The sequence below is a fragment of the Petromyzon marinus genome, chromosome 22, assembly GCF_048934315.1.
Source record: "Petromyzon marinus isolate PM22_M1 ecotype Great Lakes invasive population chromosome 22, UKy_Petmar_22M1.pri1.0, whole genome shotgun sequence".
NCBI classification, from domain to species: Eukaryota; Metazoa; Chordata; class Hyperoartia; order Petromyzontiformes; family Petromyzontidae; genus Petromyzon; species Petromyzon marinus.
The window spans coordinates 8,295,640-9,449,072 of NC_133688.1; the positions used below are offsets into that span (position 1 = coordinate 8,295,640).

Consider the following 1,153,433-nt stretch of genomic DNA (forward strand, 5'->3'; position numbering starts at 1 on the left):
AGATCTTTCAAGGATTTGTGAGCTCCTCACACAATCCAGCCTGGTTAAACCAGGATTGATCGTAGGCAGGCTAGCCTAAATGTTTCCAACCGGTGAAGACGCCCCATCAGGGGGGTCCACACCTCGCATGCGTAGAGAAGGGAGGGAATGACCGCGGCCGAGAAGACCTGAAGCTTAGTGCGGAGCGACAGACCAGTCAGCCTCCACACAGAGCTAAGCAACCGATGCAAAGATATTGCCGCTCGACTGACTCGGAGTGAGACCTCCGCTGTCAAACCGGAGCTGGTCATAAGCATACTGCCCAGGTATGGGAAACGCTCCACTCTCTCCACAACTGCCCCATCACCGATTGGGAGTTGTGTGGGTGGAGTGTCCGATGGTACAAAATACCCAGGCAGGTGCTTGTTTTTGGTGGGGCTGATGGTAAAGCCCCATCTCTTAGTGGCACGCTCCAGCCACAGCAGCAGCGTCTCCAACTCCTCCTCTGAATGAGCAGCCATTACCAAACCATCGGCATACATAACGTGTTTGAGCAATAGGGAGCCATCCCCTGACTGCACCCGGGCATCGATCAGCCTCCCACTATATCTGTACCAAATGGAGATTCCCCCGGTACAGCAATTGAAGGCTTCACAAACCACGTGGTCAAAATAGATGTTAAATAATGTGGGAGCCAGAGGACATCCCCGCGGCACCCCAAGGTGCACAGGGAACGGCTCTGACTCCCGGCCACGTAGTCTTACCCCGGGACCCGCTCATCCATCATGAAGGTCCTCAATGATCGTGAGCAGAGGGTCAGGGACTCCAAAAGCACGAAGAACAACCCAGAGCCCAGGCCTACTGATGGTATCATAGGCCTTGGCCAGGTGAATAAAGCAGACACGTAGGTCCCGTTGGAATCCTCTACACCTCCGCCGTCGCAGACGGACAGAAAATATGGCATCTGTGCAGGACCGCCTTTTCCTGAAACCGCATTGGGGCTCCGCAAGCCTCTCCTCAGCGTGCCTGGCAAGGCGATGTTGAATAATCCTTGCCAGGACCTTTCCCGGCACACTGAGGAGTGAGATGCCCCTGTAGTTGTTACAGTCTGTGCAGTCCCCCTTCTTAAAGAGGGGGACCACCAGGGCATCCTTCCAATCCTGCGGAACCCATCCAGTTGTCCAGACTGTTGTTATGATGTCATATAGGGCAGTCTGTGCACAAACGCCACCCTCCTTCAGCATTTCGCTTGGGAGATCATCTCTGTCCGGTGCCTTTCCTGGTCCCAGACTCCACATCGCCCCCAGCACCTCCTAAACAGATGGCACCCCAGCCAGCTACCCACAGGGGGTGACTTCTTCCAATATTTGAGGCACACACACAGCCAGAATCTCTCACACACACAGCCAGAGTCTCACACACACAGCCAGAATCTCACACACAGCCAGAATCTCACACACACACAGCCAGAGTCTCACACACACAGCCAGAATCTCACACACAGCCAGAGTATCACACACACACACAGCCAGAGTCTCACATACACACAGCCAGAGTATCACACACACACAGCCAGAATCTCACACACAGCCAGAGTCTCACACACACAGCCAGAATCTCACACACACACAGCCAGAGTCTCACACACACAGCCAGAATCTCACACACAGCCAGAGTCTCACACACACAGCCAGAGTCTCACATACACACAGCCAGAGCCTCACACACACAGCCAGAGCCTCATACACACAGCCAGAGCCTCATACACACAGCCAGCGTCTCACACACAGCCAGCGTCTCACACACAGCCAGCGTCTCACACACAGCCAGCGTCTCACACACACAGCCAGAGTCTCACACACAGCCAGAGTCTCTCACACACACAAAAAGACAAAGATCCCCCGTGTAGCCTTAACAGACTATAGGGGCAAGTGCTGTTAGCGAGCACCTATGAAGGCCGGAACGGTACACGAGGGGGTGGGTGGCCAGCACCACGCCCGACCGCCTTTGTCTCCCTAGTGGCGATGTTTACTCATTTGAGGCTGAGTCGACCTAGGGGAGGCCCGGGACCGGTTCAGATAATCGTCACTGGTGTTGGCCGTGAGCGGGAATCGAACCCGGGTCGCCAGGTTCATAGCGCAGCGCGCTAACCGCTACACTACCGCTCCCCACACATAGAGCCAGTCACATACACACAGCCAGAGTCTCACAAACACAAAACCAGAGTCTGACACACACACAACCAGAGCCTCACACACACAACCAGAGCCTCACACACACAGCCAGAGCCTCACACACACAACCAGAGCCTCACACACAGCCTGGGGTTCACGTATCATAGCTTTAATTCATTTTCAAAACTGTTCAAGTGCATTCACAGTATAGTACTCGTAAGTACAGTACGTACTTGGTAACGGATTATAAATGACTCAAATTAGGTAGACGTATCATTGTATTTGCGTGAGATTCATCGCGAGCCATGTTCGTTATGTAAACTGATGCAGAAAATAGGAGCGTGAAGAATATCATCTTTCACTATTTCGGTTTGGTGGATGACGGGGCCCAGTGGTTGCAGAGGTTCACGCTTAGAATCCAGCGGCCGCCCTGGTTATCACTGCAAGTGTTATTAAATGGAATAATAATGTGTCGTCTCCTTCAGAGTCTACGTTAAAACACCCAAAGTCACTCGCAAGAGTAGGCCATTGTGTGCCAGCGTCAGGCTCCAAATTTGCCAGATTCTAAAAGTACACCACACAATAATTGCCAAATTGGGATTATCATGGGACCTTTTTTGGCAGTATCCAATTATGAAAAATAATAAGAATAGGTTTTAACCTTTCTGGCAATAAAGCAGGTGTCAAGATGTTCAAACACCAAATAGAAACACTTTTGGGTCTGTCCCGTGACCTCTTGCCAGCGGGCGTTCGACACCTCATGTGGCCTTAACGTGCACATAGCCTGGCACAAGCGCCATGGTGATGTCACCGCCATTTAGTGGCGAATGGCGGTTGTTGTTATACAGTAGAGTAATGCCTCGGTTGACGAATCCTATGGGAACGAAGCTCCTTTAGAGCGAAGTCGTCCATGGAGGGGGCGCCTTCGCACCCCTATTTTTGCAACAACAAACATTTTCGGAAAAAAAACAACTTGAGAAATGATGCAAATCGATTCAAAAGAGTAAAAAGTTTTAAACGCTGTGCACGTGTGTCGTGTGAACGCGATCGAGTGGGTTTTGTTGACTTCATTGCCAGAAAGCAGTCAGTCAGGGCGTCTTCACTAGTCTCCCCTCACTTGGCACGACCAGCGCGCTTCTTCCCCGATCTCCCCTCTCCCGCCTCGCCATTGCTCGGGCTCCTGGTGTTAGTTAAACGTTACCATGTGGGGTTTTTACAATGATAAAGTGATTTTACTACCACCCCCCCCCCCCCCCCCCATTGATGTCATCCAACCGACGACCATCTTGTGTTAGTCACCCTTGACTGGGCAAGAAGTGCAGCTTAAATCCATCTCTTTGGTGAAGTGGTGCGTTCATTGGGGTTAGCACAGTCCACGTTAAAGACCATTTTAAACCAAGCAGCCAGGCTCAGGGCAACTATGCAGCAATGGTTTCCTCTTGTATGCCCCTTCTCTGAAGTCCTGGAATGCATCCCCCATGCCTCCCATGTTACATCAACCTTTGGTAACGCAGTTTCTGAAAACGATGTGACGTCATGGAATGCCATCTACTTAGTTAACCCAGGTATTACTCTATTCCACTTCACATGTGTTTCTTGTAATAATTCAGCTGAATGTGAATATTAAAAGAATATGGTAATTGGCTGAGTTTGAAGTTAAAGCGAATATCTCGCGCACCCCTAATTACAACCAAATCTCTCATTAAATTAATCTATACAATGACTACTTTGTGCGGCAAACCACTACACAGCTTATACGTTTGCAGAGATTATATATTTTTTTATTGGAATGGAGGTTGTTGTGTAAGTTCTCTGCTTCAACTCCATTTGAACGTTTACAAAATCACAGAACAAATTTGTCCCTGTTATCCTTGCACGTAATTACACCGACTCTTACTCGAGACAGGATTTCATTCTTGAGGCGTTCATTCAAACGACATCAAAGAGTGGCGAGGTTCCGCTGTAGGGGTGGAGAGTGAAGTCCGTGCCATTCTTCTGCTTGTAATGTCCAAAGTGGCGCACGCGGTACTTGCCGGCCTCCGCGCTGGCCGGGATGGCCCAATACACGGTCGCGTTGCTCCGCCCGAAAATGCCCTTGTCCCAAATGAATCTGCAAAAGAAACGACACACACCACGAGCGCGACTCGCTGTGACACTGCGGGTCCAGTGTGCGGAAAAAATACAGCTTGGGATGCCGCCTTGGCACGGGTCGGACTTCGTGCTGGACCCGGACAGTTGTCCCGAGAATTGGTGTCTGCCTTTTTTTTGGAGCCAGCAAACTGCTTTGTGCCGAGGTCTGGGGATAATGCACGGTGTTCATGACAGACCCAGGCTGACTGAATGATGTGTCTGGACTCGGTTGACAGTGAGGAAGGTGGCCTCCCAAAGGACAGCCTCTCTCTTTCGACGTTTCTGATCGCGTGAAATTAACACGTACGCAAAAGAATGCAACATAAAGCAACGTCATGAGCTGTGATCAATCCACTGCTGAATGAAGCCCCCCCCCCTCATGATCCTCCATATGAATTGAATGTATCACTGTGTCCTTAGTGAACATACTCTCAGATGAATTATATCCCTTGGTTGCTGCTCCGTTATTATTATTGACTATCACCCATCGTCCTTTCTAGCTGGGACACGTCTGGCCCAAGCCCTACTCACTTTGAATGCTGTCATTAGCCTGCATGTGTTCTCTCATCTCCGTGTTTCATTTTATGTCTCTCAAGTGCAATTCCAAGCATGCGTCAGTCCATACTACTTTGCGTGATTATCAGGTTTAGTTCTGCAGTTTTTCGACAGGGTTGGAGGTTTCTGAACCATTGAGTTCTTGTGTATTGTCTGAAACCCCCCCCCCCAAACCGTCACAAATGTTTGCATGAGGAACTCCAGCCCTTGCACAGCAGAGCACCTTCCTCTGTCGGAATATGGCCGTGTCACAATAACAGTGGTCGTAACCTTTCATTCAGAAACAACTTCTTCTGTCGTCCTGAGGAATTTCCCCCCCAGTCTCCACTCTGATGCACGTGGAGAGATGAGCAGCCGTGGTTTATACAGGGATTTAATCTCAAGCCTAAATTGTTCTGTCGGCGAGATCTTGCCAACAAAACTCAACATTTTATGATACAACAATTTTGCCCAATGATGGGCGCAAATATCTTCTTATAAGAATAGGTTTCACCTTTTCTGGCAATAAAACAATTGTGTTAAGATGTTAAAATACCAAAACAGAACCTTTTGCAAGGAATCATGTCTGCATTAACCACACATACTTGCATATATTACCATGTTCATCACAAGTATGTATGGTTAAATGGAGACATGATTCCTTGCAAAAGGTTTATTTATTCTACTGACAAGGGAGTCCCATAAGATCTTCTTATCACGTTGGAAACATTTCGCTAAGCGTCTTGGGTCTTCTGTGTACTTACACTGGAGTGCGTTGATAAGTTGAATGTAACAACCCTTGAGCTATGCCTACTTGAAGCATTTATGAGAAGCATATTCCGAAGTTGGTAGTGGAAATAAGACCACTTGTATATCGGGGCGGTGACACAAACAGCAGAAGCGCATTGACCGCTTATTACATAGGGTCACAGTTCGAATCCGGCAGGCTGTCCTGGTTATTACTGCAGTGTGTTAATTCGTAAAATGCACGACGTCTCTTTCACGGCGTACGTTTAAGTTCCTGCGACGTCTTTCGAAATGAGTAAGTCATTGTATGCCGGCACCACGGTCCAAATCTGGCCGCCCTGATTAATGCTGCGGTGTGTATTAATTCTGGGGCCTGTATTAATTCTGGGGCCTGTTTTAATTCTGGGGCCTGTATTAATTCTGGGGCCTGTATTAATTCTGGGGCCTGTATTAATTCTGGGGCCTGTTTTAATTCTGGGGCCTGTATTAATTCTGGGGCCTGTTTTAATTCTGGGGCCTGTATTAATTCTGGGGCGTGTATTAATTCTGGGGCCTGTATTAATTCTGGGGCGTGTATTCTGGGGCATGTATTAATTCTGGGGCGTGTATTAATTCTGGGGCCTGTATTAATTCTGGGGTGTGTATTATTCTGGGGCCTGTATTAATTCTGGGGCCTGTATTAATTCTGGGGCGTGTATTAATTCTGGGGCGTTATTAATTCTGGGGTGTGTATTAATTCTGGGGCCTGTATTCACCAAAAAATACTGCGCTCACAGCAAAATTCCCGAGACGTCATTCGCAAGAGAGAGCATAATGTGTGTTATGGTCCAAATGTTTTAAATTGGAAAAGTTACTCACAAGTTACCCAATTGGGATCACGCACAGCAACACTGTCCCCAACTGCGAAACTACTGTCGACTGAAAAACAGCACCTTCCCTCGTGATAGCCCTGCGCGATGAGAGTGAAAGCGCGAATGCTCCATGTACTGAATTATTGTTGTATTTAGACACCAGGAGGTGTCAATCGTGTCGTTAAGCCACCTTTTCTCAGAATGACGACGGCTTGCGTTCATGAAGTGTGGACAATGGCAGCTGGTTGCTCAAATTATTCTGGAACAATTATTGCCATCACCCCACTCAATGATTAAATGTACTCCACACTCTAATTCCCTGTTCCCTGACTCGTGATAACGTGCACTGCACATTTCTGCTCTACTGTCTAGACATGCCACTTGGTTTCCATCTTACCTGCCCAGACCCTCCACGGCCTTGTAGCCATTTACAAAGCTCATCTCACTCTCTCACGTTCGCTTTCCCACCTGATCCGCTCGAGAGAACGGTGCTCTCTCTCCCAATGCTCGACAGTAAAAAAAAAGCACGGTGAATTTAACACTTGTAGGCATTTACGACCAAAAGTATTATTCGTAATAGATTTTTGGGTCAGATCGCGTTAAGGAAAGTGTGTGTTGTAAACCCTCCTCTAACAACAGCCTCATTAGATGGCTGCCAGATATCTGATGATGCGCCACCGGTAACGTTCGCCAACATCACCGGTGGTGCTGCTCAAGCGGTCATTAATCGGTCACGTTTATTCACGCGATAACTTTATTAATTGGCCACGTCGGGTGGAGGAGGGTGTACGACATACATTTTACAAGCACGATCTTACCCAAAAAATCGATCATTAATCGCCGCGTGGTGAGAAGTAGCCAATTCAAGTCGCACGTTGACCAGCAATCGGGAACTGCCTTGCTGCTGATGTTCAGTCTACCCCCCTGTTTATATCTAACTGCCATAGCTCTTCTTAATTTCACCCGAGTTTCTAAAATTGATTATTAAATGTGCTCGTATAGCACTGTATATTCTTGACGCTTCGTGCTCATATCGTAAACATGTTTTGTATTTCACGGTGGTGACATGCAAGGGGGCTCCATTTCCACCAATCTTAACACGCGGGTTACATCTGTTAAAGACTCTTGTGTAAGGTATAAAGCCATTGTTTGCACAATATTCACTCGGCTGTTGAGAAGTGAGCGGAGGATTAGACATCAACAATTGGGTATCTCTGAAAAAATTGCCCTGATAACATTTGCGGTATTACTGTACACATTTAATTATACTTTGGGACGATATTCAACAATCAAGTGCAACTGGAGTGGTGATCAATGCATTCATTGTGTGGTGCGTAGAGGTGGCCTGTGTGGCGTGCAGGAGCTCTGCTCCTTTAGGGAGGTCTGTACTCTCGGTGTGTTTGACCAAGATAAGGACACCGCATGTGGAAGTTGGGTTTTTTATGTACACCATTTGAATAGCAGGGCTGTGATTAATTAATTAATTGCATGGATGCGTAGAGGTGCGGCCTGCGTAATAGTGCGAGGCGAAGTCTCCGTCAGAGAGGAACGAGCACGTAGCAGCGGGCAGCCTCTGGTGCAAGCCGCTACGGGGACTGCGCGAGCAGTGAAGATGGTTTCAATGGAGTGGCACCCATCAGAGATTCGCTTCTAAGTGATTTAGCCAATCAATTACTCTGTCTTAAGAGTTGGTGAATTGCAGATAGACCTACTAATTCGGTCACTTGCCCACTCACTCAGTCACTCACCCACCCACTCATGCACGCACGCACTCACTCACCCACCCACTCTCTCATGTACTCCCTAAACCACCCCAATCACTCACTCACCCACCCACACGTTCACTCCCTCAACCACCCACTCACACACGCACGCACTCACTCATCAACTCACTCACCCACCCACTCACCCACCTACTGCCTTCACATGTATATTTGGGGCAGTGCGAAGTTCGATGATCCATGGTATGCTATTCGTAGCGGCTGTCGCACACAGGAGAGAGTCTCTTATTCTGCACATGTGCACTAGGATTCTGTACAAGTGAAAATAAACGAGTTTAAAAGCGTTGTTGGTGCATGTGACGGAGGTGCTCTCAGCTCCTTGTGGACTGAAGAAACATCGCTTATAAACTTCTGTACTCCACCGGATTACAATACATGTCACACGGCCACCAATAATAATAATAGCAGCAGCAGAAGCTGATACAATTGTCCTCTCTATTAGAGCAAGCAGTGATAATCAGTTGTTGTGGTCATTAAAGACCTCAACAACTGACTGATAGATAGCAGCTACAAAGTGCTGTTGAACCGCAGCTATGCAAAAGCAATTTCACGCTAACGTGAATGGAATAACATGTAAACCGCTGTCAAACACATCTCTCCAGCACAGGCACGATCACAGTGGTTGGAGTGGCTACGCGACACGTTGGCTTGGCCAGGGCACGTGGAGACGTCCCCCCCCCCCCTCTCGTGTTCCCCAGCAGGAGAGGCGACAGATCGTTGGCTCGTCCGCGACAGTACCCGGGCTGCGTCTCACCTGGTCTCCCACGATGCGTCTGTGTGAATCACGCGCCAGTTCCCGGCTTGGGGATTGTGCCACTCCACCGTCAGGAAGGTCCCACCTCGCTGGACAGACGCAGTGCGAGCCGAGGCACACAGAGAGACAGAGAGCGACAAGGCGCACAGACACAGCCCCACAGAGAGACGCAAGCACACATACACAGAGACACAGGCACAACGACACGAGCAGAGAGACATGGGCACACAGAGCGAAAGAGACGTAGGCACATAGACAGACACAATACAGTGACACAGGCACACATACACAGAGACACAACAACAACAACCGCCATTCGCCACTAAGTGGCAGTGATGTCACCACGACGCTTGTGCCAGGCCATGTGCACCTTGAGGCCACGTGAAGTGTCGAATGCCCGTGGGCAGGAGCTCACGGGGCAGACCCAAGTGCCACGGGTCGACTGACTAAGATGACTGAGATGACTGACTGATGCACCACCTGTGCCCCCTACTGTGCCAACCTGCTGTGCTTTAGCTACCCGGTGCTCCGCTCGTTGTTGTGAGCGTCGCTCCTCCGCCCTCCGTTGTTGTTGGAGGGCGACTACCTCCAACTGCCCAGTAGCATCCTTCACGAGCCTCCTCCACAGAGGCCGATCTTGACACCGCTGGTACCAGTCATTGGCAAGTCCACTCAGCTCCACGTCCTCATGTACCACATCACTCCATCTCTTCTCCAGCCCGTGCCGCGCCCGTTTAGCCCCCTCGATCCGACCGAACAAAAGCTGTTTCAGCACGCGGTGGCTGGGCATGCGGGCTACATGACCCAGCCAACGCAGCCTTGCCTGCCGGAGGAGCTCACCGATGGGACCTTGCCCAGATCTTTCAAGGATTTGTGAGCTCCTCACACAATCCAGCCTGGTTAAACCCAGGATGGATCGTAGGCAGGCTAGCCTAACTGTTTCTAACCGGCGAAGATGTCGCAAGCGTAGAGAAGGGAGGGAATGACCGTGGCTGAGAAGACCTGAAGCTTAGTGCGGAGCGAAAGACCAGGTAGCTTCCACACAGCGTTATGCAACCGATGAAAAGATATTGCCGCTCGACTGATTCGGAGTGAGACCTCTGCTGTTAAACTGGAGCCGGTCATAAGCACACTGCCCAGGTATGGGAAACTCTCCACTCTCTCCACAACTACCCCATCACCGATTGGGAGTTGTGGGGGTGGAGTGTCCGATGGTACAAAATACCCAGGCAGATGCTTAGTTTTGGTGGGGCTGATGGTAAGGCCCCATCTCTTAGTGGCACGCTCCAGTCTCAGCAGCAGCGTCTCCAACTCCTCCTGTGAATGAGCAGCTATTACCAAATCATCGGCATACATAACGTGGTTGAGCAATAGGGAGCCATCCCTTGACCGCACCCGGGGATCGATCAGCCTCCCATTATATCTGTACCATATGGAAATTTACCCGGTACAGCTATTGAAGGCTTCACGAACTACGTGGTCAAAATAGATGTTAAATAATGTGGGAGCCAGAGGACATCCCTGTCGCACCCCAAGGTGTACAGGGAATGGCTCTGACTCTTGGCCACGTAGATTTACCCGGGCCCGCTCACCATCATGAAGGTCCTTAATGATCATGAGCAGAGGGTCAGGTACTCCAAAAGCACGAAGAACAACCCAGAGCCCAGGCCTACTGATGATATCATAGGTCTTGACCAGGTCAATAAAGCAGAGATGTAGGTCTTGCTGGAATTCCCTACACCTCTGCTGTAGCAGACGGACAGAAAATATGGCATCTGTGCAAATTCACGATGAAATGTCCACCCGAGCTGATAGGTGTGGTAACCGAGGGGTCAGAGCGTGTAATGTGTAGGAGCGGCTCTGCGCGCATCCGATGGCGATGGCACACGAGCCCAGCGACGGCTCCCTGTCATGTCGCGAGGCAGGGAGGCATCGCCACCACAGTGTCGCGAGGCGATAGCTGCAACGACATCTTAACGATGTGCGATGTTATAAAAATTTTCTCACATGAGGTGTGCCAATAAGTAGTTCCAATGGCTGTCTCTTACTGATTGCATTGGCATGGACACTAAGTTTCACTATACTCTCCAGTAAGACTAATTATTTCTGGATTATGAGATTTAGATTTTTTTCCTCCCTGTAGTTTAAAGCGAGAGTTGGGGGGTGCGTCTTATATCTGGGTGCCTATGTGTCACAATATTTCAGCCTCAAATAATTTGAGTATCCGGTGCGGTGTGTAAGCATCACCACGAGAGAGGAAAAAAGCGGCCGGGCGTGGTGTTGGCCACCCAGCCCCTCGTGTGCCGTGTTGGCCTTCATAGGTGCTCGCTAACAGCACTTGCCCCAACAATCTGTTAAGGCTATCGGGGGAATCCCTGTCTTTGTCACTTATACGATTTATTGGCAAGGGGCACATGTTTTTGGTGCAGCTTGAGTGTCTCGTGATCTGCAGGATATGGCGGCACGCTGCCTTCCCAGCATTGCCACACATTGCACCATTTCTCTATGCCCCGGTGGCAGGAGCGCGAACCAATCGTGTGCGGTGGGCACGACCACACGAACGTCTACTCTAAATTCCTACGATACTGCATATTACAAACACTTGATTGCACAAATGACCCACTTAGCATTTACTTATCTCCAACTGCAAATAGTTAACCTAACCGAGTACAGTAACATATAAATCTACATATCACTGATGGAGCCCAAAACCGCGGCTGTAGGAGGAAGACCAGATTGCCGAAGAGGAACCTCTGGTTTCCATTGCCCACGCATTTAACAGAAGAGTCGAGATTGGCAGTCGGTCACATTTCTCAATCGCATTCACAGTGCTGCGCACAGCTTGTAAATGTGTAGAGGTTACCTCGTCCCCTGACCATTAGAAAGTGGCCGAGGCCAGATCCAACCGGGACTGGCGGATTCCCACTTCTCACAAGATAGAGCTTGACTATGGCACATCATGGGTGCCAGTCCACTGGTGCACGACGACTTAGATTATTCCTCCAAGGTCCTCTGGGAAATAAATTAATGGAACAGGGGTTGCCGGTTCCTCTCTCCGCACCAGCGCCCAGACGTGAGCCCCCATTTGCCATCAGCGGTGGATATCTATCGGCACGCGGCTGTTCTGGCCTGCGCCAGTCAGAGGTCAGGAGGTCACAACCAAACTCTGCATCGACCTCTGCTGTGTGGCCGAGATTTGAGGTCACAGATTTCAGGGCTTTGAAGATGAAGTGAGAATAACGTTTCTATAAACGTCGCAATGTGAGGTAGTCAGCCTCCTATACAAGGCTACGATTTTGTCATGGAGGTCGCCAGGGTCACAGAAAGCGTGAATTTAAGTGAAATCTGTGGAATCCTGGAAACGGCTGTAGGAACAGCTAGATCAGGTGGTTCCTTAAGTTCCCGTGAAGAACTCCGTACGTGACGGACGGCTCGTCCTGCGCTGGCACCCGTGCCCTGGCGGCCACGTGGTGGTTACGGGGGTGGGAGGGACGTGGCGCCGTCAACAGGCTCACCGGTGCCCACGTGGCTCTTCCAGCGAAATTGATTCCAAAAAAACTAACAGTGGCTTAACTTGTCCACTTGGTTTCAGCAAAATAACTTTTAAATGGTTATATTAACCGGTTTTTAAATATTAAAATAAATTAAACTCCATCTATTAAAAGGTAAACGAATGAATTTGTCGGCGGGGCACCGCCCACCTTCCTCCGTGACTTTTCCGTAAAATCACAAAAAAATGTCCTCCACCCACACCGCTTCTGTTAATTTTACAACAAATGACTGAGACAGAATCTTAATCCTACGCTCCACGTGCACACGATTGCCCAAGCGTGTGGGCACACGCGAGGCGTGAAGGGAGCGCTGCTGCTGCTGCCCCCTGCTGCAGCCGTGGCCAGGGTGAGGAGGGAGGTGAGGAGCCCAGGCTGCCAACGCTACCTTCATTCTCGCCCCTAGGGGCATGCACATGATGATGATGATGAACCCCTGCACTCGGACACACTAGCCAATGCGAAGCCGAGTTCTCCAAGGCGACTGCAGAGTTTGGCTGCGAACCCTTCGTGTGTGGAATGAAGGAACGAGGCATGGACGTGGACAGTGGCGCTGCCTCTGCTGATTGACGGCGCTTCGTGCGCGCACCGCTAAGCGCTGGCCGAGTTTGCGGTCGCATTCTGGGAATGCACAGGCAGGTGAAGCTCCTTGCTCTGAAGTTCAACTGGAAGTGGCGCATGCGATAAGGTAATGTAATATAATCTTAATTTTCTTCATTTAAAGTCCTTTTGCATTGATTATTCTTGTAGTGGCTTTTACATTTTACATTCTCACCTGATTAAAATCATCCATGTTAAAATATCAACATTATGTACTTACCATGAATTCCACAGAGTTCCTTGGATTGCCACTGACGAATGTGATGGAATATACATCTCCCTGGAGTGCACGTCAGGAACAACACGCGGAATGGCAAACACGTGTCACAGTAACTCGTCACAATTTCCACAAACAACCAGTTCCATTCTCTGGCGCAGTAGCTGCTGACATTAATTGATAATTGTTTAAGGTAATACTGAACAAATACTGCGGCGCGTTACAAGTTGCAAATATTATTACAGTCATGCCGGCAATAGGCGTATATGTATGTTGAACTTCTTTCGCACCGTACGTAGCCAACTTCGCTAATCGGAGGTGCAAGGGAAGGACAACAAACTAAACAGTTAAAGCAGTTTTAAACACATTTTCAATCTATATTTAAAAGTACATAGCTCCTACTAAAATAGTCGTGCTGCGCGCCCGCTGGTCGCCACTCGCACCCGGCCACGCACCTTGCCGTAGGCCGGCTGCGTGGCCGTCAGCACGTCACCAAAGGTCGTCCCGTCCGGGGCCCTGTCGGCCAGAGTGTCTGGCAGGTTCGACGAGAGTTGGGACTCGTTGAAGAGCGGCGGGCTGGGACCTTGTGGCAGGTCATGCGCCGAGCCCTGGAAACGAAGGGCGACGTCACGTGCTGCGAGTTCAACCCAATGCGGCGCTAGTTACAATGTGGGAAATTTACGTCGTCCTGAAATGTTGTTATGATTGTCGTTACTAAATTGTTGTTGTGTTCTTTCATTGCTTCTTCATCTAGCCCGGGTTACCCTTTGCATCTGCAGTCCACATCTTCAACACCGACACCCAGCTTTGTGTCACTGCCATTCGCCCTTTGGCCTGCCCTCCTCACTCCCCCCTAACGATACATTTTAATTTCCTCTCAACCTCGGAATATGAAGTTGTCACCTTGCTCTTCACGCCAAAAACTCCCTTTGGTGATAATGTCGATGGCCTGCCTGCCTGCCTTTGCCCTCTACATTGTGGGGAATTTCACGGGAAAAGTTATAGCCTCTCGTGTGCTCTCGTAGTAAACTTGGTGCGACAGATGACTCCGACAATTACCGCCCTATCTCAAGCCTCTCCCCTCTCATTGGGATCTTTGAGAAGAGCTTAATATAAAAATAATAATCTCAGAATATCCCCTCTTCTATCCTAAGCAATCTGGCTTTTGATTTTTTAAAATACAGCACAGCCCCTGCAGTACTCGATACTCTTCACATTGTCTTCAACAGTCTCGAATCTCGTCGTCATTACGCCATCCGATTCCCCGACTTGTCAAGAGTATTTGACACCGTGGATCTAATTGCCATGTTGCAAAGTCTAACATGGCTACATTCTTTGGATCGTGCAATCAAACGAATGTACAACTACTTATCTGACAATTTCAAATTTGTCTCCGTCCAATAATAATACATCATCTGATAGGACTCGCCATGACTAAGGGAGTTCATCGGGGCTCTGTTCTTGTCCCTTTCCTGTTTCCTCTGTACATCAGCAATCTACGCATCTCCAGTCTGCATTCTGACATTTAATCCTTTTGCTGATGACACATCCCTGATGGCCTTTGGAAATTCCGTGGAGGAGTTACAACAGCATCGACTTCAGGTCTTTTATAATCTTCAACTTTAACTAAATGTCCTAAAACTGTTTGTCAATGCTAAAAAGACCAAAGTTATGATATTCCATGGCTGACACAAACCTGTTTCACCACCTGTGCATATTATGGCTCTGGACTCGCACCTTATTGAGCAGGTTGATAGCTTTACATATCTAGGCATTATCCCGGAATCAGAACTCTCTTTCAAGACCTACATTGTACACGTGGCCAACAAGATAAACAGAAACAAATGGATTTCAACTAAAACTAAATTTGGGTAAGGAAGCCAAGCTGTGTCACATGTCTCAATGAGATTACGTCATCTCCTGGTTAAATAAAGGTTAGGACTACGCCCTATATTCGTCAAATCACTACGCCTCGTTTGCATATCTGTGTCTCGACATACACGATAAAAGTGTTTTTTTACAAATCTCATCAGCCACACGGCCTTCTGGGAGCACTAATTTCAGCAGCATTGGTTCAACGTGAGCAATCCTCTGGATCGGTTTTGACATTCAGTGTCTCATCAGCAGAGTCAGGCTTGCTTGAACCAGTGGTGTTAAAGAGCTGGGAATTTATTTGGGCTAAACCTTTGCAGCTTCGACAGTTTCACTGCCGACGTCAGAAGTCACAAAGGTGAAGAGACAACCTTTTGGTTATGTGATCATCGGTCGGATGTCGAGAGAGTGTGGCAGTGGGGGGTGCGAGAGAAGGCCCAGAGGGTTTGTAAAGACAAAACAAATGGGACCTAGTGTGTAGCTGACGCGCGAGACAACGTGCAGTCTCTTTGAAGGAGGAGGAGATTGTGCCCAGGCCCGTGATGTTTCACTGTGCTGTTTTGAATGCACATTCCACTCAACCACGTGCGTGCGACTTGCAGAGAGCATCAACATCAACTCCACGTGACTCCCAGATAAACGATTTCGAGCTGCTCAGTGCTCGAGTGGGAGGCGGCTGGGGAGTAGCAGCTGCTGCATGGTTAGGGCTGCGAGGTGGCCAGGAGATGTAAGCACAGCCACAGAATCTTGAATCCGAGTGTCGCCCCCTCCTGGGCGTGCTGGGTTTCCTCCGGGTTCTCCGGTTTCTTCCGACACGGAGCCAAACTACCACGACTGGAACTGGCCACATCCCAATGTAGCAGTGCCCTTCTGACACAGAGGCTTGAGACTCGGCAAGGCTTCCCAAGGTGAAAATGCATGATTATTATAATAATTTCAAAGTGCCTGTAACACATGAAGGCAATGATTCATAATAGATTTTTGGGTGAGATCACGAAAATAAAATGTGCTGCACACCCTCCTCCACGGTTGTTTTGGTGACAATTGTATTACCTCGCTGCTTCTAGTGGAGGAGGGTGTATGGCACACATTTTACAAACACGATCTGACCCAAGCATCTATTGTGAATCGTAGTCACTCCCTGGCGGCTTCGGTGAACAAGCCACAACAAAACGTCACAGCACCACGGGGGGGGGGGGGGTGGGGGGTGATGGCACAACGTCCCGGAGACGCACGAACACGCACGGTCACTCACGAGTGCGAGGCGCATGCGGCGACGTGCTTACATTGGCGATGGCGCGGGCCAGGCCGCTGTAGAGCTGTACGTACGCTGCGAGGGTGTGTGGGCCGTAGATGGTCGAGGCGCCTTCGTACCGTTGTATCTGATGACACAAAATGCAATCGCGACGCGGTTTGCAAAAGCGCAAAGGTTACGAAATAAAGCATCTCTCGTGTGTGCGTGGCGCATCGGCGGACCTAACAGAATTAGTAAAGTCACGTAGAAGGGAAACAATAAAATAAAAATATGTATTTTATTGTTTCCCTTCTACGTGACTTTACCGAAAGAACCAAGAATATGAATCCCTGCAGTCACAAAAGTTTTGAATCAGAATTAGTAAAGTTACATTATAAGGTCGCACTCATTACACAAAGTGCTTGGCATGAATGAACCACGATACTTTGCTGATCTCGTCAAGTAGCATAAGCCATCGTGCAAACTCCGGTCATCCTCGCAGTGGCTTTTGGTTTACTGTCAAACAGACGGTTACTGCATCTTTCATTTTCATCTGTGCTTCTGCAGCCATCTGGAACGCTCTTGCTCTCTATATTAGGAAGCCACTGTAGCTATGCACTTTAAAATCTAAATTGAAAACTCCCTTCTAAAGAAGTTTAGTTTGTTGTTCTTCCGCCGAATCTCCGATTAGCACGGTTGGCTACGTAGAGTGAGGGAAAAAAAGTATTTGATCCCCTGCTGACTTTGTACGTTTGCCCACTGACAAATAAATGATCAGTCTATAATTTTAATGGTAGGTTTATTTGAACATTGAGCGACAGAATAACAACAACAAAATCCGGAAAAACGCATGTCAAAAATGTTATAAATTGATTTGCATTTTAATGAGGGATATAAGTATTTGACCCCTCTGCAAAACATGACTTAGTACTTGGTGGCAAAACCCTTGTTGGCAATCACAGAGGTCAGACGTTTCTTGTAGTTGGCCACCAGGTTTGCACACATCTCAGGAGGGATTTTGTCCCACTCCTCTTTGCAGATCTTCTCCAAGTCATTAAGGTTTCGAGGCTGACGTTTGGCAACTCGAACCTTCAGCTCCCTCCACAGATTTTCTATGGGATTAAGGTCTGGAGACTGGCTAGGCCACTCCAGGACCTTAATGTGCTTCTTCTTGAGCCACTCCTTTGTTGCCTTGGCCGTGTGTTTTGGGTCATTGTCATGCTGGAATACCCATCCACAACCCATTTTCAATGCCCTGGCTGAGGGAAGGAGGTTCTCACCCAAGATCTGACGGTACATGGCCCCGTCCATCGTCCCTTTGATGCGGTGAAGTTGTCCTGTCCCCTTAGCAGAAAAACACCCCCAAAGCATAATGTTTCCACCTCCATGTTTGATGGTGGGGATGGTGTTCTTGGGGTCATAGGCAGCATTCCTCCTCCTCCAAACACGGCGAGTTGAGTTGATGCCAAAGAGCTCCATTTTGGTCTCATCTGACCACAACACTTTCACCCATTTGTCCTCTGAATCATTCAGATGTTCATTGGCAAACTTCAGACGGGCATGTATATGTGCTTTCTTGAGCAGGGGGACCTTGCGGGCGCTGCAGGATTTCAGTCCTTCACGGCGTAGTGTGTTACCAATTGTTTTCTTGGTGACTATGGTCCCAGCTGCCTTGAGATCATTGACAAGATCCTCCCGTGTAGTTCTGGGCTGATTCTTCACCGTTTTCATGATCATTGCAACTCCACGAGGTGAGATCTTGCATGGAGCCCCAGGCCGAGGGAGATTGACAGTTCATTTGTGTTTCTTCCATTTGCGAATAATCGCACCAACTGTTGTCACCTTCTCACCAAGCTGCTTGGCAATAGTCTTGTAGCCCATTCCAGCCTTGTGTAGGTCTACAATCTTGTCCCTGACATCCTTGGAGAGCTCTTTGGTCTTGGCCATGGTGGAGAGTTTGGAATCTGATTGATTGTTTCTGTGGACAGGTGTCTTTTATACAGGTAACAAGCTGAGATTATGAGCACTCCCTTTAAGAGTGTGCTCCTAATCTCAGCTCGTTACCTGTATAAAAGACATCTGGGAGCCATAAATCTTTCTAATTGAGAGGGGGTCAAATACTAATTTCCCTCATTAAAATGCAAATCAATTTATAACATTTTTGACATGCGTTTTTTCTGGATTTTGTTATTGTTATTCTATCTCTCAATGTTCAAATAACCCTACCATTAAAATTATAGACTGATCATTTCTTTATCAGTGGGCAAACGTACAAAATCAGCAGGGGATCAAATACTTTTTTCCCCCACTGTACGGTGTGAAAGAAGTTCAACATACATACATAAAGTGTATCAAGTCTTGTCGAATTTGCGTGGTTACATAGTGAGCATTACTGTGAAACACGTTCATGCAATATACATTCGTGATCGTGAGTTCAAAGTGCAAATTCGTTTTGGAATTTGGGGGAATGAACTTTGCTCAAGAAGACAGAACGTTGTCCACTCCTGGAACAATCTCATGGGGCCTCTAATGCCACGTTAGGGTGTGCGGAGCATGTCTCAACACATGCGACATTGAGCTCTCGCACGGCTGTGGGAATTGCGTTGTCAACTGAACAAATAAAGACAAAGATCCCCGTATAGCCGTAACAGACTGTTGGGGCAAGTGCTCTTAGCGAGCACCTATTAAGGCCGGCACGGCACATAATGGGGCGAGTGCTCAACACCACGCCTGGCCGTCTTTGTCTCCCCAGTGGCGATGTTTACGCATCGCACCAGGTACTTATTTGAGACTGAGTCGACATAGGGCAGGCCCATGACAAGTTCAAATAATCGTCACTGGTGTTGGCCGTGAGCGGGAATCGAACTCGGGTCGCCGGATTTGTAGTGCAGCGCACTAACCAATCATGTCAGCGTGAGAATTCAATGTACAACGTGCCAATTGCAAATGAGCATTTCCCTTTATTGGGCACTTAAACCCCACAACAACTCAAAGCCCCTTACATCTCATCTCAAGCGTCCCAATGCCCTGCTGCAGTCTAGCCAAGGGGACCCCCCCCCCAACGGCAGCTGTACCTACGCGGCACAAGGTACCACGGAGCACTACCGGCTTGCCAAATGGTCATTAGCCAGTAAGTAGGGGACGGTGTTATGCACGTACGTATGTTGAACTTCTTTCGCACAGTACGTAAACAACCGTGTAAATGTATTTGTTTGTCCTAGTGAGAAACCTGTGAGTATGTTAAACAGTCTCGGAATTGGAGCTGTTGAGGAGGAGTCGGCGGAGGAGGATTTGTGCGGAGGCGGCAGTGCTGACCTGGTACTCCTCGAAGGTGGTCACGTAGTGGGTGTAGACGTTGCTGAGTCCTGATATCATCACGTCCACCGACTGGAAGAATTCATTCCTCTGCAGTTCCTACGGAAGAATAATCGGGAGTCCTGATACGCGCAACTCTACCATGCTGCACAAACTACACAAGGGGCATTTGGTAGCAGTCACTTCTATGACTGTTAAGTGCACGATGCGGAGATCGCTGCTGTTCACATTGCAAAGAGCGAATTTCGATACAACACATAAGCCTTCAAAGACACATTTGTTGAGTTATACAATCTTCCTCTGCCGCATGGTAATAACGTTTACAACGAATAACGACGCTAGATCGAGCTTAGATATCCGGACAAGAACGTGATGACGTTCCGAATGAACTTCAGTCGCGATCGATTTGCCGCACTGCACCAACAAGTGGCGAGTCAAACCACGCGATGCGTTTACTCGGATGGCTTTGATATTGTTTTGGTTTTTACTCCGGGGTACAGAAGAAGAGTTACAAAGAAACATGGTCTCTGTTCTCCCAGGAGCCACGCAACTCGCAAATCGTCTCCTTTCCCCCAAGCTCTGATGGCAACAATCTCGCTCAATCCAAGGCATGTTAATGACGCTAATCTATTACAACGTTAATGGCGCTGTTTGTTGCCGACCGCTCGACGTTTTGGGCCCGGGCTTATGCCCAGCAACGGTTGTCAAACACTGCGTGGCCGGCCGCTCCGGGGATATCCCCACGTGTGGTGGGCGTCCTAACGCCGAGGCGTTTCTTACCTTTTTCACAGCTTCTCTCAGCCTCCTCCCCGACATCGTCCTGCTCACCGTCACAACAACATCGAGAACCGCGACCACCAAGTTGACCTTGCCATCATCACCATCACCACAGGCGTCGTGCCGATTCGAACGCACGATTGCAACAGATGTTTATTTAAGGGCTCATCGTCTGAACGTGACATTATTTTAAGTGGTGTCGTCGTGTTTGGTTTGCGGCGAGTGTCAGCGCTGTGTAAAGGGGCTCGTACGTGAACTCTCCAGGCACGGCCAGGACGGCAAAGTCCCCAAACGTCACCATTTGGACGTCGACGATCTCAGGATGCCATGGGAGAGGGCGAGTCATCTGCTCGACACAATAACACATCGCTCGCTGCACCGACGCACGCTACACGGACGCACTCATGGTTTTTGTTACGCGTTTCTTACTTTGTATTATTATTATATATGTACAGATCCCATCAGCCATACGGCCTTCTGGTAGTGGCATACTTTGAGCAGCACTCACTCCCAGAAGGCCTCGTGGCTGATGGGATGTGTAAAACAAACCTTTTTATTTATTCTTTATGCAGAAACAGAGATATGCGTAGGAACAGACATGTGGAGGCATACATTGTTTGCTTCGTTCATTGGTCAAACCCCACGACCGTGGAAGCAGCGCATTCCCACGAACAGCAAAGTCGCGACTCACATCTCCAGTGTCGAACAGGATGGGTTTGGGAGCCTGGCATTCCGTGGTCTCATTGGATGGAGGGCCGGTGAGAAAGTCCCGAATGGCGTCCCAGAATGCGTTTCCCTCCGTGGTGCCTGCAGAGGGCAAGGGTCAGTGCGCGCGACGAGGCGAATTCCACGTATCTATCTCCCTGCCGAGCCGTTTTCACGAAACCAAGGGGTTAACAAGAAAGGAATCGGTGGATCAATTAGCATTGAGCAAACTAACTCCCTACCTTACAATCGTCAACAATTAATTGTTATTATGAGGCAATCATTGACCTAAATAATTGGTCACACCTACTTGATCTCCCTGGGCTGTGGTCAGTGACCTGGTTTGCTCTTGGTAGATTCTGGTGGAGCACCTGGCAATATCTTACAACACTGGAGCACATTGCAACATCTAAGCACTCGATGATTTGTTCCGGTTATAAGAGCAGCACTACTCTTGTGAGTATGGATTACCAACTGGATCGTAATAAAGACGACAATATTTGTTTATTTATGCCGGAAGCCACTCCGATTAGTATTTTCAGGAGGATCCTAAATTGTATGTGTTTTATATTAAGATGTGTTCACACAATGAATGAGTAAAGTAGAACACCCAGAGAAAGCCCAGAGTCTGAGGGGGTAACATTCTATTCCTTTCAGATGGAACAGATGATACAGTAAACCCTCTATCCGTGAGCGGTACGTTCTGGAAAACGCCCGCAAATGTAGAAACCTTGTTCCAATGGGAAAAACATGGGGTTACGTTCCTGGTACACGTGCACATGGGGGAAAGTGGTAAACATGATGATGATTTGACGACGATTTAGGTAGTGGTGATGAATTCAGGAGGATGACTCTTCGGGAGATGCAGGTGTTTGATAACAACGCCGCACAGTTCGTTATCAGTTTAGCTCTGGGGGAGGGCTCGCCGCAACACACTTTTCCTGATTGCATTTCGCATTATTTTGAATGGACCTCACAATCGACTCGTTTCTACCAAAATGTATAAACGAGTCGACTGTAAGTACGTATAAAGTAAAAGTGCAAACTGGCGAGTTCTGAGCGGGATGACTGCGAGACTTGAGGACTAAGCGGGCAGCCGAGGAGGCGTGCCCAATCTTGGCGGCAGACCGTTTCAAATGTAGTAACAACATTCTGCACGCACCTCCCCGGTGTGAGTGGTCTGTAGGCACTACGTACAACTCGTGAATACTGGAGTCTGGCGGGTAGCGAATTGGGAATTTAGTAACTCGCGAATCCGCCTCCTCCTGGCGAGCCAGGCTACGGCTCCCTGATGCCCATGGGAAGGGAGTTTCACAGCATTTGTGCGGTGATCCACCAACCCTTGCTGGCTCCATAGAGCTGCATTACTGGCCACGTGCACAGCTGCCACCGCCAGGCTCTGCAGGTAAGGTTAACCGAAGAACTTTCAACATTTTAACACCAGCACAAGCCGTAAACACGAAGCTCGCGCATTGCTCATTCAAAAGGCACGTGCACATAACCCTTTTTCTTACTGCACAACTGAGCCAGCTAGGGCTGTGCCGAGCCAGCCCTGGCAACTCAGGGGGCACCAGGGTGTATTTCCGCTGCACAGGCCGAGCCGCCCTGTGGAAGTCCCACGTGACGAACAAGTGATGATGTCTTGCATGTCCAAATTCACCGACCGACACAACACACGATGAAAGCAATTAACCCCACCGCTGGCCCTGCTTGGACCTGAGACAGATTTGCACGTCTCACGAGGCCAGCGTATCACGATATTTGTTCTGTATCAGAGTTTGTAAGCCAGGCGAAAACCAAACCACTATGGCGTGGCTCGAATGTGCCAATGGAAAAAGGGTAAGAGAGGTGCAGCTCACGTGTATGAGATACACAGAGCCAGAAAGGTGCCTGGAGACAGCGGTGGAGGTAATGCAACGTAGATGTAAAGAGGTAAAAATGCCACCGCATCTCGTGATGCTGTGTGAGAGTGGGGCCAACCCTGTTGGACACGATGATCATCGTTGGTCAGGGAGGAGCGGAGTGGTGGGACTATTTTTGTAAACACAGTCGTTGAGCACAGGCACAAAGGCCCAAAATGTCAAGTGGCCAGGAACAAACAGTATTCTCAAAGTTATTTTTGTTTAAAAGTAAACACAGTTCTGGAAATGAGTTCCGGCCAGAACTCCACTTTCCTGCAATTATTGGAAAGAGTCATCGAAGCCATTGGTCAAATACTCTCATAGAAGGACACTCTGGAAACAGCCTCCAGAGTTGAGGCTTCCACCGGTACGATATTATACTCATAATAAAGGTTTTTGGGTTAGATCGCGTTTATTTATAAATGTGTCGTAACCCTCCACCACCCGACACGGCCAATCAGCAAAAAAAAAGTGTCACGTTGACAAAAGACAAATAATTCACTTCTTCAGCCCACCGGTGTGTCGAAGAGTTAATCCACATTTACAGTTTGAGTACGACGTTTCGCTGGTAAATACTTCCAGCATCATCGGGCAATTCACCAGAATGGTAAAGCCCTCGCTTGCTCCCGGTTTTATATAGAGCAGCAGGGTGACGTCATCACTTAACTCATCAGGTGCAGTGATTAGAGGCGGAGGGGGGGTAATGTAATTATATAATCGATTAGTAATCAGTCATTGGTTATGATTAGTAATGAGTTGTAGATTAGTAATTCTTTAAATCAAAATGTAATGTGTATTATTTAATAATAATATTATTAATATTATTAATAATAATATTATTAATTATTATTATTATTAATAATATTATTAATAATAATATTATTAAATAATACACATTACATTTTGATTTAAAGAATTACTAATCTACAACTCATTACTAATCATAACCAATGACTGATTACTAATCGATTATATAATTACATTACCCCCCCCTCCGCCTCTAATCACTGCACCTGATGAGTTAAGTGATGACGTCACCCTGCTGCTCTATATAAAACCGGGAGCAAGCGAGGGCTTTACCATTCTGGCGAATTGCCCGATGATGCTGGAAGTATTTACCAGCGAAACGTCGTACTCAAACTGTAAATGTGGATTAACTCTTCGACACACCGGTGGGCTGAAGTAGTGAATTATTTGTCTTTTGTCAACGTGACACTTTTTTTTTGCTGATTGGCCGTGTCCGGTGGTGGAGGGTTACGACACATTTATAAATAAACGCGATCTAACCCAAAAACCTTTATTATGAATAATATTGGTCGCGAAAGCCTACGTGTTAAACTGACGATATTATACGTTTGAAGATTTGATAAATGGATGTATGTACATTGAACTTCTTTCACACTGTACGTAGCCAACCGTGCTAATCGGAGGTGCAGGGGAAGGACAACAAACTAAACACTAAAAGCAGTTTTGAAGAAATGTATTTTCAATCCCGATTTAAATATGCTTTAAGGAACCCATTCTCCATGTTGTGATTAGACCGCTGTGTTACTGCTTCCCCATTGCCGTAAACCGACATTTTCCACTCTAATCCATCTGATGCCATGTTCTCCACTTTCCTCTAATTTCCTGATGTCGTTGCATCCCTTCCCAGTCATCACACATTCCCCGTCTCTTATACATTTAATGTTAGTTAATGTAATTCTCCCTATATTTATCGAATTAGTATGACATTATTGCTAAACGTAGTCTTGGATCTGTTTAATTTGAACCGGTGTTCAATGATTTTATGATGTATTCTAAATGACGTGATGCGAACCAGGTCGCCAAAGAAAAAGAGGTCACGTTCGTGACGTGTGTCTCACTGGGCCTGTGTTTCATCTGGCTAAATAATGGAGTCTGCCGTTGCTGCTACCGCTGCTCCTACAGCAGGGGGTGTTTACCCTGCGTAAAGTTCAGTGACCCCGGGCCGTCGGTGGTGCCGGCTGCAAAGCTGTATCCCAGGGCCGGTTTGCACGTCTTCGCCTGGAGAACGAACAACGACAACAAGAAGAAGAACAACAACACAACTGCATCTCTCGTGACGAGCAAGTACCACTCGTAGCGCTGCCTTGCAGTGCAATGCCCGGTGGAGACTGGTACGATACGTCCAATCAGATCAACAGGACACGTGGTATTCGCAGCATTATTATAGCACAGTGCTGTCACGAACTCACACTGTGTTTCATGCAGGGGTGTAGTCTGTCATCACACGTGACATGGGTTTACCCAGTCAGGTACTTTGCGGGTAACTTTTCAAATTTGAACCATCACGCTAGCACGCGATAGCCTACTCTTCTGCTAATGACATCAGGGGATTTGTTTACGTCTGTCCGTGAAGCAGATGGTGCATCTTTTACGGTTAACACACGTGCAGTATTCACCAGGGTGGCCTGCCAGAACGGAATCGTGAACTTCTGCAACAAGCGGCGAGGGCACTACCGCGGGGCCGCGTCACCACTCCGCGAATTTTTTGACGGATGTCTTACTGTGTGAGTGGAGTTGAACCGAACAACAACATCGGTCATGTTCACCCACTGCTGGGCAGAATTCACCGGACCGGTCAGCGTCCTCCCCTCTCCCGAGAACAGCTCCTGCAAGTCGGGAAAAGGGCACCTCAATTTGTCATACCCCGGCGCAAAGAAGCCATTCATCCCGGGCACAGAAAGCACTGTCACGGAACAAGTTATATCATAGTTATATCACAAGTTATATCATATATCATAGTGTTGGGCAGAGGGAATCAACCGTCGTCCCATTTTAGTCAGGTTCCAAAGTTGACAATGGTGAAACTCTAAATGAGTGGTGGCCCTGATTCGTGTTGAGGTTTTGCTCATCATTCCTATCTTCGATTCGTGAAATAATGGTCACTTGTGTAGGAAATATGCTCAAATCTGTACTTACCAATTCATTGGTGTAATTTCACCGTTGGAGGCAAGGCTCAAAGTGGGTGGTGGTTATGGCAGGGGTCAGGGCAGTGCCAGGACAGTTTGTCACGGCAGAGCCGCCAGGTAATATGAGGACCATTCCAGCACTGGTGGAAAGTTTCCCCAACGGCCGAGAGTCAATTCATGTTTGTGTCTGAGGCCTCTGGAGGGAGCTCGGAGTGGGTGTGTGGTGACCCACTCCATAAGGTACATGCAGCAACATTGAGCAGCATATTACAAACACACTGTGGAGGACTCTCCAATTTCCTCAGCAAGTTTAGAGCGTCTCTGGGTTTCCGGGAATGCTGACTTGGAATTATTTCTCTCCGACAGAGATGAAGGTGAGAATGAAGATTTGACCAAAGATAGTAATTATTTTTATGGTAATGCGAATTATATTGCCGACGACGATGATGGTGATGATGGCCCCAATAGCTGCATGAATCTGGCCTGTGTAGTACGCAGATGTTGCAGGTTAGTTGGCGGCCTGCGTCTAACAATAGAAAGCATCGATTACTTTAATATGGACGACCACGGTGGCTCCAATCCTGACCCTGACTCCTATATATTTGGAGTTTGAATGTCCTCCCTGGTTGATGATGAATTTCTCTCTGGATCCTCTAGTTTTTCTTTACACATTTAGAAACATCCGTTTAGATTATTTGGCTGCTCCAAGAAATTCCCACATGTGACGATGATATAAGCCATTTCGATGAGCTATTATGTGTGGCCAGGTCAATTCTGAAAAATAGCTAATAGTTCGCTGGGGTTTACCTGTTAAATAAAATAAATTAGTTTTAAAAGACTTCAGTTGTTGTATCGTGAGAGTATGTGTGAACATACATACAGTGAGGGTAAAAAGTATTTGATCCCCTGCTGATTTTGTACGTTTGCCCACTGACAAAGAAATGATCAGTCTATAATTGTAATGGTAGGTTTATTTGAACAGTGAGAGACAGAATAACAACAAGAAAATCCAGAAAAACGCATGTCAAAAATTTTATAAATTTATTTGCATTTTAATGAGGGAAATAAGTATTTGACCCCCTCTCAATCAGAATGATTTCTGGCTCCCAGGTGTATTTTATACAGGTAACGAGCTGAGATTACGAGACCACTCTTAAAGGGAGTGCTCCTAATCTCAGCTTGTTACCTGTATAAAAGACACCTGTCCACAGAAGCAATCAATCAATCAGATTCCAAACTCTCCACCATGGCCAAGACCAAAGAGCTCTCCAAGGATGTCAGGGACAAGATTGTAGACCTACACAAGGCTGGAATGGGCTACAAGACCATTGCCAAGCAGCTTGGTCAGAAGGTGACAACAGTTGGTGCGATTATTCGCAAATGGAAGAAACAAAAAAAGAACTGTCAATCTCCCTCGCCTGGGGCACCATGCAAGATCTCACCTCGTGGAGTTGCAATGATCATGAGAACGGTGAGGAATCAGCCCAGAACTACACGGGAGGATCTTGTCAATGATCTCAAGGCAGCTGGGACCATAGTCACCAAGAAAACAATTGGTAACACACTACGCCGTGAAGGACTGAAATCCTGCAGCGCCCGCAAGGTCCCCCTGCTCAACAAAGTACATATACATGCCCGTCTGAAGTTTGCCAATGAACATCTGAATTATTCAGAGGACAACTGGGTGAAAGTGTTGTGGTCAGATGAGACCAAAATGGAGTTCTTTGGCATCAACTCAACTCGCCGTGTTTGGAGGAGGAGGAATGCTGCCTATGACCCCAAGAACACCATCCCCACCGTCAATCATGGAGGTGGAAACATTATGCTTTTGGGGTGTTTTTCTGCTAAGGGGACAGGACAACTTCACCGCATCAAAGGGACGATGGACGGGGCCATGTACCGTCAAATCTTGGGTGAGAAGCTCCTTACCTCAGCCAGGGCATTGAAAATGGGTCGTGGATGGGTATTCCAGCATGACAATGACCCAAAACACACGGCCAAGGCAACAAAGGAGTGGCTCAAGAAGAAGAAGCACATTAAGGTCCTGGAGTAGCCTAGCCAGTCTCCAGACCTTAATCCCATAGAAAATCTGTGTGGGGAGCTGAAGGTTCGAGTTGCCAAACGTCAGCCTCGAAACCTTAATGACTTGGAGAAGATCTGCAAAGAAGAGTGGGACAAAATCCCTCCTGAGATGTGTGCAAACCTGGTGGCCAACTACAAGAAACGACTGACCTCTGTGATTGCCAACAAGGGTTTTGCCACCAAGTACTAAGTCATGTTTTGCAGAGGGGTCAAATACTTATTTCCCTCATTAAAATGCAAATCAATTTATACCATTTTTTGACATGCGTTTTTCTGGATTTTGTTGTTGTTATTCTGTCTCTCACTGTTCAAATAACCCTACCATTAAAATTATAGGCTGATCATTTCTTTGTCAGTGGGCAAACGTACAAAATCAGCAGGGGATCAAATACTTTTTTCCCTCACTGTAGAGGAATATCAGTCCATGCACATGTTAATTTATAGGCAGGTGTGCCACTCTTGGCGCTTGCTTCATGGCCGGGTTGCCGAATTCCCTTGCCTGAGTGCGAGGGAATGGGCTGGCATTCCTGGTTGGGTTGTAGTTCAAGTGCAGGCTAACCCCTTGCAGTCATGACTCAAGGAGGTGTTTCATTAAAAATTATGATGATCATCATTAAAGTAGGAGTGCTATGATGGCAATATGACAATGCTATGATTATTATTACTACGTTTGTTTACCCAGGAAAGCCGAAATGAGTTCCAAGACTCTTTTTCAGGAGGGTCCTGCCAAGTTTTCACAACAGCGGTTGCTGCTGTGAGTAATCTCAATTGAGTAATTTTAAAGTAATCTTTGAGCATTGGGATGTTTTACATTTTGCAGTGTTTTGCTTTGCAGGGAACTGGAGAACCCAGAGGAAACCCACACAGAACAGGGCGGAAAACAAAAAACTTCCCACAGAAAGATGCCTCAAGTGGGGAATCTAACCCACACAGAACAGGGCGGATAACAAAAAACTTTCCACAGAAGATGCCCAAGTGGGGAATCTAACCCACACAGAACAGGGCGGAGAACATAAAAACTTCCCACAGAAGATGCTCAAGTGGGGACTCTAACCCACACAGAACAGGGCGGAGAACATAAAAACTTCCCACAGAAGATGCCCAAGTGGGGACTCTAACCTAGGCCCTTCTTGCAGTGAGGCACGAGTATCGCCGCTGTGTCACCACCTCCCTGCTGCCACCGTCATGATAACAGTGTTAAGATGGCACTATGGCAATGTTCATGTTGATAATGATGAAACCGACTTACCTTGGCCTTTGAGTAAATGTTTTCCCCAATGCGTTTTGTACTTTCGAATATGTCGTCTCCAGGTCCCATGCTGATGCACGTCTTTGACTGTGACAAACAAAGACGCTCGCCGCTTCAACAAATCACCCTCCGGGTACGATGCACACCTTGTTCACCACGAGAGGGCGATGGTACCCAGAATGCCCCAGTCTGCTCCGTAACCCCGAGGGACCACCACCTGGTCACATAGTTTGGAAACTGCTCTTCTGGCTTCAATAACCATTCCTGACGTTATTATTATTTAGCCTCACTGAGTCTCAAGATTATTTATTTCAGAGGGTCCTGCAAAGCTTTCACAGGAGGAGGTGGTGATTGCTGTGCCTAATCCCCATTGAGTAACTTGCGGGTAACTTTTCAAATTAGAAAAATGTGGAGCATTGTGCTCTCTATTGCGAATGACGTCACGGAAATGTTTACATCCACTGTGACGGAAATATTTTTTGTTGTTAATACACATCTCAGCGTTAATTAGGGCGGCCACAGGAATTGAACCGTGAACCTCTACAACAAGCGGTGAACGCACTGTCACTGGGCCTTGGCACCACCCAGAGGCCGTGGCATCCACCACACGCATCTCTATTCAAAGCCCAGAAGACTCTCTCCTTCGTGGCTTTGTTGAATTCAAGCTTCGTGACCCACATGGTCACGCAGACACCTGCCTCTACAACTGTCTCTCGATACGAGAGTTGACTTCTGTTAATCCACGATGGTCTAATCTACATCTGCAGTCTCACTGTCTACTGCCACCTGTGGTAGACGCAAAGGCCGACCCCTAACTACGTTATTGACAAAACATCATACTGGGGAAGCTAAACATTAAAACTGCAGTGTCCAGTTTCAATCTGTGAAACAGCCGGAATAGCACAAGATACCCAGTCCACGCACAATCGGCCTCGTGTATTAAAAGACTGTGGGACGTTGCCACAGTGATGTGATGGACTGAACACCGGACTTGAACAACAGAGGTCACCGGTTCGATTGCATCTCCTTGTGCGGCATTTAAAACAATGGCTGAAGTTTCTTAAATCCTCCCCGCCTCTGTTCACCCGGCAGTATAAATGGGAACAGCACAATAATTTGATTGGCAGGTCTTGTGTAGTGGGGTAAAGTGTGGGTACTCCCACCTCTTCTAAGACTGGCGTGGAGCAGTAGGCCAAATACCCTCTACAGCAGCTCCCTTTAGTGGAGGCCCTTCCACCAGCAGTGGCGCGCGTTAAGCATCACAGCTGTTTACTGCGATGTGGAGCAATTCTGTGGCAAGGCAAGACACGTACCCCTCCAACAGCGCAGTAGCTGTTTAGGTTGGCACAGGAAACCCCAGTCTGGCTGCAGTGTGGGCCCTTGGTGTTGGGTGAGGAATCTCCCAAATTCGATGAAGAAAACAGCGCCACAAACGGTCCCTGCAGGGCAACAGGCAGACGCCGCGGACGACAGGTTAGTGCAGTCGCTTCCACCAGTCGCATGGAGGGTCACCGAGCGGTTCGAGACTCTACTTATCAATGCGAACAGGCTAAACACTTGGATGTGGTGAGGCTACCAAACGTCCCCTTTTGGCCAGCACAATGTACTGGTTTCAGAAATCACAAAATAACTCTCAACACATTCGTCAATAACGCCGCGGCTTTAAAATAAAAAAACACGCAATCGGCGCTGCGTTCGAGCTATCGCCCTTCCACCAAGCTGCTTGGCAATGGTCTTGTAGCCCATTCCAGCCTTGTGTAGGTCTACAATCTTGTCCCTGACATCCTTGGAGAGCTCTTTGGTCTTGGCCATGGTGGAGAGTTTGTAATCTGATTGATTGCTTGTGGACAGGTGTCTTTTATACAGGTAACAAGCTGAGATTAGGAGCACTCCCTTTAAGAGTGTGCTCCTAATCTCAGCTCGTTACCTATATAAAAGACACCTGGGAGCCAGAAATCTTTCTGATTGAGAGGGGGTCAAATACTTATTTCCCTCATTAAAATGCAAATCAATTTATAACATTTTTGACATGCGTTTATCTGGATTTTGTTGTTGTTATTCTGTCTCTCACTGTTCAAATAAACCTACTATTAAAAATATAGACTGATCATTTCTTTGTCAGTGGGCAAACGTACAAAATCAGCAGGGGATCAAATACTTTTTTCCCTCACTGTAGCACATAGAGAGGGCAGAGAGATCGAGTGGCTACGAAGAATCTGAAACATGTTTTCCTGATGACCAGTTTTCAAATTGGCGTATGAATAATGATCGATTAAGTAGCTACTGAGCAAGAGGAAAACCCTTCAAAAATAATCAACATTTCCTCGATATCTCCCGGCCGGGCTCCGCTGCCTCCATCTCCTCTGTGGCGGCAGGGGTTGTGGTATGGGCAGTGGGAGTGCTGTGAGTCTGCAGACGAGTGGTAAGAAGGAAAAGCTCAACACGACCATTAACATAACAGTGGCCTTACAGGGGGATACGTATATATAATCGGCGTATCAATGGCTGGTATTTTGTCTTCTATTAAAGAAAAGACTTGCTTGTGCGTGCGGTTGAATGCACACCGGTGTAGTATCCGTGGACACACATGTCCACAAGTGAATTGTTATACATGCTGGCACTCACCTCCCCAGGCAGGAAACCAGGGTTCATCTCCTGCTCGAACAGGTAGGCGGCATAGCCCATGTTGTCGCTACTGATGAGTTTATTCGTGAGGTTCATGCTGACAGCGTGGACCGCAAACCAGCTGTAGGACACACATAGGACACAGCACACACACCTATTAAGGCTAGCACGGCACACAAGGGGTTGGTGGCCAATACCACTCCAGGCCACCTTTGTCTCCCCAATGCTGATGTTTGAGTCGACTGCTCTATCACTCACGCCGTACAATAGAGGAGTGTCTGGGTTACCTCCGTACTGAGGCAGCTTTGCGTCTGAGTGCGACTGTTTGGGTTTATAAACTGAAACTAGAAGCCTCTTTTGTTTCACCAGGTAAGGCCCACTGAGCTATATTGTTATTTTTCAAAAGTGACCTGGCCACAATTAATAGCTCAATGAAGTGTGGCTTATCACGTGGAAATGTATAGCAGCCAAAGACTCTGAACGCGTGATGTTGATTCTAAATAGTTTAGGTAGATACTCTTTGGTTCTATTGGGTAAAGTCACGTAGGTGAAAATAAAATAACAAAAAATCACGACGTTTCGGCCACAACACAAGCGGCCTTCATCAGGTGAAGGGACGAGATTGTCTGGAGGACAACGCTGACAGTCTCGTCCCTTCACCTGATGAAGGCCGCTTGTGTTGTGGCCGAAACGTCGTGATTTTTTGTTATTTTATTTTCACCTACGTGACTTTACCCAATAGAACCAAAGAGTATGGATCCTAGCAGTCACGAAAGCTTTAAATCTAGAAAAGTTTAGGTAGAGTCGACCTTGGGACTGAATAGCCGAGGTAACGTTGGAGTGATATGATAGTTGTTGAGGTTATAACGATAGTGTTTAATATTATATACAGTACAGACATGAAGGCACTATTCTTAGTGCCACACCGTCGCTTTACCAGCAACAGTGTTGAGTATGCCTCGTATCCGCAGGAGTTTTAAATAAACGTACACCGTACAAGTTGGTGTCCTTGTGGAGAATATCGGCAGCAAAATAAGTAAGCAGGCGCTACCTCCTTCTTCCCATGTTGTCCCGTGGCAAACATTGCACGTGTTGATTTGACACCTCCCATTGGCTCTGCACGGCCTTGTGGGAGCTGCGATGTCTCTCACTCGCCCATGCTTTGGTGACGGAAATCGCCGATCGTGAGAGAACAGCGTGGGGTGACCTGAAACACCCCTCCAGCAGACAAGTGTCACCTCGAACACCGTCTCGCTTGCTCCAAATTATACTCCAGCTCTGCCCATTGGCATCGTGTCTTGGCGTCGGCAGATTTCTCCGTTTGGGACTCTTGCAGCGAGCAGCGCATTACCTTTGAAGAGGAGGCTCGAGACGGTTTAAGCAGGATCTTTATTCTCAAGGCAACTCACACCGTTCTTCCCACTCATCATCGAAAACCAACCCCGAACCCTCCAAATCGTCTCTCTTATGTAGCCCGTCTGCCATCCTTTTTTTAACACGCATTCCCTTCTCGGGCTTACCGCTCTACTGCTAATCCTGCTGGGGGCCAATCCGACCGGAGTGCCCTCCCCTCAATCATCGCAATGGGTGGCGTACACGGCAGCGCCCCCGTGACCCTTAACCCGCGCTCCCGTGACCCTTTACCTGCGCCCCCGTGGCCCTTAACCCGCGCTCCCGTGCCCCTTTACCTGCGCCCCCGTCGTGACCCTTAACCCGCGCCCCCGTGACCCTTTACCTGCGCCCCCGTGACCCTTAACCCGCGCTCCCGTGCCCCTTTACCTGCGCCCCCATCGTGACCCTTAACCCGCGCTCCCATGACCCTTAACCCGCGCCCCCGTGACCCTTAACTCGCCCTCCCGTGCCCCTTTACCTGCGCCCCCGTCGTGACCCTTAACCCGCGCTCCCATGACCCTTAACCCGCGCCCCCGTGACCCTTAACTTGCGCTCCCGTGCCCCTTTACCTGCGCCCCCGTCGTGACCCTTAACCAGCGCCCCCGTGACCCTTAACCCGCGCTCCTGTGCCCCTTTACCTGCGCCCCCGTCGTGACCCTTAACCCGCGCCCCCGTGACCCTTTACCTGCGCCCCCGTGACCCTTAACCCGCGCTCCCGTGCTCCTTTACCTGCGCCCCCATCGTGACCCTTAACCCGCGCTCCCATGACCCTTAACCCGCGCCCCCGTGACCCTTAACTCGCCCTCCCGTGCCCCTTTACCTGCGCCCCCGTCGTGACCCTTAACCCGCGCTCCCATGACCCTTAACCCGCGCCCCCGTGAGCCTTAACTCGCGCTCCCGTGCCCCTTTACCTGCGCCCCCGTCGTGACCCTTAACCCGCGCCCCCGTGACCCTTAACCCGCGCTCCCGTGCCCCTTTACCTGCGCCCCGTCGTGACCCTTAACACGCTCCACCGTGACCCTTAACCCGCGCCCCCGTGACCCTTAACCCGCGCTCCCGTGACCCTTAACCCGCGCCCCCATGACCCTTAACCCGTGGTTGTGTGGCATTTGTGTGTGAGGATGTCCCGAACATCCTCTACACCTTGTATAACAGACTGGCCCAAATTGAAGTGCCCCTGTTGAAGTGCCTTTATTAGGCGTCCTCAATACTGGGGCTACACCATTCATATACCCAACAAGGAGGTTTCGCTGGATGTCAATAGACCCACTACTTAATTTACAGAGCTGCATAAGACCAATTCAGAAAAAAAACAATGTTTATTTTTGTTCTGCAGTCTTTGTTCAACCAATCAGGGATGGATGTGGGAGTCTGATAGGTGGACACATCTTCCGGCTTCACGGTTGACTGATGATCTGGACAAAGTGTGGGGCTACCGGAGTAGTGGGCGAGGCTGGCAGAGTGGCGAGCGGGGCCTATGGGCACAAAGTGGGGACCAACATCCAGACAGTGTAAGGAGGCCACTCTCACTGTGAGCGGTGGGGGTAGTGACTAGGTAGGCGTGGCTATGTGAAAGTGGGCGTGGCTGGAGGAGTGAGGAGCTGCCACCGGAGAGCCTCCTGGTTGAGCCTCCCAAAAATGCTTCGTGAGGAGGAGGCCTGTAAGAGATGTGGGCCTCACGTCACCACTCCGATGGGTGTGCCCTCCTGGTCCACGAGCTTCAGGAGCAATATGTCCTCATCGGTGTTGGTTTTGTACCTGCAGAAATAGAACACCGCTCAATATATACGTTTCCCGTGATAATTTCTGGATGTTGACCACACAACACAGTTAGATTCCTTCAGCGACGACCATGGGAATGGGTGCACTTTGTTATATTGCCATGGCAAGTGGGGACTCGGAACACATCATCTTTCTGTAACCAAATGTTTTTGTAGTTTTAAACTGCGTTTAACACGTAGACTTTCGCGTAAATATAAATGTGTTGTAAAACCCGCCACCATTCGACACAGTCAATTAGTAAGGTTTGTCATCTAAAAAAAACGAAAGGAAAATTAATTATTGGGGCCCCCATTTGCAATGAGATATAAAGTATAAATAAATGTGAGAAATGTAGTAAATGGAGAGAGATGTAAACTAGAGACAGAGATGACGTGAGCTGGACAAATGGAGATGCAGATATAGGTGTTAACGGGATGTAGGATAGAAGACCATTTGAATAGATGAGTTACAAAAAGAGAAGAGCAGAAAACTGGCAATGCCGATGCCTGGCTGCGTTGCGATTGAAGTGAAATTTCCTCCTGCGCAGGGACGAACACAGCGTGAAAAATAATCAGAAAAGGATCTTGGCCCTGTAAAGACCACAAGATAAAAACAGATGCTGCTACGCGCCCTCAGCGCCGTTCCATAAAGTGCCCGGATCGCTTCAGGGATCATCGGCGGCAGAGCTGAGCCATCGTTCGGTGCCATCAGCACACAACGCTCCAGGGAGTTGGCGCTGTCCAATTTGAACGTACCGAGACGAAGCCAAGTGTCACAGCCTGGCACATCTGCGTCTCCGTATCCTCCGTCACTGTTGTTGTTGCTGTTAACGAATTGCCTCGTGACGTTTTTATTTCGGTATATGAAAGTATTGGTGGTACACCGGTGCAGCATAACACACCGGTCCTCATAAAACAGTCTCTAAGCAACATTTGAACCGACATTCCTCTTCCGACTGCTTGGATATCACGAGAACTGATGTTGACGCATCACCACTACCACCACCCCGCAAGATTTTCTGACCAGGGTTGCGAATCGCGGTGTGTGTACCGCTCAATAAGTTCATATTCTGTCCGGTTTTATGGACTCCAACGATCGTAACGGCTACTCGTGTAACGTGTCGGCACCCCGTGTGGCAGGAAAATGCAAACATTGCGTAATGTGAAGTGGGGCTTGTTTACGGCGCGAAGAACGTTCCACGCGAGGCACTGCAGTTCAAAGGTTTCCTTCCCGTGGTCGCGAGCGGAGCGCGGAAAGACGTGCAGAACGGTACCTGCTTCTCTCCGCTGCTGGATTATTCAGGTAGGAGAAGGGGCTGCGGTTGATGTTGCTTTCTTTCACCTCCCCTCGGCTGAGAAAGAGATTGCCTGGTTTCATGTTTCCATGGGCAATGTCAATACTCTGGAAAACAGATGCACTTTGAATAAACAAAAAATTACCGTACCGGTAGAGTCAAGCATTCCACGCCATTCCAGCAATTCATGGGTTCCTGGTCATTGGCGGCAGCAATTCTTCCAACATTTTTTCTGCGAGCGGTCACAATCTGCTGCTCTGGCGAAATCTTTCCGTTTCACGCATGGCTCACCCGAGTTCCGATCAGTCCGTGTGAGCCGAGTTTGCATCAGAGCAGAGGTGTGTGCCAGAAGAGAAGTTTCGCGTGGAATCGTGCTGATGTGCTGTGCAAGGCTCACGTGAAGGATGCCTGAAGTGATGGCTTCAAAGCAGGGTTTGATGAATCCTTGAGAAGCAACCACGAAGAGAGAGTACTGGAAGTATCCTCCGGGTCCCGAGTGAGTGTGGGTCCCACTCAGAACCACGTTCGACTCATTGTACTGTGATCCGTATTTATCCTTTAGCCGCATTAACACCTAAAAAAAGATCATTTCAACATGAACACTGTAACTCAACGGCACTGCACAGCTGTAGTAGTATCCTTTATTGAACATAAGTGTCCTGCATTTAACCGAGCAGGAGATATTCAGGCTTATTGAGATACACAAATAAAATAATAAAAATTTACATTTTTTTCAATCCGCTGCTGGATGGAGGCCACACCGTGTCGGTTACAGGGGTTGTTTGAACATACTTCACCACGGTGGGCATCGTTCATTGGTGAAGGGTGGACCCAGGACCGGTCCAGATATATCTCGCCACTGATGTCAGCCGTGGCTGAAACTCGGGTGGTCAGTATCACTTAGTGTCGACGTTAGTGCACTGCTGCAGCAACTGCTGTGAAATGCCTCTGAATCTCGGCTCATGTTGTCCGCACGCCATCTGCGGATCAGTTGCACGTCAGACAAAATGTTTATATTGCCAGGGACATCACGGGCGATAGCGGGAGAGACTGACGACCATCGGTAGAGGCTGCAGATAAGATGGAGATGCGGTGTCAGGGGAGAGAATGCATCTTGGCGATAACGCCAGAAAAACGAACCAGGGGCTCCCATCTCGTCTCCTCGTCAGTGGGTCGCGAAGTGAGATCGGAGAATGGTTCAAATGTGATGTGGGGGATCCTTGTTTATCCAGGAGAGACCCACTGAATCTCGGGACACTTTTTTGCAGGAGTGTCTTGCCGATTGTTTTTTGTTTGTTTGCAGTAGAGGGTGATACTGCCGTGTGGAATCCCAATGGAGTAGTTTGCATGAATTGTTTCGGCATTGGAGTGTTTGGCCAATACGAGCTGCACTGTCGACGTTTTGTTTAGCTATGGGTTGGAAAGCGGGCGATTGGGAGAAAACTCGTGCACAGCAGGAGAAGACCGTACAAACGCCATGCGGAAAGGGCCCGAGTTTGATATCGAACCCAGATTCTTCTTGCCGTGAGGCAAAAGTGTTACCACCCTCCCGCCATATTTACCCTGTTGTTCGAAAGCGTCGTGTGACGGATAGCACACTGGACCTGCGATTGGTGGGAGTACATTGTGGGTACTCCCTGCTCATCCAAGATACCTGGCCAGTGTGGAAGAGTAAGCCAAGTCCCCCCAGAGAAAGTGACTCACCTCAAGCCTGACCTTCTGCGAGATCATGCCGACATCAACGCTGACGAACACGACCCGGTTGCCGCTGAAGTCGGCCGCGATGAAGGCGCGGCTGTAGAGGCGCGTGTGGATTCCCTTGGAGACCTGCGACGGGCTGGCGTAGCCCATCTGGTGCACAAAGCGTTCACAGTCTCCTCACCGTGCGGCACGGACCTCGACGATGCCGCTCCCTCGTGCATTCTGCTCCGTCAGCAAGGGCCCTCTCAGCTCTTCTGAATCCGGCTGCTGGTGCGCTGCTTTTGCGATGGGCATTCATTTTCATCAAATACAAATTGGGATTAAAAGAGCGAATCAAGTGTGTGTGAGTCGGTGTGTGAGTGGGTGTGTGAGTGAGTGAGTGAGTGGGTGAGTCGGTGTGTGAGTGAGTGGGTGAGTCGGTGTGTGTGTCCGGCAAAACAACCCCCTACCTCCTCGCGGTGCCGGACAGGCAACTCTGTCGTGGACAGTGCTGTGGGGAGAGGGCTAATTCTAATTGGCCTCTCCCCTCATGGCGTCTGTGATCACCACAGTGGCTAAACGGGGGCTCTGGATGGGTGCGAGGGGCTGGTAACCCCTCCACGTTCAAAAAATTACCACGAAACCACGACTTAAATATATAACTAATAAGCTTGTGCCGGAGGCCCCGGGGGGACAGGCGTCTATGATGTCTCCTGCCCAAACCCCAATTGACGGAGCCAGGAGATTGAATCTCTACCCTCGGGGCTCCTCCAGAAACAATGAAAAGCCACTTCGTGTGGCCACGTGGAATGTTCGAATGCTCACTGCGGAGGAGAGGCTGCCACTCCTCTGTCGGGAGCTGGATCGGTACCGCCTGGATCTTTGTGGCATTCAGGAGGTCCGGTGCACCGGTTCTGGCTCCTGCCACCATGAGGGGTGGACAGTCCTCTACTCGGGGCAGCAGACTGCCAAACAACAGGGTGTGGCTCTTCTTTTGAACAAAAGAGTGAAGGGGGCGTGGGAGCGTGGCGGTAAGGTGTGGGAAGCTGTAAGCCCCAGGCTACTTTGGGCTCGCCTTCTCATCAACCGGAGGCGAGGAGTGGTGGTCGTGGTTACTTATGCCCCCACCGAAGACGAACATCCGTGGAGGGAAGCAGGCAAAGCCGATGAGTCAGATGCCTTCTATGACCTCCTGTCACAGGTGCTGGCTAAAGTGGCACCTCGGGATAGAGTCATCTTGTTGGGTGACTTCAATGCCGGAGTTGGTCATGATGATGGCACCTGGTCTGGAGTGATTGGAGGGCATGGGCCAGATCAGCTCAATAACAATGGTAGGAGGCTGCTAGATTGTTGTGCAGCCCATGGGCTTGTAATTACCAACACGCTGTTCCGGCATTGGCGCATCCACACAACATCATTGATGCATGCCGGGTCCAAGCAAGAACATCTGCTGGACTACATAGTGACGGACCAGTGGATGCGAGCCCATGTCCTTGACACCAGGACCTACCGTGGAGCTGATCTGCCTTCTGACCATCGACTTGTCATCTGTAAGATGCGCCTGCCATTCTTCCACTCCGGTGGTGGGTGTACACCCAGGACCCCATTCCAATCTAAAGTGGCCTGGTCTCAGTTATCTGATGAAAGTTGTAAGCGAGAATTTCATCATCGCTTGCAGCTGGGGTTGGCATCGTCCCCCACTCCTGATGTCGAGGGTAAATGGGCGAGGTTTAGGACTGTGACTCATGCAGCTGCATTGGCTGCTTTGGCTACGCGGCCCAGACCTCCCCAGAGACCCTAGCTAACAGAGGAGGTGTTCATGATAGTTGAGAAAAAGCGACAGGCCCACTGTCATCAGCTACAGAATCCCACGTCAGAGAATGAGGAGGCTTACCGCAGCCTTCGCTCGGAGGTTTGGAGATCCGTGAAAAGGCGCTGCGAGGATGGGTGGTGGTCGCGGGTTGCTGAGGAGATGGAGTCTGCCTCAGTGGCCCGCGATCACAAATCTCTATTTAACTCCATCAAAAAAGTAACCTGCAGCGCCACACCTATTACCATTATTAGAGGAAAAACCGGTGATCCAATCTCCGACCCCCAGCAACAGGTTTGCAGATTTGATGAGCATTTCTGCGGTCCCTCAAATATTGGAAGAAGTCACCCCTGTGAGTGGCTGGCTGAGGTGCCATCTGTTGAGGAAGTACTGAAGGCGATCTGGAGTCTGAGACCAGGAAAGGCACCAGGCAGAGATGATCTCCCAAGCGAAATGCTGAGAGAGGGTGGCGTTTGTGCACAGACTGCCCTATATGACATCATAACAACAGTCTGGACCACTGGACGGGTTCCGCAGGATTGGAAGGATGCCCTGGTGGTCCCCCTCTTTAAGAAGGGGGACCGCACAGACTGTAACAACTACAGGGGCATCTCACTCCTCAGTGTGCCGGGAAAGGTCTTGGCAAGGATTATGCAACATTGCCTTGCCAGGCACGCTGAGGAGAGGCTTGCGGAGCCCAAATGCAGTTTCAGGAAAGGGCGGTCCTGCACAGATGCCATATTTTCTGTCCGTCTGCTACAGCAGAGGAGTAGGGAATTCCAGCAAGACCTACATCTCTGCTTTATTGACCTGGTCAAGGCCTATGATACCATCAGTAGGCCTGGGCTCTGGGTTATTCTTCGTGCTTTTGGAGTCCCTGACCCTCTGCTCACGATCATTAAGGACCTTCATGATGGTGAGCGGGCCCGGGTAAAACTATGTGGCCGGGAGTCAGATCCATTCCCTGTACACCTTGGGGTGCGACAGGGATGTCCTCTGGCTCCCATATTATTTAACATCTATTTTGACCAAGTAGTTCGTGAAGCCTTCAATAGCTGTACCGGAGGAATCTCCATTTGGTACAGATATAATGGGAGGCTGATCGATGCCCGGGTGCGGTCAAGGGATGGCTCCCTATTGCTCAACCACGTTATATATGCCAATAATTTGGTAATAGCTGCTCATTCAGAGGAGGAGTTGGAGATGCTGCTGCTGAGACTGGAACGTGCCACTAAGAGATGGGGCCTTACCATCAGCCCCACCAAAACTAAGCACCTGCCTGGGTATTTTGTACCATCGGACACTCCACCCCCACAACTCCCAATCAGTGATGGGGCAGTTGTGGAGAGTGGAGAGTTTTCCATACCTGGGCAGTGTGCTTATGACCGGCTCTAGTTTAACAGCAGAGGTCTCACTCCGAATCAGTCGAGTGGCAATATCTTTTCATCGGTTGAGTAATGCTGTGTGGAAGCTACCTGGTCTGTCGCTCCGCACTAAGCTTCAGTTCTTCTCGGCCACGGTCATTCCCTCCCTTCTCTACGCTTGCAAAACGTAGACCCCCCTGGTGGAACATCTTCGCCGGTTGGAAACATTTGGGCTAGCCTGCCTACGATCCATCCTGGGTTTAACCAGGACGGATTGTGTGAGGAGCTCACAAATCCTTGAAAGATCTGGGCAAGGTCCCATCGGTGAGCTCCTCCGGCAGGCAAGGCTGCGTTGGCTGGGTCATGTAGCCCGCATGCCCAGCCACCCCATGCCGAAATAGCTTTTGTTCGGCCGGATCGGGGGGGCTAAACGGGCGCGACACGGGCTAGAGAAGAGATGGAGTGATGTGGTACAGGAGGACGTGGAGCTGAGTGGACTTGCCGATGACTGGTACCAGCGGTGTCAAGATCAACCTCTGTGGAGGAGGATCGTGAAGGACGCTACTGGGCAGTTGGAGGCAGTCGCCCTCCAACAACAACGGAGGGCGGAGGAGCGATGCTCACAACAATGAGTGGAGTGCCGGGTGGCTAAAGCACAGCAGGTTGGCACAGTAGGGGGCACAGGTGGTGCATCAGCCAGCCATCTCAGTCATCTTAGTCAGTCGACCCGTGGCACTTGGGTCTGCCCCGTGACCTCCTGCCAGCGGGCGTTCGACACTTCACGTGGCCTCAAGGTGCACATGGCCTGGCACAAGCGTCGTGGTGACGTCACCGCCACTTAGTGGCGAATGGCGGTTGTTGTGTGTATGAGTCGGTGTCGTGGTAACGTCATCGCCACTTAGTGGCAAATGGCGGTTGTTGTTGTTGTTGTTGTGAGTCGGTGTGTGAGTTGGGGTGTGAAGCGCTGTGTGAGTGGGTGTGTGAAGCAGTGAGTGTGTATCATGAATGTCTGGCCAATGCATTTGGCCTTTGGTACCATTGCCACTTCAACAGCAGGGCCTGTGCAGTCCGCTCGTCCAACACCAATCATATAGTTGATCTGCCGACTCTCTGTCTCTGAAATTCAGTAACATTATACGTTTGTATATACAATGATAACACTAATTTTGGCTTATTTACCAAGGAATTAGCAACACTTTTTCACGAGGGCACTGCATTGTATGTTTGTATATTAAGGTGTGTTCAACCAGTTGATGAGTGGGAGTGAACAGGAGCACCCGGATTTAACTCATTCATGCGAGGGGCAACACACTATTCCAAACAAATGGATCAGGTGGAGTCCAAATTTTTCCTTTGGAACAGATGAACATTCGTCCGTACTTGCTGGAACCCCTTCTTCTGGCAAGTCTCCACAGATGTGCTATAGCACGTGCCATGTACATCAACATCCCGTATGCGTCAGCATCTTGTGTACCGCAGCACCTCGTGTACACCAGCATATCGTTCATCTGTACAAGAACACAGCCATTACATACTCAAGCCTCACAAATCCATCTCTATGACTACTCAACCTGACCTCTCCAATATTTCCGAGTGGCTCGTGTAGGTTAATCAAAATCCCAGCCGGTGAATGCAATTCCTCTCTGGACCCCTCTCGCTACAACCCCTGCGGTGTTGAAATTATCCCCGAAACTATATCGAGGTTTTTTTTTTACATACGAGATCTACGCTCGGCCCGTGAGTGCAGTCCCAGAAGATCCTCGGGCTCCAACATCCAAACTGATGAGAGAAGGCGCCGGGTATTTGTTCTCCATATCTCACTGAGCGGCGCCACGGCTCAGCGGTAACGGGTCTTCGCCTGTTGCAGAGGCTCGTAGTTCGAATCCGGCGGCCCACCACGGTAAATACTGCGTGCGTGTGTACTCGAACCACGGTGAAACTACGCGCCGTCTTCTCCTCCGTGTACGTGCTTAAGATCCCTTGACGTCATTCGCAAGGGTAGGCCGTTGTGTGCTGGCATGATGGTCCAAATTTAAAATGAACTCGCATTTGGAACGTGCATCGTAATCATCGCCCCCTCCTTCAAACACATAACAGGAGTGACGAGATTCATTGAGACTGGCATTACAACGTTTGATTATTCTTTAAGTTAATATTTAATCTCATTATCATTATTTATATTATTATTCTTCCTGTGGGGTGGTCACCTCAAACCCGTAGTTTGTAAAACACGACCAAGACCCCTGAATGAATTGAGGCTAAACATAATTGTTGAATGTTCAAAGATTTTACTGGTAATCTTTAAAAAAAAGTTCTACATTTAATTCAAAAGAGCATTCATTAATGCATTGTTAATGGAAGTCAGTTTGTTAAAAGAAATAACATCACCCTTGGGTTTCAGTAAAATAAATATAATCCCTTGTGCCCTGACCTTTGGGTCACCCTGTATATTTAGGAAATTAAAACTCAGTCAAAATTACAAACTCACGTAGCCAAATAAAACGCGATAAATATTTACGCGTATATTTGTATATTACATATATTTGTTATATATTTATACGTATTTATATTCCGGATTTATTTATATTTGTCCATTACATACTAGGATTTCACGCGCGAAACCCCTTGAGATGGTTTACAACAGTGGTCAAGCGCCTTGACGCGTCCATCGAAGCAAACATGACGCGTACACAGATTAAAATATCACGTTGAGTGTCCCACTGGAACGATTCATTACATTTCACCGAACTGCATTTAGACCGGGTTAAGCAAGTATGTCTCTTTGGTGTTTGAACACCTTACCGCCTGTGCTATTGCCAGACATGGCATCTTAACAGACTTTGCACATGCGTTTCAATTTACTGATGTGTGTGCAGCGCTTTATATTACCTGGTTGAGTTTCAGTTGTCTTTAACCACAGTAGCACTGACAGCGACACCGCGACCGCCGTCATCAACGTCAGAATCGCCGACAAAATTGCCACTAAACCCTTGGCCATTTTTCACAAAATGCGACATCAAGCGTCGCCGCGCGGATGCTGCTACGGGGTCTGGTGGAGGTTACCGCACTGTATTCGCACCTGCGGATTTCACCTTCGTCGAGTCTGAGGTGGGGGTAAAGGTCAGCTTCCCACTCAGATAACGATATCTGTGTTCAGGTGTGGACCCGATAAGGTTTTTTGTAATTGCATACTGTATGAGCGTGTATTTAAGAGTGTAGAATCACGGAATTCTGTCTGCAGTTCGTACCCTACAGATCAGAGGTTTACAGCTTGTTTTTCAGCATGGTTACGGCAGCACAATTTGGTCCTCCAAGATCTGCGGTCTAAGAGTGCCACGCACGCAATGGTGATGTCACAAACCCATTATTTAATAACACCTTCATGATGAAGCAAATGTAAGCAGAACTCCATTCTGCTTTTGCAAAAAACGTATTTATCTGAAGACTAAATATTACTTTCCATGAATGAAAATTCAGATTCAATATTGAAAAAAAATTAATTACAAAGTTAAATTAAATATGATGTTTCGTTTTGTTAATTACAAAGTTAAATTAAATATGATGTTTCGTTTTGTATTACACTTAAGTTATATCCTCTGGATTCGTGTGTTGTATGAGTGTGGTTGATCGTGAGGGTATGGTTGGGCTTTTTGGGGCTGTCACCTCCAAAAGGCGGAATTGGAGAAGCTCTCAAAGGTCCCAAAACCAAGAAGCCATCTATGAACACAGGTACTGCTTGGTTTTGTAGAGATGAATTCTCAACCTCACGAGTGGGAGCCCAGGTACTGCTTGGTTTTGTAGAGATGAATTCTCAACCTCACGAGTGGGAGCCCAGATACTGCTTGGTTTTGTAGAGATGAATTCTCAACCTCACGAGTGGGAGCCCAGATACTGCTTGGTTTTGTAGAGATGAATTCTCAACCTCACGAGTGGGAGCCCAGATACTGCTTGGTTTTAGAGAGATGAATTCTCAACCTCACGAGTGGGAGCCCAGATACTGCTTGCTTTTAGAGAGATGAATTCTCAACCTCACGAGTGGGAGCCCAGATACTGCTTGCTTTTAGAGAGATGAATTCTCAACCTCACGAGTGGGAGCCCAGATACTGCTTGGTTTTGTAGAGATGAATTCTCAACCTCACGAGTGAGAGCCCAGGTACTGCTTGCTTTTAGAGAGATTAATTCTCAACCTCACCTACAGGAAACGGTCACTGCCCAAATGTAAAATAAACCACAATACAAATGATACAAAGTTCTAAATTGCTTTTGTTTCAAACCACAGACCCATCAAGGTAAGCAGATTCCAGGGCAAGGATTAAGGGAAAGAGAACAGAAGTAATGTAACCGGAGGTGTTGCAAAGGAAGGGAATATTTAAGATTTTCCAGCAGTTACAATGTAATGAGATAACGCAAGTCACAAAAAACCAAGGTCAACATGAATGGCGGTAACACAATTTGGTCAGATTATATCTCTATCAACAAACAGCGATGAAAGTTCAAGACCTCCACTGCTCAATGACGGCAGAAAGAGTGTTGTGAACCGAAGGTCACAGGTCACAGGTCTCAGACGAAAGGTCCAAGTGGGGGCCCGCCAAATTGTCGCAAGGTCAAAGGTCTCAGACTCGCAGGTCTCAGACTCGCAGGTCTTGGCACTCGCAGGTCTTGGCACTCGCAGGTCTTGGCACTCGCAGGTCTTGGCACAGGCCGTGGTGCAGAGGTCACCAACTCGCAGGACTCAAAGGTCTCGGGCAGGCACCCAGTCGAGTTGTGCAGCTCGGAAGAGCGCAAAGTTCTGCTGGGGCAGCCACCGGGAAGAGGTAGCAAGCACCGAGCAGAGGTGGCAAGGTTGCAACGCCGAGTTGCACGAGGAAAGCTCCCCACCCCCCCCCCAAGCAATCTGCTCCTAACACGGTACCGGCATCGCCTGTGCAGGCAGTCATCGACTTACGAACATAATTAGTTCCCGAGGCCCGTTTGTAAGTCGAACAGTTCGTAATTCGTAACATAACAATGTATTGTATTTAAGAGTCCATAGGTCAGTGTTATGAAATGTGGCACGGTAAAACAAAGAAAAAATATTGTGCATTTGAATATTATGCTGTAATAAATACTGTACAGTAATTAAAAGAAAGTAACAAAAAATGTTAACAAATATTTTCACTGACCTTGAGTCCTGATGCTCGCTTGCTTGTCAGAAGGGGCGCAATGAGTCACCACAATGGGACACACACGGGGCACGCGTGCACGCACACAACAATAACAGTGCTTGTGCCAGGCTAGGTGCACATTAAGGCTACGTGAAGTGTGAAACGCCCGCTGGCAGGTCACGGGACAGACCCAGATGCCATGGGTTTACTGATTGAGATGAGTGGCTGATGCACCACCTGTGCCCCCTGGTGTGAAAACTTGCTGTGTTTTAGCCGCTGTTTGTTGTGAGCGTCGCTCCTCTGACTTCCGTTGTTGCTGGAGGGCGACCACCTCCAACTGCCCAGCATCGTCCTTCACGAGCCTCCTTCACAGAGGTCGATCTTGACACCGCTGGTACCAGTCATTGGCAAGTCCACTCAGCGCCATATCCTCTCATATTGAGTACATTGATTATATTGATGTAGTTTATATTTAGGTTTTTTTCACATCGGTTTATTGTATGGTAGTAGGGTATTTGTAGTTATTTAGAAACTCCCTTTTTGTTTCCCACATAATACACTAGCTTGATACGCGGTGGTCTGGCTGCTGCAGTTCTTTATTATTAACATTTCCCTCCCTTTATTACTGCTAATCCTACATAATACACTAGCATAATATGACTTTGAGACAACCCACCGCCTACACACTCCGCAAGAAGTGACTAAACCCATATCTGCATTTATCATCAATATCCTGAATTCCTCTGTTGATATGTAAACTCATTTGTCAAGGCGCTCTCCTCCTCCCACCCAGCTTAAAAGACGCTGCCAAACTTAGCAGTGTTCATTGGAGCGCTGTCTTTCCGACAGCTCTGTTTCTTCACCTGAGGACGGCTGCTTGCGTTGTGGCCGAAACGTCGTGAGAATTTTATTATATTATGTTTTATTTTTATTATTTTATTATTTCCCATCTACGTGACTTTACCGAAAGAACCAAGAATATTATATAACTGTTCGTACAATATATCTGTTAGAACAGAACTTGCTACTGTCAGGGCAGTACCTATAACTGTTAATACCTTGGCTGTGAGCGGCCAAACACAAGGCAATGTCCACGAACCCTGCCTCTGTATCTGACAGGGAGTGTGCTGCAAAACAAAACATGCACACATTTACATTTGCACCATTCGCAGAACCAGGGCTCAATCTCCCCGTAAATATTTCCCGGATTGTTGCTCGACTGGCGTGGAGATTGTCGACGTAAGCCACTACCACGAGCGTACGAGGTATACCAACACTGTGCGTCATATTATACTACCGTACCCTTTATTATTCCAATGGTCCTATGAGGACAAAATACATTGTGGTGGGTGTGGCTTGGTGTCAAAATAATTCCAGGACAGCGTTGTGGACTGTGTGCTGCCGCGGCTGTGGAGCCACCCGGCTCCCGTCACAGCGCTCCCCCCACCACCCCCCACATAAACACACACGCATGCCCTCACGTAGGGCCTCGTGGGGGGGGTCGTCTGCCCCTGAGTGTTTACCCGGGAGACCCCCTCGTAGGGGTGCTCCACGGTTTCTCAGAGCCAGGGAATTGGCAGAACCCCTCCCAGGCCGAATGACACTGCGGCGCCGTGGAGTGACTTAAAATTGTATGGCCACGGCGAACTCACTGAGGACCGCATTGAGGAAATGCCCAAGGCACCCGCGGACCAGCAGGCAGGTGGGGGGTGGGGCGGCACCGGTTGACCCTTTGGGAGGAATACACGACAGGGGGGCGGAGCGGGAGAGGCGAAGCTACCGATTGGATAAGGGGCCAGCGGGTCGGCGGCACGTAGGCTCTGAAGCTGGGGATGAAAAGGAGTGAAAGTGGGAAGCAAGCTCTCTTTTCGCTGGGGATCAACAGGAGGGAGGAATCGAGGAGTCGTCATCTCCCTGCTTCTGGAACGTCCGTGAGACGGGTCAGAAAGCAGACGGATTCAGTTTCCCCAGCAAAAGCCACGGGTAACATCATCTTTCCGCGACCCCCCAACACCACGAGGTCGGACGGTAAAGTACGAAGAGGAGAGGTAAGGCAAGGGGAGATATCCTGAGAGAGAGAATAGAGGGAGGACAGGCCACTTGAATATCAGACCGTAGGGGGATAGGTTAGATCTGTCCTGCTGGTCCACACCGACACGGGTAGATTAACTCTAATTGAATAGAGAATAAACCACCAGTAGACACTAATCCGTGTCGTGTCGTCTCTGTGAGCACGGGGAGGGAGAGGAGTGTGTGGTGCGGTGAGCCTGTGCGTTGGGTGCTACAGCTATTTGAATCATGCTTCTGCGAGGAGCAGCGGTGGGTGGGGGAGCGGGGGGGGCACAGGAGAACGAGGAGTCGAGGGGCAGCAGCCCTAACAACTGCTCTGGCTCAAATGAATCACTGGTCATACACTCAAGGCTATCCCATCGACACTGTGTCTTGCGGAGTCTGCGGTAGTTTCATCACAGGGGGCATTGCCGCTCTACGGTTCATTCCCAAGTCGGGGTTCGTCAAGTCGCTCGTCCCTCAATCCGCTTGTCCTGGCGAGGGTCGCGGCGGCAGCTTTATTGAGTAGGGCGTTCCACAGCTCCCTTTCCCAGTTATTTGCGACTAAATGGCAACGAGTCACGCTTGCATCACTTGCTGCACTGAGTGACTTTACGAACGTTCTGGTGGCGATCGCCATAATCAGTCTCGGATGTTGTTGGCCAGTGCTCTGCTTTTAGTTCTGGGTTTCTAATACATTACCCACAATGCAGAGAGCTGGTGTGTTGGCCGTGCATTATGAACACAATGAAACAAAAACATCCATCGGTTTATAGTTGCTGTTTTAATAGAGTACAAATATTTAATCACGTTTTCCATAGCCACTTGAAAAAAGTCCACTACACCACACAACACAGAAATGTTGGGTGTAGTATACTGCAGTTACAACATGTGACGTCACTATCCCGATAGATTTAAAATGCATGCAGCTGATTTTGGAATTATTGTGAGTGCAAATATTAAAAGTGACATAACTAAAAGTGTACCATGAACATCCACGTGATTGTTGTGTGAGATCGGTGAGCCATGTAATTTACCACGGCCCTGAGTTTCGTGGTCCCCAACGTGGCGGTGGGTGGTGGTGGATGGTGGTGGTGGGTGTTGGCGTGTGGTGATGCGGCGTGGGTGGTGGTGGGTGATGGTGGGTGATGGTGGTGGGTGATGATGCGGCGTGGGTGGTGGTGGTGGTGGTGGTGGGTGATGGTAGTGGGTGATGGTAGTGGGTGATGGTGGTGGTGATGCGGCGTGGGTGGTGGTGGCGATGGTGGTGGTGGGCTCGATGGATCTACACAGCCGTGGGGCGTTGGTTGTGCTGCTGGGTCAGTTGTGAGCCGCAGGGAAGAGCCCTCACACTCCGGATCAAGCCTCACAGTTGGGGCTCTCCGTCGCCATGTACCACACTTCATTGTGACGATTCAGCATTTTTGTCGGTCTGCAAAGAGAATCATTCGTTTGCACGGTGGTGTCGAGCATATCGCACCACTGACACATGCTGCAAGCAGACTGCAATGACGATGGCACTGTAACAGCGAGCGTGCATCCCCTTGTTGCTGCTGCTGCGAATCGAACATGCTTCATACCGACACTTCCACATTGACATTTCAGCCACTGGTCATAATCATTCACGTCAATATCACTTTAGAAGACTTTCATGAGTACAGGGACACCACGTTGTGGCTGTTAATTGATGTGTGGATCCGTGCGGTAAGCGTCCACCTTGGCAAGCGTGCGCCTTGGCAGCGGGACGAGATCTCTCACCTATTATATGAGGCCATGTAGTGGAAGCCATTGTCGAAGTTCTTTTTCTTATCTTTGAGGTCGTTGGAGAGGAGGCCAGAGTAGATCTTGGAGGTGACTGTGAGAATCCAACCTCCAAACGACTTCACATACATGGTCATGGCTGGCATGCGCACAAAGTACACCTAAGGCAGACACGGGCAGAAAACGACGGATTCGTTAGCAGCGCTCCGCTCGCGTCCTCTTCGCCACCCATAATTATTATCCCGCTTTTGGTTATCCGGTAAAGTCTCCCTGAGTCTCAAGACTTGTTTACGGGGAGGGTCCTGCAAAGTTTTCAAAGTCGGGGGCCGCCATGCAGCTCTGTGTATTCCCAATTGAATAATTAGTAGGTTAACATTTTCAGCCACAGCACTACTTGGAGGTTTATAAAGACTGTGTGTGTGTGTATTGGTACGGACCGGTGGTGCGTCGGTTAGCACGCCGCGCTATGAACCCGGCGAACCGAGTTCGATTCACGCTCACGGCCAAAACCAGTGACGACTATCCGAACCGGTCCTGGGCATCCCCTAGGTCGACTCAGCCTCAACTGAGTACCTGGTGCGATGCGTAAACATCGCCACTGGGGAGACAAAGGCGGCCGGGCGTGGGGCTGGCCACCCACCCCCTCGTGTGCCGTGCCGGCCTTCATAGGTGCTCGCTAACAGCACTTTCCCCAACAGTCTGTTATAGGTTATACGGGGGATCTTTGTCTTTACATTTTTATGGACCTGCATCGAGCTGCTGGATAATTGCAATTTCTCAACAATGGCTGGTGCCACTGTGTGCATGTGTAGGGACGTTTGGCTCATACCTCGGGGTTGAAAGGTGAAGGCGGGTTCTCGGCCACGTAAGAAGGCAGCATAAAGTGAATCGTGTATTTGGTTTTCTGCCAGAATTTCCCGCCGTGGGGAACTTTAATCAGCACAGGGGCCGTCATGTTGATTTGTTGCACTGATGAGGGAAGACCGCGGCAAGCAAAGCAGCTGCATCAGATTTCATCAGTCATACCGTGACAGCATTGAGGCACAAGTTCATTATTTCTGTCGCGTAACATGACACAAACAATTTGCGGAAAAATCTTGATTGGCTGCAGGTATTCACATTCTTTGGGTCTTTCGGTAGAGTCACGTAGATAAGTTCGAAGAAAACAACAACACAAACTACCCATCATCGCTGATGATGACGATCGCTTGAGTTGCGATCGAAACGTCGTCGGTTTTTTCGTTCTTTTTTGTTATTTCCTTTGAACCTATCTTCGTGACTTTACCGAAAGACCCAAAGAATATGAATTTGCTGAAAGAAAAGCAAAACACTGCATGCTGCCTCGCACTTTTCCTCTTCACGTGAATGATGTTGATGCAGAGCAGTGACTGCAATTTGACTCCGAGTCGGTTGAGGTCGAGGATTGGGTCAGGAGCAAGTGGGGTTCTGCTGCCTCGCTGCCGTGGGAATGCCACCTCAGCCGTCGTTAGATCTTGGGTGGTGCTTCTCAATGCGCATCGCTTCCTCCCGTCTTTTCACACTGCATTAAAGGGCATTGTGCAACAACTTCTTTGGTAAAACTAGGTACGGAACTGCGCATTTAATTGTGGGATTGAGTTTAGTGTGTTTTTATCGTGGTGTTTATTTGTATAATTTGAATGTATATGTCTTTTCAAGCTCCAAATCATGGGTTTGTTACTGGGCTACTGTACAAACAGAAGTTGCTGCGATGTGTTAATAGTTTGTACTGTAAGCACAGCAAAGCTTCACATCAATAACTTAGTAAAGTACAATTACAGCGAAACTGATGTGATAATACTCATGTCGTGATGACGTGTGGTATTTTGTATGTGTGTGCTTCGATGTGCATCCAGCACAAATACCGATGACTTTAAGTTCTCCAACTGTAATCTGCTCGACAGCAGCCAGCACTGAGTGTTCTAACCATTGCAATGTTACAATCTAGAATCATACAAACATTGGCTGTTATTTACACAGCACATCATTCACTGGTTAAACAAATTCTAAAAACTGATGACATCTTATAAATGCCGTCGATTACTCCAAAGAAACATTTCACAAAGCACTACTTTCAAAGGGTGGTAGCTACTTATGTATCTTGCGTATTACTCTCCCTAGATTTGAAGCAATTAATTTCGCATTTATTGTGAAGAGATTAAAAAAAGTTCTTCCAAATTTGATCGACCAGCTTCGATTAATTACCACAATGAATCGTATCGTGACGAATTCTATCGCAGCGACGCGAGCGGCAACCCCGAGGCCCTTGCAGGTGGCAGAATGCCCCCTCCACTCACTGGCATCATTGTCCCCCGTGATGTACTTGAATGCCCCCTCCACTCACTGGCATCATTGTCCCCCGTGATGTACTTGAAGAGCTTGCGGAATCCCGTCATGGAAGCGTGCTCGTACACCAGGGACTCCACGTCCGTTGCCACCCAGACCGACTTCTCGTACCGCCGAAGCTGCAACGAGGCAAGATACAGAACGGCGGCGGTGATGGGCGCACCGCCGGCGGGCTGGTTGCGGTGCGCTGGCCCGTGGACCACATCCTGCTCCACCCCCCCCCCACCAACCCCCCAAATGGCTGTGCAGTTATCAACCTCCAGCGTGTTAAAACACACACACACACGAGGATTAACGCTTCTTGTGATGTCCTTTTTTACTTTTAATTCATACCCTGGTAGTATATTATTTTCTGTTTATATTGGCGTCAATTGTAAATGTTGATGACCAAAACGTCCGTGATAGCAAATTGTTGGCAAGATCGCCAAGTGTTTGGTGTGACTGTCGCTAACTCAGCCCCAACCCCGACAACATAAACCCGTAACCAGAATCCCTAAACCCCAAAGCATGAACTCTAACCACTGACCATAACCGTGAACCACAACGCTAACTTATCAACACAAACCCTAAACCATAACATTCAAACCATAACTCCCAAGCTTAATCCAAATCGTGACCCTAACCACCGAAACATCTACCCCAACTCATAACCTCTTAACCCTTCACGCAAACTACATCAGCAGCATCCAGACACAGTTCAAAAAATCGCAAGGCAAGCTCGAGTGATTGGATAAACATGTGGTCTCGGGATGGTTACAAAAGTATTCAGGGAGAGTAATCGCTTTAACATACACGTAGAGCAGTGATTCTTCTTCTTAAGCTGGGGTGCGAGACATGGCCAGATTTTTTTGGGAGGTAAATAATCGAAACAAATTCAGCACGGGCACGTAAGTACAACTTACTTTGTTTCATGAAACCCTTTGTGTTCATGAACATTGTATGTATTTTTTTTACGATTGACAGGCAGAGTATATCTAAACGTGTAGCTCCTAAGTTTACTCTGGAAGGGGCCCAGAGGGCATAACGGTTGGACGCCCCTTAGCAGAGAGGAATGCAGCGCATCGCTTTGGAGCAAAACAAGAGCGGTTTTGTAATGTGTCAGGAATCTTTGTGAAACACATACGAGTGGCAAATTAATATCACGCGCTGCTGCGTAGGTGCAGCAATGAAGTAGCGCTTTCACAATGCTCCCCAGCCCAGAATACGGGAGGAATTACCGTACGGAAACAATGTTACCACACATTGCCGAAAACCCTGTGCTTAATTTTATTTTAATATCCACTTAATACGAGAGAGGTTGATGGGCAGCCTGCCAGACAAAGAGATACAAACCACGTGTGTGGTGGCTGGGTGTTGCTAACGCTCCACCACAACCGCAGGATAATCAATCACTGCCCTCTATTATAATCGAATCACGGCGGTCGTAAAGCGCTCAGTAAGTCGGTGGTGGTGATGCTACAGCCGCTGCGTTGGCGGGCTGCACATGGTCAATGAGCTGAACAATTTCAACACGTCCGTCAAAGACAGCGTGTGGCCTTCAGAGTAAGCATGCGTGAGACGCAACGTTGCGAGCGACGGGCCGACTCCACGGAACGTGAACACAGAGGCCGAGAAGGATGGCATGGATGGTGAGAGTTTAGAGGACTGCACTTGACACCGCGAGACCCCGCTCCTCCGATGAGCACGGTTGGCAACGTACGGTGCGAAAGAAGCTCAACATACATACAAACGGGCCTAATTATAATGAATACGCTTTAAAATAATACCTGATGAACTTTTTTTAAAATTATGCATGTAATAGTTAGCTATTGCGTAACAACCCCTTCAATAATCAGAAATGTAATCACTGCTAAATAAACACATTTGCGTCCAAACTTAAATGATAAATGGTGCTGGCACAATGGAGCTATGGGTAGTGGCCCCGTTTGCAGTGAGCGCGACTCGCGCAGTGAGCCGGGGCCAACACAAAGTCGCCGCCAAACGAATACCTTCATCGTGCGCCTTGTCAATGATGCAGCTTACGACGGCGGTGGCCGAAAGTCGCAATTTAAAGCTAAATGTGCACATTACGATTTAACGTCACCACACCTCGATAACCCGCACGGTTACCGGTGACGACTTGGCGTATTTACCTCGTACGTGTCAGCTTCGCAGAGGACCTTGAACTTGAAGCATTCCGTGGTCTCGGTACAGAACCCCGGTATCGCCCTGCCACAACAACAACAACACACATCCAGGTTAAGTGGCATCACGTGCTGCTGCTGCTCTCTTATTAACAACGTCGCGCTGTGTTTGCGTGCGTGCGTGTGATGATCGCATGTGCTTCTCCTTGTTTATTTACTCCTGGGCAAAAGCAGCAGCGGTCAGGACCGCGACAATGACCGGATAAAGCATCTCCGCTCGCTTTTCTTTTCTTCTTCCCCCTGAAACGATCAACTCTCTGAAGAGTGCACGGGGAAATCAGTCTCAACTCCTCGCCTGGCGCCTGGGTGGTAATGCGCCGCTATTTATAGACGCGGACGCGCTCCAAAACGGCGGAGACCTCCTCCTCCTCCACGCACAGACTACAATCGAGGGGTGGGGGGGGGCACCGGGGCAGCCCCCCCCCCCCCAGTCAACAGCGAACAGCCACGTGCCAGCACTCTCGGGAGTGGCCAGTGCCGTGGTGCTGGCAGTGATGCGCTCCAGATGTGGTAGTGCTGGGTGGTTCTGGAAGGGGGGGGGATGTCCGTCAGCGCCAGTGGGGATTGTTTTTCAACGCAGGGCTCGTTGCAAAATGGATTTCAAACCATGTGTGTGGCTTTAGTGCCACGGTTCTTTAAAACAACAACAACAAGCCTTGTGAACGGGGATTTAAATAACTCGCTGCATAGTCGTGCAACTGTGGTCCGTCTGCAGTTTAATAAATAGATATTGTGATTCTGTAATTGTGTTACACAAAAAATAACATTCGAATTGCTTTCCCTTAATTCTACTCGAAATGCGCTGTGTCCACTATGGCAATGCTCTGCGTGGCGTGGGTTTATACCATCATCACGATCACCAGCAGCACCACCAGCACCACATCAGTGTGTGATGGCATCATGATGAGACACGTTTCCTCTGCTTGCATGAGACTGTGGGCTCATTAGGCCAGGGCAACTTTGCTGAACACGATATGTTATTCACAGTAAACCCAAGGTAACACATTTGTTCACCCCTAACCTTTTAAACACACGGAGTTTCTTTTAGGTGCCAAGATAATTAGTGTACACGCCGTACTATAATTACCCCTGCTAAACACCCCTTCGCCACTTGGTGTAGAGGTTCGCGGTTCAACCTCAGCAGGCCGCCCTCGTTAATAGCGGTGGAAGTTAAATATCCCACGACGTCATGCGAAGTATCACTCGCGGCGTTGTTACATTGAGACACGCACACAGCAATCGCTGCGACAAAGCCGAGCATGGCCCTTGTGACGCGAGGTCTTGAGACTTTGCGAGGCGAACCACGTGTCATGTACTCGATCCGTCAACACTAGGTCGAGTCGGTATCTTTACGTTTTCTATAAACAAAAACCGATGCCAAGTGAAAAGCGGGCCCTCTCTATGACCTCCGGTCACGAAACTCATATGGAAGCTGAAGAATGTTCAGGAGGCTTCGAACCCCCCATGTCGGGCTTGAGAATCAACAAGCCCGAAGGATGCAATGGGTGCAGGTTCAAGAGGGCCCGCGACGTCGTGGGTGGGGGTTGGAATCTCGGGGTGGTGGGCGGGCGGGGGGGGCCACGGGGTGCTCTTTGCGCGGAGCACAGAGAGGTTCCTGTGTGCGTGTGGGCTTGCATGTGAGTGGGGAGGGTGAGTGGGTAGGGTGAGTGGGTAGGGTGAGTGGGTAGGGTGAGTGGGGAGGGTGAGTGGGTAGGGTGAGTGGGAAGGGTGAGTGGGTAGGGTGAGTGGGTAGGGTGAGTGAGTAGGGTGAGTGGGGAGGGTGAGTGGGTAGGGTGAGTGGGAAGGGTGAGTGGGTAGGGTGAGTGGGTAGGGTGAGTGGGTAGGGTGAGTGGGAAGGGTGAGTGGGAAGGGTGAGTGGGTAGGGTGAGTGGGTAGGGTGAGTGGGTAGAATGAGTGGGAAGGGTGAGTGGGTAGGGTGAGTGGGGAGGGTGAGTGGGCAGGGTGAGTGGGAAGGGTGAGTGGGTAGGGTGAGTGGGAAGGGTGAGTGGGGAGGGTGAGTGGGTAGGGTGAGTGGGAAGGGTGAGTGGGGAGGGTGAGTGGGTAGGGTGAGTGGGAAGGGTGAGTGGGGAGGGTGAGTGGGTAGGGTGCAGCTACCGTCGGTGCGGTTCACCACCAACCACCACCACCAACCACCACCACCAACCAACACCACCAACCACCACCAACCACCACCACCAACTAACACCACCAACCACCACCAACCACCACCAACCAACACCAACCACCTCCAACCGCCACCACCAACCAACACCACCAACCACCACCACCAACCACCACCACCAACCACCACCAACCACCACCACCAACCACCACCAATCACCACCACCAACCACCACCAACCACCGCCAGCCACCACCACCACCAACCACTACCACCAACCACCACCACCAACCACCACTAACCACCACCAACCACCACTACCAACCACCACCAACCACCACAACCACCACCAACCACCACCAACCACCACCAACCAACACCAACCACCACCATCAACCACCACCAATCACCACCACCAACCACCACCAACCACCACCAACCACCGCCAGCCACCACCACCAACCACCACCAACCACCACCACCAACCACCACCACCAACCACCACCACCAACCACCACCAACCACTACCAACCACCACCACCAACCACCACCAACCACCACCACCAACCACCACCAACCACTACCAACCACCACCCACCACCAACCACCACCACCAAGCACCACCAACCACCACCACCAACCACCAACCACCACCAACCAACACCAACCACCACCAACCACCACCACCAACCACCACCACCACCAACCACCACCAACCACCACCAACCACCACCAACCACCACCACCAACCACCACCAACCACCACCACCCACCACCACCCACCACCAACCACCACCAACCACCACCACCAACCACCACCACCCACCACCAACCACCACCACCCACCACCAACCACCACCACCCACCACCAACCACCACCTGGAATGCGTCTGTGAATGAAGAGTCCGCATGCGAGTTATGAAAGGGGTGGAGGGTTTGTTTACGAATGATTGGTAAACGTTCCGGGAATTCCACCCACGCATGGCAGAGTGGCCTTTCCCGAAGTCACGAGCACGCTGCTTCATGGCAGATCTGCGAGTTTGACACATTGAGGAATTAAATAAAAATGTATTCGTATGCAAGCCTGCATCATACTTTATCTCGCACAGTCCTACATATGACACAATGCTACATCTGAAAAAATACTAAAACTGGCACAACACTACATCCGTCACAATGCTACATCTGACACGATGCGACATTTGACACAATAGTACAACTGACACAACACTTCACCTGACACAATCCTACATCTGACACGTCTTCACACATCATGTCATCGCTGTGATGCTCTGTCTTCGGGCCTTGAGCTGCACAAGGCCACGGATCTCAAGCGCGTGGACAACTCCCGTCACGTACTACCAACCCGCCAGCGGTTCGCAACAGAAGACGTTTGTTCGAAACTGCCCTGGAGCTCGCGATTCAGTCCAACACTCGGAGGCCCGCTGGCTTGGCACGGCTGAGCCGACCCTGCCCGGGATTCTGATCGCCCAAGAATATCTCCTCTGCAATATCGACTCGAGGTACCTTTTTCGTGTGAACTTTATACGTTACATCCCCCTTTTTCCTTCCAGATCCCCTCTAGGTGTCCCCCCACAGCTAAACGAACAATAGAACTGGCATTGGCCAAACATTGCAGTGCTTTCAAACTAAAAGTGCAGCTGCACATTTTTCAATTGCGATTACACACAGAGCAGCGGCCCACGACTCGTGAAAACTTGTCATGATGTGACATGATGTGACATGATGTGTCATGATGTGACATGATGTGACATGATGTGTCATGATGTGACATGATGTGTCATGATGTGACATTATGTGTCATGATGTGTCATGATGTGACATGATGTGTCATGATGTGACATGATGTGACATGATGTGTCATGATGTGTCATGATGTGTCATGATGTGACATGATGTGACATTATGTGTCATGATGTGACATTATGTGTCATGATGTGACATGATGTGACATGATGTGACATGATGTGGCATGTGACATGATGTGACATGATGTGACATGATGTGGCATGTGACATGATGTGACATGATGTGACATGATGTGGCATGATGTGGCATGATGTGGTATGATGTGGCATGATGTGGCATGATGTGACATGATGTGGCATGATGTGGCATGATGTGACATGATGTGGCATGATGTGACATGATGTGGCATGATGTGTCATGATGTGACATTATGTGGCATGATGTGGCATGATGTGGCATGATGTGGCATGATGTGGCATGGTGTGGCATGTGACATGATGTGGCATGATGTGGCATGATGTGGCATGATGTGGCATGTGGCATGATGTGACATGATGTGGCATGATGTGGCATGATGTGACATGATGTGACATGATGTGTCATGATGTGACATGATGTGGCATGATGTGGCATGATGTCGCATGATGTGGCATGATGTGGCATGATGTGACTGTGTTCCCTTCCCGCAACACCCCTACACCTGTATAGCCTGACCAGACTGCTGACGCAAGTGCTGTTAGCGAGCACCTATACGTGCGTGGCCAACACCACGCCCGGCCGCCTTTGTCTCCCTAGTGGCGATGTTTACACACCACACCAGGTACTCATTTGAGGCTGAGTAAACCATGTCCGGTTCCAATCATCGTCACTGGTGTTGTCCGTGAGAGGGAATCGAACTCGGGTCGCCGGGTTCGTAGCGCAAGCGAGCTATCCAGTGCACCACTACCGCACGACCCACATCAACTCGCCGTTTGTCGGGCAGGCTTGGGATTTACGAGTTGTTCGCCTACAACGTACACCTCTTCCGCCCTCACTGTGCTGACGGAATCATCCCCAAGGTCGCACATCAGCGGCCGTGCTCTGTTTGGCAGAGGTTGACAGAGCGCATCCTTGATCCCAGACGCTGCACTCAACCCAGTAGCTTAACTTAGCGTGGAGCAGGCTGGGGGGGCCTTGCCCCCCAGCTCCCCTGGTGGCCGAAGCTATGAGTTCGGGCCCCCGTGACAACCACCGTGAGATATACGAGAAATAAGAACCGGTTTTAGCCTTTCTGGCAATAAAACAGGAGGTGTGAAGTTGTTCAAACACCAAATAGAAACCTCTTAGTAAGGAATGAAGTGACTGCATTAACCACACACGGTACTTGTGGTGAACATGCAAACAAACATGCTCTGCAAAGGCAATGCGTAATATACGCATTGCCTTTGAAACTGATTGGCCGACACGAGAGATTGCCTTCTTAATGGTCAACACGCGTTCTCTGGTGTGATACTGTTGAGACTTGGCCATACAAAACGGTGTGGCGGGGCCAGGATTTTCACGTAGGGGGGCAACCCCTCCAGCAATGAAAAATGATAGAGGAGTTGTTAGTAAGTAAGGAGTTGTTAGTAAGTAAGGAGTTGTTAGTGAGTAAGGAGTTGTTAGTAAGGAGTTGTTGGTAAGTAAGGAGTTGTTAGTAATAAGTAAGGAGTTGTTAGTAAGTGAGGAGTTGTTAGTAACTAAGGACTTATCCCTTGCTTTTTATTCAACGCGTGTGCGGCGATGTCGCCGCCATCGATCGAGGGTCGAATTCGAACCGCGTTGTGTGATCGGCATCGCACTCGCTGAAGGTGAATGCCTTCAGGGAAGTCGTGTACTGTATACGCAACTTTGCACAATTCTGAGTCACTTATAACTTCTTTGCCGTTACTTATTGCCAATTATGGACTCGGACTATTGTCCTATCATCTCATAGAGTCCCTGGCACGTAATAATATACTACAGTGGCAGTGGGGGTCGCAAAACGCCGATTTATTACTAATAAACCCCAATGATCCGATCGAAATTATGGATTTCGATCGGATCATTGGGATGCCACGTGTCACCACAAGTACGAATGGTTAATGCAGACTTAATTCCTTGCAAAAGGCATCTGATTGTTGTTTGAACATCTTATCACCTTTTGATTTAAAGCTTTCGTGACTGCAGTAATTCATATTCTTAGTTTTTTCGGTAAAGTCACGTCGAAGGGAAACAACAAAATAATAATATATATATAAAACAATAAAAAAATTCTCACGACGTTTCGACCATAACTCAAACGGTCGTCTTCAGGTGTGTTGGTTTGCATAAATTTATTTTTAAACGGCGCATTTATTTATTTATAAATGTTATAAAAAATTATCTTAGCAATCATTGGAAAGATTTGATAAACCATTTCAGGTCTTAATTGATTGTTCACGCTTACAGTGGCTTTCAGACAGCATACATTATAAAAAATTTCGTCTCCCCCCTCCTCTTTTCAGAATATAGATGGACTAGTCCTAAATAAACTGCCAAATCGTTGCGCGTGGCGCTAACGTTTTTATAAATAAATAAATGCGCCGTTTAAAAATAAATTTATGCAAACCAACACACCTGAAGACGACCGTTTGAGTTATGGTCGAAACGTCGTGAGAATTTTTTTATTGGTTTATATATATTTTATTATTTTGTTGTTTCCCTTCAACGTGACTTTACCGAAAAAACTAAGAATATCTTATCACCTCTTCATTTTGATCATCGTACTTTGATACTGGCGAAAAGGTCCCATGACACCGTGAGAGATGTTGTCCACAGCGGCGTAAAAGAACAACAGACGTATTTCATGATGTGATGAGGCAAGAGGAGCCCCGACAGCCTTGGCGTGACCGTGCGAGACAAATCAACTATCGGGGCCCCACCGGACCGATTGCGGCACCCCCTGAGCTGATAATGTCGCCACTATGCCACTGACCCAACCACACCGTCACAGGCAATGACCATTTGAAATCTAACGACGAATTTAAATCTATGCACGAATTGAAATCTATGCACCGACGAGACCGCAGATTTGCACGTGTTTTTCTTCCTTCGTGAGAACACGTGGTAGTTTCACGCCAGTTGTCGGGTACTTAAGAGCGCGGAGCCACGCTGGTGATGCAGCCTCACTCGATGTCCCGGCTCGGTACCTGATGAAGCTCAAGGCAGTTTGGGTAAAGCATCATACGTTGGTGTTAAACTCAGGTCATGAAAAGTCGTAAGCCACCTCATTGGTCATAATTCACGACCAATACACTGACGCGACTATCTTGGCTGGAGGGTTAAGGAGAAAGAAGTTCGGCATGAAACCACGACCACGTGGCATGAAACCACGACCACGTGGCCCGACCCAAAAAACAGACGACACGAATCGTGGCGTGGACGACGGAAACCTTCGCCCCAAGTTCGACGGCAGTCGCGTGGGACTGCGACGGCACCGCCGAAGACTTCACGCAACCTGCTACCACCACCACCACCACCACAACCACCACAACCACGTCTCCCGCACGCCACCCCCTCAACCACCACCACGACCACCACGTCTCCCGCACGCCACCCCCTCAACCACCACCACCACGTCTCCCGCACGCCACCCCCTCAACCACCACCACCACCACGTCTCCCGCACGCCACCCCCTCAACCACCACCACCACGTCTCCCGCACGCCACCCCCTCAACCACCACCACCACCACGTCTCCCGCACACCACCCCCTCAACCACCACCACCACCACGTCTCCCGCACACCACCCCCTCAACCACCACCACCACCACCACGTCTCCCGCACACCACCCCCTCAACCACCACCACGTCTCCCGCACGCCACCCCCTCAACCACCACTACCACCACCACCACGTCTCCCGCACGCCACCCCTCAACCACCACCACGTCTCCCGCACACCACCCCCTCAACCACCACTACCACCACCACCACGTCTCCCGCACACCACCCCCTCAACCACCACTACCACCACCACCACGTCTCCCGCACGCCACCCCTCAACCACCACCACGACCACCACCACGTCTCCTGCACGCCACCCCCTCAACCACCACGTCTCCCGCACGCCACCCCTCAACCACCACCACGACCACCACCACGTCTCCCGCACACCACCCCCTCAACCACCACGTCTCCCGCACGCCACCCCCTCAACCACCACCACCACCACCACGTCTCCCGCACGCTACCCCCTCAACCACCACCACTCGTTCCGCTGCCTCTGTCTGCTTGGCCAAGGGACCAGCGACGGCTCGACACTTCCCCTGGACTTTGATTGGGAAAAACATCGCGATTTAAGAGTGGGAAATCGGCACTCGCACGCGTCCTGGGAAACAAAAAAACACTCAATGCTGCCATTTACCTATAAAGTTTAATTTACATCGTCATTGTTAATAGTATGCACAACATATTTAGGAAAGTATCCAATCAATAATGCTTAGATCTCTGATTTTGTAAATTACTGCAATTAAGAAATGGACTGAGGATTACGTATGTACAAGATAGGACACGTGTTTTGGGAAAGTGACAAGGTGACTGTTGATTCCACGTCAACCGGAATGTCGCTCACCATACTCTGCGACCGTCGGTGGATCGTATTGATCTGTCCAACCCCCAGATCCACTGGAGTGCGAGGTGGCCAGCAATTAAGAGCAATCGTATGCATCTATCATCTGTTAGTGTTATTATCCCCCTGTGTGTGGGATTTTACTCACCATCACCACGTACAATCACTATAAACACGGACGTGGCCAAATGCCCCAATGGAGGAACATCTGGAAAAAAGAGTCTTGAGGTCTTTGTGTAGATAGTAAATAAATGATCAGTATTCCTCACGCATATCAACTCGTAGCCAACGCTGGGCCATGGTTGCTCACCAAAGTATTAATGCTAATTAAGTAGCGTTCCCAAGGTCGTGTACGCACTAGTCACTTGCGTTGGGTGTCCTGTATGCGTATGCACATACAGGACAACCAAAGCCTCTTATCTACAGTAAAGTGGGGGAACAATATTTTGCGAATCCTATTAGCCTCCACTTATCCAAGGAGGAAAAATATTCTGAATAATTGGGTGAATTTTCCCCGCAAACTCCTCTTATCCGTGAAACTTTAGCAGATAACTGGAAAATTATCGGCACAGCATGATGGGAAAATCTGTGCATAATTGTGGATAAATAGGAATACGGCCACGGAAAATAGGTGTTTATGAGAATAATAGGAATCGTGGGTAATAGGGTCTCGGATGACAGGAGTTCTGCTGGACAGGACTGTGCATGCATTTTTTATTGCGGATATCTGTGATCAATGCCACACAGGTATGCACGAAACCTAGTTATTAAGACTTAGAAACCAATTCTTGAAATGAAGTAGTCTCACGCACTCATGACAGAAAGCACAACGAGGTGAGACAAGTCCGGCTTCCACTTGAGTGCATAGGGAACCACGGCGCAGCGCGCTCGAGCCTCAGGGTTCAGAGTTTTGCGGACGAGAGCAATCAAAGCGCCGCTCGTGATTGCGCCAACGAGGCCACGGTTTGGCAAGCCCAGTGGCCGCATTGCTCCGACGATTTCAGTTCCGCAGCGAAAATGTCCACCCGCTTTAAACAAAACGTGGCCTTCATCCGTTGACAGCCCCGAGCGAGCCGTCAACATTTGATTCCTCATTCCAGCGGCAGGGGCCAGCCCATCCTTAAAAAAAGATTGTTGATCGTTCATCTCCGAGGGTTCGTGTTTTGAGTCAATGACTGAGTGGGATGTGAATGTTCACACATCCCGGAGCGCGAGAAGTGCACCGGAGCGAGCGATGCTCCCCATGGCAGAGAAGTGTAGGTGGAGAGATTGCACCGGGACACGCACGCACACACACAAAGATCCCCCGTGTAGCCTTAACAGACTGTTGGGGCAAGTGCTGTTTGCAAGCACCTGAAGGCCGGCACGGTAAACCAGGGGGTGGATGGCCAGCACCATGCCCGACCACCTTTGTCTCCCTGGTGATGTTTACACACCACACCAGGTACTCATTTGAGGCTGAGTCGACCTAGGGGAGACCCAGGACCGGTTTAAATAATCGGCACTGGTGTTAGCCGTGAGCGGGAATCGAACTCGGGTCGCTGGGTTCATAGCCCAGCGCGCTAATCATCTTACTACCGCTCCCCACACGCACACGCGCACACACGCACACGCGCACACACACACGCGATTGTTAGCGTAACCCTTCCGGGGCACACGCACATTACAATTCCTGTGTCCAGGTTATATTTCTATTCCTTTGGATTATTCTCTCCCTATAGGAACATTTCATGTTCTTCACATGGAGGAACAAAAGTGGAATTACCTTGTCCGTAAGCAGCATAAATAATTACACAAGGATTAGGGCGAGGGTTAGGGTTGCATAATTTGAGTCTGTTATGTTTTCGTATTGCGTTATGTAAGGAGGAGAGCAAGTAGCAGTGGGGAGCGGGGTCTAGTGTTGTTATGGGCAGCAGCTGTTGCAGAGCGGCTATGAGTGTGCAGTCTCTTCCGGAGTCTCTGCTCTCAGCTGGGCCAGCAGCTCTTCGCAACTGTTCCGCATTTCCTCAGCAGCAGACACCAGCCTAGTGCACACACCACATCCATAGCAACGGTGGTCAGGTGGCAGCATGGGGTAGAGGCGGCCGGGACGCCGCGCCGGCACTTCTCACAGCGCCGAACGCGCGGACCGGCGCCGTTCAGAACGGCTCCCTCTCCTCCGCCGCGATGTCTTCGCAGAGGGGAGAAACGGCAGTGAGCGCCGGCTGCTGCAGGACCGATGGGTTTCATTCGCAGCACTTCTACGTTAAGAATTCGGCCACGGGAATGTATTTAAAGTGTACACACTCACAGTACGTAATTTTGTGCTTTATTCACTCGTTAAAAAAATGTTCTGCTCGACGTTTAGTCCGACTGGCAGTCAACGAGAAGGCCCTGCACGGGGCGGTCGAAGGTTCCTGTGATGACGGCAATCGGTGATCACTACGCGCGGGGAAACCAGTTGGACGTAGCAATTGTAGACGCGCGTGAACTTCCTCACGAATGCATGCTGTACGCGCGTAACAAACCACCGCGCAGCTCACGATCGATCTCCGGTGTCGAATCGGCGCGACTCACCCGTCCAGCGTTATGGGCTCCTGCGAATGCGGCGACCAGATGGCGTGCTTCACTCCGTCCTCGTCCCGGGCGCGGGCATCTGGCCGAGCCCCTTCGTCCGCTGAGCCAGTGGTCCCCTCTCGCCGCCGTGCCCTCTGCGCTTCGTCCTCGCGTGCTTGAGGAAGCCGGCAAGGAGCGGCTGCCGTGCCGCCCCGCGGCCCCGCTTGGTCGCCCTCCCCGTAGCCGGTCGCTCGGTCGGTGGTGGGTGGCGGAGCAGCGTCGCTCTCCCTGAGTGCGCCCCCGAGCGCGACGTCCCAGCCCCGCTCCTGCTCCTCCGGAGTCGCCTCCCCCGCGTGAGCGTCGCCTGCAGAAGGAGCTCCGGGCTTGTTCCAGTTTTCGGCTGCTGTCCCCCCCGTTAATATCATCTAGGAAGAAAAAGGATTTGAGAATGACGGGGGTTTTAACTGTTTTGGTTTATACATCAGGAGGAAAACGTACCATCATAAGAGCATTTTCAGTCTAAATAATAATGATACATTAATCATAATTTCCACTTGTAACACGCTGCACAGTATTCGCTCGCTCTCAAAGAGAGAGAACGACTCAGAGGCGCGAGGAAGCACAGACAAGCAGGAGGCAGCCACGCGATGAGCTAGAACCAACAGTTACCCAAGTTCTGTGCACCTCTGTATATTAAGGTGTCATCGGCTAATTAATAAGTGTTTACATGTGGAAGGAAACCAAACCGTCCCCAGAAAAGCCACGCGTGCGAGGGGGAAACGCTCTATCCCATACACACGGACCAGGTGGAGTCCACATGTGCTGGACCGCCGTCACCTGGCAAGCCACGGAATGGCTCCTCCTCGATCCCCACAGCAAGGGAGTTTTACAACATTTGTGCAAACTCGGTGTTTGTAGCTACCACTGTCCAGCAAAAAAATGGAATCTACTGCCCAAGCTTCATCAGTGTGTAGAGCGGAACAGAAATAAACATTGAGAGGAGCATGGTCCACAAAAGGAAGCAGCATATACTTTGATGTGGTTCAGAAACGGAGACAATCGTCGGCTGCATCATTACAGGACCGTGACGGTTCGACTGAGCCCGTGAACCAACCTAATGGAATCTACAAAGAATGCAGCCGTGGGCGAAGGCTACGTGGGTAGAGCTAACGGAATTGAGCCCCTCGAACCTACTGACCAGCCGGCGCTCTTCACACACGACGGCCTCTGCGAGCCGGACCCGGCGAGGGTCACGACTGAGCGGAGCGCGGGGATGGACTCACGCGGTAGTTTCCACATGACCTAACTAAAACCATGAAACTATTAATCATTCTAAAAAATATATATATATTTTACCAGGTAAGACCCATTGAGCTATGTAGCTCTTTTTTAGAAGCGACCTAGCCACAAATGATAGCTCAATGGAGTGGCTTATCATCACGTGGTAATGTAGAGCAGCCAAATACTCTAATTGCACGTTTATTCAAAATGTGGAGGGAAAAAACGGAGAACCCACAGAAAAATGGACGTGACCACGCGGAGAACATGCAATCTCCAAATATAGAGGTGTCAGGGTCGGGATCCAAGCCACTACCTCCTGTATACTAGGTGAGGGAGTCAACATCTCACCACCAAAACTTTTGCATTTGTGTGAAACAAGGAAGTATATTTTACTGAGAGAGATTATAGATGTATCCGGCACAAACCGAAATAACATGTTGGATTAAACATCTTGATTTGAGGCTTTCGTGACTGCAGGAATCCATACTCTTTGGTTCTTTCGGTAAAGTCACGTAGTTAGAAATAAAATAAAATAAAACAAATCACGACGTTTCGATCGCAACACAAGCAATCGTCATCAGGTGGGACAACTACAGCAAGAAAAGCTGCTGAAGTAGGCTGAAGTAGGCTGAAGTAGGCTACTTCGCAACACAAGCAATCATCATCAGGTGGGACAACTACGGCAAGAAAAAACTGCTGAAGTAAAACTGCTGAAGTCGCCTACTTCAGCAGTTTTTCTTGCTGTAGTTGTCCCACCTGATGACGATTGCTTGTGTTGCGAAGTAGCCTACTTCAGCCTACTTCAGTAGTTTCACTTGCTTTAGTTGTCCCACCCGATGACGACTGCTTGTGTTGCGATCAAAACGTCATGATTTGTTTTATTTTATTTCTAACTATGTGACTTTACCGAAAGAACCAAAGAGTATGGATTAAACATATTTCGTATCATATTTGCAATCATGTGATTGAGTCACATCTCAAGTTACAAGGATTTCCCAATTTTTGTCCGAGCTCACAAATGCTCTTGCTGGTTAGACGATTACGCCCTAACCGCCAACATCACAAAAAAACGACAATGGACGTTAAACACTCACCGCGTGCTGACCGCTCACTTTATCTTTGGCAGTGCTGAAAACGAGCTGCGTTCTGTACTGTAAGACGTATTGCCTCTCTCTCTCCACGGACGGCGCTCCCGTGGCCGGCACCTCGCGGGGGAGCCGTCGCGCCGGCTCCGAGCAAAGGCTCGAGGCGGAATCTTCCGCCGGCACCGCCGCCACCGCGCTGGACGGGTGCGGCGCCGGCCGCGTGCTCGCGGGAGAGGAGCGAGGGGGGTCCCGTCCGTGATCCGTCGTGCCATTGGGTTCCCCAGAGGCTGGGCTCAACCACAGGCTATCATACAGTGGGTTCCGGAAGAAGAGTGACGGCCGCGCGGTTTTATCTGTCGCAAGGCTACGTGGCTCTCTGTCGCTCGGAGCCCTTCTCTCTGGAGGCGTCTCTGCGAGCTGGTGAGGAGCGTTTACTAATCGCAAGGCCGGCCGTTGACACGTTAGCAGCTCGTGGTCCAGTGACGGAGTGCTTTGAAGTTGTTCACGTGGCGCGTCACTGTGGGCGCCAGAACCCCCTTCTGCTCCTTCTTCAGCTGTGACGCTTCCTGCCATGGCTGTGGAGGGAGGGTGGCACAGAGCAGACACCTGGGACGCGCCGCCAGAGCCGCCCGCGGCTGAGACCGCGGAGTTCAGATTGCGGCTGATGTCTTCCAGGATTGTGGCAAGCTGGCCCAGCGTGTTGTGCTCATCCTACAAGACAAAGGGTAACACGAAAGTGCCGTCGCAGGAGACAGATATCAGGGACGTACACAATAGGTAACGTTTCAGGCAATGGCCCTTTTAAGGCCACAGTATTATTGATGAATGCGTTGAGTTTCTGTTGTCTGTGCTTGCCCACCACTGCCAACACAGCAGCTGCATCACCAGATGTTTCATCATCGAAAGAACGTAACACAGCGGAGAACCGATCCTCACAGTGGTCGGTCACATCACGCAGATTCTGTAAGATCGCAGAATGGCGAAACGAATCTTAACTTGTATTAACAGCCAGAAAGCACCTGGCCCTTAATAATTATGTTGGATCAACATTATAAATGCATGATAACCACTCACTAAATGAGAATATTTCCACATATGTAGTTCTCTTGAGCCGGTGGTCTGGACAATGCCGAGAGCTGTCGTACATGCACTGCTGCCCAGTTCGCCTCTGCATCCAGGGCGGAGGCTGAGTGTGCCGTGCGTGTAGCGGGTGCGATGCGGAGTGATGCGGAATGCCCCTCATGGTGTCGTGTCCGGAGGCGGGGACCTCGCACGGTGAGCGCTGGGGGCCTCGTGTGTCACGTGGTGGTCGGTGTTCCACGGTGGGGGCCCCGTGTGTCACGTGGTGGTCGGTGTTCCACGGTGGGGGCCCCGTGTGTCACGTGGTGGTCGGTGTTGCACGCTGGGGGCCCCGTGTGTCACGTGGTGGCCGGTGTTGCACGCTGGGGGCTGGGGGCCCCGTGTGTCACGTGGTGGTCGGTGCTGCACGCTGGGGGCTGGGGGCCCCGTGTGTCACGTGGTGGCCGGTGCTGCACGCTGGGGGCTGGGGGCCCCGTGTGTCACGTGGTGGTCGGTGTTGCACGCTAGGGGCTGGGGGCCCCGTGTGTCACGTGGTGGCCGATGTTGCACGCTGGGGGCTGGGGGCCCCGTGTGTCACGTGGTGGTCGGTGCTGCACGGTGGGGGCCTCGTGTGTCACGTGGTGGTCGGTGTTGCACGGTGGGGGCCCCGTGTGTCACGTGGTGGTCGGTGTTGCACGGTGGGGGCCTCGTGTGTCACGTGGTGGTCAGTGTTGCACGGTGGGGGCCCCGTGTGTCACGTGGTGGTCGGTGTTGCATGCTGGGGGCCTCGTGTGTCACGTGGTGGTCGGTGTTGCATGCTGGGGGCCTCGTGTGTCACGTGTTGGTCGGTGTTGCACGGTGGGGGCCCCGTGTGTCACGTGGTGGTCGGTGTTGCACGGTGGGGGCCCCGTGTGTCACGTGGTGGTCGGTGTTGCACGGTGGGGGCCTCGTGTGTCACGTGGTGGTCGGTGCTGCACGCTGGGGGCCACGTGGGCTGCGTGCTAGGTGCGACGTCTCTTCCCGTGAGGCGCTAGGCCGCCCGATCGAGCACTGGGCTGCCCAGCCCCACTCCACTGTGTGCCGTGCTGACCTTTATAAGTGCTCGCTAACAGCGCTCGCCTCAAAAGTCTGTTAAGTGTGTGTGTGTTGTTGTTGTGTGAGCGTTTTGTTGCACACTTCACGTGGCCCCCGAGTACACCTGGCCTGGCACAAACGTCGTGGTGACTTCACCATCACTTTTTAGTTTTATAGTTTATAGTTTACTTCGTGATGAATGCCGGCTCTTGTTGTTGTTGTGACATGCGGCACACGGCGGCTGGACACGGTGTGGATCGGTGTGGTGCGTGCCGCTCCATGTCGCGTACCTGCGTGGGCAGGGTGGTGTCGCTGAGCAGGGAGTGCAAGCTGCAGAGCTCCTGGGCCGGGTCCACGACGCCCTGCAGGGCGAGGGCGCTCGGATTGCCGCTCTCCTGGGACGTCTCCTCCAAGAACTGCTTCATGGGGCTCCACTCTCCCTCCAGGAAGCCGTTCATGAACGTCATGTAGTCCTCTTTGGTCCCGAACCTGCATGCCAATGTACGACGCCACAACGTTTATCCTGGTAAAATTTTCTTTTTGAAATAAACACTCATTCGAATGGGCGATTGAAGCCACCCCAGTTCTCATAAATGAATGGCCAACCCCCGTCGAAAACCAAAGACCGACGAGACGAGCTTTGTTGGCTTGAATATAAAAAAGAAAATATCACCAAATAAAACAGGGGTCACGTAACTTATCAATCCTGAGAGCCAGCAATGTTGGCATATTCTAAGAACAGCTCGGGTTAAAATAACCACACGTGGCCTGAAAACCTCTAGCACTGTCGAGGCAGTTAGGGTTGGTGGATCACACACGTGTTGTGACGGTCCCTTCCTGTAGGCGTCGAGGAAGAGCCATACTCGAGTGCGGACCAATCTCCACCGGCTCCAACTCCCTTCCCATGGGCATCGAGGAGGAGCTGTAACCTGGCTCGCCAGGAGCAGGCAGTACAGGAGTATGTGGACTAATCTCCATGTGTTCCAACGTCATGTGTGGACTGCACAGCAAAATGTGGACTCCACCTATTCCTTCTGCATGGGATTGAGTGTTTCGCCCTCGCACATGTGGGTTTTTTTCCAGGGGGCTCCGCCTTCCTCCCACATTGTAAACACTCATTGATTGGCCAATAACACCTTCATATATCGAGAATCGCAGAACTTCTATCTCTACGTGGTGCATTGAAAATGTACATTATTTATGACAGTTTTAACATGTAGTTGGCTTTCGCAACCAATATCCATAATAGAGGTTTTTTTGGGGTTAGATCACATAAATATAAACGTGTCGTTAAACCCGGCTGGTGAGGCTGGTTGTTGTAATCACCAGCGAAACGTCACAGTGCTCAAATTGTCAATGTTGTGGGTTTACTCTCCAATACACAACCAGTGAGCTGAACGAGTAACGAATTGGCACGTTTTGTTTACGTGACAAACCTTACTTATTGGCTGTGTCGGGTGGTGGCGGGTAAACGACACATTTATATTTACGTGATGTAACCCTAAAAAAAAGCTACACTATGGTTATTATTTGTCATCATTGTGAACGCTGCTGATCTACGCCGCGAGAAGCCTCTCCTCCCGCGTTGCGTGGCCACGTCACCTGGAGAAGTTGGCGAGGTTCTGGACGACCTTGGCGATGAGCGTGAGGGTGCGCGCCGTGCGCTCGTCAGGGTACTCCTGGCTCAGGCCGAAGAGGCTGGGGGACATGATGGCCGGGCACAGGAAGCGCAGGAAGAGCGACGCGCTGATGAGCCGCTCGCTGATCTCCGCTCGGCCCCGCGCCTCGCACAGCCTCCTCCACGACGAGAAGACGTCCCGCAGCTCGGCGGGGAACACGCTGCAGCGCACGCACAGAGACAAAGGTCCCCCGTAGAGCCTTCACGGTTTGTCGGGGCAAGTGATGTTGGCGAGTTGCACCTATGAAGGCCAGGACGGCACACGAGGGGGTGGGTGGCCAGCACCACGCCCGGCCGCCTTTGTCTCCCCAGTGGCGATGTTTTTACACACCGCACTGGGTACTTATTTGAGGCTGAGTCGACCGAGGGGAGGCCCAGGACCGATTCAGATAATCGTGAGCGAGAATCAAACTTGGGTTGCCGGATTAATAGCGCAGCGCGCTAACCACTGCACCACCGCTCCCCACTACACACGCTACACGCACACACGGGGCCAGAGTGTGAGCGAACACCACACGGTGCACATCTGAAAACTTAGTGGATTTTCCCCTGGTTTTGATTAGGCCTTAGACAGGTGCCTGGTGCAGGGCATAAACATCAGCACTGGGGAGACAAAGGTGGCTGGCAGTGATGCTGCCCACACCACCCCGGCTTCGATATGTGCCGCCAGACAGCATGTGCCTCCACGGTCCATAAAGCCAAGTGAGGAAGCTTTGTATTTAAGTAACAGAACTGAACTTTTATAGGATACAAGAAGCAGAATCAGAATATTTATTTATACTGGAGGAATCCGATGAGCTATCAAGCTTTTTCACAAATGTTCAGTAGGGGCGGGTAAGAACGTTACAACAACAAACAATACAAACATATCATATAAGTGCAATGTACATTAAAGGTAAACAAATCACCCAAACACATACAGATACAACTAAACCAAGCCCTTCAGGCCTTTAAATCCAGGAGCATGTGGCAAATGTTATTTAATTTATGCAAACCAACACACCTGAAGACGACCGTTTGTGTTATGGTCGAAACGTCGTGAGAATTTTTATTGTTTTAGATATATTTTATTATTTTGTTGTTTCCCTTCAACGTGACTTTACCGAAAGAACTAAGAATATGAAATAAAAATCAACATCGTTGGAGAAATTTTTATTTAAAGCTTTCGTGACTGCAGGGAATCATATTCTTGGTTCTTTCGGTAAAGTCACGTTATTTCTGAGCAAAACTCTTGAGTTGAATCTATCGCGTGCACTTCTCCCTATATATCTCGTTGGAGAAGTTGATATTTTTATTATTATTCTGGCGCTTGTTTACCCAGGAAAGCCTCATCGAGTCTCATGACTATTTCAGGAGGGCCATGCCAAGTTTTCATGGTGCGGGCCAAAATGTTCCTAAGCGTGAAACCCATTCGAGTAATTTTCAGGAAACTGTTCATCATTGGGCCAATACCAGTTACACTGTGGGTTTTTTTTTAGCTGTGGGAGGAAACTGGAGAAACCCGGAGAAAACCCATGCATAACAGGAGAGAGAGAATGTACAAACTCCACGGAGAAAGGTGCCCAAGTATGGAATTGAACCCAGGACCCTTTTTCCGGCCCCATAAACAGGGAGAATGTTGCGATGAGCAGTATGTTGCACTCGAGGGGGGGCAAGGTTACCGAGACCGTTATTTCTGAGCATAACTCTTGAGTCGAATCTCTCGCGTGCACTTCTCCCTCAATGTTTACGCGCACACAACGCTCAATACAAACGCTCGGACTTCGCTTGTAAACGTGCGTGGTGTGTGTTTGGACGCTTCCTCCGCGTTGCTGCCAAAAGGTAGTGGGGCTACAAAATCGGAGGTGCTTGAAAAGCTGGCCACAGGATTTCACAAGTGAGTGAGGAAACTGGCAGGGCTATGAGACGCAGAAAAAAAACAACATCTGAAGTGAGGTCTGGACAACGTATCCATCACAAGACACTTATCACTGGCGAGGGCGACCACCGTCAGACTCTCTCAGCTGTGTTTTGTCTCTGTTGTTGATGCGAAATGGAGATGGGGGTTGTCGTGGCTAGTCTCCGCACACTGTGGACGAAACATACGGTGCAAACCGTGGCTTTTAAAGAAGCGCCCACCCCACTGGCGACGGGAGCGAGTGTGCTCACAGAGGTGGCAGCCAGGGTGGCACCGCTTGCGGTGGGGAGGAGAGCTCTCAGGGTGCGTGCAACGTGTGCCGAGTGAGACAGAGGATGTTAGCGGTGTTCTCCTGCAGGAGATTAATATAATACAGTTGATCATAGATTATCCGGCTTCCAACATTATCCGGCGAAACCGCTCCAAAGGCTGTTTGTAACCAGTCCGGCGATCGGCACCGTGTGTGTGGCAAAAAAAGTAGCTATACTTGATATCAGTGTTAAATATCATATACACTACATTATACACTACGTACAACTTAAACAATTCAATTACTGCACCATACACATTACCCCATGCAGAGTCTTCGAGATTGGAGTGGTCAGTATGGTACAGTGAATAAAGTGACTTTTTAAAGTAGGATATTTATTTTGTCTATGTGTATGTTTATTCATCCCAATTTCATATAGTGAACAAATTTAAAACACTAAAAACATACAACACCTAGAAACATGTCATACAGGAATGTTCAATAATAAGCTTTTTTAATAATGATTCGTGATTATCTGGCATTTTTGAAAATCTGGCGCCCCCTTCCCCCTGAAGCCGCTAGATAGATCGATAATCTCCTGTAACAACAATAATAATAATGAGAGTGATTTCGACAGAGCGCCCTACTTTATGCCGGGGCATCTCAGAGTGCCTTGAACGAGACGACCGTTTCAAAGCACTCACCTCTCTGCACCGCAAGGGCGCTCTCAGCGACAGCTGTCCCGGTGCGGCACCAAGAGACCCAGCACACGGGGGGGGGGGGGGGGGGTGCCTGCCAGCGGGCATCAGTCTTCCAGCAGGTCGTGGGTGAGTAGTGACTTTGGGGTGGATCAGGGTTGGCGACTGGCCGTGCGACATGAACAGGAGGCAGCTGGTGCATGGTGCAGAGGGTTCTGTGACGAGGCTGCTGAGTCATGGGTCGAGTTAGGTGGCCGCTCGCGATGGCCGGTGCAGGGGACCCGTGACAGTGTTCAATGTGGACGGTGGGAGGGAAGAAGCAGGGGGTAGTCGGTGTTTGTGGTCAGGGAAGTGGGTGTGTGGTGGTATCGGTGCATGGTGGGGCGGGAGTACAAGTAAGTGGTGTTGCCATGGTAGTATGTGTGGTAGTGTAGGAGTTCTGGGTGCTGTTGCCATGGTAACGTGTGTGGTAGTGTAGGAGTTCTGGGTGGCGTTGTCATGGTAGTATGTGTGGTAGTGTAGGAGATCTGGGTGCTGTTGCCATGGTCGCGTGTGTGGTAGTGTAGGAGTTCTGGGTGCTGTTGCCATGGTAACGTGTGTGGTAGTGTAGGAGTTCTGGGTGGCGTTGTCATGGTAGTATGTGTGGTAGTGTAGGAGATCTGGGTGCTGTTGCCATGGTCGCGTGTGTGGTAGTGTAGGAGTTCTGGGTGCTGTTGCCATGGTAACGTGTGTGGTAGTGTAGGAGTTCTGGGTGGCGTTGTCATGGTAGTATGTGTGGTAGTGTAGGAGATCTGGGTGCTGTTGCCATGGTCGCGTGTGTGGTAGTGTAGGAGTTCTGGGTGCTGTTGCCATGGTAACGTGTGTGGTAGTGTAGGAGTTCTGGGTGGCGTTGTCATGGTAGTATGTGTGGTAGTGTAGAAGATCTGGGTGCTGTTGCCATGGTCGCGTGTGTGGTAGTGTAGGAGTTCTGGGTGCTGTTGCCATGGTAACGTGTGTGGTAGTGTAGGAGTTCTGGGTGGCATTGTCATGGTAACGTGTGTGGTAGTGTAGGAGTTCTGGGTGGTGTTGCCATGGTAACGTGTGTGGTGGTGTAGGAGTTCTGGGTGGCGTTGTCATGGTAGTATGTGTGGTAGTGTAGAAGATCTGGGTGCTGTTGCCATGGTCGCATGTGTGGTAGTGTAGGAGTTCTGGGTGCTGTTGCCATGGTCGCGTGTGTGGTAGTGTAGGAGTTCTGGGTGGTGTTGCCATGGTAACGTGTGTGGTAGTGTAGGAGTTCTGGGTGGTGTTGCCATGGTAGCGTGTGTGGCGGTATAGGAGTTCTGGGTGGTGTTGCCATGGTAACGTGTGTGGTAGTGTAGGAGTTCTGGGTGGCGTTGTCATGGTAGTATGTGTGGTAGTGTAGAATATCTGGGTGCTGTTGCCATGGTCGCGTGTGTGGTAGTGTAGGAGTTCTGGGTGCTGTTGCCATGGTAACGTGTGTGGTAGTGTAGGAGTTCTGGGTGGCGTTGTCATGGTAACGTGTGTGGTAGTGTAGGAGTTCTGGGTGGTGTTGCCATGGTAACGTTTGTGGTAGTGTAGGAGTTCTGGGTGGCGTTGTCATGGTAGTATGTGTGGTAGTGTAGAAGATCTGGGTGCTGTTGCCATGGTCGCGTGTGTGGTAGTGTAGGAGTTCTGGGTGGTGTTGCCATGGTAACGTGTGTGGTAGTGTAGGAGTTCTGGGTGGTGTTGCCATGGTAGCGTGTGTGGCGGTGTAGGAGTTCTGGGCGGTGTTGCCATGGTAACGTGTGTGGTAGTGTAGGAGTTCTGGGTGGTGTTGCCATGGTCGCGTGTAGTGGGATGGCAGTACTGCGAATCGTTGGCGAGGTTAGAACGTGGGTAGAGAGTCTTTCTCCCCTGGGCCCGGCGGTGGCGGTGAGGGCGGTGAGGGCAGTGGACGCTGGTTGCTGTCAGGCGGCTGCACTCACCCCATGGAGGCCATGATGCTCCTCGTGGCCTCGCTGCACAGCTGCACCAGGGTCTTCTGATTGTGCTGCAGCTCCGATTGAGTGCATTTACTGGGGTCCACTTCACATTTAGTCCGTCTGCTGATGATGCCTTGCAGAAAAGCCCCTGCAATAAAACGCAAACGCACAGTTGAGGGGGCAACATTCAATATCTTATTATGAATTCAATATCTTGTCGCTTCAAATGCAACAGTTATGGTTACAAATCTCTCAGATGATATATTTTTTAATATTCATTTACAATCTTGCGCATTTAAAAGAACAATGAGTCAGCACCCGCTGTGGCGTATTGCAAGAGCTGTTTTCCCCCTCATCGTTGTGTCCCGGGGCCATCTCTATCAGGGCTCCGCTAAATTATCTCTTTGTCTCGACCACTCCTCACGGGAGCCACGGGTGCCCCGGAAGGAACAGCATGCACGTTGCAATGTCGCTAATGTGGAGAAGTTTCACATTTGTATCGTGACACCAGATTAGAAACGCGGTCACTGATAAAAACAAAAGTGTGAAAATATGCCAGGCTGTAACAACTGGACCACGAAAGTGCGAGGTAGCATGGGCGCGTTGCGCGCCAGTGTTTGGTGCGAAAATTCACGAAGGAATGTGAATTTGGAAGATAAAACTGCTATTTTCATTCATATACAAAGACTGCCTGTATAGCCTGTAACGGACTGATGGGGCAAGTGATGTTTGTGAGCACTTATGAAGGTCGGCACGGCACATGGTGGGGGTGGGTGGCCAGCACCACACCCAGCCGCCTTGGTCTCCCTAGTGGTGATGTTTACAGACTGCACCAGGTATTAATTTGAGGCTGAGTCGACCTCGAGGAGTCCCAGGACCAGTTCCAATAATCATCACTGGTGTTGGCCATGAGCGGGAATTGGACTCGAGTCGCCAGGTTTGTAGTACAGCCCGCTAACCGCTACACTATCACACAACTATACATACACACACACCTACACATACACACACCTATACATATACACAAGACCAAAGACAAAGATCCCTCATATAGACATAACAGACTGTTGGGGCAAGTGCGTTTAGTGAGCAGCTATGAAGCCCGGCACAACACACGGTGAGGGTGGGTGGCCAGCAACCACGCCTGGTCGCCTGTCACCCCACAGTGCTGATGTAAACACAGCGCACCAAGTACTCATTTAAGGTTGAGTCGACTTAGGAGAGGCCCAGCACGAGTTCAACTATTCACCCGCTGTTAGTGGTTGCGAGTGAGATTCGAACTCGGGTCACCGGGTTCACAGTGCAATCCACTACCCCACTGCGCCACCGCTCCCCACAGTGTGTATCGTAAACAAAGGCACACGCACACTAACTGTACCGTGCACATCCACTAAACTGCCTCGAGGCCTGGCCGCTTATGTGGCGGTGACGGCACGCGTACGGAGCCGCGCTTAATTTCTCACTCGTTACAGATCCCGATGCTGCTCGGCTGGCCAGCTGTAGGGAATACCTGCACGACATAAGGCACTGCCACTAGAGTACAAGGCACGCCTGTCCGTACTAGTCACAACCCCCGGATGGTTCCAGCCGACGCGACGCACGGACACGAAGAGGTTGGCCAGCAGCAGGGCATGTTCGCGCGTGGTGGCGGGGTTTGAGTATCGAGGAAACAGGGCTGAGATTCAGGTCCCCGTACAAATGTTATGGGATTGGTACAAATAGAACAGCACCAAAACACAGTGTGTTTTTCTTCTATTGACGTAACATTAACTCCAGCCATTCTCCACCGAACACTGCATGAAGGCCTCCCCATGCCATGATGGTCGTGGGGTTTTCATTTATTTACCATACTTCACCACTCTGGTCCTTGTAGGTCAATTAAGAGGCGACGGTGGGGGAAGACAGCAGCGGTTCTCATCGGGGCCGGATTAACTCATAGGCCCTCATATTTAACAGCTGAGGGACGGCAGCACGGCCATCTGGAAATTTTTGCCTTTAAATTATGATGACATCATTCGAGACTTTTCCACAGTTAAAGCTGGGGATTGTTTCATCTGTTTGAAGAAATAAGTGTAGCGAGTGATATACATTTGATGAATTTACCTCGAGTCGAATACATTTGCTTTACTTTTACATGGTCCTGACGTAACTCGCTGATGATGTAAACCACGGGCAGGGATCAAACACAGCGCACCAGGTTCAAAGTAGAGTGCACTGACCACCGCACTGACCGCCACACCACCGCTCCACGCAATATTAACATTCCGCTTGGAAATACACTGACAAGTGAGCCCGGAACCATATCGAATTTTGGAAGAGCTTAGAACCTAAATTTAAGGACTTAGGATTCAACCAGCAGCAAATGGGGCATGGCAACAGTGGGGCTGACCCAGCACTTGGTGCAGGTACGGCTGGCCAACGAGACGCAGGAACTGCTCCACGGACTTGCTGGCCAGGGTGTTCTGTCTGAAGAGGACGTCCGGGTCACAGCGCTGCACCTCCTCCATCACCAGCTCTGTCAAGAAGCCCTGTGCAAGAGGAACGCAGCGTCACTCGCGGTCCGTTTATGGGTAAACTCCGAAAAACACCCACGACTAAAACCACATTTATATTTCCCATGTATGAGGGGGCGAGGTATTTATGTGGGATGCTGCCGTGGTTGCCGCCTGTCTGGGTTTGAGCCACTCCGAGTGGCAGGACTTAATTTGTCCCGAGATCTGGTACGTGTATTGTGTAGTTAACTATACCGTATTGATAGACCCAGGCTGACTGAGAAATATTAAGTCTGGGTTTGTTCAAAAGTGTAAAATGTGGCCAACCTTTGTCTAAAGTTCAAATCCAGAACTTTAAACACCGTCCGTAGTTTCCTGTACGTTTCAAAGAGCACACTAGCTCGACGTTTGTGTATATGACTGGCTTATTCCAGGCGAATATAAAACGTGTTCAATTTAAAGTCTGGCAGACGTCGTACAATCTGTAATGAAAAAAATAAAATAATAATAGAATACGACGTTTCGGTTGCAACACAACCAACCATCATCAGCTAATCATTTTTATTTGATTGTATTTTCTAAGTGACTTTACCGAAAGAACCAAAGAGTAATTCCTGCAGTCATGAAAGCTTCGAATCTAGTTCTGTCATGAACTTAAACCTGTGAACAACGAGACCCCATCACAACAAAGCCACGAGTGCCGGCCGGAAAACAAACGGATTGAACTGTTGGACGGTCTGTTGGTTAATCCACTACAACTTCTTGAGCTTTTGGTCTCAAGAAACAAAATGGCCACACACTGCAGTTATTTTGCGTTGGTGGTCTATACAAAGCTGACCTCTTTTTACGCATGCATTGCTGCGCATCTCTGCGTGTCGTGACAACTACAGTACTCCTATAATTGCCGCTTATTGTCGTTCTGCCACAGAGTGACTCTGCATGATTTCTGTGGCTTGTTATAGAGCGACTCTGTCTCCAGCAGCTGCTTGGCCGCTCGGCCACGGTGCGCGGCGACGCCTGGGTACCGTGACCCTGCCAGCGGTGTGCAGGAAGCGCACGAGCGCCCGCGCCAGCTCCTCCTTGCTCTTGACGCCGAGCACCGGCTCGAGCAGCAGGCAGAGCGGCAGGCAGCTCGCGCTCAGGAACTCGGCAAACTCCTTGTAGCGCTCCATCGGCAGGATGCTGAGCTGCTGGTGCCGCCACTTGATGCGCACCGTGGGCACCGCGCCCTTGCCCTTGCCGAGGTTGGGGGTACTGAAGGTGTACCACTGCTCCACGAACTGGTGCCACTTTGTTCCGCTGCCCAGGGGTATGGAAACCAGCCCCATGTAACTGCTCTTTCCCTTCCTGTGCTTGTCCTTGCCCTTGTACAGGGAAACCAAGACCTGCTTCACAGCCGAGAGGTCGCTGAATTCGAAGTTCTCGCCCCAGAAGACATCGGGCATCGTGCGCTTGCTGGAAGTTTGCGCACACGGTTGGTCGGCTGAGAACGAGATTTTACAGAAATATTCTCCGGTCCCAGGTAGGTCTCTTGCCTCAAGAATCCATAGTTTCAAATCATTTTTAATCCTCCTGGAATTGTTCTGCGTAAAACATACCAAAAAGTGGCATTAATAAAAAAACACATGTCACAGCTAAGCTAGAGGTATGTAAGTGCACAGCATAAAAAAGCTACAAACCATGAGCCGATTTGGAAACTTGCTTACCATCATACGGCACTGTAATGTCATTGTATGCACACCAGCAAATGCACCATATGCCACATAGAGGGTTTAATCATTTATGTAAAACTAAAACCATGCACTTGTTCATTGCCTTCTGGATATAATTGTATACGACCCATGCTGTAGAAGAAGAGGCGGTGACGTTTTTGGAGTTGGCGCAGAGTTTCAGAAGACTGGGGTCCAAGTATACTGGAGATGCAGTAATGCACAGCGATTGTTCATCAGAATATTCTGATCCTTTAATACCACGAATGCCACTGCTGATAAGCGTGTTTATATCGCACACGGTTTTGCACTTCGTCTATTTCGCGGTGTGGTGCCGCTGACCTCAGTGCAGCAGGCTCTCTACAGGCTGCTCAGAATTTTTCCAGTACAGGCGGTCCCCGAATTATGAACGCCCAACTGACGAACATCCGCACTCATGAACGAGCTTCCACAAGATATTTATTTTTTAACCATCTGATTTGCGAACCGAACTCTGGAACTATTTACATTGTTACACGCAAATGTACAATATTTCTTATTTGTGAGTTTTAACGATGCTTCCCTTTTTCGTTGAACCTGAAACATATTTTATAACCCTGACCGTTTGTGCATTTAAACAGTGCATTGTGGTGTTCCGAGTTATGAACCGCTCCACTTGCAAACGGTGGACGGAACATGTTCGTAAGTCGGGGATTGTCAGTATTGGCAATTAGCACTGAGGTGCTGTGAGTGAGTGTTCCATGTGTACCGCTTCCCTTTGGCTCACGGGCCATACAGTGTAAACCAGTGTACTCTGCGCTCCTTCGACGGGGAAGGAAGAGGTAAATCTACACGAACGAACTCTCCTGAAACCCTCTCGCCGTGGCCAGCAGAGCTTGACGTTGGCATTTAGCTCATACATGTTGCTGCCATTCGCAGGGATAGAATGGAATCTGCCAGTTTCTACCTTCGCTGAAGAACTCCAGAGATTTCTATGACGGTACTTAATATCAACATATATTTTGTGTTGAATTTAGAGTATTGATAACATATCGCTTTCATACTCTTTAACAGTAATTAATATATATCGTGTAGTACAGTACCTTTAGTGGGTTTTACATGGAATGCTTGTGTTTCTGCTGTAAATCACCTTATTGTTTCTTCATGCAGCCATCAGTCGACAAGTTTGGAGCTCACACATTTAGACCAGTGCCGTAAATTCCACATCACAAATAAGGTGATTGCGATACATTGATCATTTCACTCAAGGCCCGTTACAGATTGTACAGTGATTATCAAGATGCATAGAGATGGTCTCTTCGCATCTTGGGTGACATTATTTTTAAGATGGTTCCAGTGAAAATGTTTAGAAAAATTTGTTGTAACTACTGAAATGTAAATTTTGATTTAAAGCTTTCGTGACTGCAGTAATTCATATTCTTAGTTTTTTCGGTAAAGTCACGTTGAAGAGAAAAACAAAATAATAAAATATATATAAAACAATAAAAAATTCTCACGACGTTTCGACCATAACTCAAACGGTCATCTTCAGGTGTGTTGGTTTGCATAAATTAATTTTTAAACGGCGCATTTATTTATTTATAAAAAAAACGTTAGCGTCACGCGCAGCGATTTGGCAGTTTACCCAGGACTAGTCCATCTATATTTTGAAAAGAGGAGGGGGGAGATGAAATTTTTTATAATGTATGCTGTCTGAAAGCCAATGTAAGCGTGAACAATCAATTAAGAACTGAAATGGTTTATCAAATATTTCCAATGATTGCTAAGATAGAATCCATCTTCTCGGTTGAAATTGTCTCTGTGCTTGTATATGTGGATAGCCTCATGAACGAATCTCTCATGGAAGCCAGATGGCTTACAAAGAACCTCTGTCTTGGAAAAGTCAATGGCATGTGAGCCTACTGAATTAGAACAATGATCTGCTACGGCCGAGGTGTTGGTCCTACCGTGTTTAAGGTCTGCTTTGTGTTCACGAATGCGGTCCGAGACATGGCGTTTGGTTTCTCCAATGTAACTACTACCACAGAGGCAACTTAGTTTGTAGACACCAGGGTATTGTATGTCCGGAATCACATCTTTTACAGACGGAACCAGATCACGGATTTTATGTAATGTGTTGAAACGGACCTGGATCTTGTGTTTATTCAGACGGAAGCTTTTGGAGATCTTTTTTGTGATCCCAGCAATGTAGGGTAAAGTGATGGTTTTGAAAGGCTCCTCAAGAGGGTTCTTCTTCATGGTTTGAGTGATAGCTTTGCGGATTGTATAGTCGGAGTAACCATTAGCCCTAAGAGCTTGGTGTACGTGCTTGAGTTCACTGCTTATGTGTTCCTGGTCGGATATGCATTGGGCTCTATGATACAGAGTCTTGATGAGATAATTCTTCTGTGATGGATGGTGGTGGGAATCCGGTTTCAGATAAGCATCCGTATGGGTAGCTTTCCTGTAGACAGAGTGGCTCATTGAACCATCAGGTCTCTTTTTAATTAGGACATCCAAAAAAGGTATCTTGCCATCTATTTCGACTTCCATGGTAAATCTGATGGCTGGGTGTATGGAATTGATGTGGTCGAAGAATAGGTCTAGAGCAGGCCGGCCATGTGGCCAGATGACAAAAGTGTCATCCACGTACCTCTTCCATAAGGTTGGGCGCAGAGTGGCAGTCTGGATGGCGTCAGTCTCAAATTTCTCCATGAAAATGTTAGCTATAACTGGAGAAAGGGGGGAGCCCATTGGGGTGCCCTCAGTTTATTTGTAGAAAGTTCCATTCCAAGTGAAGTATGTATTGGTTAAACAGTGTCTCACCAGGGGGGGTACCTCAGTGTTTAGTCCTTGATGAACCAAGTCTTCAATGATTGCAATGGTGTCAGGTACAGGAACCTTGGTGAATAAGGAAACTACATCAAAACTGACAAGCAGGTCGTCTGGGGACAGGGAAATACCCTTGATTGTCGAAACCAGGTGAGTAGAATTTTGTACCGCAGAGGTGGTCTTTCCAGTGAAAGGACGCAGGATTTCAGACAAAAAACGAGCTAGTTTGTAGGTGGGGGAGCTGATAGTAGAGACTATGGGACGAAGAGGTGTATCAACTTTATGTATTTTTGGTAAGCCGTATAATCTTGGTGGCCTGGCAGCAGAAGGTTTCAACGAAAACTGTTTAGATTGATCAATTAATGCGGTTGAATCAGAAATTATTTTGTTGGTTTGTGTGACGAGGCTGTTGGTGGGATCTCTTTTTATTTTTGTATAACTACCATCGTCGAGTAATTCTTTAATTTTGTTGTTGTATTCTATTTTATCCATGATGACAGTAGCATTGCCTTTGTCAGCTGAGAGAACTACAATATCATTCCTCTTTTTTAATTTATATAATTCCAAACGCTCATCTTTGCTGAGGTTGCTAGCTGGCATCTTAGCGTTTTTGAGAGTTGCAGCGATTTCAGATCTTGCTACGTCTGCAGCGATGTGACCCAGGCCCCTGAGAGCAACGTCTACTTGGGCAATTATATCATTAACTGGTATGTGTTTAGGTGTGACTGCAAAGTTTAGACCTTTAGCTAAAACGGATTTCAGACCATCGGAAATAGAACTGTTACTGCGATTAATTACGACTTTATTAACGTCTAACTTTTTGGTGTGTGGGTCCGGTCTTTTGTTGAAGAGGTTAAATTTGGAAATAAGGTTTTCCTTACATTTGGTCGACATAGTAGCAGCTGAAGAGGCAGTCATATTGTCTACATGTTCCCAATCCGATGTGGACATTATTGCCGTCAATGATAAGTGTGATTTGTAGAGTGTCTTGTCTAACTGATCTAGTTCTGTGCGTATAAGTCTGATTTTTTCTGAGATAAGAGCTAAGCTAGTTTTGAAAAGAATTCGTTTTGCATTAGAAGAAGTTACAGCAGCAGAGGTCAGTGTAAATGCGATTGGTATTACCCCAGAGTCGCGGCATCTCTTCAGTTATGGTCGAAACGTCGTGATAATTTTTTATTGTTTTATTGTTTTATATATGTTTTATTGTTTTATATATTTTATTATTTTGTTGTTTCTCTTCAACGTGACTTTACCGAAAAAACTAAGAATACTGAAATGTAATATGATGCAATACTTGAATGATCAATCACAAGGAACGCATGTTTATTTGGTGCTTGGTTTGAGATTCCATGTTAACACAAAAAAATGCCCCCTTCTGATTGGAACCATGTTGATAACATGACTGCGGCCTCTGCTGATTCAAAATCATCACACTGCCATACATAGCAGGCGTTACCAAAAAGATTTCCAAAATTCTAAACAAACACAAGATGCAGGTTCGGTTCAATACAGTACACAAAATCCGTGATTTGATCCCATCCGTAAAGGATGTCATTCCTGACTTACAGTACCCCGGTGTTTACAGACACAGATTTGTATCTGCGGTGACTGCTATATCGGGGAGACGAAACAACATATTTCTGACCGAATTCGCAGGCACAAATCAGATTTGAAACACGGCAGAACGAATTCTTCGGCCGTGGCTGATCATTGTCTCAACACAGCGGGTTCTCATGGCATTGTTTTCTCCGATACCAAAGTACTATGCAAACCTCCCGGTTATAACCAAAGATTTGTCCATGAAGCCATCCAGATATACAAACATAGACACAACTTCAACCGAGTGGATGGTTATAAATTAAGCAACCACTGGAAAGATGTCATAAACCAAGTCAAAACTTCAGCTACCTTATAAGCGCACAGCCTTTTTTTACCATTTTTTCATTGCCCCCGTGCAGTGAACCACCGCTTCCCCTGAACCCTCAACATAACAAAAGACGGATTAACTTAGCCCCGCATGCCATCGTCGTCCATCGCCCCCTGCTTGGCTCCTCCCCCCCCCCTTAACCTGTATATAAGCTCGAGGGTCTAAGAGCTCCCCACTTGATGCAGCTATCTTGCTGTGACTGTTCCACTTGAAGACGGAAGCTTGTGTTGCCTCCGAAAAGTCGTGATTTAATTTAGTTGTTTTCTTTTATTATAAATTTTATTTTACCTACGTGACTTTACCGAAAAAAAAACAAAGAGTATTTTCCATACCTTGTCTTTAGTGCTGTCATGATCCAGATCAGGATTGTTATGCACGTTTGGCAGATAATCATAGGAACTGCTTCTGTAAAACAGAATCGTGTATTACAAGAAAGTCAAAGGTTGTCATGCAGCATCCTAAACCAACAGAATAGAATAAACGTCACACACACACGATGCAGCCCGCTTTGACAGCGACAAAAATTAATGTAATACATTTTTTTTACAAATTATATATCAAGAAATACCACAAATACCTCATCAAGAAAGGAAGCAAACTAGTTTCATACAAGGTGAAACGATTATAGCAGCAGCAGCAGTAGCAGGAACAGAGTGACCCTGTACAGAGTACATGGTAGAGGCAGGCTAGTGGTAGAATCAGCAGTGGACTCTTGTTGTCTCTTACTCCCCTCACCTTACTCACCCCGGCAAGGTGAACATCCCCTTATGGAGGGCCAAACAGGACTCTGAGATACCATCGAGATGCAGTCACACATTGACACACATCTTAACGTTATGTAGTAACATTGCAGAAAACATATTAAATATGTACGTATGTCGAACTACTTTCACACCGCACGTAGCCAACCGTGCTAATCGGAGGTGCGGGATCACTTCTGCCGCACTCATGCAACGCAGCGCCTGCTCTACTCTCACTAATAGAGGCGATATATCTGGGTGAGAGCTCCAGAGTACACACGCGATTAGGTTGCTCGTAGTGAGGGACGAATATCGGCCGTGAGCGTGTTTTGAAGAGAAAGGCCTCGTGGCCACGGGCCAGATGAAATACAAGTCACGGGTCGCTTCTGACCCACAGCCCATGAATTCCCCCGGCGCTGAGATAGAAAGGACATTGAGTCAAAGGGTCAGGCAGATGCAGACCACATTTGTGTGGGCCACAAGTAGGGTTGGGACACTGAGAGAAAAACAGAGATACAGTTGATCATCGATTATCCGGCGCACGATTATCCGGCTGCTTCCAACATTATCTCGTGGTCCCGGGCCGATCCGGTGAAACCACAAAACCATTCCAAAGGCTGTAACCAGTCCGGCAATCGGCACCATGTGTGTGACAAAAAAAGTAGCTGCGCTTGATTTCAGTGTTAAATATCATATACACTATATTATACACTACATACAACTTAAACAATTCATAATAACGGTTTTTGGGTTAGATCGCGTTTATTTATAAATGTGTCGTAACCCTCCACCACCCGACACGGCCAATCAGCAAAAAAGTGTCACGTTGACAAAAGACAAATAATTCACTACTTGTCAACGTGACACTTTTTTGCTGATTGGCCGTGTCGGGTGGTGGAGGGTTACGACACATTTATAAATAAACGCGATCTAACCCAAAAACCGTTATTATGAATAATATTGGTCGCGAAAGCCTACGTGTTAAACTAACTTAAACAATGAAAATACTGCACGTATATACATCACCCCATGCAGAGTCTTCGAGAATAGAGTGGTATGGTACAGTAAATACAGTAACTTTTTAAAGGAGGATGTTTATTTTCTATTTGTATGTGTATTTATGCTGTTACATAGTAAACACGTAAAAATAGACTAAAAAAACATGTAACAACACCTAAAAACTTGATGTCATAGAAGAATGTGCAAATAGAAGATATTTTAAATAATGATTTGTGATTATCTGGCGTTTTTGAAAATCCGGTGCCCTCTCCCCCCGGATAAATCGATAATCGACTGTCGGACACTCCATGGTCGTGTCGGGTGGTGGAGGGTTACGACACATTTATAAATAACGCGATCTAACCCAAAAACCTTTATTATGGACACTCCATGTTTCTCATGAAAACATCGATGTGTGCTAAGAGATCGAAACGAAAATATCAGGTGTTTTTGGATGTATTTTTCTCATACACTAATTATATACATAAAAGGAGTCATAATGTCTTGCTTTATTTTGGCCACAGGTCATAACCCCATTGGGCAATGAACTTTCATTTTCAATGAGGACCTTCGTCACACTGAAGAAAGCCACAGAAATCATGCACCTAATACTAATTTAAAAAAATCTGCTAAATTCACACATCTCTTCCTACACATAAACAATACAGGCATTTTTTTACACATCCCATAAGCCACACAGTCTTATGGGAGTGCATAGTTTCATCAGCATTGGCTCAAAGCAAGAAAACTCTAAATCTGTTGCAATTCACTGTCTTATCAGCAGAGTCAGGAATGCTTGAACCAATATTGGTGAACTACCAGATGTTTATAGGCAATTACCCATCGGCTGGGTATGGGTCCTAGTGTGATGTAAAATGAAATAATACACAAATGAATCATCAGCGTCGTTGTGATGGCTGATGGGATGTGTACAAATACTTTTTTAATTTTCCATGTGGAGGAACAGATATGGGATGTGGAGGTGGCGGCGGATTGCTTGGTTATTTATTTTGTTACTGATATTATCTTCACAGCAACATCATGAGCAACATTTTGGAAAAATATCAGTCACAAGATACAGCCAAAATGCCTCCTGCACATACATGTGCTTCGTGGCTCCAGAATAAACACCACCTCATTCAAGAACCAAACATCATCGCAACTCCTCCTGGCTTTGACATTCCTCCTCCTCGTCGAAGGAAATTGTGGAATCATCAACCGCATGAGAACATCAAGAGGCCGATGGGCACATCTCCTTTATGAATGGAAATTTTACGACAAGCCACAGGAGTGTGGGTTTGCATGGCCACAATCAAACTATGGACCATATAGGAAACCCATAGAGACTCATAGATACACAGAGATACATAGAGAAACATAGAAATAGTATCCATAGAGACTCAAAGAGATACATTGAAGACCAGCCACAGGAGTGTGATTGTTGACATGCAACCCAAACTATGGATGGTATAGTATGCTTCCAAATTCATTGCTATACAAAATAATTGAATAGTCTATGGGCAATGAAAGTCTATGGGCCATATAGTAAATCACTGTAGTCTGTATTCAAAGGCGCCATTTAGACCCGAGTGGCATACAGAATTGCTCGCCCACATTAACAACGGACTGCATGGCCACACAGTGGAGCGCAAATTGTAACTCACATGTCCAGGTGCCAGATTTCAGGCCCGCATCTCCTTCAGTAATGGAACATTAAAGACCAGCTGCAGCAGTGCGATTGTGGCCATGCAACCCAAACTTTTAAACCATAAAGTTTAACCACTGCCATCTGCACCCCTTCAATGGAGGAGAAAGAGCACAACTACCAGAACTATCTCCTTGAAGCCCTCTCATCGAGGCAAGCAGATCTCGACATTGGCATTTAGCTGCTGAACATGTTGCTGGCATAATACGCAAGAGCAGAATTTAATAGCTTCATAAATAGTCACTGACATGCACCCTATGAGTGCTCACATCTCATGCCCCACACGCCACGTCACTAACCTTGGCTTGTGTTTGAACCAGTCGTACACGTTGGAGCAAATCATGAACTTGGAGAGTGCTTTCAGGGTCCCAGATGAGTCTTTCCTGTCTTGTTCCAGCATAACCTGCATGCAGCAAGCCAAGTGTAACCAGGAGAGTGCTCAAGAGTGACCGTGGTCACCAAAAGTACATCAGCAAAGCTAAATTAAATAACGTATCGTAGTGAAACAAATCGAAATCAGACCAAAAAACAACCGCGCCACCTAAGAAGTCTAACATCTTGCACAAACACAAATCAATGTTCAATAATATAAGTTCCATGTGGCGCAGCAGGTTGGCTCGGGCAGATAATTTTTAGATCGATTAAAGTACATTTACAACATTACACTACAGAAACATGAAACAGCTATAGGGTGAATTTTATACTTGGGCTTACATGATCGTGTTGGCACAATACTGATGCTTTACGATAACCCTCCAACACACAACAGAGATAATCAAAATGAAAATCTCAGTTGTCACGCTGAGATGATGATGCTGGATGTAATCTCCAGCGAAACGTCCAATAAAACTCTCAAAATGTTGTTTGCCTCTCAACTTTCCTCCGGTTTTTTTCCTGATAAACCAAATTAATCCATTTAAATAATTGCCCACGTGGTTCTGTCGGGTGGTGGAGGGGTGTAAGTTAAGAAATTGTTATTATACGTGCACGATAACCTAACCCAAAAATAAACTAATTGTGAATCAGCTATGGCGTGACTGTGGGTCACTTCTGCCCACTCTGTTGAGTTGGCAACCTGATCAAACACAATTTTAATCTTGCACTCGTCTGTAAACAGACAAGGGTGGCACATGTGAAGAGTCATCACACATCCCAGAAGGGTGGGCCGCATGGGAAGGAGGGCATCATTGCCGGTATGTAATTAAGGCTCTCAGTATTGAACAAGACTGGAGGTGTTATGGAGTTAAAGAATGTTAATGAGGAGAATAAAACACCGCTTTGTGAGAGGAGCCGCACGACTTGTTGACACAATAAATTGCGTGCTGCTGCTGCGTTGGCAGCGGTGCTAAAGCATAACGCAATAAAGTCCTCAACACAATCCTAGATCCATAATCGCAGTTTTTTGGGGTTATTTATTTACGCGATCTAACCCAAAAAACCTCTATTATGGATATTGGTCGCGAAAGCTCACGTGTTAAACTGACAAGCCTAGATATTAACACTGTGGCCTTAAAAATAGAAGTCTATGACAGGTGACGTTTCGGGCAATGGCCCTTCTACACAGCACACGGAGAGGCCAGAAGAAGGGCCATTGGCCGAAACGTCGCCTATGAAGTATCGTCTCCCGCTCACCAACACCCCCTCGCAGCGAGTTACCTGCCGCGTGCAACACAAATCAATAAACACAAATACAATAAACACAAATCAATAAACACAAATACAATAAACACAAATCAATAAACACAAATACAATAAACACAAATACAAATCAATAAACACATCGCCCTTGGTGCGAGCCACCTACCCACCCCCCTCGCGTGCCACACAGTGCCAAGCCTTCATAGGCTGCTGCTGCTGCTGCTCCACGTCTGACAGCACTTGCCCCAGCAGTCTGTGGCAGGCTACACGGGGGACCTTTGCCTTGACGCGGGCTGCTGCTGCTGCTGCTCCACGTCTGACAGCACTTGCCCCAGCAGTCTGTGGCAGGCTACACGGGGGACCTTTGCCTGGACGCGCGCCGCTGCTGCCGCTGCCGCTGGTGGTGAAGACGCCGCGGGGCGGGTGCCAGGCGCTATTATATATTTTTTTTACATTTTTATTAAAAATAAAACAATAATTGTTTAGCCCTTATTATTTGTATCAGTTCTACTTTATTATTTTCTATCTACGTGACTTTACCGAAAGAACCAAAGACTGAACCCCTGCAGTCGTGAAAGTTTAAAGTAAAAAGGCGAACTCGGGACGGTTGGGAACCGCCGAGTGGCGGCCCCGCGCGCATGCGCAGTGGCGACTCGAGGCCGGCCCCGTGGCAACCGGCCCCGACTCTCGCCTCTCCTGGCTCCGTCACACTTTGTTATTGTTGTTATTGTTGTTGTTATTGTTGTTGTGCTGCTTGTTTGCACTTTAGTTTCACGCTAGTTTGACAACGCCCAGCTCTTCAGTCGCGTGGAATTTTGCCGAAGGTTGCTCGCGGTTTTAGAATGTGGTGCAGTGACTCGGGTTAAGCTGTGACCCACAGTTATTTTAAATAGTTGTATTAAACGGTGTTTGTTTAATTCAGTCATTTGTAATTAATAACATCGCTTGTTAATCAAAACGCGTTGGGCGTTAATTACGCGTGAACGAAATTGGAACGTAAACATTGTAACGCGTTATTTACGGTTTGCCGGACTTGGCGTGGCCGTGCGGCCTGGAGAGGTTTCCTCTGTGTGGTAGACCACCACGAGCTTGCTGTGGTGGTGTGGTGGTGGTGTGGTTGTTGTGGTGTGGTTGTTGTGATGGTGTGGTGGTGGTGTGGTTGTTGTGATAGTGTGGTGGTGGTGTGGTTGTTGTGGTGGTGGTGTGGTTGTTGTGATGGTGTGGTGGTGGTGTGGTTGTTGTGGTGGTGGTTGTTGTGGTGTGGTGTGTTTGTGGTGGTGGTTGTGGTGTGTTTGTTGTGGTGGTGGTGTGATGGTTGTGGTGTTGTGGTTGTGTGGTTGTTGTGGTGTGGTGGTTGTGGTGTTTTTGTGGTGGTAGTGTTGTTGTGGTGGTGTGGTTGTTGTGGTGGTTGTTGTGGTGGGGTGGTGGTGTGGTTGTTGTGGTGTGGTGGTGGTGTGGTTGTTGCGGTGGTGTGGTTGTGGTGGTGTTGTTGCGGTGGTGTGGTTGTGGTATGGTGGTGGTTGTGGTGTGGTGTGTGGTTGTTGTGGTGGTGTGGTTGTGGTGTGGTTGTTGTGGTGGTGTGGTTGTTGTGGTGGTGTGTTGTGGTGGTGGTGGTGTGGTTGTTGTGGTGTTGTTGTTGTGGTTGTTCTGGTGGTGTGGTTGTGGTGGTGTGGTTGTTGTGGTGTGGTGGTTGTTGTGGTGTGGTTGTAGTGATTGTTGTGGTGTGGTTGTAGTGATTGTTGTGGTTGTATTGGTGGTGTGGTTGTAGTGATTGTTGTGGTGGTGTGGTTGTGGTGATGTGATTGTAGTGATTGTTGTGGTTGTATTGGTGGTGTGGTTGTAGTGATGTTGTGGTGTGTTCTTCTTTGGTTCTTTCGGTAAAGTCGCGTAGAATGAGAATAAAATAAAACAATAAAATTCTCACGACGTTTCGGCCACAACACAAGTAGCCGTCCTCAGGTGAAGAAACAGGACTGTCCAGAAGACAGCGCTGTTGTGGTGTGGTTGTTCTTGTGGTTTGTGATTATTGTAGTGGTGGTGTGGTTGTAGTGGTGGTGTGGTTGTAGTGATTGTTGTGGTGTGGTGGTGTTGGCGTTCGTGGAAATGGTGTTCCTGGTGTTGGTTGTGGGGAGCGGTGGTGCAGCGGTTAGCGCGCTGCGTTACGAAGCCGGCGACCCGAGTTCGATTCCTGCTCACGGCCACCAACACCAGTGACGATTATCTGATCCGGTCCTGGGCCTCCCCTAGGTTAACTCGGCCTCAAATGAGCACCGAGTGCGATGTGCATTCAACGCCACGAGGGAGACAAAGGCGACCGAGTGTGGTGCTGACCACCCACCCCCTCGTGTGCTGTGCCAGTCTTCATAGGTGCTCGCTAATCGCAAGTTAGCCTCAACAGTCTGTAGGGGGGATCTTAATCTTTGGGGAGTGGTGGCGCAGTGGTTAGTGCCCTACGCTCTGAACCCGGCGACCCCAGTTTGATTCTCGTTCGGGGTCAACACCAGCGATGATTATCCGAACCGGTCCTGAGCTTCCCCAGGTCGACTCGGCCTCATCGTACCTGGTGTGATGCGTAAACATCGCCACTAGGGAGGCAAAGGCGGCGGGGCGTGGTGCTGGCCACCCACCCTGTCGTGTGCCATTCCGGCCCTCGGGTGATCGCTAACGGCACTTGCCCCCAACAGTCTGTTAAGACAACACGGGGGGTCTTTTGTTGGTGGTGGTACTGTGAAACGATGTTCTTGTTACCCCACAGATGTTACACACCGCGATGTTTGGCACAGATGTGGCGGCCATCTCGGACACCATCTTGTTGAGACTTTTCTGCATGGCGGTGTCAGTGTCTGGGTCCTGCACTCAGCAGCAGCCAGCAGCACACACAGCACACGTGATCACCACTCGGTAAGAGACAGCAGCACACACGGCACACGTGATCACCACTCGGTAAGAGACAGCAGCACACACGGCACACGTGATCACCACTCAGCCGCTGACAGCCAGCAGCACACACGGCACACGTGATCACCACTCGGTAAGAGACAGCAGCACACACGGCACACGTGATCACCACTCGGTAAGAGACAGCAGAACACACGGCACACGTGATCACCACTCGGTACGAGACAGCAGCACACACGACACACGTGATCACCACTCGGTACGAGACAGCAGCACACACGGCACACGTGATCACCACTCGGTAAGAGACAGCCAGCAGCACACACAGCACACGTGGTTACCACTCGTTAAGAGACAGCCAGCAGCACACACGGCACACGTGATCACCACTCGGTAAGAGACAGCAGCACACACGGCACACGTGATCACCACTCGGTACGAGACAGCAGCACACACGGCACACGTGATCACCACTCGGTAAGAGACAGCCAGCAGCACACACAGCACACGTGATCACCACTCGGTAAGAGACAGCCAGCAGCACACAGCACACGTGATCACCACTCGGTAAGAGAAAGCCAGCAGCACACACAGCACACGTGATCACCACTCGGTAAGAGACAGCAGCACACACAGCATACGTGATTACCACTCGGTAAGAGACAGCCAGCAGCACACAGCACACGTGGTCACCACTCGGTAAGAGACAGCAGCACACACAGCACACGTGATCACCACTCGGTAAGAGTCAGCAGCACACACGGCACACGTGATCACCACTCGGTAAGAGACAGCCAGCAGCACACAGCACACGTGATCACCACTCGGTAAGAGACAGCCAGCAGCACACACAGCACACGTGATCACCACTCGGTAAGAGACAGCAGCACACACGGCACACGTGATCACCACTCGGTAAGAGACAGCCAGCAGCACACAGCACACGTGATCACCACTCGGTAAGAGACAGCCAGCAGCACACAGCACACGTGATCACCACTCGGTAAGAGAAAGCCAGCAGCACACACAGCACACGTGATCACCACTCGGTAAGAGACAGCCAGCAGCACACACAGCACACGTGATTACCACTCGGTAAGAGACAGCCAGCATCATACACGGCACACGTGATCACCACTCGGTAAGAGACAGCCAGCATCATACACGGCACACGTGATTACCACTCGGTAAGAGACAGCCAGCAGCACACACGGCACACGTGATCACCACTCGGTAAGAGACAGCCAGCAGCACACACGGCACACGTGATCACCACTCGGTAAGAGACAGCCAGCAGCACACACAGCACAGGTGATTACAACTCGGTAAGAGACAGCAGCACACACAGCACACGTGATTACCACTCGGTAAGAGACAGCCAGCATCATACACGGCACACGTGATTACCACTCGGTAAGAGACAGCCAGCAGCACACAGCACACGTGATCACCACTCGGTAAGAGACAGCCAGCAGCACACACGGCACACGTGATCACTCAGTAAGAGACAGCCAGCAGCACACACAGCACACGTGATCACCACTCGGTAAGAGACAGCCAGCAGCACACACAGCACACATGATAACCACTCGGTAAGAGACAGCCAGCATCATACACGGCACACGTGATTACCACTCGGTAAGAGACAGCCAGCAGCACACAGCACACGTGATCACCACTCGGTAAGAGACAGCCAGCAGCACACACGGCACACGTGATCACCACTCGGTAAGAGACAGCCAGCAGCACACACAGCACACGTGATCACCACTCGGTAAGAGACAGCCAGCAGCACACACAGCACACGTGATCACCACTCGGTAAGAGACAGCCAGCAGCACACACGGCACACGTGATCACCACTCGGTAAGAGACAGCCAGCATCATACACGGCACACGTGATCACCACTCGGTAAGAGACAGCCAGCATCATACACGGCACACGTGATCACCACTCGGTAAGAGACAGCCAGCAGCACACACAGCACACGTGATCACCACTCGGTAAGAGACAGCCAGCAGCACACACAGCACACGTGATCACCACTCGGTAAGAGACAGCAGCACACACGGCACACGTGATTACCACTCGGTAAGAGACACCCAGCAGCACACACGGCACACGTGATCACCACTCGGTAAGATACACCCAGCAGCACACACGGCACACGTGATCACCACTCGGTAAGAGACAGCCAGCAGCACACACAGCACAGGTGATTATCACTCAGCAGCAGACGGCCAGCACCACTTGTAGCACAGGTGATCACCAGCAGATGAGAGACATAATCTCAAGATTCATATTTGTTTTGTTTAACCAGGCGAGAACTCGAGAAACACAGATGAATCACATTTGTAAGAGTTGCCTGGCTCAGAAGCAATGATATAAAATAAACATGAGCAGCAATGAAGCAAAGAGCAATCGGACCCATAAAACAACCATGTATAAATTATAACAAAAACAACTGTGTTTCAGAAAAAGTTGATCAAGAAACTGTCCACAAACATAAATAATTTTAAGTAAGATATACAACTTTGTAAGCACATCACTTTACAGTATGTTTGAGAAAACAGGCTTTTTTTCCAGAACAAAGCTCCAGTAAAAAAAATCCTAGCTTTTACACATTTGCTAAAGATGATGATTTGATTATGATAATCGCAAGCAACTTAGCGACGCATCTCAAGAATAACGTTTAAATCGGTACATGTTGCGTGTCGGGAAATATCGGTCAGAAACTTGCACTTGTGGAACAGTAACTGAAAAGTGCGCACAGGAGCAAGAATACATGCTTGGAATTACACAGAAAGAGGAGCACATGGATCAGTGAGCAAACACAAACTAGAGACAACATAGTGACGACTGAAGAAGAGCAAGTGGACTTAGGCAGGGCGCGTCGCTTGCAGGGTTGATAGCTGATGGCCGGGACTGGGGATGGAATGGCAGCCAAAGGATGGAAACGTTGTGTGAGAGAGCAACTACAGCGGAAATTGAACAACGAGATCAGTTTACGTGCGGGAGTGAGGTGGGTTTGTGGCATCGCAGGACCAACGTGGGGAGGCCCCTGTGCAGCAGTGGATAGGCCATTGGTAACGATGAGTATGTAGCCTTTGGATAACCACACGGACATCATTTACCCGATACAACTACACGGTGCCGTCCTCGCCCCCCACACGCAGTGACTGCGATGCGTGCGCCGCCTCGGCTGCAGATAAGGAGTTTAGTGGAGGTCGGCGATCATGGGTGGGTGGTAATGTGGATAACGGGAGCACAAGATAGGACGAGTTTCCTTGTCGAGTCAAACTAATCAATGTTTGTGTGTCGTCTCTCTGTCTCTCGGTTGCTCTGTGTATATCTTTGTCTCCCTCTGTCTCCCTCATCCACTGCCTCCACTTCTCTCAGTCGACATCAAGAGGATGGCACCCGGTGAAGGAGACAACGTCATCTCACTACCCCGGTCCCATTCCTGACTCCCCTCCACACAACAACGTACACAGGGAGTTGCCCTGTACTCTCCTCCACACCGCAAGGTCCACGGGGGAGTGCCTTGCATTCCCCTACACACAACACATATACGGTGAAGTGCCCAGTACTCACCTACCCAGAACAAGTTACACGGGGAAACGCCCCGTACTCTCCTACTCACTACAAGATACACAGGGGAAACGTCCTGTACTCTCCTACTCACTATCAGCTACATGGGAGAGCACCCCGTACTTTCCTACTCACTACAAGATACACAGGGGAAATGCCCCGTACTCTCCTACTCACTACAAGATACACAGGGGAAACGCCCCGTACTCTCCTACTCACTACAAGATACACAGGGGAAACGCCCTGTTCTCTCCTACTCAATATCAGCTACATGGGAGAGCACCCCGTACTCTCCTACTCACTACAAGATACACAGCGGAAACGCCCTGTTCTCTCCTACTCACTACAAGATACACAGGGGAAACGCCCTGTACTCTCCTACTCACTACAAGATACACAGGGGAAACGCCCTGTACTCTCCTACTCACTACAAGATATACGGGAGCGTGCCCCTGTACTCTCCTCCACCGCTTCATCCCGTGTGCACTCCCAGGAGGAATGGCGCTAACCCAGTGTGAATTCGATGTAACCGCATTGACCGGACGCGCGCTGCGAGTGACTCACGCCGCCGCCTCGCACCCCGCGCCACCGGCCCAGCACCGTCTCCACGCCACGCTCGGTGCCCCAAGCCGATACCGCCTGGGCTCGCTGGGGTTCACGTCATTAAATTACTTACGAGCACGCCACTCAAATATCCCAACTCCTGCACTCTCCAAACGAGGGCTCCGATCGTCGTGAACTCACCTCGAGTCTCCCTAGCCTGGATCTCCGCACGGAAAGGTGACCGCCTGGTCCTCGCCGTCACTTTCGGACGAAAACTGCATGCCGCGTCACAAAGGAGCGTGTACCGCCTCATCGCTGTGCGTCCACTCCCCACGCGGCTCGGTCAACGGTATCTCGCTGTTTGCTGCCCCCTGCCCCCGGTATTGTCTTGTCTCTGTCTGTCTATCCTTTAGTCCACGAGCCCAGACAAGATATTTCACTTGTCGATACCACCTGAGCAAGGTGACATCACTTCAGTGGTTTCAATCTCGATGTGGCCAACATAAAATTACGTGATAACCTACTCAACCTGAAGTTATCAAATAATCCAATTCATGTTAAGCCTTGTAAATAAATCAGAGCGACTGGGAGTTTTGCGACCTTACGTAGTACTAGTTTGTGCTCTGGCCCATCGACTTTTTATCGGTCCCTGTGTCTCTCCCCGCTTCTCCCTCTCGTCGTCGCGCTCGCCACGTGCTCATGCTCCTGTTGAGTGTGGCTGTTGCAGCTCCAGTCCATTGCGCTACCCTTTTCCCTCCCTGCCCTACCAAGGGTCACGTGACTGCAGTGTTCAAAATATTTGGCGTCGCGTATTTATATATTGCTTCCATTTTGTCCAATAATAAAGACATCTTTCTATTCTGCCAAATGCAAAGTAGATATGCGTGCAGCCCGAATACCGGGGTACGTGTCACACGCACACTGGAGACATTTAATCAGTGGAATTTTACCAAAGGACATTCCATGAGATTCACATTACCAGTCCACTCGCGTTAATGATATGGTAATGAGCAATGTCCCAGCCATGGTGGAACGGGTCTTGTGTTTCGCGTGTCTGCACGCGAGGTGCCCAAGGGTGGCAGTACATCAAATGGATTCGTTCACTTTGAGAGTTATCCCCTCATGGGAAACCGTGCGTGACACTGCTGAATAAGTCTTGAAACTCTGTGAGGCTTTCATACATTTTATTTTAATGCCATATTTGTTTTAATTCATAAAGTCTCGAGACTTGTATTCAGGACGGTTCTGTCAGGTTCTTTTTGCAGTAGGGGCGATGTTAACTATAACTTAACTTTATTTTACCAGGTAAAGCCCACTGAGCTTTTTCAGAAGCGACCTGGCCACAAATGATAACGAAGTGGCTTATAATGTGGAACGTTATTGCAGCCAAATACTCTGAACGCATGATTATAAATGTGGAGGGAAAAAATGGAGGACCTGGAGAAAAATCCACACGACCACGTGGAGAAGATGCAAACTTAAAATATACAGACGTCAGGGTCAGGACTAAACTTATGACCTGCATAGCAGGCGAGGTATTTAACATATCGCCTATGTGTTGTGTGTGCAATCCCAATTGCGTGATTTGAAGGAAAAAATATCAAAGTTGCCCAATTGGGACCATAACTGGCACAATGGCCTGCGAATTACATCAGGATCTTTAACGTCCACTGTGAACGAGGCAGGTGGCGTGTAGTACGTATTTCTATGGTTAATTTGCCCGCACTACTAACCAGGGCAGCTGCTAGATTAGAACCAGCAACTGCCCTGGTTCACAATATACTGGGCCATGTCGCTATGTTCACAATATCTATACAGTGTACATGTATCGACACTGTATGGAGTGTTTTTCTGTTTGCCGTCAGGTAACAACACCATCAATCTGCAGTGCATTTCACTTGGATACAAAACAATGGACGAAACATTGTCAAGAGCGCACGGTCACAGCACTGTGTTCGAGCGCCTTGTCGAATGTGGGTGTTACGACTTAATGATTTGGCTTATTCCTTTTAAAGTATTATTTACAGTTTCTCTGCGACACATTACCACCTGTGTTCATAAACCGGCAACGATGTGACGGTGACATCGTCAGCAAGCCGGCCTCGAGAAGGCGATAAGGCCACAAAGTAAACTGGTGACACCGAGAACACCACATTCTGCCGGTGAAGAAAACGAAAAATACAGAGATATATTTACGAAACTGGTGGTTCTAATCATCCCCTCCGAAGGACTGCAAGGCAGGAGTTGGCATTGTACTTGTTCGTGCATGGAACTTGTGCCCTGGCAGCCCGTTCAGGGTCAGCCCACTGCGAACGTGTTAAAAGGTCCCATTTAGGAGAGGCGTAATGTATGAATCTGACAAATAACGACAAGCCGTGCTCACAAACACGTGCGTGCCGCACACAACAAACAATCCTCAAACCAAAACTTGACGCGGCTTTCCAGGGTGGCGCTGTTGGAATTCCCCCACCACAGCGACGACGCGAGTCGAAGTCAAGTCCACATGCGCTGTGCTTACCTCCAACACCGGCGTGTCCCGACCTTCATGTCCCAAAGGAGGACGGGGCTCCTGTTGTGACTCGCGGCGACCACTCGGCGCGTTCACCGCATTGCTCGTTCAGCGTTTGTCTACGACAAAGTTTCCCTTCGCTCGGCTGTCCCCGGCAGCAGCTCGCCACGGACCCACTGTACTTTACACACAAACCTTTGTCCTCGTGTCGTACAGCAATGTTTACACAGCAACTTCTCACCTTAAGTTACAGAACTGTACACCTCTTGTTTAATCATTTACCTGGTCTGGCCAGGCTCCAGGGCGCCTCGAGCACCCGGAGTTGGATATCCGCGTTATTCAGCTGGGGGTCGATGGAGGCAGTTTCACACGGAGGAGGCTTGTTTGGGTTAGATCGCGTAAATATACAAATGTGTCGTTAATCCCGCCACCACCCGACACAGCCAATTAGTAAAGTTTGTCACATAACAGAACATGCCAATTCGTTACTAGTACAGCACACAAATGTGGCTGTCGCCTGATGAAGCTGGTTGTAATTACTGGCGAAACGTCGTACTCAGAATGTAATTGTTGCGGCTTTACACCCCTACACACCGGTGTGCTGTACTAGTGACGACTTGGCACGTTCTGTTACGTTGGCTGTGTCGGGTGGTGGCGGGTTTAACGACACACATTTACGCGATCCAACCCAAAAACACCTTTATTATTGACGGTGTCAGTTACCAGTGACTGCACAAGGATCGCAATGATGTCACCTTGACACGCACACACTCACAACCTCACCTGCACATCCAAATCCGCACGCTCGCATCAACTCACTGTGCACCGCGGTGCGAGTCTGGCGGGCCGAGTTCGATTCCTGGCGACGGGAAACATCTCTGACGCTGGTCCCGAGGCACCCGAGGTAAACGCACGGGATGGTGGATGGAGGTGGGGGTTGGTGGATCAACAAGAGATGGAGGTGGGGGTTGGTGGATCAACAAAAGATGGAGTTGCAATTGGTGGGGTTTGATGGATCACTAAGATATTGTAGGGTAGGGGTTGGTGGACCACCAAAAGATAGGGTGGGGTTGGTGGATCAGCAAGAGACGGGGGGTATAGTTTGTCAGGGTTGGTGGATCAGCAAGAGCTGGGGGGGCGGGGTTGGTGGATCAGCAAGGGATGGGCGTTGGAGTTGGTGCGGGTTGGCTGTGGGGTGGGCCTCGACTCGTTTTTCCTGGCGAATGGGACCAACAAACGTCAGAAAATGTTTGAAGGGATAACTTTTGTGGAATAATAATTTATTATAATCAACTTTCGGCAGAATCGCACGAAAGAATGGATGTAAAAACTATGAATGTCGCCCCGAATCACTGAAGGCGATGTCAGGAGGGCGCGGTGGTGAGACTCGTGAACACTCCTCGACCGAGGATGTCTCCCGTGCGAGAAGTGACCCTGGGAAGAAAAAAAAACACGCAGGTGGACAGAGACGAAACAAAATGATTAAAAACCAGAATAGGTTTTACCCTTTCTGGCAAGAAAACGGAAGGTTTTAAGATGTTTAAACACCAAATATAAACCTTTTTTCAAGGCATCAAGTCTTCTTTTCAAGGCAAAAATATGCAAACACGCTCTGATAATATAGCAAGGCTGTAGCCATGGGATTAACATGGGGGGGGACCAAATCCTTTAGGGGGTCCCCCCCCCCTAGAAAAACATAAATTTGAAAACGAATTTCCTGCCTAAAATATAATGGGATTGACTTTTTTATTTATTTTATACAATGTCTAATAGTGTATATTATTACATTGCTCTGTTTTATTCTTTTTTTTACATTTTATTGTTTAATTATATGTAATGGAAGAGATTAGGGATTTATAAAGTATAACCACAATCATATAAACAGAAATCTATTTTATAGCAATATACTGGGAGGGACATTTTGAGCATATTTGAATATTGGGGGGGGGGGGGGGATGTGTCCGGGTAGTACAGCTCGTTATAATATACATTGGGGATGTGTCCCCCCCAATATATATTATAACGAGCTGTATTACCCGGCTTCGCCCGGGACTTGGATTCACCACACCCGGCCGCCTTTGTCTCCCCAGTGGCGATGTTCACACCACAACAGTTACTCGTTTGAGGCTGAGTCGACCTAGGGGAGGCCCAGGACTGGTTAAAATAATCGTCACCGGTGGTGGCCGTGAGCGGGAATCGAACTCGGGTCGCCGGGTTCGTAGCGCAGTGTAACGCTAACCACTACACTGCCACTCCCTCCACACACAGACAGACACACACACAGACAGCGCGCTAACTACTACACTACAATGCGTTACACTTCCACGTGCGCGGGTCACGTGACAGACGTGACGTCACAGCTCACTTGCCGTGCAAAAAAATATGCATTATTGAGCTCCCCCCCTAAAAAAAAGTGTTTTATGTTTGCATGGTGTACAGTCTGGAAAGTACCCACATGGAAAATTTGCAGTTTGTTGCATGTCGGCAAGTACGCTAAACATTTTAAACAGACACACATTCACAACTTTGCCTTTTATATATATGGAGATTATTATAATTACGGCCTTGTAATATAAGCATTATCTTCCAAACTGATTGGCCTACACCAGGTATCTATTTGGTGTGTGAATATCTTAACGCCTGTTTTATTGCCAGAAAGGGTAAAACATTATTTTGGATGCTTGCAAAGGAGACACGAAACCAAAGTCTGTGACAACCTGCTGGGCTGACCACGTGGCTGTCTAGCGCAATGAAACTTCTTAATAACGACAGAGTGGACAATACGCCTCCTTACATCCAAAATCTGTCCCTCGGCATACAACAATATATACAAGTACGTTTTACACAACTCATCAGCCATCACAATGACGTTCATTATGAGTTTGTGCTATGCGTTACCAAGTTGAGAGTCAAACCGAGTGGGACCCTTATCTCATGGAGAGGGTCAATAAACCCCACGACTATCTGGGCCGTCCACTCCCCCAGGGGACACTAAAGACCCTCTGCCGTCATTCGCAAGAGTAAGCCTTTGTGTGCCGGCCTCGGGGTGGGAGTGCAAAATTGCCACGTTTCGAAAACGACGCCACAAATTACTAAATTGAAATAATGCACAACAACCGCCAGTCGCCACTAAGTAATAATAACGTCACCACGGCACTTGTGCCAGGCTATGTGCACGTTAAGGCCACGTGAAGTGTCGCACGCCCGCTGGAAGGTCACAGGACATACTCAGCGAGTGCTGGGCCTGTAGCATACGTTAAATGGGGCCCGCAATTAAAACATCAATATTAAAACACAAATGTTTAACTTGCATAGTAAAGTAATTATGTTTTCATTTGCTATACAGCCAGATAATACGGCAAATCGCTAACCTTAAACACCCAGTCGTTCATAAAAGTTGAAGGCGGTATAGTACTATAGTAAGAGCAAGTGCAGAATCACTGAACCGGAATTGATCGTTTGAAAGCATTTAGCGCGTGGCCCTTGAAAGTGCGGGGCCCGAAGCATTTGTAGTTACAGTACTTGGATAATACTGGTAGGAACGAAGTTGTAAACTGAGTGTACCAGCCTGCAATAGATTAATGTGTCCGTCCGTCCCCTTTCAATACTTTTAACGAAGTGAAAAATTCCAATGTTCCTACCAGCCCACCCTGCAGGGACCTGTTCCGGCACTGCCCAGGTGCCATGGGTTCACTGAGATGACCGACCAATGCACCATGCGTGCCCCCTACTGCGCACACTCGCACATCGCTCCCTACTCACAGCAGACTGATGCCCCAGGTCACTCGCAAATGAACCTATCGTCGGCTCTCGACTTCTCACCTGTTTAAAATAAACTTAAAAGGTTGTTTGGTGCACCATCGAGATTCATTCCAGTGTGGCCAAAAACTATTATGCGTGGCAAAATGTTTAGCAGCTAAATGCCGGGGTCTGCTGCTCGCAATCCGAGGGCTTGATGACAGTTTGTGTTGTTTTGCTTTTCCTACTCTGTTCAAGGAGTGCAGACCACAGTGGATTACTTTTATGGTCCAAAGTTTGGTTTGCATGGCCACAATCGCACTGCTGCGGCTGGTCTTTAATGTTCCATTACTGAAGGAGATGCGGGCCTGAAATCTGGCACCTGGACATGCGAGTTACAAATTGCGCTCCACCGTGGCCATGCAGTCCGTTGTTAATGTTGGGCGAGCAACTCTGTATGCCACTCGGTGTAAATGGGAAATAGATGAAAGTCATGCGTCTCACTGAATACTGGAAGTGTTTATTATCGCATTGAAACTTTGTATGCATGCGAGCACATGGGCACGCCGAGACTGCAAATGAAAAACAAACTTGATATACCACTAACGGCGGCTTTATAAAGCTTCAAGGTAAACACATTTCATAATTGCAAGTATAGTACAAAAAAACCTACGAAGTACAAAAACCGTTTCAATAGCGGACGTTTGCAATGTTTTGATTATTGATCTCGTTTGCCCAGGAACGTACTACCGAGTCTCGTAACCAGAGTTCGAATCCCGCTCACGGCCAACACCAGTGACGATTACCTGAACCGATCCTGGGCCACCTCCCCTAGGTCGACTCGGGCTCAGATGAGTAGCTGGTGCGGTGTGTAAACATCGCCACTGGGGAGACAACGGCGGTCTGGCGTGGTGTTGGCCAGCCATCCACTCGTGAGCCGTGCCGGCCTTCATTAGATGCTCGCGAACAGCACTTGCCCCTACAGTCAGTTCAGGCTACACGGGGGATCTTTGTCTTTAGTTACTATAATCCCAACCGAGTAATTGGCGGGGAATTTCGCAATTTTAAAAGTTTGGACCATGACGCCAGGATGGACGAGACTTTGTTTTACTTCTTTAAACAATATTCAATCATCTGCTTCAGCAGTTCCACTGCTGGATTTTTTTTTCCGCCTGAGGACAACCGCTTGTGTTGCGATCGAAACGTCGTGATTTATATTGTTTTATTTTGCCACCTACGTGAGACTTTCCCGACAGAACCAAAGAGTAATATACAATAAATCAAATCGTGTCAGGGTGTGACCATGAACCTTGGTCACTCCACAGTAAAGGAATGGCTTAACCGATATGCACAGCATTACTCAATTTCAAATGAGTTTCGACTTATTTGGCAAATTATTATGCACTCGGAGAATTCACAAAAAGATACAATACTTAAAGGTTAGTCGTACAAACATGGTGTGGAAATAACTGTTTTCATTGTACGTTCAATCGATGCTCTCAGCGGTGTGGATGTGGCCGTAACGGGACTTGCCACAGCACGAGGTGGACCGCCACTCTTCCGAACGGCTCCTATGCTACGGTGTTTAGGGAGATGAGAAATTGCGGTAATTGTGCCAGTCGAGTGTAGTGTGTGCGCACGAATGTGAACGTCAGTGCATGGGTGAAAGGGAGTGTTTGAGATTGTCAGGGTGAGGGTCGCTGTATGGATGAGAGGGTGTGTGTGTGCTGCACTACAAAGAAGGGCAACCGAGTTTGCTTCCCGCTTCCACCCAACACCAGAGTTGATAATTTCAATGGGTCATGAGCTTCCCCGAGGTCGACTCGGCCTCAAGGGAGACAAAGGCGGCCTGGCGTGGCGCTTGCCACCCACTCATGTGCCGTGCTGGCTGTCACAGGTGCTCGCTAACAGCACTTGCCCCAAAAGTCTGTTGAGGCTCTACGCAAGTGGGGTCCGTCAGTTTAACACGTGGGCTTTCGCGACCGATATCCATAATAGGTTTTTTGGGTTAGATAGCGTAAACATGAATGTATTGAACCTACCACTACCCGACACAGCCAATTAGTAAGGTTTGTCACGTAAAACAACGTGCCAATTCGTTACTAGTACAGCACACCGGTGTGTTGGAGAGCAAATCCCAAAGGGTTCACAAGTGACGGCATCACATCTACCCCTCTATTTAAGGAACCAAACAGGAGGATTTCTCCACAAATCTGGCTGTCGCCTGATGAAGCTGGTTGTAATTACTGGCGAAACGTCGAATTCAGATTGTAAATATTGTGGCTTGGCTCTCCAACACACCGGTGTGCTGTACTAGTGACGAATTGTCACGTTCTGTTTACGTGACAACCCTTACTAGTTGGCTGTATCGGGTGGTGACGGGTTTAACGACACATATACCCGATCTAACACACACACAAAACAACTATATTATGGGTTCTGTGTGCGACATCACTGCCACCTAGTGGCGAACGGCGATTGTTGCGGGCGAGAGGGCGCGAGTGTGAGGTTTGTGTCGGCGTGCGGGTTGCGAGCGAGTGAGGTGAACATGGGCTGCAGGAATCAGCGACGTTTCACGCCAGGACCTCGCCATTTACATCGCGGCCACTGCGCCACGTGTGGGGTCCACCGGTTGTGGGTTTCCGTTGGGCCGTCGCCGGCGGTGGCACGAGACGACCCCTATGAGCCCTCCTCGTCCGCTTGCTTGGCAAAGGGATTCCTGCACATTTCAGTGGCGAGGGAAGGCGGATGAAACGTGAACACGTGCGTTTCGAGAATACATACCACGCGTCAAACATCGCACAGTAATTTGTTTCCACACAACCCACGTTTCACCGTTACACAAATGCAGTCTGTTCTCTTATAACGCGGTAGTTGCGTTCCTGAAGAATGTAGGATTAAGCACAGTCCACGATAAACACGTGAGATGCGTACGCAGGCTGAACAAAGACCAAGGCGTGTGGATGGCATCCAGCAGCATCCCGCTCTGTGTGACGCTACGCCGAGGCAGCCGTACAACCGCTTATTGCTACTCGCGCGATGTCGTTCCGCTCGCTCGATCGCGTCGTAAAGAATGCGTCCCCCTGGACACATTCATCGCGGTATACCCAACTCGTGTCACGAAAACACGTGGCGCTATCGGGAAAACGGATTGCGAAACAAAATAAATGTAAAGTTGCGGCCTTGCAATGGCTCGCTCACTCCACTGCTGGCGGAAGGGCCTCTGCGAGAATGAGCTCGCTTGTACGGAGTGGTCGACCCCAACATCGCCCAGGCGTCTTGGAACTCCACCGCACTCGACCCGCCGACCGACCAACCGTGGGCACTCCACCGTCGAGGAAGGCGTCGCTTCGACTCGCGCCTTGTGTTCGCTACAGACGCATCCTTCACTGCCACTTGATAAACCTGAATTTGCTTTGTAATTTTTTTAACTGCTGCTGGGTTTTTTTCCGTTCTTATTGTGTCCGTTTGTACGAGTATATGTAGGGTTGAGTTTACGCACGATTGAGTATTCACCGTTATTGAGTTTACGTCCTATTGAGCGTGTGACGTACGGTTGAGTTTATGCGTGGTGATTGAGTTTACGATGCATGCTTGCGTTTATGATCTCCCCACGTGGCCTCCTCTGTAAGTTTCCGTCATCGTCGACCCCAGCCTGGCTGGACACCGGCGTACGTAAATTATTAGAGCTTCACAGCTCATCGGGTTCTTCCGGCTTAAAATCAAATCTCCACGTCTGTGTCTGTTTATGCTGCCGGCTGGACAGAGGCTTGGGAGGGCATTTAATAAAACCGGCGATTCAGTTGCTGCTGCCGGCGCTCTGGGAGGCGAGCTGCCCCGGCGCCCTGCCCTGCAAGTCCAGCGTGCAGGGCCCACGATAGCCGCGCATTCCAACATCAGTGGCGTGCAATTAACGTACACGCTCTCAAAACGGAACCACGTGTTGTAGAACAATTATTTCAATTTTAAAAGCATTTAAAATGCCATGGCATCTCAAGGTAACGTACAAATCAGCCACACAAGAAACACACAATTAACGATACGTAATGCAATACAGAAACACTCGAACAATTGCAAATTTTTTGCAACAGTCAAACCCATTAATTTAACTATAAACTATTAAAAATATATATTACCAACTAAGGCCCACTGAGCTATACAGGGGTTTTTTTTCAGAAGCGACCTGGCCACAAATGATAGCTCAACAAAGTGGCTTATCACGTGGACATTTGAACCTTATGGCGGGACCCCGGGGTCCCATAAGCCCCCGGCTCCCACACAAAGTGCGTTGCGACGTCATTTTATGTCTATTGAAGGCGAACGATACGGCAATTCGGTCCTCTTGACGAGCTCTACACGATGCGCTAATCAAAGTTTTGTTTCTTCTGCGCATTCGTCCACGCTGCGCTTGGACATGACGACAGAGTGATCCGCGGCAGGTGGGTCGCGGCGTTTACGTGTGCGGTGGGACGGAGTCACCAAAAGTTAATTAATTACGATTTTGACTTCCGTTTATTCGGGACCCTGGGGTCCCGCCATAAGGTTCCTTTATAGCAGCCAAATACTCTAAACGCATGTTTTCAAAAATGTGGAGGGAAAAACCGGAGAATCCGAAGAAAAAAAATCCACGACCACGGGGAGACACGCAAACTCCAAATATCCAAATACACAGCAGGCGCCAGGATCACGATCAAAGCCACGACCTGTATACCGGGTGAGGGAGATAACATCTCGCCACTGTATTTAGGACTGCGCACACTGTAAATTGGAGGATTGCCGTTGCCGTGTGGGCAGTGGTGAAAGAGGTAGCGCTACCACGTGGTAGTGCGCCACGTGGTAGCGCGCCACGTGGTAGCGCGCCACGCGATGGCGCGCCACGCGATGGCACGCCACGTGATGGCACGCCACGTGATGGCACGCCACGCCGGCACCGGACAGAAACCCACGCGACCACAGCGAGAACACGCAAACTTTAAATCTACAGCAGCAGGCGTCAGGGTCGAGATCGAACCCACGACCTCCTGTGTACCAGGCGAGGTAGTTAACATCTCACCACCGTGGTGCCACTTGCGCCACAACTCTCGTGAAGAGGATCAGAGCAGCGGCTGCCGACGATGATGCCGCTTCTGCCGATTGTGAAGATGACGCTGCTGCTGATATTGCCGATGAAAACGTTGAGGACGATCATTGAGGCTGTCGCTACTGCTGCCGCTGAAGCAGTTTAAGAAGCAAAATGTCACAGAAAACTCCTTGCAATGATAAATTTGCATGTGGAAGGGAACTGGAGAACGCGGAGAAAAGCCACGTGCATAGTTGGGTAGTAAAGCCCAAAATCCCCGAGGTGCCAGATGTGACCCAGAGGTCACGACACGGAGCTTGCAACCACCGAGATCCTGAGATCGAATTCAGGCAGCCACCCACGATTCAACAAAAACTCACATTCCTCAAGAACACTGACATTTTCAGGACAAACATTTACATAATAGGGGACCCTTTCTGGCAATAAAACAGGATGTGTTAAGACCTTCAAACAACAAATTGATACCTTTTTCAAGGCATCAAGTCTGCATTAACCATATGTACTGGTAGAAAAATATGCAAAAACACATGATCTGATAATATACGCATTGTCTTTGAAACCGATTGGCCGACACCAGAGACAACATTATTTACGACCTTGTCTCACTACCAGTGGTAGACGAGGTAACGACAAACGGAGTCCATCTATTTGGATACTGGAATAAAGGTCCCATGGATGTAATAGACGACGTTTTGGTCCTTCATGAAAAGTGTGCCCACTGCCAACCCAGTACCGTATCACCAAATAAATGTGTTTAATCATAAACCAGGTTCTCAATTGTAGCGAGCTGATGGCCTCAGCCCGGTCCACAATGACTGCACTACAACGCGCCCCCTCACCATTACATTTGGTATTCCGCTTGATTTGGCTAAATCCCAGCTCCGTAACAAAATCACGATTAAAAGGCCATTTGAAGGACATTTCAGGGACACTCTCTCCGACACACGGAATGCATCGCTCCGCTATTATATTTGCGACTTGATTCTTCATCTCGCGGTATTACACCGATGGCGACACTTGGAATTGGAAATGAAACGAAGGCGCCACGTACGTACAGGGCCACGGCCGTCGACCCACACTGCCGCGGTCATCGCACGGCTGAGCGGCTCTGGGAATTTCCATCTATTTGGATTATTCGCAAGCCCTTGCCTCTAAAGCGCTTGATTCAACAATGAAATAAAATTTTATCAGAGCATTTTCCCCAGTTTCTCCCTCTCGTACAGAAACAAACGAGGTACGGGCACGAGCAGCTCACTCACTGGTTACGAGGATGAATCGGGGATCTGAATGGCTCACAAAGAGTCGGGCTTTATAATTCCATGAGATTTCCACAACTGTTTCAGAGCTATCAGAGATCAATAAACTATTGCGAAGTGAAATGAGTTCAGTGATCATTTCGATCGTGAATTCGGTTTCCCCTGGATGCTGCACATAAACACGCGTTTAGAGTAGTATTTGGCTGCTATAAATTTCCCCGTGACAAGCCACTTCGTTGAGCTATCATTTGTGGTCAGGTCGCTTCTAAAAAATAGCTCAGTGGGCCTTACCTGGTAAAACAAAAAATTGAAATAGTAAAAGAATACTTGGTTTGTCATTCCCATCATCTGCTCACCAGCTGTTATTATTATTCACAGGCGGCTGGAAGAAAATCGTCCTGGCAAGGTTTTGGTGATAATAATAAAACTTCTACGGCACCTGATGTAAGATCGTGATCCATTACCCAGGTGCTTAACAAACAAAAAACGTTTAACAGGAATTATTATTTTATTGTTATGATAACTTTTGTGTTGTGCCTTTTGTTTCAGGTGCCATTTCTTGATTTGCTTATAAAAAACATTTGAGGGTTTTCATTCCCTCGTAATTGTTATAAATAGCATTTGGCCCCAACATATAATTCACGCGCAGCATTGTGGGAAGCAATTAGCGAGAGCGGCGCTATATACAATGCCATTATTATTATCATTGAGGCGACATCCAACGGCGAGGTTTTGCCAACATGCGTTTGAACACCAACTGCTAAGGGGCAGCCCACTGTGCGCGTTAACGGCAGTGATGGAAGCCATCGGGGGGGAACGCGTTGCACGCTATAATAAAACTACAAACTTTTTTTGTTTTTACCAGGTAAGGCCCACTGAGCTATACAGCTCTTGCTCAGAAGCGACCTGGCCATCACAAATGATAGCTCAACGAAGTGGTTTATCACGTGGAAATTGTATCGCAGCCAAATACTCTAAAAACACGTGATGTTGATTCTAAATGCGGAGGAAAAACCCGGAGGAACTGGAGAAAAATCCACACGACCACGGGGAGAGAGACATGTAAACTTAACATATACAGCAGGCATCTGGGTCGGGATTGAACCCACGACCTTTTGCATGCCAGGTGAGGCAGTTAAACATCTCACCACCATAGCGTACCCGGGATCAGCACGGTGGTCTTCGCTCGCAGCTGCAGGGCGATGGGCACAGTCGCTCTTCGGCGTGGCGGCTTGCGGTAACCCCCCGCTGCCGTTGGCCGCAGTCGATGACAGAGCCTGCGAGGGCGTGGGGACAGCACATGTCACGAAGACGACTGACGTGTACTGTTATATATCAAATTAATCTCACACAATATCGTATATACGGGTGATTATAAATTAAACCTGGTCCATGTCATGCGATCACATTTAAAAAAAAATGTTTATTTATTCCACGTCACATGAACTTTATAGGCTAAGACCCAAAATATAGTCAGACATTGATGGTTGGGATCAGTCGATATTGACAGCCAAAACTGAATTTGGATTAAATAAATCAGGCCACGTAAATATCTAATCCGATCAAAGTTACTGAACGCCCTAATAGGCCAATCACTTCGTAATTATCTGATTGTGTAGAAGAAAAGAAAACATCATTGCAAGATTCATGAGTGAATTTTTAAACTGAAAACTGCTTTTCAACCAATCTATATATTGTTACAACACAAAATAATCAGCGTCGTTGTGGAGATTACAAATAGTAGTAGTAGTAATAATAATAATCACAGCTTATTTAGCGCCTTTCATAAACTCTCAAGGCGCTTTAAATCAGGGAGGACGAGGGTGCAGTTTGGCAAGTGTCTCTGGGGTAAAATAGGAAATGCCGTCTGAAAGACATTTTTAGGCGGAATAACTCGTCAATCCCAACCAAACCGGACTCCCTGACAGCACATAAGTTACTATTTCATTTATTTGTTACTTATGATACCTGTATCCTTGGGTGAGACCTATCCCCGCCATAAGAATGTGGAATTTCCACCACTGCCTCTGTGCTGTAAACAGGACATGCGCACTAGTGCCTCAATGTTTATTTGAGCAGGAAACCAATTCGGCTTTTATTATGTATTAAAATACACTGCCATGAATGATCATCTCTATGACCCTTGATCAGTAGAAAGGCAATGCGAGTATCAAAGCATTAATATCTTGCTTTGAGCAATTATATCGATGGGACCTTTTTGGCAGTATAAAAATAATGAAAAAAGAGTAGATTTTACCCTTGCTGCTAATAAATCTATTTTGTGTTTGAACATTTTCATGCCTGTTTTATTGGCGGAAAAGTTAAAGCCTATTCTTATGTATTTCATCATTTTAAACTGGAAAAAAGGTCCCATTTTGTAGTTGTTTGAGTTGAGTTTAAAATTGTATTTCCCCAAGGGTCATAGAGATGATCATGCCTTGCAAAAAGGTATCTATTTGGTTTAACACCTGTTTTATTGCCATGAAAGGTAAAGCCAATTCTTACTTGGTCCATCAAACGCCGCCTTCATTTCCACCAAACAAAAGTATTGCGCACATTTGTGGGTTTTTTAAAATCCAGACCAATTTAAATGTACACAGATGGCAAAACTACAACAAATGAAGCTCAATCTGGGCAACAACTGAGAATGTGACAATGACCAGACGAAGCGCACCTGGCAGAGCGTCTCTGCCGGCAGAATGCGCTTGGTGTAGGCGATGAGGTCCGTGGCCATCTCCAGGATGCAAATGCGGTCGCTCCTGAGGTCCCTGCAGGCGGGAAGGAGCCTTTGCAGCTCGATGCAGCTCTCGTTAATCCGCTCTCTGCAAAGTGGGGAACACGCGGCTGGATGAATGGCTTCACGCGCACAACCGACTGGACGGTGACGCGGCACTGCGACTTCGCAGCACTGCTCGCTGCCTGCTGCAGATGTTCACCGTTCGATCCCAGGGGCCGTCCTAGTTTTTGGGGCGCCACAGTGGCGAGATGTTAACTACCTCGCCTGCGATATGCAGGAGGTCGTGGGTTCGATATACTACCCTGAGATCTCTTGTATATTTAGAGTTTGTGTGGATTTTTCTCAGGGTCCTCCAGTTTTTCCCCCCACATTAGAAACATGCATTTATAGTATTTGGCGGCAATCAATTTCCACATGATAAGCCACTTCCGTTGAGCTATAATGTTTGGCCAGGTCGCTGCTGGAAAAGAGCTATAGAGCTCGGAGGGTCTTATCTCATCAAATAAAAAGTCAATAATTACCGGTTTATTCACCGTAAAGTATTACTTTCCGTCTGCTTCACAGTGGGAGTAAAAAAAATCGCGTGACGTCATTTCAAAGATTAGACCGCTGTGTGTCGGCGTTACGGTCCGTACTTGTCAAATTTTAAAAATTGCCTGCAAATTACTCAACTGGAATAAGCATAGCAAGCATCACTGCAACAAACTTGGCAGGACCCTCCAGAACAAAGTCACGAGACTCGGGGAGGCATTCCTGCCAAAACAAGCGTAATAATGATAGTAAGATGTGGGGGGCGAGGGGACAGCCATGACCGGCTGGGCGGTGTTTGCTAGGTAGACTGCTTTTGACACAAGGACGGCTGCAGCAGACTGGGGCACCGTCGGGCGGATGCCGCGAGTCAAACGGGATGCTGCGGGGGATGAAAGGAACAGTGCAGCAGAAGCAGCTTGCGAGAGGCGGCCGCGTTTCAATTGCAAAGGAGCAATCAAGTGTGGCCGAGGCAGTGGTTGTGTTAACCTGGGGTGCGAGAGATGCCCTTTCTGGGGGTGAGACATGGCCAGATTTTTCTTAAAGGTAAATCATCGAAAACACAAATTAAGAAAGGGCACGTAAGTACGACAACTGTGTTTCATCAAACCGGTGTAGTTACTAACATTGTACATGTTAATCATTGAGAACCAAAGGGGTGTAAGGCTGCAGGAAAGGTTAAGAGCCACTGCATTAAAGGTGAGCCGCGCGCCATATGTTTGTGAATGCCACGGGAAGGCGCCTCTCAAGACGTCTCCAATGATTTCGTACGACCTATGAAGAGCAGCCGTTAGATTCGGTTCCAAGCAATTTAACGGTCAAATTGCTTTGACCAAGAGCTGGTGAATTTCAAATACACCCACTCACCTCGCTTACCTACTCACCCACCCACCCACGGCCTTCAAATTTATATCTGGAGCAATGGAAACTTTTGAAGTCCACGATTTCGTGTTCATTGCCACAGAGGCACATATTAGACATCCGCATCTTAAGATGCCTCCACTATGGACAAAGGATGAATAAAATCCTGGCCTGTTGCATATCATGGCTGCAGGAAACCGACTGCGCTGTATAGGGAAGTGATTCTCAACCTCTGGACACGCGGATCGGTGCCAACTCTCAATAAATCTTTGTGCCCACCACGCAGCAGTTACACTTTTGTCAAAGGTAAAACTGTCGTACTCCAAAAGGCGCGGCAAGCCAGTATCCAGCTGCCGTGTTGATAAGTCAACGAATATGAATTTAAATAAGCGTGCGATCGGCAGTAAATACAAATATGGGATTATGAAGAAAACGGAAATAATCTGCAAAAAGTTATGTGGACCCCTTTCCATGGACCTTGTGGACCAACAGGTTGGGATCCACTGGTGCAGGAAGAGATTGGCGAGTGAATCTGAGCAGTAATGGAGGGTAGATGTCTGGGAGAGGCTGGGCAGGCAGGCAAGCACGGCGCAGCACCTGGGCAGTCAGGGCGCGATCTGCTGAAGAGGCGAACGAGGCGGCCTTGACCCGTGCATCAAACTACAATACTCGCGTCATCACACGCAGCCACCGCCACACGGGAGTCGCTCACTCTTGCAGATAACGACTCGAGGCGCAAGCAGGAACCACAGACAAGCAATGGAGAGGCAGCCACACGACGAGCCGGCATCAATTATTGCCCAAGCTCTGCGGTTCTCTATATAGCAAGTTGTTGGAGGCCAACTAATGAGTGATTAAATGTGGGAAGAAATCGGAGCACCGCGCGTTGCGAAGGGACACACACTCTGTATGCATTGAACTGCCCATATAGGACTCGCCACTGTGATCTCTACATTGGGTCAAACTTAACATCTCTTAATGTTCAAAGGCTTGTGCATCAGGTCTTATTTATTCACGATGTACTTGCAAAAAAATTCGCAGACTACCTGCTGGATCTCCTCTCTGTTTCAAAAAACAAATTTGACCTCAGGTCTTCGCTCATTTACCAGCTTCAAATTCCCTATTGCCGTACAAAAACTGGAGGAAGGGCCTTTGCTATTGATGCCCCCAGGGTCTGGAATGCTATTGCCAATAGACTGCAACTTGAATCACTACCTATGAGATCTTCACTCAAAACTGCTCTAGAGGAGTTGTACACCCCTAGCTGCCACTGCTATTCAGTGGCCTAAAATAAAATAAAATGTTTCGCTCCGGATGACGCTGCAAAGTATTATCTGTATTTTAAATTAGTGTGCTGATCTTAAAGGTGCATCGAAAAATTTGATACGCTGACTGATGCTCCTGTTGTTGTGTAGTGACTCATGCAGCCAGCTATGGCTCTAGGGTTTGGTGTTACATATTATTTATGTAGTTTATTGTTAAAAATTCGGTCACAGTCCCTATGATCACTGTTACATTGCATTTATGGCTTTATTTTGGTGATTTCGAAAACGTTTTTTGGTTTGGCCATGTTTGTTTGTTGTAGTACGGAGTTAGACTGATGGCCTTAATCTAAGTTGTCTTGTGGTTGTTGTTGGTGTTGTTTGACTTGCATCCCACTGGGATTTTTGCACATAGCGTTGGTGTACAGTGCCTTTTCAGGAATATTTTGCTGTTTTTTCCTGGATTTTCTGTTTGCAGTCACATAGTCACTTTAAGATGTTTTCTTGTCCATGCTTTATTTTTTTGTTTGTTGCAGTTGCACCCGATTCAAGAGCCGAATGGCTCACAGGGCTATACCAAATAAATGAAAATTTAAACTGAAACTGTTCCCCCACACAGATGGGACACAGGTGGATTCCACGCGTTTGCTACCTTCTGGAAAGTCAGGAGGAGGTCATGGCAACTTCACGCCCACGGAGAGCGTTTGACAACATGTGTGCGATTCACCCTCGTTACCTCCAGTGCTGGCCAACGTGGATAACCACACCCGTCCGTCTAAGAAGACAAAACCATCCCCCCCCTTCCCATATCTGTCTCTCCAACACAAAAAATAAAGTATTTGTTTTTATACCATCCCAATTTCAGCAGCATGAGTTCATCATGTACAAACACTCTGGTACTGGTTTTGACATTCAGTGTCTCACCAGCAGACTCAGGATTCCTTTAATCAGTGCTGGTGAACTGCCAGATTTGTATTGGTAAGGTCCCTCCCTACCCGTTATCTTGATATAGTTTAGTTAACAGTAACACATCTGGGTACGGTACTCTGCACAGGGCGACTCGACCGTCACTGCAGACGCCGTGACTGGTAACAGCAATACCCCGGCTTACATCGGGCGATGCGTTCCCAACAGGTGCGACGACGAATATCGAAACAGCGTAAAATCAAAGCAATTTAATTATCAGAATATTTATTTAGACTGCAGGAGGAATCTGATGCCCAGCGGGGGCGGGACAGACGCCCAGGTGGGGGCGGGACAGACGCCCAGGTGGGGGCGGGACAGACGCCCAGGTGGGGGCGGGACAGACGCCCAGGTGGGGGCGGGACAGACGCCCAGGTGGGGGCGGGACAGACGCCCAGGTGGGGGCGGGACAGACGCCCGGTGGGGGCGGGACAGACGCCCAGTGGGGGCGGGACAGACGCCCAGGTGGGGGCGGGACAGACGCCCAGGTGGGGGCGGGACAGACGCCCAGGTGGGGGCGGGACAGACGCCCAGGTGGGGGCGGGACAGACGCCCGGTGGGGGCGGGACAGACGCCCAGGTGGGGGCGGGACAGACGCCCAGTGAGGACGGGCAGGTGGGGGTGAAGGTTGATAGGCGGACGGTCGACGCTGTCGGCGACGTGGGGGGTAGTAGCGGTGTTAATATCAGCGACGCCGCTTTAGCGAATAGTTAAACTGGGGGGGGTGCAAGACGTAAATGGGGGGGGGGGTGCATTCCTGGCACCGACTCACGCACGAGCCACACCGCACCTCCTCCGCTTCTCGTTGGCCGTGTTGCGCCTGGACGAGGAGGAGTCCCCCTGACGGCGGGGGTCGTTGCCGTCTCCTCCGCCCGCCTCCAGCGCAGCCGCTTCCGCGGTGCCCTCCATGCGCCTCAGCGCCGCACTCCGCCCAGGACTCCGCCAGCACGGGCGCCTGGAGGGGGTGCATAGAGCGAGCGGCAGGCGCTACTTGGTGCTTGCGGGGGTCTTTTACCTTCAACTGGGACCCTTGGCCAGCGCTCGTCGACCCGGCAGCTCTCCGGCATCGAGTCAAGCAAAAGCCCGACTGCTTTGAGACACCGAATGTCAAAAGCTGCGGTTTTTTTACTCCGCACATTTCAGCGTTCTCCAGCATTGGTTACAGCAAGCCCCGACTGCTGATGAAACGCCCAATGTTGAACCCGCTGTAGTTTGTTGAAGCCAGTGCCCTGGTGGTGGTTGAGATTCGTCCGTGCGCTATGTTACGAGCAGATCGCCACCCTGTGGTAGAAGTGAAACGTCGTAGCAGCATCTAACGGCACTAGTCAACTCCACCGACTGACTTCAGGCCGAGTCTACCCAGGAGAGGACCCAGGCCCGGTTCGAATGCAGTATTGGTCACCATGGGTGCCGTTCGCTCGCCACTCACGCACATCGACAGAGATCCCCACCCTCCTTTAACAGACTGCTGGGGAAAGTGCTGCTGGCGAGTGGCTCGGCGAGGCCTCAGGACCGGTTCAAACATGCACACGTGCTCACGAACACGTGCCCGTGAACCGCCGTTCGACAGTACGTGGCGGGAACGTCACCACGGCGCTCGTGCCAGGCTAGGTGCACCCTTGAGGCCACGTGAAATGCCGAAGGCTCGCTGCCGGCAGGTCACGGGACAGACCCGGGTGCCATTGGTTGACCGAGATGACCGCCAGAGGCACCAGCTCTGTGCTAACTTGCAGAGTTTTGGCTGCCTGGCGCTCCCCGCTCGTTGTTGTGAGCGTCGCCCCCCCTCTGCCCTCCGTCGTTGCTGGAGGGCGACTGCCTCCAACTTTTCAGCAGCAGCAGCGTCCTTCACGATCTGACGCCGCTGGTTACAGTCTTTGGCAAGTCCACTCGGCTCCACCTCTTCTCGAGCCCGTGCCGCGACCATTTAGTCCCCCTGCATGCGGCCAAACAAGCTGCTTGGGCATGGGATGGCTGGGCATGACCCAGCCAACGTAGCCTCGCCTGCCGCAGGAGCTCACCGATGGGACTTTTGTGTCCTAACCTCCTCAACAACAAATCCTGCCTAGTTAAAACCCAGGCTGGATCGTAGGCAGGCTAACCTGAAGGTTTTAAACCGGTGCAGACGTCCCTTTAACAAACAAACAAAATGCACGCTTCGCAAAGAGAAAGAAGGGAGAGTTGTAACCGTGGCAGAGAATACCTGGGGCGGGGGGGGGGAAGCTTCGTGTGGAGCGGTGGGCCCGCTCGTTGTCGCACAGCGGCGTTTGGCGGCAGATGAGAAGACGATGCCGCTCCACCGACTCGGATCACTCCTCGACCAAAACCGGAGCCGGTAGTCAGCACACCGCTGCACGGACACTTCTCCACGCTCTTCCACAACTGCCTAGTCAGTGATGGGGGAGTGGAGGTGGCGGGAGTGGTTAAAGACACACCCATGACAGGTGTTTTGTTTTTGTGGAATTGATGTGGCAAGGGTGGCAAGGGCGCCCCCCCCCCATCATGGACACACCTCTCCATGATGGACACACCCCCCCCCATCATGGACACACCCCCCCATCATGGACACACCCCCCCATCATGGACACACCCCCCCCCATCATGGACACACACCCCCCATCATGGACACACCCCCCCCCATCATGGACACCCCCCCCCATCATGGACACACCCCCCCCATCATGGACACACCCCCCCCATCATGGACACCCCCCCCATCATGGACACCCCCCCCCATCATGGACACCCCCCCCCATCATGGACACCCCCCCCCCATCATGGACACACCCCCCCCCCATCATGGACACACCCCCACACGTGTTCTTAATTCGCGCCAGCGCGAAATGAATGACCAGCCACCAACTGCAAGGCAATGAACCCTGGTGGAGGCGCGGTGGTGAGCTCACCTGTGATTCATCGCACGTGCGTAATTGTGCACGCTGTGGCATATGGGAACCTAATAAACCATTTTGGGTAGCCGCGTGCGTTTCGTTATTATGATTCTAAGTGAATGCAACGGTGATCAGAGGTGTGGGGTTCTACAGCGGTGGTTCCAGTTCGATTCCTGGCTCACGGTTCCGGCCATCGGTGGCGACGGCTGGAATGGCAGAGCCGGACCTGCCCTCACCTCCCCGCGGTGTTCACCAACCGTCCAAGCCCCATTGACCATCGCGGTGAAGTATGGCCAAAACCCCTCCGTGGCCACACGTGGGGCTAGCCGGCAGCCTTTCACCGTCGGTGGATTGAGAGTGGGCGGACGAGGCACAGCTGTAACGTGGCCACGGCAGCACATCGCATTCTTCGTGGGGAAATATTCAACAGCTTGGCGACGTTTCGGGCAAAGGCGCCTGCACGGCTATCAAAAAGGGTCATTGCCCGACACGTCGCCTATCTATATTAAAATATATAATTCGCCTTTTAAGGAGCGCTGTTATTGACGAATGCGTCGATGTGTTTTGGTGATGCTGTGCTTGTGCAGCCCCACTGCCGACGCAACAGGCTGCAGGAACGACAGCGGCCTGTAGATGGGGTGGGTTGGTAGAGGGGTGCGCCGCTGGATAAGAAATGAATGTAAGAGGCCTTCCTTGCACACAGATCGATGCTCTCAGGTGGCCTTTCTGAGAGCCATCGCATGCGGCTCGCTGCACCTCGGCCTCCCTTTATCAACAGCTGCGCATGATAAAGTATTACCGAAAAAAACAATGAGTAGCTGCGCTGAACCACCCCGCCCACCCCAATCATTCAATCCGACTTCCCACAGCGGGGTCACACCGAGCTACGCGATATTAATTACAGGGTAATTATTTTTCGTCGTAAATCATTTTAATTACTTTCCACTGCCATTGTCCTGGGTCCACGACAGACCTGCTCCTCCACCCCACCTCCCAGCGTGCTGTAGTAAAACAAACCACTGTTGTCTCTGTGCTCCTTCCGGAGGAGTGCTAAAACGACACGGAACCTCGGTGTCCTGAAGGGCTCTCGTCGTGGCTAGCAGATACTCGACATTGGGGTGTAGCTAGCCCCTGAACGTGTTGACACCGTCATGCGCAATAATTGTGCAGGACGGGAAACGCGTCTCGGTGACGTTGCGAGCGCAGAGTCAGCTGCGGACAGCTTTGCGCAAGGTGTCACAAGGTGATCACTTCCCACACACAAATGCACCCTCCCTTCCCATGTCTGTCACTACACATACATCAGCAACACTTACCACACCCAATTCTCAGAGTGAGCCTGCAAAAATGCGTTTTCAGATGGCCACAATGTGAGAAGTGCACGATCATCATCACCATCAGCTGTTTCTGCTGCTGATAACATGATTAGTCTTCATGCTGCTGCTGATAACATGATTAGTCTTCATGCTGCTGCTGCTGATAACGATAACAATACAGGAGATCATCAATTAATTATCCGGCGACTTCGGCGGGGATGGGTGCCGCATTTTTAAACACGCCGGATAATCACTAATCATCGTTATTTAAAATAGCTTATTTTTGCATATTCTTGTATGACATTATATTTGTAGGTGTTGTTATATATTTTCGCGTTTTTTTTATTTGTTTACGATGTGAGATTGGCATAAATAAACATACAAATAGACAAAAATAAACATTCTACTTTAAAAAACGTAAAGTATATACTGTACCATACCACTCCAATCTAGAAGATTCTGTATGGGGTGATGTATACACGTGCAGCATTTTCATTAAATAGTACGTAGTGTTTAATGTACTGAATATAATATTTGACACCTAAACCAAGCATGGCTGCTTGGTTTTTTTTGTCACGCACGCGATGCCGATCGCCGGACTGAAGCGGTTTTTTTCTGGATCGGATAATTATCAATGATCAGCTTTAATGTCATTTATCGCGGGAAGTTTATTCGAGTCTTCACTGGTTCAAGTGGGTCCTGCGTTGAAATGATTTATCCAATTCCGAGTTTTAGTCAACATTCTGCATGTGGGAGGAAACAGGAACGCGTAGAAGAAAAAAAAACCCCACATATCCACAGACCCGCACAGATGGGTTCTTGGACACCCTTGCTACCGTGGGGCGCGTGGACGAGACGGACGACGATGGGATTGGCAGCCGGAACAGAAGGCATCCGAGAACAACTGCCGTGGACATTGAGCGGTTTGCGTTTCGGAAGATGGATTGCGGTGTCACGGGATTGTGATGGCAGCGATGCGTTGTGATGGCAGCGATGCATTGTGATGGCAGCGATGCATTGTGATGGCAGCGATGCATTGTGATGGCAGCGATGCATTGTGATGGCAGCGATGCATTGTGATGGCAGCGATGCATTGTGATGGCAGCGATGCGTTGTGGCTTCCGTGGAAAGGCGGTGGCAGGTGATAAGGATGAAAACCAAATGACTAGATGATGAGGACGATAATGAAAATGTATATTAATATTTTATGATGGTCCTGGTTTGTGAGAACTTGGATGACTGCAGAAATCTCTCCGGAGTCGATGCCTTGTCATAGACCACAAAGGCCATCCTTTGCATGGCATTTGTTATTTGATTTTGAAACCCATCTTCAAAAGTGGAACAATTCACAAATGTCACAATCACCCTCCTGGCAGGACGCCTTGCCCCTGGTTCGGGAATCCTGTTGAAGTGTGGCCCCTATTTATTTGCGAGAGGCACGATAGCAATGGCGTGTACATTAATGCGAAACAAAAACAACTCTGCATTGCACAGTCGTGAACGACGTTTCGAATAGGTGTCGTTTCTGCTGTGTCCAGAAACGTCACCAATTTATAGCAGACAAGGGCAATGTTGTTGACGAATGTTTGTGTGCTCTTTTTTTTTAGCATTCCAAGTGCGTGTGCTGTGGCAGGCGCAGCATGCTGTGCCAGGGGCAGCATGCTGTGCGTAGCATCGCCCACGAGGGGGCAGTGCCCGCTGTGGCCCGCGTGTGGCGAGGCAATGCTTCATTCCCACCTAATGGAGTTGGTGGCATTGCAGGGAAGGGGGTCTCCCGTTGAAGAAGAAGAATAAGAGTCATGATACTGTAATGATGATGACATTTATAACGCGAAAGCCTGACCCAAACAGAGATAGAAGCCTTTAGATTTTTGATTTAAAGCTTTCGTGACTGCAGGGATTCATATTCTTGGTTCTTTCGGTAAAATCACGTAGAAGGGAAACAATAAAATAATACAAATGTAAAACATTAAAATTCTCACGACGTTTCAACTGCAACACAAGCAATCATCATTAGGTGTGAAAACCACAACAAGAAAATTTGAAAAAAGTGGCGGTTTGTTAACGTTAGCACCACGGAGAGCGATTTGGCAGTTTGTTCAGATGGATGAGTCCATCTATGTTCGGAAAAAGAGGAGGGGGGAGACGAAACTAATGGATGCGGTGTGAAAGCTACCGTAAGCGTGAACAATCAATTAAGACCCGAAATGGTTGATCAAATCCTTCGAATGATTGCTAAGCCAGAATCCATCTTCTTGGTTGAAATTGTCTCTGTGTTTGTATATGTGGATAGCCTCATGAACGAATCTTTCATGGTAGCCAGATGGCTTGCAAAGAACCTCTGTCTTGGAGAAGTCAATGTCATGTGAGCCTACTGAATTATAACAGTGATCTGCCACGGCCGAGGTGTTGGTCTTACCGTGTTTAAGGTCTGCTTTGTGTTCACGAATGCGGTCCGAGACATGTCGTTTGGTTTATCCAATGTAACTACTACCGCAGAGGCAACTTAGTTTGTAGACGCCAGGGTACTGTATGTCCGGAATCACATCTTTTACTGACGGAACCAGATCACAGATTTTATGTAATGTGTTGAATCGGACCTGGATCTTGTGTTTATTCAAGATTTTGGAGATATTTTTTGTGATCCCCGCAATATAGGGTAAAGTGATGGTTTTGAAAGGCTCCTCAAGAAGGTCCTTCTTCATGGATGGAGTGATAGCTTTGCGGATTGTGTAGTCGGAGTAACCATTAGCCTTAAGAGCTTGGTGTACGTGCTTGAGTTCACTGGCTATGTGTTCCTCGTCGGATATGCATTGGGCTGTATGGTGCAGAGTTTGGGATGGATGGTGGTGGGAATCCGATTTCAGGTAAGCATCTGTATGGGTAGCTTTTCTGTAGACAGAGTGGCTCATTGAACCATCAGGTCTCTTTTTTATTAGGACATCCAAAAAAGGTCGCTTGCCATCTTTTTATTTTTTATGTTTTATTTTTATTATTTTATTTCCATTCTACGTAACTTTACCGAAAGAACCAAGAAGATGAATCCCTGCAGTCACGAAAGTTTTAAATCGAAATTTAACCGCCTCTACGGGAAGGGATTCCACATAACCTTGAGATCCTTCAACAAACTCCGGGATAAGAAGGCTCAACTAATCGAGTCTCTCACCTTTCTAAAGAGATGCCGCGACTCTAAGGTAATACCAACCGCATTTACACTAACCTCTGCTGCTGTAACTTCTTCTAATACAAAACGAATTCTATCTAGAACTAGCTTAGCTCTTATCTCAGAAAAAAATCAGACTTATGCGCACTGAACTAGATCAGTTAGACAAGACACTTTACAAATCACACTTATCATTGACGGAAACAATGTCCACATCGGATTGGGAACATGTAGACAATGACTGCCTCTTCAGCTGCCACTATGTTGACCAAATGTAAGGACAACTTGATTTCCAAATTCAACCGCCTCTCCAACAAGAAATCGGACCCATACACCGAAAAGCTAGACATTAACAAAGTCGTAATTAATCGCAGTAACAGTTCTATTTCTAGTCCTTTAGCTAAAACCGTTTTAGCTAAAGGACTAAACTTTGCAGTCACACCTAGACACATACCAGTTAATGATATCATTGCCCATGTCGACGTGGCACTCAAGGGCCTGAGTCACATCGCTGCAGACGTAGCAAGATCTGAAATCGCTGCAACCCTCAAAAACGCTAAGATGCCAGCTAGTAACATCAGCAAAGATGAGCGCTTTGGATTATCTAAATTAAAAATGAGGGATGATATTGTCATCCTCTCAGCCGACAAGGGCAATGCCACTGTCATCATGGACAAACAGCCTCGTCACTAAAACCAACAAAATAATTGCTGATTCAACAGCATTAATTGATCAAACCAAACAGTTCTCGTTGAAACCTTCTGCGGCCAGGCCACCAAGATTATATGGCCTTCCAAAGATACATAAATAAGATACACCCCTTCGTCCCATCATCTCTACTATCAACTCCCCCACCGACAAACTGGCTCGTTTTCTGTCTGAAATCTTGCGGTCTTTTATTGGAAAAAACACCTCTGCGGTACTAAACTCTACTCACCTGGTAACGACAATCAAGGGTATTTCCCTGTCCCCAGACGACCTGCTTGTCAGTTTTGATGTGGTTTCCCTATTCACCAAAGTTCCTGTACCTGACACCATCGCAATCATTGAAGACTTGGTTCATCAAGGACTGCATACTGATTGTACCCCCCTGGTGAGACACTGCTTAACCAACACATACTTCACCTGGAATGGAACGTTCTACAAACAAACTGAGGGCACCCCAATGGGCTCCCCCCTATCTCCGGTTGTAGCCAATGTTTTCATGGAAAAATTTGAAACTGACGCCATCCAGACTGCCAATCTATGCCCGACCTTATGGAAGATGTACGTGGATGACACTTTTGTCATCTGGCCACATGGCCGGCCTGCTCTAGACCAATTCCTCGACCACATCAATTCCATACAACCAGCCATCAGATTTACCATGGAAGTCGAAAAAGATGGCAAGCTACCCTTTTTGGATGTCCTAATTAAAAGGAGATCTGCTGGTTCAATGAGCCACTCTGTCATCAGGAAAGCCACCCATACGGATGCTTACTTAAAACCGGATTCCCACCATCATCCATCCCAGAAGAATTCCCTCATCAAGACTCTATACCATAGAGCCCAATGCATCTCCGACCAGGAACACATTGCCAGTCAACTCAAGCACGTACACCAAACTCCCAAGGCTAATGGTTACTCCGACTACACAATCCGCAAAGCCACCACTCCAACCATGAAGAAGCATCCTCTTGAGGAGCCATTCAAAACCATCACCTTACCCTACATTGTGGGGGTCTCCAAAAATATCTCTAAAATCCTGAATAAACACAAGATCCAGGTCCGATTCAACACAGTACATAAAATCCGTGATCTGGTTCCGTCGGTAAAAGATGTGGTTCCAGACATACAGTACCCGGGCGTCTACAAACTAAGTTGCTTCTGTGGTAGCAGTTACATTGGAGAAAACAAACGACATATCTCGGACCGCATCCGTGAACATAAAGCACACTTGAAACACGGTAGGACGAACACCTCAGCCGTGGCAGATCACTGTTATAATTCAGTAGGCTCACATGACATTGACTTCTCCAAGACGGAGGTTCTCTGCAAGCCATCCGGCTACCATGAGAGATTCGTTCATGAGGCCATCCACATATACAAACACAGAGACAATTTCAACCGAGAAGTAACCATTGGAAAGACGTTATAAACCATTTTGGTTCTTGATTGATTGTATTTTACGGTGACTTTCAGACAGTCCATTCGCTGGCACTGCCTCTTAGTACCTTTCATACGACGGTCAATGGTATGGTTTATAGCATGTTGTATAATAATAAATAGCATAACAGTGTAATGTTTAATATAATTCATAAGGCAATATATAGTATCGTAATTGTATCGTGAATATCCAGCAGTGTGGTATACAGTAGGGTTGATAGAATAATACATAGTGTAATATTACAAGTCTAATCTTTTATAGTCTAATTTATAGGGTAGTGTATAGTAACGCATTGTATAATTCAAGGGTGGGGTTTGTCTTTGGCAGTGTATATTATGGTGTATAGTCGTGTAATGTAGAAAAAAGTTTAGTTGGAGACATATCAATATAATGCATAATGTTAGAGCTTACATTGGGCTGTGTATACGATATTATACAATGTAGTTTAGATTGGAAGGTATAACATTGTAATGTATAGTAGTCTAATTTATAGCATAGTTGTAACGCAACACAGGACAGAGCAGCGCATCGTGGCTGTTTCTCTCTCTCCCCCCTCCTCGGTTCCGAGCATAGATGGACTCGTCCGTCTGAACAAAGCTCGTCGCTTTCCGTGGTGCTAATGTTGAAAAGAAAAAAGAAACCGCCACTTTTTCCGACACAGTTACATGCTAATCCCTCACACTAACTCTCCCAGTTACATGCTAATTTCTGACTTTAACATCCTAATAATCCAACACATTAACACAGCTATTTCAATGCTAAATTCTTTTGTTGATGCGTAAAAACTCCTTCGTCAAGGTGCTCTGCTCCTCCCACCCAGCTTAAAAGACGCTGTGAAGCTTGGCAGTGTTCACTAAAGCGCTGTCTTCCCGACAGTTCTGTTTCTTCACCTGAGGAAGGCTACTTGTGTTGTGGCCGAAACGTCGTGAGAATTTTATTTTATTATGTTTTATTTTTATTATTTGATTTCCATTCTAAGTGACTTTACCGAAAGAACCAAGAAGAATAAAATAGTTAATAATGAAAATTAATAAAAGTTAGTGTTATAACAATTATATATTTATTTAAAGTCGAACATTTTGACGTGACGTCACATTTCTCAAACCCCACCCCGCCCCTCGTCACACATCGTCACACATCGTCACAAATGTTTGCCCCCCCCCGCAGGTGCATGACGTCATTTATGGACGGCCCCTTATTGTTAAAAAAAAGTCCATCCCATGTGTTAGTGAATTTTAAAATATTTTAGGCAGGAAATTAGTTTTTAAATTTAGATTTTTTTCTGGGTTGGGACCCCCAGACACCCTGGAAGATTTGGTTCCCCCCAATGTCGACTCCATGACTACGGCCTTGGTGTGTATTGCCCTCGACATGTGTTTATATGCGGTAAAACCGGACACCGGTTGATTCCATTCGGTTACCAGTAATACAAAACAACAAAAACAACGGCATCACACAGTTCTGTTACAAATCAATTCCCGCCACGCAAAACGCAGATGCCAATTGTCGGACTGTCCGGGCCACAGGTGGCAACCACATTTGTTGAGCAGAGAGGAACGGGTGTGTTGGGCTGAAAGCACAAACAGACGCAGTGTCTCCCCTGGGGATAGGATGTGGCTATAGTTCATTATCAGCGTCAGCCATGGTTAATCCACTGCTCGATGAATGCCTGCCCAATCCGTCACCATCTCCACACGGTCGTGCGATGTTAAGGGTTCATCTCACTCCTGCACAAGCTGATTGTGGTTGCTCCATCTCCGCAGTGGAGGCGCTCTTGGGCGCAATCCCTCCCTTGGCTGCCACTCCGTGGTGAGTCTCGACCACCGGCTATCATCACCCCCCCCCCCCCCCCTGAGTCGTGACGTGTCCTCCCTAAGCCCCCATTTTATTAATCGGCAATGCGATGCCTTATCGGCGTGCTCCTCCTCTGCCGCCAGTGTGCGCCTCTCCATCATGCTCCGTGCACGTTCAGGATTTAGTTTCATTGTCGTTGATTCAGGCACAGCTGGTAATTTTCTCTTCCGAGCCACTCCATAGCAGGTAATACGCACTGCTTGATATTATCACATTAACACAAACTCAACGCATTCGTCAAAGTTAGCGAAATGAGCTTTCCAAAAGGGTCCATGCTGTTCCTGGTGTGCTCTGCGTATCGCCTTTCCATCGTGGTATAGTCCTTGAATCATCGCTTAAAGTTTACAAAACCTGAAGCGTTTCCCATTGTTATCCTTTCAGCAAGGATAGCCTCTTTTTTCGGCGACGTGACGTTCGTGTTGCTCATATTGCTCGTATTGCTATCTCCGTGTCCCCGAAGCCGTCTGTGTTTAATCATGCAATCATTTCATCTCTTCCATTACCATCTGTTAGCACTACTATCTATGCCTTCACGACGTCTGAGTGGATGCATATTCTACAGCAGTTCACTGCATATTCATGACCGTATTTCTCGCATTTTTTCATTTCTGCATATCCGTCGGTGTCGCCGCCGTTGCTGTTAATCTTTCTCAACATCGTTCGTGTGGCGCTAACGATCCCATCGTTCGCCATGACATCTGCAATCATGTTTGTGTCACGCTCTCTACTTTATTGTAGCTCGTTATTAACTAGTTTACCAGACTGTGTAATGTGTTTTAGTTTGTTCTTGCCATGTTCGTAATGATCGTGATGGTGATTTTCGTGGTTTCAGACTTAACTTTGTCCTGTTTTTGTTTACATTTCACGGGTTATTTTACTCCTCACTGAGGAGTGCACCGTCGATTACAATTGCACAAGATCATCATGATCTCTCATCCAGCAAGGCGGCCTTCATCCAGCAGTGCATGGACCATGCGTGATGATGATTGTGCTGTTTTATGCATATATGTGACAATAATTGTTTTCTCACTCAGCCGGTGAAGTCGTAATGGATTTTATGAAGCTGTTCAAACTGATAACAAATCAACTGCTTACGTAATTATATGGATTATAAGACGCACTTTTTGCCCCGTTTTATAGCAAACGGTTCGGGGATGCGTCTTATAATCCGACACGCGTGTGTGTGTCTGTGTCACCAGACGCGTGCAAGTTCATTGACGGTGATTGTGTCTTATAATCCGACACGCGTGTGTGTGTCTGTGTCACCAGACGCGTGCAACTTCATTGACGGTGATTGCGTCTTATAATCCGACACGCGTGTGTGTGTCACCAGACGCGTGCAACTTCATTGACGGTGATTGCGTCTTATAATCCGACACGCGTGTGTGTGTGTCTGTGTCACCAGACGCGTACAACTTCATTGACGGTGATTGCGTCTTATAATCCGACACGCGTGTGTGTGTCTGTGTCACCAGACGCGTGCAACGTCATTGACGGTGATTGCGTCTTATAATCCGACACGCGTGTGTGTCTGTCTCACCAGACGCGTGCAACTTCATTGACGGTGATTGCGTCTTATAATCCGACACGCGTGTGTGTGTCTGTGTCACCAGACGCGTGCAAGTTCATTGACGGTGATTGCGTCTTATAATCCGGAGTTCGAAAAAAATGCACGTTGTGCTTTACACATTTTGGAGAGTTGGGGGAGGGGTTTTTTCAGTGACACGTTGATTTAGTGCTGCCGAAGGAGTATGGCCCGAAACGTCTGCTATCTCATTTATCTCGAATTGATGCGTCGTGTGACTGCGAGAGGTTGTGGAGTTTCTGATTGGCTCGTTGAGCCCCCCCTCCCCTCCATAGCCCCTCCCCCCCTCCATAGCCCCTCCCCCCAGCTGGAGTGGCGCGCGCCAGTTGACGAGGGGCGACTTGCGGCGAGCTCGATTGGTCGCGCCTGCCTCAGCCCCTCCCCCCACACACGGCGCTCTCGACTGTTCGATTGCTCACGCCTGGGCGGTGTGGGTGGGGGGGGTCGAGGGGGCGGAGGGGGCGCGGGGGAGGGGCGGGGCTGCTCCACCCACAGGAGGAGCACGAGGAGGAGGAGGAGGGATCGGAGCCGCGCTGCTGCGCTCACGTGCGGCAGTCGGGGACCACCGCTCACACGTGCGGCAGAGTCGTGCGGCAGAGTCGGGGACCCCCGCTCACACGTGCGGCAGAGTCGTGCGGCAGTCGGGGACCCCCGCTCACACGTGCGGCAGTCGGGGACCCCCGCTCACACGTGCGGCAGTCGGGGACCACCGCTCACACGTGCGGCAGAGTCGTGCGGCTGAGTCGGGGACCACCGCTCACACGTGCGGTAGAGTCGGGGACCACCGCTCACACGTGCGGCAGAGTCGTGCGGCAGAGTCGGGGACCCCCGCTCACACGTGCGGCAGAGTCGTGCGGCAGTCAGGGTCCCCCGGCTTCTCGCAGGGGCTCACGGCACAGGGAGTTGGGAGAGCTTCGCTCAGGGGTCCAGGGAGCCAGAGCGGCGGGGAGCCTCGACCCGGGGACCTGAGGATACAGCTCGCGGGGTGGGGCGCGACCGATTCTCGGCGAACGCCGTTGCCGTGACCCCCCCCCCCCCCCGAGTCCCGGAGTCATCTCCGGCGGGACTCGGGGATCGGAGAGTACCGGGCGGAGCGCGGTCGACTCGGCCGGGATGGATGCGGCCGCTTCCTCGCCGCGCCAGGGCTGGCTCCGCGTGCACGGTGAGTGGCACCGCGGTGACACAAGTGTGTGTGACACAAGTGTGTGTGACACAAGTGTGTGTGACACAAGTGTGTGTGACACAAGTGTGTGTGACACAAGTGTGGGTGACACAAGTGTGGGTGACACCCTCATTACACGGTGACATCCGTACCATAACCTACCTCACCAACACCTTCACCATCATCACACAAACTATAACCTCCCCTCACCATCACCGCCCTCAACATAACCACCATCTCCCTCATCACTATCACCCTCATCACTATCACCATCATCATATCCCTCACTCACCATCACACTCCTCACCCTCCCTGCCCTGCGTCACCAGCCCCTGCTCTGCGCGATGCAGCAGCAGCAGCACCAGGCAGGTGTCACGGGGATCAGAGCATTGGTCCATGCCCTCACGGTCCCGTCTCTTCATCAGCCACCACAGCCACCACCACAACAACCACAATCGTGGTTAGCAAGCGCCTATCAAGGCCGACACGGCACACGAGGGGGTGGCCAGTACCACGCCCGGCCGCCTTTGTCTCCCCAGTGGCGATGTTTTTATTTACATCGCCACCAGGTACTCATTTAAGACTAAGTCGACCTAGGGGAGCCCCAGGACCAATTCCAATAATCGTCACCGGTGTTGGCCGAACTCTGCTCGGCTGCTTCGTAGTGCAACGCGCTCACCGTGATTCCCCCCACTACAGCTCCCCCCACTACAGCTCCCCCCACTACCGCTCCCCCCACTACAACTCCCCCCACTACAGCTCCCCCCACTACAGCTCTCCCCACTACAGCTCCCCCACTACAGCTCCCCACACTACAGCTCCCCCCACTACAGCTCCCCACACTACAGCTCCCCCCACTACAGCGCCCCACACTACAGCTCCCCACGACCATCACGACCACCACAACAGCCATCGCTAACCACCACAACAGCCATCGCTAACCACCACAACAGCCATCGCTAACCACCACAACAGCCATCGCTAACCACCACAACAGCCATCACGACCACCACAACAGCCATCGCTAACCACCACAAGTGTCACGCTGCAGCACGCTTATCGTGCCCGCTGTTTGTGTGTGCGCACGCGCGCGTGTTACACGTGTCGCTGTTGTTGTTGTCGCTGTTGTTGCTGTGCTCACGTCGGTACTGATCGCGGTGTGTGCCCGCACCACACGTGGTAGGCGATGGAGATGACATCAGCTGTGTGTGTGAGTGCGTGCGCGTGGCGGCACGCTGTGCTGTGGTGTTGTGCTGTGGTGGCACACATTTCAACCCCTTATCAGTGCCCTCCCTACCTTATTACAGACCAAGTCACACCTTATTGGTCACTCCGCGCCCTTCTAAATTCAACGTTCATCCTACAAAGTCCCATCACAAAGGAGAAACACAAACAAATACGAACGGCTGTACGCCGTATGGACCTGAACACTATTTCCCTGTCCAAGAATACGGGTAAACCGTGTGGGTTCACAGCTATTTGGTGATGGTGGTGGTGGTGGTTGTTGTGCTGCCACCACGCACTGAACCCCACTCAGGCTTGGGCGATGGAGATGGCATCAGCTGGCTGGGCAGCGGCGCAGGCAGACTTTGTTAAACACAAGTACGTGGGGAGACACACACGGGAAGGAGGGGGTTCATTGTCTCAGCATCATTAACGTAACGATGGCTCTGGTGATGATTATGTAATCGCTTGCGTCACTTCGTGTGTGCCCAGCTCCATCACTGGCGGCGTTTGCCTTGGCGCTGCCCATACACAGACCTCTCTCACTCGCCCACCACGCGGCCCCGCGCCTTTAAGGGTCGCGGCTGCCCCGTATCCGCGGATCAGCCTAATCTGGGGGGGGGGGAGGGAGGGCGCTCATTCTTTCGTATGACAATGTGAAATTATGACACATTATACGCGTGTGTGTATATTGAGGTTATGAAGCCTCTGTGGAGGCGTGTTGGATGTCGGTGAAGTTGCCTGCAAATCGGCCGTGCAGGGAGAGGGGTAGTGTGCGATTCATGGTCTGGCTGTGGTGACCGTAGCAGTTGCATTGTTGCGAAGTCCGTTCCTCGTTTTCCATCGATGGAAGGAGGTGACCGCATCTGCCGTGCCCTGTTCTGCACTGGCTAGGGGTCGAACCGGGCGGGGGGGAGTTTTGTGCGGGGTCCGTTACGAGCTCCTTGTTTGATAAATCGCTCCAGGTCGTCCAAGATGCGCTGGGTTATATAAAGTAGGTCTGGCCATCTCTTTGGATCTTGGATGGGTGATTTTTTTGGGGCCAGTGTGGGGGGGGGGGGAGTATTTGCACGGAGGGGGGGGGGTCAATATAAGTTCCCCTGCTTGTGGTGCCCATTGCAGAGTTGAGTTGTGGGTCCCAAGGGCTTTGCGACCGTACAGGGAAGCAGTACTCTGCGGTTGAATAGACCAGCAGCGCCAATGCCGCTGCTGTGCCCGCTCGGTCTCTGTGAGACTCAACCCAGACCGTGGGGTTTGTTGAGGGTCCCTTTGAGGTGGCTTCTGAAGCTCCGGCTCCTATCCAGGTTCACGCCGAGGTGTTTTGGGCCGGCTTCACGTTTTACCCTCCGCGCCCCACAAAAGTCACCGTCAAGCAGTCGGGCATCCCTGTCGTTCAGATGGGAAGCTGTTGCCAGTCTTCGCCGTGTTGGAGAGTGGTGTCCGGGGGGTCTTGAGGCCGCCTGTAAGAGTGCGGCCGTGGGGAGACTGCTGGTTGTTGTTGTTGTCTTGTACTGTACCACAAGTGCGATCTCGTCTCCATAAATTCATGTCCGGGATACCATCCTGATGGTGTCGCTCGTCACTACGTTGACGAGCAGTGGAGGCCATTGTTTTGTCCATCTAGAATCAGGGGTGGGGAACGTCCGGCCCTAGGGCTGTATGAGGCCCGCGAAATCATTTGGTCTCTGGCCCTGCCAAGGCAACCGCAGGCGGGACTCGAAATTCAATAAATCTAGGAGCAAACCTGGAAAAGCAGTTGCGAGCAGCAACATCATCAATAGCAGCCAACATCACCACACGCCTCGCCAAAGAGGAGCAGTTCCAGCCATCACATTAGGGGCGAGTTAATTAAATGTGACCAAATATAACAGGCTAATTTTTAAGTTGATAATTTTGTATGGCCCGCGAATGATGTTATAAATATCCAAATGGCCCTTGGCAGAAAAACAGTTCCCCACCCCTGATTCTAGATGCACGCGATACCGGCGGTTTCCGAGTAAGGCTCTGATGCAACCGACGGTTTTCTGGCATTTGATGAGCCTCGATAATTTCTCTACGTCGCCACACTTGTCACAGGAAGATGATAAATCCGCTCGTGCCACGCCTGTTTTCTGTGTTCATCGGCAAGCAGCCTCAACATGTCTTGTGAGAGCAACGAACAGCCAGGTTTAAAACCGGCGTGTTTCTTCGGCAAGCTGGAATCAGCGATCGGTTGAGATCGCGCCAAAAGCGCGTTCTACTCAGGGTTACCTGCGGTGCAGAGGAGTGCGATGGGGCAATAGCTGGCAGGATCCCACACCTCCGATTAGCACGGTTGGCTATGTGCGGTGCGAAAGAAGTTCAACATACATTCATCGTCTGGTAGTTTACCGTCTGGTGGACTACCGTGAAGAGGTCCGATAGCCAATGTATAGCTTTAGTCCCCAGATTTTAGAGAAACCCTGGGTAATTCAATCCAGGCCAGCATCCTTGCCAGTTCTTCGTGGCGAAGATAGCCATGTTAATTCCTCCAGCGTAAATGGGCCAGATAGAGGGGATGACACTGGGCTCTGCTTGTAGGTTCCCTACATTATTTCTGGACCCTGCCCATCTTTTGTCCACTTGTCTGTTGAGATTGTTGATGCCTGCAGGAGGTGTGAGGCCACAGAAAGTTGCAGTCGAACGCTGCTGTGTCCCATCAGCAGAGTCACGGACGGTCGTGTTTGGTCCGTTTTTTGCCAAGCGTTGACTTTATGTAGTCCCAGAGGACCATGCATTTGATGGGACATTGAAGACATTATTTTACGCGAATGCGGCATTGGTCTCTGCTTTATTTATTGTGTTGCGTATGTTGTCCAGAGCAAGGCTGTTTATGTTTGCTGTGTGGGGTCGTTATGGGTACGTCAGCCTGCTGCGAGGACAGCAGCTCCCTGGCTATATAACCACACGTGGGAGCGTGTCACCGGATTACACTCCGCATCTCTCCCACCGTGCGTTTGAAAGCGAACGTTGGCGGTGCGTCTTACTGTAGATAATTGCGGTAGCCACGTGCAAGCGTGTGAGACCAGATGCTGTGTGAAGTTGTTGACTCCCGGGTACACGTTTGGGGTGCGTCTCACCGTCCGGCAGCATCTCACAATGCAGAGAATGGGGGTACCGACCGAAGCGAACCGAACTCTGCTCCTCTGTACGGAACAGACCGTGCGCTGTGCGTAGGGGGAGCAGCTTTCACTGCTACGTGAGCGCTCTGCGCGTGCGATTCATTTGCTTTACAAGGGAGATGTATTGAATCTCTGAGCGTTAGAGCACCGTTACTTCAATTCAAACGAGAGTGACCGTAATTGTAATCTAACACGGGATCCGATCGTAATACCACTATAGAGAGAGAGAGAGAGCGAGATGCGTGGGATGGAGGGATTGTATAGGCGCGGGAGGGATGATGGGACGGAGCGATGTAGCGGAGAGTGATGTAGGCGAGTTATTTAAGGGAGGGAGCGATACAGGAGAGGGAGTGATGCAAGCGAGGGAGTGATGTATGAATGGGAGGGTGGGGGGGGGTAAGGAGCGAGCGATGTCGGGGCGGGAGTGCTGCTGGCTGTCCGCGCGAGTCGGATGATGCAGCAGTGCGTGGCACAGCTGAGCGCTCCGCTCTGCAGCAGCGGGAATGTGCTGCGTGTGCTGCAGGCTCGGAGCCAAGCCACAGCGCTGCGGATCCTCACAATCTGGTCACGCGGGCTTTGAAGTTACGCATATTTACTGTGGTGCTCGCACGCAGCGCGTCTGCCTCGCCGTGCTCTGCATATTATAAGACGCTTGGGAAAGTCGAGAGGCGCACCAAAGTTGCTGCCCGGTGTCAAATAAACGTTGTACACAGCTGGTGACACGCGCGCGTACCCGATTATTTTTACACGACACATCCTCAGCTTTTGCTTTAAAATACAGGTTGCGAAAAAGTAAGTTGCGTCTTTCATAACACAGATTAAGACGGTGCTGGTGTACCGCTACCCGCACGCTCCGTCTTAGAATGCGGAGAGTAACTACGGTCAATGGCACAACTCCGGGACGTTGTTTTCACAACAAGTGATTGTTTACAAAGACGCTAAAGTGAATCTATTCGTGGGTCGGTCCGGCTTGCGTGCTCCTTGCATTGTGAAGAGGGCTGCTTCTCTACGCTGGCGTCAAAACGACTTCTTACAATCTTTGTGTCGTTTGTTGTTGCTTCTTTACATTGGCAGGGTTCCTTGGCTGGCTGCATCGATCCGTGGAATTGGAGAAATGTGCTGTGCCAGCACTCGCTGTCCCTCTATAAAATCACGCCTTGTAACTCCGAAACGTTAACCACAACCACTGCGATGTGCTTTGCTATTTTAGCTGGAATAATATGCACGCCACTATAGCTGTATTTGTCGTAACGGACGCATCGCATCATCAAGACGCTGATGCTCGCCTGTCCTTTGTAAATGTAAAATGAAAGACAAGCCACAAGTATTGCGATTGTAGCCATGCGGCGCAAACTGTGGAACATAAAGTTAACACACAGAGACGCATGGAGACACATCGAGATGTATAGAGACGCATAGAGATACATAAAGATTCAGAGATGCGTAGAGATACACGGAGCTACAGTAAGATACATAGAGACTCCTAGAGATATGCAAAAACTCGTATAGATGTAATTATGGCCATGTAACCCAAACTATGGACCATACATAATTCATCCCTGTAGTCTTCGCTTCTTCAGCGGAGGACGAGCAAAACTGCACGGGCTCTCTCCTGAAGCCCTCTCGTTGTGGCCAGCAGATCTCGATAATGTTGTCTAGTTCCTGAACACATTACAGCCATACACAATCACAGAATAGAATTGTCTAATACACTAACAACAACGTTAACTTGAATCCCATTGTTTATACAGTGTTGGATAGACGTTACGGTCACATTAAGTCAAAATCATTCAAAGCCATCACGTTGTCATTGATGCGTGACCAGCTTTTTAAATTGAGAGGCCTGGACTGTTCCTTGTACTTTGCTTGATGACTGACACTTTTCCGCATCCTCTGACATCGGGCCACGGTTATCACGGGGTGTAGAACCACAGCGATTATGTTCGTCTTGGGCATGAAGACAGATTTCCCCAAAGGTTATTATGTGACTGTACTCGCACATCTTGTGTGAATTTGTGACATTTCATCACCTGTAAATTGTCTTAATTTAGGGGTCTTTGCTGCCTAATAACGATGGTTAAGTTTGTAATTTCTCTCAGTGGGGGGTAATTGCACTGCAGATGAAACTGGAAAATGTCACTAATGCGGCTTGTTTATTCACAACGATAGTGCATGAGGGAGACCGACCATGGGGAATCTCCTCTTATCCGCGATGACGTGCGGGTACCGGTGTCTCGGATCCTGTTATCCATTGGTTTATTTACGGGGAATTTGCTCCGCTTGCCTTCCGCGGCCAAATATTGCAGGTAATTGGACGCCTTCGACGTAACATTGCATAATTGTAAAATCAGGGCCTCCGGTAATAGAAGTTGTTGCGGATCCTACAGCTTTCGTGAATGACAGGAGTCACAGATAAGACGGAGAGAGTTCTCCCGCCCTCTTTTCCTCATCTCACACCCTTCTCTGATGCCCCCAAAAGTTTCTCCTTCGGCCGCCCTCACCCTGGCCACCCACTTCACCATCCCCTTGTCTTCTCGTGCAGCCACATGGCATCGCAGCAGTATTGATTGTTATCTCGCTCGTCCACCGTGTGCTTGCGATTCCCCCCCCCCCCCCCCAATTAATCAAATAATTTTTTGAAGAAACTTTGTACGAAGCAGACGAAAATTTTTCCACAATCAATCATAGCAATGTCCTGGATCATTTGCCCTGTTTTGAACATCCTCTTGTGTACAGGCGTGCCAACGTAGAAACTCACACGGTTCGCCATCAATCACGCCAAATGGTTTCATCAGGGTCACGGGCGTTTTCCAGAGCGTATCCTGTGCCCACGATGTTATTCTTAAAATGTTTCCCGTGTAGACCACGTCCCGAAGAACAGACGCACGTCCTCGGGCGCCAGATCTGGGTTTGTACGGCGGTGGAATGGGGGGAGTGGCGCAGGTCAACCCCCAAACCGTGCGATGGCCTCCGACGTTTCGAGGCTCGTGTGCGTCCTGCCGCTGCGGGTGTCAGTGGAGGACTTCTGCCCGTCTGAATACGCATGCGCTTTACATTTCGAAAAGAGCGTGCGTGCGTGCGTAACGTTTAAAAGGAAAACGATAAAACGTTACGGACGGCGAAAGAAAACTGGGAGCGAACGCTTTGGGTATCCGCGATTTATAAAAAAAAACCTCGTCCAGTGTACAAAAGGGGAGGACAGAAGTGGCAGACCGCCAAAGCGGGAGGAAATGAGGTCAGAGAGGTGTACAGTTAGGTGGGAGCGGACGCCACAATTCGTGTTGAGAACAATGAGCGCGAGATGGTGAAACCGATGTCCCGTGTCAGTGGGGGGGGGGGGGGGAGACTCGTGGAGAGTTGCAGCGGTGGCGGCGGTGTCCGTCCCACGCATCCCAACTGATGAGCCCAACGGCAGCACGCCGCGTGAGATCATGTTTAAGTTTACAGTCAATCAAGTTACACAAATCTGGTTGTGCGCTCGCCCACGCGATGATACGATGCGCCGCCGAGTTCTGCTTTAAAATAAATCAACATGAAGTGCGACAATCGGGTTTTCCACTTTCTGGTAATAAAACAGTTGTGTTAAGATGTTAAAAGAGTTGTGTTAAGATGTTAAAACACCAAACTGAAACCTTTGCAAGGATTCGTGTCTGCATTAACCACATGTACTTGTGGTGAACATGCAAACAAAAGCAATCTTAACACAACTGTTTTATTGCCAGAAAAGGTAAAACCCTATTATCAGAATTTAATACCGGCAAAGGGGAGGTCTCATGATGCAACATGAAGAGCGTTTCATAATCTAGAAAATACGGCGGAGTTGTGGACCGGGCGTGTAACGTTTTCCGGGGTGTACCCCGATATGTGTGTCCTTGAGAACCTGAATGCAAAGTGAAACATAAGACATTATATCGAAACGTATTTTCCAAAAGGTCCCATTACATAACCTAAGATGCGTTCCCAAGAAAAGATTCTCTGAACGGAAACCTACTAAAATAACACCTTTTCAGCACATCTGAGATATTATCACGCTTGAATATGGAGAACATTAACTAGGCGGGTAATACAAAACAAATGTTGTACGTTGTAATTTACTGCGGTGCACGTCGTGTGAGGTCGGTGTGAAGGTGTGGAGGGGTGACTGGGGGTGGGCTGGTGGAGTAGGGGGGGTGGGTGGCGCTCCTGCACCCTCCTCGTCCTCTGCTGCACCCTCCTCGTCCTCTCCTGCACCCTCCTCGTCCTCTCCTGCACACTCCTCGTCCTCTCCTGCACACTCCTTGTCCTCTGCTTCACCCTCCTCGTCCTCTGCTGCACCCTCCTCGTCCTCTGCTGCACCCTCCTCGTCCTCTGCTGCACCCTCCTCGTCCTCTGCTGCACCCTCCTCGTCCTCTGCTGCACCCTCCTCGTCCTCTGCTGCGCCCTCCTCATCCTCTCCTGCGCCCTCCTCGTCCTCTCCTGCACAGTCCTCGTCCTCTGCTTCACCCTCCTCGTCCTCTCCTGCACCCTCCTCGTCCTCTGCTGCACCCTCCTCGTCCTCTGCTGCACCCTCCTCGTCCTCTCCTGCACCCTCCTCGTCCTCTCCTGCGCCCTCCTCGTCCTCTCCTGCACACTCCTCGTCCACTGCTTCACCCTCCTCGTCCTCTCCTGCACCCTCCTCGTCCTCTCCTGCACCCTCCTCGTCCTCTGCTGCACCCTCCTCGTCCTCTGCTGCACCCTCCTCGTCCTCTCCTGCACCCTCCTCGTCCTCTGCTGCACCCTCCTCGTCCTCTGCTGCCCACTCCACGTGTGTGGAGCAGTGAACCGGCGGTGGTGGTGGCAGCCAGCAGGCAAACGGCCTGCGGCACCGTATAAAATGCACGCACAGACACACGACATGGACGTGAATTTGCAACAGGTATTTAAAAAAAATTCCACCCAAACAAATAATTTTTAATTTAAAAAACCACGGAAACGAACGAGACGCACGCCAAAAAACCGTGTTAATCTCTGACGAACGTAATAATGGTTAATTGTAAATCCCATTAACGTATATAATCGGTGTACACTTGTAAATATAAATAGTTCTAGGTAGGGGGTAGTTAATTTTTTTTTGTACTTTTGATGAGGACCGTTTTCTCTCAATTCTGCTTGTCAAAGCGGTATGAGGGTCAAATTTTCAGATAAATCGTCAGACTGGCAGAAAGTAAGCCACCGGTCTTGTCTGCGCGGTGCAGAATAAGGACAGCAAGTTCCGTGCCGCGGCTCCTGTACACGGTGGGGGAGCGGGCAGATGCACCAGCGGCACGCACACTCCTCGGCTGTTCCACCCGACCCACCCGAGGACACGTCTCGCGCGCGCTCAGCACGTTGTTCCACTCAAATACAGCGCTCCCTCGGTCAACGATATTCATTTGTTCCACGAAAACAATCGTTAATTGAAATGACCATTTAACCGAATATGGGAAATACACGTTAAACGGCTTAATTTGTACCGAGATGACCGAAATTTGACCTTATTCAGCCTAAAAACACAGTTTATAATATGTGAACATGTAATTTTAATAAATAAACGTTCTAAGAACATAGAAAAGCATTACTATTAATATAAACATGGATAACTAATTAATAAATAGAGCATACAATTACAAATATTACCTGAGGTTCTTTAAACGCCAATAAATGGGTGGGTAGCTGTCTGGCTGAGGTCTGCCGAGTTCACTTTGGAGCGGTCTGATTGGCCCAAGTAGGCGGCCACGTGACATTGTAAAACACGTGACTCGACAATGCATCATTACTGGACACAATGGGATCCTCATGAAGGCGGATCGTGAATCTAAATATATTTAAACGACGGCACCGCAAACCGAGGGAGCACTCTGTATTGGTAGATTTCTAAGAGGTAAAGAAACATTTTTCGTCCCTTGTTGCTGAAGATGCAATCGGCATCCACTCGGTAAACCCGCCTAACTAAATAAATAAGCCTGAAGATTCTAAGACTTTTATTATTATTACACGCTTTTATTTAACTCACTCTGTTGTTGTCATCGTTGTTGTATCCTCAAATCTTGTAACTAAATGTTAACCCACTTCCCAATGTGGTATCGACTGCAGACTTGGTATACTTATGTCATACTGATGACAATACTATATTCTATCATAAAAAATATATTTTAAAATATTTTTTATACGTTATGTTTCGGCTTGGGTCTAATTGTCCACGCTAAACTGACGTTGGCTGTAATTGCCCACGGCCCCGTTACGTTGTGGCGAGCTTCGGGGCCACTTCCTGGAGTCGTGGAGTTCTTACATTACTAGTACATTTCATAAAAGCGTGTTTAAAAAAACGTTTTGTTTTAATGTATATTATTTTGTTTTAATGTATATTATTTGTTTTAATGTATATTATTTAATCGAGGCATTTTTGAGGAGCTTCGAAAGCCAAAGTGTGTCTCAGGACACAAGCAAGTGGTTGGCGCTCATCTCAAACCCCGGTGCAAATTCCACATTTCCATGGAGGTGGCCCAGTCTGTTTACATAACCAACCCCGCTGTGGTTCCCCCAAAGTGGTACAAATGTTTTATGTATTGTTTATTTAGCAAATGCTTTTACAAGTGATTAATTTTTTAATTACCATGGAGCGATGCCAAATCATCCCGTTGGCTGAATGTGAAGAGAAGGATAACGGGGATATGGAGTTGAGGTCAAATCTAGATTGAAAACTCATTTTTTTAAACTGTTGTGTTTCGTTTGTTGTCCTTCCCCCCACACCTCCGATTAGCACGGTTGGCTGTGTACGGTGCGAAAGAAGTTCACCATCGTGCATGCAAGGGGGAGGAAAGGGCGAAACGAAGTTAAACATTTAAATTCCACGAATATCATCAAGTGGCTGTAAGGGGAAGAGTGGCAAGAGAGCCTGGGCCTTGGCGTCGCGTGAAACGGCGTGACTGAGAGTTTGCAGAGAGGCTGCGCATGCTATACCCATCGCCCATTTGGGGAAAAACTGCGCCGACTCTTTGAGCACGCGACGGCGTGAGGTTAGGCGGCAGAGCAGAGAGCTCGAACGCGCCTCGCGGTAAATCGCTCAACACATTATGCCTCGGGGGGGGGGGGGGGGGGGGGGGACCCTGCAAAAATGATGGTCGCAGTGTAATTAGCACGCGCGCCACGAATATTAACATCGGTTCCACCGACCACATCTATGTATACATTTATTGTTTTGGACCCATTGCACATGCGACGGTTTCCAGGCGAGCAGAAAACTCGTTGGGGGGTGACCCTGTGGGTTGTGCCCTCTGGGCTGATGACTCTCCCAGTGGGGCGTCTGTGCACGTGGGGTGGGCATTCATTGTCGTCTGGGTGAGTGGGGGTGTTCCAGGACTGGCTGTAAGGTTACTTAATTCTCAATCACTCCCCCCCCCCCCCCCCATCGTCTGCATATTTCAGAATGAAAATCTTCATTTATTTATACTGGAGGAGGAATCCGATGAGCCTTGAAGCTCTTTTCCACAGATGTCCAGGAGGGGCGGGTCAGAAAGTTAAAATAACAAATAATGCAACAATAAAATAACTGATAGGAGTGCAAGATATAGGAAAGGTAAGGAAATTACAAACAAATAAACTAAAAGTAAATTTTAATTTTTTACCAAGTAAGACCTACCGAGCTATACAGCTGTTTTTCCTAAGTGACCTGGCCACAAATAATTGCTCAAAGCGGCTCATCACGTAGCCAAATAGTCTAAACACATGTTTCTAAATGTGAACGGAAAAACTGGAGAAACCTGGAGAAAAATCTACGCAACCACGGGGAGAGAGACGTGCAAACTCCAAATATACAGCAGGCGTCAGGGTCGGGATCGAACCCACGACCTCCTGCATACAAGGCGAGGGAGATAATATCTCGCTACCATATTTACGACTGTGACAGCTCATTTGAGCAGCTCTCAATTTCTGGGCACGCTGTAAATGGGACGACTGTCGTGTGGGCAGTGGTGGAAGAGGTAGTGCCGTGCAATGGCACGGCACACCGGCACCTCTCACGGCACCGCACCACGCGTACCGAGACTGTTCCAAACGCTTTCTCCCGAGGCAACACCCATGTTTGGTGGGCCGCAGGACAGATATTGGTTTCATCTCGCGACTTCTGCATTTCTATGTTGACCATTGGCTATTATTGGAATTTATATTATTGCTGGCAGCCACAGATATCGGATGCAATGCAGGTAATAGTTAAATGGGTTTCATAAAGCGCATCACTGAACGGCTGACACATTAATGTAAGAATAATTTCATGCACGTGTTTCCTTTGTGTCTTTTGTAAATAAATATTTCGATTAAAATTATTAAGAATGAGGGGCTTTGTGGCTTTCCTCGGGATAGTGTAGAGTAAGTATTATAATGTTGTAGAACAAAGTGGGATGATAGGATGAATAATTTATGTTTATACATGGCCCTCACATCTATGTGGTTTCCATTTGTTCCAAATGTTCATAGATGCCGATTTATGACGACGCTTTATTATCGCGACGATGCGATTTACAGCGTCAATCACACCGTCGTCACGAACGACAGCGATAATGATGAGTGCAAACCCCGTGGATATATTATCATTTAAAAAAAATAGTAAAGCCGTCATTAAGGACGCTGATGTAAACCGTGACGGCGCTGCAGGCGCAGAGGCCGCTCTCCGGAGCTCAACGGCCCCATTATCATTTCCGTTCTCGGCGAGCGCGAGAAAGTAATCGCAGAGTGGGATTGAGCGCACGTTTAGCGACTCACGAGCAATACTAATGCGGGGTGAACTCGCCGTTTAGAGACTCGCGAGCAATACCAATGCGGGGTGAACTCGCCGTTTAGCGAATCACGAGCAATACCAATGCGGGGTGAACTCGCCGTTTAGCGACTCACGAGCAATACTAATGCGGGGTGAACTCGCCGTTTAGCGCCTCATGAGCAATACTAATGCGGGGAGAACTCGCCGTTTAGCGGCTCGCGAGCAATACTAATGCGGGGAGAACTCGCCGTTTAGAGACTCACGAGCAATACTAATGCGGGGAGAACTCGCCGTTTAGCGGCTCGCGAGCAATACTAATGCGGGGAGAACTCGCTGTTTAGAGACTCACGAGCAATACTAATGTGGGGTGAACTCGCCGTTTAGAGACTCACGAGCAATACTAATGCGGGGTGAACTCGCCGTTTAGCGACTCACGAGCAATACTAATGTGGGGTGAACTCGCCGTTTAGAGACTCACGAGCAATATTAATGCGGGGTGAACTCGCCGTTTAGCGACTCACGAGCAATACTAATGCGGGGTGAACTCGCCGTTTAGTGACTCACGAGCAATACTAATGCGGGGTGAACTCGCCGTTTAGCGACTCACGAGCAATACTAATGCGGGGAGAACTCGCCGTTTAGCGAATCGCGAGCAATACTAATGCGGGGTGAACTCGCCGTTTAGCGACTCACGAGCAATATTAATGCGGGGTGAATTTGCCGTTTAGAGACTTGCGAGCAATACTAATGCGGGGTGAACTCGCCGTTTAGCGAATCGCGAACAATACTAATGCGGGGTGAACTCGCCGTTTAGAGACTCACGAGCAATACTAATGCGGGGTGAACTCGCCGTTTAGCGACTCGCGAGCAATACTAATGCGGGGAGAACTCGCCGTTTAGTGACTCACGAGCAATACTAATGCGGGGTGAACTCGCCGTTTAGAGACTCACGAGCAATACTAATGCGGGGTGAACTCGCAGTTTAGTGACTCACGAGCAATACTAATGCGGGGTGAACTCGCCGTTTAGCGAATCGCGAGCAATACTAATGTGGGGTGAACTCGCCGTTTAGCGACTCACGAGCAATACTAATGCGGGGAGAACTCGCCGTTTAGCGAATCGCGAGCAATACTAATGCGGGGTGAACTCGCCGTTTAGCGAATCGCGAGCAATACTAATGCGGGGTGAACTCGCCGTTTAGCGAATCGCGAACAATACTAATGCGGGGTGAACTCGCCGTTTAGAGACTCACGAGCAATACTAATGCGGGGTGAACTCGCCGTTTAGCGGCTCACGAGCAATACTAATGCGGGGTGAACTCGCCGTTTAGCGGCTCGTGAGCAATACTAATGTGGGGTGAACTCGCCGTTTAGTGATTCACGAGCAATACTAATGCGGGGTGAACTCGCCGTTTAGCGACTCACGAGCAATACTAATGCGGGGTGAACTCGCCGTTTAGTGACTCACGAGCAATACTAATGCGGGGAGAACTCGCCGTTTAGCGAATCGCGAGCAATACTAATGCCGGGTGAACTCGCCGTTTAGCGACTCACGAGCAGTACTAATGTGGGGTGAACTCGCCGTTTAGCGAATCGCGAGCAATACTAATGCGGGGTGAACTCGCCGTTTAGCGAATCGCGAGCAATACTAATGTGGGGTGAACTCGCCGTTTAGCGAATCGCGAGCAATACTAATGCGGGGTGAACTCGCCGTTTAGCGAATCGCGAGCAATACTAATGCGGGGTGAACTCGCTGTTTAGAGACTCACGAGCAATACTAATGCGGGGTGAACTCGCCGTTTAGAGACTTGCGAGCAATACTAATGCGGGGTGAACTCGCCGTTTAGCGAATCGCGAACAATACTAATGCAGGGTGAACTCGCCGTTTAGAGACTCACGAGCAATACTAATGCGGGGTGAACTCGCTGTTTAGTGACTCGCGAGCAATACTAATGTGGGGTGAACTCGCCGTTTAGCGACTCGCGAGCAATACTAATGTGGGGTGAACTCGCCGTTTAGCGACTCGCGAGCAATACTAATGCGGGGTGAACTCGCCGTTTAGCGACTCACGAGCAGTACTAATGTGGGGTGAACTCGCCGTTTAGCGACTCACGAGCAATACTAATGCGGGGTGAACTCGCCGTTTAGCGAATCGCGAGCAATACTAATGTGGGGTGAACTCGCCGTTTAGCGAATCGCGAGCAATACTAATGCGGGGTGAACTCGCCGTTTAGCGAATCGCGAGCAATACTAATGCGGGGTGAACTCGCTGTTTAGAGACTCACGAGCAATACTAATGCGGGGTGAACTCGCCGTTTAGAGACTTGCGAGCAATACTAATGCGGGGTGAACTCGCCGTTTAGCGAATCGCGAACAATACTAATGCAGGGTGAACTCGCCGTTTAGAGACTCACGAGCAATACTAATGCGGGGTGAACTCGCTGTTTAGTGACTCGCGAGCAATACTAATGTGGGGTGAACTCGCCGTTTAGCGACTCGCGAGCAATACTAATGTGGGGTGAACTCGCCGTTTAGCGACTCGCGAGCAATACTAATGCGGGGTGAACTCGCCGTTTAGCGACTCGCGAGCAATACTAATGTGGGGTGAACTCGCCGTTTAGCGACTCGCGAGCAATACTAATGCGGGGTGAACTCGCCGTTTAGCGGCTCGTGAGCTATACTAATGCGGGGTGAACTCGCCGTTTAGCGCCTCACGAGCAATACTAATGCGGGGTGAACTCGCCGTTTATTGACTCACGAGCAATACTAATGCGGGGAGAACTCGTCGTTTAGCGACTCGCGAGCAATACTAATGCGGGGTGAACTCGCCGTTTAGTGACTCACGAGCAATACTAATGCGGGGTGAACTCGCCGTTTAGCGACTCACGAGCAATACTAATGCGGGGTGAACTCGCCGTTTAGTGACTCACGAGCAATACTAATGCGGGGAGAACTCGTCGTTTAGCGACTCGCGAGCAATACTAATGCGGGGTGAACTCGCCGTTTAGCGACTCGCGAGCAATACTAATGCGGGGTGAACTCGCCGTTTAGAGACTCACGAGCAATACTAATGCGGGGTGAACTCGCCGTTTAGCGGCTCTCGAGCAATACTAATACGGGGAGAACTCGCCGTTTAGCGAATCGCGAGCAATACTAATGCGGGGTGAACTCGCCGTTTAGCGACTCACGAGCAATACTAATGCGGGGAGAACTCGCCGTTTAGCGAATCACGAGCAATACTAATGCGGGGTGAACTCGCCGTTTAGCGACTCATGAGCAATACTAATGCGGGGTGAACTCGCCATTTAGAGACTTGCGAGCAATACTAATGCGGGGTGAACTCGCCGTTTAGCGAATCGCGAACAATACTAATGCGGGGTGAACTCGCCGTTTAGAGACTCACGAGCAATACTAATGTGGGGTGAACTCGCCGTTTAGAGACTCACGAGCAATACTAATGCCGGGTGAACTCGCCGTTTAGAGACTCACGAGCAATACTAATGCGGGGTGAACTCGCCGTTTAGTGACTCGCGAGCAATACTAATGTGGGGTGAACTCGCCGTTTAGAGACTCACGAGCAATACTAATGCCGGGTGAACTCGCCGTTTAGCGGCTCGTGAGCAATACTAATGCGGGGTGAACTCGCCGTTTAGTGACTCGCGAGCAATACTAATGTGGGGTGAACTCGCCGTTTAGTGACTCGCGAGCAATACTAATGTGGGGTGAACTTGCCGTTTAGTGACTCGCGAGCAATACTAATGCGGGGTGAACTCGCCGTTTAGCGACTCACGAGCAATACTAATGCGGGGTGAACTCGCCGTTTAGAGACTCACGAGCAATACTAATGCGGGGTGAACTCGCCGTTTAGCGAATCGCGAGCAATACCAATGCGGGGTGAACTCGCCGTTTAGCGACTCACGAGCAATACTAATGCGGGGTGAACTCGCCGTTTAGCGACTCACGAGCAATACTAATGCGGGGTGAACTCGCCGTTTAGCGCCTCATGAGCAATACTAATGCGGGGAGAACTCGCCGTTTAGCGACTCACGAGCAATACTAATGCGGGGTGAACTCGCCGTTTAGCGCCTCATGAGCAATACTAATGCGGGGAGAACTCGCCGTTTAGTGACTCACGAGCAATACTAATGCGGGGTGAACTCGCCGTTTAGCGACTCACGAGCAATACTAATGCGGGGTGAACTCGCCGTTTAGTGACTCACGAGCAATACTAATGCGGGGAGAACTCGTCGTTTAGCGACTCGCGAGCAATACTAATGCGGGGTGAACTCGCCGTTTAGCGACTCGCGAGCAATACTAATGCGGGGTGAACTCGCCGTTTAGAGACTCACGAGCAATACTAATGCGGGGTGAACTCGCCGTTTAGCGGCTCGCGAGCAATACTAATGCGGGGTGAACTCGCCGTTTAGCGAATCGCGAGCAATACTAATACGGGGAGAACTCGCCGTTTAGCGAATCGCGAGCAATACTAATGCGGGGTGAACTCGCCGTTTAGCGACTCACGAGCAATACTAATGCGGGGAGAACTCGCCGTTTAGCGAATCACGAGCAATACTAATGCGGGGTGAACTCGCCGTTTAGCGACTCACGAGCAATACTAATGCGGGGTGAACTCGCCATTTAGAGACTTGCGAGCAATACTAATGCGGGGTGAACTCGCCGTTTAGCGAATCGCGAACAATACTAATGCGGGGTGAACTCGCCGTTTAGAGACTCACGAGCAATACTAATGTGGGGTGAACTCGCCGTTTAGAGACTCACGAGCAATACTAATGCCGGGTGAACTCGCCGTTTAGAGACTCACGAGCAATACTAATGCGGGGTGAACTCGCCGTTTAGCGACTCACGAGCAATACTAATGCGGGGAGAACTCGCCGTTTAGCGAATCACGAGCAATACTAATGCGGGGTGAACTCGCCGTTTAGCGACTCATGAGCAATACTAATGCGGGGTGAACTCGCCATTTAGAGACTTGCGAGCAATACTAATGCGGGGTGAACTCGCCGTTTAGCGAATCGCGAACAATACTAATGCGGGGTGAACTCGCCGTTTAGAGACTCACGAGCAATACTAATGTGGGGTGAACTCGCCGTTTAGAGACTCACGAGCAATACTAATGCCGGGTGAACTCGCCGTTTAGAGACTCACGAGCAATACTAATGCGGGGTGAACTCGCCGTTTAGTGACTCGCGAGCAATACTAATGTGGGGTGAACTCGCCGTTTAGAGACTCACGAGCAATACTAATGCCGGGTGAACTCGCCGTTTAGCGGCTCGTGAGCAATACTAATGCGGGGTGAACTCGCCGTTTAGTGACTCGCGAGCAATACTAATGTGGGGTGAACTCGCCGTTTAGTGACTCGCGAGCAATACTAATGTGGGGTGAACTTGCCGTTTAGTGACTCGCGAGCAATACTAATGCGGGGTGAACTCGCCGTTTAGCGACTCACGAGCAATACTAATGCGGGGTGAACTCGCCGTTTAGAGACTCACGAGCAATACTAATGCGGGGTGAACTCGCCGTTTAGCGAATCGCGAGCAATACCAATGCGGGGTGAACTCGCCGTTTAGCGACTCACGAGCAATACTAATGCGGGGTGAACTCGCCGTTTAGCGACTCACGAGCAATACTAATGCGGGGTGAACTCGCCGTTTAGCGCCTCATGAGCAATACTAATGCGGGGTGAACTTGCCGTTTAGTGACTCACGAGCAATACTAATGCGGGGAGAACTCGTCGTTTAGCGACTCGCGAGCAATACTAATGCGGGGTGAACTCGCCGTTTAGTGACTCACGAGCAATACTAATGCGGGGTGAACTCGCCGTTTAGCGACTCACGAGCAATACTAATGCGGGGTGAACTCGCCGTTTAGTGACTCACGAGCAATACTAATGCGGGGAGAACTCGTCGTTTAGCGACTCGCGAGCAATACTAATGCGGGGTGAACTCGCCGTTTAGCGACTCGCGAGCAATACTAATGCGGGGTGAACTCGCCGTTTAGAGACTCACGAGCAATACTAATGCGGGGTGAACTCGCCGTTTAGCGGCTCGCGAGCAATACTAATGCGGGGTGAACTCGCCGTTTAGCGAATCGCGAGCAATACTAATACGGGGAGAACTCGCCGTTTAGCGAATCGCGAGCAATACTAATGCGGGGTGAACTCGCCGTTTAGCGACTCACGAGCAATACTAATGCGGGGAGAACTCGCCGTTTAGCGAATCACGAGCAATACTAATGCGGGGTGAACTCGCCGTTTAGCGACTCACGAGCAATACTAATGCGGGGTGAACTCGCCATTTAGAGACTTGCGAGCAATACTAATGCGGGGTGAACTCGCCGTTTAGCGAATCGCGAACAATACTAATGCGGGGTGAACTCGCCGTTTAGTGACTCGCGAGCAATACTAATGTGGGGTGAACTCGACGTTTAGAGACTCACGAGCAATACTAATGCCGGGTGAACTCGCCGTTTAGCGGCTCGTGAGCAATACTAATGCGGGGTGAACTCGCCGTTTAGTGACTCGCGAGCAATACTAATGTGGGGTGAACTCGCCGTTTAGTGACTCGCGAGCAATACTAATGTGGGGTGAACTTGCCGTTTAGTGACTCGCGAGCAATACTAATGCGGGGTGAACTCGCCGTTTAGCGACTCACGAGCAATACTAATGCGGGGTGAACTCGCCGTTTAGAGACTCGCGAGCAATACTAATGCGGGGTGAACTCGCCGTTTAGCGAATCGCGAGCAATACCAATGCGGGGTGAACTCGCCGTTTAGCGACTCACGAGCAATACTAATGCGGGGTGAACTCGCCGTTTAGCGACTCACGAGCAATACTAATGCGGGGTGAACTCGCCGTTTAGAGACTCGCGAGCAATACTAATGCGGGGTGAACTCGCCGTTTAGCGAATCGCGAGCAATACCAATGCGGGGTGAACTCGCCATTTAGAGACTCACGGGCAATACTAATGCGGGGTGAACTCGCCGTTTAGCGGCACACGAGCAATACTAATGTGGGGTGAACTCGCCCTTTAGTGACTCACGAGCAATACTAATGCGGGGTGAACTCGCCGTTTAGCGAATCGCGAGCAATACTAATGTGGGGTGAACTCGCCGTTTAGTGACTCACGAGCAATACTAATACAGGGAGAACTCGCCGTTTAGCGAATCGCGAGCAATACTAATGCGGGGTGAACTCGCCGTTTAGCGACTCACGAGCAATACTAATGCGGGGAGACCTCGCCGTTTAGCGAATCGCGAGCAATACTAATGCGGGGTGAACTCGCCGTTTAGCGACTCACGAGCAATACTAATGCGGGGTGAACTCGCCGTTTAGCGAATCGCGAACAATACTAATGTGGGGTGAACTCGCCGTTTAGTGACTCACGAGCAGTACTAATACAGGGAGAACTCGCCGTTTAGCGAATCGCGAGCAATACTAATGCGGGGTGAACTCGCCGTTTAGCGACTCACGAGCAATACTAATGCGGGGAGAACTCGCCGTTTAGCGAATCGCGAGCAATACTAATGCGGGGTGAACTCGCCGTTTAGCGACTCACGAGCAATACTAATGCGGGGTGAACTCGCCATTTAGAGACTTGCGAGCAATACTAATGCGGGGTGAACTCGCCGTTTAGCGAATCGCGAACAATACTAATGCGGGGTGAACTCGCCGTTTAGAGACTCACGAGCAATACTAATGCGGGGTGAACTCGCCGTTTAGCGACTCGCAAGCAATACTAATGCGGGGTGAACTCGCCGTTTAGCGGCTCGTGAGCAATACTAATGCGGGGTGAACTCGCCGTTTAGTGACTCGCGAGCAATACTAATGCGGGGTGAACTCGCCGTTTAGTGACTCACGAGCAGTACTAATACAGGGAGAACTCGCCGTTTAGCGAATCGCGAGCAATACTAATGCGGGGTGAACTCGCCGTTTAGCGACTCACGAGCAATACTAATGCGGGGAGAACTCGCCGTTTAGCGAATCGCGAGCAATACTAATGCGGGGTGAACTCGCCGTTTAGCGACTCACGAGCAATACTAATGCGGGGTGAACTCGCCATTTAGAGACTTGCGAGCAATACTAATGCGGGGTGAACTCGCCGTTTAGCGAATCGCGAACAATACTAATGCGGGGTGAACTCGCTGTTTAGAGACTCACGAGCAATACTAATGCGGGGTGAACTCGCCGTTTAGCGACTCGCAAGCAATACTAATGCGGGGTGAACTCGCCGTTTAGCGGCTCGTGAGCAATACTAATGCGGGGTGAACTCGCCGTTTAGTGACTCGCGAGCAATACTAATGCGGGGTGAACTCGCCGTTTAGTGACTCACAAGCAATACTAATGCGGGGAGAACTCGCCGTTTAGCGAATCGCGAGCAATACTAATGCCGGGTGAACTCGCCGTTTAGCGACTCACGAGCAATACTAATGCGGGGTGAACTCGCCATTTAGCGAATCGCGAGCAATACTAATGCCGAGTGAACTCGCCGTTTAGCGACTCACGAGCAATACTAATGCGGGGTGAACTCACTGTTTAGCGAATCGCGAGCAATACTAATGCGGGGTGAACTCGCCGTTTAGCGACTCACGAGCAGTACTAATGTGGGGTGAACTCGCCGTTTAGCGAATCGCGAGCAATACTGATGCGGAGTGAACTCGCCGTTTAGCGAATCGTGAGCAATACTAATGCGGGGTGAACTCGCCGTTTAGCGAATCGCGAACAATACTAATGCGGGGTGAACTCGCCGTTTAGCGAATCGCGAACAATACTAATGCGGGGTGAACTCGCCGTTTAGTGACTCGCGAGCAATACTAATGCGGGGTGAACTCGCCGTTTAGCGGCTCGCGAGCAATACTGATGCGGAGTGAACTCGCCGTTTAGAGACTCACGAGCAATACTAATGCGGGGTGAACTCGTCGTTTAGCGAATCGCGAGCAATACTAATGCGGGGTGAACTCGCCGATTAGCGAATCGCGAGCAATACTAATGCGGGGTGAACTCGCCGTTTAGCGGCTCGCGAGCAATACTAATGCGGGGTGAACTCGCCGTTTAGCGACTCACGAGCAATACTAATGCGGGGAGAACTCGCCGTTTAGCGAATCGCGAGCAATACTGATGCGGAGTGAACTCGCCGTTTAGCGAATCGCGAGCAATACTAATGCGGGGTGAACTCGCCGTTTAGCGAATCGCGAGCAATACTAATGCGGGGTGAACTCGCCGTTTAGCGAATCGCGAACAATACTAATGCGGGGTGAACTCGCCGTTTAGAGACTCACGAGCAATACTAATGCGGGGTGAACTCGCCGTTTAGCGGCTCACGAGCAATACTAATGCGGGGTGAACTCGGCGTTTAGCGGCTCGCGAGCAATACTAATGCGGGGAGAACTCGCCGTTTCGTGACTCACGAGCAATACTAATGCGGGGAGAACTCGCCGTTTAGCGAATCGCGAGCAATACTAATGCGGGGAGAACTCGCCGTTTAGAGACTCACGAGCAATACTAATGCGGGGTGAACTCGCCGTTTAGCGACTCACGAGCAATATTAATGCGGGGTGAATTTGCCGTTTAGAGACTTGCGAGCAATACTAATGCGGGGTGAACTCGCCGTTTAGCGAATCGCGAACAATACTAATGTGGGGTGAACTCGCCGTTTAGAGACTCACGAGCAATACTAATGCGGGGTGAACTCGCCGTTTAGTGACTCGCGAGCAATACTAATGTGGGGTGAACTCGCCGTTTAGCGACTCACGAGCAATACTAATGCGGGGTGAACTCACCGTTTAGCGACTCGCGAGCAATACTAATGCGGGGTGAACTCGCCGTTTAGCGACTCGCGAGCAATACTAATGTGGGGTGAACTCACCGTTTAGTGACTCGCGAGCAATGCTAATGTTGGGTGAACTCGCCGTTTAGCGACTCGCGAGCAATACTAATGTGGGGTGAACTCGCCGTTTAGCGACTCACGAGCAATACTAATGCGGGGTGAACTCGCCGTTTAGTGACTCACGAGCAATACTAATGTGGGGTGAACTCGCCGTTTAGTGACTCACGAGCAGTACTAATGCGGGGTGAACTCGCCGTTTAGTGACTGACGAGCAATACTAATGCGGGGTGAACTCGCTGTTTAGCGACTCGCGAGCAATACTAATGAGGGGTGAACTCGCCGTTTAGTGACTCATGAGCAATGCTAATGCGGGGTGAACTCACCGTTTTGCGACTCGCGAACAATACTAATGCGGGGTGAACTCGCCGTTTAGAGACTCACGAGCAATACTAATGCGGGGTGAACTCGCCGTTTAGTGACTCACGAGCAGTACTAATGCGGGGTGAACTCGCCGTTTAGTGACTCACGAGCAATACTTATACGGGGTGAACTCGCTGTTTAGCGACTCGCGAGCAATACTAATGCGGGGTGAACTCGCCGTTTAGTGACTCATGAGCAATGCTAATGCGGGGTGAACTCACCGTTTTGCGACTCGAGAGCAATACTAATGCGGGGTGAACTCGCCGTTTAGTGACTCACGAGCAATACTAATGCGGGGTGAACTCGCCGTTTAGTGACTCACGAGCAATACTAATGCGGGGTGAACTCGCTGTTTAGCGACTCGCGAGCAATACTAATGCGGGGTGAACTCGCCGTTTAGAGACTCACGAGCAATCCTAATGCGGGGTGAACTCGCCGTTTAGAGACTCACGAGCAATACTAATGCGGGGTGAATTCGCCGTTTAGCGACTCGCGAGCAATTCTAATGCGGGGTGAACTCGCCGTTTAGTGACTCACGAGCAATAATGCGGGGTGAACTCACCGTTTAGAGACTCACGAGCAATACTAATGCGGGGTGAACTCACCGTTTAGCGACTCGCGAGCAATACTAATGTGGGGTGAACTCGCCGTTTAGAGACTCACGAGCAATACTAATGTGGGGTGAACTCGCCGTTTAGAGACTCACGAGCAATATTAATGCGGGGTGAACTCGCCGTTTAGAGACTCACGAGCAATATTAATGCGGGGTGAACTCGCCGTTTAGAGACTCACGAGCAATATTAATGCGGGGTGAACTCGCCGTTTAGCGACTCACGAGCAATACTAATGTGGGGTGAACTCGCCGTTTAGAGACTCACGAGCAATATTAATGCGGGGTGAACTCACCGTTTTGCGACTCGCGAGCAATACTAATGCGGGGTGAACTCGCCGTTTAGAGACTCACGAGCAATCCTAATACGGGGTGAACTCGCCGTTTAGTGACTCACGAGCAATCCTAATACGGGGTGAACTCACCGTTTTGCGACTCGCGAGCAATACTAATGCGGGGTGAACTCGCCGTTTAGTGACTCACGAGCAATACTAATGCGGGGTGAACTCGCCGTTTAGTGACTCACGAGCAATACTAATGCGGGGTGAACTCGCTGTTTAGCGACTCGCGAGCAATACTAATGCGGGGTGAATTCGCCGTTTAGTGACTCATGAGCAATGCTAATGCGGGGTGAACTCACCGTTTTGCGACTCGCGAGCAATACTAATGCGGGGTGAACTCGCCGTATAGTGACTCACGAGCAATCCTAATGCGGGGTGAACTCGCCGTTTAGAGACTCACGAGCAATACTAATGCGGGGTGAACTCGCCGTTTAGCGACTCACGAGCAATACTAATGTGGGGTGAACTCGCCGTTTAGAGACTCACGAGCAATATTAATGCGGGGTGAACTCGCCGTTTAGCGACTCACGAGCAATATTAATGCGGGGTGAACTCGCCGTTTAGAGACTCACGAGCAATACTAATGTGGGGTGAACTCGCCGTTTAGAGACTCACGAGCAATACTAATGCGGGGTGAACTCGCCGTTTAGAGACTCACGAGCAATACTAATGCGGGGAGAACTCGCCGTTTAGTGATTCACGAGCAATACTAATGCGGGGTGAACTCACTGTTTAGCGACTCACGAGCAATACTAATGTGGGGTGAACTCGCCGTTTAGTGACTCACGAGCAATACTAATGCGGGGTGAACTCGCCGTTTAGAGACTCACGAGCAATACTAATGCGGGGAGAACTCGCCGTTTAGTGATTCACGAGCAATACTAATGCGGGGTGAACTCGCCGTTTAGAGACTCACGAGCAATACTAATGTGGGGTGAACTCGCCGTTTAGTGACTCACGAGCAATACTAATGCGGGGTGAACTCGCCGTTTAGAGACTCACGAGCAATACTAATGCGGGGTGAACTCGCCGTATAGTGACTCACGAGCAATCCTAATGCGGGGTGAACTCGCCGTTTAGCGACTCACGAGCAATACTAATGCGGGGTGAACTCGCCGTTTAGAGACTCGCGAGCAATACTAATGTGGGGTGAACTCGCCGTTTAGCGACTCGCGAGCAATACTAATGTGGGGTGAACTCGCCGTTTAGTGACTGACGAGCAATACTAATGCGGGGTGAACTCGCCGTTTAGCGACTCGCGAGCAATACTAATGTGGGGTGAACTCGCCGTTTAGTGACTCACGAGCAATACTAATGCGGGGTGAACTCGCCGTTTAGTGACTGACGAGCAATACTAATGCGGGGTGAACTCGCTGTTTAGCGACTCGCGAGCAATACTAATGAGGGGTGAACTCGCCGTTTAGTGACTCATGAGCAATGCTAATGCGGGGTGAACTCACCGTTTTGCGACTCGCGAGCAATACTAATGCGGGGTGAACTCGCCGTTTAGAGACTCACGAGCAATACTTATACGGGGTGAACTCGCCGTTTAGTGACTGACGAGCAATACTAATGTGGGGTGAACTCGCCGTTTAGCGACTCGCGAGCAATACTAATGTGGGGTGAACTCGCCGTTTAGTGACTGACGAGCAATACTAATGCGGGGTGAACTCGCCGTTTAGCGACTCGCGAGCAATACTAATGTGGGGTGAACTCGCCGTTTAGTGACTCACGAGCAATACTAATGCGGGGTGAACTCGCCGTTTAGTGACTGACGAGCAATACTAATGCGGGGTGAACTCGCTGTTTAGCGACTCGCGAGCAATACTAATGAGGGGTGAACTCGCCGTTTAGTGACTCATGAGCAATGCTAATGCGGGGTGAACTCACCGTTTTGCGACTCGCGAGCAATACTAATGCGGGGTGAACTCGCCGTTTAGAGACTCACGAGCAATACTTATACGGGGTGAACTCGCCGTTTAGTGACTGACGAGCAATACTAATGCGGGGTGAACTCGCTGTTTAGCGACTCGCGAGCAATACTAATGCGGGGTGAACTCGCCGTTTAGTGACTCATGAGCAATGCTAATGCGGGGTGAACTCACCGTTTTGCGACTCGAGAGCAATACTAATGCGGGGTGAACTCGCCGTTTAGTGACTCACGAGCAATACTAATGCGGGGTGAACTCGCTGTTTAGCGACTCGCGAGCAATACTAATGCGGGGTGAACTCGCCGTTTAGCGACTCGCGAGCAATTCTAATGCGGGGTGAACTCGCCGTTTAGCGACTCACGAGCAATACTAATGTGGGGTGAACTCGCCGTTTAGTGACTCATGAGCAATACTAATGTGGGGTGAACTCGCCGAGTGAGAATGTGCATCAAGATGTTGACATTTCTGCAGGAGGAGCGCGGCGGCGGCGGCGCTGCTAAAATTGGCAGAGAAAAAAACATTTCCCTGCCCCCCACCCCCTTTTCTGTACCGATGCCCCAGGGGGGGCCAGCGTGTGTCACCCACGCGAGCGCCACCCACGCTTCGCCCCCCGGGGTTGGGGGGGGGGCGTCTCGCACGTCCGCAATGCTCGCCGCCGATTTCATGTCGGATTTTTTTTATTTAAGGCACCCAAAACCTCCTTCCAAGCGGTCCGCAACAAACAGCCCCGATGAAAGATGATGTGGAGCAGGAGTGTAACGCCTTTCTTGAATCGAGCAAGGTTATCTTTATAAGAGCCTGTGGGGAGGCGGGGGGAATTCCACAGTGCAGCTGTGCGAGCGAAGCATTAGAAAGTGAAGTGTTGTGACCTTCAGTGTGGTGAGTGAGTGAGTGGGTGAGTTAGCAGGTGTGTTGTGACTTGCAGTGTGGTGAGTGGGCGAGTGAGTGAGCGAGTGTGTTGTTATTACCTCTAGTGGGGAGCAGTAGTGGTTTAGCATGTTGCCCTATGAACCCGTCGATCCGAGTTCGGTTTCTGCTCATGGCCAACACCAGTGAGGATAATCTGAACCGGTCCTGGGCCTCCTCGATTCGGCCTCACACGAGTACCCGGTGTGGTGTGTAAATATCAGCACTGGGGAGACAAATGCGGTCGGGCGTGGTGCTGGCCACCCACCACCTTGTGTGTTGTGCCAGCCTTGATAAGTGCTCGCTAACAGCACTTGCCCCAACAGTCTGTTGAAGGCTATATGGGCAATCTTTGTATTTGCTGTTGTTACCTGTAGTGTGGAGGGTGGTGAGCACGCTGTGGATGATATGAAACAGTCACGGGTGGAGGAGTCAATGAGTGACGTGAATGGGAACAGTGGAGTAATAAGGGAGCAACTGATTGGCAATGAGACACTCCGAACTGGTCCTGGACCTTCCCTAGTTTGACTCAGCCTTAAATAAGTACCTGCTACAGTGTGTAAACATCAGCGCTGGGGAGACAAAGGTGGCCGGGCGTGGTGCTTGCCACCCACCCCCTTCTGTGCCGTGCCGGCCTTGATAGGTTCTCGCAAACAGCACTTGCCCCAAAAGATTGTGAAGGCTGTACGGGGATCTTTGTTTTTGTTGTGAATCGGTGAGTACTCGATCCTCAACCAAGCTGACTGCTTTACGTTGACTCCCATCAATTCCATTAAGAGGTGGGCACTGGGAGTGAATCAGTGACTGCTGGATCATCAATCAACTTGTCTGCTTCACGTTGATTTCTATCCAGTGCAATTGACGTATGGATAGATGTTTTACAATTTGCCATTGTATGCCATGCCAAATTTAAGTTTCTTCACCTCGGTCTGACGAACAGAAAAAGCTGAAGGTAAGGGCGCAACCCTGCAATATCATTGCTCGTGCCACCGCTGGCGGAAAGGGGCCAGCACATTGACAAAATATCTTGGACATGATGGGATTACTCACACTAAAGTGACGCGATGTTAACTCCCTCGCCTGGTATACAGGAGGTCGTTGGTTTGATCCCGACCCGGATGCCTGTATATTTGGAGTTTACATTTTCTCCTCGTGGTGGTCTCGTGGTTTTTTCCTCCACATTGAGAAAGACGCCTTTAGAGTATTTGGCTGCTCGACATTTACACACAACGATAAGCCACTTGGTTGAGCTTTAATTTTTGTGGCCAGGTCGCTTCTGAAAAAGAGCACAATAGCTCAGTGGGCCTTGCCTGGTAAAATAAAAAAAAATAGTTTTAGTAAAAAAAATGTTTAACCCCACCACATGTGGCTTGGTCTTTGTATAACTGAGGTGCACCTATTTATACTAACAAGGCAATGTTTAAAATGGTCACATTCAGGAAGGTACCTGACCACTTCGTTGATATAAAGTCTTGTGATTACTTTTATAATTTTGCGGAGTTTGTATGTTCTCCCCTGTTCTGTATAGGTTTCCTCGCATGGCTAAAAACACAGAGTTTGGTGACTGGCATTGCCCAAAGTAGGTCAGTGTGGAAAGGTTACCTTTAAATTACTGATTTGGCGTTACGCACAGCAGCAGCTACATCGCCCCGGACTGCAAAAACCTGGCAGGACCCTCCTGAAAATGAGTCTTGAGACTCAGCGATGCTCTTCTGGGTAAACGAGCATCGTCATAATTATAATAATATATTTTAGCAACCAATGTTTACGTTCTATCTTGAATATGTGAAATGGTTTAAGGGACTACCATGCTTTGACGGTCAATTTACGTCGGAATTGAGTTTAACAGTTGTGCAAAAGCAATCGTTATTGTGCCAAGCCAGCAAGCAATGTTTACATTTTATTTTAAATGTGTTATAATGGTTTAAAGGATTACCATCCTTAGATGGTCAATTTATGTGGGAATTGAGTTTAGCAATTGTGCAAAAGCAATCGCTACGTGGTATTGTGCCAAGCCAGGCCCGGGCTGTGTGCGCGTATGTGTCTGTGTGTATTATTAGCGCGCTGCACTACGAACCCGGCGACCCGAGTACGATTCCCACTCACGACCAACACCAGCGACGATTATTTGAACCGGTTCTGGGCCAACCCTAGGTCGACGCAGCCTCAATTGAGTACCTGATGCAGTGTGTAAACATCGCCACTGGGGAGACAAAGGCAGCCGGGCGTGGCGGTGACCACCCACCCCTTTGTGTACTGTGGCGGCCTTAATAGGTGCTACTCGCTAACAGCACTTGCCCCAACAGTCTGTTGAAGCTATACAAGGATGTCTTTGTTGTCCTTGCTGCGGGGACACGGATGCTCGGTGATACATCGCTGACGTTTCCTTCTCCTAGTACCGGCACTTCCTTACAGGAAGGAAGCCGAGTGGCTGGCAGGGGAAGTGAATGTCCTGCAGGATTTCCAGTAGATTTGACAACATACACGAAGATGTGCTCTGCTCGTACAGATGTTCTCAAAATAGTTGAACGTGTGGCCAATTTGTAATTTAGACTGCCAAATGAAAGATTTGAGAAATAACTTAATTTTTAACTTCAGCATGACATGGACAAGCAGGCAAGCTGCGGCTTGTAGTTGGCTGCATAAAGAGCTGTTGATTGCAGTGGCAGTTGCACTCCAGCTCGGGTGCAGACTGTCGCGTGTCACCGTGCTTGGCTGCCGGTCCGCGTTGCCCGTCAGCTCCCTGCGCTTGTGGCTGGCAGCGTCCATCACGCGAATATATGTTAATTACCACGCCTGCTGTGCCGGAGTATCCTCGTAGCAAAAGTGCCACATGCTTACGGGCCCCGCACTTTCAAGGTCCCCGCGCTAAACGCTTTCAAGCTTATCAATTCCGGTTCAGTGATTCTGCACTTGCTCTATTACTATAGTACTATACCGCCTTCAACTTTTATGAACGACCGGGTTGTTTAATGTTAGCGATTTGCCGTATTGTCTGGCTGTATAGCAAATAAAAAAATACAATTGCTTTACTATGCAAGTAAAAAAAATTGTCTTAATATTGATGTGTTTTTTTTTATTTAGGGCCCCTTTATAACATATACTACAGGCCCAGCACCAACTTAATCCGGCACTGCACGCCTGGTATACAGGATGTCATGGGTTCGAACCAGACCCTTACGCCTGCTGTATATTTGGAGTTTGCGTGTCTCTCTCTTTCTCCCCGTTAGCGCGTGGATTTTTCTCTGGGTCCTCCGGTTTTTCACTCCACATTCTGGAACATGCATTTAACAGTATTTAGCAACTTTACATTTCTACGTGAAAAGGCGCTTCATAGCTCAAGTGGGCCTTACCTGGTAAAATAAACATGGTTTAGTTGAGATCCACTGCTACAGCGCAGTGGTGGTTTTATGGTCCCCATCGACAGCCGCGCATGTCTTTAGTCGCACGCGTACAGTGTTCTTCTGCACACCCCCCCCGTTAGCTTTGCGGGAGGCGTTGTGGAGGAAGGCGCATCGTCGTCAGCGGTGCACGCACGGCGCTCGCGGAGCCGCACGCCTTCGTCTCTCCCGACGCGACTGTTTGGATAACCAGAAAGCAGCACCACCCCCCCCCAACTCGGCTGTTGCAGACCAAATAATAACAGGCACATTCACAGCGCTCCGTGACTTGTAACGAGGTACAGGCGCAGCCCTGCAAGTGCCCGCTTGCGCCACCTGCTTCAGCGGAAGGGCCTACCGCGAGAGGAGGCTCTCTCGTGAGCGTGGGGTGGACAGTGAAGAAAATGTCACCATTTTCTTTCAACTGCCACGCCGGGAGATCCAATCGGATTGCCAGGCCGGTGTTACTGACCCTTACACCCCTGTGGCAGCCGTGATTGCAATGCAGAGTGAGGAACGGCGTGGCAGCGTTGCCCGTGCTGTGTCATCGCAGTACAAAGGCAACGCGAGAACAATGGTGTTCAGATCTCCTCCGTGAAATTACAAAGGACCATGCAGGATACCGCCGTAGAATTGATTCTCCTCGCGAGTCGTATCCCGGGGGTGTGCTTGGTGAACGGGCGAGAGATGCACGTGAGAAACCGCGTGGTTGGCGGTGGATGACAAATGTAGTGGACTTTTTTTTGCGCTCCTCTTTTTGCTCTGTCTCGGACATTTGAAGACCACGTTGTTAGTCACGGCTCGTCTAGGCTCAAGATTGAGTTGCCCTTGGTACTAGGGCTCGAGCGAGCCGGCTCAAAGTCGTTGCTCAACTTGAGCCGGCTCCAAACACAGGTCCCAGTCGCTTTCAGGATTTGCGTGAGCTGGGCCCGAGCCGGGCCATGGCAGAGCCACTCGCTCGTGCGCCGTCTTCGGATGCGCCTCAGCCGAGCCGTGACTAAGACACGGGGGCCATCGGATACGGATACCGCTGAGCGTTTTCACGCTGCCTTTGCTTGTCCTTTCAAGAGCGATGGGGGGGAAAAAAAATCTACGCTTGCGTCAACACTTTCTCTCCTCCTCCTCTCCTGCCAAACTTTAGAGGAAAATTTTTTTTTTAAGTATTGCATTACCATCTGGAAGTAATCTGAAACGTAGTAAGCTGTATGTTGCGTCTGCGTGCCTGACTTGCATTGTAACCTTTGCTACAGCAGGACCATGAGGGTAAACCTTTGGTACAGCAAATCCGTGATGGTAAACCTTTGCTAAAGGAAGGCCGTGATGGTAAACCTTTGGTACAGCAAAGCCATGATGGTAAACCTTTGGTACGACAGGGCCTTAATGGTAAACCTTTGCTAAAGGAAGGTCGTGATGGTAAACCTTTGGTACAGCAAAGCCATGATGGTAAACCTTTGCTAAAAGAAAGCCGTGATGGTAAACCTTTGGTACGGCAGGTCCGTGATGGTAAACCTTTGGTACGGTAGTGCCATGATGGTAAACCTTTGGTACGGCAGGTCCGTGATGGTAAACCTTTGTGACAGCACCGCCGTGTGGGTAAATCCCAACTCAAGCCTGAGTAGTTTTGTGCTGTGATGTAGTTAAAATGTTCTCTGTTCCCGAAGCCAAAGCTAACAATGAGTTCACAGGAAGCACAGACGAATCGTTGTGTCTACAGCCTTTCCTCCCAGCTCGAGTTAAACTCCAACACGTTAGCGTTGTGCTCATGGAAGATAAAGTACGACAAAATATTTTATTGCATTTGGATGATTATTTTTTTCTATTTTGAGGTTATGAAACATAGTTAATGTGACATTATGGGTATGATTCACCAGCCCCGTAGCGTCGGGGAGATGGGGAGGAGGGGAGAATACCGCCCCCCTTACTTGAAGGCTCAGCCACTGCTCATTCCGACGAGCGTTTCTCCATCGTCTGAGAGTTTGTTTAACGTTGACCGCACGCTACGTCACGCTTATTCGGCTGTTGGACGGTGCCAGTCACAGGCACAGGAAGCCGGTGGGGAACGCAGCACCAGTGGCAGCGGGAACATGGACCAGCAACCAAGCACGATGACACGCGACAGTTCGCAATCGGGCTGGAGTGCAGCTGCCACTGCGGACAATCAACAACTCACTATGTAACCCACGGCAAGTCGCGGGTTGGGTCGTTGTAGAAATATATATCATGGGGGGTTTTATTTAGCAATTTGGCGCAGGATCATTTTTCCGGTTTGGGGGAAAATGGTGTCTCTCTCTCTCTCATCAAAGCAGAGGGACAATCATCCTCCTTGAGAGCATTGGCATTGGATCCCTCACTGCCCCTGTTGCACTTCGAGTTGGCCAATCGCTCTCGGAATCGTCGCCGTTCTCGCTCGGTGGGGGTCAAAGTGTCGGCTCCACACCGTCTCGGCTCAGGAGAGCAACCGCCGCCGTTTCGTTCCACTGGGCAGGATAATCCCCGCGCCACGATACAGGCAGAGCCGTCCCATGCCTGCCGCCGCCGCCGCGAGCTGAACTATTATGTAACAGGCGTTGCAGAAAATACAACAAAACGCAAATGAGGGGAGAATGCACAAAAAAATAACCCCGTAATACTTCTGGAGCAAATTCACAGTCGTGTAAGCAATCCCACGTGGTAATGGTGTTTCCACCCTAAGTGGCTTTTCCACATGAAAGCGAGTGCAGGATTTAGTTTGAATCACTCCAGTGCAGAAATAAAATACCACTCGGGGTGGATGTCTGTGTGTTCTCAGAGGCCATGTGATGTTTCTAGGGGAACGGCCGCAGATCGCTCCACTGTACAGGGATTGAATCTCGAGCGCAAAGCTACCCTCGCATGTCGAGCGACGCAATGGTTGCAAACCGGACTCGGGTGCGCATCGTACACCACGCGCACCTCTCACATCGGGGGCTGACCTCATGCAGGCGACGTGGCCCAGCGGTAGCGCATTTTCGCCGCTTGCTGCAGAGGTTCACGGTTCGATTCCCACGGCCGCTCTGGTTTTTGCTGCAGCCTGTGAACCGCACTCGTACCGTGCGCTCTCCGTTTGGCAGTGAACGTTAAAGGGTCACGTGACGTAATTCGTAATTGCCGGCCTCACGGTCCAAATTCGCAAATTACTCAATTGGGATTGTTCGTTGCAACAATTGCCCCCGTACTGTGAAAATTTGGCAGGACCCTCCTGAGAGAGAATCATGAGACTCCGCAGTGAGGCTCTTCTGGGTAAACATGCGGAGTTCTAATTATAATAATGCAGGTTGGGGATGTTTAGATCGTCTTGGCTGTTGCGATGGTTCTTTCCCAGATGTCTCCTGCAGAGAATTATGGGATTATTTATTTATTTTCAACCTTACCTTAATAACAATAATGAGCAGTCTCGGGGAAGAAACCAATGTTATGATTCCAGGCCACGTAATGAACTGGACAAATCTGTGCCATTAGGAACCCTCCATGGCCCGACCACAGCCAAGCAAATTGTCATGTATACAAGTGTTTTAACAACGTGCCAGTTATTACCGGAGTCAGAGTAATGCTCGAGGAGGTTGGAGACCTTCTGGATATTGTCCTGATGACGCTTGTCGTAGTTTATGGTGAAACGTTGCGTGTCTAATTTGAGACGTGTTGTTGTGAAGATTGTTCAACTCACCGGTGAGCGGGATGAAACAACCATAATTGGCGCGTTATTTTACAGCTCTCATACACCACGTGATGATTCAAATTATTTTGTTGTCGGGTGGTGAAGGGTCTTAAGGACACAAATTTGGTCAGATCAATACATGGTCTCACCCTATGTTGTAAATGAATGTCTGCCGTACTAATGCCGTCTGACCTAATGAATGACTTTTCTGTCGCTTGGATCTGTCGCAACGCTAGAGAAAGTGCCTGCTGCATGCGTTTCAAATGTTTTTGTATTTTTTGCAAAACGTTGTATATTTGTTTTGCCAGCTGAAGCACAAGCCGACAAGTAATCCGGAGCCAGTTCCATAAAAAATAACTAGCCTACAAAAGCCGGCACTGTGCTCGCCGTCGCACCCCGGGTCCACGTGGAAGATGTCTGGGCCCAGGTGTACACACATATTACGCACGTCCCAGGGAATCCTGCAGCCCAATTTTAAATCCAATTTCCTATTCCGCACAGGAATTTGCACGGCCGTGCGCGGCTCCTCCCGTCTGCATAAGCGATCGTCCCTGGTTTTGTGTACAGCGCCCAATCTGTAGTCTGGGGTGATGCTGATCATGCCGCCATGCAGGGCAGGGCTTGCACAATGTTGGCCAGTTTAGTTTCGTTTTTAACGGGTCTATTTAACCGGGATAAATATTGAATCTTCCTGACCAGCACCTGCTTTGCACTTCTGCGGGATTCGCGTGTATTTTTGCAATGCCTTCTTTGTAAGCCTAATGTCAACACCGGCGTGGCCCCATCTATAAAGGTTGTTAAGCTATTGCATTGGAACACAAAGACAAAGATTCCCCGTGTAGCCTTAACAGACTGTAGGAGCAAGTGATGTCAGTGAGCGGCTATGAAGGCCGGCACAGCGCACTCTCGGGGGTGGGTGACCAGCACTTCAGCGTTATCTCCCTAGTGGCGATGTTTACGCACGACGAATGTGGCGACCCCGAGTTCGATTCCCGCTCATGGCCCATACCAGGTGAGGATTGCCTGAACCGGTCCTGGGCCTTCCCTAGGTCGACCCAGCTTCCAAGGAGTACCCGGTGCGGTGTGAAAACATCACCACTGGGGAGACAAAGGTGGCCGGGCATGGTGCCGGCCACCCACCCCCTCGTGTGCCATGCCGGCCTTCACATGTGCCACTCGCGAACAGCATTTGCCCGAAAAAAAGTCTGTTAAGGCTACAAGGGGGAATCTTTGTTTTGTTGTTTATCTTCGCATGCATGTTGTACAATACAACCAGCGGAAACCAGCGCTTTGCGAACCGCGGGTGTGTAAATCTCCTTTGCGCAATCTGATGGATCCTTATTTGTCGCGGTAACACTGCAGAGCTGCACAGCCGATGGTGCAGGGCGCCGTGCAATGCCGGGGCCGAGCTGCGGCTGGAGGCAGCCGTTGCAGGGCGTGTTGCCGTGCACACGGCCCTCTACGGCTGCGAGAAGCTACAAGTCTGCGGAACGAGCACATTCACTGCTTCGCATGCAGCTGGGCAGACTAATGCATCCAGCGTACCGAACGCAACGATATTGTGTCGCGGAACGTGGCGGGCACGCTGCAAAACCCGATTTCCCTTTAAACATCCAACGCTGCAGTCCACGCGCCCAGACACTGTTGACCCTTGCAAGCGGCAGGCTCGGCCAACATTCGTTCCCTGGCTGTGCACTTGGAGGACGTGCAAGTCGGTGGTTGATGTTGGTCGTGCGTGTGCCTTGGGAGCGGTGGTGCTGCAGCGGTTGGCGTTACGCTGCCCTACGAACCCATCGACCCCGAGTTGTTCGGTCCCTGCTCGAGGTCAACGTCGGTGACGAATATCTGAAACGGTCCTGGGCCTCCCCTAGGTCTACTCGGCCTCAAATGAATACCTGGTGCTGGTGCGTAAACATCGCCACTTGGGAGACAGAGGCGGTCGGCCGTGGTGCTGACCACCCACCCCCTCGTGTACCGTGCTGGCCTTCATAGGTGCTTGCTAACTGCACTTGCCTCAATAAGTCCGTTAAAGCCAAAAAAGGGGGTCTTTGTGTGAGCGAATGAGAGAGTGGGTGAGTGGAGTCTGCGTGTTCTCCTCCTGTCCTGCATGAGTTTTTTTTTTCTCGAGGTCCTCCGGTTTCCTTCCATAGCTGGATACAATGCACAATATCACTGGTATTGCCCAAAATTATCCCCATGTCGAAACATTTCCTACCCCCCACCATGAATACCTGGCAGGACCCTCCTAGAAATGAGTCTTGAGACTCGATAAGGCTTTATTTGGTAAGCTGTGATAATAATACAATAGACTTTCGATTATCCGCATGCGGTTTATCCGATTTGCGGATTAACCGCGCACCTGAGGCTTTGACAAATTAATAACTCATAGATTTTCCCTTAAGCCCAAGGTAATAATCTAAAAACAGTTATACATTGTTATTCTTGGAAATGTTTATTACAAGTCACGTGCTTAAACCAATCAAATATGTGCTCCGGTTAACCCGAAATCCACGTGATCACCTCTACGGTACAGTAGTTGCATATTTTTAAAACAGTGGGTGGTGGAATTTGATTGATGTTGATTGGCATGGCTCTGCTATCATCCACTTAGTGGCCAGAGTCTTCTGCTCGGGAGCAGGAAAGTGTTATCACTGAGCACACGCATCGATCAATCGATTGTGAGTATTTGTTTTGTTCGTTAATAAACAATTTTCTTAACCTAAATATGGTGTATATCTATATTAGTGTTTTTTGGCATAGAAATCCACAGAAAATTGAATTTTTTGGATTAACCGCAATTTAGAATTATCCATGGATAATCGAGAGTCTGCTGTAATATCATCTCAATCAGCTGTTTAGGAAAGCAGGAGCTTAGGAGGAAGGGTCTTCCAAGCAGGGTCCATGGCATATGAAATTATTGATCTGTGAAGGGTGATGGAAAGTGCTGCTTTTTTAAATGCCTTACGTTTTGTTTCTTGGGCATCTGTATCACTTCCCGGCTGCCTCACTCGAGTGGGTTACAGATGGATTCCACGGCATCACTATATTTTAAAGGCGTTAAGCTATACCTCTGGGGCGGAGGAGATGGAGTGATGAGGCTGCCCGTGTGCAGGTCTTGGGATGGATTGTTGCGTCACGGGATCGTGAGAGGTGGCGGCGGCGGCTTGGGGAGGAGGCCTTCATCCAGCAGTGGATTGACCATGGCTGATGATGATTGTGATGAAGCCAACCTTTGGTGTGGCATGAAATGTTTTGTCAGGTTAGTGTATCCATCACCTTGGCTCTAATGTAATCACGGTGTTACCCAGCTGCTATATCCGTGCTCTATTGTGCCCTACAAGGCTATGACCTTGGTCTCCTTTTTTTTTAAACGCACCTCCCCATTTGTTAAACCTTTAGCTTCACATCTGCTTGCACAGGATACAGGATTCAACTAATTTTATTTCATTTTTTTCCCACCGTTGCCTTTGCACCGAGTTAACACCTTTGCTGGATCAGACGAAGCAATGCGCTGTGCCATGCGATAAAACCTTTACGCGTCTCTCTGTGTGCGTGCTCATCGCGTTGTGGACGCACGTTCTGCCTGCCGACGTTCTCTCTTCTGCCCCCCCCCCTCCCCCAAAAAGTTACAGCCGCCTCCCACGATCTCTCGTGTTTTTGATGTGTCTGTGTCATCGTCCGCCCGGCCCTCTCTTCCCGACTGCCAGCCGTGGCCACTCGGCCGCTCGGGAACGGCGTCACCGCCGCTCGGGACCCGCGCGTGTGCAGGACCTGTCTCCCCTGTGGGATGGCTGGCGAAAGAGTTGGCACAGTAGAGGGGAGGACAGGTGGTGTGCATCTGCCAGCCATCTCAGTCAGTACAATCCATGGCACCCTGGGTCCGCTTCCGTGACCCCCTGCCGTAGCGGGCATACGACACTCCACGTGATGGCCTCAAAAGTGCATCACTTGGTTAAGCTATCATTTGTGGTAGCCAGGTCTAATGAAAAATAGCTAAATAGCTCAGTGGGCCTTAGCTGGTAAAATAAAAAAAAATGTTTAGTTTATAGTTTACCTAGCATGGCACAAGTGCCGTTTTAGACGTCACAGCCATTTAGTAGTGAACGGTTGTTGTTCTCCCTACTGGATTGTTGTTGTTGTTGTTCCTACTGGATTGTTGTTGTTGTCCCTACTGGATTGTTGTTGTTGTTGTCCCTACTGGATTGTTGTTGTCCCTACTGGATTGTTGTTGTTGTCCCTACTGGATTGTTGTTGTTGCCCTTACTGGATTGTTGTTGTTGCCCCTACTGGATTGTTGTTGTCCCTACTGGATTGTTGTTGTTGTTGTTGTTGTCCCTACTGGATTGTTGTTGTTGTTGTCCCTACTGGATTGTTGTTGTTGTTGTCCCTACTGGATTGTTGTTGTTGTTGTCCCTACTGGATTGTTGTTGTTGTTGTCCCTACTGGATTGTTGTTGTTGTTGTCCCTACTGGATTGTTGTTGTTGTTGTTGTTGTCCCTACTGGATTGTTGTTGTTGTCCCTACTGGATTGTTGTTGTCCCTACTGGATTGTTGTTGTCCCTACTGGATTGTTGTTGTTGTTGTTGTCCCTACTGGATTGTTGTTGTCCCTACTGGATTGTTGTTGTCCCTACTGGATTGTTGTTGTTGTTGTCCCTACTGGATTGTTGTTGTTGTTGTTGTCCCTACTGGATGGGTATTCCCCTCCTCTGCTTTTACCGGTTCCCAGCAGCCTTCACTTCCTGTACATTTCTGCCTCTCACTTCTTCGTACGTCCACCTCCCTCCTCGGGGATTATCTATAAACTCGCATCGACTGCAGCTTCAATGGCGCTGTTTTGTTTTTGGCCACTTGGAGTTTTGGGCGTCTTGGCACGTGTTCAGCACAACGTGGTTTAAAATAAAATACAATTTACATCTGGTTCGCCTGTGGAGATTTATAGGCTCTGGCACAGGTGTGATATATAGACCTTATTAAACAGGTTTATTTTTTCTCCATTTGTAGTCTTATACAGAAGGCAAAGGTGCAGCGCTGTAAATGATTGTCCCACTTATATACAAATATCTCCACTGGAGGGAGCTCTGTAGTGGCTAGATGCCTTTTTGAAGAGGTGGGGCAGCACCTAAACTTCACGCCACCGCATTCGACCTATCGGTTGAATAACAGCGGTGTACCCATTTGTACTGCTGGGTAGGACAGAGGTAGGCGGGGGTGGGTTTACAAAACTTGCTCCGTTGTTTCAACTGCCGCACCGGGAATTGGAACCGGTGCCCTCTAGATGGCGAGTCCAGAGTGCTGACCGTTACACCCAGGACGGTGTCCGTATGCCTGTGGGAAACTTCATACAAGCAGAGATGCACCAACTTTTAATGCAGCAGCCCTCTCTCCCACCTCCAATGTCGCTGCTGCTGGCTACGCCTGCTCTCTTGTGCTTTGCAGGATTTGCACGCCAAGCAGATTCCATGTACATAATGCAGAGTGCCGGTGAAATGTCAGCACTGAGGAGCGATGGCTGTGCCATGGTCACGCCATGAATGGCGGGGTGCAGATGTGTGTGTTGAACCTCTTTCGCACCGTACGTAGCCAACCGTGCTAATCGGAGGTGCGGGGGAAGGACAACAAACTAAATGAAAAAAGCAATTCTAACGAAATTAGTTTTCACTGAAGAAGATTTAAAAGTGCACAGCTCCAGTGGCTTCCTAATATCGGAAGGAAGGGCATTCCAGACGGCCGCAGAAGCGCATCTGAAAGCGCGCGATGCGGTGGCCGTCTTTGTTCGATGGCCAGCCAAAAGCCGCTGCTGCTGCTGCTGCAAGGATGACCGGAGCTTGCGTGGTGATGGTTTACGCTCCTTGACGAGAAAAAAATGACAGATGTGTCCCAGCTGTGGCTGGGCCTGGCACCACAGTCTACATTCCAGCACCACAGACCGCCTTCCTGCCCAGAACATTCACATATTTTAACCCTGCACCTTTTATGGGTTGGAAAAAGGCACGAGGAATTTTTGGTTCGATTACACGCAAGCCAGCCTGAGTCGCAAGGAAGCTGCGTAGCCGTTAACGGTCTGGGCGCACGGTCGGACTGAAAGCTCTGCTGTTCATTGCTGTTTATTTGTTGTCTTGCTGCGTTGACCTTAAATTCCAGTTGTTGCGCGTCAAACGTACGTGTGCTGCGCGTCAAACGTATGTGTATTGCGCGTGCTGCTGATTTATATACGGTGCGGTGTTACTCGTAATTAGTTTCTCTTGAGTCGGATTGCGTAGGCATTGTCATTGTTTTCTTTTAACAATAACCCGCCGCCACCCGATCGAGCCAAGCAGTTTGTGCAAACACGCGAATGGAGTTTAGGTTTTTCAGTTGAACCAGAGGAATGTTGAAAAGCGAGGAAGCTGTTGACGTTTGTCTCTGTGACCTTCCTTCAGCTGGAGATTACATCCCCACATCGGTCAGGTGCCAGCGAAAGCTCAGCTCTCGTGTGGTGCGGCACTGTTTCTTTATTACGGTGACATCGTATAATAATCATCCCCCAGTACCGTACTGAAGAAGCTTCACCCAATTTATCATTCGGCCTTAAGATTTGCATTGAACTGCCCATATAGGACGCACCACTACGATCTCTACAGTGGGTCAAACTTAACATCTCTTAATGATCGACGGCTTGTGTATCAGATTTTATTAATACACGATGTACTTACAAAAAAATCAACAGACTACCTGCTGGATCTCCTCACTGTTTCGAAGAACAAATGTGACCTAAGGTCCTCGCTCATTTGCCAGCTTCACATTCCTTATTGCAGTACAAAAACTGGAGGAAGGGCCTTTGCTGTTGTTGATGTCCCCAGGGTCTGGAATGCTATCGCCAATAAACCGCAACTTGGATCACTACCTATGAGATCTTCACTCAAACTGCTTGAGAGGAGCTGTACACCCCCCGCTGCCACTACTATGCTGAGTGGCCTGAAATCAAATGCATCGCTCCGGATGTTCGCTACAATGTGTGACCTTGAATTTTGATTATAGTGTGCTGATCTTTAAAGGTACATTGAAATAGTTTGATACTCCTACTGATGCTCCTGCTGTTATGGAGTGACTCATGCTGCCAGCTATGGCTGCCGAGTTTGGTTGTACATGTTATGTATATCGTTTATTGTTAAATTTGAATCGCAGTTCCTAGGATTACTGTTGTTACATTGTTTTTATAGCTTTATTTTGGTGATTTCGAAAACGTATGGCCCCCAGGGTCTGGAATGCTATCGCCAATAAACTGCAACTTGGATCACTACCTGTGAGATCTGCACTAAAAACTGCTCTTGAGGAGCTGTACACCCCCCCCCCGCTGCCACTGCTATGCTGAGTGGCCTGAAATCAAATGCATCCCTCCGGATGTTCGCTACAAAGTATGGTCTGAGTTTTGATTATAGTGTGCTGATCTTTAAAGGTACATTGAAATAGTTTGATACTCCTGCTGTTATGCAGTGACTCATGCTGCCAGCTATGGCTGCCGAGTTTGGTTGTACATGTTATGTATATCATTTATTGTAAAATTTGAATCACAGTTCCTAGGATCACTGTTGTTACATTGTTTTTATAGATTTATTTTGGTGATTTCGAAAACGTATGGTTAAGCCATGTTTGTTTTTTGAAGTACAGAGTTAGCCTGATAACGTTAATCTAAATTGTCTTATGGTTGTTATTGTTTGACTTGCATCCCACTGGGATTTTTGCACACAGCGTTGTTATACGGTTTTTTTATCTGGAAGATTTGACTGGTTTTTCCTGGATGTTTCTGTTGTGCGTCGTCAATTTAAGATGTTCTTTGTTCATGTTTTTGTTTGTTGCGATTGCACCCGAGTCAAGAGCCGCATAGCTCACAGGGCTATACCTAATAAATGAAACTTGAAAATTTGATCGAAAGAGATTCCACAAACAGCGTTGAATGGGAGCGGAGGTGGGCCACGCAGAGATTAAGTTGGCACACTCGGGGTGAATTTTCAGAATCTGAATATATTTTTCCAGGAGGAATCTGATGAGCTAAGAAGCTCTTTTTCACAGATGTCCAGTAGTAAACTATTATTATTTTTACCAGGTAAGGCCCACTGAGTTATGTATCTCTTTTTCAGAAGCTACTTGGCCATAAATGATAGCTCAATGAAGTGACCTATCACGTGAACATTTAAAGTAGCCAAATACTCGAAACATATGTTTCTAAATGTGGAGGGGAAAACAAAAGAACCCGGAGAAAAATTCACGCGACCATGGGGAGAACACGCAAACTCCAAATATACAGGCGTCTGTCAGGATTGAATCCACGACCTCCTGTATACCAGGCGAGGTAGTTAACATCTCGCCACCGCGGCACCCAGTAATTTCACAAACGTCCAGTAGGTATTCATGCCTTGTTCACAGAAGTGTGAAGCACAACTTACTTTGTCCCAACACAAGTCACGGTGATCTACCGTCCATGCACGCGCAGCGCTGCATGTGAGTGGAGACGGAGCAGTCTGGGCTCAGTTCTCACCGTCTCTGGGCTCACGGGGCTCTGCGCAGCATGCTGGGCCGTGTCCGCGGCCTGCTGCAGGCCACTCAATGCCTGCTGAGTGTGTGTGGTGTCTGCCTAGCACGGAGTTATACTGGTAAGAACTTTCTGGTTACACCAGCCCACAGGGGATTATTGTGTCCGTCCGTCCGTCGTGCATCCAAAAATGGAAGGGGTGGGGCTGGGTGGAGAGGGGAGGGTGGGGAGGGGCTGGGTGGGGAGGGGCTGGGTGGGGGGGTGGGAGGAGTGGGGCTGGATGGGGAGGGGCTGGTCACCCCGTGGTGCCCTTATAAAACTCAACGTTTAACCTACTCACGCCGGCTTGTGCCCGCCCTCACAGTCGGGCATATTTGCGGAATACACCACGTGGTGCCGCCGTTGACCCTGGCCATTGACCGAGCAACCCAACGTTCCTACCAGCTCCCTCCGCAGGAATGTGTTTTTGCGAGGTTCTCAAGGCCTTTGCCTCTGTGCCTGCATTCTTTGTGCCTGCATTTTCTGCCCTGTGCCTGCATTCTGTGCTCGTGATTGCGGTGGAAGAGACCGCTGCATGATCATCGCCAAGACCTAGCTTCTTTCATATTGCAGGATGGAAATGCAAGTGTTGTAATGCGTTAGAGTTGAAGGATAAGTTTTTGTTTAACCGATCCAAGGAGACAGTCGACGCTGTGTGGATCGCAGTGGACTTTGATCGTTGCAGTTTGGCGATTCTGCTATTTGTGGAAGGTGGCCGCGTCATCTCCCACGCTGCGTTCAGCGCGATGTGTCGAGCTCCATGGTGGTGGTGGTGGTCGTGGGAGACAGGAGCCCGGTGCTTCTACAGTCGAATCCTAAATGAGATTCTTGATCATCACAAACATCCATGGCTGCCCACGACTCTGTCCAGCGAGTGCCGATGTTTTTATTTATTTTCGACTGGGAGAGCGGATGCGCGCATCCGGGAAAAGGTTTCCTGGATTCAAGCGGGAAGACGTGTGGGGGTTCTTGTAGGGGTAGGTGTCGTTGGGGCGTCACGGTGGTGAGATGTTAACTACCTTGCCGGGTATACAGGAGATTTGTGGGTTCGATCCTGACCCTGACACCTGTATATTTTGAGTTTGTGTGTTCTCCCCGTGGTCGTGTGGATTTCTCTTTGGGTCCTCCAGTTTTAACCCCCCCACATTTAGAATCCATGCGCGTTTAGCGTAGTTGGCTGCTATACGTTTGCACGTGATAAGCCACTTCGTTGAGCTACCGTTTGTGATAGCCAGGTCGCTTCTCAAAAAGCGATATATAGCTCAGTGGGCCTTATCTGCTAAAATTAAAAATAGTAAATAGTATTCGCCGAGTCGTTGTGGAATCTCATTGGATGTCCGCTGGGGCGATGTGCTCCAGCACAGGAAGCCACGAAAGTGGAGTGGATTTCAGTGGCGGTGGTGCTAATGACACAAAAGTGCGGCGTTGATTTTGGTATCAACGAGGTTCGTACTCCACACTGGGGGCGCGCAGTTACTCCACTGTGGAGTGGGACCAGAGCTTGCGTCGATTTCTTCAACGTGCTCGTGCATTTACCGACATCGTTCCCGCAGGTTTATGAATCATGTGTACTTGACTAAGGCCGCAATAATGGATCAAAGTGATTTTTCCGAGATCAAATGAGCGATGATGCACCGGTGCTCGACCTTATGTTCACAGCCCTGCAGAGCCACAGTGGTAGAATTCCACTTTCCAGTGGCGGGGGAAATATCTATCCAAAGGACAACCACTTTCAACTTTTTTGCAAAAATGATATAAGGGGTTACCATATTAGTGTGGAATTTCCACCGCTGGCTATGCAGGGATATGAACAGGAGAGGAAGCACCGATGCCTCACTGCTGGTTCGAGCAGGAAACCACCCTGACTATAAATACATTGAACTCATCGAATTCTGGAGTTAAAACAAACAATTATTGCCGGTTGCGGTTATTCGGCTGCTTAACCTCTCGGCTATTCTTATGCCTTGATGTGGCATTACTCGGCACAGAGTTGTGCCTTTTACCAAATGCTGCTCACCATTTGTATTTGCAGTCTTGGCAGTGCGAATCTCTCATCGCCCTAGCAATCACTGCTGAGCTCGCCTCGAGTGACACGGGCCTTCCCAGCCAGAGTTCCCTCCCATCCTCTCTCTCCCTAAGCTCTTATGATCTAAACTCAACTCTTTTTTAATGTATTCTTGGTTCTTTCGGTAAAGTCACGTAGAAGGGAAACAATAAAATAATAAAAATATAAAACAATAAAATTCTCACGATGTTTCGACTGCAACACAAGCAATCATCATCAGGTGTGAAAACCACAGCAAGAAAATTTGAAAAAAGTGGCGTTTTTTTATTTTAACATTAGCACCACGGACAGCGATTTGGCAGTTATTCAGATGGACGAGTCCATCTATGTTCGGAAAAGAGGAGGGGGGAGACGAAAATAATGGATGCGGTGTGAAAGCCACCGTAAGCGTGAACAATCACTTAAGACCCGAAATGGTTTATCAAATCCTTCCAATGATTGCTAAGCCAGAATCCATATTCTCGGTTGAAATTGTCTCTGTGTTTGTATATGTGGATAGCCTCATGAACGAATATCTCATGGTAGCCAGATGGCTTGCAAAGAACCTCTGTCTTGAAGAAGTCAATGTCATGTGAGCCTACTGAATTATAACAGTGATCTGCCACGGCCGAGGTGTTGGTCCTACCGTGTTTTAGGTCTGCTTTGTGTTCACGAATGCGGTCCGAGACATGTCATTTGGTTTCTCCAATGTAACTGCTACCGCAGAAGCAACGTAGTTTGTAGACGCCAGGGTACTGTATGTCCGGAATCACATCTTTTACAGACGGAACCAGATCACGGATTTTATGTAATGTGTTGAATCGGACCTGTATCTTGTGTTTATTCAAGATTTTGGAGATATTTTTTGTGATCCCCGCAATGTAGGGTAAAGTGATGGTTTTGAAAGGCTCCTCAAGAGGGTCCTTCTTCATGGTTGGAGTGATAGCTTTGTGGATTGTGTAGTCGGAGTAACCATTCGCCTTAAGAGCTTGGTGTACGTGCTTGAGTTCACTGGCTATGTGTTCCTGGTCGGATATGCATTGGGCTGTATGGTGCAGAGTCTTGATGAGGGAATTCTTCTGGGATGGATGGTGGTGGGAATCCGGTTTCAGGTAAGCATCCGTATGGGTAGCTTTTCTGTAGACAGAGTGGCTCATTGAACCATCAGGTCTCTTTTTTATTAGGACATCCAAAAAAGGTAGCTTGCCATCTTTTTCGACTTCATGGTAAATCTGATGGCTGAGTGTATGGAATTGATGTGGTCGAGGAATTGGTCTAGAGCAGGCCGGCCATGTGGCTAGATGACAAAAGTGTCATCCACGTACCTCTTCCATAAGTTTGGGCACAGAGTAGCAGTCTAGATGGCGTCAGTCTCAAATTTTTACTTAACTTGACTCATTTGTCGTGGTCAAAACGTCAAATCTTGTAATCTACATTTCGTCCACTTCCCATTGTCCAAAAACGCCGCGGTCCCTAAACTCTGGAATCGGCTTGCCCAAGAAGCAGGCTCCACGTGTCTCAGACGCACCTGCTCCGTGTCAACGAGTTACAGGCACCTTCCACACAAACAAAAGTTGTACATTCAAGATTAATTCATAAAATAACCTATTAATTCGAGTGTGTGGATGTGGGAGCAGGCGCCGCATCATTGACATACTTCTCGACGGTGAATTAAACGAAGTTGTGAAAAAAATTCAGTGAATGTCGTGGTCAAATCTTGTAATCAAAATGTCGTCAAGTTACCGTTGTCAAATCGATCCCAAATTTTACACACATACTGACATCCAGACACAATGCATGCCGGAATCAATATCGCCATCAATTAATCAATTACTTGGCGCGTTTAAACCAATTAATATTTGGTATGGAAGCCTTATACTGGTAGGAACCTCCTGGTTACACCAGCCCACAGGGGATTATCGTGTCCGTCTGTCCAAAAATGAGAGGGGTGGAGAGGGGAGGGTGGGGAGGGGCTGGGTGGGGAGGGGCTGGGTGGGGAGGGGAGGGTGGGGAGGGGCTGGGTGGGGAGGGGAGCGTGGGGAGGGGCTGGGTGGGGAGGGGAGCGTGGGGAGGGGCTGGGTGGGGAGGGGAGGGTGGGGAGGGGCTGGGTGGGGAGGGGAGGGTGGGGAGGGGCTGGGTGGGGAGGGGAGCGTGGGGAGGGGCTGGGTGGGGAGGGGAGGGTGGGGAGGGTCGAGGTGGGGGGTGGGAGGGGTGGGGCTGGGTGGGGAGGGGCTGGTCACCCCGTGGTGCCCTTATTAAACTCAACGTTTAACCTCCTCTCGCCGGCTTGTGCCTGCCCTCACAGTCGGGCATATTTGCGGAATGCACCACGTGGTGCTGCCGTTGACCCTGGCCATTGATCCTGGCCATTGACCGAGCAACCCAACGTTCCTACCAGCCCCCTCCGCAGGAATGTTTCCACGAGTGCTTTGCAAACAGGTTTTGTTACAAAATATATATTAATACCAACGTAGGAGTCGACACTTCTAAACTTGCCTGGAACATATTTTTTTTTATTTTTTTCCTTCTTTAAGGTAAACAGTCACATCAAATGCTTTGCTGTGTTTACATAAGTTGTTTATTATGATGTAGTGCATCCAATGGGACAATGTATGGATAGGGTCACTGACGTCATTTTTGCACTCACCCCATTGAAAGTTAACTTTGAACATTTCTATTGATGTTTTAACCATTTACATTTTAAAATTAAGCTGTTTGTGGTGGACAAATCGCTTGAGTGTTGGCCTTTCGATCTAAAGCTCAAAAGTTAAAATCTTTGGTATGAAATTAGTATTTTTGTTCAATTTACATTTTTGGTACTTTATATAGAGCTTTAAACTCTAGCATATTTAAGAGTGAGTTGTCTGCTTGATAAGTTGGCTGAGGTTTGGAAATGTGACTTTTATATTAAAATTTTCAACTCTCAGCTCATCACAAGTTGCCAGCCACTCTTTGACCCAAAGTCATTTGTCCTATACTAGTTTGTCCTATACTCGTGCCAACAAAAATGCAAACCAGCAAATAAACAAACAAGGACCTACGGTAACGACAAATGCTAAACAAACAATGGATCATGGGAAGAGAAAGCGAAAAGAAACTGCAATGCAACGAAAGTGACGGTCTGAAAAGGCTCGGCAAAAGTACCAAGAAAAGCGTGCTAATGAATAGGCAAAGCGCGGCAGACTTCACAAACGACGTAATCGTTTTCATGATGAAACACCAGAAGCACGTAACGTCCGATTGCAACGAGACCGTCAACATCACATACAATCAAGGAACACCAGAAGCTCGTGATGGTCGATTGCAATCTGTGCGTGAACACGCGTGACAATTCAGAGTTGCAGAAAGGCCTGAAGCACGTGATGTCATATTAAAGCGAAATTGTGAATATCAATCGAAACGTCTTCAAGCACTCAATGCTGAAATGACAACATTTGACAATGCAATCAACACATTCTGTCATAAAATCTGTGAAGTCTGCACCAAACACTCCTTTCCAAATCAGATTTACAGAGTACGACGTAATGAAAATGCATTGCACAATCTACCAACCGTCTTGTCATCAAAGCAAACATTGGAAATGTGTTCACGCTGCAAGACACACATCAACAGTGACAAGAGAGCCGCACCGCCAAAAGCTCACTGGAATAATTTGGATTCTCGTGAAATTCCAGATGTGATGCGAGTCTTATCACAGCCAGAACGTCTATTGTCAAGAGTTCTACCATTTGTCAACATCATCAACTTCTGTGGAGTCTTCGGTCAATATGGCTTCCGTGGACAAGCAGTGCTCTTTGCTATGGACATCTTTCAAGTTGGTGACACACTTCCACGAGCAATGGATACTACTGCAATGGTTGTCATCGCAAAACATCTTGACAATCTCAACATCACACGTGAATTCTCTATAAATCGGGAACAAGTTTACAATGCACTCAACTGGCGAATTCAAAACAATCCACTTCATTGGGATGCAATAATCAATTAAGACGCAACACATCGCTGATGTACATTCAGTTGTTATTCCTGCGCAACGACCAGTGGAACAAAATCAGCCGCAATAACCTGCTAATGCTTACATGGCAATCAATGAAAGATCTAGAATTGTTTGCGCTGCATGGCATCAGGCAAATGAAGATGTGTTTACATTGGCCAATGCAGGTGTTCAGTGTTGTACAATGGTGTTGGCAAATATTGTAAGAGCTGCTATACTGCCACCAAGCATAGACCACAAACACATTGAACGTGAACTTGATTGCAGGTATGAAACCATTCTATTGGCCAAACTTGACAATCTAGGATATCCAATGAAAGCAAATGGATCTCTGCAAGTCAAACATTTAAATGTCATAAGAAACGACTTCATTATGTTCTACAACTCATTCTCAATAGCCTATGATGAGCAAACACTACTCGTTGGAAGTCTAGAAGACTCGGTCAATGAAGGGGATTCACAAGGAATCGCTTTGGGCGATGCATTTTTAATTGATTTATTCAGAAATCATCAGGCTGGTGTACTAATAACAGGATCTAAATCACTATGAATTATGCTTTACGATGACAAATACCAGTTTAACACGTCGGCTTTCGCGACCAATATTATTCATAATAAAGGTGTTTGGGTTAGATTGCGTTATTTATAAATGTGCGGCTTGGAAGCGTATTATTAAATAGTACATATTACAATTCCTTATAGGGGAAACACATTAATTAACGGATTACTAACGTAGCATATAATCACAATAACACATTACAACTAATTACTAATCTACAATTCATTACTAATCATAACCATTGAATACCAATCGATTATATAATTACAATACCCCCCTTCCGCCTCAAATCACTGCACCTGAAATGAGTTAAATGATGACGTCACCCTGCTGATCTATTTAAAACCGGGAGCAAGTGAGGGCTTTACCATTCTGGCGAATTGCCCGATGATGCTGGATGTAATTACCAGCGAAACGTCGTACTCAAACTGTAAATGTTGTGGATTCACTCTTCAACACACCGGTGGGCTTAAGTAGTGAACTAATTGTCTTTTGTCAACGTGACACTTTATTTTGCTGATTGGCCGTGTCGGGTGGTGGAGGGTTACAACACATTTATAAATAACGCGATCTAACCCAAAAACACCTTTATTATGACAAATACTACTTCACTGATTCACGTGGTCAGAAAGGTTCACCGGCAAGCAATGGCAGAGCATGCATAATTGAGTGTCACACAATTTAAGAACTTGCAAGAATCTGCAGACGCTCAACAGGATAAAGAAAGTTTCAATTCACCCTCAACTTCATAGATGTTAATCAAAAATATTACATTGCCGATCCAGCAATGCGGGAAGAAGAAGATTCATCGGCACATCTGCAAGAGGCAATGCAAGAAAAGATGGCACCACAAGTTTAATCGATGCCTGTGCAAACATCAGTCATGGCTTCGATAGATTGTGATCAGCCAAATATGGAGGAGGAATACGAAGTCTCTGATAATACTCGTGAAATAAGGCATAAAACAACCAACAATATTCTGAACGAAGCACATTAATTAAAAGCAAAAGAGTTTGCATGGTTCTACCTCTTCCCAAAAGGAATCAATGGACTCAAAGAAGTAAGACCTGTCAGAATCACTGCATTGGACTAATTTCAATTCAGAATTCTGCATAGTGATACACGATTTCAACGAAACTGCCTCTTCTATGCATTATTAATGTTCGAGTATTATCGGATCTAATCGAACATCTCAGCTTGTAGAAAGAAGGTTCAAGGACAAGATGGTAGAGTAGAAGATCTTCACCTCTACCTTAAGAACCTTCAAACATCAGCTGCATATTGGCAAACAGTGCTGAATTAATTGCTCAGACAAATACGTTCAATAGGACCACCAACATACTTCGCGACAGTTGCAATGATTTGAATTGCCTTGATATCCGCAAGTCACTCTTAATAGCTGATGAAAGACCTGATGAAGATCCAAATGAACTCAACATATATGCCACACAACGATTGGTCAAACAGTATCCTGTCATAGTCACTCGACACTTCATTATTCGATTGAACGCACTTAGGAAATTCTTGACAAATAATCATGGTGTTTGGTGGTCAATTGAAGGATTACTGCTGGCGAATCGAGTTCTGAAATCGTGCAAGTCCACATCTACACATGCTGGTGTGGATAGAAGATCATCTCTCATTCAATATACCTGAGGGAATCAATCAAATTGATCAGGTGTGCCCAGCAAAAAAGTCTGACGGGAGTTTCTGAGCTTTTTTGAGCTCTTTAAAAAGTGTCAGGTTCACCATCATACTAACCATAGCCTTAAACTGAATCTCTATTTTTTTGCAAGTATTTTTAAAAACTATCAAAGAATAGTCCTTGTGAAAAAGCCATTGTTAAAATAAAGACTAAAAATAACAAAATAAACTCCTTAAACATTTTTTTAAACAACGGTTTTATTTTAAAGTGTACTGAAAAGTGACAAATTTATTTTTTTCAACCGTCACCAGCTGACCAGAATATTTTTCGACATTAAACTAAAACATAAAACCGTGGGGCGCTCCTTTAATATCACTTATATCTTCATCGATGACCAAGAATTGCTAAAGAAAGTTATCAACAAATGTTACTCAATAGGATAACAAAATACTATAACATTTCTAATAATAGAGCACGGCTCTCTCTATTTGCTATTAACAATGTCATGATGCTACTTGCTTGACGTGACTTGATGTGTTGGTACCACGTTTGGAATCGTCTAACCTATTCCATGCTAAAAGAGTTGGAACAAACTATTATATGAAATAGCTTCTAGTGTTCCTTTGTAAACTAAAGTCTCACAATATGAAGGGAGTGCTATCTGATTTCACATTACAAAGGTAAGGTGTAAGGTCCTAGGCAATGTAGAATATGCGTGATATGGAATATCACCTATCAATAAAAAGCCGAGTATGCAATTATAATAGGTCACCATTCATCTGCAAATCTTGACGAGCAATCTTTACTTATCAAGAGTGAACACTTAACAACATAAGTAATACATATTTGGAGCAATTTAAACCCACTTGTCAACTTGATTATGATAGGGAAATAAAAAAAAAGCATAAATAATAGCTAAAATAATTACAATTACAAACACTTGACAAATACCTTCGAAATTATTTGTTACAAATCTACTACGCTTTTATAATATTTTGGGATAACCAAAGATACATTTTATTATCGAAATATAGCAATTACATGTACATGTAATTTATGTACTTATCTTCCCTTCGACTAATATACTCTCACCAAGAATAGAAGTTGCCATAGGAAGGTGAGAAAATAATAATGGGTGTAGGTATACTGTACTTTTCATCACTTTTCAGTCAACTCTTCTTAAAAGAGCACTTGAACACGGATACGAGGACTAAGAGCTAGTAATACTGGATTTGTAATTATACTCAAAACACTTGCAAATGTTCTACACTTGATGGCAAACTTAAATTACGTAATTATCACCATTATCTCTTCTACTGCTAATGATTGACAACAATTTTGACATACATTGTATAACACAAATAAACTTTTATGAAACTACATTTTTTAAAGCAACTCATTATGCATACAAATATTAAAGGAGCGCCCCACGAGTTTATGTTTTAGTTACAAATGTCTAAAAATATTCTAATCAGCTGGTGACGGCTCAAAAAAATATATTTTTCACCTTTCAGTGCGCTTAAAAATAAAACCGTTGTTTAAAAAAAAACGTTTTTTAAGGAGTTTATTTTATTTTACCAGGTAAGGCCCATTGAGCTCTATAGCTCTCTTTTTTTATAAGCGACCTAACTACAAAGGATAGCCCAGTGGCTTATGTGGACATTTATAGCAGCCAAATACTCTAAATGCGCGTTTCTAAATGTGGAGGGAAAATCGGAGGACCTAGAGAAAAATCCACATGACCACGGGGAGAACATGCAAACTCCAAATATACAGGCATTAGGGTCGGGATCGAACCCGTGACCTCCTGTGTAACAGGTGAGCTATTTAACATCTCGCCACCGTGGCACTAGTCATCATGATGATAACCTTGGTCAAGTCAATGTACGTCTTTTAACTGTCACCCTATTTATACTCTTTGGTTTTATTCGGTAAAGTCACCTATGTGACTTTACCGACGTGACTTTACCGAATAGAACCAAAGAGTGTGGATCCTTGCAGTCACGAAAGCTTCAAATCTAGAATTCTCACCCCATTGCAACTTTAAATTGTGCTGTTTGTCTCCTGGCCGCTTGCCGTTTTGGGGCCACCTTTGCGCCTTGCGTGCTCGGCAACGGGTGTGGGATCGAGTATGTTCTGGCGGCAGCAGTGGCACAGTTTGTGACCTCCTGTGCTGGTTTCAGTGCGTAGCGGTCCGGAACACCTTCACACTTGTGTGGTTTTTTTTGTCACACGTAGGCTTCTCTCACCCTGGCTGGGGGCCACGGACCCAAGGGTGGGCCCCAACGAGGAGATCGGGGGGCCCACCCAAAAAAAATAATTTTGCTTGGTGCTTCATTGCAGCCGGAACTGTCCGGGACGCTCTACCCGGGAATTATCTTGGCACCCAGCCACATCCATCTTGCCTTGTTCAGCCCTTAGTTACCTACCCGTTCATGTGATTATGTGAATATATAGTGCTACAATATAGAATGATTATTCTAATAATTATGGATAGGCATACCTTGTACAGGTAACTTTAGTGGTAGTGCCTTACTCCGATAATTATCCTTGCCGAGCGCCAGCCTCCGCAGTGTCGCGGGAAATGCCGAGGTCGAAGTGGAGCTCTGGCTCGCTCGCTCGCTCCTTTGTCGCTTTACATGGCAGTGGCCGCAGCAGTGGTGCAGGTTGTCCGTGGACAATGAACGTTTACTTTGTGTTTGACCCCTTCCATTCGGAGGGTGTGAAGCCGATCAGGCGTGAGTGGGGATGAGACGTCTGTTGTGCTGCTACTGCACTGTATCACGCCGCAGCCGTGATTTGGCTCGTGAGCCCAAGACGTGATTTTTACTGCTATATTTTATTGAATTGACACACATTTAAACAAGCCGCTCGCTGAGAAAAACCAGGCCTCCGATGTCTCCTGTCCCTTCCCTTTCTCCCCACCTCTTGCCGACGCCGAGTCCAAACAAGGACACGAGTGTGCCACGCTGACAGATTGTTTGTGGAAATGACCTGCTGTTTGTCGGTGACCTGCCAGGGAGAAGTCCTCCCTGTCCTGTGGTACTTGGCCCCACAGTGTCATTGCAACTCCATTCGACCCCACGTTCGATTGTCTACCGCCCTTAGCAGCCGCCTATAATAGGATTCTGCCGCATCATCCGCACGTGGCTCGATTTGTTCACTGCGCGTGACTCCAACGGCACGCCTCGGCTTCCGCAGTGGAAAAAAACAACAACCTGGCGCCTCCTGAACCGTGACGGGCTGGCTCGACACGGCTCGGTTGTGCATTGGAGAATAATTATAGGAGCCAGGCTCGGGTTGGACCCAAGATGTGATGTCACATGGTCAACACAGAAACGAGACACGTGCCGTGTCGTCGCTCACTCGGTGGAAGTTCCTGGCCATTGCACGGTTAAAAACACGGCGCATAAACATGACAACATTCACATATTCTGAATTAAAATAGTTTAAACTAAACATTGACACTTTTTAGCTAACTTCTGAGATTGCTTTTCCAACGCTCGCTTCCGTCTGTTGAGGAGCGTGAGCAGGGAGCCTGCGTGGACGTTTGGGGAGCTGGAAGCTCGCGTTACATGCGGCTGGTGCCTGTGCAAGTGCAGCGCTTCCTCGGGGTGCGGAGGTGTCAGGATGATCGTATCCCATCGTTCCATCAAACTGAACAGGTGGCCTCGGCTCTTGAGCAAGCGACTCGCAAAAATAAAATCGGAAGGTTGCGACTTGAAATTTGGGCTCAGGGTTCCACTGGGCCCATCGTCTTTTTGCGGGTCGATAAAATGTCTGGAAGTCAACAGCGGTTGTGCTTTGGACAGATTTACTGCATCGTAAGGAATGTGGAATTTCCGCCGCTGGCTCAGGACTGTGGACTGGAGATACGCACTCTGGGCCTGAACTCACTTTGATCATCAAACACTTTTGTGGCGGTGCCTCAATAAGCACGTTCCTCACAGCAGAGCCCCACGATTACCGAACTCATTATTTACAGAGTTTAGATTATAGGTATGATGAGCCACCGTGGTATTCGTTCGTACAGGAATACTCGTGACCCTGACCACGCCGTAAACAAAACTAGTTGGATTATTTCTCAATTCAATCGGCAGGGAGACACCAACCTGAAATGAAAAACGGTGTTTAATCAGAAATAGTTTAAGCTGGAACCTTTCAAATATCGTTCAATTCACGGCATTGTGCATATAGAGGCCGTCCATAAACGACGTCATGCACCTTGGGGGGGGGGGGTCAGACATTTGTGACGATGTGTGACGGGGGGGGGGGGTTGAGAAATGTGACGTCACATCAAAATGTGCAACTTTAAATAAATATAGACGACACGTTCTATTTAATTCGATTTTTTGATAAATGTTTTCTCCTACAACATCGGAGTGCAGCGGCACATTAAATACGCACTACAATGACAATAGTTTAAAGCGATTTGAAGCGTGTTTTATTTTCAAAATGGAAATATGGTTTTGGGGGGGGGGGGCAGAGCTTTGTGACGTCATATTTGAGGGGGGGTCTGACTTTTTGTGACGCCGCGTGACGAGGGTGGGGGGTAAAAAATCGTCCAAAATCGCGTGACGTCATTTATGGACGGCCCCATACGAGTGGGAAAGGTTCGTGCCGAGAGGATTTTGTGTCGCTGCGGGGGTGTGTGGCGAGCACCTCCCTGGTGCACCTGATCCTGCGTGGACAACGCAAGGCGGCATCGTGCAGCACGTGACAAGGTGACTTATTGTCGCTATTTGTGTGATAGCATTATTCTCCTGTTTGTGTCTCAAATATTTTATATTCCTCTGGTGAAAGTCTCTTTTGTCCTGGTTGCTTTACTTCATTGCTTGAACTTTGTTTTGTCCGTTTTTGCTTTTGTTATTTTAGTGACCCGATGACGCTCTTGCAAATGAGACTCTAGTCTGGCCTTCTGCTGTCACCCCAGTTAAACAGACTCTGCTTTGAAACTTAATCTTTTAACGTCATCGACTTCAACAGAGGCTGCTCTCGGTTACAGAAGGCAAAGCAAGGCAAAGCGTCTTCATTTGCCAGAATTGCAACACCAGTGAACCCGGAATTGTCGGAGAGTCGGAATACATGTTTATCTTGTCGTTGTTGATATCGTACCGCTGTTTCCTGACGTTGCCCACATTTGCCAATGTCTGTCGGAAACACCAAAGCCTCGCTCGAAGGCTCTCCAGCCCACTGTCCCGTCAAACACCATCGGGATGAATAAAAAAAAACCTAAATATATATAAAATATATAAAACCCCTACAATACGGTGTCTTAACAAAGCTAATGAGGTGGACGTGGCCCAGCGGTAATGCACCTCCGATTTTAGCACGGTTGGCTATGTACAGTGCGAAAGAAGTTTAACATGCACGTGTACATAATGTAAGATGCAACAATCGTACTTGCTATTAAAAAGTAATCGGTGCCTCGAGTTTCCTGGCTGGATGCTGACTGTGCTCCTCTCCACTTCAACGATAACTCTGTTGCTAGTGTCTGTCGGCCGCTGTCACCGAAACTAGCTGGGTAACTGGCTACATGGGTAATAAATACATATTACATTGAAACCGCGGAAGAAGACGTTTTGGAGACGTGTAATAGATAGCGACAGCCAAGAGGTGGGAGTAACGACTGCAGAAGATTGACACGGTTCATTTAAAATTGCTCACAATAATATTTTGTGCTGATGTTTATGTAACGCTTGTGCCAGAATAGTCTTTACATCATAGAGCATAATAATGAAAAATCACCCTCGCAATACATTTTATCTTGCCATATTATTGTTACATAAAAAATCAGATTACTTTTAGTGCTCCGAGTCCAGGAGGATTATGAGAAGTTTCACAATGGCAGCTGTCTCTTATTTTCGGTTACAGAGCAACAACGGGTTCTCTACTATAGTAGCAAATATAACCATCGTAAACATTAAAGCAATGAGGATTAAAATGTATTCAGCACTGAAGAACCCAGGTATCTCAAAGTGCCTTACACGGCATCTTATCTCGTTCCATTTCTCTACTGCGTCACCGCTGGGCCATGTCCACCGCTAAGCAATACTCGGCTTTGCCGTTCAATGTGAAAACAAAACAATCTATCAATGCACCGCTGTATAATATGTAATATATGATCAATGTATAATTTTGAATCTATACTCTTTGGTTCTTTCGGTAAAGTCACGTAGGTAGAAAAATAATAATAGATCACGACGTTTCGATCGCCACACAAGCAACCGCATTCAGGTTCCTTGTGAAGACGGTTGCTTGTGTGGCGATCGAAACGTCGCGACCTATTATTATTTCTACCCACGTGACTTTACCGAAAGACCCAAAGAGTATGGATTCCTGCAGTCACGACAGCTTCAAATCAATTTCGAATATGTCCAACTACGAACTAAATGTAATCAAACCCCCAACATCTGCGGTGTTTATTTAATCCCGTTTTCTTATTCGAAGGTAGAGTATTGGGAGTGTCGGAGGCATGCCGCCCAGGGCGGCCGTGGTGCACGGAGAGACACGGCAGGCCTTGGACATGGATCGCACCGCACGCACGATGGCAGGCTGTCGTGCGTGGTGTGCAACGATTCCCATTCCCCACCCCTCCTCCACATTTTGTATGAGATTTCACAAAAGTGTGATCAAGCGTTTCTGAAGCTTGATTTGAATCTTTTGTGACTGCAGGAATCCATACTCTTTGGTTCTTTCGGTAAAGTCACGTGGGTATAAAATAAAATAAATCAAATCACGACGTTTCGATTGCAACACAAGCAATCATCATCAGGTGGGAAATCCACAGAAATATATTTTTTTTGTTGAAGTGGGAGAGAGCTGCCGTGGTAAGAGGTTATATAGGTAAGAGAGGGGGGAGGGGCAAGGAGAAGAGAGGGGGAGGGGCAAGGGAGGGGGGAGGGGAGCGTTGCGTGGACGTGAAGCTGGACGGGGGGGAAGTGGGCGGGGCTAGCGTCCACGCAACCCCCCTCCCTACCCCCCTCTCCCTACCCCCCCTCTCTCTCCCCTACCCCCCCCTCTCTCTCCCTACCCCCCCCCTCTCTCTCCCTACCCCCCTCTCCCTACCCCCCTCTCTCTCCCTACCCCCCCTCTCTCTCCCTACCCCCCTCTCTCTCCCTACCCCCCTCTCTCTCCCTACCCCCCTCTCTCTCCCTACCCCCCTCTCTCTCCCTACCCCCCTCTCCCTCCCTACCCCCCTCTCTCTCCCTACCCCCCCTCTCTCTCCCACCCCCCCCTCTCTCTCCCTACCCCCCCCCTCTCTCTCCCTACCCCCCCTCTCTCTCCCTACCCCCCCCTCTCTCTCCCTACCCCCCCCTCTCTCCCTATCCCCCTCTCTCTCCCTACCCCCCCTCCCTCTCTCTCCCACCCCCCTCTCTCTCCCTACCCCCCTCTCTCTCCCTACCCCCCCTCTCTCTCCCTACCCCCCCTCTCTCTCCCTACCCCCTCTCTCTCCCTACCCCCCCTCTCTCTCCCTACCCCCCCTCTCTCTCTCCCTACCCCCTCTCTCTCTCTCCCTACCCTCTCTCTCTCTCCCTACCCCCCCTCTCTCTCCCTACCCCCCCTCTCTCTCCCTACCCCCTCTCTCCCTACCCCCCCTCTCTCCCTACCCCCCCTCTCTCTCCCTACCCCCCTCTCTCTCCGTACCCCCCCTCTCTCTCCGTACCCCCCCTCTCTCTCCCTACCCCCCCTCTCTCTCCCTACCCCCCTCTCTCTCCCTACCCCCCCTCTCTCTCCCTACCCCCCCTCTCTCTCCCTACCCCCCTCTCCTCCCTACCCCCCCCCTCTCTCCCTACCCCCCTCTATCTCCCATACCCCCCCTCTCTCTCCCTACCCCCCCTCTCTCTCCCTACCCCCCCTCTCTCTCCCTACCCCCCTCTCTCTCCCTACCCCCCCTCTCTCTCCCTACCCCCCCTCTCTCTCCCTACCCCCCTCTCTCTCCCTACCCCCCCCTCTCTCTCCCTACCCCCCCTCTCTCTCCCTACCCCCCCTCTCTCTCCCTACCCCCCCTCTCTCTCCCTACCCCCCCTCTCTCTCCCTACCCCCCTCTCTCTCCCTACCCCCCTCTCTCTCCCTACCCCCCTCTCTCTCCCTACCCCCCTCTCTCTCCCTACCCCCCTCTCTCTCCCTACCCCCCTCTCTCTCCCTACCCCCCCTCTCTCTCCCTACCCCCCCTCTCTCTCCCTACCCCCCCTCTCTCTCCCTACCCCCCCTCTCTCTCCCTACCCCCCCTCTCTCTCCCTACCCCCCCTCTCTCTCCCTACCCCCCCTCTCTCTCCCTACCCCCCTCTCTCTCCCTACCCCCCCTCTCTCTCCCTACCCCCCCTCTCTCTCCCTACCCCCCTCTCTCTCCCTACCCCCCCTCTCTCTCCCTACCCCCCCTCTCTCTCCCTACCCCCCCTCTCTCTCCCTACCCCCCCTCTCTCTCTCCCTACCCCCCTCTCTCTCCCTACCCCCCTCTCTCTCCCTACCCCCCTCTCTCTCCCTACCCCCTCTCTCTCCCTACCCCCCTCTCTCTCCCTACCCCCCTCTCTCTCCCTACCCCCCTCTCTCTCCCTACCCCCCTCTCTCTACCTACCCCCCCTCTCTCTCCCTACCCCCCCTCTCTCTCCCTACCCCCCCTCGCTCTCTCCCTACCCCCCTCTCTCTCTCCCTACCCCCCTCTCTCTCCCTACCCCCCCTCTTTCTCCCTACCCCCCCTCTCTCTCCCTACCCCCCCTCTCTCTCCCTACCCCCCCTCTCTCTCCCATACCCCCCCCCCCGTCTCTCCCCCCTTGCCAAAGAGGATGTTCTGAAGCTCTTAAAAATTCTAAACGTAACAATTTTCCTTATTTTACACCGGTAATTATCAAATGTACCTTTTTCACACATCACTGGCGCCATCTCTGCTTCTGCATTTATTGGTAAACATGTGTTGGGTTAAGTTAAACGTGACGGGCTGGGTTATTTGCATCAATATACATTATTGGGTGCTCGTGGCGGATATGGACCACAATATCAGTTTAAAACAAGAGGAGAATTCGTAAAAAAAATTATGTGGCACGTGCGCGGTGACCCTCAGAATATCAAATTACCCCTCAAGTAAACTGATAAAGAAACAGTAAATCACTGAGTGCATAACATACTCCACCAGACTCGTTCATCATACCATGGAAACAATTTACTTTCGGACGACACTTGTTGGTAAACACGGTGGCGCGCAAGTGGTGACGCGCATGCACGTGTTGGCCAACGCACGCGGGTACACGTGGGTACACTCGGGTACACGTGGGTACACGTGGGTACACTCGGGTACACGTGGGTACACTCGGGTACACGCGGGTACACGTGGGTACACGCGAGTACTCGTGGGTACACTCGGGTACACGTGGGTACACGCGGGTACACGCGGGTACTCGTGGGTACACTTGCACTGGGCATACCCAGTGTTGGCAGCCAGAGTTGTGAGAACTCAAATCAAGATGTGAGGGGACCTAGCCTTGAACTTCGATGTCATCGTGGTCGGCCGTGGCTTCACAGGTGCCGCACCATCGCTCACGTGACCATATGAACGCGCTCACCAAGTGCCAGTCAGTGTCTACGGTGTTAAGCGCACTTTGGAAATGGTCGTGTTATTTATTGCGAACTGTGCGCGTATACTTGGCTGGAAGAGAGACGAATATAAGTGCGCCACTGTGTGCGTGGCTCAGCAGTGTCCATCAATTCGCAGATCTCTCTCGTGGCAGCCCCTGGGATAATGAACGTGTCGTCTGGGGAGGCCTTCGTCAAGCGGTGGATTGACAAAGCGCTGTAATTTATTAAAATTATTTATTGAGCGCGAGCGCCAGATGTGTGTCCCGGCGGAGGAGGGCGGTGTAGGGGCTGTGGGGCCGTGAGCACTCCCCCAGCCGCTCCTTGGCTGCTCTTGTCCCCAGTTGCTGCGCTCCTGCGTCCGGCTTCTCCGCTTCGTTGCCTTGTCGCGGGTCACTGCCCCCCTTTTGTCTCCAGCTCAAGTGAGTTTAAAGCCAGGCAGGCACTCGTGATGCTGGTGTAGAGTAAAGGTTTGTTTTGATAAATATTCGTTAACAATAAAAACCCAACTTAATCCAGTCACAAAAACATGTTTGAATGGGAGAGTTTTCCTAACTCTAAATCTACTTCCAAAGACTCGAGATTGTTCATTAGGCAAAAGGCAAACGTATTGGTAACAAACATCAGATGGCTTTGACTGGAGCTCGCCTGTCGCCCGCCACACGAGTCTCGTCAGCAACAGTGCAAGGATGCCCTTGTGTGCTTTCGGAATATTGCGAGCAAAGTGTGAAATGGGGCGAGAGCACACGTTAGTGATTTACTTGACGATGTGCATGCAAGAGTGCGCGCGGTGGGTGGAAAGATCGAGAGAGAGCGTGTGTTGACACCCCCCCTTGGTGGTGTAGCGTGAGAGCAGGAGACGATGGCTTTAATAGACGGAGGATGCCTGCATTTATAACTCCGCGGACTCGTGTTCCACCCGTAGCGCTGATCGTAACACGGATACCCACGATTGCAAAGCCAGCAAAATTCACTCAATGTGAATTTTGTTAAAATATTCATCGCACGGACCTTTGAAGACAAACTCCCACCGATGCCGACGACGTCTCGCGATCTTGGTCAAGGGCGCCACGGTGGCGAGATGTTAACTACCTCGCCGAGTGTACAGGAGGGTCGTGGGTTCGATACCGACCCTGACGCCTGCTGTATATTTGGAGGTCGGTGTCTCTCCCCATTGTCGTGATTTTACGCGGGTCCTCCGGTTTTTCCCTCCACGTTTGTAATTAACATGCGATTAACATGACTATTTGCCTGCTATAAATTTCCATAGTGATGATAAGCCGCTTCGTTGAGCTATCATTTGTGACAACCAGATAGCTGCTGAAAAAGAGCTGCATACAGCTCAGTGGGAGGGGGGGGCCTTACCTGGTAAAAAAAAAATGTTTTTTTATTTTCAAGGTGCTTGTGTCAGGCTCCTCGTCAGTGACGGCTGAAGCGGCTGTGGGAGCTCTGCACTGCCGGGCCGTCCTCCCTCGCCAGGGGCCCGTGTTTGCTAATCTGCATGTTTATATTTCACGCGTGCGTTTAATATTGCATATTGGCTGTCGGGGTAATGTTTTATGCGGGCGTTTTTTTTAATACGAATTAATATTCTACCGTTCAGAGGTTTTTTTTTAGGCTCGCAACACCGTACGTGTCTGACGGGGCACTGTCACTGCTGCGCCAGGATGGTGGCAGGGAACGTGCGAATGCGGGGCGATTGGATTTCATGGCAGGAAACTGCTACACCTTGGATTTTGACCACCGGGTATGGGTGAGTTAGTCGCACGTATCTGTAGGATTACAATAATCCGTTGCTTAAGCCTCCAGTCTCGTTAGTCTCCATGTCGAGTCTCAAGGGTCACCCATGGGACCCACGGTTCTGAATGTCTCACGGCCATGCATGCTTCCCTGAAACTAGTTCACTCGGCCGTATTCATTGCAGCATCTCACAGCAGCTGCTGCTGATGGCTCGGGTCTCAAGCGCCACGCTGGCAAGATGTTAACTCCCTCGTCTGGTATGCAGGAGGTCGTGGGTTCCGTCCCGATGCCGAGCCTGACGCCTGCTGTATACTTGGAGTTTGCATGTTCTCCCCGTGATCGTGTGGATTTTCCTCCGGGCCCTTCGGTTTTTCCTTCCACATTTAGAATATTTGGCTGCTAGAAATGTTCACGTGACAAGCCTTCGTTTAGCCATCATTTGTTGCCAAGTCGCTTCTGAAAAAGAGCTCAGTGGGCCATACCTGGTAAAATAAAAAATAAAGTTTAATAGTTTATGCAAGGGTAGGCCCCGAAAGTGTTGTCTATACTTGCAGCCTTTGTGTGCAAAAACCAGCAGCAAACTGATTACAACTATCTAAGGTGATTGTTATTGTTATTCTTTCATTTACTATGGGGGTGTTCACTAAGTGGTAGTGGACATCAGCCGAGTGCTGCTGCACAAACTCAATTTGTAACCCCCCTTCCCCCGACTTTTCTCCGCAAGCCGACTCGCCCTTGCCTGCAGCGTGAGCGACAGTTTTGCCAATCTCCTCTCTGTGCACAAATCGCTCCGAGTGCCGTTTAGGGAGCGAGAGACGGAGCCACCTAAGCGACAGCGGAAGATCCGTTCTCTCTTCTTAATGTTCGAAATAGTGGATAGAGCTCCGTTTGGCTGTGTCATGGCGTCCGAACACTCGGAGGATGATGGTGCTGCTGTGTCTGTACTGGAGGCGGGATAGCAAAAGCAGTGGATGTCAGCGGTTGTGCAACAATGCCGAGTGTGCTGTAAGAAGTACGTTGTTTGGGTGAAGGGTTTAGCAATCAACGTTTACTTGTCTGTAAAGTTATTTCGTTTGGTCAGTTTTAATTTTATTTTGGTCTGTACACAAATTATTAGTAATGTATTTACCCCAAGGTTTTTTTCAGTAGGGCTCTCAGCCCTTTTGGATTTAACATTCATGAATTTTCAGTTATTGTGCCTGCGCTTGTTTACCCAGGAAAGCCTCACTGAGTCTCGTGAATCTTTTTTAGGAGGGTGCTGCCAAATTTTCAAGGGCAAGATTGCTGTGCGTAGTTCAATCACGGGTCATTTTTCAGATTTGTCAAGATTGGACCCTGACGCCGGCAAACGATGACCTACTCTGTCGAATAACGTCACGGAATCTTTAACGTCCTCTGTTAATCATGCCATGCGATATTTTTTGGTTAATACACAATGCAGTAATAACCGGGGCGACCGCTGGCTTTCGAAATCCGTGAACCTCTGCAGCAAGCGGCGAACGCAGCGCTACCACTGGGCCATGTCACCTGCTTTCTAGCAACTAGGCCCAGGCATCACCAAAAAAAAACGAGAACACATATTAATTTTAGGTTGCAGACGTCACCAGAAAAAAAAATCAGACCAACAGAAGTGGCAGGCAAGGGCAGGCCACGGTGGGAGAAGCGTCTGAGCGCCGTGGGAGAAGCGTCTGAGCGCGGTGGGAGAAGCGTCTGAGCGTGGGCCACGGTGGGAGAAGCGTCTGAGCGTGGGCCACGGTGGGAGAAGCGTCTGAGCGCGGTGGGAGAAGCGTCTGAGCGCGGGCCCGTGGCCAGCGGAAGTGAGCACAGAGAGTAAGAGAGTGAACGAGCCGGTGCATCACGTGACAGCCAGTCACAGGTGTACGCATTGGGGATGTTGACTCTGGAGATGGAGCATAGAGGAGATGAAATCCAAAGGGAAAATCAATCGGGGCGCACCGTGCAATTATGTGAGCAGATATGCAGATATTGAACATTGATGCAGAAAAATAATTTTCATTTAACCGTGGAATAATTTTCTTGCATCTGGTAATAAGTATAATGATTTCCGAAAATACGGCACTGAGATGTGTCGGAGTGAAAGGAGGCGGTGATCCTTGGCAAACACTGACTCGTAGAGAAATGAGAAACTGCTTTTGAACAGCAGTGACCGAGTTTAATAAAAGCACTGGCATAACAACTGCTGCTTGAGAGAAATGCTTATAATTGCAAGATTTTATCCAAATTGGTGCATTGATGTGTACAGACAGCAAAACTCTACAAGGAATCTACAAAGTCCACTGGAGTGGGTCGCAATAAGTGTCCGGCGAGGATGACAATTACAGCCCATTACGGTTTACTGCCGTGACATTTCGGTCTCCCCTTGCAGCTCCGGAGCAAAAAAAACTTAACACGTTCATATACAGGACGCCGTGGCGTTAAAAGGGCAACGTTTTGTGTAAGGGCCGTTTTCTCATTTCGTGCCATAAAGAAGGGTAATCGCCTGAAACGTCACATTAGTTTTTTTCCCCTTTTTACGGCCAATAAAACAGGAGGTGTGAAGTTGTTGAAACACCAAAGAGAAAGCTTTTTGCAAGGAATAAAGTCGACGTTAGTCGCCACGCGCACTTGTGGTGAACATGCAAAGACGCATGCTCTGAAAATATATGCGTTGTCCTTGAAATGTTCGCGTTTGGCGTTCTCTGCTCTGACATTGGTGAGACTAGGCCATGCAGAAGGCCGTCTCTGGTGTAGGCCAATCAGTTTCAAAGACTATATATTGTCAGAGCATGTTTGTTTCCATGTCCACCACAAGTACGTGTGATTAATGCAGACACGATTGCATACAAAAAAGTGTATCTATTTGGTGTTTGAACATCTTAACACCTGTTTTATTGCCAGAAAGGGTAAAACCTATTATTATTCATATTTTAATACTGGCAAAAAGGTCCCAAATGATACGGGTTTGCTTGCACTTGTTTTCCCGTGCCGTCTGTGCAATTTATGCCAGCGAACAAGTAACAGGGGGAACGCTACACAAAGTAATCTCATTTTTTTTTCAAAGCTGTCGCTCGTGGCGGTACAGAATGTTCTTCTTTCTCGGCTCACACTGGCGCCTGCCCGCCGTGTCACTCGGATCGCCCATTCGGTTTTCAATTAAAAAGCAAATTAAACAGCTGTTGACCTACGGCGTACGTCGGGGTCCTGTAAGTGAATTATTTAAGAGCGATGTTCAAAACGTAACGGCGAAGTGAAGCTTGCGCAATGCCGAAGCCAAAGGGAGGGGGGGGGGGGTCCGTGCTGCAGTGCGGCCCGGGTGCTGAATGTTTCTCTGCCGTGTTGATGAGTCCAACAGAGGGTCCCTGTTCCTCCGCCACCTTGCACCAATTCTATGACGGTAATTGCGTTGCTTGCAGCTGTGGCCCATGAGCGTTTATTATTTAATTCTAATCGTTATTATTTTACTATTATTGTTGTTGAGCAATACTGCAAAATCAGCGCTGTCCGCTGCATTTAATAGTTTTCTTTAAAAAACACAGACGCCTAGTGGATAGCTAAAGCAAAATTGACAATAATCACGCATGATGTTTTTTTCCTTGCAATGTAACGTGTGGGGTGAGTGAGCGGGCATCAGAGAACGCGTGCTCTCTAACCCCCGGGTGCCATTGCGGTTAATTTTATCTTTAACGGTTCGTGTGAAAAACAAACCGGCTCTCTTGCATCACTGTGCAAGGAGCGTACACTCGGGCTGAATGATAAATCGATTTCAAATCGAAATCGCAGTTTGAACAATGCGATTAGCAAATCGCAAAGGCTGTGATTTTTTGCGATTTGAAATGTCCTATTACTTTCTTATTGGACTTGTATTATTGTTTTATTATAACTTTATTTATTTAACTTAACAATTGTTGATTGTTTTATTTAAATTATTTTTATATAATAAATACATGTTGGAAGCAATTAATATATTTAAAGTTATCATCCTTGCATTAGAATATAAAGAGCAGTTAATATTTTGATGCAATCATGCGGTAATGCTCCATCACGTGTTTTAAATCTATTACACAGTGAATATTGAACTGAAGCTTGACTTCAACATTTTTAATCGCAAATCAAATCGCAATCGTAATATCTGTCAGAAAAATCGCAATTAGATATTTTCCCCAAATCGTTCAGCCCTAGCGTTCACATTCGCTTGATGCCGTCCGATCCGGACCTTCACGGGATGCGCCCCCTGACCCTGAGGTCTACGCGCAATTTTGGACCGCGAGCCAAAGGACCACGGCCGCATGAGCGCGGTGCGCAGCTGCGGTGCGTGGTGCTGCTCGGGGTGCGTGCGCTGACGCGCCGTAGATTATCGGGACCAGAATAATCCGACATAGCCATAATCCTGGCCTCTAATTGGCTGCTGGCAGTTGCCAGTTGCCAGTAGAACGAGCAGATGGTATATTCTGTGCATCTTGGGATCAGCAGGCAATCCCAGCTCTCCTCGAGGGTCACATTGCCATCACAGGGTATCATATTCCAGCAATTATGCAAGAGAAAATGCGATGCGGTACCGTCCTGACATTTTGGATTCTTCCAAAAACATTTTGGCATTTCACGTTTTTGGCAAAAGCTAAAGGGGCAGTCCTGCAATTGCGTGCTGACGCCACTGCTGGCAGAAGGGCCTCGACCAGAGGGAGCTTCTATAGAGAGCCCCTCTAAAGAGTATTTGGCCTACTCTTCCATACCGGTCAGACGTCTCAGAAGAGCTGGGAGTAACTCACACTTTACCCCACCGCATGGAAAACCTGCCTGTCGACCGACCGTGGTGAACCCATCCACGCTGCCGGGTGGACAGAGGCAGGGCAGGGATTTAAAAAGCCGTGCCATCATTGTATCAACTGCCACAACGGGAGGTCGCATGGAACCATCGACCTCTGGATCGCATGCTTAACGGTGTATGTATGCACGTTGAACTTATTTCGCACCGTACGTAGCCAACCGTGCGAATCTGAGTGATGGCGACCGCACCACCCAACAGCTCACGATAGACTCAGCCAAGCAGCTTGACATGCCGACCCGCACCGTACGGGCTCTTACCATCGGGATGAATCATTTGTTGAGCAGCATCGTTCCAAATGGCCACGGCCAATATTTTCATACTCATTTTAACATGTGGTAGTCGTTGTAGTAGGCTTTCGCGACCACTGTTATCCATAATAGAGATTTTTTTGGGTTTGATCGCGTAAATAGAAATGTGTCCATTTAAACCCGCCACCACCCAACACAGCGAATTAGTAATGTTTGTCACGTAAACAATTGTAATTTTGTATTGTAAATGTTGTGGGTTTACTCTCCAACACACCGGTGAGCTGAAGTAGTAACTAATTGGCACGTTTTGTTTTTGTGACAAACCTTACTAATTGTCTGTGTCGGGTGGTGGCGGGTTTAATGACATATGGATATTGACCCGATCTAATCCAAAACAGCTCTGTGGATTTTCATACTCATTGACCCCGTGTGGGTTTATGGGATTACAAGATGAGGCAGGAACGGGGCGTGGAGCAGGATGAGTGAGGGCCGACTGGCGAGACCGCCACTTGGAGCGGTCTCCCCCGGGGTCCGGCGACCAAGGGGTAAAGAGAAGACGTCGGAGCAGATGGTGGGACATCCGCTTTGGCGTGTTTACGTATCGTCGTCGTACCGTACACACCGTGTATGTTGCGACTCGTAGAAATTCGCACGAAGCGCAAATCTGTACGTTTTGTGGGTCGACTCGATAATTGGATGGTGCCGTCTTGGCTCTTATTTACAGGGCGATCGTGCGCGCACACACACGCGCAGCTTCCACTGCCAAACGATCGCCGAATAAACACGCTCAGTGGAGACAACGCGCGGCTCCTCAAGTTCGCTTCTCCAGCAGTGAGACCAGGGAGGGGTGAACACCATTTCGGGTAACCCATTCTGTTCCTGCAGGTTTGAAAGAGTCGATCTCCTCTCGTATGCGCTGGGTAACTCCGTCCCTCGCATCTCTCACCTGCCTCTGCATTGGAGTCACACCCATTATGGTGGTGTACATGGTATGCCTAGCCCGCCTTCCCTCCCTCACTTCTGCCTCTTCATGGCTCGTTATTGGATTTATAGATGTCAATTTATATCTAACTCGCAGTGGTACGTACAAGAGCCATGCTACTCGCCAGGGAACTCTTCCTCGAGCATTCTTAAACAATGCAAGTCTATGTTTGATAGTCGGAGAGACGAGTAATCCCGCTGCTCGATAATTACCGTAATATCTCTTGTAAAAAATTTGAATGCTACCCTGTTACGAATACAGCACTGCGCAAATGCATTTTTTGCAGGTTTAAAATAACGTGCAACGAACCACGCATGTGTTTTCATACAGATAGCTGAACGACCCTGCCGTTGTTGTATTGTGAGTTGGCGACGCGAGCCGCTCGTCCTGCGAGGGTGCGAGCGAGAGGCCCCTGTGTCCGCGTTGTGCCGTTTGTGTAAATCAAAACCCAAAGTGGTGCAGCAGCGGCATCCTCATAGCGCAAGGCCAGCGCGAAGCCGCTGTGTCTCACAGACCAAGTCTGCAGTAATACCTCTCTGTACTGCATATTTAAGTTTATATATAAATACTATAAAGAATATATTTGCATGTTTTCAAGAGAAATTGAGATAGCTGCACATGCCAGATATGTCACTTAAAAAAACCAATTATGATTACACTTGTTTACCCAGCGAAAGCCCTCACCGAACCTCCATGGCTCGTCTGCAGGAGGGTCCTGCCAAGTTTTCACACCAGGTTGGGGCGATGATTGCTGCTGCTGGCCATAATCCCAATTGGGCTATGATATTCTAGACTCTTTACTTTAAGCGATGCTGCGAATGTTGACTGCGGCCTTTCGGTTTGCTCGGCAGCAATAACCGTCACGTGACTGCGCGGTCACAATGGATGCCATATAACACGATGGCGAATCTTCGTCAATCCGGACAGGTGTTTGCACACAGGAAGCTACCCCCCCCCCTCATTGCTTTGGGTAAATTGTCAGTAAAAGCGGTCATTGTCTCGTGGTTATCTTTACGGCCTCATAACAGTCTTCCTTGTGAGCAGTCGAGCTGGAGTGGACCGCCTCTCACCAGCTGCTCCCATGAAGCGCGCCCCCCCTGCCCTCTGCGCGTGTCGTTCACAGCCGCGTGCCAGTCTGCGGTGCCAACGCAAGCCGGTTTGGGATCCCTTTTTGCTCTCCCTCGCAGCTCTTATCTCTCTTTGCCGACAATATCCTGCCCGTCCCCGCACGTTTTACAGGTCGGTTACTATGGGGGAAATGAAAAAGAGTGAATGGGCGAAATTAATTTCGCTTCGTGCTTATGAAATTCACAAAGGGCTGCAATGACTCATGTGTTGTGGGGAAGAGAGAGGGAAAAAGCCATCCGTGCAAACACAACGCCTCCCCGTGCCCCCGGGGGAAGAGTTGCTTAGCCCTGGCTGGTAATTTACCTGGAGTTGTAACAATTGACCGATTCTTATGTTCTTAGAAAATGGGCTCTAAATGGTTTGTAAACACGGCAAAAATTATTTTTTTTGTGTGCAACTGCAGGGGTGTCAATGCCTTGATTGCAATCCATTCTTTAAGCTCGCCGTTGATCATCATAATCAGCCATGTTCAGTACGCTGCTGGAGGAAGGCCTCCCCCCCCCCAAGCTGCTGCCACCTCTCACAATCGCGTGATGCAACAATCCACCTCGAAAACCCATGCGATTATTACTTTGTATAAGCGTCAATTATTACGTTTTTATACATACAGTGCAATTCTATGTACTGCACTTCTTCGCTCCCACATCTCCGCCGCCTGTTTTTGCCAACCCGCACTGTGGTCAAGTACGGTCGAATAACGCTCGCAATCCCCATGGCCCGGGGAGACCCTCACCCAGCCGGTGGATTGACAAAGGTCTGCGAGTTGGTGAATTCTGAATGGGTTCGTGTGAGCTCGGCCGCTGCAAGGGGGTGGGGGCGCGAGTCGCCCAACGTGAAGACGCACTCGGGACTGAGACCAAGACTCCCGTGTGCATTTGTGTGTGGCCCTCGATCGCAGCGGTGCATCCAAGCAGCGCAGTGCGCTCGTAACACGATCGCTATTGGTGCCTTCCTTGGCTTGCCAGCTTCAGCTATGCCATGTATGTGGATCTTTTTTGTTTGCACCGTACGTCAGCCAACCGTGCTAATCGGAATTGGGCAACGAAAGAGCTGTAACCGAAACATAATCATTCATCATGATCAATTCATTGGGTCAGATAATGTTGAAGACCATCACCAGCATTACGTTGATTTGCATCTGAAATCATTATTGGAGGCGTTGCTTACAAACATTACAATCACTTTGACAAAACGACGTCACTCTTCACCACGTGTGAAAGGCCACACGATGGACGTTCAATGGATCAGTGTACCCTGTGTGGTTTAAAGTGTACATTGATTGCTTTTTTGAATGCTGTTTGTAATTTCATTGTCTTTTAAATTACTGCCTTTGCAATGTATCTAATAATAATAAAAAAAACAATCGGTGTCATATGTATAATATTTATATATAGCATCATTCTTACAAACTGCATCTCAAGACACTGTAGAATTTGCACGGAGGAGCGGAAACCCACGGGACGAGCGGCACAACATCCACAGCCAGCGCTAATAATTGCCCGAGCTCTGTGGTCCTATATGTTGCGGGATATTTGGCCAATGATAGCAACGTAGCCATTAATTGATCGAGTCGTTTGCCCGCAAACGTGCATGAACTTCGCATGTGCAAGACATTCTTGCAGTGGCGGGGCCTTCTGGCTTACACGAGCAGTGTTCACTCAAATCCAATAATGCAGCAAGAGTATTGGTTTAACAAACCTTACTCGGCTGATGAAGTCCTTGAGGTCGAAACCTGTCACGATTATCATCATCAACATTGTAATCAGCAGCAACAGCTGCAGATTTTGTGGTCAGTGGTGCGTATCTGTGTGACGTGCGGCTTTGGAGACTAATGGGGTTGGTGTATGTTGAACTCCCAAAGCCGCTCCGCTGTGAGTAGGCAAGGAGATGGCAGTGCTTATGCGCCTGCCTTTGTCATTGCCATGCATGCTTAGGTTTTCTCTGGCCATTGTTAGCTCCCAAATGGCATTCCCTCCCATTGTCTTCCCCAACCAGCAGCAGCAGCAACGTCATTGTCATCATCAGCAGCAGCATCGTTGAATATCAGCAGTAGCATCAGGTCAGGTGTGTGGGGTAGAGTTGCCACCCATCCCAGGTTGACCTGGACAAGCGTGGGAATCGGCGTCTGTGTTCGGGCGGTAAGAATTGATTTGTACTGTACTGGAATCTGGCACTGCTATTCTGTTGAACTTTATCGCAGTGAACTGCACAGCGTTGATAGGCCCGGGCTAACAGAAATATGTCTGGGTTTGGTCTACAGTGGAAAAGGTGGTGACCCTCGGAAGAACGGTGATAGCTTAAGGGATAACACTTCCCAAAACCAATCGTCTCTTTGCAGAGATGTACCTAGGCCGCTGGGGAGGAGGGTGTGTGAGCGTGGGAAGGGTTAGGGTGGAGCGTGGGGTAGATGCGTGGTAACGGAGGGTTGGGGTGGAGTGTGGAGGGGACTTCACATTCAGAGTCCCTGAAAAGGCCCAAACCAAATCGGACTTGCACCTGGATGTAGAGTCAACCCCATTTCCTCATCGTTGCTTTGTAAGCAATGCCGAACAATCTACGGAACGCATTTGGTAACCAAAAATGTGCCATGGCGGCTGCGTGTTTGACAATAGCGGTACTGTGTTTCCTGAGCCTTTTTGCAACATTCCCGGGCTAGGTGCGCACCGTCACACATCACAAGGGCGGCCCCTGTGTGTGGCCGCTGTAACAAACTACGCGAAGCTGCCGCTGCTGCTGCACTGTTTCCTGCAGATGTGATGTGTGGCAGAGTTGTGTATTTTAAAGTTTAAAAAAATATATATGAAAGCGTGGCTGGAGCAAAATACCGATATTGTTTTTTTTCTCCTACAAAACGTCGCGTGTGTAATTAGGAGAGGGGTTCTGGTGGTAAAAAACATCTTTGTCGGTTTTTTGTTCATCTTTTGCAATGATTCGATCTTCAGTCTGTCTCTGGGCTCACAAAAGGTCACTCGCGGTCGGGTGACCGCACGGTTTCGGGGCGGGGGGGTGGAAAAAACTATTCCCGATGCGACGTCAAATTAGTTGAGCCGAATGCTTTTACACGTGACCGTAGTCATCCAGTGAGAGCGCCAGATATATGCGATGAAAACGAATAAATAAAGATGCTCGTCAATGTTAAATTAGTGACCTGTCTGTTTTCGTCTCCGGTTATATTGCATATGGAGCGTCATTCATGCATACAGCATCCAACACGCTGATCATCACCATCATCATCATCATGCAGCCTCGACCACAAATAATTACTTCCAAGTAAAAATTCCAACAAGGTTAAAATCGCAACAGAATTTAAAATGGTGAAGCTCACGTGACATTGAGATGAGAACTCCGCGGAAGACATGCCGGCGGTAAAATAAATAAAGGCGGCTAATTAGTGCTGGAGACATTCAGCTAAGACGATGATTAGACACGGTATGGCACTTGACGTACACACTCTGAGCTTGTTCAAGGTGAAGTTGAGTTCATTATTCTACACACAATGGTCGATAACGACCCCTCATGCGCTGTTGGCTTTAACAACAGGCTGTTGGGACAAGTGCTGTCAGCGAGCACCTATGAAAGCTGGTATACGGCACACGAGCATGTGGGCGGCCAACACCACGCTAGGCCGCCTTTGTTTCCCCAGGGGATTGCCGTCCACACACCGCACAGGGTACATATTTAAGGCCGAGTCGACTTAGAAGATGCCCAGAACCGGTTCAAATATTCGCCACTGTCATTGGCCGTCGGCGTGAATGGAACTCGGGTCGCCGGGTTCGTAGCGCAGCGCGCTAACCGCCGTGGGACCTTGGATCGATCGGGGGGGACTGTATCGGTCACCCGCTCCGAACGTGCCCACCACCACCACCACGCGCGCGAGCAGCATCGCTGTAGCGGGCCCTGCAACGTCGGAGGGAATTGGCTGCCGTCCGTGGCGCGAACGGCAGCAGCTGTGCACAATCCTCCTTTGCAGATCCGGCCGTAATTGTGATCGCGACTGGGACGCAACGAGCCTCGCGGGGAGAGCGTCTGCCGCCGCGTCGGTGTTCCGGTCGGCGCGCTGCGGTCCGGCTTGTGTGTTAGTGCCGGCTCGCACACACACGTGTTTGTGTATTCTGTGCTGCGGCTGCTGATCGCGTGCTCGCGATCTCCTTTGCAGAGCCGTCGTCGGTAGTCGTATCCAGGCCACACAGCGTTATTGACGAATGCGTTGAGGTTCACTTGTCATTTGTGCTCGTTGCTGCACGCACTATCGACACAGAATCGCCAAATCGCCAGTTTTGATCGTTCAGCTTTTTATTTATTTTTAAGCGTCGAACTTGGAGCCATAATATCGAACAGACGGATTCCTTGCCTCGGAACGGGAGGGGGCGGGGGGGTAATGTGGGGCGATGTGGAAGTGTTTTCATCCTGGTTTATTTTCTACGCGTTTAGCCCAAGAAAATAAAGAAGCAAACATTCAAACGGAGAGAGCGCGGAGTTTTCCTTTTGTTTGTAAGCCAACGCTCTTTCTAACAACTTGGGATGGAATCGCTCCGACCTGTGCGACATTCGTGGGCTGACAGAGGCGACAGAAGCCATTGTGCCCAAGATCGGCCTGGTGCTGCTGTATTTAATATAATAATGCTAATTTAAAATGCGCGCAATTTTCACTTGCCCGAAGGCAGCGACCCTGAGGCGTGGAGCCCAGCTCGGAGATCAGCTCGGTTCAAGTCAAATAAAGAATATGTTTTTTTGAGAAGGCGCTTAAAGGCAGCTAAAGAGTCAGCGCTGCGAATGTGGAGGGGGGTGGCGGTGGCGTTCCAGTTGGAGAGGCCGACGACGGAGAAACGACGCAATGGCCATCGTGGCACCGACTCTCGGTCACGTTAATTTTGCCTTGCGCATGAGCGTGTCTTTATTAATTTGCACAATGTACTGTATTTAATTGCCTTGTAAAGGCCATTCCTTCAGTCGGTTAAGCAGCCTGCCCACATAAATTTGCCACGTCTTGCTTCAAGTCGGCTATTCGGGTGCGGGGAGGCCATTAAAAGCTTGAGCATCGTCACTTAAAAATTTTCATTTCAATTTTTACTGTTTTTTGAACAGTAAAAATTGAATAATAAATTAGATTGCCAAGCTCTGCGGTTTCAATTAATTTATTTCAAAGACAAATCCGAATGTTGCTCCGGATGTTGATGGGCTATCCACTGAAGGGCCTCCTCCCCCACGCCGCTTCGTTCGTGTAGGTTTATTTGACCATACTTCACGCCAGTCGGTGTGGGTCAGTGAAAGGTTGCGGGGGAGGAGGCCCATAGTCGCTTCTTATAATCGCTCGACCCCAATGCACACCGGTGCCGGCAGTCGCATTCGGGTCGCCGGGTGTGTGGTGCAATGGGCTTTGCCGCTGCGTCACCACTCCACTTGTGAAAGTTGTCATTATCTGCGAAATCTGCATGGGTCCCACACGTAGCATGTTGGAACATGCGACCCGTGGGAGGACGCCTCCATAGCCATCGCTGCATGTGCGGTCGCGATCTGCCACGGTCCAGCGGGAGACGTCTGTGCCCAATTAGCCGACTCGTGGAAACTGAGCCGGCTTCCACCGAGATGCTGGGTTCGAATCGGGGGTTGCAGCAACCAGTGGTCGAACTGGGCTCTCATGCCATAGCCAGTTCGCGATATCAGCCCGGCCAGCAATGGTTATACTTTGACAAAAGAAACCTCATCACGTTAAATTTAGTTGACCTTAATTTGGCTAAATTCCAGTTCTGAGGATTAAAAATACTGACTCAGTGACCATGCTACGAATTTTTTTTCTTGCAGGGAGTGTGGGGTAGTGCAGCTCTCTCGGTGTGGATAAGAGGTCACTTGAAGGGATTCCAGAAGCAGTTCTGTGATCCCTTCTTCCCCGTATTATTAAATCAATTGACATAAAAGCACGTAACAGACAAAAAAAGCTACAAAATGATCATTAGAGTTGTGATGAATTTTACAAGTAACAAGATAAATAAGCAGACAATACACCTCCTTTACATGTCTGTCCCTCCACGTAAACAATGCATTACATTTTTTTGGAACAACCAATCAGCCACACTGCCTTGTGCAACTGTATAATTTCAGCAGCACTGGTAGAAAACAAGCCAATCTGATGAAAAATACGAACAGGTTTAACCCTTTCTGGCAATAAAACGGGAGGTGTTAAGATGTTCAAACACCAAATAGAAACTTTTTGCAACGTACCAAGTCTGCATCAACCACACACTTGTGGCAAACAAACATGCTCGAATAATATGCATATATTATCCGAGCAAGGTCCGATACATGAAAGCAAATGTCCGGATCGTTTTTGACCTTCAGGTGTCTCGTCAGCAGGGTTTCTCGAACCAACGCGCTTGCAAACTCCCCGATGTTCTTTCTATCTGGCACGAGTCCCAGCGAGCTTGGCGCGATACACGACGCAGCTGACCCACGAGCTTCGTCGTGGGTCAAAGCGAAGCCCACGCCGTTTCCACGATCGTTGTGCTCTGGTCGCGTTGGAGGTCGCCGTGCAGTCGTCGATGGTCCAGGGCACATCGCCGAGGGCGTCACGTCTCTCTCCATCGTCTCTCTCCATCGTCTCTCTCCATCGTCTCTCTCCATCGTCTCTCTCCATCGTCTCTCTCCATCGTCTCTCTCCATCGTCTCTCTCCATCGTCTCTCTCCATCGTCTCTCTCCATCGTCTCTCTCCATCGTCTCTCTCCATCGTCTCTCTCCATCGTCTCTCTCCATCGTCTCGAGCAGAGAGACGAAGACGCGGCGGGGATGCTTCCCGCGGCTGGTCTCCTCAACCGTGCTCTTCCGTCCGTCACCCTGATTTTACCCTGCAAATTCTTGGGGGATGCGCGGTTAACAAGAGAAAGACACCGTGAATTGCCAGGCACCGTGAATGACAGGATCTGCGTGTTGGAGCGAGACGTGTATATATAGGAGGAGTTTCACTCGATACGAGTCGACTTTTGGATTTACACAAGGGTTGGGTTTGGCTCTAGATCAATGCTCCATGTGGCATTGGTCACCTGTACGTAAATTATATATTTTTCACAACTTTTCAATCGTTGCATTTGCAAGCCAATTGAAGGGAATACAAACTGCTTTTTATCATGGTAAGTATCATTGCTATTTTATAAAACATTTAAAATGACTCCAATCGAACTGTCGGCACCCAGTCATGTGACAGGCTTCATCCGGGGCCCTCGGAGTGAGCAGTGCATCGTGACAGTTCGCATGCCTCAGGGGCTTGACACCGCGGGGGAGTGCTATTCTCATAAAATAAAGTCGCTGAGGGAAGACTAATTGGCGAGTATTGTTTCTAGGTCCACAAAGTTTTGACAGCGGCAACAGAATCAAAATGACTTCATCGAATGTGTTTGTCGCGCCTGGCTGCTGCTCTCCGGATAAAGTTAGCTACACTTTCCCTGCTCCTCAGTTTTTAGATTTTGCTAGTGTATAAACTATTGCTTTTATTGTAACTTATTATTGAAACTAATTTTTTACGTCTATAACTTCATGGGTCTAGCTCAGGCGTCAGGCCTCACCACGGGCCGCCGCTGGCCCCTGTCTGCACCACATTCACGAGCGTCCCCAAGTATGCACCCCTCTCACACGTCTCTAACTATCCCAACCTATCCTCATGAGCCGTACATCTCCTGCCCACCCTGAGCATGCACCGCCACTGCACATCCCAGCCCGACCACCCGACCACTGAGGCAGTGATGCGCCCCAGTGGCAACGCATCTGTCACTTGTTGCAGAGGTTCACGGTTCGAATCCAGCGGCCGCCCTGATTAACAATGCGGTTGTATTAACGAGACAACACCGTCTGTTCTCTTATAACGCGGTAGTTGCGTTCCTAGCGAACACCGCATTATAGAAAAATCGCGTTACGATAAATTATATATATGGGATAAAGCACAGTCCGCGATAACACATAGGATGCGTACGCAGGTTGAACAAAGACTGAGGCGCTTGGGTGGCATCAAGAAGCATCCAGCAGGACCCCAAAGCCTCGTGCGATGCTACGCCGAGGCAGCCGCACGACCGCTTATTCCTCCTCGCGCGACATAGTTCCGTTCACTCAGTCGTGTTATATCCACTTCTCATTCGCGTGATAAAAATGTGTTCCCTAATACATTTATCGCGTTTTATCCAATTCACGTTATGAAAACCACGAGTTATAAGAGAACAGACTATACATGCGCTGGCTTCTTCAAAGTAAACGGTAAAGATCACGTGGCTTTATTTGCAAGAGTAGGCCAATGGTTGTGCCGGTGTCACGGTCTAGATTTTCTGAATTTTTAAACATGACCCGCAAATTACTCAAGCGGAATCGTCGCCTGCTGTTGCGAATACTCGGCAGGACCCCTTCTTCAAAAAGGTTATGAGACTCGGTGAGGATTTCCTCGGTAAACAAAAATTATAAACATAAAATAAAGTAACATATTTGGTAAGTTTCTCGGAAAAAAAAGTATAAGTACATAGCACGAAATGTATAGTAGCCGAATACTCTAAACGTATCTTTCTGAATGTGGAGTAAAACACCGAAGGATCTGAAGAAAAATCCGTGCAACCACGGGGAGCAGGCATCGGGGTCGGGATCGAGCCCACGTTCTCCTGTTAACATCTCGCCACCACGGCGAGATCTTAACGACGTCGTGGGCCACACTAATTTGTTTACAAGGATTCGTTTTTAGACTCTCGACTCGGCACACGCTGGTTGTACCAAATGTCTGGCCGGCGGGCTCATTCATCAGCTCCGCCGGAGCGTTGCTCCAGCAGGACTGGCAAGCGAGCCTTATTGTGGCTCTCCGTTACGGTTAAATACATGTAATATTCTTATAGGAGGGCGAAAACCCAAATGCAATCATGAATGGATGACGTGGAGCCTGTAAAACTCACCCTGGAGAGAGCCCCCACGCACAGCAGGGCATTGCCCCCGTTCTGCCTCCGCAGGGCACGAGTCTCCCTGCTCGCGAGGGCTGCTTCAATTTCCTTAATTAGAACCCCGAGCGTTCCACACTCATCCCCTTGATATTGCGCATAGAGTCATTACTTACCACTCAAGGTTGTGAAAGTCTGCACTGGCATTATTCCAGTCGCTGCCTTTTTTGACCCGATCAAAAATGCACGAAAGTCGCGAGCAAATGCAAACGCATTGCAATCATCATTTTCGTCATCATCATCATCAGCAGTAGCTGTGCTCGATCTTCTGCTGGATGACGAGCCTCCCAAAGCCACCTCTCACGATCCCACGATGTGACAATCCACCTGGCACCTGCCGCACGAGGAGCTGATTTCATCGCTCCATTTCCTCTGTTGACGTCCTCTCGAGGGTCCATTCGACTCCTCGTGCAGATTGGATTATGATTAACCCGGCGGCAGCACAGTCACAGCGCCCCTTGGCAAACACACGCACACAAAATAACGCACTCGCAAAGCAGCGATCTATCAAATGTGGATCCACAACAAGATGAAACGATAACACGTCAGTAGGGATGCGCCTTAGACATTGGGAGTGATGCAGTGTCACACGACGAGGCTGCTCTGTCTCTGTGTCATCGCGGTAGGTGGTTGCTGTATCGATGGACCCCTCTCTCCGTCTGTGGGACAAATGGGAAAGCCACGAGTTTTTGTGCGGGCGGCAGTTGTGGCTACACACACGGCCCGCAGTCCAGCGCCGTGGAGGCAGTCGCTGGCGACGTGGGCCCAGCAGATGGCGGCCAGTCGCTCGTGGAGTTGGCGGCACCGCACGCGGTCCCCTCCCCAGCGTGCCATCGCCGTGATGACGCCTGGGTGGCGCCCGTGGTCACCGTGCTACCGTGGCCCTGTGCGGCTGTCGATGCTTGCCGTTGCAGCTGCCCAAGTCACGACAGGAACACGCGTGTCCCGCTCTGAACGCTGTCTTCACGTGGGGATGCGCGTTTTAAACGGTTGGACGGCTGTACGTACGTGTTACGTGGGAGCTATCACGGACGTGGAATTTATTCGTTTTTGACTGAGCGTGGCTTGTTAACCGTGCTGCAGTGAGGTGGCCGGATGGCTCCGTAGTTAGCACCACAGAGATCCTGCGTGTGAATCCGGGCAGCCGCCTGCGATTCGAGTGGAGCAAGTCAGTGGGCTCGGCCCAATACTGGCCTCGCGAAAAAAACATTTGGTTGTTGCATTTTATCGTGTTTACAAGTTCAGCTCCGATAAAGAAACAAGAATACAGCGCCAATATTTAGTTTGACTCTTGCGTCAGTCTCATAGCAGACCCTGGTGGAAAATCGCGCCCCCTGCTGCGCTAAATGAATGGAATGGCCACTTGTGGGGATCTCCCCTGGGAGTGCCGAGAAAAAGCTTTGCCCCTTCTACGGGAGCCGTCTTCCGCTCTCAGAGATTTCCCAACGGATTTTTCGCCTCGTGTTATGAAACCGAAAGCACAATTAGAATAAACTGGGAGGAAAGAGAGACTCCCCCCCCCCCCCCCCCCATTTTTTAAATAAAAACCCCTCTTTGGGAAGCTGGACATGTGCGCTCTCGCTGCATTTCTTTTTTATCAAGGCGTGTGTGTGTGTGACAGATGTACATCTTCCTCATTATCACCCCGACAGCACAGCGTGGTGCACAGTGGGAGTCGTGCACGGCCGCTGTGAAGTCTCTGCAGGACTCGGCCTCAATGCGCCAATTCACCCGCGCCTGTCTGCAGTGTTAGCAGTGGCAGCAGTGGCAGCCACTGCACATGCATGGCGACAGTACTCCTGCGTTTGATGACCACCTTGATGCGGTCGTCACAAACCTACTTCCTGGCAAATGCATATTCCGCACACGCTTTGCGAGTGTCCACAACAGTAATGATCACGTTACGCTTCAATCCCTGTGGAATGTGCGGAAAGATAATTGTGCCGCCTGAAGCCGGTGCCGAGTTGTAAGTGAAGCATCGATTCTGTCATGTGCCTGCGTTTTTCTTTTGCCCTGGTGGTGCTCGGTTACCACCAAGCTGGCTCTGTTCGCTCTCCGAACACGATCCAGGAGGATTTGTAATTTACGCTCCTGCAGGACTGCTACCAGGAAAGGATTATTGTGCAGAAGTCGGAAAAAGATTCGAGGTCGGTCGGTACCTGATAACTCGCATTAGACGCCACCATTGGGCCGGAAAGTGAATGTGGAAGTGCCGGTAATGAAGCACATTCTCCAGTTAGCACGGTTGGCTACGTACGGTGCAAAATAAGTTCAACATACAAACATCGACTCGCACGGAGACCCATAGTTTGTTGTCCTTCCCCCGTACCTCCGAGTAGCACGGTTGGCTATGTATGGTGCGAAAGAAGTTCAACATACGGTATATACATGTTGAAAGAAGTTCAACATACGGTATATACGTGTTGGCTAATTCAGGGTAATGCATGTATATATCCCCTAAGGAATGTCTAAGCCTCAATCTGCGTATCGTGTAATACTTTCCTCTGTAAGATATGGACCCTTCACTCCCACTGTTCAATCACCTGTTGAGATGAAAGAGGGCTATCATAGATCTGTGGAGTATCTATAAATGGATCGCTCTTGAACTGCATATGAAGTTGAAATGTCGAAGTCCTTAAGCAGTTGAGAGGGGGGGGGGGGGTGACCCGTATAGATTCACGATTTGCAATCGCCCACCACGACGAGGATCATCCGATTGCGGCCCTGTCGGATCACGTGCGGTAGGATGTGCAACGTTTATTTGTAGTGCGCACGTGTTGTTGATGGAGTCGTCGCATTATGCAAAATACTCCATCGCAGTTCAGTGACACCGGTTGCTGGCATCACGCCCATAGGTGACCAAGATTGATCAATTTATCGCAGATGTGTTAATTGGGGATAACCGTGGCACCACGGTGGACAGATCTCAACTACTTCACCTTTGTATACAGCGGTTGTGGGTTTGATCCCCTACCCTGACGTCTGTATATTTGGCGGTTGCGTGTTCTTCCCGTGGTCACATGGATTTCTGTCCGGGTCCTCCAGTTTTTCCCCTCCACGTTTAGATTCGACATGCGTTTAGAGTATTTGGCTGCTTTACATTTCCACACGGATAAGTCGCTTCCTTGAGCTATCATTTGTGATATCCAGGTCGCTTCTGAAAAAGAGTTACATAGCTCAGTGGCCCTTACCGGGTAAACTAAAAAAAATAAAATGTATTTTAGTTTATAGTCTTAACACCGTCTCCTACTGGCAGAGTATGGCCCACTTGCAGGCCGGTGCTGCGTTCTCCTTGTAACACACAGGGACAGCTGCCACTGAGGGTCCCCTTGGATGGACTGCCACGGGGCATTGTAATGGTTGGGATGGGTTGGGATGTAAGGTGCTGTGAGTTGCCGAGGCATTTAACTTTCTCTATAGAGGGGAAATTATTCCCCTTTAGATGAACTTGCTCATCCTTACAAGGGAAATGGTTATTGAAATATATATGTATGTTTTGTGTTATGTATGTGATGAAGTCGTTTTTGTTCTGACTTCTATTTCGCTTCATTGTTGCACATCAACGGAGGAGCAGCAAAAGTATTCAAACTTCGCTCCTGAAGCCATCTCCTTGCTATCAGTCCTCGACATTGGTGTTTGGCTCCTGAAAATATTGCCATACGCTTGAATAGAATGACTTTACAGTCCATTTTCCTATAATGCTTCGTGTTGCTTTCATAACGCGAATTAGATGTATTAGGCAAGACATTGTTTATAACGCCGATGCGACTTGGATATAACTCGATTAAGTGAACGGAACTACGTCGCGCGAGGGAGGAATAAGCGGTTGTACGGCTGCCTCGCCGTAGCGTCACACGAGGCAGTGGGATGCTGCTGGATGCTTCTAGATGCTACCCACGCGCCTCAGTCTTGGTTCAGCCTGCGTACGCATCTCACGCGTTATTGTGGACTGTGCTTTACGCCATCTTCTATATTATAACGCGATTTTTCAATAACGCGGTGTTCTTTAGGAATGCAACTACTACCGCATTGCAGGAGAACAGACTGCACTTTATATCTTGACTTGAAGCTTTTGTTTTTTGTTATTTACCCAAAGAATAAAACTGCACTTTGCTTTCCTCCTGGCATTTGGTTGATTCGGAACACACTTTGCAAAAATGAGACTCCCTGTCTCTTGAGTTCTCACCCCCCTGGTTATACAAAATAAGCTTGCAAGTTGAACTGTAAATCATACAATCTGGATTTACAGAGCATTTCAATGCAACTGCATCCGAGGATACTGCTGCAGAAACAGCGACGTACGTTCTGTTATTTTTACAACGTGCCGTGAGCGGCATCTGAAGCAAGCGTTGCTCGTTCATACAATGAACAAGCGTTGCTCGTTCATACAATGAACAAGCGTTGCTCGTTCATACAATGAGCAAGCGTTGCTCGTTCGTACAATACAATGAACGAGCGTTGCTCGTTCATACAGTGAACAAGCGTTGCTCGTTCATACAATGAACAAGCGTTGCTCGTTCATACAATGAGCAAGCGTTGCTCGTTCATACAATGAATGAGCAAGCGTTGCTCGTTCATACAATGAATGAGCAAGCGTTGCTCGTTCATACAATGAATGAGCAAACGTTGCTCGTTCATACAATGAATGAGCAAGCGTTGCTCGTTCATACAATGAATGAGCAAGCGTTGCTCGTTCATACAATGAATGAGCAAGCGTTGCTCGTTCATACAATGAATGAGCAAGCGTTGCTCGTTCATACAATGAATGAGCAAGCGTTGCTCGTTCATACAATGAATGAGCAAGCGTTGCTCGTTCATACAATGAATGAGCAAGCGTTGCTCGTTCATACAATGAATGAGCAGGCGTTGCTCGTTCATACAATGAATGAGCAATTGTTGCTCGTTCATACAATGAATGAGCAAGCGTTGCTCGTTCATACAATGAATGAGCAAGCGTTGCTCGTTCATACAATGAACAAGCGTTGCTCGTTCATTGCCGGCAGACGCACAAATTGCGAACGCAGAGCGCCGACTTCACGGAGCGTCATTGTCAAGTTAAGGCGTTTACGTTTACAACGAGCGCCGCTATCCCAGTGATATGGCCCAGTTTTTGGTCATTTCAATCAATTAGAGCTCCCCTTGTCAGGGATACCCCCACCAATAGGAGGAGCTCCATTTGACTCGAACGTGCTCAATGAGATCCACGTGGCAGTGAGTGCAGGGACGGTCATGCGTTGGTGTCACGTAGCATCGGACCCTGAAACCGGATCCTCGATGGAGCTGCTGCTGGACATTAACGTTGTAAATGATCACTTCCCGCGTGTCAGTTTGGAAGATAAATTGGTCATTCCCGTGGAGCAATCAGTTCCAGATTATTTTGCACAGGACTTTTCTCTCTCACGTTGTAAAGCACCAAGTGGAACTCTCTTATCTGTGTTTGTGTGCCGCTGATGCTGCTGCGGCTGCTGCTGCATTAGCCATGGTGGTGTGCACACACGAATTTGAAAAATACCCAACGCCTCCTATAACAACACCTGAGTGTGAGCGGTAGCGTGGTCCAAACTAAACTTTTTTTTATTTTACCAGGTAAGGCCCACTGGGCTATGGAGCTCTTCAGAAGCGACCTGGCTATCACAAATGATACCTCAACGAAGTGGCTTATCATGTGGAAATTTATCGCACATTTAGAAATGCATGTTTCTAAATGTAGAGGAAAAAACTGGAGGGCCCCGGAGAAAAATCCACACGACCACGGGGAGAGAGAGAGAGAGACACGCAAACTCCAAATATGCAGTGGTGAATTCTGCTATCTGGCTGGACCAGCCCCATCTGTTGACGGCTTCTGTCATCTCCATGCACCTCGCCGACTTTGATTTTCACATGGAGTTGCCAGAAATGTGGTGAGGTTGTTTGTGGCTCACGTGTAACGTGTTCCGTTGTTTTGTTTGTTTGTGAGAACCCACGTGGTTTGGAACGTTGCATTTTGTACAAAGTTGGGTGTTTCGCAGGCAGAGCCCTGAATAAATGGAGATTCAACTTCCCCAGCTGAATCCTGAGTTAACAATTATTATAAGTTTGGTCACGGGTTAAGTTGATAATGGCGCAAGAAATACATAGGCCCACATTTGTGGACGTTGTTGTGGTTGAATGTAGACGTGTCAATCGTAAACTGCCTTTTGAGGCAAGTTTCAAAGGAGGTTCAGTGCCACTTCTTGTCCGGATGTGTCATGTAAGAGTTTGGATGACAGCAGAAGTGTAAACGGAAAGCTGAGAGTCATGCACCCTATCCTCGGGACTACTCTACGAGGCACACTTTTTCCTCCGGTACTTTAAAGAAAAGTTAGGGAGTGTGCGTCTCGTACTCCTGTAGCTGTGCGTGTGTGTGTGCGCGTGCATGGCCAGATGTATATTGACACCGGACATAGCTTCGGAGACTTCGGTAATTGTGACTGAGGTGGTCATCGGCTCGCGAGACGGCTTGGCACTGTCCTTGCCCGGGCTCCGTGTGAGAGAAGACACGCCATTTGTCGAGGCGAAGAAGAGGGTGTAATGTACGTACGTATTTTGAACTTCTTTTGTGAATGTACGTAGCCAACTGTGCCTAATCAGAGGTACGGGAGAAGACCAGCAAACTAAACACAAAGCAGTTTGAAGGAAATGCGTTTTCAATTTACATTTAAAAGCGTATAGCTCCCAGTGGCTTCCTAATATAGGGAGGAAGAGCGTTCCAGACGGCTGCAGAGGCGCGCACCGTCTTGTACGATGAGAGGTGCGAAGGGAACGAGGCCCGCAGCGGTGTCTGGTAACATCGGCTGTCTGCCCGTGGCAGAGGAGAGCGGCGAGTGGCGGCGGCGGCGGCGGCAGCAAGGGCGACGCAGAGGTCAAGGCGGAGGGCACGCAAGGTCGTGGGATAGGAGATTATCGATTATTGGCAACACGGAGTGGGGGAGGGGGCACCTGAGCAGAGTGGCGTGCGGGGATTAGACACGGCGATGAAGACTGTGAAGGGCGAGGCCGTTAGCTTGCCGGGAAGGAATAATCATTTCGGTGATTTTGCCGTGGGACGCGAGGTTAGAGGTTGTTAGCAGAATTACATCGTTGGGAGAAAAACCTCGGCTGGATTTGTAATGAGCTGACCCAGGGGCGCCTGGCTACGAGCAGGGACCACGATTGTTATTTGCAGCTCAAGCATTATTCCAGCAACGCACGTGCATGGACTTGGCGTGTCTATTTTAACGCACTACTGCGACATCGCATGCAAGCGGCATATGAGCACTGTGACAAGGGACTTGGTTCAGGGGCCGCAAACGCTGTTTTGTCATATTTTGTAAAATAGGATTGAATTTCCTCTGCGGTCCATGAAGTGAGTACCGCCTTTGCAGGAAGTCGACTGGTTGTTGTTTTTAACGACGACATTCTACAATCGGAATGTGTAATTTCCACCGCTGGCTCAAGGCAGCCAACGGGGATGAGCTGTGATGAGGACGGGGAAGCTTTGAGGTGGCTATTAGCTGGGCGTGATGGTTCACGTCTGCGGTCCAGCATTTTGGTCGCAAGGTCGTGTTGGTTCTCACTCACTGGCGGAGCTCCCAAACCGTCCTGGGCTGTGTGGTGGCCATGTCCACGAGACACTTGAAGGTACCTGTTGGAGGGATGCCAATGGCAATCCCATCAGAGGGAGGTCACCCAGGGCAGTCGTCGGAAGGGGACCCGGATCGAAACGATTTAACAGCGGAGTGAACAACAGCAGGTTTTGAGTATTTCTGGTAAACTGACACGAACAGTGAAAACCAACTCAGAAGTGTGCCTCAAAGCACACTGTGTTTACTCCCTGCTGTGGACAGACGGAACAGAAACATGGACATTGACAAAGAGAAAAAAAAGGGTGGGGGGGGTTGGGGCGATGCACGCTCGGAACTTTACTCTGAGAGGTGGGGAGCAAAGGGGAGCACACGGAGGAGAGAAGAACGTACGCAGGTGAAGATACATCGCACTGCCGCTCAAGATGGGTAAGCGGGCTTGGGCAGGGCACGTCACGAGGACGGGGCGACGGCCAGCGGGTCGAGACTAACGACGGAGCGGCAGTAAAAGAAGAAGGGGGGAACGTGTCCCAGACGTGGCGCGAGGAGATCGGCTCGTGCGCAGGGGCCTTGTATCGGGTGGCCCTGGGAGATGGCGACGGCTTGGGAAGGCCACTTCCATCGAGCAGTGGATAGATGATGGCCGTACGATGATGGTAACCTCGAGAAAATGCACACACTGTCCATAGTCGAGATGTTTTGGGTTAGATCACGTAAATATACAGTGAGGGAAAAAAGTATTTGATCCCCTGCTGATTTTGTACGTTTGCCCACTGACAAAGAAATGATCAGTCTATAATTTTAATGGTAGGTTTATTTGAACAGTGAGAGACAGAATAACAACAACAAAAATACAGAAAACGCATGTCAAAAATGTTATAAATTTATTTGCATTTTAATGAGGAAATAAGTATTTGACCCCCTCTCAGTCAAAAAGATTTCTGGCTCCCAGGTGTCTTTTATACAGGTAACGAGCTGAGATTAGGAGCACACTCTTAAAGGGAGTGCTCCTAATCTCAGCGTGTTACCTGTATAAAAGACACCTGTCCACAGAAGCAATCAATCAGATTCCAAACTCTCCATCATGGCCAAGACCAAAGAGCTCTCCAAGGATGTAAGGGACAAGTTTGTAGACCTACACAAGGCTGGAATGGGCTACAAGACCATTGCCAAGCAGCTTGGTGAGAAGGTGATAACAGTTGGTGCGATTATTCGCAAATGGAAGAAACACAAAAGAACTGTCAATCTCCCTCGGCCTGGGGCTCCATGCAAGATCTCACCTCGTGGAGTTGCAATGATCATGAGAACGGTGAGGAATCAGCCCAGAACTACACGGGAGGATCTTGTCAATGATCTCAAGGCAGCTGGGACCATAGTCACCAAGAAAACAATTGGTAACACACTACGCCGTGAAGGACTGAAATCCTGCAGCGCCCGCAAGGTCCCCCTGCTCAACAAAGCACATATACATGCCCGTCTGAAGTTTGCCAATGAACATCTGAATGATTCAGAGGACAATTGGGTGAAAGTGTTGTGGTCAGATGAGTCCAAAATGGAGCTCTTTGGCATCAACTCAACTCGCCGTGTTTGGAGGAGGAGGAATGCTGCCTATGACCCCAAGAACACCATCCCCACCGTCAAACATGGAGGTGGAAACATTATGCTTTGGGGGTGTTTTTCTGCTAAGGGGACAGGACAACTTCACCGCATCAAAGGGACGATGGACGGGGCCATGTACCATAAAATCTTGGGTGAGAACCTCCTTCCCTCAGCCAGGGCATTGAAAATGGGTTGTGGATGGGTATTCCAGCATGACAATGACCCAAAACACACGCCCAAGGCAACAAAGGAGTGGCTCAAGAAGAAGCACATTAAGGTCCTGGAGTGGCCTAGCCAGTCTCCAGACCTTAATCCCATAGAAAATCTGTGGAGGGAGCTGAAGGTTCAAGTTGCCAAACGTCAGCCTCGAAACCTTAATGACTTGGAGAAGATCTGCAAAGAAGAGTGGGACAAAATCCCTCTTGAGATGTGTGCAAACCTGGTGGCCAACTATAAAAAAACGTCTGACCTCTGTGATTGCCAATAAGGGTTTTGCCACCAAGTACTAAGTCATGTTTTGCTGAGGGGTCAAATACTTATTTCCCTCATTAAAATGCAAATCAATTTATAACATTTTTGACATGCATTTTTCTGGATTTTTTTGTTGTTATTCTGTCTCTCAATGTTCAACTAAACCTACCATTAAAATTATAGACTGATCATTTCTTCGTCAGTGGGCAAACTTACAAAATCAGCAGGGGATCAAATACTTTTTTCCCTCACTGTAAATGTCGTTCAACCCGTCACCACCCAAGACAGCCAATTAGTAAGGTTTGTAACGTAAACAAAACGTGCATAATGTTGGTCGCGAAAGCCTCACTACGTGTTAAACTGCACACATTGTGTTTAGGCACGCGGAGGGATGGATTGAGGGATGTAACATGTGATTAATGGTGATGTCGAAAGGGTTAAATCAGAGGCAAACTGTGATAGACTTTACAGCTGCTCGGCAGCACTGTCGAGTGGCTAGGAATCTGCTCGTTAAGATTAGGTTTGATTTACAGATAAACTACTTTGGAGATTAAAAAAGAGAATTGCAAGCAAGGTGTTAAAGGATTGTTTTTTTGCCCCTGGGAGGAATCGATAACGTTTCAGCTTGCCGGCCATGTCAGAATAAGACATTTTAGGACACCCAAAAATTATGTTGTGAGATTTATTTTTTTCCACCCAGAAACCCCTCCCAAAAAAAATGTGTTTTTTTTTACATTTTCAAGCGGCATGTGTACGGTCACCGCAATAGCGGCAATTGAACGCGTCTCACGTGTCACGTTACGTAAATCATCAGGGGAGCGTGCGACGGGCCGGAGTGTGTGGGGGGGGGGCCCTGTGCCCTCATAAAGGGGGGGGGGCTGCTCTCGTCACTGCCGCACGGAACGTGAGGGCTTCTCATTCGACACGCTGGGCATCACGGCAGTGTCCCTGCTGCTCGGAACAGATCTGCGCGCGCGAGTGCGTCATCCCCTGAATAAATCATTATGCGAGCACCGAACGCCACAAAGAATTATTATTGGACGCATTTAATTACTTTCTTCTAATGTAACAGAGTAAACGTGCCATCCAACTGCCGTCAATTTCCCTGTGGCAAATATATATTTTAAAAAAGTAATTTCACATCAATTGTCTCTCTGCCTCTCTTCGTTAAGCCCGGTGTCAAACGCCGAATGGCTCGTTGGCAGCCGTTGGATGTGTGCCGCACGCCTCGCTCCTTTACGCAGTCGATGTGGCCCTTGCCTCGCGTCTCAACGTCGCTCGCCTGTTTTCAACGAGACAAACGTTTCATGTGTAGGTCCAGCCAGTCGCACCTGCCTGTCCCTCGGCACCAAAGCAACCGACGCAGGTGCAGGCACGGACACGGTGCTGCTGTGTGCGGTGCACCTGGCCCGCCGCGTGGAACGGCCGCGGTTGCGCAACGCAGCGCCGCCCTGGCATCGGATCAAACGAACGCTGCGGCGCGTGGCGCAGCGCGCTGTCGAGCGCCGTGCGCGCGTGCAGGTGACGCGTTCTGCTCGTTTGTATTGAGCAAAAACTAATACGACGTCGGACAGCGCATCTCCAACTGTACATTTAAGATGGTCACTGCATCGCGCGCTTTCAGAAGCGCTTTTGCGGCCGCCTGGAACGCTCTTCCTTCCGATATTAGGAAGCCACTGGAGCTATGCACTTGTAAATCATCTAGATTGAAAACTCATTTCTTTAAAACTGCTTTTTGTGTTTAGTTGTCCTTCCCCCGCACCTCTGATTAGCACGGTTGGCTACGTACAGTGTGAAAGTTCAACTTACATGCATGCATATGCATGATCGTTATGGCTTGTTTGGCCAGGAAAGTGCTGCCCAGTCTTTGCAGGCGGAGGCAGCGGGGCCGATGTTACTGGCTTGGGTAAATCGGAATTGAGTAATTTGCAGGAACCGTAGTTTTCAAATGTTGGCTAAATTTGGACCGTGATGCTGGCAACATGCAATGGCGTCACGGGATCTTTAACGTCCGCTGTAAAGCAGGTGGCGCGTAGTATTTTTACGGTTAATACTCTCACACCGCAGTAATAATCAGGGGGCGGCCGCTGGAACTGAACCACGCAGCTCTGCAACGAGCGGTGAACGCGTTACCGCTGGGCGGTAACGCGTTCACCGCTTCATGTGTACATGAATAATGTACGGCCTTTTTTGTCAACTCTTGCCGTGTCAGTCGTGAAATTCCACATTCCTATGGCGGGGGTCAGTCCGTAGCACAACCTCTAATTTGTCTCTTCACTTTTGAAATTATGCAATGGCTGTTACTAGGTGACAATCGGATGACATTCCAATGAATTGCTGTTTTTTATACCAAGAATATACCATAATGTTCATACAGGTGCCAGCCAGTATGAAAGTATTGTAATCAAACACCAGTTTAAACTGTTACGATTAAATGTAGGTAACATATTCGTTATCTACTTAAAACATTTTACCACCAGGTGTCAAACAAGTAGGAGACAAAAATGCGTCGACAATTGTAGTTTTTGATCTTGTTATGTGGCACATTCCCACACTGCATTGCCCTGTAACCGACGGTCGTAGGCTGTGCTTGTCCTTGTAACAGAGCTGCTTAGCTCAATGGTGCCTTACCAGCTGAAATAATAAAGGCTGAGTGTACAACGTTTGAAAGTATTACCAGTGTGAAATTAGAAAGCCAAAGATTACTTGGCAAATCCATCTGCAGGGGGATCTAGCATTGCCCTCACCACCCCTCACGCTTGTGTGGTTTTCTCCGGGTTGCTCCGGTTTCCTCCCACGCTTGTATAAACACAACTCATCATTAAATGGCTGAAAACATCTCAAAATTAAAAACCCAATGAAGCAGCAGGGACCCTCGTGAAAAGAGTCCTACAACTCGGTATGTGGCTCTCCTGCACAATTAAGTAAATAATATAACAATTTAAAAAGTTAGAGAAGAAGAACAATAATAACAATTTTTTTAATATATTTCAATTAAAAGTGTGTAGGCAGTGTAACTACACCAGGGCCCATGGGACAGAGGGGAGGGACTCAGGTGGTGGGCGGTGAAGGCGGGAGGAATTGGACTGGGCTCCCCTATTCATTCCTCGCACCTGGGGCCCATGCCAACCCGCGCCACTTCGGCACTGGCAGAACATTTTGTGCTTGTGTAGTTATTTGGGAAGTATGTGGCACGTTGACGTGGCCTCGCTTGATTGTTGTTGGCAGGCCCTCGCCGTCCAGGGAGACCGGTGGACGTGCCGAAGCAGCCATCGCGCGGTCGATCCTTTCCCGGCGTAAACGAGTGCAATAATAAAATCCACGCAAGTCGATTGGACGCTCTGGAACCGAGTAATCCCCGTAGCACAGTTAACCAAAACTGTGCGTAAGAATCTCTCGATGTTGGCTAAGTATAGACAGCAATTGGACAGAAGTGAATTACGAACATCGCAGAGGCTTTTGAAACAATCGGCGGCGGAGACGTGGCCGGTATGCGACGGTACTCAATGTCGGCGGCACCTCCCGGCACAACGCCAGACGCATTTGTACCGCCACTTTTGAGGAAGTCTTCCGTTGCCGCGCCGTAATGTCTCCACAGTAGAGGGAAATGGTGGTGAGCGTGCGCTGCCGCAGGACTAATGGGATTCATAGCGGCACTTCCCCGTTGGCATTTTGACCGATCACGGCCGAGATGTTTGCGAAGACCTGGGACTCTGTGAAATCACAGTGCGACAACTGCCATCAATGCTGTGGCTACCACGTGGGGGTTCAGAGGGATGAGACTCGCGTGATAAAATCTTAGGGCTCCGCAGTGGCGAAATGTTAACTAACTTCCCGTGGCATCCAGGAGGTCGTAGGTTTGATCCCGACCCTGACGCATGTATATTTGGAGTTGTTGGTGTCTCTCTCCACGTGGTCGTGTGGATTTGCCTCCGGGTCCAATGGTTTCTCCCTCCACATTTAGAATCAACATGAGTTTAGAGTATTTGACCTTTCACCCTGCATATCTCTGCGTACGTCGTGGAGATCTTGACCGTGCGTTTTGCCAATAGCATGGCAAGAATGAGCACGAATAGATCAGGTTATACGTTGAGCTTCAAGTTAATTATATTTAACCAGGCGAGGACTTAGGAGGTCAGGATGCAGTCTCATTAACCAGGCGAGGACTCAGGAGGTCAGGATGCAGTCTCATTAACCAGGCGAGGACTCAGGAGGTCAGGATGCAGTCTCATTAACCAGGCGAGGAATCAGGAGGTCAGGATGCAGTCTCATTAACCAGGCGAGGACTCAGGAGGTCAGGATGCAGTCTCATTAACCACGCGAGGACTCAGGAGGTCAGGATGCAGTCTCATTAACCAGGCGAGGACTCAGGTCAGGATGCAGTCTCATTAACCAGGCGAGGACTCAGCAGGTCAGGATGCAGTCTCATTAACCAGGCGAGGACTCTGGAGGTCAGGATGCAGTCTCATTAACCACGCGAGGACTCAGGAGGTCAGGATGCAGTCTCATTAACCAGGCGAGGACTCAGGTCAGGATGCAGTCTCATTAACCAGGCGAGGACTCAGGAGGTCAGGATGCAGTCTCATTAACCAGGCGAGAACTCAGGAGGTCAGGATGCAGTCTCATTAACCAGGCGAGGACTCAGGAGGTCAGGATGCAGTCTCATTAACCAGGCGAGGACTCCGGAGGTCAGGATGCATTCTCATTAACCACGCGAGGACTCAGGAGGTCAGGATGCAGTCTCATTAACCAGGCGAGGACTCAGGAGGTCAGGGTTCAGTCTCATTAACTAGGCGAGGACTCAGGTCAGGATTCATTCTCATTAACCAGGCGAGGACTCAGGAGGTCAGGATGCAGTCTCATTAACCAGGCGAGGACTCAGGTCAGGATGCAGTCTCATTAACCAGGCGAGGACTCTGGAGGTCAGGATGCAGTCTCATTAACCAGGCGAGGACTCAGGAGGTCAGGGTGCAGTCTCATTAACCAGGCGAGGACTCAGGAGGTCAGGATGCAGTCTCATTAACCAGGCGAGGACTCAGGAGGTCAGGGTGCAGTCTCATTAACCAGGCGTGGACTCAGGAGGTCAGGATTCAGTCTCATTAACCAGGCGAGGACTCAGGTCAGGATTCAGTCTCATTAACCAGGCGAGGACTCAGGAGGTCAGGATGCAGTCTCATTAACCAGGCGAGGACTCAGGAGGTCAGGGTGCAGTCTCATTAACCAGGCGAGGACTCAGGAGGTCAGGATTCAGTCTCATTAACCAGGCGAGGACTCAGGTCAGGATGCAGTCTCATTAACCAGGCGAGAACTCAGGAGGTCAAGATGCAGTCTCATTAACCAGGCGAGGACTCTGGAGGTCAGGATGCAGTCTCATTAACCAGACGAGGACTCAGGAGGTCAGGGTGCAGTCTCATTAACCAGACGAGGACTCAGCAGGTCAGGATGCAGTCTCATTAACCAGGCGAGGACTCTGGAGGTTAGGATGCAGTCTCATTAACCAGACGAGGACTCAGGAGGTCAGGGTGCAGTCTCATTAACCAGGCGAGGACTCAGGAGGTCAGGATTCAGTCTCATTAACCAGGCGAGGACTCAGGAGGTCAGGATGCAGTCTCATTAACCAGACAAGGACTCAGGAGGTCAGGGTGCAGTCTCATTAACCAGGCAAGGACTCAGCAGGTCAGGATGCAGTCTCATTAACCAGGCGATGACTCAGGAGGTCAGGGTGCAGTCTCATTAACCAGGCGAGGACTCAGGAGGTCAGGATGCAGTCTCATTAACCAGGCAAGGACTCAGCAGGTCAGGATGCAGTCTCATTCACCAGGCGAGGACTCAGGAGGTCAGGGTTCAGTCTCATTAACTAGGCGAGGACTCAGGTCAGGATTCATTCTCATTAACCAGGCGAGGACTCAGGAGGTCAGGATGCAGTCTCATTAACCAGGCGAGGACTCAGGTCAGGATGCAGTCTCATTAACCAGGCGAGGACTCTGGAGGTCAGGATGCAGTCTCATTAACCAGGCGAGGACTCAGGAGGTCAGGGTGCAGTCTCATTAACCAGGCGTGGACTCAGGAGGTCAGGATTCAGTCTCATTAACCAGGCGAGGACTCAGGTCAGGATTCAGTCTCATTAACCAGGCGAGGACTCAGGAGGTCAGGATGCAGTCTCATTAACCAGGCGAGGACTCAGGAGGTCAGGGTGCAGTCTCATTAACCAGGCGAGGACTCAGGAGGTCAGGATTCAGTCTCATTAACCAAGCGAGGACTCAGAAGGTCAGGATTCAGTCTCATTAACCAGGCGAGGACTTAGGTCAGGATTCAGTCTCATTAACCAGGCGAGGACTCAGCAGGTCAGGGTGCAGTCGCATTAACCAGGCGAGGACTCAGGAGGTCAGGATTCAGTCTCATTAACCAGGCGAGGACTCAGGAGGTCAGGATTCAGTCTCATTAACCAGGCGAGGACTCAGCAGGTCAGGATTCAGTCTCATTAACCAGGCGAGGACTCAGCAGGTCAGGATTCAGTGTCATTAACCAGGTGAGGACTCAGGAGGTCAGGATGCAGTCTCATTAACCAGGCGAGGACTCAGCAGGTCAGGATTCAGTCTCATTAACCAGGCGAGGACTCAGGAGGTCAGGATGCAGTCTCATTAAACAGGCGAGGACTCAGGAGGTCAGGGTGCAGTCTCATTAACCAGGCGAGGACTCAGGAGGTCAGGATTCAGTCTCATTATCCAGGCGAGGACTCAAGAGGTCAGAGTGCAGTCTCATTAACCAGGCGAGGACTGAGGAGGTCAGGGTGCAGTCTCATTAACCAGGCGAGGACTCAGGAGGTCAGGATTCAGTCTCATTAACCAGGCAAGGACTCAAGAGGTCAGGATGCAGTCTCATTAACCAGGCGAGGACTCAGGAGGTCAGGATTCAGTCTCATTAACCAGACGAGGACTCAGGAGGTCAGGGTGCAGTCTCATTAACCAGGCAAGGACTCAGCAGGTCAGGATGCAGTCCCATTAACCAGCCGATGACTCAGGAGGTCAGGGTGCAGTCTAATTAACCAGGCGAGGACTCAGGAGGTCAGGATGCAGTCTCATTAACCAGGCGAGGACTCAGGAGGTCAGGATGCAGTCTCATTAACCAGGCGAGGACTCAGGAGGTCAGGATGCAGTCTCATTAACCAGGCGAGGACTCAGGAGGTCAGGATGCAGTCTCATTAACCAGGCGAGGACTCAGGAGGTCAGGATGCAGTCTCATTAACCACGCGAGGACTCAGGAGGTCAGGATGCAGTCTCATTAACCAGGCGAGGACTCAGGTCAGGATGCAGTCTCATTAACCAGGCGAGGACTCAGCAGGTCAGGATGCAGTCTCATTAACCAGGCGAGGACTCTGGAGGTCAGGATGCAGTCTCATTAACCACGCGAGGACTCAGGAGGTCAGGATGCAGTCTCATTAACCAGGCGAGGACTCAGGTCAGGATGCAGTCTCATTAACCAGGCGAGGACTCAGGAGGTCAGGATGCAGTCTCATTAACCAGGCGAGAACTCAGGAGGTCAGGATGCAGTCTCATTAACCAGGCGAGGACTCAGGAGGTCAGGATGCAGTCTCATTAACCAGGCGAGGACTCCAGAGGTCAGGATGCAGTCTCATTAACCACGCGAGGACTCAGGAGGTCAGGATGCAGTCTCATTAACCAGGCGAGGACTCAGGAGGTCAGGGTTCAGTCTCATTAACTAGGCGAGGACTCAGGTCAGGATTCATTCTCATTAACCAGGCGAGGACTCAGGAGGTCAGGATGCAGTCTCATTAACCAGGCGAGGACTCAGGTCAGGATGCAGTCTCATTAACCAGGCGAGGACTCTGGAGGTCAGGATGCAGTCTCATTAACCAGGCGAGGACTCAGGAGGTCAGGGTGCAGTCTCATTAACCAGGCGAGGACTCAGGAGGTCAGGATTCAGTCTCATTAACCAGGCGAGGACTCAGGAGGTCAGGATGCAGTCTCATTAACCAGGCGAGGACTCCGGAGGTCAGGATGCAGTCTCATTAACCACGCGAGGACTCAGCAGGTCAGGATTCAGTCTCATTAACCAGGCGAGGACTCAGGAGGTCAGGATGCAGTCTCATTAACCAGGCGAGGACTCAGGAGGTCAGGGTGCAGTCTCATTAACCAGGCGAGGACTCAGGAGGTCAGGATTCAGTCTCATTAACCAGGCGAGGACTCAGGTCAGGATGCAGTCTCATTAACCAGGCGAGAACTCAGGAGGTCAAGATGCAGTCTCATTAACCAGGCGAGGACTCAGGAGGTCAGGATTCAGTCTCATTAACCAGGCGAGGACTCAAGAGGTCAGGATGCAGTCTCATTAACCAGGCGAGGACTCAGGAGGTCAGGATGCAGTCTCATTAAACAGGCGAGGACTCAGGAGGTCAGGGTGCAGTCTCATTAACCAGGCGAGGACTCAGGAGGTCAGGATTCAGTCTCATTATCCAGGCGAGGGCTCAAGAGGTCAGAGTGCAGTCTCATTAACCAGGCGAGGACTGAGGAGGTCAGGGTGCAGTCTCATTAACCAGGCGAGGACTCAGGAGGTCAGGATTCAGTCTCATTAACCAGGCGAGGACTCAAGAGGTCAGGATGCAGTCTCATTAACCAGGCGAGGACTCAGGAGGTCAGGATTCAGTCTCATTAACCAGACGAGGACTCAGGAGGTCAGGGTGCAGTCTAATTAACCAGGCGAGGACTCAGGAGGTCAGGATGCAGTCTCATTAACCAGGCGAGGACTCAGGAGGTCAGGATGCAGTCTCATTAACCAGGCGAGGACTCAGGAGGTCAGGATGCAGTCTCATTAACCAGGCGAGGACTCAGGAGGTCAGGATGCAGTCTCATTAACCAGGCGAGGACTCAGGAGGTCAGGATGCAGTCTCATTAACCAGGCGAGGACTCCGGAGGTCAGGATGCAGTCTCATTAACCACGCGAGTACTCAGGAGGTCAGGATTCAGTCTCATTAACCAGGCGAGGACTCAGGAGGTCAGGGTTCAGTCTCATTAACTAGGCGAGGACTCAGGTCAGGATTCATTCTCATTAACCAGGCGAGGACTCAGGAGGTCAGGATGCAGTCTCATTAACCAGGCGAGGACTCAGGTCAGGATGCAGTCTCATTAACCAGGCGAGGACTCTGGAGGTCAGGATGCAGTCTCATTAACCAGGCGAGGACTCAGGAGGTCAGGGTGCAGTCTCATTAACCAGGCGAGGACTCAGGAGGTCAGGATTCAGTCTCATTAACCAGGCGAGGACTCAGGAGGTCAGGATGCAGTCTCATTAACCAGGCGAGGACTCCGGAGGTCAGGATGCAGTCTCATTAACCACGCGAGGACTCAGCAGGTCAGGATTCAGTCTCATTAACCAGGCGAGGACTCAGGAGGTCAGGATGCAGTCTCATTAACCAGGCGAGGACTCAGGAGGTCAGGGTGCAGTCTCATTAACCAGGCGAGGACTCAGGAGGTCAGGATTCAGTCTCATTAACCAGGCGAGGACTCAGGTCAGGATGCAGTCTCATTAACCAGGCGAGAACTCAGGAGGTCAAGATGCAGTCTCATTAACCAGGCGAGGACTCAGGAGGTCAGGATTCAGTCTCATTAACCAGGCGAGGACTCAAGAGGTCAGGATGCAGTCTCATTAACCAGGCGAGGACTCAGGAGGTCAGGATGCAGTCTCATTAAACAGGCGAGGACTCAGGAGGTCAGGGTGCAGTCTCATTAACCAGGCGAGGACTCAGGAGGTCAGGATTCAGTCTCATTATCCAGGCGAGGGCTCAAGAGGTCAGAGTGCAGTCTCATTAACCAGGCGAGGACTGAGGAGGTCAGGGTGCAGTCTCATTAACCAGGCGAGGACTCAGGAGGTCAGGATTCAGTCTCATTAACCAGGCGAGGACTCAAGAGGTCAGGATGCAGTCTCATTAACCAGGCGAGGACTCAGGAGGTCAGGATTCAGTCTCATTAACCAGACGAGGACTCAGGAGGTCAGGGTGCAGTCTCATTAACCAGGCAAGGACTCAGCAGGTCAGGATGCAGTCCCATTAACCAGCCGATGACTCAGGAGGTCAGGGTGCAGTCTAATTAACCAGGCGAGGACTCAGGAGGTCAGGATGCAGTCTCATTAACCAGGCGAGGACTCAGGAGGTCAGGATGCAGTCTCATTAACCAGGCGAGGACTCAGGAGGTCAGGATGCAGTCTCATTAACCAGGCGAGGACTCAGGAGGTCAGGATGCAGTCTCATTAACCAGGCGAGGACTCAGGAGGTCAGGATGCAGTCTCATTAACCACGCGAGGACTCAGGAGGTCAGGATGCAGTCTCATTAACCAGGCGAGGACTCAGGTCAGGATGCAGTCTCATTAACCAGGCGAGGACTCAGCAGGTCAGGATGCAGTCTCATTAACCAGGCGAGGACTCTGGAGGTCAGGATGCAGTCTCATTAACCACGCGAGGACTCAGGAGGTCAGGATGCAGTCTCATTAACCAGGCGAGGACTCAGGTCAGGATGCAGTCTCATTAACCAGGCGAGGACTCAGGAGGTCAGGATGCAGTCTCATTAACCAGGCGAGAACTCAGGAGGTCAGGATGCAGTCTCATTAACCAGGCGAGGACTCAGGAGGTCAGGATGCAGTCTCATTAACCAGGCGAGGACTCCGGAGGTCAGGATGCAGTCTCATTAACCACGCGAGGACTCAGGAGGTCAGGATGCAGTCTCATTAACCAGGCGAGGACTCAGGAGGTCAGGGTTCAGTCTCATTAACTAGGCGAGGACTCAGGTCAGGATTCATTCTCATTAACCAGGCGAGGACTCAGGAGGTCAGGATGCAGTCTCATTAACCAGGCGAGGACTCAGGTCAGGATGCAGTCTCATTAACCAGGCGAGGACTCTGGAGGTCAGGATGCAGTCTCATTAACCAGGCGAGGACTCAGGAGGTCAGGGTGCAGTCTCATTAACCAGGCGAGGACTCAGGAGGTCAGGATTCAGTCTCATTAACCAGGCGAGGACTCAGGAGGTCAGGATGCAGTCTCATTAACCAGGCGAGGACTCCGGAGGTCAGGATGCAGTCTCATTAACCACGCGAGGACTCAGCAGGTCAGGATTCAGTCTCATTAACCAGGCGAGGACTCAGGAGGTCAGGATGCAGTCTGATTAACCAGGCGAGGACTCAGGAGGTCAGGGTGCAGTCTCATTAACCAGGCGAGGACTCAGGAGGTCAGGATTCAGTCTCATTAACCAGGCGAGGACTCAGGTCAGGATGCAGTCTCATTAACCAGGCGAGAACTCAGGAGGTCAAGATGCAGTCTCATTAACCAGGCGAGGACTCTGGGGGTCAGGATGCAGTCTCATTAACCAGACGAGGACTCAGGAGGTCAGGGTGCAGTCTCATTAACCAGACGAGGACTCAGCAGGTCAGGATGCAGTCTCATTAACCAGGCGAGGACTCTGGAGGTCAGGATGCAGTCTCAATAACCAGACGAGGACTCAGGAGGTCAGGGTGCAGTCTCATTAACCAGGCGAGGACTCAGGAGGTCAGGATTCAGTCTCATTAACCAGGCGAGGACTCAGGAGGTCAGGATGCAGTCTCATTAACCAGACAAGGACTCAGGAGGTCAGGGTGCAGTCTCATTAACCAGGCAAGGACTCAGCAGGTCAGGATGCAGTCTCATTAACCAGGCGATGACTCAGGAGGTCAGGGTGCAGTCTCATTAACCAGGCGAGGACTCAGGAGGTCAGGATGCAGTCTCATTAACCAGGCAAGGACTCAGCAGGTCAGGATGCAGTCTCATTAACCAGGCGAGGACTCAGGAGGTCAGGGTTCAGTCTCATTAACTAGGCGAGGACTCAGGTCAGGATTCATTCTCATTAACCAGGCGAGGACTCAGGAGGTCAGGATGCAGTCTCATTAACCAGGCGAGGACTCTGGAGGTCAGGATGCAGTCTCATTAACCAGGCGAGGACTCAGGAGGTCAGGGTGCAGTCTCATTAACCAGGCGTGGACTCAGGAGGTCAGGATTCAGTCTCATTAACCAGGCGAGGACTCAGGTCAGGATTCAGTCTCATTAACCAGGCGAGGACTCAGGAGGTCAGGATGCAGTCTCATTAACCAGGCGAGGACTCAGGAGGTCAGGGTGCAGTCTCATTAACCAGGCGAGGACTCAGGAGGTCAGGATTCAGTCTCATTAACCAAGCGAGGACTCAGAAGGTCAGGATTCAGTCTCATTAACCAGGCGAGGACTTAGGTCAGGATTCAGTCTCATTAACCAGGCGAGGACTCAGCAGGTCAGGGTGCAGTCGCATTAACCAGGCGAGGACTCAGGAGGTCAGGATTCAGTCTCATTAACCAGGCGAGGACTCAGGAGGTCAGGATTCAGTCTCATTAACCAGGCGAGGACTCAGCAGGTCAGGATTCAGTCTCATTAACCAGGCGAGGACTCAGCAGGTCAGGATTCAGTCTCATTAACCAGGTGAGGACTCAGGAGGTCAGGATGCAGTCTCATTAACCAGGCGAGGACTCAGCAGGTCAGGATTCAGTCTCATTAACCAGGCGAGGACTCAGGAGGTCAGGATGCAGTCTCATTAAACAGGCGAGGACTCAGGAGGTCAGGGTGCAGTCTCATTAACCAGGCGAGGACTCAGGAGGTCAGGATTCAGTCTCATTATCCAGGCGAGGACTCAAGAGGTCAGAGTGCAGTCTCATTAACCAGGCGAGGACTGAGGAGGTCAGGGTGCAGTCTCATTAACCAGGCGAGGACTCAGGAGGTCAGGATTCAGTCTCATTAACCAGGCGAGGACTCAAGAGGTCAGGATGCAGTCTCATTAACCAGGCGAGGACTCAGGAGGTCAGGATTCAGTCTCATTAACCAGACGAGGACTCAGGAGGTCAGGGTGCAGTCTCATTAACCAGGCAAGGACTCAGCAGGTCAGGATGCAGTCTCATTAACCAGCCGATGACTCAGGAGGTCAGGGTGCAGTCTAATTAACCAGGCGAGGACTCAGGAGGTCAGGATGCAGTCTCATTAACCAGGCGAGGACTCAGGAGGTCAGGATGCAGTCTCATTAACCAGGCGAGGACTCAGGAGGTCAGGATGCAGTCTCATTAACCAGGCGAGGACTCAGGAGGTCAGGATGCAGTCTCATTAACTAGGCGAGGACTCAGGTCAGGATTCATTCTCATTAACCAGGCGAGGACTCAGGAGGTCAGGATGCAGTCTCATTAACCAGGCGAGGACTCAGGTCAGGATTCAGTCTCATTAACCAGTCGAGGACTCAGCAGGTCAGGATTCAGTCTCATTAACCAGGCGAGGACTCAGGAGGTCAGTGTGCAGTCTCATTAACCAGGCGAGAACTCAGGAGGCCAGGATGCAGTCTCATTAAACAGGTGTGAACTCAGGTCAGGATTCAGTCTCATTAACCAGGCGAGGACTCAGCAGGTCAGGATGCAGTCTCATTAACCAGGCGAGAACTCAGGAGGTCAGGATTCAGTCTCATTAACCAGGCGAGGACTCAGGTCAGGATGCAGTCTCATTAACCAGGCGAGAACTCAGGAGGTCAGGGTGCAGTCTCATTAACCAGGCGAGGACTCAGGTCAGGATGCAGTCTCATTAACCAGGCGAGAACTCAGGAGGTCAGGGTGCAGTCTCATTAACCAGGCGAGGACTCAGGAGGTCAGGATGCAGTCTCATTAACCAGACGAGGACTCAGGAGGTCAGGGTGCAGTCTCATTAACCAGGCAAGGACTCAGCAGGTCAGGGTGCAGTCTCATTAACCAGGCAAGGACTCAGCAGGTCAGGGTGCAGTCTCATTAACCAGGCGAGGACTCAGGAGGTCAGGATGCAGTCTCATTAACCAGGCAAGGACTCAGCAGGTCAGGATGCAGTCTCATTAACCAGGCGAGGACTCAGGAGGTCAGGGTTCAGTCTCATTAACTAGGCGAGGACTCAGGTCAGGATTCATTCTCATTAACCAGGCGAGGACTCAGGAGGTCAGGATGCAGTCTCATTAACCAGGCGAGGACTCAGGTCAGGATTCATTCTCATTAACCAGGCGAGGACTCAGGAGGTCAGGATGCAGTCTCATTAACCAGGCGAGGACTCAGGTCAGGATTCAGTCTCATTAACCAGTCGAGGACTCAGCAGGTCAGGATTCAGTCTCATTAACCAGGCGAGGACTCAGGAGGTCAGTGTGCAGTCTCAGTAACCAGGCGAGAACTCAGGAGGCCAGGATGCAGTCTCATTAAACAGGTGTGAACTCAGGTCAGGATTCAGTCTCATTAACCAGGCGAGGACTCAGCAGGTCAGGATGCAGTCTCATTAACCAGGCGAGAACTCAGGAGGTCAGGATTCAGTCTCATTAACCAGGCGAGGACTCAGGAGGTCAGGATTCAGTCTCATTAACCAGGTGAGGACTCAGCAGGTCAGGGTGCAGTCTCATTAACCAGGCGAGGACTCAGCAGGTCAGGATGCAGTCTCATTAACCAGGCGAGAACTCAGGAGGTCAGGATTCAGTCTCATTAACCAGGCGAGGACTCAGGTCAGGATGCAGTCTCATTAACCAGGCGAGAACTCAGGAGGTCAGGGTGCAGTCTCATTAACCAGGCGAGGACTCAGGTCAGGATGCAGTCTCATTAACCAGGCGAGAACTCAGGAGGTCAGGGTGCAGTCTCATTAACCAGGCGAGGACTCAGGAGGTCAGGATGCAGTCTCATTAACCAGACGAGGACTCAGGAGGTCAGGGTGCAGTCTCATTAACCAGGCAAGGACTCAGCAGGTCAGGGTGCAGTCTCATTAACCAGGCAAGGACTCAGCAGGTCAGGGTGCAGTTTCATTAACCAGGCGAGGACTCAGCAGGTCAGGATGCAGTCTCATTAACCAGGCAAGGACTCAGCAGGTCAGGATGCAGTCTCATTAACCAGGCGAGGACTCAGGAGGTCAGGGTTCAGTCTCATTAACTAGGCGAGGACTCAGGTCAGGATTCATTCTCATTAACCAGGCGAGGACTCAGGAGGTCAGGATGCAGTCTCATTAACCAGGCGAGGACTCAGGTCAGGATTCATTCTCATTAACCAGGCGAGGACTCAGGAGGTCAGGATGCAGTCTCATTAACCAGGCGAGGACTCAGGTCAGGATTCAGTCTCATTAACCAGTCGAGGACTCAGCAGGTCAGGATTCAGTCTCATTAACCAGGCGAGGACTCAGGAGGTCAGTGTGCAGTCTCATTAACCAGGCGAGAACTCAGGAGGCCAGGATGCAGTCTCATTAAACAGGTGTGAACTCAGGTCAGGATTCAGTCTCATTAACCAGGCGAGGACTCAGCAGGTCAGGATGCAGTCTCATTAACCAGGCGAGAACTCAGGAGGTCAGGATTCAGTCTCATTAACCAGGCGAGGACTCAGGAGGTCAGGATTCAGTCTCATTAACCAGGTGAGGACTCAGCAGGTCAGGGTGCAGTCTCATTAACCAGGCGAGGACGCAGGAGGTCAGGATTCAGTCTCATTAACCAGGCGAGGACTCAGCAGGTCAGGGTGCAGTCTCATTAACCAGGCGAGGACTCAGGTCAGGATGCAGTCTCATTAACCAGGCGAGAACTCAGGAGGTCAGGGTGCAGTCTCATTAACCAGGCGAGGACTCAGGAGGTCAGGATGCAGTCTCATTAACCAGACGAGGACTCAGGAGGTCAGGGTGCAGTCTCATTAACCAGGCAAGGACTCAGCAGGTCAGGGTGCAGTCTCATTAACCAGGCGAGGACTCAGGAGGTCAGGATGCAGTCTCATTAACCAGGCAAGGACTCAGCAGGTCAGGATGCAGTCTCATTAACCAGGCGAGGACTCAGGAGGTCAGGGTTCAGTCTCATTAACTAGGCGAGGACTCAGGTCAGGATTCATTCTCATTAACCAGGCGAGGACTCAGGAGGTCAGGATGCAGTCTCATTAAGCAGGCGAGGACTCAGGTCAGGATTCAGTCTCATTAACCAGTCGAGGACTCAGCAGGTCAGGATTCAGTCTCATTAACCAGGCGAGGACTCAGGAGGTCAGTGTGCAGTCTCATTAACCAGGCGAGAACTCAGGAGGCCAGGATGCAGTCTCATTAAACAGGTGTGAACTCAGGTCAGGATTCAGTCTCATTAACCAGGCGAGGACTCAGCAGGTCAGGATGCAGTCTCATTAACCAGGCGAGAACTCAGGAGGTCAGGATTCAGTCTCATTATCCAGGCGAGGACTCAGGAGGTCAGGATTCAGTCTCATTAACCAGGTGAGGACTCAGCAGGTCAGGATGCAGTCTCATTAACCAGGCGAGGACTCAGGAGGTCAGGATTCAGTCTCATTAACCAGGCGAGGACTCAGGAGGTCAGGATTCAGTCTCATTAACCAGGCGAGGACTCAGGTCAGGATGCAGTCTCATTACCCAGGCGAGGACTCAGCAGGTCAGGATTCAGTCTCATTAACCAGGCGAGGACTCAGGTCAGGATGCAGTCTCATTAACCAGGCGAGGACTCAGGAGGTCAGGATTCAGTCTCATTAACCAGGCGAGGACTCGGCAGGTCAGGATGCAGTCTCATTAACCAGGCGAGGACTCAGGAGGTCAGGGTGCAGTCTCATTAACCAGGCGAGGACTCAGGAGGTCAGGATGCAGTCTCATTAACCAGGCGAGGACTCAGGAGGTCAGGATGCAGTCTTATTAACCAGGCGAGGACTCTGGAGGTCAGGATGCAATCTCATTAACCAGGCAAGAACTCAGGAGGTCAGGATTCAGTCTCATTAGCCAGGCGAGGACTCAGCAGGTCAGGATGCAGTCTCATTAACCAGGCGAGGACTCAGGAGGTCAGGATTCAGTCTCATTAACCAGGCAAGGATTCAGGAGGTCAGGGTGCAGTCTCATTAACCAGGCGAAGACTCCGGAGGTCAGGATTCAGTCTCATTAACCAGGCGAGGACTCAGGAGGTCAGGATTCAGTCTCATTAACCAGGCGAGGACTCTGGAGGTCAGGATGCAGTCTCATTAACCAGGCGAGAACTCAGCAGGTCAGGATGCAGTCTCATTAACCAGGCGAGGACTCACCAGGTCAGGATGCAGTCTCATTAACCAGGCGAGGACTCAGGAGGTCAGGATGCAGTCTCATTAACCAGGCGAGGACTCAGGAGGTCAGGATGCAGTCTCATTAGCCACGCGAGGACTCAGGAGGTCAGGATGCAGTCTCATTAACCAGGCGAGGACTCAGGAGGTCAGGGTGCAGTCTCATTAACCAGGCAAGGACTCAGGAGGTCAGGGTGCAGTCTCATTAACCAGGTGAGGACTCAGGAGGTCAGGATTCAGTCTCATTAACCAGGCGAGGACTCTGGAGGTCAGGATGCAGTCTCATTAACCAGGCGAGAACTCAGCAGGTCAGGATGCAGTCTCGTTAACCAGGCGAGGACTCAGCAGGTCAGGATGCAGTCTCATTAACCAGGCGAGGACTCAGGAGGTCAGGATGCAGTCTCATTAACCAGGCGAGGACTCAGGAGGTCAGGATGCAGTCTCATTAGCCACGCGAGGACTCAGGAGGTCAGGATGCAGTCTCATTAACCAGGCGAGGACTCAGGAGGTCAGGGTGCAGTCTCATTAACCAGGCGAGGACTCAGGAGGTCAGGGTGCAGTCTCATTAACCAGGCGAGGACTCAGGAGGTCAGGGTGCAGTCTCATTAACCAGGCGAGGACTTAGGAGGTCAGGATTCAGTCTCATTATCCAGGCGAGGACTCAGGAGGTCAGGGTGCAGTCTCATTAACCAGGCGAGGACTCAGGAGGTCAGGATTCCGTCTCATTAACCAGGCGAGGACTCAAGAGGTCAGGATGCAGTCTCATTAACCAGGCGAGGACTCAGGAGGTCAGGATTCAGTCTCATTAACCAGGCGAGGACTCAGGAGGTCAGGATGCAGTCTCATTAGCCACGCGAGGACTCAGGAGGTCAGGATGCAGTCTCATTAACCAGGCGAGGACTCAGGAGGTCAGGGTGCAGTCTCATTAACCAGGCGAGGACTCAGGAGGTCAGGGTGCAGTCTCATTAACCAGGCGAGGACTCAGGAGGTCAGGATTCAGTCTCATTAACCAGGCGAGTACTCAGGAGGTCAGGATTCAGTCTCATTAACCAGGCGAGGACTCAGGAGGTCAGGATTCAGTCTCATTAACCAGGCGAGGACTCAGGAGGTCAGGGTGCAGTCTCATTAACCAGCGAGGACTCAGGAGGTCATGATGCAGTCTCATTAACCACGCGAGGACTCAGGAGGTCAGGATGCAGTCTCATTAACCAGGCGAGGACTCAGGAGGTCAGGATGCAGTCTCATTAGCCACGCGAGGACTCAGGAGGTCAGGATGCAGTCTCATTAACCAGGCGAGGACTCAGGAGGTCAGGGTGCAGTCTCATTAACCAGGCGAGGACTCAGGAGGTCAGGGTGCAGTCTCATTAACCAGGCGAGGACTCAGGAGGTCAGGGTGCAGTCTCATTAACCAGGCGAGGACTCAGCAGGTCAGGATGCAGTCTCATTAACCAGGCGAGGACTGAGGAGGTCAGGATTCAGTCTCATTAACTAGGCGAGGACTCAGGAGGTCAGGGTGCAGTCTCATTAACCAGGCGAGGACTCAGGAGGTCAGGATTCAGTCTCATTAACCAGGCGAGTACTCAGGAGGTCAGGATTCAGTCTCATTAACCAGGCGAGTACTCAGGAGGTCAGGATTCAGTCTCATTAACCAGGCGAGGACTCAGGAGGTCAGGGTGCAGTCTCATTAACCAGCGAGGACTCAGGAGGTCATGATGCAGTCTCATTAACCACGCGAGGACTCAGCAGGTCAGGATGCAGTCTCATTAACCAGGCGAGGACTCAGGAGGTCAGGGTGCAGTCTCATTAACCAGGCGAGGACTCAGGAGGTCAGGGTGCAGTCTCATTAACCAGGCGAGGACTCAGGAGGTCAGGGTGCAGTATCATTAACCAGGCGAGAACTCAGGAGGTCAGGGTGCAGTCTCATTAACCAGGCGAGGACTCAGGAGGTCAGGGTGCAGTCTCATGAACCAGGCGAGAACTCAGGAGGTCAGGATTCAGTCTCATTAACCAGGCGAGAACTCAGGTCAGGATTCAGTCTCATTAACCAGGCGAGAACTCAGGAGGTCAGGATTCAGTCTCATTAACCAGGCAAGGACTCAGGAGGTCAGGGTGCAGTCTCATTAACCAGGCGAGGACTCAGGAGGTCAGGGTGCAGTCTCATTAACCAGGCGAAGACTCCGGAGGTCAGGATTCAGTCTCATTAACCAGGCGAGGACTCAGGAGGTCAGGATTCAGTCTCATTAACCAGGCGAGGACTCTGGAGGTCAGGATGCAGTCTCATTAACCAGGCGAGAACTCAGCAGGTCAGGATGCAGTCTCATTAACCAGGCGAGGACTCACCAGGTCAGGATGCAGTCTCATTAACCAGGCGAGGACTCAGGAGGTCAGGATGCAGTCTCATTAACCAGGCGAGGACTCAGGAGGTCAGGATGCAGTCTCATTAGCCACGCGAGGACTCAGGAGGTCAGGATGCAGTCTCATTAACCAGGCGAGGACTCAGGAGGTCAGGGTGCAGTCTCATTAACCAGGCAAGGACTCAGGAGGTCAGGGTGCAGTCTCATTAACCAGGTGAGGACTCAGGAGGTCAGGATTCAGTCTCATTAACCAGGCGAGGACTCTGGAGGTCAGGATGCAGTCTCATTAACCAGGCGAGAACTCAGCAGGTCAGGATGCAGTCTCGTTAACCAGGCGAGGACTCAGCAGGTCAGGATGCAGTCTCATTAACCAGGCGAGGACTCAGGAGGTCAGGATGCAGTCTCATTAACCAGGCGAGGACTCAGGAGGTCAGGATGCAGTCTCATTAGCCACGCGAGGACTCAGGAGGTCAGGATGCAGTCTCATTAACCAGGCGAGGACTCAGGAGGTCAGGGTGCAGTCTCATTAACCAGGCGAGGACTCAGGAGGTCAGGGTGCAGTCTCATTAACCAGGCGAGGACTCAGGAGGTCAGGGTGCAGTCTCATTAACCAGGCGAGGACTTAGGAGGTCAGGATTCAGTCTCATTATCCAGGCGAGGACTCAGGAGGTCAGGGTGCAGTCTCATTAACCAGGCGAGGACTCAGGAGGTCAGGATTCCGTCTCATTAACCAGGCGAGGACTCAAGAGGTCAGGATGCAGTCTCATTAACGAGGCGAGGACTCAGGAGGTCAGGATTCAGTCTCATTAACCAGGCGAGGACTCAGGAGGTCAGGATTCAGTCTCATTAACTAGGCGAGGACTCAGGAGGTCAGGGTGCAGTCTCATTAACCAGGCGAGGACTCAGGAGGTCAGGATTCAGTCTCATTAACCAGGCGAGTACTCAGGAGGTCAGGATTCAGTCTCATTAACCAGGCGAGGACTCAGGAGGTCAGGATTCAGTCTCATTAACCAGGCGAGGACTCAGGAGGTCAGGGTGCAGTCTCATTAACCAGCGAGGACTCAGGAGGTCATGATGCAGTCTCATTAGCCACGCGAGGACTCAGGAGGTCAGGATGCAGTCTCATTAACCAGGCGAGGACTCAGGAGGTCAGGGTGCAGTCTCATTAACCAGGCGAGGACTCAGGAGGTCAGGGTGCAGTCTCATTAACCAGGCGAGGACTCAGGAGGTCAGGGTGCAGTCTCATTAACCAGGCGAGGACTCAGGAGGTCAGGATTCAGTCTCATTATCCAGGCGAGGACTCAGGAGGTCAGGGTGCAGTCTCATTAACCAGGCGAGGACTCAGGATGTCAGGATTCCGTCTCATTAACCAGGCGAGGACTCAAGAGGTCAGGATGCAGTCTCATTAACCAGGCGAGGACTCAGCAGGTCAGGATGCAGTCTCATTAACCAGGCGAGGACTGAGGAGGTCAGGATTCAGTCTCATTAACTAGGCGAGGACTCAGGAGGTCAGGGTGCAGTCTCATTAACCAGGCGAGGACTCAGGAGGTCAGGATTCAGTCTCATTAACCAGGCGAGTACTCAGGAGGTCAGGATTCAGTCTCATTAACCAGGCGAGTACTCAGGAGGTCAGGATTCAGTCTCATTAACCAGGCGAGGACTCAGGAGGTCAGGGTGCAGTCTCATTAACCAGCGAGGACTCAGGAGGTCATGATGCAGTCTCATTAACCACGCGAGGACTCAGCAGGTCAGGATGCAGTCTCATTAACCAGGCGAGGACTCAGGAGGTCAGGGTGCAGTCTCATTAACCAGGTGAGGACTCAGGAGGTCAGGGTGCAGTCTCATTAACCAGGCGAGGACTCAGGAGGTCAGGGTGCAGTCTCATTAACCAGGCGAGGACTCAGGAGGTCAGGGTGCAGTCTCATTAACCAGGCGAGGACTCAGGAGGTCAGGGTGCAGTCTCATTAACCAGGCGAGAACTCAGGAGGTCAGGGTGCAGTCTCATTAACCAGGCGAGGACTCAGGAGGTCAGGGTGCAGTCTCATGAACCAGGCGAGAACTCAGGAGGTCAGGATTCAGTCTCATTAACCAGGCGAGAACTCAGGTCAGGATTCAGTCTCATTAACCAGGCGAGAACTCAGGTCAGGATTCAGTCTCATTAACCAGGCGAGGACTCAGCAGATCAGGATTCAGTCTCATTAACCAGGCAAGGACTCAGGAGGTCAGGGTGCAGTCTCATTAACCAGGCGAGGACTCAGGAGGTCAGGGTGCAGTCTCATTAACCAGGCGAAGACTCCGGAGGTCAGGATTCAGTCTCATTAACCAGGCGAGGACTCAGGAGGTCAGGGTGCAGTCTCATTAACCAGGCGAGGACTCAGCAGGTCAGGATGCAGTCTCATTAACCAGGCGAGGACTCAGGATTTCAGGGTGCAGTCTCATTAACCAGGCGAGGACTCAGGAGGTCAGGATGCAGTCTCATTAACCAGGCGAGGACTCAGGAGGTCAGGATGCAGTCTCATTAACCAGGCGAGAACTCAGCAGGTCAGGATGCAGTCTCATTAACCAGGCGAGGACTCAGGAGGTCAGGGTGCAGTCTCATTAACCAGGCGAGGACTCAGGAAGTCAGGGTGCAGTCTTATTCGCAACAGTGACTCGGGGCACCAAAATGACAAAAATGAACCGATGCCCAAAGATTAAATGAAATCCTTGTTATCATCTAACGAACTATTTGCGTATCTAAAATAAATAACAATTGAATGACTTCAATATATTTTAATAAATCTTGTATTCACGTAAAAAATGTGCATTAGATCACGTAAATATAAATGTGTCACTAACCCACCACCACCCGACGCAAGCCAATGAGTAATATTTGTCACGTGAACAAAACGTGCCAATTAGTTTCTACTTCAGCACACGGGTGTGTTGGAGAGTAAACCCACAACATTTAAAATGTTGAGTACTGTGACGTTTCGCTGGTAATTACATCCAGCTTCATCGGACGATTTGCCAGAATTTGTTCGCGATCTGACCCAAAAAAACCCTTTTATTAATATTGGTCGCAATATCAGCAACGCACATCGCATTTGCATCGGACAGGGGTCGTTGTCTGTGACTATGAACTGAAGGAAATGACAAAGAATGCTGTCGTGTGGTTATTTTTTCAGAATTGCCCGTCGTTGAATAATGGTTTGACATTTGGAATATTGATTTCATTCCAGGTTTACTGACATCGGAGAGCCTGTGGCCAGGACGGGCCAGGCTGCGTACATGCCCTGCATTGGTGTTTAATTTCATGCTTGCAGGATCACAAGACACGAATGGCATTAACTGTAGCCGACATCACAGAATTAAAGCCAAGCTGCCATAAACGCGCACAACCTACAAGCTCTACGGACCTATATAATTTTCCTCATTCTGTTTACATCCCACTACTATCAGACCAGTGATAGAAATGGGATGTAAACATTTGTTTTTAATAGGGGTGTTCAATAAATTGGTTATTATGAATGGCATTATTATTCAGATGTTATGAATAATTTAAGCGATGAAATGATTGGACATAATAGGTGCAATACCCAGCTACAGCGCTGCATGCGGCTGACAACGCAGGGAGCAGCAGCAGCAGCCTCGCAGTCGGACGCGTGCGACACCACATCGCTACGATGCTCACACGTCGTCGCTTGCTCTTTTCTTTCTCTCAACTTTGCCGCCGTTTTTGTTTTTCTGCACTGCAGTATTTTATTTTCTCCCCGTGCGCTGTACAATTAGTCCGTTTTGTTTTGTTGCCTGGGTGGGCCCTCACAAGAGGCGTGTGTGTCTGGGTGGGCCCTTACAAGAGGCGTGTGTGTCTGGGTGGGCCCTCACAGGAGGCGAGTATGTATGGGTGGGCCCTCACAGGAGACGTGTGTGTCTGGGTGGGCCTCACAGGAGGCGTGTGTCTGGGTGGGCCTTCACAAGAGGCGTGTGTCTGGGTGGGCCCTCACAAGAGGCATGTGTGTCTGGGTGGGCCCTCACAAGAGGCATGTGTGTCTGGGTGGGCCCTCACAAGAGGCGTGTGTCTGGGTGGGCCCTCACAGGAGGCGAGTATGTATGGGTGGGCCCTCACAGGAGACGTGTGTGTCTGGGTGGGCCTCACAGGAGGCGTGTGTCTGGGTGGGCCCTCACAAGAGGCGTGTGTCTGGGTGGGCCCTCACAAGAGGCGTGTGTCTGGGTGGGCCCTCACAAGAGGCGTGTGTGTCTGGGTGGGCCCTCACAAGAGGCGTGTGTCTGGATGGGCCCTCACAAGAGGCGTGTGTGTCTGGGTGGGCCCTCAAATAAACAAATCATCTGGCGATGCTGCTGCTGCGTTGGCACTGGTCCACAAGCACGAATATCAAAACCACTCAACACATTCGTCAGTAACACCGTGTGGCCTTGAAAGAAAAACATAATAGGCGGCGTTCTCCGAAGCAAATCTAATGCTGTGAAGAAGGGACTTTGCGCGAAACGTCACCGCTGTTTTATGGACTTTTCCTTTTGAGGCCACTGTGGTGTTGACGAACGTGTTGGGTTTTTTGAGCAGAGAAAAAAAAACCTTCTGACATTAAGTGAAGTGCCAGCGGAGTTCCACGATGTGTACACACAGTAGCAACAACCTTTCTGGGATCACTGGGGCATGAGAAAAGTTATTATCAACCATGCGCATGCGAATCTTTTTGACCCTTTAGAGGTGACCCATGTACAAACAGTCGGGTTTATTGGCTTCATATGTCCTTATTGCTTCACTCTCGTCTGATTGTGAAATTATACGTGCTGAAAAAAAACCAAATCAATGAGTCACGAGTCTTCAATGCCATGCCATAACCACAGCGGGGGCATCACGATTCTCCAGCGGCACGCTTCGCAAATTGTCATCGTTTTTGGCCGTGAGTCAACTTGCGCAATGATTCAGTTTTCTCTTGTTGGTGCACGTGGGCTGTTGAATGGTGCTCATCCCTTCAAGGACGTATGCTCAAGTGTAATACATACGAGCTGGAAGTAGTACAGTTTTTTTTAAAACGTGCATGTATGTTACATGTATCATGAGCGTGATATAATCCGTTTATCGGCCCGAACGAATTCATGGATTCTTCACTAAATCGGAAAATGAGACGTTAACAGTGCAGGGCAGCGTGTGACGTTCCCAGCTGTGACGGGGCCGATCCACGCTGAGTGAGAGCGGCGGCAGCGTGGCCTAAATTACACTTTTTATTTTACTAGTGAAGGTCCACTGGGCGATGCAGCACTTTTTCAGAAGCGACCTGGCTATCACAAATAATAGTTCAACGAAGTGGCTTCTCGTCATATGGGAATCTAGAGCAGCAGCTAAATACTCTAAACGCGTGATGTTGAGTCTAAATGTGGCGGGGGAAAACTGGAAGTCGCGGAGAAAAATCCACACGACCACGGGGAGAGAGACACCGCAAACTCCAAATAGGAGGGGGTGGCCTGGCGTGCCAGGAGAGGACGATACGGCAAAGCGTGGACTCAGCTTTTTTCCGTCTGTATCATGGGATAGAGCGTTGCCCCCTCGCACGCGTGGGTTTTCTCCGGGTGCTCGTTTATCCTCCCACATGTAAACAATTATTAATTGGCTAAACACATGTGAATATATATAGAGGACCGCAAAGCTTGGGGAGTTGTGGGCACCGGCTCACCGCGTGGCCGTCTTCCCACTCGTCTGTGGTTCCTCCTCACACCTCTGAGTCGTTCTCTCTCTTCTAGATTTAAAGCTTTCGTGACTGCTAGGATCCATACTCTTTGGTTCTATTGGGTAAAGTCACGTAGGTGAAAATAAAATAACAAAAAATCACGACGTTTCGGCCACAACACAAGCGGCCTTCTCTCTCTCTCTTCGAGATTGAATGCCGTGTGCTTTACAAGTTGAGACTCATTATTATTTAAGAAACTTGCCCCATTGCATCAACTGCCGCGCTAGGAGTTTGAACCCGCGACCTCTGGATTGCACATGCAGCGTGCTCACAGTTACACCACTGCAGGGGTCAGCGCAAGCTTGCGGCTATTGCCGCGCGTCACTTGGTGGCCTCTCACCGTGCCGGCTCCAAGCCTCGTAGCGAACGATGCCGGGGGCACTCGCAAGCCAAGCGAAGGTGCCGCGGTGGCCAGATGTTAACTACCTCGCCTGGTATACAGAAGGCCATGGGTCCGATCTCGACCCTGACGCCTTTATATATCTCTCTCTCTCCCTGTGGTTCGCCTGGATTTGGCTGCTATGATACATTTGCACATGATGACAAGCCACTTAATTTAGCTATCATTTGTGATGGCCAGGTCGCTTCTGAAAAAGAGCTGTATTGCTCAGTTGTACCTTGCCTGGTCAAATAAAAATGGTGTGATAGTTTAGTTATTTTCACGTGAGCCGGCTGAACCTCGGATCGCGTAGTAATTGGTTCTTGGGGGGGGGGGGTGATGATGACGGACGGCGCTCAGATCGATGCCCCCCATTCCTGGGTGGGTAGAGCTGCTGCTGCTGCTGCCTTGTCCTCTGTGGGGGGCGGGGCGATGGCGGTGGGGGGGTGACCCTCGGTCCAGCACAGAGGGCTCTCTTCCCTCTACTGCTGTTCTTGTTGTCTTGTTGGTGTGGTCTCCATACTTTGTGTTGTTGTTGTTGTTGTTTTGCCGCCTTGCCTCAGGCTTGCGTATAGTGTTGACAGATCCACGGGAATTTGTGCACTTTAAAATTCTCTACTTATATACGTTCTTTATTTTAGTCATTTGCTTACCTTTTTCTCCACATTGCACACTCCTTTCGTGCGTGTTGCATCGTTTATTGATGTAACTCGCTGACCCCCCCCCCCCCCTCCTTGCTGGACAGCTGTGATAAGAGCTTCATAGCTCATCCGATTCGTCCTGCAGTCTAAACAAAGTCTCTTGGTTGTGAGCTGACGGGCGCGTGGCCTGGCCGCGTGGTGCGTGGGTTGTGGTTGTGTTGTGTCAGCAGGATTACACCAACAGCCTTCGCTTTTAGGCCTCTATCGTTTACATCCAAGGAATGGATCGCAATCAGAATCTGAACATTTATTTCGACTGGAGGAGGAAATCCGATAAGCTATGAAGCTCTTTTTCACAGATGTCCAGTATACACCCTCCTCCCCTCCCGTTTTTCCTATGCAGACTTAAAATAAATATTTGGAAGAGAAGATACAGAGCACATTATACACAAAACGAGCTTAGGCCAGCTGTTTGAGATGATGGGTCTAGTTATGTTCGTGTGTGCATGACAATCTGAAATTGCTTGGCTGTGATACTGGGAAGGGCTTCCCAAAGTGTGGTAGTATGGTCACGATGCACTCTTGTGTTGTACCCCATGGAGACATACAATAGAAATGTGCACACTGTATTGTGTTTTTTAGGTTACCAGGATTAGATTACAGAATATCAAGGTCTGTTTTTTTTTAATCAGCGTCTTTCGTCCGAGTTATTGCTGGTAAAATGATCTTGAAGGAGCTTACGTCATCGCACTATTAAAGCATGTTGTAAAAAAATGCGAGACATTATAATAACGTTGTTATTATATACACACACAGTACTACACACAGTACTACACACAGTACACACAGTACACACACAGTACTACACACAGTACTACACACACAGTACAAAGACAAAGATCCCCCATATAGCCTTAACAGACTGTAGGGGCAAGTGCTGTTAGCGAGCACCTATGAAGGCCGGAACGGTCCACAAGGGGGTGGGTGGCCAGCACCACGCCCGACCGCCTTTGTCATTTGAGGCTGAGTCGACCTAGGGGAGGCCCGGGACCGGTTCAGATAATCGTCACTGGTGTTGGCCGTGAGCGGGAATCGTACCCGGGTCGCCAGGTTCACAGCGCAGCGCGCTAACCGCTACACTACCGCTCCCCACAACATACAGTACACACACAGTACTACATACAGTACACACACAGTACTACACACAGTACTATATACAGTACTACACACAGTACTACACACAGTACACACAGTACTACACACAGTACACACACACAGTACTTCACACATAGTACTACATACAGTACACACACAGTACATACAGTACTGCATACACAGTGCTACACACAGTACACACACACAGTACATACACAGTACACACACAGTACTACATACAGTACACACACAGAACACACACAGTACTACACACAGTACACACACAGTACTACACACAGTACTACATACAGTACACATACAGTACACACAGTACTACATACAGTACACACACAGTATTACACACAGTACTACACACAGTACACACACAGTACTACACACAGTACACACACACAGTACTACATACAGTACACATACAGTACACACAGTACTACACACAGTACTACATACAGTACACACACAGTACTACATACAGTACTACATACAGTACACACACAGTATTACACACAGTACTACACACAGTACACACAGTACACACACAGCACTACACAGTACACACACAGTACACACACACAGTACTACACACAGTACTACACACAGTACTATACACACAGTACACACACACAGTACTACATACATTACACACACAGTACACATACAGTACACACACAGTACACATACAGTACACACAGTACACACACAGTACTACATACAGTACACACAGTACTACTTACAGTACACAGTACTACACACAGTACTACATACAGTACACACACAGTACTACATACAGTACACACACAGAACACACACAGTACTACACACAGTACTACACACAGTACTACACACAGTACTACATACAGTACACATACAGTACACTCAGTACTACATACAGTACACACACAGTATTACACACAGTACTACACACAGTACACACACAGTACTACACACAGTACACACACACAGTACTACATACAGTACACATACAGTACACACAGTACTACACACAGTACTACATACAGTACACACAGTACTACATACAGTACTACATACAGTACACACACAGTATTACACACAGTACTACACACAGTACACACAGTACACACACAGCACTACACAGTACACACACAGTACACACACACAGTACTACACACAGTACTACACACAGTACTATACACACAGTACACACACACAGTACTACATACATTACACACACAGTACACATACAGTACACATACAGTACACACACAGTACTACATACAGTACACACAGTACTACTTACAGTACACAGTACTACACACAGTACTACATACAGTACACACACAGTACTACATACAGTACACACACAGTACTACATACAGTAGACACACAGTACACACACAGTACTACATACAGTACTACACACAGTGCTACATACGTACACACAGTACACACACGCAGTACTACATACAGTACACACACAGTACTTCACACAGTACTATACACACAGTACACACACCCAGTACTACACACAGTACACACACCCAGTACTACACACAGTACACACACACAATGTTGTCCCCACGTCCAACCGCATATGACTGAATTGAAACAGCATATAAAGAAACGTTATATTTAGGTAGAAATAGGTTAGCTGCATATACAGCGCGAAATACAACTGAGCCCTCATTGAAGGGAAAACCTGCAGTGTATGCACGTACAATCTGGCATTATTTTACATCATTCGTAAAATTGTTAGTATAATAATCGCCGACATATAAATATAAAGAACATGCTATTTTGATACAGCATTGCGCGAATTCCACGTGTGTTTTTTTAAAGGTTAAGATGTTTTCCACCTTGATAATAATCCTTGGAGGGGAACGTCTGGCGAACGGCGGGGCAGCAGGGGGGGGCCCCTTCAGTGGTCCTCGTGGCGGGACCCCGGGGTACCAAATAATACTAAATGGCCGAGGCAATTAAATGTTTTATTTCTGGGACACTATTTTTGTCCAGGGGTGTACTTAACTCCGCGACTGGGGTGCCAATCAATCCGACGTCGGTGCTACTCCACGATGTCGAAACGAGCGAGGACGATTGAGCCGAAACCCTGAACGCTCGCAGTACCCACCGTAGTGGCGGTGCACCGTAGTGGACCGTAGTGGCGGTGCACCGTAGTGGACCGTAGTGGCGGTGCACCGTAGTGGACCGTAGTGGCGGTGCACTCGTCGAGATGAGTCGATTGTCGCATCGCCGACCATCAACAGACTAAACACGACTGCATCACGGACATCGTGGTACCCCGGGGTACCGCCGTTAGGTTAAATTGCTCAGCAGTAATGTGCCCTTAGATGGCAGCCACGCGACAGGCATCATGGGCCACCACGGTGGCACGGAGATGTCAACTACCTCGCCTGGTACGCAGGAGGTCGTGGGCTCGAGATCCCGACCCTGATGCCTGCTGTGTATATTTGGAGTTGGCGTGTCTCTCTCCCTGTGGTCGCGTGGATTTTTCTCCAGGTCCTCCTTTTTTTCCGCTCTGCATTTAGAATCAATATCACGCGTTTAGAGTATTTTGCTCCTCGAAATTTCCACACAATGATGAGCCATTTCTTTGAGCTATCATTTGTAATAGTTCGGTTGCTTCTGAAAAAGAGCTATATATCTCAGTGGCCCTTACTTGGTAAAAAAAAAAAAGATGATTCTGCTTGTTTACCCAGGAAAGCCTCACTGGGTGTCAAGACTGCTGTTGTGTGAAATTAATTTCGATTAATTTTCAGGTAATTTTTTTCAGCATTGGACAATTTCAGGTACATTTTGTGGGTTTTTAAAAAGGCTTTTGGGAGGAAACCACATTCACCTCCATCAACAGCATACTGCGGCGGTGTGCGTGAATATGTATCACACAATAATAATATATTTACGTATCGGTGCACCTTGTGCTCTTAGTGTGTATTATTAGTGCCTTACGCTGATAGTCCCAGCTCAGAGCCAGTCTCGCCAGCGTTCTGGGGGAGAGTCCGCTAAGCTGTGCCTTTTGTAGGCGAATTCACAGGGGGGCAGTCGGGATGACAGTGCCCACTCCCCTTACAACACCACCACCAGTAGTATTGATTGCTCAGATACTTGCATTGTCTTTGCACTGTTCGCCTTTTGTCGTTCTGTGGTCTAACACTGCTATCGAGACCAGAGCATGAAGAAGGCTGTCTCTTGGTGTAGGCCAATCGGTTTCAAAGACAATGTGTATATTATTAATAGCAGAGCACGTTTGCTTGAATGCTTTGCCACAAGTGCGTGTGGTCTACTGCAGCCTTGATATCGTCCTTGCAACAATTTTACACCACCTGTTTTATTGCCAGAAAGGCTAAAACCGGTTCTTATTTCTCGTATATCTCACGGTGGTTGTCACGGGGGCCCCGAACTCATAGCTTCGGCCACCAGGGGAGCTGGGGGGCAAGGCCCCCCCAGCCTGCTCCACGCTAAGTGAAGCTACTGGGTTGAGTGCAGCGTCTGGGCTCAAGGATGCGCTCATTTTTTCAGAATTTTTTATAATCCCAAAACAGGTCGCATAGCTAGTACAGTATTTTAATGACGATGAACAATCTCGGCATGAGCAGTGTCACAGTAGTGGGGTTAGGTCAGAGGTCGCGGCAACCTGCGGCTTGCGGAGTCATTTATTCAGGAGGACCGCCGTCTCGTATCACCACAGTGCATTGTGGTTCTTGAGTCCGTTGTGTGTGTGTTTTTTAGTGAACCGAAGTCGGAATAAAACAAAACAAAAAGTATCTTCAAGAAGGGCGGCTCCTGGTATTGTTGGGTGCCCGCGGTGGGGGTTGTGTGAGTCGTAGCTCTGCGGAGTGGCTGCAGTGGAGGAGCCGCGACACGAGGGGGCGACACGCGGAGGGCACGGCCCGGGTCACGGCAGTGAATCGCGTGGCGCTGCCGCCTTGGCTGCGGTGCCACACAGGCCCGGCCACCAACGCAATCCACTCCGCTCCGCCACAGGAGCGCTGGGGCGTTGAAAGGGAAAGAAATTATATAAAGCGGGCGACGTTTTGGGCAATTCACCTATTATTTTTCTTGTAAGCCCACAATGTTATTGACGGATGTGTTGAGTTTTTTGTTGTAAGTGCAATAAATTTAATGACAGTTGGCTGCTTTGTTGTTAAAACGACCGTATTACTGTAATTCACTCTCATAGCAAGTTAAATAATAATTACGAATTCTAATACATTTTCTGTTAGCTATTATAAAACATTGCAGACTCATTATAGGGCGACAATCAGTCTCTGACAGAATAACTGCAGTTAAGCATGGAGCCTCACTACCTTCTGAAACTGCTATTCTGCTGGCGTGCGTTATGAACTCTTTCACTGCTGGCGTGCGTTACGATCTCTTCACTCTACTGGCGTGCGTTACGATCTCCTTCACTCTACTGGCGTGCGTTACGATCTCTCTCACTGCTGGCGTGCGTTACGATATCTCACTGCTGGTGTGCGTTACGATCTCTCACTACTGGCGTGCGTTACGATCTCTCACTGCTGGCGTGCGTTACGATCTCCTTCACTCCGCTGGTGTGCGTTACGATCTTTCACTCCGCTGGCGTGCGTTACGATCTCTCTCACTCCGCTGGCGTGCGTTATGATCTCTCTCACGAACACCCCCCGCGCGTTGTTTACTGCGCAGAGCGGCATCAGCCCACCTCGCTAATGTACGGCAATAAAACGGCGAGCTCATAGTTTTTACGGCTTTTAATTAACATTTTGCAGCACTTTTAGAGTAGCTTTCATGTCAAAAATGCATGTTATTGGTGCATGGTGTTCTGCAATTCATATTTTGAGAGTTGACGGCGGTGCCAGGGTCAAGCAAGGTCGAGCCAAATGTATATATCGAAACGCGTTTAGAGTATTTGGCTGCGATAAATGTCCACATGATAAGCCACTTCGCTGGCCTATCATTTGGGGCCAGGTCGCTTGGGCTTTATATGATGAAATAAAAAATAGTTTTAAGTTTCATAGTTTTAGTAGAGTTTTATTTAACCAGGTGGCAACCGGGGTAGTCTCATGTGCAAGAGTGAGCTGCATCACTGCTGCTCTGGTGTGTGGGACAGCTGGGAGCCCGGTGGTCTCCGTGGTCCTGGCGGCCCAAGTGGTCGTCCAGAGAGCCGGCAGCGAGTTTAGCCGGCCGCAATCGACCGGAATCGCCACGGAAACGTAATACGTAGGTGTCGGCCATGCAACTCACGAGGCCAGCCAGGCCTCATGGGCCCTCTCCCATCTTGGCTGAACATCACACACCGCAATCAGGGGTGGATATTGGGCCATATCCCTCCACACCCCAGGTATTGGGTAATGTAATTCAGTGGCGATTCTGGCTGCGTCTTGGAATTGGTCTAAATTGGAATTCTGCTCTTCCAGAATTGGCGACGCTCGGATAAACGTAGCATCGACAAAGCTTTACTTCGGATAGATTCGAATTTGAATCGCTAACCGAATATCATATTCTCCTACCGTAGGCTTCCTTGGCAGAATCCTTGTTGAACTCCCATTCCGGCGAAGAGGAATTTTAACGTGCGGGGAATCATCCGGCTCCAGTCGCAACGGCTTTGCGTCCCTTGGACACCTCAAACTGACCTCGCTGCAGATCTGCGCCTAAACAGAAACACAAACGACCAATGGCGGAGCCAGGATGCCTTCAGGGAAGTCGTGAACTCTGTAGACGCAACTGCGCACAATTCTGTGAGTCACTTATAACTGCTTTGCCGTTACTTATTGCCAATCATGGACTATTGTCCTATCATCTCATAGAGTCCCGGGCACAACAATATGCTACACAGTGGCAGTGGGGGTCGAAATGAGGGATTTCGATCGGATCATTGGGGGGGCACGTGCCACCCCCCCCCCCCCCCCCCACTTGTGCTAAACGGGCACAACGCAGCGGTGGAGATGCGTGGCCGGTACGCGAGGTTCGAGCCGGTACTTCTCACAGCGCGTGGACCGCGACGTCTCCCCAGAGGGTAGACGTGGCAGTGAGTGTGCGAGTGAGGGGTTGTGGTGGTCTGCGGGCGAGAGAGGGTGTGTGACAGTGTTTGTCTTGTGTCAGTGTGTGGGTGTGAGCGGTGGTGCAACGGTTAGCGCGCGCTGCGCTAAAAACTCCGGTGGTCCAGGTTCGATTCCCGCTCACGGCCAACACTGGCGGTGACTATTATCTGAACCATTCCTGGGCCTCCCCTAGGTCGACTCGGCTTCAAATGAGTACCCAGTGCAGTGTGTCAACATCGTCACTGGGGAGACAAAGGCGGTCGGGCATAGTGCTGGCCACCTACCGCCTCGTGTGCCATTCCAGCCTTTGTAGGTGCTCGCTAACAGCACTTGGCTCAACAGTCCGTTAAGGCTACACAGGGGATATTTGCCTTTGTGAGAGTGGGGAGTGGTACTGTTGTGGTTAGCGCACTGTGCGATGAACCTGGACACCCGAATTCAATTTCCGCTCGCGACCAATAACAGTGGTGAATATTTGAATCTATCCCGGGCCTCCCCGAGGCCGACTCGGCCTTAAAAGAGTACATGGCATGGTGTGTAAATATCAGTACTGGGAAGACAAAGGTGGGCGGGCGTGGTGCTGGCCACCCACCCCGTCGTGTTCTGTGCCAACCTTCATAGGGGCTCATTAACAGCACTTGCCACAACAGTCGGTTTAAGGCTATACGGGGGATCTTTGTCTTTGGGTGAGAATTGTGATGTCGTGAAAGCGTATTGGGCACGACTTGTCGCGAGTGCAGCCCACGTTGGGTGTACACCGTCGCCATGCGAGCGAGAGAGTTTGATGCGGAGGTTAACGACACCTCGCTGCGTGTCTCCTGGCGCGTGCGAGTCGTCCGAGTCGTGCCCGTGTAGGCAGCGATGGGTGCGTGGCCCCCCTGCCCGGCCACAGGGCGGAGCGCCCACGGCTCCCGCGGTGGTGCACGGTCGGCGCGGGCTGCGCGTGCAGCGGCCCCTCTGCTAGAGCCGCCTTAGTGTCGGCGCGGCTCGCACGTTCATACCCCCCCCCCCCCCCCCCACTGTAACGTAAGCGGTGTCAGCGGTGATCGACTCGGGTGTAGCGGCCAGCGATCGCACTGGGCGGCAGGTAGGCGCGGTGGTAACATTCGTGCCTCGCAGCAATACTTTTCTGGGTTCGATTCCCGACTCGGGCGTCTTTCTGCGTGGAGTTTGTACGTTCTCCCCCCCCCCTTCTTCTGCACGGGCTCTTCTGGGTTCTCAGGTTTCTTCCCATAGCAAAAAAAACACCTCATGTAAAGTGATATTGATCAAACATCACAACGCTTTAAAAACAAATTTACCTGCAAACTACTCGATGAGGATGACATCCCCCCCCTCGCTGCTGTGCCAACTTGGCAAGGAGTCTCCTGGAAAGGAGTCTTGAGACTCGGCGAGGCTCTCATGGGGTAGACGAATGTAAAGATATAAATTGAAACACCTCCTATAGGACAGAGAGTCGCCCACCGATGACCTTACCAGGAGGGCCGGCCGGGCGGCGGTGGCTATGCACCTGCGTGTCGTGAAGCTCCCTTCCCGTGGGCGTCGTCAGTTTTCTCCGCGTGCTCCAGTTTGCTCGCCCATGTGTTACAGTAGTCCCTCGGTCAACAGTGACATCGGTTCAGGGTTTTTTCGCCTCCCCACAGGAGACCCCATGGCTTCAACTCGCGTTAACATTTTGACCAGTGGTACGTTTACGTTGTGCACGCGGGCACCAATATCGGCCAATCCGAGCGCTCGTATGTGGAGCTGAGCCATGCCCTCAGCCAATTGGCGATGCCCATCCATGAGCGTTTGGACCTCGACTGACTTTGTTTACATTACGTCTTCTGTTTTGGCAGTGGAAAACAGCTCTCTCTTCAATTAACAGTTATTTCGGTTAACAGTAGTTTGAGTGGAACGGATTAAAAACCGTTAAAAGAGGGACTTCTGTACACACACTGATTAATTGGATGGCAACATCTCAATTTATGGAGGACTGCAGAGCTTGGGCAATTGTTGGCGCCGGTTCAGCGCGTGGTTGCAGTCTTCCCCACTCGTCTGCGGTTCCTCCTCGTGCCTCAGGAGGCGTTCTCGCTCGTCGAGAGCGAGGAGTGAATACTGTGCGGCCGTGGCGCATTACAAGCCTAAATTATATTCTCAGTGCGTTATTTTACGGGCAGATGTAATTGCATTATGCTGTACAAATGTGTTCCCTCTCCCGTGTGCTATCTAGTGCTCGGTGGAAATTGCATTGTTTGCGGTGACAGGCAATGCGGAGGAGCTAAACGCTTTGTCTGATGTGGCATTCAAACGTCGCCAGATGCAATAAATGGGCCCTCGTTTAGAGAAAGCTCTATCTCAGCAACTCAGCCGCAGATAAATAATGGGAGTCACAGAAGCTGCGATTCATGTAAATCTAGTGCTTGGCGCAAAGTAGGTCACGTTTCCCCCGTGCCAGTAAATTTACGGCATTTTCAAAGGAGAAAAAAATGTCCTCGACAATGTAAGAACGCGCACTTTGTCAGCCGTACAAACAGAGGCGCAACGAACGCGTGAGTTCATTGCACACGAATCCCGAAGGCTCGGCCTTCGCTGTTGGGCTGCAGACTTTCGCGGGGCGCCTTCCCCGTGGCCGCCTTCATCACCGCAACCGTTGGCTGCCTGACGTGACGAGCCGCAGCGACTTTCCCCCCCGAGAGATGCCCTAGGAGTTTAGTGCTCGGAGCTGACTCGGATTCCCACCCGCTATACCCAAGAAATGCCACACACAGCTGATCGGTTACAACTTTCACACGATTTTCCTGATCTCTACGAAACCTCTAAAGCAGTCGCTCGGAACAACCTTAGCACGGTAGATTTAACACGTTGTAGGCTTTCGCGACCAATATTATCGATGATCATGGTTATTGGGTTTGATCGGGTAAATGAAATGTGTCCCTTAATCCACCACCACCCGACACAGACAATTACGAAGGTTTGTAATGTGAACAAAACGTGCTAATTAGTTACTACTTCAACACACCGGTGCATTGAAGAGTAAACCCACAACATTTACAATTTGAGTATGACGTTACGCTGGTGATTACCACCGGCTTCATCGGGCGATTTGCCAGAATTCTGGCAAAATCCCCTAATGAAATAATTGTGACGTAATAGCTTATTGGCACGTGTTTTTCACATGACAAACCTTACGAATTGGCTGTGTCGTGTGGTGGTGAGTTAACGAGACATTTATGTTTACGCAATCGAACCCAAAAAGGCTCAGCCAGGTGACCTACGTGGGCCTCCCTGCGGGTCACTGCCCACGGTCCGTCGCTCAACTCCCAGCCAGCGCCGCGGTGGGCACCGAGGAGGAGGAGGCGTTCTGAGAAGCCTGCATGGCGTAACGATGGCAGGGCCCTCCTTGGCGGCAGCCCTCGCGCGCACAGGGGAACGTCCATGTGTGTATTGAGCGAGACCGTTGCCCCGGTCCGTGTATAAATACGTAACAAATTATAATTTCAGTGAAGAGCATTGCGCTGCACGGCGGCTCGTGCTGGCGACCAGACGCACCCTCTGCCACGCGCTCCGCGTGGTTCTTTGGACGTTGGAATCCGCGATGGAGCGGCGGTTCCCTCGCTGAGCCTCCGCTGCCGGTTCGACCGAGGGTTCGGCTGCAGAGTGGAATTCATCGATTATCATTTATAGTTATTTATTTAAAGCGGTTTTATATGGTAGCAAAATACTTGCCAATGCCAAACAAAGGCTGAATAAGAAGAGAACAAACTAATTTGTATGGAAACATTCCCGTGCACCACCATTCCTAGCAGCAGCACTCGCCCCTCACAGCAAGAAGCCACCTGGGTTCGACTTCTGACCCTGGGGCACCATTCTGCATGGAGTTTATATGTTCTCCCCCTGTTCTAGAGCGAGAGTGCGTGGACAGACAGTGTATGTGTAAGAGTGGCTATGAGTGAGTTTGAATGAGTGTGTAAAGTTTGTTCTCCCTCTGTATGGGTTTCGAACACACACACAACGCAACTGGCATTGGCCAACACTCCCAATGCTGAAAAATTACCTGCAAATTACCCAATTGGGATCGCACACAGCAGCAGCAGCATCGCCTCCTGACTGTGAAAATCTTGGCATGACCCTCCTGAAAATGAGTTTTGAGAGCCTTTCCTGGGTGAATACAAAAAAGTGTAAATAAAAGATTTGCAATATCCACACATTTATAGTATGGGGAAGTGTCTGCAGTCTGTTCACTAATTCTGTAAATAACATGTCGCTAAAATGTGTGGTCACAGCTGATATGAACTCACACATGGCAGTCTATATATAATTATTATTATTATTGACACCAAGCTGCTGGCGAGATAACGCGGTGACATTTCCAGCGATTTACGCGAAGAGGGCGCACGTGTGACCGGAGCGTGGTGGGGCTAACGGTGCGGACCCGTGGTGGTGGTGGTGGTGATGCAGTGGCCATCCACGGTCCGCGACAGACCTGCCCACCTGAATTCCCAGCCGTGGCTAAGATCAGTGGCAAGCGATGTCTGAACCCATCCCGCCCCCCCCCCCCCCTTTCTCCAACCCGTACTGAGCTGGATGAGGGAAGTATGGGCTTCTTGGAGGCCTTCATCCAGTAGAAGATTGACCAAGTGCCGTCAATGAAGATGAATGTATTGTATGTGATGTTGATTTTTCACGTGAAAAATATTGCACAGAGAGACAAATTGTGCTTTGGAAGTTATTTTAGATACTTCCGTTACTCTCGTCGCTATTTTATGCTTGCATCATGAATATTAGAAACACAAGAGGGGACCAATAATAAACATTTTCGACTCGTTTCGTTTGTCGAGTTTGTGAGCACGGCTGGCCAGGTTTGAGAACCGCGACACAGCACCACCAATTTTCACCCAGACAACCAGAGAGCACGACGCACTTGGCTCATCGCTATAACAACAACAAACACATTTAAGAAGCACACACTGAAAGAAAAAAAACCCGTACAATTAAGAATAAGGCTTAACGCAAATGTTTTTTCATTGTTAAACGTATTATCTTAATATCTTCAGAGTATGCGGTTGGCTTCAGTCTGTCATCTCCACCCCCCCCCCCCATGTCTCTCCGCGGGGGGCCGAGTAGCCCCCACCCTGCATGGCGGCGCTGGGGAGAGGACTTGCTCCTCTCGGGGGGCGTGCGCTCCAATCGGTTTACGCCGCTTCGTGTTTCTTCCAGGCAGAGATCCGCTCCTGATGAACAGACTGTGCGGCACGCACGTCGCGCTCTCGCACACGACGAGCTCAAATAAAAACCTCCGTGTTAGTCAGTTGCTGGCTTCCCTATTTTCTCATAAAGGCCACCGTGTAGTAACACCGTGGTGTAGATTTAACCTCCTAATCGTCACCACAGTTCATCACTTATCCGCTGCTCGATCAAGATCCCTCGTGGAGATACCAACATCAATACTCCGATGCAGCTCCAATCTTTGTTCCCTATCGTGTGCCCTGATGTATTTCCCTTGGATCCATCTCATCGCGCTGCTCCCTGATGCGCGTCCTCTCTCGGCTGTGCTTTTGTTGGCTTATGTAACAAATTGTCTGGCCGCTTCTGGAGGCAGCGCTTTATGAAATATCCAATAGTTTCATTTCCTTCCGGTCCTTCGCAGGGCAAAGGGAAAATGACCATTCTGGCTGAGCACCGATTCTCTGTGGCCACGACAGTCATCTGGAATTCCATCTCGCTGCACAATTGCAGCATCCAATCGCCCCCCACCGCCCCGTTTTCAAGAGACGGTCGGAGGCTCAATCCGTCCCCTCCGCCGTACGAGGAACTCTGAGGCTGACTCCACACCCGCGATTGGCGATCGGACGTTGATCTGTAATTTTTGAATAATGTGTGTGAAACAAATATATTTTAAAATTATTATTCAACTTCTCTTGTGGCAGACATCGTAGCATCATACAATTGCTCCAGCCACACCGGCGTGGACTCCAGTTTAGTTTAGAAAAAAACTTCTGCTCCGATAACAAGGATAAAACAAAATCTTTAATTTATAACTAGTGCCCCCACCCGGTCTCTCCAGTTGCCCTGCCAGCGGCGGGCAGCACCGCGCCGCAGGCTCCGTCGTTGGCCCCGCGCTCAAAAGCCGTCCCGCCGTTTACCCTCGTCCATGTGCGTGGGATGGTTCACCGTTGCCCGGAGTTTATGGGGAAGCGACACGAAGCGAGGATGGGGCTCAGTTGGCTCGCCGATGACGACTCCGTTTGTCCCGCCACTCCGTGAGCGCCACTCCGTTGGTGCCACTCCGTTGGTGCCACTCCGTTGTTGCCACTCCGTTGATGCCACTCCGTTGATGCCACTCCATTGGTGCCACTCCGTTGGTGCCACTCCGTTGGTGCCACTCCATTGGTGCCACTCCGTTGGTGCCACTCCGTTGGTGCCACTCCGTTGTTGCCACTCCGTTGATGCCACTCCGTTGATGCCACTCCGTTGATGCCACTCCGTTGGTGCCACTCCGTTGGTGCCACTCCGTTGGTGCCACTCCATTGGTGCCACTCCGTTGGTGCCATTCGGTTGGCGCCACTCCATTGGCACCACTCCGTGTGAAAGTGGAGCGTTGCGTTCGGTTTGTTGAGTCACCGACCAGGCCGTGGCCCTGATTGAGGCGATGTAAGATGCTGCTACATATAATCCACTGAATTTATGCCACGATTTTTCATATGAATCACATTTAACGTGGCCAACACAATCTGGTAGGTGTTGGCTACTTAATTTAATTATTTATAACTGAATTAGAAGTTTTAGTTCAGGTAATTGAATAGTGCAGCTTACAAATATATCAGATAATTTATGATGGATTTTACCCACTGATAATTCACTTTGCACTTTGAATAATTGGATTGTGGATGATTAAGCATTCTGATGCTCATTTGCTTTGGGGATTAAAAGTTCTGCTGCCCTGCATCCAAGTAAACTGGGGTCTGTTAAGATCGTGGCTGAAAGTGATTTCTAGCTTATTTTTAATCTGTGCGCGTGCGTCCATGTTTTGTACGGCATTCAAACGTACAGCTTACGGAGGAAAACAAAAAAACCGAAAATAATAACTCGAGTGATAAGAAAATGATGAGGATGGGAAACGACTTCACAGGAAATTTGGAGAGAGAGAGGCGGCCGCTGCCGCAATGGTTTGTAGGTGCGTCAAAGAGGGCCCCCCTCCGCCTGAAGGCGTGTCACTCGCGGAGATACTGAGCGCGAGGAACGCGGGATCAGCGCGCGGGGGCTTTGAGATAGTCGGGTGGATAACGCGTCGGATGGATACGATTAAGAGTGACGGCGACGAGGTTACGGTATGAAGGAAGCCGGCAGGTGGCACGAGATAGAGAATGGTGGAGGGGGGGGGGTCTTCGCGTGCCCCCCCCCCCCATCTGTCCGTCCGCGAGTGCAGCTGCCAGATGGGAGCGTGAGAGATAGAGATGCAAGGGATTGTCAGAGACGTTGGCTTCTCGGTTTGTTGCAGGGTCGGCATTAAGCCATTCGTTGTGGAACGTTCTGCTTTTGCGTCCGTGGCGTCGTGCAACCATTCCCTTGAACAAACGATCATTACCGGCCCAATGGGAAAACTGCACTTTCACTACGGATTGCCGTAGTCGTACAACATAGGGGTCTAATGGCGATAATCACCAGGCATTTAATGAGTACGCACCGCGGGATCCACAGGATGTGTGCTGCGCACAATGCTCAACGTGACATATATGTATATACGAGCGTGCGGGCGTCCAGTAGTGCGCAAGCGATAACGCGGAGCGTATTCTTGTACGCATCTTAAAACGCTCACGTTTGAGGTCTGTGTGTGGAGGGGAACGTGGACGCGATGAGCCTTAAAATATAAATGCAACTCTTTAAGACAAATCAACATTAGAAAAAAATATCCCCGGTGTGCCGCGCGGGAGGCGCCTGCGAGCGGGCGGCGGTGATGATGAAGGCATCGTTGGCAGCCGCGTGACATTTACACGGGGGCTGCCAAGCGACGGGCGGCACGGTGCCACTCGTCACGGGGAGTGGGCCGATGGCCCTGGGCAGCCGTGGGATGGAGACGTCGACTCTACTCGTCCGCGCGGCCTCTAATGCACACGCGCGCACACACGCAGTCCCAAAGGGGCATCACTCACGACAGCCTTATACTAATTATGTATAGTAATGCATCGCATTATATAATACAGCAACTAAATTCGCAGTGAAGTGGTTTTACGCATCTTGCGCTTTCTTAAATTTTAATTCGTTCAAGTATTTCGCCAGCGTACGACGTTTCGCTCAAACTGCTTTGATGGGAAAAAAATCGTAGGGCTTTGCACTTTCTGAAGATGTTCAAACACCAAATAGACACCTGTCGTCGCAAGGCATCACGTCTGCATTAAGCACATGCTGGTGGTAAAACATGGGAACATATTTGCTTTAATAATGTATGCATTGTCTTTGAAACTTTGATTGGCCTATTAAAACATCACGGCATTAATCCATTTTAATTCTTTATTATTTAAGTGAATATGAAATCTATTATTTATTTATGAACACAGTAGGACCAATATCTCAGCCGTGGCTGATCATTGTTTTAACGCTGTGGGCACACACGAAATTGATTTCTCCAAGACGAAGGTACTCTGCAAACCCACTGACTATCAACAAAGATTCGTTCATGAAGCCATCCAGATATTTACACACAGTCAAAATTTCAACCGAGAAGATGGGTACAAACTGAACAATCATTGGAAGGACGTTATGAACAACCAGTTTAAGACATAACTGGCTGTGATGTTTCCATCCTACCTGCCGATGTTAGCAGTTATTTCCGACTCTCTGAGTTGCATTGCTGGATGTGGCGGTGGCTACATTGACATGCTAATCTCTCACCAATATAATGGCGTGCCCAACAACTTTGGGGTGCCCTCGATCTGCCTTCTCTAACCCCGCCCACTTACCCTTGGGCTGCACACATCTCAGGTCTATATAACACCCTGCTGCTGCAGCAGCTCCCTTGCTATATTTTTTCACCTGAGGACGATTGAAACGTAATTTTTATTATTTTTCTATCTACGTGACTTTACCGAAAGACCCAAATAGTATTTATTTATTTGTCTGCTTCCTTTTCAGATGAAATATTTCATAATAAAAGTCTGAAACTCATTGCAAAAGATAATTCATGCATCGTGCATGAATGTTAATGGAAGTCAGTTTGAATATTTGTTAAAATAAAAAAAATCACCCTAGACGATTTGTTGGAATAAATAATAAATATAATAACCCTCTGTGTCCTGACTTTTGGGCCATTCTGCATAGACTGTTGGGCCATTCTGCATATACTGTTGGGCCAAGCGAGCGGGCAGGGGCTGAATCCCCGTCACTCGCCCGGGGACGGCCGCGTGACGGTCGGCGTTCACGATGCCACCCTCCAGCGGGGACCACGCCCCGAGAGGGCTGCCCGCTGTGGAGACGGAGCGATGAAATGGGCACGCGTGCCGGAGCGCGGTGAGTTGTGCCAATCGCAGGGCCGTTTAGGGGTGGCGACGGCTTGGGGAGACTTTCATCCAGCAGTGGATCGGTCATGGTCGCTGCTGATAATAAAGTACTCGTATTATTTTGCTCGCCAAGCCAAGTGTCACCTCTATGCAAGTGTAACGCTCAGAGGATGCCGTGTTACGTTATTGTAAAATTATAAATACATTTAGAGCTGTTGCCTGCAGCAGATGTTCGCTGCTGTGCGCGTGCCGCGTGTGCGCGTGTCCCACGGCCGCGTTACATAACACGGACAAACGCGCGGACGCACGGGAGTGCTCGCATCTCACCTGCGGCTTGATCCAAGATGTGTCCGTCCGATTATTATCTTCTTTCGTATGGTGGTGATGATGATGATGAATGGCGATGGTGATTTCGTGTGGCCAATGAAGAGATTCAGTTCCAAGTGACTTAGCCGTTCAGTTGCTCTGAGAGTTGGTGAGTTGCAGATACACTCACTAACTCACCCATGTACTCACTCATCCACTCACTCACTTACTTATCCACTCCCTCACTCAGCCACTCACACGCCGTCACGCTCACTCACAAACGCCCTCGTTTATCCACCCACGCACTCACCCACTGCCTTCAAATTAATATTTTGGGGCAGCGTGAAATTTTGTGGTGCATGGTTTGGTATTTGTAGCCACAGTCACGCACAGGAGAGAGAGTCTTATTTTTCACTTGTGCATTAGGAATCCCACTGCATCATCTGCAGTTTGTGTTGGTGATGTGGACCAACAACAATAATCAGACGTTCAATTTGAGTTTGACTAAGCCACTGGATTGAATCGGCCCGAGCGCTTCGGAGGGCTGGTGTCGTCGTTGCGTGTTCTGTTGCCTGGTGTGAGCGAGTGACAACGCTGGCAGGGCAGGGCAGCTTTTCAAATTAATTACCTTGCCAGATGAGTCTCTCTGTGTCCTCTGCGGCAGCCTCGTGTGGCCCACTAACGAGACAGTGATGGCCGCACACGTCATTTGCGGTGAGGGTATGATTTGCACAGGTCATAATGTTAATACTTTACTAATCACAGAAAACATTCATTAGTATACCTAAATATTAACTTAACGTATAAATTAAAAAAAATGCGATAATAAAAAAAATATTGGTTTTAGGAAAAAATAAACAAAGGGACACTACTGGGTTTGTTGTTAATGGGCAACGCGACGGACTTGCAACCTAGAGGTCTCCGGCTCGATCTCCTGCCAGCTAAAACATTGCAGAAACGTTTCTTGAAATCCCTCTGCCTCTGTGCACCCGGCGGTATCAGTGAGTAAGCTGCAGTTGATCGGCAGGTCGCGTGTGGTGGGGTAAACTGTGGGTGTCTTCCACCTCTTCCAAGACTTCTGGCCAGCATGGGAGAGTGGGCCAAACATTGCCTCTAGAGGAGCTTGAGAGAGGGGGGCTCTCTAGAAAGGGGGGCTCTCTAGAGGGGACTATCTCTAGAGAGGGGGGCACTCTAGAGAGGGGGGGGGCTCTCTCTAGAGGGGCTCTCTAGAGAGGGGGGCTCTCTAGAGGGGACTATCTCTAGAAAGGGGGGCTCTCTAGAGGGGACTATTTTTAGAGAGGGGGCACTCTAGAGAGGGGGGGGCTCTCTCTAGAGGAGGGGCTCTCTAGAGAGGGGGGCTCTCTAGAGGGGACTATCTCTAGAGAGGGGGGCACTCTAGAGAGGGGGGGGCTCTCTCTAGAGGAGGGGTGTTCTCTAGAGAGGGGCTCTCTAGAGAGGGGGGCTATCTCTGAAGTGCCACACTCAAAACGTACTATATGGTCTATTGCAGTGAACTTGATATCGTTCAAACAATGGAATACTCACGTAAAAATCCTGGCAACAGTCATTAACCAATGTCCTGTAATGCAACCGTAAAGATGTACTTAGGTTAAATCAAGCATCGCAATTAAATAATTGTACTATTCTCTTTGGCCTGGTAATTGTAGACAGCGTGTGGATGGAACAGCAATTCATTATTCGTGTGGCTGTGATTGGTGAATCGAAATGAGGACGTGGGGGATTAGGGAAGAGCACCTCCCGGCAGCATCGCCACTTGCCAGCCTTCCTCCCCAGCTTGCAACATCCGCGTGCGCGCGCCCCCCGCTCCGTAGGACAGCGCTGCCTTTTGAAACGGCGCCGGAAAACGGGGACCCTTCGCAGCGCGCCCCCACCGAGACCCTAAAAATACCACGGTCTGCGCTATGAAATATTGAGCAGGGGGAGAGGAGTTTAAAAACCGCCACTTTAATTGAATGCCTGCACAGCGAGAGAGGCATCCTCTTTTTTACCGGCGGCTGTAGGTGAATTCCATGATCCTTGGGGAGGAGGAATTCAGATGAAGAGGTTGGGGACGATGCGTTCCTCCGTCGCGCTGCCGCCGTGGGAGAGTCCCGTTGAGCGACAGTCGGAGTCCTGCGGCGAGTGTCAGAGCGCGGGGCCGCAAGGGAGGCACTGGGGAGCGGCGGAAGGGCGGGCGGCGTCGAAGCCGAATCACCGGAGCGAGGCCGCAGCCCCGCGGCGTCTGCAGAGGCAGTCGTGCCTGGACGAGGAGCAGCATGGCGGCGCGGTGCAACGTCCGGTTGGGAAGATGTGTCGAGCGAGATGGCAAGGACCTGGCACGGACAGACTGCCTTGCGACGAGCCGGCTCCCCCGCGTGAACGTTGGCATCTGCCAGCGCCGATGGGCCCTCCCGGAGAACTCGGAGGGAGCGCCCGGGACGCGAGCGAGCGGCGGTGTTGCTTTCGCGCAACTGAACAGCGTTCGGTGGACGCCGGCATTTCGGCTTTGCCACGGCAAGATTTAGACATTGCAAAAGGCGCGGCGTCGCCAATGGAGAGGCACCATCTCCTCTGTGGCGACAGAAGTCATCTCTGCGCACCAGAAGGGAACGTATCCACAGACGCTTCGTATTTGGCAATGTCCATTCTAGATGTGAACGCATGCCAAGATAGTGGAAGAATGATTTTATCAAAGACATCCCCATCATCATCACCTGATTGCAAAATGGTTACTGATCAGTGCAGTGGCAGTCTACCAGTGTGCACAGCACAGTTGCCACTGACAAACCCAGCAGGTGGCAATCAAGGGACTCTGCCTTCACTACCTGGCCGTCATCCCAGTGTCCTGAACGCGGAGGCCGCGATCCGTCCACCCGCCACCAACACGGGCGAGGCCACGTCGAGCGGCGCGCAACGCCGCCTTGCCGGCTCGGCCCAAGCTCCGCAGCTGGCCTCGGAGGCCCGGCCGCGGCCTGCGGCGGCGTTTGCAACAGCCGACACAGAGGCCAACGGGGACCGGGGAGTCGCGTCCGCCGGGCCTCGAGCGCCGCACGCCGCGTGGCTCAGAATGCGCGGCCCTTTCCTGCGGTCGGCGTCCGCTCCGGTGCCCGGGGAGAGCTCTCGCACGGCCCGCCGACTGCGCAGCGTCACCGCGGCCATGGTGAAGCCGCTCTGCTGGGTGTCGCGCAGAGCCATCGCTCTGGCTACCGGCACCACCGCCACGGCCTCCAGCAGCAGCAGCGGCCTCCAGGGTACGGTCCAGTGAGAAAAGTGCCAGAACCTTTGCGAGGGTGTTCGCGGCCGTGTTGTTTGAGCGCATCCGCCGCGAATTGAGCGTCCGTTGTTTGGTTGTTTTCTCGAGTTGATAGATCGGAACCCACCGTGCTGTGTACGTGTTTGAGCACCGCAGCCTGAAGGGCAATCGAGAGTGGTGACTGGGATGAGGGCTTGGGGTTTTGGCCGCTCTGTGCGAGACGAGCGATGTCCTTCCACGTGGCATTTGCGATGCGCGCCGTACCACGCCGTATCACATCGTACCACGCCGTACCACGCCGTACCACGCCGTCTCACATCATACCGTGCCGTACTGCATTGTACTGCGTTGTACCACAACGTATCATTAATTGTCCGTAGCCACATTCTGACGTTTCGCTCTGCACGAAATGCAAGAACATATCGCAGATTTTGTCAAGCGTTGGGTTAAATTCCCTGGGACACAAGTCGACTCGGGCACATTTATTTTTTCGACCGGTCCTAGTATAATTACAAATGAAGTGACAGAAACAGGCCGACTGTTGTACGAGGGTATAGGAGCCGTCACTTTGGCACGTGTGCTGGTCACAAGACTTCCGGACAGACTTTGTTGGTACCAATATGCGGTAAGTCGGCGCGTTGGGGTCACGGTAGACAGAGTGCAAGCCGTGGACGTCGATGCTGTACAGCAATAGCCCAGTGGTTGTTTCTCGCTGCACAGTGCGGCGCATAAACTGCACTAAAAGGCATTGCGAAACTGTTTTTTATTTTATTTTACCAGGTCAAAACCACTTGAGCCACAAATGATAACTCAAACAAAGTGGCTCATCACCACTTGGAAATTTATCGCAGTAAAATACTCTGAACGCGTGACGTTGATTCTAAAACGTGGAGGACAAAAAACCGGGGGACCCGGAGAAAAATCCAGACGACCACGGGGAGAACATGCAAACTCCAAATATACAGGTGTCAGGGTCGGGATCGAACCGACAACCACCTGTATACCAGGTGAGGTAGTTAACATCTCCTAACTACCGTGACGCCGACAACGACGCATCCATCTGTCGCCTCTCATTAAGTGATGGGGGATGAATGCGAGAGACGTCGTCACGCCACTGGCCCCCTGCATCGCACCGTTTGCCGCCCCCGAGTGAACCCGAGTGCGCCGGGTTTTTAGCCGGCCTTTTGTGCCCGCGATGAGACGTGGCGCCACCTCAACGTGGCTTGTGGCGTTCGGCAACCCCGGTCGTATTCGCCAAAGAAGAGAAACGCCGCTCGTCGTCCACTTCACGGCGCGCCCGTTAAATGATTCCGTGACCTCTCCGTCTCGACCACCGCTGCGTGCCGGCGTCACGGTGCCCATTTTGAAGACTGGCTCGTCAATTGCTTAAATTGGTAAACGCTTAGCGATCATCGCCCCCCTCCCACCATCGCGACTGGCAAAACCTTGGCGGCCACTTCTGACGAAGAGTCTTGAGGACTCGGTGCGGCTTTCCTGGGTGAACAAACGTAGCAGTAGTCGTAATAATAATCGCAACAACAAGGTCCTGCCCTGCTGGCCACGTACGCGGCCTCTCTGCGCACCAGCGTGCCGCGCGTGGCGATGGTGCCGTGGGTTGCCCTTGGGGGGGCGCGTTATCTCCGACAGACATCGCCGAAGGCAGCCGTTGGTTTTTATTTTCGTGCCACCCTTCAACTTTAGCCGTGAATGACCGCGCTGGTGGACGCTTTCTGGGAACTTGACAGCCGCGGGGGCGCTTGCGCGGAAGGGCCGATGCCTCGTATCGGCCACGGACGACGGCGCCTCCCTAACTTGAAGGTCGGGGCACGCAAAACCCCGAATAGCATCTCCTCCTCGTATGAAAAATAAGAATAGGTTTTTACCCTTTCTGGCAATAAAACAGGAGGTGTTAAGACATTCAAACATCAAACAGACGGCTTTTGCAAGGCATCAAGTCTGCATTAACCACACGTACTTGTGGCATAACATGCAAACGAACATGCTCTGAGAATAATATACTTGCATTGTCTTGGAAACGGATTGGCCTACACCAGAGACGGCCTTCTCTACGGCCTCGTCTCGCCGGTGTCAGACCAGAGAACGGCAAAAGGCGAACAGTACAACGACAATGCAAGTATCAGAGCACTTCTATCTCGGGTAGAGCAGTCACATAAATGTTTAGTTTCCCCACGCGAAGGATAAACGGTGCGTACACGCCGCCTTCTCCTCGGTGTGTGCGCCCGAGAGAGAGGCAGGGCAGCTCTCCCACTCGCTTCTCCATCACACTCTGGTGTTCACCTTTCCTTGGCTGGCAAACGTTCACGTGTATCGTCGGCATGTCCGTGATCATTCGTGATGATAATATCAACTTGCTGCGCCACCAGCGCCGCCGGGCAGTGTGTTCGCTCGCTCTCGAAGAGACACGGAGAGAGGGGCCCACTCGAGCAGCGAGGTGTCGAGCCAGCGCTGCCTAAGATTGCCGAAGCTCTGCTGTCCTATATATGTATCCTGAGATGCTTTCAGCCAATTAATGAGTTTAATACGCGCAGGAGGAAACAAGAGCTCCCGGAGAAAACCCCACACAGATGTAAACAGATGGCAGGTTAACCCCATTGCTATACTGCCTTCTCATGGCGAGCCATGATATGGAACCCCCTCGACGCCCGTGGAGAAAAGGGAGTCCCTCCACCACCTCGCTGCTGCTGCTGCCTCCACGGTTCTGGATCGCAGCAGTCGCTTACAGCAGTGGCACCACCACCACAAATCTCCAGTGCCTGCCGGGTTTTTAGCTCGTGAGCTTCTGGGGAAGGTGTCACGTTGATGTGCATTTTTTTTTATCAAAGGAACTTTTTTCCGTCTCCACTGCTAGAGGATCCTGCACTTCCTATGTGCACGGGTGGCTACGTGCGGTGTGAAAGAAGTTGAACATCCGTGCATGTTTTACGAGGAGGGGGCTGTGTGTAAAGTTTGCAGGGGAGGGATGCTGTGTGTGTGTGCTGTGTGTGTGCTGTGTGTGTACTGAGTGCATGTGCTGTGTGTGTGCTGTGTGTGTCTGTGTGTGCTGTGCATGTGCTGCGTGTGGCATTGTGGCCGCCACCACTTCCTGTACCAGCCTTGCTCGTGTGCACGATAAGTGCTTTAAGCTCTTTATCTTCACTGACCACACGTCAGCGTCAGCCAGAGCATTGCGGGATCGAGCGTTGCCCCCCTCGCTCGTGCGGGTTCTCTCCGGGTGCTCCGGTGTCCTTCCCCACGCGTACGAAGGAAACCCCGTTTAACACATCGGCACGGCGGTGTTATTTTGTGAGCTTTGTATACTTGGGTGGCGGCAGCAGCAACTGGCACAGATCAACGAACAAAATACAGAGACGGCGTCGTCTGCTCGAGCGAGTGCCATTCGAATCGCTCTCCACCCCCCCCCCCAACTGTACACGACTTAGACGACGGATTGCACCAAATAGTTCACCCTCGTAGATTTGCAAGCGAAGAGCACGTGATCTTCAGCCGCTGAATGCTGCGTAGCATTTGGATGTTGCGTCGTGCTGCCCTTGCAAAAGGGACCGCTTGGCCTGCGACGCAAAGATGTGCGTTTAGTTTGTTTAATGATTGCAATGGCCTATGGCTGGTCATGGATTATTGCCGGTAATGGATTAACGCCGGTTAAGGATTGATGTTGGTAAGGGAGTATCACTGGTAATGGATTTTTGCTCGTTATGGACTTTGCAATAAGTAGTTTGGAACCTGTGGTTCAGACGGCCTCTCTCTGATAATATCTTATTTACAAACCACTAATTTACGATCGCGGATGGATCTTCCTCTTGGGATGCGAGCGGCATTACGCCGCATCATTACCGTTCACACCACCACCACCACCGTAGGGAATGAACACGCATAAAGACAAGGCAAAGATCCTCCGTATAGCCTTTAACAGACTGTGGGGGCAAGTGCTGTTAGCAAGCATCGATGAAGGCCGGCACGGCACACGTGGGGGTGGGTGGCCAGCACCACGCCCGACCGCCTTTGTCTCCCCAGTGGCGATGTTTACACATCACACCAGATACTCATTTGACCAAAGGGAGGCACAGGATCAGTTCAGATAATATAATCGTCACCTGGTATTGACCGTGATCGGGAATCGTACCTCGGGTCGCCGGGTTTGTAGCGCAACGTGCTAACCGCTACACTGCCGCTCCGCACGCATGCGCACGCACGCACACGCGCGCGCACGCACACGCACGCATGAGCCGGAGCCACAGCGCCTGGAGCTGGGTCTAATCTGTGCGCGATTGGACCCTCTCACTCCGCACACAGCACACACAGATGCTCCAGCAATTATAGACGGAACATCACATATACAGGAAGGCTTTGATAAATCAAAGGCTGGAAGGGAAAGGTCATTACATATCAAAACGCCACGGTTGACTTTTATGCTGCGCTGCGCTGCGCTGCATCACCTGCTGAAGGACGATGGCACGCGCGGAAGTGGCGGTGCCAGGCTCCAGGGCAACTGCTCATCCACAAAGATTACACCTCCACTGTAATCTTGAACAAAAAGTTCCAAATTCATTTCAAAAGATCATGCATGCATTAATGCTGATGGCAGTTAGCTTGAACATTTGTTAAAAGTGAATTAACCCTGTGATTTGTCAACGTAAATCAAACAACCCTACGTGTCCTGACTTTTTTGGACCACCCTGTATAATACGTAACGAAAACAATACTCGTCGTCGTATATAACGAAATGTGGAGGGATAACCCGGAGGACCTGGAGACAAATCCACACGACCAGAAAGAGAACTTCGTGCAGGAGTTTGAGTCAGGATCGAAACCACGACCTCCTGCGTCCCGGGCGATGGAGATCTCGCCACGTAATCTTTTCACTATACCAGGAGTGACGTTAACCTACCAGTTATTGGCTCCTCATAGAAATGATAAGCAATAGACATTTTAGAGTATTTCATAAAAAATATAGATCCGTTTAACTAGTGGACTATTATTATCTATAATAAAGGGGTTTTTGGTGTTAGATCATGTAAATAAAAATGTCGTTAATCCCAGCGTACTTTAGTAAGAGCCTAATTGTCACGTTTTGTTTACGTGACTAACCTTACTAATTGGCTGTGTCGCGCGGTGGTAGGTTTAACGACGCATTTATATTCTTGGTTCTTTCGGTAAAGTCACGTAGAAGGGAAACAATAAAATAATGAAAATATAAAATAATAAAATTCTCACGACGTTTCGACTGCAACACAAGCAATCATCAGGTGTGAAAACCACAGTCGAAACGTCGTGAGAATTTTATTGTTTTATATTTTTATTATTTTATTGTTTCCCTTCTATGTGGTGACTTTACCGAAAGAACCAAGAATATGAATCCCTGCAGTCACGAAAGCTTTAAATCAGGACACATTTATATCTACGCGATCTAACTATCGATGATATATATTGGATTTACATTTTGTTTTCTTGTGCCGATAGGGCAAAGTGACGCACTCACTTTAATAAAACATTCAAGGGAAAGGAGCAGCCCTGCAGAGAGAGCCTCTCCAGATGGCATTCGGCCTCCTCTTCCACGGCCGGCCTCCGAAGAGGTGGGAGTGTACCCACGCTTTTATCCCACCGCCACGCGCGACCTGCCGATTCACTTGTGTGTTGCACCGCTGGGTGCACACAGGAAGGAGGGTTTCATGAACTTGCCCAGTGCTGGGCTGCCCCGCCGGGAGGTGGCGTCGAACCGGTAACACAGAGGTCCATAATAGAGGTTTGTGGGATAGATTTCGTCAATATAAATGGGTGACAAACGTAAACTTTACGTGACAAACTTTACTAATTGGCTGTGTCGGGTGGTGACGGGTTTAACGACGCATTTATATTGATGCAATCGAACCCAAAAACCTCTTGTGGATAATATTGGTCGTGAAAGCCCACGTGTTAAACTAACACAGAGGTCCTCCCAATGCCTCACGCACGTGTTCTCTCCCCCTTATCGCCACTCTCTCGCCTACGTGGCGCCGACTCCGCGTTTGCATTTGCAGCCAGCCAATCGCTGCCTCTTTCCCTAATTGCTGGCGTCTCTCTGTCTGCTGTCACCCAGGCTGTCACCCGCCTGCACCTGCTTATCCTGAGCTGACCTCACTGTCTGCAGCCCCGTACATAATGCAACTGCTGTTTGCAAACCCTGCGCGCGTTACGCCACTACACATGTATACGTGGCAACTAAAAATCACCCCACAACTTATCTCATCGCAAACATTCCAAGGGCACCCCCCCCCCCCCAAGTGGCAGCTGTCCCCGCGCAGCGTAAGGGGATAAAGCCACCGCCGGCGTGTCAGTGAGCGCGAGTCTGCCGGGAGAATAAGGGGTGATGGTCGCTGCTCTCTGTGTCATCCCAATGGAGTCGTCCGTTTCACAATTTGTTGTGTACCCCCACCGTGTGGTGGGTGAACAACAGTGTGGACGGAATCCTCAGCATGGGAGGAGGAATCCGACGGGTGAAGTTCACAGCAACAATAACCACGGCAGGAGTAGTATCAATAGAAGAGTGATAAGGAGGAGGTGGCTCACCGTTGGTGAGCGAGTGAACGAGTGAGTGCTGGATCATCGATCAACCTGACCGTGCTCAAGCGGGAGGTGTGTGTGTCGATTCAGGAATTCTGGGTAGCAGATGCAACAGGCTTTGTGTCGAGGAACACTGATAACCAGCGGAGGTGATGGCCAATTGTTTGTGGGCCCCATTTATATTTATAAACTCCCAGTGAGAAGGAAACGTGTGTGCCGCGAATAGAGATGTAATGATACGGCTGCAGAGTAGACGAGAGATTAGAGAGGTAAAGATGAAAAGGTTTCAAAAATAGAGCAGTGTGGCGAGATGCGAGAAATGCGGCCAGACGGGAGACTCGTGTGGATGCGAACTTTGCAGACAGCGCAGAGGTGTCGTGAGATGGGGAGAGATGTGAGATTGAGATGCAAAGAGACCATAAATGTTCGATGTACCCTGTGGATATTTGATGCTCACTTCTTTTTAACCCATAAAAGTCTGGGGCCCTCGAGCCTCTTGTGTCTCCCCAAGCTTTTGCTTATTCTTGGTTATGCCGTGCGCCACTACTGCAGCTGACGATGCTAACTCCACACCCTTCCCGTGGCTTAACGAGTACGTTAAAGCAAGCGGACCTCTCCGGCATCGTCGCAACGTTAAGAGCGACGTCAATAAGCGGGCAATGGGGCCTCCATCGCACCTCCGACGGGTCTTTCTCCGGCGCCAGCATTATTCACGCCCGGGTTTCTCATCGAGCTCCCGTTCTGGCGCCCCAAGGTGGCGTTTGAGCGCTCCCTCTGATGGTGTGGCCGTTCCAGCAAGCGAGCGGTGGACACCGTGAGTAAAGTGCGCTGTCTAAAAGCAGGATGACGTTGAAGGGCATTTTGAGCTTGCGACGACCTCTGCTCTGGCTGCGTTCTGTCCCGGCATTTGTGATGTGTGGTTGGTGTGCTGATTGATTTGGATAATCAATGCATACACTCAAGGCCACAGGAACACACAAATACAGGGTGGCCCGAATGTCAGCACACACCGACATTAAAACATTTCAATCTTTTAAATTAATATTTTAATATAGTATAATTGTTAATAATAACAAATTTTGTTCTTCCCTTTTCAGATGACATTTAACGATTGAAAGAAAATTGAGACAAAACACGAATGTTCAAATATTACACCTGTTCCCTTTAAAAGAAATGTCCTAAAATAATTTCAAAAGGTAATTCATGTACGCGTTAAATGTTCATGGAAGTCAGTTTCAACATTTGTTACAATAAACTAAATAACCCTTTTGTGATTTGTTAAAATAAATATAATAACCCCGTGTGTCCTGATTATTTTGGGCCACCCTGTATATTTCCCCCACCCGCAACAGGCAAGTTGAGATCATGGAAGAATGGACAGAAGCTTAATCCTGCTCTGTTGTGAGCTCGGCTGCACGAGCTTGCTGGTGCTGTCTCATTGCAGCCAGGACGGGTGGGCCTGTGAACTGGTTGTTAATCGGATTTCCTGGGATGGAACGGAAGGTTGCAGAATGCGTTGGCAAGGTTGTGCCTGCACAAACAAAGGTCCGTCACCGCCAAGTTTGTCAACAGAGGCATGTTGATAAAAGGCTGACGTTTCAGGCAATGGCCCTTCAGAGCAGGAAGAGAGGGCAGAGAGATTGACTTGTAGTTTTTAATAGACATGAAGGTTTCCCATTCATAGACAATGAGTATCACGCAACATTCTACTCCAATTGAAATTGGAGTAGAATATCGGTCTGCTATTGATAAGCAAATGATTGTGTGATCCAGGACATGAGAGGAAAATCATACACACCGGGTTCTTGGTCGGGTTTGTAAATACCATCTGAAAAGGAAGAAGAGCAATCGATATGAATAATGATAATAGATAACATATGAACTTGAAGAATATCCTTTTTTTCACAGTCTTAAAATAAATGAAATAACCCTATGTGTTCTGACTTTGGAGCCACTCTGTATAAAACTGCGAGCGCATGGTGGTGGGTTTAGAGCCCTCACCTGATCCAGCAACACACGCCTCAGGAAGGCCTCTTGTGACAGAGCCAATGGGCGCAGTTCAGTTGCTGCTGAATCCGCACATCACGCTGTTCGCATGAGCAGCTGGTGAATATAAAATTATAAATGTTGCGTGTCTCAAATTTCCCAAACTCATTTTTCACAGCGCTATGGATACAATTTTGCTTACTGAATTGCCTTTGTCTAAACATATTTCTCAAATACTACGGATCCTAATTAGACTCACTCGAACCATTTCTCAAATGCACAGGTGCCATGCTATTAGATGTGTTTTGGTTAATATTGCAATGAACTTGTAAGCAATTGTGAAACAAATTGCATTCAAATTGCACTGTCTCGTACTAAATTATTTTTATTTTACCAAGTAAGGCCCATTGAGCTATCTAGCTCTTTGTCAGAAGCGACCTCGCCAGAAATGATAGCTCAACGAATTGGCTTATCACGTGGACATTTCTAGCAGCCACATACTCTAAATGCACGTTGCTTCTAAATGTGGAGGGAAAAAAACAGAGGACGTGGAGAAAAATCTACCCGACCTCCCGGAGAGAGACACGCAAACTCCAAATATACAGCAGACATCGTCAGGGTGGGATCGAACCCATGACCTTCTGTATACCAGGCGAGGAAGTTAGCATCTCGCCACCGTGGCGCCCCGTGCCTGTGTAGTGATGACTATTTTTTAACAAATGGTTTCAGGTTTCAGTCTTTTTATTTTCCTCATAGCTGGCCGGGCTGCTCATCGGCAGAGCGAGTGACTCGTAACGGAAATGTTGCAAGTCTCAATTCACGGTTGAAGCTTGATTCAATTCACCATTCCTCAGGGGCCAATAAAATAACTACCTCTTTGTGGGGAAGTCATCAGTCGTCCGTTGAATAGAATTACTCCTACCACAGGAACGTGGAATTTCTGCCACTGACTCAGGTCTGTAAACAACGGGCCATGGGCCCTGCTCAATTCTTTGAGTTGTGGTTTATTTTCTCATCCTTGGGCATGTTTGCTGAATTGTGGTGGGCACTGGCATTGAGCGAATACAACAATGTGACAGTAAACACAGTAGTGGCGCAGTGCTTTATAGCCGCTGTGATACTCCAAAGTTTTTGTGGTGCGTTGCAAATTTTTCGGAAAGAAACGTGCCGTTCGCAAGCCAGGGCGGATGAAACCGGTCAGTGGCCGATGGAGCCCCCCGACCTGCAGCCCTCCACCGGTCACGGCGCGGAACGCCGGACAGCCATTGGCTGCCACCCTCGGCCCCTCTCAACTGCCAGGGTCGCAGAGGATTTCGGCTGAAGACCCCAAAACCGCGCCGGACGTATCGCTGCACACGAGTTTTGCGTACGGGCCCAGCAGCATGATCGCCCTGGGACGCGGATCGTAGATGGCGTTGGATGGGGCTCTGTTGAGGCTGCCACTGCACGCTGCTCATCGGAATAGGACGGAGCGGATTGATGCGGACTCTTGATAGCTCAACGAAGTGGCTTTATCGGTGCACGACGGGCACGGGGCGCAGTTTGTCGAAGCCGATAGAAGCACCGTCCGGTGAAGCGCCTGGCGTGAGCGGCGAGCGTCAAGCTCGCTGTCGACAAGGGGACACGTGACTCATTCGACACCTGGGAAGATGTCACGGCCATTGAGGTGAATGGACGTACGGTGGACCCTGAGCGAGCTGGTGGCAGGGTCCTGAGTGAGAAGTCGCTCTTGTCGGGGATTCAGCTTCAGGTGGTCTGACGCCAATTCGGCTGTTTATGTCGTGAATGCACGATGTCATGTCGTGAATGCACGATGTCATGTCGTGAATGCACGATGTCAGAGCGTGTAATTACGCGGGACAACAACCACCGCTCGCGAGCGCCCTCCGACACCGCGACGACATCCGCGGTGGAGAGCAGGTAGCGCGCTGGCCCGAGGTAGCCTTCCCCTGCGGGACACGGCGTGTCACCGTTGACCTGGTTGGCTCCCGGCAAAAGGGGTGCCACGGTGGCTAGGAGATGTTAACTACCTCGCCTGGTATACAGGAGGTCGTGGGTTCGATCCCGACCCTGATGCCGCCTTTTTTTGTATTTGGAGTTTGTGGGTCTCTCCCTCCACGTGGTCGCTTGGATTTTTCTCCGGGTCCTCCGGTTTTTCCTTCCACATTTAGAATCAACGTACTATTTGGCCGCTCTGCATTTCCACTTGATGATGAGCCACTTTGTTGAGCTATCATTTGTGGCCAGGTCGCTTCTGAAAGAGAGCTACGTAGCTCAGTGGGTCTTACCTGGTCAAATAAACATTGTTGAGTTCGTAGTTTCGGTGTCCGACCCGCGATGAAGGACTCATCCTCTGAAGGCGACGACCGACCACGCTGCCGTGACTGTCCGTGCGGCAGGGCAGCCTGACGACTTCGCCGTGCTGTGAGTGGCCGCAGCAAACGTTGGCTCGTGGCAAATTACTTTTTTGAAAAACCCATTGATAGTAAAGTAAACAAATAATGGTGAGACATCCGAATGAATTTCAAGTGATTGTTGCAGTGGTGTTTGAACTGTACGGTACAGTCGTATGTTAGTGATGGAACCGTGACTTATATTTTGGTTGGATTTACATCGGAGCGTTCACTGCCAGTATATACCCGCGGGCAATCTGTGGACTTCGAAATGTGGAATGCCTGTAACATGTCACGTCGAATTAACAGGATTTTTAATACGGTACAATGTGTGCAATATTTACATGAAATGTAAGTACTGCACTCGTGATTGTTGATAAATCAAGCTGCCGAGCTTCAAATACAACCCTGTCGGCTGTACGCACACAGTCGATATCATTTGACATCGTCACCCCTCCCAACGCGTCTGGCCAGCGTGTAAAGAGAAGGCGAATGGCGCTCTCTGGAGCTCCATCTGGTGGAGGTTTCTTCCGTCAGCAGTGGGGAATGAGCAGCCAGTTGCGGGGGGAGGGGCTGCGCCTTCAGCTTCTTGGGCCATCACACACAGGGTGTGTGCACGGCCGTCACCCACACACAGGGTGTGTGCACGGCCGTCACCCACACACAGGGTGTGTGCACGGCCGTCACCCACACACAGGGTGTGTGCACGGCCGTCACCCACACACAGGGGGTGTGCACGGCCGTCACCCACACACAGGGTGTGTGCACGGCCGTCACCCACACACAGGGTGTGTGCACGGCCGTGGTTACAGCGAAGTCTCTTATCGGGGGGGTGCGTGTGTAATGTGGACGTGAGTGGGTTGTTTTTACAGGCAGCTGTTTGCCAGAAGCCGTGAAGGCTGCGCGTGTGCGTGCACGTGTGTGTGTGTGCATCCGTGTGTGCGCGTGTGTGTGTGTCGGGTGCTGGGGTTGTGGGAGGGCGTAGAGGCTGCACGCAGCTCACACCCTCACCACAACTCGCATCACCACCACCATCATCATCGCGGCTCACACTACCACTACCATCATCATCACAGCTCACACCACCACCGTCATCATCGTCACAGCTCATACCACCACCATCACAGCTCACACCATCACCATCATCACAGCTCACACCATCACCACCATCATCATCACAGCTCACACCATCACCATCATCACAGCTCACACCATCACCACCATCATCATCACAGCTCACACCACCACCACCACCATCACAGCTCACACCACCACCACCATCACAGCTCACACCATCACCACCATCATCATCACAGCTCACACCACCACCACCATCACAGCTCACACCACCACCATCATCATCATCACAGCTCACACCATCACCACCACCATCACAGCTCACACCACCACCATCATCATCACAGCTCACACAACCACCGTCATCATCGTCACAGCTCATACCACCACCATCACAGCTCACACCATCACCATCATCACAGCTCACACCACCACCATCACAGCTCACACCACCACCATCATCATCACAGCTCACACCACCACCACCATCATCATCATCACAGCTCACACCACCACCGTCATCATCGTCACAGCTCACACCATCACCATCACAGCTCACACCATCACCAACACCATCATCACAGCTCACACCACCACCACCATCATCATCACAGCTCACACCATCACCATCATCATCACAGCTCACACCATCACCACTACCACCATCACAGCTCACACCATCACCACCATCATCATCATCACAGCTCACACCATCACCACCACCACCATCACAGCTCACACCACCACCACCATCATCATCATCACAGCTCACACCATCATCACAGCTCACACCACCACCACCACCATCATCACAGCTCACACCATCACCACCATAATCACAGCTCACACCATCATCACCACCACCATCACAGCTCACACCACCACCACCATCATCATCACAGCTCACATCATCACCACCACCATCATCACAGCTCACACCATCACCACCATCATCATCATCACAGCTGTCACACCATCACCACCACCATCATCATCATCACAGCTGTCACACCATCATAACCACCATCATCATCACAGCTCACACCATCTCCAACACCATCATCATCACAGCTCACACCATCGCCACCACCACCATCATCACAGCTCACACCATCACCACCACCACCACCATCATCACAGCTCACACCATCACCATCATCACAGCTCACACCATCACCACCATCACAGCTGTCACACCACCACCATCATCACAGCTCACACCATCACCACCACCATCATCACAGCTCACACCATCACCACCACCACCATCACAGCTCACACCATCACCACCACCATCACAGCTCACGCCATCACCACCACCACCATCACAGCTGTCACACCATCATCACCACCACCATCATCACAGCTCACACCATCACCACCATCATCATCATCATCACAGCTGTCACACCATCATCACCACCATCATCATCACAGCTCACACCATCACCAACACCATCATCATCACAGCTCACACCATCACCATCACCACCACCATCACAGCTCACGCCATCATCACCACCACCATCACAGCTGTCACGCCGCCGTGGGCGCTGAGGATGGAGCGACGGCAGGCGTGGCGCCGTGCGGTGTCTGACCCCGAGAGGAGGGGCGCTGCTCCCTCGGGGGCCACCACCTTAGGAGGCCTCAGCTCAGGTACTGCAGCGAGGTGGGGCGAGGTGCGGAGAGGAGCGGGGTCGTGCGGTGAGGTGCAGCATGGGCATGGCCAGGCTTGGCAGGCGCCGAGGCTGCTCATCTTCTTTGGTTCTTTCGGTAAAGTCACGTAGAATGAGAATAAAATAATAAATTGATAAAATAAAATAACACAATAATATCTCTTATTTAATTTTATCAATTTATTATTTTATTCTCCTTCTACGTGACTTTACCGAAAGAACCAAAGAAGATTAATCCTTGCAGTCACGAAAGCTTTAAATCGAGGCTGCTTATGTTGTGCAGCATCCAAAATTATTGCCTGGTTAAGTGCGGAGTGAACCGGGTGCTGCTGCCACCCGTCCGGGTTGACCCGGACAGTCCAGGAATCGGCATCTTGTGTTCGGGCGGCAGGAGTCGATTTGTCCCGAAATCTGGAACCCGGTGTTGTGTTGAACTTTTATCGCAGGATTCTGCACGGTGTTGGTAGACCCGGGCTGAGTGCAAAAGGTCGAGGCCCTGTGACCTTCCAGTACTTCAGCACTCGACATTGACCCTTGAGTGCAAGATTAAAATAATACTTTACAAAGACCGATTGCTTGTGGTACAAATGTAACAGGTAGCCAAAACCGTATACGTGCGTTGTACACTCTGATGGTGGCTTGCCAATTTGTTGGGAAGTTATTCACCGTTCACTTTGAATTCAAGTCAGCAATGTTGGGCTGCTGCTTCATCACAACATCATGAACAGTAGCTTTGCGATTTGAAAAATATATCATGCCTTGATCCAAATGTTACAAAACTAATATGGATTTTTGTAATTCATATGCAGTATTTGAATATTTGAGATGGGGTAAATTATAGGCAGCGCGTCAGCTATCCGTAGATCCCCTCCAGAGGATTTTGGATTGCTCTTCCATGCTGGCGATTTTGGATTGCTCTTTGAAGATAGTTCATAGTTCCATATATTTGGTATAGTCCTGTGAGCCATTCGGCTCTTGAATCGGGTGCAACCGCAACAAACAATAAACAAAAACATGAACAAGAAGACATCTTAAAGTGACGATGTGACTGTGCAAACAGAAAATCCAGGAAAAAAACATCAAAATATTCCTGAAATAACACCGTACACCAACGCTGTGTGCAAAAATCCAAGTGGAATGCAAGTCAAACAACAACAACAACAACCACAAGACAACTAAGATTAAGGCCATCAGTCTAATTCCGTACTACAATAAACAAAAACATGGCCAAACCAAAAAACGTTTTCGAAATCACCAATATAAAGCCATAAATGCAATGTAACAGTGATCATAGGGACTGACCGAATTTGTAAAATAAACTACATAAATAACATGTAACACCAAACCCTAGAGCCATAGCTGGCTGCATGAGTCACTCCACAACAACAGGAGCATCAGTCGGAGTATCACATTTTCCAATGCACCTTTAAGATCAGCACACTAAATCAAAATACAGTTAATACTTTGCAGCGGTCATCCGGATCGAAACATTTTATTTTATTTTAGGCCACTGAATAGCAGTGGCAGCTAGGGGTGTACAACTCCTCTAGAGCAGATGCTCATTCGTGTGACTAACTCTCACCTCTTCAGTCTTCGGTTGTTCAGATAGCAAAAATTTACAAGTTGTAAGACATTTTAACGTTTTAAATAATTTCCAGAACGGCTCTGTGGTATATATATTAAATCAGTTGAATGTTCGAGTCCACGGATGACGGACGTTCTTTCGCGGCCGTTTCTCTCCTCGCCGGGGGCCTCGCTGGCGTCCTCCGCGTGGGGCAACAACACCGCGTACCCACGATGCACTCTGGCTGCCTTTGACGACGTAGCTGGATGTTGGGGGCAAGGCAAGTTGATTTTATTCCGTGCAATTGGGCGATAGGTCAAGAGGCCACGGGATGTGAGCCTCATTTGCCAAAGGCTGACCTCGATTACCCATGTGACGAGAGCGATAGCATGAAAACAAGTTCGACAATGCAGTGAATAGAAATTCGAGCAAGAACATACATCAATATTCATTTTAAGCCAATGAGTAAGTGGCATAGTTTGTTATTGGCACACTCTAATGGGTGGAGTCCATCACGAATGGGATGGACTCCACCCAATGTTAGTCGGTAAGAGACGAGGATAGGAGTCTCATTTGCAAGCGTGGCTTGGGTCGTCAAAATTACAAAAGCAAAAAACTAATAAAGTATAGCAATGAAGCAAAATGAACTTGTTTAAGAGGGAGCAGGGAGGGGGGGGCAAACAGAAACTCAGGGTGATGGGGGGGGCAATAGGAGTCGGAGTGCCCTTGACAAGAACGTCGGGTAAGCCAGCAGCATTCGCTTAGCCAGACTCACTGGCGATGCACGTGTGTGTTGAACTTCTTTTGCACCGTACGCATTGCAACCGTGCTAAATCGTAGATGAGGCCCAGAAAATTTAATCCGGCCCAGCGTATGGTGGCATGAACAAACGCTGCCGGATGTTGGTCAGGAAAGCTGATCGGTCGATGAAAATATAAAAAAACAAATTCCCCCTTGATCTGTGGAGAAATAGAACAACATTCTGCTTATCAATTACTGTACTTTAACACGACAGTAATAGTTGGTGAAACAGCCATTGGCGTAGACGCATTGGAAAGCATTGCCGAATTCTCCAATCGATTACGCAGTGCGTGTACGTGTACAGCACACCCCGGCGTGTAAACCTGCGAAGGGGACCAGCAATATATCGTCTCCCCACAAAATATACATTTGATGAATTTCAACAATTTATGGAACGCGCGGCTCCCGAGAGTTCGTCACGAAATCACCAGAGTGAAGACGACGCGTTGAGCACACCCCGGATTGGCAGGCACGTGAGCACGTGCCTGCCAATCCACGTGAGAGCACGTGCCTGCCAATCCACGTGAGAGCACGTGCCTGCCCAATCCACGTGAGAGCACGTGCTTGCCCAATCCACGTGAGAGCACGTGCCTGCCAATCCACGTGAGAGCACGTGCCTGCCAATCCACGTGAGAGCACGTGCCTGCCCAATCCACGTGAGAGCACGTGCCTGCCCAATCTACGTGAGAGCACGTGCCTGCCAATCCACGTGAGAGCACGTGCCTGCCAATCCACGTGAGAGCACGTGCCTGCCAATCCACGTGAGAGCACGTGCCTGCCAATCCACGTGAGAGCACGTGCCTGCCAATCCACGTGAGGGCACGTGCCTGCCAATCCACGTGAGGGCACGTGCCTGCCAATCCACGTGAGAGCACGTGCCTGCCAATCCACGTGAGGGCACGTGGATAAAGCAGCGCTTACAGTGGCCTCTCGTTCGAGTCCCGACGTTACGGTTTCCCTTGCGGCGTTTTAATCACCTGCTTAAATTGCGATGTGCCATATCAATCTTTCACATCACGCAGGAAGTGCAGAATGTAGATTCCAATCAGTTACCAATAAATCATCCCCCTTTAATGCCCCAGCTCCAAGGGCTGCCACCTGCCCGCATTTGACCCGGACTGTCTGGGAATTGGCATCTGTGTTCGGACGGCAGCAATCGATTTGTACCCAGATTCGGTATTGGTGCCGTGTGGTGAACTGCGCGGTTGTTGACCGAGGGACGCTATGTCTGGGTTCGGTCTACGGTGGAGAAGGTGGCAAGCAAGCCCCCGCCATCGGATGCCATTGGCGAGTGACGTACAGTCGTATCGCGTCGTTGTGAGCGATTCAGACATATCCGGTGTTGTATTGAAATGTTTTCACTTCGCTCTTGTGCAGGAGTGTTTTCTGCATCCCGTCGTGAATAATACGAGGAAGTAATTTGCAACTGTGCTGAGATTATAATGTTTTTTTACTTGGACTATCGTGGTGGTTGGGGGAAAGCCATCCTCTTTGGTCTGTGCGGAACACAACCCTCTCTGCATACAATAAATTACAACAGACAATCAGCCATTTGTGCTTCGATGGTAATTGTGAGAATTTCCATGGCAACGAGACGTTTGTTATCGTGAAACAAAGTTGCGACCGAGGCAGCCAGGGCGATCACAACACAGGGCCCTATGTGCGAGTGCTTTTAAGTACAGTGATTTGTAATTGCTGCACCTAGTTTTTTTAAAATATATAAAATATGATTTTTGACATCTACGGGGGGAAAAAAATATAATTCCCGACCCAGGTCACTCATGCAAGCGAGACTTCATCCTCATCTCTTGACCTCGCACCTGGTCAAACAACACGAGAAGTTGTATCATCACATCATCGTCGTCTCGTCTCGATACGTTGGCCTCCCATGCAATACTGTCCATCCCTTGGCGTCAAAATACTACCGTGCTTACGTACTGCAGTAGCCAATCGCAATGCGATATTGTTTAGTTTCCTTATGAATAATAAATAAAAGCCAATGCTGTGGCAGCTCAGCAGTCGAGTCTCATGAGAACCCACCCACCGCGCTACTGGCCCTGGAGCACACGTGGGGTAGCCACCTATCAGGGTTGTCCCTGTGAAGTGACAGGCAGGGATGGCTCCCACGTCGAAGCGCTGTTTGTCGAGTGGCGGCCACGTGCAGATCTCCTTGTCACTCTTCTGTTGCTATTGCCATGGTTACTGTTTCCATCGGCTTTGACGCATCGATTCCGCCTGGCACGTTGAGTTCTCTGTCAGACAGCTTTGGTCCCATCCGCACTGTGTTCTACCACCCCTCTGCAGGTCACAGTGCACTCGCTCACCCACCCACTGCTACTTTACTGATTTTATTTTACCAGGTAAAGTCCCACTGAGCTATGTAGCCCTTTTTGAGAAGCGACCTGGCCATCACAAATGATATTTCAACCAAGTAGATTACCATTTGGAAATGTATAGCAGCCACATACTCTCAACACGTTGATTCTCAATGTGGAGGGAAAAACTAGGGAAACCCAGAGAAAAAAAACACGTGGCCATGGGAGAACATTTAAAACTCCAAATATACAGGTGTCAGGGACGGGATCAAACCCACGACTTCCTTGTATACCAGACGAGGGAGTTTATATCTCGCCACCAACACGCACGCTCACCCACCGACCCACTTTGTCTGACACTGCGCTGCAGGTTACAAGTCCTCTCCTCCCTGTCCCACACTCACACACAGCCTGCCATCGCCGCTCCACTTTTGAATTCCCTGCCACTGCCTCTTTTCCCCAAGTGCTTAAAATAGGCGTGCTCACTTCAAGAAGTGACGTCTCCACACGTTACCAATTTTGCCCCCGGTAGTGCTGTTTGTTGCTGGCCACTTTGTACTTTGGGTCAGTGCCCAGCAGCCATGATTAGTAAATGAAGGCCCCATGGTGAGGCCTCGTCACGGCTGCATCATCGAAAAAATTGGCTTTTATCAGGGTGGAAGGGTGGCGGCTCAGTGGCAATGGTCGTGCCTCGCAGCAGGAAGCACCTGGGTTCGATTTCTGACTCCGGAGCCTCTTCTGTGTGGAGTTTGAATGCTCTCCTCCCATTCTGCATGGGTTTCCTCCAGATTCTGCGGTTTCCTCCCATAGCTAAAAAAACCCCTCCATGCACACAATGTATCTTGAACTTCTTTCGCACCGTACGTAGCCGCCCGTGTTAATTGGAGGTGCGGGGGAAGGACAACAAACTAAACACAAAAAGCAGTTTTAAAGAAATAAGTTTTCAATCTAGATTTAAAAGTGCACAGCTTCTAGTGGCTTCCTAATATTGGAATGAAGAGCATTCCAGACGGCCGTAGAGAAGCACATCTGAAATCGCGCGATGCGGTGACCTGGATTGGCCAAACATTCCACTGCATCACACAAAACTCGGCAAAACCCTCCTTAAAAAAATCGTTCAGACTCGGTGAGCCTTTCCTGGGTAAACAAGCGTCATGATAATAAAAATCGTACCGTCTCCTTTCACATGGCATGTCAGTAACAGTTTGTATATATGTCATAGTTGAATGTTAAGGGTCCTTCAAGCAATCCAAGGTGGCAGTAGACGCCGCATGGATTGCAGCGACACCACCAGGGGACGTGTGCGTGGATGGCGCCACTCGTCGGCGTGGACCTCGACGACTGCCAACTGTGGTCCGGCGCGTGCCGGTGATGGTCCCCCCCCACGGCGTTGAGTTCCCTCCGGCTGCGTGTGTCGGCCTCCGCGCAGACTCGGCCGGGGGCCTGCCCCGTTTTACCCCCTGCTCCGCCGTCATCGGTAATTGTGCGCCGGCGACACAAATGAAACACTTGCGGGCGCCAGCGGGCAGGGAGCAAAGCGGGCGGCGAGTCTCGGTGTGAGCGTGGAGAGGCTGTTGCTTTTTGACCACCCCGGGGCCTCGTGGCCTCTGTGAGTGCGCGTGCGACGGGTGGCTCGTCTCAACCGTTCCCAGAAATCAACACCGGGAGAGGGGGGGAGGGGTCGGCAACGCCGGGTGGGAGGGATCCCACGGCCAGAAAGACGTGACCGTCAGCCAAGTGGGATTATAAAGCATGGCGAGCAATCAGCGTCCAGGCCCGGTGCGCGACGTGGTGGCGGTGTGCGATGGATGTCTCGTGATCAAGCGGTACCCCCCCCCCGACACATTGACCTCAGTTCCGCAGGTAGCTGCTGCGGTGGTGGTGTGGCTGCTGCGGTAAAGAGCGTCGGCACGCACCGTTTGACGGGTAAATGTTTCGTGGGTTTTTCTGAGTTTTTTGTTTGTTTGCGGTCGTCGTTTGTTTGAGTCGTGACGTAAACGATTATGTTTGTCATAGGTCATATTTGATGCGATCATCAGGCAATGAAACGGAAATAATACGGTTAGGTTTTTCGAGTTAAAAACAATTACGGTACTTTGTTTATGGTACTCGTAAAGTGCCTTTGCCGGAAATATATTGTGGGACGGATACCGGAAGTATCAAACTCTTTATTCGCAACGTTTTGGCAGACACACGCGTCAATGACGATGCGTTATTAGGACACGGCTGGGTCTCGTCTCCAAAAAGAAATGACTCCTGCTATCGTGACACCAATTTAAAGATACCAGAAGCGGGGTGGAGCTCCGGTCCGGCACGTCACAACTACCGTTGCCTCTCAACCTGAACCCCATCATCGTTGTCCTTGTCAAACTGTTGTTGTCGTCATCATCACCATCAAAGTGTCTCACTGATTTCCTCTCATGACGTACACAATTGCGAGGAGCCTCCACACACAATGCACAATCGATCCCCCGTCAATATCAGCAACCGACACACGCCCCTCGCTTAGAAAGCTCATCGCAGCTTTCTGCTTGAATGGCACGTCCACCTCAGCCATCCTGTTTGTGGGGACGACGCCACGGCTGGTAGGCTGCCGGGCAGCACGGAGAAGCACCACAGCCGGAGGCGACAGGCTGGCGCTTGGGAAGGCAGCAGCCAGGACCGGTGCCAACAATTTGGCCAAGGTCTCTGGCCGTGAATGCGTGCTTCTACTTGTGTGGGACTTAGCCCAGGGTAGCCGGATAAAAACCTGTGGGTGCTTTGGGGGGTCAAGCCGCTCTATCCCCCGTACAGATGGACACGGATGGAGATCAATCCACTTGTCCTACTGCTATCTCCCGGCGAGCCAGGGTATAACCACCTCCATGCCCACGGGGAAGGGAGTTTCGCGACATTTGCGCGGTGATCCACCAACCCCTCGCCGCTGCCTCCACAGTGCTGGGTTACAGAGAGCCACGTGCGAGGTAGCAGCCACCGCCACCCACCCCGGCACTCGAGCATCACACTGCACAGACGTGTGTGTGTGTGCAGTATTCCACACGTGTGTCGGTGTAAGTTGTCAAACAACGCATCTCTCATCGCATGGACATCGTACATGTGCACGGTCTGATTAAATTACCAGCCGGTGGTGGAGCTTCCCTTCATCGACCCATTCGGAACAGTGTGGTGAAGTATGGTCAAACAAACCCCCCCCCCCCCCCCCCCATGACGGACAGGGCCTTGGAGAGGCGTTCAGCCAAAGGACTCTACATCATCATTATTTTAATCTTGACCGAAAGCTTGGCAGGCTCCGCTCCACGTACCCTGGACTCTGTATGACACCAGGCCAGGGGTCACGTGCGGCTCTTTTAAGGACTGCTGCGTCGTGACGTCACGCGTTGAGGACCGCCGACTCATGTTCACCACATGCATTGCGGTGATTTGAATATGGAGGTATTTTGTTTTTACCGAATTAGATTTAGAAACAGTCTCTGTTGTTTTTGTTGGCAACCCTTGGCCGATTGTCAAACCTCTGCGTGTGCGTGCTCATAATCGGATATATGGAGGAAAACTCAAAATGATAAATATACGACCACGTGATCTGTCAAAATAACAGCTCGATTGCAATAGAGACTGCTGCTCAGTCGTGTTTTTCTCGATACCGAGATACCATTCTACAGCGTGCAGGATGCGGCACGCGCTGCTAACGCTCATGTTTCATGCGTGAATTTGCACGGCGCATTTCACAATTGGTTGAAGGAAAACACATTTCGCTGTACTGGTGGCGAGACATATGGCTCATTAATAAAACATGAGCCTTTGTCAACCGGTATAATGAACGACTTACTGCGACTGTTCGTGGTGTGAATCATTTTACCGTTAATAGCCCGGCCGTTTTTACGCGTTATCGTTTCGTGAGCGCCAGCCCAGCCGCGTCGCATGTACCCACACTCAGACACAACACGTGACACACTCACACACAATACGTCACACACAACACGTGACACACACACAACACGTGACACACTCACACACAACACGTCACACACAACACGTCACACACTCACACACAACACGTGACACACTCACACACATCACGTGACACACACACAACACGTCCCACACTTAGACACAACACGTGACACTCACACACAACACGTCACACACAACACGTGACACACTCACACACAACACGTGACACGCTCACACAACACGTCACACACTCAGACACAACACGTGACACACACACAACACGTGACACACAACACGTCCCACACACACACACAACACGTCCCACACACACAACACGTCCCACACACACAACACGTGACACACTCACACAAAACACGTGACACACTCACACACAACACGTCACACACAACACGTCCCACACACACACACAACACGTGACACACACACAACACGTGACACACTCACACACAACACGTGACACACTCACACAACACGTCACACACTCACACACAACACGTGACACACTCACACACAACTCGTCACACACTCACACACAACACGTCCCACACTCTCACACATCACGTGATACACTCGCACACAACACGTGACACACTCACACACAAAACGTCACACACAACACGTCACACACTCACACACAACACGTCACACACACACAACACGTCCCACACTCACACACATCATGTGTGACACACTCACACACAACACGTGACACACTCACTCACAACACGTCACACACTCACACACAACACCTCCCACACACACAACACGTCCCACACTCACACACATCACGTGACACACTCACACACAACACGTGACACACTCACACACAACACGTGACACACACATCACGTCCCACACACACAATACGTCCCACACTCACACACATCACGTGACACACTCACACAACACGTGACACTCACACACAACACGTGACACACATCACGTCCCACACACACAATACGTCCCACACTCACACACATCACGTGACACACTCACACAACACGTCACACACTCACACACAACGTCACACTCTCACACACAACACGTCACACTCACACACATCACGTGACAGACTCACACACAACACGTCCCACACTCACACACAACACGTGACACACACACAACACGTGACATACTCACACAACACGTCCCACACTCACACACAACACGTGATACACTCACACACATCACGTCACACACTCACACACAACACGTGACACACTCACACACAACATGTCCCACACTCATACATCACGTCCCACACTCACACACAACACGTCCCACACTCACACACAACACGTGACACACACACAACACGTGACACACTCACACACATCACGTCCCATACTCACACACAACTCGTGACACACTCACACACAACACGTCACACTCTCACACATTACATCACACACTCACACAACACGTCCCACACTCACACACAACACGTGACACACACACACAACACGTCCCACACTCACACACAACACGTGACACACTCACACAACACGTCACACACTCACACACAACACGTGATACTCACACACATCACGTCACACACTCACTCACATCACGTCACACACACACAACACGTCCCACACTCATACATCACGTCCCACACTCACACACAACACGTGACACTCACACACATCACGTCACACACTCACACACATCACGTGACACACTCACACACAACACGTCCCACACACACAACGTCACACTCTCACACACAACACGTCACACTCACACACATCACGTGACACACTCACAGACAACTCGTCACATACTCACACAACACGTCCCACATACACAACACGTGACACACAACACGTGACACACACACAACACCTCCCACACTCACACACAACACGTGACACATTCGCACACATCACGTCACACACTCACACACAACACGTGACACACTCGCACACATCACGTCCCACACTCACACACAACACGTGACACACACACAACACGTGACACACTCACACAACACGTGACACACACACAACACGTCCCACACTCACACAACACGTGACACACTCACACACAACACGTGACACACACACACAACACGTGACACACACACAACACGTCCCACACTCACACAACACGTGACACACTCACACACAACACGTGACACACACACAACACGTGACACACTCACACAACACGTCACACACTCACACACAACACGTGACACACTCACACACAACACGTGACACACTCGCACACACAACACGTCCCACACACACAACACGTCCCACACTCTCACACATCACGTGACACACTCGCACACAACACGTGATACACTCACAACACGTCCCATGGCCGCATGATGGCTGAGCAGCATGGTGCATGCCCCAGTCACCGGGGCGGCTGCTCTCCATATGCTCATGCTAATCGCAGGTGACGAGGTCAGTGACAGACTTGACGAGGTTAAATACGAAGCAAAGCGTGCCCAACGAGCAGCCCCTCCTGTCTAAGGGTTTGAAGGTCGCTGAGAATGCATCAACTGGGACCTAAGCACTGTCCATGAACTATTCATGATAATCGAATCCGGGTATTAAAAGCAATCGTTTTAACGTCTACTCTGCTGTGTAGTACACTTGATTGACCATGTTTGTAGGGGACATTACTGGAAGCTAATGCATGACAATTGATGTCGACAAATGGACGGATTGGCGGGACACCGATGCAGCGTAACGCACCGGTGCTCATAAAACAGTCTGACGAAGTTGCCCTTGAGTGAGCTGCAGACTCTCCATCAGAAGTTGCACTTAGATTCAGCAGCTGCCTTCCCCATCCGAACGTGTGGAGGTGACACCACGAGACGTAATCTTGTGATGCCACCGTCCGCCAAGAAATGATTTCGGAGATGAATCGAGGAACCGTCCGACCAAGTCTAGGGCACGAGGAGTCGAATCTCGCTGCCGTTGGAACACGGAGCCAGCCAATCGGCATCAGGCTGGGTGCTGCTCTACAGCAACAGACTGTGACACTTCGTGGTCTTGCCGTTGGAACACGGAGCCAGCCAATCGCCATCAGGCTGGGTGCTGCTCTACGGCAACAGACTGTGACACTTCGTGGTCTTGCCGTTGGAACATGGAGCCAGCCAATCGGCATCAGGCTGGGTGCTGCTCTACAGCAACAGACTGTGACACTTCGTGGTCTTGCCGTTGGAACACGGAGCCAGCCAATCGCCATCAGGCTGGGTGCTGCTGCTCTACGGCAACAGACTGTGACACTTCGTGGTCTTGCCGTTCGTTATAAACATTCGTCTTCCGATGGCTTCGACTGATTTTGACGCACCACCACTACCACCCCGCAAAAGTTTCTGAGCGGGGTTGCAAATCGCGGGAAAAGAAAGAATGATTGCGAACATTTGGCTTTTATTTTTATACACCGACCGGTGTGTACCACCAGATACGTTCGTTTCAGCTCCATGATAGGTGACAGTTATTACTTGCACGGTCCCTGCTCTGGTGTCCCAACAAGCGAGCGAACGGTGACGCAGCCCAGCCGCAGCACCGTTTATTGCAAAGGTTCACGGTTCGAATGCAGCGGCCGCCCTGGTTATTACCGCGGGTGTGCGTCCACCGTAAACATCACTTTGCGCCATCTGCTTCGACAGTGAACGTTAAAGAACCCGTGACGTCGTTCACAAGAGCAGGCCCCTACGGTGTGCAGGTGTCGCGGTCCAAACACTTCCCATATCTGAGGAATGATCTGCAAATTACTCAATCGTGATTCTGCATAGCAATCGTCACTCCCCCCCCCCCCCCCTTTACCTCCCCCCGCCCCCCCGACTGTTAAAACTTGGCAGGGCCCTTCTTAAAAATAGTTTTTGGACTCGGCTACGGTTTCCTGCGTGACCTCGCGTACATGATTATAATAATAATGAAAGTGCGGTAGTACTCCACGTGATGCTGGTGAGTGCTGGTGAGTGGTGCGTGACGCCGCGGTCGTGAGGGTGTGACCAGCAGAGGCACGACGGCTCCGAGAGTTGCTGTTGCGATTGGTGCTGCGAAGCGGAGCTCGCTTCTGGGGAGTGGACGCTCCCGTGGCCGCTCACGGACGGATCGTCGCCTCGAGCGTTTGCCAGGAAGGGCCGTGCGGCCCGTTGGAGTGACGATTCGTGTGCCCGATGGGGGTTTGTAGCAAACGCGTTTGTATTTCACGTGCATAGAGAGACACGGAGATGGAACGAAGGTTTTATTTCGTGATTACGGTTCTCCACGACAACGCTTGATGATGATTGGTTGTTGCGCATCAAATAAGTTTTCTGCATTCGAACTCTGCAGTTAATTTGGCACTTATACGTGGCATATGATAAAACAAAAACCTTCCAGGCTATTGTGACTTTTTTTTATTGGGCCCTGCCCATTTGTTTTTGGGTTGAGCTTTGTACTTTTCCTGGGGTGTGCGTTTCAGTAGAGGCTCGTTCTCCCAATGGGCTGGCTGCTCACGGCCAGTTTGGCGAGGGATGATGTTTCAAAGTTTTTTTTCTGACTTTGACGACGGCTAATGACACCCGTCACAATCTCAGCAATGTGGCTCCTGTACGGATTACTCAAAACTATTGACGTTGGTAATGTCAAATCAATTGTTCCCACGGCCCTGCTCCTCGTTAATTGCACGATTGAATGGTGGGGAGATATGAATCTTACAGGGTATTTACTCTTCATTACGAGGAGATCTTTAACTCGCAGATGATGAACGTGCATCTTGGAGCCGCGATTATAAATCAATGCGCGCTTCCTTCCTCTACTCCCTTGGCCTTTTGGACCATTGGGGAATGACTGATTTCCCTCCCTGTGGGGTCTCCTCCACTTCTCTTCGTCCTCCGCTGCGCCTCTCAACTGAGACAACTTCCATCCTGTCCAGTGTTTGGTGTCCAGTGTTTGGAGTTTGAGGCCCAGTCAGGTCGCGGTGTTCCTCTTCCCCGAGCTTCTCCCGTTGTTCCCTCCGTCACCGACCTCAGCGTCCGGGCACCATTCAACCCCCGGTCACGCCTCCGGCACCTTGCGGCCTCCTGCACGTGGCCTCACTCGGCAACCTCGAGTCTTCGTCTCGATTTCTTCAAGGTTTCCTCGTTTGGGTCGCGTGCATCTGTAATAAGATGTTTGAAAAATACTCTGCGTGTGATTTTCCGTGTTGCACTTTGCCTATTGTACCCCTTGTGATGCGTGCGTATGTGGCACTTCTTTCACACCGTACGTAGCCAACCGCGCTCATCGGAGGTGTGGAGGAAGGACCAAACAAACTAAACACGAAAATAAGTTTCAAAGAAGTGAGTTTTCAATCTAGATTTAAAAGTGCATAGCTCCAGTGGCTTCCTAATATCAGAAGGAAGAGCGTTCCAGACGGCCACAGAAGTGTATCCGAAAGCGTGCGATGCAGTGACCGTCTTTGTTCAATGGCCAGCCAAAGGCCGCTGTGAGGATGACCGGCGTTTGCATGTGGTTCATGTGTGACAAGCGCTTTGTGTGTGTGATGAGTGCGACCTTATAACAACAAGCTGCAGTTGGAAGTGGAATTTTGCATGCGTGCGACTCATTTTGCGTGCGTGGTCCAAGCGAGTCACCGTGGATGTGTCGACAGAAATCTTCACGGAGACTCTGGGCAGGAGCGCTGTAGCGGCGTGCTTGTGTTAAATTGGTGGGGAGCGGTGGCGCAGTGGTCAGTCCACTCTGCTACGAACATGGCGACCTGAGTTCGATTCCTGCTCGCAGACACAAATCATTGATGAATATCTGAATCTGGGGCTGCGCCAAGTTGACTCAGCCTTAAATAAGTACCTGGTGCAGTGTGTAATCATCGTTCCGGCCTTTTTATGTGGTCGCTAACAGCACTTGCCCCAACACTCTGTATGCCTATATGGGTCATCTTTGTCTTTGCTCACACAGGCCATTATACAGGGTTATCCAGTCATAGATGGCCCACTGATTTCCAACGTCCCTTCGACTTTGTTCTCAACAGCTGAGAGAGAATATTGCGAAAGTGATGGCTCCGTGTCAGAGGAGAGGGTTTTCAGGATTTAATAATTGTGGTCCGATAGAGTGGACACGTCTAGAGGCTGTGGAGTCACGGTGTTTCTCATTACCAGCCAGCAGCCCTGGCGTCTTGTCAAACGGACGTGCACGTTGATCAACTTGTCTGTCAGTCGGCCACGGTCAAAGTGCTTCGCAGTGGCGGACCGGCGGCGCTCTCGCCGCGGTCGGCCGCTTGCGGGAACAGGTCACACCGACCCGCGCTGCTTCGCTTCTGCCCTCGCGAAGTGGAGCGTCCGTGTTCATGTTCCGTCGGCGGGCGACGGTAATATCTTTACAATCGTTTTTCACGGCTGTTTGGCGAGACCGTGGCCAGAATAAAAAAATAAATCGAGTTTGACGCCTTCACTGTGGTTGTCACCCGGCTAGATAGCAGTCGAGCTGCGAGCGGTTTCTGAGTGCGGCAAAACTTTTCCGGATCGCTTGGCCATTCGAAATGCTCGTCGCTTAGTGACGGTGTAACGCAATCGTCGTGCGACAGGTACAGATAAGCAGACAGTGATGATTATATTTAACAACGTTAAAATGTCTGTAAATTATAGAACGTTGTGCAGTCCGTGTCCATGGTACGATTTAATGAATACAGTGGCAACTGCTGCAGGGTTTGTGCCTGCTCGGTGGCTAGGAAATGGAATCGCATCCAAGGATTTTTTTTAATCTGTCTGTGCGGAACTTTGGGTGTTGCCCCTTCCTATGCATCCTGGGGTTTTTGTGGGGCGCCACGGTGGCGAGATGTTAACTACCTCGCCTGGTATGCAGGAGGTCGTGGGTTCGATCCCGACCCTGACGCCTGCTGTTTATCTGGAGTTTGCGTGTCTCTCTCTCTCATCCCGTGGCTGTGTGGGTTTTTCTCCGGGTCCTCCGGTTTTTCTCTGCACAGTTTGAAACATGCGTTTAGAGTAATTAGCTGCTGTCTATTACCACGCGATGATAAGCCATTTCATTGAGCTGTCATTTGTGGCCAGGTCGCTTCTGAAAAAGAGCTATATAGCTCAGTGGGCCTTACATGGTCAAAACATATATAGTGATAGTAATTTCTGCGGGTTTTCTGGTTTCCTCCCACAAACAAACTCTAATGACTGTATTGGAATTGGCCACACATCCCAGTGTAACAGGGCCCTCTGGACTTTGGAATTCCCTCCCGTTGTGGCTTTTCTCAAGTCCTTATAACTGCCCTCAATTCAATAAACGTATTCATTGTCACCTGTTACACCTTTAACGGTGCTATTTGTTGCTGGCCGTTTGGCGTTTTTAGGCCTTTGTGATTGTGCTCGGCAAATATGAAACCAAGTATCGTGCTCTACACATCGACTTGTTTGTGCTGCATCCGTAAAACTGAGTACATAAAAAAAATCTCAGTGATTTTCCTGCTCCAGTGGACATTGAGGCAGGCAGCGGTCACCTGCGTTTACAGCCCCGAGCTAGTGGTAGAAGTTCCCCATTCCTATGGTGGGGGCAAGTCTACCCGTGTAAAAGCTCACCGCGTTCATTCACGTTTGGTGCCGCTCGCTGCTCTGCTCCCTGGATGACCGCTGCGCCCACCCTCGCCCCCTGAGTCCAGGCCTGAGCAATCGCGCTCAGGCGCACAGTGCAGACTCTGGGGCTCCGGGTGCTGGTAGCTGCTGGAGAGGAGAGCGCTGGCGCAGTCCGGTTGTGTTTCGTTTGTTGTATTTCCCCCCGTAACTGCAAACAGCACGGTTGGCTACGTACAGGGCGAATGGAGTTCAACATACATACATACGTACACACGGAGAGACGGCGATCACATTAACTCGCCGCGATGGACGTGCGCGCCGCACCGGCTAGGCGCTTCCGGCGTCCTGCGAGCGCCTCTCCCCGAGTTCGCCGCCAATGCCTCCGGACGCGCCGCCAAGGCACCGGTGGCTTCTTCCCGTAGCGGCTTCCGACGCTGGCGGTCGCTCGCAAGAACACCCGCCTCTCGTGCGTGTGGGCAGGGACCACGTTTGTGCAGGGCGGTAGTGCGCCATGCGGCGGTACTGGCACAGTAAGGGGACAACAGCTGGTGGTGCATCTGCCGGTCATCTCAGTCGGTCGGCGCATGGCACCTGCTGTATCTGTCCCGTGACCTCCCGTCAGCAACGAGCCTTCGACACTGCACGTGGCCTCAAAGTGCACCTGGCCTGGCACACGTGACGTGGTGATGTCACCGTCGTTCAGTGGCGAACGGCGGATATTGGTACTCGCTCCTCTGGTGACATTCGAGGCAGGGCCTTTATAACGAAATCAGTGTTCCCTCCCCGCACTCATCAGCGAGCTGCGGATGTCCTGCTGAGGCTGCTGCTCGCGGTAATGGCGCCGTGTGAACTGCGATGGCTGCTTACGGGGGTTCTGTGACATTGAGAATGGCGAAATCGGCACGAGATGCCTCTCTGTGCACGAGAGGCTATTTCACGTGCAGATTTTTTTTCTCAACCTTCCTTTGCAGACCGTGTTTTGCCACGTGGTTCCACACGGCATGCTGCCCATGGCACGATTCAAACAAAATCGGTAAAAAATATGATTTTATTGTTTGAGAAATTAAATCTTAAACTTTTGAATATCACTTGTCTCAAGGGCATCACGACCCCTGGCTATTGCCTGGTTTCTCCTGCTGCCACTGCTCTCTCAGCTGATGCAACATTGTAACCACCCTCCTCCTCCCTCCCTTCCTTCCTTCAAACGCAGCATCTCTTGCAGGCATCGCATCGTGAACCCCTCCAAACCACAGCTACACTTTCCATAACCTCTCGCCCTGACTGCTGGGATTCCCTCTGCTACAGCCTCCCCATTAATGTCACCTCAAAACTCGAGGCGAATCCTTGTCGGGCCTGACCACTTCTCCCCACTGGCTCCGCTGGCTCCGCTGGCTCCGCTGGCTCGCTGGCTCCGCTGGCTCCGCTGGCTCCGCTGGCTCCGGTCTAGTGGCAAATCGGCCACGAGGCTGCGCTGAGTCATCGAGATCCTGTGCGTGCTCGCGTGTCTGCGTGTGTGCGCATGCCATCTCTCGGCTTACTCAACCCCTCCCCATGCTCTCCATGTCCTGTGTCCTGGTAACTAATGTCTTCTGTCAAATTCCCCTGTCTCCCCTCGCCTTCATGGGATGTCTCCCCTCGCCTCCATGGGATGTCTCCCCTTCTGTTATCTTCATCCCAGCGTTTGGAAGGCGCCCGACGGACTTTCCGCGCTGCTCACTGCCGTCCCTTGTTCACGTCACAACTGAAGACTTTCCCCCCCCCCACCCTCTCTCTTTCTGCTGGCAATGATTGATTGATTTTCTTTTCACCATTGAACTTGGTCTGCTTTCATGTATAAATAAAGGGTCCCAGTGCATTTCATCGTTAGCACTGCCTCATAACATTAAGCACATTCGTTAGTAGGCTGCAGTGGTGGCCTCGGGGCAGTGGCGTTGGTTGGGACACGGACCCCTGTGGGGGGAGCGGGGGGGGGGTGGTGGACGGGCGGAAGATGGAGTGGAGGGGGGGCTACGGATCCTATACACGCGTGGAAACTCACAGCCAGGGAATGCAACGTGTGTGAGAGGGCGCCCACCGTGGAGATCGAGTTTGTACACACAAGGGACACGGGATCGCTGTCATCGTGAAGATCATCAACAGAATGTGTTTTTTCTTTCTTGTTTTACTTGCTGCAGTGCGCACGTGCCATTGCTGCCGGCAAATGACCGCCGCGTTGTGCATGCTCTGTGCTGCAGATGTCAAGGGCCCTCCCACGCACCACATGTCCTGCGGCCAGTCGCCGTACACGGAGCGAGGCGACTGGAGCCAGCGCTTCTGCATCCTCTCCGACAGCGAGATGCTTCTGCTGGAGCGGGAGGAGGTGGGTACGCTCGTGCCAGTGAGTCGCTGGATTGGGACGCCGCTACGCGTCGATCCGCTCGAAACTATCGCGGGGCGGCGAGACTCTCTCCCTGTTCGGGAACCCCCCCCCCCCTCCCCCCGTGGAAGCGGATGTCCACGGAGCTACCTCTGAGATCGCCTTCTGCAAGTGGCCTCTGATCCACGCAGAGCGGGGGGGGGGGCGGCACTTTCCCACCCGCTCTAGCAATGAGAGTGATGTTTGCCTGGTGACAGTAAAACCGATTCATTCCCGGAGCTGGAATTTGGCCAAGTTAAGTTCGGAAACTAAAATTAATGTCATGGTTATTCGATCTGATTGGGGAGCTTTCACTTGTTCCCATCCTGCAAAGAGGCCTTGGCTACTTCGGTAGAATATCCAGAGCGTCATCCTCCTCATCCGAGAAATGCTCATTTGCCCGGTGGAATTTTAATGTTCAGTTGGCAGTGACCAGCATCACATTCTCGCACGAGTCATATGATTCCGTGTGTTATGGTTCCACCTTGCTCTCCTCGGGCTACCAGGAGTGGTTCCCCAGTTGGCGTCCTGCTGCTTCGTGCTGCCATTGTTTATGATCGCAGTCACTCACTCGGGCATGCTGTTCGTGTGCTCAATGCACACTTGATGCCTTTTCAAAAGGTATCTATTCGGTGTTTGAACATCCTATTATTATTTTTCAATATTTTGGATACTGGTGAAAAGGGTCCCATTTCGGGTCCCATTTTGGGTCCCATTTTCGCACGTTTCTGGGGGGCGGGGAGGGTGGGGGGGGGGGGAGAGACGATGGGAGGGAATTGCAAAGTGGAGCGGTGCGAGGAGAAGAAGCAGAACGAGACGGGTGGTGACCTGCGTTGCGGTGTTTGATTTGAGTGAGCGAATGAGTGGGTGAGTTGTGGGGAGCGGTGGTGTTGCGGTGAGGGCCCTGCGTATCGAATTCGGCGACCCGAGTTCGATTCCCGCTCACGGCCAGCACCGGTGACAATCCTGGGCCTCCCCTAGGTCACCTCAGCCTCAAATGAGTACCTGGTGCGGTAAGTAAACATCACGACTCGGAAGGCAAAAGGTCGTGTTGGCCACCCGGCCCCTCGTGTGCCCTGCCGGCCTTCGTAGGTGCTCGCTAGCAGCGCTTGCCCCATCAGTCTGATAAGCCTATGCGGGGGATCTTTGTCTTTGTGTTGTCGTGACCTGCAGTGTGGTGAGTGAGCACCGTACAGGTGCGACGAAGAAGTCAGATTGGTATACCCGAGTCCTCGCCGTGGGTGGACGAATCGACGTGTGATGTTCGATATGGGCGCTGCGGCGTGAGACCGCATCCGACGCCGACTTCGTACTTTCCCAGAGCGTCCGATGATCCAGAGAATACGATGTTTACTTCTTGTTACTTTACACGACCCGTATGGAGTAATGAGGCTCCGCGATCAGCAAACGAGGGGTAGCAGCAGCAGTGGTGCGAGATGTCGTGGTGAAGACAAAATGCACCGTACATAACCAGCCGTGCTCATCGGAGGTGCGGGGGGAAGGACAACAAACTAAACACAAAAAGCAGTTAGAAAGAAATTAGTTTTCAATATAGATGATTTACAAGTGCATAGCTCCAGTGGCTTCCTAATATCGTAAGGAAGTGCGTTCCAGGCGGCCGCAGAAGCGCGTCTCAAAGCCGTCTTTGTTCGATGTTCCAGACAAAAGGATGACCGTGGTTGGCGTGATTGTTTATGCTCCTTGACGAGTCAGAGTTGGTGAGGTCTCAGAATGAGACATTCAGTTGAGCTGTTAATTGAAAGCGGCGATAAAAGGGAAGATTTTTTTTTTACTCGTTAAACTTTATTAGCCATGAAAAGCCTCACCGAGCCTCGTGACTCTTTTTCAGGAGGGTCCTGCCAATTTTTTGCGGCAGTGGCTGATTATTGCCGAGTATAAACTAAAACTAACGACGAAACTATTTTTTTTTATTTCACCAGGTAAGGCCCGCTGAGCTATATAGCGCTTTTTCAGAAGTGACCTGGCCACAAATGATGGCTCAACGAAGTGGCTTATCAAGTGGAAATTTTATTATTAAACCCGTGATGTTGATTTTCAATGGAGAGGGAAAAACCGGAGGACCCAGAGAAAAGTCCACACGACCACGGGGAGAGAGACACGCAAACTCCAAATATACAGCAGCAGACGTCAGGGTCGGGATCGAACCCACGACCTCCTGTATACCAGGCGATGTAATTAACATCTCCTAGCCACCGTGGCGCCCCTCTAGGAATTGATAAATTTGCGGTGTCATTTTTCAAATTTGGCGAATAATGGGGTCTGACGCCGGCACACAATGGCCTACTCTCGCCAATGACGTCACGGGATATTTAATGTCCGCTGGGAAGCAAGAAGGCGCGTAGCATTTTACGGCAAATTTGCCCACAGTAATAACCACGCTTGTCTCTGCAGGCATTCTAACATTGTGCGCCGTGTTAAAGATAACTTACAGAGCCGTGTGACGCGATTAAGGGAAGGCACTTGGCAGGAGTTACCTTCTTTGGCACACATTACATAATGTGCTTTGACAACACGCTCGTTGCTTAGCAACCAGCAATTACCCAGATGTTAACGTTGCTTTCCCGTATCTGGCGACAATCCCGTGATTATTCATCTTGCGGTAACACAAAGGTTATCAGTAAGAGTGTATTTAGTTCGAGTAATAATTATAATCATTACTTTGCCCCGTTTGCCTCTATGCAGGAGAGTCTATAATGTGCCACGCATTTACATTGTTTGCAGTGTTGAGCGCTTACCACCGCACGTCCACCTGTTTTTGTTGACGCACGGTGCTGCTCCGTAGAGGTGAGCGTGTGTATGTGTGTGCTCGTGCGAACATTCTACAACGCGTTGCTCGTGAGTTGGGGCACTCGTTAGATTGTAGGTAATGAGTTGGTTGACAAGAGGGCCACAGTGCAGTTCTTCGGGAATCAGCGATGGTTTTCGCATAATGCACAAAGGTGGAGTGCCTTTTCTCTATCCCGCTGTGTGTGGAGAGGAGCACTGCGCAACTTCAGCATACGGGACAATCACCCGCGTGGGCTGGGTACTCGGCACAGTGCGTGAGCGGTGCCAGGCTGGTGGCAAGGGGTGCGCGGCGGTGGCGCTGACGGTGCGAGCCACACGCAGCGTGCGTGCGGTCGGGGCGGTTACATCGCCAGCGCGAGTTCACGCGGGGTTCGTGGAGAGACGTGATGAGCGAGCGGCATTCCTGCTGGGAGCGAGCACGGGACGAGGCGGTGGACGAGAGGGAAACTGACACGGGAGAGAGACCATCACCTTGGCCAGGGGGACACGACAAGGAACTTGCCCTTTCTGTGCCTTCCGTTCCCGGCTCAGGAGCCTCTCGATATGGGGTTTGTGTGTCCTCCCCCTCTTCTCTATGGGCTTCCTCTGAGTTCTCTGATTTATTCACCAAGCTAAAAACATAACCATACCATCTAACTGCTTTTGGCAAAATCATCCCCAATGCATACAAAAAAATCCCTGCAATTGACTCAATTGGGATCGTATCCAACAGCAGCAACATGGCAGGATCCTCGTGAGAAAGGGTCCTGAAAACTGAGTAATTATTTCCTGATAATAGCGAATAGTACCTTGATGATAATAATACCTTGCAAGTGCAGGCTACTGACCAACCCGTGTGGCATCTGCTGGGCATGAACTCGGCCGGTCGTGCCGGCTCCACGCAGCCCGGTCGGCCCAGCCACACGTCCCCTTCATCGCGTGAATTGACATTCTCGTCACAGTAATTACAGACGGCTACTCGTTGCTTAATTCCTGAAGGGTCATCTGGGTTTCATGTCAATTATTGCAATAAATTAGCTTCGCGCATTTTCACAACACGCAGAGATGTTAATTGCCTTATTCAAAAAACAATCTTTACAGGATTACAATCAGTATTATTATAACGTGTGAACATATTTCTCGAGCACACGCTCGTTACGATATCGTACTGGCCGTTACACCCAATGCCCACCGTGACCGTAAACTAGGCCAGCGGGGGGGGGGGAGAGACAGCGCCGCACGTGCCAGGAGCAATGAAGAGGACACCCGAGAAGTCATAGAAATGGAACAATTAAAGGGGCCGCAGATAATTGCGTGAGCTCGCCGTCGATCAATTCACCCCTAATGGATGAGCGTCAGCGTGTGAGTGTGGGGAGGAGAGTGTGTGTGTGTGTTCTCCTCCCCCCCTCCTCCTCCTCGGTGGCGGGTGGGAGTGTGGGGATGTAAATAGCCCAAGCCTGCCCGGCAACTGTCTTCTGCCACAGGGCTAGACTTTGTCTCCCCCAGTGACCACCTAATTAGTCTACTCTGATGTACGTCACGACCCAGAACCCCTTGCCATTAATAATGCACGGTCCCGCTTTGCGAGCCGTGAGCTCCAGCGAGCGCTGCTCCTGCGTGTGAACGGGAGGATGTCGGGATGGTCTGAGATTTACAACGTGCCAGGGATGAACTCCTGGCAAGGTGTGGAATGTTTTGTTAGGGCGCAGCAGTGACTAGGTTGATATTTACTTTCTCGCCTGGTATGCAGGAGGTCGTGGGTTTTATCCCGACCCTGACGCCTGTATATTTGGAGTTTGCATGTCTCTTTTCCCGTGGTCGCATGGATTTTTCTCCGGGTGCTCTGTTTTTTCCTTCCATATTCAGAATCAACATGCATTTACAGCATTTGGCTGCTATAAATTTCCACGGGATAAGCCAGGTTGCTTCTGAAACATAGCTACAGTGAGGGAAAAAAGTATTTGATCCCCTGCTGATTTTGTACGTTTGCCCACTGACAAAGAAATGATCAGTCTATAATTTTAATGGTAGGTTTATTTTAACAGTGAGAGACAGAATAACAACAAAAAAATCCAGAAAAACGCATGTCAAAAATGTTATAAATTGATTTGCATTTTAATGAGGAAAATAAGTATTTGACCCCCTCTCAATCAGAAAGATTTCTGGCTCCCAGGTGTCCTTTATACAGGTAACGAGCTGAGATTAGGAGCACACTCTTAAAGGGAGTGCTCCTAATCTCAGCTTGTTACCTGTAGGATTTCAGTCCGTGAAGGACTGAAATCCTGCAGCGCCTGCAAAGTCCCTCTGCTCAAGAAAGCACATATACATGCCCGTCTGAAGTTTGTCAATGAACATCTGAATGATTCAGAGGACAACTGGGTGAAAGTGTTGTGGTCAGATGAGACCAAAATGGAGCTCTTTGGCATCAACTCAACTCACCGTGTTTGGAGGAGGAGGAATGCTGCCTATGACCCCAAGAACACCATCCCCACCGTCAAACATGAAGGTGGAAACATTATGCTTTGGGGGTGTTTTTCTGCTAAGGGGACAGGACAACTTCACCGCATCCAAGGGACGATGGACGGGGCCATGTACCGTCAAATCTTGGGTGAGAACCTCCTTCCCTCAGCCAGGGCATTGAAAATGGGTGGTGGATGGGTATTCCAGCATGACAATGACCCAAAACACACGGCCAAGGCAACAAAGGAGTGGCTCAAGAAGAAGCACATTAAGGTCCTGGAGTGGCCTAGCCAGTCTTCAGACCTTAATCCCATGACTTGGAGAAGATCTGCAAAGAGGAGTCGGACAAAATCTCTCCTGAGATGTGTGCAAACCTGGTGGCCAACTACAAGAAACGTCTGACCTCTGTGATTGCCAACAAGGGTTTTGCCACCAAGTACTAAGTCGTGTTTTGCAGAGGGGTCAAATACTTATTTCCCTCATTAAAATGCCAATCAATTTATAACATTTTTGACATGCGTTTTTCCGGATTTTGTTGTTGTTATTATGTCTCTCTGTTCAAATAAACCTACCATTAAAATTATAGACTGATCATTTCTTTGTCAGTGGGCAAACGTACAAAATCAGCAGGAGATCAAATACTTTTTTCCTTCACTGTACATAGCTCAGTGGGACCTTGCCTGGTATAATAAAAAAAATTGTGTTTAGTTTTGTCATGAGTGAGTAATGATTCTGTAATCTGTCCTCAACTCAGTAAAGAGTTACGTGCAGTTGCATTTTACTCGGTGCATACGAGCTGTTAACGACACGTGGATCAGATACTTGACGTGGTAACGAGTGACCACAGAGAGACGCATGCTGGGAATGAGAGTGAGGGAGAAAAAGGGATTTTACAACAAACGCTGGTTCATGGAGCACGAGCAGGGGGCTTGGGTAGGACGCGTCGCAGGCGAGAAGGGACGATGGCCAGTGGCCGAGATGAATGATGCAAGTGACAGCACATCAGAGAGGACGTTACACTGGGGAGAGATGGAGCGATGAGATTAGCTTGCGCGCAGGCGTTATTTGGATCGTTACAACGCCGGATGACGACAGACGTGTGTACTGCTTGGGGAGGCCTTCATCCGCTGGTGGATTGACCAAGGCTGACAACGATGAAGCATTGCCTCCTCGTCTTTATAAACCAACGTTACTGCTTGTTTGTGTGTTTGAGTGGACGTTGTAATTAGTAAAATGCATGAAAAGGAAGACATCAGCCAGAAACGGTTGCCACTGTAAAGCAAAATGACAATCGGTGTGTGCGTCTTTTCTCGGTCTGTGCGCCGTTGATGTAAAGAGGGTCACAGGCAGGGGCTGTGCCAACAGAGACGTGTTTACACACGAGCAGCAGAGCGCCAGTTCCGGGCCTCTGTGAGCCGTGAGCGTCTCCAATGTTCAGTACGGGCTAATGAAGATAGGCTCGTGCTCCCGTGAGACACTTTGACTTATATTGACGTGGAAGGTAAATTTGTCTTGCAGAGGAAATGGCTTGGTAATTTGACATCCTCATCGTAATCATCACTTGATATTCACACCGCGGCTCCCACAAAGTGCACCTCGAGGCGCCCTGTGGCAGTCCAGCCTAGGGGACCCCCTGGTGGCAGCTGTCCCTGTGCGGCACAAGGGTGAATGCAGCACCGGTCGGCAATTGGGCGTTAGTCCGCCAGTAGTGCGCGATGTCGCCACGTGGCTTACCAAATGATTGATATGCGAGTCATTTGACATCACTGCACCACGATGTTCGTATGCGCGCTGCACTGCGGTGTTCGTATGCACGCTGAACATTGCATTGCATAAACCAGTGGCGGGGCCACCTGCAGCCCTTAGGCCGCATGCGTTCCATGCAGCCCCCCACGTGGTGGCCTGGTCTCGGTGTGTCTCGGGGTGATGCGCGGGGGTCACGATGAATGCACGGTGTCAAGCTAGCGGCCCACTGGGGTCGAAGGAGGGCAGCTCGCGTGGCCCACTGACTAAACTCAAACTCACCGATTTTTTTTTATTTTACCAGATAAGGGCCCCACTGAGCTACATAGCTCTTTTTTTAAAGAAGCGACCTTGCGATCACAAATGATAGCTCAATGAAGTGGCCTATCAATGTGGACTTTTATACCTGCCAAATACTCTAAATGCGTGTTTCTTAATGTGCAGGGAAAAACCGTAGGACGGGGAGAGAGACACGCAAACTCCAAATATACAGGCGTCAGGGTCGGGATTTAATCCACGATCTCCTGCATACCAGGCGAGGTAGTGAACATCTCGCCACCGTGGTGCCCCTAACTCGTCTTGGTCGCCCATCACTGGTGTAAACCCTTCACCATTTTTAGTTGGCTTGTAATAATGCATCGAATCATTTCTTAAAATCGGCCCTTAGCTCACGATACATTCAAGACTGCAAGGGATAATCGATTTGTTTATGATTTATACAATGCACAGTACAGCGTAAGCCAATTTTACACTTAGGCCCATGGAGCAAATGCAGGCGTGCGAATGAGATGGAGGAAACAAATGGAGCGATGCAAATGCGACGATGAAAAATAATACGAAAATAATGTATCCTTCGGTTGAGTCGTCACCCCAGATGGTGAGAGGGGGAACACACATGGCTGCGTGTCTGTCCCCTTGGGGTGCTCCCTGCGCCCTGTGGCCTGCCCAAGCATTACGTCGTCACCTCGCGATCGTCCTCTTCAGGGACGGCGACCGAACGGCTCTACATTCCACGGCGATGTTGCACACAAAATGTTACGTTGCTAGCTCGGCGGCGCACCACCTCGTGAGATTTCCACGCTTTGGCATGCGGTGGCCACGCGAGAGTGAGAGGTGTGTGTCGTTGTGGCAGGTGAAGATATATCTTCAAAGGAGGCTCCGCTTCGGGCGCTTTTGCTATCCAATCTTCTGCTTGTTTCATCACAAATGGAGCAGTTCTCCCGTAGGCCATCGCGGAGCTGGCAGCCTGCTATAGCGATATATGTCGGGTTTTGCTGAGAGTGGGAATGCTCGTGGCAGCTACCGGGAGGCGGCCTGGTTGTATTTTAATCAGGTGGGTACATGGGCTGGCTCGGCTCACAAGTCAAATACGAACACGTTTTTGTTGAAAAAATATATAGTATTACATTGGACAGTGGCAAGGACTCTGAGCGTAAGATTGGAATGCAGCGTGTTCTCCTTTAACACAGTAGTAGTTGCGTTCCTGAACAACACCACGTTATGGAAGAATCGCGTTATAATAAATAATATCATACAGGCTAAAGCACAGTCCGCGATAACACGTGAGATGTGTACAAAAGAGGGCTCTGGACGGGTGTGAGGGGCTGGTAACCCCTCCACCTTCAATTAATTACCGCTAAACCACGACGGAAAATTTTAATTAATAAGCTTGTGCCGGAGGTCCCGGGGGGACAGGCGTCTATGACGTCTCCTGGCCAAACCCCATTTGGTGGAGCCAGGAGACTGAATCCTTACCCTCGGGGCTCCTCCAGAAACAACAAAAAACCACTACGTGTGGCCACGTGGAATATTTGAATGCTCACTGCGGAGGAGAGGCTGCCACTCCTCTGTTGGGAGCTGGACCGGTACCACCTGGATCTCTGTGGTATTGAGGAGGTCCGGTGGACTGGCTCTGGCTCCTGCCACCATGAGGGGTGGACAGTCCACTACTCGGGGCAGGAGACAACCAAACAACAGGGAGTGGCTCTTCTTCTGAACAAAAGAATGAAGGGGGCGTGGGAGCGTAGTGGTGAGGTGTGGGAAACTGTAAACCCCAGGCTACTTTGGGCTCGCCTTCCCATCAACCAGAGGCGAGGAGTGGTGGTCGTGGTTACTTATGCCCCCACTGTAGACGAACATCCATGGAGAGATGCTGGCAAGGCCGATGAGTCTGATGCCTTCTATGACCTCCTGTCACAAGTGCTAGCTAAAGTGGCCCCTCGGACTTCAATGCCCGAGTTGGTCATGATGCTGGCACTTGGTCTTAAGTGATTGGAAGGCATGGGCCAGATCAGCTCAATAACAACGGCAGGAGGCTGCTAGATTTTTGTGCAGCCCATGGGCTTGTAATTACCAACACGCTGTTCCGGTATCGGCGCATCCACACAACATCATGGATGCATGCCGGGTCCAAGCAAGAACATCTGCTGGACTACATAGTGACGGAACAGCGGATGCGGGCCCATGTCCTTGACACCAGGACCTAACGTGGAGCTGATCTGCCCAATGACCATCGACTTGTCATCTATAAGATGCGCCTGCCATTCTTCCACTCCAGTAGTGGGTGTACACCCAGGACCCCATTCAAACCCTTCGTGGCATGGTCTCAGCTAGCTGATGAAAGTTGCAAGCGGGAATTTAATCATCACTTGTGGGTGGGGTTGGCATCGTCCCCCCACAATCCTCCTGATTTCGAGGGGAAATGGGCGAGGTTTAGGACTGTGGCTCATGCAGCTGCAATGGCTGCTTTGGGTACACGGTCCAGACCTCCCCAGAGACCCTGGCTGACAGAGGAGGTATTCAAGCTGGCAGAGAAAAAGCGACAGGCCCACTCTCATCGGTTACAGCATCCCACATCTGAGAATGAGGAGGCTTACCGCGGCCTTCACTCGGAGGTTCGGAGAGCCATGAGGCACTGCAAGGATGGGTGGTGGTCGCGGGTTGCTGAGGAGATGGAGTCTGCCTCAATGGCCCGTGATCACAAATCGCTCTTTAATTCGATAAAAAAAAGTAACCTGCAGTGCCACACCTATTACCATTATTAGCGGAAAGAACGGTGATCCAATCTCCGACCCCCAGGAACAGGTTTGCAGATTTGCTGAGCATTTCTGTGAGGTCCTGGGGGAGGGGACATCCCTCAGCCTGGATAACAATGTGGGACAAAGTGGGGATGACCCTGCTGAGGCTTCGGTGCCTCAAATATTGGAGGAAGTCACCCCCTGTGAGTGGCTGGCTGAGGTGCCATCTGTTGAGGAAGTAGTGAAGCCGATCCAGAGTCTGAGACCTGGAAAGTCACTGGGCAGAGATGATCTCCCAATGGAAATGCTGAGGGAGGGTGGCGTTTGTGCACAGACTGCCCTACATGACATAATAACAACAGTCTGGACCACTGGACGGGTTCCGCAGAATTGGAAGGATGCCCTGGTGATCCCCCTCTTTAAGAAGGGGAAATGCACAGACTGTAACAACTACAGGGGCATCTCACTCCTCAGTGTGCCGGGAAAGGTGCTGGCAAGAATTATTCAACATCGCCTTGATAGGCACGCTGAGGAGAGGCTTGCGGAGCCCCAATGCTGTTTCAGGAAAGGGCGGTCCTGCACAAATGCCATATTTTCTGTCCGTCTGCTACAGTGAGGGAAAAAAGTAATTGATCCCCTGCTGATTTTGTACGTTTGCCCACTGACAAAAAAATGATCAGTCTATAATTTTAATGTTAGGTTTATTTGAACAGTGAGAGACAGAATAACAACAACAAAAATCCAGAAAAACGCATGTCAAAAATGTTATGAATTGATTTGCATTTTAATGAGGGAAATAAGTATTTGACCCCTCTGCAAAACATGATGTAGTACTTGGTGGCAAAACCCTAGTTCTTTCGGTAAAGTCACGTAGAATGATAATAAAATAATCAATGTATTATTGATTATTATAAAATAACACATTGATTATTATAAAATAATACATTGATTATTTTATTATCATTCTACGTGACTTTACCGAAAGAACCAAAGAAGATGAATCATTGCAGTCACGAAAGCTTTAAATCGAAATTTAAAACCCTAGTTGGCAATCACAGAGGTCAGACGTTTCTTGTCGTTGGCCACCAGGTTTGCACACATCTCAGGAGGGATTTTGTCCCACTCCTCTTTGCAGATATTCTCCAAGTCGATTTAAAGCTTTCGTGACTGCAATGATTCATCTTCTTTGGTTCTTTCGGTAAAGTCACGTAGAATGAGAATAAAATAATAAATTGATAAAATAAAATAACACAATAATATTCTCACGACGTTTCGGCCACAACACAAGCGGCCTTCATCAGGTGAAGGGAGCGAGACTGTCTGGTAGGACAGCGCTGGAGTGAGAGAGCCACGTTCAGCGCTGTCCTACCAGACAGTCTCGCTCCCTTCACCTGATGAAGGCCGCTTGTGTTGTGGCCGAAACGTCGTGAGAATATTATTGTGTTATTTTATTTTATCAATTTATTATTTTATTCTCATTCTACGTGACTTTACCGAAAGAACCAAAGAAGATGAATCATTGCAGTCACGAAAGCTTTAAATCGCAATTTAACCGCCTCTACGGGGAGGGATTCCACACATCCTTAAGATCATTCAACAGACTTCGGGATAAGAAGGCTCAACTAATCGAGTCTCTCACCTTTCTGAAGAGATGCCGCGACTCTAAGGTAATACCAACCGCATTTACACTAACCTCTGCTGTTGCAACTTCTCTCAATGCAAAACGAATTCTAGCTAGAACTAGCTTCGCTCTTATCTCGGAAAAAATCAGACTTACACGCACCGAACTCGATTAGTTAGACAAGACACTCTACAAATCACACTTAAAATTGACAGCAACAATGTCTACATCGGATTGGGAACATGTAGACAATATGACTACCTATTCGGCTGCCACTATGTCGAACAAATGTAGGGACAATTTGATTTCCAAATTCAATCACCTCTCCAGCAAAAAATCGGATCCACACACCGAAAAGATAGACGTCAACAAAGTCGTAATTAATCGCAGTAACAGTTCCATTTCTGATGGTCTGAAATCCGTTTTAGCTAAAGGTCTAAACTTTGCTGTCACACCGAGACACTTACCGGTTAATGATAGCATTGCCCATGTCGACGTTGCACTCAAGGGCTTGAGTCACATCTCTGCAGACGTAGCAAGATCTGAAATCGCTGCAACCCTCAAAAACGCTAAGTTGCCACCTAGCAACATCAGCAAAGACGAACGTTTTGAATTATCTCAATTAAAAAAGAGGGATGATATTGTCGTTCTCTCAGCCGACAAAGGCAATGCCACTGTCATCATGGACAAAACAGAATATAACAACAAAATTCAAGAACTACTCAACGATGGCAGCTATACAAAAATAAAAAGAGATCCCACCAACAGCCTGGTCACCAAAACGAACAAAATTATCTCTGATTCGACAGCATTAATTGATGAGAACAAACAGTTCTTGTTGAAACCCTCTGCTGCCAGACCACCAAGATTATATGGCCTTCCAAAGATACACAAAGAAGATACACCCCTTCGTCCCATCGTCTCTACTATCAGCTCCCCCACCTACAAACTGGCCCGTTTTCTGGCTGATATACTGCGACCTTTCACTGGAAAAACCACCTCTGCGGTACTAAATTCTACTCACCTGGTATCGACAATGAAAGACATTTCCCTGTCCCCAAACGACCTGCTTGTCAGTTTTGATGTGGTGTCCTTGTTCACCAAAGTCCCGGTACCTGACACCATCGCTATCATTGAAGACCTGGTTCATCAAGGACTGCATACTGATGTACCCCCCCTGGTGAGACATTGCTTAACCAACACATACTTCACCTGGAATGGAACTTTCTACAAACAAACTGAGGGCACCCCAATGGGCTCCCCCCTATCTCCGGTTGTAGCCAACGTATTCATGGAAAAATTTGAAACTGACGCCATCCAGACTGCCACTCTACGCCCGACCTTATGGAAGAGGTACGTTGATGACACCTTTGTCATCTGGCCACATGGCCAGCCTGCTCTAGACCAATTCCGCGACCACATCAATTCCATACACCCAGCCATCAGATTTACCATGGAGGTCGAAAAAGATGGCAAACTACCCTTTCTGGATGTCTTAATTAAAAGGAGACATGATGGTTCAATGAGCCACTCTGTCTACAGGAAAGCTACCCATACAGATGCTTACTTGAAACCGGATTCCCACCACCATCCATCCCAGAAGAACTGCCTCATCAAGACTCTATACCATAGAGCCCAATGCATTTCCGACCAGGAACACATTACCAGTGAACTCAAGCACGTACACCAGGCTCTCAGGGCTAATGGCTACTCCGACTACACAATCCGCAAAGCCATCACTCCAGTCATGAAGAAGGATCCTCTTGTGGAGCCACTCAAAACCATCACCTTACCCTACATTGCAGGGGTCACTAAAAAGATCTCCAAAATCCTGAATAAACACAAGATCCAGGTCCGATTCAACACAGTACACAAAATCCGTGATTTAGTTCCATCTGTAAAAGATGCTCTTCCAGACATACAGTACCCGGGCGTTTACAAACTAAAGTGCCTCTGTGGTAGTAGCTACATTGGAGAAACCAAAAGACATATCTCGGACCGCATCCGCGAACATAAAGCAGACTTGAAACACGGTAAGACGAACTCCTCTGCCGTGGCAGATCACTGTTACAATTCAGTGGGCTCACATGACATTGACTTCTCCAAGACGGAGGTTCTTTGCAAACCAACTGGCTACCATGAGAGTTTCGTTCATGAGGCCATTCACATATACAAGCACAGAGACAATTTCAACCGAGAAGATGGATTCAGGCTTAGTAACCACTGGAAAGATGTGTTAAATCATTTCTGTTCTTAATTAATTGTAATTTTACGATGACCTTCAGACCGCAGCTCTTTCGCCAGCATTGCCTCTTAATACCTCTCACACCACGGTTAATGGTATGGTTTACAACATGGAGTATACTAGGGCTTCGCAGCTGTCTCTCCCCCTCCTCTGTTCCGACCATGGACGAACTCGTCCGTCTGAACGGGGCCCGTAGCTATCCGTGGTACGGAAATTTGAGGGTAAGAATCCACCCATTTTTTCGCCATATAGCATTGTGATATATAACGACTTATGGTTGGTAGCTTAGCTGATTGGAGAATATAGAGTTTATTGATAACATGAAGGTAATTTATATTTTAGTTTTTATTGGTTCACTATATAGTACTGTGAATAGCTCAATGCTAAATTCGCCTAGTTATTTCAATGCTAAATTCTCCTGTTTTGATTTGTACTAAGTGCCTCGGTGAATGTGTATGCTCTGACTTCAACGTAACTATTTCTGTAGCAGTTACAAGCGAATGCCTTAATTTAGCTATTTCAATGCTAAATTCTATGCTAATTCCTTTTAACAATGGGTGCCTCTGCGGAGGTGTATGCTTTAACTTTTAACATAGCAATTTCTGTGACCAGTCACAAGCTAATCATTCAGCCTTTTCAATGCTAAATTTTATGCTAATTCCTTCGTCAAGGCTCTTTGTTCCTCTCACACAGCTTAAAAGCCGTGATCTGAACGTGGCTCTCTCACTCCAGCGCTGTCCTACCAGACAGTCTCGCTCCCTTCACCTGATGAAGGCCGCTTGTGTTGTGGCCGAAACGTCGTGAGAATATTATTGTGTTATTTTATTTTATCAATTTATTATTTTATTCTCATTCTACGTGACTTTACCGAAAGAACCAAAGAAGATTCTCCAAGTCATTAAGGTTTCGAGGCTGACGTTTGGCAACTCGAACCTTCAGCTCCCTCCACAGATTTTCTATGGGATTAAGGTCTGGAGACTGGCCAGGCCACTCCAGGACCTTAATGTGCTTCTTCTTGAGCCACTCCTTTGTTGCCTTGGCCGTGTGTTTTGGGTCATTGTCATGCTGGAATACCCATCCACGACCTATTTTCAATGCCCTGGCTGAGGGAAGGAGGTTCTCACCCAAGATTTGACGGTACATGGCCCCGTCCATCGTCCCTTTGATGCGGTGAAGTTGTCCTGTCCCCTGAGCAGAAAAACACCCCCACAGCATAATGTTTCCACCTCCATGTTTGATGGTGGGGATGGTGTTCTTGGGGTCATAGGCAGCATTCCTCCTCATCCAAGCACAGCGAGTTGAGTTGATGCCAAAGAGCTCCATTTTGGTCTCATCTGACCACAACACTTTCACCCAGTTGTCCTCTGAATCATTCAGATATTCATTGGCAAACTTCAGACGGGCATGTATATGTGCTTTCTTGAGCAGGGGGACCTTGCGGGCGCTGCAGGATTTCAGTTCTTCACGGGGTAGTGTGTTACCAATTGTTTTCTTGGTGACTATGGTCCCAGCTGCCTTGAGATCATTGACAAGATCCTCCCGTGTAGTTCTGGGCTGATTCCTCACCGTTCTCATGATCATTGCAACTCCACGAGGTGAGATCTTGCATGGAGCCCCAGGCCAAGGGAGCTTGACAGTTCTTTTGTGTTTCTTTCATTTGCGAATAATCGCACCAACTGTTGTCACCTTCTCACCAAGCTGCTTGGCAATGGTCTTGTAGCCCATTCCAGCCTTGTGTAGGTCTACAATCTTGTCCCTGACATCCTTGGAGAGCTCTTTGGTTTTGGCCATGGTGAAGAGTTTGGAATCTGATTGATTGATTGGTTCTGTGGACAGGTGCCTTTTATACAGGTAACAAGCCGAGATTAGGAGCACTTCCTTTAAGAGTGTGCTCCTAATCTCAGTTGAGATTAGGAGCACTCCCTTTAAGAGTGTGCTCCTAAGCTCAGCTCGTTACCTGTATAAAAGACACCTGGGAGCCAGAAATCCTTCTGATTGAAAGGGGGTCAAATACTTATTTCCCTCATTAAAATGCAAATCAATTTATAACATTTGACATGCGTTTTTCTGGATTTTGTTGTTGTTATTCTGTCTCTCACTGTTCAAATAAACCTACCATTAAAATTATAGATGGATCATTTCTTTGTCAGTGGGCAAACGTACAAAATCATCAGGGGATCAAATACTTTTTTCCCTCACTGTATAGCAGACATGTAGGGAATTCCAACAAGACCTACATCTCTGCTTTATTGACCTGGTAAAGGTCTATGTTACCATCAGTAGGCCTGGGCTCTGGGTTGTTCTTCGTGCTTTTGGAGCACCTGACCCTCTGCTCACGATCATTAAGAACCTTCATGATGGTGAGCGGGCCCGGGTAAAACTACGTGGCCGGGAGTCGACCACGTAGTTCGTGAAGCCTTCAATAGCTGTACCGGAGGATTTTTAATCTGGTACAAAATACAATGGGATCGAAATACAATGGGATCGATGCCCGGGTATGGTCAAGGGATGGCTCCCTATTGCTCAACCATGTTACGTATGCCGATGATCTGGTAATTGCTTCTCACTCAGAGGAGGAGTTGGATACGCTGCTGCTGAACCTGGAGCTTGCCACTAAGAGGTGGGGCCTTACCATCAGCCCCACCAAAACCAAGCACCTGCTTGGGTATTTTGTACCATCGGACACTCCACCCCCACAACTCCCAATTAGTGATGGGGCAGTTGTGGAGAGAGTGGAGAGTTTCCCATACCTGGGCAGTGTGCTCATGACTGGCTCCGGTTTAACAGCAGAGGTCTCACTCCGAATCAGTCGAGCGGAGTTATCGTTTCATCAGTTGCGTAATGCTGTGTGGAAGCTACCTGGTCTGTTGCTCCGCAAGAAGCTTCAGGTCTTCTCGGCCACGATCATTCCCTCCCTTCTCTATGCTTGCGAAATGTGGACCCCCCTAATGGAACATCTTCGCCGGTTAGAAACATTTAGGCTGGCCTGCCTATGATCCATCCTAGGTTTAACCAGGCTGGATTGTGTGAGGAGCTCACAAATCCTTGAAAGATTTGGACAAAGTCCCATTGGTGAGCTCCTCCGGCAGGCAAGGCTGTGTTGGCTGGGCCATGTAGCCCGCATGCCCAGCTACCGCATGCCCTAAACAGCTTTTGTTCGGCCGGATTGAGGGGACGAAACAGACGCGGCACGGGCTAGAGAAGAGATGGAGTGATGTGGTACAGGAGGATGTGGAGCTGAGTGGACTTGCCAATGATTGGTACCAGCGGTGTCAAGATCGGCCTCTGTGGAGGCGGCTCGTGAAGGACGCTACTGGGCAGTTGGAGGCAGTTGCCCTCCAACAACAACGGAGTGCGGAGTAGCGACACTCACAACAACGAGCGGAGCGCCGGGTGACTAAAGCACAGCAAGTTGGCACAGTAGCGGGCACAGGTGGTGCATCAGCCAGTTGTCTCAGTCAGTCGACCTGTGGCATTTGGGTCTGCCCTGTGACCTCCTGCCAGCGGGCGTTCGACACTTCACGTGGCCTCAAGGTGCACATAGCCTGGCACAAGCGTCGTGGTGACGTCACCTCCACTTAGTGGCGAATGGCGGGTGTTGTTGCTATCACAGTGTGTGTTCACTTAACACGTAGGTTTGCATACCCGATATAATAATTTTAAACTTCTAACACACCGCACAGTATTCGTTCAATCTCAAGGAGACAGAACAACAGGCATGAGGAGGAACCACAGATGAGCGGGGAGGCAGCCACGCGATGAGCCGGCACCAATGATTGCCCAAACTCTGTGGTCCTCTATATATTAAGGTGTTATCGGCCAATGAATGAGTGCTTACATTATGATTCGTAATCGATGTTTTTGTTGATTGCGGAAATTCCATATTGCTGTTGCCAAGGTCAGCCCTTGGCATAGGATCAGCGATGTTTGGCTTCTCACATCGCCGAACCCACATCCACGTTGTGTCCCAGTGTATGCCTTCTGCCCACTTGTAGTCATGTCAAGTATAGATTTGACATTTCACTTTAGTTGCCGTGATTCCTCGTGTTCCCTTAAACACGTTGACTCAAAAAATGTTTACGCCTCTTTCTTAATGCTATCCCCAGCACGCACGTTCGATTAACATCCGCGCGAATACGCTGCCTCCGTTTATACATATGTAGTGGGTTCACGGGACACGGAGACGGTGGAGTAGAGGCAGCACTGTTTATTCAAGCTTAACAAGGGTTACACTGGAAGGGGTAACGGCCCCTTCACCCGTACACACGCTGGGACACCCCTAGGCTATCTAGCCTAACTAACTCCTGTGCTCCCAGTTCCTCCGCCACAGGCGCTAGAGGAGGCTATCTGCTCTGGCCCTGGTCATGGCACAGACCACGGCACCCCACCAACCAGACCGACCCTTAAAAGGGCTCCGGCTCTGAGGCTCTGGGGCCGCACCACTGGCTTGCCCTGCCGGCCCTCAAAAGGACAGCGGTCAGGGAAGTCCCAGGGTCTATCTAGCCGGCCTTCCTTCTTCACTGGTTCTTCATTCTTGGCCCCAACACACTGCCCCGAGCTCTCTGGCTCCCCGCCCTTTATACCCATACAGCACTGAGGGCGGGGCTATAGCAGCCGTGGTTGTAGCCACCATGGTGTGATTGTGTGTTACCTTCCCACACTGTGTTTCCTTCCCACAACACCCCTACACATTCAGTACTGAGCTAAATGGGGAGCAACTTTCGATCCATAGGCTGCCTCTCCATCAATTTGAACTTCCTGTGCCGCCCCTCTGTTTACGCATTTGTGGGGGGGCCACGGTCGGCTCGCTGCTGCAAAATAAAAACCCGACGGATGAACTCTTTCCCCCGTCCCTGCTGCTGCAGTGTGTGGCACTTTCCTGTCGCCAGCTGCTGCGTAACGGAATGTCCTCATCATGCATGGAGCCGTCTGCCTTCACGAAAGAGCCGTGCGGAGAGTGCAGGGTCATTAAGAGCTGGTTATTTTAATCAGGCCCAAATTTGAAAAGCGGTTTTGATTTTCATTACGGCGACGTTCGCACGTCCCACCGAACGTGTCGGGGGTTAATTAGGGTAACGGTTGAACGCGGCGGTAGACGAAGCGACGGTCGCAATTATCAAATTCGTTTTTTTATTGTTTTAGTGAAGAGAGATACGTAGAAAAAAACGACTCTAATTTCACTGTCTGAAAACGAAGTAAATTAGAGGTTTCACGAGTGCTCTCAAGTCGAGTCGGAGGGCCCTCGACATGTAACCGAGCAGAGCTCACCCCTATCGGCAAGAAGTGCTGCTCGTACTGCCAAATTGCAGAAATTCCACATTCCCGTGGCTGAGAGAAGTCTTTGCGCCCAAGGATAACCACCGATGACTTCCCACTAGGCCAGGGGCCAGCAACCTGCGGCTCCGGAGACGCGTGCGGTGGCTCTTTAATTAACTGTTGCTTTGTGACGTTATTTAGTAACGACCGCAATGTCGTATTCACGCCCGTAAGTGGCTCTTGAAATATAGATTTTTTTTACCAAAGTCGAAAAAAACGGCTTTAATTTTTATTTTGCTTGCCCGACCCCTGCACGACACATTAGGAACCATTTGGACCCCAGAGTGATGCAAACGGGCCGAGCGGAATTCACCACCCGATGTTTGTAAGTCACTCGGTTCAACGCGTTGGCTCCTGGCTGTTTGGAAGTGCCCGAGGCCTCCAGGGCCGGTGCGCCGGTGGCCAGAGTGGGCCCTGTGGCTGGTCGCGGAGCGGCGCTGGGCACGGTGTGTTGAGATGCTCAGTCGTGGGTGGGCACTTACGAGATCTAAGGTGTCGGCCGTTGTCTGGTACTTCAGTGCTAGTGCTGCAGGATGTGTCACTGTCTGTGCTACTTCAGTGCTAGTGCTGGAGGATGTGTCGCTGTGATGCCTTCAGGGGGTGTGGGGGTGCAAGTTCTGACGTGGACTCTCTGCAGGAGACATGTTGAGTGTGCTGGGGAGCATTACGGCCATAGACTCTAGTCGTACACAACATGAAATACAGAGTATATTTATAACACAAAACTCACAAATACACAACATGAAACACACGCCTTGTTGTACCTGTAGAACATGTGTGACACGTGATATACTAACGCGTGTGACATGTGACCCGCTAACGCGTGTGACACGTGACTCGCTAATGCGTGTGATACGTGACTCGCTAACGCGTGTGACACGTGACTCGCTAACGCGTGTGACACGTGACTCGCTGATGCGTGTGACGCGTGACTCGCTGACGCGTGTGCCGGGCAACGTGTGCCGGGCAACGTGTGCCGTGTGCGGCAGTGACGATTCAACTCCGCCGAAAAGGGGCGACTTTTGTAGTGCCGCCCATCTTTCACGCGTTTTGCGTGAAAAAGTGACTTGCGTGCATTGAACGCGGATTGATGGGAATCAAGCCGAAATTCCACTACGGTTCAATAAACCTATCGATGGCTGGCCGGCTGTAGGCGTGAAGATGCGGCGTTTGTGCATCGCCTCACCTCACCGCCTTCACGATGACATTCTCATTGGAGTCGATGGCGCCGTCGCGTTCAGGTCCTCAAACGCACCAGACCCCCATGCCGCACACCTCTGATGGAGATTAAATCAGAAGACGTCACCGTTTTACGTTTATTCGTATCCTGCTTGAGCCCTCATCGCACCAATAACTGAGTAAACCTCACGCGAGTAAAACGAGTACAGTACGCCACTTCTTGTACGTACAATTTTCGTTATTTACTTTTGATTCGGAAATTGCGGTTCAGGCACAACAATAATTGTGGCTATTTATTCTTTGCCAAATAAATAAAAACCCGCCCGGTGCGCTGAACGCATACCGCATACTCCTTGTGTCGTACGGACTGCCGACGATAGTTTTTCACGGAACTTGGAGCGCCTCGTTGTTTGTTGCCCGGAGCAGCACAAAACAGCCCTGACTCGATCGATCTCCCTGAAGCGGACCCGCCACCGCCACCGCTGCTCGGATATGCGCCCCCGTGCCTTCTGCGGCTCTGCATATCTACAGCGGCAGTTGCTTGCGCGCTCACGGGCCGCATGGTGAACACATGGCACCGGCTGTCAGTGAAATGTTGGGGCGAAAAAGCGAGAGGGAGCGACAGAAAGGGCCCCCTCATTGTTGTGTGATGAAAAGCTGGGCCTCGCCAGAAATGCAGCAGCGGGCTGTCAACGAACACAAAACACCGTACAATGTTATTCATTGCGAGGTTTTATACTTTTCTTTTTGCCCCAAGAGGCCGGTTATCACCTTCTTTCAACTCGCGGGGAGATTAACTGGGGCCAAATTCATATTTCACGTGTGAACAACGCCACACACTCCCTCACCTATAAAAAAATGTTTATTCAGGACCAAAACCCTCGGAATCTTCGATGGTCCGCCGCTCTGCAGTGCTTTGTAGCCGAGACAACAACAAAGAATCCCCACGTGGGTCCCGGGCAATCGGCGAATGCCCCATACGTCTGGAATTCCATCGCTTTAAAAATGTCCCCGGTTACTCTCCCTCCTAAGTCATAGTTTGACACTGAGCTGTCCATTCTTCACGATAACGTCACTTGCAATCACTTTTGACATGCATCCATGTCTGTTTACATATCAGTTGACGTTTCTATAATGCAACTTAATTGTAATTGTACCGGTCACCAGTCTACTCTTCCTGAGTTGACTTGTGCTACAGGGAATCTCTTATTTGGCATCATTATGTTTGTGGTTGTATGTGTCTCATTGACACAGCTGCTTTTGCACTGATTTCTATTCGCCTCATTGCTGCACATTCTTTTATTTTGTCATTTTTCGTGACTAAGGTGACTCTTGCAAAGGAGACTCTCCTGGTCTCTTACGTTGTCACCTAGTTAAACAAATGAAACTCAAACTTTAAGCAATTTAAGTGCCCAGTAAACGTGTTAACTGACATATATTAGGACTGTACTCTGCATTTGGATACCCAGTACAGGTACAGTAATCACCATCATCGTCGTAAATCCACTGCTAGATCGAGCAGTGTTTCTGCGATGCCACAGTCCATGTCGCTCCTGCGCATGAGCCAATCTCGTTGCTGCACCTCCGCAGTGGTCATCCTTCTTGGGTGCGTCATTTTCGTCTCCCTTTGCTGCCATCGCCAGTCGTCTCATCAGTCGGCCATCACCCCTTATGGCGGTCCGTCCTGCACAAGGCCCCTTTCTCTTTTCTGAACAGTGATCGGAGTATCTCTGCGACTCGGGCTTGCTCTCTGAACCACGTGTTCCTCTTTGCGCCAACGGCCGGATGTCCTTTGGATAGACTCTAATAACAGCTGTCTATATTTAAATGAACTAAGCAGCGCCTTGTACCCACAGCGCAAGTTTTCTAAACGCAAGTGAAATTATTTTCTTTTGTTTCCGTCCGCCACTGATAATCGCCACGAGTCAGTTTTCAGGATCTCAATACGAGTCAGCGGCATGTCCCATGTAAATCGATCTTCCCATATCTTGGGGAAAACCTCTCCATTGATGTTGGAAGCTGTGGCAGTGCTGCATGGAAATGATGGAGGTATTCTAGGAATCACAAGATCAGAGACCTAATAATTCAAAATACACATTGATTGATCCAGGAGAGCCACACTGAGTCCTATAACTCTTTGATCAGTAGGGTCCTGCTTCATTGGAGTTGTATATTGCGATGTTATCGGCCAATTAATGATGAGTGTTTTTTTTCACGTCCTTTTTTTACTCCATTCAACAACTGAGAGACAAACGTATGAAATCTAAAGCTCCCATCGCTTGTGAGTAATGCGACGCTGTCCGCTGCTGCTCTTCTCGTGAAACAATTACCAGCAGCTCTCGAAGGGTTCCAGGCACGGCGGTCCGGCACACTCATCGCGGCGAGGTCAAAAGGGCCCCACTCAAGGCTTCTAACTGATATCCCTGTGGGAAGGGATCATCCCTGCAGGGAACCAAGGACACGAGTGCTCTCACATGCGGAAAGTCGCTTTTTCCACGGTGATAAGGGGCGCCACAGTGGCTAGGAGATGTTAACTCCCTCGCCTGATATTCAGGAGGTCGTGGGTTCGATTCCGACCCTGACGCCTGCTCTATATTTGGAGTTTGCAGGTTTCTCTCCCCGTGGTCGTGTGAATTTTTCTCCGGGTCCTCCGGTTTTTTCCCTCCACATTTAGAAACGTGCTCTGCTATACATTTCCACATGATAAGCCACTTCGTTGAGCTGTCATTTGTGATGGCCAGGTCGTTTCTGAAAAAGAGCTTTATAGCTCAGTGGACCTTACCTGGTAAAGTAGAAATTGTTTGAATCGTTTTTAAATTGGCCCCCCACTCGGGCGTTCGGAATAAAAGTTCCACCACGGCACGTAGGTCAGACGCAGGGCGCCGGGCAGGGATTGCACCCACCTTGTACCCCGGGTTGTCCTGGGTTTCGGTGGACACAAATATTTTTTTGTGCCCAAAAGTGCAGGACTTGTACTCAGCTGTCGTGAGATACTTTAATTGCAGGTGTGCGCGCACGAGGATTTGTGAGCCTCGCTTCAGAAGTTTGCCTCCTACTCGCTCGTCCGCCCGGCGGACCACTCACCATCAGAAACTCCTTCTCCTGAACGGGTTGCATTACGTGTCAGACACGCCAATGCAGTCTTGGACTACGCGAGCTCCTCCGTCCGAGAGGAGTTGCGTACGTGTGATTACGTACGCACAGTGGGGGCCCGCTTTTCGAGGTCAGTCTTTTCTCCCCAGATGTAAGGAGGAGACGAGTGGCAATCGCATCTACCCTCTGAGTCGGGGTGACTGAGCGTATCCCCTGCCAGGTTCATAACGAACTCAAAGGCTGTATACCTGAAAGTGCGGCTTGAGTATCAACAGAGTGTAAACATTGCAAATTCACACTTATTATTAACTGGAAAGGTCAACTCTATCGGCACCCTATTGTCTGGCCTTAGCAGTGACTTGGATTAGCTCCCGGACCAATGCGTAAATATGATAATTAAGTACAAGTCAGAGCTGAGATTAATGCTTATTTTGGGACAGCAGTTTTTTTTAGGTCATGAATAGTTTAGGGAAAGCATGGTTGAGGTAAAGTGTGGAGACAAAGTACAGTACGTGTCACTCATGGCGTTTAGCAATTGTGCACGGTGTGCGCTGGTTAACGTGCGCGTGAAGGTGATCGCTTGCGCGTACGCAGGCCTGCCTGCAGACTAGCGATTTCATAAATCGGCACCATTCAGGGTCGCGATTGTAAATCTGGAGAACACATTTGTTGATGTTGTGGTGAGTGGTAACACTTGTGTTAGAGGCCGCAGGGGGCGGTGTGACCCGTTGCATCACAGACGGATCGGTGCCCTGCGTGCTTTGGCGCGTGTATCGTTCACTTGTGCATCAGTAAGAATCGACTAATCGGCACAAGGTTCCATCCCCGTGCAGACTTTTACGAAACTATGCACTGAAAATCGAAATTGTGTCTACTACAGGTACTCTGTCTCATTGCCCTCTCTTCCAGTTCTGGATATGTGATTTTTATTTTATATTCATTTACGATGTTTGTCGCGTCTGCTGCTTACTAAGCGGGCCCGGGTAGAGCAGCACTCTGTGACCCACCGTACGTGGGTTTGTGTGACCCACCACACGTGGGTTCGTGTGACCCACCACACGTGGGTTCGTGTGACCCACCGCACGTGGGTTCGTGTGACCCACCACACGTGGGTTCGTGTGACCCACCGCACGTGGGTTCGTGTGACCCACCACACGTGGGTTTGTGTCACCCACCGCACGTGGGTTCGTGTGACCCACCGCACGTGGGTTTGTGTGACCCACCACACGTGGGTTCGTGTGACCCACCACACGTGGGTTCGTGTGACCCACCACACGTGGGTTCGTGTGACCCACCTCACGTGGGTTTGTGTCACCCACCGCACGTGGGTTCGTGTGACCCACCGCACGTGGGTTCGTGTGACCCACCACACGTGGGTTTGTGTGACCCACCGCACGTGGGTTCGTGTGACCCACCACACGTGGGTTCGTGTGACCCACCGCACGTGGGTTCGTGTGACCCACCGCACGTGGGTTCGTGTGACCCACCACACGTGGGTTCGTGTGACCCACCACACGTGGGTTCGTGTGACCCACCGCACGTGGGTTCGTGTGACCCACCGCACGTGGGTTCGTGTGACCCACCGCACGTGGGTTCGTGTGACCCACCGCACGTGGGTTCGTGTGACCCACCACACGTGGGTTCGTGTGACCCACCGCACGTGGGTTCGTGTGACCCACCACACGTGGGTTCGTGTGACCCACCGCACGTGGGTTCGTGTGACCCACCGCACGTGGGTTCGTGTGACCCACCGCACGTGGGTTCGTGTGACCCACCGCACGTGGGTTCGTGTGACCCACCGCACGTGGGTTCGTGTGACCCACCACACGTGGGTTCGTGTGACCCACCGCACGTGGGTTCGTGTGACCCACCGCACGTGGGTTCGTGTGACCCACCACACGTGGGTTCGTGTGACCCACCGCACGTGGGTTCGTGTGACCCACCGCACGTGGGTTTGTGTGACCCACCGCTCTCGCGGGCTCACGCCACCCTTTGCTCACCGCCGCCTCAATCACGCAGCTGCAGTTCAGAAAAATAGTGAGAAATCCTGTTATGCTTCCGTACGGCCAACACGTACGGCTGTAGATATGGGTCAAGGATGAAAAATAAATGTGGAGGATTGCATAAATCAAAGAAGACTTATTAGATGGAGGAAAGTAGGCAATGTTTTTGGTATTGTAGACGAGTGAAATGTAAAAGTAACATTATGTAAAGACGTGCATAGTTTAGCATTGATCATGCTTCGACTTATACAGATGACATTTAGGGCACGACCTTTTTCTCAGAATTGTATAAACAACTGTCATTTCCGCTCTGCTGTGCATATTTGTAAAGACGAGATGATGGGTGGTGCTTCGGGTAAAACACCGGACATCAATACCCTGCTCGATCATTAGACGTGGTGGAGCGTTTGAGAGGGGCCAGAGTTGCGATGACAGCTTGACACGGGATGAAGGAAATGCCAATGGGATGATCCATCTGTAAATTGGTTCAGCCCCATCAAATGGGAAGAGCTGCGATGGAGCTGCAATTTCTCCGGGTCACTCAGAACAGCCACCAAAAAGAATCCACTATTCCCAGCGAAAGGGCGGCTCCAAAATGAATGGGGACGCTCACTTGGGAGCGCCGCGGTAAGCGGGGACCGTCGACACATCCTGCGGCACGGCGTCCCGAACGTCTGCTGCAAGGGCGCTCGGTCGTGCGAGCTACCCCAGAGCCGGCTCTGCCCGGACTCGGCCTCGCGGCCACTGCTCATCATCCCCTTGGCCGCGAGGCCCTCGCCTCTCCGAGGAGGGGCGTTAGGGGGGGGGGGTTAGGAGCCCATCGGGCGGGCACGCCGGGGGCATCGCCGGTGCTTTTGTGAAATTGGAACCATCAGAGGTTATTACTTCCCCTGTCACTGCCCGGGTAACAGGGCCCCCCTTGACAATGACTGCAGGGGGTTCCGGTGTCACTTGTGGGGTGTCTGCCTCCCTCGTCACCACACCACCACTGGTGTTGTCTCACTACTCACCACACCACCACTGGTATTGTCTCACTACTCACCACACCACACCACCACTGGTATTGTCTCACTCGTCACCACACCACCACTGGTATTGTCTCACTACTCACCACACCACCACTGGTATTGTCTCACCCATCACCACACCACCACTGGTGTTGTTTCACTACTCACCACACCACCACTGGTATTGTCTCACTCATCACCACACCACACCACTGGTACTGTCTCACTACTCACCACACCACACCACCACTGGTATTGTCTCACTCGTCACCACACCACCACTGGCATTGTCTCACTACTCACCACACCACCACTGGTATTGTCTCACCCATCACCACACCACCACTGGTGTTGTTTCACTACTCACCACACCACCACTGGTATTGTCTCACTCATCACCACACCACACCACTGGTACTGTCTCACTACTCACCACACCACACCACCACTGGTATTGTCTCACTCATCACCACACCACACCACCACTGGTATTGTCTCACCCATCACCACACCACACCACCACTGGTATTGTCTCACCCATCACCACACCACACCACCACTGGTATTGTCTCACTACTCACCACACCACCTGAGCCGTGGGTAAACAAGTGAGTTACAGCAGGCAAGAGCGCCATCGCTTCAATTCCTCACCACAACACGCCCCGTGGTGAGCTCCGGCTTCTCCTTACAACCACTGCTGTTGCCTTCTTCACAAAGCGGTGTTCATTTGATCAACGCCCCCCCCCCCATACCTGCGAGGGCTGGTGGGCCGAGTCGACCCCCAACCAGGATTTAAACTTCTTAACTGGCTGTGAGCAGCACACTCACAGCACATCTGGCTCGATTGTTGTAAATATAACCCCCCTCCCCACAAAAGGTTGCCTCAACTTACGGACACACGCACTTACGGACACACGCACTTACGGACACCCGCACTTACGGACACCCGCACTCTCACTTGCAAATTGAACTGTGGAACTATTTTATCCAGCTGTGCGATTCTCCGCGAGATGTAAAGGAGTCGGTCTCGTGCTGGGAGCGAGTGTTTATGTGTGCGTGGTCATTTGAATATACAGTACAATAGATGACCGTGTTCCGACTTACGAACATACTACACGGAACGAATTGTGGTTGTAAGTCAAGGACTTACCGCACGCTGTCGCATAATTAGGGAACACGTTTCTCGTGTAAGTTTTTAATGTGTAACAAAAATTGTGGATTTTTTTTTACACATTAAAAAGGGGGAGGGGGGGGATATGGAGATGAAGGAGCAAGGTTTAAAGATGTTGAACTTCCCCTGTAAAGGGTATGAGCGTAGAATCAAATACGTAGCAGTATTGTCCTGTATAGAGGATACAGTACATCGAGATTTTTTGTTCAAGGTCTTCCACCGTGACCTCTCCATCCTTCTCACTCGACGCGACGCAACACAGCGATGGGTGCCGCATCCGAAGGAGTTGGTCGAACAAACCCGGCCACCGTGCCCGCACCCAGGACTCTCTTAGCCGAGTCGCGTCTCTACGTCGCTGCACCTGCAGCCATCTGGAACGCTCTCCCATTGCACATAACTCAGCATCCAAGCACCTTCCACCTACACGCGGCAGCTCAAGGACCTCGCCCGTCCAGGCTCTCACCCGATCAGGCTGGCATATGAGCGACTTTGAGCTCTGGTTCAGCTCCTCCGAGTTCACTATTGAACATGCGTCCGATGTGGGAAATACGTGCGCATCATGAATTGCGCTTTGTGTTACGTGTGATTCGAACCCGTTTGTTCGTTTGTTTTCACATCCCCACATGTGATCAGAAGACACGACCCATAGCAGATGCCGTCGGCACTCATATATAAGTTGGTGCAATGCACAGGCTGGTGCAGTGCTTTTTCAATTTCTAGAAGTACGCGCCTAAATGTGATGTTTTCACGATAAGCAAGGCGGCATATCTTGACAATTAGAGCCCTCGTTCTTCCGGCTAATTAATCATTAGTGAGACGCAATTAGCAAATAGGGTATCTCTTAGCCAGCAACCATTATTATTTCCCATGAACATCCATGAGCACACTTAATTTAATTAAAACCTTGTTAATTATTGTAATAAAAACATTGCCTGTCAGGTTTTGAATGGAGTGAATGCTTGGGCACGCGGTGTTCCCCTCTGCCTTTTTGTCTGGAAGTTGGCGGGGGGAGGGGGTTGGTTGTTGAAAAATTTCATATATTCGGTGGCTCGGGCTTAATCCTGAGCCAACCCAGGGGAATAATGTGAGCGTAGGTGGGTGAGCGTAATGAGTTTTTTTTTCACCCTGACTCCGTGTGCCTGGACCCAGTGTCCCCTGGTATTTGCCAAGCGGCACTGTGGTCCAGCGTGTTCCGGGTTTGCGTCGGTGCAAAATTCTCCCAACATTTAAAAATAGAGATCCCAAAAACTTAACGAAACAAAAAACCGTGCTAAAAACTCGTGCAATAATGGAAATTTATCTTAAACCACTACATCATTAAACTTCTGTTGCCACTCATAGGGTTTAGTTGGATCTTGTTTTCATATGTTATTGAAAGTCTCCATTCATCCTATCATTCTCTCCAGGGCTAATCAAATCAGTACCACTTTGTGTAAAGTAAACAGATTTATTTTTCTCTCTGGATAGACTGGCCCCTGTTATAGCAAACACTCATGAATTGACCGATACCACCCTAATATACAGAGGACCGCAGAGCTTAGGCATGTATTGGTGCTTGCTCACCGTGTGGCTGCGCTCCCGCCTGTCCCCGGTTCCACACACCTCGGAGTCGTTCTCTCTGAGAGCGAGCGAACACTGTGACGCCGCAATAGCAAAATGTTAACTACCTCGCCTGGTATGCATGAGGTCGTGGGTTCGATCCAGACCCTGACACCTGTATATTTTGAGTTTGCACTTCTCCCTGTGGTCGCGTGGATTTTTCTCTGGGTCCTTCCGTTCTTTCCCTCCACATTTTCTTCGAGTATTTGGCTGCTATAATTTTCCACGTGATAAGCCACTTCATTGAGCTTTCATTTGTGGCCAGGTCGCTTCTGAAAAAGAGCTGTATAGCCCATTGGGCCTTACCTGCTCAAATAGAAATCGTTTATTTTACAGTGTACAAGCTGAAATTAATGTGATTAATTCCACCATTAGTTCAGGATTGCCAATGTAAGTGAGCGGTGCTGCATGCTAGCTTGGCCATAAAGACACATTCATATTTTTCCCCTTCTGTCTGGGATTGTATTCATGGGGTAATTTTAAGTCTGTCTTTTACTGGTAGGAACCTCCTGGTTACACCACCAGCCCACAGGGGATTATTGTGTCCATCCGTCGTGCATCCAAAAATGGGAGGGGTGGGGCTGGGTGGAGAGGGGAGGGTGGGGAGGGTGGGGGGGGGCTGGGTGTGGAAGGGCTGGGTGGGGAGGGGCGGGTGGGGAGAGGCTGGGTAGGGAGGGTGGAGCTGGGTGGGGAGGGTGGGACCTGGGTGGGGAGGGTGGGACCTGGGTGGGGAGGGTGGGACCTACTCACGCCGGCTTGTGCCCGCCCTCACAGTCGGGCATATTTGCGGAATACACCACGCCCCCGTTGACCCTAACCATTGACCGAGCAACCCAACGTTCCTACCAACTCCCTCCGCAGGAATGTGTAAAACTCGTCTCTTTAAACTGGCATTTACTCTCTAGTTCTGGCCGTTCACCCTGCAGGTTCTGTTTATTTCCTGTTTTTCATACGCAGTGATGCATTGGAATCTACGGATGAAATGCACGTTATAAATGTAAATTATTATCGTACAGTAATATGCTACTGATGCACTGTAATCACGCATCTATTCATCCGTCAAAATGCATTCCTGCACTTTCGACGCCGGCATTGATTGGCGCGAGTGAAGAGTCGTTGATTTCTAATTTGTTGTGGCGCTGTAGTGAGTCCGTGTCATCCCTGCAGCTACTAGAGGGCCACGATCACTGCTGCGTTTACACCGAGAAGGTCGTTGAGTTGAATCGCGACCCCCCCCCCCCCCCCCCAAAATGGTGACGTTTCACCGAATAGCGAGCGAGAGGCATTGTCACAGACCCGGTAACAGAACCGTCAGAGCGGAAGCTGCATACACGTTTTGTAACGTGGGTTATACCGATGCAGAATTGTAAGCAAGTGCACTTTTAAAGCTGTTGGATATTGCGTGTTGCCTTCCGCGTGAGTGTGGATGTGGCTGCGTGCCGTGTTTGCGTCTCCCTCCTTGGCGTCGTGTCGGCCGCATGCGTTTACTTTTTTGGGTTTATTTCGTGGCAATTTTCAATTTTGGAAAGTTCATTTTCATTTCAACAGGTTCAGAACTCCAGGGACCAGAACAGTCTCATCTTTCAAGTGTTACCTGGGTTTCAAAATATGACAAATGTACAAACAAACAAAACCAGGTAATTTGCAGGTAATTCGTCAGCATTATCATGTTTGGCCAATAACAGTTAAATTGTATGTTATTTTCAGATTTGTGTACTCCAGTACTACACAATCAGATCGTCATTTCGTAATTGCCCCATTCGAAAGCCAATTGTTGCCAATACAGCATTTGTTACTATAATTCTCAGGGATGATACTCTTTGGTTCTTTCTACGTGACTTTACCAAAAGAACCAAAGAGTATGGATCCCCGCGGTCACGAAAGCTTCAAATCTAGATTCTCAGGGATGATTGCACATCTGTAAGAATTGTACTGCAACGACAGCTCAGAGCTCCGGGCGGTGGTCCGGCTGTACCAGTGGCTGACTTGGCACACAGCAAGGCGTTGTGGATTGGTGGAGGTTTGCTGAGAAACAGTGAAGGGGAAACATCGAGTTCAGTAACTAAAGTATTCCAAAACTATTTTATTTTTGCAGGTAAATTCCACTGAGCAATAGAGTTCTCTTTCAGAAGGGACTTGACTACAGATAACAGCTTTACGAAGTGCCTTATTGTGTGGAAATGTATAGCGGCCAAACACTCTAAACGCATGTTTCTAAATGTGGAGGAAAAACCCAAAGGACCCGTAGAGAAATCCACGCGTCCACGGGGAGAGAGCCAGACATGCAAACTCCAAATATACAGAGCTAGACCCAGTCCCTCCACAACATTCCAAGTCAGCTGTGGCCTCTGGAGCGCACGCTTCCTGCGCTTGAGCTGTCCAGTATTATCAACGTTCTGGCTGCCTATCCCACAGCTGCCAACTGCCAACGTCAATGAGCTTCCTCGACGAACGTACGTTCCGTAAGCACTGACTGTGTTCCTAACGGCCAGTGACAAGCCCACTTGGCTCAGGATCCTCCTGGCGTCCGCCTGCTGCTTGCTGTGTGTCTTCACTGTGTCCGTGTGTCTTGCCTGTGTTTGTTTAGTCGACGTGGCGAGAGAACACGTGTCGGAACCGCCACAGCCTCACTTGCCAAGGAAAGTCCCTCCCGGGCGGATGGCCGCGTCATTCCAACCTGGGGGACCTGCTCGTGCAGCAGTATTAACGTAAATGGGTTCACCGCAGTCGATTGGCAGGCCAGTGTGGTGGGGTAAAGTGTGGGTACTTTCACCTGTTCCAAAATGTATGGCTGGGATGGAAGGGTATCCCAAAATACCCTGTTGAAGGGCTCGCTCGAGTGAAGGTCCGAGTGGTGTGAACGAGCAACTGCAGGGCTCCACCCTTACCTCCATTGGGATGTTAATCCAATGCAGTGCAGCCATTGAGTGTTTGGCTTCGTGTGGGAGGGGAGTCGAGTACCCGGAGGAAACCTCACACATACGAGGGAAGGGACGCTCAACACTCCACACACGTTCAATCCGCAGACGGGAGCAATCCAAAATATAATAGGGTCCGTGAGTCATAGGTCGCAGCCCCCTTGGCTCTGCCTGGCAGTCTTTGGCCACGAGACATCACGACGAGCTGCCCCTTCGGGCTGCTTGGCACACTTCTGTCTACCAGGTAACATCGTCCCAGTTCCGCAGTATGAAGCTTCGTGCGTGGTGGGGTCACAGACACCTCGCGCAGCTCCCCAATTACGCGCAGACTGCTGCGACAAGACTAGCGCCCTGAGCCCCCTGACCTCGCTGCGCACGAGCACACACGCACACGCACGAATGGACACGAACGCGAGCGTGCACGTGTGCATGGACACGTGCATGGACACGTGCATGGACACGTGCATGGACACGTGCATGGACACGTGCATGGACACGTGCATGGACACGTGCATGGACACGTGGCTACTGTGACCCCCCTTGTTGAATTTTGTTTCAACCGAGTACCCCCCCCCCACCTTTCCTGACCCATCATGGTGCTGAGAAATAAAATATTTTAAACAATTGTCAATTTTGTGAGGTATCCTAACTAGCTAGCAACTGCAATCGAGTAATCTGTTCGCGCCTGCTGGTTACGTTTGTAAACCACATTGTTTACGATCACTGAGTTTAGAAAGGTATTTTATATCGTTCTAGGTTACCACGTGGCTTTACACATTATCCTAGTTATTTTACATTGGCAGCTTCATACATGATTATTCACCAGCGACTCTCATGTACGATATAATTTCACACATTTATAAATCACCTCACGTACCCCTTAGGACATGGCCACTGCCCTTGAGGAAGCTCTGTTGCACAACGCACGCGGCTCCCCGTGCCTCGGCCGGGTCTGCTTGAGATGCACAATGCACATTCTAACGATATTCAAATGTATACAGCACGCTATAAACGAGGATTGCTACCTGTTTGGGAAGCAGGAATTAATTTGTGTCGAGGTCTGGTACTATTATTGTGTTGAACTTTATCGCAGAATACTGCGTAGTGTTCATAGGCACTATACAGCTTTAAACTATTTGTATTTCACCAGGTAAGGCCCCCTGAGCTATGTAGCGCCTTTTCAAAAGCGACCTGGCCACAAATTATAGCTCAACGAAGTGGCTTACCATCACGTGGAAATGTACAGCAGCAGCCATAGGCTCTAAACGCGTTACGTTGCTGATTCTAAATGTGGAGGGAAACACCAGAGGACCCGGAGATAAATCCACACGACCGCGGGGAGAGAGAGACATGCAAACCGCAAATATACAGGCGTTGGGGCTGGGATTGAACCCACGTCCTCCTGCGTACCTGGCGAGGGAGTTAACATTTCGCCACGAGCGGAGCATGAGTGTTTGAGCACGGGGAAGCGAGAGTGCTTGCTTGAATCTGAAGGCACAACGCCTTGCAAGTCTTCAGCCACGGCCGTGGCATCTCCTCTGCGGTACAACACCCCGACATCGTCTTGATGCCCACACCAATTAACGGGCTTTTGTTCCTCTCTCTCTAAATGTTCCCATGGTGAATTAACCAAAACATAAAAATCTAGGGCCCATGCAAGCTCTGCCTCCGTTTCAGAGGCAAATGGTGCAATTAAGGGCCCTGTGTAACTCGCCGGTGGGTGGTGGGCGGCCGCTCGAAATGTCGTTCTCATTAGCGAGCAACACAGTCGGCCACTCCTCGTGGCTTCCGCGCTCCCCTAAAAACCGGAGTGGGGGGATCAGCCCCCAAGTAAATTTTATTCCAATCGGTGAAACGCGATCAAGCGCGCGTCCCCTGCGACAAGTGGCTGTGACCCCCACGGACTCCTCAGCGCCGTTTGCAATTGCAGCTCTAAGAGATGATTTCGTGAAATTCCACAATGGTCGTGGCTGAGCAATTCGAGCGAAAGTGAGGTTTGTTGGGACCATAATTAGGCTCTTGACCACGTGCGCTGTTTCATTTGTATCCAAAGTCTCGCCAAGTGCAGAGAGAGAGGAGAGCTGCAATCAGAACTACATTCAGCAAAATCAATTGACTTGTGTGTGTCTACGTCGTGTGCCACTGCGTAAGAATATTTTTCTGCGCATTTGTTTTTGAAAGTAGATTGCTCCAAACACCCGAAACATATTCGAACAATTAGCCGGGCGGTGGTGGCTATGCTGGTTACAGGGCCTGTGATCCGGCACTGTGGAGGCAGCAAGGGTTGGTGGATCGCGTAAACGCTGTGAAACTCCCTTCCTGTGGGTGTCGAGTTGTCATACTCGAGATGTCATACTCTAGCTCACCAGGAGAAGGCGTGGGTTTCCCCCGGCTATTCCAGTTTCCTCCCACATGTGAACGCCTATTAATTAGCAAATTACACCTTCATATACAGAGGACTGCAGAGCTTGGGCAGTTATTGGTGGTGTGCTCACCACGTGGCTGCTGCTTCCCCGCTCATATGTGCTTCTTCCTGACGCTTCTGGGTCGTCCTGTTTGTCTCCCTCTAGGAGAGAGCGATGAGCAAATACTATGGGGTGGCACTTTACAAGTTTACATTATTATCATCAACACCTGCACGATGATGCGACCTTGGCATTTTGCCTTCCAAAACTTCCCAACCTTTACTCTTTGGTTCTTTCGGTAAAGTCACGTGTTGATGATAACGAAAGAACCTAAGAGTATGGATTCCTGCAGTCACGAAAGCTTCAAATTAAGAATCCCAACCTTTTTTTAATTATTTGTGGCTTTTGTTTGAAGAGCAATACGCTTATGGATCTACCTCTTAAATTGTTCAGCAGTGAGATAAGCTTCTGGGTGACGAAGACCTTTTATTCCTCCTCCTCCACGGGAAGAAGCTCAGAGGGGATTCGTGTTGTCGATTTGCTCCATTGTTGGGCCAAACGCCGGCGTGTCGTCTCGCCGCTCCCGCCTCTTCTGCCTTTCCTCTCCTCGTGTCTAGCTCTTCGTTTTATTTCTGGGTGAATGTTTTTTTACTTTTCGTTATTTTAATTAGCGCCCTGAGAACGATTGTTTGAGGGCGCTTTATAAATGATCAATTCGCGCGCGTTGGGGTTCTTGTAATGCACAACGGAGTATGATTCGCGGTAGATTTTTTTGGGAGAGGGTCGTTCGCGCAAATTCAAATGCGCGCCGTGGTACGCGAGTTGTCGCGTGAGATTAAGCGTGGACAACTTGACTACAGCTCCGGCAGTACCGGGGAGCCTCACTCAGTCTCAATTTTTTTTCAGTGGGAGGGGGATCCAGCTCACGTTTCTATAGTGGGGGGGGGGGGGGGCAATGACGACGTCGGATGCCGCTCTGTGGGATCCCAGTGCGGTATTCGCAGATACATTTTCAGCATCGGGATGTTTTGGCCAACACCGGTTGTATTGCATGGGTTGTTTATTTATTTATTTTGTTTTAGCTAAGGGAAGGAAACCGGTGGAACCTGGAAGAAAACCCCACACAGACTCGGGGGAGAACATACAAACGTACAAACTACGTGCGAAAAGGATCCCGAGCCAAGAAATTGAACCCAGGCCTTTATAGTTGCGTGGCACAAATGTCACCACTGGGCCACCTTGCCGCCCAACTAATAGAGCACTCTGTTGATGATCAATTTATTATTCAGCAATGTGGGTTATGTAATTTCGCATCAAAGTAGGATCCATATCTAACACAGACTGTGCCTATAAAGCAGCTAGTGGTTCACCAGCATTGGTTCAAGCAATCCTGACTGCTGATGTTGAAATCAGTCCAAAGTTTGGTTGTGTTGAACCAATACTGCTGATACTATGCACTTGCCAGTTGCCCGTGGGGCTGGTGTGATGTGTATAAAATACTTCGTTTTTTTAAGTGGAGCGACAGATGTGTTAAGGAGACATTCTGCCGTAGTATATATATTTACGTTTGTTACCGGGATGTTTTAAGTTTTACCGCGGCGTTAATGACGGACACGGTGAACATAGTTTGGTTTGTTCTTCTGCAGGCAGTGCCAGCACAGTCCCCGGACGATGTGGCTGAGTTTGCATCCAGAATAAACTCTTGCTGTGGCCGGCCAGCCACGGTCAGAGCCGAGCACGTGTGCGGCGCTGACGCTGACGCTGCCATCTGCTGCACCCCCTTCCCTCCCTGCCCTGCTCCCCGCAGATCCGCCCGGAGCTGCTGCATGAGCTGCGCTCCGAGTCGTGCAAGGGGCGCATCCTGCGTCGCGCCATCAGCGTGCCCGCCGACAGCCCCATCATCGTGCGTCCCGCCGACGTCGACGCGGGTAGGTGGCCTTGCGGCGCTCCCCCGGCAAAACCGCGAGTGCCCGATTGTGTGCGGGCACGCGCCCCCGGCGCAAGAAAGTTGCGGCGCGCCAACGAGGCCCTGTGGAGTTCGGGACGACGGTTCGTTTGAGACACGCTCCTGCAGGTCTGCGACGCGCGTCCGTGTCTCTCGTCTCGACGAGGAGGCCGCGGCACTGCCTGGTTTGCCCCTTGCGATCGGTTTGAGCAGCTTTTGCGGGACAATGCGAGGGGTGAGAGGGCGAGTGCAGCAGTGGAGCCCACGGGCCGTGCGGTCGCCGCCAAAGCCCGCACAAGACCGCACACGACCGGGATTGAGCAGAATTAGTCATTCAAGGTGAACGTGTAGGTTACATCACCGTGAGCCACCAATCCGAGCCAGATTCATCGTGGATTTAAGTGGAGTCTCCGATAGTTTGGCTACTCTGCAATGTTCACTCCTTTGAGTTCTCATTTGAATTTGATGCAAACGCAGCAATCAAACTTTTGCAAACGATTGCTGGACACCATTGCTGTGGTTGCTGTCCCGCTTGTGTTGATTTTTTTTTAAATCTTGCACCGATGCATGATGTTGGACCCGGTGTGTTCTTTTCTTTGACGTTCCTGAGCGCACTCCCAGAGAACGTGGCATGGAATATGTGAATGTGCCGTCTAAGACGTTTATGAGTTTCCACAAAATACTACTTTTGCTATTTTAATACCCGCAGCACTTTCTTCACGTTTAATACAATGCAGTTAATTTATTCAAAATGTTAAGTGTAGGTTCTGCACTTTAAATTCCTACTTATCTAGAAATACTACGTTTTTTTGTAAACTGCAGCAAGTTGCGGTTGTACAGTGCCAGGAAGGTGCCAGCCCCATTCCCTTGAGAATGGGGCTGGTGCGTGGCCTGCGCGTGGAGGCTTGCCGCTGCGCCTCTTTGCAATGCCTCCGTTGTGAGATGGCTCCTCTCCTAATGAGGCCTCCTGGGAGTAGCTGTCCCACGGTTTCCCGAAAGTTCAGGCCACAAAAGTGATTTTTCCTGTTGTTGAGGAAAGGGCTTTGGTGACGCACAGTAGTGAATCGACGGTGCGGGCCGTGATTGTGCTGTGAGTGGCTATGCCTACACGCACAAGTAAGTCAACCTTGAAACAAGGCGCTAAGCTTATCTTATTTTACACATTTATGCAGGGCGCCTATGATCAAGGCGCTTAACGTTATTAAAAAAAGGGTATCGACAAAGGAATAATTTAGATGGCGGGGGGCGTGCGAGGGATGAGGAATGGGCGAGCACGGTAGAGGGGCGCATGGGGGGGGAGTGGAAGAGGAAGGGAATGGGCAATAGAGAAGAGGGTAAGGCCGTAAGAGATGAGCGGGAAGGTGGTTAAGGAGGGGGGGGGGGGGGGCTGCTTCATGAATCTGTATGAACTGAGCGTGCGGTGGACGTTCGACATTCCCATGGCAGATACATTTTCATAGCTGGTTGAATTTTGCTGTCGTGTATTTTATTTCTTCACAACATATTGATGAAATAACAAAGTCAATAATTAAAGTTGTAAATAAATAGGCATCCATGATGTTAATGATTTGCATTCCAGGGTAATTGACGACATGGTGATTATAGGACGTCATACATATCGTAGTGAGTGTAATTGACAGCACGTGCATTACAGGCATTAGAGTGTATAATGAGAGGGAGATTTACAGCGGGCGTATGTTGAACGAAGGTCTAATAATGGCTCTCTACAGGCCTGTGCATATAGAAGGGTCTGTGTAATGCATTTCAGATAACATCTCATGCAAGAGAACATGTATACGCTGCTTTTCACGATCATGTTTGGTTTTGAGAAACCAAACCTGCTGTCACTCACCCCGCTGGAGTGCAAAGCGCCTGAAAAATATTCACGCTTAGAATCGCGCTGAGAAAATGGACGGACAGAGTACCACATGGGGTTTCAACAGACCGACACAAATCATGTCCCTCGTAAAACTGTTCAGGAAAGCAAGCGGCCCTGGGCAGGACGCATCGCTAGAAGGGGCAATAGCCGCAGGTCGAGGCCGGCGACGCAGTGGCAGCCGGACGATGAGCGAACACACCAGCGAGGGCGACCTCCGCGGAGACGGAGCGATTGCGCGCGGGAGCCGATTGGATTTGACGCGTCGTGACAGCACGAGGGATGGGGGGACCCCTTCATCCAGCAGTGGATGGAACGTTGTTGGTCAGACTCAAGGGAGCACAGGATGAATTACAAGTGCCGGATTTTTCGTTAACACTGCTTTACAATTACAAAAACAATGCATTTCAAGATAAAGTTTCGGGCAATGACCCTTCTTCCGATCACAGAGAAGGATATGATCTAAAATCCATGGAGGCATACTTTATTCAAAGGGGAAAGTTACTTTATTCACACACACACACACGCACGCACACACGCACAGCTAGCGTTAGACTGTGCGCTGCTGCTCCCTTTACCGCTGCGGGGCCATCACACACATGCTAATTCCTGAAGGTCGTGTCTCATTTCCCTAATACTGTATTCTCGCTGTATCAGACCATCCGAGCCAAAAACTCAACACGTTCGTCAATAACACCGAGGAACAAATGTGTGTAATTTGGCACGCCACGGTGGCGAGATGTCAGCTACCTCGCCTGGTATACAGGATATTCTTGGGTCTTTCGGTAAAGTCGGTAAAGTCACGTAGATAGGTTCAAAGACCCAAGAATATGAATTCCTGCAGTCACGAAAGCTTTAAGTCATGGTATACAGGAGTTCATGGATTCGATCCCGATCCTGACGATGCCTGGCTATATATATTTGGAGTTTGTGTGTCTCTCTCCCCGTGGTCGTGGAGATTTTTCCTCCAGATCCTCCGTTTTTTCCCCCCCTCCACATTTAGAAATCCGCGTTTAGACTATTTGGCTGCTATATACATTTACACTTGATAAGCCACTTTGCTTGAGCTATAATTTGTGGCCAGGTCGCTTCTAAAAACGACAGCTGTATAGCTCAGTGGGCATTACCTGGTAAAATAAATAAAAAGTTTCGTTTTGAGTCTTAATAGAAATAGGCGACATTTCGGGCTTTCCTCAACAACAGGAAAAATATCACATCACAGCACCGTAGCGGTGATGAGCAGCAGCTCAACACGCCCGCACGCACGCCCGCCCGCCCGCCGCTGTGAGAATGAGACGGACGGGCCGCTCCGCCCCACTGTCCCCGACGGACACACGGAGCTCCCCCGGCACGGAGCTCCGGCTCCCAACAAGCGAACCCCACGGTACAATGCCCGCGGACCTCTCGGGGGTCAGGCAAGAGACCTTCAGGATGAGTAATGAGAAATACACGTGCGGTGCATCCACGATGCAAAAATTGTACGACACTGTCGCTCCTCAAATTGCTCGCAACTGTCTGACGGAGCTCGATGGATTATTATTTTTAACATGTATATCATGTTCGGGAACTTGGTAATTTGCTAATGAAATCGTTTGTTTTCTTCCAAAATTATAATTTGCTCTTTGGAAAGGGCACGTCGTGTATCCGATGATTGCCATTTGGTTCATTACGTATTTTTCTCAAGTGTTGCGCAGTTATAACGACTAGATTTCTTAAATTTTGAAATTACATTTTTTACGAAAGTATAAATAGATTTAAAATGTCATTTTTAAATGTCATCTCTGCAATAGGAAATCGTTAACATAAATTACTCGAAGGATTACAATTGCGTTAAAGACATTCATAATCACGGTAATTAAAATTATTTTAACGGAGATGATTTAAAAACGTCAAACGTTACGGCATTGTTAAGTTGTGACAATGTTGATCATTTTGATCACAACTATGAAAATTACAGACAGACCTGAACAATACAAAAATCTCTCATCTCAAAAACTCTTTCCAGGAATCAATCCTGGGATACCAGGATTGTGTTGCAGTGTGCTAACCATTGTGCCACCACTCCCACCTAACCAGACATCCTTACACGTGGCTATAACGAGACACCCACACACTGACACTTATTAATAACCAGACACACACCCAGACTTTATTTTAACTAGAAAGGCAAACATCCCCCGTATGGCCTTTTAACAGACTGTAGGGGCAAGTGCTGTTAGCGTGCATCTATGAAGGCCGGCACGGCACACGAGGGGGTGAGTGGCCAGCACCACGCCCCCGGCTACCTTTGTCTCCATATTGCAAATGGTTACACGTTGCACCACGTGCTCATTTGAGGCTGAGTCGACCTAGGGAAGCCCCAGAACCAGTCACTGGTGCTGACCGTGAGTGGGAATCGAACTTGGGTCGCTTGATTTGTAGCGCAGCGTGCTCACCGCTCCCCACATAACTACGCACACTTACACGTGGTTAAGACCAGTCACCACACGCACCGCACGTCTTGAATGTGCAGTGGTAAAGCTGCACGTGGCATGGGATACACCTGGCAAGTGGCTTCTGGCTGCCTCGTGCCCACGGAGATGTGCTCAGACTGGAAGACAACTGGCCCTGAAGTGGAACAAAAGGCCAACTGCCAGCACCATGCCAGCCACTCACGGCCTTGACGAAGGATGATCAAGTTCACTTTCAGCTCTTGTGCATCGTTCGCACGACTATTTCGTATCCACGACAGGATCATTGCAAGTGTTTCTGAACGTTTAGAAACAAACGCCCATGTTATCCCTCCATCGCAAGCTAACATTTACCACCGAATGCCAACAGCGGTATAACAGGAGGGCAGTGATGTTAACCGGTTCAATTGCCAAATCGGTGACATAGAGTGTGGAAGATGTGACGTTCCGGGGGTGTTTTTTGGACCATGTGCCAGGCGAATGGCAGTGACTCGATTGTGTCCCCTCCTAAATGGTGCCAAAGCATCCTCCCGGATGTTAAAAGCAATCACGGGGTTATTTCCAGCGTTTTTCTCGGGAGATTAAAACACGCCTCGCTCTTCGTATTGACAGCGATTCAATCTTATCGGCGCGCAACCTGTACATTCTCACAATGGGCATTCCCGTGGGCGTGAAGGTGTCCCTCCGTCATCCCGACATCTCGGACACATTCTCCACGTGCCCCAAGTTCACCCCGGGTACAAGGATTAATTGGTTGTCTGTTTGTGGCAGGCACTGCACTGCGCTACCTTGTTGAGGAACGCTCGGCCGTTTGGGAGGTGATATTATACAGCACTCGCCATCGTCGCAGGGTTCATATGTCGCCGTTTACTTTGTAAACATCTAGCGCGGCGGTGGCAAGGAGCGATCGCGTGATGATGATGCTTCAATGTTTATCACCGTGGGACCCGATCCTGAGTCGTGGCATCGGTGAAATTATCTTGACGACGTCGCCTGGGTCTAGGAAGTGCAGTCACCGCTTGTTGCGGGTTGCCGTAACCGTAAAAATGCTGCGCTCCATCTGCTTCACATCGGACGTTAGAGACCCCGTGACGTCTTTCGACAGCGACAATAACAATGATAATATAATAAAAAAAGCAGAGCAGATTGTGGCTGTGTATTCAGTAAGCTCCGATTACCATGCAGAGTGCCGAGTGGTAACACTGATGATGCCTGGCGGGGTCTTATATTCAGCTTATTTTGGGTTCAGGAGTTCAGTAAAATGTGTCTCTACAAATTATGAATATTATTATCCTGTTGCACAACACCTGGATGTCGCGGCACTCTGTCGACCGGCTAGAATTGGCTTTCGGAAGGGATCGTGGCTTATCTCCCGCTGGAAGGCCACTGCAACTCGGCACAAACTCTGCGAGGACATCCGGGCGTAACTGTGGATTAAGGTAATTTTGTTGGCACGATATTAAGTCTGCATATCACTTTTCAAATGTAATTAATATAGTAATGCTGTTTACCACTCGCCCCAATGTAGCTGTTGTGGTCCATCTGCCACTCGGCGCACGTCGTCACGGGCAATGCAAGATCCGAGCGTGTCCGTCCAGTGCTCCCTGAGCTTCATTGCCTTCCGGTTGCTGAACGAAAACGTTCCGAAGGTCGCACTCAGTACACGCACAAAGTGCTTGCCACAAGTGAACCACAGTACCTTGACGATCTCGTCAAGAAGCATAAACCATCGGGCGAACTCCGGTTATCCTTGTAGTGGCTTTTGACTCGCCATCGAATATAGACGGCCACTGCATCACATGCCTGTGTGGCGAAGCTTTCGCCTTTAACTTCGAACAATCGTCACTGCTGCTACGCAAAGCACAGATGCGGGCCGAAGTTGGAATCCTGTTGTCATAGCTGGGGTGGAGCACCCAGTTCCTGCCTCACTCCAGTGGATGGGATTCACCGCAAAGCAGCAGTCGGGGTGACTGATGATCCAGCACCCACTGGTTCACCCCACTCTCTCACTCATTCACTCACCGGCAGTCAGTCACCTCCTTATCACTCTTCTACCACTACTACCATGGATACTGTTCCCGTGAACTTCACTCATTGATTCCTCTTGCCATCCACACTGTTCATCCACTACACCACAGATCACAACAACACACTCACGCACTCGCTCACGCACTTGCTCACCCACTCACCCACTGACTCACACACTCACTCACACACTCGCCCACTCACCACACTGCTGGTCACAACAACACACTCACTCACCCACTCACCACACTGTAGGTCACAACAACACACTCACCCACCCACTCACCCACATACTCAACCACTCACCACACTGCAGGTCACATCAACACACTCACCCACCCACCCACTCACCACACTGCAGGTCACAACACTTCTCTGTATGGTTTAACATGTAGGCTTTCGCGACCAATATCATCCATAATAGAGGTTATGGATGATATCTAACCCAAAAACCTTTTATGCACTTCTCTGTACGCTTACTTATTCCCTTTCACTGACGATGGGAATTATTTCGTCTCTTTTTTCCCATCTGCCTTTATCACCGTAACCTTTCTCAGATAAAATAACGTGTTACACCACTCGTATCGATTCACAGCTGGGATGGTGCTGCTTGTTGCTCGCCGCTTGACGTTTGTAGCATTTGGGCACTGCTCTTAGCAACGAGTGCTAAATACATAAAGTGACCCTTTGAACTTTTACTCGATTTGTTTTACGATTTTTTAACGTGCATTGTTTCCTGTATTAGCCAGTCAGACTCATTTAAAGGGCATTCTCCAGGTTTCACAGCGACCTCATTGTTGATGGCGAGATGTTAACTATCTCGCCTGGTATGCAGGAGATCGTGGGTTCGATACCAACCCTGACGCCTGTATATTTGGAGTTTGCATGTCTCGCTGTTGCCGTGGTGGCGTGGATTTTTCTCCACATCCTCCGGTTTTTCCTCTCCCCATTTAGAATCGACAACACACGTTCAGAATATGCGGCTGCAATAGAAATTTCCACACGACGTTGAGCCACTTTGTCGGGCTATAATTTCGGTAAAGTCGGTAAGTCACGTAGATAGGTTCAAAGACCCAAGAATGTGAATTCCTGCAGTCACGAAAGCTTTAAGTCATGGTATACAGGAGTTCATGGATTCGATCCCGATCCTGACGATGCCTGCTATAAATTTGGAGTTTGTGTGTCTCTCTCCCCATGGTCGTGGAGATTTTTCCTCCGGATCCTCCGTTTTTTTCCCCTCCACATTTAGAAATCCTGATTGGCTGCCCGATGTGTGCGCCCGGTCCTGCGGCACGTTCTCCCTCGGTCACTCTTAATGAGGGCCGCCACCTCCTCCGCCGTAGACCAAACCCCGAGTTATTTCTCAGTCCGCCCGGGTCTGTCAACACCGTGCAGTTTACCTCGATAAAGTTCAACACGACAGACACCGGGTAGCTGATCTCGGCACAATCAACTCCTGCCGCCCGAACACGGACGCCGATCCACGGGGACCGTCAGGGGTCAAACCCCGACACTTGACGCCGAGTTGTAGCCACTCTGCGACGTCCCCCTCTCTCTGCAGTGTGGGGACATCATTGGGCAAACCAGGAGTAGGAAGAGACTCTCTTGGCCTTCGCCTCGCCCGCTCCCCTTTGTTTTGGCCCCGGACGTGGGTTCTGTGAACTGCAGGTGTGCACTGTTGTAATACGAGTAGCAACATGAATAGGCAGCCAATACGCCTGGTTCGCATCATATCTGCCCCTGCACACACGAAATAAATGTTTATGGAAGTCACACGGGCTTCTGAGAGTATTTATGTACTACAGTCTGTTCTCCTATAATGCGTAGTTTTCACGACGCGAATTGGATATGACGCGATTAATGTATTTAGGGAACGCAATTTTTTACAACGCGCATGCGAATGGGATATAACGCAATTGAAAATAACTACGTCGTGCAATTAGCAATGAGCGGTTGTACGGCTGCCTCGGCGTAGAGTCACACGAGGCAGCGGGATGCTGCTGGATGCTTCTAGATGCTACCCACGTGCCTCAGTCTTTCTTCAGCCTGCGTACGCATCTCACGTGTTGTCGCGATGTTGTTCAGGAACGCAACTAATACTACCGCATTATAGGAAAAGACTGCATGTAAAACTTATTTCGCACCGTACGTAGCCAACTGTGCTAATCGGAGGTGCAAGCAAAACTCTGGTCCGGTTTCGACATTACGTTTCTCATCAGCAGGGTTAAGCTCACTTGAACCACTGCAGGTGGACTGCCAGATGTGTACAGTGAGGGAGAAAAGTATTTGATCCCCTGCTCATTTTGTACGTTTGCCCACTGACAAAGAAATGATCAGTCTATAATTTTAATGGTAGATTTATTTGAACAGTGAGAGACAGAATAACAACAAAATCCAGAAAAACGCATGTCAAAAATGTTATAAATTGATTTGCATTTTAATGAGGGAAATAAGTATTTGACCCCCTCTCAATCAGAAAGATTTCTGGCTCCCAGGTGTCTTTTATACAGGTAACGAGCTCCTCTTAAAGGGAGTGATCCTAATCTCAGCTTGTTACCTGTATAAAAGGCACCTGTCCACAGAAGCAATCAATCAATCAGATTCCAAACTCTCCACCATGGCCAAGACCAAAGAGCTCTCCAAGGATGTCAGGGACAAGATTGTAGACCTACACAAGGCTGGAATGGGCTACAAGACCATTGTCAAGCAGCTTGGTGAGAAGGTGACAACAGTTGGTTCGATTATTCGCAAATGGAAGAAACACAAAAGAACTGTCAATCTCCCTCGGCCTGGGGCTCCATGCAAGATCTCACCTCGTGGAGTTGCAATGATCATGAGAACGGTGAGGAATCAGCCCAGAACTACACAGGAGGATCTTGTCAATGATCTCAAGGCAGCTGGGACCATAGTCACCAAGAAAACAATTGGTAACACACTACGCCGTGAAGGACTGAAATCCTGCAGCGCCCGCAAGGTCCCCCTGCTCAAGAAAGCACATATACATGCCCGTCTGAAGTTTTCCAATGAACATCTGAATGATTCAGAGGACAACTGGGTGAAAGTGTTGTGGTCAGATGAGACCAAAATGGAGCTCTTTGGCATCAACTCAACTCGCCGTGTTTGGAGGAGGAAGAATGCTGCCTATGACCCCAAGAACACCATCCCCAACGTCAAACATGGAGGTGGAAACATGTTTTGGGGGTGTTTTTCTGCTCAGGGGACAGGACAACTTCACCGTATCAAAGGGACGATGGACGGGGCCATGTACCGTCAAATCTTGGGTGAGAACCCCCTTTCCTCAGCCAGGGCATTGAAAATGGGTCGTGGATGGGTATTCCAGCATGACAATGACCCAAAACACACGGCCAAGGCAACAAAGGAGTGGCTCAAGAAGAAGCACATTATAGTCCTGGAGTGGCCTAGCCAGTCTCCAGACCTTAATCCCATAGAAAATCTGTGGATGGAGCTGAAGGTTCGAGTTGCCAAACGTCAGCCTCGAAACATTAATGACTTGGAGAAGATCTGCAAAGAGGAGTGGGACAAAATCCCTCCTGAGATGTGTGCAAACCTGGTGGCCAACTACAAGAAACGTCTGACCTCTGTGATTGCCAACAAGGGTTTTGCCACCAAGTACTAAGTCATGATTTAGATTTAAAGCTTTCGTGACTGCAAGGATTCATCTTCTTTTGTTCTTTCGGTAAAGTCACGTAGAATGAGAATAAAATAATAAATTGATAAAATAAAATAACACAATAATATTCTCACTCCAGCGCTGTCCTCCAGACAGTCTCGTCCCTTCACCTGATGAAGGCCGCTTGTGTTGTGGCCGAAACGTCGTGAGAATATTATTGTGTTATTTTATTTTATCAATTTATTATTTTATACGAAGTCATGTTTTGCAGAGAGGGTCATACTTATTTCCCTCATTAAAATGCAAAACAATTTATAACATTTTTGACATGCGTTTTTCTGGATTTGTTTTGTTGTTGTTATTCTGTCTCTCACTGTTCAAATAAACCTACCATTAAAATTATAGACTGATCATTTCTTTGTCAGTGGGCAAACGTACAAAATCAGCAGGGGATCAAATACTTTTTTCGCTCACTGTATATGTCGTTTTTTTATCTTCCCTGAATGAAACGTATCTCAATCCGTGCCGCAGGGCCAAGACACTGCAAGCCAGGTCACAGTCCCTCACAACAAGGCCGCGGTGGCGAGATATTAACTCTCTCGCCTGGTATGCAGGAGGTCGTGGGTTCGATCCCGACCCTGACGTAAGCTGCTGTATATTTCGAGTTTGCGTGTCCTTCTCTTCCCATGGCGGCGTGGACTTTTCTCCAGGTCCTCCGGTTTTTCCCTCCACATTTAGAATCAACATCACGCGTTTAGAGTATTTGGCTGCTATAAATTTCCACCTGATAAGCCACTTCGTTGAGCTATCATTTGTGATGGCCAGGTCGCTTCTGAAAAAGAGCTACATAGCTCAGTGGGCCTTACCTGGTAAAATACAAAATGTTTTTTATCTTTAAATGTGCACGGTGTTTGCGTAATTGGCAGCATCTTGCGAGCCCCCCCCCCCTCCGCATCAATTCGAATGCACCCAGAGGAACCTGTTGCTCGTTTGAAACATTTTACAACACTGGACGCTGTTTAATAAATGTTATTATCTAAACATTTTCTTTTTTGGCTTAGATCGCGTAAATATAAATGTGTCGTTAAACCCGCCACCACCCGACACACCGGTGTGCTCTACTCGTAACTAATTGGCATGTTTTGTTTACGTGACAAACCTTACTTAATTGGCAGTGTCGGGTGGTGGCGGGTTTAACGACGCATTTATATTTACGCGATCTAACCCAAAAAAGAAACCTCATGGATAATATTGTGAAAGTGTTACACCAGACGTTACTTTAATTGGGCATCAGCGGTTGATTTAGAGTCCTGTTACACCCCAGCCGCTCCACTTGTGCCTGGTGGTCCTCGTGTAAATCCTGGACGTGAAGAGCAGTGCACAGCCTCAAAGTCCGGCTACCGTATCCCCCTGGGATATGAGACGCTCCGGAAAAGCGAGACGCCCCCAAAACCTGTGCCCCGTTGTCGATATCGTTACGCCGCCCAGAGTCCGTCCCCGAGGGGTGCACGGCGAATCGGGGGCGGCTGCCCTGGGCCCTGCGCTTTGGGTGGGGGGCCCGCGCTTCAACATCACGGTGTCCGATGGAATACATTGAAGACGTCAGGGGTGGGGTTTGCCCTGGAACCCCTCGCCTCCCCCCATGGACGGCACTGGCTACGCATATCTGGTCTGTCCCACACTCGTACGCTGCTCACGGGTTAGAAGACGCACCCACAACTTTTGGTTTAAATTATAGATTTGTGTGGGTGGGGGAAGTGCGTCTTATAATCCGGAGAATACGGTAAACACGCAGTGTTTCAGATGTTACAAATCTACAAGTGATTTGAAGGGATTAGGTCAGTTTCTCTATCACCCACTAGAGGGGGGAAATGGGCCACGTGGTAAATAAAGATGTGGCCTCCCCAATAGAGCCACCGTTTTTACGGCAGCCGTGCGTTTTCTTAGCACGATAGCAAGGTTGCATGTCGATTGCATGCAGGGGTGTGAATGAGAGTGTATGCGGCGTGTGTGCTTCAGGGGAGCGGTGGTGTTTGTGATTGTCACACTGCTCTACGAACCCGGTGTCTCGAGTTCAATGCCCGCTCACGACCAATAACAGCGGCGAATATATGGACCGGTCCTGCGTCTCTCCCCTAGGTTGACTCAGACTTAAATGAGTACCTGGTATGGTGTGTAAACATCAGCACTGGGGAGACAAAGGCGGCCTCGTGTGCCGTGCCGGCCTTCATAGGTGCTCGCTAACAGCACTTGCCCCAACAATCTGTTGATGTCTATACGGGGGATCTTTTTCTTTGTGCTTCAAGGTAATGCCAAATCAATTTAAATTGAGACTAATGTATGCGTGCATTTGTTTGAAATGATTGTGTGTGGTTTCAAACGAGCCCGCTTGTTCACCGTTGGTGATTGCATTTTAAGTCCATAATTGAGGACGGCCTTAAAAAGCAATTTTAACAGAATAATTATGATTCGGTGCATTTAAATGTAATGTTTCATTCATCACGCGCCTGTACTGGGGCGGCAGCGTGTTCCACGCTCGCTACGGAGGTTCACGATTACAGGGAGGAAAAAAGTGTGCCTTATGAATTGGGAGAATACGGTAAACATGCTGACAATCCATTATAGAGGGGGGTTCGTTTTGGGTTAGGTGGCGTCAATATAAATGTGTCGTTAAACCCGCCACCACCCGACACAGCCACAGGTTTGTCACGTAAACAAAACATGGCGATTCGTTTCTAATACAGCACACCGGTGTGTTGGAGAGTAAACCCACAAACATTACAATTCGGTAATTGCAACTAGCATTACCAGGTGACAGCCAGAATTGTGGAAAAATCCTCCTGTTTCGGTCTTAAATAGCGGCATGAATGCAACATCGTCACGTGTGAGGCAATCAGGTGCGAAGACCAGAGGGATAGGATGCCTTTTGGCGTCTTCTGGTCCAAAACCAGTGGAGACTAAGCTCTAAAGAAAGCCGTCTCGGGTGTGGCCCAATCAAATTCAAGGACAGTGCATATTATTATCAGAGTTGTCTTTTTGTTTGCATTTTGACTGCTTGTGTTGTGGTTATTGCAGACATGATGCCTTGAATAAAGGTGTCAGTTTTTTGTGCCAGTTAAAAGGGTAAAACCTATTACTATCGGATGGGGGGGGGGTTACTGTGTTTCAGATATTACGAGCAACACAGTCGGAATCCAGCGGGGGTGCCCACAAACAATTCCGCGCTTCACAATGGACGTTAAAAAATCCCCCGTGGCGACATTCGCAAGAGCAGACCCCACCGTGCGCCGGCGTCGTGGTCCCAAAGGTGACAAAAAACTCAACGGCGAACTTGGGATTGAGCACAGCGATTGTTGGCAGCGTAGATGGATAAGCTTGGCAGGACCCTCCTGAAAAAAACGAGACTCAGTGAGGCTTTTCTGGGTAAACAAAGGGTGGGAGTCATGATACGCTCAAGCCTAAAGCCACTTTACCCCACCGAGTGGATTCATGCCCAGACGCACTCGGAACGCAGGCTACACGGGACATTAAAACTGTCACGCACGCACACGACGTGTACACGCGCGCACACGACGTGTACACCGGCGCACACGACGTGCACACCGGCGCACGTGCAGTGGAGCCTGTTTACGGGCCGAGACCTTGACAGATATTAATGTTGGAGTCTATTAAATAAAATTGTTTCTTGTAAAAAAAAAGAGCAGGAATGTGGAAGAAGGTGATGCGCGCGGAGTTTCAAGTCGACGCAAACTCAGCGCCTTTTTACGACATAGGTTTTCACAGTTGTTGCTTAATGACTCCAAGAATCTCTCGGCATTTGGAACTAAACGTCTGACAATATTGGGTTCCTGGTGACAGTGGTGGAAGGTATAGCTGTTTTCCAGCGAACTGACCGATTAGCACATTTGGCTACGTATGGTGCGAACGAAGTTCGTACCATACGTATAATGTGAAGGTTGCGAGGTCAAATCCTGGTCAGGGGTTGACTCGGCTCAGTATCTCCCCTGGGTCTATAAAATCGGTACCACTTGCAGGAAAGGAACAGTGATTAACCTCACCGTGGGAATGTTGAACTTCCTGCACTGGCCTCAGGGCCCACAGCGTGAAAACCGACCCCAGCGTTGGGTTATTACAGTGACCGGGCTTCTCCCGTCAGCTCCTTACACTTGAGAACCCAGGTATAATCGTGGGTGGCTGCGCTGGCTAAGTTCAAGACGTGGGACATCGTTCTCCCCAGAGCCAAGCCTGGCCACATTAGCTGAAATGTAAATGGGATGTCGTTTTAAAGGGTTCTCTGCACGTGACGCGCAATTTTCCTGGTGCCTGGTCTTTCGCGACCGCGTGCGATGTTTTTAAATTACCCGACGCGTGCGACGCGGTGCAAATATTTTTTATCCCGAGGGAGCGGTCAAATCGGCCAGATTTGACCCTTCAAAGTGCCATTTTCAGCCCCGTGGCCATTTCCGTGTGTCCCGGGCCGACCTTACATGCCGAGTGATTAATGTGCGCCATCACAGCGGGGTCTCCCGTGGCGTGACGCTCGCTCTGCGTACGTTCTCAGTTGGCTTGGGGCTGGCGCTGCGTCCAGGTGGGGAGCCGCGTCTGTGCGTGTACGCTCGCACGCTTCTCGCTCGCCAATGGCAAAACATCGCCAACGGCGAACGCCGCTTACGCTGCGCCGACGGGAATGCGCAAGCCCCCGGCACCGCGCTGTGCGTCGTTTGCGCGCTTGCGAGCCGCTCGTGAAGACGCCATTAAGTCTTCTCCATTCAGTGCTCTTTCCAGTTCAGCTGCCCTCCTCTCGCGCGGCGCGGAGACGGGCAAAAGTTTACATGCGCGCGATGCCTGTTGTTCTTCTCCGGGCGTTCGCCGGCGCCGGCTGCCAAAGCCGCCGGCGAGGCGCTTTGGTGCCTCCGACGGGTAATCGGCCCTGACTGGCAGTCAGCGGTTGGCCGTGCGCTCAGGCGTGCGTGTTCCCGACGTAATGCCGAATCTCTGATGGCCGCAGCGGTAATTGCACGTAACGAGGTGAGCGCCCGCAGGAGGGGGCGACGTGTCTACGCGCGTCACATACGCTGACGCTTAAGCGGTCGCCAATGCGCGCACACGTGCCGCGTATTGCGCTGTCACAAGCCAACGCAACTCACGTAACTGGCCGGAGATGGCAGGGGGAGTCCTTGTGAGCATTCGTCAAACCCGCACAACCAAGGTGATTCGATTAGTGCTTAGCAATGCCTAGTTTGTTGTTGTTAAAGTGACGTGTGTGATGCCCTTCGACTAGATGTGAAAAGGTAAAAGTGCAGCCCTCCAATTTCTTGCTCGCACGACTGCTGACGGAAGGGACCGCACGAGAGGGTCCTGTGGAGAGCCCCTCCAGAGTCTATTTTGGCCTACTCTTCCATGCCGTTCAGGATCTTTTAGAAGAGCTGAGAATATCCACACTTTACCCCACCAAACGCGACCGGCCGATGGCTTAACCGTGGTGCACGAATTTATTAAACTTTTTTTTAAACCAGATACGGCCCACTGAGCTATGTAGCCCTTTTTAAAAAAGCAACCTGGCCACAAATGAAAGCTCAACGAAGTGGCTTATCATGTAGAATTTTATATTAGCCAAATACTCTAAATATTCTAAATGTGTGGAATGAAAAACCGGAGGATCCGGAGAAAAATCCACGCGGCCATGGGAAGAGAAACACGCAAACTCCAAATATACAGGCGTCGGGGTCGGGACTGAATCCATGACCTCCTGCATACCAGGTGAGGTAGTGTTTAACTTCCGCACCAGGAGATTGAACTGGCGACCCCTGGATTGCACGTTTAACGCGATAGTCATAACGCCACATCTGTTAACGAGAACACTGAAAACCTCTCTGAGGTCGCTTTTATTTCCCTCAGTCGACGGTTTCTTTGCGGGCGGCTTGGTGGCTGCAGAAGTGCTGATGCCTGCGCGTGAAGGCGAACTCCGGCATGAGCTCGTGAACGAGCACCGCGGTGTGAACGAGCGCACGGCTTGTGCCTGGTGGAAGATTCACCGCGCGCAGACAACATCCTCACTCGGTCACCTGCTGTTCAGCGATCGATTGCAACAGGGGGGCCGGAGCAGCAGCAACGCAATCGTTGTCTGCGTGCGCCGCCTTCGGGCACTCGGGCTCCGTCGGATGCGCTCGTGAGTGATGTTCTTGAGCAGTCTCGATTATTAAGTGCCGTGGGTTTATGTTTGCTGTTGTTGCTGAAGTCGACGCACGGCAGTGATTTTCCCTCTGCACAGCCAGGCTCGGATGAGTTAATGGCAACGATTCATTAGGCGCCCGGGATGCATTCCGCCCTGCTAACCACGTTGGCGCTGGACACGCGGATACCCGGGTACTCTGGTATACGGATACTCTGGTATATGGGTACGTGGGTACGTGGGTACGCGGGTACTCAGTAAGTGAGTACGTTGGTGAGCAGATACTTAGATACGCAGGTACACGGGTACGTGGGTACGTGGGTACAAGGTGGTCAATGTCTGTGTCGCGTAGTTGATAATTTAATGGCTGCGTTACGTGGACACACTACTGCCCTAGTTAGGATGCAGTGTTTTAGTTTATTTTTACACTTATTACTATATATTTTTTACCTAATTTACACGAGCGCCCTTCTTAAAACTATTATAATTAGCACTTTTAAAATTTTTAATATTTTACCTGAATATTCTCGTTGCAAGGGTGTCCAGGGTTTTGATTGACAAATAGCAAAGTGTAATGACAACTACACACACACATATACTCTGAGACGTATACACACTCACATATACATGTGTACATTGAGACATATACAAACACATATACAAGACAAAGATCCCCCGTATAGCCTTAACAGACTGTTGGGGCAAGTGCTGTTAGTGAGCACCAATGAAGGCTGGCACGGCACACGAGAGGGTGGGTGGCCAGCACCTCTCCCTTTTGTCTCCCCAGTGGCGATGTTTACACACTGCACCAGGTACTCATTTGAGGCTGAGTCGGCCTAGGGGAGGCTCAGAACCGGTTCAGAAAATCGTCACTGGTGGTGGCCATGAGCAGGAATCAAACTCGGTTTTCGGGTTCGTAGTGCAGCGCGCTAACCGCTACACTACCGCTCCCGTCTAAACTCATATACACGTAGACATGTTCACTCACACACTCACCACTAAGTGGCGGTGATGTCACCACTGCGCTTGTGCCAGGCTAGGTGCACTTTGAGGCCACTTGAAGTGTCAAAGGCCCGCTGGCAGGAGGTCACTGGACAGACCCAGGTGCCATGGGTTGACTGACTGAAATGACTGGCAGATGCACCACCTGTGCTCCCCACTGCCAACATTCTGCGTTTTAGCCGCCCTGCGCTCCGCTCGTTGTTGTGAGTGTCGCTTCTCTGCCCTCCGTTGTTGATGGAGGGCGACTTCCTCCAACTCTCCAGTCCCGTCTTTCATGAACCTCCTCCACAAAGGCCGATCTTGACACCACTGGTACCAGTAATCGGCAAGTGCAATCAGCTCTACGTCCTTCTGTACCACATCAGTCCATCTATAATAGAGAGGTTTTTTTTGGGTTGGATCGCGTAATTATATAAATGTGTCATTAAAACCCACCACCACCCGACACAGCCAACTAGTAAGGGTTGTCACGTAAACAGAACGTGGCCAATTCGTCACTAGTACAGCACACCGGTGTGTTGGAGAGCCAAGCCACAACGTTTACAATCTGAGTACGACGTTTCGCAAGTAATTACAACTAGCTTCATCAGGCGACAGCCAGATTTGTGGAGAAGTCCACCTGTTTCGTTCCTTATATAGAGGCGTAGATGTGGTGACCACCCTTCTGCACTCTTGCGCCACGTGGGGGGGGGGGTCTATTCTCCAGCTCATGCCACGCCCATTCATGCCACGCCCATTCATGCCACGCCCATTCATGCCACGCCCATTCAGCCCCCTTCTGTGCAGCCAAACAGAAGCTGCTTAAGCATTCGGTGGCTGGGCATGCGGGCTACATGACCCAGCCAATGGAGCCTCGCTGGCCGGAGGAGCTTACTGATGGGACTGTGTCCAGATCTTTCAAGGATATATGGGCTACTCACACAATCCAGTCTGGTTAAACCCAGGATGGATCATAGGCAGGCTAGCCTGAATATTTCAAACCGGTGCAGATATACCGTTAGAAGGCTCGACGTTTCACAAGCAAAGTGAAGAGGGGGAATGATAGACCAGGTAGCTTCCACACTGTTACACAGGAGCAGGGGGAGACATTGAAGCCAACCCCAGTTGCAAGCGATGATGACGTTCTCAATTGCGACCTGTGTCAACTAGACGAGACCAGGCTAGTGTGTGTTTGAGTGGGGTCCGACATGGACGATTGCCACCACAGTGAAAGTATGGTAGGTATATCTTGCATATGACAAGCCGATGGTCAGTCGGAAGATCAGCTCCATGGTAGTTTCTGGTGTCAAGGATATGGGCCCGGGTCCACTGTTCTGTCACAAAATAGTCCAGCAGATGTTCTTCCTTGGACCCGGCGTGCATACACCTTCCGTTATTACAAATATATACGCATAATAGACTGTTGGGGCAATTTCTGTTGGCGAGCACCTATGAAGGCCGGCACAGCACACGAGGGGGTAGGTGGCCAACACAACGCCCTGCCGCCTTTGTCTCCCCAGTGGCGATGTTGTTACACACCGTACCAGGTACTCATTTGAGGCTGAATCGACCTAGGGGCGGCCCATGACCGGTTCAAATAATCGTCACTGGTGTTGGCCGTGAGTGGGAATCTAACCTGAATTGCCAGGTTCGTAGCGAAAGTGAGCTAACTGCTACACTCACATTCCCACATGTCAATACTGTGCAAAATGCTGAAATAAATATTCATCACAGTTAAAGGTGGACATCCTATGTTATGACACAGCTTCCAGATCAAAGGGAACCTTTACTTTGAGAGCCAACTTGAGACAAGTCTGTGGTCTGGCAATCGCTCATCTCTGATAGGGGTACCGAGCTGCCTGTTACTTGTTCCAGACACACGTGTGTCTCGCTGCTAACATGCGTGTGTCTCGCTGAAGACGCACGTGTGTCCGCTGGCACCACAGGCGTGTCTCGTTGGAGACACGTAGGTTGAAGCGAGCGTTACTCGGTTTGTGAGAGGCCTCCACTGACCCTGAACACAACGCCGTTCCACACGGTTTACTTTAACAGACAGCATTCGCAGCACGGAGTGGAGGAGTCCGGGCCGCCAGGTTGGGTTTCTGCTACGCTGCGGCGGTGTAAGGGGTAGCGGCACGCGACCTGCTATCCAGAGGTCGCCGGTACAATCTCCCGGAATGGCAGTTCCAGCAACGGTGCAAGTTTATTAAATGTCCCTGCCTCCTGTCTGCCTAGCGGTATGTGTGTGTGTGTACGTTGAATGTCTTTCGCGCCGTACGTAGCCAACCGTTCTTATCGGAGGTGAGGGGGAAGGACAACAAACTAAACACAAACAGCAGCTCTAAAGAAGTGAGTTTTCAATCGAGATGATTATTTTAAAGTGCATAGCTCCAGTGGCTTCCTAATATCGGAAGGAAGGGCGTTCCAGACAGCCGCTGAAGCGCGTCTGAAAGTGCGCGATGCGACGACCGTCTTTGTTCGATGGCCAGCCAAAAGCCGCTGCTGCTAGCATGAGTTTGCATGATGCTTTATGCACCTTGATGAGATCAGCAAGGTATTGTGGTTCATTATGGGACCTCCTTTGCCAGTGCCAAAATATAATAATCGGGTTTTCCCCTTTTTTACTGGCAACAAAACAGGTGTTAAGATGTTAAAACACCAAACTGAAACCTTTTACGAGGAATCATGTCTGCATTAACCACAATGCTTGTGGTCAGAATGCAAATAAAAAAAACATACTCTGATAATATATGCATATCACGCCTTTTGGCGTCCACTGGTCTAACACCGTTTGAGACGAGGCTCAAAAGAAAGCTGTCTCAGGTGTGGACCAACCAGTTTCAAAGACAATGCATCATATTAACAGTTTTTTGTTTGCATTCTGACCACAAGCATTGTGGTTAATGCAGGCATGATTCCTTGTAAAAAGTTTCAGTTTGGTGTTTTAACATCTTAACACAGCTGTTTTGTTGCCAGAAAAAAGGGTAAAAACGTATTATCATATTGTGGTTCATTTGTGTCAAGCATTTTGTGTGTGATGAGTGTGACCTTATAATGTATGAATGGGTGCACTGGAATGAGTGGATTGGAAGGTCGTGTGTGATGGGGCAAAGTGTGGGTAACTCCCACCTTTTTCGACTTGCTTGGCCAGCATGGAAGAGTAGGCAAAAGTACACCACAGGGGGGGGCTCTCCAGGGGCACCCTTCTAGTGGAGGCCCTCCCGCCAGCAGCGGCATGAGCGGGCGATTGCAGGGGCTGCCCCTTTATCTCTCACGTTTACGGAGACTGGGTTTGCTTTTTTATCATAAAGTGTGCAGTTTAATTTTAATCAGACTAATAATTATTGTTAAGACTTCTTCATGCAGTGTAGTATGATAGTATTCTGGATAGGCTGTAGATCCACAGTGATTTAATTACAATCGTAGAACAATCTCTCTCTCTTGTTGAGACGTTTTGAGGTATGGAGCGCACATACAGAGTGAATGAAATGTAAATCAGAGCCTTAAAATATAACTTCGTGTCTGCGAGTGGAACAGGCAGCCCCTGTGTTCGCTTATCGGAGAATCCGAGTCGCAGATAAAAGTGTGAGTGCCAGCCCACAGACTTGCCTCAAAGTTGGCTATCGGATTGTGACGTCAACGTTGACTTTGATACGCCAACTGTCTCGTGCAAAGGATTGCCACCGTTTTACTATGTAGGAACGTTATCGCACAGACACCGCACGGCCTTCCTTAATAGACCTCGGCTGGCTGAGAAATGTCTGTGTTCGGTCGACAGTAGAAAGCCGTCCAATCTTGCTACAAATCAATTCCTGCCACCCGAAAACAGATGCCTCTATCCCGGAATGTCCGGGTCAAACCCGGACAGGTGAAGGCCTATCTGTACATCTTGCAAAACTCAAATTTAGTTACTTTTCACTGCAGTTTCGCCACAGTGGATGTGCTACTTGAAACTTGGGGGGGGGACCTGAGTGAAACACATTCGAAGGCTGAGTTAATGAAGTGGATCACAAGTATGGGGTCTTCTTTTAAGACGCGACCTGATGAGGTTAACGTTACAAAGATGAATTGCGGCAAAGTACTCGGTTATACACCACCGTAATTTACGGTGGATTGAAACATGCGGAGGGTAATTGCCACGGTTGCCCCGCATATCAGTGGCTTCTAGAAGAATATTCATCAAAGCATAAACCTCGATTTCTTCAGTGAATTTCAAACTATGTCGAAGTTTAGAATGATAATTTAAGCACGAAAACAATATTCCATGTAACTGATAAATCTCACTTGTTTGTATTTAAGTTTGAGATAAAACAGAGACATTTCATTCGCGTCTTCAGATTTCAAAGCTTTGCTTGTCCATCTGTGTTATGTGGTCATGAACATGTGTTTGTTTATACATCCTATGTGGTCTAGGCCTAGCGGAAGTACATTTCCCGTTTGTTACAGAGGTTCACAGTTCGCATGCAAGCGGCCGCCCTGGTTAATGCTGCCGGTGTAATAACGACACTCGTCGTCTGCTTCACAATGGATGTTAAAAGACCCCGTGACCTCATTTGCAGGGCCAGGTCATTGCGTTCCAGCGTCAGGATCCAAATTTGTAATAAAAATTGACATCGCAAATTACTCAATTGGAAAATACGTAGCAATCATTCGCTCCCTTCTACGAAAAAATGGCAGGACCCTCCTGAAAAAGTCATGTGACTCAGTGAGGCTTTCCTGAGTAAACGAGCATAATAATAATAAACGAATGACTGACTCTCGTGATGGTATGCAGGTGTATGTTTGTGGGGCCACACACATGGTGTGTTTGCTGCTGCTATCCAGTCGCAGTATCCAGAAAATAAGAAAACATATTTCACAGAAGGACTAGGGCTCATGCCGCATTCATTTTGACATTTAGAAGAAAAAGAAGAAAACACAAACTGAGAAATATAATTTAAAAAAAGTGTCCAGCTGCAGTGGAACGGCGCACAAGTTGGGCTAAACGAGGTGACGCGGTAGACACACCGGCAGCGTGACCTTGTTTTTTTTAAAAAACTCAGGGGGCACGACACGGTCGGTGTTAAACAAACATTAAATCAAACCCTAAACGGAATGAGGAGCGATTAGGATCGGCTCTGTCGTGCGCCCCCCGCTCTAGCTCGCCCTCTCTCACCCCCCCCCCTGGGTATAAAAGGAAACGCTGCGATGCCCATCGCGTAATTGTGATCGTTTTTGGGCCAACGTTTTTTTTTTACTTGACTCTTATGAACCTGGCAGGGGAGGGGGGCTGAGCTATTAGGAGGGTGGTGGGGGGGGTTCAGCCCCCTCCAGCGCACCCTACGCCACGTGGCTGGATGTAAACTAATCTTCAGTTAGGCCAGGGATTCGTCAACCAAAATAACAATTCGGTAAAAAACTCAAAATTTCAAGAGTCCCAATGCACTGTGGTGAATGCGAAACGGCGGTCCTTAATAAGTAACGTCACGAAGCAGCAGTCCTAAAAGAGCCGCATGCAGATCCGGTGCCGCAGGTTCCTGACCCCTGGGTTCGGTAACAGGGGTGCCGCGGTGCCGAGCTGTTAACTCCCTCGCCTGGTATACAGGAGGTCGTGGGCTCAATGCCAACCCTGACGCCTGTATATTTGGAGTTTGCATGTCGCTCTCTCGTTGGTCGCGTAGATTTTTCTCCAGGGTCCTCCGGTTTTCCCCATCCACACTTAGAATCGACATCACGCGTTTAGAGTGTTTGACTGCTGCGATGATAAGCTGCCATGTCGTTGAGCTATCATTTTTGATGGCCAGGTCGCTTCTGAAAAAGAGCTACAGCGAGGGAAAAAAGTATTTGATCCCCTGCTGATTTTATACGTTTGCCCACTGACAAAGAAATGATCAGTCTATAATTTTAATGGTAGGTTTATTTGAACAGTAAGAGACAGAATAACAACAAATAAATGCAGAAAAACGCATGTCAAAAATTTTATGAATAGATTTGCATTTTAATGAGGGAAATAAGTATTTGACCCGTCTGCAAAACCTGACTTAGTACTTGGTGGCAAAACCCTTTTTGGCAATCACAGAGGTCAGACGTTTCTTGTAGTTGGCCACCAGGTTTGCACACATCTCAGGAGGGATTTTGTCCCATTAAGGTTTCGAGGCTGACGTTTGGCAACTCGAACCTTCAGCTCCCTCCACAGATTTTCTATGGGATTAAGGTCTGGAGACAGGCTAGGCCACTCCAGGACCTTAATGTGCTTCTTCTTGAGCCACTCCTTTGTTGCCTTGGCCGTGTGTTTTGGGTCATTGTCATGCTGGAATACCCATCAACGACCCATTTTCAATGCCCTGGCTGAGGGAAGGTTTCTGTCTCTCACTTCAAATAAACCTACCATTAAAATTATAGACTGATCATTTCTTTGTCAGTGGGCAAACGTACAAAATCAGCAGGGGATCAAATACTTTTTCCCTCACTGTACATAGCTCAGTGGGGCTTTACCTGGGAACAAAAACAATGTTATTAGTTATAGTCACGTGTGAAACGATGGTTACGATGGCAGCTTCATCATTGGGGCGGTGTGGGGGGGCATGCTGGGCTCAGTGGGGCCTTGCCTGGTAAAATAATACATAGTTTAATAGTTTTTACAGTTGATAGACTCGGCACTCTTGACAACGCACGGTGGCGGCGTTCACTCCACGGGGAACTCGGTGACCCCCCCCCCCCCCGGTTCGTGAGGCAGATAAAAAAAATAAGCGGCATGCGATGATATCGCACGATTTACCCCGACGCCGACACGGGACTAATTTAAAGGCCTGCGGTTTGTCACCGCCCGCTGTTTCGTCACTCTCACAAAGGTCCGGTGTGTACAGTTTTAATGTTTTAAAGCAATTTTCGTTTTTTTTTCTTAAATGTGACGTGAGGTTAAGCTAAAGTGTTTTAATGGGACGATCATTTGTATGGATTTCAGTGGCTGACTGAGAAGCACTGCAACACAACCGACAAACACTTCAACACAACCGACTGTCGTGTTTTTATACTTGCCTCGACATTTTCCGATTTTGATTTATTTTTGACATCCAATCCTCCTGGTAAAAACGAGAATTCTAATTGGATTCGACAAAGGGAATCTGGGTTAGCAGTTTCCTGGCTCTAAGATGATTCCACGTCATTACCAATTCTGCGCAAAACAAGCAGATAATGGGACACCCTCTCGGGTAATGGGATGGAAACTCTGCTTAAGATCATTCATGCTTTCCTTATCTGTGAGCGAGTCTTCCTACTTCGTCATGAAAAATAAGTGGTATACCTCTCAGGAAAAAATCATGTTACCATGGAATGTGTAGGCCATTAGTGTACAGAGCATGGCTCTGTTTGTAGAAGCAGTATCTGAACAACTTCTTGGTGGCTTTGCACGCGTCCTGTAATCCAGCGCTGTGGAGGCAGCGACGGTTGGTGCATCGCCGCACGAATGTTGTAAACCTCCCTCCCAGTGGGGGCGTCGAGGAGATGCCATACCCTGGCTGACCAGGAGAAGGCGGTACAGCAAGTGGACTAATCTCCATCTGTTTCCATCTCTACGGAGATAGAGCGTTGAGCCCTCGCATGCGTGGGTTTTCTGCGGGCATCCCAGTTTCCTCCCACACGTATAACAATTCATCATTCATTGGCTGTAAACATCTTAAAATAAACATCCAATGTTACCCCTTCACTACCTCTCCTCCAGTGAGCATTTATTCTTAAGAGCATTCATGAGGGCATTTAGGCACCCCCCTTCCCCCCCTCCCTTTTTCCCTCTATAGGGGTATCAGCGCTTAAGAAGTCTCTAGGGGTTGTCGAGTTTATAGAATAATTTCATTGAAACGTACGGTTTAAACATGTTTCCATTGCACTGTAATTTGTAATATGTGTTTGTGCTGATGTCAACCCCCTTTCATATCCTGTGTGTAGCGGAATCGTCTTGTGAATAAAATACTTTCGAAAAAATAAAATAAACATCCAATGCGGGACCCTTGTGAAGAAGAGTCCCTCGGACTCAACGTGGCTTTCCTGGAGTATTATTTGTGATAATTGCGGGCCATTGGAAAAGTATAATCTTGGGCCTGTATTCCTAGTCACAAGCTCGGCGTGGCTCAGGGTTGAGCTGCTCCGTTGCTCTCACAGACCCACTACGGGTGGCTCACCGTGTCTACTTGGTTCACGCTCGGCTCGTTAAGATCCTGAGCGTGGCTGGGATCACGTCGAGGGACACGGGGAACCGCGGGGAGATATGGCGACACACACACAGAGAGGCTCAGGGTCTTGAGACTCGGGGATGGTTCCATGCTCGGAGCCCCAGCTCAAGACAAGGAAAGCAAAGAGAGATTCTTAAAAAAAAATCAGTGGTCAGCTTCAGCTCAAGTTAAACTACAAAACTATGAAACTACTTTTTATTTTACCAGGTAAGACCCACTGAGATATGTAGCTCTTTTTCAGAAACAACCTGGCCACAAATGATAGCTCAACGAAGTGGTGTATCACGTGGTAATTTATAGCAGCCAAATACTCTAAACGGACGGTTATTCTAAACGTGGAGGGAAATAAACCGGAGGACCCGGAGAAAAATGGACACCACCACAGGGAGAATGTGTGCAAACTCCAAATATACAAGCGTTAGAGTCGGGATCGAACCCACTAAGTTAGGCACAGCTTTGAGTTGGCTCATCTAGGGCAGAGCCAAGACTGAACTGAGCCGTGATTAAGAATTGGGGCCTGAGAATACGTTGCTAATTTGAACAACGTTTCATCGTTGTGAGTTTGGAAACAAATGACACGAGAGGGAACACATTAAAATACCTGCCTCAAGCACCGAGGAGTGTTTTTGTATTGCATGCTGCACTTCACTGCATGCAGCATGACGTCCATCCCATTTCCCAAGAGGACTGCAGAGAATGCATCCAGCACGGAACAGTCATCTCAGACCGGTGGATATCTTTAATTTACAAATGCCAAGCGAGTTTTGTGGCTTACCGCAGACCACCGCACGAACACTTAAATCACGCGACAGTTGCCCGATCAACTGGAGCTGTGCAGGTTGTTGATTATTCTGGAAGAAGTATTGGAAAAAGCGTGGGATGCAGCAAGTGCGTTGTGTTGTGTGAATGGGGCTCATGCGTCCCCGTATTCCTGTGCAGGCAGGATTCTTACTCTGCACAGCAGAGCACTCGACAAGTGTAGCACGACCTGAACAAAGCTGTCTCTGACGTTCATTTTAAAGCATCTTCGGGAGGCAGTCACGCCCGATTGAGATTAACACGATCTCCCCTCCCGCTAACCCTCGCAGGCCATCCCTGGTCCGTCACATTATCATTCACCTCTTGTGTTGCCCGCAAAAGCTTGGGAGTTTATGGTCTCACGGGCTCGCTAATCCAGCACAAGCCCCTGCCTCCCCCCCAGACACTGCCATTTGATTACACGCCCCTCTGTGTCCATCGGCAAATGGGAGCCGACAGTGCAGCTGTTTGGCGCCGTGCTACATGCGGGCGTGGTGACAAATTGAAATTTCTCCGTTTTCCTTGCCCCTGGTGGCTTGCGGCGTCTGCCTTGGGCTGGGTCCGGCTGCGCGTTGAACTCGAAGGCGGCAGTCACCCAGCCATGTCCGTGATTGCTTACCAGCTGCCCCATCTGCTGAGCGCTATTCTCTCAAGAATGCTCCGTTGTTTTTTTGAATGTCAAGCACACCACTCGGTTTGCGTCCGCACGGAGCGTGGTAACGACTTCACTCTTTTCAGTTACGAATCGTGATTATGATGATGATAATCCGATGATCGTGAACAATGTTGGCGAATTTTTTTATCACGTTAAATAAGTTACATCGGAGGCAGGCACAGATTGTGCATGTCTGCGACTGAGCATTACCGTGTGAAACAAATGTCTAATTCCACAGTACGGCACCTCGCAGGAGTGAACGGCCTTGCGCCCACCTACCTATTGCGTCCCCATGATCCGTCCGGACATTTGAGTCCCACGAGGCTTCGCGCCGCCTGGCTGCCCTCCCGCTCCTGTGGAGCGCCCTCCTTCCCTGCGGCGGTGTGTGGGACTCGGGCCCTGGCGATGTTTTCAAGTCGCTGATGGAAAGTCTCTCTCCTCTCCCGGTGCTCGTGGAGCACTTGGACCAGGGGTTCTGAACCCCCAGAGGGTGCGTGATGATGCCCTTTGTGGGGATGCGAGACATGGCCAGATTGCTTTAGAAGGTAAAGCATCGAAATGAAGCACGGCCACGTGAGTACAACTACTTTGTCTCATGAAACTTGTGTAATTAATCATTTATTTATTGCCACAAAGGGTAAAACCTATTCTTATTTTTTGTACTTTGATACTGGCAAAAAAGGTCCAATGATAGAGCTGCTCACCCCTAGCTATTAATGCTCTGATACGTGTATTGGCTTTGTGCTATTCACTGTTTGGTGTTCTCTGGTCTGATACTGGTGAGACAAGGCGATAAAGAAGGCTGTCTCAATGTAGGCCAATCAGTTTCAAAGACAATGCATCATACAGTACCAGCGCATGTTTGTTTGCATGTTCACCGCAAGTACCGTGTGTGGTTAATGCAGCATTGATTGATCCCTTGCAAGGAAACTATTTGGTGTTTGAACATCTTAATACCTTTTGATTTAAAGCTTTCATGACTGCAGTAATTCATATTCTTAGCTCTTTCGGTAAAGTCACGTTGAAGGGAAACAATAAAATACCTGTTTTGTTGCCAGAAAGGGTCAAACCTATTCTTATTTTTCGTCTTTATTAACATTATACATTTTTTAACGATTGCGAACCAAAGGGGTGCAAGGCTAAGTAAAGATAAAGAACCACTGACTTAGACCAAGGCCTCGACACAATCTCTTACACCCCACCTGTGTTGTCTCGTATCGGCACCTTTTTGTTTCAGAGGGAGTGTTGACATTTTCACACGTACAGCGCTTTGTGATCTTTAAATGATGGGTGCTGTATAAAAAATAAATAATAAGTGTTTGTATTAGTTTTGAGAACAGCTGCTAAGCAGACACGCGCTTGAGGCCTACAATACAAAGTGGTCATCAACAGAGAGAGAGAGAGGGAGCCAGAGGAAGGATGGTTGGTGGTACTTAACAAGATGCATGATTGATGCAATTGAAAATAATCGGTGCCTCGAGTTTCCTGGCTGGCTGCTGTTTGGGCTCCTCTCCAACCCAACGATAACTCTGTTGCTCGTGGCTGCTGCTTGCCATTGCCAATGGCACAGTGGAATAAGTTCGCAAGACATAAACTATTTTAAAACTATTTAAACTTTTTTTTTATATATATCAGGTAAGGCCCACTGAGCTACATACAGTGAGGGAAAAAAGTATTTGATCCCCTGCTGATTTTGTACGTTTGCCCACTGACAAATAAATGATCAGTCTATAATTTTAATGGTAGGTTTATTTGAACAGTGAGAGACAGAATAACAACAACAAAAATCCAGAAAAACGTATGTCAAAAATGTTATAAATTGATTTGCATTTTAATGAGGGAAATAAGTATTTGACCCCTCTGCAAAACATGACTTAGTACTTGGTGGCAAAACCCTTGTTGGCAATCACAGAGGTCAGACGTTTCTTGTAGTTGGCCACCAGGTTTGCACACATCTCAGGAGGGATTTTGTCCCACTCCTCTTTGCAGATCTTCTCCAAGTCATTAAGGTTTCGAGGCTGACGTTTGGCAACTCGAACTTTCAGCTCCCTCCACATATTTTCTATGGGATTAAGGCAGGGGTGGGCAAATTTTTTGACTCGCGGGCCACAATGGGTTCTAAAATTTGACAGAGGGGCCGGGCCAGGAACAGATGGATGGAGTGTTTGTGTGAACTAATATAAATGACATGTAGATATCATTACATGAAAGGATTTGGCTTTTAACAGGTAGCAAAGCATTTATTTGCAAGGCATTTTAACAAATTGCACGAACATGAACAATACAAAAACATGTCGTAACTCCCGGTCAAAGTGCGCCATCTAATGGGGAAATGGGGGCATTACAGGAGAAAGGTAAAATTATATTTAATAATAATATTCGGACAAATTCTTAGTTTTTTCGGTAAAGTCACGTTGAAGGGAAACAACAAAATAATAAAATATATATAACAATAAAAAAATTCTCACGACGTTTCAACCATAACTCAAACGGTCGTCTGGTCGAAACGTCGTGAGAATTTTTTATTGTTTTATATATATTTTATTATTTTGTAGTTTCCCTTCAACGTGACTTTACCGAAAAAACTAAGAATATGAATTACTGCAGGCACGAAAGCTTTAAATCAAAATTTATATTCGGACAAGTTCGGCGGGCCGGGTTAAAAAGCCCAACGGGCCGTACTTTGCCCATGCCTGGATTAAGGTGGAGACTGGCTAGGCCACTCCAGGACCTTAATGTGCTTTTTCTTGAGCCACTCCTTTGTTGCCTTGGCCGTGTGTTTTGGGTCATTGTCATGCTGGAATGCCCATCCACGACCCATTTTCAATGCCCTGGCTGAGGGAAGGTGGTTCTCACCCAAGATTTGACGGTACATGGCTCCGTCCATCGTCCCTTTGATGCGGTGAAGTTGTCCTGTCCCCTTAGCAGAAAAACACCCCCAAAGCATAATGTTTCCACCTCCATGTTTGACGGTGGGGACGGTGTTTTTGGGGTCATAGGCAGCATTCCTCCTCCTTTCCCCAACACGGCGAGTTGAGTTGATGCCAAAGAGCTCCATTTTGATTTAAATTTCGATTTAAAGCTTTCGTGACTGCAAGGATTCATCTTCTTTGGTTCTTTCGGTAAAGTCACGTCGAATGAGAATAAAATAATAAATTGATAAAATAAAATAACACAATAAAATTCTCACGACATTTCGGCCACAACACAAGCGGCCTTCATCAGGTGAAGGGACGAGACTGTCTGGAGGACAGCGCTGGAGTGAACACAGGTTGCGGTCTGAGCTTGGCTGTGTTCGCTCCAGCGCTGTCCTCCAGACAGTCTCGTCCCTTCACCTGATGAAGGCCGCTTGTGTTGTGGCCGAAACGTCGTGAGAATTTTATTGTGTTATTTTATTTTATCAATTTATTATTTTATTCTCATTCTACGTGACTTTACCGAAAGAACCAAAGAAGAAGCTCCATTTTGGTCTCATCTGACCACAACACTTTAACCCAGTTGTCCCCTGAATCATTCAGATGTTCATTGGCAAACTTCAGACGGGCATGTATATGTGCTTTCTTGAGCAGGGGGACCTTGCGGGCGCTGCAGGATTTCAGTCCTTCACGGCGTAGTGTGTTACCAATTGTTTTCTTGGTGACTATGGTCCCAGCTGCCTTGAGATCATTGACAAGATCCTCCCGTGTAGTTCTGGGCTGATTCCTCACCGTTCTCATGATCATTACAACTCCACGAGGTGAGATCTTGCATGGAGCCCCAGGCCGAGGGAGATTGACAGTTATTTTGTGTTTCTTCCATTTGCGAATAATCGCACCAACTGTGTCACCTTCTCACCAAGCTGCTTGGCAATGGTCTTGTAGCCCATTCCAGCCTTGTGTAGGTCTACAATCTTGTCCCTGACCTCCTTGGAGAGCTCTTTGGTCTTGGCCATGGTGGAGAGTTTGGAATCTGATTGATTGATTGCTTCTGTGGACAGGTGTCTTTTATACAAGTAACAAGCTGAGATTAGGAACACTCCCTTTAAGAGTGTACTCCTAATCTCAGCTCGTTACCTCTATAAAAGACACCTGGGAGCCAGAAATCTTTCTGATTGAGAGGGGGTCAAATACTTATTTCCCTCATTAAAATGCAAATCAATTTATAACATTTTTGACATCCGTTTTTCTGGATGTTTTTTGTTGTTATTCTGTCTCTCACTGTTCAAATAAACCTACCATTAAAATGATAGACTGATAATTTCTTTGTCAGTGGGCAAATGTACAAAATCAGCAGGGGATCAAATACTTTTTTCCCTCACTGTAGCTCTCTTTCATAAGCGACCTGGTCACAAATAATAGCTCAACGAAGTGGTGTATCGTGTGGAAAGTTATAGCAGCCAAATACTCTAAATGCAAATTGATTTCACTGTGTTATAAAAAAAATATTTTTTTTGTTCCTAGGTAGTGTTTTTTTCTAATTGCTTATGACTCAAAAGTACAGAAAATGGCTATTATTCCTCACAAACTTTGCTTTTGTGACCTATTTTCAACGAGAAAACGTGGTGTGCATTTGTGTCATTCCTTCACATAAAGTCCTGGTCACAAAAGCAAAGTTTGTGGGGAATAATAATAGCCATTTTCTATACTTTTGAGGCATACGCAATTAGAAAATAACACCTACTACCCAGGAACAAAAATCGTGTTACATAGTGAATTATCAATGACGAGGGAAAAACTGAAGGACCCGGAGAAAAATCCACGCGACCATTGGGAGATACAAATTAAAACTCCATAAATACAGGCGTCAGGGTCGGGATCGAAGCCACGATCTCCTGTGTGCCAGGTGAGGTAGTTAACATCTCCTAGCCACCTTGGCTAGATGTCGCTCTCTATGATTATATTGCAGCTATTGCTATAATTATTTCACCAGACTATTCTTTAAATACTAGGAAATAAATACATAAAGCTCACAAGGCGTATTACAATGCACATTATCTTGCCATTATATTGTTACATTAAACAGCGGATTACTTTTAGTACTCCGAGAGCGGATTGTGGGACGAGTGTGAATGCGACAGCTGTCTCTTTTGATTTAAAGCTTTCGTGACTGCAGTAATTCATATTCTTAGCTCTTTCGGTGAAGTCACGTTGAAGGGAAACAATAAAATAATAAAATATATATATATATAACAATACAAATTCTCAAGACGTTTCGACCATAACACAAACGGTCGTCATCAGGTGTGTCGGTTTGCATACATTTATTTTTAAACGAAGTATTTATTTATTTATAATAAAAAACCGTCAGCGCCACGCGCAGCGATTTGGCAGTTTGTTTAGAAGGACTAGTCCATCTATGTTCTGAAAAGAAGAGGGGGGAGACGAAAAATTAATGCATGCTGTCTGAAAGCCACCGTAAGCGTGAACAATCAATGAAGACCTGAAATGGTTTATCAAATCTTTCCAATGATTGCTAAGCCAGAATCCATCTTCTCGGTTGAAATTGTCTCTGTGCTTGTATATGTGGATAGCCTCATGAACGAATCTCTCATGGTAGCCAGATGGCTTACAAAGAACCTCTGTCTTGGAAAAGTCAATGTCATGTGAGCCTACTGAATTATAACAATGATCTGCCACGGCCGACGTGTTGGTCCTACTGTGTTTAAGGTCTGCTTTGTGTTCACGAATGCGGTCCGAGACATGGCGTTTGGTTTCTCCAATGTAACTACTACCACAGAGGCAACTTAGTTTGTAGACACCAGGGTACTGTATGTCCGGAATCACATCTTTACAGACGGAACCAGATCACGGATTTTATGTAATGTGTTGAAACGGACCTGGATCTTGTGTTTATTCAAGATTTTGGAGATCTTTTTTGTGATCCCCACAATGTAGGGTAAAGTGATGGTTTTTAAAGGTTCCTCAAGAGGGTCCTTCTTCATGGTTTGAGTGATAGCTTTGCAGATTGTATAGTCGGAGTAACCATTAGCCTTAAGAGCTTAGTGTACATGCTTGAGTTCACTGCCTATGTGTTCCTGGTCGGATATGCATTGGGCTCTATGATACAGAGTCTTGATGAGATAGTTCTTCTGTGATGGATGGTGGTGGGAATCCGGTTTCAGATAAGCATCCGTATGGGTAGCTTTCCTGTAGACAGAGTGGCTCATTGAACCATCAGATCTCTTTTTAATTAGGACATCCAAAAAAGGTACCTTGCCATCTTTTTCGACTTCCATGGTAAATCTGATGGCTGGGTGTATGGAATTGATGTGGTCGAAGAATTGGTCTAGAGCAGGCCGGCCATGTGGCCAGATGACAAAGGTGTCATCCACGTACCTCTTCCATAAGGTTGGGCGCAGAGTGGCAGTCTGTATGGCGTCAGTCTCAAATTTCTCCATGAAAATGTTAGCTATAACCGGAGATAGGGGGGAGCCCATTGGGGTGCCCTCAGTTTGTTTGTAGAAAGTTCCATTCCAAGTGAAGTATGTATTGGTTAAACAGTGTCTCACCAGGGGGGGTACCTCAGTGTTTAGTCCTTGATGAACCAAGTCTTCAATGATTGCGATGGTGTCAGGTACAGGAACCTTGGTGAATAAGGAAACTACATCAAAACTGACAAGCAGGTCGTCTGGGGACAGGGAAATACCCTTGATTGTCGATACCAGGTGAGTAGAATTTTGTACCGCAGAGGTGGTTTTTCCAGTGAAAGGGCGCAGGATTTCAGACAAAAAACGAGCCAGTTTGTAGGTGGGGGAGTTGATAGTAGAGACGATGGGACGAAGGGGTGTATCTACTTTATGTATTTTTGGTAAGCCGTATAATCTTGGTGGCCTGGCAGCAGAAGGTTTAAACGAAAACTGTTTAGATTGATCAATTAATGCGGTTGAATCAGAAATTATTTTGTTGGTTTGTGTGACGAGGCTGTTGGTGGGATCTCTTTTTATTTTTGTATAACTACCATCGTCGGGTAATTCTTTAATTTTGTTGTTGTATTATATTTTATCCATGATGACAGTAGCATTGCTTTTGTCAGCTGAGAGGACTACAATATCATCCCTCTTTTTTAATTTATATAATTCAAAACGCTCATCTTTGCTGAGGTTGCTGGCTGACATCTTAGCGTTTTTGAGGGTTGCAGCGATTTCAGATCTTGCTATGTCTGCAGCGATGTGACCCAGGCCCCTGAGAGCAACGTCTACTTGGGCAATTATATCATTAACTGGTATGTGTTTAGGTGTGACTGCAAAGTTTAGACCTTTAGCTAAAACGGATTTCAGACCATCGGAAATAGAACTGTTACTGCGATTAATTACGACTTTGTTAACGTCTAACTTTTTGGTGTGTGGGTCCGGTCTTTTGTTGAAGAGGAGGTTAAATTTGGAAATCAGGTTGTCCTTACATTTGGTCGACATAGTAGCAGCTGAAGAGGCAGTCGTGAGAATTTTTATTGTTTTTAATATATTTTATTATTTTATTGTTTCCCTTCAACGTGACTTTACCGAATGAGCTAAGAATAAGCTGTCTCTTTATTTTTCTGTTTCGGAGCAGCAACGGGTTCTCTTCGACTACCTTAGAAAATTACTCGGGGCTGCCACCTGTCCAGGTTTGGTTTCTCCTGGGGAATCGGCGCCTATGTTTGGATGTGCAGGAATTGATTTTGTACCGAGATCTGGTGCTGGTTTTGTGTTGAACTTTGTTAGTTTGCTGCACGGTGTTTATAGACTTAGGCCGACTGAGAGAAAACGTCTGGGTTTGGTCGACGGTGGAAAATGTGTGTATGTTGAACTTGTTTCGCGCCGTACATAATCAACCGTGCTAATCGGAGGTGCGGTGGAAATTACCGGGCGGCTATAACGGCAGTTTTTGTCGCGAGTTCACATCAGAAACGGGCATCCAGATGGCCCCGGCACGGCTGGTCACGCTTGCCCGGCGATTCCACGTGCGTGCCGCCACCGCCTCCGTGTGCGCCGTCAGTGAGTTTGCAAGTTTCCCCCGATGCTCGTTTGCCCGAGCGGGTGACGCGCGAGGCATCGGCGGTGAAAAGGTGGCAACCCCTACCCCACACTAAAAACGAGCAGGAGGGGCAGTACCCTTCGCCGTTGGCATTCCTAGGCCAGAGATTCCATCTCAAGATGACTATTGCAGCGGGGGGGGGGGGGGGGGTCGTTCTCCCCGTCGCTGTCGTGTGTGACGAGCTCGGAGTGGTAAATGAAAGGAGTCCCAGAAGCCGAGCTGTGTGAAGAAGGAAAGAGCGGGGAAACTGTAGCGTCCTGGAGTGGCAGGAGGGGCGATTGGCCAAGTGTGTGCGGAACACATCTCAGAAATCGGCTGGAGTCACAGTTCTTCCACGCGCTGCCATTTCCTGAGCGCAATCGCCACGCTAATAGTGGTAGGAGAGGCGCCAAAACTGGTATCCGTAATTGCCGGTGTCAGCAGAGCCGGGGTCATGCCCCCAATTTACCGCTCGTCTCGCGGCATGCGTGCAGGGAAATGTAGCGGCACCGAGTTTACGCAGGCGGAGCTTTCGTTTTGCGATCATTTTTACCTTCAAGGTCTTTCTACTCAATTTGAAGTAAATGTCAGTGGTGCATTCTTTCCTGAGCTGTAAGACAACGGTAAAAAAAAATTAAACAAGGTTTAAAAGTTTTGGTGGCAAATTTAGGAGGCTGTCCATCGGTCTGGAGGAGCGATAGTTTCCACACGATGCTCCACAGGCCATTGCCATGGGAATTGATCCCAGGAACCGTTTCAGATCCACTCTTTTTTCTCTCTCACAGCAGTCTGCGTTTAAGTAGCTAATGCTGTGCACAATAATGCTGTACACTATTATTACAAAAGGCAATTTTCCTCTGACGGCGTTTAAGCGTGTTTGGGATTTTGAATCTGTGATCCGTCGCTTCAGAGTGCAAGGGGGTTACATTCATGGCTGTCCCGAACATCTTTGATGGTGAGCAACTTTGTTCCGAATGCCGTGGCTCGACAGTGTTAAAAGCTAGTCAGAAAGCATGGTGCGAGCCAAACGCGCTGCGGGACCTGGCCATCCATCATGGTTGTGTGAGGGAAGCCATTCATTTATCAACGTTTGCAGGTGCATATGCCTTTGTGTGTGCACGCGCGCATGCGTATCGGCCCAATTCCCCGCGGTTGTTAAATACAATGTTAGTTATATTATTGGCTTCACACTAATGTAATGTGTTTAATTATATAACGCAGATCACTCATCCGTGTGCGGTTAGCGACCATGCAAAGCAAACTATCGGAGGGTGGCGTGCGAGAGATATCTGTGAATCGTATTATCAAAACATATGTGCCTGATTGCTCAATTTTATTCACATTTTCAATTAACCATTCTGCATTTATTAGGTGAAAGCAGTGTCCGTCTCCTTGTATCTTAGCAGATGGAGGAAACTCGCTGCAGGAGATTCTAACGCAATGTCTAGTTTAGGATTTGTATGCTCCTTACCAACTACTTATAATTGCCGTCTTTTCTGCGGCACACAAACGAAACAATACCTGTTCAATATGTTTGTGTAATAACATTGAGAGAGCTTTTGTTTTTAACACGGCCTTTGTGAACGTACTCAGTATTCATACCTTCTGTGTTGACATGAACACTCGTGCTGTATTGATCGCCTGTAGATGTGCATCGTGCGTGTGTGGTGTACTTTGTGGGTGGAAGGCTGCCCATGTGTGTTTTTGTGTTTCATTCCATTGGGCACAGGCTGAGTGAGGAGCGGTGGTGCAGTGGTTAGCTCACTGCACTACGAACCCGACGACCCGAGTTTAATCCCAGCTCTTGGCCAATATCAGTGACGGATATATGAATCGGTCATGGACCTTCACTAGATTTACTCGGCCTTAAATGTTGACACCTTCTGCAGTGTGTGAACATCACCACTGAGGAGACTAAAGGCGGTCCGGCGTGGCGCTGGCCACACCACTGTCTCTGCACGCCGTGCCGGCCTTCATAGGTGCTCGCTAACAGCACTTTCCCCAACACTCTGGGTCATTGCGTTGGGGAGCTGCATTAACAATCACGTGCCATGTGAATTAAGCAGAGTGACGGCTTCTCAGCACTCCCTTGTGTGGATACGTCAGTGCTCGTTTGTCTCCGGGGACGTTAGTGTCTCCACCTTTTCCACACAGCAAAATCCGGACGCATTTCTCAGTCGGTACTGGGTCTATTAACACGGTGTGTCGTCTACTGTGGTGAAGTCCAACGCAAAACCCGGTCGCAGATCTCGACACAAAATGAACTCCTGCCACCCGAACGCAGACGCCGATTCCCCCGTCAACCGTCCGGGCCGAATGTGGACCAGGCGGCGACCCTGGGGGAAGGTGGCCTCTTGTGGGGACGCGTTTGAGGTGACGGAGTTTGTGTTGGTGTTGGTGACACACACACACGCGCAGTTGCGCGCGCACATCCGAGCGTCAAACACACGCCGTGAAGCTTTGTCTCCGAGCGCCTATCGTGGTTGGTGACGAGCCATGGCGGCGCCAAGCCCTGGCTGCCATTGACTCCCTGACATTGGAGGATGTGGCTTGCGCGGTCTTGTTGACCAACTGTTCACCAGCTTCCCATTGACGAGTCCTACTATGGACTTGACGATGGTAATACAGAATAGGATACAGCACACACACTCGTACAAGAGAAGCACTGCTGTGTGATTAGAGTTGCACAGTGGTAACTATAACATAAACTACTTTATGTTATATTCTTAGTTTTTTCGGTAAAGTCACGTTGAAGAGAAACAACAAAATAATAAAATATATATAACAATAAAAAATTCTCACGACGTTTCGAATTACTGCAGTCACGAAAGCTTTAAATCAAAATTTACTTTATGTTAGTTTACAGTGGAGCTCTTTTGCAGAAGCGACCTGGCCATCACAAATGATAGCTCAACGAAGTGGCTTATCACGCGGACATTTATAGCAGCCTAATACTCTAAACGCGTGATGTTGATTCTCAATGTGGAGGGAAAAACTGAAGGACCCGGAGAAAAATTCACGCGACCACGGGGAGAGAGACACGCACACTCCAAATATGCAGGCGTTAGGGTCGGGATCGAACTCACGACTTCCTGCATACCAGGCGATGGAGTTAACATCTCACCACCATAACATGGGTTCGATTCCCGACTCGGGCACCTTTCTGTGTGGAGTTTGTACGTTTTCCCTCTATCCTGCGTCGGTTTCGCCCAGGTTCTCCGTTTTGCTCTCCCCCCCCCCCCAAAGCTAAAAAGAATCACCACACAATGTAACTGATTTTGGTGAAAATATCCCAATGCTGAAAAAAGTATACAGTATATCAGATTATCACGTTTGGCTACATATGGTGCGAAGGAAGTCAACATACAATGCAGTACGTGCATACATCAGCAAAGCCCTCTAGTGGGGTTTACACAACGCGGCAACATCACACCAGCTGCGAAAACTTGGAAGGACCCTCCCGACATAATGTCTTGAGACTCAGCGAGGCTTTGCCTGGTTTGCCGAGTGTAATGACAATAACGGCACAGCTATGGAAAGAACCAAGTTCGCTGGCGTTGCATCATCGCAGGACACTTAGTCGTGCACACAGCACGAATTCCTGTATGCTGTTGTAGCCATAGGAACCACCGCTGGGCCTGGCTAACACGGTGCTGCAACGTGTGCGGGACCGCTGGTTGCAGTGGAGTGTGGCAGGTGGGGACGTCAGTGATATGGATGAGGTATCTGGTCATGGTTGATTTTTTTGAGGTATCTTATGGTTGATTTGGATGAGGTGTCTTTTTATTGTTGATGTGGATGAGGTAGGTGTCTTGCGACGACTGATTTGGCCACGTTATATGAAAATCAGTGGTGCGGAGAAGAGACTGCACCAGTTCTAACACCGCGCCGTCTCTGGCTGCGTAGTAAAAGCAGTGGGTGAGTGTTGAGATGCAGCTTTGGCTTGTAGCAACACGATGCTGCTACTGAAGGGCTCTGATGCCAGTGTGTCTCAGAGCCCTGGACCTCTTTGACTGACGCATTTTTCACTTTTACAACCACGGTCTTCCCTCGTTTATTCGCGAGGGATATGTTCCGGATATGCCCGTGAATAGCAAATTTTGCGGATAATAATATTGAATGAATTGCTTTAATAAATCCGTTACTAAACTTTCTGTCTCATCACTTGATCTCATCACTTTCTTTCTCTCTCTCTCTCTCGATGCAGTCGTGTAGAGTTCCAGATGCACCTCCACGGTTGGCTACGTACGGTGCGGAAAAAGTTCAACATACAGGGATATGTGCGATTCGCAGATAGCCAAAATTGCGGATAGGAAGTTCGTGAATAACGAGGGAGTACTGTACACACGACCGTGCGCACTGCAGTGTACAAACATCTCTGGGCCTTCTCCATCATTTACACATTGGCATTTTTTACATGACGAGCGGCCCCATTAACGGGTGGTAACTATTTTAAATAGTTCAAGTGTGGTCCGGGTAGGAATATCTCTGACAGGCATGGAAATTTGATGCAAGCGATATTGCTGTAGAGCTTGACCGAATCCATCATGAAGCCAAATGACTCGACAATGGCTGCCTCAGTGCAGCCTCGCTGCTGGTGACAGGCCATCCCATCGCTCCGCTTGCCACGGCTGATATCTCGGGGCCCGGCGCCTCTCAGAGTGAGCGAATCGAATTCTCCTGAGACCCATCTGAGCTCATTCACCCTGCTCCGCTTCGACATTCCACTCAGACTGCCCATCTCTCTCTGTGCGTACGTGGGGAGCGGTAGTGTAGCGGTTAGCGCTACGCTGCGCTACGAACCTGCCTACCCGGGTTCGATTCCCGCTCATGGCCAACACCAGTGACGATTATCTGAACCGGTCCTGGGCCTCCCCTAGGTCGACTCAACTTCAAATGAATACCTGGTGTGGTGTGTAAACATCGCTACTAGAGAGACAAAGGCGGCCGGGCGTGGTGCTGGCCACCCACCCCCTCGTGTGCCATGCCTGCCTTCGTAGATGCTGCTCGCTAACAGCACTTGCCCCACAAGTCTCTGTAGGCTATACGGGGGTTCTTTGTTTTTCTACGGGCTCATGATGGTATACTAACATCGATACACATGCTCATACTGCAGAGTCATTGTTTTTCCTCACACATTTCTTGAGGGGGGGGGGACGGGACACTGTCACAGTGGTCTGGTGCTCAGCGCACCGGACTTGCAGTCCAAAGGAGGTCGTCGGTTTGATCTCCCGGCAGGGCATTTGAAACAATGCCGCACCTTTTATGAAATCCACTCGGCAGTATAATAAATGGGCACACTGCAGATGTCAGGTCGGCAGGTCGCGTGCGGTGGGGTAAGGTGTGGGTACTGACGCCGCTTCCAGGGCAATCTGCTTGGCGTGGAAGAGGAGGCCACAGTAACCTGTGGGAGGGCCTCTCTAGGGCAGTGGTTCTGAACTTTCTTTGGCTACCGTGACCCCCCCCCTTGTTTAATTTACCCCCCCCCCCCTTGCCTGACCCGTCATGGTTCTGAAAAGTAGTTTAAAAAGGTCTTTTATATCATTCTAGGTTACCACATGGATTTACACGTTATCCTAGTTATTTTATATTGGCAGATTCATACGTGATTATTCACCAATGACTCTCACGTATGATATAATTTTAACACATTTACCAATCATCTCGCGTACCCCCTCGTTGAGAATCACGAGCTCTCTCTCGTGGAGGCCCGTCCCGCCAGCAGTGGCGCGAGGGACCAACTTCAGGAGCTGCGCCTTTTTCCTTTCTCCCGATATTGTAAAGGGTTTTGCGTGCTTCGTGTAGAATGCGATAGGCAGAGGGAGTGGTATATATGTGTGTGTGTGGTGTGATGTGCGCAAATTCTGGGATTGTTTCATCAAAATGCGACATTGCTGCAAGCGAGCGTAGCAGCAATCGATATTCAGGGTGCCCCCCCCCCCCCAAGTCCTGTCTCTTGGGATGGGTTTTTCCTGAGGTGATTTTCATCCAAATACCCAGCTGCAACGCATCTCCTGGGGCTCAGGTGTCCTTACAAAGACAAAGATCCCCCGTGAGGCCTTAACAAACTGTTGGGGAAAGTGCCGTCAGCGAGTAGCGCCGATGAAGGCCGGAACGGCACACGAGCGGGTGGGTGGCCAGCACCACGCCCGGCCGCCTTTGTCTCCCCAGTGGCGATGTTTGCACACTGGACCAGGTACTAATTTGATGCTGAGTCGACCTAGGGGAGGCCCACGACCGGTTCAGATAATCGTCACTTGGTGTTAGCCGTGAGCGGGAATGGAACCCGGGTCTCCGGGTGCGTTAACCGCGACACTCCCGTTCTTTACACACCCACGCACGTTTATCTCTTCCTGTGAACACTGTAAACCTCTCTTCTCTCTCCAATTTCTGCCTTGCTTGACGTCTCTATTACCGGTCACCCGCAAGTCGCCTACATCTCGTTGTGCCGGAGTTTTGCCCTAATGCCAACACGTAGCCCCACAGCCGCCGATGACTACCAGGCATGCACGGTGGTCATCCATCCATGCGCCGTCCAGGCCTCAACCCTGTTGAGCGTCTGAGACTTGGCAAGATGGGGCGCATTCCCCGCGATTTTGGTGACCCTCAACGCACGCGGGAGCCGCTGCGTGGCGTCTTGGTGCAACGTCTTTTGTTTGCGCCCCCGGATCGCTGACAACGGTGGCGAGATGTTAACTACCTCGTCTGGGATACAGGATGTCGACCCTGATGCCTGTATATTTGTAATTTTCATGTTCTCCCCGTGGTCGTGTGTATTTTTCTCCGGGTCCTCCGGTTTTTCCCTCCAAATTTAGAAACGTGCATTTAGCGTATTTGGCTCTGATAAATTTCCACATGATAAGCCACTTTGTTGAGCTTTCATTTGTGGCCAAGTCCCTGTATAGGTCTGTGGGCCTTATCCGGTAAAGTAAAAATTGGTTCGTTTTAGTTTATTTTGTAATGTCTGAGCGGGCCACACTCTCAAGGTCTCCTGGCCACTGAGCCGTGCGTCCGTGGGGAGCGGTGGTGCAGCGATTAGCGCTACGCTGCGCTACGACCACCGGCGATCCACGTTCGATTTCTGCTCACGGCCAACACCGGTGACGATTATCTGAACCGGTCCTGGGCCTCCTCTAGGTCGAGTCAGCCTAAAAGGAGTACCTGGTGCGGTGTGTAAACATCGCCACTGGAGAGACAAAGGCGGTCCAGCATCATCTTGGCCACCCACCTCCTCGTGTACTGTGTCGGGCTTCAAAGGTGCTGGCTAATAGCACTTGCCCCAACATTCTGTTAAAGCTACAAGTTACATGGGTGATCTTTGTCTCTGGGCTCACGTATCACAAACACCTCCACTGCCAATGAGCCGGCGAAGCATGCACGGCGCTCCATGCACGGCGCTCCATGCACGGCGCTCTGCCTAGCCGCTGCCCCGACACGTCCTCCACGTGTTGGCACGGCGCGGGCTTGTGCGCGTGTGTGTGTGTGCGCGCGCGCGTGCGTGTGCATGTGTGTGTGCGTGTGCGCGTGTGTGTGTGTGTGTGTGTGCGCGCGCGTGCGCGTGCGTGTGCTTGTGTGTGCGCGTGCGTGTGCGCGTGCGTGTGTGTGCGCGTGCGTGTGTGTGCGCGCGTGCGTGTGCGTGCGCGCGTGCGTGTGTGCGCGTGTGCTTGTGCGTGTGTGCGCGCGTGTGTGCGCGCGTGTGTGCGCGCGTGTGTGTGCGTGCGTGTGTGTGTGTGCGCGTGCATGTGTGTGCGTGTGTGCGTGCGTGCCTGCGTGCTCGCGCGACGCGATGCTAACAAACGGCGCGCTCGAGTTGCATCACTCCATACCTGCGGGGCGGGCTCCGTGACGCAGCGACATGGCCACAGATTCTCATCGCGTCACTCGGAGAGAGGGCAATCGGGCGCCGTCGTGCGCAGAGCCTGGCCCACTTCCTTACGACCGCTGCCGCGTTGGAGCGTGGTTCTCTCGAGACACCCCGGCGCCGCCCCCGGCCCTCTTCTGCGTGGCACGGCACGGGCGTGCCGTGGTTTCGGCACGGCAGCTTGCTGCGGTTTGGAGTGACGAGCACCGGGCGGCTCCGCCATGCCGTTCGGTCGAGCGTGCAGTTTGAGCCCGCAGAGAACCCCACGTGTGGTACGTCACCTGTCACTGCGTGCTACCGAAAGCACAGGAGATCACCCTCCAGTGCTTTATGGCGTGGTCACGATTAGCCCGTGAGTCGAGCGGCTATATGGATGTGAGAATGCAGACGTTGGTTGCTGGAAGAACGGATTTGGAGCCTGGCCTCCTTAGTCCGGTGAGGGACCTCGTGCAGCAAGTTTAAACGATTGGTGCACGGCCCAGCGGCCGTGCGTTTGCCCACTTTATCACAGGAGGGTTCGCGGTTCGAGCCCGGTGGCCGCCCTGGTTAACAACGGCGGGTGTAAAAATCATAAACATACAAACTGGACATCCCCTTCACAGTTGGCACTAAAGATCCTGTGACGCGATAAGAAAACTAAGCCTTTTGGAAATCTCATATACCAGTGCACTCCTTGTGTGGGAGCAAGTCCCGCAGAAGCGGTTTTTCACACGGATTCCGCTAAATCCTTCCAGTGAATTTTTATCTTTTAAACTTTCCTACAAGCTCCACTATGATGTCCACATGTCACATGACTGGCATATGTAGTCGTATAGCTATGTTTGTCATTCAAATCAAGTCCAAAACCGAATTAAACGTGAGATCTGTGAAGACATTAATGAGGAATCTACCACTCTGCAAACTCTTGAGGGCAATCTGTTATTCGTTTACGGTTATCCAGAACAAATAGTGGTGGTTAACCCTGAAGGACCCGCGTGCGTATATAACCACCCCGCGGGCTTCCTCTGCGTGCATGAATGCCGGTGTGTTTCATGGCGGAGCGTTCACAGTGGAGGATTGCGTGCAGGGGGAACGGTGTGTACACGTCCGAACCCACGTGCTCATGGCACGCGTGTGTACACGTCCGAACACACGTGCTCATGCCACGCGTGTGTACACGTCCGAACACGCGTGCTCATGCCACGCGTGTGTACACGTCCGAACACGCGTGCTCATGCCACGCGTGTGTTGACATGTGCGCGCACGCGCCGCTTGTTCGAGTGCACAGGTCGCCCTGGACGGCATTTGCATGCGGTGTTGCTTTTGTGGAGGAGCCATTGCTTGTGATGAATATCAAGCAGCGGATGTAATTTGTCTGAATTAGGAGTCTTTTGTAGATCTGTGGATATCAAATATGAAAAACGAATGTTGGATGCGCGCCAGCAGTTCGAGCTATTTGTCCCGTGAATGAGAAGGAACAATCAAAACAATTTGAGTGTACGGTTAATCTCGGCAATAATTGATGATGTTTTTATGAATATAATCACTGTTGGTTTTTCTTGTAATGAAGGCTTTTACCTGCAGAGAGAGCGAGTAAAACACAATGAAACATAATCTCATCAGCAGACCTCTAATAAAAAGTAATTACATTTTCCACACAATTATACTGTCATTAGTGATTGATTTGAGTTTTTTTACGAAACTGCCATCGTGTTTCTTCAGAGCACGGTAGTCAACCTGTGGTCACACCATCTGTGTGGGCACACCATCGTTGTGACCACACCATCGTTGTGACCACACCATCGTTGTGGTCACACCATCGTTCTAGTATACACCATCGTTGTGGTCACACCATGGTTGTGGTGTACACCATCGTTGTGGTCACACCATGGTTGTGGTGTACACCATCGTTGTGGTCACACCATCGTTGTGGTCACACCATCGTTGTGACACCATCGTTGTGGTCACACCATCGTTGTGGTCACACCATCGTTGCGCTTTTCAAATGGTGCCGGCGTGTGCTTTTTCGTGCAAAAGATAATTTTGAACATTCTGTAAGTATGCACCTAACTGTACGTGGATTGGTCCATGCCATTGAACAAGGACCCATGTCGAACAGAGAGGGCCCTTGCCCATAGACATCAGGTTGTTCGCCAGCCATGGTTACACGAACTAGACTGCTCATGAGATACTTGTCAATAAAACTCGTCCAAAGTTTGCCGGTATCAACTGATTCTACTGACAAAAGTTGCACTCCCAGAAAGCCGTGTGGTTGATGAGATGTGTAAAGATTCGTTTTACTTTGTTTACATGGCAAAAACGAACAAGGGAAGGAGGCATATTGTTAATATTGTCATCAAATCGTTTACTCTCCTGATGGCCATTTGTGTATAGATATACACTTCACTTGCACATATTTACCACTGATTGAACTGTGGACTTATTAAGACAATGGTCCCAAGTAATTTGTTGGTGAATGTTCTGGAGGGAATCCGTGAGGTGGTCGCCCGTTCCAAGTCGTGAAACCTTCCCGGCGCTCTCCACGCCGACGCCCCCTCCCTGCGCCTGAGCTGGGACGAGGGTGGTGGTGGTGAGGGGCCAGTGGGTGGTGGTCTTGGCGGTGCCGGCCCTGCACCCTCCCTCCCTCCCTCGCTCTCTTTTTACGATCAGAGGAAACAAGAAGATGCTCGGTGTAGTCGGCACTTGGCTCCGTTCATCATTTCGTTTTTTTATGCTTTGCTTTATGTAAACCCACCCCCCCCCCTTTTAAATGAAAGACCCAACAAAATATGTTTTTTATTCTTTTTTTCTGCTCTCCTTACCCCTTCCCTCTCTCTCTACCCCCCTCTCTGCCCCTCCTCTCTCTCTACCCCCCTCTCTGCCCCCCCTCTCTCTCTCTGCCCCCTCTCTTCCTACTCCATTTCGCTCTCTCTCGCTCACTGTCTCGCTCTCTCTCTTTTTTTTTATAACTACGACAAGTGCTGCACCTGCACGCAGCCCTTTCCACAGTCAAATGGCCTCCGACGGATAGCTTAGATCTGCACGCAGAGCTCTCTACCGTCATCTGCCACCGAGCACACGGCCTCCTCCAGCGCCCACTGCTCCTTGAAGGCCAGCACGGCGTGGGTCAGCCGCGCACGGCGGAACTCCAGCCACACCCTGGCTCCGACCAGAGCGCGGAAGATGCCCAGGCTGCTGGCCGGACGTTGCCCCTCTAGGGCTACCTTGCTCGCCCTGTATATGGCGAGCTTGGCGTGGCCGAAAAGCACGTTGACCGGCCCCTGAAGATGTTGGGGTCCGTCGCCCCTCAGGTATCCAAAGATGAGGTCCGTCGGGGAAAAGTGGAGGCTGAACCTTAGGAGGATGTTTCCTCGCTCTCCTCCCTCCCTCTCTCCCTCGCTCTCCCTCCCTGCTTCCCTTCCATCCCCGGAACATTTCCCCGTGCGAAAGAACAACACAAGTAATAGAATAGCGAGGGAGTCCGCAGGCATGTTATTGAATAAAGTGGCACGCGATGTACAAGGGGGTTCAGGAGCTTTGGGGACATTCTGGGTTCTGTCCGGGAGAGCAGCCACGGGGATATTTGAAGCAGAAATTTGTCGACTGAATTGCCGGTCGCTCTTTTTTTTAATCTCAACAGTTTTTTTTTTGCTTCGATAAAACCCTCATGAAATTATAAAATAACGGATGTAGGCGTTCGGGGACATCAAAAAGTCTACTTCGCGTATCACAGCACTGAGCTAAAACATCATCAGATAGGAAATGGCACTAGAAGAGTAATAAAAAAATATCAATTGCAGCCAGAGCTCTCTTTATTAGAGGGTCACCCTTTAAATAATCAAATTACCAAGTCACTGATAAAGGTCCCGTAGAAGAACTATAAATCTGAATTATTCTCTGGCATAACGCAAGGCTCCTTCCTTGGCTGTTGGTGAGGTTTTGCTCGGGCAAAGTAGCCTCGGAAGGCTTGGTTTGTTCTCTTTACAAAGAGCCACAGCGATTTCATCCTGAGACCAGAATGATGAATTAAGAATGCACCGGCTGGTTAACACCTTCCTTTGAATGGCTGCAGTTTATAATTTTTCAGGAAACACACATCAGCAAATGTGGATTTCGAGCTTCCATGGAATCGACAGTGCCCATTGGCTTGTACAAGAGATTTATGTGTTTTAAGTAAAGATTATTTTGTTTGACCAGGTGTCAAGGAGGGACCACACATCAGTTCCGTGAGAGGCACTTTATTGCTCGAGTTTTTAAGACCTGCACTGCACTCTTTTTCTCACTGCGTCACTCCTTGGTTATCCCCGCAAGAGCCCCATGCTCACATTACACCCGAGTTTAATTCCCGCTCACGGTCAACTCCAGTGAAGAACATCTGAACCAGTCCTGGGCCTCCTGTAGGTCGACTCGGTCTCAAATGAGTACCTTGTGCGGTGTGTAAAACATCGCCACTCTCTCTCGAACCATCCAGAATCTCCTCGAACCTGCGCCCAAGTTCCTTCTTTCACCAATCCTCTCTTCGCAGAACTTCTCCACCACAGTCTCTTTCCCCATCCCGTCTCTCACACTCTTTTCCCTTTTGAACTCCCTGGAGAATCCCCCGCAGCCTCGCTCATCCCCGCGCTTGTCCAAGTGGCCAATCGGGGCTCTCGGCCTTGCGTCGCTGCCAGCCCGGGGCCCCCCTGATTCGCCTCGTGACGTCTTCAGTGTTGGTAACTAGTCCCCCCGTTGGCCCGTCGGCCGGTTTTATTCATTTATAGTTCGTGGGTAGCCGCCTCTCAGCGTCCCTTTACACACAGGTAAGAACTCAAGAGGCGACAATAGTCACCTGGGTCGACCGACGTTCCTTGTGCCTGTTTTAACTTTGCTCGTAATTCACCCTCTGAACCCGACTGTTGTGAAAGTGCAGTCAGAAGCTGTCATTTGGGAAATGATGGACAGTCTGCGGTGCCCCAGCTTGAAACACAATGCGGAGTGAATTCAGTACGTTTTTTTTTCTCACGCGTGAAGTCAAAAAGAACCCCCCCCCCTTTCCTTCCCTTGTCGATTTGCGTGGCTTGACCATTTCATGTGACGCAGTTTTGTGCTACGGTTTCGATTTGCTACATGGTTGCACTTTATTTTATTTGTTTTGCTTTTGCCGTTTGGTGACCGAGGTTACCTGGTTAAACTAAAAACGACTCAGTTCCCCCCCCCCCCCAGGCAAAGCCCCACTGAGCTCTGGAGCTCATTTCCATAAGCTAGCTGGACACAAATGATAGCTCAACAAAGTGACTTATCATCATCACGTGCGAATTTATCGCAGCAGCCAAATACTCTGAATGTATCTCGATTCTAAACGTGGAGGGGGAAACCGGAGAACCCGGAGAAAAATCCACACGACCACGGGGAGAACACACAAACTCTAAATAAACACCAGGCTCCAGGGTCGAGATTGAACCTACGAACTCCTACATACCAGGTGAGCGAGTTAACATCTCGCCATCCGTGATATACCTAAATAGATTAAGACACAACGCCTCCACATCTGTCCCTCCACGTCGAAAAAAACAACAATAAATACACATCCCACCAGTCACAAAGGCTTCTGGGAGTGTTTTAGCAGCGTTGGTTAAACACTCGGAAAGTGTGGACCGGTTTCAACATTCAGTGTCTCATCAGCAGAGTCAGCCTTGTTGGAACAGTGCTGGGGAATGGCAAGAGATGTGGGTCCTCGCTCGATTTGAAACCACATCAAACACAGCACAAACATTATAATTAACACCTTTGTTAAGAATGTAAATAACTAAATAAATAAGCAGACATTACAAATATTTATATGATCTCATCTATCACCATTTTTCTTTAATCATTTATCTCTGCTGTTCTCTCCTATCCGCCTTTTCCTGGCTTCCCGAATCACAGCTGGGGAACGCCATTCTCTTAATGTTTGTGTGTCGATCATGAGTTTTTAATAACCTATGGTTGTGTCCGCTTCTGTTTTCTTGTTGAAAAACATGAATAAAATATGAGAGAAGAACACACAAAGCTCCCCATCCATTTCCCATAATATAAACCTGATTCCGAACTCGCTCCGGGCCTTTCAGTCACAAAAGCGCAGCGGCTGGCACGGCTTGTGGCGCTGTGGTTGGCGCACTGCGATTTTTAACACCAGTGAGCTGAGTTTGATTCCGGGCCACAGTTGACATCAACGGTGAGAGACATCTAACCCAGTCTTGGCCGTCTACCCTTCAACCTGCACTGACCAGCGTGGTGAAGTATGGTCGAACAAACCCCCGTGACCAACTTGATATGGGGAGGCCTTTATCCAGCAGTGGACTGGCAAAACGAACGTCAATTTCAACCGTTGAAGTGCATCGCTGGGCATGTAACGATTTAAACCAATTGCAGTAAAAGCCTGATGATATAACGCAGATTCAGATATACTGCGGGTCACGTCATGGCCCCCGAAAAACACAAATAAGGTACGAGGATGGATGGAAAAAAAATGTAAATGAATGATTTGTTGATGGTGGGGATCAGTGCTTCGCAGCCGGTGGTTGTGGCACGGTGGCAAAGTCCCAGAAGTGTTGAGTGGCCGATCCAGCGCCCACCTCCCGCCCTTCCCTCTCCTTTGGTCGCGCAGTACGGCAGCCGACGGCCCCCACCACCGGCCCTCTCCATTCCCTCGGTCGCCCATGCGCAGTTGGGCAATACATACGCCGAGACAAAGACGCACGGAGACACAAACACAAAGGCAAAGATCCCCCCAATAGCTTTAACAGACTGTTGGGGCAAGTGCTGTTAGTGAGCACCTATGACGGCTGACACGGCACAAGAGGGGATGGGTGGCCAGCACCACGCCCGGCCGCCTTTGTCTCCCCAGTGGCGATGTTTACACACCACACCAGGTACTCATTTGAGGCTGAGTCGACCTAGGGGAGGCTCGTGACCGGTTCAGATAATCATCACTGGTGTTTGACCGTGAGCGGGATTCGAATTGTTGTCGCCAGGTTCGTAGCGCAATGCGCTAACCGCTACGCCACCGCTCCCATTCATGTCTAACTTTAAAGTTCTAAATATATGAATCTGAAATTAGTATAAATTGAAATTAAATTACCATTTATAATGGTCGTTTAATTAGAGGGCCTCAGACCATTATCGCCAGCTTATAGGAACTAAGAAAATCTATAAACAATTACAGTCTTAAGCGGCGCTTCCACTCGAACTAAAAACAATCTCCGTTCTTTAACGAACTCTTCAGCAGTTTGTATCATCGTCACCGTCAGCATCAGACATAGTCGTTCCACTGCTAGATGAAGGCCTTCCCAAGCCACCGCCAACGCTCGCAATCCTGCAATGTAATCACCCAGTACCTGCACACTAAAACTAAAAATATTTATTTATTTTACCAAGTAAGGCCCACTGAGCTATGTAGCTCTTATTCAGAAGTAACCTGGTCACAAATGATAGCTCAACGAAGCGGCTTATCATGTGGAAATTTATAGCAACCAAATACTCCAAACGCGTGTTTCTAAATGTGGAGAGAAAAACCGGATCACCCGGAGAAAAATCCACGCGACCATGGGGAGAACACGTAAATTCCAAATATACAGGCGTCAGGGTCGGGGTCAAACCCACGACCTCCTGCATGCCTCGGGCGGTGGTTAACATCTCGCCACCGCGGCGCCCACACAAACTTAATTAATGGCTCCATCTCCACGGTGGCTGTTCTCCGTGACATGTTTCATTCCGTGGCTCCCACTGAGGTATAAAAGAAATGAAGCAACTGTTATGAATGAGTTTTCATTGTGCCATCGCGTGTCTGTGCCAAGCACACGATGCCAACATTCACATCACGTTGTGATGAGAGCCCCACTCTAATCTCACATCTCCCCACTATACTCTCATCAACCAAACTATCCTCTCACTCACCCACCCTCTCACCCACCCTCTCACCCACCTACCCACCCTCTCACCCACCCACCCTCACATCTTCCCAACGCTCCGTTCGCCCAGCCACCCTGACCTCCCAACACTGCCGCGTGATTCCTGTAAAGCGGCAGTTCCTCTGTTTGCTCTCATCCCGACGATGTGTAATTACAATCTATGCAGCGCTCGGCATTGCGCATTTGTCATCCCGGAGCCCTGCTGCTGCTGCTGCTGCTCACAATGTGCATTATTGCAGCCTCGGAATGAGCTCATGCCCACTGTGGAGCCGTGCGGCACTGCTACGTATAATGATACATTCTAATTAGGTAAGCTAAGTGCATCTACTCTGGTGATCTGTTGAAGGTGTAAATAGCCCAATTTTGTCTAGCCAGATGCCAAATACCTCAGCCGTGCGGTCATAATGGGCTGCACAAAATCCCGCACGCAGCCGCACTTTCCACACCGATTGGGGGGTTGTGTCGCAGCGGGCCCCGGCGAGCCTCGTCCGTACGGTGAACGCGATGGCGGTGGTGGTGATGATGGTGGTGGCGTGTGCGCATGCTGCCTCCTGTCGCAAAGGGGCCGCTGCCGCCGCCGCCGCCACCCCCCTGCCCCCCCCCCCCCCCTCTGCCCTCCTCCTCGCTAACCTGCCGTGAACCGTTCCAATTGTGGTGTTGTGTTTGTATTCTGGTAATGAAGACACTCATTGGGAGCATGGGTAATGGATGAAGTTAACATTGGTATTGCGGTAAAGTTAGGAAAATATAGTACCGTGATTTATGACGCTACGTTCGCCGTTGCGCTTTTGCAGCGCAACGAGCTCACCGAATGTTTCGCCCATGCGGTGTTGATTGTTAAGCTCGGTGCTGTTTTAGCTCTGGAATGGTGCTCCGGCCAGAATTACATTTTTTGTGAGATTCATCAGTTACTAACTCTGCTGGTTCCATCCTCTATTCCGGTGCTTGGTCTCCCTGGATTAAACAGATGGAACGGCCACGGGACTCAGGGGTGGTGCTTAAGCCCTGTAAGCGAAGCCGCGTTTGGCTGTGAAACCCATAACTAATGCGCGGAGTTGCTGACGGTTCGACAGAGCATTGCTCCAATTCTGTTCTCATGTTTTTTTTAATGTGGGCTGGAGTTACTGTGCCCTCAACACCCGACATCTACAATACTGCTCCAGCTTTGACCCGAACGGTCCTGGAATAGATATATCTGCTTGGATGGCAGAAATGTATTTGTCCTGATTTCTGGTACCGGGTATTGTGTGCAACTGTATGACAATTTACCACATGGTCTTGATGGGCCTCGGCTGGCCGAGATCGACCTAGGCCACGTGGTCGGCACCCGGCGTCTCCGGGGCCGCATGCGGCTCTCTGAGGACTGTTTCGTGACGTGATCAAGGACCACCGTCTCGTGGTCACCACGTTGCATTGCGGCTCTTGAAGTATTGCGTTTGTTACTGAATTCGGAGGAAGAAAAATAACGTCTCTTGTTATTTTTGGTTTGCCGGCCCCCTGACCCAGGCTGACTGAGATTGACCAGGGCTGACTTTTGTATAGGGGACTAGGTGGCAGGCAACCTTCGCAGTTTTAAGCTGTTCCTCTTTATCTGCTCACACCACTCATCCAGCTTCCCTCTTCGCCATCGTTAGGCTCTCAAGTGCGAGCCCGCCGACGGTGCTCTGATTACACAGCCTCGTTGGAGAGATGCCGGCAGTGGTCAATATATATTATACTGTATAACCAAATTAGATTTTTAATCCAGTGGTAATTCGTTGATCAACTCCGGAGGGACGATGGGCTGAGTGGATTTCCAACTGTGGTTTAAAGTGGAGATACTTTCTGTTGGTGAGGTGAAGCGTTCTGCTGCAGGACCACCCCCTCCCCCGTTATTTGGAGCGCAAGAGGCTGCTGGGGCATGGGTGTGCACCTGGTTGAGGGGGTGTAGGGTACGGTTTAGAGTATGGATTAGGGTACTGTGTAGGTTATGGTATCGGGTATGGTTTAGGGTATGGTGTATTGTATGGTTTAGGGTACTGGTTAGGGTTTGGTTTAGGGTTAGGGTACAGTGTAGCGTACTGTTTAGGGTACGGTTTAGGTCACAGTGTACGGTACAGGTTTGGATACAGGCTAGGGTATGGTGTAGGTTAGGGTAGGGTACAGTTTAGGGTATGGGTTCGGGTATAGTGTAGTGTACAATTTAAGGTACTGGTTAGGTGTAAGGTTTGGTGAATGTTATTGACGAATGTGTGTTGAGTGTTTTGAGGTTTTTGGTTCAGGGTATGGATGGCTTCACCAGGTGGTGGCTTGTTGACGTTGCATCTCGTTTCTCACCATCATTGGGTAACACCTGTCCTGATTAGCATACATCAGATCGTTCTTTGCAGAATAGTTAACAGAATAGAATGTGTATTCTTCATGATGAGTTTCAAAACCAATTATTTATTGGAATCATTGGGTGTGCAGTCATCCTTAGACCTGAGCTCTCATGGTTAAGTCATCGACAGGGTGGCAGCGGTAATCTCTAAATGATCGACGGCTTGTGCACCAGATCTTATTAATACACGATGTACTTACAAAAAAATCAGCAGACTACCTGCTGGATCTCCTCACTGTTTCGAAGAACAAATGTGACCTCTAAGGTCTTCGCTCATTTACCAGCTTCACATTCCTTATTGCCGTAGAAATACTGGAGGGAAGGGCCTTTGCTGTTGATGCCCCCAGGGTCTGGAATGCTGTAATAAACCGCAACTTGGATCACTACCTGTGAGATCTTCACTCAAACTGCTTGAGAGGAGCTGTAAACCCCTAGCTGCCACTGCTATGCTGAGTGGTCTGAAATCAAATGTATCGCTCCGGATGACCGCTGTAAAGTATGATCTTGAGTATTGATTATAGTGTGCTGATCTTTAAGGTGCATTGAAAATGTTTGATACTCCTACTGATGCTCCTGCTGTTATGGAGTGACTCATGCTGCCAGCTATGGCTGCAATATTTGGTCGTACATGTTATGTATATCGTTTATTGTTAAATTTCAATCACAGTTCCTAGGATCACTATTGCATTGCTTTTATAGCTTTATTTTGGTGATTTCGAAAACGTTTGGTTTAGCCATGTTTGTTTGTTGAAGTGAAGAGTTAGTCTGATAACTTTTTATCAAAATTATTTTATGGTTGTTATTGTTTGACTGCATCTCAATGGGATTTTTTCTGGAAGATTTTGCTGCTTTTTCCTTGATGTTTCTGTTGTGCGTAGTCACCATAAGATGTTCTTTGTTTATGTTTTTGTTTGTTGCGTTTGCACCCGAGTCAAGAGCCGCATGGCTCACAGGGGGGGGGAGGGTACCGAGTGCTGCGTAGTGATTGGAAGGAGTGGACTCGATGTGAACCATTGTGTTGCCTCGGCATGACAGGTGACCACCTGAAGGTTCAATTTGGCTGAGGAAAGTTTAAAATCCGGAGTTGGCATTACGGCAACCGTGAACCCAAATGGAGGCCTGTGTATTTTCATAAACCACTCAAATAATTGGTCCCTACCCAACAACACTGATGCGGAATTCTACATTTGCGTGCTGAGCAATGATACTTACCACCGCAAACAAGTGTCAGTGTGGTACTCGGAATTGGTGATGAAGAGTCTCGAGCTATCGGAATGTTGCGTGGTGTAAGAGCGGATCTGGCAGGTCGGGTGTTGAATTTGCAACAGCTGCAGGATCTGGCACCAGCAAGGAAGCAATGGTGGTGCGGTGGCCATGACGACCTCTTGACCCCGAGTGGAAGAAACGTCTCAAGCAGCCGCCGCAGGGCAGTGAGCGAGGAATGCCAATGCAGCGAGATTGATTGTTCGCTACCACTAATCGCTACACTTCTCCCAGCAATGAGTGGTGGGTTGTTAAGGTGCGGGTGTGGTGAGTGGTGGTGCAGTGGTTAGTACACTGCGATTTTCATCCAGTCACACCTGAGTTCGATTCCCATCAACATCAGTGGTGATTAACTACATGTGTACCCAGTGTGGTGTGTAAGCATCATCATTGGGGAGGAAAAGGTGGCCGGCCATGGTGCTGGCCACCCACCACCTCGTGTGCCGTGCCGGCCTTCATAGGTGCTCGCTAACAGCACTTGCCCAGACAGTCTGTTAAGGCTATAGGGGTATCTTCGTCTTTGCGCGAGGTGTGTTTGCACGTGTGTGTGTGTGAGTGCCTCTGCTTCGAGACTTGACAACTACGCGGCCTACATGCCTACCCTGTTGTAAACGTTTCGAGAAAAGCCACAGTTCTAACTCACAGCACGCTTTCCTGCGTTTTCTCATTCGGCCTGGTGCGGGTTTTTATCTCAGAATGGAATATTTTACGAAAACCGAAAATGGAAAAATATTTTAGACTTCCAAGTGGAAAAAGTTTATTGAAATGTAATTTTCATAGCAAGATTTTTTTTAAAGTTAAATAATTCCAAATAAGGAAGTTACATGTCTTGAACAAACCGTTAGAAACGTGCTCATCTTTTAATACATGTTTATTATAATATTTTTCAGAAACATTTAAATAAATACTTGGGGGAAAACAAACATTGATGAAAACGCCCTCTGTGTGTGTACAGACGGAACCGAATGTCGCCCATAAGCATTTCCAAGTGAGATGCAGAAACAATTCACGTGAAATTAAATCTTGATCATGAATGTTGACGGATCATGCAACACCAGCTGAAGCTGGTGTGTGCGTGAACAGCTGAAGCTGGTGTGTGCGTGAACACGGAGTGGCAGCACGTGGAGTAGTAACGCTGGCTGGCAGCGTGGCGGTCCCACGACACCGGCCGAGTGTGGTGCCGAGGCAATGAATGTCTGCGGCAGTTACCGAACACCGATTCGGGAAGGCGCTCATCGCTCAAAACAAACAAAACAAAACGTGCTGTCTCTGCGACAAAGGCAATTCTCGATCAATGTGTTGCCGACTCGGAAGGAAAAAAATGTAACATCATGCCACCGACTCCGGCCCATTCATTGGTGGCACTTGGCAAATTGCTTTGGACATCGTTTCCACAACTCTCGACTTTATTAATGCAAATTGTACGACCGGCGCTTCCTTCACGCGCTTCAAGGGCACTCGCACAGCGTGCGCCGCCACGTCCACGCGGCGCAACGCTCGGCTCTCGTTAGCTCAAGCGCATTGTGCACATTCATAAACGGTTTGCTCTCGTGACGCGTACATGGAGGACTCTTGTGCCGGCGAGAAAAGTGGCCCATTGAGCTTGACATTCCATGAATTGGCCTCGCATGGCTGCCTCGGCCCTGTGTGAATCGGCGGTACAAAGGGGGCACAGCGGGGGACGGGGGGGGTGGTTGCGGCCATTCATGCGGGCCCGGGAGAAGGGGAGGGGGGAGGATCCGATCGCAGATTCCCTTACGAGTTTCTCCTCATTCGCAGATTTGAATTCGGTGTTGCCTTTCGGCAAGTGCCCCGTAGTGTCAAGGTAACAGCCCTCTCCATGTGCGGGGTTCCCAGAGGCACGTGGCAGCAGCGAACGTTGACAACTGTGCCGTACTGATGAGTCCTAATGAGATGTAAACTGACATCCAGTTGCGTCCTTGTTTCACCGCTGCCTGTTGCTGGGGCTGCCACATTTTATTGGCACTTTTGAGTCATTGGTGGAAACGACAAAATGGTTACACGTTCAGTTATTGTTGAGCTGGTGGTCTGGATAAGGCTGACAGTTGTTGTACATGCGACTCTGCATGCCTCTGCGTGGCGGTTCATCTAAAATTGAGACTGTGGCACTTAGGGCCACCACCTTTTCGCACTGCAGACCAGACCGGGGACAAATGTCTCGGTCAGCCTGGGCATATCACAGGGGTCGGCAAAACCAAAACAACGAAGAAGAGACATTTTTTTTTCTAATTCGGTAAACACCCCCCTCCCCCTTCAATATTTAAAAGAGTCAATACGAGATGGTTCTTAAGAAATAACGTGGCGAAACAGTGCTTAACGAGCTACAGGTTGCCGATCTCTGGTGTAACAAGACCGTGCAGTGAATGGTAATGAAGCTCAACACAACAACGGTGACCAGATCTCGGTACAAATCATTCGCTGCCACCCGAACACAGACGCCGCGAGTCCCGCCGGCATGTCCGTGTGTAACCGGGATGGGTGGTGGTAACCCGGCTATCGCTGGACCCTCCTGCCGCTGGGTGCCCATGACGATGATGATCATGGGGCAGGCAGTGCGCGCGTCGTGAGGCAGCCAAAGGTGGCTGTCAAAAGAGTTTGTTGGAAATTGAGAATTTTTTTTTTAAAAACCCAAGTTCTTTTTTTCAATTCCCAAGCAGGAAGTCGCTGTTTCTTTGGAGAACGCATTAGCGTCCCTGCTATTCATCATTTTGTCACCACAGGCATGGAATTACCCGAATACATTCAGGAAAAGGAACGTGGGTAGGCGCGTGATAAATGCATTACTGTTTGGTGTGCATGAGCACATTCGGAGGAGTCCTAAGGCGCAGCCCTGCAATTGCCCGCTCACACGACTGCTCCACGGAAGTGTTTCCACTAGCGGGAGCTCTAGACCGCCCCTCTAGATGGTACTTGGCCTACTCTTCCAACATGGCTAATTTACGCCTTGTAAGAGGTGGCAGTAGCCCACACTTGAGCTCACCAATCGACTGGTGAATCAATTGTTCCTCTGCTGGGTGGACAGAGTGGGGGTGGGGTCGATTTAAGAACTACCTTTGTGTCTCAGCTGCGCTCGCCTGGATATCGAACCGGTGACTGCTGGATGATATCGAACTGAGTGCGCGCCCACACCGCCACATCACGGGCCAAAGTGTCCCCCCCAGGTAGATGCGTGAGCCAAGTGCAATGTCAACACGTGGTTGTTGATGTGAGATGCCTTTTTTGGTTTTCTCTCTCTGCTCGCCCAAGCAGTTCAGCCGCGTGCCGTGTAACCACGTGACTCGCTGAGCATTGCTCGAACAAAGGCCGCGTGTTGTCGTCACGCGCGGCTCTCTCTGATCTCGGTGCCAACACGTGCTGTTGGTGGTGAGCACGGCACTTCACAAACCGACTGGCCTCCGGACGGTCGCCATGAGTCACAAACACGCCCCAACCACAAAGATCCCCCGTTACAGCCTGAACACACAAAGACACACACACACGCACAGACATACACACAGACACACAGACACAGACACACACGCACAGACACACACGCACAGACAGAAAGATAAGACAAAGATCCCCCGTATAGCCTTGACAGACTGTAGGGGCAAGTGCTGTTAGCGAGCACCTATGAATGGCGGCACGGCACACGAGGGGGTGGGTGGCCAACACCACGACCGGCCGCCTTTGTCTCCCTAACGGCGATGCTTACACATTGCACCAGGTACTCATTTGAGGCTGAGTCGACCTAGGGGAGGCCTGGACCGGTTTAGATAATCGTCACTGGTGTTGGCCGTGAGCGGGAATCGAACCCGGGTTGTTGGGTTCATAGCGCAGCGCGCTAACCGCTACACTATCGCTCCCCATGCAGACATACACACAGACACGCACAGACACACACAGACACACACAGACACACACGCACACACACGCATAGACACACACACACGCACAGACACACAGACACATGCACAGACACACACACAGACACAACAACAACCGCCATTCGCCACTAAGTGGCGGTGACGTCACCACGACGCTTGTGCCAGGCCATGTGCACCTTGAGGCCACGTGAAGTGTCGAACGCCTGCTGGCAGGAGGTCACAGGGCAGACCCAGGTGCCACGGGTCGACTGACTGAGATGACTGGCTGATGCACCACCTGTGCCCCCTACTGTGCCAACCTGCTGTGCTTTAGCAACCCGGCGCTCCGCTCGTTGTGAGCGTCGCTCCTCCGCCCTCCGTTGTTGTTGGAGGGCGACTGCCTCCAACTGCCCAGTAACGTCCTTCACGAGCCTCCTCCACAGAGGCCGATCTTGACACCGCTGGTACCAGTCATCTGCAAGTCCACTCAGCTCCACGTCCTCCTGTACCACATCACTCCATCTCTTCTCTAGCCCGTGCCGCGCCCGTTTAGCCCCCTCGATCCGGCCGAACAAAAGCTGTTTCGGCATGCGGTGGCTGAGCATGCAGGCTACATGACCCAGCCAACGCAGCCTTGCCTGCCGGAGCTCACCGATGGGACCGTGCCCAGATCTTTCAAGGATTTGTGAGCTCCTCACACAATCCAGCCTGATTAAACCCAGGATGGATCGTAGGCAGGCCAGCCTAAATGTTTCTAACCGGCGAAGATGTTCCATTAGGGGGGTCCACGTTTCGCAAGCGTAGAGAAGGGAGGGAATGACCGTGGCTGAGAAGACCTGAAGCTTAGTGCGGAGCGATAGACCAGGTAGCTTCCACACAGCGTTACGCAACCGATGAAAAGATATTGCCGCTCGACTGATTCGGAGTGATACCTCTGCTGTTAAACTGGAGCCGGTCATAAGCACACTGCCCAGGTATGGAAAACTCTCCACTCTCTCCACAACTGCCCCATCATCGATTGGGAGTTGTGGGGGTGGAGTGTCCGATGGTACAAAATACCCAGGCAGGTGCTTAGTTTTGGTGGGGCTGATGGTAAGGCCCCATCTCTTAGTGCCACACTGCAGTCTCAGCAGCAGTGTCTCCAACTCCTCCTCTGAATGAGCAGCTATTACCAAATCATTGGCATACATAACGTGGTTGAGCAATAGGGAGCCATCCCTTGACTGCACCCGGGCATCGATCAGCCTCCCATTATATCTGTACCATATGGAGATTCCCCCGGTACAGCTATTGAAGGCTTCACGAACTACGTGGTCAAAATTGATGTTAAATAATGTGGGAGCCAGAGGACATCCTTGTCGCACCCCAAGGTGTACAGGGAATGGCTCTGACTCCCGGCCACGTAGTTTTACCCGGGCCCGCTCACCATCATGAAGGTCCTTAATGATCGTGAGCAGAGGGTCAGGTACTCCAAAAGCACGAAGAACAACCCAGAGCCCAGGCCTACTGATGGTATCATCAGTAGATGTAGGTCTTGCTGGAATTCCCTACACCTCTGCTGTAGCAGACGGACAGAAAATATGGCATCTGTGCAGGACCGCCCTTTCCTGAAACCGCATTGGGGCTCCGCAAGCCTCTCCTCAGCGTGCCTGGCAAGGCGATGTTGAATAATCCTTGCCAGGATCTTTCCCGGCACACTGAGGAGATGCCCCTGTAGTTGTCCAGTGGTCCAGACTGTTATGATGTCATATAGGGCAGTCTGTGTACAAACGCCACCCTCCCTCAGCATTTCGCTTGGGAGATCATCTCTGCCCGCTGCCTTTCCTGGTCTCAGACTCCGGATCGCCTTCAGTACTTCCTCAACAGATGGCACCTCAGCCAGCCACTCACAGGGGGTGGCTTCTTCCAATATTTGAAGCACCGCAGCCTCAGCAGGGTCATCCTCACTTTGTGCCACGATGTTTTCCTGGCTGAGGGATTTTCCCTCCCCCAGGACCTCACAGAAATGCTCAGCAAACCTGCAAACCTGTTCCTGGGGGTCGGAGATTAGATCACCGTTTTTTCCCCTAATGATGGTAATAGGTGTAGCGCTGCAGGTTACTTTTTTGATGAAGTTAAATAGAGATGTGTGATCGCGGGCTACTGAGGCAGACTCCATCTCCTCAGCAACCCGCTACCACCACCCATCCTTGGGTGGTGGTAGCGGGTTGCAGCACCTCACGGCTCTCCGAACCTCCGACCCCCAGGAACAGGTTTGCAGCACCTCACGGCTCTCCGAACCTCCGAGCGAAGGCTGCGGTAAGCCTCCCCATTCTCTGACGTGGGATTCTGTAGCCGCTTTTTCTCAACTATCCTGAACACCTCCTCTGTCAGCCAGGGTCTCTGGGGAGGTCTGGACCACGTACCCAAAGCAGCCAATGCAGCTGCATGAGTGACAGTCCTAAACCTCGCCCATTTACCCTCGACATCCGGAGGGATGATGCCAACCCCAGCCGCAGGCGATGATGGAATTCTCGCTTGCAACTTTCATCAGATAACTGAGACCAGGCCACTTTAGGTTGGAATGGGGTCCTGGGTAAACTCCCACCACCGGAGCGGAAGAATGGCAGGCGCATCTTACAGATGACAAGTCGATGGTCAGAGGGCAGATCAGCTCCATGGTAAGTCCTGGTGTCAAGGACATGGGCTCGCATCCGCTGGTCCGTCACTATGTAGTCCAGCAGATGTTCTTGCTTGAACCCGGCATGCATCCATGATGTTGTGTGGATGCGCCGATGCCGGAACAGCGTGTTGGTAATTACAAGCCCATGGGCTGCACACAAATCTAGCAGCCTCCTACCGTTGTTATTGAGCTGATCTGGCCCAATCACTCCAGACCAGGTGCCAGCATCATGACCCACTCGGGCATTGAAGTCACCCAACAGGATAACTGTATCCCGAGGGACCACTTTAGCCAGCACCTGTGACATGAGTCAGAAGGCATCTGACTCATCGGCTTCAGTGGGGGCATAAGTAACCACGACCACCACTCCTCGCCTCCGATTGATGGGAAGGCGAGCCCAAAGTAAGAAGAGCCACACTCTGTTGTTTGACAGTCTGCTGCCCCGAGTAGAGGACTGTCCACCTTATGATGGCGGGAGCCGGAACCGGTCCACCGGACCGCCTGATTGCCACAGAGATCCAGGCGGTACCGGTCCAGCTCCTGATAGAGGAGTGGCAGCCTCTCCTCCACAGTGAGCGTTCGAACATTCCACATGGCCACACGTTTGGCCAGGAGACCTCATAGACGCCTATGAGGTCTCCTCGCACCCGTCCAGAGCCCCCGTTTAGCCACTGTGGTGAACACAGACGCCTCGGAATTGGATCTCCCTCCACAGCACTGTCCACGACAGAGTTGCCCATCCGGCACCGCGAGGAGGTAGGGGGTTGTTTTGCCAGACACACACATATAGACACACAGACACACACACACAGCCATACAAAGATCCCCCGTGTAGCCTCAACAGACTGTAGGGGCAAATGCTGTTAGCGAGCACCTATGAAGGCCGGAACGGTACACGAGGGGGTGGGTGGCCAGCACCACGCCCGACCGCCTTAGTCTCCCCAGTGGCGATGTTTTTATCCACCGCACCAGGTACTCATTTGAGGCTGAGTCGACCTAGGGGAGGCACAGGACCGGTTCAGATAATCGTCACTGGTGTTGGCCGTGAGCGGGAATCGAACCCGGGTCGCCAGGTTCATAGCGCAGCGCGCTAACCGCTACACTAGACACACACACACAGACATACACACACACACAGACATACACACACACACAGACACACACACAGACATACACACGCACACAGACACACACAGACATACACACGCACAGACACACACAGACATACACACGCACAGACACACACAGACATACAGACACACACAGACATACACACGCACAGACACACACATACACACACACAGACACACACAGACATACACACGCACAGACACACACAGACATACACACGCACAGACACGCACAGACATACACACGCACAGACACACACACAGACATCCTTGTGGCTCGGCATGACAACAACAGCAGCAGCACGATCTTCGCCGTTGTCACTGTGAGAGAGTGTGGCGGCGGCGGTGGTGGTGGATGGGACCCTGTGGGGGTTGTTGGGGAAAGGAGGAGGGGGAGCTTTTGGGATTTGGCTCAAACGGGATGGATGGGGGAAGGGACCCGGAGGATTTCTGCGAGGGGGTGGTGGTGGTGGTGGTCAGCTGATTTAAAGTTGCAAGTGCTTTTTGATTGGCTGGCGAGTGTCGGCTGGGACATTCCTCGCTCCCCCCCCCCCTCGGCTGCGGCTCCGTGCGGTGGCTGCGAGCGGCCCCTCCCCCCGGCCCCTCTGGCCCCGCGCGCGGACTCCCCCCCCCCACAACTCCCCCCACAACTCCCCCCCCCACACCCCCCCCCCACAACTCCCCCCACACCCCCCCCACAACTCCCCCCCCCACACCCCCCCCGCCACAACCCCCCCACAACCCCCCCCACCCGCCACAACCTCCGTCCCCACCACCACAACCCGCACCTTCAAAGTTCGCGATCCACTTCGCAAACGGCGCAGCCCCAACTCGCAAAGCTCCCACCACCACTACCACCACCACCACCCCCGCAGCCACCACCGCCACTACCGCCACCGCAGAGGATTTTGCCACGGGGCTCTCTCTCTCTCTTTTCCTTCATTCGCCGCTCACCCATTCACCACCACCGCGTCAAAGGTAAGGACGGGAGGAACAAACCTCCTCCTCCTCCTCGGCTCCCTCCCTCGCTCTCTCTTAAGGGCTTGTTCGAGAAGCCTACCCTCGTTGCGAATGGGAGTTTGCTTTGTTGGGCGAGAGTTGTTCAGTGAACTCGGCGTCTGTGAACTCGGCGTCTGTCTCCTCCTCCTCTTCTTCTGCTTCCACCGCGCCGCGATCTCGGGATGCCGTCTCGCTCCGCTGAGCCGCAACGCGCGCGGTCGTCAGTCCGCGGAATCGAACGACGAAGCGAGCTGAAGCTCCGATGATGAACATTGCCGAGACACACGCGTTGCTTGTGTTGTGGTTTAAAACAACAACAACAATCACTGCAACAGTCGTCCGTTTGCCGTGTTGAATCAACCGCGAAGTCACCGAACCAGTGAGGCAACAGGACGAATGCGTTCAGTTGGTTTGGTGGTATCTGTGGTGATGGTGGTATCTGTGGTGATGGTATCTGTGGTGATGGTATCAGTGATGGTGGTATCAGTGATGGTGGTATCAGTGATGGTGGTATCTGTGGTGATGGTATCAGTGGTGATGGTATCAGTGGTGATGGTATCTGTGGTGATGGTATCCGTGGTGATGGTATCCGTGATGGTGGTATCAGTGATGGTGGTATCTGTGGTGATGGTATCTGTGGTGGTGGTATCTGTGGTGGTGGTATCTGTGGTGATGGTATCTGTGGTGATGGTATCAGTGGTGATGGTATCTGTGATGGTGGTATCAGTGATGGTGGTATCTGTGGTGATGGTATCTGTGGTGGTGGTATCTGTGGTGATGGTATCTGTGATGATGGTATCTGTGGTGATGGTATCAGTGGTGATGGTATCTGTGATGGTGGTATCAGTGATGGTGGTATCTGTGGTGATGGTATCTGTGGTGATGGTATCTGTGGTGGTGGTATCTGTGGTGGTGGTATCTGTGGTGATGGTATCTGTGGTGATGGTATCTGTGGTGATGGTATCTGTGATGATGGTATCTGTGGTGATGGTATCTGTGATGGTGGTATCTGTGGTATCTGTGGTAATGGTATCTGTATCGGCCGGGCTAGGAGTAGATGTGATGTGTGCACGTGTTAGGACGCGTGCGGGTAACTCAGCCCGAGTGAATGTGGAAGCAACAGCCCCTTGCTGCTGCTGCCGCTACAAGGCGAGCAGTCAACTTTGGGGGCGGAGAGCAGAAGGGCCGAGTCGGTGTGGAGGATGGGAGTTGGGACGCCTTCATCGTTACAACGTGGGGCCTTGCTCTCCTGTACAACAAACCACACCGATGTGTTGGGGTTGTGACGACCATCTGTGAAACGTTTGCTGTCATCGCAACACACACAAAAAAAAACCCATTACCAAGTAGGTATGTTTATCTAGCCAACTATATAGACACGCTGCCTTTAATTCAAACGTACGTGTTGGTATTTAAAAAAAAAATGTAAACCATTGAGAATGTGCCTCTGTACGCGCATAGCTGCTGCTACGATGCAGCGTTGAAGTTGGCTTGAGACCGGTGGTGTTTGGGCTGCTTGGAAGGGGCGTCGTGGATTCGTGTGCGGGGCTGTTGATGTGGTAACAATACAGGGGGGGGGGGGGGGTTATGTTTTAACAATGTCCGGCTGTAACCCTTCTTGACGGGAGGAGAAGGCTGTGTTTGCTGTCTGGGTGGGTGGATGGGAGCGGTACCGGATTATCCGAGTAGCAAAAGTAGCTACATATGCTACGGGCCCCGCGCTAAACGCTTTCAAGCTATCGATTTCGGCTCAGTGATTCTGCACTTGCTCTGTTACTATAGTACTATACCACCTTCAACTTTGATGATGGACTGGGTGTTTAATATTCTTAGTTTTTTCGGTAAAGTCACGTTGAAGAGAAACAACAAAATAACAAAATATATATAAAACAATAAAAAATTCTCACGACGTTTCGACCATAACTCAAACGGTTAGGGATTTGTAGTATTAGTAGTATTATTTGTAGTATTATCTGGCTGTATAGCAAATGCAAAAATGCACTTACTTTACTATGCAAGTTAACAATTTGTGTTTTAATATCTGTGTGTTTTTTTTATTTAGGGCCCTTATAACACATGCTATAGGCCCCACACTAGCTTCACCCACCACTGGATGGGAGTGTGGCTCAGGTCGAAGGTTTCCCGTGGGATTTATTGGTTCACATTATTTTGGCCGAAATGAAAATCAACAAGCAAACTTAATTGCCGGCGAAACGTCACGATCCTCGACTTGTAAATGTTTCTGTGGTTTTACTCTCCAACACCCAACCGGTGTGCTGAACTAGTCACTAATTGGCATGTTTTGTTTACCTGACAAGCATTACTAATTGGTGGTGGGGGGTTTAACGACGCATTTTATATTTACGCGATCTAACCCACAATCTTTATGATTGATAATATTTGTCGCGAAAGCCAACTACTACTTACGACGTCTTAAACCAACAACGCGTTGTCTACCCAATTGCGGCCAGTTCCAGTTTCTCATTCAAAACCAAATGTCTCGTGAGTGATCAATCGCCAACACCACACGAAGGCGTTGGGTGCGTGTGTATTGTGGAGTCCGTATTTACTGGCAAACCCGCTTAGCGTCCGGGCTCACGCGGGCTTTTCAGCTTTACAGTGATTGGATTACACACACACACGGGCGTTCTACACGCTTACAGTGACGTTCATTGTGCTTTAGTGAAGATGACAATTGTTTTTTTTAATTTTGGAAAATGTGCCCCGTTAGCGTGCCCAGAAAGTTGCATCTCGAACGGTGAGTTTTGAAAGCGCTATTGAGCATAAACGAAAATTATACGCACTGTCTGCTTTCAGAGTGGACGTTACAGATCCCGTGACGTTGTTCGCAAGAGCAGGCCGCTGTGTACCGGCTTTCACTGTCCAAAATTGAAAAATCACCCGAAAATGAGGGAAATATAAAAGCAGGGGTCTTCTTAGGACAGACAAAGATCCCCCGTGTAGCCTCAACAGACTGTTGGGGCAAGTGCTGTGAGCGAGCATCTAATGAAGGTCGGCACGGCTCACGAGGGGGTGGGTGGCCAGCACCACGCCCGACCGCCTTTGTCTTCCCAGTGTTTTTACACTCCAAACCAGGTAATCATTTCAGGCTGAGTCGACCTAAGGGAGGCCCACGACCGGCTCGGATATAATCACCACTGGTGTTGGTGGCCATGAGCAGGAATCGAACTCGGGCGTCTGGGCTCGTCGCGCGGCGCGTTAACTGCTGCACCACCGCTCCCCGCTAGATAGACAACACTCCCGTCACACGCCGTAACGCTACACGCTTGTCTGTGCATGCACAGCGTCAGTTTAGCTCTAAAGCAGCAGGGGCACACAGTATGGACTATATAGTATTGGACTGTAGGGCGCAGTTTTAATTTACTTGGCTGCATTCCGCACAAGCGCTCGGATAAAGTGCATTTATACAATGATGGCTCGATTAATTGAGCGCTTAATGGAGTGCCCCATTAACTAATTTCAGCCATATACTGCCACTTACGATTTCAACTGTGCAAGTTACGACTTGTATTATCCCTCCGTCTTATTACCTGCGTTCTCCCGAGTGTCTCTGGTGCAGATTATCCACTGCGACACCGATGTGCACGCAGTTTGACTCCACAACGCAGCTGAGCAACGACCCTGAACAGGGTGGAGGACGATATACACAACCCTTGCCTGCCCGTCGCCTTACACCCGCACCGATGTGTCCCGTACGCGCACACAGGGCCCATGCCTCGTGTACGTTCGTAGGCATTTGTCTTATCTTGCCTGGAATGGCAAAAACAACTTGAAATTTGCATGGCTCGGAGTGTTCGCAGTGAACACAGTAACTGAACAGGATTTGCCAAAGGCAAGCGAGTACTTGCGGTAGCGTAGAACCAACGGAACTTTGAGAACTGTTAGAGAGATGGGATGACTACTGTCCTACCAGCCGCAAACCAACACTCACCACCGCCTTGACATGTTTATATAATACAAGTCTGCGGCTTTAAAGACGTGTCCATGCGTTGAACCGTGGTGACGTGTTGGGTTGAGTAGGAGTCGTGACTTGTTTAGTTCTGCATTTCCTCAGGTTGTTGTGGAGACTGTGGTGAGTTGTGGACTTGCCTCTCTCTCCTCCTTCCCTCCCTCCTCCACCTAGCACCCTTTCAGTTATCATTGGAGATGTACTCCAGATAATTATTCAGTTCTGCTGCAGGTATCGCAGATACGTATATCATGGCTTGTGATTTTGGGGAACAGCTTGGCAGTTGTTTGCTCACTGCCCTACTGTAGTTTGATTATCGGCCATGGCTAACATTGTTATCTGAACCCGTTTTGGGTCAACCTTCATCTCCATGAGCGACCAATGTGATATTGAGAGGCCTGTATCCAGCAGTGGGTCGACAAAGGACTAGTACGTTATATTGTAATTTATATCACTGTGGTTGTAATATTCGTGAGTATACGAATCACATTTTATTGCAGAGTTGAGTTTTGAAGTTGATCTGGTATGCAGTATGGTACCATTGATTGGAATTACTCGCATATGGAATAGGCATGTTTACATGCAGATTTGGGGTGAAGACACGACACCTATCATCTGCTGTTCGTAGTCGGCAAGGATCTACCGCGGTGTAACCGTGAGCGCGCTGAACTTGCGACCCAGAGGTCGCCGGTTGGACTCAGTCTCCAGGCACTGGCGGTTGAAACAAAGGGGCGAGATCTTAAATGTCAGCGGCTCTGTCCGTCGAGCAGCGTAAATGGGTGGTCCACCCGCAGCCCATAAGAAAGTTGTATGTGGTGGGGTTAAGTGTGTGAGTACACCCACCACTTCCAAGACGTCGAGCCAGCGTGACAGAGTAGGCCAGGGCTCTCAACAGGCACCCTTGAGTGGAGGCCCTTCCGCCAACAGCGGCATGAGCAAGTAATTCCAGGGCTGCGCCTCTATCTGTACGTTTACCATCGCTGAGCTTTGGTAAACACAGTGGGGTCTTAACTTGGGACATAAACCCAAGTCGGTGTATTCCTTTAAAGGCGCTAAAGCGCGGTAATCCTACTCAGGGGCGCATTTGCTTCTCAACGGGATGCGTGGTGCAAACTAACACAACGTTAGGCCAGACGTGCAATACCAGTTCTAATTGAGAAACAGCCCCACAATTACTTATGAGGAGTTTTTTTCTGCTTTAATTAACATAAGTTAATCGGTGCCAAGTTTCAAAACCTCGTCTGCAAATGCAGCGTTGCCTGATGGAACGTTCGTCTTAACAGAGGGTGTGTGTGAGGCATTGTGCCAAAAACTCAATTGCTCTCATTTATGAAGCAGCCGTAATTTTGTGCCAAATTCATGATGAAAGGAGTTTGCGTCTCTTGGCCGTCATTGAGGTGTTTGTTCTGCAGAGCTTGCGGGAAACACGGTCGTGCGTCGTACGTAGCAGTGGCCAGTGCTTCCGACTGAGAGATGTACGTGTGTATGCTGAACTTTCACGCCATACATAGCCAACCGTGCTAATCAGAGATGCGCGTGGGGGGGAAAAAAACTAAGACAAAAAAAGCAGTTTTAAAGCAATTCGTTTTTTATGTAGATTTCAAAGTGCATTGTTGTCCAGTGGCTTCTTAATATCGGAAGGAAGAGCGTTCCAGACGGCCGCAGAATCGCATCCGAAAGCTCGCGATCCATTGACCGCCAACGCCGCACCTGGCCTGCTGTTCATAACAATTCACTGCCTGACCCGAGTGTGGAACATCCGATACAAGTACTGTATTAATCTTGACAGTAATTCACGACCTTTTGTTAAGCCACTGCAGGATGCTGGATGAGAATGCCTGTCCACATCGTGTTGGCTACAGGGGTGATTTTAACCATGCTTCAGTATTGAGTCGCCACTGATGTTGGACGTCGCCAGATTCACGGCACAGTGTGCCCAACTTCTGTGTCACCTACCGATTGTGCCGTATCATGAATCGTTAGGAGACCATATTGCTCGGTCGTAGAGCGAGCCACATATTTTGTGAATTTAACAAATGCAGGTTGGAAGGGGGAGCATCCTACTGTATTGGTAAACGTTTGGGAAAGTAAGAAATGTGGAACTACATGAGAGTAGATGGTAGCCCCAAGTACGGTGACATCGTAATGCACGGCAAGTGTGGTGCTTTGTGCATGCGGTAGAAGTCTTTTTTAGTCTGTGGAGATCCTGTGGACTAACTTTTTTGGTTCTAAATTTTGATTGAAAGCTTTCGTGACTACAGGGATTCATATTCTTGGTTCTTTCGGTAAAGTCACCACGTAGAAGGGAAACAATAAAATAATGAAAATAGAAAACAATAAAATTCTCACGACGTTTCGACTGCAACACAAGCGATCATCATCAGGTGTGAAAACCACAGCAAGAAAATTTGAAAAAAGTGGCGTTTTTTTTTAAACCGCCATTTTTTTGGTTCTGTTATACACGGATGTTGTCTGCAAATTGACTCCTGACTAACCCGCGGTGAATCGCAGATACAATTCCTGATTTTGAGGCGTTCCACTCTTCTAGTTTGTACATTCGTAGAATGTTGTACTGGGAAATGTTTCGTGGTGTCCATGTTGTAATCAAAGTGCTTAGCAGTAGCAAGTCGCACGTTTTTACTTGAATAGCATGGTTTTATTAGACCTACACACATACTAAAACAATGATACCCATAAACATCGATGCAAAGATGAGTTAATTTCATGAAAACATTCATAATAAAGTTTTGTTGTTAGGTTGCGTGAATGTAAATGTGTCTTTAAACCCGCCACACAACCAATTGGTAAGGTTTGTCACGTTAATATAAAAACACGAATGTACATTAGCACAAGTTGTTACCTTTGCTGGGAATATTTTTATTGATACATTTTGCGTAGTTAATTCCGATGTTCGACTTGTCAAATTGACTTTATCCAGTCAGGAGTGGAACAAATTATTCAAGCGTGTGACATTCATAGCGAGGGGGGGGGGGGCGAGGGGGGGGGGTCCAGAGAAGTAAGGGGGGGTGTGAGGGGGGCAGGGGGGGGCGAGTGGGGGGGTCCAGGGGGGCAGTGGGAGCGAGGGGGGCAGGGGGGGTGCGAGGTGGGCAGGGGGGGGCAGAGGGGGTGCGAGGGGGGCGGCCCATGTCTCACTGACTTAGAGAGCGTGGGACAACTGCCGACGTGCAAGATGCCAGGCAGCTCTCCTCCACCTGCATCCTCCGCCTTCCTCCTCCCTTCACTCCCCAGTGCAAACCCAGCGTGGCTCAAGAGATGCACATTGGGGCACGGTGGGTGGGCTGTGTTGTTTTAGATTTAGCAGCACAACTGATTTGTATACAGTATTAGGCCCGGCGATCTGTGTAATTTGCATCTGGGTGGTGGCACTGGGAACGATTGCCCGGTTCAAACTCCCCCCCAAACCTCCCCATCAAAGCATGGCTCAACCCCTGTCTCTGAGCTTTATGTAAAAAAATGAAGCACAGTGCAACTTACTGTGTGGGGAAGTCAACAGTGGGGGTGTTTTTTTCATTATAATTTACACTTGTAAAGCGCGTTTCACAAGGCACTGCACAGAGCTAAAGGCAAGTAAATAACGAACTAACGCAATTCTAAAACCTAATATAAGCTCGCAGGCTCACGATTTATGGAGACTCGGGGGGGGACTGCCAACGGAGATGAGCGCAAGCCCACGCCGGGCAAGTTTGTGTGGGGGGGGGGGGGTCCCTACGTTAGCCTCGGTGCATTGTGCATCGCCATGTATGTAAGTATGTTGAACTTGTTTCGCACCGTACGTAGCCAACCGTGCAATCGCCTCCACGAGGACACGACGGCCGGTGCTTTACCGCACGCTGCCATGTCCAGGGCCCCCCACCCAACATGTTTTTGTACGCAGTGGCTGGCGACCGTGGCAACTTCGGCCAGGTGCTTTGCTCAACGATCGGCAACGATTTTTGCCCTGCTGCTCTGCCGTAAACCCAGCCGCATGTCTCCCAACGCTCCCAATACACGCGGGTAGCACCTTGTCAGAATGTGAGATGCTCTTTCCCATAGCTGCAGCGATCTTATAAAAAGGGCTCGCGTGTCTCTGCTCGCGACTTGTCCGTTGCGTTCTGCTCCGCAGTAGGGGAAGGGTGGCCTTGCCGCGATTACTACTGCCCTTGCTCTTCGCATTGCTGCGCGACGTAATTTTAGAGGCACGCGCAAAAAGAAGGAATCATTACCTAATATAGAAAATCCTGCAGCATTTTGTTGTTTATTTAATATCTGCTGTATATATACAGTACTCCTAAGCATTATTCACACAATTGATGTGTCATTACCTTTGAAGTTGTCTCTAACACAGTAAATCACGAGTTATTAACTGAAAAGTGTGCTAAAGAGCAGGGGGCGAGATGTGTGTTTGGAACCGCACTGAGAGACAGAAAAAAGTCACACATTGAATATAGAGCCCCTGACTTCATATTGATGGTTAAGAGACGTGAGTGTGCGTGGGCAGCACTCGTCGTGAGAGGGGACGATGGCTGGTGGTCAGCGCCGATTGACAGCGGCAGCCAAGGAATGGAACTGGTCCATCAAGGAGATGGAGCAATGAAATCTGCCCGCGTTCAGGTGCCAGGTGGATTTTTGCTACATTGTAGGATGGGGAGGAGGGGGGGGGGCTTCATTTGGCAGCGGATTGGTCACGGCTGATGACGAGGATCTCAAGTCGTTGTACGTCTTTGGCGAGATGAGTACCTTGCCTGTACCGTGACGCGAGCCTCTCTCTGCTCCGTGGACTTCCGTTCCGGCTGCGACGGGGATACGTGGCGTCCAGCTCGCCGTGGCGATGCTGCGCAGCATGGCAAACGAGGCAGTCTTTGTCGTACGCTCGTACAGCTTTGGAATGTTTCGTTGACCTCTGCTTCAAACTGTGACAAGGTAGGCAGTGATAAACTGCAAAAGGACATCTTTGTTGACAACCAAAGGGAAAAAGCAAATCTCTTGACACCACGCGAAATCGGGTGGTGTCGGCATGGGATGCGGTCGCTTCTGTGGAGATGTACGCTCGGTGCTTGATTTAAAAAAAGATCTTTAACGACTTTGTGGGAGTAATTATGTTGACCGTACGTTTCACTCCGCTGCCCCCTATTATTTTATTGCCGAGTTTCACTTTTCATTCTCTGAAGTTCCCCCGCGCGCCGGATTTTTCACGCACAACTGAGTCAAGGACGCAGAGCGGTGCGTGTCCATTAGTACCGTCCCGCTAATGACGACTTGTTCACCAGTGGGTTCTTGTGTCGTCTCAAACCTAATATAGCCCAAGCTTCGTGTTAAGTCGCCGTATTCTTGAAACCCACTCCTGCCACAAATACTCGCCAGAGCATTTGAGTTGTGGCTGGATGTGTGGTCCAGGCGAATGTCGGCTACTTTTTTTTGTAGCTCGTAGTTTAAACTTGACAATCGCTTGAGTTAAATACCTTCCCGGCAGCCCAATGTGAGTGCCTGCGAGCTGCATGTTTTTACTTTCATGGTCCTTGATTTCTCTTTATAATTTTCTTCCCTGGCAGCGCTTGGCACCCAAGGCCTTTGCCAAATGGAGCTGCTGCAGCCATCACAGCTCTGCCATCCACTGGGACTCATTGACTCTCACAAACTCCGAATTCTCTGTGATCTGGCACACAGACAGCTTGGGTATGACCAGTGATAATCAACTTTGCTGTGGGGAGCCTGTGTAGCTTTGAAAAGTCTACTTTAAAAATATATATTTGAAAAAACCTCTTCAACGTCTCCCGTGCGATTACTTTGCAAGAGTTTGTTTACAATAAACAAAGGATTGTTTTGTTTCATTTAACTTTTTCTCATTACTTTTTTTCCCCTTCCTCTGTCGGGAGGCTGAATTTATTATGCGACGAATATATCGCGATACAACCGACTAGCGGCGCACTGTACCGCTGTGTAAAAAGTCCTCACGTCTTGGCTGTCTGCCAACACAAATGCCATTTGGAAGCGCAGAGACATTCCAGAGTTAAGCAAAACCGAAGGGTTGTTCCATCGCCTTGGATACGTTCCTGTTCACCACACGCAATGTACATTCTCCCCCCATCCCGGCAACAGTTGCGGCCGTTTGATCCACCATTCTCAAATGTTCAGCTGTTTCGCAGCCGCTCTGTGCGAGTCTGTCGGGGAGCAGAGCAGTAATTCACCGTGCGTGTGACCCACATTCGTAGACGCGTCTGAGGGCCACGTGCGCCCGTTGTTCGGCGCGGGTGAGGCGTCGTTTAAATTATTCCTGTTGACTTGAGCCCCCTTTCTTTGCCACGCCGTGAATGGCATATTTGTTCATTTAGTAGCGAAGCCTTAAGAAGTTACCTGACCCCAAAGGGCAACCGAGAGCCCCATAATGCACCGAGGCTGTACCCGCGCTGTCACGCGCCACTACGGCTCTTGGCACAGCATTCTCACACTCCCGGCACACATTCACCGAATAATCCCTTGCGTTGGTGTTACTCTAGTTTAATTGACTTGGCTCGTCTTTGCTCGAAAACTGTGTTCGTATTCATCAGTTATAATCACCCAGTTGTTTATATTCATAATCCCTCAATTATTTCATACTAAGTATGCACATATTATTAACACACACACGCATGCATTGCATGTTACTGGGTTTAATCTCTTCTCACTGAAGATGAATGATGATAAGCTGCTAATAGGCACTGCTTGCCAGGGCAACATGGTGACCTGGACAAGTGGACCACAATGCAATTCTTCGAGAACTATTCATACGTTTTTGTATAGGGTGGTCCAGGTGGCTTTTGACCCCCATTCAATTCTCAAACAACTTCACATATTTTTTTAAAGTAAGGTTTTTATTAAAAACAGAAATGAATATGTAAAAGGTGGAAAAATGTTAGGGGTCAATGAATGGGGGGGGGGGGGGGGGTCATAAGACATCTGGACCACACATTATAATGCATGAGGCTGCACATTTGAAACGTATGGATGTTTGGGCTGCATTGTTTGTAGTAATGGGTTTTTCTCAATGTACAGATTGAATTTAGGTTACATTTTAGAAGGCACACGTGGACATGCAAAGACAAAGATCCGTTATAGAGCCTTAAAATATTTTTGGTGCAAGTACTGTTAGCGAGCACGTATGAAGGCCGGCATGCCACACGAGGGGGTGTGTGACTTGAACCACTCCTGGCCGAAATGGACATGCAGGCACATTCGCCAAAGATTCCTCATACAGCCTTTAGCAAACTGTTAGACCAAGTTCTGTTAGTGAGCACGTATGAAGGCCGGCACGGCACCTGAAGGAGTGGGTGGCCAACACCACGTCGAGCCGCCTTTGTCTCCCCAGTGGTGATGTTTACACATCGAACCAGGCACTCATTTGATGCTTGGTACACACGCACGCATTGCAGATGTGTGAACGTGCGCGCAAATGAGCATGACTATTTCGCCGAGGCCAGAATTGCGTGCGTTCAGCTGCTATACAACAGCAGTCGCCGTTCCGCACCAAGTAGTTGCGACATCGCCGCAGCAGCGGTGCCAGGCTAGATACACTCTGGAGGCCACGTAGAGTCGCTGGTAAGCGATCACGGTACCGACCCCAGATGTTATTGTACCGCGCTGTTCAACAACAGCAACCGCAGATTTAAAGAAAACGGCAACAGCAAACCGCAGTTCGCCACTAAATTGGCGGTGAAGTGACCACGGTGCTCGTGCCATACCTAGGTGCACTTTGGCTCAAGCGCTTTTAGGGGATGCGCAGCACTTGTGGACGTCTGCACACTTGCGCTGGTGCGCGCTGACCCTGCCGGGAACGTGTAGGGGTACCTGGAATGCCCAGCTTGTGCATGTCCTGCCGATCGCAGGGTTTGGTAGCATAGCTCACCTGGAGCTGGGTAGAGAGCCGTGCTGCGGACGATTGTCTGGGTTCCACTGTAATCGCTGATTGGATTGCGGGAATTCTGTGAAAATGACCCTCGCAACACCGACGTCCGTTCCCCAGATGTCAGATTTGACATGCTTTTTTGTTGTTTTTGCCCGCTATGTTTTCCTCAAAATATTAACGATGGGGTTGTCGTGGGGTCGCCAGCTGTCTGCATTTTACACAAGCAGCCCGGGAATCGGCGTCTGCGTTCGGGCGGCAGGAATTGATTTGTACCGAGATTTGTTACCGGTATGCGTTCAATCTTATTGCAATTTACTGCAAGGACGTTAATAGTCATTCTCATCCTTGTGAAGAATGTAAAATCAAACTTGATATGCAGACTGCGTCCCCTTCATATATCTGTCTCTTTACATAAAAAGATAATGTTTCCTGCACCCCACGGCCTTCTGGGAGTGAATATTGTGAGCGGCATTTATTCTGTAAATGACAACTCTGCACTGGTTTTGACATAGTAGAGGCAGTTGGGCTTGCTTGAATGAATGATGGTGATTTTCCAGATGTTTAAGGCAAGGACTGTCTCTTTAACACATGTGCCCTTATTGTATATGGGTGTATTAAATACTGTAGTTGTATCATATATACGTTTGGTGTCAGAATTGGTGAGCCCTTGAGATATCACCTGTCTTCGTATCATTCGGATATCTGCGTAGGTGTACTGCAGACACTGTTACGGTGCCACTTGTTTTATATCAGTGGTTTTCAACCGGGGGTGCGCTGACCCCTGGGGGTACGTGAGGTGATCTATAAATGTGTGGAATGATATCATACGTGAGTCATTGGTGAATAATCACGTATGAATCGGCCAATATAAAATAATGCATATGGCGACATTTATAAACTCATTCATCGTAAACGATGTGACTTCCGAGAGTAACCAGCGATCATGAACAAATTATGTCACTCGTGCGGAGCGTCTGTTGATTTTTTTTATTCGCTTGCAGTTACGAGCTAGTTAGAATACCTCACAAAATGGACAATTGGTTAACATATTGACATCAATTAGTCGTACATTTATTTCTCAGAACCATGTTGGGTCAGGCAAAGGGGGGGAGGGGGGGGGGTCGGCTCGGTCGATTAAAAATTCAACAAGGGCTACACAGTAGCCAAACGAGGTTGAGAACCTCTGGCTTTATGACTCACAGGAGGCGGTGAAGGAAGGCCATCTCCTGCCCGAAGGCCTGGCAGCTCTTTGGGGCGATGGAGGGGCGGGGGGGGGGGACACCCGGCAGGAGTGCCACTCCACTCGTTTTTGGGTCATGAGCAAAACGCGCGCAATTTTCTCCCCATTCACAGCAACTTTTGAGGCACGCCGAAGTGATCTCGTGCAGCGATTGCAGTATAAATAGATGTTTGAACTGTGAACGATTGAGTTTGGTGGGTTCTCTACGGGTGTGGATTATGTGGGAGATTGGACAGTCGAGAGGGGACTGCAGATTTAAAATACTCTTTAAACACTTTTTTTAGTTTACCATGCAAGGCCCACTGGACAGTGGAGCTCATTTTAAGAAGTGACCTGGCCACAAATGATAGCTCAACGAAGTGAATTATCACTTGGAAATTTATAGCAGCTAAATACGCGTGTTTCTAAATGTGGAGGAAAAAGCCGGAGGAGGGCCCGGAGAAAAATCCACGCGACCATCGGGAGAGGGACATGCAAACTCCAAATATACAGACATCAGGGTTGGGATCAAACCCATGACATCCTGCATACCAGGCGAGGGATATAACATGTCGCACCGAATCAATACTGCACATCACTGGTACCTTCCGCATAATCTCTCGAGAGAGCCTACCTTGATTTGTGCGGTAACGGGAATTAATGGCAAGTGGTTTGCTTTTTTCCCCCACCCCGTGCGGAGGTGATGTCGCTTGTAATTAAAATTAAATACAGCAAGTTTGTTCATAGACAGTGTTTGTACTGACATTTGACCATGGCTCATTAATTAACTTGTGTGTGCGCGCGCGTCTGTGCGCGTGCGGTCTTGACGGGCCTTGTTCGAGTTCCCCTGCCGTCCGTCCAGCGCAGTGGTTTCCCGGCACGCGGCCTCGTTAGCGTGCCCGCTGCGCGACAACGCCCCACGTTGATCACGCGTGACACCGGTGTGGTCTCGTTCACCTTATTATATTACTGCGTTGTTATGTTTCTGCTTGTTTACATAAGGAAAGCCTCGCCGAGTCTCGAGCCCTTTATTCAGGAAGTTTACTGCCAATGTCGGCTCTGCGTGTGATCGCCATTGAGTAATTTGCGGGCGAGTTTGATACACTGCACAGTATATGTACACTGCTGTACACTGGTATGTCTATGTATACTCGTGTTTGTATTTACACTTGTGTGAGTTTTGGCCAATAACAGTTGGCATTATGTGTGTGGGTTGTTTAGCGATTGGATGAATTCAAAAAGACCAGCAGGAAAAACGCGCAGAACGGGCAGCAATACTTTGCCGCTGTTCAGGGCCACGATTCCACTCAATAAATGGCCCCTTGCCATAGTAACGTGGAAGAAGATCGCCACTCCACACTCACTTTGGCGTCATGCAAACGTTTTGCTTCATGTTGAAAATTAAATTTTGAGTTGGATGTTTTACAGTGTACACTTATGCACTGTTCTGAATGGTTTCACCGCCCTTGATATTTTGTTTCTGGGGAAATCTTTTCGAAAAGTATGGGAGCCTTTTTGTAAGGGATAAGCAGGCAAGTGTCACGTGGTTGATGAATGCCCATGTTCAAAAATTCCTATTCATTCTCTTGCTACGCTGTCACCATTTGTTAGCCATGTACGGGGGTTGTGAGCTATTGTGCTTTTGTAGAATGGATATTGCCTTTACGTAGCGCATTCATAACGGTTGTCTCCTCTGCTTAACGCCGCCCGTTACGCTGGGAGATCGGGAATAATTACACGCGGGAGACGAAGGCGGAGTGCACACGTGGTGCGGATGAGACTGTGACCGTGCCCGCGGTGTCCCTTGACTGCCGCGTGTGCGGCCCACATTCATCGCGCATCCACGTGGAGCTGTGGTGGCCTCGCGGTCCCCGAGAGAAACGATTGTAAACGGACCGCAGGTCCGCGCGAGAACTCGAGGGTCCATTAGGGCCCTGCAACCGTGTCACTGCGCGTACTGTTTCGGGGGTCGTGGTCAAGAAGTCACAGTGGCCAATTTGGTTCAGGTTCAGAATACTTATTTATACTGAAGGAATCTGATGAGCTGTGCCACCACGCCTCATCATCGCTTCCTTCCTTTTAAATTAGTCGCTGCAGTGCGCCGAAGAAGACCAAACATGGTAGTTGCTTTTTTATGTATTTTATTGCCAATTACCGCACACCAGCATTCAATACTTTGTGAAAGGCCCAATGCAGAAGATCCCTGGATTTCATCTTCCACGAAGCTCATGGTCCACCCTAAATTGTATCCGGACAAACCATGGCAGCAGATGCGGATGCCTGATGCACAAATGGAAAATTAAATACTCTTTATTGTGTGACTGTGATCGTCCAGAACAGATCGTACAACATAATGACGCAATGCCCGATCTACAAATAAGAGGAGAGATCACAGCGACACACTCCGCTGTTCCTGACGTGGTTGTCTGGCTTAACCACCTGAATGCGAAATTATAATTGTTTTGCTCCGCATCTACATCAGCCATGCGGAAGTGGAATAAGAAGCATTCAATAACTAAGAGTGGGCTCCGTTTTGAAAATGAACTCCACGGACGAAGGACCGTGTTTTGAGTGTCGCACGCTTAGCCTGCGCCAAGCCATGGCTGAGCCACTCGCTCGTTGCGTCGTTGGAAAAGCAACTTGGCGAGTCACAAGCCTGAGCCAGGCTGTGTTCAGGGCCGAGCCTGAGCCGGGCCTCAGTGCGTGCGCCCTTGTTGTGTGCGTACTGCTTGGAGCCACTGGTGGAGCCAGTGGGGGGGGGGGGGTAGGGTGGCACGTGCCTCCCCAATGATCCGATCGAAATCCCTAATTTCAATCGGATCATTGGGGTTATTAGTAATAAACGGCATTTTGCGTCCCACACTCCCACTGTAGTATATTATTACGTGCCAGGGACTCTATGAGATGATAGGACAATAGTCTGAGTCCATGATTGGCAATACGTAACAGCAAAGCAGTTATAAGTGACTCACAGAATTGTGCGCAGTTGCGTATACAGTCCACGACTTCCCTGAAGGCATTCACCTTCAGCGAGTGTGATGCCGATCACACAACGCGGTTCGAATTCGACCCTCGATCGATGGCTGCGCCATCGCCGCACACGCGTCGAATAAAAAGCAAGGGACAAGTCCTTACTAACAACTCCTTACTTACCAACAACGCCTTACTTACTAACAACTCCTTACTAACAAGTCCTTACTTGCTAACAACTCCTATCATTTTTAATTGCTGGAGGGGTTGCTCCCCCTACCTGAAAATCTTGGCTCCGCCATTGCTTGGAGCAATTACTTAGTTCAAGTTTGAAATGTAATTTCTTAGAACCAGGTGAGATCTCAAGAGACCGCTATCTGCAAGTAATTTGTTTAGTTTCCAGGAGAGCGGGGATAGAGTTTCATTAGCGAGAGTGACCCAGGCCACCAAAATACCCAAAGGAATAGGATCAATAAAACATGGAACAACAATAAGGGAAATAGAACTTTTAGTAAAGACAACAGTTTTACAGAAGAAATGGAAAACGGTGCACTAATATAAATAACAATGAACAAAGCAAAACTTTTGATAAAATTTGGCACGGACAAATTACTTTTAAAAAACATTCTTAGTAAAAGTAACATTCAAATGAACGAATCAGCCATGCATGGCTGGCACGCTCAGCTGTGCCGACGAAGTACAACGCGGTGGGGCTCGATGTGACGGGAGGGGCTGCTCCACCAGGGAGCTGCTCCACCAGGGAGCTGCTCCACCAGGGAGCTGCTCCACCAGGGAGCTGCTCCACCAGGGAGCTGCTCCACCAGGGAGCTGCTCCACCAGGGAGCTGCTCCACCAGGGAGCTGCTCCACCAGGGAGAGGCAAGATCGCTTTAATGAGGCGATGGGCAACACTTAGCAGTGCTGACTTTGTACAATTTAAAACATTCAGCTGAGAAGGACAAATGTAGAGGATCGCAGAGCCCGGGCAATTGTTGGTAGCGCTGGCTCACCACTCGGCTGCTTCCTCTCCCGCTAGTCTGGTTCCTCCTCACACTTCTGAGTCATCCTCTCCTGAGAGCGAGTGGATTACACGTGGTACGTTACAATAACAAATATATTATGATGAGTATTATTATAAAGCTCTGCTCTATCTTGTGAATGCAGTGAACATGTCTTCTTGCAATGAAGTTTCATTGCCCAGCACGGAGTGGAATGAGTGCTGCTCGTTCAACTCTTCCTCTAAAGGACAGGGAGGAACGTTTATTTTCTTCCACGCGTGTGTCCCACTCACGTGGAGTCCGCTGTCCTTGCCAACCTTCTCCATGCTGGCCTGTCCTACGCCATTACTCAATCCGCTCCTCGGGCCACCGTATTCCATCGCACCACATCTTGCCTCACCTCTTCTTCTGCCTTCCTCTTGATCTCTTTCCTTCCACTTGCATCCTTATACTTGCATCATGTGTTTATCATCATACTTGCATCATGTGTTTATCATTGTCTGAAATTAAATTTCAACCAGCCGACCCAGCTGGGTAGTGCTGGGGCACAACCCTCCACTTGCGTTTGGTTTGGGGTCAAGTCAACCCATAAAAACTCTCCTGGGTCAATGAAATGAGAACCAATTTGTGGAACATCAGCAGCAATTGGTATGTCGCCACCATCATAAGAATGTGACATTTTTACTGCTTGACGATCCAGGGGAAATTATCCCAGGCAGAAGTGAACCTGAGCATGGCTGGGACTTTGTGAAGTTTCTCTGTTTTCACCCTTTCACCCCCATAGAATCCGTGTCTTCCATTTTGCAGCCTTAAGCTGTTCCTCCCACGCCATTTAACCGCTGCATCACGTTCAGAACAGAGAGGGCATGCAGTTTAATGGAGCACTCTGCTAAAATGAAACGCAGGTAAAATGTGAAAATATACAGTCTTAAAAGGGGATTAGAAAAGTCTAGTTGCTGTTTAATTTGTCCTCCTTAAATCAATTTAACCAATATGCATATATATCTTTTTATAAATGCGACCTTTTTATTGGTAAAAGAAAATGTTCAATGTTTTAAAATCTCGGTATAAGTCACTTCCTGCTGCCACCCAAACAAAGTTGCCACTTCCCAGACTGTCTTGGCAACTGCCTGGCTGCTGCTGCTGCTGCACACACGAGGGTTCTCACGTGTCTGGGTGAAAGCCAGGTCGACTCCGGGTCGAACCCGGGTTGATTTCTTGTCAAACCCAGGTTGAACCCAGGTTGATTTCGGGTCGAACCCGGGTCAAACCCGGGTCGAACACGGACAAGTGGCAGCCCGAGTGTCCACACAGAGGCTGGGATAGCCAGTGTATTACGGGCTGTGTATTGCTGGTTGTCTCGAGCAGTTTGTTACAGGAATGTGACTATCACAACATATTTTTGTTAATTAATTTCAAGAAATGTGCCCTTTTATTGGCAAAATAATTTCCAGTCTGATAGGGTCACTGAGTGAAGTCTGCTGCTGCTCCACTGCAGCACAAACGTTTTAAATTATGAATGCTTAATGTTATCAAACTAAATTCCTCCATAATATTTTTTACGTGATTCCATATAGACTGAACTGTAATTAATGTAACGTATTTATCTGACGATTTCCCAGGATAAAATTACTCCGGTGTGCCTCACAATTGTTCTATTAACTTTCAAGGGGAGCAGGACTCGTATTACTTAACGTGGAATTTTGCCAACTCTAAAAATGACACTTTCTTCAAGTGATATGAATCGTTAAGCAGGGTCACTTTTGTGCTTGTGTTTTTGTTTGTGGAGACACGGCTTGTTTATCGGCTCTACCATGGGAATATAAGTGCAACTGAATCAGTGCAACTGTTGGGCAGCCGTGAAACTGTGCTGCTCATCTTATCATCCCGCACGCTTGATTGCCTTCCTTTGACTTTGAAGCGGTTCTCTCCGCTGAATGCTAAACTAGTTTGCAAACTATGCCTGTTGTGCAGCTTCTCTTTCCTTTCTGCCCCTAACTTTTGGTATAACTCTAGGCTTTTGCGACCGATATTTTTCATAAATAAATGTTTTTTTGGGATAAGATTGCGTAAGTATACAGTGAGGGGAAAAAGTATTTGATCCCCTGCTGATTTTGTACGTTTGCCCACTGACAAAGAAATTATCAGTCTATCATTTTAATGGTAGGTTTATTTGAACAGTGAGAGACAGAATAACAACAAAAATATCCAGAAAAACGCATGTCAAAAATGTTATGAATTGATTTGCATTTTAATGAGGGAAATAAGTATTTGACCCCCTTTCAATCAGAAAGATTTCTGGCTCCCAGGTGTCTTTTATACAGGTAACGAGCTGAGATTAGGAGCACTCCCTTTAAGAGTGTGCTCCTAATCTCAGATTGTTACCTGTATAAAAGACACCTGTCCACAGAAGCAAGCAATCAATCAGATTCCAAACTCTCCACCATGGCTAAGACCAAAGAGCTCTCCAAGGATGTCAGGGACAAGATTGTAGACCTATACAAGGCTGGAATGGGCTACAAGACCATTGCCAAGCAGCTTGGTGAGAAGGTGACAACAGTTGGTGCGGTTATTCGCAAATGGAAGAAACACAAAATAACTGTCAATCTCCCTCGGCCTGGGGCTCCATGCAAGATCTCACCTCGTGGAGTTGCAATGATCATGAGAACGGTGAGGAATCAGCCCAGAACTACACGGGAGGATCTTGTCAATGATCTCAAGGCAGCTGGGGCCATAGTCACCAATAAAACAATTGGTAACACACTACGCCGTGAAGGACTGAAATCCTGCAGCGCCCGCAAGGTCCCCCTGCTGAAGAAAGCACATATACATGCCCGTCTGAAGTTTGCCAATGAACATCTGAATGATTCAGAGGACAACTGGGTGAAAGTGTTGTGGTCAGATGAGACCAAAATGGAGCTCTTTGGCATCAACTCGCTGTGTTTGGAGGAGGAGGAATGCTGCCTCTGACCCCAAGAACACCATCCCCACCGTCAAACATGGAGGTGGAAACATTATGCTTTGGGGGTGTTTTTCTGCTAAGGGGACAGGACAACTTTACCGCATCAAAGGGATAATGGACGGGGCCATGTACCATCAAATCTTGGGTGAGAACCTCCTTCCCTCAGCCAGGGCATTGAAAATGGGTCGTGGATGGGTATTCCAGCATGACAATGACCCAAAACACACGGCCAAGGCAACAAAGGAGTGGCTCAAGAAGAAGCACATTAAGGTCCTGGAGTGGCCTATCCAGTCTCCAGACCTTAATCCCATAGAAAATCTGTGGAGGGAGCTGAAGGTTCGAGTTGCCAAACGTCAGCCTCGAAACCTTAATGACTTGGAGAAGATCTGCAAAGAGGAGTGGGACAAAATCCCTCCTGAGATGTGTGCAAGCCTGGTGGCCAACTACAAGAAACGTCTGACCTCTGATTGCCAACAAGGGTTTTGCCACTAAGTGCTAAGTCATGTTTTGCAGAGCGGTCAAATACTTATTTCCCTCATTAAAATGCAAATCAATTTATAACATTTTTGACATGCGTTTTTCTGGATTTTGTTGTTATTCTGTCTCTCACTGTTCAATAAACATACTATTAAAATTATAGACTGATCATTTATTTGTCAGTGGGCAAATGTACAAAATCAGCAGGGGATCAAATATTTTTTTCCCTCATTGTACATGTGTCATTAACCCGCCACCACCTGACACAGCCAATTAGTAATGTTAATTAGTTACTACTTCAGCCCGCCAGTGTACAATTTGAGTGACGTTTCGCTAGTAATTACATCCAGCATCATCGGGCGATTTTGCCACGTTTTGTTTTCGTGGTGGCGGGTTAATGACACAATCATACTTACACACTCTAACGCAAAAACCTTTATTAGTAATCGATTGTTGTTATTATTCATGGCATAACTCATGCACACTTGCACACGTGTGTGCACCGTGCCAGCCCTGTCCGATGACTGACGTGCGGGTTGTGTACACGCTCTGTATGTCAATGATTCCTTGCTTGGCAGTGATGGTATTTGGTATTTTATCATCGGGTGCCAAATGCGGAGCAGTCACCGTTGTAGTTCCAGTGGTCGGTTTCGGGATGGAGATAGTCGTGTGTGCGGTATTCGTGTGCGGGTGGTACTCTAGACGCAGCCTTTATTATGTCCCCAGGTGAGTGCCCGCCACGTGTTAGTGACGTCTCTTTCTCAACAACAACAAAATAAAACCCCGGGCTAAGTTGCTAAACACGCGACGGAGAGCCGCACCTCCCCTTCTTGTCGGGGAGCGACTGGGGAACGAATGCGCGAAGGCTGCTTTAATGCGGCGGCGTGTCGCTTCCGTGCACGTGTGGCCACGGAACTTGCCAAAAAATAATCATCCCGAGCAAGCGTTGCCCAGCGCGACAGGGTCATGGCTGCCCAGCTCTCTTTCCCGCATCGTGGGCGACATCGCGGCGCGGTGGTCGCGCGCTCGCCGCTCGTTGCAGAGATTGGCGGTGCGACTCGAGCGACCACCCTGGTTGTTGCTGCGGCGGTGCCTTCACCAAGAGGTGTACCAACACGCGCCGTCCGCTTCGTAGTGGCTCTAACTTATTTCGCAAGAGTGGGGCCGTTTTTTTGTGCCCGCGCCATGGTTTAAATTTGCCAGCTTTGAAAAAGATACCGCTCAAATTAACTCCAGTTGTAATTATGCGTGGTAATCTTCGCTTCCTTCTGCGAACAAGAGTTGTGAGGCTCGCAAGTTATTTTCTTTGGGAATAGGCCCCCTTATTGAGAAGTCAATCTGCCGCTACGTGGTGTGCGGTGGGTGGGATAACGGGAGCGTGGGTGGGTTAAAGGGAGCGTGGATGGAATAACGGGAGAGTGGGCAGGACAAGGGGATCGTGGGTGGGTTAACGGGAGCGTGGGTGGGTTAACGGGGGCGTGGGTGAGTTAACGGGAGCGTGGGTGGGTTAACGGGAGCGTGGGTGGGTTAACGGGAGCGTGGGTGGGTTAACGGGAGCGTGGGTGGGTTAACGGGAGCGTGGGTGGGATAACGGGATCGTGGGTGGGTTAACGGGAGCGTGGACGGGATGACCGTAGTGTGGGTAGGATAACGGGAGTGTGGGTGGTGGTTGGAGTTGCTTCCGTAAAAGAGCGTCTCGTCACAAACACAAGTACGATAATGCGGTGCATCCCAGCCAACGTGAATTTCATCAGCAATTTGTTATTTTAGTCATAGTGGTAGTTTCGTGATAGTCTTTTCAACGGCAGCTTATGGAGTTTCAGTCAGGGGACTTCATGTTTAGTCGAGTCAACTCGAGCAGTCACGTACTTTTTGGTTAAAAACGTTGCTGTGGTAGGGGTGCAAATTCCTCATCTCGCAACTAGCGCTGTTATCAGGTGAGCCAAATAGCGAACTTGTTATTGTCTATAATTATATGTAAAAAAAAATTCTCCAAGGTCATTATTGTAAAGCAGCTCAAGTCTGAACTTGTCTTACTCGCGTAAACAAGTGAAAAATCGATCCATCAAATTTGTAGCCATTCGCCGTGTCGGTTTCGCTCATTCAGACCCGGGGAATAGTCGTCGCTTCAGTCGCTCGCACTTTGGGTGTTCGTCGGGCGGTCGTAAGCGTCGTCACGCTTTGACGGTCTCTTGTCCCTCCCGTCGTGTCGAGCCACTTGACACCGCCGCTCTGAAGTGGGCACGGAAGTCTCGCCACACCGCCAGCAGCCCGTGGGTCTACGTGGAGTGACAGTCAACATGCGGTGCGTGTAGTTCGCCCCCCCCCACCCCCAGTGTGCTGTGACTTGGCACATCCCACAGTGGACTTGGCGCAACAGTCTCCCCCCCCCCCCCCCCCCCAGTGTGCTGTGACTTGGCACATCCCACAGTGGACTTGGCGCAACAGTCCCCCCCCCACCCCCCCTGACGGCAGTGGCAGCCGAACGAGGGTTCGGTTTGATCCCCGCAGCTGCGTTGGTTTCGAAGTGACGGGCTGTAGGATGGCCCTTCATGGGCTTATCTCGTTCCACATCCGTCGGCAAATATCTGCGTGTCATGTATAATGATACAAAAATAAACCCTGTGATTGTGCCAGATGATAGGCGGTTGACATACGCATTCCCTAAGCCAGTTAAAAAGTTGAGCACTCTTATAAATAGAACAATTATCGAATCAGTGCTGAAAATATAATTGCTATGCCACAATAACTTTTACTGCCAACGCAAGGCGTGTGTTGGAGTGAGGAGTTCTGTTTTAACACGTCGGCTTTCGCCACCAGTCTTATCCATAATTGCGGTTTATTTTTGGTTATAGCGCGTAAATATAAATGTGTCGTGAAACCCGCCACCACCCGACAAACAATTATTTATGAAAAGGAGGACGACTCTGGCAGTCGCCTGATGAGGCTGGCTGTTGTTATTACAGGCGGAACTTCACGGTACACACATTCTATTCTTGGTTCTTTCGGTAAAGTCACGTAGAAGGGAAACAATAAAATAATAAAAATATGAAACATTAAAATTATCACGACGTTTCGACTGCAACACAATCAATCACACCTGATGATGATTGCTTGTGTTGCAGTCGAAACGTCGTGAGAATTTAAATGTTTTATATTTTTATTATTTTATTGTTTCCCTTCTGCGTGACTTTACCGAAAGAACCAAGACTATGAATCCCTGCAGTCATGAAAGCTTTAAATCAAAAGGTACACAAATTGTCAATGTTGTAGGTTTACTCTCCAACACAACCAGTGTGCTGAACGAGTAACAAATTGGCACTTTTTGTTTACGTGCCAGACATTACTAATTGGCTGTGTCAGGTGGTGGTGGGTTTAACGACACATACATTAACGTGATCTAACACAAAAAACCCCTTATGAGTAAGTAGTTAATCTGTTTGTTGTCGTGAGTGCCCCCAAATCGTCTGGAGACCCCCCCCCCCCCCCCCATTCTCTGGGCGTCTCTTCCCCCTCTCCCAGCAGGAGGCGCTCCTCCTCTCCTCCACTCCTCCACTCTCCCACCCCTCCACTCCTCCACTCTTCCACTCTTCCACTCCTCCACTCCTCCACCCCTCCACCCCTCCACTCCTCCACTCTCCCACCCCTCCACTCCTCCACTTTTCCACTCCTCCAGTCTCCCACCCCTCCACTCCTCCACTCTTCCACTCCTCCACTCTTCCACTCCTCCACTCCTCCACCCGTCCACCCCTCCACTCCTCCACTCTTCCACTCCTCCACCCCTCCACTCTCCCACCCCTCCACTCTCCCACCCCTCCACTCCTCCACTCTTCCACTCTTCCACTCCTCCACTCTTCCACTCTTCCACTCCTCCACCCGTCCACCCCTCCACTCTTCCACTCTTCCACTCCTCCACTCTTCCACTCCTCCACTCCTCCACTCTTCCACTCTTCCACTCCTCCACCTCTCCACTCCTCCACTCTTCCACTCCTCCACTCTTCCACTCCTCCACTCCTCCACTCCTCCACCCCTCCACTCCTCTGTTGTTCGGTTGTTTCCTCTCCTCCTGTAACACCCCCCCCTCCCCCCCCCCAATTGCAGTACGTTGTTATTGTTATTAAATTTGCGACATTTCAGGCAATGGTCCTTCTACATCGGAGACCTCGCTATGTTCTGGTCCGTTTGCTATGTTCTGGTCCGTTTCCCAAAAAAGCTCCGCGTGACTTGTCTCTTCCTCTGTGGGCAGCGTTGTTGACGAGAGTGTTGAGATTTTGTTGAGGACGTCGAATTTATACGTTTTGGCGATAGGAGACCGCTGCAGGATTTTAATATAATAACAACACGGAAGCTTAAACTTGGTTGACAATCTAGATGTTTTTCAGACTCCTGTATTTAGCAAGATTAAATGAGTCGCGTGACGTTCACCCTGGTTAAATCCTATTCCGGCTGCGTTCGTTGGATCCCTTCCCAATTTCTGTTCCGTAACAGGTTGTGAAAGAATAAATTGAGGATCTGCTTGGTGGATAAATGAAAATTATAAAGTGGACGCGCTCCCACCTTGGTGGATGTCCCGCCGTTCCGCTCGGGTCCGATCGCAACTCCGAAGGTTTGACTCGGTGAAAATTTAGTGGGATGAGGAGAGCGTTTCCCCGTGCCGGACTAAGTGGCGTGTTAATTGCCGCGACGCTCCCCGAGCCTGGAATGCCACGAGCGCGTGGGAGAGATGTCGCTGGCGCCTTCCTTAATAGCTAGCCCCGCATTCGATTACTGGAGAGAAGCGTTATTGACTGCCCCGGTGCATGAAATGTCATTTGTTTTTCAACCATAAGAAGGAGCAAACCCACTCTCCCCCCCCCCTTCCCACAGAAAGCCTCATTAGGCGTTCCCGTCGATTGCGGATTCACCACACGGTCGTGCCGCCTCGCACACTGCACCCACCGTGCGGTGCGGAGCTGCCGTGCTTTTTTTGGGTTCTAAAAGAGCAGAAGTCACGTTCGCCGTCCCCTTCGGTGGAATCCGTGGACGACTTTGGCACTCAGAAATATTGGGATGGTAAGGAGGGTGATTTTTTTCATTTTGAGTTTACCAGACGCGACCTGGCTATCACAAATGATAGCTCAACGAAGTGGCTTATCCGTGTGGAAATGTAAAGCAGCCAAATACTCTAAATGCACGTTTCTAAATGTGAAGTGAAAAACCGGAGGAACCGGAGAGAAAGCCACGCGACCACGGGGAGAACACGCACACTCCAAATATACAAGCGTCAGGGTCGGGATCGAACCCACAACCTCCTTCATACCAGGCGAGGTAGTTAACATCTCGCCATCATGGGATTAGCCACAAATCAACGGCGTTTTCACGTGCAAATCGCCTTCCTTTGCCCACCGCTTCACGAGAATACTCAGCTGCCTAATTCCTGATTAGCTCGCCATTATACGCGGGGGTTATTGTTATTGATCCGTGCGTTGTTAAGCTGCCAGAATGATTGGAGCGTTGGACGTCCAGTAGCTCTCGGCGGTAATCATGTCCCACCGAGTCATATTGAGTCTTTTCACAGCCGCAGGTTTATTTTGAGAGCATAATGGGAATGTGTTTTAAAGGCTGAATAAACTTTATTCAACCTTTAAACACAATTGTGTTTGTGCTATCAAGCTCGTCTTTGGAGCACCACAGGGGTATTTGTGAATGGGAGGGCCGCGCTGTAGAAGACAGTACAGCAAATCTCGACAAAAAAAATAACAAGTCAAACATTAGTCAAACATTATCTCCTCGTGTTTACGCTGTGAGAGATTCCTCAATGTAGGTGCCAGCCAGGCGGGTGGCATTCCAGTGAACTGGGCCAGTTCCGTTTTCTAGGAATCTGCCTTCAATGAGACGGCCCTTTGCCGAGTATTATCGGACTCTTTCTATTTCGCGAGACGTGCTCGCATCGCTCGTAGTATCTAGGTTTGTTATTTTCACTTCCATTTCGGGGTTGTCACTTTTTTTTTGCCTGCCCCACCTTCATAATTTGTGCAATCCTCGCATTCGGTGTTTGTAGCCACACATTTGACCAAAATCTCGGTGGACAAACTCATTTGCCGGCGCGTTTAACAGTCAGGGTGCTTATTGTGGCCAGAGATGAACCAGCAGGGCATGTGCGTGACCCGACAGTGAGCGGCTCCTCTCACTCCCTACTCTCATTCCTCTGCATCCACGCCGCCGCCGCCGCCGTCAACAATGGCCAATTCCTGTTGGGGTCCTGTGTACGTGATGCAGAGGAGAGTTCTCTGGGCGGGCACTCTGTGCCCAGCATCTGCCAACTTTGCTTCCCCTGCCCACTCCCCATGAGCCTCGCGGGGCGCTGCGCTGGCGAAATGTTACTGTCTCGCCTGGTATGCAGGAGGTTGTGGGCTCGATCCAGACCCTGACGCCGGTATATGTGAAGTTTGCGTGTCGCTTTCCCCGTGGTCGTGTGGATTTTTCTCTGGATCCACTGATTTTTTTCCCCCTCATTTAAAATCAACATCACCCGTTTAGGGTAATGTGGCTGCGATGCATTTCTACGTGATAGGCTAGGTCACTTCTGAAAATGAGCTTTATAGCTCAGTGGGCTTTACTTGGTAAATACAAAATTAAGTTTCTTTTAAGTTTTTCTCTGGCAGCGGTTTAGCCACAGCAAAGTAAAAAAAAACTAAATTTGATGCACTGAGGACCTTTAGACCGCCGACAAATTGCACGTAACATAACTTTCCTGCTGTTTCTTCATTCTCCCTGCGTCTTTTACTCCCGTGGCGGAGTTTCTTGCGATCGTCGTTATTGCACGCGTGGGATTTTAGGCAGTACGGTTGCCACCTTCGCCGGACTAATTGTCAGTAATCGTCAACCTCGAAATGCCTGCAATCACCGTCGCCCACTAATTGTGTGCAACAGCGTTGCGGGCACGCAGCCTGTGGCTCCTGGAGGTGTCGGATTCACAGCCCCGTTCAAGATGGGATAAGTCAATTGCTCCGCTCTTTATTGGTAATTTTCCACTTTCAGCTATTAAATTGGTTGGTTTCATCACTGTCCCACGTGATTTTGGCATACTCCCACATGATTGCACCCTCCCCTCGTGCTTTCATGGCTTCTGATGGAGAAACGGAGGGAGCTGATGGCATAATTGCAAAGCCGTAATGAAGCGCTGTCGTGCATGAATGTCTCATTCCACTCCAGTATCTCATCTAGGTGGGAGCTGTATTTAAGTGATATGATGCATCAGTGGCGCATGTTGCACAACTGCTGCGCAGAATTTTAGCCGCAGTGTGGAAGCAGAGCGGTGACCAAGTGTTGGGGTTGTGGGCATGTGGTGAGCGTGACCTTGTGTCCCCAAGCGGTATCATACGAGCACTGCACTGACCTTTACAGCAGTTCGTTCCCTTCTCCTGTAACGCGCAGTTTTCATAGCGCGAATTGGATATAACACGACCAATGTATTGGGGAACGCATTTTTTAGTAACGGGGATGCGCATTGGATCTCGCGCGATTGAGCGAGTGGAACGTGGTCGCGCGAGGGAGAGGAATAAGCGGTTGTACGGCTGTCTCGGCGTAGCATCACACGAGGCATTGGGATGCTGCTGGATGCTTCTAGATGCTACCCAGTCGCCTCAGTCTTTGTTCAGCCTGCGTACGCATCTCACGTTTTATCGCAGACCGTGCTTTACCCTATATTATTTATTATAACGCGATTATTTTTGTTCCATAACGCGGCGTTCTTCAGGAACGCAACTAATACTACTACGTTATGGGAGAACAGAGCGTACACAGATAACTCTGATGGGCACTGTCCCAAACGCCGCTCATAATTAATGGATCTAAATTTTTATACAGAAGACGGTGACTCGGTGTCAAGTCTTGTAATAACATGCTCTCTAAGCACGTTTACATTATTCAAGTACATTATATTCGTAATTACTGTTGTTAATATAAATGTTGTTAATTCCGTTACGTTATTAGTTGACTTTTTTTTCGGCTTTGACGTTGAGCAAACGACTTGGGAGCGTTCCCAACCACCTGTTATTCCTCTCCTGACTCAAGAACGTTTGCGAGTATCCAAACCACGAGGGTGAATTTGAGTTGTGGCCACATCTGATCCTACGCAATTTAAGTTTTTAATGCGCAAGTTGATGGGGGCTTCTCGCCGCCTGGGCAACGGGCGTGATTAAACCGTGGCGCTTTTATAAGTTCAGCCAATTACACTACAGAAATCCATTTTTTTATAGTGGCTGCGTGCAATGAAGCCTTCGCCACTTGAATGTTTTTTTTTTACCCTAAACCAGGAGAGAACTGTTTAAACTTGTTGGGTAAATGGCACACGGTGGCCCGCACACGGCAAGTGAGGGCCGGCGAGTGGGTTCTTGGACATGATGAGAAATCAGGCCTCACCGCCACGGGTCCAGGAAGGTTTTTTGCGCAGCGTACACGCTGCGCGGTGTCACCGAAACACGGAGGCCACAGCCTCGTGGTGCCACCTCGTGCGAATGCTCCATTAGCGGCGTCGGCTTTTATGCGTCCCCCCCCCCCCCACTCGCCGCGAGTTCCCTGTTAGAAAACCTTGACGGAGGGGGGGGTGGTCTCCCTACAACTTCGACCGAGGGGAACCGGGGGTGGGGGGGGGAGAAAGCCGGAGAACCCGGAGGAAAGCCATGCAGAACAGAGTGAGAACGTGTAAGCTCCACGCAGAAAGGTGCCCGAGTCTGGAATTGAACCTAGGCCCTATTTGCATCGAGGCACGAGTGTTACCACTGCGCCACCCTGCCGCTCTTATTAATGCCTTATTCATTCATTTAACTTATTTATTCCCAGCACACTGTGATGAATACAGTCTTGCGCATTGCATATCATGGGTGTCACTTCTTATTTCTCAAGTTGTTACACACCGTGTGAATGAAAGTTAATTGGAGTATTTCAGAAGCTGTTTCTTTGCATGGGTGAGTTATTGTGCAATAGGCTGCTCCAACTGCCAGTGAAAGGATTTCCTTTTGCACCACGCAGCGCTCATCTTACAGAGAGAACTTGACATGGAGTCCATGAAGCGTTTTCCTCGGCTCAATGACTCACTCACTGTTAACATGTTATTCAATGTATTCCGGAGCAGGACACAACGTCCTCGGATTGAAAACCTCATTCTGGACGTGACCATAATGGAACTTCTTTGAAGCGTATAACAATAAATGTTCAATCCCATGCTGGAGCATAGCTTTAACAAGTTAACTACCACAACTGACAGATGTGAAATTCAGAAATTACAGTACAGGGCAGTGTCTTAACACGTGTGTGAACCGCATTGTGAAATTAACAAGATGTGTTTCTTGTAAGTAATTGCGTTAACAAGTATGTTAAGTAAAAAATAATACTGTTACATTCATAGCAACATTTAACGTTATCACGATCTTTGACCAATCGTGTTATCACTGAAGGGTGTTTCAGCTGACCCCTTTTAATGTTCTGTGATTAACCGTGGCCGAGTTTGTTGTTGTGACGTTCTGACCCAGTGCCCCTACTGGGCATCTGTGAAAAATAGATTTGTAGCTGATCGGATTCCTCCAGGATAAATAAGTATTCTGATTCGACGAGCCTGTGTGCATGAGCGACGAGCCAAGCGAACAACGTCGGGGCAGCCTTCACCAAGCGCCAGCTGCAGCCCAGCCGGCGGCGCTGTCCGGTCGATCGAGCGAGAACGCGCACTTCCTCGTTCAGTTCCTGAAGAAGCTCCCGGCACGTGCAGCGAGAACGTTGGCCACGGTGCTCTAACAACGCTCGGTACAAGTCGAAAACTCATCGGAGAACAGCTGTTGGGGGGATGTCTCCTGAAACAGTGCAGCTGATTGTTCCCGGAAGGATTCCTCCTGTTATACCCGCGTCTCTTCGGAGATAAGAGGAGTCGCCCCCACAGAAAAGTCGTGGCTAATTGATCTAATTAATCTAATTTGCCACGTTTATCCGTCGGTAAACGACTGTGAATAAAGAGACGGACGGACGGATGGTGCCGCCCACATCAACACGGATGGGTGGGGGGAGCATCTTCCAGGTTCTCATGGGGGGGGGTCCAAATTTCAGCGCTCACCCGTGCGCTCCTCTGCTGTGCGGGAAAAAAATCGCTCGGCGGTTTTTTGAGGCCACCGCTTTACTCGACCCCAGCCTTTTTTATTGGGTGTTTATGTAACGACGACAAATTGTGCTTTCCCAGTTGTTGTTGAAATTTAATCACAGTGGAAGAGTAGCCAGAACGCGTTAGCATTACCATTGTAATTTCCCCATGGTACAGTTTCGAGTTTTTGCCGTAAGAACGTTTGGTCCGGTGGCGCTGAGGCGTGGCATCACTCAACCCGCGGTCAGAAGGCGGAGGGATCAAACCCCAGATGGAAGCCCATCACTCCTCCTGCGGTCAATAAAATAGGTACCATTTTTTAGGCATCCAAAACGGTGATTGCTTCTCCAGTGCATCAACGTAGGGCGCGGAGCGCCGCGCGTGATTCTCCGCGGTGGGGCTGCCCTCGAGGCGGAGGTTCGACTTCCGGGGGCGTGAGCGCCTCTTTTGCGAATTGAACCTTGGCGGGAAAAAAATAAAACTTGCGTTTGCGCAATTCCTTTTGGGGTTGTCAACAACTGACATCGACGGGAATATCGCACCCCCCCCCCCGTCAGAAACGATCCCCCCCCCCACACACCCCCCTTCGTCGAGTCAGCCCGAGAGTTTCTCCGCACCGCTCTGCAGACGGTGCGACGGCCGTGGGGAGGGTTGTGGGTAAACGTCCTCGCAGATTCGTCTGGAGAAAGTTCCCCCCCCCGCCCCGCTCATGGGACTGCACGGAAACGCCACGAACTCGCCTCTACTCCCGCGCTTTGCTTTGCTTGTACCTTCCAGACCTCGAAGCGGATGTAGCCACATGTATTATTGAGGCTCGCTTTAGCGAGGCGTGTTTTATTCAGAGAATGTCAAAAAAGAAATTGAACGTTTGAAATGGAAAAAGTCATGATCGCTCTTTTTGCCTTCTGTGACAAGAGAATGGTTTGTTAAATTGCACGACTCCAAAGGAAGAGCGCAGTACATCGATACATCCATGTACTGCGCTCTGTCTTAATCGCTGCTGATTATAGACAGTTTGATTGAGGCTTGCACGTGTTAGTAAAGCTGAAACGGAATTTTATCGTCCGCTCAATTACGTGTTCATGTGCTGTACGAACTTTATCTCCTGTTGTTGTTATGTATCCCATGACGGCGAGCGTGTCTCAGTGTTCCGGGTGCCTCCGTGGGGACGCTATGACTACGCCTCTCACACCTCCCCCCCCCCCCCCGCCAGTGAAGTGACGCGTCAGGCGAGGTGGTGCAAGTAACACCTCTGTGCGCAAGCAGCGGTGCAGCCAGCGCGTCGTTCAAGGGGAATGGCGACGACGGTGCTAGCCCGCGCCGCCCCTCCCTGAGCGTCGCAGCTCTGCGAGTCGCGGCCTCGCGGCGTGCTTTGCCGTTGACTAAAAAGACGTTCGTTTCTCTCGTGTGTTTGCTTTTTTTTCCTTTCCCCCGGCGCTGTCGAAACGACGACGACGTTCGCTCGCGCCCGCCGCTGCCGTCAACTCCGCTCGCGTTCTTCTCTGCCGCTCTTGTGAAACTTTCGACGAGAAGGTAAGCAGCAAACGTGAACGGTATTTGTTTACAGCCGTCACGGCACTTCCTTCCGCCAGACGTGCGCTTGTGGAGCGTGGGATGCTTTGCCGCGTTGCCGTCTCTGTCGGTGTCACACTTGCGAGCGTTGCATTCTGGGAGATTATTTAACAGCACTGCTGGGCGTGTCCACGTTGAACGCATACTGTGTATTGAATATCTTTGTTTTTTTGTTTCTTTTTGGATCACATGTAAAGTGTTTTACGATAAGGCAAGAACGGATGAGCTGTATCGTGTCATTTTAATACTAAGTACAGCAGAGTATTTTCAGTCGTGTGACTCTGCGTACAGGATTATTGGGTCGAAGGCAGCTAGCCCGGTGGAACAAAGGCTGGTGTGGGTAATGTTTTGCAGGTGTGCAGTTCGACTCTGTGCAATTACTTGTGTGTGTTCCTAATGGGCACCGTAATGGGCACCAGAGTGAAAGCCGTTTGTCCCGCATCTGGTGTGAGACTGCTTTGTGGCCTCGCAGCTGCCGGTGCCTTCGCTTGCTTCCTTCTACCAAGGGCTGCTGCACTGCTTCTCTGTTTGCCCCCAGCCCCTGTGAGAAAGCCCTTGCTGTGTACGCACACGTATGTGCGTGTGGGGAGCGTTGGCGCTCCAGTTAGAGTACGCCGCGCTACGAACCCCGGCGACCTGAGCTCGATTCACGCTCACGACCAACGGTGGTGGGCCTCCCCTAGGTTGACACGGCCTCAAACAATTATCTTGTACAATATGGAAACATTGCCGCTGTTGAGAGGAAGGTGGCCAGGCATGGTTCTGGCCACCCAGTCCCTCGTGTGCCGTGTGCGTGTGCGCCCGTGCCCTAAAGGCGATACAGGATATCTTTGTCATTGCATCTGTGAAGGTGGTGGGGGTGGCTGTTTTATGGGGATGAACCAACCGGACTCTCGTATGAATTTTAATTCTTCACTGACCCAAGAAAGTTGCAGCAGGGTCCTGCGTTTGGGTTGCTTGGCCAGCCCACTAAGAGTTTTGCAGCAGATCGTGATAACGTTCATCGTGATGCTCGTTACAATCTGTTCACTTGAATATTCGTTGCAACCTTTATCCGTACTTGGCATGGGCATCTCCTATTCCATATGCAGCCAGACAGTCTTTAAGTTTACCTGGCATCACCCTGGCCCGGTGTTTAAGTAGACCTTTACTGCACATGTGTTATCAATGATGCGTATTAAACATGTCACATTTTTGGCAGTTTTAACTGGCGGAGTTTATTCTGTTCATGTCGTTTTCCAAATTAGTTTTCCACTTGTGGTGTAAAGGTTACCCGGAGTGCGTTCCACTCCTTGAGAAGTCACCAGTGACTCTTTTAGATGGACTGGCCTCTGCCATATGAATGGAGAGTTCCCACTCACTGGCCCAGGGGCACCCACTGAGCAAGCACTGACCAAATGCACACTCGAGTGTGTACAGATTTGAGTATTTAAAAATGGAACATTTTATTTATTTATAGGTTTTTGCCAATTTATTGTTGTGCCTGGGGTGAAGCCATAAAAAACCTCCTGTTTGATGGTTGACACAAGTTCTTTTGTTAGCCAAGCAAACAGTCAAGCCTGTGTTCGTTTGTGCAGTGCTTGTTAAACCATTAAAACTATTTTTTTATTTTAGCAGGTAAGGCCCACTTAAACTCGATAGCTCTTTTGCAGAAGTGACTTGGCTATCACAAATGACCGCTCACCAAAGTGGCATATCATGTGGAAATGTATGGCAGCCAAGTACTTTATGCTTCAAGTAAGCATATTTCTAAATGTGGAAGGAAAAACCGGAGGACCCGGAGGAAATCCACACGACCACGGGAAGAGAGACACGCAAACACCAAATATATAGCAGGCATCAGGATCGTAATCGAACCCACGACCTTCTGTATACCTAGCGAGGTCGTTAACATCTGGCCTCTATGGCGCTTGCATGTGGATTGGAACTTGGCGGAGTATATAGTATTCCAAAATGTCGAGGGTTTACCAACTCCCTTTTTTTTTTTATAAACGACAATGAGGTGTTGATGGGGGGGTGGGGGGCAACGTGGCTTTGCATTCTCACAGTCAAGCAATTGATTTCAAGCACTGCGTGGGGAACCGGCCGTTCTTGCCAGACACACTGGCAATTCTTAAGATTGAAGTCACGGGCGCGGGTTGTTTTTATTTAGCAAGTAAACATTTACGTTTGTAATTGCACCACTAGGCATTGGGTAAGGGGGGGGGAGGGGTCTCCCCTCTTACATATTATGAGATTGTGATCAGCTGTTCCCGAACCACACACACACACAAGGAGCAGCTTTTGTGCCAACTGCGGGTGGGGGATGGTTGTTTTTTTCTGGGTCGTGAGCTCCTCAAGGCCGCCTGGCTTGGCCCTGTGAGCTCACCACGACTATGATGATGAAAATTTGGGTAAGGTAAATTTTATCTGTAAATCCCATTTTGCCACCATGGATGAAAAGCAGCTAATGAAGTGAACCTGCGGGGTTACATGGTCAGAACTGTGGGCGTAAAGCCCAGTTAAAAATATGAGCATTCATTTCGGAATATAAATTTCCGCACGATGCCCCCTTGTAGTTAATTTGTGAAATTGCGTAGAGCTCTGCTCACGAGGAGGATTTACTGCCTGCCAGTTTTTGGTTCATGCCCCTCAGGGTGATGGGACAGGTAAATCTGTGTAATGAGATGGCTATAAACACAAGGTAATGCTGCCAACGCGATAATGGCAAAGACGTGAACTGCAGGAGGAAACGCTTTTGATTGTTTATCATTATTATGATTTATGATTTGCATCAACGCCCCTGTACGTTAAAACTGTGCCCCATTTGTAAAACGACTCGTCATTGCGGCATCGCTTGTCAGCAGTGGTCATTGCCTCTCTCCGTTCAATGTTCGGCACCTTACAAGTTGCATTATTATATGTATTATTGTATAGTTTTGTTCTCGGCATTGACAACAGCAGGGCAGCAGTGTCTGGTGTTCTAGCAGGCCTTACCAATTGTGTCTAAACTGTTTGTGGTGTCAACTGTCAATGCCAAGCAAACACTTTTCTAAGCATAGGGGCCTCTGGGACGATACAGGAATGTTGAGATGGGGGGTTTGTCTCCACGTGGTGACCAACCACAGCATGCATGCGTGTTCTTCCCAAGGTTGAACGAGAGAGACGTTGCTGCACTCGGAACAGGGCGGGATGCCATTGCATATATTAATGCTGCTGTTGCTGCTAAGTGGAGCTTGATTGAATCCAGCCTGTTTGCTCCTGGAGGAGAATGAGTCCACTTATCATTCAGAGCGCTCTCCTGCCTGTGAACCTCACTCTGCGATCGTTTCTCTCGTGGTGCCATAGCACGCCAATATATTCCAGCTTTGGTGGCCTGAATGCCTTTGAGGATGGAACCTCTGTGGCCTCTTGGTCGCTCGCCAGTCGGCCTGGTGCACAAGTCAACCCCAGCGCGTTTTTTTCTTTGGTCTGTGTGGTTGAATGCGGTGGAACACTCGGCACGAATCGCGTTAACCAGTGTGTATTCGTGCATTTCACTCCCGTTATCCGAGCGGATGAACACGGCTAAGAGGGTAGCATTGCTGCCACTTCTGGGCGACTCCTTATCATTGGCTTGCTTAATAGGAATAATCTAGCGCGCGCATCGCCGCTTTCACAGACTGAATGTACGTGCGTCGTCGCAGAGGGTGCGCCGGTAATAGGAAACGTGCATAAGAGCGGTGTTTTTTTGGTATGAATTGGAGGGGAAGATGTTACGCAGCAGAGCTGTACGTATCTGGCCGCACGCATCTCCCCGTACCCCCCCCCCCACCCCCGAGCCGCCCTCCACACACTCCCGGTTGTGTTGTTTTCAAACGCGGTGCGGCGGGATGAACCTCTTGGTGTGTAAAGCGAGCAATTCCAAATCACTAGGTGGGTCTTTAAAAAGAATAGTCGTCGGGCCCTTCAGAGGGCATTGTTAAAAATTACATTCCATTAGATTGTGTTGCACTGCTGGGGTGCATTGGATTTCAATTACAGTCCCTGGCAAATCTTCTCACATCTCAGGAAAATGGGTCGTGTCTGGTAATAAAATACTCCAGTTGCTCGTCGCTAGACGTTGCCAGCCAAGGTCAGGCCTCTTACGCGAGGCTCTATAATACCGCCACTATATCTCTGTACAGCAGATATTCCAGCCAAAGTTAACCTTGCAAATATTATCTTTCCAATAATAGGATGCCACTGTTTTTTGCTCGTGATTTAAGTTCGGTTCATCTTCTCACAGAGGCATTCATTGGTGTGTTTGTCTGCATTTAGTTTCGCTTTATTTGTATTTTTTAATGATTGTCTTACATTTCCTATACGTCACTCTCCAGTCGTGTTTTTGTATTGTTTGTTGTTTTAACGTTCTGACCCAGTGCCCCTACTGCACATTCGTGGAAAAGAGCTGTATAGCTCATCGGATTCCTCCATTATGAATAAATATTCTGATTCTGATTATATTTTTAGGACCGGCATTGGCTGTCGCTTTGTCACAGAGTATATTATTATTATTACCTGGCCTGACACAGGCACAGTGGTGATGTTACCATCAATTAGTAGAAAATGGCGGGTATTGGTATTGATATGATTACTGTTGTTATTATTATTGTGGCAATGTGCCACCGATTTTGAAGCTTTCGCTGTTTGCCAGAGACCGTTGGCAAAAATAGAAAGACGCAATTTTAAGGACCGTTTGAATAATTAAATGTGTCAGGATCGCTAATGTGGTCCTAGTAGAGTGACGTGACCCGCATTGATGTCTGTGTTTGATGTGAATTTGTGTTGGCTGTCGTGTTCGAACGCAAAGTACGCCGCAGTGGCTTGATGTGAGATTTGGAGCGAACGGTGGAATTATTAAGCTGGCCCTTTTTTCTCTCCATTCGTAAGCGATGTGCACATTAGATCATCCTAATCCATCGTAATCCATCCGAATCAAACGTGGCCGCTTTATGTATTTCCAGTCAAAATTGTCGGCGTAGCAGCATAAGAGCGGTGTTTGCTTGGGATGAGTTGTTTTGTCGCACGTTCCAATTAATGTCTCCGTAAAAGTTTCAGATTTCACCATAATCAATATCCACCGGGGCTTTTGTCTTGTTGACCAACAGTGCATCTTTTTCATATTACGGGGTTTTTTTTTGCTCACCTTATTTGCATATAGCTAGCAATGAGGTGCATGTGATTGAGAGACCTCCCAGAAGAGCTCAGCAAATGCATCTGCAGTCTCTTTGAACACACTGCTGTTGGAGCTGCGTGTCTGTGCGAGTAAATGCAGACACCTCAAACAGCACGACCGCCGGGCAGCGGTCGTCTCGCGGTTAACGCGCCGCCGCCACCAACACCAGCGGTTATTATCTGAACCGGTGCTGGGCCTCCCCTAGGTCGACTCGCCCTCAAATGAGTCACTGGTGCGGGTGTGTAAATATCGCCACGAGTGAGACAAAGGCGGCCGGGCGTGGTGCTGGCCACCCACCCCCTCGTGTGCCGTGCCGACATTCATCGGTGCTACTCGCTAACAGCACTTGCCCCAACAGTCTGCTAAGGCAAGATGGGGGATCTTTGTCTTTGTAGGCAATACAATGTCTTTTTTTAGTCTATGCATGGAGATGTCCAAATTTGGTTAAAACCAGTCTTACATTTGAGTCTAAATATCCTTCGTCATTGATGATATCCGCAACTGTTGTTCGAGGCGCATTGTTTGTCGAGCGAGCGATGCTCGCCGTACGTATCCACAGCCGCTCGACTGCACTCCGCCGTGCAGGGCGCCCACGTGGGTCGCGTCCCCCCGGCTCCTTCGGCTTTCCGTCGCGTGAGCGAGACGGACGGCGTTGGCAAAGGGGACCAAACCCCCCCCCCCCCCCCCCCACGTGGGGGGCAGAGCGCCGCTTGCGGCCTCCTGCGCCGTCGGCGAATGAACGCGCCGCCTGGGTCCACGTCCAAACTCTCCCATCGTGGAGTTTGTTTCGTGCACGAGTAAAGAGAGCTCTTCACAACGGCTGCCAGCCAACTCTCATTGATTCCCAGGGATGCGGCCGTTTCCAGAATTCCTCGGTGTGTGGGACTTTTCTGTACGTTTGACCTCGGCAAATACGATGGCGGTTATTACTTTGGCTTTGGTTATTGCTGAGGAGGACTGGCCAATAGCAGTTGCACGAGTCTCTGGCTATGGACAGCGTTATTTTTAAAGCCACGATGAATCTCCCGTGTTTGGATAAGTTTCCCTGCTGTGCATGTCACACACTTGCACCATTTTAGGAGGTACAGACCATGTGAAAATTATTTTATAGATGCGATCTTCATATACAGTAGTACAGTCGTTTCTATTTTTTGTCATTTTCCACCAATTTTATCCCGATTTTATATTTTGTCAACGTCACGCCACAACATGAAGAATCCATCGGATCTTTCCGATTTATCATGGTTAGCTACGTACGGTGTGAAAGAAGTTAAACATGCTTACTTTACATACGTAGCCCTTTGTGTCAGTGCACGGCCTATGGAAGCTGATATAGCAGAGCTACACCTGAGATCCCTACAGGTGACCCCCGGTCTGCAGTAGAGGTCAGCACTTTCCTACCTGCGCTAGAGGTAAGTTATTTCTCACAGCTTGATTTTAGCAAAATTGTATATTTTTTCATTGTGGAAATGTTGGTGACAATATCGACTCGCTACGCTTGAGAAACTGGTTTCATCACCGGCGGCTGCCCGGATTCGAACCCAGGTACTCAGAGGTGTCTGCTCCGCGCTCTGACCTCTGAACCACCCTCCCATCTTCCAGATACGGTAGTTCCTGATACGTAATGTCATTGTTGTTTGTTGTGAACCAAAGTAGTTTGATGAATAAATGCAAAGTTTGGGGTTTAAGTGCGGCAAACACTCAACTTGCCCTATGCGTAGTATGTATGATTATGAATTGGATTAGCATGTGACTTCGTGCCTATGCGGCCTTTCGTGCTTTGGTGCCACTCACATGTATTGGGGAAATACGTTTATGCTATTGCGTAGGTTTTTTTGCGGTTGTGCCGCACAGCTCTCCGATGTGTTTTGGAGAGTCGTGTTCATGGTGTGCCACTGCGAACTCAGGGCTCCCTTCTCAAAGTAAACCAATTGGTGCCACCTCCAATTGCAGAGGTCGGGCAGTGGTACATCTCCAGTCACGTCTGCACAAAGACCTAGCGAGCGGCTTGTGTTCTCATCCATTCCCGGGCGCAAAGCGATGATGGCCGGGCTGTCCGATGCCACGTGGGCGCTCCCTTGGTGAGCTCTCCGGCGAGCAGCAGATGGCAGCAAGCGACAGAGAATGCCTGCACCGTACAGCTCCCTTCACACAGCGTTCGCGTGGACAAACATTTCTTTCTCGGTGAGCTCTCGGCAGCGCTCTTTTCGCTGTCCTCATTTTCACCGGTTAATTGCCAACGTTCTTCAGAGAAACGCCTCTTTTTTTAAATTCGCCCCTTCTCCTTGCTCAGCATCCATGCTCAGTTGATACGTACGCACGTATGCATGTATGTTGCGTGGATTTTTCTCCGGGTCCTCCGTTTTTTCCCTCCACATTTAGAATCAACATCACCACGCGTTTTAGAGTACTTGGCTGCTCTGCATTTCCACACGACGAGCCACTTCGTGAAGCTATCATTTGTGGTTAGCCAGGTCCCTGCTGAAAAAGAGCCATACAGCTCAGTGGAGCCTTGCCTGGTAAAATAAATAAATAGTTAATAGTTTTAGTTGAGGCCGAGTGGAGTGCCTCACCAGCTTCCTGTAGAGATTGGGTCTCGTGGGTCACGCTTGGCACCCCATTCGGGGTGGGGGGGGCACCCTTCTGTGTGTGGACTTTGTACGCTTCTCTTCCCCTGTCCCGCATTGGGTTCCCCTCCGGGTTCCTCCCGTTGCTACTGGAACATTTACAATGTGACTGTATGCATGCCAGTGCTGAAACATTCCCCCCAAATGTTACTCATTTGGGATCGCATGCAGCAGCAGCAGCGTTGCCCCCCTCCCCCCTTCCTTGCGGCAACTCGGCAGGACCCTCCGAAGCAAGTGTCTTGAGGTTCGAGAGAGGCTTTCCTGAGTAAACAAGCGTGGTAGTAACAATAATAAGCAAAGCTGCTGTGTTGCTCCTCTGTGTTTGCCAGACGTCCTGGAACAGGTGGTAACCTGCCTTTCATTTTGCTCACAATATAAATATTAATTGCTTAAATATTTGGCTTAATTGTAAAACGTCCGTGTGAGTTAAAAGCACGCATCTTTGCTCGCTATTTTTTTTCGCCTAACAAGCTAAGTACATGGAACCTTTGACTCAAGCGCACGTGCCCACAGCTGTTGTGGGAAATTTGGAAAGAAACCTGGGAATCATCTCCACTCATAATGGGATCTGCAGACATCGTCCCCCAAATCACCTTGGAGTGAGAGAAGGCGCTTCACCCGTGTGCAGCGGTGCCGGGCGCAGCGGTGCCGTGTGCAACGTTGCCGTGCAGCGGGATTCTGCAATCGTGATTTATTAACGTGCGTCCCCTTTGTTATGAATATTTTATCGAGCAAAAAAACACATTGAATGAGGCAAAACGTTAATCACTTGTGGGCAACGCGATAACCGTAAGCTGTGCGATGCTTTAGTTTCGTGAAGCCCTTTCAGTTTTCTTCAAACAAAGACGAGCCTGCCGGAGACGCCCACGGTTTTGCAGGCAGATTCCCGTGGAGCTAACCGCTTGGCGTGGCGGCGCACGTGAACTTGTTAGAGGATTGCAACAGGCAAGTATGACGTTGCCAAGGGTTTGGTACACCCTCAGTTTACTTTCAAGGTGTGCGATAATGTTTTTAAAAAAAATACAATAACAGATATTTACACTCTATAACAATGAATTTTGATTGGTGAGATATTTATATATTTCGGGTGCAACAAACACTTTTGTGATGCTACTCCATTGGCAGCGAGTGCCCCAAGCACAAACAACAACAGCAACAATGCAACACGCTCGTCAATCACACTGTGGCCCCCGAAAAGTAAAGAAACATGATTGGTTATGTTTCAGACAATTTCCTCGTCTTCAGAGCAGAGAAAGCATTGAGATGGGACTTTGCTGAGAAGCATTGAGTCATGTTGTGAGTTGGATCGTCGATGGGGGAAGAGACGATCATTGCGAGGGAGGTGCCAGAACTTTGCCTATTATGTTCGTGTTGTTTATTTTAGGGCCACGCTGACATGATTGACAACTGTTGAATTTGTGCGTTTTTTCTTCATTTCATCCATTGACGGTGCCACTGAGACGGCACATATTTACGTGTGACACCGTGAGCATATATATAGCGCCGAATACATCACAGTCTGCAACAGTTTTGACAGTGGAAATTGGTTGGTGCGGTGCCAGGTGGAGGGAACTATATGAAGACCAAAACAAAAAGCGTGGAAAGCCCAAGAGAAATTGAAAGCTTTTGCTGTACTCCGAGCAACACAATTCACTTCTTGTCGAACGCATGGATCGCCCGGGGTCTTATCAGAAACGAATCTCATGGCCTCTGCCTTTGTTTGTTTTTTTGCATCGGAGTTCAAGGTGAAACGGAACACGAGGGTTGGGCCCACAGAGTTCGGTTTGCAGCGTTTTTCCCATTGGTCGTATTTTTTTAAATTCTCGATTTTGGCTCGCCTTTTGCCAGACCGCTGAGCCGCAGCGCTGTTTTTGTTAATTCAGCAACAACTTTTGAGGGACCGCCAATGGTAGCTGTGCACAGTACTGCGGAGGGCTGACACACAAAAAAGAATTTGCACCAATGTCGTCATCAGCACTGACTTTGTCACACAGTGTAAAAGCAGCGCATGCCAGATCTGAGTTGGAAACATCTGCCGACTTAGGATATGTTTTGTTACAAATAAGTGATCACGACCAGTGTTGGGGGGAAGTGTTTTTAGGTGTGTTTTGGATTTTAAATGAAATAAATCCGCTTAACTTTGGAAGGACAGCGTGTGGTTTTTCTTGGGAGTGTCCGGGTTCTCGTGGATTAATGACGCTTACATCTCTCCGGATTTGTAAGTGGGGACAACGATTCTTACAAATTCACCCCCGAGGGTGGATCAATGAGCCAATTAAATCAAATCAGCACGTATCCTGCCCTCGGGGCTCCAATGACTTCTGGGGATTGTTTAATTTATTTTACCAATGCGTTTTCACATTCCTGGCCCTGTCACATTCCTGGCCCTGTCACATTCCTGGCCCTGTCACATTCCTGGCCCTGTCACATTCCTGGCCCTGCCACATTCCTGGCCCTGTCACATTTCTGGCCCTGCCACATTCCTGGCCCTGTCACATTGCTGGCCCTGTCACATTCCTGGCCCTGTCACATTCCTGGCCCTGTCACATTCCTGGCCCTGTCACATTCCTGGCCCTGTCGCATTCCTGGCCCTGTCGCATTCCTGGCCCCGTCACATTCATGGCCCCGTCGCATTCCTGGCCCCGTCACATTCCTGGCCCCGTCACATTCCTGGCCCCGTCACATTCCTGGCCCTGTCGCATTCCTGACCCTGCCACATTCCTGGCCCTGTCACATTCCTGGCCCTGCCACATTCCTGGCCCTGCCACATTCCTGGCCCTGTCACATTCCTGGCCCTGCCACATTCCTGGCCCTGTCACATTCCTGGCCCTGTCACATTCCTGGCCCTGCCACATTCCTGGCCCTGCCACATTCCTGGCCCTGCCACATTCCTGGCCCTGCCACATTCCTGGCCCTGTCACATTCCTGGCCCTGCCACATTCCTGGCCCTGTCACATTCCTGGCCCTGTCACATTCCTGGCCCTGCCACATTCCTGGCCCTGTCACATTCCTGGCCCTGCCACATTCCTGGCCCTGTCACATTCCTGGCCCTGTCGCATTCCTGGCCCTGTCACATTCCTGGCCCTGCCACATTCCTGGCCCTGTCACATTCCTGACCCTGCCACATTCCTGGCCCTGCCACATTCCTGGCCCTGTCACATTCCTGGCCCTGTCACATTCCTGGCCCTGCCGCATTCCTGGCCCTGTCGCATTCCTGGCCCTGCCGCATTCCTGGCCCTGCCGCATTCCTGGCCCTGCCGCATTCCTGGCCCTGCCGCATTCCTGGCCCTGTCGCATTCCTGGCCCTGTCGCATTCCTGGCCCTGTCACATTCCTGGCCCTGCCACATTCCTGGCCCTGTCACATTCCTGGCCCTGTCACATTCCTGGCCCTGCCACATTCCTGGCCCTGTCACATTCCTGGCCCTGTCACATTCCTGGCCCTGTCACATTCCTGGCCCTGTCACATTCCTGGCCCTGCCACATTCCTGGCCCTGTCACATTCCTGGCCCTGTCACATTCTCGGAGCGGTCGCATTACCGGCACTGTCACGTTAGGAGTGGTGGTGCGCAGCTCTCTGTCTGCGACTTCTGTGCCACTCTTCTGTGCCGCTGGCCCACATAACAGCCTCCAATTATGTGTCGCAAAAGCCTGTGCACTATTAACATCTGCGACTGTCGGTGATTCAATCTGGATTGAAATTGATCGGCACGGAGATGGCAATTGTGGATGCACTGTGCGTGATATTCCGTGTTTATCGAGGCATTGGACTCAAATTGTATCTTTTACCATTTGTTGACGTCATTTTTGGAACAGTTTGGGTGAAACGAGGAGGGGAGCATTAGCCTGCAGACAGCCTTCAATTTGCGTTCTGCCTGCTTTGCCGTGCATAATAATGCAATACGAATGTTTACGAGCGTTAGGCTTTGCCAAACAGCTGATTGTAGCGTGTCGGCAGATGCACACGCCAGATACAGACTCGCAAGCCGGAGCACGAGCCTGCGAATGCACCCAGCACGCAGACATCTGGCCACTTGAAGCTCGGTGTATTTGCCCATCACATTCTCTAAATCGGGTGAACTCGCCGCCCCTGGCGTGCCGGATGAACCAATGTGTAAATGCTCGTATCCACAATCTGCCGCACCTTGCGCTTGCATGCACTTGTGCAAGCACTCGCCATGTGTGACCCGCACACGGACGACTGCGAGCGGTGCTCACGCCGCACGCGGCCTCTGCGTTGTTCTCGATCACCGGGCGCTGTTGCATCGGCCGTTTGTCGGTGCTCCGTTTCTCCGGGCGTTCCCTCATGCTCCACGCTGGAGCTGTTTGTTGGCCTAGGCGGTTGCCACGAGTTGTTTTGCTTTGAAATGGTTTGCCTCCATATATTTGGGCACAGACGTGTTTTAGAATTTCTGTAGAGTGAGCGCAACCGAGTGTTTCTCGTAGTTATTTTTTTTAAATGGTCCTTTACATTGAACTAAATATAGCGGAGTGTATTTATGCGTAGAGTAATAGACATGTCTGTAAACACCATTGACCAAGGTAGGGGATCTCCTGTGAGTGAGCAACCGTGTGGATGGGACGTCCCCTATTCCGTTGAAGTGGATAAATTCCTCTCGCTATTATTTGTAATAGCGCCTCTGCAGTGTTGCGCTTGCAAGGATATATTTTCTGAGGAAACTTCGCCGAAAAAAATTGACGGATAACAACGTGACTTTCCTGTCATCCTTTTTGAAACTATCTAGCTGTTAGCAGGAGCCAGTGGGCGGTGATGGCATGCGGACGTAAGGAATGAAATGCAAGGAAGGCCGCACGCTCCCCCAATGCTTGGGGCCTGCAAGGCGTTCCATTGGCCCAACGTTGTACTTGCAAAGGCCTTTTGCCAACGTTGTTTCTTTCACACCGTAAACCCCTAACCCGACCTCATCTTATCTTCAGATGACAGGATATAAAATAGGTAAATACACGTGCGGTCCTGCATTTACTTTGTTCATGCCACTTGCTGGCTCTGTGATTGATCGCACACAGCTGGTCCACGGTGCTGCTATAATTCACGAGTTGTTGGATAACCGAGGGAGATGTCTCCACGCAACTTCACCCGACTTCTGGATAACGTTTCCGCGCCTCGCGTTAGAGCGAGCGCGCACCGTTCATTCTCCAAGCACACACGGGTTATTTCATTTCTCTGCATTGCCATTTTTTGTGTTTGTGTTTTATTTGAGACCGCTCCGTGCTTTGGGTCCTCCGCGTGGCGAGCGCACGACGCTCACGCTTCCCGTTTCCCACGAACGCCGGAGGGCAAAGGCAGACGCGTTGTTCGCTCTCGCAGGCATCTTTTGCTGCCTGCATACCGGGGGCGCCCGTCGGGGGTGAGATGAGTGCTTGCGCCTGCCTTCCCTGCACGGTCTTTGCTGCAATGGGCTGTGCATGTATTCGCAGAACCAGATCATCGTCCCTCCGGGGTCAATAAAATGGGCGAGATGTTATCTCCCTCGCCCGGTATGCAGGAGGGTCGTGGTGGGTTCAATCCCGACCCTGACGCTTGCGGCATATTTCGTGTTTGCGTGTCTCTCCCCCTGTGGTTGTGTGGATCAACGTGCGTTTAGACTATTTGGCTGATATAAATGTCCACGAGATCAGCCACTTCGTTGGGCTATCATTTGTAGGTCGCTTCTGAAAAAGAGCTACGTAGCTCATTGGACATTACCTGGCAAAATAAAAATAGTGAAGTCAACAGCAATTATTGTGGGCAGACTTGCCCCTGCCATAGGAATGTGTAGTTTCCATCACTTACTTAAGGCTGTAAGCAGGAGATGAGCACTTGCTCACTGCTTTATTGAGTAGTAAAGTATGTAAATCATGTAAATCATGCAAATTATTTAAATAATTTAAATCATGTAAATCATGCAAATCATGCAAATAATGTAAATCACTATTCGCACAGCTGTACTGAAATTATGAACCAAGCACAACGGGTATTTTTACATAATACTTCTCGCATTCATATTGACATGGTATTTACATTTAATCTGCCAGTAAACTGCATGTTTGTTTTCTAGGAATGAATGTTCTCGGGGGGTGGTGAGGGGTGGCTCGGAGAGCAGAGCGCCGAGCCGGCACCACTGACATACAGTTTTCCAATCTTAGCTTCGGCCGCTGCACCTCCGATTAGCACGTTTGGCCAAGTACGGTGCAAAAGAAGTTCAACGTACGTACATACATATTGCCTTTGACTGAACCGGGTCCTATCCAACGACTGCTCACACACACAAAAAAAAACGCCCGTCATACCAATTGCAGTTCTACAGTTAACTAAATTTCAGCTTGGTTCTTTCGGTAAAGTCACGTAGAAGGGAAAAAATAAAATAATAAATATATAAAAAATATAATTCTCACGACGTTTCGACTGCAACACAAGCAATCATCAGGTGTGAAAACCACGGCAAGAAAATTTGAAAAAAGTGAGAATTTTATTGTTTTATATTTTTATTATTTTATTGTTTTTTATTCTACTCGACTTTACTGATAGAACCAAGAATATGAATCCCTGCAGTCACGAAAGCTTATAATCAAAATTTAAATTTCAGCTGTGAAAATTGAATATCGGTTTGGCTGTCATGCGACGAACTTGGTTCTCATATCTCAGGTGAACAGCCAAGGGGATGGAAAAGAGTTGACCTGGAGTAGTCACTTTTGTGTGCAAGCTGGGCACGTGCGGAAAATCGCACGAGCGTTGCTCAGAAAAGGGCAGCTTCCTGCAATTACTCTTGGCAGTCAGTGCACCGGCCTCCCACTCCGATCCCCTCCATCCCACCCGCCAGGCCGCCCGCACGGCTGGCCGGTTGGCCGGCCACCTCCGACCGCCCCCTGCCACTCCCACCGCCTCCCTCGCCTCCTCCCTCCCGCAGCGGGGAGCCGCCAGAGTCATCACGGCCGCGAAGGTTCTCGTGGCGGTGTTGTGCACAGCTGCCCCGACGAGCTCGGTGTGTGCCGTGCCGCGGACCGCGGGCCCGGCTCCGAAGACGCGCGGTCCTGCCCCACTGTGTCGTCCGCACCGCCACCTCGATTTGTGATCGAAGGCAGCAAAGACAATTCGACAATGGCTTCGCAGGCGATCCGGTTGCAAATTAAGTTTTGCAATGAGGTAGCTGGGTATTTATACGGCGCAACCGTTGCACGCAGCTGCATCTCGAGAGGCGAGCCGCATTTAACGTTCCAAGAACGCGCGGTTCGTACTCGAATGTTGGCATTACAATGGAAGGGGCATTCGGATGGCAGCGCATTCCTCGTCACTGGTGGGAACGCGTTTCTTATTTCCACCTTCACAACAGCTCTTGAGCACAACTCTGCAGCTTGTTCATATGGTGGTCACCGGCAGCATTTCTTTTAATGCCTCTGTCTCGCAAGTAATTTTTTTATCCAAAGTAGAGAGCGAGAGAGAGAAAACAGCCACTTGCACGATTGTGGAGTTGATGCTATCTGAGAACGTTGAAGGAGGAATATTACGATGAAGACGACATTGAGTATTGCTCGTTTGGTTGTTTTACCTACGTGGCGCCAATAAAAATTCCACACGCACTCGTGTTGTGACTTGCAAATGAGGTGGTGCTTGATTAATTGTGGGTTGTGTGGGGGGAGGGGGGCAGTGAGGGGGGTGTTGTGGGGGAGGCTGTGTTGGTGGGGAGCGGTGGTGTAGCAGTCATCACCCTGCGTTACGAACCCGGCGACCCGAGTTCGATTCCGGCTCACGGCCAACACCGGTGACGATTATATAACCGGTCCTGGGCCTCTTCTAAGTCGACTTGGCCTCAAATGAGTACCCGGTGCGGTGTGTAAACATTGCCACTGGGGGAGACAAAGGCGGCCGGGCGTGGTGCTGACCACCCACCCCTCGTGTGCCACAGTGCTGGCCGTCGTAGGTGCTACTCGCGAATGGCACTGTCTGTTAAGGCTACACGGTGGATCTTTGTCTTGTTCCACCAGTGTGTCCCCGCGAGCTGTCGTCGGCAGTGAGTTGCGGTGTTGGCGGGAGGTGAGAAAGCCCGAGTGGGGACTCTGCAGGGACGGTAAACAATACATTGCAGGCAGGGAGAGGTGGCTTCATCCATCATGGTACAGAGTCATTAGTTAAAACGAGCACAATTAAATATAGAGGGCGTTCCTCTCTAAAAAGAGTACGTGGAATATTATTGCTCTTGTTAAAAAAAACTGACTTTTTGCAGAAGATTTATAGACTTTGCATTTTTTTCTCACTAAATGTGGCTATTTCTAATTTCAGCGTCATTTATTTGAATGGCAATTATTAAGCACATTCCGATTGCTTTTCAGAGAGGGCCAGCAGGCTTTCTTTAAATACATTTATCAAATGTAACGGACCATCTCCTCTAAGCCTCACGTGCAGTTATTCAGCGGGCAAACACTTGAATAATTCTGCGCGCGATTATGTGTAGCCATCAGATTAGAGATGGGAGAGAGATATCATGTGCAGTCACGTGTCAGCCCCTGGGCCATGTGAGGTCAACCCTGACTAATGTCTACCTATGAATGAGAGTGTATTTATAACCAGGCGAGAGAAACAATTTGTGTCTGTGGCTCTTATTTAAAGAATTCGCACCTGAAGGTCACCCCAGGGCAGTCTTAAATTTACCCGAGTAAAATATTCCCATTTGCACCACAGTCTAAGTTCCTCACTTTTTATAAATGTATCAATGTGACCTCTTCATTTTACTTGCATGTCCTGTAACTTTCCCAATACAAAACGAGCATTGTCTCATTCCTTTTGAATTGTCTCTCCTTTGCTTTAGCTGATTTACCAGAAATTTACAATAGCAACCATAACTCAAACATCACTTTCTGTCGCACTGCATCAATTCTTATGTTCTTCCCCATACAAGGTCCACTCATTTAATGAACCATGCCATCATCAGCTGTTGTCTCCACTGCAGGATGAAGGTCTCCCCATTCTATCGCCATCGGCCACGGTCCAACGCCGTGACCACCCACCCATTTTACTCATTGCTCTGTCTCTGTGGTGGTGGCTCCCCGCCGGATGCGTCCTCTGCCTTTTGGCTGCCGTTCTGTCACCAGTCTCATCCCTCAAAGCCCATGGGAGATGGGGGGCGGGGGCCCACCCATCCAGGAAATATTCCTTGAGAACTGAAGTGCTGGGGGAACTCCACGTGTTGTGGTGTTTTTCCAGGAACTCTGCTTCTCCTCCCGCGTGGAAAAATAAGAATTAAATATTCCAGCCGTTTTTCTCCTGAATAAGAATCTTGGGACTCTGCGAGGCTTTTTTGAGTTAACCAATATAATATTGCTCTTGTCTTGCATCCCACGTCACCGGGAGGGGAGTGGTGGTGTAGTGGGTCTGTGCACTCTTCTTTAGCCCAGGGCTCTCGCTCCGGATGGCCACATTAGCGTTAGCCACCCGAGCCCTCCAGCCACCACCCTAACGATACCCCCCACACTCGTGCAACATTACATGTTCAAGCATTTGCGTCGGTGGCGCGTGACATAATTATCAGATGTTTCTTGCCGTTGCTTTTCACACCTGATGATGACCGGTCAAAACGTCGTGAGAATATTTATTGTTTTATATATATTTTATTATTTTATTGTTTTTCTTCAACGTGACTTTACCGAAAGAGCTAAGAATATCGGATACCAGTTTGATCATGATGATAATGATAAGAACAATAAAGGTCATGCAATTATCTCATTTAAACGATTATTATTGCCTACTGTTTATGTTTTTTTAACGAAAGCAAACGGGGAGTTGATTTTGAGGGCATGGCCAGAGGGACGTTGCCTCTGTGCAGCGGCAAAGCGCCGTGCGCTCGTGGGGTGATCGCCTTCCCGCGCCGCTGATTGTGAGGCGGCAGATTGTGAGGCGGCAGATTGTGAGGCGGCAGATTGTGAGGCGGCAGATTGTGAGGCGGCAGATTGTGAGGTGGCACATTGACCCTTGCTCTTATTGAGCACATCGCGGCGCTCGTTAGCGCTCTCTCCAAGGATATGGCAATCGCGTCGCCGCGGGGCGCCCGCAGCTCTCCGCCGTCGTTACCAATCAGTGACTCGGTTAGCAGGAAGTGGGCTCACTGTCGTCGTTACCAATCAGTCACTCCGTTACCAGGAAGTGGGCTCACTGTCGTCGTTACCAATCAGTCACTCCGTTACCAGGAAGTGGGCTCACTGTCGTCATTACCAATCAGTGACTCGGTTAGCAGGAAGTGGGCTCACTGCCGCCGTTACCAATCATTGACTCGGTTAGCAGGAAGTGGGCTCACTGTCGTCGTTACCAATCAGTGACTCGGTTAGCAGGAAGTGGGCTCACTGTCGTCGTTACCAATCAGTCACTCGGTTAGCAGGAAGTGGGCTCACTCGTCATTACCAATCAGTCACTCGGTTAGCAGGAAGTGGGCTCACTGTCGTCGTTACCAATCAGTGACTCGGTTAGCAGGAAGTGGGCTCACTGTCGTCGTTACCAATCAGTGACTCGGTTAGCAGGAAGTGGGCTCACTCGTCAATACCAATCAGTCACTCGGTTAGCAGGAAGTGGGCTCACTGTCGTCGTTACCAATCAGTGACTCCGTTAGCAGGAAGTGGGCTCGCTGCCGTCGTTACCAATCAGTGACTCGGTTAGCAGGAAGTGGGCTCACTGTCGTAATTACCAATCAGGCACTCATTTAGCAGGAAGTGGGCTCACTGCCGTCGTTACCAATCAGTCACTCCGTTACCAGGAAGTGGGCTCACTGTCGTCGTTACCAATCAGTGACTCGGTTAGCAGGAAGTGGGCTCACTGTCGTAATTACCAATCAGGCACTCATTTAGCAGGAAGTGGGCTCACTGCCGTCGTTACCAATCAGTCACTCCGTTACCAGGAAGTGGGCTCACTGTCGTCGTTACCAATCAGTGACTCGGTTAGCAGGAAGTGGGCTCACTCGTCATTACCAATCAGTGACTCGGTTAGCAGGAAGTGGGCTCACTGTCGTCATTACCAATCAGTGACTTGGTTAGCAGGAAGTGGGCTCACTGTCGTCGTTACCAATCAGTGACTCGGTTAGCAGGAAGTGGGCTCACTGCCGTCGTTACCAATCAGTGACTCGGTTAGCAGGAAGTGGGCTCACTGCCGTCGTTACCAATCAGTGACTCGGTTAGCAGGAAGTGGGCTCACTGTCGTCGTTACCAATCAGTGACTCGGTTAGCAGGAAGTGGGCTCGCTGCCGTCGTTACCAATCAGTGACTCGGTTAGCAGGAAGTGGGCTCACTGTCGTCGTTACCAATCAGTGACTCGGTTAGCAGGAAGTGGGCTCACTGTCGTCGTTACCAATCAGTGACTCGGTTAGCAGGAAGTGGGCTCACTGCCGTCGTTACCAATCAGTGACTCGGTTAGCAGGAAGTGGGCTCACTGTCGTCGTTACCAATCAGTGACTCGGTTAGCAGGAAGTGGGCTCACTGTCGTCGTTACCAATCAGTGACTCAGTTAGCAGGAAGTGGGCTCACTGTCGTCGTTACCAATCAGTGACTCGGTTAGCAGGAAGTGGGCTCTCCGCCATCGTTACCAATCAGTGACTCGGTTAGCAGGAAGTGGGCTCACTGTCATCGTTACCAATCAGTGACTCGGTTAGCAGGAAGTGGGCTCTCTGCCATCGTTACCAATCAGTCACTCGGTTAGCAGGAAGTGGGCTCACTGTCATCGTTACCAATCAGTGACTCGGTTAGCAGGATGTGGGCTCACTGTCGTCGTTACCAATCAGTGACTCGGTTAGCAGGAAGAAGTGGGCTCACTGTCATTACCAATCAGTGACTCGGTTAGCAGGAAGTGGACTCACTCGTCATTACCAATCAGTCACTCGGTTAGCAGGAAGTGGGCTCACTGTCGTCATTACCAATCAGTCACTCAGTTAGCAGGAAGTGGGCTCACTGTCGTCGTTACCAATCAGTGACTCGGTTAGCAGGAAGTGGGCTCACTGTCATCGTTACCAATCAGTGACTCGGTTAGCAGGAAGTGGCCTCACTGTCGTCGTTACCAATCAGTGACTCGGTTAGCAGGAAGTGGGCTCACTGTCATCGTTACCAATCAGTGACTCGGTTAGCAGGAAGTGGGCTCACTGTTCTCGTTACCAATCAGTGACTCGGTTAGCAGGAAGTGGGCTCACTCGTCGTTACCAATCAGTCACTCGGTTAGCAGGAAGTGGGCTCACTGTCGTCGTTACCAATCAGTGACTCGGTTAGCAGGAAGAAGTGGGCTCACTGTCGTCATTACCAATCAGTGACTCGGTTAGCAGGAAGTGGGCTCACTGTCGTCGTTACCAATCAGTGACTCGGTTAGCAGGAAGTGGGCTCACTGCCGTCGTTACCAATCAGTCACTCCGTTTCCAGGAAGTGGGCTCACTGTCGTCGTTACCAATCAGTGACTCGGTTAGCAGGAAGTGGGCTCACTCGTCATTACCAATCAGGCACTCGGTTAGCAGGCAGTGGGCTCACTGTCGTCGTTACCAATCAGTGACTCGGTTAGCAGGAAGTGTGCTCACTGTCGTAGTTAGCAATCAGTCACTCGGTTATCAGGAAGTCAGCGAGAGCGGCGCACAAATATTCTTTAAATGTTTTTCTTATCCTCAGGTGCGAAAACAATTAGTGCCATTTATTAATATAAATAATCATGGAATCTACAAAGTAATTCAGCAACGTTAGACGTTGACTGAGATATGACAAAATGTGATATCACAATAAAGTGTGTGCTAAGCAGTTAGTAGACTACTAGCCTTTTGCCCGTCCAAGGACGGGTGTATTGCAGTAAATCTGAAACTTGCAAGCGAAAGCAGACCGCGTCGTGATATTCATTGCATCCATTCGTGTGCAATTTGTAAGGGCGCGGTGACACAGACCTATTTCATTTAAAGGTTATAATCCCTTGTGCATCATGACATCCTTTTTACATTGATGTCTCAACATCGTTACGGAGATCGCGTCACGTGAGGGTTCTGCCTTTGTAGTGAGGGTTGTGAGTTGACGCCGAGGAGGGGGGAGGAGGAGCCTCGCCCCCCCCCCCCCATGTGGAGTGACGTCACCCGCTCATGATTATTATGAATGGGGGGGGGGTGTCCATTTGAAGGACGTCACCTAATAATGGTTATTAATGAGGGGGGCTGTTCGATGTGGTGACATCACTTGCTCATGATTATAAATAATGAGGGGGGAGGGTGCTCCATTTGGAGTGACGTCACCTCATTATTATTAATGAGGGGGAGGGTCCATGTGGAGGACGTAACCTGTTCATGATTATTAATGAGGGGGGCTGGTCGACGTGGAGTGACGTCAGGAGCATTGCACACCGACATTCTTGGTTCATTATAGTAGGTAATAATAATGGGGGGTTGTCCATTTGGAGGATGTCACCTGCTCATGATTATTAATGAGGGGGGCTGGTCGATGTGGAGTGACATCGCGAGCGTTAAGGACAGACATTCCTGGGTGATTAGATTATAGTAGGTATTGTGATTGTTTTTACAGCCACTCACAAAGTACTTGTGAGCACCGGATGAATATGATGCTGATCACAATTGCGAAAGTCATCTGATTGTGAGAGTACTATAATTGTGATAGACTATAACGCATAATTTAAAATATTTTTTCGAAAATGTGCTGATGCATAAGATTGGCTACGGAAATATTTGTGTCACGTGGCGCTCCTTTAGTAATTGCGTTCGTGACGGTGGTGGAGATGGCAATGAGTGTGTTTATGTGTTATTGGAATACTCGTTTGAACACAAATATGATTTTCTTTCTCAAAATACCATCCAGTGGTTATGCTTATTTTCACAGTATCCACCGTTTGATGATATTTGGGTATGAGTCATTTGCTACGTTCACCCTACGTGCAGCTTCATTGTTGTGTTTATATCCATAGGTGATTCAACCATTAGCACCCGCCCGCCTCTGAAGCACAAAGAGCATTACAATTAAATCGGAATATCTTATAGTTCTGTACCAGAAGAGGGGGGGGGGACCTACCAGTTATTCTTATTGTTTTTGCACACGTGATAAAATACGGGACTTTGAATGTCACGGGACTACGTATGGCTTCCGCCAAAAGGAGGACGTTCCTGGGGAAAAACCAGGAGAGGTGGCAACCATGTTCACAATTTGTGAGGCATCAGCAGTGAGGCATGGCCTGTGCTCTTTATGGGGCTCCGTGTTTTCGGGGCCTCGGGCTCAAAGTGAAACCTTGAGAATGCGCACGCAGCCACGCAGACACCGACCGAGATGGATGTCCCGGCAACTCGCGCAATGAAAATAACTCCGTCAGCGCACGTCAAAGAGACGGGCGCAGCCTTCGCACTGCTCTGGCGGCGACGAGTTACGGTACGAGCGGGCGTTCTTCGTCATTCATTTCCGTCTTGGAAGGAACAAAAAAAAAAACGCTCGCTCCTCAAGTGGGAGCAAACGATGCCAGCAGCGCATGGAAGGGGGGAAGGTGGTGCAAGATTCGGGTTTGGCTGCTGGGTTGAAGCCTTCCCAATCCATTGAGAAATCCCTCACGGTTTTGTGATGCAGCAATCCACCTAGCACGCCTGCACACGAGCCGACTTCATCCCACTCTACGTAATTCACATTTAAAATAAACCAAACATTTTTTTATTTAACCAGATAAGGCCACACTGAGCTGCCGTGTGGAAATTTATTGCAGCCAAACAAATACTCAATACGCATGTTTCTAAATGTGGAGGAAAAAACCATGCGACCACAGCCAGAGAGACGCGCAAACCCCAAATATACAAAAGGCGTCGGGGTCGGGATTGAACCCCACGACCTCCTGTGTACCAGGCGAGGTAGTTAACATCTCCTAGCCACCGGCTGGCGCCTTATTTATATTTAAAGGCCGCAATTGTAAGTAAATGTATTAAAGAGCCAATTGTAGTTCTATTCTTAATTGTATCACGCAATTCCTTTAGTTCATTTAAAAAGTATTTAAACTATTTATTTTACCAGGTGAGGCCCACTGAGCTATTTAGCTCTTTTTCAGAAGTGAACTGGCTATCACAGATGATAGCTCAAACGATATGGCTTATCCATGTGGAAATATATAGCAGCTAAATGCTCTAAACGCATGTTTCTAAATGCGAAGGGAAAAAGCAGAGGACCCGGTAGAAAAAATCCACGCGATCACAGGGAGAACGTGCAAACTCCAAATATACAGCCATTGTCAGGGTTAGGATTAAACCAACGACCTCCTGTATATCAGGCGAGGTAGTTAACATCTCACCACATAATTGGAGCTGTAGGTGCCTACAGCAACGCTGCTGTTCCAGAGCCCAATAAGTGGGCCTAATAAGACTCCACGCCGGTTGTTTATACGCACACTGCAAAAGTTGCCGACCACGAATTCGGCTTCATTAAATGGCGGTGCTGTACCGTGGGGCCCGGTGCCGCTGTGGTATGGCGCGCGCCGTCCTACGGATCATGGCAACCCGTGCTCGATTCCTGGCTCGGCAAAATGTCAACGGCGAGCAGGGTTTGACCCCGGACAGTCCAGGGCCCGGCGTCTTGTGTTTGCGTGGCAGGAATTGCATTGGAGTTTATAGCAGCAAAAAAAACTGCGCGGTGTTAATTGACCTGGCCTGAGGACTACGTGTGGATTTTGCTCCCACGGTGGAAAGCGATGTCGTGGCGAGCGATATCAGAACCGGTCTGTAACACATTCGAGCGCATTAACACGTGTCCATCAGATCCTCGAGCGCGCGGGCGCGTTTCAGCTGGCCAGTGGGCCTCCGTGCGTCCCGACTTTGTGAATGACACCGGCCCGCCCGGCTTGTTGTACAACGCATAGTCAGACGTCGTCAGCGATGATACGTCCGGCCTGTCGGTTGAATGGAGCGAGCGACGGTTGTCGAGCCAAGTCGGTAGCTCCTATTTTTTTCTTAGCGGTGTCCTCATTAAGCCAACCCCGCGAGCACCCTCGTCTAGCCGCTTGCGCCGTCGGCCTGAATCGGCGAGCCGCCGCTCCCGGTTGGCGGCGAGGGTGGCGGGGGTCCTGGGTTACGTCGTCAAGGCAGTCGCGTCCAGCGGGAGCGAGGGGGGGTGGGGGGACGTCCGAATGGAACCCCCCCCCCCACCCCCGTTGCGAAAGCCGCGTGCGTGTCATGTAAATTGTCCACTGTGTGTAAGAGCTGCCGGCGCGTGCGCCCTGGCTAAGAGCATTAGGCGACGGTGACATCTCTGTTCGCCAGGATGGGAGCTGTGCCGTGGTGCGTTACCCCTCAAAGCCGTCTCTTATTTATTTCTTGTCGCCGGGTGCTTTGCCCCCCCCCCCACCCCCAAATCCCCGGGCTCGGCGCGTAGTGCATCGAGCTGTTGCCATTGAAATGCCGTGAGATAAAACCCGGGATCCTGCCTGGTGCTGGCCGCCACTGCTCGAGCGGATTGTTGTGTAAACGGTGCTGGGTAGGCAGGTCACACTGAAATGTTTGACAACTTTCATTCTGCGGCTTGTGAATAAATAGCGGCGTGAGCCGCGGGCTCGACGCGGTGTCATTTGAGATTGCCGGCACTTGCCTTTCCTGGTAGAAGGACTGGCGCAGACAGCTCATAAATATAATGCATGAAAATGCGAGTTTTTGCACAATTAGAAACACCGCAGGGTCCTGGTAATGTTTCTTTGTGAATGTAGGAGAGGTAGACGGGGGGGGGGGGGACATGGTGAATGTTTTATGTGCGTTGTTATTTCTGGCATGTGTTCTTTTATCTGTTATTGATTTTTTTAGGCTGTTCCCACACATCTGTCTTCAACCCAGTCCTTGTGCATCCCGCTCTCATCACAATCCCCTCCCAACTCCTACAAACCAGTTCACTTCTCCAATTAAAGCCACTGGACTTTGTTCCAATAAGAGCCCTGTCATGACAAATGCATGATGATATCACACAGCGCTACGAGTCGCCCTCCAGATGCCTTCACTCTCCAGTCCTCCCATCACGGGCTCTCGTGAAATCAGTGCTGCCTTGTACCGTCACAGCACCATGCAGCAAGTGTGACCCAATGTCCTCTGTGGCATCACAGTGGCCCCCAGGCTACTGATGAATGAGTCTGTTGAACAAAGGGAAAGTAACCTTTTCCCATCTCATACTGCTCCTCGTAAATTGCTCTAATGGTACACCGCCACGTCTTACGTTGCATTCAAACGCACATCCTTTCACTTTGTCTTCCGTTCAAATGCTGTTCACATTTTTTTCTTCTCCCACGAGAGCTTTCGTATCCAGTAATACCCCGATTCGCATTTCCTCCCTTTTACGTCATTTCGCAATTACGTCGACGCTTTTATCAACAACGCTACCCGATTTGTGTCGCCTCAATGCACATGTTGCTTGAAGCATAATCCGTCCTTTCTCGTATCTGTCGCCTTTCAGCCTTTGCCTCCACCACCTACCTCCTGTAAATCGCTTTGATTTACACCATTTCGATATTCGTCGTCGCACTTTTCAGGAGCGTATCGTCGACGTAAACATGCAATTTACAGCAGGTGTCAGGGTCGGCATCGAACCCACGACCTCCTGCATACCAGGCGAGATAGTTCACATTTCACCACCGATGCGCTACTATATCCTCCCACTGGAGGAGCATCAATCTCGTAGACTTGGGAAGAGGCCTGCGATGGCGACGGCACGCAAAGTGTCCCATTGACTTAGATAGGCCCTGAGGCCTGTCTCACCTAACGACCCCTTTAATGCTCTGAGAACATGTCTCGATGTCCAGTGTTATGGGACTTCTATCCTAAATATTTTAAAATGTTAGCTCCAACAGATACCAATGACTGAATCAAGGGTAGTACGTACTTTTATTATGGTGTTATTTTCAAGTGCAGTTCATTGCAGGCCAGACAGAGACGATCATTAAATAGTTTACACTTGAAGACAGGGTCTAATAATTTGCGAACTTTTGAAAGTATTATTTAAAACTTTTTTTGCTTTGAAAAAAATGAACATAAAATGTATGTCCTCTTCATATACAGTGATTAGTTTTTATTTTCAACATCTGCATTATTTTTAGATGTGGTTCCATTTAGGTGCTTTATCAATAATAGTTCTATTTAACATTTATTGTTATTTTAAACAAAGTCTGAGTGCTAAACCACGTCTGAGTGCAAAAGTTTATCTTTCTGGCTATTTGGTACTTGAGTGACAGGTATGCATGATGATCATCATGATAGTTAAAACATGCTTGCTGGGCTGTTTGTTGGTGACTATCAAAGTATTTTTTTTGTTGTAGGATGTCCGTTACAGACATTTGTCTCATGTAAAACAAGCCTATGATCTCTCAAAGGTGGAACACGCGTGTCCTGCCCGCGATGTCCCGGGGCGGCACTGCGATGGAGCGTCGCGGCGTTTGTTACCATGCCACACCCCGCTAGGATAGAGCAAAGAGCTGCTGGGAGCAGGGAAAGGTCATGGGGGTCGTGTAGTCAGAGAAGGAGGAGGTCTCGCCTGATGTCCTCACAACGCTCGTGGGGGTTCTTGTCTCGCCCTTGCCACAACCGGCAAGAGGGCAGCCGCGAAAGAGGAGCGTACGAAGAACCGAGAAGTGGGAGGAGGGAGAGGAGATGGAAAGAGTCTGGGGATTGGAGGGGCCTCTCTTGGCAGGCAGACGTGTGGTACGTACGTATGTTGAACGTCTTTCGCATCGTACGTAGCCAACTGTGATAATCGGATGTGCGGGGGAAGGACAACAAACTAAACATAAAAAGCAGTTATAAAGAAATTAGTTTTTAATCGAGATTAAAAAGTGCATAGCCTCTAGTGGCCTTCTAATATCGGAAGGAAGAGCTTTCCAGACGGCCGCAGAAGCGCACCTGAATGCGCACGATAGAAGTGACCGTCAATGTTCGATGGTTAGCCCAAAGCCGCTGCAATTATAGAATTGGTTTTGGTCAGGGTCAAGTTAATCTGAAGGAATTAATGCGTGATTGGGTGAGGTACACGTGTTCGTCTTAATGAATTCATATATACACGTGATTATTATTCACGTCAGCCCTTCCTGAGTCTCAAGGCTCTGAGTTTAAGAAGGGTCCCGCGTTGGCATATTTAGTCAATTCCTTAAAACGAGATGCAGCCCAACTATAACAGCTGTTCTGCTGCAGATACATACCGATGCCGTTCATCACTTGCTGTCAAACATGATCGTTAAACTTGGGTAATTAGAGAGCAAAAGACGATGAAGGGTCACTGGTCTTCTTCTTTAGTACGGCTGCTGATGGAGACGCAGAGCAACAACCACAATCTCAGGTTCAGGTGGCCAAGCCAGACAAACCGTGTCAGGAGCAGCGGAGTGTGTCATCGTCGCCGCGATGTCTGCTTCGTAGTTGTGGATCGGGGAATTGCGTCGTTATACGTTGTTACGGTCTGTTTTGGTTGACCGCAGTGGTACATTACTGGAGGGTTTTGAATTTTACATTTGTGTATCGGGTATCCGTCTACTCTTGGTTTGCGCAGCGGATGCGGTTTTGGGTGGACCACGATCTTCGTGGAAGATCAAGCGCGGGGATCTTCTGGTGCCACTTGCGAATGAATGTCGTAGCGCCCCCTAGTGGCGTCAACGGAGGCCCATTCCACGCCGCGGGACCTCCGTGACCCTCCCTGGCTGCGGCACGGCGGTGCAACGCGCCGTGCCGGGAGTTGTGTTTGGGCGCGCGCGCGCGCGTGGGTTCACGGCACTCAGAGGAGCGAGGGATTTGAAAGCCAGAATAGTGGCGGAAAGAGCCTGCACTGAGACCACCGCGCGTAGGTGAGATCAGAGTTCCTCTGCACACTCAGCAGCAGCTTTGTGTGCAGCGATGTTGCTTGGTAAAGGGACGTAAATATTCTGCCCAGTGTTTTTGGAATTCGTCTTCCTTTGAGGACACTCTTGTATTGCAGCTTCACTTTGCTCCAAATGTAGGTTAATACAACTATCTAAATATATATGTTAATGGAATATTTGTTTCATTATCATATTTTCGCAAAGTTGAAATGTACAAGTGCTCATAATTCATTACCGATATGCAACTTGAATGATTGTGTGCTAGTTTCTATTTCATGTGAGTGAAAACTTTCTTGCATATGAATAAAATACAATCCTGGAGCATCAACAATCTGTGCGTATATAAAAACCATGGTTCTCATTGCCCTTGCTTGTAAGTTTCACAGAGATGCAGAGGGAGGCCACTCTCTGACTCGTATCTCAACAGCACTCACCACTCGTAGTCGCACCCAACTCGCCACCCATACTCAGACACAACTCACCACTCATACTCGTACCCAACTCACCACTCATACTCGCACACAACTCACCACTCGTACTCGCACCCAACTCACCACTCATACTCGCACCCAACTCACCACTCATACTCGCACCCAACTCACCACTCATACTCAGACACAACTCACCACTCATACTCGCACACAACTCACCACTCATACTCGCACCCAACTCACCACTCGTACCCAGCTCAACACTCATACTCAGACACAACTCCGCACGGACATTCGTGCTTTTCTATTCGCGTCGTTACTTGTGGCCCTCACTTCAACACATCTCAAAGCAGCATGTTGGCCGTGTCGCACTTGTGTGTGATCTCACGTCCTATAGCCACCGCTACAGCTTCGGCACCCGGTTGGTTGTGTGTGAGCCCGTACTTGAGGCACGCTGCAGCCCCATCCAGGTCAACCACCCCGTATTAGCTGCCTCTCCATAAACCCGCTCATCACCATACTCCATTAGCCACTCCATCTCGCTTGAGCAGTAGCGTTTATGGAAAATGAGGGAGTGTTGTAAAACTCGTAATTTTACCTAACACGCAGCCACAAGAGAATACAATTGAGAGCATTTCTCTTCGCTGGCTGCAAGGCTGAAGGGTTGGGCCCCCCGCCTCTGCCGTACGCGGAGGTGATCACAACTTGGAACGACGTGGATTTATATAATGTACTAATGCAGCCACATCTCCGGGGTACCGTGCAGAACAATGGGACCGCGGCGTTGCAGGGCAAAGGGCGCGTGTTTGTTTATTTCACGTAGCGAAAGATACGGTCATTGGCAGAGGAGGAGGAGAGGAAGGTCTAGAGCTTGGACTTGAACGGAGGCAGGGAGCCGACAGCACAGGCGGCTGGGGGCAAAGGGAGTTCCAGACGGTGGGGGCAGCAGAGGAGGAGATTGGCTTCCACAAGAAAGCGTTGTTCTCTGGAGTGTAGAGTGTGTGGAGGGAGGGGAGTCGAGTGGGATGAAAGGGGAGAGGTAGCCAGGGGAGTGCACGGAGGGGATCTTGAAGGAGTGAGGTGTCACCTTGAATGCTATACACGTAAATGAAATGTCAACGTGTGACATTTGGTGTTTGTGAAAATGGGGGGAGGCATTTACTTGGAAGGATTTGAAGGAAATGCGTGGGTGCGACGTGAAGAGTGAGCAATCTGCATTGCTTATCTCTTGTCGGGCACCCGGAGCAAGTCGTGGATATTCCACATTCTTATGGCGGGAGCCAGTTTCTCTACAGGACAGCCACTGCTCGTGTCCCACATGGTCGCATGAATTATATCGACCCCTGGAGGGAAGACGAAAGTAGTTGACTCCCCCCCCGATCAAGATTTAGGACTCCAACCTTCAGCTTTTGAGATGACCACCGCACAGCACCGTGCGGATCCGCGAGGCACGCGGAGGTGGAGGGAAGGGTCGGGGGAGGAGCGGCACCACGTTCTGTCGGGCACGGAACCCCCTCCCCCCCCCCTAACGACCGTACTTAGTACTTAATTATTCACTCCGTCCATCCGTCATGGAAACCATACCTACTACTTGGGCATATTTAACCCTTGACACCGCGATAACCTACCACGCTGAACACCCGTTCATTATTCCACGCAGAATTTCTGTCAAACGCCGAATCGGCTCTTCGTCTCCGCAGGGGGTGGTAAATGAGCAGTATCCTCGTGCTACAGATGTCCCTGTCGAGGCCCCAGTCCCCGGCCATGACAATGTGGAATTTTCACCACTAGCCCAAGGCTGCCGATTTGTAGATGAACACTGCCCCGATGGCCGCTTGAACGGGGGGTCGGGGGGGGGGAAGATCCTTCGACATTGACTTGATAAGCGCAGTGGGGGGGGGGGAGGGAGTGTGGTGGGATGTGGCAGCTAGCCACACATCCGTACGTTTCTCGGCTAATGGAAATAGATGCTGAATTATCGAGGTCCCGTCGTCATGGACAATCAAGTGAATGAGGACTGTATTTGGCAATGCCACGTCCAATGGGCTGTGATTCCTGCAATGTAGGTCTGCACAATGGGTGTCCTGCCACTGCAGATGGACATTGTATTGCCTACAAAGACAAAGATCCCCCATCTTGCCTTAACGGACTGTTGGGGCAAGTGCTGTTAGCGGGTAGCACCTATGAAGGCTGGCATGGTACACGAGGGGGTGGATGGGTGGTCAACACCACGCCCGGCCGCTTTTGTCTCCCAAATGGTTTTGTTTTACACAGCACCAGGTACTCATTTGAGGTTGAGTCGACCTAGGGGATGCCCGGGACCGTTTCAGATAATCGTCACCGGTGTTGGCCGTGAGTGGGAATCGAACTCAGGTTCCCGGGTTCATAGCACAGTGCGCTATCCGCTACACCACCCCCAACAATCTTTATATTGCTTGCGCACACACTGCGCTCCTCTTACTATTCTGCCACTATGAGTAATGTTGAGTAATTTCCCACATTTTTCTTCTGATGATTGGTGTACAGGCTTCAGCATGCCTTTTAAATAAGTAAACGAACGTGCGTATTTAGTAAGAAGTCCATGCTCTGGGAAGCTGCTGGTATTTTGGATCATCTCAAACACGGACAAAGGCATCCGGGTGCAGGGAAGCTGATTCCATGATCCAGCTGATGAGCCTTAACACATCAAAGGTGTCAATGTGCACGTCAGAAATAACTCATTTTATTTTAAAAGCAAGTTCGTCTGTTTTTTTGTATCCCAATGGAAGCGTTTGCACACAACAGAGCCGCTTCTGGGTTTCCCTGCAGCAGCAGCAGCAGTCATCATCTAGGGCCTGCGTTCAGCCATCACTGGCCGTCATCTGCGTTAGGCCATCACCGGCCTTCATCTCGGTGCCTGCGTTAGGCCATCACCGGCCTTCATCTCGGTGCCTGCGTTAGGCCATCACTGGCCTTCATCTCGGTGCCTGCGTTAGGCCATCACCGGCCTTCATCTCGGGCCTGCGTTAGGCCATCACCGGCCTTCATCTCGGGCCTGCGTTAGGCCATCACCGGTGTTAGGCCATTGCCGGATGTAATTGCTGCTTTGCCATGGCCGTGCGCTCTGCGGCGCAAGTTGTTTGGCACAAGTGGCACGAGCTGCACGCTTGATCGTTTCTAGAGACACTCGCTCGTCACAAGCATTGCCCTGCCCCTCAGTCCAAAGTGGGCCTTAAGAAAACTGTCATATTAAAATGGTGTTTTATAATGTTAATAAGTAAATAAGATGGAACGTCCCTCTCTATGAACGAGCGACGCACGGTTCATAACACGGTGGAAAGTGCGTCTTGACGCAGCATTCGTCCTCATGATTGGTCTATCCACTGCTGGCTTGAAGGCTTCGCCGAGCCGCCGTTACCTCCTCTCATGATCCCGCGATGTGACAATCCACCTAAGATCTGCACACGAACCGATTTAGTCACTCCATCTCGTCGGTGCACGTCCTCCCAGATGTGTTCCATTTCGTGGCTGCCACTCCGTTATTATTCTTGAGACACATCACGAGTGGATGGATGACGTTCAAACATTGCACTTTGCTATTGAGCCAGTTTCACAAAGTCTGCGGTACAGGTCCTCAGGTCAACTGTGAATTTCTATCGAGGCTTTTTTTTTAAATCTCTTGCAGTCTTCTCTTTGTTCCTCTGCAACGAATAGAACATACACTTAGCAATCGTCACCTGCTCTCTCCACATTGGCGATTTCCCTTACAATGACATAACGGAGTGCAAAGGTCTCCCAGTTGCTTAAAGAAAAGTCTTTAAATTGGTTGTGAATTTGCGGGCATTTAATTCATATTCAAATTTAAACGTTGATGTTTGTTACAATTGTGCCTTGAACGCATCCAAGGGAAGGGAAGATGGTGCAGGATTTGGGTGTGCGTACTATGTAATGCTTTACTCATCATCATCAGCTATAATTATCTGCTGGGTTGAAGGCCTTCCCAAGCCGTTGCGAATTCCTCACGGTTCTGTGATGCAGCAGTCTGCACACGAGATGCCTTCATCACATTCCACGTAGTTCACATTTAAACGAAACTATTTAAAATATATATTTTACCAGGTAAGGCCCACTGAGCTATATGTAGCTCTTTTTTCAGACGCGACCTGGCCATCAGAAATGATAGCTCAACCAAGTGGCTTGTCATCATGTGGAAATTCCTAGTAGCCAAATACTCTAAACGCGTGCTGATGTTGTCTCGAATTGTGGAGGGGAAAAACCGGAGGACTCGGAGAAAAATCCACGCAACCATGGGAAGAGAGACACGTCAAGATCGGGATCGAATTTATGCTTTCTTTCCTTCTAAAGGTAAACCTTTGCACGTAGCGTTCACACTGAAGCTTGTGGCAGGGTCCCTGATGATTATTGGCGACTTTTGGACTTTTTCACACGGATTGTATTAGAAGAAAATACTCGCAGTTCTACAGCACCACTGCTGATTGGCTGCTGGTGATCATTTGCTGGCAGGCACGCAGCAAATGAGGAAAATGTCAACCTATCTGGTCAGGGATGAAACACAAGAGTTGGATTCTAGCTCTCTCTCCCGCTATGTCCTTCATAACGTAATGATGCACAGGCAAATAACAAGCACACGATGCAAGAACAAATTGTGATGTTACTCTGCTTAACAATTAAAGTGGGAGGCGGGTGGCCAGCATCCACGCGGTACTTAGAGCATCGACCGGCTTCCAAGCCTTTAATGAACGCTGGGATGTGTGGAACGCCACATACAACATCGCGGCAGGGCATTCTGCATGCGTTGCCGAGAATTTGATTAGCCTGCATAAGTCTACTCCTGGATGTGGACAGAGATGAGACCCTAAGTACGTGTACTTTTTAACTTCCGTACAGAGCACCCATTGAGCCTCGCCGACATTAGGAGCAGCTTGGCGGACAAAAATTTTGGCAAACGCAATCCTTTTTTTGAGATAGTGGCAGTCTTTATTTTACAATTTTTTCCACCCTAATGTCACACTCGAAGCGGTGCGCTGTCCATGAGGGCATTGTGAGTCACACCCAGACGTCGACGTCAGGAGCGTGGTTGCCATACCGGCAGTGGTAAGAATAATGGCAAGGCATCGTTTTGGTCAATAAAGACATTGAGGAGATTGCGCAGCACCGTACTGTGACCTCAATCCCCTACTTTCAGCATCACGCTCACGGCCACCGCGACCAAAGCCACTGCCATCGTCACTGCCGTAACTGGGACTTTTTATATTCTTAGCTCTTTCGGTAAAGACCATAACACAAACGGTCATCATCAGGTGATGATGACCGTTTGTGTTATGGTCGAAACGTCGTGAGAATTTTTATTGTTTTATATATATTTTATTGTTTCCCTTCAACGTGACTTTACCGAAAGAGCTAAGAATATGGATTACTGCAGTCACGAAAGCTTTTAATCAAAACTGGGACTTTGTTCATTCCACTTAATAATTGAGCTCGGATGGAAGTGGGCACACTATCACCACTATCATTTTCAAACATTGTAACGCTTTAATGTTTTAAAGACTGTGCCAGGTCATTGTCGAATGAGGACATCATATATCAAACTGCTTACAATTATTGGAAACCTTCGCATTGTACACCGTCAGATTCAAGCGTCTCTTAACCATTTGGAGTCCTTCCAGATGAGTGCTGGTGGGCAAAATTACAGTCTTGAAAGTGCACACTCAACAAGGAGTGCGATGCACTCAGAAACCTCAGCAGCAACATTGCCCTCTGCCGTGGCATTTCCAGAGTCGGGGTCTGTAATTTATCTCATAAAAAAATAATTATATAAAGGAGTAATATCGGCCAGCAAAATTAAAGAGCGCTATCACTGAAGTCTGTGTCACACGCTCACAGAGAGAGGCCGTGACATTTGGAGAGAGGGGGAAAAAAGGTAATTAGCAGCTTTTCTGCAATTTTCTCAAGATGCGCTCCACTGCAGACGCGATAGGTCTGGTTGTGGAGTTGTCCGCGTGACTTCGTGGTCACCGGGTCTCTGCACTGTGGTAGGACGCTGCCATGGGTTGGATAAAGTGGTGTAACACTGTTTACTGTTATAGCAACGTGTTTTTATCCCAGGATACATAAAATACACATTGTGGTGATGCAAGTGCGTTACCTTGTATTTTTTCATACTGGTCATATTGTGCTCCAAACTTGTGTTCCAGAAACGCCTCAGAATTGCGGAAGATGAGAAAATGCATAACGGTTTTTCAGGAGAAAGCAAACTTTCTGTGCTCTCAGTTTAACACGTAGGCTTTCGCGACCAATATCATCTATAAGAGATTTTTTGGGTTAGATCACGTAAATATATAGATATATAGGTGCTGTTAAAACCCACCACCACCAGACACAGCCATATGGTAAGGGTTGTGCTGTGCGTTCCATTATTTTATCTGAATTTATTTTATCAAGGCGGCACGAGTACTGGCGGAAACTACGGTTGACGAGAGCTGCTCTTGCCCTGCATCGCAAGCGAAGATACTTGGCTAACCTGAATTACGCGGGAGACGGCGATGTTCCTCCCTAGATGTTGAATGTGAATATTCCATTCCCCCTCCCCCGAGGGGCCAAGTCCGTATCCCCAGAGAGGGGTGTGCGTTTTGGAGATGGTTGCGCTCGTCCGGGAAGCGCTGACACGGCTTTGGCCCCAGGGAGAAGTCCTTCGCCCCCCCCCCCCCCCCCCCCCGAAGGGCAAAGTGGGGCATTGGTCATTGACAAGCAGAGTCTCTCAGGGGTCAAATGTCAAATCCGGCTTTGCCGTCCCAACGGCTCTGGCTGAGGTTTCTTCTCCCCTTTTGGGAGAATGAGTTCATGCCCAAACCCTGATGTAGGTTTCATGTTTCATGTTCAGTGCATGGAGGCTGTGTTCCGCCATCGAGTGGAGCGCCAGTGCAGCACGCTGCATTACGAACCCCGGCAACCCGAGTTCGATTCCCGCTCACGGCCAACTTCGGTGACGGATATCTGAACCAGTCCTGGGCATCGCTGATGTTGACTTCGCCTCAAATAAGTAACCAGTGCGGTGTGTAAACATCACCACGAGGGAAACAAAGTTGGCCAGGTATGGTGCTGGCCACTCCCTCAAATTGTGCCGTACTGGCCTTCATAGGTGCTGCTCGCTCACAGCACTTGCCCCAAAGGTCTGTTAAGGCTACACGGGGGAGTGTGTGTGTGTGTCTTCGTGACTCGCACAGTTGCCGCCCATTCGTCCATTCTGTAATAAGTATATTTCTGAGCAAAGAGCTGAATCTTTGGGGAAGACGTTTTGATTAAAGTTAAGAAACGTTATCGATCGCAGACGTCAGGAACCAGGGCTTGAAGGCCTCAGTTGTTTCCATGTGCTCCCCGGGCATGCCTGAGATTAAGGGGCTCGGCTCTCGGCACCATCCCTGAGGAGAGGGAGCTCTGGTGGGCTCCTACTGCAGAGGATATTGCAGGGATGCCAAATTGGCCTTCGGACGAAAAATTAAATGAATATTTGATGCGACTGTAATTAGTCTAGGAAGTCAACCGTGTGACCCATGTAGCCATGTTTGATACTTAACCCACTCGCTATCTCCGCCCATGGCTGGCCACCGTTTATTGTGATTGTAAGAACATGGTGCGACCCCCCCCCATGGGCTGAGAGCTCACACGGGGTGTATATATGTTTGTTGAACTTGCACCGTATGTAGCCAACCATACTAATCGTCGGTGCGGGGTAACTTAATGAGCAGGGCTGACTAAGGGCTTGTGTTTGGATTGTAGATTGATCGCAATACACTAAGACGCCAAACCTTTATAATGAGCTTTTCAAAAATATATACGAGGTGAGAGTGCCTTAATTTATACTTGTATTGGCTAGTAAATGTTAAAGAGGCATTTTTGCCTGTGTCATTTAGTCGTTCATTTAAAACGTCGAAAGTAATCTATACAATTTATATTTCAACATCAGCAAACTCAGCCAGATCTTATTACGATGGCTGTTTTTTTTGGACAAATAGCCACAGATAAACGCTTATACGAGCATCTTTTCATTTCGCTTGCAGACCTAAAGCAAAGTACGCCTCGTGCAGATTGCTCTGTGTGTGGTGCTTACGAAATGGAGTGGTTGAGGCCTCTGCCTCCTGAAGTCCCATCTGTCCGCTGCTCAACGGGAGCCTTCCCGTGAGCCCTGTAGGGAAACCGGGCTCATCCCTCGCAGTGACCCAAAAGCTTTTGCAGTCGCAGTGGGTCCCACTGGGGCGAGCGTGGCCATGCGTATGACTCTGCTGTGTTTGATCCGGGCACAGTGCACTGCATGATATGGATATGGATTTGTATTCCATCTCAATATGCTGTGTATATATATCAAAACAATCCATGGGGAATATTCATTTTGTAGAGAGAGGCAATCGGTCATAGGCAGAGGGAAAAAAGTAAAGTCTTCAGCCGAAGCTTGAACAGGGGCAGGGGGAGCCAGTAGCACGGATGGCTGAGGAAAGGGAGTTGCAGACATCGTGGGCAGCATAGGAGAATGAGCGACCTCCCACTGAGCAAATGTCAGCTTTTTTTTTACGTTCGTGCATTTTACATTGCGGGCCATTTAAAATGTTTAGTTTGTGGTATTGGCGGTGCTATCCGTGGATAGTGGAATGCGGAATGCATGTGTGGTGTTACAGGCGGGGGGGAGGCCTCGTCTGGGCTCATGGCAGCTGGCTTGCTCGCTGGCAGGAAGTGGTTGCCCCGCCAGTGCATCTGTTGTCCCAGGAAACTCGCACGCCACGCAGCACTCGCACATCCCATTAGCGCTCGGTGTGTGACACACACACAAAACAATGCTTAATTTAGCCCTTTTGTGCACGTTTTGGCAAGTGCTGTTAGAAGTCGCATGTTCATGCCGGAAGAGCCCCTAATGGTGGCTTCAGCCGATAGTCGTGGCCACGCCTGGTTGCCTTTTCTTTTCTGCCAATGTTGGATGTTTACACATCGTGGTAATAGGTGTACTTATTTTGGGCTGAGATAATCTAGGTCAGGGCAAGGTTATGTTCACATACAAAGTGTCGTGTGGAAAACTAGGAATGTAGCCCATACAGGTGCCAGAAACTATACCACCTCTCTCCACTCACAGACGCACACAAGCTCAGAAAGATTCCCCATGTAGCCTATGTAAGGCTGTTGGGTCAAGTGCTGTTCACGAGCACCTATGAAGGCTGGCACAGCGGTGCAGGAGGTGGTGATGTGACCAGCACCATACCTGGCCAAATTGTCTCCCCAGTGCTGACGCTTACACACCGTACCGGGTACTCATTTTGGGCTGAGTTGACACAGTGGGGAGGTTCAGGACTGGTTCAGTTTATTCACCACTGAGGTTGGCCGTGCATAAAGATCGAACTCAGGTTTGCTTTATTCGTAGCAAGGTGCGCTAACCACTCCGCTACTGCTCCCCCTCCCACAGATGCACACGCGCACATAAAATGCACTTGGCAGATGATGTAAGTTTCCCACTAGATCAAATCAATTAAATTTTTTCTGCCGAGCTCGCTGAATGCGCCTCAGCGCGTGCACACAGCCCAGCCGAGTGAGTGTGGGGTCAGGCAGCCTGGCAGTATAGTGACGATTACAAATGCAGTTGTGAACGATTTGAGATGTGGGCCCAAGAAGTGGGCACACATTGCCACGCAAACATCTTTTACGGGATTTGTGTCGCAGCTTTACAACAGATGGCGGGCACTGCTTTGGTGTAATGGCCATCGTAAAACTCTTCGGCAGCGGAGAGAAATATTTCGGATGTTGAATTTGCGAAGACTATCGCGTGCTGGCACTCGGCCATCCTAGTTGTAAACTTCCGCGGACGCACCTCGGAGGGGATGCTAGTGGTGTTTTCTCTGTGTCCGTGCCCGCTGCCCGTTGTTGTCGCGTTAGTTGACCTTCACAATTAGCCATTCCCCTGGTGCTTTCGTGTCTACAGGATGCTCCTCATGAAGGGTGAACAAACATCCTTATACTCTTTGGTTCTTTCGGTAAAGTCACGTAGGTATAAAATGAAATAAATCATGACGTTTCGGGCGCAACACAAGCAGTCACGAAAGCTTCAAATCAAGATTAAAAATCCTTATATTGGTGAAATTTCAGCTTGGGGGAAATAAGAGTCGTCTTAGGTTCCCGTTGTGTGCGTGGCGCTGCCTCCGTGGCACAGAGACTTTGTCCAGATACAAGCGGTTGCTAGTGACATTCATTATCTTCCCATAAACAACGGCTTGTGTCTGTATACAGTAGACTCTCGACTATCCGCGCTAAAGATGGGGAGGACGGCTGCGGATAATTTAAAATCACGGATAATCCAAAGATATCCAATTTGCGCGGAGCTCGATGCCACAAACCACTAACTTAGACATACATTATGAAGACCTTGCCCACTCTGGATAGCAGAGCCACACCAATCAACATCACTCAAACTCCACCCACTGTTGTAAAGAGCTACTGTACTCTAGAGGTGATCACGTGGATTTTGGATTAACTGGAGCACACAGTTGTTTAAGCACGTGACTTGTAATAAACATTTCGAAGAATAACAATGTAGAACTGTTTTTAAATTATGAATTTGGGCTGAAGGGAAAATCCATGAGTTATTAATTTGTCAAAATCTCAGGTGTGCATTTTATCCGCAAATCGGATAAACCGCACGTGGATAATCAAGAGTCTAATGTATGTTGAACTTCTTTCGCACCGTACGTAGCCAGCCGTGCTAAATTGGAGGCTTGTGTAGAGGCTGAAGCCTATTCATGTATTCGTCACCTTGATACCGGGCAAAAAGGGTCCCATGGATTAAACGGTTCAACCTGAGCCATTAACGCTTTGATATTTGCATAGTCTCTGTGCTGTTTGGCTTTTGTCGTTCCTTAGTCTAACACTGTTGAGACAAGGCCGTGCAGGAGGCTGTCTCTGGTCTTGGCCAACCCCTTTCAAGGACAATGCACACCATTATTAAAGCACGTTTGTTTGCATGTTTTACCGCACGCATGTGTGGTTAATGCAGAATTGATGCCTTGCGACAGGTGTGTCTCTTTGGTGTTCGAACATCCTGAACCTCTACCCCGTGAATGTGAGCAGAGTCGGACAAAAGTGCATGTGAGGCTCCCGATACCATGCCGTGGTGGGTAACGTGGCCGTGGTGGGTAACGTGGCCGTGGTGGGTAACGTGGCCGTGGTGGGTAACGTGGCCGTGGTGGGTAACGTGGCCGTGGTGGGTAACGTGGCCGTGGTGGGTAACGTGGCCGTGGTGGGTAACGTGGCCGTGGTGGGTAACGTGGCCGTGGTGGGTAACGTGGCCGTGGTGGGTAACGTGGCCGTGGTGGGTAACGTGGCCGTGGTGGGTAACGTGGCCGCGGGGCCTGTGCTCGGTTCAGAAGTTTTTTTTGTGGGTTGCAGAGAACCATCTCTGGATGTCTCCGTATGTTAAAGGCGCTCCAAGGCAATCGTGGGCAGCTTTTCGCGGTCCCCTCCAGAAGGAGCGTCACGTCCTCTCGCTTCTGCTCGTGATTCGGGAGCCTCGGGGGCTGGGGCAGCAGTGGAGGTCGCGTTCCCCGCTATTCCCGCTGACTCGACCCTGACGCCTGCTGTGTATTTGGAATTTGCGATGTCTCTCTCTTCCGTGGTGGCGTGGATTTTTTTTCTCCGGGTCCTCTGGTTTTCCCCTCCACATTTAGGACCATGCATTGAGATTATTTAGATTATTTTGCAGCTATAAATGTTCCAATGATGGATCCACTTTTTTGAGCTTTCATTTGTTATGGTCAGGTCACTTCTGAAAAATCAGTTAATACCTCGGTGGGCTTTACCGGGTATGACGGGGATGGTTTAGTGTTGTATTTGTTTGTGTTTGGGTGATTTGTTTATCTTTCTTGTACTTTGCATGACTAATGTTTTTGCATTGTTTGTTGTTGTAACTTTCTTATCCCGTGCCCCTATTGGACATCTGTGAAAATACAGCTTTATAGCTCATCGGATTCCTCCACTATACATAAATATTCTGATTCTGATACGCAGAGAACAGTGCGGAGGGTAGAGGAAGCGAGACGGACGAGGAGTCGGCTGGATTCTGGTCACCCCCCCCCCCAGCATAACTGGCCCTGGTTGTGCAAGGGCTACCAAACCTGGTCACCTTCGCAGTAGACAGAATATCTTGTCTTCTTGCTGACGAGGAGGAGGAGGAGGAATTATCCTGGTTGGCATTGGTAGGCAGCGGCGGAGGAGATGAGGTTTTCATGGTCGAGTCGGGGGGCTTGTTTTTAGAGTTTGTTAGGATCTTCAAGCCGGAGGCCCGTCGAAAGTTGGTGCCGTCATCACGGTTGCTTAGTCTCCCGAGTATTTGATATTTATACGTTATGCAGCAGTGCCTGCTGCCAGAGTGTGTCATTGTGTTTGCAATCTCACCCAGCGCCTGATAAATATTACTGCGTGATAAGCATATGTGGTGATAATGGGTTCCTTTGAATATTTACACAACATATTGGCCATTTTAAAATTAGCTTCCAATTTAAAATGTTTGTTTTTGGAGTGCGGTTAAAATAGAACACATGCTTGACTGCAATGTTTCCTCAACAACCATTGTCTAAATGCCTCTTTGTTTCGTCGTTTAATGGAATATGTTTGATTTTCCCATTTTAGCTTCAAATTACTTCCATTCATTGAGTTGCAATGTCAAGAGCAGCATTTGTTGTTTATGAGATGTAGGCATTTACGGCTTCTAATACCCATTCATACGACATGCTGCCATGGCAAGCGTGGAAGAGCAGGCCATATACCCGAACTCCCTCTAGCGGAGGCCCTTCCCCAGCAGTGTAAGGAAGTGCATGGCCACACATAAGGGGCGCCGCAGTGGTGCGATGTTAACTCCCTCGCCTGGTATGCAAGAGGTCGGGGATTCGATCCTGACCCTGAAGCATGTATATTTGGAGTTTGCGCGTTCTTCCCGTGGTCGTGTGGATATTTATCCGGGTCCTCCGGTTTTTCCCTCCACATTTAGAATCAGCATGCGTTTAGAAACATCACTTGGTGATATGCTTTTCCTTTTTATCAGCCATATTTAACGTAGTTTTAAAAGTAAAAATCCACAAAAACACTCGAGAATAACACATCTGAATCCGGACCGACTGTTGAAACGCGTTCCGAGTCACGTCAGACGCTGCGTCGGAAAATCAAGTGTCTGCATCGTAAATCGATCTACAGTGGCGTTATGTAAACGTCGCTCATGTGAAATCGTCAATCGGTCCATCGTAAACCGGAGAGCACCTGTATTGTTGAAAAAATATACACTCCCAGAAGGTGGCTGTGTCGCTGATGGGATGTGTAAAAAAAAAGTGTTTTTTTCCATGCCCACACACACACACGCATATATTGGAAGGCGGAGGCGCATTGTCCGCTTATTCATTATGTTGAGACAAGGGAGGCCGGCGTTTGTACTGGTCATAAGGTGCAACACAAGAATTGTAAAAATCAACAAAGAATAGCTGAGAATTTATGTAAAAAAAAACGACTTACAGGGTGCAAAATCGCTCCAAATCCCCTTTATCCATTTCATAAAAATTTCACAGAGCGCACAAGTTGCAATGGTTCAGTGCTCTGGGATCACACGTACATAACGAATATCACGCCGTTCCCCTTGAGCCACCTGGCCTTGTACGACAAAAAAAAACCTTGGTATTTGCTTTTGCATTGTGAAGCGCATTTTCTGCAGCTTCGCGTTGACTCGAAACAGAGCCGTGGCAGTGTCAGGTCTCGTGCAGATGCGTTACGTGGATTCCTGTGTCCAGCCTCACAGTTGTCGCGATTTCTTTTTTTTCTGGCCTGCATTCGCAGTCGTGTGACGGTGCTTACATCGGCAGCGTCGTTGTCTGAAAAGTCGGGTTGTTTTTGTTTAGCTGCCAAAATAAAATTACTGCTGAAGGTCCCGATTCTCTTCAGCACAATTCGTTTTGACGCAATACTTATTCTACTAATCGTCACTAACAAGTGTGCACACTGCATTAACTGGAATTCCAGCAAGTGTGTAATAATAATTGCATCCCTCAACGCTGCACATCTATCAGCCAGTCCATTACACAGACGATGCAAAAACAAAACCCCACTGCTTAGCAAATAAAAAAAAGCAAAAAATGAATACGCAAATAACGAGAGAGAAAAAAATGCACGTAGCAAGAAAATTATCCTCACAATGGCGGCACTCGCGCGACCGTGATGCGAGCGTCGCACTCTGGATGATGAGACCCATGTCTTTTTTATTCTGCTTCACGGAGAGCGTGTGGTGTGCGGCCCGCGGGCCCTGACCCCGTCTTTGTGAGCGGTTTTTAATTGTACGTGGAGTCGGGGACAGCCCCAAGCGGGGGTGAGGTGAAGCCACGGCGCTCTCCTAACACAACCGGACGAGATTCTTAACCCAAAATAAACCCACGAGGCCTTGACACCGGCCGCGGGAAGTAAATCCAAAAGCTTGAACTCCGTGCGGTTGAAAAGGCCACGCGACGAAAGGGCAGCCTGGTGAATTTGGGCCCGATTGCTACGACGCGTTTCCTGTTTGGTTCACGGGAGTCAGACCGGTAGTGCCCTTAAAGGTCACAGTGTGGAACACTTACGATTTTGGTAAAGAAATGCATCTGCACCTTTTCTGAGGTTTGCGCCCGTGGGTTTTATTGGGATGCAAGTGTCCCGTGGCCTGTTGTGGCTTTGGCGTGTGTTGGATGCCGTTTCCCTGTATTCGGCTGCTGTCCTGGACTCTGTGTCCACCCGCTGAGATGATTGTGCAGAGCCTCTCGTTGAAACAGAATCCCTCGAGGTGCAAACAGAGCGAGAATTATCAGCTTCATCACTAACAAATGCGGTTACGGCAGTGATCAACATACCCTAAATGGCTCGCTTAATGAAATAGTAAACCTGATACAGCGGCTTATAAAATACCGCGCGTTATTTGGCGGGGTCATGTGAATTCATGGTCCCGTGGTGTTGAACACGGTTTTCATAATGATGATGAACGCGCGTAATATCCCTGATCTGTGGTGGATACAGGATTACTTAGGGTGCGTGTGTGTGTCATTCTGCCAATCAGCCTTTTGTGCTTACACGGGTAAGTGCATCAGTGTCACAGGTGTGGATTATTACAAGTGAACCATACAGTCGTTTATTCCAAACCTAGTTATGTTTTTGTGGTAGTTGATTGAATGTGACACCTATTTGGTTAATGTAAAATAAATAACTATATTGGATGGACACACGACACACGAATGCACACAAATAGATGCTGTATCGATGGGATAAAGCATCGTTATATTTAGGCAGAAGCAACTACTTTATTACTATACATTTTTATTCTAAGGTAATTTTTAGCACTGTACAGTAATCGCCTTTCGTATGGGAGGACGGAAACGCAACAGTGTTGTAATGCGTTAGAGTTGAAGGATAAGTTTTTGTTCAACCGATCCAAGGAGGCAGTCGACGCTGTGCGGATCGCTGTGGACTTTGATCGTCGCAGTTTGGCGATTCTGCTATTTGTGGAAGGTGGCCGCGTCATCTCCCACGCTGCGTTCAGCGTGGTGTATCGAGCTCCGTGGTGGTGGTGGTGGTGGTCGTGGGAGACAGGAGCCCGGTGCTTCTACAGTCGAATCCTAAATGAGATTCTTGATCATCACAAACATCCATGGCCGCCCACGATTCTGTCCAGCGAGTGCCGATGTGTTTTTATTTACGGCTGCTAGAGCGGAGAAGCTGCATCCGGGAAAAGGTTTCCCGGATTCCAGCCGGTGGCTGCAGGGGGTTTCGTGGAGTACAACTGCACGTTCTCTATGTGTTGTGTAACGATGGCAATGTCACAAAAGGGCGCAGAGCTGATTCACAGTCGTTTGACTTTGGTTTTGCGGAGATCCCTCCTTGTGAACGTCTCCGCGCCGATTTACTGTTGAGAGTATCGCACTATCTAACCGTTTTGCGCACACGATTGAACAAAAATATCACTGCGTATTTTCTCCTTGCGAGTCACTGCATCGTTTACAAACCAGCGATGGTCCTTCTGCTGCGGAATCTGCCAGTGTCCTGAAAAAAAGAGTTTTAAGATTTGGCAAGGATTTTATTTTTTCCAATCTTGGTCTCGTGAACGAGAATACGTCTTGAGATTGATAAAAAAGACTAATTTATTGCAATTGTTGAAGCAGTCTAAGAGGAGTTCCAAACGAACTGTTGGGGCAAGTGCTGTTAGCGAGCACCTATGAAGGCCGGCACGGCACACGAGGTGGTGGGTGGCCAGCACCACGCCCAGCTACCTTTGTCTCCCTTGTGACCATCTTTACACAGTGCATGAGGTACTCATTTAAGGCTGAGTCGACCTACGGGAGGCCTGGAACTGAATCGGATAATCGTCGCTGGTGTTGGCCATCAGCGTGAATCGATCTCAGGTCGCTGGGTTTGTATCGCAGCTTGCTAACCACTGCACGATCGCGCCCCAGTCAACCATACAAACAAACATATGTATCTGCAGCCAATCAGCCTGCAGATATATATCCTAAATAACTACTGTTTCACCTTTGAAGAAATCATCATATCGATAAATGTATTGTGAATATTAAGAGACGTTGCACGCATACATCACTTGAATTGATTTAAATGATTACATTTATTTTGGCCATTATTCTTTTTCTGTCTTCTCTAAATGTCCGTGGTGGATCGCTGGAATAACTTGCATTGTCTGTTGTTGAACTCTGAGTTTATGCATCATCTGCAATGGGTAACTTATCTTGCTTTACAAAATCCACACATTTTGCCAAGGAACATTTTACCCTAATGCCAGCGAGATTCTGTCTGAAGTGACACCGTTCATCATATATTTATAGCACTGAAAACACGGTAGATGTGCAAGGCCTCGACAAAAACCAATACCGTTCCCAAATTATCACGGCAACTTTTCGTTCAGAAATTTTGTCGGAAAGCAATCTTGCGCGACGCGCGCACGCACGAGAGAGATGTGCTCGGGGATTGCTATTTTTCTTGCCTCTCTCCCACGCAAGGCATTCCTCCTCACCCACGGGCTCCCATTCATCCTGCCGCTCGCCGCCGCTCGACTGCGAGCGCTCTTCGGGTGGCTCGTTCGCACGACGCCTCTGGGCGCGCGCTCCAAAGGAACGGGGGAAGTTAATGCGTTTTAAATTGCCGCGATACGCCGCCGACCGCTTGTGAAAAGCGGAGAAAGGGGGCCTCCGGCGGGCCCGGTGGGAGCTCGCGGGGGCGGGACGGGGTAGAACCGCCGTAGAGGGCGGCCTTGCCCGATGGTGGCCAATCGTCGGCACGCGCGCGGAGGAGGGGACGGAGCTGCACTCTCGGCGAGCGCGGCACGGCGCGCTCGGCCCGCGGCCGGCCCTTTCGTCGCCCCGCCTGGCGTTTCTCAGCAGTGTAAATCACGATAATTTACCTGGAGATTATACGGCGTCGAGCACGCTGAGACGGGAGCTCGCGAGCAGGGCACGTTCCGTTTAGTGAACTCGGTCTGCTCTCGACTCTTGGCTGTTGAATATCGTCTCGTGGATTATTTATTTATTTGCACACGTGTTGCTGGAGGCCTCTGCAATTCAGTTTGTTTCTGCGAACTTGCACAAACTTTTTTTCTTCTATTGCAATTTTGATTTTCCAAAAACCTTCCAGGCATCGTACATGCGACGGGCGGCAAATGAGTTGGCTCGAGTTTGTCTCCTCGTGGAGCTGCTCGGTTGGGAATTTTGTGTGACGGTTCCCTTGAGGAAGGGAATTTCACCACTGCATCCAATGGGGAGACGGCCTCTTCACGCGGGAATACACCAGGTGACTGGTCTGGTGCTGGCTGCCAGTAATGAGCAATATTGTCTCGTGGTTATTGCTTGGTGAAAAACAAGTTGGTTTGACCTCCAGCTAAATGCAGAAGTTACTTTTGCATTCGTCCATTGAGGCACTGATCCAAATATAAATGTAGGAGGCCTGTGGTGTGAAACCTCGCCACCCTGAATCCCAGGTTTGTTTCACAAAAACAAAGATCCCCTGTGTAGCCTTTACAGACTGTCGAGGCAAGTGCTGTTAGCGATCGCCTATGAAGGCTGGCACGGCACACGAGGGGGTGGGTGGCCAGCACGACACCCAGCCATGCCGTACTATGTACTCATTTGAGGCTGAGTCGACCTAGGGGAGGCTCAGGACTGGTTCAGATAATTGTCACCGGTGTTCGTGGCCGTGAGCAGGAATGGAACTCGGGTTGCTGGGTACGCACTCGTGCTCCCCACACACATATGCCCACACACACACACCCACTGTTGTTTCATCTCCCGTAGAAATATTGTTGCGTAGGAATATGAGCCATTCTGAAAAGTGCCGGCGACACACAGGCGTTTGGTGCTGTGATAAGTGCCGGCATATCTTCACCACCGCGTATAAATGCACGTAATGTTTCTTTGACGCTTCTCAATCTATAGGATCCATAATAGGTTTTTTTTTTCCTTAGGGTTAGATCGCGTGAATATTAATGTGTCGTTAAACCCGCCACCATCCGACACAGCCAATTAGTAAGGCTTGTCACGTAAACAGAACATGCCAATTCCTTACTCGTTCAGCACACCCCTCTGGTCTTTGCACCTCCCTCTGGTCTTTGCACCTGATTGGTTCACAAGTGACAACATCACATTTATCCCTCTATTTAGACCGATGTTGTAACCAGTGGTGGTCACTTCGACGTGGTCCAGTATTGAAGTTGAGCTAAAAGCATCGGTCGAATGATTAGCTTCACGGAGAAAACAAATGTAATGCTCCAGGATTAATACTGAAAACAAACACAATTCAGGCATTGATGCAGTTGTGTTAGTCTGGGAATCTCTCCCTCCAATCTGGAATACATATATCCACGGTGACAATTATAACGTAGGTTATCAAAGTTTATTTTTATTTCTTTAGAATGTGATGGTGAAAATAATGATGCACAAAATGAAGCTTTCAATTTCAAAACAAATAAAGTGTCGAATCCTAAATGAGGCAGAACAGGAAACCGTGACACGTTTATAAGTGAACTGGGAAAGAACACGCCTCTATCTGTGTGCAAGGAGACAAATCGGACGCGCTCCACCGATGGAGGCGTTTTCAGTGTTGAAACTGATCTCATGAATGAAGACAAAATGGGTTGCAGCTGTTGCTGCGTTGGCACTGGTGCACAAGCACAGTGGTCAGTAAAACTGTGTGGCTTTAAAATAAACAATGTGTAATTGGCAACGTTTCGGGCAATTGCCCTTCTTTAGAGCATGAGAAGATTGCCTGAAACGTCGCCTATTACGTTAAGTTTTGATTTAAAGCTTTCGTTACTGCAGGGATTCATATTCTTGTTTCTTTTGGTAAAGTCACGTAGAAGGGAAACAATAAAATAATAAAAATATAAAACAATAAATTTATCACGACGTTTCGACTGCAACACAAGCAATCATCATCAGCTGTGAAAACCACAGCAAGAAAATTTGAAAAATGTGGCGTTTTTTTTTAACGTTAGCGCCACGCGCAGAGATTTGGCAGTTTATTTAGAAGGACGAGTCCATCTATGTTCTGAAAAGAGGAGGGGGGAGACAAAAAATTAATGTATGCGGTCTGAAAGCCATCGTAAGCGTGAACAATCAATTAAGACCCGAAATGGTTTATCATATCCTTCCAATGATTGCTAAGCCAGAATCCATCTTCTCGGTTGAAATTGTCTCTGTGTTTGTATATGTGGATAGCCTCATGAACGAATCTCTCATGGTAGCCAGATGGCTTGCAGAGAACCTCTGTCTTGGAGAAATCAATGTCATGTGAGCCTACTGAATTATAACAGTGATCTGCCACGGCCGAGGTGTTGGTCCTACCATGTTTTAGGTCTGCTTTGTGTTCACGGATGCGGTCTGAGACATGTCGTTTAGTTTCTCCAACGTAACTACTACCACAGAGGCAACTTAGTTTGTAGACGCCAGGGTACTGTATGTCCGGAATCACATCTTTTACAGACGGAATCAGATCACGGATTTTATGTAATGTGTTGAATCGGACCTGGATTTTGTGTTTATTCAAGATTTTGGAGATCTTTTTTTGTGATCCCCACAATGTAGGGTAAAGTCATGGTTTTGAATGGCTCCTCAAGAGGGTCCTTCTTCATGGTTTGAGTGATAGCTTTGCGGATTGTGTAGTCGGAGTAACCATTAGCCTTAAGAGTTTATTATGTACTTGAGTTCACTGGCTATGTGTTCCTGGTCGGATATGCATTGGGCTCTATGGTGCAGAGTCTTAATGAGGGAACTCTTCTGGGATGGATGGTGGTGGGAATCCGGTTTCAGGTAAGCATCAGTATGGGTAGCTTTCCTGTAGACAGTGGCTCATTGAACCATCAGGTCTCTTTTTTATTAGGACATCCAAAAAAGGTAGCTTGCCATCTTTTTCGACTTCCATGGTAAATCTGATGGCTGGGTGTATGGAATTCATGTGGTCGAGGAATTGGTCTAGAGCAGGCCGGCCATGTGGCCAGATGACAAAAGTGTCATCCACGTACCTCTTCCATAAGGTTGGGTGCAGAGTGGCAGTCTGGATGGCATCAGTCTCAAATTTCTCCATGAAAATGTTGGCTACAACCGGAGATAGGGGGGAGCCCATTGGGGTGCCCTCAGTTTGTTTGTAGAAAGTTCCATTCCAAGTGAAGTATGTATTGGTTAAGCAGTGTCTCACCAGGGGGGGTACCTCAGTGTTTAGTCCTTGATGAACCAAGTCTTCAATGATTGCGATGGTGTCAGGTACAGGAACTTTGGTGAATAAGGAAACTGCATCAAAACTGACAAGCAGGTCGTCTGGGGACAGGGAAATACCCGTAATTGTCGATACCAGGTGAGTAGAATTTTGTACCGCAGAGGTGGATTTCCAGTGAAAGGCCGCAGGATTTCAGACAGAAAACGAGCCAGTTTGTAGGTGGGGGAGTTGATAGTAGAGACGATGGGATGAAGGGGCGTATCTATTTTACGTATTTTTGGTAATCCTTGTAAAAAGGTTTCAGTTTTGTTGCCAGAAAAAAGGGGGAAAACCCTATTATTATAAGCCGTATAATCTTGGTGGCCTGGCAGCAGAAGGTTTCAACGAGAACTGTTTGGTTTGATCAATTAATGCTGTTGAATCAGAAATGATTTTGTTGGTTTGTATGACGAGGCTGTTGGTGGGATCTCTTTATTTTTGTAAAGGAGGTCTAATGATGTAGATGCTCACCCCGAGCCCTCATTACTTTGATAGTGCATTGTCTTTGAGCTGTACGCCTTTTGGCGTCATCTGGTCGAGCACCAATTGGGTCGAAGCTCAAAAGAAAGCCGTCCTTGGTGTGGACCAATCAGTTTCAAGGACAATACATATATTATCATAGTATGTTTTTTGTTTGCATTTTGACTGCAGGTATTGTGGTTAATGCAGACATGAATCCTTGTAAGAAGGTTTCAGTTTTGTTGCCAGAAAAAAGGGGAAAAACCCTATTATTACATTTTGGTACTGGCAAAGGAGGTCTAATGATGTAGAATTTCATTTTGGTTTATTTTTAACGCGATCCAATTTAAGGTAAAATTTAGCTCGTAGCCTTCCGCGACCAGTGCCATTCACGATGAAAGTTTTTTGTGTTTGTTCGCGTCGCTTCGAACGTAACGGTATCTAAAAACACAGTCCTTCCGAGAACGAACGCGTGTTGGAAAGCGTAACAGAACCCATGCTTGTAGCATGAATTTCCTTCCCAGTCTTGTATTAGCACATTCTATTCTATGTGCGTCCTGTGTTGAAGGTGGTACATGGCAGTGTACTGCTACTCTATCTGTGGTCACATTTGGTCTCCCACTTGCGTTGAAACCTCGTCGTCTCGATGTGTACTCCAGACAGACTCGGGTATCGTGATGTGCACGTGACATGCGGCATGGAAATTTTGGGATAGGCCCAGAACAAACAAAGTTTTCCTGCGTGAAAGCTTCGTAGTGGAGCCACGGAGAGCACACTTAATTTGCCCACCTGAACCCTCTGGCAGGCCGATGACAAGTGGTTTGCTAACGTGCAACAGAGAGCGTCCGAGAATGTCTCAGCGAGTTGTAATGGTACCACCTGCTGTGTGAGCAGCAACATCAGGGGTTGGAGAATAATATAGGCACCGAATTGAAGAGGCTAAATGATGAGCAACTCGCTGAGAAACGGGAATGGAATCTACATTCCCAACTACTGCAGGATACCACAGACCCTGGAGGCTGGGATAAGGGGAGGATACGGGGACAGCCAAGACAAGTATTATTCTGCCTCCGTCTCTCATAAATGGTGGGGAATTAGATGCCTGTTTTACTTCAAGTTGCCCATTTCATTACATGTTTTTTTTTAATCCTGTTCCCTTCTGTAATTTTCCATCTCGCTTTCTCTCGTAACGCATCCCCGATTTAAAGAGACCAATGCCGTTTGTGTGTCCGTGGTGTACGTTGCATGGCGATTTACATCTCTGTAACATCCCGAGTAATTTATGTCCCCATCCTTACACTCCGCGGCTCTGCGATTTCCAAAAATCAGGTGTTGGGGGGCAAATATTGTCAACACAAATCGTCAACGATGATTTCTAACGACCTCTGGAATTAGTGCCAGTGGTGCTTTCCCATACCGGTGACCGGCAAAGCTTTAATGGCGATCGTCTTTGTTTAATAGCCGAAGCGTGCACCCTCTCGCTTTTCACTCGATCTAAGCCTTGACCCGAGCCGGCGCGGTGTGTTGTTGCAGGAGAGAGAGAGAGAGGGGTTGAGGGTTTTTGTGGTGGGGTGGTCAAGAGGATGAGGCCATCGGGAGATGCGCCAGTCGATGGCAGCGATGTGTTTTTTTGTCGGATTGTCGTGGGCTTATGAGGGGCAAGGGGGAGGGATGTGAACTTTGACATTTTCATTGGCAATGTCTGGCTTAGTGTGTGGTGTGTGTGTTTATTTGCGCGTCGAAAAAAACGAATTTTGCATTTGTTAGTTTCCCGTTCGGAGACTTCTTTATCGATGTCCAACCGCTCGCCTTTCATGGCCCCGCACGTCGCCACGTGCGGCGCACTTCCAACGTGGTTTCCGTCTTCCTGGAGTAATTTCTGAGCTATATAGCTCTTTTTCAGAAGCGACTTGGCCACAAATGATAGCTCAACGAAGTGGCTTATGACGTTGACATTTATAGCAGCCAAATACTAGTCTAAACGCTCTGTTGATTCTACACGTGGAGGGAAAAAACCGGAGGACCCGGAGAAAAATCCGCGAGAACACGCAAACTCCAAATGTACAACAGGTGTCAGGGTCAGGATCAAATCCACGACCTCCTGCATACCAGGCGAGGGAGTTAACATCTCGCCACTGCAGCGGCTGTGGAAGGGCGGTGGTAATGCTCGCACCTCACGGCAAGATCTCGCTGGGTTCGATTCCCGACTCGGGCGCCCCTTGTGTGTGGAGTCTGTACGTTCTCTCCCCCCCGGTTCTGCATGGGTTTCTTCCAGGGTGTCTACTTTCCTCCCATAGCTACAACAAATAAACCACAGTGTAACATCCCAATGCTGAAGAACTACGTGCACTTCACCCCCTACTGCGAACAACTTGGCGGAACACTCGCGAGTCTCGAGACTCGGGGAGCCTTTCTTGCTGGGTGAACAAACGTCATGAAATAATAAATGCACTTCGTGGAGTTGGGAAGCTCGGCGGTGGTCGACTGGTGGTTCTGAGAGCGGGACATTGCCCGGACGCGCTCTCCTGCCAGACGCACATAGCCGACGTGCGTGCGCGAGCCTGTGTCACCGCTTATTCATGCCAAAGATCCCCCATATAGTCTTAACAGACTGTAGGGGCAAGTGCTGTTAGCGAGCACCTATGAAGGCCGGCACGGCGCACGAGGGGGTGGGTGGCCAGCACCACGCCCGACCGCCTTTGTCTACCCGGTGGCAATGTTTACACACTGCACCAGGTACTCATTTGACGCTGAGTCGACCTAGGGGAGGCCCAGGACCAGTTCAGATAATCGTCACCGGTGTTGACCGTGAGCGGGAATCGAACTCGGGTTGCCGGGTTCATAGCGCAGCGTAGCGCTGACCGCTACACTACCGCTCACACACACGCTTATACGCGTGTTGCTGCAACGCTCTGAGCGCTGAATGTGCATCGGCTGCTTATCCGCATCAAAATAACCGGTCTAACAACAAGTTGTTTTTTTAATCCACAGAGTCTAAGTTATATAATACAGTCTATTCAGTCGTCACGGGCTCATGGTATAGTTGATAACAAATTAACTGGAATCTTCGAAGCTGGAACATGATGCTCGGGCTTTGTTTTTGTTTTAAGAATATTGACATTTCAATGAAGCCGTTTTTGAAATGTAAGCCAGCAAACCATTGAACATTAACATCTTTTACTCACAAATTATTATTGCGATCGGCTTAGCCTCAAATGAGTACCTGGTGCGATGTGTAAACATTGCCACCCGGGAGATAAAGGCGGTTGGGCGTGGTGCTGGCCACCCACCCCCTCGTGTGTCGCGCCATTCTTCATAGTTTCTCGCTTACAGCACGTGACCCAAAGACTATACGGGGGATCTTTGAAGACTCCTTCATCGTAACACATCTTGTAAATCTATACACAAACATTTATAGTTTTCCCCGTTGCATTTCATGGCAATGCAACTTGGACAACAATTGCAATAGATGTAACATTTATTTGCTTATTTATCACACTCGTTCAGCCAGAAAAGCCTCGCCGAGTCTCTACACGGGTACGGTCCCGCCAAGTTTTTTGTCGCAGGAGGCGGTGATGTCGCTGCTGCTCAGTGTGTTCCAAATTAAGCCGTTTTTTGTCACGTAATGTTTCAGCATTGGGTTGATTTGGCCAATATCAGCAATATTGTTGTCTGCTTGTTAACTTTGGCGGGCAACCGAAGAACCGGGAGGAAACCCGTGCAGGGACCAGGGGGTTAAAGCGCAAACTCCACCCGAAAAGGCGCCCGAGGCAAGAATTTTATCCAGACGCTTCTTGCTGTGAAACCGCCACCCTGCCAGCCTGAAAATCTTACATTTTATAAGTCGTGTAATGCGGTCTGTTTCGGGGCATGGGCCGACTTGATTCCAGGCGCGCCCGGTGTGTCTGCAAGAGCCACATTCCGCGTCACTGATTGCCAAACTTTTTGGCCGCTTGTACGTACGTAAGTAAGCCAACTGTTCTGATCGGAGGTGCGATGACAACGCAGTGACCCCTGGGGAACCTCCATGCAAGCAGGAGTAGGAATGCGACTCTATTTTTTAAAATTATCTTGGCCTCTTGTAACGGGTGCACGCATGATATACGTGGTTTGTATGGCGTGATGATGATGATGAGGAACCTATTCTTTTAAAACTTACACATCCCACAAAATCATCAATACTGTGTTGCTGTAACAACAACTAAATCTACACAATCAAAATTCAGTCCGCTTTTAAAGCGCGTTTATTATTTCTCAAATGCTTACGGTTCTTTTTTAATCCGCCGAATCTCTCCGTTTGCAATTCCGCCCACGAGCGAGAGGGGCTGAAGGGAACCGCGCTCGACAAAGGTGACTCTGTCCCTGCGAGTGCCGCTTCTAACCGGTAAATTCCCAGCGAGGTGGCCTTCCTTTCATTGTAGAAAAATGCACGTGTCATGCACGCTTAAAAAAACAAAAATACCATAACGGTCAGCGCACTAGACCTGCAATTCAGCGGTCGACGGTTTGATCTCCCGGCGAGGCGGTTGAAACGAGTCGGCAGGTCGCGAGCAGTGGGGCAAAGCGTGGGTACGCCCCATCTCTTCCAAGGTGTTTGGCCAGTGTGGCAGAGTAGACCAAAATGACTCTGTGGAGGGTTCTCTCTAGAGCTCCGCTTTGCGAAGGCCGTTTGACCGGCAGTGGCGCGAGCAAGCGATTGTGTCACGGCAGCAGCGGACTTGTCCGAAGCGCCTCGGTGAAATGCCTTTTAATGTGAAAGCGACGCTGAAGGTGAACGTGTGACTGCATCGTTCCGTGTGACCGCAAAACCATTTACCACAAGTGAGCAATCGCGGTCGGGGCCACCAGACCGATTCGTGTTACAAGAATACAAAGTTATCCATGCTGCTTGCTACTGCTGCTGATTATTATAATGCTGCGCTGTTGTGGATGGCCCAGCCGCGGCGGCGCATTAGCCACTTGTTGCCGAGGCCCCGCAGTCCGAATCCCGTGGCCGCCCCCTGCTCAAAGCTTCGAGTGCAGTCAGCCGTCAAGTAAAAACATTGTGCTTTAAAGTGGATTTTAGAGATCCCGCAGTGTATTTTGCGAGGGTTAGTTCCGTCGCGTGCTGCCGTCGTGGTCCGGAATTTGACAAATTTGGAAAGTTACCCTCAAATGACTCAGTTGGGATTATGCATAACAATCGTTGCCCCCCCCCCCCCCCACTGCAAAAAACTTGGCAGGACCCTCCTAAAAATGAGTCCTGAGACTCAGCGAGGCCTTCCTGGGTAAGCAAGCAAACTAACAAAAATGATAATAATACATGAAAACCTACAGTGCGACACGGTCTAATTTTCGTCGCAAGTGGGAGGGAGGGGCTATCATCCCGACAGTGAACGCGTTAATAATAATAATAATGCGCGGATGTATGAAAGATTGAATTTGTCTTCAGCACTAAGAAGACGCTGGGCGCTCCGCTTCGTCTGCCACGTCTCGCTGATGAGCTTCAGGCGCTTCGCTCTCTCCTCCGTGGGTATTTTTTTTATCCGACCCCCCCCCCCCCCTCGGGGCTGTCACCTCGCTGCGAGGGATTGGATCTCTGTTTTCTCATTTCGCTGGATATTGTTTTTTGTGAATCAGAATTATAGTGTGGTCCAGCATATACACGGGGATGTGCCTCTGCAATCCTTTTCCATGACTGTTTTGTCCCATAATTGAGTTTTATTGTAACGAGTCTTAGACCCTGAGTCATTTCTAAGATGCTGATTTTAAGCACTTACTAGCAGTGCCCTGACAGTGTTGGGTACCTTATTAATGATACACAAATGTGATAACTGAATAATTCAGTGTTCTCTTTATAACTTGGCAAACCCAGTTGTTACTTAGTCACATGGCACAGTTGTTTAGTCGTACTTTGCACAAGAAATAACAATCTATTAAATTTGTATTCATGGCACTTCACATCTCAAGATGTTGTGCAACTGAATCGACGTGCATATCGTACTACCGTTCACATTAGTAGTAGTAACAGGGTTTTACCCTTTTATCTGGCACCAAAACTGACACCTTTATACAAGGGATCATGTTTGCAATAACCACAACACAAGCAGTCAAAATGCAAACAAAAAGAGACAACTCTGATAATAATATGCACTGTCCTTGAAATTGATTGGTCCACACCCGAGACGGCTTTTCTTAGAGCCTAGTCTCCACTGGTGTTGGACCAGATGACGCCAAAAGGCAAATACCGTTCACTTTAACTGCCCTCTCGAGTTTCCTGGCTGTGTGCTGGTTGGGCTCCTCTCCACCGAAACTAGCTGGGTAACTGGCTTTTCGTTCGTTCGTTTCTCAATCTGCGTGTTCTGGTGAGGGTTGCGGTGGCAGTAAGTTGAGTAGGGGTGGTCCCGACCTCCCTTATCCCTGGGATTCTCCGTGGTAACAAATACATAATGCATTGAAACGGTGGAAGAAGACGTCGAGATGCGTAATAGATAGCGACAGCTAAGAGGTGGGGGTAACGACTGCAGGAGACGGACGCGGCAATTAAACTTTTCAATTTGCACTCCTATTAATGGTCACTCTTTCGCCAGAGTAGTCTTTAAATACTAGAGAATATGAAAAAAAACCTAACAATACATATTATCTTGGCATTTTATTGTTACATAAAAAAGCAGATTACTTTTAGTTTTCAGTACAGAAGGATTGTGAGAAGCGTATAACAATGGCAGCTGTCTCTTATTTTCCGTGTCAGAGGTTCTCCCCTCGTCTGGATCATTTCAAACAAGAGGCACTTTTTCAGGTTCATGTTTTCTCTCAACAGATGATGAATGAGGAGGAGAATGTTACGGGTCCGAGAGGGACATGAGGCGGTGGTGGGATAGAGGTGCGAAGGCACTGGCTGGGTAGACTCGCAGAGGAAAAGAGTTGAGCTTGCTGCACCTGCAGTGGCAGAGGGAATTGGCACTGCGGATGCTCTAGAAAAGGGGAATTGCAGCCGAGCAAAATGCAGCCCCCCCTGTGTTGCGTACATTTCCGTTCTCAGTTTCTGGTCAAGTTTTCTTGAGAAACTGGAGAAGGGGTAGCGATATAGACAAGGAGGCTAATATAAAGATGCCGAACAATAACAGAATTTGGCAATCCTAAGGGTCAGGCCTCAACCCAGCTGATTGACATAGGTTGGTATGGCGTGGAGTGAGCGGGCACGATGTATGTAGACCCACCTCATGGCGGCGGTGACGGTGGCATAGTGGTTAGCACACTGCGCTATGAATTCGGCAAACAGAGGTTCGATTCCCGCTCACGGCTAACACCGCTGATGAATATCTGAACTGGTCCTGGGCCTCCCCGAGGTCGACTCAGCCTCAAAGGAGTACCTGGTGCGGTGTGTAAACATCATCGCTGGGGAGACAAAAGGCGGTCGGGCGTGTTGCTGGCCACCCAGCCCCTCGTGTGCTGTGCCAGCTTTCATAGGTGTTCGCAAACGGCACTTGACCTGATAGTCTGTAAAGCCTGTAGGAGGGGGATCTTTGTCTTCGGTAGTTGTGGTGGTGGTGTGCAACCGGTGGAGAGTTGTGACAGATGCCACTGCCTTCTAGAGGGGGCGGTGGGTTGGGGGCGTGGAGGGGTCAAACCCCACTGCCGGCTATGTCCCAGCTTGGTGTTCAGAGTGAACGCAAGGTCAAATTGTGTTTTCTTACTCCGTTGAGCATTGGGGCGGTGCTCATCTCCATCCCTGAGCCAGCGCTGGGACGCCCTCGTGTGTGCACGTACGGTGAACTTCTTTTGCACCGTACATAGCCAACTGTGCAAATTGCAGGTGCGGGTCTTTCCGCACCCTCAGCTCTGCGGGGAGAGGGGAATGATGAGCAGTGTCGACCCCCGACTGGGATTTGACCTCGGGCCCTCGGCGGACTGCCAATGGGGAGCTCTGCCGTGGCTCCGCGGAGCCGGGGTGAAGCGAGCTGCCCCGTTTGCGTCGCGCGCGGCGTGCCCTCGGTATTTCCCTGTTCGTGAGCGAAGGGTTTTATTTCAGAGTTTAGTCACGTACATATTTAACAGTTTGCTGTTATTGTTAGGCAGTGGATTTTTTTCAAGGTGGGATTGGCCACTACGTACGTATTTATTCACCTGTGTTTTCTGGGGGAGCCTCCCCTGTCTCTGACCTTTAACCTGGCCATGAGCTGCAGCCTCTTGTTATTTCGCTATTTTACCATCTGCCTCCCATAGCCCCCCCCCCCCGCCGCCCATTTGCCTCCCCGGTGATGTGTCACGAAAAATATTCTTGTTTATAAAACCCTAAACCCATTTTACCTTAACCCAATGTAAATATTTACGTGGCATAAGCGACCTTGGTTGAAGATGGACGAATCGAAGATAAGACTTAAGGGGGTGTTCTGTGGAATGTAATCCAAACAAGACTTGTTACTTGCATCGAGTGTCATAGATTACACAAAGCATTCTCCAAGTGCTGGTATCATACCTTACTGAATGCACTCACTTACGCCCTTTTATAGCAAAGACAAAGATCCCCGATATAGCCTTACAAGACTGTTGGGGCGAGTGCTGTTAGTGAGTACCTAATGAAGGCTGGCACGGCACACGAGAGGGTGGGTGGTCAGCACCACACCCAGCCGTCTTTGTCTCCCTGGTGGTGGCGATGTTTTACACACTACACCCGGTACTCATTTGAGGCTGAGTCGACCAAGGGAAGTCGCAGGACCCATTCAGACAATCATCACTGATGTTGGCCGCGAGTGGGAATTGAACTCGGTTCACCGGGTTTGTCGCACAGCGCGCTAACCGCTACACTACCGCTCGCCAAATTCAAACTGATGGCTATGCACATTCCTGCCTACTCAGCTCGTGCGGTCGACTCGCTCACCGCTGACCAATCTGTTGCGTACTCGGCGGATCTTTATTTTTTTTACCGGAGCTGCCCAGGGCTGAGCTACAAAAACATTTATCCACTTCCCTTCCTGCCGGGAGGAGAGTCGTGGGGGCCTGGGAGATAGCAGAAAATCTTCACTGAGCCACGAAGCTCTGGCAACAGAAGCTCCTCCGCCCGATCTCTGTGCTGGCTTTCGGGCTCCACCGGTTCCTCCACTCTCTCTGGGAAGGCCTCGCACTGCTGCAGCAGTGGAATAGTTGAGCCGTCATGCACTCACGGGCCTCTTAATGAGCATGGCTCTAGGATTATACAGGTCACGTCGCTTTTATATTGCCTATGTTTGAAAAAAACGTGCTTTAGATGACGACACGGTAAAACAACGACAACAACAAATGTGTGGCATTTTCTTACTTTATTAACCGATATCCACGGCAATGTAGCAGTCAAAATGTGTTTTCTATCAATAAAAACACCGCTGATTTCACCATTCAAGTGTCTGCTCCTGACTACCAGGTGGTGTGTGGCCGCTGTTATGGATTTCAAATTCCCCTCCGTGCGCCCCACTGCACGTGGGTTCAACGTGGAGTCAGCGTGGATTGACGCGCGCCGTGCGGTGCGAGCTGATGTGGCTGGAGCTACGGGTGTGAGCTGTGATGTGGCTGGAGCTACGGGTGAGAGCCGTGATGTGGCTGGAGCTACGGGTGTGAGCTGTGATGTGGCTGGAGCTACGGGTGTGAGCTGTGATGTGGCTGGAGCTACGGGTGTGAGTGGTGATACAGCTGGAGCTATGGGTGTGAGCGGTGATACAGCTGGAGCTATGGGTATGAGCTGTGATGTGGCTGGAGCTACGGGTGTGAGCTGTGATGTAGCTGGAGCTACTGGTGTCAGCCGTGATGTGGCTGGAGCTACGGGTGTGAGCTGTGATGTGGCTGGAGCTATGGGTATGAGCTGTGATGTGGCTGGAGCTACGGGTGTGAGCTGTGATGTGGCTGGAGCTACGGGTGTGAGCCGTGATGTGGCTGGAGCTACGGGTGTGAGCAGTGATGTGGCTGGAGCTACGGGTGTCAGCCGTGATGTGGCTGGAGCTACGGGTGTGAGCGGTGATGTGGCTGGAGCTACCGGTGTGAGCTGTGATGTAGCTGGAGCTACGGGTGTCAGCCGTGATGTGGCTGGAGCTACGGGTGTGAGCTGTGATGTGGCTGGAGCTATGGGTATGAGCTGTGATGTGGCTGGAGCTACGGGTGTGAGCTGTGATGTGGCTGGAGCTACGGGTGTGAGCCATGATGTGGCTGGGACTACGGGTTTGAGTGGTGATACAGCTGGAGCTACGGGTGTAAGCGGTGATACAGCTGGAGCTACGGGTGTGAGCTGTGATGTGGTTGGAGCTACGGGTGTAAGCGGTGATACAGCTGGAGCTACGGGTGTGAGCTGTGATGTGGCTGGAGCTACGGGTGACAGCCGTGATGTGGCTGGAGCTACGGGTGTGAGCTGTGATGTGGCTGGAGCTACGGGTGACAGCCGTGATGTGGCTGGAGCTACGGGTGTGAGCTGTGATGTGGCTGGAGCTACGGGTGTGAGCTGTGATGTGGCTGGAGCTACGGGTGTGAGTGGTGATACAGCTGGAGCTATGGGTGTGAGCGGTGATACAGCTGGAGCTATGGGTATGAGCTGTGATGTGGCTGGAGCTACGGGTGTGAGCTGTGATGTAGCTGGAGCTACTGGTGTCAGCCGTGATGTGGCTGGAGCTACGGGTGTGAGCTGTGATGTGGCTGGAGCTATGGGTATGAGCTGTGATGTGGCTGGAGCTACGGGTGTGAGCTGTGATGTGGCTGGAGCTACGGGTGTGAGCCGTGATGTGGCTGGAGCTACGGGTGTGAGCAGTGATGTGGCTGGAGCTATGGGTATGAGCTGTGATGTGGCTGGAGCTACGGGTGTCAGCCGTGATGTGGCTGGAGCTACGGGTGTGAGCGATGATGTGGCTGGAGCTACCGGTGTGAGCTGTGATGTAGCTGGAGCTACGGGTGTGAGCTGTGATGTGGCTGGAGCTACGGGTGTGAGCTGTGATGTGGCTGGAGCTACGGGTGTGAGCCGTGATGTGGCTGGGGCTACGGGTGTGAGTGGTGATACAGCTGGAGCTACGGGTGTAAGCGGTGATACAGCTGGAGCTACGGGTGTGAGCTGTGATGTGGTTGGAGCTACGGGTGTAAGCGGTGATACAGCTGGAGCTACGGGTGTGAGCTGTGATGTGGCTGGAGCTACGGGTGACAGCCGTGATGTGGCTGGAGCTACGGGTGTGAGCTGTGATGTGGCTGGAGCTACGGGTGACAGCCGTGATGTGGCTGGTGCTATGGGTGTGAGCTGTGATGTGGCTGGAGCTACGGGTGTAAGCGGTGATGTGGCTGGAGCTACGGGTGTCAGCCGTGATGTGGCTGGAGCTACGGGTGTGAGCTGTGATGTGGCTGGGGCTACGGGTGAGAGCCGTGATGTGGCTGGAGCTACGGGTGTAAGCGGTGATGTGGCTGGAGCTACGGGTGTAAGCGGTGATGTGGCTGGAGCTATGGGTGTGAGCTCTGATGTGGCTGGAGCTACGGGTGTGAGCTGTGATGTGGCTGGAGTTACGGGTGTCAGCCGTGATGTGGCTGGAGTTACGGGTGTGAGCTGTGATGTGGCTGGAGCTACAGGGCTTCGAACACGGAGTTCAGTCGGACTGTGTTACTCATAAGCCTGGATTGCGTATGACCCCTTAGCTGACGATTGTCGTTACATTTCAGGTTAGCCTAACCGAGATATGAAACGGGTAAAAAAACGCTCACAGGTTTGCCAGAGAAGTATTTAGGAGTAAGACAAAGGAATAGGTTAAGAAATTCAATAAATGACGACAATAAAAGGAGGTCACTGATGCTGTTGTGATTAAAGCAAAGGAAATCAAAATGGGAATGGGCAGGGCGTGTCACTCGGGCAGCTGACGAGCGATAAGAGACGAAGCATCTCGGGAGCGGAGACTGAAGAAGAAGGGTAAGAGAAGCGGAGGAAGGCAGCGGCCGATAGTGCAGCAGCAGCAGCGAGATGACGTCACAAGAGTTCGGAGGTCACTTCTGGACAGGGAGTAGTTGGGGAGCGGAGGCAGTGAATTAGAAGGGGAGAGCCCTGCGCTCAGCTGTGGGAAGTTAGAGACTCGCAGCAAAACAACTCTTTCCTATCAGTCCGAGGCTATCTCCCCTCTATTAAGCCTACCTTCACACTACCTGCATGTGATGCGCATCGAGGTCGAAGAGCCGAACTCTCTTTCCACGCTCACTTGAGTATGGGTGGTGCTAATCTCTGTTGGGAGGCGCTTACCCCAGTGGTGAAAATTGCACATCCCTGTGGCAGGAATCAATATATCCACAGGGCAACCATTGTAATGCTATTGTGCATTATTGTGAATTATTATTGCCTCTGCTTTTACCCTATACATTCTCTGCAGATAACTCGCTTTTGAAACGTGCGTTTTCGTGTTGTCATATATGGCATTGCCAATGCATGTTACTCTGAACGTTACCACTGCTAGATTTGTACTGTTTAATGACCATGGCCTTTCCAAAACCCGTGATCAATGGTAGTCAATGCGCGCGTGTGGTTGCACAGCAGGGGGGTTACAGCTGGTGCATCTGCCGATCATCTCAGTCGGTCAACCCATGGCACCTGGGCCCGTCCCGTGACCTCCTGCCAGCGAGCCTTCGACACTTCACGTAGCCTAAAAGTGCACCTGGCCTGGCACAGGCGCCGTGGTGATGTCACCATCACTTAGTGGCGAATGACGGCTGTGTTGGTATTGGTGTCTCTGCACGGCGCTGACCTTGGCGATCCATCGTCGCGTCCAGCCGGCGGCGCAGGCTGACGGAGGTCTCGCCCAGCGTTGACAAATGTCACTGGGCGCGCCGTTGCATATTGTATTTTTTTTTCCCATAAAAGATTCCTTTGTCGTGGTTTGTGCGGGGGAAGTCTAGACGTAATGCTGTATTGCCTCGTCGTGTTTTTTTGACGGTGCAATATGCCACAAAGGAGTAATGGTGCCGCGGTTCGGACTGCGTGCGTATTTTCAACAGGCTCGGGGAAAAACACATTACGTGTGCCCGACTCGTCGATGTGCTATTTGTTTAATGAACTATGGTCAATATGATGGAAATGCAAGGATGCGGACACTCAAGGACAAAGGCGTAGTCGTGGTGCTTTCTACGGGAAATGCGGAATGGTTGTTAAGCGCACGGGCTGAAATTCCCGGGACGTGGCGAGTCTGAAATGAAGGCAGAGGGCACGGTCTAATTCGTGACAGGAAAATAAAGATTTTTCTTCCATCGTCGGTCTGCTACAATTCTCTCCCTTCTCAGTTCTACGCATTGAGATGAGTCGGGTTTACAATTGAATCGAGAGATTGTTGTTGTTTTTTTCTGGGTGGAGTGGTGGAGGTGGGGGGAGGGGAGGGTATTATCATACATAATTCCAGGGGGGCGGTTGGAAGCCTTTAGATACACAGCTAATTTAAAAGTATCTGTTTTTGGAGCATTTTGAAAATGTGTCCTTTGATCTGTGAAAGGTACCACAATGTGCTCATGTCTTGATTTTCTTCTTCGTAACAGCGTGCGTGCGTGTGCAGCATGTGTGTGCAGCATGTGTGTGCGCGGGTAATTGAAGCAGTGGGAACGATTCTTCCAGTGAACCACTCGACTCATCGGATGCCCCCTCCCCCATGCCAGTCACGAACATTCCGCGGGGCGGCCTGCGTACGCCAACTTGCATGCGGCGGGCATGGACACCGAACGTGTCGTTCTGTTGTTCTCACGAGGACGAGCAAGAGGCCTCCCCCCCCCCCTTGCTTGCTGTGAGCTTTGTGATCGTTACGTGTGCACGGCGATACGCGCGTGGCGGGGAGCCCGCAGATCTACACAGCCACGTAGTTTCCTTGCGGCCTGTTCGGCTGCATTGCGACTGACCGAAGGCGTCCCTGACCCGTCGCATCTCCCTGTGCGTGCCCCCCCCCATCCCCTGCATTGAAAAGTGCCGCCTGTTCTCAGAGGGAGGTAACAACTCAAACTATTAACTATTTTTTACTGTACCAGGTAAGGCCCACTGAGCTATGTAGCTCTTTTACAGAAGTGACCTGGCCATCACCAATGATAGCTCAACAAAGTGGCTTATCACGTGGAAATTTATAGCAGCCAAATACTCTAAAGGCGTGAAGTCGATTCTAAATGTGGAGAGAAAAACCGGAGCACCTGGAGAAAAATCCACGCGACAACGCGGAGAGAGACTTGCAGGCTCCAAATATTCAGCAGGCGTCAGGGTCGGGATTAAACCCACGACCTCCTGCGTACCGGGCGAGGGGGAGCTAACATCTCGCCACCATGGCAGCCCTCTCCAGACGGCCACGAGTGCAAGATAAATGTGCCTCAATGCACAACGGCGAGGGCAGCACGTTTATTACAAGCGTCGTAATTTCAACGCGCCCGCAGGAGGGGATCGACTGCAGGGGAAGCATCCTGGTTACGCTGTTTAAATTCTTCATCTTGATGCGCGTTGGCTCGAATATATTAAATGCATTTACAGAATATGTACACACACACGTGTTAAATAATTGCCGTCGCGCTCGTCCGCGTAGAATGTGGATGTGAACAGTGGCCCTCGCGTGTGCACGGAGGGAAGGCAGGTGAAGAGCGGACGCAAGTGAGGCGTGACGTCGGCGCTCTGAAATCAATTTGATGAATGCGGCATGTGTTACTCGATAGCACTCTAGGTAGATTTGTGCTTAGCGAATGATACATTTATCTTGGTTTTACGCCTCGTTTCTCTACGTACGAGTCTTATGTGCACGCGCGAAAGGGGTGACCAGAGGTGATTATTACGCACACTCTTTGAAAAGCTTCATTTTACAGCCAAAGCTGAGACGTATCAGAAACGTGATCATTGCTCCCGTTACGTATTCCCCTAACTCTGACGTTACATTTATCATCAACAGCACATTGGAAAAGAGACATACACACATGCAATGCCCAAACATCCCAATACTGAAAAATGACCTGCACATTACTCAATTGGGATCGGACATGGAAGTGGCTTTGCCCTCTACTGCAACAACCTGGCAGGATCTTCTTGAGAAAGAGTCTTGAGACTCGCCGAGGCTTTCTGTTTTCCTGGGTAAACAAGCGGAATATTTATACTGTTCAGTTAAAGCGTTCGTGACTGCAGGAATTCGTGTTCTTTGGGTCTTTCGGTAAAGTTACATAGAGAGGTTAAAAAAAAAATAAACTGAAACTACGACCTTTCGATAGAAACACAAGCCACCGTCATCACCCTCCTTTTTTCCACCTGATGACGATCGCTTGTGTTGCGATGGAAACGCCGTAGTTTCTTGTTCATTTTATTATATTTTTACCTATCTACGTGACTTTACCGAAAGACCCAAAGAATAATAATATTGTTGTTCCGTTGTTATATTGGCAATTCTGGAGCATAACCTTGCCATGGAAAAGGCATAAATGCCTCTTTTAGACCCTCGCATTTCAACCGACCGTAAATCCATGAAGAGTATTGCATGATTATTTTCATGTAATTGCATCGTAGCATTCATGCTGACAAGTGCGCGCACAAGGTATAACCAACCGCTTGTGCGCAGCGCACTGCCTCTGCTGGTTGTCAGTGCAGCACCGCACCACATGTAGCCAACCGTGCAAATCGGTGGTTCTGGGGAAGGACAACAAACTAAACACAATAACAACAAGAAGCAGTTCTTAAGAAATTCGTTTTCAATCGGCATCACCCGGGCCTACATGAAGCCTACATGAAGCCGCCACAGTGGCCATAGAAATGATGGCTGAAGTGGACGTTCCCTTTCGAGGTAGCATTTCCCGTTTACAGCCCTGAGCCAATGGTGGCAATTCCTCGTTCCTATGGCGGGGGGGGAGTTGAGTCTCTCCGTAGGACAACGACTGTTGACTTCCCCCCCACAAAGTGGTGCTCATTTTATCGACCCCGGAGGGATGCTGGTGCATGTCCCAGGCACACCGCCGCGCGCGAGAGCGACGTCACCACCAGTCGGTCAAGGGGAGAAACACGGACGAGCCCATTTATCAATTTGCCTTTATTGAAATACTACGATTAATATCATTGCTCATGAATGGCATTCATCAAATGTTCTGAACCAAGTATATAATTGTATTGGTGAGGGAGACCCCCCGGGCTCCTTTGTGCCGCGGCCTCAAAGTGCACGGTCGCCGAGGCGGATTTCGAAAATCACTTTGGTTGGCGTTCACGTGGATGGAGGAAGGGAGATTGCGCTGCGTCTGGCACCATCGGTCACCGTCAGACCCCTTTCTCTCTCCCCCCCCCTCCCCCCCCTCTCTCTCCCCCCTCCCCACCGTCCCTCGTGCGAGAGCTCCCATGCGGCCGTGACTACGCTCGGCCTGTGCGGACGCAGAGGGCAGGGGGTTTTTGTGGGAGCGCTTCGAAGGGGTTAAAGGTGGCCACGTCCAGTGATTGAGGGAGACTCTTCGCCCGTGTTGTTTGCCTCGCTCCTCCACGCGTGGATAATCTCCACCGTATACAATGCGGGCAATTATACCGCTGTGGCAATGACACCGCCACGCTGCGGCCCAACTATGGCCCACCTATGGCCCACCTATGGCCCACCTATGGTCATCGGCATAGCCAATGTGTAATCTCGCCGGCGTTTCCTGAGCAAGTAATCAGCGGAGGGGGGGGGGGCACTGTCATATTTGGCGGGGGGGGGGGGTTGGGGAATATTCTCATGATTAAGTTTGTGAACTGATTTCACGCCCATTGCGCTGATTATGGGTAAAATAAATGCAACAACAAAAAATACACTTGAGCACCGTAACAGATTTTTAATGCTGACTTAACGATTATGGCGGTGGATGGTCCAGCAGCGAGACATGATGACACGCGTGCGTGAACGTGGCCGTGCGTTGGCAGAGGCCGTTTCTTCTTGCACGGAGACGTTTCTGCGGCACTGCCAGTGTGTGGGGGACACGATATAATAATGGGCGCATTCATGGTGCGTGTTTTGCGGTTGTTGTGGAACGCGAAGTGGCACGAAATGTGCAGGGCAAGTCGGGCACGTGCAGTAAATGCAGCGCGTGTGTGTGTGTGCTGCAACAGTACATGTACTTCACATTGTGAGACATTAAATGCAATGCAGTATATCACGAGATGCAGCGCAGCTAAGACAGGAGAGTGGGAATGGGCTGATGCACAATCACTGAATGACATCAAACACATGTCAGATCTGAGTCTGTAAATACGGTACTGCGCATGCAAATAGTAACCAACTTATTTATATGCAGGCATGTGGAGTGAAGGAGGCCCTAACAAAAACTATTACAAAAATCAATGTTATATTGTATGCATGCTTGCATGCTCTTATGTTTGTTCACTTTGGGCGGGTTCATCTTCTTTGGTTCTTTCGGTAAAGTCACGTAGAATGAGAATAAATTAATAAATTGATAAAATAAAATAACACAATAATATTCTCACGACGTTTCGGCCACAACACAGGCGGGTTGTTGTCCTTCCCCCGCACCTCCGATTAGCACTTGGCTACGCACGGTGCGAAAGAGGTTCAACATATATACAGTGAGGGAAAAAAGTATTTGATCCCCTGCTGATTTTGTATGTTTGCCCACTGACAAAGAAATGATCAGTCTATAATTTTAATGGTAGGTTTATTTGAATAGTGAGAGACAGAATAACAACAAAAAAATCCAGAAAAACGCATGTCGAAATGTTATGAATTGATTTGCATTTTTACGAGGGAAATAAGTATTTGACCCCTCTGCAAAACATGACTTAGTACTTGGTGGCAAAACCCTTGTTGGCAATCACAGAGGTCAGACGTTTCTTGTAGTTGGCCACCAGGTTTGCACACATCTCAGGAGGAATTTTGTCCCACTCCTCTTTGCAGATCTTCTCCAAGTCATTAAAGTTTCGAGGCTGACGTTTGGCAACTCGAACCTTCAGCTCCCTCCACAGATTTTCTATGGGATTAAGGTCTGGAGACTGGCTAGGCTACTCCAGGACCTTAATGTGTTTCTTCTTTTTGAGCTACTCCTTTGTTGCCTTGGCCGTGTGTTTTGGGTCATTGTAATGCTGGAATACCTATCCACGACCCATTTTCAATGCCCTGGCTGAGGGAAGGAAGTTCTCACCCAAGATTTAACGGTACATGGCCCCGTCCATTGATGCGGTGAAGTTGTCCTGTCCCCTTAGCAGAAAAACACCCCCAAAGCATAATGTTTCCACCTCCATGTTTGACGATGGTGTTCTTGGGGTCATAGGCAGCATTCCTCCTCCTCCAAACACGGCGAGTTGAGTTGATGCCAAAGAGCTCCATTTTGGTCTCATCTTACCACAACATTTTCACCCAGTTGTCCTCTCAATCATTCAGATGTTCATTGGCAAACTTCAGACGGGCATATATATGTGCTTTCTTGAGCAGGGGGACCTTGCAGGCGCTGCAGGATTTCAGTCCTTCACGGCGTAGTGTGTTACCAATTGTTTTCCTGGTGACTATGGTCCCAGCTGCCTTGAGATCATTGACAAGATCCTCCCGTGTAGTTTTGGGCTGATTCCTCACCGTTCTCATGATCATTGCAACTCCACGAGGTGAGATCTTGCATGGAGCCCCAGGCCGAGGGAGATTGACAGTTATTTTGTGTTTCTTCCATTTGCAAATAATTGCACCAACTGTTGGCACCTTCTCACCAAGCTGCTTGGCAATTGTCTTGTAGCCCATTCCAGCCTTGTGTAGGTCTACAATCTTGTCCCTGACATCCTTGGAGAGCTCTTTGGTCTTGGCCATGGTGGAGGGTTTGGAATCTGATTGATTGATTGCTTCTGTGGACAGGTGTCTTTTATACAGGTAACGAGCTGAGATTAGGAGCACACTCTTAAAGGGAGTGCGCTCCTAATCTCAGCTTGTTACCTGTATAAAAGACACCTGGGAGCCAGAAATCTTTCTGATTGAGAGGGGATCAAATACTTATTTCCCTCATTAAAATGCAAATCAATTTATAACATTTTTGACATGCGTTTTTCTGGATTTTGTTGTTATTCTGTCTCTCACTGTTCAAATAAACCTACCATTCAAATTATAGACTGATCATTTCTTTGTCAGTGGGCAAACGTACAAAATGAGCCGGGGATCAAATACTTTTTTCCCTCACTGTACAGAACGCGTATGCATTATATTATGTGTATGTATGTTGAACTTCTTTCACACCGTGTGTAACCACCCATGTTAATCGAAGGTGTGGGGCAAGGACAACACTTTGATGGGAGAGGTCCTAAACTTGCACTGCGAGGTCGCCAAGAGGCACCAGTACAGTCATGGATTATTGAATCCATATGTGTGGAGTGTCATCTCCTTGTATGCATGGAACTTTTTGGATGTTCCGGTTTCCTTCCACATGCCTCGCGCTCACAAATAGAATTGTGTCAACAAAGAGCATTATTATTGTGTTATGTTATTTGTATTGCATCTGTTATTGTATTTAGACGATCGTACATTGACCAACGATTTTTTGGGAAGATATGATTGTGAAGCTGGGGACAGATGCTTAAAGTTCACATAAGCTTTGACTCAACTTCTAATTAGCTTCGATAAAATTCACAGTAGTGGCCGTGTTAAGGTTGCTCCCTAAAGGATGCTGTACTCTTTGATGCTCCGTGAAGATTCACGTTCACGCATTGGGGTCCATTCCTTGACGTGGTGTGGGCTGTGATGTGTAACGGCTTTTGAACGAAGTTGTGATGACAGATGGAAGGTCCGCGTAACGGCAGCGGCGCACAGCGATGGACAAAGCAACGCCGAAAATCTCAACGCCTCTGAATCGACGACACTCGCTACCGTTGCCGTGTGCGTGCACGGAACGACCTCGCGCTGACAATAGCACCTGCGTTTGGGTTGATTCCACGAACGCGCGGGCCCTTGTGTTTGTTCACCATGGGCGGGGGCCGACGGGCGCGCAGGAAGGGCCTGCGGATCACGGTACGCCCCGTAGGCCGCCGCCGCCACCACCGCCACAACAATCGTCCGGATGCCGCCCGCCCCCCACGCACTTCCTGGGCCTGCGGGGCGTTGTCAGTTGCCTCGCCGATTGTTCCCCCGGCGCCGTTATTCCTCTCGCGCGGCGAGGCGGCGTGCGCATCGGATAGAACGCCGCTCGGAACGCAACGCGAGGCTTCGCGTGGCTCGCGCGTCCCCTTCAGCTGGCACCGCCCCGCCAGGAGATCCCCCAAAACCTTTTTGGGAATTGTGCAAAGTCGACGGCGGTCCAAGTGACCTGCGCACCGGGCCAGATTTTTTTGTTGTTGATGGAACTGGTGTTTTTGTTTCCGGTTTGAACAAGCCTGGGCGTACGTCAACAGGGATAAAACAGAATCCATTGGCAGGCAGTTTTTTTCTCAAAATAACAACGTTGTTTACCGGTTCATCAAATAGACTCATGAATTCTCCGTGTCTAGTCCACTGTTGTGGGTGTATCTTCCTCCTCCGAGCTCTGTCTCTCTTCACCGTACCACACCCTGTGCCACGATCGCTGATTTTTCATTTACCCATTGAGTGTATTGTGTTACCTCTGTGACATTTATCGACGTCACCATTAAGAGTGCCCCTTTTAATGGAAATTCAATCATCCATCGTGCCAGAAATGATACAATTATCCAAATTTATGGTGTTCTATTGTATCAACTAATGAAGACAAATGAAGGTATGATTATGTTATTATGAAAGCCTTGCTAATGGATGCAATAACTGACATTATGAGCCGATGTGAAGATATACTGTATGTGTCATATGAAATACATGATAGATTTCTGTATTCCACAGAATCAGTTATTATACAGGGGTTACACTCATAGATCCCCACACTCATAATTATCGGGAGGAATTACTTTAATAGAAAATAATATTTTAGTTCACAGCCCTGGACATGTCAAGAAGCGCTTTGTATGTACGTACAACTTCTTTCGCACCGTACGTAAACTAAACTGTCCTCAGAGGGAGATAACTTAAACTATGAACTACTTTTTATTTTAGCAGCTAAGGCCCACTGAGCTACGTAACTCTTTTTCCAAAGTAACCTAGCCACAAATAATAGCTCAACGAAGTGGCTCATCACGTGGACATGTATCATAGCCAAATACTCTAAACGCGTGATGTGGATTCTAAATGTGGAGGGAAAAACTGGAGGACCCGGAGAAAAATCCAAGCGATCACAGGGGGAGAGAGAGAACACGCAAACTCCAAATATGCAACAGGCGTCAGGATCAGAATCTAACCCACGACCTCCTGTATATCAGGCGAGGTAGTTAACATCTCGCACAGCCCTAACGCGTTCAGCCTCCGAGGGCCACCAGCAGGGCACACGCACGAGCCACTCGCCACTGTTGCCATGCACAATCATAATTGACCTGCAACTTACTCACTAATTGGGATTACGCAGCAGCAGCAGCATTGCCAAACAACTTGGTAGGACCGCCACCCCCCTTCCTGTAAAGAGAGTCTTGAGACTCGGTGAGGCTTTCCTGGGTAAACAAGCGTCATCATGAAATAATAATGCAACATTTTGTGGGGTAGATTGTTTTTCATTATTATAATTATTGGCTGTAATTGAGCTGCTCGGTGCAACTTGAATATACAGTAGACTCTCGATTTTCTGCATGTGGTTTATCTGATTTGAGAATTCACCGCGCACCTGAGATTTTGACGTGAATGAATAACTCACGGGGGTTCCCCTAAGCCCAATTTAATAATAAAAAAACAGTTGTACATTTTTCTTCTTGGAATTGTTTATTACAGGTCACGTGCTTAAACCGAACCAATATTTAGTCGGTTAATCCGAAATCCACGTGATCGCCTCTACAGTACAGTAGTTGCATAGCTTTATGACAGTGGGTCGAGTTTGATTGAGGTTGATTAGCGTGGCTCTGCTCGCCACTTCGTGGGCAGACTCTTCTGCACAGAAATTGGAAAGTGTTATTGCTGAGCACGCGCATCGATTGGTAATGTATGCCTATTTTCGTGGTTTTTGGCATACAGATCCGCGTAAAATTGATATGTTTGGATAATCCGCGATTTTTAATTATCCGCGGCCAATCCTCCCTGTCATTAGCACGGATAATCGAGAGTCTGCTGCGTTTATATCTAGCGTACAACAGGCAAGGTGTGTGTCGTGTGGCACCTCAGTGTAAGGCTTGAGTATTGGCGTTCTGGCATAATGCGAGCCTGCGTTCAGTTCGGGGGGGGGAAAGTCAGAGGCAGCAGTTTCATTATTGTCGTCGTGCAGACGAGCCTGGACACAGCGACACATCCTCATTACCGAATTACAATTTTATCAGCACTCCGCACGTGTCCAGACGCTCCGCATGGCCGTGCCGATTTGCATGTAATTAAGTATATACCACACTCCCGCTACAGACAGCTGTTACTGACTAATTGTTAAAGCAAGGTTTTTTTTGTATGAAAGTTATTTTTGCATTAAAATAACCGTGCAATATTTTTTGTGTAATAAAAAATGCGAAAATTTAAGCTTTAATTTGAACACGCTGGATGCATCTCATCCAACGTGATTTGAGCTCTTCAATAACTGAATACCTCCGTGGGCTTTGCCTAGTAGGATGAGGATGGTTTAGTTTTACGTGTTTGGGTGATTTGTCTAGCCTTTGTTGTACGTTGCACGACTGTGATGTGTTTGAACTGTTTGTTGTTGTAACGTTCTTACCCGCCTATACTGGGCATCTGTCAAACAGAGCTTTATAGCTCATTGGATTCCTCCAGTATAAATACAGTGGTACCCCGGAGATAGAACTTAATTCGTTCCAGAAGGCCATTCGAACACCGATTTGTTCAAACACCGAATTAATTTTCCCCATAAGAATTAATGTGAATTACATTAATTGGTTCCAGACACAAGAAATATCTCATTATAAAGCATTTTTACACGAAGTTTACAGTAATTACATGCATAAAAGCATACAAGCCATCTGGCTACCATGAGAGATTCGTTCATGAGGCTATCCACATATACAAACACAGAGAGAATTTAAACCGTGAAGATGGATTCTGGCTTAGCAATCATTGGAAGGATTTGATAAACCAATTCGGGTCTTAATTGATTGTTCACGCTTACGGGTGGCTTTCAGACCGCATCCATTATTTTCGTCTCCCCCCTCCTCTTTTCCGAACATAGATGGACTCGTCCATCTGAACAAACTGTTAAATCGCTCTCCGTGGTGCTAACGTTAAAATAACCCCCACTTTTTTCAAATTTTCTTGCTGTGGTTTTCGCACCTGATGGTGATTGCTTGTGTTGCAGTCGAAATGTCGTTGAGAATTTTATTGTTTTATATTTTTATTACTTTGTTTCCCTTCTACGTGACTTTACCGAAAGAACCAAGAATATTAATCCCTGCAGTCACAAAAGCTTTAAATCAAAATTTAAGAAAATGAATAAATGAATAAATATGTGTCGTGGTTGATTTCACTCGGACAACTTTTGTCTTTCTTCCAACACCACTTTATTTACAGTTCTCCACATGTCCTCAATGCTCCACAGTTCCCTTGTTGCCACAGCTCGCTCGCCGTGCTTCACTCGACTCGCTCGCCGCCTTTGTCTCTCCAATCTCCACTTCTCCGTCAGCCCCGATGTCTCTGTGCTTCCCCCACTACTGGCTGCTTCGTCCCTGCTCTCCGCTCTCCGCTATCACCGTGCTCTCTCTACTGCTAACTGCTTCGTCCCTGCTCCCCGCTCTCCGCTATCACCGTGCTCTCTCTACTGCTTACTGCTTCGTCCCTGCTCCCCGCTCTCCGCTATCACCATGCTCTCTCTACTGCTAACTGCTTCGTCTCTGCTCTCCGCTCTCCGCTATCACTGTGCTCTCTCTACTGCTAACTGCTTCGTCTCTGCTCTCCGCTATCACCGTGCTCTCTCTACTGCTAACTGCTTCGTCTCTGCACTCCGCTATCACCGTGCTCTCTCTAGTGCTGGCTGCTTCGTCTCTGCTCTCCGCTATCACCGTGCTCTCTCTACTGCTAACTGCTTCGTCTCTGCTCTCCGCTATCACTGTTCTCTCTCCACTGCTAACTGCTTCGTCTCTGTCTTCCGCTCTTCGCTATCACTATGCTCTCTCTACTGTTAACTGCTTCGTCTCTGTCTTCCGCTCTTCGCTATCACTATGCTCTCTCCACTGCTAACTGCTTCGTGTCTGCTCTCCGCTATCACTGTGCTCTCTCCACTGCTAACTGCTTCGTCTCTGTTCTCCGCTCTTCGCTATCACTATGCTCTCTCCACTGCTGGCTACTTCTCTCTTCAGCTGCTCCACGTCCTGCCTCGTCCAGCCCCCGACTCCAACTCCCGTTTCTCCTCACGTCTCCCCAATTTATCCCCGCTCTCATTACACCCCAATTAACCTGCGTCCCCATGGCGCTCCGCGTGCCCGTGCGCCTGTCACCTCGCCAGACTTTAAGACGCCACTCAGCCCTGACAACAACACCAGCCAATCACAGCCGTCCTTGGCTCCCCCAGCTTAATTGGCCCAATCGTTACCTCATTGTCCCAATATGACCCCTACTGCCCTGCTCCCGCGCAATCTCACCAATTACCCCCATGCGCCTATTTACTCCACTACATCTGTAATAAATATATGGAATACATGCAATAAATGAACATTGAACTTCACTTTTCCTGTACAGTAGTAAGGAGAGTTGATGGCTTGAGTGGAAGGTGGTGAGGAGGAGGAGGAGGTGGTGGTGTTATTGTTTGGAAGGGGAGTCTCCTTCCATAATAACGTCGGGTAACTGTCCTTCTGGTGTTCTTTCTCTTTTGTGCCTCTTGTCTGCCACTAACTGTGAGCCACTTGAGCTCTTTCTGACTAAGAGGTTTGTTTCTGCCTCCATTTTATGATGCTTCGAATATGACACATTGCATTATCATTAAAAAGATTGCTCACTCGGTTGGCTACTGCCTTATCTGGCTGATATTTTTCTGCGAAATTCTGTAACTCAACCCATTTTGCACACTTTTTTATCACTGAACTAGGGGCATCATCCCTTCCCTCCTCCTCCTCTGAAGATATTTCCTCAGCTACCGTCTGTTGCTGCTCCTTCTGAAGGTCTTGGAGTTCCTCAGTGGTGAGCTCTGTGCTGTAGTCCTCCACCAACTCCTCAACATCATCATCATCATCAACGTCCAAGCCCATGGACTTGCCTAGAGACACAATGTTCTCGACCACAGGCTCAGGCTGAAAGCCTTCAAAGTTCCTCTCTGCTACACAGTCTGGCCACAACTTCCTGCAGGCAGAGTTCAGTGTTCTGGAAGGCACTTCCCTCCAGGCTTTGTCGATGAGACTTAGTGCAAAATGTTTAAATGGTTTATCCATAACTCTCTGAGTGTTAACTCAGTATCAGAGGTGACTTCAAAAAGCGCTTTTGAAAAAGTGCTTTGGTGTAGAGTTTCTTGAAGTTGGAAATGACCTGCTGGTCCATGGGCTGGATGAGAGGAGCCGTTTTGGGGGGCAGAAACTTCACAGTTATGAAGGGAAACGCCTCCAGCAACTCGTTCTCCAAGCCTGGAGGGTGAGCAGGTGCATTGTCCATGAGGAGGAGGACCCTAAGTGGCAACTGCTTCTCCTGGAGGTATTTTTTTAACACCAGGCCCAAAAACCTCATGAACCCACTCAATAAAAAAATGGCTGGTTACCCAAGCTTTACTGTTGGCCTTCCACATCACATTCCGCTTGTTCTTCATAACATTATTTTTCTTGAAAACCCTGGGGTTTTTGGAATAGTAAACAAGTCGGGGCTTGACCTTAAAGTCCCCACTTGCATTCCCACACAGCAACAGAGTTAGCCTATCCTTCATAGGCTTATGCCCCAGCAAGGCCTTCTCCTCCTGGGTGATGTAGGTCCTCCTTGGCATTTTTTTCAAAAAGAGGCCCGTCTCATCACAGTTGAAAAGCCCTCAGCCTCTATGAACTCTTTAAATTGCCCAACAAAATTCTTGGCACCTTTATTAGCACTGGCACCCTCCCCATGCCTTACGACACTATGTATGCCACTTCTCTTTTTAAATGTATCAAACCAGCTTCGGCTAGCCTTGAAAATGTCACTGGGGCCTGCATCATCACGCGCTCCTGGTGTGTTTTGGAGGATGTCCGAATGCAACTGCTTGGCCTTTTCACAATATCATAGCCTCTGAAATGCTATCACCCGCCAACTGTTTTTCGTTGATCCAAATCAACAGCAATTTCTCAACCTCCTCGATGGCCTTAGTTCTTTGCTTAGATAGAGATCACACTCCTTTGGCTACATTAGCTTCTTTAATGGCTTCTTTATTTTTCAGTATCGTGCAGATCATCGATTTCGGCATACCGTACTGTTTGAAAATCTCGGTCACGCGGACACCTCTCTCTGCCTTTGCAATGATCTCTTTTCTTAATTCTATCGTGGTTCTCACAACTTTCCTTGTTGGCTTATCACTACCACTAACCTTCTTAGGAGACATTGTTTTTGGATAAACACCAAAAAACACTAAAATAATGGCAATTAACGAAAAAGTTCAGGAACGATGTTTTGCGAGTCTGCACTGGGTGAGAGCTACACGTTAACTGAGCCTCACGGTAAAACCTTTGTCTGGGCAAGCGTCATACACGCTGGGCCATACGCGTCTCAGCCGTACAGGTTATTTCAAGTCGCGATTGCCCGTTCGACCTCCGAATTTCGTTCGGTTGCAGGGGCGAAAAATGTTGGGAAATATCGTTCGAACACCGATTTGTTCGAGTTCTGGTGCGTTCGATCTCCGAGATTGTACTGTATACATTCTGATTCTAAAAATCAAGCCTACGAGGAGAGTCGTCCATGCCCTGGGGATGTGAGATTCCCACCACTGGCTCCGGCCGACAGTGGTGGGGGGTGAGCACCGTTCGACGCAGCTATACGCAAATTTACCCTCCCCTTTGAGACTGATTTTTTTTCAGCTTCCCTTAAAAATCTTTCATTTTGTGAGTATTGCAAGCAGAGTAATTTTGTGAGCATCACGGTGGCTTTCGCTTCCACAACATTTTTTTGGATGCGATTCAATTGGCAATCCTGTGCGGATGTTTATTTAAAAGTGTTCACTACGTGGCTTTACTTTACTCACAACGGCTCAATAGGTCCATCACACCACACACGATATCAGTGGCACTTGAAATTCAGGTTTAGTTTAATAGTTTTAGCTTAGTCCCAAGTGGATCCTTCAGCATGGTTATTTATTGGAATGTTTTGCCAACTCCTTTTGAAAAGTGACCCGGGAGTACATGGGGAACAGCCACAAACACGAGGGTCTGCACAAATGGATTCACAAATCACATTCCTGCACTGCCATCGCCTCGTCACCTCTCACCTCAGAAAGCTGCGTGATCCACTGACCGTTGCCGGGATTGAGGCCCGTGTGAACGCTGCTGTCACATGCCTGCACTGTTGTGATGAAACTAGACCACAAAGATTTATGCACATTAAGTGACTGAGTGCGGGTATTGCGTTATGATATTTGATGATCCCTATTCAGGTTCATCATCAAAAGCAATCGCAACGTCTGTGACACTTGATACCTTGATGTGGCCAGTCCCTACAATCGATTGCCGCAACATAAAATTATTACTTGAAGTGGTGGTGGTGGTATGTCACCGTGGGAGTGTAGCGTTTAGCACACTGCGCTATGAACCCGGCAGCCCGAGTTATCGCTCATGGCCATCACCTGTGACGATTATCTGAACCTAGTTCTGGGCCTCTCCTAGGTCGACTCAGCCTCAAATGAGTACCTGTTGGAGTGTATAAAAACATCGCTACTGGGGAGACAAAAGTGGTTGGGTGTGGGGTTGGCCACCCACCCATCCCATCGTGTACCGTGCCGGCCTTCACAGGCAATGGCGGAGCCAGGATTTTCAGGTGGGGGGGGCAACCCCTCCAGCAATGAAAAATGATAGAGGAGTTGTTAGTAAGTAAGGACTTATTCGACGCGTGTGCGGCGATGGCGCAGCCATTGATCGAGGGTCGAATTCGAACCGCGTTGTGTGATCGGCATCGCGCTCACTGAAGGTGAATGCCTTCAGGTAAGTCGTGGACTGTTTATGCAACTGTGCACAATTCTGTGAGTCACTTATAACTTCTTTGCTGTTACTTATTGCCAATTATGGATTCGGACTATTGTCCTATCATCTCATAGAGTCCATGGCACATCATAATATGCTACACAGTGGCAGTGGGGGTCGCCAAATGCCGATCTATTACTAATAAACCCCAATTATCCGATCGAAATGAGGGATTTCGATCGGATCATTGGGGGGCACGTGCCACCCCACCCCCCCACTAGCTCTGCCAGTGTTCACATGTGCTCGCTTAACAACACTTGCACCAGCAGTCTGTTAAGGCTAGGTGAGATGTTTTTCTTTTTATGTATGTATGTTAAACTTATTTCCCACCGCACATAGCCAACCATTTCTTTAGTTTGTTACCATTACCGATGGTGGATTAAGCAAAGCAATAATGTCGTGAAATATATTAATTTCAAGAGTGTTTGACACTTACCAATAAGCACAACTCTCACATAAACTAAACTAAACAATTTTTTTATATTTTACCAGGAAAGGCCCACTGAGCTATATCACTTTTTGAGAAGCAACCTGGCCACAAATGATAGCTCAATGAAATTGCTTGTCATGTAAACATTTCTAGCAGCCTCATACTCTGAAAGCATGTTGATTCTAAATATAGAGGGAAAAACCAGAGGACCCGGAGAAATATCCACACAACCACAGGGAGAGAGATGCACAAACTCCAAATATACAGGCGTTAGGGTCGGGATGGAACCCACAACCTACTGAATACCAGGCAAGGTAGTTAACATCTCGCCACCGCGGTGGTAGCGTACAGCATTGAGCTCCTACAGTTTGTGATACCGGCTTCTTCAAGACGAGTGCTGAGCTCACATAGGGAGGCGTGCGGAGGGAGGGCCGGGGGGGGGGCTGCACAGTTGGTGGTTTTATTTTTTTGTGGCTGTTCGCAAGGGAGCTCTTGGCCCTTTACTCTCCCCGCAGGCTTAGATGTCTCTCTCTCTCTGCGCTTGCATCAATACAAGCCAAACACCCCCCCCCCTCCTTTCTCCAGCTGCCTTGGGCACACTTACAGCAGGCGGGCGGGCTGGGAGCTGACAGCGCAGAGTGGGACGGAGTCCCGGAATGGAGTGTCGTCCAAACCCCGATTAGAAATCCCTCGTGGCGCCCACAGGATGCGAGGAACAATCGGTTTTGCTGCCGTGTTAATGTGGCTCCGAAGTCGCCCACGGTGGCCGTGACTCTCCGCGTGGACGTATTGGCGGTACACCAGTGCAGCGTATGACACACCCGCTCTCTCATAAAACAGTCTCAAATCACAATTTTAACCGGCATTCGTCGTCTGCTTCGACATCACGATAACTGATTTTGACGCACCGCCACCCCGCAAGATGTTATGACCGGGGGGGGGGGGGGGGGGGTGGGTTGCAAATCGCGGGGAAATAAATAATGATTGCAAACATTTGTTTTTTTGTTATTGCGTACTGCCCAATACGTTCGTATGTTTAAATCTGTAGGTGTTCTCTTTGAAAACGGATTTTCACTGTCCATTCTTTCGTTCAGTAGCGTGTTGTCGCTACGTTCCACTGGGTCTAACCGTGACAGCATGTGTTGGGCAGTCACGTGGACCAGATTGAGTTATGCATCCCGCAAAGCTCTTGGGAAATGCTAGAATCCGGGTAAACGATCTTTTTTGCGATGCTTTGGTTTTTACAAAACTGAAATGATTTTTTACATCTCGCACTGTCTTGTATGTGTGTTTGTAGTGCTCGGTATGCCCAGGCAGGCGTGATATTCAATATTTATTTGTTTAAAAATGCAATCAAAGCGGCTGTACTCTCTCTCTCTCACAGCGGAACACACACATTGTCTTAGGTTAGGCCTTGCTCAAAAAAGGTAAGCTAGAAATTCACAACACTCGTCTACAAATAAAAATCCAGGGACATGTTTATTATGCTTTTGTATTGTTTGTTGTAACATTCTTACCCGCCCATACTGGAAGTCTGTGAAAAAGCTTTATAGCTCATCGGATTCCTCCAGTATAAGTAAATATTTTGATTCTGAGATTTTAAAGTTTGCGCATGGTGAGGATTTGCACTTGTGGGGCTCTTTCAAGCGCCCGGCAACCCACCTTGCCTCATCATATCTCATCTCGACTGGAGAAATGAGTGAATCTTTTTCTGTAATTGTGGCAGCAGATGAACTTTTACCATGGGGTAGGTCTCCGTCTCGGATGGTGGGGCTGAACCACGGACGCCGCGCTCGCTTGCTCGCTCGCTCGTGCCATGCAGTGCGGTGCTCTCGGAATGGAATGTCTTTTTTTTGTGTTACTTTCGTCCCATTGGTTGCGGCCGCCTGATGGGATGCACCTGTGGAGGGAGGGAGCGCTGGGGCGGAAACTTTAGGATCGCCGTTTTTCCCAGGGCCAGGCCCCCGAGTGAAACTCCTGCGCACGTTTCCTTTGTTGCCGGGGCCCCTTGCGCGCCGTGCCCCCGACGCGCGGGGCGGAGGCGGCAGAGGCAGCGGGCCGCGGTGGCCGGGAACCTAAAACGTAAGAGACGTCAAAATCCGCGGCAGCCCGGGAAATGAAAGCGGCGGGAGTAGCGTGGTGCGTGGAGAGTTCCCCCGACAGAAGCGACGGCGGCGGCGTTGACAACGGCTCGCGAGTGCTCGTCAAGCTTGCTGCTCGCCGCGCGGCGTGCACGTGAACGCCGAGATGCCGCTGGCTAGGAAGGGCTCAGGAAAGAGCTACTACCGCCTCCTGGGCAAGCACGTGTTCCGCGGCGGTGGTGGTGGTAGCCAGCGGGCCAGCCACGCACGGCCAAGCAGCAGGCTGCTGCAGGGCACCTGGGGTATGTGTGCGCTCACCCCGCTCACTCTGCTCACCCCGCTCACTCCGCTCACCCCGCTCGCACCGCTAACCTTGTTGACCCTGCTCACCCAGCTCACTCTGCTCACCCCGCTCACCCGACTCACCTTACTCACTCCGCTCACACCGCTAACCTTGTTGACCCCCGCTCACCCCGCTCACCTCGCTCACCCGACTCACCACATTCACTCCGCTCATCCAGCTCACCCCACTCACCCTGCTCAGTCCTCTCACCCCACTCTTCCTGCTCACATCGCTCACCATTCTCACCGCTCGCCCCACTCATCCAGCTTGCCGCTCGCTGCTCACCATCTCCCAGTTCGCGGCGCCACGCAGCTCTCCTCTCCTGTCCGCGTGCCACGCTGAGTGGTGGTGAGGAGGCTGCCGTCGCGCCGTTTTTGACTCGATGTGAACGGCACATTTTCTAATTTCATTGCTTGCTTATTTCTTTACCACCCCCTCCTTGCCCTTCTCCACGAGGCTCCGAGTAAGATGTTCTGAGCCAGAGCGGCCGTAACCTTCGGCCGCTCTGGAGCGCTTTCGCTCGGAGTTTCGTGAGAGGCGGGATCGTTGCCGGCGTGCTGCGTGGGGCCGTGGGGCCCTGGGGCCACCTTGGCCGTTGTGAGCCGCGCGCACGCGAGAGCGGGGCACGGGGCCGCTCGCTGCCAACAGCCGCTCGCGTGTCGTCGCTGTGACTCGTCCGTGGTGTCATCCGTTTTGAGAAACAAAGCTTAGGGATGTCATGCAAAAAAAAACAATTGGGCAAACGAAATACTCCTGTTATGAGCTCACATGGAGAAAAACACACGCGATTTTTACGGACTATGGGTTCAAAATGTGTATGTCTGCTATATGAACATGCATTGAATGCGAAGAGAGTTTAGTTTAGTGTTTGTTTTAGTTGTTTAGTGAATGACTGAAAAAAAACTTTTAGACGATAAGTAAGCTGCCAAATCTCATTTCACTGGAGCAGAGTTGGATCAGCTTTTGTGTTTAGTTTGTTTTCCTTCCCCCGCACCTCCGATTAGCATGGCTGGCGATGTACAGTGCGAAAGAAGTTTGGGGAACTGTTGTTGCAAAGCAACCACAGTTCCCCGTGTAACGCGTGCCGCTGTTGCTTCGCCACCTCGGCCGTTCTGAATAATTCACGAGGACGCATGTGGAGATCGCGGCACTAGGGGTGGAGCGACGGCATCGTCGCATTGTTACAGTGCAGGCGTCCCACCTCGCTTCGATGGCTGCTTAGGGTTGGACCCCGGTAACGCAGGCGTCTGTGCCCGGCACATCTCCCGTCTTGGCTTCGCGCTCCTCAAACACCGCGTCGTTGCTACTCTCAACCCTCGTGCTGGAAGTACACGACTAACGTCCGCTGCAACCCTTTCCAGGCACGTTTAGCCGCGCCCGCCGTTCTGCCAAGTTTCGGGGCGGGGGGGGGAAGGTGACCGATCGTCGTCGAGGCGTTGCATCTGCCGTGTCCGATGTTCGTGCGGGGTTGCAACGTTTGTACGACGTCCAAACGCCTGCGCAGAAAAGTCCGGGGTAGGATATGGAGTGTGCTTATTGTGCTCGTACGAACACTGTCGCCGACTTCCTGATGTTGCCACGAGTGAAAGGCAAAGGGGATATGTGCGGCGCGAATCATCTGCGCGACAACAGTACAATACAATAACCGCTGACATCGCTGGGGTTGCCAGCTTTCATCACTGTGGACCAAACCCAGACATCTGTCTCGGTCGGCTCAGGCCTATATCAACACTGTTGATATGGTTCCAGATCTCGCTGCGAATCAAGTGCTGATTCCCGGACTATTGTCTGGGTCAACCCAGACAGATGGTGACCCTAGACGTCACCAAGGGGCCTGTGCAGTGCATGCCCCGTGGCAAGACTGCATTGATCGGTGAAGGTGACCTGACAAGGGGCGAGAGGGAGGGGGGGAAACTCCCCAAGTGTTAGGAGTTGACAGACTGAAGCGGCTGGCATCTGAGCTGGCCACGATCCCCAGCAACCCCACTCATTGCGTTTTAAGTGCTGCTCCGCCACCTTGTGTCAGTGCCATAGGACGGCTGCCGACAGCTGCCTCGTGGCACCTGTCCATAGCTCCCCTTCCTTCCTTTCCCAGAGGCCTGCCCAGACATCGCCTCCTTTCGCTGGTGGCAAGTCTACGTGCCACTGTTACAAGCCAGACCTGATGTCCACGCGTGGGGTCCAAGTTTTAGAATCGGAACCAGAATGTTTATTTATACTGGAGGAGGAATCATATGAGCTATGAAGCTCTTTTTCACATATGTCCACTAGGGGCACAGGTAAAAATGTTCCAACAAAAAAGATACACAGGGACAATGAGGGGTGTGGTAGTCCATAAACAGACCGGAAGCTTTGCTTAGAGTGGCAAAGTTTGCAGCAATGGTGGCTCACACCTAGGGCTTGACCCACTTTTCCATTGTAGACCAAACCCGGACATATTTACGGGTCAGCCCAGGTCTATCAACATTGCACGGTAAACTGATGAGGTTCACTAGACCACCGGTACCAGATTTTGGTACAAATCAATTCCTGCCACCTGACCACAGATGCCAATTTCCGGACTGTCCGGGTCCACTGAGACTGGTGGAAGCCAATTGGCAGAGATTGCCACATCTCAGGAACCTCCAGACCTGCTGGCTTATCGATGTGGCCAGGCGACTGCGGTAGGGAAAATGGGTTCCTGGCCTCCATTTGCATCGTTTTCTTTTTCAATTGTTATTCAGGAACCCAGAATACAAAGTAGATTTTGAAGAGGGGGGCCATTTGCGAGTGGCTTTTCCCCAGGTACACTACTTTCCTCAAGCATACAGAGTGCGCATTTAGAAGAATTTGACCGAATATTCCACGAAGATACCCACTAGAGCACGTCTTGAGCCACAATGTGCCTTTCTTCTATAAGTGAAGGACCATGTATTTCACTCAATGGACAGGCAATTCACTAGCATTCCCTATCAAGCCGTATATATATTAGCAGGACATGCACCTGAATATCCACGCTCAAAACCATGCTGTAGTATATTGGGTATTTGTCTTGAGGGTGTAATCTAAAATGACTGTGGCAAACTGTGTTGGGCTTCATAACGTCTCGAATCTTGTGACGTTACAACTCGACAACGCAGACTTTGAGCAGAGGTTTTGCGATCGGTGTTTGGTTAGCTCATTGTTTCAAGCCATGGAAAGAAAATGTCAGTTATTGTCGAGAGGGCCATGTGGCCTCTCCTTGCGATCATGGTGGCTGTGTGTTGTCGCTCCTTCCAAAAAGCTTCCCATGCTATTTCCGTGATTCACTCATGAGTACCTCTAGCATTATATATTTTATTTATCGCATGGTCTACACCATCTGTTCCCCAACCTCTGTTCTGCGGACCACTGGAGCTCCGCAAAGCTGTGGGAAGCGATCTGCAAAACTGTTGGAGATCCGATGTTTTTTTATTTCTTCACTCAACGGCACATTATTTTCGCTGCCTGGTAGTCCGCAACGTTTCTGTTGAGGATTGACGGTGGTCCGCGGTGTGCAGAGAGGTTGGGAACCTGCCGGTCTCCCAACAACCATGGCACGCAGCCCCTCTGACAGCTACAAAAACACGAGCCCATTGTTGGGGCTCTGCGCTTGCAGAGGAGTTGGCGGCGGTGTGCCATCGTTAATGTGAAACATCCTGGCCGGGATAAAAGCAGGAAGCGAGCCCCGGCCGTCAGCTATGAGCATCGGGTGAGAGTGCGTGGGCTACGCGGCGCCGCTGTGAAGGCCTACGTCCCACGTGCCCCAACACGATGTAAGGGCCTACGTCTCACGTGCCCCATCACGATGTAAGGGCCCGCGTCGCACTCCACTCTAGCACGGTGTCTTCCCACGAAGTCATGTAGCAGTGCATCTGGCTGGTCGTAAAAGCTTATTAAAAAGAGACCTTTTTAGAGTATTATTTTCTGTATTGTAACGTAGATTAAAGTAAATGTGAACCTGTGGCTTTCAAGATATGCCTAAATCAAACAAATGAATTGGCGTATCGTATGATATTTCACAAATATCACCGTTATTATTGATGTGTTAATAATTTAAGTCGATTTTAATCAATGAAATGAGAAGATTAAAAGTAATAGCATGTCCTTGATACGTGAGTGTTTTTGCATGTTTAATTACTGATGTTTTGTGTAGTGAAAATCAATACCTAAAGCAGTCCAAACTTCGCGTAAGTTAGAAACGCGCATTTAGAGTATTTGGCTGCTATAAATTTCCACGTGATTAGCCACTTCATTGAGCTTTCATTTGTGGCCAGGTCGCTTCTGGAAACGAGCTACATAGCTCAGCGGGCCTTACCTGGTGAAATACAAATAGTTTAGTTTTCATCTCCGCCTCAATATGGGAACATGTTATTGAGCATTAACACTTTATCATATCTCTGTTTTTTCCTTTTTTACCAAAAACGTATTCCCATTGAGCTGTCACCTCGAGATTAATCTTTTTGCCGGTCTCACAGAGCAACATATGCACCCCGTGTGTATGTGTGTTTGTCAGATATTGGCCCACAGGAGATTTCTCACAGCCACCTCCCCAAGATATCCTCTAAGGGTTGTTTGTATCTTTATTCGCGCTTTGCGATGAAATTCTCGCATGACATTTAAAGCTTTGTTTTTGATTCTCCGTGCTGGAATTTCGCCAAATCAACTTCAAAACCAAACTTAATATCGGGTTTTTTTTTGCATAGTCATTGGTGACCAGACCATCAGTTTGCTACACTATGAGCAGCTGTCTTGATTCCAACTCAATATATGTATGTATGTTTACCTGTTTTGTAACCGTAACCAACCGTGCTAATTGGAGGTGCGGGGGAAGGATAACAAACTAAACACAAAAATCAGTTGTAAAGAAATTAGTTTTCAATCTAGATTTATAAGTGCATAGCTCCAGTGATTTCCTATATCAGAATCAGAATATTTATTTATACTGCAGGAAGAATTCGATTAACTATAAAGCTCTTTTTCGCAGATGTCCAGTTGGGGCGGGTATGAATGTTACAATATTCTGGCCTCTCAGCTACCCGACCACCTCATTAAGCATTAACCCTTAGCAATATGTATTCAGGTTAATGTTTAAATACTGGGTGCAGCTGTATACCCACTCAAGCAGCCTTTGTGTCCACGGTGCTGATGATGTTGATTGTAAGCTCGAGAGGTGCTCATGCTAATGATGCGCAGTGCTTCATTGTCAGCACCACCTCTACAAACGTTCACAAGCGCACGCTCGGCGTTCGTTCGTAGTACAACTACAACTCTGGTTTCTTGGCGATGTGGGGAGCGACGGGTTAACTGCAAATAAAAAAAGAGAGGCCGAAGAATGTTTACTCAAGATAATTAACTGATTGAATATTTAGAATCCTCGACAGAGTATAATTTACAGCACGCGCACATCACAAAAAAAACTTCGGCTCAAAATGAACTATTCAACGCGGCGGAAATTAATTTGAAGAAGTTGACCAGGTGGGAGCCAGGAGCTCACGGTGTTCGTCACGACTTCTGCATCGATGCCGATGCCCACCGATCGCTGAGTTGAATATTAACGAGCCACAGAGCATATGCACGAAAGTATGTCTGCTGAACTTCTTCCGCATTGTGCGTAGCCAACTTTGCTAATTAGGAGGTGCGGGGAAAGGACAACAAACTAAACACAATACAGTAGTTCTGAAGACGTGAGTTTAAAGTCTTGACGATTTAAAAGTTGCATAGCTCCTAGTGGCTTCCTCATATCGGAAGGAAGAGCATTCCGGACGGCCGCAGAAGCGCATCTGAAAGCGCCGCGTGATGATGCGGTGGCCGTTGTTGAAATATGATGCAGAGAGAGCCCCCCGCGGTGTTTCGTCGGTATCTTGACACCGCGGCGTTAATTTCCTCGGCGACTGCTGCTGTTTGCGTGCCGCGCCAGTCGCACGGCACGCAAGCGCGGGGGGCGGCGCGCAACGGAAACGGCAAAGGTGCAGCGCAGAAAATGTGCACCGGCAGTTTCCTGTTGTGGTGGAGGTTTCTCGTCAATTGATATATTTTTCTCTAAGGCAGCAGCGTGATCAGCGGTAATAAATGTGGGCTTGTGTTATTTGCCTGATGGCAGGATTTTTGCTTCCAGAAGCCAGCGCTGTCTTGCAGTGCAAACCGGGTTTGGCGATTGGCATCTGCGCATTTTCCTGCAGGGTCCGCGGTCCGATGTGGGTTTTTCTGTCCCAACACCTATCAGATGAAATCTTTGTTTTTAAGTCATCCGATCCGTACGGACGAGTGCCTGTGAGTGCGTTCACCTCGCACGAGGGTGACGGGCAACGTTTTGTCAAGCTTGGTAGATTTTGACCAAACTTTGCGTGAAGAGTCGAGGGGTGTCAGTCGGCAGTAACCAAAGTTGGTGAATGAGTTGAAGCCAGACGCACCCTTCCCTGATTACAGGCTTTATGCATATGGGATTAGATTCAATGTGCCCTTCTACGTAGCATGAATATGATTTGAACGCATCTCTCCTCTTCCTTCGTTGCTGCCCGCCTCTCGCGTTGCTCGTACGGATGGCCTTGCGAGGGCCGTGGCTCCACTTTGTGTTTAGGAGATGTTTAAATGCATGCCCCGGCAGGGCCCTTGAGATCTTCCAATGGTGCCATACTTTGTACACCTCGATCTTGGCTGCATTCTTGGATAGATGGGACTGTTACTGTAGAGCTCTACTGGTGCCACACCCTGGTTGTGGAACTCCCTACTGTTGCCACACCACCTGGTTGTGGAACTCCCTACTGGTACCACACCACCTGGTTGTGGAACTTCCGACTGGGGCCACACCACATAGTTGTGGAACTCTCTACTGGTACCACACCACCTAGTTGTGGAACTTTCGACTGGTGCCACACCACCTGGTTTTGGAACTCCCGACTGGTACCACACCACCTGGTTGTGGAACTTCCGACTGGGGCCACACCACCTGGTTGTGGAACTCTCTACTGACTTTATGTTAAATTGGAGTATTCTATAATTTTTCCGTAATCTTTAACACGTGACTGCATTTTTGGGGGTTGCCAGCCACTATATTTACAGCGGTACTTTTTTGCCGCTGTGTACAGTAGTTCCTTTCTACTGTACTTACCTTACAAAGAACTGCTGTTCCGCTACCTGCCAGCGAGCGTGTGTAATTAACGCCCGGCTCTGGCACGATACCCACTCTGCTAATCTGCTCTTGCAAATGATGCTGCGATTCGCGCCCGTGCGCACGCAGTTAGGACATCCCCTGCACAGAAAGGGCTCATTAATTTCGTAATATCCCTGAGGTGCCTCACAGCATGCTGAACGGCAGCAATCAGGGCTGCCACATTTTCCACTGGAGACCATGCGCGGAAACACTTCTCAGTCGGCCTCGGTTGGTCAAAGCTGTGCAGTTGACTGCGATAAGCTTCAGCGACGTAATTCCTCCAGACCTCGGCACAAATACATTTTTGCCACGCGGACACGGATGGCGGTTTCCTCGACTGTCCGGGCAAGACCCGGACAGGTGGCGACCCTGTGAGCGATGTATGCCTTGGCACTTTGGCGAGGGCGCTGGCATCACCCCGTCCATGGCCCCATTGTGAGCTTCAAGTGGAGGTTTGAGTATCGCTGCGGCTCTCTTTCCTTGTAGCCTACAAAAAAATCGAGGTTAACAGCTGCAGTGCACACTGCCGTTGTTGTATGCTGACGTGCGCACGTTGCTCAGAGGGTTACGGTTGATGCAAGCTGATCTGCAGATGAATGACAGCGGCGTTGTGCGGTAATTGATGCTTGCAACATGTGCGCTGCACTAGACATGCGCGCTACACGTGCAGGAAGGAGGTGATGCTCTCTACCGAGTCGCTCTGCGTTGTTACTGCTGTGCACGCTCCAGCACGCACAGTGCATCATTCCTAAAAAGGCAATGTTTGTTGTCCATCATCATTCACCTATCCCACCGCGACGGAGCGGCGTCGTGTACCAATATTACAGAACCGCTTTTGTAGGTGGCCAATATTTGTTGCAGTGCCCCGCTGCAGGGCTGCGACCTGACGGCTCCGTCGCCGCTTGTCGAGTTCCGTTGCGCCGGAGCAGCGTAACGCGCGGCGCGCTGCCGTTGCACCGTCTCCCAGGCGAGGTGCGCGTCGGGTCTCGCGTGAGCGCGGTCGAGGTTGGCGGACTCGGGCGGCCCGTTCATACGGTCGAACGTGTGCCGTCGGCACGCCGAACCGCCGGTTCCTTCTGGCATCTCCTTGTGTCAACGTTCAGAGACGCATCGGCGGCGGCTCCGAGCTGCGCCACCATTCCTGGGCAACAAGCGGACCCGGACTTTTTGTCAAGCGGCGTCGCCACCGGGGGCGGAGTGGCGGCACGAGGCATGAGGGTGGCACGAGGCCCGGAGAACTGCCAGCGGTGGCTTTCTCCGCAAGCCATTACCACAGTGTCACGGTGCGCCGTCACCTGCCACCGCGTGACACTCGGGGGGGGGGGGGGTGTGGGGGGCGTGATCTCCCTTCATGAAAGTCTGGAACTTAGGGTGGTCTTTGGATCGTCGGCGTTCCGTGCGGCGTTCCGGCGTGAAGAGGATGGGATTCTACTCGTGCTGTGTTTTCTTTGGCATCTTCGCCACTCCTTTCCTGCAAAGACGCTTGCTTGGTGCTCGTGCCGGCCAAACTTGGGGAGCATATCATATGGGTCGCAGAGCTGCACGGGGGAGAGAGCTTACGTTTTTGGCTGCCTTTTAAAAAGAATCGGGAAAATGTAAAACAATATCCCATTGTGTAGATATTTTGGTTGAGGTACTAGTCATATCCCGAAGTGTGAAATAATTATAAAAAGCAGGGCTTTCATAAATGGCGAAAAATATTTTTCTCAGGGGTTTTTATTGGAGTCCCCATAAATATCAAGGCAATAAAAATGACTGCAGTGGAACGGAAAACATTTTGGCGATCAGATTCTCATCGGTGGCTCCCGCACAGCTTTGCAAAAATACGCGCGTGGGAGCAGAAAAGCAAGGCTTTATCAGCCTAGAGTCTTAACATAAAGTAGTCTCATGTTATTTAAGGCAACAAACGCATTCCTACCATGGTTTACAAGACTGATTAAGTCCAGGGTAGTAATGCCTGCTGGCCGCTCGGCGTGCCCTTCATTCAATTAGATGATCTTTTTTTGCTGACCGCAGCAGTGGCAAAGATATCGCAACGCATGTGCCAGGCTTCACCTGAGAGGCAGAAGAGGGTGGGGCACGGTGGGGCATGGTGGGGTCACGGTGAAAGAGGCGCCCCTAGCAGCGAATCTCGTTAAAGATCGCTAGGGATAATGAGCTCAGCTGGAAGTGTGCCCTGGCGGCGGAAGAGTGCAGTGACCGCTTTTGTGCGAGTGACCAAGCGGGTGTGCGGAGGAGTCGAGGGTGGTGGGGGGGAGCCGTGGGCGGGCGAGTGTGTGCCGGCCTTGCTTAGCTCAGCACAGGGGGGTGAGCGGGGTGGGGGGGGACCCTTCTTTGGGCGGCGCTGAACTCAACGAGTTGGTCGTCCCGTGGCCTCCTGTGTTTCCACGCGGGCCATCATTGCACGCAAACTTTCTCCGTTCGCTTGTGGGAGGAAGCCCACTCAGAACCGCAGAAGAAGGTACGGAGCTAAAATTAACTCTTCTCCCCGTGGAGTTTGCATATTCTCCCATTGGCGGAAGCGTGGATTTTTCTCCAGGTCGTTTGGTTTTTCCCTCCACATTTAGAATCAACATCACGCGTTTAGAGTACAGTAAAACCTTGGACTGCGAGTGTTTTGCAAGACGAGCAAAATTTTAAATAAATATTAATTTGATAAACGAGCGAGGTCTTGCAATACGAGTAGTACGTATACGCTTTGTCTGCCGAGCGTCACGTGATCACAACTGATATACGAGTGCTTTGATATACGAGTGCTTTGGATTACAAACACGTTTCCGGAACGAATTATGCTCGCAATCCAAGGTTTTACTGTATTTGCCTGCTATAAATTTCAGAAAAAGACCTATAGCTCAGTGAGCCTTACCTGGTCAAAATAAAAAAAAAATGGTTAAGCTTTTTTGTTTGTTTTAACATTGATTGACATTGGGTGGCAATGTGTCACTGTGGTAACACTTATGCTTCACACTAAGAACGTCCCAGGTTCGATTCCCAACTTGGTTGCCTTTTAGTGTGGAGTTTGTATGTTCTCCCACTGTTCTCTATGGGCTTCCTCCAGTTACTTCCTATAGTTAATGACACACACACATATAATGTAATTATATTGGCCAAAATTCCCTGGGCTGAAAAATGAACTGCAAATCACCTACATATTTTTTTTATAAACATCGCCAGATGTCAGCCACAGTGTCATGCGCGGTGTCACCGTGGGTGATGGAGCCGGTGAGAGGGTAAAGGCCCATAGGAGCCCTGCCATTGCCTGCTGCCGCCACTGCAAACCAAAATCACTGCGACGCCGATCCTCTTTTCAATCTGTAATAAAGTAAAATGTAACGTACATTTTCATAATGTGCTTATTTCGCTTTCTTGGCATACTTACAAAAAAAGAGTCTGAAGAACATTTTGCAATTACGTAGCACAGGCGAGGAGCAGGTTCAAAATGTTCACGGCCACTTTGCAGGGTTTAGATGGTATCGAATGTGGCGATCGGTGGTGCCGAGTGAGATTTGTCAGGATTGTACGCAGTTGAATACTCCTCCACGGGGTGAATCTCAACTCCTACACCGGGGGTGGAGGGGGGGGATTCTAGATTGAAAACAAATTTCTTTAGAACTGCTTTTTGTGTTTAGTATGTTGTCTTTCCCTCCCCCGCACCTCCGATCAGCACGGTTGGCGACGTACGGTTGCGAAAGAAGTTCAACATACGTACATACACAAATTTAATCTCCTACGCCGGCGGAAATCTCCAGCCCAGAGGGGGATGCACCTCGGCACATTCCAAAAGCGATTGGAACAACATCACTTTGTGAACCGAGCAGGAGCAGCCAGCTGCGTGTGTCCCTGTAGTCGGGGTTGGTATGGAGGGGAAATACAGGGAGAGGGAATGGGACTTGTACCTGCGCGGTGCAAATCTGTCTCCTGTGCCTTTTTAGGGACGTCACTGACTAATTGCCCAAAAACGTTTGGTGTCATTTCTCCTCCACGCGTGATAATAACCCAACAAGTAGTTCAATGTTGACGTGGCCATTTTATCGAGGGGCTACTGCGGCTGTGTGGTGTGGCCTGGGATTGTTTTGTTCTTTTTGCTGCCTTGCGTCAGCTTTATAAACCAGACTTATATCATTAATATCTGTATTTATTTATGTTTCGTGACTTGCTTGCCATTTTTCTATCTTGCACTCTTGTGCTTTTTGTATCGTTTGCTGCTGTGACTTTGCTGACCCCGTGCCCATATCTGAGACATCTGCGCAAAAAGAGCTTCATAGCTCATCGGATTCCTCCTCCAGTCGAAATAAAGACGCCGATTCTGACGAGTTTAAAAAGAGTCCATTGTTTGAGCCACGAGCCACTTCCAGCCAGCTCTTGTAACTAAGCCTAGTGGGCTGGGGCTGGACACGAGACGTCGTAAATGTCTATGGAAAGCGCGGGGAAGTTGGGAGAGGACGTGGGGGGGGGGAGCGTGGGTGCAGCCGCGTGCAGATGTAGGCTGCCCCTGTGTGCTCCCGGGGCAGCCTACATCTGCTTGTGCTGTGGGGGTAATGCAAGTTGGCTTCCCTTCACAGAGCCGTGTGACCCCGGCCTGCCCGCAAGAACGTGCAATGACTGCCTCTGACGTGGGGGAGGGTCTCGCATTGGTGCACTTTCACAAATTTCCATCCCTCTCTCTTCCTGTTTCAAATGAGCTCACATTTTTTTTTGTACAACTCCACCCTCTCTGTTTTAAGTGTAATTTCCCCGCGCCCGTGCTGCCGTCCAACGGTCCCTTCTTTAATCTCGACAGCGACAAAGCAATTTCCGCTAGGGGCCACAGAACGTGATGCAAGCGAGAGTTTTATGGCGCACTCGTAATTATCTTCATTGCTCTGCTTTCGCACCTCCGATTAGCACGGTTGGCTACGTACGGTGCAAAAGAAGTCCACATGTCATTTTGGTGACTCAGGGCACTCCTTGCAAATGCAATCTACCTTGTCCCTCAAGATCTCATATCTAATTCACAAAACAACTTAAATAAACTGGATGAACAAGTGACTGCGTGAATACTGTAGCAACAGGGCAGTTCCATTGAACAGTGCGTGCGATAGCAATCACCATACACCGAGATTTTTTGTTGCATGTGTTTTAAGGTATTGCATTACTCCGTGCCTCTGTGTTATGCATCCGCGCTTTGCTAAAGGGACACGGAATAATTCTGAGCCTCTGATTGGACGTTTCATTGAATTTTCTTACTGCTACTCGCACAGTGTCGCGCCCAAAACATTGCGAAGCGGAAATGTCGGGGCGATTTGACCACGAGCTCGCGGCACCGACTCCCGCATCTCTCGTCCGTTTTTTTTTATGCTCCTTAAAGTAGTGGGAGCGCGAGCTCGCACAATATTTGTTCACTCTCCTGGTGTCAAATGCGACTTTTTGCCTTTTTTTCTATGGATTCTCACTCGCTCGATAAGTAATGGAATTTCCTGGTGAACCCCAAGCAACGATGATGAGCGGTGTTCTCGCGCCCGTTAATCGTTATCGCGCGCGGGCAAGAAATGCGCCGTCCGTACCCCAGCACACAGCGCCCAATGCACTAACACCGCGAGTCACATGTCGGGACGCGGAGCTCCCTCAACGGCCAGGTGTGTTTACTGACACCTCTTTGCACACCTGGGAAACGAACCGCGTCAAGCAGCAAGGTCAGGGGCATGGGTCACCGTACGCTTGCAGAGGAGCACGTTGTGGCAGACTTACAGGCAAACTGTTTCACCCCGAAGTATGGATTTAAGTTTTTATTTTTTATTTAAAGGGCCCTGATATTTATTCCAAGGAATTGTCTGCCGCTATACGTATGGTGTGTAAAAAAACACGTTCGGCCCTTTGGTACAAGATGTTACCTCTCGTGCACGTGAGAGAATGGAGATTTCTACCTCATTATGTTCAAGCGGTGCAGGGAGAAAAGAGTTACGTTCTCGTGCACAGAGAAGTGGCGGTGTGCCCTGATGAAGCACTCGACAAACGGCCTTCACCTGGGTTTCGAGCGCTGGAAACCTGTACAACGTTTCCATTCGGCGCTCAACAATTTACAACAACGTGCATTGAAACGTCTTGACTGCATCGACTGCTGCTTCGTTCGAAGGCATTTGAAATTCATTCCATTTTGTCTTTTGTAAAAGGGGTTGTTTTTTTGCAAACCTGCTCTGGACGTGTTCTAGACATTTCCCCCCTTAATATGTTATCACGGGCCCTCTCTCTGCAATGCAGCAGTTCTCACCTTATGGCTCGCGTGAGCCCCCCCCCAAGGGGATGCAGAAGTCTTTCATGTGTGGGAGGGGGGGGGGGGCACAGGCTTCGGCATGGATACCGCGCTGGAGAAATTACTTGTAAAGGGCTCGGTAGTGTCCTGTCTCTACTATCCTCCACTTGATCATGATTGAGCCGCACGTGGAATTTATCATTGGCACCGGCGCTTCCATTATATCTAACATAATTTTCTGGGCGTTTTGCCAACTTTCCATTATTGGTTTGGTATTTTTTTCCTTCAAGTAGAGTGGACATCAAGGGAAGATTAACATCGAACGAGAAAAGTGGACGTGGGCAGGTTGAGTCGCTACCCGGGATGATGGCCGGCGGTCGAGACTAACCATGGCAAGGCAGTCAAAGGAGGGAAGGCGCCCGAGAGAATTCTCGCCGAAAGTTTGATGGACGTGTTCGAGCAAACCACGGGCTGGGGGGAGGCAGTGAGCGGTGGGCTTGATTGGGGGGCACCCGACGTCCCGAAATCGTTGGCAACCGCCACTGCGGTGCGGAACTGCGTAGGGCGTTAGCACGGCATGCGTGTGGCCGTGTGTATTTAGTTTGATGGCGAGGTCTCGCCGCGGACACCAGTGGGGAGGGACTGAGAGGACAAGCTTCGTCTCGGAACAGAGCCCAGAAACCATGCGAGTGTCGTTTACCTGCGAGTTTGACGAAAATGAGCAGGGAATCGACACAAATCAATTTAAACGCGTACAAAACATCCTGCGATCTTGAAACCTCGCAGCTGGATATGGTATAGTTCATGAAATGTCAATGGCCATTACCATGCAAATGGATGCGTTTAGAGTCTCGAGACGGCTCCGTTCGCAGTCGGTCAACATTGCTGACTCATGAAAGTAAACGGGGTAACATTTCGTACTGTGTGGCCCTCATTCACACCGGCTGGTATTTACATGGATGATATTAATAATTCAATATTCTCAACGAACCACCCGCTCTGTCATTTGACCCAGTTGAATTGGAGTAACGAGACAGCGACTGGAACAACGGTATGAGGCTGCTGGACCACGTCGCCCACGTTTGCCACGCAGGGGTAACCAAACTTGCCTCTTTTTATTTGTCTAAGCAAGCATTGCAAACAACTTTTTTCAGTGAGACTGTAATTTAAAATGTTGTTCCAGTGATAGGTGTGAGTTGTCATTGGTAGCTTGCGTTCTATGACCAGGACATGCCACTAAATCGACGTACGCACCGATAAATAGTCCATAAAGTAAGGATTCTCGGTTTTCTTTGTTCAGACAGTGAGGGAAGGTGACACTCGTTGTTTGCGTATAATTTCCAGGCAAAATGAAGTTTGAGCTAATGGGGCTGACAGACGTTCGTTGCTATTTATCTGAACAAATACCTCGCGTGGATTTTCGTATCCGGCGACGAACGAGGATTTTGTTTCTGAAGTTTTATCCGAGCATGAATATTTTTTAAGAAAGAAGTCCCCGATTGTTGTAATGACCTGAATGTGCTTTTACTTCCCGTAAACTCGGGAGGATTACACAGATCGCTGACATGTCACCGCACGCTCTTTAAAAAGGAGAGACTGTTGTGCGTACATTTCAGAGACAAAAATTGCACGTTTATTTACGGATGCCCCGCTGATTCCTAACAGCCATCTCACTTTATTCTCAACGAGCAATTGAGTACTGTGAAGGCGATGGCTTCGTGTGTCACGGAAGGGCGTTCTAGAACATTAAAGTCCGTTGAGACCGGTGGGAGACGTGTAGGGGCCTTGAAATATAAAAATAAGATTTCTCCCATATTTATTTAGAGGGGTATCTATACATGGATCGACCTGTATTTATATTTTTTTAAAGACGTTTAATTTTACATAAAATTTCAGGATGAGAATAAATTTTTGTTGTAGCCTGCACAGGTTTACATGGGCGACAGTGGCCAACAGTGGTGCTATGGAGAGAGCGCTGCTTCAGTGAGGAATTGCATGGCGGGGAGAGTCGAGGGCCTGCAGCATGAGTGCCATCAATTGCTGCCACCACTCAGATTTCACAATGAACAATGATTCTGGGTTGTCAGGATTGAAGGGGAGTGAAAGGCCACGAAAAAGCACAGACAGTAGAAGTTGGGAACTCCCGCGCTGCTCTTACCGATCGTGATGGAACACAGCCAAATCGGCGTAAGATGAACCAACAAAAATCCCACCGTTCATTTGGGATGCACGTGGGAAGTGGCTGCCTCTCAAAGAAGGCCAGGGGACACGGGCATCGCGCCTTCTAGCAGGCCACGACACACCCGAGGAGAGGCTTTGCGCCATGTTGCGCTTCCCTTTCGCGGCAAGGAGCGTCGTGCAATCCGGGAGAGACCGGCTGCCTTGCGCACCCTGTCCTGCCAGGCGCCACCCTCGCGGCAACGGTGCCGCGTACCGCAGAGACGCAGGGCGCCCCCCCCCCCCCCGGGCCCTTCCCTTTCCATCTCGCGTAGCTAGACGCAAAGTAGAACGTGAATTTAAATCTGACATCGGTGTTACGCTGACCACCGTCCCCCCACCGGCACACGAATTTTGCCCCAGTGTCAGTTACATAGCATTCGCTGTGATCGCTACTTGGCGTGTCATTGAAGGACAGCGGGAATTGATCCACAGGAGGACCTTATGGGCGCACACACAATTAAATGTAAGTGGGGGCACTTAATATCATCTGTACGCATGCGTGGTTGTCTACGCGCAGATGAAGGTCCGAATGCCTGCACAGACGCGTCGCTTCAGACCCCTCAACTAATTAGCTGCCATGGTTGCCCACGAGCGTCTGCCGAGACGCAGGGGTGGCAGAGGCCCAGGGGGTCGCACGTGGGTCAAGTGCAGTCTCGTACTCCTACAATGCGGTCGTAGTAGTAGTTGCGTTCCTGAAGAACTCCGCTTCATGGAAAAAACGCGTTGTAATTGAATAATAAATAATATAGGGTAAAGCCCAGTCCGCAATAACACGTGAGATGCGTACGCAGGCTGAACAAAGACTGAGGCACGTGGGTAGCATCTAGAAGCATCCAGCAGCATCCCACTGCCTCGTGTGACGCTACGGCGAGGCAGCCGTACAACCGCTTATTTCTCCCTCGCGCGACGTAGTTCCGTTCACTCAATCGAGTTATATCCAATTCGCATCCGCGTTGTAAAAAATGCATTCCTTGATACATTTATCGCATTATATCCAATTCGCGTTATGGAAACAATATGCAGCGTTATAGGAGAACAGACTATGTATGTATGTTGAACTTCTTTCGCACCGCGCGTAACCACACCGTGCTTATTAGAGCAGGGTTGAATAGCGAGCGTCGTGCAGCTCGGCCGTCAATGCCAACTCAGGGATCCTCCTTGTGAGGCCCGGCTGCCGTTCCCTCCGTCAGATGGCCTTGCCAGCGAGTCGTGCCAGTGTTGGATGGATGATTCTCATAGCATTAGGTTGCTTATTGGCATTTTTGCGTGTTTTTTTGCGTGTGTTAAGTTGGTTGTCCTTCCCTCCACACGTGATTAGCACGGTTGGGCTACGTATGTTCCTTGAGGAGGCTGTGCACTGCTGATGGGACGTAGTGAAAATTAAACCGGGGCGAAGGTTACCATTAAGACATTCGGATCTGAATGATTTGAGGTAATGATTCGCCCCCTGGGTGACTCCCATGAATGTCGTGATTAAGGATTGAGATAGGATTCAAGTATTTGGTCTCTCTTTTTTTATATTTGTGGCAAATGTAGCGGCCCTTGGTGGCTACCGGGGTCACAAAAAACCCATTACGTAGAGCGTGTGCAAATTGAAATGCATTGATTGTTCACCACGCGATTGTGATGCTTTTATGATGAGCTTAAAAAAATCAATATTAATTAATTGATGCGTCTTTACACCCCCACCTCCCTCCCTGCTGGAAAAAAAACCGATAGAGCACCCACAATCCACCAAGCCAGCGAATGTTTATCCTGTGAGATAATACAGCGGATTCTTTTTAACTTTCGGCAACAGGCGAGGCATTTTTCACATTGAATCGAGCGCGCATTAGGAGGGTAATGTCGGCAAGTGAGGCTGGGGGCAGAGTGTTTCTCAATCTCGGCTGGTTACGCAGGCTAGGCTGCATGCTAACACCGGCCGCCGAGGTGCAATCCTCTTAAAGATAATAGCAACAACAAACTCTGAAGGCATCTTGACACCTACCCTGAATTAATGTTTGTGGCTGAGCTGACACTGCAGCAGTTGGGCCCATTGCGTCAGCAGAATTAGCTTTTCTCATTATTTTGTAGGGTGGGAGAAGTATAACGCATGTAGAGCCGAGACAATAGAAAGTTTGCGTCCATGTGGTTATTATATAAATTGCCCCAAGGTGTTACAGCAACCAACATGAAAAATAAACTGCCTCGGTATCCTAGGTATGTTTTCACAGTGGATGTTATGCAGGTGCATTTCTTTTGAGAGCGTGAGCGTAACCCAGGACCTACAGCTGTGGGGTTGTAGGTCTATGTTAATGTTCAATTCCTGATACCTGGAAATTCCTGTTGAGTTATTTTTTTATCCTGTAAATACCAACAGACAGCCTACAATGTCGCCTTTACATATCCATCTCTTCACAACAAATATTTTTTTACACAACCAAATATGCCGCACGGTCTTGTCATTCAGCAGCATTGCTTCAAGACAAGTAAAACTAGACTGGTTTCGATATTTAGTTTCTTGTCAGCAGAAGGCTGTACTGTAAATGGCTGTACTGTAAATGTGTGCGAATACATTTACAGTATTTTTTAATCTGTTTACAGAATTTCCATAATTATGCCGTAGTTTGATAATTACCACATTGCATTGTGCGTCGCGAGGTCGGATTGTTTGTGACACCACCCTGTCGTAGTCGTCGCCGCCCCCATCATGCAAATAATGTCACGGGATATTTGTGGTGGTAATTTGGTAATTTTTCACGGAGATCACTTGGACGGCTGTGCAAATCAAACCACCGCCTCTATGTGGACCGGCTTATTGATTTATTTGGACGGTATGCTCATGTCCGGTTGAGCACCGCGGTTACCGGTTCGGCGCGTCCAGTAACCGGATGCTTGCATCCCGTGTGCCGACAGATTCTCCCGAGCCGCGCACGGGCCGACGACTCGTGGTGCCAGGCGGCGCCATGACGGAGAACGGGAACCCTGACGACACGCCCACCTCCTCCAAGGTGAGCTCCCTCCCCGTCTACCGGTTGCTGGAGAATTGCTTCGCCTGCGAACTGTCACGTTGAAGCGTCTCTCCTTCGCAAGTTGTGCCTCCCTACTTTTGGCTATTGGGTCGTTTCCGTCACTCCTCGCGGTGTCTCCGCCACTTCTCTCCGTCCGCCGCTGTGCCCATCAGCTTATACGGCTTCCATCTTCTCCATTGTTTTGCTGTTTGGTGTCCAGTGTTTGGAGATTGACGTCCAGTCAGATCGCGGTGTTGTTGTTCTTCCCCGGGCTCCTCCCGGGGTTCCCTCCGTCAGTGTCCTCCGCATCCAGGCACCATTCACCCCCCGGTCATGTGTCCAGCATCTTGCAGCCTCCTGCGCGTGGCATCGCTCAGCAGCCTCGAATCTTTGTCTCTTGCCGCGTCTTCAAAGGCATCCTTGTTAGTTACTACATTGCTCTTTGTATATATATAAAAAAAAGCTTTGATATAGAAGACAGTGGTTCTCCTGTATTCTTCTTATTCTTTTTCTATAATAGACTCTTAATGAAAAAATGCAGGAGAGCATTGAGCTACCCGACCATGTGTTTGTTGGCTTAAATATCAAATGGGTAAGAACACGTGGTCACAATGTATCCTCTTCTTTGCATTCCATGGCAAGGAGGAACTAGGTAAATTATGGCATCTGGGTGCATACGGAGAGACGGCAAAATCACGTGATTTGAATGGGTGGGGGTAGCCCAGCACCATTACTATGGGAATAGTGGGGGTATATTAATGGTAATGGGCCTGCCCTGAAACAATCAGCGTCTCGTTTCACTTCGCACTGAACGTAGGCTTGTCAGTGCGGAGGTAATCTGTGCATCGGCACTTCAGACCCTGCAGTAATCTTTAAAATTGCCAAACAGTTTAAGGACCGTCGTCATTGTGTCAAGAAGTGCTTCTTGACAAGAAACACACGAACAGCTTCATTATCTTTGGTTACATATATGATGACATAATGAGAGCTTCCACGTTACAAGAGACAATGGGTACGCAACATGTGGACACAGACTATGAAGTAACTGGTCCATACGGTTTAATTGCTTTATTTTTGTTTACTCGTTTCAAATGTCAGGTGAAAATGAGGTAGGTGGCGGCGTGGGAGGACACTGCAAAGGGAAACGTCGCTACAAAGATGAGAATTGATGGTTGCTTGAACGGGCCCGTTTTGTCGCGTGTGTTGGTGAAGTTGAACGCGGTTATTGATCATTATTGTGCGCCGAGCCGGGTGACAACCGCCTCATTGGCAGCACGGAGAGAGGGCCCTGAGCCCACCGGTGAGCCTGGCCATGGGGAGAGAGAGGGCCCTGAGCCCACCGGTGAGCCTGGCCATGGGGAGAGAGAAGGCCCTGAGCCCACCGGTGAGCCTGGCCATGGGGGGGGAGAGGGCCCTGAGCCAACCGGTGAGCCTGGCCATGGGGAGAGAGAGGGCCCTGAGCCCACTGGTGAGCCTGGCCATGGGGGGGGAGAGGGCCCTGAGCCAACCGGTGAGCCTGGGCATGGGGAGAGAGAGGGCCCTGAGCCAACCGGTGAGCCTGGCCATGGGGAGAGAGAGGGCCCTGAGCCCACCGGTGAGCCTGGCCATGGGGAGAGAGAGGGCCCTGAGCCAACCGGTGAGCCTGGCCATGGGGAGAGAGAGGGCCCTGAGCCAACCGGTGAGCCTGGCCATGGGGAGAGAGAGGGCCCTGAGCCCACCGGTGAGCCTGGCCATAGGGAGAGAGAGGGCCCTGAGCCAACCGGTGAGCCTGGCCATGGGGAGAGAGAGGGCCCTGAGCCAACCGGTGAGCCTGGCCATGGGGAGAGAGAGGGCCCTGAGCCCACCGGTGAGCCTGGCCATGGGGGGAGAGTGCCCTGAGCCCACTGGCGAGCCTGGCCACAGGGGGGGAGAGAGGGCCCTGAGACCACCGGCGAGCCTGGCCACAGGGGGGGAGAGAGGGCCCTGAGCCCACCGGTAAGCCTGGCCATGGGGAGAGAGGGCCCTGAGCCAACCGGTGAGCCTGGCCACAGGGGGGGGGGGGGGGGAGAAGGCCCTGAGCCCACCCGTGAGCCTGGCCACGGGGGGGGGGGGGGGGAGAAGGCCCTGAGCCCACCGGTGAGCCTGGTCATGGGGGGGAGAGGGCCCTGAGCCCACCGGTGAGCCTGGCCATGTGGGGGGAGAGGGCCCTGAGCCAACCGGTGAGCCTGGCCATGGGGAGAGAGGGTCCTGAGCCCAAGGGTGAGCCCGGCCACGGGGGTCACTCAGCGGAAGTCACATACGACTTGCTTTCTCATGTGATCCAGAGACAAGATGCCATCCGGAAATTTGTGAATGTTAGTGGTGTTCCTACGGTTAAGGGGTTTTAAATATGATAGTATGACTTGAATAGTCCAGTTTCTAGCAAAGCCAATCCATGATTTTATGGAATTAATCAATATTAAATGACTTGATTCAGTCTGGCATAGTTTGGATCGTATTGTAGACTAATAACACTTTGCTGTAATAATAAACGAGTGATGACAATAATACGCTCGTTGGTAGACAAGAATAATATAATAGATCAATAGTAGAAATTCACCAATTAACGAAGATAATTGAAAATTAGAAATCCATTGAAGGGCGAATATTTACCTTGAATGTGCTGCACGGTGCAGGCTGGCCACCTCGCCTACATCGATTTACGAACCGGAATGGATTCGCGAGAAAGAGCGCGCGTGGGATCGGGCGTCCACGAATCGGTCGCGGCGTTCACGAGCCATGCTAATTACAGAGTCAAACTGCCGCTACGTTGAGGGGAAAGAAAATGAAGGGGACAGGAGTAGTTATAGAAAGAGAAATGAGACCGTGAAAAGGAGTAAGTACGAATAACTGAATCAACGTGCCATCCAAAATCTTTAATTATAATTAATCACATTGGTTGTATTGCTGCGTGTTCACAGCAATTTTATAAAGTATAAAGAATCGGTTGCAAGCTGAGATGAGGTAAAATACTGTTTGCTATTCTATAAGCACTGTTTGGTTATATTTACTACTATTTCGTTTCTACTTACAAGGCAATCTCCTGATCTGATGCTGTGTGCGCCTATCGGAGGTTTCTGTGAGTGCCATGGGCAGCGGAGAACGTAGTATTTCCCCCATGACAAGAAATTAGACTTTGTGTGGTGGTGATGGGCGTGGCGAAAACCGTAACAATTCAGGTTCGTTCATTTTTCGTAATCCAAGTCCTCATGTAGCAGACGTAAAAATGTAAAGGCTAAAAATCCAATTTAGGTTTTTATATGAAAATCAACTGCGTTAACTTCTGATGTAGTTGTACAAAGTTTAATAGCAACGTGTTTCTCTAAATAACTTCGTGATAAAGATTACAATATGAACCCTCAGCATGATTTATAGGAAAATGTTTTAGGACTATATTCATTTTGAAATTCAAAACTTCGGCATTTTTTTAAATATATGATTATACGCCGTAATTTTCTGGACAAATTTACGTTATGAAGTTTTCTGAGTGCATACCCTCTCTCTGGGCCAGTATGTGATATGTTCGTGTGAATAATGGGTTGGTAATGATTTTGTATTGTCTGGGTGGTGTACGCGTGGTTTCCACTGCGTTATCAGTGATGTCTCTCCGCATCAGATGGGCTACATCATCATCACTGTCACCTTTTGATGGGACGGGCAGGGCTGTGTTTAGGCTGTCTCACCTGTCATTCCTACAGCGTCAGTCCGAGTGGCAGTGGTTATCCCATTTCCAATAAAGCCTCCACCATCCTTGTCGTGTGGTGACAGGAATACAAGCAAACCTCGCCCTATTTGCGCCAATGGCAATAACCTCTTTATAAATACCAGCAAGATGACTCTACAATAAATTTGTTTTTATTTGTGTAACATTGCAGAACGCATTTGCCTGCATGCAGATATGTGGACATCGCAAGGTTGGAACAGCTAAACACTCAACAATATGTGCATTTTAGCTTTTAAATTACTAAAAGATAACAATACATATAATTAGTTGAATACAGATGTTTATATGTACCTGACTAAAATACAGTAATAGGGTGAGAGTATAGAGGAAATGAGCATTATTCCACAGCTACACGCCTCCCATCGGTCTCTATACACTGGTTACATCTTTGAATCCTCTCCTGTCACATAGCAAGCCATCGCTATCACAATATCCAATCGCCCGTTGAGGAGACAGTGCATGAGGGTCATTAGAGAACTCGTGGAGATATGTATTAATGGATCACTCTTGTATACAATGGACACATTTAAATTAAAATTTCTACATATGTAACGTGTCTGCACAAACTCAAATAACATTGTCAGAATTGTGAAGGGTGTGATTGTGTGATAGTTACCTGCATATTGTGGATGCCCTTGTAATCCTTGCAATATCACCTGCCACGTCTTGTAACATGTAGAGTAGTCTGTATACATCCAAAATGGTCCTATTCAGGTTACGTCGTGAGGACCTCAGATTCCAAGAAAAAAAACTGGCCTGCATGTAGAATCATCCTCTATACTAGGCCACAGAGGTTCTGGCATGTAAACCCGCATCCCCCCGGCCTTGCCAAAACCACCAATCTGGCACAATCAGTGTGCCAGATGTAGCCCCGCACGTGATCCGAGTGTGAGTTGACTCGCTGCTGGTTGCCTCCAATGATGTCAGGATCGGCCTGTATGGGGCAGGCCCCGTGAGTCATGCCACCGGGGCAACTGGTGGCGGTTGTTCTACCGCGTCCAATGTGAGGCGGAGGAAAGGGTACGATTTTGAGCAGAGTGTCAAGCATCTTGGACACAGAAAGTGGCAGTGGTTGTGCCACTTAAGCTTTTGCTGCCGCCTCTTTGTGCTGCTTTTAGATTTCATAATGTGACGCCGTTATTCTTTTGCTTTTTTCTATTTTCTTCACTCCTGTTACTCCTTTTCTATTGCTTCTGTGACTTGGGACCTGGTCTCCTGAGTTCTCACTCGGTTCAGCAGGTACACTTGAACTTGGTCGTAGAACTGTCCGCGTTTGGTTTCTGGCTTTTCCCCCATCCTGCCAACCGCACTCCTGCAGCCGTTAGCCATGGTTAGTCCTCAACATGCCTTTGTGTGCTGCTCGATAAATGTCGCATTGTGAATGATGAGTTTGTTTGTGTGTGCATAGATATACAGGGTGCTTCAAAAACAATGTTAACACATATATGGGACTATCGTTTTTAATGTAAAAAGAAACGGATACTAATACACTGTAACATGATACATGTATGTTAAAATAAACTAAGTCAAAGAGTCTCCACTGGAATCTTCTCCAGGTGGTCTTCAGAGCCCAGAGGCACATTTCTCGTGGTATTATTGCAAATTCTCAGAAGTGTTACAATTTCTTTGAAGGCACCCTGTATAGAGAACCAAAATTAATTGTAAATACACTTACTAACGTTAGTGAGCTAGTGGATGGATCTTTCTCGGGCAACTCTCCTGAATAGATTGGGTGGTCTTCCTCTTCTTCGTGTGGATGATGTCGATGTGGAGCATCAACTATAATTTTTAGCGAGGTGGTTGGGCCAGATGATTTGGTCAGGAGTAGCGGAGTGGCACATCGCTGTGATGATGCCTCATTAGAAGTTTCATGGTTCTCTTCTGGGTGACCACAGTTGCCCACTGGGGAGTGTTTTTTTTATTTCCCACCTGTGAATCAAGTACTGTATCCACATCTGCTGCCATGGTTTTGTGCGGTGATTGCGGTTTAGGGCTGATTGGGTGGGGAATGGGGTGAAGGCCCCTACTTAATCACCCAATTGTGAGTGACAATAACGTGGATTGTGGAGAGACCCCTCGTGGTGCGGTGTGGGGTACAGACGTGATCACTAGCCAACGGGGGGCAGGCAGGGACGAGGGGATCTCCACGCTCTTTGTGGACACGACGCTGTCGTGCGTGCGTATCGTACGTCACGTACGATAAGTCCCATCGCGACGTCCTCACCGGACGACATTGCAACTTTGCGCTTCTCCAGTTTCATCATCCGGCCCGGTGCTACCGTAGCCAAACGCGCTTTGACTCATGTGCGGAAGGTCGCGGGTTCAAATCCTTCAACGGCACCATTCAGCCCATCAAATGCTCGGGGAATATAAAATGAGTACGGTATTCCCTCGTTATTCACGAACTTGCTATCCGGATTCTGGCTATCCGTGAATCGCATCTGGAAACTCTTCACGACTGCAACACGAGAGAGAGAAAGAAAGCGATGAGAGGGAAAGTAATGAGAGAAAGAGATGAGAGAGATACATCATTTTCATCTATTTTGTAGTTTCTTTAAGTACTTAAGGCAATTCATTACAAAGTTATGTTTTCGTTGGCCAATATCATTATCCTCTAAATTATCTAATCATGGGCATCTCCGGAACGTATCCCTCGCGAACGGCCAGGGAATACTGTGCCACAGTGGGGAGACTGGCCCCTGCCATAGGAATGTAGATTTCACTCATCTGCTCCGGGGATGAGCCCCCCCCCCCCGCCTGCACTTGTGAACATGAAGCCACCTGAACATCGCCGTTTCCAGCACGTCTTGTAAAACGTGTGCAATCGTTCGGTTTATTTGGGGTCGTAAAAATGATTTTGTCATCATTCGATGAAGTGCTTTGTTTTGCATCCAAGTTTACCCCCGGTCTCCGCGACATCCCCTGCACGGCGATGCACGAGGTCCCTTCTGTTCGGTGGTGAGCAGGATGTATTCATTTAGTCGCTCAAAGAGACGCCCCCCCCCCCGTATAGCCTGTGACAGACTGTTGGAGAGAGTGCCGTTAGCGAGCACCGATGAAGGCCGGCACGGCACACGAGGGGATGGGTGAGCAACACCACGCCTGGCCGCCTTTGTCTCTCCAGTGGCGATGTTTACACACAGCACCAGGTACTCATTTGAGGTTGAGTCGACCTAGGGGGAAGCCCAGGATCGGTTCAGATAATCATCAGCGGTGTTGGCCGTGAGCGGGAATCGAACTCGGGCCGCCGGGTCTTTTGCGCGGGCTGGTGCCCAGTTTAGTTAGGCACCTGTCGAGCTGCATTCTCAACCCCCCCTCGTGCATCCTAATTATGAACAGTTAAAGAGCGCTGAAGAATATCTGCCTGCCCCCCCCCCCTCGCTCTAGGGCAGCCCTCCTCAGCATGTGGTGCCCTCGGAACCCCCCCCCGAGGCGTTGCGGTAGCTCCTCTGGAAGATGGTGGACGGACGCTCATCCCCCCGGGGGGGCGGGCGGGAATTGGGCCTCATTGCTTCCTTGGGTATTTTTTTTCCTGTTGCTTTTTTTTTTAACTTTGAAACGATGACAGCTGCCAGTTTCGCCCCAATGCCCCCAGCACAGCAGTAGACGTCCGCATATCTGTTGTTTCACTGATGGATTCAGTTAATTTTCTGCAAAGCTGACGCTGTAATGTTTCCGGCTATGCCCGAATGGGCGCATAGTTTCCCCTTTATAGACGGTAACAAAGCATACTTAAACCGTAAACTAACATCTTTATTTTATTTTAGCAGGTAAGGCCCACTGAGCTATATAGTTATGTTTCAGAAGCGACCTGGCCACAAATGATAGCTCAACGAAGTGCCTTATCACGTGAAAATGTATAGCGGCCTAATACTCTTCAACACATGTTTCTAAATGTCGAGGGGGGAAAACCAGAGGACCTGGAGAAAAATCCATGCAAAATAAATCTTGCAGTGGATCGAAAATTACCACTGCTTCTCTTTCATAATTATTATGATGACGATGGTGGTGATGAATGAATGCATGAGATACTGAAATAAGGATATGAAATTAGGGTCGGCCTCCTGTTGATTAAATGTGATGTAGATGGTTGCTATGGCTTCTTTGGTTGGATAATTACACGCGAAAAGGCGTTATTATTTAATTATATATAGAAACAGTGTTATGCCAGCACCAGTGACCATGATATTAATTACCGCGTTAAAGTTGAGTGTTTTCATCCGTGCACTAATCGGCGTTAACTGTTACTCTGTTAACGTGGCGCTTTTCAATTCGGGTCAGTCATGATCGTGGAACGTGCGGCGAATAGCCACAGAGAACGGCTCAGGTTGCCCACTAAACCATTGTCTGCAGGGAAACTGCACACAGAAAACACAACGGCATGCACATGGTCACTCAGAAAAAAAACGGTAAGCACAGGGGAGATAAATTCACCCGCCTTAGGCTCTCGTGGCCGATATTTACGATTCACGATGGATTTTTCCGGGAACTAAGTCGTTTAACGTTGCGGATTGCTCTCGATCACACCGGTGTGCTGAAGCAATAATAATATATTGGAAAATTAGTTCCACGTGACAGCTTCAACATATTCAGATGTGATGGGTGGAGGAGGGACGTACGGCACATATTGGCATATTACTCGCGTTATCTGACCCGATAATCAATGTTGAATCGTAGAGGAGGTGTGCGACTACAAGACATTCATAAATTGTGCACCGTAGCATCCATCGTTGAGCCCACGGTGTTGTTTGTCGACCCACGCCTTCAATCGAGCAAATTGGAGGTGCGGGTGGTGGAACGCGTAAAGGCAGGACCACTATGCGGGTGAGACAGTAATATGCTTGGCAATGTGGTGCCTGAAAGTGGGTCAGTGGTGGCATCCTCGTGTGTGACAGGCATGGCCAGGCCAAGCGTGTTTTGCACCCGTTATTATGCACAGGTATATAAGCGGAGCGTCGTTTATTGGGAGCCTCGTGTGTCTTAATTTGTGGAAGATCCAGTTGGGGAGCCAGCCAGAGGGACTGATGTGGATTGTGGACTTCAGAGGGACATTTGGAGGCCCTGAGGGTGGAGTCCGGAGACTCGATGGAGTGAGTCAGAAGGCCCAATAAGTGTGATGAGGGGAGACGAGAAAAGGCACTGCGGAGACATGTGGGCCGTGGGGAGAGTGGGCTTTGTTTGTTTAGCTTGGAGGTCTCACAGTACAGCCACCTTAAGTTTGAGCGAAAAATCCTGGGGTGGTACGTTATTGCACAGATTCCAGAAGTTCGGCATGCACAAAGAAAGAAAAAAAAACTCAAACGAAGAAGAGGAGGAGGAATGTGTGGATCCGAGGGCGTATTTGAGACTAAAAAGACCCATTGAGAGAGACAAGGCCACTGCGATGGAGTGACCGTGTAGAGGGGTTCGGTCTTTGACGTGAAGGAGATTGACATTGACGGCGTGCTCCCAAGAGGGAAAGGGCTCCAGTACGGCGCCCTACTTTAAACAAAAATTCAATCGAGATGATGGTGGTGTCTGTGGTGACATTCGCAGAAGCTGTTGACTTCCTTTTCATAATTTGTCAGCAGAAATTGTTGGAAAGTTTTGATTTGCTCACACAGGCAGTTTTCAGGTAATGTCGAAGTTGTGCAATTCGGCTCTTTGATGCACAATTAAGCCACTTCAGCAGTAGATTGGCATTTATAAAATAAAAAAGCCATAAATCACTCCGATTCGAGTGCGCGCACGCGCGTCCACTTTCGTGTGTTCGTGAATTATTTGTAACTGACATTCACACGAGAAGCAAAGTGCGAAAAGAAAGTAAATCACATTTCAATAAACATGAGTTTAGGAAACGCGAGAAACCCAGGAGCCGCATGTGAGAGACGCCACAGTCTCCTGGCAACAGCACCAAGGACCCACTTTAATTTGACGTCTCGCAAAGTCCACGGGGAAAAGGCGCTCGCGGTTTCCCGTCAGCTTCGTGGCGCAACCTGCGTTTGCACCCTCATCACAACCATGCCAGGCGTGTGGCGGTCCCCGCTGCGGTGGTCCCCGCTGTAGCGGCGCACGCTCACAAAGCTCGGACCTCCGAGCCACCTTTCCCCCGTGGCCTCTTGCTCCCTGAAGTGGTTTTTGACGTAAAACTTTCCCTGGCTGCCAAGACTCGTGAAGACGCGTAACGAACGAGGCAGGCATGTGATCTGTCGCCATCACGCACCTGTCTCTTCCAGATAGAAAAAAGAAACCAGAAGTATTTCCTACACGGCCCGTCATCTCAACGGCCTTCTGGGAAGTTCATAACGCCAGACTCCTTATAACATGTAGCATAGCTTATATAAGCTATGTTACATGTTTGCCAGAGGCTTATCTGAATCAATTTTATTCAATCAGTGGATGCACAAAGGAAAGTAAATGCAATTACAAATGTACAGACATTTCCCATTGTTGCTTTAACACTAACAGTAAACATAACCAAACTATCTTACATCTGGCCATGTTGTCTGTGGAACTATTTTAATCAAATCAGTTACAGTTGCATAAAATGCTTTTAAGTTTCCACATGGACAAAATTGGCAACGCTTTATGCAAACATTTTTGCAGTTAATTTCTCTGGGCGGCAGGGTGCTGGCGCAGCAAGAAGTTCCTAGGTTCGATTCCAAACTTGGGGCACGATTCTGCGTGGAGTTTTGTGTTTTCCTCCTGTTCTGCATGGGTTTCCTCTGAGTTCTTCGGTTTACTCCCATACCTAATAAAACATTGGCTAAAACATCCCAATGCTGGGCTTTTTTGACGATTGCAGGATCGTAATAATTCTCAGTTTTAGTTTTATAACCCTTTAATTATTACATTACAGGAGACCCAGGAAATAGAGCAAATGGATGATATCTGTCGCATCACAGCTGGGTTAACAATTGGCGATCGGTGCTTTCAGTTTGGACAGCGGTCTAATAGACCGCTGTCATTTTGCATTGAAAACCAATACAGAGCAGATTGCACTGTGATGCGGATTCCTGGAGCAGCAAACTCCCCTCCCCTCCCCCCCCCCCCCCCTCTTGGCAAGGTGATGGGCAGTACAGCAAATGGGTTTATGACCTGTCTGGGTAGATTTTGAGTGCTATCTTTTCATGCATGGTTTTCTTCTGGAGTCCACAAAAGAAAAGCCCATCCAGACTGAGCCGTGATATCCAGTGAGCCTTCCTCGGTCAAACAAAGCCCCCGTGCTTGGCACATCATCGCACTCTACAGCCTGGCCAGGCTCTTATATAGTTTTGCATTAGCAGAGGGGGACAGCACCTCCCCCCATCTTGAGCGATGACAGGAAGATTCGTAGGAACAAAACGTATGGCAGCGGCCAGTGGGTAAAGTTACCAGTGGGGCATGGAAGCCTACTGGGGTTGGGGCAGAGAGGAGGGGGGGCAGGGGAGAGGAGGGGGGGCAGGGGAGAGGAGGGGGGGCAGGGAGGAGGGGGGGCAGGGGAGAGGAGGGGGAGCAGGGGGGAGGGGGAACGGGGCGGAGCGGAACGAGGGGCGGAGGGGAACGGTGTCCTTTATATTTTTAAATGAGCATTTTTCATCTTGTTTACAAACGGTACCAGATGCTGCTCTTGGTTGCTTCGGTACTCGTAAGACGCACCAGGGCACCAGGCGGTGGGGTGGGGGGGGGGCAAGAGAGGGGGATCTTGTGGGGGGCACCGCGATAGTTCACCTCACCTCGCCACGTCGTCGACTGAGCCCCCCACCCTCTCTCCCTTCACTTTCTGTGTCTGTCCTCTTCCTCCTGCTCTGCCCAAAGTGCCGCTCCTCTGTTGTTCGTTTCTTAGTTTGTGGGCAGCTGCTACGAGAGCTGCCAACACCCCCAATGTCCACAACCCCCTCCCCCTTTCTCCCCTCGGTCAACCTCACGCTGGCCCGGGCACGGCCGGCACCCGCAGACGACAAATCCACTGGGTGCTCAAATCCTCCTGCACCACGCCAGTCATCACTTTTACTCACCCGGCCTGTGCCGCCAGTAGTTTAGCCCCTCCTCTGTCATCCAAAATCAAAGATTACTTTGGAGCACGTGGTGCCTGGGGATGCGGTTTGGTTAAACCGGTCCTCCGCATTGCAGTCTTCTTTACCTTCTTGTGAAAACCCACCGACGGGACGGGACTCCAGACCTCCACGCAATCAATTAGATTTCGAATCCTACGTGCCAGACAAGCGAAAAGTCACTTCCAATTTAACGTTACAGCGTGTGGGCTGGCTGGGGTAGCCTGGTGGTTTGTGTTCAGCACCATGCGTAGGGTTTTGATGAGGAGGCTGGAGGCATCGCCTTACACTCGTAAAATAAATGCGCAGTATGGTTTTTTGCAAACTAATTTAGTCTCTAAGTTCAACCCAATGATATAATTTGCTATGTATAAATATAGATATGTAATAAGGACTAAATCGCAAATGGCGCACAAGCACAATGATTCTATGTTTTAAACCACCACATTTGACAAAAATAGAAAAAAAGTGGGTAATAATTCTGTAAATGTTTTTTTTAAAGTGTTTGTTCTCAACCCCTTGAAGAAATGTGCTCAAAGTGCTTATTAATTTCAGAGCAATTATTATAATTGTGATCGCAGGCAGTGTTCCTGATTAATCTTTTATAACTCCTGTTACCCTGCTCTCCTGCTCTCCATCATGACAACGCCAACGAACGTCTCTGGGTCCTCGGCCTGTTAAACTTGGGTCGCTTGTCTGTGAGACTCGAAGGTGTGAGGGTGTGACGCAGGCTGGTAAGCGGCTGGGCAAGTGAGGCTGGTAAGGCTGTCTTTCTTTCATATGGGTCAATAGTGGCAGATTAATGATGTAATTTTAGATTTGTTATCCACTCAATTGTCTGTTCATAAGCAGAGTGGATCTCGTCCGTTACGCCTTTAAAGGAGTGATGACAGCAGCGGTGGAGTGTTCACGATGCGGCGGTCGATGGTTTGGGATTCGTGGCCACACTACTCGCAGGCCGCCGAATCTTCGATGCGCCATTTGCGCATCACGTGGCCGCATCGGCCACGTGGCCCGGTCCTCATTCAGTTGACGGTCGACCATAGGCGCCGTGGAAGATTGAAACCGGGGAGGTTCGATGGTAGGGTCCTGTATTAGATGTTTATTTTTGATGTCGGCCGCAGTCCAGAGTTGGCTGTAAGATGGGTCGATGGGTTGGTGAATGGCTGAGTGATCAGGCAAAGCAGCCACGAAACAGGCAGGATGGGGGGAGGCTGTGTGAAAAGTACTACCCAGGTATTGATTATGCGACTTACCAGCAGTGGTGATGCTGCTATCCCAATTGGGGCTCGAAGCAGAAACTTGTGTTTAGGGCCCTGACTTTCAATCCACAAGCTCCAAGTGAAATGACAGAAGAGGTGTATACGAGATATGGAGATGAGAGGAAATGCAGAAAGCGGTAAAGATTGCAGTGTGGGTGATGTAAATGTCGACAACTGAGAGAGATGTGGCAAGGTCACGAGAGAGATAACGACGACAGACAATTGCAGTGGAGAGAGAGAGAGATCTAGACGAGAGACGGGTGGAATGAGATTAAATAAGAGATGTGCAGAGATGTAAGCGATAGGAGAGAGATGCGTTTGAATGAGTATAACTAGACGGATGCAGAAGGGGATTTAGAGCTAACGCCCGAGTGTGAAATACAACTGAAGTGTAAACCAATTCTGCTTCTCACTACCCATGTGTGCGTATTCAGGATTTTGAAAATGTGGCTCAGTGATGCCAAAGGACCTCTTACACCAGGGCCACCTTTTTATTTCTTTATAAAGAACCCCTCAACCATGACGGTGACCAGCTCGTGGCCTCCGGGTACAACCTAGCCTGGCACAAGCGCCGTGGTGACATCACCGCCACTCAGTGGTGAACGACTGTTGTTGTTGTTGTGTATCCTTCTTCTCTCTGGGCCGATGTGCATCATCGAAGGTGACAGTTTCCAGCCAGAACCGGATAATATCTGCAGACAATTTCCCAGAATGTGCACAACTGCTGGCAAATAACAAACATTGTTTTAAAGACCCTTCACAGCTTATCAATTGCAACCACTCCGCTCTTTTCTATTTGCGAACAGCTGCCATCTTTTCACTGCCCGTCGCCGGCACTCAACACTGGAGCTGCCACGGCCTCCTCCTCCCCACCTCCCTCCTCCCCACCTACTCAAGTCCTCTCCGAATTCTTCTCGTCGTGGCCACCCACTCTGCTGTGCTCCTTCCTCCTGCGCCCGCCCCGTTCCCTCTTAGACCCACGTGCTGCCTCACTCCACGACCTCCGCTCAACGTTGGCTCAAACTACTTTGGTGCAACCCCTTTTGTTTTATTTTCTCCCTCGAGGCTATCAACCAACCTGACCGACGCATTTAATTCGCTCAAGTGCCGTAATTTTTACGCGTCTGGATCGAATTGTCCTTCGCGCGTTTTTGTAATCCATCATCGTCTCGCAGAAACTGTTGCGTGTCCGTGGATTTGGACGCTCTGGAAATGTACATTGTGAAGCTTGCACGGGAGGCACGTGCAGCGGCTGTTGGCTCGCTTTATGCTCAAATCGTGTTTGGTGCTTAAGTTGTGGTAAATACATTATTGCTTCTTTTCCCCCTAAATGAGATTAGAGTTGTAGCCTTGAGCATCGTGGGAGCACCGTAGGAAGGGGCACCACTTGGCATCCTCCACGTGCATCATCAGCAACTGGATGAGGCGCACGGTTCGTCGATAAGCGCAGAGCCAACGTGAAAAATGTGAGCGGCGCTTTCTCCTTTTGTGAGGATGTCCTCCTCCTAAACGGCGCCGCCGAGGGCGCGTGACCTCGCCCGGTCCGCTCCGGCTCCCATCGGGGGAAACATCCCGGCCAGTCACAGGGAGAAAGGACCGATCGTCAGCAGGCCAGTAACGAGACGGCCCACGAAATGCTTCGCGTGAATATTTAGTAGTTCCGGCTCGACGTCGTACATCCGACTCGTCACGTATAATCCGCCCCCGACCAGTTAAGAGCCCGCGCCTAGTGGCGGTGGTGGCTTGCGGTGTGACGTTGTTCACAAACCCGAGCGACCCTTTGCGACGCGCGGGAATGTTTCCTTGAACGACTTGGCAGGACGGCGCAGTGGTGACCGCTCCACCCTTTGCTCGTGATGAGCAAACGCTGCTGAAATTTTGCGCTCCCAGAAGGCCGTGTAGCTGGTGGGATGTGTTAAATAAATAAATGAAAATTATGTTAAGGGACAGATAGGTGAAGGAGGTGTATTGTCTGTAAAGCTGCTGCTACACCCTTTCAATATATTTTGGAGAGAGCTCAGAACTTCTCTCAGCCAGCACTGTGTGCTGCTCTTGACAGAAATATCCTGGGGTCTGCTTCATCGGTTCTTGTGCCATCATACAGTGAGGGGAAAAAAGTATTTGATCCCCTGCTGATTTTGTACATTTGCCCACTGACGAAGAAATTATCAGTCTATACTTTTAATGGTAGGTTTATTGATACAGAATAACAACAACAAAAAATCCAGAAAAACGCATGTCAAAAATGTTATAAATTTATTTGCATTTTAATGAGGGAAATAAGTATTTGACCCCTCTGCAAAACATGACTTAGTACTTGGTGCCAAAACCTTTGTTGGCAAATCACAGAGGTCAGAAGTTTCTTGGAGTTGGCCACCAGGTTTGCACACATCTCAGGAGAGATTTTGCCTCACTCCTCTTTGCAGATCTTCTCCAAGTAATTCAGGTTTCGAGGCTGACGTTTGGCAACTCGAACCTTCAGCTCCCTCCACAGATTTTCTATGGGATTAAGGTCTGGAGACTGGCTAGGCCACTCCAGGATCTTGATATGCTTCTTCTTGAGCCACTCCTTTGTTGCCTTGGCCGTGTGTTTTGGGTCATTGCCATGCTGGAATACCCATCCATGACCCATTTTCAATGCCCTGGCTGAGGGAAGGAGGTTCTCACCCAAGATTTGACGGTACATAGCCCTGTCTATCGTCCCTTGGATGCGGTGAAGTTGTCCTGTCCCCTCAGCAGAAAAACACCCCCAAAGCATAATGTTTCCACCTCCATGTTTGACGGTGGGGATGGTGTTCTTGGGGGCATAGACAGAATTCCTCCTCCTCCTCCAAACACGGCGAGTTGAGTTGATGCCAAAGAGCTCCATTTTGGTCTCATATGACCACAACACTTTCACCCAGTTGTCCTCTGAATCATTCAGATGTTCATTGGCAAACTTCAGACGGGCATGTATATGTGCTTTCTTGAGCAGGGGTACCTTGGGGGCGCTGCAGGGTTTCAGTCCTTCACGTCGTAGTGTGTTACCAATTGTTTTCTTGGTGACTATGGTCCCAGCTGCCTTGAGATCATTGACAAGATCCTCCCGTGTGATCCTGGGCTGATTCCTCACTGTTCTCATTATCATTGCAACTCCACGAGGTGAGATCTTGCATGGAGCCCCAGGCGGAGGGAGATTGACAGTTCTTTTGTTATTCTTCCATTTGCGAATAATCGCACCAACTGTTGTCACCTTCTCACCAAGCTGCTCGGCAATGGTCTTGTAGCCCATTCCAGCCTTGTGTAGGTCTACAATCTTGTCCCTGACATCCTTTGAGAGCTCTTTGGTCTTGGCCATGGTGGAGAGTTTGGAATCTGATTGATTGATTGCTTCTGTGGACAGGTGTCTTTTATACAGATAACAAGCTGAGATTAGGAGCACTCCATTTAAGAGTGCTCCTAATCTCAGCTCGTTACCTTTATGAAAGACACCTGGGAGCCAGAAATCTTTCTGATTGAGAGGGGGTCAAATACTAATATCCCTCATTAAAATGCAAATCAATTTATAACATTGCTGACATGCATTTTTTCTGGATTTTGTTGTTATTTTGTTTCTCACTGTTCAAATAAACGTACCATTAAAATTATAGATTGATCATTTCTTTGTCAGTGGGCAAACGTACAAAATGAGCAGGGGATCAAATACTTTTTTTCCCTCACTGTCCGTGTCCGAAGTCCCACAAAAAAAATGTTAACGCAACATTGCAATGATAATATAATATCAATTTCTTTCATACTCACTATTTCAAAGAAAACAAATTATAGCTCTAAATCCTGAGTAGTTCGTGATTTTAAACACTCCTGAATTGGTAATGAGTGGCATTACATGCCAATGTGGCTACGATGGCTTTTAGAAGCATGTGGCTGCTATGGCTTCTAGAAGTCTAGAATTGTGCTCTTAATGGTAAGTAAGCAGTCACTATCACGCAGCCGTACCAAGCGAGTGTCTATATGAGCCATCTTGTGAAATATATACTTGCATGAAACTTTGTGAGTTCTGTTAGAGACGCATTGCAATTCTCACAAAGTACTCCCCGATATCGAGCGCACATTTCAAGACACTGTTGTAGTGTGCGGTGGGCATACATTTTCCCGTGATCTCGAATGAATGTTAGGCCGTAAGCTGTGCCATCTCAGAGGATTGCATAACATTGTCCCGAGTGCTTCCATGCATGCGATCGCCGATGGCAGCCTCGCCCAGTGGTGGGTGCGTGACGCAGCAAGTTCCCGTGGCGTGCGTGCGGGCGCGTGGGCGGGCGGACTCACTCACCCCAGCAAGGCAAGAGTTCGGCTCCCTCTGGGGCGATGACGGCGTCCCTGTTGTGGGAGCAGAGGCAGATCAAGGAGCTGATGCGCGACGACCTGGGAATGCGCGACGACCCCTAAATCTAAACAACTGTGGGCCACATCGGTGTCCTCGGGCACGAAGCGGGAAGGTGCACTGGAAACAGCAACTCATTATTGCGGCTCATTAAAACATTTCATCACGATGAGCCCCCGAGTTACGGCAGAGAGAGAGAGAGAGGAATTAATTCATTAATGGCTCTTCTGTTGCTGCTTAATCAAAATTAAAATGACTGCGATTGCAAATGTGTGCAAACCCTGCTGGGCATGAAATGGGGAGTGTGCAGCCACGCGAAGTGAAATGCCATCCTGTGGAAATCGTGGCGCTGATCACATCGAGGTTAAATTAGCATTTTCACTTTCGGTTACGTATTGTAATGAGTATTCTCATGATTTAACAAATAACAGTGAAGTGTGGTGATGTACGCCAGTGAGCCAGTGATTCTCAGGAGAGCTTTTTTGACCCACACGTTTGTTCATGCGGTGTAAGGCTCACAAGCAAGCGGGGCCTGGGAGGCGGCCGTGAGATCAGCCAGTGCATTTGTGACCCATCTGTGTGGATCTTTGAGTGATATTCCTTATTCACAAGAATACAAAAAAAAGCTCGGAAAATCCGTCAGGCTACGATTGTAATAGACTCCGAAATTCCGTAAGAGAAAATGTTGACTTACAAAAAGAGACAAAAATGCGAGTCTTCGTGAGATTGAATCGTGGCTTGGCAGCGGTTGTTCGGGTTCAGCCTCACTGCCAAGAGGACGGACCCAATGCAACATGGCTGCAATGAAGTTACTGGTGCAACCTGGCCACCATGAAATCATCACCCAATGTGCTTCGGGTGGTCTGTCGCTCAGGTAAGTGTATTTATGTTATTTACGAAGATTACATTCATTGTTATTGTCATTAATGTTTTATCTCAATTATGTTATTTAATTTATTAGCGGTTTACTTTTCTGTGTTTTTACATTGACACTCCACGTCATAGTTGTCTCGACCACCTGTAATTTCTATGCTAGCTGTATGAGGATTATTTCCAAACTCCCTTATGGAATCAGAGTGACTACAATTCCTATATTAAACAATTTATTTTAATGGTCTTGTAAGTCATTCTTTACTCGGTCCCCTGGTTTTTTCCCACGTGCACAACAATAACCCACTTGGTCTCCACAATGCGTTATTTATCAAGTTATATATACAATAAAAAAAACTCAACACATTCGTCAATGACACTGCCTTAAACATGAGTTTGTTTCCTATGACGTAGGGCCACTCCCTGAAACGTCGCCTTTCGTATGTTTACATTCAAGGCAGTGATATTGGTGAACTGCTGCCAACGCAGTATCAGCAAACAGCTTGTAAATACTCAAATTACGATTTTTATTAATTGTGTTTTATTGAATGGAAAAAAACACATGATTGAATAAAATAAATTGTGTGGACACGTGCAATATTTAATGAAAGATGGGTTGGTGTGTGAGCGTATATATGTACAGTGGTCCCTTGGTTTACGATGCCATCGATGAACGATGTTTCGATTAACGATCTGCCTCCCGTAGGGTCCTCGCCATTGTTTATATTAACGATACATTTTCGATTCACGATATGTTTACGATATCACCCGGCCGCCAATTTCGGTCAGCCGGAGCGCTCCTAAGTGGACTCAGCAGACCTCGGCCAATCAGCGACCCACCCTTGTTATGAGCATTTTGAGAGCAACTGGCTGCTTGCTTTTCAAATTTGTGTTTGTTTTATGCTCTATGTATGCCCCTTTTGATGCTCTTTATTCATTATGTATCATGTTTCCATTAATATCAATGCTTTAATATGTTCTTATAACGTTTATTTATGAAAATTGCGTGAAAAAGGTCAACTTCCGATCGTCTTGGAGCAAATTAAGCCTTTAAACGTGTATTTTCTATATTCTATTAACGCTAATTTCAATTAGCGATGGTTTTTGTGGAACCAGTTAATACCATTAACCGAGGGACCCCTGTATGTGAATCTGCTATACGTTTGTTAAATTGTATGGTGGCTGCTCATTTTTGTATGACAGATGTCATAATGAGGATCCGATGCAGCTGTGCAATCGTGACTGGGTGGTGTGAGGGGGGGGGGTTGTAAATTCCATGGAAAACCCCCATCAGGGAATGGAGTGTGGGCACATTTTAAAATTCATGTTGTGTATTTTTATTTCCCATCCCTGCACGGGAGACTGGCTGTGCCGAATATTGTGCATAATGCTCTGTTTATATTGCATGACCCAATTTACACCGCTTTTATTGATAGCGACCGCCACAGGTCACGGCGAAATGTTGTTAATCCTCGAATATGCCGATAATCTCTCATTTTGACAGATATCCACGAACCAAAATCGCTCTCTAATGCACTGGTGACTTTAAGTTGGTCGTGGCTGGGTGCGGCTGTCAGTGATAACAATCATCATCAGTCATCAGCGTTGCCTCGGTGAGAAAAATGCTACGAACGTTGGCACCGTTAACATCGTTTAGGATGGCCCCTCGTTAAGTAGCGTAATGGTGATGTCAACGTCTTGATCCCGTAGGAACATTACTGAGGTAATTATTATTCACCATTGCTTTAATGTTTTAACCATTTTTCATTCGTCGATGTATCGGCGAGCGTGATGTGCTGAAATTCTCACTGAAGCGGGGCCACCACTTTCAGTCGCTCACCCCCCCCATCCCCCCTCACGTCTTTGCTTTGTCTATGATGCGGCATTCCCCACGTTGTGCAAGGGGGACTGCTCGCGGGAATTTGATGCGCGAAATTCCACATGAAAATTAAAAGTACGCAGACCGAAGACTTGAAGATGCGCGGCCCCCGTTCCTGTCGCGTCTTATTCGCCGTTTAACCGCCGTGAATCTCGGGCAAGTGATCATTTTAAACTGCGCAGTTTCACAAATGGCTTTCTTGCCCCGTGCTTCCGCTGTGACGAGCATCTCAAATGTTCTCATTATTGTGATGAACCCAGCCGCGAACGCTCTATGAGCCCCGGCGCTTTTGGTGAGACACACGAAGTGCTTTGCCTCCCTCCTCCTGGGTCTGCCACTTGACTCATAATTTGGCTATTTCGTGTGAAGTTGGTATCTTTTTAATTAAAAATTAAATTATCTTGTATGGGGGTAAGGTGCATTACTTTAGCACGGACCAAACGTTGAATAGAGAGGAAATGGCATTGGTGGGATTTTATGAAAGGTGCTTGTTATAACGTGGAATTATTATCATTAGATATGAAACAAGGGCAGCTAAGTGTAACAAAATTGGTTGAGTTCCAAAATATCTTTAATCGCGATATGTCGTGACATTTTAATGAGGCCATGTTCTGTGCGTCACGCTCGTGTCCATCCCTGAGGCTTTTCTAATATTCCAGAGATCATTTCCTAAAATTCCTCACTCGGATTGCTTTTCACCCTCTCTCCTATTCACCTCGCTTCATCCCCTCCTGGTTTACAGGCCTATCCCTGCCCGCCGTGTGAGCCACCGTTTTGTCAGCCCTTCCGAGCTCTGTCCTTTCATAGGCCAAGTTTTGTTCCCTGTCTCTTAAGGTCTTGTTTGGCATGCGCTCCCCTGTCTGCGAGTGGCATTAATCTTCTCTTCTGAATACATTCGAAACTCCATTTTCAAACTTTACTGGTACCCAGGGGTAGTGTAAACTTTGTCTTTTTGCACACTGCAGCTTTGAATGAATAATATCACCTGTGCTGCGTAGTCAATTCCAGGAATGGCACACAGTGTAAAAGTGGAACTAAAGTAATACTTAAAAAAGTAAAACAAATCTCTCTCTTCAAAGGAATAAGAAAAAAAGCAAGGGAGAATGCTTTTGGACCTTCTTAACGTTAGGTGTATGCCCAACCTGAAACAATACCTATGTTATGCAGGGCTATGTTGTGGCTGTTAACCTGATCCCACGATGCAGGGGCAGCTGAGAGGGGTTTGCACAGGTGTATGTGTGTGTGGGCGCGCGCACGTCTAAAGGCATGCGACCTTTCTCGAAGCACTCCGAAAGTTTGTGCCCCTCTCTCACATTCTCTGCACAGGCGCCCACAGTTCTCTCGAGTCCTCACGTGTGCCGTGTACATTGAATGGCGCCGGTGTGTGTTTTAGTGGGGCATGTTGTTTTTATTTTACATCTCAGGTAGTGTTAAGGTGTGGCACTTTTGAGAATCTTGGCTTTCTGAGGTGGCTGGGTGACTCCTGATGCTAATGTTACGCGAGGGCACCAAGATGCCACCCATGATTATGAAGATGGCCCATTGCCAGAAAAGCCGCCATATAATATTGTTTTGTCTGTTTATCGATCAACATGTTGAGCTTTTTGTTATGTATGCTTGTGCACCACTGCCAATGCTGTATCGAACCTCCCATTAGCACGGTTGGCTACGTGCAGTGCGAAAGACGTTCAACATACTTGCATACTCTTTGGGTCTTTCAGTAAAGTCATGTCGATAGGTTAAAAAAAATGCAAAAAAACTACGATGTTTCGATCGCAACACAAGCGGTCGTCATCAGGTGGGAAAAAAAGAGGTGTTTGCCTCTAAAGTCAAACTGTTTATAAAGGTTTAAAATGGGCGTAGCCCAAGTGTCAGAATGGAGGGGGCAGGGTACAAGAGCCCTGGGGGAGCATGAGCAGAGGAGCTTATGTTAATGTGAGGGGTTAAATACGGTGGGCCTCAACATATTGAGCAGAGAAGGTTATGTTAATGTGAGGGATTAAAAAACTGGTGAGCAACGGACAGTGCTAAGACTAAAACTGGTTGATAACGTCCTTCCAGTGATTGCTGAGTTTGTACCCATCCTCTCGGTTTAAATTTTGTCTATGTCTGGATATATGGATGGCTTCATGAACGAATCTTTGTTGATAGCCAGTGGGCTTGCAAAGTACCTTCGTCTTAGAGAAATCAATTTCGTGTGCGCCAACCGCATTAAAACATTGATCAGCCATGGCCGAAGTATTGGTCCTACCGTGTTTCAGATCTACCTTATGCTCACGAACACGGTCCGAGACATGTCGCTTAGTTTCCCCAATGTAACTACTGCCGCAGACACAGCTTAGTTTGTAGACACCGGGATATTGCATGTCAGGGATCACATCCTTCACAGATGGGATCAGATCACAAATTTTATGTACTGTGTTAAATAGAACCTGTATCTTGTGTTTGCTCATGATTTTGGAAATATGTATGGCAAGGTGATGGTTTTGATTAGATCCTCAGATGGTTATTTCACAACGGTTGGGGTGATAGCTTTACGGATTGTGTAGTCTGAATATCCATTCGTCTTGAGAGCTTGTTGTACGTGTTCGAGTTCACTGGCTCGGTGATAATGGTCGGAGATACATTGAGCTCTATGGTGTAGAGTTTTGATGAGGAAATACTTCTGGGATGGATGGTGGTGGGAGTCAGGTTTTAGGCAGGCATCATTATGGGTTGCTTTCCTGTAGACACAGTGGCCCATTGAGCCATCTGGTCTCTTTTCGATTAAAACATCCAATAATGGTAGCTTGCCATCCTTTTCCACCTCCATGGTGAATTTGATGGCTGGATGTATGGAATTGGTGTGGTTGAGGAATTGGTTCAGAGCGGGTCGGTCATGTGGCCAGATGACGAACGTGTCATCTACATACCTCTTCCACAGGAACGGATGTTGAGTGGATGCCTGAAGATTTGGTCCTTGTTGGACCAACTCTTAAATGATTGCAATGGTGTCAGGAACAGGAACTTTGGTAAACAAAGATACTACATCGAAACTGACAAGCAAATCACCTGGAGATAGTGAGATGTCCTTAATTAACAAGGACTGGATGCTGATGTACTGGCTCTGGTTAGACACTGCCTCACGAACACTTACTTCACCTGGAATGGAACATTCTACAAACAAGTTGAAGGTACCCCAATGGGTTCTCCCTTATCTCCAGTTGTAGCCAATGTTTTCATGGAAAATTTTGAGACAGATGCCATCCAGGCATCCACCCTACGCCCCCCAATTTTATTCAATATTTAGTTTTCTTGACATCCAGTGAACTCTCATTGTAGGGCATCTGTTTACTATTATTTTTAATTACCAGGTAAGGCCCACTGAGCTATGTAGCTCTCTTTCAGATGCAACCTGGCCGCAAGTGATAATTCAGCGAAATGGCTTGTCACGTGTACATTTATAGCAGCCAGCAAATACTCTAAAAAAAACGTGCTGTTCATGTGGATAATGAGACCCGTCCAGGTGACATAAAAAATAATTGTCACATCTTGCAGTGTTGTTCTCTGGCACACAGTGGTGCACTGCTCACCGGAAGGGTTCCTCCTGGAACATCCTTTGTCGCATGGCACGCGCGACGTCAATAGCACAAGTGGAATTACATTTAAAAAATACAAATGCTAACCCAGGTTTTACCGTAGCAGTCAGCAACCTTGTCATTCTACGCATCTGTTCATAGTTCAACTTAAAGACAATTGCGGCCCAAGCAGCGATATAAAATCAAACAAACAGGGATCTGAGAGACTGATGAAGACATCGTTTGTGTCACTACAAAGAATGGCAAACTGAGATGTGAAATAATGGACAAAATGGCCACCAATCAACAGCCACTAGGGGATGAGCTCTGGGGAACTAAATCCATAAATAAGCCAACAACACAATATACCCCTCCTTCCCATATCTGTCCCTTCACATGATAAATTAAGTATTACTTATTAATTCCATCATTCACACGGCCTTCTGGGAGTGCATTATTTCAGCAGCATTGGTTCAAGCAAGCATGACTTTGCCAATGAGACACTGAATGTCAAAACCAGTCCAGAGTTTGCTTGTGGTGAACTAATGCGGCTGAAAATCAAACTCTGGACCGTTTTTGGCCTTCATTGTATCACGAGCGGCATCAGGCTCGCTTGAAACCATTGCTGGTGAACTACCAGACGGTTTTGGGCAAGAAGCCTCTCTTTTATTTGCTTCCTAGTTCACCAAAAAATCATCATGCATGTGGAGTGTCGCTGTGGAGAATATAATTAACACAATAAATAGAGGTTTTTTTTCGGTTAGATCGCGTAAATATATAAATTTGTCATTAAAACTCGTCACCACCCGACACAGCCAATTAGTAAGGGTTGTCACGTAAACAGAACGTGGCCAATTCATCACTAGTACAGCACACCGGTGTGTTGGAGAGCCAAGCCACAACATTTACAATCTGAGTACGACGTTTCGCCAGTAATTACAACTAGCCTCATCAGGCGACAGCCAGATTTGTGGAGAAGTCCACCTGTTTGGGGGGGGGGGATTAATGAGTCAACGTACATTATGCATGCGCATTATGTGATCCCTTTGATCTTGTCCTTCCTGTCCATTGTGTGTATTAAAGTAGCAGCACCAACGGTAATCCCTATTGAAGTTTGGTGCCCCTTATAGGCATACTTTTAAACAATGTGTTCTTTGATGATTCGCTTCCACGCAGCACTAAGGCGGTACCTATCTGAACGGTTAAATTATTTTTTTCTTTCAATTTCGATAGATTATCTAATTAGTCTTGGCCAGTAGTCGCTAGTTTTGCACACAACTTCAACATTATCAAAATCAATTGAGTGTCCTTGTTGGCACGCATGTTCTGCTACTGCTGACAGTTGTATTTGGGAGTATTTAATATTTCTCTGATGTTCTTTTAGTCTTGTGCCCATCATTCGTCCTGTTTGCCCAACATAACATTTACCACACGTGCAGTTAACCCTGTACACACCTTCTTTTGATAGCTTCGGTAATACATATTTTGTACCAGTTATTTCTGTATTTTATGTATGGATGATATTGGTCGCGAAAGCCTACGTGTTAAACAATAAATAAGCACACGATACTTTTTCTCCTTCACATATCTGTCTCTCCACATGCCATCAGCCACCGAGGCCTTCTGGAGTGCATACTTCCAGCAGGAGTGGAGCAAGAGTTCACTGAGGGCATGAGGAAGTGGGGGGGGGGGGCGATGGGGTGAGACCAATATAATGACGTCTCTGTGGCTCAGCGTATTCAAGACTGCCCGTGAAATTTCCACAAGTCCCCCCCCCCCCCCCACCGTAGCAAATCCATTTTGATTACTTTCCACAGCTGTATTTTACACATTAATGGCATCATCAAGTCCCTACTACCCCCAAGAGATGATGCCATCTGCAGTGAGCCCCATTTGCGGTTCATCCTCCGCGTGGCGATGTACAGTGAGGGGAAAAAAGTATTTGATCCCCTGCTGATTTTGTACGTTTGCCCACTGACAAATAAATGATCAGTCTTTAATTTTAATGGTAGGTTTATTTGAACAGTGAGAGACGGAATAACAACAACAAAAATCTGAAAAAACGCATGTCAAAAATGTTATAAATTGATTTGCATTTTAATGAGGGAAATAAGTATTTGACCCCTCTGCAAAACATGACTTAGTACTTGGTGGCAAAACCCTTGTTGGCAATCACAGAGGTCAGACGTTTCTTGTAGTTGGCCACCAGGTTTGCACACATCTCAGGAGGGATTTTGTCCCACTCCTCTTTGCAGATCTTCTCCAAGTCATTAAGGTTTTCGAGGCTGACGTTTGGCAACTTGAACCTTTAGCTCCCTCCACAGATTTTTTTATGGGATTAAGGTCTGGAGACTGGCTAGGCCACTCCAGGACCTAAATGTGCTTCTTCTTGAGCCACTCCTTTGTTGCCTTGGCCATTGTAATGCTGGAATACCCATCCACGACCCATTTTCAATGCCCTGGCTGAGGGAAGGAGGTTCTCACCCAAGATTTGACGGTACATGGCCCTGTCCATCGTCCCTTTGATGCGGTGAAGTTGTCCTGTCCCTTTAGCAGAAAAACACCCCAAAGCATAATGTTTCCAACCTCCATGTTTGACGGTGGGGATGGTGTTCTTGGGGTCATAGGCAGCAATCATCCTCCTCCAAACACGGCGAGTTAAGTTGATGCCAAAGAGCTCCATTTTGGTCTCATCTGACCGCAACACTTTCACCCAGTTGTCCTCTGAATCATTCAGATGTTCATTTGCAAACTTCAGACGGGCATGTATATGTGCTTTCTTGAGCAGGGGGACCTTGCGGGCGCTGCAGGATTTCAGTCCTTGACGGCGTAGTGTGTTACCAATTGTTTTCTTGGTGACTATGGTCCCAGCTACCTTGACATCATTGACAAGATCCTCCCGTGTAGTTCTGGGCTGATTCCTCACCGTTCTCATTATCATTGCAACTCCACGAGGTGAGATCTTGCATGGAGCCCCAGGCCGAGGGAGATTGACAGTTCTTTTGTGTTTCTTCCATTTGCGAATAATCGCACCAACTGTTGTCACCTTCTCACCAATCTGCTTGGCAATGGTCTTGTAGCCCATTCCAGCCTTGTGTAGGTCTACAATCTTGTCTCTGACATCCTTGGAGAGCTCTTTGGTCTTGGCCATGGTGGAGAGTTTGAAATCTGATTGATTGATTGCGTCTGTGGACAGGTGTCTTTTATACAGGTAACAAGCTGAGATTAGGAGCACTCCTTTTAAGAGTGTGCTCCTAATCTCAGCTCGTTACCTGTATAAAAGACACCTGGGAGGCAGAAATCTTTCCGATTGAGAGGGGGTCAATTACTTATTTCCCTCATTAAAATGCAAATCAATTTATAACATTTTTGACATGCGTTTTTCTGGATTTTGCTGTTGTTATTCTGTCTCTCACTGTTCAAATAAACCTACCATTAAAATGATAGACTGATCATTTCTTTGTCAGTGGGCAAACGTACAAAATCAGCAGGGGATCAAATACTTTTTTCCCTCACTGCACGTTTCCAAATGAAATGGCGCGTCCGTAAATTGGACAGAAGAATCGGATGCACTCCCTTTGTTAGTGTTCCCATATCTACATTAGAGACTTTTGTTGGGATAATATAAAAAAAAATATCATCTATTCTGTGTACATCCCTTGTTGCTTATTTGCATTTGCCAGCGCATTTATTTATAATTGAGGGTGTATTCGCGCATGCCAATGAGCCGGATAGGGTTTTGCTTAAGGCCTCTCGACTGGTCACAAAGTGCATTTCCATTATCGGCGTTGAACACTTCTGGAAGTTTCACGTAGGATTCCATGGATGCATTAAATAATTACAGCTGATGCTAGCTCACTGGTTTATTATGCATTATGTAAGCATTTTGAAATTCAAGGTTTGAGAAACGTTTGTTAAATTTGGCCTTCACACGTAATTAATTTCTGCTGATTTAATTTCACTAAGTATTCCTCTTACTCTATTTAATGCAATTGTGCCTTTTTTAATATGTGGACGATTAGAATAAGTATTGCAGTTAATGATAATTATGGCTAAGAGTTCATAAGAACTAATTTACAGAACCGTTGGCAGTTCACTCCTGGTTGAATTTCTCTTCATGCTGCATTTGTTTAACCATACTTCACCACGGTGCTCAATGCAAGTTGGTAGAGAGGGGTCGGTGGGCAGGCATGCTAACCACTGCACCCACCTACTACAATTATTTGTGCAAATAAAGCTCTCCTACTTTGCAGGCCCTCATAATGTGGAAGCACATTTGAGTATTCAACTGTCGTGCTACAGTAGTTTTAGTCGTATTGGGCCAGGCAGTGCTGTTGTTATACTCACGGATGGAAGATTGAAAATTCAAGTCTCGGTCTGGAGCTGATGTGACCCATTGTGCTTCCAGCACTGGCGTAAATGAGTTCCGCTTCGTGGGAGGTGAACAGTGCCTGTACAGCAGAGAACGTTCACTTGAGCATGGAGCACCTCGACATTTTGATTTTGGCTTTAGATATTTCTGATATACAGGGCGGCCCAGAAGTCTGGACACATGGTTATTCTTTTTATTTTAACACTGGCATGAAGCCATTTTTTGTGTTTATTCTTTAAGTTCATATACTCCTCTGGGTCTTTTGGTAAAGTCACGTAGATAGAAAAAATAATAAAAGAAAACAAGACGTTTCGGTCGCAACACAAGTGGCCGTCTTCAGGTGAGAAAAAATATCTCCTTTTCCCTCCCCCTCCCATTCCTATATAAAGCCACAACAGCAGATAATTTTTCTCACCTGAAGACGGACGTTTGTGTTGCGACCGAAACGTCGTGTTTTCTTTTATTATTTTTTTCTATCTACGTGACTTTACCAAAAGAACCAGAGAGTATGGATTCCTGCAGTCATGAAAGCTTCAAATGAAGATTTAAGTTAATATGTTATGTATTATCATTATCTATTTGTCTTCTTCCTTTTCAGATGACATTTAAAAATGGAAAGTAATTTCACTGAATGGAGATAAAACATGATTGATTAATCTTTAAAAAAAGTGCTACATTTATTTCAAAACAGACCCTGACGCCTGTATATTTGGAGTTTGCATGCCTCTCTCTCTGGTCGTGTCGATTTTTCTCTGGATCCTCCAGTTTTTCCCTCCACATTTAAAAAAAAAAACCATGCGTTTAGAGTATTGGCTGCTATTAATTTCCACGTGATAAGCCACTTCGTTGAGCTATGATTTGCGGCCAGGTAACTTCTGAAAAAGAGCTACATAGCTCAGTGGGGCTTACCTGGTAAAATAAAACAATAATTAAGTTTTTATAGATCCGCTCTCTGAGTCTACCACCATTCAGTAGGGAACAGAGAGTATCATACAGTATAACACGACGTTTTTTACTCTCACCTCAACTCACGTTTGCAGATCATTGCCCGTGAGAGAAAATTTACTTTCTGTACCCGAGGTGTTGTGTCTGGACACAGACAGGTGAAATAGCTCCATGCTTGGGCCATCTCTCTCTCTCGTGCGTGTGAAAATCGCTTCCCCTGTATTTCTCTCCGATCCACTCCAGCTCGGGTAATCGAAGCGCTTGTGCCGTGAATCCTCTCGAAGGACGGAGCCAACCAGGTTCGCCACTGCAAAGTTAAGAGGTGTCAAAGTTTCAGGGGAAAGAGGTAAATACGTCTCGATTGCCCGTGGATCGGCGCGGCGACTCGGGGAACCCCCCTCTCGCGCGCCGCGCATGCCCACCGCAAGGCGCCTGCGCTCGAGCGAGCGCTCCACTGTTGCCCAGGGTGGAATGAAGATGAATCGCTGCTGCTGGGGGTTTCATCCGAGAGGGCATTGCTTTTCCTCACCTTGCTGCCCGCAGCCGCAATTCTCAATAAAGCAAAACGCGAGTGAACTCGAAACTCCCGGCTCGAGCGCAACTTTGTAAACGAAGGGGAGTGAAGGTCACTGAAAAGCCTTGCTCTGGTCACAACGCTACAGCTACAGCGCACACCCGGCCAGTCTGTTTGGCTGTAACATTTCTGATGTATGAAAAGGTGTATAAGGGGTGACGGGTGGCACGTGGTGACAGATTGCGGAGATGAACATCGCCGAGATTCTAGGTTTGAATGCAGGCAGCTTGTGAGATGAAACTGGGTTTGCGTGTGTACACTTTGGATGGCATTGGTCTGTTGTTCGGTTACGAAGCAAGCATTCGGTGAAAACTCTGGACAAGTTTTGACATCATTAGAATCACCCCTTTTTCACTATATTTCTTTATGTTTTTATAACATAATGTCAATGCTAAAAGCACAACTCCGGTTTATTTTGTTGGTGACTTAGGTGGGGAAGTCGGACAGGGATGTCCAACACGTAATTTTGGCAGAGTTCCCAAAAGGTGATCTTGTTTTGTCTGATATAGTCTTGGATATTTGCACCAAAACCTATGATTCCTAAGTACGTCTTAATTTGGGTCGTTAAGAGCTTGCGCGTTTCCACTGAACCAAAACCAACAATGGCTCACATCCCGCTAAGCTCCAGCAAAGCGCATGTGAATGTCACGGATGACCTCCCGCATCATTCCCTGGGGCGAGCACCTCACGCCCACACCTCTTGGGGGAGGCTGCTGGCAGCGATCCTTGTAGCTCCGTAGCAGCTACAGAGCGAGAGGGAGATAGAGACGGATCATGTCCCATGCCAATAGGGAGTCGTCATTACCCTGCAGGAGAAACTGCTGAAGAAAAACAAGACAGGTGTTTTTTGTTGTTCTTGTTGTTGCTGTTGCTGCTGTTGTTGCTGCATCAGCTTGCTCTTGAAATGATTTCGTAACGGAAACATAAATACAGGCAAATGAACAGCAGAGCGTTTAATTAGCAGCACGACCGCAGTGTGAAGGCTCTCGCTCGTCAGTTGCGAGTTTCTTGTGTGCGCGTTTGATCTGTCTCCCTGTGTTTGTGTCCCCCGTGCGAGTTTACGCGCGCCCACCCGTTATCGTGAGCGCCGAAGCGGCGGTGGTGGAGTTGTGAACATTGGGGGGGGGGGGGGGCGTCGCCGTCGTGTCCCTCGTTGCTGGGGGGGGGGGGCTGGCGGGCGATGGAGCGGGCGACCGCTGGCCCTACCTGTTAGTGCACATCAGCGTGTCGCGTGCGTGCGTCATAACAGCGCAGAGCCGGCGAGGGCCGCGTGCAAACTCGCTCGGCCGGACACTGACGGAGCCGCCAGTGTCCGGCGAGCCCCTGGCCGGAGTCGCGGTCACACCGACTGGGGGCACCCCCACGCTCGCTCGCGGCTGTGGCGCCTGCTCCTTCCCCGGGTATCGCTGCCCTTGATCATCATCACCATCATCATCATCAGCCCATGTGTGAAATTAATTATTCGTTACACTCACTGTGTATTGAATAGATTCCATTCCATTATTACCGTTCCTAACCATCTTTTAAGTAATGAATTTTGAATGGTCATTAATTTAGTAGTTGCATGTTTATGAGAACATTTGTCGCCATGTGGAAACGCTCCGAAAAATGCACTGCATTAATCATATTTCAACTGATAAGCAAATGTTAACGTGCTGCAACGTAGATTTTAAGTCAAGGTGTCTCTTTGCTCAAATGGATATGTGGGGGTGGGGGGTGTAGTAGTAAAATTCCACATTTCCATGGCAAGACCAGTCTTCCCCATAGACAACCATTGTGGACTCCTTATAAGGTGGTATCCATTTGATTTAGCTTGGAGGGATGCAGGGATGAGTTAATTGCTGCTTGTGATTTGAAACCACAAACTTCTGATTGTGAGATGAGCACTGAAAGAGGACTACTCAGTCTCGTGACTCGGTTTTCAATGTTTTTTAAAACCGACTGTCCTAGTTTCCACTCGGATCTGTCCTTTTCTCAGTCTAATATGATTAGAGCGGAGGAACGCCGTGGCTTGGTGACGTGTCATAATCCAAGGTTTCTGATGTGACAGCTCCACCAGACGGGGATGCAATCAGTCAGTCTGTCAGTCAACGTCTCTTCAAATTGTGAGAACCCAATGAGACGGCGTCTCTCTTTGTCAAGAAACACGGTTGGTGGGCGGGGGGGGGGGTGGATTGCAGACTATGCAGGATATTGGTGAGGATATAATATTTAACGGTAAAAACACAAGCCGTGGCGCCATGGCTGGTATGCTAAAGCGGCTCACTGCAGTGGAGCATGCAGCAGAGGTGCTCCTCGTTTTGTGATTTTCCGGTCATCCTCGCAGCCGCAGCGGCTTTTGTGGCTGACCATCGAACAAAGAGGACGGTCCCCGCATTGCGCGGCACTTTCAGGCGCTCTTCTGCTGCCGTCTGGAACGCTGTTTTGATATCTATGCTTGTGTAATGGCGGCTTGACACACTTCTCTTGAGATGGCACTTCAGTGAAGACACGTTCGCTTGACATCAGGCGGAGACCCCCACGGTAACAGCCCCGACTCTCCTGCGCATCTCCCCCTTATATACGACCGAGGCCACGCCCCCCTTCTCAATCATTCTCGCTGACTCTGGACGCTCGCTCCACCGGCAGACTCCACCGTCCTCTTCCGTCGCCTGACCACGCTCCCTTCTCGATGTTTCCCGTAGCGACCAGTCCCTTCGCGCTCACAACTGATACCCCCGTCATTAACTCCCGTGGCTACTAGTCCACTCACACTGCATGCACGCTCTATTGCCATCACACTTGCTTGCCTTGTGACTGCTTCCAGTTTTGGCGCGTGTATTATTTATAATTGTTGTGCCATGAACGTAGAAACACCTTCAAATAGAGCTCATTCTTATGAGCAACACGACTGTGATGCAGCTTACTGTATAAACACACCACTCACATTCACGTATGACACACACAATTTACTGACACGGTCTTGAGACAAAAATCAATGATGACTTAGTTTGTAAGCCACGACTGGGAAAAAAAAAACAACTCGGCGAAGGAAGGGATGGAAGAGTGTGGGTGAAGTCATGTGCCCAGTCGTGGCAAGTTATTGGCTTACAACAAGAACGACGATGGCATATACACGGTGACTGCTCACGTGATTGGGGGCCCGCGAGATGTCATTACATGTCGGACGCCACCGTCACGCATATACACACACACAAGACAAAGATCCCCCAAATAGCCTGAACAGACTTTTGGGGTACGTGCTGTTAGCGAGTAGCACCTATGAAAGCCGGCACGCCACATGGAGTGGATGACCAACACTGTGCCCGTCCCCCTTTGTTTCCCGAGCAGCGATATTTACGCACCGTACAAGGTAATAATTTTAGGCTTAGTCGACCTAGGGGAGGCTCGGGACCGGTTCAAATATTCATCACTGTTATCGGTCGTGAGCAGGAATCGAACTCGGGTGGTCGGTTTTTGTAGCGCAGCGCGCTAACCACTGCGCCACCACTCCAAAAGACAGACACACAGAGTAGCACACCGACATCTGGCACTGTGGCACGTGGCTTCGCACCCAAAAAACAAATTTAAACTCCCGTTTAACATGCAACGCCATCACATTTGTCGAAATTGCTTAAATATTTGTAATTGGTTTAATTCCACCTCAATTGTAAATTACTGAAATACAATTTAACATTTGTCAAGTTATTTTAGCTGGTCGAGTATTTGCGCCAAGCACTTTTGCACCCTGGGCTAGCTCCTGTGTCTCTGCGTTTGTGTTTACACGCATGTTCTATTGCTGTAAGAAAGGGGATTGTAAACCCATCGAGACGTGAAGCAGCATTGCCTTTCCTTGCAAGGGCGACCTGGGTTAGATCAAGAGCAGTTTCAATACACAATATTATTTTAAATTTACCAATACAGGCAGTCCCCGAGATATGAACGTCCGCACTTACGAACGAACCGCAATGAGACATTATTTTAACCATCTGACTTGGGAACGTTCGGTCGTACTTATGAACCGAACCGCAGAACGATTTTGTTTGGTGGAGCGATCCTCCGTGAGGTGTAAATGAGTCCCAGCATCCCACATGATGCACAACGCAATGCAGCATCAGGATTCAAAGTAACATTGGTTGACATTGGATGGCGATCATGAGAGACGGACATCGGCTGCCTGATCATGGGGGTGGTGAGGAGGACGATAGGCATCGGCTGACTTCGGTGGTGGTGGTGAGCATATTTATAATGTTGGCAGTGGTGAGATGTATGTATGTAAGTTCTACATACATACATTTTGAAACCCACAGATTCACCTTTGTTATGCATTCATTTAATTTGCCGAGCCACGTTCGTCAATTAATCTTTTCCTTTTTAAGAGTGGTGCATGCTTCTCAGCTGTTACACGAAAAGGTAAAATGAACGCAATTACGAGAGATGTGGTACAATATATTGGCTTCACAGGGGACACTGCTACAGATTCTGTAATACCACAGATATATCTCTGAAGGGTAAGATGGGGGGAGGTATAGATGGGTGACTTCTGGGTTAATGTTTGTGCCAGAGATCTGGGCCGAGACCACTGGGGTGCCCCCCTGGGTTTGAGCCTGCGTATCTGCTGAGGTTAAACGAGGCTGTCAAATGGAACACATTGATGGTCTCGAGCAGGTCTCCAATAATGGCACGCAAAGACATCGTGTGCATTATGCTTTTCATGTAATTTAATTTAAATCGACTCCATGCGGAGGAGCAGTGGGGCAGTGGTTAGTGCACCGCTCTCTGAACCCCATGACCCAAGATAAATTCCCGGCATCGGCTAACATCAGTGGCGAGTGATACCTGAAAGAGTCTTAGGCACCACCCCCCCTTCACCAAACTACACTGACCAGCATGGTGAAGTATGGTCAAACAACTCTCATGAGCAACACAGCTTGGAGAGGGCTTCATCCGGCAGTGGGTTACCAAATAAATTAAAATTGCTGTGCTGTATATCACTTGATGAACATGTGCTGTGCTATGATTATCATGGCATAGTTGAGCCCTGTGTAATGGTAGGGTAGAACATCGCTGTCTCTGACCTGTCATTTGTCAAGGCTGCTGCCTGATGCTTTGTGATGTTCTGTCAATTATCAGAGCTCCACAGAGATGTGTTTAGCATCACACAGTAATACAATTAAACAATTATAGATAAAAAATAAATGGTTTAGATATGCGATGTTGCTTAAATACTCGGTACATTTTATAATGCAGCTAAACATCTAGTGGCTACGTTAGCCTTCTGCGTATGTTGTTCTGTAGTGAGCTGCAAATGGTATTGTGGGTATTTGTAATCGTGCACTCTTAAGAAACACCTCGAGCTTTGCTCGTTTAGGGATGTAACATTTAATCACAATTATAAACACTTGTCAAGTAATGCCTACAGTAATTACATTGGCGTATAATCACATGCTGCCCGTATTGTTTTTCCGCTTTAAGTGATACATAGCCGTGCACCTGATTTTGGAAAGGACTTATGTTGCAGGTCATCTGTCATGAAGTGTCATGATATTAAAGAAACAGTTCGCATGAGGGCATGCTAGGCTGGTCGTAATTAGTTTACCGGCCCTGGGTTGTCCCTGCTGGCAAAGCATCTTCTGTCCTCCTCACGTCAGATTGCTTTGCCTTCCCTCACTTTCCCTACCTCCCTCTCTCGCCCCCCTTCTCCCGCACTGCCGCCGCTCCTCTCTCCGTCTCCTCTCATTTCCCACTCCCACAAACCCGTCGCTTCCCCCTCCTGCTTTTCTCGACAGGGGCTGCTGCGTCTAAGGACATCGCTGAAGCGCAGGAAAAGCAAGCTGGAGCGCAACGCGAGCTTCCGGCTGCCCATGCTGCGCGCGACGGACGGCGAAAGGTACGCCCACGCGTCGTAACGCACACGCCCGCCGTGGCGGCGGGCGCTTCACGCGGCCGCGGGTCGTCAAGCCGGCCTGCTGACGGCACCCACCCTCTTGCTGGCGAGTGGCCGGCCCTTTTAACCCGTTTTCGATGACGTACGTGCATGTCATGAAAACGAAACCGGAAGAAAAACTAAACTAAACTAACTTAATCGGTACCAAGGCTCCCACAAGGCAATGCGGCAGGGCGTGTGTCACAGTTTGGCACCAGCTATCATAGAGTGCATTCGCGTCCTGACGGTTCTCTGCAGTGAGCACATTGTCTTTCGCGTTCCGAGATCCAGCGGTAAATGAGACGCCCAACTTGTAACTTGCCTTTCCCAGTGATGAGCCGCACCCACGTGTGGCACTGGAGAAACGGGCACCTTCCCCCCTGCCCCACCCCAATTATTTTTTCTTAGCCACAGTCTGTGCAAGTTGGGTTTCTTCATGAGGTCCATATTTGGTCTAGGTTTCAACAATACGTGTAGATACACGGGCGGCCGGTGTTAATATTCTGGCCAGGAGGTGGCTGTCAGGGCTCTTGAGTAGTAACCGTGCCATCCGCATCAGCCACCGTGCATGAAGGACGCCTGTTGTAGACCTGCGCGGTGTAATACCGCGCGCCATTGTTGCGTTTCCACAGGATGTTCAAAGCGAATGTGGGTTTCCATCGATCTGGAGCCCCCCCCCCCCCTTTCTTGCCGTCTCATTTCAAACGAGCAGCACTTGCAGTGCCGTTTTGCCCGCAGCTCGACCTGCCCGTTGCTGCTGTGCTTCGTTCAGGTGCACCGCGTTCGCTTTCCCAGTGCAGCCATGGTGACGTGCAGTAGCAACGTTCCATTCGCAAACAAAAAAAATCTCAATTGCATTTTTTGCACTCAAGTCCAGCGATCACAATGATTTGGTGCACACTGAGTTCAGTCAATTGTGCGATCGCCAAACAGCTGGTGTGACAGGTAAGATGTTGAAGCTGTGTCTGGAAAACAGAAGTTGGCTTCACACTGTGAGCTTAAATTGTATGCCACATGTAAGACTAATTACCCATTTGTTTACTCAAATGCAAAGATACTGTGATATAGACACCGCTTTTATTTTTCATGATCAAATATCCGTGCCTATTTCCTGCCATGACACGGACGTTGACAAAGAAAATGGGGGAAAAAACCCAGAAGCAGTGCACAGAGTTGCGTGGAGAAAAATGCTTTCTGGGAATTTCTCTGAGAGACAGAAAGAGGAATTTAGAAATAGGACGCAAGTCGTCATAGTCTTCTTGTTGACTGAAGAAAATAAAAATGGCGTTGGGCGGGGACATGTCGCTTACAAAGGATGAGGGCTGATGGACGAGACTGGTGATGGAAATGGCCGGAATGAGATGCATTGAATGTTTTGCATCAATCGTGAGACTATGAGGGATGGCGATTAGGTGGAGAGGCCTTCCACCAGCAGGGCAGCGATCGTGGCTGTTTTGACAACGAAGTGTCTTCATGCGGTCGTATCATTGCACGCTGTGCCGCAGGGGAGTGAAGAAGGACAGTCAAGTTGAAGGAGGAATGGGGGAATTAGAAACAGAATTTAGAATTTATGGGCACAGTAGACGTTTGTTTTGTATGTTGAACTTCTTTCGCACCGTACGTAGCCAACCGTGCTGATCGGAGGTGTGGGGAGACGGTGAACAGCTGTGCAAGCAGTAGGATGATTATTGCACACGAGCTGAGGTTGCATTGATCGTAAGCAAAAGCGTACGAGGAAAGTCTCTCATCTTATTCTCAACACGCAGAGGCAGGCTGAGCGAGGGAGTTCTGGACAGAAGACAAACCGCCCACAAAGCCACAAAACGTTGCGGAGATGCAGCATCTGCTTCTACCTGGTTGGGGCTGTTAGGTCGTTGGCCTCTCCTTATAAACGGTGGCATTGTTTCCTTGTCCATGGCCTAATTAACCAGAGCGTAGGGTGTGGAATTCACTCGGCCTGAAAGAGGAGGGTAATGTCGCAGAAGCGACATTGCAAAAGTTTTTTTCAGTATTCTGTGATTACGGTTTATTTGGCAGGGGGCTTTGATTGTGACGATGCTTTGTTTACGTGTATGTTTTGCAACGAATATATACTTCCATAGGCCCTGTTACTATAGATACCAATCTTCATGGATTCATTTCACACCGAAGCAACAAACGTTCTGTAATTTACACTGCTTAAAACAATTGCTGCTATAAACATGCACGGCTCTAACCGTTGTTTCCATCTCGCAGTGTTCACTCTGGAAATGAACTCGATTAGGTGGCTAAGTGGATTAGGATGTTCGTGCTAAGATCGTGCTGTTGTGTTCCTGGATTTCGACCCATACAGCCACCCAAGATTAAACAAATGTCTAAACTTAGACATTTTAATAGTCACAGCCCAGTCATCAGTGACTAATTCCTCCGTTTGGCAAGAAGAGAAGGTTACTATTCTGTACTGCTGTCCAGTGCAGTCCGATATTGTGGTAATATTTGGTCAGTAAGGCACTTCTTTGAACTCAGGGTTAATAAGATCATTTCCAAGTCACTTCTCATCGTGGCATTTGTTTGACATGACTGCTTCGGAAGCTTCGGAAGGAAAGTGCAAGCCTACAGCCCAGTTGGCATGTGATTGGTGAAAATCCAAAAGGAAAATAGATTAAAGATAGCAAGAAGTGTCGTATAATAATAATAAATGGATGCATTCATGTATATGCTCTACCTGAATGCACAAGTGTGCAGGGAAGGTTGAGTGACTGCATTTTGGTAATTACATGCCCCATGAAGAGATAGGTGTTGTCACTATCCTATGCATTCTGGGTGGATTGCTTTGCTCTCACCAAATGCCTTGCTGTTTAGCTGTGTACATCCTGACATGTGTCTCCATATGTTGCTGAAGGCGGTTGAATTTCTGAATTGTTCACCTTGGCACATGAGACATGATCACGTGATATTATTTTTTGAAAACGATGCAGCTTGTATTTGAACTTCTTTGTGTTTTGCCTGATAATATTCTAGAACTAGAGCACTTGTGAGTCATCATAGCGAGCAATTGAGTGCCTTATTAATTTTCCAAGCAATTCATGACTTTGGTCAATATTGTGGTCATTTATGATATCAATGGAGCCGCTTTATGGGCGTTTTGAGTTGGCTTGTTTGAATGGTGTCGTAAGGACACTGTGTGTGGGATAGGGACGTGCGGTCAGGGGAGGCAGGAGAGGCAGAGCCTCACCTTGGAGGTGCACGATGCTGGCTGTCCCCTGGCTGTCAACTGGCTTTCCGCTTGCTGTCCTCTCGCTGTTCGCTGTACTCTATGGCCCTGACTTCATTGCCATAGTTTTGACCCCGAGTCAAGATTGTCATTACAAGCAAAGTCATAATGAAGACGACTTCGATTTGACCCATGGAGGTCATCTGCTGTGTTTAACTCCACTGGTCTTGTAAGACACAGTGAATTGTTGCTGGTACTTTTGATTCAGAGCTTTCGTGACTGCAGGGATTCATATTCTTGGTTCTTTCGGTAAAGTCACGTAGAAGGGAAACAATAAAATAATTGTTTTATATTTTTATTATTTTATTGCTTCCCTTCTACGTGACTTTACCGAAAGAACCAAGAATATGTTGCTGGTACGTATGAGTACAAATCATGAAATCAAAGTGTCTTCATGCTCAACTGAGCTACGTGTTAGTGCTATATTTATTCTAGTGATGCAAAATCCACATTCTCATGGCGGGAACCATTACCTCAGTTGAATGACCACTGTGATTTCTCACAGAGTAGCACCTACTCTGTTGACCCTATAAGGATAATGGGCCGAGTCGGTTGAACTAATAACATATTTACTGTGTCTATAGTGCTGTGATCACAGCGTCAACTGGCTCGATAGAGTAAAAACACAAACATTTTTCTCGCTATGCCCACTTAAAATAGTGCTTTACGTCTTGGAAAATTCTGCACGTGTTTTAGCCTTCGTATTGATTGCAATATAGCCATTGCCAAGTGTGATGACAGCCTTCTATTCGCACCACTAGACGTATAGCCGAGTGATTGGCCACACCACCTCTTGATTTACTGATGTGCGTTTGATTGAGTGGTGAGATGTTTAATCCGGCAGTGCTATGAAAAATTCCATAGGCCTTGCGCAGAGGCAAGCACCCGCGAACGTTATTCTTATGCGAGCTTTGCTTTCCCGCTATGTGTAACACACACTTCCCCTGGTCAATTATGGGAACGCGCTGTGCAATACAAATACCGTGCCCTTTTAACTCAAATAATATCTCTATACTTTCTGGTAATTTATTAAATATTCAGACCTCATTAAGCATGCATTTCGTGTAACTATAATTTAAAATTTTCTGAAAATTACATAAGTCCAAACTTGTCATTCTCCAGTATAAACTGATATCACATCAGGCAGTACCATGAGCGTTGTTTATTTCAAGAATATTTTTTTCATATTTTTTTGCAGTTCAGCATTAAAACAATAAATGCTGTGCTAATGTCAATTGTTAAATGTATCTGAATATCACCAATGACATTTTGCAATGGTAAATATGTTGAATTTTGATTTTTACATTATTTATTACTTTACTTCCTCTGCAACTAATAACAAAAAAAGACAGATTTTCCTTCTTGGCCATTAATTGGTTGTGCCAGAAACTCTGCTGGACTTGTGCGACGTTGACGACACCACACTAAATTTTGATTTAAAGCTTTCGTGACTGCAGTAATTCATATTCTTAGTTTTTTCGGTAAAGTCACGTTGAAGAGAAACAACAAAATAACAAAATATATATAAAACAATAAAAAATTCTCACGACGTTTCGACCATAACTCAAACGGTCATCATCAGGTGTGTCGGTTTGCATAAATTTATTTTGAAAACGGCATATTTATTTATATATATAAAAATAACGTTTGCGTCACGCGCAACGATGGCAGTTTGCCAGGACTAGTCCATCTATTTTTTGAAAAGAGGAGGGGGGAGACGAAATTTGTTTTTATGTAAGCTGTCTGAAAGGCACTGTAAGCGTGAACAATCAATCAAGAACTGAAATGATTTATCAAATCTTTCCAATGATTGCTAAGATAGAATCCATCTTCTCGGTTGAAATTGTCTCTGTGTTTGTATATGTGGATAGCCTCATGAACGAATCTCTCATGGAAGCCAGATGGCTTACAAAGAACCTCCGTCTTGGAAAAGTCAATGGCATGTGAGCCTACTGAATTAGAACAATGATCTGCTACGGCCGAGGTGTTGGTCCTACCGTGTTTAAGGTCTGCTTTATGTTCACGAATGCGGTCCGAGATATGGCGTTTGGTTTCTCCAATGTAACTACTACCACAGAGGCAACTTAGTTTGTAGACACCAGGGTATTGTATGTCCGGAATCACATCTTTTACAGACGGAACCAGATCACGGATTTTATGTAATGTGTTGAAACGGACCTGGATCTTGTGTTTATTCAAGATTTTGGAGATCTTTTTTGTGATCCCAGCAATGTAGGGTAAAGTGATGGTTTTGAAAGGCTCCTCAAGAGGGTTCTTCTTCATGGTTTGAGTGATAGCTTTGCGGATTGTATAGTCGGAGTAACCATTAGCCCTAAGAGCTTGGTGTACGTGCTTGAGTTCACTGCTTATGTGTTCCTGGTCGGATATGCATTGGGCTCTATGATACAGAGTCTTGATGAGAGAATTCTTCTGTGATGGATGGTGGTGGGAATCCGGTTTCAGATAAGCATCCGTATGGGTAGCTTTCCTGTAGACAGAGTGGCTCATTGAACCATCAGGTCTCTTTTTAATTAGGACATCCAAAAAAGGTATCTTGCCATCTATTTCGACTTCCATGGTAAATCTGATGGCTGGGTGTATGGAATTGATGTGGTCGAAGAATTTGTCTAGAGCAGGCCGGCCATGTGGCCAGATGACAAAAGTGTCATCCACGTACCTCTTCCATAAGGTTGGGCGCAGAGTGGCAGTCTGGATGGCGTCAGTCTCAAATTTCTCCATGAAAATGTTAGCTATAACTGGAGAAAGGGGGGAGCCCATTGGGGTGCCCTCAGTTTGTTTGTAGAAAGTTCCATTCCAAGTGAAGTATGTATTGGTTAAACAGTGTCTCACCAGGGGGGGTACCTCAGTGTTTAGTCCTTGATGAACCAAGTCTTCAATGATTGCAATGGTGTCAGGTACAGGAACCTTGGTGAATAAGGAAACTACATCAAAACTGACAAGCAGGTCGTCTGGGGACAGGGAAATACCCTTGATTGTTGATACCAGGTGAGTAGAATTTTGTACCGCAGAGGTGGTCTTTCCAGTGAAAGGACGCAGGATTTCAGACAAAAAACGAGCTAGTTTGTAGGTGGGGGAGCTGATAGTAGAGACTATGGGACGAAGAGGTATATCAACTTTATGTATTTTTGGTAAGCCGTATAATCTTGGTGGCCTGGCAGCAGAAGGTTTCAACGAAAACTGTTTAGATTGATCAATTAATGTGGTTGAATCAGAAATTATTTTGTTGGTTTGTGTGACGAGGCTGTTGGTGGGATCTCTTTTTATTTTTGTATAACTACCATCGTCGAGTAATTCTTTAATTTTGTTGTTGTATTCTATTTTATCCATGATAACAGTAGCATTGCCTTTGTCAGCTGAGAGAACTACAATATCATTCCTCTTTTTTAATTTATATAATTCAAAACGCTCATCTTTGCTGAGGTTGCTAGCTGGCATCTTAGCGTTTTTGAGGGTTGCAGCGATTTCAGATCTTGCTACGTCTGCAGCGATGTGACCCAGGCCCCTGAGAGCAACGTCTACTTGGGCAATTATATCATTAACTGGTATGTGTTTAGGTGTGACTGCAAAGTTTAGACCTTTAGCTAAAACGGATTTCAGACCATCGGAAATAGAACTGTTACTGCGATTAATTACGACTTTATTAACGTCTAACTTTTTGGTGTGTGGGTCCGGTCTTTTGTTTAAGAGGAGGTTAAATTTGGAAATCAGGTTTTCCTTACATTTGGTCGACATCGTAGCAGCTGAAGAGGCAGTCATATTGTCTACATGTTCCCAATCCGATGTGGACATTATTGCCGTCAATGATAAGTGTGATTTGTAGAGTGTCTTGTCTAACTGATCTAGTTCTGTGCGTATAAGTCTGATTTTTTCTGAGATAAGAGCTAAGCTAGTTTTGAAAAGAATTCGTTTCGCATTAGAAGAAGTTACAGTAGCAGAGGTGAGTGTAAATGCGATTGGTATTACCCCAGAGTCGCGGCATCTCTTCAGGAAGGTGAGAGACTCGATCAGCTGAGCTTTCTTATCCCGGAGTTTGTTGAAAGATCTTAAAGTTATGTGAAAACCCTCCCCGTAGAGGCGATTAAATTTTGATTTAAAGCTTTCGTGACTGCAGTAATTCATATTCTTAGTTTTTTCGGTAAAGTCACGTTGAAGAGAAACAACAAAATAACAAAATATATATAAAAAACAATAAAAAATTCTCACGACGTTTCGACCATAACTCAAACGGTCATCATCAGGTGTGTCGGTTTGCATAAATTTATTTTGAAAACGGCATATTTATTTATATATATAAAAATAACGTTTGCGTCACGCGCAACGATGGCAGTTTGCCAGGACTAGTCCATCTATTTTTTGAAAAGAGGAGGGGGGAGACGAAATTTGTTTTTATGTAAGCTGTCTGAAAGGCACTGTAAGCGTGAACAATCAATCAAGAACTGAAATGATTTATCAAATCTTTCCAATGATTGCTAAGATAGAATCCATCTTCTCGGTTGAAATTGTCTCTGTGTTTGTATATGTGGATAGCCTCATGAACTCAAGCACGTACACCAAGCTCTTAGGGCTAATGGTTACTCCGACTATACAATCCGCAAAGCTATCACTCAAACCATGAAGAAGAACCCTCTTGAGGAGCCTTTCAAAACCATCACTTTACCCTACATTGCTGGGATCACAAAAAAGATCTCCAAAATCTTGAATAAACACAAGATCCAGGTCCGTTTCAACACATTACATAAAATCCGTGATCTGGTTCCGTCTGTAAAAGATGTGATTCCGGACATACAATACCCTGGTGTCTACAAACTAAGTTGCCTCTGTGGTAGTAGTTACATTGGAGAAACCAAACGCCATATCTCGGACCGCATTCGTGAACATAAAGCAGACCTTAAACACGGTAGGACCAACACCTCGGCCGTAGCAGATCATTGTTCTAATTCAGTAGGCTCACATGCCATTGACTTTTCCAAGACGGAGGTTCTTTGTAAGCCATCTGGCTTCCATGAGAGATTCGTTCATGAGGCTATCCACATATACAAACACAGAGACAATTTCAACCGAGAAGATGGATTCTATCTTAGCAATCATTGGAAAGATTTGATAAATCATTTCAGTTCTTGATTGATTGTTCACGCTTACAGTGCCTTTCAGACAGCTTACATAAAAACAAATTTCGTCTCCCCCCTCCTCTTTTCAAAAAATAGATGGACTAGTCCTGGCAAACTGCCATCGTTGCGCGTGACGCAAACGTTATTTTTATATATATAAATAAATATGCCGTTTTCAAAATAAATTTATGCAAACCGACACACCTGATGATGACCGTTTGAGTTATGGTCGAAACGTCGTGAGAATTTTTTATTGTTTTATATATATTTTGTTATTTTGTTGTTTCTCTTCAACGTGACTTTACCGAAAAAACTAAGAATATGAATTACTGCAGTCACGAAAGCTTTAAATCAAAATTTAATCGCCTCTACGGGGAGGGTTTTCACATAACTTTAAGATCTTTCAACAAACTCCGGGATAAGAAAGCTCAGCTGATCGAGTCTCTCACCTTCCTGAAGAGATGCCGCGACTCTGGGGTAATACCAATCGCATTTACACTCACCTCTGCTACTGTAACTTCTTCTAATGCGAAACGAATTCTTTTCAAAACTAGCTTAGCTCTTATCTCAGAAAAAATCAGACTTATACGCACAGAACTAGATCAGTTAGACAAGACACTCTACAAATCACACTTATCATTGACGGCAATAATGTCCACATCGGATTGGGAACATGTAGACAATATGACTGCCTCTTCAGCTGCTACGATGTCGACCAAATGTAAGGAAAACCTGATTTCCAAATTTAACCTCCTCTTAAACAAAAGACCGGACCCACACACCAAAAAGTTAGACGTTAATAAAGTCGTAATTAATCGCAGTAACAGTTCTATTTCCGATGGTCTGAAATCCGTTTTAGCTAAAGGTCTAAACTTTGCAGTCACACCTAAACACATACCAGTTAATGATATAATTGCCCAAGTAGACGTTGCTCTCAGGGGCCTGGGTCACATCGCTGCAGACGTAGCAAGATCTGAAATCGCTGCAACCCTCAAAAACGCTAAGATGCCAGCTAGCAACCTCAGCAAAGATGAGCGTTTTGAATTATATAAATTAAAAAAGAGGAATGATATTGTAGTTCTCTCAGCTGACAAAGGCAATGCTACTGTTATCATGGATAAAATAGAATACAACAACAAAATTAAAGAATTACTCGACGATGGTAGTTATACAAAAATAAAAAGAGATCCCACCAACAGCCTCGTCACACAAACCAACAAAATAATTTCTGATTCAACCACATTAATTGATCAATCTAAACAGTTTTCGTTGAAACCTTCTGCTGCCAGGCCACCAAGATTATACGGCTTACCAAAAATACATAAAGTTGATATACCTCTTCGTCCCATAGTCTCTACTATCAGCTCCCCCACCTACAAACTAGCTCGTTTTTTGTCTGAAATCCTGCGTCCTTTCACTGGAAAGACCACCTCTGCGGTACAAAATTCTACTCACCTGGTATCAACAATCAAGGGTATTTCCCTGTCCCCAGACGACCTGCTTGTCAGTTTTGATGTAGTTTCCTTATTCACCAAGGTTCCTGTACCTGACACCATTGCAATCATTGAAGACTTGGTTCATCAAGGACTAAACACTGAGGTACCCCCCCTGGTGAGACACTGTTTAACCAATACATACTTCACTTGGAATGGAACTTTCTACAAACAAACTGAGGGCACCCCAATGGGCTCCCCCCTTTCTCCAGTTATAGCTAACATTTTCATGGAGAAATTTGAGACTGACGCCATCCAGACTGCCACTCTGCGCCCAACCTTATGGAAGAGGTACGTGGATGACACTTTTGTCATCTGGCCACATGGCCGGCCTGCTCTAGACAAATTCTTCGACCACATCAATTCCATACACCCAGCCATCAGATTTACCATGGAAGTCGAAATAGATGGCAAGATACCTTTTTTGGATGTCCTAATTAAAAAGAGACCTGATGGTTCAATGAGCCACTCTGTCTACAGGAAAGCTACCCATACGGATGCTTATCTGAAACCGGATTCCCACCACCATCCATCACAGAAGAATTCTCTCATCAAGACTCTGTATCATAGAGCCCAATGCATATCCGACCAGGAACACATAAGCAGTGAACTCAAGCACGTACACCAAGCTCTTAGGGCTAATGGTTACTCCGACTATACAATCCGCAAAGCTATCACTCAAACCATGAAGAAGAACCCTCTTGAGGAGCCTTTCAAAACCATCACTTTACCCTACATTGCTGGGATCACAAAAAAGATCTCCAAAATCTTGAATAAACACAAGATCCAGGTCCGTTTCAACACATTACATAAAATCCGTGATCTGGTTCCGTCTGTAAAAGATGTGATTCCGGACATACAATACCCTGGTGTCTACAAACTAAGTTGCCTCTGTGGTAGTAGTTACATTGGAGAAACCAAACGCCATATCTCGGACCGCATTCGTGAACATAAAGCAGACCTTAAACACGGTAGGACCAACACCTCGGCCGTAGCAGATCATTGTTCTAATTCAGTAGGCTCACATGCCATTGACTTTTCCAAGACGGAGGTTCTTTGTAAGCCATCTGGCTTCCATGAGAGATTCGTTCATGAGGCTATCCACATATACAAACACAGAGACAATTTCAACCGAGAAGATGGATTCTATCTTAGCAATCATTGGAAAGATTTGATAAATCATTTCAGTTCTTGATTGATTGTTCACGCTTACAGTGCCTTTCAGACAGCTTACATAAAAACAAATTTCGTCTCCCCCCTCCTCTTTTCAAAAAATAGATGGACTAGTCCTGGCAAACTGCCATCGTTGCGCGTGACGCAAACGTTATTTTTATATATATAAATAAATATGCCGTTTTCAAAATAAATTTATGCAAACCGACACACCTGATGATGACCGTTTGAGTTATGGTCGAAACGTCGTGAGAATTTTTTATTGTTTTATATATATTTTGTTATTTTGTTGTTTCTCTTCAACGTGACTTTACCGAAAAAACTAAGAATATGACACCACACTAGTTGACCTATGGGAGGCCCACGCAAAGCTTAGATGGACGTTGCTTCGAGTGTGCAGGGCCAGGAAGCAAACCTGGACCATTGCGATTGTCAAAGTGCTTCCCTCTGTAACCGAGCGTTGAGGTCGTGCTCCGTTTCCACCCTGAGCTCGCGGTGGAAATTCAGCCAGAAGCAGCTGTATGGCCCAGCATCATGGCCAGCCCATTGTGACCCCGCCACCACACTGGGTACTTGGGGCGTGCAGACTAAGTGGCGGTCCTGGCCAGACGTACGCAGACAAAGACAAGGCTCCTCTTTATAATCTTCGGTGGAAGGTCGTGTTGGCAGTTGCCCAGACTGGCTGGCGCAATGCACTAAGGCTTTGCCTGTAACCGTGCAGACCGTAAGGGTAGGCTGTGTTCGCAAACACCTGTGAAGACAAAAACAGCCGCGCAATGTGGCATTCCTGTAACGTGGCGCTTATTCAGAGGGGGGAGCATACAGAAAGCCGAGGAAGGTGGGGGCCACGTGACACAGACCCATGTGAAACAAACGTCAAACGAGCTTTGAACAAATGTCAAAAAAACGTCAAACAAAATGAAGTAACAAGACGTTCCACTTTCATCCATCGTGCCTTCTGCGCTGACTCTCACTCGCTGGGTATGCGAGGAAAGGCCGCGACGCCCATCGCTTCACCCTACTCATTTTTATACCAACGGTTTTTTTTGGTTTGACGATAATAATTTAGCACAACCGGCTGAGCCTTAATTCGGGGGGGGGGGGCGTGGTGGGGGGGGGGCTTAGCACCCCTCTCCAGCCCCCTCCTCACTCGACCCCTACGATGGCTGCACGAAAGCGCAGCTCCCCACCCCAACTTTTGCTTTTTTTGTTGAGATAGGCGATGTTTAGTGACGTGCAGATATGCATCATTAGTTGAGAGAGATGTGGATGCGGTTCCGATACCCCGCATGCGCAGTCCTTGTGCGAGCGTCGTGAAATACAGGGGGTTTGCCAAGGAGCTCGGTAGATCTCACTTCACATGGTGGGCTAACGAGCAGCAGCAGCAGCTGCTGCTGCAGCCTTGACTGATGGAAATCGGCAAGCGAGGAAGTCGCAAATCAAATTACCGGGAAATATTGTCAAGTCACAATTAATTTTACAGAGTGGATAAATGAGCGATGCCTGCAACACACAGATGCTGTAATGAATATGCCCGACTCTTGCTTCTGCTGTGCCGATAGTGGCAGCGTATCTGGGTTTGTCGATGGCTTTTTCGTCTCGTATTTTCAGTAATTGCTCAATATATTGCGCTGCTCATTACGCCGCGGATTTGGATATGCTGTGGATTGCGTCATGTTCCCCCCATCAAAAATAACAAGGTACGAGGATAGATGAAACGAAGAAATTGAAATTAATATGATTTGTTGATGGTGGGGGATCAGTGCTTCGCAACCGGTGGTTGTGGCACGGTGGCAAAGTCTGGCCAGCCCTCTTTTAACTTCCTCGGTCGTGCATGCACAGTTGGGCAAAGAGACGCTGAGACTGACAAAAACTAAACAATTTTTTTTATTTTACCAGGTAAGGCCCACTGAGCTATGTTGCTCTTTTTATAGAAGTGACCAGGCCACAAATGTAGCTCAATGAAGTGGCTTATCAAGTGGAAATTTCTACCCCAAATACTCAAAACCAATGTTTCTAAATGTGGAGGGAAAAACCGGAGCACCCGGAGAGAAATCCACGTGATTACCGAGAGAACATGCAAATTCCAAATATACAGACGTCAGGGTCGAGATCAAGCCCATGACCTCCTGCATACCAGGCGAGGTAGTTAACATCTCGGCACCATGACACACACAGAAATAAGGAGAGACACAGAACAGAGACATGCAAGCACATGCATGATTGTTCCATTATGATGTGGGTAGCCTATAACGTGAGTCTTATTCATGTCTCCCAATGCTCGCGTTATTTTGGGCTTTTACTCTACATTCCAGTTGTGTTTTGGGCAGCTGGTCTTGACGTGAAGACATTTCTATTTGCAGCTGTTACAGCTCGTAGTGCCTTCAATATGCCTCTTATAATCACTATGGGCACACATCATAACTGAAATTGTGAAAATCGTCAATAGAAATTCTGATTTAAATGACAAACAAATAATAATTTCGATTTAACGCTTTCGTGACAGCAGGGAAACAATATTTTTTATTATTTGATTGTTTCCCTTTTACGTGACTTTACCGAAAGAATCAAGAATATATAAACAAATTATAATTACTTTTTTTCTTCAAGTGATTGGTGACCAGGTTGAGACCATAAACACAATACGCTTTATAACCCAGTTTAATAATTAATTGGTTGCTGCCCGGACTCAAACCCATGGTCTCAGTGGTTCTGGCTAAGTGGTCTGACATGCTTGTTGGTGCTCTGCATCACGTGACCATCTTGTTGGGCACTTGTGTTGCTTAACATGAGATCCGAAGGGATCTACAGAATGCTGAGTGCACACTCATTCATATATATTGGGTTTGAAAGTGATTTCTGAGAAAAGTAAATGTTTAACATTTGCAACAATCATTCGCAGACAAATGCATATTTGTTGCACAAGATGCTTGGAAAGCACAGTTTCGCCACGGACCATTCATTTGTTTCTTGTGCCAGATGACTGGCTGTGAAGTCGTGACGGAAATTCTCTTCTAACAACGCTAGTCGTGCTCCGTGTTGCATAATGGCTCTCGTTGCATTCAAGTCGATGCTGCAAATGCATGCAATCGCACGCTCGTGAAGTTCAAGCATCCAAGGAGGTCTCCATAAACATCGTTGTGTGTTGCAGTCTTACTCTGTTCACGTACGTCCCGTGACATTTTTAAATCATCTTAGTTTAATGCAATAAAATGTACCACACGGGGACCATCCACATGCTTAGGGCTAGTAACAATGAGAAATCGCTTTTATTTAAAATAGCTTTAAATTGAGCACCTTCAATTAGCCACGGCAAATATACCACAATTGACCCTCTGTGGATATGTCACTTATCTAAAGTGCAGAATTGTGTCCTTGCAATCCATGAAGGGAATTGGTCCGGATTAAATTGAAGTGATGCGGGGAGACCAAGTGAAGCGTTGAAGAGGAAATTAATGTCTGCGTTTTGGAATCGGGGTATGGGGACCCAAGTGACTTGTGATGTGAATCGAGTGGGTTTCCAACGAGACCACGTGGGGTCCATGCAATCTCCAGCTGGAGGTGTTACTCCCCCTGGCTCCTGGGAGCGAGAGTGGAGAGGGCCCAAATGTCCTCTTTGGCAGCAGGGCATTTGGAGGTGGCATGTGCTGCAGAAAACACACAGGACAGTAGAAATTATTTGCTTTGCTTTTCACTGCAGAGCACTTTGTGCGTTCGTGTAAGATCGCGGGACCATGAGGGATGGCGACGGCATAAACCAATCTTGGTCTAGCAGTGCATAGACCTTGGCCAATGGTGATGATGAAATGGTAAAACCGTACCACCTGTGTGACTGACATCGCCGTATAGCCAACTAAATATATGATCATATTTATGTGACACGTCGTTTTTCGAAGCTAATATTACGATTCATAATTTGTTTTTATTCAACAATCGTCAATGACACTGCAGGGCCTTAAACGAGAAAAAAAACACAGCGACATTCCGTGCAATGGTCCTTCTTCACAGATCATAAACGGAGAGGCCAGTGAAATTCACATATACAAAGGTGTGTTTTTTTAATTAAATAAGCATATGCGTCGATCATATGGCTATTTAAAAACTGATTGTAAACAAAAAAAGAATGCAATTCTCAACAGGCCACATGGTGTTAAGTGCAGTCTCCGATTCCTATAAACTCTGTCTCTGGCCTCCCTAATAATGCTATGTAACACGATTTTTGTTCCTGGGTAGTAGTAAGTGTTATTTTGTAATTGCTTATGCCTAAAAAGTATAGAAAATGGCTATTATTCTCCACAAACTTTGCTTTTGCAACCAGAGCAGTGATATTTAGAAATTTGCATATTTTCAATGAGAAAACGGGCGAATTTGTGTCTTTTCGTTCACATAAAGTCAGAAAAAACCAACATGAATCAAAATTAACATGTATTTATACTAAAGTAATGGAAGTAGTTTTTCGAGATTTACGATCATTCTGTAAATCACATTCACGAATCAGCCCCCAAATGTAGTCTCCCATCATGTTCTCGTTATACTGTCCTTGGTAGTGGCGTTTAACGTCCAGTATATCCTGGTGGAAGCGCTCGCCTTGCTCCTCCGAGTACGCTCCCATTTTCTCCTTGAATTTACAAAGATGAGCATCAAGGACATGTACTTTGAGGGACATCCTACAGCCCATTGTGCTGTAGTTCTTCACCAGAGTTTCAACCAGCTCCATGTAGTTTTCGATCTTGTGATTGCCCAGGAAGCCACAAACCACTGTGAAAAAGGTGTTTCAAGCCGCTTACTCCTTACTCGTGAGCTTCTTGGGGAATTCATTGCACTCCAGGATCTTCTTTTTATCTGTGGTCCGACGAACATATCGGCTTTGACCTTTGCCTCAGACATCTTAGAGAAGAAGTCTTAAAGGTACTTGAAGGACTCCTTATCTACAGCTCTGACAAATTGTTTCATAAGGCCCAATTTGATGTGCAGTGGTGGCATCAGCACCTTCCGGGGGTCCACCAGTGGCTCCCACTCGACGTTGTTCCTCCCCACAGAGAACTCGGTCCGCTGTGGCCAGTCCCGCCTGTGGTAGTGTGCCTTGGTGTTCCTGCTGTCCCAAAGGCAAAGATAGCAGGGAAACTTTGTAAAACCGCCTTGGAGACCCATCAGGAATGCCACCGTTTTGAAGTCTCCGATGACCTCCCAGCCGTAGTCATCATACTTCACGGCATCCAGCAAGGTCTTGATGCTGTTGTAATCCTCTTTGAGGTGCACCAAGTGAGCCAGGGGAAGAGACGGGTATTTGTTACCATTATTGAGTAGCACGGCTTTGAGGCTCCTGGATGAGCTGTCAATGAAGAGGCGCCACTCATTTTGGTTACAGGCGATTCAGATTGCCTCGAACAGACTGGTCACATTGTGGCAGAAGCAGAGCCCATCTTCAGGGGTGAAGAAGCTGCAAAAAGGTTGGTGATGCTTCCTCTGATCTGCGACTTGCACTCTTTTATCCAACAAGTTCCACTGCTTGAGCCTAGACGTCAAAAGCTCGGCATTGGACTTGGTGAGACCATGATCTCTGATCAAGGCATTGAGGTCTTTTTGGTTGGGGTAGTATGAGTTTCTCTCTTCATCGCCACCTCTGAAATTGTCATCTGGATCTACAACGTCTTCCTCGCTCTCTGACTTGCTGCTCGCTTCTAAAGACAGCTGTTCTCCCTCCGGCGGAGTAGGTACGGGGAGCTCATGGCAGTGTGGCACCGGGGCGATGGATGACGGGGTGGTCCAGATACGTGATAGCAGGTGCATTCTTGCCAGTCCGACGTTTGGAAGGGTCCACCATGCAGAAGTAGCAGTTGCTTGAGTGGTCAGTGGGTTCCCGCCAAATTCTTGGGATAGCGAACTTCATGGCTCCCTTTTCCCTTCTGTGCCATTCTACAAAAATACATTTATTTCACCCATGACTAATGTGTAAGAGATTCTCGCAACACTTTTCATATATGATATATTGTTTCAAAAACATTGAAAATTGTAAAGCATTTTACAATTTTTGCAAATTTTATAACAAGATTCCGAGCAAAAAAGTGTCCATCTTACCTTCTAGAGTTTTTTTTCATTGCTCGCAGGTGAAATGAGGTGCCCAGGGTTTGTTTTTTCTCCCGACAGGCATGCCGAAATATGCCTTGTAGGCCTCACACATCTTAGCAGATGCTTCCACAGAGTGCTTTTTCACTCTTGTCTTGATAAATTGGCCGCTGACATAACAAAATGCGTCTGCCGGATGCTTGCAGCCTCATGATGCCATCTCAGAAAAATGCAGATACTGTATGTATCCACTTAGGCAGCTGGAACTAAACTTAACTGGTCGGCTTAAGGCCCCTGTATTTATACTACTCTTTATATTACTGGAAATTTTTAGAATGTTCAAGAAGTTACTCCAAGTTTACTCAGCACTGAATCTATCTGGAATGTTCTGGAAAATAGGTAAATTTCAAAATATCACTGTCCTGGTCACAAAAGCAAAGTTTGTGGTGAATAATAGACATTTTCTGTACTTTTGAGGCATAAGCAATTAGGAAATAACACTTACTACCCAGGTACAAAAAAAAATGTTGAAGAAGGGCCATTGCCTGGAATGTCACCCATTAAATATTAATATTTTTTGTTTAAGGCCACACACTATTGTCATCAATGAACCATGTTGAGTGGTTTTGTTCTATTGTGCTTTGCGCACCACTGCCAACGCAGCATCGTTAGATAAACTTATCAATTGATTTGTGGGTTAGGCCACGTAATGATCTGGACGCATCTGTATCGTCAAGACCCACCACCACCCAATGTAGCCAAACAATGTCGATTGCCACGGGCACACGCGTTTAATAATGCGCCAATAATGATTGTGAGGCTCACGGGTGAGACAAAGAACGATTCTCACAGCCAAATGTTGCAATTACGTGGTTGTTGTTTTCCTTATTTATACAGACAGATGATGCACATCCATCCATACTGTGGAGTTAAACATGTGCAGTACATAGAGTTGTCTCTGTGTATGTTGTACAATGTGTGTATTGTTTCAAGCAGACTGACAACCAGCATTGCTTCTTGCTTATAACTCAGTTTTAGGATGCCCTTTCGTTGCCAATTAAACACATTTATGCATTTCTCTGGGGGCTTTTTCAAATGTAGTCATTATGGAAAATTGAGAAACAACATCGGCAAAAGCAACAAATATTCTATCCCTAATTTGTTTGTTGATGTGTCCACGGCATCGAGCCACTTACAGATCTCAATGAATGCGGTTTCTGCTGGAAATAACAAACGGTACCACGTACTACTGCTAATTAGCATTCATCACGTGCTGAGCATTGGTTTACACGGCTGCACCCCGTGCAGGCACAAAACAAACCGACGAGAGAGAGGTATATGATAATACTGACGGTACCCTCATTTATTTATGGCACGTTACATCTTAAAAAAAATACCTTTCGTAAGAATTATACGACTCACAAGATGTGACTCCCGCTCGAGATCCATTTGTGGTTTGCGGTGTAAATTTAAACTTTGAACGCTCTGCCCGGCTTTAACGGTCAATATTTTAGCCATTGGCCAAGAATGTTAACATTTTAGCCCAGCGCCCTCGCATTGTTTACTCAAACGAAGAGAGCATTGTTTCTCCGAGCCTTGGCGAGCGACTATGGAAACCGCCGTTTATGATCGACATTCATTCTGCTTCGCTTACCTGATGGCCAGAGCAACATTGTTGGTGCTAACAGGAGGGCACTTTCGAGGCAGTCGCAGTGCATTGTGGGTAGAGAGCCCACTGAGAGACGCCTCTCGTTTTCAGGGGACACCTGGTTAACGATGCGTATGTAATAAGAGACACGATTGTGCGGTGTAAAAAATGTAATACACAATTGTGAGAAACACGAAGACAAATATCCCCCATTTTAGCCTTAACAGACTGTTGGGGCAAGTGCTCTTAGCGAGCACCAAATGAACGCCAGCACGGCGTACGAGGGGATGCATAGCCAGCGCCATGCCCAGCCACCATTGTCTTGTGGCGATATTTAAACACAGCACCAGGTACTCAACTGAGGCTGAGTCGACCTAGGGAAGCCCAGGACTAGTTCATATAATCGCCACTAGTGTTGGCCGTGAGCCGGAATCAAACTTGAGTCACCGGGTTCGTCGCGCAGCACGCTAACCACTATAACAATAACAACCGCCATTCGCCACTAAGTGGCAGTGATGTCACCACGGCGCTTATGCCAGGCTATGTGCACTTTAACCACTACACATGGCCACGCAAAAACAATAATCATTGAAATTTCAGAAAGATAGATTCAGAAAACGCATTCTTAAATCAATGAATGAATAATCATTATATTGATGTGTTATTTGTGCATGTGCACCACTGTGAATGCAGCATCACCGAATAATGGGCACAACTGGGATTGTGTGTCCGAGAGCATCGCTCCTCGCGTGGGAACTATAACACCCCCCCCCCCCCCCCCCCCGTTAGCTCTGGCTGCGTGGTACTTTTGGTGAGAACGCGGCAGCTCACAATTGGAAGGTTATGCAGGTTCAGGTCTCAGTCCAGGTTCAGATCTCAGTCAGGGGCCAACTCGGCGTGCCGTCCTCCTGGATTCGAACGCCACTTTGTGGAAAGTCAAAAGTGGGTTGTGTTTTGTAGATACTGAAGCCAGTGGTGGGAATGTGGAATTTCCAATGCCACTGTGCAGGGCTGACAAAGCAGTTGAGCCACTTCTGCGTTATCTTGTTTGAACAGGGAGATACGTTTCCTTTGATCTTGATAGACCACTAACTGCAGCATATGCCACTTTAATTGTACTAAATGAGAACAAAGTTTTACTGACTGTCTGACTGCCTGGCTGGCTGACACGTGGGTGACACGTGGGTGGTGTCACCTACGTGATGACATCACCTGCGTCCCGCGGCGTTGAGCCTGTTTCAAGCATCGTGGTGACGTCAACACCACCACCACTCTCCCTCTCGGCATGGATCCCACGCTTTGTAGGGCAGTGCTCGTAAAAATATATATATTTTATTTTGATTTAAAGCTTTCGTGACTGCAGGGATTCATCTTCTGGGTTCATCTGGCCACATGGCCGGCCTGCTCTAGACCAATTCATCGACCACATCAATTCCATACACCCAGCCATAATATTTACCATGGAAGTCGAAAAAGATGGCAAGCTACCCTTTTTGGATGTCCTAATTAAAAGGAAACCTGATGGTTCAATGAGCCACTCTGTCTACAGGAAAGCTACCCATACGGATCCTTACTTAAAACTGGATTCCCACCACCATCCATCCCAGAAGAATTCCCTCATCAAGACTCTATACCATAGAGCCCAGTGCATTTCCGACCAGGAACACATTGCTAGTGAACTCAAGCACGTACATCAAGCTCTCAAGGCTAATGGTTACTCCAACTACACAATCCGCAAAGCCATCACTCCAACCATGAAGAAGGATCCTCTTGTGGGGGTCACAAAAAAGATTTCCAAAATCCTGAATAAACACAAGATCCAGGTCCGATTCAATACAGTACATAAAATCCGTGATGTGGTTCCGTCTGTAAAAGATGTGGTTCCAGACATACAGTACCCGGGCGTCTACAAACTAAGTTGCCTCTGTGGTAGCAGCTACATTGGAGAAACCAAACGACATATCTCGTACCGCATCCGTGAACATAAAGCAGACTTGAAACACGGTAGGACGAACACCTCAGCCGTGGGAGATCACTGTTATAACTCAGTGGGCTCACATGACATTGACTTCTCCAAGACGGAGGTTCTCTGCAAGCCATCTGGCTAACATGAGAGATTCGTTCATGAGGCTATCCACATATACAAACACAGAGACAATTTCAACCGAGAAGATGGATTCTGGCTTAGTAACCATTGGAAAGACGTTATAAACCATTTCAGTTCTTGATTGATTGTATTTTACGGTGACTTTCAGACCGCAGTCAATTCGCTGGCACTGCCTATTAGTACCTATCACACGACGGTCAATAGTATAGTTTATAGCATTTGTATAATAATAACTAGTATAACAGTGTAATGTTTAACATAATTCACAAGGCAATATATAGTACCGTAATTGTATAGTAAATATACAGCAGTGTGGTATACAGTAGGGTTAGTAGAATAATACATAGTGTAATACTACCAGTCTAATATTTTATAGTCTAAAGTATAGGGTAGTGTATAGCAATGCATTGTATAATTCAAAGGTGGGGTTTGTCTATGGATATGGTATTATACAATGTAGTTTAGATTGGAAGGTATAATATTGCAATGTATAGTAGTCTAGTTTATAGCATAGTTATAACGCAACATAGGACAGAGCAGCGCACCGTGGCTGCTTCCTCCTCTTCCCCCCCCCCCCCCTCCTCCGTTCCGAGCATAGATGGACTTGTCCGTCTGAACAAAGCTCATCGCTCTCCGTGGTGTTAATCCCTCACACCAACATCATGCTAATCCCCCAGTTACATGCTAATTTACTGTTGATATGTAAACTGCTGCTAATCCCTCACACCAACATTATGCTAGTCCCCCAGTTACATCCTAATTTATATGTAAACTCCTCTCCCCCCTCCCCTCGTCCGTCTGAACAAAGCTCGTCGCTCTCCGTGGTGCTAATCCCTCGCACCAACATCATGCTAATCCCCCAGTTACATGCTAATTTATATGTTAACTCCTTTGTCAATGCACTCTGTTCCTCCCACACAGCTTAAAAGACGCTTCCAAGCTTGGCAGTGTTCACTCAAGCGCTGTCTTCCGGACAGTCCTGTTTTTTCACCTGAGGAAGGCTACTTGTGCTGTGGCCGAAACGTCGTGAGAATTTTATTCTGTTATTATTTTTATTATTTTATTCCCATTCTATATATATATTTTATTAATACTGTAAAATGGTGATACGATTTGTCCTGTCTTCTACACCATGGCCAACTGTAAATGATACTGGAGGACTTTTGTGCGGGCTTACATGAGGATCATTTAGATATGAAAATTGGATACTTAAATAGACGAAATGTATTCGTGTGATCGCAGTGAACATCCTCTGAGACTCCAGTACCTGCACACAAGAGTCTTTGTTTACTTTTAAATGTCCAGAGTCAATGCACTTGAAGTGCTGTGAATCCATACATCCTGTGGTGTTTGCACGTGCATTGTCGTGTGTGCAAAATTGACAAATCGGTTTTGCACTTTGGCTTACCAAACCCAACATCATGGGTTTTTATGATCGGGTTCTGAAGGTCAGGAGGTCACCGTGGCAGTGTTGTCGATGCCACTCCACTTTTTCATCTCCTCCCTTCTGCCATATCGCCAGCTAGCGCCTGACCATCAGGCCTCCTCTTACAGGATCTTACGGATTCTTACGGAATCTTTTCTGCCTTTTTTAAGTTACCACGTGACCACCCTCTAGGTTCCCACTTCAATATCTGTTGGGCAATTGAATAAATGGAATCAATGGATATTGTGGGATCATTCCTACATGCCTGCATTTGCCGATGGCTATAGAGTACTTTTCAGTTATCTTCAGCAGTTGCCTGCGCCTTGTTGTTGATCACAAGTCATGTCATTTGAAATTGTGGTTTGGGCATCTAGATTGGCACGACATATGATTTAACAATTTGCCCAATCCAGGATTATTGCTTAATATCTCAAATAGCCATACTTGCTTTGAATTCTTCATAATATAACCACCAAATTGAGTATTGAAGAATGATAGAGATGTTTTATTCCACAAATACAAAACCACTTAATCATCAAATGTACCAATGCTATCTTGAGAGACCATGTATTCATTAATTTATGATTAAAACAAAATAACTCCCACAAATGTCTCATCCATATGGCCAATGAAGACTATGCATGCTGACCAAGCCTCCCACTGACTAACATGCTTATGTGGTCAATTGGATTTGGTCTTTGATGGTAAATCACCCGATTATATCGGCATTCGCGATTGCCCACTCGTCATTCGAGGTAGCAAAGTGCCCGTGTGCCGCCAGACGGTTGACATTTTCATATTTAGGAGATTGGCTGTGCGATACACAAGCCTCTGCAACAGCAGAGTAACTCGTAGTGAGACAATGTAATGATGCCAAGGCAGATCTATGAAGCCAGCTATGAATGCCGGTTTAAATATTCATGATATAAACTAAACTAAATTTTTATTTTATTTTATCAGGTAAGGCCCACTGAGCTATTTAGCTCTTTTTCAGAAGTGACCTGGCCCGGTTACAGCGGACATCAATAGCAAGTGATATCTTAAACTGAATTGGGACCTCCCCTTCGCTAACCTGTATTAACCAGCATGGCGAAGTATGGTCAAAGAATTCCGAAAACTGTGACTCAGAGTATGGAGGTCTTCACCCAGAATTAGATCGATAGATGGCAATAAATTATTGTTTTATGTCATTATGCAGTTGTGCTATGCGGTAAGGGGCCATCCATTTAGTACGTACACATGGAGGGGGGAGGGGGGGTTAACCCAAATGCGTACGCTTGCGTATGGGGGGTCTACTGACAATGTGCGTACGCATAGGAAACGGGGGGGGGGGGGTGAACCCTCGATAATAATAATGCAGCCGCCGGTGGACTATCTGTTTGCTTAAACACGTTAATATTATTAATCCTGCGTGGATTAAATATCGGCCGTATTATATGATTGGGGGGGGAGGGGGTGCGTCAAGCGTACGTACGCAGGTGGGGGGGGTGTAAAAAGTCCGCATGCGTACAAGGAGGGGTGAAGTTTTGACAGATTTTTGCGTACCTACTAAATGGATGGCTCCTAATGGCTCAAAGTCGCCATCCTCGGTGCAAATGAACAGCAGCCTTGTGCTCTTATGTGCATAGGGATGCACAAGAGCTGCATGCGGTAATGAATCTCATATTGCTTAATGGGAGGATTTGAGGAGTGCACTAAACGCATTGGATTTAATTTCAGGCAGTCCACAAGTGTAGGTAATTTTTAAAAAAAATATCTTCAATGTAAACCGTTTAAATGGTGAACAAGCACCACATTTGGCACTTACCTCCCTGGGTCTCTTTGATAAGAACAACGCATTAGCCGCCTAAACATCAAAGATGGCCGCTAAATTTCAGATTTTCTCTTTTTTTTTACTTTTTTTTTAGTCGACATTTTCATTCATATTGGTATCATTGTCTATATTTTTGTTTATGGTCTAATTTATATATTTTATAATCGTGAAGAACTCTTAAATGATAAAAGAATAAAAAAATCAAGATGGCCTCCATTGTATACCAACACAATACAAATATAGATGAATAGAGCCATGTCATTTTGTTTACACTTATGCTTTAACACCAGTTTGGTCTACAAATCAGATTAACTATATCTCAGCTAGTCTTGGCATGCACAGCTGCATAGAGCTGTGCATAGAGCTGTGCATCTGAGGCCCAAGCAATAACATGAGCATCTTTTATGACAGTCTCTCTTACAACCACATCTGATCAGTTTTTGGCTAAAGCGCAGTCAAAACTCTCCGCCCCATTTCAGCTTCCTTTGACCATCCCCAGTTAAGAGGGTCACTGAGTTTCTGGCTTGGCACACTCTCACCTGACTGGTGGTGGTACGCAGCACGTTTGGAATGTTGCGGGCAGGTGGGCGGGCAGGCGGCCAGAGGGATCGATTCATATGACCTCGGGTAAAAAAAGGTCAAGTCTTTCGCCACATGCATTGTGTCGGTGTACTAGACCTGTCATTCAAATTCTGAGGCTTATTAGGTTGTGTTTGGGACACTAAATTATAACTGCCTGCTAAGTACAAATATATTAGCTGACACTAAACACCATATTGAGTTGCACAGTGATGATGCCACCAGTGTGCCGTGGTAGTACAAGGACATTTACTATTTTAGCTTTTCCTTTAATGGTCACTGATGACACCTATTCTCATCACGTTCTCCTGAAGTGATGCATAAAAACTATTTTGAGAGGTTGCAAAAGTTGCGAATTCAGTCGCTGGATTCTCATAAGCATAGAAATGGATGCGTCAATTATCCGGTTTGCTGAATGAATGTAAGGTTGCGCTCATTACACACAAAGTGCTTGCCACAAATGAACCACAATACCTTGCTTATTATCTCGTCAAGGAGCATAAAGCATCACGCAAACTCTGGTCATCCTTGCAGCGGCTTTTGGCTAACCATCGAACAAAGATGGCCACTGCATCATGCGCTTGCAGATGCGTTTATGTGGCTATCTGGAACGCTCTTCCTTCAGATATTAGGAAGTCACTGTGGTTGTGCACTTTTAAATGTAAATTGAAAACTAATTTCATTAAAACAGTTTTTTGTGTTTAGTTTGTTGTCCAGCTTTGATTTTCATGTGGCTAACTTTTTATTCTCAAATGATACACTACCGAACATCTCTGGCAAGTCTCATGCTTGTATCACCATTTTAATTATCACAATTTGAATTATTCCCATGCTAAATAACAAAAATCACTCATCCGCTCCACTTGATCTCCTTCAAATGTATAAATGGGTATAGAGAATGTCACCATGAGTGAGTCTTATCATAGGGGGTGTAGAGGTGATCATGGGATTTCCAGGCCCCATTGAACCTGTTCACATATTGCTGGCCCAATCCGAGTATGGTACAGCATTAACGTTGCCCATGTAATAGGTACTTTCCAACAGTCTTGTAGCCCTAACCCCGTGACTAGGTTTACTGTGCATAGAGCTAACATGAGCTGCTCCATTCAATTCCTGAAGAAGCTCTCGGCATGTGGAGCAAATCGTCGGACATCGTGCCGAATAACACAATTTTAATTTTAGCAGGAAAGGCCCACTTAGCTATGTAGCTCTTTTTCAGAAGCGACCTGGTGATCACAAATGATAGCTAAACCAAGTGGTTTATCACGTGGAAATTTCTAGCCGCTGGGTCGGGATCGAGCCCACGACTTTCTGTATACCATGCAAGGTAGTTGCACGTGGGGCGCTATGTAGCTCAGCTGCGATATACAGTGTGTGCTGCAGTAGTATCCCCTCCGCGCGCCACAGTGGTGATCGGTCCGTGTGTGCTTCGTGTGCATAGACTTATATCCATTCAGTATTGGGGTTTATTAAACATTGGAGCCAGTGGCGATGCAACCCCCCTTTTTCAACGGAAATATATTTTAGAGTGCGCCTCACTCCACATTGTTTGCTAGTGAGTGAGAGATGTCGTGCAGCCGAGTTTGGGATTGGTTAATGAAGGGGAATGGCCCACGGGCTCTCGAGCACCAGTGGATTCTGCGGCACGCGAATGCTGCTGCAACATTGGGTTACGTTTAAGCACAGTGTTCCTTGTGCAGAGACTTGATTCAGGCTCCCTGGAGCAGGCTCATCTCTTCTCCTCCTCCATGGTTGGTGGCATGGAAGAGAGTTCTTGCTTTGTTATTGCCAAGACTTTAGTTGCAGGCCACATTTTATTTCCTCCCCGGCTGAGTTTATAAGCATTCTGACATAATAATCACCTCGGGTTTCAAATGTTTGTGCTTTTATGACTGCTTGTATCCTGGATATTGCTTAGTACTCATCGTACTGCTTGTATCCTGGATATTGCTTAGTACTCATCGTACGGAGTTTATTTTGAAATAAAGTTCAGACGTCGCATGCTGTTATTTACATTTTTTTTGGGGGGGGGGGGGGGAGGGGGGAAATAAAAACACAAAATATTCTGCCAAAATGTATGAACTCCAGTACATAGTATGTTCTTGTATACAAAGTACACAAAGAGACAACGTACTGAACCGAATATGTAATGCGTCTTTTTAACGAGTTATACGTGGTGTCTGTCGGGTTATGATGATGAAGTTGTATTTGTTCTTTAAGGTCAGCTTGCTTCTCAAAGCGCACAAGCGCTGATGAGGAATATTGAACGAGGGAAATGTATTGTGTGTGTGTGTGTTTAATAGTCCCTTCATTGTTATGCTCTCTGTTTCGGGAACACAGTCTGAGGTCAAATCAGGCATCCTTGCACAGTCGAATCTTTTAAATAAACTGTGAAAGCACATTGGTATCCAAGCTGAGTTTATTGGTCAGTGGTTTGTTTTATTGTCATAAATTGTATCGTGAATGAACATTAATTCCAGTTGGGAAATGGAAATCCCTAAATACATTCTAGAGGATCTATGTATTAACTTTTTAATGAAATATATGATAGAAAGCACGAATTGGCAATAAACAGATGGAATTGTTTTCTGATGTGAATAATTGGGGATTAAATAATAAATTCTCAGCTTAAGATAATGGCCAGAGATTAAGGATGTGGTTCTGGTGCATAGTTTGATTAAAAATAATACATTTAAAACATGGCTGCAGTTTATCAATTATATTTTTGGAGTGCAATTAATGTAGGACTAGCTTTTGTTTTCCCTAGTTTTACAGACGTCAACAACGGTCTTAGTAAAAAATTATCGCGTACATTATTTCCAACTGTAAGTGGACATTACCACTAAATTATGAAGCATTGTTTTCCAATGTAGAGCTGATTTATGTACTAAACTCATTGTCTAAACTTAACTCTTTTTTATTGTACAAGGTTAGGGCCACTGAGCAATATAGCTCTTTTTCAGAAGCGACCTGGATATCACAAATGAGAGCCCAATGAAGTGACTTATCACGTGAAAATTTATAGCAGCCAAACACTCTAAACGCACATTCATTCTAAATGTGGAGGGGAAAGCCGGAGGACCCGGAGAAAAATCCACGCAGTCACGGGGAGAGAGAGAGAGAGACGCAAACTCCAAATATACAGCAGGTGTCAGGATCCGGATCGAACCCACGACCTCCTTTGTACCAGCCGAGGTAGTCAGTACCTCACCACCGTGGTGCCCCACGGTGCTTGGCCATACAGCACCAGGCCGTGATGTGCAGGAAATTGCTTCAAAACAAGATCCCCTATATGAGTGATGGGCGACCTAGACAACTTAGTGGGCCACGTGAGTGTCCCTTCATCTCGGTGGGCTGCAAGATTGACATCATCCTTGTGTACTAATCATGACCCCACGCATCACCCTCGAGACAATGAGAACCACAACACCTTGCTGGTCTCCTCAAGGAGCATAAACCATCACGCAAAATCCCGTCATCCTTGCAGCGGCTTTTGTCTAGCCATCGAACAAAGACGGTCGCCACATCGCGCGCTTTCAGGTGCGCTTCTGCGGCCATCTGCAACGCTCTTCTTTTCGACATTAGGAAGCCACTGGAGCTATGCACTTTTAAATAATCTCGATGAAAAAATAATTCTTTAGAACTCTTTTTTTGTATTCAATGTCGTCCTTCCTCCACACTTCCGATGAGCATGGTTGGCTACATACGGTGCGAAAGAAGTTCAACGTACACTACAGACATACATCCAGACCAGGCCATTACCAGGGGCGCAACGGGCTGGATGCAACCCACCGCTCTCTTGTATAATCACAGAATAATGAGTTGTCGTTTTCCGCACAGCTCACCGTTACGCCTGCGGTTTAGATATACAGGATATATATTTTTTTATGATCTTTCTGTTTCACCTTTAACACTGAGCATTATGCAGATGAATAGTAAAATATACCCGAAACTGCAAAAAGCTGATAATTAAAATGACGGACTACTCGTTATTGCAAAAGCATTGCCATCAAAGTGTGTGCATGCGCATTATCTGAATAGCAATCGTATAGGGGGCCTACGATGATTTGAATGGAAAGTCTACGTTGAGCAATCTTGCCTGTGCATCGCGGGCAGAAGGATATAGCAATCAACTTACAGGCACGTTATCACACACCACGTGAAAGTGTCCGCTTAATAAAAACATTTATTGCCTGTTCTGAAAAGAGCGTGGGGTTTACTTTGATCGTATAGACACAGCTTCAGCCCCTCTCGGCTTTTTGAGTGGACAGGTGGTTTTGAAGCGTGGTAGCAATTACAGCTGCATTCCAAATGCCTCCTCCATTGAGCCCAAACAGCACTATAGTTAAGAGTAGAAATTGCCCTTTCTGTGTGATAATGAGAATCTGTATTCCCTCGCTTTGTTGTGTTGTTTAAGTAAGGGATTGGTAAGTTTGAGCACTGGCCTATGAGCCTGAGGTGTTAAGAGAAATATGTAGACTCTTAAACCTGTTGGGGTTCCTAGATTAATCCCTTAATCGTGGTTATTAATTGTAAGTAACAAACATCCGCCACACTTTAGAAAAATCAATTTCACTCGCCTAATTCAACATATTTGAAAGCAGTTTGTTAATTAAACTGTTTTTTTTATCCCAAAGGCACTGCTCTGACGAACCTATTGCAGGGCCATTAAACGTCCAATACTGTACTTGTGCAAAGAGTATGGGACGGTGCTCGGATCTATTGGTGACCCTGAGCCAGTGGCAGAAATTCCATGTTCTCATGGCAGGGGACACTCTATCCACAGGATGATGAGTGTTAACATCCCACAAAACGAACTCTTATTTTATTGACACCTGTGGAAGGATGGCCCGAGTCAACCCTAACCAGGATTTGAACTCGTGCCGTTGAGATTGTGAGACACTCACCCACAGGGGTCGCCTAGCGGTTTTCGTTCGAAGTGAATGATTCCTGTGGGTTTCTTGGCGATCGGAACTGATGTTCGGCAAGGCGACTGTGGACAAGAATACGTGTGAATACGTATTTAACGAACTCTGTTAAATTAGCCCCGTGGATAATATTGACAGATTCTAGTTTTGCTTGACTCTCTGAGGATTGCTCTGAATTAAAAAAAAAACAGCCACATGACTCATCTTGACGTTTCCTGTTTAAAATCGCATTCAAATGTAATTTAAACATATTTTGACATTTGCATTGACATGCCGCAATATACGGACGATTGCGTAGGAGTGATCTCGCCTGAACATTTTTTTACCATGGCCATCAGCAGTTAGTTGATACGACACACGTCAACATCATCAGCCATGATCTATCCACTGCAGGATGAAGGCCTCCCTAAGCTGTCATAACATCATGATATTTCAATGCAACAGTTCATCGAGCATCTGCACTTGCACTGCGTTGATTGTTCCATATCCGCAGTTGACGTACTCACGGTGGCCAGATGTTAACTACCTCGCCTGGTATACAGGAGGTTGCGGGTCCGATCCCGACCCTGGCACCTGTTTATTTGGAGTTTGCATGTTTTCCCTCTGGTTCGTGTGGATTTTTGTCTGAGTCCTCCGGTTTTTTCCCTCCACATTTAGAAACTTGCATTTAGATTCATTGGCTGCTTTAAATTTCCACTCGATATGCCACTTCGTTGAGCTGTCATTTGTGATAGCCAGGTCGCTTCTGAAAAATAGCTACATAGCTCAGTGGGACCTTACCTGGTAAAATAAAAAAATGGTTACATTTTTCAAATTGTCCACGTTTTGGTTGCCGCTCCGCTGTCAGCCGTGACCACCGGCCCTTGGTGTGGCGTGTTCTGCACGAGCCTGCCTGTGTTTATTAACGGTCAGTGCGATGTCTCTAGCGTGCGTGTATTCTCTAATCCATTTGTTATTTTTTTTCTGTGATTCCAAACGCCCACTACTCTGTGCTTCTTGGCACAATTTTTTTTCTTTTTGACGAACCGTTGTCATTGTCCATGCGTGCGTCTATTATTCCACATGTGTCACGGCAGAGAATGCTGGAGCTGTGTCTCCGAAGGACAACCGCAGTTTTCTTCCCGCAAAGTGGCGCTCATTATACCCTGCGCACTGTAATTACAATTTCTGCTTCCCTTGAGCGATTACGTTTTGTGGTATCCACATTATTAGGCATCGAGTCACCGTCCTTAATTGCTGAACGTGTGCATGTGCAAATATGCGGGAAGCACTCGGTGGTTCGAAATTCGACGTGACTCTACCGTGGGCATATAAAAAAACTCGATTGCCTTCATATGAGGGTGCGATCTGAGAAATTGACAGCGGAGGAGATGCCCGCCTCTCATTTCACAAGGGTTAAGTTTGGGAATAAAGTGTTTCGGGGGAACACGGAGAAGTATTTCAGACAAAGCCACGAAGGTTGCGGTGAGCTTATAAAATTGCCAACACGGGTGGAGATGCAGGAAATTTGAACGATATTGAAGCGGACAGTTGTGAGTGCCATAGTCTGCATTCGTCAAAAAAAATCCAAGGCAATGTATCAAAGAGTGACTCTCATCAATCCCTAGCAAGGACAGAAAAACAAGGGGTATTGCTGCACACACAGAGCACTTGACCTGCTACTGTAAGTTAGGAGAATGTTGATAAAAATATATATGTATATTCTGCCACATAAATAAAACAATATTTAACCTCGTGCCTCATTTCCATGACCATCTCTTGCACGTCTGGCTTGAAGTTGACCGAGAGCTGTCACCAAAGCCGGGCTACGCGTGTCACTTTGCAGGCGGCCGGCCTGTGCCCTCGTACGTGAGCTTGGTGACTCTTCGTTGAGAGGCACCCCGCTACAGCAGCTAGCCCAGCGGGAAGTAGGGGCGGGGGGGGGGGGTCGGCAACCAAACTAACAAGAAGAGACGTGTTTTTTTCGAATTCAGTTAAAAAAAACTCGATATTTCAAGAGCCGCAATGCATTGTGGTGAATATACGAGATGACGATCCTTTAATAAATAACGTCACGGAGCGGTTCCTTAAAGAGCTGCACGCCTCTCTCTAGCCGCAGGTTGCCGACCCCTGAGCTAGACAGTGACATCATTTTTCTTAGTTCTTTCGGCAAAGTCACGTTGAAGGGAAACAACAAAATAATAAAAAATATATAAAACAATAAAAATTCTCACGACGTTTTGACCATAACACAAACGGTCGAAACGTCGTGAGATTTTTTTTGTTTTATATATATTATTATTTTGTTGTTTCCCTTCAACGTGACTTTGCCGAAAGAACTAAGAATATGAATTACTGCAGTCACTAAAGCTTTAAATCAAAATTTAGTGACATCATTGCTTCACTCACGACACAATATCATTAGATTGTACAGCATATATAACTTATACATATATAGCTGTTGTTCTGTTCCGATGGCTCATAAATGTTTTTTTATTATTATTGTGTTTTACATTCATCATCCTCCACCTTTCAAAAAACGTCTTGGTATTTAGGGTACGTGGGCCGGGTCTGGTAGGACCTGATGATTAGCTGAATCTAATCTCAACCTCATCAGGGCTGATCCCCACAGTTTATCAGATCTAATGAGGACTGGATTTAGATGTATTTAATGTCGTGTTGGAGTGGTGGTAAAGTGGTTGGCACACTTGCGCTATGAACTCAGAAACCTGAGTTTGATTCCTGGACCACAGCCGACATTTGTAGTGAGTGGATGCCTGAACCGACCCTGACCTCTCCACCAACCCACACTGACCAGCACGGTGAAGTATGGTCAAACAACCCCGTGACTGACGCGACGTGGGGAGGCCTTCATCTGGCAGCACACTGACAATGGACTGGACATTATGATGACCATTCTCCGTAAATAACGGTAGACCCGTTTTGTCGGTGCGCGTGCAAGTTAGACATTTTACTGTAGGTGCGTAATGCCTGCACCCTAGAGCCAGCGCACGGCAGCAGAGGGCGTCCAGCCTGCTGCTCATCGGCGGCACCAATGAATTGTCAGGGGGTCGTTGTAACGTACTCGTAACGCTAAGCGTACTATTTGTGGCGTATTACAGATTGCGTTTCGAGCAGGAGAGATATATTTCTCTCGCCGTTAAAATGATCAGCGACGCTGCTCTCGGTTTGATTGTGCCAGAGAAAGTGTGGCCTGCCTGATCATCTGATTAGGACGTGGGCCCAACCACCCCCTCGGTGGGCCCACGTTTTTGTTGATCCGCGCAAGGGAAGGCCTCTTCACTCTCACAAAATAATTTTAAACGAATTCTGTTGCGCGGGGAGGCGCTTGTCGGCTCTCATTTATTTTGTCGCCAGGTCACGTGATCTACGAGGGATCGTCATGGTTGCCGGCTACTGAGAGCGAATCGTCTTGGGGTAATTGAAGGACTTGGTGCGATGAGCACGGTGCAATTTTCTGCAGGTGTCTATCAGAGTGCTCGGTGTCCTCCGCGCGGCGGCTTTGCCCACGCGGTGTGCACGGACGGCCGCGTGCGGGTCCCACAGTCCCACCCCTCTCGTCTCTGACCTCCGTTGACATTTAAACACAACTCGTCCACACCTCCGGTCTCCCACGTCTCCTTTGATCGAGAGATAATGAATCTCATTAGGCCATTGTTTGATTAAAGGACATTGAATTCAACATGTTTGGCCGTGAGTTAGCCACGTTATCAAAGGCATAGTTAAATCTATATACACGTAATTCTGTTCTTGCACGATAGCACTGTGAATAGCGTTGTGCTCGGTTAAAAAAAAACCCGCATAGGAACGATGGAGGCTGTGTTCTACCTGTAACTTCAGGTAGTTTGCTGATTTTAATAAGAACGTGACCCAGTTAAACAACAACTTCTTATCATATTCTTAGCTCTTTCGGTAAAGTCACGTTGAAGGGAAACAATAAAATAATAAAATACATATAAAACAATAAAAATTATCACGTTTCAACCATAACACAAACGGTCGTCATCAGGTGTGTCGGTTTGCATACATTTATTTATTTTTAAACGGTGTATTTATTTATAAAAAACGTCAGCGCCACGCGCAACGATTTGGCAGTTTATTTAGAAGGACTAGTCCATCTATGTTCTGAAAAGAGGAGGGGGGAGACCAAAAATTAATGTATGCTGTCTGAAAGCCACTGTAAGCGTGAGTAATCAATTAAGACCTGAAATGGTTTATCAAATCTTTCCAATGATTGCTAAGCCAGAATCCATCTTCTCGGTTGAAATTGTCTCTGGGCTTGTATATGTGGTCGAAACGTCGTGAGAATTTTTATTGTTTTATATATATTTTATTATTTTATTATTTCCCTTCAATGTGACTTTACCGAAAGAGCTAAGAATATGAATTACTGCAGTCACGAAAGCTTTAAATCAAAATTTAACTTCTTATCAGCCTTTTAATTGCACCTTGGCCTACCAGGTGCACTGAAACACAACGTGCTGTTAATAGTGGACTTCCAGGGACTTTATGCAAAACCTTTGTGTTTTCTATGTCACATAACTCCTTGTTGAAGAAACTGTCGCCTGGAAGTAGAATAGTGTGTTACAAATGCAGCATGATACATTCTTTACATTTGTTATGTCCGTGATGATGATTCGCATCCAATAATGTTTACACTTTTAATTGGCCTCAGGGTGGTGGCTCCGTTATAACACTCATGCCTCGCAGCAAGAGGCGCCTTGGTTTAATTCCCAAATTGGGCTTCTTTCCGCGTGGAGTTTTTTGCGTGAGACTTCATGGAGTGGTGGCGCAATGGTTAGCGCACTACGCTGCAAAACCGGTGACCCACGTTCGATTCCCGCTTGTAGCCAACACCAGTGACGATTATCTAAACTGCTCCTGAGCCTTACCCTAGGTTGACTCAGCCTCAAATGAGTACCTGGCGCAGTGTGTCAACATCGTCACTTGGGAGACAAAGGCGGCCGGGCGTGGTGCTGGCCACCCACCCCCTCGTGTGCCGTGCTGGCCTTCATCGTTGCTCACTTCCAGCACTTGCCCCAAAAGCCTGGTAAGGCTATGCAGGGAATCTTTATCTTGTGTGTGTGTGTCATTTATATGTTCTCCCCATGCGCTGCATGGATTTTTTCCGCGTTCCACCGTTTCCTTCCTTTATATAAAAAAAGATAATTTTAAAACTGTTATTTGCCAACTGTAGCTATGGTGAAAAGGTGCCTGCAAATGACTCAATTGGGATAACGCGTCACTATTTTGCCCCCCTACTGAGAACAATTGGCAGGGCCCTCTTGGAAAACAAAAGTTGAGACACAGTGAGGCTTTCGTGGGTAAAGAAGTGTGTAGAAATAAATAAAATAATTAAATGAAATTACTAAACAAAAAATGTAAACGTTTTTTTAAACAGATTGAATACGTTTCATAATTGAATAATTAAAAAAATAACTTAATAAAATAATTATAATGCTGAGCTAAATACGTAGTGGATTAATCCGCAGTGACGTCTGTTGTTCTGGATGCCCCCCCCCCCCAAACCGTACACGTGCGTGAGGTGGCGCCGTCTTTATAGCCGCTGCGCGTCCACGCACACGCTCACTTGTGCGTCGCTCGCCGGGTGAAGCGCCACACCCCTGTGCTGAGCGACGGCGGTCCCTCGTGACGTTGGCTGCAGCAAGCAAATAATTGGCAGACGATGAAACCAAATGAATCAATGCTCATTGAGCTATTAAACAATCTTTTCTGGGATATTAGGCTACAAAAGTCATTGGCTGGCATGGTCCCCGCAGGCGGTATAGATGCGCAGACGAGCGGCGTGCCTGCTCCAAATGATCATTCTTATTGATGCGCTGGTGATCAGGGCCGCTGTGTAATTTCCCGAGTATGTTCTTTTGCTGCAGGTGATTCTGGAATACTGATTTGTTTGGATGCGCTTTGGGGGCAGAGAGCCCCACGATATACTCTGGTGTAGGAGACATCAGATGCACCGCATGCATTCGTGTGCCAGTATTTGGCGACAGGAATGTTTTGTAGGGATGGAGTGAATGGTAGAACCTATTTTGGCTGCATGGGTGAGGTTGACCCATACATAAAACATGAAGACATTGAGCATCACCGATTGTTACACAAGTGATATCGTGCGTGCCATGAGCCTACACATCAATAAATCAATGCATTGCTTTTATTTCGTCTTCTGTCGGGCACATGTTTGCAAAATAAGAATTTCGATTTAAAGCTTTCGTGACTGCAAGGATTCATCTTCGTCAGTTCTTTCGGTAAAGTCACGTAGGATGAGAATGAAATAATAAATTAATAAAATAACACAATAAAATTCTCACTACGTTTCGGCCACAACACAAGTGGCCTTCATCAGGTGAAGGGACGAAACTGTCTCGAGGTTCGCTCCAGCGCTGTCCTCGAGACAGTCTCGTCCCTTCACCTGATGAAGGCCACTTGTGTTGTGGCCGAAACGTCGTGAGAATTTTATTGTGTTATTTTATTAATTTATTATTTTATTCTCATTTTACGTGACTTTACCAAAAGAACCAAAGAAAATAAGAATTCTCATATAAATAACCAAACAAATAAGCAGACGATAGTCCTCCATGTATTCATCCAACAGGGGCTTATTTATTTTTGTGTGTGTAAATTAGTACTTCAGAGATTTGTTTTCATTTCTGAGCTCAAGTAAACAAAACTTGAATGACTATTTAGGAGGATTACGCTCAATATATTTGGCCGATTATATATGGATGGATTCAAGTTCTGCGAGACGGAATGTGTAATTCCTGTAAAAATAAAGCCCCCTCTTCGAGGAGAGAATATTCGCGCAGATAGGTCCCGCGCAGTCTTGTAGGCCTTTTTGGTATCAACCATTTTTCACTGATTTCCGTTTGTGTGTGATTGTCACTTCATGAGTGAGAAATAAAATGGGCAGGTTCAGTTGGACACAAACTTGTTTCTGCTCTGAAGCAGGGGGGAATTTTACACAGAGACCCGAGAATCTAACCCCTCTTTGTAACACATCACACTCGAGAAAATCCACTCGTGTTCCTCTTGATCAAATGATTGAACAGAAATGTGTATAGCTCAACCATGCAGGGGTCACCGACACGCTCTGAACGTAGACATTAGAAGACCGTTCCGGTGCTCGGCACTCGGGGAACTCTGCTACCGGAGAAGAGTGAACTCTGAGAAGTGGAGCGATGAGATCAGTCGTAAGTGTGCAGGGGTTGTGGATGGATTGTGGCATTGCAGAAATGTGAGCAAATAGAGATGACTTGGAGAGTCATTCATCCAACAGTGGCTAGACCATGGCTCAGGGTGATCCTTGATGTAACCTTTCTTTGCTCCTCTTAAAGTCGTGGTTCATACGCAATCTGCTTGAAATCTCGGTTTTCATTTACAGTTCTAAAAGCGTGTTTACTTTTGTTTCGGAGTGCTTTATGCTGGGAATAATGAGTTCGGACCTGTGGTCATTCTGATACACTGTGGAGGTGGTGTCTCATTCTACGCTAGGAGTTCCACACTGAGCACTGCCCGTATGCAGTAAGTGCTCCCTGTAATCGCCTGCCATGCAATCCCCCCCTCCCGCACGGGATTATGTACAATTTTGGTTTATTTCCAAGCGGCAGGATGTAATAAAATGGCATGGGCAATGCGCTTTGCATAACCTGCATTCTGGGCTGTTAATCGCCATTCATCTCCAGATTGCAGCGCGCGAGCACAGATGATCTATGCCTAATCGCCTTTGACAGGTGTGTGCAGGTATTTGTTGTTGTCGTCGTCATCGTCACTCGAACGGATTGTGTTTCTGTGACCAGCACGCCTGCAATAACCGTGCACTCTGTAATCACTCTTCTCCGCTCTTCACTGTGTCAGCTGCTGCCAAAGCTGCCGTCCGTATTTAAAAGCTCTTTGATGACAATCGCAGTCCACAGCCAACAATTACACACGCATATCATGGCAAACGGCATGGGATTTTTTTGCACGTGTTAAAAAACCATTACAATATGTAATATGATCGCTTTTGGTGGGGCTAATCTCAAGACGGTATGCTTCCAGGAACATTCTCAAGGAGCTTTTGGTAAAAAAAAAATTCAAACGACGGTTAGTTACTAACGTCATTGCCGTTGCGGTTTATGAAAACAAAAGACACTCTTGCGAACATTTCCGCAAAGTGAAGATTGCTGCTGCTGCTGCTGCCGTGGTGTACCGGTGAGGTCGTTTCGACTCAAAAAGCCTGAGGGGTCACCGCGTCGGTCTCCTGGCACTCAACAGTGTACATGAGTCACACCACAGTAAGTCGATCGGCAGGCCGCACGCAATGGGGTGAAATGTGGGTCCCTCTCACCTACTAGGGGATGTCTGGCCAATGTGGAAGGGTAGGCAGAAAACACCTCTGCAGAGGGACTCTCACTCTATCTCTCTCTCGAGGGGCACGCTGAAGCTCCCTCGAGTGGAATCCCTCCTGCCAGCAGTGGTGTGAACGAGCAGTTGCAGGGCTGCGCCTTCATCACTTGTACAGCTCAAGGTGTAGTCGATGTTGTCGTCACGATGCTGTTGGTGGGTTGCACGGATCGTCGCGTGCTGTGAAGCTCTCTGTCTGCCGGGATGGATGGTGTTGAGGATGACGAGGTGGTAAATGGTGCCTGGTCACGTGCGGGGGAGGGGGGGGCGGGGATTTTGTTGGGGCGCAGAAGCATTCCTTTAACTTTACAAACAAGCCTCGTGAACAATGAATTGGCCCGTGCGTCCCAATTGAGGGCCCATCTGGCATTCAATTGGTGAGACAGATGTGTTACAGAAGGTGATATTTAACAACGGTTGGAGTTGGATGGTGAGTATAGTTTACCATGAATTGCCAAACATGTTTAAAGAAGTCCAGTCACCCACACTTTACCCAAGGGCAAATGCGCTGATAATATAAACCGAATGTGACCTTTACTTGTGAAGATATCACTTAAATAAGACTCTGCAGGAGAGAAGCTTGGTGTGATGACCTGCGTGTGTAAAGGTGCAGCCTAGTAATGTCCTGCTCAAGTGGCCAATGGCCACTGCATGTGATTGTATATACATGTGGGGAACGGTGGCGCAGCTGGTGAGTGCATTGTGCTAAGAACACAACGTTCCAAGTTTGATTCCCGCTCACGGTCAACAACGGTAACGAATATCTGACCTGGTTCTTGGGCTCCCCCTAGGTCGACTCAGCCTTAAATGAGCACCTGGTGTGGTGTGTAAACATCAGCACTGGGGAGGCGAAGACGGCCGGGCGTGGTGCTGGCCACACCGTCCCCTCGTGTGCTTTGCCGGCCTTAATAGGTGCTCGCTAACAGCTCTAACAGCCTCGTAAGGCTATGAGGTGGATCTTTATATTGATATTCGTATAGTCATCCTCCCTGTAAAAGCTAACAGACAAAAACATACTACACAGTTTGCAGTCTTCACTCCGTGGCATTACTCTACAGTAATTAACATGGAGATTCGAAATCACTCGTTTTTTTACATCATCATATATTTTAAAAACGTCAATGGTATAAGCGTGGTGGTATACCCGAGTGCGCGTGGTCAGCGTGTACACAAACCCAACGGTGTTGCCTCAGGTTGGCCCTCGAGAGCGATGACGGCCTGTGCCTTAAGCGACCGGCGGGAGCAGGAACCATATCGCAGAACTCGCATTCAGTCTGAGGCAAAGCTGGCCAGAGCAGGAGAAGAGCAGTGATAGCTGAACAAATCTTCCAAATAAATATATATGAACGTATTGGGCGGTACACCGGTGCGCGGTATAAAAAAATAAAAGCAAATTTTTTGCATTTTCCCGCGATTCGCAACCCCCGGTTAGAAAATCTTGCGGGGTGGTGGCGGTGCGTGAAAATCAGCTCTCGTGATGTCGAAGCAGTCGCAAGGCGAATGTCGGTTCAAATTTTTTATTCGAGACCGTTTTACGAGGACCATTGCGTTATGCTGCACCGGTGTCCCGCCAGTACCTCCATATATTCACCTTACCTGGGTTTGACGCCCGCCATAGATATGTAGAATTGTTTTCCAGCTGGCTCAGAGTTGTCGATGGAGTTGAGGGGCTCCCCGCTGCCGGCGTTGAGCGGCGGGCCAGTCACCGGCGCTGATGTGGAGCGAGCAGCGGCTCGTCAGTTCGGGCCACCGGGTGCTTCTGTCAGCAGCCGCCGACAATTGTGGCTCATAAAGCAAGCGATGACGAAGTCGGTGTGAATTCACCTTGCAAGAGAAATGCAGGTGCTTCACACGAGATGGCTTTTACAGTATTCCCCTTGTTATTCACGAACTTGGCTGTCCGCGATTTTGGCTATCCACGAAATCGCACCTGGAACTCGACAACGACTGCGTCGAGAGAGGGAAAGAAAGTGATGAGAGAGAAAGTGAAGAGATACAGTGATGAGAGTGAGATGTAATTTCCATGTATTTAACAACTTATCTACGTGTTTATTTCAGCTAATTCATAAAAAATGATAGGTTTCTGTAGACCAATATAATTCTCCGCAAAATGTCCTATTCATGAGCATCTATGGAATGTGTATCCCTCGCCAATAGTGAGGAAATACTGTATTTTATAGCGGTATTGTGTGCAGTCGTGGTGAATGTGATATGACCTTCGCAAAAATATCACTGTTATGGACCTCACAGCTTGCATCCAGCCATGGAAAATCAATTCTATAATTATTCTCCCTTGTGTACAGGGAAATCAACCAGAGGAACATTCCTTGTTTGTGCAGTTCCATGTAGGTGCCTGGAACATCTGACCAGAGATAAGAGCTGTAGTCCACGAGTATAAATATAACGTAACACAACATGCAACACGGAGGCACACAACTACCGTATTTTCCCGCATATAGCCCGCATACGCATATAACCCGCAAAAATAGCGTTTTGTGTAAAACAAATTTCAGATAGCCCACACCTCCATATACCCCGCATGCATTCATATATTTAACGTTGTTACCGCAGCTTAATTCCATCATATTAATACGAACTTTACATTTGTAATACATTCCACTATCAATTGTTACCATTAAAATCATAATGTGCACAAAGAAAACAAACTAACTGGAAACGAGTGAACTTAAAACAGTAAATAAGTAACAAAAGTAAATCTCCAATAAATAAGTAACACATAACTGGTAGATAAGTACAGTTTTAGCACTGGTAGATTGCGCACTGCGCAGACAATAGTGGCACTACGGTAACGCCGTTGCCTTGCCCCCAACCCCCCCACCTCTCTCTCCCCCTCGCTCTCCCGTCGCCGGTAAAGAAAGTGTGCCCACTTCAAACATTGTCGTTTCATTGTACAAACAATTCGAATAATTTAAAACGTGATAACATGTGCAATTTTAGTGTGAGTGGTTTATTCAGCAGTGCTTTAGTCAAAGGTAAGTGTTGCATAGTGGATAGTCCTACCATGACAAAATTAAACGAGTTATGACATGGCACACGTGTAAAATATTTTTGGGATAGCCCGCACCTCCAAAAACCCCGCAGAGTCTTGTTTTATTAATAAAAAGTGGTATACCCCGCGGGTGATATGCAGGAAAATACATTTATTCACAAGAGACGCTGAACTTGCACAATTATTGCGATCGCTTCTCTATATAATGCTGTTCATATAATATATTGTACATATACTGACTATATTATTAATGTTATATTTTATTTAGATTACCAAAGTGTTTTTTTAGTAGAAGTTTTTAATCTAGAAATATATATTGACTGGCGTATTGGTTAACGCACTGCACTCTGAATCCAGCAAACTGAGTTCAATGCCTGGCCATGGCCAACATTGGCAAGCCATATCCGCTGAACCAACCCACACTGAAGTACGGTCAAATAACTCCCATAGCCTACATGGTCAGCAGGCGATTGAGAAATAGCTCTATAATATTGTTATGAGTGCCATATTAAAGATGGCCTTTTTATAGCACATTTTTAAAATTAGAAGTCTAAAGCATGAGACTCATGTATTCCTAATTTTTTAAACATGTATTTGGTCTGTTAAAGATGACACAAAAAGGCCAGCTTGAGAAAATGAAATCACTGGATATTTAACTTTCAGTTTTGGGAGTCGAATGTTTTATTATTTTCCCCCTGAAAATCGACGATCCTCACGCGGGGGCGGCTTCAGCTGCCACCAGGCCGCTCTTATCGGGCAATTGTCTGTCCACAAGTTTTTCCGCCAAAATTATTTCCTACGAAATGGCCGCCACTGCTGCCTTTTCAACTGGCTTGTCCAACTTGTTAAGTGCCAATGCATGTTTTCATTTAATACAGATTTTGAGCAATAAAGTGCTTCTCTTTGGTCATTCCGAACGATAATAACAATGCATTTCAAAACGCCAGCAATATTTCGTGGACAATTGAGCGTTACTCTGAGGCGCGGGGCCAAGCTCCGTGTCGCTTGCAGGCCAGGCGAGAGAGGTGATAGCAATAACGATACATTCCATTAAAGAATTACTTTAGTGTGAATCGTTTTTTGTTTCAGACCAATCTGTACGAGTTTTTGGTACAGCGCAAATGTATATTCAACGGTGTGTCCTTTATCACCACATTATGGTTCTTACGTTGGCAATAAGTGGTTGGATATAATGCCAGCAATTGCACGCGTAATTATTTCATGGAAAATCAATGGAAGGAATTTCAAGCCGTGCTTAATTGTTTCGGTCAATATGGTTTTGTTAAATGTAAAGAGATGGTGAAGGTGCAGCCCTGCAATTGCTTGTTCAAGCCACAGCTGGCAGAAGGGCCCTGACTAGAGAGAGCCCTCACTAGAGAGAGCTCTAGTGGGCCCCTATAGAGAGCATTTCTGATGCGCTTCTGCGGCCGTCTGGAACGCTCAACCTTCCGATAATAGGAAGCCAATGGAGCTATGCACTTTTAAATCTAGATTGAAAAAACTAATTTCTTTAAACCTCCTTTTTGTGTTTAGTTTGTTGTCCTTCCCCCACACCTATGATTAGCATGGTTGGCTATGAACGGTGCAAAAGAAGTTCAACATACAACATATTTATCCCACTCTTCCATGCTAGCTGACCATCTTGAAATCAGTGGCAATACCCACGCCTTACTCCACCACACGTGACCTGCCAGTCGAATAACTGCAGTGCACCCATTGATACTGCTGGGTGGACAGAGGCTGGGGGATTTAATAAACGATCACCGTTGTTTTAACTGCAGGTAAAACGCAATCAGTGACCTCTGGATTTGCAAGTCTAGTGTGCTAACCAGTATCTGCATGGAAATTCGAAAAAGGGACGTAGCATAAAATTATGGGTTTAGATTCGATCTAAGAACATCTGAATAACATAACTATACAAATGCGAATTCTCATTTACCACTGGACGTCGTATTTGATGCACGTATACTTTTAGAGGTGAGTTACATTTAAAAGAAAAATAGCTAAATTATTGGAAGCCTTTTCAGTTGCAGTGCCAGACTGGGTTGCTGTGCTTGAGTTATTGTCTGAGCCTCTTGGGATCTACTTGCAACCTGGATGAGCAAATGTGTTTCTCATTAGGGCTTGCTGAGTCACAAATTCTGCTTAATCGCTTAATATCCATTCAACGGTAATGGTGTTGACATGTGAGACGCAAAATGATGGTGCTGTTCGCTTGCTTGGGAGAGATGGGGTTTTTTATTCTTATTGTTATAAATGTGGTTTCCACTCATTTCTTTACTCACAGGAATAACTCACACTTTTCCCAGTAATGTGATTCGTCTTTAATTATATTTGTGGGAAGGGGAAATCTCTGAGGCTTATCAGTGGTATTCCCGCAAGGTCTAAGAAATCTGGGGAAATGCTGAGGTCATATACAGTTACAACGTAACGCATTTACACGTAACAAAGCCAATTGGCAGCACTGAAGTTGAGCCCACGTGAATCGTGTTGCTTTTCACATCGGTCTCACGGCGCAGTCGGTGTGCGTGTCTAACATGAGGTTCGCCCGCGAACTTCTAAGCGTTGCTGAATGTCGGAGCCGCAGCAGGGAGGAGTGTTTATGGGTGAGATGCGAGCGACTACCGTGACGAGTGGTGCGGGGCCTCGGGAGTCGCTCGCGAGTGCGCAGAACGCCGGCTGCCACCACCAAGCGCGCGTAGCTTGGTGGCGGCGTGCAGAAAAGATGGGCGCAGTCGCCCCCCCAGGCAGAGCATCCCCGCCCCATCTGCTCCACCGGTAGGGATTTGTAATCTTTTTTGTACGCGATTATAATGACTTTTTGTTCTTTTTCTGCAATGCGCTGGGCTTAATTTTGTGGTTGTTTGCTCGTCTTTCTATTGTTGAACTCTTCAGGGGAGGCTGTTGGCGAATCTCTGGTAGAATGTTCGAGAAGGATTGTCATTTTTAATACGTAGAGTCTATATCATATTTTCAACAGCTTTTAAATGACATATCAATATATTTTAAAAAAATGAAAGTTACATTTTGATTTAAAGCTTTCGTGACTGCAGGGATTAATTTTCTTGGTCCTTTCGGTAAAGTCACGTGACTTTACCGAAAGGACAAAGAAAATGAAAGTTACTTTCATAATGATTTCGTCAGTCAATGTCATATTGTTTTGGATTTGTTTGGAGCACTTTATGAGCGAATAATTTATGAGCACATACAAACAATGAGTTTGTGTTTATGTTTTTAATATTTTTAAATATGTATGCTACCTGTGTGTGTGTGTGTGCTGTGTAGTGGGGAGCGGTAGTCTAGTGGTTAGCACGCTGCGCTACGAACCTGGCGACCCGGGTTTGATTCCCGCTCATGGCCAACACCCTGTGACGATTATTTGAACCGATTCTGGGCATCCCCTAGGTCGACTCAGCCTTAAACGAGTACCTGGTGCGGTGTGGAAGCATCGCCACTGAGGAGACAAAGGTGGTCGGGCGTGGTGCTGGCCACCCATCCCCACCCCCGTGTACCATTCCGGACATCATAGGTGCTCGCAAAGAGAACTTTCCCCAACAGTCTGTTAAACGCTCTACACGGGATTTTTGTTTTGTTTTTATGTAGATGTATATATATTTTAACACAATTTGCACGTGTTAAAGATACCAAATTTCTGGGAGGCTCAACCGAGACGCATGGTCAGCTGGCATTCCCTTCCTCCATCAGCCCCGCCCACTTTCACATAGCCACGCCCACTCAGCCACCAGCCCCGCTCACAGCAAGTGGGCTCCTACTGCTCATAAGCCCCAACCCTCTCCTCTGCCAACCATGTCCAATACTAAATAATTAGAACGCTGGGAACAATCTTCATGAAACTGTCCAAGCCAACCCCGTACATTTGTAATCTTTAGTATATGTATACAGCACTGCACACCTGTAATTGTTTGCACCCTATAACCTTTAGTCAAAATATTATTTGGGTCTTTCGGTAAAGTCACGTAGATAGTTGACATTTCATTAAATAGGTGCATAATTTGCGTTGATTGTATTGGGCATAAATCTATTTCATGCTATTTTTTTACCGTTGTATGCAGTTTACATTTGGAGATCCGCCAGAGGTGTAATGTGCACATTTTCAAGGTGATCAAGCGAAACCAAATCATGTGCATGCATCGAAAACTGTTGTAGTGCATTTCTAAATCTATCGTTGTGGTTCATACATTCACCTTCAAAGTTCGCATCTTTCATATTGTAAGTGAAAGGTTTTTTGAGGTTAAATATGTCCGGGTATAGTAGCCTCTTCATCTCACCCTAACATTTTCTGAGGTTGCCCGTCGAGTGTCTAATCAGCTCTGAGGTACAACTTGAAGTCTTTAGTTTTCGCTTTGGATAGGACAAGGCATAAATAGACGTGATCTATCAGGGTAAAGAATAAAAGTTCTTAACACAACCCAATAGCCCCATGGCCTTCTGGGAGTGCATAATTTCATTGAGTTGTGTAAAGAATACAGATATATGAAGGAGACATTCTCTGCTTTTTTATTTTTTTACTTATATTCTCCACAACGGACGCTAATTATCATTTAGTATCAGGGCAAAAGGGTTCTCTTGTGTAGCGAGTTTGATGGTCTCAGCTAAGTCGCCGTTGCTTGTACCAAAACCTCAGATACTGACTGCAAAGATTATTGAGGCAGGGAGAGCGATGAGAAAATCAAAGCATCAGCCTCCACAGCTGAGGCAGAGTGGAAACGAGATGGGCTCCTTGGCTATAATTGGAACCCCTGCAGGGAGCAAAGAACACCACCTTGGCTGGCAGTGGAACAGCCCCAGGTGTATACAACTTTGGTTCAGGCACTTGGCAGCTGACTATCGGACCCTGACAATGGGCGGCAGGGTTGACGTGGTGGTAACACGAGTCTCGACCCGCGCTCCGTTCTGCGTGGAGTTTGTGTGTTTCTCTCCAACTCTTCTGCGTGGAGTTTGTGTGTTTCTCTCCAACTCTTCTGCGTGGAGTTGGTGTGTTTCTCTCCAACTCTTCTGCATGCAGTTGGTGTGTTTCTCTCCAACTCTTCTGCGTGGAGATTGTGTGTTTCTCTCCAACTCTTCTGCATGGAGTTGGTGTGTTTCTCTCCAACTCTGCTGTGTGGAATTTGTGTGTTTCTCCACAACTCTTCTGCATGGAGTTTGTGTTTCTCTCCAACTCTTCTGTGTGGAGTTTCCTCTGGGTTCCTCTGTCCCCCCCATAGTTTAATAACAAGAAGAAGAAAACACGATTCAATGTGACTGGCATTGGCCAAATATCCCAGTTCTGAAATACGACCTACAAGTTACTCCATTGGGATCGCACACAGCAGCAGCAGCAGCGACAACGCCCCCCTCCTGCAAAAAAACATTGGTTGGACCCTCCCATACTTTCTTGGGTAAATGAGCATAATGCCAATAATGCTATAATATTTCTGTAAATGAGAATCTTTTTATTCCAGGCGAACTATGCAAATTCTCTCCACCCGTAACCGCTTCAGGCGACATGAAGTAGGTTTTGGCTCGGCATGGTTAAACGGACACGAAGCCCTGGGAATGCGTGCAATGGATTCAGTTGAAATTGGATCAACGTACAGTGTGTAGGATTTGTTTTATGTGAGGGTGTAAAGGCGCAGCCCTGTAATTGCTCACTCAACGCCACTGGAATCAGGAAGGGCCTCTGTTAGATGGAGCTCTATAGTGCTGCTCGAGAGGGTGTTTGGCCTACTCTTCAATGCTCCTATTTTAACTTCATCGCTCTAACGTGAGAAAAGGCAATGCATTTAATCACGCTATTAAATCACGAGCCATTGCTCTTCTCCGTCCGCGGCGCCACACTGCACAGGGAACAACACAAGCGCACCTTAGCCGAGACCCCCTGATTGCTTGAGATGGAATTCTCGCTTCACGTGCCAACACCAGCGCGCGGTGGTCTCTGCAAATTCATTCCATGTACAAAGTTGCTGTGTGTCCTGTGTCCTCAGCAAGCCGAGCCGCCCAAGCTGCCTCGAAAGTTCAATCTTGTGCTTTGTCGTGGTGTGTTTGTTTTTTGGGGTGGTGTGTTTGTGTTTTCGTGTGGTGTGTGATTTGGGGTGGTGCGTTTGTGTGTTTGAGTGGTGTGTGTTTTGGGGTGGTGTGTTTGTGTTTCCATGTGTTTGTGTTTTTATGTGGTGTCTTTAGTGTGTTTTGGGGTGGTGTGTTTGTGTTTCTGTGTGGTGTGTTTTGGGGTGGTGCGTTTGTGTGTTTGAGTGGTGTGTGTTTTGAGGTGGTGTGTTTTTGTGTATTTCTAGATTTAAATCTTTCGTGACTGCAAGGATTCATACTCTTTGGTTTTATTCGGTAAAGTCACGTAGGTAAAATAAAATAAAAAAACAATTATATTACGACGTTTCGGAGGCAACACAAGCTTCCGTCTTCAGGTGGAATAGTCACACATATTTTCTGCTGTGACTATTCCACCTGAAGACGGAAGCTTGTGTTGCCTACGAAACGTCGTGATTTAATTGTTTTCTTTGATTTTATTTTTGTGTGGTTTTTGTGTTTTGATGCTGCTGCTGCTGCCTGTATCCATGATCACATGCTATGGGCCACTCGTAATAATTATGCAATGTGAGCCCAGAGTTGTTTTTGACCTTTAGGGTCTAAATAGCGAATGCACAATTAATGTGTTTATTTTGTTCATTATTGTACTCCTGAAATAGAATGCCCCCATGTCGTGTGTAACACTGTAAGACCCTTGGAGAAATAAAATAAATATTTCACAAGGGAAGTTCACAGTCGAACAGCATTTTCATTTTTAACTCAAAGCAGTTGTACAAATGAAATGCTGTAACACGTACGACAGAAGTACAAGGTCAAAAGGAGTGGTGTGCCCATTTAGACCGCTGGGTGGACAAAGTGATGTGGGTGCAGTTTAAGAAACGTCCACCGTTATTTCAGCTGCCACTCCGGAAGATTAAACCGGCGACCTCTGAGTCTCAGTTCCAGTGCGCTAACCATCACACCGTGGCAGCAGCAGCAGCATCCCTCTGTGTCCGAACGCAAGTGGTGGAACCTACCATCACCACATTAATAGTATTAGATTAACACGTAGTAGGCTTTCGCGACCAATATTATCCATAATATAGGGGGTTTTTGGGTTATATCACGTAAATATAAATGCGTCGTTAAACCATCACATCACATATTTATCCCTTTATTTAAGACCGAAATAGGAGGATTTGTCCACGACTCTGGCTGTCGCCTGATGATGCTAATTGTAATTACCGTACTCAAATTGTAAATATTGTGAGTTTACTCTCCAACACACTGGTGTGCTGTACCAGTAACTAATTGGCATGTTTTGTTTACCTTCCAAACCTTATTAATTGGCTGTGTCGAGTGGTGACGGGTTTAACGACACAGTTATACTTACGCAATCTAACCCATTAAAAAAAAAAACTCTTATGGAAATAGTATGAGAGTTGGAGGCTCGTACGTAATGAGACTGTACAGTCCAGGGTTCCGTCCTGGAATATGGGATGAGCAGAGCTGATTAGCCAAGGGTGCCCACTGTGCGCGTCGTTGTGCCGGTCATGCTGCTGCTGCTGCGACAGATCTGAATGTTAGTTGGGGTCATGTACATCGTCACCCCATTTTTTTTTCAAATGTCCCTGCAAACGTACAATTTGTAAATAAATAGTCAAGTTTGCCGTGTATTCGATATGGAAAATACGGAATTTTCTTTTTGTAATGAGGAAAGATGCACCTCTCTATGACAGTTCAAGATCATTTGCATTAGTTCTGTCTGTTGCATTTTATCATCCACCAAACAGCATTCATATGCGTCATCAAGTTTCCTCTGATCATAGACTTTACTCTCTACAGTTAGTGTTGTGTTCGTTACTAGAATGTTTAAATTTGGTCTCGAATATTGGCAATGTTAATCCATTGGTGAACTTAAATTTCTTCATAAGTAAATAAATAAGCAATCCCACCATTAAATTTTGATTTAAAGCTTTCGTGATTGCAGGGATTCATATTCCTGGTTCTTTCGGTAAAATCACGTAGAAGGGAAACAATTAAATTAAAAATATATAAAACAATCAAATTATCACTACGTTTCGACTGCAACACAAGCAATCGTCATCAGGTGTGAAAACCACAGCAAAATTGAAAAAAACGCCACTTATTTCAAATTTTCTTGCTGTGGTTTTCACACCTGATGATGATTGCTTGTGTCACAGTTGAAACGTCGTGAGAATTTTATTGTTTTATATTTTTATTATTTTATTGTTTCCCTTCTACGTGGTGACTTTACCGAAAGAGCCAAGAAAATAGAATAATAATTTATTAAAAATTAAAATAATTGACCTTTTCGGGAAACACGACAAAACGTCTGCACGTTGGAATGACCGGCCTGGCGACGTGGAGGCGTTACCGTTGTGCTGTAGGGATGCTGTGACGACGCTGTTGCAGCCTCCCGGCTGGCTGCTCGTTTGATCTCATGGCACGTGGGCGCAGCGGAATTTTGTGAATGCGGAAATGCGATTTCGTTTATTCTCAAAAAGTGTCCATAATTTATCATTTGCGTTCACGCAAAATGTCATAAACCGAACGTTTCTCAAATCGAGGGATAGCTGTGTAGTGTTACAGCGCCGGCTGTTGACCAAATGCGGCAGCTGCGGTGTACAAACAGTACACACGCCAGTGAGCGACAGTATACATGGGTGTGTCGGCAGAGAGGAAGAACTGGGGCAAGGGTCATGGAGGGGTCCATCTGGAGGCCCCTGGAACCTGCTAGTGGGTTCGAGAAGGGGGACGTGGCCAGGGCGGAGCGAGGCCACGCTGCTAGGATAAGAGGGGCCGAGAGCCGTAGCTCGGGGTTGTTCGTGGGAACGAGATCATCTCGTCGCCGTTGTCGCTGCCATCTCAGTCATCGCCCGACGTCCTGCTGCTAGAGACTGTCAGCTATCTTAGTTAGCGCCGTCGATGCTAAACGGCTAGTGTTGTGTTAAGGCTCGCGAGTACCGAGTGTGTGTAAGTCGAGATCGTGTTTGTTAATAAGGTGCCTCCATAACTATCATATCCAAAGTCTTGCACTACAACTGTATTCATTTTTGTTCCCATGCAAATGCGGTAAAAACTGTCCTGTTAGAAAATAATGAATGGTAAGGCAATTTGGTAATAACTAAAAAAATATATCATTGCATTCGAATGAGGTTGATTATGTAAATAAGAGAATGTAACTCTATTACCATCAGGTTAATGATGAAGGATCCATTAAATTCCACTGCAAATGCACTCATTATCCACGCTTGATTCGGTTACAATGAATTAGGGACGTGCATTGTAAAAATCAAATTACAAAATGGAATTGAAACAACACCTATGCGTCATAAAACTAAAACGGTCTGAAGTGTAGCCCAATATATAAACTGTGTGCGGTGAGATTTCTCGTGCATGTCTCAATCTTTACATTCGACGGAATGCACTTCTCGCAGGCATGGTTAACATTACAAGCTAAATACGTAACATTTGTATTCAGAATGTAATATTTAAAATGGCCAATTTAATTTTTACTCCAGAAAAAACACAAACGATGTTTGAATACACCAAAAACTATTAATTAAAGTGCCATCCTCGGTGTGTACGTGTGATTACTGGCACGCACGTGTACACCGGGCATATCATCAAACAGTGAGGGAAAAAAGTATTTGATCCCCTGCTGGTTTTGTACGTTTGCCCATTGACAAAGAAATGATCAGTCTATAATTTTAATGGTAGGTTTATTTGAACAGTGAGAGACAGAATAACAACAAAACAATCCAGAAAAACGCATTTCAAAAATGTTATAAATTGATTTGCATTTTAATGAGGGAAATAAGTATTTGACCCCCTCTCAATCAGAAAGATTCATGGCTCCCAGGTGTCTTTTATACAGGTAACGAGCTGAGATTAGGAGCACACTCTTAAACGTCAGCCTCGAAACCTTAATGACTTGGAGAAGATCTGTAAAGAGGAGTGGGACAAAATCCCTCCTGAGATGTGTGCAAACCTGGTGGCCAACTACAAGAAACGTCTGACCTCAGTGATTGCCAACAAGGATTTTGCCACCAAGTACTAAGTCATGTTTTGCAGAGGGGTCAAATACTTATTTCCCTCATTAAAATGCAAATCAATTCATAACATTATTGACATGCGTTTTTTCTGGATTTTCTTGTTGTTATTTTGTCTCTCACTGTTCAAATAAACCTACCATTAAAATTATAGACTGATCATTTCTTTGTCAGTGGGCAAACGTACAAAATCAGCAGGGGATCAAATACTTTTTTTCCTCACTGTACATCATCGGATTTGAAATGTGTCAAAGACGGTTGTTAGGCATTTACAACCCAAAGTGCAGCAGCATAGTTCAGTGCACTGCACCATTAACCTAGAGGACCTGAGTTCGATTCCCAGCACGGCTCGCATTAGTGGAGAGTGATATCCAAACCAGTTTGGAGCATCTCCCCCGCTCACCAAACCACACTGACCCGTTGCGACACATTATGGTCAAACAACCCCCCAGGCAACGCTGGCGTTCATCCAGCAGGAGATTGACAAAGGGGGCTGTATATTGATATTAATATCATGGAAACTATTACGCACCCTGGGATGCATAATCAAACAGCGAAGGTGTCTTGTGCACCCGCGAATTAACATTGGCAATGCTGATCTCCATTGGCGGTCGTGAGACACGGGTGTAAATTTCCGCATCTGATGGTAGGGACCAGTGTTTCCTGAGAACAGCCATGGCTGATATAAAAATATAAATAAAATCTAATTATATTGCAATTTTTTTGCTAATTTTTCCTAAACATGCAAAGATTTGTGAGCTCGCTGCAAGAGGGAAAGAAAGTTATTCTATTTTTCTTGCGTAAGACACCAATGTGTTCGGGAGCTGAAGGCCAATGTCAAGGTCCACTAGCCACGATGAGGGGGAATCAGGAGAGAGTTTGTGTCGTTTTGCTATTCCGAAGGAGTACAGAGGACGAATGAAAGCAATGTGAGACGGGCACGAGAAGGCATGAAAGTTCATAACGGGAATGCCGAATTACCTCGGTGATGAATATCAGTCGGTGACAAATACGTGCAAGGTGACAAATGTGACTGATTACATTAACCTTGTGTGTACCCATGTAAGCTCGAGTAATAAAATGATATTGCAATTATTTAAATGTACAATATTTTACTCTTTTATTACCACTTTCTCAGAAATGTAATTAATCATTTTGGGAATAATTAAACATAAAAAACGCTATATTTCCATATTTTGGTTTTGGGATTAGGCACAACTTTTTAAAGGCAGAAAAATACCTGTGAAGTGAATAATGCAAAATGCATAGATAACGGGCGATGGCTGGGAGTAAGGGTGAAGGGTGGAGAGCCCCTGGCTGGCCTCTTGTCAATCACTCGTGTAATTTCATTTTCGCCTTGCGTCGCCTCGAGCCCGTCCAGCTCCGCGTCGCGCACGCTCTGGAAACGCCAACTGCTTGCTTGGCAAATTGGCTTTTATCGTTAAGCGAACACCGCCAGATCAACAAAAACACGAGAGGGAAACCAAAAGGAAGGAGTCAGCCACTACGAGTTGATGAGACGAACACACGACAGCCATGTTATGCCAACGCTTTGCTCTCGCCTGACGTTACGTCCGCAGAGGGGGGCGTCCAATTTAGAAAAGGCAAAAACGGTTTTGTGGTTGACCAACACTGGTCCATTTACTTTACTTGATTCGGATAATTACACTGCTGAATCTTTAAAGTGCGTGTTTCTTTTTGTACGTGGATTTATTTGAATGAAAATTGCATTGACTGTTTGTTGATTTATACATTGACGGGTCATTAAGTTACAAATGTAAAGTTGTGTTCATGACCATTGAAATCTCCAGCTGGATTTTACTGTGGCAGTGTGCGCAACTCAACATGGGGGGGGGGGTTGTTACTAAACCCAGCATCTTAAATAACAAACACAAATCCATGGTAAGTCAAGAGTGGTTGTAACAGATAGATGTTGCTACCACCAGGATCCTAAATTTCAGACGCTGGTTCAAAGGTGTGAATGGAGATGATTACGACCCTAAACTGCAACAAATATGCAGATGTAAAATTGGAATACTTTTTTTGATTAAACTAAGTGTTATTTGCTTAAGTTTTATTGGTTAAATTATTTAAGCTGAAATTGTATTATCGACAGTATAATTAAAGAGGAGTGGTGGTACAGTGGTGAGTGAGCTGCACTTTGAACCTGGCATCCATCCCAGCCAATCAATTCCCAGCACAGCTAACATCAGTGGCAACTAAAATCGGGAACTCGTCCTGCCTGCTCCTACACGTATGTACGTACGTATGTACGTGTGTATGTTGAGCTTCTTTCGCACCGTACGTAGCCACCCGTGCTAATCGGAGGTGTGGGGTAAGGACAACAAACACACAAAGCACTTCTTGTTGACCTTGCCCCCGCACCTCTGTAAATGATGGGGAAGAAACCACGACCAACATGGCGTTGAGGCCTTCATACATCGGTGGAATGAGAATGGTGGGATTCATATTCTTGGATCTTTTGGTAAAGTCACGTACAAGGGAAACAATAAAATGATAAAAATATAAAACATTAAAATTCTCACGTTTCGACTGCAACACATGCAATCATCATCAGGTGTGAAAACCACAGCCAAACTTTCTTGCTGTGGTTTTCACACCTGATGATGATTGCTTGGGTTTCAGTCGAAACGTCGTGAGAATTTTATTTTTTCACGACGTTTTTTTTCACGACGTTTTGACTGCAACAAATGAAATCATCATCAGGTGTGAAAACCACAGCAAAACTTTCTTGCTGTGGCTTTCACACCTGATGATGATTGCTTGTGTTGCAGTCCAAACGTCGTGATAATTTTATTTTTTATTATTTTGTTTGCCTTCTACGTAACTTTACCGAAAGAACCAAGAATATGAATCCCTGCAGTCACTAAAGCTTTAAATCAAAATCTTATTATGCCATTGTTTTAATGTTTATGTTCTTATTATTTTTGTGTTATGAAAAGTGATATCGGTGTATATTTTTAGATTCGGAGTAGAGTTGGAATGACTTTGACACACATGCCGCATTTTTCGTATAAAATTTATAGAAAAAGCTGGTCCGATTTACGAAATTTAGTGTTATGCTTGTCTCATTAATCGAGGGATACCTGTGTATGCCTTCAACAGCTGCTAGTAGAAGACATTGCAGGCTACCGTCTATTAAGATGTGCTCTATGGTGGCGAGAGTCCCATGTCTTCGTGTTCAGCAAAGTCAAACGAGAATGCAACACTCATCTTTGTTGGGATACCTACATACATTTTTGAAATTCAACCTTTCTGTAGTGGAGACCGCTGTCACGCTGTAGGCGAGCCACTGGATTTTCCTGAATTAGTACCAAATGTTATCGGCCCTGAAGAGATGATGGTTTAAGTTGATCACCCTTGTAGAATTTTAACTCTAAACCTTACGATAATTATTTGAGCGCTTAGTCACAATACCTGCAGATGCCAGATGTCCGGGTGAAACACACACGTGTAAGTTGTGGCAGTGTGCGTTGAAGGAAAGTTTGTTTCAAGAACATTTAATCGCATTAATGAAGAGTAAATGTATAAATATTTTGACATTACGATGGCATGCCACCATCAGTGGGGTAGCAAGGTGAACTTAAAGAGCAGTGGCCACTGCACCGGGGCCTCCAACTCAGGGTTGGGGGAGGGTGTACCAAAAAAATTACTGTACTCATTTATTTATTCACACGATAGTTGGCGAGGAAACATTGAAGCGATTTCTGTGATTAAATACTAAATTCAGCGCGCATGATGATGCGATTCTGTGGTTAATATTTCAGCCCACCTATATCATTAATGAAAACAATATTTAAGTTTAGTCTCTGGACCAAATGAATACAAAATAGCAGCAAAAACGCATACATTTAGCGAATATTATAGGTATGTTGGTAGCAATATAGCCCTGCAAAAGTTGCTACTGATGACAGTGGTGATGGGAGTGCCAGGTCAACATTGTTACGAACCAGGGCCCCCGCTCGTGCCTGTGGGGGCACGCGTGTCGCCTCCGATTACCACGGTTGGCTACGTACCGTGCGAATGAAGTTCAACACACACACGCCCGTGGTGAGTCCGCTTGTGCTGACTCGCCGATGCCTCGCGCGTCACCCACTCGTCCAAACGAGCATCGGGGAAACTTACAAACTCACTGACGGCACACGCGGAGGCAGTGGCGGCACGCACGGGGAATCGCCGGGCAAGCGAGCTTTGCCCCCAGGTCGCCTTGGTCACACCAATGTGACCGGCCGGGCCGGTGACAGCGCCGGCTGGCGGTAATCGCCGGCGAGCTGGCCGTCTGGGTGTCCGTTTTTCATGTCAACTTGCGACAAACGCTGCCGTTATAGCTGCCAGGTGCTTCTCCCTGCACCTCCAATTAGCACGGTTGGCTACGTACAGTGTGAAAGAAGTTCGGTCACTGCATCGCATGCTTTCAGATTTGCTTCTCTGGCCGTCTGGAACGCTCTTCCAATGTTAAGAAGCCAGTGGAGCTATGCAACTACCATACATACTTGGGGGTTGTCCTATGGAGTGCTAGGCCACTGCCATCGATGTGCAGAATTCGCAAAGGAAATTAGCACTGCTCATGCTCATCAGTTCGTCCAGGATAAATGAAGATTCTGATTGTGTGGAGACATTAAAGCTCTTCATGTTAAGACTGTCTACATTTTTTTTCATATCAAATTAGTTTGATACTAGTTTTTTTTTTATATATACGTAGGCGTCTGTACGTATGTAAAGTTTCCCATTGTTGTTGCAGAACACGCGTGGGTGTGTTGCTGGAGGTAAATCTATTAGTCAACAGCATGCTGATGGCGTGGGGGTGAATGCTGTTGATTGTCAGACGCAGAGCGCCTCAGCAACAACAGAAGCTGGAAGAGAAGCCCTTGCAAACAATTAGCCGTGCATCTGGCACTTCAATCAGAGCAAAGGGAAACTGGGGCACTGAGTGACTGCGATTCATTTTCCATTCTGATAAGCCTCAATATTTTCGTCTGTCCTATGACTTCCTGCACCCATGCATTGGCACCAGAATGCGCTGGGTTCTGTACCCTGTTGCGCTCACAGTGAAATTCCACGGGAACCGAAACGCACAAGAAATACTACACGAATACTTACATTGCGCGTGGATTTTGTACTAAGAATCGCCCAAAGGGTATGAATCGCGATGCGTACATAGCAGTGTCGCAGCCCTAGATAATGTGCATACAGAAAAATTGAATAAATATAAAATAATCTAATACATTATTATTTAATACATTTTATTATACTGTGCTCCAAACTGATTTGTAAAATGGGAGGGTATTTGGACTCGTCAAGTACAATATGATGAAAGTCATTCTGGAAATAATTACTGCTGATCACGGTTAATTCACTGTGCAACGTTAGGGTGTTGGTCACAGAAAACAATGCTGAGATAATTTGGTTGTAAATGTCAATATATGTGTATTTGTGTATTTTCTGGTCTCTGATAAAGTCACATCCATATAGCCTCCAGTCTTTTTTTCTAAACAGTACTGTACTCATACTCTTTGTTTTTTTCGGTAAAGTCACGTAGGTAAAATAATACCTGGAATGGTACCTTCTACAAACAAAATGAGGGTACCCCGATGGGTTCTCCCTTGTCACCAGTGATAGCCAATGTTTTCATGGAGAAATTTGAATCAGACGCCATCCAGACAACCACCCTTCGTCCTTCCCTGTGGAAGAGATACAGTGAGGGAAAAAAAGTATTTGATCCCCTGCTGATTTTGTACGTTTGCCCACTTACAAAGAAATGAGCAGTCTATAATTTTAATGGTAGGTTTATTTGAACAGTGAGAGACAGAATAACAACAAAAAAAATCCAGAAAAACGCATGTCAAAAATGTTATAAATTGATTTGCATTTTAATGAGGGAAATAAGTATTTGATCCCTCTGCAAAACATGACTCAGTACTTGGTGGCAAAACCCTTGTTGGCAATCACAGAGGTCAGACGTTTCTTGTAGTTGGCCACCAGGTTTACACACATCTCAGGAGGGATTTTGTCCCACTCCTCTTTGTAGATCTTCTCCAAGTCATTAAGTTTCGAGACTGACGTTTGGCAACTCGAACCTTCAGCTCCCTCCACATATTTTCTATGGGATTAAGGTCTGGAGACTGGCTAGGCCACTCCAGGACCTTAATGTGCTTCTTCTTTAGCCACTCCTTTGTTGCCTTGGCCGTGTGTTTTGGGTCATTGTCATGCTGGAATACCCATCCACGACCTATTTTCAATGCCCTGGCTGAGGGAAGGGGGTTCTCACCCAAGATTTGACGGTACATGGCCCCGTCCATCGTCCCTTTGATGCGGTGAAGTTGTCCTGTCCCCTTAGCAGAAAAACACCCTCAAAGCATAATGTTTCCACCTCCATGTTTGACGGTGGGGATGGTGTTCTTGGGGTCATAGGCAGCATTCCTCCTGCTCCAAACACGGCGAGTTGAGTTGATGCCAAAGAGCTCCATTTTGGTCTCATCTGACCACAACACTTTCACCCAGTTGTCCTCTGAATCATTCAGATGTGCATTGGCAAAGTTCAGACGGGCATGTATATGTGCTTTCTTGAGCAGGGGGACCTTGCGGGCGCTGCAGGATTTCAGTCCTTCACGGCGTAGTGTGTTTCCAATTGTTTTCTTGGTGACTATGGTCCCAGCTGCCTTGAGATCATTGACAAGATCCTCCCGTGTAGTTCTGGGCTGATTCCTCACCGTTCTCATGATCATTGCAACTCCACGAGGTGAGATCTTGCATGGAGCCCCAGGCCGAGGGAGATTGACAGTTCTTTTGTGTTTCTTCCATTTGCGAATAATCACACCAATATGTTGTCACCTTCTCACCAAGCTGCTTGGCAATGGTCTTGTAGCCCATTCCAGCCTTGTGTAGGTCTACAATCTTGTCCCTGACATCCTTGGAGAGCTCTTTGGTCTTGGCCATGGTGGAGAGTTTGGAATCAGATTGATTGATTGCTTCTGTGGACAGGTGTCTTTTATACAGGTAACTTGCTGAGATTAGGAGCACTCCCTTTAAGAGTGTGCTCCTAATCTCAGCTCGTTACCTGTATAAAGACATCTGGGAGCCAGAAATCTTTCCGATTGACAGGGGGTCAAATACTTATTTCCCTCATAAAAATGCAAATCAATTTATAACATTTTTGACATGCGTTTTTTCTGGATTTTCTTTTTGTTATTCTGTCTCTCACTGTTCAAATAAACCTACCATTAAAATTATAGACTGATCATTTCTTTGTCAGTGGACAAACGTACAAAATCAGCAGGGGATCAAATACTTTTTTCCCTCACTGTATGTGGATGACACTTTCGTCATTTGACCACATGGCCTCCCAGCTTTGAACCATTTCCTATACCACATAAATTCCAGACACCCATCCATCAAATTCACCATGGAAGTGCAGAAAGATGGCAAGCTGCCATTCTTGGATGTTCTGTTTTAGAGGAGGACGGATGGCTCTTTGGGTCATTCTGTTTACAGATAGTCCACCCACACAGATTCATACTTGAAGCCTAATTCCCACCACCACCCGACTCAAAATAACTCTCTCATCAAAACATTATACCATAGGGCTCATTGCATTTCTGACCAACACCACCTGACCAGTGAATTACAACATGTACATCTGGCCCTCAAGTGGAACGGATACTCTGACCGTACCATCCACCAAGCTGTTTCTCCCACCCTACAGAAACAACCACCTGATACTCCGATCAAAACCATCACACTCCCATACATAGCAGGCGTTACTAAAAAGATTTCCAAAATTCTAAACAAACACAAGTTCCAGGTCTGGTTCAATACAGTACAGATTTGAAACACGGCAGAACGAATTCCTCGGCCGTGGCTCATCATTGTTTCAACACAAAGTACTATGCAAACCTCCCGGTTATTACCAAAGATTTGTCCATGAAGCCATCCAAATATACAAACATAGACACAACTTCAACCGAGAGGATGGTTTCAAATTGAGCAACATCTGGAAAGATGTCATCAACCAAGTCAAACGTTAACTGGCTGATAATTGTACAGCCGTTTTCGTTCATACCAGGATGGTGCCTGCACTCGTGCGCACGCCATCGCCCTCCCCCCGAACCCCAGGCAGCATAACAAAAGGTGGGTTTTACCCGCTTTCTTGCAGTGCACCACCGCTCCCCCCGAACCCCCTGCAGCATAACAAAAGGCGGCTTAACTTAGCCCTCTTCTCCCCACCCACGTCCCTTCCTGGCTCCTCCCCCCCCCCCCCCTTAACCTGTATACAATCCCGGGTATTCCAAAGCCGTGTCATTTGAGGATACAGCGAATTTTTGCTGTGTCTGTTCCACCTGAAGACGGAAGCTTGTGTTGCTTCTGAAACGTCGTGATTTGGTTTTATTTAGTTTTATTTTATTTTACCTACGTGACTTTACCGAAAAAACCAAAGAGTATGAATCCTTGCAGTCACGAAAGCTTCAAATCTAGAAGTACTATACTCACCATAATGCCACTGACACATGATCAGCAGTCATATATTATTTAGTGCGTATGCAATAAAAACATATTTCGCTTCCAATACGCCGTGTATAGTAGTGATATCTGAACTGGTCCTTCATCAACCTGCACTGACAAGCGTGGGTGGTGAAGTATGGTCAAACATCCGCCACCACTGCCTCGGCATGCGTCGGCCTCTATCCAGTGATGTATTGACAAGAGCCGTAACATACTGTTTACTTATTCCGTTTATAGTATGTGTCTGCACATGCGAGATGATACATGCGAAATCAGATTTATTTGACAAAACGAGCCTCAGCTGTGTCTGGAGGACTATTTCATCGGTCCTGCTTGGGATGTTTGGCCATGGTTTTTAGTGTTTTTGTGTTTTTGCTGATAATTCATGAATACAAGGCAACATTCATGCTGAGAGGCAAGCAACAGACTATCTCTGCTGGACTTTACAGGCACATCGGTGCCTTGGAGGTGTGTGTGTGTCACCCACACTCTTTCTTCACCTTGAGGGCCTTTGACAATGGATCACCAACCGTACAAAAGGATCTTAATGTAATGCAACAATATTCACACATTTGTGGTTAATGCCAAAATAAAATAACAAGAAAAATGGTAATCCACTTATTCCATATGGCTCTAGTTTCTGGTAGCTTTCATCATATCCCGATTTTCTATATTTCATCTCTGTAATGCCTCCAAATCCATAACCGAAAAGTCATTCTCAATTCATGTTTACCGTGTTTGCTATTATTCCTTACCCTAATGTGCGCATTGATTTATTCAGCGATTTAAATGTATGAACTAAACTGAAATTCACATTCGGCACAACACACATTTAACACAAAAAGATGAATATGTTGAAATAATAAAATGAGCCTTTATAAAAACATAGATTTAATATTGATCTTGTGAATTATAAATTCACAATTCCGTCTGAGCGAACGTGGGTAGTAAGCACGTATAAACCAACAGGACACTTTAACATTCCCCTGAAATTGCTTGAAATATAAATGCAACATTATTCTTTTGTAGATGTTATTTGAAGAAAAGCAAACACAATTTAGCAGAAACCCATTTATCAGGTTGTGCTGTAGGTTAAATGGTACGACAGCCAAGGTCAGGTAATTTCACTTTTTTCGTTTACCAAGCTTGAGGGGAATTCCTTTCTTTCCACCAGTGCCATGGTCGTCCATTATCATGACTGCTGTTTAAATGTTACTAATGAGTCCTGAAATTAGAAGGTGCTCACAAAAAATGTAAAAAGTCTCGTTTTAATGTCTCTGTCTGGAACTGAGACAGTTGTTTGTTTCTGAGGGTTTTTGTCAGTAACCGAGGGGGTGCTTGGGATAAGTCGCAGGCCATCACGAGGCTTTGTCAGAGGAAAGTTTGTTAAATAAGCACGTGCAAATATTTCGTGCAGTAAATACATTAAAAAGTAGAACGTTGCACTGCAAGTTGTTAAATAACTGATATGACTACAGCGCAGCACTAGCAATGTACATCATGGCCGCAAGCAAAGATGCTGATGGAGTTTTCACTCCATTGCCACTTTTTATGTAACCACTGTGACAGTAAAGCGACGAGGGGGTTTGTGTATTTTCCTGACGAGGCATCACTGCTGACTGCGGCACAGCTGCTGGTGGAATGGCAGGGCCACAGTGAGCTGTTGTATAGCATGGTCAAATGTCGGGGCGCCCCAGTGGCGAGGAGATGTTATCTGCCTCGCCTGGTGTACAGGAGGTCGTGGGTTCGATCCCCAGACCCTGACGACTGCTTTATATTTGGAGTTTGCATGTCTATCTCCCCGCGATCGCGTGGATTTTTCTCCGGGTTCTCCATTTTTTTGTCACCTGACACATTTAGACGCAAACATACGTTTAGAGTATTTAGCTGCTACAACTTTCAACATAAGCCAGTTAATTGAGCTATCATTTGTGGGCAGGTCGCTTCTGAAAAAGAGCTATTCAGGTCGGTGGGCCTTACCTGGTAAAAATAAGTAATGGTTCTGTTTAATATTTGAACCTCCGCGTGAATCTGGTGAAATGCAAGCCGTGGGAGTTAATATCGGACAGAGTCCCCCAGTGCGGGCCTGGTAATTGGAGACATCCTGCTAATCGCATCCCTTCCTCCAGAGCGAAGCACATTATGTTTTCCAGTCACTTGTCACACCGTCGTCACCATTACAAATAGATTATTAATCTCACACTGATGTAATGGCCATCATTTATGTTTCCAATGGAAGCTGTCTCTCGAATCAGAAATATGTTTTGCTCCTCGACAAGCTTGGGCTAGCTCTGGAAATGTAATTTAGGGACAATTAAAAAGGTCTGAAAAGAACATTTCCAGGCTGCTCATTTAGTTCCAGTGTAACGTGCAGATGCCTTCTCCTACCATGTTCTTGGACATGTCAGCACCCAATAAAACTGTCCCGGCTAATGAGATACATTTTGATGAAAAGTATATTCTTTTATGGAATCAAAGGGTATTGTTCTCTGTTAAATATTACACGAATAATACAAACCCATCACATTCTCCGGTATTCTGTTCTCGTTAATATAATTGCTGGCTGTCAAAAGCCCGGTTAAGAATTGGTTGTGTTATAATGTCCTATTATAAAATAATCCTTGGTACTAGCAAGTATTCTAAGGAATCAGTTTAACATGCAGGGTTTTGCGACTAATATTATTCATAATAGAGGTTTTTTTTAGTAAAATCTGGTAAATTTAAATGTGAAAATGTGTAGATGTTGTGGGTTTACTCTCCAACACACCAGTGTGCTGAACGAATAACGAATTGGCATGTTTTGTTTACGTGACAAATCTTACTTAATTAGCTATGTCGGGTGGTGGAGGGTTTTAACGACACATTTAGATGTTTCACGATCTAACCCAAAAAAAAACCTTATTGATTCTAGACGATCGCTGGAGATTCCTGTCTGGCTCAATTTGTTTCAACACATTCAAAATTGTGGGTGTTACATTTTAGTAACGTCGCTACACCTGTGGTATTAAATACTCAACAATCAACTTGTCTGTTTTTGCTGATAACTATTAACGGTTTCCATGTACCTGAATACGCGGACTCCTGTGCACCCATCCGAATGGGTATTAATTAGATGATTAATGCGCCTTTGGATAGGTGCAGTGGAGCATGCCTGCAATCAATCGAGGGGGTGAGATGTGGGGGGCGGGCGCGGGAGCAGAATGGGATCACACGAAGATGGATCCATCGAGTGGCCTGGGGGCAACTATGGCCTGTGGGAACCTATTGCTGCAAGCGGGCTGCTGACCTCACCTGTCCGCACCTGTCCGCACCTCTCCGCAGGGTGTCAGCGTCGTCATCGTGTATGCATAGGTCTACTCAAAACGCTCTGTCCACCTCGCATGCTAATGCGTGCGCGTGTGTGTGCGCGCGTGTGTGCGCGCGTGTGTGCGCGTGTGCGCGTGTGCGCGCGTGTGTGTGCACGCGTGACAGTCGCCTCACCCCTCGGCGGTCGATCAACCCTCTGCTGAGGTGTAGAATTTGTAGCACTAGGACAAAAGACGTCTTGGTGCCGCTTAAAACAATGATGGTGGTGATCAAGTTGAAGACGATGATGACACTGATTATTGTTGCAATGATAATGATGAGGTTAGGCATCGATAATTGTGATGAATATGCTGGTGATGTTTATACTCATGATGAAGATGATAATGAGGAAGCTGCAGCTTATAATGATCCACACACCTCGAGGCCATATTAAATCCTAGCTTATGGCGAGGCATCAACCCTCGCCTCAAAAGCAATTGTGGCAGGAGTAGCAGCCGAATGCCAGCGTATTCTTTTCTCCCCACAGAATTGGCAGCAACACGAATTACACAATTGCGGAATACAACCCATTCCATTTCGGATGAAAGAGTTGCTCATTCCCCCCAAAAATGTCTCAAATGGCGGACAAAATGGGAGTGTGAACAATGCGGGAAGGTGTCTTCCCCGTATAACTGAGTGTGGCGCAGTGTTTTATTTGCGCTCGAGGGGCACTTCGTGGGGTGGCCAGCCTTTTTCGCAGGGCAACCACCGCTGTCACAGACTAAGTCGAGATTCGACGGTACACATGTGTACGCTGCAAAACAACCTCCCCTTGGATCCATGGCCCACGTCTTCTTCTGCCGCCGTCGATCGTGTCCGTTTGTGCTCTTGCGTTCAGCCGTTGGGCATCCATTGTTGTGCACTTAGTGAGAAGCTTGTGAAATTCTGGGAATCATTATCGCTGTTTTCAGATAGCTATTTTTGGTTTGTGAAATAAGCAGCATCGCGATGGATTTTTTTTTTTACAAATGATACTATCCGTGGGGTGGTGCTCTTAGCAAATACACCACACACCCAATATATATACACCAGGAAAAACGTTGGGCTCGTCACATTCCGCTTGTAATTTATACCAGTACTGAGCTATACAACCATTATTACAGTAATTAATTCCAACTATGTAAGTAATTGAGAACCCTTGCAGTTGTCAGTTTGATTTCTCGGTTAATTGGAAAGCATTCAAACATTTTGAGGAATCGTTTCGTCCCTGTACCCACGTGTGCCATTGGCCGCGAGGTGAGGGGCGGGGGCTTGGTGATGTCATAAAGTGTCATCAGCCGCGTCACAATGGCCCTGGGTTATCAAGGGATATCGGGGCAGCAGACTTTTAAAAGGCCCCCTAGTGATCGACCGCAAAATTGTAGTCTGTTGTAATCAGTCTGAGTCAACCTATTCGACTTATCGCCTCGGCTATAATTTATACAACACATTTTTTTCTAGGTGTATCGAGATATATGTTATACGGTAGAGGTATATATATTTATTCATTAATATAGCTCCAATATAGCTGAGTTGGTAGAAAAACAGACTCCAATTGTACTGTAATTTTGTGAGAAAAGGTCGTTGATTGTTTTATGGAGAGAAAGCAAAGTTAATTTCCACAACTCACAATTGATTTGAGTCACGTGTTTGCATTTCCCCAGTTGCAGGCAAGGCTATTGATGTTTTATTTACTAGGTTGCTTTTGTTTCGATAATATGTAAAATTTTTGCGTGGTGTCAAACATTCAACACAATTTCTCACACACACACATATGAAAGGTGTAATCAGAACAATACATTTCTGTATTCGATGGTTCTTTCGGTAAATCCACGTAGATAGAAAAAATAATAACAATAAAATAATAACATTTTTTATATTTAAATAAAGTGAATAAAAACAACACAAGCAATCGTCATCAGGAGAAAACAAAGCTCCTTTTTCTCCTGATGACGATGGCTTGTGTTGCGATCGAAACGTCCTGATATTTATTTTAAAATGTATTCACTTTATTTTCATTTTTTATTTATATTAATTTATTGTTATTGTTTTTTCTATCTACGTGACTTTACCGAAAGAACCATAGAATATGAATTCCTGCATTCACGAAAGTTTAAAGTAAAAATGTAATACATTTCTGATGCTGGCTGTGGGAGAATCTCACTCAAGTCATAAAAACAAAGAGGAACTGCATTAACTAATGTGCACGTTTTGATTTAAAGCTTTTGTGACTGCAGTGATTCATATTTTTGGTTCTTTCGGTAAAGTCACGTTGAAGGGAAACAATAAAATATATATAACAATATTTTATTTATTGTTTCCCTTCAACGTGACGTTACCGAAAGAACAAAGAATATAATGTGCACGTCTCAAATTTTTTTTATTGAGAATGCTCTGCTCGTCAAACCACTTGTTCTTTATTTACATTCCTTTTTCTAGATCGGAAACAAAATTGATATCCAAAATGACAATTTGCGATGAAAATCGGTCCCGTTTGCTTTTCTGCTCAACAAAATCAATTTGCTTTGCCCCTCGTTGCATGAATCATTATCCAGCGGTTACACCCACCGCGCATAGATGCATGCACGTACACAAAAAAATATCCCCCGTATAGCCTGTTGGGGAAAGTGCTGTTAGCGAGCACCTATGAAGGCCGGCACAGTACACGAGGGGGTGGGTGGCCAGCACCACGCCTGGCCAGTACCACGCCTGGCCAGTACCACGCCTGGCCGCCTTTGTCTCCCTAGTGGCGATGTTTACACACCGCACCAGGTACTTATTTGAGGCTGAGTCGACCTAGGGGAGGCCCCGGACTTGTTCAGATAATCGTCACTGGTGTTGGCCGTGAGCGGGAATCGAACCCAGGTTGCCGGGCTTGTAGCGCAGCACGCTAACTGCTACACTACCGCTCCCCACATGCACACACGCATACGCGCGCACACGCACACGCGCGCACACGCACACAAGCAAACACAGACACGAAGCCAGCACCTAGAAGATAAACAGTGCGAGATGAATGGGGCAGCTTTTAATAAACGAAGAACGGAGATCTCGAATGTACGATAAATTCATGCAATAAACGTGCAAGCGTGACCGCTATAGCGTGATTCTAAACTAATGCATGGCTTTGTAGAATCCTGTTATGCAACGTGCAGAGTTTATTGTACAGAAAACCGCATGCAGCCAATAATAACATTGCAGCTTACACTAACGGCTGCAGCGTGATATAATCCACGTGCTGTTCACCCCATCGTCCATGGGATGATTTTTCGTATTTCGTGTGATTACGGTCTTTGATGGTGAAGTCGCCGCTTATTGTATTTTTTTTCCTCTGGTTGCATGCATGGCAAGTCATGGCTTGTCGTCATTTTATACGGTTATTAATCATTTAATTCAAATTGTTACCGATTGGAGATTGACTTGATTAATAGAAATAAATGTCTGCTATTTAAGTGGCCGGGTTGCTTAGGGGACTTAAAAAGCATGTTTTGGGGCGCTGAGCCAGTCACCCCAACAGTGAGATGGTTGAGCGGGGTTTTTTTGAGCCAGTCATTGATGAAATGACAATAAATCCCATCATGCAACTGGGTAGCTGCACTTTACCCTTTCCCATTCCAATGGCGTATGTCATCGGAACGGAACCTGAAAAATAACGAAAGTAAAATAACTTTACATCATTAGACCTCCTTTGCCAGCACCAAAATGTAATAATAGGGTTTTTCCCCTTTTTTCTGGCAACAAAACTGAAACCTTTTTACAAGGATTCATGTCTGCATTAACCACAATACCTGCAGTCAAAATGCAAACAAAAAACATACTATGATAATATATGCATTGTCCTTTTGCATTTTGACTGCAGGTATTGTGGTTAATGCAGACATGAATCCTTGTAAAAAGGTTTCAGCTTTGTTGCCAGAAAAAAGGGGAAAAACCCTATTATTAAAATAACTTTATCGGTACCGAGGGTCCCACAACGCCACGCAGGAGGATGTGTTGCACAGTTTGGCGCCAGCTATCGTAGAGTGGTCATGTCGCTACGGTTCTCTGCGGTGTGTACAATGTCTTTAAGAAGAACGACGCTACGCCTCTCTAATTAAAATGAACGCTGAGCCGCTTGCGCCCTCCGAGATTCAACGGTGAGCGAGAACACCCCACCGCCCTGCAACTTCCAGTCGTCCCGGGAAAGGGTTGATCTGGCTGCACTGAAGCCTGAGGTGTTCAAGGAAAAGTGCTGCAGACTAAGAGAGATGCTCACTATCAGCTGTAAAGATTTTAAAAAAGGCGATAGAATTCCTGTTATCCGTTTTGATATGTGGAAAACCCGTAGGGTTTTCCGCTAATTTACTCCACTTATCGGCTTCGGGAAAAATCACGGATAATTGCGGGTACTACTTGGGCGATTTTGCCACGTGACTATTCTTATCCGGAATCTGTTTCACTATGAATTTTGGGTAAATTTGCAGATAGTTGTAAGAATATGGCGACAGTTAATAGGGGTTTCCATGGTTCTGATAGCTCCCGCAGATAATCATGGGAGTCAGAGATATGCGGGTAGTGGACAAGAGAGGTACTCCTTAACTGTAGTTGATGTAAGATATTGAAAGAGGTCTTGCGATACTTGTTCTGTGGTCGTATAAAATACCATTAATGAACAGGTAGTTGAATATCGCCAAAGGTTATCAGATAGACATTATTAGAATACCGTCTGTGTTGTTCAGGTTATTATGACATCAAATATTGATGTACAACTTGAGATTTTATTTTAGATATTTTATCTTAGAAACTCGCCCTTACTGCATTTGATTTTGTATCACTTGCCATTACAGTCAAACGGTCATATTTGCCAAGTCAGGAATACTTAGTTCTGGTTCATACATCCAGTGCCACATTCCATGGATACCCATGGCTATTGAGTCTGAGAGGCTCTTTCAATTACTTAATTTCACTTAACACTGGATTATGGAACATGTTTTGCCGAAATCACTGCCAATATTATTATAAGTTTGCTTTTCTTACGAATGCCTCACTGAGTCTGAAGACTTTGTCAGGAGGGTCCTGCCATGTTTTCGCAGTGGGGGAGACGTTGCCGCTGTGAGTAATCCCAATTGAGTAATTTGCAGGTACTTTTTTTAGCATTAGGATGTTGGGCCGATACAATTTACATTGTGTGTGTGGAATTTTTTTGCTATGGAAGGAAACCAGAGAACCCAGAGAAAACGGATGCAGAACAGGGCGAGACGTACACACTCTACACTGAAAGAGTCAGGAATTGAACCCACGTCCCTCTTGCTGCAAAGCACAAGTGTTACCATTGGGCCACCCTGCTGCCCAATATGTAGTACAGAACATTTGATTCCTGTGGCCAAAATACTCTATTACAATTGATTTTAGATTACAGTATTGTGTACGTATACCATATATCATTTGCTTTGAAGGTTTGGAAATGTTGATACGGTAAAATGCCTTATTTTGTGAATATATCACGTATTAGAGTGCAGTTTTAAAGAATGAAAATCGCAACGTTTATACAGTTTTGATAATTCATGCTCTATATTTTTCTATAGTAGACACAAACACGAGGGCAGTAACACAAATAATATTCTACTTCATGCAAGTGTTGACACGGATCACACTTAACGTCTTCCAGATCAGAATAGACGAATGCACTTATTGTGAATCAGTGCCTACTTATAGCGTGAAAAATACTCGGGCATTTAAATGCACGCCGCCGCCGGAAAAAAGGAAAGTTACTGCAAAGGCTATTTTCAATCCATTGTTCTGCCCGTTGCATTGATCTGCTCTTGTACCCACCCGGTGCATTTTACATTCGTGCCTCATGCCCGCCGAGAGCCACAAGCACGCAACAACGTGGTGATGCAACGCATTAGGGGTTGGTTTTTTGTTATTAGCCCAGGAATGCCCGTCACTACCACCGTTCTCCATCCATCCAGCCTCGTGTCCACTCACCGTAAGTGTAAATTTGCAAGAGACCAAAGTGTGTGGCCCCTTGCAAGCAATGGCTGCTGTCGAGGCGGTCAGAGAATTATATCATGAGACCATCGTCTGTAAACGTTGAGTTGCCTGATGGGAGCAGGGGGATAATGCTCAGCTCACGTCAGGAGCACTGAGCCCAGCGATGCTGTGACCCTGGGTTTTGATTTTTGGCAGCTGCTCGTTAAACCGGATCTCAAGTATCATGAGTTGACGTTCTCTGTCTGGTCACTGATGATTGCACGCCAATAGCAGATTTTACGAATGAATTGGGTTTTTTACTAAATGTATCATCATGTACCCATGAAACTAAATTTGTAAATAGGTATTTGATTATTGAGATGTGGTAGCCGCCATTTACGCAGGATGGAGAAACATCATCTTGCGCTGGGTGAGACTCCAGAAGTTGTTCTGCAGTGTCATCTTCCAACAGTCCTTCCTTGACGTGATGTAATGCTCCGATGACTTGGAGATTTAGAAGAAACAAATATTTACCTGTTGCCTGGAGGAAAGGGGCTTGGACTTTAATTTCCAATGGGCCACGTAATAACAAATACACCACACACCCAATATGCAGTATATACACCAGGAAAAAAGTTGGGCTCGTCGCATTCCGCTTGTGGCGGGCCACGCGACGTCATATAACAATGTCACATGGTGTTCTGACGTCACATCGTTCATGCATGTGACAACTAAGCTGTCCCTCTTGTCTCCAGATCCCCGATCCGCCTCGATTATCCCTGTCACTCACTTATTATCTCTCATGTCCACTTCTCTCATGGGTCGTGTGACTCCGTCATCTCCACTCGTCGTATCTCCGTATGTCTCGGGTGAGCCACATTACTCGGCAGGCCACAGGTCGGTGGGCCACTCTTTAAGAGCCTTTGCAGGCCCCATGTGGCCCACAGGCCGCCCTGTGAAAAACTCGACCTTGATTCATAGCCGTTTTGGCCTGTTTTGGGATTGACTCGTTTTTTCTGTGTGTATATAAGTGGTCCTTGATCTGAGTGTTTAAGTTGCAGGCTCATTTTACAGTATTATACAACTAGCATTTTCTGTAATTGTTACAATTGATTTACTTGCTGCATCTAACTCCTGCTGTAGAAAAGTAGCACTTGCGTCGAAAGCGTGCGAGTCGGTAATTGGAGGAGCGTCGGCGCGTGAAGCATTAGGCAATAGTCAATTTATCGGCACGCGGACGTTCTGATAATTGTTTTTTTTTATAAATAAACAAACAAACATTGCCAAGTGGTTACAGAACCCGTCACCAACAGAAACCGCTTCGGCGCTCGGAACACTTTTATCCAAAAGTTGAGAACGTGGGGCAATCTTCCCTCCTGGTTGCGCACATAACGGTTTCACGAATGACGCTAAGGATCCATTGGCGGGCGACTTCCCTGAAACGCATCCAGTGGGGAGAGAATCACCAGCACTGTGGCTGTACAAAGTGAAACTCGTCAGTGAAAAATATGAACAAGAATAATGAAGGAGATCCCAACGGTGCCCAAGAGTGAGCATTGAACCCCTTGGGTCTTCTATCACGCAAGCCAGGAATCCGCGCCTGAAGAAGAGTGAGCGTGCCATGTGTGCATCCGCTAACATCGACTCGTTAAGCCTCCCATCTGAAGAGTACTGCTCCCCTTTTGGCATTCACTCGTCTAACACTGATGGTGAGACAAGGCCATGCAGAAGTCTCTAGTGTAGACAAATCAGTTTGGAAGACTGCACATATTATCAGAGAATGTTTGTTTGCATGTTTTGCCACGAGTTTGTGTGGTTAATGCAGTAACTTGATTTCTCGCAAAAAGGTTTCTATTTGGTGTTTGAACATCTTAACACCTTTAGTTATTGCCAAAAAGGGTAAAACCCACTCATATGTTTAATTATGTTTATTTTGATTCGTATGTTGTTATTTTTTTACTTTATGTGAACGAAAAGACACAAATTCGCCTGTTTTCTCATTGAAAATAGGAACATTTCTAAGTATCACTGTCCTGGTCACAAAGGCAAAGTTTGTGAGTAATAATAGCCATTTTCTATACATTTTAGGCAGAAGCAATTACGAAATAACACTTACTACTACCCAGGAACAAAAATAGTGTTCCAGTATAATCAGTGTGGGTTGGTAAAGGGTGTCAGAACTGGTTCAGATATTATTCGCCACTGATGCCAGTTATATGCAGGAATTTAACTTGGGCTGTCAGATTCAGAGTACAGTGCCCTTAGCAGTCTTCATTCTGAATCTAGGCCATACTCATTGGTCACTGAACTGAAATGTTATTTTACTTCAGCCTTGACGCAATACACCACACCTCTTCATTTATTCGCCTATCATAGACAATTCACCAAGGCACATGGTTTTGCATATAGTATTTCCATATGCTGTCAACAGTTGCATCATTGAAAAGGAGATGTAAATTAAAATTGTGACCATTCCACTGGTGTCGGTCATCTTAGAAAACACGCCGCGTCTCTCCTCGTAAATCATGTTTCATGGCAAGCATGTCAACCGAGACTCCAATGCTGAGATTGCCATCAGGCTGGTGAGATGGATGGGTCGTAGCGGCGTCTCATAGAACTCATTCTTAGACTCTACAGGGGCCACTAGCCCGGGCTGTGGCACCTCTGGTGAATATCCACACCGCTTTCAAAACCCTTTGCAACAATTTTCGTTTGTCTTAAAATTCACAAACCTGGCTGGTCCCGACGACGATCACTCTGCTGTCCTTCAAGAACCCTCCCGCTTCCGCTGTTCGCATTGCGGCTGAACGCCCTGGTCTTTTTTTACTTCAAATAAAGATCGCATTTCCACCGAACACTGCCCATCGGATACGCACGTACGGCCCATTTGCCGCACTCCACAGCTAGATGACAGCCCCGTCGCGCCGAGCAGCCGGAGAGTGTCGTTGACCGTACTTCACCACGCTGGTCGGTGCGGGTCGGTGAAGGTGGGGGAAATGCTGAAAAAGTGAACTTTGCTGCACTGCACTCGACTGCCTGCTGCACCTAATAGGCCTGTCGTGCGCAGTGGTTGCCCATCCAGGTACTATCCTGGGTCAATTTTGCTTAGGCTCTAAGGTCGCACAGGATGGAGCACATTTTTGGTGATTTCGTCACAGGTTAACACACATTCCCACCATAATGGTTCAGTATTATCTCAAATGTTTACCTTGATGGCAAACAAAAAAAATACCAATGCATATATGTCCCGCTGATTTTAAAATGTCATTGCTGTAGAAACGTAAGTTATAGCCAACAAGTTGGACAAAAAAAGCATACAAATGTAATATCTCATTTCAGAAATGCTGCACGTTCGGTGGACCGCCGTTTCAAAAGCAGTGTGAATTGTTGTTGTCATATACTTTATTTCACCAGGAGATGAAATCACCCCTTTGAAACACATGAAACAGCATGGCCTCTTTTGCAATGATGACCAGGGCTACATGTTGGCATAATTATGGGTTTCAAAGACTTTGTCCCTGCGCTTCAATAATAGAACTGAAAGACGCCTGTGTCATACCACCAGTGCGGTTTTCAGAATTCAAGGCCGTTCCATATCCACGAATGGACGCTCAGTGTTGTGTGACAGGCAAGCGTGAATCCGGCACACCTTGCAGGCTGCTGGTTACAAGTTTCTGTGTACCCCGCGATCGTAAATGAATTCAACGTACCATGAAATTGTCCTCATCACTCCAACTGCTTGATGTATAACAATCACACTCCGTAGTTTTTTTTTCTCCCTTGAAGTGGTGGTTGGTGCGTGAAGCAGTTGTGCCGTGTCATAGGGCTGGTGTATTTGTTTTGTTCACACCGATTTCAGGGGGGGCGGGGCCAGGAGCGGGTTTGGGGGATGCGATGTTACCGCGAAGAACGAACCCGGCTCAAAGCCTCAGGTGACGTCACAATGCGCAGACGTGCGCTTTGGTGACGTCACCACAAAGCAAAGCTTTTTAAAATGTTAGAAATATGATAACGTAAAACAAAAATATTCCTGGAAGTTGTTAACGTCGTAAAATATTTGGCGATGAAGAAATGGTCAAATTGGTTTTACAATTTCAATCAAAAGACTGCACCACAATACGTTCTAACGAAAATAATGATTTTGCAAGTGACTTAATAATGCCTTTCGATGTAAATGACTTAATAATGCCTTTCGATGTAAATACAAACCAACTGAAGTGACACTATTTGTGTGTGTTCGGTCGCAAACGTGATGTTTCTGTTGGAACACAATTCCTCATGGCAAATAGACCTTGCGGAAGTACCACAGTCCATAATACCCATAATAGAGCTTTTTTGGGTTAGATCGCGTTAATATAAATGTGTCATTACACCTGCCACCACTCGACACAGACAATTAGTAATTTTTGTCATGTAAACAGATTAATGGGTATCCATTACCACCGTTACTAGTACAGCAACACCAGTGTGTTGGAGAATAATTCCACAACATTTACAATCTTGAGTACGACGTTTTGCCAGGAATTACAACTAGCATCATCAAGCAATAGCCAAATTTGTGGAGAAATCCTCCTGTTTCGTTCTTAAATGGAGTGATAGATGTCATATCGTCACGTGTGAACCCCCCACGTGTGAAGGCCAGGGGGTGAGGGTGGTTAATTAATGCATATAAATTACAATGGGTATCCATTACCACAGTCCAGCTGACAGTTTTATGGTTTTTATCTAAATAATGATGACTTGATTTATCATGATCGTAAACAAAATCACGAGGATAATTATTTTCACACCCCGCGAGGCTTGCGTATGCTTAAGGAGGGCACTGGTATTTTAAACAAAGTCCATCCACAAAACACAAGGTTACTGTCGTCAGTACCATCTGGCTTGACCACCTGAATTTAAAATTCTAGTCGTTGCTCTGCATCTTCATCAGCCGTACGAAAAAAGAATGCTACCTCTGTCGCCCGTTCAGTTGTGCACAGTAACCTAAACATAGGGAACACGGCTGCTCGTGGCCTCCGCTTGGCGCACGCCATTGCAGGGTTATCTTCATTCAGTCATGTGGGACGCTGCGGTGGTGATGTTAACGCTCGGCGTGCTGGACTCGCAATTCAGAAGTCCACCGGTTCGATCTAGCAGCGTGGGGGGTTGAGACAACGGTGCAAGTTCCTTAGCCGCCCCTCTGACAACAACCTCTGTTCTCTCCAGCGGTGTGTGAATACATCCACCACAATTAGCTGCTCGGCAGGTCGTGTGTGGTGATGCGACGTGTTGGGTTCCCCCAACTCCTTCAAGTTGTCCGGCCAGCGTGGAAGAGTGTGCCAAACATCCTCGAGACGGAGGCCCTTGGGTTATATCTGTTGTTTCATTCCTGCTTCCATTCCTCCATTAAAACCCATCTCTTCTCCCTAGCCTACTGCTCCCTGCCTCCACTCCCCAGCTATGACCAGGCCTACCCCTGCTCCTATCACGACTATCACTGTCACTACTCCTATCAGAGCCGAATGGCTCACAGGGCTATACCAAAATAAACTGAACTGAACTATCACTCCTCCTATCACTACCCTATCACTACCCCAACCCCTCCTTAAGCACTCCCACCTGTCCTCCTAAATATCACCATAACTACACCACCACTTTTAACCACTGTCTCATGCACAATGTTATAATTGTTGTAAAGCACCTTGGGTTAAGGTGCTAAATCACTATAAGATCATATTCATTTTATTATCTATTATAACCGAATAGAGCCCATGTCTGCAGAATTAATGTTTATTTCTCACTCACAGAAGATCTGTAATGCGATGGGGAAATGAAAAAAGTTTTAACTTACTACATTTCTTTTTTATACAAGGTTTGGTATGAGTGGCAAAATAACTCGCTTATAAGTAGGTCGCTGAACATGGAAGCAGGCGTCTGCTTTAGTCATCGCAAGGTGTTGTGCAATGTGTTTTGTACTCTGTAACACACTCGACACAGCCTTCTTTTGCATCTTTTAATAGGTTTTTAAAAAGTCTCACAGTTAAGAGCAACTTGGAATATTTCAACAGAGGCAGCAGCAGCAGCAGCATTGGTGCACCAGACAGTACCAATGGAGCATCCATCACGTCCAGCACCAGGGCTTGAGTTTATATTGCACATGTAGCGTGGGCAACTGCTGACGCGCAATGCCCACGAAACAATAACAGTGCAAACATTGTGATTAATTGCAGGCACATCTACGTATAAACGCGTTAAACGACTGTTGGATGCGGTTGCTTGTGTTGCGCTAATGCAGCTCCGTGTGCATGCTTTCGACGCCAATTATTATTTCCCCAATTGCGGTGTTGACATCTGGTCACAGTGTCGGCTCAAGCTCATCTCATCGGGCCCCATGGGGATGACACCTCACAACTTTTATTTTTGGTAACTCTTCGGTCTGCCTCTTCATCCACAAAAGCAGCCCCCTCGCTCTTCACCTTGATGCCCTGTGGGGTGGACTCTGCGTGGGTCAGTCAACAGATATTACTCGGTCGTATCAACGTCAGAGCTCGCCCTTGACTGAATTAAGTTGAAACTTAATTTCCAGAACTTTCCTTCTCAACGGTCATCTGTGTGTTTAACAGCGGCATTTGTGAAGATGGCCAGCTAGGGGGAGAATTCTTCTTCTTGTGTGATTTGCATCATGGACAAGGAGCTACAACGCTGCTCTGAGTAAGAATAATGTCACGAGCACTTTGTAGTTCAGGGTAACCTCAACAGTGACAGATGATAGGAAATTAGACTGGCAGGCAGATCAATGCATCACTAAATACCGTGTCTGCGTACACTCACGATGCAATGTTGATATTGCATTCACAGGGCCACGCACTCCTATTATGATAAGGGGGCAGGTTGTATTTAGCCTCCCTGGCAATTCCTTGTACTGATGAGGCATTGTACCGTTTCTCTGACGTGTGGTCTTTTCTCCTGCTCCTCATTCACTTTCACATTATCCATCAGGCTCCCAGTGTAATAATTTGTTATGGGGTCTGTCAGACAAGGCTGTCTGTCCATGGTTGGAAAATGGATTGCCCTCGAGTGCACGCCCATCCTTTTCCTTGGTGATTTAAAGAAGGTCTTCAGTAATTTTACAATTTAAATACAATGCACTGTTATTTATCATCACCGTATTATTATTCTTGCATGTAGAATATCATTTAAATAATTTGATCACATGGGTTAAAAGGGCACTAGATTTCACAATGAGAGTTTGTAACATGGTGGATGGGGCTCAACTACACCTGACCATTAATATTTGTTTGGACAACGTTGTAAGCGTTTGTACATGTGCATCCACGCAGCAACACGTGAACACGCACATATAAGCGCACTTCGATGCACGGACATACAAAAATACACAACCACAGAAAACCCACATTTATCCATAAAGCCATGGCAGGTACTGCTGGCACAAAAAACACAAAGATCCGCTGTATAGCCTTTAACAGAATGTTGGGGAAAGTTCTCTTTGTGAGCACCTATGATGGCCGGAATGGTACACGGGGGTGGGGATGGGTGGCCAGCACCACGCCGGACCGCCTTTGTCTCCTCAGTGGCGATGTTTACACACCGCACCAGGTACTCATTTGAGGCAGAGTCGACCTCGGGGAGCCCCAGGACCGGTTCACATAATCGTCACCGGTGTTGGCCGTGAGCGAGAATTTAACACTTATCGAGCCACCACAGCACGAGCAGGTGCAGTGTTACCTGCACCACACCGTGTCCACACTGGTGATGCCAACACACAGCACTCGGTACTCTAGCCCAGCTGGCTGGTCCAGAGGCTGGTCCAGAGGGTGGAGCGCACAGCTCGCAGCTGGAAGCTCGCAGCTGGAAGCTCGCGTGGAGAAATCTCGATTTGGGCTTCAACTCAGCCCTTCATTCGTCCGAGGTCATTAAAATAAGTACCCCTTACAATGAAATCAACAGCGGTTGAAGTCTATCCTACGCACAGAGTCGTCACCCCTGCCATGGAAATGTGGAATTTCCACCTTTGGTGCAATGATTTGAAAAGGAGATGAGCACAGCCCACATGCTCATTTGAGTGCGAAACACATTTGGGGTTTTCATCTCGTATTTGACCCGGCTGCTCAGTCAAATGAGACGAGCAAAAGGCCAAGTTTAGATTCCATCTGCCCACTGTGATGCGTGGCCAGGGAATTGATCCCGGGTCGCTGGAATTGTAGCATAGTGAGATAATCACTCCCGCCCGTGCTCTCCCCACTCCCATCCCTCCCTCCTCAAGCCTACTCGTGTCACCTGACACCGTTGGCGTGCCTCGAGTCGGGGCAGGGAAACTGAGCTGTCTCCTCCGGACAAAGCTTTCTCTCTATCGCTCCTGGCAGAAGCTGAAAGACGTGCATTTGACAGATGGTTGAAAATGCATTCCGTGTTTATTTTTAACGTGTACTTGGGGGAGTGTGTGGCTTCTTTCAGGGACTGTGAGTTTGTCAAAAAGTGTCTTTGCGTGTGCATGAGATATTCAGAGTTACAGTAGTAGGATTATCCACACTTGTATGATCATTGGACAGTATTTTTCCCAATGGGTGATACTTTACCCAATCGTATAAATTCCACACTTCTCTAATTGGAGGCTACTGTTTCTCCTGAAATATCCCCGTTGATTTCATTGTATCCACTCCAGAGGCATCATGGTTTCAGTCAACAAACCCTGACCATAATTGGAACTCACGGCCTGTTGATAGCGATATTAATGTTTTTTTTCCACCGCACCACTCGTCTTGGCCTATTTGGTTATAGCCAGGCGTTTAATGCTCTTGTCTCAAGATTAAAGATCCCTCCTTTTGGTGAAAGCTGGTTATGCGTTGTGTGAGACCATTAGCGAACTCATTTCATCCACTAATTTGTGTGCACGTAAACAAAAATCCACGACATCGTTTGCACGGGCAGGCTGGTGAGCGTCCGTGGCCAATTTGTGCATAAATATCGGTGCGGCACATTGTTACCGCATCCTCCTATGTTCTTGCCGAGATGATACTCCCACGTGCCTAGCCCCGGGCGTGCACGTTGCAAGTAATACTTGGAAGGATGATGATTGTGATCTTTGGAATAGACTCTGTAAATATAAGCAAATTATTTAAATTGCATGGGGTGTTTCTGGCGAGCTTTTTTGGAGTAAATCCTCGTGTGTTTTCTGTCATAATGTCACAAGGTAGTATTTGGGTTCATGATAATTATCGTATTGTTGGGCATGTAAATTATGTATAAATGATGTATAAACATGCGGCACTTTGGGACTGTAATTGGCAGGCACCACTGTTTCTGTTTAAACGTAGCGGCATTATTGATCACGTACGTGTAATTATATACGCACATGCTAATAGTGCCGTTAACTTGATTTTTTATTTTATGTACAACAAAAAACCTTGAGGATTATTCGTGGTGCATCATTATCACAGCACTGCATTGTTTGTTATTGGGAAGTAGAAATGAGGGAACGTGCAAATTCTCGCAAGTATATACAGGCAGTCCCCGAGATGCGAACGTCCGACTCGTGAACATCCGCGCTTAGGAACGATCCTCCACGAGACGTCATTATTTTAACCATCCGACTAGCGAACGGTAGGTCGTGCTTACCAACCAAACCGCAGAACTGTTTTGTTCGGCAGAGCGATCCTCCACGAGATGTAAATGAGTCCCAGTATCCCGCTGGGAGTGTGTGTGTGTGTGTGAGAGAGTGAGTGAGTGTGTGCATGTGTGAGAAAGTGAGTGAGTGTGTGTGAGAGAGTGAGTGAGTGTGGGCATGTGTGAGAAAGTGAGTGAGTGAGTGTGAGAGAGTGAGTGTGTGTGTGAGAGAGAGTGAGTGAGTGTGAGAGAGTGGGTGAGTGTGCGCATGTGTGCCCCGTGTGTGTGCTCTCAAGTGTGTGCAATTGTTGGGACGTGAAAATGAAATAGTTTTTCTTTTCATGTTAATTTATATTGTTTTATTTTAATTCTGCTACAGCATTACATGCAAAGGCACAATATTTATTCTTAAACATGAGTTTAATCATCGTTCCCGTATTTGTTGAACCATGATGACATTTTATAACACCGACTGTATGTACAATAACATTTTGAGTTCTGAGATATGAACAAATCGACTTACGAACGGTTCTCAAGAATGTAATTCGTTTGTAATTCGTCGACTGCCCGTATAAAATAGCATTATAATACAATAGTGCATGAAAACACACGTCCCAACTGCGATGGAAGTTTATATATGCAGGTAAATAAATAGTGTCTGATTTGGTACAATCGTGAATGATTCCAGCAAAATAATCAATGTTAGACGATTGGATACTGCTTGCTTCTATGTACATTGATTGGGGAGCCGCTCAATGTGTATTTGGGAAAGTGAAGTTTCACTTGGCTGGGGGATCGCACCCTGCCCTCGATTCGTTACTCGTGGTGTAAAAGTCAACGGCGGAAGCATGTCCCTGTGATCGGTTCGTATTCACGGGGTGCTCAGGGTCCCCTCCTCTCCACGCCTAAGCCCCTGTGTACCCACGCCCCGTGTGTGGAACGACCGCGATGCGTCCACTCAACTCCATTGAGCAATCAGAGGAAATAACGTGGGATTGCCTTTAAACTCACCGTGGCTGAAGGTGGTTAGCAAGGACATGAATGAGACTGTTGGGCGTGACCTTGAAAATAACAACGAACTTGAATTTTGAATGGCACTCAAATGCACGTAGTTGAAATTGAATCGATTATCTGACACTTTTTAAAAGGGTTTCGTAGATATTACAGGTTTTAGTTACTGTGAGGCTCACTGAACCCTATTTTAAATCATTTATTTGAGAATCCATGTTTAAGTATTTTTAACAACTGAAGTCGTGTAAATGAAAGAATGTTTTGATTTGAGTGATATTGATAATTATTTTCGGATTTTTTGGGATTAAAATGATAACTGTAAATGCGATTATCTAAATAATGCCTGATGTACAGCTGATCAGCATATATTACTGATGACATATATATAAATCAAGTCTTAAATCCAGCAGGGAATATATACTGGCTGATGGTGATAATGACAATGCAGCTGTTGGAGGTGAAACGATGGGGAAGTGGTGAGCACATTTTGCAATTAACCCAGTTACCTGAGTTTGAACCCCAGCCAAGAATAATGTCGTCGGTGAGTTATGTCTGAGCTGGTCCTGGACCCCCCTTCGCCAAACTGCACGGTGGGCCCCCATAACCGACATGGCGCAGGAAGGTCTTCAACTCGCGGTGAATTGACAAAGAGCTGGGAATTGAGCGGTCTGTAGAGAATGGATGGTGATGACGATGATGACAGCCAAGGTGTGCTTTGTCCACTGTGGGGGAGGGAGGGGCGGAGGGGGCGATAGTTTATTCCTCACTGGGCCCTGGGGATCACACCTGGAATTGCAATCCATCCGCCGCGACGCTGCAACGCTCCGGGAAGTCTTGCGAATCGAGGAAAACGGTCACCTTCCCATTCATCATCAAGACCTCGGCAACGTCCCTCGCCATCGCTTGAAGTCGCGCCAAGCCCCTGTTGGGCCCATGTGCTTCAACCTTAAACAATGCCAGTTCAACCCACGGTGAAGCCTGGCGAGCTGAATGGAGTTAAAAATAACTCGCAAAACACCACCTTGTTGTGAAAGAGCCAACGCAAGAAGATCCCTGGGTTTTGATCTTTCACGAAGCTCATGGTCCACCATAAAAAAAAACATCCACTGCACAACCCACAGCAGATGCGGATACCTGATGATGCACAAGTGGAACATTTTAAACTCCCCATTAGTAGTGTGCGACAGTGGTCATCCAGAACAGACCGTGCAATATATTGCGACACAATGCCCGATTCACAAATACGAAGGAGACATCACAGCGATGATGATACACTCTGCTGCTTCTGACTTGGTTGCCTGGATTAACCATCTGTGTGTGAAATTAAAGTTTTTGCTCTGCATCTACATCAGTCGTATGGAAAGCAGAAGTAGTCCTGGGGATACAAAACATTGGGGGAATCCCCCAATCCCAAATCCTGATAACGATGACGCAGCTTTGTATAGTTGTAATGTTTTCATGCATAATGTAAACATACACACACACACATCTTTACCCACACCCCCACGGCACACGTTTGCCCATCAAGTCCTAAACCATTCTTACTAATCTTTCCCAACTCCCAGCTAACCCTCTATAGATTTTAATCTCTACCCAGATTCCTCAATCCATCTTTTCCAATTACCTTCCATTACCCCCCCCCCATCAAGGCTGCTCCTTATCTGGCATGGCCGTGCTCCCCTGGGGTAACAAAGTGCTGGCCAGGTAATCTGGGCCATTTGAGCGGCAAATTAATTCTCCCCCCCCCTCCCCCACCACTCTGCAGCTCTCGTCGTCGCGCGATGATGAGGTTTCACCGGGCAGCCGGGTGGCGAGTTGGGACGGCCCCGGGTACATATTTGCCTGCGACAGTGTTGCACTCACTCGCAGTGCCGTCGCTCGCGGTAACAATGCATCGGACGATGGGCACTATCGGTTAATACTCTTTTTGGAGTCATCACCCATGTAATGCACGACGGGTTTAACGGCTGTTTCAGAGTTTCCGCCTTGTGTATTGTTTGTTTGGTCGCAGCATCATCGGCGGCAGCAGCAGCAGCAGCAGAAATGTCATGAACCCTGTTCTATCCAATGCTGGCTGAACATGTCCTCGTGACGTCACGATTCTTGTGTGGCCCCCAGATTGCCAATAGCCAATAGCCATCACGATCATTTACCTTGGGGGCAGCAGGGTCGCTCGATGGTGACACTCGTGCCTGGGTTCGATTCCCGACTTGGGTGCCTTTTTGCGTGGAGTTTATACGCTTTTTATTTCTTCTGCACAGGGTTCGTCAGGGTTCTGCAGTTTTCTCTCCAAAGCAAAACATACTTAAAAACATAACTGGAACAGCTCAACATCCCAGTGCTGAAAGATAACATGCAAATGGCTTAATTGGGATTACATGCAGCGGCCATGTCGCCCCCCAACTGCGAAAATTCGGCAGGACTCTGCTGAACAAAATGTCTTGAGACCTTGGTTGAAGCTCTCCTGAGCAAGCGAGTGGAAGAGCAGAATAGCTCAGCCATGAGCTGACCTCATCACTCCGTCTCCGGGGGTGGGCATCATCCCCTTGAGTGTGATTCTTGTTTTGGCTGACATTCTGACACCAGTCTCATCCGTGTCCAGCGACGGGTCCTGCGCCCGCCCCACTCGATCTCCCCAACATTCGTCTGATCCCCCCAGCTTGTGCTTAAACCACGTGATCCATCGTGTTGCCCATGCTGCCAGCACGGTGGAATTCCAAGCGAGCGCATCTTACTGTCTACCTACGTCTTTGTGTCGGAGATTTGCTTCGGTTCTACTTGTTAATGCGCGATGGTCTCAGAACCAATAATAATCGCGTGCGTGTATGGCAAGTAATTCACGATTACAGCGAGTTGTTAGTCCTCCGTTTAGAATAGGCAGCGGGTGCCAAAGACTTTCAGCAAAGCATGCTGGTGAATTGAAAATGATCATGTACACGTTAGCCTCGATAGAGGTGCAACGTTTAAATATTTCACCTTCCATTTTTTAATGTCTATTTTGCGTTTCATTCACTGCTGTCAAATGACCTGCCTCTCTCCGGCGCATTTGCATATCACTCCCATTTTGCCATTCCACTCGGTATTCATCATTGATGTCCTTTGCAAGAGACACTGGTCCGATGGGACATTGCCTTATTATAAATAAACATGTTTTTATTCAATGAGCCATTCACTTATTCATGGTTAATGTACACAGGTGCAGATAAATGAAAAATTAATTTCGAGCTACTGTTCTAAAAAATAACCATGCGATAGCTTCGGCCCTTAAATTGTTGCCGTATGATTGTGGCTTCATACATTTATTAATGTGTCTAAAGACAGCGCTTGTAGGCTAAAATATCTTATTTAAACTGCTGAATTATGTTGTTCTCACACCCATGGAGAATCGTGCAGTAGAATACTACTTGTTTTAGTAGCACGTGGGCCTTAGTATTTTCGGTCGGTGGTTAAATCTGCAGATTCCATTCATTCTCATTCGCAGGCGATGTCACTTCCGCCGTAGGGCAGTATATTTCCTCAAACGTGAATTTTATAAGAGAGAGCGGTGCTTACTCTAGATTGCTCTCGAATCAGGATACGAATGTCAGTGATTAGTACCCACAGCTGCGTGCTCGGCGATGCCTGTTTGCGACTTCAACGAGCAATGCAAACCGATCGGCCCCGTGAAAGTGTGCTGTAAGGGCTGCCATGTCACGTGGGCACCATGGCCAGATGTTCTGAACTAGATCAACGCCATGATCACCTGTGGTACATCACCTGTGATAAATGACCTGTGATAAATGACCTGTGATGATGGTGTCCCACGTGACATTCACGTGGGTTCGTCAGTGAGGCATTTTCTTTTGGTTTTCTCACCGAGAGATTGTCGGGGGGGGGGGGGGGGTGAGGGGGGGAATTTATGCACTCCCCCCTCTAATAAATGTGCATTTGCATCATCCTCCAAAATCAAATAAAAGTTGCAACAACAATCGCACCATTACCCTACTGGGAAGTTCAACTGTTGAACAACTCATATTTTGCTGACGAGTTCATGGAGGAAAACAACAATGTATCACTTTTCAAAGAAAAGTAATTTTGCAGGGAAAAGTGTTTATTTTGTAGATTTGTATATTGCCACCAATTTGCCATGCATTTGCTGTTCATCAAAGTGATATTCCTTGAAAGCCCTCTATGCTCAGAATCTGATGAGTATATATAAACTAAAAGCAGTGCTGTGTCTAGCTTGGCTCGTGTGCGGTAGCAATCAACCTGAAAATGCTTTCATTGCTGCAACACTGGTGGTGAGACGAGGCCATAAAGAATGCTGTCTCTGGTGTAGGCCAATCCGTTTCAAAGACAATGCAAGTATAGTATTCTCAGAGCATGTTTGTTTGCATGTTTTGCCACAAGTACGTGTGGTTAATGCAGACTTGATGCCTTGCAAAAGCCGTCTGTTTGATGTTTGAACATCTTAACACCTCTTGTTTTATTGCCACCTCTTATTTTTCATCATTTGGATACTGGCAAGAAGACCCCATCGATATATAATTGTTGTGAGTTGAACACGTAGCAGGCTTTCGCGACCATTATTATTCATAATAAAGGTTTTTGGGTTAGATCGCGTTATTCATAAATGTGTCGCAACCCTCTACCACCCGACACGGCCAATCAGTAAAAAATGTGTCGCTTTAATAAAACGCCAGTGAGTTGCTTCTTCAGCCCACCGGTGTGTTTGAAGAGTGAATCCACAACATTTAGAATTTGAGTACGACGTGAATGACGGTTTCACCCTCCCCATATATATCTTGCATTCCATAAAAATATGTGATTTGTATATTGTTTATGGCTGCGTCCTAACCTGCATGTAAATTAGCTTTGTGCTCTCATACAGTTTGTTTATTTTGTTCATTTTTGTTTTTAAAGACGTCATACCGCAGAGAACTGTAGCGGCACGACCGCACAATTATGAATAATGATTTTGGTTCGCTTTCTTCTTGATGTTTTCTCATAACTTTTTAAAAGAGCCGTTGTCACATTTAAAGACGTCATACTCACCGCAGAGAACCGTAGGGACACGACCACACAATTATGAATATTGTTTTGGTTAGCTTTCTTCTTGATGTTTTCGCATAACCTTTTAAATGAGCCGGTGTCACATTTATAGGCCACACAATTCTACGTTAAATACTGGAGCGGGAGAGAGTTAATGTATTCCCATGGTTTTGTGATGTAGAAAAGGCAAGTGTGCAGTTTTGGGGGAAACTAAATAAGTCAATATACTCCTCTGATTTGTTTTAATATAAATCTATGCTTGCTGTAGGAGATAATTTTCAAGTTTAATAAACGATTGAAGCCACGGAGACGAGATGGATTGACAAGTCGCACAATGTGGATGATATGTTCAATGGCTCGGTCTCAGGGCAGTGTCTCCACTGGCACGTCACAAAATGTCATGGGCGGAATCTTTCCGAATAAACCTGCTCCATCATTTTGCTTTGTGCGTGCACTTTTTTTTTCTCATTCACTTTCTATCTAATTTCACTGAAAGCCGAGGACACGTTTTGTTCAGATCTGCCACTTTGCTGCCGTGCCTCAGTAAAAATGAAATACTGCCGGTTTCACCCTCCCCATATATATCTTGCATTCCATAAAAAAATATATGCAATTTATATTTTGTTTATGGCTGTGTCCTAATCTGCATGTAAATTAGCTTTGTGCTCTCATGCAGTTTATTTCTTTTGTTCATTTTTGTTTTTAAAGACGTCATACTCACCGCAGAGAACTGTAGCGACACGACCGCACTCTGTAATATCTGGTGCGAAACTGTGCCACAATACACTCCCGCATGGTCTTGTGGGGGCCTCGATACCAATAAAGTTATTTTAGTTTTATTCTGGTTCCGTTCCAGTGATGTACACGTACGTTGTCGGAACGGGAAGGGGTGAAATTGAGACCTGGGTGAAACTGCTTTAGGATGCATTAACATTTTCAGTCATCCGGCTGCCTCCGTAGCACACGGAGGTGACCTGGTGGCACAGCGGGCAGAGCGCTGAGCCATCATGGTTGAAATCCTCGATTGGAAACCCGGCAGCTGGGTGTGCTTAAACCGGGTCCTCAGGTGAAGTGATTTGATGGCTTGGGCTTGGTCGCCAATAACTGCACATTTGAGTGAGTTCAAGCTCTGGGAATTCAATTGTAGGTTTTGACTGTCATGCGGCGAACCTCCGCGAGAATTCCGAAAAGATACTTCGTGTTGTGACACGACACGGACAGCACGATCAGGATGAACTGGGATTTTATTTTTTTTAAAAAAAGCAAGGCATATTGGTTGACACTGGTGCACATGCGTAGTCTTGGAGACCGATTCACCATTCACTTAATAGCAGATGCTACGCTTTGCTGTGTTCATTTCCTGCCAGAATGACGTGCTCAAAATCAGGGATTGAACTGTCAAACGGACACAGCTCAGTGGCAGGTGTGCTGAGCAAATGGGGATGATCCAAGAAGGCAATTGGCAGGGTAGACGTGCGTGACCGTTGGTGACGTACCCCGTGACCGTCGGTGCTCGTGCGCTGCCGTGTGCCCCGCGCTCCGCGAGCTTCGCGCAGCGCTTGTGTCTGTTCTCGCGATGAGAGAAGCCGCAGCCGTAAACACCGCGCGTGCACCCTGAGCGAAGGACAGTCACCCGTGCGGGCGGGCACCAGCAAAGAAAATAGAGGGAGAGCTCTTCCTTCAGGACGTCTTCGCGTCTCAACGTTGAAGTTGTGGTGTCGTGATTGGCTTCCACCTCTCCCTTCATGAAAGGCCTAAAGTCAACGTGCATCGTCTTTTTTGTAGTCCACCTGTGTATAATTGTTCCACTTTTTTTGTTTTAAAGCACGTAATGTTTATTATGTTTTAAGTGGGTTTCTATTAGCATGGACGTGAAGCGATGCACTTGTGGTCCTCCTCTGTCTTCCGCGCCCGTGTTCAATACCCACTGTGCACTCTGGCTACATTTTATTAATCGCGCAGTTATTTTCAGCGCAAAATGCATTGCAGAGGAGAACACGAGTAGATGAAGTGTTTTATATACATACAAATTGCCTCTACATTTATTTTGAGTATAAAATAACTTCAAGAGCTTCCTTTTACCAATTTCAGGCACATTCATGTGAACAAATTAATGAATTAGGCCTTTTTTGCCGTTTGCATTTCCTTTTGATAACACGAACACGTCTAATAGCTCTGCAGGCATGAGCGTTTACAGCGCGTGCACCGTACGAATGTCAAAATGGGAAGTGGATTAAGTGTATTTCTCTGAAGAGCAATGTTAGAGTTTAACGACAGATACTTATCACCGTGGAGAGACAATGTCTATTGGCTGTGCAGCACGCACAGAACATTGACACCGCAATGTGGTTGGGGGATGACGCTCGTGGTGCTTTAGTCGGATGCGTGAACACCTTTTGGGGAATCAAATTAATACATTTTTACAAATTGCTCACGATACCAAACGTCGAGAATACGTCCTAGCAAAGTGGTGTTCCTGCAGTGATGCCGAGAGGCAGGGAAGTTGGCTGGGTTACCTCGTGGACTTGGGCTGAGTTACCTCGTGGGCTTGGGCTGGGTTACCTCGTGGACTTGGGCTGGGTTACCTCGTGGACTTGGGCTGGGTTACCTCGTGGACTTGGGCTGAGTTACCTCGTGGGCTTGGGCTGGGTTACCTCGTGGACTTGGGCTGAGTTACCTCGTGGACTTGGGCTGAGTTACCTCGTGGACTTGGGCTGGGTTACCTCGTGGGCTTGGGTTGAGTTACCTCGTGGGCTTGGGCTGAGTTACCTCGTGGACTTGGGCTGGGTTACCTCGTGGGCTTGGGCTGAGTTACCTCGTGGGCTTGGGCTGGGTTACCTCGTGGGCTTGGGCTGAGTTACCTCGTGGGCTTGGGTTGAGTTACCTCGTGGACTTGGGCTGGGTTACCTCGTGGACTTGGGCTGGGTTACCTGGTGGACTTGGGCTGGGTTACCTCGTGGACTTGGGCTGGGTTACCTCGTGGGCTTGGGCTGGGTTACCTCGTGGGCTTGGGCTGAGTTACCTCGTGGACTTGGGCTGGGTTACCTCGTGGACTTGGGCTGGGTTACCTCGTGGGCTTGGGCTGAGTTACCTCGTGGGCTTGGGCTGAGTTACCTCGTGGGCTTGGGCTGGGTTACCTCGTGGACTTGGGCTGGGTTACCTCGTGGACTTGGGATGGGTTACCTCGTGGGCTTGGGCTGAGTTACCTCGTGGACTTGGGCTGGGTTACCTCGTGGACTTGGGATGGGTTACCTCGTGGGCTTGGGCTGAGTTACCTCGTGGGCTTGGGTTGAGTTACCTCGTGGACTTGGGCTGGGTTACCTCGTGGACTTGGGCTGGGTTACCTGGTGGACTTGGGCTGGGTTACCTCGTGGACTTGGGCTGGGTTACCTCGTGGGCTTGGGCTGGGTTACCTCGTGGGCTTGGGCTGAGTTACCTCGTGGACTTGGGCTGGGTTACCTCGTGGACTTGGGCTGGGTTACCTCGTGGGCTTGGGCTGAGTTACCTCGTGGACTTGGGCTGAGTTACCTCGTGGGCTTGGGCTGGGTTACCTCGTGGGCTTGGGCTGAGTTACCTCGTGGACTTGGGCTGGGTTACCTCGTGGGCTTGGGCTGGGTTACCTCGTGGACTTGGGCTGGGTTACCTCGTGGGCTTGGGCTGGGTTACCTCGTGGGCTTGGGCTGGGTTACCTCGTGGACTTGGGCTGGGTTACCTCGTGGACTTGGGCTGGGTTACCTCGTGGACTTGGGCTGAGTTACCTCGTGGGCTTGGGCTGAGTTACCTCGTGGGCTTGGGCTGGGTTACCTCGTGGACTTGGGCTGGGTTACCTCGTGGGCTTGGGCTGGGTTACCTCGTGGGCTTGGGCTGGGTTACCTCGTGGACTTGGGCTGGGTTACCTCGTGGACTTGGGCTGGGTTACCTCGTGGACTTGGGCTGAGTTACCTCGTGGGCTTGGGCTGAGTTACCTCGTGGGCTTGGGCTGGGTTACCTCGTGGACTTGGGCTGGGTTACCTCGTGGACTTGGGATGGGTTACCTCGTGGGCTTGGGCTGAGTTACCTCGTGGACTTGGGCTGGGTTACCTCGTGGACTTGGGTTGAGTTACCTCGTGGGCTTGGGCTGAGTTACCTCGTGGACTTGGGCTGGGTTACCTCGTGGGCTTGGGCTGAGTTACCTCGTGGACTTGGGCTGGGTTACCTCGTGGACTTGGGCTGAGTTACCTCGTGGACTTGGGCTGGGTTACCTGGTGGACTTGGGCTGAGTTACCTCGTGGGCTTGGGCTGGGTTACCTGGTGGACTTGGGCTGAGTTACCTCGTGAACTTGGGCTGGGTTACCTCGTGGACTTGGGCTGGGTTACCTCGTGGACTTGGGCTGGGTTACCTCGTGGGCTTGGGCTGAGTTACCTCGTGGACTTGGGCTGAGTTACCTCGTGGACTTGGGCTGAGTTACCTCGTGGACTTGGGCAGGGACCGCCAAGGGCTCGGAGGGACGACGGGCAGCCGGCCTGTGGTCGAGACTTTATGGATGCTCTCCAAAAGGGGGGAGGAGGGCGGGGGAATGCCAGAGAGGGTGCAGGTGGAGGGATTAAATCGGCTCATGTACAGCTGATAGATGGATTTATTCCTTTATTGTTTTTATCATACGGCCGTGAAGAATGGCGACCACTTAGTGAGGCCTTCATCCAGCAGTTGATCGGTTATGACGTGATGATGATAATGATGATGATGAATTTAGTTCCTATATATTTAATACATACTGTTTAAAAAAAGGCTCTGGGACCAGCCCCACCCATCTCCTATTTACTATTGCTGCTACTATTTTTATTTGACCAGGTAAGGCCCACTGAGCTAAATAACTCTTTTTTCAGAAGCGACCTTTCCACAAATGATAGCTAAACGAAGCCACATACTCTAAACGCATGTTTCTAAATGTTTCGGGAAGAACTGGAGGACCCGGAGAAAAGTACACATTACCACGGAGAGAGAGAGAACGTACAGACTCTAAATATACAGGCGTCAGGGTCGTGATCGAACCCACGACCTACTGTATATCATGCGAGGTAGTTAAAATCTCGCTCTGGCATATATGGGCGCTGAGAGAACCTTTGTAACGTTATGTAACGAGCGAGGCGTGGTCTGCTTCATCCAGATACGTGAGAGTCCTCTCATAGCAACAGGCAGCAGGAGCCAGCTATAATACAGGGCTCAGAGACTCACAGAAATTGACATGCTGGAAAAAATGTAGTGCAAGCTACAATGTTCACTGATGCTTTTTTTTTTACAATTTGGGGTTCTTTCTGAGCGGCGTGCCTCGTGGTATTACTTTTTTTTTTGCAAAGGCCACATTGTATTGGTGTGGGGGCCGATATTGTGCAGACAGACACAGAAGCGGAATGCAGAGCGTCTGCTTCTGGTAGAGATTTGTCATTTTTTTTGTTGGCTTTGAATTGTGCACTTCACTTGCGTGAAAATGTTTGTGCTGTGGTTTATCTGACAAGTTGAGTTGTTCAGACGGAGAAATAAAAACACCGATAAGAGACGGGAGGAAGAAAGGCGTGTGGTCTCGAGACACGGCGCCACACAACAGCCCTTCTTGCTCCCAGTCGTTTCAGCATCGTCGTCAGCCATAGCCAGTCCACTGCTGGATGAAGGCGTTCCCATGTCGATGCCCATCTCACACAACCCTGCATGTTGCGGTGGTTTCATGTGCAGCCAAAATGGTGAAATTTACAATTTGGTTCGGTGTTGGTGCATTTGTGGGTGTGTGCGTGTGTTAGTGGGGAGCGGTAGTGTAATGGTTCGCGCGCTCCGCTATGAACCCGGCGAGTTTGATTCCCGCTCATGGCCAACGCCGGTGACGATTGTATGAACCAGTCCTGGTGCCTCTCCTAGGTCGACTCGGCCTCAAATGAATACCTGGTGCACTGTGTAAACATTGCCACGAGGGAGACAAAGGTGGTCGGGAGTGGTGCTGGCCACCCACTTGTGCTGTGCTGGTCTTCATAGGTGTTCGCTAACAGCACTTGCCCCAACAGTATTTGAAGGCTCTACAGGGGATCTTTGTCTTTCGTGTAGTATGCTGGTAGGGAGCGGTAGTGTAGTAGTTAGCGCACTGGGCTACAAACCGGGCGACCTGGGTTCAATTCTCGCTCACGGCCAACATCAGTGATGCATTTCTGAACTGGTCCTGAGCATCCCCTCGGCCGACTCAGCCTTAAATGAATACCTGATGCGGTGTATAAACATCAGCAATGTGAAGACAAAGACGGCCAGGCGTGGTGTTGGCCACCCACTCCCTCGTGTGCCGCACGTGGTTGCCTTAAATTGCGCTCGCTAACAGCACTTGCCCCAAGAATCTGTTAAAGACTACATGGGGGATCTTTGGCTTATTTGGTTTGTTCGTGTGTGTGTGAATAGAACGAATGACTCAAAGTTACAGTGCATGTAGAACTGTAACGACTCCAGTCTAAGAAACCCTTTTAATTGTTTCCTTGACAGACGTCTTGTCATTGGCATTTGCTGAAATCCATTCCATATGTCTGTTGGCAGATTCATTTGAATCGTAATAACTCGATAAATGCTACAGCAGTTGCTGTGATGTTTTAAGGGTGCAGTATCCATACTATAATGAAGGAAAGAGTTTGTAAGGTTTTGGAAACATTTCAAAGTAAAATAACAGCAATACCGATACATTACAATGACTTAATATTTCAGTATTGTGTTCCTGACTCTGAAGCGCTCGGTGTTATATAATACTGTGCTAATATTAATGCAATGTGTGCCACACGCAGTCAGCTCATATGTACTCTCATGAAAGCGGTGGACGAGCTTTTGTAGGTAGCCATAGCCATGCGAATGGCAACTTTAATCAAATGAAGTGCTCTCCGTGATTGCTTCCAGTAATGAGCATTCTCGTCGTCTGACTCGATAAGTTCGCCTGAGGTCACATGATTCCGCCAAATACAAATTTTCTTCACAGAGCGGGTGGCGATGTGTGTAAAGCGATTTTAATTTAAATCGCTGTTTTGTGAATCGCTGTTTTTAAAGTGATTCTATGTTGAATGTTCTGCGCGGCAGTAGCGGCGTTGGTGGTGGCAGTGGTAGCGGCAGCCTCGCTGCAGTGACCTCTCTTCCTTCTCTGTTAAAGATGCTCGCAATGCAAAAGCGGAGTCAATCAGGCACGTCAGTCCATTACCGGCAATACTTGGAACCGCTGAAACCTTGGAAAGAAAGCGCAGAAAGCTAACACGGTTGTGTACAGTTGCTGAATTGCGTGATTCTTCATGATCGATACGTGCAGCACCATTGGTCTTAACGCCGTTGTGGTGGGGAAAATCCCGTATATTTCGTTTATGCCCATAAAAATGCACGGTCAACGTTGGTCAGTGTGGATATTGCACCGATGACTCCCCCGTTCAGAGACGCGGCGTCACACGTCGTGCGCGTAGCTTCGAGTGAGCGCTCGCAGCAAGCAGCAGCACGCCGCTGCGTTCAGCTGATAGGCAGCAGCAGCAGCAACGTGAGCTGACAAGGAAACGAATGGCTCGAGCGGCCGTTATCAGCCTCCGCCGACTCCAGCCGCAGAACACAAGGTTAAGGACATTACTGTATTTTGTATATGTGTCTGATTAACGGACTTAGTCAGCTACGGGCTGTAAGGAAGCCAGGATTAATGCGCAGATTAACCATTTAAAATGCAGCATTAGCATATTCGTCACTGTCGGCAACCACACTGCGTTGATGCCATTCTAGATGGATGGATTTTTGGCGGGTTGGAAATGTTACGTTTTCATGTTCTGTGAATGAAGAGGTGTGAAGGGGGACCACGCCGTGTGTCCAGTGGTGACTTGAAGGACTTAGTGTTCTAAAGACGATGCGGAACATTCGAATTGTTGAGCATTTTGAAATATTGCAATTCAAGCAATCTCTCTACTCTAATCTACAAATTGTGTAATGATATGCCATGCGCGGTGTGCTTCTACAATTAGCAGTGCAGGGCACTACACCTTGGGATTCTATCGACCGTATGATCAAGACATAGTCGTACCCGTCGCCTTATTTGAGATGAGATATCGACTCTCAGCACTGCCAAGCATCACTCTTCCCCAACTACTCCTGCAAGTACATCTACTCCGCAGTTTCGCGACATGACCCTCTGTCCCATCGCTCTTCTCGCTCCCGTCCTCCTGCCGTGCCTGTGGGCCATCGCAGTTGAGGGTTAACAAAGCCCATTGCCCCAAGGCGATCATTGCCCTTCTGGGCTTGCAAATCTGCCCCACCAGCCGCCAGCTCAGGCTCCTTTGCACCCCTCCGCCTAGACTCCTCCCGTCCACGCCGCTCAGCTCGCTGTGCGTCTGCAGCGACATCGCCGTCTCTCCCATTCTTCCACTGTTCACCCCCTCCCCCTCTCGCTTTGTAATTGACGCGAGCGCCAGGATGTGCCCACCACCTCTCGTGTGGGAGGTTTGAACTCGGATTTCTGTCGACGCTTGGGCGCTTGTGGAACTCGTGGCACTTCTTCCTTCGCTATGGCTGATGTCGATGCAGAGCAACAACGGCTGCAATTTCACATTAAGGTGGTCAAGCCAACTAACCGCGTCAGGAGCAGCGGAGTGCATCGCTGTGATGGCTCCTTCGTGTTTGTGGATCGGGAATTGCCTCCATCGTAGCACAATACGACTGGAGAGTTTTTTTATTTATTTCCACTTGTGCATCAGGTTTCAACCTCTACTGCTGTGGTTTGTGCAGTGGATGCAGTTTATGGTGGACCATGAGCTTCGTAGAAGATCAAAGCCAGGGATATTCTGCGTTGAGTCTTTCACAAGGTGTTTGTGAGTTATTTTTAACTCCGTTCAAGCCTGCGCTGAAGAGAAGGAAATGTGAACCTTTGGCCTTTTGACAAACTTCCCACCGGAGCTCAATGAAACAGACCTGGAGACACTGCGATGCACAGCTTGCTCATGTCATTAACCCCCACCCAGAGATGTAAAATCCTTTCAAGTGATATGTACACACGACGGTTGTGTGTATCGCGCGTCGGTTCGGAAATTAATGTGTTGAAGCCCCCTTTTGGAATTATTTGCTCATACTTGTTGACCAAATTTCTCTCGGCGAGGACAGAGGCACTGCTGTGTCAATGTGCAGTCGTCGATGGACGGAGAGTTTCCAAGCGCAGCGGTCAACATTTTTTTGGTGAATTGTAACTGTACAAGAAGGCGTCTGTCTGCAGCTGAGCTCCCGGCTGCAGCAGCAGCACGGAACCCCCCAAGTTGCTGCTATTGTACGAAATGTAATGAGATTGGTAAGGAAGTCCCAATTAGACAAGCATTGTAGTCAAATTTCAAGGAGTGCTGGCGGTACGGCTTTACATAATGACTATTTACACTTTTTTTTTCCAACCTTGCACTTTTGAACGTAAATTTGCTGATGCAGTAATTAATTGTCTGCAGTCAACATTGAGGCATTGCTAATATAATAATGTGGTCTCTTATAAATTACGTAATCCGTGGGAATCATTCACACGATGATTGCATGTGCTCACAAACATAATGTAATTTGTTTCGCATTGAGAATAGGTTTTTCCCCTTTTATCAGGGAGCAAAACAGGTGTTAAGTTACGTAGAAGGGAAACAATAAAATAATAAAAATGAAACAATACAAATTTGACGACGTTTCGACTGTAACACAAGCAATCATCATCAGGTGTGAAAACCACAGCAAGGAAATTTTGAAAAAAGTGGCGGTTTTCACACCTGATGATGATTGCTTGTGTTGCAGTCGAAACGTTGTGAGAATGTTATAGTTTTATATTTTTATTATTTTATTGTTTCCCTTCTACGTGACTTTACCGAACTGACCAATAATATGAATCCCTGCAGTCACGAAAGCTTTAAATCAAAAAGGTGTTAAGTTGTTAAAACACCAAACTGAAACCTTTTACAAGGAATCATGTCTGCATTAACCACAATACTTGTGGTCAAAATGCAAACAAAAACCATACTCTGATAATATGCATTGTCTTGTAAACTGATTGATCCACACCAGAGGACGCCAAAAGGCGTACAGCACAAAGACAATGAAACCTATTATATTTTGGTATTGGCAAAGGAGGGTCCCATGTTGTTTCGCATTATTTTATTCGGGTAAATTATTTTTTGCTGACCCTGCGAACGGCGTTCCGTGTGCAGGATTAACACAAAACGCAGTGCGCGGATTTACACCCTTGATTTATTTTCCTTTGAAATGAACGCCTTCGATGCTAAGGTACCATCTTCGTATCCTGGTGATCATTGTCACCAAATGTGGAGCATGCGATGAACTTTTTGCCCATCCTGCACGTGAACATTATTTAGCACGCAGGCTTTGTGCGTGTCTCTCTCGTCGTCCGGTTTTTCCCCTCCACATTTAGAATGACATGCATTGAGATTATTTCGATTATTTTGGTGCTATGAATGTCCAAGTGATGGGCCACTTTGTTGAGCTATCATTTGGGGCCAGGTGGCTTCTGAAAAATAAGTTAACACCTCAGTGGGCTTTGCCCGGTGGGATGGGGATGGTTTAGTTGTATGTGTTTGTGTCATTTGTTTACCTTTCTTGTACTTTGCACTACTGTTATGTTTGTATTGTTGTAACGTTCTTAACCGCCCCTAATGGAGATCTGTGACAAAGAGCTTCATAGCTCATCGGATTCCTCCAATATGAATACGTATTTATAATTGAGTTTTGGATCAGATCGTGTATATAACGTGTGTGTCGTATACCCTCCTCCACCTGACACGGCTCGTGAATAAAGTTGTCATGTCAAAATCAGAACGTTACAGGAGCAATACAAAAACACTGATAGGTGTGCAAAGTATAGTGAAGGTAAGCAAGTAACTAACAAATAAAGTATGTAAGTGCACATTGCAAAAGTAAACCAATGCCTTTCGACGATAAATGCACGCGAACAAACGTCCCCTTGTATTATTGCTTCAGCTCACTGGTATGTTGGAGGGAAATCTCACAAATATTTAACAATTGCGTAGTGCAACGTTTTGCTGGTAGTTACAGCTGCCATCATCATCATCAGGCTGTGTGCTGAAGCATTCCTCAATCGGCCACGTTTGTTCACGTGACAGCTTTATTAATTGGCTGTGTCGGTGGAGGCGGATGTACGACACTTTACGAACACCCTAAAATCGATTATGAAACTGAAGAGATCATAAACATGCAACCTTTAGCATTTCTTACCAATGCATCATAACATTTAACGTGAGCGTACGTATCCATAAGTAAAGAGCTGCGGGCTTTTTTTGTGTGTCTGTTATGCCCAAACCTCCTAAGAGCAGAGTATTGCTTTGGTTTACACGCGGAACAGTGTGTAGCCACGTATTAAGCACTGGTAACGTACACGTTGGGAGAATTTGTGCTGGGGAGCAGAAACGCGTTTTACTCGGAGGGCGTGGAGGAATGAAGTCGTGCAATTTTTTCCTCTCGACTCTTTACTCTTCCACGTTGGTCTCGATTTGCTTGCTACGCATTGGTCACGGGCTCACGTTTTGGTAACTGTGAATGTCTGGCGGCCAATCGGGGGTCGCGCGGACATTTGTTTGGTCGGAACTTGCAATTATGCAAGGAAATCAGGCGGGATTGTGACTCGCTTCTGCGTTTTTTAATCTGCCCAGTGAGGTCAGCAAACCGTGCCGAGGCCGTCGGCTCAGCGCCGGTTATTTATAATCTCGGGGGCCTGGAATGTGCGGCGCGGGCTCGAGGCAACAGAATGCGCGATTAGTGCGTGGGGCGGCAGCGCAGGGCTGCGAGCCGCTCGCTCGCTCGCCGTGCAGAGCTGGGGCGACGTGCGTCCTGCCGTGCGTGCGCTCACATCAGCTGTTCTCGCTCGGTCCGGCCGCTGCCGCTGCTACCACTGCTACCACCGCCGCGATTCCACAGGAACGCCAATAACGACGGCGGCTGTCGTCGTTCCCGAGGAGCTACGTTCATTTTGTTTAGCCCAGGGCGTTACTTGCATTTAAATTTTTTACGCAGAAGTGGGAGCACGGCGCCGGTTAGTCCTAGACTTGAATCAAATGAGGGCTGATTGGCGTGGATGTTGCGCTGCGCTCCTCTGTGAGGGCTCGTTCGCCGCCACGAAGAGGAGCCGCTGCTGCGTGAAAAAAATGAGGCGGTTCAGAGAAGTGCACGAAGCGGGCGAAGGGCGCTGAAACGTCGCGCGCGCGGCCGCCAGCGACATCGTCTCGCGCGCGCTCCCCCAAGTCAGCCTCGATCGAGCACCGCTCCCGAGTTGTGCGGAGGATTTGAACGCGCAGCACGCGGATCAAAACGCGTTTTGGGAAGACCCGACGCCGCGCTTTGCTGTGATGCACAGGCTTACTGCGATTGCAATGCACGAGACTACTGAGGGGAGCACGGAGCGCACGCTACGGGGAAGGCTTTGCTCAGAACCGCCGCTGCTCCTCCTCCTCCTCCAGGGCTCCTGTGACCGCAGCTGTGTTTGTGAATGAGACGTAAATTCTTCCTCCCCGCTGACATGTTCTGGTCGTGCCCAGGATCACATCTGGTGGGCTGCTGCCTGTAGGTATCTCTGCATACACGTGCACACACGCACATACACCACGTGCACGCACGCACATACACCACGTGCACGCACGCACATACACCACGTGCACGCACGCACATACACCACGTGCACGCACGCACATACACCACGTGCACACAGGCACATACACCACGTGCACGCACGCACATACACCACGTGCACGCACGCACATACACCACGTGCACGCACGCACATACACCACGTGCACGCACGCACATACACCACGTGCACGCACGCACATACACCACGTGCACGCACGCACATACACCACGTGCACACAGGCACATGCACCACGTGCACGCACGCACATACACCACGTGCACGCACGCACATGCACCACGTGCACGCACGCACATGCACCACGTGCACACAGGCACATGCACCACGTGCACACAGGCAATTGCTAAGTACACACACACACTAACTCACGATGCGCACGCACGCACTTGCACACGCACGCATCCATATGCAAAGCATGCGCACACACACTTGCATGGTACCACCTCAGGGAATTCCAGGAGAGATCCAGTGTCTCCACTGCATCTCCTGCAGCTGATTAGGCTAATGTTTTAGCCTAAATAGCCATCCAGTCGGTGCACTTAATTTGCTTCATATGTTCCTTTTATTTACCAAGCATTTAAAATTGTGACCGTCTTACAGTACCTTATAATGCATGGTGCATTTTGGTGTTTTGATTTACTAATCAGTAGCTGCTTTCAACCGTGGCATAGCTCATTATGTGCCGTTCTTGCCAGTGATGATCACGCTGTTTCTTAGATTTCAAGATGCGCAACTGCTTGCCTCGAGTACGTGTGCACAGGGCTTAATTTCAGCCGGTGCTGTCCGGGGCTGAGCTCCAGAAAATAATCTTGCCACGTCCCCCGCTCTCGCTGCCAGAATGGTGGAGGGGGAGGCGGGGTCCGAGTGATTGGGCGGGGGGGTGGCGGGTTGGCGGTTTCATGAGTCCTTGAGAAATCAATCTGTGTGTATGTATAATAACCCTGCCAGCTGGAGAAAGACAATACAGCAGTGCTCTCTGCGCCATGTAAACAATGGGATTGTCTCGCTCAGGCAAGTTGATGGCGTTTATTACTTGAATAAATCATTTCGGGGGGGGGGGGTGAATGGATCCTAAAGGCTGCAAAAAAAAGCGGCTCTAGTTAGGGCCCCTTGTCTTGTCCTTAAGGAGAACAGACGCGAGTGAGTAAAGTGATCGCCTATTTTGCGTTGGAGGAATTTGCAAGTGAAGGAGTTAACTGTGACTTTCCAGTGGCTCTCTACACATCTGCCGCCCCCCCCCCCCCCAGGCAAACTGGGCCTCCACGGGCTGGGTAATGAATCTTCCGAGTGTGGGCAGGTGACTTTGCCCATTAACGAAGGCAAGGCAGTCCTCCTCTCCTGCGGGAATCAAAATGAGGGGCAGTGTTTTTTTTCCACAACAAGCAAAAGCAGCTGGGTAGTAACGGGCTTTCTGTCACGATTTGTCACTGTGATTGAAACATGAAGCTGGTACACCTCCATTACTACACTTCTTCTTCGTCTTCTTCCTGGGTTCTGCCGTCACGTTTAATTATTAGCAATTAAAATGTAATAAAGCAAAATGATCTAAGCAATCCATTAGGTGTTGCAGGATTTGAATATTAATAACTCACATTCCGTTGGTTTAGCATCGATATTCTTGTGTGGTAATGCTTTTTTGCAAGCGTAATGGTCCCAGCATTGGCTTGTTTGCTGTGATAAATAATAAGAGACGCCACACGCCCAAAGGCCGATTTAACGATAGTGCAAAAGATGAGTTTGTTACACGTTATGCTGCATAACAAGCACTCCTGATGGCACGCTCACAAACTTTACACCATAGTCAATCGCATTGAAAGCCTTTGTACTTGGATTAATTATTGATATTTGGGTCAGATCGCCCGTGTGAGTATAATGTGTTGTCGTAAACCCTCCTGCCCCCCAACACAGGCAAGTAATAACGTTGTCACGTGAGCGAACGTGACAATGTTATTACTTGAGTGTGTGGTATCAGTGGGGAGCGTAGCGCTCCGCTCCCGCTACGAACCCGACGACCCGAGTTCGATTCCCGCTCACGGCCAGCACCGCTGACGATTGTATGAAGCGGTCCCGGTGCCTCACCTAGGTCGACTCAGCCTCAAATGAGTACCTGGTGCGGCATGTAAACATCGCCACTCGGGGGTGACAAAGGTGACCGGGGCGTGGTGCTGGCCACCCACTCCCTCGTGTCCTGTTGGCGAGCACCACTGTCACTACTCGTGTGTTGGAGAGCGATTGACACACATTTATTTAACAACTCGCCTTTTCCCCGTCCAAGGACGGGTGTATTGCAGTAAATCTGAAACTTGCAAGCGAAAAGCAGACCGCGACGTGATATTGCTGGCATCAATGCGTGTGAAGTTTGTAAGGGCGCGGTGACGCAGACTTATTTCATGTAAAGGTTATAATCCTTTGTTCATCATGACGTCCTTTTTACTTCGATGTCTCAATAGCGTCACGGAGATCACGTGACGTGAGGGTTCTGCCTTTGTAGTGAGAGTTGTGAGTTGACACCGAGGAGGGGGGAGGAGGAGCCTCGCCCCCCCCCCCCATGTGGAGTGACGTCAGCCGCTAATTATTATTAATGGAGGGGGGATGTCCATTTGGAGGACGTCACCTGTTCAACATTATTAATGAGGGGGGCTGTTCGATGTGGAGTGACGTCACCTGCTCATGATTATTAATGAGGGGGGGTCCATGTGGAGGACGTAACCTGTTCATGATTATGAATGAGGGGGGCTGGTCGACTTGGAGTGTCGTCACGCGCGTTACACACTGACATTCTTGGGTAAATATAGCAGTAAATTCGCTACCCAACACTCGATCTGATTGATAGCAATAATCGGTGAAATCCTGCGGGTTAAACTAAATACACTTGGGATTTAAGTAACGGTGGCGTTTGGCAGCTCGACACAGTCGCCTCGCCTCCAAAAGCTTTTGCGGGGTCGCGTTCCCCTGAGTTTGCTTTGCCCTCAGAAACGTTGACGTGTGGCAACGTGTGGCGTTTGGTCTGGTTTTGGTCGAACGTCCATTGTCGGCAGTGTCACCATGGTTGATAATCACGTCGGTTGAGGGTGGTGACTGGCCGACAACGACGATGACAATTGTCACTTTGTTGTTTGATCTCAATGCCAGTTTATGCACTGAGCGCGGTATCATTGCAAATTAGTACAAAAAAAGCGCTTGTTGTTTTTTTCCGTGCAGCACTGTGCGTTGGCTCGCCGCGCTGCCTGTGTTTTACACATCCCTGATGCCGTCTGACGGAGGATAGAAGCAAACGCTGTTTACGGCAGCACCTTTGCGACGTATCAAGTGCTGCACGGGAACGAAGAGGCCATTCTTGCCTTTCAGCAGTGTCCTCCATAGCCCGGACTGGCAGGGTCTATGAATAAAGCCCCGATGACTCACTGCTAGACTCGTGTTACACATCGACATTGCGTTGGTTTCACGGCTGAAGAACCACAATGCAATCACTTCCGTTGGAAAACAAAAGATGCATAATGATTTCGTAACATAATTTAAGACAAGTTGTGGAGAATATTTCAACGAATGGCAGCGCATAAATGTGCACACAACGGAAATCGCCTTACTTTTGCACACATTTTCCCAACAAATAGCTTTCCAAATATAAACGTATTTCTTGGGTACATTATCTTGGAGAATTGCTGTATGTAATAAAACTCATCATCATTATTATTATGATCATTATATCAGTTTTATCAAGGATAGCCTCACGGAGTCTCATGATTATTTTAGGACGTTCTGGCCAATTGTTCACGTATAATATATGTGCCGTATGTATAATCCCATATTAGTGATTTGTATGCAATTTGTCAGCATTGGAATGTTTAGCCCAATACCACTGATACATTGCATGCTTTTTCTCTGGAGGAAACTCCCTGCAAAAAATGAGACAATATACAGACGTAATACAAAAGAAGGGCACCACAGTCAGGAGTCGAACCCAGGTCCCTTCTTGCTGTGAGGCACAAGAGTTACACTGCAGCACACCGCCAACTGAAGGTGGCTCAAGGCTGTGGCAGAAAAAATTCACCATGACGTTTCCCACATATCTGAGTTGTATTGATACGGTGCTGTGCGTTGGGCTATCTGGACCGTGTGCCTGGGTCTATTGACATGAGAATATAAATGTAGGTGCTGATGCAAGGGGTTTCTGCACATGTGCTCTATCTAGTTTGCATTGTGCAGTTGTTTGAGTGGATGACATTAAGAACAGAGAAGCGAGATTGGTGCTCAGTCTCCGGCTTTTATGATGCTTGCTTTATTGAAGGGTGCATTAGTTTGGCGTGATGAGTCCGGAGAATGTGAAGACACTACTCGCCCCTTGCGTGGTAGGAATGGGTGGCTCTGCCCAGAATGCTAATGCTTGCTGTATTACTATTGACACATGCTTGGTTGAAACTAATTCAAACATTGTACTTTTTAACTTTTACCGTTTCTTTTTGCTTATCTTTGTCATTAAGAAAAAATGCGTTGCGAAGTTACAATTCGCGAGGAGCTTCTCGTCTGTAGAGGAATGCATTTATTGCAATTAACTTGCCATGCCGCAAGCCATGGGAGGTCGCATGTTCGCAAATATTATCAAATGCCGTGACACGAACGGTACCCCCATACAAAAACCAGTCATGTATTATTCAAAACCTCCTTGCTTTGGCATTTCTAGCGGTGTTGTTACTCCTTATCAATCCTGCACGCTCTACACCCTGCAGCCAGCTCTCACATGCCCCCTTCTACTCCCCGTCTGCGAGCCTTGCCAATGTCATCCTATCTCGCGAATTTTCCAACCCCTAGCATTCAATAATTCCCTGCCAATTCCGGTCCCTTCTCGCCCATGTTCCCTGACAGGTGAAACTGTTGCGCAGTGGCCTCTGTCTGCTGATAGTTGTCATAGCTGCAAGCCAGTCTTTCCCTGTTGGGCCTCTGTTAGCCGAGCACGGTGCTAAACGAAGGTAAAGGTGCATCCCTGCAATTGCTTGCTCACACCACTGCTGGCAGGGGCGTCTCCACTAAAGGAAAGCTAGCTTCCAGGCTGGGTAGAAGCGAGCGTACCCACACTTCATACACCACACACGAGACCTGCCGGTCAACTAACATCCCACGTAGTCTCTGTTTATTTGTTAGACCGTTAATATCCCTGCTGGCCATGATTACCGTCCGATTCCGTTTGTCAGTCAGCGCCCATGCCTCCCTCCGAAGCAGCTTTTGCCCTGCACACTCTCTTTCCTTTGAAGCTATTCACACTCTGGACAGTTTGGACATCTGTGACAAAGGGCTTCATAGCTCATCGGATTCCCCCAGTCTAAATAAAGATTCTGATTCAGTCTCTCAACCTTTTGTGTGCTCCATACAGCCTGCTTCGGCAAGCCGCGTAATTTCTCCTGCCCTCAACGTAGTCAATCTGCTCACCACGCCTCACTGGTGCTGGGGGGGGGGTCCCCTTTGCTCTCCTCCACTTCCCAACCACACGGTGTGGCACCGTTCCAGTTAGACTGCAAAAGAAAAAGCACTTGCGCAGAACACTCGTACTCCACTTTTATATTATCATCATTGCCAGCGCTGGTGTTTGTCAAAGTATGCCACATTGTAAGCCGAGCGTGCTGGCTATCTTCAGCGTGTGGGATATGAATATTAATATGCCACACTCAATCCGCTATAATTTATTTCCCCGAAGTAAAAACATTTCGGTCATATTTTCGTCTCTCGTCCCTGTTATTTTTGTTTTATCTAACGTTACCGCGTGAGAATACAACGCAGAATAACGGGGCCCTCGCGGTATTTCCTCGCCGTTTCACTGCGAAAGCAAAATACAAAGCAGAGCTCTGCCGCAATTCTGCAAGGATAGGTGAACATGATTCTGTGCACATGGCCAGTGCATCTTGTGTCACCGTCTTTGTTGCAGAATAATGGATTGGATAAAAACTTTGCGCGCAAAATGTCAATCGAGTTTTTCAAAGCAATTTGAAATTATATTTTTTTACGTTACACATTTTTTACTTTCTATAGGATGGCCTATTGTATATCTGCGAGTCACTGGATACCATTGAAAGGCCAGTGTACATGAAATAGACTGGGTGACTGTTATATGTCACCTTTGCAGGCTGCAGTTATTACCAAGCAATAACATTTTCTTTAGAAAAATCGAGCCTGGATATTTTTCTTTCATGCACCGTCATGCGGCGTAACGCGTGGTGCCTTTTCTTTTAACCATGCACGGCGATATTTCTCAGTGATCTGGATCGTAACCTTTGATAATATTTTGCAATATTTCCCTGAAACGTATTATCAACCCGGCGCGCGGCACCGTGGTAATGTGCGCTGCCCACAGTTGGAAGGCTGCAAGTTCAACTCCCAAGCCAGGTGTCAACTCGGCCCTTCTTGCATGCGGGCTTGGTACAATAAGTGCGGCTCTGTGGGGAATTTGGCGGTGGTTGCCCTGAGCAAAGACTCAGCCTCACCATACGAATGTGGGATTTCCACATTCGTAAAGCCAGTCCAAGGCAGTGTGTCACTCCCAAGACAGTGTGTCACACCCATCGCAGTGTGTCACTCCCAAGACAGTGTGTCACACCCAAGGAGTGTGTCACATCCAAGGAGTGTGTCACACCCAAGGCAGTGTGTCACACCCAAGGAGTGTGTCACACCCAAGACAGTGTGTCACACCCAAGGCAGTGTGTCACTCCCAAGGAGTGTGTCACACCCAAGACAGTGTGTCACACCCAAGGCAGTGTGTCACACCCAAGGAGTGTGTCACTCCCAAGGCAGTGTGTCACTCCCAAGACAGTGTGTCACACCCAAGACAGTGTGTCACACCCAAGGAGTGTGTCACACCCAAGTAGTGTGTCACACCCAAGGCAGTGTGTCACTCCCAAGGCAGTGTGTCACTCCCAAGACAGTGTGTCACACCCAAGGCAGTGTGTCACACCCACTCCCAAGACAATGTGTCACACCCAAGGAGTGTGTCACACCCAAGACAGTGTGTCACACCCAAGGAGTGTGTCACACCCAAGGAGTGTGTCACTCCCAAGACAGTGTGTCACTCCCAAGGAGTGTGTCACACCCAAGACAGTGTGTCACACCCAAGACAGTGTGTCACTCCCAAGGCAGTGTGTCACTCCCAAGGAGTGTGTCACACCCAAGACAGTGTGTCACTCCCAAGACAGTGTGTCACACCCAAGACAGTGTGTCACACCCAAGGCAGTGTGTCACACCCAAGGAGTGTGTCACACCCAAGGAGTGTGTCACACCCAAGACAGTGTGTCACACCCAAGGAGTGTGTCACACCCAAGACAGTGTGTCACTCCCAAGGAGTGTGTCACACCCAAGGTGTGTCATACCCAAGACAGTGTGTCACACCCAAGGAGTGTGTCACTCCCAAGGAGTGTGTCACACCCAAGGAGTGTGTCACACCCAAGACAGTGTGTCACACCCAAGACAGTGTGTCACACCCAAGACTGTGTCACTCCCAAGGAGTGTGTCACACCCAAGGAGTGTGTCACACCCAAGGCAGTGTGTCACTCCCAAGGAGTGTGTCACACCCAAGACAGTGTGTCACTCCCAAGACAGTGTGTCACTCCCAAGGAGTGTGTCACACCCAAGGAGTGTGTCACACCCAAGACAGTGTGTCACACCCAAGGCAGTGTGTCACACCCAAGGAGTGTGTCACTCCCAAGACAGTGTGTCACACCCAAGACAGTGTGTCACACCCAAGGAGTGTGTCACTCCCAAGACAGTGTGTCACACCCAAGGAGTGTGTCACTCCCAAGACAGTGTGTCACACCCAAGACAGTGTGTCACTCCCAAGGAGTGTGTCACACCCAAGACAGTGTGTCACTCCCAAGACAGTGTGTCACACCCAAGGAGTGTGTCACACCCAAGACAGTGTGTCACACCCAAGACAGTGTGTCACTCCCAAGGAGTGTGTCACACCCAAGGAGTGTGTCACACCCAAGGAGTGTGTCACACCCAAGACAGTGTGTCACTCCCAAGGAGTGTGTCACACCCAAGGAGTGTGTCACACCCAAGGCAGTGTGTCACTCCCAAGGCAGTGTGTCACTCCCAAGGCAGTGTGTCACACCCAAGGAGTGTGTCACTCCCAAGACAGTGTGTCACACCCAAGGAGTGTGTCACTCCCAAGACAGTGTGTCACACCCAAGGCAGTGTGTCACACCGAAGGAGTGTGTCACACCCAAGGCAGTGTCTCACACCCAAGGCACTGCCTGCCTCCCAGGGATTTGCTTCACCACGGTTGACCGTTCCTCAGGCGAGGGATGCGGTGTTGTTCATGCAGAACACGCGTGCAAGTGGTGCCAATAATTGGGCTTGCACAGTATCACTTTGCCACAATCTGGTTTAAACTATTATAGTACCTTCCCTCCGTCAATAATTTAATGACCATACTTTCCGGAAGGAGAAATTCCATTATAACATTGTTATTTTATTATTTATGCATCATTAATCTATGCATGCGTATAATGTAAAATGTGGTGGGGCGTTTGGATGAGATGTGACTACATAATGAATTAATCTATCTTGATTTGGAACCGAGTGAGATAGTATTGATAGGAAAGTGTATTTTCAGGCAAGGGTGATCTAGATGACCGTTGTTAGGTCGGGATAATAGCTGGTTTTGGATTTCAGTTCAGTTGAAGATAATGTTTAAAATCAATGTCTAGAGATGCAGTTCCATTTAGATGCTATATCATCAAACTTATATTGTAATTGTGTGGCAAATAAGGGATTTTTAGGCTCTGACATCGGCACTTAATTATTTGCCTTTGCAAATACGGTCACAAGATGGCAAGGTGTTTCGCATCCACTTCACGTTTGACGGTTTGTTTTGCTAATGTCCCACAGCATGGCTGGGAGTTTGGTGGAATGTAACCGCTGACCCTGTGTGAACCAGATTAAAAGCAAACATTCCAACCACGCGGAGGAGAGTCGGTGCTTTATAATGATTCAGAGTTATAGTGTCCAAATGCTCAATTCAGCATTGGGTTCAGTGCTCATTTATATCGGCAGCGCTGAGTCGGTGGTGGTAATTTACACATCGTTTTGGCGGGGCCCAGTCGCTTCATAAGTACCTTTCACCTCAAACCATCATACTCGGAAGGCTTAGATTTAACAACACACAGAGGTGTGCATTGCATGTGCATGAGCTGTCAGCCTTATGCAGACCACCAGCTCAAAATAACTGAATGTGTACCCATGTTGTCACGTGGACAAATATCTCAAAGAGCGGAGGAAAAGTGGCCGTCACAACTGGCAGCAGTGAAACAGAGAACCTGGCTGTAGACCGGTTTCTTCCTCGTTAGGACTCGTCCGTACAGACCGCCAATGCCAAGAGGCAGTTGGCGAGACAAAGACAAAACCGTAGAATAGTTGGGGGACTAATGGGCCGAAGCAACCACTGACCGGGAGTCGAACTTTTGCATTCTTCTCGTTGTAAGTGCAGCACCCTCTGAAAGTGACCCCCAGCCTGATATTGCTGTTTACTCCCAGAGGTTTTGTCTTCTCCGCTTGAAAAAAAATAACCCAATAGAAATCAATTCCAGCAAATAAGCCTACCGTCAAGAATGATTATTTTTGCCTTACTCCATATTACCTCTGCGTCTTCCGCTTCTTTTAAATTCAAAATAGCAGGTACTTTGCATGTGTGATTGTATGTTGAACTGACGATTGCTGTTTATATTCAAGTGGGTGCCATTAATGAGAAATGGGAGAGTAACTTCATGTAATGCTCCATTAATCCAAATTGCAATGACACGACCTCATATGTGCTGTATACCTGCTGCCCTGCTGGGGTCACGTAAACATTAAAATTGTCATAACCAATACACAGTGGATGTAATTTTTTTTAAGCATATATATTTTTGGAGCATTTTCTTCAACGCCGCTTCTTATATCGTATATTGAACTGTTTTATCTGACACTAAAATAAAGTGGCAATAAAATAGACACGCAGCTGAAAGCGCCAGCCCCGCTGAATGGAGGGAGTGTTTGTGACCCTTACGACGTGACCTCTGCTAACCTAGCGTGAATTCTGCCACCAAATTTCCTGACCGAATCACGAAAGCCCCGTAATTATAAATTGATTATCTTTTTTTTTAGGCCTCGTTGTCAGACGATGATACCCGCCATCCAGTTGCACAAGTTCAACGTTATCGGCAAATTATATGTGCTGTTTGTACATTCGCCCGGTTACCTTTGTGGAATGAAAAAAAAAAACGGTGGCAATCATTTTAAATACCAAAACGGTATGAAATCATTACTAGCAGCGGTATATTTCATAGTTGGCTCGCTCGTTGCAGTAACGACTGCAATGAAAGTGGGTGAGCGTGTACAAATATAATAATGTTTTCAGGGTACACGTTTAAGAAATGTTGGGTTAATGCTTAGCAAGAGCCATACATATGATCAATGCCACAAACTAATCTTTTGCGACGTTGTGGAGGATATATAAGTATTAATTACACATGCCTCCCTGTTGTGGGTGGGTGATGCATATTGAACATTGATAATCTCCAACCACATTACATCGCATCTTATCTCAAACATTCTGAAAGAGCACCCCCCGCGGGAGCTGTCCCTGCGCGGCACACGGTGACACAGCACCTGGCCTGCAAATGGACCTCAGTCGACCAGAAAGGGAGGCCGATGATTGCTATGTATGGTCCCAATTGAGTTAATGGGAGTAACTTTCGAATGTGACAAATTTTGATCGCACCAGTGGTTTTTGTTGTGCACGCTTGTCTGTGGCTGTTGAGTAATGTGGTGGTGGCGGTGGTTTCTCTGTGTCCATGCCACTGCCACTCACCGGTCGCTGAGTTAATCTGAACAATTAGCAATTCCCGTTCGGGTCATGGAACGTGACGCAGAGAGAGTTCTTGGGACGGGCATTTTGTGCACTCCGTGGTCACCTCGACCACCTTGCTTCCCCTGCCCAATACCCATGAGCTCCACCGTTTCTCTGCATCTCGGAGTGAGCCGCAGACAATCAGAATCAGAATATTTATACTGGAGGAATCCGATGAGCAAATGTCCAGTATTTCACAATGTTTTAGCCACAGCGAAAGTCTTACTACATCCGTGGACGTTGAGAAACGTCGTCACGGTGGTGGTGATGGTGGTTGTGTCGTTGTGATGTGCGCAGTAACCGGTTGAACGCGGCATCACCGCGGCTTACATCTGTGGCTGCTGAGCAGCGTTGTCGTGGTGGTAATGGTGATGGCGGTCGTGGTTGTGTCGTCGTGATGTGCGCAGTAACCGGTCCAACGCGGCGCCACCGCGACTGAAGTCGTCGCGCTCCCACGAGTCGCTGCTGAGCCCCAGCAACGCGGTGGAGGCACTGGACCTGAGCCTCGAGGACGAGGTCACCATCCGGCCCGTGCACAGCAGCATCCTGGGCCAGGACTTCTGTTTTGAGGTACGACGGCAGATTGAACAACACGACAGAGCATCATCGCGTGTATAAACAGCTTCTCCGCCTTGTCCACACCACCGGTTCAAAGGGAACTGAATGTGTGGCCTCGTTGTCGTTGAGACCACTGACCCTGAAGAGTTGGGGAAATGTAGCCGTCTCAACCAACGGGCAGCAGTGAGACAAAAGGACGCAACGGCTTCATCATCATTAGGACTCATCGGTAGAGCACAGTCATCAATGTTCGCTGCCACAGTATGACCTCTGGTGTGTGATGGGTTTTCTCATCACGTACAGATTTGAGTTATTGAGGTGCGCTGTGGCTACAGTGCGAGTTTATATTCTTGGTTATTTCGGTAAAGTCACGTAGAAGGGAAACAATAAAATAATATTATTTATTATTATTATAAATAATATCATTATTTTATTGAATATGAATCCCTGCAGTCACGAAAGCTTTAAATCGTGCGAGTTTAGTTCGCCAGTTGAACGTCTTATCATGGCTGATGGAGACTGTGAGCCAGAGAAATCACTGGTGGCAACGTGATGGAGTTACCACCTACTTCCACAGTGCAGCCACTACGAGTGAACGTTTGTGATGACTGTTCCGATGGTTTCCACATCCCCATGTCATATATGGTTATCCTCCTTCACCTTATCTGGAGATAAAACCAATGGTGTTGTCATTCTTTACACCGAGTGAAGAGATGTATGTAATTATTTTTTGTATGAATAACGACGAATATGATTATGGCAATCAAGTGTGTGACTGAGTATATTCCTGACCTGTGTGGAAGGTAAGTGTTATCCCCTCGTACACATTGGGTTTCCTGCTGGTAACCCGGTCCTCCACGTAGCAGACGTTGGCTTTAAAAATGCATTTGACCAAGCGACCCAAAGCAAGAGTGCCGTGAGATTTAGTGACGGGTTTTTTTCTGTCTGATCAAATAAATATATCGCTAATGTTAATTAATCAAATGATGGTTAACTGCGTCTTTTGGAAATGTGAGAGAGTTATGTCAGCAGTAACCAAGGAATTAGAACTAAGCACATCATCAATGGTCAGTTTCAGTCTACTGCTGGATCAACGCTTCCTCCAAGTTGTCCCCCTTTACTTGTGTTGTTCGCTATAGCCACGTCACAGGGCAGTGATTCCACACGCATGCATATGGGACCCCGTGTTTGCTGGCCGGCTACTCACCGTTTTCGTGACGTCTCTTACACCGGTGGCGCCTTGTCATCGCCCACACTTCTGACGTTTGTTGTACCCGATAGCTGTACACATCTAACGAATATTTAATCTCCAATCACATTTTTGGGTATTTATTCACGGAACAAAATGATCACGACGGAATACGCTTACACATTGGCCACAGTTTGTTTTATTGGAACATAGAAATTTGTTGGTCAGTATAAAAAAAATAGGTAAGTCAACTTTAAAAAAATGCTGCTCAGAATACTGGTCCCCATCAGAGGAATGTGCAATTTCCGCCCCTGGCTTTGGGCTGCGAGCGGAGAAGGGCACGACCTCACGATCGCTTGATCAGGCTAAGGGCAACACTTGGACTTTCGATGTGACCTGATGTAAAGTGCGAGGTGAATTGCACAAATATATTATTCATGCGAACCTTTAAAGTGTACGACGCTTAGTTCAAAACACTAGAAAACGATATCACAGGGCGACTACAATGCCGATGAGAAATGTCAGATCGCAAGCGAGCCGGGACAGTGAGGTCTGCCGTGCGTGTTGAGATGCCGACGCCCAGCACAGACATTCGCACGGCAATGCCACTCCCCCGGCATATGTGTTACACCAAGCTGAATAATGCAATGTGCATATAGTTTGTGCACTGTGTATACGCAATCCATTAAAACAGAAACGAACGACATTTGCACCAGTGGGGGAGCCACATTAAAGGGAAGGAATCTCATTAAAGAATGGCCCAGAGTGTTGTGGATCATGAGTTGGGAGAGAGTTCCGAGGTGATATGAAGCTCCATGACGTTGCTAACTGGACCCGCTAGGCAGCCTGATGTGTCTCTTGGATGCTGAAATCACACAAAAGCGGTGGTTCTGAGGAGAGTAGCCCTTTAAGGGCCCATCGATGTACAGATTCTGTGCACTTGTGTGACGATGCTGGACTGATAGCTGCTGATGAATCCCACGGAGTCTTGTTATTTCTTCACGCTTCCGGATTTTGTTTCCGAAATGCAGTTGTGCGCTTTTTCATTATTGTCAGTGGAATACATTTGTGATGTCGTGTGTTTTTTTTGGCATACGCGTAGCGTTCATTGAAAAATGAAATGGTCGGATGGAATATCGCACCATTAAAATACCATTAAATCACAAGTTCATCGATGCAACAACTGGTCTGCACGTATAAGTCAATAACACATTAACGCATTCCGATAAAAGCGCACCAATAATTTACCACCTAATTGCTACAATCCTATTATTCCTTCGGTGATATCCACTCCAGCAACTTGCATTTTATTGCTGACTGTAAGTCTGCTAAAATGCTTATTAATAATGATTTGTTCCAACATTGAACATGTACATCCATTTGCCATGATTATTCTCAAAGATGCTAATGTTTCCAGCGAATGGGTTACAATCATGATCAGACACAGCGAGTGGACTATCTATGGGACCTTTTTTGCCATTATCAAGAATGATGAAAAATAAGAATAGGTTTTACCCTTTCTGGCAATAAATCAGGTGTTAAGATGTTCAAACACCAAATAGATACCTATTACAAGGCATCACGTCTGCATTAACCACACGTACTCAGGGGCGGAGCCAGGGGGGGTGACAGGGGTGACATTCTGAGTATAAGTGTACGACACTCGGTCTGCCGGACTCCGTGCAACTGCATTGTCAGAGTGTGTCGCCAACTGATGGCGTCTAGTTCAACAGCCTGACTCTCTAATCATTCTTGAAATTAAAATTTGTTGAATGTCACCCCGGCCTGAAATCCTGGCTCCGCCCCTGCACGTACTTGTAGCAAAACAGGCAAACGTGCTCTGATAATTCGCTATGTAACACGATGTTTGTTCCTGGGTAGTAAGTATTATTTTCTAATTGCTTATGCCTCAAAAGTACAGAAAATGGCTATTATTATTCCCCACAAACTTTGCTTTTGTGACCAGGACTTTATTTGAAGGAATGACACAATGCACACCACGTTTTCTCATTAAAAAGAGATACATTTCTAAATATCACTGTCCTGGTCACAAAAGCAAAGTTTGTGGGGAATAATAGCAAATTTCTATACTTTTGAGGCATAAGCAATTAGGAAATAACACTTACTACCCAGGAACCAAAAATAAATTAATTTGTTCCACAGTTATATTAATGGAGTAGATTATTAACTTTGCTTTTGTGTCCTGGTCACAAAAACAAAGTTTGTGGGGAATAATAATATACATTTTCTGTACTTTTGAGGCATAAGCAATTAGAAAATAACACTTACTACCCAGGAACCAAAAAAAGATGTTTTTATTACACAGTAATTATATACACATTGCCTTTGAAACTGATTGTCCTACACCAGAGACAGCCTTCTGCATGACCTTGTCGCACTACCAGTGTTAGACCAGAGAACAATGGCAAAAGGCGAGTAGTACAGAGGCAATGCCACACTTGTCAGAGCACTGCTGTGTTAAAGCGAATGGGCCACAGAAGACCAACTCGATCAGAGTCGGCATGACCGACTTGTTAATTTTGGTCCTGCACAAAGGTTAGCCTAGGACACAGTTGCCACGGAACGCCTTTATTTCTACACTATACCCCCATGCTTTATAGCTCTCCTCATTTTATGACAAACTTGACCTTGCAGACCCTCCTATTTGTCATTTTTAAACGGGACTTTACTCGTAGACTCGCCGTGTTTGTCCTAGGCCCCGTTATCTGACGGCACTTTCGTGTACGGTAGTATTATTATCTGACGGTCCGCAGCCTCTCGCATGCAACCAACTATCGTGTTGCGTTTGACTTGAGATGAATACAGTCGTTGTGTCGTACAAAGTTAATAGATCTGATTTTAAACCACCTGCCCTTTTGGAGATGTACAGTGAGGGAAAAAAAGTATTTGATCCCCTGCTGATTTTGTACGTTTGCCCACTGACGAAGAAATGATCAGTCTATAATTTTAATGGTAGGTTTATTTGAATAGTGAGAGACAGAATAACAACAACAAAATCCAGAAAAACGCATGTCAAAAATGTTATAAATTGATTTGCATTTTAATGAGGGAAATAAGTATTTGATCCCTCTGCAAAACATGACTTAGTACTTGGTGGCAAATCCCTTGTTGGTAATCACAGAGGTCACACGTTTCTTGTAGTTGGCCACCAGGTTTGCACACATCTCAGGAGGGATTTTGTCCCACTCCTCTTTGCAGATCTTCTCCAAGTCATTAAGGTTTTGAGGCTGATGTATGGCAACTCGAACCATCAGCTCCCTCCACAGATTTTCTATGGGATTAAGGTCTGGAGACTGGCTAAGCCACTCCAGAACCTTAATGTGCTTCTTCTTGAGCCACTCCTTTGTTGCCTTGACCGTGTGTTTTGGGTCATTGTCATGCTGGAATACCCATCCACGACCCATTTTCAATGCCCTGGCTGAGGGAAGGAGATTCTCACCCAAGATTTGACAGTACATGGCCCCGTCCATCGTCCCTTTGATGCGGTGAAGTTGTCCTGTCCCCTTTGCAGAAAAATACCCCCAAAGCATAATGTTTCCACCTCCATGTTTGACGGTGGGGATGGTGTTCCTGGGGTCATAGGCAGCATTCCTCCTCCTCCAAACACGGCGAGTTGAGTTGATGCCAAAGAGCTCCACAACACTTTCACCCAGACGGGCATGCATATGTGCTTTCTTGAGCAGGGGAACCTTGCGGCTGCTGCAGGATTTCAGTCCTTCACGGTGTAGTGTGTTACCAATTGTTTTATTGGTGACTATGGTCCCAGCTGCCTTGAGAGTATTGACAAGATCCTCCCGTGTAGTTCTGGGCTGATTCCTCACCGTTCTCATGATCATTGCAACTCCATGAGGTGAGATCTTGCATGGAGCCCCAAACCGAGGGAGATTGACAGTTCTTTTGTGTTTCTTCCATTTGCGAATAATCGCACCAACTGTTGTCACCTTCTCACCAAGCTGCTTGGCAATGGTCTTGTAGCCCATTCCAGCCTTGTGTAGGTCTACAATCTTGTCCCTGACATCCTTGGAGAGCTCTTTGGTCTTGGCCATGGTGGAGAGTTTGGGATCTGATTGATTGATTTATTGCTTCTGTGGACAGGTGTCTTTTATACAGGTAACAAGTTGAGATTAGGAGCACTTCCTTTAAGAGTGTGCTCCTAATCTCAGCTCGTTGCCCATATAAAAGACACCTGGGAGCCAGAAATCTTTCTGATTGAGAGGGGGTCAAATACTTATTTCCCTCATTAAAATGCAAATCAATTTATAACATTTTTGACATGCGTTTTTCTGGATTTTTGTTGTTATTCTGTCTCTCACTGTTCAAATAAACCTACCATTAAAATTATAGACTGATCATTTCTTTGTCAGTGGGCAAACGTACAAAATCAGCAGGGGGGGATCAAATACTTTTTTCCCTCACTGTAAGGGGAGAATTTAGTTGCACACTAATGCTGTGAAAAAAATATAATTGAGGCGTTAAATTAGACCAATTTGTAATACCCAGAAGTTTTTGTGTTGTTGAGTTTTTCAATTGCACTTTATTTGTTAATCTAATAAGTTCCATGGTTCCCTGTGCAATCTCGAGGCTGCAAATTAATATGCATTGTAGGGTGCTCATAGTTAACCAGTTCCTCATTAAAATGTTTCGTATGACCCGTTATAACACATTGTCATTGCCAAATATTCTGTACGTTCTTTATCTTTAATTGGAAAATCTTATTTTATGGTTGTTCTTGGTAAAAAATGTTTTTAAATGTTAACACACATTCACATTCATCTAAAATGCTGTGCCCCACGAATTCAAATTGGTTTTAGTATTTTTCAAGTGGCACTTGTATTATTTCTCATAGATTAATGCTATTTAAACAATTCTTTGTTGTTGTATGTGCATCAAGTACACTCACTTGTGTTACAACCAGAATGGTTGTCTGCCTTGAACATGAAACACAGACCATCCAAAGTTCATCTAAACTATTGAAACTAAACTACTATTTTTATTTTACTAGGTAAGGCCCAATGATCTGAATACCTCTTTTCAGTAGCGGCCTGGCCACAAATGATAGCTCAACGAAGTGGCTGATGACGTGGAAATTTAGAGTAGCCAAATACTCTAAACGCGTGACGTTGAATCTAAACGTGGAAGGGAAAACCGGAGGACCCGGAGAAAAATCCACGTGACTACAGGGAGAACATGCAATCTCCATATATACAGCAGACGTCAGAGTAGGGATCGAGCTCATGACCTCCTGTATACCAGGAGAGGTCATTTTAAACTCATTTCAATGTCTCCTGTGTGCATACGGCAAAATGCGGTGTTTATTCAGGGGGCGTGTTGGACGAAGTTGCAAATGCAGAAAAGATGGGCATGGGTAAGTTTATGTTGCCTATTAATTTTGGTGCCTGGAAAATTACCTTTTGACCATGACACATTTGATATATATACATATAAAAAAACATAATGAGCAGAGCATTCACAAACACAGCGAAGCTGGTATTAATAGAATGCCAAGACACTTTTATGCATCAGTGGGGTGCTGACTAAAGAATGGGTTATTTCCATTACTTCTCAGCATGAGAACTGTGCAGGAGTAATCTGTGATAAGCAATGAGTATGAGAGTGCTTGAACGTGACAGTACATGCATATATGCACGTGCGTTTGTGTGTGCTTGTTGATGAGTGTGTGTGTCTGGTGCACAAGTGTGGGCGTTAGCTGTATTCCCATGCCGCTGTGGTTGCGAATGTAGACATTTGTTAAACAAAGGAACTTTTAATACTCTTTTGAAGTTTTCATCCCCAATGGTATTCCAATAATTTAAAGACACTTTTACTTGTAACTGTCACAGGAAAGGCTACATTGTGTCAGTCAATAGCCCCCTAATAATGTCAGGGAACTTCGGAAGTCATTTCATTTAGACATGAGCCAGTACTCTAAGCTACACTCTTTTGAGTCTCTAAACTGTCGCATGGCAATCAAACAAAACATTGGAGCTGGGTTTAGCTGAGTGAAAACCCAATTTAATATTTTTGTTGTGCAGTAATTGGTATCCGAGAGCCCATCGACTCACTGGTTTTAATTTTGATGGCTGTTCAGATTCAAACTCGCAGTTTCTGATCTGTGCCGATGGAACGCACCTCTCACACTCTTAATGAGATCCGCACCTTTACTTGCCTGGGCCACTGTTCCACGGTGGTGAGATGTTTGCTACCTCACTTGATATACAGGAGGACATGGATCCGATCCCAACGCTGATGCCCGTATATTTGGAGATAACGTACTGTTTTTTTTATTTCTTCCAAGAGAATGTTTAATTTGATTTCTAAAGGCAATGACCACCAAAAAGACAATTATTACATGTATTATTATCTTTGCATAATTTATTTTGGTTTAAGCACATGACATTTAAAAAGGACACACATGAAAATTAGTTTTGGCAAAATGGTTTGTCAATATTGATGAGAGAGAAACATACAAGAGGCCCAGTCCAAAGCTTTGTTTCCATGTTGGCTGGTAGCCAATTTAGATATCTTCACTGCGCCTGCCTCTCCTCCGCACACTGCCCAGGCTTCCGAAGCACAAACACGCAGCATTACGCTGATGTTTGGCAAATACTTCTGTTGTCAGGTTCCTGAGTGACCAGCCTGACATCTCTTCCCCATGCATGCATTTCTTGTACGGGGCTGCTGCCACGCATTCTGTATACATTGCTGATAAACACACACACACACTGGCTGCCTAGTGGAAACCTTGTGCTGAACCTTGCAGGAAAGCCGTGGCTGAGTAGCCCATTTAAAATTAGGCCCACGTGTCACACACTGGCAGCTCGACTACTATAGAGAGGGGGGAGGGGGCTAAGCATTGTCGCCCCTGCACACGATTGTCACATGCCAAATGGAATCTCATCATGAGAACATTTTCTTGGCTCCTTTTATCTACGTGGGGCTTGTCGTAGGTTCGTGTGAGAGGATTATTTAGTAGTTTTGGGGGGTTTTTTCCGTGAAAATTTTTCCATAGCGTGCATATAATTGGTGTTGAAGTTACCGTATTCATGTCATCAGACAAAACTGGTTACAGATCATTGCACCATACATTTGCATTACTACGTACAACAATAAATATTTTAAATTTGTTGGTAATGTAAATATTTAACCTGAATAGTTAGTGTGCCTCTCCAGAGCCCCTATGGAGGGTATTCGGCTTGTTTATCCACACTGGCTCAACATCGTGGCAGAGGTGGTCTCATAGCTGCCAATCAACTCACTGGTGTTGTGGTGCATCCATGCATACATACTGCTTGGTAGATATAAACATTCCCATTGTTTCAACTGCCGTGCCAGGAAATTGAACCGGTAAGCCTCGGGTTGCAAGTCCCCCGGTCTGTTAACCATCGCACCAAGGCAGTATGGTGTTCCCTGGTTATTCACGAACTTTGCTGTCCGCGATTTTGGCTATACGCGAATTGCATCTGGAACTCTGCACGACTGCATGCAGAGAGAGAGAAAGAAAGTGATGAGCTAAAGTGATGAGAGATAAGGTAAGTTCATTTATAAAGTGATTAATACTTAAAGATGCATTTTAATTTACTATATATTTATTACAACCAGTTTTTATTTTATTTTGTTAGAATTGTATTTTCTTGTGTTATAATTTTCACGTATTCAATAGTTTATTTATGGATTTATTTGAAGTAGGTAATTTATTAAATAGATTTTCGTAGGCCACTATCACTATCCACGAAATTTGCTATTCACGAGCATCTCCAGAACGTACTGCTCTCAGTGAATAAACGAGGCAATGCCGCACCCTCGAAGTTGTATCTGTGCAACGTACCGCACAAGCAGTGTGGAAACCATCAATTGATGGCGTTTGTATTCTTTGACTCTTTCGGTAAAGTCACGTAGATAGGTAAACATTTTTTATTTAAAAAAAACTGCTGATGACGACTGCTTGTGTTGCGATCGAAATGTCCTAGTTTTTTTTAACCTATCTACGTGACTTTACCGAAAGACCCAAAGAATATGAATTTCTGCAGTCACGAAAGCTTTAAGTCAAGATTAGATGACGTTTGATTCCACTACTGGTAATTTGACCTCAGTTTGGCAGTTTCCGTAGATACATCGGTTGTGAAAAAAGCACCGTATTTTGAGATTATTGTGAAACACAAACACACGCGCACATGTTGTGTCTCAATGCAAATTGTCAATGCTGAGCATTGAGCCCGAGACTCTGAATCACCTGCAGTTGGCATCACTTTCACTAAAAAATATACTGCAGAAACATTTTTTTGGAGGGAAATGGACAAACTGCACAAGCACTCTAATGTTAGCAGGTTTGCCCTTGTTAAATCGTACAGTTAAACCACTATCCAGTTATATCGTGTCATGCCATTAATCATGAGGAGGCTGTGCCAGACATCCTCTTGATGGAAATATTTAAATTGCCACTCTACAATCCTCTCCGCCAATAATACCTCAAAGCCCGGCGATGGCTTCCATTTGCGAGCGAAGCGCATAAAGACTCCTGCGCGGACAGAAGTAGCGTCAACAAAGCCGGCCACACAGACAATTACCAGACTCTTATTGCCTCATTTCCTCTCGACACATCTGGCCGAAGCACACAGGATTTTAACTCCCGTTTTAATCGAGGCAATGAGCTCCTTATTGTTATGCCCGCGCGGCATCGCGTCCGTCCTTCTGCCTCAAGACACCTGCCATTTTTACGACGACTACAAAGCCTCTCGACAAATCACTGTGTAACTTTTACCACGCAGCGGAACGGTACGTTACTACGCAGCGAAACAGTTCCTTACCACGCAGCGAAACAGTGTCTTACCACGCAGTGGAACAGTGCCTTACCATGCAGCGAAACAGTGCGTTACCACGCAGCTAAACAGTGCCTTACCACGCAGCGAAACAGTGCCTTACCACGCAGTGGAACAGTGCCTTACCATGCAGCGAAACAGTACGTTATCACGCAGATAAACAGTGCCTTACCATGCAGTGAAACAGTGCCTTACCATGCAGCGAAACAGTACATTACCACGCAGCTAAACAGTGCCTTACCACGCAGCAGAACAGTACATTACCGCGCAGCGGAACAGTGCGTTACCACTCAGCGGAACAGTGCGTTACCACTCAGCGGAACAGTGCGTTACCACTCAGCGGAACAGTGTGTTACCACTCAGCCGAAAAGTGCGTTACCACACAGCGGAACAGTACTTTACCACTCAGCGGAACAGTACGTTATCATGCAGTGGAACAGTACGTTACCACTCAGCGGAACAGTGTGTTACCACTCAGCGGAACAGCGCGTTACCACTCAGTGGAACAGTGCGTTACCACGCAGCGGAACAGTGTTACCACTCAGCGGAACAGTGCGTTACCACTCAGCGGAACAGTGCGTTACCACTCAGCGGAACAGTGTTACCACTCAGCGGAACAGTGTGTTACCACTCAGCGGAACAGTGCATTACTACGCAGCGGAACAGTGCGTTACCACTCAGCGGAACAGTACGTTACCACTCAGCGGAACAGTGTGTTACCACTCAGCGGAACAGTGCGTTACCACTCAGCGGAACAGTGCGTTACCACGCAGCGGAACAGTGTGTAACCACTCAGCGGAACAGTGTTACCACTCAGCGGAACAGTGTGTAACCACTCAGCGGAACAGTGTGTTACCACTCAGCGGAACAGTGTGTAACCACTCAGCGGAACAGTGTGTTACCACTCAGCGGAACAGTGTGTTACCACTCAGCGGAACAGTGCGTTACCACTCAGCGGAACAGTGTGTTACCACTCAGCGGAACAGTGTGTAACCACTCAGCGGAACAGTGTGTTACCACTCAGCGGAACAGTGCGTTACCACTCAGCGGAACAGTGCGTTACTGCGCAGCAGAACAGTGCGTTACTGCGCAGCAGAACAGTGCGTTACTGCGCAGCAGAACAGTGCGTTACCACTCAGCGGAACAGTGCATTACTACGAAGTGGCAACAAAACACTTTTTTTGCATTTTCAAGAATTTCGTTTTTGCTGTCTGCCAGAGCAAGTTGGCACCCTGGAAAGAGAATGTGCGTGTTCTGATGACAAACCCAACACGCGCGTCCAGTTGCACGTGTGTCCGTGTGTTTATCGGCAATAGCATTTCTTCGTACTGGTTGAAATCCCCCGGACAAAATGGAGGCTCCTTCGTAGACGAGCTTGGCAGCTTGTTAACTGTGCCAAGTCCAATCTGTGCAGCTGTGGCCCTACAAGATATCTGAATTTGGCCCCAGGCCATGGAAGCCCAGGTGCGGGCTCCATACAATTACATCACAACGGCGCTTGCCTATTCCTTGTAAGTTCCAGCAGGGGAATTCGTGATTTAGGGTTATGTGCATGATGTCATCTACCATTGCTGGAGATGATCCACAGGGGCTAGAATGGTGCCCGCGCTAGGGCTGCCTCTGACACTCTACTGCTACTCTGTGCAAACAAAGGCTTTGTGTATACTGCATGTGCTGAAATTATTACAGAGAAATAATGAAATGAAGTAAATATGGAGTAAATACTGTCATGAAGTACACTGCTGTACATTGCTAATGAATACATTCTTGTGGAAGCACGGTCTGTGCTTTAATAGCCGAATGACATAACCGGGCATACTCAAAGGGGCTTTATTTGGATACCAATTGGCTTAAATGGTGGTCACCGTTTTTAAAGAACAGTGAATGCTTCTTCAATACCACATGCAGTATTACCACACTGCAAAGTTCGCTTTTCTTTCATATAGCAGCCCTTTTTTAAATGGACGAGTTTTAAGACAAAATATGAACGGGAAATATTTTCCCAGTATAATTTAAATGTTCTTGGCAAATGTATGTTTCCTGATGTAACTTCTTTCACAAGCCAGACCCCTTACTGCATGTGGCACAGTACTGAGCCCATTAAATGAAATTTCATTCACGTAAAGAAGGAAAAGGACTGTCTCATTTCACCATTATGTCTGTCATCTGATGAAGTCGTTTGCCTTCTGTTCCATACCCTGATAGATGTCATTCAAGCACTGAACTTAAATTGCCATTTTTTGTAATAATCTTGGAGATCAGCTGGTATTTTGAGCAGGAGCCTGGTTCGATATTGGAATGGTGTCCCAGACAGTATAAGAACCATTGATAAGATTGGAGTAATAAAAGATATATTATTTAAATTCCTGTTCTTAGTTGTATATTTGTTTTATTGTCATTGTTATTTAAATTGTGCGTTCGTAAATATATGTAATTATTGTTAAGTCAAGAACTATCTAAAGTATGTTGCTGTCCGGTGTGCTGGGTGGAAAATGTCCTTGCCCAACCCTGTGCAGCTTGGCTAAAAAAACTCATCAAACAAAACGCATTTAATGAGTTATTGCAATACCCGTTCAATCAATTGGATCCGTTATTATTGGGAAAACAAATATTCATAATTCGCCTTCGGTCCTTGAGAATTTAGGAACCCAGAGAGCATAGCTATAGACATGGTACCGACATCAGGCACCCACGTTCGGATTGCGCATTGATGGTCCTACAACTGAGAGGAAAAAGAAAGCACTGTGTTACAACTTGATTTGGTGCCTTATTTTGAAGACATAGCCATTATAACAGCAAGTGGAAATTCACTGCGGAAAATTTATTGAAGAATTGAACAAAGAAGACAACAAAGCAGGGCTGAAGATAAACATGATCTAAGCAAAAGTCGCGAACAGCAGGTTGGGTAAACAAAAGTAAATGTGGTTTTCGGAACACAATTGGAAACACAACAGGGTTTATATATTTGAGAATTGACGAAAAGTGGAGCGTAATTAAAACTATGAAATAGTTGAGTGAGTGCAGGTCAGGGATACTGAAATGTAAAATAATAATTTGCAAGTATATGTTCCTAATGCAAGTACAGTGAGGGAAAAATGTATTTGATCCCCTGCTGATTTTGTACGTTTGCCCACTGACAAAGAAATGATCAGTCTATAATTTTAATGGTAGGTTTATTTGAACAGTGAGAGACAGAATAACAACAACAAAAATCCAGAAAAACGTATGTCAAAAATGTTTTAAATTGATTTGCATATTAATGAGGGAAATAAGTATTTGATCCCTCTGCAAAACATGACTTAGTACTTGGTGGCAAAACCCTTGTTGCCAATCACAGAGGTCAGACATTTCTTGTAGTTGGCCACCAGGTTTGTACACATCTCAGGAGGGATTTTGTCCCACTCCTCTTTGCAGATCTTCTCCAAGTCATTAAGGTTTCGAGGCTGACATTTGGCAACTCGAACCTTCAGCTCCCTCCACAGATTTTCTATGGGATTAAGGTCTGGAGACTGGCTAGGCCACTCCAGGACCTTAATGTGCTTCTTCTTGAGCCACTCCTTTGTTGCCTTGGCCGTGTGTTTTGGGTCATTGTCATCCTGGAATACCCATCCACGACCCATTTTCAATGCCCTGGCTGAGGGAAGGAGGTTCTCACCCAAGATTTGACGGTACATGGCCCCGTCCATCGTCCCTTTGATGCGGTGAAGTTGTCCTGTCCCCTTAGCAGAAAAACACCCCCAAAGCATAATGTTTCCACCTCCATGTTTGACGGTGGGGATGGTGTTCTTGGGGTCATAGGCAGCATTCCTCCTCCTCCAAACACGGCGAGTTGAGTTGATGCCAAATAGCTCCATTTTAGTCTCATCTGACCACAACACTTTCACCCAGTTGTCCTCTGAATCATTCAGATGTCCATTGGCATACTTCAGACGGGCATGTATATGTGCTTTGTTGAGCAGGGGGACCTTGTGGGCGCTGCAGGATTTCAGTCCTTCACGGCGTAGTGTGTTACCAATTGTTTTCTTGGTGACTATGGTCCCAGCTGCCTTGAGATCATTGACAAGATCCTCCCGTGTAGTTCTAGGCTGATTCCTCACCGTTCTCATGATCATTGCAACTCCACGAGGTGATATCTTGCATGGAGCCCCAGGCCGAGGGAGATTGACAGTTATTTTGTGTTTCTTCCATTTGCGAATAATCGCACCAACTGTTGTCACCTTCTCACCAAGCTGCTTGGCAATGGTCTTGTAGCCCATTCCAGCCTTGTGTAGGTCTACAATCTTGTCTCTGACATCCTTGGAGAGCTCTTTGGTCTTGGCCATGGTGGAGAGTTTGGAATCTGATTGATTGCTTCTGTGGACAGGTGTCTTTTATACAGGTAACAAGCTGAGATTAGGAGCACTCCCTTTAATAGTGTGCTCCTAATCTCAGCTCGTTAACTGTATAAAAGACACCTGGGAGGCAGAAATCTTTCTGATTGAGAGGGGGTCAAATACTTATTTCCCTCATTAAAATACAAATCAATTTATAACATTTTTGACATGCGTTTTTCTGGATTTTCTTGTTGTTATTCTGTCTCTCACTTCAAATAAACCTACCATTAAAATTATAGACTGATCATTTCTTTGTCAGTGGGCAAACGTACAAAATCAGCAGGGGGGATCAAATACTTTTTTCCCTCACTGAATGCGTTGTTTAAAACCAGCGCAGTTTGCAGCAGCTTGTTGAAGCCGGTGGTGATTCATCTTGCTGAGGCCAGCGTGAGTCACGTCAGGCCTTCAGCAACAAGCATCTGTAGCACTTTCCAGTCAAAGAGCGTTATCAGCTTTAACATCCTCACGTAGCATTGAGGCCACTCCGTGGCTTTCTTTCGCATATCTTGTTGATCGCCTGACCTCACACAACCCAACACGGTCATCCCTCTTGCACTCTGATGCCTTCCATATCGTTGCTGATCCTCATACCCAGCCTATCCACACTGGGGAACTGCCTGGAACATTTACCAGTCATGTACCAGGCAGGGAGTTGCCCGGTACATTGCTGCAATGCATTTCCACTGCCTCTTCAGGGATGTAGTTTTTTGTCAAATTACGAATGTATCCTCTCTCGAACGTTTGTTTTCTTTGATAGCTTTTGTAATTGATCTTCCGGGGGGAGGGGGGTGGCGGGGGTATGTTGAACTTCTTTGACACCGTACGTAGCCAACCGCGATAATCAGAGGTGCAGGGGAAGGACAGCAAACTAAAGACAAAAAGCAGTTCTAAAGAAATTAGTTTTTAATGAATATTTAAAAGTTCATGGCTCCAGTGGCTTCCTAATATCGGAAGGAAGAGCGTTCCAGACGGCCGCAGAAGCGCATGTGAAAACGCGCGATGCAGTGGCCATCTTTGTTCGATGGCCAGCCAAAAGTCGCTGCTGCTGCTGCGAGGATGACCGGAGCTCGTGTGATGGTTCAATGCTCATTGACGAGATCAGCGAGGTATTGTGGTTCATCTGGGGCAAGTTCTTCGTGTGTAATGAGTGATGCAGACAGTTAACAAGTTGTGCCATGAACCCTAGTTGTATTCCCAGTCACGGCTCACATGAGTGGTGGGTGATTTGAGTGATATCGGAACTGGTCCTCTGTCCCCCCCCCGACCCACCGCACTAACCATTGTGGTGAAGCAGGCTCGAACGACCCCATCCATGAGCGACAAGCGCAGGGAGGCATTCGTCAATCAGCTACGCGAGGTTGCGCCGTTCTGCATCCGCTAGTCTCCAAATAGATGCACAATCTATTTGGGACGGGCAACGATTGGTCAAGTGGTTGGCAAGCGCGGGGTGTCAAAAGCACGTCGGACGATTGGTCAAGCGGTTGGCAAGCGCGGGGTGTCAAAAGCACGTCGGACGATTGGTCAAGCGGTTGGCAAGCGCGGGGTGTCAAAAGCACGTCGGACGATTGGTCAAGCGGTTGGCAAGCGCGGGGTGTCAAAAGCACGTCGGACGATTGGTCAAGCGGTTGGCAAGCGCGGGGTGTTAAAAGCACGTCGGACGATTGGTCAAGCGGTTGGCAAGCGCGGGGTGTCAAAAGCACGTCGGACGATTGGTCAAGCGGTTGGCAAGCGCGGGGTGTCAAAAGCACGTCGGACGATTGGTCAAGCGGTTGGCAAGCGCGGGGTGTCAAAAGCACGTCGGACGATTGGTCAAGCGGTTGGCAAGCGCGGGGTGTCAAAAGCACGTCGGACGATTGGTCAAGCGGTTGGCAAGCGCGGGGTGTCAAAAGCACGTCGGACGTCCGCGCGTTCTCCCACGCCGGGGGCTCGCGCTTGCCACGTCCGAATGCGGTGCAGCAAAAGCTGCCCCTCCCGTGGCTGGGATTTTCCGGTTAGATGCATAAGAAGAGGCTGCAGGTCTGTAGGAATCGCCGTTGCCTTCCAGTCGCGGGACAGGTGGCTCGGTGCTAGAGCGAGCGGGCGGCTTGCAGCAGGAATGCTGCGAGTTTAAATCCTGTTTGGGGGTCGACTCGGCCCATCGTCCCTTCATGGGGTCGATAAAGTGAGAACCACTTTGTGGGGGAAATCAAGTGGTTGTGCCCTGTGGGTAGAATCACTCCCGCCATAGGAATTGGGATTTCCATCGCCGTCTCAGGGCTGTAAACGGGAGAAATCAAGTGGTTGTGCCCTGTGGGTAGAATCACTCCCGCCATAGGAATTGGGATTTCCATCGCCGTCTCAGGGCTGTAAACGGGAGATGATGACCGCCTCGATGCTCATTTGAGCTGGAATTCACTCTGGCTGTGTTTTACCTTTGAGTTTTGGTTGCATTTCTCATCAAGCAATATTCACGTGAATTTTACACGTTGTAGGCATTCGCAACCAATATTATCCAAAATACAGGGTTTTTTTTTTTTGGGTTAGGTCGCGTGAATATAAATGTGTCGTTAAATCCGCCATCACAGCCCGACATAAACAAAACGTGCCAATTCGTTACTAGTTCAGCACAGCGGTGTGTTAGAGAGTAGAACCGAGAATATTGGTGTGCAAGCTCAATGGCTCATGCTACTTTTCCACAGTGCCCATTCCATGACAAACAACAAAAATATTCAGTGATGCACACATAGCGAGAAGATGCTGGTCGGACATATTCTTGAATGTCACAGCCAATGCATGGGGTTTTATTTCCGTAAATGTTATCCATTAAGTGTTATTAGCCTTTGGTTTGTGAAGGGTTTCGTTTGCATGATATTTTCTTCCCACTACACTATCACTTCCTTTGTACCGTACGAACGCTTTTGAGATTATTTTATGGTAAAAATCTAAATACTGTAATAAAAATCTGGCGGCAGATGGTGAGTGTGGAATGTGTTGCGTGACATCTTGCACACTTGCCTCGTGAATTCCAATTCAGAAAATATCATGTCCTCTACTTATTGTTTGCATTGCGTTATGGTCCACAGCATGCAATCGTTAGGACTGGTTCAAAATTGTATTACAAACGTGTGAGGATCACCCAAGTTGTTGAGCTTAAGTGATGTATATACAGGAGGAGTTATGGCTGTTAAAAGAGGCCTCTGTGGAGGCTCAATATCTCCCATCAAATATCTACGGAATAGACAAGCGTCTGGCATGACGTGAGCAACTCGGCAGGAAGCAGCGCTTATGAAGCGGAGGCTGGCGTGTAGCGCGCAAGATTGTACGGCAGCAGTGCTGTGATTTCGCGCCCCCCTCCCCTTCCCTCGTGGTGTACATTCGTGCATCAACCTGAGTTTGGCGATTGCTCATGACGGCGCAAACAATTGCAGTGCTGGGTTAAAAATAAATCCATGAGCGTTGCCAAATAAAATGTGGGATGCAACTAGCACAGATTGTGAGGAGTGTTGGTAAGCCTCAATTCACCAAGTCCCTAGTATTTGTCTTGCATTCAAGTCTCTCTAAGCAGGGCTTGTATTATTTGCCTTAATGGTGTAGAACTAGATAAACCATATTCCCGCAGAATTTTGACGAGATGCGCGGATAGTTGAAAATGTCCCGTTAATTACACTGTGGGTGGCATTATTGAGTGAAAAAGATTGATTGGAATGTGTTGAGTAACTTTTGATGACATTTGTAATGTTTGATAGGCTCCAAAGCACATGTTAGGTATGGTTGCTGCGCTCTCACACATGGATGAGATTCCACGGAAGTGACGCCACATTTTTGTTACAAGCTCGGCATCTGTGAGTGGCTGATAACTGGAAACTTTGTTATTCATAAGGATATGTAATTAGATAATAATGCCTGTGTGGAAAAGACATCCGTTGGTTTGGTCTTTTGTCTCAAAGCAGAATTGCTAACTTAAAATATTTCGCTATTTTTATGTTACCAGGTAAGGCCCACTGAGCTACGAAGCTCTTTTTAAGAAGCGGCCGGGCCACAAATGCTAGCCCAACGAAGTGGCTTATCATATGGAAATATATAGCAGTCAAATACACTCGACGCATTTTTCTGAATGTGGAGGGAAAATCCACGCAACTACGGGGAGAAAATGCAAAGTCCTAATATACAGGCGTCAAGGTGGGGATCGAACCCACAACCTTTTGTATACCAGGCAAGGGAGTTAACATCTCACCACCGTGGCGAGAATCTGCCGTGGTGTGTGCATCCATCATACCATGTGTGTCATCATGCTGTTGGTGGAAAGTATCAAAAGGGAAAAATAAGTTTTCACTTACAACTGTCGTCAAAGCGAATGCTGCTGGATTTGCATTGCAATTAACCTTGAACGTGGCAACTGAGCCCTGTTGCCTGGAGCAGCCGGTCTTGAGGTGCAACTGGGCTCTGGGGTTTCTGGGCATCGTGCTGCCACCTTGTCGACCCTGCCGCCAGCTTTAACACCTCCATATGTTAAGACGCTTGCTGTCAAAAACCACAAGGGCAATGTGGAGGAATCTCCATTGAGTGAAAAGTAATTTTGCTCCGGGCAGAAACGATTTAAGCCTCAAGCAGAATAAATTCCCATCCATAAAGATATTACTGCCTTGGGCTGACAGAGGTCCCACTCGGCAGAAGCAGTGTCAGTCTGGGGTGAAAAGAGTTCCAGAGAAGTAGAGGGTGCGGAGGAAATTGAATTCTACCCAACTTCATTCAGGCCCAACCTCAGCCATGCACCCCTTTTGCTTGAGAACATGAGAAGATGCGAAATATTACAAACTAGAAGGGGCCATTCAGTCCATCCAGCTTGCTCAGTTGTCAGTGGCAGATGGATACTAGAATCTGATTGAGGTGTTTCTTGACGAGTCCCAGTGAATCAGCTTCTTCCACGTGTTGTGTGGGCCCTTAGCCTGTTCCACACTCCCACCGCTCTTGGTGTAAAACACAATCTCTTCCTCCCAGCCTCGGTCCTGAACTTCCCTACCACATGCGGTCTCCACCGTGGCCGCTCGTTCTCTTGTCTGTGTTGGTCTGGAAGCAGTAGCCATCCGGATTAACTTGGTCGATGTTATTATGATCCTCGCAGCGGCTTTTGGCCAACCATCGGATGAAGATGTTCACTGCATCTCGCGCTTTTAGATGTGCCTCTGCGGCCGTCTGGAATGCTCTTCCTTCCAATATTCGGAAGCCACTGGAGCTATGTATTTTAAAATAACCAAGACTGAATACTCATTTCTTTAAAACTACTTTTTGTGTTTAGTTTGTTGTCCTTCCCGCGCACTTCCGATATGCACGGTTTGCTACGTACGGTGTGAAAGAAGTTCAATATGCATGCATTTAGGATTGTACACACTTGGATTAAGACTAAAGCGATGTAGTGTTTTGAGGCTGTCTTCGTACGTCTCTGTCTTTAAGTCCACGGATCGTTCTGGCTGCTCCCTGTTACACTACTTCCAGGACAGCCTGACAGGTAACCCAAACAGGACACGGGACTCCAAGTGGGGCTGTGCGAGTGCGTGCGTAGGCTCATCGATAAGTCCCTGGATTTATTTTTAGACACTTTACACTGTGTACCCAAGCGTTTTATTGGTTTTCTTTATTGCTTCCCTGGTTTGTGTGGATGAAGACAATGCCTCGTCAACTTGAACTCCTTTATTATGTCGTCGTATCCACATGTTCCACACCCCCGCCCCATTTGATGTTAGTAGTTTTATTATTATTCGATACGTTTTGCTACCTAAATGTAACACTTTACATGTGTTTTAATTATATTTCATTTTCAAGATGTCTACTCAATTTGAATTCGGCCTAAATATTTCTGAATTTTCTTTGCTGTTGTGTCGTTTTTTGCCATGCCTCCTTAGTTTTGCGATCATCTACCAATTCACTAGTGGCGGAATCTGAGTCGTTGATGTAGATTAGAAACTGCAGTGGTCCGGAGTACTGATCCCTGAGGTAATCAACTAATTACAGGTCTGTTCTCCTATAACGTGGTGGTAGTTGTTGCGTTCCTGAAGAACAACGCGTTATGTAAAAATCGCGTTATAATAAATAATATATATAATATAGGGTAAAGCACAGTCCGCAATAACACGTAAGATGCGTACGCAGGCTGAACATAGACTGAGGCGCGTGGGTAGCATCTAGAAGCATCCAGCAGCATCCCACTGCCTTCTGTGATGCTATGCTGAAGCAGCCATACAACCGCTTATTCCGACCTCGCGCGACGTAGTTCCGTTCACTCAATTGCGTTATCCCAAATTCGCATTTTGAAAGCAACACGCATTACAGAACAGACTTTTCTTCTCCCCAGATTGAGGTGACTCCCTTTGTGATGGTTCTTTGTGTTCATTGTGTCAGCCAGCTCTCAATCCAAGTGCATTCTCTTTAATTTTGTGCGGCTTCGAGTTTTTGCAAAGGTCTTTTGTGTGGGACTTTGTCGAAAGCCTTTTGGAAGTCTTAAGTATATTACGTCATATGCTTTAAGTCCACTGCAGTTGTTGCTTCCTCAAACAAATCCAATACATTTAGTTCAGCAAAATCTGGCTTTTCTGAATCAATGTTGGCCATTGTGGACACCACTCTCCACGTGGCAGAAACACATTTGGATAATTTTTGAGTTTATGTTCATAGTTTCTGCTGTTTAGATCATTTTCTTCTGCCGTTGGTGGCAAAACTATATTTTACCGACACATTCAATGTGGCCCACATCTTTAATTTCCTTCACTTAAATATGTAAACAACTTGGGACCGCGTCATGGTTGTTTTGGTGAAAGGTGATCAACTTAAAATCCAGGCCCTTTAAAAGTCCACTCTCTCGCAGCACGTAACAGCCGGTATTGGTGGCTTTCTGAAATGTCTCCGGCAACTGGCCGAGCCGCTGCCACTCCCACGCCTGGTTGATGTGCCAGTACGGGAACAGCCCAGGGCTGCCTAGGATCAGAAACACACCCAGCCCTGTGACTGAGGCGCATCACCCACCGCGTTTGTCTCTGTGGGCCCATGCCCTTCTGCTCTATTTCCCTGCACCCTTTTCCTATCCCCTAATCCCCCCCTGTGGCCACGGGATGGTATTGGGAAGTGTTCTTCATAAGATTGTGAGCCCTCTATGGTTGTGACCGTGTTGTCGTGGCTGGTTCTGCAGTTGACTCGTTGAAAGTGTTTGTGTCAGATCACGTAAGTAAAATGTGTGTCGTACACCTTGCTACACCTGACGCAGCTTATTAATAAAGTTGTCACGTGGACAAAAAGCCACTTTATTCCTGACTCGGGTATCACTTCCTGCCCTTCTGGATGCATACTGATGAAATCACACCACCTATTTAAGGCCCAAGAATTGAGAAACGTTTTGCTCTTGTGGCAACTGCCTGATTCTGTTGAATGTAACTATACCAGAGAAACGTACCAATTGTTTGCTCTCCCAACATACCAGTGTGCTGAAATACAATAAAATTGTGTTAATCGGCTGTGCTGGTTGGACCAGGGTGTTCGACGCACAATGAATCGGCTATGAATCGTAATGCCGCTCGCGAGAGCCTGATGTGTGGAAAGTTTTTGGTTTCATAACAAGGACACACGGCTCTGGGGTTAAACTGAACCAGGCTGCCTTTGGGAACGAGGGTTCTGCAGTGTGGTCTGCTGTGAGCGGCACGTCGGCCCGCTTCCCCGCCGCTGGTGAACGCGAACGCGTTAGCCGTGCGTGACCGGATAGGCTTAGACTTTTGCAGAGCTGCTTACAAGATAAAACACATAATAAATTAGAAAATACACATTTCCAACTTTGTGAAAATAATTACGCACAAAATTAGAAGGTTTTGTGCAAAGTTTAGCGGTGTATCAGAGCACGTGTGCTTAATTGAAAGTGCAGGTACCAGAGGCCCGGGTGCCAGCGTGCACACCGAGGCAGAGCCAACGATGACTGCAGCCTGATGCAATCATTTTTACGTAAATATTTACCGCCTCCTCGTCCTTAGAGAACCAACCACTTGAGCTTCCGCAATAATTTGCCACTGGGGCTCCTCAAAAGCATAACCATCCCCCCCACCCTCCTGTGGAGAACAAACAAAAAATATAATTGTCATAAGCTGGTGATTGTTGTTATGGAGCAAGGATAACAAGCGCGGGACCTGTTCATGAGAGAAAACAATGTCGATCATTCCTGTAAAGCGCTCACAGCTCTGCTCTGTGATCCAGAAAAATATATTATTACGATTGTTTACCCAGGGAAGCCTCGCCGACTCTGAAAACTCTCTGTCATGAGGGTCCTGCCCAAGTTTTCGCAGTTTGGGGGGCGATGTTGGCACTGTGTGCAATCCCAATGAAGAAATTTGCACGTCTATTTTTCAGCATTGGGATGTTTAGCTGATCCGGTTATATTTTTACGTATTTTTGGCTCTGGGAGGAAACTGCAGAACCCGGGGAGGAACTCCATGCAGAGGAGGGGAAAAATATACAAACTCCACACAGAAAGGCGCCTGAGTCGGGAGTCAAACCCAGGTGCTTCTTGATGTGAGGCAAGAAGCACCTCACCTAGCCACCCTGCTGCCCTCATGTAAATTAGCATGATGGAGGGGCCGATGTTGCTACTGTGTAGTCCCAATTGAGTCATTTTGCAGGTCACTTTTCAGCATCGGGATGCTTGCCCAGCACCTGTTACATTGTATGTTTTTTTGCAGCTATAGAAGTAAACCGGAAAACCCGGAGGAAACCCATACAGAGCAGGAGGAAAACGTACACACTCGTCGCAGAAATGCACACGAGTCGGGCGTCGAACTCAAACTCGTTTTGCTCTGGCACAAGTGTGAACCACCGTGCCACCCTTCCACTGTGAAATGACTCGCAAAGGAGCAGGGGCCGGGCTGTGTTACCGTGCTCCCTACTCGTGCTGAGGGTTCACACAGACTGTTATCATGCGTGTATCTACTCTGTCTAAGCTCTTCTATAAGCCGTCCTGACAACGTGTATTTACTCTTAGCTATGCTGTGAGCCAATGTAAGGTTATTATTCTGTTTGTAAACATGCTCAACACACTTGATGTGCCCAGCTGTTGCGACGCTGTCTGGCCGGGCTCCCCTGGTGGATCCCATGCCATGCTTCATTCTCCACGGCTCGCAACTGTTGATTTAATTACGTTATGTTTGACAGCGTAGTACTTTAGGTTTGGATAATTATGGATGAGAAAAAAATGTCATTCAAATGTTATAAAAATTGATGAAATGGTAAATGTTTAATGTGAAGGGTCGATACATAATTATGTGTTGGGGTGACACAACGAGAGAGGTCCTTTGCATGAGAAGTGGAAATAATTTACGAATATTCACCTTCTATGGCAGAAGGGATGCTGCCATAGTGTGGATGGTCAACGCGCTGCACTTGCAATCCGGAGGTCCCCGGTTCGATCTCCCGGCGAGGGAGGTTAATTCATGGGCAAGCTTCGTAAACTCCCAAATCAGTCGATCGGCAGGTGTGGGCAACTCCCCCCTCTTCCGAGATATTCGGCCAGTGTGGAAGAGTAGGCCAATTACTCTCCAGGGGGCCTCTCTTTGGCTCCCTCCTGTGGAGGCCTTTCCATCAATGGCGTGTGCAAGCAATTGCAGGGCTTTGCTTCTATCTCTGATTTAAGATTTACGGTAGGAGTATACAATATTGCAAACAATTAGGGAAAAAAATATCTGTTGTCAAAGTTTCCTCTCTAATTCCTCTACAGCCACTCTGTCACTATTGTTGACCGTCAACCATCATCCCTTCTCTCGACATGTTCTGCCCAAGCCCGTTTACATTTATTAACAATTGTAATTCTTATTTATTTTACCACGTAAGGCCCATTGAGCTATGTAACTCCTTTTTTAGAAGCAACCTGACCACAAATGAAATCTCAACGAAGTGGCTTTATCATGTGGAAATGTATAGCAGCCAGTTTTTCTAAACGCACGTTGATTCTGAATGTGGAGGGAAAAACCGGAGGATCCGGAGAAGAATCCACGGGGAGAGAGACACGCAAACTCCAAAAATGCAGGCGTCAGGGTTGGGATCGAACCCACAACCTACTGTATACCAGGCGAGGTAGTTGACATCTCGCCACCGTGTGTCACTAACCTCCGTGCGTCACTAACCTCCGTGCATTCGCTATTCCACGTGTTCCTCTGTCTGTCTCTCAGTGTTATTCCATGCACGCATCTCTCCATGCCTCGTTTTGCACTTTTCAGTTTTTGTTCAAATTTGTGACTTTCTGGACCATAGCAGATAGAATTTACTGATTAAAACAAAACAAAAAACCCATCTCTTTAGGTATGGTGGTGTATTACTCTTTATTATCCAGTTCATCTTTCCAGAAACACTCAAGTGTGGGGGGGAAAGCAATTGGCATGATAAGTGGTTTTTCGTGCAGTAGAGTGATATGTCATTTGGCGAGTCACTCTCAATGCTCACTTATGTTGTGACATTTAGTGCTCTATAGACTGAAATTACAATGAATAATCAGGGCTGTGTTTTATAGGGGGGAAAGTATTTAATGCCAAAAGTAGGACGCATCAGCTCGAATTTGCAATATGATTGGTTATCACAGACTCGAGGGCCTGTGAGATGCACTGTGAACAGTGAACAGTGCATCTCGCGTCAACCATTGCGTGACATCTTCCTGTTGTGCGTTTCATCTTTTTTTAAATATATAAGAAGTAGAGATGAAGCGGATGCAAGTGTAATATTAGAAGGCATAATTGGAGCTTTTTCGATGAAACCTCTCGGTGATCGTCGTCAGCACCACCATTTACATCGTTGTCATCGTCATCGTGATCACTGTTTAATTTGATATGTCCATGTACATTTGCGTGTTTCAAAGCAAAATGGAGTGAAACTCCCTCGGGATATTACAAAGACAGAATGACATTTCCAAGGATTAATGAGTAACATTTTGACGTCTTAATCGTCAGTCACGGTTGTGGTGTCTGTGGTTCCCTCTTAGTTTCTCTCACAGCAGGAAACGTATCTTGTAGTTCAAGGGTATATGCAGTGAACGGTACTAATAATAATGTCAACTTGTAACGTGTGCAGTGTCCGCTCACTCTGGACGAGAGAGTACACTATCTGCAGTGCATTTGCACCATCAGCAAGCACCTCCACGATGGAAAGTTATTTGCGGAGGAAGTTTTTTGTACACCGCATGAAATGTGTGATGGATTGTATCATTAGACCACCCAATGAAGGGGGGCGCATTGAGAAGATATCGTTTAAAGGTAACTCGTGCGTTGGCTCAGAGCATTGGAGCGGTTGGAACTGGTGAAGGGTTTTTTCACAACGGGAATGGGGGGAGGATGGCTGGTGGCATGGTGGTGGCCACCTCCGCGTGCTTTTGCGATGAGTCCAGGGAGCCGGGAACAATGCCCCGCTCTCTCACACGCGTGATTACACGCGGTGATGTAAGCGCGTGCGTCACCCTGCCTACGGGGCCCGCCAAGGACTCCAGCCCGGCCGCTTCCTCGAACACTACGCAACAGTGCAGAATTAACGGTGGCTTTGATTACTCGGGGAAAACCATTGTAAGCTTTCTTTTGGTCCATAGCCAGTGTTACAGATACAATTCACGCATATTTTCTCGAGTTTATACATTTTATTGAGTAAATAAGTAAATAAATTAATGCAAGGTTTATTTAACAACAGATCAATTGTATTACTGTTTATCTGCTAACATTAAATTGTGTTGAAAAACTTGCATATGAACACATATACACTTGCAAGCTTGCACTGCTCAGCCATATTATTATTAGCCTACAAAAGTAAATGGAATGGGTTTTGCCATCTTGAGCTATGTTACATTGCATTTCAGCATTCGTGTCAAATTATTTATAACAATTAAAGTGCCTGAAATGTGCTATAGTGAAGTAAATTGTAGTGGTTTGTATAGTCCAATTAAAAGTGTGTTGTTGTTGTTGTTAGGGAACTGGAAAGAGAGGAAGACCTAACAGAGAATGGCTTGATGTCGACATAAGAGATTGGTGCCAGAAAGATGTGGCACGACTTGAGCAGATTGGCACAAAACAGAGGAAAGTGGGGACGAATGATCAAATGTGCAGGTTACACCTAGGGGCTATCTGCCCATGGATAGTGATGATGATGTATATTTCAGTTGTAAGCATTGTGTTACTGTGTCTAAAGCATGCCTCCTCTTATGCCGCCTAAATCATAACCTTTGGCGGTGAGCGTCGATGGAATACAGACATTTCCCTCTGGAATTTACTTCTGTGTGCAACAGCGATGCACGTGTTCCTTTTTAGTACCACAGATAACGCTTTGTGTTCAAAGTGTTATGCATGTTCATGCTTCTTTATCGTGTTTTTTGTCACACGAGGAGTTTACTCTTACACATTCTGTACAACTGGGTTACGCGTGTGATATTGCTGCTTCACAGAAACTGTACCAGCAAAGAATGTGTTTGGGCAGAGATCTATTCATGACCGTGTTTTTGATGATGATGATCTTACAAATTCACATCTCACTTATGATATTCTGCTGGAGATTGAACTTTCGCATAGTGTATTTCAACTTTTTTGGTCTTTTTTCCAAATAAAGTTTGCGCTATTAGCTTAATGTCATAGACTAAGAATCCATTTGGAATTCCGATAGAACTGTTTGACCCTGTGTATTTGCAAAATATGTTTCACGGGACTTACCCTTTGCACAGTGGGGGGGGGGGGGTCGCATTCTCCCACGCACTCTATGGGATTTTTCTCATAGCCGTCAAGCCAATATTTCCTAATTTTCACAATTGTAATTTTTGCCAAATTAAGTTGAGAACCAAATTTTATGTGAGGGGGTTTTTTGCGTGCAGAAATTTGGCTGAGACAATAAATTCACTACACTTGAGAACTGGGATTAAAACACACGGGACTGCCCAGATTCGAACCCAGGATCTCAACGGTGCCAACTCATTGGTCTGATCTAAGCCGGGCGGTGGTGGCTTATGCTGTACATGGACTGTAATCCAGCACTGGATGCGAGGGTTGGTGGTATATTCTTAGTTTTTTCTCTTCAACGTGACTTTACCGAAAAAACTAAGAATATGAATTACTGCAATCACGAAAGCTTTAAATCAAAAATTTGGTTGGTGGTATGTTGAACGTCTTTCGCACTGTATGTAGCCAACCGTGCTAATTGGAGGTGCGGGCAAAGGACAACAAACAAAACACAGACAGCAGTTCTAAAGAAATGAGTTTTCAATTTAGATTTAGAAGGGCATAGCCCCAAGGACTTCCTAATATCAGAAGAAAGAGCGTTCCAAACAGCCGCAGAAGCACAAGACGGCCGCAGAATCGCACCTGTTTTGCAAAACTCTCTTACCGTGGGCGTCGAGGAGGAGCCGTACCCGGCTTGCCTGGAGACGGCAGTACAGAAAAAATGCGGACTCCACCTGTTGTCTGTATGGGATAGAGCGTTGCCCCCTTGCATGCATGGTTTTTCTCTGGGAAGTTGCGGTTTCCTTCCACATGTAAACATTAATTTGCCAAGAACACTTATTTAATATATGGAGGACCGCAGGGCTTGGGCAATCTTTGGCACCAACTAATCACGTGGCTGCCTCCATGCTTGTCTGTGGTTCTGCCTCGTGCCTCTGCATCGTTTTCTGTCTACGAGAGCAAGCAAATATTATGCAGCGCGTTACAAGTTGATATTATTTGTATTATTATTATCTCTGAGCCAACAGGCCAATTCGGTACAGCATATTTGCATGGAGTAGTTCCCATGTGATAAATGAGGAAAAGGCAGCATATGCAATAATGATCCTGAGTGAAAAGAGACTTTGCAGTGTACGCACGTTGTGGCATACCACGCCAAGCCACTGAACTCAAGAGACGCGGAACTGAGGCAAGGCAGCCCAGTGACACCTTCCAAAAATGCTAAATATGCACGCATTATAAGTGGCTCACCTTTAATCTTAAAGATTATGAATGCATACTACCCCATACTCTGCCTTCACTCAGGCACACAATGATCCTGCTGAGTTTACTCAGAACTAATTTTTGTAAATGCAAAATGTGTTTACTTGCAAATCTTCAAAAGCACAGGGGTGTCTGTATTTAATGCCGTTATTATGGGGTGGATTAGATAGATAATGGACATTTTGGCGAGCTTTGACAACTTTGATGTTAATTTGTAGTGAAGGTTCATACATGCGTACACACACGCGAGCAGACGCCCACGCCAATGTGCCTGTGCGCACAACCCCAAGTGGGCCTCCCATGAGGCTTCAGCCACTGGTGCTCGCACACGCACGCACACACACAGACCCACTCACACACAACAACAACAACCGCCATTCGCCACTAAGTGGCAGTGACATCACCACGACGCTTGTGCCAGGCCATGTGCACCTTGAGGCCACGTGAAGTGTCGAACGCCCGTGGGCAGGAGGTCACGGGGCAGACCCAGGTGCCACGGGTCGACTGACTGAGATGATTGGCTGGTGCACCACCTGTGCCCCCTACTGTGCCAACCTGCTGTGCTTTAGCCACCCGGCGCTCCGCTCGTTGTTGTGAGCGTCGCTCCTCCGCCCTCCGTTGTTGTTGGAGGGCGACTGCCTCCAACTGCTCAATAGCGTCCTTCACGAGCCTCCTCCACAGAGGCCGATCTTGACACCGCTAGTACCAGTCATCGGCAAGTCCACTCAGCTCCACGTCCTCCTGTACCACATCACTCCATCTCTTCTCTAGCCCGTGCCGCGCCCGTTTAGCCCCCTCGATCCGGCCGAACAAAAGCTGTTTCGGCATGCGGTGGCTGGGCATGCGGGTTACATGACCCAGCCAACGCAGCCTTGCCTGCCGGAGGAGCTCACTGATGGGACCTTGCCCAGATCTTTCAAGGATTTTTGAGCTCCTCACACAATCCAGCCTGGTTAAACCCAGGATGGATCGTAGGCAGGCCAGCCTAAATGTTTCCAACCGGCGAAGATGCTCCATTAAGGGGTCCACGTTTCGCAAGCGTAGAGAAGGGAGGGAATGACCGTGGCCGAGAAGACCTGAAGCTTAGTGCGGAGCGACAGACCAGGTAGCTTCCACACAGCGTTACGCAACCGATGAAAAGATATTGCCGCTCGACTGATTCGGAGTGAGACCTCTGCTGTTAAACTGGAGCCAGTCACTCACACACACACACACAGACCCCACACAGACCCCATGTACATACACGCACACATGCAGCCCCCAAACAAAGATCTCCCGTATAGCCTTTACAGACTATAGGAGCAAGTGCTGATAGCGAGCACCTATGAAGGCCGGCACGACACACAAGGCGGGGGGAGGTGGCCGGCACCATGCCCGGCCGGGTTTGTCTCCCAGTGGCGATGTTTAACACACTCTTCCAGGTACTTATTTGAGGATGAGCAACCTAGAGGAGGACCAGGACTGGTTCAGATAATCAGCACTGATGTTGGCCGTGATCGGGAATCGAACTCTGGTTGCCGGGTTTGTGGCGCAGCGTGCTAACCGCTACACTACCTACCGCTCCCCACACTCGCACAGAGTGTGTGCACACACTCGCAACCCCCATCTACACACGCACATGCAGACCCCTACTCACACACAGACGCACAGACCCCCACGCACACACAGCACTCACGCATAAACACACACATAAACCAACACGATTCACGCGCACGCACACACACACAAGCACGCCTGCACGCAAAACCATCCACATCGGGCGAGCGTCTCACCAGGCTCCTGCGTCTCGTCCCACCCCCCCCCCCACTTCCGCGCGCAGGTGATCACGTCGAGCGGCAGCAAGTGCTTCTCTTGTCGCTCGGCCGCCGAGCAAGACAAATGGATGGAGAACCTGCGGAGGATCGTGCAGCCCAACAAGGTAACCCCCCGCGCGCATCCCAGGGCTCGGAGCGCCGTCCTGTGGCGGCGTCGCCATGGCCACACGGCCACGCGGCGCGAGCTCTCGTCGCTGCCGTTACCGCCCTCTGCCACGTCCGCCCGAAGGCGATTTTATCAGCGTAGTTGTTGATAACCCATTATAAATGTGAATTTACGCATCTGCCGCACGCGCTGCTTCTGTAACCTTGTTTGTTCGTGAACGAAGGCGTCCGTCATAGACGTCTTGCTTTGTAAAGGTTGTCTTGTTGTTGTCGTCGTCGTTTTCAGGCAGTTTTGTTTACGAACGCGTTGAGTTGCTTTGTTGTCTGTGTCTGCGTGGGGTATCGCCAGATGATTTTGTTCAAATTTGCAAGATAATTCTCTGCCAGTGTAAATAGTTTTATGTTCTTGTCATATTTGTGCGCATTGCACACAGGTGTAGTTATGCCTTGTGGTGCAGCGTGGGCAGCACTGGAGTACAGTTATACCTCGATATGCGTATATTCTATCAACAATTTTTGGGTATCACGAAGTTGGGAATTGTTATAACCTTTATTAAGCACCGAAAGCTAAAATTTCAGTAAAATAGTAAATAAATGCATTGAAATTAATAAATTATGCGTGCGCCAATCTCCAGTACTGCATACATAAGAATTAATTGTATTCACTGTTTCTTTTACTTTCGTCAGTTTTCGGTTTTAATACTGTGCAGCATAAAAGATAATATAATTTTCAATATTAATTGTTTTTGTTTACAATATTTTTGGTAAGCAATGAAATGTTTATAGCATTAAATGGTAAGTTGCAAAAGCCGGGAATGAATCCTCATCGTGCTGATGTTCTAAGTGATTCAATACACGAAGTTTCGATATACGAACGAAGCTCCAGGAACGCTTCGTCTGTCGAGGTATTGCTGCACTTTGTTGTTTATTTCTCCATGAAGTGCCCTCCTCGTGTGACTTTGCACAGGACAGTTTGGCTGGTGTGACGGGGTAAGACCGCTTGCAGATTCCACTCGCCGTGTATGAGCACTGAATTGCCTTCCTTCGATCCCGTGCACTATTTAAACATGACATTGGAGACATTGATTTCGATTACCATTTGTTGCAAATTTATCAAGTTCACACTTTGCTAATTCATATTTATTTCCATTTCCAAGTTTTGAAGCGGCCACCGTGGCGCCACCATGGCGAGATGTTAACTACCTCGCCTGATGTACAGGAGGTCATGGGTTCAGTCCTGACACCTGTATATTTGGAGTTTGCATGTTCTCCACATAATTGTTTGGATTTTTCTCTGGGTCCACCGGATTTTCCCTATACATTTAGAATCATCAACGTGTTGCAGTGGGTCAGAGTTCGAGGCAGCCGCTGGTGGTGCAGCTACGGAGAAAATGCCGCTCAGCCAGGACAGTCCTGCTACTGGGTTTGCGACGTGAAAATTGTCAGACGTGCTGGGGAGGATGCGGCGGTTGTTTGCTGCCGTCAGTCCAGCGAGAATGGTGGGAGGGTCAAGTATGGTGGGAGACCTCGAAAGAGAGCCCAGTGGCGCAGGATAGCGATGTTGCACTCCATCCTTGCGTTGACAAGGTAGCCACTTCAAAGTGTTTAGTGAAGCTATGGCAGCCACGTGGTTACGCACAATGCTTAGGGCAGCGCAATCTAGGTTGTGTTTTGGAGGCGCCTGTAAGTTTGCTGAGGTGTTTTTCTGATGTCCGATTACGTGGCTTTATTTTGTCGAGGACGTGGTTGTTGAGTGAGAAGACCGAGTCCAAGGTGACTCCGAGGATTGTAAAACGAGTTGACTGGTTTTTTCAGGAGCGGTGCCTGCAGTGAGGCGCTGCCTGTCGCCTGAGGAAAGGGCTATGGTTTTGTCCCGGGTTTAATGGGAGGTCATGGGTTCAGTCCTGACACCTGTATATTTGGAGTTTGCATGTTCTCCACATAATTGTTTGGATTTTTCTCTGGGTCCACCGGATTTTCCCTATACATTTAGAATCATCAACGTGTTGCAGTGGGTCAGAGTTCGAGGCAGCCGCTGGTGGTGCAGCTACGGAGAAAATGCCGCTCAGCCAGGACAGTCCTGCTACTGGGTTTGCGACGTGAAAATTGTCAGACGTGCTGGGGAGGATGCGGCGGTTGTTTGCTGCCGTCAGTCCAGCGAGAATGGTGGGAGGGTCAAGTATGGTGGGAGACCTCGAAAGAGAGCCCAGTGGCGCAGGATAGCGATGTTGCACTCCATCCTTGCGTTGACAAGGTAGCCACTTCAAAGTGTTTAGTGAAGCTATGGCAGCCACGTGGTTACGCACAATGCTTAGGGCAGCGCAATCTAGGTTGTGTTTTGGAGGCGCCTGTAAGTTTGCTGAGGTGTTTTTCTGATGTCCGATTACGTGGCTTTATTTTGTCGAGGACGTGGTTGTTGAGTGAGAAGACCGAGTCCAAGGTGACTCCGAGGATTGTAAAACGAGTTGACTGGTTTTTTCAGGAGCGGTGCCTGCAGTGAGGCGCTGCCTGTCGCCTGAGGAAAGGGCTATGGTTTTGTCCCGGGTTTAATGGGAGGTGATTTGGCCTAAGCCAGTGCTGTGAGGCTGAGGTACAATTTGCGAGATTGAGTGGGCCCTGATCGGAGGTTAAGAGTGGGGTGTAATTGAGTGTCATTGGTGTAGGTTCGATAGTTAATTCCGTGACTATCGATGACCTGACCAATTGGGAAGACGTAGATGGAAAACAGTGAAGGACCCAGGACCAATCCCTGAGGGGCACCTGCGGTGGCGTCGAGGACCTGCCGACCTTGACATGGAACCTCCTGTCAGTGAGATGAGATGTGAGCCGTTGTAGAGCTGTGCCGCTGATGGTGAAATCAGATTCTGGATGTGTTCAGTCCTACTGTTTAAAGTAGCGGAGGTGGCAGATGCGTTGAGGCCTACTAGAGCGACGGTGGCGCCGAAGTCCTGAGAGGCTAAGGTGTCGTTGGTGATCGTGACGAGTGCAGTCTCAGTCGAGTGAGCTGGGCGGTGGGTAGACTGAAGGGGGGCAGAAATTGGTGGATGAAGTGATGCGATCTTCCCTTCTGACAAGGGCGAGGCGCTCCTGGAGTTTTGAGATCGTTGATAAGTTAGTTGGTCATAGGGCAGGGTCCTCGGGGTGGAAGCCATGTTTCTTTAGTAGAGGAGTCACTTAGCCTAATTGGAAAAAGGCTTTAGCAAAATGAGAAAATCACCATTGAGAGTTTAACAGTGCAATGCTTTAAGCCGCTGGCTGGTAGGAGATCCAGGGTAGAGGTTTTTTTTATATACAGTTTTGGACTTTAGAATGAGAACCTCTTGACGTGCGACAGATGAGAGGAAGCAAAGTCCAGAGTGGAGGAAGGGGGGCGAAAGAAGGAATAGCTGGGGGTTGATCATGACTGGCCGAAAGAGGTTTAATAATGTTGGAGGCCATGCTGGTAATTGGCTCTTAAAATTTGAAATTTAAGAGCAAGTGAAGAGTCGGCTTGGTGACCGTGCCAAATTGTCTCGTGGTTGTGATGAGCAAGGTCAGTGCGGCCATGAATCCCAAACCATCGATCACATTGTAAACACCGACTGCTGTCTTTTCTCCCTTAAAGGAGGAATGGACGAACATTTGAGTGGATGATACATCTAAAAATACATCTTTAATCTGCTGTTATTAATCCACACGAAAGAAGGAGAGGAATGCCATTAAGTGTGGACCGGAGGTTGATGCGGGTGGCTAACTGCGGAGATGATCTGTTGGTTTATGTATTAGGCTCTTGAGGCCATGATGAGCTTGTTTGTGGCTTTGCAGCAAAACGATAAGTGATGCCGTCAGTTTCAAGTCTGGATCACAAGCACATGGTTCTTCTGCACTTTGATGCAACAGCCGATCCTGAGAGCCGCCGGTTGTCACAAGAGGGAAACCGGCTGGTTGCACGTTTAACGGGTTGCTGACACGTCGATGACATGTCTGAGGTCGAGGTCAAGTTGATTGGTGCAGATTGTGGCATTGGATGATGGTGAGGCAAAGGAGGAGGTGGAGGTTAGCGGCTTCTTAAATGTGCTGTAGTTGAAGTGGACAAAGGCCCGAGAGTGATGGGTGATTTTCTAGGGTGGCTGGTTGATAGATGATGCCTGGACAACCTTGGGGGGTGATCATCTTCATGAAAAGACTGTGAATGTTCTGAGTGATTTGGGTTGATATTTAATATTGGGCTCAACGATGAGGTGAAATGTTGATACCAACAGCCATGGTGTCGCGAAGGAAAGGATGTCACGAAGGCGATGGTCAAACTCACCTTCCGAGGAGCCAGGGCAGTGAAAATCACAGGCGATGATGAAACCTGAATCGCTGCAGAGGAGAGGAGGTCTGGAAGGTCGCAAAGCTCTGTCAGAAAGATTTATGTTACTGTCTGGTGGGACCTCTGCAGCTCAAGTGTTCCATATCAAAAGAGAATAGTCCTGTCGTTTAAGCGTGAACTGAAGTGTACGGCGGCATGTAGGATAATAATGATATGTGAAACACAGTGTGGGTTTGCAATTTTTATTTGATGGGTTTTTTTTTAATTTGTAAATATTGAAATTGGCAAAAAATATAAAAAAATACATTATATTTTTTCGGCAAAAAATAGTTACACTAAAGACTCCTGCAAATCCAAATTAATTGGGACTTGACCCCTTGTGGATTTGAGCATTATAAGAGGATTAGCAATTGTACGAGAAATCCACGAATTACTTGTGATTATTGTCCACGAATTGCTTTGGCGGCAGAGTGGCGCAGTGCAGCGGTAACACTCGCGGCTCGCAGCAAGAAGGGCTTCTCATCGATTCCCGACTCGGGCGCCTCTCTGTGTGGAGTTGTATGTTCTCCCCCCTGTTCTGTGCGGGTTTCCTCTGGGCTGTCCGCTTTCTTCCCAGAGCTAAAAATACACACGCACAATGTAACTGATATTGCTAAAAAAAATTTCACCTGCAAATCACTCATTCCCCACTGCAATAACTTGGCAGGACCCTCCCGCAAAAGAGTCTTGAGACCCGGCGAGGCTTTGTGATCTCTCTTGGCTTCATCACGCGCACTTTGGGAAACCTTGTTCTAGTCTCCACACCACGTAGGCCACGCAAAAGGACAACTGAGCCAAGTAGACAGTGAGCAGAAGTTGAACCCAGGCCGTCAGGATCACAGCGCAGTGTCTTGACTACCGCGTCACTGCTCCTCTTCCCCTCCGCTACAAAAGCTTGCACCTGCCTACGTAATTCTAGAACAGAAATTGGCACGTAGCTGAAAAAATATTCAATGTGCCTTTTCTGAATGTCGTCCTTCTGTGGGAGTAGCTCACCTCAAGCCAATGCCTGTTCCCATTCTGCCCCCATAGCCTCTCAATTCCCACCACCCCTCTCATTATCCTCCCGTTACCTCTTCACTCCACCTCCCCTCTCACAGCCTCTCCCCCCCCCCCATGACCTTTCTCATTCTCTTCAAAGTCCGCAGACATTGTCCTAGTTTCTCAATTCATGAGCATCTCTTTCGGTGTAAATACCTGCAAAAACACATGAGGTGGCAAATACTGAACTCACAGCCACAGCACACATCTGTGCTGCAGTATATATCTATGGCAAATGACCAATGACCCCAATTCATTAATTCTCACACCACGGAACCTTTGCTATTTTGCCAACGGTGTCGTGGAATGAGATTCGGCCTCTGTTAAAATAGGATCGCACAGAATGGGAAATGATGCATGTGCCCGTAGCCCCCCTTAAGAGAAAGAAAATTAACCGCATAAATTATGCAGAGGTAATCAGTGCTGCAGGTTGCAACCCTAACGAGTAAACTCTAAATCTCATCTTAGCGGTCACTGTGTGATTCACCGTGCGCGTGCGTTGAAGCAGGCTGTGGTTTTGAGAACGGATGCTGCCACCAACCGTATAACGGCAATCACATCACCTGACGTTGTCAGGTGATGTGATTGAGAGCGCAATTTGGCCGTGCTGCTCCAATCCAGATGAATCATTGTAATCTGTGAGGGGTGCAACAATCTCGACTCTGCTGGATTGGCTCTAGCGTGTAGAGAGAGTGGCTCTATTGAGACTCGCAGGAGGGAGGGGGGTCGCGGTGGGGGGGAAGTGGGGACCATTGTGGCTGAGGTCAAGATGTCTTGACGTCTCTCTTGGAAGAAGTTGGAATACAGCCGAGAATGGCATTTTTGTTCGAGAGATTAAGTGTGGAATTATTATTGACTGGATGGTAAGTTCGCTGTTCATTCAGTTTTGGGTATTTCTTTTTTTACATTTGTGCTTTTTGGTGTTGGGGGGGGGTTCACTCAACATGATTGGATTTCATCATTTGCCCCGATTAAATATTTTCAGCGTGATAAACAGTGATGGTATTTCAATACCACGTCAGTGCTTGTGCATGCGCAGAGTAATTGTATTTTAATGACAATTGGCACAGTGCTTGTGCTTCCTTGAATTGTAATACGGAATGTGTCGGTGTGCGCACGGAGAAAAAACTCGCGTTCGTGAATGGCTTTCGTTGCCGGTTCATCACCTGTCAAGGGAACTCAGACATTTCCACGCTCATTTACATTTGCGTGGATTTTCGTTCCCCCAAGGACAACATCCAGAGAGTGGAGAATGACCTGAAGGTGTGGATCATTGAGGCTAAGGAGCTCCCGGCCAAGAAGAAGTACTTCTGCGAGATCTGCCTGGACGACACGCTCTACGCTCGAACCGCCAGCAAGGCCAAGGTGGACAACCTCTTCTGGGGAGAACATTTCGAGTTCAGTAACCTGCCGGCGGTCAAGCACATCATGGTACACCTGTACAAGGACACGGACAAAAAGAAGAAGAAAGAGAAGAGCAGCTACGTGGGGCTCGTCAACATCTCGGTGGAGGGCGGCACGAGCGGGCGGCAGTTCGTGGAGAAGTGGTACCCCCTGAGCACGCCCAACCCGGGCAAGGGCAAGGGCGCGGTGCCCACGGTGCGCATCAAGTGGCGGCACCAGCAGCTCAGCATCCTGCCCATGGAGCGCTACAAGGAGTTTGCCGAGTTCCTGAGCGCGAGCTGCCTGCCGCTCTGCCTGCTGCTCGAGCCGGTGCTCGGCGTCAAGAGCAAGGAGGAGCTGGCGCGGGCGCTCGTGCGCTTCCTGCACACCACTGGCAGGGTCAAGGTAAGGGGGTGGAGCGGGGTGGGGGGAGGGGTTACCTGGCGACCTCCAGCCTGGCGCGGTAGCTGCGAGGGCGGAGCGAGTGTTTTCAAAAGGTGCCCCGTGGATTCTCTCCACTTGTGTGGTTATCTTCATGAGTGCCACGGTGGTGAGATGTTAACTATCTTGCCTGGTATGCATGAGGTCGTGGGTTCGATCCAGACCCTGACTGATGTGTATTTTGAGTTTGCGTGTCTCTCTCCCTGTGGTCGCCTGGATTTTTCTCCGGGTCCTCTTGTTTTTCCCTCCACATTTAGAATCAACATGCGTTAGGAGAATTTGGATGCTGTACATTTCCACATGATAAAGCCACTTCGTTGAACTATCATTTTTGGCTAGGTCGCTTCTAAAAAAGAGTTTTATAGCTCAGTGGGCCTTAGCTGGTAAAATAACAAATAATGAAGTTTTAAGGTCTCCAAGTGGAATTAACCCAGCATGCATAGCATCCTTTCCACTTACAGAACAGGAATAAAACGTGCCCTTCATTGTTGTTAACAACCACTCTCCAGCTAATTTCAAATTCTGTTGTAATCCAGTGCTTCAGGCTTTGGCTTTTCTTCAGAGCAGGGAGGGAGGTTAGAGGGGTGGTAATATGCTTTAAGTGCTTTCCCACTGGAAATTAATCCACACAATGTAGATTTTTCTGCAAAGTAAACTATTTTGAGTGAACCCTTGAGTAGCTGTAATTCTGTAGCGGAGTGAGTGGAGTGCTAAGTAAATCTCGTTTTAAACGCAAAGGTTACAGGTTTGACTGTTGCCTGGGAAGTAAATTGACTCATTCCCTAGACTAGTCCACGCAACCGGAGATAACTCTGCACTATCACGGCCATAGAGCTCATACCGTAATGCTTGAATAATCTGTTCTACATGACAGCCCGCTCTTCCTACGAGTACCGTGCATTAAACTTATTTTAGCATTTTGTTCGAATATTGGTAATTTATCGGCAAACATCCAGGTACCCACTGGTGTTCTTAATGTGTTTTTATACCCGTGAATTATTCAGCAGGGGTTGATGAATGCAGTGTTCTAAATCAGTGCAGGAGAGCGGCGGCGCAGTGGATTCGTACACCGGGCTGTAACGAGCACGGCTATCATCAGTGGCGAGTGGTATCTGGTCCGGTCTTAGCCGCCCTCCCTTCACCAACCCGCACTTAACCAGTGTGGTGACGTTTGGTCTAAAAACCTCCATGACCGACACACAATGGGAAGGCTCTCTCTCAGCGGTCGATTGACAGAAGAACAGTCAATTATTACACCTTACATTGCCGATGTGTATTTCATAATAATAATTACATCATTATTCTTCATTTTTTTATATAATGTAATATATGTGTGTGTGTGAGTGAACTGGTTGGGGGTTGCGGTGGTGTTGCGAAGCCACATTCTTCCACTACTGGTCAGGCACACGGTGACTCAATCACTGGCTGCAACAACAACAAAATCCATCATCCATCTGTGGTTGGTAAAATTGGTACCAGTAAAAAATGTGCCTTCCCCATGTGGATAGACTGGGCCCTGTCATGTGAATGTCGAATTTCCTCCCACTGGCTCAGGGCCACCAATGGATGTGGCCTCAGCCCACTGCTCGTTTGAAGGTTGAGACACTTTCGAATGTTGTGTTTTTTCTTGCACAAATGCTTGCACTATTTAGAGCTCCAAATTATTTCCCAGCTGCCTCTTTGTAAGAGTTGCACGTTTTCTATATTTGGCTCCTGCTTGGTTAAAAAAACATTTACTTAGTTGAAATAAGCACTGCCAAAAGTAAACGTGCTGAGGATATCGCACCTAACATACTGCTAAGTGCAGACTATTTGGTTCCCAAATGTGGCTTTTAGGAATGAAATATCTAGCTTAACCATGCGGGTTGCCCCAGGCTATGGTCATGTCCCTAATGGTCCGAGTGCACAAGAGCAATAAACCAGAGCAGGATACTCGCATTTGTGGGAAGCAATCACAGGAGCAGACTTTGCCGTGTGCCTCATTCTCACTCGCATTTTAAACATTAACTGCAATGAGTACAAAACAGCTGATAGTTTGGCAGTGATTGTTACTTTGAGAAGAAAATGTAGAAATTCCAGTGACTTTTGCTGTAATTGAAAACAGGACGTTGAGATTTACACATTGCACAGAGCATATTTTAACGTCACACATTTCCGTTGCAACGTTGTTCGTCATTTGGTCACTCTCTGGTGGAATTCGGCGATTTTTTGTTTTACACCATCGTCTCAATTCCACCATTCGCAAGTCACGAGGAAGCCGCTCTTGAAGAGAGAACGACGCGCGAGGAACCAGGCTTTGGGCCAGCGCCAACAATTGCCCAAGCCCTTTTGTACCCACTATATATGTCGATGTTTTCAGCCAATTAACGAGCGCTTACATGTAAGAGGAAAGCAGAGCACCCGGAGAAAACCCACACGTGGGACGGGGTAAATCTATTCCATAAAGACGGAACAGGTGGAGTCCACAGTATCGCCATGTACGGACTCCTCCTCGACACCTGCACGAAGGGAGTATCACGACATTTGTGTGACCCACCAACCATTGCTTTGATACAGTGTCGGGTTGCAGGCGTGCGCCACGTCCAAACGAGCCCATTCCGCTGCAGCCCGGGAATTGCCCAAAGTGAGCAGGGTTAGGGGCAGAGTTAGAGGGGGGTCAGCAGTTTAGGGTAGGCTTAGTTGCAGGTTCAGGATTTGCCTAGAGATAGGGGAAAGTTTCTGGCGGAAACTTTCCTCCACCGTGCAGAATCGCATCAAGGACACTTTGAGGACGTGGCTTGTGCGGGGAGCACTTCAGCATCGTCACCTTCCTCATCATCATCACTGAGTTTAAGTAGCACAGTATTCTTTTTACCAACCACTACAAATACACAATTCAGTGGAGGGCAGAGCAGCATACACACACATTCGCCTGTGTGTGTGGCACAGATGGGTGGGGAGCGGTAGTTAGTGTAGCGATTAGCGTGCCGCTCTATGAACCCAGAGACCCGAGTTCAATTCCCGCTCAGGGCCAGCACCGGTGACGATTATTCGAACCAGTCCTGGGCCTCTCCTAAGTCGACTCAGCCTAAAATGAGTCGACTTAGGGGAGTGGTGTGTAAACATCACCACTGGGGAGACGAAAGCGGTCTGGCGTGGTCTGGCAACCCACCCCCTCGTACCATGCCGGGCTTCATAGGTGCTCGCTAACAGCACTTGTCCCAACAGTCTGTTAAGGCTATATAGGGGATTTTTGTTTCTCACACATATGGAGCCTGATTGGTTGGCTCGGACCACCGCCCAGCGGAGCGAGCACGCTACCGCCAGCTGTTGATTGGCTGCGGGGGTTTTGTGCCAAATGGGAATAGGACCCAAATTCTGTGCACGGATCTGGCACGGTCGTTGTTGCTATGAATGTCCACCTATCGCTGAAATTGCTGCAAAAGCGAAAAATCACATTGCAGAATCCGAATATTTATTTATATTGGAGGAATCCGATGAGCTAATGTGCTCTTTTTCACAGATGTCCAGTAGGGATGGGTAAGAAGTCGGCAGTATGTTAGGTACACGATATCCCAGCACGTTCACTTTTGCCGGTGCATATTTCAACTCGGGAATGTATTTTTAACCAAGCAGGAGCCATATAAAGAAACGTGCATCCCTTAAAAAGGGCAGCTGGGAAATAATCTTGAGTTCGCATCGTGGTAGCATTTGTGCAACAACAAAAAACACAACATTCAAAAATGGCTCAATGTTCAAACGAAGCAGTGGGCAGAGGCTCCATCCATTTGTGGCCCTGAGTCAGTGGCAGGGACCAGTCTCTCCCTAGGAAAGCTATTTTTTTTTAAAAAATATCGCTTTGTAGCATTTGTGCAACAACAACAACAAATCCCAGACTACAAATGCTGCAATGCATGAGGCCGTGGGAGTCTCGAATTGCGGCTACGTAGTCGGGTGTCAGCACCGCTCGACCATAGCCACAAACCCCTTTGAGCAAAGGTGAGGCCTCTGCCCCCCCCCCCTCCCCCGTTCCTTACAAGCAGAACGTACGGAACGGGCGAGCGCTGGCGACCAGCGCTGGCTTTGTAGCGGCTCTCCCTTGTTGTTTCTGCTGCTGTTTGGTTGTGTGTTAGAAACAAGGACATCAATCGTCCATTGCACGCACAGTGAGGGAAATAAGTATTTGATCCCCTGCTGATTTTGTACGTTTGCCCACTGACAAAGAAATGATTGGTCTATAATTTTAATGGTAGGTTTATTTGGACAGTGAGAGACAGAATAACAACAACAAAATCCAGAAAAACGCATGTCAAAAATGTTATAAATTGATTTGCATTTTAATGAGGGAAATAAGTATTTGACCCCTCTGCAAAACATGACTTAGTACTTGGTGGCAAAACCCTTGTTGGCAATCACAGAGGTCAGACATTTCTTGTAGTTGGCCACCAGGTTTGCGCACATCTCAGGAGGGATTTTGTCCCACTCCTCTTTGCAGATCTTCTCTAAGTTATTAAGGTTTCGAGGCCGACGTTTGGCAACTCGAACCGTCAGCTCCCTCCACAGATTTTCTATGGGATTAAGGTCTGGAGACTGGCTAGGCCACTCCAGGACCTTAATGTGCTTCTTGAGCCACTCCTTTGTTGTCTTGGCCGTGTGTTTTGGGTCATTGTCATGCTGGAATACCCATCCACGACCCATTTTCAATGCCCTGGCTGAGGGAAGGAGGTTCTCACCCAAGATTTGAGGGTACATGGCCCCGTCCATCGTCCCTTTGATGCGGTGAAGTTGTCCTGTCCCCTTAGCAGATAAACACCCCCAAAGCATAATGTTTCCAACCTCCATGTTTGACGGTGGGGATGGTGTTCTTGGGATCATAGGCAGCATTCCTTCTCCAAACACGGCGAGTTGAGTTGATGCCAAAGAGCTCCATTTTGGCCTCATCTGTCCACAACACTTTCACCCAGTTGTCCTCTGAATCATTCAGATGTTCATTTGCAAACTTCAGACGGGCATGTATATGTGCTTTCTTGAGCAGGGGGACCTTGCGGGCACTGCAGGATTTTAGTCCTTCACGGCGTAGTGTGTTACCAATTGTTTTCTTGGTGACTATGGTCCCAGCTACCTTGAGATCATTGACAAGATCCTCCCGTGTAGTTCTGGGCTGATTCCTCGCCATTCTCATGATCATTGCAACTCCACGAGGTGAGATCTTGCATGGAGCCCCAGGCTGAGGGAGATTGACAGTTATTTTGTGTTTCTTCCATTTGCGAATAATCGCACCAACTGTTGTCACCTTCTCACCAAGCTGCTTGGCAATGGTCTTGTAGCCCATTCCAGCTTTGTGTAGGTCTACAATTTTGTCCCTGACATCCTTGGAGAGCTCTTTGGTCTTGGCCATGGTGGAGAGTTTGGAATCTGATTGATTGATTGCTTCTGTGGACAGGTGTCTTTTATACAGGTAACAAGCTGAGATTAGGAGCATTCCCTTTAAGAGTGTGCTCCTAATCTCAGCTCGTTACCTATATAAAAGACACCTGGGAGCCAGAAATCTTTCTGATTGAGAGGGGGTCAAATTCTTATATCCCTCATTAAAATGCAAATCAATTTATAACATTTTTGACATGCGTTTTTCTGGATTTTGTTGTTATTCTGTCTCTCACTGTTCAAATAAACCTACCATTAAAATTATAGACTGATCATTTCTTTGTCAGTGGGCAAACGTACAAAATCAGTAGGGGATCAAATACTTTTTTCCCTCACTGTAGAGGGGGGGTGTGCGCCACACACTCCTTTGTTGAGCACAGCGAAGGTCGTGTGTGAAAGCCTTAAATGCGTGTAAAAAGCGGCATTCAGAAACCCTGTAGGGAATAGGACTGAATATAGAACTACGTGTATACTTGCTTATTGTATAAGCAAGTGACAAACATCTTTCTCTGTAAAAGGCTTGTAACAGGCACGTGAATTAGTTCCACTCTACTAATACAGTTACAATCCTTTGTTGTGCATTATCTTTTTTTAAAAGTACATTCCCTGCATCATTATCATTTTTAAAGCTCATTTGCAGCTGTTCTTTTTGAGGAGAGTGTTGGTATTTTTCAACAACAGCATTTGGGAACTCTCCTCTTGTGGATTGTGATTGTATTCGTGATGGCCACGGCAGATATTCCTTCCCCAAATGAAATACCCCGGTGCAATTCGTGCCTCAGTTTATATATCTCCGCTCTTACCCCATCGAGTCCTCATCATCACCGAATTGCCATATGTTACGCTCGAGCATTCCCCTTGCAGTAAGCATACATATCCAGGGTATGTAACATGACGGTTTCGATGCATTGCACATATATAGCTGGCAAGTGGGGTATGCAAAATGCTCGCTATAATTTGGCTCTTTCCAGTATGTGCCAATAAATCATATATTAAATCCTGTTCCCACTGTATCTGCACTGCATCTTAACATGCATTTGCATATAGATTCTGTATAACTCCATATCTCTACGTATAATGCGCAAAATGTCCGTCCGTCACACTCCATATCTCGCACACGGTACGTCGTATGAAAACAAACACGAATCGAAAAACGTTTCTCTAGGAGAGAACATTCCAGCAAAAATTATCGCCTTTTCCCAATTAACAACATTTTTGCCCCAGACGTGTTTGTCAGTAAATGTCGAACGCAAACGAATGGGAGCCAAAATCTTCCAGAAGAGTGACTTGCTACGCTACGTTGGTAGATTCGCCCGCAAGTTGTATTCCCTATTGGTTTGTGTATAAACCTGTTCGGCATTACGTCAACGTGGTGAAGGGTTTTTTTGGTTAGATCACGTAAATATAAATGTGTCGTTAAACCCGCCACCACCTGACACAGCCAATTAGTAAGGTTTGTCAGGTACGCTAAATGTGCTAATTAGTTACTAGTTCAGCACACTGTTGTGTCGGAGAGTGAACCCACAACATTTACAATTTGAGTACGACGTCTTGAGACATTTATATTTACGTGATCTAACCCAAAAAACCTCTATTATGGATAATACTGGTCGCGAAAGCCAACTAATACGTGTTAAACTTACGCCAACGTCCCTTAAGCCACGCCAATTGTTTCGCCCTGGTGACGTCGCCCTGTAGGGCTGTGTGCCGCCGTGATGACGTCGTCGCACTGAATGCCGAACCCTTATGCAATGTGCACGCGAGCAAGGCCACGGTGACGTTATATCCCACGCAGATGTACGGGCGATGCTGGTTATGTTGCATCGTAAAGAGTTCACAGCCCTTCATTAATCCACTGCTGTGGGAAGGCCTGCCCACCACACGACGTGCCACTAGGCGTTGCTTTACCAGACTCCCAACGTCCCAGTCAGTGCAGGATGGTATAGAAAAGGGCACAACCAGTTCAGATAGCACCGCCACTGATATTAACCGTGGCCTGGATCCAATCTCGGGGTCGCTGGGTTTCTAACGCAGTCATTAATCATTGCACAAGCCGCTCCAGATAAGACAAAAAAACACTTCATTGATTGAAAGTGTAAAATTATAAACGCCAACTTTACATTGACAAATAATTTCTTACGCTCACGGTACAAGAATCCACGCTCATGCCACAAGCAAGGCGCGTGGGAGTTGAGCAGTTGACACGCGCATGCCCAACTCTTGCGTTCACGTGTGCGGCGATCGCTGACGCCGTGTGAATGCATCGTTTAATCGTGATGCGAGCAGACGTTACAAGTGTGTTGTGCTCCTGGCCTCTGCTCACGTCACCGTGATGGTGACAGCCCACTCGACAAACAACACTGGACCCACAGGGATAAACTCTTGGAGTTCGCAACAGATGGTCCGGGGCGACATTGCGGCTCTGCTCCATTGGGCCTGTGCACTAGCACATGTGGCAGCTCTTCAGCATCATCATACGCACTAAAGAGACTTATCTGTCAACTTTGCTTTTGCTAGGGATTTCAAACGCACAAACTCACAAGTTTGAAATCCCTGGAATATATGTTTGTACAGTCAATGAGTTCCTTCACTTTGAACACTTTGTTACCATGAATACTGTACATTAAAACATGTTATAGATATAAAATATATAATACAGACTGTTTGGCCATGCCGTGTTGATCATGGGTTTGACCATACTTCACCAGACTGGTTAGTGTGAGTTAGTGAAGGGTAACCCGAGGACCGGTTCAGATATTGCTTGCAAGTGACATCCGTGGCTGAGAATCGAGCTCAGGTCGCCAGGTTCACAGCACAGTGCACTCAACCACGGCACGATTCGTGTATAAAAAAACAATGGAAACACTTTTCTGATTAATACAAAAATAACCCCTCAATGTAAACGAAATTTCAAGCTTCAAAGCAGCAGCACAGCAGGGAAAAAGGAACACTTCGTACGATGTTTTCAAGTGATGGAAACGGCAATGCTTCTGGAGTGTTACGTGTGCAGAGAGAAATGTGTGTTTGGAAAATAAAATCTGAAAGGTAGAAGCAGGACCACATGAACGGGCATGCGATGTCAGCAGCGGGACTTGAAGGATCGATATTGTGTGGGTGTGTTGTGAACTCGAGTTGGGCAAAAATTGCAGCAGCTTTTGGCATCATCAGATAGTTGTTTAATAAAGCATCGGGAAAGTCGATAAAGTGAGAGCCGCTGAGATAAGTTGTAAAGAAATTAAAGCATTCATTAGGGGTGTCTGTGCTTTGGAGGCGACAGGATTTAGATAAGAACAAGATGAAGAGGTTTAAAATAACAGAAAATGCGAGGAAGGAATATGAGCTCAGGGGTCAGAGATACCATCATGGCGATAGCCACGGGTTTGTTTTGTCTATCAAAATGTTGGGAGTTAAGGAGATGTATGGTAGTGGTTGGGTGCTTACTGCTCATAATTAACGGCTCTATTAATCCACGGTTGTATGGAGGCCTCCCTATGACATGCTGCTCATGGCGGAGGGAGGGGGTGGGGTTTGACCATACTTCACCGTGTTGGGCATTGCAGGTTGGTAGAGGGGAGGATGACCCAGCATCCGTAATCAGAGCACGGGTAGCCGGATTTATAGTGCCGTGCGCGAATCACTAACCCAGTGTGATACCCCCGGTTGAGTGTTTCGACGGAGGAAATTACGATTCGGATGACAAAGCGTTGCTCCGTGCGCAAACGAACATTTAGGTGATATTCATCTCCGCCGCTCATCCCAATCAGCGGTTGAATCGCCACATTTCTCTGTTGCACGGCCAATGTTTTGATTGACTGCAATGTGACGATCATTTGGGTGGGCAGGGTGTGGCGCCGTGTGTAACAACTCGTGCCTCACGGCAGGAAATACCTGGGTTCGATTCCCGACTTGGGTGTCTTTTTTGTGTGCAGTTTCTATGTTTTCCCTCTGGGATCTCTGACCTCTCATAGCCAAAACAACATTAGAATGTAACTGGTATTGAGCAAACAACCCAATGCTAAAACAAACGACCTGCACGTACGTTACTTGGGATTACACACAGAAACATCGTGAGCCACTGTGAGAATTTTGCAAGACCCCCCTCACCAAGAGTCTTGAGACTCAGTGAGGCGTTCCTTGGTAAACAAGCATAATAATAATGTCATTAACCCCAGACAGATGAAAGGTTGGGTTCTTCACCTCTGAGAGGAATTTGAACATCACGTATCCTGCTATTCCAATTCCATTTGGAATCCCCTTTGATTCTGAGAGTGGAAACACAATTCCAGGCCGGGAATCATGAGACTCGCTCAGCGCTGTGACACAATGCATGTGATATTCAGACAATCCTTGGGCTTTTTCAGGATTTAGTAGCCAAACCAAGGTTACCGGCAATGCATTGTGGCGATGATGTACACCTTGTGCCAAACTCACACAGCGCATTCCGTGGTTCAGCAGCTGTCCCTGAGGCAGTCGTATCTTCTCTTCCGTCTTATCGTATGTATGTCGAACTTCTTTAGCACCGTACGTATACAACCGTGCAAATCGACCGGAGGTGCGGGGGGAAGGACAACAAACTAAACACAAAAAGCAGTTCTGAAGAAATGAGTTTTCAATCTAGATTTAAAAGTGCATAACTCTAGTGGCTTCCTAATATCTGTCATCTATCGTAGATCGATTCCAGCGTTTATTTTTCAGTATTTCCCGAGAATATTTGGCCTGAACTTTGAACCAATAATGCCCTTGCAGCCTCTCGAGACGTCTTCCACCGGAATACTGACTCCATGATGCCGATATCCCCCTGCTCGCTGTGCCTGGCGTGAGTGTATTTTTGCAAGTGGTTAAATGCTCCACTCCCCATTTTAAATCGCAGCATGGGGTGTAATTATAACGAGGAACGAAGACAATGAGCCATTTGCATACAGCCTGCGTGCTGGCATTGAGAGTGCAGAAAAAGCCAATTGTGTCTTTTCCAGGCAATTTAATTGGAAAATGTCGAACAATAAGCAAGAAGCAGTTGTGCAGAAAAAAACATTTTTTTAAAGAGGTACAGTATTTCAATTTAAATACAGAACTGGGACAATAATTTGCTTTGCACAGCTTATCTTACAGTTATGCAGTGCATAACTTATTTATGAGTTGCTACTTTAGATGATTCGGCGAAAGGTTTAGCTCATGATTTACATTTTTATACATATATATTTCAGTGCTGGATTATAGTGGATATGACATTTTAAATTACGCTAACTACTTGTCATATACACGGGCTATCGGAATAGCCCAGGAGATTAATTGCAGTGGCTATCACCGGACCTGTTTTTTTTTTTCCGTGAGCTGATAGTGTAATACCTGCAGTCGCTTTTCGGGTAAGGGCCCACTGAGAGCACCGTTCTATTTATTAGCAAGGCCTTCTTGTCCTCTGCCGCAAAGTGCACTGCAAAAAATCCATCGAGATCATTCACAGCAGCCTGCCATTGTACCTCAGTCCAAGGTCAATATTCAAAGGTCCTTAATTTAAAGCTCTGTTTAATACGTAGGCTTTCGCGACCAGTATGATCCGTAATGCAGGTTTTTTTTTGGGTTCGATCGCGTCAATATACAAATGCGTCGTTAAACCCGCCACCACCCGACACAGCCAAACTAGTAAGGTTTGTCACGTAAACAGAACGTGCCAATTCGTCAATAGTACAGCACCACCGGTGTGTTGGAGAGCCAAGCCACAACATTTACAATCCGAGTACTTTGCTCTCCAACACAGTGGTGTGCTGTACCATTAACGAATTGACACGTTCTGTTTACATGAGAAACATTACTAATTGTCTGTGTCTGGTGGTGGCGGGGTTAATGACACATTTAAATATTTACGCGATCTAACCCAAAAACAACCTGTATTACAGTTTAAAGCTCTGTCGGTGGTTAGCGCAGCCCATCAATCCTGGTTAGACCTCCAAGACAACTGGTTGTTACATATATGTTATTACAAATCCTTCACCTGAATGATCCCTTGAGGTCGTACAACTCATTTGCGCAGGGGTGTTCTGTGCAAATTGATACTTACAAAGCAAACATATACCTATCATGACGTGTTTGCTGTGGTGTGAACATGTTGTATCGTGGTGTATCTTGTTCTGTGTGCTTCTATCTGCAGTTGTGCGTACAGAGTCCCCACAATTGTAAGCTCTGCTTCATGCGTTTATATTTGGCTTCGCTTCCCAATTTCCCAGCGTAAATGAGCTTGTCGGTTCAATGGCAGGCGATCTCTCGTTGAAAGGAGATTGCAGGGATTGTGTGAGAATTAAAAGTTCAGGCTGGGTCCGCGTTCTCCTGTGCCATGGGCGCTATTTGGAGAGCAACAATCGAGAGGCGAAGGAAAAAAGGAGAAATACACGGCACGTGTAGAGCCCTACACTGTGAGCAGCATTGGCGAAAACAAAGCGATCAATGCCAGAGAAAACATTTAACAACTCCCGAGTTTTATTTTTAGTTGCGAGTCCAGTTGGGACATCACAGAGATGATGGAGCAAGACTTTGGTGTCTTAATAAAAAAAAAACAGCACAGGTGAATTTCTGAGTAATAGTTGTAATTTCTAACAATTGGTGCCACTTTACCGCCCTGCCCCAACTGTGAAAAAAGAGCTTCATAGCTCATCGGATTCCTCCAGCCTAAATAAACGTTCTGATTCTGAATAAATTTTCGTACAGCTAGGTGTGTTGACTATTGTGTGGAAGGGAATGCCTCTCAACTGAATTTTTATCCAGCTTATGGCATGAAACCGAGGGGTGATTATGCAGCACGATGATGTCCCTATTGGGCACGGGGAACCCACGCTGCTGCGTCTGCTCCGTGTAAACAATCCCTGGGGATTAGACTGTCACGTTTAATTGGCCGCCTCACAGCAGAAGGCACACCGGTTGCCTGAGCATTTAAACTGGGTCACCACAACGCAAGACATAAATCATTACAGTTGCCCAGCTATTTCAAGTAATTTTTGCAGGCAAGAGGATGCTTCCCGTGCCTCCGATATTGAGCGCCATCATTTCTGCACGTCGCAACCGAGATCACGCCAAAAGGATTGAAAAGCACCATTTCCACGGCACAACTAAACCCATTGCGGTCTCATTCGCGCTCACGCTCATGTAAATTTATCGTTTGCCCCGCTCAAACTTTAGCGGCATTATTCCATAGCAGGCTTTTTTTTTTCTCCTTGCATTTTTTCATAACGCCACCAGAGCTCAGACTGGGACAGTCTGGCAAAAGCCAAATTAGCCTTGGCATACATTATTGATTGGTATGAGATCCCTGTGGCTGTGATTGAGATGCATCGGCCATGCATTAGGAACACTGGCTTAGCCTAATCCTTTTCTGTCATCCTATAGAGAAAAATGGCCATCTCAGACTTTTTAACAAAATGCTTTTGCAAAAAGAGTGTGCGTGGCGCTGCAGTCTATTATGAAGCCTGGGCAAGTGCCCCCATTGACGCAGGTTTTAGCCCAAGGCACTACCTCCTCTAAGATTGCAAGTGCAGTAGTTTTTTTCTCCATGCCTCACCTCAACTTTCTCCATCTCTCACCTCGTCTCGGGATCACTCTACCTCATTCTGCCTCTCTCCGTGTGTCTCTCTCTGTCGCTCTCTGTCTTGCTCTGGGTATGTATCCTTGTCTGTATGCCTCTCCTTGCATCTCTGCCTCACCAATGTATCTCTGTGTCCGTTGCTCACAACATCTCTCTGGTTCCTTTTCTCCCAGCGTCCCCTTCCTCGCTCTCCTTGCCTATGTTTATTTTCCCTGAACCGTGCTGGCCCCGTGACATCGTCACTGGTTCCAGGGTCAGCCGAGGTGAAAGTGCACGGCGGCGCATGATGAACGCGTGCTCGGGAGCACAGAGAGCTATTGGGTCAGCCCAGGAAGGGCGTCTATTGGAAGAGGCAGGCTCATGGCTTAGCCAATCCGACAAATCGTGCTGGCGGTCTAGCTAGCACGATTTGTGTAATCACAGTTGTATAGTGTGAGGTTAATTTTTCAGGATTCGGGATGTTTGGCCAAGAGCACTTACATTCCATGTCGAGACAGGAACGCACTTTATTTCAATAGTATCTATTAGGCACACATTTATAGATTATATATGCAATTGAGAGCATGCAATGGTGTGAAAAAGAATAAGCGTAAGCATTTTCCACGTTGGGGAAATATAGTAACTAGTCTTGTCTAATTAGTTGTGCTGTGTATTTATTTATTAATATTCAGCCACAGACATCCATCAGAGAATTAACAACACTGTCATGAACATTACTCTGATGAGGACCAACATTGCATTGGAATAGTTGCTCATGGACACGACATTAAACAAGAACGTTGTGTTGTATCCTCTGAGGAGGCGTTATGGTGAATGCTGAAACATCTGTCATGCTTTCCGAGGAATGTGCTCATTAAATTCTAACTTAAATATCTCTCGGCAATGGAAAATCGTGGCCGTAACTTAGATCTATTGGATTTAAGCAGCATCACAGGGATTTTAGTCTTTTCGAGGCTAAAGTTCACATCAGGGCATTCTCCAAGGATTCTTAACTGCGTTGCCATGAGGTTCGTTTCATCTCTTGACATTTTTATGGCATTTCACATGTATTCATTCAAAGAGCATCGTAAACAATGCACCGGTCAATGTTAAAGGTAAAGGCGCAGCCTTTAACTGCTTGCCGGTGCAACTGCTGGTGGAAGGACTTCCACTGGAGGAAGCTCTCCAGAGCCTCTCTAGAGCAGTGGTTCTCAACCGGGGGTACGCCGACCCCTGTGGATATGTGGCAATGTCCCAGGGGGTACGTGAGGTGATCTATCAATGTGTGAAATTATATCGTACATGAGAGTCATTGGTGAATAATCATGCATGAATCTGCCAAATGTAAAATAACTAGGATAACGTGTAAATCCACGTGGTAACCTAGAGCGATATAAAATACTCTTTGGTTCTATTCGGTAAAGTCACGTAGGTAAAAAATAAAACAACAAAAATCACGACTTTTCGGCCACAACACAAGTAGCCTTCTTCAGGTGAAGGAACAGAGCTGTCGGGACGACAGAGCTTCAGTGAACGTTGTGGCCGAAACGTCGTGATTTTTGTTGTTTTATTTTTTACCTACGTGACGTTACCGAATAGAACCAAAGAGTATGGATCCTTGCAGTCACGAAAGCTTCAAATCTAGAAACGATATAAAATACCTTTATAAACTCAGTGATCGTAACCAATTTGGTTTACAAAAGTAACCACGCGTGCAGAGCGTCCGTTGGATGTTTTTTGTAGTCGCTTGCAGTTACTAGCTAGTTGGTTAAAATATCGATGTCTTTTATTTATACATTTATTTATCAAGGGGTCGGGGGGGGGTACTCGGTTGAAACAAAATTCTACAAGAGGGGTCACAGTAGCCAAAGAGGGTTGAGAACCACTGCCCTAGAGGGTGTCTTGGAAGAGGTGGGAGTGACCACACTTTACCCCACCACTTGGGACCTGCCCATCGACGAACTGCGGTGGCACCCATTTATATTTGCTGGGCGGAGAGAGGCGGTCGGGATTAAGGAACGTTCCCCAGGAGATCAAACGGGTGACCTCTGCATTACAAGGCCGTGGTGCTAACCATTATACCTTGGCAGCATCCATCAAATGGATAAACATCCAATATCGGTTGACAATACCTTCATGATGATTTTTATTTATTTAACAAACACCGGCTTTGTGACAAATGTGTCAAATTATTTTCGTGTTCATATGTTTTGCATGCAAAAGTATTGAATTGAATTTTGAGACTGAAAACAGTCAGCCACCTCCTTTGTGCCATGTGATCAGCAATGTCTCGTGTACACCAGGTCGTAGATTTTTTCTTTGATTTCTCGCATGAATGAGCAAGGAATTGAAAACAAGTGGAAATGTTTTGTGAGATTCAAGGTATTTACACAAATTAGATTAATGTCTTGTAATCGTAGTTCATTTCGTTATTACGATGGGTTATGTTGATAGTCTTCATTGAGACAAGATGAGTGTGGAATGATTCGGAAATTCTATTTAGGGACTGAGGCCGGGAGGTATACAGGGGAATGCACATTGAAGGGTATAGGGTGACAATATGGTACAAACACTTTAAACAATATAAATGCCGGCATAACTACCTTGTTCAGCTCTCGGTCAGTGTTTGTTGTGAATGTCTGTCGTGGTGTTTTCTCCATGTATATGCTGCACGTGTGTTCAAGTGCCTGTGGATAATGTGCATTTGTCCTCGGCTCATTTGAAGCCAAACAAACTCTCGTGACCCATTCTGTAATAAATAGATCCGAATGAATATACGTTTAACCATGTTGGATTTGACGGACACCATCGTGACTAGTTGAATATTAAAGCAAGAGTACGGCCTTCCATGGCCAATAGTAGCACACTTCGTTTAATAAAGTGGATTGTAATGGGAATTGAAAATGTAAGCTCCATTTATTTAGCAGTAATATCATGACATTAACCAGAGTATTGAATTGTTACAATGCGTGACTTTGGAATTCTTAACATGGTTTTTGGTAACAAAACTGAAACTTTTTTACAAGGATTCAGGTCTGCAAACCTTTTTACAAGGATTCATGTCTGCAGACATGAATCCTTGTAAAAAGGTTTCAGTTTTGTTGCCAGAAAAAGGGAGAAAACCCTATTATTACATTTTGGTACTGGCAAAGGAGGTCTAATGATGTAGATGCTCACCCCGAGCCCTCATTACTTTGATAGTGCATTGTCTTTGAGCTGTACGCCTTTTGGCGTTCTCTGGTCGAGCACCAATTGGGTCGAGGCTCAAAAGAAAGCCGTCCCTTGGTGTGGACCAATCAGTTTCAAGGACAATGCATATATTATCATAGTATGTTTTTTGTTTGCATTTTGACTGCAGGTATTGTGGTTAATGCAGACATGAATCCTCGTAAAAAGGTTTCAGTTTTGTTGCCAGAAAAAAGGGAGAAAACCCAATTATTATATGGTTTTTGGTCTTTGTAAATTCGATTTTTAGTTTATTTATAAAGAAATCCATCAATGGGCAACTGTGACAGTTAACAAGAAAAAAGGGCTGAGGAATTTAATGCGTTTACAGTGTTTGAATAAATCACATCACTCCAATTATCCACAATACTGCCATGAGTTAATTGAAATTTCACAGAGGGTGTCACGTTACTTATGAAAATGGAATCTTTGTGAACGGACATTGGTGCTGATCACTTGGTTAATGAAAAAATTGAGTTCAACAATGAATAAAATGCCTATTAATCCAAAATATTACTAATCAAAAATACCTCTCAAACTGTCAGGGGTGGAATATTTATTATTAGTAGAATTATAATACTTAAACTTGCAGCCAACTTGTATCTGCCATCTCGATCATAGTTTGCACAATCAAAAGTGACCACAATACATGCACAACACTTGAGCTACACTTGGCAAGCACTGTTTTTCCCCATTGACCGACAATGACACACACACATCACTGGTGTGTGCTCCGCCCTCAACCCCTCTTGCCTCTTTGTGTGCTGTCAAGAAGGGCGCCCCTTCTGTGCTCTTACTTTTAGGCAGTGTTGACAAACTTTTTTTTAAATGGACAGTCAACGAAAATGGTTGCCGGTCCCTGAAGTAATTTATTCTCAAAGAATTCGGACTAGCGGGATGCTGTATAACTTGAATTACATCCTCCAAACCTCAGTGCCCTTGAACAGTTATAAAGTGTGTTTGTGGTAGGATTCCAGTGACGTGGTATAGAAACACTATATAATGTCACACTGCAAGAAGTGACTGCTACATGAAAAAAAAGAACAATTATTGACATTCCTGACATGCATGCAAAATTCAATTGAAATCTGAACACGCGTTGCTGTGCTATCAGTGGCCATGAATAATTGAGAGCAGCGAGTGACATCACTGAATGCACTCATCTTTGAACTTGTCCGAGGCGCTGAGGTCCCACGGTGTGCGGAGTTGGTTTCATGAGAATCCATTATTCACAAATATCTTCCCCTGACATGTGGGGAGGACTATTCGATCACCTGCCTCTGCCAGGAAAGGCCCACTGAGTTATATAGCTCTCTTCCAGAAGCGACCTGGCCACAAATGAGAGCTCAACGAAGTGGCTTATCATGTGGAAATTTACAGCAGCCAAATACTCAAGGCATGTCGATTCTAAAACCCGAGGACCCGGAGAAGAATCCACACAATCACGGGGAGACATGCAAACTCCAAATATACAGCAGGCGTCAGGGGTGGGATCAAACCCACGACCTCCTGTATACCAGGCGATGTAATTAACATTCCCTAGCCACCGTGGCAGTAGCCGGACACCAAAGGCAGCTTTAGTCTGCCGTGCGTCTATGTCTTCAGCATGTGCACACTTCAATAAAAAAATATTTTCTGTGCTTCTCATGCACACACGCCTCTCAGTATGACCACCGAGTTATTCGGTTGCCATTGACTCTGAAAAGCATAATCACATCAGAGATTGTTTCTCATCCAGTGAGAGATTGAGTATGCGGATGCAGAAGATGCCATTTTCTGAGGTGGTCTTGTGGATGGTGGACTGGCAGTGACGATCAGATCCTCTGTATACCAAAAACACAACACATTCGTCACTAACAATGCCTCCTAATGTGTACAATCGCTCTCTCGCTATGAGGAAGGGCCATCGCCCGAGACGTCACCGATTACCTATAGTGTTATTTTCTTTTCCTTTTAAGCCCATGGCATTATTTGGCGAAGCACAATGAGCATTTGTTGTGTGTGCTCCATCATTGAGAATGCAATTTTCACCAAATAATGAGTTTCCCTTATGCACCAGGACTTTCCTGGCGACTCGGCGGTGTGTTTTGCTGCTGCAGCTAGCCCGCACTTTGTCGTGTTTCCATTCAACCCCCCCCCCACCGCGTTGTCTTCCCACCCCCATTTCTATTGCTTTGGGTTTACATTTTTGTTGTTGCTTTTATCGTAATAAAACGCGGGCACGTTAGGGCACGGTGCAAGACTCGCACAACCCGGTGTGACAAAAATTTGCGAGCAACAGTCTCGACGCAACTGAACCGTATATAAAAGACGGGGGTGGGTATTGAAAGACTTGGAAAGGAGCCCTGCATGCCCCAACAATGTGTGGACATCACGTCGGGGAGAGGATAGACATTTAAACAAATGGTGGGGGGGGGGGGGTATAACCGAATAACCTTGAAATCAAATAACATGCAGGCGGGCGATGTGCATTGATACTTTCCCTCTACTATTCTGCTCTCGCTTCGTCTCCCGAGGGGGTTTCACCCCCCTCTTTTTTCGGTCCCTGTCTCCCGGGCCCTATTCCGTTGCATCGTTACGTCCACGCTCTCCTCGCACTGTTGCCCCGCTGAAGCTGTGATTATTTCTGCGGCCTTTGTAAAAGCGTCTTGAGAAGCAGTTGTATTTAAGCGCGAAATAAATTCAACTCTGTATCCTTTGCAACGGGCCCCAAACATCTTCGTTTAACCGGACAAAATGCACAGCTCTGCATTAGTGCATTCGGAGAGCTACACATTGTTTAGATGCACGACGTTAATTGGGCCTTTTGGTGTTTCTCTCGAGACCTGATAATGAAGGCATATGTATTTTTATGTGCCTATATCGTGGGTACTTATCTTATTTGTTGTAATATTACTAATTAAATAAGTTATGCAGGTAAGCTTACGTGAGTCTCAAGACTCTTTCAAGGAGGGTTCGCTTGGGATGTTTGGCCAGTTACAATAGTGAACACGTGGCATCATCAACAGCCACGATCTGTCCGCTGCTATATCTACGGTACCTTTTTTTTGCCAGTATCCAAAATGATGAAAAATAAGAATGGCCTTTTCCCTTCCTGGCAATGAAACAGGAGGTGTGAAGATATTCAAACACCAAATAGATTATACCCTTTTCAAGGCATCAAGGCTGCAGACTTGATGCCATTAATGCCAACTTGATCCCTTGTAATAGGTTTCTATTTGGTGTTTGAACATCTTAACACCTCCTGTTTTATTGCTAGAAATGGTAAAACCTATTCTGACTTTTCATCAATCCACTGCTAGTTGAAGGCCTTCCCCAGCCACCGTATTGTGATTTGACGATGCAGCGGAGTGCTTGGCATGTGGCGGGAGACCGGAGTGCCCGGAGAGGACCCACAGAAGCGAGCATGTAACATTCTCATCTGCACAGATAGATTTCAAGAATCTCTTTCTGTAGTGTTACCTCCTGGCCACCTTGCAGTCCGAACCCTACAGAACCTGTCATTTGCGAGCAGTGTCCCGTCCGGTTACAAATTAGGCTTAACCCTGCGTGGCTTCCAAGATTTGATGAGATCCGGGTGCATTCAGGGTGATTTTTGTTCATCGGAATTTTGATCGTTTTTCTTTTGCTGTGAAGCATTCTGATGTCTTGGGCAAAATTCACACATTCCTAATGCTATTGAAATTCAATACCCTATCTCACAATGAGACTCATTAGGTTATATTTTCGCTGACCTACCAGATCACATTTTCTGCAGCACTACTACGTCGTGTGTGTTTTCCCATGCCGTGTGTACCCGTGTGTGATTGTTATTTCTACGCGGGGTGTACCAAGCACAACCGAGCGTGTTGTGTTCGGAGAACCGATGCATGGGTTTCAATAATAAAAATAAGTTGCTCCCCTATCCCCTGTCCCACCACTAACTTTAGATGCCATGCTGCCCTGAATGTTAAATAATATAATCTGCATCATCGGCGTTGTCAGTGAGCACCGTTGATCGTTACAATTGTAGAGTGTTGTGGCACCAATGCCTGCGATCCAGAATTTGCGTTGGGTGCAACATGCTGAGATTGATGGCAGCACAGGGTAGCACAAGTTGTAACACTTGAGCCTCACAGCAAGATGCGCCTGGGTTTGATTCCTAACTTTTGCGTGGAGTTTGTATGTTCCCGCTCTGTTCTGCATGGGATTCCCCCACGTTCTCTGGTTTCCTCCCATAGCTCAAACAAATTTTTACCCAAACAAAATAACTGGCGTTGGCCAAACATCCCATGGGGTGTCACCGTGGCGAGATGTTAACTACCTCTCCTTGTATGCAGGAGTGCATGGGTTCGACCACGACCCTGACGCCTGTATATTTGTAGGTGGCATGGTCTGCCTGTGGTTGAGGGTTTTTTCTCCGGGTTCCTCCTGTTTTTCCCTCCACATTTAGAAACATGCATTTAGGGTATTTGGGCTAAGTCACTTCTGAAAAAGAGCTATATAGCTCTGTAGGGCCCTTCTTTTGTAAACTAAAAAAATACTTTGATTTAATAGTTTTGCAAAGATTATCTGAAATAAACTTGGTTGAGATTACACATAGCAGCAGCAACATCGCCGGCAGCTGTGAAACCCTATCAGGACCTGGCTGTAAACGAGTTTTGCTTTCCTTGGTAACGAGCATCAAGTGCTAATCACTGCGCTACCACTCCACCACGTCGTGACAGTAGAAGCCTGATGTAAGCACACCTTGGGAACAATTCCAAGTGTGCTTATATCGGGAGTATGCTTGTATTGTAAGTTTATTTCGCCTACACCTCACCAATGTAATGTAAGGATGTGTTGCTTACACCGGAACTGTGTTTATATTGGGTGTGCTTATATGCGGCTTCGACTGTATTAACTAGACTAAACTAAACCATTTTTATTTTACCAGATAAAGCCCACTGAGCTATATAGCTCTTTTTCATAAGCGACATGGCCACAAATGATCGCTGAACGAAGTGGTTTATCAAATGGAAATTTACAGCAGCCAAACACTCTAAACTCACGTTGATTCAAGATGTGGAGGGAAAAACCGGAGGACCCGGAGAAAAATTCACACGACCACAGGGAAAGAGACACGCCAACCCCAAATATACAGCAGGCATCAGGGTCGGGATCGAACGCACGACCTCCTGTATACCAGGGGCGGTAGTTAACATTGTCCCGAGGTGCTGGCGTACATCCGTCAGGCTCCCAACGGTGGTATTGCCCTGGAGCTGAATTCACGCGCCGCCACACCCCCCCCCCCCCTCCCGCCCCACACCCCCCCAAGGCGTAACGCTTGTGCCGTGCGATGCGCGCAGGAGTTTCTGGCCGAGCTGGTGATCGCGGAGGTGACGCGGTGCAGTGAGAACGAGCATCTGCTCTTCCGGGAGAACACACTCGCCACCAAGGCCATCGAGGAGTACCTCAAGATGGTGGGCCAGTGGTACCTGCACGACGCCCTCGGTATGTTCCAACCCTCAGTCGTCACCGCGCACCACCTGTGCCTGCTCTTCCGCTCCCAGCCTACTGGGGGAGTCGTTACGCGAGACTCGCCCGTAGTTGCCGTAAATATTCAACTCTCAGTTGTCCGGGGTAATCGTGGGCTCGCAGGGGTGAACACAAACGCGGATAATGCAACATGTGCTTAGCTCAGGCGAGAAAGCTTTTTCTCGTTCGTCTACATGTAATAGGGGTAAAGATGTATCTATGTATGATGAAACTTCTTTCGCACCATACGTAGCCAACCGTGCTAATCAGAGGTGCAGGGGAAGATACCAAACTAAGCACAAAAAGATATTCTAAAGAAATGAGTGTTCAAATTATGTTTCTGTTGATTCTGAGAGTTATCGGTTCACTTGTCCGCGTACAAAACAGGATTCAACCGTTCTGTCCAAAGCATATCTTACAATATGGTGCCATTTACAATGGAGCAGGCATATCTTACAATATGGTGCCATTTTCAATAGAGCAGGCATATCTTACAATATGGTGCCATTTACAATGACGCAGGCATATCTTACAATATGGTGCCATTTTCAATAGAGCAGGCATATCTACAATATGGTACCATTTACAATAGGGCAGGCATATCTTACAATATGGTGCCATTTTCAATAAAGCAGGCATATCTTACAATATGGTGTCATTTACAATAATGCATGCATATCTTACAATATGGTGCCATTTACAATGGAGCAGGCATATCTACAATATGGTGCCATTTACAATGGAGCAGGCATATCTTACAATACGGTGCCATTTTCAATAGAGCAGGCATATCTTACAATATAGTGCCATTTACAATAGTGCAGGCATAAATACAATATGGTGCCATTTACAATAGTGCAGGCATATCTACAATATGGTGCCATTTTCAATAGAGCAGGCATATCTACAATATGGTGCCATTTTCAATAGAGCAGGCATATCTTACAATATGGTGCCATTTACAATAGTGCAGGCATATCTTAAAATATGGTGCCATTTACAATAGAGCAGGCATATCTTACATTCGGCGTTTGCTGCTGCTTGCACAGCAAATGGACAAAAAAAGTTTATTCCGAGACGGAAAGTGTTTTCAGCTATTTCTCATTTTTAATTGTACATTATTTTTAGCTTCTGCCGAGTTCGTAGACGTTGAAACTGACTTGTGCTTATCAACGCCATTGCTCATGGCCTTGCCACATCATCTGTCTGGAAGGATAATCGAGAATTCATAATTGGTGCAGTCAGAATTATATCATTTGAATTGAACAAGCCCAAGTCCCAGAGCGATAATCAAGTACATATATATGTATGTAAGTATGAGGGCACTTGTTTAAAAGCACACCACAATGCTTCTGATGTTTTGTGCGAATATAGCTGACGCTGCGCAAAGAGTGAAAATTTTAAGCCAAGCTAATATTAACCTCTTCTGTCAACACGACTCCCAGCACTTTCCCCCCTCTCCCCACCCGGAGATGAGCAATGTGCGTTACGTAAGTTGGCTCTGTTTTTGAAGGTCAAAGAAAAATACAAAATCTGCGAGAGCAGCAGTTCCCCTTCAGAGACGCGACGTCGCCTCCGGGCTAAAGTTGCACGCCGTGCTGCATGCGTGCCCGTGCTTTTGTCGTTGAAGGCGAGTTCGTGCGAGCGCTCTACGACTCTGACGAGAACTGCGAGGTGGAGCTGAGCAAGTGCTCGTCCGCAGAGCTGGCTGACCACCGCAACAACCTGCGCATGTGCTGCGAGCTGGCCTTCTGCAAGATCCTCTCCTCCTGCTGGTACCAGACGCGCACGCTCGCCATCCCTCTCCACCACACGTCCCTCTCCACCACACGACCAGCCGTTGGCACGAGGAATCGGCAGAGGCTGTGGCGTAGCGCACGGCGGCCGGGTACAGACCCAGCGTACCATGGTTCCCCAGGGGGTGCGACGTAGCTCCCCCTGCGGTGCTTTAAACTCGTACCGCGTGTTTGTTTGTTCGGCGCGACGTCCAAAGTTTCGCTGCACGCGCTGGGGAGCTGAGCGACACGTGGCACCGCGCAAACACGTCGGAGGGCTGTGCGCGCTGCTCGCCGGCACGCAGGGCACATGCATGGCACTGGCCCCCACGCAGAAGCTTGCGCGGTATATACGCACACACACGCAATGAATGTTCAAAGTTGCGTATAAACACAGTTATTTATATAGGAACACATTTACACATTCAACCATTGAAGAATTTATATAGCCTAATACTTATGCATATTTAGTGTATACGTCTGCCCAAGCACAGACTGGGATAGAGATGAAAGACTACCTTTCCACGTTTAGCGTCATGAGCTGACAGAGCTAGTTATGTTATTGAGCCTCTTATTGAGGTTCACACAGCGGTATTGCCAGCACTGTGTATGCATCTTACCCGCTGCCTTTGTCTCCCTCGGTACTTCTGCTAACTTATTGCATTGGGAGCTCGTTTAGGTTGCGTCGAGCTGTGAGAAACCCAGGCTAAATTATACAGAATTACCAATTACCAACCCAATGGAATTAAATAGTTTCTTGGGCAGATTGTGCAGTGCTTTATCCACCGTGTTAACCACTCTGTAAACCACTGCAATTCATAATAATACAGCTGGGTAAGATCGCGTGAATATAAATGTGTCATTAAACCCACAACCACTCAACACAGCCTATTTGTATTGTTTATCAGGTAAACTAAACGTGCCAATTAGTTACTAGTTCAGCACACCGGTGTGTCGGAGAGTGAACCCACAACATTTACAATTTCAGTACGACGTTTCGACACGTTTATGTTCACATGATCTCACCCAAAATACCTTTATTATGGATAATATTGGTCGCGAAATCGGCGAGGTTAGTTCGGATATCACTCATCACTGATGCTGCGGCAGCTAGCCAAGCTGCTGTGTGTGTGGTGACTGAGAGATCACCGCTAGCCAAGCTGCTGTGTGTGTGGTGACTGAGAGGTCACCGCTAGCCAAGCTGCTGTGTGTGTGGTGACTGTGAGATCACCGCTAGCCAAGCTGGTGTGTGTGTGGTGACTGTGAGATCACCACTAGCCAAGCTGGTGTGTGTGTGGTGACTGAGAGATCACCGCTAGCCAAGCTGCTGTGTGTGGTGACTGTGAGATCACCGCTAGCCAAGCTGCTGTGTGTGTGGTGACTGAGAGATCACCGCTAGCCAAGCTGCTCTGTGTGTGGTGACTGAGAGATCACCGCTAGCCAAGCTGCATTGTATGTATGGTGACTGAGAGATCACCGCTAGCCAAGCTGCTGTGTGTGTGGTGACTGAGAGATCACCGCTAGCCAAGCTGCTTTGTGTGTGATGACTGTGAGATCACCGCTAGCCAAGCTGCTGTGTGTGTGGTGACTGAGAGATCACCGCTAGCCAAGCTGCTGTGTGTGTGGTGACTGAGAGATCACCGCTAGCCAAGCTGCTGTGTGTGTGGTGACTGAGAGATCACCGCTAGCCAAGCTGCTGTGTGTGTGGTGACTGAGAGATCACCGCTAGCCAAGCTGCTGTGTGTGTGGTGACTGAGAGATCACCGCTAGCCAAGCTGCTGTGTGTGTGATGACTGTGAGATCACCGCTAGCCAAGCTGCTGTGTGTGTGGTGACTGTGAGATCACCGCTAGCCAAGCTGCTGTGTGTGTGGTGACTGTGAGATCACCGCTAGCCAAGCTGCTGTGTGTGTGGTGACTGAGAGATCACCGCTAGCCAAGCTGCTGTGTGTGTGGTGACTGAGAGATCACTGCTAGCCAAGCTGCTGTGTGTGTGGTGACTGAGAGATCACCGCTAGCCAAGCTGCTGTGTGTGTGATGACTGTGAGATCACCGCTAGCCAAGCTGCTGTGTGTGTGGTGACTGAGAGATCACCGCTAGCCAAGCTGCTTTGTGTGTGATGACTGTGAGATCACCGCTAGCCAAGCTGCTGTGTGTGGTGACTGAGAGGTCACCGCTAGCCAAGCTGCTGTGTGTGATGACTGTGAGATCACAGCTAGCCAAGCTGGTGTGTGTGTGGTTACCCAGAAATCACTGCTAACCGAGCTGCTGTGTGTGTGGTTACCGAGCCATCACCCCCACGACGTATAAACACATTTATCATGCACACCCGCACGAACGTCACACCAGTTCGAGGAAAAACAGATTACAATTCTTGTGCATTGAAACGACAATTATTACTGTATCTATAACCATAACAGGGTACACAATATAATATACTGTATTCATGTTAAATAGAATGTTGACGTCTTTTCAATCTCAACCAGATATTCTTGTTTACACTCTGGCTCGGGTTTTTTCTCACTTTGTTTATGGTTTGTTTGCATTATGATATTATTGCAATGAGCTAACTAAAGCCAATACCTTAATAAGCCCCAACAATGGCCTAATCTATTGCAGGTTTAATGGAGGGAGGGCAGTAATAGAGCAATGTCCATCATTTAAAGTTACTTTTGTGTTCAGTTTGTTGTCCTTCCCCCGCACCTCCTGATTAGCACGGTTGTCTTGCGTACGGTGCGAAAGAAGTTCAACTTACATAGAGCAACAGCCTCGGCTCACAACACTGAGAGCACCTCCCAGCCAGCAGCAACAGCTATCCACATTTTTATTGCAGCTAATGAAACAAATGTTTGCCCTTTTAATTAACAGCAACATCTATTATTGCAGTAAAAAATACAAAGCAGTTTTATTTGATGTTTCTCATCAGTGCCAAATGAGTGGAAATGTAATTTTTTGTGTTTTGGTAATTGCTGTTGAGAAAATTTGCTATTTCACAGAAGCAGATTGTTAATTCTAAGATGCAATGTGATTGGAGCTTTGGACAACCTACACAACTCGTAACTGTGAAATGTATACACGTATAAAAGAGCTCCTACGCATAGCTTCTTCTCCGTGATAATGTGGAATGTCCATTGCTGGCTGGCTCAAAGTCCCAAGCACACTTGAGAGGTGAGGCATTTTACCTTTGCCCTCTTGTGTCGACTGTACAGTCGAGCACCAACACTCCACGATGATTGTTGGGGGCGGCTGTTGTGGACCCTGTAATCCCACGGCACACCGCGAAAATGACTCCAAACGTCCGCGCCGGAAAAATCGCGGATTTTAGGAGGTTTTCTTTAGCCGCCATCAAAAAAAGTCCCAAAAAATATCTGCGGAAACTTCTTGGACGTGTGGGATTTTCATCCCCTGCCGATTGCTTCAGATTTTCCGCTAACCGCGAGGGCGTTGCAAAGTGCTTGGATTTGCGAATTATTGGATGACAGATTTTTGGACTTCTTTATTTACGACGACGCAAACTCAGAGACTGTCGTCTTTACCAGTCACGTGTCAACAACCCGGTGAAGGATCAGAACAGGTACAGACAACGGCACGTCGCTCAAGTTGCGCATCGCTAGGGGACGTAGCCCAGTTCCCTCATCTTCTGCAGCACACTGTGAGTTAAATAAAAACAAGATCATGCACAATAGCAATGCACAATGAAGCAGATGTGAGCATCATGCTAGAGCTATTACCGTTTTATAAAGAGTTGTTCCACAATGTGCTCAATACACATGCAAGTTATTAATTGAAGTAGTGTGTTCAGTATCACTAGAATTCTGGTGAATGGCCACAACCACCGGCCGAGGATAAAAATGGGTTGTCTGAAATAATGAAAGGCTCCAAAGGAATACATTTATTTACTTTACTGGAAGTGCAAAGACAATTTCAGCTGACAGCAGGAGACCATTGTTCAAGTGTGAAGGAGGTTGCAATGGCTGCTATCATTGCCCTTTTGGCAGAGCCATTTAGACCAAGACATTCCGCGTTTGCCCATTTGAACAAAACCATAAATGAACAAGAGTGTTTTTTTATTATTATTCATCTTAATAAAATAGACGATTGAAAGAAATTGGATATCCCTGTAGATGCCATTACACTGGGATTGAATGCCCAGCGATTTGCCAGTGGTTTGGATCTGCAGCTGTGCAAGTAAGTGCAGCTCGTAACAATGCAAGCGAGGATCTCAGGGATGCAGAGATAGTAGGGCATTCATTGTCAATTTAGCTCGTACAGTGAGGGGAAAAAGTATTTGATCCCCTGCTGATTTTGTACGTTTGCCCACTGACAAAGAAATGATCAGTCTATAATTTTAATGGTAGGTTTATTTGAACAGTGAGAGGCAGAATAACAACAAGAAAATCCAGAAAAACGCATATCAAAAATGTTATAAATTGATTTGTATTTTAATGAGGGAAATAAGTATTTGACCCCCTCTCAATCAGAAATATTTCTGGCTCCCAGGTGTCTTTTATACAGGTAACGAGCTGAGATTAGGAGCACACTCTTAAAGGGAGTGCTCCTAATCTCAGCTTGTTACCTGTATAAAAGACACCTGTCAACAGAAGCAATCAATAAATCAGATTCCAAACTCTCCACCATGGCCAAGACCAAAGAGCTCTCAAAGGATGTCAGGGACAAGATTGTAGACCTACACAAGGCTGGAATTGGCTACAAGGCCATTGCCAAGCAGCTTGGTGAGAAGGTGACAAAAGTTGGTGCGATTATTCGCAAATGTAAGAAACACAAAAGAACTGTCAATCTCCCTCGGCCTGGGGCTCCATGCAAGATCTCACCTCGTGGAGTTGCAATGATCATGAGAACGGTGAGGAATCAGCCCAGAACTACACGGGAGGATCTTATCAATGATCTCAAGGCAGCTGGGACCATAGTCACCAAGAAAACAATTGGTAACACACTACGCCGTGAAGGACTGAAATCCTGCAGCGCCCGCAAGTTCCCCCTGCTCAAGAAAGCACATATACATGCCCGTCTAAAGTTTGCCAATTAACATCTGAATGATTCAGTACAACTGGGTGAAAGTGTTGTGGTCAGATGAGACCAAAATGGAGCTCTTTGGCATCAACTCAACTCGCCGTGTTTGGAGGAGGAATTCTGCCTATGACCCCAAGAACACCATCCCCACCGTCAAACATGGAGGTGGAAACATTATGCTTTGGGGGTGTTTTCTGCTAAGGGGACAGGACAACTTCACCACATCAAAGGGACGATGGACGAGGCCATGTACCGTCAAATCTTGGGTGAGAACCTCCTTCCCTCAACCAGGGCATTGAAAATGGGTCGTGGATAGGTATTCCAGCATGACAGTGACCCAAAACACACGGCCAAGGCAACAAAGGAGTGGCTCAAGAAGAAGCACATTAAGGTCCTGGAGTGGCCTAGCCAGTCTCCAGACCTTAATCCCATAGAAAATCTGTGGAGGCAGCTGACGATTCGAGTTGCCAAACGTCAGCCTCAAAACCTTAATGACTTGGAGAAGATCTGCAAAGAGGAGTGGGACAAAATCCCTCCTGAGATGTGTGCAAACCTGGTGGCCAACTACAAGAAACGTCTGACCTCTGTGATTGCCAACAAGGGTTTTGCCACCAAGTACTAAGTCATGTTTTGCTGAGGGGTCAAATACTTATTTCCCTCATATAAATGCAAATCAATTTATAACATTTTTGACATGCGTTTTTCTGGATTTTTTTTGTTCTTATTCTGTCACTGTTCAAATAACCCTACCATTACAATTATAGACTGATCAATTCTTTGTCAGTAGGCAAACGTACAAAGTCAACAGGGGATCAAATACTTTTTTCCCTCACTGTACACCCAGGCACATACGCAGGGCCACCCACATTCGTACACGTTGTTTACATCCAGTACATCTATAAAACACTTGTGTGCGCGACCAATATCCAGAATATAGGTTTGTGGGTTAGATCGCATGTGTAGTGTTTACCATGACGAATAAACTTCTTGAGGCACACTCTGTTTATTGTAATACTTCTCTTTACACAGTCCTTAACACACAGAGGGGTATACGGTCCCCTCACCCTATACCATAAGAAGGTACAGCCTCCGGACTTAGCGTGACCTACACACAGGTCTCTTGATACCTAAGCAGGTACAGCCTCCGGACTTAGTGTGACCTACACACAGGTCTCTTCCTAACCTAAGGAGGTACAGCCTCCTATCTTGGCGGGGCTTACTCACACGTCTACCGCTATCCTAGAGTCCTCCGGCTGGGACCTAGGGGAGGCTATCTGACCCACCGCTTGCCCGGCGGGTCTTGACCACTGGATACGCCGAGCCTTAGCCCTCAGAAGGGCTGGAAGGCTGGGTCCAGGGTCCTGTCTATCTTCAGCCCGGGCTTCGGTCTTGGTGTAGGGAGAGAACTCCCTGCGCTCTGCGCGCTCACCCTTATACCCTTTTGTGACCAGGTCTAACCAATCCCACATTCCCACTTGGAACTGTCTGATTGGTTCTTACCAAACTGTGGCTACGATCCAGTTCACGTCGTCTGACCCCAACCGTTATTCACACAGAGGTAACGCTGCACTGCCCCTTTGATACCTAGTGGCAATGCAGGTTACCGAACAGTGAGTAGTTAACACCTCTACACATGTATAAATGTGTGGTTAAACCCGCCACCACCCGACACAGCTAATTAGTAAGGTTTGTCATGTAAACAGAACATGCCACTTGACTACTAGTACAGCATCCCGGTGTGTTCGAGAGCAAATCTACAACATTTACAATTTGTTGTAATGATGCATCGATTTAGCCTGTGTGGAGCTTGCATGTGCTCCCCCTGTTGTAATGATGCATCGATTTAGCCTGTGTGGAGCTTGCATGTGCTCCCCCTGTAGTGCATGGAATTTCTCCACGTTCTCCGGTTTCCTCTCTCAGCTAAACAACAACAAAAACCTCATACAGTGTAACTGCTATCGCCCAAACATTGCAATGTATAAATATTACCAATCAATTGGGATTTTTATGTATATGGCAACATTGCCTCCTACTGTGAAAACTTGACAGGACCTTCCTGAAACGGAGTGTTGAGACTTTGTGAGGCTTTTGTGGGTAAACATGCATAACAATTTACGTTCATTCTTCAGGCTCACAATACGTGCATAGAAGCTGGCGTGTAAACGATGAAACAAGAAAATTTTACGAAATGGGGAAATTACCCAAATCAGCGCGGAGACATGCATGCTGAGAGACGGGGGGAGGAATCAATGGATCGGAGCACAAACACGAATTAGAGACATCCTGTTGAACGCTGAGAGAAAGAAGCAGGCTTGGGCAAGACGCAACATGAGCAGGAGGTATAGTGAGTGGGAGATGAGCGATGGAGTGACAGCTAAGAGAGGGAGCAACACCCAGGACGCATCGCGTTCTCAATCTTCGCTCTCTCTGTTCCTCTTCCTCCTTGCGCTCAATCCACGCTTTCGCTCTTGTTCTCTTCTTGTCCCCCCCTTCACTGGAACAAAATTCCCCCTCCACATTAAGCAGTCGCCTTCGTTCACAAGTTTCCGCTCCTCACTCAAAACTCACTTATTTTCCCTTGCTCACCCCACGACCTCTTAATCTCCCCCTCACAACCGCCACCGTTACTGTTCCCCCTTCATATTATCATTACACGGCTTTCACTCATTCCCCGTTCATTCAATCCATTCATCATTGTTTACTCCATCAGTTTCGCTCTCACCGAATTCACGCATCACAGATTATATATTTGCCCATTGATTCCTCTCGTCATATTTCATTTACCTCATCGCCACCTTTACATTAACACCCTGTACCGTTGTTAATTCTCTGTAAATACATAAATTTCGTTAAGATAAGAGTGAGAGATGGGACGGGCGATGGAGCGGCAGCCTAGAGAGGGGAGCGCACGCCAAAGAGTACGGCCACCGGGGAGATGGAGCCACAAGTTCTGGAAGATCGATTCCGGCGTCGCGGCACCATGCGGGATGGAGATTTCGTGGGGAACCCTTCATCCAGCAGTGGGTAGGTCATAGCTGTTGATGGATTCGGCACTTTTCAATCGATGCAAGTGATGTGTTAATGTCACGGGTGGGCTAGCAGGACACCCAACACATCACTGCATCACGATGAAGAGATGCGTAGCAAGGGACCCACACTTGGTGACGTTTGCTTTGCAAAGGCAGTTAATAACGACGAACTTTCACCATTTTCTTTTAAATTGTTGCGTTATTAATTTTCACACGTGCTTTTTGATACTTGCATGTGAACTCATGAGCCAGTGACCGTCACGTGATTAGCGTCTCATTGCAGCCATTAATTCCGAATGGTTATTTCCATTCTGGGCCAAGTACGGTTTTACTGCAAATGTTCGCGTTCAATCTACACCAAACCATGTTTAACACATGCACCATCTTCAGTAAATGCCTGCAAGGCGAATGGCTCATGTGATTTGCACAGCAGTCAGATCTAGGCACCAACCCCGCACACATTTAATGCACGCTCTTGGCTTTTTAATTTTTTTTGGCAGAAACATAAATGGCGACTTAATAAAGGGATTACATTTTTTTACAGCAGGTGAAGGCGCAGCCCTGCAATAGTTTGCTCACGCCACCGCTGGCAGAAGGGCCTCCACGAGATCGCTCGAGAGAGCGCCTCCTAGAGGTTAGTTGGCTGATACTTCCTTGCTGATTGGACATCTTGGAGGAAGTGGGAGTACCCTCACTTTACCGTGATGTGTCAAAAGAGCGATCATGCGATATAAAAGTATGCAGAAGCATTATGGACCCTATACCTATAACGCAAGGCAATCGGTAAACGAGAAAGAGAGAGCCGGAAACCGTGGCAGTGAATGAAATTTGGCAATGTTTTTCAACAGAGGCAGGATACAACAAGGGAGTGAGGGGCCTTATTTTGGCTACCTCTTGTTTGGGTGCTCAGTGAATCCAAATAAACACCAAATACCAATGAGGCACGGGTGCATGCGGAATGTCAATCTCCCCGACAGCTCGACATGACCCCCGCATGCCAATGAGAATTGGTTCCAAGCAACCGATGGACAAGTCGGTCAGGCCAAAGTCTCCACGCTTGCATGACCGTGGGGTAGCGCTTGTCTTCATTGTTTGGGCCCTGAGCCGGCGATGGAAATTCCCACGTTCTTATGATGAGGACCAACCTCGTTGTCGTGCCCCGGAGGGACGATGGGCTGAGTCGAAGCCCAAGCAGAGTTCTGAGTTTCGTGCTCCACCCATGGCGCCGCTGGGCCTGGCCGTGGAGCCGACACACGGCCCAGCCAGGTGGCGGAATCGAGCAGAGGGGCATCGTGCAGTTGTGCAGGGTCGTTGCGCCCGTGCATGTGTACGTATGCTCTGTTTAAATAATTTTTCACCATAAGTAGTCAAACCGTGCCAATCGGAGGTGGGTGCAGGAAATGTATGTGGCCACACCACAGTGTCCAATGTATATTGACATCCAGGTAACATGTTATGATTGTTCGGTTTGAAATGTATCGTGATTACTGAGCTGTGGTGGAGTGTGTCCTCTCACTGTGTGCAGTGCAGAGTTCGGTGTTCACGAATACTCTTGCCCTGCGTGAATGTGTGTGTGGTCGGGAAGCAGTTGACGTGCTGCGCTACGAACCCGGCAACCCAAGTTCGATTCCTGCTCACGGTCACATCAGCGACAGTCCTTTCTGACCTGCCGCTACTGGATATATATGAAAAAGAGCTTCATAGCTTATCGGATTCTTCCAGTCTCAACAATAATTCTGATTCAAATGAGTACCTGGTGCGGTGTGTAAAAACATCGCCACTGGGGAGACAAAGGCGACCGGGCGTGGTGCTGGCCACCCACCCCCTCGTGTGTCGTCCTGGCCTTCATAGGTGCAACTCGCCAACATCACTTGCCCCGACAAACCGTGAAGGCTCTACGGGGGACCTTTGTCTCTGTGCGTGCGCTGCAGCGTGTTCCCCGCCGAGCTGCGGGACGTCTTCTCGTCGTGGAGGAGGCTGTGCGAGGCGCGGGGCCGAGCGGAGATCAGCGAGCGGCTCATCAGCGCGTCGCTCTTCCTGCGCTTCCTGTGCCCGGCCATCATGTCCCCCAGCCTCTTCGGCCTGAGCCAGGAGTACCCTGACGAGCGCACGGCGCGCACCCTCACGCTCATCGCCAAGGTCGTCCAGAACCTCGCCAACTTCACCAAGTGGGTCACCAGCGGCGCTATGCGCCCACACTCGGTCGACTTCGAGGTCATTTCATGTTAATGCTGTTGGTTGGTTGTTTCTTGCCTTCCATTTCAATATTTATAATTAAAATGACCCTGCCAACCCTGTTTCAGGGTTTTATTATATTTACAATAAACTCTGCCCCTGGGCATGCAGCAGTTATTCTGCCGTACTTTGCTGTGGACGTGTTCAGTTAATCGAAATCCCATAAGCACCAACATCTTCCTTTATATTTTCAATTAATGTTCCCAAATAGTTCTGAACGCAACATAATGTGTGAAGATTTTTTTTATGCTTCTGCAATTACTGCATATATTTAGTTTTAGTGAAGGGGGTTTATTTTTGTATTCCACCAGCTTAGACAGGGTTATTAGTTTTTAGCACCTGTTGGAAACTAATTTTAAATTATAATTAAAGTTACCTTGCCAACCTCAATAAAGAACTGTCATGTTTGATCAAAGCTGCTTTCCCTTGCCCCGCAGAGATTTGGCAGTGAGGACACCACCTTCATCCGCGATATTTGACGAAAAATATTCGATGAAATGTTCGAAGTTATCGAAAGATTTTTGATATTCGTTCATGTTCATTTCTGTTTGCATCAGTCTCTCTGCAAAACAACATTTACTATTCGCACATCCTGAAAATCGTTTCAATTACAGCGTAATGCCAGACCAGTTAATTGCAGTAATGTTAGCTGTAGAAGAAGACATGGAAATAAAAAATTATTCCAAAAACAACTAAAACAAATTGTGTAAATTGATGCTTTTTTAACCTTTTCCCGTTCCGAGACGTCTGCAAGTTGCGGGGTGGTGGGTCCCCCATTCGCCGCTGAATCTCGGAACGTGCAAGCGGTTCAGCGTGCACACACACAGTGACCCATCCCCCGCAACCTCTTCACAACAAAAGCATGCTAATCCTCCAGTTACATGCCAGTTTGCTGACTTTAATACTCTGCTGCTTCAACGCTTTAACACAGCTATTTCAATGCTAAATTCTCCTGTTTCATATGTAAACTCCTTTGTCAAGGCGCTCTGCTCCTCCCGCCGAGCTTAAAAAGACGCTGCGAATCTTAGCAGCGGTCATTGAAGTGCTGTCGTCTCGACAGTTCTGTTCCTTCACCTGAAGAAGGCCACTTGTGTTGTGGCCGAAACGTCGTGATTTTTTGTTTTATTTTTTACCTACGTGACTTTACCGAATAGAACCAAAGAGTATAGGCGTAGCACCGTTGTTTTTAAAGACATTGCACTCACCGCAGAGAACCGTAGCGACACGACCGCAGCTCTACAACAGCTGTCGCCAAACTGTGCCACGTGCCCTTCCCGCCTGGCCTTGTGGGAGCCTCGGGTACCGATAGAGCTACTTTATTTCAGCTTTTCTTGCGGTTCCGTTTTGATATGTACCCGTACGTCGTCGGAACGGGAAATGGTTAAGGTGCACGCATGGTGCCGGCGCCAGAGACGGCCGGCCCAAGTGACTCCTGGTTCTTGTCTGCATCCTACAGCTTTATTGTTAACTCCCTGATCCCTGTGTGTTCCACTCTGCCAGCATTGAGAGGCAGTGAGATCACTCTTGCTAAATGCACTGTCCTTCAACTATTTGTATTGCTGCCTTCAAAAACGATCCTTCAAGTAGCTCATCATCTTGACCCAGAGTAAACTGGGGTTGTAGAAAGACAAGACGGGGACACAATGCTGTGCTCAGTACAGAATACCAGAATTAAACTTTGTCTCCTAACGTTGCCGGATATGCACCAGCTAAGTCCTTTCATCAAGTATACATGGTACATTTTTGAGTGAACGTATTTATAGTGGAAAATTAATATATTTAATCGCTGCTTTCATTATTTCTTCTTACTCATTGTAAGACATCTAAGAAGCATATCTGTTTATTGCGCAAAGAGAGTGAAATGATATAATTTACAGTAAAAACCAATCGGCCAGTATAATTTTTTCTGGCTGGCCTCGTAATCATATCAATCGCTGTCCTCAAATAACACCAAAGGTCTCATAAAAGTCGCATGAATGGAAAAGTCATTCAATACTACCCGTATGGAAACACGTTACTGTACAATATTTCTTACCAAGGCATGACTTATAACCCACGGGTGGCTCACTACCACGCTCAGAGCCTCTTCCAGCGCCTGCCACAATAAATCAGGCGGCTCTGAGGCAGAGAGGAATGAGTTATGTGAAGGGCAATATCGAACCTCTCTGATGTATAGTTGATTGCTGTACATACCCAGCAATCAACATTGTGCACCGTGCATGGGCATGGTGCTTTATTAATGCGATGCAGGGTGGAATGTTTATCGAGTGAGGTTGCGTTATGAGCTTTTATATAAAATTGCCAGCCACACAGAAGAACCTCCCGGTTAAATTTGCCCCGTAAACAATGACCTGTGATGAACCCCATTAGAACATTTCTCCGGGTCCTCCTCCGGTTTTTCCCTACACGTGTTTACAGTATTTGGCTGCCATAAATGTCTACGTGACAAGCCACTTCTTTGAGCTATCATTTGTGGCCAGGTCGCTTCTGAAAAAGAGCTACATAGCTCAGTGGGCTTTTAGAACCTCATACATGGCAGGGATGCGGCTGTTTCCTACACCGGTGGACAATTAAGAACAGCCCACGGTGTGAGACTGTAGTCACCAGTCTCACACCGTGGACCACAGCAAATACACCGCTGACCGCTTCGATCATTCGCCTGCAGCGTTTCCACACCTTCACCGTGAGGCCACTCCTCAATCCATCCGGCGGCTCACTCGCCAGCCCCAGAATGAACGTGTGCATATTGCCGGTGAACTCTCCGGAATAAGAAGGGAGTAAAACTAAAGGGCAGTAATTGTGGGTGACATGTTTGTTCACGGCGGGTGAGTGTGCCTGCCTCGGGGCTATCGTGGGGTTCGCTTACGTCCACACCAATGTGACGTTGATCGGTGACGACGCTGGGAGGCCGTCATCCAACAGTGCGTGGACAGTGGTTGATGGTGATTATGATATACAACAGATCTACTAATGTAGACCTAGCCCTGACGTATATATTCCCTAGCCTCTGTCCATCAAAACTGTGCAATTTACGGTTATAAAGATGAAAACAATACTGGTATCGGATCTCAGTACAAATTGATTCCTGTCACTCGAATACAGGTGCCAATTCCCAGACTGCCCAGGTCAAACCAGGACAGGTAGTAACCTAGATGACCACCATGCATAAAACAGGTGTTATAGGTTGCGGGCCACAGCAGCATCTGTAGAATACTGCCATGTCCATGGCCACTGATCAGCAAGGTGAAGTATGGTCAAACAACCCCCACAGCACGCATAGTTGGGCGGTGGCCCTCATCCAGCAGTGGATCGACAAAATGGCTATACACGTGCATGTAACATAGCACAATTCTTGACGATGCAGATAGTGCATTAATCATATAGCCAAGTGACACTTTCAATCGTCATTTTATGGCCATTAAATTCAGATTTCCTGATAAATTCAGCCTATCATCCACACATTTTCACATTATCTCACTTCATAAAATGATTAGAATTATTACCGTATATGTATATTGCATCATCATACTATCTGAAGGAACGTAGGATGTTGCTCAATGTGTCTAAAAAATACGAGGCTCTGTCTTAAAGGAAAGTCCTCCCTTTGCAGGTTCGGAAACAAGGAGGACTACATGACGTTCATGAACGGCTTCCTGGAGCAAGAGTGGGGCCGCATGAAGCAGTTCCTGGGAGAGATCTCCAGCGAGGAGTCCAGCCCGAGCGCAGCGACCTTTGAGGGATTCATTGATCTGGGCCGGGAGCTCTCCACCCTGCACTCTCTGCTCTCCGAGATCCTCCTGCCAGAGAAGGCACGGACACAGCACAGCACGGACACGGCCCACCTCGTGCGCCGTGCATAATACACCGGCCGCGGGTTGCGGCCCACTCGAGTGCGTGGCGGCATTACGCATCGTAGCCCCTAAAGGTTGCGGGGCAAGCTCTAAAAGCTTTATTGACTTTGGCGAGCAGCTCTTCAGTATGCGCTACCTGCTCTGCGAGATTGTGCGGCCAAAACGAGGCACATCACCGCAAGACACATGGCTTGCGCCGCGCACTTGACACAAATCACGTATCCGGCCTCCCCCCCTCCCCTCCCGCGGTGCACGGTGAGCTTTTGAAAGCTCTGTCCACTGGGGGGTGTGAGCTCCGCAGGCTGTGATCCCTAAGCGGGAAGATGAGTGGTGCTGCTGCAAGTCGCCGCTTCTCTGTGGTGCGTAAAGATTGCAGAGTGCAAGTGCAACAACGCACTGGCCCGGATGAGGGGCAATATATATATATAAAATGGGTGCCTTTGAGCACGATGGCCCTTCTTCATACATCAAGGATAGAGAGGCCAGGGTGATTGATTAATATTTGAAGACTGAATTATACATCCTTGGACCCTGATAGAAATTCCTTTTTCAAAATGTTATTAGATTACACTGTAACCAAACCAGGTTCTCAAGCGTAGTGAGTTTATGGTCTCAGCCTGACCAACAGTGAATGCGAAAATAAACGATCATATCCAGTTTTATTCTGCTCTACCTTTTGCTTAATTCCATCTCTAATAATTAAATATCAGTTCACTCTCATATACAGAGTGGATGGGAAAATGCTTTCTCCTACCGAGTAAACAAAAAGATCACGTGAAGATCTCTGATATCTTCTTTCATGGGCAGTTCTCTTAACATGAAGGAAGCACAGCTCTGCAAGAGATTCCAATGGATACCTTGATACTTCGTGGCAAATAAACACACACGCGTGCACACACACCTCTCATCGCCTCTTGCTGATGCGCAAAACGTGTACTTGCACGCGTCCTCACGGCTGTCCCCTCCCCGTGCGCGCTGCAGGGAGAGAACCCGGCGGCGCATGCTGCCAAGGCCCAGCTGGAGCCGCTGCCGCGCATCCTGCGCGAGATCAACGAGGCCTTGATGAACAGGCCTCAGCCCTTGCAGCAAGTGAACCGGCGGAGCGCAGCGCGGCGCAGCAACGGCATTCAGCAGCGCTCCTCCGACAAGCTCGGCCTGCCCGTGTACGTACGCCCCGAGCAAACGCAACGGTTGGGCCTGTGGGTGGGGGGCGGAGACATTTTTCTGTGGATAAAGGAGCAGAGAGGATCGGAATCAGAATCTTGATTTAGACTACCCGTCACACCCGGGTAGTTTTCAGAAGTCTAGCAGCCAATGAGTCCAATCATCTGTGAGGTGGCTTTGGCTTGTATGCCCGTGTCTTGTTCGGCACGGTCGTCCGAATTTCACCGCGTTGCTTTTGAGGAGCTTTTTGTCGGGGAGCTGTCCAGCCGCTCGTGGAGCGAAATGTCGGGCATCAAGAAGCTTCCCAGGATGTAAAGCGAAACGTCGGACATTATACCGCACAGCGCCGCGGTACATTAAACAGCTGTACACCATGACCGTAAAACCCTCCTCCGCGCTAGGAAATGGATTTTATTTTTTAAAAGTGCTTTCCCATTCGGAGCAGGAAACGATATCACTTTTCTACTCTCCACAACCCCTGAGCCAATGGCGGATATGCACATCCGTCTGGCAGGAGCAGGTCATCACCTAGGACGAGCACTGCTGGCTCTCCCCACAGTATTCTTTATGTTCTGACCTAGGAGGGGTTAAGAGCCGAGTCAGCCAATGAATTGGGATGAGATCTTTTAACCTTTCCGATTTCAAAAGTACCGCCAGCTTTGAATTGGTTGTATTCCAATATTACGAGTGACTGTAATTTATGTTACCTGTCTACACATTGAATTACGCCTGCAGTGTCCTTTACCAAAGAAGGCTTTTGTTTTAAACTGACATTTTACGGTTATATTTACGTACCAGAATCTACTAGTTGAGAGTGAGGCTCTTGACCCTACAATATCATGAACAAGTCACAACGTGATTCCAGCTTGCAAGCAAAGAGAGTGGCAGTAATAATGCAGTATCTCTGCCCTTACAATAAAATTGCATGATGTAAACTTTCTTATCACAGCAGCCTATTTCCAAAAGCTCTGGTACACAAAGACTTATTTTAATTAGTTTTTAAAGTATATAACTGAATGTGCAACTTGGCAAAAATATTTTGCATTAATACTAACATATTAGGGATGCACTGGTCGTAAACCCCAGGCTATACTTTACGTTTGCAAGAAATTAATTTCGGTTATGTTGTAAAATGCTTTTCTGTTAAAAGTGCGTGTCTAATTGAAGGAACATGTTACACTTAATCGTCTAAATCACTGATTCACGCAAGTCTCTTAAATGCCCTCCTCAAACATTTATTCCGCAAGTTTACAAAGCTCAGAGTCTCCTCGCAAAGTTCAAACGTTTACTTTTATCTTACGGAGTCAATAGTTGGAGTTCCACATTGCTATGGCAGGGGATTCGCCTGTCCACATGACAACCACAGTGTCCACTTCCTTTCCAGAATGTGCAGCCTCACCAGGTGATGCACATCTTGCTGACCATGTTGGAGGGACGATGCCGAGGGTCTGAGTCAATCCTGGCCGGGGATGTGAACTCTCGGATGTTACCACAACTCTGGCGCTTTTTATTCTTGGTTCTTTCGGTAAAGTCACGTGACTTTACCGAAAGAACCAAGAATATGTATCCCTGCAGTCACGAAAGCTTTACATCAAAATTTCTGGCGCTTTAATCGCCAGTGCGAAATTTAAATTCTCTTGCAGTAACAAAGGCAAGTTGTCCACTGCCATGCTTACCAAACACTGCTATGTATTTGGCAATGAGATAAACCATTCTTCAGTGCTACAATTGCATCTTTATGATGACAACTGCTATCAAAATTAAATGTTACTTTGGTTTTATGGCAAAAAAATGTGTTTGACATTAGTTTATTTGATATCTGAATGAACCCCCCCCCTTTCACTACCAGAGTAAAGTATGGTAAAAAAACCTGAAGAGTGACATGACATGGGGAGGCCTTCATCCAGCAGTGGATTGACCCAGGGCAGCAACAGTGTTTAGTAACGGTAACAGAATATATTACCGCTACGTAGGAAGTCAACGGATTTTGATCTCAGAACAAGTTGTGGGACTTCCACCGCTCGTCCAGATGTCCCATTTGTAGATGAGCACCGCACGACGCACATTTGAACAAGAAGACACGTGAACGCCTGGACCTTATCATGACCGACGTGAACATGTTCATGGATTATCATCTTCTTGTTGTGAACGACAGCCCTGTTTTTTGATAACAACTCAAGTCGATGCTTTATCGCTGCCGGTTTACACAGTTCCTGACGATTATGTATGATTATGGTGATGATGATGCAGCGACGGCTGACAAACATGCACAGGGTGGCCTGACCATAAATAAATTATTTGAAGTCTGTAGAAATTTGGGTGAAGCCAACTGGCTTGAAAAGCAATCATGTCCAAAGCACACCACCATGACCTGCGGCAAGCGTGGGCCTTGCGGCTATCTATAGAGCAATTTAATAACTCATAATCCTCCACAAAATCACCCAAATAATTTTTCACAATTTTACAGTTTTGCACTGAAAAACGAAATTCTCCACAGTGTGTTGGTGTAGGTCAACATAATTACCATATTTGCCCACATATAGCCCGCATACGCATATAACACGCAGACGCATATACCCCGCAAAAATAGCGTTTTGTGTAAAACAAATTTCAGATAGCCCACACCTCCATATACCCCGCATGCATTCATATTTTTAACGTCGTTCCCGCAGCTTGATTCCATCATTATTACGACGTTTACATTTGTAATACATTCCACTATCAATTGTTAATATTACAATCATAACGTGCACAAAGAAAACAAACTAACCGGAAACGAGTGAACTTAAAACAGTAAATAAGTAACTAAAGTAAATATCCAATACATAAGTAACACATAACTGGTAGATAAGTACAGTTTTAGCACTGGTAGATTGCGCACTGTGCAGACAATAGCGGCACTACGGTAACACCATTGCCTTGCCCCCAACCCCCCCACCTCTCTCTCCCCCTCGCTCTCCCATCGCAGGTAAACAAAGTGCGCCCACTTCAAACATTCTCGTTTCATTGTACAAACAATTCGAATAATTTAAAACGTGATAGCATGTGCAATTTTAGTGTGAGTGGTTTATTCAGCAGTGCTTTAGTCAAAGGTAAGTGTTGCATAGTGGATAGTCCTACCATGAAAAAATTAAACGACTTATGACATGGCACACGTGTATACTATTTTTTGGGATAGCCCGCACCTCCATATACCCTGCAGGGTCTTGTTATGTTTGTAAAAAGTGGTATACCCGGCGGGTTATATGCGGGAAAATATGGTACTATTTTAATTGCATGGTTTTGAAGTTTAATTGGAGGATAACAATTCATGTTTAATTAAACTTCATTTAAAGAAGTGAAGTTTTATTGATTGATTGAATGAGCGCCACGGTGCTGGTGAAGAGCTCTAGCCTCTAGGATCTGGGGGCCCAGCAGCATGATAGTAACAGGTCTGGCTCAGCTCAGTAGGCTCCAAAGTCAATACCTGTCTAGAGTTTCCGGAGTAATGCAACGCTGCTGGAAAACATTGGTTCAGAAGGCATATATATGGAATCAAATTTCATATTGTTTTTGTGTGGTGATGTTTAATTATGTATGGTTAAAGCTACTTAAACGCAGCCTCTGTGAAAAGATATGTTGGAAATAAGGACTGCTGTTTTCATAAAGTCTGCATCATGGATATTGTGTTGTTACTTATCGCCTTATCACCAATGATTCCACCTACCTGTACGACAAGTCACCTGTCCGGCTGCTGTGTTGTGTCCTGGCAGTGCCGATGCAGTGACGAGGCTGCCCACACCCACCCACTCAAACGAGGAGATGTACTTCCTCACCAAAGCGGGGGGGGCGGCGGCGCAGGGCGGCCCCGCTCGCAGCCTCAGCTACACGGAGAGGGACGCGGAGGAGCACGAGCCCTCCCCGTGGAGGGGACGCAACAGCGGCTCCATGCTCGAGCTGCCCACGGTGCAGAGCTGCGGCAGCCACACCAACCTGCTGGAGCAGTCGTCGGGAAGCCAGTACTCCATAGGGCACCTCTCCAACGCCAAGCGGCCTCGCATCGCGCAGAGCGGCAGCCAGACAAGCACGCAGGAGCACCCCCGCTATCCCGCCTCGGGCCAGAGCAGCCCGCAGCCCGCGCACGCCAGCTTCGGCGCGACCGCGAAGCAGGAGCAGCAGAGATTCCCCAAGCAGGCGGCGACCGTCGGCGTCCCGTCGCAGCAGAACTTCCTGTCCCCGGGAGGCCCCACCGGCGTCCTGCCCCAGCGGCCGATGCTGATCAGCGGCAGCCGATCCCTCGACCTGCCCCCGAGCCGATTGCAGCCGCTGTCCTTCCACAACCCCATGTACCAGTTCGGCAGCGACAGCCCGCCGCCACAGCGAAAGCGGGACTCGGGCTCGGAGTACCTGAGCTCGCTGAGCTCCCGCAGCCCCAGCGGCGAGCACGTGTGCAAGCACAGCCTGCACAGCCACAGCAGCAGCGACGAGCTGAGCAAGCAGCACGGGGCGGCGCTCACCGTCTTCAATGCGCACCGCCAAAACAGCGGCGCCGGTGGCGGTGGCGGTGGTGGCAGCGGGCACCTGTGGGTGGAGCAGCAGGGAGAGAGGGCGTCCTCTAGGCAGAACACGCTGGCTGTGCAGCCTGGCTTTGGCGTGCCCAGACAGAACAGCGCCGAGCTGCAGCCGGAGTACGGCTTGCCGAGACAGGGCAGCACTTCGATGCAGCCAGATTACGTCTCTTCCAGGCAAAACAGTGTCGGGCTGCATGCCGAATATGGGTTGCCGCGACAGAGCAGCTTACAGCCAGATTACGGCGTGCCAAGGCAGAACAGTGCAGGATTGCTGCAGGAATATGGTGTGCCCAGACAGAACAGCGCCGCACTGCAGACGGACTATCCCATGTCGCGGCAAGAAAGTATGGGGTTACATCCAGATTATATACCGCCGAGGCATAACAGCGTGGGATTCCACGGTGATTTTAGTTCCGCGAGGCAGAACAGTGCTTGCTTGCAGCCCGATTTTGCTGGGTCGCGACAGAATAGCGTGGGGCTGCACCCCGATTTCGCATCGTCGAGGCAGAACAGCGTCGGAATGCATTCCGACTTTGTTTTGCCCAGGCAGAGCAGTTTGGGCATGCAGGGTGACCTGGCGGTGCCCAGACAGAACAGCGTGGGGCACACCGCTTGGATGGACCAAGGGGGCATGCTGACCCCGAGGCAAAACAGCACGTCCAAGCCGACGGACCAGGGGGGGCGGCTCACGCCGAGGCAAAACAGCGGAGCGCAGCAAACGGAGCTGGGAGGCCCGACGAGGCAAAACAGCGTGGGCATGCAGCAGGATGCGGGCATGCCCAAGCAGCAAGGTGGGGGGGGGCACCTGTGGTGGGACCAGGCGGGCAACGGGGCGCGCAGAAAGACCATGCAGCTCAACCTGTCGATGGGAGGGCAGCAGTCGGGCGCCGGCAACAACAACAACAACCCCGGTTTGATGCCGGGCGCGGACGCGATGCCGGTGGGTGGCGGTGGGCCCTCTCGCCAGCACTCGGCGGCGTCCCAGAGGGAGCGAGACACGGAGGCGCAGGCAGCCATGCGTGCGCAGCAGGTGAGGGATGATGATGATGATGATGGCGGCGGCGGCGGCGGTGGCTCTGGTTCCTGCTCTAATTCATTAGGTCTGGAGTCAAGTGTGAAATAGCTCCCAGTTGCTCGAGTAGAATGGCACGTGAAGGCTATTGGGGACGTCGAATGGGAGGTATTGGTATACATAGCTCTTCTGCTGCACGGACATTCATGTGGCATTCACACGAATATAAATTCTGAAAAGAAGTTTGTACAGTTAAGAATGTAAGATTTTTCAAATGCTTTAATTCATCAACGTAATAAATAAAATACACTTGTAACCATTGCCTTATGAGCAATATTGTAAAAAATAAAAAGAATCTACGTAAAGTTTCTGGGTATTTAAACATGAATGCGTAACTAACAGGCCGAACAATTAGTATGTGACTGTGTCAGTAGCACAATGCACGGTGTGTGTGTGTTGCACCGGGCAGTGATATATTCACAGGAGCTCGTCGTGTTATAAATGCGCCTGTATCCATGGCACTCTGGGTGAGCCACCCGCTGTTATTTCAGCCCTACGGCATTTTACAAATTTGCCCGATCCTTGTGGCCTGGCCTTGAGCACCAAACCCTCACCTCTTCTGTCCCACTCATTTAAACCTGCTGTGCGCCCTACATTCAGCATCGTTGGCCTGACAGTTATTGATGCCTTGCTTGTTTTACAACCATTGGTGGTAGTGGTGGCGAGGGCTGTGTGTCTGTGCGTGTGTGAGCCACACCTTGGGGAGCGCTAGTGCAGTGGTTAGCGCTCTGCGTTAGGAACCTGGCGACCCAAGTGACATATATCTGAATCGGTCCTGGGCCTCCCCTAGGTCGACTCAGCCTCAATTGAGTACCTGGTGCGATGTGTGGACATCGCCACGAGGGAGACAAAGGCGGTCGGGGGTGGTGCTGGCTAACCATCGTGTGCCGTGCCGGCCTTCATAGGTGCTCGCTAACAGCACTTGCACTAACAGTCTATTATCGCTATACGGGGCATCTTGAACTTGGATGCACGTTCATTAGGATTACTGAGCAAAAATGAGCACATAGTCTGGTGTATGAACATTGGAATTGGGGGAGACAAAGGTAGAGGCAAGGGTTTGTGAATATGACTTGATTTGTGAAAGCAAGGAGTGGAGCGGCAGTTAGCATGCTGCACTGTGGCCCAAGTTCGACTCACGACCATTGCTATCACTGGCAGGTGATATCAGAACCAGACCTCCCCCTCCCCCCTTCACCAACCACTCCTGACTAGCATGATAGAGTACGGTACACACACACATTACTCACGTGGTGTGGGGGGAGGCCTTCATCCAGCGAATGGGTTGAAGTTATTTATTTTCATTTTATTTGAAAACAGCACGTACCTTGACAATGTATAGGGACAAACGGGGAATCTGTGTGTGTGTGTCTGAGTGAAGCTCCGTTTGCACGCAATTCTGTAGATTCTCTTCCCAGCCACTTGACATTTGCGGCTCAGCGGCAGAATGAGCGACTCGCAATGCGAACGTTGCAAGTTCACATTCTGGTTAGGAGTTGACTCAGGTAAGGCCCCACTGAGCTTTATCCTGTAGTTCTTTTTCAGAAGCAACCTGGCTTTCACAAATGATAGCTCAACGAGGTGGATTATCACGTGGAAGTTCATTGCAGCCAAAAAATCTGGAGGACTCGGAGAAAAATCCACGTGACCACGGAGAGATACATGCAAACTACAAATATACAGGCGTTAGGGTCGAGATCAAACCCATGACCTCCGGTATTCCAGGCGAGGTAGTTAACATCTCGCCACTGTGGCGCCTATTGTTGACCATCCCGTCGGTGATCAACAATATCTCCCACTTTATGGGGAAGTCAACGACGTTTGTCCTATGAATAGACCCACCACTGACCATAGCAATGTGGGATTTCCACCACTGGCCCTGGGCTGTACACGGGAAGATGAGCACCAGTGCTCATTCTACGACGCTCATTCGAGCAGGAAATCACTGCGTCCGTGTTTTTGTTGTTGCTGCTGTAGTCACTCGACGGAGCCCTGTCCCCCGACGAACGCACGGCCGCTTGGCTCATCAACATGCTCAACCTGGAGGACGATGCCGACAAGCTGGAGCAGCTGCGCGAGAGCCGGGAATCCAGCGAGAAGGTACCCAGCAAGCACCACGAGGAATCCGTTTAAAATATCCCTCTCAGCTGTTCAACAGCTGAGCTGTCGAGCAAAAGGCGAGGTTTTGGCCGTGATGACCTCCTGGCCTCTGTAGGTTAAAAACAGTGTCTGTCACTGTAGCTCATTGGGTTCAGTGGCCTCAACTTGGACTGAATTGTTTTACGTTTTAAGCTCTTGCTGACTATATGTAAAATGTTATAATATTAAACAATAATAATCACGCTTTTTAACACCTAAGTTTTAACAATTACGTTTTCTGGAAAAACACACAATGAATATTGTTAAATACTTCCCTTGTTTTGTCTCATCTCAGTTATCAAACCAAAAATATCAGATTACGATGCAATGATCCCATTTGGATTGATAAATCATCTAAATGTGACAGCATCTCTGAGGCTGGGGGCACAATCTACTGAGCTACAGAGCACTGGGTGGCAATGACCACTTTAAAAAAAGTGTATTGTATAAAACGTTTACAAGTTTGTGTCCTAGTTTATTGCAAGATTCATAACTGTATGAGGAATAGAATTCTAACTAAAGAAGTCAATACAAATTGGATGCAGCTGTTAATCAGATCAGATAAGGACACAATACATTTTGATTCTGATTGGATGGGGTTTAACTTGACGTACGGTAATTAGATCAGACGAAAACTCGACCATGCACCCTAGTATCTGTGCATGTGTCTTCCGAGAGAATATGGGTCTACAAGTGTTTACATGCTGAATAGGAAAAGCTAACTGAAATTGGAGAATAGCTTGCTACAAATTTCACAATTGCCATTCATCACTCATCGAGTGAATGTGCACTATTTGTTGAGTAATTTTTTTTACATTATCCTGAAAGGCTTTTTTTATGAAAAGACACAGAAACGTTCGCTTATGCTAAAAGAGGCATACGTGTGCATCTCTGCCATGCCTACTCGTGCCACGCGATGCATCGTATCGTGCGTGCGTGTGCGCATGGCCGGGCGCGCAGTACGAACAGGAGATAGGGCGCCTGACCGACCGGCTGGTGAGCGCAAGCCGGCGTCTCGAGGAGTACGAGCGGCGCCTGCGGCGGCAGGAGGACCAGATGCGGCGCATGCAGCAGGAGTACCAGAGTCGCCTGGAGGAGAGCGAGGAGCGGCTGCGGCGCCAGCAGGACGAGAAGGACTCGCAGATGAGGGCCATCATCGGCAGGTGACCGTCGCCCCTCACGCCCACGTCTTGTGTTCCTGCCGGTGCACGGGTGGCATGTAGCCCCCAAGGGGGGGGCACCGGGGCGGGTTGCTCGACTCGCCAACACGTCTGGGGTCGACTCAGCCGGTCCTTCATCACACGAGCACCGCTCTGTGGGGAATGCCGAGAGTTGAGTCTGGGCCCTGTCGTAGCAATGTTGAATTTTCTTCCGCTGCCTCCAAGGTTGCCGAATGAGATGAGCAATACTTCTTTCACCGCAATTCACTTAAAATTTAATTTTAAAATAAACGGTAACATTTTCCGGGATTATTGAGCTTTGTGACTTGAATATAAATGGCACTAGCAGTAATAGGAATGCCCATATATGCATGTGTCATATGTGTCACATAAAATACAATGGATGTTTGATAAAACCCCAACCAAATATTACTTTCGCTGTACAGGGTTGTTGAGCATATGTACTTAAACTGCCTTTTCTGTGTTCAGAAATAATACAATTGATCCCTGCTCGATTTAAGCCATTGTTTAGGGTATTAAAAGGGCAGTGAAGCAAAATCCAATGTTCTACTCTGCTCCTGTGCTGCCAAGTCTGTTTCCACCGCCTTCGTCGATCCGCATTGACCAGCGTATGGCCAAAACAACCCCAGCAACCTGCGCAGACTTGGGGAGGAAGCCCTCGATCAGAGCAGGGCCTTTACGAAAGTCAGCACACCGACGTGAAAATTCGGCTGTTGTTGGCACACGACGGCGCGTGGAGTTGTTGAGCCAGGCAGAGTTGTTGAACCATGCGGTTTCCCTCGTCTGTCATACCACTCGCAGCCTGGTGATACAGTAGGTAGACTGGATATTAACGTATTGGCGGTATTCTTTTGGGTCTTTCGGTAAAGTCACGTTGATAGGTTCAAAGAAAATAACAAAAAAACGACGACGTTTCGATCCTGGTGACGACCGCTTGTGTTGCGATCGAAACGTCGTAGTTTTGTGTTATTTTCTTTGAACCTATCTACGTGACTTTTACCGAAAGACCCAAAGACTATGAATTCGTGCAGTCACGAAAGCTTTAAGTGAAGTATTGGCAGTACACTGGTGGTGCGCGGTATAAAATATTTTTATTACAATTTTCGCAATCATTATTTACTTTCCCGCAATTCGCAACCCCCGGTCAGAAAATCTTGCGGGGTGGTGGTGGTGACGGTGCGTAAAAAAACAGTTCTTGCGATGTCAAAGCAGTTGGAAGACAAATGTCGGTTCAAATGTAGATTTTAGGCTGTTTTATGAGGCCACTATATCCACATCCAGATTCTTGAGTGCCATCTCCTCTTGTGGCCGGGTGTTCTCTGGGTACTCCAATTTTTGCCCACACACTACACATCAAAACTAAGTTAAAGCACTTGACCAATCACCTTATTGTAGGACCATCCAAAAACAAAGTTTAGAGAAACGATTTCTTGGACAACTTGTGGACAGTTATCAATATTCATGTATTCCTCTACATTTGAATGTTAAATATTATGCATTAGAGTTTTTTGTTGTCTCCTTGACATTGTGTGACATTCATTTTCAAACTCTGAAATACACATTCAGTTATCTTTTTTCCAACAAAAACATCAAGTCGCTGGGTTACGTGCCACATTTTGCTTGTCAAGTGAAGCTGATGTCTCAGATGAACTTTCACGATTGCGTTCGTGTCGTGGCAACGTAACAAAGTTCCTCGTGAACAATTGGCCCAGATGATGCATGACTCTCTTATCGTGTTTGTTTACGTACTCACGACTGAATTCAGAATTACCCGAGAGGGTAATTAATGTTATACGAGCGAGCAATTTTGAAATAATTTCATTCCGCGTCCATAATTGTAAAGTTGAATGCGCGAGGGGATTAATTAATTAATTAATTCGGCACAACATTTTACTTTGCAAATGCTACTCATCTTGCAGTATGTACCACAAGCTCTCACTGGCAAGTGTGTCCACACATATACAGTGAGGGAAAGAAGTATTTGATCTCCTGCTGATTTTGTACGTTTGCCCACTGACAAAGAAATGATCAGTCTATAATTTTTATGGTAGGTTTATTTGAACAGTGAGAGACAGAATAACAACAACAAAATCCAGAAAAACGCATGTCAAAATGTTGCAAATTGATTTGCATTTTAATGAGGGAAATAAGTATTTGACCCCCTCTCAATCAGAAAGATTTCTGGCTCCCAGGTGTCTTTTATACAGGTAACGAGCTGAGATTAGGAGCACACTCTTAAAGGGAGTGCTCCTAATCTCAGCTTGTTACCTGTATAAAAGACACCTGTCCACAGAAGCAATCAATCAGATTCCAAACTCTCCACCATGGCCAAGACCAAAGAGCTCTCCAAGGATGTCAGGGACAAGATTGTAGACCTACACAAGGCTGGAATGGGCTGCAAGACCATTGCCAAGCAGCTTGGTGAGAAGGTGACAACAGTTGGTGCGATTATTCGCAAATGTAAGAAACACAAAAGAACTGTCAATCTCCCTCGGCCTGGGGCTCCATGCAAGATCTCACCTCGTGGAGTTGCAATGATCATGAGAACGGTGAGGAATCAGCCCAGAACTACACGGGAGGATCTTGTCAATGATCTCAAGGCAACTGGGACCATAGTCACCAATAAAACAATTGGTAACACACTACGCCGTGAAGGACTGAAATCCTGCAGTGCCCGCAAGGTCCCCCTGCTCAAGAAAGCACATATACATGCCCGTCTGAAGTTTGCCAGTGAACATCTGAATGATTCAGAGTGCAACTGAGTGAAAGTGTTGTGGTCAGATGAGACCAAAATGGAGCTCTTTGGCATCAACTCAACTCGCCTTGTTTGGAGGAGGAGGAATTCTGCCTATGACCCCAAGAACACAATCCCCACCGTCAAACATGGAGGTGGAAACATTTTGCTTTGGGGGTGTTTTTCTGCTAAGGGGACAAGACAACTTCACCGCATCAAAGGGATGATGGACGGGGCCATGTACCGTCAAATCTTGAGTGAGAACCTCCTTCCCTCAGCCAGGGCATTGAAAATGGGTCGTGGATGGGTATTCCAGGCAACAAAGGAGTGGCTCAAGAAGAAGCACATTAAGGTCCTGGAGTGGCCTAGCCAGTCTCCAGACCTTAATCCCATAGAAAATCTGTGGAGGGAGCTGAAGGTTCGAGTTGCCAAACGTCAGCCTCGAAACCTTAATGACTTGGAGAAGATCTGCAAAGAGGAGTGGGACAAAATTCCTCCTGGGATGTGTGCAAACCTGGTGGCTAACTACAAGAAATGTCTGACCTCTGTGATTGCCAACAAGGGTTTTGCCACCAAGTACTAAGTCAGGTTTTGCAGAGGGGTCAAATACTTATTTCCCTCATTAAAATGCAAATCAATTTATAACATTTTTTATATGCTTTTTCTGGATTTTTTCGTTGTTATTCTCTCTCACTGTTCAAATAAACCTACCATTAAAATTATAGACTCATCATTTCTTTGTCAGTAGGCAAACGTACAAAATCAGCAGGGAATCAAATATTTTTTTCCCTCACTGTACACCCAGGCACATATGCAGGGACACCCACAATCGTACACGTTGTTTGCATCCAGTACATCTATAAAACACTTGTGTGCGCACCTATATATTGACACTCATGCACACTGGTTTACCTTTACGAGCTCACCCCCATGCAAATACAAAGATCCCCTCGTATAGCCTTATAACAGACTGTTGGGGCAAGTGCTGTTACCGGGCACCGTTGAAGGTTAGAATGGTACACCAGGTGGTGGGTGGCTAGCACCACACCCAAAAGCACATTTGTCTCCCCAGTAGTGATGCTTCCACACTGCAGCCAGTACTCATTTGAGGCTCAGCCGACCTAGGGGAGGCCGACGACCGGTTCAGATAATTGTCACTAGCATTGTCCCCGAGTGGGAATCAAACTTGTGTCGCCGGGTTCGTAGTGCGGTGCGCTAATCGCTGCACCACCACTCCCACTCGTCCTCATGCACAACCACACGCACGCGCGCGCGCGCGCGCGCACTTTAATGTGGGCTCTTGGCGTGGTGGTGTGCTAACCTAGGCTGATGGTGGTAGAAGACCGGCTGAAGCGAGACTGTGCCGATGTGCAAGCAGACTTGGAAAACAAGCAGCGGTGTATGGAGGTACTGTACGCCCTACCCCAGGGAGCATTTTTTAGGTGGCAGCACCACATGGGAACGCTTGCACAGTACGGACGCCACCATTCTTGTGTACGCCTGAGGCAGCCCGCTCGGAGTGAGGTTGCTGTGTGGGCTTTCAGACAGAGCCTGCGTTATTGCTTCTCGTATCCTCACAGCGTTGGCTGCACACACAGTGGCAACGCAAGTGCTGTTTGCAAGTTCCTAGTAAACCACCGATGATGGCCATGGTTACAGTTATTCCTGTTATCGATAAAAGTATGTTTAATACCAAGTTATTTTATAAATTCATCCTTTTCACAGAGATTATGAACCGTTCCACGTATTACACATTTCACTTTCATTGCAGTTGCATGGTGGATTTGCCAATGGCTGTGTTTTTCAGTTGCCCGCTGGGAATGCACCACTTGCCCATAGTGGGTGTGTTGTCAAGCTAATATCATGAGACTGCTGGAGGCACGCATTGCTAAATCGCAGTGCATCGGGAGAGCTGCCATGAGACACACAAAGCCCCATGGTAATATTAAAGTGAGGCAGTTCTTAAGTCAAAATTTGAGGCAGTCTTAGGTTTCATTATGACCAAGGATCATAGAGCCAGACTAAACATGCAACATTTCTTGAGGGCCGTGTCAGAAGTTCTGAGCCATACACATAATTATTGGGTTTGAGCATTCGTGCTGTAGGCATAGAGACTCTGAATTTAATTCATTTTGGTCTGTTTAGCATTCAAATTGAATATACCCTGGCTGAATGGACCAGCTTCGCTGGATCGTTGTATATATGTCCGTGTAGTAGTGAATGCGATACACTGCAACCCTAGTTTAGGGTCTTTAACCCAGGCGCAACCTGAATATTCATTGGCATCTCAACTTATTCTGGGCTTCCTGTAGGTTGACTTGGCATAAATTAAGTAACATGCTCTAGTATATCCATTAAGTACAGCAAATTGTCAGTTTTAATCGGTGTTGCCTAGCAGCATGGAACCCTGTAATCTATAATGTGGGGGTAGTCTTTATTATCTGTGAATGTATATGTGTGTGTTGTGTGCGCATGGTTCACATAATTAGAACTGTTAGCCATCTGCGAAAATCAAACGTATGCATCCGGGTTTCATAGCGCAGTGCGCTAACCACTATTACTGGCCCTGTGCCTTCCCTAGGGTCGTCTCAGCCTTAAATGAGTACCCGGTGTCATGTGTAAACATGAGCAGTGGGGAGACAAAGGCGGTTTGTCGTGGTGCTGGCCACGCCGCTGCCTCGTAAACTGTGCCGACATTCATCGGTGGTTCGGTTACAGCACTTTCCGCAGCGACCCGTGTGTATTGTATGTTGAACTTCTTTCGCGCCGTACGCGTGCACATATTACACCTAGCCTCACGCAAGTGCCGTGGTGGCGACGTCGCTACCGCTGAGTTGCAAATGGCGGTTGTTGTTGTTGTCGTGTGTCGCGTGGCAGGACAAGCAAATCATGTCGATAAACATGGCCAACCGGCGGCTGGTGGACGCCGTGACCCAGCTGAAGGAGCGCTGCCACATGCAGAGCCGTAACGGCCTGTCCCCCGCCGCAGCCAACCCGCCGCGCCTCTCCATCACGGAGACGGGAGAGTTCCGCAACAGCAGCTGCTAGCGCAACCCTCGGCACGCGCACCACGGGACACAAGAGTCAAAGAAAACCTTGCGCTCGGCAAAGATTGGAAAAGTTTGTGTGTTTTTTCAGTGTTCTATTTCTTGTTGTTGATGTTTTCTTCTTCTTCCTAAAATTATAAACATTCCAATTGGACTTCCTCCGTTTTGAAAATGCATCCATTATCATTGCAAAGTTAACAGCACGAGAGAGAGGAGGTAGAGGGAGCAGAGGAATGAGTGGGCTGGAACCATCTCATGGGGACACTCGGGCTACGGAAAGTCGACTGACTGGCGACACGTCGCACCTCCACTCCAGAAGAAGGAGGAAGCCTCCGACGCTGCCCATGGTGCAAAACGAGGTGACGGGCTCAGACACAGAGCACCGACGAGGGTTCACGCGCCAACAACTCAGGAACACAAGTATGAGGGATCAGCAATAACCAGTGCTGGCTTCGAATATTTGAATTCCTAAATGCAAATATAACCAAGCATCTCAATTTGTGTAAATGTTGCAAAGTTCAGAAAGTCAAATGCCGAATACTGTACGTGAATTCGATTTTTTTTTTTGGAATATTCATCCGTAGATTTCAAACGTGTTAAGACCGGTAGGATGCATGTGATTCTAAGCTCCTAAGTTACGGAAAATATGTGACGGCGTTAAATACAAACATTCAAATGTTAATGTGACGGGAATCTGGTGTGGCTTCATTGACAGCTATTTGTACGTGTGCTACGCTGGTGGTGGCGTACGCGTGCGCTTAGGGTGTTATGTGAAACGTGAACCAAGGTCTCTCCAGAACGTGCGTGCACTGAAGCTCACCGCCAGCTACCAACATTGTCGTGTTGTGTTTAAACGTTATACAAGCAATTTTATAATTTCACGTGTTGCGTCAGTGTAGCTCGTCAAATAGCCACAGTAAAAAAGAATGATTACGGAATGAGATGAAACTTAAACTTACATGACAACTATTACGTAACTACTAAATAGTAATAACGTATTATATTTCTGACAGTGAACACAAATTATCGTACTGGAATCAAGTGCAGTGTTCGATAAGTTAAACAGACCAGTTGTTAACTAACACATGCCGAGAGTTGCTATTAAAATGTTGGGAGAGGGACATTCCTGTCTGGCACAGCAATCTGTGTCGGCAGAGCCAATGTTCAAATACAAGGTTCATCACTTGCCAGAATTTGCCATCCACGGGCATATGGGTGACACTACTAAACTTTTGGTTTGTGTGCCTGCTTTATTAGGGTATTTAATACACAGGGTGATATCTAGCACGACTTAGCACAGCTACTAATAGGCATAAGCACAAATGCTCTGGACACACGTGTGTGAGATCGGGATGCCCTCGTTGCTTCTAGAAATACAGACCAAACAGATTAGGCTATTGCCTTCCGGCGCCAGGGGACCGGCTCCAGACGTGACTGCGGCATTGATGTCATGGAAATTCCTCCACAAAAAACCTGAATGATTGAACAAATAAATTGGTAGATTAAACAAGACTGGGCTGTGTGTCCCTGTAGGTCTTAGAGCTTCGATTGACAATGACATGAGACAATAAAAGGGTTTTTTTTATTCCACGTAGAAACAAGAGTCAGCATTCAAGGCCAGCACAGACAATGTCATAAATCAGTGCGAGCTCCATTCAATTCTGAAATGTATGTTGATGTAACAACACTGTTTCATGTAAATTGTCTATTTTACCTTCTTTATCTTCTAATCAAATTAAGCCTACCATCTTTAAGAACACAAAGTAGACTTTATTCAGACATAGCTATGAACAATTTGCACTCAATTTTATTTCGTGCCCCTATTGATTTGTGTCTGTTCTATGGTCGAGGCCTAAGCACAGGTGGTCATCTTTGGCCTTGGTCATGGAGCTCTGCTTCGTGTTGATTTCATCAGCAACAAAGGCACAGGGACGGTGATGAACCGCACACCGCTAGCGTTTGTTGTCCTTCCCCCATACCTCCGATTAGCACGGTTGGCTACGCATTGTGCGAAACAAGTTCAGCACACATACGGTGCGCGTTGCTTCCTGCCCATTGCTGCGATAGGTATGCATTTGAGACTATGCCAAAATTATTTTGCTGCAAATTGAGTTTTAAGTTTACATTCTAATGGTGTTTCCCTTTGGGGTCGAGATTGTTCACCAGACGTTGTGCCACCCATCGCTCGATCTAAAGTCAAGTTGCAATCAGTAAGAACTTAGCCACATGAGACCACAACTTCCCTCACGTCGCTCATCCCACTACTCAACTCTCCTGTCTCTACATTTGGCATTGCCCTGAGTCATGTGCGCTGGGTCAACAACGCAAAAGAGGTCACTGCAGCTAGGGCCGATGAAGTTACCGCACTTCGCCGTTGCTCGTGCAACATAGGCCCCGCGGCCTCATTCATAATTAATCAAATGCTCGTGTGCAGTCCCAAAATGTTGCATTTACCCATGCAGAAAAAACAATAAACATAGCCTTTTTGGCTGTCATCTCTTTTTTTCATTAAATAGCCCAAATCGACAATCATCTCAGGAAAACATATATACATGTGACTTGCTGCATTATACATTTCTTATTTTATATGTTGCTTCAATGCAAAGTGACATTATTTCAAAATTACCATCATGCATGCATTGTTCCTTTTTATTAACACCCGTGTGCTTCAATATATCACAATGGAGCCACCTACTGGCAATTTATTGCATTGCGTCCACGGATATCGTGGTAGCAATGCACTAAAAATAATGGCATGAGTGCGCATGCCTCGTGGTGTACGGGCGATGTGCACAGGGCGATGTCTGCATCGCATATTTACCGTATCGGTGCGGCAAGTCCCAGCCACCTTCTGTCAACGCTGCCTCGTGCCGCAAATTCTATCCTCCACGGGTCTGGTTTTCTGGGGCCCTTTGTAATGCCATTTAAAAAAAACGACGCCAACCTCCTGTTGAGTCCATCGGTGTTTTTCAGGACAAAATCTATATTGCATTGAATATCTGTACAGCGTGTATTTTAAGCTGTCAAGTGAACAACACCATACGAAAGAAAAATTTGTACAGCCATTGATCCGTTGTGTTTCTTCCAAAGCATTACTTTTTACAGGGTTTTTGTTTGAATCGTAAAGTGCACGTAAGATGTTGTATCATAGAGTTGGTTGGGCCCGAGTGGTGGAGTAGAGCTTATGGTAGTCATGCTTGCAATATCGTTGTTTTACTTTTACCTTAAACTGTTTTCACGGTTTGTCCGTGTAGTGGCCTCCTGTGTTGATTCGATGCCCGAGGCTACCACGTGCTCCCCAAAGTCAGCTCTGACTTCGTCTTTGTTCACACTGTGCCTTATTCAGCATTGCTAAATCATTTCTTATGTATACTCACATGGCCTACGCATATATTTTTTAAACTTTGATTTACTGAATAATTTACAGAACGGACAAGTGTATGTTCCATGCAATGGAAATGCAGTCAATCTCTTGACCATGACTGTCGTATTTATGTGAATTGTATCGTATGTAATATAAATTTCAAGCATCGTCTTCTAGATATAAAGACACTTATAGACTTAATGAAACGATAGACATTCCTGCTTTCCCACCGGTTTCATCTAATCTATAAAGATGCATGATCTATGATTGGAAACATCAAGTACATTTGACCAGCCGCTGGTTAATAATTGGTCATATTTGTTGGCAATGAAATGCAACGGAGTAAATAATGTACAGTTCATTTAAAGTATGCCAATAACCAAAATTAGATGTGAAATGCTAATGGATATTATAGCAGTTCACTGAAGCAACAACTTTTACACGTTGCATCAACATTTCCTTTTCATCAGAAATAGCACAGATATACAACAAGTATTTAAGGAGTGTGTAGTATTCTCTAGATGGAAAGTTTTCATGAATTGGTAATATGAACCATTGACGCTGAAATATTTGTTGATAAACCCCTTTAGCTGAGCGATGATGGACACAGGAATATGATTTGTGGTTTATGAACAAATCAACAGGGGGCAGCTCAACTTGGGTCATTCTATACGGAATATTGGAGAGAGAAAGAATGGTCAGTGCTTATTAGAGTTATGGTAAACAATACATTATTTGAACAAGCCCTCACCTTACGCACTGGATAGGCCTTCAAACGTAAAGTTGATGCATGCGGAGTGCAAGGCCAGATGTCTTGGTCCTGTGAAGGACCGTGTCATTAACACGTTTGGCCCTTCGTGATTCTCAGAGCAGCAAGAGGCCATTTCGGCCGTCTTGCCGCAGGGAGGACCACGTGTGGGGTTGTCATCGTCTCCCCAGGGTAAACATTAGGAAATGAGCAATACACAGTAAACACAGGACTTGAATACCTACATAATCTAAAACAAACTAAAATAGAGAATACATAAGTTACGGAATATCATCCAAGAAGTAGTGTTTACACAATTCTTTGCGAAGAACGATGGGACGTCGGCGAATAACAGAAACAAGGTTTCGCATTCTCTCTGCATAATTGTAAATCTTTATCAAATAATTCTCAAAGCTGCATGCATTATCACAGCTTGCTCCGTGTTGAGTGAACAGGAAGTGACGCGAATCATAACCCTCATCCTTCAATCCGCATTTTATCAGAGAAGGGATCGTTAAAGGGGATAACTGACGGGTGGAAGGATGTCGCTTTTCCTTCAGATAAGAGGCTTGCAGATTACACTGCATTATGTTCAGCAAGATTACTCAAACGATGGCGGTTTTCTTGTACGTGCAACCGGTCTGATGTAAAATGGCATTGGTGTGGGAGGGACAGCGATTGCCTTCAATCGCAAATCTCAAAAATAAGCTTAATTGCTCTGTGTGCCTGTGTATACCGGGGTAGGTCAGTGTAACACTCCTTTAGAAGATAATGCTCGTCAGACGCGTACTCCAACAACGTCCTGCTAAAGGTTGTGCAACGCGAATGCATGGTTATTAAGAGTGTCATGTCTCGTAAAAGGAAGCAACACTGCAGGGAAAAGTCGGTGGGAGTAAAGTACAATGACAACATTGACGTGAAATAAATCACGCACAGCACTGCGACATTTATAACCCGTGAATGCATTTAGCAGCCAAACTTAGTGACCCGCAGCACACTGCCCGCTGTGGCCGTAACAAAATGCTTCTTCAGTTATGCATCCGTGCAAATCGTGGAAGTTGTTTACCTTTCTTCCATCGCTTCCACGTCGTATTTGCCTGCTCGACAATACGTGTTAAGGAAGAAGGATGTTGCATCAGAACTGAGAGTACGCGTGAACGTAGGCCTTCAAGTTATCACTGTTTGGAAACTACTGCTAGGAATTGCAAAAAAATAATGACTAATATTTAGACCGTCAGCATTTAAAGTTATCCGGTGTCATTTCTTGAAATTGTTCTATTACACTGTAAAGATTTCGTTTTTTTATATATTTATGAACAATTTGCCAGTGAATCCATTCAACTTAAAAAAAAAACTTTTCATTTCTTGAACCATTAAAATACCGCACCAGAATAAACTTACAAAATTTGGCAAATATCAACTTTCCTTTTAATTATCTGAATATATGCAGATCATTAAAGCTGATGATGAGCAGTTTTTATGAAACATAAGATTTTCTTTATACGCATTTGAAATGTACATTTATTTTTCAAAATCTTCTAGTGCTTTGACGAAAGAGGTCCTCCTGTACTTTAAGCAATGCTTCAGTAGCATCGTCATCACTGGGCCTGAATGCCCAGCTGAGGTTGATTTGGCTGGCAACATTCCATAGAGCCCTGCACCCATGAAGTGACGTTAGCCCACCCGTGCCATCTGCTTGCAGTCACTAAAAGCATCTCCCGACGATGCTTGCGAAAGAGAAACCTTCGCTTTAGAGTTTGGACAGTTAATTGTCAACACTGGAGATAAATTCCCGCAGCTGCTTAATATTGGTGGTGGAAAATAGTGTTCGGTTTCATCACACGCATTGTCTGCCAAATGAGATTCAAGTAGCTAAACCATTGTAACTTGATCGATTGTACTTGAGTGCGGAACAGGCAAAACAAAACTGGGCTCCTCTCAATGTGCCATTCCAGGCACAGCCACTCGCCATCCTCGGCGCCCCCAACCCACGTGTCACACTGGGCGTCGTCACACATGAACCAGGGTTGTTTATTGGTGTTTCTTGGTAGGCTGGACTGGAAGAAAAGCACTTATAACTTTCAGAAACAGCTGCACCGTTGTGTAACACGTAGTGGTGTCCTTTTTTGCAAATGGATCATTTATCCCTTTTATATAATAGTGTTGGCAAAATGTATGATTTTTTTAATAAACAGTAGTGTGTTTTTTTCAGAACAGCATATTTATTAATGGTATCAATATATTGGAACTGAAAGATGCATAGCAGTGTTTTTTTTCGTTTTCTGAGAGCTTACACAAGTTAGACTTATGAACACCTATATACCAATCTGATACATTTAATGAGGTTTATTGAAATTTATAGCACAGTATGATGGTAAATTATAAGACGTTTTTTATTAGAAGTTGTTTGAACTGGAGATAAATGTGCAGAGTCCTAGTACTTTTGTAATCTGACGGATTAAGTCCGCTAGTTTAATCTTTGCGGTTTTTACATTTGTTATTGGCTTTAAACAGAATGTTATGTACACTTAGAGAAGCTTTCAACGAGTTAAAGGGCGAGCAGCAAACGTTCACCATGGCCTCATTTGAACTCTCTCCGGATAAATAAACGTGGTAGTTGATACTTAATATCCGAATGTCATTCCCATGTGCAAGTCTATATTGAAAGCAACAGTGGTGGATTAACCGTGTGCAGAGTAAAAAAAAGATATAATCTGGGAATGTATATATTACATTTCTGCAAAAAAAAACACCTTTATCATCAAAGGGTGCTCTTTCAAATGGCAAATACAATTGTAAAATTAATTTGGCATAAGTCATAAATCACTCTTCTTCGGCTTCAAGGAGAGAGCCAATGGTCTAAAGGTGTAATTACATAGACGTGTCAGTGATTCCGTTTAGACTGCCACGCGTGTATGTTCTGGGTTTTCTGCATCTAACCACTTGAGATGTATACGTACCGACACCTGCATACGCACAGCATGATGGGACACAGGGTAGGTGCTGGATTCTATGCTCACTGTGTGTAGAATATTTCTAAAACGCTTGTCCAGGTAAACTAAATACAGTATTAAAAATAAGAAGCTAAGAAATCCTCTGCATAAATAATGCATACTCACTGCAGATGCGATTACGATGAAATGCATACAACCTTAAAAACGAAAGTCAGCATGTATGCAGAAGGAATTTAATCACTTGCATACTGGACCTCGCATTTAATGATAGTCATATGATTTCCTGGTGTTTATTCAATAACGCCTAACATTTTACCGTAATATAGATGCTCTAAAAAAGTGTACAGCTATAAGACCTGTTAACTTTACAGCTGTACATGTATAGTACAACGTTGATTGACCTGCTTACATCTTTTATTCGAACCGAGTGAAATATAGAGTCCCCTAGCATATATAGCAGCAGATATGCAATTTCAAACGTACTGACACATACCTTAAAGCCACTGCTCATAAACCGGTTACCTAAACATTGCGTGAACCATGACTGCAGCAGCAATAAACTGCAATAACATCACTCGTCTAAATCCAGACTGGGAATTTTTTGTAATGTCAAATCACATTGGCAACATTCCATTTCGTAGACAACACTGAATAACTCCATAGGCGATTTAAAAATAATAGTCACGCTCGGCTCCACTACACAAAGGGAGTTAAACTTAATCAACGTTGCATTATACTGACAGCATTTTGACGTAGTCGGCATAACTGTGCTCGCTAATATACCTAAGGAAAAGACGAGGATATGTATAAGATTACATGCAAACTTTTGAGATGAGAGCAATGTGGCCCATGAACTTGGTTGTGGGGGGGGAAAAAACATTGTTTGTGAATGTACGTTTGCCTGTGTTAACGTGGCAATAGAATATATCCATACAAAGTGAAGCCTTATTTGATGACTACGATATGTACAGCATTGGATCACAGTGTGCGTGCGAAGATGGGTCATTTCTATAACAATCCTTGTACAGCCCTTCTTTAACCTCCTGAAGTAGGTTACATTGTACAGAACACTTGTTTAAAATGTTGCTATCTTTTACTTCTGACGTTGATTTTAACGGCAATAATAGTATTTAACTCTTATGCTGCAGATCAGCACTGGCACAATGTACAGTACCAGAATTTATATTTCTGCTGATGGCTGAGTATGGAAGCATAAGCACACGTTGACATGCACTGTATATAGCCCCATGATGGAACCTTTGGAACTTGTATGAGCTTGTCCGACGCCACAGAGTACTGCAGGTTTCTGAAATGCATTATCTGGGACTTCCATTGAGAGCTGGCAAAGCAGCATCTCGGTATAGAGAAGGAACGTGCTTTAGATTATTTACCTTGCACATATGCAAGCGGGTATGTATTAATTTCCCACTTTATCGAGGTATGAGAACTTGTACAGATGTGGTATACCGAATAAAAGTACATTTAACTTTATCACATTGTTGCCCGTGTCGGTGCAAATGTACGACGTGATGGCGTTCGTGCGTACGTTGCGCGGTCGAGGTGGATGAACCACAACAGTTGAGAAAGGTGATCCAAGGGTTTGTCGGCTGATGACTTCGCTTCGGTGCCGCTGTTCAAAGGTCTCGATTGGGCCACGAGCACATGCTTCATTGTTGTGCTCCGCCATGCAGTCAAAGAACGGTTCAGTCCAGTGAGTGTTTTTCACTCATTTTCAGAGGGGGTGGGGGGGGGAGGGTGGAACTTTTCCTGATAAGACACCATCAGTGTGAGGGCCGCCACACATTTGAAACCATTGGGGGTTTGACAGCAGCACGATGATGATGATGTTGGGGGTGTTACAACAAGGCTATATATGTGGCGATGGGCAAGCAAGCGGGGTCTGAGCTGGAAAGGAATTCCAACCCTGGACGCAAGCACCTCAGTTGTGTTAATGGGGGATTATGGAGAGAGGGATTAGGAAGAGAGATTAGCATGAATGAGCTTCCGTCGCCGCATAAGAGTATCATGCCCGCATATGCGCACAACAGCAGTGTTAATGAGAGATTAGCACCATGAGTGTGCAATCCAAAGAGAGAGACAGCGAGGGGGGTGTGTTCACCATTTGGGTGTTAGGGGGCACACTAAATGAGGAACTCTGGTTTAGCCTCAGAATGTTAGTTACAGTACAGTATTATCATTCATGGTCAATTGGATTCAACAATCGGTTCTGTTTCATTTTTTTTTTACCAACGTCGTGTTTGTATTGGTTATCATTTCCGCTTTGTACTTTTTTCCTCCTCTTACTCCCCTAAATGTAACGACGTATAATGTCTAGTGGTCATGAATCGTTAATAATTGATTCACACGTCAGCAAGTTTATGCATCTTTCTGTGCAGATTTCAATAGTGACGCAAGTTGACATTCGCCAGGAAACAGATAATTTTTCGAATATAAAGAAACAGCTCGCAAACCGGATGACTGGACGTCAACAAAGGAGGACTGCGTGTTGGATGACATTTGGCGCACATTCACTCGACTTTTTACACAAAAAATGCACTAGTTCAGTTGTAAAAAGGCTCGATCATTATTTTATCAAATGATTTACAGGTCCACTAGCCTGGTATACATACACATTGCTTATAAATATCATAGAGAACCAACGCACAGGCACATATGAATAGGGAATCCAACCGCGTGATCAAGTTGGATTTTGAAAACTTTTCTACCATTCACCAACAACGCCCATCAATCGCGTTCTAGAAGAGCCACGTCGAATGCCATTATGCCTGGCTTTTTGTAGACTATGAAACAAGGCGTTTCATTAGAGTGGGGGGAAAACACACAACACACACAATACACACAACACACACACGTGCTGTCGATGAGGATTACGGGCAAATAAAACGCGACGAGCGCTGGCAAAGATGTGTCGTGGATTAGGGGTCGTCCATAAATGACGTCACGCGATTTTGGACGATTTTTGACCCCCCCCCCCCCTCGTCACGGCGTCACAAAAAGTCAGACCCCCCCCTCAAATATGACGTCACAACGCTCTGCCCCCCCCCCCCCAAAACCATATTTCCATTTTGAAAATAAAACATGCTTAAAATCACTTTAAACTATTGTCATTGTAGTGCGTATTTAATGTGCCGCTGCAATCTGATGTTGTAGGAGTGCTGTTATAACAATTAGTGTTGTTATAACAATTCTATATTTCATATTCTTAGCTCTTTCGGTAAAGTCACGTTCTATATTTAAAGTTGCGCATTTTGATGTGACGTCACATTTCTCCCCCCCCCGTCACACATCGTCACAAAAGTCTGACCCCCCCCCCCCCCAGGTGCGTGACGTCATTTATGCATGGCACGGCCTGTCGTCCTGGACTCAATGTGTCCAAGCAATTGCAACATTCAGTCCCGTCCATAATAGGTTTTTTTGGGTTAGATCGCGTAAATGTATAAATGTGTCGTTGAAACCCGCCACCACCCGACACAGCCAACTCGTAAGGGTTGTCACGTAAACAGAACATGCCAGTTCGTCACTAGTACAGCACAAGTGTATAGCGTAGTGCATGGTGTAGTGTATAGTGTAGTATACCAGTACAGCACACCGGTGTGTTGGAGAGCCAAGCCACAACATTTACAATCCGAGTACGACGTTTCGCCAGTAATTACAACTAGCTTCATCAGACGACAGTCCCGTCACGCAAATTGCCCGCTGGGCTGTCCAGAACGGTGTTCTTTCAGCGCTAAGACAGAACCATTTCGCTCATGGTTGAACAAATTGTTTCGTCATACTGAACGACATTCGTCGACGGTGATGGACAAGCACAACAACAAAACTGAACACATTCCGTCAGTAACGCTGTGGCCGTGAAAGGAAAAATATTAAGATGGGCGGTCGTTTCGGGCAATGGTCCTATAGGAAGGACCATTTCTGATTACAGTAGAGTATATATATATTTTTTAATTTAAGGCAGTTTTAGTGACGAATGTGTTCAGATGTTTTGTTGGTTCTACAATAATTCAGGGATATCAGGGAGGATAATGCTTCACAAATACCTCTTCGCGTGGCTGATGTTGACGTGGAACCACGAGTATCGTGGGGAGCGGTGGTGCGCCACAAACCCGCCTACCCGAGTTAGATTCCCCAACACCAGTAACGATCACTTGAACCGATCCTGGGTCTCCCCTAGGTCGACTCAGCCTCAAAATGAGTACCTCGTGCGGTGTGTAAAAAAATCGCCACTGGGCCCGAGCGTGGTGTTTGGCCACCCCATTCCCTCGTGTGCCGCTCTGGCCTTGGTGGGTGCTCGCTCGCAGCACTTGCCCCACAAGCCTGTTCAGGCGACACAAGTTGTTCACGTTGGCAGACGAACCCTCTGCACAGCTGGTGTCGACTTTCCACGCGTGGTTACGCTGCTCCCTGGCAGCGCGGACACGTGGCGCTGTGCGGGAGATGCGTCAACAATCGGCCGATTTGCGAGACAGCCATCGATTGATTGATCGGACAGTGGTCTCCACGACCATGGTGGGGAAGAAGACGAAGACCCGAGGCCAGATGGTGGGAAAGTGTCAGGACGGACCGTGGAGGTCTCCCCTGTGCAGTGCCTGCGGTTTTTGTGCAGAGGTGTTGTGCCTGCCAAAGTGTTTTGACCACGTTGCGTGCCTCTCGATCTGGCACTGCCCCCGCGCGGCCAGGAGGGCCGTGGTGGTTCACTGGGAGATGATAGTAGACGAAGTTTATGTTAACCGAGAAAGCCTGTGTGTAAATGCAGGTGAGTTATAAGACGAGATTTTAAAAAAGTGTAACAGAAGGGAATTCCACAATCGCGGAGCCTGGCTGCAAAAAGCTCCGTCTTCTCCCACAGAACAACAACACTCTTTGGAATAATGAGTCGACCGAAATAAGCAGATCTAAGTTTACGTAGTGGAATATACAACTTAAGCGGATCGGTGGAATATTTAGCAGCTAGCTCGTTCAAGGCCTCAGATGTGAGAATAAGAACCTGAAAGTCGATTCTGTACTTTACAAGAAGCCAGCGCAGGGAGGAAAGAGGAGGAGTAATATGGTCACAATTTAGATCTGGTTAAAACCCACGCAGCTGAGTTTTCGATATATATTGTAGTCTATTGAAAACACTTTTAGAGACGCCAGGAATCAAGGCATTGCTGCAGTAATCCAACCTTGATTAATTAAAGGCATGCACCAAGATCATGGAAGGGACAGCATGGGGGTCTAAGTTGAGCGGTGTTGCGTAAATTAAAAAACAAGAGATTTTGGTAATGGATGTAAGATTACAAAAGTTGACATGTCAAACTGGGGTCCAGAATAACACCCAAATATCTGACCTCGGAGAAACACCGAATTACAGTCCCGTCTATGGCCAAACTAAAACCATCCAATTTATGCACTTGATGTGGAGAGCCCAACAACATGATCTCTGTCTTGGCACAATTGAATTGTTTCAAGTTTAGGTGCATCCACGACTTGACCTCAGCAAGACAACGTTAAAGTATGGAAGCTGCTACTTTAGTATGAGTCGTAGTCTTAAGATACATCTGTAGTAGTAGTCAGCATAAAAGTGAATATTTTAGCCACGACGACGAAACATGTGGCCAAGAGGTAGCATATAGAGGCTGAACAACATCGAGCCTTGAGGAATCCCCGAGGACACTAAACCATTAACAGATAAAGTCACCCATTGAGACAAACTGCTCTCTTTTGGACAAGTATGACATGAGTCAACAAAGAGCAGTACCTGAGATGCCTACAGAAGTCTCAAGACGATTTCGCAAATTAAAATGATCCAGAGTGTCGAAAGCAACACTAAGATCGAGAAGGGCCAAGATGGCTCGTCCACCGGAATCGGCAATCATAAATACATAATGTACAACTTTAACAAGTGCTGCTTCTGTACTATGCATCGCTTTAAAGCCCGACTGAGCCACCACATGCTCAATAATTTTAGACAAAAAGGTAGATTAAATGTTGGCCCATAATTTGCTAGACTTTCAGGATTCAAGATGTGGTTTCTTAAGTAATGGCATAACGGTAGCCAATTTAAAAGCATGAGGAACCACCGTGGTACCCCATGATAGGCATAACCAAGGGACAAATTGCATGGAAAACCGATACCACCAGAGAAGTTAGAATATGATTTAGAGCACAAGTTGTAGGCTTTACTCTCGAGGCAAGGTTAGAGATGTGTCAAAGAAATTCCAGGAAAAAAAATCAGTGGATTGTGATTAAGGAGTGGAGAGGCAAATCATGTTTTGCTTCGTGGCAAAACACGGTGGCGAAATGTTAACTACTTCGCCTGGTATACAGGAGGCTGTGGGTTCGATCCCGACCCCGACCCTGATTGAGGTGTCCCAAAGCCATCTGCATCAGTCCCCCCTCTTCCCACATGATGGAATCACGAACGTACTGCCCGAGGTACGAGAATTCCTCCACCCTCTCTACAACCACCCCATTACTCATGGAGAGTGTGAACAGAGGGCTGTTTGATGACAAAGTACCCAAGTGGTGGGGCTGATAGTAAAGCCTCATCCCTTTGTGGCAAACTCCAGGGTTCAGCAGCAGTCTCAACATCCTCAGAGTAAGCAGACGTAACTATCCATGAGCATCGATCAGCCTCACATTATTTCTATACCAGACGTAAATTGCATTTTTGCAGCCAAGAATGGATTTTAGAACCCCCGTGGTAAAAGAGTATGTTAGATATATGGGGTTGAAGCCAGAGCACATAAAGGTCACCCGAGGAGATCCCTTTCCAAGGGGACTGCGGTCTTTCCCCAAGGCTTTCCCCAACACAACAAGCAGGGTCGATGTCCTTGCTTGTTGTGTTTAGTTTGTTGTCCTTCCCCCGCGAACTTCCAATTAGTACGGTTGGTTACGTACGGTGCGAAAGAAGTTCACCATACAGGTACGTATGGTGCCACGGTGGCGAGACGTTAACTACCTCGCCTCGTATACAGGAGGTTGTGGGTTCGATCCCTAAATTAATGTCTATATTTGGAGTTCGCATGTTCTCCTCGTTCTCCGGTACTTGCGGGTTTTCGCTCCACATTTAGAAACATGCGTTTATAGTATTAGGCTGCTATAAATGTCCGCATGATAAGCCACTTCGTTGAGTTATCATTTATGGCCAGGTCACTTCTGAAAAAGGGCTTAAATTAACTCCGTGGGCTTTACCTAGCAAAAGAAAAAAGGGTTTAGTTTCAATAAAAAATGTTATAGTTTATTTTTAGTGGAATACATTTTGGAATGAAAACATTCAAGAAACGTATTGCATTAGACGATGGAACCATCTAAGATTGGTTTATAATTAGATTTGAACATTTGATCAATTGTTGAAAAAAAGTTATTGGGTTTCTATATCCATCCGTTATGAGCATAAAGACTGCAGATCTTGTCAAATTTAAGGCATCCCTATAAATATCCCGACGTTGCTTCTACAGTATATCTGAAAATATCTCCAGACTTCTATCCCTCTACGCTCAAGCTTTCTCCCCGATGTGTTTAAGGGGCGCAGATGGTCAGTGTCCCGGGGAGATCGCCGATTGTAAGTATACAAGACGCGATTTAAGTTGCACCAAAGAGTCAAGTATTAGACTGTGATGAATTATAGAGAAGAAACTTGTCTTCCAAAGAATAAAACTGAAAGTTTTAGAGTAAGGATGTCGAAATTGACTCGGCATACGTCGTTGTGTTTGTAGATTTTAAGTTCATGTAGTTGATGGTACGTTTGATTCCGGTCAAGGAAAGTGACAAATCGAGTGATCAGATAAAACAACATTGCACGACTTTAAATGTAACATGGGCAAGCCAGACGTAATAACTAGATCAAGGGTATGACCAAGATTGCGAGTGGGAGAGTTCGCATGTTGGGATGAAACCAACACATTCCAGAATAGGAAAACAAATCCTCCGCAAATCAACATGAATATTAAAATCACCTAAGAGTGACGAGCGATGTAATAATGGCAATAAAGTGGAAAATTCTGTTAAAATTACGGCGTTATTACCACACCCGCTTAGCCCATGCCCATGCCAACGAGGCAGCCGCAATTGCGGCTGCCTCGTTAGCACTCTATGTGCACTTTTTTCCAGGATATTGTGGCCAGTGATGTCACGCTGCTACAGTGGAGGGGAATGGCTTTGGGCAGCTGACGAGGGTGAAGAAAATGCAGACACCCGCAGAGTGAGCTCCAGTGCTGCTGTTGGTGGTGGTACCGCAAGTCATCCCACGCAGCTCGCTAGTATAAGCACTAATGGAATAATACACTCAATCAATAAGACATAGGCGAATCGTAAAATAACGTAATTACTAAATGATAGTTATTCGATTGGCCGGTTGCGTGTGGTGGTGTAAAATGTGGGTACTCCGACTTCTAAGACATCTGGCCAGTGTAGAAGAGCATCCAAAATAACGGCGAGTAGGCCTCTAGAGAGCTCCCTGAAGTGGAGGCCCCTCTGCCAGCAGTGACGGAAGGGCCTCCAGTCAATAATTCCGCCTTTATCTCCATCTACCACCTAATTACAGTACAGTCTATGGTTCCAGTCATGTCATATGTATTACTGCCTGTGTACAGACTCATTTTGGGACAATTTCAAGTTTCACGTTTATTTTGTTCAGTCAAGAGACCAGGATGAGTCTCACTTGTAAGTGCAAGCCAGGTCACCAACGTTACAAAAGCAAAAACCGCAAACACAGGCAGAACAAAAAATTAAGCAAATAGGAATCAGAAGGAAAAACAATCGCGTCACAGGAGAAATCGAAAGAGTGCATACACGTCATCAGTATTAAACCAAATATATTTCCATGAAAAAAAAGCGTGGCTCGGCGTACATCATCGTGTCCTTGCTGAGTTCGTCTGTGGTTTATCCAACTACTGCAGGGCTACCACATATTAGAGGCCATCTGTCCCGAGCACACAACTCAACACATTCGTCAATAACACTGCCTTAAAATAAATAAAATTGGCGACGTTTCAAATAATGGCTCTTCACTATAGCACATAAACAGAGATGGCAATATGGATTATTAATAATCGGCGAATAATCGCCAATTGTTAAGGTTTTTTTTATCTTAAGGCAGTGTAATGTACAGGGTGTTTCAAAAAATGGACCTGAATAGAAATCGCTATATCTTTGCAACCACGAATCGCCCATGAATGAAACTCTTACCACTTCAAAGGGCGGGGCATAGAGAGGGCGGGGCATATAGAGGGCGGGGCATAGAGTTTCAAATGATTACCGCGAGATGCCTCTCCCAGCGCACAAACAGCCCCTAGCCTCAGTCATTGGCAAGACAATACTGCCTCAACGTTGGATAGGTGGCATGGGACATCAAGACTTGGCGCTACACTCTTGGCCCCCAAGATCTCCAGACATTACACCCTGCAACTTTTTCTTGTGAGGATACGTCAAAGACCCGTGGTGTTTTTGTGCCACCATTAGCGACTAATCTGGATGACCTCAAAAACAGAATCACAGGCGTTTGGGACGAATGCAACTATCGTCTCGATATTGTCCGTACAGCACGTGGAGGGCACATAGAACATTCATAACTCATTAAACCGTTTGTAACTTTTTGTGTAATTGTAACATGTTGCCATCGTGAAATATACTGCTTCGAAATTGGGGTCCATCTTTTTGAAACACCCTGTACTTTGTGCTCGTGCACCACTGCCAGTTAGGCAGCAGCGTCACCAAGTAGCTTGTCCCTAACACAAGCACTTGCGGATCCAGTGCCTTACTGCACATTTGTGAAACATAACTTTATAGCTCATCGGATTTATTCAGGAAAATAAAATTATGATTCTGATATGCCAGTGAAAAATACTACAATGCAGAACCTCTATAAGCTACCGGTGTTATGTGTATTAACTTACTTAACCAATTGTATGCTTTATTGAGTTCATGAATGACCTTGAGAATACGGATGCGTTTTTATACCACAGAATTCAAAGTAGAAAGACTAAACACTAAGTGCGTCAAACCATTGATGCGTGATTTATTTAAACCCTTAAACTATGTTAAGTGAAATTCAGAAACGGTTAAAATGGGAGGTTAATATCAAGAGGCTGATGTGGAGTTATCTAAGCAAATCCCACCTGAGGAGTGTAAATATTTGTGAGTTTAAGAGTTATTTTATTGTGAAAGCTACTGGAGTTTTATGTAAAATTGATTCAGACGTTACAATCACGCAAACGGAGGCATAGCGACGTGCAGGTATTTTGTGTACTGTTCCTTGTGTATGCCGACTACAAACGAAACTTTTGGTCATCTGAACTTTTTTTTCAAATCGATCTTAAAGTACGGCACTATATGGCACATTACATTACTTCCTCGCCTTTCCTGCCACAATGGTGTCACGTGAGATTGGGTGACGTCACTTTGTTAGTGCAAATACATGCAATCATTACATCATGAAAATGATCCGAAAATCGAAAGAAGCGATGCGAAACAATGATTAAAATTTGATTTTTGTTTTCGTCGAAACTCATCACTCTTCTATATAATTGTAGGTTTTTTTAAGAATAACATTATAAATAAGCCATCATCGTGTCTCCTGTTCAGTCAGGAACTGGGAATCATTTCCAGTGGAATGTTTGTAATGTACCAATTCCCTTCGCTTCGAAGTTAAAGGATAAAGGAGCAGCCCTGAAATCGGCTCGCCTGCCCACGCCACCGCTGGCGGAAGGGCCTCTACTAATGGGTCCTCTAGAACAGGGGTCCCCAACCCCCGGGCCGCGGAGCGGTACCGGTCCGTGGCCTGCTAGGAACCGGGCCGCACAGCAGCAGGAGGTGAGAGCGGTGAGTCCGCGCGTGGCCCGCCCATTATTGTATTATTTACCACTTCCGTCCGCGCCTCTTTCCCGCACCGCGCACTTGTCTGAGTCACAGTGTTGGTAAACCCACAAGCTAACCCCTAGTAGCCACAATGAGTAAAAAACAAACGTTGCTGGAGAGCTTCTTTGAAAAGGGGGAAAGACCCAATGATGACCCCCCCCCCGGTCCGTGACAAAATTGTCTTCCACAAACCGGTCCCTGGTGCCAAAAAGGTTGGGGACCGTTGCTCTAGAGTCTAGAGGGCATTTGGTCTACTCTTCCACGTTGATCAAGACATTTAATAACATTCCCCATTGTTTCAACTTCTCGATTTCCCAATGTGCTAACCGTTACTTCACGACAGTATCCGATCTCAGCAATTAGACATGCAATATTTAATTCGCTGGCAAAACCTGGACTAGTGGACACATACTGTTGCTCGTATTTGGATAATATAATAATTGCTCAGTGTCAAACATGTTCTACTTTTTTGTAAAAAAAACCTAAGAATAGTACAATAAACATTGCAGCATTTTTCTTGTCAAAAATACACATTACATGTTCCATACGGCCTCTATGTAAATCTACTTGGAAATGCATCGTCTGTACTATTACAGTAAGGTGAGTTGATTGCATGTTGCATACAGTCAACATGAACACAACGAAGGGTGAGATTTTAACTACAAATAAAAATATCCACAGAGCATATTATCCCAATGCACCAATATTTCACTTTTAAATTGCTTATATCGGTTTTAATGTTTATAATAACCATTGAGAAAACACAACGTATTAAATTATTGTATATATAGTGAATACCATATGAATTAGCCCATAATTATAGATAGAAAAATATATAATCAAACGTTACTTATTTGGAAGGCTGAATATATGCTGTACAATTTTGGACATAAAGACAGTGTAGGAACCAATATTACTTTGAAGCAATATAAATGAATGCTCGGCGTAACAAGATTCAACATGTGGAATATATAACATCATTCTTTGGTCTTGGGATCTTCACTATTGGCAGCGGCAGGATATTGCAATACGCTGTACACGCATTCAGGTGGCGGGGTTGGCGTCTGGTAATTTTGCTCATTTTCTGTAAAAGTAAATGTTGTGTTAATGTTGTTCATAAGACGTTCAGACAGAAGTTTACTTCCCAAGTGGAACCAGAGCCATGCAGCCAGCTGACAACAGGGGGCAGAAATGTGTTGTGTAACGCTTTGTATGAGGAATGCATGATTCTGTGTGCATCTGCCACAATCCCTGTGTACAATTCCATGCATTAGTTTTGTAAGTCCGAGTCCGCCCTTAGAGTGGAAATTAGTCACTTGATATGTAAAATGCCATACGGTTTGGTATAACATAGCAACAGTGTTGTTAACCAGTTATTTGTTAAAACAATTGTGTTTTACTTCCATGTATGGTGTGAAACACAACCACATGAACATTGTAATATAACAATGTCCGATTATTTATTTACTTGTTGCCATCATATTGCAATCTTTAAGATGATTAACAGGAAAGGGTGCGGGTGCTTTTTCAGCATTTTTTGTCGCCAAAATACCAAAGGTCGGAAGTCGACATTTCTACCTCCATTTCTGCCATGCAGTTCTGGGAACACACGTCGGCAGTTTTTTTAAGGCGATATTCCTCTTCGAATAATTCTGCTTACATTTTTATCCGATAAAATAATTAGGCTGCCTTAAGCACCGTGGTGTCAGGGAAATGTTCTGGTCTCTGATGGTAGCATTAAGGAGATTTCCACGGGAAGATACAATACAGGCTGCACTTGTAGCAGATAACCTTCCAAGACAGATGGATTTTGCTCATACTGGAACATCTCAATTAAGTTGACTGTTGTGGTAGACGTCTTCCTTATTTATCTTTAATTGTACTATTGTTAATTGAACAAATTATTTGGTAAAGCTGCATTGGCAGTGGTGCAAAAAGCACAATAAAAACAAATCTGAACACAATCATCAATAAGACCTGGCTACAAGTGATAGCTCATCGAAAGTGGCTCAAGTGGAAATATATAGCAGCCAAATACTCTAAACGCGTGTTTCTATGTGGAGGTAAAAAAACGAGAGAACCCACGCGACCATGTAGAGAACATGCAAACTCCAAATGTACAGCAGATGTCAGGCTTATACATGACTCCTTGCAATTTGGTGTTTTAACGTCTTAACACAAATGTTTTATTGCCAGAAAGGGGAAAACCCTATTATCACAATTTAATACTGGCAAAGGAGGCCTCATGATGTAACTGCTCACCCCGAGCTCTCGATGCCCTGATAGTGGCATTGTCTTTGTGCTGTTCTCCTTTTGGCGTCCTCTGGTCTAACACTGTTAGTGAGACTAGGCTCTAAAGAAAGCTGTCTCTGGTGTGGACCAATCAGTTTCAAAGGCAAATGCGTCACATACTGTCAGAGCATGTGTTTTTTTGTTTGCATGTTCACCACAAGTATATGTCGTTAATGCAGACATGATTCCTTGCAAAGGTTTCAGTTTGGTGTTTTAACATCTTAACACAACTGTTTTATTGCCAGAAAGGGGAAAACCCTTTTATAATAATAATAAGACTCTGTGTATCTGCAGTGATTGTTCCATGACTTGTGAGGTCTCTTACCTGGTGATCTCATCCGTGAAATATCTTGACTTCCCATCTACAATAAATTATGCACATAGCAAATTCAGATTATTACGTGGATAATATAGAAAGGTTTTCTTTTTAAATGTAAATGCTGGGATTTGAGAGCCATACAAAGCACTAACTTTAGGTCACAAGATGCAAATTACACGTTGTTTTGTTATGATTGTTGGCATAATTATATTATTACAGTTAGCAAACTTAAGCTAATAATACCTTAATAGAGTAATGTCCGTCATTTTAAGTTACTTTTGTGTTTAGTTTGTTGTTCATCCCTCGCACCTCCGATTAGCGTGGTTGGCTACGTACGGTGCGAAAGAAGTTCTACATACACGCAAACAATTTATCAAAACGAAAATGTATTAATCTCTTCATTTAATTCATGTCACTAGCCCCATTTGATCAATCTGTTGCATATTGGAAGGCATGGCACTTCATGTGTTATGCCATCCTCCATTCACAACAGGTATCCTGTCATTGAAAACTCCCCTTACAGTTATACACACACCGCTTTAGTGTGTAACAATGGCACTTTTGTGTAACAAACACTGTATTTCATACTAAATGTCATGTTTTTTATTGCGTATTTTAAGATATCAACATGCGTTACCTACAGCTCGTCGAAATTAAATCCCAAACACAATGAAGTAGAATTGGCAGGGGCGGCCCGAGACTCGCTGCTAGCAACTGGTGCCCAAGGGTGGACCATGCAATCGGTACCCCCAAAGGGCAGATCTAGGCTGAGGTTTTTGATAAACTGTGAAACATTTTGCTCCTATTTCCCTTTGAATTTTTTTAAGCGTATTTGTTTAAACAAAGGCATAATTATGTGGGTTGTTCGTCCGTCCGTCTGTCCAACCAATACATTCTCAGAAATTTTGAGAAATTAATTATAATTCATATTCCCTCTGTACACGCACAATTGAAATAATGACATGTACGTTATTTTATTTGAAAAAAAAATGTTCGATGTATTTTTTGGCGCTCCACTTAACTTGGCGCCCGAGGCCACCGCCGAGTTCGCCTCTATGAACGGGTGGCCGCCCCTGAGAATTGGCGTAGAACGCTTAACGCTCACGCCAAAATTTGCGAGTCAAGATACAAGAGCTCATATCGTCTCTGCGGCATTGTTCCCCGTTCTACACTGGATGCACGGTGAAATTTAGTGGACGTTGATGAATAAAACAAAGGCAGGCTTACACGAGGGAGGGAAAGTATATGGAATGTCACTGCTGTGGCACTTTTGAAGGTAACCTCTTACCCTGAGCTGAATTGCTGTTTCACCCTGTGGTAGCGTGCCAGGGTCTGTCTTGAGGTGGCCTGTGTGCATTATCAAAAGGCACAGTGCAAAGGAAGTTTAACATATTCTACATACATTATGGAAGGGCCTCCACAAGAGGGGGCCTGAGACAGCCACATTCGAGTGTATTTGGCCTACTCTTTCACACGGGCCAGACATGCTGGACATATCCACACTTTACCCCATCACACGCGGCAGTGTGAATAATACAGTACTGTACCAACGTACAACACAGTATTGCAATGAATGAGGGGGGCACAGTGCTAATCTGCACTATGCACACGCAAATTTGTATTTAAACAAAATCATACCACACATTTCTTGTGATGAAACGTAGGAATTGTTTATCCGTATTTGAAGAATCTTCTCACCTGTTTCAGAACTAAAACAATAAACACCACAGTCCATAATTGGCTTAACCTCATTAGACAGTGCGGTCCACTATGGTACAGACATATTTGGCATTCAATCCATAAAAAACGACGCTTCCAGCATGCAGAGTAAAACGTCGGACACCATGGCGATCTACAGAACTACACCGAGTATGCACTACACAGCACAACTGCGGAAACAAACGGAAAATGTAGTCCCCAGGACGAGGTCAGGCGTACACAATGCATTGCGCCAGGTGACAGTGTTTCCCGGTGAGCCGTGACCAACTGACACCAATATGTAATGCTTTTACAATCGGAAGCGATGTTTGTTTTCCAGTCACCAAAATGCCATGGCGACGGAGATCTTACTTTTACCCCCGAGTGGCATTTATTGAACAAAACAAATGTCAGAGAACTACGTTGCCAGCGGTGTAGGAGCGCATAGTACTTTACCGTACAAAAATACAATCTCAGCCCCTTAAACTTTAACACTGCCTCAAACAGAATGTTATGTTTTGGCTAAATAACAAAGATACATTTAGTCATTGACCTATGATAATTTGGTCCGATACTATTCGACTAGCTGCCCTACAGAATACATTTTAAAATGCATAGTTCGTCCATATTTACCTGTGATATTTGTCCTGTAAAATACCTGCAAAAACACGAATATTTTATACAGTAATTATATTTTTGTGACTTCACAATAAAATCAGTCGGGCCAGTGATGTCCCTTGCTCTTTGCAGTATTTCTATATAGTTCTGTAGTGCTGTGCTATCTTCATGCCATTGCTTCAGGGACACATTAATTAGGCACGTCTTATGCTAATTTTGTTAATGTATTTGCAAACTTAACATTAAAAGATTTTAGCAGCTGTCAATGAATAAAAATACCATGAATATTGACGACGTGAAATACTATGTTGAGTTGAGTGATAAGGCTTCAGCCACAATTAATATGTAGTGACCATTGTACAATGTATGTAAAATACTTCGTATACTGTCCTCTATGTACTATCTATAAAGAAAGCCAAGGCGTCTGTGCTTCAGACACACTTGGCATATCCCAAATCTCAGCCTCGGCAATCATTGGGAAAATGTTCTAATACAATATTGACGTCTTGGTGATCTCTAAGTATGTAGCCGGTTAGCATCCTGTAGCAATGTGCATGATTACATGAAACACTGCTTTTTCTAATAAATGACCGTGTAATATAATCCTCTAAAACAAGACAGCAGCAGGCCACCTTGGTTGTGTGTTCCCATTACTTTAAGAATTTGTCGTCAGTTGCTTAGGTTTGATTATTTTTGCAGCCTGTGGACTCTTGTCTCGTTTCTTTTTGATAACACATTTACTGCTGCAAGTTCGCACAGCACACAGGTATAGTGAGATTATGGGTAAAGCATGAGGCCTGGGTGTTCAAGCATGGCTTTGATAATAAAGAGCATTATCTCGTGACTATGTTGCACCTGGTGTATATTGTATGGATGATGTATGCGGCTTGGTGAGCTCTTTTGCCCTTGTTCTATGGAAAAATAAAAAGTTTACAACTCTGTAATGCAGTTTCCCCCGAAATGAAACAAGACATTTGTCCCGTGGGATTTGGATTGGAAAACACACTACAGATATCTGTTTATGGAAACCACTGCTTTTTTAACATTACTCAATTTAGATGAAAAAGTTAAAACAATTTCAAATAGTGGAAAACAGAGAGTTAACCCTTTTTGTTCACAGCCTACCCATGACGTTCATTTTACAATTTTACTATTCAGTATTCAGTGGGATGCCTTACGTTTCATGGCGGTTCTTTTTTGGTACAGACAACAGGCAACCAGTGTAGCCGCCAGAAGAGCCAAGGACAGCAGTGTCCCAACAGGCACGAGCCACTTCAGGGTGTCAGCTATTTGAGCCTGCTTGCTCCCATCCTGGTGAGCAGAATTATAGCTGGTCGTGAAGAGTGCTGTTGTTGGTTCCAGGGTTCTGTTCTCCGTATACGCTTTGACTGTTCCACTTGTAGTCGTGAGCTTGTCACACAGTGACTTCATGTACAATGTTCCTAAGTAAAATAGAGAAATGTGTGCATTTTCAACTGAATACTTATATCACTTGCAATATTTCTAAATATGTTAACACAGCATACAGAACATACTTATAGTTATAAATGTGAATCGTTTTTTCGTTATTCTGCATTATTAGCACGTTTTCTAAAAATGTAATCATTAAAAAAGAACATACAAAAGTACCAAGAATCAATACAAATAGTCATAAACGTGGACAGTATTATTCATCATGGAATGTTGTATTAGGTCACAATGATTGTGTCAACTTTGTGTCAAAGGAATCTCCACTACTCAACATAGCCAAACAAATGTAATAGCAACGAATGATAGAGAAGTAACCAATATATTTTTAACAAAAATTAAATAATTTGTAAAAGAAAGTTACCATAATGTATCTGATTTTATTCTATTTTGGATTTATAAAGCACCTCTCGCCAATGCACTTGGCAATGCTTGTTGACTACGGTAGAAAATGGTAAAATAAGGGACTGCTGGGTGGAATATTAAGGCCGTTAGTAATCGGGTTTGGAAAAGGAATGAGATGTGGCAGCAGGGGAAGGAGGCGATGGTGTAGGGGGTTGATGGAGGAATGGATGGAGTGTGATAGTGGATGAGGCTGATAGACGGGGGTAACGTAAAGGTGGATGGTATGGTATGAAGCAGTGGCAGGCCGTGTATTTTACACCGAGGCCTTCAGTGCTATCCTCCCGCAATTAAACCGCCTTCGAATAACCTCACGATGACAATAGGATTATAAGCTATTGTCATTCGACGTAACCACCCCATATTTACAGCGACAGTAAGCTTTATCGAGTGGAATAAAGTGATTTAACACGAGGCTCAACACTTATGAGAGTTACAGTACACTAATTGCAATGACATGAATACATGGTGACTGAAACCATCAAGAATGTACCACTATTGCGTAGTATGACAGGATGCTGCATCACACATAGACATCGCATAGCCCTAATCAATGTCAATACCAAAGAAACAAGAATAAACTCACAACAACCAGCCACATTTACTCATACGCCACCAAGCAAGCAAAAATGCCGTAAAACACATATAACACAATCAGGATTCAAAAGGCTTCCCCACAGAAAAAAAAACCTAAAAATCTAAAGCACGATATATAAAAATCTAAACGTCACGAAAGAAAGATTAAATAAATCTTAGATGATGCTACGTTACAGTGAGGGAAAAAAGTATTTGATCCCCTGCTGGTTTTGTACGTTTGTCCACTGACAAAGAAATGATCAGTCTATAATTTTAATGGTAGGTTTATTTGAACAGCGAGAGACAGAATAACAACAACAAAATCCAGAAAAACGCATGTCAAAAATGTTATAAATTGATTTGCATTTTAATGAGGGAAATAAGTATTTGACTCCTCTCAATCAGAAATATTTCTGGCTCCCAGGTGTCTTTTATGCAGGTGTAGTGTTCGATTTCACTCGGACAACTTTTGTCTTTCTTCGAACACCGATTTATTTACAACTCTCCGCATGTCCTCAATATTCCACAGTATCCTGGTCGCCACGGCTCGCTCGCCGTGCTTCACTCGACTCGCTCGCCACCTTTGTCTCTCCACTCCCCACTATCACTGCGCTTACTCCACCGCTAACTTCTTCGTCTCTGCTCTCCGCTATCACCGTCGCTATGCTCTCTCCACTGCTAGCTGCTTCTCTTCTTCAGCTCCGCTATTGCTACGCTCTCTCTACTGCTGGCTGCTTCTCTTCTTCAGCTCCGCTCCAAACTCCGTCTCCAAACTCTGTCTCCAACTCTGTCTCCAACCTCTGTCTCCACAGCTGCTCCATGTCTTGCCTCGTCCAGCCCCCGACTCCAACTCCAACTCTCTCTGTGTCTCCCCATTTTTTCCCCACTCTCATTACCCCTAATTAATTGGCCCACGTGCCTCTCCAAAACGGAGCTCTTTGGCATCAACTCAACTCGCCGTGTTTGGAGGAGGAGGAATGCTGCCTATGACCCCAAGAACACAATCCCCACCGTCAAACATGGAGGTGGAAACATTATGCTTTGGGGGTGTTTTTCTGCTAAGGGGACAGGACAACTTCACCGCATCAAAGGGACGATGGACGGGGCCATGTACCGTCAAATCTTGGGTGACAACCTCCTTCCCTCAGCCAGGGCATTGAAAATGGGTCGTGGGTGGGTATTCCAGCATGACAATGACCCAAAACACACGGCCAAGGCAACAAAGGAGTGGCTCAAGAAGAAGCACATTAAGGTCCTGGAGTGGCCTAGCCAGTCTCCAGACCTTAATCCCATAGAAAATCTGTAGAGGGAGCTGAAGGTTCGAGGTGCCAAACGTCAGCCTCGAAGCTTTAATGACTTGGAGAAGATCTGCAAAGAGGAGTGGGACAAAATCCCTCCTGAGATGTGTGCAAACCTGGTGGCCAACTACAAGAAACGTCTGACCTCTGTGATTGCCAACAAGGGTTTTGCCACCAAGTACTAAGTCATGTTTTGCAAAGTGGTCAAATACTTATTTCCCTCATTAAAATGCAAATTAATTTATAACATTTTTGACATGCGTTTTTCTCGATTTTTTTTTATGTTATTCTGTCTCTCACTGTTCACATAAACCTACCATTAAAATTATAGACTGATAATTTCTTCGTCAGTTGGCAAATGTACAAAATCATCAGGGGATCAAATACTTTTTTTCTCTTACTGTATGTGCTAACTAGTTTTACTTCAGTTAGCTAACTGGCCCTCCGATCACGCCACACGAAAAATGCTAACGTAGGCGGCTAGGCCAGCTAGAAGGCTCCGGCGTGTCAAAGAATACACCAAACATGGCAAACTCGAAATCTGATTGGTTAAATAATATGACATCGTCCCCATTTGCTTAAATAGCAGAGGGGATTCACTCGACATTCTGAAGGCCTCAGGGTACATTTTTCATCCGGAGAGGTGGAGACAGCACAGGTGGAAAATCTGATTGGATGAAAGCTCTAATTTATGAGCTGCACTGGAAGCAGCGCAACTGAGGGAGAGAGTAGCAGTGAAATGACGTTAATAGGCTGATGGTAACGAACTTTGTAAAATACATATAACATTAATGGAAATATATTAAATTATATATATAAAAATCTGATTCTGACAATCTCTAGACCAGCAGAGAAGGCCTTGCTGGCCCTGACGGCCCGCCTCTGGTATGGAGTGAGTGCACGGAATGACAGAGTTAATGGATTGCTAGGTTGAGCGTAGATGAGAGGAGATTGAGATAGTAAGGGCAGTGGTCTGGTGGCCAGGCAGTTGGGCTGCCCGGAAGGGCATGGGTGAGGTAAGGTTCAGGGAACAATGAGGTGGGGGCAGTGACTAGGGGTTGAGGTAGTGCTCGGGGAACATGGGGGATGGGGTAGTGACTAGGGTGGAGGGAGAAAGTTGGAGGCTGGGGCTGGTAGGGGTGGCGGAAGAGGAAAGGGAAAAGCAGTAGAGAAAGGAGATAGGACGAGAGGGCAGAGTGAAAAGAGGAAAGCGAGAGGGAGAGTCGGATTTGGAGAGGGAGTTTGTTCCAGTGGAAGGGGGCAAGCAGAGAGAAAGAGCGATATTAGAGGCAGGGCAGTGGAGGAACAACAAGAAGATGGGCATCTTGTGACCGGAGCGAGCGTAATGGGACTTATGAGGAAATGAGAGAAGAGAGGTAAGGGGGAGGGGGCAGTCCATGCAAAGCTTTGAAAACTAAGTTGATTAATTTAAATAGACAGCGGTGATACATAGGAAGCCAGTAAAGTTGTTGAATGATAGGTGGGAGCAAAGGGAGGTGAAGGGAAGGTTAAAGACGGTGGTGCATGCAGCTGAGTTGTTAATTTGTTGTAGAGGGGCAAGGGCGTAGGAAGGGAGACCGACTAGGAGCAAGTTGCAATAATCCAGATGAGCGAAGACTAAGCGGAATGCACAATAAGTTTGGCAGCGGTGATAGTGATGAGTGGCGAATCTTCCTGATATTGAAAAGATGGAAGCGGCATGTGCGAGTGATATTGGTGATGTGGGAAGTGAAGGAAAAGGAGGAATCGAAAGTGATGCCAAGAATTTGGGCGGAAGCGATCGAGGGGAGACTGAGCGTGGGGAAAGATATATGGAGGGGGCAGGAGGGGGAGAGCGGGAGGTGGGAAAGTAGAGCACCGTGGTTTCAGAAGTGTTAAGGGAAAGGAAAGTTTGTGTCATCCATACTTGGATGACCATTTGGCAGGATGCGATGCGGTCGGAAAGGTCGGGGGTGAGAGCATTCAAGGAAAATAAGATTTGTGTGTCGTCGGCAAATAGGTGATACGAGAGATTGAAATAAGACAGGATGGGCTCGAGGGGGGACACCTAGAAGGAGAATGGGAGAGGACCCAGTACAGAACCCTGGGGGATGCCAACCGCGACGGGAGAGGGGGAGGAAGAACCACGGTTAAAAGAGACGGTGGATTTTAAACTAAACTAAACGATAAAACGAAACAATGTTTAATTTACCAGGTAAGGCCCATTGAGCCATATAATAGCTCTTTTTTCAGAAGCGACCTGGCTACAAATGATAGCTCAACGAAGTGGCTTATCACGTGGAATTTTATAGCAGCCAAATACTCTGAACGCATGTTTCAACATGCCACTGCTATGCACTTTTCACAAACTTGCCCCCATTATTTATACTGCCAAATCAAGTATATCAAACCAGGTGATTGTGGAGGCGAGGGTTGGTGGATTGCACAACTGTTGTGAAACTTCCCGTGAGAGAATTAAATCCAGCAAAAATGTGGACTCCACCTGTTCCATCTGCGTGGGATAGAGTGTTACCATCTTTGATGCGTGGGTTTTCTCTGGGTGCTCAAATTTCCTCCCACGTATAAGCACTCATGAATTGGTCCGTACCACCTTCATACATAGAGGACCATGGAGCTTGGGCAATTGTTGGTGCCAGCTCGCCACGTGGCTGCCTTCCCACTTGTCTGTGGTTCCTTGCGCCCGAGTCATTCTCACTCTTTGAGGGTGAGTGAATACTGCACGTGTTATATGTTTAAATGATATTAATACACAGTCAATCAAATTAAATATTGGATGTCTTATGGTAAGAGTTTATGCAACCGTGGTGTTGCCCATTGTGCTCACCATTATACCGCGGTAGCAAACAAACTTAGGAGATACTCTTTGGTTCTTTCGGTAAAGTCACGTAGAAAGAAATTAAATTAAATAATAGAATACGATGTTTCGATTGCAACACAAGCAACCATCATCAGGTAGAAATGAATGAGAAACAAACCTAGTAAACTTGGAAATACAATGCAATACAACACAGATAGTCGGCTAACATAACAGTCAACACCCAACCTGGTTGATTACGTTCTTCCAAAGATTGCTAAATTTGAGAGAGAGACAAAACATAGACACATAGACACCTAGACAGACATACAAGCAGAGAGAGACGCACACAGAGACAAACAGAGAGAGACACACACATAGGCACAGAAAGACAACGTCTCTGTGTCGAGGCCTTAAATAGAGAGAGAGGAGGGGGGTTGGGGCAGAAGGGGAGTTGTGTGTAATTCCTGCCCTTAGGGGGACAGACGAGCTGGACACTGGACTTCTAAACAAACACGCACGGAGCGTTGTGTGGAATTACTGCCCCCATAGCGGCCGGAGGAGAGAATGGACCCTTAAACAAGCACGGTAGAAATTAAATTTAGTAAAATTAGGAAGTGTAATGCAATGCAGCAACAGTAATTCCTGCAGTCACGAAAGCTTCGAATCTAGTTAAAGCTTCGGAGATATACTCAATATTTAATGGGTAACCTGAACTAATGAACAGTACTGTATTGTTGCTAGTGTTTGGATAATTATTGCAGTGGCAAGCAACCATCATAGAGTTTTTTCATCAAAAATACAAAAAGTGCATTTATTTCAAGAATACGTGCCACCTTACCATTAAGACAACTTGTTTCTCTGAATCCTTCACTTGCAGAAACTTGACAATTTTGTGCTCCACGAGTGTTCTAAAAAATATTGAAACCTTTAAAAATGACAACGTATCTTAACGTATTATAACGTACAGTAAGTAAACATTCCAATTATATGGTTGAGGAAAACTTGACATGCATCCTTTACTCGGATTTGATTTTCTGTAAAAAATAAAATGGAGCATTGTTTATCTATGGAGTAATTTGCCGATAATTTCGTTACTGTAAACGTTCACACTGGCCATAGCTTAGATTCCTGTACCGTGTGAACGTCACGAGCATTACTCGCTGTCTGCCAAGTTCATTACACCTCCAATTAGCACGGCTGGCTACGTGCGGTGAGAAAGAAGTTCGTCATACGTACATACTCTGAAATCCAAACATTATTGGCAATGTTGGTGTGCAGCCCGTCTGTCAATACACTGTTGAACGAGAGCCTCCCCACGCCATTCAGGCAGTGAGGGTTTTTTGGCCCTACTTCACTTTAGTCAATGGAAGTTGGCGGATGTGGGGCAGAACAGAACAACAATGTATTTTGCTGCGCTCTAATATCGACAACACCTACTACTGTTTTAAATGTTTGGTAGTTGCCCATACAAGCACCATTCAGCTAATTAGGTAGCGGATTTACTGTAATTACAAAAAAAGGTTAAAACAATGCAGAAAATTAAGGCGTGAGCTGCTCTTAATTCAGCTGCTCCTCACTCGTCAAGGATCAGTGGCTCGGTGTGAACCTCGTGACCGTAACACGTTAAGTAATTCGATAACTTCAAGAACATTACAGAGACTACTTGTTTGACATATTCACCCCCATTCTACAGTATGAAGTTAATAAATAACATCGGCTTTATAGCCTAATTAGATGTTTTGAGTTATCTGTGTTTTTGTTTTATCTGTAACGCCCTCCTCCTTTTCAATGCGAGCCTTGCAGAGCACCATGCGTTCTCCATTCAATAAGCCCAGGATGGAGCACTTCACCAGGTTTGAATGGCCCTTCCATCACATCTGATCACATCCATTATTGTATGTGCTGTTACCTTTAAGTGGAGTCTAATTTTTCTTGAGCCATCGATCCATTCTTTGCATTCAAACTCGTAATGATTGTGTCCCTCGTAAACATCAATTGTGTCAAGGTACCAATCGGAACCCAGTCCTTGTTGGTTATGAGATACATTAAATTCCGTTATGCATCCAAGATCTTTAGTTTTTATCGTGAAGAAATCAATCTGGAACACATTAACACGTGTCATTTTCTTTCAAAGTCAAACTGCAATACTAAATACAGATAATATAAGACTAGGGTATGAATTATATATGCGATGTTTGAAATTACGGTTTATAAACATACCTGATTTCGTTCAAAACAGCTACATGATGAGTTGAAAAGCTCAGTTTCCAAGATACGTTTGCTTCCACTTATAAAAATGAAAACACGAGAATCTGTTCCAGCATGTAACACATCTCCTGTGTGCACCTTTATGATGTAAGTCTTTTCCACCAAAGCTGCAATATATCAACATATGATAATTAGTGTTCTCAATCGGGCAAATACAATGTTTCAGTCGCATGTATCTCATGAGCATTGTCCATTGACAATTATAAGTAAAACGCCATTGAATATTAACCAAATAAATGTCCAATCCACAATGCAAATCTTAGAGCTGTGTGGTAAAAAATAAACCACTTAGAGACACGTCTACATCCCGAAGCATACTTCCTTGCCAAACGTTGCAGAAAGCAGAGAGGCAGAGAGCTGCACACAAATGTTTCAATAGAGCATACGTATATAAACACCCAGCTCTGTCATTCTGTCACTCTGTGAATGTGATTAACGCGGCACGGATTGGTTGAAGTGTGTCACGTGACCGTGAGCAAGCAGCCAACCAGAGGTGCGCCCCTCCCAAACATGTAGCCCCCGGATTGGTTGAAGTGCGTCACGTGACCGCGAGCAAGAGATGGGTGAGTGAGAGTGAGGAGACGGGTGACAGTGAGGAGAAGGGTAAGAGTGAGGAGACGGGTGAGTGAGAGCGCCATAGGCGCCCTCAACAACCTAGTTATCACATAAAGAGTTGAATCAACTAAAGTAGTATTTGCATCAAAACAGAGGACCTGGTTAGACCAAAAGCTGACAATAAAGAATCTACCAAATTTACATTTTGTCATCCATACTGTGTTCAATCACCACCATGCAAGTTATAACACCTCTCTTTCTGCTTCTTTCTTCGCAATGCTCCACTTTGGAATTCCCTCCCATCATCTTCTTACAACCTTGCTCAATACGTGAAACCTATTATATCTTACATGTGACATTTAGGCTGACGTTCCTACTATCCATCCTGGGTTTAACCAAGGTGGATTGTGTGAGGAGCTCACAAATCCTTGAAAGATGTGGACAAAGTTCCATCGGTGAGCCCCTCTGGCAGGCAAGGTTGCATTGGCTGGGTCATGTAGCCCGCATGTCCAGTCACCGCATGCCTAAACAGATTTTGTTCGGCCGAATAGAGGGGGTTAATCGGGCTTGAGAAGAGATGGAGTGATATGGTACAGGAGGATGTGGAGCTGTTTGGACTTGCCGATGACTGGTACCAGCGGTGCCAAGATCGGCCTCTGTAGAGGAGGCTCGTGAAGTATGCTACTGAGCATTTGGAGGCAGTTGCCCTCTAGCAATAACGGAGGACAGAAGAGTGACGCTCCCAACAATGATCGGAGCGCCGGGTGGCTAAAGCACAGCAAAGTGGCACAGTAGGGGGCACAGGTGGTGCATCGGTCAGTCATCTCAGTCAACCCATGGCATCTGGTTCTGTCCCATGACCTTCACATGGCCTTAACGTGCACATAGCCTGTATGAGTTGGGCAGACTGTGGCATACTTCTAAAAGTTCTGGCTGAAGAAAATTCCACATGATAGATTATTCTCAATTATTTTGCACTGTTCCCCAAGGCAACGCGATGAGAGTTCCATTCACTGTCGTCAACAGCCAATCCCAACACAAAAAGAGGAGCTGGGATTTTGCGAGAGCATCATGAAGCCAAGGTGTAATCCACACCCACAACCAAATCTGGATCTAGCCAAGACGTGTACATTTTTTACGTAATGTGACTTAAACTATAGAAAACGCTGCTCTGCATCCTTATCCCCTTTGAGACCAGCATTAACGACCAAAACTTAGAAACGTTGACCAATGCACAACAGGATTTTTCAAAAGTAAAACATCAATGATCAATAGTGAGCAGGTTTAATGCATTGTAAATAAAATTATTGTTAAATAAAATGTATTTTCCTTTGTATGAATATGAAGTAGCTTCAAATCAAGATGAGGCTTTATCTCTTATTGACAATCTTCTCTTTTGTGAACCATGCATTGGATGTTTATTCTCATGGTGTGCATGTTTACGTTTCTTACCCGTCACAGTTAATCTTACACTCGTACTCAGTTTGTTGTGTTCAAGCCATGTGTGACTCAACGCATTCCAGTCATCTATGGTTGCTACATTATTGCACGAATATTCAGCAAGGGAGGCTGCAGTAGCACATCTGTACGTGCCCGAGTCAGAGACCTCCACGTTCCTTATGTTTAGGTCATGGTTTCTGGAGCAGGAGTACGTCGCGTGTCTGGCTGATGTCCCCTTGTCACTCTCACAAGAGAGCAAAAGGGCTCTGTCCACAGAGCACACGACCACAGGCACCGGTGGGCTTCTGTCTCCTTGTGTCGTCTTGAACCAGACCACGCCGCCTGGCTCCGTGCGGACATCTGGGCCACACGGCAGCCAGACCCTGTCTCCAACTTCCACAGAGATGGCAGTGTCCAAATTGCCTGCCAAAAGGTGACACATTTTGATAAGTATTTCCAGTTAAGAGTAAATTGCTAAATTTCTCATGCTAAAAAGATATAAACAAATATTTTACAGTCATCATAAGTATATACTCAATTTAAGATCCTGCAAGTTACAAATATTTTTCAAGATGTAAGGTTTGAGTGGCTTGAAATTACATGTTCACAGTTTCAGGTTCTGGACAACAACTTGTCGAATATTTCCTTCATACCACAATAAAAATCCCTGAATTCATGGGTAAACTTATTTTCGACTCACAACACAATCCAAATTTACACGTTTTGTTTTGCAGTGAAGTTAATATCTATTTTATTGTATTGTTATTATAATAATGAATTAGGCATAATTTCATGATTGAGCTATTTTATTTCTGTGTAAAGATTTAATATTGGATTGGAGAAATACATCAATATATATATAAATAGTTACATATTAAGCAGCTCATTACAACCCCGAATGGATATTAACTACAATGATAGAACTTAACAAAGAAAGCAGCAACGTTGGCCCTTTGATTACTATGAAAAAAATCGAATGCCACATACAAGTTAACAGTACATCTTATTTGTCATAGGGATAACAAACAAAAAACAGCACAAAGTGTGTTCTGTATGCACCTATTGAAGCGAGACCACAATCAATGTTACGTACAATATACATAAGCAAAAGCAGCTTGGAGAACAGCACTTTTAGAATAAACTATTTCACGATGAAGATAATCACACCAATGGGTCGAAAGACGTGAGCTTTCAATCGGTACAAATTGGCTGCAGGACGTGGATCGGAAACCTGGACTAAAATTGAAATGAAAATTGAAAATAACACGAAGAATGACACTCAGAGACACAAAGACCAACGTTGAGATGAGACAACCTAGCAAGTTATAAAGGTCATGCAGAGTGTTAAGTAAGTAGGCTTAGAGAGGACACATTACTTAGAATGATGCTGATGGATGAGACTGGTGATTGCAGCTAGATGAGGCAATACACCCGAGTAAGACCACCATGGAGATGGAGTAATCAAGATTATTTCATGCGAAGGAAATATTTTATTATGGCATCGAAAGAATGTAAAGGATGGAGAGTGTTCATCCAGCAGTGGAATGATAATGGCTGTTCATGATGATGAACACATTTTGAATTCGAGTTTTAATCAACCCAAACATCCCGGTGAAATACTCATTGGTTTTTTCCGGTAAAGTCACCTATGTTGAAATAAAAAAATACTTTTTTAACAAAATAAAATAAATCACGACGTTTCGAACGCAACACAAGCGATCATCAGGTGGAAATGGGGTAAAACACATAGCGAGGCAACACATCGCAACATTGCACATAGAGAACTGTAAACTGCACGGAGGCAAATACAACAGGAAGATGGGAGACGAGAAACCCAACAAACCTTAAAAATATATAACGTGATACAACACCAGTCGGCCAACAACACAGACACTAACCTGGTTGACCACGTATTTTTCAAAAGACTGCTAAATTCTATATCCCGGTGAAAGGTTGTGTCAAAATACGCATAATTTTAAAATAAATGTATGCTCAGAAATGTTACCTTACATTTTTTATATAAAATAATATTATTTTTTAAAATAATTGTCACTTACACTAAATATAGGAAACACTCCAATTAAACATTGATATACGCCACTTGTTCATACTTTCAGTAGCATATAAAACGTTATTAATTCATTACAATATCATATTTTTTTTAGGATATAGAATTACAATAAGTATTTTACATGCATGAGCTCAGGTTATCATTATTGCATTAGTCAATCATTTATAAACAGTTTTACCGTTTGCGTTGCTGCATACAATAGGCAATTATAAGAGACTACTGCTGTTTTCACAACGGGTTTATAGTCGTACTTACTCGCTCTAAGTTCATTTGTTTGTAGGAAATAAATGAAAAGTGTAAGGAAATAAACGGCCATTGCGCTTATTTTGAAATACATTAACTTCACGTTTCAGTACAAATGCCAAGATGCAAAGTTGAGGCTGAAGCAGGCTGCTCTCTTCCAGAAAACGGAAGATAAAGTATCGGCTCTGGCGAATTTGCCTCATATTATAGGGGAACACCGTTGTGATTTAATCTATCAACAGGAAATTAATCATGCGTGGTTTTACTTCTTGCAGTGTTAGGGAAAGCCATTTGTTACCACTAATATATGGTCATGCGAGTTGGGACTGATCAGAAAACTCAACGTGTGCTGACTTTGTACATGCACTCTTATAAATGTGCACATATACTGTGTTTGATTGGGAGGTACTTTTACTTCGTGTGTAAATTCAAAACTTTGCACAAGAGATGGTAATACATGCTGGCAGCGAGGCAGCAGGTGTATTTGGGTGGTGTGACATTCATGGTTGGCAGGAGAGAATGGGACAGAGGGGTTCAGGAGGCTGAGGGTTTGTAGAACTCTATTGTCACTGAGCATGACCTGGAGGCACATTTACAAGAGCAACATGGCATAGGACAGGCAGAAGGGAGACAAAGCAATAGGAACTGCGGCTAGCAACAAGTCAGTGGTGTATGTGACTAAATTAAGCTGTGGTAGGCAGTGGACCAAAGCAAGCAGTGGGCTCTAATGGCCTGGTATTGGTAGGGCCCAAGGTAGGCAACAAACCAACAGAGCCAACCGTGGAAGGAATCCATAATAGAGGAAATTCTGAAGAGGCATGCGGTTGTCAGGATCTGGGACGCAAGCCAATAAGGTCCGGGGTAGGAGGTAAGTGTGTAGTTCTGACAAGTGTAGAGGCAGTGCGTGTGTGGAGACAGTGCGTGGGTGGAGACAGTGCGGATGTAGAGACAGTGCAAGTGTACAGACAGTACCTGACCTCCACAGCTTGGGCATCAACACATCCACTTTTTTTCGGATGTAGTTTGTGTTAAGCTTTGCAACGCGTCATTGTAATTCGACCACCTGGAGAGCTTAAGATAAGGCCGCCAAGAAGCAAACTCAGCTATTTTTCCGTAAATGTTGTGTAAACTGCACATTTCCTCCTACGTCACTTTTTCATTTGCACACACGGGTTAAAGTGGAGCGGTTTCGGTGGTGCGAAGAGTCAAATGTCACGCAGTGGTTGCTCGGACTGTGACACCTGCTGCATGCCCGGCCCCAAGTTCTGTTGGTAGTCTTTCAGGTCAATCCATAATTATTTATTAAAGTACATAGGTACACTTGCGCCTACATTATTTTGCCTTTTGTGGCCTTAATATGCAGCACTTATGTATTTTAGAAAACAACGGAAATATATATATTCAAAACACAGCCATACCAGAAGAATGTAATGCGTTACAAGAAAGGCACGACAATTCCTGAATGAGTGATTTAACGAAGTAGATTAAAACCTCGGTTAGCAGGACTAAGACGGGGGGAGTCTTGGTCTGACGAACTACAAAGTCCGGATAGCTTGATGAACAAAGAGCTATGGAGACACACGGAGGAACAGAGACAGGGCTCCACGTGTCGCTTTGGCTGCACGACCGCTCAGGCTCACCACCTCTTTCCCTTCCACCTTACGCTGCCCCCCCCCCTGCACCCCCAGTCCCCCGCGGTCCCCACGGTCCGGGGAAGGGGCGGAGAGTTTGGTGGGGGCCTTGCAATCTGAGCAGTGAGAGCAGGGAGTGCAGCTCTTTGGCTGACCCCCTTGTGGCTCTTTGACTGACCCCCTTGTGGCTCTTTGGCTGACCCCCTTGCGGCTCTTTGGCAGACCCCCTTGTGGCTCTTTGGCTGATCCCCTTGTGGCTCTTTGGCTGACCCCCTTGCGGCCCTTTGGCTGACCCCCTTGTGGCTCTTTGGCTGACCCCCTTGTGGTTCTTTGGCTGACCCCCTTGTGGCTCTTTGGCTGACCCCCTTGTGGCTCTTTGGCTGACCCCCTTGTGGCTCTTTGGCTGACCCCCTTGCGGCCCTTTGGCTGATCCCCTTGTGGCTCTTTGGCTGACCCCCTTGCGGCCCTTTGGCTGATCCCCTTGTGGCTCTTTGGCTGACTCATTGTGGGTAGCCGTTAATTGTTTTAAACTGAATTTACTTTATTCGGCTCTTTACACTCTCAAGTGTTAGTACAGGCAGTTCCCGCTTGAACGAAAATGCGTTCGGGGAAACCCTGTTGTAATTGAGACCCTACGTTTCCATAGACGCAATGTTACTCCTGTCTTGGTGACAAAATGTACAGTTAAACTGTAGAATAACTACATCCCATGATGTAGCTGCTCACTCCGAGCTCTCAACGCCCTGATGGTGGCCCAAGAGTTACACGTACCACGTGGCTGGAAGCACGTGACCTATTAAACATAAATACTCCCCCACCCTGTAGTCTTAACAGACTTTTGGGGCAAGTTGTTGGCGAGCACCTATGAAGGCCGCTACGGTACGGGGCCGTCCATAAATGACGTCACGCGATTTTGGACGATTTTTGACCCCCCCCCTCGTCACACGGCGTCACAAAAAGTCAGACCCCTCCTCAAATATGACGTCACGAGCTCTGCCCCCCACCCCCCAAAAAAAATAAAACATGCTTCAAATCGCTTTAAACTATTGTCATTGTAGTGCGTATTTAATGTGGTGCTGCACTCTGATGTAGGAGAAAACATTTATTAAAAAGTCTAATTAAATAGAACGTTTTGATTTAAAGCTTTCGTGACTGCAGTGATTCATATTCTTGGTTCTTTCGGTAAAGTCACGTTGAAGGGAAACAATAAAATAATAAAAATATATATAAAACAATAAAATTCTCACGACGTTTCGACTGCAACACAAGCAGTCATCATCAGGTGTGAAAACCAACGGCAAGAACATTTGAAAGAAGTGGCGGTTTGTTTTCACACCTGATGATGACTGCTTGTGTTGCAGTCGAAACGTCGTGAGAATTTTATTGTTTTATATATATATTATTGTTTCCCTTCAACGTGACTTTACCGAAAGAACCAAGAATATAAATAGAACGTGTCTATATTTATTTAAAGTTGTGCATTTTTTATGTGACGTCACATTTCTCAACCCCCCCCCCCTCTCGTCACAAATGTGTGACTCCCCCCCCCCACCCCAGGTGCGTGACGTCATTTATGGACGGCCCCTACACGAGGCTGGTGCGGTCCACGAGGGGGTGTTGTGGGTGGCCAGCACCACGCCGGGCCACCTTCTTTCCCCCCTGTAACGATGATACAGCACAGCACCAGGTACTTGTTTGAGGCTGAGTCAACCTAGGGGAGGCTCAGGCCTGACTCAGAGACAAAGGCCGCCGGGCGTGGTTCTGGCCACCCACCGCTTTGTGTGCCGTGCCGGCCTTCATTGGTACTCACTGAAAGCACTTGCCCCAACAATAATGCCAAGGCTATACGGGGAATCTTTGTTTTTGTTTGTAGTTCTGGCGGGTATCTGCAATGTATTTTAATATTTGATTTGTCGAGGGGATGACTAATTCGTTAAATACAATGGTAGACGCAACCCTTATTGTCCAGATTCTTAAATATATTGCACTGATGGATTTGAAAAACTGTTCAACCACGCGGACAGACATTCAATAAAAACAAGTACAGTACAGTATCTTATTTATTAACAATCAGGGCACCAGTCATTAAACAGGCAACTGACATTCGGTCCAAGGAATACTCAATATTGTTATACAAATTAAGACAAAAATAAATTAATCAATGGCTTCATGCAGAATTTGAGCTTATCCGGCATTACCCAGTGCACAATATGTTCATGATTAGGCAAGCATCGCATCAAAGACAATCAGCATTCAGTCTCAAGCAGATGCTAGCGTTGACAAGCTGACACGGCAGACGTCTGGGGAATCTTCTGTGCTGTTGAATGTGAAGTCGTCGCACACAGCGCAGACAGCAGCTTGATGGGTGACGATACAGCAGCTGGTGACTAACTTGTCAGGTGTGGTCGGGTCTCGAGGACGTGAGAACGACGATGCTACTCTTCAACGTCTGACGCACAGACGCGTGTCTTCATCCACGGCACGTGGCCGTGTAGCACAGTTTGGCGCAATGCCTTTGATTCTCCTTCATCTCACTTGCCCTATGTATCAGCTCTGTATTATTAAACAACTGCAAACATTAAAGTTTGTTTTTAGGATTTTACTACTGCTTTACTACAATACCTCAGAGTGGTTGCTCGGCGTTTAATTATTTCTGGTGCAATTCACGGCTTCTATCGAGAGCAGCCGCACTAAGCGCGGGGCGAGTCCACGCTCACGCTGCCCGGCATCATGGATGCCAGGGTTGCCCCTGGCTCTCCGGCCCCTCTCTGGGTTCGGCTACCTCTCCCCCTTCAGGGTTCATAATTTATTTCTTATCGGATTCATGCTTTCTCTTGTGAGACATTGGAAACCTACAAATGTAGCCAGACCTCCACAGCTTGGCCCATCAGTCTATCCTTTTGTCAGAGATAAAGGTAGTTTATCTATTTGTTACCTTTCCAGACCTCATACACTTCATTTGGAGTTCTGTCGTCCCAACAGTTTTGTTACTTCACCTGAAGAGGGCTACTTGTGTTGTGGCCGAAACGTCGTGAGAATTTTATTGTCTTATTTTATTATTTTATTCTCATTCTACGTGACTTTACCGAAAGAACCAAAGAAGATTAATTGGGCCTCTCCAGCTTAGCCATCAATCTAAAGTGCTCTTCCTACAGGGTTCACATTGTTATAGCTCTCAAGTCAAGTTTTTCTCCTGTCTCTGGTGCCATGTTACCTTAGCAAAATAACATAGACATTGAAACATCCGTTAACTAATCAATTATAATTTTCCTTATGATTGGGATTAGTATTGAGACATTTAGTATTTAAATCGTTAACACCGAAAAGGATTTTTTAAAAAATCCGGGTATATCTACGACAGTCTGTATTTGTGACCCTCATGATGGCACGCTGCGTCGCTGGGAATCAGATTCATTTTCTATTCACCTTGGGGTGCGACAAGGATGTCCCCTGGCCCCTACACTTCTTTAACCAGGTCGTTGAATAAGCTTTGCATGGCTGTACTGGAGGGTTTTCCATCTGACACAGATACAATAGGAGGCTGATTGATGTCCAAGTGTAGTCAAAGGATAGCTCCCGATTCAGCACCAGACCTTTTCAACAATAAGGATGAATTCTACTAAATATGGTGCATATTAGAAATATATGTATTGTATTTGTGTTTCCATTGTGTTTTTATTAGTACAAACAAGCGTGCATATATAATTGTACGAATCTAATTAAGCGATATTCCTATTGGTTTGCAACCTTCTATATGGCTATATATATTATTGGCAGGTGTGCTCATGCTTGAATTGGATGTGAATTCCTGTGAAGGCAACGCATTTGTAATCCACACACTTGTGTTCGTTCATCAGGAGCGCGTGTGACTGCCACCTGTCCCTGTGACTTAATCCACTCGGTTGCAGGATGAGCTGCCCATTCTTGATGCGAATGTGACCTAAATATTTTCTAAAATACAAAAATAGAGGCATCAGATATGCGTGAACAAAAATTTACTGAACTTAAGAAAATGTATCATTAATTTGTGTTATCAGTCAAACATGATTCTTTATGTTATTTATGACGGCCCTGCTTGAAATATATGGTATACTGAATGTAATTGGTTGTTTATGCAACACAGAAGAAACCCCAACCTGCAGAGAACATATGGTGCCGCCGCAGCGGAGCCGCTCCATCGGGGCCGCACCCACCGGAGTTGCGATCCAAAGGCGGGAAAACCCAGACCTCCGATCAGACAGGGGGGCACGGAGTGTGGGAACAACGGGACGCCTCTGTTATAGGTAGGATTAGGGATCTAGATAGCAAAGGGACAGAAATAGCCAGGCCCCTGAATGGACAGGGTGGCACAGATGCGGAAGCAACTGAATGCCTTTTGTCATAGGTGAAATTACGGATCCAAATGACAACGGGGCAGGAACATTCCGACATCTGAATGGACAGGGCGGCACGGAGTGTGGTAACAACGGGACGCCTTTGTTATAGGTAGGATTAGGGATCTAGAAAACAAAGGGACAAGAATAGCCAGGCCTCTGAATGGACATGACGGCACGGGTGCGGAAGCATTTTAATATCTTTTGTTATAGGTGGGATTATAGACCCGAATATGAAAGGGACGGGTGGTCAAGCGCGAAAGCGACGTAATGCCTTTAGGGTGGATAAAATGCGGAGGCTGGGAGCAGTGGGACAGAGTTCTTCCTGTCATCGAGGTCCATTGGAGTCAGCCGTCGAGTCGTCCGTGTGACGAGTTTCAGCGCAGCCAGGCTCAACCCTCTACGGAGATGACCCACCGCATCGCCCTTCAACAGCTTCCAGCGCATCAGGGTGGGAATAAGCGTAAGTAGAGGAGAGGTAATCTTGGGCTATTTTACCGAGGGTAGAAAGCGGGGCTATAGGCAGAGTAAATTCAGTCTAGGATCCCAAGGGGAATAGGCTAGTATCCACTGACCCACACAATCACGCGTAGTTTAACGGGTGACTCACGGTAAATAAAATAGCTAGCAGGGGGATAAACTGCGTCGTGTGGTCTCTGTGAGTGTGAAGAGGAGGGTGGAGCGTGCTTTGTGTTCGCGTGCCTGCGCTGTTTACAACGAGGCGGAGTGCTTAGCGTGCGCGTGCCTACGCTGCTGTTTACGGTAGTGCTTAGCGCTCGCGTACCTGTGCGACTGTTTTGCGGTCGCGTACCTGCGCGGTTGTCTATAGCGAGGTAGCGAGCTAAGCGCCGGGTGTGCGCGTATATGCGCAGTGGTTTAAACGGCCCTTCAAACCGGAGCGGAGTCACGCGTCGGCGCGCTATACCCATCTGTGTCTGTGCGGGACGGAGTCTTGCTTCGCTAGCATGCTCACCGCAGCACGCCGCCGATCTCGCGTAGCGCGCCGCAAGCGCAAAGCGTACGAGCCACCAATTGAAACATGCCTACCCGGGCAGCCGCAAAGTCGGGGGCGCAAGGGGGCGAAGAATTGGGGGTTGGTAGCCCGGACCCCACAGAACAGCCGGGGGGTAGTGGGACGAATTTAACGGGGGAGTCGGGGGACAACGGCCCCGACAATTCGGTGATGGCGGGGGATGATAGCCCCCACAAACACACAGATATGAAAAGATTCAAAGCAACATATGAACGCTATCACCTTGTACAGAATTCCAAATGCTATAAAAAAAGAAGTGGCTGCGGGATATGGTGGCTTTTCGTGTGAACCACGAACCCCAGCTCAAAGTTTCTGCAGAGCGTTTTGGTTGACGCTCATTTACGTTGTGCTGTTGGCACACATACTGCTGCTGAATGAAAGTGACATATCGCTAAACAATGAACAAAGGGGTCAAAAACCAGCAGCCTACTGCTTAAGTCAATCGGGTTCATGAAGATGAAGTGATATTATTTGCTTGGCTGACACTCAGATTAAGAGTGCAGAATCAGTGTGGAATCTAAGTAGCCCTTTATCTCGTATTGCTGCATAAAATTAGCATCACCTTCTGGGATGTAGGCAATGATTTTATATACCAATCAGTGCTCTCTACGAGAAAAGATCTGTCCCATTCTAGTTTTAACAGGTAAATACAGAATTTTAACATTTGGAAATTTTTTATCAAAGATTTTATTATAAAACGAATTGGCAGCGATTGAAAAAGTAGTCTCTCTTTTTCAGAAACCTGTTATTTTAGGTTAAATATAATAAGGTAACTTACCATAGACACAAAACATGTCTGCAGCAGGCTTGGCAGGTCCGTTTATATAGCAAATAGTCTCACTCCGAGTGACTTTTCTGTGGGAAAAAGTCACGTGTTTCTCGTGTAATATGTGTACACTGTGTGCTGCATTTCTACATTGCAGTATACACACCGCTATATTGTATTATACATTTCTTGAATATACAGAGCATCACTTCGTCCCATCCTCATGAGCAATTCCTGTTGTGTTATACGTAGCAAAACATCAATGTATTCATACACATTTTTATGAATGATTTATGGACATGGCACACATCAATGAGGTTATATCCTGAGCCTCCGCTAGCCCTTGGAGTTGGCGAAATATCCCAACTGTTGGCACCGGCCGTGGCTGCCTTCCCGTTTGTCTGTAACCTCCGTGCGGAAACTGTACACGTTATAAATTCTACAAAGTCTCAAGAGGCAATTTTCATGATTGATACTACGGGATGTAAATATTATCTTAAATAGGTGCCTGGTGCGGTGTGCACTTCTCGAGAGGTTGTGGATAACTATGGGATAGGGGTTGGCGTGGGTGTGCAGTTTTAGGCTGGCGTAGTTGTAGCAGCACCATCATCATCTCCAATTGTCATCATTCATCATTACCATCATCATCTTCTTCATTGATCATTACAATCAACTTCATTATCATTAGAGCCACTTTCACAATATGTATACAAGTGTTTTTAAGCTGATTGCAATTTAGTATCATCAACGATACCATCATCTTATTTATATTCGTCATCATCATAATCATGTTTGATTCTAAGTAATGTTAAGCCCTCTTTCATTTAGCGCCACGTTCCGCACCTCAGCGACAGATGCCGCAAGACACAAACGCAATAGCAAGCGTCAGTACGCACAGCCTCGATTCCCATCGGCACGACCCCATCTACTAATTGGCTGTGGGGTTTTTGGGGAAAGGGGGCCCATCCATGCCACATAGCCAATCGTCAGCCAAAAGCTGTCTCATAACATGAATCGGTCCTTGTGTATGTTGAAAGGAATTAATTTATTTATATTCCGTATTTACCTGCATGTTATCTCCTCATTGCCTGCAAAGTTCAGAAAATGTAGAGAAATAAAATAGCTTGTTAGTAAATTGAGCTTCATAAAAAGCAAATGCAAGAACATCAACTTTCTTGGAACGCAAACTACCCACAATATTCAGAGCTATGACAAGGATCGTCAAGAGCCTTACATCATGCACTGGCGGAGCCAGTCGGGGGGTAGGGTGGCACGTGCCCCCCCAATGATCCGATCGAAATCCCTAATTTCGATCGGATCATTGGGGTTTATTAGTAATAAATCGGCATTTTGCGATCCCCACTGCCACTGTGTAGCATTATGTGCCAGGGACTCTATGAGATGATAATAAAAGTAATAAATCGGCATTTTGCGATCCCCACTGCCACTGTGTAGCATTATGTGCCAGGGACTCTATGAGATGATAGGACAATAGTCTGAGTCCATAATTGGCAATAAGTAACGGCAAAGCAGTTATAAGTGACTCAGAATTGTGCGCAGTTGCGTATACAGTCCACGACTTCCCTGAAGGCATTCACCTTCAGCGAGCGCGATACCGATCACACAACGCGGTTGGAATTCGAGCCTCGATCGACGGCTGTGCCATCACCGCACACGCGTCGAATAAAAAGCAAAGGATAAGTCCTTACAAACAACGCCTATCATTTTTCATTGCTGGAGGGGTTACCCCCCCTACCTGAAAATCCTGGCTCCGCCATTGCTTACATGCATTTATTATTGTGAATTGTGCAACAGTGGTTATCCTATGGAGAAGTTAACTTTTCAAGCAGGAAGATCACGTTTTAACTACTGCCCAGAACTACTAATAGAGGTGGCGACTGCCCAATCCTCATGTTAACATGGCACTGCTGACTTATGGCCATGTTTGCAAGGTTGCATGTGGTGTTAACGTTGGTTCCCTTGATCCTTTGTAATTAATAATGTTCTCATCCAAGAGGGGTAAGCCGATCCAGAAGTCCTCTTGATTGTATTTGCTAACACCTGCTGTATGCAGGGTTGTCACCATCCAAGCACGATGCGGGCTTAAAACTGCTTAGCCTCCAAAATATGATTTGATCAGTTGTATTCCAGGCAACCGGGTCATATACAGGATACTACATATACAGAGCTCCTCTTACATTATGAGACCTCCTTTGCCAGTAACAAGATATAGTAATAGGTTTTACCCTTTTAACTGGCACAAAAACTGACACCTTTATTCAAGGCATCATGTTTGCAATAACCACAACACAAGCAGTCAAAATGCAAACAAAAGAGACAACTCTGGTAATAATATGCACTGTCCTTGAATTTGATTAGTCCACACCCGAGACGGCTTTTCTTAGAGCCCAGTCTCCACTGGTGTTGGACCAGATGACGCCAAAAGGCGTACCTTAAAGGTGTCAGTTTTTGTGCCAGTTAAAAGGGTAAAACCTATTACTAGAGCTCCTCTTATCCGGAGAACTATCACCCATGGGAGCTGAAGGGTCCCTCAAAGCTTCGATTATCAAGCAGCCCAATTTCTTGCTCTTATCTGGGGTTATCTGAGATTTAACCCATCATTTGTAGTGAAGTGGCTTACTAATACTCGCGATATTCTCGCCGATTAAAGGAGTCATGGAGCAAATTACTTTCGAATATCCGCAGGGTTATCAGCAATTAAAGCAATGGCTTGCTAACAAAGCAATACACGGGTGGCACATGCTATGATCACGAGAAAGACACGCAGACACGAATATACTTACAGGCACACACAGACATGAATACAGACAAAGATTCACGAAGACACGAATACACTCACAGACACGTTGACACAGACAAACAGGAAGGCGTGGAGACGCAAAGACAAACATGGGGACACTAACAAAAAGACGAAGAATTGGAGACGTACACAAACATGGGGACTCAAAGCCAGAGTGAAAGAGACACAGACGGAGAGACAGGGACACACTGGCCTTTCCAGGAATGAGCTTGGACGGGACATGTTGCGAGTCAAGAACACATACAGTACACTCGAACAGCTCCACCCTTTTGTGTTAATATTGTTGTGTATCCCCAAGTCTGTGTGTTGTGTCTCTTTTCGGCTGCGTAATGCTGTGTGGAAGCTACCTGGTCTGTAGCTCCAGTCATGCCCTCCTTTCTCTATGCTTGTGAAACGTGGACCTATCTAACCGAACATCTGCACTGATTATAAACATTCAGGCTGGTTGGCCTATGATCCATTCTGGGTTTAACCAGCCTGGATTGTGTGAAAAGCTTACAAATCCTTGAAAGATCTGGACACATCCCCATCAATGGGCTCCTCCGGCGGGCAAGGCTGCATTGGCTTGGTCACATAGCACACATGCCCAGCCACCGCATTTCCAAGCAGCTTCTGTTTGGCTAGATCGAGGGGGATAAATGGGCATAACACGGACTGGAATAGAGATGGCCTGATGCGGTACAGGAGGATGCGGAGCTGAGTGGACTTGCCGAAGACTTGAACCAGCAGTGCCTCTATGGAGGAGGCTTGTGCAGGATGCTACTGGGTAGTTGGAGGCAGTTGCCCTCCAACAAAAACGGAGGGCAGACGAGCGACGCTCACAACAAGCGAAGCGCCGGCCAGTTAAAATTCAGCAAGTTGGCACAGTAGGGGCACAGTCATCTGCCAGATGCACAACCTACTACTGTGAACTATTCCTCCTGCATTGTCAAAAGCCTTTGATCCTGTTGACCATGATATTCTAGTCACAAGACTTGGTCAACTAACATTTTCAAACAGTATAATACAATTTTTAAAGCGCTCCCTCACAGACCATACTCAAGAGGTACAAAGTGATACAATCTCGTCTGGAAATATTGAAATAATGAACAGTGTTTCGTGCTGGGTCCATTTCTGTTCTCATATTTAAACAACCTTGGACTAAACTTACATTTCCAAACGAAGTAAAATAGAATCTCTAACATGATTTCCACTTAATTCAACATCAACATCTTTTTTGATTTGAAGCTTTCGTGACTGCAGGAATCCATACTGTTTGTTTCTTTTCTTTAAAGTCACGTAGGTATAAAATAAAATAAATCACGTTTCGGGCGCAACACAAGCGTCCAGCATCAGGTGGGAAAGCATGGTCTGCTGCTGAGTCAGACTGTTCTAAAAGGTGTGAAATGGGTGTAGCTCAAGGGTTATAAAGAAGTGGGCGGGGCTAGTGATGTTAAAGTGAGAAATTAGCATGTAACTGTAAGATAGAAGAGCGGCCTCCTAAACGAGGGCATGGAAGTGGCTATGTTAATGTGAGGGATTAGCATAATGTTAACGTGAGAAATTAAATTGTTAAAGTAAGCTAGGAGAGCGGCCTCTGAGACGAGGGCACGGAAGTGGCTATGTTAATGTGAGGGATTAGCATGATGTGAATGTAAGAAATTAGCATGTAACTGTAGAAAAGAAGAAGAGCAGCCTCCTCGACGGGAGAGTGCAACCCAACGGGTGTAATCCGAAGGGCCTGTGAGTATGAGAGTGAAATGCAACGGACATGTGAGCATGAGAGATCTAAGAGAGGCATAGAGAGAGAGACAGAGTCGAAATAACAGCGGACGTATGCAGGTTGGATGGAAACATCACAGTCAGTTAAGACTTTACCTGGTGAATAACGTCCTTCCAATGATTGCTCAGTTTGTACCCATCCTCTCGGTTGAAGTTGTGTCTGTTTTATATATCTGGATGGCTTCATGAACAAATCTGAAGGTAGCCGGTAGGTTTGCAAAGTACCTCCGTCTTGGAAAAATACATTTCTTGTGAGCCCACAGCGTTAAAACAATGATCGGCAACGGCAGAGGTATTGGTCCTACCGTGTTTCAGATCTGCCTTGTGTTCACGGACGCGGTCCGTCACATGTCGTTTCATTTCCCCAATGTAACTGCGTTCGCAACCACAGCTCAGTTTGTAGACACCAGGGTATTGCATGTCAGGTATCACATATTTTACAGATGGGATTAAATCACGGATTTTGTGTACTATATTGAAACGAACCTGGATCTTATGTTTGTTTAAGATTTTGGAAATCTTTTTGGTAACCCTTGCTATGTACGGTAAAGTGATGGTTTTGGTTGTATCCTCAGAAGGTTGTCTCTGCATGGCTGGGGAGACAGCTTTGCGGATTGTACGGTCCAAGTATCCGTTCATCCTGAGGGCTTGGTGTACGTGCTCCAACTCAATGGCGAGGTGGTGTTGGTCGGAGATGCAACGGGCCCTATGGTGTAGTGTTTTAGGGAGCAGAGCTCCCTAAAACCTTCGGCTGCTAGACCACCCAGATTTTATGGCCTTCCAAAAATCCACAAAGTAGGTACCTTGCTCCGTCCTATCGTCTCCACAATTAACTCACCCACCTAAAAACTGTCCCGATTTGTGTCTGAGACTGGTTCATTTTACTGGCAAGTCCACCTCAGATGTACTTGACTCAGCTCACTTGGTTTCTCTAATCAAGGACATCTCACTGTCTCTGGATGATTTGCTTGGCTCTCTGTCCAACAAGGACTGAGTCCAGATGTACCAACTTTGGTAAGGCACTGTCTTACCAAACATACTTCACCTGGAATGGTACATTCTACAGACAAAATGAGGGTATTCCAATGGGTTCTCCCTTATCGCCAGTGGTAGCGAATGTTTTCATGGAAAAATTTGAGACAGATGCCACCCAGACATCCACCCTATGTCCTTCCTTGTGGAAGAGATATGTAGATGACACGTTTGTCATCTGGCCACATGGCCTGCCAGTACTGAACCAATTTCTTAACCACATCAATTCCATACACCCGTCTATCAAATTCACCATGGAAGTGGAAAAGGATGACAAGCTACCATTCCTGGATGTTTTGATCAAGAAGAGACCTGATGGCTCGTTGGGACATTCGGTCTACAGGAAAGCCACCCACACGGATGCCTATCTAAAGCCTGACTCCTACCACCATCCAGCCCAGAATAATTCTCTCATCAAAACACTACACCATAGGGCCCATTGCATCTCCGACCAGCACCACCTCGCCATTGAGTTGGAGCACGTACACCAATCCCTCAGGTTGAACGGATACTCGGACCGTACAATCCGCAAAGCTGTCTCCCCAGCCATGCGGAAACAACCTTCTGAGGATCCAACCAAAACCATCACCTTACCGTACATAGCAAGGGTTACCAAAAAGATTTCCAATATCTTAAACAAACACAAGATCCAGGTTCGTTTCAATGTAGTACACAAATCTGTGATTTAATCACATCTGTAAAATATGTGATTCCTGACATGCAGTACCCTGGTGTCTACAAACTGAGCTGTGGTTGCGGATGCAGTTACATTGGGGAAACGAAACGACATGTGTCGAACCGCATCCATGAACACAAGGCAGATCTGAAACACGGTAGGACCAATACTTCTGCCATTGCCGATCATTGTTTTAACGCTGTGGGCTCACACAAAATTAAATTTTCCAAGACGGAGGTACTTTGCAAACCTACCGGCTACCTTCAGATTTGTTCATGAAGCCATCCAGATATACAGTATAAACACAGACACAACTTCAATTAAGAGGATGGGTACAAACTGAGCAATCATTAGAAGGACGTTATTAACCAGGTAAAGTCTTAACTGACTGTGATGTTTCCATCCAACCTGCATACGTCAGCTGTTATTTCGAATGTCTGTCTCTCTCTCTCTCTCTATGCCTCTCTCTTAGATCTCTTATGCTCACATGTCCGTTGCATTGCACTCTCATGCCTTTGGATTGCACTCTCATGCTCACATGTCTTTTGGATTGCACTCTCATACTCACAGGCCCTTCGGATTACACCCGTTGAGTTGCACTCCCTCGTCAAGGAGGCCGCTCTTCTTCTCCTTTTTTTCTACAGTTAAATGCTAATTTCTCACATTAACATAATGCTAATCCCTCATATTAACATAGCCACTTCCGTGCCCTCGTTCAGCAGGCCGCTCTTCTATCTTACAGTTACATGATAATTTCTCACATTAACATCACTAGCCCCGGCCACTTCTTTAGGACCCTTGGGCTACACCCATTTCAAACCTTTTAGAACAGTCTGCCTCAGCAGCAGACCATGCTTTCCCACCTGATGATGGATGCTTGTATTGTGCCCGAAACGTCGTGGTTTATTTTATTTTATACCTACGTGACTTTACCGAAAGAACCAAAGAGTATCAACATCATTGAACAAACAAAGTGCTTCAAAAACTTTGGCTTACTGATTGATTCACAATTTACATTCCAACCCTATATTGATCACAGCTCAAAGAAAATCAAATAAAAAACAGGGCTTTTATACAGAAACATTTTTTTTCCATTCAATTGTGCCTGCAAATTAATGAAGCTATCATGTTCCTACTTTTGACTACTGTGATGCTGCCTACAGATCAGCTACTAATAAATCACTAAACAGACTGAACTCCCTTCATCATTCTACTGTTCGATTTGCACTTGATGTACCATACAGGATACACCATTGTGACCTCTACTTAAAATCCAATCTCACATCACTTGATGCAAGACGAAATCTACATTGAGCCCTGTTCATCCATATAATCCTTATTGGCAAATATGTGTTTTACTTATTTCATTCATTAAACCCATTGTCAAACTTGCTTTTTAACTATCCCAAGAATGAGATTATAATATGTAGACAAAGCCTTTCCCGTTGCAGCACCACGTTTAGGAACAACCTCGTTTCCTCCCTTAACATCGTAAATCTTCCTTCAAAAATATCCTGAAGCAGAAGATGAGTGCTGGATACAACGACATTTGCCAATGTCATTTGTGACTTTGATCCTTACCCGTGTATCAATAGTTATTTTCCCTATACTTTGCAATCGAGGCAGTTTTTATTGTTTGTTGTTGTAACTGTCTGGCCCGCCCCTGCTGGACATATGTGAATAAGAGATTTATAGCTCATCGGATTCCTCCCGCAGACTAAATAAAGATTCTGATTATGATATCAGGTCGGATAAGAGGAGTTCTCCTGTACATGTCTCATGAATAACTTTACAAAGACAAATACACTCACATGACAGGAAATGTGGCACGAATGAAGGCAAAAAAAACTAATAATGAGAAGCAGAACTTACCTTTCAAAGCACGTCTTTTTTTTAAATGACAGAACACGCCTGCAACACCCACCACCAATACAGCTAAGAAGACCACCGCTCCTGTGGTGGCTAGGACCAGCACATTTGGAGTCTCGTGTTCACTGGGAAGCGTTGAGCTTAACAGCTCGTCCATTGGTCTCATAGAAGAAGGAGATGTAAACGTTTCAACTGTTCCATTTTGGATTGCTAATTTGTCACACAAAGCCTTCATGTACACCATGCCTGATGAGAAATAGCAACAGTAAGACACACTGTATCCTACAACGTGTAATGTAAACATGCAGACGAGTTAAGCACTTGCATGTTACAAAGGTTATCTTTGTAATATAATTACAGGGTTTTTTTTTGCAGACTGGTCTGCCTGAAATGCATCTTTTGGATTAACCATGATGGATAGTTTAAGAATCTCACATTGTTGAAAGCTCTGGACACAGTCCCAATCGTTGCCTCCTCTGACAGACCAGGAAGCAATGGCTGAGTCATGAAGTTGACATACCCAGCTACTGTTTTCTCAAGCAGGATCTATTTGGCTGTCTAGAGGGGGCTACAAGGGCATGACATGGGTTTGAGAAAAGCTGGCCTGAGGTGGTAAGGAACGAATTTAACTATGTGAACTTACTGAGAATGTTTGGTGTCTAGATCGACCTCTGAACAAGGCTTGTGAAGGATGCGATTGGGCAATTGGAGAGAATCGCCCTCCATCACGAATGGAGGGAGGAGGAACTTCGCTCACAACAATGAGAAGAGTGCTGTGTGAATAAAATACGGTGAGGTGGCACAGTGAGGAGCATAGCAGTGCATCTACCAGTGATCTCAGTTAATGATCCGATAATTCATGGGTCTGTCCCGTGACCACATGCCAGTGAGCCTTCAGAATTCCATGTGACCTCAAAGTACACCTTGCTTTGCACTGCAATCCTGGTGACATCACCGCCACTTAGTGGCAAAATTCCGGCGATTGTTGAATGCATGTATGCCCACTTTCTGTCCGATTTAATGTCAAACTTTTTTTTATGTTGTTCATTTGTATTGGGCATCCTTAAAAACATGCAGGTACAAACTTCCATAAGGCGTCCTGTTAACAAAAAATGTTAAATGTTTGTTCCCATTTAAATATCAGGTTATTGGATTTGCTTGTTATAATCATTTATTCCATTTAGAAGTGGGTCTGCCTATGCTGTTTCCGTGTCTGTGTTTCATCACACTTTACTTTTAATTTAGCAATCTTTGGAAGAACATGAATCAACCAGGTTATGCATTAACTGTGTGTTAGCCGACTCTCTGGGTTGCATTGCATTACACTTCTTAATTTTACTAACTTTGCTTTCTCAAACTTTCGATTTTCTTGCTCTAAACAATTGTCTCTCCTCCGGCCACTGTGGTCCGGAATTCCACACTGCTCCCTCCTTGTCCCCTCGTTTCTCCGCCTCCCCAGTCCTCTCTCTGCCCTAGCCCCTTCCCCCTCTCTCTATTTAAGGCCTCGGCACAGATTCGTTGTCCTTTTGTTTGTCTTGGTGTGTGTCTCGCTCGGCGTGTCTTTGTGTGTGTCTCTCTCTGCATGTGTGTCTGCCTATGCTGTTCTCGTGTCTGCATTTTATCATTAATTCTTACCTGATGATTGTTGCTTTTGTTGCAACCGAAACGTCGTATTCTATTATTATTTTATTTTCTACGTGACTCTACCGAAAGAACCAAAGAGTAATTCCTGCGGTCACGAAAGCTTCGAATCATGTTTCAGATTGACTACTGGAACATTCTTCTGCATGGCCTTTTTAAATCCCTCACAGCAAAACTCGAGGTAATCTAAATTTTACCGCCAGACTTCTGACCCAAAAAACAGATCTCGCATAACAAAATCCCTTCAACTGTCTTCTAATCCAAGATATGTTACAACATTGCCCTCAGTTTTAAACTGAACGGTCTTGCTGTGTGTGCCTACCTCTCCACGCTCAAAGTCATCCTCCATAGTGAGGGAGTTCACTCATCCTACTCTGTTGCTGTTTCGCATTCTCTCCCTCTGGTTGTCTCAACTGCTGTTTCCATCCTCTCCTCTTCAGATTTACACTCAAGTCCTTTCTTTTCTCATCGGTCATTGACTCATTTGCAGTGCCACATCCTGACGCACGGCTCGCACCTTCTCCCTGCCTATCCACTCCATTGGGGATAGCCGTCTGACCCCTTGCTATTTACTTGATCCATAAATTGTATTCATCCGAATCACCCCCAGTGGTCCGAATCACCCCCTAAACTAAAATCCCGAAGCTGGAGTGGCTTTGAATCGATTCCATTCAATTGATTCTGACATTTCAATAGCATGGGAATGGCATTTATAGTGAGAGCTTCTATCGTTCCTATTCCAAATCGATGACGACTCTAAATTTATGGACCTCTTTTCAAAGTGGTATCTCTTCCGGATCAATTCGGATTCGCAGGAAACAGCGACGCAGGAACCCGCTCCCCCACCATAAAATGCGGCCACTGCGGAGCTGTGATGACAGCCGCCTGTGCGCCAATCAGCGCGGGCCCTCCGTGACCTGCACCTGCCCGATTCGCAACACAGAGCAACCCACGCTGGTGTTTGGATAATAATTGCACAGTGACAAGCATGAACTGCATAAAAACCCTAAAAGTAGAACGTGTGTTATTTTTTCTTGTCAACAATACGTGCCGCCTTACCATGAAGACAACTTGTTTCTCTGGAGCCTTCACTTGTAGAAACTTGACAATTTTGTGCTTCACGAGCGTCCTAAGAAATATTTAAACTTAAAAAAATTACAACATGTTACAAAGTACAAGAAGCAAAAAATCCAATTGTATGGTTTAGAAAAATGTGCCATGCATCTGTTACTTATGAATGGAATACAATATAGCATTTATACATTTCACAATAAATCACACGGTTGGATTTAATTATCTGTAAAAATGAAATCTAACATTGTTTATCTGTGGTGTAATTAGTCGATAACTTCGTGACTGTAAACGTTCACACTGGCCATAACTTAGATTCCTGTACCGTGTGAACGTCACGAGCATTACTCGCTGTCTGCCAAGTTCATTACACCTCCAATTAGCACGGCTGGCTACGTGCGGTGAGAAAGAAGTTCGTCATACGTACATACTCTAAAATCCAAACATTATTGGCAATGTTGGTGTGCAGCCCGTCTGTCAATACACTGCTGAACGAGGTCCTTCCCACGCCATTCAGACAGTGAGGGTTATTTGACCCTACTTCACCACTTTAGTCAATGGAACTTGGCGGATGTGGGGCAGAATAGAACGACAATTTATTTTGCTGTACTGCGCTCTAATGTCGACAAGACCGACTACCGTTTTTGTGCTTGATAGTTGCCCATCCAAGCACCATTCAGTCACAGACATGCTTAGCTAATTGGGTTGTGGATTGTCTGTGATTGCAAAAAAAAGGTGAAAACAATGCAGGAATTTTAGGTGCGAGCTGCTCCTAATTCAGTTGCTCCTCACTCGTCAAGGATCAGTGGCTCAGTGTGAACCTCGTGACCGTAAACACACTCTTTAGGTCTTTCGGTAAAGTCACGTCATCAGGCCTGATGACGGACGATTGTGTTGCGTCCGAAACGTCGTGATCTATTATTTTTCTACCTACGTAACTTTACCGATAGACCCAAAGAGTATGGATTCCTGCAGTCACGAAAGCTTCAAATCAACACCGTAAACACGTGAAGTAATCCGATAACTTTCAGAAACATTACAAAGAGACTACTTGTTTGACATATTCACCCCCATTCTACAGTATGAAGTTAATAAATAACATCGGCTTTATAGCCTAATTAGATGTTTTGAGTTATCTGTGTTTTTGTTTTATCTGTAGCGCCCTCCTCCTTTTCAATGCGAGCCTTGCAGAGCGCCATGCGTTCTCCATTCAATAAGCCCAGGATGGAGCACTCCACCAGGTTTGAATGGCCCTTCCATCACATCTGATCACATCCATTATTGTATGTGCTGTTACCTTTAAGCGGAGTCTAATTTTTCTTGAGCCATCGATCCATTCTTTGCATTCAAACTCGTAATGATTGTGTCCCTCGTAAACATCAATTGTGTCAAGGTACCAATCGGAACCCAGTCCTTGTTGGTTATGAGATACATTAAATTCCGTTATGCATCCAAGATCTTTAGTTTTTATCGTGAAGAAATCAATCTGGAACACATTAACACGTGTCATTTTCTTTCAAAGTCAAACTGCAATACTAAATACAGGTAATATAAGACTAGGGTATGAATTATATTTGCGATGTTTGAAATTACGATTTACAAACATACCTGATTTCGTTCAGAACAGCTACATGATGAGTTGAAAAGCTCAGTTTCCAAGATACGTTTGCTTCCACTTATAAAAATGAAAACACGAGAATCTGTTCCAGCATGTAACACATCTCCTGTGTGCACCTTTATGATGTAAGTCTTCTCCACCAAAGCTGCAATATATCAACATATGTTAATTAGTGTTCTCAATCGGGCAAATACAATATTTCAGTCGCATGTATCTCATGAGCATTGTCCATTGGCAATTATAAGTAAAACGCCACTGAATATTAAACAAATAAATATCCAATATACAATGCAAATCTTAGAGCTGTGTGGTCAAAAATAAACCACTTAGAGACACGTCTACATCCAGAAGCATACTTCCTTGCCAAACGTTGCAGAAAGCAGAGAGGCAGAGAGCTGCACACAAATGTTTAAATAGAGCATAAACACCCAGCTCTGTCATTCTGTCACTCTGTGACTGTGATTAACGCGGCACGGATTGGTTGAAGTGTGTCACGTGACCGCGAGCAAGCAGCCAACCAGAGGTTATGAGATACATTAAAACATTTACGCCCCCGGATTGGTTGAAGTGCGTCACGTGACCGCGAGCAAGAGACGGATGAGTGTGTTGCATATGCCGGGTATTGAAAATTTGATGAAAATAATACAAATTATATGAATTTAAGGAAAAATGCGTAATTATCCCAAATTATGTTAATTACGGTAATGATGAGCATAAATTATGCTAATTCGAGAGATAATCGTATTAGTTAATGCGGATGTATGTGATTATGTTAATGTGAGCCGTTATGATAATTAGGCCCCGCCTCGCTGACGAGGGTAGTATTATCAATCGGTATAATACAATTATTCTCGCTTTAACATTTACTGATTATGTTTTAGTGTGTTATGTCAGGTCTCCAAATTCAAATCTCTCCGCAGGATACAGTTCTTATAATTAAGATTATTATGCATGAACTCAGGAAAGAAACACTCAGAGACTTCTGTGTTAAGCAATTTTAATTTCTAAACAAAACCTTAACACTCTAATATGCGATTCTCATGCTTGGAATTACCCCTGGTACCATCGGGGAATTTTCCTTCAGTGAGCAGTACATTTAACCATCAATGGTTGCGTTGTTTCACTTTGGCAACCGCACATATGATTAATTCCACCGCGTAACACGAGCTTATACAGCAAATAGCAATAAAAAGTCCTTAAAAATTCATGCGACGTTATTCATACGAAAAGCAATAAAAGCAATTATTATACCCCAAAGGGAAAAATATACGTCAATAGATTCGTCGGCAAGATTATGCAATTAAAAAGTGAAAAAAACGAACGGCTAAAATACGTCTAAATGACCGTATCCACGTAACTCAATGGGCAGCAATGTTCTTCAGGATCAGTTGATATTTAATGCACCACCTGGGAATGGCAACCCTTCTTGATTTGTCCCGATATGCGTGTTGTGTGTCTTCGTAAAGCAGACGCCGGGTGATGCGTCGTGAGGGTGTGAGTGTGGGGGAGGGTCATACAAACTGCTTCGTTCTCGCTCTTGCTTGGGGCGTCGGCTGGCAGATACAGGCTCTTTCCACTGCTGGAGGGGCTGCGTCGGCATGATGCCCTCTTCTTGAAGATGCTCGAACGCGCTCGCCACTGGTCCGCTGACACTCTTGCTCACGGGCGGCTGGTCAGGCTCTTTCCCCTGCTGGATGAGCCGAGTCGGCACAACGCTTGTCCGCTGGCAGCTGGCACCCTTGCTTGGTTGCGCTGGTTGTGCCGGTTGCACTGGTTGCGCCGGTTGTGCTGGTTGCCCGGTTGCACTGGTTGCCCGGTTGTGCTGGTTGCGCCGGTTGCGTTGGTTGCGCCGGTTGCACTGGTTGCGCCGGTTGCGCCGGCTGCATGCTCTCCCGCGGTGGACGATTGCTTTTGTTGCTCGTCACTCTTTCTCTCAAGCTGCAGCTGCTGCTGGGAGCTGGCACTCGAGGTAGACTTCGTCTTTCAGCTCTGAACTCACACTCGGTGACACATCGCTACTCTGCAAGCCTTGCCATCCTCGGTTGATTGTGGGGCCCACCCCGGAGCCTGCCGATTTCCGCCCTCTTCTGTCGCTCGCCGAGCTGTCCCTTGTTGAGCTGAATTGTTGAGCTGTGTTGCTGTTTATATACAAAAAAATCTTCCCTCTCCGCGTCTCTTGCGAGAGGGAAAATAAACAGATGCTTACTCTGTCATGTTCTTTCACAAAGGACCGGAACTTTCTTTGATCTCGCTTTGCGTTGTGGGGGGGGGAGGGGGGGTCGTGTGTCCGTGTGTGTGTCATTCATCAAGTCATCTTTTCATCCGTGGATGCACAGATGGCCCCTGCAATAAAGAGTAATTTCCCTCGCTCTGGTGTTACATTCTTTGCTATCCCGTGCTGCGGAAAGACAAAGACGGCCGGGAGGCTCCTTTCCTATGGAACACAGTCTATCTTGGCTGTGTAAGCCCAACCCATTTCGCCGCATCTCTTCTGGACAACCCTCGGTTCAACACTGCACAAATATTATTTGGTTGATGTTTCCCAAGATTTGTGATTTAACACCGTCATCACGATGCACTTCCTAGGGTTTATTAATTTTCGTCGCCCCGTCTGTATCCGGGGATCGGTGCTGTTATGCTTGAGTTATTATTTACTTAAATTTTTTTGTCTTGAGTTTTAGAGGTAAGTTTCTTGACTGTTGGAATTCATATTGCTTGGTTTTTGTAAGGTCATGTAACGGCAAGATGTAATATAATTTAAGGTGAATAACGTTAGCATTAATATTATGTGTGACCCGCTATGTGGATTGTAGTCTGTTTTTTTTGTCCTTCTGTTAATTAAAATTTGTCTGCCCGTTTTTCGTCTGATGTGTGTTTGTTCTATGGTTTATGGTGATGATGTCTCCTCAAGGCCTGGCCCCTTCCTTCGCGGGGGAGGGCGTGTGTGTGTTCTTTTTTTATTTGACTTTATGACTGACCCTTTCCGTTGGTGGGAGGGGAGGGTGTCATTATCCTTACGAGAGTGACAAGACAGCAAAATCATTATTCATATCAATTTTGGAAAAAGGCCTATACAAGTGACAGTGAGGAGAAGGGTGAGTGAGAGTGAGGAGACGGGTGAGTGAGAGTGCCATAGGCTCCCCCCAACAACCTAGTTATCACATAAAGAGTTGAATCAACTAAATTAGTATTTGCATCAAAACAGAGGACCTGGTTAGACCAAAAGCTCACAATTAAGAATCTCCCAAATCTACATTTTGTCATCCATACTGTGTTCAATCACCACCATGCAAGTTATAACACCTCTCTTTCTGCTTCTTTCTTCGCAATGCTCCACTTTGGAATTCTCTCCCATCATCTTCTTACAACCTTGCTCAATACGTGAAACCTATTATATCTTACATGTGACAATTAGGCTGACGTTCCTACGATCCATCCTTGGTTTAACCAAGGTGGATTGTGTGAGGAGCTCACAAATCCTTGAAAGATGTGGACAAAGTCCCATCGGTGAGCCCCTCTGGCAGGCAAGGCTGCATTGGCTGGGTCATGTAGCCCGCATGTCTAGTCACCGCTAGCCTAAACAAATTTTGTTCGGCTGAATAGAAGGGGCTAAACGGGCTTGAGAAGAGATGGAGTGATGTGGTACAGGAGGATGTGGAGCTGAGTGGACTTGCCGATGACTGGTACCAGCGGTGCCAAGATCGGCCTCTGTAGAGGAGGCTCGTGAAGCATGCTACTGAGCATTTGGAGGCAGTTGCCCTCTAGCAATAATGGAGGAAAGAAGAGTGACGCTCCCAACAATGAGCGGAGCGCCGGGTGGCTAAAGCACAGCAAGTTGGCACAGTAGGGGGCACAGGTGGTGCATCGGTCAGTCATCTCAGTCAGTCAACCCATGGCATCTGGTTCTGTCCCGTGATCTTCACATGGCCTTAACATGCACATAGCCTGGCACAAGCACCGAGGTAACGTCACCGCCACTTAGTGGCTAATGGCGGTTGTTGTTGTTGTTGTGCTAAGCAACTGAAATCAAAAGGAAGAAGAATCCAGAAATCCTAGGCCAAATGTATGAGTTAGGCAGACTGTGGCATACTTCAAAAAGTTGTGGCTGAGGAAAATTCTACATGATAGATTATTCTCAATTATTTTGCACTGCTCACCAAGGCAACGCGATGAGAGTTCCATTCACTGTCGTCAACAGCCAATCCCAACACAGAAAAGAGGAGCTGGGATTTTGCGAGAGCATCATGAAGCCAAGGTGTAATCCACACCCACAACCAAATCTGGATCTAGCCAAGACGTGTACATTTTGTTACGTAATGCGACTTAAACAACAGAAAACGCTGCTCTGCATCCTTATCCCCTTTGAGACCAGCATTAACGACCAAAACTTAGAAACGTTGACGAATGCACCCACAGGTTTTGTTTTAAGTAAAAAAAAATCTAAGATCAAGAGTGAGCAAGTTTAATACACTGTAAATACAATTATAGTTAAATACAATTGATTTTCATTTGTATATGATTAATATAAAGGTTTCATATTTTTTTGACAATCTGCTCTTTTGCAAACCATGCTTTGGCTGTTTATTTACATGGTGTGCATGTTTACATTTCTTACCCGTCACAGTTAATCTTACACTCGTACTCAGTTGGTTATGTTCAAGCCATGTGTGACTCCACACATTCCAGTCATCCATGGTTGTTACATTTTTGCACGAATATTCAGCAAGGGAGGCTGCAGCAGCACATCTGTACGTGCCCGAGTCAGAGACCTCCACGTTCCTTATGTTTAGGTCATGGTTTCTGGAGCAGGAGTACGTCGCGTGTCTGGCTGATGTCCCCTTGTCACTCTCACAAGAGAGCCAAAGGGCTCTGTCCACAGAGCACACGACCACAGGCACCGGTGGGCTGCTGTCTCCTTGTGTCGTCTTGAACCAGACCACCCCGCCTGGCTCCGTGCGGACATCTGGGCCACACGGCAGCCAGGCCCTGTCTCCAACTTCCACAGAGATGGCAGTGTCCAAATTGCCTGCCAAAAGGTGACACATTTAGATAAGTATTTCCAGTTAAGAGTAAATTGCTAAATTTATCATGCTAAACGATATAAACAAATATTATTCTGTCATCATTAGTATATACTAAATTTTAGATCCTGCAAGTTATAAGTATTTTTCAAGATGTAAGCTTTGAGTGGCTTGAACTTACACGTTCACAGACTCAGGTTCTGGACAACAACTTGTTAAAGATTTCCTTCAAACCACAATAAAAATCCCTGAATTCATGGATAAACTTATTTTCGATTCCCAACACAATCCACATTTACATGTTTTACTTTGCTGCAGTGAAGTTAATATCTATTTTATTGTATTGTTAATGTAATAATGAATTAGGCATCATTACATGATTGAGCTATTTAATATCTGTGTAAACATTTAATAAATATGATTGTATTGGAGAAATACATAAATTTAGATAAATACTCTTGGTTCTTTCGGTAAAGTCACGTAGAAGGGAAACAATAAAATAATAAAAAAATATATAAAACAATAAAATTAGCACAACTCTAAGTAAACAGACTAGCGATGTGTTACAGATTTTCAGATTTTAAAAAAGTTGGGTTGATTAAAACAATGTAATGTTAAAGTAAATATGAAAAATATTTTTCATAATATTCAGCGACTAATTAACAACATTCAGAAAAAAATATTAAACGCAAAAAAAATAAAGTGATTATTGCTTGATACGTTTACACGGGAAATAAAAAATAAACTAAAATTGGGCCTAGAAATCTGAAAATCCAATATTTGAGAAAATTAAACAAAAAAATCTCTAGAACACATAATAACCTTTAGAACATACACGTAAATAAATGTTTACATTCGTTATTATTTAAAAGCATTTTTAGGGGGTGAAAAAGTTCCCTAAACATTTACAAAAGCCGTTCACCTTTTTGTCAAGACGTTTTGTTTTAAAACGTAGAATTCAGTCTGTCTGGAACAGGAATACAAAAACACATTTCACTTAATTCTATCTAATCTCTACCCTTTAGATCCCACCATCATCGCATTCAGCGTTGATATATATTCTGAAGCCTAATTAAGTCTTTCAATGCTAAACAATGAACACGGGTGAATTAAACCTACTCCCCTTGGTTTGAAATTAAGGTGTGTACGTCCTTTCATTTTTTATTGATCGAGCGTTAAAAGAGCAGTGCCAGTCGGCTCTGAGCTCTTTGCCTTGCCTGGTGATCAACAAACGAGTGTATCCATGACGACGGATGGCTGAAGTCGCTATATTTACACACGTCTTCATGCCCTCTCATTGCCTGCCAAGCAGACAAATGGAACGGCTCTTGCGAAGGAAAAATAATAATTTAAAAAACGAGCTGTCATTTTATTTTGCCAACTTCAAATAAAGATGTTTAATGGGGCAACATTAGCAGTTTAGAAAGTTGAGTTAATTTTCTGACTTTCGTGAAAGATTATATATCCACACCATTTTTGATTCATTCACGCGTATAGTTGAGTATGGTGAATGGCATATGTTGAGAAATGTATTTAGAAACGGCCCTTTCGGAGGAACCGGCAAGGAGAAGCAAGCCTGAAGCTGGTGTCTTCTATGTCAGCGTTAACCTCGAACAAGAGTCGGCGACCTGCGACTCTGAAGCCGGCAGCGTGCGGCGGCTCTTTCAGGACTGCTGCTTCATAACGTCGTTTATTAAGGACCACCGTCTCAGATTCACCACGTGCATTGCGGATCTTGAAATACTGATTTTTTTTTACCGAATTCGATCAAAAATTGCTTGGCTCTTCTTGTTATTTTGGTTGCTGACCCCTGACCCAGAAGCACAATTTACAATGTATGTTTTTTTGACATGATATAGATAAGTGAAATTTCCACGAATATGTATCACATTTTCATAGGCAGTGTTCTTTCATGCTGTTTATGTAAACTGGATCAAGATGTAATCGTTATGGGCAAGGACTTTGATGTCACCACACCTTGCCAATGCATTCTACCTTCTGCCAGGTCCCACAGATGCTATACAGCAGACACTGTATACAGCAGATACTGTGTAGCAGCTGCCTTGTCCTCTACTGGTCTTCTGCATTGCTTATCTTATCTTTGCCGTGAAATTCATATGGCCTGTTTTACAAGCGTGCTCAAATGGCAACAACTTGTTATTAAACTGCTTTTTGTTACTTGTTTTTTGTATATTGTATTTCTCGGCTTGTCTAGAGGCCAGACCCCTTTTCCAGTGAAATGTTGGGATAAAGTAGGATCTCAAAGTAATGTGGACAAACTCCGGGATAAGAAGGCTCAGCTGATCGAGTCTCTCACCTTTCTGAAGAGATGCCGCGACTCTGGGGTAATACCAATCGCATTTACACTGACCTCTGTTGCTGTAACTTCTTCTAATGCGACACGAATTCTTTCCAGAACTAGCTTAGCTCTTATCTCAGAGAAAATTAGACTTATAAGCACCAAACTAGATCAGTTAGACAAGACACTCTACACATCACACTTATTTTTGATGGCAACAATGTCCACATCGGATTGGAAACATGTAGACAATATGACTGCCTCTTCAGCTGCCACTATGTCGACCAAATGTAAGGATAACCTGATTTCCAAATTTAACCTCCTCTCAAACAAAATACCGGACCCACACACCAAAAAGCTAGACGTTAACGGAGTCGTAATTAATCGCAGTTACAGTTATATTTCCAATGGTCTGAAATCCGTTTTAGCTAAAGGGCTAAACTTTGCAGTCACACCTAAACACATACCAATTAATGATATTATTGCCCAAGTAGACGTGGCTCTCAAGGGCCTGGGTCACATCGCTGCAGACGTAGCAAGATCTGAAATCGCTGCAACCATTAAAAACGCTAAGATGCCAGGAAGCAACCTCAGCAAAGATGAGTGTTTTGAACTATATAAATTAAAAAAGAGGGATGACATTGTCATCCTCTCAGCCGACAAGGGCAATGCCACTGTCATCATGGATAAAATAGAATATAACAACAAAATTCAAGAATTACTCAACGATGGCAGCTATACAAAAATAAAAAGAGATCCCACCAACAACCTCGACATAAAAACCAACAAAATCATTTCTGATTCAACCGCATTAATTGATCAAACCAAACATTTCTCGTTGAAACCTTCTGCTGCCAGGTCACCAAGATTATATGGCTTACAAAAAATACATAAAGTAGATACACCCCTTCGTCCCATCGTCTCTACTATCAACTCCCCCACCTACAAACTGGCTCGTTTTCTGTCTGAAATCCTGTGGCCTTTCACTGGAAAAACCACCTCTGCGGTACAAAATTCTACTCACCTGGTATCGACAATCAAGGGTATTTCCCTGTCCCCAGACGACCTGCTTGTCAGTTTTTATGTAGTTTCCTTATTCACCAAAGTTCCTGTACCTGACACCATCGCAATCATTGAAGACTTGGTTCATCAAGGACTAAACACTGAGGTACCCCCCCCCCCTGGTGAGACACTGCTTAACCAATACATACTTCACTTGGAATGGAACTTTCTACAAACAAACTGAGGGCACCCCAATGGGCTCCCCCCTATCTCCGGTTGTAGCCAACATTTTCATGGAGAAATTTGAGACTGACGCCATCCAGACTGCCATTCTGCGCCCAACCTTATGGAAGAGGTACGTGGATGACACTTTTGTCATCTTCGACCACATCAATTCCATACACCCAGTCATCAGATTTACCATGGAAGTCGAAAAAGATGGCAAGCTACCTTTTTTGGATGTCCTAATAAAAAAGAGATCTGATGGTTCAATGAGCCACTCTGTCTACAGGAAAGCTACCCATACGGATGCTTATCTGAAATCGGATTCCCACCACCATCCATCCCAGAAGAATACCCTCATCGAGACTCTGCACCATAGAGCCCAAAGCATATCCGACCAGAAACACATAGCCAGTGAACTCAAGCACATACACCAAGCTGTTAAGGCTAATGGTTATTCCGACTACACAATCCGCAAAGCTATCACTCCAAAAATAAAGAAGGACCCTCTTGAGGAGCCTTTCAAAACCATCACTTTACCCTACATTGCGGGGATCACAAAAAAGATCTCCAAAATCCAAAAAAAATAAAAACAAGATCCAGGTTCGATACAACACATTACATAAAATCCGTGATCTGGTTCCGTCTGTAAAAGATGTGATTCCGGACATACAGTACCCTGGCGTCTACAAACTTAGTTGCCTCTGTGGTAGTAGTTGCATTCGAGAAACCAAACAACATGTCTCGGACCGCATTCGTGAACACAAAGCAGACCTGAAACACGGTAGGACCAACACCTCGGCCGTGGAAGATCACTGTTATAATTCAGTAGGTTCACATGATATTGACTTCTCCAAGAGAGTGGTTCTTTGCAAGCCATCTGGCTACCATGAGAGATTCCTTCATGAGGATATCCACATATACAAACACAGAGACAATTTCAACCGAGAAGATAGATTCTGGCTTAGCAATCATTGGAAGCATTTGATAAACCATTTCGGGTCTTAATTGATTGATCACGCTTAAGGTGGCTTTCAGACTGCATCCATTATTTTTCGCCTCCCCCCTCCTCTTTTCCGAACATAGATAGACTCGTCCATCTGAACAAACTGTCAAATCCCTATCCGTGGTGCTAACGTTAAAAAGGCGCCACTTTTTTCAAATTTTCTTCTTGTGGTTTTCACACTTGATTATGATTGCTTGTGTTGCAGTAGAAACGTCGTGAGAATTTTATTGTTTTATATTTTCATTATTTTATTGTTTCCCTTCTACGTGACTTTACTGAAAGAACCAAGAATATGAATCACTGCAGTCACGAAAGCTTTAAATCAAAAAGTCATGCAGAGTCTTACGTAAGTAGGCGTAGACAGGACAAATCACTTAGAATTATGCTGACGGATGAGACTGGTGATTGCAGCTAGATGAGGCAATACACCGAGTAAGACCACCATGGAGATGGTATATCGAAGATTATTTCATGCGAAGGAAATATTTTATTATGGCATCGAAAGAATGTAAAGCATGGAGAGTTTTCATCCAGCAATGGAATGATAATGGCTGCTCATGATGATGAACACATTTTTAATTCGAGTTTTAATCAACCCAAACATCCTGGTGAAAGGTTGTGTCAAAATACGCATAATTTTATAATAAATGTATGCTCAGAAATATTACTTAACATTTTAAATATAAGATAATATACTTTAAAAAAATTGTTACTTACTCTAAATATAGTAAACAACCCAATTAAGGATTGATAAAAAAAAACCTTGCTCACATTTTCAGTAGCATATACAACGTTGCCAATTAATTAAATAAATAACTTTGGTGGGGGGGGGGATAGAATTACAATAAGTATTTACCATGCGTGAGCTCAAGTTATCATCATTGCAGTAATCAATCATTGATAAACAGTTTTACCGTAAAAAACTAAACACGGTACCAATCGTTTGCGTTACTGCATACAATAGGCAATTACAAGAGACACTACTGCTGTTTTCACAAAGGGTTTATAGTCGTACTTACTCGCTCTAAGTCCATTTGCTTGCAGCAAATAAATGAAAAGTGTTAGGAAATAAACGGCCATTGCGCTTATTGTGAAATGCGTTAACTTTACGTTTCAGTACAAATGCCAAGATGCAAAGTTGAGACTGAAGCAGGCTGCTCTCTTCCAGAAAATGGAAAATAAAGTATTGGCCCTGCGCATATTGCTTAATTTGGTTGGGGAATACCATTGTGATTAAATCTGCGAACCGGAAATGCGTCATGCGTGGTTTTACTTCTTGTAGTGTTGATGGAAAGGTACTCTTTGCCACTAAAATATGGTCGTACAAGTTGGGTCTTATCAGGAAGTTGAAGATAACTCAACATGTGCTTTGTTTGTATTTGCACTCTTTCAATTTGTACATACACAGTGTATTCTACCTCCAATTAGCACGGTTACAATTGAGAGGTACTTTATATAGTGTGTAAACTCAAAAATTGCAAAGGAGTTGGGGATATATTCTGCCAGTGGAGGAGGAGGTGTGTGTGGGTGGTACGAGGTATTCATGGGTGGCAGGGGTGAAGGGGACAGAAGGGTTCAGGACAGCTAGGAGTGGGCATCATTAGTCAGGAGGCTGAGGGTTGGTAGAGCTCCATTGTCACGGAGCATGACCTGGTGGCATACTGATGAGAGCAACAAAACATAGGACGGGCAGAAGGGAGACAAAGCAAAAGGAAATGCGGCTAGCAACAAGTCCGTGGTGCATGTGGCTAAATGAGGCTCTGGTAGGCAGTGGACCAAAGCAAGTGGTGGGCTCCCTGGGATCGTGCCCAAGGTAGTCAACAGACCAACAGAGCCACCATTGAAGGAATGCAGAATAGAGGCATTCTGAAAGGGCATGCGGTTTTCAGCATATGGGCCAGGTGTGTAGTTCCGACAAGTATCTGTAATTTAGTGAATTTAGTTAATTTAGTTCCGACAATTTGTTTTCCATAACCAACCTTATTGCCAAGATTATTATATATCTTGCATGTACACTGCTTTGATACATTGTTCAACCACATACCAGAGGCAGATTTTAATGCAAACGTCTCTTATAATAAATTAGAGTGCCAATCATCAAATATAGAAATGGCAATTGGTCAAGAAAATAATTGATACTTTTATACAAATAAAAAAAATCAATGAATCAATCGCGTAATTTGGAAATTGGTTAAACAGGGCATCACCCAGTGCCCAAAATCGTGTTAATTTGCACACAATGCCACAAAAGCTCTCAGTTTGTAGCAAATGGTCTCTTATGCAAGTGTAGTGACATTGAATGAGTCACTGGAGCACGTGGCGCTGGGAGATTGTTAGACAATGGGATTGGGGGTAGCAGCCCGCTCTACCAGTTGGACCTGTGGGCCAAGCCCGGAGCCTTCTGGGGGATCCAGAAGGGTGCGTGGCCGAGGGCGGATCCTGGTCACGCTGGGGAGAATAATAGGAGAGCTCCGACTCACAGTCGGGGCCGGCTGCCATCGTGAATGGAACTCAGTTTCAGTTTCATTAATTTGGTATAGCCCTGTGAGTCATTCGGCTCTTGAATCGAGGTGCAACCACAACAAACAAAAACAAATACATGAACAAGAAAACATCTTATAGTGACTATGCGCAAACAGAAAAATCCAGGAAAAAACAGCAAAATCTTTCAGAAAAATCACCGTACACCAACGCTGTGTGCAAAAATCCCAGTGGGATGCAAGTCAAACAACAACCACAAAACAACATAGATTAAAGCCATCAGTTCAATTCCGTACTACAACAAACAAACATGGCCAAACCAAAAAACTTTTCGAAATCCCCAAAATAAAGCCATAAAAGCAATGTAACAGTGATCATAGGAACTGTGACAGAAATGTCACAAAAAACGACATAAACAACATCTACCACCAAACCCTGTAGCCATAGCTGGCTGCATTAGTCACTCCACAACAGCAGGATCATCAGTAGGAGTGTAGTGCCTTGGATTCACTCGGACGACAGTCGCCTTTCTTCCACCGTCACTTTTATTTCCATCGTTCCGCACACACACACTATATAATTTCACACACACACACACTATATAATTTCACACACACACACTATAATTTCTCCTCTCCGCGTTCTGTCAACTTGAACACTCGAATTCCCCTCAGCACCGTCCGATCATACTCCTTGTCTCCACACAGTCTCTTCTTCTCTCACCGCACACACAGTGGTTCTATCTCTATCTCCTCACACACAGTGACTCGTCTATCTCTTCACACGCAGTGACTCTGTCTATCTCTTCACACACAGTGACCTGTCTATCTCCTCACACACAGTGACTTGTCTATCTCTTCACACACAGTGACTTGTCTATCTCTTCACACACAGTGACTTGTCTATCTCTTCACCCACAGTGACTTGTCTATCGCTAACTCTCCCTGTACCTACCTATACCGTAATCTCCACTCTGCTAACGCTAACTCTCGCTATCACTATTTATTGTCCTCTGGGTTCGGCTCTCAATCTATTTCCCACTAACACCAGCTTCCACTCTTCGCATCTCTCTCTACCCGCTGCTGTCTCCACTTCTCGCCAACTCCCTCGCCGTCCAAATCACCTAGCCTTTTTATCCCCTTTCCAATCAGCCTTAATTAATTGCCACGTGCCTCGCTGGCATTTTCCCGCCAGCTCCGCACCTGTCCAACGGCCCAGACTCCGTGACGCCGCCACTTAACGCTAAAAGCCTCTCGACCAATCACAGCCCTCGTCCCTTGACTCCCTTAATTACTTTGGCTTGTTTATGCCACCCGTGACTTCATCACCTGCCCGACCTTACATGACCCACACTGTTTGTATGTATTGTATATGGCCAATTTACCCATGTGTATTTTCTACTCAACTACATCAGTATAACAAAATTTCAATGCACCTTTAAAGATCAGCACACTAAATCAAAACACAAAATCATACTTTGCAGCGGTCATCCGGAGCGAAACATTCGATTTTAGGCCACTGAATAGCAGTGGCAGCTAGGGGTGTACAACTCCTCTAGAGCAGTTTTGAGTGAAGATCTCATAGGTAGTGATTCAAGTTGCAGTTTATTGCAATAGCATTCCAGACCCTGGGGGCATCAATAGCAAAGGCCCTTCCTCCAGTATATGTACGGCAATAAGGAATGTGAAGCTGGTAAATTATTTGAAACAGAGAGGAGATCCAGCTGGTAGTCTGCGGATTTTTTTGTAAGTACATCGTGAATAAATATGATTTGATGTACAAGCTGTCGAACATTAAGAGATGTTAAGTTTGACCCAATGTAGAGATCACAGTGGTGGGTGCTATATGGGCAGTTCAATGCAAATCTTAAGGCCGAGTGAAAAATTGAGTCAAGCTTCTTCAGTACAGTACTGGGGGCTGATTTATATACGATGTCACAGTAATCAAGTAGAGGCAGTATGGTAGCTTTTATAAATTCCAAACGGAACATAGGGGGGAAGCAGTGCTTGTGTCGATACAGAAAACCAAATTTTATTTTTGTCTTTTTACCAATATAAGCAATGTGATCTTCAAAATTCAGTTTGAATCAAGGATGACCCCAAGATACTTATAGATCTTGACTTGCTCTATTTGATAATTATTCAAGGAATGTAATTGGGGAAAAATAACTTCCTGCTTTAGTCCCGGTGAGAAGCATAGCACCTTGGTTTTGGAGGTATTCAGGACTAGTTTAAGAGCAACTAGCTGATGTTGTAGTTTGTTGAAATCACCCTGGAGCTTAGCAATCACGTCATCCGGAGAGCGGCCAGCAATAATCAGTATCGTGTCATCTGAAAAAGATATTCCCTGGAATGATCCAAGTCAGTGCCCAAGTCATTTACATAAAGAGAGAACAAAATGGGGCTGAGGATGGAACCCTGTGGAACCCCTTTTGTTATCTTAACACTGTTGACCTCCAACCATCTGTGAATACAGTTTGGGTGTTAGAATAGAGGTATTTTTTTAACCATTCTACTGCGTGTTTGGAGAAACGGAGGCAACTTAGTTTACTAAGCAGGGTGTTGTGGTCGACTGTATCAAGGGCTTTGGACAAATCAAGAAAAAGACTGGCGCACTACTGCTTATTATAAAGGCTACTGTAAATGTGATTCAGAGAGTATAATGAAGCAGATGCGGTGCTGTATTTTTTTCGGAACCCAGATTGTTTTCGATGTAATAGATTGTTGTCGGACAGGAAACTGCTAATTTGGTAGTGCAATAATTTTTCTAAAATTTTCATTAACGGGGACAAAATTGATGTAGGTCGGTAGTTATTTGGATCATCTTTAGGGCCCCCTTTGTGAAGTGGACGAACATAGGAATGTTTCCATTCTAGAGGTACTGATGCTTCTTTGATGGACAGGTTGAAAATATGGGCTATAGGTTTGTATATTAGGTGACCAACAGTTAGCAGAGCAAAGACGGGAATACTATCTGCTCTGGTAGAGGAGGACCCTTTGAGGTAGGACAGTTGTTTCAGAATATTACTTTCGTGGATTGGCTGGAAACTAAATTAGTTTAATGTTTGGACAGGGGTGTAGGAATGAAGGTTAAAATTGTCAACTATTTCTTGGGGCTCTGAAAAATATTCCCCATTTCGGTTAAGCTCAATGGGCAGATTTTCTGTTTTGGATGCCTTTTCGATACATTTGATTGTTTTCCAGAAAATCCTGGCATTTCCATGTGATTCCAAAAGAGTGGAGGAAAAGTAAGCATTTTTTGTTTCATGTATTATTTTGATGCATCTATTCCTTAAAATCCTGTATTCTAGCCAGTGATTGGCCAAATTACTTTTCTAAGCACATGCCCAAGTCTTGTCCCTATTTTTCATGAGCTTTGTAATCAAAGGATAAAACCATGGTGGGCGGTTGCCTTTAGTTTTAAATCTAACCAATGGAGCATGTTTGTTAATAATGTGGAGAAACGTGTACCTGAAGGTCTCCCAAGCCGTAGTCAGGTTAGGGATATCACAGACCTTGTCAATATCCGAGTGAAGCACATCATCAGTAAATGCCTGAATACTGAAGTGTCTCATGGAGTGCTTCTCAACCAATTTAGGGGGGGGGCTTTGGGTCTGGCTGATGATCTCACCCCAAATATGAAGGAGTGATCACTAAGGTTATTACCCAGAACCACAGTCAGTGCGAAATTGTGAGGGGCATTTGTCAATAGGACGTCAAGCAGAGATGACTGTCCCGGATTTTTGAGGTTAGGTCTTGTGGGGACATTTATTAATTAAAATAGGATAAATTCATCTGCAAAATTTGTGGCCACGGCCGGCGGGTTTAGCCAATTCCAATTCAGATCACCCATTAAAATGATTTCACCTTTAGGGAGGCCCCCAGCTCGAGGTCACGAAGTTGACTAGTTGTTCAAGTTCTTGCTGATTGTAAGCACACCTTTGTGCGTTGCTATTTCTCTACGCTACCGTGCATGTGACCTAACACTTCACTCTTTTTTCTCTCAAGGAGCATATTCGCGAACAGGGCAATAACCTAATCAAGCAGGTGAAGAGTAAAAACCTCAAGGAGCGGGTCAAGACGGTCAAGGGCTTCCTGCAGAAGCTTGGGCTCCTTGCTAACGAAGAGTGTTTCTGAGCAAACCAGGCAGCAGCAGATTAAGGCAGACCCAAGGAGCAGTAGCTCAGGCAGACCCGGGGAGCAGCAGCACAGGCAGACCCGGGGAGCAGTAGCTCAGGCAGACCCGGGGAGCAGTAGCTCAGGCAGACCCGGGGAGCAGTAGCTCAGGCAGACCCGGGGAGCAGTAGCTCAGGCAGACCCGGGGAGCAGCAGCACAGGCAGACCCAGGGAGCAGCTCAGGCAGACCCAGGGAGCAGCAGCTCAAGTAGACCCAGGGAGCAGCTCAGGCAGACCCAGGGAGCAGCAGCTCAGACAGACCCAGGGAGCAGTAGCTATGGTAGACCCAGGGAGCAGCAGCTCAGGTAGACCCAGGGAGCAGCAGCTCAGGCAGGCCCAGGGAGCAGCAGCTCAGGCAGGCCCAGGGAGCAGCAGCTCAGGCAGGCCCAGGGAGCAGCAGCTCAGGCAGGCCCAGGGAGCAGTAGCTCAGGTAGACCCGGGGAGTAGCAGCTCAGGTAGACCCGGGGAGCAGCAGCTCAGGTAGACCCGGGGAGCAGCAGCTCAGGCAGGCCCAGGGAGCAGCAGCTCAGGCAGACACAGGGAGCAGCAGCTCAGGCAGGCCCAGGGAGCAGCAGCTCAGGCAGGCCCAGGGAGCAGCAGCTCAGGCAGACACAGGGAGCAGCAGCTCAGGCAGCTGCAGGAAGCAGCAGCACAGACAGACCTGGGGAGCAGCTCAGGCAGGCCCAGGGAGCAGCAGCTCAGGCAAACCTGGGGAGCAGCAGCTCAGGCAGGCCCAGGGAGCAGCAGCTCAGACAGGCCCAGGGAGCAGCAGCTCAGGTAGGCCCAGGGAGCAGCAGCATAGGCAGACCCAGAGAGCAGCAGCTCAGGCAGACCCAGGGAGCAGCAGCTCAGACGTATACTGCGTTATGGGATTGCTATTCGCATGAATAACGCTCTATTAAAAATACTGCATGTGATAGCCACAGATCTTATGAGCTGTTATTGAAGAGTCATGTCTTGTTCCTTCATATCCAAGTTGAGTGAAATCATGTTACCTTGTTGGTTTACCCCATGAAGGCCGAGAGCATTTTGCATGCTATACTAGGTACTCATTTGAGGCAGAGTCGACCTAGGGGAGGCCCATGACCGGTTCAGATAATCGTCACTGGTGTTGACCTTGAGTGGGAATCGAACTCGGGTCACCGGGTTCATAGTGCAGCACGCTAACCGCACATGCACAAGAATGTACATGAATGCAGGCAATGTGAAAGCCAGCAAGTTTATGTGTACAGTATGTTGAACTTCTTTCGCATCGTACGAAATTGGAGGTGAGCGAGTATATATGTGTGGCAGAAGAAACTGGTGTGCGAGCAATTGGACGCTTTGGGTGAGTGGGTAAATGAGTGCACCTGTGGTGGGTCCCACCAAAGGATCGTAACCTTATCGTGGTGGTGGGGTTTGTTTGTTCCAATGACCCTCAGAGCTCTGTCGCCTGGAGTCTTGTATTCCTGGTAGGGTCTTCCTTGGCAAACAGTTCTGGGGGGTTCCAAACAAACAACGGTCCCCTTTCGGAGCTGCAGTTGTCCCCAGAGGTGCAGTATGCAGACCCACGATATGTGGACATGCCCTGGCATCGACCAACCACTGCCCCACTGCCTTGTAGGTAAGTCTGGGAAGACAAAGGCTAGGGGAGTCACCCTGAGAGAAAAGCAACGTGCTGGCGGCGCGTGACAGATGGTCCTCCGATAGACTGGAGCTCTGGCAGCCTCCGGCAGGTGAGGGGAGGTGATGGTCATCTTGGAGTTTCTCCTTGCCACTGGAGTCCATTCTCCCACAGGAAATAAATGATTTTGGGACACGCGCATCCCCCACATCACTCTAAATAATTTCAGTGCGCACAAGGTTACTGGTCGTCAGCAGCTGGGATTTGAGTGGAAGCTGCTCGTGGCAGACCCCTGTTCATGTCTGAGCAGCCCTATTTAGGAGCCATACTTCTCACCCCAGATTGGGAAAGGCCTAGAAAAGTTGGCCTAACCATTGCCCACTCTAGCTCTCCTGGATAGGCTGCCGCACCTATGAGGACACTCCGCTAAGCAGTCGAAAATGCTACAAGAAATACGTCCCTTTACGACTTGCAACATGAAACATAAAGACTCTCTTGGACTCCAACCGTGCCACTGACAGGCCCGAATGAAGTACTGTACTAATTGCAGCAGAGCTAAAGTGATATAACATCGACATCGCTGCTTTGAGTGAGACCGGACACCTGAGGAAGGAAGGAGGGATACACCTTCTTCTGGAAGGGATAACCGCTAAAAGGGCAACAGCTGCATGGTGTGAGCATTACCGTGAAGAACTGCCTCCTGCCAAATCTCACAGAAATACCAACTGGCATAAGCAAAAGGCGTATGTCACGCCGCATTCTCAATGACAAGCACTAACTGGACGAGGACCTCCATAGAGTCCCTATAAATGACAAAATCCTGTTATTGGGTGACTTCAACGCAAGAGCGGGGAGAGATTGTGAGATATGAAGTGGAGTGCTGGATATCATGGCACTGACCATGCTAATGCAATTGGATTGAGGCTGCTAAGCATTTGTGCTGAACATTAACTTACCATCACCAATACCATGTTCCAAAGGAAAAAGAGTTACTAAACCTCCTGGATGCACCCACAGTAAAAGCAATGGCACCTGATAGATTATATGATTGTCAGGTGCTCTAACATCAGGGACGTCCTCATGACACGAGCCATGGGAGGCGTGGAGTGCTGGATGGAACATCGGATGATCTTAGCCAAGCTCAGAATTAAGGTTTGCCGAGCCGTCCACCTCAAGAAGTCCACCACAAAAGGCTGCACTCTGCTCAAATTCAGGAAACAGAGGCATGAAATAACCTACACCGCTCTCTAGCAGAAAAACTAGATTACATTGAGACTCTACGGAATGCGGAGGGTTTAGTTGATGAAAAATGGTCCTCCCTTTGTTCAACACTCTATGAGTCAGCAGCCCACTCCATCGGCTACAGCAGCCAGAAACACCAGGACTGGTTCGATGAAAACTCCAAATACATCTCCACCCTACTTGAAAGCATGCACAAAGCGCGTAAAAGCATGCTCAACAACCCCGTTTCTGAGGCCATCAATTCCAGACATCCCGCCATCAAATTCACCATGGAAGTGGAGAAAGATGGCAAGCTACCATTCTTAGATGTTCTGTTTGAGAGGAGACCTGATGGCTCATTGGGGCATTCTGTCTACAGGAAACCCAGCCACACAGATTCCTACTTGAAACCTGATTCCCACCACCACCCAGCCCAAAATAATTCTCTCATCAAAACTTTATACCATAGGGCTCATTGCATTTCGGACCAACACCACCTGACCAATGAATTAAAACATGTACACCTGGCCCTCAAAAGGAATGGTTACTCTGACCGTACCATCCGCCAAGCTGTTTCTCCCTCCATACAGAAACAACCACTTGATACTCCGGTCAAAACCATCACACTTCCATATATAGCAGGCGTTACTAAAAAGATTTCCAAAATTCTAAACAAACACAAGATCCAGGTCCGGTTCAATACAGTACACAAAATTCGTGATCTGATCCCATCCGTGAAGGATGTCATTCCTGACTTACAGTACCCCGGGGTTTACAAATTGAGTTGTACCTGCGGTGATTGCTATATCGGGGAGACAAAGCGACATGTCTCTGACCGAATTCGCGAGCACAAATCAGATTTGAAACATGGCAAAACGAATTATTCTGCCGTGGCTGATCACTGTTACAACGCTGTGGGGGATCACGATATAATTTTATCCGATACCAAGGTTCTTTGCAAACCCACGGGCTTTTATCAGAGATTTGTTCATGAAGCAATTCAGATCTACAAACACAGACACAATTTCAACCGAGAAGATGGTTTCAAATTAAGCAACCATTGGAAAGATGTTCTAAATCGAACTAAACATTAAACTAATTTCAATGGTACAGTATATTTTTTCAAGTAGTGGTACCCCAAACTTTCGCAGCTCTTATAAATTCCCTTTTCACACCATCAATAGGTAAACTCCCCCCCCCCCCGCGCCAAACGGCAAGTCCACCGGCAAGTACACCACCTCTTTCCTAAAATTGGCACATACCCCAGAAGCTCGACAAGCCATCCTCATGGCAGCTGTGAGAGCATACAGCAGAATGGGGCTGTCTGTTAACATCCCAAAAACAGAAGTCCTATGTCAGTGGTCATCTGAGCCTCCACCTGAACCACCAGCATTCTCCATCTCAGACTCCACACTTTCCATCGTTCCATACTTTAAATACCTGAGAAACATCCTCTCAGAAGACTACAACATCGATCAGGATATCCAGCACCGGACCAAGCAGGCCTCATCCTCCTTTGGACGACTCGGGAGGAAGGTTTTCAACAGCAGTAACCTCCACCTACACATTAAATTTGCAGTATACCAGGCAGTGTGTGTTTCTACACTCCTCTATCGATGTGAAACATGGACAGTTTACAGCCAACACCTAAAACAACTTGAGTCCTTTCATATCAAATGCTTCCCAACGCATTTTGAAAGTGACCTGGCAGGACCGTGTTTTACACTCTGAGATCCTACAGAAACCAGCTGCAGGAAAATTGAGGCGACCATTGCACACCACCAGCTTAGATGGCTCGGTCATGCCACCCGAATGCCAGATCACCACCTGCCGCGAAAGATGCTGTACGGAAAGCTAAAGTTGGGCCGTCACTCTGCAGGTGGGTCAAAAAAACAGCTTAACGATCAGTTAAAGACCTCACTTAAAAAGTGTGGGATAGACCCTGCCTCCCTTAAGACTGTTGCATCTGACCGTTCCACCTGGCATGGCCTCTGCCATCAAGGAGTGCAGTTGGGTGAAGAAAAAAGGGCTGAACGTTGCCTGGCAAAGCGACAGAGGAGACATATAATCATGGTTGCATCGGCCTCAACGAGATAGGCCATTGTGTACTCTGTGGCAGACAGTGTGCATCCTGCTTCGGACTATACAGTCATCAGAGAACCCACAAGAAGTAATGGAAGTCAACATCATATGCAATGGAATACCTTAAGCAAGTAAGCAAGTACCTGTGGGAGAACGAGTGGTTGTACATGTGCAGGAGCAAGTAATTGAATGTACATGTGGGAGAACGAATGAGGTTTTAGTGAGATTGAGAGTAATAATGGAGATCAAATGAGGGTTGGTGAATGGCACATATCCATGAAAGTCCCAGGCCCAATGGAATGCAATGCGTTGAGATGCCAGTACAGCAAGTGGGCACTTGAAGCTAAATGCATTGACCTTTGTATAGACTTATTCCAGCCTTCAATGAAGGCATTATCTCAACCACACACTTAATGGAAATCTCCCGAGTTATGCCAATCGTGCATAACTCAGTGTACCGAGCTCCAGACTTGGAACCTAGGGTGACTAGACTTTTGTTTGTACGGTGCCCAAGATCTGAAATTCCCTGACCTTCGAGGTCAGGAATTCGTAGTAGATGGAGACTTTTAACTCCCAGCTGAAGACCCACCTGTGTTAATAGACATTTTCTCTCTAATTCTCGATTTTTTATTTAGTCTTTCCCTCCTCAGTTGCTTCTCACTTATTTTCCTCCTTTACATGTATGGCGCTCTGAGATCCATTGTTTGAGGACACCTTATAATTCTAACTTGGCTTTGCTTTCCAATACTCGTACTCGTAACGAATTGACATATGTGTAAGGTGGTGGTGGGTTTTAAGACACATTTAGATATTTACACGATATAACCCCAAAAAACCTGTATTATGGATTATCTTCCCAATTGCATAGGGTTTCTCTGGGTACTCTGGTTTGCTACGTGATGCAAAAAACTAGCAATTATGTATTTGGCTAAATATCCCAGTGGAATGGCCTCCTGAAAAAAACATATTCAGACTAAGCGAGGGTTTATTGACTAAATCATAATCAGCTTGCAACATCATTATTGTTGATATCATCTTCATCCATTGATTTATTTTCTATGAAACAAAACTTTCAGTGGTAACCAGAAGTTCGACTTTGCGACCAATTTCTAATCCGCGGGAAATCCCAATTAAGATGAATTTTCGATACATTTTATTCTTACAGATGTTTGTGTGAGATGATAGTTGGGTGGTCCTAATCTCCCTAGTTTATTGGATTCATTGTAACAATTGGTATGAGTTTATTGCACATTAGCAATACCTACACATGCTCAAACTGATCCACTTTTGTTGTGGATAAATAGAATTGACCTGCGAATACTAGAAAGATTCGCACATCGATTTTGAGTTGTAGATAATAGGAGTCATGGATAACAGGATCACAGGTAAGACGAGTTTAACTAAATATAATTAGTAGCTGTTAATATATACAACAAATGTTATCAATATTCACTGAGGAATAATGCAAATATTTTGAGCAGCATTTATTGGCATAGAACAGTCGAGTTTCTGACATTTTCTATCACTTAAAAAATAATACCATGTGATGCATGTAAAACTGTAGTACAATGTAAGCAGGCCAAGTAAGCAACAAGGTAAGTTTTGTAAAAAGCATTGTGCGCTTTGCGGAAATGCGACTAGCATCTGGAAAGATTGAGATAAGGCCACGAGGAAGCAAATTAAAGGTTAAGTGACCTTTAAGGTCGCTCTGCTCCAGGACCACTGCTGGCAATGTCACCTATTTCTCTATAAACGTAAAATTAACTGTGCAAATTTCCTACATCGGTACTTTGTTTCATTCAAAGGATTTAGCACTCATTTAGACATTTAACCTGGGTTGAAGGGCTTTAGTGGAGGTAGTGAGTGAAGGTAGTGAGTGAAGGAAAATGTAATGAAGAGATCATGCTTGCTTAGCCCGTGACAACTACTGCATGCACATGGTTGGCTATGCACGTACATACATGCCGGCCAAAATTTCCGTTTGTGGTCTTTGAAGTGAATTCATAATTAGTCAGTTGTGTACAGCGGTATGCATTTTCCTATCTTATTTTACTTGTATTGTGGACTTAATATGCACCACTTTTTGTATTTTTGAGAAAAAAACATTTTTTTTGTTTAAATGACAACTACAGTATTAGAACAAAACCATAACAGTTTCTAAATAAGGGACTTTAAAGCGGTTCAGTAATACTTCTGTTGCGCCATACCAAGGCACTTGTCTTCTTACTGTCACCACCCTCACAGGCCGATAGGAGGCGGCCGGGAGAGTGAGCTGGAAGTGTAGTGGTTAACCTGGGGTAACCCCCCACCCCCACTCCTGGGTACCCCGTGACCGGAGGTAGAGACCCCAGATCCCCAAGGGGTGGGGGCTGGGGGCCAACGGTTCATTCCCGACCCTTCCAGACCCTTCTGCTGACGTCACGCATCCCCCCCCCCCAACCCTCCGCGTAGGCCGTGTATTAATCCAAGACAAGAATCCAAGTCTCGGGCGAAGCTGGGTAGTAAAGCTCGTTACGGATACAAGAAACAATATCGTTGAAGAAAAAGAGTGCTTCAAATACTAAGGTTTGGTCATTGATTCAAAACTAATATTTCAACCCTATAGTCATCGCATCTCAAAGAAAGTCGAATAAAAAAACGTGGGTTTTTATACAGAAATAAACACTTTACCTATTTGATTGCACCTGCAAATTGTTGATGCTGTCATTCTACCACTTTTTGACAATTGTGACACGATCATTAACCCAATTGTCAAACCCAAGAAACCTATGACGTCCATCTATTTGCCTTTTAACTATTCCAAGAATGAGAAGTGAAATAGGGGACAAAGCCTTTGCCATTGCAGCACCATCGTTTTGGAACAATCTTAGTTCCTTCCTTAACATCCTTAATCTTCCCTTAAAAATATCCTAAAGCAGAAGATTAGTGCTGGATACAACCACACTAGCCAATGTGATTTGTGATTTTGATCCTTGCCCGTGTATTGATAGTTAATTTTAATGTGCCATTTTATTGAGGGACTGTGTGTTGTCTTGGTGTGGTCTGGGACTATTTTTATTATTGTTTAGCTGCCTTTCTCAAGCTTTCATTTAGGGTTGAAATATCGTCAGGAATGTATGTACTTAAGCAATTTGTACTCCACTCTCCTCTCTCGCGTTCCTTTTTTATCCCTTGGTCCACATTCCTTCTCTGTCAATTATTGCCCAGGGCTTTGTCCCCGAAAATGACTTACTAACCAAGCATCTCTGAGTCTAATACTAATATCTGCCCAGGGCTTTGCCTCTGCCTAAAATTATGAGTAACTGGTGAGGCGCCCGAGTAACTCAATGCCCAGGGTTTTTGTCCCAGAAGATGACTCACTGGCCAAGCACCACCCGCGTCTTCAACATGTGCAACGCCGCTTACTTTCATCTCAGTAAAATGTATTGTATCCACAACTATCCTTGCGATATGGCTGCAAAAACAATAATTCATGCCTTTGCAACTTCCAGGCTAGACTACTGCAATACTCTGTTACTTGTTCTTCCTTGATCTCTTATACAGTGAGGGAAAAAAGTATTTGATCCCCTGCTGATTTTGTACGTTTGCCCACTGGCAAAGAAATGATCAGTCTATAATTTTAATGGTAGGTTTATTTGAACAGTGAGAGACAGAATAACAACAAAAAAATCCGGAAAAACGCATGTCAAAATTGTTATACATTTATTTGCATTTTAATGAGGGAAATAAGTATTTGACCCCTCTGAAAAACATGACTTAGTACTTGGTGGCAAAACCCTTGTTGGCAATCACAGAGGTCAGACGTTTCTTGTAGTTGGCCACCTCGTTTGCACACATCTCAAGAGGGATTTTGTCCCACTCCTCTTTGCAGATCTTCTCCAAGTCATTAAGGTTTCGAGGCTGACGTTTGGCAACTCGAACCTTCAGCTCCCTCCATAGATTTTCTATGGGATTAAGGTCTGGAGACTGGCTAGGCCACTCCAGGAACTTAATGTGCTTCTTCTTGAGCCACTCCTTTGTTGCCTTGGTCGTGTGTTTTGGGTCATTGTCATGCTGGAATACCCATCCACGACCCATATTCAATGCCCTGGCTGAGGGAAGGAGCCCCAGGCCGAGGGAGATTGACAGTTGTTTTGTGTTTCTTCCATTTGCAAATAATCGCACTAACTGTTGTCACCTTCTCACCAAGCTGCTTGGCAATGGTCTTGTAGCCCATTCCAGCCTTGTGTAAGTCTACAATCTTGTCCTTGACATCCTTGGAGATCTCTTTGGTCTTGGCAATGGTGGAGAGTTTGGAATCTGATTGATTGATTGATTGCTTCTGTGGACAGGTGTCTTTTATACAGGTAACAAGCTGAGATTAGGAGCACTCCCTTTAAGAGTGTGCTCCTAAACTCAACTCGTTACCTGTATAAAAGACACCTGGGAGCCAGAAATCGTTCTGATTGAGAGGGGGTCTAATCCTTATTTCCCTCATTAAAATGCAAATCAATTTATAACATTTTTGACATGCGTTTTTCTGGATTTTTGTTGTTGTTATTCAGTCTCTCACTGTTCAAATAAACCTACCATTAAAATTATAGACTGATAATTTCTTTGTCAGTGTGAAAAACGTGCAAAATCAGCAGGGGATCAAATACTTTTTTCCCTCACTGTACAATGGGTCTAGCATGTTTCAAACTCAGCTGCAAGAGTACTCACTCATATTACACCCATTTTACAGAGCTTCAAAAATGAAAATCCATGGATTTCTGCTAGCTGCCAGCCACCACCATCCCAAGCACGGACTGGCAATGTACGTGAAATCCCATCTCAAGGACCTCACCACAACGAACCCAGAAAACAACACTGTGATAAATGTATACAAACCTCCAAGCACCGCACGAAGCCCAAACATGCTTCCTGCCACGACCCATCCCTTGGTATTCACCGGTGACTTCAACAACCATCACAGAGCTTAGGGCTATGCAACCGATAAAAGCTGTGGAGAACAGGTCATCGACTGGGCAGCAACTGGTAACCTGTTCCATCTTCCATTCCGCACGAAAGAGGAAAGATTCAAACCCTGACCTGTGCTTTGTGTTGTGTGCTTCCAGAATGGTTCTGGATAATTTCCGGAAAAGTCAGCATAGGCCGGTCTTGGTGCATATCGAGGTCGAAAATCCCCATGATCACGTCCACCCCTGTGCCACGATACAATTTAAGAAAGGCCAACTGGGAACATTTAACTGAAGACATTGAGTGCATCGTCTACCGGATTCCACTAAAGCCAGAAAACTATGAACGTTTCACGAAGCTTGTGCTCAAAGCGGTCCCACTCACACATCCCACGGGGTTACCGGGTAGAATATACTCCATGCTGGAGTGGCAAAGTTAGTCCCTTCTCCAGGATTACAAAGTCAGGAAACCCAGAATGCAGAAACGTTATCCTGAACTCCCGAAATGAATCCAGAATACAAAGGTGGACAGAAGCGAGGGATTCATTAGATTTCACGCACTCAAGCCGTAAAGCCTGGCACCTCCTGAGCAGACCCTCCGACTCCTTTCATCACTACTGTCCAACCATGTCTACCTAGGGAACACTGTCAGCAGAGCTTGATTACTCAATAACGGGCTCCCACATGAATCAGTGTGTGCTTAGGCACATTTTAACATATATAAGTTACTTTCCTGTCACCATCAGACGGAAATTTGGCTACGCCAATGACCTGGCACTTTCTGTCCAAAGAAGGACCCAAACTGAGGTTCAAAACGACCTGTGTGTGCGACAACCTCAAGACATTCAAAATGTACTTAAAGTACTGGAGGTTCCACCGAATCCAAAGGAAAACTGCCGTAACATCATTCCACCTGAACAATGCAAACGCCGACCATAAACTGGCCATCACTTTTTGTGGCGAAGAGGTCCAGCACGAGAAGTACCCAAAATACCTTGGTGTAACTCTCGACAGGAGCCTCACCTTCCACAACCACCTGCAGAATATTTCTGTAAAAACAAAATCACGAGTTAATCTAATGCATAAACTGGCCGGAACAACATGGGGAGCAAATGCAACGACGTTCCGGATGGCCACCACAGCTCTAGTTTTCTCTGCGGCAAAATATTGCGCCCCAGCCCGGAACAAAAGCATGCACACGACGCTGGTGAATACACAGATAAATGCAGCCATGAGGATCATCTCAGGAACACTAAAGAGCACACGGCTGCTGTGGCTTCCGGGTCTCGCAACCATCGCTCCTCCACGATGCCGCATGTGTGAGGGAGTACCGCAAGGACATCAGAAACCCAAAACTCCCAATAAAAAGGACATCTCCATGCCACCACCGCACAGGCTCAAAACCAGAAAACCTTTCTGGCAATATACAAAGAACCTCCATGACGACGACAAGACCACCGAAGCAAGATGGAGGGAAGCCTGGGCAAACACCAACCTCATGGGACCTCCAGTGCCAGTACCAAAATATGAGAATAGGTTTTCCCCTTTTTTTCTGGCAACAAAACAGGTGTTAAGATGTTAAGATGTTAAAACATCAAACTGAAACCTTTTACAAGGAATCACGTCTGCATTAACCACAATACTTGTGGTCAGAATGCAAACAAAAACATACTCTGATAGCATATGCAATGTCTTTGAAACTGATTGGTCCAATCCCCAAAAATGCAATATGAAGTAAGACCCATTTTACAATCCCTTTACTGGCTACGGATTCAGTCCAGAATCACCTTCAAGAGAAGGGATGGACTGATGTGATACAGATGGATGTGGCGCTTATTGGACTTGCCGATGACTGCTACCAGCAGTGTCAAGATCGGCCTCTGTGGAGGGGGCTCGTAAAGAATGCGACTGGACACTTGGAGGCAGTCCCCTTCCAACACCAAACAAAGAACAAAGGAGCGACACTATCGAAAATGAGAAAAGCGCCGGGTGGCTAAACACAGCAAGTTGGCACAGGAGGGAGCAGATGATGCGTCTGCAGTCATCTCAGTCAGTCAACCCATGGCACCTGGATCTGTCCTGTTACCTCTTGTCAGAAAGCACCTAACCAGGCACAAGTGCTGCGGTGATATCGCCAGCACTTAGTGGCAAACAGCGGCTGTTGTTGTCAATGTAAGAGTGATGAAATGTGCGGACATAAATAATGGAAAAATGAAGGCTACACACTATCGCTCATAGCATATCATGGATATGTGTGCATTCCCCCTGCATACATTCCATAAAGACTCCGAAACGGGACAAATGTAAGCCTACTCACCCAGGATGTGAAGTTGGAAGATGATAAGATGAGCTTGTTAAGATAGGGAGGGAGATAAGAGGGACATTTTGGCATGGGGGAGGTGAGTGGTCCACCAGGGGGCTGCCGATTGGGAAGCAGAGGAAGGGCTACTGGGTGGAGGGAGGAGTTTGATGAAGGGGCATAGTCATTTAACCAGCTGCGGTAATGTTTGCCACAAACCCCACGTGACGTTTTTATATTTCTTATCTGGGGTACCTTGTGATATAAATGTGCGTCATTTTATTTCAAATTAGCATTTTTATTGATTAATGCACAAGCAAATAACAAGATTAAAATGATTACATGTTAATTTCAAGAAAGTATTGTATCATCAAAAAGGTCCACGTTATCGTAAATGTAAAAACATTTAAAATGGTTTTGGGTTTTACAAACAAAAAACAAGATATAAATTATTATGAGCTGTAAATATTATCTGGCTTCCATCACATTTACCGAAAATCATCATCATCAATCCTTTTCAGCACCAGTATGATAAATTTATTTTAAAAAACCTGTAAAATAAAAATATGGTGCATATCAAAATATATTTGAAAAGATATGTTTTAATTAATACAATATTAAAATATTGAAAGGAAAAAGTGTGCATATATCGTATAATGCTAGTGAAGCGAAAGCAGTGCGTGTGACTCCGCCACTTGTCTCTGTGACTTTATCCACTCGTCATTAGACCTCCTTTGCCAGTACCAAAATATAATAGGGTTTTCCCATTTTTTCTGGCAACAAAACTGAAACCTTTTTACAAGGATTCAGGATTCAGGGTCGAGGCTCAAAGGAAAGCCGTCCCTCGGTGTGGACCAATCAGTTTCAAGGACAATGCATATAGTATGTATAGTATGTCAAAGTATGTTTTTTGTTTGCATTTTGACTGCAGGTATTGTGATTAATGCAGACATGAATCCTTGTAAAAAGGTTTCAGTTTTGTTGCTAGAAAAAGGGGGAAAACCCTATTATTCATCCACTCGGTTGCAGGATGAGCTGCCCATTCTTGGTGGGAATGTGACCTACATGTTTTCTAAAATACAAAAAGAGACATCAGATATGAGAAAACAAAAATATACTTAAGTGAAGAAAATTAACATGATTAATTTTTGTGTTCTGAATACATGGTCCTTCTTGAAATATATAGTATATTTATACTGGTAGGAACGAAGTTGTAAACTGAGTGTACCAGCCTGCAATAGATTAATGTGTCCGTCCATCCGTCCCCTTTCAATACTTTATTTCAATTAAAAAAATTACGTCTATAGCAAACGCAAAATTCCAATGTTCCTACCAGCCCACCCTGCAGGGACCTGTTCTAGTTGTTTATACAACATAGCTGAAAGCACAGCCTGCAGAGAACACACACATAAAAACACTCAAAGCAGTTGCATATAGGCAAAGCAACTTACGAATGCTATCACCTTGTACAGGATTTAATTGATCATGAAAATAATTGCCTCAGGCAGTTGGTGGCTCATTATGTGACCCACCAACCTCAGCTCCAAGTTTATGAATTACAGGTGCCCAAAATATTTGCAGAGCATTGTTGTTTATGATGTTCATTTACAATTGTGCTTTTGGTACACACGCTGCTGCCGAATGACTATGACATATCGCTAGACGAAAATGAAAGGGCTTAAAAACCAGCAGCCTACTGCTTAAATCAGTAGGATTCATTCGGGTGAAGTTATATTATTTGCTTGGCTGACCCTCAGGTTAGGAGTGCAGAAACAGCGTTAAATCTGAGTTGACTTAGCCCTGCATCTCGCATTGCTGCACAACATCAGCACCACCTACTGGGATGTCTGCAATGGTTTTCATATGCCAGCCCATAGGAATGTGTAATTCCCATCACCTGCCAGTTCTCTATACGAGAAAAGATCTGTCCCATTCTACTTTTAGCAGGTATAACCGAAAGAATTTTACCATTTGGAAAATAAGTTATTAAAAACAACTTTTAAAAAACACGCTTTCATGAAATGTACCGTACTCGTAATGTGTCAGAACTCCACGACTTCAGGAAGTGGCCCCGAAGCTTGCCACAACGTAAGGGGACCGTGGTCATTTACAGCCAACGTGAGTTGAGCGTGGACAATTAGACCCAAGCCGAAACATAACGTATAAAAAGAATGTAAAAAATATATAAAAACTTTTTTTTATGATAGAATATAGTATTGTCATCAGTATAACATACGTATACCGAGTTTGCAGTCGATACCACATTGGGAAGTGGGTTAAAATTGATTTACAAGATTTGAGGATACAACAACAAAGTGAGTTAATAAAAAGCGTGTAATAATAAAATAGGCGTAATAATAAAATAGGCATGGTTGAAATAAATAAAATGTCCCTCGTTTCAGAAACCTATTATTTTAGGTTAAATGTAATAACGTAACTTACCATAGATACTGAATAGCTCTGCCGATGGTTCTTTGTATTTTGCAGCAGGCTTGACATGTCCTCTTACATAACAAACATTCTCACTCGGAGTGACTTTTCTGTGGGAAATAGTCAAGCGTGTTTCTCGTGTAAAATATATAAAAAGTGTTACATTTTTACACTACAGTACAGTATATACTCTGGTATATTGTACTACGCATCTCTTGAATACACATCACTTCGTCTAATCCGAATGTGTTACACATTGCAAAACATGAATGTATTCATACGCACATTCATTATTCCATTTTGTTTTTCATTTGATTGCTTTCTGGCCACGGCATACATCAATGAGGTTATATCCTGAGCCGTCCCTAGACATTGGAGTTGGTGAAATAACCAAACTGTTGGCACCCGGCCGTGGCTGACTTTACCGTTTGTCTGTAACCTCCGTGCGGAAACTGTGCACGTTATAAATCTCGAGAGGCAATTTGCTTGAATGATACTGAAAAACATATTAAGTACTATCTTAAATAGGGGAGGCGGCTTAATCCGCACTTCTCGAAGGTTTGCGGATAACTACGGCATAGGGGTTGGCGGACCACCAGTAGCTGTAGCAGCATCATCTTGCTTGTCATAATTTTTCATTACCATCATCTTCATTGATCACTACCATCCACTCCATTGTCATTAGAGCCACTGTCACGATACGTATACAAGTGTTGTTGTCGCCGACTTTTTGAGGAACACAACGTAAAATGCCCCCGCATATAGACGTCGTTATGTCGTTTTTGAACCAAAAGCATTGTGTGTGGGTAGCATAGCGTGCTGCTTTGCGGGCCCAGTGACCCCGCTTCGATTCCCGCTCAGAGCCAACACCAATGATGATGCTCGTTTTTGATGATCGTTTTCGACTCGGCTCAGCTGAACTCGGCTCTGGGAGGGAGGGGGGGTTCTAGAAGTACTGTACAACTCGCACATGCGCCGCCATCTGCCCAGTCCCATCGTGTTCTCCTCTCGCTCATTGTCTTTGGCGCGGACTTCAACGCAACTCATCCACTCCTTAAGGTAAGATCATAAAAATGTTAAGTTAAGGTAAAATCTTTTTAAAATGCCGTTTGAGATGTTGTGCTTTTTTTAGACTAAAAATAATTTTGTTTGAGTCATTGCTTAAATATTTCACAAATACGTTTTCTATTAAAAAAATGTTTTTTTTTAAGTGGACAGGGATGCTTCGAAAATGCTCATAAAATCGTTTTCAATAAAGTGTTTGATAAGTATAAATGCTGTTTCAAAGGTTCTTGAACTCATAATTGGCTATAAATAAGGGTACATTACGTGTTGTACGGTGAAGTAAATGTACGTATTTTCGTTGCGAAGTATGAAACATTTACTCAAGTTACCGTCCCTTATCCCATTGTTTCTTATGGGAGAAAATTGCCGCGCTTTGCGTCGCATAGGCAATGTTTACATTATTCTTACGGGGGGGGGGGTGGAATTTCCCGTTATACATCGTTTCGTTATAAGTAGCAAATTTCTGGTCCCTAACCCCGACGTATATCAGGGACCCTCTATCATAAGCGATACCATCATATACTTTGTATTCGGCGTTTTCATTAAGTTTGATTGATTGGTCTCTCACCTCATCGACAGGTGGCGCAAGACACAAACGCAATAGCAAGCGTCAGCACGCACAGCCTCGATTCCCATCGGCACGACCTCATCTACTGATTGGCTGTTGGGTTTTTGGGGAAAGGGTCCCCGTCTATGCCACATAGCCAATCGGCCAAAAGCTCTCATAGCATGAATCAGTCCATGTATATGTTTAATGGAATTAACTGATTTGTGTTCCATATTTACCTGCATGTTCTCTCATTTCCTGCAAAGTCCAGACAATGGAAATAAATGAGCTTGTTAGTAAATTGAGCTTCATAAAATACAAATGCAAGCACATCAACCTTCTTGGAACACAATCTACCCACAATGTTCAGAGCTATGACAGGGGTCATCAAGAGCATTACATGCATTTATTATTGTGAATTTGTGCAGCAGAGGCTATCCTATGGAAAAGTTAACTCTTCAAGCTGGATGACGTTAAAAATACTGCCCAGAACTACGAATAGAGGTGAGGACTACCCAATGCTCATTTTAACATGGGAATACTGACTCATGACCATGTTTATAATGTTGTATGTAGTGTTAACGTTGGTTCCCCTGATCCTTTGTAATTTAGAATCATCTTATCCAAGAGGGGTAAGCCAACCCTCATGGTTGTCATGATCCAAGCATTATGCAGCCTCAAAACTGCTTAGCTTCCAAGATCTGATTCGATCATTTGTATTCCAGGTGACCTGTTATACATAGGATGCTACATATGCAGAATTCCTAATCTGCAGCTATATTACCCTTGTGAGCTGTACAGTCCGTCAAAGTTCTTATTATCAGCAGCCCTATTTCTTGCTGTTATCTGCAGTTATCTGCAATTGTACCCACAATACATAGTAAAGCGACTTCCTATTACAATAAAAAATGGCCGTTATAAAACCAAGTGCACGGGAGGCACATTCTATGATTACGAGAAAGTCACGCAGACACGAATACACTCAGACACCAAGGCAGACAAGCACGGAGACACAGAGGCACAACGACAAACAAAAATATAACAGAAACATGAACAGACATGGAGACACAAAGCCACAGAAAGACCAAGACCAAAAACACAGATATTGACCCTTTCAGTAATGGAGTTGGACAGGACAAGTGAACGAGTTGAGACTCGTGACACCAAGGCAGACAAGCACGGAGACACATTAGAGTACACGAGTTGAGACCTTTATGCATTTATGTCCTTGTGTCTCCCTGTGTCTGTATATATGTTGAACTTCTTTCGCACCGTACATTGCCAACCGTGCTAATCGGAGGTGCGTGTCTCCGTGTCTGTAGTGTGTGTCTGTATCTGTATTGAGTTGCTTACAAGGAGATACAAAGGTAGACACATATCTTCAATTGCACTTTAAAAACTCCGATTATCCGTGATTTTTTTCACGGACAAGAGGAGCCATGCGGCGACATTCATTGGCCGATTAGCCGCAAAATGTTTACACTGCGGATAATAGGAGTAAAATCGAGGATAACTCCTGTGGATAATGAATCCGTGATATTGGCCCCCATATCACCTCAGATAAGCGGAGTTCTGTACATGTTTTATAAATAAATAACAAAGGCAAATACACTCACATGATAGGAAATGGGGCAGAAATTATGGTTTAAAAAACTAATGAGACGCAGAACTTACTTTTCAATACACGCCTTTTTTTTAAATGACAGAACACGCCTGCAACACCCACCACAAATACAGCTAAGGAGACCACCGCTCCTGTGGTGGCTGGGACCAGCACATTTGGGGTCTCGTGTTCACTGGGAAGCGTTGAGCTTAACAGCTCGTCCATTGGTCTCATAGAAGAAGGAGATGTAAACGTTTCAACTGTTCCATTTTGGATTGAAAATTGGTCACACAGAGCCTTCATGTTCACCATGCCTGACGATAAATAGCAACAGCAACACACACTGTATCCGACGTGTAATATAAATATGCAGACTAGTTAAGCACTTGCACAATATAGCAGTTTATCTGGCACGAGGACATTCTTATTTTACTTTCTATTCACTGTTTTGAGCATTCAGACTGGTCTGCCTACAATTTGTCATTGGATTCACCATGATGAATTTTTGAGAAGCTCATATTGTTGAAATATCTGGACACAGTCCCATCAGTTTGCTCCTCTGGTTGACCAGAATGCAATGGCTGAATCATGTAGTCCACATACCCAGCCACTGTTTGCTCAAGGAAGCAGTGGTCAGACAGAGACGGCTACAGTTTAACACGTAGGCTTTCGCGACCAATATTATTCATAATAAAGGTTTTTGGGTTAGATCGCGTTATTTATAAATGTGTCCTAACCCTCTAACACCCGACACGGCCAATCAGCAAAAAAGTGTCACGTTGACAAAAGACAAATAGTTCACTACTTTAGCCCACCGGTGTGTTGAAGAGTGAATCTAAAACATTTACAGTTTGAGTACGACGTTCCGCTGGTAATTACATCCAGCATCATCGGGCAATTCGCCAGAATGGTAAAGCCCTCACTTGCTCCCGGTCTTAAATAGAGCAGCAGGGTGACGTCATCATTTAACTCATTCAGGTGCAGTGATTTGAGGCGGGGGGGGGGGGGGGGTGGTATTTTAATTATATAATTGATTGGTAATCAGTCAATGGTTATGATTACTAATGAGGTGTAGATTAGCAATTAGTTGTAATGTGTGTTATTGTGATTATATGCTACGTTAGTAATCCGTTAATTAGTATGTGTTTCCCCTATAAGGAAGACGCTCAAACATCTGGCTAAAACAGTGTCAGATGGTGAAAGTCTAGGGAGAGAGATCAAACACGTTAAAGAAGCACTACGACAGAATGGCTACAATAATGCTCAAATTAACAGAGCACTGAATGCCAAATCACGATCGCAAAGCAACACTGCTGAAAGCGATCAGATTGTTAAAATAATTAAAATTCCATATATCTCAGGAGTAACTGACAAATTAGCCCGTGTTTTGCAAAAGCAAAACATTACAGTAAGATTTGGTACAGTACACAAAATTCAAAAACTAGTATCGTGCACTAAAGACGAAATACCTAAATTATCAACAGAAGGTGTATATCGGATTAATTGTTTATGTGGCAGATGCTATATTGGACAGACGGGACGTAACATCAGCATAAGACTAAAAGAACACCAAAGAAATATTAAATTATCTCAAACACAACTGTCGGCAGTGGCAGAACATGCTTGTCAACAAGGACACTCAATTGATTTTGATAACGTTGAAGTGTTGTGTAAAACTAATTATTACTGGCAAAGACTAATTATAGAATCCATTGAAATTGAGAGAAATATAAATAACTTTAATCGCTCTGACAGCTACAGGCTTAGTGCGGCTTGGAAGCGTATTATTAAATAATACATATTACAATTCCTTATAGGGGAAACACATACTAATTAACGGATTACTAACGTAGCATATAATCACAATAACACATTACAACTAATTACTAATCTACAACTCATTACTAATCATAACCATTGACTGATTACCAATCGATTATATAATTACAATACCCCCCCCCCTCCACCTCATCACTGCACCTGAATGAGTTAAATGATGACGTCACCCTGATGCTCTATTTAAGACCGGGGGCAAGTGAGGGCTTTACCATTTTGGCGAATTGCCTGATGAGGCTGGAGGTAATCATCAGCGGAACCCGTTCCCGTTCTTTCTGAAGTGCCACAGCGGCACACGTCGACATCCTGTGGATTTCACAGCCACCCCGGGGTTTGCGAGGGCGCCAGGCCGGACGGCCAGGGGTGGCCTTGCTGCCGGAGGGTGGGGGTGCCACACGCGCTGCGGGGGAGGTGATTCCATCGCAACGAGCGAATGGAGACGGCAGGGAAGGAGACGGGGACGCGGCGTGCGCCAAGGACCATGGAGGATGCCCGCGGGGCTGAGAGAGACCGGAGGGACGGCGTGGTCCCGCCCAGGGCGGGCGAGGTGACGGGGGAGGTGCAGCGAGGGAAGGATGCAGGGATGGTGGATGGACCGGAGGGGTCGGTGGGGGGAGGAGCGAAGAGGACGAGGAGAAACGTCGGGAGGCTGGGGAAGGAGCGCCCCCGAACAGAGCACAGGGGACGAAGCAGGAGGGATGCTATCAAGCCAGGGGCCACAGGAGGAACAGAGGAGGAGGATGACAGCGGCGCTGGTCCGGTGGGGGCGGGGAGACCCAGCGAAAGAGCAAGAAAGTGGCGCAGTGGAGCGGGAGCGGGCTTGACACCAACGCACGCCAGGAGGCACAACTGCGTAAGGGTGGAGTTGAAGGACGACGTAGGGGAGGAGGTAACGATTGATAGAGCGACCTTTGTGAGGTCGGTGATGCTCGGGATGTTGCGGGTGGAGGTAGCGGACCTGTACTGTTTGATTGCTCTGCCGGGGGGGAGGGCTTTTGACGTGAGGTTCACTTCGAGTCTCCTGCTGCAGAATTTCCTCACCCGCTTCGAGAAGGCGGGGGAGAAGCCTCTGGCATCCATGAGGACGCAGCTGCTGTCGGATCTCGAAACAAAGGTTGTGACTGTATTCTTGTATAACGAGGCACTGCATGACCAGGATGTGGAGGTGTGGTTGAGGCAGCATTGCATGCTACTATCTAACTGCAAGAGGGTGCAAGACTCTGTGGGGATATGGACCGGGGCCAGGCAATGGAGGGTGCGCCTGAAGACGGAGGGGGGGGGGGGGGGGTGCTGAATCATATCCCGAGCACCTTAAACATTGGGGGGAACAAGGGGTACGTGGTATACGCGGGCCAGCCTAAACTGTGTAGGAGGTGTGGGGGAAGGGGGCATCTGGCGGCAGCATGTGAGGCAAGAATTTGCTACAGGTGCAAGGCGCCGGATCACACGGTGGAGGAGTGAAGGGAGCCGGTCCAATGCAACCTCTGCGGTAGCAGAGGGCACCTGTATAGGGACTGCCCGGAATCATATGCCAACAAGGTGCGGGCATACCGGGGTGGGCGGGAGGGGGAGGTGGTGGAGGAGGCGACCGGGCGGGGATCGGACCGGGAGCTTGTGGGGGAGGAGGAAGGAGAGAGGGCAGAACCACCCCACCCCCCCCCCCCCCGGGGAGGGAGACCTGCGGAGGGGGAAGCCATGACATCACCGGACCTGGAGGAGGGGGAGCAGGGGGAGGAGGGGAGGGAAGACGAGGGAGATACCACAGGAATCCCCGTGATCGACTGGGCGGAGGCAATGGGTGAGGAGGAGGGCGAGAGGGAGCAACGGGTGGAGGAAGGAGCTGAAGGGGCGTGGGAGGAAACAACGGAGAGGAATAGGAAATTGGACAGAACCCTAAAGGGGACTGGCCCCAGCATGACACGGATCCTTCAGGCTCCTCACCAGACACAGAGGTGTCTGGGTGGAGGAGGACAGAAGGAGGGGGGCGTTTGAACCGGGGGAAGCCCCGGAGGTTGAGGGGGAGGAAGAAAGTGCGAGAGAAGGCGGACAAGGACGGTTGCGGGGAGCGTGCAACGGAGTCGGAGACGGAATAAAGTACACACCAGCATGGACCTCTCGGCAGCGTCCATAAACGTGAGAGGAATGAAGGGGAAGGGAAGGAGGGGAGCAATTATGCAACTGTTAAAAGCCACCAGAAAGGACGTGACCTTCCTTCAAGAGTGCCACCTACCGTATACCCTGGACTCGGAAGAGCTGCTTGAAGACTGGGACGGCCACTACATATGGTCGGGCAGCAATCGGAATCGGTGCACTGGGGTAGTTACCCTCCTAGGCAGGAGGGAAATGAGGGTGGAGGGAACCCAAGAGATCATCCCGGGCCGACTGCTTTGTGTGGACGTGTCCTACCAAGGCGTGGAGTTGCGGCTGGTGAATGTGTACGCCCCTGTGCGATGCATGGAAGGGTAGAGTTGTGGGAGAACTTAGTGACCCTACTGGCTACTAGGCGACAAGTCATCGTTGGGGGAGACTTCAATTGCCCGCTATACTTAATGGACCTGGTGTCGGCAAAGGGGAGGAGGAAACTGGATTCTTCCTCCAGAAAACTGAGAGAGCTGATGGCGGACCTCGGCATGACAGATGCTTTCAGGAGGGTGCATGGTGTAAGGCCCGGGTACACATGGTCGGACAAAAGCGGGGGAGCGCAGTTGCGGATAGACTTTATCTTCACCTCTGCCAAAGTAGAAGTGGAGAGTGCGGGGGTGGAGCCCTTCCCCCTCTCGAACCACAAAATGGTCGTGGCAGGGCTCGTGATCCCAGGTGGGGCGAGGAGAGGAAAACGGATGTGGAAAATGAACGTGGGTCTATTGGAGGACAAGAAAGTGGTGGGGGACTTTGTGCAAAAATACAAAGACTGGAGGACCTTGCAGGACTGTTTCCCCACGAGGGTGGAATGGTGGGGCCAGGTGAAGGGCAGGGTGAAAGCGTTTTTCCAGTACCATAGTAGAAGGAGGGGAGTGAACAGGGAGTTGAGGCAGTGGAATGCCAGGCTGGAGATGATGTACAGGTTGCTTGAGCTAGGCTTCCCAATGGGGGAAAGGATAGAGGAATTGAAAGGGAGGGTAGCCTCAGTGTTGGAAAGGAGAGCTAGGCAGCTAGTGTACAGGGTGAGGGTTAGGGCAACGGAGGAAGGGGAGAAGTGCACGAGGTTTTTCTTCAAGGCGGGTAGGGAGGGGGATAACGCAATTAGGGAATTGGTAAGCCCTGCCAGGGGCAGCCAGACGATGACGGCAGGGATGATGAGCGTAGCGGAGGATTTTTATAGGGAGCTGTACAGGAGGAAAGAGACAGATGGGGGGAAGCGGAAGGAGCTGCTGGGGGCACTGGGGAGGAGGATTGGGAACCTGGAGCCGCTGGGGGAGAAGATCCGGCAGGGAGAAGTGGAAGGGGCGGTAAAGGGGCTGAATAGGAATAGAACCCCGGGCCCGGATGGTATCCCAGCGGAATTCTACGTCAAGTTCTGGGAGCTCCTGAAGGAGGACATGCTGCAAATATGTAGGGAAACTTTAGAGGAGGGCCGGGTGCCGGACGATATGTGGGAGGGTTTAGTTACACTGATTTTTAAAGGGAAGTGGGATCGCAAGGACTTGGGAAGCTGGCACCCAATAACACTCCTAAACACGGACTACAATATTTTAGCAAGGATAGTTGCGGCACGATTAGGGAAGGTGGTGGGGGAGGTGGTAGAGCCGGATCAGACGTGCGTGGTCCTGGGGAGGAGGATCGCGGACTCCCTGGTGGTGCTGAGGGAGGCCATAGAAGGGGAGAGAGAGAGGGGGTGCCCGCTGGGGATTCTGAGTTTGGACCTGGACAAGGCCTTTGACCGTCTTTCGCATGAGTATATGCTGGCGGTGATGGAGAGAATGGGAATGAGTGGGCCCCTGGTGGAGTGGGTGGCACGGCTCTACGGTGGGCTCAGGGCTAGGATTTTGATAAACGGGGAACGCTCGGGGGTGATTCGAGTGGAGTCCAGGGTGCGGCAGAGGTGCCCGATGTCCCCGGTCTTGTTCATCATGAGCATGGAACCTCTTGCGCAGACAATAAGGGATAACCAAAGGATTAGGGGGGTGACAATCCCGGGCAACAAGGAACAAGGGAAAGGGACTTTGTACATGGACGACGTGGCCGTGCTGTGCAGGGACGTTGCGTCGGTGTGGAGAACTATGGAGGAGACAGGGCGGTTCTGTGCGGCCTCTGGCTTAAAGATCAACACGAGGAAGAGCGAACTGATAGCCTTTGGGGACTCGAGGTTGTTCGAGGGTCGGCCGCCGGAGTTGAGACTGCAGACAGAAGAGATCACGGTGCTAGGGGTGACCTTCTGTCGGGATATATCAGCAGAACGTAATTAGGAGAAAAGGATAAGGAAGGCGAAGGGACGTTTGGGTAAGTGGGCAGGGAGGCGGTTCACGATGGCTGGGAGGATCATGGTGGTAAAGGTGGAGATACTGCCAACGCTAAACTACCTGGCGCAAGAATTCCCACCTGGTAGGACGGAGGTCAAGGCCTTGACGTTGACGCTATTCGGATTTATCTGGGGGGGAGGGATGGAGAGGGTGAGGAGTGCCATACTTTGCATGCAGGTTGGGAACGGGGGGAGGGGCGCCCCAAATGTGGAGTACACCCTGACCTCGATCTTTGTGTGTAATGCAATGAGACTGTTCTTCTTCGCAGAGCCGCGAGGCAAGGCAGCGTGCTATATGAGGTATCGCCTGACGTGGCGCCTGAGGGGCCTCGGGATGACCCAGGCTGAAAGGAGCACACCCTTGGACTGGCCGGGAGGCTGGCTGAGTGACGTGGTGGGGGGCTACGTAGGGCAGCACGGCCTGAACCGGTGGGGGGGGGGGGGGGCGGTGGAGCCCCAGAGAGGTGCCGGCTGAGGCGGAGAAAGGGGAGGCCTGTGAGGAGGTGCCAGGGGCGAGGAAAGCGGTACACCGGCAAATTTGGAGGAATATGTCGTCGGCGGCACTCACAAAAGAACAGAGGGACCTGTCCTGGCTGGCGGTCCGGGACAAACTGGAAACGAGGGGCTTCATGCACGCCCGCCAAATGGCACGCACCCCCAAATTCCAGAGGGGCTGCAACGGGGACGAGAGCACAGTACATGTCATGATGGCATGCCCCTTTGCCCAGGAGGTGTGGAGGCAGAGCGAACCGTTGTTGGCCCGGTTCGCCCCGTCGAAGGTGACAACATGGGACATTACGTGGGGGGAATTGCGGGGAGTGGGAGGGGAGGACAGGGACTGGGCATGGGCCATAATAGGTGCAACAAAGGAGGCCTTATGGAAGGCGCGCAAGAAGGAACTGGAGGGGTCCCAGATGTCCCCTTTGGAAACGTGTTACATGGCGAGGAGGTTGTTGGAGAGGGTGGTGGAGGTGGATTGGGTGAGGCTGGGACATGAAGCCGCACGGGAAAAGTGGAAGTGGCCACTGCCCAGGGTGGGTTAGGGCGGCTTGGGATGGGGGGCGGAGGGCGTTACTGGCGCCCGGGGGCGAGGTCGTGTGTGGCTGGAGGGGAGGTAGCCCCTCCATGCACAGATGTGACTCAGTGCTGTGTCGGGGGTGATTCCGGTCTCGCGGACGAGTCAGTGGCCGGGTGGGACCTTCGCGGCGTGCAGGAGGGGGCGGCCCCTCGATATTTGTTCCGTTTTCGCTTTCTTTGCTGTGGAACTGAATACAATTTTTAAAAAATCGTAATTACCAGCGAAACGTCATTCTCAAACTGTAAATGTTGTGGGCTAAAGTAGTGAACTATTTGTCTTTTGTCAACGTGACACTTTTTTGCTGATTGGCCGTGTCGGCTGGTGGAGGGTTACGACACATTTATAAATAACGAGATCTAACCCAAAACCCTTTATGAAAAGAGACGGCTACATGGGGATGGCATGGGTTTGAGAAGAGATGGCCTGAGGTATAGGAAACGAATTTAACTATGTAAATTTATGAGTAACTAAAGGTGTTTAGATCAGCCTCTGCGATGGAAGCTCGTGAAGGATGCGATTCGGCAATAAATTGGAGGCAATTGCTCAAGAATGGAGGGAAGAACGACGCTCACAACAATGAACAGATTGCTGGGTGGTTAAATACAGTGAGGTGGCACAGTGAGACACATAGCTGTGCATCTACCAGTGATCTTGGTTAATGAACTAATAAATGGGTCTGTCCCTTGACAGCCTGCCTGTGAGATATTCAACATTTCACGTGCCCTCAAAGTACAGGGCCATGATGACATCACTGTGCCACTTTGTGGAAAATGGCAACTATTGTTGAATGCATTCAGACGCTATTGTTGAATGCATTCAACAATAGCTGCCAGGTTCTCATGTCGCTTTTGTGGGTCGGGGATCACATGAGCCAGAATGCAGATCTGCTCTCGCTCCTCTATGGTGAGTGACCTCTACCACCACCACCCCATGCCACAGGCAGAGCCATGGGAAAAAGGTCGCCAAAGGCCCACCTACCGTGCCCTCCACTCGCAGAGGGCACGGTGAGACTCGGTCATATTGGGTCTTGTAATTGCACTGTGTATAGCTGCTTGGCCATGAGCCCCGGGAATGCATATCTGACATCTTCAATGACCCAAGACTCCCGCGTCTGATCCCTCTCACTCGGATCCACCTCGTACACCCCTTCACAATTCTTCCCTTTGTAGGTTGGTTCCTTGATCATTGATTGAATGAACAATGAGATGCAGTGTATTATTCATTAAATGTACGGGCAATCTTGGATTTTGCTTAAGAAGATGGTGATTCTTTTCTATGATAGTAAATATTGGCATAAAATGTGACTGTTATAAATTGTCTCTTTTAAGACATTGTCCAGTAATACACCAGCCTAAATACCGTAGTTTAATATAATAGTGGTCATACATTGTTACCAGTTTACCATTGACACAGTTGTCCATGTTTGAGTATGGTTCAGAGGAAGAGACGGTACAACCACATGATGGTGCATCGATAGCCTGCAAAAGATATCGACACGATTAGCCATTCTGCTGCTGGGATTTGTCCCTTCTAAATTGTAAAGTACGGAGCATATAGACATTTCTCCCCAAGTAAAAAAATTACAGATACATTTTTTAATAAAGTGACAGAATTATGCTAAAATTATCTAAATACAATAGGTGCCCAGTACTTCGTCATAGAGGACAGGGTCCCTAATATATACGTGGGAACGTAACAGAGCCTTTTTTAGTCACACATGCACGTTTACTTCCTACTCTGTTTTCCAGTCCTCTCCCAACTCTCTACGTACTTCGAATCTGGCAAGAAGGAATTCATTTCACATCATCACGCTAATTGATTAATGTTTGTTTTTCATATGTACTGTACCTGTGGATGTCTTTCTTGTACTAAATATCCAGTTCTATGCAGACAAGCAGAACATTATATTTCCGCGCTGTAAAGTTTTTTTTTTATATATAAAGGAAACAAGGTAAAGGTGCAGCCCTGGCATTACCTGTTCACACCACTGCTGGCGCAAAGGCCTCCACTCGAGGGAGCTCTAGAAAGCCCCTCGAGGGTATTTGGCCTACTCTCCCACACTTGTGTTAAGTACCATACGCGAACTATTCCACAGGCAGTCGTAGCCTCATGCGCAACCGTCTTATGCACGATTGCTATTAATGTACATGTGGAGTGTCATCCGTTTCTTTATGCTCTGCATTTGGAGAACCATCCTATTGGTGATTTAATGGATAAGACAAAGCGTGCAGGGGAAGCCCAACCCTCTTTGGTTCCCACAATAACAATAGTTGACTGTATAACGCCTTACCTTTAAGCGGAGTCTCGTTTTTTCTGGACCATAGATCCATGCATTCAATTCAAACTTGTAATTAGTGTGTCCATCGTAAACATCAATCGTGTCAAGGTACCAACCAGAACCAATTCCACCATTGTCATGCCATACATATAAGTCTGTTATGCATCCAAGATTTTTAGTTTTGGCTCTGAAGACATCAATCTGTAACACATTCACATCTTGCATTGTCTTACAACGTGTAACCGAAATGCAGAATGCACAGAAAATATCCATCTATTGGTCGAAAAATATATACGTACTTATTTATCCAGGAAAGCCACACCGGAGTCATGAGACTCTTTTTCAGGAGGGTCCTGAGTGGGCTTTTATGTTTTCAGCCAATTAATGAGGGTCCATACTTGTGGGAGCAAACGGGAGCACCTGGAGGAAACCCACGTGCACAAGGGGGTGACATGCTATGCCCGTACAGATGGAAACAGCTGGCGATTAGTCTACTTACTTTACTGCCTTCTCCTAGCGAGCTCAGTGTATGGCACCTCAATGCCTATGGCAAAAAAGTTTCACAACATTTATACTATCCACCAAGCCTCGCATCTACAGTACTTAATTACAGGCATGCACCACCATTGCTGTGTTTGAAATTGAAGCTAAAAACTATTGAAACTATATATTTTTTTTAACCTGGTAAGGCCCACTAAACTATATAGCTCTTTTTTCAGAAGCGATCTGGCCACAAATAATAGCTCAACACAGTGGCTTATCATATGGAGATATACAGCGGCCAAATACTTCAAACGCGAAGGAAAGAACCAGAGGACCCAGAGAATAATCCACGTGATCACGGGAATAGAGACAGGCAAACTCCAAATATACAACAGGCATCAGGGTCGGGATTGATCTCACGACCTCATGTATATCAGGCAATGAAGTTAACATCTCGCCACCATGGATTACAAACTTACCTTATCTCGTTCGAAACAGCTACATGATGAATGAGAGAGTTCTGATTGCCATATTTTTTTTCCACTTAGGCCAATGAACACACGGGCGCCTGTTCCAGCATAAGTCACATCTCCTGTGTGCACCGTTATGATGTACGTTGTCTCCACCAACGCTGAAATATATTAATACATGCTAAGTATAGTGCTTATAAACAAGAGACACCAATTATTTATTTAATTAATACTGTACACATTTTTGTGAATTCGATCTACTCATTCTATTCTACATAATATGGGATAAACATTCAAAACACCCTTCCATAGAATTCTGAATACAGTGACACTTGAGTTACCACACTGGTTTCTCTTTAAATTATCTAATACGTTAGTTGTCTATTAATTCTGTGGAAACTGCTCCCTTTTCCATGCATAGTGTGATTCATGAAGAGCTGGGTTATAACACTAAATAGCTTTAGAGCTAAACAGATATATTTTTAAAAATACCGTAGCATTAAAAAAGCTTTACTTTCATCATGCTAAATAATTGTACAGTGAGTATAAGCCAGCAGTTAGTCTTCCTTAAACCAATGCTGGTGGACTGCCTCTCATGGGGTGAACTTCACAGTCCCACAGCTAATCGATACAATATCTACACCCGGCAATGGGGGCAGCAGTATTGGAAACATGGCACTTCATATGGTCATCAGTACCAATTGGATATGATTGATAGCGCATGCGGAATGAGACAATCCTAGCGCAACAGGTGGAGGGGATGAGCCCTCCACAGGTGGGCACAATCAGCCATGGGGGGAGGGGGGGGCTGGCTGTGTGATTGGCTGCAAAATATAAACGGGCTAACTGAGCTTTCGTTGATAATGAATATTGGACCAGAGATGTTGCAGCATCTGGAGCGCGGTGTTCCAGGAAAAGCAACGACCAAAAGTGAAGTGTTGGTGCTTTTGATGAGGACCAGTCTCTAAGACTGGAATTGGAACATCATACTTGCTACAATAGCCTCCCACACACACATAAAAAGTATGCTCCCTGAAGGCCGTGCTATTAATGGAATGTGCAAAAAAATGTTATGTACGTTTTATGTGGCGAGATACATTTGAGAAGGAAGCATACATTAATTCCCTGCTTATTACACCCTTTTATTGAACTTGTCTTTATATTATATTATATATTATTTTATTGTTTCCCTTCAACGTGACTTTACCGAAAGAGCTAAGAATATGAATTACTGCAGTCACGAAAGCTTTAAATCAAAATTTGTCTTTATATTCTTTAAAATCTTTTTCACTTAATATCTTCGTATCTACGAAGCCTAATGAGCTGAAATTTTCCACACGGACTTGTCTCACTTGACGATTCAAGATTTCGTAAAAAAAAAAACGCTCTGGGTCCCGTCAATCATGGCCCTATTCGTGTGTTTGACTTAATTTTAATCATTAATACTCATACATTTTACCCACCCCTCCCCCTGTCTTGTCCAATGAGAGCGGCTGTTGCTGGCCATCCTTTTACCAATGAAAGGAGCGCTTCTATCGTCGCTCGTCATGACGCCGGAGCAGCCGCTGTACTTCCCTCTTCCTTGGCGCAAGACCAATAAGTACAATTTAAATAATTATTATATGACTACTTTTGCTATTCTTGACATAATTACATACTTATAATCGCTTTAAAGAGCGTTATGATTTGCTTCGTAACGCCCGTTCTGACGCGCTGAAGGCAGTAAGGTTATGCTGACGTTTGCGTGAGCAGATGAGAACCGTGATCACGATTTCGACTCAAATATCGTCACGTTATCACCATTGTAATTGACGAAATGTTTTAATGATCGTTGTTGCTATAAACACGTTAAATTAACATGCTCCCTCTGTGCACGTTGAACACGCTGTCGCGATATAAACACTGCAATTAAACGCGCTATACATATCGCATCGTTACTCCACTGTGTTATAGCATTGCACATGCTTTCAATTACTGTCGGTTCAATGGTTCACATAGACAAGCCATCATTGCCATCTCCACATGCGCATAACATCGGTTCCACTGCGTGCGCAGTCAGCAGTTGTTAAACGTATCCCCTGCCGTGGCAATACCCAATTTCGACTGGTCTAGATGAGTGCTGCACAATGCCCGTAGGACCACAGAGAACTTTTGTCTTTCCACTGCCGAGTGACGGTCTCTACACTGGCAGTGGAGGCCTTTTGACCACAATTCAACTCCAGCTGGTTGGTGCAGATTGCGAAAGGCGGCAAGCATAGACATATAGTACAACTGCATATGAATACAACGTGCTGCTCGCCGCCCCATGACAACCTGCTTGTGCATGGTGGGCACCCTTCCAGCCACTCTCCCGGCTCAGATTTGCTTTACATTCGAGGTTCAAACAGATTGGTAACATTCCAAGTCAGGGTGATTTCTTCATAGGCATTGAAGAAATCACCCTGACTTGGAATAGCCTAACCCTGACGCCTACATATTTACCGTTTGGATGTTCTCCCCCTGTAAATCACATTTTACATTTGCATAAACACAGGGACGAATGCTACTTCCATTTCTTTGCTGCACTTCAACATTACATAAGCTTACTGTACGCAAATAACCATAATTTACGTTTCAGTCTTTGTTAAATTAGCGACACACTTTTATTTGCACTCAAAAGTAGAAAATACATTATTTTGACCCCAGAAATAATTAACTTCAATGTGCTGAATAAGGAATCCACCCATTTTTAATCAGCACATCAAATTTGATTAATTCTGCGTCAAAAGAATATGTTTTAGTGCAAATAAAAGTGTGTGCATTGAAAATCTATTTTCTTTATATATATAAAAAAAATACGAGTGAACATATGCTCTGTCTCGTACAGCTTAATGAACGTTCGGACACTGTTCTTGTTGGAAGTTGTTAAATCTTCGTCATGTTCAATAGTCCACTGGCTTATTCCAAATTCCCATTTACGTTTGTCCAGTTTACAGAGGTGTTACTGTATTTTAAATTGGCGTTTACATTGAGTTACTTACCTGTCACCGTTAATCTAACACTCTTCTGGTATTGGTGATTGTTGAATTTATTCTGAGTCTCTTTCAACATATCCCACTCGCACATCGTCCTACTGTTACACAAACATCGATCAAGGTAGGATGCAGTAGCACAAATGTAAATTCCCGAGTCAGATACGTGCGTATTTCTTATGTTTAGGTCATGGTTTCTGGAGCAGATGAACTTCAAATCTTCGGCTGATGTCTCCTCGTCACCCTCACAAGAGGGGAAAAGGGCTGTTTCCCCAGAGCACGCGATCACAGGAACCGGCCGGCTGCCGTTTACTTGTGCGATCTTGAACCAGACCACCCAGCCTGGCTCTGTGCCGACATCGTGGCCACACGGCAGACAGGCCCTTTCTGCATCTTCCACAAAGATGGAAGTTTCCTGGTTGGCTGCAAAAAAAAGTTTATAAATTTGGGAGGATTTTTTTTCATTGTGCAACAATAATATAAAAAGTGGTGAGCTTTAGAGAGATAGACAGCTTAAAAGGGATAGATTAACGGAACTGCAGGGAGACAAGTGGAGATAAGAGACAAACTGAGCTGCAGAGACAAACTGAAATGCACTACAGACCTTCATATATATTTAATATTGCCCAAACTAACTACTAAATTAACCTGTTAAGCAGTTCAGTTTAGTTTATTTTGGTATAGCCCTGTGAGCCATTCGGCTCTTGAATCGGGTGCAACCACAACAAACAAAACAACAAAAACACGAACAAGAAAAACATCTTAAAGTGACTATGTGACTGTGCAAACTGAAAATCCATGGAAAAAAATATATATTCCTGAAAAAAGCACCGTACACCAACGCTGTGTGCAAAAAATCCCAGTGGGATGCAAGTCAAACAACAACCACAAAAATCTAGATTAAGGCCATCAGTCTAACTCCGTACTACAACAAAACAAACATGTCCAAACCAAAAAAACTTTTCCAAATCATAAAAAATAAAGCCATAATTGCAACGTAACAGTGATCACAAGGACTGTGACCGAATTTTTTACATAAACTACATAAATAACATGTAACACCAAACCCTAGAGCCATAGCTGGCTGCATGAGTTACTCCACAACAACAGAAGCATCGGTTGGAGTATCAAATTTTTCAATGCACCTTTAATATCAGCACGCTAAATCAAAATACAGATAATACTTTGCAGCGTCATCTGGAGCGAAACATTTTATTTTATTTTACACCAATGAATAGCAGTGACAGCTTGGGGTGTACAACTCCTCTAGAGCAGTTTTGAGAGAAGATCTCATTGGTAGCGATTCACGTTGCAGTTTATTGGCAATAGCATTCCAGACTCTGGGGGCATCAATAAGCAAAGGCCCTTCCTCCAGTTTTTGTACGGCAATAGGGAATGTGAAGCTGGTAAATGAGCGAAGACCTGAGGTCAAATTTGTTCTTTGAAACAGAGAGGAGATCCAGCAGGTAGTCTGCGGATTTTTTTGTAAGTACATCGTGAATAAATAAGATCTGGTGCACAAGCCGTCGAACATTAAGAGATGTTAAGTTTGACCCAATGTAGAGATCACAGTGGTGAGTCCTATATGGGCAGTTCAATGTAAATCTTAAGGCCGAGTGATAGATGGAATCAAGCTTCTTCAGTACAGTACTTGGGGCTGATTTATGCATGATGTCACAGTAGTCAAGTAGAGGCAGTATGGTAGCTTTTATCAATTCCAAACGGAACATTGGGGGGAAGCAGTGCTTGTGTCGATAGAGAAAACCTATTTTTATTTTTGTCTTTTTACCAATATGATCAATGTGATCTTCAAAATTCAGTTATCAATCGAGGATGACCCCAAGATACTTATAGATCTTGACTTGCTCTATTTGACAATTATTTAAGGAATGTTATTGGAGAAAAATAACTTCCTGCTTTAGTCCTGGTGAGAAGCATAGCACCTTGGTTTTGAAGGTATTCAGGACTAGTTTAAGAGCAACTAGCTGATGTTGTAGTTTTTTGAAATCACCCTGTAGCTCACGTCATCCAGAGAGCGTCCAGTAGTAATCAGTATCGTGTCATCTGCAAAAAATATTTTCCCTGGAATGATCCAGGTCAGTGCCCAAGTCATTTACATAAAGAGAGAACAAAAGGGGGCCGAGGATGGAACCCTGTGGAACCCTTTTTGTTATCTTAACACTGTTTGGCCTCCAACCATCTGTGAATGCAGTTTGGGTGCGAGAAAAGAGGTAAGTTTGTAACCATTTTACTGCGTTTTCGGAAAAACCGAGGCAACTTAGTTTACTAAGCAGGGTGTTGTGGTCTACTGTATCAAAAGCTTTGGACAGGTCTAGAAAAAGACAGGCACAGTACTGCTTATTATCAAGGCTACTGTAAATGTGATTCAGAGAGTCTAATGCAGCAGATGTGGTGCTGTATTTTTTCGGAACCCAGATTGTTTATGATGTAGTAGATTGTTGGTGGACAGGAAACTGCTAATTTGGTAGGTCAATAATTTTTCAAAAATTTTCATCTACGGGGACAAAATTGAGATAGGTTGGTAGTTATTTGGATCATCTTTAGGGCCCCCTTTGTGAAGTGGACGGACATAGAAATGTTTCCATTCTAGAGGAACTGATGCTTCTTTGATGGACAGGTTGAAAATATGGACTATAGGTTTGTATATTAGGTGACCAACAGTTAGTAGAGCAAAGACAGGAATACTATCTGCTCTGGTAGAGGAGGACCCTTTGAGGTATGACAGTTGTTTCAGAACATTACTTTCGTGGATTGGCTGCAAACTAAATTCGTTTAATGTTTGGACAGGGATGTAGGAATTTGCATGAGCAGGGGTGACTCCCAATACATTATCAAAAAGATTACCAGCTTCAGAAAAATGAAGGTTAAAATTGTCAACTATTTTTTGGGGATCCGAAAAATATTCCCCATTTCGGTTAAGCTCAATGGGCAGATTGTCTGTTTTGGATGTCTTTTCAATACATTTGATTGTTTTCCAGAAAATCCTGGCATTTCCATGTGATTCCAGGAGAGTGGAGGAAAAGTAGGCATTTTTTGCATGCCGTATTTTTTTGACGCATCGATTCCTTAAAATCCTGTATTCTAGCCAGTCATTGACCAAATTACTTTTCTGAGTACATGCCCAAGCCTTGTCCCTAGTTTTCATGAGCTTTGTAATTAAAGGATCAAACCATGGTGGGCGGTTGCCTTTAGTTTTAAATCTAACCAACGGAGCATGTTTGTTAAGAATTTGGAGAAACGTGTACCTGAAAGTCTCCCAAGCCGTAGTCAGGTTGGGGATATCACAGACCTTGTCAATATCCAAGTGAAGCACATCATTAGTAAATGCCTGAGTGCTGAAGTGTCTCATAGAGTGCTTCTCAACCTTTGGGTCTGGCTGATGATTTCACACCAAAAATGAAGGAGTGATCACTAAGGGTGTTTACATGAAAAAAAAACTTGGATACTAAGTCTGAAAGACAAACCTCGTTTAACACAGACCCATATGTTCGATATATTCCTTTTTTGGTTGCAGGACAACATGTTCAAACTCATAATCCACTTTTTTATGTAATCTCGTGCAATGCTTCCATCACCCATGTTCCATGAAATAATGTAGACGCTTGGCAAAACAAACCCATAAAAATCCGCGATTAACCACGATGGCTCATATTTGTTGCAGATTGTAAGATTATCTTGCATGGCGCACGGCAGATCCCAGGCTCCAAGTAGTTCCCCCCATAACACTGTTATTGACTGTAAATTTACTATTTTATTAACATATTTTAGCTTTTACAAAAATGTTCACTGCCATTTATAGTGTAGAATAGCATACAATATTTGACATTGCAAAACAATAACCCAAAACATTTGATCATGAAGGTACTTTTAGTACTTACTGTACCTGCTTGAAGTCCTTTAATAAAGAGCAAACAAAATAAATGTATACAGAAATGAAAACACATTTTAAGTGTTTTTTTTGGTGTTGTATCATCAGCTGATACACTCAGTAGGTTCTCTTTTTTCAAAATGGAAAATGAGTTGGGTCGTCGGCACTTTGAGGGTTTATCGCAACTTCCTTTTAATGTGCTTCATTTTTTTTTTACCAAACTGTGGTTTTGCCTGTTTACGTCCGATAGGAAAATCACGAATGTAATTAAATGTTTTCTTTTGTACATCAAATTAATCAAAAACCTAAACTTTGGAAGTTATTGTCTAACATCAATTATATGGGCAGTCCTCGGGTTACTGAATCTAATTTGTCCCTGAGATGCGTTTGTAAGTCAGAACAGTTCGTAAGTCGGAACACAATGATGCACTGTATTTAAGTGCCCATATGGTCAATGTTACAAAATATGTTATGGTTCAAGATAAAGGAAGCATTGTTAAACTCATTAAGAAGAAACATTGTACAATTGCATGTCACAATGTAAAAAAATAACTGTATAGTAAATACAATATTTTAAAAAAATAGGCAAAAAAACTAGTTTTTTAATGCACACACTTTTATTTGCACTCAAAAGTAAAAATACATTTTTACCCCAGAATTAATTACATTTGATATACTGAATAAAAGTGAGTGGCTTGAAATAAAGACAATTAAACATAAAAAGCAAGCCACCAACTTTTATTCAACACATCAAATGTGATTAATTCTGTGGTTTAAATTACATATTTTCTTCTTTTGATTGCACATAAAAAGTGTGTGCATTGAAAAACGAGGTTTTTGCTTTTTTATGGTGAAAATTTTGTAATTATTTAACTATTTCATTTTACCAGGTAAAGCCTACTAGAGCTATATAGCTCTTTTTCAGAAGCGACCTCGCCACAAATGGTAGCCCAATGAAGTAGCTTATCATGTTGGAATTTATATCAGACAAATGCTCGAAGCAAATGTTTCTAAATGGAGGGAAAAACCCTAGGACCCGAAGAAAAATCCACGCAACCACGGGGAGAACATGCAAACTGCAAATATACAGGCGTGATGTTTAGGGCAATGGCCATTCACAGGGGCGGAGCCAGGATTTTCAGCCCGCCATCGGTTGGCGACACACTGACAATGCAGTTGCACGGAGTCCGCCAGACCGAGTGTCGTACACTTATATGCAGAATGTTTCAGATTTTCGATTTTTTATTTTTTCGGGGGTGACAATTGTCTACCCTGTCACCCCCCTGGCTCCGCCCCTGGCCATTCATAGCAAATATAGACCAGAGAGATGGAGTGAATAATTAGAGAGACAGCTGCAAAAAGATAGAGACTAACAGAACTGCAGAGAGACAAATGGAGATAAGATACAAACTGAGCTGCAGAGACAAACTGGAGTGCAGTACAGACATTCATATATATTTTATATTGCCCAAACTGCTAACATGATGCGTTAAGCAGTTAAGGGTTTTTACATTTAAACATAACTTGGATACCAAGTCTGAGAGACAAACCTCGTTTAACATAGACCCATATGTTAGATGGGTTCCTTTTTTATTGTTGCAGGACATGTTCAAACTCATAAATATTTTTTTTCTGCAAGCACGTGCAATGCTTCCATAACCCACGTTTATCCCATAAAATAAAGTAGTCACTTGGCAAAAAAATCTACAAATCCGCAATAAACCTCAATGGCACAAACTGTATTTGTTGCACGGCAGATCCCAGGTCCCAAGTAGATCCCCCCATAGCACCGTTAATAACTGTAAGTTCACTTTTATTACAACATATTTTAGCATTAGTTATCTTTGCATTTTACAAGAATGTTCACTGCCATTTATAGCGGATAATATCATACAATATTTAACATTTGAAAAAACCCAACAAAATTTAATCATGAAGGTACCTGCTTGAAGTTCTTGAATAAAGAGGAAACAAGAAATGTGTACAGAAATACAAAAAATCATTTTAAGTGATATTGTGGTGTTTTATTAAGAGGTGATACACTCAGTAGGTTCTCTTTTTGCTAAATGGAAATTGAGTTGGGTCGGCACGTTGAGGGTTTATCGAAACTTCCTTTAAATGTACCGTACTATTTTTTTTAAACCAAACTGTGATTTAGCATTTTTCATCCTATAGGAAGGTCATGAATGTTCGTTAATTTCTCACTTCACTGGTCTCAGTGAGGGTCGCGGCGGCAGCATGTTGAGTAGGGTGGTCCAGACCTCCCTTTCCCTGGCGACAGACTAGCTCTTCCTGGGGAATTCCCAGGTGTTCCCAGGCCAACTGAGCGACATAGTCGCACCAGTGTGTCCTGGGCCGGCCTCGGGTTCTTCGCCCAGTGGGACGTGCCCCGTAGAGTTCCAGGGGGGAGTCTACAGGGTGGAGTCTACAGGGGGAAGTCTACAGGGGGGCATCCTTACCAGGTGCCTGAACCACCTCAACTGGCTCCTCTCGATCCGGAGGAGCAGCGGCTCGACTATGATGCTCTCCCAGATTACCAAGCCCCTCACCCGATCACGGAGAGTGAGCCTGACAACCCTGCGGAGAAACGTCATTTTGGCCAATTCTACCCACGATCTCATCCTTTCGGTTATTACTCAAAGCTCACGACAATAGGTGTGAGGTGTGGGAACGTAGATCAACCTGTAAACCAAGAGCTTTGTTCATGAAATTGGCTCCTGCTTCATTACCACGGAACGGTACAGCGCCCGCAACACTGCGGACGCGGCACTGATCTGCCGGCCGATCTCCCACTCCCACTTACCATCGTTCATGAAAGAGACGTCGAGGTATTTCAACTCTTCGACTAAGGGCAGATTTTTCTCCCTCACCTGGAGAGCAAAATCCACCACCTCAGATTTGGGAGTGCTGATCATCCCAGCAGCTTCACACTCGGCAGCAAACTGTTCAACTACACTCCCGTAGCACTACCCACATGACATTGCGGGGAACACGGTCATGTGCTTTCTCCAAGTCTACAAAGCAGAGGTAGACTAGGGAAGCATACTCCATAACCCCTCATATATGTGAGAGGGAAAGGAGATGGTCCATTGTTCCATGACCCTGACGGAATGTGCATTGTTCCTCCTGAATCTGAGGCTCGACCACTGGGCGGAGCCTCCTCTCCAGCACTCTGGCATAGGCTTTACCTGGGACGTTGAGGAGTGTGATTCCTCTGTAGTTGGAGCACACCGTCTGGTCCCCTTTCTTAAAAATGGGGACCATGACCCCAGTTTTCCAATCCGCCTTCTATGCAATATTGAATAGGCGTGTTAACCATGACACTGCTATATTGTCCAGCGCCTTTAAATTTTTTGGGCGAATCTCATCCACGCCAGCAGCTTTGCCTCTACAAAGGTCCTCAATCGCTGCAGCGACTTCAGTTATATGTTACGCCACCCTTACTGAAAACAGCCTGGGCCACGTCCTGTCGATTCCTCCTAAGGCGTCAGATGGTTTGCCAGAACATCTTCAAGGCTGCCTGGTAATCCCTCTCCATGGCCTCTCCAAACTCCTACGCCCGGACTTTGGCTTCAGTGACTGCTGCAGCTGCCGCCCTCTTGGCAAGCTTGTACCTCTCAATTGAGTCAGGAGACCTTTTTCCAAGCATGGCTCGGAAAGCCTCATTCAACTTGACAGCTTCCCTCACCACCAGCGGGTCCTAGGGTTGCTGCTATGACAGGCACCAACTGCCTTCAGGCCACAGATTTTTGCAGCTGCATCAACAATAAGAGGTCCTGAACATCGTCCACTCAGACTCAATGTCCATTACCTGCCCTGGAGTGTAGGAGAAGTTTTCCCAGAGGTTGAAGTTGAAATCTTTCTGCACTGGGTCTTCCGCCAGACATTCCCAGAAAACAAGCACTATTCGTTTAGGCCTTCCAGGTCTATCTGGTCGGTGCCCCAAGTGTTGGATCTAACTTGCCACCAGGTGGTGATCAATGGACAGCTCTGCCCCTCTCTTCACCCGGGTGTCCAAAGCACTACGGCCTTAGCTCCGATGATACAACTATAAAGTCAATCATTGACCTTCGGCTCAAGGTGCTCTGGTACCAAGTACACTTATGAGCATCCTTGTGTTCGAACATGGTGTTTGTTATTGACTTTCCGTCACGAGCGCAGAATTACAATACCATCTCACCATTCGGGTTCAGATCAGGGGGGTCATTCCTTGCAATCACGCCTCTCCAGGTATCTCCACCGTTTCCCACGTGAGCATTGAAGTCGCCCAGTAAGACTATGGAGCCAGTAGATGGCACTCTATCGAGCACTGCACTCAATGTCGCCAAGAAGGCCGAATACTCTGAACTGCTGTTTGGTGCATAAGCACATACAAGTCAAGAGTTTTCCTTTCTGAGACCCATAGTTTCATTGGGATGACCCTCTTAAATGTTTTCTTTATTTATATATGAATTCATCAAAAACTTAAACTTTCGAAGTTATTCCCTAACATGGCAGTCCTCGGGTTACTAAATCTAATTCATTCCTAAAACACGTTCATAAGTCGAACAGTTCGTAAGTTGGAACACAGTGCACTGCATTTAAATGCCCATACGGTCAGTGTTATGAAATGTGTCATCGTTCAACAAATAGGGAAGCATTGATTAACTAAAAATTAAGAAGTATTGCACATTTATATGCAACACTGTAAAAAGTACTGAATAAACAAAACAAAGTAAAGCAACAAATATAATTGAAAAAAATCATAAACTAGTGTTTCGATGCACGCACTTTTATTTGCACTCAAAAATAGAAAGTTAATTATTTGGACCCCAAAATTCATCAAATTTAATGTGCTGAATAAAAGTGGGTGGCTTACTTTCGATATGTTAAATTTTGCGTATGCTGATAAGGCAGTTGTGTGAGAAACTGCTTCGTTGGCATGCTGTAGTGACTGTGCTTGTCACTCTATGTTGCCGAGGCTTGTGAAGCCACATCCGGTGTTGTCATTACGGGCAGCCCGGGTTATGGGATGTAGTACCATCCCTAGCGGGGCTTGGGTGAGCGCTGGTTAGCGCGGAGGCACCACGATCAGTGTGCGGTGCGAACTCCCGGTGAGGGAGTGAGAGGAAGCGTCAGCCAGCCAGGGTTACCTTGGGGCATGATACGCTGGTTTACCTGCTGTCACATGACCAGATATTGGAGGAGGGCCACCGGTGGACGGGGGCCGTGGGGCGGTCACGTGGTCCAAAAGAGCTCTCGGGAACTTTCGAGAAGGAGCTCGAGAGACCTGGAAGATGGGCGAGGCGATGGGCGGAGCCAGCCTCAGCCCGGGGGCATATAACGAGGGCCCCGTGAGGAGCTCGAGGTTCTTTATGTGCTGGTGTTACGAAGATCCACGTCGGGGAGAAGAAGTCTCTAGCCACGCGGTCCAGACCCCGTTTGTGGTCCGGACCGGGATAGCAAACCTTGTCTAGTTCTGCCGTAGCGTGGTTAGATGGGCATTCGAGACCTGAGTGTAGATTATGTTATGTACTGTTGTGTAAATAAATAGTGTTGCTCCTAAGATAACGTCTGCGACTCGGTTGGACTCGCTACAATTCCATAAACTAACCCCTTTCACTGCTACCATATTTCTCTTAAAACCGAACAATTTGTGGATATGTAATACAGTACAAACCATAGGTCACCACCTTGGTGAAAAAGGCTTCTGGAATCGTGCAGAAAGAACGTTTTCAAATGGCGCAATGTTATTAGTACGAGCTGTCCGCGACTTATGAACGGGTTCCGGTTCGTAAGTCAGAACACAATGTACTGTATTTTAAATGCAGTTCAACAAAAAATAGAAACATTTTTCAACTAAAATGAGAAGAAATGTACATTTGCATGTAATAATTACTGTTGTAAATAAACCATACATTTCAATTTAAAGCTTTCGTGACTGCAGGGATTCATCTTCTTGGTTCTTTCGGTAAAGTCACGTAGAATGGAAATAAAATAATAAAAATAAAACATAATAAAATAAGATTCTCACGACGTTTCGGCCACAAAAAAAGTAGCCTTCAGGTGAATAAACAGGACTGTCCAGAAGACAGCGCTCGAGTGAACATTGCCAAGCCTCGACCGCATCTTTTTAAGCTGTGTGGGCGGAATTAACATATGAATTAGCATGTTACCAGCACCACCGGATCGGGGGAGGGTGGCGGCGGGTACACAGAAAAAAGGAAAGAAAAAAAAGGAATAGCATAGTCTAAAGTGTAGGGCGGTGTAGAGTAACGCATTGTATAATTCAAAGGTGGAATTTTTTGTCTATGGATATGATATACCATGTAGTTTAGATTGGAAGGTATAATATTACATTGTATAGTAGTCCAGTTTATAGCATAGTTAACGCAATACAGGACAGAGCAGCGCACCTATCCTATTCCTTTTTTCTTTCCGTTTTTCTGTGTACCCGCCGCCACCCTCCCCCGATCCAGTGGTGCTGGTGCTGGTAACATGCTAATTCATATGTTAATTCCGCCCACACAGCTTAAAAAGACGCGGTCCAGGCTTGGCAATGTTCACTCGAGCGCTGTCTTCTGGACAGTCCTGTTTATTCACCTGAAGGCTACTTGTTTTATGGCCGAACCGTCGTGAGAATCTTATTTTATTATGTTTTATTTTTATTATTTCCATTCTACGTGACTTTACCGAAAGAACCAAGAAGATAAACCATACAATTAAGGAGTTTTATCTTTGCTTACCTTGAGTCTTGATGCAGGCTTGCTTGTCGGAAGGAGCGTAATGAGTCCCCACAATTGCACACACACACACAACGATCCCCCGTTTATCCTTAGCAGACTGTTGGGGAAAGTGCTGTTAGCGAGCAGCGACTGTGAAGGCAGTCACGGCACATGAGCGGGTGGGTGGGTGGGTGGCCAGGACCACGCCTGGCTGCCTTTCCCCAGTGGCGATGTTTCCATACCGCACCAGGTATTCATTTTAGGTTGAGTCGACCTAGGGAAGGCCCATGATCTATTCAGGTAATCGTCACTGGCGTTGATCATGAGCGGGAATCTAACTCTGGTCGCTGGGTTGGTAGAGCAGTTGCTAACCATTCCACTGGCGCTCACCACACACACACACACACGGGCGCATGCGCACAAACGCGTGCAAAGTCATTTTCACACACGTACACGCAATCGACATTGTGACGCGCATGCCAGTCGCCTTCCATGTGGACTTTTTAAGAATGAAAATATTGATGACTGTTTTAAAGAAGGGCAAGATGCCATTAGAGAGATAAAGGGTTAACGAAGTCGGCAAGAATGCCACCGAGGATGTGAAGTTGGAAGATGACAAGATGAGCTTAAGATAGGGAGATGAGGGACATTTTGGCATGGGGGAGGTGGGTCGTCTGCCAGGGGGTCGTTGATGGAGAAGCAGAGGAAGGGCTGCTGGGTGGAGGGAGGAGTTTGATGAGGCAGTCATTTATCCATCCGCGGTAATGTATGCCACAATCTCCACGTGATAGTTTTTTTATTTCTCATCTGGGGTAGTTTGCAAAATAAAGGTGCATCATGTTATCCCAAGTTTTCCATTTTTATTGATTACCACACAAGCAAAACACAAGATCAAAATGATTACAATTTAATTTAAAGGCTGAAATAAAAAAGGTCCATGTTAGAGTAACGGTTTTGTATTTTTGTCAGTTTAATTGGAATGAAGAAAACTGTTAGTTATCTTGAGCTGTTAATGACATGGCTTCCATCGCATTTACTGAAATCATGATCATTTTCAGTATTGTTTCGTGTTTTACTTTTGTGTTTTAACTATTACATTACTTTTAAATAAAAAGCACACATATAATATTGTATACTTCTAATTAAGCAATAATCATATTGGTCTGCAACTTTATATATGGCTATATATCATTGGCAGGTGTTTTCATGATTGGAATTGGAAGTTAATTTCTGTGAAGGCAAAGCATTTGTAATCCACACACTTGTGTTCGTTCATCAGGAACGCGTGTGACTGCCAACTGTCCCTGTGACTTCACCCGCTCGGTTGCAGGATGAGCGGCCTTCTCTTGATGCGAATGTTACCTAAATATTTTCTGAAATACAAAAAGAGGTATCAGAAGAGTTAACAAAAAGAAACGTAACTTAAGAAAATTAACATGTTTTATGTTCTGTAAAATCTTATAGTTGACTTGTTATTTATGAGGGTCATGCTTGAAATACTCTTTATTTGGTTATTTATGCCACACAGAAGAAACCACAGCCTGCAGAGAATACACAAATGTGAAAAAATCTAATCGAGCACATAGGTAAGCAACTTGCTAACACTGCCACCTGAAAAATGATTCCTTTAGTCCTGAATATGAGTATCTAAGGCCTGTAGTGGCTCTTCATGTGATCCACCAACCCTAGCTTCAAGTTTATGAATTACAGGTGTCCAACAACACATTGGCATTATATTTTTTTGTCGATGCTCATTTACAATCATGCTGTCGTCACACGCGCTGCTGCCGAATGAACATGACACATCACTAGACAATGAAAAAAGGGCTGAAGCACCAGCAGTCACATCATGGGACCTCCTTTGCCAGTACCGCTGTACACCTTTTGGCGTCTTCTGGTCTAACAGCGTTTTAAGCCTAGACTCAAAAGAAAGCTGTCTCTGGCGTGGACCAATCAGTTTCAAAGACAATGCATATATTATCAGAGTGTTTTTTGTTTTCATTCTGACCACAAGTATTGTGGTTAATGCAGACACGATTCCTTATAAAAGGTTTCAGTTTGGTGTTTTAACATCTTAACACCTGTTTTCTTGCTAGAAAAAAAGGGGAAAACCTATTCTCACACCAGCAGCCTATTGCTTAAATCAGTAGAGTTTGTAAGGATGTAGTTGAAATTATTTGATTGGGTGACATTTTGTTTTGGGTGTGGAGCTAATATAAAGTGGATTAATAAAAGAAGTATCACCACCATCTTGGATGTAAGCTTTGAATTGTCATATGCTATAAGAAAGTTAATTTCCATCAACCCTCTGCTGTAAACTGGTAAAAGATCTGTCACATTTTATTTTGACCAGATAAATAAAGCCAAGTGTAATTTAACGTTCGGATGAGGTTAGAAATCATAATTGATTCAAGAAAACATTGGCACGTTTGACATGCGTAAAGTGTCCGTCTTTCAAGAAACAATATTTTAGATGTTAATGTTACTCACCATAGATACACAATATGTCTGGAGATGATTCTTTGTATTGGGAGGCAGGATTGGCATGTCCTCCTATATAACAAACATTCTCACTCCGAATGATTTCGCTGTTGGAAATACAGAGTTGTGTTTCTTCTTTCAAAAATGTAAATCGCGTGCTACATTTTTACATTTACAACATAATATACTTTTGATTTAAAGCTTTCGTGACTTCAGTGATTCATATTCTTGGTTATTTCGGTAAAGTTACGTTGAAGGGAAACAAATAATATATATAAAACAATAAAAATCTCACGACGTTTCGACTGCAACACAAACCCCGTTGGTTTTCTTACCTGATGATGACATTCGAAACGTGAGAATTTTATTGTTTTTTATATTTTTACTTTACCGAAAGAACCAAGAATATAACGTAATATACTGTTATACTTTATATTGTACTACACATCTAGTGCATACACAGATCACATATTCTCATTCCTCATGAACAAAATCCAATTGTGTAGTGTGCATAGAAAAAGTTAGTGAACTCATTCATGCACACGTTTTACATTAGTTTGATTTCTGGCCATGGCACACATCGGTGATGCCTAGTCCTGAGCATCCCCTAGGCAATGGGAGTTGGGCAAATATCTCAACAGAGGACCACAGAGCTTGGGCAATTGTTGACACCGGTTATGGCCGCCTTGTCTGCTTCCTTGCACACAAACACATTTTGTGTGCTACTCTGCAGGCAGCTGTCTCCTGCGGTTTCACGTTGTGTGCCCCTTTTTTGGAACATATCTACAGTACCACATAAAGCGAGAGAAACCTGTACTATGTCATTAATTTGGCAATTGTGAATTTAACACTGGAAATGCACAAAAGTGTGATAAATTGTACATGAATCGGCTCCTGCATATCGAATGGAATTAACCGAGTTTTATTAAATACTTTACCTGGGGCTGCTCTCCTTAATGCCTGCAAAGTTTCAGACAATATAGAGAAATAAATTAACTTAGTAAATTTAGTTTACATTTTATTCATAAAAATGCAACTTCCCATAACTCAATCTAACCACAATATTCAGAGCTATGACAGGACAATATCAAGAGCATTGCATGCAGTACTTATTGTTAATTGTGCAACAGTGGCTATCATATGGAGAATCTAACTCCTAAAATAAGCAGATAACATTTCAACTTTTGATTTAAAGCTTTCGTGACTGCATTTCAACTGTTGCACAGAAGGAGCAACAGAGATGGGGGACTGCCCAGTACCCATTTTAAGATGGGGATACTAATGGCTGACTGAAAAGTAAAGTTAACTATAAGCGTGTGTTATAATATGGTTGGAATTTCGTATATTGGGTTTCATTTGGTTCTCCTGATGCACTGACATAGTGAATCCGGTCATCTAAGAGGGTCAGACAATCAACATTTCATCTTGCTATACAGCGAACCTTTAAGATTTGCGGACATACGTTCCTGGACAAAGGCGTGAATATTACTACTCAAAGCTCATGAGGAAGATAGGATTAGGGGGCATAAACATATAACCTATAAGTATATATTAACGATCTTGATTTGAAGCTTTCGTGACTGCAGGAATTCCATACTCTTTGGTTCTTTCGGTAAAGTCACGTAGGTATAAAATAAAATTAATCACGACGTTTCGGGTGCAACACAAGCGTCCGTCATCAGGTGGGAAAGCATGGTCTGCTGCTGAGACAGACTTTTCAAAAGGTTTGAAATGGGTGTAGCCCAAGGGTCATAAAGAAGTGGCCAGGGCTAGTGATGTTAATGTGAGAAATTATCATGTTACTATAAGATAGGAGAGCGGCCTCCTCGACGAGGGCACGGAAGTGGCTATGTTAATGTGAGAGATTAGCATGCTAATGTGAAATCGAAGAGTGGTGCAATCCAAAGCGGCCTCCTAGACGTTCGTCATCTGGCCGCATGGTCTGCCAGCACTGAACCAATTTCTCAACCACATCAATTCCATACACCCATCTATCAAATTCACCATGTAAGTGGAAAATGATGGCAAGCTACCATTCCTGGATGTTTTGATCGAGAAGAGACCTGATAGCTCGGGACATTCGGTCTACAGGAAAGCCACCCACACGGATGCCTGACTCCCACCACCATCCAGCCCAGAAGAGTTCCCTAATCAAAACACTACACCATAGGGCCCGTTGCATCTCCGACCAGCACCACCTAGCCAGTGAGTTGGAGCACGTACACCAAGCCCTCAGGTTGAACGGATACTCAGACCATACAATCCACAAAGCTGTCTCCTCACCTATGCGGAGACAACCTTCTGAGGATCCAACCAATACCATCACATTACCGTACATAGCAGGGGTTACCAAAAAGATTTCCAAAATCTTAAACAAACACAATATCCAGGTTCGTTTCAGTACAGTACACAAAATCCGTGATTTAATCCCATCTGTAAAGGATGTGATTCCTGACATGCAATAGCCTGGTGTCTACAAACTGAGTTGTGGTTGTGGCAGCAGTTACATTGAGGAAACGAAACGATATATCTCGGACCGCATCCGTGAACACAAGGCAGATCTGAAACACGTTTGGACCAATACCTCTGCCGTTGCCGATCATTGTTTTAACACTTATTCAAAGACGGAGGTACTCTGCAAACCTACCAGCTACATGAAGAGATTTGTTCATGAAGACATCCAGATATATAAACACAGACACAACTTCAACCGAGAGGATGGGTACAAATTGAGCAATCATTGGAAGTACGTTATTAACCGGGTAAAGTATTGACTGACTGTGATGTTTCCATCCTACCTGCCGATGTCAGCTGTTATTTCCAACTCTCTGTGTCTCTCTCTATGGCTCTCTCTTAGATCTCTCATACTCATGTCCTTTGCATTGTACTCTCATACTCACATGCCTTTTGGATTGCACCCGTTGGGTTGCACTCATGACTTTGGATTACACCACTTTTCGATTTCACATTAACATGCTAATCGCTCACATTAACATAGCCACTTACGTGCCCTCGTCGAGGAGGCCGCTCTCCTATCTTACAGTAACATGCTAATTTCTCACATTAACATCATTAGCCCCAGCCACTTCATTATGACCCTTGGGCTACACCCATTTCAAACCTTTTTAAAGCAGTCTGCCTCAGCAGCAGACCATGCTTTCCCACCTGATGATGGACGCTTGTGTTGCGCCCGAAACGTGATTTATTTTATTATATACCTACATGACTTTACCGAAAGAACCAAAGAGTATATATTAATGAATACATATATTGTATCATATTACTAACTTACCTTTAATAATGACTAACATAATCATTTTAAAAAGTGCAAGTATCAATAAATCAATTTAGATTACACGGTATTACTTTAAATAATCATAATGATCTCACTGTCTGTTCACATATTGACTATGGTTAATAGTAAAACAGCCCTCGATCCACGTAGCTACCATGTGGCAGTACAGTATGCACAGTACTTGTCGGTTATATTTAAAAGGCAATCTTAGAATGACTCAAATATTAAGAGTGTATTTGCAGACCCTTGGGGGATTCGTGTTTTAAATGTTTAGCAGGACAAAAACATCCCAATTAAAGTTTCACTGATGTGACGCACATGTGATTCAATGGGGGAACAGACTCGGGAGCATAGTAGGGTACAACAAATTCAATTTTTGGATGGCCTACACTGTAGTCCGGTGGTCACCATCTATACACTATCCAGGCTCAAACTTGCTTGGTTTCCAAGTTCTGATGAAATTGGACGCATTGCTGGTGACTTGGTGATATGTTGCATAGAAGAGCCACACCCTGTTGTTTGGCAGTCTCCTGCCCCTAGTAGAGGACTGTCCACCCCTCATGGTGGCAGGAGCCAGAGCCGGTCCACGAGACCTTCTGAATGCCACAGAGATCCAGGCAGTACCGGTCCGGCTCCCGACAGAGGAGTGGCAGCCTCTCCTCTGCAGTGAGAGTTCGAACATTCCACGTGGCCATCCATAGTGGCTTTTCGTTGTTTCAGGAGCCTCGAGGGTAAAGATTCAATCTCCTGGCTCCGCCAAATGGGGTTTGGCCAGGAGACGTCATAGACGCCTGTCCCCCTGGGGCCTCCGGCCCAAGCTTATTAGTTGGATATTTCAGTCGTGGTTTAGTGGTAATTATTGAAGGTGGAGAGGTTACCAACCCCTCGCACCCATCCAGAGCCCTCATTTAGCCGCTGTGGTGGTCAGACGCCATGAGGGGAAAGGCCAATCGGAATTTGCCCTCCCCCCCCACAGCACTGTCCACGACAGCATTGCCCGTCTGGCACCGCGAGGAGGTAGGGGGTTGTTTTGCCATGAGAATGAAGGGGGCATGGGAGCGTGGCGGTGAGGTGTGGGAAGCTGTAAGCCCCAGGCTACTTTGGGCTCGCCTTCCCATCAACCGGAGGCGAGGAGTGGTGGTCGTGGTTACTTATGCCTGGTCTCAACTGATGAAAGTTGCAAGCAAGAATTTCATCATCGCTTGTGGCTGGGGTTGGCATCATCCCCCACTCCTCCTGATGTCGAGGGTAAATGGGCGAGGTTTAGGACTGTGACTCATGCAGCTGCAATGGCTGCTTTGGGTGCGCGGTCCAGACTTCCCCAGAGACCCTTGCTGACAGAGGAGATGTTCAGGATGGTTGAGAAAAAGCGACAGGCCCACTCTAATCGTCTATAGCATCCCACGTCAGAGAATGAGAAGGCTTACCGCAGCCTTCGCTCGGAGGTTGGGAGAGTCGTGAGGCGCTGCAAAGATGGGTGGTGGTCGCGGGTTGCTGAGGAGATGGAGTCTGCCTCAGTGGCCTGTGATCACAAATCCCTATTTAACTCCATCAAAAAAGTAACCTGCAGCACCACACCTATTGCCATCATTAGGGGGAAAAACGGTGATCCAATTTCCAACCCCCAGGAACAGGTTTGCAGATTTGCTGAGCATGAGGTCCTGGGGGAGGGGAAATCCCTCAGCCAGGCAAACATCGTGGCACAATGTGGGGATAACCCTGCTGAGGCTGCAGTGCCTCAAATATTGAAGTCACCCCCTGTGAGTGGCTGGCTGAGGTGCCATCTGTTGAGGAAGTACTGAAGGCGATGAAGTCACCCCCTGTGAGTGGCTGGCTGAGGTGCCATCTGTTGAGGAAGTACTGAAGGCGATTCAGAGTCTGAGACCAGGAAAGGCACAGGGCAGAGATGATCTTCCAAGTGAAATGCTGAGGGAGGGTGGCGTTTGTGCACAGACTGCCCTACATGACATCATAACAACAGTCTGGACCACTGGACGGGTTTCGCAGGATTGTAAGGATGTCATGGTGGTCCCCCTCTTTAAGAAGGGGGACCGCACAGACTGTAACAACCACAGGGGCATCTCCTCAATGTGCCAGGGAAAGGTCCTGGCAAGGATTATTCAACATCGCCTTGCTAGGCACGCTGAGGAGAGGCTTGCAGAGCCCCAATGCGGTTTCAGGAAAGGGCGGTCCTACACAGATGCCATATATTCTGTCCGTCTGCTACAGCAAAGGTGTAGGAAATTCCAACAAGACCTACATCTTTGCTTTATTGACCTGGTCAAGGCCTATGATACCATCAGTAGGCCTGGGCTCTTTGTTGTTCTTCGTGCTTTCGGAGTCCCTGACCCTCTGCTCACGATCATTAAGGACCTTCATGATGGTGAGCGGGCCCTGGTAAAACTACGTGGCTGTGAGTCAGAGCCATTACCTGTACACCTTGGGGTGCGACAGGGATGTCCTCTGGCGCCCACATTATGTAACATCTATTTTGACCACGTAGTTCGTGAAGCCTTCAATAGCTGTACCGGGGGAATTTCCATTTGGTACAGATATAATGGGAGGCTGATCGATGCCTGGGTGCGGTCAAGGGATGGCTCCCTATTGGTCAACCACGTTATGTATGCCGATGATTTGGTAACTGCTTCTCATTCAGAGGAGGAGTTGGAGACGCTGCTGCTGAAACTGGAGCGTGCCACTAAGAGGTGGGGCCTTACCATCAGCCCCACCAAAACTAAGCACCTGCCTGGGTAATTTGTACCATCGGACACTCCACCCCCACAACTCCCAATCGGTGATGGGGCAGTTGTGGAGAGAGTGGAGAGTTTCCCATATCTGGGCAGTGTGCTCATAACCGGCTCCTGTTTAATAGCAGAGGTCTCACTCCCAATGAGTCGGGCGGCAATATTTTTTCATCGGTTGTGTAACACTGTGTGGAAGCTACCTGGTCTGTCGCTCCGCACGAAGCTTCAGGTCTTCTCGGCCACGGTCATTCCCTCCCTTCTCTACGCTTGCGAAACGTGGACCCCCCTAATGGAGCATCGTCACCGGTTAGAAACATTTAGGATGGCCTGCCTACGATTCATCCTGGGTTTAACCAGGCTGGATTGTGTGAGGAGCCCACAAATCCTTGAAAGATCTGGGCAAAGTCCCATCAGTGAGCTCCTCCGGCAGGCAAAGCTGTGTTGGCTGGGTCATGTAGCCCACATGCCCAGCCACCGCATGCCTAAACAGCTTTTGTTCAGCCGGATAGAGGGGGCTAAACGGGCGCGGTACGGGCTAGAGAAGAGATGGAGTGATGTGGTACAGGAGGATGTGGAGCTGAGTGGACTTGCCGATGACTGGTATCAGCGGTGTCAAGATCGGTCTCTGTGGAGGAGGCTCGTGAAGGACGCTACTGGGCAGTTGGAGGTAGTCGCCCTCCAACAACAACGGAGGGCGGAGGAGCGACGCTCACAACAACGAGCAGAGCGCCGGGTGGCTAAAGCACAGCAAGTTGGCACAGTAGGGGGCACAGGTGGTGCATCAGCCAGTCATCTCAGTCAGTCGACCGGTGGCACCTGGGTCTGCCCCGTGACCTCCTGCCAGCAGGCGTTCGTGACTTCACGTGGCCTCAAGGTGCACATAGCCTGGCACAAGCATCGTCGTGACGTCACCGCCACTTAGTGGCGAATGGCGGTTGTTGTTGTTGCATAGGTATGTCGTATATTAATTAAAACAAAAATGCGAATAAATCCACTCGTGATATGAAAATGTGGCAAGAATGAAGCATTTTTAAAACAAATAACGAGAAGCATAACTCACTTGTCAATGTTTTTCTTTTTCGCAAATGACAGAGCAGGCATGCAACAGCCAAAGCGACAGGAGCTAAGATTATCAGAGTTCCTGCAATGGCTGGAACCGTCACGTTCTGCCTGTCGTGAATTGCCCCGGCTCGGTGATTATCGGGAAGCGCCGAGTTTAATGGATCGTCCCTTGGTTCCGTAGAAGATGTAAATGGCTTGGCTGTTACACGTCGGAATGCAAAACGTTGTTCGCACAGAGTCTTCATGTCCACTATACCTGATGAGAAATGGCGACAGCAACACGCACCGTATCATAAAATGTGTAATGCAAGTACAGTATGCACGTGTTAACTATTTACATATTATAGGCTTTTATGCTATTCGGAAATTCCCATACCGTATTACATTATATTAGCTGTTTTGAGTTTGCAACCAGTCTGCCTACAATCCCTGTTGGGTTTATGCACGGTGGATTGTGTGAGATCACAAATTGTTGAAAGATCTGAACACAGTACCATCAACCAGTGGGGTCCCGTGGCAGACAACAGACAGGATGCCATGGCTGGGTCATGTAGCCCACATGTATAGCTACTGCTTGCTGAAGAAGCATCTATTTGTCTGGATAGAAGGGCCTAAAGGGGCATGGCACAATATAAAAGATATGTCTCTGTTTGGCCAGATATACATTTTACATTTACTTTTCATCTCCTATGAGACTCATAAGGCTACAATGGCCTCTCTCCATCTTCTCCTGTCCCTGGCTGCATGCTGTGTCTCTCCGCATGCGAGGTTCATCTAACCAAGCTAGATGGGCCGATGTGGTCCAGAACTTGGGAGAAAATTAAACTGGCCTACAATTCGTAGCAGGGTGGTGTTAAGATCGGCCTCTGTGAAGAAGGCTCAGGAAAGATGCTGCGAGACCAGTTGACACAATCACCCTCCACCAACCATGGAGGGTGGAGATGCTTGCAACAATGAACAGAGCGCTGTGCAGCTACAACACAACAAGGATGTGCAGTAGGTCCCTCAAATAACGTTTTTAATCCATTCCATAAAAACGTCTGTTAACCGAAATACCTGTTAAGAAAATTCACTTCTAACTTGAGAAATAAGTTTAAAAAATAACTGAGTCTGCAAGAGAGCTGTTTTCCACTGCCAAAACACAGCGCGTAATGTCAACAAAGCCAGTCGAGGTCTCAACGTTCATAGATGGGCGTCGCTGGCTCACCCCATTTACGAGCGCTCGGATTGGCCGAAATTGGCAGCCGTGTGTTTGACATAAACGTACCACCGATGTAAATGTTTATGTTCGTCGAAACCAATCGGAGGGGGGGGGGGGGGTCCTACAGAAGGTGAAACGTTTACCCGAAAAACCGTTAACCGATGTCATTGTTAGCCAAGGGATCTTGGTCAGTGAACCCTGTAATATTTGGGTCTGTCCTGTGACCTCTTGCCAGTGGACCTTTGACATCCTATTTTGCCTCAAAGTGATCTGAGCCTGGCACGAGCACTAAAGTGGGTTTCACTGCCTCTTACTGGTGAATACCGGTTATTGTTGAATGCACGTAAGAGATACCGAAGACGTAACCTATGTATTGCAAAAAGCCCATAGGAGCATAATGGGTAGAGCAAAACTTTTTGCTTGCTCAATTAGCCACATTTGAGCACACACCGAATCTGTAAAGTGTAAGGAGAGTCAAATGGATTGGAAGGAAAGTTTGAAAAGAGAAAGAGTGGGAAAATGTTAAAAGGAGAGGTCGGCTGGAGACCGGCTGGAGAAAGGATGGCCTTATTGGTCAAGAGGGGGCAGTGGTTAGGAAGGTTCAATAAGTTGTGGATAAGGGTATTTACGGGATGTGCTATGACATCTCAGGGCGGTTCTGGCAACAGCTCTCTAAATGTGTGACTGTTGCCTGGCTTCAAATAAAACATGCAAACTACAATACTCATATTCTTGGTTCTTTCGGTAAAGTCACATAGAAGGGAAACAATAAAATAATAAAAATATAAAACTATAAAATTCTCACGACTTTTCAACTGCAACACAAGCAATCATCATCAGGTGTGAAAACCACAGCAATACAATTTGAAAAAAGTGGCGGTTTTATTAACGTTAGCACCACGGAGAGCGATTTGGCAGTTATTCAGATGGACGAGTCATCTATGTTCGAAAAAGAGGGGGGAGACGAAAATAATTGATGACACTTTTGTCATCTGGCCACATGGCCGGCCTGCTCTAGACCAATTCCTCGACCACATCAATTCCATACACCCAACCATCAGATTTACCATGGAAGTCGAAAAATATGGCAAGCTACCTTTTTTGGATGTCCTAATAAAAATAGACCTGATGGTTCAATGAGCTACTCTGTCTACAGGAAAGCTACCCATACGGATGCTTACCTGAAACCGGATTCCCACCACTATCCATCCCAGAAGAATTCCCTCATCAAGACTCTGCACCATAGAGCCCAATGCATATCCGACCAGGAACACATATCCAGTGAACTCAAGCACGTACACCAAGCTCTTAAGGTTAATGGTTACTCCGACTACACAATCCTTAAAGCGATCACTCCAGCCATGAAGAAGGACCCTCTTGAGGAGCCTTTCAAAACCATCACTTTACCCTACATTGCGGGGATCACAAAAAAGATCTCCAAAATCTTGAATAAACAGAAGATCCAGGTCCGATTCAACACATTATATAAAATCCGTGATCTGGTTCTGTCTGTAAAAAGATGTGATTCCGGACATACAGTACCCTGGCGTCTACAAACTAAGTTGCCTCTGTGGTAGTAGTTACATTGGAGAAACCAAACGACATGTCTTGGACCGCATTCGTGAACACAAAGCAGACCTAAAACACGGTAGGAACAACACCTCGGCCGTGGCAAATCACTGTTATAATTTAGTAGGCTCACATGACATTGACTTCTCCAAGACAGAGGTTCTTTGCAAGCCATCTGGCTACCAGGAGAGATTCGTTCATGAGGCTATCCACATATACAAACACAGAGACAATTTCAACCGAGAAGATGGATTCTGGCTTAGCAATCATTGGAAGGATTTGATCAACCATTTCGGGTCTTAATTAATTGTTCACGCTTACGGTGGCTTTCAGACCGCATCCATTATTTTCGTCTCCCCCCTCCTCTTTTCCGAACATAGATGGAATCGTCAATCTGAATAACTGCCAAATCGCTTTCCATGGTGATAACGTGAAAAAAACGCCACTTTTTTCAAAATTTCTTGCTGTGGTTTTCACACCTGATGATGATTTCTTGTGTTGCAGTCGAAACTTCGTGAGAATTTTGTTTTATATTTTTATGATTTTATTGTTTCCCTTCTATGTGACTTTACCGAAAGAATCAAGAATATGAATTCCTGCAGTCAAAAAAGCTTTAAATTGCAATACTCATGTTGATTCAGTATCATGTTCTTCTTTAAAGCACCCGAAACTTTGTTATCTAAAAGTTGTTTTTATTCTCATTTAACATCTTTAAAAACCTGCAGATATACACTTCAACAGGCCTGCTGTTAAAAAAAAAATCTAAACTGCGTCCACTCTTTGTTGGCGTCCAACATAGAGAGACACTTGTGTACATACAAGGACAATATGCACCTCTACGCTGATAATGCATTTTTGGTGTTGCGATGATTTACGTAACATGACTATCTGCTTCAAGGCTCATTTCCTGTAACCGAGCAGAGGGCCGGAGGCCGTGGGAAACCTGAGTGAATACTGCAGCTCGATAGCCGTCTCAATTATCTCTTTCCCACTGCTGCCAATTGCACAGTGATCACACCCACTCCAGCGTAGGGGCAAAGTGTGGTAGGAAATCATCAGACGCCAACAAGGTGGCGTCTGATGTTTCCCACGACTCTTTATGCCTCTGGCATTCTGCAGTCATAAATCATGCCATGAAGGTCATTTGCTTGTGGATGTGCAGCTTAATGCACGTGTGGACAAAGCCCATGTGTGCTCTTCGTATTCCGTTACGTTTGTTGCAATTGGGATCTCATAGACCAAGCCCTGTGGACTTGAGTATTAGGGTCTTGATATAAAATGTTAAATCAAGTACTGTTCTACAAGTGGCTCTGACGTAAAAAAACCCTGTACTTTTGTTTTTTAAGTTGATAACATTTCAGTGTATTTGTTACGTACCACGGATGCAATGTTCTTCCTTTGCGTGGTTTTGAAATTGGGAATTCATTATGATTTTCTGGAAGTAAAAACATGTATTGATACAATTTTTAATAAGCACCACACTACCTCATTTTGTTTATATAATGGCATGCAATTAAGAATATTAATTGCAATGAATATCAGATTTAATACATTTTGAGGGTATTTCACAAATGGACTCAACATTCTGTAACCGGTGTTAGTGCAGCTTTGGTAAATATTTTGTAACGAAAGGGGCATGACCCTGGTACTCTTGCACAATATTGTTTTCCAAGTTTTACTAATACATGGCAGATGTATAATGAGATTAGTGATGATGGTGCTCTTGCAAAATATACTATATTGTTTAGTATAGATAATGAGAGTATATGAAATGGAAACAGTAATTGACTTACACCCATGTTTGTGAGAATAATAAATTAGAACAATCGATTTAAAGCTTCGTGACTGCAAGGATTCATCTTCTTTGGTTCTTTCGGTAAAGTCACGCAGAATGAGAATAAAATAATAAATTAATAAAATTACACAATAAAATTCTCACGACGTTTCGGCCACAACACAAGTGGCCTTCTTCAGGTGAAAGGAACAGACCTGTCGGGACGACAGAGCTTCCAGAGCAGGTGAACACTATGCTCAGACTTTCCTTCCATTGAAGCTCTGTCGTCACGACAGGTCTGTTCCTTTCACCTGAAGAAGGCCACTTGTGTTGTGGCCGAAACGTCGTGAGAATTTTATTGTGTTATTTAATCTTATTAATTTATTACTTTATTCTCATTCTACGTGACTTTACCGAAAGAACCAAAGAAGAAAGAACAATCGACTTCAGTGCTTGCGAAATTTCATATCTTACAGTGTGCTACACAATCTGGCACCATCACTGGTGTGTAAGATTATTATACTCTGCCTGATTAGTTTGTGCTATGTCGTTTTGCTCCTGCTATTTGCTGAAAATTGCAAGCAGCTCTGGACATCTTGTCTGCTGCTCAGCTGAGCATATTGCTGGTGTATATCTTCAGGCCTGGCTTGTAGATGACATCAAGGTTGTTATGTAATATTAACAGTATGCTATTGGTTTAACATGTAGGCTTTCACGTAGGATTTTGCTCTATCACAAATAAAAAAAACTATTATGCAGCATGCTTTTGCTTTGGAGCACTCAAGATGTCCTTGGAAAAGGATACAGGAGGCTTGTGGTCTGTTTATGCTGCGGTCACTTCTCGGCCAGAGATAGTGGTGGAAACGCGGGCAGGTGAATACTATGCTCAGACTTTCCTTTTCAATCTGCAGATTGTTCCTTTCCATCGGGGTCCCAAGAACTTAATCAGGTCTCCTACGTACAGCTTCAGTTTGTGTCAATTGGCTATATCTGGGTCCTAAATGCTAGCTTTATCTCAACTTTCAGACTCATTACATGTTGTCTTAGAGTCCAGTTACCAGGTTTGTAGTTTTTGGTTTAGGATGAGGTTCATGAACTATGTCTGGCTTTTTGTATACTTAGCAGTGCTGCATTCTTTTGAACAAATTCCGTCGACGCTTTGGAGATCTTCATCTTCGGTCTCCTGGCCCGTGGTATGTGGCTTTTGCACTGACTTTGGCCGTCTGCATGACAGGCACACTGGGCAACATTTTCCTGTACGCTGGGTACTGCTCTTCCCTGTGCTGGTGCACATCACCACAATACTTGCACATTGTGGGCCTGGTTGAAGACGAGCTGCTTTGCTAACCATTTTGCAGTTGTTTGCCACGCCAGCCAGCTGTGCTTCACTGTCTTTTCTGCTGCATTGATGCTGTACATCTTGCTGTCCATCTGCCGTGTCTACTGTGTGTGTGCTGCTGCACCATTGCTTTCAAGTGTTTGACGGTTCGTTCCACTGTGTGGCACATCATGATTGCTGTACTCAAGTCCAAACCACGCTCTTACAAGACGTGATACCCTCGCTTTATAAGATGAGAACTTGTCCCAAATGAGTTGCGCATTCAGTGGGTCATAGTCACAACTTGCTGCGTTCTCTCTCACTTGCATAACTAAACTGTTCAGGTGGTCATCACTCACCTAAGTTTGGCTGCTAACACATCTATGAGTTTTTCATTTAGGCCTGTTACTATGGAGTCGTGTTCAAAGTCAGCTCTTGAAGATTTCCCAATTGCTCCTCTTATCACCACTCATCTTCATTCTTTCTGGAGCTGGAATAGTGATGGCAGCCGAAATGATGCTGAAAAAGTGCTTTCCTTCTATCCCTCAAGCCTCTTGGATATCATTGCAATCCTTTGTTTGAACTCGCAATGCTTCTGCCCACTGTACTCAGTAGCGTCAGATCCTCAATGGATTAGCATAATTGTGGGTCCATAAACTTCTAACACCATGTACTAAGTGCATGAAGTAATCACACCAGACTCAAATCTTAGTTAAACTGCCATGTTCACAGGCAATGATGTAATGCAATAAATTTATGTAACATCAGCCTCATCTTCCGAGATATGACAAAATCAGGTGCATTCTGGGTAGTATAACTTTAAACACCTACATTAACATGTAGTTTTCGATAATGCACCGCCACATTAACACATCTAATACAGTGTTGAATTGTGAAGTAAAACATGGACACGTATTAGAGAGTAATGGGAGTCACCTGAACATGGAGAACACGAGACCCTCCATCGATCCAGTCATTGAGTGGAAACATAAATGTGGTATGGGACTCTTCATCTTCCACCTCAATCTTATCAAGGTTCCAGCCTGATAAGGGTTTATACCAAGCACCACCATGCGATACGTTAATCCTCGTTATGTTCCCAATGTCTCTCGATTTGAGAATGAAGGTGTCCTTCTGTAAAGATTCATATTTCAAAGTTAACGTAATCACGTGCTATCTTTGCTTGCTGACCAAATGTTGAGTGACGAGTCAAAGATCTCATCGATAAATGATTTGTGAACATTTCTTTTTTAATTAAGCTGTTCTGGAGTCACTGCTCCACTTTCATGAGAAGAGCAGAGAGCCAGTCGTACAGCATTAGGTAATATTTGCACAAAATAAAAATGTTAGGCCTCTATTAAATCATAAGAAATTTTTGGGTTAAATCGAATTAAACCCACCAATTAGTAAGGGTTGTCACGTAAATAAAACATACCAATTCGTTACTAGTACAGCATACCCACAACATTTACAATTCGAGTATGACGTTTTGCCAATAATTACAACTAGCATCATCAGGCGACATCCAGAGTTGTGGAGAAATCCTGTTTCGGTATTAAATAGTGCGATAAATGTGATGTCACTTGTGAGCCAATCAAGTGCGATGGCCAGGTTGGGGGGGGGGGGGTGAGGGAGGGGGTTAATGTATGCATATCAATGAAATGGATATCCATTACTGGTGGGGTTATTTGGAAGGATATCAACATACATTATGCATGCATAAAGTTGATGCTAAATTCATCCTATCTCAATTCCAACAGATGAAAAAATGGACTTGAAGTGACATTTCTTGGTCCCACCAGGAGTTCCATTGCATGGAGAATAAAACATCGATGATGAGTTATGTATTAAGATCGGGTGTGCTGATGCCTTTCGAGTTGTATTTCAATTAAAGCCGTCCTATGACTTAAAATTATGTGTGCATGTGGAATACTGTACATGTATTTGGATTTATAAGCTGAAATTAGTTTACTATCGACAAGTATTTAGTTAATTATTCATGTCATATGCAGACATCGTTTAATGTCCAACATGTATAAATAAAATTGAGGTTTTATAAATTATTTGCAGACCAATTAATCCAACGTGAAGGCATCTTGATATGTCCATCGCAATTTAAATACAGAGCACTTAAAACCTCCTGTGGACAAAATTACACTGTAAGTGGATCCACTTAACAAAATTTGGTAACAGGCACAAGTGACTGCCCATGTTCAGGTGAAATTGATTGGGCACGGGGAGGGGGGGGCACTCATCTTCTCACCTGGAAACATATATTAGTGTGCTGGCAGAGCGTGCACCTCTCACACCACTGATTGTATAATGCAACACAGGACAATTCATACCAGTGATCACTGATGGGGTTCCACAGATGAAAGACGATTAACCTCCATCTGATCATGTGCAACATTGACGAATGCCTATTGTAATCACATCAGTATGTATGTGCTGTATGTTGAATGTATGTGTAGTGACATAGAATCAGTCACGGAGCAGCTTAGCGCTGGCTGCTGGCAGGGAAGGGGATCTGCAGCTTGCAGCAGCCCTGACTAATATCAGGGCATGTGATAGACCAGAAAGGAATGTAGAGAAAAGGTTATGGAAGGGACGCATCGAGAACCCGCTAGTAGGTTCCAGAAGGGGGGCATGGACGGAGCGGAGCCGCTGACAGTATAAGAAGGGCCCCAGGAGGGGACCTCGGGGCTGTCGTTTGGAGTGGGATCCCTGTCGTCGTTGCTGCTGAAGATCGTCGCCTTCATCTCTGTCGTCTTCACCTGATATTGCGTTGCTAGACGGTAGTTGGCTGTCTCGATTCAGCGCCGTCAGCGTTAGATGGCTAGTGTTGTGTATAGGCTAGCAACTTATGTAGAATTTGTTTTATAAACGAGAGAGAAGAGTGTGGACCAGTGTAGGGTGTGTATTGTGCAAAGGGTGTTCGGTTAAATAAAATAACTGCCTCTAAGAACTTGCATCTCCAAATCAGTCACTACATATGTATGTTGAAATTATTTTGCACCATACGGAGCTAACCGTGCTAATCGGAGGTATCGTATATTATGGAATTATTTACATTCGTATTTATGACCATCGCAATATTTTATTTTAAGTGATGCCACACCCACGGATTGCAATGGCTGAGCTGCAATTCATTTGTAAATGGATTTCTTATTTTTTCTCAGTGGGCAATGTTTGAGTTGGCTGTTGCAGACAACACCCCAAATACGCTCCTTTGCATTTGTGTAACTGCTTTGATCATGTGTGCTAAGAGCAGTGATACAGGAACAGTGAATGAAGGTCATCTTTTACAGTGGCCACCATATTGTGACTCAATAAGCAATTTACCTGATTATGTTCAAAAGGATTGTTGTGTGTCTTGGAGGAAGTTAGATCCGTTGCAGGATTCGCTGCACTTCCATGGATTGTAATAGAAACGGCTTCATCTGTTCCAGCTTTATCTTCAATTCCAGTATAAACGTGTATGAGGTATGTCTTCAGCGAGTCTGTAATTGAACAAAAATTCAAAGTAATTCAGAATATTGCTACACTTTGTAGTATTAACATTACTCTAAAACAGGGGTCACCAAACTTTTTTCACAGTGGGCCGGATAACTGAAAGAATGACGAGCATGGGCCGCATAATAAATAAATATTTCTGGAGCGTCGGACCTGTGTTGACAGCTGGAAAAACTGGGGGCGGGAAAGATGCGTGTTTGTGTGTGTTGCCATGGAAACCATGGTAACGTTAGAGCGTAGGCGGAGCTACCACGAGCCGGGGAAGTACTTGGGATGGCGCGAAATAAGCAAACATTACAATAAGCAAGAAAATCTAGATACAATAATTTAAAATAGTAAATTTAAGGAACATAGCAGTCAGGAGGTCTCCGCACGCGGGAAGATCTCCTAGTATTCTAAACATAATATTGAAATTGTATCACAACGTCTCGTGTTGCATACGTTTTATCAACCAAATTCAAGTACCGTCGGCGGGCCTGATGGACTGAACTACGGCCCGCGGGCCGCATCTGGCCCGCGGGCCGTAGTTTGGTGACCCCTGCTCTAAAACATTGCAATGTTCCATTACATTTGTATAAATACATCAAACTGTTCTATGCGAAAATTTGTCACATTCATTCAGGTCATGTCTTTTGATAGTGTATATTATTTCTCATGCTAGATCCCACAAATGTTGTGTAATTGACATTGAAGCTGTCAATTCTGAGCTCAACCTATTCCATCATCTGGCTTTAGGTCTCACCTTTTGTCACTGACCATTGAGTGCCACTACAGTACCTGTATCAGTAACCTGCCCTCGTCCAGCCTGCACACGTGGCCCACATATTGCAACATTCTCTTCATGATTATAATTACATCAGTCTTACCACAGTCTAGTGGACGCCATGGTGGCCATTTACAATTACAAAGACAGGAGGGTGGATTGCATTACTTACGCGTAACTGACAGTTGCATTGTCATCGTGTTGTACCTCTTGCTAATCTGACTTTTCTTCCAGAGGTCTGCCTCGCACACGGTGAGACTGTTGTTGCACACATGCTGGCCGAGGAGAGCCCCCGTGACACACGTGTATGTCCCAGTGTCGCCAGCCTCCACTCTTCTTATTGTGAGGACACCAGACCCAGAGCAGCAGAGCCTCCCCACCCCTGATGCGCCCCCTCCATCACGATCGCAAGAAGGGATGAAGGCTTCTTTTTCGGAACACAAAGCCACGGGGACCGGCTGGCCTCTGGCTCCTCGTGCCACCCTGAACCAGACCACCCAGCCTGGCTCGGCACTCCTACCTTGGCCACACGGCAGGGAAGCCGTGGTGTTTACTTTCGCATCCACATTGGTTGTGGACAATCCCTGTTGGCATGTGACTATGGAACAATGCAAATGTTAGTGATAAAATCAGTATCAAGAACATGGACAGTGCGGCACTCATTACCAGCCACTATAATACCACTGTTGGACAAAGGCCTCCCCAAACTGTCACCATCCCTCAGTCCCATGGTACAGCAATCCACCTACCACCTCCACATGGTCTAAACTGATAGTGCTATCTACACTGTGGACATGTTGCACATTCCCTCTTTTGGCTGCCAATATTTTATTTTATTTTCAGGTCATGAGCCCCTGACCAGATATTTTCTGTATCGATACCACACGAGATGGCATAATTTTAGTGGTTCAAATTTCTTTGTGGTCGATACTAGTGAGTTATGTGATGATTTAAATAGTTTAGGTCACTACTTATTAGCCATATAAATACATTGGTAACACTCAAGCGTTTCTACTTGAAGTGGTACCAATTTTTGCTCTGGGCCATGGACTAATTCCATCTGATTGGCCATCATCCCTTGAAGCGACGTGTTCTATTGAAGCTAACTTATATTCCTTAAGGAACAAAATCGAGCTTATTATCCATGATTACAAGAGGTGATGATGGATGACTATGATGATAGTTTGTGTAGTTCTTCATCACTACTATAGTCACTTCTCTCAATGCCTATGTTAATCACTCTGATGCAAGATAATAATGGTGGCAACTTTTGTCTTTACTGTTGCCAGTCACCATCAGTGATATGGACAGAGGTCGGCAAATATGCGGGAGATGAGTGGTCTACTCTGCTCACGGTGCGGGGTACAATAGAATAAGTCAATGAAGATTAGTGATAGTTGAACAGCCTGAGAATTAAAATAGCAATGACGAAGGAGATGAGGATGAGGAAATGAAAATGATGGATGATGATGTTTGACATTGGATGTCATCGTCTTTGTTGCTGCTGCTGCTACCGCAGCAATTGTGAAGCACAACGCACTGCACTACACTGCACTTCATGGCAACTGTTGTCTGCACAGTTTACGCAAAAACACAAGTGGTCCTGTATCACTTGATATTATCTTATTGACAATTATCACAGGTTACATTTACACACAACAGGATATCTCGGTGCATAACAGGAAAGCTCAAGTATTCTTCTTACATCACCGACAAGAAGAGTTCTCCTGTAGTTGGTTTGTAAATTTCACAATAGTTCCTCCTGAACATGTTGCTGTAACTGAGATAACAAATAATCAAAAGTACTTACCTCCTCCGAGTGCTTCGATAAGTAGGAATAGTTTAAAAACATAGAAAATGCAAGCCATTTTGTGGCAGCTTTTTTGTAATCTATCGTTAAATCGCTTACTGTTTATTTCTAGTTATATGCTGTTGTTTAAAATCCAAAATTAACCTTCTCATTACAGTTGTAAATTCCTTTGGCAAAAATTTGTGAGAAAGGAACAATAATTTTCCGTGACTACAGCTCCGTTTTGAGATCAACTGATAAGTTGCTTGCACATTTTCCATGCAATGCTGGACTTCCGTAAAACCATAAACCAATTTTTACATTAAATGGGCCCTCAGCTTCAGGTAAAGTATGCCAAGATATGAATCAAAAATTATTCCTAGTTACCACTTGGTATAATCTAAGTAAGCAAAGGCCAAACAACCAATACTTGACCTCAACGTGATGTGCTCCTACATTTCTACCTTTGCAGTGCACTTCCTAAAAGTTGATTTTATAATGAATTCACGTGTATCCAACTGGTGTGTAGGGTTACCAAGTTAATTGTCACAAACATTGCAGTTCCTCAGGGTTAGCATTCATCTGCGGGATTGGTCTTCACTGAATTATTATTATTGTCTCGGCCTCGCTGTGCGCTGCGTTGCACCACTATCCGAGTAGATAACTTCGCATTCAATAAACCTTCAGAGCCAGGGTGAACATCCGACTCCAAACGTATTTAATGAATTGAATGAGGTAAAACTGATGTAAAAACACAGCACAAATACAGCATCTGTCAATACTTTGAAATATCAATACATTGAATGAACACTACAGCATCGTAACATTGTCTTAGATAACATGAAACTCAACAATAGATCCTGGATGAACCAGGCACCTACATTAGTACTGAATAGCTATACAAGAGTAAGGGCACATCGTATAATCACCATGCTGCAGCCTAAATGTACAGCACTACACATAACACTGAACTGTGGATGAGATTTCGTCATCCTTGCTCTCAAGGTTGCAATAAGGTTACATGCGTACAAGTCTGACTTGACTTATTAAATTACAAGTAACATTCACAATAAGGCAAGTGGCATGCTTCGTTAACTAGGCCTCATATTTATCATAACAATTTAACAGCATTATCAAGGCATTTACAGCATTATAACGGCCATTCTAACATAACAGCATTCTCAGTATTATAAGAACATAAACGAACTGACAGACAATGCTTCTTAAAGTCCCACAATGAACAGTTGCACCTGTCTTGAGTGGGACGCTATTTGTGCCACCATTTTGTACTCTGTGCAATGGCCGATACCCTGCCGCATGGCTTAGAGGCTGTCAAATCGTAACTTCCTGGTCACGTGACCAAACTCAACCTCCAAACAGGACATTGCTGTGTAGACACACCCCCACACCTGCCGTGAGGCAGAACAATTGTTTTATCTGCCCCCACTGGGCCGTCTTAACCATGGACACCTACTCCAACCTGCTGTTTGGCAAGAGAGGTGAGCTGCCTCTCAGTTATTGTAGATTTTGTCATTAAAATGTGTACATACTTCTTTGGTTCTTTCAGTAAAGTCACGTAGGTAGAAAAAATAATAGATCACGACGTTTCGATCGCCACACAAACAATCGTCTTCAGGTGGGAGAGAGAAACAGGCAGCTGAAACAAGTCCTTCTGGTACAAAAGATGTATTACTGAAGCTATCAACAGAAGGTTTGTACAGGATTAACTGCACGTGTGGCAATGTTATGTTGAGCACCCTTCTGCGCTCTTGCACAATGTGGGGGGGGGGGCGGGGGGATTACTAAGGCAACGTACATTATGCATGTGCATTATGCGACCCCTTTGAACTTGTCCTTCCTGTCTATTGCGTTTATTAAAATAGCCCGACCAACGGTAATTCCTATTGAAGTACGCTGCCCTTTGTAGGCATGCATTTAAATAATGTATTATTTCATGATTCACTTCCACGCAGTACTAAGACGGTAACTATCCGAACGGTTAAAGTTATTTTGATTTCTTTCAATTTCGATAGATTCTATAATTAGTCTTGGCCAGTAGTAGCTAGTTTTGCACAATACTTCAACATTATCAAAATCAATTGAGTGTCCTTGTTGGCACGCGTGTTCTGCTACTGCTGACAGTTGCATTTGGGATAATTTAATATTTCTTTAATGTTCTTTTAGTCTTGTGCTGATCATTCATCCTGTTTGCCCAACATAACAGTTACCACACGTGCGGTTAATCCTGTACAAACCTTCTGTTGATAGCTTCGGTAATACATCTTTTGTACCAGATATAAAATTCTGTATTTTATGTACCGTGCCAAATCTGACTCAGATGTTTTGTTTTTCCAAACATCTGTCTAGTTTATCAGTTACTCCCACAATGTACGGTATTTTCATAGTTTTAATTACTTGGGCAGTTTCAATGCTCTCGTTATTTAATTTGGTTTTGGTATTTCAATGCCCTGTTGATTTGTGCATCATTGTAACCATTCATTTACAATGCTTCTTTAACATGTTCAATTTCACTTCTCAGACTGTCACCATCTGACACTTTCTTAGCTCGATGAATGAGCGTCTTGATAAGAGCAGATTTCTGTGCGGGGTGATGGTGTGACTGCATTCAGATAGGCGTCAGTATGCGTTTTTAAACACTGTGTGTTATTTTACCATTTCTACCCCGTCCGAGCAGAATATTCAATAGGAATTACCGTTGGTAGGGCTATTTTAATAAACACAATAGACAGGAAGGACAAGTTCAAAGGGCTCGCATAATGCACATGCATAATGTACGTTGCCTCAGTAACCCCTCCACCCCCTCCACATTGTGTTAGAGTGCAGAAGGGTGGTCAACACATCTACGCCTCTATATAAGGAACAAAACAGTAAGGATACTCCACAAATCTGGATGTCGCCTGATGAAGCTAGTTGTAATTACTGGCAAAACGTCGTACTCAGTTTGTAAATGTTGTGGTTTGGCTCTCCAATACACCAGTATGCTGCCCTAGTGACGAATTGGCGTGTTCTGTTTACGTGACAACCCTTACTTGTTGGCTGTGTTGGGCGGTGGCGGGTTTTAACGATACATTTATATATTTACGCGATCTAACCCAAAAAACTCTATTATGGGTGATATTGGTTGTGAAAGCCTACGTGTTAAACTGAGCTAATTGTCAGTTGATTGGAATGTGAGAGTCTGGGTGATGTGATCGGTGCTTGCGAATCCTGCACAACCCCTCCATCGGTAGCAAATCAGGGAGCTGTGGCCTAGAGTGGACGGAAACTGGGAAGGAGAGACAAATGGGTTGGAGGAACAGTCGGTTGGAGGGCAAGCTGGAGGGTGGACGTTTGTGAAGGAACTGGAAGGCGTTGGGTTCCATTGGAACGCACACCTTCTGGGTTGGAGAGCCACCACACTGGGCACACCAGGTTGAGGCATCCCAGAAAGCTCATCTAAGCCCAGCTAAACCCAAGGTGAGAGAATACATGTGTAATGGCTGACTCGGAGACTTATAAGAGGTGGAGGCACTTCTTTACTAACACTTTATAATTAGTCCATCTATTGTCAGCAACGTTACTCAGGACAGTTAGTAGGCTGCCTGACTGGTGACGCCCCGAGATGGTGAAGATGGAGACAATGACAAGAAGGATGATGAAGGCGACGAGAAGAATTGTGACCAAGACTTCAGCAGTACGACGGGGATCCCACTCCACTCAACAGCCCCGAGGTCCCCTACAGGGGCCATTCTTATACTGTCAGCATGGCCTGGCTCCACCTCACCACGCCTCCCCTTTCTAAAACCTACCAGCAGGTTCTTGGTGTGCCCCTTCTGTGACTTTTCCCCTAGACCCCCCTCTGGTGTACAACCTACCGTAAGCCGCAGACCCTTCCCTGCCAGCAGCCAGCGCTATACTGCAACACTACTATTCTATGCCACTGCACATGTTACACAGTTTGTGTCGTCTTTGTTTTTATATTGTTGCTGGTGCGTTGTGTGTGTATGTGTGAGAGTTGGTGTTAGGCAGAGTAGCTAACTCTATGAGAGGGTTCGGCCCAAACGGGAGGCCCTCCATTTAGAAAACCTTCCCTGTTGCCAGTCAGGCATGCACAGGGGATCTTCACCCCGAGGAACTGTCTCACTGAGCCCTGGGAAGGTCGCATGACCGCGGGTGGAGGGGGTATTTGGGGGTGTGTGCTTAAGGAAAGGGGCCGAATTTAGGCCATGCTCATGCTGCACGCAGAGGGACCACCACCGGGTAATTCGTATCGTAAACAAAGACATTTTCCCTCAAACAGGGGAGACCAGGCACGGTCTGATATAACTATGCCCCGCGCTGCCAAAGGTCGCGAAAAAGCAGGGAAAGTGCAGATTTGCTGTGGCTGTGGTGCAAGGGGCTGACGAGATTTTGCTCACGCTATCCCTGTAGAGATATACACATACTGTATATACATGCCCATACGCGGATAATGGTATCGATATATATAGCAACCACAGCGGCTGTTCACCACGAGATGGTGGTGACTGTGCTTATGATGCTTGTGCCAGGCTGGGTGAACCTTGAGGCCACTTGAAGTGTCGAAGGCTCACCAGCAGGAAACTAAGCAAGTTGCTGGGTATGTATACGCACATACAACAACCGCCATTCGCCACTAAGTTGCGGTGACGTCACCATGGTGCTTGTGCCAGGCTATGTGCACTTTAAGGTCACGTGAAGCATCGAACGCCCACTGGCAGGTCACAGGACAGACCCAGCTGTCATGGGTTGACTGAGATCACTGGCCGATGCACGTCCTGTGCCCTATACTATGCCATCCTGCTGTGTTTTAGTCGCCCGGTGCTCCGGTCGTTGTTGTGAACGTCGCTCCTCTGCCCCCTGTTGTTGCTGGAGGGCGTATGCCTCCAGCTATCCAGTAGCATCCTTCATGAGCCTCCTTCACAGAGGCCCATCTTGATAGCGCTGGTACCAGTTATTGGCAAATCAACTCAGCCCCATATCTTCTCATACCACAGCATTTCATCTCTTCCCTAGCCCGTGCCCATTTAGCCCCCCTTTATCCGGCCAAACAAAAGTTATTTGGATATGCGGTAGCTAGGCATGCGGGCTACATGACCTAGCCAATGCAGTCTTGCCTGCCCGGTAGGAGCTCACCAATGGGACTGTCCAGATCTTTCGAAGATTTGTGAGCTCACACAATCCAGCCTGATTAAACCCAGGATGAATCATAGGCAGGCCAGCCTGAATGCTTCTAACCTGTGAAGATGTTGCATTTGGCGGGTCCACATTTCGCAAGCATAGAGAAGGGAGGACATGACTAAATAGCATGCATCCACTACTTCCCAGCTTGTCTGCTTTCCCGCACCTCTGCATCATACTCTGTCAGTGTGAACAAAAACTGTGCATTGACTTTTAAATTACAGTACATTCTTGATTAGCTGCGTGCAGTTTATCCAATTTGTGGATTAACCACGCACCTGAGATTTTGACATGAATTAATAACTAATGTATTTTCCCTTAAGCCAAAATTAATCATCTGGAAATGTTTACTACAAGTCACGTGCTTAAACCGAACACATGTGCTCCAGTTAAACCGAAATCCAAGTGAATGCCCCTACAATACAGTAGTTGCATATCTGTACAACAATGGGCGGAGTTTGATTTTCATTGGAGTGGCTCTGCTATCCCCTTATTGGGCTGAGTCTTCTACGCGGGAGCAGGAAAGTGTTATCACTGTGCACGCGCATCGATTGGTCGATCATAAGTATTCGTTCTACATCGAAAGAGGAACCAACAAAATCATCAGTTGTGCTTCATTTTGATTAAGAACGTCAATTCACAAAAAAGGAAGCTAGCTCATTGAAGCATAAATCCATTTTATAAATTTTCAAACCTGTTTAAGTGAGTTCACTAGGTGCGTTGAGGCGCCACTACACCAAACAGCTGGAGATGATAATTTTTTTTATCTAATAAAAAATGCTTCTCTGTAAATTGCTTTGTTGTGTTTTCAAAAAAATACGATGATTCTTTCAACGCGAATTGCCTAATGAAGATAACATTTTAAGTTAATATTATAGGTCACCACAACAATAATCTGATTTGTGCCTCGGGGAGGTCTCGGGGCGGCTGTGAAGGCGTCCGAGTGAGAGATGGGGGGGGGACTGATTCAGATGGGTTTCGGACAACTAAATGCGAACGTCATTTTACCACTTCACAATAGAGGGATAAGAAGTTAATGTTTATAATCATATGATCTAGTTATAATATTTGTAGTGTCTGTTTTAGGCAAGCAACTTAAGTTGCCCAGACATCTGTGAAAAAGAGCAGTATAACTTATCGGATTCCTCCAGTATAAATACTCTGATTTTGATTACATTTATAATGGCAGTACAGTTGATTATCGATTATCCGGCTTCCAACATTATCCAGCGGCCCTGGGCCGATCAGTCGAAACCAGAAAACCCGCTCTAAAGGCTGCATCAGTCCGGCGATCGTCAAACACATCATGGTTGTTAAAACAAGAGCCTCGTACGTATGTGGGGGCCGACGTCCACCCCCTCCACTCCCCCCTCCTCCTCCTCGTCGGCCACCTCTCGCCGGGCCCCCGCCGATCGGGTGATCGCCTCCCCCCGCACCAGCGCCCTCTCTGAGGGGCATCGCTACACGGCTGGCTCACCACCGCCGGTGTTGTCCCGCACGCGCCGAGCGCTAAACAAAGAAAAACGGCCGCTGTATCCATAATACGCTCGCACCTCCCTAATCCGCTCGCACCCCACGACTAATGTTAAAGCACATGGCGAAATTACGCGCGCGCCTCGCCGCTCATGCTATTGCGTTAGCGGGCGGGTTTACTGCACCCCGCCCTAATTACTCACACAGCAAGCGGCAGGTGCTCGTCTCTCCCACACTCGCGCCTCGCCTTGAATGCTCGTGTTTTCGTGCGTAAATACGCGCGTAACGCCGGCGAACGGGTTTTGACTCGCCCTCCTCTTCGTCCTATTAATCGCGCGGGAGCAGTTTGAGTTACTACCCGCGCGCCGCGGACACACACTCCACGCAGACACTCTCCCAACACAGAGAAATCACACCGATATTCTGAACTTAAGTTTATTAAGGGCGCGTCTAAAGGAGCAGCGCCTCACCTATCCCTATTCAATCCCTAGGGGTACCCCCACTCACGGTGTCACACGGTCGCTGTGGTAGTCGGAGGGACGATGATCCGAGAGGTCTCTGCCTGGGGTCGAGTCGTAGCGGCACTCGCTAGCGTCTCTCGGACGCTGCGAGTGGCTAGGAGTCGGACCGGGCGGCTGAATGGTCAGGTGGTGTTACCCTGCGTGGCCAATCGAGCACCTACCTTTCGATTTTAAACCAATGCCCAGCCCTTACCTGGAGCGTTACTTTCCGTTACGCCTCGATCCATTATCTACGCACCCATCCTCCCCACCCCAGACTCAACCGGTTTGATGGGGTGGCCGTCCCGCGGAATACACATCTGCAATGTGTTCATGAATTTCCCTCCCACCTCCTCGTCTGCGCTGCCCGAGTAATATCCCCCCCTGGCCCCTCCCCCGTGATGTGAGTGTCTCACTGCGGTTAGCCCGGTGAGCTTCTGTGTGCCCATACAATGTTTAGCCAATTTAAGGGGGGCCGCAATGCAATTTGTCCTGGGGGGGTCGGCCAATCTCCTGGCACCGGGAAACCGTGGGACATCCCCGCTAGGGGCCCTTCGGATGAAAACACATGGTGCCAGGCAACCCCCCACCGGGGTCCTACGTGTGTGCATGTGTGCGTGTGGCGTGTTTAGTGCGGGGGGGGGGGGGGGTGGGAGGGAGTCGCGGCGCTTGCGGAGTTGCTCCACGGTCGTGGCACCACAAGAGGCTCGTGCGTACATCACCCCATGCAGAGTCTTCGAGATTGGAGTGGTAAATACGGTACAGTAAATACAGTAACTTTGTATAGTAGGATATTTATATTTTTTCTATTGGCAATATGCCAATTTCATATAAACAAATGTAAAAAAACTAAAAAAACATACACAACACCTAAAAACATGTTATACAAGAATGTGAAAAAATATGCACCTTTAAATCATGATGTGATTATCTGGCGTTTTCGAAAATCTGGCGCCCCCTTCTCCCTGAAGCGACCGGATAATCGATTATCTACAGGGACTCCTCTATTTACGAATGAGTTAGGTTTCAGAGTTCTGTTCGTAAAGTCGATATGTTCGTAAGTGCAACTTTACCCGTGTCGATTCCAAACACGTCCGACATGTACACTAAACACGGGAATGGCTTCAAAAGTTGAATAATCTCCTGGAGATGTCACGAGTTCTTCACGTTCTGCAGATGTAGATGCCTCCACTGTCATCTATTGCACGGCAGTTGAACTTACGACTCTCATTCCAAACAGGCAACTGGACATACAGTGAGGGAAAAAAGTATTTGATCCCCTGCTGATTTTGTACGTTTGCCCACTGACAAAGAAATGATCAGTTTATAATTTAAATGGTAGGTTTATTTGAACAGTGAGAGACAGAATAGCAACAAAAAATTCAGAAAAACGCATGTAAAAAATGTTATAAATTGATTTGCATTTTAATGAGGGAAATAAGTATTTGACCCCCTCTCAATCAGAAAGATTTCTGGCTCCCAGGTGTCTTTTATACAGGTAATGAGCTGAGATTAGGAGCACACTCTTAAAGGGAGTGCTCCTAATCTCAGCGTGTTACCTGTATAAAAGACACCTGTCCACAGAAGCAATCAATCAATCAGATTCCAAACTCTCCACCATGGCCAAGACCAAAGAGCTCTCCAAGGATGTCAGGGACAAGATTGTAGACCTACACAAGGCTGGAATGGGCTACAAGACCATTGCCAAGCAGCTTGGTGAGAAGGTGACAACAGTTGGTGTGATTATTCGCAAATGGAAGAAACACAAAAGAACTGTCAATCTCCCTCGGCCTGGGGCTCTCACCTCGTGGAGTTGCAATGATCATGAGAACGGTGAGGAATCAGCCCAGAACTACACGGGAGGATCTTGTCCATGATCTTAAGGCAGCTGGGACCATAGTCACCAAGAAAACAATTGGTAACACACTACGCCGTGAAGGACTGAAATCCTGCAGCGCCCGCAAGGTCCCCCTGCTCAAGAAAGCACATATACATGCCCGTCTGAAGTTTGCCAATGAACATCTGAATGATTCAGAGGACAACTGGGTGAAAGTGTTGTGGTCAGATGAGACCAAAATGGAGCTCTTTGGCATCAACTCAACTCGCCGTGTTTGGAGGAGGAGGAATGCTGCCTATGACCCCAAGAACACCATCCCCACCGTCAAACATGGAGGTGGAAACATTATGCTTTGGGGGTGTTTTTCTGCTAAGGGGACAGGACAACTTCACCGCATCAAAGGGACGATGGACGGGACCATGTACCGTCAAATCTTGGGTGAGAAACTCCTTCCCTCAGCCAGGGCATTTAAAATGGGTCGTGATTCCAGCATGACAATGACCCAAAACACACGGCCAAGGCAACAAAGGAGTGGCTGAAGAAGAAGCACATTAAGGTCTTGGAGTGGCCTAGCCAGTCTCCAGACCTTAATCCCATAGGAAATCTGTGGAGGGAGCTGAAGGTTCGAGTTGCCAAACGTCAGCCTCGAAACCTTAATGACTTGTAGAAGATCTGCAAAGAGGAGTGGGACAAAATCCCTCCTGAGATGTGTGCAAACCTGGTGGCCAACTACAAGAAACGTCTGACCTCTGTGATTGCCAACAAGGGTTTTGCCACCAAGTACTAAGTCATGTTTTGCAGAGGGGTCAAATACTTATTTCCCTCATTAAAATGCAAATCAATTTATAACATTTTTGACATGCGTTTTTCTGGATTTTGTTGTTGTTATTCTGTCTCTCACTGTTCAAATAAACCTACCATTAAAATTATAGACTGATCATTTCTTTGTCAGTGGGCAAACGTACAAAATCAACAGGGGATCAAATACTTTTTTTCCCTCACTGTACAGACAGGTTTGTTCGTATCTCTGAAAGTTCGTAAGTAGAGGAGTCACTGAATTGGTATTCTTATGTTTCTCGGTGCCAGCTTGTTTTATCGAAATTTCCAGTTCCTCCTGCATTCATGGGTTTTTTTTTCCTTTCTCCCCGTTTCACAAAACAAAACTTCAGAAAACTTTGTTATATAGTACTCGCATGATACTGTTTATTTTTTTTATAACATTTACAGAGAACAACTGTTGTACGTCAAGGTCTTTATGTATATTTTACAGCAGGTAAGTGTGTAAAGCAAATATTAAGGACTATATCAATTTGAAAGATTTTATCTTGATTTGAAGCTTTCGTGGCTGCAGGAATCCATACTCTTTGGTTCTTTCGGTAAAGTCACGTGGGTATAAAATAAAATAAATCACGACGTTTCGGGCGCAACGCAAGCGTCCGTCATCAGGTGGGTTGACACCCTCCCTTCGGAAAGCTTTCCCACCTGATGACGGACGCTTGTGTTGCGCCCGAAAAGTAGCGATTTATTTTATTTTATACATACGTGACTTTATTGAAAGATTTAGCAAAGGTTCAGAAGGGGTCTCGCTAGGTATGTTAGTCTAATTTATTTTTGTGATTAGAAAGAAACTAGAGTCAAGAGAACTCACGCACGCAAATAGCAATGTAAATGGTTGGCATACAAAATGTGATTGGCAGAAAGGCATGAACGTCCCATTAACGGTGTCCAGTTTACAGCAGAATGAATAAATATAGCTTGCAAATAAATCGATTATATATACCTCAATGGTTAATAACGGTGATGGTGATGTCAACTTGCATTCTGGATGGCTCTTGTGAGGGCAAATTCTGATGCCATACCAATGTCAGGTAACACAAAGCATTCACACAATTAAATTGAGCGTAATTCCTAGAACAACAGTGCAACGTGAATATAATATTTTATTCTGAATAACTAAAGCACGTTGAGTATGTTATTAACAATAGCGGGCTATTAAGCATTACAATACAAAAACTTAAGCTTGTATGATGTCTTGATAAAACATGTTTATCATTATTTGTGAAAGCAGACGAGTTTTCATAATCTACAGGTCACCAAAAGTAACACATGGTCACCCACGTGTTTTAATCTGCGTGGTTTATCGTGTTTCAGGCAAGCAACATAGTTGATTGATGCCACTGTGGCCTATGTCTAGCTTTGCCACCTCTGAGGAACAAAGCACCCGGACATCTGACGGTAATATATCTCACAAAAATCAGGAACCCGGGAGTACTACTCTACATGTAATGTGCACTGTCTTGAGTGGTTTATTGTTATGCATCCTGGAAAAACCGATAGATTTCCCAGGACAGCAGCTACCTAAAAAAACACGACTGTTGACAGCATATACAGTATGCACTATTTGCTAGTTACTGTATATACAGCGGATTGCATGCTTGTTTTTGGCCTATGGATTGAAATTATGCTTTAAATGGTTACAGTTATGACAAAATATTACCAAACGGAGTAATTTATACCCAGACAGCTGGATTCAGTTGATTATTTCGTGCTGAGAGGTAAGTGAGTGACTGTCTCAATCTCTCCCACCAAACTGTAGATGCATTCACTCGCTGTGGCCACCTCTGGTGTAACTTGATGCCTCCCATGTGCTGGGACAGACACAGGAACACAAACAAATCCCACATCATTATAACAAAGTCACCTTTTGTATACAGAATAAAACAAAATTATGAATGCCTCGCTTCTGTGGTTTTCCTGACACCGTTGCACTGCCACAGAAACGTTTCGGCACACAAGGCAACCACCGCAAGGAAAGTGGCACCTCCGGGAACAACCTTTGTGTCTCGAGTTGAACGTGAAATGACGGACAAACACGTTTCAAACATCATTAGCAGCGTGGTGTAATTCACCATCTGTAAATGTGACTTTAGTGAACAATCACAACAAACTAATAACATCATCCAATATTTTGCCCACTCTCCAGGTCAAGTCATGCCCTTGACTTGCACATTTTATAGGGTAGTTATTTTTTTACTTTACAAATTTTTGCTTTATTTCTTATCCTTGTACTATGTCGGGTTCTCAGAATATAAGTGGAATGTCAACCATCTTTCAAGTAATTAAATCGCTGTAATTTAAGAAAAGCATTTGGCAGGAATAATGGGATTTGGTCAGTGGTATAAGTTGGCAGGGCGACCTTTTTTATACAAAACAATCGTAGCTTGGAGACGAGCTACTTAACATAAATAAAATACATATTTAAAAACACTTTTTAAAACACGCTTTTAACATGACTGTACTGTAGTAAATGTAAGAACTCCACGAATCCAGGAAGTGGCTCCGAAGCTTGCCATAACGTAAGGAGCCGTGGGCAATTACAGCCAACGTGAGTTGACCGTGGACAATTAGACCCAAGCCGAACATAACATATAAAAAATAATGTTTAAAAATATATATTTGTTATGATAGAATATAGTATTGTTATCAGTATGACATAAGTATACCAAGTTTGCAGTCGATACCACATTGGAAAATGGGTTAAAATTGAGTTACAAGATTTGAGGATACAACAACAGAGTGAGTTAAATAAAAGCGTATAATAATAATAAAATGATTTCCTCCAGGTGCTTATTAACACATCTAATTTTCAGTAAAAGTGATAATGTAGTAAACGTGTAATGCTGCACTCACAGTACTCAACCATTTCACTGCTGGCTTGTGTGTTGCCTGACCTTAAAAGGTCAACATTACAGCAAGGAGGTTGCACAGCCAAACTCTGTGTGTTTGATCTAAGAAGAATAAAAAGCACACATCTTAGCAGCCATTAGCTAAGTACAAATATGCAATTGTGTTATTCATATGAATACTACTTGTCGAGATGTTTGGTTTTATATTTTAAGTTGCCATATGTGTTGAATATTGAATACAAGTAAAAATCAAGTCTAGAAAATCTTTTCTAAAATCAAATTTGAATTCACTATATTTATCACGTGATTTTCAACACACATGCTGCATGTTTTCTTCTTTTGTCCATTGTTTTCAATCATGTAGTATGCTATATACAGTCAACCCTTCCATATCACGAGGGTTAGAGGCGCAGGCCCCCCGCGATCTGGAAAAAACACTTAAAATATTTTGGTCCCCTTTGCGAGTGAAGCGAGCACCTCCAGCGGGGGGTTCGGGGGGACGCTGTGAGCCTTTGCGTGTCGTCTGCTGGCTTTCGCGTTCTTTTCGCAAACTTTAACTTTTTACAAAATGTTACTTCAAAAAACAATTGCGTATATTTATGGTATATAAAGATAAAATACATTAATATTATACAGTACTGTACATATGTAGTGGAATAAATGGGCGCATGGGGGTAATTGGTGAGTTTGCGCGGGAGCAGGACAGTAAGGGGTCATATTGGGATGATGAGGTAACGATTGGGCCAATTAAGCTGGGGGGAGCCTAGGACAGCTGTGATTGGTTGGTGTTGTTGTCAGGGCTGAAGTGGCGTCTTGAAGTCTGGCGAGGTGACAGGCGCACGGGCACGCGGAGCGCCGTTGGGACGCGGGTTAATTAATTGGGGTGTAATGAGAGAGGGGATAAATTGGGGGACGTGAGGAGAAACGGGGAGTTGGAGTCGGGGGCTGGATGAGGCAAGACGTGGAACAGCTGAAGAGAGAAGCAGCTAGCAGTGGAGAGAGCATAGTGATAGTGAAGAGCGGAGAGCAGAGACAAAGCAGTTAGCAGTGGAGAGAGCACAGTGATAGCGGAGAGCAGAGACGAAGCAGCCAGCAGTAGAGAGAGCACGGTGATAGCGGAGAGCGGAAGACAGAGACGAAGCAGTTAGCAGTGGAGAGAGAACAGTGATAGCGGAGAGCAGAGACGAAGCAGTTAGCAGTAGAGAGAGCACGGTGATAGCGGAGAGCGGAGAGCAGAGACGAAGCAGTTAGCAGTGGAGAGAGAACAGTGATAGCGGAGAGCGGAGAGCAGAGATGAAGCAGTTAGCAGTGGAGAGAGCACGGTGATAGCGGAGAGCAGAGACGAAGCAGTTAGCAGTAGAGAGAGCACGGTGATAGCGGAGAGAGAAGAGCAGAGACAAAGCAGTTAGCAGTGGAGAGAGCACAGTGATAGCGGAGAGCGGGGAGCAGGGACGAAGCAGCCAGCAGTGGGGGAAGCACAGAGACATCGGAGCTGATGGAGAAGTGGAGATTGGAGAGACAAAGGCGGCGAGCGAGTCGAGTGAAGCACGGCGAGCGAGCTGTGGCAACAAGGGAACTGTGGAGCATTGAGGACATGTGGAGAACTGTAAATAAAGTGGTGTTGGAAGAAAGACAAAAGTTGTCTGAGTGAAATCAACCACTACACATACTTTATGCATTCATGAATTCCTAAACTTTTTGTGTGTCGTCTGCTGGCCTTCGCATGTTGTCTGCGGCTTTTGCAAAACTCCCAAAAAATTCCCATTTAATTTCTTATGCCGACCCCGTGATGTATCAATCGCGATGCAGAAGGGTCGACTGTATTGTGAAACTCCATTAATGAGGGTGCTATTGGCATATCCTATGAAATGCCTATATCTGGATGTATGTTAGAACTTCATTTGCACTGTACATAGCCAACCATGCTAATTGGAGGTGCGGAGGACGACAAACTAAACACAAAAAGCAATTCTGGGATGATTCCTCCGATTATATATGTGTTTATGCATGGCTATGAGGAAATACCTGGAAGTGGTAGCAATAATATGAGCTGCGTGTCCAAAGCACCAATTACAGGGAGATACGATGCCCATCATTTACATCATATCTTACAGAACAGTATTAATTTGAACATGATGGATTTATGCTGGTGACAATGATGACGACAATGATTATCATCATTATCATTGCTGTTGTATTTACGCACGGTCTCCCACCAAGCACCCGCATGGTCGCTTGTGCATCGCCAAGTGAAGGTGACGACAGTGGAGATGGAGCAATGAGATCAGTGTTTTTGCACAAGTGAGATGTAGTATGGCATCATAGGATTACAAAATGCATCTCACTTGGGTATAACCAAACCAATTATCCTTTGGCTTAGCTGTAATTAATCATAATAGGCATGGTATGTTCATTTAGATACAAGTATTCATACTCTTTGGTTTTATTCGGTAAAGTCACGTAGATAAAATAAAATAAAATAATTAAATCACGACGTTTCGGAGGCAACACAAGCTTCCGTCTTCAGGTGGAATAGTCACAGCAGAAGATCTGTGTTGAGTACACAGCTCTGAGACGATCGGGTTTATATCTAGGTTAAGTGGGGAGGGGGGAGGAGTCAGAAAGGGGGCGTGGGTGGGTGGGAGGGCTGAGTCAAAAGTGGAAGGCTGTGGTGGACTGCCAACACATGCGGAGGTTAAGGGGGGGGAGGGAGGAGTCAGAAAGGGGGCGTGGGTGGGTGTGAGGGCTGAGTCAAGTCGCTTTTTTGTTAAGCAGCCGGGGGTTTGAGTGGAAGGCTGTAGTGGACTGCCAACACATGCGGAGGAAATATCTAAAGTTTGGTATAGCACCACTGAGAATTGCTGTACAATTAAAAGGCAGCTAACGTTTGACTTGATTTATAACATCTTTCCAATGTTCTTAGTTTTTTCGGTAAAGTCACGTTGAAGGGAAACAACAAAATAATAAAATATAAAACAATAAAAAAATTCTCACGACGTTTCGACCATAACTCAAACGGTCGTTTCCCTTCAACGTGACTTTACCGAAAAAACTAAGAATATGAATTACTGCAGTCACGAAAGCTTTAAATCAAAATCTTTCCAATGGCTGCTTAATTTGAAACCATCCTCTCGGTTGAAGTTGTGTCTCTGTATATCTGGATGGCCTCGTGGACAAATCTCTGATAATAACCGGTAGGTTTGCAGAGTACCTTGGTATCGGAGAAAACAATATCATGATCACGCACAGCGTTGTAACAGTGAGCAGCCACAGCAGAAGAATTCGTTCTGCCATGTTTCAAATCTGATTTGTGCTCGCAAATTCGGTCAGATATGTCGCTTCGTCTCCCCGATATAGCAGTCACCGCAGGTACAACTCAATTTGTAAACACCGGGGTACTGTAAGTCAGGAATAACATCCTTTACGGATGGGATCAGATCACGGATTTTGTGTACTGTGTTGAACCGGACCTGGATCTTGTGTTTGTTTAGAATTTTGGAAATCGTTTTAGTAACGTCTGCTATGTATGGTAACGTGATGATTTTGATCGGAGTGTCAAGTGGTTGTTTCTGTATGGTGGGAGAAACAGCTTGGCGGATGGTACGGTCAGAGTAACCGTTCATCTTGAGGGCCAGATGTACATGATTTAATTCACTGGTCAGGTGGTGTTTGTCAGAAATGCAATGAGCCCTATGGTATAGCGTTTTGATGAGAGAATTATTCTGAGTCGGGTGGTGGTGAGAATCAGGTTTCAAGTAGGAGCATGTGTGGGTGGGCTTCCTGTAAACAGAATGTCTTAAAGAGCCATCAGGCCTTCTCTCAAACAAGACATCCAAGAATGGTAGCTTGCCATCTTTCTCAACTTCCATGGTGATTTTGATGGAAGGGTGTCTGGAATTGATGTGGTCTAGGAAAAGGTTCAAAGCTGGGAGGCCATGTGGCCAAATGACGAACGTGTCATCCACATATCTCTTCCACAGAGAAGGGCTGAGGGTGGATGTCTGGATGGCATCTGATTCAAATTTCTCCATGAAAACATTGGCTATCACTGGTGATAATGGGGAACCCATGGGGGTACCCTCATTTTGTTTGTAGCAGGTGCCATTCCAAGTAAAGTAAGTGTTGGTGAGGCAGTGCTTAACCAACGCTGGCACATCGGGGTCAAGTCCATGTTGGACCAAATCTTCGATTATTGTGATGGTATCAGGTACTCCTCCCTCCCCCCCCCCCCCTTAACCTCCACATGTGTTGGCAGTCCACCACAGCCTCCCACTCTTGACTCAGCCCTCACACCCACCCACGCCCCTTTCTGACTCCTCCCCCCCGCTTAACCTCCACATGTGTTGGCAGTTCACCACAGCCTTCCACTTTTCACTCAGCCCTCTCACCCACCCACGCCCCTTTCTGACTCCTCCCCCCCCCCTTAACCTATATATAAACCCGATCGTCTCAGAGCTGTGTACTCAACACAGATCTTCTGCTGTGACTATTCCACCTGAAGACTGAAGCTTGTGTTGCCTCCGAAACGTCGTGATTTAATTATGCTCCTGCATTACTGTGCCTTTTGCGCAGCTCGTGTTGCTTGCACAGCTCTTTCCCCCACCCATTCACTTTGAAATCCTTATAAACAGCTACATTTGGAGGCTTGCCCCCTCTTTTCTCTCCGCCTGATGAAGACCGCTTATGTTGCGATCGAAACGTCGTGGGTTTTTTGCTTTTATTATTAAAAAATTTTAAAAAATTATATTTAAGTGACTTTACCGAAAGAACCAAATAAAACCATGGGGCCTTGACGAAAACTGTAGATTAATCCCACAAAGTGTCCAGCCCTAACATGAATAGTAATTATTATACAGCACAATATCCACCCTGTAAAAATGTTTTGTGTTGTCTAGTTATTGAAGAGATTCAAAAACAATATTTACCTGTTGCAGTGCACTTGGAGATGATCTGAAAGGCATTTAATATAGCATTAATATTTGTGTAAACGTTGCAAATGAAATAATGCTGCTGATGAAAATATATAGCAAACAATAATTTCACAGATTCATCACAACACTTTACAAATTATCATTAAAGGATAATATTCACACAACTTGTTAGCATTATATAGTTTTACCTACCCTTGCTTGCATGCCTTTTTCGGTAAAGATGTGCCAGAAATGCAGCAAAAGCCACTAGAGCAATTATGACCAGAATCAATGTGATGACCAGCCAGAGATAGTATTTCGCATCTTGGTTGTCTTTATTCACAGCTGGGCTTGTGGTGTTGAGCCATGGCGTCTTTGTCACCTCTGCATTGCTATAGCGTGCCGACGGATCCATCTCTGCGGTTGTCACGGTGAATTGGTGGCACATCTCCTCCAACGTGCCTGATCATGTATTATTTAATTGAAAACGAGTTGACCACCTACAAGCAATCCTCTGTAACTTTACATTTAAACAATTACAAAAGCTATATAAAAACAATACATTCCAGTATAGTTTACATTTACAACTACATTTAGAAAGATATTGCAACGTAAATTACTCTGCTTGATGACAGAGGTGAAAGGTAAAGGGTGCAGCCCTGCAATTTCTTGCTCAAGATAGTTGTTCCCCATATCAGTGAACCAGTTTAACCCCTTAAAATTTACTACCACTCTTGGGAAAAAATGTTTCCCAAAAAAATAAGACAAAGTCTCATGCCAACATATCACGCGCTCTGATACATTTCAATCACTACACATCCCCTTGTGAACACTCGCTGTCTTGTTTCTCCTTCTGCACCCGTGTAGGTGGCCTAATTTATGTATGAGCCTTCTTATTCTTTAGTATGGATTAATAGCAGCAGATTAAAGATGTTATTTTAGATTTGTTATCCACTCAATTGTCTGTTCAGAAGCAGAGTGGATCTTGTCCATTCCTCCTTTAAAGGAGTGAACACAGTGTTCACGATGTGGTCAATGGTTTTGGATTCGTGGCTACACTCCCCATAATTCAAAGATATTCGATGCTTATCAACGTTTAGGCGCCGCTTATGTGAGTGGAACATCATTGGCTTGTCTAAGGCGTGACCAGCCACATCAACATCAACCTAACATTGGTTCACTATGGGCGTTTGTTTTTAATTCTGAACAATGTTTGGCTTTTTTATTGCGAACATTACCAAGTGTGCTTGTAACAAACACTAATGTACATGCAGCGTATGTGTATGTGCGGCATCCATATGCACGTGCCAGTGTGTCCGTATGCATGTGGGGAGCGGTAGTGTAGCGGTTAGCGCGCTGGGCTACAAACCCGAGGAACCCGAGTTCGATTCCCGCTCACGCCCAACACCAGTGACGATTATCTAAACCGGTCCTGCGCTTCCCTCGGTTGACTCAGCCTGAAATGAGTACCTGGTGCGATGTGTGTAAACATCGGTACTGTGTAGACAGAGGCGGCCAGGCGTGGTGCTGACCACCCACCCCTTCAGGGGTGCTCGCTAACAGAACTTGCCCCAATAGTCTGGTCAGGCAATACGGGGGATCTTTGTCTTTGTATGCATGCGCATGCCCATAGCCGTGATGTTGTGCGTAGGCACAAGATAAAGCGGGCGGGATCTGAATGGTGTACAGCGTGCTGTCTAACAAGAGTCCACAATGGTGAGACTCACTTGCTGGAGTAAACAGCTTTCTAGTTTCCAGCAAAGGAAGCGGTGCTCCCCTTGTTCTCTCCCCTGTGACAGTTTTGACTCAATACAACCATTAAGTCAGCAAATCAATGAAGAAGCATGGTTCTCAAAACTCGCCAATTCAATTGATGGAAGCCAGAATACACATTTAATACGCAGGCTTTCACAGGCACTCTGAAACCAAGTGTGGTATTTTTGGATAGGATGTATATTGAGTATTTCTTCTCTCAAACACTGGTCATGCGCAACTCTTACAGTGGTGTGTTGGTGAATGCTTGAGGATAAATGCTCAAAACATAGCCTAACCTAGAAGACCACACTACCTGGAGAACCCATGCATTACAATGGGGTAACACTCAAGGCTCAGATAAATCAAATTATCTATTGCTGCACTGCCATCTTCTGGCCACCTCGTAACCAATGTCAACAACGCCTGGTATTCGAAGAGAGCATACACATTTTAAATCTTGACTTAAAGCTTTCGCGACTGCAGAAATTCTTATTCTTTGGATCTTTCGGTAAAGTCACATAGATAGGTTAAAATATATATTTTTAAAAACTGGGACGTTTCGATCGCAACACAAGCAGTCGAAACGTCGTAGTTTTTTTTGTTATTTTTTCTTTGGACCTATCTACGCGACTTTACCGAAAGACCCAAAGAATATACACATTTTAGCCAGGCTCAACACTGTTTAGCTTTGCGAGATTTGATGACATCTCGTGCAGTGTGATTTATTGTTTCACTTGTGCTGCTTAACACACGTGCATATATTGCCTACGAACACGCTTAGTAATTTCTTTCATTTTTTGTTGTTGCAATTGTCATCTCAGCCCAATCCCCATGCACCCAAGTATGGCTCTTGATATGATACAAGAAATGCAGTGCGGTTTTACTAAATGGCTTTATAATCTGGATAGTGTACATCAGATTTTTTTTTTAATATACAGTCCTTGAAAAAAATCCATGGTTTATTTGTTACGTACCGGAAGTGCACTCTTTTTCCTTCGTGTTGTTTTGAAATTGAGAATCATAAACGAATGATTTATTGTTAACTATGATTTCCTGCAAGAAAAAACATTTAGGGAGATAAGTTGTAATTTTGAACAGTGTTAACGGAACACCATACAAACAGGGTTTACATGTTCTGTGCATTATCAGCCATATACTATATAAATGCAGTTTTGTCTCAATGTAAATACAGTTTTGACTCAATACAGCCATTCAAAAGATTGCCAATTTGTGCCACAATTCATACACGTCATCGTATTGCAGCTTCATTCTTTAATACATTCTCTTGTCTATACAGTAGAAGATCGATTATCCGGCACAAGATTATTCAACTTCCAACATTATTCCCGGGCCGATCCAGCGAACCTCCATCACAGCTGGAGTTGGATTCAGATTCTGAATAACCACCTCCAATTCTACACCCCCGATCATCACCCCATGCCAAGTCTTCGAGGTTGGAGTGGTGAGTACAGTACAGTAAATACAGTAACTTTTTTTCAGTAGGATATTTATTTCAGTCTATTTGTATGTTCATGTTGCCAATTTCATATAGTAAACAAATAAAAAACGTAAAAAAACATGTACACAACACCCATGAACATAATGTGCAAAAATTTATTATTTTAAATTACGATGTGATTATCCGTCGTTTTTGAAAATTCGGCACCGCCTTCCCCCGTAAGGTGCTGGGTAATTGATGATTCTATTCTCTGACAAAACTAAAGTGTGGTGCTCTCCCAATATGCAATTGGGTAAGGTGACTGTCATATTTGGTCTTGTGAAACATCTGCTGCCTCGTAGAAAAATGTGTAAAGTGCACGTGAGTACCAGGGTCATGCCCCATTCAACATTTACATGTTACTGACAAGCTACAATTGAAAAGGCCCTTATTTAAACAAATTAATAATAAAAAATGTTCAATTATACTACTTATTACAGTAAATAGTGTATATTTTTTCAAATTAAAATCTAAATACTCGGCTGAAATCATTTATGATAACGTGTATCAAATTAGGGTGTAAGAAGCAATGATTTCCAATTCATGTCCACAACTTATTCGCTACACCACTTTACTGTATATGGATTATTGCTCGATATGTTTTAAACTGGAAACCCATGACCTATTTCAGCTTCATTGAGTTGAGTCTTACCATCGACGTGTAGCTTGTTAGTACTGTACAGTTTTACTATGTCGACATAGATTTACTTCACTAGATACATATCCAATTAGTCATAGTCACACTATGGTCTGTTAAGTAATAGCAGTAGGTTGTCAAATTACGCACCTTAATGTTTAATGCGCAATGTATATAAACGTAAATAAGTATGCACGTCGAGCCCGTTTGTCAATCCACTGCTGGATAAGGGCATCCTCACACTGTGGGTCGTGTGGGTCATTTGACCGGACGTCACACGCCCTGGTCAGTGCGGGTTGTTGAAGACAAAACGAATAGAAAAATACTGCAGTCCAATAGACGATGCTGCACTGCCATCTGTAGACCGCCACCTTAGCCCCGCAAGCTGCCTGTGGCAGCCCGCTTGTGCGTGTGCGTGGTCACCCATCCATGCAATGTCCAGGCTCAAAACTTCCTTAGCTTCCAAGACCTGGTGCGTTTTGGGTGATTTTGTCATAAGCAACTAAAAGTAGCGTACATAATGTCTTTCAGCATTAACACAGCTAATACAGTGTTGAAACTACGAAGTAAAACATGCACATGTATTAGAGAGTGGTGGGAGTCACCTGAGCATGAAGATCACGAGACTCTCCATCAATCCAGCGATTAAGTGGAAACACAAATGTGGTGTGGGACTCTTCATCTTCGACCTCAATCTTATCAAGGTTCCAGGCCGATAAGGGTTTATACCAAGCACCACCATGCGATACAGTAACCCTCGTTATGTTCCCAATGTCTCTAGATATCAGAATGAAAGTGTCCTTCTGTGAAAATTCATATTTCAAGGTTAATGTAATCACCACGTGGTGATTATCCTATGTTTGCTGATAAAATGTCGAGTACCAATGTAAAGATCCCATGTATTAATAATTAATTAAATCTATCGACAAAACGTGCATTGTAGTAGTAGAGGGAGCCTACCTTTCAGTATTAGCTAACACTCGTTTGTATATACAATTCTAGACTCTGCTAAACCACTGTTTATGATACAGTGAAACCACTGGTTACTTTGACGCTGTTACCCCTGAATCCATAGGGCGCAACCGAGCGCTGTATCAATCCATTATCTGCAAAATTATGTTTTTGTATTTACAATTATTACAAAAAATGAAAAAAACATGTAGTAATAGGTGGGTGCTCATTTCATCCTAATATCCAGATGCACCACCTGTGCTTCGCACTGTGCCAACTTGCTGAATCTTAGTTGCATAGCGCTCTACTCGTGAGCATCGCTCCTCCACCCTCTGTTGTTGTTAGAGGGAAACTGCCTTCAAAGGCCCTGGCCTTTTGGTGATATCATAGACCTTGAACAAAGTCAATAAAGCAGAGATGTAAATCCTGTTTAATCTCCCTACACCTCTGCTGTAGCATACAGACATAATATGGCATGTGTGCAGGACCACCCCACTTTGAGACCATATTGAGGCTCTCTGCAAGCCTCTCTTGAGTGTGCCTGGCAAGGCATGTCGAATAATTAACCTTTGCCAAGATCTTTCCTGACACACTGAGGCGCGAGAAGCCCTGGTAGTTGTTGAACTCAGTGGGACCCTGAGAACATGAATGGTAGCCCAAAACCCCTGGCCTATTGATGATATCATAGACCTTATCCTGGGCATTCTTCCAATCTCATAACATGTACCGTGATGCAAGCAGTTGTAATGATGTCATGATAGGACAGCCACTACACACGATTGTCACCCTCAGTAGTTCGCTTGCGAGGTCATCTCTGCCCGGCGCTTAAACTGGTCTCAGGCTCTGGATTGCTCTTATCTGAGCTAAGTGGTTTCCCCTCCACATAGACCTCAGAAATGCTCTGCAAACCTGTTCCTGGGGGTCACAGATCGTATTATACTCTTTCCCTTTTGGATGGTAATGGGTGTGGCACTGCAAGTACTTTTTAGATGGTATTAAAGAGTAACTTGTCATCGCGATGCAGTTTCGATCTCCTTAGAAGTCAGTGACCACCACTCATCCTTGCAGGGCAACACGGCTCTCTGAAAGTCCGAGCGTCTGCTATGGTAAGCCTCCTCATTCTCGAATGTGACATCTTGTAGATGGCAGGAGTGGGCCTGGTACTTTCTTTCAGCTAACCGGAACACCTCCATCATCCATTAGTTGAATCTGCCTGCGTGAACTTATGATAGTTATTCCCTTGTACGTATTATTTAAAAAGCCTTTGACACGAGGTAGTGAGGCTCTACTGTGTAAACAAATGAGATGAGCAGTACTAGAGGAACAATAAATAAAGAACATTCTCGAGTTTCCACCATTCTGTGACTGTGAATCAGTAATACTGTATACCTGATTACGTTCAAAAGGATTGTTGTGTGTCTTGGAGGAAGTTAGATCCATTGCAGGATTCACTGCACTTCCATGGATTGTAATAGAAACGGCTTCATCAGTTCCAGCTTTATCTTCAATTCCAGTATAAACGTGTATGAGGTATGTCTTCAGCGAGTCTGTAATTCATAAAAACGACGTTATTCAGAAGAGTATTTCACCTTTTTAATAGCATACACATTCAAAACCATGGCAAATTTTCATTACATAAATGCATAATGCAACGTCAAACTTTTCTATACATGCTCACTTGCATAATACGTCATGTTTTATTGATGGCAGCCTGCAATCGTTCCACATGCCATATCCCAAAACTGTGGCACATTTTCTTTGTTAAAATCTGGATTTTAATGGAACAAGTTCTGCCAGCCGACATTTTACAGCTTCTATAGTCCATGAGTGCACTGCATAGACCTTACATTTTTATTTAAAGCTTTCGTGACTGTAGCTGATGATGATTGCTTGTGTTGCAGTCGAAACGTTGTGAGGATTTTATTGTTTTATATTTTTATTAATTTATTGTTTCCCTTCTACGTGACTTTACCGAAAGAACCAAGAATATGCATAGACCTTGTTAGGTGGTATTGTAAATGTAACCGGTACTCTTATCCCTATATCGTGGCTGATAGCTGGATTGTAATAATTCGATTTTATTTAACCCTATACATGTAAACTGCATTCCAAAACGCTGAAAATTGCAAACCAAATGAAGATCAAAAATAATATGAAACCACAGAAAAACAAACCGAACATGATTGAAAAATCTATGAGGCGGGACAACAGTAAACACGTAAGCCCTGAAACCACAATGTATACCTCATACATACAAAGAATAATAACAAACAGCAATACTGTAGTTTGATTTCATACTGCATAATTTTTGCCAAAATCTTTCCTTGTACATTGAGGCGCAAGAAGCTCTGGTAGTTGTTGCAATTAGTGGGACCCTGAGAGCATGATGCCCTAGCTGTAGCCAGCAGTAAACAAAGACGTCTTAAAGTGTGGTCTGAAGATTCAAAGGGAGCTGATCTTACAATTGCACAACGCGTGTGCTCTCCACGCAGGAGCTGCAAAAAAGAATGCGCGAAGCAACAGCCTTGTATTTGATCTTTGCTGTGACTCACAAATCAAGACAAGAGTGAAGGAATCGAGATGAGGTATACATTGTAGTTTCAGTCGCATCTTGCACAGGTAAAGCAAAGCAGATTTAGTAGCATATTTTGAGAGATAGATCACTCTGAGTCCAGGAGGAGATCTAGATTCTGCACATGCCTGACAATGTTTGAGTAGCAGACTGAGAGGTATCCACTCCTCTCGCAAACATCTACATATCGATATACAGTCGACCCTTCTACATCACGGGGGTTAGCGGCGCAGGCCCCCCGTGATCTGGATAAACCGCACAGGTAAAGCAAAGCAGATTTAGTAGCATATTTTGAGAGATAGATCACTCTGAGTCCAGGAGGAGATCTAGATTCTGCACATGCCTGACAATGTTTGAGTAGCAGACTGAGAGGTATCCACTCCTCTCGCAAACATCTACATATCGATATACAGTCGACCCTTCTACATCACGGGGGTTAGCGGCGCAGGCCCCCCGTGATCTGGATAAACCGCGTAAAATGTTTTGGTCCCCTTGGCGAGTGAAGCAAGCACCTCCAGCCGGGGGGGTTTAGGTGGGGCGCTGTGAGCCTTTGCGTGTCATCTGCTGGCTTTCGCGTTCTTTTCGCAAACTTTAACTTTTTACAAAATTTAACTTTTAAAAAATTGTGTATATTTATGGTATTATAAGATAAAATGCATTAATATTATACAGTCCTGTACATATATTTTATGCATTTGAGTTACTAAACTTTTTGTGTGTCGTCTGCTGGCCTTCACCTGTCGTCTGTGGCTTTTGCAAAACTCCCAAAAACACCCAAATAATTCCCATTTCATTTCTTATGCCGACCCCGCAATATATCGAAACCGCGATGGGGAAAGTCGCGATGCAGAAGGGTCGACTGTACTACCATTGCACAGGATTATTCTACCCTGTGCTGAACGCCTCGTCATACTGGAAGCTCATCTGCACGACCTTTTATGTCACTTATTTTATGGGATGTGAGCGTCACTGGTAAACCAGAAATTATTTCCCATCTCGAGTTGCCCTGATGTGGTGGTGCTGGGTCTTCTCTTCAAACTGCTGCAGTCCTCGTGATGATGGTGCTCCCATGATGCTCTCTGTACAATGTGTTTGTACCACGTGACAATGTGTTTGTACTACGTGACAATGTGTTTGTACACGTCACAATGTGTTTGTACCACGTGTAGTGGCATCGGTGGATGTCACTACATGATGTGTGAAGCCGGCCTGTGTGAGGCAAGTACGCACCGCTCACACCACCTACAGCACTGCAGGATGGATGCAGTACCGGCCCTAGTGGGGGCCCGGCGGAGATCGCCTGTCAAGGATGGAGGGCAATGCACTCGACGTGCAGTGCCAGCCTCTGGAGGTTATGGGGCGAGAGTGCCAGGGACGGTGCAAGGGTTCGCACTGGGCCATGGAACTCCAGGTGAACCCGGGGGCCGAGTGACCGGAGGTACCGGCCAAGGGGCCCCAAGGAGGGGGATGGGGGGGACCATGGGACCGGGACCAGGTCCCTCTCGGAGGCTCGAGAAGGGAGGCGTGGATATGGGCAGAGGAGCCCTGGGACGGGGGATAAAAGCTGTTGCAAGACCGAAGCCAGAAGCCGTCTCCCAGAGAAGACCTGCCCAACTACGGGACCCGGACCCGAGCCAGGGTCTGGCCTGAGATAGCCACCCCGTGTGAGCTAAGGATAGCCAGCCCGTGTGAGCTAGGCATAGCTAGCCCGTGTGAGCTAGGCATAGCCACCCCGTGTGAGCTAGGGATAGCTAGCCCAGAGAAGATACCTCCCTAGGGTAGCTGGTGAAGGGGCAAGCATGCCCCTTCGTGGTTAGGGTTTAATGTTTCAATAAACGTGTTGCCTCCAAAGAAGTCTCTGCCTCCCTGGTGTGAACCGCTACACACGTGACAATGTATTTGTACCACGTGACAATGTGTTTGTACCACGTGACATTGTTTGTACGACGTGACAATGTGTTTGTACCACGTGACAATGTGTTTGCACCACGTGACAATGTGTTTGTACCACGTGACAATGTGTTTGTACCACTTGACAATGTTTCTCATTTTCCAACACAAAGCCAGGGGGTTGTATTGTATTACTTACTCATTATTAACAGCTGAATTGTCATCATGTAGTACCTCTTGCTAATCTGACTCTTATTCCAGAGGTCTGTCTTGCAGACGGTGAGACTGTTGTTACACACGTGCTGGCCGAGGAGAGCCCCCGTGACACACGTGTATGTCCCAGTGTCGCCAGCCTCCACTCTTCTTATCGTGAGGCCACCAGACCCAGAGCAGCAGAGCCTCCCCACCTCTGATGCGCCCCCTCCATCACGATCGCAAGAAGGGATGAAGGCTTCTTTTTCGGAGCACAAAGCCACGGGGACCGGCTGGCCTCTGGCTCCTCTTGCTGCCCTGAACCAGACCACCCAACTTGGCTCGGCACTCTTATCTCGGCCACACGGCAAGGAAGCCATTGTGTTCATCTTCACATCCACATTGATTGTGGACAATTCCTGTTGACATGTGACTAAAAAAGCATATACTGTATTAGCATTTGGCATGAACCTGGCAACACCAGAGTTGCAGGATGATAAGACACGCATCATACTGTAGTTAGAACAGTGGTTGTTAACCTTATTGGAGGTACTGAACCCTGCAAGCTTCATCAGTGCATTCACCGAAACCTTCGTAATTGGAAAAATAAAATATGATTTCTTCAAAACATAGGTATATATTTTATTACTGCACAAAATGAACCATGCATCAGTTGCACACAAAATCACTGTGTTCAAAGAAAAAAACATGAATTTCACACAAAAACATAACTCAATGAATATTTACTGCAAATCAATGTGACTTTTTCTGTTGCCTTTCAGATAGAAGTTCAGAAATGCGCGGCTTCACCTTGGCAAGTGCCACTCTCATATCATTTTCGCAACAAAGTCTGTTCCTTTTCTTAGTTTTTATGTCTACCATCCTCGAAAAAGATTGCTCACAAAGATACGTTGTAACAAACGGTGCGAGTATCTCAAGGGCTTTCTTAGCAATAAGAGGGTATGGTATGATTTGGTGACACCAAAACGTTGAGAGTGTTGTTGTTCTGAAGAGTTGCTGTTGAAGCTGGCTCTGCTGAAGTTCAATGATTTCCTCGAGGTATTCATTGTTGACATCTGCTGTCGCAACACTAAACGTGAACGGCTGTCTCACCCATGCTGGATATGACTTTCTGGTGGGGAAGTATCCATCAAGAGACTTTGCGAGCTCATCTAAGTACATGGAAATTGCTTGCGTCAGCTCCCCAGGTACAGAAATGTCTCCAATTCCAGACACATCTTCGATCTTACATACAAAGTCGTCCAGCAGGGGAAAGTTTGCGAAGTTATCATTCTCTGTTCGTCGTTTCCATAAAGGTAGCTTTTTTTAAAATGCCTTCAGGTTTTCTTCCGCTTCGATGATGTTGACTCCACCGCCCTGCATCTGTCGATTTAGATGATTGAGTGCATCGAAAATATCGGCCATGTATGCCAAAATGAGAATAAACTCAGAATTTTCGAAGCAATCTGCGTGACAAGGTTGGTGCTCTTGCAAAAACAGGGCTAATTCTACACATATGGCAAAAACACGATAACCACCGAACGTTAGAATGGTTCAGAAGTACCTCGAATTCAGAGCCCATTTCCTTACACAGCTCTTTGAAGATGAGGTGCTTCATAGCACTATTTCGCACGTAGTTCACACATTCAACTACAATTTTTAATACTTCTGTAGTGACATAGGACGTCACTACTGTGTAGGCCCATACGAGGACTGGGGGCCCCAAGGGGGTGCCTGGGGGGGTCACGTGGTGGAGGACCCGGACCTTCCCAGAGGTGGGGGAAGGGAGGCGTGGCCTGGGCGGAGCCGGCCACGCCAGAGCGGTTATAAGCGGGGTGTGAAGGCAGAGCAGGGCTGTTCAACCCCGAAGTGAAGACGACATCATCGATCCTCAAGTCCCAGGTCATCGTCTGGGACCAGGCAGCCCGTTGCCTGCCTAGGTCACGCTGTATAGTGTTCCAGAGTGTTAGTGAGTTGAGGAAGGTGGTCACCACCTTATGTACAGTGCTATATTACTTACCGTTCTAATAAATAGTGTTGCCTCCAAGCTGTGTGTGTGTGTGCACCTAATTCGAACCTACTACATTTGGTGTCAGAAGTTGCAGAAAAATAAATATTGCTAGGTGTTATCCTAGGGTAGTAAAATGAGCACACAAAAAACAACTCACCTGGACGCCTTCGTACGATGAGGATGGCGTGACGACCATCCTTTGGACAGCCCCGGGGATGGCAGCCCCGGTGACAGAGAGAGAGATGGCGCTGCACGCGGAGCGGCGGGACTGGCATCGCACCGCTGCTTCGCCGCCATCAGGAACGGAGCGCTGGAGCCACGGGAAGAGGACACCGTCGTCGATGCGGGGGCTGGCAGGGGAAGCCCGGGCATGCGGGCCACGCGGTGAGGCCGCCATTCTGGCGGCTGGCCAGGACGCTGTTCCCGCCAAAACACCGTTCCCGCCATTTCAGAGGTTGGCGGGGGTGCTGTTCCCGCCAAAATGCCGTTCCCGCCATTTTGGCGGTTGGCGGGGGCGCTGTTCTCGCCAAAATGCCATTCCCACCGACGTCAACACCTGTGGTGGCGGAGCTCCACACGTTCGAGTGGCGGCACCCCGTCTTCTACTTGAGCGCGAGTGGCGGCTGCAGTCGCAAGAGGAGTCCGTGTTGGCGTGCAAGATTCTTCAGGGCATCCCAGCGCTCCACCCTAACGTCCTCCGCTCTTCACAGCTTGCCAGGGGAGGCGTGACGCGACACACACTGGCCCCTGTTGACACCTCCATCCATCTTGCGTGCGCTGGGTTGTGAGCTCATGTTATTTTTTTATTGTTTTCTCGCCGGGATGCGGGGCGTCCAATTGCTTTTTAATAACTTTCCTCTGTCCGTGACGTTCGTGTCGGGTGTCCGCTTGTTACATTATTTGTTAATTACGGCGTCGGGATTGTTATTTTAAGGAGCCAGTTGATTCATTCGGCCATGTGGGGCGTCTCGAGCTCCGTTAAGATCCAGTGAATTGCCGGGTTAATGATTTGTTGACACTTTGTTTGGTTGCCGTTGCGGAGTCGCGATTGTTTTTGGGTATACATTGTGGTGCTTCGCTCGTGAATGTTGTCAATGTGTGACTGTGCGAAACTTTGCTTATGAGTGTTAACAATGTATGGTTTGTATGGAGCTTTGTTCGTGATTGTTAATATATAGCTTGTGCTGTGATTGTTAATGATGTATAGACTGTATGGAGCATTGCTCGAGATGGTTGGCTATATGCAGACTGCATATGCTGCATGTACTGTATTACTTAATTCGACGATTCTTGGGGTCTGTGTATAGATTTTTTGGCTCTAAAATTTCGAATGCCTGAATCCCATGGTTAATGTTGAAGGGGATTTTCAAATGACAGGTTCAGTGTGTTACGTACTCACTGGTTGGTTCCTATCCGTTGTTGCTCGATACATGAAAAAATAAGTTTTTTGTGCGAGGGTGCCCCTTAGGTTCTATGTAGATCAAGGGTGCGTGGGGCTGTAAATTGCCGCCACATTGCGTTGCTCTCTCAACTCAATTGGTACAGCTGCATGCTGCAATGCAAGTCTCTGAGATGATGTGTACGGATATGGGATGTGAGGTGTATTGTTGTGACCATTGGGTATTCGGGATCATCACAAATTGTACGTACCTGTTCGACTTTGGATCAATTCAGTGGGGGATCCTAATTCAAGTTGTATGTGTTGTGATGGTGTTAAATTGCGATTGTGTGGGGGATGACTGCCTTGGGTTTTGGCTCTGACATCATTGGTATGGAGCATTTAAATTGCGATGGTGACATGCTGCCAGTGATTTGGAATTGTGGTGCTGGCTGTCGAATATCTTGGGGCGCAGATCCTGACCAGGATGGCCCAGTGAGTGTTGCGTGTCTAACACGAGAGTTGTGGTCCCGTCATGCTATGGCTGGTGGCTTGACCAGACAGCCCGGAGATTGAGACACTCCGTGGCATGTCTAGCCTAGTGGGCAGTTCACTCACATGGCTCGGAGAGTGTGGTCCCATCATGCTATGGCTGATGGCTTGACCTGACGGCCCGGAGGTTGAGACCCTCCGTGGTGCGTCTGGAGCTGTAGGCTCGCCCTGGCGGCCTGGAGATCGAGACACTCCGAGGTGCGTTGAAACAGTTGGCTGGAGATTCGTAGTGTTCGAGTGTAGTTGTCCTATTACGTTGGGACTGTATCCCTCAGTTGTTAGGGCATGTTGTGCAGTGAGTGAGCGATGGGTCTTCTCAGCTCGGTCGGTACAGCTATATGCTGCGACGTGAGTCTTGGAGAGAGACTGGGTTATAATTCCCCCGATACGGCCGACGCGTGCGCGTCGGAAAGGCGGGGGGTGCTACCGAGTGGCATGAGATGTCTGGGTTGGCCTTCAAGGGAGGGTTGCTAAGTTGTTCGAGCGCGGGAAACCGCGCGTGCAGCCGCCATTTTGTACGAGCACGTGAGGCCGCGGAGATGCGGATCACGCTTGTGGCCGCAATTTCGGCCAATTTTCATGCCAACCTATTTTCTTTAACTAAAATGCAGATCCTGGGGGCGTCCCTGAAGCACGACTTCTTCGCCCCGGGACATGGGTTGGCTCTGACGCATGACGTCTCAACCCGGGATGTCAGAAGACGTCCGCATTGGGGTGTGGGGGTGCGCAAGGCTAGGTAGTTCGTCTATCCTCGCTCTATCACCACCTAGTGGATGGAACGGTAGCTGGGGGTTGGGGAACCCTGCCATCCGTGTTGTGTGGGTGAAGGTGTACATATTGGGTTTTGTCGCCATGTTGGTTGTGCATCCAACGCGTCTAAATTTGTTGTCATTTTTATTCTCTTCTCTTGCGCCGGCCAGAATCCCCTCATCCCCACTACCCAGGGGCCGGGTGACTGTCGTGTCCGACGAGCCGAGGCGAGTGTTCGTGAAGTGATGCCTCAGGAGGGTTTGTGTTTCTCGTCACAAGAGGCAGTATCTACCTGGTACCTTGGAGTCGCCGATTGTGCCGACCGGCTGTGGACTGGGGGGGATGGAGTGGAGCATGCGTCAGCTACTCCTGCTCCTCCTGTTCTTGACTCCTGGGGAGGGGCCGTGCCCTTTGGGCCGCTTCTGGTTCCCCTGGGGGGCCTGGCCACATGGACTCGTGGAAGACCGGCTGCTCTACATGGCTCTCACACGCCTTGCTCATTGCCTACGCTGTCATTCCGATGGCCACACTCACATGTTGGTGCATGCGTGATTCTCACACGGGGAGGCTGTGCTGGAGAGCAAGCGGGTTAGCCAGTTTTCATGTATAATTGGTGTTGTTAATTCCCCGTTTTCCATGCGTCCCCCCCCTTTTACCCTCGTCGATTCTGTGTATATTAGGTGATGTATTTGTTATCGGTCGCCGGTTATTTGTTGATGTTGCTGGTTCGGAGGCACACCATTTCAATGTTTCACAGTTGTGTTACAGCCGGGACGGCTGTGTGTTTATACAGGGGAGGTTGATGTAGTGATATAGGACGTCACTACTGTGTGGGCCCGTACGAGGACTGGGGGCCCCAAGGGGGTGCCTGGGGGGTCACGTGGTGGAGGACCCAGACCTTCCCAGAGGTGGGGGAAGGGAGGCGTGGCCTGGGCAGAGCCGGCCACGCCAGAGCGGTTATAAGCGGGGTGTGAAGGCAAAGCGGGGCTGTTCAACCCCGAAGTGAAGACGACATCATCGATCCTCAAGTCCCGGGTCATCGTCTGGGACCAGGCAGCCCGTTGCCTGCCTGGGTTACGCTGTATAGTGTTCCAGAGTGTTATTGAGTTGAGGAAGGTGGTCACCTTATGTACAGTGCTATATTACTTACCGTTCTAATAAATAGTGTTGCCTCCAAGCTGTGTGTGTGTGCACCTAATTCGAACCCACTACACTTCTGCCAGTTTTGGAGGCAAGGTTTTTGTTTCCAACGCATGCCTGTGCAGAACACAGTGCGTAACAATGATATGTGGTGCATCGGATTTCACCAGCGCTCCAAAACCAGAGTGTCGTCCCAGCATGGCTGGAGCTCCGTCCGAACAAACTACAGAAACCATATTCCACGAAAGATCATTGTCTCTGAAGAAGTCATACACGAGTTTCTTCACATCGACTGCCTTGGTTGTTGTAAGAGGCTTATAAAATAAAAAAAATCTTCCTTTATCACGTCGTCTTTCATATAGCGCACGAATACAACAAGCTGGCTTAGATTGGAAACGTCGGTGGTCTCGTCAAGTTGGAGGCTGAATTTTGCTGGGCTTGAAATCAGATCTGCAACTACTTGAGCCAAGATGTCATCACTCATGTCGTCTATTCTGCTGCTGATAGTGTCATTTGAAAGAGGAATTTGGGATAACTTATCTTCAGCAGCTTTTCCCAGCATGATATTCGCCATCTTCAACACAGCTGGTTTTACGAGTGTTTCAACAATGGTGTGTGGTTTGCCCTGCTTTGCGATCAGGTATGCAACTTCATACAATGCTGTGAGGATCGGTTTGTCGATGGGTACAAAGCCGAGAACAGGCATGAATTTCCAGATTATAGAAGTGGAAGTTGGTTGGTATGGCTCATTCAAGCAGTGTCCCATGTAAAATCTGCTTTAAAAATATGTACCTTTAGAAAATATTTTTGTTCTATTAAAACAAACTTTCATTTTTTTTATTGATCGAATTCGGTAACGTCCTGGTTTTTTATATTAACGAATATATTTTCCAAAAATCGATTGAAATATAGAATCAGTACAGAATACAGCGATGCACAAAGGGTGTCCCATCCACGAGGCTATTTCGGCTTCTCGCTAGCTGACCCTTTTGTTCCCACAGAGACAGACAATGGGGAGAAAGGCGTGGCTTAGGGACACCCCAGCCAATTACAAGCTGCCATGCTTTTACATATACTGTAACCTCCCACTATGAAAACCAACTGCTCCCTCTACCCCCTTCCCATCTCTGGACAATAGAAAATGTGGATAAGTGGACTGTAAGGAGACTCTATTTCATCTTTCAGTGGGCAAAACGCACACCTTAGCTTTTTTTGCATTGTTTATAAACATTGCTGTTTAAAACAACATTGTAACAGTATTGGTGCATACAAGCACCCTCCCCAATTCGTCATGTTATGTGTGTTGGCTTTCCTATCATCCAGCCAGCCAGCAAGAGCAACATTTTTTCCAAATATAGAAGGCCACACGTTATGACGCGACTGTCCGTCCTTCCCTCCCCTCGCGGGATACAAAGCCAGGCGTGGAGGGTACTGGGGGGGAGGCATGACGTTGGCACGCACGAACCCTGCTCCATGGTGTGGGATGCGGATGACATCACGCAGATATATTCAGTGACGTCACCGTCGACCACGCGCGCACTTGGCCGAGCGCCAGTCAGGAATCCAGGCATGAATAACAACCCGAAAATCCAGCCAGAAAACGATTTTTTTCTCATTTAGAAGACACTTCTGATTTTTAAAGGGGTTGTCTGTTACTCTAACAAATAAAAATAAACTTTTTATCCAAATTTGCAACGTTCATCTAGAAATATTCTTAAATTTCAATTGAGGCCCCATTGTGTATGAGTGCAGCCTCCAAATGGTATTCACTCCATCAGACGTTTCTGCTTTGAAGAAGGGCAATTACCCAAAACGTTTCCGATTATATATATATTTCTCCTTAAAGGCGATGTTGACAAATGAAAAGTGTTTTTGATAATAAACAAAGATGATCGTCATCAAAGTTTCATTTAATGCTACTGCCATTAATATCTCCGTTAATGATTATGCTATCACTGTCTTCGTTAATGATGATGTTGGTAATGATAGCAACTGTTGGTTTTGCCATCGCAAATCACCTTCACTGATCTGGCATAGGTCGGTAACCACGTGGGAGATGACCAATTTACCCTGCTCATATTATATCTTATTCCTCGGCTGTCCATCGCAAACAATAATAACTGTGTAGACCAGCCAGGAGCAGAATTTCCCTGTGCGTTGGTGGGTTGAGAGCATCGGCCGCACTGTGGGCAAGAGTTGCTCGTCTGCTGGATGGGATTTGGGTTGTGCTGCTGGTGATGTTGATGCTGATAGTTTTTTTTCTCTTCAACCTTCTTAACCTAGTAGGCTACAGCACTTCACCAAATTATCTAAATAATAGATTTTACCCATTCTGGCAATAAAACGGGTGTTAAAATGTTCAAACACCAAATAGATGCCTTTTGTAAGGCATCAAGTCTGCATTAACGACGCATACTCGTGGCAAAACGTGCAAACAAACATGCTGTGATAATATACGCATTGTCTTTGAAACTGATTGATCTACACCAGAGACAGCCTTCTTCGGGGCCTTGTCTCTGCACCGGTGTTAGACCAGAGAACGCCACAAGTCGCACAGTTCAGAGACAATGCAAGTGTAGAGGTGTTAACTACGCACTGTTGGGTAACCTGCATTGCCACCAGGGCAGTGCAGCGTTACCTCTGGGTACAACGGTTGGGGTCAGACGAGGTGAAGTGGATCGTAGCCACGGGTTGGTAGGAACCAATCAGACTGTTCCACGTGGGAATGTGTGATTGGTTCTACCTGGCCACGAACGAGTATAAGAAGGGTGACCTAACAGAGCTAGGGGAGTTCTCTCCCTACACGAAGACGGAAGACTGGGCTGAAGACTAGCTAGGACCCTGGACCAGCCTTCCAGCCCTTTTGAGGGCTAAGGCTCGGCACACCCAGTGGTCAGGACCCACCGGGCCAGCGGTGGGTCAGATAACCTCCCCTAGATCCTAGCCGGAGGACTCTAGGATAGCGGTAGACGTGTAAGTCCCGCCAAGACCGGAGGCTGTACCTCCTTAGGTATCAAGGAGGTTAGCGATAGACGTGCAAGTCCCGCCAAGCTAGGAGGTTAGCAAGCTAGGAGGCTGTACCTCCCTAGGGTATCGGGTGAGGGGACCGTATACCCCTCTGTGTGTGTTACGGACTGTATAAGGAAATAAGTACAATAAACAGAGTGTGCCTTCTAAGAAGTTTACTCGTCTTTACAACACTACACAAGCATCAGAACACTCATAGCTCGAGTTGAGCAGTGGTATCTACGAAATACATTTGATCTCCTCCTTAAGGTTGGCTGCTAATTCTTTCTGTGTTTCTGCATTGATCTTGAATATCTTGAGATGTCTTTTAAGAGCGTCTTTGTAGCAACGTTTTTTTGCCACCAAGAACACGCCTTGCCCTCTTTGAGTTCACCATTAAAAAGTATTTAGGAAGCCGATGTTCTGGCATTCGAGTTACGTGCCCCGACCATCTTAACAGAGAGGAAGTAATTAATTGCCTCTACACTGGGAATTCCAGCTCTCGCCAGCACCTCTGTGCTATACTACAGAGTCCCGACATCCGCAGAATTCTGATGACCGTGCATATGATGGATGTCGATGTTTGAAAACACAACGGATGTCACCATCTTCGTTGCTGCTGATGCCACCGCAGCTGTGAAGAACAGCACTACACTACGCTGTACCTTGTGCCAAATTGCTGCAATTGCTCTCAACATTCGCGTTACTGTACCCACTATACCACTTGATACAATCTAATTTACAATGTTTAAGATTACAGTCACATAAAAGATGCGTTTGTCAGTGACGAATAGGAGAAGTAGACGTTCCTTCAACACCATTGTAGTTAAGAATTCTATATTGTTTTTAAAATACACAATATTTAATCCCGAACATAACTAACACAACACGAGACCAAAGGTACTTACCTACTCCGAGTACTTTAATCAGTAGAAATGTTTTATAAATAGAGAAATTGCAAGCCATTTTGTAGCTTTTTTGTAAAATCTATACAGCACTAAGTTTCATTGCGCACTATACTTTTATATTATACGATTACCATCCTACACATGCTTCTAAAAAGAGCCTGGCAGAGAAGGAACTAAGTCAGCAGCCAGTTTCCTCTTAGAAATTCAACTGATTAACGTTCCGAGAAGTGAAATGGCATGTGTGTGTGCGTGCGTGTGGCACCGGATCGTCCGTCCAGTGGGGGCCTTCCACAGCCCTGGACGCCCCCCCCCCTCCCCCAGCGTGCCAGTTGACAGTGAGACGTCCGGGAGACGTTCGGTGACAACTACCGAGACCCCAGAGGATATTTTGAATAGCTGTGTGTGTGTTCGAGCATGGATCAAGATATTTTAATTTTTTTAAATCGTGTATATGTGTTCCATGCTCGAACACATACACACAGCTATTCAAAATATCACAGCTTGATCCATGCTCTAACACACACACAGCTATTCAAAATATCCTCTGGGGTCTCGGTGGGAGTTGTCACCGAAGGTCTCCCGGACGTCTCACTGGAAACTGGCACGCGGGGGGGGGGGGGATGTTGGTGGGGGCCGTCCAGGGCTGTGGTGCCACACAAAAGACAAAGATCCCCCGTATAGTCTTAACAGACTGTAGGGGCAAGTGCTGTTAGCGAGCACCTATGAAGGCCAGATCGGTACACGAGGGGGTGGGTGGCCAGCACCACGCCCGACCGCCTTTGTCTCCCTAGTGGCAATGTTTACACACCGCACCAGGTACTCATTTGAGGCTGAGTCGACCTAGGGGAGGCCCGAGACCGGTTCAGAAATCGTCACTGGTGTTGGCCGTGAGCGGGAATCGAACCCGAGTCGCCAGGTTCATAGCGCAGCGCGCAAACCGCTACACTATCGCCACACACACCCGCACACACACATGCCATTTCACTTATCGGAACGTTAATCAGTTGAATTTCGAAGACGAAACTGGCTCCTGACTTCCTTCTCTCCCAGGCTCTTTTTAGAGGCATGTGTATGATCGTAACCTTATGATATTAAAGTATAGTACGCAATTAAACTTAAAGTACTCTATAGATTTATAAAAACAAAGCTACAAAATGGCTTGCAATTTCTCTATTTGTAAAACATTTCTACTGATTAAAGTACTCGGAGTAGGTGAGTACCTTTGGTCTCGTGTTGTGTCAGTTAACATGTTCCGGATGAAATATTGTGTAATTTTTAAATATATAATTCTTAACTGTAATGATGTCAGAGGAACACATACGTCAACTTCTCGTATTCGTCACTGACAAACGCCTCTTTTATGTGACTGATCTTAAAAAGTGTAAATTATATTGTATCAAGTGGTATAGTGGCAGTGCCGAATTAAGCTAGTGCGGGGCCTGTAGTATATGTTATAAAGGGGCCCTAAATAAAAAAAAAACATTAAAACACAAATGTTTAACTTGCATAGTAAAGCAATTGTATTTTTTCATTTGCTATACAGCCAGATAATACGACAAATCGCTAACGTTAAACACCCAGTCGTTCATAAGAGTTGAAGGCGGTATAGTACTATAGTAATAGAGCAAGTGCAGAATAACTGAACCGGAATTGATAGCTTGAAAGCATTTAGCGCGGGGCCCTTGAAAATGCGGGGCCCGTAGCATATGTGTAGTGGAATAAATAGGCGCATGGGGGTAATTGGTGAGTTTGCGCGGGAGCAGGACAGTAGGGGGTCATATTGGGACGATGAGGTAACGATTGGGCCAATTAAGCTGGGGGAGCCAAGGACGGCTGTGATTGGCTGGTGTTGTTGTCAGGGCTGGGGTGGCGTCTTGAAGTCTGGCGAGGTGACAGGCGCACGGGCACGCGGAGCGCCGATGGGACGCGGGTTAATTAATTTGAGTGTAATGATAGCGGGGATAAATTGGGGGACGTGAGGAGCGGAGAACAGAGACGAAGCAGTTAGCAGTGGAGAGAGCACAGTGATAGCGGGGAGCAGGGACGAAGCAGCCAGCAGTGGGGGAAGCACAGAGACATCGGGGCTGACGGAGAAGTGGAGATTGGAGAGACAAAGGTGGCGAGCGAGTCGAGTGAAGCATGGCAAGCGAGCTGTGGCAACAAGGGACCTGTGGAGCATTGAGGACATGTGGAGAACTGTAAATAAAGTGGTGTTGGAAGAAAGACAACAATTGTCCGAATGAAATCAACCACTACATATGTAGCTACTTTTGCTCCTAGGATAATCCGGCACTGTATACTGGGTACAGTAACGATAATGTTGAGAGCAATTGCAGAAATTTGGCACAAGGTACAGCGTAGTGCAGTGCTGTTCTTCACAGCTGCGGTGGCATCAGCAGCAACGAAGATGGTGACATCCGTTGTCTTTTCAAACATCGATATCCATCATCTTCACGGTCATCACCATTCTGCGGATGTTGGGACGATGTAGCATAGCACCGAGGTGCTGGCGAGAGCTGGAATTCCCAGTGTAGAGGCAATAAATTACTTCCTCTCCGTTGGGATGGTCGGGGCACGTAACTCGAATGCCAGAACATCGGCTTCCGAAATACTTTTTATTAACTCAAAGAGGGCAAGGCGTGTTCCCTGTGGCAAAAAACGTTGCTGCAAAGACGCGCTTAAAAGACACCTCAAGCCAGCCAAGATAAATGCGGAAAATGTATTCCGTAGATATCACTGCTAGACCCGAGCTATGAGTGTTCTGATGCTTGCATTGTCTTTGTACTGTGCGACTTGTGGCGTTCTCTGGTCTAACACCGGTGCAGAGACAAGGCCATGTTCACCCCCTCTACACCATTCATCATGCTAAGTCCGCCAATTAAATGCAAATTTTTATGCTAATTCCTTTGTCAAGGCACCTTAATTCCTCTCACACAGCTTAAAGGTCACGGTCTGAGCTTGGCTGTGTTCACTCCAGCGCTGTCCTCGAGACAGTCTGGTCCCTTCACCTGATGAAGGCCGCTTGTGTTGTGGCTGAAACGTCGTGATTTTTGTTGCTTTATTTTTTACCTACGTGACTTTACCGAATAGAACCAAAGAGTATGGATCCTTGCAGTCACGAAAGCTTCAAATCTAAGGTTGTCTCTGTAGATCAATCAGTTTCAAAGACAATGCGTATATTATCACAGCATGTTTGTTTGCACGTTTGCCACAAGTACGTGTGGTTAATGCAGACTTGATGCCTTACAAAAGGTATATATTTGGTGTTTGAACATTTTGATACCCGTTTTATTGCCAGAACGGGTAAAACCTATTATTTCCATCATTTTGGAGAAGTGCTGTAGCTTACTAGGTCAAGAAGGTTGAAGAGAAAAAAAACGATCAGCATGAACACTACCAGCAGCACAAGCCCAAATCCCATCCAGCAGACGAGCAACTCTTGCCCACAGTGCGGCCGATACTTCCACTCCATGGGGCTGGCCTCTCATCCCACCAGCGCCCAGGAAAATTCTGCTCCTGGCTGGTCTCCACATTTATTATCGTTTGCGATGGACAGCCGAGGAAGAAGATATAACATGAGCAGGGTAAATTGGTCATCTCCCACGTGGTTACCGACCTATGCCAGATCAGTGAAGGTGATTTGCGATGGCAACACCAACAGTTGCTATCATTACCAGCATCATCATTAACGAAGACAATGATGACAGCAATAAAGAAACTTTGATGACGATCATCTTTGTTCATTATCTAAAACGCTTTGCATTTGTCAGCATCGCCTCGAAGGGGAAAATATATAATCGGCAACGTTTTGGGTAATGGCCCTTCTTCAAAGCAGAATAGTCTGATGGGGTGAATAATATTTGGAGGCTGCACTAAATACACAATGGGGCCTCAATTGAAATTTAGGAATATTTTCATATGAACATTGTTAATTTGGCAACAAAAAATTACCCTTTATTTGATAGAGTAACAGACAACCCCTTAAGAAATCAAAAATGTCTTCTAAATGAGACAAAAAGGTCTTCTGGCTGAATTTTCTGGTTTTTATTCCTGCCTGGATTCCTGAATGGCGTGTGGGAAACGGTCACGTCACTGAATACATCTGCGTGATGACGTCACCCGCATCCTACACCATTGAGCAGGGTTCGTGCATGCCAACGTCATGCCTCCCTCCCAGTACCCTCCATGCCGGACTTTGTATCCCGTGAAGGGAGGGAAGGACGGAGAGTCGCGTCATAACGACGTGTGGCTGGATGATAGGAAAGCCAACACATAATGTGACAAATTGGGGAGGGTGCTTGTGTGCACCAATACTGTTACAATGTGGTTTTAAACAGCAATGTTTATAAATAATGGTGTAAAAAAAATTAGGTGTGCGTTTTACTCACTGAAAGATGAAGTGGAGTTTAGTCACGGAACACTTATCCACATGTTCTATTGTCCAGAGATGGGAAAGGGGTAGAGGGAAAGGGGGTGGGTGGTAGGGGGGAGAGGAAGCAGTTGGTTTTCATAGTGGGAGGTTATATACAAAAGCTGGCAGCTTGTAATTGGCTGGGGTGTCCCTGAGACCGCCCCTAAGCCACACCTTTCTCTCCATTGTCTGTCTCTGTGGGAGCTAAACGGTTAGCTAGCGAGAAGCCGAAATAGCCTCGTGGATGGGACACCTTTTGTGCATCGCTGTATTCTCTACTGATTCTAGATTTCAATAGATTTTTGGAAAATCGAGTCGTTAATATAAAAAACCAGGACGTTACGGAATTCGATCACTTTTTAAAATGTGTTTGAATTTTTTATTTTATTTAGAAAGATATATTTATTATACAAATTTTAAGCAGATTTCATGTGGTGCACTGCTTCAATGCCCCATTCCAACCAACTTCCACTGCTAGAATTTGGAAGAATCCTATTCATGGATTTTTAATACCGAATTATTGTTATATTGTTAATTTGTAGTATTAACATTGATCCACGATAAAATGAGCATTGGGCTGTTCTCATCCCCGCTGGAGGGCCCTGAGCCACGTTCCAAAGAGGGGGCCAGTTCAACATAGCAACTTCCGCACCTCCGATTAGCACAGCTGGCTACGTACGGTGCGAAATAAGTTCAACATACACACACAGATGTGCATGTAATGTTAATATCACCGAGGGAACTATGGTACGAGTCGATCCATGGCTAAGATGTTAACTCATGACATTTCCACCTGTGATTTCAGAACTTCGCCAGTGCCACATGGCGGGAATGGATATCTCTCTGTGATATAAATATTGCGTAGTGTTTGAAGTTGTGAGATAAACAGATATATAATCTCGAGTACAGTATATTATGAGGAACAGTAAACAAAGATCGCAAATAGAGTTGGTTAATGTATTCACTATAATTGCATTTTTTTAAGACCATCTCTTGGAAATGAATGTAGAATGTGAAAAGTTTTATCTACAGACTTAACAACATGATTTAAGACACAAACAAAAATAACCGAAACACATCAATTCTAATAGAAAATGTCACTTAAGACATGCGCAAATTGACGCTCAACGATCCAGGCCTCTTATAATTAATTATCAGATAACAGTATCAAGCTTTACACCCAAAATAACTGAATTATTTTAGCTTCTAACGACAGTATGATGCGTGTCTTATCATCCTGCAGCTCTGTTGTTGCCAGGTTCATTCCGAATGCTAATACAGTACTGTATATGCTTTTTTATAGTCACATGTCAACAGGAATTGTCCACAACCAATGTGGATGTGAAGATGAACACAATGGCTTCCTTGCCGTGTGGCCGAGGAAGGAGTGCCCAGCCAGGCTGGGTGGTCTGGTTCAGGGTGGCAAGAGGACCCAGAGGCCAGCCGGTCCCCGTGGCTTTGTGCTCCGAAAAGGAAGCCTTCATCCCTTCTTGCGATCGTGACGGAGGGGACGCATCAGAGGTGGGGAGGCTCTGCTGCTCTGGGTCTGGTGGCCTCACGATAAGAAGAGTGGAGGCTGGCGACATCGGGACGTATACGTGTGTCACGGGGGCTCTCCTCGGCCAGCACGTGTGTAACAACAGTCTCACCACCGTGTGCGAGACAGACCTCTGGAATAAGAGTCAGATTAGCAAGAGGTACTACATGATGATAGTTCAGCTGTCAATAATGAGTAAGTAATACAATACAACTCCCTGGCTTTGTGTTGGGAAATGAGACCCATTGTCACGCAATACAAACACAGTGTCACGTGGTACAAACTCATTGTCACGTAGTACATACACATTGTCACGTGGTACAAACACATTGTCATGTGGTACAAACACATTGTACAGAGAGCATCATGGGAGCACCATCGTCACGAGGACTGTAGCAGTTCGAAGAGAAGGCCCAGCACCACCACATCAGGGTAACTCGAGATGGGAAATAATTTCTGGTTTACCAGTGACGCTCACATCCCATCGAATAAAAGTTACATAAAAGGTCGTGCAGATGAGCTTGCAGTATGACGAGGCGTTCAGCACATTAACTACTACAATGAGCCAAGAATGTCTGTGTGTCCCGCGCGTAACATCACTCCACGTCGACCAGCCCCCCTCATTAATAATCATGAACAGGTTACGTCCTTGACATGGACCCCCCCTCATTAATAATCATGAGCAGGTAACATAATTCTGCATGGAGAACCCCCCCCCCCCCTCCATTAATTATCATGAGCAGGTGACGTCACTCCACATCGAACAGCCCCCCTTATTAATAATCATGAACAGGTGATGTCCTCCAAATGGACACCCCCATCTATTAATAATTAGCAGGTGACGTCACTCCACATGGGGGGCGACGCGCCTCCTCCCCCCCCCCCCCCCCTCATCGTCAACTTACAACCCTCACTACGAAGACAACCCGCACGTCGCACGACCTCCGTAACGCGATTGAGACATCGAAGTAAAAAGGACGTCATGATGAACAAGAGATTATAACCTTTAAATTAAATAAGTCTGCGTCACCGCGGCCTTACAAATTGCACACGAATTGATGCAATGAATATCACGTCGCTTGCAAGTTTCAGATTTACTGCAATACACGCGTCCTTGGACGGGCAAAAGGCTAGTGATAGTATAATCCTGTGCAATGGTAGTATATCCAAATGTAGATGTTTGCGAGAGGAGTGGATACCTCTCAGTCTGCTACTCAGACATTGTCAGGCATGTGCAGCATCTAGACCTCCTCCTGGACTCAGAGTGATCTATCTCTCAACATATTTCTCATGTGTATGCCTTTTGGCGTCCTCTGATCTAACACCGTTTGAGACGAGGCTCAAAAGAAAGCTGTCTTTGGTGTGGACCAATCAGTTTCAAGGACAATGCATATATTATCAGAGTATGTTTTTTGTTTGCATTCTGACCACAAGTATTGTGGTTAATGCAGACATGATTCCTTGTAAAAGGTTTCAGTTTGGTGTTTTAACATCTTAACACCTGTTTTGTTGCCAGAAAAAAAGGGGAAAACCCTATTATCATATTTATTATGCTACAAATTCTGCTTTCCTTCACCTGCGCAAGATGCGACTGAAACCGCAATGTATACCTCATATCGACTGGTTTTGAATGTGTTTTCTCCTAAAAAGATTAAATACTCTTCTGAATAACGTCGTTTTTATGAATTACAGACTCGCTGAAGACATACCTCATACACGTTTATACTGGAATTGAAGATAAAGCTGGAACTGATGAAGCCGTTTCTATTACAATCCATGGAAGTGCAGTGAATCCTGCAATGGATCTAACTTCCTCCAAGACACACAACAATCCTTTTGAACGTAATCAGGTATACAGTATTACTGATTCACAGTCACAGAATGGTGGAAACTCGAGAATGTTCTTTATTTATTGTTCCTCTAGTACTGCTCATCTCATTTGTTTACACAGTAGAGCCTCACTACCTCGTGTCAAAGGCTTTTTAAAATAATACGTACAAGGGAATAACTATCATAGGTTCACGCAGGCAGATTCAACTAATGGATAATGGAGAAGGTGTTCCGGCTAGCTGAAAGAAAGTACCAGGCCCACTCCTGCCATCTACAATATGTCACATTCGAGAATGAGCAGGCTTACCATAGCAGACGCTCGGACTTTCAGAGAGCCCTGTTGCCCTGCAAGGATGAGTGGTGGTCACTGGCTTCTAAGGAGATTGAAACTGCATCGCGATGACAAGTTACTCTTTAATACCATCTAAAAAGTAATTTGCAGTGCCACACCCATTAGCATCCAAAAGGGAAAGAGTGTAATACGATCTGTGACCCCCAGGAACAGATTTGCAGATTTGCTGAGCATTTCTGTGAGGTCTATGGGGAGGGGAAACCACTTAGCTCAGATAACATCATGGGGCGAGGTGGGGTTGACCCTGCTGGGGCTGCAGTGCCTCAAACATTAAAGGAGTTTCCACCACTTATGAGAAGCTGGCTGATGTCGCATCTCCCAAAAAAGTGGAAAGACCAATCCAGAGCCTGAGACTAGTTAAAACGCCGGGCAGAGATTAACTCACAAGTGAACTACTGAGGGTGGCAGTCGTGTACAGGTTGCCCTATACATGATATACTTACAATTGTTTGCATCACGGTGCCTATTATGTGAGACTGGAAGGATGCCCAGGGTAAGAACTACAAAACCATAAATAGGGCAGGAGTTTGGGCTACCATTCATTCTCCCACTGATTGCAACAACTACCAGGGCTTCTCGTGCCTTTGTGTGCCAGGCAAGGACTATTCAACATTCCTTGCCAAGCACACTGACGAGAGGCTTGCTGAGCCTCAATGTGGTTTCAGAGTGGGGTGGTCCTGCACATATGCCATATTCTCTGTATGTATGCTACAGCATAGGTGTAGGGAGATTCAACAGGATTTACATCTCTGTGTTTTTTACTTTGGTCAAGATCTATAATATCATCAATAGGCCAAGCCTTTGGAGGCATTTGCCCTCTTACAATAGCAGAGCGTGGAGTAGCGAGGCTCAGAACGAGTAGAGTACTAGGCGGATAAACAGCAAGTTGGCAAAGTGAGACGCACCGGTGGTGCATATCAGCAATCTTAGTTAACCCATAGCACCTGCTGGGTCTGTCCCATGACCTCCTGCCAGAAAGCGTTCGACTCGTCACGGTGGCCTCAATGGTGCACCTTGCGTGGCACGATAACTGTGTTGCCGTCACTGCCACTCGATGGTGAATGACGGACGTTGTTGTTGGGTTTGTATGTGAGAATATAAATTAACACTTGTGTGAATATCCCCGGTAAGGTAGACTTTGCACTATCTTTAAGGTCATCACAGTTGCCAAGAGCTTGTCTGGGTGTCATATGCAAGAGCCCATACAAACACTGAACCAAATAATCAACCAACTTCATGTCATGACATTTTTTGTAAAATATATTCTGGTGGTCATTAATACTGATGTAACACATTCTATTAAGTGGATACGCATTTGCTCTTTACAATAATTTGGTCAATATCACCTATACTGAGATGAAAGTTAGTAATTTTTCTTCTTTAGTAATCTATATCTAAGATTAGATTCATAATAAACTTAGGGAAGGCTAGCATTGTAATACATTTTAACTACTCGGTAGCCTGGCCGTGGATATTAGGATGAGATTGAACACCCACCCCTTACTTCATCTGTTTTTTTCTATTTTCTGTAATAATTGTAGATAAAAAGATCATAAGTTTGCAGATAATTAACGCATAGATACAGGGATTGGTTGTAGCCTGTGGATTCAGGGGTAACAGAGTCACAGTAACCAGTAGTTTCACTTTACCATAAACAGTGGTTTATCAGAGTCTAGAATTGTATATACAAACGAGTGTTCGCTAAAACTGGAAGGTAGGCTCCCTCTACTACTAAAGTAATGCACGTTTTGTTGATCATGGGATCTTTACATTGGTACTCGACATTTTGTCAGCAAACATAGGATAATCACCATGTGGTGATTACATTAACCTTGAAATATGAATTTTCACAGAGGGACACTTTCATTCTGAAATCTAGAGACATTGGGGACATAACGAGGGTTACTGTATCGCATGGTGGTGCTTGGTATAAACCCTTATTGGCCTGGAACCTTGATAAGATTGAGGTCGAAGATGAAGAGTCCCACACCACATTTGTGTTTCCACTTAATGGCTGGATTGATGGAGAGTCTCGTGATCTTCATGTTCAGGTGACTCCCACCACTCTATAATACATGTGCATGTTTTACATCGTAGTTTCAACACTGTATTAGATGTGTTAATGCTGAAAGACATTATGTACGCTACTTTTAGTTGCTTATGACAAAATCACCCAAAACGCACCAGGTCTTGGAAGCTAAGGAGGTTTTGAGCCTGGACATTGCATGGATGGGTGACCACGCACACGCACAAGCGGGCTGCCACAGGCAGCTTGCGGGGCTAAGGTGGCGGTCTACAGATGGCAGTGCAGCATCGTCTATTGGACTGCAGTATTTTTCTATTCGTTTTGTCTTCAACAACCCGCACTGACCAGGGCGTGTGACGTCCGGTCAAATGACCCACACGACCCACAGTGTGAGGATGCCCTTATCCAGCAGTGGATTGACAAACGGGCTCTACGTGCATACTTATTTACGTTTATATACATTGCGCATTAAACATTAAGGTGCGTAATTTGACAACCTACTGCTATTACTCAACAGACCATAGTGTGACTATGACTAATTGGATATTTATCTACATTGCAGTAAATCTGGCGACATAGTAATAGTGGACAGTACTCTATATGTCGATGATGAGACTCGACTCAACCTGAAATAGGTCATGGATTTCCAGTTTAAAACATATCGAGTAATAATCCATATAATATAAAGTGGTGGAGAGAGTAAGTCGTGGACATGAATTGTAAATCATTACTTGTTACACCCATAACCTGATACACGTATTTATATTCTAATTTGAAAACAATATATACACTATTTACTGTAATAAGTAGTATAATTTAACATTGTTGTATGAATTTGTTTAAATAAGGGCCTTTTCAATTGTAGCTTGTCAGTAACGTGTAAATGTTGAATGGGGCATGACCCTGGTACTCACGTGCACTTTACACATTTTTCTACTAGGTGGCAGATGTATCACAAGACCAAATATGACAGTCACCTTACCCAACTGCATATTGGGAGAGCACCACACTTTTGTTTTGTCAGAGAATAGAATACAGTCGAATATCCATTATCCGAAGGCTTAGGGAGGAAGGGGGTGCTGGATTTCCAAAAACGCCGGATAATCACGTAATTAATCATTGTTTAAAATAGCGCATTTTTGCACATTCTTGCATCATCTCTTTGTAGGTGTTGTGTATATGATTTTTAGCGTTTTAAATTTGTTTACTACGTGAAATTGGCATAAATAAATATACAAATACATAAAAATATCCTACTGTCAAAAAGTTACTGTATTTACTGTACTGTACTCACCACTCCTATCTCGAAGACTTGTCATGGGGTGATGATCGGGGGTGTAGAATTGAAGGTGGTTATTCAGGGTCTGAATCATGCGGTGGTGATAGCAGGATGTAGAATTGGATGTCGCTATTCAGACTGAATCCAACTCCATCAGCTGTGATGGAGGTTCGCTGGATCAGTCCGGGACCACCGAATAATGTTGGAAGCCGGATAATCGATGATCTGCTGTATAGACAAGAGAATGTATTAAAGAATTAAGCTGCAATACGATGACGTGTATGAATTGTGGCACAAATTGGCAATCTTTTGAATGGTTGTATTGAGTCAAAACTGTATATACATTATATTGTTGGTTCTTTCGGTAAAGTCATGTAGAAGGGAAAAAATCAAATAATAAAAATATAAAACAAAATTCTCACGACGTTTTGACTGCAACACAAGCAATCATCATCAGTTGTGAAAGCCACAGCAAGAAAACATTCTTGTGAAAACCACAGCAAGAAAAATTTCATCATCAGGTGTGAAAACCACAGCAAGAAAAATTTATTGCTGTGGTTTTCACACCTGATGATGATTGCTTGTGTTGCAGTCGAAACGTCGTGAGAATTTTATTGTTTTATATTTTTATTATTTTATTATTTCCCTTCTACGTGACTTTACTGAAAGAACCAAGAATAGTAATCCCTGCAGTCACGAAAGCTTTTAATCAAAATGTATTTACAATGAGACAAAACTGCATTTACGTAGTATCTGGCTGAGAACGCATAGAACATGTGAACCCTATTTGTGTGGTGTTCTCTTAACATTTTCGACAATGAGTATGAATACACACTGTTCAAAAGTACAACTTATCTCCCTAAATGTTTTTACTTGCAGGAAATCATAGTTAACAATAAATCATTGGTTTATGAATCTCACTTTCAAAACAACACGAAGGAAAAAAAGTGCTCTTCTGGTACGTAACAAATAAACCATGGTTTTTTTTCAACTATATAAACAAAATCTGATGGACAATATCCAGATTATAAAGCCACTTAGTAAAAACGTACTGTATTTCTTGTATCGTATCAAGAGCCATCCTTGGGTGCATGGGGATTGGGCTGAGATTACAATTGCAATATATGCACGTGTGTTGAGTAGCACAGGTTAAACGATGAATCACACAATGCACCGGATGTCATCAAATCTCGCAAAGCTAAACAGTGTTGAGCCTGTCTAAAATGTGAATGCTATATTCTCTTGGAATACCAGGTGTTGTAGACATTGGCTACGAGGTGGCCAGAATATGGCAGTACGACAATAGATAATTTGATTTATCTGAGCCTTGAGTGTTACCCCATTGTATTGCATGGGTTTTCTCCAGGTATCCCAAGTGTGGTCTTCTGGGTTAGGCTACTTTTTGAGCATTCATCCTCAAGCATTAACCAACTACTGTAAGAGTTGTGCACGGCCAGTGTTTGAGAGAAGAACTACTCAACATGCAGCCTATCCAGGAAGACCACACTTGGATTCACATTCATTGAATTGGCCAGGATCCATGCTTCATTGACTTGCTGGCTCACTGGCAGAGGGGAGAGAACAAGGGGAGTACCGCTTCCTCTGCTGGAAACTAGAAAGCTGTTTATTCCAACAAGTGAGTCTCACCTGTGGTAGCGGGTAGTTTGTGATAAACTACCTCAGGGCGTGACGACCCTGCCTTACGCGAGTCCCAGGCACAGCTGGCCCGGCTGTCAGTACCTGGTAAGGGCCCCTCCCAGGTTTACGCGGTTTTCTCACTGCCTTGTGAGTGTCTCAGGAGAGTCAATGGCTAAGGGAGTAAACCCCAACAGAAAATCAGGAGTGGGGCCCCTCAGGCGGTTTTGTGACGCACTGCGGCACATTCCCGGCAGCCCCTGCAGCCAAACTGGTACCAAACGTCGTGCTACGCACTCCTTTGGACATCACCAGCAAGGCCGAGGAGGGGATCCTGACGCATGGGCAACCCAGGATTTCCAGAATAACCTGTCCGGGCTTTGCGCCAACAAGAGGTGCAAAAATGGGGAGAGGACACTCCCCGGCCACCTAATCGTGGCCAAGAAACACGGATGGCAGCAGTCACGGGTTATAAGCTCATTTTAGATTGGCGTAAAAAATGGGCGCCACGGGTTGCCATCGTCGGTTGGAGGGGTCATTGCACCCCAATGGATAGCTACCGCCCGCCTCCAGCTGGGCAGCCCCCGGCCAATAAGGTGCTTTCCTGCCACGGCTCACCTGCTCCAATGGGTGCTTGGAGCTTATGGTTAATCACCAGACAAGTGGGCTGCAACACCTGCACCAGACAAAAGCAAAACAAAACGAAAGAAGGTTCCAGCCCTTCATTTTGCAAGCTGGAATGTACGTATAATGTGTTCTGGACCCTCCGAAGATCTATTGCAGATTGAGGACATCGGCAAGACTGCAGTTATCGACAGGGAGCTGGCGAGACTTCATGTGGATATTGCAGCACTGCAGGAGACCCGGCTTGCTGGCAGTGGCTCACTACGAGAGAGTGACTACACTTTCTACTGGCAAGGAAAACAGCAAAACGAACCAAGGCAACACGGTGTTGGGTTCGCCGTCAAAAACACACTCCTTGGCATGATAGAACCACCGACTGCAGGCTCCGAGCGGATTCTGCTCATGAGATCGCTCACTGCTTCTGGCCATGTAAACATCCTGAGTGTCTACGCCCCAACACTCTACTCAACTCCAGAGATTCATACCAGTTCTATAAAGAGTTTCACAATATTATTCGCAAAATCCCCAGCTCTGAGCACATGTATCTGTTGGGAGATTTCAATGCAAGGGTTGGGGCTGACCACGACGCGTGGCCCGCATGCCTTGGCTATCATGGCATTGGAAAGATGAATGCCAGTGGCCAAAGACTACTGGAGCTTTGTTCATACCACAATCTCTGTATCACAAACTCATTCTTTCTCACAAAACCATGCCATAAAGTATCATGGAGACATTCAAGGTCTCTTAATTGGCACCAACTGGACCTCGTCATCACCCGACGAGCCCTCCTCAACTCGGTACTCATCACACACAGCTACCACAGTGCAGTCTGTGACACCGATCACTCGCTGGTATCCAGCAAGGTCAGACTACGCCCAAAAAAGATACACGGACTCAAACAAAAGCGCTACCTACGCATCAACTGTGCCAAGACCTCCCTCCCAGAGTTCACTCAATCACTCCAACACAGCCATGAGCAGTCCCTACACGACACACCAGATGGAAGCGTGGAGACAAAGTGGGCATACAGTGAGGGAAAAAAAGTATTTGATCCCCTGCTGATTTTGTACGTTTGCCCACTGACAAAGAAATGATTAGTCTATAATTTTAATGGTAGGTTTATTTGGACAGTGAGAGACAGAGTAACAACAAAAAAATCCAGAAAAACGCATGTCAGAAATGTTATAAATTGATTTGCCTTTTAATGAGGGAAATAAGTATTTGACCCCCTCTCAATCAGAAAGATTTCTGGCTCCCAGGTATATTTTATACAGGTAACGAGCTGAGATTAGGAGCACACTCTTAAAGGGAGTGCTCCTAATCTCAGCTTGTTACCTGTATAAAAGACACCTGTCCACAGAAGCAATCAATCAATCAATCGGATTCCAAACTCTCCACCATGGCCAAGACCAAAGAGCTCTCCAAGGATGTCAGGGACAAGATTGTAGACCTACACAAGGCTGGAATGGGCTACAAGACCATTGCCAAGCAGCTTGGTGAGAACGTGACAACAGTTGATGCGATTATTCACAAATGGAAGAAACACAAAAGAACTGTCAATCTCCCTTGGCCTGGGGCTCCATGCAAGATCTCACCTCGTGGAGTTGCAATGATTATGAGAACGGTGAGGAATCAGCCCAGAACTACACGGGAGGATCTTGTCAATGATCTCAAGGCAGCTGGGACCATAGTCACCAAGAAAACAATTGGTAACACACTACGCCGTGAAGGACTGAAATCCTGCAGCGCCCACAAGGTCCCCCTGCTCAAGAAAGCACATATACATGTCCGTCTGAAGTTTGCCAATGAACATCTGAATGATTCAGAGGACAACTGGGTGAAAGTGTTGTGGTCAGATGAGACCAAAATGCAATGTACCGTCAAATCTTCAGTGAGAACCTCCTTCCCTCAGCCAGGGCATTGAACATGGGTCGTGGATGGGTATTCCAGCATGACAATGACCCAAAACACACGGCCAAGGCAACAAAGGAGTGGCTCAAGAATAAGCACATTAAGGTCCTGGAGTGGCCTAGCCAGTCTCCAGACCTTAATCCCATAGAAAATCTGTGGAGGGAGCTGAAGGTTTGAGTTGCCAAACGTCAGCCTCGAAACCTTAATGACTTGGAGATCTGCAAAGAGGAGTGGGACAAAATCCTTCCTGAGATGTGTGCAAACCTGGTGGCCAACTACAAGAAACGTTTGACCTCTGTGATTACCAACAAGGGTTTTGCCACCAAGTACTAAGTCATGTTTTGCAGAGGGGTCAAATACTTATTTCCCTCATTAAAATGCAAATCAATTTATAACATTTTGACATGCGTTTTTCTCGATTTTTTTGTTGAATTCTGTCTCTCACTGCTCAAATAAACCTACCATTAAAATTATAGACTGATCATTTCTTTGTCAGAGGGCAAACGTACAAAATCAGCAGGGGATCAAATACTTTTTTTCCCTCACTGTACATCAGAGACGCCATCTTCAACAACTACTGGGTGAACCTCAGTAGTAGGATCCAACTCGCCTCTGACACTGGCAATATCCATGCCATATATGAAGGCATCAAGACAGCCTTTGGTCCAAACATCAGGAGGACTGCCCCCCTTAAATCCAGCACAGGGGCCATCATCACTGATAAACAAGAGCAAATGGCCAGGTGGGTAGAACACTACTCAGGGCTCTACTCACGAGACAACGGTGTGTCAGAAGCTGCCCTTGCTGCTGTAAAGCCCCTACTAACGATACACAAACTGGACATTGTTCCAACCTTGAAGGAACTTGACAATGCCATCAACTCACTAGCCAGCGGCAAGTCACCGGGACAGGACGGCATCACACCTGAGGTACTGAAATGTGCAAAGCCCGCCGTCCTCACAAAACTACATGAACTTATCTGCCAGTGCTGGGAAGAAGGAGCAGTGCCTCAAGACATGAGAAACTCTAACATCATCACCTTATATAAAAACAAGGGTGACCGTGGGGACTGCAATTACTCCCGCGGCATCTCCCTGCTGAGCATTGTGGGGAAAACCTTTGCCCGTGTGGTCCTCAGCAGGTTACAGATACTAGCTGAGAGGACGTATCCTGAGGCTCAGTGTGGCTTCAGAGCAGGAAGGTCCACAATTGACATGCTCTTCTCCTTGTGTCAGCTACAGGATAAATGTCGAGAACAGAGAATGCCCCTGTACTTGGCATTCATTGATCTTACAAAAGCCTTTGACCTCATCAGTAGGGGATGCCTCTTCAAACTCCTCAAAGTGATCGGCTGTCCACCGAAGCTGCTGGCAGTCATCTCCTCTTTCCATGACAACATGAAAGGAAACTTGATTTGGCGCTTTCGTGACTGCAGGAATTATTCTTTGGTTCTTTCGGTAAAGTCACGTAGAAATAGAAAATAATAAATTACATATCATACGACGTTTCGATTGCAACGCAAGCAATCATCATCAGATACAAATGAAAGAGAAACAAACCTAGTAAACTTAGAAATTATAATGCAATACAGCGCAGATAGTCGGCTAACATAACAGTCAACACCCTACCTGGTTGGTTACGTTCTTCTAAAGACTGCTAGATTTAAGAGAGAGATGAGACACAGAACCGGAGACACATATACAGACACATAAGCGGAAAGAGTTAACACAGAGAGAGAGACACACGTATGGTCACACAGAGAAACAACGCTTCTGTGTCGAGGCCTTAAATAGGTAGAGAGGGGGGGGGGTTAGAGGAATTAGCATGTCAATGAGAGATCCTGCAATGAGAGATCCACTGACAACGCTGGAGGAGGGAGCAACAACCGAGGGGAGACAGAGAGAGACGAAGGCAACACTAAATCAAACAAACTTAGTAAAATTTGGAAATGTAATGTTTTCAAGTTTCATTTATTAGGTATAGCCCTGTGAGCCATGCGGCTCTTAAGTCGGGTGCAACCGCAACAAACAAAATTTGAACACAGAACATCTTAAAGCGACAACGCGTAACAGAAATGTAATGCAACACAGAGAGTCGGTCAACACACAATTAACACATGGCCTGGTTAATTACGTTATTCCAAAGATTGTTCAATTAGAAGTTAAGTGTGAAATTTGAGAGAGAGACAAGACACAGACATGGAGACACAAAGACAGACACACAAGCAGAGAGAGACAACAACGAGACAGAGAGAGAGAGAGAAAAAACAAACTAAAAACTTCCCTGTAGAGGTGGTTCAAACTTGATTTGGCGCTTTCGTGACTGTAGGAATTATTCTTTGGTTCTTTATATATTTATATGTTTACTAGGTTTGTTTCTCTTTCATTTGTACCTGATGATGATTGCTTGCGTTGCAATCGAAACGTCGTATGATATTATGTAATTTATTATTTTCTATTTCTACGTGACTTTACCGAAAGAACCAAAGAATAACATGAAAGGAGCAATACAGCACAGCGGCACCACCTCAGAGGAATTTTCCATACTCAGCGGTGTAAAGCAGGGGTGCGTGCTTGCCCAAACACTGTTTGGCATATTTTTCTCACTTATGCTCACACATGCCTTTGGGACAGCAGAAGAGGGAGTCTTTCTCCATACAAGATTTGATGGCAAATTCTTCAACCTTGGCCATCTCAGATCCAAAACCAAAGTCCGTAAAGTCCTCATCAGAGAAATTCTATTCGCTGATGATGCTGCGCTGACAGCTCACACAGAACAAGGTCTGCAGACACTTATCGACCACCTTGCCAATGCCTGCAACAACTTTGGCTTGACAATCAGTCTGAAAAAGACCAATGTCATGGGCCAGGATGTCAGAGACACCCCTTCCATAAACATTGGCAGCTACACCCTTGAAGTCGTTCAGGACTTCACCTACTTGTGTTCTACCATCACCTGCAATTTGTCCCTTGTCACAGAGATTGACAAGCGCATTGGGAAGGCGTCAACAGCTATGTTTAGGTTGACTAAAAGAGTGTGGGAGAACAAATCCCTAACGCTCAACACCAAAGTACAGGTGCATCGGGCCTGCGTCCTTAGCACGCTCCTCTATGGGTCTGAGTCCTGGACAACATACGCCCATCAAGAACATCGACTAAACACATTCCACCTCCGATGTCTCAGGCGCATCCTCGGTATCAGATGGTAAGATCACATTCCCAACACCTCAGTTCTCAACTTGGCCAACATTCCCAGCATGTACTCTCTACTCAGTCATAGGCGCCTGAGATGGCTTGGACACGTGCGCCACATGCAGGATGGCAGAATACCCAAGGATGTCGTGTACGGTGAGCTGGCATCAGGCACACGGGTCACTGGTCGCCCAGTCCTGCGCTTCAAAGATGTCTGTAAACGGGACATGAAGAGCTGCGACATCAACCCAAATGACTGGGAGAAAACTGCCGGCGACCGACTCAGCTGGCAGCAGGCTGTGAAAACAGGCCTCGGGAGAGGCGAGGAGAAGAGACGCACCGCTTGGCAGACCAAGAGGGAGCGACGTAAATAAAAAGCATCAAACACCTCTGGAGCTGCCACCGCATTCATTTGCAATTGCTGTGGCAAGGATTGTCACTCAAGGATTGGCCTACTAAGTCATTCTTGGCGCTGCAAAACCTACAGCTGACCTCGTAAGGCGCAAAAATAATTGTCTCTCGAGACACAAAGGCCTATGGAGTCTCACCACAGTGGACTGTTGTCAGACAGCATTCAGAGCCCACCCGCGATATCCAGTGCCTATGCATACAAAGACAAAGATCCCCCGTATAGCCTGCCCAGACTATTGGGGCAAGTGCTGTTCGCCAGCACCGGCACACAAAGGGGTGGGTGGTCAGCACTACGCCTGGCCGCCTTTGTCTCCACAGTGGCGATGTTTACACATCGCACCAGGTACTCATTTGAGGCTGAGTCGACCTAGGGGAGGCCCATTACCGGTCCAGATAATCGTCACTGGTGTAGGCCGTGAGCAGGAATCGAACTTGGGCGATCGGGTTTGTAGCCAGCACGCTAACCGCTCCACTATCGCTCCCCACATGCATACGGTCACACTGGCACGTGCATATGTATAACCTACATGCACATACTTTGCAACACACTTAATGTGTTTGTTACAAGCAAACTCGATAATTGTTCGCAATTAAAAAAAGCCAAACTCTGTTCAGAATTTAAAACAAACGCCCATAGTCAACCAATGTTAGGCTGATGTTGATGTGGCTGGTCACGCCTTAGACAAGCCAATGATGTTCCACTCACATAAGCGGCGCCTAAACGTTGATAAGCATCGAATATCTTTGAATTATGGGGAGTGTAGCCACGAATCCAAAACCATTGACCACATCGTGAACACTGTCTTCACTCCTTTAAAGGAGGAATGCACAAGATCCACTCTGCTTCTGAACAGACAATTGAGTGGATAAAATCTAAAATTACATATTTAATCTGCTACTATTCATCCATACGAAAGAATAAGATGGCTAATAAATTAATGAGAAGGCCACTTACACGGGTGCAGAAGGGCAAACAAGACAGCGGATGTTCACAAATGGATGTGTAGTGATTGCAATGTATCAGAGTACGTGATATGTTGGCACGAGACTTTTTGTCTTTTTGGGGGGGGGAAATGCTTTGCCCAAGAGTGGTAGACAATTGTAAGGGGTGAAACTGGTTCACTGATACGGGGAACAACTAGCTTTGTAAATGTAGTTGTAAAGTAAAACTATACTAAAAAATATCGTGTTTTCATTAAGTTTTGTAATTTTTTTAATGTAAAATTACAAACATAGGATTGCTTGTAAGTAGTCAACTCTTTTGAGCTAAATACTGTGAATTATCAGGCACGTTGGAGGAGATGTGCCACCAATTCACCGTGACAACCGCAGAGATGGATCCATCGACGCGCTATAGCAATGCAGAGGTGACAAAGACGCCATGGCTCAACACCACAAGCCCAGCTGTGAATAAAGACAACCAAGATGCGAAATGCTCTCTCTGGCTGGTCATCACGTTGACTCTGCTCACCATTGCTCTGGGGGGTCTTGCATTTCTGGCATATCTTTACCGAAAATGGCACGCAACGAAAGGTAGGTTAAACTGTATTATGCAAACAGTTGCGTGAATGTTGTCCTTTAATGGATAACTTGTAAAGTGGTGTGATGAACCTGTGACATTATTGATTGCTATATTTTTTCATAAGCAGCAGTATTTCATTTGCAACGTTTACACAAACTTTAATGAAATATTAAATGCCTTTCAGATCATCGCCAAGTGCACTGCAACAGGTAAATATTGCTTTTGAATCTCTTCAATAACTAGATAACACACTATTCACAGGATGGATATTGTGATGTATAATAATCACTGATTAATGTTAGAACTGGACATTTGTGGTATTAAGTTACAATTTTCGTTAAGGCACCATGGATAGCAAAGTAGGTGTGTCGTCACAACGGGTTTCCAGTTCGAGTTTCTCTTCGAATAAGCGCTGTTTTCTTAAATATTAATATGGCAACTCGAAAGGATGGATAAAAATGTGTGCGTCCTTTTAAAAAAATAGTATCTTACTTACAAACAGCAAAAAACTATTTAACAACCTTCACTTTTTCCATTGCATTTTCTTTAAATTAAGTTTAAATAGATTTTATTTGTTACATAGATGATCTCATTTAGCCAGTTGCCTGGCAATTTTAAAAGGAAGGTCTGTAGAACATGAACACAACAGTAATAAAACAAGGACAAACACATGACATTAATATTGCAGAGAACAAGTCCAACGTGCTTAAGGAACAACTAACACATTCCCAATTTAATGGTTCGAAACGAAACACATGCAAATAAAAACAAGTGCCAATATAATATGAAAGTACAAGGTATCAGTAAAGGTTAGGTATCCGTGCAAATAACCTCTATATCTGAGTATAACAAAGACAAAGTTCCCACCATATAGCCTTGATGGACTTTTTGGGCAAGTGCTGTTAATGAGACAAGCTGGAGATGAACGGCAAGGGTATTCAAGAAACGCGGAGCTGCAACGTAGAATTAGTTATTTTTTTAACCAAAGTTTCATAATAAGGAGGCAGTTCTGAGGCTACGGAAGGGAGTTCGAGGAATTAAGTCGTCCTTTAGGTAATTGGTGGTTTTGTTTAAGAGGACCGTTTGGATGAAGAGAGTCCCAGTGTTGAGTTTTGCAATGACGAGTTCTAAAGGGGACGTCAAGGGAAAACATGGAGAGCGTAGGGATATACTGGAATGTGACATTCATACAGAAACTAGGTGGTAAAGCTAAATATATTCAAAATAAATAAATACAACTCCCCTATAAAATGTGAAAGTCTGTTTTTTGAAGGCATGACCTGACCTGGAGAGTGGGCAAAACATTTGATGATGTTATTGATTTGTTGTGATTGTTTACTCGAGACACCTATTTACAGATGGTCAGTTACACCACGCTGCTAATGATGACGTTCAACTCGAGACACAAAGGTTGTTCTTGGAGGTGCCACTTTCCTCGCGGTGGTTGCTTTCTCTGTGGCAGTGCACCGGCCGTCAGGGAGACCACAGAAGCGAGGAATTCATAACTGTGTTGTATTCTGTAAACAAAATGTGACTTTGTGGGGTTTTTTGTGTCCCTGTGTCTGTCCCAGCAAATGTGAGGCATGCCATTCAACCAGAGGTGGCCACAGCGAGTGAATGCGTCTACAGTTTGGTGGGACAGATTGAGACAGTCACTCACTTACCTCTCAGCACGAAATAATCAACTTAATCTAGCTATCTGGGTATACATTACCACTTTGGGTAATATTTTGTCATAACTGTAATCATTTAAACATAATTTGTATCCATAGTCTGCAAACGTGGTATGAAGACATCATACAAGATATAGGAATAGGTTTTACCCTTTTAACTGGCACAAAAACTGACACCTTTATTCAAGGCATCATGTTTGCAAAAAAACACAACAAAAGCTGTCTCGGGTGTGGACCAATCAAATTCAAGGACAGTGCATATTATCAGAGTTGTCTTTTTTGTTTGCATTCTGACTGCTTGTGTTGTGGTTTTTTGCAAACATGATGCCTTGAATAAAGGTGTCAGTTTTTTGTGCCAGTTAAAAGGGTAAAACCTATTCCTATATCTTGTTTCTGGCAAAGGAGGTCTCATAACATCATACAAGCTTCAGTTTTTTGTATTGTAATGCTTAATAGCCCGCTATTGTTAATTACATACTCAACGTGCTTTAGCTACTTCCGTCGTTATTCAGAATAAAATATTATATTCACGTTGCACTGTTGTTCTAGGAATTACGCTCAATTTAATTGTGTGAATGCTTTGTGTTACCTGACATTGGTATGGCATCAGAATCTGCCCTCACAAGAGCCATCCAGAATGCAAGTTGACTCATCACCATCACCGTTATTAACCAGTGAGGTATATATCATCGATTTATTTGCAAGCTATATTTATTTATTATGCTGTAAACTGGACATAGTTAATGGGACATTTATGGTTTGTTGCACACATGGTTGACGATAAAGTGATAATAAAATGACGATGAAGTTATGATAAAGTGATGGTGAAGTGATAAAAGTGATGATGAAGTGATGATGAAGTTATAATAAAGTGATGATGAAGTTATAATAAAGTGATGATGAAGTTATAATAAAGTGATGATGCACCATCATAGAAATTGTGTTTTAAGACCCACGATGCTTTTCTGACAACCACAACTATATATGCCAACCAAATACATTGCTCACTGTTTTTTTAAAGTAATCCACGTGCATGTGCGAGTTCTCTTGACTCCAGTTTCTTTCTAATCACAAAAAATACTCTGAAAATAAACTAACATACCTAGCCAGACTCCCTCTGAAACTTTGCGTAATGTTTAAAATGTATATTATTGTCCTCAATATTTGCTTTACACTTACCTGCGGTAAAATATCCATAAATACCTTGACATAAAACAGTTGTTCTCTATAAACTTTATCTATACAAGTAGTCCCCGACTTACGATGGAGATGCGTTACGACGATCCCATCGTAAGTCGAAAATATCGTAAGTCAAAAATGGCCTAGCCTACCCAGGAGTCTTAAAGAATGGTGATAATTTAGCAAAACAGAGCAATTTACAGTACCGTACTCTATAAACTATACACTGTATGTATTTATTAATTACAATACTGTATTGCACAGTAAAATTTCAAGTAAAAAACGAGGTAAATTCTTAGCCTACCTATATGAACTTCAATTTCATAGAACGTTTTTTCAGGAAACAATCCTATCTGCTAAAAAAAAACTTTTAACATGCATTGAACGTATGTATCCTATCGTGGTAACCCTATAATGAAATCGCTAAAGCTATGTATCATACATGCATTGAACGTATCGTGACATCACATTCTACTATACTCACCAAGATTCTGTCCGTCGTCTGTAAACTTGAACGATGTTAGGTTGTTGATGGTTACATTAACTTAGTTGTCGGAAGAGGAGGATGGCGATGATAACGTACAGTATTGTACCTGGTACGCTGCTGCGTTTGCCTGCCGCGCAAAATGAAAAATATTTTACAATTTTGTCATATCGCTATCGCCATCGTAAGATCGAAATATCGTAAGTCGGGCCATCGTAAGTCGGGGACTACCTGTATATATTAAAGGGAAATGTGTGAATGTGTGTCTGTTCCAAATGTTTAGCGTACTTCCCGACATGCAACAAACTTGAAATTTGCCATGTGGGTACTTTCCAGACTGTACACCATGCAAAAAGTATAAAAAAATACAAGTGTTTTGGGGGGAGGGGACGCAATAATGCATATATTTTGCACGTCAAGTGAGCTGTGACGTCACATGGCATGTGACCCGCGTATGTGGAAGCGTAACGGAGTGCCTGCTGATGTCACCCCCCCACCCTCCGCGGGCAAAGTGAAATACAAATGTGTTGCAGGTCTAAGGCGTTCTTCACGCAGCATTGGTTTATTATTTTAGTTGTTTACTGCCGTACGCACCCTGAAAGTTGTGTGTGTCTGCAGCAAGCGCGTGTGTGTATCTATGGACGCTCGCGCGTGTGTGTGTGTGGGGAGCGGTAGTGTAGTGGTTAGTGCGCTGTGTCTGTGTGTGTGTCTGTGTGTGTGGGGAGTGGTAGTGTAGTGGTTAGTGCGCTGCGCTACGAACCCGGCGACCCGAGTTTGATTCCTGCTCACGGCCACCACCGGTGACGATTATTTGAACCGGTCCTGGGCCTCCCCTAAGTCGACTCAGCCTCAAACGAGTAGCTGCTGTGGTGTGTCAACATCGCCACTGGGGAGACAAAGGCGGCCGGGCGTGCTGCTGGCCACCCACCCCCTCGTGTGCCGTGCCGGCCTTCACAGGTGCTCGCTAACAGCACTTGCCCCTACAGTCTCACAGGCTACACGGGGGATCTTTGTCTTTATCGTGTGGGGGGGGGGGGACTGCGTAGCGATTCGCGCGCTGCGCTACGAACCCGGCGACCCGAGTTCGATTCCCGCCCACGGCCACCACCGGTGACGATTATTTGAACCGATCCTGGGCCTCCCCTAGGTCGACTCAGCCTCAAACGAGTAACTGTTGTGGTGTCAACATCGCCAATGGGGAGACAAAGGCGGCCGGGCGTGGTGAATCCAAGTCCCGGGCGTAGCCGGGTAGTAAAGCTAGTATATATAAGGCCCAAATACAATATACAGTACTTATAACTACCAAGCAAATAAAAACCCTCACAAAATATAAATGAATAAACAAATAAAGAAATGGCACCAAAACAAAAGGGACAAATATCAAAAGTTATCACGGAAAAATGTGCCAATTAGGTCACATTCCAGACCCCAATCTAAACTTCTAACACAAGCCGGGAAACTTGCACAGGAGGGGCAGTGGAGTGCCAAAAGGTTACGACTAATTTAGAATCGGCCAAATATCCAAAATATTAATTCCAATTCATAATCATTTGCCCAGATGAATAAAAAGGCCTTTAGTTCGGATTTGCATAATAACTGTTATGGTGGAGACTTGTCGGATGTGGAGTGGGAGGGTAATGTAGTCTGTAGGGCCTGTGTGAGGGTTGGGTCGGAGTCTGTCGGGGTCTGACAGGCCCTCTCTCCAAAATCACTCGTAAAGCCGTTCAGCCTACCAAAACTCCCAGCCACTCCTCGACGCAGCTCGAGTAAAAATTAAGAACCACTGCCTTGTACAAAATACACTTTTAATATTTAAAACACAACTAAACAATCAACCCACCGGCATTTCCGTGAAAATAAAACTGACCATTCCAAGTGCACTGAGCCAGCACAGCTGAGATACTTGCTTCAGTGTGGGCAAGCCATGCCATTATCAACAATGCATAAAAAACGACGCTTTAAAGTTCTGCCTTTCACTTAAGTTAGTGCAGTATATTCCAGCTGAGAAATGTTGGTTTGTCATCGCAATGAATGCGACAGTGGTTATAGGGCACGTGTGCCTATTTATTGCTGGCCTACACAAGCGGCTTCTGCCATACGATGTTCGTTTTACAGGGCCGTTCTCTGCGGGGATGTGGTACCCAGCTGAATGTGCGAGTTCAGAACGGGAAATGTGATAATTTCACGAGAAATTACGTACAAACAGACAAAACCCACTTTCTTTTCCACCAATAAAAAAATGTGAACTGTATAAACCCGAGTAATTGAATTGTAAGCACAGTGTTTTTTATGAAGGTATTCGGTATTCTCTGCCTGTATTTTTACACCACTGCCATTGTTTGACATTTTTTTTGTAAGGTAGAGTATACAAAATATTATTGAAGCAATACAAAAAAAGATTGTTCCACTCTTTAAGGGGATATTCAATATTGTGTACAGTATGATGCATATATTTAATGACAATTTTATTGATACACACAGTCATACTCGCCTTTTCCCCATCCAAGGACGGGTGTATTTCAGTAAATCTGAAACTTTCAAGCGAAAAGCAGATCGTGACGTGATATTCATTGCATCAATTCGTGTGCAGTTTGTAAGGGCGCGGTGTCACAGACTTATTTAATTTAAAGGTTATAATCCCATTTCATCATGACGTCCTTTTTACTTCTATGTCTCAACAGCGTTAGGGAGATCACGTGACTTGAGGGTTCTGCCTTCGTAGTGAGGGTTGTGAGTTGACGTTGAGGATCGGGAGGAGGTGCCTCGCCCCCCCCCTCCCCATGTGGAGTGACGTCACCTGCTAATTATTATTAATGGCGGGTGTCCATTTGGAGGACGTCACCTCTTCATGATTATTAATGTGGGGGGCTGTTTGATGTGGAGTGACGTCACCTGCTCATGATTATTAATGAGGGGGTGCTACATGTGGAGTGACGTCACCCACTCATGATTATTAATGAGGGGGGCTGGCCAACGTGGAGTGACGTCAAACGCGGGACAGACATTCTTGGCTCATAGTAGTAAATTTTCCCTATGTATACTTATATTTATTATGTATATAATTTTAAGTCCGGTGAAACAATGGCACAGCGGTCACACAGCACCATGAATCTTGCATAAATCGGAACTCAGAATTTCTCACTACGGCTAACATCAGTGGCGAGTGAAAACTCAACCTGCCCAGGACTCATCACCTCACACTGTCCAGCATCAGTGAAGTATAGTAAAGAAACCCATACTAAAAGTCATGCGGATGCCTTCACCCACCAGTTAATTAAGGGCTGTAAATAATTTGTAGAACAGTTTTAAGGTTGCATACACAATAAAACTGATATGCAAGTTAATCATTGTCTATAATATTACAAGAAAACGTATAAAATTATAGACTTGCGATATGTGTGTTGAGCTTATTGTGCACCATACGTAGCCAACTCTGCTAATCTGACAATAACAACAGGCGGGAATAAATGTATTGCAAAATGTGCGAGTCCACAACTCGATAAATTGAAACGTTATTCAACTGCTTTACTCCCCTTAAGGTTCACAATTATTTTACTAACTAACGAGCATTTACAACTAAAATCGGAAGGAAGGAAAAATAACAATTTTACCCCCCCCCCCCTTGTTAATCAACCGCTGGATAAAGGCATCCCTGTATCTCTTAGTTGTGGCGGTTCTTTGACTGTACTTCAATGAGGATAAAGGTCGATAGGGCAGGATTGTTTTACATACCACTCATCACTGACTTTAACCAACGCTTGGGAATCAAATTATATATATACAGTTTATAATGAACTCTTTTTTTGGGTAAGATCACACAAGCACATTACCAATGTGTGTCGTATACCCTCCTCCACCCAATGCAGCCAAATTAATGCTCTCAAGGGCAAGAGGGTGTTTAACACATTGGCATTGGACTCGCATGGTCTGACGAGAAAAATAAAACGTACAAATCGTAACATTTGATCACGAAAGCCTAATTACACTGGTCTACAATTTTTTAGACGCCGTCTGCTTCAGAGATGAAATGTGCTGTTTATTATGGATTTAGATATGCTGAATTCAAATATGGCAATTAAAACAACTGATTGGCTACTGTTCCCAAGATATTTAAGTTTTTACATTTTACGTCTATGTATATTGTGTAGATAGTAGAGTTTTACTCATAAATTGTAAACCTAGGTCTTTTCATGTGTTAATGGTTGCTTTACATGATAACATGTCACCTGTCCAGTTCATGTAACACTTTAAAATCAGTAAAAGGGTTTTATATATATAAAATGTATCATGAGACAAAGGCAAAAAACTATTATGTCTATATAAGTACATAGTTTAGTCCTTATTCAGTGTCTACTCAGCGCTTCTTGGCTTGTCTCTTGTATTCATTCAATGGAGCATCTCTTGTCACTGTCCAGCAATAGTCTGCAAGCATTGATGGGCTCCATTTGCCCTGAGAGCGTTTCCCAATTGTTGCAATGTCCTGGTGAAATCGCTCGCCACGCTCGTCGCTCACTGCTCTGCAGTTCGGTGGGAAAAAAAATCTAGATAAGTGCAAAAAATGTATCTTTAGTGACGTGTTGCAACCAAGGCTTTTGTATGCCTTGAGGAAGTTGTCCACCAACTCTCTGTAGTTGTCTGCATTGTTGTTTTCGAGAAAATGTGTTGCCACTAACTGGAAGGCTTCCCATACAGTCTTTTCCTTGCTACGCAGTGCACTGTCAAATGCATAATCTCGAAGAAGTTCACGAATCTGAGGACCAACAAGACACTTTCCTTTATCTTAGCTTCACTTAACCATGGAAATTTTCCACGGAGGTACTTGAAAGCTACTTGTGTTTTGTCCATAGCTTTGACAAAGTTCTTCATCAGACCCAGCTTGATGTCTAAGGGTGGTAACAAAATCTTCCTTGATTCAACAAGTGGTGGATGCTGAGCACTTTTCCTCCCAAGCTCCAATGATTGTCAGAGTGGCTAATCTATCTTGATGTAGGGGGAATCTCTCACACGACTATCCCATTCGTAGAGAAAACAGCAGTACTTTGTGTATCCAGGCTGCAGACCATGCAAGAGAGCAACAACCTTCAAATCGCCACAAAGCTGCCACTGATGTTGGTCATAGTTTATGCACCTCAAAAGTTGTTTCATGTTGTAAATAGGTTTCCTTCATATGAACTGCATGACCAACTCGAATTGATGGCAAAACATTTCCATTATGCAGCAAAACAGCTTTAAGACTCATCTTCGATTAATTAATGAACAGTCTCCACTCATCTGGATCATGAACGATGTTGAGGGCTGCTATCACACCATCGATGTTATTGCAGGATACAAGATCAACTTCCATGAAGAAGAAAGGGACAAGATCCTTTTGACGGGCACGGAACATGGAAACCCTAACATCACCTGCCAGGAGATTCCACTGCTGCAGTCTGGAGCCCAACAGCTCTGCCTTACTCTTGGGTAGTTCCAAATCCCTGATACGGTCTTTCAGTTCACCTTCTGTGTTATGAGGTGTGGTTCAGAGGAGGAGGATGGAAGAAATTCTGGGTCATGTGACCTTATGGTTCAGAATCAGAAGTTTCATCCTCTTCCTCGTCTGACTCAAGTGAGAATGATTCTGGTGCATCAGGAAGCGGCAGTCCTTCTCCGTGGGGTACTGGGCGTACAGCTGATGGAATGTTTGGATAATGCACAGTCCACTTTTTCTTCTTTGACACACCTTTCCTAACCGGAGGCGCCATGCAGAAGTAACAATCGCTGATATGATCCGTTGGCTCTCTCCAAATCATTGGCACTGCAAAAGGCATATATTTCCTTGCCCTGTTCAACCACTGGCGAAGATTTGTTGCACAAATGTTACAGAATATGCGTGGAGCCCACATCTTGTCCGGATATACAATTTTTCAGACAAAATGAAGGTGATCGGCTTTCTTAACCACAGTGGTTATACTGCGCTTTTGTGATGCAAAAGTCACTTCACCACAAACATACCAGAAGTTATCAGCTTTGTTCACACAAGTACGAGGCATCTCTGCTGACTTTGGCTAAACATAAATGTGTCCCTTTGCAAAATCAAATACTGACAAATAAGAGAGCACAACACTGTTTGATTTCTAGAGCTGATTTCGGGCAATTTGTTCAGCAGAGGGATGTAAGCCTAGTTATGATTGCATCATCCATGACTTCTAGGAATAACATGATGCAATTAATATCATGTATGTAGCAATACCAGGTTCAGATTGCATCATTCATTGTTTTGCTCAACAAGCAAGTACTGTCCAAACCCAATCATATATTTATTCATAGATCCAGTCAAAGATGTATTTGAGTAATTTATGGTGTAAATTGAGATCCCTTCCCTTTATAACTCTCTTATCCTCCGCCATTCCCAAGTCAAGGGTCGGATTTACTGACTCAGTAGCATAGCTTGAAAACGAGAGCCAATCAAAGTTTAAGCATCATTTTCATTCTCAGTGACCCATTTATTTCGGAAGCATTTTGGCTTTAGACGAGTGTTATTAAAGTATGTCAGTGGGTTCATGATTAACCGTGATAACCACTTTGTGCCATAACAACCACAAACGTTACCATACATTATTTCTGAGAACAAATTATACTCCTTGGTACAGCTCTGCACCACTGCTGATGGAAGGGCCTCCACTAGAGGGAGGTCTCGCGAGCACCTCGAGAGGAAATTTGGCCTACTCTTCCACGCTGGCTAGAGGTGGGCTTACCCCATCGCATCTGCCGATAAACTGTGGTGTAGACATTTGTAATGCTGGGTGGACATGCAGGCGAATTTATGAATCTTGCACCAGTATTGCCATTGCCAGGAGATTGAACCAGCAACCTCTAGGTTCCAAGTCTAATGTGATAACAATTTAACTATGGCAGCATCCAGTCTATGTATACAGCTATTTATGTGAACATTATTGTTAGTGCCCAAGTTTTAATTGACAGCAAAAGTAAAACACAGCAAGCATTGTGACTTTGAAAAACAATTGCAGCGTCGTTGACTTGTACTTCTCTTGACGTTTCCGCATTTGTGGTGGGCGTGTGGGGCGGGTGGTGCTGCACACATCCTCCACAGGTGCACGTGTCGATAATCTTTTCTTGATTACACATTTTCTGACAGACACAAAGCACGGCATTCAATTGCGTACAAAATAAGCAACGTCATTTAAACGTTCTATGCTTTGTGTACCGTTTAAAAAGTAAAGGTGCAGCTCTGCAATTTCCTTGATCACGCCACTGCTGGGGGAAGCTTCTCGACTACAGGGAGCTCAAGGGAGTATGGGCCGATGTATGTACTGTATGTATTTTTAACTTCTTTCGCACCGTACGTAGCCAACCGTGCTAATCCGAGGTACGGGGGATGGACAACAATCTAAACATAAAAAGCAGTTCAAAAGAAATGAGTTTGTCAATCTACATTATTTAAAGGTGCACAGCTCCCACTGGCTTCCCAATGTCGGGAGAAAGAGTGTCACAGACGGCCGCAGAAGCGCATCTGAACATGCGCGATGCAGTGACCATCTTCTCTTCCATGCGTGAGTTTTCTAGTCAACTAACTGGTGTAGCCCATTTCTACTGCTGGATGGATAGAGGTGTGGGATGTATGGAACTTACACCTTTGTTTCAACTGCTGAACCAGGAGTTGGAATTGAATCGGGGGCATCTGGATTGCAAGTTCAGTGTGCTAAACCACTGCACCGTGGCAGTGTGATTCATATTGTGGTATAAATTATTAAATGTGTAAGATTTGTAAGCCGCGACCCTCACCAGAACAAGCGGATTGAGAAACGGACGATTTTTTGCTTGATGTTTCAGGCAACATGAAAGCATTTCACTCTCATAAGGACTCATCAGCATGCATCCACCAGTTATGGACGCCCATGAATTCCCAGAATTTAATAAGCTTGGAGTTTAATAAGCTTCAGTGAGATTTGAGGTGAGGAATATACATTTCTAGAAAAAAATCTCTTCAAACTACTTTTGTAGATTTATCAGCAAAGATGCTTTGACTTTTTCAATAGGTTATCTTTATGTTGAGGGCCTGCCAATGGGATTATATATTAATGTGCACAGTATCTTCAGAATTATAATACAAGTGCAAAATGCTCTGATCCTGGCAGTTTTGCAATGTTTGTAATACTTCTTTATCATGGATTTTTTTTTCTCTCAAAATGCTTAGAAAATATCGACAGGTTCACTCTAAACGCCGTTGTGGACTTTCATCTTTGGGTTTATCGTGAATTATAGCAGTATAAATATAAAATAAACATACTACTCACCATAGTCACAATTTGTGCCATTTAATTGTTTGGAAAGTGAAGTTAATTTCACTCCTGATTGCTTATACTCGTTGAGTGTTGCGGTTTGTGAAGTATGATTCCCATCTCTGGTGGCAAAAAGAAAAAAACATTAAAACTTTGTGTCTGCTAGCTTGTGAACAACAATATTGTCAGCAGATATGAACAATTTATAACCCAGAAGTAATGGCTCATGTATTTCCTCGATTAATTATGTTATTCACAATTTTCTACAGCGAACAGGAGTTTAGCATAATTATGGCTAGAATAATGTTCTTAGTGTGTAAAATCACTCTTGTGGTGGCAATGTGTATGTACGCTGTTTGGTAAGACCATGTGTTCTGCAAGCAATGCACAAACTGGACTTTTCAATGACTCCTGACATTTGGATGGCAGTGAAAATTCATGATCAGTTCTTCTGAAATGTAGTGTAAATAAATTGGCCAAATAGGACATTTCTTTATATTACGTGTTTATTTAAGAGGAGTCATGTGATCTATTTATTGTAAGACGTGTGACTGGAGACGAATAGAATATACATCTTTTCACAGATGCTTATCTACAACCATTGCAATTGTGACAACCAAACTAGTGACTAAAGTACAGTTTTTATGTTATTCTTTTCATTTTTATAATTTTAAATTTGTGCAGTACTGGCAGACTTAGTGGCCAGAAAGTGACATTCCATCAATGTATTTGATGCTATAGATTTGATTTCAAAGTGGGGTTTCTCTTACACTTTTGGTTCTCCCCACATGCCAAACATTCACAAAATAAGCCAAACATTCCAATGCAGGACACTCCTAAAAAAAGGAGTCCCAATAATCGGTAAGGTTTTCATGGGAAATTACAGAAAATTAGTTCACATATCCCTATTCATCATTAATATTGGGAACGTATACAGAATGTATTTCACAGTTTTCATACATATCCCATAAAACCACTCTGCAGATGACAGCAATTTGTTCAGCACAAGCTGTCTAAAAGTTAGGCTGGGCCAAATAAGGCTCCAAAACCAAAGTGTGTGTTTTTTCAGGTGAAGTTATTGGTGACATTGCCCTAGACTTGAACATGTTTTGTTGAGTTTGGGTGAAAACTTGACACCTAATAATATCTTATTGGTGCAAACGTAAATTGCATACATTTACTCAAGTCTTAGAGAATAATACGTATTTTTTATATTAACCTCAAAAGTTATTTAGGATTTCAGCAGTTGCAATCAGGTGTGGCATTTATGTGATGACACTCCATCTTCACAGTGCAATTTATGTTTCCATGTCTTCAAATAATTTCAGGTGCTTCCTGTTAGCACCATGAGTTTAACTTTACTATTTATGTCCATGGCTGGATGGGAATTTTTAACCAGGTCACGAGACTGAACCAGCACTGCTCAAAACCCGTGTTCAATTTCCTCACACTTAACGTTAAACACATACTCTCAATATTCTCCTATATGTGGTGAGTATACGGGCTGCACTTGTCAATGAGTATAAGAACAACACAACATGTTAATTCTGCTTGATGCACCCAATACATAGTTCAGGTAAAGGTGCAGCCCTGCAATTACCTTCTTACACTACTGCTGGGAGAAGGGTCTCAAATAGAGGGAGCTCAAGAGAGAGCCCCGCGGGACGGAATTTTACCTACTCTTCCCCACTAGCAAAAGAATCGTCGGAGAGGTGGGAGTTACCCACCCTTTACCCCGCCAGACCCAACATGCCGGTCGACTAACTGTAGTGTACCCATTTATGCCATTGGGTAGACAAGAGACAGGAGGCTTTAAGAAGCTTACCCTTTGTGTCAACTGCCACACCTGGAGATCGAACTTACGACTTCTGGATTTGCAAGTCCCGAGTGTACTCACCACTGCACGATATCAGGATCCCCACATGTTTGGTATTATATACAACGTCACTTTCCTGCACAGTATGAAGGTAACTAAATATATTTTAAGAGGGTTTTGAGGTATTAAAAAAGTATTGTTGTGGCTTAAAACATAAACTATTTCCAGTTCTAACATATCTGTACCGTATAATGGAGTATATTGTATGTATTATTCAAAGAGAGAAACTTGAAAGTGCAAATGAACTACCAATCACTGCCCTATATGTTTGTGTGCATGCAACTGATTTAAAAAAATATTGTCCAGCTTTCAGTTTCCGTTGAGCGCACAATGACCAACAACTGTAATGGCCGTGTCGTGTCTCAAAATCGTGTGAACCGTGAATACAAATGATGCAGTGCAATAATTACATTGTCTCATAGTAAGCATACTTATGATAAAGAGACAGTTACCTCTGATAGTTGGCCAGAAGCATAACTGCAATGAAAAAGCATAATTGTTCAGCATTCGTATCAAACATACAAAAGCGCACGAGATAATTTTAACAGCACGGATGTGTTGCTTAAGTTGAGATCGCTTTCAAGGAGAGCTCAGAACTGTCTTTATTTTGTAATCGGTGGTCATCAGAAATTTAGCTTGGCTTTTATTGCCACCTGCAATTTTTTTCTGCAAAGCTTCTTTGAACACTTTCAACTTAAATTTCGGTTTTGCGTTAGCGTCTTTCCGTCTGTCTATCCATCCGTTTGTCAATTAAGGTGGGGGCAATATTATTGGCTAAACACTGCGGCGTATGTAGGCTACATTCTCCAGCAGGCGCCCACACACACACAGACTAAACAACAGCGTGTAGTTACACTCACCACTCGGCGTGCGTCTCTTTGTATGAATGTGGAAGAAGACTGCCACGATCATCAGAAACACGATAATGATCAGAACGCCAATGATGGGCAGCCAGTAGATGACTTCAGGTTGAGACTGCTCCCCAGTTTCGACATGGCCTCCCATAGTTTGCATGGTCAGAGCAGACGTCGAGTGGTTAAGCCAGGCCGTTGTTGTCTCCAGAGTCGTTTTCTTGCTTCTGAATTGCGTGCACATCTCATCGATTACGCCTGCGAACGCGCGGGCAAAATGTTAAACACGATGCTGATCTGTTGACAATGCAAAGCTAAACAGCACGCACTGTATTATAATACAGGTATACCTCGGTTAACGGGGTAGATGCGTCCCATGACGTCACCTCGTTATGAGGAACCGCGTTACCAGAGGTAGATATAACATACGAGGCATAGGGGATGCGTTCCGGGACTTGAGAGAAGGAGGGTACAATAGGAAAACATTGCTGCACAGTAGCCTTCACTTTGTCTGCTTGGTTTAAAATGGTCCTGAAGGTTGACTGCGCCAACCCCAACGAACGGGTCACTTCACTTTTCATCTCTCCCGCCTCCTCTACCTCTCCTCTTTATGATCTGCATTTTCACTTCCAAAAGAGATGGATTCACGCTGCACGCCTTGCCCAGTAAAGCGGATCTTGAAATATTGAGGCTTTCTTTGTTTGCGAATTAAAAAAAAGTGTATCTTGTTATTTTGGTTGCCAACCCAGGCAAAAGACTGTGGAATGAGCGTCAGGGCATGGAAGTTCAATTTGGCACGAAGGAACAATTGGAACGAACGTTGGAAGATGTCATAGTTTCTGAAATTACCTCAGCAAAGCCGTTCTTATCTCAGACGAGATATCACACCATGTGTGCACAACAATATGCATCACAAGGTTGTTCTTGGACCAAGAATGAACTTGTTTTTTTTTAACTATACACGTTTTTATTATTTAAGGCCCATGAGATTTCTAGCTATTTTCCAGAAGCGACCTGGCCACAAATGATAGCTCAACGAAGTGGCTTATGTGGAAATGTATAGCAGCCAAATACCGGAGGACTCGGAGAAAATACACGCGACCATGGGGAGAACATGCAAACTCCAAATATACAGGCTCCAGGGTCTGGATCGAACCCATGACTTCCTGTATACCAGACGAGGGAGTTAACATCTTGCGACCGCAGCATCCAGAGCTGAAATATTTTAAATAGAGTGGCAGCCAATGGTAATTTTTTTCTCTTCATTCGTTCATTACCAGGTTGAGGTAATCGAACCTTTACAAGTGATAACCATGTTTAATCAGAAGGGGCTGCCCAGATTTAAATCCAGGATTTGAGTGTCAGATCAGTATTTTGATATTTATAATTATTACCCCGAGCCAATAAATCACTTCAGTACAGAGCGTAACATGATTTTACATTACCGACATGGCAACTTGCATCTTGCGTGAGAACATCACAAAATGTATCTTGGGCAGTAGGTGTCTGGATTCCATGATGAATTTTCTAGAAATGATAAAAACAGCAATATTTAAACATGACCCTTTTTCATAATCAGAACCACTGTGTACACTCCTAAAGAATTATGACCGGTACATTTAATGGTGCTTTGTGTTTAAATTATGGGTTGTAACTCGTAACACCAAAGGCTGTTTGATCAAAATAATAGATTTCATGTAATGCCGTCAATGGGTTGTTTTGTAACGAGGCCAAATAACAGTACAGTAAAACCTCTGGAATCCTGACTTCAGAAAACCACAATTTGGAATTATCCAGAATATCAACATGAATAAATAAAGATTAAACAAATCTCTGAACTCCTAAAATTTTCATCAAACAACGGCCCTGCCGCCAATTATTCTTGAAAACAGTTTCCAAAATAATAATTTTATGGGTAATAGCTAATTACTGTATTTTGAATGTTATATATTGAGCTTCTGTTATTTAATAATATTTGTCAGGAATTTTAAATATGAAAACTATTTACCACAGTACTCATATTATATTTAGCAAATTTATGACAGAGTTTATGGTGGATATATTAGAAGTAATATAACACATTCCTGCGGAGGGAGCTGGTAGGAACGTTGGGTTGCTCGGTCAATGGTCAGGGTCAACGGCGCCACCACGTGGTGTATTCCGCAAATATGCCCGACTGTGAGGGCGGGCACAAGCCGGCGTGAGTAGGTTAAACTTTGAGCTTCATAAGGGCACCACGGGGTGACCAGCCCCTCCCCATCCAGCCCCACCCCTTCCACCCCCCACCCAGCCCCACCCTCCCCACCCAGCTCCTCCCCACCTTCCCCATCCAGCCTCTCCCCACCCTCCCCACCCAGTCCCTCCCCACCCAGCCCCTCCCCACCCTCCCCACCCAGCCCCTCCCTCCCCACCCAGCCCCTCCCCACCCTCCCCTCTCCACCTAGCCCCACCCCTCCCATTTTTGGATGCACGACGGACGAACGGACACAATAATCCCCGGTGGGCTGGTGTAACCAGGAGGTTCCTACCAGTATTACATCTATGTAATGATCATCGTGGATATTACGATATATTGTAATATCGCCACATGTATGAATTGTGTTTTGTGTTTAGTTTGTTGTCCTTTTCCCGCATCACCGATTGCGTGTGGTTGGCCACGTACACTGTGAAAGAAGTTCAACGTACATACTTATCATGGCAAGCCGAGTCCTTGCTAGTTTTTTCACATTTATTCCACATTTGTTTTACCCATAAGCGAATTTTCAAGCCCGTTAGTCAATCGTTTCATCCATTCACATCCAGTGAAGGTCAACTCTCCACCGCTGATTGCGAATTACTCTGATCAAACTGGGGTTAAAGCATTATTAATTTGTCAATGTTCAGTAGTTTATAAGTTTTTTGTTAAATGTGTTCGGCGTTGGTTATGTGTCAATGTAACTCAAACGTATTAATGTATGTAATATGTATGTAAGGCTGAGCCCACAATTAGTCCAGCTTCGAGTGGATTTACTGCAATTTATAATCTTACACTCAGATGCACTAAACTCAAAAGTCAGCTATGCGTAACACCCTGTAGAGGGCACGAGTGCTCTGCTAAAGTGTGGCACGTGATGGCAATGAATTTGGGTATATACCTAAACAAAAAAAGGACTTCATTGTCCTACACTTTTCACCCAAATGAGATGAGTGTATTTCAACTGAAACTAGACCCTTGTGGAAGCTGCTTGAATTTTAGCGATTCGTATACATAACATTTGTATATCATGTATATAGGGAGTCGCTATAATCTTTCAACATGTTTGCTTATTGAAGGCACAATTTAAAATAATCGTAACTAAAAAAAATCAATTCTTTATGCATGAAAACCGTAACCTAATTTCTATAAATATTTAGTCGGGTTTTTTTCTCTTTTACACATTTGCAAGTTCTTACAGGTTTGTTTTTCTGAGAAACCACATTGGTGTTCCACGAGGTTCCATCCTCGGTCCTTTGCTCATCACATTTGATCTGCTCCCACTTGGCAACGTTGGCCACTGTTTTTTTTTAAGTTTTATGACACCCGACTCTACAATTCCATTGACTCGACAGACCCAACCAAACTGTCAACATTCTGCCTTGACGCAGTGGCATCTTGGATTGGTGCACAGTGTAAAGATCACTGTGTCAATGCGAAATTTACAAAGCCAGTATAGCAGCCCATAAACTACACTGGTATCGTACCTTTGTTATGCATTAAATAATAGAGTCTGCATCGCGCAGTTTAACAACGTCTATTCAGATGGCACTGTAGTAACAGTGCTCAACTATACTGAACATCTGTGAAAAAGAGCTTTATAGCTCATCGGATTCCTTCAATCTAAATGAATATTCTGATTCTGAACTCACAATATAAGGACTGCGAGTTAATATCACAGTTAGGGCGTGACAGGGCTAATAATTTCTGCTGGGTAACTACAATAACTACTCCTTTGTGAGGGGTCAGCAGTGGGCGTTCTGCAGCGAGGCTGGCCCCCAAGCATATCGATTTTGAATTTCCACCAAATGTCTCATGGCTATAAATGATCCCTATCGTTTTGCTATTGTTTGCTGTTGTAACTTGGTAATTCGTCCATACTGGCAAATCTGTGAAAATAGCTTCTTGGCTCATCGGAATCCTCCTCCAGTCTAAATTCATATTTCTGATTCTGAAATGAAACGTGCACTGCCACAAGGTTGCTTGTGCCTGGTAAAGTCTTCACTTTTGTAATGCAACAGTTTAACCAGCGATAACAAAAACATGCATAACTCACCGGAATCTGAAGGGTTTTTACATCGTTTTTATAAACCCAAACATTGCTTGTAAACGTGTAAGTGACTTTTGACTTTTCATCCTCGATGTCAATTTTCTCAAGAAACCAGTCATCGAATAGCCCGGAGCCGTCGTGCACCACGGAAACTTTCGTGATTGTTCCGAGATTGTTTACTTTTAACGTGAAGATATCCACCTGTAGCCACACAAACGTAAAATAATAATTAGATTTTCTTGTCAGGATGCACGACAATTCATATGATTAGTCTTACACTTAAAAAAAACAATGCAAATACAATGGAACTACACAAACAATTCCAAATGATATGTACGATACAAAACAAGTATAATGATGTCCTTAATTTATCCATGAAAAGACTTTGTTTTCATAAACGTCCATATTGCAATCAAATTAATGTATAAAGCGTGTTCTACATGCGGGTGGAAACTCGAGTGCCTGGAGAAAACCCCATACATATGATGGGATAACACCGCATTGGTCCACACAAGCTGGTTGACCAATCTATTTACTTTAATATCATCATCTCCTGGCCACCATGCAGCCCAAAGTTTCATCCCATGATCGCCAAATATGTTTCACCCAAATTGCTAGAAGGCGATTATATTGAAGAACATTCTCATGGAAGAGGTATTGCATTCAATCCACATGTCAAATAATCAAAGCACAATGGGCCTCTGCCACCCGAGAAATTCAATGTTCATTCTTTGGCTCTACAAAATAACACCCTTGGTTTCATCGTGTTAAAAAGTTAGAATGGTATGAGAACAATTGAGCACTCGTCACAAATATGACTTCCCTCTGACACGTGGCCGTCGTTTATGAGAAATACTGAATGCATAATACTAATACAACCTTTAACACTGGAAGTGTGTTTATACTACTTTAACAGCATTTCACATTTCTGGAGTAGCAAGCATACAAGCCTAATTCGTTCAAACACAATATTAGCCAATTGTATCATCAATACGTGATGTTTTTATTTTAAGTGCATTGCAGTACCTGGTCAGTTTCAAAGGGATTGTTGTTTGTTTCTGATGTAACCAGTTCTGAGGTCACATTATTTTTGCTTCCATAGATGTGAATTTTAACGATTGCATCGGTTCCACTTCTGTATATTTTCCCAGTTTGAACCTTTATGATGTACGTCGTCATCGATCCAGCATCGTCACCTGTTGATGGCATTTAAGAGTTGCACAGGGGTGATACAGTGAGGGAAAAGTTATTTGATCCCCTGCTGATTTTGTACGTTTGCCCACTGGCAAAGAAATGACCAGTCTATAATTTTAATGGTAGGTTTATTTGAACAGTGAGAGACAGAATAACAACAAGAAAATCCAGAAAAACGGATGTCGAAAATGTTATAAATTGATTTGCATTTTAATGAGGGAAATAAGTATTTGACCCCTCTGCAAAACATGGGCTACAAGACCATTGCCAAGCAGCTTGGTGAGAAGGTGACAACAGTTGGTGCGATTATTCGCAAATGGGAGAAACACAAAAGAACTGTCAATCTCCCTCGGCCTTGGGCTCCATGCAAAATCTCACCTCGTGGAGTTACAATGATCATGAGAACGGTGAGGAATCAGCCCAGAACTACACGGGAGGGTCTTGTCAATGATGTCAAGGCAGCTGGGACCATAGTCACCAAGAAAACAATTGGTAACACACTACGCCGTGAAGGACTGAAATCCTGCAGCGCCCGCAAGGTCCCCCTGCTCAAGAAAGCACATATACATGCCCGTCTGAAGTTTGCTAATGAACATCTGAATGATTCAGAGGACAACTGGGTGAAAGTGTTGTGGTCAGATGAGACCAAAATGGAGCTCTTTGGCATCAACTCAACTCGCCGTGTTTGGAGGAGGAGGAATGCTGCCTATGACCCCAAGAACACCATCCCAACCGTCAAACATGGAGGTGGAAACATTATGCTTTGGGGGTGTTTTTGTGCTAAGGGGACAGGACAACTTCACCGCATCAAAGGGACGATGGACGGGGCCATGTACCATCAAATCTTGGGTGAGAGCCTCCTTCCCTCAGCCAGGGCATTGAAAATGGGTCGTGGATGGGTATTCCAGCATGACAATGACCCAAAACACACGGCCAAGGCAACAAAGGAGTGGCTCAAGAAGAAGCACATTAAGGTCCTGGAGTGGCCTAGCCAGTCTCCAGACCTTAATCCCATAGAAAATCTGTGGAGGGAGCTGAAGGTTCGAGTTGCCAAACGTCAGCCTCAAAACCTTAATGACTTGTAGAAGATCTGCAAAGAGGAGTGGGACAAAATCCCTCCTGAGATGTGTGCAAACCTGGTGGCCAACTACAAGAAACGTCTGACCTTTGTTATTGCCAACAAGGGTTTTGCCACCAAGTACTAAGTCATGTTTTGCAGAGGGGTCACATACTTATTTCCCTCATTAAAATGCAAATCAAATTATAACATTTTTGACATGCGTTTTTCTGGATTTTTTTGTTGTTATTCTGTCTCTCACTGTTCAAATAAACCTACCATTAAAATTATAGACTGATCATTTCTTTGTTAGTGGGCAAACGTACAAAATCAGCAGGGGATCAAATACTTTTTTCCCTCACTGTACCAGCTTGTGAATTACAGAAGTCCTACTTCTAAAGGGCTGGAAAGTGCAGTCCCGGTATAATCCTCTTACATGTTAATAAACATTCAATGTCAATGTTTGATCCAGCTCCCCAAGTTATGTTGAAATGTTCAGAACTATATGTAATTTTACATCAGCATCATTATCTGCCATGGTCGATCCACTGCTAGATAAATACCTCCCCACTCCTCCACTATCCCGTCTGGTCCCGGGATGCCACAATTAATCTCATTCGTGCACATGAACTGATCTCATCACTCCATCTTCACCGTTGAATTCTCTATGCTGCCAAATGTATATACAGTATATAATATACCATAAACCGTATATTGCATTTATTATACAATACACATTACTGTTTTTCATTCAATTCTCTTTGTATTCATGAATATTAATAACTTTGAAAACAAACTTCTTTTTCAGTTTAACACGTAGGCTTTCGCGACCAATATTATTCATAATAAAGGTTTTTTGGGTTAGATCGCGTTTATTTATAAATGTGTCGTAACCCTCCACCACCCGACACGGCCAATCAGCAAAAAAAAGTGTCACGTTGACAAAAGACAAATAATTCACTACTTCAGCCCACCGGTGTGTTGAAGAGTTAATCCACATTTACAGTTTGAGTACGACGTTTCGCTGGTAAATACATCCAGCATCATCGGGCAATTCGCCAGAATGGTAAAGCCCTCGCTTGCTCCCGGTTTTTATATAGAGCAGCAGGGTGACGTCATCACTTAACTCATATCAGGTGCAGTGATTAGAGGCGGAGGGGGGGAGGGTATTGTAATTATATAATCGATTAGTAATCAGTCATTGGTTATGATTTGTAATGAGTTGGAGATTAGTAATTCTTTAAATGTAATGTGTATTATTTAATAATACGCTTCCAGGCCGCACTAAGCCGGTAGCTGTCAGAGCGATTAAAGTTATTCTTGTTCCTCTCAATTTCAATGGATTCTCTAATTAGTCTTTGCCAGTAATAATTAGTTTTACACACCACTGCAACATTGTCAAAATCAATTGAGTGTCCTTGTTGACAAGCATGTTCTGCCACTGCCGACAGTTGTGTTTGAGATAATTTAATATTTCTCTGATGTTCTTTTAGTCTTACGCTGATGTTACGTCCCGTCTGCCCAATGTAGCAGCTGCCACATGAACAATTAATCCGATATACACCTTCTGTTGATAGTTTAGGTAATGCATCTTTAGTGCAAGATACTAGTTTTTGAATTTTGTGTACTGTACCAAATCTTACTGTAATGTTTTGCTTTTGCAGAACACGGGCTAATTTGTCAGTTACTCCTGAGATATATGGAATTTTTATTGTTTTAACAATCTGGTCGCTTTCAGCAGTATTGCTTTGCAATCGTGATTTGGCATTCAGTTCTCTGTTAATTTGAGCATTATTGTAGCCATTCTGTCGTAGTGCGTCTTTAACGTGTTTAATCTCTCTCACTAGACTCTCAATATCTGACACTGTTTTGGCCCGATGTACGAGCGTCTTGATAAGAGAGGATTTCTGAGCTGGATGATGATGTGATTCTGCATTCAGATAGGCATCAGTGTGCGTTTGCTTTCTGTAAACGCTGTGTGTTATTTTACCATTTAGGCCATGTCCAAGCATTTAGCAAAATATATAACCAAACAAATACAGCCCTACATCGGTAAGACATCTTCATTCATAAAAAAAAAAATCAGAACATCTTGTGAATGTGATTAAAGATATTAAACTTACGCCTGATGATATTCTGGTAAGTTTTGATGTGATTTCTCTATTCACTAAGGTTCCAGTGGACGAATCGCTTAAATTACTTGAAATGGAGGTGAATAACACACTCCCATTCCTAGATATTTTGCTTGGACATGGCCTAAACGGTAAAATAACACACAGCGTTTACAGAAAGCAAACACACACTGATGCCTATCTGAATGCAGAATCACATCATCATCCAGCTCAGAAATCCTCTCTTATCAAGACGCTCATACATCGGGCCAAAACAGTGTCAGATGGTGAGAGTCTAGTGAGAGAGATTAAACACGTTAAAGACGCACTACGACAGAATGGCTACAATAATGCTCAAATTAACAGAGAACTGAATGCCAAATCACGATTGCAAAGCAATACTGCTGAAAGCGACCAGATTGTTAAAACAATAAAAATTCCATATATCTCAGGAGTAACTGACAAATTAGCCCGTGTTCTGCAAAAGCAAAACATTACAGTAAGATTTGGTACAGTACACAAAATTCAAAAACTAGTATCTTGCACTAAAGATGCATTACCTAAACTATCAACAGAAGGTGTATATCGGATTAATTGTTCATGTGGCAGCTGCTACATTGGGCAGACGGGACGTAACATCAGCGTAAGACTAAAAGAACATCAGAGAAATATTAAATTATCTCAAACACAACTGTCGGCAGTGGCAGAACATGCTTGTCAACAAGGACACTCAATTGATTTTGACAATGTTGCAGTGGTGTGTAAAACTAATTATTACTGGCAAAGACTAATTAGAGAATCCATTGAAATTGAGAGGAACAAGAATAACTTTAATCGCTCTGACAGCTACCGGCTTAGTGCGGCCTGGAAGCGTATTATTAAATAATACACATTACATTTAAAGAATTACTAATCTCCAACTCATTACAAATCATAACCAATGACTGATTACTAATCGATTATATAATTACAATACCCCCCCCTCCGCCTCTAATCACTGCACCTGATATGAGTTAAGTGATGACGTCACCCTGCTGCTCTATATAAAAAACCGGGAGCAAGCGAGGGCTTTACCATTCTGGCGAATTGCCCGATGATGCTGGATGTATTTACCAGCGAAACGTCGTACTCAAACTGTAAATGTGGATTAACTCTTCAACACACCGGTGGGCTGAAGTAGTGAATTATTTGTCTTTTGTCAACGTGACACTTTTTTTGCTGATTGGCCGTGTCGGGTGGTGGAGGGTTACGACACATTTATAAATAAATGCGATCTAACCCAAAAACCTTTATTATGAAACTTCTTTTTATTGAACCCATTGCAACAATCGTGATCAGCGGTCAGCAACCGGACGGCTCCAGAGATGCACGCGGCGGCTCTTTAAGGACTTCTGCTTCGTGAGGTCATTTATTAAGGGCCACTGTCTCATATTCGCATGCATTGCGGCTCTTGAAATATTGAGGGGTTTTTTACCGAATTCGAAAAAAATCTTTTCATGTTATTTTGGTTGCAGACCCCTGATCATGACAGAGAACGCGTATACATCGGGAAAAAGCAGGGGGTCTGGAGATTGTGCCCTCTGGGTTGATGTCTGTCCCTCGTGGGAGCGTGTCCAGGTGAAAGGGGTTCATTTTCAGACTAAGCCAGGGAATAAGGGCGGGGGAATGGGTAGGGAAAGCAAGAATTACGTCAATACTCAAGAATGATAATTTTCCTCAATCTGAAATAAATACTGAATTACTCAACACTACTATTTACTTGAATATTAATTTTTGCATGCCAACCGTCCGTTTTCGGAACAATTTTTAAATATTTACCCATTTAAGGATTCACTGAGTCGGGACCTCAGCAAGGATGTTTAGCCACTTCCCCATTGAGTTGGCTTGTGTATCGAATATGCAGGACACCCGCAGTGCCCAGAAGTAGACCCACACACGGGGGCAGCGGATCTCAAAATCCTCACAGATTTGTCATCAATCATGCTTGCTGTGCTTCCTCTTTTAGGCACCTTGTGCCACTGCCGCTGCTTCACGTACATCAGTGCTCACTTTCAAGTGCGTGCCACCAACCTCGGCATGTTTACAATCATTATTACTCATTAGAAAACATGTCTCGCAACAGGGAACTGTACTATCCTCTTAAAAGACTGGAAAATAAATGGATTAATCAGGGACATTTACATTGTGGTGCTTACCTATCACTGACACCCGGGCAGTCTTCTGAACAGGATTATTGGGATGATTCAACATCTTGTGCCAGAGGTCTGTCTCGCACACGGCGAGACTGCTGTTACACACGTGCTGGCCGAGGAGAGCCCCCGTGACACACGTGTACGTCCCCGTGTCGCCAGCCTCCACTCTTCTTATCGTGAGGCCACCAGACCCAGAGCAGCAGAGCCTCCCCACCTCTGATGCGTCCCCTCCGTCACGATCGCAAGAAGGGATGAAGGCTTCCTTTTCGGAGCACAAAGCCACGGGGACCGGCTGGCCTCTGGCTCCTCTTGCCACCCTGAACCAGACCACCCAGCCTGGCTGGGCACTCCTTCCTCGGCCACATGGCAGGCAGGTGCTGTCATTCTCCTTCACGCTGACAGTAATTATTTCAGGATCAGCTCCAGCTGCAAGTCATATTATTGACATTAGTTTGTAGGCAAAGGAGGCTGTTATATATGCAGTGTGAATGTGCTATGGTGCTACTTTCCTGTACGTTATAACTATTTAAAAAAATGTAATACGAAGTCAGGACAACATCTCCCACAGTACAAGCTTCAGCACAAGAAGAGTGCCAGTACAAACGCAATGTTTCAACATTTGTAGAACAGTGCGATAACGTAGTCCCGCCCTGCAGAGACTCATCTGCGCCCTATTTGTGAACATTCGGAAAATGTCATATTTTTTATAGACTAGAATTTTGGCGGCCTACGGCCAGCCCATTCTTATTCCTGCCTACAAAATAAATCTGGACTCTATTGTATGTAGTGTGTGTAGGCATATATGCCTACAACATACATTCCTTTTTGGGGGTGGGGGGGAACAGTGTGGGAAACCTGTTGGATCAACTTTATACCCCCACATGGGAGGTGGGGGGCGGGGGAGCCCACTTTCTATAACTTATTTATTCAGGCCTTGTGAAAGGCTCTCTTATAATTCAGCTGACGGAGAAACAAACAGATACATGGAATGGGGGCTTTTATAATAGATGCCTTTATCTTAAACAACTGCATAGGTATTTACAATTATTAATTATTCAATATTTTGCATAGTTCATCTTCTTTGGTTCTTTCGGTAAAGTCATGTAGAATAAGAATAAAATAATAAATTGATAAAATAAAATATTGATAAAATAAAAAAAATTGCATAGTGTTTCCAAGGCAGTGCTATCTGGTGTTTAGCATAATGATACGTAACAGATGAAATGAGTTGAACCTCCTTTCCAACTAAGAATAATTACGTGGCAGACAGGTATTAATTCAAAAGTGTGATTGTTGCAGGTGAGCCATACCACATGTGCCAGAGAAAGAGGACCGAGTGAAATGGAGTGGTTTTGGTAACCAAGAAGAAACCCCGAGAATTTTGTCGAAGGATGAGGTGGAGAGACTCGTATAGGTTGGATAACGATCATGCAAAAGTTGAGAGATGTTGAAGCAAGATACATTGGTGGTCTCTGTCGTTACACACACACACTGACTGGTCCCGCACTTTCAATCCATTGCTAGGAATGGCCTACTGATGAGCCCCAGTGCCGGATTATCCTAGTAGCAAAAATCACTACATATGTAGTGGATTAGCATGCGCATACAGGGTGGATGGTAAAGACGCGCTAGTTATGGACAGTGGGGTCACGTCGGGCCGGCCAGGTGCGGCAGCGGGGAACTGTGAAGTAATGAGGAGCCAATTAACCTGGAGAGCGATGCACGGCTGTGATTGGCTGGGGTTGTTGTTAAGGGCGGAGTGGTGCCGGGATGTCTAGGAATAGAAGATGGCGAGTAACAAGTGCGGGGGATGCGGGGCGTCGGGGGCACGCGGCCTAATTAATTGGTTGTTAATTCGGGAGATGGGGAGAACGAAGGGAGTTGTCCCTGGGACTGGGACGAAGCAGGTCGCGGAGAGAAGACATAGGAGACGGAACAGGCTAGCAGTGGAGCAGAGACAAGCAGCGACTGAGAGCGATAGAGATGAGCAGAGACAAGGAGAGACAAGGAGCGACCGAGAGCGGCAGAGACAAGGAGCGAGACAGAGACAGAGTGGGACAGAGACAGAGTGAGACTGAGACAGGGACAGTGAGACAGGGACAGAGTGAGACAGGGACAGAGAGCGACGGAGAGAGACAGAGACATCGAGCGACGGAGAGAGACAGAGACATCGAGTGACGGAGAGAGACAGAGACAGCAAGTGACGGAGAGAGACAGAGACAGCGAGTGACGGAGAGAGACAGAGACAGCGAGCGACGGAGAGAGACAGAGACAGCGAGTGACGGAGAGAGACAGGGACGACGCAGAGGGACAGTTGAGGGATAGGGGAGAAAGCGGAGTGAGCGAGACGGGCGGAGCACGGCGAGCGAGCTGCGGCTAAGCGGAATGACGAAGTCACAGACGTAATGTGAAGAGTTGTAATAAAAGTTGTGTCGGAGAAAACAATAGAGTTGTCCGCATGAAGTCAACCACTACACATATGCTACGGGCCCCGCACTTTCAAGGGCCCCGCGCTAAATGCTTTCAAGCTATCAATTCCGTTTCAGTTATTCTGCACTTGCTCTATTACTATAGTACTATACTGCCTTCAACTTTTATGAACGACTGGGTGTTTAACGTTAGCGATTTGTCGTATTATCTGGCTGTATAGCAAATGAAAAAATACAATTACTTTACTATCCAAGTTAAACATATGCTAAATTCTATGCTAATTCCATTGTCAAGGGGTGCCTCTGCGGATGTGTATGCCTTAACTTAGCTATTTCAATGCTAAATTCTATGCTAATTCCTTTTAACAATGGGTGCCTCTGCGGATGTGTATGCTTTAACTTTTAACATAGCTATTTCTGTGACCAGTCACAAGCTAATCATTCAGCCATTTCAATGCTAAATTATATGCTAATTCCTTTGTCAAGGCTCTTTGTTCCTCTCACACAGCTTAAAAGCCGTGATCTGAACGTGGCTGTCTCACTCCAGCGCTGTCCTACCAGACAGTCTCGCCCCTTCACCTGATGAAGGTCGCTTGTGTTGTGGCTGAAACGTCGTGAGAATATTATTGTGTTATTTTATTTTATCAATTTATTATTTTATTCTCATTCTATGTGACTTTACCGAAAGAACCAAAGAAGATAAACATATGTGTTTTAATGTGTTTTTTTTTTTTAATTTAGGGCCCTTTAATAGCATATGCATAGGCCCTGCACTGGCTTAATCCGGCACTGATGATCCCTTCTGAAGGAAACACGAGTATGTACAGTATGTATGGATGTTGAAATTATTTCGCACGGCACATAGCCAAGGTGCGGAGGAAGAACAACAAACCAAATACAAAAAGAATGCCCGTGTCTCTGCTGTCTACTCAAATCCTCTTTGAAAGACCTGTTGGCCAAGGAATGGTGGTGTATTTGTCAGTGAATAAAACTCATACGTTATCCTTACATACATATTTATGAATCTTATGACCTAATACAGGGGTTGGAAACCAAAATAACAAGCAGAAGCGTTATTTTAAATTCGGTCACAAAAAACACAATATTTCAAGAACCACATTGCATGCGAATATGAGACGGCGGTCCTTAATAAATAACGCCACGAAGTAGCAGTCCTTAAAGAGCCGCGTGCGGCTCCAGCGCCGCAGGTTGCCGACCCCTGCCCTCGTGACTTCACGGGCAGCAGCGGCAGCAATCTGTGTAATACTGCATGTCATTGAAGGTTTAGACTTAACGTTACATTTTGAGGACGATATCTCGCTGTTCATTTATAAATCGCCATTATTAGTGTTGATCTCGTATGCATGACAATTCCTGACATATATAAGATGGATTTGTTTGAATCTGTTACATATAAGTTCATGTCTAATACATTAACACCCACACAACATTTTGACCTACTAGATTAGCTATCACATGGTGAATTTGTTAATTAAGTCATGTTTTGTGCTATATATAACCTACATATCTCTATATGGTGAGTGCATGGTAATTTAATTTGCAGTATTAGTCAAATTATAACCCTTACATTCCTACCAAGATTATAATCTTTGTTAACACAATGCCAGGAAATCAGTCTTCGTCACGGGCATAATCTGAATGGCTATCTTGATTTTTGCGTAATGTGCGTTTAAATTCATAATACAGGTTATTGGGTTAGATCGCGTTATTTATATATGTGTCGTAACCCTCCACCACCCGACACGGCCAATCAGCAAAAAAAGTGTCACGTTGACAAAAGACAATTAGTTCACTACTTCAGCCCACCGATGTGTTGAAGAGTGAATCTAACCCACAAACCTTTATTGAATAATATTGGTCGCGAAAGCCTACATGTGCGTTTAAATGTTCAAAAAATACACTTCTCGGAGTAATAATCATCGCCAGCCATTGTCAGTCCACTGCTGAACGAAAGCCTTCCCAAGTCGCTGCCATCCCTCACAATCCTGAGATGTAACGATCCATCCAGCACACGCACGTGCGCTGATTTGCATTGCTCCATCTCCTTCTGTGGAGGTACTACATTAAACCAGTGTCATTTACCTGTCCTTGCAGCAACATTGTTATGCATTGTTTACCAAACAGTTTAACATTTTCCAAAGTTTTGTTATTGTGAGATAAATCTATCACCTTGGAAAACATTCTGTTATTTGCAGTGGAAAGCCCCCACCGCAGGAAATATTATTTGAATTCAGCCCACCTCGCAAATGCCATTGCGGGGTCTGCATCACATCACAAACAACCAAGAATGTGTACTGGCTCCATCATCGCCATCATCAGCCATGATCAATCCACCGCTGGATGAAAGCCTCCTCAAGATGTCCCTACCCATCACGATCCTGCGATGTAACGATCCACCCAGCACTGGCACGTGTGCTAATTTCATCGCTCCATCCTCGCGCACCATAGCATGTTCGCTTATTCACTCGCTTACACTTAAGCAACCACTTCATTCGAATGTATCAAGCCAAATTGAATTTGGTTCGAGTGAAATCTGATTCTCGGTGGAACAATTTCCGATTAAGTAGTGGTGTGGTTTGCTGGGCGTAGGCCTCCCGATGCTGTGTCGGTCTTCGGGATTGTTTGACCATACTTAACCACAGTGCTCAGTACAGGTTGGTGAACAGTGGCCAAAGAAGAGTTCAGTTAACGCTCCCTACTGATGTTCCACCGTGGCCAGGAAATTAATTCAGGTCAGAAATACAGAAAATGACAAAGGAACAAAATTATAATGAACAAAGCAATATCAAAAACACCCGACTTACAATATTTTACTACGCAACATATGAATGATACAGCACTTGTTTTGTTACATTTTGGCAAATGATAACAACGATTAACGTTTGCTGTGGAGAAGCAATGACATTCTACTGTATGTGGTTGACCACATGTGCTTAAACTACTTGTGGTCAATTCTAGATTTGAAGCTTTCGTAGGTAAAATAAAATAATAATATAATAAAACAACTAAATTAAATCACGACGTTTCGGAGGCAACACAAGCTTCCGTCTTCAGGTGGAACACAAAATCCGTGACTTGATCCCATCCGTAAAGGATGTCATTCCTGACTTACAGTACCCCGGGGTTTACAAATTGATCTGCACCTGTGGTGACTGCTCTATCGGGGAGACGAAACGACATGTCTCTGACCGAATTCACGAACACAAATCAGATTTGAAACACGGCAGAACGAATTCTTCGGCCGTAGCTGATCATTGTCTCAACACAGCGGGTTCTCACGACCATTGTTTTCTCCGATACCAAAGTACTATGCAAACCTCCCGGTTATAACCAAAGATTTGTCCATGAAGCCATCCAGATATGCAAACATAGACACAACTTCAACCGAGAAGATGGTTTTAAATTAAGCAACCACTAGAAAGATGTCATAAACCAAGTCAAAACTTTAGCTACCTTATAAGTGCACAGCCTTTTTTCCATTGCCCTCGTGCAGTGAACCACCACATCCTCCGAACCCTCAGCATAACAAAAGATGGATTAACTTAGCCCCGCAACTCATCATCATCCCTGGCCTGGCTCCTCCCCCCCCCCTCTTAACCTGTATATAAGCTCGAGTGTCTCAGAGCTCCTCACTTGTTGTCGTCAAATATCATTTTTTGGGGGAAATCATTATATATACCAAGAGTTATCTTTATTTAACAAATGAAAATACGTTCTTTAAAAAAATGAATTTTAAATATTGGCCCATGTAATTTTTGTTTTATCTTTGCATTGAAGAAAGTTCTATATGATTTCGAGGTCACAGTTACAGAAAGTGATTCGGTGCTTAACTGGGAAACTGGTCGCATTTTCTTGAGGGTAGAAAATGGCCCCAATCTATAAATTGTATTATAAATGTAAATACAATGCAGAAAAATTGCTCTGATACCTGAACACAGAGGCCTACTTCTGTTTCCAGAATATACGAAACAAAGTAAAAAGTCACAATGTCTGAAATACAATTACTTCATAACCAAGGTAGCTTTAAAAAATCCCAGCTTACCTCATAAGGCATGTGCTAATTGTGGTCACATGTTATGGTTAGCTGGAAAACAAGACTGCAGTCGGGGAAAACTGCTCCAAATACACCCACGGTAAAAAGTCGACTGAATCAACTTGACCTTTCCGTTTTGGAATGTTTATTTATAGAACTTGTCCCAAAATAGCATTACACTCTCTGGGTAATGCCCATTCTTTGTTAATCTTAATAGGTTTTATAATGAACACTTTGTCTCTTATAATTGTATTTTACAATTATATTCCAAGTGCCATGACATAAATGCGTTGCCATTTGAGGGTCTCACGTAAGTGATGCATCACCTAATCTGAGAGAATGGCCTTTGAAATACGATATCACAAATTCATTCTGAGATCCCTTCGATCGCCTCCTAAGCAAACTGTTGTTATTTTTTTCTCTCCAGATATTTTTTATTGAGTATCATAACCTCTTTCCCCAATGCAGATTGCGCAAAGTATGCTCGTGTATACAATCGAGCGTGCGTTGCATGTGGCGGTGACACGGCCAAGCTTGTTTCTGAGGTTTGCGAATCGAAATTTGGCAGGCAGTCCTCGTTACGACTCAAGGCATTATGACCCCAACATCTACGTCTCCTGCTTCACAAGTGGACATTAGAGATCCCAAGGTGTCATCTGAAAAGAGAATGCCATGGTGTGCTGGCGTTATGGTCCAAAATTGCCAAATTTGACAAAAATTACCTAAAATCAGAAGAATCTGGATAACACATAGCAACATTGCCCCCTACTCTGCAAACTACGGACGTGAAACAGTGGCTTCGTGAAAGCCTTGCGCTATCGGAATGAAGTAAACATCAAATACACTAAAGCATTATTATTATATCATGTAGCATTTAGCTCTATAAACAGCATTTAAAAACAATGAGAAATATAATATACTTACGTGACGTCAGTCCTTTCATAAAGAGAATCGTGAAACATAATGTAAAGAAATAATTATCCATTTGTAAACGTTTTTAAATTAGTGACATTCACTCGGTTATGCGTGCTCTTGTTTTGAGCAGTGTACTATAACACATAAACAATCCTGACTTTATATACCACACACAACCGATGGAGATCCCATCCAGGATAAGTTCCAAAGGAAATAATATTAATTATTTAACCAATGACTAATTTTCTCTACTTCCTGGTATAGAAGGAAACTTTTCGCATTTGCAATATATCTGCATGTACAGGCCCTGGAACCATCTGACTTATGCAATGAGCAATATAAATGGGAATACTGTTGTGAGAATAGCACAGCAAATAGTGCAAACATGCGGAGTACTGGACATGGTTTCTGTGCTGCAGTGAGGATCTGGGCGTTTATTCAGCCTCCTCTCCCCCGTAGCCCCCCCCCCCTCTGGGGCACTTGGGTCTAGCATCCTCGCAGTGGCTTTTGGCTGGCCATCGAACAAAGACAGCCACTACATCGCGTGCTTTCAGATGCACTTCTACGGCCGTCTGGAACGCTCTTCCTTCCGATATTAGGAAGCCACTGGAGCTTTGCACTTTTAAATCATCTAAGTTAAAAAAAATATTTGAAACAGTTTTTTTGTGTTTAATTTGTCATTCCCCGCACATCTCCGATAACCATAGTTTCGTTTGTATGTTTCGTTAGCATGATTGGCAATGTACGTTGTGAAAGTAGGTCAACATACATATAAGCAGGTGGACCACTACATTCCCTTTTCCCCCAATCTATAATCAAACGTTCCACTATGTCCATTATTAATAAGCACAATAGTAAAATACAGGAATTCCTCGCCAACCCTGCATTTGCCAAACGCAGTTTGTGTTTAGACGGTTTATTATTTGTACACCAATTTACCAATCGGACACTTGTTTACTTGACTGACTTTATTTTCAAGAATACTTTTATGGATTTTCATGGACAACTTCTTACCAGGTCACAAGACTCATAGAAAAATGATCGCACGTTTTAATTGCATATTCTTTAATTGCGCATTTTTTATATATACAGTACAGTGTATTGTGGCAGGACAGGAGGGAGAAGTATTTTGTACGAGAAACGGAATTTAGTTCCAGAAATAAAGCAGCTTTCCTCGTAAAACAAATGCTTGGGTATTAACAGGGTTAAACACATGTAATTGTTTGTCGTCACTTTGTGGTGGATCATGGAGCCCGTTGAAATCCACCAAAAAGGATCACAGCAGTGCTTTGTGTGTTGGCCTCCGCTGTTGTACATCAAACCTCGACAGTGCTTTATAGCATGTATGCTACATATGGGTATTGTGCATGGGTTTTTTTCATCACGGTTGCTGAGCACAGGCCAAAACACCAAGCATCTAGCAATAAACCAAACCACAGTTATAAAGTTGAGTAAATACGCTTCTTGAATTGAGCAAGTTTATAATAATCCATAATAGAGGTTTTGTTTGGATTAAATCGCGTAAATATGAATGTGTCGTTAAACCCGCGACCACCCGACACAGCTAATTAGTAAGGTTTGTCACGTAAACAAAACATTCCAATTCGTTACGAGTTCAGCACAGCGGTGTGTTGGAGAGTAAACCTGCAGTTGTCGGTGCCCGGTGGTAACGGGTTTCACGATACATTGATATTTACATGCCCTCACACAAAAACCCTCTATTATGGATAATATTGGTCGCGTAAACCTACTTGTTAAACTAACTTCATAATCACTTGGGAATTCCGATGTGGAGCAGTGTGGGAAGAAGCAAGAATGGGAAATGGTTTCTCCTGCTGTGTGGTGGTTGAACTTAGTACGGATCAGACAACTGGGTCCTCAACATGCGTAGGAAGCAACGAGTGTGGTTGACAGAAACAATACCCATGGTGTTATAGCATTGGAAGAGTGACAAGGAGACTGTGAGCGAGTGCCTGGAGTGAATCCGGGTGTACTGGATCATCAAGCCACCTGTTGAATGGGCACGTTGTTTGATGCAGTACAGAAATTCAGGTATATTCGAACTCACTGCAAATGTCTCCTCAACAAAGTAGCAACACATACACACGCTCATTTTGTTCATCAGTAGCAAGACCCGAAGCGTAACGCTCATATCTATTATCTGCAAGTACGTTAATATACCAGGATAAATATACCCAAAGGGTCTTGCAAAGTAAATAACCATACAATATAGTAATAAAATGTCCGATTTTTTTTTGCTTAATGAAATCGTTTACACTTTTTTTTCTCTATAAAACATGCTTAAACAGAATCACGTACATTTTGGCGATAATGTTGCTGAAATGTGTCATTTAATGGGTAACGAACTTGACGGTCTGGCTAAAGCAAGCATTTTACAGTTTCGTGCACTCTTTGATTGATCTCATTGAGGGGATGAGACCACGATCACGTCTACACATCAGGGGGGAACTGAATAACCTGCCGTGTCACGCATCTGATGTGTTTTCATAAAAATGTGTGTCCTGAATGGCGTCTGAAATAAACAAAAGCAAATGACAAAGACACACCCACGGTAATATGGGATGAACTTTTACTGGGATGGTTTGATTCATCACGGCTGTGAGGGGATGGGCGACGCAGGCAGCCAGATTCGTTGCCTGCTCTGTAGTCACTCGCTTTTATCGTAGTCACTCGCTTTTAGTCACTCGCTTTTAGTCACTCGCTTTTATCGTTGCTTTTTTAGCTTCACCACTTTTTTTAAGTTTGATTCTTTTTTCTCTTTCAGTACTTAATTATACATTTGTTATTGTTTTAAAGTCGGTTTCTAGCTCTCGATGTTTACACCGTAGAGTATTTGTTATATTACTCTTTGGTTCTATTCAGTAAAGTCACGTAGGTAAAGATAAAATAACAAAAAATCACGACGTTTCGGCCACAACACAAGTGGCCTTCATCAGGTGAAGGGACTGGACTGTCCAGAGGACAGCGTTGGAGTGAAGAAAGCCAAGCCCAGGTCGCGTCCTTTAAGCTTGTTGTCGCGGCATCTTTTGAGGAAGGTCAGCGTCTCGATGAGCTTTGACTTCTTGTCCCGTTGTCTGTTGAAAGCTCTAACAGATAGGTGAAAGCCCTCCCCGTAGAGGCTATCAATTCTAGATTTGAAGCTTTCGTGACTGCAAGGATCCATACTCTTTGGTTCTATTCGGTAAATTCACGTGTTGTGGCCGAAACGTCGTGATTTTTTGTTATTTTATTTTTACCTACGTGACTTTACCGAATAGAGCCAAAGAGTATGGATCCTTGCAGTCACGAAAGCTTCAAATCTAGAATATTTGTTATATTTTTTTAGCTTAATCACGGGGATGCTGATGCCTCATCAGCGAAAGCTTTAGCACGACAGTATTGTACAAAGATCCCCCATATAGCCTTAACAGACTGTTGGGGCAAGTGCTGTGAGCGAGCACCTTTGAGAGCCGACACGGCACACGAGTGGGTGGGTGGCCAGCACCACGCCTGACCGCCTTTGTCTCCCCTAGTGGCGATGTTTACACATCGCACCAGGCTGTCAATTGAGGCTGAGTCGACCTAGGGGAGGCCCATGACCGATTCAGATAATCGTCACTGGTGTTGGCCGTGAGCGGGAATTGAACTCGGGTTGCTAACCGCTGCGCCACCACTCCCCACACAGGAACGTACATGCAATGACTTTGAACCACTTACACTAACATTGAATATCATTACACACTTCAATAACACATCCACCTATATAGTACACGGATACATGACGGTACCGCTAGTGTGACATTTGTTAGTCTCATCATATTGGTGGCTCCCAGGTTTTTTTTATCACTCATCATTTTCATTCCACTGCTTGCTTTTTGTGTATTTTATCATTGGTTAATTTTATTTCACTGCAGGCTTCGTCTCATCATGAGTCAATCTCACTCTACTGCTGCATCAATATAGTTGTTCTATGTATGTTGAACTTCTTTCGCACCGTGCGCAACCAACCGTGCTTATCGGAGGTGCTCGTTTGCATTGTGTTTTATCATCAGTCACCGCCACTCCACTGCTATATCAATACAGTGCCAGTGATCTATCAGTGACTATTATACCCCTACTGGCTCTGAATGTATTTTATTATTCGTAATGTTTGCTTTATTACTGCATCAACGCAGGGCTAGGGGTTCGCACCATGCTTGTGTTCTTACATAGCCGGCCCTGTTGTGTTTCGTTGTCCACCTCGCCCCGTGGTTGCGGTCAACTTTCCACCACTCGGTTGGCGCTGCGCTTCTGCATCCATGGCCATTGCGCTCGGTTCGTGACCAGCCCGATGCAGCTTGCGCCTGAGCTTCCCTCTCACTTGGGTATCGACTACCGCCGCTTGACTGCTTGCTGCCTTTAACATCACTGCGCCTGCCTGCTGTGTCCTCGAGCCTGGCTCGACTTGTTAAGTTTACTGGTGTGGCGGCAGTGCAACTGTTTGGCTGTTGCTGCTGCTGCCTGCCCATCGACTGGCTGCCTCACCATGGTGCTTGCCTGCTCGAGTCGTGACCGGCTCACCGTGGCTTGCGCCTGGCTCACCTTGCCACGCGGTCACCCGCTGTGGTTCGCGTCCAGCTCTTCTTAGCTGTACCTGCTAAAGCTCGTGGCCGGCTCGTTACGCGATCGACCACCCGTTGCAGATCTTGCCCTGGTTGTGGTCAACTCAAATCAACCAGCTGGTGATACAGCGCTGCCACTGCCTGACATTGCTTCATTACCTTATCATTGTGCCTGTCTGTTCAGCGTACGTGGCTTGCATCTGTTTCCAAGAGTTATGCGACCATCCTACCACGGCACTGCCTTATCAACACAGCTGCTCATATCTGTTCATTACCAGCCTGTGCAGTCTTTATGAGTCTCTGCCCTACATCCTGGCATCTCATGCCTGACCTGGAGGCCAAATGTCAGCCTCCCGACATCCACTGTGGCAAGGGTCAAGTAAGCAGACCTACGATTACCACCATGGTGGCCTCGTATGCCCCCTCCATGTTGTGGTCACTGTCAAAAGCCTAAGCCCAAACATTTGGGAGTCAATCATTTTCTCCTGCGACCTTTTCCAACACACATCCCATCTGTAAATGGATAAGTGATCCTGACAGCCTCGCCCGTTTTGCTCTTCTTGATGTGTGTCCTCTTAATAACAAGGCTCTTTTGCTTGGTGAGTTGAGCAACGGCAATAATTTGTACTTATGCCTGGTAGACAAGGCTGGCAGCATCGGGTTTTTTTCCATCGTGTTTTTCATGGTTTTAATAAAAAAAACCTCATCATCTCAGATGGCCAAAAATCCTCTTTGGTTCTTTCGGTAAAGTCACGTAGAAAGAAAATAAGTGAAATTATAGAATACGACGTTTGGATTGCAGCACAAGTAGTCGTCATCAGGTGAAACTAAATTTGTGAGACAAAACACAGACACGGAGACACAGACAGACACACAAGCAGATAGAGACAACACAGAGACACAGAGAGAGACACACAACACAGACACGCAGAGGCCCAATGTCTCTGTGTCGTGGCCTTAAATAGAGAGGCCGGCGGGGTGGGCAGAGAGAGAGAGAGGTGGGTCTGCTGGAGCAGAGAAATTAACATGTCAATGAGAGAGCTGTGTGGAAATCCACCCCGCGGCGGCAGGGGGAGAGAAAGACACATTTACATTCATATGTAGTGTCTTGAATCACGGACGAATAAGCTCCTTTTGAGGCACACACTGTTTATTGTCTTTTACTCTGACACGGTCCCTAACACACAAGGGGTATACGGTCCCCTTACCCGTTAACCTCTGGATATGGTGGGACCTCCACACAGGTCTACATGCTAACCTAGGGAGGTTACAGCCTCCGGACTTGGCGGGACTTACACTTAAGTCTACCCGCTAACCCAGCATTCTCCAGCTGGGACCCAGGGGAGGCTAGCTGACCCACCGCTGGCTCGGTGGGTCCCCGACCACTGGTAACACTGAGCCTCAGTTCAGTTCATTTAGTTCAATTATTTTATTTTTGTATAGCCCTGTGAGCCATTCGGCTCTTGAATCAGGTGCAACCACAACAAACAAAATACAGAAACACGAACAAGAAAACATCTTAAAGTGATTGTGTGACTGTGCAAACAGAAAATCCATGAAAAAACATCAAAATATTCCTGAAAAAAGCACCCTACACCAACGCTGTGTGCAAAAAATCCCAGTGGGATGCAAGTCAAACAACAACAACAACCACAAGAAAACTTAGATTAAGGCCATCAGTCTAACTCCATACTACAACAAAACAAACATGTCCAAACCAAAAAACTTTTCGAAATCACCAAAAAATAAAGCCATAATTGCAACGTAACAGTGATCATAGGGACTGTGACCGAATTTTTACAATAAACTACGTAAATAACATGTAACACCAAATCCTAGAGCCATAGCTGGCTGCATCAGTTACTCCACAACAACAGAAGCATCAGTCGGGGTATCAAATTTTTCAATGCACCTTTAAGATCAGCACGCTAAATCAAAATACAGATAATTCTTTATAGCGTTATCCGGAGCGAAACATTTTATTTTATTTTACGCCAATGAATAGCAGTGGCAGCTAGGGGTGTACAACTCCTCTAGATATTCTTAGTTTTTTCGGTAAAGTCAAAAACTAAGGATATGAATTACTGCAGTCACGAAAGCTTTAAATCAAAACTCCTCTAGAGTTGAGAGAAGATCTCATTGGTAGCGATTCAAGTTGCAGTTTATTGGCAATAGCATTCCAGACCCTGGGGGCATCAATAGCAAAGGCCGTTCCTCCAGTTTTTGTATGGCAATAGGGAATGTGAAGCTGGTAAATGAGCGAAGACCTGAGGTCAGATTTGTTCTTTGAAACAGAGAGGAGATCCAGCAGGTAGTCTGCGGATTTTGTTTGTAAGTACATCGTGAATAAATAAGGTCTGGTGCACAAGCCGTCGAACATTAAGCTATGTTAAGTTTGACCCAATGTAGAGATCACAGTGGTGAGTCCTACATGGGCAGTTCAATGTAAATCTTAAGGCCGAGTGATAGATGGAATCAAGCTTCTTCAGTACAGTACTTGGGGCTGATTTATACACGATGTCACAGTCAAGTAGAGGCAGTATGGTAGCTTTTATCAATTCCAAACGGAACATTGGGGGGAAACAGTGGGTATGTCGATACAGAAAAACTATTTTTATTTCTGTTTTTTTTACCAATATAATCAATGTGATCTTCAAAATTAAGTTTTGAATCCAGGATGACCCCAAGAAACTTATAGATCTTGAATTGCTTTATTTGATCATTATTTAAGGAATGTAATTGGGGAAAAATAACTTCCTGCTTTAGTCCTGGTGAGAAGCATAGCACATTGGTTTTGGAGGTATTTAGGACTAGTTTAAGAGCAACTAGCTGATGTTGTAGTTTGTTGAAATCACCCTGTAGCTTAGCAATCACGTCATCCGGAGAGCGGCCAGCAGTAATCAGTATCGTGTCATCTGCAAAAAGATTTACCCTGTAATTATCCAGGTCAGTGCCCAAGTCATTGACATAAAGAGAGAACAAGAGGGGGCCGAGGATGGAACCCTGTGGAACCCTTTTTGTTATCTTAACACTGTTTGACCTCCAACCATCTGTGAATACAGTTTGGGTGTGAGAAAAGAGGTAATTTTTTTACCATTTTACTGTGTTTTTGGAAAAACCGAGGCAACTTAGTTTACTAAGCAGGGTGTTGTGGTCTACTGTATCAAAAGCTTTGGACAGGTCTAGAAAAATACAGGCACAGTACTGCTTATTATCAAGGCTACTGTAAATGTGATTCAGAGAATCTAATGCAGCAGATGTGGTGCTGTATTTTTTCGGAACCCAGATTATTTTAGATGTAGTAGATTGTTGGTGGACAGGAAACTGATAATTTGGTAGTTCAATAATTTTTCAAAAATTTTCATCAGCGGGACAAAATTGAGATAGGTCGGTAGTTATTTGGATCATCTTTAGGGCCCCCTTTGTGAAGTGGACGGACATAGGAATGTTTCCATTCTAGAGGAACTGATGCTTCTTTGATGGACACGTTGAAAATATGGGCTATAGGTTTGTATGTTAGGTGACCAACAGTTAGTAGAGCAAAGACGGGAATACTATCTGCTCCGGTAGAGGAGGACCCTTTGAGGTAGGACAGTTGTTTCAGAACATTACTTTCGTGGATTGGCTGGAAACTAAATTCGTTTAATGTTTGGACAGGGGTGTAGGAATTTGCATGAGCAGGGATGACTCCCAATACATTATCAAAAAGATTACCAGCTTCAGAAAAATGAAGGTTAAAATTGTCAACTATTTTTTTGGGATCTGAAAAATATTCCCCATTTTGGTTAAGCTCAACGGGCAGATTGTCTGTTTTGGATGCCTTTTCGATACATTTGATTGTTCTCCAGAAAATTCTGGCATTTCCATGTGATTCCAGGAGAGTGGAGGAAAAGTAGGAATTTTTTGCATGCCGTATTTTTTTGACGCATCTATTCCTTAAAATCCTATATTCTAGCCAGTCATTGACCAAATTACTTTTCTGAGCACATGCCCAAGCCTTGTCCCTAGTTTTCATGAGCTTCGTAATCCAAGGATCAAACCATGGTGGGCGGTTGCCTTTAGCTTTAAATCTAACCCACGGAGCATGTTTGTTAAGAATTAGGAGAAACGTGTACCTGAAGGTCTCCCAAGCCGTAGTCAGGTTGGGGATATCACAGACCTTGTCAATATCCGAGTGAAGCACATCATTAGTAAATGCCTGATTGCTGAAGTGTCTCACAGAGTGCTTCTCAACCAATTTAGGGGGGCTTTGGGTCTGGCTGATGATCTCACCCCAAAAAATAAAGGAGTGATCACTAAGGTTATTACCAAGAACACCAGTCAGTGTGAAATTGTGAGGGGCATTTGTCAATAGGACGTAAAGCAGAGATGACTGTCCCAGATTTTTTAGGTTGGGTCTTGTGGGGACATTTATTAATTGAAACAGGTTAAATTCATCTGTAAAATTTGTAGCCACGGCCGGCGAGTTTAGCCAATTCCAATTTAGATCACCCACTAAAACTATTTCACGTTTAGGGTGGCCCCCAAAAAGCTCTCTCAGTGCAGATGCAGCTTCAACATCCATCCCACTAGGTGGTCGATAGCAGCTGTGGTACCACGGCGGAGCAGCTCCGTCGAGGGCCGTATTCACCACTGTGACACCGCCACCGGGGAGTGACGACGCCGACGCGGCGCCCCCCCCCCCCCCCCCCCCCACATTTATACACACACACACCCCACGTAGGGCCAGGAGGGAAGGTCACCTGGCCGACGGGTTTTTATCCAGAAGCCCCTATTGGGATCAAGCTTCATGGTTTCCCGCGGCCGGGAAATTGGGCGATCTACCCCCGAGGCTGACACGCACCGCGGCACCGTGACCTGACATTAAAGTTGCGTGGTCACGGCGGAGGCCGTTGCGCCACCGTGAGCGAAACCGCACACACACGGCACGGGGCGTGGGAACCGTGAGATGCCTGTGGTTATAGGTGGGATTAGGAACAGAATGCCTGTTGTTATAGATGGAATTAGGGACTGAATTCCTGTTGTTATAGATGGAATTAGGAACTGAATGCCTGTTGTTATAGATGGAATTAGGAACTGAATGTCTGTTGTTATAGATGGAATTAGGGACTGAATTCCTGTTGTTATAGATGGAATTAGGAACTGAATTCCTGTTGTTATAGATGGAATTAGGAACTGAATTCCTGTTGTTATAGATGGAATTAGAAACTGAATCCATGTTGTTATAGATGGAATTAGGAACTGAATGCCTGTTGTTATAGATGGAATTAGGAACTGAATGCCTGTTGTTATAGATAGAATCAGGAACTGAATGCCTGTTGTTATAGATGGAATTAGGAACTGAATTCCTGTTGTTATAGATGGAATTAGGAATTGAATTCCTGTTGTTATAGATGGAATCAGGAACTGAATCCCTGTTGTTATAGATGGAATTAGGAACTGAATGCCTGTTGTTATAGATGGAATTAGGAACTGAATGCCCTTGATTATTGGTGAGCTCCCGAGTCCAAATAACAACAGGATAGGAGCATTCATGCCTCTGCATAGACAGGGCGGGGCGGGGCGGAAGCATCTGAATGTCTTTTGTTCTAGAAAAGGTCACGGATCAGCATGTGAAAAAGGACAAAAATAACTCAGCCTCTGAATGGACAGGGCAGTACGGAGCGTGGGAACCACGGTATGCCTTTATCATAAGTAATATTACAGATCTGAATATGAAGGAGCACAGGTGGGCAGGCGCCAGAGCAACGGCATACCTTTAGGGTGTATAAAATACGGAGGCTTAGCGTAGCAAAGGACAGTCTTCTTCAAAAATCATCCCGGTCTAAGCAGGAGGGGAGTCAGCCGTTCGAGACGTCCGCATGACGAACTTCAGTGCAGCCAGGCTCAACCCTCTACGGATCGCTTTTCTACAGCTTCCAGCGCAGCAGAGTGGAAGTATGCGTGAGTAAGAGAGAGAGGTAAGTTTGGGCTATTTGATCGAGGGTAGAAAGCAGAGCGATAGGCAGAGGAAATACAGTCTAGAATCCCAAGGGGAATAGGCTGACATCCACGGACCCACACAATTACTGGTAGCTTAACGGGTCGCTCGCAGTAAATAAAATAACTGGTAGGGGAATAAATTGTGGCATGTGGTCCTTTGGAGGGTGAAGAGGAGGGTGGAGAGTGTTTTGTGTTCGCGCACATATGCGGCTGTTTGCAGCGAATAAGGGAGTAGAGCGTGCTTAGTGTCCGTACCTGTACGATCGTTTACAGTATTGTTCAGCGCGCGTGTACCTACACGACTATTTTCGGTGGTGCCCAGCACTCGCGTACCTGCGCAATCGCCTACAGTAGCGTTTAGCACTCGCGCATCTGTGTGACGGGGTGGCGGTCGCGCAGCCGCGCGATTGTCTAATAACGAAGTAGCGAATTAAGCGCCTGGCGTGCGCGAATACGCAGCTGTGTAAACGGCCCGTTAAATCGGAGCAAAGTAATCGCGGCGTGTTTGTTTTTGCTTAAGCGCATGGAGCGTGGGTGAGAGGGAATCCCACAGTGGCGCGCCGCATCTGTTTTTTCCGGTGCAGGGCGGAGTTTTACTTTGCGAGCGCGCTCACCACGGCACGCTGCCGTTGAACAGTGTAGCGCATCGCAAGCGCAAAGCGTACGAGCCGCTAATTAAGCTATGCAAATGCGGTCGACATCCCAGGCAGAGGTATAGGGGGGGGCGAAACATTAGGGGTCGGTAGTCTGGACCTGACAGAGCAGCTGGGGGGTAGCGGTATGAATGGGACGGGGGAGTCGGTGGGCAATGGCCCCGACAATTCAGTGATGGCAGGGGATGGTAGCCCCCACAGTTTGGTGTCAGAAGTGGTACAAATCCCCACGGCCCCACGGGAGAGAAACGCGGTACTCCACAAGAAAATAAGATATGTGTTTACAGGCACAGGGACCCCTTCATGGAAATCGTTTGCCCGCAACATCACAGGGGCTAAAGAGCTTAATGGTTGGACGGACGCGCAGGCGTTACGACAACTCACTATTAATCTAGACAGGCGGGCAGCAGATTTTGTGGAGGCACTACCCGCAAGCACCCAAACCCAGTTGGAAGAGTTGATGCACCAACTCGACCTGCGTTTAGCACGTGTAATGTCAGACAGGCCAAGACGGCCTTAGAGGCACGCCGCCGCAAACCCGGCGAGGATTTTCGCGATTACGCTGAAGACGTGCGATCACTAACACGGATCGCCCACCCAAGGTTTGCAACAGAGAACTGTTCGGTTTGATCAATTGTCATCATGGACAAAATAGAATATAACAACAAAATTCAAGAACTACTCAACAATGGCAGCTATACAAAAATTAGAAGAGACCCCACCAACAGCCTGGTTACTAAAACCAACAAAATCATCTCTGATTCAACAGCATTAATTGATCAAACCAAACAGTTCTCGTTGAAACCTTCTGCTGCCAGACCACCAAGATTATATGGCCTTGCAAACATACTTAAAGAAGACACACCCCTTCGTCCCATCGTCTCCACTATCAATTCCCCCACCTACAAACTAGCTTGTTTTCTGTCTGATATCCTGCGACCTTTCACTGGAAAAAACACCTCTACGGTACTAAACTCTACTCAACTGGTATCGACAATCAAGGGTATTTCCCTGTCCCCAGACGACCTGCTTTTCAGTTTTGATGTAGTTTCCTTATTCACCAAGGTTCCTGTACCTGACACCATCGCAATCATTGAAGACTTGGTTCATCAAGGACTAAACACTGAGGTACCCCCCCTGGTGAGACACTGTTTAACCAACACATACTTCACCTGGAATGGAACTTTTTACAAACAAACTGAGGGCACCCCAATGGGCTCCCCCCTATCTCCGGTTGTAGCCAACGTGTTCATGGAAAAATTTGAAACTGACGCCATCCAGACTGCCACTCTACGCCTGACCTTATGGAAGAGGTACGTGGATGACACTTTTATCATCTGGCAACATGGCCGACCTGCTCTGGACCAATTCCTCGACCACATCAATTCCACACACCCAGCCATCAGATTTACCATGGAGGTCGAAAAAGATGGAAAGTTACCCTTTTTGGATGTCTTAATTAAAAGGAGACCTGATGGTTCAATGAGCCACTCTGTCTACAGGAAAGCTACCCATACGAATGCTTACTTAAAACCGGATTCCCACCACCATCCATCCCAGAAGAACCCCCTCATCAAGACTCTATACCATAGAGCCCAATGCATTTCCGACCAGGAACACATTGCCAGTGAACTCAAGCACGTACACCAAGCTCTCAAGGCTAATGGTTACTCCGACCACACAATCCGCAAAGCCATCACTCCAGTCACGAAAAAGGATCCTCTTGAGGAGCCATTCAAAACCATCACCTTACCCTACATTGTGGGGGTCACACTAAAAAGATCTCCAAAATCCTGAATAAACACAAGATCCAAGTCCGATTCAACACAGTACATAACATCCGTGATCTGGTTCCGTCTGTAAAAGATGTGGTCCCAGACATACAGTACCCGGGCGTTTACAAACTAAGTTTCCTCTGTGGTAGCAGCTACATTGGAGAAACCAAACGACATACCTCGGACCGCTTCCGTGAACATAAAGCAGACTTGAAACACGGTAGGACAAACTCCTCAGCCGTGGCAGATCACTGTTATAACTCAGTGGGCTCACATGACATTGACTTCTCCAAGACGGAGGTTTTCTGCAAGCCATCCGGCTACCATGAGAGATTTGTTCATGAGGCCATCCACATATACAAACACAGAGACAATTTCAACCGAGAAGATGGATTGTGGCTTAGTAACCATTGGAAAGATGTTATAAACCATTTCGGTTCTTAATTGATTGTATTTTACGGTGACCTTCAGACCGAAGTCCATTCGTTGGCACTGCCTCTTAATATCTTTCACACGACGGTGAATGGTATAGTTTATAGCATTTGGTATAATACATAATATAACATCATAATGTTTAACACAATTCATATGGCAATATATAGTATCGTAATTGTATAGTGAATATACAGCAGTGTGGCATATTGTGGGGTTTATAAAATAAGACAGTGTAAAGTTACAAGTCTAATATTTTATAGTCTAAAGTATAAGGCAGTGTAGAGTAACGCATTATATAATTCAAAGATGATTTTTTTTGTCTATGGATATGATATTATACCATGTAGTTTAGATTGGAAGGTATAATATTACATTGTATAGTAGTCCAGTTTATAGCATAGTTATTAACGCAATACAGGACAGAGCAGCGCACCTATCCTATTCCTTTTTTCTTTCCGTTTTTCTGTGTACCCGCCGCCACCCTCCCCCGATCCGGTGATGCTGGTGCTGGTAACATGCTAATTCATATGTTAATTCCGCCCACACAGCTTAAAAAGACGCGGTCCAGGCTTGGCAATGTTCACTCGAGCGCTGTCTTCTGGACAGTCCTGTTTATTCACTTGAAGAAGGCTACTTGTTTTGTGGCCGAAACGTCATGAGAATCTTATTTTATTATGTTTTATTTTTATTATTTTATTTCCATTCTACGTGACTTTACCGAAAGAACCAAGAAGAAAACATTACACTTATCTATTTATTATTATACAATATGCTATAAACTATACTATTGACCGTCGTGTGAAAGGTACTAAGAGGCAGTGCCAGCGAATGGACTGCGGTCTGAAAGTCACCGTAAATACAGTCAATCAAGAACCGAAATGGTTAATCAAATCTTTCCAATGGTTACTAAGCCGGAATCCATCTTCTCGGTTGAAATTGTCTCTGTGTTTGTATATGTGGATAGCCTCATGAATGAATCTCTCAAGGTCGCCAGGTGGCTTGCAGAGAACCTCCGTCTTGGAGAAGTCAATGTCATGTGAGCCCACTGAATTATAACAGTGATCTGCCACGGCTGAGGTATTCGTCCTACCGTGTTTCAAGTCTGCTTTATGTTCAGATTGCTAGAGCTTGTTTTGTTGTGTTTGCAGTGGAATTAAGTGATTTTATTACCCCCATTATCATTAGTGCGAGTGTCCTTACTGTGCAAAAAGTGCAGTGCAAATCCATATATTTGGAATCGAAAATGCAGATCATAAAGAGGAGGGGTAGAGGCGGGAAAGATGAAAAGTGAAGTGACCCATTCGTTGGGGTTGGTGCCATGCACCTTCAGGACCATTTTAAACCAAGCAGACGAAGTGAAGGCTACTGTGCAGCAATGTTTTCCTATTGTACCCCCTTCTCTGAAGTCCGGAAACGCATCCCCTATGCCTCAGATGTTATACCTAACTCTGGTAACGACGTTTCTGATAACAAAGTGACGTCATGGAATGCATTTACTTCGTTAACCGAGGTATTACAATACACACACTATGTATTAACAGATTATAAGCTGCATGCAAACAGGTAAGTCTTAGCTCTCCGATTTCTTTTATTTGCCAATCTTAAGACTCCCGAGGGAAGGAGTTCTTAAATCCTATTTTAATATGACCAAAACACATGCGATGAGTAGAAATTTGAACTATCGATAGTGTAGTTAATAGTTTGATGAGAACTGTAGAGTAGCTATAGTTTTCTTTAAGGAAGACTCAACATTTTAATTATTGAAATCCAATAGCATGGTTCAACAAATACAGATTCGATTGCAGAGCCTTCGGCCCTCTATAAAATTAAGAATTAAATTTCACCAGCAAGCGTACAACATGACAGGCATTGCTCCATCACCAACGAAGAGCTACTTTGCCCACTCTAATTTCAGCCATCGCGGATTTGACCGTTGCCAAATTTATTGAGGTATAGCTTGCCCATCGCGCCCTAGAGGCTTGACCATCCACAGTTGACCATGAGATTCCTTTATGCATCATAAAGAAGTACTATACTCTAACTGCACTGCTCCCGATGATGAGACCATGAAATACACATGAAATCATCTTTTATAGTATGTAAAAGTATTTTTACTTTATGTTTTAAACTGCAAAAAAGTACATGTTATTAACCTCATCTTAATTTTAATATTTACTTTAACGTGTACAGTACAGCACAAGACATTACACTAAAAACATATTTATCATATTTTACATTTAAATAAATACTTCCCGTTTCATGGTTGGGTTAATGTAGGGTAACATAAAAAAATGAGCATAATAAAGGTTTTTGGGTTAGATCGCGTTTATTTATAAATGTGTCGTAACCCTCCACCACCCGACACGGCCAATCAGCAAAAAAAGTGTCACGTTGACAAAAAGACAAATAATTCACTACTTTAGCCCACCGGTGTGTTGAAGAGTGAATCCACATTTACAGTTTTAGTACGACGTTTCGCTGGTAAATACATCCAGCATCATCGGGCAATTCGCCAGAATGGTAAAGCCCTCGCTTGCTCCCGGTTTTATATAGAGCAGCAGGGTGACGTCATCACTTAACTCATATCAGGTGCAGTGATTAGAGGCGGAGGGGGGGGTATTGTAATTATATAATCGATTAGTAATCAGTCATTGGTTATGATTAGTAGTGAGTTGTAGATTAGTAATTCTTTAAATCAAAATGTAATGTGTATTATTTAATAATACGCTTCCAGGCCGCACTAAGCCTGTAGCTGTCAGAGCGATTAAAGTTATTCTTGTTTCTCTCAATTTCAATGGATTCTCTAATTAGTCTTTGCCAGTAATAATTAGTTTTACACACCACTGCAACATTGTCAAAATCAATTGAGTGTCCTTATTGACAAGCATGTTCTGCAACTGCCGACAGTTGTGTTTGAGATAATTTAATATTTATCTGATGTTCTTTTAGTCTAACGCTATTGTTACGTCCCGTCTGTCCAATGTAGCAGCTGCCACATAAACAATTAATCCGATATACACCTTCTGTTGATAATTTAGGTAATGCATCTTTAGTGCAAGATACTAGTTTTTGAATTTTGTGTACTGTAACAAATCTTACTGTAATGTTTTGCTTTTGCAAAACACAGGCTAATTTGTCAGTTACTCCTGAGATATATGGAATTTTTATTGTTTTAACAATCTGGTCGCTTTCAGCAGTATTGCTTTGCGATCGTGATTTGGCATTCAGTGCTCTGTTAATTTGAGCATTATTGTAGCCATTCTGTCGTAGTGCGTCTTTAACGTGTTTAATCTCTCTCACTAGACTCTCACCATCTGACACTGTTTTAGCCCGATGTATGAGCGTCTTGATAAGAGAGGATTTCTGAGCTGGATGATGTGATTCTGCATTCAGATAGGCATCAGTGTGCGTTTGCTTTCTGTAAACGCTGTGTGTTATTTTACCGTTTAGGCCATGTCCAAGCAAAATATCCAGGAATGGGAGTGTGTTATTCATCTCCATTTCCATGGTGAACTGGATGGCCGGGTTTTGTGCATTGAGATGATTTTGAAAATCATTTAGTGTATCTTTACCATGTGGCCAGACAACCAAAGTGTCATCCACATATCTAAACCAAAAGGATGGTTTTAATGTGCTCGAGGCAAGTGCTCTTATTTCAAAGTTTTCCATGTACAAATTTGCTATAGCAGGGGATAAAGGAGAACCCATTGCTGCTCCTTCCTTTTGTTTAAAGAAATCCCCTCTCAATAAGAAGTAAGTGTTATTTAAACAATGGCCAGCAAGTTTCGGAATATCTTTTGGTAAACCGGTATTCTTTACTAGTGTATCAAGTAATTTAAGCGATTCGTCTACTGGAACCTTAGTGAATAGAGAAATCACATCAAAACTTACCAGTATATCATCAGGAGTAAGTTTAATATCTTTAATCACATTCACAAGATGTTCTGAATATTTTTATGAATGAAGATGTCCTACCGATGTAGGGCTGTATTTGTTTGGTTATATATTTTGCTAATTGATATGTGGCAGAGCCAATTGTACTGACTATGGGTCGTAATGGGATGCCAATTTTATGAATCTTTGGTAGCCCATAGGGTCTAGGTGGTTTTGAGGCCCTTGGCTTAATTTGGTATTGCTCATTTTTAGGGATTAATGAATTTGCAATTATTGCAGTGGTCTTACGTTTTAAAGTATTAGTTGGATCTCGTTTAATTTTAATGTAGGTACTTTCCTCTAGTAAATTTCTAATTTTATTATCATAATCGGCTCGTGACATCACTACAGTAGTGCGGCCTTTATCAGCTGCTAGGATTTGGATATCCTTGTTTACACACAGCTCTCTTAAGGATTTTGCCTCGTTAGAGCTAATATTTACTTTTGGAACTTTGCTATTCTCAATTATTTTAGCAACCTCATGTCTAGTCATCTCTGCCTCATTATGTGGAAGGAGTCTAACTGCTGATTCTACCTCAGCAATTATCTCATCCACTGGAATTGTGCGTGGGGTAACGGCAAAGTTAAGGCCTTTAGAAAGGATAGAGACCATGTCACCGGTTAATACAGTGTTAGTCAAGTTCAGTACGGTTTTGTTTTTAAAATTTTGGTTCAGTAGGGATTTGTTTATTATGTAGTCTAGAAAATGTATTAAGTTGGTTAGTTTTTGTTAGTTTAAACACATTATCAGCCGATTGTTGTGTTATGTTATCGATTATATTCCAATAATGCATAGATACACTATTGCTTATATCTAAGTGTAACTGCTTTAGCGATTCCGAAATGTAAGATAATTCACTCCTATTGTGCTGTATTCTCTCTATTAATAATAATTCGCTAGCTTTGTGTAGTATTTGGTTAGCTTTAGAAGACTTTATGTGATGTGTTATTTTAACTGCGTTTGGTATTACCTTTGAATTATCAAGACGCTCATACATCAGGCTAAAACAGTGTCAGATGGTGAGAGTCTAGTGAGAGAGATTAAACACGTTAAAGACGCACTACGACAGAATGGCTACAATAATGCTCAAATTAACAGAGCACTGAATGCCAAATCACGATCGCAAAGCAATACTGCTGAAAGCGACCAGATTGTTAAAACAATAAAAATTCCATATATCTCAGGAGTAACTGACAAATTAGCCCGTGTTTTGCAAAAGCAAAACATTACAGTAAGATTTGTTACAGTACACAAAATTCAAAAACTAGTATCTTGCACTAAAGACGCATTACCTAAATTATCAACAGAAGGTGTATATCGGATTAATTGTTTATGTGGCAGCTGCTACATTGGACAGACGGGACGTAACATCAGCGTAAGACTAAAAGAACATCAGAGAAATATTAAATTATCTCAAACACAACTGTCAGCAGTGGCAGAACATGCTTGTCAGCAAGGACACTCAATTGATTTTGACAATGTTGCAGTGGTGTGTAAAACTAATTATTACTGGCAAAGACTAATTAGAGAATCCATTGAAATTGAGAGGAACAAGAATAACTTTAATCGCTCTGACAGCTACAGGCTTAGTGCGGCCTGGAAGCGTATTATTAAATAATACACATTACATTTTGATTTAAAGAATTACTAATCTACAACTCATTACTAATCATAACCAATGACTGATTACTAACCGATTATATAATTACAATACCCCCCCCCCTCCGCCTCTAATCACTGCACCTGATATGAGTTAAGTGATGACGTCACCCTGCTGCTCTATATAAAACCGGGAGCAAGCGAGGGCTTTACCATTCTGGCGAATTGCCCGATGATGCTGGATGTATTTACCAGCGAAACGTCGTACTCAAACTGTAAATGTGGATTCACTCTTCAACACACCGGTGGGCTAAAGTAGTGAATTATTTGTCTTTTTGTCAACGTGACACTTTTTTTGCTGATTGGCCATGTCGGGTGGTGGAGGGTTACGACACATTTATAATAAACGCGATCTAACCCAAAAACCTTTATTATGAATAATATTGGTCGCGAAAGCCTACATGTTAAACTGAAAAATGAGCAGTTGTCGTATTACAAATCAAACCCTTTTTTTCTTATGCCTCAGAGTTTGTGGATATCGTATTTGCCGATTGTGCCAGGGACCCTTGTTGATCCCAGTATGAAGGACCGTAGATGGCTCGATTTTTTTTTCCCCAAAAGTATTTAATCAACAAAACGATATCAGGTACAGAGGATATGAAAGGGGGTTGACACCAGTACAAACACACGTTACGAATTACAGTTCAATGGAAAGCTGTCTAAACTGCATGTTTAAATAAAATCGACAATCCCAGTCTTCCTTAGCTCTGATACCCCTGTAGGAAAAAAGGCAGGGGGGGAAGTGCCTAAATGTCCTAATGAATGCTCTTAAGAATCAATGTCCACTGGAAGAGAGGTCGTGAAAGGGTTCCATGTTTGGTGGTAAGCTTCTTAGTTTGGCACTTAGATGCTCTAGTGGCAAATTTTGAAAGTTTATTGGCCCATTCCTGCACTGTTGGGGGAGCATGCTCTTTCCAGTTGGCTGTAATGTTGCGTTTTGCCATAACATTGAACATTTGGAATACAGTAATGTATTTGCCCCCCTGGAAAGGCCTTGAGGTTTCAACCTCAATAGGGATGTGTCTGGTGAGGGTGAGACGCTCGTTTTGTGAATGTGGTTAAAGTAGCAAGTGTTGATTTGAAGAAACTTGTTAATGTCTGGACATTCCCAAAAGGCATGCCTGTATGTTTGAGGGGTATCCGGGGGGCATCGTGGGCAGTTGGAGGAGGTTTGGATGACAAATGTTGACGAAATCCATTTCTGTGAAATAAAAAGTTTATACCAAAGTGACACATTTTTTAAAGATCATCAACAAACTATCCATCACAATTATAAACTAGCAATAAGTGTTGTTATTTAAAACATTAAGTACCGTTTATATGCCATTATTTCTGCATCTATTCAGTTTTTTTCATAAATCCACTGCATATAATTATAACTTCTTCCCAACAGTCTGCACATAACAATAGCCCCTATGTCATAAAGCAGGAGTTTTTGCTCACCTCTGGGATTTACATCAAGAATTATATTATCTTTCACCACTGAAAGGTTTTGGAAGTGTTATTTGGCAAATATATTCCCCACTTTCATTCTTCTGAACGTTGCTCAACGTTATTGTTGCTTTGCCCTTAAGGATGTATCCAGGACATGCAGTATTCTAGCGAGCAGATCATAGGTGTTCAAGGTAACCAAGGACCTAAGCAAAGAACATTTTTTTTTAAATTACTCATTAACGGTCTTTGAAATGTGTATTGTGGTATAAAATATTAAGTGCACCGTTAAAGACACGCAAAATAATACACGTGCTAAAACTAATCATAGTAATTGTCAATGTTTTACTTTAAGAAAAACGTGAGCATCCAACTGCAATGTTGGTAATGCTTTTCATTGAAAATGGATAGATATATGGCTATGGAGCACCATTCCTGAGTAGATATTAAGGATCATGTTCAGGAAATTTACAAATTAAATCAGAAAACGAGATGACTCAGATGTTAGTGTTGAGTTAACACCACTCAGATCCTGGGTTTTAATGCCTTTAACTAAATCTAGGTTCTCAAGGTAGTGAGTTTATGGTCGCAACCTAGAGATCAATGATTGCACTAAAATACCTATATAAAGACCTTAATCTGTATGTCTCAAAAACCTCGAGGGTACTTCTCGACATGGTAAAAATCTGAAATTAGGCACAAAGGTAGCTTTGAGGACAAATGACAGGAAATATGAGAATCTGAGATTTTTCATTTGAAGGCCCCATAAAAGTACCCCCTAAAAATGTTTGTCATTCAGAAACCGTTCAAAATATAAGATTGCGGGTTTTTTCGTTTGATAGAGTATTAAACATCAAATAACATTTAATCGAGAACCATTGTTTTATCTTTTATTGTTTTTTACATATTTCGGACTCATTATGATGTTCAAATCTGAATACGAAAACAGTAAATGATAGGAGCTTCCCCTCGTAGTATTAAGTTGATGCATTTTTGTGCTTTCTTCTAAAAAAAGAACGGAATCTTTACATTGAGTGGTTTCTGATGTGTATGTCTTGAATCAATTCATCAACAAATAGTTTTTTTACGTATGCAGCGCAATATGTACACTACTCAGTGTCAGATTTATTTGGATGGAATGATACTTAAGCATTAAAAAAATTGTATTTTAACATTTTTTACACAAATCTGTATTGACTGAAATTTGGTGATAAAGACGAATAAAACTTTGAAATTATATTTTTACTTTTGCCTGGCGAAGACAGGCTTTATGAACTAGTAATTAAATACAGTTTTCCACTCAATTTGGCAAAATTACAGCTCTCAGAATTCAAAATATCAGTTTGTCATGTGACAAACATGGCTCTGTTGCTAGGTGGGTGGGAAAGTGCTTCTTCCAGTGACTGAATCAGTATTACTTAAAGAAATCTCGGATTTAGTTGTATGATATCTCCTTCTGCAGAGGATTCTACTACATGGGATGATGCACTGCTGCTCTGTGAGAGTTAAACTCTTTTAAATCTCACGTCATATAATCAACAGCACGATTCAAATGCAATTGTACATGCTTCATGACAATATCTTTGGTTTGATTGTTTTGAAGGATAGGGCATAATTCAGGTATTTACAACCAGGAGTGCGCTGACCTCTTAAGGGAGTGCAGTCACCATTAGGGGCGCTATGAAAGGTTAAGGGGTTATATGGGTAAGAATAAGGACACCTAGGGGCTGAAGAATTTGTAGTTGTGGATCTGTGCAATCCACACACTCAAATGCCCTGCCCTTTGTCTGTTTCTCTAGCAAAATATGGCTATAAATGTGAGTATGCATTCCACAAACATACAATGATGACACTTAACTCCAATGTGCCAAAGCGTCTGTAAAGAAAGTCTAATGGGGCAGTGAAAATGAAATGGTTGAGATCCAATGACTGTACTGGCAATGGTTGATCCATTTTATGCCATGCGTTGTGATAATCAATATTGGTTGAGAACCACACTCCTTAAGATTGTGTACAAATTGTGTGTCAACAGAAAACAAGTTAGCTATAACCACCATTACGAGACCATGAGCAGTCAAGTTACATGTTGGTGGATGACAAGTATACGTAGGCTGAGAGATTGCCCTACATTGTTTTTCGTTGGCTCTGTCAAGAGAGAACACCCCAGCAGGCATAAATGGTCATTTTTAACACAGACAAAACGTCGTACTCAGATTTTAAATGTTGTGGCTTGGCTCTCCAACACACCGGTGTGCTGTACTACTAACGAATTGGAATGTTCTGTTTATGTTGCAACCCTAATTGGCTGTGTTGGGTGGTGGCGGGTTTAACGACACATTTGTATCTTTACACGATATAACCCAAACTACCTGTATTGTGGATAAATGGTCCTCTTTGCCAAAATGTTAACCGCAGCAATGTCTATCCGCATTACAAAGTCATTGTTGAGGTCTGTGATTTCAAGTTTATAATAAACAAAAAATGTGCATTCTGATAACTACAAGACCTTTCAATAAACATGTTAGAATACTGCAAGTTTAACTAGACCATGACCAATGTATGTCCAACAAAGTACATATGGTTGCATTACTCACTTTGCCATGTTGTTTATGTTCCCATAATACTTTCACTCTCTCACTGCTTCTGTTCCCGAGCTTGAAGTTGCAGGGAAGATCAACATCCATTCCTTCCGTTACGTTTCAATGATGTCTTAGCACAAGTATGCCAGACATCGTCAGGAAGAATCCTGCAACTGAAAAAATGTAAGTGTTCAATGCTACATTCCAATATAACACCATGAGCCTGAAGATTATGCATACACCATCTCCCAATCTCGTCCAGGCCCTACCAACACTCATGTTATTCTATTTCCATGACCAGATTTAGCAAGCCAGAAATACACCACAGAAGTAAAAGCCATGCCTGACCCAAAGAGGCTCATGTTTTCAAGACATGAGGTCAACCTTTTATCTTTAAACTACAGACTCTCACACCCTCCCCTCTGCCTAATTCCATGTGGCCTAGTGGCCAACTTACCCATAGTTGAAATGTACGTGACGCTGGGAAAAGTGATTGTCAGGGGGTCAATCATGGCCAATACCGTTGATGCCACCACACTTTAATCTTTTCTGTCTGCTAGATCCTGTATGTGTCGTAAAGTTGACATCCGATCTTCTAGGTCTGCTTTCACAGTATCTTACAATCTACTTTTAGGCCTTCCCCTTAGTCACAAAGCTTTTGTCGCCAACTCTAATACCTGCCTCTCAGTAACCTGCTCTCCATCCCCTATAAGTACCACCCATTGGAACCTCTTTTTTATAATTAGATTTCTATGACTTGGTTTTTATATATTCGACTACAGATTGCAAACATTGAGGTATTTGCTTATGCAGCTATGAAGACACACAATACCTCTAAAAAAAGTGGTCTGTGTTGTGGAACACGCCTGCAATCAACCACTTTGGAGGCAAGGGTTGATGAATCAAGACAATTTGTGGAATTCCCAAACCAGCTTAGGCTGCAAGGTAGCTTTAAAAATGGCAGCACAGCAAAATGGTTCCCTCATATGCATGGCATTTCTTTGGTACAGTACTCTGGTTTCCTGCCACAAGTAAAAAAAATACTTTCGTGACTGCAATGATTCATCTTCTTTGGTTCTTTCGGTAAAATCACGTAGAATGATAATAAAATAATAAATTGATAAAATAAAATAACACAATAATATTCTCACGACGTTTCGGCCACAACACAAGCGGCCTTCATCAGGTGAAGGGGGCGAGACTGTCTGGTAGGACAGTGCTGGAGTGAAAGAGTCACGTTCAGATACGGCCTTTAAGCTGTGTGAGAGGAACAAAGCGCCTTGACAAAGGAATTAGCATATAATTTAGCATTGAAATGGCTGAATGATTAGCTTGTGACTGGTCACAGAAATAGCTATGTTAAAAGTTAAAGCATACACACCCGCAGAGGCACCCATTGTTAAAGGGATTAGCATAGAATTTAGCATTGAAATAGCTAAGTTAAGGCATACACATCTTGACAATGGAATTAGCATAGAATTTAGCATTGAGATAGCTGAGTGATTAGCTTGTACCTGCTGCAGAAATAGAGCTTGTACCTGCTGCAGAAATAGCTACGTTAAAGTCAGAGCATACACATTCACCGAGGCCCTTAGTACAAATCAAACAGGAGAATTTAGCATTGAAATAACTAGGCGAATCCAGCATTGAAACAACTGAGTGATTAGCTAGTGACTGGTTACAGAAATGACTACACATCTGAGCTATTCACAGTACTATATAGTGAACCAATAAAAACTAAAATATAAATTACCTTCATGTTATCAATAAACTCTATATTCTCCAATCAGCTAAGCTACCAACAATAAGTCGTTATATATCACAATGCTATATGGCGAAAAAATGGGTGGATTCTTACCCTCAAATTTCAGCACCACGGATAGCTACGGGCCCCGTTCAGACGGACGAGTTCGTCCATGGTCGGAACAGAGGAGGGGGAGAGAGACAGCTGCGAGGCCCTAGTATGCTCCATATTGTAAAACTATACCATTAACCGTGGTGTGAGAGGTATTAAGAGGCAATGCTGGCGAAAGAGATGTGGTCTGAAGGTCATCGTAAAAATACAATTAATTAAGAACAGAAATGATTTAAAACATCTTTCCAGTGGTTACTAAGCCTGAATCCATCTTCTCAGTTGAAATTGTCTCTGTGCTTGTATATGTGAATGGCCTCATGAACGAATCTCTCATGGTAGCCGGTTGGTTTGCAAAGAACCTCCGTCTTGGAGAAGTCAATGTCATGTGAGCCCACTGAATTATAACAGTGATCTGCCACGGCAGAGGAGTTCGTCCTACCGTGTTTCAAGTCTGCTTTGTGTTTGCGGATGCGGTCCTGATGACACCTTTGTCATCTGGCCACATGGCCAGCCTGCTCTAGACCAATTCCGCGACCACATCAATTCCATACACCCAGCCATCAGATTTACCATGGAGGTCGAAAAAGATGGCAAACTACCCTTTTTGGATGTCTTAATTAAAAGAAGACATGATGGTTCAATGAGCCACTCTGTCTACAGGAAAGCTACCCATACAGATGCTTACTTGAAACCGGATTCCCACCACCATCCATCCCAGAAGAACTCCCTCATCAAGACTCTATACCATAGAGCCCAATGCATTTCCGACCAGGAACACATTACCAGTGAACTCAAGCACGTACACCAGGCTCTCAGGGCTAATGGCTACTCCGACTACACAATCCGCAAAGCCATTACTCCAGTCATGAAGAAGGATCCTCTTGTGGAGCCACTCAAAACCATCACCTTACCCTACATTGCAGGGGTCACTAAAAAGATCTCCAAAATCCTGAACAAACACAAGATCCAGGTCCGATTCAACACAGTACATAAAATCTGTGATTTAGTTCCATCTGTAAAAGATGCTGTTCCAGACATACAGTACCCGGGCGTTTACAAACTAAAGTGCCTCTGTGGTAGTAGCTACATTGGAGAAACCAAAAGACATATCTCGGACCGCATCCGCGAACACAAAGCAGACTTGAAACACGGTAGGACGAACTCCTCTGCCGTGGCAGATCACTGTTATAATTCAGTGGGCTCACATGACATTGACTTCTCCAAGACGGAGGTTCTTTGCAAACCAACCGGCTACCATGAGAGATTCGTTCATGAGGCCATTCACATATACAAGCACAGAGACAATTTCAACCGAGAAGATGGATTCAGGCTTAGTAACCACTGGAAAGATGTTTTAAATCATTTCTGTTCTTAATTAATTGTATTTTTACGATGACCTTCAGACCGCAGCTCTTTCGCCAGCATTGCCTCTTAATACCTCTCACACCACGGTTAATGGTATAGTTTTACAATATGGAGCATACTAGGGCCTCGCAGCTGTCTCTCTCCCCCTCCTCTGTTCCGACCATGGACGAACTCGTCCGTCTGAACGGGGCCCGTAGCTATCCGTGGTGCTGAAATTTGAGGGTAAGAATCCACCCATTTTTTCGCCATATAGCATTGTGATATATAACGACTTATTGTTGGTAGCTTAGCTGATTGGAGAATATAGAGTTTATTGATAACATGAAGGTAATTTATATTTTAGTTTGTATTGGTTCACTATATAGTACTGTGAATAGCTCAGATGTGTAGTCATTTCTGTGACCAGTCACTAGCTAATCACTCAGTTGTTTCAATGCTGGATTCGCCTAGTTATTTCAATGCTAAATTCTCCTGTTTGATTTGTACTAAGGGCCTCGGTGAATGTGTATGCTCTGACTTTAACGTAGCTATTTCTGCAGCAGGTACAAGCTCTATTTCTGCAACAGGTACAAGCTAATCACTCAGCTATCTCAATGCTAAATTCTATGCTAATTCCATTGTCAAGATGTGTATGCCTTAACTTAGCTATTTCAATGCTAAATTCTATGCTAATCCCTTTAACAATGGGTGCCTCTGCGGGTGTGTATGCTTTAACTTTTAACATAGCTATTTCTGTGACCAGTCACAAGCTAATCATTCAGCCATTTCAATGCTAAATTATATGCTAATTCCTTTGTCAAGGCGCTTTGTTCCTCTCACACAGCTTAAAGGCCGTATCTGAACGTGGCTCTTTCACTCCAGCGCTGTCCTACCAGACAGTCTCGCCCCCTTCACCTGATGAAGGCCGCTTGTGTTGTGGCCGAAACGTCGTGAGAATATTATTGTGTTATTTTATTTTATCAATTTATTATTTTATTATCATTCTACGTGACTTTACCGAAAGAACCAAAGAAGAAAAAAAATACTCTTTAAATATCAACTAACCATCCCAATGCAGGACCCTCCATAAGACAAATTACGTTAAGTGACGTTTTCCTGGCTAATTACGTGGCAAAAATGTACACATTCCATTTTCTTAGCACAAACTTTAAATATCAAATGCATTTATATTTTATTATAATGTACCCGTACGCGCAGAGACCTGAGTTTTGTACGACAGTACGGTATTGTGCAATTTGTAGCGAGTCCGTTTGATGAAGATCGTGGGTAATTGAAGGCACGCGTGAGGTTTGAGTGTAATCACGTGTTGAGTAATGTAGTGATACCACTGCTCTTGAATAAACTAAGAAAAATACTTACCAATGTAGAATGCAGTAACAAACATGACGAGACAAACTAAGTTACACACCAAACACTGAGATGTTTTAAAAGCACGTAATATCAAAGCAACAAAGGATGTAGGGTTAATCTCGGACCAAAATGTTGCATTATCATTTTGTGGTGTGATCTGTACACATACTTTACAGGCACGTGACTTCATACCCATTCTTAAACACTCAGGCATATTCTTAGTTTTTTCGGTAAAGTCACGTTGAAGGGAAACAACAAAATAATAAAATATATATAAAACAATAAAAAAATTCTCACGACGTTTCGACCATAACTCAAACGGTCATCGTCAGGTGTGTTGGTTTGCATAAATTTATTTTTAAACGGCGCATTTATTTATTTATAAAAAAAACGTTAGCGCCACGCGCAACGATCTATATTCTGAAAAGAGGAGGGGGGAGACGAATTTTTTTATTTTTATATATATAATGTATGCTGTCTGAAAGCCACTGTAAGCGTGAACAATCAATTAAGACCTGAAATGGTTTATCAAATCTTTCCAATGATTGCTAAGATAGAATCCATCTTCTCGGTTGAAATTGTCTCTGTGCTTGTATATGTGGATAGCCTCATGAACGAACCTCTCATGGAAGCCAGATGGCTTACAAAGAACCTCTGTCTTGGAAAAGTCAATGGCATGTGAGCCTACTGAATTAGAACAATGATCTGCCACGGACGAGGTGTTGGTCCTACCGTGTTTAAGGTCTGCTTTGTGTTCACGAATGCGGTCCGAGACATGGCGTTTGGTTTCTCCAATGTAACTACTACCACAGAGGCAACTTAGTTTGTAGACACCAGGGTATTGTATGTCCGGAATCACATCTTTTACAGACGGAACCAGATCACGGATTTTATGTAATGTGTTGAAACGGACCTGGATCTTGTGTTTATTCAAGATTTTGGAGATCTTTTTTGTGATCCCCACAATGTAGGGTAAAGTGATGGTTTTGAAAGGCTCCTCAAGAGGGTTCTTCTTCATGGTTTGAGTGATAGCTTTGCGGATTGTATAGTCGGAGTAAACCATTAGCCCTAAGAGCTTGGTGTACGTGTTTGAGTTCACTGCTTATGTGTTCCTGGTCGGATATGCATTGGGCTCTATGATACAGAGTCTTGATGAGAGAATTCTTCTGTGATGGATGGTGGTGGGAATCCGGTTTCAGATAAGCATCCGTATGGGTAGCTTTCCTGTAGACAGAGTGGCTCATTGAACCATCAGGTCTCTTTTTAATTAGGACATCCAAAAAAGGTATCTTGCCATCTATTTCGACTTCCATGGTAAATCTGATGGCTGGGTGTATGGAATTGATGTGGTCGAAGAATTGGTCTAGAGCAGGCCGGCCATGTGGCCAGATGACAAAAGTGTCATCCACGTACCTCTTCCATAAGGTTGGGCGCAGAGTGGCATTCTGGATGGCGTCAGTCTCAAATTTCTCCATGAAAATGTTAGCTATAACTGGAGAAAGGGGGGAGCCCATTGGGGTGCCCTCAGTTTGCTTGTAGAAAGTTCCATTCCAAGTGAAGTATGTATTGGTTAAACAGTGTCTCACCAGGGGGGGGTACCTCAGTGTTTAGTCCTTGATGAACCAAGTTTTCAATGATTGCAATGGTGTCAGGTACAGGAACCTTGGTGAATAAGGAAACTACATCAAAACTGACAAGCAGGTCGTTTGGGGACAGGGAAATACCCTTGATTGTCGATACCAGGTGAGTAGAATTTTGTACCGCAGAGGTGGTCTTTCCAGTGAAAGGACGCAGGATTTCAGACAAAAAACGAGATAGTTTGTAGGTGGGGGAGCCGATAGTAGAGACTATGGGACGAAGGGGTGTATCTACTTTATGTATTTTTGGTAAGCCGTATAATCTTGGTGGCCTGGCAGCAGAAGGTTTCAAGGAAAACTGTTTAGATTGATCAATTAATGCGGTTGAATCAGAAATTATTTTGTTGGTTTGTGTGACGAGGCTGTTGGTGGGATCTCTTTTTATTTTTGTATAACTACCATCGTCGAGTAATTCTTTAATTTTGTTGTTGTATTCTATTTTATCCATGATGACAGTAGCATTGCCTTTGTCAGCTGAGAGGACTACAATATCATTCCTCTTTTTTAATTTATATAATTCAAAACGCTCATCTTTGCTGAGGTTGCTAGCTGGCATCTTAGCGTTTTTGAGGGTTGCAGCGATTTCAGATCTTGCTACGTCTGCAGTGATGTGACCCAGGCCCCTGAGAGCAACGTCTACTTGGGCAATTATATCATTAACTGGTATGTGTTTAGGTGTGACTGCAAAGTTTAGACCTTTAGCTAAAACGGATTTCAGACCATCGGAAATGGAACTCTTACTGTGATTAATTACGACTTTATTAACGTCTAACTTTTTGGTGTGTGGGTCCGGTCTTTTGTTGAAGAGGAGGTTAAATTTGGAAATCAGGTTTTCCTTACATTTGGTCGACATAGTAGCAGCTGAAGAGGCAGTCATATTGTCTACATGTTCCCAATCCGATGTGGACATTGTTGCCGTCAATGATAAGTGTGATTTGTAGAGTGTCTTGTCTAACTGATCTAGTTCGGTGCGTATAAGTCTGATTTTTTCTGAGATAAGAGCTAAGTTAGTTTTGAAAAGAATTCGTTTCGCATTAGAAGAAGTTACAGCAGCAGAGGTCAGTGTAAATGCGATTGCTATTACCCCAGAGTCGCGGCATCTCTTCAGGAAGGTGAGAGACTCGATCAGCTGAGCTTTCTTATCCCGAGTTATTACTGATTCCACGAAATCATGGGTGAGTCACTTTTGTTTACAAACCAAACTGTGTAGTACAAAAAAAGCCACATAAATCACGCAATTTCATATTTATTTTCGCATTTGGTTTGTATGTTATCCTGTTTCCCCCAACTCCTGTTCTTCATAGATTAGGAGTACCACTTATCATGAGCATCTTGGAGCATTACTATTCCCGAAACTGTTCATTTTAATGCCAAATGGGTTCAACTGCATGCGCGTCAAAAAATCGCTAAACCTCTGCACGTACTCACTGCTTAAAATCAGCGGTTCAAGTGGGGGCCTGACGAGGAGGCTGCGTTCGTGGCCCTTCGCGATCGTTTGGCAGCTGCGCCGACGCTCGATTACCCCGATTTTTCATTGCCGTTTATTTTGGACACCGATGCCAGCGATACGGGAATTGGCGCTGTCTTGTCCCAATCCAAGGATGGTGTAGAAAAAGTGGTTGCATATGGCAGCCGTGTCCTCTCGCCGGCTGAAAGCCGCTTCTGTGTGACAAGAAGGGAACTATTGGCAATCGACCACTTTGTGCGCCAATATCGGCCTTACCTATATGGCAGGATATTCGTGGTGCGGACTGACCATGCAGCTCTCCAATACTCTTGTAAAATTGAGCAACCATCTGGTCAGCTGTCTCACTGGCTGGAGACTTTGCAAGAGTTCTCCTTCGACGTTATTTACCGTAAAGGCTCTTGGCACAGTAATGCGGACGCACTCTCTCGGTTGTCTCAAGGTTTCCCGTGCGCATGTTCGTCGGCCACCAATCAGTGCACACGGGTCCCTCCACCCCCTCGTCCTGTCATGTCCGCGGTGACGGATTCCGCGGCGCATACCAGTGCGGGGCCGGCTGACGGCGTCTTGCTTCTTCCGCGCTCGGTATGGGTGCGCGAGCAATTACTGGATGACTCCTTGGTTTCATTGCGGCGTCGTGCTGATCGCTCGCTGGACTCCTCTGTGGCGGATGACACCAGTCGAGTGGAGCTACAGGACGGCCTTTTAATGTGGAGGGAGGACCTGGTTGACCAGTGGCATGTGGCAGTTCCCGTTGTGCTCCAGCATGAATTGGTTCGAGTGCTGCATGCCGAGAAGTTGTTGCACTTGGGCGTGCAGAAAACCATGCTCACGCTGAAAAGAGATTACTTTTGGCCTGGCATGACGGCCGAAATAGCAAAGGTTATCCGCGGCTGCTCCGATTGCGCTCGATGGAAACCACCACGGCAAAAATATATTCCGCCCTTACGGTCCTTTTCTGTTGCTTGAATTAACGAGCTTGTGGCCCTTGACATCCTGGGCCCATTCCCAATAATCCCCGGGGCAATAAATTCCTCTTGGTGGGGGTCGAATATTTTTCCCACTGGCCGATGGCATGGCCGTTGCCAGATCAATCGGCGTCCTCCATCATCGAGGCGTTTTAAATGGTTACATTATGGACAAGGGTGCCCCAGAACAATTGCTCACAGATCAAGGTCGTAATTTTTTATCAAAATTTCTGCGCGATGTCTGTGATGCGTTGGGCACTGAAAATATCCGGACTTTGCCGTACCATCTACAGACAGATGGGATGATTGAACGCCTAAATCGTACCTTGACCACCATGCTCTGCCACACTGTCAGTGAAAAACAGGCCGATTGGGACTTGCACATGCCCGGTGTCCTCTTCGCCTATCGGATGGCCCCACACGCTTCCACCGGCTACTCTTATGTATGACCAGGAGAATGTGCCGCCCATTGAGGCGCAATTTGGGACGGCCGTGAAGGGGCCCAAGCAGACCCTTCCCGAACACATTCGCGACTCTATACGTCGCATTACTGAGGCGCGGGAGGCGGCGCGAATTGGCACGGCCAAGACTCAGGAGCGCAACAAGTGTTGCGCGCGACGGTCTGGCCGCGAGATGCCGTGGTCTGTGGTTGATCGGGCCTGGCTCCATTACCCTCAGGTGCCTGTGGGCACCTCGCCGAAATCGCACAGGCCGTGGCAAGGGCCTGTGGAGTTGGTGGAAATTCGCCATCCTCAGTGCGTGTGCATCCGGGCGGGATCCCGTTGTTGGTTCGTCCATACATCCCGGTTAAAACCGTTATTTTCCGCGTGCGTCGGTTCGTCATCTCCAAAGATTGGCACGCCGGGGTCTGATGTGTCCGACTCGCTAACCCAGTTTCCGGTGGATCTCCCGAAGGACTCTGTTTTGCCGCCCACAGCTGCCCAGGGCCTGAGGACTTCTGTTGCTGACAGCTCCACGCGAGCCGGCCCTACGGCGGCCACGCCCACCGCTGCGCCATCGGCGCTTCCACCTCTCGCGGCGTCAGAACTGGCGGAGCCGCACGTCGAAGTTGGGGATGGTCCGGCGTCGCGGACCCGTTCCAAGTCCGACCGATTTCGTTAAATTCTCGTATTTATGCTCGTTTATGCGCCGTTCGTCGCCTTCGATTTTATGCTTGTTATTGTTGTTGTGCTCGCCAGTATCTTTGGGGTTGCTCTCCCATTACCTGGCCTTACCTTTTCCTAGCTGGGACGGCTTGGGTTTTTTCTCCCGGGGGGGGGGGGGGTGATGTAATGAGAGAGCACTCGGATGGGTGACGGAGGGCTGCATAGGCATTGCCTCATCGGTGATAGCCAATCAGGGCTATGGGTTCCATCTGGGCCGAACTTCATGGGCGGAGCTTACAAGGTATGCAAGATCCATCGGGAAGGTTCTGAGGGGGGCGTGGTTAGAGGCGGGGCTTTGCTCCGCCGAGGCGGATATAAGGAGAGGCAGGAGAGGGAGTCGGTGTGGAAGCCTGGGTCCGGACTGCATCTCCTCCACCTCAACCATCGACCACGTGGCAGCCTCGAGGGCAGCGCTCTTGCGATCTCCAACGCCGTCAACCAGCGGGGTGCGGGGAACGTGAGGGCGAGAGAAAACACGAGCGGAGCAGAGAAGCAGTGAGCGCGTGCCACGGTGTGAGAGAGAGAGAAAGATGGACCATCTGGGAAGAGAGTGTGAAGCCGAGCAGTCGCAACCAATAAAGAAAGACGCAAGTCCCAAGAAGTGGTGGAAGTCGTTTATTACACTAGTAACGGACTTGGCATGTTTTGTTTACGTGACAAAACTTGCTCATTGGCTGTGTCGGGTGGTGGCGGGTTTAACGACACATTTACGCGACGTAACCCAAAACCCTCTATTATGGATATTTGTCTTGATGACAATGATCGTATTGATGACGATCTTAATGACAATGATCGTATTGATGACGACGATGACAATGCCGATTATCTTAATGACGATGACGTTATTGATGATGATCTTAACGATACTGCCCAATAGTGATGGTGAGGCCTCTCGCTGGAATAGCCGTGGCATCTTCACCTGTCCCGAGTCGCAGGTCGGCAGCTGTCATGACCGATGTTGAGCGTTTGGACACGAACAACGCAAAGCTGGTGGGAGCAGGCGATCAGAACGGTAGCACTCTGAACAACGTGGCCTCCGCCTACAACAACAACTTGCGTACTTGCATCACAGAGCCGCCGCGTTCTCCGCCTCGTCTCTCCGTGGTTATCTTTGGCAGCAGCATGGGGAACCGGGGAAGTAGTCGCACCCGAGGCATGCAATGTTGGCCACGCGTTGTGTGGGGGCTGATGCTCCCCGCCTCCTCTCCCCCTTCCTCCTGCCACACTGACGCCGATCGGGTCATTGGCCTCGCCGCCTCCACGTCCTCTCTGTGGGGCATGACTCGTGGCTGGCTCCTCACCACCTCGGGTTAACCCACACACTCCTCACGTAACCCACCACCACCCACGCTGCGGGGCTGCAGGAGCGCGCACAACCGGACCTGCTGCCCACCACGTGTACGCGCTTTAAATAGCTGTATGAATATGCACGTGCGTACCCGTGTACCTCGCGGCGCAGTTCCCCACACAAGCACAACGGCACAAGCACCGCGTGCAAAGGCGAATTCCCAGGGCAACGGCACACTATTGATGACAATACACGCGCGTTAATCTTCGAGCAAACGCGCATGGGCGAGCAAGAAATACGTGGGTACAGGTGCTCGTGTTAATGAGGATATTCGCGCGCTATTCATGACAATATTCACGCGTTAATCCGCTGTGCACACATATACTGCGAGCGTGAGCCCGCGGGCGTAGTTAATGAATTACTGCCCGCGTGGCCCAGTACACACCCACTCGAATTACGTATACGCCGAAACCCTTAATGCGAGCGTCGCAGCGTAAACACACTGCGTAAAACACGCGGAGTAAATAAGCAAGCGAGCACGGGCATCGGGCACGTGGGTGATGACGTTGATGATATTCGGCCTTAATCCATTGTGCCAACACGCGCAGCGGGCGCGAGCACGCGGACACAGACGCAGAGCAGCTTCATCACTGAATACACGCGCGCTTTCCACGAACGCAAACGCGCACGGTTAGCGCGGCACAAACACAACGCTCTTTCGCTGAGCCACACGGCTGTTACACACATGACCACTGCGTTACGGTTTCTGCTGAATTCTGAAATTCACACAAGATACAAAACGTGCATTCACTTTAGTAAATATTTCTCACCACAGGTGTACCCCAATATACATAGATTATGTTTGATGACCCACAGGGGGAGGCAGACGCTCCGACGGCCCCTCCCCCACCCTGTGCACCAGTTTCTGCTCAGTCAATTACTGTGTAAACTATTTGCCTTTTAATCACCTGTCTAGTTATTCGTCTCCATATCTACGTGTGAAAATATCTTAGTTGTGTTGAAAAGTGTTGTTTTAGTAGGTTTTTGGGTAAGAAAATATCTACTTATGGCGGGATCCCTGGGTCCCATAAGCCCCTGGCTCTCGCATAAACTGTGTCGCGACGTCATTTTATGTCTGTTGAAGGCGAACGATATGGCAATCTATTCCTCTCGACAAGCTCTACAAGATGTGCTAATCAAAGTTTCAAAGTTTTGTTTATGACTACGGCAATTTTGGGAACGACGGGTGCTTGGTGAAGAACGAGAGGATGATTTCTGGTGGGTCTCGGCGTTTACAGTGAGGGAAAAAAGTATTTGATCCCCTGTTGATTTTGTTCGTTTGCCCACTGACAAAGAAATGATCTATAATTTTAATGGTAGGCTTATTTGAACAGTGAGAGACAGAATAACAACAACAAAATCCATAAAAACACATGTCAAAAATGTTAGAAATTGATTTGCATTTTAATGAGGGAAATAAGTATTTGACCCCTCTGCAAAACATGACTTAGTACTTGGTGGCAAAACCCTTGTTGGCAATCACAGAGGTCAGGCGTTTCTTGTAGTTGGCCACCAGGTTTGCACACATTTCAGGAAGGATTTTGTCCCACTCCTCTTTGCAGATTTTCTCCAAGTCATTAAGGTTTCGAGGCTGACGTTTGCCAACTCGAACCTTCAGCTCCCTCCACAGATTTTCTTTGGGATTAAGGTCAGGAGACTGCCTAGGCCACTCCAGGACCTTAATGCGCTTCTTCTTGAGCCACTCCTTTGTTGCCTTGGCCGTGTGTTTTGGGTCATTGTCATGCTGGAATACCCATCCACGACCCATTTCAATGCCCTGGATGAGGGAAGGAGGTTCTCACCCAAGATTTGATGGTACATGGCCCCGTCCATCGTCCCTTTGATGCGGCGAAGTTGTCCTGTCCACTTAGCAGAAAAACACCCCCAAAGCATAATGTTTCCACCTCCATGTTTGACGGTTGGGATGGTGTTCTTGGGGTCATAGGCAGCATTCCTCCTCCTCCAAACACGGCGAGTTGAGTTGATGCCAAAGCGCTCCATTTTGGTCTCATCTGACCACAACACTTTCACCCAGTTTGTCCTCTGAATCATTCAGATGTTCATTGGCAAACTTCAGACGGGCATGTATATGTATTTTCTTGAGCAGGGGGACCTTTACGGGCACTGCAGGATTTCAGTCCTTCACGGTGTAGTGTGTTACCAATTGTTTTCTTGGTGACTATGGTCCCAGCTGCCTTGAGATCATTGACAAGATACTCCCGTGTAGTTCTGGGCTGATTCCCCACCGTTCTCATGATCATTGCTACTCCACGAGGTGAGATCTTGCATGGAGCCCCAGGCCGAGGGAGATTGGCAGTTCTTTTATGTTTCTTCCATTTGCGAATAATCACACCAACTGTTGTCACCTTCTCACCAAGCTGCTTGGCAATGGTCTTGTAGTCCATTCCAGCCTTGTGTAGGTCTACAATCTTGTCCCTGACATCCTTGGAGCGCTCTTTGGTCTTGGCCATGGTGGAGAGTTTAGAATCTGATTGATTGATTGCTTCTGTGGACAGGTGTCTTTTATACATGTAACAAGCTGAGATTAGGAGCACTCCCTTTAAGAGTGTGCTCCTAATCTCAGCTCGTTGCCTGCATAAAAGACACCTGGGAGCCAGAAATCTTTTTGATTGAGAGCGGGTCAAATACTTATTTCCCTCATTAAAATGCAAATCAATTTATAACATTTTTGACATGCGTTTTTCTGGATTTTGTTGTTGTTAGTCTGTCTCTCACTGTTCAAATAAACCTACCATTAAAATTATAGACTGATCGTTTCTTTGTCAGTGGGCAAACGTACAAAATCAGCAGGGGATCAAATATTTTTTTCCCTCACTGTATGTGCGTGGTGGGACGGAGACATCAAAACAAATAAATACATTTCCATTTTTACTTCCGTTTATTCGGGACCCCGGGGTCCCGCCATAAGGTTCAATTTTATAATGGTGTAGTGAGTCATTCAGAGACACTATTTAGGAGGCAAGAACGTTTATTCTACACTTTACGCAACACCGTTACACACGGGACTAAATAATCTATTCTCACTCTTGTTACACATAGGGCCACAATACACCTATTTCTCTCGCATACGGAATAACTATAATCGGGTCAGAGCAGCCAACATGCTGCCTGACCCACGGTGTCGAAGACGGAAACGAAGACGTAGACATAGCACTTGGGTTCCACTTCACCTGCAGACAGCCTGGATCTGTGATCGGGGCTTCCCTTTTATCTCTCTCAACACGGCCTGGCTCCACCCTCGGCCGCACCCTACTGGCAGAATATTCCTGACGGTTCCAGGCTACACTGCACCTGTTCCCTCTCTGGCTCCGCCATTAACCACGCCTCTTTCGAGAACTCTCTAGACATTCTCAGCTGCTCCCCCCGTGCCCCCTCGTTCACCTTTGGCGCACGTTACTCACCCCGGCCAATCACCGGGGTGAGTACTCTTTTAGATGGCCATTTATCTTTTTTACGGGCCAATTTTTTCACTTTTTTATGACCAATTTTTTTTTATACCAGTCAATTTTTTCTTTAATGGACACTCTTTTTTAACCTGCCACTTTTTTTGATGGCCACTTATCTTTTTTAATGGCCACCTTTTTTTACCGGTAATTTTTTTTGATGGCCACATTCTTTTACTGGCCAATTTTTTTTGACTGGTCTTTATTATGGGCCAATTGTTTTTTGGTCGGCCACTTTTTTTAATGGCCCCTTTTTTAGCCGGTCACTTTTTAGATGGCCATTTATCTCTTGTACTGGCCAATTTTTTTCATTTTTATGACCACTTTTTTTTTACCAGTCAATGTTTTCTTTAATGGCCACTCTTTTTTAACCAGTCACTTTTTTTGATGGCCACTTTTTTTTTAATGGCTACTTATTTTTAACCGGTAAAAAAAAATTTATGGCCACATTCTTTTACCGGCCAATTTTTTGCACTTTTTTTATGAGCACTTTTTTTTTACCAGTCAAGTTTTTTCTTTAATGGCCTCTCTTTTTTAACCAGTCACTTTTTTTGATGGCTACTTTTTTAATGGCCAATTTTTTTTGACTGGTCTTTTTTATGGGCCAATTATTTTTTGGTCGACCACTTTTTTTTGATGGCCACTCTTTTTTTAACCGGTCACTTTTTTAGATGGCCATTTATCTTTTTTACCGGACAATTTTTTTCACTTTTTTATGACCACTTTTTTTTTGACCGGTCAATTTTTTCTTTAATGGCCATTCTTTTTTAACCAGTCACTTTTTTAATGGCCAATGTTTTTTTATACCAGTCAATTTTTTCTTTAATGGCCACTCTTTTTTAACCAGTCACTTTTTTTGAAGGCCACTTTTTTTTAATGGCCACTTATTTTTAACCGGTAAATTTTTTTTGATGGCCACATTCTTTTACCGGCCAATTTTTTGAACTTTTTTTATGAGCACTTTTTTTTTACCAGTCAAGTTTTTTTCTTTAATGGCCACTCTTTTTTAACCAGTCACTTTTTTTGATGGCCACTTTTTTTTTATGGCCAATTTTTTTCGACTGGTCTTTTTTACGGGCCAATTTTTCACTTTTTTATGACCACTTTTTTTTTTACCAATTTTTTCTTCAATGGCCATTCTTTTTTAACCAGTCACTTCTTTTTTTATGACCAATTTTTTTTATACCAGTAATTTTTTTATTTAATGGCCACTCTTTTTTAACCAGCCACTTTTTTTGATGGCCCATTTTTTTTAATGGCCACTTTTTTTTACTGGTAATTTTTTTTGATGGCCACATTCTTTTACTGGCCAATTTTTTTTTGACTGGTCTTTTTTATGGGCCAATTGTTTTTTGGTCGGCCACTTTTTTTAATGGCCTCTTTTTTAGCCGGTCACTTATCTCTTGTACTGGCCAATTTTTTTCATTTTTATGACCACTTTTTTTTTACCAGTCAATGTTTTCTTTAATGGCCACTCTTTTTTAACCAGTCACTTTTTTTGATGGCCACTTTTTTTTTAATGGCCACTTATTTTTAACCGGTAAAAAATTTTTTATGGCCACATTCTTTTACCGGCCAATTTTTTGCACTTTTTTTATGAGCACTTTTTTTTTTACCAGTCAAGTTTTTTCTTTAATGGCCACTCTTTTTTAACCAGTCACTTTTTTTGATGGCCACTTTTTTTTAATGGCCAATTTTTTTTGACTGGTCTTTTTTATGGGCCAATTATTTTTTGGTTGGCCACTTTTTTTTGATGGCCACTTTTTTTTAACCGGTCACTTTTTTAGATGGCCATTTACCCTTTTTTACCGGCCAATTTTTTTCACTTTTATGACCACTTTTGTCGACCAATTTTTTCTTTAATGGCCACTCTTTTTTAACCAGTCACTTTTTTTGAAGGCCACTTTTTTTTAATGGCCACTTATTTTTAACTGGTAATTTTTTTTTGATAGCCACATTCTTTTACTGGCCAATTTTTTGAACTTTTTTTATGAGCACTTTTTTTTACCAGTCAAGTTTTTTTCTTTAATGGCCACTCTTTTTTAACCAGTCACTTTTTTTGATGGCCACTTTTTTTTGATGGCCAATTTTTTTCGACTGGTCTTTATTATGGGCCAATTGTTTTTTGGTCGGCCACTTTTTTTAATGGCCCCTTTTTTAGCCGGTCACTTTTTTGATGGCCACTTATCTTTTTTAATGGCCACTTTTTTTTACCGGTAATTTTTTTTGATGGCCACATTCTTTTACTGGCCAATTTATTTTGACTGGTCTTTTTTAATGGGCCAATTATTTTTTGGTCGGCCACTTTTTTTAATGGCCTCTTTTTAACCGGTCACTTTTTAGATGGCCATTTATCTCTTTTTCTGGCCAATTTTTTTCACTTTTTTTATGACCACTTTTTTTTACCAGTCAATTTTTTCTTTAATGGTCACTCTTTTTTAACCAGTTACTTTTTTGATGGCCACTTATTTTTTAATGGCCACTTTTTCTACTGGTCTCTTTTTTAGGAGCAACCTACCTCTTTCACCTCCTCCTCCGCCTCCTCCTCCTCCGTCTCCTCCGCCTCCTCCTCCTCCTCCGCCTCCTCCACCTCACTTTGTGTGATGGCCAATAATCTTTTTTACTGACCAATTTTTTTCGACTGGTCTCTTTTTTTTACGGGCCAATTTTTTGTGGTCACTTTTTAATGGCCATTCTTTTTTTAATGGCCATTTTTTAACCTGTCACTTTTTTAGATGGCTATTTATCTTTTTACCGGCCAATGTTTTTCACTTTTTTTATGACCACTTTTTTTTACCAGTCAATTTTTTCTTTAATGGTCACTTTTTTTTAACCAGTCACTTTTTTTGATGGCCACATTCTTTTACTGGCCAATTTTTTTTGACTGGTCTTTTTTTATTGGCCAATTATTTGTTGGTCTGCAAATTTTTTAATGGCCTCGTTTTTAACCAGTCACTTTTTAGATGGCCATTTATCTCTTTTACCAGTCAATTTTTTCACTTTTTTACGGCCACTTTTTTTTACCAGTCAATTTTTTCTTTAATGGTCACTCTTTTTTAACCAGTAACTCTTTTTGATGGCCACTTTTTTTTAATGGCCACTTGTTTTTTAACCAGTATTTTTTTTTGATGGTCACATTCTTTTACTGGCCAATTTTTTTTGACTGGTCTTTTTTTATGGGCCAATTATTTTTTGGTCGGCCACTTTTTTTAATGGCCTCTTTTTTTAAGCGGTCACTTTTTAGATGGCCATTCATCTCTTTTACCGGCCAATTTTTTCACTTTTTTACGCCACTTTTGTTTTTTTACCAGTCATTTTTTTCTTTAATGGTCACTCTTTTTTAACCAGTCACTCTTTTTGATGGCCACTTTTTTTAATGGCCACTTGTTTTTTAACCAGTAATTTTTTTTGATGGCCACATTCTTTTACTGGCCAATTTTTTTTTGACTGGTCTTTATTTATGGGCCAATTATTTTTTGGTCGGCTACTTTTTTTAATGGCCTCTTTTTTAAACCGGTCACTTTTTAGATGGCCATTCATCTCTTTTAACGGCCAATTTTTTTCACTTTTTTTAAGACCACTTTTTTTTTACTAGTCAATTTTTTCTTTAATGGTCACTCTTTTTTAACGTCACTTTTTTTGATGGCCATTTTTTTAATGGCCACTTTTTTTAATCGGGAATTTTTTTTGATGGCCACATTTTTTTCCTGGCCAATTTTTTTTGACTGGTCTTTTTTTATGGGCCAATTATTTTTTGGTCGGCCACTTTTTTTTAATGGCCTCTTTTTTTAACCGGTCACTTTTTAAATGGCCATTCATCTCTTTTACCAGCCAATTTTTTTCACTTTTTTTAAGACCACTTTTTTTTTTACCAGTCAATTTTTTCTTTAATGGTCACTCTTTTTTAACCAGGTCTTTTTTTTGATGGCCACTAATTTTTTAATGGCCACTTTATATTTACTGGTCTCTTTTTTTAGGAGCCACCTACCTCTTTCACCTCCTCCTCCACCTCCTCCTCCTCCGTCTCCTCCTCCTCCGCCTCCTCCTCCGCCTCCTCCTCCGCCTCCTCCACCTCACTTTGTGTGATGGCCAATAATCTTTTTTACTGACCAATTTTTTTCGACTGGTCTCTTTTTTTACGGGCCAATTTTTTCTGGTCACTTTTTAATAGCCATTCCTTTTTTTAATGGCCATTTTTTAACCTGTCACTTTTTTAGATGGCTATTTATCTTTTTACCGGCCAATGTTTTTCACTTTTTTTATGACCACTTTTTTTTTACCAGTCAATTTTTTCTTTAATGGTCACTTTTTTTAACCAGTTACTTTTTTTGATGGCCATATTCTTTTACTGGCCAATTTTTTTTGATTGGTCTTTTTTTATGGGCCAATTATTTTTTGGTCGGCCACTTTTTTTAATGGCCTCTTTTTTTAAGCGGTCACTTTTTAGATGGCCATTCATCTTTTTACCGGCCAATTTTTTCACTTTTTTACGGCCACTTTTGTTTTTTTACCAGTCATTTTTTCTTTAATGGTCACTCTTTTTTAACCAGTCACTCTTTTTGATGGCCACTTTTTTTAATGGCCACTTGTTTTTTAACCAGTAATTTTTTTTGATGGCCACATTCTTTTACTGGCCAATTTTTTTTTGACTGGTCTTTATTTATGGGCCAATTATTTTTTGGTCAGCTACTTTTTTTTAATGGCCTCTTTTTTAAACCAGTCACTTTTTAGAAGGCCATTCATCTCTTTTACCGGCCAATTTTTTTCACTTTTTTTAAGACCACTTTTTTTTACTAGTCAATTTTTTCTTTAATGGTCACTCTTTTTTAACGTCACTTTTTTTGATGGCCATTTTTTTAATGTCCACTTTTTTTAATCGGGAATTTTTTTTGATGGCCACATTTTTTTCCTGGCCAATTTTTTTTGACTGGTCTTTTTTTATGGGCCAATTATTTTTTGGTCGGCCACTTTTTTTAATAGGCACTTTTTTTTAACCGGTAAATTTTTTTGATGGCCACATTCTTTTACTGGCCAATTTTTTTTGACTGGTCTTTTTTTATGGGCCAATTATTTTTTGGTCAGCCACTTATTTTTTAATGGCCACTTTTTTTAACCAGTAATTTTTTTTGATGGTCACATTCTTTTACTGGCCAATTTTTTTTGACTGGTCTTTTTTTATGGGCCAATTATTTTTTGGTCGGCCACTTTTTTTAATGGCCTCTTTTTTTAAGCGGTCACTTTTTAGATGGCCATTCATCTCTTTTACCGGCCAATTTTTTCACTTTTTTACGCCACTTTTGTTTTTTTACCAGTCATTTTTTTCTTTAATGGTCACTCTTTTTTAACCAGTCACTCTTTTTGATGGCCACTTTTTTTAATGGCCACTTGTTTTTTAACCAGTAATTTTTTTTGATGGCCACATTCTTTTACTGGCCAATTTTTTTTTGACTGGTCTTTATTTATGGGCCAATTATTTTTTGGTCGGCTACTTTTTTTAATGGCCTCTTTTTTAAACCGGTCACTTTTTAGATGGCCATTCATCTCTTTTAACGGCCAATTTTTTTCACTTTTTTTAAGACCACTTTTTTTTTACTAGTCAATTTTTTCTTTAATGGTCACTCTTTTTTAACGTCACTTTTTTTGATGGCCATTTTTTTAATGGCCACTTTTTTTAATCGGGAATTTTTTTTGATGGCCACATTTTTTTCCTGGCCAATTTTTTTTGACTGGTCTTTTTTTATGGGCCAATTATTTTTTGGTCGGCCACTTTTTTTTAATGGCCTCTTTTTTTAACCGGTCACTTTTTAAATGGCCATTCATCTCTTTTACCAGCCAATTTTTTTCACTTTTTTTAAGACCACTTTTTTTTTTACCAGTCAATTTTTTCTTTAATGGTCACTCTTTTTTAACCAGGTCTTTTTTTTGATGGCCACTAATTTTTTAATGGCCACTTTATATTTACTGGTCTCTTTTTTTAGGAGCCACCTACCTCTTTCACCTCCTCCTCCGCCTCCTCCTCCTCCGTCTCCTCCTCCTCCGCCTCCTCCTCCGCCTCCTCCTCCGCCTCCTCCACCTCACTTTGTGTGATGGCCAATAATCTTTTTTACTGACCAATTTTTTTCGACTGGTCTCTTTTTTTACGGGCCAATTTTTTCTGGTCACTTTTTAATAGCCATTCCTTTTTTTAATGGCCATTTTTTAACCTGTCACTTTTTTAGATGGCTATTTATCTTTTTACCGGCCAATGTTTTTCACTTTTTTTATGACCACTTTTTTTTTACCAGTCAATTTTTTCTTTAATGGTCACTTTTTTTAACCAGTTACTTTTTTTGATGGCCATATTCTTTTACTGGCCAATTTTTTTTGACTGGTCTTTATTTATGGGCCAATTATTTTTTGGTCAGCTACTTTTTTTTAATGGCCTCTTTTTTAAACCGGTCACTTTTTAGATGGCCATTCATCTCTTTTACCGGCCAATGTTTTTCACTTTTTTTATGACCACTTTTTTTTTACTAGTCAATTTTTTCTTTAATGGTCACTCTTTTTTAACGTCACTTTTTTTGATGGCCATTTTTTTAATGGCCACTTTTTTTAATCGGGAATTTTTTTTGATGGCCACATTTTTTTCCTGGCCAATTTTTTTTGACTGGTCTTTTTTTATGGGCCAATTATTTTTTGGTCGGCCACTTATTTTTTAATGGCCACTTTTTTTAACCAGTAATTTTTTTTGATGGTCACATTCTTTTACTGGCCAATTTTTTTTGACTGGTCTTTTTTTATGGGCCAATTATTTTTTGGTCAGCAACTTTTTTTTAATGGCCACTTTTTTTAACCAGTAATTTTTTTTGATGGTCACATTCTTTTACTGGCCAATTTTTTTTGACTGGTCTTTTTTTATGGGCCAATTATTTTTTGGTCGGCCACTTTTTTTAATGGCCTCTTTTTTTAAGCGGTCACTTTTTAGATGGCCATTCATCTCTTTTACCGGCCAATTTTTTCACTTTTTTACGCCACTTTTGTTTTTTTACCAGTCATTTTTTTCTTTAATGGTCACTCTTTTTTAACCAGTCACTCTTTTTGATGGCCACTTTTTTTAATGGCCACTTGTTTTTTAACCAGTAATTTTTTTTGATGGCCACATTCTTTTACTGGCCAATTTTTTTTTGACTGGTCTTTATTTATGGGCCAATTATTTTTTGGTCGGCTACTTTTTTTAATGGCCTCTTTTTTAAACCGGTCACTTTTTAGATGGCCATTCATCTCTTTTAACGGCCAATTTTTTTCACTTTTTTTAAGACCACTTTTTTTTTACTAGTCAATTTTTTCTTTAATGGTCACTCTTTTTTAACGTCACTTTTTTTGATGGCCATTTTTTTAATGGCCACTTTTTTTAATCGGGAATTTTTTTTGATGGCCACATTTTTTTCCTGGCCAATTTTTTTTGACTGGTCTTTTTTTATGGGCCAATTATTTTTTGGTCGGCCACTTTTTTTTAATGGCCTCTTTTTTTAACCGGTCACTTTTTAAATGGCCATTCATCTCTTTTACCAGCCAATTTTTTTCACTTTTTTTAAGACCACTTTTTTTTTTACCAGTCAATTTTTTCTTTAATGGTCACTCTTTTTTAACCAGGTCTTTTTTTTGATGGCCACTAATTTTTTAATGGCCACTTTATATTTACTGGTCTCTTTTTTTAGGAGCCACCTACCTCTTTCACCTCCTCCTCCGCCTCCTCCTCCTCCGTCTCCTCCTCCTCCGCCTCCTCCTCCGCCTCCTCCTCCGCCTCCTCCACCTCACTTTGTGTGATGGCCAATAATCTTTTTTACTGACCAATTTTTTTCGACTGGTCTCTTTTTTTACGGGCCAATTTTTTCTGGTCACTTTTTAATAGCCATTCCTTTTTTTAATGGCCATTTTTTAACCTGTCACTTTTTTAGATGGCTATTTATCTTTTTACCGGCCAATGTTTTTCACTTTTTTTATGACCACTTTTTTTTTACCAGTCAATTTTTTCTTTAATGGTCACTTTTTTTAACCAGTTACTTTTTTTGATGGCCATATTCTTTTACTGGCCAATTTTTTTTGACTGGTCTTTATTTATGGGCCAATTATTTTTTGGTCGGCTACTTTTTTTTAATGGCCTCTTTTTTAAACCGGTCACTTTTTAGATGGCCATTCATCTCTTTTACCGGCCAATGTTTTTCACTTTTTTTATGACCACTTTTTTTTTACTAGTCAATTTTTTCTTTAATGGTCACTCTTTTTTAACGTCACTTTTTTTGATGGCCATTTTTTTAATGGCCACTTTTTTTAATCGGGAATTTTTTTTGATGGCCACATTTTTTTCCTGGCCAATTTTTTTTGACTGGTCTTTTTTTATGGGCCAATTATTTTTTGGTCGGCCACTTATTTTTTAATGGCCACTTTTTTTAACCAGTAATTTTTTTTGATGGTCACATTCTTTTACTGGCCAATTTTTTTTGACTGGTCTTTTTTTATGGGCCAATTATTTTTTGGTCAGCAACTTTTTTTTAATGGCCTCGTTTTTAACCAGTATTTTTTTTGATGGCCACATTCTTTTACTGGCCAATTTTTTTTGACTGGTCTTTTTTTATGGGCCAATTATTTTTTGGTCGGCCACTTATTTTTTAATGGCCACTTTTTTTAACCAGTAATTTTTTTTGATGGTCACATTCTTTTACTGGCCAATTTTTTTTGACTGGTCTTTTTTTATGGGCCAATTATTTTTTGGTCGGCCACTCTTTTTTTAATGGCCCCTTTTTTAACCAGTCACTTTATAGATGGCCATTTATCTCTTTTTCTGGCCAATTTTTTTCACTTTTTTACGACCACTTTTTTTTTACCAGTCAATTTTTTCTTTAATGGTCACTCTTTTTTAACCAGTTACTTTTTTTGATGGACACTTATTTTTTAATGGCCACTTTTTTTTACTGGTCTCTTTTTTTAGGATCCACCTACCTCTTTCACCTCCTCCTCCGCCTCCTCCTCTGCCTCCTCCTCCGTCTACTCCTCCTCCGCCTCCTCCTCCGCCTCCTCCACCTCACTTTGTGTGATGGCCAATAATCTTTTTTACTGACCAATTTTTTTCGACTGGTCTCTTTTTTTTACGGGCCAATTTTTTCTGGTCACTTTTTAATAGCCATTCCTTTTTTTAATGGCCATTTTTTAACCTGTCACTTTTTTAGATGGCTATTTATCTTTTTACCGGCCAATGTTTTTCACTTTTTTTATGACCACTTTTTTTTTACCAGTCAATTTTTTCTTTAATGGTCACTTTTTTTAACGAGTTACTTTTTTTGATGGCCATATTCTTTTACTGGCCAATTTTTTTTGACTGGTGTTTTTTTATGGGCCAATTATTTTTTGGTCGGCCACTTTTTTTAATGGCCTCTTTTTTTAAGCGGTCACTTTTTAGATGGCCATTCATCTCTTTTACCGGCCAATTTTTTCACTTTTTTACGGCCACTTTTGTTTTTTTACCAGTCATTTTTTTCTTTAATGGTCACTCTTTTTTAACCAGTCACTCTTTTTGATGGCCACTTTTTTTAATGGCCACTTGTTTTTTAACCAGTAATTTTTTTTTGATGGCCACATTCTTTTACTGGCCAATTTTTTTTTGACTGGTCTTTATTTATGGGCCAATTATTTTTTGGTCGGCTACTTTTTTTTAATGGCCTCTTTTTTAAACCAGTGACTTTTTAGATGGCCATTCATCTCTTTTACCGGCCAATTTTTTTCACTTTTTTTAAGACCACTTTTTTTTTACTAGTCAATTTTTTCTTTAATGGTCACTCTTTTTTAACGTCACTTTTTTTGATGGACATTTTTTTAATGGCCACTTTTTTTAATCGGGAATTTTTTTTGATGGCCACATTTTTTTCCTGGCCAATTTTTTTTGACTGGTCTTTTTTTATGGGCCAATTATTTTTTGGTCGGCCACTTTTTTAATGGCCTCTTCTTTTAACCGGTCACTTTTTAGATGGCCATTCATCTCTTTTACCAGCCAATTTTTTTCACTTTTTTTAAGACCACTTTTTTTTTTACCAGTCAATTTTTTCTTTAATGGTCACTCTTTTTTAACCAGGTCTTTTTTTTGATGGCCACTAATTTTTTAATGGCCACTTTATATTTACTGGTCTCTTTTTTTAGGAGCCACCTACCTCTTTCACCTCCTCCTCCGCCTCCTCCTCCTCCTCCGTCTCCTCCTCCTCCGCCTCCTCCTCCGCCTCCTCCACCTCACTTTGTGTGATGGCCAATAATCTTTTTTACTGACCAATTTTTTTCGACTGGTCTCTTTTTTTACGGGCCAATTTTTTCTGGTCACTTTTTAATAGCCATTCCTTTTTTTAATGGCCATTTTTTAACCTGTCACTTTTTTAGATGGCTATTTATCTTTTTACCGGCCAATGTTTTTCACTTTAATTTATGACCACTTTTTTTTTACCAGTCAATTTTTTCTTTAATGGTCACTTTTTTTAACCAGTTACTTTTTTTGATGGCCATATTCTTTTACTGGCCAATTTTTTTTGACTGGTCTTTATTTATGGGCCAATTATTTTTTGGTCGGCTACTTTTTTTTAATGGCCTCTTTTTTAAACCGGTCACTTTTTAGATGGCCATTCATCTCTTTTACCGGCCAATGTTTTTCACTTTTTTTATGACCACTTTTTTTTTACTAGTCAATTTTTTCTTTAATGGTCACTCTTTTTTAACGTCACTTTTTTTGATGGCCATTTTTTTAATGGCCACTTTTTTTAATCGGGAATTTTTTTTGATGGCCACATTTTTTTCCTGGCCAATTTTTTTTGACTGGTCTTTTTTTATGGGCCAATTATTTTTTGGTCGGCCACTTATTTTTTAATGGCCACTTTTTTTAACCAGTAATTTTTTTTGATGGTCACATTCTTTTACTGGCCAATTTTTTTTGACTGGTCTTTTTTTATGGGCCAATTATTTTTTGGTCAGCAACTTTTTTTTAATGGCCTCGTTTTTAACCAGTAATTTTTTTGATGGCCACATTCTTTTACTGGCCAATTTTTTTTTACTGGTCTTTTTTTATGGGCCAATTATTTTTTGGTCGGCCACTTATTTTTTAATGGCCACTTTTTTTAACCAGTAATTTTTTTTGATGGTCACATTCTTTTACTGGCCAATTTTTTTTGACTGGTCTTTTTTTATGGGCCAATTATTTTTTGGTCAGCAACTTTTTTTAATGGCCTCGTTTTTAACCAGTAATTTTTTTGATGGTCACATTCTTTTACTGGCCAATTTATTTTGACTGGTCTTTTTTAATGGGCCAATTATTTTTTGGTCGGCCACTTTTTTTAATGGCCCCTTTTTTAACCAGTCACTTTATAGATGGCCATTTATCTCTTTTTCTGGCCAATTTTTTTCACTTTTTTACGACCACTTTTTTTTTTACCAGTCAATTTTTTCTTTAATGGTCACTCTTTTTTAACCAGTTACTTTTTTTGATGGCCACATATTTTTTAATGGCCACTTTTTTTTACTGGTCTCTTTTTTTAGGATCCACCTACCTCTTTCACCTCCTCCTCCGCCTCCTCCTCTGCCTCCTCCTCCGTCTCCTCCTCCTCCACCTCACTTTGTGTGATGGCCAATAATCTTTTTTACTGACCAATTTTTTTCGACTGGTCTCTTTTTTTTACGGGCCAATTTTTTCTGGTCACTTTTTAATAGCCATTCCTTTTTTTAATGGCCATTTTTTAACCTGTCACTTTTTTAGATGGCTATTTATCTTTTTACCGGCCAATGTTTTTCACTTTTTTTATGACCACTTTTTTTTTACCATTCAATTTTTTCTTTAATGGTCACTTTTTTTAACGAGTTACTTTTTTTGATGGCCATATTCTTTTACTGGCCAATTTTTTTGACTGGTCTTTATTTATGGGCCAATTATTTTTTGGTCGGCTACTTTTTTTTAATGGCCTCTTTTTTAAACCGGTCACTTTTTAGATGGCCATTCATCTCTTTTACCGGCCAATGTTTTTCACTTTTTTTAAGACCACTTTTTTTTTACTAGTCAATTTTTTCTTTAATGGTCACTCTTTTTTAACGTCACTTTTTTGATGGCCATTTTTTTAATGGCCACTTTTTTTAATCGGGAATTTTATTTGATGGCCACATTTTTTTCCTGGCCAATTTTTTTTGACTGGTCTTTTTTTATGGGCCAATTATTTTTTGGTCGGCCACTTTTTTTAATAGGCACTTTTTTTTAACCGGTAAATTTTTTTGATGGCCACATTCTTTTACTGGCCAATTTTTTTTGACTGGTCTTTTTTTATGGGCCAATTATTTTTTGGTCGGCCACTTATTTTTTAATGGCCACTTTTTTAACCAGTAATTTTTTTTGATGGTCACATTCTTTTACTGGCCAATTTTTTTTGACTGGTCTTTTTTTATGGGCCAATTATTTTTTGGTCAGCAACTTTTTTTTAATGGCCTCGTTTTTAACCAGTAATTTTTTTGATGGTCACATTCTTTTACTGGCCAATTTATTTTGACTGGTCTTTTTTAATGGGCCAATTATTTTTTGGTCGGCCACTTTTTTTAATGGCCCCTTTTTTAACCAGTCACTTTATAGATGGCCATTTATCTCTTTTTCTGGCCAATTTTTTTCACTTTTTTACGACCACTTTTTTTTTACCAGTCAATTTTTTCTTTAATGGTCACTCTTTTTTAACCAGTTACTTTTTTTGATGGCCACTTATTTTTTAATGGCCACTTTTTTTTACTGGTCTCTTTTTTTAGGATCCACCTACCTCTTTCACCTCCTCCTCCGCCTCCTCCTCTGCCTCCTCCTCCGTCTCCTCCTCCTCCGCCTCCTCCACCTCACTTTGTGTGATGGCCAATAATCTTTTTTACTGACCAATTTTTTTCGACTGGTCTCTTTTTTTTACGGGCCAATTTTTTCTGGTCACTTTTTAATAGCCATTCCTTTTTTTAATGGCCATTTTTTAACCTGTCACTTTTTTAGATGGCTATTTATCTTTTTACCGGCCAATGTTTTTCACTTTTTTATGACCACTTTTTTTTTACCAGTCAATTTTTTCTTTAATGGTCACTTTTTTTAACGAGTTACTTTTTTTGATGGCCATATTCTTTTACTGGCCAATTTTTTTGACTGGTCTTTATTTATGGGCCAATTATTTTTTGGTCGGCTACTTTTTTTTAATGGCCTCTTTTTTAAACCGGTCACTTTTTAGATGGCCATTCATCTCTTTTACTGGCCAATGTTTTTCACTTTTTTTAAGACCACTTTTTTTTTACTAGTCAATTTTTTCTTTAATGGTCACTCTTTTTTAACGTCACTTTTTTGATGGCCATTTTTTTAATGGCCACTTTTTTAATCGGGAATTTTTTTTGATGGCCACATTTTTTTCCTGGCCAATTTTTTTTGACTGGTCTTTTTTTATGGGCCAATTATTTTTTGGTCGGCCACTTTTTTTAATAGGCACTTTTTTTTAACCGGTAAATTTTTTTGATGGCCACATTCTTTTACTGGCCAATTTTTTTTGACTGGTCTTTTTTTATGGGCCAATTATTTTTTGGTCGGCCACTTATTTTTTAATGGCCACTTTTTTTAACCAGTAATTTTTTTTGATGGTCACATTCTTTTACTGGCCAATTTTTTTTGACTGGTCTTTTTTTATGGGCCAATTATTTTTTGGTCAGCAACTTTTTTTTAATGGCCTCGTTTTTAACCAGTAATTTTTTTGATGGTCACATTCTTTTAGTGGCCAATTTATTTTGACTGGTCTTTTTTAATGGGCCAATTATTTTTTGGTCGGCCACTTTTTTTTAATGGCCCCTTTTTTAACCAGTCACTTTATAGATGGCCATTTATCTCTTTTTCTGGCCAATTTTTTTCACTTTTTTACGACCACTTTTTTTTTACCAGTCAATTTTTTCTTTAATGGTCACTCTTTTTTAACCAGTTACTTTTTTTGATGGACACTTATTTTTTAATGGCCACTTTTTTTTACTGGTCTCTTTTTTTAGGATCCACCTACCTCTTTCACCTCCTCCTCCGCCTCCTCCTCTGCCTCCTCCTCCGTCTCCTCCTCCTCCGCCTCCTCCACCTCACTTTGTGTGATGGCCAATAATCTTTTTTACTGACCATTTTTTTTCGTCTGGTCTCTTTTTTTTACGGGCCAATTTTTTCTGGTCACTTTTTAATAGCCATTCCTTTTTTTAATGGCCATTTTTTAACCTGTCACTTTTTTAGATGGCTATTTATCTTTTTACCGGCCAATGTTTTTCACTTTTTTTATGACCACTTTTTTTTTACCAGTCAATTTTTTCTCTAATGGTCACTTTTTTTAACGAGTTACTTTTTTTGATGGCCATATTCTTTTACTGGCTAATTTTTTTGACTGGTCTTTATTTATGGGCCAATTATTTCTTGGTCGGCTACTTTTTTTAATGGCCTCTTTTTTAAACCGGTCACTTTTTAGATGGCCATTCATCTCTTTTACCGGCCAATGTTTTTCACTTTTTTTAAGACCACTTTTTTTTTACTAGTCATTTTTTTCTTTAATGGTCACTCTTTTTTAACGTCACTTTTTTGATGGCCATTTTTTTAATGGCCACTTTTTTTAATCGGGAATTTTTTTTGATGGCCACATTTTTTTCCTGGCCAATTTTTTTTGACTGGTCTTTTTTTATGGGCCAATTATTTTTTGGTCGGCCACTTTTTTTAATAGGCACTTTTTTTTAACCAGTAATTTTTTTTGATGGCCACATTCTTTTACTGGCCAATTTTTTTTGACTGGTCTTTTTTTACGGGCCAATTATTTTTTAACGGCCACTTTTTTTAACCAGTAATTTTTTTTGATGGTCACATTCTTTTACTGGCCAATTTTTTTTGACTGGTCTTTTTTTATGGGCCAATTATTTTTTGGTCGGCCACTTATTTTTTAATGGCCACTTTTTTTAACCAGTAATTTTTTTTGATGGTCACATTCTTTTACTGGCCAATTTTTTTTGACTGGTCTTTTTTTATGGGCCAATTATTTTTTGGTCAGCAACTTTTTTTAATGGCCTCGTTTTTAACCAGTAATTTTTTTGATGGTCACATTCTTTTACTGGCCAATTTATTTTGACTGGTCTTTTTTAATGGGCCAATTATTTTTTGGTCGGCCACTTTTTTTAATGGCCCCTTTTTTAACCAGTCACTTTATAGATGGCCATTTATCTCTTTTACCGGCCAATTTTTTCACTTTTTTACGGCCACTTTTGTTTTTTTACCAGTCATTTTTTTCTTTAATGGTCACTCTTTTTTAACCAGTCACTCTTTTTGATGGCCACTTTTTTTAATGGCCACTTGTTTTTTAACCAGTAATTTTTTTTGATGGCCACATTCTTTTACTGGCCAATTTTTTTTTGACTGGTCTTTATTTATGGGCCAATTATTTTTTGGTCGGCTACTTTTTTTGAATGGCCTCTTTTTTAAACCGGTCACTTTTTAGATGGCCATTCATCTCTTTTACCGGCCAATTTTTTTCACTTTTTTTAAGACCACTTTTTTTTTACTAGTCAATTTTTTCTTTAATGGTCACTCTTTTTTAACGTCACTTTTTTTGATGGCCATTTTTTTAATGGCCACTTTTTTTAATCGGGAATTTTTTTTGATGGCCACATTTTTTTCCTGGCCAATTTTTTTTGACTTGTCTTTTTTTATGGGCCAATTATTTTTTGGTCGGCCACTTTTTTAATGGCCTCTTCTTTTAACCAGTCACTTTTTAGATGGCCATTCATCTCTTTTACCAGCCAATTTTTTTCACTTTTTTTAAGACCACTTTTTTTTTTACCAGTCAATTTTTTCTTTAATGGTCACTCTTTTTTAACCAGGTCTTTTTTTTGATGGCCACTAATTTTTTAATGGCCACTTTATATTTACTGGTCTCTTTTTTTAGGAGCCACCTACCTCTTTCACCTCCTCCTCCGCCTCCTCCTCCGCCTCCTCCTCCGTCTCCTCCTCCTCCGCCTCCTCCTCCGCCTCCTCCACCTCACTTTGTGTGATGGCCAATAATCTTTTTTACTGACCAATTTTTTTCGACTGGTCTCTTTTTTTACGGGCCAATTTTTTCTGGTCACTTTTTAATAGCCATTCCTTTTTTTAATGGCCATTTTTTAACCTGTCACTTTTTTAGATGGCTATTTATCTTTTTACCGGCCAATGTTTTTCACTTTTTTTATGACCACTTTTTTTTTACCAGTCAATTTTTTCTTTAATGGTCACTTTTTTTAACCAGTTACTTTTTTTGATGGCCATATTCTTTTACTGGCCAATTTTTTTTGACTGGTCTTTATTTATGGGCCAATTATTTTTTGGTCGGCTACTTTTTTTTAATGGCCTCTTTTTTAAACCGGTCACTTTTTAGATGGCCATTCATCTCTTTTACCGGCCAATGTTTTTCACTTTTTTTATGACCACTTTTTTTTTACTAGTCAATTTTTTCTTTAATGGTCACTCTTTTTTAACGTCACTTTTTTTGATGGCCATTTTTTTAATGCCCACTTTTTTTAATCGGGAATTTTTTTTGATGGCCACATTTTTTTCCTGGCCAATTTTTTTTGACTGGTTTTTTTTTATGGGCCAATTATTTTTTGGTCGGCCACTTATTTTTTAATGGCCACTTTTTTTAACCAGTAATTTTTTTTGATGGTCACATTCTTTTACTGGCCAATTTTTTTTGACTGGTCTTTTTTTATGGGCCAATTATTTTTTGGTCAGCAACTTTTTTTTAATGGCCTCGTTTTTAACCAGTAATTTTTTTGATGGCCACATTCTTTTACTGGCCAATTTTTTTTTACTGGTCTTTTTTTATGGGCCAATTATTTTTTGGTCGGCCACTTATTTTTTAATGGCCACTTTTTTTAACCAGTAATTTTTTTTGATGGTCACATTCTTTTACTGGCCAATTTTTTTTGACTGGTCTTTTTTTATGGGCCAATTATTTTTTGGTCAGCAACTTTTTTTAATGGCCTCGTTTTTAACCAGTAATTTTTTTGATGGTCACATTCTTTTACTGGCCAATTTATTTTGACTGGTCTTTTTTAATGGGCCAATTATTTTTTGGTCGGGCACTTTTTTTAATGGCCCCTTTTTTAACCAGTCACTTTATAGATGGCCATTTATCTCTTTTTCTGGCCAATTTTTTTCACTTTTTTACGACCACTTTTTTTTTACCAGTCAATTTTTTCTTTAATGGTCACTCTTTTTTAACCAGTTACTTTTTTTGATGGCCACTTATTTTTTAATGGCCACTTTTTTTTACTGGTCTCTTTTTTTAGGATCCACCTACCTCTTTCACCTCCTCCTCCGCCTCCTCCTCTGCCTCCTCCTCCGTCTCCTCCTCCTCCACCTCACTTTGTGTGATGGCCAATAATCTTTTTTACTGACCAATTTTTTTCGACTGGTCTCTTTTTTTTACGGGCCAATTTTTTCTGGTCACTTTTTAATAGCCATTCCTTTTTTTAATGGCCATTTTTTAACCTGTCACTTTTTTAGATGGCTATTTATCTTTTTACCGGCCAATGTTTTTCACTTTTTTTATGACCACTTTTTTTTACCAGTCAATTTTTTCTTTAATGGTCACTTTTTTTAACAAGTTACTTTTTTTGATGGCCATATTCTTTTACTGGCCAATTTTTTTGACTGGTCTTTATTTATGGGCCAATTATTTTTTGGTCGGCTACTTTTTTTTAATGGCCTCTTTTTTAAACCGGTCACTTTTTAGATGGCCATTCATCTCTTTTACCGGCCAATGTTTTTCACTTTTTTTAAGACCACTTTTTTTTTTACCAGTCAATTTTTTCTTTAATGGTCACTCTTTTCTAACCAGGTCTTTTTTTTGATGGCCACTAATTTTTTAATGGCCACTTTATATTTACTGGTCTCTTTTTTTAGGAGCCACCTACCTCTTTCACCTCCTCCTCCGCCTCCTCCTCCTCCGTCTCCTCCTCCGCCTCCTCCTCCGCCTCCTCCACCTCACTTTGTGTGATGGCCAATAATCTTTTTTACTGACCAATTTTTTTCGACTGGTCTCTTTTTTTACGGGCCAATTTTTTCTGGTCACTTTTTAATAGCCATTCCTTTTTTTAATGGCCATTTTTTAACCTGTCACTTTTTTAGATGGCTATTTATCTTTTTACCGACCAATGTTTTTCACTTTTTTATGACCACTTTTTTTTTACCAGTCAATTTTTTCTTTAATGGTCACTTTTTTTAACCAGTTACTTTTTTTGATGGCCATATTCTTTTACTGGCCAATTTTTTTTGACTGGTCTTTTTTTATGGGCCAATTATTTTTTGGTCGGCCACTTTTTTTAATAGGCACTTTTTTTTAACCGGTAAATTTTTTTGATGGCCACATTCTTTTACTGGCCAATTTTTTTTGACTGGTCTTTTTTATGGGCCAATTATTTTTTGGTCGGCCACTTATGTTTTAATGGCCACTTTTTTAACCAGTCACTTTATAGATGGCCATTTATCTCTTTTTCTGGCCAATTTTTTTCACTTTTTTACGACCACTTTTTTTTTACCAGTCAATTTTTTCTTTAATGGTCACTCTTTTTTAACCAGTTACTTTTTTTGATGGACACTTATTTTTTAATGGCCACTTTTTTTTACTGGTCTCTTTTTTTAGGATCCACCTACCTCTTTCACCTCCTCCTCCGCCTCCTCCTCTGCCTCCTCCTCTGTCTCCTCCTCCTCCGCCTCCTCCTCCGCCTCCTCCACCTCACTTTGTGTGATGGCCAATAATCTTTTTTACTGACCAATTTTTTTCGACTGGTCTCTTTTTTTTACGGGCCAATTTTTTCTGGTCACTTTTTAATAGCCATTCCTTTTTTTAATGGCCATTTTTTAACCTGTCACTTTTTTAGATGGCTATTTATCTTTTTACCGGCCAATGTTTTTCACTTTTTTTATGACCACTTTTTTTTTACCAGTCAATTTTTTCTTTAATGGTCACTTTTTTTAACCAGTTACTTTTTTTGATGGCCATATTCTTTTACTGGCCAATTTTTTTTGACTGGTCTTTATTTATGGGCCAATTATTTTTTGGTCGGCTACTTTTTTTTAATGGCCTCTTTTTTAAACCGGTCACTTTTTAGATGGCCATTCATCTCTTTTACCGGCCAATGTTTTTCACTTTTTTTATGACCACTTTTTTTTTACTAGTCAATTTTTTCTTTAATGGTCACTCTTTTTTAACGTCACTTTTTTTGATGGCCATTTTTTTAATGCCCACTTTTTTTAATCGGGAATTTTTTTTGATGGCCACATTTTTTTCCTGGCCAATTTTTTTTGACTGGTTTTTTTTTATGGGCCAATTATTTTTTGGTCGGCCACTTATTTTTTAATGGCCACTTTTTTTAACCAGTAATTTTTTTTGATGGTCACATTCTTTTACTGGCCAATTTTTTTTGACTGGTCTTTTTTTATGGGCCAATTATTTTTTGGTCAGCAACTTTTTTTTAATGGCCTCGTTTTTAACCAGTAATTTTTTTGATGGCCACATTCTTTTACTGGCCAATTTTTTTTTACTGGTCTTTTTTTATGGGCCAATTATTTTTTGGTCGGCCACTTATTTTTTAATGGCCACTTTTTTTAACCAGTAATTTTTTTTGATGGTCACATTCTTTTACTGGCCAATTTTTTTTGACTGGTCTTTTTTTATGGGCCAATTATTTTTTGGTCAGCAACTTTTTTTAATGGCCTCGTTTTTAACCAGTAATTTTTTTGATGGTCACATTCTTTTACTGGCCAATTTATTTTGACTGGTCTTTTTTAATGGGCCAATTATTTTTTGGTCGGGCACTTTTTTTAATGGCCCCTTTTTTAACCAGTCACTTTATAGATGGCCATTTATCTCTTTTTCTGGCCAATTTTTTTCACTTTTTTACGACCACTTTTTTTTTACCAGTCAATTTTTTCTTTAATGGTCACTCTTTTTTAACCAGTTACTTTTTTTGATGGCCACTTATTTTTTAATGGCCACTTTTTTTTACTGGTCTCTTTTTTTAGGATCCACCTACCTCTTTCACCTCCTCCTCCGCCTCCTCCTCTGCCTCCTCCTCCGTCTCCTCCTCCTCCACCTCACTTTGTGTGATGGCCAATAATCTTTTTTACTGACCAATTTTTTTCGACTGGTCTCTTTTTTTTACGGGCCAATTTTTTCTGGTCACTTTTTAATAGCCATTCCTTTTTTTAATGGCCATTTTTTAACCTGTCACTTTTTTAGATGGCTATTTATCTTTTTACCGGCCAATGTTTTTCACTTTTTTTATGACCACTTTTTTTTACCAGTCAATTTTTTCTTTAATGGTCACTTTTTTTAACAAGTTACTTTTTTTGATGGCCATATTCTTTTACTGGCCAATTTTTTTGACTGGTCTTTATTTATGGGCCAATTATTTTTTGGTCGGCTACTTTTTTTTAATGGCCTCTTTTTTAAACCGGTCACTTTTTAGATGGCCATTCATCTCTTTTACCGGCCAATGTTTTTCACTTTTTTTAAGACCACTTTTTTTTTTACCAGTCAATTTTTTCTTTAATGGTCACTCTTTTCTAACCAGGTCTTTTTTTTGATGGCCACTAATTTTTTAATGGCCACTTTATATTTACTGGTCTCTTTTTTTAGGAGCCACCTACCTCTTTCACCTCCTCCTCCGCCTCCTCCTCCTCCGTCTCCTCCTCCGCCTCCTCCTCCGCCTCCTCCACCTCACTTTGTGTGATGGCCAATAATCTTTTTTACTGACCAATTTTTTTCGACTGGTCTCTTTTTTTACGGGCCAATTTTTTCTGGTCACTTTTTAATAGCCATTCCTTTTTTTAATGGCCATTTTTTAACCTGTCACTTTTTTAGATGGCTATTTATCTTTTTACCGACCAATGTTTTTCACTTTTTTATGACCACTTTTTTTTTACCAGTCAATTTTTTCTTTAATGGTCACTTTTTTTAACCAGTTACTTTTTTTGATGGCCATATTCTTTTACTGGCCAATTTTTTTTGACTGGTCTTTATTTATGGGCCAATTATTTTTTGGTCGGCTACTTTTTTTTAATGGCCTCTTTTTTAAACCGGTCACTTTTTAGATGGCCATTCATCTCTTTTACCGGCCAATGTTTTTCACTTTTTTTATGACCACTTTTTTTTTACTAGTCAATTTTTTCTTTAATGGTCACTCTTTTTTAACGTCACTTTTTTTGATGGCCATTTTTTTAATGCCCACTTTTTTTAATCGGGAATTTTTTTTGATGGCCACATTTTTTTCCTGGCCAATTTTTTTTGACTGGTTTTTTTTTATGGGCCAATTATTTTTTGGTCGGCCACTTATTTTTTAATGGCCACTTTTTTTAACCAGTAATTTTTTTTGATGGTCACATTCTTTTACTGGCCAATTTTTTTTTGACTGGTCTTTATTTATGGGCCAATTATTTTTTGGTCGGCTACTTTTTTTTAATGGCCTCTTTTTTAAACCGGTCACTTTTTAGATGGCCATTCATCTCTTTTACCGGCCAATTTTTTTCACTTTTTTTAAGACCACTTTTTTTTTACTAGTCAATTTTTTCTTTAATGGTCACTCTTTTTTAACGTCACTTTTTTTGATGGCCATTTTTTTAATGCCCACTTTTTTTAATCGGGAATTTTTTTTGATGGCCACATTTTTTTCCTGGCCAATTTTTTTTGACTGGTTTTTTTTTATGGGCCAATTATTTTTTGGTCGGCCACTTATTTTTTAATGGCCACTTTTTTTAACCAGTAATTTTTTTTGATGGTCACATTCTTTTACTGGCCAATTTTTTTTGACTGGTCTTTTTTTATGGGCCAATTATTTTTTGGTCAGCAACTTTTTTTTAATGGCCTCGTTTTTAACCAGTAATTTTTTTGATGGCCACATTCTTTTACTGGCCAATTTTTTTTTACTGGTCTTTTTTTATGGGCCAATTATTTTTTGGTCGGCCACTTATTTTTTAATGGCCACTTTTTTTAACCAGTAATTTTTTTTGATGGTCACATTCTTTTACTGGCCAATTTTTTTTGACTGGTCTTTTTTTATGGGCCAATTATTTTTTGGTCAGCAACTTTTTTTAATGGCCTCGTTTTTAACCAGTAATTTTTTTGATGGTCACATTCTTTTACTGGCCAATTTATTTTGACTGGTCTTTTTTAATGGGCCAATTATTTTTTGGTCGGGCACTTTTTTTAATGGCCCCTTTTTTAACCAGTCACTTTATAGATGGCCATTTATCTCTTTTTCTGGCCAATTTTTTTCACTTTTTTACGACCACTTTTTTTTTACCAGTCAATTTTTTCTTTAATGGTCACTCTTTTTTAACCAGTTACTTTTTTTGATGGCCACTTATTTTTTAATGGCCACTTTTTTTTACTGGTCTCTTTTTTTAGGATCCACCTACCTCTTTCACCTCCTCCTCCGCCTCCTCCTCTGCCTCCTCCTCCGTCTCCTCCTCCTCCACCTCACTTTGTGTGATGGCCAATAATCTTTTTTACTGACCAATTTTTTTCGACTGGTCTCTTTTTTTTACGGGCCAATTTTTTCTGGTCACTTTTTAATAGCCATTCCTTTTTTTAATGGCCATTTTTTAACCTGTCACTTTTTTAGATGGCTATTTATCTTTTTACCGGCCAATGTTTTTCACTTTTTTTATGACCACTTTTTTTTACCAGTCAATTTTTTCTTTAATGGTCACTTTTTTTAACAAGTTACTTTTTTTGATGGCCATATTCTTTTACTGGCCAATTTTTTTGACTGGTCTTTATTTATGGGCCAATTATTTTTTGGTCGGCTACTTTTTTTTAATGGCCTCTTTTTTAAACCGGTCACTTTTTAGATGGCCATTCATCTCTTTTACCGGCCAATGTTTTTCACTTTTTTTAAGACCACTTTTTTTTTACTAGTCAATTTTTTCTTTAATGGTCACTCTTTTTTAACATCACTTTTTTTGATGGCCATTTTTTTAATGGCCACTTTTTTTAATCGGGAATTTTTTTTGATGGCCACATTTTTTTCCTGGCCAATTTTTTTTGACTGGTCTTTTTTTATGGGCCAATTATTTTTTGGTCGGCCACTTTTTTTAATAGGCACTTTTTTTTAACCGGTAAATTTTTTTGATGGCCACATTCTTTTACTGGCCAATTTTTTTTGACTGGTCTTTTTTATGGGCCAATTATTTTTTGGTCGGCCACTTATGTTTTAATGGCCACTTTTTTAACCAGTCACTTTATAGATGGCCATTTATCTCTTTTTCTGGCCAATTTTTTTCACTTTTTTACGACCACTTTTTTTTTACCAGTCAATTTTTTCTTTAATGGTCACTCTTTTTTAACCAGTTACTTTTTTTGATGGACACTTATTTTTTAATGGCCACTTTTTTTTACTGGTCTCTTTTTTTAGGATCCACCTACCTCTTTCACCTCCTCCTCCGCCTCCTCCTCTGCCTCCTCCTCTGTCTCCTCCTCCTCCGCCTCCTCCTCCGCCTCCTCCACCTCACTTTGTGTGATGGCCAATAATCTTTTTTACTGACCAATTTTTTTCGACTGGTCTCTTTTTTTTACGGGCCAATTTTTTCTGGTCACTTTTTAATAGCCATTCCTTTTTTTAATGGCCATTTTTTAACCTGTCACTTTTTTAGATGGCTATTTATCTTTTTACCGGCCAATTTTTTCACTTTTTTACGGCCACTTTTGTTTTTTTACCAGTCATTTTTTTCTTTAATGGTCACTCTTTTTTTAACCAGTCACACTTTTTGATGGCCACTTTTTTTAATGGCCACTTGTTTTTTAACCAGTAATTTTTTTTGATGGCCACATTCTTTTACTGGCCAATTTTTTTTTGACTGGTCTTTATTTATGGGCCAATTATTTTTTGGTCGGCTACTTTTTTTTAATGGCCTCTTTTTTAAACCGGTCACTTTTTAGATGGCCATTCATCTCTTTTACCGGCCAATTTTTTTCACTTTTTTTAAGACCACTTTTTTTTACTAGTCATTTTTTTCTTTAATGGTCACTCTTTTTTAACATCACTTTTTTTGATGGCCATTTTTTTAATGGCCACTTTTTTAAATCGGGAATTTTTTTTGATGGCCACATTTTTTTCCTGGCCAATTTTTTTTGACTTGTCTTTTTTTATGGGCCAATTATTTTTTGGTCGGCCACTTTTTTAATGGCCTCTTCTTTTAACCAGTCACTTTTTAGATGGCCATTCATCTCTTTTACCAGCCAATTTTTTTCACTTTTTTTAAGACCACTTTTTTTTTTACCAGTCAATTTTTTCTTTAATGGTCACTCTTTTCTAACCAGGTCTTTTTTTTGATGGCCACTAATTTTTTAATGGCCACTTTATATTTACTGGTCTCTTTTTTTAGGAGCCACCTACCTCTTTCACCTCCTCCTCCGCCTCCTCCTCCTCCGTCTCCTCCTCCGCCTCCTCCTCCGCCTCCTCCACCTCACTTTGTGTGATGGCCAATAATCTTTTTTACTGACCAATTTTTTTCGACTGGTCTCTTTTTTTACGGGCCAATTTTTTCTGGTCACTTTTTAATAGCCATTCCTTTTTTTAATGGCCATTTTTTAACCTGTCACTTTTTTAGATGGCTATTTATCTTTTTACCGACCAATGTTTTTCACTTTTTTTATGACCACTTTTTTTTTACCAGTCAATTTTTTCTTTAATGGTCACTTTTTTTAACCAGTTACTTTTTTTGATGGCCATATTCTTTTACTGGCCAATTTTTTTTGACTGGTCTTTATTTATGGGCCAATTATTTTTTGGTCGGCTACTTTTTTTTAATGGCCTCTTTTTTAAACCGGTCACTTTTTAGATGGCCATTCATCTCTTTTACCGGCCAATGTTTTTCACTTTTTTTATGACCACTTTTTTTTTACTAGTCAATTTTTTCTTTAATGGTCACTCTTTTTTAACGTCACTTTTTTTGATGGCCATTTTTTTAATGGCCACTTTTTTTAATCGGGAATTTTTTTTGATGGCCACATTTTTATCCTGGCCAATTTTTTTTGACTGGTCTTTTTTTATGGGCCAATTATTTTTTGGTCGGCCACTTATTTTTTAATGGCCACTTTTTTTAACCAGTAATTTTTTTTGATGTTCACATTCTTTTACTGGCCAATTTTTTTTGACTGGTCTTTTTTTATGGGCCAATTATTTTTTGGTCAGCAACTTTTTTTTAATGGCCTCGTTTTTAACCAGTAATTTTTTTGATGGCCACATTCTTTTACTGGCCAATTTTTTTTGACTGGTCTTTTTTTATGGGCCAATTATTTTTTGGTCGGCCACTTATTTTTTAATGGCCACTTTTTTAACCAGTAATTTTTTTTGATGGTCACATTCTTTTACTGGCCAATTTTTTTTGACTGGTCTTTTTTAATGGGCCAATTATTTTTTGGTCGGCCACTTTTTTAATGGCCCCTTTTTTAACCAGTCACTTTATAGATGGCCATTTATCTCTTTTTCTGGCCAATTTTTTTCACTTTTTTACGACCACTTTTTTTTTACCAGTCAATTTTTTCTTTAATGGTCACTCTTTTTTAACCAGTTACTTTTTTTGATGGCCACTTATTTTTTAATGGCCACTTTTTTTTACTGGTCTCTTTTTTTAGGATCCACCTACCTCTTTCACCTCCTCCTCCGCCTCCTCCTCTGCCTCCTCCTCCGTCTCCTCCTCCTCCGCCTCCTCCACCTCACTTTGTGTGATGGCCAATAATCTTTTTTAATGACCAATTTTTTTCGACTGGTCTCTTTTTTTTACGGGCCAATTTTTTCTGGTCACTTTTTAATAGCCATTCCTTTTTTAATGGCCATTTTTTAACCTGTCACTTTTTTAGATGGCTATTTATCTTTTTACCGGCCAATGTTTTTCACTTTTTTTATGACCACTTTTGTTTTACCAGTCAATTTTTTCTTTAATGGTCACTTTTTTTAACGAGTTACTTTTTTTGATGGCCATATTCTTTTACTGGCCAATTGTTTTGACTGGTGTTTTTTTATGGGCCAATTATTTTTTGGTCAGCAACTTTTTTTTAATGGCCTCGTTTTTAACCAGTAATTTTTTTGATGGCCACATTCTTTTACTGGCCAATTTTTTTTGACTGGTCTTTTTTTATGGGCCAATTATTTTTTGGTCGGCCACTTATTTTTTAATGGCCACTTTTTTAACCAGTAATTTTTTTTGATGGTCACATTCTTTTACTGGCCAATTTTTTTTGACTGGTCTTTTTTTATGGGCCAATTATTTTTTGGTCGGCCACTTATTTTTTAATGGCCACTTTTTTAACCAGTAATTTTTTTTGATGGTCACATTCTTTTACTGGCCAATTTTTTTTGACTGGTCTTTTTTAATGGGCCAATTATTTTTTGGTCGGCCACTTTTTTAATGGCCCCTTTTTTAACCAGTCACTTTATAGATGGCCATTTATCTCTTTTTCTGGCCAATTTTTTTCACTTTTTTACGACCACTTTTTTTTTACCAGTCAATTTTTTCTTTAATGGTCACTCTTTTTTAACCAGTTACTTTTTTTGATGGCCACTTATTTTTTAATGGCCACTTTTTTTTACTGGTCTCTTTTTTTAGGATCCACCTACCTCTTTCACCTCCTCCTCCGCCTCCTCCTCTGCCTCCTCCTCCGTCTCCTCCTCCTCCGCCTCCTCCACCTCACTTTGTGTGATGGCCAATAATCTTTTTTAATGACCAATTTTTTTCGACTGGTCTCTTTTTTTTACGGGCCAATTTTTTCTGGTCACTTTTTAATAGCCATTCCTTTTTTTAATGGCCATTTTTTAACCTGTCACTTTTTTAGATGGCTATTTATCTTTTTACCGGCCAATGTTTTTCACTTTTTTTATGACCACTTTTGTTTTACCAGTCAATTTTTTCTTTAATGGTCACTTTTTTTAACGAGTTACTTTTTTTGATGGCCATATTCTTTTACTGGCCAATTGTTTTGACTGGTGTTTTTTTATGGGCCAATTATTTTTTGGTCAGCAACTTTTTTTTAATGGCCTCGTTTTTAACCAGTAATTTTTTTGATGGCCACATTCTTTTACTGGCCAATTTTTTTTGACTGGTCTTTTTTTATGGGCCAATTATTTTTTGGTCAGCCACTTATTTTTTAATGGCCACTTTTTTAACCAGTAATTTTTTTTGATGGTCACATTCTTTTACTGGCCAATTTTTTTTGACTGGTCTTTTTTTATGGGCCAATTATTTTTTGGTCAGCAACTTTTTTTTAATGGCCTCGTTTTTAACCAGTAATTTTTTTGATGGCCACATTCTTTTACTGGCCAATTTTTTTTGACTGGTCTTTTTTTATGGGCCAATTATTTTTTGGTCGGCCACTTATTTTTTAATGGCCACTTTTTTAACCAGTAATTTTTTTTGATGGTCACATTCTTTTACTGGCCAATTTTTTTTGACTGGTCTTTTTTAATGGGCCAATTATTTTTTGGTCGGCCACTTTTTTAATGGCCCCTTTTTTAACCAGTCACTTTATAGATGGCCATTTATCTCTTTTTCTGGCCAATTTTTTTCACTTTTTTACGACCACTTTTTTTTTACCAGTCAATTTTTTCTTTAATGGTCACTCTTTTTTAACCAGTTACTTTTTTTGATGGCCACTTATTTTTTAATGGCCACTTTTTTTTACTGGTCTCTTTTTTTAGGATCCACCTACCTCTTTCACCTCCTCCTCCGCCTCCTCCTCTGCCTCCTCCTCCGTCTCCTCCTCCTCCGCCTCCTCCACCTCACTTTGTGTGATGGCCAATAATCTTTTTTAATGACCAATTTTTTTCGACTGGTCTCTTTTTTTTACGGGCCAATTTTTTCTGGTCACTTTTTAATAGCCATTCCTTTTTTAATGGCCATTTTTTAACCTGTCACTTTTTTAGATGGCTATTTATCTTTTTACCGGCCAATGTTTTTCACTTTTTTTATGACCACTTTTGTTTTACCAGTCAATTTTTTCTTTAATGGTCACTTTTTTTAACGAGTTACTTTTTTTGATGGCCATATTCTTTTACTGGCCAATTGTTTTGACTGGTGTTTTTTTATGGGCCAATTATTTTTTGGTCAGCAACTTTTTTTTAATGGCCTCGTTTTTAACCAGTAATTTTTTTGATGGCCACATTCTTTTACTGGCCAATTTTTTTTGACTGGTCTTTTTTTATGGGCCAATTATTTTTTGGTCGGCCACTTATTTTTTAATGGCCACTTTTTTAACCAGTAATTTTTTTTGATGGTCACATTCTTTTACTGGCCAATTTTTTTTGACTGGTCTTTTTTTATGGGCCAATTATTTTTTGGTCGGCCACTTATTTTTTAATGGCCACTTTTTTAACCAGTAATTTTTTTTGATGGTCACATTCTTTTACTGGCCAATTTTTTTTGACTGGTCTTTTTTAATGGGCCAATTATTTTTTGGTCGGCCACTTTTTTAATGGCCCCTTTTTTAACCAGTCACTTTATAGATGGCCATTTATCTCTTTTTCTGGCCAATTTTTTTCACTTTTTTACGACCACTTTTTTTTTACCAGTCAATTTTTTCTTTAATGGTCACTCTTTTTTAACCAGTTACTTTTTTTGATGGCCACTTATTTTTTAATGGCCACTTTTTTTTACTGGTCTCTTTTTTTAGGATCCACCTACCTCTTTCACCTCCTCCTCCGCCTCCTCCTCTGCCTCCTCCTCCGTCTCCTCCTCCTCCGCCTCCTCCACCTCACTTTGTGTGATGGCCAATAATCTTTTTTAATGACCAATTTTTTTCGACTGGTCTCTTTTTTTTACGGGCCAATTTTTTCTGGTCACTTTTTAATAGCCATTCCTTTTTTTAATGGCCATTTTTTAACCTGTCACTTTTTTAGATGGCTATTTATCTTTTTACCGGCCAATGTTTTTCACTTTTTTTATGACCACTTTTGTTTTACCAGTCAATTTTTTCTTTAATGGTCACTTTTTTTAACGAGTTACTTTTTTTGATGGCCATATTCTTTTACTGGCCAATTGTTTTGACTGGTGTTTTTTTATGGGCCAATTATTTTTTGGTCAGCAACTTTTTTTTAATGGCCTCGTTTTTAACCAGTAATTTTTTTGATGGCCACATTCTTTTACTGGCCAATTTTTTTTGACTGGTCTTTTTTTATGGGCCAATTATTTTTTGGTCGGCCACTTATTTTTTAATGGCCACTTTTTTAACCAGTAATTTTTTTTGATGGTCACATTCTTTTACTGGCCAATTTTTTTTGACTGGTCTTTTTTTATGGGCCAATTATTTTTTGGTCGGCCACTTATTTTTTAATGGCCACTTTTTTAACCAGTAATTTTTTTTGATGGTCACATTCTTTTACTGGCCAATTTTTTTTGACTGGTCTTTTTTAATGGGCCAATTATTTTTTGGTCGGCCACTTTTTTAATGGCCCCTTTTTTAACCAGTCACTTTATAGATGGCCATTTATCTCTTTTTCTGGCCAATTTTTTTCACTTTTTTACGACCACTTTTTTTTTACCAGTCAATTTTTTCTTTAATGGTCACTCTTTTTTAACCAGTTACTTTTTTTGATGGCCACTTATTTTTTAATGGCCACTTTTTTTTACTGGTCTCTTTTTTTAGGATCCACCTACCTCTTTCACCTCCTCCTCCGCCTCCTCCTCTGCCTCCTCCTCCGTCTCCTCCTCCTCCGCCTCCTCCACCTCACTTTGTGTGATGGCCAATAATCTTTTTTAATGACCAATTTTTTTCGACTGGTCTCTTTTTTTTACGGGCCAATTTTTTCTGGTCACTTTTTAATAGCCATTCCTTTTTTTAATGGCCATTTTTTAACCTGTCACTTTTTTAGATGGCTATTTATCTTTTTACCGGCCAATGTTTTTCACTTTTTTTATGACCACTTTTGTTTTACCAGTCAATTTTTTCTTTAATGGTCACTTTTTTTAACGAGTTACTTTTTTTGATGGCCATATTCTTTTACTGGCCAATTGTTTTGACTGGTGTTTTTTTATGGGCCAATTATTTTTTGGTCGGCCACTTTTTTTAATGGCCTCTTTTTTTAAGCGGTCACTTTTTAGATGGCCATTCATCTCTTTTACCGGCCAATTTTTTCACTTTTTTACGGCCACTTTTGTTTTTTTACCAGTCATTTTTTTCTTTAATGGTCACTCTTTTTTAACCAGTCACTCTTTTTGATGGCCACATTTTTTAATGGCCACTTGTTTTTTAACCAGTAATTTTTTTTGATGGCCACATTCTTTTACTGGCCAATTTTTTTTGACTGGTCTTTATTTATGGGCCAATTATTTTTTGGTCGGCTACTTTTTTTAATGGCCTCTTTTTTAAACCGGTCACTTTTTAGATGGCCATTCATCTCTTTTACCGGCCAATTTTTTTCACTTTTTTTAAGACCACTTTTTTTTTACTAGTCATTTTTTTCTTTAATGGTCACTCTTTTTTAACGTCACTTTTTTTGATGGCCATTTTTTTAATGGCCACTTTTTTTAATCGGGAATTTTTTTTGATGGCCACATTTTTTTCCTGGCCAATTTTTTTTGACTGGTCTTTTTTTATGGGCCAATTATTTTTTGGTCGGCCACTTTTTTTAATAGGCACTTTTTTTTAACCGGTAAATTTTTTTGATGGCCACATTCTTTTACTGGCCAATTTTTTTTGACTGGTCTTTTTTTATGGGCCAATTATTTTTTGGTCGGCCACTTATTTTTTAATGGCCACTTTTTTTAACCGGTAATTTTTTTTTATGGTCACATTCTTTTACTGGCCAATTTATTTTGACTGGTCTTTTTTAATGGGCCAATTATTTTTTGGTCGGCCACTTTTTTTAATGGCCTCTTTTTAACCGGTCACTTTTTAGATGGCCATTTATTTCTTTTTCTGGCCAATTTTTTTCACTTTTTTACGACCACTTTTTTTTACCAGTCAATTTTTTCTTTAATGGTCACTCTTTTTTAACCAGTTACTTTTTTTGATGGCCACTTATTTTTTAATGGCCACTTTTTCTACTGGTCTCTTTTTTAGGAGCCACCTACCTCTTTCACCTCCTCCTCCACCTCCTCCTCCATCTCCTCTGCCTCCTCCTCCTCCTCCGCCTCCTCCACCTCACTTTGTGTGATGGCCAATAATCTCTTTTACTGACCAATTTTTTTCGACTGGTCTCTTTTTTTTATGGGCCAATTTTTTGTGGTCACTTTTTAATGGCCATTCTTTTTTTAAGTGCCATTTTTTAACCTGTCACTTTTTTAGATGGCTATTTATCTTTTTACCGGCCAATGTTTTTCACTTTTTTTATGACCACTTTTTTTTTACCAGTCAATTTTTTCTTTAATGGTCACTATTTTTTAACCAGTCACTCTTTTTGATGGCCACTTTTTTTAATGGCCACTTGTTTTTTAACCAGTATTTTTTTTTGATGGCCACATTCTTTTACTGGCCAATTTTTTTTGACTGGTCTTTATTTATGGGCCAATTATTTTTTGGTCGGCTATATTTTTTAATGGCCTCTTTTTTAAACCGGTCACTTTTTAGATGGCCATTCATCTCTTTTACCAGCCAATTTTTTTCACTTTTTTTAAGACCACTTTTTTTTTACCAGTCAATTTTTTCTTTAATGGTCACTCTTTTTTCACGTCACTTTTTTTTGATGGCCATTTTTTTTTAATGGCCACTTTTTTTAATCGGGAATTTTTTTTGATGGCCACATTTTTTTCCTGGCCAATTTTTTTTGACTGGTCTTTTTTTATGGGCCAATTATTTTTTGGTCAGCCACTTATTTTTTAATGGCCACTTTTTTAACCGGTAATTTTTTTTTATATTCACATTCTTTTACTGGCCAATTTATTTTGACTGGTCTTTTTTAATGGGCCAATTATTTTTTGGTCGGCCACTTTTTTTTAATGGCCTCTTTTTAACCGGTCACTTTTTAGATGGCCATTTATCTCTTTTTCTGGCCAATTTTTTCACTTTTTTATGACGACTTTTTTTTACCAGTCAATTTTTTCTTTAATGGTCACTCTTTTTTAACCAGTTACTTTTTTTGATGGCCACTTATTTTTTAATGGCCATTTTTTCTACTGGTCTCTTTTTTTAGGAGCCACCTACCTCTTTCAACTCCTCCTCCTTCTCCTCCTCCACCTCCTCTTCCATCTCCTCCTCCTCCGCCTCCTCCGCCTCCTCCTCCGCCTCCTCCACCTCACTTTGTGTGATGGCCAATAATCTTTTTTACTGACCAATTTTTTTCGACTGGTCTCTTTTTTTTTTCGGACCAATTTTTTTGTGGTCACTCTTTTTTAATGGCCATTCTTTTTTTAAGGGCCATTTTTTAACCTGTCACTTTTTTAGATGGCTATTTATCTTTTTACCGGCCAATGTTTTTCAATTTTTTTAATGACCACTTTTTTTTTACCAGTCAATTTTTTCTTTAATGGTCACTCTTTTTTAACGTCACTTTTTTTGATGGCCATTTTTTTTAATGGCCACTTTTTTATCGGGAATTTTTTTTGATGGCCACATTTTTTTCCTGGCCAATTTTTTTTGACTGGTCTTTTTTTACGGCCAAGTATTTTTTTGTAGGCCACTTTTTTTTAATGGCCACTCTTATTTAACCGGTCACTTTTTTGGATGGCCATTCATCTTTTTTACCGGCCAATTTTTTTCGACTGGTCTTTTTTTTATGGGCCAATTCTTTTTTGATTGGCCACTTCTTTTTTTAATGGCCACTCTTTTTTAACCGGTCACTTTTTTTGATGGCCATTTATCTTTTTTACCGGCCAATTTTTTTCACTTTTTTCATGACCATTTTTTTTTACCAGTCAAATTTTTTCTTTAATGGCCATTCTTTTTTAACCAGTCACTTTTTTTGATGGCCAATTATCTTTTTTACTGGCCAATTTTTTTAGTTTTTTATGACCACTTTTTTTTTTACCAGTCAATATTTTTTGATGGCCACTCATCTGTTTTACTGACCAATTTTTTTCGACTGGTCTTTTTTTACGGTCCAATTCTCATTTAATCGGCCACTTTTTAATGGCCTCTCCTTTTTAACCAGTCACTTTTTTTGATGGCCAATTAGCTTTTTAACTGGCCAATTTTTTCAGTTTGACTTTTTTACCATTTTGATTTAAAGCTTTCGTGACTGCAGGGATTCATATTCTTGGTTCTTTCGGTAAAGTAACGTAGAAGGGAATTTATTTGTTTTATGTTTTTATTATTATTGTCTTTTTATCAGTCAATTTTTTTTTATGGCCACTCATCTTTTTTTACTGGCCAATTTTTTTTGACTGGTCTTTATTTATGGGCCAATTATTTTTTGGTCGGCTACTTTTTTTTAATGGCCTCTTTTTTAAACCGGTCACTTTTTAGATGGCCATTCATCTCTTTTACCGGCCAATTTTTTTCACTTTTTTTATGACCACTTTTGTTTTACCAGTCAATTTTTTCTTTAATGGTCACTCTTTTTTAACGTCACTTTTTTTGATGGCCATTTTTTTAATGGCCACTTTTTTTAATCGGGAATTTTTTTTGATGGCCACATTTTTTTCCTGGCCAATTTTTTTTGACTGGTCTTTTTTTATGGGCCAATTATTTTTTGGTCGGCCACTTTTTTTAATAGGCACTTTTTTTTAACCGGTAAATTTTTTTGATGGCCACATTCTTTTACTGGCCAATTTTTTTTGACTGGTCTTTTTTTATGGGCCAATTATTTTTTGGTCGGCCACTTATTTTTTAATGGCCACTTTTTTTAACCGGTAATTTTTTTTGATGGTCACATTCTTTTACTGGCCAATTTATTTTGACTGGTCTTTTTTAATGGGCCAATTATTTTTTGGTCGGCCACTTTTTTTAATGGCCTCTTTTTAACCGGTCACTTTTTAGATGGCCATTTATCTCTTTTTCTGGCCAATTTTTTTCACTTTTTTATGACCACTTTTTTTTACCAGTCAATTTTTTCTTTAATGGTCACTCTTTTTTAACCAGTTACTTTTTTTGATGGCCACTTATTTTTTAATGGCCACTTTTTCTACTGGTCTCTTTTTTAGGATCCACCTACCTCTTTCACCTCCTCCTCCGACTCCTCCTCTGCCTCCTCCTCCGTCTCCTCCTCCTCCGCCTCCTCCACCTCACTTTGTGTGATGGCCAATAATCTTTTTTAATGACCAATTTTTTTCGACTGGTCTCTTTTTTTTACGGGCCAATTTTTTCTGGTCACTTTTTAATAGCCATTCCTTTTTTTAATGGCCATTTTTTAACCTGTCACTTTTTTAGATGGCTATTTATCTTTTTACCGGCCAATGTTTTTCACTTTTTTTATGACCACTTTTGTTTTACCAGTCAATTTTTTCTTTAATGGTCACTTTTTTTAACGAGTTACTTTTTTTGATGGCCATATTCTTTTACTGGCCAATTGTTTTGACTGGTGTTTTTTTATGGGCCAATTATTTTTTGGTCGGCCACTTTTTTTAATGGCCTCTTTTTTTAAGCGGTCACTTTTTAGATGGCCATTCATCTCTTTTACCGGCCAATTTTTTCACTTTTTTACGGCCACTTTTGTTTTTTTACCAGTCATTTTTTTCTTTAATGGTCACTCTTTTTTAACCAGTCACTCTTTTTGATGGCCACATTTTTTAATGGCCACTTGTTTTTTAACCAGTAATTTTTTTTGATGGCCACATTCTTTTACTGGCCAATTTTTTTTGACTGGTCTTTATTTATGGGCCAATTATTTTTTGGTCGGCTACTTTTTTTTAATGGCCTCTTTTTTAAACCGGTCACTTTTTAGATGGCCATTCATCTCTTTTACCGGCCAATTTTTTTCACTTTTTTTAAGACCACTTTTTTTTTACTAGTCAATTTTTTCTTTAATGGTCACTCTTTTTTAACGTCACTTTTTTTGATGGCCATTTTTTTAATGGCCACTTTTTTTAATCGGGAATTTTTTTTGATGGCCACATTTTTTTCCTGGCCAATTTTTTTTGACTGGTCTTTTTTTATGGGCCAATTATTTTTTGGTCGGCCACTTTTTTTAATAGGCACTTTTTTTTAACCGGTAAATTTTTTTGATGGCCACATTCTTTTACTGGCCAATTTTTTTTGACTGGTCTTTTTTTATGGGCCAATTATTTTTTGGTCGGCCACTTATTTTTTAATGGCCACTTTTTTTAACCGGTAATTTTTTTTGATGGTCACATTCTTTTACTGGCCAATTTATTTTGACTGGTCTTTTTTAATGGGCCAATTATTTTTTGGTCGGCCACTTTTTTTAATGGCCTCTTTTTAACCGGTCACTTTTTAGATGGCCATTTATCTCTTTTTCTGGCCAATTTTTTTCACTTTTTTACGACCACTTTTTTTTACCAGTCAATTTTTCTTTAATGGTCACTCTTTTTTAACCAGTTACTTTTTTTGATGGCCACTTATTTTTTAATGGCCACTTTTTCTACTGGTCTCTTTTTTAGGAGCCACCTACCTCTTTCACCTCCTCCTCCACCTCCTCCTCCATCTCCTCTGCCTCCTCCTCCTCCTCCGCCTCCTCCACCTCACTTTGTGTGATGGCCAATAATCTCTTTTACTGACCAATTTTTTTCGACTGGTCTCTTTTTTTTATGGGCCAATTTTTTGTGGTCACTTTTTAATGGCCATTCTTTTTTTAAGTGCCATTTTTTAACCTGTCACTTTTTTAGATGGCTATTTATCTTTTTACCGGCCAATGTTTTTCACTTTTTTTATGACCACTTTTTTTTTACCAGTCAATTTTTTCTTTAATGGTCACTATTTTTTAACCAGTCACTCTTTTTGATGGCCACTTTTTTTAATGGCCACTTGTTTTTTAACCAGTATTTTTTTTTGATGGCCACATTCTTTTACTGGCCAATTTTTTTTGACTGGTCTTTATTTATGGGCCAATTATTTTTTGGTCGGCTATATTTTTTAATGGCCTCTTTTTTAAACCGGTCACTTTTTAGATGGCCATTCATCTCTTTTACCAGCCAATTTTTTTCACTTTTTTTAAGACCACTTTTTTTTTACCAGTCAATTTTTTCTTTAATGGTCACTCTTTTTTCACGTCACTTTTTTTTGATGGCCATTTTTTTTTAATGGCCACTTTTTTTAATCGGGAATTTTTTTTGATGGCCACATTTTTTTCCTGGCCAATTTTTTTTGACTGGTCTTTTTTTATGGGCCAATTATTTTTTGGTCAGCCACTTATTTTTTAATGGCCACTTTTTTAACCGGTAATTTTTTTTTATATTCACATTCTTTTACTGGCCAATTTATTTTGACTGGTCTTTTTTAATAGGCCAATTATTTTTTGGTCGGCCACTTTTTTTTTAATGGCCTCTTTTTAACCGGTCACTTTTTAGATGGCCATTTATCTCTTTTTCTGGCCAATTTTTTCACTTTTTTATGACGACTTTTTTTTACCAGTCAATTTTTTCTTTAATGGTCACTCTTTTTTAACCAGTTACTTTTTTTGATGGCCACTTATTTTTTAATGGCCATTTTTTCTACTGGTCTCTTTTTTTAGGAGCCACCTACCTCTTTCAACTCCTCCTCCTTCTCCTCCTCCACCTCCTCTTCCATCTCCTCCTCCTCCGCCTCCTCCGCCTCCTCCTCCGCCTCCTCCACCTCACTTTGTGTGATGGCCAATAATCTTTTTTACTGACCAATTTTTTTCGACTGGTCTCTTTTTTTTTTCGGACCAATTTTTTTGTGGTCACTCTTTTTTAATGGCCATTCTTTTTTTAAGGGCCATTTTTTAACCTGTCACTTTTTTAGATGGCTATTTATCTTTTTACCGGACAATGTTTTTCAATTTTTTTAATGACCACTTTTTTTTTACCAGTCAATTTTTTCTTTAATGGTCACTCTTTTTTAACGTCACTTTTTTTGATGGCCATTTTTTTTAATGGCCACTTTTTTTTATCGGGAATTTTTTTTGATGGCCACATTTTTTTCCTGGCCAATTTTTTTTGACTGGTCTTTTTTTACGGCCAAGTATTTTTTTGTAGGCCACTTTTTTTTAATGGCCACTCTTATTTAACCGGTCACTTTTTTGGATGGCCATTCATCTTTTTTACCGGCCAATTTTTTTCGACTGGTCTTTTTTTTATGGGCCAATTCTTTTTTGATTGGCCACTTCTTTTTTTAATGGCCACTCTTTTTTAACCGGTCACTTTTTTTGATGGCCATTTATCTTTTTTACCGGCCAATTTTTTTCACTTTTTTCATGACCATTTTTTTTTACCAGTCAAATTTTTTCTTTAATGGCCATTCTTTTTTAACCAGTCACTTTTTTTGATGGCCAATTATCTTTTTTACTGGCCAATTTTTTTAGTTTTTTATGACCACTTTTTTTTTTACCAGTCAATATTTTTTGATGGCCACTCATCTGTTTTACTGACCAATTTTTTTCGACTGGTCTTTTTTTACGGTCCAATTCTCATTTAATCGGCCACTTTTTAATGGCCTCTCCTTTTTAACCAGTCACTTTTTTTGATGGCCAATTAGCTTTTTAACTGGCCAATTTTTTCAGTTTGACTTTTTTACCATTTTGATTTAAAGCTTTCGTGACTGCAGGGATTCATATTCTTGGTTCTTTCGGTAAAGTAACGTAGAAGGGAATTTATTTGTTTTATGTTTTTATTATTATTGTCTTTTTATCAGTCAATTTTTTTTTATGGCCACTCATCTTTTTTTACTGGCCAATTTTTTTTGACTGGTCTTTATTTATGGGCCAATTATTTTTTGGTCGGCTACTTTTTTTTAATGGCCTCTTTTTTAAACCGGTCACTTTTTAGATGGCCATTCATCTCTTTTACCGGCCAATTTTTTTCACTTTTTTTAAGACCACTTTTTTTTTACTAGTCAATTTTTTCTTTAATGGTCACTCTTTTTTAACGTCACTTTTTTTGATGGCCATTTTTTTAATGGCCACTTTTTTTAATCGGGAATTTTTTTTGATGGCCACATTTTTTTCCTGGCCAATTTTTTTTGACTGGTCTTTTTTTATGGGCCAATTATTTTTTGGTCGGCCACTTTTTTTAATAGGCACTTTTTTTTAACCGGTAAATTTTTTTGATGGCCACATTCTTTTACTGGCCAATTTTTTTTGACTGGTCTTTTTTTATGGGCCAATTATTTTTTGGTCGGCCACTTATTTTTTAATGGCCACTTTTTTTAACCGGTAATTTTTTTTGATGGTCACATTCTTTTACTGGCCAATTTATTTTGACTGGTCTTTTTTAATGGGCCAATTATTTTTTGGTCGGCCACTTTTTTTAATGGCCTCTTTTTAACCGGTCACTTTTTAGATGGCCATTTATCTCTTTTTCTGGCCAATTTTTTTCACTTTTTTATGACCACTTTTTTTTACCAGTCAATTTTTTCTTTAATGGTCACTCTTTTTTAACCAGTTACTTTTTTTGATGGCCACTTATTTTTTAATGGCCACTTTTTCTACTGGTCTCTTTTTTAGGAGCCACCTACCTCTTTCACCTCCTCCTCCGCCTCCTCCTCCATCTCCTCTGCCTCCTCCTCCTCCTCCGCCTCCTCCACCTCACTTTGTGTGATGGCCAATAATCTCTTTTACTGACCAATTTTTTTCGACTGGTCTCTTTTTTTTATGGGCCAATTTTTTGTGGTCACTTTTTAATGGCCATTCTTTTTTTAAGTGCCATTTTTTAACCTGTCACTTTTTTAGATGGCTATTTATCTTTTTACCGGCCAATGTTTTTCACTTTTTTTATGACCACTTTTTTTTTACCAGTCAATTTTTTCTTTAATGGTCACTATTTTTTAACCAGTCACTCTTTTTGATGGCCACTTTTTTTTAATGGCCACTTGTTTTTTAACCAGTATTTTTTTTTGATGGCCACATTCTTTTACTGGCCAATTTTTTTTGACTGGTCTTTATTTATGGGCCAATTATTTTTTGGTCGGCTATATTTTTTAATGGCCTCTTTTTTAAACCGGTCACTTTTTAGATGGCCATTCATCTCTTTTACCAGCCAATTTTTTTCACTTTTTTTAAGACCACTTTTTTTTTACCAGTCAATTTTTTCTTTAATGGTCACTCTTTTTTCACGTCACTTTTTTTGATGGCCATTTTTTTTTAATGGCCACTTTTTTTAATCGGGAATTTTTTTTGATGGCCACATTTTTTTCCTGGCCAATTTTTTTGACTGGTCTTTATTTATGGGCCAATTATTTTTTGGTCGGCTATATTTTTTAATGGCCTCTTTTTTAAACCGGTCACTTTTTAGATGGCCATTCATCTCTTTTACCAGCCAATTTTTTTCACTTTTTTTAAGACCACTTTTTTTTTACCAGTCAATTTTTTCTTTAATGGTCACTCTTTTTTCACGTCACTTTTTTTTGATGGCCATTTTTTTTTAATGGCCACTTTTTTTAATCGGGAATTTTTTTTGATGGCCACATTTTTTTCCTGGCCAATTTTTTTTGACTGGTCTTTTTTTATGGGCCAATTATTTTTTGGTCAGCCACTTATTTTTTAATGGCCACTTTTTTAACCGGTAATTTTTTTTTATATTCACATTCTTTTACTGGCCAATTTATTTTGACTGGTCTTTTTTAATGGGCCAATTATTTTTTGGTCGGCCACTTTTTTTTTAATGGCCTCTTTTTAACCGGTCACTTTTTAGATGGCCATTTATCTCTTTTTCTGGCCAATTTTTTCACTTTTTTCATGACGACTTTTTTTTACCAGTCAATTTTTTCTTTAATGGTCACTCTTTTTTAACCAGTTACTTTTTTTGATGGCCACTTATTTTTTAATGGCCACTTTTTCTACTGGTCTCTTTTTTAGGAGCCACCTACCTCTTTCACCTCCTCCTCCGCCTCCTCCTCCATCTCCTCTGCCTCCTCCTCCTCCTCCGCCTCCTCCACCTCACTTTGTGTGATGGCCAATAATCTCTTTTACTGACCAATTTTTTTCGACTGGTCTCTTTTTTTTATGGGCCAATTTTTTGTGGTCACTTTTTAATGGCCATTCTTTTTTTAAGTGCCATTTTTTAACCTGTCACTTTTTTAGATGGCTATTTATCTTTTTACCGGCCAATGTTTTTCACTTTTTTTATGACCACTTTTTTTTTACCAGTCAATTTTTTCTTTAATGGTCACTATTTTTTAACCAGTCACTCTTTTTGATGGCCACTTTTTTTTAATGGCCACTTGTTTTTTAACCAGTATTTTTTTTTGATGGCCACATTCTTTTACTGGCCAATTTTTTTTGACTGGTCTTTATTTATGGGCCAATTATTTTTTGGTCGGCTATATTTTTTAATGGCCTCTTTTTTAAACCGGTCACTTTTTAGATGGCCATTCATCTCTTTTACCAGCCAATTTTTTTCACTTTTTTTAAGACCACTTTTTTTTTACCAGTCAATTTTTTCTTTAATGGTCACTCTTTTTTCACGTCACTTTTTTTGATGGCCATTTTTTTTTAATGGCCACTTTTTTTAATCGGGAATTTTTTTTGATGGCCACATTTTTTTCCTGGCCAATTTTTTTTGACTGGTCTTTTTTTATGGGCCAATTATTTTTTGGTCAGCCACTTATTTTTTAATGGCCACTTTTTTAACCGGTAATTTTTTTTTATATTCACATTCTTTTACTGGCCAATTTATTTTGACTGGTCTTTTTTAATGGGCCAATTATTTTTTGGTCGGCCACTTTTTTTTTAATGGCCTCTTTTTAACCGGTCACTTTTTAGATGGCCATTTATCTCTTTTTCTGGCCAATTTTTTCACTTTTTTATGACGACTTTTTTTTACCAGTCAATTTTTTCTTTAATGGTCACTCTTTTTTAACCAGTTACTTTTTTTGATGGCCACTTATTTTTTAATGGCCATTTTTTCTACTGGTCTCTTTTTTTAGGAGCCACCTACCTCTTTCAACTCCTCCTCCTTCTCCTCCTCCACCTCCTCTTCCATCTCCTCCTCCTCCGCCTCCTCCGCCTCCTCCTCCGCCTCCTCCACCTCACTTTGTGTGATGGCCAATAATCTTTTTTACTGACCAATTTTTTTCGACTGGTCTCTTTTTTTTTCGGACCAATTTTTTTGTGGTCACTCTTTTTTAATGGCCATTCTTTTTTTAAGGGCCATTTTTTAACCTGTCACTTTTTTAGATGGCTATTTATCTTTTTACCGGCCAATGTTTTTCAATTTTTTTAATGACCACTTTTTTTTTACCAGTCAATTTTTTCTTTAATGGTCACTCTTTTTTAACGTCACTTTTTTTGATGGCCATTTTTTTTAATGGCCACTTTTTTTTATCGGGAATTTTTTTTGATGGCCACATTTTTTTCCTGGCCAATTTTTTTTGACTGGTCTTTTTTTACGGCCAAGTATTTTTTTGTAGGCCACTTTTTTTTAATGGCCACTCTTATTTAACCGGTCACTTTTTTGGATGGCCATTCATCTTTTTTACCGGCCAATTTTTTTCGACTGGTCTTTTTTTTATGGGCCAATTCTTTTTTGATTGGCCACTTCTTTTTTTAATGGCCACTCTTTTTTAACCGGTCACTTTTTTTGATGGCCATTTATCTTTTTTACCGGCCAATTTTTTTCACTTTTTTCATGACCATTTTTTTTTACCAGTCAAATTTTTTCTTTAATGGCCATTCTTTTTTAACCAGTCACTTTTTTTGATGGCCAATTATCTTTTTTACTGGCCAATTTTTTTAGTTTTTTATGACCACTTTTTTTTTTACCAGTCAATATTTTTTGATGGCCACTCATCTGTTTTACTGACCAATTTTTTTCGACTGGTCTTTTTTTACGGTCCAATTCTCATTTAATCGGCCACTTTTTAATGGCCTCTCCTTTTTAACCAGTCACTTTTTTTGATGGCCAATTAGCTTTTTAACTGGCCAATTTTTTCAGTTTGACTTTTTTACCATTTTGATTTAAAGCTTTCGTGACTGCAGGGATTCATATTCTTGGTTCTTTCGGTAAAGTAACGTAGAAGGGAATTTATTTGTTTTATGTTTTTATTATTATTGTCTTTTTATCAGTCAATTTTTTTTTATGGCCACTCATCTTTTTTTACTGGCCAATTTTTTTTGACTGGTCTTTATTTATGGGCCAATTATTTTTTGGTCGGCTACTTTTTTTTAATGGCCTCTTTTTTAAACCGGTCACTTTTTAGATGGCCATTCATCTCTTTTACCGGCCAATTTTTTTCACTTTTTTTAAGACCACTTTTTTTTTACTAGTCAATTTTTTCTTTAATGGTCACTCTTTTTTAACGTCACTTTTTTTGATGGCCATTTTTTTAATGGCCACTTTTTTTAATCGGGAATTTTTTTTGATGGCCACATTTTTTTCCTGGCCAATTTTTTTTGACTGGTCTTTTTTTATGGGCCAATTATTTTTTGGTCGGCCACTTTTTTTAATAGGCACTTTTTTTTAACCGGTAAATTTTTTTGATGGCCACATTCTTTTACTGGCCAATTTTCTTTTACTGGCCAATTTTTTTTGACTGGTCTTTTTTTATGGGCCAATTATTTTTTGGTCGGCCACTTATTTTTTAATGGCCACTTTTTTTAACCGGTAATTTTTTTTGATGGTCACATTCTTTTACTGGCCAATTTATTTTGACTGGTCTTTTTTAATGGGCCAATTATTTTTTGGTCGGCCACTTTTTTTAATGGCCTCTTTTTAACCGGTCACTTTTTAGATGGCCATTTATCTCTTTTTCTGGCCAATTTTTTTCACTTTTTTATGACCACTTTTTTTTACCAGTCAATTTTTTCTTTAATGGTCACTCTTTTTTAACCAGTTACTTTTTTTGATGGCCACTTATTTTTTAATGGCCACTTTTTCTACTGGTCTCTTTTTTAGGATCCACCTACCTCTTTCACCTCCTCCTCCGCCTCCTCCTCTGCCTCCTCCTCCGTCTCCTCCTCCTCCGCCTCCTCCACCTCACTTTGTGTGATGGCCAATAATCTTTTTTAATGACCAATTTTTTTCGACTGGTCTCTTTTTTTTACGGGCCAATTTTTTCTGGTCACTTTTTAATAGCCATTCCTTTTTTTAATGGCCATTTTTTAACCTGTCACTTTTTTAGATGGCTATTTATCTTTTTACCGGCCAATGTTTTTCACTTTTTTTATGACCACTTTTGTTTTACCAGTCAATTTTTTCTTTAATGGTCACTTTTTTTAACGAGTTACTTTTTTTGATGGCCATATTCTTTTACTGGCCAATTGTTTTGACTGGTGTTTTTTTATGGGCCAATTATTTTTTGGTCGGCCACTTTTTTTAATGGCCTCTTTTTTTAAGCGGTCACTTTTTAGATGGCCATTCATCTCTTTTACCGGCCAATTTTTTCACTTTTTTACGGCCACTTTTGTTTTTTTACCAGTCATTTTTTTCTTTAATGGTCACTCTTTTTTAACGTCACTTTTTTTGATGGCCATTTTTTTTAATGGCCACTTTTTTATCGGGAATTTTTTTTGATGGCCACATTTTTTTCCTGGCCAATTTTTTTTGACTGGTCTTTTTTTACGGCCAAGTATTTTTTTGTAGGCCACTTTTTTTTAATGGCCACTCTTATTTAACCGGTCACTTTTTTGGATGGCCATTCATCTTTTTTACCGGCCAATTTTTTTCGACTGGTCTTTTTTTTATGGGCCAATTCTTTTTTGATTGGCCACTTCTTTTTTTAATGGCCACTCTTTTTTAACCGGTCACTTTTTTTGATGGCCATTTATCTTTTTTACCGGCCAATTTTTTTCACTTTTTTCATGACCATTTTTTTTTACCAGTCAAATTTTTTCTTTAATGGCCATTCTTTTTTAACCAGTCACTTTTTTTGATGGCCAATTATCTTTTTTACTGGCCAATTTTTTTAGTTTTTTATGACCACTTTTTTTTTTACCAGTCAATATTTTTTGATGGCCACTCATCTGTTTTACTGACCAATTTTTTTCGACTGGTCTTTTTTTACGGTCCAATTCTCATTTAATCGGCCACTTTTTAATGGCCTCTCCTTTTTAACCAGTCACTTTTTTTGATGGCCAATTAGCTTTTTAACTGGCCAATTTTTTCAGTTTGACTTTTTTACCATTTTGATTTAAAGCTTTCGTGACTGCAGGGATTCATATTCTTGGTTCTTTCGGTAAAGTAACGTAGAAGGGAATTTATTTGTTTTATGTTTTTATTATTATTGTCTTTTTATCAGTCAATTTTTTTTTATGGCCACTCATCTTTTTTTACTGGCCAATTTTTTTTGACTGGTCTTTATTTATGGGCCAATTATTTTTTGGTCGGCTACTTTTTTTTAATGGCCTCTTTTTTAAACCGGTCACTTTTTAGATGGCCATTCATCTCTTTTACCGGCCAATTTTTTTCACTTTTTTTAAGACCACTTTTTTTTTTACTAGTCAATTTTTTCTTTAATGGTCACTCTTTTTTAACGTCACTTTTTTGATGGCCATTTTTTTAATGGCCACTTTTTTTAATCGGGAATTTTTTTTGATGGCCACATTTTTTTCCTGGCCAATTTTTTTTGACTGGTCTTTTTTTATGGGCCAATTATTTTTTGGTCGGCCACTTTTTTTAATAGGCACTTTTTTTTAACCGGTAAATTTTTTTGATGGCCACATTCTTTTACTGGCCAATTTTTTTTGACTGGTCTTTTTTTATGGGCCAATTATTTTTTGGTCGGCCACTTATTTTTTAATGGCCACTTTTTTTAACCGGTAATTTTTTTTGATGGTCACATTCTTTTACTGGCCAATTTATTTTGACTGGTCTTTTTTAATGGGCCAATTATTTTTTGGTCGGCCACTTTTTTTAATGGCCTCTTTTTAACCGGTCACTTTTTAGATGGCCATTTATCTCTTTTTCTGGCCAATTTTTTTCACTTTTTTATGACCACTTTTTTTTACCAGTCAATTTTTTCTTTAATGGTCACTCTTTTTTAACCAGTTACTTTTTTTGATGGCCACTTATTTTTTAATGGCCACTTTTTCTACTGGTCTCTTTTTTAGGATCCACCTACCTCTTTCACCTCCTCCTCCGCCTCCTCCTCTGCCTCCTCCTCCGTCTCCTCCTCCTCCGCCTCCTCCACCTCACTTTGTGTGATGGCCAATAATCTTTTTTAATGACCAATTTTTTTCGACTGGTCTCTTTTTTTTACGGGCCAATTTTTTCTGGTCACTTTTTAATAGCCATTCCTTTTTTTAATGGCCATTTTTTAACCTGTCACTTTTTTAGATGGCTATTTATCTTTTTACCGGCCAATGTTTTTCACTTTTTTTATGACCACTTTTGTTTTACCAGTCAATTTTTTCTTTAATGGTCACTTTTTTTAACGAGTTACTTTTTTTGATGGCCATATTCTTTTACTGGCCAATTGTTTTGACTGGTGTTTTTTTATGGGCCAATTATTTTTTGGTCGGCCACTTTTTTTAATGGCCTCTTTTTTTAAGCGGTCACTTTTTAGATGGCCATTCATCTCTTTTACCGGCCAATTTTTTCACTTTTTTACGGCCACTTTTGTTTTTTTACCAGTCATTTTTTTCTTTAATGGTCACTCTTTTTTAACCAGTCACTCTTTTTGATGGCCACATTTTTTAATGGCCACTTGTTTTTTAACCAGTAATTTTTTTTGATGGCCACATTCTTTTACTGGCCAATTTTTTTTGACTGGTCTTTATTTATGGGCCAATTATTTTTTGGTCGGCTACTTTTTTTTAATGGCCTCTTTTTTAAACCGGTCACTTTTTAGATGGCCATTCATCTCTTTTACCGGCCAATTTTTTTCACTTTTTTTAAGACCACTTTTTTTTTACTAGTCAATTTTTTCTTTAATGGTCACTCTTTTTTAACGTCACTTTTTTTGATGGCCATTTTTTTAATGGCCACTTTTTTTAATCGGGAATTTTTTTTGATGGCCACATTTTTTTCCTGGCCAATTTTTTTTGACTGGTCTTTTTTTATGGGCCAATTATTTTTTGGTCGGCCACTTTTTTTAATAGGCACTTTTTTTTAACCGGTAAATTTTTTTGATGGCCACATTCTTTTACTGGCCAATTTTTTTTGACTGGTCTTTTTTTATGGGCCAATTATTTTTTGGTCGGCCACTTATTTTTTAATGGCCACTTTTTTTAACCGGTAATTTTTTTTGATGGTCACATTCTTTTACTGGCCAATTTATTTTGACTGGTCTTTTTTAATGGGCCAATTATTTTTTGGTCGGCCACTTTTTTTAATGGCCTCTTTTTAACCGGTCACTTTTTAGATGGCCATTTATCTCTTTTTCTGGCCAATTTTTTTCACTTTTTTACGACCACTTTTTTTTACCAGTCAATTTTTCTTTAATGGTCACTCTTTTTTAACCAGTTACTTTTTTTGATGGCCACTTATTTTTTAATGGCCACTTTTTCTACTGGTCTCTTTTTTAGGATCCACCTACCTCTTTCACCTCCTCCTCCGCCTCCTCCTCTGCCTCCTCCTCCGTCTCCTCCTCCTCCGCCTCCTCCACCTCACTTTGTGTGATGGCCAATAATCTTTTTTAATGACCAATTTTTTTCGACTGGTCTCTTTTTTTTACGGGCCAATTTTTTCTGGTCACTTTTTAATAGCCATTCCTTTTTTTAATGGCCATTTTTTAACCTGTCACTTTTTTAGATGGCTATTTATCTTTTTACCGGCCAATGTTTTTCACTTTTTTTATGACCACTTTTGTTTTACCAGTCAATTTTTTCTTTAATGGTCACTTTTTTTAACGAGTTACTTTTTTTGATGGCCATATTCTTTTACTGGCCAATTGTTTTGACTGGTGTTTTTTTATGGGCCAATTATTTTTTGGTCGGCCACTTTTTTTAATGGCCTCTTTTTTTAAGCGGTCACTTTTTAGATGGCCATTCATCTCTTTTACCGGCCAATTTTTTCACTTTTTTACGGCCACTTTTGTTTTTTTACCAGTCATTTTTTTCTTTAATGGTCACTCTTTTTTAACCAGTCACTCTTTTTGATGGCCACATTTTTTAATGGCCACTTGTTTTTTAACCAGTAATTTTTTTTGATGGCCACATTCTTTTACTGGCCAATTTTTTTTGACTGGTCTTTATTTATGGGCCAATTATTTTTTGGTCGGCTACTTTTTTTTAATGGCCTCTTTTTTAAACCGGTCACTTTTTAGATGGCCATTCATCTCTTTTACCGGCCAATTTTTTTCACTTTTTTTAAGACCACTTTTTTTTTACTAGTCAATTTTTTCTTTAATGGTCACTCTTTTTTAACGTCACTTTTTTTGATGGCCATTTTTTTAATGGCCACTTTTTTTAATCGGGAATTTTTTTTGATGGCCACATTTTTTTCCTGGCCAATTTTTTTTGACTGGTCTTTTTTTATGGGCCAATTATTTTTTGGTCGGCCACTTTTTTTAATAGGCACTTTTTTTTAACCGGTAAATTTTTTTGATGGCCACATTCTTTTACTGGCCAATTTTTTTTGACTGGTCTTTTTTTATGGGCCAATTATTTTTTGGTCGGCCACTTATTTTTTAATGGCCACTTTTTTTAACCGGTAATTTTTTTTGATGGTCACATTCTTTTACTGGCCAATTTATTTTGACTGGTCTTTTTTAATGGGCCAATTATTTTTTGGTCGGCCACTTTTTTTAATGGCCTCTTTTTAACCGGTCACTTTTTAGATGGCCATTTATCTCTTTTTCTGGCCAATTTTTTTCACTTTTTTACGACCACTTTTTTTTACCAGTCAATTTTTCTTTAATGGTCACTCTTTTTTAACCAGTTACTTTTTTTGATGGCCACTTATTTTTTAATGGCCACTTTTTCTACTGGTCTCTTTTTTAGGAGCCACCTACCTCTTTCACCTCCTCCTCCACCTCCTCCTCCATCTCCTCTGCCTCCTCCTCCTCCTCCGCCTCCTCCACCTCACTTTGTGTGATGGCCAATAATCTCTTTTACTGACCAATTTTTTTCGACTGGTCTCTTTTTTTTATGGGCCAATTTTTTGTGGTCACTTTTTAATGGCCATTCTTTTTTTAAGTGCCATTTTTTAACCTGTCACTTTTTTAGATGGCTATTTATCTTTTTACCGGCCAATGTTTTTCACTTTTTTTATGACCACTTTTTTTTTACCAGTCAATTTTTTCTTTAATGGTCACTATTTTTTAACCAGTCACTCTTTTTGATGGCCACTTTTTTTAATGGCCACTTGTTTTTTAACCAGTATTTTTTTTTGATGGCCACATTCTTTTACTGGCCAATTTTTTTTGACTGGTCTTTATTTATGGGCCAATTATTTTTTGGTCGGCTATATTTTTTAATGGCCTCTTTTTTAAACCGGTCACTTTTTAGATGGCCATTCATCTCTTTTACCAGCCAATTTTTTTCACTTTTTTTAAGACCACTTTTTTTTTACCAGTCAATTTTTTCTTTAATGGTCACTCTTTTTTCACGTCACTTTTTTTTGATGGCCATTTTTTTTTAATGGCCACTTTTTTTAATCGGGAATTTTTTTTGATGGCCACATTTTTTTCCTGGCCAATTTTTTTTGACTGGTCTTTTTTTATGGGCCAATTATTTTTTGGTCAGCCACTTATTTTTTAATGGCCACTTTTTTAACCGGTAATTTTTTTTTATATTCACATTCTTTTACTGGCCAATTTATTTTGACTGGTCTTTTTTAATAGGCCAATTATTTTTTGGTCGGCCACTTTTTTTTTAATGGCCTCTTTTTAACCGGTCACTTTTTAGATGGCCATTTATCTCTTTTTCTGGCCAATTTTTTCACTTTTTTATGACGACTTTTTTTTACCAGTCAATTTTTTCTTTAATGGTCACTCTTTTTTAACCAGTTACTTTTTTTGATGGCCACTTATTTTTTAATGGCCATTTTTTCTACTGGTCTCTTTTTTTAGGAGCCACCTACCTCTTTCAACTCCTCCTCCTTCTCCTCCTCCACCTCCTCTTCCATCTCCTCCTCCTCCGCCTCCTCCGCCTCCTCCTCCGCCTCCTCCACCTCACTTTGTGTGATGGCCAATAATCTTTTTTACTGACCAATTTTTTTCGACTGGTCTCTTTTTTTTTTCGGACCAATTTTTTTGTGGTCACTCTTTTTTAATGGCCATTCTTTTTTTAAGGGCCATTTTTTAACCTGTCACTTTTTTAGATGGCTATTTATCTTTTTACCGGCCAATGTTTTTCAATTTTTTTAATGACCACTTTTTTTTTACCAGTCAATTTTTTCTTTAATGGTCACTCTTTTTTAACGTCACTTTTTTTGATGGCCATTTTTTTTAATGGCCACTTTTTTATCGGGAATTTTTTTTGATGGCCACATTTTTTTCCTGGCCAATTTTTTTTGACTGGTCTTTTTTTACGGCCAAGTATTTTTTTGTAGGCCACTTTTTTTTAATGGCCACTCTTATTTAACCGGTCACTTTTTTGGATGGCCATTCATCTTTTTTACCGGCCAATTTTTTTCGACTGGTCTTTTTTTTATGGGCCAATTCTTTTTTGATTGGCCACTTCTTTTTTTAATGGCCACTCTTTTTTAACCGGTCACTTTTTTTGATGGCCATTTATCTTTTTTACCGGCCAATTTTTTTCACTTTTTTCATGACCATTTTTTTTTACCAGTCAAATTTTTTCTTTAATGGCCATTCTTTTTTAACCAGTCACTTTTTTTGATGGCCAATTATCTTTTTTACTGGCCAATTTTTTTAGTTTTTTATGACCACTTTTTTTTTACCAGTCAATATTTTTTGATGGCCACTCATCTGTTTTACTGACCAATTTTTTTCGACTGGTCTTTTTTTACGGTCCAATTCTCATTTAATCGGCCACTTTTTAATGGCCTCTCCTTTTTAACCAGTCACTTTTTTTGATGGCCAATTAGCTTTTTAACTGGCCAATTTTTTCAGTTTGACTTTTTTACCATTTTGATTTAAAGCTTTCGTGACTGCAGGGATTCATATTCTTGGTTCTTTCGGTAAAGTAACGTAGAAGGGAATTTATTTGTTTTATGTTTTTATTATTATTGTCTTTTTATCAGTCAATTTTTTTTTATGGCCACTCATCTTTTTTTACTGGCCAATTTTTTTTGACTGGTCTTTATTTATGGGCCAATTATTTTTTGGTCGGCTACTTTTTTTTAATGGCCTCTTTTTTAAACCGGTCACTTTTTAGATGGCCATTCATCTCTTTTACCGGCCAATTTTTTTCACTTTTTTTAAGACCACTTTTTTTTTTACTAGTCAATTTTTTCTTTAATGGTCACTCTTTTTTAACGTCACTTTTTTGATGGCCATTTTTTTAATGGCCACTTTTTTTAATCGGGAATTTTTTTTGATGGCCACATTTTTTTCCTGGCCAATTTTTTTTGACTGGTCTTTTTTTATGGGCCAATTATTTTTTGGTCGGCCACTTTTTTTAATAGGCACTTTTTTTTAACCGGTAAATTTTTTTGATGGCCACATTCTTTTACTGGCCAATTTTTTTTGACTGGTCTTTTTTTATGGGCCAATTATTTTTTGGTCGGCCACTTATTTTTTAATGGCCACTTTTTTTAACCGGTAATTTTTTTTGATGGTCACATTCTTTTACTGGCCAATTTATTTTGACTGGTCTTTTTTAATGGGCCAATTATTTTTTGGTCGGCCACTTTTTTTAATGGCCTCTTTTTAACCGGTCACTTTTTAGATGGCCATTTATCTCTTTTTCTGGCCAATTTTTTTCACTTTTTTATGACCACTTTTTTTTACCAGTCAATTTTTTCTTTAATGGTCACTCTTTTTTAACCAGTTACTTTTTTTGATGGCCACTTATTTTTTAATGGCCACTTTTTCTACTGGTCTCTTTTTTAGGATCCACCTACCTCTTTCACCTCCTCCTCCGCCTCCTCCTCTGCCTCCTCCTCCGTCTCCTCCTCCTCCGCCTCCTCCACCTCACTTTGTGTGATGGCCAATAATCTTTTTTAATGACCAATTTTTTTCGACTGGTCTCTTTTTTTTACGGGCCAATTTTTTCTGGTCACTTTTTAATAGCCATTCCTTTTTTTAATGGCCATTTTTTAACCTGTCACTTTTTTAGATGGCTATTTATCTTTTTACCGGCCAATGTTTTTCACTTTTTTTATGACCACTTTTGTTTTACCAGTCAATTTTTTCTTTAATGGTCACTTTTTTTAACGAGTTACTTTTTTTGATGGCCATATTCTTTTACTGGCCAATTGTTTTGACTGGTGTTTTTTTATGGGCCAATTATTTTTTGGTCGGCCACTTTTTTTAATGGCCTCTTTTTTTAAGCGGTCACTTTTTAGATGGCCATTCATCTCTTTTACCGGCCAATTTTTTCACTTTTTTACGGCCACTTTTGTTTTTTTACCAGTCATTTTTTTCTTTAATGGTCACTCTTTTTTAACCAGTCACTCTTTTTGATGGCCACATTTTTTAATGGCCACTTGTTTTTTAACCAGTAATTTTTTTTGATGGCCACATTCTTTTACTGGCCAATTTTTTTTGACTGGTCTTTATTTATGGGCCAATTATTTTTTGGTCGGCTACTTTTTTTTAATGGCCTCTTTTTTAAACCGGTCACTTTTTAGATGGCCATTCATCTCTTTTACCGGCCAATTTTTTTCACTTTTTTTAAGACCACTTTTTTTTTACTAGTCAATTTTTTCTTTAATGGTCACTCTTTTTTAACGTCACTTTTTTTGATGGCCATTTTTTTAATGGCCACTTTTTTTAATCGGGAATTTTTTTTGATGGCCACATTTTTTTCCTGGCCAATTTTTTTTGACTGGTCTTTTTTTATGGGCCAATTATTTTTTGGTCGGCCACTTTTTTTAATAGGCACTTTTTTTTAACCGGTAAATTTTTTTGATGGCCACATTCTTTTACTGGCCAATTTTTTTTGACTGGTCTTTTTTTATGGGCCAATTATTTTTTGGTCGGCCACTTATTTTTTAATGGCCACTTTTTTTAACCGGTAATTTTTTTTGATGGTCACATTCTTTTACTGGCCAATTTATTTTGACTGGTCTTTTTTAATGGGCCAATTATTTTTTGGTCGGCCACTTTTTTTAATGGCCTCTTTTTAACCGGTCACTTTTTAGATGGCCATTTATCTCTTTTTCTGGCCAATTTTTTTCACTTTTTTACGACCACTTTTTTTTACCAGTCAATTTTTCTTTAATGGTCACTCTTTTTTAACCAGTTACTTTTTTTGATGGCCACTTATTTTTTAATGGCCACTTTTTCTACTGGTCTCTTTTTTAGGAGCCACCTACCTCTTTCACCTCCTCCTCCACCTCCTCCTCCATCTCCTCTGCCTCCTCCTCCTCCTCCGCCTCCTCCACCTCACTTTGTGTGATGGCCAATAATCTCTTTTACTGACCAATTTTTTTCGACTGGTCTCTTTTTTTTATGGGCCAATTTTTTGTGGTCACTTTTTAATGGCCATTCTTTTTTTAAGTGCCATTTTTTAACCTGTCACTTTTTTAGATGGCTATTTATCTTTTTACCGGCCAATGTTTTTCACTTTTTTTATGACCACTTTTTTTTTACCAGTCAATTTTTTCTTTAATGGTCACTATTTTTTAACCAGTCACTCTTTTTGATGGCCACTTTTTTTAATGGCCACTTGTTTTTTAACCAGTATTTTTTTTTGATGGCCACATTCTTTTACTGGCCAATTTTTTTTGACTGGTCTTTATTTATGGGCCAATTATTTTTTGGTCGGCTATATTTTTTAATGGCCTCTTTTTTAAACCGGTCACTTTTTAGATGGCCATTCATCTCTTTTACCAGCCAATTTTTTTCACTTTTTTTAAGACCACTTTTTTTTTACCAGTCAATTTTTTCTTTAATGGTCACTCTTTTTTCACGTCACTTTTTTTTGATGGCCATTTTTTTTTAATGGCCACTTTTTTTAATCGGGAATTTTTTTTGATGGCCACATTTTTTTCCTGGCCAATTTTTTTTGACTGGTCTTTTTTTATGGGCCAATTATTTTTTGGTCAGCCACTTATTTTTTAATGGCCACTTTTTTAACCGGTAATTTTTTTTTATATTCACATTCTTTTACTGGCCAATTTATTTTGACTGGTCTTTTTTAATGGGCCAATTATTTTTTGGTCGGCCACTTTTTTTTTAATGGCCTCTTTTTAACCGGTCACTTTTTAGATGGCCATTTATCTCTTTTTCTGGCCAATTTTTTCACTTTTTTATGACGACTTTTTTTTACCAGTCAATTTTTTCTTTAATGGTCACTCTTTTTTAACCAGTTACTTTTTTTGATGGCCACTTATTTTTTAATGGCCATTTTTTCTACTGGTCTCTTTTTTTAGGAGCCACCTACCTCTTTCAACTCCTCCTCCTTCTCCTCCTCCACCTCCTCTTCCATCTCCTCCTCCTCCGCCTCCTCCGCCTCCTCCTCCGCCTCCTCCACCTCACTTTGTGTGATGGCCAATAATCTTTTTTTCGGACCAATTTTTTTGTGGTCACTCTTTTTTAATGGCCATTCTTTTTTTAAGGGCCATTTTTTAACCTGTCACTTTTTTAGATGGCTATTTATCTTTTTACCGGCCAATGTTTTTCAATTTTTTTAATGACCACTTTTTTTTTTACCAGTCAATTTTTTCTTTAATGGTCACTCTTTTTTAACGTCACTTTTTTTGATGGCCATTTTTTTTAATGGCCACTTTTTTTTATCGGGAATTTTTTTTGATGGCCACATTTTTTTCCTGGCCAATTTTTTTTGACTGGTCTTTTTTTACGGCCAAGTATTTTTTTGTAGGCCACTTTTTTTTAATGGCCACTCTTATTTAACCGGTCACTTTTTTGGATGGCCATTCATCTTTTTTACCGGCCAATTTTTTTCGACTGGTCTTTTTTTTATGGGCCAATTCTTTTTTGATTGGCCACTTCTTTTTTTAATGGCCACTCTTTTTTAACCGGTCACTTTTTTTGATGGCCATTTATCTTTTTTACCGGCCAATTTTTTTCACTTTTTTCATGACCATTTTTTTTTACCAGTCAAATTTTTTCTTTAATGGCCATTCTTTTTTAACCAGTCACTTTTTTTGATGGCCAATTATCTTTTTTACTGGCCAATTTTTTTAGTTTTTTATGACCACTTTTTTTTTTACCAGTCAATATTTTTTGATGGCCACTCATCTGTTTTACTGACCAATTTTTTTCGACTGGTCTTTTTTTACGGTCCAATTCTCATTTAATCGGCCACTTTTTAATGGCCTCTCCTTTTTAACCAGTCACTTTTTTTGATGGCCAATTAGCTTTTTAACTGGCCAATTTTTTCAGTTTGACTTTTTTACCATTTTGATTTAAAGCTTTCGTGACTGCAGGGATTCATATTCTTGGTTCTTTCGGTAAAGCAACGTAGAAGGGAATTTATTTGTTTTATGTTTTTATTATTATTGTCTTTTTATCAGTCAATTTTTTTTTATGGCCACTCATCTTTTTTTACTGGCCAATTTTTTTTGACTGGTCTTTATTTATGGGCCAATTATTTTTTGGTCGGCTACTTTTTTTTAATGGCCTCTTTTTTAAACCGGTCACTTTTTAGATGGCCATTCATCTCTTTTACCGGCCAATTTTTTTCACTTTTTTTAAGACCACTTTTTTTTTACTAGTCAATTTTTTCTTTAATGGTCACTCTTTTTTAACGTCACTTTTTTTGATGGCCATTTTTTTAATGGCCACTTTTTTTAATCGGGAATTTTTTTTGATGGCCACATTTTTTTCCTGGCCAATTTTTTTTGACTGGTCTTTTTTTATGGGCCAATTATTTTTTGGTCGGCCACTTTTTTTAATAGGCACTTTTTTTTAACCGGTAAATTTTTTTGATGGCCACATTCTTTTACTGGCCAATTTTTTTTGACTGGTCTTTTTTTATGGGCCAATTATTTTTTGGTCGGCCACTTATTTTTTAATGGCCACTTTTTTTAACCGGTAATTTTTTTTGATGGTCACATTCTTTTACTGGCCAATTTATTTTGACTGGTCTTTTTTAATGGGCCAATTATTTTTTGGTCGGCCACTTTTTTTAATGGCCTCTTTTTAACCGGTCACTTTTTAGATGGCCATTTATCTCTTTTTCTGGCCAATTTTTTTCACTTTTTTATGACCACTTTTTTTTACCAGTCAATTTTTTCTTTAATGGTCACTCTTTTTTAACCAGTTACTTTTTTTGATGGCCACTTATTTTTTAATGGCCACTTTTTCTACTGGTCTCTTTTTTAGGAGCCACCTACCTCTTTCACCTCCTCCTCCGCCTCCTCCTCCATCTCCTCTGCCTCCTCCTCCTCCTCCGCCTCCTCCACCTCACTTTGTGTGATGGCCAATAATCTCTTTTACTGACCAATTTTTTTCGACTGGTCTCTTTTTTTTATGGGCCAATTTTTTGTGGTCACTTTTTAATGGCCATTCTTTTTTTAAGTGCCATTTTTTAACCTGTCACCTTTTTAGATGGCTATTTATCTTTTTACCGGCCAATGTTTTTCACTTTTTTTATGACCACTTTTTTTTTACCAGTCAATTTTTTCTTTAATGGTCACTATTTTTTAACCAGTCACTCTTTTTGATGGCCACTTTTTTTTAATGGCCACTTGTTTTTTAACCAGTATTTTTTTTTGATGGCCACATTCTTTTACTGGCCAATTTTTTTTGACTGGTCTTTATTTATGGGCCAATTATTTTTTGGTCGGCTATATTTTTTAATGGCCTCTTTTTTAAACCGGTCACTTTTTAGATGGCCATTCATCTCTTTTACCAGCCAATTTTTTTCACTTTTTTTAAGACCACTTTTTTTTTACCAGTCAATTTTTTCTTTAATGGTCACTCTTTTTTCACGTCACTTTTTTTGATGGCCATTTTTTTTTAATGGCCACTTTTTTTAATCGGGAATTTTTTTTGATGGCCACATTTTTTTCCTGGCCAATTTTTTTTGACTGGTCTTTTTTTATGGGCCAATTATTTTTTGGTCAGCCACTTATTTTTTAATGGCCACTTTTTTAACCGGTAATTTTTTTTTATATTCACATTCTTTTACTGGCCAATTTATTTTGACTGGTCTTTTTTTATGGGCCAATTCTTTTTTGATTGGCCACTTCTTTTTTTAATGGCCACTCTTTTTTAACCGGTCACTTTTTTTGATGGCCATTTCTCTTTTTTACCGGCCAATTTTTTTCACTTTTTTCATGACCATTTTTTTTTACCAGTCAAATTTTTTCTTTAATGGCCATTCTTTTTTAACCAGTCACTTTTTTTGATGGCCAATTATCTTTTTTACTGGCCAATTTTTTTAGTTTTTTATGACCACTTTTTTTTTTACCAGTCAATATTTTTTGATGGCCACTCATCTGTTTTACTGACCAATTTTTTTCGACTGGTCTTTTTTTACGGTCCAATTCTCATTTAATCGGCCACTTTTTAATGGCCTCTCCTTTTTAACCAGTCACTTTTTTTGATGGCCAATTAGCTTTTTAACTGGCCAATTTTTTCAGTTTGACTTTTTTACCATTTTGATTTAAAGCTTTCGTGACTGCAGGGATTCATATTCTTGGTTCTTTCGGTAAAGTAACGTAGAAGGGAATTTATTTGTTTTATGTTTTTATTATTATTGTCTTTTTATCAGTCAATTTTTTTTTATGGCCACTCATCTTTTTTTACTGGCCAATTCTTTTACTGGTCTCTTTTTTTACGGGCAACCTACCTCTTCCGCCTCCTCCTCCGCCTCCTCCTCCTCCGCCTCCTCCTCCGCCTCCTCCTCCACCTCCTCCTCCGCCTCCTCTGCCTCCTCCGCCTCCTCCTCCTCTGCCTCCTCCTCCTCCGCCTCCTCCTCCACCTCACTGTGTGATGACCAATACATTTTTTTACTGACCAATTTTTTTTGACTGCTCTTTAATTTTTACGGGCCAATTTTTTGTAGTCACTTTTTTTAATGGCCAATTTTTTTAACCGGTCACTTTTTTTGATGGCCACTTATCTTTTTTTACGGGCCAATTTTTTTCAACTGGTCTTTTTTTTCGGCCAAGTATTTTTTTGTAGGCCACTTTTTTTTAATGGCCACTCTTATTTAACCGGTCACTTTTTTGGATGGCCATTCATCTTTTTTACCGGCGAATTTTTTTCGACTGGTCTTTTTTTTATGGGCCAATTCTTTTTTGATTGACCACTTCTTTTTTTAATGGCCACTCTTTTTTAACCGGTCACTTTTTTTGATGGCCATTTATCTTTTTTACCGGCCAATTTTTTTCACTTTTTTCATGACCATTTTTTTTTTACCAGTCAAATTTTTTCTTTAATGGCCATTCTTTATTAACCAGTCACTTTTTTTGATGGCCAATTATCTTTTTTACTGGCCAATTTTTTCAGTTTTTTATGACCACTTTTTTTTTTACCAGTCAACATTTTTTGATGGCCACTCATCTGTTTTACTGACCAATTTTTTTCGACTGGTCTTTTTTTACGGTCCAATTCTCATTTAATCGGCCACTTTTTAATGGCCTCTCCTTTTTAACCAGTCACTTTTTTTGATGGCCAATTAGCTTTTTAACTGGCCAATTTTTTCAGTTTGACTTTTTTACCATTTTGATTTAAAGCTTTCGTGACTGCAGGGATTCATATTCTTGGTTCTTTCGGTAAAGTCACGTAGAAGGGAATTTATTTGTTTTATGTTTTTATTATTATTGTCTTTTTATCAATCAATTTTTTTTTTATGGCCACTCATCTTTTTTTACTGGCCAATTCTTTTACTGGTCTCTTGTTTCGGGCAACCTACCTCTTCCGCCTCCTCCTCCGCCTCCTCCTCCGCCTCCTCCTCCACCTCCTCCTCCGCCTCCTCCTCCTCCGCCTCCTCCTCCTCTGCCTCCTCCTCCTCCGCCTCCTCCTCCACCTCACTGTGTGATGACCAATACATTTTTTTATTGACCAATTTTTTTTGACTGCTCTTTAATTTTTACGGGCCAATTTTTTGTAGTCACTTTTTTTAATGGCCAATTTTTTTAACCGGTCACTTTTTTTGATGGCCACTTATCTTTTTTTACTGGCCAATTTTTTTCGACTGGTCTTTTTTTACGGCCAAGTATTTTTTTGTAGGCCACTTTTTTTTAGTGGCCACTCTTATTTAACCGGTCACTTTTTTGGATGGCCATTCATCTTTTTTACCGGCCAATTTTTTTCGACTGGTCTTTTTTTTATGGGCCAATTCTTTTTTGATTGGCCACTTCTTTTTTTAATGGCCACTCTTTTTTAACCGGTCACTTTTTTTGATGGCCATTTATCTTTTTTACCGGCCAATTTTTTTCACTTTTTTCATGACCATTTTTTTTTACCAGTCAAATTTTTTCTTTAATGGCCATTCTTTTTTAACCAGTCACTTTTTTTGATGGCCAATTATCTTTTTTACTGGCCAATTTTTTCAGTTTTTTATGACCACTTTTTTTTTTACCAGTCAATATTTTTTGATGGCCACTCATCGGTTTTACTGACCAATTTTTTTCGACTGGTCTTTTTTTACGGTCCAATTCTCATTTAATCGGCCACTTTTTAATGGCCTCTCCTTTTTAACCAGTCACTTTTTTTGATGGCCAATTAGCTTTTTAACTGGCCAATTTTTTCAGTTTGACTTTTTTACCATTTTGATTTAAAGCTTTCGTGACTGCAGGGATTCATATTCTTGGTTCTTTTGGTAAAATAACGTAGAAGGGAATTTATTTGTTTTATGTTTTTATTATTATTGTCTTTTTATCAGTCAAATTTTTTTTATGGCTACATCTTTTTTTACTGGCCAATTCTTTTACTGGTCTCTTTTTTTACTGGCAACCTACCTCTTCCGCCTCCTCCTCCGCCTCCTCCTCCGCCTCCTCCTCCGCCTCCTCCTCCGCCTCCTCCTCCACCTCCTCCTCCGCCTCCTCCTGTGCCTCCTCCTCCACCTCACTGTGTGATGACCAATACATTTTTTTACTGACCAATTTTTTTTGACTGCTCTTTATTTTTTACGGGCCAATTTTTTGTAGTCACTTTTTTTAATGGCCAATTTTTTTAACCGGTCACTTTTTTTGATGGCCACTTATCTTTTTTTACGGGCCAATTTTTTTCAACTGGTCTTTTTTTTCGGCCAAGTATTTTTTTGTAGGCCACTTTTTTTTAATGGCCACTCTTATTTAACCGGTCACTTTTGGGATGGCCATTCATCTTTTTTACCGGCCAATTTTTTTCGACTGGTCTCTTTTTTATGGGCCAATTCTTTTTTGATTGGCCACTTCTTTTTTTAATGGCCACTCTTTTTTAACCGGTCACTTTTTTTGATGGCCATTTATCTTTTTTACCGGCCAATTTTTTTCACTTTTTTCATGACCATTTTTTTTTTACCAGTCAAATTTTTTCTTTAATGGCCATTCTTTATTAACCAGTCACTTTTTTTGATGGCCAATTATCTTTTTTACTGGCCAATTTTTTCAGTTTTTTATGACCACTTTTTTTTTTACCAGTCAATATTTTTTGATGGCCACTCATCTTTTTTACTGACCAATTTTTTTCGACTGGTCTTTTTTTACGGTCCAATTCTCATTTGATCGGCCACTTTTTTAATGGCCTCTCTTTTTTAACCAGTCACTTTTTTTGATGGCCAATTATCTTTTTAACTGGCCAATTTTTTCAGTTTGACTTTTTTTACCATTTTGATTTAAAACTTTCGTGACTGCAGGAATTCATATTCTTGGTTCTTTCGGTAAAGTCACGTAGAAGGGAATTTAATTGTTTTATGTTTTTATTATTATTGTTTTTTTACCAGTCAATTTTTTTTTATGGCCACTCATCTTTATTTACTGGCCAATTCTTTTACTGGTCTCTTTTTTTACGGGCAACCTACCTCTTCCGCCTCCTCCTCCGCCTCCTCCTCCTCCTCCACCTCCTCCGCCTCCTCCTCCTCCGCCTCCTCCTCCTCCGCCTCCTCCTCCTCCGCCTCCTCCTCCTCTGCCTCCTCCTCCTCCGCCTCCTCCTCCACCTCACTGTGTGATGACCAATACATTTTTTTACTGACCAATTTTTTTTGACTGCTCTTTAATTTTTACGGGCCAATTTTTTGTAGTCACTTTTTTTAATGGCCAATTTTTTTAACCGGTCACTTTTTTTGATGGCCACTTATCTTTTTTTACGGGCCAATTTTTTTCAACTGGTCTTTTTTTTCGGCCAAGTATTTTTTTGTAGGCCACTTTTTTTTAATGGCCACTCTTATTTAACCGGTCACTTTTTGGGATGGCCATTCATCTTTTTTACTGGCCAATTTTTTTTGACTGGTCTTTTTTTTATGGGCCAATTGTTTTTTGATTGGCCACTTCTTTTTTAATGGCCACTTTTTTAACCGGTCACTTTTTTTGATGGCCATTTATCTTTTTTACCGGCCAATTTTTTTCACTTTTTTCATGACCATTTTTTTTTTACCAGTCAAATTTTTTCTTTAATGGCCATTCTTTATTAACCAGTCACTTTTTTTGATGGCCAATTATCTTTTTTACTGGCCAATTTTTTCAGTTTTTTATGACCACTTTTTTTTTTACCAGTCAATATTTTTTGATGGCCACTCATCTTTTTTACTGACCAATTTTTGTCGACTGGTCTTTTTTTACGGTCCAATTCTCATTTGATCGGCCACTTTTTTAATGGCCTCTCTTTTTTAACCAGTCACTTTTTTTGATGGCCAATTATCTTTTTAACTGGCCAATTTTTTCAGTTTGACTTTTTTTACCATTTTGATTTAAAGCTTTCGTGACTGCAGGGATTCATATTCTTGGTTCTTTCGGTAAAGTCACGTAGAAGGGAATTTAATTGTTTTATGTTTTTATTATTGTTTTTTTACCAGTCAATTTTTTTATGGCCACTCATCTTTATTTACTGGCCAATTCTTTTACTGGTCTCTTTTTTTACGGGCAACCTACCTCTTCCGCCTCCTCCTCCGCCTCCTCCTCCGCCTCCTCCTCCGCCTCCTCCTCCACCTCCTCCTCCACCTCCTCCTCCACCTCCTCCTCCGCCTCCTCCTCCGCCTCCTCCTGTGCCTCCTCCTCCACCTCACTGTGTGATGACCAATACATTTTTTTACTGACCAATTTTTTTTGACTGCTCTTTATTTTTTACGGGCCAATTTTTTGTAGTCACTTTTTTTAATGGCCAATTTTTTTAACCGGTCACTTTTTTTGATGGCCACTTATCTTTTTTTACGGGCCAATTTTTTTCAACTGGTCTTTTTTTTCGGCCAAGTATTTTTTTGTAGGCCACTTTTTTTTAATGGCCACTCTTATTTAACCGGTCACTTTTGGGATGGCCATTCATCTTTTTTACCGGCCAATTTTTTTCGACTGGTCTCTTTTTTATGGGCCAATTCTTTTTTGATTGGCCACTTCTTTTTTTAATGGCCACTCTTTTTTAACCGGTCACTTTTTTTGATGGCCATTTATCTTTTTTACCGGCCAATTTTTTTCACTTTTTTCATGACCATTTTTTTTTTACCAGTCAAATTTTTTCTTTAATGGCCATTCTTTATTAACCAGTCACTTTTTTTGATGGCCAATTATCTTTTTTACTGGCCAATTTTTTCAGTTTTTTATGACCACTTTTTTTTTTACCAGTCAATATTTTTTGATGGCCACTCATCTTTTTTACTGACCAATTTTTTTCGACTGGTCTTTTTTTACGGTCCAATTCTCATTTGATCGGCCACTTTTTTAATGGCCTCTCTTTTTTAACCAGTCACTTTTTTTGATGGCCAATTATCTTTTTAACTGGCCAATTTTTTCAGTTTGACTTTTTTTTACCATTTTGATTTAAAACTTTCGTGACTGCAGGAATTCATATTCTTGGTTCTTTCGGTAAAGTCACGTAGAAGGGAATTTAATTGTTTTATGTTTTTATTATTATTGTTTTTTTACCAGTCAATTTTTTTTTATGGCCACTCATCTTTATTTACTGGCCAATTCTTTTACTGGTCTCTTTTTTTACGGGCAACCTACCTCTTCCGCCTCCTCCTCCGCCTCCTCCTCCGCCTCCTCCTCGGCCTCCTCCTCCACCTCCTCCTCCACCTCCTCCTCCGCCTCCTCCTCCTCCGCCTCCTCCTCCACCTCACTGTGTGATGACCAATACATTTTTTTACTGACCAATTTTTTTTGACTGCTCTTTATTTTTTACGGGCCAATTTTTTGTAGTCACTTTTTTTAATGGCCAATTTTTTTAACCGGTCACTTTTTTTGATGGCCACTTATCTTTTTTTACGGGCCAATTTTTTTCAACTGGTCTTTTTTTTCGGCCAAGTATTTTTTTGTAGGCCACTTTTTTTTAATGGCCACTCTTATTTAACCGGTCACTTTTTGGGATGGCCATTCATCTTTTTTACTGGCCAATTTTTTTTGACTGGTCTTTTTTTTATGGGCCAATTGTTTTTTGATTGGCCACTTCTTTTTTAATGGCCACTTTTTTAACCGGTCACTTTTTTTGATGGCCATTTATCTTTTTTACCGGCCAATTTTTTTCACTTTTTTCATGACCATTTTTTTTTTACCAGTCAAATTTTTTCTTTAATGGCCATTCTTTATTAACCAGTCACTTTTTTTGATGGCCAATTATCTTTTTTACTGGCCAATTTTTTCAGTTTTTTATGACCACTTTTTTTTTTACCAGTCAATATTTTTTGATGGCCACTCATCTTTTTTACTGACCAATTTTTGTCGACTGGTCTTTTTTTACGGTCCAATTCTCATTTGATCGGCCACTTTTTTAATGGCCTCTCTTTTTTAACCAGTCACTTTTTTTGATGGCCAATTATCTTTTTAACTGGCCAATTTTTTCAGTTTGACTTTTTTTACCATTTTGATTTAAAGCTTTCGTGACTGCAGGGATTCATATTCTTGGTTCTTTCGGTAAAGTCACGTAGAAGGGAATTTAATTGTTTTATGTTTTTATTATTGTTTTTTTACCAGTCAATTTTTTTATGGCCACTCATCTTTATTTACTGGCCAATTCTTTTACTGGTCTCTTTTTTTACGGGCAACCTACCTCTTCCGCCTCCTCCTCCGCCTCCTCCTCCGCCTCCTCCTCCGCCTCCTCCTCCACCTCCTCCTCCACCTCCTCCTCCACCTCCTCCTCCGCCTCCTCCTCCGCCTCCTCCTGTGCCTCCTCCTCCACCTCACTGTGTGATGACCAATACATTTTTTTACTGACCAATTTTTTTTGACTGCTCTTTATTTTTTACGGGCCAATTTTTTGTAGTCACTTTTTTTAATGGCCAATTTTTTTAACCGGTCACTTTTTTTGATGGCCACTTATCTTTTTTTACGGGCCAATTTTTTTCAACTGGTCTTTTTTTTCGGCCAAGTATTTTTTTGTAGGCCACTTTTTTTTAATGGCCACTCTTATTTAACCGGTCACTTTTGGGATGGCCATTCATCTTTTTTACCGGCCAATTTTTTTCGACTGGTCTCTTTTTTATGGGCCAATTCTTTTTTGATTGGCCACTTCTTTTTTTAATGGCCACTCTTTTTTAACCGGTCACTTTTTTTGATGGCCATTTATCTTTTTTACCGGCCAATTTTTTTCACTTTTTTCATGACCATTTTTTTTTTACCAGTCAAATTTTTTCTTTAATGGCCATTCTTTATTAACCAGTCACTTTTTTTGATGGCCAATTATCTTTTTTACTGGCCAATTTTTTCAGTTTTTTATGACCACTTTTTTTTTTACCAGTCAATATTTTTTGATGGCCACTCATCTTTTTTACTGACCAATTTTTTTCGACTGGTCTTTTTTTACGGTCCAATTCTCATTTGATCGGCCACTTTTTTAATGGCCTCTCTTTTTTAACCAGTCACTTTTTTTGATGGCCAATTATCTTTTTAACTGGCCAATTTTTTCAGTTTGACTTTTTTTTACCATTTTGATTTAAAACTTTCGTGACTGCAGGAATTCATATTCTTGGTTCTTTCGGTAAAGTCACGTAGAAGGGAATTTAATTGTTTTATGTTTTTATTATTATTGTTTTTTTACCAGTCAATTTTTTTTTATGGCCACTCATCTTTATTTACTGGCCAATTCTTTTACTGGTCTCTTTTTTTACGGGCAACCTACCTCTTCCGCCTCCTCCTCCGCCTCCTCCTCCGCCTCCTCCTCGGCCTCCTCCTCCACCTCCTCCTCCACCTCCTCCTCCGCCTCCTCCTCCTCCGCCTCCTCCTCCACCTCACTGTGTGATGACCAATACATTTTTTTACTGACCAATTTTTTTTGACTGCTCTTTATTTTTTACGGGCCAATTTTTTGTAGTCACTTTTTTTAATGGCCAATTTTTTTAACCGGTCACTTTTTTTGATGGCCACTTATCTTTTTTTACGGGCCAATTTTTTTCAACTGGTCTTTTTTTTCGGCCAAGTATTTTTTTGTAGGCCACTTTTTTTTAATGGCCACTCTTATTTAACCGGTCACTTTTGGGATGGCCATTCATCTTTTTTACCGGCCAATTTTTTTCGACTGGTCTCTTTTTTATGGGCCAATTCTTTTTTGATTGGCCACTTCTTTTTTTAATGGCCACTCTTTTTTAACCGGTCACTTTTTTTGATGGCCATTTATCTTTTTTACCGGCCAATTTTTTTCACTTTTTTCATGACCATTTTTTTTTTTACCAGTCAATTTTTTTCTTTAATGGCCATTCTTTATTAACCAGTCACTTTTTTTGATGGCCAATTATCTTTTTTACTGGCCAATTTTTTCAGTTTTTTATGACCACTTTTTTTTTTTACCAGTCAATATTTTTTGATGGCCACTCATCTTTTTTAGTGACCAATTTTTTTCGACTGGTCTTTTTTTACGGTCCAATTCTCATTTGATCGGCCACTTTTTTAATGGCCTCTCTTTTTTAACCAGTCACTTTTTTTGATGGCCAATTATCTTTTTAACTGGCCAATTTTTTCAGTTTGACTTTTTTACCATTTTGATTTAAAGCTTTCGTGACTGCAGGGATTCATATTCTTGGTTCTTTCGGTAAAGTCACGTAGAAGGGAATTTAATTGTTTTATTTTTTTATTATTATTGTTTTTTTACCAGTCAATTTTTTTATGGCCACTCATCTTTATTTACTGGCCAATTCTTTTACTGGTCTCTTTTTTTACGGGCAACCTACCTCTTCCGCCTCCTCCTCCGCCTCCTCCTCCTCCTCCACCTCCTCCTCCGCCTCCTCCTCCTCCGCCTCCTCCTCCTCCGCCTCCTCCTCCTCTGCCTCCTCCTCCTCCGCCTCCTCCTCCACCTCACTGTGTGATGACCAATACATTTTTTTACTGACCAATTTTTTTTGACTGCTCTTTAATTTTTACAGGCCAATTTTTTGTAGTCACTTTTTTTAATGGCCAATTTTTTTAACCGGTCACTTTTTTTGATGGCCACTTATCTTTTTTTACGGGCCAATTTTTTTCAACTGGTCTTTTTTTTCGGCCAAGTATTTTTTTGTAGGCCACTTTTTTTTAATGGCCACTCTTATTTAACCGGTCACTTTTTGGGATGGCCATTCATCTTTTTTACTGGCCAATTTTTTTTGACTGGTCTTTTTTTTATGGGCCAATTGTTTTTTGATTGGCCACTTCTTTTTTAATGGCCACTTTTTTAACCGGTCACTTTTTTTGATGGCCATTTATCTTTTTTACCGGCCAATTTTTTTCACTTTTTTCATGACCATTTTTTTTTTACCAGTCAAATTTTTTCTTTAATGGCCATTCTTTATTAACCAGTCACTTTTTTTGATGGCCAATTATCTTTTTTACTGGCCAATTTTTTCAGTTTTTTATGACCACTTTTTTTTTTACCAGTCAATATTTTTTGATGGCCACTCATCTTTTTTACTGACCAATTTTTGTCGACTGGTCTTTTTTTACGGTCCAATTCTCATTTGATCGGCCACTTTTTTAATGGCCTCTCTTTTTTAACCAGTCACTTTTTTTGATGGCCAATTATCTTTTTTACCGGCCAATTTTTTTCACTTTTTTCATGACCATTTTTTTTTTACCAGTCAAATTTTTTCTTTAATGGCCATTCTTTATTAACCAGTCACTTTTTTTGATGGCCAATTATCTTTTTTACTGGCCAATTTTTTCAGTTTTTTATGACCACTTTTTTTTTTACCAGTCAACATTTTTTGATGGCCACTCATCTGTTTTACTGACCAATTTTTTTCGACTGGTCTTTTTTTACGGTCCAATTCTCATTTAATCGGCCACTTTTTAATGGCCTCTCCTTTTTAACCAGTCACTTTTTTTGATGGCCAATTAGCTTTTTAACTGGCCAATTTTTTCAGTTTGACTTTTTTACCATTTTGATTTAAAGCTTTCGTGACTGCAGGGATTCATATTCTTGGTTCTTTCGGTAAAGTCACGTAGAAGGGAATTTATTTGTTTTATGTTTTTATTATTATTGTCTTTTTATCAATCAATTTTTTTTTTATGGCCACTCATCTTTTTTTACTGGCCAATTCTTTTACTGGTCTCTTGTTTCGGGCAACCTACCTCTTCCGCCTCCTCCTCCGCCTCCTCCTCCGCCTCCTCCTCCACCTCCTCCTCCGCCTCCTCCTCCTCCGCCTCCTCCTCCTCTGCCTCCTCCTCCTCCGCCTCCTCCTCCACCTCACTGTGTGATGACCAATACATTTTTTTATTGACCAATTTTTTTTGACTGCTCTTTAATTTTTACGGGCCAATTTTTTGTAGTCACTTTTTTTAATGGCCAATTTTTTTAACCGGTCACTTTTTTTGATGGCCACTTATCTTTTTTTACTGGCCAATTTTTTTCGACTGGTCTTTTTTTACGGCCAAGTATTTTTTTGTAGGCCACTTTTTTTTAGTGGCCACTCTTATTTAACCGGTCACTTTTTTGGATGGCCATTCATCTTTTTTACCGGCCAATTTTTTTCGACTGGTCTTTTTTTTATGGGCCAATTCTTTTTTGATTGGCCACTTCTTTTTTTAATGGCCACTCTTTTTTAACCGGTCACTTTTTTTGATGGCCATTTATCTTTTTTACCGGCCAATTTTTTTCACTTTTTTCATGACCATTTTTTTTTACCAGTCAAATTTTTTCTTTAATGGCCATTCTTTTTTAACCAGTCACTTTTTTTGATGGCCAATTATCTTTTTTACTGGCCAATTTTTTCAGTTTTTTATGACCACTTTTTTTTTTACCAGTCAATATTTTTTGATGGCCACTCATCGGTTTTACTGACCAATTTTTTTCGACTGGTCTTTTTTTACGGTCCAATTCTCATTTAATCGGCCACTTTTTAATGGCCTCTCCTTTTTAACCAGTCACTTTTTTTGATGGCCAATTAGCTTTTTAACTGGCCAATTTTTTCAGTTTGACTTTTTTACCATTTTGATTTAAAGCTTTCGTGACTGCAGGGATTCATATTCTTGGTTCTTTTGGTAAAATAACGTAGAAGGGAATTTATTTGTTTTATGTTTTTATTATTATTGTCTTTTTATCAGTCAAATTTTTTTTATGGCTACATCTTTTTTTACTGGCCAATTCTTTTACTGGTCTCTTTTTTTACTGGCAACCTACCTCTTCCGCCTCCTCCTCCGCCTCCTCCTCCGCCTCCTCCTCCGCCTCCTCCTCCGCCTCCTCCTCCACCTCCTCCTCCGCCTCCTCCTGTGCCTCCTCCTCCACCTCACTGTGTGATGACCAATACATTTTTTTACTGACCAATTTTTTTTGACTGCTCTTTATTTTTTACGGGCCAATTTTTTGTAGTCACTTTTTTTAATGGCCAATTTTTTTAACCGGTCACTTTTTTTGATGGCCACTTATCTTTTTTTACGGGCCAATTTTTTTCAACTGGTCTTTTTTTTCGGCCAAGTATTTTTTTGTAGGCCACTTTTTTTTAATGGCCACTCTTATTTAACCGGTCACTTTTGGGATGGCCATTCATCTTTTTTACCGGCCAATTTTTTTCGACTGGTCTCTTTTTTATGGGCCAATTCTTTTTTGATTGGCCACTTCTTTTTTTAATGGCCACTCTTTTTTAACCGGTCACTTTTTTTGATGGCCATTTATCTTTTTTACCGGCCAATTTTTTTCACTTTTTTCATGACCATTTTTTTTTTACCAGTCAAATTTTTTCTTTAATGGCCATTCTTTATTAACCAGTCACTTTTTTTGATGGCCAATTATCTTTTTTACTGGCCAATTTTTTCAGTTTTTTATGACCACTTTTTTTTTTACCAGTCAATATTTTTTGATGGCCACTCATCTTTTTTACTGACCAATTTTTTTCGACTGGTCTTTTTTTACGGTCCAATTCTCATTTGATCGGCCACTTTTTTAATGGCCTCTCTTTTTTAACCAGTCACTTTTTTTGATGGCCAATTATCTTTTTAACTGGCCAATTTTTTCAGTTTGACTTTTTTTTACCATTTTGATTTAAAACTTTCGTGACTGCAGGAATTCATATTCTTGGTTCTTTCGGTAAAGTCACGTAGAAGGGAATTTAATTGTTTTATGTTTTTATTATTATTGTTTTTTTACCAGTCAATTTTTTTTTATGGCCACTCATCTTTATTTACTGGCCAATTCTTTTACTGGTCTCTTTTTTTACGGGCAACCTACCTCTTCCGCCTCCTCCTCCGCCTCCTCCTCCTCCTCCACCTCCTCCGCCTCCTCCTCCTCCGCCTCCTCCTCCTCCGCCTCCTCCTCCTCCGCCTCCTCCTCCTCTGCCTCCTCCTCCTCCGCCTCCTCCTCCACCTCACTGTGTGATGACCAATACATTTTTTTACTGACCAATTTTTTTTGACTGCTCTTTAATTTTTACGGGCCAATTTTTTGTAGTCACTTTTTTTAATGGCCAATTTTTTTAACCGGTCACTTTTTTTGATGGCCACTTATCTTTTTTTACGGGCCAATTTTTTTCAACTGGTCTTTTTTTTCGGCCAAGTATTTTTTTGTAGGCCACTTTTTTTTAATGGCCACTCTTATTTAACCGGTCACTTTTTGGGATGGCCATTCATCTTTTTTACTGGCCAATTTTTTTTGACTGGTCTTTTTTTTATGGGCCAATTGTTTTTTGATTGGCCACTTCTTTTTTAATGGCCACTTTTTTAACCGGTCACTTTTTTTGATGGCCATTTATCTTTTTTACCGGCCAATTTTTTTCACTTTTTTCATGACCATTTTTTTTTTACCAGTCAAATTTTTTCTTTAATGGCCATTCTTTATTAACCAGTCACTTTTTTTGATGGCCAATTATCTTTTTTACTGGCCAATTTTTTCAGTTTTTTATGACCACTTTTTTTTTTACCAGTCAATATTTTTTGATGGCCACTCATCTTTTTTACTGACCAATTTTTGTCGACTGGTCTTTTTTTACGGTCCAATTCTCATTTGATCGGCCACTTTTTTAATGGCCTCTCTTTTTTAACCAGTCACTTTTTTTGATGGCCAATTATCTTTTTAACTGGCCAATTTTTTCAGTTTGACTTTTTTTACCATTTTGATTTAAAGCTTTCGTGACTGCAGGGATTCATATTCTTGGTTCTTTCGGTAAAGTCACGTAGAAGGGAATTTAATTGTTTTATGTTTTTATTATTGTTTTTTTACCAGTCAATTTTTTTATGGCCACTCATCTTTATTTACTGGCCAATTCTTTTACTGGTCTCTTTTTTTACGGGCAACCTACCTCTTCCGCCTCCTCCTCCGCCTCCTCCTCCGCCTCCTCCTCCGCCTCCTCCTCCACCTCCTCCTCCACCTCCTCCTCCACCTCCTCCTCCGCCTCCTCCTCCGCCTCCTCCTGTGCCTCCTCCTCCACCTCACTGTGTGATGACCAATACATTTTTTTACTGACCAATTTTTTTTGACTGCTCTTTATTTTTTACGGGCCAATTTTTTGTAGTCACTTTTTTTAATGGCCAATTTTTTTAACCGGTCACTTTTTTTGATGGCCACTTATCTTTTTTTACGGGCCAATTTTTTTCAACTGGTCTTTTTTTTCGGCCAAGTATTTTTTTGTAGGCCACTTTTTTTTAATGGCCACTCTTATTTAACCGGTCACTTTTGGGATGGCCATTCATCTTTTTTACCGGCCAATTTTTTTCGACTGGTCTCTTTTTTATGGGCCAATTCTTTTTTGATTGGCCACTTCTTTTTTTAATGGCCACTCTTTTTTAACCGGTCACTTTTTTTGATGGCCATTTATCTTTTTTACCGGCCAATTTTTTTCACTTTTTTCATGACCATTTTTTTTTTACCAGTCAAATTTTTTCTTTAATGGCCATTCTTTATTAACCAGTCACTTTTTTTGATGGCCAATTATCTTTTTTACTGGCCAATTTTTTCAGTTTTTTATGACCACTTTTTTTTTTACCAGTCAATATTTTTTGATGGCCACTCATCTTTTTTACTGACCAATTTTTTTCGACTGGTCTTTTTTTACGGTCCAATTCTCATTTGATCGGCCACTTTTTTAATGGCCTCTCTTTTTTAACCAGTCACTTTTTTTGATGGCCAATTATCTTTTTAACTGGCCAATTTTTTCAGTTTGACTTTTTTTTACCATTTTGATTTAAAACTTTCGTGACTGCAGGAATTCATATTCTTGGTTCTTTCGGTAAAGTCACGTAGAAGGGAATTTAATTGTTTTATGTTTTTATTATTATTGTTTTTTTACCAGTCAATTTTTTTTTATGGCCACTCATCTTTATTTACTGGCCAATTCTTTTACTGGTCTCTTTTTTTACGGGCAACCTACCTCTTCCGCCTCCTCCTCCGCCTCCTCCTCCGCCTCCTCCTCGGCCTCCTCCTCCACCTCCTCCTCCACCTCCTCCTCCGCCTCCTCCTCCTCTGCCTCCTCCTCCACCTCACTGTGTGATGACCAATACATTTTTTTACTGACCAATTTTTTTTGACTGCTCTTTATTTTTTACGGGCCAATTTTTTGTAGTCACTTTTTTTAATGGCCAATTTTTTTAACCGGTCACTTTTTTTGATGGCCACTTATCTTTTTTTACGGGCCAATTTTTTTCAACTGGTCTTTTTTTTCGGCCAAGTATTTTTTTGTAGGCCACTTTTTTTTAATGGCCACTCTTATTTAACCGGTCACTTTTGGGATGGCCATTCATCTTTTTTACCGGCCAATTTTTTTCGACTGGTCTCTTTTTTATGGGCCAATTCTTTTTTGATTGGCCACTTCTTTTTTTAATGGCCACTCTTTTTTAACCGGTCACTTTTTTTGATGGCCATTTATCTTTTTTACCGGCCAATTTTTTTCACTTTTTTCATGACCATTTTTTTTTTTACCAGTCAATTTTTTTCTTTAATGGCCATTCTTTATTAACCAGTCACTTTTTTTGATGGCCAATTATCTTTTTTACTGGCCAATTTTTTCAGTTTTTTATGACCACTTTTTTTTTTTACCAGTCAATATTTTTTGATGGCCACTCATCTTTTTTAGTGACCAATTTTTTTCGACTGGTCTTTTTTTACGGTCCAATTCTCATTTGATCGGCCACTTTTTTAATGGCCTCTCTTTTTTAACCAGTCACTTTTTTTGATGGCCAATTATCTTTTTAACTGGCCAATTTTTTCAGTTTGACTTTTTTACCATTTTGATTTAAAGCTTTCGTGACTGCAGGGATTCATATTCTTGGTTCTTTCGGTAAAGTCACGTAGAAGGGAATTTAATTGTTTTATTTTTTTATTATTATTGTTTTTTTACCAGTCAATTTTTTTATGGCCACTCATCTTTATTTACTGGCCAATTCTTTTACTGGTCTCTTTTTTTACGGGCAACCTACCTCTTCCGCCTCCTCCTCCGCCTCCTCCTCCTCCTCCACCTCCTCCTCCGCCTCCTCCTCCTCCGCCTCCTCCTCCTCCGCCTCCTCCTCCTCTGCCTCCTCCTCCTCCGCCTCCTCCTCCACCTCACTGTGTGATGACCAATACATTTTTTTACTGACCAATTTTTTTTGACTGCTCTTTAATTTTTACAGGCCAATTTTTTGTAGTCACTTTTTTTAATGGCCAATTTTTTTAACCGGTCACTTTTTTTGATGGCCACTTATCTTTTTTTACGGGCCAATTTTTTTCAACTGGTCTTTTTTTTCGGCCAAGTATTTTTTTGTAGGCCACTTTTTTTTAATGGCCACTCTTATTTAACCGGTCACTTTTTGGGATGGCCATTCATCTTTTTTACTGGCCAATTTTTTTTGACTGGTCTTTTTTTTATGGGCCAATTGTTTTTTGATTGGCCACTTCTTTTTTAATGGCCACTTTTTTAACCGGTCACTTTTTTTGATGGCCATTTATCTTTTTTACCGGCCAATTTTTTTCACTTTTTTCATGACCATTTTTTTTTTACCAGTCAAATTTTTTCTTTAATGGCCATTCTTTATTAACCAGTCACTTTTTTTGATGGCCAATTATCTTTTTTACTGGCCAATTTTTTCAGTTTTTTATGACCACTTTTTTTTTTACCAGTCAATATTTTTTGATGGCCACTCATCTTTTTTACTGACCAATTTTTGTCGACTGGTCTTTTTTTACGGTCCAATTCTCATTTGATCGGCCACTTTTTTAATGGCCTCTCTTTTTTAACCAGTCACTTTTTTTGATGGCCAATTATCTTTTTAACTGGCCAATTTTTTCAGTTTGACTTTTTTTACCATTTTGATTTAAAGCTTTCGTGACTGCAGGAATTCATATTCTTGGTTCTTTCGGTAAAGTCACGTAGAAGGGAATTTAATTGTTTTATGTTTTTATTATTATTGTTTTTTTACCAGTCAATTTTTTTTTATGGCCACTCATCTTTATTTACTGGCCAATTCTTTTACTGGTCTCTTTTTTTACGGGCAACCTACCTCTTCCGCCTCCTCCTCCGCCTCCTCCTCCGCCTCCTCCTCCACCTCCTCCTCCGCCTCCTCCTCCTCCGCCTCCTCCTCCAACTCACTGTGTGATGACCAATACATTTTTTTACTGACCAATTTTTTTTGACTGCTCTTTATTTTTTACGGGCCAATTTTTTGTAGTCACTTTTTTTAATGGCCAATTTTTTTAACCGGTCACTTTTTTTGATGGCCACTTATCTTTTTTTACGGGCCAATTTTTTTCAACTGGTCTTTTTTTTCGGCCAAGTATTTTTTTGTAGGCCACTTTTTTTTAATGGCCACTCTTATTTAACCGGTCACTTTTTGGGATGGCCATTCATCTTTTTTACTGGCCAATTTTTTTCGACTGGTCTTTTTTTTATGGGCCAATTGTTTTTTGATTGGCCACTTCTTTTTTAATGGCCACTTTTTTAACCGGTCACTTTTTTTGATGGCCATTTATCTTTTTTACCGGCCAATTTTTTTCGACTGGTCTCTTTTTTATGGGCCAATTCTTTTTTGATTGGCCACTTCTTTTTTTAATGGCCACTCTTTTTTAACCGGTCACTTTTTTTGATGGCCATTTATCTTTTTTACCGGCCAATTTTTTTCACTTTTTTCATGACCATTTTTTTTTTACCAGTCAAATTTTTTCTTTAATGGCCATTCTTTATTAACCAGTCACTTTTTTTGATGGCCAATTATCTTTTTTACTGGCCAATTTTTTCAGTTTTTTATGACCACTTTCTTTTTTTACCAGTCAATATTTTTTGATGGCCACTCATCTTTTTTAGTGACCAATTTTTTTCGACTGGTCTTTTTTTACGGTCCAATTCTCATTTGATCGGCCACTTTTTTAATGGCCTCTCTTTTTTAACCAGTCACTTTTTTTGATGGCCAATTATCTTTTTAACTGGCCAATTTTTTCAGTTTGACTTTTTTACCATTTTGATTTAAAGCTTTCGTGACTGCAGGGATTCATATTCTTGGTTCTTTCGGTAAAGTCACGTAGAAGGGAATTTAATTGTTTTATTTTTTTATTATTATTGTTTTTTTACCAGTCAATTTTTTTATGGCCACTCATCTTTATTTACTGGCCAATTCTTTTACTGGTCTCTTTTTTTACGGGCAACCTACCTCTTCCGCCTCCTCCTCCGCCTCCTCCTCCTCCTCCACCTCCTCCTCCGCCTCCTCCTCCTCCGCCTCCTCCTCCTCTGCCTCCTCCTCCTCCGCCTCCTCCTCCACCTCACTGTGTGATGACCAATACATTTTTTTACTGACCAATTTTTTTTGACTGCTCTTTAATTTTTACGGGCCAATTTTTTGTAGTCACTTTTTTTAATGGCTAATTTTTTTAACCGGTCACTTTTTTTGATGGCCACTTATCTTTTTTTACGGGCCAATTTTTTTCAACTGGTCTTTTTTTTCGGCCAAGTATTTTTTTGTAGGCCACTTTTTTTAATGGCCACTCTTATTTAACCGGTCACTTTTTGGGATGGCCATTCATCTTTTTTACTGGCCAATTTTTTTCAACTGGTCTTTTTTTTATGGGCCAATTGTTTTTTGATTGGCCACTTCTTTTTTAATGGCCACTTTTTTAACCGGTCACTTTTTTTGATGGCCATTTATCTTTTTTACCGGCCAATTTTTTTCACTTTTTTCATGACCATTTTTTTTTTACCAGTCAAATTTTTTCTTTAATGGCCATTCTTTATTAACCAGTCACTTTTTTTGATGGCCAATTATCTTTTTTACTGGCCAATTTTTTCAGTTTTTTATGACCACTTTTTTTTTTACCAGTCAATATTTTTTGATGGCCACTCATCTTTTTTACTGACCAATTTTTGTCGACTGGTCTTTTTTTACGGTCCAATTCTCATTTGATCGGCCACTTTTTTAATGGCCTCTCTTTTTTAACCAGTCACTTTTTTTGATGGCCAATAATCTTTTTAACTGGCCAATTTTTTCAGTTTGACTTTTTTTTACCATTTTGATTTAAAGCTTTCGTGACTGCAGGAATTCATATTCTTGGTTCTTTCGGTAAAGTCACGTAGAAGGGAATTTAATTGTTTTATGTTTTTATTATTATTGTTTTTTTACCAGTCAATTTTTTTTTATGGCCACTCATCTTTATTTACTGGCCAATTCTTTTACTGGTCTCTTTTTTTACGGGCAACCTACCTCTTCCGCCTCCTCCTCCGCCTCCTCCTCCGCCTCCTCCTCCACCTCCTCCTCCGCCTCCTCCTCCTCCGCCTCCTCCTCCACCTCACTGTGTGATGACCAATACATTTTTTTACTGACCAATTTTTTTTGACTGCTCTTTATTTTTTACGGGCCAATTTTTTGTAGTCACTTTTTTTAATGGCCAATTTTTTTAACCGGTCACTTTTTTTGATGGCCACTTATCTTTTTTTACGGGCCAATTTTTTTCAACTGGTCTTTTTTTTCAGCCAAGTATTTTTTTGTAGGCCACTTTTTTTTAATGGCCACTCTTATTTAACCGGTCACTTTTTGGGATGGCCATTCATCTTTTTTACTGGCCAATTTTTTTCGACTGGTCTTTTTTTTATGGGCCAATTGTTTTTTGATTGGCCACTTCTTTTTTAATGGCCACTTTTTTAACCGGTCACTTTTTTTGATGGCCATTTATCTTTTTTACCGGCCAATTTTTTTCGGCTGGTCTCTTTTTTATGGGCCAATTCTTTTTTGATTGGCCACTTCTTTTTTTAATGGCCACTCTTTTTTAACCGGTCACTTTTTTTGATGGCCATTTATCTTTTTTACCGGCCAATTTTTTTCACTTTTTTCATGACCATTTTTTTTTTACCAGTCAAATTTTTTCTTTAATGGCCATTCTTTATTAACCAGTCACTTTTTTTGATGGCCAATTATCTTTTTTACTGGCCAATTTTTTCAGTTTTTTATGACCACTTTTTTTTTTTACCAGTCAATATTTTTTGATGGCCACTCATCTTTTTTAGTGACCAATTTTTTTCGACTGGTCTTTTTTTACGGTCCAATTCTCATTTGATCGGCCACTTTTTTAATGGCCTCTCTTTTTTAACCAGTCACTTTTTTTGATGGCCAATTATCTTTTTAACTGGCCAATTTTTTCAGTTTGACTTTTTTACCATTTTGATTTAAAGCTTTCGTGACTGCAGGGATTCATATTCTTGGTTCTTTCGGTAAAGTCACGTAGAAGGGAATTTAATTGTTTTATGTTTTTATTATTATTGTTTTTTTACCAGTCAATTTTTTTATGGCCACTCATCTTTATTTACTGGCCAATTCTTTTACTGGTCTCTTTTTTTACGGGCAACCTACCTCTTCCGCCTCCTCCTCCGCCTCCTCCTCCTCCTCCACCTCCTCCTCCTCCTCCTCCTCCGCCTCCTCCTCCTCTGCCTCCTCCTCGTCCGCCTCCTCCTCCACCTCACTGTGTGATGACCAATACATTTTTTTACTGACCAATTTTTTTTGACTGCTCTTTAATTTTTACGGGCCAATTTTTTGTAGTCACTTTTTTTAATGGCCAATTTTTTTAACCGGTCACTTTTTTTGATGGCCACTTATCTTTTTTTACGGGCCAATTTTTTTCAACTGGTCTTTTTTTTCGGCCAAGTATTTTTTTGTAGGCCACTTTTTTTTAATGGCCACTCTTATTTAACCGGTCACTTTTTGGGATGGCCATTCATCTTTTTTACTGGCCAATTTTTTTCGACTGGTCTTTTTTTTATGGGCCAATTGTTTTTTGATTGGCCACTTCTTTTTTAATGGCCACTTTTTTAACCGGTCACTTTTTTTGATGGCCATTTATCTTTTTTACCGGCCAATTTTTTTCACTTTTTTCATGACCATTTTTTTTTTACCAGTCAAATTTTTTCTTTAATGGCCATTCTTTATTAACCAGTCACTTTTTTTGATGGCCAATTATCTTTTTTACTGGCCAATTTTTTCAGTTTTTTATGACCACTTTTTTTTTTACCAGTCAATATTTTTTGATGGCCACTCATCTTTTACTGACCAATTTTTGTCGACTGGTCTTTTTTTACGGTCCAATTCTCATTTGATCGGACACTTTTTTAATGGCCTCTCTTTTTTAACCAGTCACTTTTTTTGATGGCCAATTATCTTTTTAACTGGCCAATTTTTTCAGTTTGACTTTTTTTTACCATTTTGATTTAAAGCTTTCGTGACTGCAGGAATTCATATTCTTGGTTCTTTCGGTAAAGTCACGTAGAAGGGAATTTAATTGTTTTATGTTTTTATTATTATTGTTTTTTTACCAGTCAATTTTTTTTTATGGCCACTCATCTTTATTTACTGGCCAATTCTTTTACTGGTCTCTTTTTTTACGGGCAACCTACCTCTTCCGCCTCCTCCTCCGCCTCCTCCTCCGCCTCCTCCTCCGCCTCCTCCTCCACCTCCTCCTCCGCCTCCTCCTCCTCCGCCTCCTCCTCCACCTCACTGTGTGATGACCAATACATTTTTTTACTGACCAATTTTTTTTGACTGCTCTTTATTTTTTACGGGCCAATTTTTTGTAGTCACTTTTTTTAATGGCCAATTTTTTTAACCGGTCACTTTTTTTGATGGCCACTTATCTTTTTTTACGGGCCAATTTTTTTCAACTGGTCTTTTTTTTCGGCCAAGTATTTTTTTGTAGGCCACTTTTTTTTAATGGCCACTCTTATTTAACCGGTCACTTTTTGGGATGGCCATTCATCTTTTTTACTGGCCAATTTTTTTCGACTGGTCTTTTTTTTATGGGCCAATTGTTTTTTGATTGGCCACTTCTTTTTTAATGGCCACTTTTTTAACCGGTCACTTTTTTTGATGGCCATTTATCTTTTTTACCGGCCAATTTTTTTCGACTGGTCTCTTTTTTATGGGCCAATTCTTTTTTGATTGGCCACTTCTTTTTTTAATGGCCACTCTTTTTTAACCGGTCACTTTTTATGATGGCCATTTATCTTTTTTACCGGCCAATTTTTTTCACTTTTTTCATGACCATTTTTTTTTTACCAGTCAAATTTTTTCTTTAATGGCCATTCTTTATTAACCAGTCACTTTTTTTGATGGCCAATTATCTTTTTTACTGGCCAATTTTTTCAGTTTTTTATGACCACTTTTTTTTTTTACCAGTCAATATTTTTTGATGGCCACTCATCTTTTTTAGTGACCAATTTTTTCGACTGGTCTTTTTTCACGGTCCAATTCTCATTTGATCGGCCACTTTTTTAATGGCCTCTCTTTTTTAACCAGTCACTTTTTTTGATGGCCAATTATCTTTTTAACTGGCCAATTTTTTCAGTTTGACTTTTTTTACCATTTTGATTTAAAGCTTTCGTGACTGCAGGGATTCATATTCTTGGTTCTTTCGGTAAAGTCACGTAGAAGGGAATTTAATTGTTTTATGTTTTTATTATTATTGTTTTTTTACCAGTCAATTTTTTTTTATGGCCACTCATCTTTATTTACTGGCCAATTCTTTTACTGGTCTCTTTTTTTACCGGCAACCTACCTCTTCCGCCTCCTCCTCCGCCTCCTCCTCCTCTGCCTCCTCCTCCGCCTCCTCCTCTACCTCCTCCTCCGCCTCCTCCTCCTCCGCCTCCTCCTCCTCCGCCTCCTCCTCCACCTCACCGTGTGATGACCAATACATTTTTTTACTGACCAATTTTTTTTGACTGCTCTTTATTTTTTACGGGCCAATTTTTTGTAGTCACTTTTTTTAATGGCCAATTTTTTTAACCGGTCACTTTTTTTGATGGCCACTTATCTTTTTTTACGGGCCAATTTTTTTCAACTGGTCTTTTTTTTCGGCCAAGTATTTTTTTGTAGGCCACTTTTTTTTAATGGCCACTCTTATTTAACCGGTCACTTTTTGGGATGGCCATTCATCTTTTTTACCGGCCAATTTTTTTCGACTGGTCTCTTTTTTATGGGCCAATTCTTTTTTGATTGGCCACTTCTTTTTTTAATGGCCACTCTTTTTTAACCGGTCACTTTTTTTGATGGCCATTTATCTTTTTTACCGGCCAATTTTTTTCACTTTTTTCATGACCATTTTTTTTTTACCAGTCAAATTTTTCTTTAATGGCCATTCTTTATTAACCAGTCACTTTTTTTGATGGCCAATTATCTTTTTTACTGGCCAATTTTTTCAGTTTTTTATGACCACTTTTTTTTTTTACCAGTCAATATTTTTTGATGGCCACTCATCTTTTTTAGTGACCAATTTTTTTTGACTGGTCTTTTTTTACGGTCCAATTCTCATTTGATCGGCCACTTTTTTAATGGCCTCTCTTTTTTAACCAGTCACATTTTATGATGGCCAATTATCTTTTTATCTGGCCAATTTTTTCAGTTTGACTTTTTTTACCATTTTGATTTAAAGCTTTCGTGACTGCAGGGATTCATATTCTTGGTTATTTCGGTAAAGTCACGTAGAAGGGAATTTATTTGTTTTATGTTTTTATTATTATTGTTTTTTTACCAGTCAATTTTTTTTTATGGCCACTCATCTTTTTTTACTGGCCAATTCTTTTACTGGTCTCTTTTATTATGGGCAACCTACTTCTTCCGCCTCCTCCTCCGCCTCCTCCTCCGCCTCCTCCTCCGCCTCCTCCTCCGCCACCTCCTCCTCCGCCTCCTCCTCCGCCTCCTCCTCCTCTGCCTCCTCCGCCTCCTCCTCCACCTCACTGTGTGATGACCAATACATTTTTTTACTGACCAATTTTTTGTGACTGCTCTTTAATTTTTACGGGCCAATTTTTTGTAGTCACTTTTTTTAATGGCCAATTTTTTTAACCCGTCACTTTTTTTGATGGCCACTTAGCTTTTTTTACTGGCCAATTTTTTTCGACTGGTCTTTTTTTACGGCCAAGTATTTTTTTGTAGGCCACTTTTTTTTAATGGCCACTCTTATTTAACCGGTCACTTTTTTGGATGGCCATTCATCTTTTTTACCGGCCAATTTTTTTCGACTGGTCTCTTTTTTATGGGCCAATTCTTTTTTGATTGACCACTTCTTTTTTTAATGGCCACTCTTTTTTAACCGGTCACTTTTTTTAATGGCCATTTATCTTTTTTACCGGCCAATTTTTTTTACTTTTTTTATGACCATTTCTTTTTTTACCAGTCAATTTTTTTCTTTAATGGCCATTCTTTTTTAACCAGTCACTTTTTTAAATGGCTAATTATCTTTTTTACTGGCCAATTTTTTCAGTTTGACTTTTTTTACCATTTTGAATTAAAGCTTTCGTGACTGCAGGGATTCATATTCTTGGTTCTTTCGGTAAAGTCACATAGAAGGGAATTTAATTGTTTTATGTTTTTATTATTATTGTTTTTTTACCAGTCAATTTTTTTTATGGCCACTCATCTTTTTTTACTGGCCAATTCTTTTACTGGTCTCTTTTTTTACGGGCAACCTACCTCTTCTGCCTCCTCCTCCGCCTCCTCCTCTGCCTCCTCCTCCGCCTCCTCTTCCGCCTCCTCCGCCTCCTCCGCCTCCTCCTCCACCTCACTGTGTGATGACCAATACATTTTTTTACTGACCAATTTTTTTTGACTGCTCTTTAATTTTTACGGGCCAATTTTTTGTAGTCACTTTTTTTAATGGCCATTTTTTTTAACCGGTCACTTTTTTTGATGGCCACTTATCTATTTTTACTGGCCAATTTTTTTCGACTGGTCTTTTTTTACGGCCAAGTATTTTTTTGTAGGCCACTTTTTTTTAATGGCCACTCTTATTTAACCGGTCACTTTTTGGGATGGCCATTCATCTTTTTTACCGGCCAATTTTTTTCGACTGGTCTTTTTTTTATGGGCCAATTCTTTTTTGATTGGCCACTTCTTTTTTTAATGGCCACTCTTTTTTAACCAGTCACTTTTTTTGATGGCCATTTATCTTTTTTACCGGCCAATTTTTTCACTTTTTTCATGACCATTTTTTTTTTACCAGTCAAATTTTTTCTTTAATGGCCATTCTTTTTTAACCAGTCACTTTTTTGATGGCCAATTATCTTTTTTACTGGCCAATTCCTTTACTGGTCTCTTTTTTTACGGGCAACCTACCTCTTCCGCCTCCTCCTCCGCCTCCTCCTCCGCCTCCTCCTCCTCCGCCTCCTCCTCCTCTGCCTCCTCCTCGTCCGCCTCCTCCTCCACCTCACTGTGTGATGACCAATACATTTTTTTACTGACCAATTTTTTTTGACTGCTCTTTAATTTTTACGGGCCAATTTTTTGTAGTCACTTTTTTTAATGGCCAATTTTTTTAACCGGTCACTTTTTTTGATGGCCACTTATCTTTTTTTACGGGCCAATTTTTTTCAACTGGTCTTTTTTTTCGGCCAAGTATTTTTTTGTAGGCCACTTTTTTTTAATGGCCACTCTTATTTAACCGGTCACTTTTTGGGATGGCCATTCATCTTTTTTACCGGCCAATTTTTTTCGACTGGTCTCTTTTTTATGGGCCAATTCTTTTTTGATTGACCACTTCTTTTTTTAATGGCCACTCTTTTTTAACCGGTCACTTTTTTTAATGGCCATTTATCTTTTTTACCGGCCAATTTTTTTCACTTTTTTCATGACCATTTCTTTTTTTACCAGTCAATTTTTTTCTTTAATGGCCATTCTTTTTTAACCAGTCACTTTTTTAAATGGCTAATTATCTTTTTTACTGGCCAATTTTTTCAGTTTGACTTTTTTTACCATTTTGAATTAAAGCTTTCGTGACTGCAGGGATTCATATTCTTGGTTCTTTCGGTAAAGTCACATAGAAGGGAATTTAATTGTTTTATGTTTTTATTATTATTGTTTTTTTACCAGTCAATTTTTTTTATGGCCACTCATCTTTTTTTACTGGCCAATTCTTTTACTGGTCTCTTTTTTTACGGGCAACCTACCTCTTCTGCCTCCTCCTCCGCCTCCTCCTCCGCCTCCTCCTCCGCCTCCTCCTCCTCCGCCTCCTCCGCCTCCTCTTCCGCCTCCTCCGCCTCCTCCGCCTCCTCCTCCACCTCACTGTGTGATGACCAATACATTTTTTTACTGACCAATTTTTTTTGACTGCTCTTTAATTTTTACGGGCCAATTTTTTGTAGTCACTTTTTTTAATGGCCATTTTTTTTAACCGGTCACTTTTTTTGATGGCCACTTATCTATTTTTACTGGCCAATTTTTTTCGACTGGTCTTTTTTTACGGCCAAGTATTTTTTTGTAGGCCACTTTTTTTTAATGGCCACTCTTATTTAACCGGTCACTTTTTGGGATGGCCATTCATCTTTTTTACCGGCCAATTTTTTTCGACTGGTCTTTTTTTTATGGGCCAATTCTTTTTTGATTGGCCACTTCTTTTTTTAATGGCCACTCTTTTTTAACCGGTCACTTTTTTTGATGGCCATTTATCTTTTTTACTGGCCAATTTTTTTCACTTTTTTCATGACCATTTTTTTTACCAGTCAAATTTTTTATTTAATGGCCGTTCTTTTTTAACCAGTCACTTTTTTGATGGCCAATTATCTTTTTTACTGGCCAATTCCTTTACTGGTCTCTTTTTTTACGGGCAACCTACCTCTTCCGCCTCCTCCTCCGCCTCCTCCTCCGCCTCCTCCTCCTCCGCCTCCTCCTCCTCTGCCTCCTCCTCGTCCGCCTCCTCCTCCACCTCACTGTGTGATGACCAATACATTTTTTTACTGACCAATTTTTTTTGACTGCTCTTTAATTTTTACGGGCCAATTTTTTGTAGTCACTTTTTTTAATGGCCAATTTTTTTAACCGGTCACTTTTTTTGATGGCCACTTATCTTTTTTTACGGGCCAATTTTTTTCAACTGGTCTTTTTTTTCGGCCAAGTATTTTTTTGTAGGCCACTTTTTTTTAATGGCCACTCTTATTTAACCGGTCACTTTTTGGGATGGCCATTCATCTTTTTTACCGGCCAATTTTTTTCGACTGGTCTCTTTTTTATGGGCCAATTCTTTTTTGATTGACCACTTCTTTTTTTAATGGCCACTCTTTTTTAACCGGTCACTTTTTTTAATGGCCATTTATCTTTTTTACCGGCCAATTTTTTTCACTTTTTTCATGACCATTTCTTTTTTTACCAGTCAATTTTTTTCTTTAATGGCCATTCTTTTTTAACCAGTCACTTTTTTAAATGGCTAATTATCTTTTTTACTGGCCAATTTTTTCAGTTTGACTTTTTTTACCATTTTGAATTAAAGCTTTCGTGACTGCAGGGATTCATATTCTTGGTTCTTTCGGTAAAGTCACATAGAAGGGAATTTAATTGTTTTATGTTTTTATTATTATTGTTTTTTTACCAGTCAATTTTTTTTATGGCCACTCATCTTTTTTTACTGGCCAATTCTTTTACTGGTCTCTTTTTTTACGGGCAACCTACCTCTTCTGCCTCCTCCTCCGCCTCCTCCTCCGCCTCCTCCTCCGCCTCCTCCTCCGCCTCCTCCTCCTCCGCCTCCTCCGCCTCCTCTTCCGCCTCCTCCGCCTCCTCCTCCACCTCACTGTGTGATGACCAATACATTTTTTTACTGACCAATTTTTTTTGACTGCTCTTTAATTTTTACGGGCCAATTTTTTGTAGTCACTTTTTTTAATGGCCATTTTTTTTAACCGGTCACTTTTTTTGATGGCCACTTATCTTTTTTTACGGGCCAATTTTTTTCAACTGGTCTTTTTTTTCGGCCAAGTATTTTTTTGTAGGCCACTTTTTTTTAATGGCCACTCTTATTTAACCGGTCACTTTTTGGGATGGCCATTCATCTTTTTTACTGACCAATTTTTTTTGACTGCTCTTTAATTTTTACGGGCCAATTTTTTGTAGTCACTTTTTTTAATGGCCATTTTTTTTAACCGGTCACTTTTTTTGATGGCCACTTATCTATTTTTACTGGCCAATTTTTTTCGACTGGTCTTTTTTTATGGCCAAGTATTTTTTTGTAGGTCACTTTTTTTTAATGGCCACTCTTATTTAACCGGTCACTTTTTGGGATGGCCATTCATCTTTTTTACCGGCCAATTTTTTTCGACTGGTCTTTTTTTTATGGGCCAATTCTTTTTTGATTGGCCACTTCTTTTTTTAATGGCCACTCTTTTTTAACCGGTCACTTTTTTTGATGGCCATTTATCTTTTTTACCGGCCAATTTTTTCACTTTTTTCATGACCATTTTTTTTTTACCAGTCAAATTTTTTCTTTAATGGCCATTCTTTTTTAACCAGTCACTTTTTTGATGGCCAATTATCTTTTTTACTGGCCAATTCCTTTACTGGTCTCTTTTTTTACGGGCAACCTACCTCTTCCGCCTCCTCCTCCGCCTCCTCCTCCGCCTCCTCCTCCTCCGCCTCCTCCTCCTCTGCCTCCTCCTCGTCCGCCTCCTCCTCCACCTCACTGTGTGATGACCAATACATTTTTTTACTGACCAATTTTTTTTGACTGCTCTTTAATTTTTACGGGCCAATTTTTTGTAGTCACTTTTTTTAATGGCCAATTTTTTTAACCGGTCACTTTTTTTGATGGCCACTTATCTTTTTTTACGGGCCAATTTTTTTCAACTGGTCTTTTTTTTCGGCCAAGTATTTTTTTGTAGGCCACTTTTTTTTAATGGCCACTCTTATTTAACCGGTCACTTTTTGGGATGGCCATTCATCTTTTTTACCGGCCAATTTTTTTCGACTGGTCTCTTTTTTATGGGCCAATTCTTTTTTGATTGACCACTTCTTTTTTTAATGGCCACTCTTTTTTAACCGGTCACTTTTTTTAATGGCCATTTATCTTTTTTACCGGCCAATTTTTTTCACTTTTTTCATGACCATTTCTTTTTTTACCAGTCAATTTTTTTCTTTAATGGCCATTCTTTTTTAACCAGTCACTTTTTTAAATGGCTAATTATCTTTTTTACTGGCCAATTTTTTCAGTTTGACTTTTTTTACCATTTTGAATTAAAGCTTTCGTGACTGCAGGGATTCATATTCTTGGTTCTTTCGGTAAAGTCACATAGAAGGGAATTTAATTGTTTTATGTTTTTATTATTATTGTTTTTTTACCAGTCAATTTTTTTTATGGCCACTCATCTTTTTTTACTGGCCAATTCTTTTACTGGTCTCTTTTTTTACGGGCAACCTACCTCTTCTGCCTCCTCCTCCGCCTCCTCCTCCGCCTTCTCCTCCGCCTCCTCCTCCTCCGCCTCCTCCGCCTCCTCTTCCGCCTCCTCCGCCTCCTCCGCCTCCTCCTCCACCTCACTGTGTGATGACCAATACATTTTTTTACTGACCAATTTTTTTTGACTGCTCTTTAATTTTTACGGGCCAATTTTTTGTAGTCACTTTTTTTAATGGCCATTTTTTTTAACCGGTCACTTTTTTTGATGGCCACTTATCTATTTTTACCGGCCAATTTTTTTCACTTTTTTCATGACCATTTTTTTTTTACCAGTCAAATTTTTTCTTTAATGGCCATTCTTTATTAACCAGTCACTTTTTTTGATGGCCAATTATCTTTTTTACTGGCCAATTTTTTCTGTTTTTTATGACCACTTTTTTTTTTTACCAGTCAATATTTTTTGATGGCCACTCATCTTTTTTAGTGACCAATTTTTTTCGACTGGTCTTTTTTCACGGTCCAATTCTCATTTGATCGGCCACTTTTTTAATGGCCTCTCTTTTTTAACCAGTCACTTTTTTTGATGGCCAATTATCTTTTTAACTGGCCAATTTTTTCAGTTTGACTTTTTTTACCATTTTGATTTAAAGCTTTCGTGACTGCAGGGATTCATATTCTTGGTTCTTTCGGTAAAGTCACGTAGAAGGGAATTTAATTGTTTTATGTTTTTATTATTATTGTTTTTTTACCAGTCAATTTTTTTTTATGGCCACTCATCTTTATTTACTGGCCAATTCTTTTACTGGTCTCTTTTTTTACCGGCAACCTACCTCTTCCGCCTCCTCCTCCGCCTCCTCCTCCTCTGCCTCCTCCTCCGCCTCCTCCTCTACCTCCTCCTCCGCCTCCTCCTCCTCCGCCTCCTCCTCCTCCGCCTCCTCCTCCACCTCACCGTGTGATGACCAATACATTTTTTTACTGACCAATTTTTTTTGACTGCTCTTTATTTTTTACGGGCCAATTTTTTGTAGTCACTTTTTTTAATGGCCAATTTTTTTAACCGGTCACTTTTTTTGATGGCCACTTATCTTTTTTTACGGGCCAATTTTTTTCAACTGGTCTTTTTTTTCGGCCAAGTATTTTTTTGTAGGCCACTTTTTTTTAATGGCCACTCTTATTTAACCGGTCACTTTTTGGGATGGCCATTCATCTTTTTTACCGGCCAATTTTTTTCGACTGGTCTCTTTTTTATGGGCCAATTCTTTTTTGATTGGCCACTTCTTTTTTTAATGGCCATTTTTTTTAACCGGTCACTTTTTTTGATGGCCACTTATCTATTTTTACCGGCCAATTTTTTTCACTTTTTTCATGACCATTTTTTTTTTACCAGTCAAATTTTTTCTTTAATGGCCATTCTTTATTAACCAGTCACTTTTTTTGATGGCCAATTATCTTTTTTACTGGCCAATTTTTTCTGTTTTTTATGACCACTTTTTTTTTTTACCAGTCAATATTTTTTGATGGCCACTCATCTTTTTTAGTGACCAATTTTTTTCGACTGGTCTTTTTTCACGGTCCAATTCTCATTTGATCGGCCACTTTTTTAATGGCCTCTCTTTTTTAACCAGTCACTTTTTTTGATGGCCAATTATCTTTTTAACTGGCCAATTTTTTCAGTTTGACTTTTTTTACCATTTTGATTTAAAGCTTTCGTGACTGCAGGGATTCATATTCTTGGTTCTTTCGGTAAAGTCACGTAGAAGGGAATTTAATTGTTTTATGTTTTTATTATTATTGTTTTTTTACCAGTCAATTTTTTTTTATGGCCACTCATCTTTATTTACTGGCCAATTCTTTTACTGGTCTCTTTTTTTACCGGCAACCTACCTCTTCCGCCTCCTCCTCCGCCTCCTCCTCCTCTGCCTCCTCCTCCGCCTCCTCCTCTACCTCCTCCTCCGCCTCCTCCTCCTCCGCCTCCTCCTCCTCCGCCTCCTCCTCCACCTCACCGTGTGATGACCAATACATTTTTTTACTGACCAATTTTTTTTGACTGCTCTTTATTTTTTACGGGCCAATTTTTTGTAGTCACTTTTTTTAATGGCCAATTTTTTTAACCGGTCACTTTTTTTGATGGCCACTTATCTTTTTTTACGGGCCAATTTTTTTCAACTGGTCTTTTTTTTCGGCCAAGTATTTTTTTGTAGGCCACTTTTTTTTAATGGCCACTCTTATTTAACCGGTCACTTTTTGGGATGGCCATTCATCTTTTTTACCGGCCAATTTTTTTCGACTGGTCTCTTTTTTATGGGCCAATTCTTTTTTGATTGGCCACTTCTTTTTTTAATGGCCACTCTTTTTTAACCGGTCACTTTTTTTGATGGCCATTTATCTTTTTTACCGGCCAATTTTTTTCACTTTTTTCATGACCATTTTTTTTTTACCAGTCAAATTTTTCTTTAATGGCCATTCTTTATTAACCAGTCACTTTTTTTGATGGCCAATTATCTTTTTTACTGGCCAATTTTTTCAGTTTTTTATGACCACTTTTTTTTTTTACCAGTCAATATTTTTTGATGGCCACTCATCTTTTTTAGTGACCAATTTTTTTCGACTGGTCTTTTTTTACAGTCCAATTCTCATTTGATCGGCCACTTTTTTAATGGCCTCTCTTTTTTAACCAGTCACATTTTATGATGGCCAATTATCTTTTTATCTGGCCAATTTTTTCAGTTTGACTTTTTTTACCATTTTGATTTAAAGCTTTCGTGACTGCAGGGATTCATATTCTTGGTTATTTCGGTAAAGTCACGTAGAAGGGAATTTATTTGTTTTATGTTTTTATTATTATTGTTTTTTTACCAGTCAATTTTTTTTTATGGCCACTCATCTTTTTTTACTGGCCAATTCTTTTACTGGTCTCTTTTATTATGGGCAACCTACTTCTTCCGCCTCCTCCTCCGCCTCCTCCTCCGCCTCCTCCTCCGCCTCCTCCTCCGCCACCTCCTCCTCCGCCTCCTCCTCCGCCTCCTCCTCCTCTGCCTCCTCCGCCTCCTCCTCCACCTCACTGTGTGATGACCAATACATTTTTTTACTGACCAATTTTTTGTGACTGCTCTTTAATTTTTACGGGCCAATTTTTTGTAGTCACTTTTTTTAATGGCCAATTTTTTTAACCCGTCACTTTTTTTGATGGCCACTTAGCTTTTTTTACTGGCCAATTTTTTTCGACTGGTCTTTTTTTACGGCCAAGTATTTTTTTGTAGGCCACTTTTTTTTAATGGCCACTCTTATTTAACCGGTCACTTTTTTGGATGGCCATTCATCTTTTTTACCGGCCAATTTTTTTCGACTGGTCTCTTTTTTATGGGCCAATTCTTTTTTGATTGACCACTTCTTTTTTTAATGGCCACTCTTTTTTAACCGGTCACTTTTTTTAATGGCCATTTATCTTTTTTACCGGCCAATTTTTTTCACTTTTTTTATGACCATTTCTTTTTTTACCAGTCAATTTTTTTCTTTAATGGCCATTCTTTTTTAACCAGTCACTTTTTTAAATGGCTAATTATCTTTTTTACTGGCCAATTTTTTCAGTTTGACTTTTTTTACCATTTTGAATTAAAGCTTTCGTGACTGCAGGGATTCATATTCTTGGTTCTTTCGGTAAAGTCACATAGAAGGGAATTTAATTGTTTTATGTTTTTATTATTATTGTTTTTTTACCAGTCAATTTTTTTTATGGCCACTCATCTTTTTTTACTGGCCAATTCTTTTACTGGTCTCTTTTTTTACGGGCAACCTACCTCTTCTGCCTCCTCCTCCGCCTCCTCCTCTGCCTCCTCCTCCGCCTCCTCTTCCGCCTCCTCCGCCTCCTCCGCCTCCTCCTCCACCTCACTGTGTGATGACCAATACATTTTTTTACTGACCAATTTTTTTTGACTGCTCTTTAATTTTTACGGGCCAATTTTTTGTAGTCACTTTTTTTAATGGCCATTTTTTTTAACCGGTCACTTTTTTTGATGGCCACTTATCTATTTTTACTGGCCAATTTTTTTCGACTGGTCTTTTTTTACGGCCAAGTATTTTTTTGTAGGCCACTTTTTTTTAATGGCCACTCTTATTTAACCGGTCACTTTTTGGGATGGCCATTCATCTTTTTTACCGGCCAATTTTTTTCGACTGGTCTTTTTTTTATGGGCCAATTCTTTTTTGATTGGCCACTTCTTTTTTTAATGGCCACTCTTTTTTAACCAGTCACTTTTTTTGATGGCCATTTATCTTTTTTACCGGCCAATTTTTTCACTTTTTTCATGACCATTTTTTTTTTACCAGTCAAATTTTTTCTTTAATGGCCATTCTTTTTTAACCAGTCACTTTTTTGATGGCCAATTATCTTTTTTACTGGCCAATTCCTTTACTGGTCTCTTTTTTTACGGGCAACCTACCTCTTCCGCCTCCTCCTCCGCCTCCTCCTCCGCCTCCTCCTCCTCCGCCTCCTCCTCCTCTGCCTCCTCCTCGTCCGCCTCCTCCTCCACCTCACTGTGTGATGACCAATACATTTTTTTACTGACCAATTTTTTTTGACTGCTCTTTAATTTTTACGGGCCAATTTTTTGTAGTCACTTTTTTTAATGGCCAATTTTTTTAACCGGTCACTTTTTTTGATGGCCACTTATCTTTTTTTACGGGCCAATTTTTTTCAACTGGTCTTTTTTTTCGGCCAAGTATTTTTTTGTAGGCCACTTTTTTTTAATGGCCACTCTTATTTAACCGGTCACTTTTTGGGATGGCCATTCATCTTTTTTACCGGCCAATTTTTTTCGACTGGTCTCTTTTTTATGGGCCAATTCTTTTTTGATTGACCACTTCTTTTTTTAATGGCCACTCTTTTTTAACCGGTCACTTTTTTTAATGGCCATTTATCTTTTTTACCGGCCAATTTTTTTCACTTTTTTCATGACCATTTCTTTTTTTACCAGTCAATTTTTTTCTTTAATGGCCATTCTTTTTTAACCAGTCACTTTTTTAAATGGCTAATTATCTTTTTTACTGGCCAATTTTTTCAGTTTGACTTTTTTTACCATTTTGAATTAAAGCTTTCGTGACTGCAGGGATTCATATTCTTGGTTCTTTCGGTAAAGTCACATAGAAGGGAATTTAATTGTTTTATGTTTTTATTATTATTGTTTTTTTACCAGTCAATTTTTTTTATGGCCACTCATCTTTTTTTACTGGCCAATTCTTTTACTGGTCTCTTTTTTTACGGGCAACCTACCTCTTCTGCCTCCTCCTCCGCCTCCTCCTCCGCCTCCTCCTCCGCCTCCTCCTCCGCCTCCTCCTCCTCCGCCTCCTCCGCCTCCTCTTCCGCCTCCTCCGCCTCCTCCGCCTCCTCCTCCACCTCACTGTGTGATGACCAATACATTTTTTTACTGACCAATTTTTTTTGACTGCTCTTTAATTTTTACGGGCCAATTTTTTGTAGTCACTTTTTTTAATGGCCATTTTTTTTAACCGGTCACTTTTTTTGATGGCCACTTATCTATTTTTACTGGCCAATTTTTTTCAACTGGTCTTTTTTTACGGCCAAGTATTTTTTTGTAGGCCACTTTTTTTTAATGGCCACTCTTATTTAACCGGTCACTTTTTGGGATGGCCATTCATCTTTTTTACCGGCCAATTTTTTTCGACTGGTCTTTTTTTTATGGGCCAATTCTTTTTTGATTGGCCACTTCTTTTTTTAATGGCCACTCTTTTTTAACCGGTCACTTTTTTTGATGGCCATTTATCTTTTTTACTGGCCAATTTTTTTCACTTTTTTCATGACCATTTTTTTTACCAGTCAAATTTTTTATTTAATGGCCGTTCTTTTTTAACCAGTCACTTTTTTGATGGCCAATTATCTTTTTTACTGGCCAATTCCTTTACTGGTCTCTTTTTTTACGGGCAACCTACCTCTTCCGCCTCCTCCTCCGCCTCCTCCTCCGCCTCCTCCTCCTCCGCCTCCTCCTCCTCTGCCTCCTCCTCGTCCGCCTCCTCCTCCACCTCACTGTGTGATGACCAATACATTTTTTTACTGACCAATTTTTTTTGACTGCTCTTTAATTTTTACGGGCCAATTTTTTTCAACTGGTCTTTTTTTTCGGCCAAGTATTTTTTTGTAGGCCACTTTTTTTTAATGGCCACTCTTATTTAACCGGTCACTTTTTGGGATGGCCATTCATCTTTTTTACCGGCCAATTTTTTTCGACTGGTCTCTTTTTTATGGGCCAATTCTTTTTTGATTGACCACTTCTTTTTTTAATGGCCACTCTTTTTTAACCGGTCACTTTTTTTAATGGCCATTTATCTTTTTTACCGGCCAATTTTTTTCACTTTTTTCATGACCATTTCTTTTTTTACCAGTCAATTTTTTTCTTTAATGGCCATTCTTTTTTAACCAGTCACTTTTTTAAATGGCTAATTATCTTTTTTACTGGCCAATTTTTTCAGTTTGACTTTTTTTACCATTTTGAATTAAAGCTTTCGTGACTGCAGGGATTCATATTCTTGGTTCTTTCGGTAAAGTCACATAGAAGGGAATTTAATTGTTTTATGTTTTTATTATTATTGTTTTTTTACCAGTCAATTTTTTTTATGGCCACTCATCTTTTTTTACTGGCCAATTCTTTTACTGGTCTCTTTTTTTACGGGCAACCTACCTCTTCTGCCTCCTCCTCCGCCTCCTCCTCCGCCTCCTCCTCCGCCTCCTCCTCCTCCGCCTCCTCCGCCTCCTCTTCCGCCTCCTCCGCCTCCTCCGCCTCCTCCTCCACCTCACTGTGTGATGACCAATACATTTTTTTACTGACCAATTTTTTTTGACTGCTCTTTAATTTTTACGGGCCAATTTTTTGTAGTCACTTTTTTTAATGGCCATTTTTTTTAACCGGTCACTTTTTTTGATGGCCACTTATCTTTTTTTACGGGCCAATTTTTTTCAACTGGTCTTTTTTTTCGGCCAAGTATTTTTTTGTAGGCCACTTTTTTTTAATGGCCACTCTTATTTAACCGGTCACTTTTTGGGATGGCCATTCATCTTTTTTACTGACCAATTTTTTTTGACTGCTCTTTAATTTTTACGGGCCAATTTTTTGTAGTCACTTTTTTTAATGGCCATTTTTTTTAACCGGTCACTTTTTTTGATGGCCACTTATCTATTTTTACTGGCCAATTTTTTTCGACTGGTCTTTTTTTATGGCCAAGTATTTTTTTGTAGGCCACTTTTTTTTAATGGCCACTCTTATTTAACCGGTCACTTTTTGGGATGGCCATTCATCTTTTTTACCGGCCAATTTTTTTCGACTGGTCTTTTTTTTATGGGCCAATTCTTTTTTGATTGGCCACTTCTTTTTTTAATGGCCACTCTTTTTTAACCGGTCACTTTTTTTGATGGCCATTTATCTTTTTTACCGGCCAATTTTTTCACTTTTTTCATGACCATTTTTTTTTTACCAGTCAAATTTTTTCTTTAATGGCCATTCTTTTTTAACCAGTCACTTTTTTGATGGCCAATTATCTTTTTTACTGGCCAATTCCTTTACTGGTCTCTTTTTTTACGGGCAACCTACCTCTTCCGCCTCCTCCTCCGCCTCCTCCTCCGCCTCCTCCTCCTCCGCCTCCTCCTCCTCTGCCTCCTCCTCGTCCGCCTCCTCCTCCACCTCACTGTGTGATGACCAATACATTTTTTTACTGACCAATTTTTTTTGACTGCTCTTTAATTTTTACGGGCCAATTTTTTGTAGTCACTTTTTTTAATGGCCAATTTTTTTAACCGGTCACTTTTTTTGATGGCCACTTATCTTTTTTTACGGGCCAATTTTTTTCAACTGGTCTTTTTTTCGGCCAAGTATTTTTTTGTAGGCCACTTTTTTTTAATGGCCACTCTTATTTAACCGGTCACTTTTTGGGATGGCCATTCATCTTTTTTACCGGCCAATTTTTTTCGACTGGTCTCTTTTTTATGGGCCAATTCTTTTTTGATTGACCACTTCTTTTTTTAATGGCCACTCTTTTTTAACCGGTCACTTTTTTTAATGGCCATTTATCTTTTTTACCGGCCAATTTTTTTCACTTTTTTCATGACCATTTCTTTTTTTACCAGTCAATTTTTTTCTTTAATGGCCATTCTTTTTTAACCAGTCACTTTTTTAAATGGCTAATTATCTTTTTTACTGGCCAATTTTTTCAGTTTGACTTTTTTTACCATTTTGAATTAAAGCTTTCGTGACTGCAGGGATTCATATTCTTGGTTCTTTCGGTAAAGTCACATAGAAGGGAATTTAATTGTTTTATGTTTTTATTATTATTGTTTTTTTACCAGTCAATTTTTTTTATGGCCACTCATCTTTTTTTACTGGCCAATTCTTTTACTGGTCTCTTTTTTTACGGGCAACCTACCTCTTCTGCCTCCTCCTCCGCCTCCTCCTCCGCCTCCTCCTCCGCCTCCTCCTCCTCCGCCTCCTCCGCCTCCTCTTCCGCCTCCTCCGCCTCCTCCGCCTCCTCCTCCACCTCACTGTGTGATGACCAATACATTTTTTTACTGACCAATTTTTTTTGACTGCTCTTTAATTTTTACGGGCCAATTTTTTGTAGTCACTTTTTTTAATGGCCATTTTTTTTAACCGGTCACTTTTTTTGATGGCCACTTATCTATTTTTACTGGCCAATTTTTTTCGACTGGTCTTTTTTTACGGCCAAGTATTTTTTTGTAGGCCACTTTTTTTTAATGGCCACTCTTATTTAACCGGTCACTTTTTGGGATGGCCATTCATCTTTTTTACCGGCCAATTTTTTTCGACTGGTCTTTTTTTTATGGGCCAATTCTTTTTTGATCGGCCACTTTTTTTAATGGCCACTCTTTTTTAACCGGTCACTTTTTTGGATGGCCATTCATCTTTTTTACCGGCCAATTTTTTTCGACTGGTCTTTTTTTTATGGGCCAATTCTTTTTTGATTGGCCACTTCTTTTTTTAATGGCCACTCTTTTTTAACCGGTCACTTTTTTTGATGGCCATTTATCTTTTTTACTGGCCAATTTTTTTCACTTTTTTCATGACCATTTTTTTTACCAGTCAAATTTTTTATTTAATGGCCGTTCTTTTTTAACCAGTCACTTTTTTGATGGCCAATTATCTTTTTTACTGGCCAATTCCTTTACTGGTCTCTTTTTTTACGGGCAACCTACCTCTTCCGCCTCCTCCTCCGCCTCCTCCTCCGCCTCCTCCTCCTCCGCCTCCTCCTCCTCCTCCGCCTCCTCCTCCTCTGCCTCCTCCTCGTCCGCCTCCTCCTCCACCTCACTGTGTGATGACCAATACATTTTTTTACTGACCAATTTTTTTTGACTGCTCTTTAATTTTTACGGGCCAATTTTTTGTAGTCACTTTTTTTAATGGCCAATTTTTTTAACCGGTCACTTTTTTTGATGGCCACTTATCTTTTTTTACGGGCCAATTTTTTTCAACTGGTCTTTTTTTTCGGCCAAGTATTTTTTTGTAGGCCACTTTTTTTTAATGGCCACTCTTATTTAACCGGTCACTTTTTGGGATGGCCATTCATCTTTTTTACCGGCCAATTTTTTTCGACTGGTCTCTTTTTTATGGGCCAATTCTTTTTTGATTGACCACTTCTTTTTTTAATGGCCACTCTTTTTTAACCGGTCACTTTTTTTAATGGCCATTTATCTTTTTTACCGGCCAATTTTTTTCACTTTTTTCATGACCATTTCTTTTTTTACCAGTCAATTTTTTTCTTTAATGGCCATTCTTTTTTAACCAGTCACTTTTTTAAATGGCTAATTATCTTTTTTACTGGCCAATTTTTTCAGTTTGACTTTTTTTACCATTTTGAATTAAAGCTTTCGTGACTGCAGGGATTCATATTCTTGGTTCTTTCGGTAAAGTCACATAGAAGGGAATTTAATTGTTTTATGTTTTTATTATTATTGTTTTTTTACCAGTCAATTTTTTTTATGGCCACTCATCTTTTTTTACTGGCCAATTCTTTTACTGGTCTCTTTTTTTACGGGCAACCTACCTCTTCTGCCTCCTCCTCCGCCTCCTCCTCCGCCTCCTCCTCCGCCTCCTCCTCCTCCGCCTCCTCCGCCTCCTCTTCCGCCTCCTCCGCCTCCTCCGCCTCCTCCTCCACCTCACTGTGTGATGACCAATACATTTTTTTACTGACCAATTTTTTTTGACTGCTCTTTAATTTTTACGGGCCAATTTTTTGTAGTCACTTTTTTTAATGGCCATTTTTTTTAACCGGTCACTTTTTTTGATGGCCACTTATCTTTTTTTACGGGCCAATTTTTTTCAACTGGTCTTTTTTTTCGGCCAAGTATTTTTTTGTAGGCCACTTTTTTTTAATGGCCACTCTTATTTAACCGGTCACTTTTTGGGATGGCCATTCATCTTTTTTACTGACCAATTTTTTTTGACTGCTCTTTAATTTTTACGGGCCAATTTTTTGTAGTCACTTTTTTTAATGGCCATTTTTTTTAACCGGTCACTTTTTTTTGATGGCCACTTATCTATTTTTACTGGCCAATTTTTTTCGACTGGTCTTTTTTTATGGCCAAGTATTTTTTTGTAGGCCACTTTTTTTTAATGGCCACTCTTATTTAACCGGTCACTTTTTGGGATGGCCATTCATCTTTTTTACCGGCCAATTTTTTTCGACTGGTCTTTTTTTTATGGGCCAATTCTTTTTTGATTGGCCACTTCTTTTTTTAATGGCCACTCTTTTTTAACCGGTCACTTTTTTTGATGGCCATTTATCTTTTTTACCGGCCAATTTTTTCACTTTTTTCATGACCATTTTTTTTTTACCAGTCAAATTTTTTCTTTAATGGCCATTCTTTTTTAACCAGTCACTTTTTTGATGGCCAATTATCTTTTTTACTGGCCAATTCCTTTACTGGTCTCTTTTTTTACGGGCAACCTACCTCTTCCGCCTCCTCCTCCGCCTCCTCCTCCGCCTCCTCCTCCTCCGCCTCCTCCTCCTCTGCCTCCTCCTCGTCCGCCTCCTCCTCCACCTCACTGTGTGATGACCAATACATTTTTTTACTGACCAATTTTTTTTGACTGCTCTTTAATTTTTACGGGCCAATTTTTTGTAGTCACTTTTTTTAATGGCCAATTTTTTTAACCGGTCACTTTTTTTGATGGCCACTTATCTTTTTTTACGGGCCAATTTTTTTCAACTGGTCTTTTTTTTCGGCCAAGTATTTTTTTGTAGGCCACTTTTTTTTAATGGCCACTCTTATTTAACCGGTCACTTTTTGGGATGGCCATTCATCTTTTTTACCGGCCAATTTTTTTCGACTGGTCTCTTTTTTATGGGCCAATTCTTTTTTGATTGACCACTTCTTTTTTTAATGGCCACTCTTTTTTAACCGGTCACTTTTTTTAATGGCCATTTATCTTTTTTACCGGCCAATTTTTTTCACTTTTTTCATGACCATTTCTTTTTTTACCAGTCAATTTTTTTCTTTAATGGCCATTCTTTTTTAACCAGTCACTTTTTTAAATGGCTAATTATCTTTTTTACTGGCCAATTTTTTCAGTTTGACTTTTTTTACCATTTTGAATTAAAGCTTTCGTGACTGCAGGGATTCATATTCTTGGTTCTTTCGGTAAAGTCACATAGAAGGGAATTTAATTGTTTTATGTTTTTATTATTATTGTTTTTTTACCAGTCAATTTTTTTTATGGCCACTCATCTTTTTTTACTGGCCAATTCTTTTACTGGTCTCTTTTTTTACGGGCAACCTACCTCTTCTGCCTCCTCCTCCGCCTCCTCCTCCGCCTCCTCCTCCGCCTCCTCCTCCTCCGCCTCCTCCGCCTCCTCTTCCGCCTCCTCCGCCTCCTCCGCCTCCTCCTCCACCTCACTGTGTGATGACCAATACATTTTTTTACTGACCAATTTTTTTTGACTGCTCTTTAATTTTTACGGGCCAATTTTTTGTAGTCACTTTTTTTAATGGCCATTTTTTTTAACCGGTCACTTTTTTTGATGGCCACTTATCTATTTTTACTGGCCAATTTTTTTCGACTGGTCTTTTTTTACGGCCAAGTATTTTTTTGTAGGCCACTTTTTTTTAATGGCCACTCTTATTTAACCGGTCACTTTTTGGGATGGCCATTCATCTTTTTTACCGGCCAATTTTTTTCGACTGGTCTTTTTTTTATGGGCCAATTCTTTTTTGATCGGCCACTTTTTTTAATGGCCACTCTTTTTTAACCGGTCACTTTTTTGGATGGCCATTCATCTTTTTTACCGGCCAATTTTTTTCGACTGGTCTTTTTTTTATGGGCCAATTCTTTTTTGATTGGCCACTTCTTTTTTTAATGGCCACTCTTTTTTAACCGGTCACTTTTTTTGATGGCCATTTATCTTTTTTACTGGCCAATTTTTTTCACTTTTTTCATGACCATTTTTTTTACCAGTCAAATTTTTTATTTAATGGCCGTTCTTTTTTAACCAGTCACTTTTTTGATGGCCAATTATCTTTTTTACTGGCCAATTCCTTTACTGGTCTCTTTTTTTACGGGCAACCTACCTCTTCCGCCTCCTCCTCCGCCTCCTCCTCCGCCTCCTCCTCCTCCGCCTCCTCCTCCTCCTCCGCCTCCTCCTCCTCTGCCTCCTCCTCGTCCGCCTCCTCCTCCACCTCACTGTGTGATGACCAATACATTTTTTTACTGACCAATTTTTTTTGACTGCTCTTTAATTTTTACGGGCCAATTTTTTGTAGTCACTTTTTTTAATGGCCAATTTTTTTAACCGGTCACTTTTTTTGATGGCCACTTATCTTTTTTTACGGGCCAATTTTTTTCAACTGGTCTTTTTTTTCGGCCAAGTATTTTTTTGTAGGCCACTTTTTTTTAATGGCCACTCTTATTTAACCGGTCACTTTTTGGGATGGCCATTCATCTTTTTTACCGGCCAATTTTTTTCGACTGGTCTCTTTTTTATGGGCCAATTCTTTTTTGATTGACCACTTCTTTTTTTAATGGCCACTCTTTTTTAACCGGTCACTTTTTTTAATGGCCATTTATCTTTTTTACCGGCCAATTTTTTTCACTTTTTTCATGACCATTTCTTTTTTTACCAGTCAATTTTTTTCTTTAATGGCCATTCTTTTTTAACCAGTCACTTTTTTAAATGGCTAATTATCTTTTTTACTGGCCAATTTTTTCAGTTTGACTTTTTTTACCATTTTGAATTAAAGCTTTCGTGACTGCAGGGATTCATATTCTTGGTTCTTTCGGTAAAGTCACATAGAAGGGAATTTAATTGTTTTATGTTTTTATTATTATTGTTTTTTTACCAGTCAATTTTTTTTATGGCCACTCATCTTTTTTTACTGGCCAATTCTTTTACTGGTCTCTTTTTTTACGGGCAACCTACCTCTTCTGCCTCCTCCTCCGCCTCCTCCTCCACCTCCTCCTCCGCCTCCTCCTCCTCCGCCTCCTCCGCCTCCTCTTCCGCCTCCTCCGCCTCCTCCGCCTCCTCCTCCACCTCACTGTGTGATGACCAATACATTTTTTTACTGACCAATTTTTTTTGACTGCTCTTTAATTTTTACGGGCCAATTTTTTGTAGTCACTTTTTTTAATGACCATTTTTTTTAACCGGTCACTTTTTTTGATGGCCACTTATCTATTTTTACTGGCCAATTTTTTTCAACTGGTCTTTTTTTACGGCCAAGTATTTTTTTGTAGGCCACTTTTTTTTAATGGCCACTCTTATTTAACCGGTCACTTTTTGGGATGGCCATTCATCTTTTTTACCGGCCAATTTTTTTCGACTGGTCTTTTTTTTATGGGCCAATTCTTTTTTGATTGGCCACTTCTTTTTTTAATGGCCACTCTTTTTTAACCGGTCACTTTTTTTGATGGCCATTTATCTTTTTTACTGGCCAATTTTTTTCACTTTTTTCATGACCATTTTTTTTACCAGTCAAATTTTTTATTTAATGGCCGTTCTTTTTTAACCAGTCACTTTTTTGATGGCCAATTATCTTTTTTACTGGCCAATTCCTTTACTGGTCTCTTTTTTTACGGGCAACCTACCTCTTCCGCCTCCTCCTCCGCCTCCTCCTCCGCCTCCTCCTCCTCCGCCTCCTCCTCCTCTGCCTCCTCCTCGTCCGCCTCCTCCTCCACCTCACTGTGTGATGACCAATACATTTTTTTACTGACCAATTTTTTTTGACTGCTCTTTAATTTTTACGGGCCAATTTTTTGTAGTCACTTTTTTTAATGGCCAATTTTTTTAACCGGTCACTTTTTTTGATGGCCACTTATCTTTTTTTACGGGCCAATTTTTTTCAACTGGTCTTTTTTTTCGGCCAAGTATTTTTTTGTAGGCCACTTTTTTTTAATGGCCACTCTTATTTAACCGGTCACTTTTTGGGATGGCCATTCATCTTTTTTACCGGCCAATTTTTTTCGACTGGTCTCTTTTTTATGGGCCAATTCTTTTTTGATTGACCACTTCTTTTTTTAATGGCCACTCTTTTTTAACCGGTCACTTTTTTTAATGGCCATTTATCTTTTTTACCGGCCAATTTTTTTCACTTTTTTCATGACCATTTCTTTTTTTACCAGTCAATTTTTTTCTTTAATGGCCATTCTTTTTTAACCAGTCACTTTTTTAAATGGCTAATTATCTTTTTTACTGGCCAATTTTTTCAGTTTGACTTTTTTTACCATTTTGAATTAAAGCTTTCGTGACTGCAGGGATTCATATTCTTGGTTCTTTCGGTAAAGTCACATAGAAGGGAATTTAATTGTTTTATGTTTTTATTATTATTGTTTTTTTACCAGTCAATTTTTTTTATGGCCACTCATCTTTTTTTACTGGCCAATTCTTTTACTGGTCTCTTTTTTTACGGGCAACCTACCTCTTCTGCCTCCTCCTCCGCCTCCTCCTCCGCCTCCTCCTCCGCCTCCTCCTCCTCCGCCTCCTCCGCCTCCTCTTCCGCCTCCTCCGCCTCCTCCGCCTCCTCCTCCACCTCACTGTGTGATGACCAATACATTTTTTTACTGACCAATTTTTTTTGACTGCTCTTTAATTTTTACGGGCCAATTTTTTGTAGTCACTTTTTTTAATGGCCATTTTTTTTAACCGGTCACTTTTTTTGATGGCCACTTATCTTTTTTTACGGGCCAATTTTTTTCAACTGGTCTTTTTTTTCGGCCAAGTATTTTTTTGTAGGCCACTTTTTTTTAATGGCCACTCTTATTTAACCGGTCACTTTTTGGGATGGCCATTCATCTTTTTTACTGACCAATTTTTTTTGACTGCTCTTTAATTTTTACGGGCCAATTTTTTGTAGTCACTTTTTTTAATGGCCATTTTTTTTAACCGGTCACTTTTTTTGATGGCCACTTATCTATTTTTACTGGCCAATTTTTTTCGACTGGTCTTTTTTTATGGCCAAGTATTTTTTTGTAGGCCACTTTTTTTTAATGGCCACTCTTATTTAACCGGTCACTTTTTGGGATGGCCATTCATCTTTTTTACCGGCCAATTTTTTTCGACTGGTCTTTTTTTTATGGGCCAATTCTTTTTTGATTGGCCACTTCTTTTTTTAATGGCCACTCTTTTTTAACCGGTCACTTTTTTTGATGGCCATTTATCTTTTTTACCGGCCAATTTTTTCACTTTTTTCATGACCATTTTTTTTTTACCAGTCAAATTTTTTCTTTAATGGCCATTCTTTTTTAACCAGTCACTTTTTTGATGGCCAATTATCTTTTTTACTGGCCAATTCCTTTACTGGTCTCTTTTTTTACGGGCAACCTACCTCTTCCGCCTCCTCCTCCGCCTCCTCCTCCGCCTCCTCCTCCTCCGCCTCCTCCTCCTCTGCCTCCTCCTCGTCCGCCTCCTCCTCCACCTCACTGTGTGATGACCAATACATTTTTTTACTGACCAATTTTTTTTGACTGCTCTTTAATTTTTACGGGCCAATTTTTTGTAGTCACTTTTTTTAATGGCCAATTTTTTTAACCGGTCACTTTTTTTGATGGCCACTTATCTTTTTTTACGGGCCAATTTTTTTCAACTGGTCTTTTTTTTCGGCCAAGTATTTTTTTGTAGGCCACTTTTTTTTAATGGCCACTCTTATTTAACCGGTCACTTTTTGGGATGGCCATTCATCTTTTTTACCGGCCAATTTTTTTCGACTGGTCTCTTTTTTATGGGCCAATTCTTTTTTGATTGACCACTTCTTTTTTTAATGGCCACTCTTTTTTAACCGGTCACTTTTTTTAATGGCCATTTATCTTTTTTACCGGCCAATTTTTTTCACTTTTTTCATGACCATTTCTTTTTTTACCAGTCAATTTTTTTCTTTAATGGCCATTCTTTTTTAACCAGTCACTTTTTTAAATGGCTAATTATCTTTTTTACTGGCCAATTTTTTCAGTTTGACTTTTTTTACCATTTTGAATTAAAGCTTTCGTGACTGCAGGGATTCATATTCTTGGTTCTTTCGGTAAAGTCACATAGAAGGGAATTTAATTGTTTTATGTTTTTATTATTATTGTTTTTTTACCAGTCAATTTTTTTTATGGCCACTCATCTTTTTTTACTGGCCAATTCTTTTACTGGTCTCTTTTTTTACGGGCAACCTACCTCTTCTGCCTCCTCCTCCGCCTCCTCCTCCGCCTCCTCCTCCGCCTCCTCCTCCTCCGCCTCCTCCGCCTCCTCTTCCGCCTCCTCCGCCTCCTCCGCCTCCTCCTCCACCTCACTGTGTGATGACCAATACATTTTTTTACTGACCAATTTTTTTTGACTGCTCTTTAATTTTTACGGGCCAATTTTTTGTAGTCACTTTTTTTAATGGCCATTTTTTTTAACCGGTCACTTTTTTTGATGGCCACTTATCTATTTTTACTGGCCAATTTTTTTCGACTGGTCTTTTTTTACGGCCAAGTATTTTTTTGTAGGCCACTTTTTTTTAATGGCCACTCTTATTTAACCGGTCACTTTTTGGGATGGCCATTCATCTTTTTTACCGGCCAATTTTTTTCGACTGGTCTTTTTTTTATGGGCCAATTCTTTTTTGATCGGCCACTTTTTTTAATGGCCACTCTTTTTTAACCGGTCACTTTTTTGGATGGCCATTCATCTTTTTTACCGGCCAATTTTTTTCGACTGGTCTTTTTTTTATGGGCCAATTCTTTTTTGATTGGCCACTTCTTTTTTTAATGGCCACTCTTTTTTAACCGGTCACTTTTTTTGATGGCCATTTATCTTTTTTACTGGCCAATTTTTTTCACTTTTTTCATGACCATTTTTTTTACCAGTCAAATTTTTTATTTAATGGCCGTTCTTTTTTAACCAGTCACTTTTTTGATGGCCAATTATCTTTTTTACTGGCCAATTCCTTTACTGGTCTCTTTTTTTACGGGCAACCTACCTCTTCCGCCTCCTCCTCCGCCTCCTCCTCCGCCTCCTCCTCCTCCGCCTCCTCCTCCTCCTCCGCCTCCTCCTCCTCTGCCTCCTCCTCGTCCGCCTCCTCCTCCACCTCACTGTGTGATGACCAATACATTTTTTTACTGACCAATTTTTTTTGACTGCTCTTTAATTTTTACGGGCCAATTTTTTGTAGTCACTTTTTTTAATGGCCAATTTTTTTAACCGGTCACTTTTTTTGATGGCCACTTATCTTTTTTTACGGGCCAATTTTTTTCAACTGGTCTTTTTTTTCGGCCAAGTATTTTTTTGTAGGCCACTTTTTTTTAATGGCCACTCTTATTTAACCGGTCACTTTTTGGGATGGCCATTCATCTTTTTTACCGGCCAATTTTTTTCGACTGGTCTCTTTTTTATGGGCCAATTCTTTTTTGATTGACCACTTCTTTTTTTAATGGCCACTCTTTTTTAACCGGTCACTTTTTTTAATGGCCATTTATCTTTTTTACCGGCCAATTTTTTTCACTTTTTTCATGACCATTTCTTTTTTTACCAGTCAATTTTTTTCTTTAATGGCCATTCTTTTTTAACCAGTCACTTTTTTAAATGGCTAATTATCTTTTTTACTGGCCAATTTTTTCAGTTTGACTTTTTTTACCATTTTGAATTAAAGCTTTCGTGACTGCAGGGATTCATATTCTTGGTTCTTTCGGTAAAGTCACATAGAAGGGAATTTAATTGTTTTATGTTTTTATTATTATTGTTTTTTTACCAGTCAATTTTTTTTATGGCCACTCATCTTTTTTTACTGGCCAATTCTTTTACTGGTCTCTTTTTTTACGGGCAACCTACCTCTTCTGCCTCCTCCTCCGCCTCCTCCTCCGCCTCCTCCTCCTCCGCCTCCTCCGCCTCCTCTTCCGCCTCCTCCGCCTCCTCCGCCTCCTCCTCCACCTCACTGTGTGATGACCAATACATTTTTTTACTGACCAATTTTTTTTGACTGCTCTTTAATTTTTACGGGCCAATTTTTTGTAGTCACTTTTTTTAATGGCCATTTTTTTTAACCGGTCACTTTTTTTGATGGCCACTTATCTATTTTTACTGGCCAATTTTTTTCGACTGGTCTTTTTTTACGGCCAAGTATTTTTTTGTAGGCCAATTTTTTTTAATGGCCACTCTTATTTAACCGGTCACTTTTTTGGATGGCCATTCATCTTTTTTACCGGCCAATTTTTTTCGACTGGTCTCTTTTTTATGGGCCAATTCTTTTTTGATTGACCACTTCTTTTTTTAATGGCCACTCTTTTTTAACCGGTCACTTTTTTTAATGGCCATTTATCTTTTTTACCGGCCAATTTTTTTCACTTTTTTCATGACCATTTCTTTTTTTACCAGTCAATTTTTTTCTTTAATGGCCATTCTTTTTTAACCAGTCACTTTTTTAAATGGCTAATTATCTTTTTTACTGGCCAATTCCTTTACTGGTCTCTATTTTTACGGGCAACCTACCTCTTCTGCCTCCTCCTCCGCCTCCTCCTCCGCCTCCTCCTCCGCCTCCTCCTCCTCCGCCTCCTCCGCCTCCTCTTCCGCCTCCGCCTCCTCCACATCACTGTGTGATGGCCAATACATTTTTTTACTGACCAATTTTGTTTCACTGGTCTTTCCTTTTTTACGGGCCAATTTCTTGTTGTCACTTTTTTTAATGGCCAATTTTTTTAACCGGTCACTTTTTTTGATGGCCACTTAGCTTTTTTTACTGGCCAATTTTTTTCGACTGGTCTTTTTTTACGGCCAAGTATTTTTTTGTAGGCCACTTTTTTTAATGGCCACTCTTATTTAACCGGTCACTTTTTTGGATGGCCATTCATCTTTTTTACCGGCCAATTTTTTTCGACTGGTCTTATTTTTTATGGGCCAATTCTTTTTTGATGGACCACTTCTTTTTTTAATGGCCACTCTTTTTTAACCGGTCACTTTTTTTAATGGCCATTTATCTTTTTTACCGGCCAATTTTTTTCACTTTTTTCATGACCATTTCTTTTTTTACCAGTCAATTTTTTTCTTTAATGGCCATTCTTTTTTAACCAGTCACTTTTTTAAATGGCCAATTATCTTTTTTACTGGCTAATTTTTTCAGTTTTTTATGACCACTTTTTTTTACCAGTCAATATTTTTGATGGCCACTCATCTTTTCTACTGACCAATTATTTTCGACTGGTCTTTTTTTTACGGTCCAATTCTCATTTGATCGGCCACTTTTTTAATGGCCTCTCTTTTTTAACCAGTCACATTTTATGATGGCCAATTATCTTTTTATCTGGCCAATTTTTTCAGTTTTGACTTTTTTTACCATTTTGATTTAAAGCTTTCGTGACTGCAGGGATTCATATTCTTGGTTCTTTCGGTAAAGTCACGTAGAAGGGAATTTATTTGTTTTATGTTTTTATTATTATTGTTTTTTTACCAGTCAATTTTTTTTTATGGCCACTCATCTTTTTTTACTGGCCAATTCTTTTACTGGTCTCTTTTATTATGGGCAACCTACTTCTTCCGCCTCCTCCTCCGCCTCCTCCTCCGCCTCCTCCTCCACCTCCTCCGCCACCTCCTCCTCCGCCTCCTCCTCCTCTGCCTCCTCCTCCTCTGCCTCCTCCGCCTCCTCCTCCACCTCACTGTGTGATGACCAATACATTTTTTTACTGACCAATTTTTTTTGACTGCTCTTTAATTTTTACGGGCCAATTTTTTGTAGTCACTTTTTTTAATGGCCAATTTTTTTAACCCGTCACTTTTTTTGATGGCCACTTAGCTTTTTTTACCGGCCAATTTTTTTCGACTGGTCTTTTTTTTATGGGCCAATTCTTTTTTGATTGGCCACTTCTTTTTTTAATGGCCACTCTTTTTTAACCGGTCACTTTTTTTGATGGCCATTTATCTTTTTTACCGGCCAATTTTTTCACTTTTTTCATGACCATTTTTTTTTTACCAGTTAAATTTTTTCTTTAATGGCCATTCTTTTTTAACCAGTCACTTTTTTGATGGCCAATTATCTTTTTTACTGGCCAATTCCTTTACTGGTCTCTTTTTTTACAGGCAACCTACCTCTTCTGCCTCTTCCTCCGCCTCCTCCTCCGCCTCCTCCTCCGCCTCCTCCTCCGCCTCCTCCTCCGCCTCCTCCTCCGCCTCCTCCTCCGCTTCCTCCGCCTCCTCTTCCGCCTCCTCCTCCGCCTCCTCCACCTCACTGTGTGATGGCCAATAAATTTTTTTACTGACCAATTTTGTTTCACTGGTCTTTCCTTTTTTACGGGCCAATTTTTTGTTGTCACTTTTTTAATGGCCAATTTTTTTAACCGGTCACTTTTTTTGATGGCCACTTAGCTTTTTTTACTGGCCAATTTTTTTCGACTGGTCTTTTTTTACGGCCAAGTATTTTTTTGTAGACCACTTTTTTTAATGGCCACTCTTATTTAACCGGTCACTTTTTTGGATGGCCATTCATCTTTTTTACCGGCCAATTTTTTTCGACTGGTCCTTTTTTCATGGGCCAATTATTTTTTGATTGACCACTTCTTTTTTTAATGGCCACTCTTTTTTAACCGGTCACTTTTTTTAATGGCCATTTATCTTTTTTACCGGCCAATTTTTTTCACTTTTTTCATGACCATTTCTTTTTTTACCAGTCAATTTTTTTCCTTAATGGCCATTCTTTTTTAACCAGTCACTTTTTTAAATGGCCAATTATCTTTTTTACTGGCCAATTTTTTCAGTTTGACTTTTTTTACCATTTTGAATTAAAGCTTTCGTGACTGCAGGGATTCATATTCTTGGTTCTTTCGGTAAAGTCACGTAGAAGGGAATTTAATTGTTTTATGTTTTTATTATTATTGTTTTTTTACCAGTCAATTTTTTTTATGGCCACTCATCTTTTTTTTACTGGCCAATTCTTTTACTGGTCTCTTTTTTTACGGGCCACCTACCTCTTCTGCCTCCTCCTCCGCCTCCTCCTCCGCCTCCTCCTCCGCCTCCTCTGCCTCCTCTTCCGCCTCCTCCGCCTCCTCCGCCTCCTCCTCCACCTCACTGTGTGATGACCAATACATTTTTTTACTGACCAATTTTTTTTGACTGCTCTTTAATTTTTACGGGCCAATTTTTTGTAGTCACTTTTTTTAATGGCCATTTTTTTTAACCGGTCACTTTTGATGGCCACTTATCTTTTTTTACTGGCCAATTTTTTTCGACTGGTCTTTTTTTTACGGCCAAGTATTTTTTTGTAGGCCACTTTTTTTTAATGGCCACTCTTATTTAACCCGTCACTTTTTTCGATGGCCATCCATCTTTTTTAACGGCCAATGTTTTTTCGACTGGTCTTTTTTTTATGGGCCAATTCTTTTTTGATCGGCCACTTTTTTTAATGGCCACTCTTATTTAACCGGTCACTTTTTTGGATGGCCATTCATCTTTTTTACCGGCCAATTTTTTTCGACTGGTCTTTTTTTTATGGGCCAATTCTTTTTTGATTGGCCACTTCTTTTTTTAATGGCCACTCTTTTTTAACCGGTCACTTTTTTTGATGGCCATTTATCTTTTTTACCGGCCAATTTTTTTCACTTTTTTCATGACCATTTTTTTTACCAGTCAAATTTTTTCTTTAATGGCCATTCTTTTTTAACCAGTCACTTTTTTTGATGGCCAATTATCTTTTTTCTGGCCAATTTTTTCAGTTTTTTATGACCACTTTTTTTTTACCAGTCAATATTTTTTTATGGCCACTCATCTTTTCTACTGACCAATTTTTTTCGACTGGTCTTTTTTTACGGTCCAATTCTCATTTGATCGGCCACTTTTTTAATGGCCTCTCTTTTTTAACCAGTCACTTTTATTGATGGCCAATTATCTTTTTATCTGGCCAATTCTTTTACTGGTCTCTTTTTTTACGGGCAACCTACCTCTTCTGCCTCCTCCTCCGCCTCCTCCTCCGCCTCCTCCTCCGCCTCCTCCTCCACCTCCTCCTCCGCCTCCTCCTCCACCTCCTCCTCCTGCTCCTCCTCCGCCTCCTCCTCCGCCTCCTCCTCCGCCTCCTCCTCCGCCTCCTCCGCCTCCTCTTCCGCCTCCTCCGCCTCCTCCACCTCACTGTGTGATGGCCAATACATTTTTTTACTGACTAATTTTGTTTCACTGGTCTTTCCTTTTTTACGGGCCAATTTTTTGTTGTCACTTTTTTTAATGGGCAATTTTTTTAACCGGTCACTTTTTTGGATGTCCATTCATCTTTTTTACCGGCCAATTTTTTTCGACTGGTCTTTTTTTTATGGGCCAATTCTTTTTTGATTGACCACTTCTTTTTTTAATGGCCACTCTTTTTTAACCGGTCACTTTTTTAATGGCCATTTATCTTTTTTACCGGCCAATTTTTTTCACTTTTTTCATGACCATTTCATTTTTTACCAGTCAATTTTTTTCTTTAATGCCCATTCTTTTTTAACCAGTCACTTTTTTTAATGGCCAATTATCTTTTTTACTGGCCAATTTTTTCAGTTTGACTTTTTTTACCATTTTGAATTAAAGCTTTCGTGACTGCAGGGATTCATATTCTTGGTTCTTTCGGTAAAGTCACGTAGAAGGGAATTTATTTGTTTTATGTTTTTATTATTATTGTTTTTTTACCAGTCAATTTTTTTTATGGCCACTCATCTTTTTTTACTAGCCAATTCTTTTACTGGTCTCTTTTTTTACGGGCAACCTACCTCTTCCGCCTCCTCCTCCGCCTCCTCCTCCGCCTCCTCCTCCACCTCCTCCTCCACCTCCTCCTCCGCCTCGTCCTCCGCCTCTTCCTCCTTTGCCTCCTCCACCTCCTCCTCCACCGCCTCCTCCTCCACCTCACTGTGTGATGACCAATACATTTTTTTACTGACCAATTTTTTTTGACTGCTCTTTAATTTTTACGGGCCAATTTTTTGTAGTCACTTTTTTTAATGGCCAATTTTTTTAACCGGTCACTTTTTTTGATGGCCACTTATCTTTTTTTACTGGCCAATTTTTTTCGACTGGTCTTTTTTAACGGCCAAGTATTTTTTTGTAGGTCACTTTTTTTTAATGGCCACTCTTATTTAACCGGTCACTTTTTTGGATGGCCATTCATCTTTTTTAACGGCCAATGTTTTTTCGACTGGTCTTTTTTTTATGGGCCAATTCTTTTTTGATCGGCCACTTTTTTTAATGGCCACTGTTTTTTAACCGGTCACTTTTTTTGATGGCCATTTATCTTTTTTACCGGCCAATTTTTTTCACTTTTTTCATGACCATTTATTTTTTACCAGTCAAATTTTTTCTTTAATGGCCATTCTTTTTTAACCAGTCACTTTTTTTGATGGCCAATTATCCTTTTTATTGGCCAATTTTTTCAGTTTGACTTTTTTTACCATTTTGATTTAAAGCTTTCGTGACTGCAGGGATTCATATTCTTGGTTCTTTCGGTAAAGTCACGTAGAAGAGAATTTAATTGTTTTATGTTTTTATTATTATTGTTTTTACCAGTCAATTTTTTTTTATGGCCACTCATCTTTTTTTACTGGCCAATTCTTTTACTGGTCTCTTTTTTACGGGCAACCTACCTCTTCTGCCTCCTCCTCCGCCTCCTCCTCCGCCTCCTCCTCCGCCTCCTCCTCCGCCTCCTCCGCCTCCTCCTCCACCTCACTGTGTGATGACCAATACATTTTTTTACTGACCAATTTTTTTGACTGCTCTTTAATTTTTACAGGCCAATTTTTTGTAGTCGGCCAATTTTTTTAACCAGTCACTTTTTTTGATGGCCATTTATCTTTTTTTACTGGCCAATTCTTATACTGGTCTCTTTTTTTACGGGCAACCTACCTCTTCTGCCTCCTCCTCCGCCTCCTCCTCCGCCTCCTCCTCCTCCGCCTCCTCCTCCGCCTCCTCCTCCGCCTCCTCCTCCGCCTCCTCCGCCTCCTCCGCCTCCTCCTCCACCTCACTGTGTGATGACCAATACATTTTTTTACTGACCAATTTTTTTTGACTGCTCTTTAATTTTTACGGGCCAATTTTTTGTAGTCACTTTTAATAGCCAATTTTTTTAACCGGTCACTTTTTTTGATGGCCACTTATCTTTTTTTACTGGCCAATTTTTTTCGACTGGTCTTTTTTTACGGCCAAGTATTTTTTTGTAGGCCACTTTTTTTAATGGCCACTCTTATTTAACCGGTCACTTTTTTGGATGGCCATTCATCTTTTTTACCGGCCAATTTTTTTCGACTGGTCTTATTTTTTATGGGCCAATTCTTTTTTGATGGACCACTTCTTTTTTTAATGGCCACTCTTTTTTAACCGGTCACTTTTTTTAATGGCCATTTATCTTTTTTACCGGCCAATTTTTTTCACTTTTTTCATGACCATTTCTTTTTTTACCAGTCAATTTTTTTCTTTAATGGCCATTCTTTTTTAACCAGTCACTTTTTTAAATGGCCAATTATCTTTTTTACTGGCTAATTTTTTCAGTTTTTTATGACCACTTTTTTTTACCAGTCAATATTTTTGATGGCCACTCATCTTTTCTACTGACCAATTATTTTCGACTGGTCTTTTTTTACGGTCCAATTCTCATTTGATCGGCCACTTTTTTAATGGCCTCTCTTTTTTAACCAGTCACATTTTATGATGGCCAATTATCTTTTTATCTGGCCAATTTTTTCAGTTTTGACTTTTTTTACCATTTTGATTTAAAGCTTTCGTGACTGCAGGGATTCATATTCTTGGTTCTTTCGGTAAAGTCACGTAGAAGGGAATTTATTTGTTTTATGTTTTTATTATTATTGTTTTTTTACCAGTCAATTTTTTTTTATGGCCACTCATCTTTTTTTACTGGCCAATTCTTTTACTGGTCTCTTTTATTATGGGCAACCTACTTCTTCCGCCTCCTCCTCCGCCTCCTCCTCCGCCTCCTCCTCCACCTCCTCCGCCACCTCCTCCTCCGCCTCCTCCTCCTCTGCCTCCTCCTCCTCTGCCTCCTCCGCCTCCTCCTCCACCTCACTGTGTGATGACCAATACATTTTTTTACTGACCAATTTTTTTTGACTGCTCTTTAATTTTTACGGGCCAATTTTTTGTAGTCACTTTTTTTAATGGCCAATTTTTTTAACCCGTCACTTTTTTTGATGGCCACTTAGCTTTTTTTACCGGCCAATTTTTTTCGACTGGTCTTTTTTTTATGGGCCAATTCTTTTTTGATTGGCCACTTCTTTTTTTAATGGCCACTCTTTTTTAACCGGTCACTTTTTTTGATGGCCATTTATCTTTTTTACCGGCCAATTTTTTCACTTTTTTCATGACCATTTTTTTTTTACCAGTCAAATTTTTTCTTTAATGGCCATTCTTTTTTAACCAGTCACTTTTTTGATGGCCAATTATCTTTTTTACTGGCCAATTCCTTTACTGGTCTCTTTTTTTACAGGCAACCTACCTCTTCTGCCTCTTCCTCCGCCTCCTCCTCCGCCTCCTCCTCCGCCTCCTCCTCCGCCTCCTCCTCCGCCTCCTCCTCCGCCTCCTCCTCCGCTTCCTCCGCCTCCTCTTCCGCCTCCTCCTCCGCCTCCTCCACCTCACTGTGTGATGGCCAATAAATTTTTTTACTGACCAATTTTGTTTCACTGGTCTTTCCTTTTTTACGGGCCAATTTTTTGTTGTCACTTTTTTAATGGCCAATTTTTTTAACCGGTCACTTTTTTTGATGGCCACTTAGCTTTTTTTACTGGCCAATTTTTTTCGACTGGTCTTTTTTTACGGCCAAGTATTTTTTTGTAGGCCACTTTTTTTAATGGCCACTCTTATTTAACCGGTCACTTTTTTGGATGGCCATTCATCTTTTTTACCGGCCAATTTTTTTCGACTGGTCCTTTTTTCATGGGCCAATTATTTTTTGATTGACCACTTCTTTTTTTAATGGCCACTCTTTTTTAACCGGTCACTTTTTTTAATGGCCATTTATCTTTTTTACCGGCCAATTTTTTTCACTTTTTTCATGACCATTTCTTTTTTTACCAGTCAATTTTTTTCCTTAATGGCCATTCTTTTTTAACCAGTCACTTTTTTAAATGGCCAATTATCTTTTTTACTGGCCAATTTTTTCAGTTTGACTTTTTTTACCATTTTGAATTAAAGCTTTCGTGACTGCAGGGATTCATATTCTTGGTTCTTTCGGTAAAGTCACGTAGAAGGGAATTTAATTGTTTTATGTTTTTATTATTATTGTTTTTTTACCAGTCAATTTTTTTTATGGCCACTCATCTTTTTTTTACTGGCCAATTCTTTTACTGGTCTCTTTTTTTACGGGCCACCTACCTCTTCTGCCTCCTCCTCCGCCTCCTCCTCCGCCTCCTCCTCCGCCTCCTCTGCCTCCTCTTCCGCCTCCTCCGCCTCCTCCGCCTCCTCCTCCACCTCACTGTGTGATGACCAATACATTTTTTTACTGACCAATTTTTTTTGACTGCTCTTTAATTTTTACGGGCCAATTTTTTGTAGTCACTTTTTTTAATGGCCATTTTTTTTAACCGGTCACTTTTGATGGCCACTTATCTTTTTTTACTGGCCAATTTTTTTCGACTGGTCTTTTTTTTACGGCCAAGTATTTTTTTGTAGGCCACTTTTTTTTAATGGCCACTCTTATTTAACCCGTCACTTTTTTCGATGGCCATCCATCTTTTTTAACGGCCAATGTTTTTTCGACTGGTCTTTTTTTTATGGGCCAATTCTTTTTTGATCGGCCACTTTTTTTAATGGCCACTCTTATTTAACCGGTCACTTTTTTGGATGGCCATTCATCTTTTTTACCGGCCAATTTTTTTCGACTGGTCTTTTTTTTATGGGCCAATTCTTTTTTGATTGGCCACTTCTTTTTTTAATGGCCACTCTTTTTTAACCGGTCACTTTTTTTGATGGCCATTTATCTTTTTTACCGGCCAATTTTTTTCACTTTTTTCATGACCATTTTTTTTACCAGTCAAATTTTTTCTTTAATGGCCATTCTTTTTTAACCAGTCACTTTTTTTGATGCCCAATTATCTTTTTTCTGGCCAATTTTTTCAGTTTTTTATGACCACTTTTTTTTTACCAGTCAATATTTTTTTATGGCCACTCATCTTTTCTACTGACCAATTTTTTTCGACTGGTCTTTTTTTACGGTCCAATTCTCATTTGATCGGCCACTTTTTTAATGGCCTCTCTTTTTTAACCAGTCACTTTTATTGATGGCCAATTATCTTTTTATCTGGCCAATTCTTTTACTGGTCTCTTTTTTTACGGGCAACCTACCTCTTCTGCCTCCTCCTCCGCCTCCTCCTCCGCCTCCTCCTCCGCCTCCTCCTCCACCTCCTCCTCCGCCTCCTCCTCCACCTCCTCCTCCTGCTCCTCCTCCGCCTCCTCCTCCGCCTCCTCCTCCGCCTCCTCCTCCGCCTCCTCCGCCTCCTCTTCCGCCTCCTCCGCCTCCTCCACCTCACTGTGTGATGGCCAATACATTTTTTTACTGACTAATTTTGTTTCACTGGTCTTTCCTTTTTTACGGGCCAATTTTTTGTTGTCACTTTTTTTAATGGGCAATTTTTTTAACCGGTCACTTTTTTGGATGTCCATTCATCTTTTTTACCGGCCAATTTTTTTCGACTGGTCTTTTTTTTATGGGCCAATTCTTTTTTGATTGACCACTTCTTTTTTTAATGGCCACTCTTTTTTAACCGGTCACTTTTTTAATGGCCATTTATCTTTTTTACCGGCCAATTTTTTTCACTTTTTTCATGACCATTTCATTTTTTACCAGTCAATTTTTTTCTTTAATGCCCATTCTTTTTTAACCAGTCACTTTTTTTAATGGCCAATTATCTTTTTTACTGGCCAATTTTTTCAGTTTGACTTTTTTTACCATTTTGAATTAAAGCTTTCGTGACTGCAGGGATTCATATTCTTGGTTCTTTCGGTAAAGTCACGTAGAAGGGAATTTATTTGTTTTATGTTTTTATTATTATTGTTTTTTTACCAGTCAATTTTTTTTATGGCCACTCATCTTTTTTTACTAGCCAATTCTTTTACTGGTCTCTTTTTTTACGGGCAACCTACCTCTTCCGCCTCCTCCTCCGCCTCCTCCTCCGCCTCCTCCTCCACCTCCTCCTCCACCTCCTCCTCCGCCTCGTCCTCCGCCTCTTCCTCCTTTGCCTCCTCCACCTCCTCCTCCACCGCCTCCTCCTCCACCTCACTGTGTGATGACCAATACATTTTTTTACTGACCAATTTTTTTTGACTGCTCTTTAATTTTTACGGGCCAATTTTTTGTAGTCACTTTTTTTAATGGCCAATTTTTTTAACCGGTCACTTTTTTTGATGGCCACTTATCTTTTTTTACTGGCCAATTTTTTTCGACTGGTCTTTTTTAACGGCCAAGTATTTTTTTGTAGGTCACTTTTTTTTAATGGCCACTCTTATTTAACCGGTCACTTTTTTGGATGGCCATTCATCTTTTTTAACGGCCAATGTTTTTTCGACTGGTCTTTTTTTTATGGGCCAATTCTTTTTTGATCGGCCACTTTTTTTAATGGCCACTGTTTTTTAACCGGTCACTTTTTTTGATGGCCATTTATCTTTTTTACCGGCCAATTTTTTTCACTTTTTTCATGACCATTTATTTTTTACCAGTCAAATTTTTTCTTTAATGGCCATTCTTTTTTAACCAGTCACTTTTTTTGATGGCCAATTATCCTTTTTATTGGCCAATTTTTTCAGTTTGACTTTTTTTACCATTTTGATTTAAAGCTTTCGTGACTGCAGGGATTCATATTCTTGGTTCTTTCGGTAAAGTCACGTAGAAGAGAATTTAATTGTTTTATGTTTTTATTATTATTGTTTTTACCAGTCATTTTTTTTTTATGGCCACTCATCTTTTTTTACTGGCCAATTCTTTTACTGGTCTCTTTTTTACGGGCAACCTACCTCTTCTGCCTCCTCCTCCGCCTCCTCCTCCGCCTCCTCCTCCGCCTCCTCCTCCGCCTCCTCCGCCTCCTCCTCCACCTCACTGTGTGATGACCAATACATTTTTTTACTGACCAATTTTTTTGACTGCTCTTTAATTTTTACAGGCCAATTTTTTGTAGTCGGCCAATTTTTTTAACCAGTCACTTTTTTTGATGGCCATTTATCTTTTTTTACTGGCCAATTCTTATACTGGTCTCTTTTTTTACGGGCAACCTACCTCTTCTGCCTCCTCCTCCGCCTCCTCCTCCGCCTCCTCCTCCTCCGCCTCCTCCTCCGCCTCCTCCTCCGCCTCCTCCTCCGCCTCCTCCGCCTCCTCCGCCTCCTCCTCCACCTCACTGTGTGATGACCAATACATTTTTTTACTGACCAATTTTTTTTGACTGCTCTTTAATTTTTACGGGCCAATTTTTTGTAGTCACTTTTAATAGCCAATTTTTTTAACCGGTCACTTTTTTTGATGGCCACTTATCTTTTTTTACTGGCCAATTTTTTTCGACTGGTCTTTTTTTACGGCCAAGTATTTTTTTGTAGGCCACTTTTTTTTAATGGCCACTCTTATTTAACCGGTCACTTTTTTGGATGGCCATTCATCTTTTTTAACGGCCAATGTTTTTTCGACTGGTCTTTTTTTTATGGGCCAATTCTTTTTTGATCGGCCACTTTTTTTAATGGCCACTCTTTTTTAACCGGTCACTTTTTTTGATGGCCAATTATCCTTTTTACTGGCAAATTTTTTCAGTTTGACTTTTTTTACCATTTTGATTTAAAGCTTTCGTGACTGCAGGGATTCATATTCTTGGTTCTTTCGGTAAAGTCACGTAGAAGAGAATTTAATTGTTTTATGTTTTTATTATTATTGTTTTTTTACCAGTCAATTTTTTTTTATGGCCACTCATCTTTTTTTACTGGCCAATTCTTTTACTGGTCTCTTTTTTTACGGGCAACCTACCTCTTCTGCCTCCTCCTCCGCCTCCTCCTCCGCCTCCTCCTCCGCCTCCTCCTCCGCCTCCTCTTCAGCCTCCTCCGCCTCCTCCGCCTCCTCCTCCACCTCACTGTGTGATGACCAATACATTTTTTTAACTGACCAATTTTTTTTGACTGCTCTTTAATTTTTACGGGCCAATTTTTTGTAGTCACTTTTTTTAATGGCCAATTTTTTTAACCAGTCACTTTTTTTGATGGCCACTTAGCTTTTTTTACTGGCCAATTTTTTTCAACTGGTCTTTTTTTTCGGCCAAGTATTTTTTTGTAGGCCACTTTTTTTTAATGGCCACTCTTATTTAACCGGTCACTTTTTGGGATGGCCATTCATCTTTTTTACCGGCCAATTTTTTTCGACTGGTCTTTTTTTTATGGGCCAATTCTTTTTTGATCGGCCACTTTTTTTAATGGCCACTCTTTTTTAACCGGTCACTTTTTTTGATGGCCATTTATTACGAGTGTAACACTCACACGAGTGTAACACTCACTAGTGAAACACTCACACTAGTGTTACACTCACACGAGTGTTACACTCACACTAGTGTAACACTCGCACGAGTGTAACACTCACACTAGTGAACGTGACACAAACACGAGTGAAACACTCACACGAGTGTTACACTCACACGAGTGTAACACTCTCACTAGTGAAACACTCACTAGTGAAACACTCTCACTAGTGAAACACTCTCACTAGTGAAACACTCTCACTAGTGAAACACTCACTAGTGAAACACTCACTAGTGAAACACTCACTAGTGAAACACTCACTAGTGAAACACTCACACTAGTGTTACACTCACACGAGTGAAACACTCACACTAGTGTAACACTCACACGAGTGAAACACTCACACTAGTGTAACACTCACACGAGTGTAACACTCACACTAGTAAACGTGACACAAACACGAGTGAAACACTCTCACTAGTGAAACACTCACTAGTGAAACACTCGCACTAGTGAAACACTCGCGCGATTGAAACACTCGCACGAGTGTTTCACTCGCACGAGTGTTTCACTCGCACGAGTGTTTCACTCGCGCGATTGAAACACTCACACGAGTGTTACACTCACACGAGTGAAACACGCGAGTGTTACACTCACACGAGTGTAGAACTCACACGAGTGTTACACTCACACGAGTGAAACACTCACACGAGTGTTACACTCACACGAGTGTTACTCACACTAGTGTTACACTCACACGAGTGTTACTCACACTAGTGTTACACTCACACGAGTGTAGCACTCACACGAGTGTTACACTCACACGAGTGTAGCATTCACACGAGTGTTACACTCACACGAGTGTTACACTCACACGAGTGTAGCACTCACACGAGTGTTACACTCACACGAGTGTAGCACTCACACGAGTGTAGCACTCACACGAGTGTTACACTCACACTAGTGTTACACTCACACGAGTGAAACACTCACACTAGTGTAACACTCGCACGAGTGTAACACTCACACTAGTGAAACACTCACACTAGTGAAACACTCACTAGTGAAACACTCACTAGTGAAACACTCACTAGTGAAACACTCGCACTAGTGAAACACTCGCACGAGTGTTTCACTCGCGCGATTGAAACACTCGCACGAGTGTTTCACTCGCGCGATTGAAACACTCACACGAGTGTTACACTCACACGAGTGAAACACTCACGCGAGTGTTACACTCACACGGGTGTAGCACTTACACGAGTGTTACACTCACACGAGTGAAACACTCACACGAGTGAAACACTCACACGAGTGTTACACTCACACTAGTGTTACACTCACACGAGTGTAGCACTCACACGAGTGTTACACTCACACTAGTGTAGCACTCACACGAGTGTTACACTCACACGAGTGTAGCACTCACACGAGTGTAGCACTCACACGAGTGTTGCACTCACACGAGTGTAGCACTCACACGAGTGTAGCACTCACACGAGTGTTACACTCACACGAGTGTAGCACTCACCCGAGTGTAGCACTCACACGAGTGTTACACTCACACGAGTGTTACACTCACACTAGTGTTACTCACACTAGTGTTACACTCACACGAGTGTTACACATACGAGTGTAACACTCACACGAGTGTAACACTCACTAGTGAAACACTCACACTAGTGTTACACTCACATGAGTGTTACACTCACACTAGTGTAACACTCGCACGAGTGTAACACTCACACTAGTGAACGTGACACAAACACGAGTGAAACACTCACACGAGTGTTACACTCACACGAGTGTAACACTCACACGAGTGTAACACTCTCACTAGTGAAACACTCACTAGTGAAACACTCACTAGTGAAACACTCTCACTAGTGAAACACTCTCACTAGTGAAACACTATCACTAGTGAAACACTCACTAGTGAAACACTCACTAGTGAAACACTCACTAGTGAAACACTCACTAGTGAAACACTCACTAGTGAAACACTCACACTAGTGTTACACTCACACGAGTGAAACACTCACACTAGTGTAACACTCACACGAGTGAAACACTCACACTAGTGTAACACTCACACGAGTGTAACACTCACACTAGTAAACGTGACACAAACACGAGTGAAACACTCTCACTAGTGAAACACTCACTAGTGAAACACTCGCACTAGTGAAACACTCGCGCGATTGAAACACTCGCACGAGTGTTTCACTCGCACGAGTGTTTCACTCGCACGAGTGTTTCACTCGCACGAGTGTTTCACTCGCGCGATTGAAACACTCACACGAGTGTTACACTCACACGAGTGAAACACGCGAGTGTTACACTCACACGAGTGTAGAACTCACACGAGTGTTACACTCACACGAGTGAAACACTCACACGAGTGTTACACTCACACGAGTGTTACTCACACTAGTGTTACACTCACACGAGTGTTACTCACACTAGTGTTACACTCACACGAGTGTAGCACTCACACGAGTGTTACACTCACACGAGTGTAGCATTCACACGAGTGTTACACTCACACGAGTGTTACACTCACACGAGTGTAGCACTCACACGAGTGTTACACTCACACGAGTGTAGCACTCACACGAGTGTAGCACTCACACGAGTGTTACACTCACACTAGTGTTACACTCACACGAGTGAAACACTCACACTAGTGTAACACTCGCACGAGTGTAACACTCACACTAGTGAAACACTCACACTAGTGAAACACTCACTAGTGAAACACTCACTAGTGAAACACTCACTAGTGAAACACTCGCACTAGTGAAACACTCGCACGAGTGTTTCACTCGCGCGATTGAAACACTCGCACGAGTGTTTCACTCGCGCGATTGAAACACTCACACGAGTGTTACACTCACACGAGTGAAACACTCACGCGAGTGTTACACTCACACGGGTGTAGCACTTACACGAGTGTTACACTCACACGAGTGAAACACTCACACGAGTGAAAGACTCACACGAGTGTTACACTCACACTAGTGTTACACTCACACGAGTGTAGCACTCACACGAGTGTTACACTCACACTAGTGTAGCACTCACACGAGTGTTACACTCACACGAGTGTAGCACTCACACGAGTGTAGCACTCACACGAGTGTTGCACTCACACGAGTGTAGCACTCACACGAGTGTAGCACTCACACGAGTGTTACACTCACACGAGTGTAGCACTCACCCGAGTGTAGCACTCACACGAGTGTTACACTCACACGAGTGTTACACTCACACTAGTGTTACTCACACTAGTGTTACACTCACACGAGTGTTACACATACGAGTGTAACACTCACACGAGTGTAACACTCACTAGTGAAACACTCACACTAGTGTTACACTCACATGAGTGTTACACTCACACTAGTGTAACACTCGCACGAGTGTAACACTCACACTAGTGAACGTGACACAAACACGAGTGAAACACTCACACGAGTGTTACACTCACACGAGTGTAACACTCTCACTAGTGAAACACTCACTAGGGAAACACTCGCTAGTGAAACACTCGCACTAGTAAAACACTCACACGAGTGTTACACTCGCGCGAGTTAAACACTCGCACGAGTGAAACACTCACACTCATGTAACACTCACACGAGTGAAACACTCACACGAGTGTAACACTCACACGAGTGGAACACTCACTAGTGAAACACTCACACTAGTGTTACACTCACACGAGTGAAACACTCACACTAGTGTAACACTCGCACGAGTGTAACACTCACACTAGTAAACGTGACACAAACACGAGTGAAACACTCACACGAATGTGTAACACTCTCACTAGTGAAACACTCACTAGTGAAACACTCGCACTAGTGAAACACTCGCGCGATTGAAACACTCGCACGAGTGTTTCACTCGCGCGATTGAAACACTCGCACGAGTGTTTCACTCGCGCGATTGAAACACTCACACGAGTGTTACACTCACACGAGTAAAACACGCGAGTGTTACATTCACACGAGTGTTACACTCACACGAGTGTAGCACTCACACGAGTGTTACACTCACACGAGTGTAGCACTCACACGAGTGTAGCACTCACACGAGTGTTACACTCACACGAGTGTAGCACTCACCCGAGTGTAGCACTCACACGAGTGTTACACTCACACTAGTGTTACACTCACACTAGTGTTACACTCACACGAGTGAAACACTCACACTAGTGTAACACTCGCACGAGTGTAACACTCACACTAGTGAAACACTCACTAGCGAAACACTCACTAGTTAAACACTCGCACTAGTGAAACACTTGCACGAGCGAAACACTCGCACGAGTGTTTCACTCGCGCGATTGAAACACTCGCACGAGTGTTTCACGCGCACGATTGAAACACTCGCACGAGTGTTTCACTCGCGCGATTGAAACACTCGCACGAGTGTTTCACTCGCGCGCTTGAAACACTCACACGAGTGTTACACTCACACGAGTGAAACACTCACGCGAGTGTTACACTCACACGAGTGTAGCACTTACACGAGTGTTACACTCACACGAGTGAAACACTCACACGAGTGAAACACTCACACGAGTGTTACACTCACACTAGTGTTACACTCACACTAGTGTTACACTCACACGAGTGTAGCACTCACACGAGTGTTACACTCACACTAGTGTAGCACTCACACGAGTGTTACACTCACACAAGTGTAGCACTCACACGAGTGTAGCACTCACACGAGTGTTACACTCACACTAGTGTTACTCACACTAGTGGTACACTCACACGAGTGTTACACATACGAGTGTAACACTCACACGAGTGTAACACTCACTAGTGAAACACTCACACTAGTGTTACACTCACACGAGTGTTACACTCACACTAGTGTAACACTCGCACGAGTGTAACACTCACACTAGTGAACGTGACACAAACACGAGTGAAACACTCACACGAGTGTTACACTCACACTAGTGTTGCACTCACACGAGTGTTACACTCACACTAGTGTAGCACTCACACTAGTGTAGCACTCACACGAGTGTTACACTCACACAAGTGTAGCACTCACACGAGTGTAGCACTCACACGAGTGTTACACTCACACTAGTGTTACTCACACACTAGTGTTACTCACACTAGTGTTACACTCACACGAGTGTTACACATACGAGTGTAACACTCACACGAGTGTAACACTCACTAGTGAAACACTCACACTAGTGTTACACTCACACGAGTGTTACACTCACACTAGTGTTACACTCACACTAGTGTAACACTCGCACGAGTGTAACACTCACACTAGTGAACGTGACACAAACACGAGTGAAACACTCACACGAGTGTTACACTCACACGAGTGTAACACTCTCACTAGTGAAACACTCACTAGTGAAACACTCGCTAGTGTAACACTCGCACGGGTGAAACACTCGCACGAGTGTTTCACTCACACGAGTGTTACACTCGCGCGAGTTAAACACTCACACGAGTGTTACACTCGCGCGAGTTAAACACTCACACGAGTGAAACACTCACACTCATGTAACACTCACACGAGTGAAACACTCACACGAGTGTAGCACTCACACGAGTGTTACACTCACACGAGTGGAACACTCACTAGTGAAACACTCACACTAGTGTTACACTCACACGAGTGAAACACTCACACGAGTGAAACACTCACACTAGTAAACGTGACACAAACACGAGTGAAACACTCACACGAGTGTAACACTCTCACTAGTGAAACACTCGCACTAGTGAAACACTCGCACGAGTGAAACACTCGCACGAGTGAAACACTCGCACTAGTGAAACACTCGCACGAGTGAAACACTCGCACAAGTGTTTCACTCGCGCGATTGAAACACTCACACGAGTGTTACACTCACACGAGTGAAACACTCACGCGAGTGTTACACTCACACGAGTGTAGCACTCACACGAGTGAAACACTCACACGAGTGTTACACTCACACTAGTGTTACACTCACACGAGTGTAGCACTCACACGAGTGTTACACTCACACGAGTGTAGCATTCACACGAGTGTTACACTCACACGAGTGTTACACTCACACGAGTGTAGCACTCACACGAGTGTTACACTCACTAGTGAAACACTCACACTAGTGTTACACTCACACGAGTGTTACACATACGAGTGTAACACTCACACGAGTGTAACACTCACTAGTGAAACACTCACACTAGTGTTACACTCACACGAGTGTTACACTCACACTAGTGTAACACTCACACGAGTGTAACACTCGCACGAGTGTAACACTCACACTAGTGAACGTGACACAAACACGAGTGTTACACTCACACGAGTGTAACACTCTCACTAGTGAAACACTCACTAGTGAAACACTCGCACTAGTGAAACACTCGCGCGATTGAAACACTCGCACGAGTGTTTCACGCGCGCGATTGAAACACTCGCACGAGTGTTTCACTCGCGCGATTGAAACACTCACACGAGTGTTACACTCACACGAGTAAAACACGCGAGTGTTACATTCACACGAGTGTTACACTCACACGAGTGTAGCACTCACACGAGTGTTACACTCACACGAGTGTAGCACTCACACGAGTGTTACACTCACACTAGTGTTACACTCACACTAGTGTTACACTCACACGAGTGAAACACTCACACTAGTGTAACACTCGCACGAGTGTAACACTCACACTAGCGAAACACTCACTAGTTAAACACTTGCACTAGTGAAACACTTGCACGAGTGAAACACTCGCACGAGTGTTTCACTCGCGCGATTGAAACACTCGCACGAGTGTTTCACTCGCACGATTGAAACACTCGCACGAGTGTTTCACTCGCACAATTGAAACACTCGCACGATTGTTTCACTCGCGCGATTGAAACACTCGCACGAGTGTTTCACTCGCGCGATTGAAACACTCACACGAGTGTTTCACTCGCGCGATTGAAACACTCGCACGAGTGTTTCACTCGCGCGATTGAAACACTCACACGAGTGTTACACTCACACGAGTGAAACACTCACGCGAGTGTTACACTCACACGAGTGTAGCACTTACACGAGTGTTACACTCACACGAGTGAAACACTCACACGAGTGAAACACTCACACGAGTGTTACACTCACACTAGTGTTACACTCACACGAGTGTAGCACTCACACGAGTGTTACACTCACACTAGTGTAGCACTCACACGAGTGTTACACTCACACAAGTGTAGCACTCACACGAGTGTAGCACTCACACGAGTGTTACACTCACACTAGTGTTACTCACACTAGTGTTACACTCACACGAGTGTTACACATACGAGTGTAACACTCACACGAGTGTAACACTCACTAGTGAAACACTCACACTAGTGTTACACTCACACGAGTGTTACACTCACACTAGTGTAACACTCGCACGAGTGTAACACTCACACTAGTGAACGTGACACAAACACGAGTGAAACACTCACACGAGTGTTACACTCACACTAGTGTTACACTCACACGAGTGTAGCACTCACACGAGTGTTACACTCACACTAGTGTAGCACTCACACGAGTGTTACACTCACACAAGTGTAGCACTCACACGAGTGTAGCACTCACACGAGTGTTACACTCACACTAGTGTTACTCACACTAGTGTTACACTCACACGAGTGTTACACATACGAGTGTAACACTCACACGAGTGTAACACTCACTAGTGAAACACTCACACTAGTGTTACACTCACACGAGTGTTACACTCACACTAGTGTAACACTCGCACGAGTGTAACACTCACACTAGTGAACGTGACACAAACACGAGTGAAACACTCACACGAGTGTTACACTCACACGAGTGTAACACTCTCACTAGTGAAACACTCACTAGTGAAACACTCGCTAGTGTAACACTCGCACGGGTGAAACACTCGCACGAGTGTTTCACTCACACGAGTGTTACACTCGCGCGAGTGAAACACTCACACGAGTGTTACACTCGTGCGAGTTAAACACTCACACGAGTGAAACACTCACACTCATGTAACACTCACACGAGTGAAACACTCACACGAGTGTAGCACTCACACGAGTGTTACACTCACACGAGTGGAACACTCACTAGTGAAACACTCACACTAGTGTTACACTCACACGAGTGAAACACTCACACTAGTGTAACACTCGCACGAGTGTAACACTCACACTAGTAAACGTGACACAAACACGAGTGAAACACTCACACGAGTGTAACACTCTCACTAGTGAAACACTCTCACTAGTGAAACACTCGCACGAGTGAAACACTCGCACTAGTGAAACACTCGCACGAGTGAAACACTCGCACGAGTGTTTCACTCGCGCGATTGAAACACTCACACGAGTGTTACACTCACACGAGTGAAACACTCACGCGAGTGTTACACTCACACGAGTGTAGCACTCACACGAGTGAAACACTCACACGAGTGTTACACTCACACTAGTGTTACACTCACACGAGTGTAGCACTCACACGAGTGTTACACTCACACGAGTGTAGCATTCACACGAGTGTTACACTCACACGAGTCTTACACTCACACGAGTGTAGCACTCACACGAGTGTTACACTCACTAGTGAAACACTCACACTAGTGTTACACTCACACGAGTGTTACACATACGAGTGTAACACTCACACGAGTGTAACACTCACTAGTGAAACACTCACACTAGTGTTACACTCACACGAGTGTTACACTCACACGAGTGTTACACTCACACTAGTGTAACACTCACACGAGTGTAACACTCGCACGAGTGTAACACTCACACTAGTGAACGTGACACAAACACGAGTGTTACACTCACACGAGTGTAACACTCTCACTAGTGAAACACTCGCACGAGTGAAACACTCGCACGAGTGAAACACTCGCACGAGTGTAACACTCGCACGAGTGTAACACTCGCACGAGTGAAACACTCGCACGAGTGAAACACTCGCACGAGTGTTACACTCGCACGAGTGAAACACTCACACGAGTGTTACACTCACACGAGTGAAACACTCACACGAGTGAAACACTCACACTAGTGTTACACTCACACGAGTGTAGCACTCACACGAGTGTTACACTCACACGAGTGTAGCATTCACACGAGTGTTACACTCACACGAGTGTTACACTCACACGAGTGTAGCACTCACACGAGTGTTACACTCACACGAGTGTAGCACTCACACGAGTGTAGCACTCACACGAGTGTTACACTCACACGAGTGTAGCACTCACCCGAGTGTAGCACTCACACGAGTGTTACACTCACACTAGTGTTACACTCACACTAGTGTTACACTCACACGAGTGTTACACATACGAGTGTAACACTCACACGAGTGTAACACTCACACGAGTGTAGCATTCACACGAGTGTCACACTCACACGAGTGTTACACTCACACGAGTGTAGCACTCACACGAGTGTAGCACTCACACGAGTGTAGCACTCACACGAGTGTTACACTCACACGAGTGTAGCACTCACCCGAGTGTAGCACTCACACGAGTGTTACACTCACACTAGTGTTACACTCACACGAGTGTTACACTCACACGAGTGTTACACATACGAGTGTAACACTCACACGAGTGTAACACTCACTAGTGAAACACTCACACTAGTGTTACACTCACACGAGTGTTACACTCACACTAGTGTAACACTCACACGAGTGTAACACTCGCCTGAGTGTAACACTCACACTAGTGAACGTGACACAAACACGAGTGTTACACTCACACGAGTGTAACACTCTCACTAGTGAAACACTCGCACGAGTGAAACACTCGCACGAGTGAAACACTCGCACGAGTGTAACACTCGCACGAGTGAAACACTCGCACGAGTGTTACACTCGCACGAGTGAAACACTCACACTAGTGTTACACTCACACGAGTGTAGCACTCACACGAGTGTTACACTCACACGAGTGTAGCATTCACACGAGTGTTACACTCACACGAGTGTAGCACTCACACGAGTGTAGCACTCACACGAGTGTTACACTCACACGAGTGTAGCACTCACACGAGTGTAGCACTCACCCGAGTGTAGCACTCACCCGAGTGTAGCACTCACACGAGTGTTACACTCACACGAGTGTTACACTCACACGAGTGTTACACTCACACGAGTGTAGCACTCACACGAGTGTAGCACTCACACGAGTGTTACACTCACACGAGTGTTACACTCACACGAGTGTAACACTCACTAGTGAAACACTCGCACGAGTGTAACAGTCGCACGAGTGAAACACTCACACTAGTGAAACACTCACACTAGTGAAACACTCACACGAGTGTACAGCCTTAGCGCCGGCATTCCTAGCATCGGCTGGCCATAGCAAATGTTGTGGTAAAGCGGTGTCTAGAGTTGTGCGGTCGTGGTGGAAGTGTACAGCGTGTTAATTAATAGTCGTGTGGTAGTGTTGTGGTACAGTGCAGTCGTGAGGCGGCGCGCAGTTGAGCCAACTTGAAATTGATGTCGCCTGAAGCTTGACCCGCCACCGCACTTTCACCCGCCCCTCGATGTCCGTCGACTCCACTCGAGGCTCAAACCGCGTGCGTGCGGAGAGACGCCCAGAGAC

At 45.9% G+C, this 1,153,433-nt stretch overlaps 12 protein-coding genes and 3 long non-coding RNA genes across 30 annotated transcripts; 5 read left to right on the top strand and 10 right to left on the bottom strand.

The window, feature by feature from the left end:
• Nucleotides 1-3,401: 3,401 nt before the first annotated feature.
• ASAH2 (N-acylsphingosine amidohydrolase 2) lies at nt 3,402-44,515 on the bottom strand. Its single transcript, XM_032959122.2, has 20 exons — nt 44,199-44,515; nt 42,346-42,425; nt 38,160-38,306; nt 36,853-37,029; nt 36,435-36,562; nt 35,081-35,158; nt 32,009-32,129; nt 30,697-30,822; nt 29,384-29,470; nt 25,648-25,752; nt 25,063-25,144; nt 21,205-21,320; nt 20,765-20,859; nt 20,517-20,556; nt 19,737-19,835; nt 16,474-16,569; nt 13,771-13,923; nt 13,319-13,378; nt 8,951-9,039; nt 3,402-4,263 (listed from the first exon to the last, which is right to left on the bottom strand). Exons 1-20 carry the CDS (start codon nt 44,305-44,307, stop codon nt 4,083-4,085), a joined length of 2,169 nt encoding a protein of 722 aa, XP_032815013.2. The 5' UTR covers nt 44,308-44,515; the 3' UTR covers nt 3,402-4,082.
• A 4,752-nt stretch (nt 44,516-49,267) lies between these two features.
• On the bottom strand, nt 49,268-55,127 carry LOC116945046 (heme-binding protein 2-like). The gene is made up of 6 exons (XM_032959121.2): nt 54,969-55,127; nt 54,760-54,835; nt 52,626-52,746; nt 51,093-51,232; nt 50,261-50,424; nt 49,268-49,934 (listed from the first exon to the last, which is right to left on the bottom strand). The coding sequence occupies exons 1-6, from the start codon at nt 55,019-55,021 to the stop codon at nt 49,862-49,864; spliced, it is 627 nt and encodes a 208-aa protein (XP_032815012.1). The 5' UTR covers nt 55,022-55,127; the 3' UTR covers nt 49,268-49,861.
• Nucleotides 55,128-56,274: 1,147 nt separating this feature from the next.
• LOC142925653 (uncharacterized) lies at nt 56,275-74,567 on the top strand. Its single transcript, XM_076068875.1, has 3 exons — nt 56,275-56,347; nt 56,882-58,454; nt 70,647-74,567. The coding sequence occupies exons 1-2, from the start codon at nt 56,275-56,277 to the stop codon at nt 57,829-57,831; spliced, it is 1,023 nt and encodes a 340-aa protein (XP_075924990.1). The 3' UTR covers nt 57,832-58,454; nt 70,647-74,567.
• LOC116945044 (disabled homolog 2-interacting protein-like) lies at nt 63,102-101,563 on the bottom strand. 5 transcript variants are annotated; one of them, XM_076068691.1, is made up of 13 exons: nt 100,404-101,563; nt 98,087-98,160; nt 93,619-93,702; nt 89,514-89,617; nt 86,103-86,175; nt 80,346-80,903; nt 79,218-79,356; nt 76,832-76,976; nt 71,947-72,183; nt 70,635-70,833; nt 68,221-68,922; nt 65,867-66,270; nt 63,102-65,334 (listed from the first exon to the last, which is right to left on the bottom strand). In XM_076068691.1, exons 3-13 carry the CDS (start codon nt 93,679-93,681, stop codon nt 65,241-65,243), a joined length of 2,718 nt encoding a protein of 905 aa, XP_075924806.1. In that variant the 5' UTR covers nt 93,682-93,702; nt 98,087-98,160; nt 100,404-101,563; the 3' UTR covers nt 63,102-65,240. The 5 variants fall into 5 exon arrangements, with proteins under 5 accessions (XP_075924806.1, XP_075924807.1, XP_075924805.1 ...); XM_076068692.1 differs by lacking the exon at nt 98,087-98,160; XM_076068690.1 differs by lacking the exon at nt 100,404-101,563 and having other exon boundaries at nt 98,087-98,881.
• LOC116945045 (uncharacterized) lies at nt 91,517-98,753 on the top strand. The gene is made up of 2 exons (XR_004403193.2): nt 91,517-93,753; nt 97,151-98,753. It is a non-coding gene; the product is annotated as an uncharacterized LOC116945045 (long non-coding RNA).
• A 93-nt stretch (nt 101,564-101,656) lies between the features above and the next one.
• LOC142925628 (uncharacterized) lies at nt 101,657-119,274 on the bottom strand. 3 transcript variants are annotated; one of them, XM_076068695.1, is made up of 5 exons: nt 119,020-119,273; nt 117,610-117,774; nt 113,143-113,290; nt 111,630-111,745; nt 101,657-101,828 (listed from the first exon to the last, which is right to left on the bottom strand). In XM_076068695.1, the coding sequence occupies exons 1-5, from the start codon at nt 119,253-119,255 to the stop codon at nt 101,759-101,761; spliced, it is 735 nt and encodes a 244-aa protein (XP_075924810.1). In that variant the 5' UTR covers nt 119,256-119,273; the 3' UTR covers nt 101,657-101,758. The 3 variants fall into 3 exon arrangements, with proteins under 3 accessions (XP_075924810.1, XP_075924809.1, XP_075924811.1); XM_076068694.1 differs by lacking the exon at nt 101,657-101,828 and adding an exon at nt 104,637-106,851 and having other exon boundaries at nt 111,617-111,745; nt 119,020-119,274; XM_076068696.1 differs by lacking the exon at nt 101,657-101,828 and adding an exon at nt 104,637-106,851 and having other exon boundaries at nt 119,020-119,266.
• A 10,995-nt stretch (nt 119,275-130,269) lies between these two features.
• Nucleotides 130,270-771,566, top strand: LOC116944795 (ras GTPase-activating protein nGAP-like). Of its 6 annotated transcripts, none has more exons than XM_032958521.2 (18): nt 130,270-130,933; nt 297,556-297,680; nt 334,088-334,208; nt 527,849-527,943; nt 563,285-563,385; nt 671,918-672,080; nt 702,233-702,331; nt 708,937-709,494; nt 731,035-731,179; nt 732,834-732,978; nt 742,968-743,204; nt 746,882-747,080; nt 748,104-748,285; nt 752,039-753,866; nt 755,886-756,008; nt 757,008-757,210; nt 761,288-761,369; nt 762,840-771,566. In XM_032958521.2, exons 1-18 carry the CDS (start codon nt 130,885-130,887, stop codon nt 763,008-763,010), a joined length of 4,626 nt encoding a protein of 1,541 aa, XP_032814412.2. In that variant the 5' UTR covers nt 130,270-130,884; the 3' UTR covers nt 763,011-771,566. The 6 variants fall into 6 exon arrangements, with proteins under 6 accessions (XP_032814412.2, XP_032814410.2, XP_032814411.2 ...); XM_032958519.2 differs by lacking the exon at nt 130,270-130,933 and adding an exon at nt 263,646-265,452; XM_032958520.2 differs by lacking the exon at nt 130,270-130,933 and adding an exon at nt 277,363-279,124.
• Nucleotides 397,013-398,112, bottom strand: LOC142925609 (uncharacterized; the record flags this gene model as incomplete). The annotated part of the gene is made up of 1 exon (XM_076068659.1): nt 397,013-398,112. A coding segment is annotated over one exon (972 nt), but the record flags the coding sequence as incomplete, so codon positions are not given.
• Nucleotides 771,567-778,877: 7,311 nt separating the features above from the next.
• On the bottom strand, nt 778,878-784,894 carry LOC142925629 (uncharacterized). Its single transcript, XR_012942569.1, has 3 exons — nt 784,835-784,894; nt 783,553-783,589; nt 778,878-782,019 (listed from the first exon to the last, which is right to left on the bottom strand). It is a non-coding gene; the product is annotated as an uncharacterized LOC142925629 (long non-coding RNA).
• Nucleotides 784,895-804,745: 19,851 nt separating this feature from the next.
• LOC116945043 (uncharacterized) lies at nt 804,746-822,129 on the top strand. Its single transcript, XR_012942570.1, has 2 exons — nt 804,746-805,446; nt 815,605-822,129. It is a non-coding gene; the product is annotated as an uncharacterized LOC116945043 (long non-coding RNA).
• Nucleotides 822,130-844,544: 22,415 nt separating this feature from the next.
• On the bottom strand, nt 844,545-870,880 carry LOC116945042 (uncharacterized). The gene is made up of 9 exons (XM_032959117.2): nt 870,784-870,880; nt 866,889-867,302; nt 863,878-864,029; nt 862,928-863,116; nt 862,040-862,115; nt 853,336-853,578; nt 851,901-851,919; nt 850,062-850,159; nt 844,545-848,691 (listed from the first exon to the last, which is right to left on the bottom strand). Exons 1-9 carry the CDS (start codon nt 870,842-870,844, stop codon nt 848,681-848,683), a joined length of 1,263 nt encoding a protein of 420 aa, XP_032815008.2. The 5' UTR covers nt 870,845-870,880; the 3' UTR covers nt 844,545-848,680.
• A 7,373-nt stretch (nt 870,881-878,253) lies between these two features.
• Nucleotides 878,254-906,514, bottom strand: LOC116945040 (uncharacterized). Of its 3 annotated transcripts, none has more exons than XM_076068697.1 (9): nt 906,368-906,514; nt 897,365-897,790; nt 896,259-896,416; nt 893,853-894,050; nt 891,202-891,259; nt 887,053-887,310; nt 880,892-880,913; nt 879,963-880,060; nt 878,254-878,845 (listed from the first exon to the last, which is right to left on the bottom strand). In XM_076068697.1, the coding sequence occupies exons 1-9, from the start codon at nt 906,399-906,401 to the stop codon at nt 878,835-878,837; spliced, it is 1,263 nt and encodes a 420-aa protein (XP_075924812.1). In that variant the 5' UTR covers nt 906,402-906,514; the 3' UTR covers nt 878,254-878,834. The 3 variants fall into 3 exon arrangements, with proteins under 3 accessions (XP_075924812.1, XP_075924813.1, XP_032815006.2); XM_076068698.1 differs by lacking the exon at nt 906,368-906,514 and adding an exon at nt 906,161-906,335; XM_032959115.2 differs by lacking the exon at nt 906,368-906,514 and adding an exon at nt 905,857-906,022.
• A 2,378-nt stretch (nt 906,515-908,892) lies between these two features.
• Nucleotides 908,893-959,979, bottom strand: LOC116945039 (uncharacterized). Of its 3 annotated transcripts, none has more exons than XM_076068701.1 (9): nt 959,892-959,979; nt 947,277-947,489; nt 922,817-922,974; nt 921,082-921,279; nt 919,316-919,394; nt 916,800-917,048; nt 916,602-916,626; nt 911,681-911,778; nt 908,893-910,638 (listed from the first exon to the last, which is right to left on the bottom strand). In XM_076068701.1, the coding sequence occupies exons 2-9, from the start codon at nt 947,353-947,355 to the stop codon at nt 910,529-910,531; spliced, it is 996 nt and encodes a 331-aa protein (XP_075924816.1). In that variant the 5' UTR covers nt 947,356-947,489; nt 959,892-959,979; the 3' UTR covers nt 908,893-910,528. The 3 variants fall into 3 exon arrangements, with proteins under 3 accessions (XP_075924816.1, XP_075924815.1, XP_075924814.1); XM_076068700.1 differs by lacking the exons at nt 947,277-947,489; nt 959,892-959,979 and adding exons at nt 926,089-926,514; nt 935,827-936,077 and having other exon boundaries at nt 916,800-917,003; XM_076068699.1 differs by lacking the exons at nt 947,277-947,489; nt 959,892-959,979 and adding exons at nt 926,089-926,514; nt 935,827-936,075.
• LOC116945038 (uncharacterized) lies at nt 936,746-959,921 on the top strand. Its single transcript, XM_032959113.2, has 8 exons — nt 936,746-937,038; nt 941,541-941,969; nt 943,467-943,624; nt 945,810-946,007; nt 948,141-948,219; nt 956,321-956,566; nt 956,740-956,764; nt 958,127-959,921. Exons 1-8 carry the CDS (start codon nt 936,981-936,983, stop codon nt 958,170-958,172), a joined length of 1,239 nt encoding a protein of 412 aa, XP_032815004.2. The 5' UTR covers nt 936,746-936,980; the 3' UTR covers nt 958,173-959,921.
• Nucleotides 959,980-963,906: 3,927 nt separating the features above from the next.
• On the bottom strand, nt 963,907-982,364 carry LOC142925630 (uncharacterized). The gene is made up of 8 exons (XM_076068702.1): nt 981,738-982,364; nt 976,207-976,376; nt 975,187-975,381; nt 972,343-972,424; nt 970,907-971,155; nt 970,499-970,523; nt 968,186-968,292; nt 963,907-967,019 (listed from the first exon to the last, which is right to left on the bottom strand). Exons 1-8 carry the CDS (start codon nt 981,790-981,792, stop codon nt 967,009-967,011), a joined length of 894 nt encoding a protein of 297 aa, XP_075924817.1. The 5' UTR covers nt 981,793-982,364; the 3' UTR covers nt 963,907-967,008.
• Between the last annotated feature and the right edge of the window lie 171,069 nt (nt 982,365-1,153,433).

What these genes read in the sequence shown, in the direction of transcription:
- ASAH2 (XM_032959122.2), bottom strand. Translation starts at nt 44,307, where the DNA reads ATGGCCAAGGGTTTAGTGGCAATTTTGTCGGCGATTCTGACGTTGATG. An exon ending in ACACCCATCGGAGTGGTGAC is followed by an intron (nt 32,130 to 35,080) that starts GTGAGGCCCACA and finishes TGTGTCCTACAG; the next exon opens with CTGGTTTGCGGTCCACGCTG. An exon ending in TGGCCCGCGCCATCGCCAAT is followed by an intron (nt 13,924 to 16,473) that starts GTAAGCACGTCG and finishes CTTCGTTTCCAG; the next exon opens with GGCTCGGCGCATGACCTGCC.
- LOC116945046 (XM_032959121.2), bottom strand. Translation starts at nt 55,021, where the DNA reads ATGCTTTATCCGGTCATTGTCGCGGTCCTGACCGCTGCTGCTTTTGCC. An exon ending in CACGGGGGACAATGATGCCA is followed by an intron (nt 51,233 to 52,625) that starts GTGAGTGGAGGG and finishes TTCCCTCATCAG; the next exon opens with TGCAACAAATCAACATGACG. An exon ending in CTTCACCTTTCAACCCCGAG is followed by an intron (nt 50,425 to 51,092) that starts GTATGAGCCAAA and finishes TGTCTGCCTTAG; the next exon opens with GTGTACTTTGTGCGCATGCC.
- LOC142925653 (XM_076068875.1), top strand. Translation starts at nt 56,275, where the DNA reads ATGTCGGGCTTGAGAATCAACAAGCCCGAAGGATGCAATGGGTGCAGG. An exon ending in GAGGGCCCGCGACGTCGTGG is followed by an intron (nt 56,348 to 56,881) that starts GTGGGGGTTGGA and finishes GGGTAGGGTGAG; the next exon opens with TGGGAAGGGTGAGTGGGGAG.
- LOC116945044 (XM_076068692.1), bottom strand. Translation starts at nt 93,681, where the DNA reads ATGCAGAAAAGTCTCAACAAGATGGTGTCCGAGATGGCCGCCACATCT. An exon ending in ATGACAGCACTAAAGACAAG is followed by an intron (nt 80,904 to 86,102) that starts GTATGGAAAATA and finishes TGTTTTACGCAG; the next exon opens with AACAATTCCAGGAGGATTAA. An exon ending in GAGCCCATAACGCTGGACGG is followed by an intron (nt 65,335 to 65,866) that starts GTGAGTCGCGCC and finishes TGTGTGCACTAG; the next exon opens with GCTGGTGTCTGCTGCTGAGG.
- LOC142925628 (XM_076068694.1), bottom strand. Translation starts at nt 119,255, where the DNA reads ATGGGTGTGTCTTTAACCACTCCCGCCACCTCCACTCCCCCATCACTG. An exon ending in CTTCCCCCCCCCCGCCCCAG is followed by an intron (nt 117,775 to 119,019) that starts GTATTCTCTGCC and finishes CACCCCCTCCAG; the next exon opens with GCGCCCGTGCTGGCGGAGTC. An exon ending in CGGCAGAGACGCTCTGCCAG is followed by an intron (nt 111,746 to 113,142) that starts GTGCGCTTCGTC and finishes ACGCCCTCGCAG; the next exon opens with GCTCTGTCATCGACTGCGGC.
- LOC116944795 (XM_032958519.2), top strand. Translation starts at nt 264,258, where the DNA reads ATGAAGAGGTTGGGGACGATGCGTTCCTCCGTCGCGCTGCCGCCGTGG. An exon ending in AACCTCGCCAACTTCACCAA is followed by an intron (nt 743,205 to 746,881) that starts GTGGGTCACCAG and finishes CTCCCTTTGCAG; the next exon opens with GTTCGGAAACAAGGAGGACT. An exon ending in AGATCCTCCTGCCAGAGAAG is followed by an intron (nt 747,081 to 748,103) that starts GCACGGACACAG and finishes TGCGCGCTGCAG; the next exon opens with GGAGAGAACCCGGCGGCGCA.
- LOC116945042 (XM_032959117.2), bottom strand. Translation starts at nt 870,844, where the DNA reads ATGTGTTTTCATTTCTGTATACATTTATTTTGTTTGCTCTTTATTAAA. An exon ending in AAACGAGACTCCGCTTAAAG is followed by an intron (nt 862,116 to 862,927) that starts GTAAGGCGTTAT and finishes TATCTTTTGCAG; the next exon opens with GCTATCGATGCACCATCATG. An exon ending in CATGGACAACTGTGTCAATG is followed by an intron (nt 853,579 to 862,039) that starts GTAAACTGGTAA and finishes ATTTATCGTCAG; the next exon opens with GCATGGTGAACATGAAGGCT.
- LOC116945040 (XM_076068697.1), bottom strand. Translation starts at nt 906,401, where the DNA reads ATGGATCGAGGCGTAACGGAAAGTAACGCTCCAG. An exon ending in AATGCAACTGTCAGTTACGC is followed by an intron (nt 896,417 to 897,364) that starts GTAAGTAATGCA and finishes GTTCAATTACAG; the next exon opens with ACTCGCTGAAGACATACCTC. An exon ending in CTCGTGTTCTCCATGTTCAG is followed by an intron (nt 891,260 to 893,852) that starts GTGACTCCCATT and finishes TTTTACTTCCAG; the next exon opens with AAAATCATAATGAATTCCCA.
- LOC116945039 (XM_076068699.1), bottom strand. Translation starts at nt 935,884, where the DNA reads ATGGCTTGCAATTTCTCTATTTATAAAACATTTCTACTGATTAAAGTA. An exon ending in AATTCAGCTGTTAATAATGA is followed by an intron (nt 922,975 to 926,088) that starts GTAAGTAATACA and finishes TATGAATTACAG; the next exon opens with ACTCGCTGAAGACATACCTC. An exon ending in ATCCTTTTGAACGTAATCAG is followed by an intron (nt 921,280 to 922,816) that starts GTATACAGTATT and finishes GAATTTTCACAG; the next exon opens with AAGGACACTTTCATTCTGAT.
- LOC116945038 (XM_032959113.2), top strand. Translation starts at nt 936,981, where the DNA reads ATGGCTTGCAATTTCTCTATTTGTAAAACATTTCTACTGATTAAAGTA. An exon ending in AGTTCAGCTGTCAATAATGA is followed by an intron (nt 941,970 to 943,466) that starts GTAAGTAATACA and finishes TATGAATTACAG; the next exon opens with ACTCGCTGAAGACATACCTC. An exon ending in CTCGTGATCTTCATGTTCAG is followed by an intron (nt 946,008 to 948,140) that starts GTGACTCCCACC and finishes TTTTACTTGCAG; the next exon opens with GAAATCATAGTTAACAATAA.
- LOC142925630 (XM_076068702.1), bottom strand. Translation starts at nt 981,792, where the DNA reads ATGTTGAATCATCCCAATAATCCTGTTCAGAAGACTGCCCGGGTGTCA. An exon ending in ATCCCTTTGAAACTGACCAG is followed by an intron (nt 975,382 to 976,206) that starts GTACTGCAATGC and finishes GTGTGGCTACAG; the next exon opens with GTGGATATCTTCACGTTAAA. An exon ending in AAAGAGACGCACGCCGAGTG is followed by an intron (nt 970,524 to 970,906) that starts GTGAGTGTAACT and finishes TTTTCATTGCAG; the next exon opens with TTATGCTTCTGGCCAACTAT.